At 42.3% G+C, this 1,153,433-nt stretch overlaps 3 protein-coding genes across 10 annotated transcripts; 2 read left to right on the top strand and 1 right to left on the bottom strand.

The window, feature by feature from the left end:
* Window positions 1-121,614: 121,614 nt before the first annotated feature.
* LOC117358860 lies at window positions 121,615-142,008 on the top strand. Its single transcript, XM_033940648.1, has 15 exons — window positions 121,615-121,628; window positions 122,848-122,896; window positions 123,639-123,667; window positions 123,817-123,871; window positions 124,748-124,832; window positions 125,346-125,391; window positions 125,528-125,664; window positions 126,577-126,692; window positions 129,956-129,984; window positions 131,509-131,535; window positions 137,212-137,244; window positions 138,333-138,384; window positions 139,627-139,799; window positions 140,240-140,435; window positions 141,856-142,008. The coding sequence occupies exons 2-12, from the start codon at window positions 122,849-122,851 to the stop codon at window positions 138,379-138,381; spliced, it is 654 nt and encodes a 217-aa protein (XP_033796539.1). The 5' UTR covers window positions 121,615-121,628; window position 122,848; the 3' UTR covers window positions 138,382-138,384; window positions 139,627-139,799; window positions 140,240-140,435; window positions 141,856-142,008.
* Window positions 142,009-206,947: 64,939 nt separating this feature from the next.
* On the top strand, window positions 206,948-894,450 carry NDST2 (N-deacetylase and N-sulfotransferase 2). Its single transcript, XM_033942504.1, is given in 20 exon segments — window positions 206,948-207,250; window positions 309,490-309,594; window positions 386,917-387,033; window positions 481,864-481,947; window positions 579,827-579,905; window positions 668,690-668,820; window positions 747,966-749,431; window positions 804,435-804,522; window positions 807,205-807,359; window positions 809,955-810,140; window positions 824,631-824,759; window positions 837,417-837,599; window positions 844,630-844,726; window positions 848,054-848,177; window positions 863,068-863,155; window positions 863,157-863,243; window positions 867,205-867,375; window positions 878,342-878,451; window positions 883,239-883,341; window positions 891,841-894,450. Coding segments are annotated over 14 exon segments (2,640 nt in total). The 5' UTR covers window positions 206,948-207,250; window positions 309,490-309,594; window positions 386,917-387,033; window positions 481,864-481,947; window positions 579,827-579,905; window positions 668,690-668,820; window positions 747,966-748,438; the 3' UTR covers window positions 891,967-894,450.
* A 15,107-nt stretch (window positions 894,451-909,557) lies between these two features.
* On the bottom strand, window positions 909,558-1,137,936 carry ZSWIM8 (zinc finger SWIM-type containing 8). 8 transcript variants are annotated; one of them, XM_033940126.1, is made up of 28 exons: window positions 1,137,353-1,137,494; window positions 1,136,847-1,136,988; window positions 1,135,217-1,136,739; window positions 1,101,761-1,101,914; window positions 1,096,157-1,096,251; window positions 1,073,590-1,073,762; window positions 1,063,040-1,063,147; window positions 1,061,177-1,061,258; window positions 1,054,799-1,054,919; window positions 1,048,063-1,048,264; window positions 1,047,384-1,047,559; window positions 1,042,105-1,043,113; window positions 1,034,277-1,034,408; window positions 1,020,993-1,021,172; window positions 1,008,521-1,008,704; window positions 1,006,706-1,006,804; window positions 997,330-997,454; window positions 985,529-985,763; window positions 985,222-985,374; window positions 983,264-983,486; window positions 978,617-978,906; window positions 970,155-970,378; window positions 961,303-961,824; window positions 938,714-938,882; window positions 930,263-930,436; window positions 929,035-929,154; window positions 925,473-925,651; window positions 909,558-910,952 (listed from the first exon to the last, which is right to left on the bottom strand). In XM_033940126.1, the coding sequence occupies exons 3-28, from the start codon at window positions 1,135,392-1,135,394 to the stop codon at window positions 910,749-910,751; spliced, it is 5,511 nt and encodes a 1,836-aa protein (XP_033796017.1). In that variant the 5' UTR covers window positions 1,135,395-1,136,739; window positions 1,136,847-1,136,988; window positions 1,137,353-1,137,494; the 3' UTR covers window positions 909,558-910,748. The 8 variants fall into 8 exon arrangements, with proteins under 8 accessions (XP_033796017.1, XP_033796018.1, XP_033796015.1 ...); XM_033940127.1 differs by having other exon boundaries at window positions 1,135,217-1,135,557; XM_033940124.1 differs by lacking the exon at window positions 1,137,353-1,137,494 and adding an exon at window positions 1,137,783-1,137,936 and having other exon boundaries at window positions 1,135,217-1,136,988.
* Window positions 1,137,937-1,153,433: the final 15,497 nt, after the last annotated feature.

Below are 1,153,433 nucleotides of genomic sequence, written 5' to 3'. Positions count from 1 at the left end.
ATCTCAATGTCCTGGTAAAGTTGAGGTTCAGGAGAGCTGTCCTGCAAACCTCCTTCCTGGGCTGGCCCAGGGCAGACTGCCTGCCTCCTCCTCAGAGCAGCCTCTAGTGCATTGAGGCTACCACGCCCTGTTCTCTGAGGGGGAGGGGCAGCCTGCAGCTTCTGCCTAGTTTTCCCAGAACTTCTAATCAGGTCCTGCAGCTGGGAGTTAGCTGAGTGAGGAGGAGGATTCTGTGGCTGTTCCAGGCTGTTACCCTCATAGTCCTCCCCTCCCCAGGGATCTGTAATCTGGGTTTTAAAGGGGAATGCAGAGTTTTCCCTATTCCTGGACTCTAGCCTGTCACACTGATTAGCTCTTTTAATGGCTGGGCTAGGTTTAGCCAAAGCCTTACCTGGCACAAGCCAAGCTTTAGGGCTAGGGTTGTGACAACGTCTAGGTAAGATCATTGTGCAGAGAATAGAGAGTGGATAAGGAGAGCATATAAAACCCTCCATTTCCAACCAAGCCGGAGGATTAGAAGAAGGAGGGTGTTGGAGCCAGTGGGCTCCATAATGAGCTAGAGAGGCAATATGAGAAAAATTAACATCAGGGAGATTCATGCCACCACACAGCTAATTATGAGTTCCTCTTACATGTAACTATTGTTTACATCATTTATAAACTTTTAGCTTATTATATAATAGTTAAGAAAAATTTTCAATTTAACTTTTACTTTATAACTTTATAATATTTCATATGTTATTTCCCATTTTTTTTATGTATCCTCTTTTTTTCTATAAATATATTATTACTTAATGTATTAATTGTTAATTTTTATAATATTTCATGTTAATTAATATGTTAGTAAATTTTAGTATAAATTGTTAATTTTATATTTTATGTTATCTACTATTTTAGTATTATGTTTATTCATACACTGTACTTCGCTTAGATATCATTTTAATTAAGCGATTAATCAAATATAAATAAAACTTGAAACTTGAAACTTGGAAGCTTTCAACTTGCTCAATGCAATGCGAGGTTTCTTATCTTTCCAGATGAATTTGGATAAAGAAGTATCAATCCAACGATAGAAAGATTTAGTACAATGTGAGGGGAGCATGGATAATATGTAAGTAATTTGAGGCGTAAGTGACATTTTGATAGAGGCAATCCTGCCCCACCAAGATAAATAAAGAGGAGACCATTGTGTAGTCATTTGTGTGACCAATTTTTTAATCCTAGAAATATTGAGATCCATTATATGTGAAGAATCTTTATGGATGAAGATACCTAAGTATTTGATAGATTCGGAGGTCCATTGGAAGGGAAAACGAGATAAATCAGAGGAAAAGATAAGATCATTTAATGGAAATAAGTTGGATTTTTCCCAATTAACAAGATATCCTGAGAACAGGGAGTACTTCTTGACTAAAGAGATAAGATGTGGTATGGAGGAGCAGGGATTTCTGAAAAAGAGAAGTATATCATCAGCGTAGGCTGCAAGCTTAATTTGTCTGCATGGAGTTTGAATGCCCTGTATGTCGGAGTTTTGTCGTATAGAAGCAAGTAAAGGTTCCAAAGCCAAATTAAACAATAGGGGAGATAGGGGGCATCCTTGACGAGTTCCCTGATGAAGCCAAAATTGGTTAGATAGTGAGATATTAATCAAAATGCGAGAAGTGGGTTGCCAATACAGTGTCTTGACTCAATTGAGAAAATATGGACCAAAATTAAGCCACTGAAGAACACGGAACAAGAAAGACCATTCTACACGATCAAACGCCTTCTCTGCATCGATCGCTAGGCCTACAATTGGGTCTCTCAGTAGTTTGGCGTGAGTGTTAATATGATGGAAAAGACGTAAATTATCTCCAATATAGCGATTTTTAATGAATCCCACTTGGTCAGTGTGTATAAGATTGGAAATTACTTTATTTAGTCTAAGAGATAAAACTTTGGCTAGAATTTTATAATCTAAATTTAGTAGGGAGATTGGTCGATAATTCTTAACATGATCTCTCTCAGATTTGGGGAAAACAACTATTGTGGCGTCAACAAAATTATATTGCTTATCAGGATAATTATGAATAAAATTATAATAAGTGAGCATATAAGGAGCTAAAATATCATGAAATTTTTTAAAGAATTTGTTAGTGAACCCATCAGGGCCTGGTGCTTTATTATTGGCCAAAGAAGAGATGGCTCTTGTAATCTCCGAAGTGGAAATTGGAATATCTAATTCGGATTTGACAGTATCATCCAGGGATGTATGATCAATAGTAGCCAAGAAGGAGTCAATGGATGAATCAGAGTCTGAGGATTCAGAAGTGTAAAGTTTAGTATAAAAGCGCTCAGATTCTGTGGAGATCATATTTTCGTTAATGACAATATTACCAGAGGAATTGTGAACGGCAGATATGTGAAGTTTTTTCGACCTATGTTTAAGTTAATTACCGAGAGGTTTCCCCATGATGTTATCACCCATATAATGACCAGAGGATTGGATAAATAAATCTTTTCTGGCTGTTAAGGAGATAAGAGTGTTGTATTCATATTTAAGTTTCAAAATTTGTTGATATATTAGGGGATCATGAATATGAGTAGACATGTGTTAAGACTCTAAAGTTTTGATGGAATGTTCTAAATGTCTCTCTTTTTGAAGGTGTGATTTTTCTTCCATGCAGACAATTTAATAATTTCTCCTCTAATAGAAGCCTTATATGCCTCCCAGATGATGGCAGGGCATACATCGGAATGCGGCAGTATTAAACTCAAAAAATTCAGTTGTGAAAGTCCTTAATTTAGCAACAATCTAATCATCTAGAAGAAGATGGTTGTTGAATCGTCAAGAAGGGGTGGTAGAAGTGACTGGAGAGATGGTAAGATGTAGGGAGATAGCTGCATGATCTGTGAGAGTTATGGGATGGATGATAGAATCAGTTAAAGAGTGCAATAATGTGGGTGAGGTAAGAAAATAGTCTAATCTGGAGTAAGTGTTGTGTGGATGAGAAAAATGAGAGTACTCCCTGTCCTTAGGATTCAGAATGCGCCAGGAGTCTATTAAGGAATAATTGGACTTGAGATTAAGTAATTCTTGGTGAGATTTAGATTTGGAAGGTTTACAGATGGAGGATCTATCCATAAAAAGATCCTGGGGTTGATTAAAGTCACCTCCAATAATAATTGAGCAAGTTGAATAAGGCAATAATCTAGTCTGAAGGTCTCTGAAGAATTCCAGATGATCGAAAACTGGGGCATAAATATTAAGAAAAATAAATTCAGAGGAGTGCAACACAGCATGAATGAGACACCATCTTCCCTCCAAGTCAGCATCATGAGACAGAATGTTTAAGGGCACATTGTCACGAATAAGAATGGAAACTCCATTCTTTTTATGAGGAGCTGCTTAGGAAAAGAAGTGTGAAGAATAACCTTTACTAGTGAATTTGTTAGCAGACGTAGATGGAAGATGATGTGCAATTTTCTTTCTCTTGATGGGTGATTAAGCCCATTCACATTATAGGAAATAATGTGTAAATCAGCCATGTATAAGTATACAATGAAATACGACAATAAAAACCATATAATCATTTAGTATGCAAGTATATAGTTAGATATTGACCACTCTGAGAAAGCAGGAAAAGGCATGGAAAAGAAAAACAAAGAAAGGATATACCAAGAAGAATAGCACGTGTGAAGGCAAGGAACACAGTCATAGCATGTGCAGAGTATATAACAATATGTGGGTGTTCCTGATGGAGCAAGTGAGAAGTACCTGGGGCAATCCGAGGAAAGCCACCACTCAGACATGAAAACTAAAAAACTTGTGTGGAGATAAAACAGGTGAACATATCAGGCGTGTGTCACATCACGCATAAGCAAAAAAAGCAACCAGAAACCTGCAGTCATTGCATTTTCAGAGAATCCAGAAATGTGCTGAGATTTTCCGGATCTGTAGAAGTGGTTGTAGGGTTGATATAGGTCACCTTTATAGTTGCAGGTATTTGGCGCCAATATCTTTAAGGGCTTGTCGATGGGAAAGAAACGCCTTTCTCTTAAGTGCAGTAGATTTTGCCAGATCCGGGACAATGTCAAATCGCTTGCCCTGGTGGAGAAGTTGCGGGTGCATTTTTGCAGTTGTAATGAGTTGTAGAGCATGCTGGAACCGAAGTATTTTGGCCACTATAGGTTGCAGCGTCTTGATGTGGGCAGCAGGTTTGGAGGGCAAACGATGTGCATGCTCTATTTCAAGCGGCAAATCAAAGGAAAGGCCCAAGGTTTTAGGCAGAAATTCAAGTAAGAAAGTGGCCACATCCGAGCCCTCTGAAAACTCTGGTAAGCCGATAATTCTTATATTCGATCGCCCACTGCGATTAGAAAGGTCCTCAAGATCTCGTTGTAGATTAGAGATCAGTTTATCATGTTTATCCACTAGCTGGAATTTCGTTTGCGCTATAAGAGAGTGAGCCTCAAGCGCATCGATGCGATGATGGGCATCGACAAACTGAGAGCTGAGAGACTCAATTTCCTCACGAATTATCTTGGTTTCAGCTATCTGTGCTTGCGCTATCAGCTTGACCGCTCTAATCTCTTTTAACAAGAGATCCAAGTTTGGGATCTGGCTTAGAGCCCGGGTCTGTCTTCGGCCGTTTGCCGCTCATGGGAGCATTTAAGGGGTTTCACCTTTAACAGGCTTCGGTGGAGTCATTACCGTGAGATTATGTTGGGAAAACTTTGGTAAAAGCTTATATTAGTCACCTGATTTCTCTGCAGAATCTGTTATTAGAAAAGTCGAGTGGAGGAGCGATTACCCCATGCGTATGCTCAGCGCTCCAGTCAAGCTCCGTCCCCCGGGAGGCTGCATTTTAAAATGTAAAAAGGCTGTACTCTCAATCTGTGGCATAGCAAGGATAGGAGGTGCCCAGGGCGGTGGTCCCCCCCCCCCACACCTCTCCCCCACCACTCCTTCCCCAGCCCCCTACTCCACACTTGCGCTCTCCCTTCCCCCCAGGTATCTCTGTAAATCTTCGCTAGTACATTGGCTTCTCCATCATGTCTTCACACCAGCGTTGGGTTTCCCTCTGATATCACTTCCTGGCCCCGTGATCCGGAAGCGATTCAGAGAGGAACCAGGCTGGCGCGAGCAACAGGCATGAAAACTTGTTCATGCTGGTGAAGATCTACAGAAGTATGAGGTGGAGAGGGGAGGGATGGCACAAGTGTGGTGTGGCAGGGCAGAAAGGTGCTGGCTTCCCCATCGAGAGGGTGGAAGAGGAGCCTGTAGTCCTCATCTCCCTGTACTTCTATATGCAGGACACTAATCTCAGGAGAAGGGCTGACAGCAGAAAGATTACTACAGAATCATTTGTGCTTCCAAGAAAAAGGAACCTCACAAGGGAGGGGCAGCGATCTAGATTTCCTCCCAGATCCAAGCAGAAGGGCTAGAGATAAAAAGTAAAATATGGGGAGGTGGGGAGGGGGGATTTGATGTACTAATATTTCTGGCATGAATATTCCTCTGCTGACTTATCTAGGCCTCATAGGTGATTTCTAGCATTGTAAGGTATGCGTTTGGTTATCTGTGATTGAATTTGATTTATTCATGTGTTTTTAATTTTGTTTTCTTTATATTTGTCCATATATTAGTAAAATAAGACTTTAGGACTCTTGAAGACTTTAGGACTCCGTGCCAAGTCTTGATAGTTTTAACCTATTTAGAAATCAATCAAATTTCCTTGGACTGCTCTGCTCTCTTTTGGGCCCTCATTTCCTGCCATAGTGTGTGAGCAAAGCATTATATGAAATGTAGTCTAATCCATACTGCAGCCACTCCTGCTTTGTTTCTAGTGGTCTTTCTCCTAAGACCGCCTCCCTTTTCCTCTCACCTAAGCTTGAGTCCTTGGTCTCACTGCTGTACTTCCTGGTCACCTCTACCACCTTTGCTCTGATAGGTCTCTCTGTTACTGGTTGCCTATTGGTTCCCTCTTCTTCCCCTAGGCTTAAGGGGTTTTCACGGAGGACATACCTTGGCTGTCTTATAAAAATCTATAAAGAGACAAAAAGGAAAAAAATAATAATAATGTTATACTGAAAATAAGAAAGAGAACAGCAGATGTCAAAATCTGAGAGGAGTACTTAAAAAGAGAACTATTTAAAACATATATTTTAAAAATCCAGTGCTGCAACTTTGGGACTGTGTCAGGAGGGCACCACACATGCGCAGATGCCCTCCCTCCCAAGAACAGTTTGAGGGGGTGGGGCCAGGGCTGGGGTCTTGCTCCCTCTACCCTTCTCTCTCTACGTCCCCTCCCTTGCCTCTTCTTCGAATGCCTATAATTTTTTTGTCCTGTAACTTTACTGTGAATGTCAATTCTTACCTATTCTGAGCTCCAGGGAAAACACGATAGAAATCTAAATAAATAAATAATGGGGGTGGGCCTGGGGGTGGGGCTATGGGTCATGGCTGAGGCCCGGGGGAGTTGGGGGGAGTCAATTTTGACCTGCAGCTCATACCAATAACACTGCACAACAATTTTTTGGTTAAGTCTTGATTCCTGAAAAGTTTTTGGTGATTATGACAGGTACCAACTTGGTATGCTCAAATATGGTTTTGGTTTTACTGCATCACGTAAGAACTATGAGAAATAGACATTTTTATGTTTACTGACAATAAAATATATAGTCAAGTTTACGTTTCGCACAAGCGACTAAATGAAACAGAATTAAAAGTGTTTTGCTCCCGAGTTTCTTTTATATTCAGTGTCTGGTGCATCACGTTGTAGCATCCAACAATAGTCGGCAAGCATTGACGGATTCCAATTGCCCTGGTATCGTTTCTCCATCGTAGCTATGTCTTGATGAAACCTTTCACCGTGCTCGTCACTCACAGCACCGAGATTTGCGGGGAAGAAGTCCAAGTGTGAATGGAGGAAATGAATCTTGAGTGACATATTGCACTTCATTCTCTTGTATGCTTTGAGAAGTTTGTCTACCAGCTGAATGTAGTTTGGGGCTCTGTAATTGCCCAGAAAATTGTCAACAACGTCTTTCAAGGCTTTCCAGCCAATTTTTTCCGGCCCAACTAACAGATCTTCAAATCGCTTGTCACTCATAACATGTCTGATCTGGGGGCCAACAAAAATACCCTCTTTGATCTTGGCATCAGTTATTCTTGGGAACATCTGTCTTAAATAACGAAAACCTTCCCCTTCCTTGTTCATTGCTTTCACAAAATTCTTCATGAGTCCCAGTTTAATGTGAAGAGGAGGCAAAAATATCTTTGTCGGGTCAACAAGCGATTCATGTGCTACATTTTTCTGTCCTGGAACTAACTTTTTACGGAGTGGCCAGTTCTTTCTAGAATAGTGCGACTCTCTGTCTCGGCTGTCCCATTCGCAGATGAAACAGCAGTACTTTGTATAGCCAAGCTGCAGTCCTAGTAACAGAGCAACGACTTTGAGGTCTCCACAGATATTCCAGTTATACCTGGTATACTGGACATACTTTAGTAACATTTCCATATTCTCATATGTTTCTTTCATATGTGCTGCATAGCCAACAGGTACTGAAGGATAAACGTTGCCATTGTGCAACAGAACAGCTTTCAGGCTTAACATTGACGCATCAATGAAAAGACGCCACTCTTCCGGGTTGTGATCACAACCAAAGACCGAGAACAATCCTTCAATGTCACAACAGAAACAGAGACTGTCGACTTGTGCAAAAAATTTGGTTATATCATGATGCCGGTCTCGAAACACAGAAATTTTCGTACCTGGTGATAGCAAACACCATTCCTGCAGTCTCGAACCTAGCAGCTCAGCTTTTGCTTTTGACAGACCCAAATCTCTGACCAAATCGTTCAATTCGGACTGTGTTATCAGATGTGGATCGCCTGATGAGGATGGTTCAAAATCCGGGTCAATGTCACTGTTAGAACCCTGCACTGCAGTTTCTTCATCTGGTTCGTCTAAGGTCCAATCCTCTGGTGGTTTCGGAACTGGAAGACTGTCATCATGTGGCATGGGTCTCATTGCTGAAGGCAGATTAGGATATTCAATTGACTTCTTGTTTTTGGCAGAGAAACCAGACACATTAGTCAAACAGAAATAACAGTCCGTCACATGGTCTTTCTGTTCTCGCCATATCATCGGAACAGCAAATGGCATCGTCTTTCGAGTACCTCTGAGCCAGGCTCTCAGACTAACAGCACATGTCGCACAGCAAATGTGAGGCGCCCATTGCTTGTCTTGATCACCTATTTTGCAGCCAAAATACAGATGATAGGCTTTCTTTACAAGGGCAGTCATCGAACGTCTCTGAGGCGTAAGTGTATATTCCCCACAGATATAGCAGAATGTGTCGCGGCTGTTACGACACCGACGAGACATATTGCCCGACACCAAAACGTCTATAGCATCAAGCTTACTTACTGTTATATTGCTACAGCTACTATACTACTATACTGATACTATATACACACACGGACTATCTATATTAACCAAATGAGCAGGATCGGTGTATGGAAGCCACCATTATAGCATGGTGAGACAGCGCAAGCTCGTTCAGACCTGCCCAGACATGCCCAGGATGTCATCTTCCATAAAACAGCTTCCAACCTGGCTAGATTTTATGCATGGACATACCCAGGCGGCACAAACCGTTGTTGATAAGACACTTATGGGAGAAAAAATTGTTTGCATCCAAATATAAGAAAAAATCACGACAAAATTGAAGATTTCTCTGAAATGGTACGTGATGGGTAATTTTTGATGTAATATTCATGATCAGCACCCAAAATTCTATAAGAAACACCCAGCAGTGTTCAGGAAGCAAAAACTTTGTTGTGCAGTGTAATCATTGCATTGGAGCAAGAAGATCTTTGGCTTGCGATTGCAATGATTAAAGAAGTGAAGAGATAATTAGTTTTATTAGTCATGGGGGGGGGGAGTTAACTATGCAGGGTCTATTGAACTTATGAGACATTACGGTCTCCCAGAATCAGCTTCTACCGGGGTCTAGTGGTTCATTCTTAAGTGACCTTATAGTGAGGGTGAGCTAGGAATTTTGATGTTAGCTGGTATGATTGTTATTTTATATTACTCAATTTGTAAGCCACTGTGAATACGTAAAGTCTAGCTTGGCAGCATGAACATTTTAATAGAAGACCTCTTATACCGAGAGCCGTGGAAATGCACCAAAGCTCATTCAGTTCTTATGGGCTTCGTGCGGCATTACTACTGCGGTTTTATAAAAGGGGTCCAGAAGTAGGATGGAAGGAGATGCATGTGAACATTGCTTTTAATTATAAACGGCACTGGTTTGGTGTCTATTTCTTGATATTTAAATTTAATTGGAGCTTATATTTGGGTATTTACATTTTTATTTTTTGCATTTTAGCTGTAGTATAGCTGGAGATTTGCTAAATTTTGTAGCCCTCCAGCTTGCTGTGGAGAGAGGCTTGTGGTTACATGTGGATGTTTGAGGATGGCTAGCTAAAACCTTGAGCAATGATGTCAGTCAGAGAGTATTGTGACATGGGACCCGTGATGTCATAGCTGAATGTCAGAAAGAGTAAGCACTGACCAGCAGCTCATATTAGTGATCAGAGTGTTGGGAGTTGGGTGTGTTTTTGCTGTGATCACCGCGATTTTCAGAAAGAAGTTTGTTTACTGCCTTTTGTCTTTTTCCTTACCCACCCTTTCATTTATTTTTATATTGTATTTAATCCATTTTTTTTCCTTCCCTCATTTCCTTTAGTGTTTTTATGTCATAATTGTGTTTTATCCCCTGTTTGTTGAAAAAATTATATTTTTTAATTTTTTATTTTACCTACTTTTATTTTTGTAAAAATTTTGTACATTTAATTTTGTAAAAATTTTTATTTTTTAATTTTTTATTTTACCTACTTTTATTTTTGTAAAAATTTTGTACATTTAATTTTGTAAAAATTTTTATTTTTTAATTTATTATTTTTGTAAAAATAAGGAAGAGGACATTTTCCTTCTTGGAGGAAACATCTTTCTGAGAGGAGAGGAAGAGAGTCTATACCGCTGGGTAAGTATACATTATTTTGATCTGAGCTTTGATAAGTTTGGGGAGAAAAGTTAATTTGTAGGTTCCATTATATTGGCAGTTTAGATCTTAAAAGAGCAAGCTTTAATCTAGCTAGTCTCCATAGAAACCTGATGGCAGATAAAGACCAAATGGCCCATCCAGTCTGCCCATGCAGAGTAACCATTGTCTCTTCCTCTCAGAGAGACTAGATAGGCCATTTGGCCTTTATCTGTCATCAGGTTTCTGTTTCTCTCCTGCCATCCTTGAATTTAAAGGTGTGGGGTAGAGGGGGGCAGGGAACCCCTGCGGTGGAATTATTAGAAAAGGGATGGTAAACAAGACTGAGAATGTGAGACTCATCTTGAGTATTGCGTTCAGTTCTGGTCTTCTTATCTCAAAAGAGATATAGCAGCACTAGAAAAGAATCAAAGAAGAGCAACCAAGATGATAAAGGGGATGGAACTCCTCTCGTATGAGGAAAGACTAAAGAGGTTAGGGCTTTTCAGCTTGGAAAAGAGATGACTGAGGGTAGATGATTGAAGTCTACAAAATCCTGAGTGGTGTAGAACGGGTACAAGTGCATTGGTCTTTTACTGCATTCTTCACTCCAGTTCCATCAGCATCTGACCCCTTTCTCTCCCTCCACCTCCCTTTCAAACCTCTCTTCAGACCTTCAAACCCTTTCTCTCCCCTTCACCCCAATGCCATCCAGTATTTTCCCCCTCACCTCCCCACCTCTACTGTATCCTTCTCAAAACAGCAGCAGCGGTTGTAAAACTTTTAAATGAAGTCATTGTGGGACTTTGCTGCACCTCCCTGGCTGCTGGCTCTGCTTTGGAACAAGGAAGTGGTGTCAGAGGGAGTGGACCGGCAGCCAGATGGAAGTTCAGGAAGATCCCGCAATGACTGAATATAAAGGTTACTGTCGCTGTTGCTGGTTCAGGAAAGCAGCAGTGGCAGAGGAAGGCGGGAGATTCCTGACACGGTGTGCCACCCGTTGTGACATTGCTGAAGGGTTAGAAGGAAAAGTTTGCCTTTTTGCGGATGATACCATAGGACATAAAAAGAGGAAGGCGATGAAAACGGTAGGAGGTTTGTGCCAGAAAACGTATGAAGGAAGACTGGAAGCCATGACTATGTAGACCCTAGAGGAAAGGAGGGACAGGGGAGGGTTAATTGCTTATTTTATTTAATTTCTCATTTATCTTTTCATCCACAGAATGGCGAAGAGGACAGAGAAGCGGAATTTCGTGGACCCCATGTTACTGGTAGGTGCCACACATACTCTGAAGCCTCCCTCATTGTCAATTAATTGGTTAGTGATATTTATTTATTGAATTAATTTGTTTCCTCTCCCGTTCTCCCCAAAGAGCTCAGAACGGGTTACAGCTTGACATACATAATACACAGTCAACCGATTACAATTTGTCATAGTTACAGGATAGATTCAGATTCTACAAAAGCCGCAGAAGGTTTAGGCGGTGATTGCCACCCTACCTCCACCTAAATTAATTGTTGTAATTGGGCTTCAGCGGTGGAATAATTAGTGGCCCCATTAAATCTTGTTAAAAAAAATAAATACTCCAAGACCAACACCTGGTTCCCTGGCGGCTACTGGCACCTAGTGATGCCGAATCCCGAAAGTAGGCATGGTTAGAGGCGATGCCGGACTTCTGCCACTGGCCGCGATTCAGGAAGGACCCTGGGCAGCGGAAATGTCGACCTGTAAAACCCTGGCCTAAATTTCTGGCACCTGTCACCATCCCCTGTTTCCTTCCTAACCCAGGGATCCATGATCTTTTTCCCTCTCCTTCCTATGTTCCTGAATCTTCCCCCTGCAGTCCGGTCTCTCTCCTCCTCCTGTATATCTGTCAACCACTTTGAGTGTGGTCGAAGAACAAGTCCCGATCCCTTGCCCTAAACTACAATAGCTTTCTAGGAAATAAACATGGTGCAGTTTATTTGCTGATATCAGGCATCATTTCTAATACATTCTTTATCATTTTTCAGAGGTCTGAAGTCATGGGGACCACAGGAAAGTAAGTAGATTTTCATTATAAATAAAAAATTAAAGATTTGTACATTGAATGGAATGCAAATTTAATAAATGAAATGATTACTGTATGTGATTGATTTGAACTTTATTAGTCTATGAAATTTTTAACGTTATTTATTTTTATACTTTTAGTGACTGGAGGCCAATCAGATTCGATCTGTCCAAGACATATTTCACAATATATTTAGTAAGTAATATGCCAGTATTTATGTCGGGCTTAGTAAAGGCGGGTGGGGGTGGGGATAAATGTTTTTGGCCTGTTAATCCCAAGTTATGGTAATATGGACCTTGGTTCTGGAATAGAATAGACATCTACTGAATGCTTTTGCATTACCTAAACAGAGGCACTTAATTATAGAAATGCCTCCTGTCCTCAAAGGGCTCGATGCACTAGAGATAGCGACTCGATCGCTGTTGGTTGATTCTCTGGCCGATTCTCCAGCAGCGATCGTTTGGCACAGGCGGAATAGAAATCCCTAATGTAATGTAATGTAATGTTTGCATGGAAATGATTTGCACAACTGATCATTCACTTAGGGAGCGATTGACACATGCGCAGAGTCTTCACAGCAGTGACAGGGAAGGAGCCTCCTGTCACTGCTGTTAGGGCTTTTGTGAAATGGCAACCCCACTTCCGAGTGTCAAATATGGTGAAATCCACTTAATTGCAAATGCATATTTCAGTGGGCAATGATATTCGTCTTTGAACCTTATTTTCACCTTCTCCTTGATGTCTTTCTCAATACATACTGTTGTTTAATACTTATCTTTTAATATGCAGAATCATTAGCCTGCTCCAGGGGGAGGGTTGGGGGGCCATTGGCAGGAGACGGTAGGCATCCCTCCTTCCATTCTGCCATGGGTGGGGGGTCAGTCAGGTTTGCAGGAAAGAGTGGAAGTCTGGAAGTCAGAGGGGAGGATCAAAAATATGTAAAGGAGGCTTCCTACAAGAGATCTTGCAAAATGGGATGCATAACCCACTAGTTCGGGAATAGACTGGGATTGTTCAAAATCCTGGGGTTTCTTTATACTGATTCTTGTCTCTTTTTTTTGCTTTAATTAGGGAGAAGACCCTCCTATTAAGGAATATGCCTTGAATTGCCGGCTGGAGGAGACGGATGATGAGCACGTTATCTTAATCTTAACTCGTAAGTTTCTGATGTGGTTGAAAAAAAGTAGAAAAACAAATACAAAAGAGGTACAAATAATCAGTCTAAGCCAAAAATCACCTCTGATAGCACCTTAGTGAATAAATAACTATACGAAGACAAGCCTCAGAGACCTTAAATTCAAGTAGTATACTGCTAGATGTTATAACAGGTCAGAATCTCGATCATTGGCTCATACTTTGTGAATATTTGTAGTTTTCAAATATATATCAAAAAATCAAAACAGCACTTATCTTGCTAGCGATATTGAACAGCACTGCGGGGCCGCTGTTTTACCTTTACCGGCTTCATCAGGGGATAAACTGAAACAGTGCGGAACAAAACTTTCCCTTGGCTCAAAATGTTTCTCTCAAGATGGCCATATCTAGCAGTATACTGCTTGAATTTAAGGTATCTGATTTTTGGCTTAGGTTGAAAAAAAGTACCCAAAAGATGCCAGCATTCATAGCGGGGACTTTTTGCTGACTGATTTCTATTTTCTGTCTCCTGCAGCTGAAAAATCCTACACCATCCATGCCAGCACGGAGCATAACGAGGCGTAAGGCACACGTTCTCTAAAAGACTTTGTTCCTTTATCTGCTGCTTCCATGAGCGACTGTTCCACTTTGTTTTGGCTTTTAGCTTAGATTATAAACTAGAAAGTTTTACACTCTTTCTTTCTTTTTTTCTTTTAGATGGCTGAAAGCGATGGACAAGTGCCATCGTTTCATCTGGAAGATGCTCAGATCCAACAGATATACTGTGGAGCATCGATTTCAGTGGATGGTCTATAATCAGTCCCCTAAAGGATGCGCTGAATGTGGCGCTGGAGGTAACTTCACTATTAAGCGAAAACCAAACTCCTGTCCCCATAAAAAGCAGCAATTACTTCTGACAGTTCTGATTTGGTTTTAAAGTCTTAGTTTATTTAAACCAGCAATAAAATACAATTTAAAGAATTAGAATAGACATTAGGTCATGAGATTGTAGGGTCGACCATTTCTTGTTGAAAGAGTTGGATTTTTGGGCAATATAAAGCTCATATCTGTAGAGCAAAGAAATCTGGTTCCCCCATCTGGCACAGGTAACTTGTGAGAGGTCCTTCCAAGATCCACAAATAGTTTTTAATGCAGCAACGTGTAAAGAATCAAACAATACAGCATCAAAATCATTTCAAGCACTTTTCAGGACAAGGGTTGCCTAAGAAAAATGGGCCAAAACTGTACTGGAAGCCCCAAAACAAACTCAGCAAGTTCTTCATTTTGGATTAAACACAATTGGTGGCATAACTAAGAGAGGGGAGGCCCCCCCCCTCAAAATGAACATCTCCCTTGCTGTAGCTGGTGGGACATTTTGTTTTTCCATCATCTTGGTCCCAGTTCCTGCTTTTGTCTATCTTCTACTAATTCTCTTTCTAGGCCTCGGGAATCCTGGTTCCATCTCTGTGGGAGTCCCGTGAGCCTGGGGGGGGGGGGGTTTCCCCGTGGGAGTCCCATAGACTTGGGTCTTCATCATAAGGCGTATGGGGACAGACTTTAAGATCTCAATCTGTACACTTTAGAGGAAAGGCAGAAGGGGGAGATATGATAGAGACATTTAAATACCTAGGAGGCCTAAATGCATATTACATTACATTTATTGACTTCTATTCCACCTTTAACTTTCAGTTCTAGTATATTAAGTTGTTGATAATAATATTGTTAGGGATATTTTGCTTATTAAAGCATTGTTTTATTTTAGAGGCATCTTTTATTATGCTTAACTTGGGGCTTAACATCTGCCATAAATGCTTCCATCGCCACGAAGTTGATGGTGGGCCATCCACTGAGTACATTATAAACAGTTCGGCTTGTCAGGTAAGTCTCAGAGACGGCATATCCATCAAGAAAGTGGGTTTTTTGAACAATACACTCTTGGCTGATCTCTTGACATCCTTCCCTCACGACTCCCTCGTAGTGTGAATGAAAGATCCACCATTTCTTTTCAGACTCCAGAACTGTTGGGCTGTTTTGATCCTGCTCAAAGTTTACAGTTTAGCTTCATGTAATATACATCAAATAATAATGAAATATCTAAGTTCACATGAAAGTTACTATGTTTAGAATTAATAGAGATAGATTAGGTTACATGGGGGTAGTGATGTGCGGATAGCGTAGCAAGTTTTAAGAGAGGTTTGGATAAGTTCCTGGAGGAAAAATCCATAGTCTGTTATTGAGAAAGACAAGGGGAAGCCACTGCTTGCCCTGGATCGGTAGCATGGAATGTTATGCCAGGTACTAGGGATCTGGATTGGCCACTGGCCACTGTGAGAACAGGCTAGTGGGCTTGATGGACTGTTGGTATGACCCAGTAAGGCTATTCTTATGTTCTTATGTCTTCCCCTCTCTGCTCCCCATTTTCTATTTTTTCACTCAATTAATTGTTAAGCTCTGGAACGCATCCTCTGGTAATGTGGTAACAGTGGTTAGTGTATCAGGTCCAAAAAAGATTTGGGCAACTTCCTGGAGGAAAAGTCCGTAATAGATAGTAGCAGACTATGAACTTTTCCTCTATGAACTGAATGGTAATTTACTACGAGGGTGAATCAAAAATGAAAGGCAATTCTTAAATTACATGATAACCAGAACAGAGCTAGCAAAATTCAACATATGTACTCATAAATTCCCTGTTGGATAGTGTCACCTGCCGGGGTCTCTGGAAGCTTGTGGAAGACCACTGACAGGCGGCAGCACGACCCTGGCGTGGCTCCCAAAGTGGAAGAGCTCACTGGCGTCCCAATACTCCGGGCTTCGCTACAATAAACCACAGCGAGAGCCAAGTCAAATCAAAAATGTCCAAGGTTTAATTTGTCACCAAAAACAAAAATCATACAAGGAAGCACTAGCACTAACTTCCTTTTGCTCCAAAGGAAAAAGGTTTCCCTTCTCCCAAAACAGTTCAATGGAAGAACAGCAGTTCTTATAGTAGGTAAGTCCATAGAAGTCCACAATAAAGGTTCTAGCGGCTTCCCCAGCAAGAGAAAACAAAACTAGTCCCAAAAAGGAAAAGACCTCAAGAATATTTTTGAGTCCTGGACTTTCAGTCATATAATCCTGTTTCTTCACATTGCAAAGCAAACTTCAAACATGAAAAGTAAGGCCTTACTGCAGGCTCTTGTCATTCCAGCAATAGCTAGTCTCCAGTTGGGCAGCAGAATTGCTGGTTCCCCTTTATTCAATAGCTTTAACAAGCTCCCACAGATCTTCGGGGATCCTACCCCAATCCTGAAAGTCCCTTGGAATATAACAGGCAACAGGGAAACTGTTCCACAAGCCCAAAAGAAAACTCCTTTGAGTTGCCCCTGGCTTTTGCACACCTGGAGTGCAGCAATGTAATTAATGCTGAATGCTGCTGCAGCACTGCTCTCAGCTTGGTTTTTCAGTAGAACCAAAACTAACAGTCCCAATAACTATCTCCTTATGGAAACAAGTACCTCCAGTCCTTAGTGAGAGACTGCCAAGCGGACATCCATGGCTTCCACGTTCTCAGCTCCAGGCACATTTTCTTCAGCTGTGTCCATACTTTCTGGAGCCCCCAACTGCTCAGCTGATTCTTGGTCAATGGAATCCTCCCATTCCATAGGCTCCTGTGCGAGGTCTGGCCTTTGCCTGGCCCGGAGAACCTTCTCTGCCAGGTCCTCGTGTGCAGCCTGCCTTACTGCCTTGGAGAGCTGTTTAAGAGAGTTTGTGCCACTCCCTGTTCTAGGTGTCTGTGTTCCTAGCTTTCGTGCTCTTTGGCTCCCCTCCCAGGTTGCTGGGCAAATACAACTGGGAGCCTGATTAAACCTCTTAAGGGAGCTGAGTTTTTTACTGGGACGTGGAGCTAACCTGTATTCTGGCTCCTGCTCAGGTTCAGATGGCTCAGGATAGGCAACTCTGCTTTCAGGATCTCCTGCCTGATCATTCTCGGTCAGTCTCTGATCTCGGTCAAAGGATTTACTATGGGGTATCACTCTGACATGATCGTCTCGGGGAGCGGAAATGTCACAATAGTTTGTCCATACATAGTGCAGCGCTCGGCCTTTAGTCATGTGGCAGCCACAAGGTCAGAAACATGGATGCTCCATTGGAAGATTGCACCATCGAAGAACAACGTGCAGTGGTGCTCTCTCTTTTGGCAGAGGGAGTGAAATCTGTGGAAAGCCACCTTTAGATATTGACTCAGTATCTAGAGAACACCATGAATCAAGAAAAGGTTTATGAGTGGGAGAAAAGGTTTAAAGCGGGAAGAACATGTGTAACCCATGAAGGTCATTCTGGCTGCCCATCAACACACATGAGCACATTGACAGGGCTGATGCCTTGATTAGAGAAGACCGACACATAACGGTGTCTCAATCGGCTCAGTTGGGATATCGGCTATGATCTGCCTGTGCCATAATGCGTGATGACTTGGGATTCAGGAAAGTCTGTGCACGATGGGTTCCCAAACAGCTTAGCAACAGGGTGTGGAGTTTGCGACCCAGTTCCTGAGACGGAATGAAGAAGATCCGAGTATTCTGGAGAGAATTGTCACCGGCGACGAGACATGGGTGTCTCACTGCGACCCGGAGATCAAAAGACAAAGCACGATGAAGTAAAGGAAGCGGTGCTCACCTGGCTTCGGGAGCAGCCAAAAAACTTCTCTGCAGGAATCCTGAAGCTAGTTGAACGATACAACAAATGCGTCATCTTGCATGAGGACTATGTGGAAAAGTGTATTTTTCCCTCCTATAGGGGATTCTGCCAGGGATGGAGGGAGCAGGTCTTGGGATTTTGTCAAGGCCCTCTTGTGTTACTGGGTTAAAAGAGTTCCATATGAATGTGGCAGGAGGGGTGAGTTTGTGAGCTCCTGGTTATCTGATTGGAGACTAGTTGGCAAAGTCTGAATAAGTGGGTGGATATGTGCTAAAGGTTTTAGATTTGTAGCAGGATGAGACGTGACCACATAATTATCAGTTTGCTCATTTTTCAATTTTATATAATCTGAGAAATGCAGTAGGAAAAGTAACTTTAAACATTTGCCAAATTGTGTTTTCTGCTTCAAGTTTGAAGAATCAATTCTCCAGATACTGATGGCTTCATTGTTCTTTTTTTGTCAGAGACAAGATCGAGAGATGCGTGCGGCCATGTGAGTATTCTGAAAATGTACGATACTCTAGAGGTCCCCATTAGGCCTTCTTTCCCCTTTCTCCTTCAGTCTCCCCAGCTCCCTCCACTCACCTTCTCACCTCTGTGTGCTCCTGTGGCACTCACGCATTGGTGGCCGATATGGAAAGATGTGCATTTTATTTTCATTTTGCAGTGTTAACCCATATAGTGAGAGTCAGGGACAGATTTATCCATTGCATGCCTAAAGGCACAGGGACAGGGGAGTCCCGGCCTCCTGGTTTAAGGGTAACCTCACCAAACCACTACCACCTCTTGCTGTTCCTGGCTGACCAGAACAAGTGCAACGTGGTTTGTGTTTGAGAAATAAAATCTTTCTGTTTCAAAGAGGAAATCTGGTAACCCTATCTTTAGGCCTAGCCTTAGATTCCTCCCACCACAGGAGAGCAATCTGAGAAAGGAAAGGGACTTGTCTATGCTCTTTTGCAGTTGCAAATTCAAAGCAGTTTATATATATACAGGGACTTATTTTGTACCTGGGGCAATGGAGGGTTAAGTGACTTGCCCAGGGTCACAAGAAGCAGCGCTGGGATTCAGTCCCACAACCTCAGGGTGCTGAGGCAACAGTTCTAAGCCACTCCTCACCTCCTGGGGAACTGGGTTCGATTCCCACTGCGGCTGCTTGTAGTTCTGGCCAAGTCACTTAACACTCCCAGGTACAAACTGAGCACTTGTATATAATATGTCAACTGCCTTGCTTGTAACCACAGAAAAGGGGACTATCAAATCCCATCCTCTTTCTCCTATTTTGGCCGCATCCATTCCATTTCAGTTGGACATGGAGGGATTGCCTTGCATCAGAATCATTGCCCTGCTTGTCCTATGAGCAATCAAAGTTACTCACCCTTAGCAGGTGTTCTCTGAGGACAGCTGGATACAAATTCTCACTTCCTTTCCCGCCTTCCCTAGGAGTTGTGTTCTTTTGCTTTCATATTGGGCTAGATTCACTAAAGATAGCGACTCAATCGCTGTTGACCGATTCTCCAACAGCCATTGATTCACTCTCATGTTTGCATGCAAATCCACCGACTCAATCCCTCATTGAGTGATTGACACAATCCAGATCCCTAGCAGTAGTGACAGGGTAAGCAGCCTCCTGTCACTGTAACTTCATATATCCTGTCCCATTAGAAAAAAAGCCCCTAAAGCGTGAGCTACCATCCCCCCAAACCCCAAAAAGATGGCAGGAAGGATTGTTGCTAAATCTGACATTAGTGAATCTAGCCCATGTACTGCTGGTCCCATGCTGGGCGGGAAGGCACTGGTTACACGTGTAGTGGATGCTGCAAAAAGCTTCAGAAAACTCTAGAATGCAGAGTGGCGTCTGCACTGGGTCTCCTTCGGATGATATTACCCATGTGTGAGAATTTGTGTCCTGCTGTCCTGGGAGAACTCCTGCTACAGATGAGTAACTTCACTTTATCTAATTATGTGTAGATAATACTGGTTTGTGTACTCTAAGTTTTTAAATCTGAAATATATTCTCTCTTTTTCCAATTCAGAGAGCAAGGAGTCCAGAGTGACCTGAGGTACGATTCTGAAATGTCACAGAAATAATTTTAGTGGTGTTCTTACCTTGGGGTGGGAGTAGATGTAAGAGCTCAAAAGTTACAGCAGTCAACGAATGTTGAAAGCGTTCCCACAGAAGGGTTGGGACAACAACGGCCTTGGTGTGCTGCTATGCAAGATCCGAGCAACCAGCACTGTGGATCGTAAGGCAGCGGACGACTGCACTCGGTTCGCACACAAGAGTACATTGAAGTTGTACGCGATCTTGTACTGAGCCAGTAGGATGCGCTGCAAATACACCGAAGAACTCGCCAAATAGCAAGAGAAACTGGAATAAGCCAGTCAACTGTGGTTGGAATAATTCATGATGATCTGAAATTAAAGTGTCTTAAAATGTGTCGTATCCAGAACAAAAACACGTGACTAAAATGGTGCAAGCAGCTTTTGACCAAGTACACAGAGCAGAGTGTCAGCTTCATCTGGTTTACAGATGAAAAGATATTTACCGGTTAACACACAGAATGATTGCCTATGCGTACCTTCAACAACACTGAAGCATGAGGTTAATGCCAATCGCCTACTACGAACCTCCCCGACCTCCAGCCAATCAGTCATGATCTCGGTCGCAATCTCAGATTTACAGATTTCTTCTTCAATGATCCTGGGGTTAAGATCAACGACGCATACTACTGGGACATCCTCTTGATGCAGAAGCTGTTGCCAGCGATCCGTCGCATGTCACAGCTTCAAACAGGACAATGCCCCAGTAAATCGGACAAAGAACACCTTAGAACTGCTACTTCGGAAGACCCCAGACTTCATTGGTCCAGACCTCTGGCCTGCGAATTCACCAAATCTAAGCCTAGTTGACTACCGGATCTGGGGGCTGATAGAGGAACGCAACTACCAGATAGCGATATCTTACGTCAAACAGCGTCTCATCTCTGTTTGGGCTGAGCTGAAGCAGGGCGTCATTGACAAGTCCATAGATCATTGGCGGCCAAGGCTGATGGCGTGCCTTTGTGGATAGGGAGTTAACTGAAACATTACTTTTTTATTTATTTATTCAATTTTCTATACCGTTCTCCCAGGGGAGCTCAGAATGGTTTACATGCATTTATTCAGGTACTCAAACAGTTTTTCCCTCTCTGTTCCAGCGGGCTCACAAACTATCTAACGTACCTGGGGCAATGGGGGGGATTAAGTAACTTGCCCAGGATCACAAGGAACAGTGTGAGATTTGAACCCACAACCTCAGGGTGTTGAAGCTGTAGCTTTAACCACTGCGGCACACTCTCCCTCTTTTTGACTTTACATTTTTCTGTAAGATACGCCATAAAACTTTTTGATGTGTTTTTATTCAGTTCACAATTAATTTTCACAAGGCAGTATTGTGGTGCGGTAGGAAATAGTTTCAACATTTTAAGTCAACTTCATTCAGAATACGACGCACTAAATTTCATAAGAATCAGCCGAGTTCTGTGGAAGATACAACAAAAATCATTTTGGTGTGGTTTTTTTCAGTTCATAGCATAATATAAAATCATATATGTATATCCCAAAACTTTTCAGTTCTGTGCGGTTTAAAAACTAAGAAGACTGAACAATCTCAGTGATTAACAAGTCAATTCTCCATACAAGAGGAAGAAAGAGATAACAGTCCGTGAAACTCTGCATCCCAAATAGCTGCTTGGTAAGACAGCAATCTTTGTCAAAAATCTCTGCAATGGTAAAAGACACAATCTGTGAACACATAGAAAACAATGGACAACTGAAGGCGAGCCAGCACGGCTTCTGCAAGGGAAGGTCATGTCTCACGAACTTGCTGTACTTCTTTGAGGGAATAAACAGCCAGATGGATAAGGGGGAATCCATAGACATCATTTACCTTGACTTCCAAAAAGCCTTCGACAAGGTACCTCACGAACGGCTACTTAAAAAGCTGTGGAACCACGGGGTGCAAGGGGATATCCACCGATGGATCAAGCACTGGTTGGCAGGCAGGAAACAGAGGGTCGGAGTAAAGGGACAATACTCAGATTGGCAATGGGTCACGAGCGGAGTTCCACAGGGGTCGGTGCTGGGACCTCTACTCTTCAATATATTTATTAACGATCTGGAGACAGGGACGAAATGTGAGGTTATCAAATTTGCTGATGACACCAAACTCTGCAGCAGGGTTAGAAACACGGCAGACTGTGAAGACCTGCAAAGGGACCTAACGAGACTGGAAGACTGGGCAAAAAAGTGGCAAATGAGTTTTAACGTAGAGAAATGCAAGGTCATGCATGTAGGGAAAAAGAACCCGATGTTCAGCTACAAAATGGGAACACTGCTAGGGGTTAGTAACCTTGAAAGGGACCTGGGGGTGATGGTCGACACATCACTGAAACCATCGGCACAATGTGCGACAGCCTCAAAGAAAGCAAACAGAATGCTGGGCATCATCAAAAAGGGTATTACAACCAGGACGAAGGAAGTCATCATGCCACTGTATCGCGCGATGGTGCGCCCGCACCTGGAGTACTGTGTTCAATACTGGTCGCCGTACCTCAAGAAGGACATGGCGGTACTCGAGGGAGTGCAGAGGAGGGCGACTAAATTGATAAAAGGTATGGAAAAATTTTCATACGCTGACAGGTTAAAAATGCTGGGGATGTTCTCCCTGGAGAAGAGGAGACTTAGAGGGGACATGATAGAGACCTTCAAAATCCTTAAGGGCATAGAGAAAGTCTATAAATAAGGACAGATTCTTCAAACTGTGGGGAGCCACAAGCACTAGGGGTCACTCGGAGAAATTGAAAGGGGACAGGTTTAGAACAAATGCTAGGAGGTTCTTTTTTACCCAGAGGGTGGTGGACACATGGAACGCGCTTCCGTAGGATGTGATAGGCCAGAACTCTGTACAGGGGTTCAAGAAGGGTTTGGATAGGTTCCTGGAGGATAAGGGGATAGAGGGGTACAGATAGAACTTGAGGTAGGTTACAGGAATGGTCAGAGACCACTTCACAGGTCGCGGACCTGATGGGCCGCCGCGGGAGCGGACCGCTGGGCGAGATGGACCTCTGGTCTGACCCAGTGGAGGCAACTTCTTATGTTCTTATGTACAACCACGAGCAGAAGGGAAAACAGGCATTGCAGTGGCTCGAAATGAGTGAACGTAAACTGATCAACTGGATAATTGGGTATATGTAACCATGCAAGGCCTAATAGCACGTGGTTCCAAACTTGAAAAACACCCTAGCCTCTACTGGCAACCAGTGAAGGTGTAATATTATCTGGGGGGTTTTCCCAAATTAAATATTAAATGCATGGCAGTATTTTGAACAGTACGAAATCTTTGAAAATGTTTACGATAACCTGCCAGATGTTGTATGTTGTAATAGTCCAAAATACTCAACACTAAAGATTGTACCAATAACCTGAATGGAGTAATATTGAAGTATGATCCAATTGTTCATAGTTTCCATGATGTAAAGAAGCTTTTTCGAACTAGAACATCAATGTGATTGATCACTCATGGATAGATTTTTTTTTATTCAAAGTATACACCTAAAATCCTGATTGTTGGGGTAATAGGGTAGGACACTCCATTCAGAGTCAAATGTTCTGTACGTTTGGTAGGAGATGCAAAGCAAAATGTAGTTTTATCTGGGTTAAGCTTTCATTTAAAACCCCTCATCCAATAATCTACAGTCTGAAAAACCTTCGAAATTAACTGAGAAGCTGATGAAAGATTAGAAAACATAGGAATTACTAAAGTTATGTCATCTGCATAATTAAAAAATTGATATCAAAATTTGATCATCTTGAACTCAAGAAGGCAAGATAAATATTGAAAAATACTGGGGAAAGAGGGGATCCTTGATGAACTCCACAAGGATTACTCCAAGTATCTGACAAGACCCCATTAAAACTGACTTGATAAGTATGTAAATAAATGAGAGTGTATAGAATATGAAAACTGTTTCTATTGTAACCACAGAAAGATAGTATAGAAAAATCCTAAATTAGTTTTCACTCTTTTCTTTCCAGGAGACATGGGAGAATGAGGAGAATAAGGAATGGGTAATTATAGTCAATTTTTTAAAAATATTGATAAAGGAGGTTTTTTTTAAAAATACTTTTGCCCTTGTATAAAAGGCTGACCCCTAGTGGTAGTACTGTGAGACTACTACTATTTGTTATAACTGCCTTTTGGAACCCTGTGCTAGACGGGGCCCACTAGCAACCTAGGATCACCTTGGATAAGTTCTAGGGGTGGATGGAGATCCAGGGGGGCTAAGGGATTGGGGAGCAGGGGGTATAATTATAAAATGATTCACTATATTGGGCAAACTGAAGGTCTATCAAGCCCTATATCCTGTTTCAAACAAACATTGACAAATCAGGTCACAAGTACCTGGTAAGACCCCAAAGAGTAAAACAGATTCTATTTCATGCTGCTGAACCCAGAAATAAGCAGTTGATTTTCCCAAGTCCATCTTAAGGATGGTTTATGGACTTTTCTTTAGGATCATTTTCAATCGAATTCCAGAACTTAAATTACAGATTGGATTGGATTGGGGAGTCAACTGATGGGATTGTTTCTGGAACCCAGGGGATTGTAGGAACCAAGTGGGGGAATGGGGAGATCATGGGAGGGAAACAGATTAGTGACCCTGAAGCTGTGCAGGTGCTGATCCATATTCAGGAAGCAGACATCCACATGGATAAGCACAGAAAGATAGGCTAACGTTTTATGCAGTTCTGTCTGGCCACTTAGCTATGTGGGCACCAACCCAGAATATGGCCTATACCTGCATAAGTGCCAGCTCCTTTCCGTATATGGCCTGTGTAGTCTGAGCTTGTAGTTAAGAGCAGAATTTCAGCAGCTGGTCCGCTCAGTGGGCCTAAGTAGAGAATGACACGGTGAAAAAATTGGTCCCCGTCACCGCCCCGTCCCCGTCTCACCATCCTCTGCACCGCCCCGTCACCGCCATTCCCTTCACCGCCCCGTCACCGCCACTGCCACCCCATTCACCGCCCCATCACCGCCACTGCAACCCCATTCACCGCCCCGTCACCGTCACCGCTGCATACATAAAAGCCTCAAACGGGTACGATTTTATATACTTTTCTTTATTTACGTATAAAGGAAACATTCTTTAAAACTTTAAAACTTTAAAACTTAGTTAAATATTACTTAATAACTATACAAAAACAAACACGACATGTACTTTTAATGCTTACAATGTTAGCCTACATGGTAAGTAGACGCGGCCGCTGTACCTAATCGCGGCAAAGATCTCCCTGCCGTGATTAGCATAGTGACCGCGGCTACGGCTGCAAGTCTCCCCTCCCCCCAGCGATCACGGCAGGAGGGCACCCAACCCCTCCTGTAGACCCCCCCCAACGGCCCTCCCGACAATCGCAGCAGAAGGGTACCCAACCCCTCCTGCCGGTCCTCCCAATGGCCTCCCCTAAGATCGCCGGCAGGACGGTACCCAACCCCTCCTGCTGGACCCCCCCCCCAACGAACCCTCCCACCCCGGAACCCCCTTAGTCTTACTTTCCAAGTTGGACCGGACGGCTCCTCACACGTATGGCCAGCAGGCTTGCCTCCATCCAAATGAGGCGGGCCCGCCCCTACCCTGCCCAACCCACAGGATCCTAGGGCCTGATTGGTCTAGGCACCTAAAGCCACTCCCGCTATAGGAGGGGCCTTAGGTGCTTGGGCCAATCAGGCCCTAGGATCCTGTGGGTTAGGCAGGGGAGGGGAGGGGCGGGCCCGCCTCATTTGGACAGAGGCAGGCCTGCTGGCCAGACGAGCGAGGAGCTGTCCGGTCCAACTTGGAAAGTAAGACTAAGGGTGGTGTTTCGGGATGGCGGGGTTTGTTGGGGGAGGGTCCGGCAGGAGGGGTTGGGCACCCTCCTATTGGCGATATAGGGGGCCGTTGGGGGGGCCGGCAGGAGGGGTTGGGCACCCTCCTACCAGTGATCATAGGGGGGCTGTTGGGGAGCTGGCAGGAGGGGTTGGATATCCTCCTGCTGCGATCGTCGGGGGGGCTGTTGGGGTAGGCAGGAGGGGATGGGTACCCTCCTGCCGCGATCGTTGGGGAGGGCTGGTTCTGTCGGCATGAAGGGCTGAGCACCTTCCTGCCGGCGATCATCGGGGGGGGGGGCGGGTTCTATTGGCAGGAAGGGTTGATCTGACAAATGAGGAGCCAGTATATTGGGGGGCGGAGTCAATGCGGCAACGTGCAAGTTGGATCGAGAGTTGGAGGGGACAGACAACATGGCGGAGACATCAAACACCCGGTCACGAACACGGTGAAACACAGGTAAATAGCGGTTCCTAGAAGGGGGTACATTGGCCTGCGGGGACAAATCTTTTCACCGTTTTTGCGGGCGGTGAAAACTTTTGTCCCCGTGTCTGCGGCGATTTGGCTTTGGAGTCTCCATAACCCGCAGCCAAACCGCAGCCACGCCGAAGCTCCCTGCGGGGATCGCTCCCCGTGTCATTCTCTAGGCCTAAGTGGGCAGGAGACTCTGAATAGTGACCTCATAATGATTCTTCCGGTATCCAGTACAGTGGATTCTGGAGAACTGAAAACCAAAATTCCCTTAAGGAAAGGATTTATTTGAGGTCTGGTGCAAATAGGGTGAACAGGCAAAGTACTGGACAGACTAGATGGAACTTCATTTTGACTGATAACTTTCTTGGGCTATATTTGATTATAATTTATTTTGCCTATTATACTTAAAATAATCTGTTTTATTATCTGCTTTATTATATTCAGACTGAAAAGAATGTGGCAGAATATGCGCGCCTGTTTTACATGTCAGTGAAAGGTAAGATTTCTAACAAATACAAGGAGCGTTCAATAATTTATCTACCTCAGTAGGAAAGGAAAGAGTTTTCAATAAATAGCTCCATATACTCCATCCACTTTTCCTGCAATGACTTTAATCCCTTCCAACCAGGACATTACAGCTTCCTTGACGTCTTCATCACTTGAAAACCGCTATTCACGGAGAGATTTCTTCAAAACACGGAACAGGAAATAATCCTAGGGAGCCAGGTCAGGACCGTAGGGTGGATGGTTCATCCCAGAAGACAGTTGCCATGACTTTGCCTGCAGATTTTTCTGTCTTGAACATTTTGGGGGTGGGGGATGACTTGTGCTTCCACTGCATTGCAAAAAAATTCACTTGGTCTTCACAGAGCACCTCCAAGTTCTCTTGACAGCACTGAAGCCTCTAGGCCTTCTGACATGGCGTCAGCATTCTTAGAACGCATCTTGCATTAACCTTGGACATGCCCAACTTTTCATGAATTATTTTCTAAACTGTACCTGCCAAGATGCCCACTTCTTCAGCTATTTGGGAAATCTTAACTCGTCTGTCAAACAAAATTAAATCCTCTATTTTCTTGCATACTTCTGTTGAAGTTGCTCCAACAGGCCGTCCAGGGTGAGGGCCATCTTCAATGGGTTCTCTACCCGCACTTACATTGCTTGCTCCAAAATATTACTTTATTGAAAATGGAGCAGACTCATCAAAAACTGCAATCATGCGTTCATGGATCTCCTTTGGATTTTTCCCTACTTTTGTGAGAAATTTTATCACTGAACTGTGCGCATGAGGACTCTTTTGACATCCTGTCTCTTGGAATGTTAGATTCACACTGAGCCACAACTGTGCAAGAATAACCTTGAGACATGTCACATGTTATATGCCCCTCTTTCAATGGAAATTTACCTGCCTCAAGCATGGAAGGCTTGCACAGGCTGTATGTCTAAGGTTCTGAGTGATTTGTGGTTCTGATCTGACTGTCTTTGCTTACAGAATATTGTATGGATGTGTGCTGGTGTGTCATTTCGGTGTCCATGTGAGTGTGTCTCCTCTGGTTCTAATCTGAGCTATCTCTTCCTGGGTCGTTTGTATCGGTGGGTGCATAGGTATCCGTCTCCTCAGGTTCTGATCCAACTCTTTTGTTGCACGAGCTGTGTATATGAATATGTGCATCAGTTTCTGTATTTGTGTGCATCTTCTCGAGTTCTAATCCCAGCTCTGTCTCTTCACACAGGCAGGAACGGCTGGGGCTTCACTGACAACACTGAGGCCTATTTATGGTTTCCAGCTGCACTCAAATATGCGGCTTTCCCTCAGTATCCTTATGTGCCTCCTGTCACCATAGCCATCCACTGCCACTACTTCCTGGCGGAATCTGTCTACATCTTCTTCATGTTCTTCTCCACGGTGAGTACTGAGGCATAGAGATTTTAAAAAATCCTACTTGGGGGTCACTGAGAGAATGACAGGCAGAGTTGGAAGGCCAACTGATTGGAGAAGATCCCTGAGGTACAGGGAGATAAAGTTATTCACTTGGGGTCACACAGCGAATAATGGAAATAGAGGGATTAATGTTGAGGCACAAGCAGATAAGGTGACCACGTTTGATCATGCTTAAATCTAGGAAGCTAAACTTTGAACCCTTAGATTTTGATCTGCCACTCTTCTGAAGGGGATAAATTTAGTGGAGTAGAGTGGTGGAATGGAATGATCAAAGTTCAAGGACTTACTTGTCTTTCAAGAAGTACAAAGATGAGGGGACACATCACAAAGTTAGTAATATGCAATTTTATAACAAACTAGAGAAAATATTTTTCACTCAATCTATAATCTATCTATCTATCCAGGTCTGTCTCCTCACACAGGCTGGAACATCAGGGCTTCAATTCTAACACCGAGGCCTGCTCCTATGGATACCAGCTGTGCTCCACTCTGCTGCAAACCCTCATGGACTTTATAGTCATGCCTCTGTTCGCCAAAGCCATCCACAGCCACTTTCTCCTGACGGCATCTGTCTACATCTACACGATGTTCTGCTCCATGGTGAGTATTGAGGCATCGAGATAAAGTAACCTACCCAGGGTCAATCCTTCCTTCTTGCAAAGGCTGTGAGGCTCATAATCAAAACAAAAATACATCCCCAAACCGGCCTAAGTCAGTATTTGGATGACCTAAAAGACAGGTCGTCCAAGTACCGATAATCAAAACGGGTTTTTGGATGTATTCAGAGACTTTTTAGGCCTCTGAATCCCGCTGCGCGCCCATAGCTCAAAGGGGTGGTTTTGGAGGAGTGGTTAGGGCGGGAGGTGAGCAGGATGTGGACTGAACTGGACTTAGTTGTCCTACAGTGATAACCAAAAGTTTTACAAGGTTGCCTGGACAGAACTTGTACCTTGTGACTTAGTGCCTGATTGGTATAAGTTCTGGATTGGGTTGCCGTTCAGCTGATCACAGCTAGGATATCTCCCAGGTGCCATCAATTTGGTGCGGGGGGCAAAGATTGTAGGGAGGAGAGATGCCCAATTCCTTCTATTGGAACACCTCGCCAAAAGTTAGGCATCTAGGGCCAACCTGAATCTTAGACCTGTCTCACAGTGCATTCAGAGATTCGCTGGGAGTAGCCTAAGATTCCGATTGGCCAGATCCCTTAGGCCACCCTCCAAAAAATTCTTAGGCCACTCCCAGTGCATCCCAGAATGCATTGTGGGACAGGCCTAAGATTCCGTTGGGCCCAAGCACCTAATGCCCCTCCTATGTGAGGGCCTTAGGCCCTTGGGACAAAAGGGCCTAAGGACTAGGACCACCATTCAGTGAAGGCGGGCTTGCCAGACGGACAGAGAAAGCATCCGTCTGGTCAGCCAACTTATAATGAGGTATTTTGGGGTCTAGGTGGGTTTGGGGGGGTTCCGGTGGCATCTGTCTACATCTACACTATGTTCTTCTCCACGGTGAGTACTGAGGCATAGAGCTAAAATAACCTTCCCAGGGTCAATCAGAGAGTGACAGGCATGTTTGGGATTAGTACTAAGGCACAGGCAGATAAGGTGATCACGTTTGATCATTCTTAAATCTAGGAAGCTAAACTTTGAAACCTTAGATTGCGATCTCTCACTCTTCTGAAGGGGCTAAATTTAGTGGAGGAAGAACTCTGATATGACTAAGTGGCTAACAAGTAGAGATGCTGCTTCTGCAGATAGAGGTTGTGAGATCAAATCCCAGTGCTGCTCCTTGTGACCCTGGGCAAGTCACTTAATCCTCCAGTGCCCATTGCTTTGAATTTCAGCTTTGCATGCCAAAGCCACAAAAAGGCAGTATACAAGACCCCATTCCCATTTAGATAGCAGAAGATTCACTCTGATAAAGGCATGAAAAACAGTGGAAGTAGGTGAAAGAGACAACTAGGGTAGCATATTTGTTTGTATCTGATAATGCTGTTACTCTTTCATATACAACAGGTGGAAAAAGAAGAAACCCCAGAACAGCACTCTTTAAAGCTGAGACTGGGGTGCCAAATGCAAAACCTTAGACTCCATGAGAGACTCTACACTGTAGAAAAATCATGTTTTATATGTGAGAACAGCTTCAATGAAAAACAATACCTCAGGAAAAAAACAAAACAATTCAGCAAAATTCATAAAAGAATCCATATATTTTCTTCTGCCATTGTGAGGTATGGATATTTTTGTATATATTGCACTTGAGAATGCTAATAAAGATTATTAAAAAAAAAAAAAAAAAAAGAATCCAAACTGGAGAAAACCATAAATATTCTGAATATGACAAACGCTTCAATCAAAACCAACACCTTAGAAAAAAACACACCAACAATTCAGCAAAATTCATAAAAGAATCCATATATTTTCTTCTGCCATTGTGAGGTATGGATATTTTTGTATATATTGCACTTGAGAATGCTAATAAAGATTATTAAAAAAAAAAAAAAAAAGAATCCAAACTGGAGAAAACCATAAATATTCTGAATATGACAAACGCTTCAATCAAAACCAACACCTCAGAAAAAAACACACCAACAATTCAGCAAAATTCATAAAAGAATCCATATATTTTCTTCTGCCATTGTGAGGTATGGAATCTGTTATTTTTGTATATATTGCATTGGAGAATGCTAATAAAGATTATTAAAAAAAAAAAAAAATATCCAAACTGGAGAAAACATAACTATTCTGAATATGAGGAACGCTTCAATCAAAACCAACACCTCAGAAAAAAACACACCAACAATTCAGCAAAATTCATAAAAGAATCCATATATTTTCTTCTGCCATTGTGAGGTATGGAATCTGTTATTTTTGTATATATTGCATTGGAGAATGCTAATAAAGATTATTAAAAAAAAAAAAAATATCCAAACTGGAGAAAACATAACTATTCTGAATATGAGGAACGCTTCAATCAAAATCAACACCTCAGAAAAAAACACACCATCAATTCAGCAAAATTTATAAAAGAATCCATATATTTTCTTCTGCCATTGTGAGGTATGAAATCTGTTATTTTTGTATATATTGCACTTGAGAATGATAATAAACCTTGTTTACAAAAAAAAGAAAAAAAAGAATCCAAACTGGACAAAAAGCTTAAAAATATTCTGAATGCTTCAATCAAAAACACCTCAGAAAAGAAAAAAAGCAACAATAACTCATAATTCATAAAAGAATCCATATATTTTCTTCTGCCATTGTGAGGTATGGAATCTTATTTTTGTATATATTGCACTTGAGAATGCTAATAAAGATTATTAAAAAAAAAAAGAATCAAAACTGGAGAAAAACATATAAATATTCTGAATATGACAAACGCTTCAATCAAAATCAACACCTCAGAAAAAAACACCAACAATTCAGCAAAATTCATAAAAGAATCCATATATTTTTTTCTGCCATTGTGAGGTATAGAATCTTATTTTTGTATATATTGCACTTGAGAATGCTAATATACCTTGTTTACAAAAAAAAAAAGAACCCAAACTGGAGAAAAAGCTTAAAAATATTCTGAATGCTTCAATCAAAAACACCTCAGAAAAGAAAAAAAGCAACAATAAGTCAAAATTCATAAAAGAATCCATATATTTTCTTCTGTTTATATATTGTATGTTGAACTTGAGAATGCTAATAAAGATTATTAAAAAAGAAAAAGAAAAGAATCTAAACAGGAGAAAAACATAAATATTGTGAATATGACAAACGCTTTAATCAAAAACAATACCTCAAGAAAAAAAGCAACAATATGTCAAAATTCACAAAAGAATCCATATATTTTCTTCTGCCATTGTGAGGTATGGAATCTTATTTTTGTATATATTGCACTTGAGAATGCTAATAAACCTTGTTTACAAAAAAAAAAAAAAGAATCCAAACTGGAGAAACAGCTTAAAAATATTCTGAATATGACAAATGCTTCAATCAAAAACACCTCAGAAAAGAAAAAAGCAGCAATATGTCAAAATTCATTAAAATAATCTATATATTTTCTTCTGCCATTGTGAGGTATGGAATCTTATTTTTGTATATATTGCACTTGAGAATGCTAATAAAGATTATTAAAAAAAAAAAAGAATCAAAACTGGAGAAAAACATATAAATATTCTGAATATGACAAACGCTTCAATCAAAATCAACACCTCAGAAAAAAACACCAACAATTCAGCAAAATTCATAAAAGAATCCATATATTTTTTTCTGCCATTGTGAGGTATAGAATCTTATTTTTGTATATATTGCACTTGAGAATGCTAATATACCTTGTTTACAAAAAAAAAAGAACCCAAACTGGAGAAAAAGCTTAAAAATATTCTGAATGCTTCAATCAAAAACACCTCAGAAAAGAAAAAAAGCAACAATAAGTCAAAATTCATAAAAGAATCCATATATTTTCTTCTGTTTATATATTGTATGTTGAACTTGAGAATGCTAATAAAGATTATTAAAAAAGAAAAAGAAAAGAATCTAAACAGGAGAAAAACATAAATATTGTGAATATGACAAACGCTTTAATCAAAAACAATACCTCAAGAAAAAAAGCAACAATATGTCAAAATTCACAAAAGAATCCATATATTTTCTTCTGCCATTGTGAGGTATGGAATCTTATTTTTGTATATATTGCACTTGAGAATGCTAATAAACCTTGTTTACAAAAAAAAAAAAAGAATCCAAACTGGAGAAACAGCTTAAAAATATTCTGAATATGACAAATGCTTCAATCAAAAACACCTCAGAAAAGAAAAAAGCAGCAATATGTCAAAATTCATTAAAATAATCTATATATTTTCTTCTGCCATTGTGAGGTATGGAATCTGTTATTTTTGTATATATTGCATTGGAGAATGCTAATAAAGATTATTTAAAAAAAAAAAAAATTCCAAACTGGAGAAAAACATAACTTCTGAATATGAGAAACGCTTCAATCAAAATCAACACCTCAGAAAAAAACACACCATCAATTCAGCAAAATTTATAAAAGAATCCATATATTTTCTTCTGCCATTTTGAGGTATGAAATCTGTTATTTTTGTATATATTGCACTTGAGAATGCTAATAAACCTTGTTTACAAAAAAAAAAAAAAAAAGAATCCAAACTGGATAAAAAGCTTAAAAATATTCTGAATGCTTCAATCAAAAACAACACCTCAGAAAAGAAAAAAAGCAACAATAAGTCAAAATTCATAAAAGAATCCATATATTTTCTTCTGTCATTGTGAAGTATGGAATCTAATATTTATATATTGTATGTTGAACTTGAGAATGCTAATAAAGATTATTTAAAAGAATCCAATCTGGAGGAAAACATAGAAATATCCTGAATGTGACACTTTCAATCAAAAACAATATCTCAGGAAAAAAAAACAATTCATCAAAATTCATAAAAGAATCCATATATTTTTTTCTGTCATTCTGAGGTATGGAATCTGAAATTTTTGTATGTATTGCACTTGAAAATGCTAATAAAGATTGTTTACAAAATCTGTCTTTCATAGTTAGATTGTAAGCTCTTTTGGACAGGGACTGTCTTGTGTATTTGATGTATAGTGCTGCATGCATTCGGTAGCACTATAGAAATAATAAATAGGAGTAGTAATACTGTATTTTATCTTGCTGTATGTTGCACATTCTTTTTGAACTGCTTTGAATTTGATGCTAATAAAATATAACTTATCTGTCTGATTATATTGACTTTCTTTGCATAAATCCAAAGACCACCAAAACCTGCCATTTCTATCTCTAAAATACCAACATCTTACCCTTCCTCTATGAGATCACCTCTCACCTGGACTACTGCAACTTGTTTCTCACAGCTTTTCCGCGTAACCATCTCTCTCCCATTTAATCTGTTCAAAATTTGCACAATTTATATTCCACCAGAGTTGCTATGCTCACACTACCCTCCTCCTCAAGTAACTTCATTGGCTCAATATACAGCTCCACAAACAGTTCAAATTCCTCTTATTGACCTACAAGTGCATTCAATCTGCAACTCCTCTCTTCCTATACTCCTTGCCGGGAACTCAATTCATCGGGAAAGTCTCTCCTATTTGGACCCATCTCCTCTGCTGCGAACTCCAGGCTATAGTCAGACATAGTATGGTGGGAACATGCAAAGGCGTGAAGGCTATACATTATAGAACATTATATGCTATGTCCTCTTCCTCTGGAATTTCCTTTTAGAAACATGATGATAGATAAAGGCCAAATGGCCCATCCACTCTGCCCATCCACAGCACCCTCTTTCTCCTCCTCTCTCTATTGGCTAAGGCTCTTAACATTGTCATCTCCTCGTTCTATAGGCTAAGGCTCTTTACACCTGTATTGTGAGGTCATAGAGCTTTATGGTTATAGAAACATGATGGCAAATAAAGGCCAAATGGCCCATCCAGTCTGCCCATCCGCAGTAACCATTATCTTTTTCTCTAAGAGATTGCAAGTGCCTACCTCACACCTTCTTGAATTCAGACACAGTCCCTGTCTCCATCACCTCTTCTGGGAGACTGTTCCATGCATCTACCACCCTTTCTGTAAAAAAGTATTTCCTTAGATTACTCCTGAGCCTATCACAGCTTATTTTTTTTTTTTTTTTTTTTTAATTTCTTACTCGCTGACATCCTACAGTTTTGAGCGAGTTACAAAGAAACACTCATAATTAACATGACAGACATCCTATGCCCTCTCATTCCAGAATTCCTTTCAATTGAATGAGACTCAACTCATGCACATTTATGCCACATTGGTATTTAAACATCTCTATCATATCTCCCCTCTCCCGTCTTTCTTCCACAGTATTCAGATTGAGATCTTTAAGTCTGTCCCCATACGTCTTATAACGAATTGAAAAAGACTTGCCTTGTGTGTATTTATGCCAAGTAGATCATGTGAATTCCAGTAGGTAAAGCCAAGCACCTAAAGAAAAGGTTTGTAATAGTGGTAGGAGACTGTGTCAACACGTACGCTAGTGGAAATTTGACAAATAACTTTGAAGAGAGCCAGTACAACTGGAAGGCAGACTTGAAGGACCAAAATCATTCAGTCAGACCTGAAGAGTGCCAATACAGGAGCTTGACTGGCCTTGCAAGGCCAAAAGCATTGGAACAGTGCCATCATAGCAGGAAGATAGACTGGAAGGTCCAAAAACACCTGAGGTGGTCTTCAAAGCAGTAGGAGAGGCTACAACATCAAAAATGTATTTATTTATTTATTCAATTTTCTAAACCATTCTCCCAAAGGAGCCCAGAACGGTTTACATGAATTTATTCAGGTACTCAAGCACTTTTCCCTGTCTGTCCTGGTGGGATCACATTCTATAATGTACCTGGGGCAACGGGGGGATTAAGTGACTTGCCCAGGGTCACAAGGAGCATGTGGGTTTGAGCCCACAACACCAGGGTATTCAGGTTGTAGCTTTAAACACAGCGCCACACACTCCCCACAATATCACCCGTGAGCCAACAGAACCACAAGACTGAAAGGTCCTGAACATGTCATAAGTGCAACAAGGTAGTAAGACTTTCTAGATCAGCGTCCCGCAAATTATCTCGAGCTGCAGCACACTAAACGTAGTGGCTCGAGGTACCCGGAGTCATGTCAACGTTCGCACCTGCGCAAAAGCCCACTAGATAGGCCAGCAGGGAAAACGGCCGGAGAGGAGAGGCGCTGGCACCGACTGCCTGAAGGACGTGCCTCTCGCCATGAGCGGCACATCTTGTAGGCGGTTGCCAGCGCCGATGCCTCTCCTCCCCAGTGTCTCGTGGCACACCTGAAATCTCAGGAGGCACACTGATATTTATTTATTTATTTAGTCCGTCCTCCCAAAGGAGCCCAGAACGGGTTACAAGAGTACTTTCAAAGTATGGGTAGGACACACTTTATGAGAAATACAGAGTTTACAACATTTACAGTATAGACAAAGGGTCTTAGATGTCAGCATTTACAGACTTAGAATACAGACTTAGTAGACATGGAGGTAAAGTAGCTTTTCTTAGCAGGTGGGTGAATCTTTGATTGTTTGAGAATGTTGAAAAGGATTAGGTCCCAATTCCTGCCCCATACTTTCTCTGCCATTTGGAAGTTAGGGGACATATCTTAAAGACCAGAAATCATCTTTCAAAACATGTCCAATTTTATTGTGAGCTTTACATCTCTTTTATATCATTCTACACAAATCAGTGTTGTCAGCATGTGACGTAAATGCAAACCATATATGGACACAGGTCACAAGAAACTTTAAAGAAATCAGCATTTTTCTTAGCTAGAGACTGAAGTCCACAGAGGGTGCTGTGGTCAGCAGAGCTTATCTAAAGCTGTTTGCAAATATGGCTTTATGAAAACAATTGAAGTCACTTCACAACAAGATAACACACATCTTATCAAACATCAGAGAAAGAAAAACAAACAGGGTCTGGTTTTCTTACAGCTTCAAAACACTATGGAAAACTACAAGACGTGTCCCTTCAATCCCCTCTTACATCATGAAAATGACATCATAAATGCACAGCATGAGCTGAAAGGGAGTGATACTCTAGATATGTCTCTCTAGGAGAGGTTTTAGCAGCTGTAATACGAATAACACAGTACATGAGCAGCCAAGACAAGAGTGCAGATAATAATAGAAATTCTAACAATAAAAAGGTCTTTTACCCAACCCTGCATTCAACTAAAGTGCTGATCCCAAGAATTAGATAAATCAGAGTTACATTTGAGCTCAGCAAAGAGGTCTGCTAATTTCTGAATGTCCATAGTAGGACCTATATTGTCAGGAATAAAAGTACAACACCAGAAAGTACTGGGAAGAATTTTACAGAATTCTCAGTTAGAATCATATCTAGGGCCATACGATTTTGAAAACCATCTGAGAAGTGGAGCCTAATTGATCAGCAATACCTTGCAAGGCGTCCCTAGAGTAGTTCACAAAGCGTTGCTGATTAAAATAAATTTAATTAATCCGATCAACATTCTTATTAATAGTAATAAAGGGAATAAGGGACTCAAACCCAGCCTTAACCTGAGCTCGGGCCTTAAATTCATCTGGGACCCCTCTTGGGACCCCTATAGCATATATGTATCCATGTGGATCAAAACAACCAAGGAGATCAGATTTATGTCGAGACAGAAAAGAGGAAAAAACCATGTGAATAGGAAGGATACCTTTCAGAAAAATATGCAGGAGCATGATAACCTTAGCTAAAGTGCACTGTCCTATCCACTGGCTGGGTAGCTTAACAGGGAGCCAAAAGTCTCCATAGAGCCAGAAAATATCACCTAGGGTGAAAATCTGATGCTGCAAAAATGGGGCATACCTATGAGCCAAGACAGAACAATAACCTGGGGTAAATTACCTACAAAACTACCCTGTGTCAGATTAGAAACATGACATGTGTAATTACCCTTATAGATATTAACGGCAATATCAAGCTTTTTCTGTCCAGGTAACAAAAGGTATTTAGAACACCACAGTGCACAAAGGGGATAGGTAAAATTATAGGAGGTAGATAGATCCCATAAGAAAACTGATGGATCGGATAGCTAGACCCACCCTTAAACCACATGGCCATAAAGTACATAGGTACTTCATCAGTAGGTCTAGGGTTGTCAATAGTAAGAGAAAGCTTAATAATTTGTGCAGGAACACTTTTCCTATAACAGTTTCCAACCTTATGAAGGGTCATACAAGTAAGCAGTGATTTACCATTTTGGTCCACTTTTTTTCAGAGTACTTTCTGATTTATAAACCCAGTCAGTATCAATATTCCACCCTACCGCTCCCCAAAATGCACACTTATCCCCCCAATGTGAGTCAGTAACACATATATATATATATATGTCTTTAGTTTTTTTTAGGAATCTCTGAGGACCACCGGAGAAGATTCGACAGTGAGTGAAAGCAGTTTACTGCAATTGTTTTCTGTTCTTTGCTCTGGGAGACTTTGCGGGAAGAGAGGGCTGAGGCTGACATCGGGCGGCGTGGGGTAGGCGTGAGGTAGCTCCGCCCACCCCACAAAGCGTCACTACCAGCGCGACTCGGCTCCCCCTTAAAAGGGGGAGGGCCAACGGCGAGCAGCCGTTCGGCATGCGGCAAAGGCGAGCGGCAAAGGCGCTCGCCTTAGCGAGAGCGCCTTTGCGAAGACGCCTTAAGAAAGACCCAGGAATCAAGGTTAACGAACTATTAATCCTTCATCTTATTAATCCGTCAGAAAAGCACTGACAGTTTGGTTATGAGCACCCACAGATGCCACAAGATGTGCTTTCCAGTCTTCTGCACCGGCTGTAGTATGTATGAGTACCTCCCCTCAGGGACGGAGGCATACTTTTGCAATCGGTGCAGGGAGCTGGAAAGCCTGAAACAGCAAGTTTGGTTGCTGGAGGGAACGGTGAAGGAACTAGAAGAACTTCTCAGCAATAAAGTGGAAAACCTCATGCAAGAGAAGTTGATTGTGGAGTCCAACACTAGTGAAGAGATTGAAGAATTGGAGAGGTACATCGAAGATGCTCACCAACAGATTGTGGAGACCCCGGGGCTGGAGATCAGCTACCAAACAACTCAAGAGGATGGAACAATGGATGCAGAAGGAGACACCAATCCAACCAGCAGAGACGATACACCAACTGAGGATGGGACACAGAACATAGTAATCTGCGCTTGCGACGAGGATACAGACTTAAGACCCCCGAGGAACCTCCAACTAAAGCAGATTGGGATAATAGTCGGAGATTCCATACTAAGAAATGTGGATAGCCACATTGCGGGAGGAAGGGAGGATAGGATGGTCACCTGTCTGCCTGGAACAAGAATAAAGGATGTGGCTAGCAGGATCACCAGGATCATAGACGGAGCAGGAGGAAAGGATACTGCAGTGCTCATTCACGTGGGTACCAACGATGTTTGCGGGAGGAAGTACAATAGGGAAAAATTGAAGGACCAGCTCCGCTCACTTGGAAGGCAGCTCAAGGTCAGGGAGGTGAAGGTGGCTTTCTCGGAAATCCTTCCGGTACCAAGAGCGGACGCAAAGAGACAAGACGAACTGAAAGCTGTGAACACCTGGATGAGGCGTTGGTGCGAGGATGAAGGCTTCGAATTCGTGCGAAACTGGATGGCATTCTGGGGTAAAAGCAGGTTATATAGAAAGGATGGACTACACCTCGCCAAAGAGGGAGTAAGAGTCCTGGCGGAGAACTTTAAGAAGGCCATTGAGAAGGCTTTAAACTAAAAAACAGGGGAGAGCCGACAGTCGACAACCGGTCGATGGCCCGGACATCAGGATACCAGGAGGAGGTAATCTCAAACACAAAATTGGGGCAAGATCATGATGACACAAGAGGCAATGAAAAAGATCAAAGGGATACAAAAAAGGATGTGAGGACCACTAAATTCAGTAAATTGGCACGAACAGAACTTAAATGTATGTACACGAATGCCAGAAGCTTAGGAAACAAAATGGGCGAGCTGGAAGAATTAGCAAATAGGAAACAACTGGATATCATAGGAATAACAGAAACATGGTGGAATGAGGAAAATGAATGGGACACAGCATTGAAAGGATATAAACTATACAGAAGAGATAGGATTGGGCAAAAAGGGGGAGGTATTGCTCTCTATGTCCAGGATGAAATAGAGTCAGTTAGAAAAGGAGACACAGAAGAAAATGGTAAACTAGAGTCACTCTGGATAATGATTCTGGGACAAAAAGAAGCAGACATACATATTGGCCTCTATTATCGACCCCCGGGTCAGACTGAGGAAACAGACAATGAAATGATGGAGGAAATTATTAGTAATTGTAAATCAGGAAATGTGTCAATTATGGGAGACTTCAACTACCCAGGAGTAAACTGGAAATTGGGAACATCTAACTGCGGAAGAGAGATAAAATTCTTGGAAATGATAGGAGATTGCTTCCTTGAACAAATGGTAGTAGAACCGACAAGAGGAACTGCGATCCTGGACTTGGTCATAAAAGGCATTACTGGAAGGACAGCGGATGTAGAGGTTAAGACTCCGCTAGGGACAAGTGACCACAATATGATCAATTTTACCATTGGCATCGGAATGGGGAAACCAATCAAGACTAAATCCGCGGCCTTTAACTTCAAAAAGGGGAACTACAACAGCATGAGAACCATGGTTAGAAAATGGCTCAAGAAGGGCAAAGTGGAATACCAAACAGTCGATCAAGCATGGTCTCTACTGAAAAACACCATCATAGAAGCACAGAATCTACACATTCCGAGGTTATCCAAAGGAAAGCGGAAAAAGAACAAAGGTGAACCAGCTTGGTTATCCAGAGAGGTGAAAGAGGCAGTGAGGGAGAAGAGAAACTCGTTTAAAAAATGGAAAAAGAAAATAACAATGGAGGCCTGGAACTGTCACAAAAACGACCAAAAAAACTGTCACAGAGTGGTAAGAAATGCCATAAAAGTCTATGAAGAAAGGATAGCACTAGAAACCAAAAACTTCAAGCCCTTTTTTAGATATATAAAAGGAAAGAAACCAGCAAGAGAGACAGTGGGGCCTCTAGACGACCAAGAAATTAAGGGGTCAATTAAAGATGACAAACAGGTTGCCGATAAGTTAAATTCATTCTTTGCTTCGGTCTTCACAAATGAGGACATTTCATCAGTGCCAGACACAGGGAGGATATTAACCGGAGGCATAGAGGACAACCTCGAAACAGTAAATGTGACGTTGGACATGATATACGTTCAGATTGACAAACTAAAAAACGACAAATCCCCCGGACCAGACGGAATTCACCCGAGAGTATTAAAGGAACTTAAGGTGGAAATTGGTGAACTATTACAAACCGTAGCTAACATGTCAATTAGAACAGGGCAAATACCAGAAGACTGGAGAACAGCAAATGTCATCCCGATTTTCAAAAAAGGATCAAGAGGTGATCCAGGAAACTACCGATCTGTGAGCCTCACATCGGTTCCTGGGAAGATAATTGAAACACTTATTAAAGACAGCATTGTGCAACACTTGGAGGATCACAATCTAATAAGGGCTAGTCAACATGGCTTCAGGAAAGGGAAGTCTTGTTTGACAAATTTGCTACAATTCTTTGAGAAAGTGAACAAACATATGGATACTGGAGATCCAGTAGACATAGTTTACTTGGACTTCCAGAAAGCGTTTGACAAGGTCCCACATGCAAGGCTTATGAAGAAATTACAAAGCCACGGAATAGGAGGAGAAGTGCATAGATGGATCGGTAAATGGCTAGAGAACAGAATGCAGAGGGTTAGCATAAAAGGGAAATTCTCGGACTGGGTGAAAGTGACTAGTGGAGTGCCCCAGGGCTCGGTTCTTGGGCCTATTTTGTTCAACATTTTTATAAACGATCTTGAGGAGGAAACAACATGTAATATAATAAAGTTCGCCGATGATACAAAATTATGTCGGGCAGTTGGCTCTCAAAGGGACTGCGAGGAGCTTCAGAAGGATCTGAGACAGCTGGAAACATGGGTGACTAAGTGGCAGATGAAATTTAACATAAATAAATGTAAGGTGATGCATCTAGGCAAAAAGAATAAAGAACATGAGTATAGAATGTTTGGGGTAACATAAGCAAAATGCGAACAGGAAAGGGATTTGGGGGTACTGATTGACAGAACCCTGAAGCCATTGGTGCAATGTGCGGCGGGAGCGAAGAGGGCAAACAGGATGTTGGGCATGATTAAGAAAGGGATCACGAGTAGATCGGAAGAAGTCATAATGCCACTTTATAGAGCAATGGTCAGACCACACTTAGAATACTGTGTCCCTTACCTTAAAAAGGACCTAACTCTGCTGGAGAAGGTGCAAAGGAGAGCCACGAAACTAGTCAAAGGAATGACAAATTGGAGCTATGAAGAACGCCTCAGGAAACTGGGACTGTTCACACTCGAGAGGAGAAGACTGAGAGGCGATTTGATAGAGACTTTTAAAATATTAAAAGGACTGGATGAAATAGATCAAGAAGCTACATTACTAACATTTTCAGATGTGACACGGACAAGAGGTCATAGACTGAAACTGGGTGGCAGCAGGTTCAGGACGAACGCCAGGAAGTTCTGTTTCTCACAACGAGTGGTGGGCGCTTGGAATTCTCTTCCTGAGGATGTTGTGGCGGAGACTACTCTTCGGGGTTTCAAGCACAAGTTGGATATACACCTTCTTGCAAATCATATTGAAGGATATGGTAATTTCAGGTTTTCATAATAGAGAACCTAAACGGGCCGCCGCGAGAACGGATCGCCGGACTTGATGGACCTCGGTCTGATCCGGTGAAGGCATTTCTTATGTTCTTATGACCAATGGCACAGCCTTGGTATATCAATTGATGAACAGTCCACAATGTCACAATACTCAAAAGAGAAGGTGGCAACTTGCACACTGCTGGAATTATACCAAAGGGTAGCATACTGTCTGTGTTTCTGGATTCCAATTGAAGGACAGCCTTTGCGAGGGAGTAGTCCAGCTTGACGTCGTGTTCGCAAAGAGGTGCCGGGGGTGCTGTTTACAACAGGAGTGTCATTTACAGATGGGTATGGGCAGAAAGTGTCGTGGACCCAGAACACATCATCCCTGTAGATCCAGTTAGAAATGATCCATACAGGGAGAAAAACTAGCAGCAGCGTTGCCAGTAAGAGAATGATAAAGTTGGTAGAATGCTGCAATGAGATCATCATGTTGTTCCACTGGAGGAGGTGAAATCTGCACAGGGAAGACTTGCTTCTGGGGTTTTAGGTTAACCCTCTTCAAGCGACTTGCGTGGATCCAAACAGGAAACTCCTCAGTGAGTGCAGCGGGCCTGGTCACAGCGATCACAGTAGTTGGAAGGCCAAAGGGGAAATCCGTCTGCTTCCGATCCTTGGAAAGCTTCTGGACAATCACCAGGCTGGAAAAAATGGGTAGGAATCTGTGGAGAGAAAAAAGAAGTGCAAGACACATTTTTTTGAACAAACCCTAATATTTTAATGAGCTTTTGGACGTATTCCTCCTGTATCAAGGGAAGATCACTACTCTCAACTATTGAGGGTTTGTCTACCCATGGGGCGGGGAAAGGTCATCCCGTGAGAATCTCAAAGGGAGAGCAGCCAAATGTCTGTGCATACAGAAAGAGATGCTTGAAAAGCATTCCAAATATCATTCAGCAGCTGTACTCCAATGTGATCCAAATAAGAGATAGAAAACGAGAGAGAAACCATGTTGCCTGTACTGAATGTGGCAACATGTGAGATACCAGTACATTTACTTGATATAGCTATGGCAAAAGAGAGACAATATTCAGTTACTTAAGGTTCTTAATTGAACAATCCAAAAAGATATGTTTTTTCGTGCTACATATAATATTATGGCACTTCAGAGAGACCATACTGATGTACTGAATGTATTCAGAAATGTATACCGAGTGGATCATATGTAGGGAACACCACGAAATAAACGCTGTATAAAGTAAAGCTTTTTCTTAAACATATAACCCCTAACTAAACTATATTCAGAATATAAAAGTTATAAGTAAAAGACCATTGCGCAGTTAGGCTAGTAAGAAGTGGAAAAAGAGCTCTAGAAATGGCCAATGTTATGTATCCTGGGGTACCCACTAAACTAAAACAAGTAGACATGACACGGACAAAACATAAAGTTTTAAGCGTGGAGCTATTACTCCATCTGTCAAGTGTGCAGGGCTGAAGTTAACTCTGCAAATAAACACATTAATATAAAAAACCAAAACAAAGAAACAATAATGTATATCATAACCATCTCATATTTGGAAAAAGGCATAAAGCTAATGTCTCTTTGGAGCGTCTCTATCTCTGCAGTGATAAAGAGGACCCTTGGAAAACATTAGAAATATCTGTGCCAAAACTGATCTGGGATGGCTATGTAAAAAAACATTTAAATTAGCGACATCCTAATTTCAGCTAAAACAATAGAAAGGAATTGTGTTTTCCAATTTGTTTTCAAGTCACAAACGTGCCAGCTGTAATTATCGAGCTATATATATATCTGTATCAAGGAGCAAAAGGTCAAGAATGAAAATATCACTAGCAAGAAGTTAAAATGTCGAGCGAGCACTACGATAACCAATACCATGATATTGGGCAATGAATAAGGGAGAGCTAGCAGCTGGTATGCAGGGTTTCCCCTCTTTGCACCAAAGTCCATCCAAAAGTGTGGCTTTGGGCACCTGCCAAACGCCAGGCATCAAGTTCAGAAGGGGGTAACAAAGGACTGAAGCTGTGAAAAAAGAGAGGAAGAGAATCCTATTCACCCTTGAGACCCAGGAGCCCATTTAAAAGAAGGGCTTGGACATCGTGAAAAGTGTGAAGGGTAATGGGGTGACCAAGGGTCAGAGGAGTAACCATCTCTACTACCATAGCACATGCAGCCAGGGAACTTGAACAGGAGTGACTATAAAAAAAAAAGGCAACAGAGCGTAACTTACCGCCATGTTCCCCCTTCATGGTGTTACAATGGTCCCAAACAAAGAAATAAAACATATGGGCATAAGCAGGAAAACCCAGACCTGGGCTAGAAACCAAAGCACATCTCAAATTTCCAACATTTCATGAGTCCATCTGATAAGAGCAGTCATTTCAGAAACCAGGGTCTATCTCAGAATCTGGTCATAGAAGGAACAAGCAGAGATCCATTGGCGGCAGTGACCAATCATATCAAGAAAAGTTTAAGTTTATTATATTATTTGATTGAACGCTTTTCAGATTACAAAGCGTTTTACAAAAAATAAAATTGGATTTACATAATCACATATACAAAATAAAAAAATACAAAAAAATACAAAACACATACAAAGTTAACGACTAAAACAAGGGTAACAAACCACATGAAACAATAGGAAGGAGGGAAGGAACTACAATTTTAGGAGAAAAAGTCAATATAAGGGTAGTACATTAGGAGGGTGTGAGGAAAAAAGTTGAGAACAGAGCAAGGAACAAAGGGAAAGGGGATGAAAATCTGGATTTGGTAGAGGATGATAGGGATCAGAAATAACCAAGAATATAGACAATCAGTTAAAGGCTTCTTTAAAAAGAAGGCACTTTAAGCTATTCTTGAAAGTAAGCATGTCTTTCTTGGTAGCTGGGCAGGGCAGACCCAGAACAGCAGCAATGCAGAAAGTGCAGATTTTCCTCTGACCATGAGACAGGACAAAACCCAGGTATTTCACTTCAGATTTACACCAGTGCAGTTTATTTCGTGACACCTTGTGACCACACACAGACAACCATTGTAAAAGGTGCAAACTATCAGCCTGACAGGTCTCCTGAATTATGGAACACAAAAAGAGGTACAGAATGAGGACAGAACCATGAGGGGCAGTGCATGACTGTAGAATAGCCCGGAGGACAATAGAGAACAGGGGAGTCAACATAGCCCTGGGGCATTCCACATCAGGTATACTGTTGCTTAAAGGTGAAGGCAAAAAGGGGCTGAAAAGCCTCACCAACAGGGACTAAAAAAAAACATTCTTTAGGACAATGACAGAAAAAAAATTGGCTGCCGATGGAATGGAGGAGAGAAAGGAAAAAACCTCAAGGACAATGGGTGCAATGAAAGTCTGGGACGAAGCGGGGGATGCCATCAGCTTTGACAACAGGATTGATAGTGTTTTTGATAATGCCGGAGGAAAGAAAAATGACAAGCAGTGGAATCTCACCGTACTGCTTGATAAAAACAAGAATGAGTAACTTCAAAGAAGCACTATAGGGGGTACATGAAATACAACATTATCAGTGAAAGCCCAAAACCGGGAAGTCTGGAAGGGGCGGCAAAAGCATTCATGCAAGGACCCTGATAATGAAAGCAAAGAACAGCGTCTGGCAGTCAAAGTGCATTTGTACTTTATAGAATTCAAACTGCCAAATAGAAAAATATGGCTTTCAGTCAGAAAGAGAAAACCAGAATCGCATTCCTTAAGGTCAGTAACTAGATATCCAAATAAGCACAGAGAAAATGCACAACTGGCTAATCTTCTAAAAACAAAACAAAATTTTGCCAGCACAGAACACAAAGGAAGCAGCCGTAGAAGAAACGCACAGAATAAATCAGGATCAAACTATTGTATGTTCAAAAGGAAGACAAGAAATAGTGCTTGTGTACAAGCTGCGAAGGAAAGATCTTAGACTGCTAAACAAATACTTCTGTTCAGTAACTAGATATCCAAATAAGCACAGAGAAAATGCACAACTGGCTAATCTTCTAAAAACAAAACAAAATTTTGCCAGCACAGAACACAAAGGAAGCAGCCGTAGAAGAAACGCACAGAATAAATCAGGATCAAACTATTGTATGTTCAAAAGGAAGACAAGAAATAGTGCTTGTGTACAAGCTGCGAAGGAAAGATCTTAGACTGCTAAACAAATACTTCTGTTCTGTGTTCACAGAAGAAAATCCTGGAGAAGGACCAAGATTGTCCGGCAAAGTTACACGAGAAAATGGAGTAGATTCTGCGCCGTTCACGGAGGAGGGTGTTTATGAGCAACTTGAAAAACTGAAGGTGGACAAAGCGATGGGACCAGACGGGATCCATCCCAGGATACTAAGGGAACTCAGAGAGGTTCTGGCGAGTCCTATTAAAGACTTGTTCAACAAATCTCTGGAGACGGGAGTGATTCCTGGGGATTGGAGGAGAGCGGATGTGGTCCCTATTCATAAAAGTGGTCACAGGGATGAAGCAGGAAACTACAGGCCGGTGAGCCTCACTTCAGTTATTGGAAAAATAATGGAAGTGTTGCTGAAAGAAAGGATAGTGTATTTCCTTGAATCTAATGGGTTACAGGATCCGAGGCAACATGGCTTTACAAAAGGTAAATCGTGCCAAACGAACCTGATTGAATTTTTTGATTGGGTGACCAGAGAGCTGGATCGAGGACATATGCTAGATGTAATTTATTTGGATTTCAGCAAAGCCTTTGATACAGTTCCTCATAGGAGGCTGTTGAACAAACTTGAAGGGCTGAAGTTAGGACCCAAAGTGGTGAACTGGGTCAGAAACTGGCTGTCGGACAGACGCCAGAGGGTGGTGGTTAAAGGAAGTCGCTTGAAGGAAGGAAAGGTGACTAGTGGAGTCCCTCAGGGTTCGGTGCTGGGGCCAATCCTGTTCAATATGTATGTAAGTGACATTGCTGAAGGGTTAGAAGGAAAAGTGTGCCTTTTTGCAGATGATACCAAGATTTGTAACAAAGTAGACACCGAAGAGGGAGTGGAAAATATGAAAAAGGATCTGCAAAAGTTAGAGGAATGGTCTAATGCCTGGCAACTAAAATTCAATGCAAAGAAATGCAGAGTAAAGCATTTGGGGATTAATAATAGGAAGGAACCGTATATGCTGGGAGGAGAGAAGCTGATATGCACGGACGGGGAGAGGGACCTTGGGGTGATAGTGTCCGAAGATCTAAAGGCGAAAAAACAGTGTGACAAGGCAGTGGCTGCTGCCAGAAGGATTCTGGGCTGTATAAAGAGAGGCGTAGTCAGTAGAAGAAAGAAGGTGTTGATGCCCCTGTACAGGTCATTGGTGAGGCCCCACTTGGAGTATTGTGTTCAGTTTTGGAGACCGTATCTGGCGAAAGACGTAAGAAGACTTGAGGCGGTCCAGAGGAGGGCGACGAAAATGATAGGAGGCTTGCACCAGAAGACATATGAGGAGAGACTGGAAGCCCTGAATATGTATACCCTAGAGGAAAGGAGAGACAGGGGAGATATGATTCAGACGTTCAAATACTTAAAGGGTATTAACGTAGAACAAAATCTTTTCCAGAGAAAGGAAAATGGTAAAACCAGAGGACATAATTTGAGGTTGAGGGGTGGTAGATTCAGGGGCAATGTTAGGAAATTCTACTTTACGGAGAGGGTGGTGGATGCCTGGAATGCGCTCCCGAGAGAGGTGGTGGAGAGTAAAACTGTGACTGAGTTCAAAGAAGCGTGGGATGAACACAGAAGATTTAGAATCAGAAAATAATATTAAAGATTGAACTAGGCCAGTTACTGGGCAGACTTGTACGGTCTGTGTCTGTGTATGGCCGTTTGGAGGAGGATGGGCAGGGGAGGGCTTAAATGGCTGGGAGGGTGTAGATGGGCTGGAGTAAGTCTTAACAGAGATTTCGGCAGTTGGAACCCAAGCACAGTACCGGGTAAAGCTTTGGATTCTCGCCCAGAAATAGCTAAGAAGAAAAAAAAAAAAAAAAAAATTTTTTTACATTGAATCAGGTTGGGCAGACTGGATGGACCATTCGGGTCTTTATCTGCCGTCATCTACTATGTTACTATGTTACTATGATTCAAACAGCGCTTGCAATTCATTCCACATAACAGCATGTCCTACCTCAGTGCAAACATATACGGGAAAGGATTGGTGACACAGAGAGATGTGAGCTGAAGGAAGAATGTCATACACACACAGCCGTACAAGTCTCATCTGTCTAGGAGGGGGAGAATCCTAAGTGCCATTATGACTCATTACAAAAACAATATAACAATGCAAAAATATTCGCTTATCTTACCTTATAAGCGAGGTAAAGTAATAAGAGACAATAAAATCTTCTACTCTATAAAAGTTTTTTAACCTCACAAATGACAGAGTGGGCAAGGGGGTTCTTATAAATAATTTCATTCTTCCCGAAAGAATGGCAGCTGCTTATATTCACGAGGGGCGCTTACCGAAAGTACCCCGAGATTTTTCCCCAAAAACACCATAATAGAACCCAAAGCTTGAACTTAAAATAAAGGGTGGGTACAGGTCACCAATGCCCATGAGTATTAAAGAACAGAAAAAATTCAGAAATACTCACAAAATATTGGTGATATCATCTGCCCATCCCGGGCGTGCCCCCAACTGAAAAGGATTAGGTCCCAATTCCTGCCCCATACTTTCTCTGTCTCTGTCATTTGGAAGCCAGGTACCTGGGGACATATCTCAAAGACCAGAAATAAGAACATAAGCAGTGCCTCCGCCGGGTCAGACCATAGGTCCATCTTGCCCAGCAGTCCACTCCCGCGACGGTCCAAACAGGTCACCTGTCTGAATCACCAGAAGAGGCCCCTTGCCACCTTGGTTTCCCATTTAAGTCCTATCTTCCCATCGAAGTCCTAACCCTCCGGTCTTGCACATGCACGACCTGGTTGGGTTTCTATACTTTTTACCTGGATACCTCTCTCAGTATCCCACGATCCCTTTATCCCTCAGGAATCCGTCCAATCCCTGTTTGAATCCCTGTACCGTACTCTGCCTGATCACTTCCTCCGGTAGCGCATTCCAAGTGTCCACGACCCTTTGGGTGAAAAAAAAACTTCCTTACATTTGTTTTGAACCTATCTCCCTTCAGTTTCTCTGAATGCCCCCTCGTACCTGTTGTCCCCTTCAGTCTGAAGAATCTGTCTCTATCCACCCTCTCTATGCCCCTCATGATCTTGAAGGTCTCTATCATATCTCCCCTGAGCCTCCTTTTTTCCAGAGAGAAGAGCCCCAGCCTATCCAACCTCTCGGTGTATGGGCAGTGTTCCAGCCCTCTTACCAGTTTCGTTGCTCTCCTTTGGACTCTCTGAAGTACTGCCATATCCTTCTTGAGGTACGGTGACCAATACTGAACGCAGTATTCCAGATGTGGACGCACCATTGCTCGATTAAATAGCATGATGACTTCCCGCATCCTGGTTGTTATGCCCCTCTTTATGATGCCCAGCATCCTGTTGGCTTTTTTTGAGGCTGCTGCGCACTGTGCAGATGGCTTCAGTGATGCATCCACCAGCACACCCAAGTCTCTCTCAAGTCTGCTGTCTCCCAACAATGCCCCCCCCCCCAATTTGTAGTTGAACAACGGGTTCTTTTTCCCTATATGCATGACCTTGCATTTTTCCACGTTAAAGCACATTTGCCATTTGTTTGCCCAGTCTTCCAGCTTGTCCAGGTCCCTTTGCAGGTCCTCACACTCCTCCCTGGACCTAACTCTGCCGCACAGTTTGGTATCATCTGCAAATTTTATAACCTCGCACTTTGCCTCCTTTTCCAGGTCATTGATAAATATGTTGAAGAGTAACGGCCCCAGCACCGATCCCTGTGGCACACCGCTCGTGACTCCCCGCCAGTCAGAATATTGGCCCTTTACTCCGACCCTCTGCAGTCTACCCGACAACCAGTGCTTGATCCATCTGTGCACATCCCCTCCCACCCCGTGGTTCCACAGCTTCCTAAGCAGCCTTTCATGTGGCACCTTGTCGAAAGCCTTTTGAAAATCGAGGTATATGATGTCTATGGGTTCCCCATTGTCCACCCGACTGCTTATTCCCTCAAAGAAGTACAGAAGGTTCGTTAAGCACGACCTTCCCTTACAGAATCCGTGTTGGCTTGTTCTCAGTAGGCCATTTCTCTCGATGTGCTCGCAAATGCCGTCCTTGATCATAGCTTCCACCATCTTCCCTATAATTGAAGTCAGGCTCACCGGCCTGTAGTTCCCGGGGTCACCCCTCGATCCCTTCTTGAAGATAGGTGTGACATTCGCCAATTTCCAGTCCTCTGGTACCTCTCCAGTTTTCAAGGATAGGTTGCAAACATGCTGGATTGTGCCCGCTATTTCTTGTCTTAGTTCCTTCAGAACCCTTGGGTGGATCCCGTCCGGGCCCGGTGATTTGACGCATTTTAACCTGTCTATCTGTTTGAGGACATCCTCCTTACTTACCTCTATGTGCTCCAATTTTTCGGCCTGTTCCCCACTCATGAGCTCCTCTGAGTCTGGTATATTAGATGTGTCTTCTCTCGTGAAGACCGACGAGAAGAACGTGTTCAACCTCTCAGCTACCTCTTTATCCTCCTTTATCACTCCCTTCCTATCCCCATCGTCCAACGGCCCCACCTCCTCTCTCGCTAGTCGCTTCCCCTTTATGTAACTGAAGAATGCTTTGAAGTTTTTCGCCTCCCTGGCCAGCCCCTCTTCGAATTTCCCTTTTGCTTTTCTAACCTCTCGGTGGCATTCCTTTTGGCATTTCCTGTGCATCTGGTGATTTTCCTCCGTTGGGTCCTTTTTCCATCTCCGGAAGGATACTTTTTTGTCATTTATTGCCCTCTTTGCTTCAGTTGACATCCAAACCGGGTCCTTTGACCGCTTGTTCTTGCAGCCTTTCCTGAAACTGGGGACGTACATTCTTTGTGCTTCCTGCAGGGTGTCCCTGAATAGGGTCCAGGCAGTCCTCCATCTTAAAGATGTTTCTGAGCCTCCTCCCCACCATTTCCCTCATAGCAACATAGTTCCCTTTCCTGAAGTTGAGCACAGTTGTTGCAGTCCTCCTTACTATGGGTGTCCCCCTTTCTATTGTGAATCTGATCGCGTTGTGGTCATTGTTGCCTAGTGGTCCTCCCACTTCTACCCCTCTTGCAGGCCCCCCTAATCCGTTTAGGATGAGGTCAAGAGTAGCACCCCCTCGCGTTGGTTCCGTGACTATTTTCTCCATGAAGCAGTCCCTCACAGCTTCTACAAATCCTGTTTCCCTAGTGCAGTTGGAGTGACCCGTACTCCAGTCTATCCCCGGGTAGTTGAAGTCCCCCATCACTGTTACACTTCCAGTTCTGCATTCCTGTCTCAGTTCAGCTTCCAAGTCGTGTCCGACTCCTTCTGGCGTACCAGGTGGGCGATAGTACAGCCCCAGTTTTATGCCTGCACCCTTGTTTCCCGGCAATTTGACCCATAGCGATTCCAGCCCCTCTGCCTTCGTTGCCATATCCATCCCGACTGAGTAGATAGAGTCCTTTATATATAGTGCTATGCCTCCCCCTTTCTTGTGGGTCCTGTCCCTCCTGTAGAGCTTGTAGCCCGGCAGCGCCACATCCCATTGATTTTCCTGGCACTTGGACGCACACGACTTGATGAAACCCAGTCAACATGGATTCAGGAAAGGGAAATCATGTTTGACGAATTTACTCCAATTTTTTGAGACTGTGAACGAGCAAATTGATAGTGGGAAGCCGGTGGACATAATATACTTGGACTTCCAGAAAGCGTTCGACAAAGTTCCACATGAAAGACTTCTCAGGAAACTACAAAGCCATGGCATAGAGGGGGATATACAAAGGTGGATAGGCAAATGGCTGGAAAACCGAAAGCAGAGAGTGGGCATAAATGGGAAGTTCTCCGACTGGGAGAAAGTGACTAGTGGTGTACCACAGGGCTCGGTACTTGGGCCGATCCTTTTTAATATTTATATCAATGACCTGGAGGAAGGAACAACCAGTGAGATCATCAAGTTTGCAGATGATACAAAACTATGCCGGGCAATCAGATCGCAGGAGGATAGAGAGGAACTCCAGAGCGACTTGTGTCGGTTAGAAACATGGGCGGAGAAATGGCAGATGAAGTTCAATGTGGAGAAATGCAAGGTAATGCATTTAGGCAATAAGAATAAGGAATACGAGTATACAATGTCAGGTGCAACTCTGGGGAAGAGTGAACAAGAAAAGGACCTGGGTGTACTGATAGATAGGACCCTGAAGCCGTCGGCACAATGCGCGGCAGCGGCAAAGAAGGCAAATAGAATATTGGGCATGATAAAGAAAGGAATCTCGAGTAGATCGGAGAAAGTTATAATGCCGCTTTATAGGGCAATGGTCAGACCACACTTGGAATACTGCGTCCAACATTGGTCTCCCTACCTAAAGAAGGATATAAAACTGCTGGAGAGGGTGCAGAGACGAGCAACAAAACTGGTGAAGGGTATGGAGAAACTGGAATACGAGGATAGACTTAAAACACTAGGATTGTTCTCCCTAGAGAAAAGGAGACTGCGTGGGGATATGATCGAGACCTTCAAAATACTGAAAGGAATCGACAAAATAGAGCAGAGAAGATTATTTACATTGTCCAATTTGACACGGACTAGAGGACATGAAATGAAGCTAAGGGGGGACAGGTTCAGGACTAATGTCAGGAAGTTCTGCTTCACTCAGAGAGTGGTTGACGCCTGGAATGCCCTCCCAGAGGAGATTATTGCGGAATCGACCGTCCTAGGCTTCAAGAGCAAACTAGATGCATATCTCCTTAAGAGAGGCATATAAAGATATGATGGACTATAAATTACGCCAGGGTACACCTGGCAGGGCCTCCGCGTGCGCGGATCGCCGGACTTGATGGACCAAAGGTCTGATCCGGAGATGGCAGTTCTTATGTTCTTATGTTCTCTGTCCACCAGGTTTCTGTAATTCCAATTATATCCAGGTCCTCCCCCTTGGCCACGACTTCTAGTTCACCCATCTTGGCCATGAGGCTTCTTGCATTTGCGTATAAGCACCGCAGGTCCCGTCGTTTTTCCTCCACCTCCGCATTTACCTGGGCCGCCTCCCCTTGAATTCCGGGCAGTTCTCCTGTTCCCTGTGCTTCTGCTTTGCCCTCAGCCTTTACCCTCGTAGCTTTCGGCTTCCCCACATTCCCTCCACCCCACTTCCCCGCTTTTCCTCTGGGTTTTCTAGCCCTACCGGCCCCCTCCTGGGCTATCATCCCTTGAGCCTCTGTTTGATCCCCCTCGCCTTGTGGCACCCCTATATTGCCCTCAGCTTTCGCCCTCGTGCCACCCAGTCCCCCTGTGTCTCCATGCCCCTTAGTCTCTTCCCAGCAAGCTCCCTTTACCTGATGTTTCCCTCGCTGTCTGATCATAAGATCCACTGGTCCCTCTACTTCCTCCTTGCAGTCAGCCCGTTCAGCATCTGTTCTGGATACTGTTGTCCGAAGCGTCAACATCAGATCAGCTGTCGGCTTTCCCCCTCTCCTCAGTTTAAAGCCCTCTCGATCTCCTTCCTCACATTGGCTGCCAGTAGTCTAGTTCCCGCTGTGCTCAGGTGCAGGCCGTCCCGCCGGTAGAGCTTGCTCTTTCCCCAGAAGGACGTCCAGTTCCTCACAAAGTGGAAGCCCTCCTCCTGGCACCATCTCCTCATCCATGCATTCACAGCCTGGAGGTCTGCCTGCCTCTTTGCATCTGCTCTCGGTACAGGCAGGATCTCTGAGAATGCTATCCTCCGGGTACTCCGCTTCAGCTTTCGTTCCAGGACCCTGAACTGGTCAGTCAGTGTGGCCATGCTGAATTTCCTCCGGCTCACATCATTCGTTCCGACGTGGATTATCACCGCAGTCTCCTCTGTCTCTGCTCCGTCCAGGATCCTCTCGATCCTATCAGTGATGTCTCGTGTCATGGCCCCTAGGAGACAAGTCACTAGCCGGTCCTCCCTTCCTCCAGCTACGTGACTATCTACCTCTCTCAAGATCGAGTCTCCCACCACAATAGCAGACTTCCCTTTCCTCATCCTTCAAAACATGTCCAATTTATTGTGAGCTTTACATCTTTTTTATATCATTCTAAATGAATCAGAGTTGTCAGCATGTGTCAGCATGTGACGTAAATGCAAACCATATATGGACATAGATCACATGAAACTTTAAAGAAATCAGCATTTTTTCTATCTCAAGACTGGAGTCCAAAAGGTCAGAAGAGCCTTGGCCAGCAAAGCCTCTTAACTAAAGCTGTTTGCAAATACGGTTTATAAAAACAATTGAAGTCACTTTACAACAAGATAACACACATCTTATCAAACATCAGAGAAGGAAAATAAACAGGGTCTGGTTTTCTTACAACTTCAAAACATACAGCCTAAGGAAAACTACCAAGGTACATGATACTGATACGTGTCCGTTCAGCAAGGTAACAGAAAGACCTGAGTGTGTGTATGGGGAGGGGGGAAGATAGTGGTGACAGAGGCAGCATGTTCAAATTTTAAATCCAGCCTTGTCTCAATAATACGTGTAACCCTGGTCTCACTCTCAGTTTTGGAACGCCAGCTAGCTCTTTGGGTCAGGCACCTGCGACCAGGGCTAGCAAAAGAAAATCAAAGTTTGAGCTGGGCAAAGGCTAGGACCAGCCTGGTAGGCTGAACGACACCTTTCCTTTAGGTTCATTCATTCCCACCAGTCTGTCACTCAAATGGAATAATTGAAGCTGAAACAGGTGAAACAGCTGAAACACCTTTACTGAATAGGTGACTTGTACGTCCAACTGGTAACTATTTACATCTTGGTTCTAGAATACGTAAATTGGTAAAAGCTTTCATGATACTGTCAATTCTATCGTGTCTTCATTGTATTTCCCAACTTTTTCACACCAATTCTTTCAATTTTAGCGGTGAACTGTTCTGGGTCTCACCCTCTTCCTGCCAAGCTGTAACACTCCACTGGGGCTCCACCATAAGCAAAGTCCTTTACCCGCCCCATAGGTGGGTATTCACACTAACAATTTTTGTCCCCTCCTGGTATCAACCCTCATGTGAAGGGTCCCTTTGCATTAATGCTCAGTAAGCCACCCAATCTCATTCTCTGCCCTCAGCACAAGGCCACCCTATTTTCCTCACCAAGCTGAAACAGCCTTCTGCTCACTGGCAAACTCACTCGGACTTTCATCACATGAGCTGATCACACTTCCAAGAGTCTCCCTCAGTACTGGGGGCTCTTGCTGGAGGGCAGGATAACCAGAAACCCTGCTTCTTCTTCTGTCCTGCCTTTTATTTGCTCTTCTCTCCAACTAAACAGGTCAGGGCCTTCTAACTCGTGCCACACAGCTTTTCTATCTATATACGTAGTCAATGACTCCCTAAAGAATCTCCCACCTTCTCTACAGCTGAGGCACTCTTGGGGGCAGGGTATTTCATATATGTGTACCTGAAAGGTACATGTAGAGTTTCAAACAAGCACAAAAGAGTTCAATATTGGCTTGTAATGTGGTTAAATATACGAGGGTGGTTTGAAAAGTTTGGTAAAAAAGAAACTTAAACAACATAGTCTCCATCGAGGGTTATACACTTGGTCGACAGGGACGGGAAATATGTAGCGCAGTGGTTAAAGCTACAGCCTCAGCACCCTGGGTTGTGGGTTTAAACCCACGCTACTCCTTGTGACCCTGGGCAAGTCACTTAATCCCCCTCATTGCCTCAGGTATGTTAGATAGATTGTGAGCCTGCTGGGACAGACAGGGAGAAATGCTTGAGTACCTGAATAAATTTATTTAAACCGGTCTGAGCTCTTCTAGGAAACGGTATAGAAAATTGAATGAATGAATGAGTCCAGCGAGTAAGCTATTTTTCCTATGATACAAAAAAAACTGAAAACTCGTTGGACTAAGGGGCTGATTCCACAAATGGGCGTCCAGATTGTAGGCAGCGGTAGGCGAGCTTAAGCGGCCACTTGGTGGAAGGGAAACAGTGGGGGAGGGGAGATATGCTCCTTGCTAAGAATGTCTCTGTACCCTACATGTCAGTTCTTGCAGAAAAGAACTGTTTCCATGATATCAGAAGTTGGTTGGACTTAGATGGACCTCTGGTCTTTTTAAAAATTTAAGCCAATACTGTGAAAGGGAAGAGCAGGGAGATTTTTAATCTGAGCCTCTGAAATTTAGGATTCTGGGGTAGAAATAGGACTGCAGATCCCAGAATGCTCTACTGGTCTCTAAAGGTACCAAATCAAGATAAAGAATTTGATAGAACAGCAGTTTCTGGAAATGCCACTAAATGGCATTTAGGGCCGCAAAGGACACCTGAAATATAGGCCAGCAAACTGACTACATTTCAAACAGATGCGGCCGCTGAGCTGATCGTGGCAAGGGAATATCCCTGTTGTGATCAGCTGAGCTGCTGTGGCAGGGACACTTCATAAGTTCTGCCGAAATTGGCAGGAGGGGTTCCCACTCCCTCCTATCTACAAACCTTTGCCCCCCTGTAGCAGTCGGGCAGTCGGGATGCCCACTCCCTCCTGCCCCCAAATCCTACCATTAAAGACCAGCAAGAGGGATATGCACACCCTCATGCTAACCCCTCCACAGAACCTCCAACACCACCCGGAACCACTGACACCCCGCAAACCTGCGCACCCACAACACCCCCCTAAATCTGGAGACACCCCTACCCTGCATCCTTATATCTAGCCTGACCCCCTAACTCCTCCTTACCTCTGAGAAGAAAGTCTAGTCAGAGGGATGCTTACATCCTCAGGCCAGCAGGCCAGCCACTCCAAAACGGCAGGCCTTCCCCTACTTGGTGCATTATGAGTCTTTGACCTCCTTCATGGTGCATTCTGGATACACTGGGAGTGGCTTAAGACTCTGGCCAGATACCTAAGATCAATCTACCCCGACACTCCCCTTACCTCTGAGAAACATCCTCTGAGAGATGCTTACTCCCTCCAGCTGGCAGGCTCTCCATACCAAAATGATGGGCCACCCCCTTCCTGGTGCATTCAGGGAGGGGCTAAGGCTCTGATTGGCCCATGGGAGTGACTTGTTGCTTTGGCTTCTTTTTTACAACATTTTTTTTGGAAAGGAAAGAAACCTAAATTGAGATTGGATTATATGATAGGGAGTTGGAAAAGGAGGGGGATGGGGGTGCCCAATCTTTATTTGTATAATTTGGCTTGTGGCCTTCGACATCTTAGAGATTGGTTTCTAGGAACTTGGGAATAAACATGGTGTGAGATGGAACGCTCTCTTTTTCGGCCTTTGAACCTTCAATTCTTCTACAAACACATCTTTGTAATTGACCCATTGATTATAGGGATCATCCGATATTGAAATGTATGAAGTTGATATGGATTGCTTTGATTAAGGTTTGGAAAATTAAGGGACCACATACTGATTCTCTTCCAATAGTGGGGAATTCCACCTTTCCTCCTGGTATGGAACAGGGCCCTATTAGCAGATGGGCAGATTCTTTCTTGGAACGTATTATTGACTAATTTGGGTGTGAGGCACAATTAGTTCATTATATTAACACACTGAAAAATGAAGGTTTGACACTGAGAGTGGGATATAGACCGGGATCTTTGTTTGAACATCTGGAAGCTCTACCCTCAATTTCATACTTTAAAAAGACCCTTGATTCTGTATATCCACAAATGAGCTATAAACGGATTGCAGATAAGTGGACTGAGGGATTTGGAGTAGACATTAGTGAGGTAATAATAGAAAAGACTCTTCAATTAGGCATTTCATCAATTTCTAGCATTTATTATAGAGAGAGTCTATTTCGAATGGTTCAGGCTTTACATTTTGGTTGTGTTGAGACAAGAATATGCCTAAAATGTAATTAAAAAAAGGATAATACATTGGGTCATGCTTTTTGGTTATGTCCCAGAATTTGGAATTTTTGGAATGTTATTTGTGTTTTTCTTGGATCAATTATCTATAGAATTGTGGTTCATTCCCCCAGATGGTATTGTTTCTTCAATGGGACAGTATTTTTAAGAAAGGGGTTAGGGAATTATTTCGTAATTCCTTTATTATAGATCAAAAATGTATTTTACAAATTGATTGGAAGAAAGTCCAGCCTCATTTTGGCCTTGGAGGGCAGCATTTCACGCTCTTATGATTATGGAAGAGAGGGCGACCTCCCCATCTTATAAAAAACAGTAAATTTTGGATGACCTGGGAACCTTTTATACAACAATTATCAGTCAGAGCAGGAAGTTTTGTAGTGAACTCATTACATTTGTAATCAGAAAGTGAAACACTACTTATTAGTAATATTTAGGAATGGGGTGGGTGGAGGGGGGAAGGGGGGGAGGGAGTTTTGGGAGGTACTTTACTGTGATTGTATTGTGGTGATAATTGATTGTTGATTTCTTGGAATTGTATTAACTGAGTTCAGATAATATTCTTTGCTCACTTTCTAGGGAGGCTGCATTTTTTTTTTTTTTTTTTTTAGTTCAAAATTTTTATTAATATTTCAGTAAAACAAAATAACAGTCCTCAAACTTGAATACAGTGAAAGTACATGAGGAGTAGTGAACAGGAGGAGAAATCTAGCAGTGTACAATTCACCACAATATCTAAAACCAAAACAGGGAAAGCCCTAGAAGGAAAGTAGAAGCGTGAAGTTTAAGGAGCATAAAGGGCAAGAGAGAAAGAAAAGGGGGGTGAAAAAGAAACAAAAGCTTCTACAGAGCAAGTATATCTTCTCATAGCAGTACATAACATGACAAAACAAGAGTGGTCAATTCAATCTGATTGCATGAAATGGTCTAAAAATTTCCACGGAGAGGAAGTAGAGATAACGGATAGATAACGTTTTTCATAAGCATAAGATTCAAATTTATGATACATGCATAAAGAATTCCACCAAAAGGTGAAATCCAATAGAGAGGCTGACTTCCAATTCTTTAAGATGTGCATCAGAGCCACAACAAACATCGTATCAATCAGTTTTGGGGGACAGGCTGAGTTGGCAAGTTAGGGATGTTGTGATCTGATAATTATCATATCAAATACAAGATCCGAAGAGCAAGACGTAATGCATTTAAAAGTAGGCCAAAACTGAAAAAACGGTTTACATCGAAATAACATATGATCAAGGGTGCCATCATTTTCCAAACAGTGCCAAAATTTGGGGTCAGATTTGAGATTTGCTTTCCACATACGAAAAGGAGTCCAAATAGCATGCCATGTAAGAAAGAACATAGATTGAGATATTCTTGATGATAACAGGGGTCGATTAGTGGCAGTCCAAAAAAGGTCCCAGTCAATATCTTGTAACGGTGTGGATAGCATGGGTTCCCAATGTTTCAGCGATTGAGAGGAGAATGTGAAGTGATGGTCACGCAGGATGTGATAAAATGTTGAGATAGCCTTACCAGCAGCCAGTACACAGACACACCATCGATGAACAGAGTTGAGGGTTGTAGCATCAGCTATAGTGAGAGAGAGTGTGGCTATAGTCGAAGTCAGTAAAGACATTTGAGAAAAACAATTGCTTAAGCTGGGGAATGAAGAGCAAAAATCAGAGAAAGTGATGAACGAATCAGGTGTTCTCAGCTGAGCTATTGACCACACACCCGCAGCCTGCCATCTCCTCCAGGAGAACGATTTATGATTGTGTTTGAGTTTAGGGTTCTGCCACAGAGACATATCTAATCTAGCAAACATTAAGACATCAGCAGTAGCATCTAATGTGCGTAGGGCCAGCTGCGTTGCTCTCAGTAGGGAATATAATTTTAAACGTTGTGGCACCGCCGGGCCCGTGGATACGCTTGGCTCCGGTCAGCGCTCAGAATAGCCTGCGTCCTACGTGCTTCCAGAAAAGCTGGAAGTCCTTCTGGTCACACAATCCAATGAGGAAGCAACAAGATTCAAACAATCACTTTCAAAAGAAAATAAAGTCCCACTTTATTGTGGAAATGAAGCTTGAACAAGGTTCAGTTCATTCTTTCCCAAAACATAAGAAAATGGAACAAAATAAAATTGAGTTGAAAACCAACAACCAACAACTCACACCTTTCTTGCAGGCGCCACAGGTAAGTAGCAGAGTGTAGTCCCAATCGTTCTGCCTTTGGCAAATAGGCAGTAACCAACCATCACACTTTCTTTATAAATGAAAACAGTGTTGTGTTCAAGCCTAGATAAAAGGGCGGCTTGGCCCCAACCAACTTAACAGTAGTTGGTGGGGGAGGGGATTAGCTGAATCCACTAACTTTCTTCTGTAAGCAACAGAATGCCACAAATGGCCCCACAATCCCCACCTAGGATATTGTGTGGATTCTTCCCCAAACTACCTCCTCAGGCACACAATCAAAAATTGAAACTTTTCTTGCTTTCAAAAGAAAAACATAAACTCAAACAGTCCAGCATATTGAAACCTAACCAAAAAGGTTTTCACTTTCAGGCACCTAGTAAGGAGCTCAGCACTGCTCCCTTACTTCTCACAGGTGCAAAGAGTTCCCCAGGAAGAAGCCTAAACGATTGCTAGCATGAGCATACAAACAGAAAACAACCAGCAATGAAACTTAACTCTCTTCCATAGGGCAAGCTTCTGTAATGTTGGCAGTTTCTAGGCAGTCCATGAGCTCTGGTTCTGCTAGCTGGTTAGCCTCAGGGTCAGGGGCTGGATCCACCATCTCAATGTCCTGGTAAAGTTGAGGTTCAGGAGAGCTGTCCTGCAAACCTCCTTCCTGGGCTGGCCCAGGGCAGACTGCCTGCCTCCTCCTCAGAGCAGCCTCTAGTGCATTGAGGCTACCACGCCCTGTTCTCTGAGGGGGAGGGGCAGCCTGCAGCTTCTGCCTAGTTTTCCCAGAACTTCTAATCAGGTCCTGCAGCTGGGAGTTAGCTGAGTGAGGAGGAGGATTCTGTGGCTGTTCCAGGCTGTTACCCTCATAGTCCTCCCCTCCCCAGGGATCTGTAATCTGGGTTTTAAAGGGGAATGCAGAGTTTTCCCTATTCCTGGACTCTAGCCTGTCACACTGATTAGCTCTTTTAATGGCTGGGCTAGGTTTAGCCAAAGCCTTACCTGGCACAAGCCAAGCTTTAGGGCTAGGGTTGTGACAACGTCTAGGTAAGATCATTGTGCAGAGAATAGAGAGTGGATAAGGAGAGCATATAAAACCCTCCATTTCCAACCAAGCCGGAGGATTAGAAGAAGGAGGGTGTTGGAGCCAGTGGGCTCCATAATGAGCTAGAGAGGCAATATGAGAAAAATTAACATCAGGGAGATTCATGCCACCACACAGCTAATTATGAGTTCCTCTTACATGTAACTATTGTTTACATCATTTATAAACTTTTAGCTTATTATATAATAGTTAAGAAAAATTTTCAATTTAACTTTTACTTTATAACTTTATAATATTTCATATGTTATTTCCCATTTTTTTTATGTATCCTCTTTTTTTCTATAAATATATTATTACTTAATGTATTAATTGTTAATTTTTATAATATTTCATGTTAATTAATATGTTAGTAAATTTTAGTATAAATTGTTAATTTTATATTTTATGTTATCTACTATTTTAGTATTATGTTTATTCATACACTGTACTTCGCTTAGATATAATTTTAATTAAGCGATTAATCAAATATAAATAAAACTTGAAACTTGAAACTTGGAAGCTTTCAACTTGCTCAATGCAATGCGAGGTTTCTTATCTTTCCAGATGAATTTGGATAAAGAAGTATCAATCCAACGATAGAAAGATTTAGTACAATGTGAGGGGAGCATGGATAATATGTAAGTAATTTGAGGCGTAAGTGACATTTTGATAGAGGCAATCCTGCCCCACCAAGATAAATAAAGAGGAGACCATTGTGTAGTCATTTGTGTGACCAATTTTTTAATCCTAGAAATATTGAGATCCATTATATGTGAAGAATCTTTATGGATGAAGATACCTAAGTATTTGATAGATTCGGAGGTCCATTGGAAGGGAAAACGAGATAAATCAGAGGAAAAGATAAGATCATTTAATGGAAATAAGTTGGATTTTTCCCAATTAACAAGATATCCTGAGAACAGGGAGTACTTCTTGACTAAAGAGATAAGATGTGGTATGGAGGAGCAGGGATTTCTGAGAAAGAGAAGTATATCATCAGCGTAGGCTGCAAGCTTAATTTGTCTGCATGGAGTTTGAATGCCCTGTATGTCGGAGTTTTGTCGTATAGAAGCAAGTAAAGGTTCCAGAGCCAAATTAAACAATAGGGGAGATAGGGGGCATCCTTGACGAGTTCCCTGATGAAGCCAAAATTGGTTAGATAGTGAGATATTAATCAAAATGCGAGAAGTGGGTTGCCAATACAGTGTCTTGACTCAATTGAGAAAATATGGACCAAAATTAAGCCACTGAAGAACACGGAACAAGAAAGACCATTCTACACGATCAAACGCCTTCTCTGCATCGATCGCTAGGCCTACAATTGGGTCTCTCAGTAGTTTGGCGTGAGTGTTAATATGATGGAAAAGACGTAAATTATCTCCAATATAGCGATTTTTAATGAATCCCACTTGGTCAGTGTGTATAAGATTGGAAATTACTTTATTTAGTCTAAGAGATAAAACTTTGGCTAGAATTTTATAATCTAAATTTAGTAGGGAGATTGGTCGATAATTCTTAACATGAATGGGATCTCTCTCAGATTTGGGGAAAACAACTATTGTGGCGTCAACAAAATTATATTGCTTATCAGGATAATTATGAATAAAATTATAATAAGTGAGCATATAAGGAGCTAAAATATCATGAAATTTTTTAAAGAATTTGTTAGTGAACCCATCAGGGCCTGGTGCTTTATTATTGGCCAAAGAAGAGATGGCTCTTGTAATCTCCGAAGTGGAAATTGGAATATCTAATTCGGATTTGACAGTATCATCCAGGGATGTATGATCAATAGTAGCCAAGAAGGAGTCAATGGATGAATCAGAGTCTGAGGATTCAGAAGTGTAAAGTTTAGTATAAAAGCGCTCAGATTCTGTGGAGATCATATTTTCGTTAATGACAATATTACCAGAGGAATTGTGAACGGCAGATATGTGAAGTTTTTTCGACCTATGTTTAAGTTAATTACCGAGAGGTTTCCCCATGATGTTATCACCCATATAATGACCAGAGGATTGGATAAATAAATCTTTTCTGGCTGTTAAGGAGATAAGAGTGTTGTATTCATATTTAAGTTTCAAAATTTGTTGATATATTAGGGGATCATGAATATGAGTAGACATGTGTTAAGACTCTAAAGTTTTGATGGAATGTTCTAAATGTCTCTCTTTTTGAAGGTGTGATTTTTCTTCCATGCAGACAATTTAATAATTTCTCCTCTAATAGAAGCCTTATATGCCTCCCAGATGATGGCAGGGCATACATCGGAATGCGGCAGTATTAAACTCAAAAAATTCAGTTGTGAAAGTCCTTAATTTAGCAACAATCTAATCATCTAGAAGAAGATGGTTGTTGAATCGTCAAGAAGGGGTGGTAGAAGTGACTGGAGAGATGGTAAGATGTAGGGAGATAGCTGCATGATCTGTGAGAGTTATGGGATGGATGATAGAATCAGTTAAAGAGTGCAATAATGTGGGTGAGGTAAGAAAATAGTCTAATCTGGAGTAAGTGTTGTGTGGATGAGAAAAATGAGAGTACTCCCTGTCCTTAGGATTCAGAATGCGCCAGGAGTCTATTAAGGAATAATTGGACTTGAGATTAAGTAATTCTTGGTGAGATTTAGATTTGGAAGGTTTACAGATGGAGGATCTATCCATAAAAAGATCCTGGGGTTGATTAAAGTCACCTCCAATAATAATTGAGCAAGTTGAATAAGGCAATAATCTAGTCTGAAGGTCTCTGAAGAATTCCAGATGATCCAAAACTGGGGCATAAATATTAAGAAAAATAAATTCAGAGGAGTGCAACACAGCATGAATGAGACACCATCTTCCCTCCAAGTCAGCATCATGAGACAGAATGTTTAAGGGCACATTGTCACGAATAAGAATGGAAACTCCATTCTTTTTATGAGGAGCTGCTGAGGAAAAGAAGTGTGAAGAATAACCTTTACTAGTGAATTTGTTAGCAGACGTAGATGGAAGATGATGTGCAATTTTCTTTCTCTTGATGGGTGATTAAGCCCATTCACATTATAAGAAATAATATGTAAATCAGCCATGTATAAGTATACAATGAAATACGACAATAAAAACCATATAATCATTTAGTATGCAAGTATATAGTTAGATATTGACCACTCTGAGAAAGCAGGAAAAGGCATGGAAAAGAAAAACAAAGAAAGGATATACCAAGAAGAATAGCACGTGTGAAGGCAAGGAACACAGTCATAGCATGTGCAGAGTATATAACAATATGTGGGTGTTCCTGATGGAGCAAGTGAGAAGTACCTGGGGCAATCCGAGGAAAGCCACCACTCAGACATGAAAACTAAAAAACTTGTGTGGAGATAAAACAGGTGAACATATCAGGCGTGTGTCACATCACGCATAAGCAAAAAAAGCAACCAGAAACCTGCAGTCATTGCATCTTCAGAGAATCCAGAAATGTGCTGAGATCTTCCGGATCTGTAGAAGTGGTTGTAGGGTTGATATAGGTCACCTTCATAGTTGCAGGTATTTGGCGCCAATATCTTTAAGGCCTTGTCGATGGGAAAGAAACGCCTTTCTCTTAAGTGCAGTAGATTTTGCCAGATCCGGGACAATGTCAAATCGCTTGCCCTGGTGGAGAAGTTGCGGGTGCATTTTTGCAGTTGTAATGAGTTGTAGAGCATGCTGGAACCGAAGTATTTTGGCCACTATAGGTTGCAGCGTCTTGATGTGGGCAGCAGGTTTGGAGGGCAAACGATGTGCATGCTCTATTTCAAGCGGCAAATCAAAGGAAAGGCCCAAGGTTTTAGGCAGAAATTCAAGTAAGAAAGTGGCCACATCCGAGCCCTCTGAAAACTCCGGTAAGCCGATAATTCTTATATTCGATCGCCCACTGCGATTAGAAAGGTCCTCAAGATCTCGTTGTAGATTAGAGATCAGTTTATCATGTTTATCCACTAGCTGGAATTTCGTTTGCGCTATAAGAGAGTGAGCCTCAAGCGCATCGATGCGATGATGGGCATCGACAAACTGAGAGCTGAGAGACTCAATTTCCTCACGAATTATCTTGGTTTCAGCTATCTGTGCTTGCGCTATCAGCTTGACCGCTCTAATCTCTTTTAACAAGAGATCCAAGTTTGGGATCTGGCTTAGAGCCCGGGTCTGTCTTCGGCCGTTTGCCGCTCATGGGAGCATTTAAGGGGTTTCACCTTTAACAGGCTTCGGTGGAGTCATTACCGTGAGATTATGTTGGGAAAACTTTGGTAAAAGCTTATATTAGTCACCTGATTTCTCTGCAGAATCTGTTATTAGAAAAGTCGAGTGGAGGAGCGATTACCCCATGCGTATGCTCAGCGCTCCAGTCAGGCTCCGTCCCCCGGGAGGCTGCATTTTAAAATGTAAAAAGGCTGTACTCTCAATCTGTGGCATAGCAAGGATAGGAGGTGCCCAGGGCGGTGGTCCCCCCCCCCACACCTCTCCCCCACCACTCCTTCCCCAGCCCCCTACTCCACACTTGCGCTCTCCCTTCCCCCCAGGTATCTCTGTAAATCTTCGCTAGTACATTGGCTTCTCCATCATGTCTTCACACCAGCGTTGGGTTTCCCTCTGATATCACTTCCTGGCCCCGTGATCCGGAAGCGATTCAGAGAGGAACCAGGCTGGCGCGAGCAACAGGCATGAAAACTTGTTCATGCTGGTGAAGATCTACAGAAGTATGAGGTGGAGAGGGGAGGGATGGCACAAGTGTGGTGTGGCAGGGCAGAAAGGTGCTGGCTTCCCCATCGAGAGGGTGGAAGAGGAGCCTGTAGTCCTCATCTCCCTGTACTTCTATATGCAGGACACTAATCTCAGGAGAAGGGCTGACAGCAGAAAGATTACTACAGAATCATTTGTGCTTCCAAGAAAAAGGAACCTCACAAGGGAGGGGCAGCGATCTGGATTTCCTCCCAGATCCAAGCAGAAGGGCTAGAGATAAAAAGTAAAATATGGGGAGGTGGGGAGGGGGGATTTGATGTACTAATATTTCTGGCATGAATATTCCTCTGCTGACTTATCTAGGCCTCATAGGTGATTTCTAGCATTGTAAGGTATGCGTTTGGTTATCTGTGATTGAATTTGATTTATTCATGTGTTTTTAATTTTGTTTTCTTTATATTTGTCCATATATTAGTAAAATAAGACTTTAGGACTCTTGAAGACTTTAGGACTCCGTGCCAAGTCTTGATAGTTTTAACCTATTTAGAAATCAATCAAATTCCCTTGGACTGCTCTGCTCTCTTTTGGGCCCTCATTTCCTGCCATAGTGTGTGAGCAAAGCATTATATGAAATGTAGTCTAATCCATACTGCAGCCACTCCTGCTTTGTTTCTAGTGGTCTTTCTCCTAAGACCGCCTCCCTTTTCCTCTCACCTAAGCTTGAGTCCTTGGTCTCACTGCTGTACTTCCTGGTCACCTCTACCACCTTTGCTCTGATAGGTCTCTCTGTTACTGGTTGCCTATTGGTTCCCTCTTCTTCCCCTAGGCTTAAGGGGTTTTCACGGAGGACATACCTTGGCTGTCTTATAAAAATCTATAAAGAGACAAAAAGGAAAAAAATAATAATAATGTTATACTGAAAATAAGAAAGAGAACAGCAGATGTCAAAATCTGAGAGGAGTACTTAAAAAGAGAACTATTTAAAACATATATTTTAAAAATCCAGTGCTGCAACTTTGGGACTGTGTCAGGAGGGCACCACACATGCGCAGATGCCCTCCCTCCCAAGAACAGTTTGAGGGGGTGGGGCCAGGGCTGGGGTCTTGCTCCCTCTACCCTTCTCTCTCTACGTCCCCTCCCTTGCCTCTTCTTCGAATGCCTATAATTTTTTTGTCCTGTAACTTTACTGTGAATGTCAATTCTTACCTGTTCTGAGCTCCAGGGAAAACAGGATAGAAATCTAAATAAATAAATAATGGGGGTGGGCCTGGGGGTGGGGCTATGGGTCATGGCTGAGGCCCGGGGGAGTTGGGGGGAGTCAATTTTGACCTGCAGCTCATACCAATAATCATTGCATTGGAGCAAGAAGATCTTTGGCTTGCGATTGCAATGATTAAAGAAGTGAAGAGATAATTAGTTTTATTAGTCATGGGGGGGGGGGGAGTTAACTATGCAGGGTCTATTGAACTTATGAGACATTACGGTCTCCCAGAATCAGCTTCTACCGGGGTCTAGTGGTTCATTCTTAAGTGACCTTATAGTGAGGGTGAGCTAGGAATTTTGATGTTAGCTGGTATGATTGTTATTTTATATTACTCAATTTGTAAGCCACTGTGAATACGTAAAGTCTAGCTTGGCAGCATGAACATTTTAATAGAAGACCCCTTATACCGAGAGCCGTGGAAATGCACCAAAGCTCATTCAGTTCTTATGGGCTTCGTGCGGCATCACTACTGTGGTTTTATAAAAGGGGTCCAGAAGTAGGATGGAAGGAGATGCATGTGAACATTGCTTTTAATTATAAACGGCACTGGTTTGGTGTCTATTTCTTGATATTTAAATTTAATTGGAGCTTATATTTGGGTATTTACATTTTTATTTTTTGCATTTTAGCTGTAGTATAGCTGGAGATTTGCTAAATTTTGTAGCCCTCCAGCTTGCTGTGGAGAGAGGCTTGTGGTTACATGTGGATGTTTGAGGATGGCTAGCTAAAACCTTGAGCAATGATGTCAGTCAGAGAGTATTGTGACATGGGACCCGTGATGTCATAGCTGAATGTCAGAAAGAGTAAGCACTGACCAGCAGCTCATATTAGTGATCAGAGTGTTGGGAGTTGGGTGTGTTTTTGCTGTGATCACCGCGATTTTCAGAAAGAAGTTTGTTTACTGCCTTTTGTCTTTTTCCTTACCCACCCTTTCATTTATTTTTATATTGTATTTAATCCTTTTTTTTTTCCTTCCCTCATTTCCTTTAGTGTTTTTATGTCATAATTGTGTTTTATCCCCTGTTTGTTGAAAAAATTATATTTTTTAATTTTTTATTTTACCTACTTTTATTTTTGTAAAAATTTTGTACATTTAATTTTGTAAAAATTTTTATTTTTTAATTTTTTATTTTACCTACTTTTATTTTTGTAAAAATTTTGTACATTTAATTTTGTAAAAATTTTTATTTTTTAATTTATTATTTTTGTAAAAATAAGGAAGAGGACATTTTCCTTCTTGGAGGAAACATCTTTCTGAGAGGAGAGGAAGAGAGTCTATACCGCTGGGTAAGTATACATTATTTTGATCTGAGCTTTGATAAGTTTGGGGAGAAAAGTTAATTTGTAGGTTCCATTATATTGGCAGTTTAGATCTTAAAAGAGCAAGCTTTAATCTAGCTAGTCTCCATAGAAACCTGATGGCAGATAAAGACCAAATGGCCCATCCAGTCTGCCCATGCAGAGTAACCATTGTCTCTTCCTCTCAGAGAGACTAGATAGGCCATTTGGCCTTTATCTGTCATCAGGTTTCTGTTTCTCTCCTGCCATCCTTGAATTTAAAGGTGTGGGGTAGAGGGGGGCAGGGAACCCCTGCGGTGGAATTATTAGAAAAGGGATGGTAAACAAGACTGAGAATGTGAGACTCATCTTGAGTATTGCGTTCAGTTCTGGTCTCCTTATCTCAAAAGAGATATAGCAGCACTAGAAAAGAATCAAAGAAGAGCAACCAAGATGATAAAGGGGATGGAACTCCTCTCGTATGAGGAAAGACTAAAGAGGTTAGGGCTTTTCAGCTTGGAAAAGAGATGACTGAGGGTAGATGATTGAAGTCTACAAAATCCTGAGTGGTGTAGAACGGGTACAAGTGCATTGATCTTTTACTGCATTCTTCACTCCAGTTCCATCAGCATCTGACCCCTTTCTCTCCCTCCACCTCCCTTTCAAACCTCTCTTCAGACCTTCAAACCCTTTCTCTCCCCTTCACCCCAATGCCATCCAGTATTTTCCCCCTCACCTCCCCACCTCTACTGTATCCTTCTCAAAACAGCAGCAGCGGTTGTAAAACTTTTAAATGAAGTCATTGTGGGACTTTGCTGCACCTCCCTGGCTGCTGGCTCTGCTTTGGAACAAGGAAGTGGTGTCAGAGGGAGTGGACCGGCAGCCAGATGGAAGTTCAGGAAGATCCCGCAATGACTGAATATAAAGGTTACTGTCGCTGTTGCTGGTTCAGGAAAGCAGCAGTGGCAGAGGAAGGCGGGAGATTCCTGACACGGTGTGCCACCCGTTGTGACATTGCTGAAGGGTTAGAAGGAAAAGTTTGCCTTTTTGCGGATGATACCATAGGACATAAAAAGAGGAAGGCGATGAAAACGGTAGGAGGTTTGTGCCAGAAAACGTATGAAGGAAGACTGGAAGCCATGACTATGTAGACCCTAGAGGAAAGGAGGGACAGGGGAGGGTTAATTGCTTATTTTATTTAATTTCTCATTTATCTTTTCATCCACAGAATGGCGAAGAGGACAGAGAAGCGGAACTTCGTGGACCCCATGTTACTGGTAGGTGCCACACATACTCTGAAGCCTCCCTCATTGTCAATTAATTGGTTAGTGATATTTATTTATTGAATTAATTTGTTTCCTCTCCCGTTCTCCCCAAAGAACTCAGAACGGGTTACAGCTTGACATACATAATACACAGTCAACCGATTACAATTTGTCATAGTTACAGGATAGATTCAGATTCTACAAAAGCCGCAGAAGGTTTAGGCGGTGATTGCCACCCTACCTCCACCTAAATTAATTGTTGTAATTGGGCTTCAGCGGTGGAATAATTAGTGGCCCCATTAAATCTTGTTAAAAAAAATAAATACTCCAAGACCAACACCTGGTTCCCTGGCGGCTACTGGCACCTAGTGATGCCGAATCCCGAAAGTAGGCATGGTTAGAGGCGATGCCGGACTTCTGCCACTGGCCGCGATTCAGGAAGGACCCTGGGCAGCGGAAATGTCGACCTGTAAAACCCTGGCCTAAATTTCTGGCACCTGTCACCATCCCCTGTTTCCTTCCTAACCCAGGGATCCATGATCTTTTTCCCTCTCCTTCCTATGTTCCTGAATCTTCCCCCTGCAGTCCGGTCTCTCTCCTCCTCCTGTATATCTGTCAACCACTTTGAGTGTGGTCGTAGAACAAGTCCCGATCCCTTGCCCTAAACTACAATAGCTTTCTAGGAAATAAACATGGTGCAGTTTATTTGCTGATATCAGGCATCATTTCTAATACATTCTTTATCATTTTTCAGAGGTCTGAAGTCATGGGGACCACAGGAAAGTAAGTAGATTTTCATTATAAATAAAAATTAAAGATTTGTACATTGAATGGAATGCAAATTTAATAAATGAAATGATTACTGTATGTGATTGATTTGAACTTTATTAGTCTATGAAATTTTTAACGTTATTTATTTTTATACTTTTAGTGACTGGAGGCCAATCAGATTCGATCTGTCCAAGACATATTTCACAATATATTTAGTAAGTAATATGCCAGTATTTATGTCGGGCTTAGTAAAGGCGGGTGGGGGTGGGGATAAATGTTTTTGGCCTGTTAATCCCAAGTTATGGTAATATGGACCTTGGTTCTGGAATAGAATAGACATCTACTGAATGCTTTTGCATTACCTAAACAGAGGCACTTAATTATAGAAATGCCTCCTGTCCTCAAAGGGCTCGATGCACTAGAGATAGCGACTCGATCGCTGTTGGTTGATTCTCTGGCCGATTCTCCAGCAGCGATCGTTTGGCACAGGCGGAATAGAAATCCCTAATGTAATGTAATGTAATGTTTGCATGCAAATGATTTGCACAACTGATCATTCACTTAGGGAGCGATTGACACATGCGCAGAGTCTTCACAGCAGTGACAGGGAAGGAGCCTCCTGTCACTGCTGTTAGGGCTTTTGTGAAATGGCAACCCCACTTCCGAGTGTCAAATATGGTGAAATCCACTTAATTGCAAATGCATATTTCAGTGGGCAATGATATTCGTCTTTGAACCTTATTTTCACCTTCTCCTTGATGTCTTTCTCAATACATACTGTTGTTTAATACTTATCTTTTAATATGCAGAATCATTAGCCTGCTCCAGGGGGAGGGTTGGGGGGCCATTGGCAGGAGACGGTAGGCATCCCTCCTTCCATTCTGCCATGGGTGGGGGGTCAGTCAGGTTTGCAGGAAAGAGTGGAAGTCTGGAAGTCAGAGGGGAGGATCAAAAATATGTAAAGGAGGCTTCCTACAAGAGATCTTGCAAAATGGGATGCATAACCCACTAGTTCGGGAATAGACTGGGATTGTTCAAAATCCTGGGGTTTCTTTATACTGATTCTTGTCTCTTTTTTTTGCTTTAATTAGGGAGAAGACCCTCCTATTAAGGAATATGCCTTGAATTGCCGGCTGGAGGAGACGGATGATGAGCACGTTATCTTAATCTTAACTCGTAAGTTTCTGATGTGGTTGAAAAAAAGTAGAAAAACAAATACAAAAGAGGTACAAATAATCAGTCTAAGCCAAAAATCACCTCTGATAGCACCTTAGTGAATAAATAACTATACGAAGACAAGCCTCAGAGACCTTAAATTCAAGCAGTATACTGCTAGATGTGTTAACAGGTCAGAATCTCGATCATTGGCTCATACTTTGTGAATATTTGTAGTTTTCAAATATATATCAAAAAATCAAAACAGCACTTATCTTGCTAGCGATATTGAACAGCACTGCGGGGCCGCTGTTTTACATTTACCGGCTTCATCAGGGGATAAACTGAAACAGTGCGGAACAAAACTTTCCCTTGGCTCAAAATGTTTCTCTCAAGATGGCCATATCTAGCAGTATACTGCTTGAATTTAAGGTCTCTGATTTTTGGCTTAGGTTGAAAAAAAGTACCCAAAAGATGCCAGCATTCATAGCGGGGACTTTTTGCTGACTGATTTCTATTTTCTGTCTCCTGCAGCTGAAAAATCCTACACCATCCATGCCAGCACGGAGCATAACGAGGCGTAAGGCACACGTTCTCTAAAAGACTTCGTTCCTTTATCTGCTGCTTCCATGAGCGACTGTTCCACTTTGTTTTGGCTTTTAGCTTAGATTATAAACTAGAAAGTTTTACACTCTTTCTTTCTTTTTTTCTTTTAGATGGCTGAAAGCGATGGACAAGTGCCATCGTTTCATCTGGAAGATGCTCAGATCCAACAGATATACTGTGGAGCATCGATTTCAGTGGATGGTCTATAATCAGTCCCCTAAAGGATGCGCTGAATGTGGCGCTGGAGGTAACTTCACTATTAAGCGAAAACCAAACTCCTGTCCCCATAAAAAGCAGCAATTACTTCTGACAGTTCTGATTTGGTTTTAAAGTCTTAGTTTATTTAAACCAGCAATAAAATACAATATAAAGAATTAGAATAGACATTAGGTCATGTGATTGTAGGGTCGACCATTTCTTGTTGAAAGAGTTGGATTTTTGGGCAATATAAAGCTCATATCTGTAGAGCAAAGAAATCTGGTTCCACCATCTGGCACAGGTAACTTGTGAGAGGTCCTTCCAAGATCCACAAATAGTTTTTAATGCAGCAACGTGTAAAGAATCAAACAATACAGCATCAAAATCATTTCAAGCACTTTTCAGGACAAGGGTTGCCTAAGAAAAATGGGCCAAAACTGTACTGGAAGCCCCAAAACAAACTCAGCAAGTTCTTCATTTTGGACTAAACACAATTGGTGGCATAACTAAGAGAGGGGAGGCCCCCCCCCTCAAAATGAACATCTCCCTTGCTGTAGCTGGTGGGACATTTTGTTTTTCCATCATCTTGGTCCCAGTTCCTGCTTTTGTCTATCTTCTACTAATTCTCTTTCTAGGCCTCGGGAATCCTGGTTCCATCTCTGTGGGAGTCCCGTGAGCCTGGGGGGGGGGGGGGGTTTCCCCGTGGGAGTCCCATAGACTTGGGTCTTCATCATAAGGCGTATGGGGACAGACTTTAAGATCTCAATCTGTACACTTTAGAGGAAAGGCAGAAGGGGGAGATATGATAGAGACATTTAAATACCTAGGAGGCCTAAATGCATATTACATTACATTTATTGACTTCTATTCCACCTTTAACTTTCAGTTCTAGTATATTAAGTTGTTGATAATAATATTGTTAGGGATATTTTGCTTATTAAAGCATTGTTTTATTTTAGAGGCATCTTTTATTATGCTTAACTTGGGGCTTAACATCTGCCATAAATGCTTCCATCGCCACGAAGTTGATGGTGGGCCATCCACTGAGTACATTATAAACAGTTCGGCTTGTCAGGTAAGTCTCAGAGACGGCATATCCATCAAGAAAGTGGGTTTTTTGAACAATACACTCTTGGCTGATCTCTTGACATCCTTCCCTCGTAGTGTGAATGAAAGATCCACCATTTCTTTTCAGACTCCAGAACTGTTGGGCTGTTTTGATCCTGCTCAAAGTTTACAGTTTAGCTTCATGTAATATACATCAAATAATAATGAAATATCTAAGTTCACATGAAAGTTACTATGTTTAGAATTAATAGAGATAGATTAGGTTACATGGGGGTAGTGATGTGCGGATAGCGTAGCAAGTTTTAAGAGAGGTTTGGATAAGTTCCTGGAGGAAAAATCCATAGTCTGTTATTGAGAAAGACAAGGGGAAGCCACTGCTTGCCCTGGATCGGTAGCATGGAATGTTATGCCAGGTACTAGGGACCTGGATTGGCCACTGGCCACTGTGAGAACAGGCTAGTGGGCTTGATGGACTGTTGGTATGACCCAGTAAGGCTATTCTTATGTTCTTATGTCTTCCCCTCTCTGCTCCCCATTTTCTATTTTTTCACTCAATTAATTGTTAAGCTCTGGAACGCATCCTCTGGTAATGTGGTAACAGTGGTTAGTGTATCAGGTCCAAAAAAGATTTGGGCAACTTCCTGGAGGAAAAGTCCGTAATAGATAGTAGCAGACTATGAACTTTTCCTCTATGAACTGAATGGTAATTTACTACGAGGGTGAATCAAAAATGAAAGGCAATTCTTAAATTACATGATAACCAGAACAGAGCTAGCAAAATTCAACATATGTACTCATAAATTCCCTGTTGGATAGTGTCACCTGCCGGGGTCTCTGGAAGCTTGTGGAAGACCACTGACAGGCGGCAGCACGACCCTGGCGTGGCTCCCAAAGTGGAAGACCTCACTGGCGTCCCAATACTCCGGGCTTCGCTACAATAAACCACAGCGAGAGCCAAGTCAAATCAAAAATGTCCAAGGTTTAATTTGTCACCAAAACCAAAAATCATACAAGGAAGCACTAGCACTAACTTCCTTTTGCTCCAAAGGAAAAAGGTTTCCCTTCTCCCAAAACAGTTCAATGGAAGAACAGCAGTTCTTATAGTAGGTAAGTCCATAGAAGTCCACAATAAAGGTTCTAGCGGCTTCCCCAGCAAGAGAAAACAAAACTAGTCCCAAAAAGGAAAAGACCTCAAGAATATTTTTGAGTCCTGGACTTTCAGTCATATAATCCTGTTTCTTCACATTGCAAAGCAAACTTCAAACATGAAAAGAAAAGTAAGGCCTTACTGCAGGCTCTTGTCATTCCAGCAATAGCTAGTCTCCAGTTGGGCAGCAGAATTGCTGGTTCCCCTTTATTCAATAGCTTTAACAAGCTCCCACAGATCTTCGGGGATCCTACCCCAATCCTGAAAGTCCCTTGGAATATAACAGGCAACAGGGAAACTGCTCCACAAGCCCAAAAGAAAACTCCTTTGAGTTGCCCCTGGCTTTTGCACACCTGGAGTGCAGCAATGTAATTAATGCTGAATGCTGCTGCAGCACTGCTCTCAGCTTGGTTTTTCAGTAGAACCAAAACTAACAGTCCCAATAACTATCTCCTTATGGAAACAAGTACCTCCAGTCCTTAGTGAGAGACTGCCAAGCGGACATCCATGGCTTCCACGTTCTCAGCTCCAGGCACATTTTCTTCAGCTGTGTCCATACTTTCTGGAGCCCCCAACTGCTCAGCTGATTCTTGGTCAATGGAATCCTCCCATTCCATAGGCTCCTGTGCGAGATTGGCCTTTGCCTGGCCCGGAGAACCTTCTCTGCCAGGTCCTCGTGTGCAGCCTGCCTTACTGCCTTGGAGAGCTTTTAAGAGAGTTTGTGCCACTCCCTGTTCTAGGTGTCTGTGTTCCTAGCTTTCGTGCTCTTTGGCTCCCCTCCCAGGTTGCTGGGCAAATATAACTGGGAGCCTGATTAAACCTCTTAAGGGAGCTGGGTTTTTTACTGGGACGTGGAGCTAACCTGTATTCTGGCTCCTGCTCAGGTTCAGATGGCTCAGGATAGGCAACTCTGCTTTCAGGATCTCCTGCCTGATCATTCTCGGTCAGTCTCTGATCTCGGTCAAAGGATTTACTATGGGGTATCACTCTGACATGATCGTCTCGGGGAGCGGAAATGTCACAATAGTTTGTCCATACATAGTGCAGCGCTCGGCCTTTAGTCATGTGGCAGCCACAAGGTCAGAAACATGGACGCTCCATTGGAAGATTGCACCATCGAAGAACAACGTGCAGTGGTGCTCTCTCTTTTGGCAGAGGGAGTGAAATCTGTGGAAAGCCACCTTTAGATATTGACTCAGTATCTAGAGAACACCATGAATCAAGAAAAGGTTTATGAGTGGGAGAAAAGGTTTAAAGCGGGAAGAACATGTGTAACCCATGAAGGTCATTCTGGCTGCCCATCAACACACATGAGCACATTGACAGGGCTGATGCCTTGATTAGAGAAGACCGACACATAACGGTGTCTCAATCGGCTCAGTTGGGATATCGGCTATGATCTGCCTGTGCCATAATGCGTGATGACTTGGGATTCAGGAAAGTCTGTGCACGATGGGTTCCCAAACAGCTTAGCAACAGGGTGTGGAGTTTGCGACCCAGTTCCTGAGACGGAATGAAGAAGATCCGAGTATTCTGGAGAGAATTGTCACCGGCGACGAGACATGGGTGTCTCACTGCGACCCGGAGATCAAAAGACAAAGCACGATGAAGTAAAGGAAGCGGTGCTCACCTGGCTTCGGGAGCAGCCAAAAAACTTCTCTGCAGGAATCCTGAAGCTAGTTGAACGATACAACAAATGCGTCATCTTGCATGAGGACTATGTGGAAAAGTGTATTTTTCCCTCCTATAGGGGATTCTGCCAGGGATGGAGGGAACAGGTCTTGGGATTTTGTCAAGGCCCTCTTGTGTTACTGGGTTAAAAGAGTTCCATATGAATGTGGCAGGAGGGGTGAGTTTGTGAGCTCCTGGTTATCTGATTGGAGACTAGTTGGCAAAGTCTGAATAAGTGGGTGGATATGTGCTAAAGGTTTTAGATTTGTAGCAGGATGAGACGTGACCACATAATTATCAGTTTGCTCATTTTTCAATTTTATATAATCTGAGAAATGCAGTAGGAAAAGTAACTTTAAACATTTGCCAAATTGTGTTTTCTGCTTCAAGTTTGAAGAATCAATTCTCCAGATACTGATGGCTTCATTGTTCTTTTTTTGTCAGAGACAAGATCGAGAGATGCGTGCGGCCATGTGAGTATTCTGAAAATGTACGATACTCTAGAGGTCCCCATTAGGCCTTCTTTCCCCTTTCTCCTTCAGTCTCCCCAGCTCCCTCCACTCACCTTCTCACCTCTGTGTGCTCCTGTGGCACTCACGCATTGGTGGCCGATATGGAAAGATGTGCATTTTATTTTCATTTTGCAGTGTTAACCCATATAGTGAGAGTCAGGGACAGATTTATCCATTGCATGCCTAAAGGCACAGGGACAGGGGAGTCCCGGCCTCCTGGTTTAAGGGTAACCTCACCAAACCACTACCACCTCTTGCTGTTCCTGGCTGACCAGAACAAGTGCAACGTGGTTTGTGTTTGAGAAATAAAATCTTTCTGTTTCAAAGAGGAAATCTGGTAACCCTATCTTTAGGCCTAGCCTTAGATTCCTCCCACCACAGGAGAGCAATCTGAGAAAGGAAAGGGACTTGTCTATGCTCTTTTGCAGTTGCAAATTCAAAGCAGTTTATATATATACAGGGACTTATTTTGTACCTGGGGCAATGGAGGGTTAAGTGACTTGCCCAGGGTCACAAGAAGCAGCGCTGGGATTCAGTCCCACAACCTCAGGGTGCTGAGGCAACAGTTCTAAGCCACTCCTCACCTCCTGGGGAACTGGGTTCGATTCCCACTGCGGCTGCTTGTAGTTCTGGCCAAGTCACTTAACACTCCCAGGTACAAACTGAGCACTTGTATATAATATGTCAACTGCCTTGCTTGTAACCACAGAAAAGGGGACTATCAAATCCCATCCTCTTTCTCCTATTTTGGCCGCATCCATTCCATTTCAGTTGGACATGGAGGGATTGCCTTGCATCAGAATCATTGCCCTGCTTGTCCTATGAGCAATCAAAGTTACTCACCCTTAGCAGGTGTTCTCTGAGGACAGCTGGATACAAATTCTCACTTCCTTTCCCGCCTTCCCTAGGAGTTGTGTTCTTTTGCTTTCATATTGGGCTAGATTCACTAAAGATAGCGACTCAATCGCTGTTGACCGATTCTCCAACAGCCATTGATTCACTCTCAAGTTTGCATGCAAATCCACCGACTCAATCCCTCATTGAGTGATTGACACAATCCAGATCCCTAGCAGTAGTGACAGGGTAAGCAGCCTCCTGTCACTGTAACTTCATATATCCTGTCCCATTAGAAAAAAAGCCCCTAAAGCGTGAGCTACCATCCCCCCAAACCCCAAAAAGATGGCAGGAAGGATTGTTGCTAAACCTGACATTAGTGAATCTAGCCCATGCTGGGCGGGAAGGCACTGGTTACACGTGTAGTGGATGCTGCAAAAAGCTTCAGAAAACTCTAGAATGCAGAGTGGCGTCTGCACTGGGTCTCCTTCGGATGATATTACCCATGTGTGAGAATTTGTGTCCTGCTGTCCTGGGAGAACTCCTGCTACAGATGAGTAACTTCACTTTATCTAATTATGTGTAGATAATACTGGTTTGTGTACTCTAAGTTTTTAAATCTGAAATATATTCTCTCTTTTTCCAATTCAGAGAGCAAGGAGTCCAGAGTGACCTGAGGTACGATTCTGAAATGTCACAGAAATAATTTTAGTGGTGTTCTTACCTTGGGGTGGGAGTAGATGTAAGAGCTCAAAAGTTACAGCAGTCAACGAATGTTGAAAGCGTTCCCACAGAAGGGTTGGGACAACAACGGCCTTGGTGTGCTGCTATGCAAGATCCGAGCAACCAGCACTGTGGATCGTAAGGCAGCGGACGACTGCGCTCGGTTCGCACACAAGAGTACATTGAAGTTGTACGCGATCTTGTACTGAGCCAGTAGGATGCGCTGCAAATACACCGAAGAACTCGCCAAATAGCAAGAGAAACTGGAATAAGCCAGTCAACTGTGGTTGGAATAATTCATGATGATCTGAAATTAAAGTGTCTTAAAATGTGTCTTATCCAGAACAAAAACACGTGACTAAAATGGTGCAAGCAGCTTTTGACCAAGTACACAGAGCAGAGTGTCAGCTTCATCTGGTTTACAGATGAAAAGATATTTACCGGTTAACACACAGAATGATTGCCTATGCGTACCTTCAACAACACTGAAGCGTGAGGTTAATGCCAATCGCCTACTACGAACCTCCCCGACCTCCAGCCAATCAGTCATGATCTCGGTCGCAATCTCAGATTTACAGATTTCTTCTTCAATGATCCTGGGGTTAAGATCAACGACGCATACTACTGGGACATCCTCTTGATGCAGAAGCTGTTGCCAGCGATCCGTCGCATGTCACAGCTTCAAACAGGACAATGCCCCAGTAAATCGGACAAAGAACACCTTAGAACTGCTACTTCGGAAGACCCCAGACTTCATTGGTCCAGACCTCTGGCCTGCGAATTCACCAAATCTAAGCCTAGTTGACTACCGGATCTGGGGGCTGATAGAGGAACGCAACTACCAGATAGCGATATCTTACGTCAAACAGCGTCTCATCTCTGTTTGGGCTGAGCTGAAGCAGGGCGTCATTGACAAGTCCATAGATCATTGGCGGCCAAGGCTGATGGCGTGCCTTTGTGGATAGGGAGTTAACTGAAACATTACTTTTTTATTTATTTATTCAATTTTCTATACCGTTCTCCCAGGGGAGCTCAGAATGGTTTACATGCATTTATTCAGGTACTCAAACAGTTTTTCCCTCTCTGTTCCAGCGGGCTCACAAACTATCTAACGTACCTGGGGCAATGGGGGGGGATTAAGTAACTTGCCCAGGATCACAAGGAACAGTGTGAGATTTGAACCCACAACCTCAGGGTGTTGAAGCTGTAGCTTTAACCACTGCGGCACACTCTCCCTCTTTTTGACTTTACATTTTTCTGTAAGATACGCCATAAAACTTTTTGATGTGTTTTTATTCAGTTCACAATTAATTTTCACAAGGCAGTATTGTGGTGCGGTAGGAAATAGTTTCAACATTTTAAGTCAACTTCATTCAGAATACGACGCACTAAATTTCATAAGAATCAGCCGAGTTCTGTGGAAGATACAACAAAAATCATTTTGGTGTGGTTTTTTTCAGTTCATAGCATAATATAAAATCATATATGTATATCCCAAAACTTTTCAGTTCTGTGCGGTTTAAAAACTAAGAAGACTGAACAATCTCAGTGATTAACAAGTCAATTCTCCATACAAGAGGAAGAAAGAGCTAACAGTCCGTGAAACTCTGCATCCCAAATAGCTGCTTGGTAAGACAGCAATCTTTGTCAAAAATCTCTGCAATGGTAAAAGACACAATCTGTGAACACATAGAAAACAATGGACAACTGAAGGCGAGCCAGCACGGCTTCTGCAAGGGAAGGTCATGTCTCACGAACTTGCTGTACTTCTTTGAGGGAATAAACAGCCAGATGGATAAGGGGGAATCCATAGACATCATTTACCTTGACTTCCAAAAAGCCTTCGACAAGGTACCTCACGAACGGCTACTTAAAAAGCTGTGGAACCACGGGGTGCAAGGGGATATCCACCGATGGATCAAGCACTGGTTGGCAGGCAGGAAACAGAGGGTCGGAGTAAAGGGACAATACTCAGATTGGCAATGGGTCACGAGCGGAGTTCCACAGGGGTCGGTGCTGGGACCTCTACTCTTCAATATATTTATTAACGATCTGGAGACAGGGACGAAATGTGAGGTTATCAAATTTGCTGATGACACCAAACTCTGCAGCAGGGTTAGAAACACGGCAGACTGTGAAGACCTGCAAAGGGACCTAACGAGACTGGAAGACTGGGCAAAAAAGTGGCAAATGAGTTTTAACGTAGAGAAATGCAAGGTCATGCATGTAGGGAAAAAGAACCCGATGTTCAGCTACAAAATGGGGGGAACACTGCTAGGGGTTAGTAACCTTGAAAGGGACCTGGGGGTGATGGTCGACACATCACTGAAACCATCGGCACAATGTGCGACAGCCTCAAAGAAAGCAAACAGAATGCTGGGCATCATCAAAAAGGGTATTACAACCAGGACGAAGGAAGTCATCATGCCACTGTATCGCGCGATGGTGCGCCCGCACCTGGAGTACTGTGTTCAATACTGGTCGCCGTACCTCAAGAAGGACATGGCGGTACTCGAGGGAGTGCAGAGGAGGGCGACTAAATTGATAAAAGGTATGGAAAAATTTTCATACGCTGACAGGTTAAAAATGCTGGGGATGTTCTCCCTGGAGAAGAGGAGACTTAGAGGGGACATGATAGAGACCTTCAAAATCCTTAAGGGCATAGAGAAAGTCTATAAATAAGGACAGATTCTTCAAACTGTGGGGAGCCACAAGCACTAGGGGTCACTCGGAGAAATTGAAAGGGGACAGGTTTAGAACAAATGCTAGGAGGTTCTTTTTTACCCAGAGGGTGGTGGACACATGGAACGCGCTTCCGGAGGATGTGATAGGCCAGAACTCTGTACAGGGGTTCAAGAAGGGTTTGGATAGGTTCCTGGAGGATAAGGGGATAGAGGGGTACAGATAGAACTTGAGGTAGGTTACAGGAATGGTCAGAGACCACTTCACAGGTCGCGGACCTGATGGGCCGCCGCGGGAGCGGACCGCTGGGCGAGATGGACCTCTGGTCTGACCCAGTGGAGGCAACTTCTTATGTTCTTATGTACAACCACGAGCAGAAGGGAAAACAGGCATTGCAGTGGCTCGAAATGAGTGAACGTAAACTGATCAACTGGATAATTGGGTATATGTAACCATGCAAGGCCTAATAACACGTGGTTCCAAACTTGAAAAACACCCTAGCCTCTACTGGCAACCAGTGAAGGTGTAATATGATCTGGGGGGTTTTCCCAAATTAAATATTAAATGCATGGCAGTATTTTGAACAGTACGAAATCTTTGAAAATGTTTACGATAACCTGCCAGATGTTGTATGTTGCAATAGTCCAAAATACTCAACACTAAAGATTGTACCAATAACCTGAATGGAGTAATATTGAAGTATGATCCAATTGTTCATAGTTTCCATGATGTAAAGAAGCTTTTTCGAACTAGAACATCAATGTGATTGATCACTCATGGATAGATTTTTTTTTATTCAAAGTATACACCTAAAATCCTGATTGTTGGGGTAATAGGGTAGGACACTCCATTCAGAGTCAAATGTTCTGTACGTTTGGTAGGAGATGCAAAGCAAAATGTAGTTTTATCTGGGTTAAGCTTTCATTTAAAACCCCTCATCCAATAATCTACAGTCTGAAAAACCTTCGAAATTAACTGAGAAGCTGATGAAAGATTAGAAAACATAGGAATTACTAAAGTTATGTCATCTGCATAATTAAAAAATTGATATCAAAATTTGATCATCTTGAACTCAAGAAGGCAAGATAAATATTGAAAAATACTGGGGAAAGAGGGGATCCTTGATGAACTCCACAAGGATTACTCCAAGTATCTGACAAGACCCCATTAAAACTGACTTGATAAGTATGTAAATAAATGAGAGTGTATAGAATATGAAAACTGTTTCTATTGTAACCACAGAAAGATAGTATAGAAAAATCCTAAATTAGTTTTCACTCTTTTCTTTCCAGGAGACATGGGAGAATGAGGAGAATAAGGAATGGGTAATTATAGTCAATTTTTTTAAAATATTGATAAAGGAGGTTTTTTTTAAAAATACTTTTGCCCTTGTATAAAAGGCTGACCCCTAGTGGTAGTACTGTGAGACTACTACTATTTGTTATAACTGCCTTTTGGAACCCTGTGCTAGACGGGGCCCACTAGCAACCTAGGATCACCTTGGATAAGTTCTAGGGGTGGATGGAGATCCAGGGGGGCTAAGGGATTGGGGAGCAGGGGGTATAATTATAAAATGATTCACTATATTGGGCAAACTGAAGGTCTATCAAGCCCTATATCCTGTTTCAAACAAACATTGACAAATCAGGTCACAAGTACCTGGTAAGACCCCAAAGAGTAAAACAGATTCTATTTCATGCTGCTGAACCCAGAAATAAGCAGTTGATTTTCCCAAGTCCATCTTAAGGATGGTTTATGGACTTTTCTTTAGGATCATTTTCAATCGAATTCCAGAACTTAAATTACAGATTGGATTGGATTGGGGAGTCAACTGATGGGATTGTTTCTGGAACCCAGGGGATTGTAGGAACCAAGTGGGGGAATGGGGAGATCATGGGAGGGAAACAGATTAGTGACCCTGAAGCTGTGCAGGTGCTGATCCATATTCAGGAAGCAGACATCCACATGGATAAGCACAGAAAGATAGGCTAACGTTTTATGCAGTTCTGTCTGGCCACTTAGCTATGTGGGCACCAACCCAGAATATGGCCTATACCTGCATAAGTGCCAGCTCCTTTCCGTATATGGCCTGTGTAGTCTGAGCTTGTAGTTAAGAGCAGAATTTCAGCAGCTGGTCCGCTCAGTGGGCCTAAGTGGGCAGGAGACTCTGAATAGTGACCTCATAATGATTCTTCCGGTATCCAGTACAGTGGATTCTGGAGAACTGAAAACCAAAATTCCCTTAAGGAAAGGATTTATTTGAGGTCTGGTGCAAATAGGGTGAACAGGCAAAGTACTGGACAGACTAGATGGAACTTCATTTTGACTGATAACTTTCTTGGGCTATATTTGATTATAATTTATTTTGCCTATTATACTTAAAATAATCTGTTTTATTATCTGCTTTATTATATTCAGACTGAAAAGAATGTGGCAGAATATGCGCGCCTGTTTTACATGTCAGTGAAAGGTAAGATTTCTAACAAATACAAGGAGCGTTCAATAATTTATCTACCTCAGTAGGAAAGGAAAGAGTTTTCAATAAATAGCTCCATATACTCCATCCACTTTTCCTGCAATGACTTTAATCCCTTCCAACCAGGACATTACAGCTTCCTTGACGTCTTCATCACTTGAAAACCGCTATTCACGGAGAGATTTCTTCAAAACACGGAACAGGAAATAATCCTAGGGAGCCAGGTCAGGACCGTAGGGTGGATGGTTCATCCCAGAAGACAGTTGCCATGACTTTGCCTGCAGATTTTTCTGTCTTGAACATTTTGGGGGTGGGGGATGACTTGTGCTTCCACTGCATTGCAAAAAAATTCACTTGGTCTTCACAGAGCACCTCCAAGTTCTCTTGACAGCACTGAAGCCTCTAGGCCTTCTGACATGGCGTCAGCATTCTTAGAACGCATCTTGCATTAACCTTGGACATGCCCAACTTTTCATGAATTATTTTCTAAACTGTACCTGCCAAGATGCCCACTTCTTCAGCTATTTGGGAAATCTTAACTCGTCTGTCAAACAAAATTAAATCCTCTATTTTCTTGCATACTTCTGTTGAAGTTGCTCCAACAGGCCGTCCAGGGTGAGGGCCATCTTCAATGGGTTCTCTACCCGCACTTACATTGCTTGCTCCAAAATATTACTTTATTGAAAATGGAGCAGACTCATCAAAAACTGCAATCATGCGTTCATGGATCTCCTTTGGATTTTTCCCTACTTTTGTGAGAAATTTTATCACTGAACTGTGCGCATGAGGACTCTTTTGACATCCTGTCTCTTGGAATGTTAGATTCACACTGAGCCACAACTGTGCAAGAATAACCTTGAGACATGTCACATGTTATATGCCCCTCTTTCAATGGAAATTTACCTGCCTCAAGCATGGAAGGCTTGCACAGGCTGTATGTCTAAGGTTCTGAGTGATTTGTGGTTCTGATCTGACTGTCTTTGCTTACAGAATATTGTATGGATGTGTGCTGGTGTGTCATTTCGGTGTCCATGTGAGTGTGTCTCCTCTGGTTCTAATCTGAGCTATCTCTTCCTGGGTCGTTTGTATCGGTGGGTGCATAGGTATCCGTCTCCTCAGGTTCTGATCCAACTCTTTTGTTGCACGAGCTGTGTATATGAATATGTGCATCAGTTTCTGTATTTGTGTGCATCTTCTCGAGTTCTAATCCCAGCTCTGTCTCTTCACACAGGCAGGAACGGCTGGGGCTTCACTGACAACACTGAGGCCTATTTATGGTTTCCAGCTGCACTCAAATATGCGGCTTTCCCTCAGTATCCTTATGTGCCTCCTGTCACCATAGCCATCCACTGCCACTACTTCCTGGCGGAATCTGTCTACATCTTCTTCATGTTCTTCTCCACGGTGAGTACTGAGGCATAGAGATTTTAAAAAATCCTACTTGGGGGTCACTGAGAGAATGACAGGCAGAGTTGGAAGGCCAACTGATTGGAGAAGATCCCTGAGGTACAGGGAGATAAAGTTATTCACTTGGGGTCACACAGCGAATAATGGAAATAGAGGGATTAATGTTGAGGCACAAGCAGATAAGGTGACCACGTTTGATCATGCTTAAATCTAGGAAGCTAAACTTTGAACCCTTAGATTTTGATCTGCCACTCTTCTGAAGGGGATAAATTTAGTGGAGTAGAGTGGTGGAATGGAATGATCAAAGTTCAAGGACTTACTTGTCTTTCAAGAAGTACAAAGATGAGGGGACACATCACAAAGTTAGTAATATGCAATTTTATAACAAACTAGAGAAAATATTTTTCACTCAATCTATAATCTATCTATCTATCCAGGTCTGTCTCCTCACACAGGCTGGAACATCAGGGCTTCAATTCTAACACCGAGGCCTGCTCCTATGGATACCAGCTGTGCTCCACTCTGCTGCAAACCCTCATGGACTTTATAGTCATGCCTCTGTTCGCCAAAGCCATCCACAGCCACTTTCTCCTGACGGCATCTGTCTACATCTACACGATGTTCTGCTCCATGGTGAGTATTGAGGCATCGAGATAAAGTAACCTACCCAGGGTCAATCCTTCCTTCTTGCAAAGGCTGTGAGGCTCATAATCAAAACAAAAATACATCCCCAAACCGGCCTAAGTCAGTACTTGGATGACCTAAAAGACAGGTCGTCCAAGTACCGATAATCAAAACGGGTTTTTGGATGTATTCAGAGACTTTTTAGGCCTCTGAATCCCGCTGCGCGCCCATAGCTCAAAGGGGTGGTTTTGGAGGAGTGGTTAGGGCGGGAGGTGAGCAGGATGTGGACTGAACTGGACTTAGTTGTCCTACAGTGATAACCAAAAGTTTTACAAGGTTGCCTGGACAGAACTTGTACCTTGTGACTTAGTGCCTGATTGGTATAAGTTCTGGATTGGGTTGCCGTTCAGCTGATCACAGCTAGGATATCTCCCAGGTGCCATCAATTTGGTGCGGGGGGCAAAGATTGTAGGGAGGAGAGATGCCCAATTCCTTCTACTGGAACACCTCGCCAAAAGTTAGGCATCTAGGGCCAACCTGAATCTTAGACCTGTCTCACAGTGCATTCAGAGATTCGCTGGGAGTAGCCTAAGATTCCGATTGGCCAGATCCCTTAGGCCACCCCCCAAAAAAATCTTAGGCCACTCCCAGTGCATCCCAGAATGCATTGTGGGACAGGCCTAAGATTCCGTTGGGCCCAAGCACCTAATGCCCCTCCTATGTGAGGGCCTTAGGCCCTTGGGACAAAAGGGCCTAAGGACTAGGACCACCATTCAGTGAAGGCGGGCTTGCCGGACGGACAGAGAAAGCATCCGTCTGGTCAGCCAACTTATAATGAGGTATTTATGGGTCTAGGTGGGTTTGGGGGGGTTCCGGTGGCATCTGTCTACATCTACACTATGTTCTTCTCCACGGTGAGTACTGAGGCATAGAGCTAAAATAACCTTCCCAGGGTCAATCAGAGAGTGACAGGCATGTTTGGGATTAGTACTAAGGCACAGGCAGATAAGGTGATCACGTTTGATCATTCTTAAATCTAGGAAGCTAAACTTTGAAACCTTAGATTGCGATCTCTCACTCTTCTGAAGGGGCTAAATTTAGTGGAGGAAGAACTCTGATATGACTAAGTGGCTAACAAGTAGAGATGCTGCTTCTGCAGATAGAGGTTGTGAGATCAAATCCCAGTGCTGCTCCTTGTGACCCTGGGCAAGTCACTTAATCCTCCAGTGCCCACTGCTTTGAATTTCAGCTTTGCATGCCAAAGCCACAAAAAGGCAGTATACAAGACCCCATTCCCATTTAGATAGCAGAAGATTCACTCTGATAAAGGCATGAAAAACAGTGGAAGTAGGTGAAAGAGACAACTAGGGTAGCATATTTGTTTGTATCTGATAATGCTGTTACTCTTTCATATACAACAGGTGGAAAAAGAAGAAACCCCAGAACAGCACTTTTTAAAGCTGAGACTGGGGTGCCAAATGCAAAACCTTAGACTCCATGAGAGACTCTACACTGTAGAAAAATCATGTTTTATATGTGAGAACAGGTTCAATGAAAAACAATACCTCAGGAAAAAAACAAAACAATTCAGCAAAATTCATAAAAGAATCCATATATTTTCTTCTGCCATTGTGAGGTATGGATATTTTTGTATATATTGCACTTGAGAATGCTAATAAAGATTATTAAAAAAAAAAAAAAAAAGAATCCAAACTGGAGAAAACCATAAATATTCTGAATATGACAAACGCTTCAATCAAAACCAACACCTCAGAAAAAAACACACCAACAATTCAGCAAAATTCATAAAAGAATCCATATATTTTCTTCTGCCATTGTGAGGTATGGAATCTGTTATTTTTGTATATATTGCATTGGAGAATGCTAATAAAGATTATTAAAAAAAAAAAAAATATCCAAACTGGAGAAAACATAACTATTCTGAATATGAGGAACGCTTCAATCAAAATCAACACCTCAGAAAAAAACACACCATCAATTCAGCAAAATTTATAAAAGAATCCATATATTTTCTTCTGCCATTGTGAGGTATGAAATCTGTTATTTTTGTATATATTGCACTTGAGAATGATAATAAACCTTGTTTACAAAAAAAAAAGAAAAAAAAGAATCCAAACTGGAGAAAAAGCTTAAAAATATTCTGAATGCTTCAATCAAAAACACCTCAGAAAAGAAAAAAAGCAACAATATCCCATAATTCATAAAAGAATCCATATATTTTCTTCTGCCATTGTGAGGTATGGAATCTTATTTTTGTATATATTGCACTTGAGAATGCTAATAAAGATTATTAAAAAAAAAAGAATCAAAACTGGAGAAAAACTTATAAATATTCTGAATATGACAAACGCTTCAATCAAAATCAACACCTCAGAAAAAAACACCAACAATTCAGCAAAATTCATAAAAGAATCCATATATTTTCTTCTGCCATTGTGAGGTATAGAATCTTATTTTTGTATATATTGCACTTGAGAATGCTAATATACCTTGTTTACAAAAAAAAAAAAAAAAAAGAACCCAAACTGGAGAAAAAGCTTAAAAATATTCTGAATGCTTCAATCAAAAACAACACCTCAGAAAAGAAAAAAAGCAACAATAAGTCAAAATTCATAAAAGAATCCATATATTTTCTTCTGTTTATATATTGTATGTTGAACTTGAGAATGCTAATAAAGATTATTAAAAAAGAAAAAGAAAAGAATCTAAACAGGAGAAAAACATAAATATTGTGAATATGACAAACGCTTTAATCAAAAACAATACCTCAAGAAAAAAAGCAACAATATGTCAAAATTCACAAAAGAATCCATATATTTTCTTCTGCCATTGTGAGGTATGGAATCTTATTTTTGTATATATTGCACTTGAGAATGCTAATAAACCTTGTTTACAAAAAAAAAAAAAGAATCCAAACTGGAGAAACAGCTTAAAAATATTCTGAATATGACAAATGCTTCAATCAAAAACACCTCAGAAAAGAAAAAAGCAGCAATATGTCAAAATTCATTAAAATAATCTATATATTTTCTTCTGCCATTGTGAGGTATGGAATCTTATTTTTGTATATATTGCACTTGAGAATGCTAATAAACCTTGTTTACAAAAAAAAAAAAAGAATCCAAACTGGAGAAACAGCTTAAAAATATTCTGAATATGACAAATGCTTCAATCAAAAACACCTCAGAAAAGAAAAAAGCAATATGTCAAAATTCATTAAAATAATCTATATATTTTCTTCTGCCATTGTGAGGTATGGAATCTGTTATTTTTGTATATATTGCATTGGAGAATGCTAATAAAGATTATTTAAAAAAAAAAAAAATTCCAAACTGGAGAAAAACATAACTTCTGAATATGAGAAACGCTTCAATCAAAATCAACACCTCAGAAAAAAAACACACCATCAATTCAGCAAAATTTATAAAAGAATCCATATATTTTCTTCTGCCATTGTGAGGTATGAAATCTGTTATTTTTGTATATATTGCACTTGAGAATGCTAATAAACCTTGTTTACAAAAAAAAAAAAAAAAGAATCCAAACTGGATAAAAAGCTTAAAAATATTCTGAATGCTTCAATCAAAAACAACACCTCAGAAAAGAAAAAAAGCAACAATAAGTCAAAATTCATAAAAGAATCCATATATTTTCTTCTGTCATTGTGAAGTATGGAATCTAATGTTTATATATTGTATGTTGAACTTGAGAATGCTAATAAAGATTATTTAAAAGAATCCAATCTGGAGGAAAACATAGAAATATCCTGAATGTGACACTTTCAATCAAAAACAATATCTCAGGAAAAAAAACAATTCATCAAAATTCATAAAAGAATCCATATATTTTTTTCTGTCATTCTGAGGTATGGAATCTGAAATTTTTGTATGTATTGCACTTGAAAATGCTAATAAAGATTGTTTACAAAATCTGTCTTTCATAGTTAGATTGTAAGCTCTTTTGGACAGGGACTGTCTTGTGTATTTGATGTATAGTGCTGCATGCATTCGGTAGCACTATAGAAATAATAAATAGGAGTAGTAATACTGTATTTTATCTTGCTGTATGTTGCACATTCTTTTTGAACTGCTTTGAATTTGATGCTAATAAAATATAACTTATCTGTCTGATTATATTGACTTTCTTTGCATAAATCCAAAGACCACCAAAACCTGCCATTTCTATCTCTAAAATACCAACATCTTACCCTTCCTCTATGAGATCACCTCTCACCTGGACTACTGCAACTTGTTTCTCACAGCTTTTCCGCGTAACCATCTCTCTCCCATTTAATCTGTTCAAAATTTGCACAATTTATATTCCACCAGAGTTGCTATGCTCACACTACCCTCCTCCTCAAGTAACTTCATTGGCTCAATATACAGCTCCACAAACAGTTCAAATTCCTCTTATTGACCTACAAGTGCATTCAATCTGCAACTCCTCTCTTCCTATACTCCTTGCCGGGAACTCAATTCATCGGGAAAGTCTCTCCTATTTGGACCCATCTCCTCTGCTGCGAACTCCAGGCTATAGTCAGACATAGTATGGTGGGAACATGCAAAGGCGTGGAGGCTATACATTATAGAACGTTATATGCTATGTCCTCTTCCTCTGGAATTTCCTTTTAGAAACATGATGATAGATAAAGGCCAAATGGCCCATCCACTCTGCCCATCCACAGCACCCTCTTTCTCCTCCTCTCTCTATTGGCTAAGGCTCTTAACATTGTCATCTCCTCGTTCTATAGGCTAAGGCTCTTTACACCTGTATTGTGAGGTCATAGAGCTTTATGGTTATAGAAACATGATGGCAAATAAAGGCCAAATGGCCCATCCAGTCTGCCCATCCGCAGTAACCATTATCTTTTTCTCTAAGAGATTGCAAGTGCCTACCTCACACCTTCTTGAATTCAGACACAGTCCCTGTCTCCATCACCTCTTCTGGGAGACTGTTCCATGCATCTACCACCCTTTCTGTAAAAAAGTATTTCCTTAGATTACTCCTGAGCCTATCACAGCTTATTTATTTTTTTATTTTTTTTTAATTTCTTACTCGCTGACATCCTACAGTTTTGAGCGAGTTACAAAGAAACACTCATAATTAACATGACAGACATCCTATGCCCTCTCATTCCAGAATTCCTTTCAATTGAATGAGACTCAACTCATGCACATTTATGCCACATTGGTATTTAAACATCTCTATCATATCTCCCCTCTCCCGTCTTTCCTCCACAGTATTCAGATTGAGATCTTTAAGTCTGTCCCCATACGTCTTATAACGAATTGAAAAAGACTTGCCTCGTGTGTATTTATGCCAAGTAGATCATGTGAATTCCAGTAGGTAAAGCCAAGCACCTAAAGAAAAGGTTTGTAATAGTGGTAGGAGACTGCTTGTCAACACGTACGCTAGTGGAAATTTGACAAATAACTTTGAAGAGAGCCAGTACAACTGGAAGGCAGACTTGAAGGACCAAAATCATTCAGTCAGACCTGAAGAGTGCCAATACAGGAGCTTGACTGGCCTTGCAAGGCCAAAAGCATTGGAACAGTGCCATCATAGCAGGAAGATAGACTGGAAGGTCCAAAAACACCTGAGGTGGTCTTCAAAGCAGTAGGAGAGGCTACAACATCAAAAATGTATTTATTTATTTATTCAATTTTCTAAACCATTCTCCCAAAGGAGCCCAGAACGGTTTACATGAATTTATTCAGGTACTCAAGCACTTTTCCCTGTCTGTCCTGGTGGGATCACATTCTATAATGTACCTGGGGCAACGGGGGGATTAAGTGACTTGCCCAGGGTCACAAGGAGCATGTGGGTTTGAGCCCACAACACCAGGGTATTCAGGTTGTAGCTTTAAACACAGCGCCACACACTCCCCACAATATCACCCGTGAGCCAACAGAACCACAAGACTGAAAGGTCCTGAACATGTCATAAGTGCAACAAGGTAGTAAGACTTTCTAGATCAGCGTCCCGCAAATTATCTCGAGCTGCAGCACACTAAACGTAGTGGCTCGAGGTACCCGGAGTCATGTCAACGTTCGCACCTGCGCAAAAGCCCACTAGATAGGCCAGCAGGGAAAACGGCCGGAGAGGAGAGGCGCTGGCACCGACTGCCTGAAGGACGTGCCTCTCGCCATGAGCGGCACATCTTGTAGGCGGTTGCCAGCGCCGATGCCTCTCCTCCCCAGTGTCTCGTGGCACACCTGAAATCTCAGGAGGCACACTGATATTTATTTATTTATTTAGTCCGTCCTCCCAAAGGAGCCCAGAACGGGTTACAAGAGTACATTCAAAGTATGGGTAGGACACACTTTATGAGAAATACAGAGTTTACAACATTTACAGTATAGACAAAGGGTCTTAGATGTCAGCATTTACAGACTTAGAATACAGACTTAGTAGACATGGAGGTAAAGTAGCTTTTCTTAGCAGGTGGGTGAATCTTTGATTGTTTGAGAATGTTGAAAAGGATTAGGTCCCAATTCCTGCCCCATACTTTCTCTGCCATTTGGAAGTTAGGGGACATATCTTAAAGACCAGAAATCATCTTTCAAAACATGTCCAATTTTATTGTGAGCTTTACATCTCTTTTATATCATTCTACACGAATCAGTGTTGTCAGCATGTGACGTAAATGCAAACCATATATGGACACAGGTCACAAGAAACTTTAAAGAAATCAGCATTTTTCTTAGCTAGAGACTGAAGTCCACAGAGGGTGCTGTGGTCAGCAGAGCTTATCTAAAGCTGTTTGCAAATATGGCTTTATGAAAACAATTGAAGTCACTTCACAACAAGATAACACACATCTTATCAAACATCAGAGAAAGAAAAACAAACAGGGTCTGGTTTTCTTACAGCTTCAAAACACTATGGAAAACTACAAGACGTGTCCCTTCAATCCCCTCTTACATCATGAAAATGACATCATAAATGCACAGCATGAGCTGAAAGGGAGTGATACTCTAGATATGTCTCTCTAGGAGAGGTTTTAGCAGCTGTAATACGAATAACACAGTACATGAGCAGCCAAGACAAGAGTGCAGATAATAATAGAGATTATAACAATAAAAAGGTCTTTTACCCAACCCTGCATTCAACTAAAGTGCTGATCCCAAGAATTAGATAAATCAGAGTTACATTTGAGCTCAGCAAAGAGGTCTGCTAATTTCTGAATGTCCATAGTAGGACCTATATTGTCAGGAATAAAAGTACAACACCAGAAAGTACTGGGAAGAATTTTACAGAATTCTCAGTTAGAATCATATCTAGGGCCATACGATTTTGAAAACCATCTGAGAAGTGGAGCCTAATTGATCAGCAATACCTTGCAAGGCGTCCCTAGAGTAGTTCACAAAGCGTTGCTGATTAAAATAAATTTAATTAATCCGATCAACATTCTTATTAATAGTAATAAAGGGAATAAGGGACTCAAACCCAGCCTTAACCTGAGCTCGGGCCTTAAATTCATCTGGGACCCCTCTTGGGACCCCTATAGCATATATGTATCCATGTGGATCAAAACAACCAAGGAGATCAGATTTATGTCGAGACAGAAAAGAGGAAAAAACCATGTGAATAGGAAGGATGCCTTTCAGAAAAATATGCAGGAGCATGATAACCTTAGCTAAAGTGCACTGGCCTATCCACTGGCTGGGTAGCTTAACAGGGAGCCAAAAGTCTCCATAGAGCCAGAAAATATCACCTAGGGTGAAAATCTGATGCTGCAAAAATGGGGCATACCTATGAGCCAAGACAGAACAATAACCTGGGGTAAATTACCTACAAAACTACCCTGTGTCAGATTAGAAACATGACATGTGTAATTACCCTTATAGATATTAACGGCAATATCAAGCTTTTTCTGTCCAGGTAACAAAAGGTATTTAGAACACCACAGTGCACAAAGGGGATAGGTAAAATTATAGGAGGTAGATAGATCCCATAAGAAAACTGATGGATCGGATAGCTAGACCCACCCTTAAACCACATGGCCATAAAGTACATAGGTACTTCATCAGTAGGTCTAGGGTTGTCAATAGTAAGAGAAAGCTTAATAATTTGTGCAGGAACACTTTTCCTATAACAGTTTCCAACCTTATGAAGGGTCATACAAGTAAGCAGTGATTTACCATTTTGGTCCACTTTTTTTCAGAGTACTTTCTGATTTATAAACCCAGTCAGTATCAATATTCCACCCTACCGCTCCCCAAAATGCACACTTATCCCCCCAATGTGAGTCAGTAACACACATATATATATATATATATATATATATATATGTCTTTAGTTTTTTTTAGGAATCTCTGAGGACCACCGGAGAAGATTCGACAGTGAGTGAAAGCAGTTTACTGCAATTGTTTTCTGTTCTTTGCTCTGGGAGACTTTGCGGGAAGAGAGGGCTGAGGCTGACATCGGGCGGCGTGGGGTAGGCGTGAGGTAGCTCCGCCCACCCCACAGAGCGTCACTACCAGCGCGACTCGGCTCCCCCTTAAAAGGGGGAGGGCCAACGGCGAGCAGCCGTTCGGCATGCGGCAAAGGCGAGCGGCAAAGGCGCTCGCCTTAGCGAGAGCGCCTTTGCGAAGACGCCTTAAGAAAGACCCAGGAATCAAGGTTAACGAACTATTAATCCTTCATCTTATTAATCCGTCAGAAAAGCACTGACAGTTTGGTTATGAGCACCCACAGATGCCACAAGATGTGCTTTCCAGTCTTCTGCACCGGCTGCAGTATGTATGAGTACCTCCCCTCAGGGACGGAGGCATACTTTTGCAATCGGTGCAGGGAGCTGGAAAGCCTGAAACAGCAAGTTTGGTTGCTGGAGGGAACGGTGAAGGAACTAGAAGAACTTCTCAGCAATAAAGTGGAAAACCTCACGCAAGAGAAGTTGATTGTGGAGTCCAACACTAGTGAAGAGATTGAAGAATTGGAGAGGTACATCGAAGATGCTCACCAACAGATTGTGGAGACCCCGGGGCTGGAGATCAGCTACCAAACAACTCAAGAGGATGGAACAATGGATGCAGAAGGAGACACCAATCCAACCAGCAGAGACGATACACCAACTGAGGATGGGACACAGAACATAGTAATCTGCGCTTGCGACGAGGATACAGACTTAAGACCCCCGAGGAACCTCCAACTAAAGCAGATTGGGATAATAGTCGGAGATTCCATACTAAGAAATGTGGATAGCCACATTGCGGGAGGAAGGGAGGATAGGATGGTCACCTGTCTGCCTGGAGCAAGAATAAAGGATGTGGCTAGCAGGATCACCAGGATCATAGACGGAGCAGGAGGAAAGGATACTGCAGTGCTCATTCACGTGGGTACCAACGATGTTTGCGGGAGGAAGTACAATAGGGAAAAATTGAAGGACCAGCTCCGCTCACTTGGAAGGCAGCTCAAGGTCAGGGAGGTGAAGGTGGCTTTCTCGGAAATCCTTCCGGTACCAAGAGCGGACGCAAAGAGACAAGACGAACTGAAAGCTGTGAACACCTGGATGAGGCGTTGGTGCGAGGATGAAGGCTTCGAATTCGTGCGAAACTGGATGGCATTCTGGGGTAAAAGCAGGTTATATAGAAAGGATGGACTACACCTCGCCAAAGAGGGAGTAAGAGTCCTGGCGGAGAACTTTAAGAAGGCCATTGAGAAGGCTTTAAACTAAAAAACAGGGGAGAGCCGACAGTCGACAACCGGTCGATGGCCCGGACATCAGGATACCAGGAGGAGGTAATCTCAAACACAAAATTGGGGCAAGATCATGATGACACAAGAGGCAATGAAAAAGATCAAAGGGATACAAAAAAGGATGTGAGGACCACTAAATTCAGTAAATTGGCACGAACAGAACTTAAATGTATGTACACGAATGCCAGAAGCTTAGGAAACAAAATGGGCGAGCTGGAAGAATTAGCAAATAGGAAACAACTGGATATCATAGGAATAACAGAAACATGGTGGAATGAGGAAAATGAATGGGACACAGCATTGAAAGGATATAAACTATACAGAAGAGATAGGATTGGGCAAAAAGGGGGAGGTATTGCTCTCTATGTCCAGGATGAAATAGAGTCAGTTAGAAAAGGAGACACAGAAGAAAATGGTAAACTAGAGTCACTCTGGATAATGATTCTGGGACAAAAAGAAGCAGACATACATATTGGCCTCTATTATCGACCCCCGGGTCAGACTGAGGAAACAGACAACGAAATGATGGAGGAAATTATTAGTAATTGTAAATCAGGAAATGTGTCAATTATGGGAGACTTCAACTACCCAGGAGTAAACTGGAAATTGGGAACATCTAACTGCGGAAGAGAGATAAAATTCTTGGAAATGATAGGAGATTGCTTCCTTGAACAAATGGTAGTAGAACCGACAAGAGGAACTGCGATCCTGGACTTGGTCATAAAAGGCATTACTGGAAGGACAGCGGATGTAGAGGTTAAGACTCCGCTAGGGACAAGTGACCACAATATGATCAATTTTACCATTGGCATCGGAATGGGGAAACCAATCAAGACTAAATCCGCGGCCTTTAACTTCAAAAAGGGGAACTACAACAGCATGAGAACCATGGTTAGAAAATGGCTCAAGAAGGGCAAAGTGGAATACCAAACAGTCGATCAAGCATGGTCTCTACTGAAAAACACCATCATAGAAGCACAGAATCTACACATTCCGAGGTTATCCAAAGGAAAGCGGAAAAAGAACAAAGGTGAACCAGCTTGGTTATCCAGAGAGGTGAAAGAGGCAGTGAGGGAGAAGAGAAACTCGTTTAAAAAATGGAAAAAGGAAATAACAATGGAGGCCTGGAACTGTCACAAAAACGACCAAAAAAACTGTCACAGAGTGGTAAGAAACGCCATAAAAGTCTATGAAGAAAGGATAGCACTAGAAACCAAAAACTTCAAGCCCTTTTTTAGATATATAAAAGGAAAGAAACCAGCAAGAGAGACAGTGGGGCCTCTAGACGACCAAGAAATTAAGGGGTCAATTAAAGATGACAAACAGGTTGCCGATAAGTTAAATTCATTCTTTGCTTCGGTCTTCACAAATGAGGACATTTCATCAGTGCCAGACACAGGGAGGATATTAACCGGAGGCATAGAGGACAACCTCGAAACAGTAAATGTGACGTTGGACATGATATACGTTCAGATTGACAAACTAAAAAACGACAAATCCCCCGGACCAGACGGAATTCACCCGAGAGTATTAAAGGAACTTAAGGTGGAAATTGGTGAACTATTACAAACCGTAGCTAACATGTCAATTAGAACAGGGCAAATACCAGAAGACTGGAGAACAGCAAATGTCATCCCGATTTTCAAAAAAGGATCAAGAGGTGATCCAGGAAACTACCGATCCTGTGAGCCTCACATCGGTTCCTGGGAAGATAATTGAAACACTTATTAAAGACAGCATTGTGCAACACTTGGAGGATCACAATCTAATAAGGGCTAGTCAACATGGCTTCAGGAAAGGGAAGTCTTGTTTGACAAATTTGCTACAATTCTTTGAGAAAGTGAACAAACATATGGATACTGGAGATCCAGTAGACATAGTTTACTTGGACTTCCAGAAAGCGTTTGACAAGGTCCCACATGCAAGGCTTATGAAGAAATTACTAAGCCACGGAATAGGAGGAGAAGTGCATAGATGGATCGGTAAATGGCTAGAGAACAGAATGCAGAGGGTTAGCATAAAAGGGAAATTCTCGGACTGGGTGAAAGTGACTAGTGGAGTGCCCCAGGGCTCGGTTCTTGGGCCTATTTTGTTCAACATTTTTATAAACGATCTTGAGGAGGAAACAACATGTAATATAATAAAGTTCGCCGATGATACAAAATTATGTCGGGCAGTTGGCTCTCAAAGGGACTGCGAGGAGCTTCAGAAGGATCTGAGACAGCTGGAAACATGGGTGACTAAGTGGCAGATGAAATTTAACATAAATAAATGTAAGGTGATGCATCTAGGCAAAAAGAATAAAGAACATGAGTATAGAATGTTTGGGGTAACATTAGCAAAATGCGAACAGGAAAGGGATTTGGGGGTACTGATTGACAGAACCCTGAAGCCATTGGTGCAATGTGCGGCGGCAGCGAAGAGGGCAAACAGGATGTTGGGCATGATTAAGAAAGGGATCACGAGTAGATCGGAAGAAGTCATAATGCCACTTTATAGAGCAATGGTCAGACCACACTTAGAATACTGTGTCCCTTACCTTAAAAAGGACCTAACTCTGCTGGAGAAGGTGCAAAGGAGAGCCACGAAACTAGTCAAAGGAATGACAAATTGGAGCTATGAAGAACGCCTCAGGAAACTGGGACTGTTCACACTCGAGAGGAGAAGACTGAGAGGCGATTTGATAGAGACTTTTAAAATATTAAAAGGACTGGATGAAATAGATCAAGAAGCTACATTACTAACATTTTCAGATGTGACACGGACAAGAGGTCATAGACTGAAACTGGGTGGCAGCAGGTTCAGGACGAACGCCAGGAAGTTCTGTTTCTCACAACGAGTGGTGGGCGCTTGGAATTCTCTTCCTGAGGATGTTGTGGCGGAGACTACTCTTCGGGGTTTCAAGCACAAGTTGGATATACACCTTCTTGCAAATCATATTGAAGGATATGGTAATTTCAGGTTTTCATAATAGAGAACCTAAACGGGCCGCCGCGAGAACGGATCGCCGGACTTGATGGACCTCGGTCTGATCCGGTGAAGGCATTTCTTATGTTCTTATGTTCTTATGACCAATGGCACAGCCTTGGTATATCAATTGATGAACAGTCCACAATGTCACAATACTCAAAAGAGAAGGTGGCAACTTGCACACTGCTGGAATTATACCAAAGGGTAGCATACTGTCTGTGTTTCTGGATTCCAATTGAAGGACAGCCTTTGCGAGGGAGTAGTCCAGCTTGACGTCGTGTTCGCAAAGAGGTGCCGGGGGTGCTGTTTACAGCAGGAGTGTCATTTACAGATGGGTATGGGCAGAAAGTGTCGTGGACCCAGAACACATCATCCCTGTAGACCCAGTTAGAAATGATCCATACAGGGAGAAAAACTAGCAGCAGCGTTGCCAGTAAGAGAATGATAAAGTTGGTAGAATGCTGCAATGAGATCATCATGTTGTTCCACTGGAGGAGGTGAAATCTGCACAGGGAAGACTTGCTTCTGGGGTTTTAGGTTAACCCTCTTCAAGCGACTTGCGTGGATCCAAACAGGAAACTCCTCAGTGAGTGCAGCGGGCCTGGTCACAGCGATCACAGTAGTTGGAAGGCCAAAGGGGAAATCCGTCTGCTTCCGATCCTTGGAAAGCTTCTGGACAATCACCAGGCTGGAAAAAATGGGTAGGAATCTGTGGAGAGAAAAAAGAAGTGCAAGACACATTTTTTTGAACAAGCCCTAATATTTTAATGAGCTTTTGGACGTATTCCTCCTGTATCAAGGGAAGATCACTACTCTCAACTATTGAGGGTTTGTCTACCCATGGGGCGGGGAAAGGTCATCCCGTGAGAATCTCAAAGGGAGAGCAGCCAGATGTCTGTGCATACAGAAAGAGATGCTTGAAAAGCATTCCAAATATCATTCAGCAGCTGTACTCCAATGTGATCCAAATAAGAGATAGAAAACGAGAGAGAAACCATGTTGCCTGTACTGAATGTGGCAACATGTGAGATACCAGTACATTTACTTGATATAGCTATGGCAAAAGAGAGACAATATTCAGTTACTTAAGGTTCTTAATTGAACAATCCAAAAAGATATGTTTTTTCGTGCTACATATAATATTATGGCACTTCAGAGAGACCATACTGATGTACTGAATGTATTCAGAAATGTATACCGAGTGGATCATATGTAGGGAACACCACGAAATAAACGCTGTATAAAGTAAAGCTTTTTCTTAAACATATAACCCCTAACTAAACTATATTCAGAATATAAAAGTTATAAGTAAAAGACCATTGCGCAGTTAGGCTAGTAAGAAGTGGAAAAAGAGCTCTAGAAATGGCCAATGTTATGTATCCTGGGGTACCCACTAAACTAAAACAAGTAGACATGACACGGACAAAACATAAAGTTTTAAGCGTGGAGCTATTACTCCATCTGTCAAGTGTGCAGGGCTGAAGTTAACTCTGCAAATAAACACATTAATATAAAAAACCAAAACAAAGAAACAATAATGTATATCATAACCATCTCATATTTGGAAAAAGGCATAAAGCTAATGTCTCTTTGGAGCGTCTCTATCTCTGCAGTGATAAAGAGGACCCTTGGAAAACATTAGAAATATCTGTGCCAAAACTGATCTGGGATGGCTATGTAAAAAAACATTTAAATTAGCGACATCCTAATTTCAGCTAAAACAATAGAAAGGAATTGTGTTTTCCAATTTGTTTTCAAGTCACAAACGTGCCAGCTGTAATTATCGAGCTATATATATCTGTATCAAGGAGCAAAAGGTCAAGAATGAAAATATCACTAGCAAGAAGTTAAAATGTCGAGCGAGCACTACGATAACCAATACCATGATATTGGGCAATGAATAAGGGAGAGCTAGCAGCTGGTATGCAGGGTTTCCCCTCTTTGCACCAAAGTCCATCCAAAAGTGTGGCTTTGGGCACCTGCCAAACGCCAGGCATCAAGTTCAGAAGGGGGTAACAAAGGACTGAAGCTGTGAAAAAAGAGAGGAAGAGAATCCTATTCACCCTTGAGACCCAGGAGCCCATTTAAAAGAAGGGCTTGGACATCGTGAAAAGTGTGAAGGGTAATGGGGTGACCAAGGGTCAGAGGAGTAACCATCTCTACTACCATAGCACATGCAGCCAGGGAACTTGAACAGGAGTGACTATAAAAAAAAAAGGCAACAGAGCGTAACTTACCGCCATGTTCCCCCTTCATGGTGTTACAATGGTCCCAAACAAAGAAATAAAACATATGGGCATAAGCAGGAAAACCCAGACCTGGGCTAGAAACCAAAGCACATCTCAAATTTCCAACATTTCATGAGTCCATCTGATAAGAGCAGTCATTTCAGAAACCAGGGTCTATCTCAGAATCTGGTCATAGAAGGAACAAGCAGAGATCCATTGGCGGCAGTGACCAATCATATCAAGAAAAGTTTAAGTTTATTATATTATTTGATTGAACGCTTTTCAGATTACAAAGCGTTTTACAAAAAATAAAATTGGATTTACATAATCACATATACAAAATAAAAAAATTAAAAAAAATACAAAACACATACAAAGTTAACGACTAAAACAAGGGTAACAAACCACATGAAACAATAGGAAGGAGGGAAGGAACTACAATTTTAGGAGAAAAAGTCAATATAAGGGTAGTACATTAGGAGGGTGTGAGGAAAAAAGTTGAGAACAGAGCAAGGAACAAAGGGAAAGGGGATGAAAATCTGGATTTGGTAGAGGATGATAGGGATCAGAAATAACCAAGAATATAGACAATCAGTTAAAGGCTTCTTTAAAAAGAAGGCACTTTAAGCTATTCTTGAAAGTAAGCATGTCTTTCTTGGTAGCTGGGCAGGGCAGACCCAGAACAGCAGCAATGCAGAAAGTGCAGATTTTCCTCTGACCATGAGACAGGACAAAACCCAGGTATTTCACTTCAGATTTACACCAGTGCAGTTTATTTCGTGACACCTTGTGACCACACACAGACAACCATTGTAAAAGGTGCAAACTATCAGCCTGACAGGTCTCCTGAATTATGGAACACAAAAAGAGGTACAGAATGAGGACAGAACCATGAGGGGCAGTGCATGACTGTAGAATAGCCCGGAGGACAATAGAGAACAGGGGAGTCAACATAGCCCTGGGGCATTCCACATCAGGTATACTGTTGCTTAAAGGTGAAGGCAAAAAGGGGCTGAAAAGCCTCACCAACAGGGACTAAAAAAAACATTCTTTAGGACAATGACAGAAAAAAAATTGGCTGCCGATGGAATGGAGGAGAGAAAGGAAAAAACCTCAAGGACAATGGGTGCAATGAAAGTCTGGGACGAAGCGGGGGATGCCATCAGCTTTGACAACAGGATTGATAGTGTTTTTGATAATGCCGGAGGAAAGAAAAATGACAAGCAGTGGAATCTCACCGTACTGCTTGATAAAAACAAGAATGAGTAACTTCAAAGAAGCACTATAGGGGGTACATGAAATACAACATTATCAGTGAAAGCCCAAAACCGGGAAGTCTGGAAGGGGCGGCAAAAGCATTCATGCAAGGACCCTGATAATGAAAGCAAAGAACAGCGTCTGGCAGTCAAAGTGCATTTGTACTTTATAGAATTCAAACTGCCAAATAGAAAAATATGGCTTTCAGTCAGAAAGAGAAAACCAGAATCGCATTCCTTAAGGTCAGTAACTAGATATCCAAATAAGCACAGAGAAAATGCACAACTGGCTAATCTTCTAAAAACAAAACAAAATTTTGCCAGCACAGAACACAAAGGAAGCAGCCGTAGAAGAAACGCACAGAATAAATCAGGATCAAACTATTGTATGTTCAAAAGGAAGACAAGAAATAGTGCTTGTGTACAAGCTGCGAAGGAAAGATCTTAGACTGATTCAAACAGCGCTTGCAATTCATTCCACATAACAGCATGTCCTACCTCAGTGCAAACATATACGGGAAAGGATTGGTGACACAGAGAGATGTGAGCTGAAGGAAGAATGTCATACACACACAGCCGTACAAGTCTCATCTGTCTAGGAGGGGGAGAATCCTAAGTGCCATTATGACTCATTACAAAAACAATATAACAATGCAAAAATATTCGCTTATCTTACCTTATAAGCGAGGTAAAGTAATAAGAGACAATAAAATCTTCTACTCTATAAAAGTTTTTTAACCTCACAAATGACAGAGTGGGCAAGGGGGTTCTTATAAATAATTTCATTCTTCCCGAAAGAATGGCAGCTGCTTATATTCACGAGGGGCGCTTACCGAAAGTACCCCGAGATTTTTCCCCCAAAACACCATAATAGAACCCAAAGCTTGAACTTAAAATAAAGGGTGGGTACAGGTCACCAATGCCCATGAGTATTAAAGAACAGAAAAAATTCAGAAATACTCACAAAATATTGGTGATATCATCTGCCCATCCCGGGCGTGCCCCCAACTGAAAAGTATTAGGTCCCAATTCCTGCCCCATACTTTCTCTGTCTCTGTCATTTGGAAGCCAGGTACCTGGGGACATATCTCAAAGACCAGAAATAAGAACATAAGCAGTGCCTCCGCCGGGTCAGACCATAGGTCCATCTTGCCCAGCAGTCCGCTCCCGCGACGGCCCAAACAGGTCACCTGTCTGAATCACCAGAAGGGGCCCCTTGCCACCTTGGTTTCCCATTTAAGTCCTATCTTCCCATCGAAGTCCTAACCCTCCGGTCTTGCACATGCACGACCTGGTTGGGTTTCTATACTTTTTACCTGGATACCTCTCTCAGTATCCCACGATCCCTTTATCCCTCAGGAATCCGTCCAATCCCTGTTTGAATCCTCTGCCTGATCACTTCCTCCGGTAGCGCATTCCAAGTGTCCACGACCCTTTGGGTGAAAAAAAACTTCCTTACATTTGTTTTGAACCTATCTCCCTTCAGTTTCTCTGAATGCCCCCTCGTACCTGTTGTCCCCTTCAGTCTGAAGAATCTGTCTCTATCCACCCTCTCTATGCCCCTCATGATCTTGAAGGTCTCTATCATATCTCCCCTGAGCCTCCTTTTTTCCAGAGAGAAGAGCCCCAGCCTATCCAACCTCTCGGTGTATGGGCAGTGTTCCAGCCCTCTTACCAGTTTCGTTGCTCTCCTTTGGACTCTCTGAAGTACTGCTATATCCTTCTTGAGGTACGGTGACCAATACTGAACGCAGTATTCCAGATGTGGACGCACCATTGCTCGATTAAATAGCATGATGACTTCCCGCATCCTGGTTGTTATGCCCCTCTTTATGATGCCCAGCATCCTGTTGGCTTTTTTTGAGGCTGCTGCGCACTGTGCAGATGGCTTCAGTGATGCATCCACCAGCACACCCAAGTCTCTCTCAAGTCTGCTGTCTCCCAACAATGCCCCCCCCCCCAATTTGTAGTTGAACAACGGGTTCTTTTTCCCTATATGCATGACCTTGCATTTTTCCACGTTAAAGCACATTTGCCATTTGTTTGCCCAGTCTTCCAGCTTGTCCAGGTCCCTTTGCAGGTCCTCACACTCCTCCCTGGACCTAACTCTGCCGCACAGTTTGGTATCATCTGCAAATTTTATAACCTCGCACTTTGCCTCCTTTTCCAGGTCATTGATAAATATGTTGAAGAGTAACGGCCCCAGCACCGATCCCTGTGGCACACCGCTCGTGACTCCCCGCCAGTCAGAATATTGGCCCTTTACTCCGACCCTCTGCAGTCTACCCGACAACCAGTGCTTGATCCATCTGTGCACATCCCCTCCCACCCCGTGGTTCCACAGCTTCCTAAGCAGCCTTTCATGTGGCACCTTGTCGAAAGCCTTTTGAAAATCGAGGTATATGATGTCTATGGGTTCCCCATTGTCCACCCGACTGCTTATTCCCTCAAAGAAGTACAGAAGGTTCGTTAAGCACGACCTTCCCTTACAGAATCCGTGTTGGCTTGTTCTCAGTAGGCCATTTCTCTCGATGTGCTCGCAAATGCCGTCCTTGATCATAGCTTCCACCATCTTCCCTATAATTGAAGTCAGGCTCACCGGCCTGTAGTTCCCGGGGTCACCCCTCGATCCCTTCTTGAAGATAGGTGTGACATTCGCCAATTTCCAGTCCTCTGGTACCTCTCCAGTTTTCAAGGATAGGTTGCAAACATGCTGGATTGTGCCCGCTATTTCTTGTCTTAGTTCCTTCAGAACCCTTGGGTGGATCCCGTCCGGGCCCGGTGATTTGACGCATTTTAACCTGTCTATCTGTTTGAGGACATCCTCCTTACTTACCTCTATGTGCTCCAATTTTTCGGCCTGTTCCCCACTCATGAGCTCCTCTGAGTCTGGTATATTAGATGTGTCTTCTCTCGTGAAGACCGACGAGAAGAACGTGTTCAACCTCTCAGCTACCTCTTTATCCTCCTTTATCACTCCCTTCCTATCCCCATCGTCCAACGGCCCCACCTCCTCTCTCGCTAGTCGCTTCCCCTTTATGTAACTGAAGAATGCTTTGAAGTTTTTCGCCTCCCTGGCCAGCCCCTCTTCGAATTTCCCTTTTGCTTTTCTAACCTCTCGGTGGCATTCCTTTTGGCATTTCCTGTGCATCTGGTGATTTTCCTCCGTTGGGTCCTTTTTCCATCTCCGGAAGGATACTTTTTTGTCATTTATTGCCCTCTTTGCTTCAGTTGACATCCAAACCGGGTCCTTTGACCGCTTGTTCTTGCAGCCTTTCCTGAAACTGGGGACGTACATTCTTTGTGCTTCCTGCAGGGTGTCCCTGAATAGGGTCCAGGCAGTCCTCCATCTTAAAGATGTTTCTGAGCCTCCTCCCCACCATTTCCCTCATAGCAACATAGTTCCCTTTCCTGAAGTTGAGCACAGTTGTTGCAGTCCTCCTTACTATGGGTGTCCCCCTTTCTAATGTGAATCTGATCGCGTTGTGGTCACTGTTGCCTAGTGGTCCTCCCACTTCTACCCCTCTTGCAGGCCCCCCTAATCCGTTTAGGATGAGGTCAAGAGTAGCACCCCCTCGCGTTGGTTCCGTGACTATTTTCTCCATGAAGCAGTCCCTCACAGCTTCTACAAATCCTGTTTCCCTAGTGCAGTTGGAGTGACCCGTACTCCAGTCTATCCCCGGGTAGTTGAAGTCCCCCATCACTGTTACACTTCCAGTCCTGCATTCCTGTCTCAGTTCAGCTTCCAAGTCGTGTCCGACTCCTTCTGGCGTACCAGGTGGGCGATAGTACAGCCCCAGTTTTATGCCTGCACCCTTGTTTCCCGGCAATTTGACCCATAGCGATTCCAGCCCCTCTGCCTTCGTTGCCATATCCATCCCGACTGAGTAGATAGAGTCCTTTATATATAGTGCTATGCCTCCCCCTTTCTTGTGGGTCCTGTCCCTCCTGTAGAGCTTGTAGCCCGGCAGCGCCACATCCCATTGATTTTCCTCTGTCCACCAGGTTTCTGTAATTCCAATTATATCCAGGTCCTCCCCCTTGGCCACGACTTCTAGTTCACCCATCTTGGCCATGAGGCTTCTTGCATTTGCGTATAAGCACCGCAGGTCCCGTCGTTTTTCCTCCACCTCCGCATTTACCTGGGCCGCCTCCCCTTGAATTCCGGGCAGTTCTCCTGTTCCCTGTGCTTCTGCTTTGCCCTCAGCCTTTACCCTCGTAGCTTTCGGCTTCCCCACATTCCCGCCACCCCACTTCCCCGCTTTTCCTCTGGGTTTTCTAGCCCTACCGGCCCCCTCCTGGGCTATCATCCCTTGAGCCTCTGTTTGAACCCCCTCGCCTTGTGGCACCCCTATATTGCCCTCAGCTTTCGCCCTCGTGCCACCCAGTCCCCCTGTGTCTCCATGCCCCTTAGTCTCTTCCCAGCAAGCTCCCTTTACCTGATGTTTCCCTCGCTGTCTGATCATAAGATCCACCGGTCCCTCTACTTCCTCCTTGCAGTCAGCCCGTTCAGCATCTGTTCTGGATACTGTTGTCCGAAGCGTCAACATCAGATCAGCTGTCGGCTTTCCCCCTCTCCTCAGTTTAAAGCCCTCTCGATCTCCTTCCTCACATTGGCTGCCAGTAGTCTAGTTCCCGCTGTGCTCAGGTGCAGGCCGTCCCGCCGGTAGAGCTTGCTCTTTCCCCAGAAGGACGTCCAGTTCCTCACAAAGTGGAAGCCCTCCTCCTGGCACCATCTCCTCATCCATGCATTCACAGCCTGGAGGTCTGCCTGCCTCTTTGCATCTGCTCTCGGTACAGGCAGGATCTCTGAGAATGCTATCCTCCGGGTACTCCGCTTCAGCTTTCGTTCCAGGACCCTGAACTGGTCAGTCAGTGTGGCCATGCTGAATTTCCTCCGGCTCACATCATTCGTTCCGACGTGGATTATCACCGCAGTCTCCTCTGTCTCTGCTCCGTCCAGGATCCTCTCGATCCTATCAGTGATGTCTCGTGTCTTGGCCCCTAGGAGACAAGTCACTAGCCGGTCCTCCCTTCCTCCAGCTACGTGACTATCTACCTCTCTCAAGATCGAGTCTCCCACCACAATAGCAGACTTCCCTTTCCTCATCCTTCAAAACATGTCCAATTTATTGTGAGCTTTACATCTTTTTTATATCATTCTAAATGAATCAGAGTTGTCAGCATGTGTCAGCATGTGACGTAAATGCAAACCATATATGGACATAGGTCACATGAAACTTTAAAGAAATCAGCATTTTTTCTATCTCAAGACTGGAGTCCAAAAGGTCAGAAGAGCCTTGGCCAGCAAAGCCTCTTAACTAAAGCTGTTTGCAAATACGGTTTATAAAAACAATTGAAGTCACTTTACAACAAGATAACACACATCTTATCAAACATCAGAGAAGGAAAATAAACAGGGTCTGGTTTTCTTACAGCTTCAAAACATACAGCCTAAGGAAAACTACCAAGGTACATGATACTGATACGTGTCCGTTCAGCAAGGTAACAGAAAGACCTGAGTGTGTGTATGGGGAGGGGGGAAGATGGTGGTGACAGAGGCAGCATGTTCAAATTTTAAATCCAGCCTTGTCTCAATAATACGTGTAACCCTGGTCTCACTCTCAGTTTTGGAACGCCAGCTAGCTCTTTGGGTCAGGCACCTGCGACCAGGGCTAGCAAAAGAAAATCAAAGTTTGAGCTGGGCAAAGGCTGGGACCAGCCTGGTAGGCTGAACGACACCTTTCCTTTAGGTTCAATCATTCCCACCAGTCTGTCACTCAAATGGAATAATTGAAGCTGAAACAGGTGAAACAGCTGAAACACCTTTACTGAATAGGTGACTTGTACGTCCAACTGGTAACTATTTACATCTTGGTTCTAGAATACGTAAATTGGTAAAAGCTTTCATGATACAGTCAATTCTATCGTGTCTTCATTGTATTTCCCAACTTTTTCACACCAATTCTTTCGATTTTAGCGGTGAACTGTTCTGGGTCTCACCCTCTTCCTGCCAAGCTGTAACACTCCACTGGGGCTCCACCATAAGCAAAGTCCTTTACCCGCCCCATAGGTGGGTATTCACACTAACAATTTTTGTCCCCTCCTGGTATCAACCCTCATGTGAAGGGTCCCTTTGCATTAATGCTCAGTAAGCCACCCAATCTCATTCTCTGCCCTCAGCACAAGGCCACCCTATTTTCCTCGCCAAGCTGAAACAGCCTTCTGCTCACTGGCAAACTCACTCGGACTTTCATCACATGAGCTGATCACACTTCCAAGAGTCTCCCTCAGTACTGGGGGCTCTTGCTGGAGGGCAGGATAACCAGAAACCCTGCTTCTTCTTCTGTCCTGCCTTTTATTTGCTCTTCTCTCCAACTAAACAGGTCAGGGCCTTCTAACTCGTGCCACACAGCTTTTCTATCTATATACGTAGTCAATGACTCCCTAAAGAATCTCCCACCTTCTCTACAGCTGAGGCACTCTTGGGGGCAGGGTATTTCATATATGTGTACCTGAAAGGTACATGTAGAGTTTCAAACAAGCACAAAAGAGTTCAATATTGGCTTGTAATGTGGTTAAATATACGAGGGTGGTTTGAAAAGTTTGGTAAAAAAGAAAGTTAAACAACATAGTCTCCATCGAGGGTTATACACTTGGTCGACAGGGACGGGAAATATGGTTAAAGCTACAGCCTCAGCACCCTGGGTTGTGGGTTCAAACCCACGCTACTCCTTGTGACCCTGGGCAAGTCACTTAATCCCCCTCATTGCCTCAGGTATGTTAGATAGATTGTGAGCCTGCTGGGACAGACAGGGAGAAATGCTTGAGTACCTGAATAAATTTATTTAAACCGGTCTGAGCTCTTCTGGGAGAACGGTATAGAAAATTGAATGAATGAATGAGTCCAGCGAGTAAGCTATTTTTCCTATGATACAAAAAAAACTGAAAACTCGTTGGACTAAGGGGCTGATTCCACAAATGGGCGTCCAGATTGTAGGCAGCGGTAGGCGAGCTTAAGCGGCCACTTGGTGGAAGGGAAACAGTGGGGGAGGGGAGATATGCTCCTTGCTAAGAATGTCTCTGTACCCTACATGTCAGTTCTTGCAGAAAAGAACTGTTTCCATGATATCAGAAGTTGGTTGGACTTAGATGGACCTCTGGTCTTTTTAAAAATTTAAGCCAATACTGTGAAAGGGAAGAGCAGGGAGATTTTTAATCTGAGCCTCTGAAATTTGGGATTCTGGGGTAGAAATAGGACTGCAGATCCCAGAATGCTCTACTGGTCTCTAAAGGTACCAAATCAAGATAAAGAATTTGATAGAACAGCAGTTTCTGGAAATGCCACTAGATGGCATTTAGGGCCGCAAAGGACACCTGAAATATAGGCCAGCAAACTGACTACATTTCAAACAGATGCGGCCGCTGAGCTGATCGTGGCAAGGGAATATCCCTGTTGTGATCAGCTGAGCTGCTGTGGCAGGGACACTTCATAAGTTCTGCCGAAATTGGCAGGAGGGGTTCCCACTCCCTCCTATCTACAAACCTTTGCCCCCCTGTAGCAGTCGGGCAGTCGGGATGCCCACTCCCTCCTGCCCCCAAATCCTACCATTGAAGACCAGCAAGAGGGATATGCACACCCTCATGCTAACCCCTCCACAGAACCTCCAACACCACCCGGAACCACTGACACCCCGCAAACCTGCGCACCCACAACACCCCCCTAAATCTGGAGACCCCCTACCCTGCATCCTTATATCTAGCCTGACCCCCTAACTCCTCCTTACCTCTGAGAAGAAAGTCTAGTCAGAGGGATGCTTACATCCTCAGGCCAGCAGGCCAGCCACTCCAAAACGGCAGGCCTTCCCCTACTTGGTGCATTATGAGTCTTTGACCTCCTTCATGGTGCATTCTGGATACACTGGGAGTGGCTTAAGACTCTGGCCAGATACCTAAGATCAATCTACCCCGACACTCCCCTTACCTCTGAGAAACATCCTCTGAGAGATGCTTACTCCCTCCAGCTGGCAGGCTCTCCATACCAAAATGATGGGCCACCCCCTTCCTGGTGCATTCAGGGAGGGGCTAAGGCTCTGATTGGCCCATGGGAGTGACTTGTTGCTTTGGCTTCTTTTTTACAACATTTTTTTTGGAAAGGAAAGAAACCTAAATTGAGATTGGATTATATGATAGGGAGTTGGAAAAGGAGGGGGATGGGGGTGCCCAATCTTTATTTGTATAATTTGGCTTGTGGCCTTCGACATCTTAGAGATTGGTTTCTAGGAACTTGGGAATAAACATGGTGTGAGATGGAACGCTCTCTTTTTCGGCCTTTGAACCTTCAATTCTTCTACAAACACATCTTTGTAATTGACCCATTGATTATAGGGATCATCCGATATTGAAATGTATGAAGTTGATATGGATTGCTTTGATTAAGGTTTGGAAAATTAAGGGACCACATACTGATTCTCTTCCAATAGTGGGGAATTCCACCTTTCCTCCTGGTATGGAACAGGGCCCTATTAGCAGATGGGCAGATTCTTTCTTGGAACGTATTATTGACTAATTTGGGTGTGAGGCACAATTAGTTCATTATATTAACACACTGAAAAATGAAGGTTTGACACTGAGAGTGGGATATAGACCGGGATCTTTGTTTGAACATCTGGAAGCGCTACCCTCAATTTCATACTTTAAAAAGACCCTTGATTCTGTATATCCACAAATGAGCTATAAACGGATTGCAGATAAGTGGACTGAGGGATTTGGAGTAGACATTAGTGAGGTAATAATAGAAAAGACTCTTCAATTAGGCATTTCATCAATTTCTAGCATTTATTATAGAGAGAGTCTATTTCGAATGGTTCAGGCTTTACATTTTGGTTGTGTTGAGACAAGAATATGCCTAAAATGTAATTAAAAAAAGGATAATACATTGGGTCATGCTTTTTGGTTATGTCCCAGAATTTGGAATTTTTGGAATGTTATTTGTGTTTTTCTTGGATCAATTATCTATAGAATTGTGGTTCATTCCCCCAGATGGTATTGTTTCTTCAATGGGACAGTATTTTTAAGAAAGGGGTTAGGGAATTATTTCGTAATTCCTTTATTATAGATCAAAAATGTATTTTACAAATTGATTGGAAGAAAGTCCAGCCTCATTTTGGCCTTGGAGGGCAGCATTTCACGCTCTTATGATTATGGAAGAGAGGGCGACCTCCCCATCTTATAAAAAACAGTAAATTTTGGATGACCTGGGAACCTTTTATACAACAATTATCAGTCAGAGCAGGCAGTTTTGTAGTGAACTCATTACATTTGTAATCAGAAAGTGAAACACTACTTATTAGTAATATTTAGGAATGGGGTGGGTGGAGGGGGGAAGGGGGGGAGGGAGTTTTGGGAGGTACTTTACTGTGATTGTATTGTGGTGATAATTGATTGTTGATTTCTTGGAATTGTATTAACTGAGTTCAGATAATATTCTTTGCTCACTTTCTAGGGAGGCTGCATTTTTTTTTTTTTTTTTTAGTTCAAAATTTTTATTAATATTTCAGTAAAACAAAATAACAGTCCTCAAACTTGAATACAGTGAAAGTACATGAGGAGTAGTGAACAGGAGGAGGAATCTAGCAGTGTACAATTCACCACAATATCTAAAACCAAAACAGGGAAAGCCCTAGAAGGAAAGTAGAAGCGTGAAGTTTAAGGAGCATAAAGGGCAAGAGAGAAAGAAAAGGGGGGTGAAAAAGAAACAAAAGCTTCTACAGAGCAAGTATATCTTCTCATAGCAGTACATAACATGACAAAACAAGAGTGGTCAATTCAATCTGATTGCATGAAATGGTCTAAAAATTTCCACGGAGAGGAAGTAGAGATAACGGATAGATAACGTTTTTCATAAGCATAAGATTCAAATTTATGATACATGCATAAAGAATTCCACCAAAAGGTGAAATCCAATAGAGAGGCTGACTTCCAATTCTTTAAGATGTGCATCAGAGCCACCACAAACATCGTATCAATCAGTTTTGGGGGACAGGCTGAGTTGGCAAGTTAGGGATGTTGTGATCTGATAATTATCATATCAAATACAAGATCCGAAGAGCAAGACGTAATGCATTTAAAAGTAGGCCAAAACTGAAAAAACGGTTTACATCGAAATAACATATGATCAAGGGTGCCATCATTTTCCAAACAGTGCCAAAATTTGGGGTCAGATTTGAGATTTGCTTTCCACATACGAAAAGGAGTCCAAATAGCATGCCATGTAAGAAAGAACATAGATTGAGATATTCTTGATGATAACAGGGGTCGATTAGTGGCAGTCCAAAAAAGGTCCCAGTCAATATCTTGTAACGGTGTGGATAGCATGGGTTCCCAATGTTTCAGCGATTGAGAGGAGAATGTGAAGTGATGGTCACGCAGGATGTGATAAAATGTTGAGATAGCCTTACCAGCAGCCAGTACACAGACACACCATCGATGAACAGAGTTGAGGGTTGTAGCATCAGCTATAGTGAGAGAGAGTGTGGCTATAGTCGAAGTCAGTAAAGACCATTGAGAAAAACAATTGCTTAAGCTGGGGAATGAAGAGCAAAAATCAGAGAAAGTGATGAACGAATCAGGTGTTCTCAGCTGAGCTATTGACCACACACCCGCAGCCTGCCATCTCCTCCAGGAGAACGATTTATGATTGTGTTTGAGTTTAGGGTTCTGCCACAGAGACATATCTAATCTAGCAAACATTGAGACATCAGCAGTAGCATCTAATGTGCGTAGGGCCAGCTGCGTTGCACTCAGTAGGGAATATAATTTTAAACGTTGTGGCACCGCCGGGCCCGTGGATACGCTTGGCTCCGGTCAGCGCTCAGAATAGCCTGCGTCCTACGTGCTTCCAGAAAAGCTGGAAGTCCTTCTGGTCACACAATCCAATGAGGAAGCAACAAGATTCAAACAGTCACTTTCAAAAGAAAATAAAGTCCCACTTTATTGTGGAAATGAAGCTTGAACAAGGTTCAGTTCATTCTTTCCCAAAACATAAGAAAATGGAACAAAATAAAATTGAGTTGAAAACCAACAACCAACAACTCACACCTTTCTTGCAGGCGCCACAGGTAAGTAGCAGAGTGTAGTCCCAATCGTTCTGCCTTTGGCAAATAGGCAGTAACCAACCATCACACTTTCTTTATAAATGAAAACAGTGTTGTGTTCAAGCCTAGATAAAAGGGCGGCTTGGCCCCAACCAACTTAACAGTAGTTGGTGGGGGAGGGGATTAGCTGAATCCACTAACTTTCTTCTGTAAGCAACAGAATGCCACAAATGGCCCCACAATCCCCACCTAGGATATTGTGTGGATTCTTCCCCAAACTACCTCCTCAGGCACACAATCAAAAATTGAAACTTTTCTTGCTTTCAAAAGAAAAACATAAACTCAAACAGTCCAGCATATTGAAACCTAACCAAAAAGGTTTTCACTTTCAGGCACCTAGTAAGGAGCTCAGCACTGCTCCCTTACTTCTCACAGGTGCAAAGAGTTCCCCAGGAAGAAGCCTAAACGATTGCTAGCATGAGCATACAAACAGAAAACAACCAGCAATGAAACTTAACTCTCTTCCATAGGGCAAGCTTCTGTAATGTTGGCAGTTTCTAGGCAGTCCATGAGCTCTGGTTCTGCTAGCTGGTTAGCCTCAGGGTCAGGGGCTGGATCCACCATCTCAATGTCCTGGTAAAGTTGAGGTTCAGGAGAGCTGTCCTGCAAACCTCCTTCCTGGGCTGGCCCAGGGCAGACTGCCTGCCTCCTCCTCAGAGCAGCCTCTAGTGCATTGAGGCTACCACGCCCTGTTCTCTGAGGGGGAGGGGCAGCCTGCAGCTTCTGCCTAGTTTTCCCAGAACTTCTAATCAGGTCCTGCAGCTGGGAGTTAGCTGAGTGAGGAGGAGGATTCTGTGGCTGTTCCAGGCTGTTACCCTCATAGTCCTCCCCTCCCCAGGGATCTGTAATCTGGGTTTTAAAGGGGAATGCAGAGTTTTCCCTATTCCTGGACTCTAGCCTGTCACACTGATTAGCTCTTTTAATGGCTGGGCTAGGTTTAGCCAAAGCCTTACCTGGCACAAGCCAAGCTTTAGGGCTAGGGTTGTGACAACGTCTAGGTAAGATCATTGTGCAGAGAATAGAGAGTGGATAAGGAGAGCATATAAAACCCTCCATTTCCAACCAAGCCGGAGGATTAGAAGAAGGAGGGTGTTGGAGCCAGTGGGCTCCATAATGAGCTAGAGAGGCAATATGAGAAAAATTAACATCAGGGAGATTCATGCCACCACACAGCTAATTATGAGTTCCTCTTACATGTAACTATTGTTTACATCATTTATAAACTTTTAGCTTATTATATAATAGTTAAGAAAAATTTTCAATTTAACTTTTACTTTATAACTTTATAATATTTCATATGTTATTTCCTATTTTTTTTTATGTATCCTCTTTTTTTCTATAAATATATTATTACTTAATGTATTAATTGTTAATTTTTATAATATTTCATGTTAATTAATATGTTAGTAAATTTTAGTATAAATTGTTAATTTTATAATATTTTATGTTATCTACTATTTTAGTATTATGTTTATTCATACACTGTACTTCGCTTAGATATAATTTTAATTAAGCGATTAATCAAATATAAATAAAACTTGAAACTTGAAACTTGGAAGCTTTCAACTTGCTCAATGCAATGCGAGGTTTCTTATCTTTCCAGATGAATTTGGATAAAGAAGTATCAATCCAACGATAGAAAGATTTAGTACAATGTGAGGGGAGCATGGATAATATGTAAGTAATTTGAGGCGTAAGTGACATTTTGATAGAGGCAATCCTGCCCCACCAAGATAAATAAAGAGGAGACCATTGTGTAGTCATTTGTGTGACCAATTTTTTAATCCTAGAAATATTGAGATCCATTATATGTGAAGAATCTTTATGGATGAAGATACCTAAGTATTTGATAGATTCGGAGGTCCATTGGAAGGGAAAACGAGATAAATCAGAGGAAAAGATAAGATCATTTAATGGAAATAAGTTGGATTTTTCCCAATTAACAAGATATCCTGAGAACAGGGAGTACTTCTTGACTAAAGAGATAAGATGTGGTATGGAGGAGCAGGGATTTCTGAGAAAGAGAAGTATATCATCAGCGTAGGCTGCAAGCTTAATTTGTCTGCATGGAGTTTGAATGCCCTGTATGTCGGAGTTTTGTCGTATAGAAGCAAGTAAAGGTTCCAGAGCCAAATTAAACAATAGGGGAGATAGGGGGCATCCTTGACGAGTTCCCTGATGAAGCCAAAATTGGTTAGATAGTGAGATATTAATCAAAATGCGAGAAGTGGGTTGCCAATACAGTGTCTTGACTCAATTGAGAAAATATGGACCAAAATTAAGCCACTGAAGAACACGGAACAAGAAAGACCATTCTACACGATCAAACGCCTTCTCTGCATCGATCGCTAGGCCTACAATTGGGTCTCTCAGTAGTTTGGCGTGAGTGTTAATATGATGGAAAAGACGTAAATTATCTCCAATATAGCGATTTTTAATGAATCCCACTTGGTCAGTGTGTATAAGATTGGAAATTACTTTATTTAGTCTAAGAGATAAAACTTTGGCTAGAATTTTATAATCTAAATTTAGTAGGGAGATTGGTCGATAATTCTTAACATGAATGGGATCTCTCTCAGATTTGGGGAAAACAACTATTGTGGCGTCAACAAAATTATATTGCTTATCAGGATAATTATGAATAAAATTATAATAAGTGAGCATATAAGGAGCTAAAATATCATGAAATTTTTTAAAGAATTTGTTAGTGAACCCATCAGGGCCTGGTGCTTTATTATTGGCCAAAGAAGAGATGGCTCTTGTAATCTCCGAAGTGGAAATTGGAATATCTAATTCGGATTTGACAGTATCATCCAGGGATGTATGATCAATAGTAGCCAAGAAGGAGTCAATGGATGAATCAGAGTCTGAGGATTCAGAAGTGTAAAGTTTAGTATAAAAGCGCTCAAATTCTGTGGAGATCATATTTTCGTTAATGACAATATTACCAGAGGAATTGTGAACGGCAGATATGTGAAGTTTTTTCGACCTATGTTTAAGTTAATTACCGAGAGGTTTCCCCATGATGTTATCACCCATATAATGACCAGAGGATTGGATAAATAAATCTTTTCTGGCTGTTAAGGAGATAAGAGTGTTGTATTCATATTTAAGTTTCAAAATTTGTTGATATATTAGGGGATCATGAATATGAGTAGACATGTGTTAAGACTCTAAAGTTTTGATGGAATGTTCTAAATGTCTCTCTTTTTGAAGGTGTGATTTTTCTTCCATGCAGACAATTTAATAATTTCTCCTCTAATAGAAGCCTTATATGCCTCCCAGATGATGGCAGGGCATACATCGGAATGCGGCAGTATTAAACTCAAAAAATTCAGTTGTGAAAGTCCTTAATTTAGCAACAATCTAATCATCTAGAAGAAGATGGTTGTTGAATCGTCAAGAAGGGGTGGTAGAAGTGACTGGAGAGATGGTAAGATGTAGGGAGATAGCTGCATGATCTGTGAGAGTTATGGGATGGATGATAGAATCAGTTAAAGAGTGCAATAATGTGGGTGAGGTAAGAAAATAGTCTAATCTGGAGTAAGTGTTGTGTGGATGAGAAAAATGAGAGTACTCCCTGTCCTTAGGATTCAGAATGCGCCAGGAGTCTATTAAGGAATAATTGGACTTGAGATTAAGTAATTCTTGGTGAGATTTAGATTTGGAAGGTTTACAGATGGAGGATCTATCCATAAAAAGATCCTGGGGTTGATTAAAGTCACCTCCAATAATAATTGAGCAAGTTGAATAAGGCAATAATCTAGTCTGAAGGTCTCTGAAGAATTCCAGATGATCCAAAACTGGGGCATAAATATTAAGAAAAATAAATTCAGAGGAGTGCAACACAGCATGAATGAGACACCATCTTCCCTCCAAGTCAGCATCATGAGACAGAATGTTTAAGGGCACATTGTCACGAATAAGAATGGAAACTCCATTCTTTTTATGAGGAGCTGCTGAGGAAAAGAAGTGTGAAGAATAACCTTTACTAGTGAATTTGTTAGCAGACGTAGATGGAAGATGATGTGCAATTTTCTTTCTCTTGATGGGTGATTAAGCCCATTCACATTATAGGAAATAATGTGTAAATCAGCCATGTATAAGTATACAATGAAATACGACAATAAAAACCATATAATCATTTAGTATGCAAGTATATAGTTAGATATTGACCACTCTGAGAAAGCAGGAAAAGGCATGGAAAAGAAAAACAAAGAAAGGATATACCAAGAAGAATAGCACGTGTGAAGGCAAGGAACACAGTCATAGCATGTGCAGAGTATATAACAATATGTGGGTGTTCCTGATGGAGCAAGTGAGAAGTACCTGGGGCAATCCGAGGAAAGCCACCACTCAGACATGAAAACTAAAAAACTTGTGTGGAGATAAAACAGGTGAACATATCAGGCGTGTGTCACATCACGCATAAGCAAAAAAAGCAACCAGAAACCTGCAGTCATTGCATCTTCAGAGAATCCAGAAATGTGCTGAGATCTTCCGGATCTGTAGAAGTGGTTGTAGGGTTGATATAGGTCACCTTTATAGTTGCAGGTATTTGGCGCCAATATCTTTAAGGCCTTGTCGATGGGAAAGAAACGCCTTTCTCTTAAGTGCAGTAGATTTTGCCAGATCCGGGACAATGTCAAATCGCTTGCCCTGGTGGAGAAGTTGCGGGTGCATTTTTGCAGTTGTAATGAGTTGTAGAGCATGCTGGAACCGAAGTATTTTGGCCACTATAGGTTGCAGCGTCTTGATGTGGGCAGCAGGTTTGGAGGGCAAACGATGTGCATGCTCTATTTCAAGCGGCAAATCAAAGGAAAGGCCCAAGGTTTTAGGCAGAAATTCAAGTAAGAAAGTGGCCACATCCGAGCCCTCTGAAAACTCCGGTAAGCCGATAATTCTTATATTCGATCGCCCACTGCGATTAGAAAGGTCCTCAAGATCTCGTTGTAGATTAGAGATCAGTTTATCATGTTTATCCACTAGCTGGAATTTCGTTTGCGCTATAAGAGAGTGAGCCTCAAGCGCATCGATGCGATGATGGGCATCGACAAACTGAGAGCTGAGAGACTCAATTTCCTCACGAATTATCTTGGTTTCAGCTATCTGTGCTTGCGCTATCAGCTTGACCGCTCTAATCTCTTTTAACAAGAGATCCAAGTTTGGGATCTGGCTTAGAGCCCGGGTCTGTCTTCGGCCGTTTGCCGCTCATGGGAGCATTTAAGGGGTTTCACCTTTAACAGGCTTCGGTGGAGTCATTACCGTGAGATTATGTTGGGAAAACTTTGGTAAAAGCTTATATTAGTCACCTGATTTCTCTGCAGAATCTGTTATTAGAAAAGTCGAGTGGAGGAGCGATTACCCCATGCGTATGCTCAGCGCTCCAGTCAGGCTCCGTCCCCCGGGAGGCTGCATTTTAAAATGTAAAAAGGCTGTACTCTCAATCTGTGGCATAGCAAGGATAGGAGGTGCCCAGGGCGGTGGTCCCCCCCCCCACACCTCTCCCCCACCACTCCTTCCCCAGCCCCCTACTCCACACTTGCGCTCTCCCTTCCCCCCAGGTATCTCTGTAAATCTTCGCTAGTACATTGGCTTCTCCATCATGTCTTCACACCAGCGTTGGGTTTCCCTCTGATATCACTTCCTGGCCCCGTGATCCGGAAGCGATTCAGAGAGGAACCAGGCTGGCGCGAGCAACAGGCATGAAAACTTGTTCATGCTGGTGAAGATCTACAGAAGTATGAGGTGGAGAGGGGAGGGATGGCACAAGTGTGGTGTGGCAGGGCAGAAAGGTGCTGGCTTCCCCATCGAGAGGGTGGAAGAGGAGCCTGTAGTCCTCATCTCCCTGTACTTCTATATGCAGGACACTAATCTCAGGAGAAGGGCTGACAGCAGAAAGATTACTACAGAATCATTTGTGCTTCCAAGAAAAAGGAACCTCACAAGGGAGGGGCAGCGATCTGGATTTCCTCCCAGATCCAAGCAGAAGGGCTAGAGATAAAAAGTAAAATATGGGGAGGTGGGGAGGGGGGATTTGATGTACTAATATTTCTGGCATGAATATTCCTCTGCTGACTTATCTAGGCCTCATAGGTGATTTCTAGCATTGTAAGGTATGCGTTTGGTTATCTGTGATTGAATTTGATTTATTCATGTGTTTTTAATTTTGTTTTCTTTATATTTGTCCATATATTAGTAAAATAAGACTTTAGGACTCTTGAAGACTTTAGGACTCCGTGCCAAGTCTTGATAGTTTTAACCTATTTAGAAATCAATCAAATTCCCTTGGACTGCTCTGCTCTCTTTTGGGCCCTCATTTCCTGCCATAGTGTGTGAGCAAAGCATTATATGAAATGTAGTCTAATCCATACTGCAGCCACTCCTGCTTTGTTTCTAGTGGTCTTTCTCCTAAGACCGCCTCCCTTTTCCTCTCACCTAAGCTTGAGTCCTTGGTCTCACTGCTGTACTTCCTGGTCACCTCTACCACCTTTGCTCTGATAGGTCTCTCTGTTACTGGTTGCCTATTGGTTCCCTCTTCTTCCCCTAGGCTTAAGGGGTTTTCACGGAGGACATACCTTGGCTGTCTTATAAAAATCTATAAAGAGACAAAAAGGAAAAAAATAATAATAATGTTATACTGAAAATAAGAAAGAGAACAGCAGATGTCAAAATCTGAGAGGAGTACTTAAAAAGAGAACTATTTAAAACATATATTTTAAAAATCCAGTGCTGCAACTTTGGGACTGTGTCAGGAGGGCACCACACATGCGCAGATGCCCTCCCTCCCAAGAACAGTTTGAGGGGGTGGGGCCAGGGCTGGGGTCTTGCTCCCTCTACCCTTCTCTCTCTACGTCCCCTCCCTTGCCTCTTCTTCGAATGCCTATAATTTTTTTGTCCTGTAACTTTACTGTGAATGTCAATTCTTACCTATTCTGAGCTCCAGGGAAAACACGATAGAAATCTAAATAAATAAATAATGGGGGTGGGCCTGGGGGTGGGGCTATGGGTCATGGCTGAGGCCCGGGGGAGTTGGGGGGAGTCAATTTTGACCTGCAGCTCATACCAATAATCATTGCATTGGAGCAAGAAGATCTTTGGCTTGCGATTGCAATGATTAAAGAAGTGAAGAGATAATTAGTTTTATTAGTCATGGGGGGGGGGGAGTTAACTATGCAGGGTCTATTGAACTTATGAGACATTACGGTCTCCCAGAATCAGCTTCTACCGGGGTCTAGTGGTTCATTCTTAAGTGACCTTATAGTGAGGGTGAGCTAGGAATTTTGATGTTAGCTGGTATGATTGTTATTTTATATTACTCAATTTGTAAGCCACTGTGAATACGTAAAGTCTAGCTTGGCAGCATGAACATTTTAATAGAAGACCCCTTATACCGAGAGCCGTGGAAATGCACCAAAGCTCATTCAGTTCTTATGGGCTTCGTGCGGCATCACTACTGTGGTTTTATAAAAGGGGTCCAGAAGTAGGATGGAAGGAGATGCATGTGAACATTGCTTTTAATTATAAACGGCACTGGTTTGGTGTCTATTTCTTGATATTTAAATTTAATTGGAGCTTATATTTGGGTATTTACATTTTTATTTTTTGCATTTTAGCTGTAGTATAGCTGGAGATTTGCTAAATTTTGTAGCCCTCCAGCTTGCTGTGGAGAGAGGCTTGTGGTTACATGTGGATGTTTGAGGATGGCTAGCTAAAACCTTGAGCAATGATGTCAGTCAGAGAGTATTGTGACATGGGACCCGTGATGTCATAGCTGAATGTCAGAAAGAGTAAGCACTGACCAGCAGCTCATATTAGTGATCAGAGTGTTGGGAGTTGGGTGTGTTTTTGCTGTGATCACCGCGATTTTCAGAAAGAAGTTTGTTTACTGCCTTTTGTCTTTTTCCTTACCCACCCTTTCATTTATTTTTATATTGTATTTAATCCATTTTTTTTTCCTTCCCTCATTTCCTTTAGTGTTTTTATGTCATAATTGTGTTTTATCCCCTGTTTGTTGAAAAAATTATATTTTTTAATTTTTTATTTTACCTACTTTTATTTTTGTAAAAATTTTGTACATTTAATTTTGTAAAAATTTTTATTTTTTAATTTTTAATTTTACCTACTTTTATTTTTGTAAAAATTTTGTACATTTAATTTTGTAAAAATTTTTATTTTTTAATTTATTATTTTTGTAAAAATAAGGAAGAGGACATTTTCCTTCTTGGAGGAAACATCTTTCTGAGAGGAGAGGAAGAGAGTCTATACCGCTGGGTAAGTATACATTATTTTGATCTGAGCTTTGATAAGTTTGGGGAGAAAAGTTAATTTGTAGGTTCCATTATATTGGCAGTTTAGATCTTAAAAGAGCAAGCTTTAATCTAGCTAGTCTCCATAGAAACCTGATGGCAGATAAAGACCAAATGGCCCATCCAGTCTGCCCATGCAGAGTAACCATTGTCTCTTCCTCTCAGAGAGACTAGATAGGCCATTTGGCCTTTATCTGTCATCAGGTTTCTGTTTCTCTCCTGCCATCCTTGAATTTAAAGGTGTGGGGTAGAGGGGGGCAGGGAACCCCTGCGGTGGAATTATTAGAAAAGGGATGGTAAACAAGACTGAGAATGTGAGACTCATCTTGAGTATTGCGTTCAGTTCTGGTCTCCTTATCTCAAAAGAGATATAGCAGCACTAGAAAAGAATCAAAGAAGAGCAACCAAGATGATAAAGGGGATGGAACTCCTCTCGTATGAGGAAAGACTAAAGAGGTTAGGGCTTTTCAGCTTGGAAAAGAGATGACTGAGGGTAGATGATTGAAGTCTACAAAATCCTGAGTGGTGTAGAACGGGTACAAGTGCATTGGTCTTTTACTGCATTCTTCACTCCAGTTCCATCAGCATCTGACCCCTTTCTCTCCCTCCACCTCCCTTTCAAACCTCTCTTCAGACCTTCAAACCCTTTCTCTCCCCTTCACCCCAATGCCATCCAGTATTTTCCCCCTCACCTCCCCACCTCTACTGTATCCTTCTCAAAACAGCAGCAGCGGTTGTAAAACTTTTAAATGAAGTCATTGTGGGACTTTGCTGCACCTCCCTGGCTGCTGGCTCTGCTTTGGAACAAGGAAGTGGTGTCAGAGGGAGTGGACCGGCAGCCAGATGGAAGTTCAGGAAGATCCCGCAATGACTGAATATAAAGGTTACTGTCGCTGTTGCTGGTTCAGGAAAGCAGCAGTGGCAGAGGAAGGCGGGAGATTCCTGACACGGTGTGCCACCCGTTGTGACATTGCTGAAGGGTTAGAAGGAAAAGTTTGCCTTTTTGCGGATGATACCATAGGACATAAAAAGAGGAAGGCGATGAAAACGGTAGGAGGTTTGTGCCAGAAAACGTATGAAGGAAGACTGGAAGCCATGACTATGTAGACCCTAGAGGAAAGGAGGGACAGGGGAGGGTTAATTGCTTATTTTATTTAATTTCTCATTTATCTTTTCATCCACAGAATGGCGAAGAGGACAGAGAAGCGGAACTTCGTGGACCCCATGTTACTGGTAGGTGCCACACATACTCTGAAGCCTCCCTCATTGTCAATTAATTGGTTAGTGATATTTATTTATTGAATTAATTTGTTTCCTCTCCCGTTCTCCCCAAAGAACTCAGAACGGGTTACAGCTTGACATACATAATACACAGTCAACCGATTACAATTTGTCATAGTTACAGGATAGATTCAGATTCTACAAAAGCCGCAGAAGGTTTAGGCGGTGATTGCCACCCTACCTCCACCTAAATTAATTGTTGTAATTGGGCTTCAGCGGTGGAATAATTAGTGGCCCCATTAAATCTTGTTAAAAAAAATAAATACTCCAAGACCAACACCTGGTTCCCTGGCGGCTACTGGCACCTAGTGATGCCGAATCCCGAAAGTAGGCATGGTTAGAGGCGATGCCGGACTTCTGCCACTGGCCGCGATTCAGGAAGGACCCTGGGCAGCGGAAATGTCGACCTGTAAAACCCTGGCCTAAATTTCTGGCACCTGTCACCATCCCCTGTTTCCTTCCTAACCCAGGGATCCATGATCTTTTTCCCTCTCCTTCCTATGTTCCTGAATCTTCCCCCTGCAGTCCGGTCTCTCTCCTCCTCCTGTATATCTGTCAACCACTTTGAGTGTGGTCGTAGAACAAGTCCCGATCCCTTGCCCTAAACTACAATAGCTTTCTAGGAAATAAACATGGTGCAGTTTATTTGCTGATATCAGGCATCATTTCTAATACATTCTTTATCATTTTTCAGAGGTCTGAAGTCATGGGGACCACAGGAAAGTAAGTAGATTTTCATTATAAATAAAAAATTAAAGATTTGTACATTGAATGGAATGCAAATTTAATAAATGAAATGATTACTGTATGTGATTGATTTGAACTTTATTAGTCTATGAAATTTTTAACGTTATTTATTTTTATACTTTTAGTGACTGGAGGCCAATCAGACTCGATCTGTCCAAGACATATTTCACAATATATTTAGTAAGTAATATGCCAGTATTTATGTCGGGCTTAGTAAAGGCGGGTGGGGGTGGGGATAAATGTTTTTGGCCTGTTAATCCCAAGTTATGGTAATATGGACCTTGGTTCTGGAATAGAATAGACATCTACTGAATGCTTTTGCATTACCTAAACAGAGGCACTTAATTATAGAAATGCCTCCTGTCCTCAAAGGGCTCGATGCACTAGAGATAGCGACTCGATCGCTGTTGGTTGATTCTCTGGCCGATTCTCCAGCAGCGATCGTTTGGCACAGGCGGAATAGAAATCCCTAATGTAATGTAATGTAATGTTTGCATGCAAATGATTTGCACAACTGATCATTCACTCAGGGAGCGATTGACACATGCGCAGAGTCTTCACAGCAGTGACAGGGAAGGAGCCTCCTGTCACTGCTGTTAGGGCTTTTGTGAAATGGCAACCCCACTTCCGAGTGTCAAATATGGTGAAATCCACTTAATTGCAAATGCATATTTCAGTGGGCAATGATATTCGTCTTTGAACCTTATTTTCACCTTCTCCTTGATGTCTTTCTCAATACATACTGTTGTTTAATACTTATCTTTTAATATGCAGAATCATTAGCCTGCTCCAGGGGGAGGGTTGGGGGGCCATTGGCAGGAGACGGTAGGCATCCCTCCTTCCATTCTGCCATGGGTGGGGGGTCAGTCAGGTTTGCAGGAAAGAGTGGAAGTCTGGAAGTCAGAGGGGAGGATCAAAAATATGTAAAGGAGGCTTCCTACAAGAGATCTTGCAAAATGGGATGCATAACCCACTAGTTCGGGAATAGACTGGGATTGTTCAAAATCCTGGGGTTTCTTTATACTGATTCTTGTCTCTTTTTTTTGCTTTAATTAGGGAGAAGACCCTCCTATTAAGGAATATGCCTTGAATTGCCGGCTGGAGGAGACGGATGATGAGCACGTTATCTTAATCTTAACTCGTAAGTTTCTGCTGTGGTTGAAAAAAAGTAGAAAAACAAATACAAAAGAGGTACAAATAATCAGTCTAAGCCAAAAATCACCTCTGATAGCACCTTAGTGAATAAATAACTATACGAAGACAAGCCTCAGAGACCTTAAATTCAAGCAGTATACTGCTAGATGTGTTAACAGGTCAGAATCTCGATCATTGGCTCATACTTTGTGAATATTTGTAGTTTTCAAATATATATCAAAAAATCAAAACAGCACTTATCTTGCTAGCGATATTGAACAGCACTGCGGGGCCGCTGTTTTACATTTACCGGCTTCATCAGGGGATAAACTGAAACAGTGCGGAACAAAACTTTCCCTTGGCTCAAAATGTTTCTCTCAAGATGGCCATATCTAGCAGTATACTGCTTGAATTTAAGGTCTCTGATTTTTGGCTTAGGTTGAAAAAAAGTACCCAAAAGATGCCAGCATTCATAGCGGGGACTTTTTGCTGACTGATTTCTATTTTCTGTCTCCTGCAGCTGAAAAATCCTACACCATCCATGCCAGCACGGAGCATAACGAGGCGTAAGGCACACGTTCTCTAAAAGACTTCGTTCCTTTATCTGCTGCTTCCATGAGCGACTGTTCCACTTTGTTTTGGCTTTTAGCTTAGATTATAAACTAGAAAGTTTTACACTCTTTCTTTCTTTTTTTCTTTTAGATGGCTGAAAGCGATGGACAAGTGCCATCGTTTCATCTGGAAGATGCTCAGATCCAACAGATATACTGTGGAGCATCGATTTCAGTGGATGGTCTATAATCAGTCCCCTAAAGGATGCGCTGAATGTGGCGCTGGAGGTAACTTCACTATTAAGCGAAAACCAAACTCCTGTCCCCATAAAAAGCAGCAATTACTTCTGACAGTTCTGATTTGGTTTTAAAGTCTTAGTTTATTTAAACCAGCAATAAAATACAATATAAAGAATTAGAATAGACATTAGGTCATGTGATTGTAGGGTCGACCATTTCTTGTTGAAAGAGTTGGATTTTTGGGCAATATAAAGCTCATATCTGTAGAGCAAAGAAATCTGGTTCCACCATCTGGCACAGGTAACTTGTGAGAGGTCCTTCCAAGATCCACAAATAGTTTTTAATGCAGCAACGTGTAAAGAATCAAACAATACAGCATCAAAATCATTTCAAGCACTTTTCAGGACAAGGGTTGCCTAAGAAAAATGGGCCAAAACTGTACTGGAAGCCCCAAAACAAACTCAGCAAGTTCTTCATTTTGGACTAAACACAATTGGTGGCATAACTAAGAGAGGGGAGGCCCCCCCCCCTCAAAATGAACATCTCCCTTGCTGTAGCTGGTGGGACATTTTGTTTTTCCATCATCTTGGTCCCAGTTCCTGCTTTTGTCTATCTTCTACTAATTCTCTTTCTAGGCCTCGGGAATCCTGGTTCCATCTCTGTGGGAGTCCCGTGAGCCTGTGGGGGGGGGGGGGGTTTCCCCGTGGGAGTCCCATAGACTTGGGTCTTCATCATAAGGCGTATGGGGACAGACTTTAAGATCTCAATCTGTACACTTTAGAGGAAAGGCAGAAGGGGGAGATATGATAGAGACATTTAAATACCTAGGAGGCCTAAATGCATATTACATTACATTTATTGACTTCTATTCCACCTTTAACTTTCAGTTCTAGTATATTAAGTTGTTGATAATAATATTGTTAGGGATATTTTGCTTATTAAAGCATTGTTTTATTTTAGAGGCATCTTTTATTATGCTTAACTTGGGGCTTAACATCTGCCATAAATGCTTCCATCGCCACGAAGTTGATGGTGGGCCATCCACTGAGTACATTATAAACAGTTCGGCTTGTCAGGTAAGTCTCAGAGACGGCATATCCATCAAGAAAGTGGGTTTTTTGAACAATACACTCTTGGCTGATCTCTTGACATCCTTCCCTCACGACTCCCTCGTAGTGTGAATGAAAGATCCACCATTTCTTTTCAGACTCCAGAACTGTTGGGCTGTTTTGATCCTGCTCAAAGTTTACAGTTTAGCTTCATGTAATATACATCAAATAATAATGAAATATCTAAGTTCACATGAAAGTTACTATGTTTAGAATTAATAGAGATAGATTAGGTTACATGGGGGTAGTGATGTGCGGATAGCGTAGCAAGTTTTAAGAGAGGTTTGGATAAGTTCCTGGAGGAAAAATCCATAGTCTGTTATTGAGAAAGACAAGGGGAAGCCACTGCTTGCCCTGGATCGGTAGCATGGAATGTTATGCCAGGTACTAGGGACCTGGATTGGCCACTGGCCACTGTGAGAACAGGCTAGTGGGCTTGATGGACTGTTGGTATGACCCAGTAAGGCTATTCTTATGTTCTTATGTCTTCCCCTCTCTGCTCCCCATTTTCTATTTTTTCACTCAATTAATTGTTAAGCTCTGGAACGCATCCTCTGGTAATGTGGTAACAGTGGTTAGTGTATCAGGTCCAAAAAAGATTTGGGCAACTTCCTGGAGGAAAAGTCCGTAATAGATAGTAGCAGACTATGAACTTTTCCTCTATGAACTGAATGGTAATTTACTACGAGGGTGAATCAAAAATGAAAGGCAATTCTTAAATTACATGATAACCAGAACAGAGCTAGCAAAATTCAACATATGTACTCATAAATTCCCTGTTGGATAGTGTCACCTGCCGGGGTCTCTGGAAGCTTGTGGAAGACCACTGACAGGCGGCAGCACGACCCTGGCGTGGCTCCCAAAGTGGAAGACCTCACTGGCGTCCCAATACTCCGGGCTTCGCTACAATAAACCACAGCGAGAGCCAAGTCAAATCAAAAATGTCCAAGGTTTAATTTGTCACCAAAAACAAAAATCATACAAGGAAGCACTAGCACTAACTTCCTTTTGCTCCAAAGGAAAAAGGTTTCCCTTCTCCCAAAACAGTTCAATGGAAGAACAGCAGTTCTTATAGTAGGTAAGTCCATAGAAGTCCACAATAAAGGTTCTAGCGGCTTCCCCAGCAAGAGAAAACAAAACTAGTCCCAAAAAGGAAAAGACCTCAAGAATATTTTTGAGTCCTGGACTTTCAGTCATATAATCCTGTTTCTTCACATTGCAAAGCAAACTTCAAACATGAAAAGTAAGGCCTTACTGCAGGCTCTTGTCATTCCAGCAATAGCTAGTCTCCAGATGGGCAGCAGAATTGCTGGTTCCCCTTTATTCAATAGCTTTAACAAGCTCCCACAGATCTTCGGGGATCCTACCCCAATCCTGAAAGTCCCTTGGAATATAACAGGCAACAGGGAAACTGTTCCACAAGCCCAAAAGAAAACTCCTTTGAGTTGCCCCTGGCTTTTGCACACCTGGAGTGCAGCAATGTAATTAATGCTGAATGCTGCTGCAGCACTGCTCTCAGCTTGGTTTTTCAGTAGAACCAAAACTAACAGTCCCAATAACTATCTCCTTATGGAAACAAGTACCTCCAGTCCTTAGTGAGAGACTGCCAAGCGGACATCCATGGCTTCCACGTTCTCAGCTCCAGGCACATTTTCTTCAGCTGTGTCCATACTTTCTGGAGCCCCCAACTGCTCAGCTGATTCTTGGTCAATGGAATCCTCCCATTCCATAGGCTCCTGTGCGAGGTCTGGCCTTTGCCTGGCCCGGAGAACCTTCTCTGCCAGGTCCTCGTGTGCAGCCTGCCTTACTGCCTTGGAGAGCTGTTTAAGAGAGTTTGTGCCACTCCCTGTTCTAGGTGTCTGTGTTCCTAGCTTTCGTGCTCTTTGGCTCCCCTCCCAGGTTGCTGGGCAAATACAACTGGGAGCCTGATTAAACCTCTTAAGGGAGCTGGGTTTTTTACTGGGACGTGGAGCTAACCTGTATTCTGGCTCCTGCTCAGGTTCAGATGGCTCAGGATAGGCAACTCTGCTTTCAGGATCTCCTGCCTGATCATTCTCGGTCAGTCTCTGATCTCGGTCAAAGGATTTACTATGGGGTATCACTCTGACATGATCGTCTCGGGGAGCGGAAATGTCACAATAGTTTGTCCATACATAGTGCAGCGCTCGGCCTTTAGTCATGTGGCAGCCACAAGGTCAGAAACATGGACGCTCCATTGGAAGATTGCACCATCGAAGAACAACGTGCAGTGGTGCTCTCTCTTTTGGCAGAGGGAGTGAAATCTGTGGAAAGCCACCTTTAGATATTGACTCAGTATCTAGAGAACACCATGAATCAAGAAAAGGTTTATGAGTGGGAGAAAAGGTTTAAAGCGGGAAGAACATGTGTAACCCATGAAGGTCATTCTGGCTGCCCATCAACACACATGAGCACATTGACAGGGCTGATGCCTTGATTAGAGAAGACCGACACATAACGGTGTCTCAATCGGCTCAGTTGGGATATCGGCTATGATCTGCCTGTGCCATAATGCGTGATGACTTGGGATTCAGGAAAGTCTGTGCACGATGGGTTCCCAAACAGCTTAGCAACAGGGTGTGGAGTTTGCGACCCAGTTCCTGAGACGGAATGAAGAAGATCCGAGTATTCTGGAGAGAATTGTCACCGGCGACGAGACATGGGTGTCTCACTGCGACCCGGAGATCAAAAGACAAAGCACGATGAAGTAAAGGAAGCGGTGCTCACCTGGCTTCGGGAGCAGCCAAAAAACTTCTCTGCAGGAATCCTGAAGCTAGTTGAACGATACAACAAATGCGTCATCTTGCATGAGGACTATGTGGAAAAGTGTATTTTTCCCTCCTATAGGGGATTCTGCCAGGGATGGAGGGAACAGGTCTTGGGATTTTGTCAAGGCCCTCTTGTGTTACTGGGTTAAAAGAGTTCCATATGAATGTGGCAGGAGGGGTGAGTTTGTGAGCTCCTGGTTATCTGATTGGAGACTAGTTGGCAAAGTCTGAATAAGTGGGTGGATATGTGCTAAAGGTTTTAGATTTGTAGCAGGATGAGACGTGACCACATAATTATCAGTTTGCTCATTTTTCAATTTTATATAATCTGAGAAATGCAGTAGGAAAAGTAACTTTAAACATTTGCCAAATTGTGTTTTCTGCTTCAAGTTTGAAGAATCAATTCTCCAGATACTGATGGCTTCATTGTTCTTTTTTTGTCAGAGACAAGATCGAGAGATGCGTGCGGCCATGTGAGTATTCTGAAAATGTACGATACTCTAGAGGTCCCCATTAGGCCTTCTTTCCCCTTTCTCCTTCAGTCTCCCCAGCTCCCTCCACTCACCTTCTCACCTCTGTGTGCTCCTGTGGCACTCACGCATTGGTGGCCGATATGGAAAGATGTGCATTTTATTTTCATTTTGCAGTGTTAACCCATATAGTGAGAGTCAGGGACAGATTTATCCATTGCATGCCTAAAGGCACAGGGACAGGGGAGTCCCGGCCTCCTGGTTTAAGGGTAACCTCACCAAACCACTACCACCTCTTGCTGTTCCTGGCTGACCAGAACAAGTGCAACGTGGTTTGTGTTTGAGAAATAAAATCTTTCTGTTTCAAAGAGGAAATCTGGTAACCCTATCTTTAGGCCTAGCCTTAGATTCCTCCCACCACAGGAGAGCAATCTGAGAAAGGAAAGGGACTTGTCTATGCTCTTTTGCAGTTGCAAATTCAAAGCAGTTTATATATATACAGGGACTTATTTTGTACCTGGGGCAATGGAGGGTTAAGTGACTTGCCCAGGGTCACAAGAAGCAGCGCTGGGATTCAGTCCCACAACCTCAGGGTGCTGAGGCAACAGTTCTAAGCCACTCCTCACCTCCTGGGGAACTGGGTTCGATTCCCACTGCGGCTGCTTGTAGTTCTGGCCAAGTCACTTAACACTCCCAGGTACAAACTGAGCACTTGTATATAATATGTCAACTGCCTTGCTTGTAACCACAGAAAAGGGGACTATCAAATCCCATCCTCTTTCTCCTATTTTGGCCGCATCCATTCCATTTCAGTTGGACATGGAGGGATTGCCTTGCATCAGAATCATTGCCCTGCTTGTCCTATGAGCAATCAAAGTTACTCACCCTTAGCAGGTGTTCTCTGAGGACAGCTGGATACAAATTCTCACTTCCTTTCCCGCCTTCCCTAGGAGTTGTGTTCTTTTGCTTTCATATTGGGCTAGATTCACTAAAGATAGCGACTCAATCGCTGTTGACCGATTCTCCAACAGCCATTGATTCACTCTCAAGTTTGCATGCAAATCCACCGACTCAATCCCTCATTGAGTGATTGACACAATCCAGATCCCTAGCAGTAGTGACAGGGTAAGCAGCCTCCTGTCACTGTAACTTCATATATCCTGTCCCATTAGAAAAAAAGCCCCTAAAGCGTGAGCTACCATCCCCCCAAACCCCAAAAAGATGGCAGGAAGGATTGTTGCTAAACCTGACATTAGTGAATCTAGCCCATGCTGGGCGGGAAGGCACTGGTTACACGTGTAGTGGATGCTGCAAAAAGCTTCAGAAAACTCTAGAATGCAGAGTGGCGTCTGCACTGGGTCTCCTTCGGATGATATTACCCATGTGTGAGAATTTGTGTCCTGCTGTCCTGGGAGAACTCCTGCTACAGATGAGTAACTTCACTTTATCTAATTATGTGTAGATAATACTGGTTTGTGTACTCTAAGTTTTTAAATCTGAAATATATTCTCTCTTTTTCCAATTCAGAGAGCAAGGAGTCCAGAGTGACCTGAGGTACGATTCTGAAATGTCACAGAAATAATTTTAGTGGTGTTCTTACCTTGGGGTGGGAGTAGATGTAAGAGCTCAAAAGTTACAGCAGTCAACGAATGTTGAAAGCGTTCCCACAGAAGGGTTGGGACAACAACGGCCTTGGTGTGCTGCTATGCAAGATCCGAGCAACCAGCACTGTGGATCGTAAGGCAGCGGACGACTGCGCTCGGTTCGCACACAAGAGTACATTGAAGTTGTACGCGATCTTGTACTGAGCCAGTAGGATGCGCTGCAAATACACCGAAGAACTCGCCAAATAGCAAGAGAAACTGGAATAAGCCAGTCAACTGTGGTTGGAATAATTCATGATGATCTGAAATTAAAGTGTCTTAAAATGTGTCTTATCCAGAACAAAAACACGTGACTAAAATGGTGCAAGCAGCTTTTGACCAAGTACACAGAGCAGAGTGTCAGCTTCATCTGGTTTACAGATGAAAAGATATTTACCGGTTAACACACAGAATGATTGCCTATGCGTACCTTCAACAACACTGAAGCGTGAGGTTAATGCCAATCGCCTACTACGAACCTCCCCGACCTCCAGCCAATCAGTCATGATCTCGGTCGCAATCTCAGATTTACAGATTTCTTCTTCAATGATCCTGGGGTTAAGATCAACGACGCATACTACTGGGACATCCTCTTGATGCAGAAGCTGTTGCCAGCGATCCGTCGCATGTCACAGCTTCAAACAGGACAATGCCCCAGTAAATCGGACAAAGAACACCTTAGAACTGCTACTTCGGAAGACCCCAGACTTCATTGGTCCAGACCTCTGGCCTGCGAATTCACCAAATCTAAGCCTAGTTGACTACCGGATCTGGGGGCTGATAGAGGAACGCAACTACCAGATAGCGATATCTTACGTCAAACAGCGTCTCATCTCTGTTTGGGCTGAGCTGAAGCAGGGCGTCATTGACAAGTCCATAGATCATTGGCGGCCAAGGCTGATGGCGTGCCTTTGTGGATAGGGAGTTAACTGAAACATTACTTTTTTATTTATTTATTCAATTTTCTATACCGTTCTCCCAGGGGAGCTCAGAATGGTTTACATGCATTTATTCAGGTACTCAAACAGTTTTTCCCTCTCTGTTCCAGCGGGCTCACAAACTATCTAACGTACCTGGGGCAATGGGGGGGGATTAAGTAACTTGCCCAGGATCACAAGGAACAGTGTGAGATTTGAACCCACAACCTCAGGGTGTTGAAGCTGTAGCTTTAACCACTGCGGCACACTCTCCCTCTTTTTGACTTTACATTTTTCTGTAAGATACGCCATAAAACGATTGGAAAGGGGATCCAAGATGGCCGCATGAGCAGTCGCATGAGTTTCACGCTCCCGTCTATTCCTTGACATAATTTGTCCACTTAAACCTTTACCTGTTTCACGATGCCGAAGAGGAGGGGACGTAGCGCTGCTGGAGCCTCGCAGCGCTCCAAAACAGCCGTCTTCGGGAACATCGAGGACTTGATGAGGAGAATGCAGGGCACGCCGATAGCTTCGGGGAGTTCCCCGCAGGAGACACACGGTGGAGGCGCGTCAGTGGCGTTCACCATGGGGCTGGAGACATCGTTGAGCCCCGAAGTGAGAGCACCACCCCCACGCCCTCAGTCGACCAGTTCCCCGCGAGAGGAGGAACTTCCTGAGGTTGGAGTTCACTTCCTCTCGGAGGCTAAGGGGGAGAACACGGGGACTGTGCCACGGGACTCCCTGCTGGAGCAGAGGAGTCTTAACGAGGAGACTGTGGAAGAAGCAGTGGGGGATAAGAAAATCCAACAGAAAATCCAACAGACTGCAGGAGGAGACATGTTGCCAGAGGGTGAGCTAATTAACTTAAAATTACAACCATTGCAAATTTTGAAGCCCCGAGAGGTTACATTAGACTCTCTGTGGGACCTGGTAGCCAATTTGGCAAAATCTATTAATCCACAATTACAAGAAGTAGAAAAGAAATTAGAAAATCATGGAACTGAGATTAAAAATTTAAAGACTGGACTTGAGGACTCAAAAATTTCAATACAAAATATTCATCAAGAACTTAAAGTATCACAACAAATTACTGAGGTATTAATTAAAGATAATACTAATTTAAGAAGGAAGATGGAAGCAATGGAAAACTTTTCTCGTAACAATAATCTCAGATTGATAAACTTCCCTAGGGTCTCTGTGATAGCCCCAAGGGAAATGTTGAAACGTTATATGACGGAAATATTGGAACTCTCTGATGAATCATTACCACCATTTACGCAGGTTTATTATCTTCCAAGTAAGCCTCAAGACCAACAACAACAGCAATTACAACAGAAGTCGGGACCTGATTTAATGAATATATCCAATATATTGGAAATGTCTGATAGAGAATTAGTGACCCCTGCAACCTTATTATTGACAGTAGCTCTCGCACCAGATAAAAACTGGTTGCTGAGACTTTTCTTTAAAAATAAGCAAAAAGAGTTTCTAGGTTGTAAAATTCAGATGTTCCCAGATTTGGCCAAGGAGACGCAGAGAAGGAGAAAAGAATTTCTGTTAAGGAAACCTGGTGTTTTATCTCTGGGGGCGACTTTTTACTTGCGACACCCATGTAAATGTGTTGTTAATTACCATTCTCATAAATATGTTTTCTTTGAGCCATCTCAACTGACAACTTTTCTCACAACTGCATCTTTGGAGAAAGAAAGTGCTTAGTTTAAGAAAGGGTGCCTCAATCTCATTCGACTACCTATTACTTTGTTTTAATAATTTTTTTGTCGCCTATTTTCCTTCTTGGATCCTTTTGAGGACTTGAGTAGAAATTTATGCTTATATGTTCTTTGATATATGTTTTCATTTGTATTAATTTCTTGCTAAATTTCCTTTCTGTACAAGTTATAATATGCTTGAATATATTGAAAATTTCAATAAATATTAAATAAAAAAAAAAAAAAAAAAAGATACGCCATAAAACTTTTTGATGTGTTTTTATTCAGTTCACAATTAATTTTCACAAGGCAGTATTGTGGTGCGGTAGGAAATAGTTTCAACATTTTAAGTCAACTTCATTCAGAATACGACGCACTAAATTTCATAAGAATCAGCCGAGTTCTGTGGAAGATACAACAAAAATCATTTTGGTGTGGTTTTTTTCAGTTCATAGCATAATATAAAATCATATATGTATATCCCAAAACTTTTCAGTTCTGTGCGGTTTAAAAACTAAGAAGACTGAACAATCTCAGTGATTAACAAGTCAATTCTCCATACAAGAGGAAGAAAGAGATAACAGTCCGTGAAACTCTGCATCCCAAATAGCTGCTTGGTAAGACAGCAATCTTTGTCAAAAATCTCTGCAATGGTAAAAGACACAATCTGTGAACACATAGAAAACAATGGACAACTGAAGGCGAGCCAGCACGGCTTCTGCAAGGGAAGGTCATGTCTCACGAACTTGCTGTACTTCTTTGAGGGAATAAACAGCCAGATGGATAAGGGGGAATCCATAGACATCATTTACCTTGACTTCCAAAAAGCCTTCGACAAGGTACCTCACGAACGGCTACTTAAAAAGCTGTGGAACCACGGGGTGCAAGGGGATATCCACCGATGGATCAAGCACTGGTTGGCAGGCAGGAAACAGAGGGTCGGAGTAAAGGGACAATACTCAGATTGGCAATGGGTCACGAGCGGAGTTCCACAGGGGTCGGTGCTGGGACCTCTACTCTTCAATATATTTATTAACGATCTGGAGACAGGGACGAAATGTGAGGTTATCAAATTTGCTGATGACACCAAACTCTGCAGCAGGGTTAGAAACACGGCAGACTGTGAAGACCTGCAAAGGGACCTAACGAGACTGGAAGACTGGGCAAAAAAGTGGCAAATGAGTTTTAACGTAGAGAAATGCAAGGTCATGCATGTAGGGAAAAAGAACCCGATGTTCAGCTACAAAATGGGGGGAACACTGCTAGGGGTTAGTAACCTTGAAAGGGACCTGGGGGTGATGGTCAACACATCACTGAAACCATCGGCACAATGTGCGACAGCCTCAAAGAAAGCAAACAGAATGCTGGGCATCATCAAAAAGGGTATTACAACCAGGACGAAGGAAGTCATCATGCCACTGTATCGTGCGATGGTGCGCCCGCACCTGGAGTACTGTGTTCAATACTGGTCGCCGTACCTCAAGAAGGACATGGCGGTACTCGAGGGAGTGCAGAGGAGGGCGACTAAATTGATAAAAGGTATGGAAAAATTTTCATACGCTGACAGGTTAAAAATGCTGGGGATGTTCTCCCTGGAGAAGAGGAGACTTAGAGGGGACATGATAGAGACCTTCAAAATCCTTAAGGGCATAGAGAAAGTAAATAAGGACAGATTCTTCAAACTGTGGGGAGCCACAAGCACTAGGGGTCACTCGGAGAAATTGAAAGGGGACAGGTTTAGAACAAATGCTAGGAGGTTCTTTTTTACCCAGAGGGTGGTGGACACATGGAACGCGCTTCCGGAGGATGTGATAGGCCAGAACTCTGTACAGGGGTTCAAGAAGGGTTTGGATAGGTTCCTGGAGGATAAGGGGATAGAGGGGTACAGATAGAACTTGAGGTAGGTTACAGGAATGGTCAGAGACCACTTCACAGGTCGCGGACCTGATGGGCCGCCGCGGGAGCGGACCGCTGGGCGAGATGGACCTCTGGTCTGACCCAGTGGAGGCAACTTCTTATGTTCTTATGTACAACCACGAGCAGAAGGGAAAACAGGCATTGCAGTGGCTCGAAATGAGTGAACGTAAACTGATCAACTGGATAATTGGGTATATGTAACCATGCAAGGCCTAATAACACGTGGTTCCAAACTTGAAAAACACCCTAGCCTCTACTGGCAACCAGTGAAGGTGTAATATGATCTGGGGGGTTTTCCCAAATTAAATATTAAATGCATGGCAGTATTTTGAACAGTACGAAATCTTTGAAAATGTTTACGATAACCTGCCAGATGTTGTATGTTGCAATAGTCCAAAATACTCAACACTAAAGATTGTACCAATAACCTGAATGGAGTAATATTGAAGTATGATCCAATTGTTCATAGTTTCCATGATGTAAAGAAGCTTTTTCGAACTAGAACATCAATGTGATTGATCACTCATGGATAGATTTTTTTTTATTCAAAGTATACACCTAAAATCCTGATTGTTGGGGTAATAGGGTAGGACACTCCATTCAGAGTCAAATGTTCTGTACGTTTGGTAGGAGATGCAAAGCAAAATGTAGTTTTATCTGGGTTAAGCTTTCATTTAAAACCCCTCATCCAATAATCTACAGTCTGAAAAACCTTCGAAATTAACTGAGAAGCTGATGAAAGATTAGAAAACATAGGAATTACTAAAGTTATGTCATCTGCATAATTAAAAAATTGATATCAAAATTTGATCATCTTGAACTCAAGAAGGCAAGATAAATATTGAAAAATACTGGGGAAAGAGGGGATCCTTGATGAACTCCACAAGGATTACTCCAAGTATCTGACAAGACCCCATTAAAACTGACTTGATAAGTATGTAAATAAATGAGAGTGTATAGAATATGAAAACTGTTTCTATTGTAACCACAGAAAGATAGTATAGAAAAATCCTAAATTAGTTTTCACTCTTTTCTTTCCAGGAGACATGGGAGAATGAGGAGAATAAGGAATGGGTAATTATAGTCAATTTTTTTAAAATATTGATAAAGGAGGTTTTTTTTAAAAATACTTTTGCCCTTGTATAAAAGGCTGACCCCTAGTGGTAGTACTGTGAGACTACTACTATTTGTTATAACTGCCTTTTGGAACCCTGTGCTAGACGGGGCCCACTAGCAACCTAGGATCACCTTGGATAAGTTCTAGGGGTGGATGGAGATCCAGGGGGGCTAAGGGATTGGGGAGCAGGGGGTATAATTATAAAATGATTCACTATATTGGGCAAACTGAAGGTCTATCAAGCCCTATATCCTGTTTCAAACAAACATTGACAAATCAGGTCACAAGTACCTGGTAAGACCCCAAAGAGTAAAACAGATTCTATTTCATGCTGCTGAACCCAGAAATAAGCAGTTGATTTTCCCAAGTCCATCTTAAGGATGGTTTATGGACTTTTCTTTAGGATCATTTTCAATCGAATTCCAGAACTTAAATTACAGATTGGATTGGATTGGGGAGTCAACTGATGGGATTGTTTCTGGAACCCAGGGGATTGTAGGAACCAAGTGGGGGAATGGGGAGATCATGGGAGGGAAACAGATTAGTGACCCTGAAGCTGTGCAGGTGCTGATCCATATTCAGGAAGCAGACATCCACATGGATAAGCACAGAAAGATAGGCTAACGTTTTATGCAGTTCTGTCTGGCCACTTAGCTATGTGGGCACCAGAATATGGCCTATACCTGCATAAGTGCCAGCTCCTTTCCGTATATGGCCTGTGTAGTCTGAGCTTGTAGTTAAGAGCAGAATTTCAGCAGCTGGTCCGCTCAGTGGGCCTAAGTGGGCAGGAGACTCTGAATAGTGACCTCATAATGATTCTTCCGGTATCCAGTACAGTGGATTCTGGAGAACTGAAAACCAAAATTCCCTTAAGGAAAGGATTTATTTGAGGTCTGGTGCAAATAGGGTGAACAGGCAAAGTACTGGACAGACTAGATGGAACTTCATTTTGACTGATAACTTTCTTGGGCTATATTTGATTATAATTTATTTTGCCTATTATACTTAAAATAATCTGTTTTATTATCTGCTTTATTATATTCAGACTGAAAAGAATGTGGCAGAATATGCGCGCCTGTTTTACATGTCAGTGAAAGGTAAGATTTCTAACAAATACAAGGAGCGTTCAATAATTTATCTACCTCAGTAGGAAAGGAAAGAGTTTTCAATAAATAGCTCCATATACCGTACTCCATCCACTTTTCCTGCAATGACTTTAATCCCTTCCAACCAGGACATTACAGCTTCCTTGACGTCTTCATCACTTGAAAACCGCTATTCACGGAGAGATTTCTTCAAAACACGGAACAGGAAATAATCCTAGGGAGCCAGGTCAGGACCGTAGGGTGGATGGTTCATCCCAGAAGACAGTTGCCATGACTTTGCCTGCAGATTTTTCTGTCTTGAACATTTTGGGGGTGGGGGATGACTTGTGCTTCCACTGCATTGCAAAAAAATTCACTTGGTCTTCACAGAGCACCTCCAAGTTCTCTTGACAGCACTGAAGCCTCTAGGCCTTCTGACATGGCGTCAGCATTCTTAGAACGCATCTTGCATTAACCTTGGACATGCCCAACTTTTCATGAATTATTTTCTAAACTGTACCTGCCAAGATGCCCACTTCTTCAGCTATTTGGGAAATCTTAACTCGTCTGTCAAACAAAATTAAATCCTCTATTTTCTTGCATACTTCTGTTGAAGTTGCTCCAACAGGCCGTCCAGGGTGAGGGCCATCTTCAATGGGTTCTCTACCCGCACTTACATTGCTTGCTCCAAAATATTACTTTATTGAAAATGGAGCAGACTCATCAAAAACTGCAATCATGCGTTCATGGATCTCCTTTGGATTTTTCCCTACTTTTGTGAGAAATTTTATCACTGAACTGTGCGCATGAGGACTCTTTTGACATCCTGTCTCTTGGAATGTTAGATTCACACTGAGCCACAACTGTGCAAGAATAACCTTGAGACATGTCACATGTTATATGCCCCTCTTTCAATGGAAATTTACCTGCCTCAAGCATGGAAGGCTTGCACAGGCTGTATGTCTAAGGTTCTGAGTGATTTGTGGTTCTGATCTGACTGTCTTTGCTTACAGAATATTGTATGGATGTGTGCTGGTGTGTCATTTCGGTGTCCATGTGAGTGTGTCTCCTCTGGTTCTAATCTGAGCTATCTCTTCCTGGGTCGTTTGTATCGGTGGGTGCATAGGTATCCGTCTCCTCAGGTTCTGATCCAACTCTTTTGTTGCACGAGCTGTGTATATGAATATGTGCATCAGTTTCTGTATTTGTGTGCATCTTCTCGAGTTCTAATCCCAGCTCTGTCTCTTCACACAGGCAGGAACGGCTGGGGCTTCACTGACAACACTGAGGCCTATTTATGGTTTCCAGCTGCACTCAAATATGCGGCTTTCCCTCAGTATCCTTATGTGCCTCCTGTCACCATAGCCATCCACTGCCACTACTTCCTGGCGGAATCTGTCTACATCTTCTTCATGTTCTTCTCCACGGTGAGTACTGAGGCATAGAGATTTTAAAAAATCCTACTTGGGGGTCACTGAGAGAATGACAGGCAGAGTTGGAAGGCCAACTGATTGGAGAAGATCCCTGAGGTACAGGGAGATAAAGTTATTCACTTGGGGTCACACAGCGAATAATGGAAATAGAGGGATTAATGTTGAGGCACAAGCAGATAAGGTGACCACGTTTGATCATGCTTAAATCTAGGAAGCTAAACTTTGAACCCTTAGATTTTGATCTGCCACTCTTCTGAAGGGGATAAATTTAGTGGAGTAGAGTGGTGGAATGGAATGATCAAAGTTCAAGGACTTACTTGTCTTTCAAGAAGTACAAAGATGAGGGGACACATCACAAAGTTAGTAATATGCAATTTTATAACAAACTAGAGAAAATATTTTTCACTCAATCTATAATCTATCTATCTATCCAGGTCTGTCTCCTCACACAGGCTGGAACGTCAGGGCTTCAATTCTAACACCGAGGCCTGCTCCTATGGATACCAGCTGTGCTCCACTCTGCTGCAAACCCTCATGGACTTTATAGTCATGCCTCTGTTCGCCAAAGCCATCCACAGCCACTTTCTCCTGACGGCATCTGTCTACATCTACACGATGTTCTGCTCCATGGTGAGTATTGAGGCATCGAGATAAAGTAACCTACCCAGGGTCAATCCTTCCTTCTTGCAAAGGCTGTGAGGCTCATAATCAAAACAAAAATACATCCCCAAACCGGCCTAAGTCAGTACTTGGATGACCTAAAAGACAGGTCGTCCAAGTACCGATAATCAAAACGGGTTTTTGGATGTATTCAGAGACTTTTTAGGCCTCTGAATCCCGCTGCGCGCCCATAGCTCAAAGGGGTGGTTTTGGAGGAGTGGTTAGGGCGGGAGGTGAGCAGGATGTGGACTGAACTGGACTTAGTTGTCCTACAGTGATAACCAAAAGTTTTACAAGGTTGCCTGGACAGAACTTGTACCTTGTGACTTAGTGCCTGATTGGTATAAGTTCTGGATTGGGTTGCCGTTCAGCTGATCACAGCTAGGATATCTCCCAGTTGCCATCAATTTGGTGCGGGGGGCAAAGATTGTAGGGAGGAGAGATGCCCAATTCCTTCTACTGGAACACCTCGCCAAAAGTTAGGCATCTAGGGCCAACCTGACCTGTCTCACAGTGCATTCAGAGATGCGCTGGGAGTAGCCTAAGATTCCGATTGGCCAGATCCCTTAGGCCACCCCCCAAAAAAATCTTAGGCCACTCCCAGTGCATCCCAGAATGCATTGTGGGACAGGTCTAAGATTCCGTTGGGCCCAAGCACCTAATGCCCCTCCTATGTGAGGGCCTTAGGCCCTTGGGACAAAAGGGCCTAAGGACTAGGACCACCATTCAGTGAAGGCGGGCTTGCCAGACGGACAGAGAAAGCATCCGTCTGGTCAGCCAACTTATAATGAGGTATTTTGGGATCTAGGTGGGTTTGGGGGGGTTCCGGTGGCATATGTCTACATCTACACTATGTTCTTCTCCACGGTGAGTACTGAGGCATAGAGCTAAAATAACCTTCCCAGGGTCAATCAGAGAGTGACAGGCATGTTTGGGATTAGTACTAAGGCACAGGCAGATAAGGTGATCACGTTTGATCATTCTTAAATCTAGGAAGCTAAACTTTGAAACCTTAGATTGCGATCTCTCACTCTTCTGAAGGGGCTAAATTTAGTGGAGGAAGAACTCTGATATGACTAAGTGGCTAACAAGTAGAGATGCTGCTTCTGCAGATAGAGGTTGTGAGATCAAATCCCAGTGCTGCTCCTTGTGACCCTGGGCAAGTCACTTAATCCTCCAGTGCCCACTGCTTTGAATTTCAGCTTTGCATGCCAAAGCCACAAAAAGGCAGTATACAAGACCCCATTCCCTTTCCTTTCCTGTGGGATTTAGATAGCAGAAGATTCACTCTGATAAAGGCATGAAAAACAGTGGAAGTAGATGAAAGAGACAACTAGGGTAGCATATTTGTTTGTATCTGACAATGCTGTTACTCTTTCATATACAACAGGTGGAAAAAGAAGAAACCCCAGAACAGCACTCTTTAAAGCTGAGACTGGGGTGCCAAATGCAAAACCTTAGACTCCATGAGAGACTCTACACTGTAGAAAAATCATGTTTTAAATGTGAGAACAGCTTCAATGAAAAACAATACCTCAGGAAAAAAACAAAACAATTCAGCAAAATTCATAAAATAATCCATATATTTTCTTCTGCCATTGTGAGGTATAGAATCTTATTTTTGTATATATTGCACTTGAGAATGCTAATAAAGATTATTAAAAAAAAAAGAATCCAAACTGGAGAAAAACATAACTTCTGAATATGAGAAACGCTTCAATCAAAATCAACACCTCAGAAAAAAACACACCATCAATTCAGCAAAATTTATAAAAGAATCCAAATATTTTCTTCTGCCATTGTGAGGTATGAAATCTGTTATTTTTGTATATATTGCACTTGAGAATGCTAATAAACCTTGTTTACAAAAAAAACACAAAAGAATCCAAACTGGAGAAAAAGCTTAAAAATATTCTGAATGCTTCAATCAAAAACACCTCAGAAAAGAAAAAAAGCAACAATAACTCATAATTTATAAAAGAATCCATATATTTTCTTCTGCCATTGTGAGGTATGGAATCTTATTTTTGTATATATTGCACTTGAGAATGCTAATAAAGATTATTTAAAAAAAAAGAATCAAAACTGGAGAAAAACATATAAATATTCTGAATATGACAAACGCTTCAATCAAAATCAACACCTCAGAAAAAAACACCAACAATTCAGCAAAATTCATAAAAGAATCCATATATTTTCTTCTGCCATTGTGAGGTATAGAATCTTATTTTTGTATATATTGCACTTGAGAATGCTAATATACCTTGTTTACAAAAAAAAAAAAAAAAGAGAACCCAACCTGGAGAAAAAGCTTAAAAATATTCTGAATGCTTCAATCAAAAACAACACCTCAGAAAAGAAAAAAAGCAACAATAAGTCAAAATTCATAAAAGAATCCATATATTTTCTTCTGTTTATATATTGTATGTTGAACTTAAGAATGCTAATAAAGATTATTAAAAAAGAAAAAGAAGAGAATCTAAACAGGAGAAAAACATAAATATTGTGAATATGACAAACGCTTTAATCAAAAACAATACCTCAAGAAAAAAAGCAACAATATGTCAAAATTCACAAAAGAATCCATATATTTTCTTCTGCCATTGTGAGGTATGGAATCTTATTTTTGTGTATATTGCACTTGAGAATGCTAATAAACCTTGTTTACAAAAAAAAAAAGAATCCAAACTGGAGAAACAGCTTAAAAATATTCTGAATATGACAAATGCTTCAATCAAAAACACCTCAGAAAAGAAAAAAGCAGCAATATGTCAAAATTCATTAAAATAATCTATATATTTTCTTCTGCCATAGTGAGGTATGGAATCTGTTATTTTTGTATATATTGCAATGGAGAATGCTAATAAAGATTATTTAAAAAAAAAAAAATTCCAAACTGGAGAAAAACATAACTTCTGAATATGAGAAACGCTTCAATCAAAATCAACACCTCAGAAAAAAACACACCATCAATTCAGCAAAATTTATAAAAGAATCCATATATTTTCTTCTGCCATTGTGAGGTATGAAATCTGTTATTTTTGTATATATTGCACTTGAGAATGCTAATAAACCTTGTTTACAAAAAAAAAAAAAAAAGAATCCAAACTGGAGAAAAAGCTTAAAAATATTCTGAATGCTACAATCAAAAACAACACCTCAGAAAAGAAAAAAAGCAACAATAAGTCAAAATTCATAAAAGAATCCATATATTTTCTTCTGTCATTGTGAAGTATGGAATCTAATGTTTATATATTGTATGTTGAACTTGAGAATGCTAATAAAGATTATTTAAAAAGAATCCAATCTGGAGGAAAACATAGAAATATCCTGAATGTGACACTTTCAATCAAAAACAATATCTCAGGAAAAAAAAACAATTCATCAAAATTCATAAAAGAATCCATATATTTTTTTCTGTCATTCTGAGGTATGGAATCTGAAATTTTTGTATGTATTGCACTTGAAAATGCTAATAAAGATTGTTTACAAAATCTGTCTTTCATAGTTAGATTGTAAGCTCTTTTGGACAGGGACTGTCTCTTGTGTATTTGATGTATAGTGCTGCATGCATTCGGTAGCACTATAGAAATAATAAATAGGAGTAGTAATACTGTATTTTATCTTGCTGTATGTTGCACATTCTTTTTGAACTGCTTTGAATTTGATGCTAATAAAATATAACTTATCTGTCTGATTATATTGACTTTCTTTGCATAAATCCAAAGACCACCAAAACCTGCCATTTCTATCTCTAAAATACCAACATCTTACCCTTCCTCTATGAGATCACCTCTCACCTGGACTACTGCAACTTGTTTCTCACAGCTCTTCCGCGTAACCATCTCTCTCCCATTTAATCTGTTCAAAATTTGCACAATTTATATTCCACCAGAGTTGCTATGCTCACACTACCCTCCTCCTCAAGTAACTTCATTGGCTCAATATACAGCTCCACAAACAGTTCAAATTCCTCTTATTGACCTACAAGTGCATTCAATCTGCAACTCCTCTCTTCCTATATTCCTTGCCGGGAACTCAATTCATCGGGAAAGTCTCTCCTATTTGGACCCATCTCCTCTGCTGCGAACTCCAGGCTATAGTCAGACATAGTATGGTGGGAACATGCAAAGGCGTGGAGGCTATACATTATAGAACATTATATGCTATGTCCTCTTCCTCTGGAATTTCCTTTTAGAAACGATGATAGATAAAGGCCAAATGGCCCATCCACTCTGCCCATCCACAGCACCCTCGTTCTCCTCCTCTCTCTATTGGCTAAGGCTCTTAACATTGTCATCTCCTCGTTCTATAGGCTAAGGCTCTTTACACCTGTATTGTGAGGTCATAGAGCTTTATGGTTATAGAAACATGATGGCAAATAAAGGCCAAATGGCCCATCCAGTCTGCCCATCCGCAGTAACCATTATCTTTTTCTCTAAGAGATTGCAAGTGCCTACTTCACACCTTCTTGAATTCAGACACAGTCCCTGTCTCCATCACCTCTTCTGGGAGACTGTTCCATGCATCTACCACCCTTTCTGTAAAAAAGTATTTCCTTAGATTACTCCTGAGCCTATCACAGCTTATTTATTTTTTAATTTTTTTTTAATTTCTTACTCGCTGACATCCTACAGTTTTGTGCGAGTTACAAAGAAACACTCATAATTAACATGACAGACATCCTATGCCCTCTCATTCCAGAATTCCTTTCAATTGAATGAGACTCAACTCATGCACATTTATGCCACATTGGTATTTAAACATCTCTATCATATCTCCCCTCTCCCGTCTTTCCTCCACAGTATTCAGATTGAGATCTTTAAGTCTGTCCCCATACGTCTTATAACGAATTGAAAAAGACTTGCCTCGTGTGTATTTATGCCAAGTAGATCATGTGAATTCCAGTAGGTAAAGCCAAGCACCTAAAGAAAAGGTTTGTAATAGTGGTAGGAGACTGCTTGTCAACACGTACGCTAGTGGAAATTTGACAAATAACTTTGAAGAGAGCCAGTACAACTGGAAGGCAGACTTGAAGGACCAAAATCATTCAGTCAGACCTGAAGAGTGCCAATACAGGAACTTGACTGGCCTTGCAAGGCCAAAAGCATTGGAACAGTGCCATCATAGCAGGAAGATAGACTGGAAGGTCCAAAAACACCTGAGGTGGTCTTCAAAGCAGTAGGAGAGGCTACAACATCAAAAATGTATTTATTCAATTTTCTAAACCGTTCTCCCAAAGGAGCCCAGAACGGTTTACATGAATTTATTCAGGTACTCAAGCACTTTTCCCTGTCTGTCCTGGTGGGATCACATTCTATAATGTACCTGGGGCAACGGGGGGATTAAGTGACTTGCCCAGGGTCAAAAGGAGCATGTGGGTTTGAGCCCACAACACCAGGGTATTCAGGCTGTAGCTTTAAACAAAGCGCCACACACTCCCCACAATATCACCCGTGAGCCAACAGAACCACAAGACTGAAAGGTCCTGAACATGTCATAAGTGCAACAAGGTAGTAAGACTTTCTAGATCAGCGTCCCGCAAATTATCTCGAGCTGCAGCACACTAAACGTAGTGGCTCGAGGTACCCGGAGTCATGTCAATGTTCGCACCTGCGCAAAAGCCCGCTAGTTAGGCCAGCAGGGAAAACGGCCGGAGAGGAGAGGCGCTGGCACCGACTGCCTGAAGGACGTGCCTCTCGCCATGAGCGGCACATCTTGTAGGCGGTTGCCAGCGCCGATACCTCTCCTCCCCAGTGTCTCGTGGCACACCTGAAATCTCAGGAGGCACACTGATATTTATTTATTTATTTAGTCCGTTCTCCCAAAGGAGCCCAGAACGGGTTACAAGAGTACATTCAAAGTATGGGTAGGACACACTTTATGAGAAATACAGAGTTTACAACATTTACAGTATAGACAAAGGGTCTTAGATGTCAGCATTTACAGACTTAGAATACAGACTTAGTAGACATGGAGGTAAAGTAGCTTTTCTTAGCAGGTGGGTGAATCTTTGATTGTTTGAGAATGTTGAAAAGGATTAGGTCCCAATTCCTGCCCCATACTTTCTCTGCCATTTGGAAGTTAGGTGCACCTGGGGACATATCTTAAAGACCAGAAATCATCTTTCAAAACATGTCCAATTTTATTGTGAGCTTTACATCTCTTTTATATCATTCTACACGAATCAGTGTTGTCAGCATGTGACGTAAATGCAAACCATATATGGACACAGGTCACATGAAACTTTAAAGAAATCAGCATTTTTCTTAGCTAGAGACTGAAGTCCACAGAGGGTGCTGTGGTCAGCAGAGCTTATCTAAAGCTGTTTGCAAATATGGCTTTATGAAAACAATTGAAGTCACTTCACAACAAGATAACACACATCTTATCAAACATCAGAGAAAGAAAAACAAACAGGGTCTGGTTTTCTTACAGCTTCAAAATACTCTATGGAAAACTACAAGACGTGTCCCTTCAATCCCCTCTTACATCATGAAAATGACATCATAAATGCACAGCATGAGCTGAAAGGGAGTGATACTCTAGATATGTCTCTCTAGGAGAGGTTTTAGGAGCTGTAATACGAATAACACAGTACATGAGCAGCCAAGACAAGAGTGCAGATAATAATAGAGATTATAACAATAAAAAGGTCTTTTACCCAACCCTGCATTCAACTAAAGTGCTGATCCCAAGAATTAGATAAATCAGAGTTACATTTGAGCTCAGCAAAGAGGTCTGCTAATTTCTGAATGTCCATAGTAGGACCTATATTGTCAGGAATAAAAGTACAACACCAGAAAGTACTGGGAAGAATTTTACAGAATTCTCAGTTAGAATCATATCTAGGGCCATACGATTTTGAAAACCATCTGAGAAGTGGAGCCTAATTGATCAGCAATACCTTGCAAGGCGTCCCTAGAGTAGTTCACAAAGCGTTGCTGATTAAAATAAATTTAATTAATCCGATCAACATTCTTATTAATAGTAATAAAGGGAATAAGGGACTCAAACCCAGCCTTAACCTGAGCTCGGGCCTTAAATTCATCTGGGACCCCTCTTGGGACCCTATAGCATATATGTATCCATGTGGATCAAAACAACCAAGGAGATCAGATTTATGTCGAGACAGAAAAGAGGAAAAAACCATGTGAATAGGAAGGATGCCTTTCAGAAAAATATGCAGGAGCATGATAATCTTAGCTAAAGTGCACTGGCCTATCCACTGGCTGGGTAGCTTAACAGGGAGCCAAAAGTCTCCATAGAGCCAGAAAATATCACCTAGGGTGAAAATCTGATGCTGCAAAAATGGGGCATACCTATGAGCCAAGACAGAACAATAACCTGGGGGTAAATTACCTACAAAACTACCCTGTGTCAGTTTAGAAACATGACATGTGTAATTACCCTTATAGATAGTAACGGCAATATCAAGCTTTTTCTGTCCAGGTAACAAAAGGTATTTAGAACACCACAGTGCACAAAGGGGATAGGTAAAATTATAGGAGGTAGATAGATCCCATAAGAAAACTGATGGATCGGATAGCTAGACCCACCCTTAAACCACATGGCCATAAAGTACATACCTTCATCAGTAGGTCTAGGGTTGTCAATAGTAAGAGAAAGCTTAATAATTTGTGCAGGAACACTTTTCCTATAACAGTTTCCAACCTTATGAAGGGTCATACAAGTAAGCAGTGATTTACCATTTTGGTCCACTTTTTTTCAGAGTACTTTCTGATTTATAAACCCAGTCAGTATCAATATTCCACCCTACCGCTCCCCAAAATGCACACTTATCCCCCCAATGTGAGTCAGTAACACATATATATATATATATGTCTTTAGTTTTTTTTAGGAATCTCTGAGGACCACCGGAGAAGATTCGACAGTGAGTGAAAGCAGTTTACTGCAATTGTTTTCTGTTCTTTGCTCTGGGAGACTTTGCGGGAAGAGAGGGCTGAGGCTTACATCGGGCGGCGTGGGGGAGGCGTGAGGTAGCTCCGCCCACCCCACAGAGCGTCACTACCAGCGCGACTCGACTCCCCCTTAAAAGGGGGAGGGCCAACGGCGCGCAGCCGTTCGGCGTGCGGCGAAGGCGAGCAGCAAAGGCGCTCGCCTTAGCGAGAGCGCCTTTGCGAAGACGCCTTCAGAAAGACCCAGGAATCAAGGTTAACGAACTATTAATCCTTCATCTTATTAATCCGTCAGAAAAGTACTGACAGTTTGGTTATGAGCACCCACAGATGCCACAAGATGTGCTTTCCAGTCTTCTGCACCGGCTGCAGTATGTATGAGTACCTCCCCTCAGGGACAGAGGCATACTTTTGCAATCGGTGCAGGGAGCTGGAAAGCCTGAAACAGCAAGTTTGGTTGCTGGAGGGAACGGTGAAGGAACTAGAAGAACTTCTCAGCAATAAAGTGGAAAACCGCACGCAAGAGAAGTTGATTGTGGAGTCCAGCACTAGTGAAGAGATTGAAGAATTGGAGAGGTACATCGAAGATGCTCACCAACAGATTGTGGAGACCCCGGGGCTGGAGATCAGCTACCAAACAACTCAAGAGGATGGAACAATGGATGCAGAAGGAGACACCAATCCAACCAGCAGAGACGATACACCAACTGAGGATGGGACACAGAACATAGTAATCTGCGCTTGCGACGAGGATACAGACTTAAGACCCCCGAGGAACCTCCAACTAAAGCAGATTGGGATAATAGTCGGAGATTCCATACTAAGAAATGTGGATAGCCACATTGCGGGAGGAAGGGAGGATAGGATGGTCACCTGTCTGCCTGGAGCAAGAATAAAGGATGTGGCTAGCAGGATCACCAGGATCATAGACGGAGCAGGAGGAAAGGATACTGCAGTGCTCATTCACGTGGGTACCAACGATGTTTGCGGGAGGAAGTACAATAGGGAAAAATTGAAGGACCAGCTCCGCTCACTTGGAAGGCAGCTCAAGGTCAGGGAGGTGAAGGTGGCTTTCTCGGAAATCCTTCCGGTACCAAGAGCGGACGCAAAGAGACAAGACGAACTGAAAGCTGTGAACACCTGGATGAGGCGTTGGTGCGAGGATGAAGGCTTCGAATTCGTGTGAAACTGGATGGCATTCTGGGGTAAAAGCAAGTTATATAGAAAGGATGGACTACACCTCGCCAAAGAGGGAGTAAGAGTCCTGGCGGAGAACTTTAAGAAGGCCATTGAGAAAGCTTTAAACTAAAAAACAGGGGAGAGCCGACAGTCGACAACCGGTCGATGGCCCGGACATCAGGATACCAGGAGGAGGTAATCTCAAACACAAAATTGGGGCAAGATCATGATGACACAAGAGGCAATGAAAAAGATCAAAGGGATACAAAAAAGGATGTGAGGACCACTAAATTCAGTAAATTGGCACGAACAGAACTTAAATGTATGTACACGAATGCCAGAAGCTTAGGAAACAAAATGGGCGAGCTGGAAGAATTAGCAAATAGGAAACAACTGGATATCATAGGAATAACAGAAACATGGTGGAATGAGGAAAATGAATGGGACACAGCATTGAAAGGATATAAACTATACAGAAGAGATAGGATTGGGCAAAAAGGGGGAGGTATTGCTCTCTATGTCCAGGATGAAATAGAGTCAGTTAGAAAAGGAGACACAGAAGAAAATGGTAAACTAGAGTCACTCTGGATAATGATTCCGGGACAAAAAGAAGCAGACATACATATTGGCCTCTATTATCGACCCCCGGGTCAGACTGAGGAAACAGACAACGAAATGATGGAGGAAATTATTAGTAATTGTAAATCAGGAAATGTGTCAATTATGGGAGACTTCAACTACCCAGGAGTAAACTGGAAATTGGGAACATCTAACTGCGGAAGAGAGATAAAATTCTTGGAAATGATAGGAGATTGCTTCCTTGAACAAATGGTAATAGAACCGACAAGAGGAACTGCGATCATGGACTTGGTCATAAAAGGCATTACTGGAAGGACAGCGGATGTAGAGGTTAAGACTCCGCTAGGGACAAGTGACCACAATATGATCAATTTTACCATTGGCATCGGAATGGGGAAACCAATCAAGACTAAATCCGCGGCCTTTAACTTCAAAAAGGGGAACTACGACAGCATGAGAACCATGGTTAGAAAACGGCTCAAGAAGGGCAAAGTGGAATACCAAACAGTCGATCAAGCATGGTCTCTACTGAAAAACACCATCATAGAAGCACAGAATCTACACATTCCGAGGTTATCCAAAGGAAAGCGGAAAAAGAACAAAGGTGAACCAGCTTGGTTATCCAGAGAGGTGAAAGAGGCAGTGAGGGAGAAGAGAAACTCGTTTAAAAAATGGAAAAAGGAAATAACAATGAAGGCCTGGAACTGTCACAAAAACGACCAAAAAAACTGTCACAGAGTGGTAAGAAACGCCAAAAAAGTCTATGAAGAAAGGATAGCACTAGAAACCAAAAACTTCATGCCCTTTTTTAGATATATAAAAGGAAAGAAACCAGCAAGAGAGACAGTGGGGCCTCTAGACGACCAAGAAATTAAGGGGTCAATTAAAGATGACAAACAGGTTGCCGATAAGTTAAATTCATTCTTTGCTTCGGTCTTCACAAATGAGGACATTTCATCAGTGCCAGACACAGGGAGGATATTAACCGGAGGCATAGAGGACAACCTCGAAACAGTAAATGTGACGTTGGACATGATATACGTTCAGATTGACAAACTAAAAAATGACAAATCCCCCGGACCAGACGGAATTCACCCGAGAGTATTAAAGGAACTTAAGGTGGAAATTGGTGAACTATTACAAACCGTAGCTAACATGTCAATTAGAACAGGGCAAATACCAGAAGACTGGAGAACAGCAAATGTCATCCCGATTTTCAAAAAAGGATCAAGAGGTGATCCAGGAAACTACCGACCTGTGAGCCTCACATCGGTTCCTGGGAAGATAATTGAAACACTTATTAAAGACAGCATTGTGCAACACTTGGAGGATCACAATCTAATAAGGGCTAGTCAACACGGCTTCAGGAAAGGGAAGTCTTGTTTGACAAATTTGCCACAATTCTTTGAGAAAGTGAACAAACATATGGATACTGGAGATCCAGTAGACATAGTTTACTTGGACTTCCAGAAAGCGTTTGACAAGGTCCCACATGCAAGGCTTATGAAGAAATTACTAAGCCACGGAATAGGAGGAGAAGTGCATAGATGGATCGGTAAATGGCTAGAGAACAGAATGCAGAGGGTTAGCATAAAAGGGAAATTCTCGGACTGGGTGAAAGTGACTAGTGGAGTGCCCCAGGGCTCGGTTCTTGGGCCTATTTTGTTCAACATTTTTATAAACGATCTTGAGGAGGAAACAACATGTAATATAATAAAGTTCGCCGATGATACAAAATTATGTCGGGCAGTTGGCTCTCAAAGGGACTGCGAGGAGCTTCAGAAGGATCTGAGACAGCTGGAAACATGGGTGACTAAGTGGCAGATGAAATTTAACATAAATAAATGTAAGGTGATGCATCTAGGCCAGTGATGGCTAACCTTTTTGAGCCCGAGTGCCCAAACTGCCGCACAAAACCAAAGAATTTCCTCAAAGTGCCAGCACGTCAATTAAACCTTAATAACAAGATTTTAGTATCTAAAAACTCTTTATAAAGTTGCCTGAACTATGTAACATCATTTTTAAAGGTTGGAATCTTTGTATTGTCAGAGAATCAATTTGATTCACAATCCTTTGGTTTTCATTTCAATTTATTGACAATTTATAATGTTTTAATGATTTCATTCATGGGCCGAATACACACATACTTTTCTCTGTCGCCGCACTCTTTGACCAAAAGATTTGTAAGCCTGCAACCACATCAAGGTAGACTCTTTCAGCAGCTCCCCTCCCTCCCCCTTACCTTTGTGGCCAAGTCAAAATGATCTACCAACAATAAAATTTTAAAAACACAAAGCACGCTGTACGCAGAGAAAATGTTAATTATCATTTATATTCCGCGGGTTTTCAAAGAGGTCAAGGCAGATGACTTTATGCAATGTCACCTCAGTAACAACTATACAAAAATAGACAAATATTCCCCCTCCCTTTTTACTAAACCGCGATAGCGGTTTTTAGCGCAGGGACCTACGCTGAATGCCCCACGCTGCTCTTGAAGCTCATAGGCTCCCTGCGCTAAAAAACACTATTGCGGTTTAGTAAAAGGGGGCCATAGTGCAAAATATAGACAGCATATATAAATTCTCAAAACGGACACATTTTGATCACTAAATTGAAAATAAAATCATTTTCCTACCTTGGTAATTTCATCAGTCTCTGGTTGCACTTTATTCTTCTGACTGTGCATCCAATATTTCTTCCCTTTTTTCAGCCTCCTGTATGCTTTCTCTCCTCCAGACCTCATTCCCTCCCCAAACTTTTTCTTTGTTTCACCCTGCCCCCTTCTTTCTTTTTCTCTCTCTCCATACCCCCTTTCATTCTGTATGTCTGTCTTTCTCTCTCTCTCCGTGCCCCATTTTTCTTTGCTTCACCCAGCCCTCTTTCTTTTTTTTTTTGGCTCCCTGTCCCCCCCTTTCTTTCTTTCTCCTTGCCCTCCCCTATGCCACCACCATTGGGAAAATGCTGCCACCGCCACTGAGGAATAGGCTGTCACTGCCGCTATCGGGAACAGGCCGGCGCCGAGTTCGCCCTGCTTCTCTTCCCCACGGGGCCGACCAACTCTCGCCACTCGACGTCAATTCTAACATCAGAGAGGACGTTCTGGGCCAGCCAGGCAGCGATTGGCTGGCCCAGAACGTCCTCTCCGACATCAGAATTGACGCGGGTGGCGAGAGTTGGTCGGCCCCACAGTGAAAAGCAGGGAGAACTTGGCACCGGCCTGTTCACAATGGCGGCGGTGGCACTCAAGTGGCTAAAGAGACGCAGTTTGCCAGCTTAGGGAGAACACTTGAGGGTGGCCAGCTGTGTACCCCCTTGGGGCATAAAACCGGGGCAGACCGCCCCCACCCCCACCTTGGTATGCCACTGTCTGTACCTCACTCCCTCCCTATAACCAAAAATTCTCCTTTCTTCTATTCCCCGTGTACACAACCATCTCTTTCCCTCCCTTCCTCTCTCCCAAGTCCTTGACTTCTGTGTCCAAAAACCCATTCCCTCCCCCACCTCAGCATCTCTTTCCCTCCCTTCCTCTCTTCCAAGTCCATGCCTTCTGTGTGCAAAAACCCATTCCCTCCCCCACCTCAGCATCTCTTTCCCTCCTTTCCTCTCTCCCAAGTTCATGCTTTCTGTGTCTAAAAACCCATTCCATCCCCCACCTCAGCATCTCTTTCCCTCCCTTCCTCTCTCCCAAGTTCATGCCTTCTGTGTCCAAAAACCCATTCCCTCCCCCACCTCAGCATCTCTTTCCCTCCCTTCTTCTCTCCCAAGTCCATGCCTTCTGTGTGCAAAAACCCATTCCCTCCCCCACCTCAGCATCTCTTTCCCTCCTTTCCTCTCCCAAGTTCATGCTTTCTGTGTCCAAAAACCCATTCCATCCCCCACCTCAGCATCTCTTTCCCTCCCTTCCTCTCTCCCAAGTTCATGCCTTCTGTGTCCAAAAACCCATTCCCTCCCCCACCTCAGCATCTCTTTCCCTCCCTTCCTCTCTCCCAAGTTCATGCCTTGTGTCCAAAACCCCATTCCATCCCCCACCTCAGCATCTCTTTCTCTCCCTTCCTCTCTCCCAAGTTCATGCCTTCTGTGTCCAAAAACCCATTCCCTCCCCCACCTCAGCATCTCTTTCCCTCCTTTCCTCTCTCCCAAGTTCATGCTTTCTGTGTCCAAAAACCCATTCCATCCTCCACCTCAGCATCTCTTTCCCTCCCTTCCTCTCTCCCAAGTTCATGCCTTCTGTGTCCAAAAACCCATTCCCTCCCCCACCTCAGCATCTCTTTCCCTCCCTTCCTCTCTCCCAAGTCCATGCCTTCTGTGTGCAAAAACCCATTCCCTCCCCCACCTCAGCATCTTTTTCCCTCCTTTCCTCTCTCCCAAGTCCATGCCTTCTGTGTCCAAAAACACATTCCCTCCCCCACCTCAGCATCTCTTTCCCTCCCTTCCTCTCTCCCAAGTCCATGCCTTCTGTGTCCAAAAACCCATTCCCTCCCCCACCTCAGCATCTTTTTCCCTCCTTTCCTCTCTCCCAAGTCCATGCCTTCTGTGTCCAAAAACACATTCCCTCCCCCACCTCAGCATCTCTTTCCCTCCTTTCCTCTCTCCCAAGTTCATACTTTCTGTGTCCAAAAACCCATTCCCTCCCCCACCTCAGCATCTCTTTCCCTCCCTTCCTTTCTCCCAAGTTCATGCCTTGTGTCCAAAATGCACTCCCTCCCCCTTTAGTGTTCCCCGTTTGTCTCCCAGCCCATCTTAGCAACTTTCTCAGCAAAATGTGGCTCGAGCCGCGTAGGCTTGTCTTCTATTTCCTGCCTGTCCCGCTGCGCACACATAGCCGATCGGAAATCTTCCCCGACTTCAGCGCTGACGTCGGAGGGCGGGCTTTGCTTAAGCCCTCCCTCCGACGTCAGCGCTGACGTCGAGGAAGATTTCCGATCGGCTGTGTGAGCGGCAGGGCAGTCGGAGTAGAAGACGAGCCTCGCGGCTCGAGTTATATTTAACCCCGCGGGTCTCCCATCGTCCCCGTTCAGCTCTCTCTCCTGTGCACCCCCTGGTAGTACTGCCCTGATGGCGGCCCTGCGCGTGCCAGCTGCAAGGCCTTCGCGTGCCACAGTTGGCACGCGTGCCATAGGTTCGCCATCGCTGATCTAGGCAAAAAGAATAAAGAACATGAGTATAGAAAGTTTGGGGTAACATTAGCAAAATGCGAACAGGAAAGGGATTTGGGGGTACTGATTGACAGAACCCTGAAGCCATCGGCGCAATGTGCGGCGGCAGCGAAGAGGGCAAACAGGATGTTGGGCATGATTAAGAAAGGGATCACGAGTAGATCGGAAGAAGTCATAATGCCACTTTATAGAAGCAATGGTCAGACCACACTTAGAATACTGTGTCCAACACTGGTCTCCTTACCTTAAAAAGGACATAACTCTGCTGGAGAAGGTGCAAAGGAGAGCCACGAAACTAGTCAAAGGAATGAAAAATTTGAGCTATGAAGAACGCCTCAGGAAACTGGGACTGTTCACACTCGAGAGGAGAAGACTGAGAGGCGATTTGATAGAGACTTTTAAAATATTAAAAGGATTGGATGAAATAGATCAAGAAGCTACATTACTAACATTTTCAGATGTGACACGGACAAGAGGTCATAGACTGAAACTGGGTGGCAGCAGGTTCAGGACGAACGTCAGGAAGTTCTGTTTCTCACAACGAGTGGTGGGCGCTTGGAATTCTCTTCCTGAGGATGTTGTGGCGGAGACTACTCTTCGGGGTTTCAAGCACAAGTTGGATATACACCTTCTTGCAAATCATATTGAGGGATATGGTAATTTCAGGTTTTCATAATAGAGAACCTAAACGGGCCACCGCGACAGCGGATCGCCGGACTTGATGGACCTCGGTCTGATCCGATGAAGGCATTTCTTATGTTCTTATGACCAATGGCACAGCCTTGGTATATCAATTGATGAACATTCCACAATGTCACAATACTCAAAAGAGAAGGTGGCAACTTGCACACTGCTGGAATTATACCAAAGGGTAGCATACTGTCTGTCTTTCTGGATTCCAATTGAAGGACAGCCTTTGCGAGGGAGTAGTCCAGCTTGACGTCGTGTTCGCAAAGAGGTGCCGGGGGTGCTGTTTACAGCAGGAGTGTCATTTACAGATGGGTATGGGCAGAAAGTGTCGTGGACCCAGAACACATCATCCCTGTAGACCCAGTTAGAAATGATCCATACAGGGAGAAAAACTAGCAGCAGCGTTGCCAGTAAGAGAATGATAAAGTTGGTAGAATGCTGCAATGAGATCATCATGTTGTTCCACTGGAGGAGGTGAAATCTGCACAGGGAAGACTTGCTTCTGGGGTTTTAGGTTAACCCTCTTCAAGCGACTTGCGTGGATCCAAACAGGAAACTCCTCAGTGAGTGCAGCGGGCCTGGTCACAGCGATCACAGTAGTTGGAAGGCCAAAGGGGAAATCCGTCTGCTTCCGATCCTTGGAAAGCTTCTGGACAATCACCAGGCTGGAAAAAATGGGTAGGAATCTGTGGAGAGAAAAAAGAAGTGCAAGACACATTTTTTTGAACAAGCCCTAATATTTTAATGAGCTTTTGGACGTATTCCTCCTGTATCAAGGGAAGATCACTACTCTCAACTATTGAGGGTTTGTCTACCCATGGGGCGGGGAAAGGTCATCCCGTGAGAATCTCAAAGGGAGAGCAGCCAGATGTCTGTGCATACAGAAAGAGATGCTTGAAAAGCATTCCAAATATCATTCAGCAGCTGTACTCCAATGTGATCCAAATAAGAGATAGAAAACGAGAGAGAAACCATGTTGCCTGTACTGAATGTGGCAACATGTGAGATACCAGTACATTTACTTGATATAGCTATGGCAAAAGAGAGACAATATTCAGTTACTTAAGGTTCTTAATTGAACAATCCAAAAAGATATGTTTTTTCGTGCTACATATAATATTATGGCACTTCAGAGAGACCATACTGATGTACTGAATGTATTCAGAAATGTATACCGAGTGGATCATATGTAGGGAACACCACGAAATAAATGCTGTATAAAGTAAAGCTTTTTCTTAAACATATAACCCCTAACTAAACTATATTCAGAATATAAAAGTTATAAGTAAAAGACCATTGCGCAGTTAGACTAGTAAGAAGTGGAAAAAGAGCTCTAGAAATGGCCAATGTTATGTATCCTGGGGTACCAACTAAACTAAAACAAGTAGACATGACACAGACAAAACATAAAGTTTTAAGCGTGGAGCTATTACTCCATCTGTCAAGTGTGCAGGGCTGAATTTAACTCTGCAAATAAACACATTAATATAAAAAACCAAAACAAAGAAACAATAATGTATATCATAACCATCTCATATTTGGAAAAAGGCATAAAGCTAATGTCTCTTTGGAGCGTCTCTATCTCTGCAGTGATAAAGAGGACCCTTGGAAAACATTAGAAATATCTGTGCCAAAACAGATCTGGGATGGCTATGTAAAAAAACATTTAAATTAGCCACATCCTAATTTCAGCTAAAACAATAGAAAGGAATTGTGTTTTCCAATTTGTTTTCAAGTCACAAACGTGCCATCTGTAATTATCGAGCTATATATATCTGTATCAAGGAGCAAAAGGTCAAGAATGAAAATATCACTAGCAAGAAGTTAAAATGTCGAGCGAGCACTACGATAACCAATACCATGATATTGGGCAATGAATAAGGGAGAGTTAGCAGCTGGTATGCAGGGTTTCCCCTCTTTGCACCAAAGTCCATCCAAAAGTGTGGCTTTGGGCACCTGCCAAACGCCAGGCATCAAGTTCAGAAGGGGGTAACAAAGGACTGAAGCTGTGAAAAAAGAGAGGAAGAGAATCCTATTCACCCTTGAGACCCAGGAGCCCATTTAAAAGAAGGGCTTGGACACCGTGAAAAGTGTGAACCATCTCTACTACCATAGTACATGCAGCCAGGGAACTTGAACAGGAGTGACTATAAAAAAAAGGCAACAGAGCGTAACTTACCGCCATGTTCCCCCTTCATGGTGTTACAATGGTTCCAAACAAAGAGATAAAACATATGGGCATAAGCAGGAAAACCCAGACCTGGGCTAGAAACCAAAGCACATCTCAAATTTCCAACATTTCATGAGTCCATCTGATAAGAGCAGTCATATCAGAAACCAGGGTCTATCTCAGAATCTGGTCATAGAAGGAACAATCAGAGATCCATTGGCGGCAGTGACCAATCATATCAAGAAAAGTAAGCATGTCTTTCTTGGTAGCTGGGCAGGGCAGACCCAGAACAGCAGCAATGCAGAAAGTGCAGATTTTCCTCTGACCATGAGACAGGACAAAACCCAGGTATTTCACTTCAGATTTACACCAGTGCAGTTTATTTCGTGACACCTTGTGACCACACACAGACAACCATTGTAAAAGGTGCAAACTATCAGCCTGACAGGTCTCCTGAATTATGGAACACAAAAAGAGGTACAGAATGAGGACAGAACCATGAGGGGCAGTGCATGACTGTAGAATAGCCCGGAGGACAATGGAGAACAGGGGAGTCAACATAGCCCTGGGGCATTCCACATCAGGTATACTGTTGCTTAAAGGTGAAGGCAAAAAGGGGCTGAAAAGCCTCACCAACAGGGACTAAAAAAAACATTCTTTAAGACAATGACAGAAAAAAAATTGGCTGCCGATGGAATGGAGGAGAGAAAGGAAAAAACCTCAAGGACAATGGGTGCAATGAAAGTCTGGGACGAAGCGGGGGATGCCATCAGCTTTGACAACAGGATTGATAGTGTTTTTGATAATGCTGGAGGAAAGAAAAATGACAAGCAGTGGAATCTCACCGTACTGCTTGATAAAAACAAGAATGAGTAACTTCAAAGAAGCACTATAGGGGGTACATGAAATACAACATTATCAGTGAAAGCCCAAAACTGGGAAGTCTGGAAGGGGCGGCAAAAGCATTCATGCAAGGACCCTGATAATGAAAGCAAAGAACAGCGTCTGGCAGTCAAAGTGCATTTGTACTTTATAGAATTCAAACTGCCAAATAGAAAAATATGGCTTTCAGTCAGAAAGAGAAAACCAGAATCGCATTCCTTAAGGTCAGTAACTAGATATCCAAATAAGCACAGAGAAAATGCACAACTGGCTAATCTTCTAAAAACAAAACAAAATTTTGCCAGCACAGAACACAAAGGAAGCAGCCGTAGAAGAAACGCACAGAATAAATCAGGATCAAACTATTGTATGTTCAAAAGGAAGACAAGAAATAGTGCTTGTGTACAAGCTGCGAAGGAAAGATCTTAGACTGATTCAAACAGCGCTTGCAATTCATTCCACATAACAGCATGTCCTACCTCAGTGCAAACATATACGGGAAAGGATTGGTGACACAGAGAGATGTGAGCTGAAGGAAGAATGTCATACACACACAGCCGTACAAGTCTCATCTGTCTAGGAGGGGGAGAATCCTAAGTGCCATTATGACTCATTACAAAAACAATATAACAATGCAAAAATATTACCTTATAAGCGAGGTAAAGTAATAAGAGACAATAAAATCTTATACTCTATAAAAGTTTTTTAACCTCACAAATGACAGAGTGGGCAAGGGGGTTCTTATAAATAATTTCATTCTTCCCGAAAGAATGGCAGCTGCTTATATTCACCAATGGTGCCTGGCAACCCACCCTATGGTCAGACCACTACAAATACAACTTCACCATCAACTGGGAGCATAACAAAAATAAACCCACTCCTCCCAAAACAAGCTTTATGATCAGACAGAAAATCGACCCCAACACATTCTGGAGCACAGTGGACCCAGCAATAGATTCCAGCAACCCTAGAGAATTCATAAACACCTGGCGATCTCTCAGCGAATCGACCTTGAACAAACTAGCACCACTAAAAGCAAAAAATAAAATATGTAGACAATCAGACAAATGGTTTGACACTGAACTCCTACAACAAAAAAGGAAATGCAGACAACTAGAAAGGGCATGGAAAAAACAGAAACAAGATAATACCAAAACAGAATGGAAAACACAAATCAAGCTATACAAAATCAAACTGAAGGAAAAACGAAAAGACTATTACTCCAACCTCATAGGCACTGACAAACCAGACACAAAAAAACTTTTCAACTTAGTAAGAAATCTTACCGACACCAAACAATGTCTAGCCACCCAGGGAAACCTAACACCTACAGCCTCTCAATTAGCAGATCACTTCAAAAATAAAATCATCACAATCAGAATAACATTCAATAACTCACAAAACAACATAGACGAGATTCTAATAAAACCTACAATAGATGAAGCCATATCAGCAGACAGGTCCTGGACCAACTTCCCTACAACCCAGTGGTCTGAACTGGACAGGCTCTACAAAAAATATTGCAAATCCTCATGTGATCTGAACAACTGCCCACCATACCTACTAGCAACAGCTTCCACCAATTTCAAAGCTAGTTATACGCTGTGGCTGCAAACCACACTCAGGGAAGGCCAGTTCCCACTAGACCTTGGTGAAATCATAATTACGCCTATACTGAAAGACCCCAAAGGCCTAATAAATAACCCATCAAATTATAGACCAATCGCTTCTATCCCAACATATGTCAAAATAATAGAAGGGCTAGTAGCACAACAACTTTCCATGTACCTAGAAGCCCACAACATCCTACATCCATCCCAATCCGGATTCAGAACCAACCACAGTACAGAAACTCTTCTGGTATCTTTACTAGACATAGCTCGAAGACACCTCAGCCAAGGAAACAGACTGCTAATCATCCAATTTGATCTCTCAGCTGCTTTCGATTTAGTGGACCACTCCATACTTCTCCAGACACTAGACGCAATAGGAATCTCAGGTAAAGTTCACAACTGGTTCCAAGGCTTCCTTAAAACAAGAACATATAGAGTCAAATCAAAAGACACTCTATCTGAACCATGGTCCAACCCATGCGGAGTGCCACAAGGTTCTCCCCTCTCTCCCACACTTTTCAACCTATTCATAGCTTCCCTAGGCACCACCCTGGACGCCCTAAACATTACTTCTTTCAGCTATGCGGACGACATAACCATCATCCTTCCATTCGACATCCATAACCCAACCTCCACAGGATGCCTGAAAACCACATTGGAAACAGTAGAAAAATGGATGACAAATCATAAGCTGAAGCTGAACCCAGACAAAACTAAACTCCTACTACTAGAGAAGGACAAAAAACCATCCCTAACAGAACTGGAAGTAAACTCAATCAAGTACCCAATACAGAGCTCCCTCAAAATCCTAGGTATACATTTAGACAGATGCTGCACAATGCAAACACAAATCCATAAAATCACCCAAAAAGCATTCCTCACAATGCGAAATCTAAGAAAAATCAGAAAATTCTTTAATAAAGACCAATTCAGGATCATTGTCCAATCCCTTGTGCTAAGTATTGTAGACTACTGCAACAGCCTCTACTTACCTTGCCCTACCAACACAATAAAAAAACTACAGACCATCCAGAACACAGCCCTCAGACTCATATACTCACTCAACAAACACGACCACATTACCAATGCATACTTAGAATCTCACTGGCTACCAATAAAAGCACGAACACAATTCAAACTCTACTGTCTCCTTTTCAAAGTAACCCACGGCACGGCACCCAGCTACCTAAACAACCGTTTTCACTACTACCTCTCACCCAGAAGAAGGAGAACACAGAACCTTTTCACCTACCCACCTCTCAACGGTACTCGTCGTAAGAAACTTTACGACAACCTTCTGGGGACACAGGCAGCTAAAATTGACTCTGACATTTCAAAACTACTGACCAAAACAACAGACATAAAAGAGTTCCGTAAAGAAATAAAAACACTACTGTTCAAAAAATATCTCCCATCACTCTAACCACCATCCAATGAGTTACCAATCAACGCCTTTGGAAACACCCACCTATAGTATCTCTTTGTCTGTGATCTAGAATTACTGTAACTCTTTTACACCCCACCTGACTTAACTTGTTTCAGTTGATATGTATTATCTTTTGTGATATGTATTATCTTCTGTGATATGTATTATCTTCCGTGAAATTGAAGTATCATAATACTTTACGGTTCCTGTAACTTACTCTTATCCTGTAATGTAATTCTACTGGAAATGCCCAGATATCTTCTATATTGTAATCCGCCTAGAACCGCAAGGCACAGGCAGAATAGAAATCCCTAATGTAATGTAATGTAATATTCACGAGGGGCGCTTACCGAAAGTACCCCGAGATTTTTCCCCAAAAACACCATAATAGAACCCAAAGCTTGAACTTAAAATAAAGGGTGGGTACAGGTCACCAATACCCGTGAGTATTAAAGAACAGAAAAAATTCAGAAATACTCACAAAATATTGGTGATATCATCTGCCCATCCCGGGCGTGCCCCCAACTGAAAAGGATTAGGTCCCAATTCCTGCCTCATACTTTCTCTGTCTCTGTCATTTGGAAGCCAGGTACCTGGGGACATATCTCAAAGACCAGAAATAAGAACATAAGCAGTGCTTCCGCCGGGTCAGACCATAGGTCCATCTTGCCCAGCAGTCCGCTCCCGCGACGGCCCAAACAGGTCACCTGTCTGAATCACCAGAAGGGGCCCCTTGCCACCTTGGTTTCCCATTTAAGTCCTATCTTCCCATCGAAGTCCTAACCCTCCGGTCTTGCACATGCACGACCTGGTTGGGTTTCTATACTTTTTACCTGGATACCTCTCTCAGTATCCCACGATCCCTTTATCCCTCAGGAATCTGTCCAATCCCTGTTTGAATCCCTGTACCGTACTATGCCTGATCACTTCCTCCTCTATTGAATAACACATTAATCAATTCTTAGAACCTTTCCTATCATACATACTCTGATTCCTATATAAACATTTTCCACACTATCCAATAAACTCTTACGTCATTATTAGGTAACTTCCAATCTGTAAACCGTATATACTGATATTCTCCACTATATTCTGTTATCACTTGATTCCCTGATATGTAATTCTCATAATTGAATCCTCTACCACACCATGTAATGTACATGAATCACTGCTATGTAATTTATCTAGATAATCTTTATTACGCAATTCTTTTGGTAATGTCCAAATCTCCTATAATTTGTATTCCGCCTTGAACAATATATAATGTATAATGTATTCGAAATTAATTTTCCTATGAACTGTTTTCCTACCTTCTTCTACTCTATGTTTATAACCTAACTAATTTATTTTTCTCAAGTACTTTAGCAAGAATGTGAGCCTTAGGGACAGTCAGGGAACTCTAAGTACTTTCTCTTCATCTTAATTAATCTTACTTATTGCATTTCTTCTGTTTCTACTGTAAACCGCTTAGAACCTCACGGTACATGAGTGGAGCATGGGCAGGCCATGGGTGTGTGTCCCCAGGTCTGCATGAAGTTTTATACTATAAACTTCACGCATCACTTGGCCCACTTAGGTGTACCAGCAAGAGGGCACATCAACACTTGGGCATTCCAATGCCAACCTTAAGCTAGGATTCAATAACGGAATCCTGGCGCCAAGATGCTGTTATATAGCGTCCAACATTGGGGTTCCTAGACTGAGGCTCCAATTTATAGCATTGCCCCCATAGGAGGTAGTTCTTAAGTAGGTATCTCCTTGAGTACCCCAAATGAAAACCTATACTATTGCAACATCTGGCTTTGACAGGATACTAGTGTAGCCTAGCATCGGTGTGCCTTACTTTCACACACCCATAGTTACACCAGCCATAGACCTAGTGTAAGTAGGGGCACCAAAATGTGGTAAGGACCTACATAACATTTTGGGGCTAACTTTTAGAATGTTTGAGGTTTTATTTATGTTTGTTTTGTGTATGTCATGTAGAAGGTGTACAGTTTTTCTGTCCTCTTTCTGAATAGCGTTCTTTTCTGTTTTTATTGGATTTTATACCATTCCAACCTGTGTGCCATATGGGGTGGTATATCCGATGCTAATATGCCTAAACATATTCTGTAAGTTGTGCATACGAGTGCCTGACTCTCCCATGCTCCGCCACTTACACTCGCCCTTATACGATAGAATCACACTTAGTCGCTTTGCTGCCACCTACCCGCATAAGTGTATAGTTACCCAGAAAAAGTGCACGTTTGCATGCAATAGTGTGTGTGAATGCAGACATCCAGGAACAGAATTGCCTTTTATGGGGTTAATCCCATAAGAAGCTAGTTTCAGGTGGCAAGAGGGGCATAAATACCCATGTACTAGTCTTTTATAAGTTTCTGTGCTAAGTAGAAATGTGAGGTCTGTTCTGCAAATAGGTTTTTCACATGAGCAAAGTGCACTATTAACACAGTCTTGAGCAATCTAGGCTCAGGCATTTACACCAGCCCACGTTTTTGGCCACATATACTAGTGATCTATAAATAGAAGTAGACTTCAAACACATGCTCTAACTAGTGCCCAAGTCAAAGTGCCCTCTTAGAGAATTACCCTGATTATGCTGGCTGTACCTAGTGCAACAATATTTATCTGCTTCATATACCGGCAGTAGAGAATGACATGGGGACAAATTTTTCCCCATCCCGTGGGAACTCATTTTCCCATCCCATCCCCTCAAGTTCTTTTCTTGTCCCTGACCCATTCCTGCAAGCTCCATCCTCATCTGCAGAAGCCTCAAACACTTTAATCCCATAAGTGTTCAAGGCTTCTGCGGTTAAGGCAGAGCTTACAGTAATGGGACGGGGACAGTGACAAACTTGTGGGGACGGGACAGGGAAATTGAGTTCCTGTGGGAAAGGGGACAAAGTTGTCCCTGTGTCATTCTCTAACAGGCAGTCCCCAAGTTAAACACCCAACTTAAGTACAACTCGTACTTAAGAACGCGGTTGCAGCTTCATTTGATTTCACTGAGCAGTATTTCCAGTGGCAAAGACTCCACCACTTCTGCAGCAGATTCAGGAATGATGCATGGCCACATTAAGAACAGTGTGTGGTTGTGCATGCTGTACCTTAGAAGAAACGACCCTTTTGTCAGCTGGGAGCAGAGGTAACTAATATACTTGATTAGTCTGCCTGAAATGCGAAAAGATGATATAGGTGAGTTTTTTATTTTTTAAAAAATGATTCAATACAGAATTTCTCCAAGAAACCCTTTTGGGGCCACTATGGATTGAGAGAACACACTGGATGGGTCACTTTATCACAAATGTCCATTGCACATATATTAAAATTTGCCTATAAAGAGCAAATTCTCAAACATTATCACAAGCTGAAGCAGTTAACATCAATCTTGCTGTTTCAAGACTATTCCACTTGAGTTGCAGCACTTCACAGGAGTTATGCTTCCATCTGCAAACAATTGACTGGACAACGGTTGCAAAACGGTTGTTTCTTTTGTTTTTAGTTTATTTATGCCACACATTACAAGGGTACTTAGGTCAAACAGGCGGTTTAAAACCCAACAAAGTAGCAGTATAACAACAAAACAAACACAATTAGTGTCACATGCATGAACAATGAGATCAATTTTTTAAAAAGCCCTTCCCTTTCTGGTGGTTCCTTATCCAGAAGGGGCTATAATTAGTTCACAACCTTCTGAAGAATGTGCCACCCCCCTCGTTTGTCCCCCCCACACTCATTTCACTCACACAATACATCAACACACATACCTGCCCCTCCCCCCATTCTTGGCAACAGTTGCTTAATTACAAATGACATCATCAATTACAGCAATAGTAGGTAAAGGGCATACAACTTCTGAAATTTAGTGTGGCGCGCAGTACAGTTTGTGATCTACATGTTTTTCCAGTCTATATTTCTATTATTGCCAGTTTTCTCATAAGATGCATCTACACTGCTGACAGAGGGACTTCCTCTTGAACCCACCACTGCAATATCCCTTATGCACTATAGCAGGGGTGTCAAAGTCCCTCCTCGAGGGCCGTAATCCAGTCGGGTTTTCAGGATTTCCCCAATGAATATGCATTGAAAGCAGTGCATGCACATAGATCTCATGCATATTCATTGGGGAAATCCTGAAAACCCGACTGGATTCCGGCCCTCGAGGACCGACTTTGACACCTGTGCACTATAGGAAAAACGGCAAGTATAAATTGTTTCACTGCTCTCTGTGGTAATTTCTTCTGTTCCCTCAAATGCTGATATCAGGCTATGGTTCATTATTGAACTGCACCTAATCATTTGCTTTACCATTCAAATGGCTTCAATCCAGAGATCTCACCCATATTGAAGCCCAGCTCCCACCCCAACAACGGTGAACAATCTTCACCCCACCAATAGATCCATAAATTTTTTTTTAATTTTTTTTTAAAATCTCTGTTAACCATTCCCCTTCACTATTTCATGTCTTCTCACCCTACTCACATTTTGTCTACTTAAACTTGTCCCCACACACATTTAGGCAATTTCTCCTATTCAACCCCATTCTCCAATCACTTACATCACACCTATTAATTTTCATTTTTCTCATGCTATCTGTCTCCAATCACACCTCAAGTAATTCACTCATACACACCCCCTTCCACATTCTCACCCACTCCAGAAAACATTCATACTACAACCCCACCTTCCCAAAAAAATTCTTCCAGTCATTCACATTCTTAATGCTACTATATTTAAGCAAACCTCACACATATCCCTCAGACAATATATTAAGCAGCAAATAGCAACTTGTTCCCAAAAACCAAAATGGAGACTGTAAGCAAGTAACAGTCCAGCAGAACATGGTCAGATGCTATGGACATTGTAAAATATAAATATAACTTTGTCATTCAGGAGTAAGCAAAGTCGAAGACCCACTTATATAGATAGCATGAACTGGTAAGCTTTCCTCTGTCAGCCAATACTACATCCTTCAATTGATATGCACACTTGCTCCAGAGTCAGCTGCAGAGGCTAGTTCCTCTCATTCAGTTAGAGAATGACATGGGGACAAATTTGTTCCCGTCCCTACAGGAACTAATTTTCACATCCCGTCCCCGCAATTTCTTTTCCTGCCCCTGCCCTATTCCTGCAAGCTCCATCATCATCTGCATAAGCATCAAACACTTTAAAATCATAAGTGTTTGAGGCTTGTATAGTTAAGGCAGAACTTACAGGAATGGGGCAGGGACAGCGACAAAACTCAGGGGGCAGGATGAGGAAATTGAGTTCCTGCAGGGATGGTGACGAATTGGTCCCTGTGTCATTCTCTAGTCCAGCTTCTACTATGAAAAATCAAAACAAGGGTCTCTCATCTCAGCAGGCCTGGGTACTCTGCACTAGTATCACCAGTCTATGCCAAATTTCTGAGAACTCAAAGGATCCATCCATGAGGTAGATAATCTTATAAAATGTTCAATACTATTACAGTACTCCCCTGAAATTCAAGGAGGTTCCATTCCAGGAACCTCCGCAAATCTTGAAAAACCGCAAATATGGTTTTTCATGGGGGGAGACTGGAGAGGCAGGAGAGAGCAGCCGGAGTGCTGGCAAGTGAAGGAAATCACTCGCTGTAAGGAAATCACTCCTAAGCAAGGAACGTCTATTGCAGGGGTCTCAAAGTCCCTCCTTGAGGGCCGCAATCCAGTCGGGTTTTCAGGATTTCCCCAATGAATATGCATGAGATCTATGTGCATGCACTGCTTTCAATGCACATTCATTGGGAAAATCCTGAAAACCCGACTGGATTGCGGCCCTCAAGGAGGCACTTTGAGATCCCTGGTCTATTGCATGTTAAATGTACAGCACTGCTTACGCCTTTCAGCGCTATAGAAATTATAAATAGTGCAGTGTTCCCCCGGTCATTCGCGGTCGGCGGTTCGCAGTCCCAGTCATTTGCGGTATTTTCTGACCGCAACCGCCGACCAGAAGAGGACAGCTGGAGAGGCAGGATTGAGCAGCCGGAGTGCCGGTGAGTGAAGGAAATCAATGGCTGTATGCTCCAACCGCCTCTTCCTGCACTAAAGTCGGGCCTTACCAATCAGGAGAGCTAGGAAGTAATCCAGTTGAGAATAAAACCCTGGAATCCCAGTGAGGACAGTGTATTGAGGAGTAGGTGGTGATCAACAGTATCAAAGGCAGCAGATAGATCGAGAAGGATGAGGATAGAGTAGAGGCCATGGAATGGAGTGGGTGAAATCCCAATTGAAGTGATTCAAGAACAGCCTGAGATGAAAGGAAGTCTAGGCAACGGCGGTGAACAGCATGTTCAAGTAGCTTGAATAAGAAGGGAAGGAGGGAGATGGGGCGATAGTTGGAGGAGACGTGGGGTATAGTGAGGATTTTTTTTGAGGAGAGGTGTGATATGGCATATTTGAAGACATCAGGAACAGTTGCAGTGGAGAGTGAAAGGTTGAGGATCTGACAAATAGGAGGGATGATAGTGGGAGAGTGCTGAGTAAGGGTAATAAGAGCTATTAATTTAGTCCATGAGTTCCATCTGGATTAAGTTACTTCATAGCAGTGCTCCAAAATATTACTAAAGTATCGCTAAAGGGAGAAGCCCTCAACCGTTTCTATCCTTACATGTTGACTTCCCTGGAGGGAGTTAGGCTTGCTCATTTTTACTGTAGCCAAAAAACAATTATTGACTTTTTGGTCTAGATTCCTGACTGGACTGAAACACATGCACCATGCAATCAAACAGAACCCACAGTTTTATAACTTTTATGGAGAGTGAAAATTGGTTTATTGTTTATTGGACAACCCAGTGGCATTATCATATGATACTGTGCTGTTTGGTATGGCAATGAGAGCAAAAAATCAGATTTCTACAAATAATAACAAATTATTACTCATAATGACTGGTGTTGCCATTCAACAAATTACGTATAATTGAAAAAACTGGAGTAGATTAAATTATAATTTCTGGTGGAATTCCTTATGTCATGTTTATAAAATGGAGAGATTTATTGCAATATAGTGAGGATGTTTCAGGAAATTTCAAGATGTGTGGGAGCCATTAACAAAGTATTGTACTGATTAGATTACAGTTTCCCTTAAATTTTCAAGTTCAATGGTGAGGGGGGAGGGGGTAATTTTATTATTATATATTGTACAAGATATTTGATTATATGATAGGAAAGGGTGGGTGATAAGAGCATATTTACTTGTACTTGGATGCTGGAGAAATGCTAGCAGGATATTAGGATCTGTCCCTATTACATCTTGTCAGAAACCCGGGAATGGCAAGCAAGGATTTAATTCCTTTTATTACCTTTATAAAAAGCATGGTTTGGGAGGTGCAATATATCAAACTTATCCCCTAAAGTTACTTCTTTTTTTTTTTAGCAATAACTGAAAACCTTGCGTATGAGCTGGGAGTGAGTGACCACTTGCCAAATTATTTTCAGATCAGGACTATGTTCAACAAATGCAACATGGGAATGCTAGTTTGCAGCTCCATAGCATAGATGAAGAATTTGCCACACTGCCACAGAAATTTAACAAACTCTCCATATGGTATAGAAATGATTATCTGTGGAGAGATGAGAAACACTTAAAAGATGTAGATCAATAGACAGAGAACTTGAATGATGAGAAATCAGTATTATATTTGCTTAATGTCATGGAAAGATGGGAGATACTTGCTTGCCAATGTTAATCAGCAAGAAACTCTGTTCAAACTCCTACACCAGGTTTATATTACTAGAGAGAAGGGATCACACATGAAATTGTGGGAGAAAGACATCTGTTTACAAATGTACATGTGAAAAAGGATCTTGAGTATATTATTTTCTAAGATGCACACTAGAGCAATGTTCTTCAACCTTTTGACACCTATGAACCGGCGGAAATAAAATAATTATTTTGTGGACCAGCAGTTGAAGAACACTGGGCTAAGTCGTGCCCATCTCCACCCAATCTCCGCCCCCATAATAGTACTAATTGTAACACCATTTTTTCCATTCATTTTTCATATATACACACACACTCAATATAATCACATTAACAACACATAATGGTTAACCACAAAATTAAAATACACAAAGCACACTGTATGCTTTTCAACATTCATTTCTACCAGAAAACAGATAACCCCATGCAAATGCAGGACCAAAATCTAAAAGTACTAATATTCACAAACAAACCCTAAGATGCAAGACTCTGCAAGCAATGCCCCAGAGGGAAAGAAACAAATGCACTTCTTCTTGAACAGACAGCAGATGTAAATCAATCACTAAATAAAAAATAAAAGCATTCCCCCTACCGTTGAGCATATTGGATATGTTTGGGTTAAGGACTGTTTCAGGATACCTGGGGGAGGAGAATGGGAGTTTGATACTATATGACATTGTTGCATTCATGCTATGTATATTTGTGTATTTAGCTATATCTAAATAAAAGTTGCTTTTGTCTTATAAATTGGGAAATGGATGAGGGTAAATGAGATGTAAATGTGAAAATCTTATTGCTTAAATGCTTGTCAATACCCACTTAACTAGTCAAGAAAGGCTAGAGTGTCTACCTGCAATATTTGGGGTGATTTTTCATGTTTTGTGCACGCAGATAAACCACTGCATGCTTGTATGACATTATCCTATTTACAAAAAACATATAAAATTAAGTACTACTGCAGTAGTGTTACATGATATCATCCCTTCATTGAGGCTGACATGGTTAAATATATTATGATGGCTGCTATTGCCAGATATTCTCATCACTGTTACCAATTGGATCAGGTCCTGTGTTCAACAGAGGACTAAATCTGAACAAGACCCATTGCTTCATGCATCTGACTTTTATTGCCATCCTGAGACTTAAATTCCATAGCAAGTTTTGATAAGACATTTACCTAATCAATAGTGAAGTAATTAAAATTGTCCATTATTACTGTTTTGTCAATTTTATTTGCCTTTCTAATTTCTCTTAGCGTTTTTAAATTTATTTATTCATCCTAGCCAAGTAGATAGTTGTACATCTCCAATGCCACAGTCTACCTTATCATAAATGGATTTCCTTTGCATAAAGATTTCATAGCGCTCTTTGTTTCCTGCAGGACGTGTATCTTGCTTTACTCTGTAGTATCTTTCATATACTCATAGTATTTATCCCTCCACCAATTTGGTCTGAACATAAGAACATAAGCAGTGCCTCTGCTGGGTCAGACCAGGGGTCCATCCTGCGCAACAGTTCGCTCACGTGGCAGCCCATCAGGTCCAGGACCTGTATAGTGATCTCTATCTATACCCTTCTATCCCTTTTTTCTTCAGGAATTCATCCAATCCTTTATTGAACCCTGATACCGTACTGTCCTATCACACCCTCTGGAAGCACATTCCAGGCATCCACCACCCTTTGGGTGAAGAAGAACTTCCTAGCATTGGTTCTGAATTTGTCCCCTCTTAATTTTCCCGTATGCCCTCTTGTTCTTGTAGTTTCTGAAAGCTTGAAGAATCTGTCCCTCTCCACTTTCTCTATGCCCTTCATGATCTTGGAAGTCTCTATCATGTCCCCTTTAAGTCTCTGCTTTTCCAGGGAAAAGAGCCCCAGTTTCTCTAATCTTTCAGCATATGAAAGGTTTTCCATACCTCTTATCAATCGCGTCGCTCTTTTCTGAACCCTCTTGAGTATCGCCATATCCTTCTTAAGGTACGGTGACCAATATTGGACGCAGTACTCCAGATGCGGGCACACCATTGTCCAATACAATGGCAGGATGACCTCTTTCGATCTTGTTGTAATGCCTTTTTTGATTACCCAGCATTCTATTTGCCTTCATAGAGGCCGTTGTGCACTGTGCCGACGGCTTCATTGTGTTGTCCACTATTACCCCCAAATCCTTTTCTTGGGTACTTTCACCCATTACCAGCCCTCCCATCGTATAGCTGTACTTTGGGTTTCTGTTCCCTACATGCAAGACTTTACATTTTTCTACATTAAACTTCATCTGCCATCTCATCGGCCACTCTTCTAGCTTATTCAGGTCCTTTTGTAATTCCTCGCAGTCCTCTTTAGTCCCAACTCCACTAAATAGTTTGGTGTCATCTGCGAATTTTATTACTTCGCACTTCGTCCCTGTTTCTAGATCGTTTATAAATATATTGAACAGCAGTGGTCTGAGTACCGACCCCTGCGGAACACCACTCGTGACCCTCCTCCAGTCAGAGTAGTGGCCCTTCACTCCTACCCTTTGCTTCCTACCCGCCAACCAATTTTTGATCCATCTATGAACGTCTCCTTCCACCTCATGGTTCTTCAATTTCCATAGTAAGTATTCATGGGGTACCTTGACAAAGGCCTTTTGGAAATCCAAGTATAAGATGTCTTTGGGGTCCCCTTTGTCCATTTGTTTGTTAATTCCTTCGAAGAAGTGCAATAAGTTCGTTAGGCACGATCTTCCCTTGGCTTGTTTTCATCAGTTTGTTTCTATCTAGATGTTCATCAATGCTTTCTTTTATCAGCGCTTCTGCCATCTTCCCCGGAACCGAGTTCAGACTTACCGGTCTGTAGTTCCCTGGGTCACCTCTCGATCCTTTTTTAAAGGTGGGCGTAACATTAGCTATCCTCCAATCCTCCGGGATAGGTTACAAACCCGCTGTAGTAGTTCTGCTATTTCCTCCTTTAGTTCCTTCAAAACCCTAGAGTGGATTCTGTCCGGGCCCGGAGATTTGTCACTTTTTAATCTATCTATCTGCTTATGTACGTTCTCGAGGCTTACCTCCATTGATGTTAATTTTTCTGCTTGATCTCCTGTGAATATTTTTTCAGGTTCTGGCACGTTGGATGTATCCTCTTTTGTAAATACTGACGAAAAGAACATGTTTAGTCTATCCGCCACTTCTTTTTCTTCCTTCACCACTCCTTTCCTATCTCCATCATCCAGCGGTCCCACCTCCACCCTTGCCAGCTGCTTCCCTTTAACATATCTGAAGAACGGTTTGAAATTTTACGCTTCCCTGGCTAGCTTCTCTTCATATTCTCTTTTTGCTCTTCTGACTACGAGGTGACATTCTGCTTTATCATTTTCGTATAATTTATAATCTGGTATCATAGTGCTTCTAAGAGCACAAGAACTGCCAGATCAAAGGTCCACCAAATCCAGAATACTGTTTCCTAAGGTGGCTAATCCAGGACATAAATACCTGACAGGATCCCAAGTAGTATTTACATTCAGTGCTGAAGTCCCCTCATTGGATGTTTGAGACTCCATGACATGGATGTTGTGTTTAAAGATGAAATAAAACTTTGGGGGATTGGTTGAACTCAGGTCTGACAATGGAAATAACCTGATTAAAAAAGTATCTAATCTAATCTTTGATTTTTTTTATACTGATTCATCCCAACAGGAGGGCTCGATTCGGTTAACAAAATATTAATAAAATTATATAAGAGATTAGAGTAAAAACTAAGGGCTAGCGTTTTTAATGCACACACCTAGCTGAAAATCTACCCCTGCTCAAAAGGAGGCGGTAGCGGCTAGCGCACGCGGCAATTTAGCGTGTGCTATTCTGCGCGTTAAGGCCCTAGCGCAGCTTTGTAAAAGGAGCCCTATATCTTTTAGGCCAGAATTTTATCTTTTATGATTGATTATTAGAAAAAAAAGGATCATTAGTTAAACTAAACTTATTTCATATGAGTAGATTAAAATATTTTCTTGAGAGATGTTATTTACAATTTATTATTCAGACGTTTATATTTAAATCATTGGACTATCGTAATATTTATTTGCTGGGACTCACAGTTAAATAAAATGATTGCGGACTTTACAAAATGTTGCTGCCAAGTTGATTTTGGAGGGAGGTAAATTTGACCACACTACCCCATTTTTTACATGATCTGCATTGGTTTCCAATAGCAGCGAGGACTGAATATAAGAGTCTGACTTTCATATGGGCTAAGCCCAGGGTATTTGAAGGATCTGGTAACTCTTTACCAATCCTCTTGGTGATTACATTTGTCACAGAAGTTGATGTTGGCTATACCTTCTCGCACTAGCTGCAGATTGGCTATTCCTAAAAAGAAAACTTTATATTACATTAGGGATTTCTATTCCGCCATTACCTTGCAGTTCAAGGCGGATTACAAAAGAATTATCCTAGATGTATTACAACAAGAACTTACAAAAACAAAGCTACAGAATATTGGAATAATTTGCCATGTGAAATAAGAAACTTATTTAATTATGTCTTTCAGGTAATCTCTAAAAACATAGCTATTTCAGAAATATATATGAATTGATGTGGCATGGGGAATTGGGGGTGAGTGCTGCTGTTTGTACATTGTGAGTTTTATGGCTTATTGCTTGTTGTAACCCATTTTGAACTTAACCACTAAGTGGGATATAAATATTGATATTAAATTAACCTTATAGATAAAGAACAGCTTTCCCAATGTCTAACTGAAAGATTTATGCTTACTCTACATCTTAAAGAAAGACTCTTGGTTGTGGCCCTAATACTATTAACCCAGAGATACATCTGGCCCAGTTTGGAGGCATGCGTGCATGCCTCCAAACTGAGCCAGATGTATCTCTGGGTACACTATGTATCACTATGTACAATGGACAAATACCGCAAATGATTGGGACCACGAACCGCCGACCGCAAACAACCGGGGGAACACTGCATATCCAACCCAGTTTAAAGATAACCCGTGCCTCCACTGGCAGCCAGTGCAAATCTCAAATGAAATTAGATACATGACCATACTTTTCAAGCCATAAATAAGTCTTACTGCAGCGTTCTGAATAATCTTAAATCTTGAAAGATTTTTCTTAGTTCCTGCCAAATAGACTATGGGCTCCTTTTATTGAGGTGTGCTATGGGGGTTAGTGCGTCGGACATTTCATCACGTGCTAACCCCAGCGGCAAGCCAAAATACTAATGCCTCGTCAATGGAGGTGTTAGTGACTAGTGCAGCAGGCGGTTTAACGTGTGGTATTCCGCGCGTTAAACCCCTACCGCTCCTTGATAAAAGGACCCCTATATTACAATAGTCCAAATGGCTTAAATCAAAAGATTGTACCAGCAATTTAAAGGCTTAAAAATTGAAATAAGCCCTAAGAGTGCACAGTTTCCAGTGAATGTGAAAACCTTTACGAACCACCAGAAATACTTGATTACACAGTTAGATTTTGATATAAAGTAACCCCCACAATCTTAATGGTTGGATGGATCGGATATTGCGCCGTCTTTAACATAATAGAGGTCTCAAAGATATTCTGATGAGATGAAACAAAGAAAATTTAATTTTTTCAGAATTAAGCTTGAATCTAAATTCTGACATCCATCCCTCAATCAAATCAAAAATTTCCTCTAAACTAAAATGCTTTGTTATTATATTAACAATCAACTTATCGGTGATGAATTCATTTACGATCAGAAACAGTAATTTGACAGTCCCTCCACAGTGACATCCCCTCCTGACAAAGCATCACATAGTGAAACTCGAGTTGAGGGGTTGGTCTGTAAAATGGTTGGTTGGGATTTCACATATCAAACGAGCAGTGAGTTGCTGATGATGGATTAACTGCCTGTCATCACAGATAAAATTGATTGTTAATATAATAACATAAAGCATTTTAGTGTTATCTGGCAGTTTGGGGCCGTGTGAGTGTGATGATGGTTCCAATGACAACCTCTGCTTGATTCACTTAGTTGAAACACCAGGATTGTGGGTCTGAGCATTTCACATATCACGTTCATATATTTTATGTTATTTTACTTTATTTACGCCTCATATGCATCTCATCAAATATTCAGGGCAACAACTTAACAAATTATCCCCCTCCTTTACTAACACATAGCGCGGTTTCTGGTGCCTGCAACGGCGGTCACTGCTCCGACGCTCATAGAATTCCTATGAGCGTCGGAGCAGTTACTGCTGCTGCGGGCGCTATAACCTGTGCTACGCGTTAGTAAAGGAGGGGGTATGTGTATAGTCATTTTTTTCTAAAAGGGTTGGACGTCCATATTTTGGCCCCTCCTTGTCTCACCCAAAATGCACCCTCACTATACTCCTTTGTACTGCAGTTTCAGATGCCCATATTCTAGCTTTATAAAATCAGGATTTGGATGTCCATACAATATGGATATCTAAATGCTGGATTTCAAGTTTTTATTATTTCTTGATATCCTGCAAATCACAGAATAACTTACAAATAAATTAGAATTAACATACAATAAAATTAATACCATTTAACAAAAATAGTAAAAATAAAAATGACTTACAATGCAAAAAGGGACAGGGGAAGAACTCTAATTTGTGATAGAAAAGAAAGGGGGAGGAAAACACACAAGGTAGGGGGAACAGTCTAGTTGCTCAGCATAGGTATCTCGTATTATATTATTTTAAAAGTTCAATTGCCTAGGATAGTGTATCGCAAACAGTGTGCCTCCTGAGATTTCAGGTGTGCCGTGGTACACCTTGGAAGAGGAGAGGTGTTAGCTGACTGTCTACAGGACGTACCTCTCATGAAGAGAGGCACATCCTGTAAGCAATCTCCCGACGCCAGCACCTCTTCTCTCTGCTGGTCCTTCTCTCCAGCACAGGTCCTTCTCTCAGCACAAGGCCCATTTGAAAGGCCTTTGTGCATGTGCTGACGGTGCGCTGACATCATACATGCACGTGATGTCATCTTGCCGACGCTAGTGCACTTCCGGGTGTCTCCAGCCAGGGACAATAGGTTTACACTTCTCCCTCCGTATTCACTGTGATAGGAGACTAACAAAACCGCAAATACAGAAAAAATGCAAATAACTTTTTCATATGTTATTCACTGTTTTCTATTAAACATCATCGTGAATGTGGTGAAACCGCGAATAACATGGTGGGAGACATGGCCTGTTCCTCAAGGAGAGGCAAAATATGGTGAAGAAAGTGCTAGGAATCAGCAATTTTTCTCTGTAAACGCTTGGAATCGGCGATTTCTCTATGCAAGCTGATGTAATTTGGGGGAAGAAGCTAGCAATCTAAAAACCATGAATAATCGAAACCGCGAATGCTGAAACCATGAATATGGGGGGAGAAGTGTAGTGTGCCCTGGCTTGAAAAAGTTTGTGAGACACTGGCCTAGGAGAATGCATCTCTGAACAGAAAAGTCTTCAGATCTTTCTTTAAAGTATTAAGCTTCAAAATAGATGCATAATTGCACTTCCTAGCCAAGCGACCTGTTATAGAACTACTCTCCTAAGATTTTGATGGGAGAAGACTGTGAGAAATGAAATTCATAATATAATGAATTATTAATATATTTCTAATAGTGTTAATTATTGCAGAATGTAATAATATATAGAGACAGTAAGAGAAAGGTATTCACACACAACTTAGGGAATAGGTAGCATAACACATACACACAAACACATTGATACATTAATAAGATGTGGTAATGTTAATTGAATAAACCAGTGCTAATTATTGCAAACTGCAGAGGTCTGTAGAAAAAGTACAGAACTGGTAAATTGCTGATGAAAGGAAAGGGTGGGGGAGTTGAGACATTCCTGAAGGAAACAATACCTCCAGTAACTGTGAAGTATGATGATCCAGCAATAAGACATAAGGGCTTTGTTAAAGTAACAAATCGAAGGGCACAGCATATAGCATGAGGGGTAAGCATGTGATGGGAGGATCAGGCAACCATATAGATCTCGCCAGTTCTGAAAGTGGTTGTCACCATTTATTTATGTGTTTAAAAATTTATATACCGCATACAACTATGTGGTTTCCATATCACATATATAGAATCTTGTTTCCCTCCAATTATCACATATAACATAGACATGTCAAGACTACATCGTTAATCATCCCTGTTATAATAGGGATAGAGCACAAATTCAATCAATTCAGAAGTACAATATCAGAAAAATTCTAAAATGCGATTATCAACTGAAATAAATCTTGTTCTAGAATTTTTCTATTGTTACATTTGACTCTAGAACAGGGGTGTCAAAGTCCCTCCTTGAGGGCTGCAATCCAGTTGGGGTTTCAGGATTTCCCCAATGAATATTCTAATAGATCTCATGCATATTCATTGGGGGAATTCTGAAAACCTGACTGGATTGCGGCCCTCAAGGATTCCTATGATCTGAGTAGCATAAACATTATGATATACCCACCTTCCAGAGTTTATTTCTCTCAGTAAGGCTTTATCAATTTATTAAGGTTCACAAAACATTGCTTTATTTATAAATTTTGCTTGTTAAGTTTCTGTGAGTTGATTCTCATGTTGCTACTTTGAGTGGCGATTAATATACATAGTTGAACAGTTTTTAGATATTACTAATCTGTCCTATGTTACTATAGTGTGTTATCAGCATTGAATACAATTTCTGGCATTGGTTTCCCCCTCACATCTTCCTCGGTGAAGACCAAAGCAAAGGATTCATTTAATGTACTATGTCTGTCAGCACTATATAAATGATTAATAGTAGTTAATCTCTCCACTATGGCCTTGTCTTCCTTGAGTGCCCCTTTTACCCCTCGGTTATTCAGTGGTCCAACTAATTCTTTTCCCAGCTTCTTGTTTTTACTATGTGTTTTTTTGCTTCCAGTTCAGTCTTCTTTTCAAGGTCTCTCTTTGCCTTCCTTATGTTTCCTATTATTTTTAGTTGGATCCTTCCACTTTCTGAAGGATTCTCTTTTAGCTCTAATAGCTTCCTTCACCTTTCTCTTATTAACCACGTTTGGTTTTCCTTCCTCCTTTAAATGTCTCTAGGACTAATTAGTTTCCAGGTCACATTATAGGGGAAAACACTCTCCAGGGATTCAAGACAAAGTTAGACAAGTTCCTGCTGAACCAGAACATACGCAGGTGAGGCTAGACTCAGGGCACTGGTCTTTGACCTAAGGGCCGTCGCGTAAGTGGACTGCTGGGCACGATGGACCACTGGTCTGACCCAGCAGTGACAATTCTTATTAGAAGACTTAAACTAAATTAGACATCACTTCTGTAGAGCCACAGCAAATATCCTTGTATGAAGGATGAAATCAATTTGCAAGGGATATGCTTATGAGACTCGCCTACGGTCAGTGACATAAAAGGTCAAAGTTACTTTGCTCTTAGAAACTGGTAATTAATTATTTCCACATTGTCAGATTTTCACTGCCTACTATGATTCAAAAACGCTTTCATACAAACCCACATACTACTGCTCTGTTTAAGGCCGGCGTAAGAGGGGAGCAAACAGGGCAGCTGCCCTGGGCCCCAAGGCTCGGGAGGGCCCCCTGTGAACCGGCATGTCTTCTCCCCTTTCTGCACCGGTCTGATGCTGTCCTTATTTTCCATCGCTGACAAATCCATTTTTGCTGCAGGAGGTCTCCAGCTGCAGCAGCCAATCTGAACAGCTGCCTATGGCTCCCTTCCCTGCTTTCCTTTGCGGAAACCAGAAGTTGCGTCATTGGGGATGGACTGTGGCAAAAGGAAAGCAGGGAGGGGAGCTGCAAGCCGTGCCTCATATTGGCTGCCACGGCTGAAAGTTCTCTGCAGCAAAAATGGATTTTTCAGCAATGGAAGATAAGAGCAACATCAGACTGGTGTGGATAGAAGGAGGAAGACATACAGGTGAGGAAATCCCCATTACTAGTTGTAATTTTTTTTTTAAGTAGAAAGGTGGACTGGGGAAGGGAGTTAAAAGAAGTGCCAGACTGAGTGTGGGAGTAGGTAAAGGGTAAGAGCTTATGAGACTGGAAACAGAGGAGGGAGAGATAGTAGGCAGTGATCTAAAAGGAGAGAAGAGAAACAGAGAAGTTGGATGTGGGGTGGGGTGGAGTGAAGGAAGGGGAAAGATACTTGGAGAGAGGACTGTTGGGAAGAGAAAAGGGAGAGATTGTGGACCTGCGGATGGAAAGAAGGGAGAGAGGGAGAAATGTCAGGTCTGGGAATGGAAGGAAGAGAGAGATGCAACATATCTCTTTCCCTCCAACCCACTGTTCAGCATTAAGGGAGAAGGGACGAACACAACAATAGAAAAGATAGGGAGCAAAATGTTGGACCATGGGGAATGCAGAAGAGAGTTGAACCCATGGAAAAGGGAAAAAAATCAATATGTTGGAGACAGGCAAAGTGAGGGAAATTGAGCAAGAGAGGAGAAATAAATGAACAACAGACACTGGAAAGAGAATTAGTAAAAGATAGACAAAAAGCAGAAAGAGAAACTGGGACCATGATGATGGAAAAACAAAATGTCCAGACACCATGGTAGAAAAAAGTGTTTTATTCTGAATGTATTACCTGGAATATGTTATCTTTGGGATATGAGCATCACAAATATTTATTGTAGTTAGTGGCGTAGCCATGCAGCTGATTTGTGGAGAGAGGCTGGAGCCCAAAATGGGTGGATGGGCACCAAATTTTCTCCCCGCCTGAATGCAAAATATAAATACTTGAGCTGGTGGAGATCCCCAAGCCATGGAAAGTTATGAGCTCTTCCTCCAGTCTGGTAACCAGAAGTCTCCAAACTTTGCAGCTAGTGGCAGTATCTTCAAGCTGCCAATTTTTCATGCATACATGATAGTCAAGCAGAAGGGGTGGGGGGGGGGGGGAGGGAAGACAGTGGCTCTGTAATACTGCTGCCAGCTACAGAACTTTGAAAGTTCTAGTCACTGGACCTGAGGAGGGGAAGGATGAGGTCATCAGCTGATGAGGCTTGGGGATCTCCACCAGCTACATCAAGGGAGATGTTCATTTTGAGGAGGCCTAAGCTCAAAGTGGGAGGCCCAGCCCCTTCTCATAGTTATGCCACTGATTATGTTCAGTACAAAATGAAGTACTTACAGACTTAATTTTTGGGGTTTCCAGTTCAGTTTTGGTATTCATATTTCTATTTCTAATTTGTCATCTATTGTTCTGTATTTGGTGAAGGTCTGTCTGTGTTTTGTGTGTGAAGAAGTCATTTAAAGACTAAAACCGGCCCTGGTTCTGTTTCTCTCTCTGCTTTGCTTGTCAGTTTTATCAAAAGTTCACTCTTTCACCATCCCTCCAGCCGACATCATCTGAATTACTGTTTAACCCTAGAATGATCCTGCGTTTTCTCTCAGGTTCAAAATGTAAGGTTGCTAAAGTGGATCCATATTTGTCAGACAGATAAATGCAGTTCTAATGGAAGGACTTGTAGCTCTGATTTCTCTTTTGCTAGGCTCAACAAATTCCAGGCTGCCATGTTGCCTAGAAATTTCACCTGGTACAACAATCAAAGAAATCACAGTTCTCTTACAATTTGCATAATGTTCCAGCTCTTGCTAAATTTCAGCCCACATGATGCAGGAACTTCTGGCTGGTCCTGTAGTTGAGTTCCCACACTATATAGTTGAGTTCCCACAGTACATAGTTGAGTTCCCACACTATAACGCCGCCACTATGTCTTGGGTCTCCACAGCCACAACACTACATAGGCTGCTTCAACTTCAGCCCACTGGCACTCAGGAATAGGAAATGATGTTTGAGGTAGGGCTAGTTACTCTAATTTATTTCCTCCTCTATTCCCTCAGGTATGGTCATGCTTGAAGTCTGAGTTATCATTATCACCAGTACAGCTGATACTAATGGCAGGGACATGTGCTTTGTTTGGGTTTATATAGATAGGGTTATCATATGGCTCCAGAAAAAGTTTTTAAAATATGCAGTTTATGCTTTCTTTTTCACACAATTACAATTTAAGGGATCTCTTATGTAAATATGATGTATGGACTCAACCTAGGGTTATGAGTGATGTGTTGAGTGGACATAAAAAGTGTGGACAATGTTCTGTGTGTATTATTATGTTGGAAGAAAATAGTTTTACTCATCCGACTAAGTTGTGTGTGGCTATATCTAAGTTTGCCACAGATTGTACTTGTACACGTCATTTACATACTTTTATATCCTTGTCAACTTTTGTATATAAGCCAGACTTCCAAAGCCTTAAAAACACAATTTATTAAACACAAAAACAGTATACAGTATAATTTAGTAAGATTGGCTGTTAGTCATACTTTCATGGATTTACGATGCTGGGTTCTGGATTCTATTCCAGCATCATTTTGAAGAGGGAATACACAGAGACATTTGTGGCAGATGGAACATAGATGGGTTTTTAACTGGGATACGGTGTCTCCAGAAGGTCTAAATGGGAGCATCAAGTGGAACACTTTTTATTAATGGATGCAGTCAGGCTGATATTAAAAGAAATGAAAAATATGATTTTGTGGGAAGGTTTTTTTTTCCATTATTTGGTTTTGTTTTGATGAAGGGGTTTTGTTGTTAATTTTATAGGCAGCATTTTTATTTTTTACTGCTGCTCTGATTAGTTTTGACATCATTGTGGTGTTAATATTTTGGATATTTTTCTATTTTTCTTTTTCTAATCTTTTCTATTTTCATTCTTGTTTGGTTTTTGTTTATTGATTCTGATTTGTTTTGTTTTTATGGTGGCTGATTCGTGCAGTTTTTTAATTGGACAAATTACGGATGCGTTGAGCTCATGACGCTATGCTTAATAGAATGGCATCGGTGTCGGCAGAGCTATTGCTAGCAATCAGCATTTTCAGTTGGCAGAACTAATGTCAGCAAAGGCCTAAGGGAAATTATCTGACTCTGGAATGTTGATGCAGAATTCTGTGCTCCTGGACGTGGTATATTTGGACTTCAGTAAGGCATTTGATAGCGTCCCTCATCGAAGATTGCTGAACAAGCTGAAATCGATAGGATTAGGAAACACTCTAACTACATGGATTGGAGATTGGCTGAGCGGTAGACTTCAGAGGGTGGTGGTGAACGGTACCCCATCCGAAGCATCGGACGTGATCAGTGGAGTGCCGCAGGGATCGGTCCTGGGCCCGATTCTATTCAACTTATTCATAAGAGATATGACGCGAGGACTTAGAGGAAGGGTATCACTGTTCGCCGACGACGCCAAACTTTGCAACATAGCAGGCAGATGCTTATTACCTGATAATATGACACACGACCTACTGCTACTGGAACAATGGTCAAATACTTGGCAGCTAGGCTTCAATGCTAAAAAATGCAAGGTAATGCACCTGGGCAAAAGAAACCCACGTAGAACTTATGTACTAAATGGTGAGACCTTGATCAGGACCACGGCGGAACGCGATCTAGGGGTGATCATTAGCGAGGACATGAAGGTTGCCAATCAAGTGGAGAAGGCTTCCTCCAGGGCAAGACAAATGATGGGGTGTATCCGCAGAAGTTTCGTCAGCAGGAGACCTGAAGTTATGATGCCGTTGTACAGAGCCATGGTGAGGCCCCACTTGGAGTACTGTGTTCAGTTACCGAAAGGACGTACTGAGGATCGAGTCGGTTCAGCGAACGGCCACCAGGATGGTCATGGGGCTCAAGGATCTCACGTATGAAGAAAGACTAAAGAAATTGCGGCTGTACTCACTTGAGGAAAGAAGAGAACGGGGAGATATGATTGAAACGTATAAGTACATCACGGGACGCATTGAGTCAGAAGATGATATCTTCTGGCTCATAGGACCCTCAACCACCAGAGGGCACCTGCTGAAAATCAGGGGAGGGAAGTTTCATGGCGACTCCAGGAAGTACTTCTTCACCGAAAGAGTGGTGGATCATTGGAACAGACTCCCACTCCAGGTGATAACGGCCAGCAGCGTGACGGATTTTAAGAAAAAATGGGATACTCACGTGGGATCTTTAAGGGAGTAAATTCAGGGGGGGGGGGGATACTTGGAATGGGCAGACTTGGTGGGCTATAGCCCTTTTCTGCCGCTTTTTTCTATGTTTCTATGACCTACTCCTACTGGAGCGCTGGTCTAGGACATGGCAACTCAATTTCAATGCCAAAAATGCAAAGTTATGCACCTGGGCAGCCAAAATCCATGCAAGTCTTATACCCTTAATGGCGAGATCCTAGCAAAAATGGTAGCAGAACGAGACTTGGGGGTAATCGTCAGTGAGGACATGAAGTCTGCCAATCAAGTGGAGCAGGCTTCGTCCAAGGCAAGACAAATCATGGATTGCATACGAAGGGGTTCCGTCAGCCGTAAGGCGGAAGTCATTATGCCATTGTATAGATCCATGGTGAGGCCCCACCTGGAATATTGTGTGCAATTTTGGAGGCCACATTATCGCAAGGATGTGCTGAGACTGGAGTTGGTGAGAGAATGGCCACCTGGATGGTCTCGGGACTCAAGGATCTTCCATACGAAGAACGGCTTGACAAATTACAGCTATACTCGCTCGAGGAGCGCAGAGAGAGGGGAGACATGATCGAGATGTTCAAGTATCTTACGAGCCGCATCGAGGCGGAGGAAGATATCTTCTTTTTCAAGGGTCCCACGACAACAAGAGGGCATCCGTGGAAAATCAGGGGTGGGAAACTGCGAGGTGACACCAGGAAATTATTTTTCACTGAAAGAGTGGTTGATCGCTGGAATAGTCTTCCACTACAGGTGATTGAGGCCAGCAGCGTGCCTGATTTTAAGGCCAAATGGGATCGGCACATGGGATCTTTTCAGAGGGCAAAGGTAGGGGAGGGACATTAGGGTGGGCAGACTAGATGGGCTGTGGCCCTTATCTACCGTCTATTTCTATGTTTCTATGTTTCTATGTTAAGCATCCAGCCAGACTGGATTGTTTATCAAGAAGATAGGCTGCTTGAATGGGACAAAGAAGCCAGAGACTAATCCCATCTACCATGCCTACAAGTATCACACCTTCCTTATCAATTAAATTAACCATTGTTTCAAACAGTTTACAAATTATAAACAGAAAGATACTGGGAAATACAATAGTTTCTATATTCAGAATAAGATTCCAAACTATAAAAGCCTCCTCTCTGCAACACACAGGGGGCTATCTCTCTGGTTGAGAATGGACCAGAGGATTTAAACTGTTGACTGATCGGTGGAGGCTGCTAGCTGTGGGTGAGCCTTTATAGAATACTGGCTTTTCTTTTTCATGCTTCAGTTGGTCAGTAACAGGAGTGCAAGAGTAATTTGCCAGGACTCTTGAAACAGCTTAGCGCGAAACAGGGTGCTGTCAAGTTTGTATAATACTGGTCTTCTATTTTTCTGCTATCTGCCGACTTCAGTTTTTTGTTATAATGTTGATGATGTGATGTATTCTGCAGTATTCCTATGTCTAAGTGGACTGCAACTATTGATGCCTTTGGTGAAGGTTTGTTGTGGAGTTTTTTCAGAGACCAATGACCATGATAGACCCCACTTTGCACAACATAGTTGTGTTGACATGAGGGCATATAAAATCTGAGGTCTCTCTTTCTCCACTTTTTTCTGATATGGCAGGTGTCTTTCCATAGGGATCCACACTAGAGAGTTGCGCAGAGACAGAAATCACACCCGTCCCTGCCAAAATCCCACCCATCCCCGCGAGGAATCCCTCCGTCCTTGCCCGTCCCTGCGAGGAATCCCTCCGTCCCCGCAAGGAATCCCCTTCATCTTCACCCGTCCCCGTGAGGAATCCCCTCCGTCCCCACCCATGTTCGCCTATCACCCCATAAAAATTACCTGTCCCCATAAAAAGCAGCAATTACTTCAGAAAGTTTTGATTTTTTTAAAGCCTTAGTTTATTTAAAACAACAACAAAATACAATCTTTTTTTAACACCCCCTCCTTTTTTTAATACCCCCTCCTCTCTATAAAAATATATTTTTAATAATAATCCATGAGTCACAAAGCAAGGGTGCACATAGGAAAAGGGAGCATTAGAACATTAATATACCCATTGTTAAACTGAAGCCAGATTAAAACATATCGATCCTGCATAGTCAATGCTAAAAGAAAACAGTCCTTCTCATACATACAGAACACAACCTCCCTACCCCTCATACTGGCCCACTTGCTTCCTTGTCACCATCACCACACTCTCCCTACCCCTGATCCCGTCACCATCATTTCTGTACCCCCTTATGTCTGTTCCTGTCACCAGATTCTCTCCCTTCCCCTTCACCCCATCCAGCCTGCCACTTTACTCTCCCTACATCTCTCTCTGCCCAAGGTGGAAGGCTATCACCTTGGCTGGCCTGTCTGCCACCTTATTATCTAGCCACCTGTCATCACATGCTCCATGTCACCATTGCCTCATTCGCTCTACCTCTCATGATGGTCGTCATCTGTCCCTTTTGCTAGTTCTCATATTAGCTATACTGTCTGCTTACTTGTCTCTGCTATCTTGTGCCCCCCCCCTCTCACCTCACTCTCTCCCTTCATGCTAGCTCTCACTCTTTCTTCTCCTTACCCTGGCCTGCCTGTCATTTCCCTCTCCCTTCCCCCCCCCAATCCCAAGCCCACCCCTGCCTAACCTGTGGGCCAAATTGACTCTCCTCTCTTTCCTCCCCCACCTGTCACAAGTCCCAGCACTCACCATGCCTTTCCCCCTCCCCCATCCCCACTAACCTGACTTCAGCAGCACCAGCCAGCTCCTGCCAAGTGGTTTGGCAAGGGGAGTAGGCCCTCTCCCAGCCAGCCCACCCCAGTGCCCAGGAGCTGCAGCCATCTTCACTACGGCAGCGGTGAGCCATGGAGGGGGAGGTGCAGGATTCTGGCCTGAGCCACCCCGTCCCCAAAGGTCCTTCCCTTCTCCAAACCCAGTGCCCACACTTACCCCATGAAACTTTGGCCAGCTCAGGTGGGGGGCAGGGCAGAACGCAACTGGGAGCCAGAAAGCCATCCTGCTCATCATTTGGGCAGCTGCACAAAGGCAACGAAAAGTGAAAGACCGCAGCTCCCCAGAAACAGCAACTCGGCCGTCGGCTCTCCCTTTTCTGGAGCTCATCACGTAGGCAGTAAGCTCAACACAGGCACACATTGGTTCAGCTGCAGCACAATGGGCCAATCATACATGACCTTAGAACTTTGAGGTTGTTTGTGATTGGCCCATTGTGCTGCATCTGAACCAATGTGGGCCTGTGTTGAGCTTACTGCCTATATGATGATTTCCATGCCTATGTGACATGCTGCTGATTCGTTGGGAGCTCAGACCAGCGCCGGACCAGAAATAAGGTAGGCCTCGAGTCGGTATAGGAAGGAACCCCAGTTCCATCCCCGTGGGAGTCCCGTCGGCCTTGGAGGGGTCCCTGTGGGAGTCCCGCTGATATAGGGGGGATCCCCATGGTATTCCCGCAGGACCCCCGTGATCCCCGTTCCCATGTAGACCTCTAATCCACACTGGTTAATGATTTTGTTTAGTTTTTTCTGATTTATATACTATATAGTTCTTACGGGTAAAATCCAGATGTCTCTATCCTCCTCACTTACACTGCTTTCAATGGAAGCAAAAACCTGGATATCTCAATCCATCCTCTTTTTTTTCTGGAGCCATATGGTAACCCTATTATATAGATCCCATGGGAGGGGTCATATATGGATATGGAGCCATTTGGTAACTCTACATGTAGATCCCATGGGAGGGGCCACAATAATCTCCCTGTATAATACTTCTAGGTTAAATTAGAAAGGCTGAGCCCCCCCAAACATAAAGATATGAAATATAAAAAAATAACAGAAGGGCAGGAGTAGCCTATGGTTAGTATGTTGACCTAAGAACCAGGGAAACTGGATTCAATTCCCACTACTCTGGAGCAATTACTAGTGCCTTTTCCCTTTGTCGGGCACAGTATTAAAAGATGACTGGCTTTGGCAGTGGGAAAATATATCAGAATCCTAGTAAAAACTGAATTTATGAAAGGTTCTGGTATCCAAATTCTCACATTTCACATCTAAAATGATCAAATTTATGTTCAACTATCTAATTTGATTTTTCTATGATGTTTCTCCATTACTGTTAAATCTGCTTGCCATCAGTACTGCTTCAAGTTGTTTGTCAGAGTTGTTCACCATCTAGTCACATGATGATGACGGGACTAATTTTTCTCAGTCATCACTGCTTGCATATAAAGATCAAGCTTTATACTTGCATTTCATGCCCTGGTGAATAACCAGTGGTTACTTCATAAATCAGCCTCTCTCCTGATTCTTTGTACTGCCTGCAAGTATGAAAGTGGTGGATATTCAGGGGGATATATTTCTGTTCCTGGTGGCTTACAATGTAAGCTTTGTACCTGAGATAATGGAAGGTCAAGTGATTTGCTGAAGATCAGAAGGAAGTGTAATGGGATTTGAATTTGGTTCCCTGATTCTCAATCTGCTGTTCTATTAGGTTATTCCTCCGCTCACAGCTTGTGTACATTTTTTAAATAGCATAGAGAGCAAAAAGCTGTGATGATGGCATAGAAGAGAGAGATGTGAATATGTGACTTTAATTATATGTTTTGCACTTATTTCTAGTAATTAAAAATGATTTTTGACAGGTGAGGTTTTGAAGGTTACAAAACTTTCTAGCAATTTAGTACATAGGATGTTACTCCCTTTCAGTCCACAAGATGTCGCTATTACATCTCAACTAATGTTAGTTTCTGCCTGAAAGCTGAAGATGTTCAGCAAAGGATGCTGTATCCACAATCTTTTGCCTAGTGTGCGGTGGCAGCAGCCACAGCCAAAAAAAGCAAATAGGATATTAGGAATTATTAGGAAAGGGATGGTAAATAAGACCAATAATGTTATAATGCCACTGTATTGCTCCATGGTACAACTTCACCTTGAGTATTGAGTCCAATTTTAGTTGCTGTTTAAAAAAAATATATATAGTAGAATTAGGAAAGGTTCAAAGAAGAGCAACCAAAATGATGAGGATGGAACTCCTCTCATATAAGGAAAGGCTAAAGAGATTAGGATTCTTAGCTTGGAAAAGAGACAGCTGAGGGGGAGATATGATCAAGGTCTACAAAATCCTGAGTGGTGTAGAATGGGTAAAAGTGATTTGATTTTTTTACTCTTTCAAAAATTTCAGAGACTAGGAGACACTCGAAGTTATGTGGAAATACTTTTTATAAACATAGGAGGAAACATTTTTTCACTTAAAAATAGTTAAGCTACGAAACTCACTGCTGGAGGATGTGGTAACAGCGGTGAGTGTAGTTGGGTTTAAAAAAGATTTGGACTCAACTTCATGATCTTAATATACAGCCCTTATTGGATAGGACTATGACTCGTCTCTTGACTTGGCATAATTTTCCTGTTTCTTTAATGGATCGCATTGCACTCTATAACATGTTGGTACTACCTCAGTGGTTATATGTTTATTAGATGTTGCCTTTGTCTCTTTCCTGGAAAATAGAACTTCACTTGGATAAATTGGTCCATGGATCTCTTTGGGTGGGAGGTTACTCTCGCCTCCCTCTTAGTACGGTGGATTTATCGATTGATAGGGGAGGCCTGGGTTTGTTACCCCTACAACGTTTTGTAGAGGCCTATCATATGCATCATATTCACGATTGGTTCCTGCCCACATCTTATTTCTCATGGACCCCAGTGGAATTGCAGTTTTGGAAACCCTATCATTTTAGATAACTTCTTCATACTCCTCGAGTTGTGGCTGCTGTCCTGGAGAACCCTTATTTTTTTTCTTGCTCCCTTATGATCCACGTGGAGACAAGTCTGCGTCCAGATGGGTCTAAACTTTCGCTCAACTCCTCTGTTACCTATTTGTGGCACTGGTTTTTTTCATCCTGGTATGACATCAGCTAGATTTCAGATGGCAAGAAGGGGATCCATTTTTTTATTTGTATCAGCTCCTTAATGATGATGGTACTTTACCAGTCCTCTCTCAGTTGCGTACTATTTATGGCTGGACTACTTTGGATGCTTTTTCTTATATGCAACTCAGACATTATGTGAACTCTTTGCCAACTTCGACATTGCTTCTTAAGGTGTATGATTTTTGTCAGAAATATATTAGCTAGAAGCTCAACTGATAGTACCGTTGAGATACTTCAGACACTCTCTTTTGGATTTTTCTCCATCTTTAGACTATACAAGGGTGGCCCAGGCCTGGAGTGCGGAGCTGCAAATCACATTGCAGGATCCTAATATACATCATTTCTTGAAATTGTTATATAGGATTATTATGATATTTCATATTTTGAAATGGAATATAAATTTATTTGTCATTTACATATAGAACATAAGAATTGCTGCTGCTGTGTCAGACCAGTGGTCCATCGTGCCCAGCAATCCGCTCATGCGGCGGTCCCCAGGTCAAAGACCAGTGCTCTAAATGAGTCCAGCCTCACTTGCGTATGTTCCAGTTTAGCAGCAACTTGTCCAACTTTGTCTTGAATCCCTGGAGGGTGTTTTCCCCTATAACAGACTCCGGAAGAGCGTTCCAGATTTCTACCACTCTCTGGGTAAAGAACTTCCTTACGTTTGTATGGAATCTATCCCCTTTTAACTTTAGAGAGTGCCCTCTCGTTCTCCCTACCTTGGAGAGGGTGAATAATCTGTATTTATCTGCTAAGTCTATTCCCTTCAGTATTTTGAATGTTTCAATCATGTCCCCTCTCAGTCTCCTCTTTTCAAGGGAAAAGAGGCCCATTTTGTCCAATCTCTCACTGTACGGCAACTTCTCCAGCCCCTTAACCATTTTAGTCACTCTTCTCTGGACCCTTTCGAGTAGTACTGTGTCCTTCTTCATGTATGGCGACCAGTACTGGACGCAGTACTCCAGGTGAGGGCACATCATGGCACGGTACAGCGGCATGATAACCTTCTCCGATCTGTTCATGATCCCCTTCTTTATCATTCCTAGCATTCCTAGCCATTGAGGCAACCATAGGGGAAGCCACTGCTTGTCCTGGGATTGATAGCATGGAATGTTGCTGCTGTTTTGGTTTCTGCTAGGCATTTGTGAACTGGATTGGCTACTGTGGAAACAGGATACTGGGCTAGATGGACCATTAGTCTGAACCAGTATGGCTATTTTTATGTTTTTTTGTAACAACAAAACCAAAAACTCTACATATACGAGGGCCATTTTTAAAGTATGAATTGTTTTGTAGTAAACTCGTAACATTTTATTGTAACTCCCTTTTTTTCAGTAAACCTCAGCAAATCACATAGGACATTCAAGATTTGACTGCTGCTAATTGCAGATAAAATCTGGACATAAACATTCCACACTAGGGCAAATAACCTTAAATAGCCAGGCCATACAGGCCTTGGCCAAAGTAGTGACTGAACAGAACACTTCAAAGCGATCCTACAGCTTTTGTTCCTGATATGCAAGGAGTCAGTACTGTTAGGAAAATTCTAACTGCCTTTCAAGCACATTCAATGCGGGTATACTGGATTATTTGTGGGAATTAATGCCATAAAAAATGTTGATGTTGTGATATTACACACTTTTGGAGTATGGGAATGTTTGTTTTTCTATGGAATATAGGAAAGGTTATTTTTAGATGCTATTTATACAGGTAAGAAGGGGGGGTTGAAAAATACCCAGGTACAATGAGAAAAATATACACATTCTTCCATAATGTGTATACTTTTATCAGCATTTTTTGGTGAAATTTCCAGGACAGGATTAGGGCATGAAAGGCGACAATATATGTTTTGCATTTTTAGAACTGTACACATTGCTTTTGCTGAGAATGTTGTTGCAGGAAAAAAAATGTCAATCTCTAGCTACATTTTTATTATGCATGCGCTTTCCCTTTGAAAACTGCCAATTTTCCCTTGAGAACTGTCAAAAAATCCATCAGAAAAGGAAATATGAGCTATATTACTGTGGGTAGTTTTAAAAATATGCACACAAATGAGTATGTTCAGTTAGGGAAGGGACCTATTGAATTATGCTGATTGGAGGGAGGGGGATTAGAAGGGCATGTCATCGGTGAGGTTACCAAACGTCCGTGAAAACCCGAACATGTCCTCTTTTTAGAGGACTGTCCAGGTGATCGGACGGATTTTCCAAAACCTGGCAGTTTGTCTGGGTTTTGGAAAGCCACGATGAGCTCTGGCCGTATCTGAAGGGCCTCTGAGCATGTGAGGCTGATGTCACACACACATCCACCATGGTATTAGACTTGAGGATTATTTATTTCAGTAAGAGCTATGCCACATTATCTGCAGTATCAGATAAAATATATGGCACTGCATGTAATACAGTGTGGCGCAGTGGTTAAAACTACAGTCTCAGCACCCTGAGGTTGTGAGTTCAAACCCACGGTGCTCCTTGTGACCCTGGGCAAGTCGCTTAATCCCCCACATTGCCCCAGGTACATTAGATAGATTGTGAGCCCACCAGGACAGACAGGGAAAAATGCTTGAATACCTGAATAAACTCATGTAAACCATTTTGAAATGTCCTGGGAGAATGGTACAGAAAATTGAATAAATGATCTGGAAATTGGAACAAGTGAGGTAATTAAATTTGCAGATGACACTAAACTGTTCAAAGTTGTTAAAACGCATGTGGATTGTGAAAAATAGCAGGCGGACCTTAGGAAATTGGAAGAGTAGGCGTCCAAATGGCAGATGAAATTTAATGTGGACAAATACAAAGTGATGCACATTGGGAAGAATAACCTGAATCACAGTAACTTGTTGCTAGGGTCCACCTTGGGGATTAGCGCCCAAGAAAAGGATCTGGGTATCATCGTAGACCAGGGCTGCCCAAGTCCAATCCTCGAGATCTACTGGCAGGCCAGGTTTTCTGGATATCCACATTGAACATACATGAGAGAGATTTGCATACCAAGAAGGCAGTGCTGGCAAATCTCTCTCATGCATATTCATTATGGATATACAAAAAACCTGGCCTGCCAGTAGATCTCAAGGACCGGACTTGGGCAGCCCTGTTGTAGACAATACGATGAAACCTTCCACCCAATGTGCAGTGGCGGCCAAAAAAAACAAACAGAATGCTAGGAATTATTAAAAAAGGAATGGTTAACAAGACTAAGAATGTTATAATGCCCCTATATTGCTCCATGGTGCGACCTCATCTGGAGTATTGCGTTCAATTCTGGTCTCCATATCTCAAGAAAGATATAGTGGCGCTAGAAAAAGTTCAAAGAAGAGTGATGGAACTCCTCTTGTATGAGGAAAGATTAAAATGGTTAGGGCTCTTCAGCTTGGAAAAGAGATGGCTGAGGGTTGATATGATTGAAGTCTACAAAATCCTGAGTGGAGTAGAACAGGTACAAGTGGATTGATTTTTTGCTCCGTCAAAAATTACAAAGACGAGGGGACACTCGATGAAGTAACAGGAAAATACTTTTAAAACCAATAGGAGGAAATTTTTTTTAATTCAGAGAATAGTTAAGCTCTGGAACGCGTTGCCAAAGGATGTGGTAAGAGCGGATAGCATAGCTGGCTTTAAGAAAGGTTTGGACAAATTCCTGGAGGAAAAGTCCATAGTCTGTTATTGAAAAAGACATGGGGTAAGTCACTGCTTGCCCTGGATCGGTAGCATGGAATGTTGCTACTCCTTGGGTTTTGGCCAGGTACTAGTGACCTGGATTGGCCATCATAAGAACGGGCTACTGGGCTTGATGGACCATTGGTCTGACACAGTAAGGCTATTCTTATGTTAAATAAATAAATAAGGTTCCATCATGTGTGGTGTATGTAGGGAAGATGCTGGGTATACCCCTTGTGTTTACTACACAGGCTTTGCATTAAAGATGGGTACCCGCGGTTATCCGTGGAATGGGGACAGGTCGGGGATGTGTACGGGGACAGGGACAAACTTTGTCCCCGTGTCATTCTTTATGTAAAAACTAAACACATCTTAGACAATTGGCAACTGAATTAATTGATTAAAAAAAACAAAACTACAGAAGCTGCTTTTGGATATCAATGAACTACTGTTAAATGACATCATTTGTGCCTTGTCTGCCTTTGATGTGGCAACAAGAGCCTTGTCTACTGATCACACTCCTACCATCTGCAACGTCTTTCCATCATGTGCTCAGTTGCTTAAGCATCTTACTGTTACTGCAACAGATTCATCCATCGTTGCTAGCATTAAGGAACATTTCCAACATTTAATAGACACTTATTTACTGTTCATACACTACAGTTTAGGGGTTTTTTTTAACACTCATGTTTGAAAGACAATCCAATTACCTTCCCAGATGATGTAAAAACATAGGCAACTGAATCTTTATGAAGGTTGCACTAAAACCAGATTGAAATGAAGGCGCTCTATTTGTGATTTATAAACAGTTATACAGAATATTGTCCCTTTTCATACTTTGATTAAAAAAATTATATATAAAATCATGTGTTCAGGGCTTGTGCAAATTAAGACACAATCCGTGGGGACGAGGCGGGGTCAGAGCCTGCGTGGACAGAGATAAACTTTGTCCCTGTGTCATTTTCCACTTTGCATATACTCGTACTGTGTGTTACTTTTTTCTATTAACATGCAGCATGTCCCCTTGAGTTCTGTCCCTGTCTCTGCCCCATCCCTGCAAACTCTGTCCTCATCTGCACAAGCCTCAAACACTTTAAAATCATAAGTGTCTGAGCAGGGCAGGATTCGAGGGCCCCTAGGCACACAAGTGCCATGCCCCCACCCCGCCCCCTATTTATCTGTTTTCTTATTTACTTTCTTATTTACACTTGTATTTTTTTTTTTTTAATTCAAAACAAACAAAGATTAGCATACGAGTGCACGAGCAGGGCAGGATTAATTCTTCGAGGGCCCCTAGGCACACAAGTGCCATGCCCCCACCCCGCCCCCTATTTATCTGTTTTCTTATTTACTTTCTTATTTACACTTGTATTTTTTTTTTTTTTAATTCAAAGCATACAAAGATTAGCATACGAGTGCACAGTTTTTTGTCCATGCAATCCTTAAACATCTCTGAACAAGTACCTCTTCCTTCCCTTCCCACCTACTTACCCAGGACTTTAACTCTGAACCCTTTCCAAACATATATAAAAGTGTTCAAATATATTGTAAAGCAGTAATACTATCCAAAATATAAGTCTATATTAATAACCAAGTTTACAACGCCTCTCAATTGCCTCACTCTATGTCAACCAACTGTAACCCATATGTATGTATAAACAACTAAATCTGTGACTCCTTTAGTACATTCCACTCCATGTATGTTAACTTGTAACGAAACAACAAGGCAAGTAGTCCACCAACGAATCCAACATGAAACAAAAGAAGATCGGCAGAAAATAAGGAGATTCAAATCAGGTTAATTCAAGGTGCTCCCAAGAACCATGCCCAGTGCATTTCGCCAAACAAGGCTAGTCATCGCTAACAGAAAACCACGTCTTTCATACACACAGAACACAGATACACCCTCACCCAGTATGGAATAAGTAATCACAAACTAAAAATAGAAATATGTAGATAAAAGCTAAACTGAACTGCCAAGAAGCCAAACTGCATACAGTGAAACAACACAGAAACAATGACACATAGCCCCCTAATGCTTTGCAAAATAGAACTATAGCAGATGTAAATTTGAAAATACAGTACTGACAATCACCACTTTACAAATAGAAATAAAACAAAAATTTAAAATAAGAATATACCATTTTATTGGAGTAATCCATTTTTCAATTAACTTTCAGAGGCCATAGCCTCCTTCTTCAAGTAAATGTAGTATACTGCAGTTACATTATACTTTTCTGACCTGAGAAAGGGGGTTTTGGTCTCTAAAAGTTAGTAAAAATATATCAAAATTAGTCCAATAAAAAATTACCTTATCAGTGACGCGGCAGAGGGAATCACCAGCAGGAGAAAGCCGCAAAGCAGCCTGTTTAGAGTGCTGTGGCTGCCAACACTGCTGGAGGGAGGTTTGTCACTCGGTCGGTTATCTCGCATGGGAGGGTCGGCGGGGTTTTGCATGGGAGGGAGAGATAGGAAGGTCAGCGGGGCCCGGAGCGATGATGCTGCCGCTGCCGAATCCGAGAGTGAGGCCCTAAAGCACCGCACTGGCGACCCCCCTGACCATTTCAGACCCTAGGCCCGTGCCTACTTTAATCTGGCCCTGTGGCTGAATCTTGTGTGGTCAAGGCAGAGCTTGAAGGAATGGGCAGTTACAGGGACAGAACTCGCAGGAACGGGACAGGGAAATTGAGTTCCCACAGGGACAAATTTGTCCCCATGCCATTCTCTATGCATAACACTTTACCACACTTTAGTAAAGATGTCCCTAGGTGTGCTTTATTTTTCATTCCCTAGTTATTAACATACTGTATCTTCATACAAGGCATTATATCTGTAATGATTGGTAGATGTCTGAAAGAGAATTTGACAGTACAGTGGTGCCTCACACAACGAACTTAATTCGTTCCAGGAGCAAGTTTGTTATGCGAAAAGTTCGTTATGTGAAACGCGTTAAGCGCAGTGACTAATGACTGCCTGCAGTGCCTGCGCGGAAGGATTCAATACATCGGCAGCGATCGTGGAAGCTCGGGCGACTTCGTTGTGTGAAACGAAGTTCGTTGTATGAATCAAGACATGAAGTTCGTTGTGTGCAGCGTTCACTGTGCGAGGCGTTCGTTATGCGAGGCACCACTGTATGTTTAAAAATACATTGTAAAAGCTTAATACATTTTATCTTTATGCTTTAAATTCTCTTTATGACTTTAATAATTAATATGTAATCATCTAACTCTGGTCAGAAAAACACACACAAATATTTCCAGATGATGCCGTCTCCCTTTCAGCAAGCTCAAATTCCCAAAGATGTTTACCTTACAGAAATTTTTTTTAAAAAGTCTGCATATTGCATATATTGATATTTGCTAACTGACCTGTTAAGTGCTTCATTGCACAACAGATGCTGTCAAATCCCTGCTTTTGGGAAATCATATATTGTTTTTTTTTATGTCAAATCTGCATAATCGCCTTGCAATAAAAAAGGTCTTTTTAAGTACCAGAAGACCACTCAAAAAAACAATAGGACACCAACTGAACATGGAAGTTCTTTTCCTGCAAAATGTGTGCTTTCCAGATACTTACATGAAAGATGGATACTGGTGCAGTTCAAGAAATTCACACAACTCAAGTAACGCCTTAAACGAACAATAAGATTGACATTTAAAATTACAGACCTGATTTGTTATATATTATCTATTGTTCTCTTTTAATTTTTGCAAATAAAATTATTGAACTGGAAAACATAATCAATTTACAAATTATAAGATTTTGTTACACCATGACCTCTACCATAACCTTCCAAAATATGCTATTATAACCGGTATAAAAACAAAGGCATCGCAGACCATTGGTGACCAGAATACTAAGTTCATGGGCCAGATCCTAATGAAGAATCCCTCTGGGCTTAATGATTACATTGGTAAATAGGGATTACATTTAAATGTAATGGATTTATATGTAATCCCTATTTACCAATGTAATTATAACTGGATGCTGTAATCCACCATTCAACAGCTAAGAGGCTAGTGCTCAGCTGGAAGTTTCCTTCTATGACAACACAATAAACATTGTGAAATACCTCAAATATTTGAGAACAATACCTAATATAGGTCTCCCCTTCAAGAATCATATGGGATATACGGTATATATCAAAACATGTTCCACAATAAGAAAACTAGTCTAGAGAATGACATGGGGACAAATTTTCCCTTACCCCGCAGACTCTCTTTATCCCAATTCCATCCCCTGCAAGCTCTGTTTCTGTCCCTGCCCCATTCTTGCAAGCTTTGTCCTCATCTGCACTTTAAACACTTTAAAATCATAAGTGTTCATGGCTTGTGTGGTTAAGAATAGGGTTACCAGACATCCAGGAAAACAAGGACATGTCCTATTTTTAGACCATCTGGGTGCCCAGACAGACTTTCCAAAACCTGGTAGTTTGTCTGGGTTTTGTAAAGCCCTGACCTAGAGGCCTCATCTGGAGGGCCACTGAGCATGCGCGGATGACGTCACACGAAGTGTATGCTCAGAGGCCCTCCAGACGTCCAGAGGTCAGAAAAAAAAAGTTGAGGTTTTGTGGGGGCAGGGTTGGAGACGGGGCAGGGCTAGAGGTGGGGCGGGGCTGGGGGTGGAATAAGGCAGGACCATGTGTTCGGGTTTCTCCATGGTAAAATCTAGTAACTTTAGTTAAGGCAGAGCTTGTAGGAAATGGGACAGGAACAGAATTGAGGAAATTGAGATCCTGCGGGGATGGTGACAAATTTGTCCCCATGTCATTCTCTATCTACAACCTAGGAAGTTAACACTGAGACTATTGACTTCACCTGCTCTAGTTTTCTAGTGCTGAGTACTGCACACAAGAAATCAGCCCTATTAAAACTAAATATTTATTTATTAAGTTTTTTAGCCCATCCTCTCGAAGGAGTTCACAACGAGTTACATATCAGGTACTCAAGCATTTTCCTATCTATCCCAGTGGGCTCACAATCTATGTAATGTACCTGGGCAGTGGAGGATTAAGGGCTCCTTTTATCAAACTGTGCTAGAGGTTTTCAGTGCAAGACGGAGTGGGAAATGCTCCGACACTCATAGAATTTCTATGGACATCAGAGAACTTATCTTGCCGGCCCACACTAAAAACCTCTAGTGCAACTTGATAAAAATGGGGGAAAATGGGGAAAGAGGGGGGAGGGGGAAAAGGGGGAGATGGACTTGGTGAAAGGGGAAAATGCGAGAGAGGAACTTGGTGGGGAGAAAATGGGGTGTGAGAGAGATGGATTTAGTGGAGGGGGAAATGGGGAGAGAGAGGAACTTGGAGGGGAGAAAATGGGGTGTGAGAGAGATGGACTTGGTGGAGGGGAAAAATGAGAGGGGGACAGAGAGATGGACTTGATGGAGGGGGAAAATGGGAAGAGATATTGAATTGTTGGAGGAGAAAAATGGGGGGGATGGACTTGGTGTAGGGGAAAAATGGGGAGAGAGATGGACTTGATGGAGGGAGAAAAATTGGAGGAGAGAAAGAGATGGGAATAGGAGGCTGTGAAAGGGGCAAGACAGGAAATGGAAGAGCTAGGGGCTAAGAAGAGATAAATTTGATAGGTAGGTGAAAAGTAGAAAGGAATAGGGTGAAATTTGAGTGGACGGGCAAAATAACCAAAAAAGGAAGAAAGAGCTAAAAAAGAAAAATCAGTATGTCAGAGACATACTGTATATTGAGGGAATAGGAGGAGAGAGGAGAATTGAAAAAGAGACAACAGCCACTGGAAACAGAAGAAAGATAGGAAAGCAGACAAGTAACTGGAACCAGCATAATAGAACATGTACCGTAACTGTCCAGAAAACAAAAGTAGAATAAAGTGTTTCATTTGGAATGTATTGATTGAAATATGTTAGCTTTGAGAAATATTAATTGCAAATGTCTTTGTGCTATATTCAGTACAAAATATGGAGCCCCTTATCAGGTTTTGTATTTCACAATATGCCTGGTAGTGGAGAGCTTTGTGTTGCTATTGCTCAGATAACATGAAAATCTGGATTTTATTTTTGTATGGTGACTTCCATGGCGAAATGTTCTAGTTCTGATCTGCACGTTGTGGGGAGGTAGAAAAAAGGCTCCCATATAACTAATTTTCTATACCATATCATATCAACTCTTGTATCTTGCAAATGTCAGCTAGGAGGCATTGCGGCTTACACAATACACAATGCAGCACCCAACCGATCATTGGGAAAAACGTAAAGAAGATGCCTCTGACCCCTGTCCACTCCCTCTGACCTCAGTGCCTGCTGAAAAACCGTGGTAGCTTCGCATTGTGCGCTGACGCCATGAGATCCATTTCCAGAAGACCCCCACCTTTACACAACGAGGTTGAACGCCTCGTGGGACAGTTCCCACTCCCCAGGCTCTAAGAGATTTCTGCTGAGGAATTCTACTTGCATATTTGCCTTTCCTGTGACATGGATAACCTAGACATACAGATGAATCAACTGGACATACTGGACGACTACCTTGTGTATGCTGGACACTACAGACCTGTATTTTCCCATAGTCAGGCCCAGCCTGTACATATATCCTTTGCAATGCTAACTCAGCTGACCTTTGCTACAAAGTTTTTGTCTCCATTCCCTGCTGGGAGGATATTTCTCCAAGGTTCTGCTGAACTGTTATCAGTGCTGTATGACTTCATATGCCAGGCACCCTGGAAAGCCATAAAACTTTTATAATGAGCAAGGATCCCTGCAGGACGATGTGGGTGTAGCGAGATGAGAGAACTTGGTACCAAAACATTTGCTCCCTGTCTCTGAACCAAGTTATGGGAACCAAGCAGCTGGATTGTTGAAAGGTCACCTTTGCCAACTTTCAGCATACAAGGACACTATCCCGAAGATGCACAGAATTGTAAAACCACTAATTAGCATCTACAAAGTGATCTCAGCGCTGGAGAAAGTTCACCAAGAGTTCTCTGTTTCTGCAAGGCCCCCCCTACTGGGGAGGGGGGTGGAGGTGAGAGAGGCGTGGACTGAGAGGAAGAGTTAGGTATACATTATTTTATGTATCAATAGGGAATTACATAACCAGAATTCGGGGATGGACTTTTTGGAACAAAGGAAGAATTGCTCTGTATAAAAAACACGTGCATTCTAGGTAAAGCCAGAGAGATTCACTTACTTATGCTACGGGGATCTGCTAGCCCCCTGCTAAGCATATGGGTGCAAGTTCTCTCCATTGCATATTCTGAACTGACAATACATTTTTCTGATATGTCTCTGCTGCTGTAATACTGTAAGTTTTTATACTAACAATAAACAAATATTGTCTATTTTGGAAGATGCAATGCCGTCTTGTAGTTATTCCAATGAGGTAAACAAAGCAGCCTTTACTTCACCTGCAATGTGGGCCGCAGATACAAGAGGAAGGTGGGACTCTGTCCAAAGAAGCAGAATCATCAACTTGTGCACCAACTGAGGAGTGTGGGTACCCTCTGCCGGTTGATGTAAGCTACCGCCGAGATACTGTCCGAAAGAACCCTCGTTAGTCGCCCCTGAACCAAAGGCCGAAAAGCTCGGAGTGCCAAAAGGTTAATCGACCACTGAGACTCCTCCTGAGACCACACCCCCTGTGTTGAGGACTGAAGGCACTGAGCCCCCAATCCCGACAGGCTGGCGTCCATGGTAACTACAATCAATTCTGGTGATGCCAGGGACATACCCTTGAACATATTAGTGTCGCTCAGCCACCACTCCATGCTGAACTAGGCCTGTGTCCATTGTAGATGACGACTGTAGTCCTGAGACACGGGACCACTGTGAGAGAAGAGAGCGTTGAAGCGGCCTCATGTGAAATCGCGCCCAATGCACCACCTCCAGAGCCGCCACCAGGAAGCCGAGAACCTGTACATAATACCATACTCTCGGTCTTGGGGACTAATGAAGAAGGCGAACCTGAGATTGCAACTTGTCACCCCGGTCCTTGGGCAGAAGCACTTTCCCCACTGCCGTGTCGAACCTCACCCCCAGATGTTCCAATGTCTGCGAGGGGATCAGAGAGCTCTTTGGAAAGATGATGACCCAGCCCAGAGACTGAAGAAGTGAAATCACCCTTTGTGTTACACGTAAACTCTCCTGATGGGAAGCAGGCCGGAACCAATCAATCGTCTAAGTAGGGGTGAACCTGAATGCCCTCCTTGTGAAGGAACGCCGCTACCACTACCATCACCTTTGAAAACATGCACAGAGCTGTGGCCAATCTGAAGGGCATCGCCTGAAAATGTTAATGCTGCCCGAGAATTGCAAACCGCAGATGGTAGTGTGGTGGCCAAATGGGAATGTACACATACGCTTCCTTGAGGTCGAGCGCCATTAGGAATTCCCCCTGTTGAACTGCCGCAATGACGGACCTCACTATTTCCATACGGAAATGCCTAATATTGAGAAATTGATTGACTCTCTTGAGATCCAGAACCGGTCTGACTGGACCCCCCCTTCTTGGGCACCACAAAGTACATGGAATACCGCCCCTGGCCCCTCTGCTCCAGAGGAGCTGGAACCACCGCTTGCCCACCCCTGCGCATGGGGAAACTAAGAAAGAATCTGCGACGGGAGAGGCGAATTCTAATTTGTAACCTTCCCAAATAAAGTCCAAGACCCACTGATCGGACATTATTTTAGCCCACTCTGCGGAGGGAGCCGAGACACCATTATTGGGAATTACGCACTGCTGGAGCACAGGCTGGCTGAGATGCCGGGAGTTTTATAAGATGAAAGGAATTCTGCTGTGGAAACTTAGGCCTGGAAGCAAAGGAGGAACCGTAAGCAGGAGAGAAATTTGGCTTCCCTGGTCTATACCGTTTGGCGTCCTGGAAACGGGCTTGGGAAAGTAAGGCTCTCAAGGTTCCCTTAGGTTTATCTTCCGGCATTCTCTGAGTTTTGGAATCCCCCAAATCCTTCACCAATTTTTCCAAATCCTCACCAAACAATAGTTGACCCTTAGGCAGGTACATGAGCCACAGTTTGGAAGCCGCAGCCCAATGGCATAGCCACAATGACCTGTGAGCCACCACCAAAAGCGACATCTGCTTCGCCAAAGCACGAATAACATCATATAATGCATCCGCCAAATACACCAACCCTTTCTACATCAGGAAATTCAGATGGGAGAGCCATTCCGGACTCCATCATCCCATCCGCCATTTGTCAGACCCATTGTAGACAAGCGCATGCCATATAAGAACTACACATGGCCGCCTGCAAGGTGACTGCTGCCACTTCGAAAAAGAGCTTAAGCGAAGACTCAATCTTCTGATCCTGGGTGTTCATAAGTGCCACACCCCACTCAACTGGCAAGGTAGTTTTCATTGTCATCGCTGCTACCAAAGCATCCACCCTCTGGAGCTTAAACCTCTCCAGCTCATCCTGCGCCACTGGATCCAATTGTCGCATGGCCTTTGCCACTCGGAGACCGAAATCCGGCACATCCCATTCAGACAAGATTAGCTCCTGAAGGCCTCATGTACTGGAAACGCTTTAGGTGGTTTTCTAGTGCCTGAAATAAGGGGACATTTTAATGTAGTGTTTAAATATCTTTTAAGCATGAATGAAACATATTAAAAATTGAAAGAAAAGTGTACAACATGAAATCTACTTATTTAAAAACAAAAGCACAAGTTTATGATACAAACTTTCTAGTCATTCGACATACAAAAAGCTCCTTTTGTAAGACTTCCAAGAGTGGGATCTGCCAGGACAATCCTGCATAAGATTCCAACAACAGTGTGCATCCCATCTTCCAGTGGCGTAGTAAGGGTAGGAGGTGCTCAGGGTGGTGGCGCCCCCCCCCACCCTCCTCTCCGCACCCCTACTCATTCCACCCCACCCCCGCTTCCACACTAATGCTCTCAAGCATGCTCCTCGCGCCAGTGTTGGATTTCCCTCTGATTTCACTTCCTGGCCCTTTGACCTGGAAGTGATTCAGAGCGGAACCAAACTGGCTTGAGCAACAAGCAGAAGTTGCTTGCGCTAGCAAAGATAATACGGAGGTACAGGATGAATGGGAGGGATGGCACAATGGTGGTGTGGTTGGGGGGAGAGGTGCCAGCACCGACTTGGTACCCCGAGCAGTCTGCACCCCCCTTACTACACCACTGCCATCTTCCTTGGTATCTGGTTTCAATTGTTTTTATGTCTTGGTGAAATCTTTCACCTTGGTCTTCACTTACGTCACCAAGGTTCTCTGGAAAATGATCTAAGTGACTGTGCAGATAATGGACTTTAACACTCATGTTACAGCTAAGCCTGCTGAAATGAAAGAGCATATCCTCTACTAATTATGTGTAGTTGTCTGCCTTCTTGTTACCAAGAAAGTTTTTCACAATAAAAACAAATGAAGATCAGGCACATGATTCGATTTCATTCATTGATGATCTTATACTACCAAAGGTTCATTGACTACATTTTGTCTTCCAACCACCATATATTCCCTCGGAGGCCAATCTTTTTTTTTTTGTCCTTTGATCATATTTGGCTCTACTATCCCAAAGGCATAAATAGCAAGGATACTTTGTGTAGCCACTTTATTACCCAAGAAGAAAATTAACCATTTTCAAGTCTACACAAATCACCCATTGGTAATTTATCTTTTCCAAGACTAAAGAGATGGCCTTGTACTCTTCTTTCATCCTGGTGGAGTGACCGATTGGAATAAAACCATATTTGTTACCGGTATTTAAAAGAACACATTTCAAACTATGTTTTGAATTGTCGATGGGTTATATTCTAAAAGACCCATTTTCTTCAGAAGGTTTCTGATGTCATTGCAGAATTCTAAGTTGTTGTCTTTGGTAAACAATGCCAGCAAGTCCTTTTCTCTCCTTTGATAAAATGTAATTTTCGTACCAGGCTGAAGTAAATTATTTTCCATTAGTCTGGAGGCAAGCAATTCAGAAGATTCCTTGGAAAGATTTAAGTCCCTGATCAGATCACTCAATTCGTTCTAGTCAAAATATTCACTATGTGAAATTGTTTGGGAATCACTGTCACTGCCCCCACTTTCTTTACCTTGTGCGATATCAGACATGCAAAACTCATCCTCTGAGAGTTGTAGTAGTTCACGAAAAGGTGGAACAGGTACAAGATCCGAATGCAGAACAGGTCTCCTGGTTGAAGGTAGATCAGGGTAAGACCACTTGTCATGATTATTTTGATTGATGTCTATAAAAGTCATCAAAGTGGTTTTTCAGTTCCCTCCAAACCATTGGTACTCCAAATTTCAGGCATAGAAACATGATGGCAGATAAAGGCCAAATGGCCCATCTAGTCTGCCCATCCACAGTAACCATTATCTCTTTCTCTCTCTGAGAGATCTCATGTGCCTATCCTAGGCCCTCTTGAATTCAGACACAGTCTCTGTTTCCACCACCTCTTCCAGGAGACTGTTCCACTATCTACCACCCTTTCTGTAATAAAGTATTTCTTCCGATTACTCCGAAGCCAACCACATCTACCACCCTTTCCGTAAAAAAGTATTTCCTCATATGACTGGAGCCTATCACCTCTTAACTTCATCCTATGCCCTCTCATTGCAGAGTTCCTTTCAAATGAAAGAGATGCGACTCATGCACATTTACATTACGTAGTTATTTAAATGTCTCTATCATATCTCCCCTCTTCCGCCTTTCCTCCAAAGTGTATAGATTGAGATCTTTAAGTCTGTCCCCATACGCCTTATCACGAAGACCACACACCATTTTAGTAGCCTTCTTCTGGACCGACTCCATCCTTTTTATATCTTTTTGAAGGTGCAGCTTCGTTTTCCATTTGTCCATTGGCGCAAATGCTCTGTACAAGTTTTGCATATATGAAGGTCCCATGGCTTATCTTGATCTCCAAGCTTGACACTAAAATAAACTACATATGCTCTTTTTACAAACTTAGAAATAGGTTTCCTACTTGCTTTCAGTGTGTACTCCCCAGAAATATAGCAAAATATGTCGGGTGATTCAAGCAGCTCCATCTTGAAGTAGCTATAACCTCTAGTGTGCGATCTGCAAAAATGAAATGATATGAGTGTGAATATACACATACCTCCCATACGATCATAACTATTATACAGTTAAGTTACTTACCTTTTACAAGCCAATGTTTTGGATATAAAACTACAGTTGGAAATATGTAAACATTCTCACTATATCTGCTAACTTGTACACAAAAACAGAAACTAGGGGCTCCTTTTACGAAGATGTGCTAGCGTTTTTAGCGCGCACACAAGATTAGCGCGCGCTATAGCATACGCTAGCCAAAAAACTACTGCCTGCTTAAAAGGAGGCGGTAGTGGCTAGCGCGCGGGGCATTTTAGCATGCGCTATTCCGTACGTTAAGGCCCTAATGTACTTTTGTAAAAGGAGCCCTAAGTAACAGAAGACAAAGTTGGAAAACCTGTTAGAATGTAAATCTATGTGCAACTGTTTTAAACAGATCAGGTTGAGAAACCTTTGAAATACAAATTATGTAGTCTAAGGAAACCGTGTTTACCATCTAAATTTTTTGCACATAAATATGTATAGAACAAAGGCAATTTTGCCATTTGAGCTTTACATTTTTATGCCAGTGTGGAAAGGAAGTAAATGAATAGTTGTGAAACAAAGGTCTTTATACACACACACACACACACACAAAATGTGGGTAATTTAAATACATAAATTTCCTATTCAAAAAAAGAAAGCTAGGTATGACATCTAGAGTCTGCAGAAGAGATATTTTAACTAGCGGTAAAAAATTAATAAATTCAACCATATCTAAGAAACTAGAGCCGATGTGGTCTAGCCAATGCAATTTTCTGAATCAGTGCCCCAAATAACCCCTAGAACATGTAAAAAAAAAACAACCAAAAACAAAACAACAACCACACAACCGAAGGCACCAATAATTTTGTTGTTGAAAGCAGAATTAAAAGGACTGTGTTCAGGCAACTAAGCAGTTAGCGGGGTAATTATCTGGGCTGGAAATTGCTTTCCATTCATACTTTCAGCCACTGAGCAACAGCTTTTTCTGCCCCTGTACTTTTATGTAGAAAGAAAATGGATCCAGTAGGGGGAGGCAGTAAGCATCCGAAAACACTTTGAAATTACGCTCATAGATGTCTTTCTATTTGGTAATGCCACTTGGCTTTTCTTCTCTTAAGCTTGCTTCTTATAAAAGCGGTGATCAGGAAACCGCTTTGGTTTAACAATCTTGTTAATAACTGCGGTATTTAAAATAAAGTAACTGAAAAGTGCATTTGACATTCATGCTCTGAATGTGCCAGCCTCAAAGTCTCCAAATCAGAGAGACACATTCCTAATGAGTAAGATTTGGCATCTATGTATATTTACGATTGTAGCAAACTACTAGCAAGGAACTGAATGCTAAGTTTTTTTTTTTAAATAAATAAAAGAGCGCGGGAAGAATGCATTCTCTCGTAGGGTGGGGCTGATCACCTTTTGCATCTCTTTGCCGGAAAACCCCACAAGTTTCTCTCCCCTCTCCTCCAAAAATGGTTTGAACCTGCTCCCGCATTGCTCTGCCTGGAAAATACCAGTGGCTCGGGAAGAGGGGACGGGAAGGGGGGGTGGGGGTTAAATTCAACATTGCCCCTCACGGCCCGGGTGCATCCCCGAACTGGGGTGCCCCGCCTGCCCCGGCTTTGGCCTCGCAGCTCCCGCTCTTAAAGGCGGTACAGCGCTATCGGTCAATGATGGGTCCGGGCAGCTCCGCCTCCTGGCTCACTTATCTCCCGCCTTCCCCAGCCTCTCGCACAACGCACCGGCGGCGGGCCTGGAAGATGGCCGAACGGCGGCTGGAGCGCGGCGCGGGAGTCCCGGCCTGAGACGGCAAGCGCAGCCCGGGAAGCGGCGGAGGAGGAAGAGGTGAGGCGGCTGTGACGGGAGGAGGGGAAACTCGAAGCAACCGCCGCTGCGCGCGCGCGTTCTCTGTCCCTCGCTGTCCGCGCGACGGGGGGCCGCTCACTTTCCCTTTCCTCCGTGCTCGGGCGCCTGTGGCGCGCGGCAGCGCATGCGGGCGGAGCAAGGCGACAGTTCCCCGCTTCCCCATTCTCTCTGCCTAGTTATCTCGTCTTCCAGCGCCCTCTCCTTCTCCCATGCCCGATGCTCTGGGCGCTGCTGCCTCCTCGCGGGTGACTCTTCCCCCCCCCCCTGCCTACCTGTTCGCGCATTATTCCTCTAGGTGTGCCTGGATACCCCTGGAACCCGAGGGCAGAGGCAGCGTTTCTAACAGAGTATAGCTCATCCCAAGCCGCTGAGTAGTCTAATGTTGCCCTAATCACTAAGCATTCCTGTCCTAAACGCGGGCACAATAGAGGATGCTACTTTTACTACGTTGAAGTGGAGCATTCAGTTTCAGGTTGTTTCTTCTTATTCCACCTTCCCCTATTATTTTTAGCATCCCGTTGTAATTCATTTCTTTCCACCCGCTCGTTCTTTGACCTTGCTCAACATGCTTCACTTAATTGTGATCCCATTCTTGAACTGCTTTCATTTGCTTCTTTTGCCTGTTGACAACAGTCCCACTTTTGCTGCCTTTAGTTTCTAATTTTACCTTGTTTTGTGTCTTTGCTATTTTGCCAGTTATGGTTTCCCTCTAATGCCTTTCCCCTCATAATCTTTGCTATTACACCCATTCTTTAAATCATTTCCCCACGCCCCATTGCTTGCAAAGTCCCATATTTTGAAGACTCAGTGTTCAAAATATCAACTTTTCAGTTTGTATCTGGTTTCTTCCTCCTTGGATTTATGTTTTCAGTACTTATGTCCTCCATTTCTCAGCAGGTTGCCATAATACATACAGAGATATTTGATTATTCAGTTACTTTGTTTATTGTAAACTGCTTTGGGTCAAATTTTTTGTTTGAGGTTGTTGGAATATTAGTACAGTAAAACATTTTTTGTAGTGTGGGGCAACTACTGTTTCACTTGTTCCTTCTCTCTGCTTGTCCCCTTTAAGATTCTTAAGTTCACTCAACAGCAATTTGTGCTATGGTCATGGATCAGTATGAAGGAATGGAAATCCAAGAAGGCAGACAGCTATAAAAGTGCTACTTTATGCTTAGATACATAATAGCTAGATGGGTAGACCTTTCAAAAATCTTTAAATCATATGTTCTCAGAAATAGAAATGAAAATGAAAAATGGATTATAACGATGCTTATCTGTCGGCTACATTATCTAAAAACATTTTTTTTTCCTAGGACTACTGCTTTAAGTATGCTAGCAGTGTTCCGCTTTGGTTGGAAACTGCACATCAGCACTTCAGGGAAAACTGATGCTTTTTAATGCCTTCCAAACTGTAATGGAAAGAAGGTTGTTGTGATTAATGTAGCCATAAAGATTTTGAGTAGAATATTCCCTCTAAAGAAAATGTTTTCAGTATGTATCTATTGACTTTCTATTAGATAGATTCATGTGCTTTCAAGGAGGTTGTGAATACAGAAAAGAATGAGAAACTGGTGGGCACAAATTTTATTAACATGCTTTAAAAATGCATTTTTTTCCATTTTATTGTGGTGTTGATTCTCATACATGTTTTGCATGTTGGCTGCAGAATGAAATTGAAATGTATTACTTTGATATGATAACATAATTGCAGTTCCTATTTTCAGTCATTCTCTTGGTTGTTAATTGGTATTGAAGTGGTTTTTGTTGGTGCCTAGAACAACAGAACTGGTTTGTACCTGTTATAAGCACCATTATTTATATTACAAGTATTATCTGTCAGGTTATGATAGGAAATGGAAATTTGATGAGAGAGATTTAATATTGAGGGACACAGTGAGAGAAACAAAGTTGCATCACAGTAGGAATAATGGGTTGTTTTTTTGTTACTCGTATTGGAACCTTGGGGTTTCATAAGGATAGTCATCCTTAAACTGAATCCTAATGGAAGCTGGTATGGTCCAGTTTGGGAAAAATTTGTATTCAGTAGGCCCAGTAAGAAAGTAAAGGCAAGACTCATTGAAAAGTTAATTCTTATGTATAAATGGGGTATGCCTAATTAAGTAGATCCATCCATGCCACTACCAGCTTTTGTTTTTGCTAGTATGTTGTCTTGCATAGAAAACACATTTTTTAAAATTGTTTTTCACACTATCAATTAAATATTTAAATATTAATTATTTTTTGTGAACCTTATTTTTGCTACTGTATTACTTAAAGTCTACGCTTGCACAAAAAATGGGCACGTTTTGTTCCAATCATAGATGTATAGTTTTTCTTGGAAACCTATGTGAAGAAATTTCCTAATTTTACATTAGTTCTTGTGATTTTTACTTATTTTATTTTAATTTTCTTGGGGGAATAAGCATAGATTTTATATCAGTATTTCTGAATGTGCTTCTGAAAAAGCAGTGATTCATGGCTCTTTTAAATCAGTGCTTTGTTACTTAAGATACATAAAATAGGCAAAAATGTATGTAATATTGAAGCCAAAGGAAAAAGGGAGGAAGCTGTTGTGGAAAGGCAGGGATTTTCAACTTTTTCATTATTCAGGCTTCATGGAATGATTGAACAAACCTGGGGATTGCCAAGGAAGAGGTCATGCAATAGCAACTTAATTGTGGTTGCATTTGTAGACTTGTTCACCTAAAACTTCCTTCAGTCCTGTCTATCAAGAACCCATGAGATATTACCATGTGATTAAAACTGATGTTTTAACTGTATATATTTCACTGTGTTGACTCCAAGAATATTATTCTGTGATAGACAATTTAGATATCTGTTTAAAGAGAATAATTGAAATATTATGGATTGTAAAATTGTTTTTCTTGCATACTCTGCACACATACACTCTTTCTGTACCCCATGGTGTTAAGTGACATTACACAGCTCTAGTTTGCATCAATAAAAAAAGGACCACACCAAAAGATTCCTGTTTTTTTTTTTTTTATATTGCTATGTACTTTTAAAACCAGATAGGCTTCTTTCTTCAGATGGAATCTGATGGTGTTCAAAGCTTATATCTTATAACAGTGTTTTGTTATTGTTACTCTAAGTTTGTCCCTACAGAACAACAAAGTGATCGCAGTTGTTGTATTTTGATGTCCCCTGTTCCTGAACTTTGTTGTTGGGCTATATCCACAAGTGGTTTCGTGTAGACCTAGAATGCAGGGTTGAATGGGTGCCTTCGTGCGGCTCTTTCCCATGTGGCGACCACTCGGTGCTTGTACCAAAATGGCCGCGGCGTTTGTTTCATGCCACAAACACCTTCTCTCTCACCAAGCAGCCCTATGGGGTAAAGACCTAGATCAACTGCTTTCGCCCACTACCTACGGGGAGTTTAGGAAGCGCCTAAAAACATACCTGTTCCTGAAATACCTAAACAACTGACCCATTCCCCTCTCTCTCCCCAATAACGGTCCCCCGTCCTCTTACCCCTCCTCCCTCTCCCCTCCTTAGTCCACTTGAATTTCACGGTACTGTGATACATATAAACTGTTATCTTTATCATATTGCAATTTTTCGCTGTATTTCCTGAAACATGCGGCTTATTCCAAACAGGTCCTCTCGGACACTACCTACCAAACTGTATATCCTATACTCTCGCTCAACAAATTGTATTTCTACATTCTTGCTTTCTTGAAGTCTCTGCTCTCTGTATTTCCTCTGAATATCTGCACACTGTAATTCGCTGAATGTCCAGCTCTCTTGATTGTAAACCGCCTAGAAGTCGCAAGATTGTGGCGGTATAGAAGAATAAAGTTATTATTATTATAAAAGGTATAGGCTACCAAGATTTCAGTGATTTTTCCAGAATAACTTTTTAACAGTTTTAATGCATATTAGGGGCCCTTTTATCAGAAGTGTAGTGAGGGAGGCAGCCAGGGAAGTGGCGCCCATGAGCAGCATCTTCTGCTCGTGCCGGCCTCTGCTCTCTTCTGACGTCACATCCTGGTCTCGAGGCCGGTGCGAGCAGGAGGTGGAAGATGCTGCTCATGCCAGCGAACATTTCAAAAGGTACATGAGGTGGTAGAGAGGAGGAGAGGCACTGGTGCCCCTGCCAAGATAGTGCCTGGGGTGGTCCGCCCACCTTACTATGCCACTACACAAGAAAATTATGCCTCTTCTGCTTGCTAAGCATGCGTTAATTTTTTTAAATATTTTTTTGGAAGGGGGTGTGTCACGGGAGGGGAATTTCATGGCTGCTATAACCAGCTTGCACTAGCTGGTTAACACAGCTAATATAGGACATCTTTACAATAAGCTATCTTCATCATTCTCTCAACTTGCTAATCAGTGCTCCCGTGCAAAACGACAAAAGACAAAAATCACAACCTCATTCTCGGAGGAAGCAGTAATTGACCTTTTGATTCTTTTCTAGAAAGCATTGCCAGCATTCCCCTGACTCTACCTCCCAGTCTCCCCATAAGAGACAGATTGCTCTTTTTTTCCCTTGCATTTAACGCTTATCACAACAGACCAGTGGGTGCTTTGAATTATCTCTCAGGCTTATGCCCTATGTTGGGATTCAAAAGCCTTCAAACCACCTGCCAAAAGAGTCTCTCTTGAACTCCCTCCAAAAGACCCTCCCTCATCAAGAACTCTTGGCACTTCTCCAACACAATGCAGTAGAACCTGTTCCTTGGCAGGAGAGAGGCCATGGGTTCTATTCAAAGTATTTGGTCTTTGACCCATTCTAGATCTTTGAGGCTTAAACAAATACTTGATGAAGAATTTTCACATGGTTTCTCTGGGAACCCTCCTACCCCTACTAGAAAAAGGCAATTGGCTTTGCTCTCTAGATCTAAAACAAGCATACATTCGTGTTTTCATCCTACCTGCGCACAGGAAGTACCTCTGCTTCTGCATAGGATCTCAACATTTCTGATGCAAAGTCTTGCCATTCGGTATAGCCTCTACTACTCATGTCTTCACAAAGTGCCTAGTGATAGTGCCAACACCCCGTACGCGTAAGGGGATTTCACGTATTTCCATATTTAGGCAACTGGTTGATCAAAGTTCATTATTGCAGAAAGCTCAAGATTGACATAAACTCAACAGTCTTGTCTCCTCAAGCTTCTAGGGTTTTGCCATTAACTGCCAAAAGTCACATTTACAGCCATCTCAAGTCTTGGAATTAATCAGAGTAGTTTTAGACACCGTTCAAGGTCAAGCTGTTCTATCCAAGCAGAGAGTCGACAATCTCATTCACCTGTGTCAAACAATTTCCACCCTCAAGTGCACTTCTGCTCACTAGATGTTATGCCTTCTTGGTCACATGGTGTAGCATGAATGATTAATTTTGGCTGGATTTAACAATTATAAAATAAAGGACTGTTGCCTGAACCAAGATATGATTGATTTTTTTTTCTGAATTTAGAAATATAAATTATTGCTTGAACTAGTGTGTTTCTAACAGACTCCAGCTGGCCATCTGCCTTCAGAAGGTGTTGCCTCTATTCAGTGAACACAAAAGAATGGCTAGGTGTAGCCCAGTATCTATTCAGAACTTTTCTCTGCAAAATATGCACCATAAAGGTTTGGTATTGCTGTTAAACAGAACTTTTCTCTGTAAGATACTACCCCAGTTTGCAAGAACAAAACTTAGTATTGAGACCTGAAACGCCAAGACAAAAGACACACAACTTAAGTCATTCAAACCTTAGATAAGACAAAGAAAATTCAAACAGGCCCTGCCCAACCACAATACAAAGCAAGAACTTAAGCTATTCAAGACTGAATGGATGACCATTCCCCTGGCATTTCAAAACAATGACTGTATTTATACTTAGCAAAGACATTATTAAAATTCAGTCGGGCCCTGCCTAGCCAAAAGGTAAACCAGTTGACTCATGCATCTAGAAACAGGAAAGGTTTTGAATCAAAATCCTAATCTGAGATTGGACATTGCTTCTGGGTTTCTGCCTCAGTAATTGGACAGAACTTCAATCCCCCAGAATCCATAAAAAGGGAAATTCACATATGCTTTTTTCTCTTGGGATTATCACTGGAAATACCGTGCTGTAAACTCTCTCCTCTATAATCAAGAGGCCATGTGCTCGCCCTATTATTGTCTGCAACTGAAGAATTCAACCAGCAAGGCTCTGCATCACAGTGAGTTACTTTTAATCCATCTTAAATTAATCCATTCTGCTTCTCTATAACAATATTTTATCTTGTGGCACATTTCCCTTGTGTAAAGATCCCTAACCTTATAAATAAATCTTGCTCTGTAAAAATAAAATTCTAGTTCCTCTTAAATGCTCTAAGTTTCTGTTCTTTAATATTATACAGATCTAAGCTTTAAACATGCAATGAATTCCCAAATTGTATTTAACTCTTTAATTGGCAGATAGTGAAACGACTGCTTTATGTAACTTGATGAGAGCAACAGTGTGAAGTAACAGGCATTTGGAGATGCAGATCTCCCATAAGAGCCATAGAAGACACATGTTGGTTCTGAGCAACAATGCCAAATAAAAGGTTAATATAAAATATATTCCTCTCTTTAAGAGTGATGTATTTTATCGGTGGAGAATTCTTGCAACAATGGCATCAACAGTTCATGTGACCTCATTTGCACATCTTCACTTCCACATTGGACTCTCTTAATCCAGTGATCCCAAGCCATGGAATTCCTCTCTACTCTAATACAGGTGACCATGGATCTATGACACTCTCTCCAATGGCAGGTGTTGCCACACAATTTTACTCAGGGTCTGTCTTTCCAACTTCCTTACCATCAAAAATTCTAACAGATACTTCTATGATGTGCTGTGGGCTCAACTAGATGGTTTACACCAGTGGTCTCAAACTTGTGGCCCGGGGACCACATGCAGCCCGCCAGGTAGTATTTTGAGGCCCTCAGCATGTTTATCATAATCACAAAAGTAAAATAAAACAGTTTCTTGATCATATGTCTCTTTAGCTATAAATTACAATATTGTTATTAAGACTTAGCCAAAAGGAAAGATTTATAAACTATAAAGAGTTTGTGTGTTTTTTTTTTTACCTCATGCAAAATTGTCATTTCTTTAATAAGACATTAACTATTTTTTCTGAGGCCCTCCAAGTTCCTACAAATCCAAAATGTGGCCCTGCAAAGAGTTTGAGACCACTGGTCTACACATTCATGGAGTGTGGTTTCGCAAAGGACAAACCATATAGATCAGGGGTAGGGAACTCCGGTCCTCGAGAGCCATATTACAGTCGGGTTTTCAGGATTTCCCCATTGAATATGCATGAGATCTATGTGCATGCACTGCCTTCAATGCATATTCATTGGGGAAATCCTGAAAACCCGAATGGAATACATCTCTCAAGGACCGGAGTTCCCTTCCCCTGATTATAGATTAATCTCAAGACTTTCTCTCAAGACATTTCAGTACTTCAACAGATAGTGCTTGTCTGTACAGACAACTAAGCCCTAGATTCACTAAAGTCAATGATCATCGCTAAACATTATTTTCACAAGTTTAGCAATGATTGCTGCTAACCAACCCGATTCCCAAAACGGCCCACCGCATGTTTTTCCCTTTGATCGCCCATTTTATGATCTGGCCATGCAAATCAGTAAAACCCCGTGCAAAATAGTCAAGCGATTGATTCACATACATTGCTTGGCTATTTAGCATCGGGTTTTACCGGTCATAAAACCCGATTGCTGTAGACCAGGGATCTCAAAGTCCCTCCTTGAGGGCCGCAATCCAGTGTTACCAATAGGTCTGCTGGTTGTTTTTTTTTTTCCTTTTTGCAATGGCATAGATATTTTGCGTGTACTGTATTACATACACAAAATATCTACCTAATTTAAAAAAAAAAAAAAAAAAGCCTCCCAACAGTGCCCTCCCTCGACAAAGTTCCCCCTCCCTCCCTGAACAAAAAATATAGCAGGAGGGATACCCACTCTGTCCTGCCACCAGACGCTCCCTCCGACGCTCCCCCAGTGTCGAACCTAAGTATGGCAGGAGGGATGCCCACTCCCTCCTGCCACCAGACGCTCCCCCGACACCCCCCCTTCCCCTTACGCTGAATGTAAGTATGGCAGGAGCTGGAGTCAGTATTGTTAGTGAATCTAGCCCTAAGTTGGCCATGTTCTGTCTGAACAAACCAGGCAGAACCAGCTCTCATTCCCTTTGTATGGAAGCAATCAAAATACAGACTTGGCAACTGCTCATGGAATACCCAGGGCAGTTTATTTAGCGGGGAACCAGTATGTTTTAGCATACAAATTTAGCAGACTTCTTCAGCTTCACACCTCCTGAGAGCATTTGAGTTCTGTTGAAGAATATTGATATTTTTCAATTAGTAGGTATTCTTGTTGCTGTCCTATAAGTGTAAGTAATCATTGTTCTTTTCACCAGATCTAGGTGAGCTGCTTTCTGTAGGTTGAGCATTTTGGAGAGTGTCTATGCCTTTTAAATTCAGTCCCTTTCTCAGTTCAGTTCACTTTGACTGACCCCAGTACTCGGGACTTACATAAAATTTGACTTTGGTGCATTTTCCTTCCCTCTGTGAATAAAACTGGCTGGCCTCCCTGCAGTTAGATATATCAGAATCTGTTGCTTGTCTCCCTCTAAGTATATTGCTACATGCTGAGACTTGAAGCACAGCTTTTGTATATGCTTATGGACAATACAGCTTAGAATTCCATACATATTCTCATAGTGAAATCTGTTTACTTGGTGGGTGATATTCAGTAGGATTATCAATTAAAGACTCCTAGAGCTGTACTATGGATGTTCCTGCAAATTACTTTAACAGCTGATGTCAGAATAGGGATACTAGAGAAAGACAGATTGTGTGGATCACCCTTTGGGTCTTATTCAGGTCTGAATTCAAGAAGGTGTGGGATAGGCACATGGGATCTCTTAGAGAAAGAGATAATGGTTACTGTGGATGGGCAGACTAGATGGGCCATTTGGCCTTTTATCTGCCATCATGTTTCTATGTTTCTATATACTCATCAATGGAAAGAAACATGGGTGGATGTGAAACAAACAGGAAGATCTATTTTTCACTGTCTCTGTGATGCACTGATTCTTTATAGAGATGGAAGCTATGCTTTAAAAATCCTATTGACCTTTTATATTTTTATTTTTTAATGTAAAAAAATTATATTCTGCTCAGTCAAAAATTCTTGGATTACATAGGAGAGGGAGATAGGGGTCATTTGTTTAGTAGAGTTAGGCTTTGTTTTTCTGTATTATCGTATTTGTGACAGTTATGCATATTTTCTTTGTCAGTTATGAAAAATTTCAATAAAAGCAGTTAAAGAAAAAAAATATTAGATTACAAATAGAGTGTATATAAAGGGCTTGATTTATATAAATGGTGCCTAACTTCTAGGCGCTGGTCAGGACAGTTGTCAATCAATTGCTAGGCACTGCTTATAGAATCATGCCTAGCAGCGCCTAGGCATGCTTAGCTGTTGCTAGGCATCCCTGTGGTAGGTGCTGGTATATTAGACCTGGTTTTACCAGCACCCGACTTGGATGTCTAGTAACACCTAAGTCTGCCATGCTTATTCTCCATCCCTAACCATGCCTACTTTGCAGGAAGTGTCATTAGGCATTGAAGGGTGCCTTGACTTAGTCATCGCTAAGTGCCATGTGGATATCCACGCATAACCTAAATTGTCAATTAAAAAAAATTGTTTTTAATGGCATGGTCAGTTTTGAAATGACTTCACTCGCGTCTGTCTTACGAGAACATGCAGCCGTGGACGTTCCTTTTGTAAAGAATGCCAAAGAAAATCTTCTTTCTTGCTCAACTTCAGATCTGTTAGTGGGATAAGGTTCAATTTTTGAATTTTGTTAGCGGCTTAAAAACAGATTAATAGACGTCTACCCCTGATGAAGAGACAAAAAGGAGAACCCCGTCGGGTAGCATATATTATAGAAAGGGCTTTTATAAATAAGTATGCTTGTAAATGTTTACAAAATGTTAATAGTTGTTCTTCCTTAGGCTTGGTGTTGCTAGGAGAAACCATTTTGGTTTTCTTTTTTTTTTTGTTTTACCCCTCTTTGATCCCATCTTTCTCTTTCTTCCTCAATTGGTGTGTATAAATGTTTTTGGTGAACCTTGTTGATCTGAAGGCAGGGGTTATATCATCGACCAACCTGAGCAGGGGTTGTATCGACCATCCTGGGCAGGGGTTATATCATTGTCCCTCTTGAGCTTGTGTCGGGTGCCACATGCCTTCTCTGTACTGTATATAATATATGTAAATTGGTTTGATTGTAACCATAGAAAGGCAGTATACCAAATACCATCCCCTTTTTTTCTTTATTGTGGCTTCAGTCATAGACTACTGTTGTCTTTTTTTTTTTTTTTTTTGCATCTTGGCATATCATTTTGAAACTGACTTTTTTTACTTCCTTCTTTTTAACAGGGTATCAAAACAAAAAGAAAAGAGGGGGTGGGGTGGAATTCCTTTGCATGAGTTGAGTGACCTATGGAATTGCCTTCTGACAGAAATAATTCAAAGTAGGTAGCCAGAGGGTTGTTGTGGACTTTTGCCATTAAACAGAAAGTTCTAATTCTTTGAGTATGTTGTAATATCCTTTGTGTGTTGGCATAAGAAATGAAAAGATACAGTGCATGAACCCTGAGACGTTACTACTTTAGTTGTCTTCTTTTGCTACCGATGTGGTGTCCAAAAGCTTTTGATTGCTTTTATAATATACCGTGTTTCCCTGAAAATAAGATCTAGTGCCTTCTATGGGCCCCAAATTAATATAAGACAGTGTCTTATTTTCGGGGATGTCTTATTTTTTTCATATAATGGTCATCTCTCCCTTCCTCTCCTCTTCCCCAATTCTTCCTATTTCCTTTCTCTCCCCCACATATACAGCATCTTTCCTCCCCTCTCACCCATCCCCTTGTACAGTATCTCCCTCCCTTCTATCCCCCTGTGCAGCAGAACCCTTGCAGCTTCTATCCCTCCCTTCCTCCCATCCCCTCCACCACCCGCCGCTGCTGCACACCCCCCACCCCATGCCCATCAACCCATTTCTCCCTCTCATCCGAACCACAAGACAGGAATATCTTATAACAGCATCGGCAGCAATCTACATAGGCTGCTTCGTGGCCTTCTATCTCCCAGGCTTTCCTCTGCTGCGTTGCTGATGACAGGAGATAGAAGGCCGTGAAGCAGCCTGTGTAGATAGCTGCAGACGCTGTTATAAGGTATTCCTGTATCGCGGTTTGGATGGGAGAGAGGGGTGGGGGTGCGTGGCGGCAGGAAGCGCTGCTGCTGCCAGCAACTAGGGCTTATTTTTAAGACCTACCCCAAAAATCATGCTAGGGCTTGTTTTCGGGGTAGGTCTTATTTTCGGGGAAACACGGTAGTAATCTTCAAAGAATCCTATTTTATTAGAGCCAGTATATTGCCAGAACCATGTGTTACAGCTATAATCATGCATCTCCTATGCACAGAACCTGGAGAGAATGAAGGGATTTAGCAAAATTAACTGAAGTGAACAGAGATGGAGATATTGACATTAAAGCTGAACCGGGGGCCTAACCTTCAGTCTGGCTTTGGACAGTTCTTTGATAACTGGAGTTTTCCTATTTTATGATAACTGGAGTTTTCCTATTTTATTTTATGATACCCTTATGATAAAATGAAACTGCTTTTATAGAGAGCACTGCAGAAAGCATATAATTAGGAATGGAAATATTTAGGGAAACTTGGGTGTCATTCAAAAAATTTTAAGAATTGATTGAAAAAAACTCCTTTTTTTAAAAAAATAGCATCTTTTCTACTTTCTGCTCTCCACTGGCCATCTAGCCTTACTTTTCTCTCCCTCCTATGACCTTTCTCTGGTGACAACACTGTGAATCTGCTCAGACAGATAGGGAAAAATGCTTGAGTACCTGATTATAAACTGCTTAATATACCTTGTTCAAGTGGTATATCAAATCATTTTCCCTTTCCCCTTCCCCTCCATCTGGTCCTTAATATATATATTTTTTTATTTATTGAAAATATTTCTTACAATGTTACAAAATACCAAGTAAAGATATAGACATATAAAAACAAGAAAAGTAAATATACATCTCAAATTGAGAAATAAAGGAAGTCTATCTAGCCCACAAAATGGGAGGAGACTTTCAGTTTAAATAGGCAAATGTAGCTAAGGTAATCAAAAAGAAAATAAATATTTCCTTTACTCTAAGAGCGGTATCATTATACTAATTACCCCTTAATCTGAATATAATAGTTCAAACCAACTAAGTTTTACTATCCTGGAGAAATGATTCTATTTGCAATGGGTCCCAGAAAACGTAATCTTTATCATGGATATGTAGGAGACACTTACAAGGAAATCTTAAAAAAAATAAATTGCTCCCAATTCCACTGCTTTAGGTTTTAAGGCCAAGAAGGCCTTTCTCCTAAGCTGTGTAGCCCTCGATAAGTCAGGGAAGATCAAAACATTGGGCTCCTTTTATCAAGCTGCGTTAGCGGTTTAACACGTGTTAAACCACCGGCCGCGCTAGCCGCTACCACCTCCTCTTGAGCAGACGGTAGTTTTTAGGCCAGCGCGGGGGTTAGCGCGTGATGAAAAGTCACGCGCGTTAGCCCCGCTAGCGCGGCTTGATAAAAGGAGCCCATTATCTCCACAGAATTTCCTCTCTCTATTCCTAAAATAAAGTTTCATGATAAGAACTTAATCTAGTTCATTTAAACAGCTAATTAAGAGAGTAGCTCGTGTTTGGATCGTGTCTTGGGAGTCTTCAAAGAATTTAGTTAAATCCAAATCTGTTTTCACTAATTGATCAATTCCTTCTTCCCCAGGGAGCCTCTTTTTTTTTTTTTTTGAGGAATATATTAATGATTGGGAAATATCATAGTATCAGCATTCACCACCCCTAGTATCTCCTTGAGATATTTCCTAAGAAGGATCTCAGTGGTCCTTAATATTTAGATGAGCTGAGAATAATACCTTGTGTATTTCTCCTAAGAAAAGTAGTAGCTAGTTCAGCAAGGTGTGGAAACGAAAGAGTGAAGAAGTTACATAAAAACATAAAGGGATGTTTTCAAATGGACATTCAAATCAGAATAAGCATGTCCATCTCATAGAAACATAGAAAGTGACGGCAGATAAGGGCCAAGGCCCATCAAGTCTGCCCATACCAATGACCCTCCCCTACCTCCCTTTGCGAAGAGATCCCACCTTTCGATCCCATTTAGCTTTAAAATCAGGCACACTGCTGGCCTCAATCACCTGCATCGGAAGACCAATCCATCGATCCACCACCCTCTCGGTGAAGAAGTATTTCCTGGTGTCGCCATGCAATGTCCCTCCCCTGATTTTCCATGGATGCCCTCGTGTTGACGTGGGTTCCTTGAAGAAGAAGATATCCTCCCCCACCTCGATACGGCGCGTGAGGTACTTGAATGTCTCGATCATGTCCCCCCTCTCCCTGCGTTCCTCTAGGGAGTAGAGCTGCAATTTATTCAGCCGTTCCTCATACGGGAGATCCCTGAGCCCTGTGACCATCCGTGTGGCCATCGCTGGACCGATTCAAGTCTCAGCACATCTTTGCGGTAATGTGGTCTCCAGAATTGTACACAGTATTCCAGATGGGGTCTCACCATGGACCTATATAATGGCATTATGACTTCGGGCTTAAGGCTAACGAAACTCCTTCGTATGCAACCCATGATTTGTCTGGCTTTAGATGAAGCTTTCTCCACCTGAGTTGCAGTCTTCATGTCCTCACTGATGATTACCCCTAAGTCTCGTTCCGCTACAGTTCTCTCTAGGATCTCACCATTAAGAGTGTAAGTCTTACATGGATTTTTGTTGCCAAGGTGCATGACCTTGCATTTTTTGGCATTGAAGTTTAGTTTTCAGGTCCTGGACCAATTCTCCAGTAGGAGGAGGTCATGTGCCATACTATCGGTCTTGGATTTGTTGTCAGGTCCTGTTGTGTTCTTGTCCACTATATTGCATAATTTGGCGTCATCGGCGAATAACGTTAATTTACCCTGAAGCCCCTCAGCCAAGTCCCTTATGAAGATGTTGAACAAGATTGGGCCCAAGACCGAGCCCTGCGGCACTCCACTTATCACCTCTGTCGTTTCGGAGGGGGAGCCATTCACCACCACCCTCTGAAGTCTACCTCCTAGCCAGTCCCCCACCCATGTAGTCAAGGTATCTCCCAAACCTATAGAGCTCATCTTGCTCAACAACCTGTGGTGTGGTACGCTATCGAATGCTTTGCTGAAATCTAAGTACACGACGTCCAGGGACTCCCCAATATCCAGCTTCCTCGTCACCCAGTCAAAGAAGCTGATCAGGTTGGATTGACAGGACCTCCCCTTTGTGAACCCATGTTGATGGGGATCTCGCAGATTCCCCTCGTTAAGGACCGTATCCAATTGGTGTTTGATTAGAGTTTCCATTAGTTTGCTCACTATTGATGTGAGACTCACTGGTCTGTAGTTTGTAGCTTCCGTCCTGCTTCCTTTTTTGTGGAGTGGAATGACATTAGCCGTTTTCCAGTCTAGCGGGACTTTTCCTTTGCTAAGGGAGAGATTGAAGAGTGTTGATAGTGGTTTCGCCAAGGTGTCTCTTAACTCCCTGAGTACTCTGGGGTGTATGTTGTCTGGCCCCATAGCTTTGTGAACCTTGAGGAACCAGAGGAAATATGTTGAGATTTCCTTTTTGAAAGTATGTGAGATGGATGTCTGTATGCTGGAGATGTCCAGCATGATCAGCTATTTTATAAACTGGAACGTTCCAAATTATGAATATGATGGTGGGGAATCAAGGGATATGGACATCTGCATGGCAGCAATTTTGAAAATGCCTACACAGATGTCCATGCAGAGCAGTGAGGCAGCCTAGTGGTTAGTTTAGTGGATTGGAAACCAAGGGTCCCAGGTTCAAATCCTATCTTTAACTCTTTGTTTTTGTAATTATGAGCTCTCCAGGAACAGGAAAATACTTACTGTACCAGAATGTGCACCACTGCAATAGCCTTCAGGCTTGCAGATAGTTTGCTTATTTAGGTACATGAGAACATAAGAATAGCCTTACTGGGTCAGACCAATGGTCCATCAAGCCCAGTAGCCTGTCTCACGGTGGCCAATCCAGGTCACTAGTACCTGGCCAAAACCCAAGGAGTAGCAATATTCCATGCTACGGATCCAGGGCAAGCAGTGTCTTCCCCTATGTCTTTCTCAATAACAAACTATTGACTTTTCCAAACCTTTCTTAAATCTAGCTACACTATCCGCTCTTACCACAAGCTCTGGCAATGCATTCCAGAGCTTAACTATTCTCTGTGTGAAAAAAATTTCCTCATATTGGTTTTAAAAGTATTTCCCAGTTACTTCATTGAGTATCCCCTAGTCAAGTGTTTCTCAACTCGGTCCTGGAGTACCCTCTTGCCAGTCAGATTTTCAGGATATCCACACTGAATATACATAAACATTATATGCAAATTTCTTTCATGCATATTCATTGTGGATATCCTGTAAATCTGATTGGCAAGGGGGTACTCCAGGACTGAGTTGAGAAACACTGCCCTAGTCTTTGTAATTTTTGATGGAGTGAAAAATTGATCCACTAATTCCAATCATATCTCCCCTCAGCCGTCTCTTTTCCAAGCTGAAGAGCCCTAACCTTTTTAGTCTTTCCTCATACGAGAGGAGTTCCTTCCCCTTTATCATCTTGGTCGGTCTTCGTTGAACTTTTTCTAGCGCCACTATATCTTTTTGTTCCTGGAGGGCTCACAATGGGAAAAAAAATTGAATTGAAGTGGGATTTGAACCAAGGTCCCTAGGTTTACCGTCCACTGCACTAACCACTAGGCTACTCTTCAGACTTGTTTCCTGCTTTAAGAATGTCCTTACTACCTGAAAACTGTCATTGAACCTGGTTTCCCATTTTAGTTTCACCTTCAGAAGAGAGGGAAGGGGTCAGCAACCGCAGGGGAATTAAGGAGGTGTCGTGCCTTAATCCGTCCTGTAGACACTTTTTTTTGTACCCTGGACGTTTCTGTACCAGCTTTTGCTCAGCATTGGCGTCTCTAGGCATTTTTTCTTGCATGCTTTTATGAATTATTTTGCATCATGTTGGATCATGTATTTATTTATTTCATTACGGTAGATAAAGACCTGCACTGTCCATCCAGTCTGCCCAACAATAAGGATAGACAAAGAGAGACCTTTAAAAGAAGTTTGTGTTGTAAGCAAAAACACATAGTAATTTTTTCTTTATGAATATTAGAAGTAAGAAACCGGGAAAAGAATCAGTTGTACTTCTAGATGACTGAGGGGTAAAAGGAGCAATCAAGGAAGACAAGGCCATAAAGGAGAGATTAAATGATTTTTTTGTTTAATTCTTCACAAAGGAAGATGTAGGAGATAACAATGCCAGAAATGGTATTCAATGCTGATGAATCAGAGAAACTGACACAAATCTTTGTAATGGGGCAATTTGATAGAGTAGCAAATCACCTAGACTGGATGGCATACATTCCAGCATACTTTTTTATTTTAAGTTCAGTATTTTTTATTAGCATTTCAGAAATTCAAAGGATATTGATCGATTCCAGCTGTATACAACATAAAAGGATATACCTGGCCTATATCTCAAAAAGATAACAAAACAGTAACAAGCGTATAACTAAACCCTAGTCAGTCGTGAGTGCATACAAAGAATTATTACAGCGCATACAAATAATGACAACTAAGCTTTACAAAAGGATGCCAATAAGTTCATTTTGATATATTTGGTGCTACTGAAATCATGGATAGCTGAAAGAGTGGAGCTTAGTGTGTCATAGCTCTGCTGCAATTCTTTCCTATTTTGCGGCGACACACACTATGGGCTCCTTTTACAAAGCTGCGCTAGGGCCTTAACGTGTGGAATAGCGCACTCTAAATTGCCGCGTGTGCCAGCCACTATCACCTCCTTTTGAGCAGGCGGTAGATTTTCGGCTAGCACGCGCTAATCTGGTGCATGCGCTAAAACCGCTAGTGTGGCTTCATAAAAGGAGCCCTATGTTCCACCACTCATTGTAATTAAGGTTAGTAAAATCTTTCCTAAGCCGAGAAAAGATCCATTAGTTGTCCAAACTATAGACCTTTTTCTCTAATAAATGCAGATGTGAAAATATACGCAAAAATATCAGCACACAGATTCCAACAAGTACCGGTACTACCCAAAATAATTGGACATGAACAAAATGGCTTAATGGTAGGAAGATTGACAAGTGATAATACTAGATTGTTTGCTAATATCATACATTATGCGAGTTACTCTAATGTTCCATTTCTGGCTCTTACCCTAGGTGCTGAAAAAACCTTTAACCGGGTAGAATGGGCATACATGTTTAAAGCTTTGAAGTGGTTTGGATTTGATACTAATTTCATAGATATGGTCAAAGTGTTTTGCACAACTCCCACTACTTCTATTAAAACTAATGGTGAAACTTCAGGAATATTTTATCCTACAAGGGGGACAAGACAAGGTTGTTCCTTTTCCCCATTGTTATTTAACATAGCACTGGAACCTTTCCAGAGTATTGATAGAATTGAAAAATGAACTTGCAGAGCTATTGTTAGAAAATTGTAATTTATCTTTAAAATCCAGCATGGTACTGGAAGACTAGAGGGTGGCCAATGTAATGCTAGAGTTTAAAAAGGGTTCTAGAGGTGAGCTGAGAAATTATTTATTTATTACATTTCTAACCTGCCTATACCTAAGCAGTTTCCATAATACGAGTATAGACCAGTGAGTCTGATATTGCTGCTGGGCAAAGATGGTAGAGCCTATTATAAAGAACAAAATTACAGAACCTCTACTATACATAAGCATGGATAATTGAGATGTGGAAGGGCATTTTCTATATTACGTCTAAATCTGATTTTGGGAAAAAGTTCAAAATCCAGTAGAGAAATGACCATTTTCAAACCAGAAAAACATTTTTTTTTCTTTGAAAATGGCCATGTCCTAGATGTTTTGTCCTCAGTACATCTATCTTTTTGAATTAAAAAAAAAGTCCAAATGAAAAATACATAAAAAACCAATTATTGGGATATAAGTGGGGCCAGCATTCTTAGCAGACTAGCCACATAAACATCCCAACAGAGCAGTGGCACTGCAGTGAAGTTCCCATAAAAGGTCCTGGGTAGAGAATGACATGGTCCCCGTCCCTGCGAGCTCAGTCCCCGCCCCGACTCTGAGCTCGGTCCCTGTAAACTGTCTGATCCCATCTGCACAAGCCTCGAATAGTTATGATTTTATATTGAACTTGTTTTATTAAAGTATAAAAAGAAACAATATTCTGTACAATTGTCATTTTATAAACACAAATAATACAGAGCAAGGATCAACCAAACCCCCTGTCTCCCCACTCCTCTTCACAAATATCCCCTCCACTATCGTTTTGTAATGCCACTGTCATAAATGTACAAATTCACCTCAAAGTTAGGAATGCTTAGAAGTGTGACAAACAATATTTGCATTTATGTTTGATAATTTGAATAGCGCTGTATTTTTTTTTAACTGTTTTATGCATGTCAAAGATTTCTAAAGGTTCTACAGGATTGTTGTAAAGTAATGTTTTTTTCTGGTGGTGAGTGAGTTTAGTGATTAGTACTATATTTTGTGCTTTGTTTGCTGTTCATTCTCTAGTAAAGGCAGCGCTGGATTTATCAGTTGGTTGGTATGTCTAACATTTGTGTACCATTTGTATTTTCCAGGTAATAAAATAGTTTTTACACTCAGAATTGATAGGCTTAAGCAGGCCTTGTTGAACCCATTTTACCAATCATTTTTGCCATTTGTTTATTGCTTTGGCTCCATTCAAATGCTTTAGTCGGGTATTTTTTAAATTTTTGAATGTGTGCCAAGATATCTGATTCAGGTTGTGATCTTTGATTTTTAGGTTATAGATGTCAGACTTTGAAGAGGATATAATAACTTTGCTTCCTTGTTCAATTGGGCAAGATACTGGTGCATCAAAGTGCCATGTAATTTTCCATGCCAAAAAGACTGCATTGAAAAGATTTGAGGATTTTACTGATCAAGAGCAGAAGTTACCGATCAGACGCTCAGGAGCAAAGCTAGATCAAGCACCCCAAGTTTGCCTTCATCATGAAGCTCTTTTCCTCACTGAATATGTCTTTTATAGAAGAAATGCTGTAATCCCTTTGGCAAGTTAAACCCTAATATAAACAGGCTTGGGAATCTGCGGAAAAGAAACCCACTTGTGGCTGTTGTTGCATGGCTATTGGGCATGGCCCCTATGGTAATGGGGCTACTGGTTTTCTCGTCTGGAAACCAGTAGTGGCAAAGCTATCATGGACTAAAGCAACACCTATTTCATATACATATTCTTGCCTTGTAATGTGTGTATATCATGAGCCATGCACACAAAATATTCCACACTTTTAAACAAATTTATATTTCAATAAGGGTTGTATTACAAAATAAATAAATATAAATCTTGTAGAGTAATATTTACTCTTTCAGAAGATACTAGTTAGAAAAAGATTCAGGCAGACTTTTTTTTATAATTGACCCTGAAAATTGACAAATTTTAGCTTTTGTGTCAATGGTGCAAAATTTGAAGGAATGTTCTGATACAGCTATTCATAGTGAATTGTGGAAAAATTGACAGTGTAGTGTCCGGTGCAAGGATAATCTATGATAAAAATCTGAAGTCTATATCTACTTTTGCTCTGGATCAGCTGATAAACTGGTCAAAACCTGTCTTGACAAACTGTGACAAGTTTTAAGGCACACTTTGAGCAAATGTTTAAGCGGGCTTTTGCATCCATGATGCTCATACTAGCATTGCTGAAACTAGCATAAAAAGTTGTGCTGGACTGCCAAAAATTAGTATTTTTCAATCAATTTTTGTCAGCTTTATGAGCAGCTAAAAGTTACATATTATTCACTGCTGTGCATAATGCTATCAGCACTCAGTAAAACAAGGGGGTCTAGCTCAATGACTATTGCAACTAAGGATCTGTTATTTTGGGAACCTTTTTTTTTTAATGTTGTGCTAGTTCTGCATACAAATTTTGAAGAAAATCTAAGACATAATGGTGGGGAGCTTTTTTAAAAAAACCTTTAGATCATGTAGCATGGAATGACCCTCCTACACCTCATAAATGGTCACTCAACCATCTTGCATCAGATATTCTCAGATTGGGGGACTCCAGAAGTGAACCTTTTTGCTTCCTCCTACAACCATAAATGTCCACTTTTCTGTTCTAGACTCTACACTTCCAATCTTCTGGAGTTGGATGCCTTCTTCCTCAATTGGTAGGGCAATTTTCTTTATGCTTTCCCTCCAATTCCTCTAGTCGAAAAGACTCTACTCAAACTGCCAAGAACAAGCCACCATGATTCTCATAGCATCTCGGTGGCCACATCAACCTTGGTTCCCTCTCTGCCTACATCTCAGTGTATGGGAACTCATCACACTTCAAATTTTTCCAACCTTGCTGACACTGAATGAGGGTTCTCTACTTCATCCCATTCTACATTGGTTAGCACTCACAGCATGGTATCTCTCTCCCAGCAAGTAAATTCTTTTGCACTATCTGCACCAGCATCAGCCATCATTGAAGCTTCTAGAAAACCTTCCACACAGTGCTACTGTCATTTCAAGTGGATTTGTTTCACAGTCTGGTGTAATCTTTATTCACTAGATCCGATCACTTGTCCTCTTCCATACGTTCTAGATTATGTCCTACACTTTTTCAACTCTGGTTCAAAACTATTTCAGTCAGAGTTCATCGCAGTGCTATTGGTTCTTCTCATATACCACTGGATAAAAAGCTATTAACTGTACAACCATTGTTTTCAAATTTATGAAAGGCCTTTATCCTACCAAACCACCTCTCAAGTCTCCTCCGGTTACTTGAGCTATTAATGTTATATTTTGCTCTCTAATGAAGCCTCTATTTGAACCACTCTAGACTTCTTCTCTCAAGTCTCCTTCGGTTACTTGAGCCCTTAATGTTATATTTTGCTCTCTAATGAAGCCTCTATTTGAACCACTCTAGACTTCTTCTTCTCTCAAGTCTCCTTCGGTTACTTGAGCCCTTAATGTTATATTTTGCTCTCTAATGAAGCCTCTATTTGAACCACTCTAGACTTCTTCTTCTCTCAAGTCTCCTTCGGTTACTTGAGCCCTTAATGTTATATTTTGCTCTCTAATGAAGCCTCTATTTGAACCACTCTAGACTTCTTCTTCTCTCAAGTCTCCTTCGGTTACTTGAGCCCTTAATGTTATATTTTGCTCTCTAATGAAGCCTCTATTTGAACCACTCTAGACTTCTTCTTCTCTCAAGTCTCCTTCGGTTACTTGAGCCCTTAATGTTATATTTTGCTCTCTAATGAAGCCTCTATTTGAACCACTCTAGACTTCTTCTTCTCTCAAGTCTCTTCTGGTTACTTGAGCCCTTAATGTTATATTTTGCTCTCTAATGAAGCCTCTATTTGAACCACTCTAGACTTCTTCTTCTCTCAAGTCTCTTCCGGTTACTTGAGCCCTTAATGTTATATTTTGCTCTCTAATGAAGCCTCTATTTGAACCACTCTCGACTTCTTCTTCTCTCAAGTCTCTTCCGGTTACTTAAGACCTTAATGTTATACTTTCCACTCTAATGAAGCCTCTATTTGAACCACTCTCGACTTCTTCTTCTTTCAAGTATCTCACTTAGAAAGTAATCTTCCTCATATCTCTTACTTCTGCACGCCGGGTCAGTGAACTTCAAGCACTTGTGTCAGATACACCTTATACAACATTCTTTCATAATAGGGTGGTTCTTCGCACTCATCCGAAGTTCCTTCCGATTGCTATCTTAGAATTTCATCTGTACCAGTTTATAGTTCTCCCTGTCTTCTTTCCACCCTGGTGAAGCAGAACTCCACACATTGGACTGTAAATGTGCTCTTGCTTATTACTTGGATTGAACCAAACCTCACAGAACTTCTATTCAACTGTTTCTGTCATTTGATCCAAACAGATTTGGAGCTCCTGTCACCAAGAGAGCCATCTCCACGACTGGCAGACTGTATTTCATTTTGCTATGCTCAGACTGAGCTGACACTTGAAGGCCATGTCACTGCACATAAAGTTCAAGCAATGGTGACTTCAGTAGCCCATCTACATTTCACTCCTTTTGAAGACATCTGTAAAGCAGCCACCTGGTCCTCAATTCATACCTTCACATACCACTATTGTTTGAAGAATCCTTCCAGGTAGAATAGTCGGTTCGGCCTAGCAGGTTTACAAAATTTATTTTCCACTTAGATGCCAACTTCCCTCCAACCCTTTTGGTTTTGTCAGGCTCTTGGTAATTGTCACTAACCCTCTTCTCAGAGGCATTATCCTGATAGGTTGGGAGTCCCACATGTGAGAATATAATGCCTGCTTGTCCTTGGAGAAAGCATAGTTACTCACCTGTAGCAGATGTTCTCTATTGACAGTAGGCATTATATTCTCGCAACCTTCCCATCTTCCCTAGTTGGCTTCTTAGATTTGTTACTGATCTATGGTCTTGTGAGCTGACGTTGGTGGGAAGGCACTAGCATGCACACAGTATGGGCAGTTTTAAAGTGACAGTACAATTTTTGAAATTCCGTGCTGGCTTCCAGGAATGACATTACCCAGGTGTGAGGATATACGTATACCTGCTGTCCTCGGAGATCACCAGGAGAGTAGCTATGCTATAATGGATATCTTGAAAACCAACCAGCTGGGGGGGGGTGGGTCTCTTAGGAGAGATTTGGTAATAGCTGTTATCCCAGGACAAGCAGGCAGGTATTCTCACTAGTGGGTGATGTCATCCGACAGAGCCCCGATACGGACATCTTGCAAGCATGTCTTGCTTGAAGAAACTCAGAAGTTTCGAGATGCCCGCACCGCGCATGCGCCAGTGCCTTCCCGCCCGATGCTCCGGGCGTGTCTCCTCAGTTCTTTTTCTTCCGCGGAGCTGAGAAGTCTATCTTCAATTTGCGCCCATTGAATCTCTTTTTTGCCTTCTATTTTGCCGCGGGGTGAGTTCTTTTGGCTCTCCTGTGCATTTCTTTCTTTCTTTGATTTCTTTTTTCAAAAAATAAAAAAATAAAAAAATTTTTCCTTCCGATACCGGGTCGGCCGCGTGGCTGGGGCCCCGCGCCTTCGACCTTGCGGCGGAGCTTTTCCGGCCTATGTCCCGGCCGATTACCGGTTTTAAAAAGTGTAGCAAGTGCCAGCGCGCGATTTCGCTCACGGACCCTCATCGACGCTGCTTACAGTGTCTGGGACCGGATCACTTCCCGAAATCGTGCCGGCCTTGCTCCACTCTGACGGCGAGAGCGTTTAAGCGCCGCTGTCTGCTGTGGGAGTCCATATTCAAGATGGAAGCTTCATCGGCTCCTGCAGCTTCGACATCGACGGGTGCTTCGACTCCTTCAGCGAAGCCCTCTGCCTCCCCGGCTGCTTCGGGCCTCCTGAAACCGGCATCGTTCACACCGGTTTCGGCCCCGGCTTCGGCGCCGGTGCCTTCCTCCGTCTCCTCGGAGCAGGTATCGACCCCGACAGTTCCACCGGTGGTGCTCAAGGTGCCGAAGACTGGCAAGCAGAAGCACGCAGCACCGAAGGAGCGCGGAGACCGTGTGGAAGGGCCCCCTTTTGGTGCGGATCCCTCCATATCGGCTTCGTTGCGGTCCCTTCTGGAGGCTCAGTTCGTGGAGCTCATGCAGACCATGGGGCCTCGGCTGATTGCCACCATCCAGGGTGACCTCCCAGCTTCGGCTTCGAGGGGCGGACCGCGCCCTCCTCCTCGCTGCACGACCTCGTTGCTCGGCGAGGAGGAGCGGCGAGCGGTGTCCGGGTCCTCGAGGAGGTCCTCCGTTAGTGCTGTGCCTCCTTTGGAACCGATTCCCTCGAGGAGGGCCTCCCTTAGTGATATGCCTCCCTTGGAGCCCATCCCCTCGAGGAAAGCCTCGTTTAGTGACCTGCCTCCCTTGGATCCGATTACTCCGCCCCATGACTCAGTGTGGCGTCCACCTTCGGGGCCACCCAGTCCTGGGCATAGCAGGAAGCAGGACGAGTTCTTCCGAACCCCCTATCAAACCTGGGCGTCGTCGGGGGAGGCGCCGACTCTTCCGCCTCTGCGATCGACGGCATCGAGTCCGATCTGCTCCTTGGAGGCGTCTGAACCAGTTTCTCACAGATGGACTCGATCCCCTTCCAGGCATCGGGAGGGGCATCGATCCAGACATTCTTCGAAGCATTCCTCTCGGCACTCGACCGTCTCGCCTCAGAAGAAATTGCCTCGGTTGGGGTATGCTGCTTCGACTGGGTCTCCTCCTCCGGGCCCGGAGTTCGAGGACCCTGAGGTTTTCTACTCGTCCTGTTGCTCGCAGGCCTCTCTGGAGCCTGAAGCCTCTTCTTCTTCTAGTCCGTCTCGCAGACCGGCGACGGCGGACCAACTGTCCTTTTCATCGTTCCTCAGGCAGATGGCAGATGACATGGACATTACTCTCGATGCTGGGTCTCGATACTCCAAGGAGTACCTCGATACCATGCACTTGCCTCGTCCTCCGGCGGAGTTCTTGCGGCTTCCCCTGCACAAGCTCCTCGACCAGACCTTCATGCGATGCTTCGAGTCTCCTTACTCTATCCCTGCGGTCCCTGGCAAATTGGATGCGCGGTACCGCACGGTGCATCATAAAGGCTTCGAGGGTCCTCAGCTTTCTCACCAGTCCCTCCTGGTCGAATCCTCGCTGAAGCGGTCTCATCCTGGCCAGGTCTATGCTTCAGTGCTTCCGGGCCGCGAGGGCAGAACCATGGATAAGTTTGGTCGACGCATCTATCAGAATTCGATGATGGCGTCTCGAGTCCTGAATTACAATTTCCACTTTGCAGCCTACTTGGAATTTTTTCTACCTGTGCTTCGGAAGTTCACACCGTACATCGAATCCCAGGCTAGGTTTGAGTTTGAGGAAGTGGTTGCTTTGCTGTCCCAACTTCGGCTTCAGTTAATGCAATCTGCCTATGATGCGTTCGAGCTCTCAGCCCGAGCGGCGGCCTGCTCGGTGGCGATGCGCCGGTTGGCCTGGTTGCGGACCATTGATATGGACCCGAATATTCAGGACCGCCTGGCGAACGTCCCGTGTGCTGGGGCGGATCTTTTTGACGAATCCATCGAGACTGTTACGAAGAAGTTGTCTGACCACGAAAAGTCCTTCCAATCTATCCTTAGGCCGAAGCCTAAGCCTCAGCAGTCTCGACCTTCTCGTCCGCCGTTGATTTATCAGCGGCGTTATCAGCCGAGGCAAACTCCACCTGCGAGGCAACCGGCGAAGCGCCAGCCTCCCCAGAAGGGTCAGCCTAAGTCTCAGTCGCCTGCTGTTCCTAAGACCACTCAGCCTTTTTGACTGTCTCATCGAGGGCATAACCAACCTCGTTCTGCCTCCCCCTGTTTTTCCCATCGGAGGGCGCCTCCATCATTTTTATCATCGCTGGGAGGCCATAACAACCGACCTCTGGGTCCTTACTATCATCAAGGAAGGATACGTTCTTCATTTCCATCGGGTCCCTCCGGACCACCCTCCAAGAGAGTATTCTTCCAACGTGACTCAGACCGCCCTTCTTCTCCAGGAAGCTCAGGCTTTGCTCCGGCTTCGTGCCGTGGAGCCGGTCCCGACGGACCAACTGAACCAGGGGTTTTACTCCCGGTACTTCCTTGTTCCGAAGAAGACGGGCGACCTGCGACCCATTTTGGACCTCAGGGCCCTCAACAAATTCCTAGTCAGGGAGAGGTTTCGCATGCTGACACTTGCTTCTCTCTACCCTCTCCTCGAGCAGAATGACTGGTTATGCTCTCTGGATCTCAAGGAGGCCTACACTCACATTCCCATTCATCCGGCCTCCCGCAAGTTCCTCAGATTTCGGATGGGACATCTACATCTGCAGTATCGAGTGCTTCCATTCGGCCTGTCCTCGTCTCCCAGAGTCTTCACGAAGTGTCTGGTGGTGGTGGCCGCTGCACTCCGGAACAGGGGTCTTCAGGTATTTCTGTACCTCGACGACTGTACCTCCACAACGGAAGAAGCGCAGAGTTATAGTCATCGGGGACTCCATGCTGAGGGGCACCGAGGGACCAATCTGCAGACCGGATGCACAATCAAGAGAGGTTTGCTGTCTGCCTGGTGCCAAAATATGGGACATCACCACCAGCCTAGGGAAATTACTTACACCTCATGACCATTTTCCTATGCTTCTTATCCATATAGGTACGAATGACACTGCCAGGAACACCCCAGAAACCATCGCCAGAGACTTCGGAGCCTTGGGTGAGAGGCTGAAGCAGACAAGTGCGCAGGTAGTCTTCTCATCAATCCTACCAGTTAGAGGCAAGGGAAGAGCCAGAGATGAATGCATCCTGAGAACGAACGAATGGCTACGAGGATGGTGTCGATATGAACTTCGGATTCCTGGATCATAGAGAGGCGCTGCAAGGACTACAGGGACCAGATGGACTCCATTTGACCAGCAGAGGTAAGAACATCTTCGGACACCGACTAGCCCGCCTACTTCGCAGGGCTTTAAACTAGGTAAGTTGGGGGAGGGGGCCTACTCATATACTGGGGTGGAAAGGAACTATCCTGATGGGACGAGTCGACACTCAGATTCCGAGGTAAGGACCCAATATGCAAACAGTTCTCTTGGAGCCACACAGACTCAGTCAGGAATAGCCTTACAGGGACTCAGCAAACACAAAGTGTGGAGGGCCATGTATGTTAATGCACACAGTTTAGGCAATAAAATTCTAGAACTAGAAACTGAAATAAGGGATGCCAACCTGGACGTGGTGGCAATATCCGAGACTTGGTTCACTGACGCACATGGGTGGGATATGGCTATACCAGGGTACAATCTACTTCGTCAGGACAGAGAGGGCAGGTTAGGTGGAGGGGTAGCACTATACATTAAAGAAGACATCAAAACTACCAGGATCACTGATGTCAAGTATACCGGGGAGTCCCTCTGGGTTAACCTGGCACGAGGTAGTAAAAAATGCCTGTATCTTGGTGTGGTATACAGACCTCCAAGACAACCGGAAAACATGGACGCAGAATTAATTGAAGACATAGAGAATATAACTCTACGGGGTGACACTGTGCTGCTAGGGGACTTCAACATGCCTGATGCAGACTGGAAGACATTTTCAGCAGCAACCAGCAGCAGCAGGAGGCTTCTGAACTCCATAAAAGGAGTACATCTCAGACAGATGGTAACGGAGCCCACTAGGGCCCAGACGATCCTAGACCTGGTACTCACAAACGGGGAAAGCGTCTCAGAGGTCTCGGTAGGAGATACGCTAGCCTCCAGCGACCATAACATGGTATGGTTCAACATTGGGAAAGGATCCCCTAAATCAATTACAAAAACAAAGGTGCTCAAATTTCGGGGCGCCGACTTCGCACGTATGGGAGATCACGTTCATCAGACGCTACAGGACCAAGCAGAGACTGGCAATGTGGAAACTATGTGGTTGTACCTGAAATCATCCATACACGAAGCAACTAATCGCTACATAAAATCAGTAGATAAACGGCAAAGAAACAACAAACCCCAATGGTTCACTGAAGAGATCTCACTCCTCATTAAGGAGAAGAAAAAAGCATTTCTTTCCTACAAACGCACCCAGAGAAGAGAAACTAAAGTAGAATATAAGACCAGATCTGCAGCGGTCAAAACAGCAGTTAGGGAGGCCAAACGTCGAGTGGAAGAAACTCTGGCCAAAAACATTAAAAAAGGGGACAAATCCTTCTTTAGGTATATCAGCGATAGGAAAAGGAACACAGACGGTATAGTACGCCTTAGACAACCGGACGGAAACTACGCGGTGGCGGATTCAGAAAAAGCAGAACTACTAAATGAATATTTCTGCTCAGTCTTCACCTGCGAAACACCGGGACACGGACCACAGTTGATGATAATACAAGACGTGGATGACCCGTTTCAGAATTTTGAGTTCACTCCTGGGGACGTCTACAACGAACTGGCAAGGCTAAAGGTAAACAAGGCCATGGGACCGGACAATTTACACCCAAGAGTGCTCAGAGAATTGAGAGATGTCCTGGCAGAACCGTTGGCGGTGCTCTTCAATCTCTCACTAAGTACGGGGAAAGTTCCGTTGGACTGGAAAACAGCCAACGTCGTTCCTCTACATAAAAAGGGTTGCAAGGCTGAGGCTGCGAACTATAGACCGGTAAGCCTCACCTCAATAGTGTGCAAACTCATGGAAACACTAATTAAGTATAAATTAGATACGATCCTGAACGAGGGTAATCTCCGGGATCCCAGCCAACATGGATTCACCAAGGGTAGGTCATGCCAGTCCAATCTAATAAGCTTCTTTGACTGGGTAACAAGAAGACTAGACTCAGGAGAGTCCTTGGACGTCGTGTACCTGGACTTCAGCAAAGCGTTTGACAGCGTCCCACACCGCAGGCTGCTGAACAAGATGAAATCTATGGGATTAGGAGAGACTCTAACTGCATGGGTTAAAGATTGGCTTAGTGGCAGACTTCAGAGGGTGGTGGTCAATGGTACCCTTTCTAAAATGTCGGAGGTGACCAGCGGAGTGCCACAGGGTTCGGTCCTGGGCCCACTCCTCTTCAACATATTCATTAGGGATCTGACTCAAGGGCTCCAAGGCAAGGTAACCTTATTCGCTGATGACGCCAAACTATGCAATGTAGTAAACGGCTGTAATCTTCAGGATGCTATGGAGCAAGACCTGCGTACTTTAGAAAATTGGTCCTTGATCTGGCAGCTGGGCTTCAACGCCAAGAAATGTAAGGTCATGCAACTCGGCAACGGAAATCCTTGCAGAACTTACACCCTGAATGGAGAAACTTTAGCCAGGACTACGGCAGAACGAGACTTAGGAGTAATCATCAGTGCTGACATGAAAGCAGCCACTCAAGTGGAGAAGGCTTCATCTAAAGCACGGCAAATGATAGGTTGTATCAAGAGAAGCTTCGTCAACAGGAAACCTGAAGTCATGATGCCACTGTACAGAGCCATGGTGAGACCGCATCTGGAATACTGTGTTCAATTCTGGAGGCCACATTACCGTAAGGATGTGCTCAGAGTTGAATCGGTTCAGCGGATGGCCACCAGGATGGTCTCGGGGCTAAAGGGTCTCCCGTACGAAGAAAGACTGAGCAAATTGCAGCTCTACACTCTCGAGGAGCGTAGGGAGAGGGGAGACATGATTGAGACATTTAAGTACATCACGGGACGGGTAGAGGTGGAAGATGATATCTTTCTTCTCAGGGGACCCTCGACCACAAGAGGACATCCATTCAAGCTCAGGGGAGGGAAGTTTCGTGGAGACACCAGGAAATACTTCTTCACGGAGAGAGTGATTGAGCATTGGAACGAGCTTCCAGTGCAGGTGGTCGAGGCACGCAGCATCTCAGACTTCAAGAACAAATGGGATACCTATGTGGGATCCCTACGAGGTCATGCCAAGGGATAGGGTCACTAGGACTGAATGAGCGGGTCAGTAGAGTGACAGTATAATTACAATTATTCTTTAGGGGGTTAGTAGACTTAAGAGGGTGGGTAAATAGTGTGGGCAGACTTGATGGGCTATGGCCCTTATCTGCCGTCATCTTTCTATGTTTCTATGTTTCTATGACTGGCTCATCAAGGCCCCGTCAGCTCCAAAGGTCATTTCGGCGACCTTGACCATGATCTGCTTCCTGCAGAGCCTAGGCTTCGAGATCAATTTTCCCAAATCTCATCTGCAGCCTACCCAGTCCCTTCCCTTCATCGGGGCGGTACTGGACACCATTCAGCTTCGAGCATTCCTTCCTCCTCAGCGCATGGATGCTCTTCTTCGTCTCTGCCAGTCTGTGTCTTCTCGCCAGTCCATCTCAACGAGACACATGATGGTCCTCCTGGGCCACATGGCCTCTACAGTTCATGTGACACCCTTTGCCAGGCTCCATCTCAGAATTCCTCAGTGGACCCTAGCTTCTCAATGGACTCAAGTGTCAGACCCGTTGACTCGACACATCATAGTCACTCCTGCTCTTCGGCAGTCTCTACTTTGGTGGATGACCTCTTCGAATCTATCCAGAGGTTTGCTGTTTCACACTCCTCCTCATCAGAAGGTTCTCACAACCGATTCCTCGACCTATGCCTGGGGGGCTCATCTGGATGGGCTTCGCACTCAGGGATTCTGGACCAGTGCGGACCGCCTCCATCAGATCAATCTTCTGGAGCTCAGAGCCATCTTCTATGCTCTTCAGGCTTTTCAACATCTGCTTCACGACATGGTGGTCCTCATCCGTACAGACAACCAGGTCGCCATGTATTATGTGAACAAGCAGGGGTGCACGGGATCGGCCTCCCTCTGCCAGGAAGCTCTCAGAGTCTGGGATTGGGCAGTTCGCCACAATGCCTTCCTCAAAGCTGTCTACATTCAGGGGAAGGACAATGTCTTGGCAGACAACTTGAGTCGTCTCCTCCAGCCTCACGAATGGACTCTCCATTCCAACCCCCTTCATCAGGTCTTTGCACAATGGGGGACGCCTCAAATAGACCTCTTTGCGGCTCCCCACAACTTCAAGCTGCCTCAGTTTTGCTCCAGGATCTACACTCCTCATCGCCTCGAGGCAGATGCCTTTCTGCTGGATTGGGGGAATCGATTTCTGTATGCGTTTCCTCCATTTCCTCTCATTTAAAAGACTCTGGTCAAGTTGAAATCAGACCAGGCCACCATGATTCTGATAGCTCCTCGGTGGCCCAGGCAACCTTGGTTCTCCCTTCTACTTCAACTCAGCAGCAGGGACCCGGTCCTTCTCCCAGTGTTTCCTTCTCTGCTTACTCAACATCAAGGATCACTGCTTTATCCCAACCTACAGTCTCTCCACCTGACAGCTTGGTTCCTCTCAACGTAACCCCTCACCAGTTTTCTCAAGCGGTGAGGGATGTCTTAGAGGCTTCCAGGAAGCCTGCTACTCGACAATGCTACTCCCAAAAGTGGACTAGATTCTCTTCCTGGTGTATTTCCAATTCCAAAGAGCCTCAGCGTGCTTCCCTATCTTCTGTGTTGGACTATCTTCTACACCTGTCTCAGTCTGGTCTCAAGTCGACATCTATACGAGTCCACCTGAGTGCTATTGCGGCTTTCCATCAGCCTCTACATGGGAAACATCTCTCTTCTCATCCTGTGGTTTCCAGATTTATGAAAGGACTTTTTCATGTCAATCCTCCTCTCAAACCGCCTCCAGTGGTTTGGGATCTCAATGTTGTCCTTTCTCAGCTTATGAAACCTCCTTTTGAGCCTCTGAGCAAGGCTCCACTAAGGTTTCTTACTTGGAAAGTGGTTTTTCTGGTGGCCCTCACTTCTGCTCGCAGGGTCAGTGAACTTCAGGCCTTGGTGGCGGACCCACCTTTCACAGTATTCCATCATGACAAGGTGGTCCTCCGCACTCACCCGAAATTTCTGCCTAAAGTGGTCTCTGAATTTCACCTCAACCAATCCATTGTGCTTCCAGTGTTCTTTCCAAAGCCTCATTCTCATCCTGGAGAATCAGCTCTTCACACTCTGGACTGTAAACGTGCTTTGGCTTTCTACTTGGATCGCACCAAACCACACAGAACTGCTCCTCAACTTTTCGTCTCCTTTGATCCAAACAAGTTGGGACGACCTGTATCGAAGCGCACCATCTCCAACTGGATGGCGGCTTGTATCTCTTTCTGCTATGCCCAGGCTGGATTACCCCTTCCCTGTAAGGTCACAGCCCATAAGGTCAGAGCAATGGCAGCCTCTGTAGCCTTCCTCAGATCGACACCGATTGAGGAGATTTGTAAGGCTGCCACTTGGTCCTCGGTTCATACATTCACCTCTCATTATTGTCTGGATACTTTTTCCAGACGGGATGGACAGTTTGGCCAAACAGTGTTACAAAATTTATTCTCCTAAGTTGCCAACTCTCCCACCATCCCATTGAGGTTAGCTTGGAGGTCACCCACTAGTGAGAATACCTGCCTGCTTGTCCTGGGATAAAGCAATGTTACTTACCGTAACAGTTGTTATCCAGGGACAGCAGGCAGCTATTCTCACGTCCCACCCACCTCCCCTGGGTTGGCTTCTCTGCTAGCTACCTGAACTGAGGAGACACGCCCGGAGAATCGGGCGGGTAGGCACTGGCGCATGCGCGGTGCGGGCATCTCGAAACTTCTGAGTTTCTTCAAGCAAGACATGCTTGCAAGATGTCCGTATCGGGGCTCTGTCGGATGACATCACCCACTAGTGAGAATAGCTGCCTGCTGTCCCTGGATAACAACTGTTACGGTAAGTAACATTGCTTTCTAGACTTTTATTCCCAGTCCTATGTATGAAAAACAAAAAAAATCCTGCATCCTGACTAGACCTTGGCAATTGACCAAAATTGATGACGGCCAAATAATTGTGTATGGAGTCTTGACACTTATGAGCTATAATGCCCATTTTCTGTACAACTTTGTGTTATCCTTAACAAGTAATAAAAGGCACCTAGATTGTTGCTGATCTCATTGTCTTTTTCTATCTTGCTGTATGCAGTGTTTCTGCATTCACTGGTGATTTATACACACACAGCCACTTTTAGCTTCATTAGCGTTCAAGTGTTTAATATTACTTAGCTGGTGAGCACAAGGCAGTGGGACTGTAATTCAGAATAATAACCAGTCTCTTTTTTTTTTTTTTTGTTCTTACTGAAAATCTAATTTCTATTTATTATTCTAAAATATGTTAAAAAAAAAAAAAAAAAAAAAGCTGGAGAACATTTTAGGTATTTATACTTTAAAACACTCTATTTAGAGATTTTCGGATGGTTCATGGTGTTGCCGGTGTTTATTTATTGGAATTTATTAACTGCCTGTATGAAGCTTCACTCAAGGTGGCATACAGCAGGTACAGTTTTGTTAACAGCATAACAATAGTGAAATGAACAAATATAAACATACATACAATCAATGAGGTATGTATATATGTATTTTTAAAATTTATACACTGCCTATAACTAGGCGATTTACAAATAACCTTAGTCAAACACAACAAATTAAAAAAAAAATAAAAATAAAAATTTTAAACCTAATAATAGGACTATCATGACAGTATCAATATATACAGTATATGTTTGAATATAAGTTGATCTGAATATAAGTCGAGACCCCCATTTTTCTCTCCAAAAAGGAGGAAAAATGGTTGACTTGAATATAAGACGGGGGCTTAATATTCAAGTGCTATGCCCTGCCAGGATCTGCACCCATTGTCCTCTCCCTTATACCTTCCCCTGCCAGGCTCTGAACTCAGTCTGCCAAGTTATGTACCTGTCCCCTTCCCTACCAGGCTCTACAGCTAGCCCCCTCACTACTTGCCAGGCTCTGCTCTGTACCTTGTCCCCCCACCCTGCTTCCACCTCTGGTGATCTAGTGGTGGGCAAGGACAGAAGAGATCCCTCCCGTCTCAGCCCGGCCGATACAAATCATTTTTTTTTACTCCCCTGTGTACCTTTTCTGCTACCTGCTACCCCTCCCCTCCCCCAACGTGTACCATTTCAGTTATCCCTGGTGGTCCAGTGGTGTATGGGCAGGACCACGCTCCTCCATTTGCTGCTCGGAGATTGCGGTGCACAGGCATGCAGGGGCGAGCTTCTCGAGCTCCTACGCGGCCCTGCGCCGCTAACAGAATGGCTGCCGCCAGGTCCCACGAGAACTGGCGGCAGCCAATCTGCTAGCGGTGCAGGGCCACACGAGAGCTTGAGAAGCTTGCTCTTGCATGCTGCGAGCTGTGATCAGCAATAGAAGGAGGTGTGCAGGTCAGGAGCGTGGTCCTGCCCATACACTGCTGGAACACCAAGGATAACTGAAAAGGTACCGGGGTGGGAGGGGGGGGTAAAAAAATTGATTTGCATCGGCTGGGCCAGGACGGGAGACAGGAGGGATCTCTCCTGTCCTGGCCTGCATCAAGTCGGGGAGGGAGTCGGGTGACGACCCAAATTAGGAAGAGACCCCCATTTTTGGCCCATTTTTTTGGCCCAAAAATCTCATCCTATATTCGAATATATATGGTACATTTAACAACACTGAAATTCAGAAAACAGAGATATAATATGTTGTCAGCATAATATGTATGGAATACCTAATGAGCATGTATTAGAACATTCTAAGTTGATCCAAATATAAGTCGAGACCCCCATTTTTCCCTCCCCAAAGGAGGAAGAATGGTTGACTCTAATATAAGACGGGGGCTTAATATTTAAGCCATGTCCTACCAGGATCTGCACCCAATGTCCTCTCCCTCATGCCTGCCAGACTCTGTACTCAGCCCCCCTCCCTGCGAGGTTCTGCACCCAACTCCTTCCCTCCCTGCCCTGCAAAGCTCTGCACCCAGCTCCCTTCCCTACCAGGCTCTGCAACCAGCCTCTCTCCCTGCCATGCTCTGCACCCTGTCCCACTTCCTCTTCCACCTCTGGTGTTCTAGTGGTAGGCTGGGATAAAAGAGATCCCTCCCGTCTCAGCCTGGACGATACAAATAATTTTTTTTTTTTTATCCCCCCCCCCCTCGCATACCTTTTCTGTTACCCTCCTACCCCGTGTACTTTTTCAGTTATCCCTAGTGGTCCTGCGCACCTCCTGCCACCAGTTCTTGCGCGACCTGGTGGAAGCCATTCAGCAAGAGGTGCAGGGCCACACGGGAACTCGAGAAGGACTGGCCTCCTCTTTCACCTAAAAGGTCTTGTTTTGGGCATTTGATACTTGGTGATTTTTTTGGTTGAGAATGTGTTGTAAGGATAGACGTAGTGGCAGTCTGGCTGATTAGTTTGCTGAATGTGGAGGTAGGCCATTCTCAAAACCCCCCCCCCCTCATTTTGGACTTTTTCTTGAGAATGGACATTTCCCTGCTGCCTACTTTCTGTGTCTAGGGACTTGGGCCAAAAGTGGACTTTAGACAGTTTTTTTTAATTATGCCCCTCCACGTATTTTAAAGCCTTGGTTCTTATTGAGCACAGAGGTGTCTTTCATAACAAGACCCCAAGTCCGCAAGGGGAGTCCTGGGCAGGGCTGTGGAGTTGGAGTCGAGATTCAGAGACATTTTGGATATCTGGAGTCGGAGTCGTGGGTACCAGAAACTGAGGAGTCGATCGAAGGATTTATCTACCGATTCCACAAGTCTGAGTTGGAGTCGGAGTTGAGTAGTTGGAGACAATTTGGATATCTGGAGGATTTATCTACTGACTCCACAGCCCTGGTCCTAGAGCTCCAACTTTCAGGCCTTAACTGATTGTTTTAGTTGTAGAAGAGCTTAAAGGTTTTGCTCTGGGGCCTTTGGGATTCCTCAGGTGGCCTGGGATTGCAAGTGGAATATAGCATGGCTAGCAGCCCACATCCAAATTTGCAATGGTTTCTTTGGCAACTGGAATGTAGTTCTGTGGGTCAAAGGAGACAGAGCTGGGTAGACTTTTAGTCAAGGTAACTGCCATTAGGAAGAGCACCTTCTTGGAGTATGTTTTAAGCAAAGGAAACTTCATTGTTTCAAACAGTGACCTCATTAGTGACATTAGGATGACATTGAGATCATAAGACACAAGATAGTTTGACATGGTTTGTTTTTTGAGATTCTTGATATATTGCCTTTCTATGATACAACCTAAGTGGTTTACATATTAGATACAAGCACAGTAGGTATTGCGATCTAAGTTTTATATGTGGGGAAATTGGTAAAACTAGAGGACACAAATTGAGGTTGAGACTTAAGAGTAATGTTAAATTCTTTTTCATGGAGAGGGTGGTGGATGCCTGGAATGTCCTCCTGAGAGAGATGGAGGAGAGGAAAACGGTGATGGAATTCAAAAGAGCATGGGATGAACACAGAGGATCTCTAATTAGAATATGAATGGGCAAACTTTCATGGTCTGAATCCTGCTGCGACCACTAAACTGATCACAGCAGGGAGATTCCCTTGTCGCGATCAGCTCAGCAGCAACATGATTCTCTAGCCAGCACCTGTTTAATGGGCGCCAGTTAGAATCGTGGTTAGGCAGCTTAGGGCGATTTTGCCTGTGTGCGATTCTCAAAAGCCTCTTAAGCGCCCTATACAGAATCTGGGCCTTAATGCTGTTCAATTTCTATGAGGTGGAGAGGGCAGCCCTTGTTTAATGTGATTATTGATAGAAACATTGCAAAAGTATGTGTTTGGCATATGTCTAATAGTGCTATAGAAATAAGTAGTGGTATATATAACTAGGCTCTGTGTGTAGTATTTTCATAGATAAAAACTCATACAAGCTATCTTGGAACCAAAAGAAAGAACAAAATGAACTGCAGTACCAAGTAAAAACCAAAAGAATTGTGGAGAGTTGATGTCCATGATGAAGGCTTTATTAAAACAAATAGATAATCCACATAAAAATGTCTAGGGCCTGAACCTCTGAGAACAAGTGGACCCAACACGGTCCGTGTTTTGACACTATAGTCTTCTTCAGAGGTCCTATGAACAAAATATAGGTGTAAAATAACGTATATCTTATTGTATGAATAAAATTGATATGAAGTGTAAATAAATGAGTGATGTGAGATGTGGAAAAATTTTTGGTTGTTGGATGTGACATGGTGAATGGTGCCATATACTAGAGAAATAGTGACAGTTTAAGTGAAATATGGTTAATAAAAACATGATATCAAAGACAATTATCCTTCCTTTGAACGTCAGAGAACGGTCGAGCGACGTAGTGCATGAAGACACTAAAGAAACCAACAGAGTGAACTGATGAAAATTGCACAGCAAGGGGAGACAGACAAGAATGCCTTATCACATGCGCATATAAAAAGGGAGTTACATACCCTATTGGTTCCTAATGCAGGCTTGTGGATTAAATAATAAACTGTAAAGGAAAATAAATAAAAACCAAATAAATTGAAACGAGATATAAAGCCCAATCTTAATGAAAATAACAGTTGAAAGCCTAAAATATATTATAAAACAGAAAAAATCTTAAAATAGTACTGCGTTATTAAAAATTCTAAAGTCTCAAAATCCAGAGAATTAAAAATGAAATAGTATGAGACTACGAATAACCAAACAAAAATAAAACCTGAGGAATCAAAGACCACAGCAGATACACTGTTTAAGCTGTGAGCCGTCATTGAGCCAAAGGCTACCTGATGGATAGCCAGTCAAATGGCCGGGATTAAAATTCAGAGTGCCGAACCCACTACAAGTGACAGTGAACAAGCATAAATAATGACATAGGGCTTGTCCTTATTAAAAGCTAAACTCAAAGTAAACCGGTATGTAAATGTTATGAGACAAGGGTTGCTACAGTACCGAGTAGACATAAAGCCTGATGTGGCCATGTTCTGCCCAAAGATTGCTACAAGGAAAACAGACATGCTAAAACAAACATAAAAATCATAAATTATACTAAATTATACAATTAAAAATATAGTTTGAAAAAATTAACACATCCTCAACCATAACACAACCTACACTTTAGTAGAGAACAGAGACCATTAACCATTACTGTAGGTTTTAATCCCTCCCCCCAAAAAAAGAAAACCAACCCCAAAAACCCAACAAACTTAAATTAAACTTTTGAGTCTGCATTTACTGCAAATTATAAAGCCAATATTTGCAGAAGTCAGTACAATTTTTTTTTTTTGTAATGGTTTATTGGTTTTTTTTAATCAGGGGAATTGTTACTTTGGAGATTAACATTGATTCTGTGAATTATATTGGCTTTGTAGCTTACAGTAAATGCTTTATTTTCAAGAGTTTTTATTTGAGATTGAAGCATTTAAGATCTTACCAAGGCTTTGGGGGGGGGGGGGTGCGGAGTTCATCAAAGGGTGCTAAGTATGTTAGCTTGTGTTAATTGTGAAAGGTGCCCATAGGAATAAAATGGGTATCTTTAGTGTTTAGCACATGCTAATGTGCATAACGCCCTTTGATGAATTCCCCACTAAATTGTCTGTTCTCTATTGAAGTGTCAGGAACAACCTGTCTGTTATGCTCAGAGGCTTATATTCCTGTTGAACGTCAAATAATTGGTATGTATTATATGTTATGGTGGAAAATATCTTAAAGTTTCTTAAGGCTGTTTTTTAAATTATTTAATTCATGTTTTATATTTGTTTTTTAAATAGATATATTTTGCATGCCAAATTTTGGTTCATGTTCTGATGTTGTAACCTGTCAGTGGTTTAAGTATTGCTATACTGGGAAAGACTAACTAGGTCACAAATACCTGACAAGATCCTGAAGGAGGAAAGCAGATTTTATGTTTTTATCCCAGAAACAAGCAGAGCATTTTCTAAGTCCATCCTAATAATGATTTATGGACTTTTCTTTTAAGAACTCGTCTAAACCTTTTTTTAAACCCCACTAAGCTGACTGATTTTACCACATTCTCTGGCAATGAATTCCAGAGTTTACTTTTACACTAAGTGAAGAAATATTACTCCAAAAACAAGCAGGCATAATATTTTCACACATGGGTGATGTCATCCATGGAACCCAGTAAGGACACTACCAAGTGCTCTGTCACTTTAAATCTTTATGCAGTTCTCATACTGTATATGTGCAGGTGCCTTCCCTCCTGACAATGGCTCGCGGCACCATCAACTCTTCATTTTCTGTGAAACTGAGAAGCTGTATATTCAGTTTTCTCTTTGGCATGTCAAACTTTTGCTATCTTTATGCCTTCTTGTGCATAATTTTGTCTGTTCCACATAGTTTCTTTATTTTATCGTGTTCCTGTATTTTACCTGACTTTAGTTCATTTTTGTCAATTTGTTGGGTTTTTTTTTTTTTTTTTTTTGCCCTTTGGGCCACTCAGAGCCCTTTTTATCCCTTCATAGAAAACATAGAAACATAGAAAGATGACGGCAGATAAGGGCTACAGCCCATCAAGTCTGCCCATACCATTGACCCCCTTTTAAGTCTACTGGCCCCCTTAACTCTACTGACCTGCTCTATTAAGTCTATCCTAGCGACCCTATTCATTGGTATGACTCTCGCAGTGATCCCACTAGATATCCCATTTATTCTTGAAGTCTGGGATACTGCGGGCTTCGATCACCTGTACTGGAAGCTTGTTCCAATGCTCTATCACTCGTTCCGTGAAGAAGTACTTCCCGACGTCTCCACGAAACTTCCCTCCCTTGAGTTTGAGCGGATGTCCTCTTGTGTTTGAGGGTCCTTTGAGAAGAAAGATATCATCTGCCACTTCGACCCGTCCCGTGATGTACTTAAATGTCTCAATCATGTCACCCCTCTCCCTACGCTCCTCGAGGGTATAGAGCTGCAATTTGTTCAGTCTTTCTTCGTACGAGAGACCCTTTAGCCCCGAGACCATCCTGGTGGCCATCCGCTGAACCGACTCAATTCTGAGCACATCTTTACGGTAATACGGCCTCCAAAATTGCACACAGTATTCTAGATGAGGTCTCACCATGGCTCTGTACAATGGCATCATGACCTCAGGCTTCCTGTTGACGAAACTTCTCTTGATGCAACCCATCATCTGCCGTGCCTTAGATGAAGCCTTCTCCACTTGAGTAGCAGTCTTCATGTCTGCACTGATGATCACTCCCAAGTCTCGTTCTGCCGTAGTCTTGGTTAAAGTTTCACCATTCAAGGTGTAGGTTCTGCATGGATTTCCATATCCGAGATGCATGACCTTACATTTCTTGGCGTTGAAGCCCAGCTGCCAGACAGAGGACCAACTTTCTAAAGTACGGAGGTCCTGTTCCATAGTATCCTTCAGATTGTAGCCGTTTACAGTATTGCATAGTTTGGCGTCATCAGCGAATAAGGTTACCTTACCTTGAAGCCCTTGAGTCAAATCCCTAATGAATATGTTGAAGAGGAGTGGACCCAGGACTGAGCCCTGCGGCACTCCGCTGGTCACTTCTGACGTTTTGGAGAGGGTACCGTTAACCATCACCCTCTGAAGTCTGCCACTTAGCCAATCTTTAACCCATGCAGTTAGTGTTACTCCCAACCCCATCGATTCCATCTTGTTCAGCAGTCTGCGGTGTGGGACGCTGTCAAAAGCCTTGCTGAAGTCAAAGTATACGATATCTAAGGACTCTCCCGAGTCCAGCCTTCTTGTTACCCAGTCAAAGAAGCTGATAAGATTGGACTGGCAGGACCTAACCTTGGTGAATCCATGTTGTCTTGGGTCCCGGAGATTCCCCTCATTCAAGACCGTATCTAATTTATGCTTAATTAGTGTTTCCATGAGTTTACACACTATTGAAGTGAGACTCACCGGTCTATAGTTCGCAGCCTCAGCCTTGCAACCCTTTTTATGCAGAGGAATGACGTTGGCTGTTTTCCAGTCCAACGGAACTTTCCCCGTGCTTAGTGAGAGATTGAAGAGCACGGCCAACGGTTCCGCCAGAACATCTCTCAATTCTCTGAGCACTCTTGGGTGTAAATTGTCCGGTCCCATGGCCTTGTTCTCCTTGAGCCTTGTCAGCTCGCTGTAGACGTCTTCAGGTGTGAACTCAAAATTCTGAAACGGGTCTTCCGCAATTTGTTTTGCCATCAACTGTGGTCCTTGTCCCGGTGCCTCACAGGTGAAGACTGAGCAGAAATATTCATTTAGTATTTTGGCTTTTTCAGAATCCGCCACTGCGTAGTTTCCGTCCGGTCTTCTAAGGCGTACTATGCCGTCTGTGTTCCTTTTCCTATCACTAATATACCTGAAGAAAGATTTGTCCCCTTTTTTAATGTTTTTTGCCAAAGTTTCTTCCACTCAAAGTTTGGCTTCCCTAACTGCTGTTTTGACCGCTGCAGACCTGGTCTTATATTCTACTTTAGTTTCCCTTCTCTGCGTACGTTTGTAGGAAAGAAATGCTGTTTTCTTCTCCTTAATGAGGTGCGAGATCTCCTCAGTGAACCATTGGGGTTTATTGTTTCTTTGCCGTTTGTCTACCGATTTTATGTAGCAATTAGTAGCTTCGTGTATGGATGATTTCAGGTACGACCACATAGCTTCCACATTACCGGTCTCTACTTGGTCCTGCAGCGTCTGATGGACGAAATCTCCCATGCGTGTGAAGTCGGTGCCCCGGAAGTTAAGTACCTTTGTTTTTGTGATTGATTTAGGGAATACTTTCCTAAGGTTGAACCATACCATGTTATGGTCGCTGGAGGCTAGCGAATCTCCTACCAAGACCTCTGTGACGCTTTCCCCGTTGATGAGTACCAGGTCAAGGATCGCCTGGTCCCTAGTGGGCTCTGTTACCATCTGTTTTAGTTGTGCACCATTTATGGAGGCCAAAAGCCTCTTGCTGCTACTGGTGGTTGCTGAAAATGTGTTCCAGTCTGCATCAGGCATGTTGAAGTCCCCAAGCAGTACAGTGTCGCCCCGTAGAGTGATATTCTCTATGTCCTCAATTAATTCCATGTCCATGTCTTCATTTGTCTTGGGGGTCTGTATACCACACCAAGATACAGGCATTTATTGCCACCTCTTGCCAGGTTAACCCAGAGGGACTCCCCGGTGTATTTGACATCTGTGATCCTGGTGGTTTTGATGTCTTCTTTAATGTATAGTGCTACCCCACCACCTAACCTGCCCTCTCTGTCACGACGAAGTAGATTGTACCCCGGTATAGCCATATCCCACCCATGTGAGTCCGTAAACCATGTTTCGGTTATTGCCACCACGTCTAGGTTGGCATCCCTTATTTCAGTTTCCAGCTCTAGAATTTTATTGCTTAGGCTGTGAGCATTAATATACATGGCCCTCTACATATTGTGTTTGCTAGGTCGCTGTAAGGCGTTTTCCACCTGAGTCTGTGTGGCTCCTAGAGAACTGTTTGCTTTGTGTGCCCTTACCTTGGAAGCAGAGTGTCGACTCGTCCCATCAGGATAGTTCCTTTCTGCACCAGTACATGAGTAGGTAACCTCCCCCAACTTACCTAGTTTAAAGCCCTACGAAGCAGGCGGGCTAGTCGGTGTCCGAAGATGTTCTTACCTCTGCTGGTCAAGTGGAGTCCGTCTGGTCCCAGAAGACCTTGTAGCGCCTCTCCATGATTCAGGAATCCAAAGTTCATATCCCGACACCATCCTTGTAGCCATTCGTTGGTTCTTAGGATACATTCATCTCTGGTTCTTCCCTTGCCTCTGACTGGGAGGATTGAAGAGAAGACCACCTGCGCACCCGTCTGCTTCAGCCTCGCTCCCAAGGTTCCGAAGTCTCTGGCGATGGTCTCTTGGGTGTTCCTTGCAGTGTCGTTCGTACCTATGTGGATAAGAAGCATAGGAAAATAGTCATGAGGTGTGAGTAGTTTACCCAGGTTAGTGGTGACGTCCCGTATCTTGGCTCCAGGTAGACAGCAAACCTCTCTCGAGAATATATCCGGTCTGCAGATTGGTCCCTCGGTGCCCCTCAGTATGGAGTCCCCAATGACTATTACTCTGCGCTTCTTTCGTTGTGGGGGGGGGGGGAGTCTGTCATCATATGGAGCTGCTTGTTGGGTCTGCTCCTGTTCTTAGTGTTGGGTCTGTTCTTGTTCGTCGTCGGCAGCTTCTTCCTGGAGAATCTGGAATCTGTTTCTCAGGACGAGGTGAGGGGTTGATGTAGGGTTGGCCTGTTGGGGAGAAAAAGAAGAGGATGAAGAGATTGAAAAAGGGGGGGGGGGATCTCCATTGTTTACTTTTGCCTGTGGAAGAGGTCACCAGCTGCCAGGTGTCATTGTCGCTAGCCATTGCCTGTATCCCAAATGTTGGTTTCAAAGCTGATGATTTGGGCGTCTCTAGAATGGACTTGTCGTGGGCATTTTCTGTGACTTGAGACAACTCCTGAACGACTCCATCGATGTAGGCTTCATCCTCACGGATGCTCCTCAGGCGTTCCACCTCCTCCCAGAGGCTCCACAGTTCCTGCATGAGAGCCCCATCCAGCTGAGTGGCCTCCTCTGTCTGTGTGGAGACTGTAGTGTAATGCTGAGGGATGGACTCGGTCTGCACAGAGACCTCTGTCCATCGTCCTAGGTCCTCCTCCCTCTGCACGCCGTCCGTGATTTCCTCCTGGATTCCCATGGTGGCTGAAATGCTGGAATTGATTGTAGCCTTGGCGCTTCTAGTCCTCCCTGCCATTTCTACGTTGTGATTTAGGTCTGCCTGTCAGAAAATTAGAGAAAGAGAGAGAAAGTTAGAAAAAGCTGACTGAGAGTCTGAGAGATTAGGGTGTCTGAGAGATGAATGCAAGGTTGTGAAGGTTTGGATTGTCTGAGAGATTAAGAAGTTAGGAGCTGAGGGTGTATGAAGGGGTGGCTGTCTGTGAGTTAGTGTGAGAGTAGTGAGTTAAGTACGAGGGTAGTGAGTTAAATACGAGGGTTTGTGAGATTAGGGGGAGGGTATAGGGTAAAGGGATAGGTTGCTGCTCTAAGATATCCTAGTTGATTGTAGTTTGGCTCTCCTCAAGGCTCTTCGCAAAGGTGCTCTCGCTAAGGCGAGCGCCTTTGCCGCTCGCCTTCGCCGTGCGCCGAACGGCTGGGCGCTGTTGGCTCCCTTCTTCTTAAAGGGGAGCCCGGGCCCGATGCAACCTGTGACGCGGGTGGGGGGGGGCGGAGCTAACTCTCGCCGCGACCCCGGACTTACAGCCTGCTCTGGCTGTTTCTTCCTGCCTTCCCTCTGCCTCTTCATGGAGTATTGACCATTTTCGACATCTTGCCGTAGTTACTTGACCTCCTTGGACCATTGAGCCCCATGACTTGGTAGCGACTGTTTTCCCCTCCATGTGAAAGAGGGTACCGAATGGCTTTATCAGATGTCCTCTGTCTGCATGCAAAAGAGGTCACTGAAAGTCTGAAAACTCCAGTTTGAAAACTTTTTGGTACTGCGTTGGTTCAACATCAAGCATGGTGGGGGACTAGACATCCAGCCTTCTATGACTTAGGCTTCAACACTGTATCCAGAGTATGTCTGTCAGATTCATTAAAGAGATAGGAGTCTGCTTCCTTTTTATCTATGTCTTGCACATCAAGGGGTGTGGCATGTAAGAAAGCTAAGAAGCACAAGCATTCTTCCCTTTCTAGGATGGCACTGTGTCCTCCCAAATGCCAACTTCCTCGACACATAGTAAGCATCAATGCACTGAGGACTGCTCTCCTTCATGTAGCTGATGCCTTCTTTTAGGCATGCCTCGGCATCGAAGTCTCACATGCCCTGACATCTAGTACAGCAGACTGCTTCCATGCAAATGTCTCTTCTGGTACCAGCATCAGTTCTTCAGGAGGAGATCTGGGCTATGCTCAGAAAAGAGCTTTTTGAGCTACTGCAGATGCAGTCTTCACAGGCTTCAAAGGCTTCCACGCCTGCCTCAATCTAGCCTGAGTATACATCGGAATGTCAATCAAGGTTGAGGTCATGCACCTCTGCTCGACGTTGAGCATTGGGGTCAGCACATATCTACTTGATGCATGCATCATCATAGGTGGAGGAATTATCTCCTGAATCAGACCATCAGCCTATATCTCAACACACCTCAATGCATAGTTGATGCTCCTCTTGACACACATTCCCTGATTCACATAATAGGGAGTTCTTTAAGGAGTCTGACTCAGGTATCTCCAACCATTCAGGTGAGGATTTGCCAGAATACTCGGCAGAAGAATCCTATGGTATACCTTCTAACCCTTTCCCTCCTTCTCAATCTTGCAAATTTTTGCCAGAGAGTATATCTTTTATTGCATTCATGAGGCAGATGGGTCAGGCTTTGCCCATCAAAATGGAAAAAGAGGAAAAACCTCATTCTAAACTTTTTGAACTCCTTTTCTTTGAGGCACCACCAAATGAATGCATTAAGGTAACTTTGCATAGGGTCATGATAGTAGCTTTAAGAACTAGGAGAATCCCCTGACAGTCCAGGTAACTCCTAAAATGATAAGATACAATGTAGAATTCAAAAGTGTCCAGGTTTCAACATCATTCATTAGTTGTAGAATCTGCCCTCAAACAATCATTCAGCTCATGATCTTATACTTGTGCTCCTCTGGGCAGAGAAGCCAGGACATTGAATTCTTTTGGCAATCACATTTTCCAATCTGTGCTCCTCAACAGAATTCTGGACTACCAATTCTACATGTCAGAGTTTATCTTAAATCCTTACTTCAACAACTGTCAGAGTTTGAGGAATTCCTCCCTCCTAAAACAATTTCAACAGTTATCTAAGAACTTGTTCACTATGAGAAAGTATATGGTTAGAGAAATGTATGATTTGTTTGATGTTTTTCCCCATATATCTGGAGTGACAGTGGCAATGCCAGAGAATGTGCTTGCCTTGGCTTAGAGTATCTGATCTGGAGACTTCAGTTCAAGAAGGCCTTTCCAGTGTTTCTTATAAGGGCAACAACCTGTTTGGGGATAAAATTGAAGAAGTAGCAGATAAGAATTAACCCCCCCCCCCCCCCCCCCCCCCCCGAGATACTATGACTGCTTTATCTAAACCACAAACCTCTCAATCTTGTTTCTCATCTGAATATATGCTCATATTACTATAACACCAAATGGTGTTACAATCCGCCATCTTTCTCATCTTCTAGGCCTCCTGCTCAGTAACCCCTGTGCATGGCAACAAAGGACAAAGAAATCACAAGCTCAATCTCAGTCAAAACAGCAGTCTTCCTTTTCATTTCTTTGACAGTACACTTGGTAGTGTCCGTATCTGGTTCCATGGATGATGTCACCCCATGTGAGAATAAATATATGCTGTCTTCAGACAACACCTGCTACTGATAAAATATCTTTGCTTTTCTCTATTTTGTTTTAAATATACTACTTAGTAGCTTCATTGCATGCCCCCTAGTTCATGTATAAAGAATAAACAAGCAATTCATGTCCACCTGTTCCATTCCTCTGAGTGTCATAGATTAAACACTCCATCATTTTACTATTTTTGAGCATATATTTATTCACTTGTTATGTGTGATGTCATATTTTATACTAATTTTTTAGCCCGTTACATTAACGGGTGCTAGAATAGATGTGTAGACTTAGGCATTTCTTTCTTTTTTTATTTCTTTCTGTATGTCTGTCTTTCTGTCTCTCTCCCTGGCCCCCTGTCTGACTGTCTTTCTTTCTGTCTCTCTCCCACTATCTTTCTGTGTCTCCCCCTGTCCAGCAATATCCCTTCTCCCTTCTTTTTACCTCCCCCCCTGTCCGCAGCACCCTTTCCCTGCTTCCCCTGTCCATCAGTAGCCTTTCTCCCTCACTGTTACCTCCCCCCCTGTCCAGTAGTACCCCTTTTCCATTCCCGGCTAATCACTTCTGTATGTAGTGGCCCTGCTCAAGAGTTCAGCAATTCTGAATGCAGGTATGAAGGGAAATCGCTAACTCTGGAAAAGGAGGTGGAACTCACTATATGTGTTTGCTTCCTTGGCAGGCAGCCTCGGGGCTTTTGCTAGGCCGGCCCGCCTTGCATTATCGAAGTGGGTCGGCTTAGCAAATGCCCTGCGGCTGGCATCCCTGCAGCATAGGAGAAAGCTGGCCGGCTTAGCAAATGCCCTGCGGCTGGCATCCCGGCAGCATAGGAGAAAGTCAGCCAGCGTCAGATCGGGGCAGGCACAGCGCATGTGCGGGCACAGCGCCACGGATCAGGGATCACAGCCGCACGGAGATTGAAGTGCGCATGCGCGCTTAGGTTTTTATTATAGCGGATTTTTATGTGATAGTATATGTATTATTTATTAATTAATCTTATAAGTGCTTTTAAATTTGTAATTTAAGTTATTTAACAATTTCATGACGTTTGTGTTTATACATGTATTTATCTGGCTTTGATTTCATGAACTGTTATATGGAGGGCTTAATTTCTAGGGGACTAGCCTGGAACACAGTTCTACCACTTTTTGGAATCTGTTCAGCCCCTCCCTTCCGAACAGCCTTTGAAGTGAACCTGGGTCAAAGAAGAGATCAGTTATTCTACTTCCAAATCCAGCCCCTCTTCTGTCCCCTGGCCAAATTGCCAGCCTGCTTGCTTCCGCCCTTAGGTGCACAGTTGCACTTCCTTTATTTCTACAAATTAAGCCCTGGTTACAGATTCAAAATGAATGCAAGGAAGTTCTTCTTCACTCAACGGGTGGTGGACACCTGGAACTCGCTTCCAGGAGAGGTGATAAGACAGAGTACAATAAAGGGGTTCAAAAAGGGACTGGATGACTTCCTGGAAGCAAAGGGGATAGCAGGGTACAGATAGAGGGTTACTTCACTGGACATTAGGTGAACAGGGTATGGAAGTTGTAGGTTAGGAGCACTTAAAGGTCATGGACCTGGGGGGCCGCCGCGGGAGCGGACTGCCGGGCACGATGGACCCCTGGTCTGTCCCGGCAGGGGCAATGCTTATGTTCTTATTTCAATGTTTTATTTTCATATTTGCATGTCTTATTCATACCTCTGAAGATATCTCAAAATATGGACATGTCAAGTGTTTGTCTTTTTTAACAATAACAATTTTGATCTTTTATCCATTTTCTTGCTGGCTGGTTCTGTTTTCTTGTGGTGACATTTCCATTGTGTGTGTGATTTTTGTGTCTCTTTTTTATCTGTTACATTCAAAAATCTCCATTGTAGCAGAAGGTATTGGCCAAGAATGAATAAAAAGTGAATTGTCATCCACTGGAACAATGTATATCATTAGATTTAGTTTCATAGATCATTTTCATCTGTGTTTTGATTTGGTGGATAATGAATTGTTAATACAATTGAGTGAATTAGGCATTTCTGGAAAAAAGTATTTTTTGAGCTGTCAGGTTTTCTATCCAACAGGTCTTACAGAGTGAAATTCAAAGAAGCTGTGTTCTCCTTGAGTCAGATAATCTGTGGTGTGCTACAAAGCTCCTCATTATTGCTTGTTTTTTCTACGTTTTTATGATAATAGGTTTGTGTCTAATTTCAAAGTTTGATTTTTTTTTTTTTTAATTTCTGTTTTCTTCAACAGTTTTATTTACAGTAAAAGTGTGTTGTATTTTTTCCTTTGTGTTGAAAACTGGGCTAGGTCTCAAAAGTTAAAATTGAATAAGAATAAAATGAAACTCCTATGGATGGGAATCCTGGAAGATACTCACCCTTGTTATCCCAGGACAAGCAGGCAGCATATTCCCACACATGGGTGACGTCACCGACGGAGCCCCGCAGCAGACAGCCTCGAAAGCAAACTTGCTTGAAGATCTCGATCTTTCGAGTGCTGCAGCGCGCATGCGCGCGTGCCTTCCCGCCCGAACTAGGGGGCGCATCTCCTGTGAGAATCCTCAGTTCGTTTAATTCCGCGGAGACAAGAAGACACGTTTTCTTCATCTCTGCAGCAATTTGCCTTCTCTTCACCGCGGCTGTTTCTTTTTTTCAGATAAAAGTTCAGTCGTTATGCTCTTCTATTTCTTTTTTCCTTATAAAAAAAAACAAAAAACCAAAAACAAATTTTTTTTTTGTTTCTTTCTTTCTTTCTTTCTTGTCCGGCCGGTGAGCCTTGGGCCTAGGCCCAATTGCTCCTTCCGCTCGACATGGACTTTATTTTTTCTATGTCCTGGCCCCTTACCGGGTTTAAACGTTGTCGTCAGTGCAATCGTGTGATTTTGGTCACCGATCCCCACTGCCGCTGTCTTCAGTGCCTGGGTCCGACCCATTCTCCTGAAGATTGTCATCGTTGTTTTACTCTCACTCCACGGGCCTTTCGACGCCGGTGCGCTCAATTTTTTCAACTTTTTGGAGACATGGAGCAATCTTTGGATCCGGCTTCGACCGCGGCGGCTGCCCCGGTCTCGAAGGCTTCGACTCCGACAACATCGACGTCCACGGTCTCGAAGACCTCGACCCTGGTTCCGGCTGGAGCTTCGGTCTCGAAGGCCTCGACCTTGCCTCCTTCGGTGCCCTCGAAGATAGTGACATCGGTGAAATCTTCCATAGGGGGTAAGTCTCTTGGTTCTATTTCAGGTGCCGTACCTAAGAAGCCACCAGAATCCTCTTCACGCCCATCTTCCAAGCGTACCTCCAAGATAAGGGAATACTCACCTTCGAGGTCACCCTCTTCGGAGCGTACTGCTGCACCTACGAGATCAGAACCTTCTGTCTCGGTGCCGATGCTGGAGGACATGCTGAAATCTATCTTGACCACTCATATTTCCTCATTGGTAGCTCAATTGGTCCCGTCCTCGACCTTGCCTCGGGTGGATCAGCCTGTCACCCAACCACAGCTGCCAGTGTCCCGAGGCATATCCCGGACTCCGAAGCGAACACCTTCCTCGGATTCTTCTCCGGAATCACCTCCTCCGAAGCATCGGTCGAAGCATTCGAAGCATCTTGCTTCCAAGCTTCGAAGGGAGTCTTTTGCTTTCGATACTGAGACTTCTCTGCCTCGTTCTTCGAAATCGAAGCAAGGATCTCGACACCACCGAGCATCGACTCGAAGTCCTTCTCGACCGAAGACTCCACCGTCGAAGACCACTTGTCGAGACACTTCTCCTCAGACTTCAACCCATTCGGTACCACGTACACCTGGTACTTCTCCATCCAGGAGTCTTAAGAGAAAACATTCTCTTATTCCACCACACAGTGCAGCTTCTTCTATAACTCTACGTCTTGAATCAGAACCACTATCACCATATTCCAGAGAAGCTTCTCCTTCCTACTCAGCACTTCCTAAATCTCGCAGTGTGTCTCCTGAGGAAGCATCTGATTCCAAATCCATTTCATTTGCCAAATTTATCTTTGATATGGGACAAGCTCTCAAACTAGATCTCCATTCAGATTCTAAATATACTCCTGAATATTTAGCAGATATAATCACAAAACAGAAAATAAAATTAATTTTTCTACCTTTTGTTGTCTGGTTATATTTCAAATCTTGTTGGTCCAAGGCTCAGGTTTTCTTCTGATAACTTGCTTGCCAGGGTCTCCTTCTTTCTTCTTTCTGCATGCTAACCATCCATCTGCCAACTCTGTCCTCCCTTTCCATTTCCCTTACCTCCCCAGGAAGTCTGGTATCTTTCCTTTTTTTCATCTCCCTCCACAGATCCACCTTTTCTTAACTACCCTTTCATCCGGCATCTCTCCCTCCTTCCCCACCACCCCAGAGTCCACCATCTCTCCCTTTCTTTTCCCAATTACCCTCCTATCCAGTATCTCTATCCCTCCTCCACACCATCCCTTGTGTCCAATTTCTCTCCCTTTCTGTTCCTTCCCTCCCTAAATCCCATGGTCCATCATCTTTCTCCCTCTCCTCTATTTTCAGACCCATTATTTCTTCCTCCCCCCCAAAGTTTGACATATGCACGTCTCTTTGAACACCCCCTTCCCTCTGTGTACTTCTAAACCAGGGTCCCCCCCTTGAAGGCCTGCACCCCCCTTGAAGGCCTGCACCCCCCTTGAAGGCTTGTCCCCCCCTTGAAGGCTTGTCCCCCCCCCTTGAAGGCCTGTCCCCCCCTTGAAGGCCTGTCCCCCCCCTTGAAGGCCTGTCCCATCCCCTTGAAGGCCTGTCCCATCCCCTTGAAGGCCTGTCCCATCCCCTTGTAGGCCTGTCCCCCCCTTGAAGGTCTGCACCCCCCTGAAGGCCTGCACCCTCCCGAAGGCCTGTCCCCCCCTTGAAGGCCTGTCCCCCCCCCCTTGAAGGCCTGCACCCCCTTGAAGGCCTGCACCCCCCCGAAGGCCTGTCCCACCCCCTTGTAGGTCTGTCTCCCCCCTTGAAGGCCTGCCTGCCTGTCCCCCCCCCCTTGAAGGCCTGTCCCCTCCTTGAAGGCCTGCACCCCCATTGAAGGCCTGTCCCTCCCCCTTGAAGGTCTGCACACCCCCCCGAAGGCCTGTTCCCCCTTGAAGGCCTGCCTGCCTGCCTGTCACCCCCCCTCCCCCTTGAAAGCCTGCCTGCCTGCCCGCCCGCCCCACCCCGAAGGACCGCTCGCCCCCCTGGCCTCCCCGCACCACCTATGAAGCAGCACTACCTATGCTCCCGGCCTTGCTGTTCAGTCCCCCCCACCACCCCCGAAGGACCACTCCCCTCACTGACCTTCCTGCACCACCTGTGAAGCAGCCCGCAGCAGGATCGCGACGTCAGCGATCCCTGCGCTGCTTAGGTGCTGCTTCCTGCGTCGCGGTCCCGCCCCTCCTCTGACATCAGAGGAGGGGTGGGACCGCGGCGCAGGAAGCAGTGCAGGAAGCAGCGCCCAAGCAGCTCAGGGATCGCTGACGTCGCGATCCTGCTGCGGGCTGCTTCACAGGTGGTGCAGGAAGGTCAGTGGGGCGAGCGGTCCTGCGGGGGTTGGGGGGGGACTGAACGGCAAGGCTGGGAGCACCCCCTCAGGGCTGGCACCCGGGGCAGACCGCCCCTCCCGCCCCCCCCTTGGTACGCTTCTGCGCATTGTTGATATGGATCCCAATCTTCAAGATCGATTGGCGAATCTACCTTGTCAGGGGATCGAATTGTTTGATGATTCTATTGAAGCAGCTACTAAGCGTCTTTCAGAACATGAACGCTCTTTTGCTTCTCTCATCCGACCAAAACCTAAACCTACACCAACTAGAGGTTTTAAACAGACTCCACGTCGTTATCCTCAGAAAACGACTCCTGCTTTTTCTAGACCTCCTCCTCGTCGTCGTCCTCCGCAACAACAGCGCCAGCAAAAGTCTCAGACTCCCGCTGTCACTAAACTAGCTCAGTATTTTTGACAGTCTCAGCCTGAGCATTCCAATTTCTCTGTTTCCAAATTCTCCCCTCCCCATAGGGGGTCGCCTTTCCCAGTTTTATCACCAGTGGGAGCTCATTACATCAGATCTTTGGGTGCTTACCATCCTACAAGAGGGATACTCTCTTCGGTTCCTCCAGGTGCCTCCAGATCGCCATCCAAGAGAGTGTCCTTCCAATCAGTCGCACCTTCCTCTTCTTCTTCAAGAAGCTCAGGCTCTTCTTCGTCTTCAAGCTATAGAGGAAATTCCTCTTACTCAACAGAACTTGGGATTCTACTTCCGTTATTTCCTAGTTCCCAAGAAGACGGGGGATTTGCGACCTATCCTGGATCTCAGAGCTCTCAACAAATACCTTGTCAAAGAGAAATTTCGAATGCTCACTCTGCCGACTTTATATTCACTAATGGATCAAGGGGATTGGATGTGTTCCCTCGATCTCAAAGAGGCGTATACTCATATCCCTATTCATCCAGCATTTCGCATGTACCTCAGATTTCAAGTAGGAAGCCTTCATCTGCAGTACCGAGTTCTCCCCTTCAGGTTGGCTTCTTCTCCCAGAGTGTTCACAAAATGTCTGGTGGTGGTGGCTGCAGCTCTTCGCAACCAGGGTCTCCAAGTATTTCCATACCTAGGCGACTGGCTCATCAAAGCTCCCTCTTTCTCAGGGGTTATTGCAGCGACCCAACAGACTATTCTTTTTCTTCAAAGTTTGGGATTTCACATCAACTTTCCCAAATCGCAGTTGACTCCCTCTCAGTCTCTCCAGTTCATAGGAGCAACTCTGGACACTATCAATCTGAGAGCCTACCTTCCACAACCACGTCAGGCTGCACTTCTTCAGATCGCTCATCAAGTCTTCCACCTTCCATCCGTTCCGGCACGCATGATGATGGTTCTGCTGGGTCACATGGCTTCTACAGTTCATGTGATTCCTTTTGCCAGACTTCACCTATGCATTCCTCAATGGACACTGGCATCCCAATAGCAACAAACCATAGATCCACCATCTCGACTGATTTCCATAACTCCTTCATTGCGGAAGTCTCTCCGTTGGTGGATGCTCTCTTTGAATCTTTCAAGAGGCTTACTGTTCCATCCTCTTCCTCATCACAAAGTCCTCACAACCAACTCATCAACATACGCTTGGGGAGCTCATGTGGATGGTCTCCAGACTCAGGGTCTATGGACTTCAGCAGACCGTCTGTGTCATATCAATCTGTTGGAACTCAGAGCGATATTCTATGCTCTCAAAGCTTTTCAACATCTCCTTCACGACATGGTGATTCTGATTCGTACAGACAACCAAGTAGCCATGTATTATGTCAACAAACAAGGAGGGACGGGATCTCATTCCCTCTGTCAGGAAGCTCTGAAATTGTGGCAATGGGCAATTCTTCACAACATCTACCTCAGAGCTGTTTACATCCAAGGTCAACACAATTTTTTGGCGGACAAATTGAGTCGTCTTCTACAGCCTCACGAATGGACACTCAATTCTCCTACTCTTCGCCAAATCTTCGTCCGTTGGGGAACTCCGCAGATAGATCTGTTTGCGTCACCTCTCAACTTCAAACTGCCTCAATTTTGCTCCCGCATTTATGCTCCTCAACGTCTCGAAGCGGATGCGTTTCTACTGGACTGGAGGAATCAGTTCCTTTATGCTTTTCCTCTGTTTCCTCTGATTCTCAAGACTCTAGTCAAACTGAAGTCAGAACATGCCACCATGATTCTGATAGCTCCTCGGTGGCCCAGACAACCTTGGTTCTCCCTTCTACTTCAACTCAGCACCAGGGAGCCTCTTCTTCTACCAGTATTTCCCTCTCTACTCACGCAGAGTCACGGTTCCTTGCTTCATCCCAATCTGCAGTCTCTACACTTGACAGCTTGGTACCTTTCGACATAACAGACTTTCCTCAATTTTCTCCATCTGTTCAAGATATCTTAGTTGCTTCCAGAAAGCCATCAACTAGACAATGTTATGGCCAGAAGTGGACTAGATTTTCTGCTTGGTGTTCTACATATCACTTACAACCCAGATCTTCCTCTTTGGCATCCGTTCTGGACTACTTACTTCATTTGTCACAGTCTGGACTTCAAACTACATCTATTCGAGTCCATCTTAGTGCTATAGCTGCTTTTCATCAACTTCTAGATGGCAAATCTCTTTCTGCACATCCTATGGTTTCTCGCTTCATGAAAGGACTTCTTAATCTTCATCCACCACTTAAACCACCTCCAGTGGTTTGGAATCTCAATATTGTGCTGGCTCAACTGATGAAACCTCCTTTTGAACCGCTTGACAAAGCTCACCTCAAGTATCTCACTTGGAAAGCTGTGTTCCTCATCGCCCTCACATCTGCTCGAAGAGTCAGTGAGTTACAAGCTTTGGTTGCGGATTCACCCTTCACAGTTTTTCACCATGACAAGGTGGTCCTCCGTACTCATCCAAAATTCTTACCTAAAGTTGTTTCAGAATTTCACATCAATCAGTCTATTGTTCTACCTGTGTTTTTTCCAAAACCTCATTCTCATCCTGGAGAAGCGGCTCTTCATACCTTGGACTGTAAACGTGCCTTGGCTTTTTACCTCCAACGCACTCAACTTCACAGAACATCCCCTCAACTTTTCATCTCCTTTGATCCGAACAGGTTGGGACATCCTATCTCAAAGCGCACCATCTCCAACTGGATGGCTGCTTGCATTTCTTTCTGCTATGCTCAGGCTGGTCTTCCTCTGCAAGGTCGAGTGACGGGCCACAAAGTTAGAGCTATGGCGGCTTCTGTCGCTTTCCTCCGATCAACACCTATTGAGGAAATCTGTAAGGCTGCCACTTGGTCCTTAGTTCATAAGAACATAAGAACATAAGAACATAAGAAGCGCCATCTCCGGATCAGACCTTCGGTCCATCAAGTCCGGCGATCCGCACACGCGGAGGCCCTGCTAGGTATTCACCTGGCTTATTTTATAGCCAACCATATCTTTATATGCCTATCTCAAGGAGATATGCATCTAGTTTGCTTTTGAAACCTAGGACTGTCGATTCCGCAATAATCTCCCCTGGGAGAGTATTCCAGATGTCAACCACTCTCTGTGTGAAGCAGAACTTCCTGACATTAGTCCTGAACTTGCCCCCCCTTAGCTTCATTTCATGTCCTCTTGTCCGTGTCAAATTGGACATTGTAAATAATCTTCTCTGCTCTATTTTGTCAATTCCTTTCAGTATTTTGAAGGTCTCGATCATATCCCCACGCAGTCTCCTTTTCTCAAGGGAGAACAATCCCAGTGTTTTAAGTCGATCCTCATATTCCAGTTTCTCCATACCCTTCACTAGTTTAGTTGCTCGTCTCTGCACCCTCTCCAGCAGTTTTATATCCTTCTTTAGGTAGGGAGACCAATGTTGGACGCAGTATTCCAAGTGGGGTCTGACCATTGCCCTATAAAGCGGCATTATAACTTTCTCCGATCTACTCGAGATTCCTTTCTTTATCATGCCCAACATTCTATTTGCCTTATTTGCCGCTGCCACGCATTGTGCCGACGGCTTCAGGGTCCTATCTATCAGTACACCCAGATCTCTTTCTTGTTCACTTTTCCCCAGAGTTGCACCTGACATTCTGTACTCGTATTCCTTATTTTTACTGCCTAAATGCATTACCTTGCATTTCTCCACGTTGAACTTCATCTGCCATTTCTCCGCCCATTTTTCTAACCGACACAAATCGCTCTGGAGTTCCTCACTGTCCTCCTGCGATCTGATTGCCCGGCAGAGTTTTGTGTCGTCTGCAAACTTGATGATCTCACTGGATGTTCCGTTTTCCAGGTCATTGATATAAATATTAAAAAGGATCGGCCCAAGTACCGAGCCCTGGGGCACACCACTAGTCACTCTCTCCCAGTCGGAGAACTTCCCATTTATGCCCACTCTCTGCTTTCGGTTTTCCAGCCATTTGCCTATCCATCTTTGTATATCTCCCTCTATGCCATGGCTTTGTAGCTTCCTGAGAAGTCTTTCGTGTGGAACTTTGTCAAATGCTTTCTGGAAGTCCAAGTATATTATGTCCACCGGCTTTCCACTATCAATTTGCTCGTTCACGGTCTCAAAGAATTGGAGTAAATTCGTCAGACACGATTTCCCTTTCCTGAATCCATGTTGACTGGGTTTCATCAAGTCGTGTGTGTCCAAGTGCTGAACTATGCTATCCTTGATCAGTGATTCAATCATCTTGCCGGGGACAGACGTAAGACTCACAGGTCTATAGTTGCCCGGTTCTCCTCTCGATCCTTTTTTGAAAATTGGCGTGACGTTCGCTTTCCTCCAGTCGTCTGGTATCTGACCAGTTCTGATTGACAGGTTTGCAAGTTTTTGCAATAACTCTCCAATTTCAATCTTCAATTCCTTCAAGACTCTCGGGTGAATTTCATCCGGTCCAGGTGATTTGTCACTTTTAAGTTTGTCGATCTGATAGTATATCTGGGCTAAGTCCACTTCAACTGTGGTGAGGCTGTCTTCTATTTCTCCTGCAAACACTTTCTCCGCTTCAGGTATTGTTGAGGTGTCCTCCTTCGTAAAAACGGACGCAAAGAAGGAATTTAGTTTGTCTGCGATTTGTTTATCTTCCTTGATGTACCCTTTTCTTCCCTTGTCGTCCAGGGGTCCCACTGCCTCTTTTGCAGGTTTTTTCCCTTTCACGTATCTAAAGAAGGGCTTGAAGTTTTTGGCCTCCCGGGCTATTTTTTCCTCATAGTCCTGTTTTGCTTCCCTCACCGCCTTGTGACATTTCTTCTGTTCATCTTTATGTTTGTTCCAGGCTTCGGTTGTCTTCGTGCATTTCCATTTTTTGAAAGAGTCCTTCTTTACCTTTATGGCTTCCTTCACCTGTATGGTAAGCCATGCCGGTTCTCTTTTGCCTTTAGTTCTCCGATCTTTGGAAATCCTCGGAATGTAGAGATCTTGTGCTTCTGCAATAGTATTTTTCAATAGGCACCATGCCTGATCTACTGTTTCAAGTTTGTCCACCATCTTCTCGAGTCGTTTTGTTACCATGGCTCTCATGCAATCGTATTTACCCTTTTTAAAGTTTAAGGTGGTGGTTAAGGTTTTGACATGTTTCCCTTTCCCGATGTCAAGTTTAAAGTTGATTACATTGTGATCACTCGTTCCCAGTGGAACCATGACTTCTACTTCTGTTATCGGTCCAGTGAGACCATTTAGGACCAAGTCCAAGGTGGCGTCGCCTCTTGTCGGCTCTTTTACCATTTGCTCCAGGAAGCAATCCCCTAGCACCTCCAGGAACTTGGCCTCCTTGCCGCAGTTGGAGGCTCCTAGTTTCCAGTCTATTCCTGGGAAATTGAAGTCTCCCAATATAACTACATTGCCTGTCTTGCATACTTGTTTGATTTCCTCCATCATTTCTGAGTCAGTGACTTCCGCCTGTCCTGGGGGACGATAGTAAAGGCCAATTTTTATATCTGCGCCATTGCGACCAGGAATTTTGATCCAGAGGGACTCCAGCTTCTCTTTCCTGTCTGTTGTACTCATTCCAACAGAATCTATTTCTTCCTTAACATATAGGGCAATACCTCCACCTTTCTGCCCTTCTCGATCTCTTCTATATAGTTTGTATCCCTGTAGTACTGTGTCCCATTTGTTTTCTTCATTCCACCATGTTTCTGTTATGCCAATGATATCCATGTTCTCATGTCTTGCTATCGTCTCTAGTTCTCCCATTTTGTTTCCTAGACTTCTAGCATTTGTATACATACATCTAAGTTCCCTTCGTGTTACCTTTTTGGACCTTCTACTCTTGGCTGTCCTTACAGTTTCATTTACGGTATCCTTTACTGCTCCTGTGTTATCTCCCATGTTTGCTGTGTGGTCATCCCCTCCTGTGTCTGAGTTGTCCTTTCCTGCTTGTTCTCCTTTGTTGGCTGTGAGGTCGACCTCTCTTGTGTATGAGTAGTGGTCCTTTGTTCCTACGTCGGGGCATCCTGTTGTCCGTGCCATCGACCGGTTGTCGACTGTCGGCTTTCCCCTGTCCTTCAGTTTAAAGCCTTCTCTATTGCTTTCTTCATGTTGCCTGCCAAAACTCTTGCTCCTTCCTTGTTGAGGTGTAGTCCATCCCTTCTGTAGTACTTGCTTTTTCCCCAGAACGCCGTCCAGTTGCGCACGAAGTCGAAGCCTTCGTCTTCGCACCATCGTCTCATCCAGGCGTTGATCACTTGCAATTCCCCTTGTCTCTTTCCATCTGCTCTTGGCACAGGGAGGATTTCAGAGAAGGCCACCTTCACCTCCCTGATCTTCAATTGTCTTCCGAGTGAGCGGAGCTGGCCCTTCATCTCTTCCCTGTCATACTTCCGCCCGCTCACATCATTTGTTCCCACGTGGATAAGCACAGCGGTGTCCACTCCCCGTGCGCCATCTATGATCCTGGAGATCCTGCTGGTCACATCCTTTACTCTTGCTCCAGGCAGACAGGTGACGACTCTGTCCTCTCTTCCTCCTGCGGTGTGGCTGTCCACGTGTCGTATAATGGAGTCGCCTACGATGATCCCCATCTTCTTTATTCGGGAGTTCCTTGGGGGGCGTAGGTCCACGTCCTTGGAGTAGGGCCAGTCATCTTCCTCCAATGATACTCTTGAAATTGTTTCCTGTTCTTTGGGTGGGGGGACATCTTCTTGTGCTCTCACTATTCCTCCTGTTGTGCGGTTGTCTCCTATCTCGTCTTTGTTTTCTTCTGTGTTTGCATGGATGTCTTCTCTCCTCACATGTGTTTCCTGAGTACAGTTTTCCAGCCCTGGGATCTCTACGTGGTGCTGATGGGCTTCCTCTATGAACGTTTCTAGATCCTTGACCTCGTCGTTTGGGCTGTACTCCACTAGAATCTTCCCTTGTGCTCGGATTCTGTCTTCGAGTTCCATCACTGTTCCCTCCAATAGTCTTACCTGACATTTCAAGCTATCCATCTCCATGCATCGATCGCAAATGTATGCCTGGATCCCCGAAGGGAGGTAGTCATACATATTGCAGTCGATGCAGAAGACAGGAAAGCTCATCTTCTGACTTCCTTGGGCTTCCATTTCGTGCTTCACTCGTGGGTTGTCTGAGTGATTTGTTGTGACCTACTGCTGCTCTTTTTCCTACTGATCCTACCTCCCCCTTACCTTCTGACTTCCTGACTGCAAGCTTCCTATTTGAGTGAGTCTGTTTGTGTTACAGTGCCTGTGCCTTTGTGTGCTTGTGTCCCTTGCCTGCTGCTTCCTTGTGTTGCTTGCCTTGTTGTCTCTCTCGTGTGTGCTGTCTCTGCTCTACCTCACCTTGATTGTATGTGCGGGTTGGTTTCTTTTGTGTCTGTCTCTTCCTTACCTTCTGTGGTTGTCGGTTCCTTACCGGTCTGTTCTCCTCTGGTGTTCTTGAGAGTAGCGCTCGTCCCTTGCAAGGCCCTTCGCAAAGGCGCTCTCGCTAAGGCGAGCGCCTTTACCGCACGCCTTCGCCGCGCGCCGAACGGCTGGGCGCCGTTGGCTCCTCCCCTTTTCAAGGGGGAGTCCGGCGCTGCCTGTGACGCTTGGGGGGGGCGGAGCGAACTCTCGCCGCTACCCCGAGCCTACTGTCTTCCTCCTCCTGCTTGCTTCGGTGCCCGGCACCAACGCTGCCTGTCTCCTCTGCTTCCTGCTTCCCTTCTCTCTCTTCGGCACCGCGTGTGCCGCGCTGGCTCCTCCCCTTTTCAAGGGGGAGTCCGGCGCTGCCTGTGACGCTTGGGGGGGGCGGAGCGAACTCTCGCCGCTACCCCGAGCCTACTGTCTTCCTCCTCCTGCTTGCTTCGGTGCCCGGCACCAACGCTGCCTGTCTCCTCTGCTTCCTGCTTCCCTTCTCTCTCTTCGGCATACTTTTACCTCTCATTACTGTCTGGATACTTTCTCCAGGAGGGATGGCCATTTCGGCCAATCTGTTTTGCAAAATCTTTTTTCGTAAATTGCCAACTTCCCTCCATCCCTTTTTACTTAGCTTGGAGGTCACCCATGTGTGGGAATATGCTGCCTGCTTGTCCTGGGATAAAGCACAGTTACTTACCGTAACAGTTGTTATCCAGGGACAGCAGGCAGATATTCCCACAACCCTCCCACCTCCCCTGGTTGGCTTCTTGGCTAGGTATCTGAACTGAGGATCCTCACAGGAGATGCGCCCCCTAGTTCGGGCGGGAAGGCACGCGCGCATGCGCGCTACAGCACTTGAAAGATCGAGGTCTTCAAGCAAGTTTGCTTTCGAGGCTGTCCGCTGCGGGGCTCCGTCGGTGAGGTCACCCATGTGTGGGAATATCTGCCTGCTGTCCCTGGATAACAACTGTTACGGTAAGTAACTGTGCTTTCAGACCTCTCATTGAAGAATATTGTCAAGCCTTTTGAATCTAGATGGAAAAATTTAGGAGTGATTTTAGATCTATGCTAACTTTGAATACTCAATTAGTTATAACTCAAATAATTTTGGAAACTTTCTGCCCAATATTCAGTGCTGTTTAACTGGCCAGAAATGGCTTCTGGTTGGCTAAATAGTGTTAAGTCATAGCGGCCAGGTAGACCCACATAAAAAGCAGGTCTGTCTTTGACTCCTATGACTTAGCATGCCAGGTGATGAATATTGTCTTGACTGGCTGCGTCAAATGGGGCTGAACTTAGCATGGAATTTCAATGCCAGTGGTCGGATACAGCTCCAACATTGAATTTCTGAGTTTGTTGCCCTCTGCAGGATGTAGCTGGGTCTTTTGTGTTTTAAGATCATATTCCCTTAAATCAACAAGATTACTGCAGTGCTTCGTATTTGATCTTTACCTGTAAAACAACAAAATAGATTCTATGAAACAGAATACAGCATCGAGCATGATTTATAAATTAAAGAAGTATACTGTTAATTGCGCTTTTCCATTGTTATGATCTTTACTGACTATCAGTTGAAGTGGAATTCAATTCAAAATCTGTTTTGTTTATAAACTACCCTATGGTTTGACACTATTTTATATCAGTTAATCACTCTTTGTTCAGCTAATAGAGTTTTAGACTCTAAATTTTCCAGAAGTCAAGGTTGTCCAATCAAAAAAAGTTGTTGAAATTCTTGTTTAGATATTAAACAGCATTTCTCTGGAATTCTCCACCTATTTTCTTGATAACTTTGACTGTTTCATTTTGTAAAGCTTATTATGTGATTGGTTTTCATTTATTTATTTATTTATTTATTTTGGGGGGTAGGGTTTATCAGGAATGCCTGATTTATATTCTTTTCTGATCTGCCTTGAAATAATGTAGTAATGAGGGACATATATATACTTTTATTAGTATCTTTATTTTTATTTTTTGGACTGATTTTGGACAAGGTGAATATTATAGGGGATAATTCTATAAAGGGTGCTAAAAGTTAGATAAAAATCTGTGTGCCAAGATAATAATCTATAAGAGCAGCTGGGTGTTTAGAGTCCTTTATATTACCGTATTTTCACGCATATAACGCGCGCGTTATACGCGGTTTTACCTACCGCGCATACCCCTCGCGCGTTATATGCGTGAGCGCGGTATACGAAAGTTTTCAAACATAGTTCCCACCCCGCCCGACGCCCGATTCACCCCCCCAGCAGGACCACTCGCACCCCCACCCCGAACGACCACTCGCACGCGCTCCCACCCGCACCCGCATCCACGATCGGAGCAAGAGGGAGCCCAAGCCCTCTTGCCCGGCCGACTCCCCGACGTCCGATACATCCCCCCCCCCGGCAGGACCACTCGCACCCCCACCCCGAAGGACCGCCGACTTCCCGACAATATCGGGCCAGAAGGGAGCCCAAACCCTCCTGGCCACGGCGACCCCCTAACCCCACCCCGCACTACATTACGGGCAGGAGGGATCCCAGGCCCTCCTGCCCTCGACGCAAACCCCCCTCCCCCCCAACGACCGTCCCCCCCCAAGAACCTCCGACCGCCCCCCCAGCCGACCCGCGACCCCCCTGGCCGACCCCCACGACCCCCCCCCCCCCCTTCCCCGTACCTTTGGAAGTTGGCCGGACAGACGGGAGCCAAACCCGCCTGTCCGGCAGGCAGCCAACGAAGGAATGAGGCCGGATTGGCCCATCCGTCCTAAAGCTCCGCCTACTGGTGGGGCCTAAGGCGCGTGGGCCAATCAGAATAGGCCCTGGAGCCATAGGTCCCACCTGGGGGCGCGGCCTGAGGCACATGGTCGGGTTGGGCCCATGGTCGGGGGCGCACGGAGAGGCGGGGCAGTGCACGGAAGTCAGGGGGGTGAACGGAGAGTCGGGACAGCGCACGGAAAGTCAGGGCAGTGCACGGAAGTCAGGGGGGGGTGAACGGAGAGTCAGGACAGCGCACGGAAAGTCAGGGCAGTGCATGGAAGTCAGGGGGGGGTGAACGGAGAGTCGGGACAGCGCACGGAGAGGCGGGGCAGTGCACGGAAGTCAGGGGGGTGAACGGAGAGTCGGGACAGCGCACGGAGAGGCGGGGCAGTGCACGGAAGTCAGGGGGGTGAACGGAGAGTCGGGCAGCATGCGCGGTATAATCGTGAGCGCGTTATACCAAAGTTTTTGTGCTTATCATCGTGATTTCTGCGCGCTATACACGTGTGCGCGTTTTATACGGGTGCGTGTTATTTGCGTGAAAATACGGTATAAGGTGTAAGTTGGCATTTGCATGAAAACATGTAAATACTATCTCTTACTCAATTCCACCACAAAAATAGGAGACAACTCTGAAAAGGATTCCAAACAATGCCAATAAATACTCAAAAAAACAAACAAACCCCATATGAATATATATATATATATATATATATATATATATATATATATATATAAAAACCAAAAAATATTTCAGTAAATAATAGTGCTCAGTCACATTAACACCAATTAGCACCGGCAACAGTGAATTAACTCAGGTATTAGATACATCATAACACTCCCTTCCTACCTCCTATAACAGGGGTCTCAAAGTCCCTCCTTGAGGGCCGCAATCCAGTCGGGTTTTCAGGATTTCTCCAATGAATATACATGAGATCTATGTGCTTGCACTGCCTTTCAATGCATATTCATTGGAGAAATCCTGAAAACCCGACTGGATTGCGGCCCTCAAAGAGGGACTTTGAGACCCCTGTCCTATAATGTATAAAGAAAATCATTTAAACATCAAAAACATAAAAAAGAGAGCACTTATCTTGTTAAGATGTTGATTGTGTTGTTCAATAGGAGTGCATGCTTTGTAAGGGTAGTGCTAGCATCATTAGCGGCTGATTCCGTTGAGGGAGCTCACCGAAAAGTGAAACTCGGTGTCCAAACTCAGTGACCCAACTCGCAGTTCAAAATTCAAAATTGAAAAATTCAAACATCTTGCTAATTCTTCTTCTTTACTCTGTCAGTTTTCCTGACCATCTGCTTGCTACATACTTATTTTTACATATAAAAAAGTTTGCACATACTAACAATTTGTTTCCTTACACACACACTCCAGGCCTAGAAAGGTTTGCTATTCCCTGCTATTTGAGCCACAGTGCCACATCCTCAGTATCTAATTTTCAGAAAACTTTTCACAGAGACTCCTGAGACAATTAAAATGTCATGCGATAGGAGGTAACGTTCTATTGTAGACTAAAAACTGGTTAAAGGATAGAAAACCATAGTATAGGGTTAAATGGGCAAGTCTGTAGTGGAGTGCTGCAACCAGTATCTTGGGCCCGATCCTATTTAACATCTTCGTAAGAGACTTGGCTAAAGGACTTCGAGGTAAAATTACATTATTCGCCGATGACGCCAAACTATGCAACACAATAGACAAAAGCACAGTGCCCGACAAAAGCTCAATGCCCGACAGTATGACGCAGGATCTACTCTTGCTGGAGCATTGGTCAAAGACTTGGCAACTAAGTTTCAATGCCAAAAAATGCAAGGTCATGCACCTTGGTGGCAAAAATCCATGCAGAACTTACACCATAAATGGTGAGATCCTAGCAAGGACTGTAGCAGAACGTGATTTGGGGGTGATCATTAGCAAAGACATGAAGACTGCCAATCAAGTGGAGAAAGCTTCATCCAAGGCCAGACAAATCATGGGTTGTATCCGTAGAAGCTTTCTCAGCCGTAAGCCTGAGGTCATAATGCCATTGTACAGATCCATGGTGAGACCCCATCTGGAATATTGTGTACCATTCTGGAGGCCACATTATCAAAAAGACGTGTTGAGAGTTGAGTCGGTTCAGCGAATGACCACCAGGATGGTCTCAGGACTCAAGGATCTCCCATATGAGGAACGGCTGGGTAAGTTGCAGCTATACTCACTCGAGGAACGCAGAGAGAGGGGAGACATGATAGAGACATTCAAATATGTCACGGGCCGTATCGAGGTGGAAGAAGATCTCTTTTTTCTTAAAGGACCCACGGCAACAAGAGGGAATCCGTTGAAAATCAGGGGAGGGAAATTTCATGGCGACACCAGAAAATATTTCTTCACCGAAAGGGTGGTTGATCACTGGAATAATCTTCCACTACAGGTAATTGAGGCTAGCAGCGTGCCAGATTTTAAGAAAAGATGGGATTGGCATGTGGGATCCTTTCATCGAGGAAATTAGGGGGTGGGTCATTAGTGTGGGCAGACTAGATGGGCCGTTTCCCTTTTCTGCCGTTATTTTCTATGTTTCTATCTTTAAATGATCTAGGAAGGGGGAATAGTGAGTGAGGTGATCAGATTTACAGATGACTTGAAACTATTCAAAGTTGTAAATAGCAAGTTGTCTGTAAGAAATTGCAGAAGAAAAAGGTTAATGAAAAGGTAGACGGTATTCAAGTTGTAACATCTGAATTAGTTAAAGATAAAAATCTGCTAAATGGGAAAGTTGAACAATTAGAAAATTATAATTGCAGACTGAATATTCGCGTTTTGAATTTTTCAAAGTCTCTGGGAGTAACGCCTTTAGAAATGCTGAAAAAATATTTGGTTGAGATCTTAAGGTTTTCCCTTGAAAATATACCACCAGTGAATCAAATACACTTCTCCCTCTGTATTCGCGGTTTCAGCATTTGCGGTTTCGATTATTCACGGTTTCTAGCTTGCTGGCTCCTCCCCCAAATTACATCAGCTTGCATAGAGAAATCGCTGATTCACAGCACTTTCTTCACCGTGTTATTAACGGTTTCACTATATTCATGATGGTTTTTAATAGAAAACAGCAAATAACACATGAAAAAGTTATTCGGTTTTTCTGTATTTGCGGTTCTGTTAATCTCCTATCACAGGGAAAATGGAGGGAGAAGTGTATATTATTTACCTATGAAGAAAAATATGGGATTTGCCCCAGAGGCAGTTGAATCAAGCTCAAGTCCAAGAGAACTTTTAAATATCACTGATGTGCTTGAAACCACACTATCTGATATTCCTGAGAGAGCTACTTTGCTAGTTTCTTGTGTATTTGAACAAAATGTCAATGCAATATTAAGATTATACTTTTGTAGCTCTGAAACTTTCTGCCTCTTTTACAAAGCCGTGCTAGCAGCTGCCGCGCAGCCCTTTGTTTCATGGAAAAAAAGTTTGGATTTTCCCTGATGTCACTAGACAAACACAGGAGCAGAGGAAATTGTTCCTGGCTATGAGAACTGAAATAATAACTTTGGGTGCAAAGTTTCTTTTGGCTTATCCATGTAAATGCATGGTGAAATATTCGGGAGTGAAATATGTTTTGGGTTTTTTTTTTCCCCTCACCTGAACAGTTACAGGCTTTCCTGGGTTTGAAGAAGTTGGTGGCTGGGAATGTTTAGCATTATAGAACAGCATATTGGTTAAAAGGGACCTAGCTGTTAAGCCTATTCCTGATTATGTAAATTCCTGATTTGAGTTTCTCTTCACTCAACTATGTCCTCCCCCTCCCCAAAGTTTTGTGGTCTAAGGAAGATATGTTGAATGCCTTGTATTTGCAGATTGTTTAATTTTGCAATTTCCTTTATGATGATGCCTTCTGCTTTTCTTAAGCAAGAGTTTTCTTGTGTATCATGTTTAAAATTGCAACCAAAAAAAAAGAAAAATTGCATAAGAACCTTGGAGGCTCGAAGACTGGGCATCCAAATAGCAGATGAAATTTAATGTAGATGAGTGTAAAGTGATGCACTTTGGAAAAAGTAATTTAAAATTATAGTTACCTGTTGTGCTCCACCTTAGTAGTCATCACTGAGGAAAATAATTTAGGTACGTATCATCATTGACAATATGTTGAAATCTGTGTGTGATGGCAGCCAAAAAAAGCAAATAGAATGTTAGTACCGGTAATTATTAGGAAAGGAATAGAGAAAAAAAAATCTGTTTGCTCCATGGTGAGACTGCATCTTGAGTATTGTATGTAATTCTTGTCACCGCATATCAAAAAATCTGATCGATCTGAAAAAGGTACAAAGAAAGATGATTAAAATGATTAAGGGGATATCACAAGTCCCATATGAGGAAAGGTTAAAGAGGGTTAAGGCTCTCCAGTTTGGAGAAGAGATGGCTGAAGGGAGATGTCATAGAGGTCTATAAAATCCTGAATGGAGGTGTGGAACGTGTAAATGTGAATACTTTTTCAAAAAGACTTGGGAGCACTCTATGACGTTTCATAGCAGCCAGAGAGGGAAATCTCAGGAATACAGTCACATACAGGGGTTGCACATAACACAATAGCTTTATTAAATACAAAATAAGTACTTCCCAAATTGATTCTTTCTACAGGACATGCTAAACAATCACTTAGAGCAGGGGTAGGGAACTCCGGTCCTCGAGAGCCATATTCCAGTCGGGTTTTCAGGATTTCCCCAATGAATATGCATAAGATCTATTTGCATGCACTGCTTTCAATGCATATTCATTGGGGAAATCCTGAAAACCCGACTGGAATACGGCTCTTGACCGGAGTTCCCTACCCCTGACTTAGAGCTTTACTATAGTTTCTTTTGAGCACTGCCCTTGACAGACTCTATAATTCAGTGTATGTTACTTTCCCTGTTGCTTCAGGTTCCCTGCAGCCAGTCAGCCATGTTCTCTTCCACTGGCAAATCTCTTCGCATTTAACATAATCACATGTCCATCCCATACATATAGAGAAAAATTGGAGATAAGGAAGAAAAGCTTCCAGGCACAATCTGGAACCACCTCAGAGACAGATAAACTACTTTTCTTTCATAAAAAAATTGTTAGATCATTCAAAAATGTTCTATTCCTCAGAAAGGTTGTTATAATTCATAAAATTAAGACAAAAACATTACTGCTGTCTTACTGTTTTCAAAACACCAAAGACTTAACTGTTGTCTTCAGCATGCTGTCTTCAAAACGCAAAGCTGCTATTTAAGAGTTCGGTCCCCATATTGATAATGGCCTGCATTTCACTAATCTAAGCTGCTTCAGGGCAATCGGGATCAGTCTCACGCTAAAAACATAACAGACCCATTGAGGAAAAATTAATAATGGACAATAAATTATATTCCCTAACTAATGTTAAGTGCACAGAGATTTTCATGTGGAAGATAATAGGGTTCTTTGGTTCACAACTTTTCCACTAATTTCTATTTAGGTAGGTTGTTCTCTGCAGCCAGTCCCAGATTTTTGCTTCTACACAGCCTCCTCTTCTTAACTCTAAGGTTTCTGCAGTCTCTCTCCAACATAGCTTCACAATTTTAGTCTATATTTCCTTAACTTAAGGTTCTAAGGAAACTTGCCCTACCACACTGAAGCCTGTGTATCTGACAGACACAGGGTAACAATATATGCTGAGGGCCACATCTTTTCCCACTACAGCCAACAGGAACACTCTAGTCTAGGAGGATCCCTTCACTTAGGGTCTCCCTGAACTATTCAGCTTCAGGGCATTTAAACTCATCCCTGCCTGAGCCCTATCCCTCTGACTCAGGTTTGTTCTACCTTCCCTAAGGTGGCTTAATCTTTACCCATGAGCTTGCATCCCTTGCCGTAAACTGGTTTAATTGCAATATCAGTAAAGGAGTGCTCTTCACTATATTCCCTAATAAGCAGATGTAAAACAAATAGGAGAATATATATATTATTTCACTCAATGTGTAGTTAAGCAGTGCAATACATTGCTGAAATAATTGGTAAAAGCAGTTGATGTATGGAGGTAAAGTCCATAACCCATTATTAAAGTAGACTCGGAGAGAACCATTACTTATCCCTGAGGCTAAATAGCATGGAATAGGATATTTGGCTAGATGGACCCTTAGTTTGACCCAGTAAAGTCAACTCTTACACTTTTATGAGTAGAGGTTTATTCCAACCAAGGTGGAAATCTAAGGGAGTAAGGCCAAAAGGGAAAAAAGCAATGCTATTTAGCAATCTTGGCAGGTTCAAGTGCCCCTGAAAATGACTAGTTTTGTATATTTGTATGGCAGCTTTCCTCTTGAGCATTTACATAAGCTTGTATGCCACTAGCAGGTTTATTACTATCATTTTTGACAAGTAATTAGATACAAGTTACTGATTATCTTCATAGAACAGTCTATTAGTTTTAGTTAGTTTTTTTGCTTGAAAGGATTAGTTTTCATGAAATAAACGGCAATGAGCCATTCTTCAAAAGATGTTTCTTATAGATATACTGGAAAGAACCATTGGGGAACTGAGCCTGCTGAATTAGTTTTGCAGAAAAATTGGGAGACTAGCCAAGTGCAGTGAAGCACTACTGGGAAAGGCAGGGGGGGAGCAAAGCAGCTAATCTCTATTTGATTACTTATTTAGGTTGTTAACAAACAGTAATTCCCTAGTGTAACCTCTTTATAGCAGTCAAATTACTTTAACAGCTCTTTTTCCCAAGGCAGAAATCCTGAGTGTGGGCCTTCCTTTGTTGAAGTTTAGTACCAGCTTAGAACACAGAGGGCAGGATGCATAAAGCTCCGACACCAAGGTAAAAAATATTGTAGTGGGAATTATTATTATTATTATTTTACTGGTGATGCTCAGCACAATAGCATGCAAATTATATGTATGCTATACATGTGGAGAATCGCTGGTAAAAGGGGGGGACAGCAAGCGTGAACAGCAGTTGGAACAGCAATCGTGAGGCACAACTTCTCCTTCCTGTCAGGCTCAAGCTGCTCTTCCCTGCCTGATCAACTAAGCTGCGGCTTCAGGGCTTCCCCTGCCAGCTCAGTCAAACCCCCCCCCACACACACACACACACACCGTACCTTATTGTGAAGACCTGCAGAAGGGATGCCCACTCCCTCCTTCTGGCAGACCTGCCTCTTCAGTTGTCAGAGCAGATCATAAAAACACCTTCTCAGTTTATTTGAAGAGGGAAAAACTGAAGTTGGCAATGCAGTCCATTGGGGAAGGAGGTAGTGCTGAAAGACTGACATCTTTCTGAAAACAGTTTTTGGGAAGAGGGGGATCGCCTATCTTCCAGAAAACTTTGCTCTTTGCACTATGCTTGTGTAGTCTTTCCAAAAATACTAGGTCTAGGGGGCATGTGATGAAGCTACTAAGTAGTAGATTTAAAACAAACCAGAGAAAATATTTCTTCACACAATGTGTAATTAAACTCTGGCATTCGTTGATGGAGAATATGGTGAAAGCAGTTACCTTAGCATGGTTTAAAAAAAGATTTGGCTAATTTCCTAAAAGAGAATTCTATAAGCCATTATTAAGGTGGACTTGGGGAAATCTACTTAGTAGCTTCATCACATGCCCCCTAGACTGTTCTATGAAGATAATCAGTAACTTGTATCTAATTACTTGTCAAAAATGATAGTAATAAACCTGCTAGTGGCATACAAGCTTATGTAAATGCTCAAGAGGAAAGCTGCCATACAAATATGCAAAACTAGTCATTTTCAGGGGCACTTGAACCTGCCAAGATTGCTAAATAGCATTGCTTTTTTTCCTTTTGGCCTTACTCCCTTAGATTTCCACCTTGGTTAGAATAAACTTCTACTCATAAAAGTGTAAGAGTTGACTTTACTGGGTCAAACTAATGGTCCATCTAGCCCAGTGGTCTCAAACTCAAACCCTTTGCAGGGCCACATTTTGGATTTGTAGGTACTTGGAGGGCCGCAGAAAGAATAGTTAATTTCTTCTTATTAAAGAAATGACCATTTTGCATGAGGTAAAACTCTTTATAGTTTATAAATCTTTCCTTTTGGCTAAGTTTTAATAATAATATTGTAATTTATAGGTAAAGAGACATATGATCAAGAAACGGTTTTATTTTACTTTTGTGATTATGATAAATATACCGAGGGCCTCAAAATAGGACCTGGCGGGCTGCATGTGGCCCCTGGGCCGCGAGTTTGAGACCACTGATCTAGCCAAATATCCTATTCCATGCTACTTAGCCTCAGGGATAAGCAATGGTTCTCTCTGAGTCTACTTTAATAATGGTTTATGGACTTTACCTCCACAAATTTTTCCAAACCTTTTTTAACCCAGCTACATCAACTGCTTTTACCAATTATTCCAGCAATGTATTGCAGAGCTTAACCCTTTCAGGACCAAGGGACATATTTGTCCCATAACTTTAAAATCCTATAAATTTTGATTGGGATAGTCTACAGTTCTAAATTTGATATGTACGGATTCCATATGATACTGCCTTTATGTAAACAAACTGGTTCCGACATTCATTCATTAGCGTCGTTGCTAGATTGACGAGAAGATTCACTTGCCACACTGTCCATAAGCCAGAAGTGTGATTTTTTTAAATAAAAATAATGATATTTCACAAAAAAAAAATCAATTTTTTGGCATCTGCAAGCCCTTTTTACCATAAAAATGTCGTCAAAACCACAAAAATTGGCCTACGATCCTTATGGTCCTGAAAGGGTTAACTACACATTGAGTGAAATAATATATATATTCTCCTATTTGTTTTACATCTGCTTATTAGGGAATATAGTGAAGAGCACTCCTTTACTGAGATTCCCAGTGTTTACCTCTTTGCACTAGCAGTGACAGCTTGTACTTTTCCTCTTGTTCCCTTAAGGCAGTGGTCTCCAACCTCTTTCATGTAAAGGGCTGAAGTGTTATGAGAAAGCTCTAAAGGCCACCAGAAGTTTTCACACTTACATACTACTAATTTAGTAAACTGCCTTGAACTGCTTATTCAGACTGGGTGTTAAACATTAAAAATTAATGGTAGTTGTAGCCCTTGGTGTGGAACATATTTCCTTCAGTTTCCTTGTAAGTTTATTGTAAAGATGAACTTATGTGCACGACAGAAGAGCGGGACTTGGATGTGATCTTAAGGTAGCCAAACAAGTTGAGAAGGTGATGGCGAAAGCTAGAGTGATGCTAGGTTGCATGGGGGAGAGGTGTGGCCAGTAGGAAAAAGGAGATATTGATGCCCCTATAGAAGACTCTGGCAAGACCTCATTTAGAATATTGTGTACAATTCTGGAGGCCGCACCTTCAAAAAGATATAAAAAGGATGGAGTTGGTCCAGAGGAAGGCTACTAAAATGGTATGTGGTCTTCATCATAAGGCATATGGGGACAGACTTAAAGATCTTAATCTGTATACTTTGGAGGAAAGGTGGGAGAGGGGAGATATGATGCAGACGTTTAAATACCTACGTAATGTAAATGCACATGAGTTGAGTCTCTTTCATTTCAAAAGGAAACTGCAATGAGAGGGCATAGGAAGCAGTAGAGGTGATATGCTCCGGAGTATTCTAAGGAAATACTTTTTTACAGAAAGGGTGGTAGATGCATAGAACAATCTCCCAGAAGAGGTAGTGGAGACAGAGACTGTGTCTGAATTCAAGAGGTCCTGGGATAGGCACGGATCTCTTGGAGAAAGAAAGAAATAATGGTTACTGCAGATGGGCAAACTAGATGGGCTATTTGTTCTTTATCTTCCATTATGTTTCTATAACCATAAAGCTGTATGACATCATAATGCAAGTGTAAAGAGCCTTAGCCAAGAGGGAGAGGAGGAAATAGTGGATGTTGCAGATGGGCAGACTAGATGGGCCATTTGGCCTTTATCTGCTATCATGTTTCTTTGGAGAGTGAAATTTTTTTTCTTTACTGTTCCAGATCATTTAAAGGATTTCCTGAGTGCTAGGAAACTTCCAGCTCTGAGAGAGGTGGCATCTCGCATTTTAGAAATATCTCCTACATAACAGATAATTATGTTTGATAGGTAATGCTTCTGGAAGAAATTTCCTTTGTTTTTAGGTTCTCCTTCGCTACTTTCCTAATGCCCCCCTTTAATTTCCTATTTTTTAGGTTGATTATGGTTTACTATCTAATATGGTGGTATTTCTTTTGATGATATTTCTTGTTTAAATTTCTGACAATAACATAACAATTGCCATACTAGGATGGACTGAAGGTCCATCAAGCCCAGTATCCTGTTTCCAGTAGTGGCCACCCAGGTCCCAAATACCTAGCTAGATTCCACGTAGCAAAAAGCACAGTTATTTACCATAACAGGTGTTATCCAGGGACAGCAGGCAGTTATTTTCACATGTGGGTGTAGTCATTCACGGAGCCCCGGCGTGGACAGTCCCAAGTGCGTAGTCACTTTAAAAAGTTTAGAAAGTCCATGACTGATCGACCTTACTCCGCATATGTGAGTGCCTTCCCACCCAACATAGGCACACGGCTCCTCAGTTCAAATAGCCAGCTAAGAAGCCAACCAGGAGAGGTGGGTAGGTGGGTTGTGAGAATATCTGCCTGCTATCCCTGGATAACACATGTTACGGTAAGTAACTGTGCTTTATCCCAGGACAAGCCGGCAGCATATTCACACCTGTGGGCGACCTCCAAGCTAACCAGAATGGGATGGTGGGAGTATTGGCCGTTTAAGAAAATAAATTTTGTAATACTGCTTGGCCGAAGTGCCCATCCCATCGGCAAAAGATTCCAGACAGTAATGTGAGGTGAATGTATGAACCGAGGACCAAGTAGTAGCTTTGCAGATTTCTTTTATCGGAGTGGAATGCAGGAAAGCTACTGAAGTTGCCATAGCTCAAACTTTATGGACTATGCCTCGACTCTTCAGTTGCAGCCCAGCCTGAGTGGAACAGAACGAGTTGCAAGCAGCTAGCCAGTTGGTTATCTTTCTCTTGGAAATAGGATGCCCCAACTTGTTAGGATCAAAGGAGACGAAAAGTTGTTGAGATGATCTGTGTGATTTAGTTATGTGCAAATAGAAAGACAATGTTTGTTTGCAGTCCAGAGTATGAAGAGCCATATCAAGTGTTGTACTTTAGATGTAATTAAAATATCTCTAAATAAAAAGTAATATTGATTCTGCAATACTTCAATGATATATTTAAAAATCTTACTTTATTTTGTATTGTCAATAGTGGCAAATTCCATAAATGAGACACCCGAGTAGCACACTTAAATGATTTTTTGTAGTTACTGTATCACATGGCAATAGTGAAATTAACACCTTTTCAGGATTTGAGGGTTTCAGTGGAGGACTTTGGGCGCCATGTGTTGGAGATCACTGCCTTAAGTTGCTGTAGCTATGGCTCTTGTGAAATCGTTCTTTTTTCTTTGGTGTCAGCTGCATCAGCCATTTGCGTGTACGGGCAGTGCAGAAATACTGAAGCTCTAAGACAGACATCCTAACTTTATCCTACAGGATAAGGAGTAGTTCCCAGTCCAAACTAAAAAGTAATTTCAACTAGAGAAAAATATAATGTTTGATAAAACATTAGATAATGCCAGGGTCATCCAGTATGATAAATAGCAAAATCTTTGGAGCCTTTAGAAACCTTGTGTACATACATTTGCAGACTTATGAAAGAAAGACAAAGCATGTCGGAGTTAAACTTGAGAATTTTTACTATCGTGTTTATGAGGAAAATGTTTTAGCAAATTAAACTCCAAATATTGCAGAAGCAAGAGTTCTAGATTTTTTCCAGCATGTTCTGCACATCCTGGTCAGAGATTTGTATTTGAAGGGGTGGATAAGAAATTTCTGATAACAGGAGGTTCTGCAGAGAGAAAAGCTTTGAGATTCTCATTGCTCCAAACTGTCAGAGCCATGAAGAGTAAATTTACTTTTTTATTTGAAGGAACAGCATAACCAAGCTTTGCTAGGATATACTAAAAGCATCTGGGTGGCTTAAGGAAACAAAAAAAACAAACTGAGTGAATGAAGGCTTGTGACATTTGTAGTAAGACAACTTAATTTATGGCTTCCCTAACCCAAGTCAATAATTTTCTCTCGTCTCTCTTCCTCTCTGCAGCCTGCTTAGTCCAAATCCTAGTAATTTTCTATTTCCTTTCCTTTGTCTTGGCTTCGTGAGTTTGTGTCTTTATTTTCAGGCCCTGCCAGGTGATAGTTTTTTGATGTGCTGGTTGGCTGTTATCCCACCTCACTTAAAAACTTGAAATCTCTTAAATTTTCAGTAGTGTAATAAGTGAGGGAGATGGGAGGAATAAAATATATTCTTGTGCAATAGGAGTTCTTTCCCCCAGCTGTCTCTTACAATTCTCTGCCTCCCAGTGACTCCAACCCTATCCCTGCTGATAGATCCTGGACTGCCTTCGAACTCGTTTCTGAACCCTAGATCTCTAAACTTTGTCTCAAACTGAAATCCCGCAAATGCATCCTAGATCCTTTCCCATCCTACCTGTACGAAAACATTCCTACACAGGCCATCTCCTCCCTTACCAGTCTTATAAATACTGCTCTACTATCGGGCCTGTTCTCCACAGAAATGGGACACATTGCCTTATCCCCTCTTCTGAAAAAAGCCGATCTCGACCCTTCCTTACCATCGAACAACCGCCCCATAGCAAATATCCCTCTCCCAACTAAACTGCTAGAGGCCATAGTCGCTACCCAGCTCTCTTCTTACCTAGAGAGATTCTCCATTCTCCACCCCTACCAACACGGCTTCAGACCCAGTTTCAGCACCGAGTCCCTCCTAGTTTCCCTAATTTCAAAAGTTCAACAACTGCATTCTCGTAACAAATTTGCTGTTCTTTTACAATTCGATCTCTCTGCAGCTTTCGATGGCGTCCACCACGACATTCTACTTTATCAACTTTCCGAGATAGGAATTGACTCCACTGTCTTAAAGTGGTTCTCAAACTTCCTTCGCTCTCGCTCCTACACCGTCAACACAAATGGCACCATGTCCGTTCCTTGGACACCATCTTGCAGTGTCCCTCAAGAAAGTAAGATCCTACTTTCGCCAAAAACATTTCGCCGTCCTCGTCCAATCCATCATCCTCTCCAAACTTAACTACTGCAATGCCATTTACTTATGCCTAACAAAAAAAAGTCTTCAAAGACTCCAGCTTATCCAGAATACTGCAGCCAAGTTGATCTTTGCAAAACGCAAATCTAACCATGTTTCCCCACTCCTGTCCAATCTTCACTGGCTCCCAGTGATTTCCAGAATCCATTTCAAATGCTCCTACCTGGCTTTTAAGATCATTCATGGCATCCTTCCTCCCCTAATCCCACTATCCTTTAACTCCTCGAGTCCTGACTCCACCAGACCAGCCCAAAGATATAAACTATCCTTCCCTTCTCTACACGGTATTCTCTATGCAGGTAAACTGGGAAAATCTCTTCTCTTCAAAATCACAGGTCTCTGGAATGACCTTACTATCCCACTGCGGAACCTGAGCTCTCTCCAACTATTCCGCAAGCAACTGAAAACTTGGCTCTTCTCTAACATGTAATTCTATTTTCCCTCTTACTCTTCCATTCTATATATAAGCTCATGTAAACCTTTTCCTTTCTCTTCTAATCTAATCTAATCTAATCTAAATCTTGGGTTTATATACCGCATCATCTCCGCAGATGGAGCTCGACACGGTTTACATGGTTAGGGAAGGAACGGAACTCCAGTGGAATTATATAAGTATGAGAGAAGAGAGGTTGGTGTGAGAGTGCCAGGAGCGGGACGGGGTTATGTTCTGGAGAAGAGCCAGGTCTTCAGATGCTTACGGAATGGTAGAAGGGGGCTCAAATTGCGGAGAGGGGAAGGGAGACTTCTTATATTTTAAGTTCTTGTAAACCGTGCCGAGCTCCACTTCCGTGGAGATGATGCGGTATATAAACTTAAAGTTTAGTTTAGTTTAGGTGTGCCATTTTGGATGAGTGGGTAATATCTCAGTGCTCATGAGCCATGCAGAAGGAATCCATGCCAGATTTTGAATGAATCCCTCCTCCTTCACTAGAGGACTCTGCTCCCCCATCAGTTTTCCTTCTGCACGTGAGCTGAAAGGAGTCTTTCTGATCTGCTCTGCTTATTTCTTTATTTGTGTCAGTTTTGTTTTGTTTTTTTTTAACTTGAGATTGGTGCTAAGAGCTCCCCTAGTCAAGGGTACAGCTCTGCATGCAGTAGATGCAGACTGATTCCTTATGGTACCTGTGGTACCTGTTGATCTGAGTAGTGGTTAGAGCAGGGGTCCCCAAATGGTCGATCGCGATCGACCAGTAGATCGCAAAGGCAATGTGAGTTGATCACGTTGCCTTTGCGATCTTGTTCTTCCTGCCTCCCGGAGCCAGGTCAGGCGTGTACAAGCGCTGGACCCACAAGCCTTCACCTCCAAAGTCAATTCTGGGCCAGCCAATCACTCCCTGGTTGGCTTGGCACTTCCTCTCCAACGTCAGAATTGACGTCGGGGGGAGGGGGAGGGGTGAAGGCTTATGGGCCAAGCGCTTGTACGCGCCAGGTCTGGCTCGAGAAAGCAGGGAGAAATTGGCACAATGGCTTGGAGGGGGGGGGGGCAGGGGAAGAGAGAAAGAAAGACAGGCAGGGGGAGAGAGAGAAAGAAAGAAAAGGGGAGGGGGCAGAAAGAAATATTGGATTTACAGAAGGAAGTGCAACCAGAGACTCATGAAATCACCAGACAAAAAGGTAGGAAAAATGATTTTATTTTCAATTTAGTGATCAAAATGTGTCTGTTTTGAGAATTTATATCTGCTGTCTATATTTTGCACTATGGCCCCCTTTTACTAAACCACGAAAGTGGTTTTTAGCACAGGAAGCCTATGAGCATTGAGAGCTGCAAGGGGCATTAAGCGCAGCTCCCTGCACTAAAAATCGCTATCGCAGTTTAGTAAAAGGGGAGGGGGTATACTTGTCTATTTTTGTATAATTATTACTGAGGTGACATTGCATATTTTAAAGTCATCTGCCTTGACCTCTGAAACCCCCCCCCCCCGAATACAAATGATAATTAACATTTTCTCTGCGTACAGTGTGCTTTGTGTTTTTTAAGAACATAAGAATTGCCGCTGCTGGGTCAGATCAGTGGTCCATCATGCCCAGCAGTCCGCTTCTGCGGCGGCTGTTAGGTCAAAGACCAGTGTCCTAACTGAGACTAGCCTTACCTGCATACATTCTGGTTCAGCAGGAACTTTTCTAACTTTGTCTTGAATCCCTGGGGGGTGTTTTCCCCTATAATAGCCTCCGGAAGAGCTTTCCAGTTTTCTACCACTCTCTGGGTGGAGAACTTCTTTACGTTTGTACGGAATCTATCCCCTTTTAACTTTAGAGAGTGCCCTCTCGTTCTCTCTACCTTATTGTTGGTAGATCGTTTTGTCTTGTCATTTTAAAAGTAGCTCGCAAGCCAAAAATGTATGGGTACCCCTGGGTTAGAGTTACAGCCTCAGCACCCTGAGGTTGTGGGTTCAAAACCTGCGCTGCTTCCGGTGACCCTGGGCAAGTCACTTAATCCTCTTCTGTCCTAGGTACATTAGATAGATTGTGAGCCCACCGGGACAGATAAGGAAAATGCTTGAAGTACCTGTATGTAAACCACTTTGAGTGTAGTTGTTTAACTACAAAAAGGCAGTATACAAGTCCCAATCCCTTTCCCTTTCTTGGAGTTTGGGGTCTGTTCCCCTTGTAGCACTGCTCACTTACTGCAATGCAGGGGCTTGAGCGCAGGCTATTGGGCATCTGTATGGGGCTCAATGGGGGTCTCGCTGGGTGTTGGCTCTGTTTCACTTCCTCCCATTTTGCACATCTATGGGGTAGGAGGCTCAGTCAAACACTGGTCAGACTTGGCAGCCTGAAGATTCAGTGCTGGAGAACTGTTCCATTTTGAGCCAATGATTTCTTCTCCCAGATCCAGCTACCTTTGGAGTTGAGGCAGGCTGCAGTGCATTACCAGCACAAGCTTGTTGTAAGGCTATTACAGCCTATGTAGAAAATCAGGGGGAGGGGTGTCAATTGTATTTTTAAAGGTTTCTGCCTGTTCCCTGATGTTCATCCACCTCTAAAATCCTAAATTCAGTATTGTAGAGCTGTTTTGGGGTGCCAAAATGCTGCCGTGATGGCCATCTTGAATTTCTTCTTGTTGTTGTTCTCCAAAAGCTAAAAGTCACCTTGTTTTACCTCTAGACTGGCAGGGATGGCATCTCAGGCTCTTTTGACCCTATGCATGCCAGGTTTGTGCTGGATGGATGCCCAAAGAGTTCGCTTGAGTCATGTGCCATACAGCATGTGAAGGGGGGTGGGGGTGCAGAAGCCGCAGAGCCCAAGAGATGCAAACTGGAGTCATCTAAAGGATACTTTTCACTGCCTAGTAAGGAATTTTCATAGGGATTTGTTGATCTTGTGTGGAGAGCCTTTCAGGATGGCCAAAATCCACAGGGAGAATCTTGCAGTGCTCCAGGAGGTGTCCGAGGACTCCCAGGTCACATCTTTCTCAAGTTTAGAGGCTGGCCATGTTCTGTGGGCCTCTCTCAAAGAGTCCCAGAGGTTGTAGGGTCTCTTGTTATATATACTTTTGCTCCCTGTTGGGATAGGGCGCACCAGTTGCCAGGTACAGCAGTGGAGGGAGCAAATGCTGGATGGAAGTGGGGATGGGAGAGGGGGGATGGAGCAGATGCTGGACAGAATTGGGGAGGAGAGAGAAAGAGGGGGGCAGATGCAGGAAGGAAGTGGAGAAGGGGAAGACACTGGATGGGAGAGAAAGAGGGCTCATGATGGAAGGAGGGGATAAATTTAAAAAGGTCACATGCTGGATGGGAGGAAGAAAATAGAGTTAGTGAAATGTTGGAGGGGGTGAGGGAAAGAGGTAGAAAGTTGTAGTTAGACACAGTGAAAAGATGGAAATTGAGGACTGGATAGTAAGAATTTAATCTAGGCAGATGCAGAAAATAAATTGAGAAGGAAGATGAGGGAAGGGAGGAAGTTAAATGCCAGACCATGGGGGAAGAGAGGGAAGAAGGTGGATGCCAGACCAAAGGGTGAAGGGAGAGTTGGAATGGGAAGGCAGACAGTTGATGAAAGGGGCATAGAAGGAGAGAAGATGCCATATGGAAGGAGCAGAGAGAGGGCAGACAGTGAATGGAAGGAAGAGAGTGACAATAAGATGAGGAAAGCAGAAACCAGAGAAGACAAAGGAAGGGAAAAAAAAATTATATTTATTTTTTTTGCTTTAGGATAAAGTAGTATTATAGCTGTGTTGATAAAAGTTTATAAATAAAAAATGGAAATAAGGTGATTCTTTTCTTGGACTAATTTTAATAAATTTTTGGCTAATTCAGAGACCAAAACCCCCTTCCTCATGTCAGGACAGGATACCGTAATCGTGCCGAGCTCTATTTTTATGGAGAGGATGCGGTATACAAACTTAAGGTTTAGTTTAGTATACTTTACTGACCTGAGGAAAGAGATTTTGGCTTCCTAATTGAAAAATGTATTAGTCTAATAAAATGGTATCTTATTTGCCATTTTTTGTTTTATGTTTATTTACAACCCCCCTTTTACAAAACTATAGTATGGTTTTTAGCACTGGCCGTGGTGGTAACAGGTCTGACGCTCATAGGAATTCTATGGGCATCGGTTATTTATTATCCAGTTAATATGTAAAGTGATTGCTATTTTTAAGATTTTTCAAATTTACATCTGCTATCTTTATATTTTGCACAATAGGAGGGGACGTACATCACTGTTTGTGTGGTGTTGCATTGTATGCAGAGTCCAGCTTCTTGGTGGTTCACTTTAACTTTTGTCTACATATTTCTATTTTTAGTTTATGATTACATATTCCATACTGGCTGAGGGTATTTCTGTGTTCTGTGTGTATGAAAGACATGGTTTTCTGTTAGCATTGACTGTGCAGGATCAATCTGCACTAGTCTGGCTTGTTTAGTTTTACAATGGGTTTTGATATTCTACTGCTCATGGCAGTATTTAAATAAGATGCTGCCTTTTCCTAGCTATACTCTTGTTGTGTGATGTATGGATTATTATTAAAAATCATGTTTTTCATTTAGAGGAGGGGGTGTTAAAAAAAAAAGATGGGTCTGGAGAATCGCATATTGTAGCTACCCCACTGGTCTAGAGAATTCCTGTACTGTTTTTGGTGTTGGTAATAGCAAAGGCTCATAATCTGATGTTCTGCTTGTATTAGACTGCACATCAAATTAGTACAGGTTAAGAGGGCCTTATCAGTTCTGTAATAGATTGGGCCAGAGATTCAATGAACTAGTTCCTATTTTGTTCTGTGGGAATAAATATGCTTTACACACCCAGTGCCTAATTGGTATTTTGTTTCATTTATATTTGCATAATAGAAAAACAAATTGACACATTAAGCCTTCTTTTAAACTGCACCTGACTCCTTGGCTTCCAGTTCATTTGGAGCCTGCTCCAATTGGACTTTACTATGCAAGTTCTTTTCTTTGTTTTTATTCCATCATTCCACCCATCCAGCTTGGTTATGGTATTATGAGCTCTCTGATGAGTGGAATAGGTTGGTTCTTTCCAAAACAAGAGTAGCCTTAGCACAGCCTATGACTGGTATTTTTATATTATTGTATATTATTTTTTGCACTTATTTTAGATTCTATTCATGTCTGTCATTAACTCAGTGCGGGTTACATTTGGGTATTTTTCCTATCCCCAGAGGACTTACTGTACAATCTAAGCCTTCAGTTTTTAATCTGAATTAATGGTATCCTGTGTTAAGGTGATTGAACTCAAAGTAAATTCTTTTAATTCCTATTGTTCTCAATTAGGTCTGTTTGTTAACTGTGCTTTTAACTAGGAATTAATGTATTCTAATTTGCAATTATACAGGTTAAATTATTATTGCACTTTTTAATGGCTCAAGATGAATTACATTTAGGTACACTTGGTATTTCCCTGGTCTATGAAGGCCTAAGTTAGTACTTGAGGCCATGGATGATATGTACTCATAGTCACATGAAACTTCAGGAAGATTTGAACCCTACTCTAACTACTAGGACTTTTTTTTTCTCTTGGAAGCACTGTAGTATCACTAGGTGGTCTGAAGATTATTATATAGCAGCACAGTGTCACTGTTGAGCCACCAGCAAGCCACATGGTATTTGTTTTTAAGCTTATCTTTCTTGTTATCTACCTTAAATCCATATTATATACTTGCCTTGCTTATTACAATAGTTACTTAACACCAAAAGTTGAAAACAGTGGTTTATCTTCTTTTTCCTTTTAATACTTTAATACAATTCAGTGACATGCTATTTATCCCATCTTCTCACACTACCCACATTTATTCTACTTCATAGCCTTTTCTGATGACTTTCTAAGCAGAATCATGCTCTTGCTAATGAAGGTGCTGATAAGAAATCTTCAATATTTCCCTGATTCATTCAATATCTTTGCATGTTATATTTTTGTGCCATGGTTAAATGATGACCAGCTAGCCTTAGAATAAAAATGCAATCATGCATTTGGGTTGTAGAAATGCAAAAGAGCTGTATACAATGACAGGTGAGATACTGATGTGAACTAAACAGGATAAAAACTATGATGATGCCAAGATGACAAAACAATGTGACAGGGTGCCGTCCAGTGTTGCGGTGTGTAGGGAGAGTAGAAAGAAGGTGCTCTGCAGCTTATCTGGATAGGAGTGTTTTCCATGAAAAACAAAGGGCCATAAAAGTTTGCCTGGGAAATGACACAGAAAATGTTTAACTTTAGGCGAGTTCTGTTTGTGCTCGATTGTTGCATGTGGGTTTTCCATGCCCCATATGCAAAGATTGTGACAGTTCACCTTGCCACTTAAATGAAAAGTTGCTTTGTCATTGAACACCAGGTGGGGAGCAAAATCACCATCCTCCGTAGCCTCCTGCATGATTTTTGCAAAGGTTCAGTCACTTTAACTTGTCCTCTTGGCCAAAAACCCTCAACAGTTGCTACCTGTATGGCTATATAATCAAGCATCATCTGAAAGCATGCCAAACAATCATCTGTGGAATTTCTAGTTCTTGGCTGGCGCAATTGGTTGACTTCCTCGGGCTACATGGAAAACTCTCTGATTCTTTACACATTAACCTCATACATGTGCAGTTGTCATATGCTCTTGCCTTTATACAAACATCCTGTTTTCTTGAACTGCCAGTGCCCCCAACGGATGCTCTGAGCACCCGGTGGATCTATAATGTCAACAAAACTCATGCTGCACTGTGATTTATTGATTCAAACCTCGAAAATTGTAGCATGCAAAAAGCCTTTTGCTGTACAGTTGCCATATCCTTACACACTGTGCATTGTGGAGACATCTCACTGTGACCTAAAACTCAGAGATTTACTGTTTCATTTGGTGTATGCCTAGTTAATATATGATTGATAGGTACAGAATTATCTTAAATTGAAATTGGATGAATCATTTTGAAAAACCCTCTGTAGTACAGAGTCCTATGGGATGACATAAGGATCTAAATATTTCTATCCTAGATAAGGAATGAGACTTAGGAAATATGGTGAAAATATTCAAAAATATAAATAATGTACAAAATGTAAACATTTTTCACTTAAATGTAAGGTTTCTCAAGTCGGTCCTGGAAGTATCCCCTTGACAGTTGGGTTTTCAGGATATCCACAAAGAATATGCATGGAAAAGATTTATATATAATCTCATGCCTATTCATTGTGAATATCCTGAAAACCTGACTGGCTTGGGGTGAAGTACTACTCCAGGACTGACTTGGTAAACACTGGTCTAGAAAAAGAGGTCAGATTGTAAACCTTTACAGAGAAGAGTTAAATCCAGTCTCGATGTAATGGACTAATTGGGGGCTGGGGGGGGGGGGAGTGGGGTGAGGTAGAGGAGAGGAAATGACTGAAATCAAATTGTCCATTAAATTGAAATGTCTAAAAATTGCCTCTATGAAAACACAAAAGTCCACTAAATATTAAATTTTATATTTTTTGAAGTGCAGTACAGTGTTCAAATTAAAATCCACAAATTTATATATCATGCATTAAGGTGTGTGTGTGTGTGTATATACCGTATGTATATGTGTATATACACAGAGAGAGAGAGAGAGAGACTGACTATTAAATCAAAGCTTGACTCTTAACATCCAAAAATATTTTTGGAAAAGAAAAAAGTGGTGGTTGCAGAAATTGTACAAGAATTCAAGAACATTTCTGAATGATTTGATATGCCAAATACATTACAAATTACCATGCCCTTGGCACAAATGAATACATTTGCTCAATATTGAGGGGTACTCAGAATCCATTGCACTCAGAATTGGCTCCTATGAATGCTTTTCATAAAGGACATTCTGCCAGTAGCAGAGAAATAAGGCTACCATGCTTACTCAACCCCTCTTTTATGAAAAACATAACACAAAATTGTATTTATATACCACAAAACCTCGCATTCGATGTGATTAAAAAATAAAAAGATTGTACCCATACAGTGAAATACACAGTCAAGTTTATAAAAATTTATCAGAGGTGAGGTTTGTTTTTTTTTGTTTTTTAAACAATTTTCTAAAAACCTGAAAAGTAGTAGAATTTACTATTAAATTGCAAAATTTCTTGTCCCAAGTACCTGCTGAAAATATCTTTTATATACACAGCCTTTTACAGAAGGGAAGGCAAATAAAGTAAGATTGTATAATGAATGCCTAGATTCTGCAAACATAAAGTGTTCTGCTAGATAGCTTGGTACCAGATCATGCAGTGCCTTATAACATAAACATCCAAACTTGAATATCACTACTTGCCTACACTGGGAGCCAATGCAGTTTCCGATAGTATGCTGTTATATGATCTGTTTTTTTAGATTGAAAATTTAATTGAACAGCTGTATTTTGAATAATACACATTTTGCTGAAATTCTTTTGGTAACTAGAAAAATAAATTATGTTACGATAATCTAAAGTGCTCAAAACTAAAGACCTCACCAGTAGCCTAAAAGAAGGAAAATCAAAGTAAGATTTAACTGTACACATTTTCCATAGTATGAAGAAGCTTTTCATAACTAAAACACATGAGTGTTTAACAATAAACTTTGATTTAAATGTACTGCTAGAATTTTAATAACTGGATCGATTGGATATGAAATTCTATTCAATTTTAAAAACTCTTCTTTGATCTTGTTAGGAGTAGCTAAAATGAATTTCGTTTTATCTGAGTTAATCTTCAACTTAAATTCTTTCATCCATTGCGCTACAGTCTAAATTATAGAAGATATAAACTGTGAAGACTGAGATGATACAGAAGAAATAGGAACAGCAATAGTTATGACATCTACATAACTATAGAGTTTAATTCCTAAGGTTGTTAATCTGGTTCCCAAAGAGGCTTAAATAGATATTAAAAAGCAAGGGAATAAGAGGGGAACCTTCCGGGACACCACATGGATTGTTCTATTTATTAGAATATTGTTATTCAATTTGGACCTGATAAGAGCGGAATCGTAAAAAAAACAAACCTCGAGACCATTGAATTACATCCAGACAACTAAGGGCTCCTTTTACTAAGCTGTGTTAGCGTTTTTATCGCACACTAAACCCGTGCTATGTGGCTAGAACTAATGCCAGCTCAATGCTGGCGTTAAGGTCTAGTGCATGCGTGCTATTCCACGCGTTAAAGCCCAAACGCGGCTTAGTAAAAGGAGCCCTAAGTAAAATCTTGTTCTTCATGAGGCAAATGCACTACTTAAATCAAATTGTAGAACTAAGGCATAATGCCTATAATAAACAGTTTATGCAAATGATCTATGAGTGAAGCAAGTACTGTTTTGGTACTATGAAGTGGACGGAATCCCAATTGAGATATATGCAAAATGCTTGAGTATCTGATTGTAAAACCGCTTAGATAACCTTGATAGGCGGTATATAAAATCCTAATAAACTTAAAAAAAAAAAAATAGTTCATTAATTGTGAATGGACTAAACCTTACATCAACTTAACAAAAAAAGGAATTGCTGCTATTGATCTATAATTAGTAATGAGTGACACAAGGTCCTTTTGGATTTTTAAGTATTGTGTTTTTTCCTAAGCCCCACTCTCATCCTGGGGAGGTGGCGCTTCACACTCTTGACTGTAAGAGAGCGTTGGCTTTTTACCTCCAACGCACCCATTGGACGGCTCCTCAACTCTTCATATCTTTTGATCCAAATTGGTTGGAGTGTCCTGTTTCCAAGCGCACTTTGTCCAACTGGTTAGCTGCTTGTATTTCCTTCTGCTACGCTCAGGCTGGTCTCCCACTGCAGGGTTGGGTCACGGGGCATAAAGTCCGAGCAATGGCAGCATCTGTTGCTTTTCTCAGATCCACGCCTATTGAGGAGATCTGCAAGGCCGCCACTTGGTCCTCGGTTCATACATTCACCTCTCACTACTGTCTGGATACTTTTTCCAGACGCGATGGCCTATTCAGCCAGTCGGTTTTGCGTAATCTGTTCTCTTAAGTTGCCAACTCTCCCACTGTCCCATCTTGGTTAGCTTGGAGGTCACCCACATGTAGAGAATATGCTGCCTGCTTGTCCTGGGATAAAGCACAGTTACTTATCGTAACAGGTGTTATCTAGGGACAGCAGGCAGATATTCTTGCAACCCTCCCTCCTCCCCGGGTTGGCTTCTTTGCTAGCTATCTGAACTGAGGACCACGTTGAGGAGACACACCCTCTAGTGGAGCGGGAAGGCACATGCATGTGCGGTGCAGCACTAGCAAACTTTGAGATCTTCAATCCAGGCCCATGCTCGACGAACGCGTCCATCGGTCCGGTTAGTTGTTGCGGCCTGGGTTCATAAGGGTAAACCCGGGTCTTAGACTTGTGCTTCACCATAGGTAAGGAAAAAGGCTCGAGCGCGTTCCGCCGAACATGCTCAGGTGGCCATCTTAATTAAGCTCCTCCCAGGAAATTCTCCTTTCTGCAGCATATAGGATAACCAATCATAAACTTCTTTTTGGAATTTTAATGAAACAGATGGTATAATCACTGGAGGGCACACATCCAAAGGATAATACGATTTTGCATATTTAGCATACAACATAACATAACATGAAATTTTATTTGTATTCCACAATACACCAAGAAGTTTGATACAGTTAATAGGAATTACATAGAAAAGATCATACATTAGAGGTGATGTGTACAAATACTAAACTGACATCAATCAGGAAGTTTAAAAGAATTCTAGTCTAATTTTGCATAACAAGCTTCTTTTGACAGGTTCAGCATTACAAGATCTATACCTTCAGATCCTAAACTAAATTGGACTGCTGCTGTTCAATGTATTTATAAATGACCTGGAAACGGGGACGAAGTGTGAAGTTATAAAATTTGCGGATGACACCAAACTCTGTAGCAGGGTTAGAATGTGAAGACCTACAAAGGGACCTAAACAAACTGGAAGAGTGGGCAAATAAATGGCAAATGAACTTTAATATAGAGAAATGCAAGGTCATGCATATAGGGAAAACGAACCCGATGTTCAGCTACAAAATGGGTGGATCAGTGCTAGGGGAAAGTAACCTTGAAAAAGACTTGGATGTGCTGGTGGATACAACAGTGAAATCAACGACACAATGTGCAGCAGCCTCAAAGAAAGCAAACCGAATGTTGGGTATTATTAAGAAGGGTATTACAACAAGGACGAAGGAAGTCATCATGCCGCTGTATTGTGCGATGGTGTGCCCACATCTGGAGTATTGTGTCCAATATTGGTCACCGTACCTCAAGAAGGACATGGCGATACTTGAGAGGGTTCAGAGAAGAGCGACGAAATTGATAAAAGGTATGGAGAACCTTTCATACGCAGACAGGTTAGAAAGGCTCTTCTCCCTGGAAAAGTGGAGACTCAAAGGAGACATGATAGAGACTTTCAAGATCTTGAAAGGCATAGAGAAGGTAAAAAGGGACAGATTCTTCAGCCTATTGGGAACCACAAGAACAAGGGGCCACTCAGAGAAATTGAAAGGGGACAGGTTTAGAACCAATGCTAGGAAATTCTTTTTCACTCAGAGGGTGGTGGATACCTGGAATGCGCTTCCGGAGGTTGTGATATGACAGAGTACACTACCGGGTTTCAAAGAAGGATTGGATAAATTTCTGAAGGATACGGGGATTGAGAGATATAGATAGAGGTAGATATAGGCTATGAAAGGGTATAGATAGAAGGACAAGGGGGATTAAAGGGTTTAGACAAGGATCACCTTACAGGTCATGGACCTGATGGGCTGCCGCAGTAGCGGACTGCTGGGCGCAATGGACCTCTGGTCTGACCCAGCAAAGGCAACTTCTTATGTTCTTATGGATGATCTCAAGTTATACACTTTTACACAGAAATACTGAGCTTAGCTCATCAGCAGATGGAGGGATATTCTGGGACATCTGCCTCAGGTGGATTACATCAAATATTGTGCTAATCAATCTAAATAATTCATTGTGTTAATTACATTGGGCCCTATTTTGGAGGAATAATGAATGCGTTGTTTTTCTTTTAATTTTATCTTGTAATCATGTATCCCTTTTCTCCAGTTCTCTCGGTCTTCATTTTTTCCAGTTTTAGACCAAATTCTTTCTAGTTGCTTTTATAGAACATTTCAGTTTAAGAAGTTCAGAATCATACCAGCCTTCAGCCCTTTGATGGTTTTTTTCTATATATATATAAGCACAGGGGCTATTGCATCAAAAATAATTTTGCTTAACATCTCCCAATGTGAATAAAAATCTATATATTGATTTATCGAAAAAGAAGTTTCACAACATGTCCAGAAATCAGAAGTATTTATTGGGTTCTTATGAAAATATATTTTTTGACATTGACCTCTAAAATGTTATAATCTTAGGTAATTTAAATTAAAACTATACATCAAATGATCTGACCAGATATTACACCTTCAATTGCCGAGGGTTGGGTAAATATTAGGTAAAAGAGTGTCTTTAGAGGAAAAAGATACTTACTAAGTTTAAACGATGACCTTTTTGATGTTTTAGAAGGTTTGGTAAGTGAATAATCTAAAGATGTTAAAAAAACCTTTCACATCCCTCACCGATGCGTCTTCCTCAATTTCTAGGTACAGATTTATATCCCCTAAAAACAAATTATCTTCCCTTTTACAAAACCGCAAAATTGGTTTTTAGCACCAGCTGGCACGCTGAATGCTCTGCGATGCTTCCAATGTACAGAGTATTCAGCTTGTCACCTGGTGCTAAAAAACGCTTTCGCAGTAAAAAAAAAAAAAAAAAAAAGGGGGGGTTATATAAAGTAGAGGCAGAATTATGAAAAATGAATTCATAAAAGCCCTCTTTTGTCTTTACCCAACTTCTGGTAGAACATAAAATACAAGTTAAAAAATCTTTTAAATCTTGTTTACTTATTTTCAAGAGAGGATCTCTATTTCTTTAGTTTGCTTTGAGTCTGATATCACAAATTCAAAATAGTCTCCTAGTATTATTGCTAATCCACCACCCCATATATAGTATAGGGTCATTTTCTGTTAATAACCAAGTTTCTGTTAAGAATATGCATCTTGGTTGATTTTCCTTTATCCAAACCCTGATCAATTGTGCTTTATTTCTAACTGGCAATAGTTCTTATGTTAACATGCTCTGATTTCAACATATGCTCCTTTCTGCGAGGAGTTCGGAATGAAGATCAATATGTAATATGTACTTCAATAGGATGGGGCCTAGCTCTGTACAATCAAACAGAGGGGAATATTTTTCATTCTTGGCCAACCTTTTCAAATACTGTAATACTGTGCTGGGATAGATTCATAGGCTGAAACATTCAGCATCTATTTTATTTTATTTATTTATTCAATTTTCTATACTGAGTTTCATTGCCAAAAAATGCAAAGTCATGCACCTTGGCAGTCAAAATCCATGCAAGACTTACACCCTAAATGGCGAGATCCTAGCAAGGACTGTTGCAGAACGGGACTTAGGGGTAATCATCAGTGAAGACATGAAGACTGCCAATCAAGTGGAGCGGGCTTCATCTAAGGCTAGGCAGATCATAGGATGTATACGTAGGAGTTTCGTCAGCCGCAAGCCTGAAGTCATTATGTCGTTGTATAGATCCATGGTGAGGCCCCATCTGGAATACTGCATACAATTCTGGAGGCCTCATTACCGCAAGGATGTACTGAGGCTTGAGTCAGTCCAGCGAATGGCCACCCGGATGGTCTCGGGACTCAAGGATCTCCCGTACGAGGAACGGCTGGATAAATTACGGCTATACTCATTCGAGGAACGCAGAGAGAGGGGAGACATGATCGAGACGTTCAAATACCTCACGGGCCATATCGAGGTAGAAGAAGATATCTTCCTTTTCAAAGGTCCGACGGCGACAAGAGGACATCCATGGAAAATCAGGGGCGGGAAATTGCACGGCGACACTAGGAAATACTTTTTCACCGAAAGAGTGGTTGATCGCTGGAATAGACTTCCACTTCAGGTGATCGAGGCAAGCAGCGTGCCTGATTTTAAGAAGAAATGGGATCGTCACGTGGGATCTCTGCACAGAGCTAAATAGGGGAGGGTCATTAGGGTGGGCAGACTGGATGGGCCGCGGCCCTTATCTGCCGTCTTTTTGTATGTTTCTATGTTCTCCCAGGGGAGCTCAGAACGGTTTACATGGTTTATTCAGGTACTCAAGCATGTTTCCCTGTCTGTCCCGGTGGGCTCACAATCTATCTAATGTACCTGGGGCAATGGGGAGATTAAGTGACTTCCCAGGGTCACAAGGAGCAGTGTGGGTTTGAACCCAGAACCTCAGGGTGCTGAGATTGTAGCTTTAACCACTGTGCCACACTCTTGGGTATAATGGGTATAAATATAAAATAACTAACACCTTCAACTTTAAAAGATTTCATCATAAAAGCTGATCTAAAAAAACCCAACCATTTAGTGCAATAACCACAATTAATAATCTTAAAATAAACCAGGGGACCAGTATTTCAGTAATAAAACTCGCAGCAGTGTACTTAGATAGGCAGGCCTTGGGAAAGCTATATTGCTATTACTGGTTTCGTGTCTCTCCACATGGCACTTCTTTTGCACCTTTTGGGTCCACAGCTTCTGCTTGTGTCCTTTTATGAAATCAACAAGTTGATTTTACATCTGTGTTCTTCAGTGAAGTGCTCATTGTCCGTTCCCACTTTTGTACTGTTTTATACCCGTGGGTTCTCTGTCCTGTTGGACTTTTTGGTGTTTACTTCTTTTGCACCTAACATATTGGTTCTAATCCATTAATCTTGGATATCCATCCAAATGGTCAGTAATTTTGCTCCACCACACAAACATCAGTTTTCTGATCACCCCTTGAGCCCTTTTTAAAAACAGGCATTAAATTGGTCAGCCTCCAATAAGAATGTATCAAGTCTGAAATTTCTTTTATGAGTTAGTATCTTAGGGTGTATGCCATCCAATCCTGGTGATTTGTTACTTTTTTTTTTTAGTCTGTCAATGCTCCTATCTCCTCATGCCCTAGCTTGTTATTGATGCGGCCACTAAAACAGTTCCTTTCCCCAGCATAACTTGATGCCTTCTTTTAACACACTGTTCTGCTACTGGAGCAGCCTGATTCTTTGGTTTCTTGAATGGCTTAATGGTTAGAGCAGTAGGCTACAGCCCAGGGAGTTAGGGTTCAAATAACACTGGTGCTGCTTGTGATCTCGAACAAGTCACTTAACCCTCCATTGTTTTAGGTATACATTTAGGGATCCTTTTACTTAGCTGCAGTAACTTGTGCTTACCACAGGTTAAAATCTACTACTTCAGGGTGCATGCAGGTATCCCATGGTACTTTTTGCACCTGGGCATACTTTCCACCAGCTAAAGAATATTTTATTTGTTAGCACAGGGGGGACATGTACAAGGGCCATATTTAGAAGTAGAGAGTAGGTGTTCCAGTGCTAATTGGATAGTGTAGTTATATGGCCACAGTTAGCCTGGGAGCCTTTATTGCTTGTAAAATAGTTGTTGGTAAGAGTTCCTGTGCTAATGGCTACACACTAATTGGGAAATTAGCATGTGGCCATTAATTGAGGAAATGGAAAATGCATCCATTTTGGTTCATAGACAAAAGCGTGCGACGACAAAAGCGCGCCGACAACCCTGCGCAGACAACTGAGCGCAAGGCGGAAGCGCGCCTAAGAAAAACAATATTTTAAGGGGCTCCGACGAGGGGTGTTGGTGGGGAACCCCCCCACTTTACTTAATAGAGATTGCGCCGGCGTTATGGGGGGTTTGGGGGGTTGTAACCCCCCTCATTTACTGGAAACTTAACCCTTTTTCCCTCTTTTTTAGGGAAAAAGTGAAGTTTTCAGTATAATGTGGGGGGTTACAACCCCCCAAACCCTCCACAATGCCCCCCCACACCCCGTCAGAGCGCTTTAAAATACTGTTTTTCTTCGGTGCACTTCTGCCTTGCGCTCAGTTGTCTGCGCTGGGTTGTCAGCGCGCCTTTGTCGTCGCGCGCTTTTGACCTGTCACCTTGGTAAGAGTTCCTGTGCTAATGGCTACACACTAATTGGGAAATTAGCATGTGGCCATTAATTGAGGAAATTGAAAATGCATCCATTTTACAGCCGTGCTAAATGTGGCCTCGGTGAGCATACTGCACTGGAAACCCATGTGCTAGTCATAGTGTAGACCACGTTTTAAGGGCTCCTTAGATTGTAAGCTCTCCAAGCATAGTGAAATATCTACTAAAGCTGACTGGAATTTACCATGAGCTACTACTGAAGAGGAGTGAGCTAAATCTAAATTTTACCTCTCCTGTCGGCCAACCCAGAGTAGCTTGTTCTCACTTGATCTCAGCAGTACCAATAGCACCAGCCTACTTCAGTGGCAAGAGGCCTCTGATAGAGTACATCTCTTCTGCTACTGATACAGCCTAATCTAGAACTGTCAAGTTAACCAGTTTCAGGAGGGAGGCATTTTGGCCAATCCTGGGTTTTTATATATTCCAAAGCATTGAAATTGAGCTCTCTCCAAGTTTTCCGCAAACATCTGAAAATCTGGCTTTTCTCAAAAAATGTAAGTCTCCCTCCAATTTAGGAATCAAGGAAACTCTTATATCTTGGCATCCCAAGTCCTGTAAATTTTCTTCACACTTCTACCTCTAACCCTCTGTTGTAGTTCCTTCCTATTTCTCCTACTGTAAACCGTGTCGAGCTCTACGAACGTGGAGATGATGCGGTATACAAACCTAAGGATTAGATTAGATTAGTTCTGTATTGCATATACCCAAGACTCCCAGCATTTTGCAGTTAGGAAAAGAGATCACAATCTGGCTTTTCCAGTGGAATTTTTCATTTTCCCTGGAATTGCTTTAAGACTGGGAATTGGATTGCAGAATGGCAGTAGGAACTGATGCAATGCAATCTATGTAGTGTGGCATTCCAGATTGCATCCCTCTCTCCTGCTTTCTTTTCAACATGTGATAGTTCAGTCTGGAAGTCTGGTCCCTTTCCCAAATGCCTCTTCAAATAAAAATGGTTTAAAATTCTGACATGATATAAACATCATATAAGCATCTGACAAACCAAGTGTCTAATGGATGTCTGATCTATAATCTTCGGCCACAGCATCTGTAAGACAGAGTTCAATTTAAGTAGTCTGATTTCATCTTGTGAGGGCTGCATTAGCGGAAAGACCTTGCATTTAGCATAATTCTATGGCCAGGACATTATTGCTTCAAATAACACATTCCATCAGCCTGTAGTGCTTTTAAAAATGTAGGAATTAGTCTATCAGGCTAAGAACCAACAAAGCTTGTTTCAAGTTCCACTGCTGCTACTTGTGATCTTCGTAAGTCACTAAATTCTCCATTGCATCCGGTACAAAATTTAAATTGGGAGCCCTCAGGAACTACCTACTGTATTTGAATGTAACTCAGCCTGAACTACTACTGAAAAGGTGTGAACTAAATCCAAATAATTAATTATTTAAAGAATACCCTTTATTCAGTTGGAAATCATTGCAAAGCAAAGGTACTAGTGTTCAATGCATTTGCAACCCATTAATACTGTCACTGCAGCATGTTGAATTATCTGCAAACTATGCAAATGCCTTTTTCAGCAGTCAATGTTTAATAGTGTGTTACACTGCTCATGAATAACTCATGTACCGTGTTTCCCTGAAAATAAGACCTACCCCGAAAATAAGCCTTAGACCCAGGATTCGCTGGCAGCAACTCTTCAACCCGCCCCTCCCCCCCCGTCACACAGTTGAACCCCTGACCCTCCATCCTTCCCTCCCATCTGAACTCCACCGACCGTGAGCGAGCCCTACATATACTATACCTTTAAAGCAGCGTCGGGTCGGCAGTATTTTAAACAGGCTGATACGGCCTTGTCCGCCAGGGAATTCACTCTGCTGCATTACTGATGGTGTCATCAGTAAGGTGGCAGAGTGAATTCCTAGGCAGATAAGGCCAAAGCAGCCTGTTTAAAATACTGCCGACCCGACGCTGCTTTGGATGAAGGTACAGTATGTAGGGCTCGCTTGTGGTTGGCAGGGTTTGGATGGGAGGGAAGGATGGAGGGTCATGGGGGTTCAGTTGCGCGGCAGGGGCGGGGGGAGTGCTCAAGGGTTCTGCTGCACAAGGGATGAGAGGGAGGGAAGGATAGAAGCTAGGCAAGGGTTCTGCTGCACAGGGGGATGGGAGGGAGGGGAGGAAAGATGCTGCACATGTGGGAAATAGGAAGAATTGGGGTGAAGAGAGGAAGGGAAAGATGATCATGTACATACCTGAAAATAAGACCTAGTGCGTTTTTTGGGCCCAGAATTAATATAAGACACTGTTATTTTCGGCGAAACACGGTAGTATACATACTGCAGATTATCTTGTTGCTTAACCAAGAATTATTACTATTGATGATAATTTATATATTTATTACATAGTAATCTTAACTATTGCTATTGATTTTTGTTTTTTATGAACTGCATAGTTATTTAACAGATATGCAGTATATCGAATATACTGGAAACTTGAAATTCTCTTGACCAAATGCAGTATGATTTGTGCTATAGAATGACACGGGGACAAATTTGTCCCTGTCGCCACAGGATCTATCGCCATTCCATCCCATCCTCAGGAGTTCTGTCCCTGCCCCCAACCCTGCAAACTCTGTCCTCATCTGCAAAGCATCAAACACTTATGATTTTAAAGTGTTTGAGGCTTATGCAGATGAGGACAGAGCTTGCAGGGATGAGGATGGGTCAGATGGATGGAGAGAGATCCTGCGGGAATGGGGACAAATTTGTCCCTGTGCCATTCTCTAATTTGTGAATTTCTGCTTTTGGTTTTCCCCAAAATTAATCAGGGGAACCGTTAACCATCTTGCATCAATTGGAACACCCAGTTTCCTAACTTGGTTCTCAACTTCTTCAAAAACTCCTTCCAATAGTATAATGTGCTTATGGTCCAGTAAACTAGCTGTCCCACTCTCAAAATCTATTTTTTTCTTGGTGGCAGTAGCATACCAAGGGTGTGGGGTGATCCATCCTGGGTGCAGGATGCTCAAGGGTGCTGGAGTGGTTGCGGATCTATGGTCTAATTGTGCATAGTCGTGGGGACCGCCGATCCTGTCCCCTCTGACATCAACTTCCTCTTCTGGGGCAGGGGACCAGTGGAGGTGACGGCTGCCTGCAGAGGGGTGCTTTGCACCTGGGTTCCTGCCCATTCAGGTATGCTACTGCTTGGTGGTGGTCACCATCTACTGACGCATGAAATCAGCTTTATCAAAGCTTTTACTTGACCTTCCCCTAAGTAATCACCACTACTTTCCGTACCATTGTCTTTGTCTCTACCACCTCTGGAAACTGTTCCACACATCTACCGCCCTTTCTGTAAAAAAAAAAAAAAAAGAATTTTCTTAGATTACTCCTGAGCCTATCTTCTCTTAATTTCATCCTATACCCTCTCATTCCTTAGTTTTCCTTAACCCCTATTTATCCTGTTTGTTTTAATTACTTTAGATCAGTAGTCCCCAACCCTGTCCTAGAGGACCACTAGCTAGTCAGGCTTTCAGAATAGCCCTAATGAATATGCATGGGGCAGATCTGCATTCCTATCATCTTCATTACATGTAAATTCATTAGGGCTATCCCAAACATCCAACTGGCTAGCGATCCTCCAGGACAGGGTTGGGGACCACTGCTTTAGATTGTAAGCTCTATAGAGCAGGGGTTGTCTCTTTTATATGTTTAATGTACTGTACAGCGATGTGTACGTCTAGCAGTGCTATAGAAATGATAAGTAGTAGTAGATGACTAAAGGGTAAAGGTAAACTCAAAGAATCTAATATATGGTTTATATTCCACCAACTCACCTAAGGTCCAAAGTAGAGAATGACACGGTGACAAAATTCATCACCATTCCTATCCCCGCAGATAACCGCGAGAAATAATCCCATGTCATTTTTTAGTGTCTATTTCAGCCTCAGTCCTTCTACACCAGCATTCTTCAAAGCAAAGCTTGAGGGTCAGTGGTTGTGGCCATTCATACTCTGATTCTTATGTGAGCCAAGGATAATGAAGCCATTGTGACATCACTGATGTGATTGGCTCTTAGGCACTGGTGGAATGAGGCATTATGACATCACAATATCTGCTCTGGATACCAGAGACTGTCATTCCGTAGTGTCTATCTCAGCCTCAGTCCTTCTACACCAGCATTCTTCAAAGCAAAGCTTGCGGGTCAGTGGTTGTGGCCATTCATACTCTGATTCTTCCCTCTCTCCTTAAAGAATGACATGAAGATGGTTTCCCGCAGTTATCCACGGGGACGGTGATGAATTTTATCACCGTGTCATTCTCTATTCCAAAGCGGATTATAAAAATAAAAAAATCACATACAGAAATACAAAAACACCCCCAATCTATAGAAAGTAGAGCCCTCTTTATCAAGTCATAGTAGTGAGTGCTGTGCGACAAATGCACCAAAGCTCATTTAATCTTTATGAACTTCACTGCATTTGCCATGCCAGCCCATGCTATTCAGCTTGATAAAAATGTACTAAATGAAAAAGTCTTTAAAGAATGTAAAAAACAGAACAAAACCTAAATAAAGCTTCAACAGCCATTTATTGGTAAGGCATTCCAAGGAAACAGAAGGTTATAGCAGAAAAACTAACAGGTGAATATTCAGCTGCTGGTGGTCAGTGTTTCTGTAAATGCCAGTGCCCTCATAACTCCTAGATCCACCCTGGCACTAAAAGGAGAATGCCATGGAAATCAGAGCAGATGTTTTATGACATTTCTGGCCCATTCAGTATGGTTGAAGTAGCAGGAGCCTTTCCTGCACACTTAAACTATGCTGAATATCAAGTATAAATTAATTTTTTGCTTCAGTCTTTATTGAAGGAGGTAGTGGAAAAAGAACCTATGCCAAAATATTCTTTGAGGGTAATGTTTCACAGAAATTGTTGGGACAGATGTAATGGAACAAAATGACAAACTAAAAAAGTAACATATCAACAGGATTGGATAGCAGACACCCTAAAATACCAACTCAAAAAAAAAAATTCTGACTTTATACATTCTTATGTAAATTAGCTGTGGTATGTAAAGATTGGAGGCTGGATTTAGTGCCCATTTTTAAAAAGGGCTCAAGGGGTGATCAGAAAACTATAAATCAGTGAGCCTGGTGTTTTGTGGAGCAAAATTACTGACCATTTGGATTGGTATCAAAGATTGATGAATCAGAACCAACATGTTAGGTGCAAAAGAAGAGCCAAGTGGAGAGACATGAAACCTGTAATAGTCTAGCTTTCTCACGGTTTTTTTCATAAAATATACAAGACCTGACATGACCATGTTTCAGCAACTGCCTGCAACAGTGATTATCTATAAAAACATAAATAGTTGCTGCTGATTGACAGAAGGTAGATCTTTGGCATCTATTGGTATCAAGTGATTATATGAAAAATGACAAATATGTTTTAACTTTGGCACGGATTCTGTATAAGACGCCCGGGAAGGGCGTCCTATATAGAATTGGGCCTAGGCGCATCCAAAATAAACCCGATTCTGTAACCGACTTCCTAGTTACAGACGCCGGTTACAGAACCGGGTTACTGTAGATGCAGCCGCTATAGTTATTGTGGCAAGGAATCTCCCTGCTGTGATTAGTATAGCTGGTGTGGCCACCAGTCTCCCCCCGCTCCCCCTAAACAAAGGATGCAGGAGGGATGCCCAATCCCTGAGGCAGGAGGGTTTCCCAATTCCTCCTGCAGAAAGACCGCCCACCCCCCCCGTACGATCGCGGCAGGAGGGAGCCCAACCCCTCCTGCCCGAGGACTGCCCTCCCCATAAGATCACAGCAAGAGGGAGCCCAACTCCTCCTGTCCAAAGACCACCCACTGCCCAGTACAATCGCTGTCAGGAGGGTATCCAACCCCTCCTGCCGGACTCCCCAAAGAACCCCCCACCCCTCCCTGTTGATTGCCGGCAAGAAGGTGCCCAACCCACAGGAGCTTGATTGGCCCAGGCGCCTAAGCCCTGCCCCAGTACATAGAAGGCCCCAGCGAGAAGGCCACAAAGCGGCCTGTTAGTGCTGCTGACCCAATGCTCTTCTGCTGGAAGGTATTTATGGTCGCGGTCAGCGGGAATCGATTGGAAAGGAAGGATGGATCAGTGGGTGTTCGGCAATTCGGCTGCACGGCAGTGGGTGCTCCAGGGTTCTGCTGCACAAGGGATGGGAGGGATGGAGTGATAGAAAGATGCTGCAGAGGGAAGGCACAAGGAGATGGGTGAGAGGGGAGGAAAGATGTAACACATGTGGGGGAGAGAAAGGAAAGAGGAAGAATTGAGGTGAAGGAGAGGAAGGGAGAGATGATCATGTACATGAAAAAATAAGACCTACCCAAAAATAAGACCTAGTGCCTTTTTTGGGCCCCAAATTAATATTAAGACACTGCCTTATTTTCGGGGAAACAACACGGTATCGGGTAAAATGAGGGTAAATAGGACAAATAGAAATTCCCCCTTTACCAGTATATTCAGGGTTCTGGGGCATCGATCCCCAGAATTATATGTATAGAGGTAACTAACTGCTTAGAGAGATTTTCTACCAGCTCCCACAAAACTATTAACCAGAGGGAAACAAACTGTTTCTCCCTACTCCTAACTGCTCACTTCTCCTTTTCACACTAACTGCTTTGTCTTTTCTCTACACTGTTTCTCAGGCTGAAAAAAACATCTAAATCTTTAAAAACAGCTCATGGCAGTGGGAGGAGTCTATATAATGTACAGACAGTTTGCCTGTTGCTATGACATCATAGGCCTGTTTGCTGAATTTCTGTACTTTAGATTCAGTGAACACAGAAATCCTCCTCCTCAAACACACTCCCTGCCATAATTGGATGGGTCCTTACATCTACCTGTAAGGCAAGTGTGGTAAGCACAATTGCTACCTAATATAGCAGAGTTGTCCTGACTAGCCAATTGAACATATTTACTTAGACATTCAAGAACTGTCAACCAATCAGCAATGACGATCTTTGTAGACATTTGTATAGATTGATTAGAAGGGGTACCTAATTCATCATAAACAAGTCCTGGCTTATGAGTCCTGTCTGACCTGCATGCATACCACAACAGTATCATAAGCATGCTGACCAGAAGAGTCGTCTGAAACAGCAGGCTTACTTTCACTATCAGCTGTATTTTCCTCAGTTACACTAATTAAAGGTACGGGAGCATTAATGTCTCAATATTCCTTTGTAAGGACTGTTATCAACTTTGGAACTGCTAAGTTCAGGTAGAGGTTCAGATTCACTAGTTTATTCAGACAAATTTTGCATTACTTCTGGCCTACAATATATAGGAGGTATATGAGGTATGTAATGTGTATGTTGTATGAGAGAGAGTCACTAAGATCCTCTAATTTTAGAATTTCTTTCAGGCACTGTCTTAATTTCTGACCCATTTGTGAAGTGTCTCACTAACTCAATCAGATCTAAGTCTTGTGATGTTGAGGATTGCTTTGCTACATCCCACTAGTCTCTGGATTCATCTGCTGCTGATGCTAAGGAAGGAAAAATTATGCCTTACTTGTTAATTTTCTTTCCTTTAGACACGGCAGATAAATCCAGAGCCCCACCCATTCAGGATTTGGGATTTTTCTGCGGTTGCTTCCCATTGAGGGTTTTTTTCGCGTTCTTTTGTGGCGTTGTTGCGGTTGCTTGTTGTTGGTCCATGGTTGGACTTTGTTCTGGGAAAGAAGTTTTTTTTTATATACATGCAGAGTTGTGGTTCCTGATGCTTGGGCAAGGAGCGATACTAAATGGCAAGTAGGGGTTCCATCCATTAGGAGCACCTGCAATTCAGTTCTCTATCTTCACCTGCTGGTAGATGTGCGATATCTCACTAGTCTCTGGATTCATCTGCTGTGTCTAAAAGATAGAAAATTAACAGGTAAGGCATAATTTTTCCTTCTCTCATCTTCTATCAATTGCCCCTCCCATTTCACGTCCTGTAAGATGTGCCAAACCCCAGCCCTGGTTGACCTCCAAAATCCATTACCTGCGTTCCTGTGCCCGAGCTGCTGAACGTCTTTGGCTTAAATCCCGCACACATGCCGACTTCATTTCAAATTCATGCTGACATCCTTCCAATTTACCCTCTCGCTTGCCAAACAAGTCTACTACAACCATTTAACTAACTCTCTTAGTGCCATCCCTTGCAGTCTTTGCCACACTCAACTCTCTACTCAAAGTGCCCCTACCTCCTATCCCCTCTTCACTTCCCCTCAGACAATGGCAGAGTTCTTCCACGTCAAGATTCACAAGATCCACTTTGAATTCTCAACCATGTCACCTCCCCCACCACACCTTCCGACTGTCCACTCTGTCAACTTCCCTTCAACAACAACTACAGCCCTTTCTTTCTTTTCTGAAGTCACAGAAGAGGAAACTGCTAACCTTCTCTCCTCCTCCAAACCCACCACCTGTTCCTCTGATCTGATTCCTACCCGCCTACTCGGATCCATCACTCCCACTGTAACCCTCCCATCTATCACATCCTCAACCTTTCATTCTCCACTGCTACAGTTCCTGATGTCTTTATACATGCCATAGTTAATGCCCTACCTCAAAAAGCCCTCACTAGATTTCACATCTCCCTCCAACTACTGCCCTATCTTCCTACTCCCCTTCCTATCCAAACTACTCGAACGTGCTGTTCACCGCCGTTTCCTGGACTTCCTTTCTTATAATATTCTTGATCCACTTCAATCGGGCTTTCACGCTTTCCATTCTACAGAAAATGCCCTTGCCAAAGTCTCTAACGACCTGTTCCTGGCAAAATCCAATGGGCTCTACTCTATCCCGATTCTTCTCGATCTGTCTGCTGCCTTCGACACTGTTGATCACCACCTCCTTCTCGACATACTGTCCTCACTGGGATTCAAGGGTTCTGTTCTCTTTTTGGTTTTCTTCCTATCTCTCTCATCATACTTTCAGTGTATGTTAAGGTGGATCCTTCGCCTTCCAAGCTGCCAAGCTAAACCCATGGCTAACCCAAATGGCCCTCAAGGCCCCCAACTACCTCGGCTTCAGAAAAATGCTCAAAACCCACCTCTTCCAAGACCAGGATCCTTAATACCCCTTCCTAACTAAATAAACCTCCCCCCTCACCTCCTCCCCCTCCCCCCTGGCAACTCTGATCAAGTTGGTCTTGAACCGCTGTTATTCTGTTTAATCGATGTGAACCATTTGTAACTCTATTTAATTGATGTGAACCGCCTAGAACTCTTCGGGGTATGGCGGTATACAAAAATAAAGTTATTTATTATTATCCTCCTCCATTGCCATCCCATTGTTTATTGACGTCCTCCAAGGCTCAGTCCTGGACCCTCTCTTCTTTTCTATATATATATATATACCTACTCTCTTGGTACACTGATCTCCTCTCATAGTTTTCAATATCACCTCTATGCTGATGACTCCCAGATCTACCTCTCCACACCAGATATCTCTATAGGAATTCAGGCCCGAATCTCAGCCTGCCTGTCTGACATTGTCGCTGGGATGTCTCACCGCCATTTCAAACTGAATATGGCTAAAACTGAACTCCTTATCTTTCCACCTAAACTCACCTCCCCCCTCTCACCGTTCTCTGTTTCGGTGGATAACACAATCCTCCTCTTTTCTCATCAGCTCACAACCTTGGTGTGATCTTTGACTTCTCTCTCTAATTCTCTGCTCAGATCCAACAAACTGCCAAAACCTGTCGCTTCCTCCTCTTTAATATTACCAAAATCCATCCTCTCCTCTCTGAATACCAAAACCCTTATCCACGTTCTCATCACCTCACGCTTAGACTACTGCAACATACTTTTCTCAAGCCTCCCGTGCACCCATCTCTCACCTCTTCAATCCGCTCAAAATGCTGCTGCATGATTCATATTCCGCTTTTCTCACATTACCCCTCTCCTCAAGTCACTTCATTGGCTCCACGTCCATTTCCAAATACAGTTCAAACTCCTCTTACTGACTTACAAGTGCATTCACTCTGAAGCCCCCCAATATCTCTCTTCACTTATCTTCCCCTATGCTCTTCCCCGTGAACTCTGTTCATTGGGCAAGCCCCTCTTATCTGTACCCTTCTCTTCCACTGCCAACTCCAGACTCTATCCCTTCTTTCTTGCCACACCATATGCCTGGAACAGGCTGCCTGAATCTATACATCATGCTCCATCCCTAGCAGTATTCAAATCCAAGCTAAAAGCCCACTTTTTTGAATCTGATTTCAACTCTTAACTCCCACTCAACTGCTGTCAGATATTTATACCCACTGTATCATTTCCTCTACCATAATCTCCCCAACCTTGAGATGTCCTGTCTGTCAAATTAGATTGTTAGCTCTTCTGAGCAGGGACTGTCTATTCTATGTTAAATGTACAGCGCTCCGTATGCCTTTCAGCGCTATAGAAATGATAATTAGTAGTAGTAGTAGTAGTTTAGGGATCTGTGCCAATGATTCTTGGAGAGACTCTCTCATGCTCTTCTCATTTTCAAGTAAACCCTCCTTTGGCCAGGGCCAAGAAAAAGCTTCCTCATTCTTGGAAATGGAAGCCTGGTCAGCATGATTTAATGGACTATACTTTTTTTTTTTACATTGCATTGTATCAATACCCTATTGGTTTTATGCCCTGTTTGTTTTTTCCATTGTTACAGTTTGTAAAAACCTAACCAAAAATTAAACAAACAATAAAGCCACCTTTTTCTTTTAACAGGGAGGAAGAAAGCTTTTTCATTCTTGGGATTAAAAGTTTGGCATAGTTCTTAAGGCATCTGGCGTTACAATGTCCCCGTGAAAATGGCATCACGACGCATATAATGTAAGTTGATACACTGCATGTAATCATACGCATAACCCACATGTGCTCATGTGTTGTCATGTAATTATACATGACAAACACAAGCTGGTGCTTAAAAATCTGCTGCTCTACATGGCTATTTAGTATAACGTGCTAGGTCACGCACCTTTTATAAAATAGTTCCACTAATATAGGTGCACTGTTACGGACATGCCCACTTGTTGCGAGGCTTCCTGTGTGCAATTGGCCCCATTTGGCAGAGCGATTATTCAGATTTTCAGTCCACCACTATCCATAAAGGGCAAGAACATATATTTTTACTGGCTGCTGTATCCCTTTGAAAATTGAAGTGATGGTCTCCTTAATTTCCATAAATATCTCAAACACAACCCCACACAGAACAAACGAACCTGCTCAGCAACGCTACAAGGCTTAAACATACATACACCCAACCATCCACAGCAAGAGAAACACTCAATCAAACAGAAAACAAAAAAAGAAGTGGAAAAAAGCCTCAGTTCAGCTTGATTTGGTAAAAAAACTCCACTTCACACACACTCCTACACAAACAAACCGGTAGGGTGAAGAAAGCACTGTAATAGCTTGCAAAGTCAATGTTCAAAAGCACCAGGGATACATAACCCCACACGTGAAAAAAATGTGGCAACAGGGCCCAAAGGCACAGTGATCCGAAATCATAGCATTAGGCCAAAAAAACCACTTAGCTGCTAAAGTCCATCAGATATGTCTCAATCCAGCATAGTAACACAGCAGCTAGAGCTCCTTAATTTCCCCCTGGAATAGGCCTATCATGCCTTATGAAAGAAATGCTGAAGCAGAATCTTTTGAAAATTAGGCCTGAAGTCTTACTAACCTTTTATCGTGTTTATTATGTGCTTGGTTCTTTGTTACTGGGTTCAAAGAAGGAAGCATTATATACACTCAAGTTAATGTTTCCAACCTCTTGGTCCAATTCAAGAGAAGAAACAATATATAAGCTACACGTTTACCTTTATCTTGGACTCTTAGTGGGATTAAATTCTGAGAAAATACTTCAAAAGACATTTTTTTCTTGGTGCTAGAGGAAATGAGTTCATTGATCATACTATGGTTACTCAATCCTTAAGAAATGTATTTCTTTGTACCCACAAGCTTTGAGGTTAGGTAGCTAGAGGTTTGTTTGTTTTTAAAGTTTCCATACAAGTGCTTGTTGAAATGAGGACAAGGTTTACATCTACACTGAGGCTGATCATTTGTAAGTTTTTATTTTGTGTAAGACCTGAATACGCCTTTAGTTCTGAGTAGTGAAGATAGTGGGTGAAGATTGGTTAGAAATGCTGTTGTAAATTGATTTTCTGAATTTGTGTATGCTTCATTTGTATGGGTATCTGCTCCCTTGTTTTGTGGACTTGGATTTTCATGTTTTCTAGTTAATTATTTTCTTAGTGAGGGCTATTAGATTGTATTAGATTTCACAGGTAATGTGAATATATTACTTTATGATTTATTAGTTTTGTTTTTATCTGGAAATAAAAAGAAATTAAAATCCCCATACTATTATTTGCAACATTAGAGCTTATTCTGATGCTGCAAGTTTTATTCAGAAGACGGACCTTTCTCCATTTAAGATCTAAGGAACTTTAGGTAGGGTTTCTTTCTTTCTGAAGTACCGTATTTTTCGCTCCATAAGATGCACCTGACCATAAGACACACCCTAGATTTAGAGGAGTAAAACAAGAAAAAATAACCCATTCTGAACTAAATTCTGTAGTAAATATAACAGGTTCTGCACCCTTTCCCCCCTCCCCGTTTAACACCAACTCTGGCAGGAATTTCAAATCTGACATATTGTAATTACAAAACAGAAAATAAAATAATTTTTTCTACCTTTTGTTGTCTGGTCATTATTCAAATTATGTTGTGGTCCCAGGCTCTGGTTGTCTTCTAATAACTCGCTTGCCAGGGTCTCCTTCTTTCTTCTTCCCTTCTCTCCCTCCATCCCGGAAGCTGAAGACAGGCACCTCCCCCAGTGGTTTGAGAGGGCCAGAGGCCAAAGAGGGGCCCAGCAACCAAAAACAACCATCCAGGAAGAAGGCAGGCCACGAAGAAGGCAGGCCCTGATGTCTGCATCAATCCAATCATGACAATCAGGCAGGCCCCACTGGCACCAATCAACTGCACAACCATCTCCAGGCGCAGCACAGCGCAGCTCTGCCAATGTAAAAAGGAGCCACATCAAAATTGGAGCCCCATATGGATGTGTTGCAACCACCAACGTCCATTCACATTCCTACCTAATCAGCCTTCTCTGCTGCCTCTAAACAGCTCTGCCACCACCGTAGCACATTCCCTCTGCCGCGGTCCCACCCCTCCTCTGACGTATGGAACCACAGCAGAGGGAACATGCTACGGTGGTGGCAGGGCTCCAATTTTGACTTAGCTCCTGTTAACATTGGCGATGCTGTGCTGCATTTAAGGAGGGAGGAAAGGAATGACGGGCCCGCGGGCCTTGAATTAAAGATACCGGGGGAGAGGGGGGTATGGTTATATTCGCTCCATAAGATGCACCCTTATTTCCACCCACTTTTTTGGGGAAAAAGAGTGCGTCATATGGAACGAAAAATATGGTACCTTTTGTATAATAAGAGCTTGATGTTATAAAATGTACTACCATACTAGTGTGTTTGAGCATTGTTAATGCTCATTGGGTGCCATTGCATGAAACGTAACCTATGGTGTAAAAAAAAAAGAAAAAAGCCAACTAGTTAGTATATGAGTGCACAGTAACATGTTTTAGTAAACCAATTTATTTCTGTGGTGCTACTACAGGTATTCAGTGTTGCCCTAAAACGTCTAGTTATTTTCAAGAAGTTTGACATTACATTACATTAGTGATTTCTATTCCGCCATTACCTTGCGGTTCAAGGCGGATTACATCCAAACTAAAAACAAGAATTACATTTCAACTTTGAAGTAATAGAATAAATGATGAGATAAAATTTTAAGGGAGAATTATGGGGTTTAGATAATATTTGGTAATTAGAAAAAATTAGAGAGTACTAAGGGTTTATAGAGTGTTGGATGTTGGGTTAGAATTGTTGTGCTGGATAGGTTTAACTGTTTTTTGAAGAGTATGGTTTTAATTTATTTCTTGAAGGTTTTGACATGTGGTGTTTGTCATCTAGGCCAGTGTTCTTCAACCTTTTTACACCTATGGACCGGCGGAAAAAAAAAAATTATTTTGTGGACCGGCAAACTACTAGGACTGAAATTTAAAAACCCTGCTTCCGTGAGCTCAGTCCTCGCAAACCATCTGATCCCATCTGCACAAGCCTCAGTTATGATTTTATATTGAATGTATTTTATTAAAGTATAAAAAGAAACAATATTCTGTACGATTGTCATTTTATAAATACAAATAATATAGAGCAAGGATCAACAAAACCCCTGTCTCCCCTTCACATATATCCCCTCTACTATCAAGAAAACTGAATAAGCCAAATTATTACAGAATGCTACACAGAAATATCATGCTAATAGAAAACCGCAGTCATACATAGCAGGAATAGGGTTAGGGAAGTGCAACTAGGGCAACTGCCTCCCTGGTCAGAGAGAGTCCTAAGCCACTGCCTGGACTTTGCAGTCCCTAGTTATGTCTAACACCAGCTCTAGCAGGATATATATTTCAAATCTGATATATTCTAATCACAAAATAGAAATAAAATTATTTATTTCTACCTTTTGTTGTCTCTGGTTTCTGCTTTCATCTTCTTTTCACTCTCTTCCTTCCAGCATTTGCCCTCTCTGTCTCTTCAATCCAGCATCTGCCCCTTCCATCTACTGTCTAACCTCTCCCCCTTCCATATGATATTTGTCTTCTGTCTATGCCCCTCTCCCCTTTCCATCCAGCCTATGCCCCCTCTCTCCTTTTTACATGATTCATTCCAGCTTCACTGCTCTCTTCATTTTTATCTCTCCTACACCAGATCTAGAATCTTTGTCCCTCTCAATTTCTCTGCTGACCCCCTTCCCATCTCATTCCTGTCTCTCCCCTTCCCCTTCGCTAATCTCCCTGCCAGTTGTTTCCTTCCTTTTTTCTTTCCCCTCCCCTCCTCCCCCTGTCCAGCAGTAACTCTGTTCCCTTCCCTTTCCCTCCTCCCCTCTCAGCGGGATCCGGCGCTCAGCTGCCGACAAGGGAAAACTTGGAAGACCCATTTCGAAATTTCGAGTTTACGCCCAGCAGTGTCTACAAGGAGCTATCAAGACTCAAGGTGAACAAAGCTATAGGACCGGACAAACTACACCCCAGGGTGCTCAGGGAGTTGAGTGACGTCCTGGCAGAACCGTTATCTGCGCTCTTCAATCTTTCCCTAAGTACAGGAAGAGTCCCGTTGTATTGGAAAATGGCTAACATCATTCCACTCCACAAAAAGGGATGCAGGACGGAGGCTGAGAATTATAGACCGGTGAGTCTCACATCGATAGTGAGTAAACTTATGGAAACACTAATCAAACGCCAATTGGATACGATCCTGAACGAGGAGAATCTACGAGATCCCCATCAACATGGTTTAATGAAGGGAAGGTCCTGCCAATCAAATCTGATCAGCTTCTTTGGGTAACAAGAAAGCTGGATATAGGGGAGTCCCTGGACATCATGTACTTGGACTTCAGCAAAGCGTTTGATAGCGTTCCACACCGCAGGTTATTGAGCAAGATGGGTTCGATGGGACTGGGTGAAACATTAACCACATGGGTTAGGAACTGGCTTAGAGGTAGACTTCAGAGGATAGTGGTAAACGGTACCCTCTCAGATACGATGGAGGTGATCAGCAGAGTGCCGCAGGGCACGGTCTTGGGCCCGATCCTATTTAACATCTTCGTAAGAGACTTGGCTGAGGGGCTTCGAGGTAAAATTACATTATTCGCCGATGACGCCAAACTATGCAACATGGTATGCAACCACACAATAGATGAAAGCACAGTGCCCGACAAAAGCTCAATGCCCGACAGTATGACGCAGGACCTACTCCTGCTGGAGCATTGGTCAAAGACTTGGCAACTAAGTTTCAATGCCAAAAAATGCAAGGTCATGCACCTCGGCGGCAAAAATCCATGCAGGACTTACACCCTAAATGGTGAGATCCTTGCAAGGACTGTAGCAGAACGTGACTTGGGGGTGATCATTAGCGAAGACATGAAGACTGCCAATCAAGTGGAGAAAGCTTCATCCAGGGCTAGACAAATCATGGGCTGTATCCGTAGAAGTTTTGTCAGCCGTAAGCCCGATCCATAATGCCGTTGCACAGATCCATGGTGAGACCCCATCTGGAATACTGTGTACAATTCTGGAGGCCGCATTATCAAAAAGATGTGCGGAGAGTTGAGTCGGTTCAGCGAATGGCCACCAGGATGGTCTCAGGACTCAAGGATCTCACGTATGAGGATCGACTGGGAGCTGTACTCACTCGAGGAACACAGAGAGAGGGGCGACATGATCGAGACGTTCAAATATGTCAGGGCCAGTGTTCCCTCTAAGCTGCGCTGGCGTGCGCTGGCGCACAAAATATTAGGTCGCAGCGCACAAGTTTCTCGTCACAGCGCAGGACCGGCAAGATTGACTCATTTGAACTTCCTGCATCAGCATCGGAAGCGTGCGCTGGGCCGGAGAGATCTTGGGGAGCCTCCGACAGTGGCTTTCTCCCCTCTCTGCAGCTCTCCTTTACTTCCCAGCGCAGCGATTCACGAAGGCAGCCTCGGGGCTTTTGCTGAGTCGCGGCTGCCTCTGATGATGCAACTTCCTCTTTCCTCAGAGGCGGCGCGACACAACAAAGGACCCGAGGCTGCCTTCGTGAATCGCTGTGCTGGGAAGTAAGAAGAGCTGCTGGGAGGGGAGAAAACCACTATCAGTCTGGGAAGCTGCTGGGCAGGGGAAAAAAGGGACAGCTGCTACTGGAAAGGGAGAAGGAGAGATGCTTCTGGGAGGGGAGGAGGGAAAGGAATCTGGGAAGCTGCTGGGCCAGGAAAAAAAAGGGACAGCTGCTACTGGAGAGGGAGAAGGAGAGATGCATCTGGGAGGGGAGGAGGGAAAGGAATCTGGGAAGCTGCTGGGCCAGGAAAAAAAGGACAGCTGCTACTGGAGAGGGAGAAGAAGGAGAGATGCTTCTGGGAGGGGAGGAGGGAAAGGAATCTGGGAAGCTGCTGGGCAAGGAAAAAAAAGGGACAGCTGCTACTGGATAAGGAGAAGAAGGAGAGATGCTTCTGGGAGGGGAGGAGGGAAAGGAATCTGGGAAGCTGCTGGGCTAGGAAAAAAAGGGACAGCTGCTACTGGATAAGGAGAAGAAGGAGAGATGCTTCTGGGAGGGGAGGAGGGAAAGGAATCTGGGAAGCTGCTGGGCTAGGAAAAAAAGGGACAGCTGCTACTGGAGAGGGAGAAGGAGACGGAGAGATGCTTCTGGGAGGGGAGGAGGGAAAGGAATCTGGGAAGCTGCTGGGCAAGATAAAAAAAGGGACAGCTGCTACTGGAGAGGGAGAAGAAGGAGAGATGCTTCTGGGAGGGGAGGAGGGAAAGGAATCTGGGAAGCTGCTGGGCAAGGAAAAAAAGGGACAGCTGCTACTGGAGAGGGGGACGGAGAGATGCTGCTGGGAGGGGAGGAAGGGAAGAGAGTTACTGCTGGACAGGAGGCTGGGAGAAAGAAAGAAAGGGGGGCAGGCAGGGAAACAGAAGGAAAGAAGAGAAACAGAAAAAAAGAAAGAAAGGTCAGGGAGAGAGGAAGAAAAAGTTGGGGGAGGGAATGAGGTGTGGAGGAGAGAAAGCATACAGGCTGATAGAAGGGAAGAAAGATTGGATGCACAGTCAGAAGAAGAAAGTGCAACCAGAAATCACCAGACAAGGTAGGAAAAATGATTTTATTTTAAATTTAGCAAAGTGGAGGCAGTATTACCACAGTTTTCAAAGGAATTTGCCCAAATAACTTAATAGTTAACTGGGTAAATTCCCAGAGATGAAAACTTCCCTTCACTTACTATGCACAGTTCTGAATTTATATCTGCTGTCTATATTTTACAATATGGTCCCCTTTTACTAAACCGCAATAGTGGTTTTTAGCGCAGGGAGCCTATGAGCGTCAAGAGCAGTGCTGGGCATTCAGCGCAGCTCCCTGCGCTAAAAACTGCTATTGTGGTTTAATAAAAAGGATGGAGGGTATATTTGTCTATTTTTGTATGCTATAAAAACCAAATACAGAGAGAGACTGAGAGCTGTTGACGAAGAGCTACGTGTGTGTCTTTCTTCCATTCCAGCCAGAATATCAGCTTTGTGTTCAGCCAAACAGGCCCAGGTTTCGCACTGAATAAAGTATTTTATAATTTTTATAATTTTTATTTCATAATAAAGTAATTATAAAATACTTTCTTTGTGTTTATTTGATTCCTATTCAAGAGAATTACTTTATATATAGTCAATATAGGCAGAGAGTTAAATTTTTTAACATTTTCTAATGGTGGTGTGCCTCGTGATTTTTTTCATGAAACAAGTGTGCCTTTGCCCAAAAAAGGTTGAAAAACACTGGTCTAGAAATTGAAAGCATCAAACGTATTGTCTTCTGGACTGTTTTTAATTTACAGTTTACACATATGGATGTAACAGACATAACTACATTTGTTGTAAAACATTTATTAAGATATCATTTCATCCCTACAATTTCTGTGTTCTTAAAAATATTATTTAACGTTATTTAATTTAGCGTGTAGGCCTAAAATTCCTTTGAATACCTCGTCCTCATGTATCAGCAACTTTGACAACATATTTATTTGGCTCATAACTTGCTGGCGCCCGATATTTTTAGCTCACAGTGAAAAAAGTTTGCTCACAACACCCGCCCGCTTAGAGGGAACACTGACAGGGCCGTATCGAGGTGGAAGAGGATCTCTTTTTCCTTAAAGGACCAACGGCAACAAGAGGGCATCTGTTGAAAATCAGGGGTGGTAAATTTTATGGCGACACCAGAAAATATTTCTTCACCGAAAGGGTGGTTGATCGCTGGAATAATCTTCCAGAACAGGTAATTGAGGCAAGCAGTGTGCCAGATTTTAAGAAAAGATTGGATTGGCATGTGGGATCTCTTCATGGAGGTAGTTAGGGGGTGGGCCATTAGTGTGGGCAGACTAGATGGGCCGTGGCCCTTTTCTGCTGTCATGTTCTATGTTTCTATCTCTCCTTCCCTCCAGGTCCAGTAGCAGCCATCCCTTTTTTTCCCTTGCCCAGAAGCTTCCCAGACTCTTTTCCCTCCTCCCCTCCCAGCTTCTCTCCTTCTCCCTCCCTCCAGGTCCAGTAGCAGCTGTCCCTTTTTTTCCCTTGCCCAGCAGCTTCCCAGACCCCTTTCCCTCCTCCTCTCCCAGCAGCATCTCTCCTTCTCCCTCCAGGTCCAGTAGCAGCTGTCCCCTCTTTTTTTTTTTTTTTTTTTACCATGCCCAGCAGCTTCCCAGCCTCTAACAGTGGCTTTCTCCCCTCCCAGCAGCTCTCCTTACTTACCAGCGCAGCGATTCAGGAAGGCAGCCTTGGGTCCTTTGTTGGGTCGTGCCACCTTTGAGGAAAGAGGAAGTTGCATCATCAGAGGCGGCCGCGATTCAGCAAAAGCCCCAAGGCTGCCTTCCTGAATTGCTGCGCTGGTAAGTAAGGAGAACTGCTGAGAGGGGAGAAAGCCAATGTTGGAGGCTCTCCGTGATCTCTTCAGCCCTGCGTAGACTTCAGCTATCGATCTCGCTGGTCCTGCGCGGACCGGCAGGAATTTTCTGCGGACCGGCACCAGTCCGCGGACCGGCGGTTGAAGAACAGTGATCTAGGCCATCTTTATTATTGTTTTTTCAGATCTCCTTAGCACATCCCTCGTTTCCCACAATTGCATATGTTGGCATTGCTATAATTAGTCTCATTTGCTATGTCTTTTATTTGTTATTGTGTAATTTGACCTTAATTGTCTTATTCTGATGACTTGGATTTTTCTTCTTTACTAATGTAGTAAATAATGGAGAAAAGGACTAGCATGGCCCAACTAGTCTGCCCATTAAATTGGCAAGGGTTATACCTTTCATTCTACGGAGGTATCCTCCTTTATGCCTTTTTTAGGGTTGCACTGATAGTACAGGTATAAGATCCTTTATCTGAATTTCCAAAAACCGAAAGACTCCGAAAACTAAAATTTGTTGTGAACTGGAAGTAATTTCCATGACTTGACACATGCTGAAACCAACACAGGTGCATGCATTTCTCCTGATTTCTGCGCAATTTGGGTCGGAGGGCAGAAAAGTGGAGAGCAGAGAGATATGTAGATTCTACTCAGAATGATAAGTTGCTGAAGTTTTATAATGAGTGATGACCAGAAATGAATGAAAAACATAAAAACATTGCATAGGACAAAAAATGAATTTAGACAGTGTGCTGATTGAGTGGGTTTGGCAAAGAAAATGTGAATGCATGCCATTGACTGATTTGATGATAACGAAGCAAGCCAAAAAATACCATCAAGAACTGAACATTGATGATGAGTGTGAATATTTAGAAGGTTGACTTCAGAAATTTAAGAAGGTAAAAAAATCAATATTAAGGAGTGGAGAAAACTAAACACAAACATTAAATTTAAACCTCTCCACCAAAATACTCTAAATTACCTGAATACTCTCTCATAGCAGAGAAGGAAAAAGCCTCAGATCATGGAGTGCCAGCAACAATGGCTCTACCACACACACATCACAGGCATAAAAATCCTTCAGTGCTTATTATGAAATATTGTAACCCTGAGGTATTAGAGTTTTTAAAGTTAATCAAGTGGCCAAAAATTCCCGAGCATATAAAAGGAAATCTTGAGGGGCCTATATCACTTAAAGAACTTCAGACAGCGTTGAAGTCCCTTAGAGCTGGATCTGCTCCAGGTGGTGATGGATTCACTGTGGAGTTTTATAAATCATTCCAAATTACATTATTACCACATCTTTTGGAAATTTTCTGGATATAAAATAAATTGGAGTAAATTGGAGGTTCTTCCGCTAAATGTACATTGTGTAAAAGGATTATTTGATTCATTCCCTTTCCTTTGGAAGGAAGAGGGTATAAAATATTTAGGTATTTGGATTCAAAAAACGCTGGAAGATATGAGAGTAAATGAAAAATCTTTATTGCTGAAGGTCACAGAATTGCGTGAGCAATGGAACCCATTACATCTTTCTTGGTAGGGGAGAGTTCAAACTGTCAAGATGATGATTTTGGCTGTAATTTGCTACCAAATGAGTATGTTGCCAGTTTATTTCAAGGGTCATTTTATAAGAAATTAAATAGTATTACTAAATTTATTTGGCTGGGTAAAACAGCCAGAATAGCTTTAGTATCTTTACAAAATCCAATTGTGATGGGTGGGGTAAATTTTCCAAATTTTTTTAGGTACCATTAGGCCTATATACTGCGTCAGGATATGTATTGGAGCCTTCCTGAGCTCATGGAACATATCCCTGATTGGCTTTACTTAGAATGACAACTTATGTCCCCATTAAGATTATGTCATACGGTGAGTATCAAATTGCCCACAATTTATAAGGACAATAGTATCTTATTTGCCACATGGAGCACCTTAAAATCTATTAACAACTTAACAGAGATTCCAGTAGAAAAATTCATGTTGAACTTATGGTTGAACTCCAAGATTCAAATTGGCGAGTCTAAGATCCTCTGGAAGTATTGGTTGCAGGCAGGTATACGTACACTAGATGATGTGATATCTAATGGGAAAATGCTTGATTTTTTACGACTGTAACAATCATTCGTTATTTCAAAATCTCAAATATGTAAGTGGTTGCAGTTGAAGCAAGCCATTCAGAAGGGGTTCCCTGATTGGCGAAATCTAAAAAATCAGTATAGCTTGCTGGGCCTATGCTTCCAGACAGATTTGCTGGGGCATCAGGCAGCCAAGTGGTATAAATTAATATCCGGCTATATGAATAAGAAACCAAAAACAAGTTTGAGAGATAACTTGATCCAATCTAGGCACATTACCCAATAACCTAATTGCAGCATTTTGACTGGTTTGCAATCTTATGTGAATTCCAAACAATCCTTCATAAATATTTATTTAAAAATTTATATACCGTATATTATCTATATGGTTTACATAATCACAGTCATAAATGTTGGATCAGTGAACATTTTAACTAATTATAAAAACTGTACCATAAAATTTGATCATTAATAAGCTAATACATTAGCAGATATTTACATTATAACATTACTGTAATCTAATCTGTGAGATAAGCAAAGCATGTAATATATGAAATGCTGCCTTATCAAATAAATACTTCACTAAATGTGGTTTATGCAGAACTACAAAAGCTTCTCTTAGAATATTAGTAACTTGATCCTCAAAAGTCAATCTTGAGTCAATAAGAGCCCCCAAGTACCTAAAACATTTTACTGCTGATATTGATATCCTGAACTGCTTGGATATGTTTAAGATTCTTGATAATACTACCTTTATGTATTGTGTTAACAATGAATGATCAAGTAAGTTATAGGAAAAAAAAATAGAAGCTGTGGCAGAAGCATACTGATCAGTTTAATGGCTGCACTGGGCAAATTTTGTTTTTCTGGCAGGAGGCAAATCCCACTGGTAAAGCAGGACTTAAGGAGCAAATGTCAGATAAGATAGTCTTGCCCTTGACTGTTAGAAAATGGTATGACATCTTAAGTTATTTTGAAAAATAACACAACTTACAGCTTGGTCTAGTCTTTCATTTGTCTTCCTGAACTTTGGGTAGCTGCTGTAGTTGCCTGCTGTCTAACTGGGCTGTGGAGGTCTCTCTTTGTCTCGTTCTCGCTCTCTCTTGCTCTCTCTCTCTCTATTACACCCCAAAGGAAGTGGGATTTAAGGGAATATTTGGATTTTGCTCATGCTTTTCTCAGTGGTTCAAGGTAAGTTAAATTCACGTAAGGTAGGTATTTTTAGGTACCCAGAGGGCTTACAATCTAAGTTTGTACCTGAGGCAATGAAAGATTAAAGGCTCAACAGGGGGCGGTAGTGGCTAGCGCACGTGGTAAAACCGCTAGCGTGCCTTTGTAAAAGGAGCCCTAAATGATTTTCTCAAGATCATATAGAGAAAAAATGGGATTAGAATTTGAACCTGGCTTTTCTAGTTCACAGTTTACAGCTCTAATATGGGGAGCTGGAACCGGCTCATTCTTTTCTTCAATGCAACTCCTGCCCCCACCCCTTCTACTAACAACCAGCTGATAAACATGTACCTAATCAAATGAAGACTGAAGACCAGCATGTCATTTATTGTAATTAAATAATAATGCAGAAAAAGCTATCAAATTCCACACTTCAGCTGTAATAAAAAAAACATACTGTAGATATGTAAATTAGGGGACACTCAATAAAATTATAGGGAAATACTTTTAAAACCAATAGGAGGAAGAATTTTTTCACTCAGAGAATAGTTAAGCTCTGGAACGCATTGCCAGAGGTTGTGGTAAGAGCGGATAGTGATTTTAAGAAGGGTTTGGACAATTTCCAGGAGGAAAAGTCCATAGTCTGTTATTGAGAAGGACATAGGGCAGGCCACTGCTTTCCCTGGATCAATACATAAGAACATAAGAATTGCCGCTGCTGGGTCAGACCAGTGGTCCATCGCACCCAGCAATCCGCGCATGTGGCGGCCCCCAGGTCGAAGACCTGCGCCCTAACCGAGACCAGCCTTACCTGCGTTCATTCTGGTTCAGCAAGAACTTCTCCAACCTTGTCTTAAATCCCTGGAGTGTGTTTTCCCTTATAACAGACTCCGGGAGAGCATTCCAGTTCTCCACCACTCTCTGGGTGAAGAAGAACTTCCTTACGTTGGTACGGAATCTATCCCCTTTTAACTTCAGAGAGTGCCCTTTCGTTCTCTCTACCTTGGAGAGGGTGAGCAACCTGTCTTTATCCACTAAGTCTATTCCCTTCATTATCTTGAATGTTTCGATCTTGTCTCCTCTCAGTCTCCTCTTTTCAAGGGAGAACAGGCCCAGTTTCTGTAATATCTCACTGTACGGCAACTCCCCCAACCCCTTACCCATTTTAGTCGCTATTCTCGACCCTTTCGAGTAGTACCAAGTCCTTCTTTATGTATGGCGACCAGTGCTGGATGCAGTATTCCAGGTGAGGGCAACCCATAGCCCGGTACAACTCCGATCTGTTCGTGATCCCCTTCTTAATCATTCTTAGCATTCTGTTTGCCCTTTTCGCTGCCACTGCGCATTGTGCAGACGGCTTCATTGACTTGTCAACCAGTACTCCCAGATCTCTTTCCTGGGGGGTCTCTCCTAGTACTGCCCCGGACATCTTGTATTTGTGTGTGGTGTTTTTGTTACGAACATGCATTACCTTACACTTATCAAATAAAGTGAATTCAATAATGTATGATCTAATCAAAATTAATAAAAATAAACAATAAAATATTATTTAGATGCTCAGTGTGATATCTTATTCAAAACCAGCAGGTTTGTAGAATGAAGATGTATGGCTTCTATATCATTGCACTCACCTGCCTACCAACCTTATTAACACCTATCAAAACTGGACTGACCTGATCAACTAGTAGTAGCAAAACAATGATTGAAAAAATATAAAGTACTTAGCTGGATTCTGATGATACCGATTTTCAAATAAGAGGTATAAAGTCCAGGATCAATTGACATGTCCTCACAAGATGGAAAAGGAAATTCACATGCTCTCAGGTGTAGCAGGTGCTGACAATCTCGTACTGAGTTACTTCATGGTTGTATGGCTGGTTTTGAAACAATAGCAAATAAGTGAATTGCCAAAAACAAGAAAAACTGCTGAACTTAAAGCGAAATAACCAATTGTCCAAAACTCTTCAACGTGAAATATTGGATTTTTATTCACTTCACGTTGAGGAGTTTTGGACAATTGGTTATTTCGCTTTAAGTTCAGCAGTTTTTCTTATTTTGGCAATTCACTTATATTTTGCTATTGTTTCAAAACCAGCCATACAACTATGAAGTAACTCAGTACGAGATTGTCAGCACCTGCTACACCTGAGAGCATGTGAATTTCCTTTTCCATCTTGTGAGGACATGTCAATTGATCCTGGACTTTATACCTCTTATTTGAAAATCGGTATCATCAGAATCCAGCTAAGTACTTTATATTTTTTCAATCATTGTTTTGCTACTGCTAGTTGATCAGGTCAGTCCAGTTTTGATAGGTGTTAATAAGGTTGGTAGGCAGGTGAGTGCAATGATGTAGAAGCCATACATCTTCATTCTACAAACCTGCTGGTTTTGAATAAGATATCACACTGAGCACTCTAAATAATATTTTATTGTTTATTTTTATTAATTTTGATTAGATCATACATTATTGAATTCACTTTATTTGATATTATATAACGCTGGTGAATTTATTATCAAAAATTATTTCTCCTATATATTTTTATATATTTTGAGTTACCTTACACTTATCCATGTTGAACCTCATTTGCCATGTCGCTGTCCATTTCTCGAGCGTGGTTATGTCACGTTGCAGATCTTCATAATCCCCCTGCGTCCTCACTACTCTGTATAGCTTCGTATCGTCTGCAAATTTAATCACCTCACTCGTCGTACCCATTTCCAGATCGTTTATGAATATGTTGAAGAGCACAGGTCCAAGTACCGAGCCCTGCGGCACCCCACTGGTGACATTCTTCCAGTCCGAGTATTGTCCATTTACCCCCACTCTCTGTTTCCTATCTGCTAGCCAGTTTTTAATCCACCTGAGTATTTCACCCTCTATTCCATGGCTCTCAATTTTTCAAAGTAGTCATTCGTGTGGAACCTTGTCGAATGCCTTCTGAAAATCCAGATATACAATGTCGACCGGGTCTCCCTTGTCTATCTGCTTGTTTACCCCCTCGAAGAAGTGCAGCAAGTTCGTCAAGCAAGATCGTCCTTTGCTGAAGCCGTGCTGACTGGTCCTCATCAGTTTGTGTCCGTCAAGGTGATCAATGATGCGGTCTTTTATCAGCACTTCTATCATCTTTCCTGGTACCGAAGTCAGACTCACCGGTCTGTAGTTTCCCGGATCTCCTCTCGTACCTTTTTTGAAGATCGGCGTAATATTCGCCACCTTCCAGTCTTCTGGAATCCTTCTCGATCTAATCAACAGATTGGCTATTAGTTGAAGCAGTTCAGCTATAGCCCTTTTCAGTTCCTTAATGACCCTTGGATGGATGCCATCTGGTCCTGGGGATTTGTCGCTCTTAAGCCTATCAATCTGCCTGCATACTTCTTATAGACTATTTTGTCAACCTTGTCAGTTTCCCGTCTTCGCCTCCAGCATATAGCCTGTTGGGTTCCGGTATGTTGTGTATGTCCTCTTTGGTAAATACAGACGCAAAAAATGTGTTCAGTTTATCGACGAAGGCTTTGTCCTCCTTTTGGGTTTTGACCAGGTACTGGTGACCTGGATTAGCCACTGTGAAAATAGGCTGCTAGGCTTGATGGACCTTTGGTCTGACCCAGTAAGGCTTATGTTCTTGAGTAACAGATGAAAATCTACACACCATGAACAGCTAGGTAGCTAGTATTCAAACCAAAGAAACCTTACCTATGCCCTTCCATAATCAGCTAGGGAGCAAGCATGGCCCTGCATGCACATCTGAGTCAAATGACCCAACAAATGTAATTGTACAGTCTATTAAAATTAAGGTTCTCCAATTACCACCTTCCTCCCCCCAGTAATAATAGAAATAATAGTTACATTTTTTAAAAATTGCTTGCTGCAGCAATGTTCTGATGCAGTGGCCCAAAGAAAAATAATTTAGTAGAGGTTTTTATTCCCTTTCCCTGCACCAATGCCGATTTTCCCCAAACTAATATTTTCTTGGAGCAATTCAACCCTGCAGGATTAAATCCAATCTAATATTGTGGTGGTTAGTTTCTTTCCCTTGCCCCAGGCAAGCAGCTGTTCAAAAGCAAACAAGTTCAAAAGTTTTATACTTCCTTTGTTAATAAGAAAACACTTGCTGTCTCGCACATTCTAGGGGAAACCACATTCTTGTGTAATAGTGCAGTTGGAGAACCAACCCACCCACCTGAATCTTATTTTTTGTTTTTCTTTCAATTTATTCAGTGTGAATGCAGAATCTTGTAGATTTCTCATTATTTCTATTTCTGAGGGTTCCTTAATTCTTTCTAGCTTTAGCCCAAGGGCAGGGGTGCCCACACTTTTTGGGCTTGCGAGCTACTTTTAAAATGACGAAGTCAAAATGATCTACCAACAATAAAATTTTAAAAAACCCACAAAGCACACTATACGCTGAGAAAATGTTAATTATCATTCCTATTCCGGGATTTTTTCAAAGAGGTCAAAGCAGATGACTCTATGCACTGTCACCTAAGTAACAACCATACAAAAATAGACAAATACCCCCCCCCCCTCCATTTTTACTAAACCACAATAGCAGTTTTTAGTGCCGGGAGCTGCGCTGAATGCCCTGCGCTGCTCTCAAAGCTCATAGGCTCCCTGCGCTAAAAACCGCTATTGCGGTTTAGTAAAAGGGGACCATAGTGTAAAATATAGACAGCAGATATAAATTCAGACACGTTTTGATCACTAAATTTTAAAATAAAATCATTTTTCCTACCTTTGTTTTCTGGTGATTTCATGAGTCTCTGGTTGCACTTTCTTCTTCTGACTGTGCATCCAGTCTTTCTTCCCTTCTTTCAGCCTGTATGCTTCCTCTTCTCCAGACCTCATTCCCTCCCCCAACTTTTTCTTCCTCTCTCCCTGCCTTCCTTTCTCTCTTCATGCCCCCTTTCTTTTTTTCTGTTTCTCTTCTTTCCTTCTGTCTCCCTGCCTGCCCTCTTTCTTTCACCCTGCCCTCCCCCAAGCCACTGCCACTGCCGCTGCCATCGGAGAACAGGCCCCCAAGCCACCACCGCCATCCAATAACAGGCCCCAAAGCTGCCGCCACCCCAAGCTCTCCCTGCTTCCCTGTGTCGGGCCGACCAGCATTCCTCTCCCTGACGTCAATTCTGCCGTCGGAGAGGAAGTTCCAGCCCAGCCAGGCAGTGATTAGCTGGCCAGAACTTCCTTTTTGACGGCAGAATTGACTTTGGGGAGAGGAAGGCTGATCGGCCCGGTAGATCGCCAAGACAAAGTGAGTCTATCACGGAGCCCGGGATGGGCTCCACGATTGACTCACTTTGCCTTGGCGATCTACAGGTCGATCGCGATCGACCTATTGGGCACCCCTGCCCAAGGGGAATGAAAGTATAGAGGCTGCTTCTGTTTGTGTGAAAATATTAAAAGCTTGGTTTTATTTTCTTAAACTTAGTGTTGGTTTTCTGAAGTATGAGTGGGAAAAGTATGTACAGTATTATAAAGTTTTGGTAAGAAAGTGCTGAGTGAAATAGTATGTTTTGTAAAAATGTTTTAAATAAGTTTTTGTAAAACAGTATTGTTTTACTGTGAGAAGGATGGTGATTATCGTATATACTCGAATATAAACTGAGGTAACCTTTTTCCCCGAAAAGGAAGAAAAAAGGTTGACTTGAATTTAAACCAGAGGGAGGAGGGATTAATAATTAAGTGCAGTGCCCTGCCCTGCCAGGCTCTGCTTCCAGCCCCCCCCCCAATCCCTTTACTGCCCTGTGAGGCTCTGCTCCTAGCCCCCTCATTCCCTGCTAGGCTCTGCACCCTGTTTGCCCTCCCTCCCTGCTCTGCATCCAGCCCACTCCCTCGCCTGCCATGCCAGTCTTCACCCAGTCCCTCCCTGCCCTGCCAGGCTCTGCATCCATTCCCCTCCCCTGCCGGTCTCTTTACCCAGGCCCCCTTCTTCCTGTCCTGCCAGGTTCTGTACCCTGTCCCTCCTTATGCATTAGAGGCCTCCACCAGGCCTACCATAAATCCTGGTGGGCCAGGACAGGAGGGTTCTCGCTCATCTCCTGCCCCAGCCAATTTTAACAATTTTTATTTCCTTCCCTCTATCCCTTCCCCCCTGTACCTTTTAAATCCCTGGTGGGCCAGCAGTGGGCCGGGACAGGAGGGATCCCTTCTGTCTCCTGTCCCGGCCGACTTTAAACAACTTTTATCTCCCTCTCGCCCCTGTACCTGTTAAGTCTCTGCTGGTCCAGTGGTGAACTGCGGCAGGAGTGACCTTCCTTTGCTCCTGCCCATGTAGAGCTATTAGCTAACTGGCTTCTGTGAGTACCCGTGAATACTGAAAACATAAGTACAGAGCTATTTATCCTATGAGAAAAAGGGGGTTAGGTTCCTGTGTGACCCTGCTGCTTGTAGTATTTTACAACCTAAGGGTCCCTGTTACAAAGCTGTAATAGCGATACTGCCCTGGTAAATGCACCGAAGGCCATTCATTTCCTATGGGCTTTACTGTGGCTTTTAACACTATAAAGTTACCATTTTATTTTATTTATGGACCGCCTAAAACCTAGGCAGCTTACAATAAAACATCCAAAATCATTAAAACACACAAAAATAATAAACACATTCATCAAATAAACCTTGCGCAGTTTTTCCTAGTTAGATTAACAGACAGACAATAAAGATGACAATTTTATTTTTCTGTATGTTCCACTACTGCTTACCCTCAATACTATCTATTAAGATGTTTTAATATACTGTATATTGTATTGACATTTTAAATAGCATATTATGCCATAATGTGTGCTACTGTCTAAATATATTTACTGATTGTCTATTATCTATGTCTGGCTTTTCTCTCTGTACACCACTGTGAGTTTTCTACCACTCTTTGGGTGAAGAAGAACTTCCTTATGAACATAAGGAAGTTCTTCTTCACCCAGAGAGTGGTAGAAAACTGGAACGCTCTTCCGGAGTCTGTCATAGGGGAAAATACCCTCCAGGGATTCAAGACAAAGTTAGACAAGTTCCTGCTGAACCGGAATGTAAGCAGGTAGGGCTAGTCTCAGTTAAGGCTCTGGTCTTTGACCAGAGGGCCGCTGGGTGAGCGGATTGCTGGGCACGATGGACCACTGGTCTGACCCAGCAGTGGCACTTCTTATGTTCTTATGAATTTCTTCTAAAAGGTGGTAAAGAAAACTTTAGTTTGCACAATTTGATGAAGATGGCTTTGGCAAAAAATTCAGGTGCCCTTTTACTAAAGCTTATTTAATACCTATGGGCTTCTTAGTATTTAGTGCATGCTAATTTCATTAGCGTGCACTAAACTTTAGTGAAAGGCCCCTTAATTTGCCTAATCAAAACTAAGGTATTATAAACTTTCTTAATAACCATCTTCATTTATTATCCTGGAGAGGAGCTAAATCTAGGAACTTTTTAAGGATCAGGCTTACTTAATCCAAACAACCTTCATTAATAACTCAACAATATTTAGATTTAGACAGCAGACCAATAACAGAATGGGCCAATCCAGTCTTTTGCAGCGAGTGTCACATGAATGAATAATCTGTGTTGGTGAGAGGTTGTCTGTGTGCATTCTGTGCAAAAAGCTCCTGGCTATTAAAGAACAAGTCTGTTCTCTGGAGGCTAGAGTGGTAGAACTGGAAGCTAATAGAGGAGACCTTTAGGTACAATGTAGAATGGTTTCACCTCCCAGTCTGGATGCTCCTGTGCTGTTGTGGGTAAGCAGAATCACTTGGAAGGAAAGCAATCTCTTTATTATATCTACAATCCATTCACTTACTGTTTCCAAAACTATAGTCAAGGTGTATTTCAAGCAGGTACTTAAGATATCACCTTTTCTAAGTAGGCTCACAATCTAACTTGTTTTTAAGGCAATGGAAAACAAAATGACTTTCTTAAATTCAGTGATATGGTAAACTAAACTAAACTAAACCTTAAGTTTGTATACCGCATCATCTCCATAAAGATAGAGCTCGACACGGTTTACAGGTAATTCAATAAATGAGGGAAGGACATAATAAGAAATTAGAGGTTATGAAGAGGATAGCTAGCTTTACATTTTAAATAGATAGCTTTACGTTTTGGAGAAAAGCCAGGTTTTCAGATGCTTTCGGAATAATTGGAATGAAACTGATTTTGTGGTTTGGCACTACCCTCCATGTGATATGTTGTCTTTCCTCATGAAGGATGTCTTCTCACAGACATGACCCCAGGAGGGAATGGATAGGACTACTATTGTAGTTTGCAATCCTGTTAGGAATACATATAGCTTGGTGACTGGTGTGTTGGTGACTAGTGTGTGTGTGAAGGTCATTTGGTAAGTTGTTAGTTTGATACATAAGTATTAGACAAATGCCAAGTAGATGATAATATAGAGAATGCTGGATAGGAGCTGTATGTTATGATCTACTTGGCCCTTTCCATTGCAAATGCAAGCAGTCTCTCACTTCCGGCTCACCACACAATTGTTTCCCACGTACTCACCTTTATAGGACCCCCAGGGACCCCTGAAGAAGACTTTTTGTCGAAACGCAGACTGTGTTGGGTCCTGTATCCCTAACGGACTAGGTCCTTTAAGGCTCTTATGTGGATGATTTACTTTTATGTGGATGGGATTATTTTATGTGGATGATTTTCAGTGTATCTTTGGAACTTTGACACTTTCAAATAAAGTCCATTTAGGAACATTGTCACTCCACAGAGTTTTGTTTTTTTGTTTATTTGTTTTCTCATGATCTACTTGGATACCAGTGATAGTTGAAGATACAGAAGGAGGGAGAGTCAGCCACTTTCTTTCAGAGGAATTCCATACAAACATGCTAATTCTAGGCACAATATTGAAAAATTCTGCCTGCTCTTTGTTGAAAAACATAAAACAATAACTTTTTGAGTGATAATTTAAAGTACAATACAGAAAAATGGTTGCCCAGAATATTTGAAAGCACATTGGAGGACCTTGCCTCACACCTCGGGCTTAGCACTTCTATTTTTCAGCTGTTTTTCATTGGAGCATAAGATTTGTGTTTTATCTGCTTGCAAAGTGTTGCAACTCTTGGAGAAAAGAGGCTGAAAGACCTTCTTTGGATCAGTCCCAATTCTGTATTTACTTTTTGGACCTTACAGCTATGTTAGACAACTCTGGTGAAGGGTTGCCACAATGAGTCACCCTTCTCATCACCTTTGTTTTATGAAATGGGCAAGAATTTTATAATACCTTGGTATTCATTCTCAGTCCTTGAGGAAAGCCAATGGGTTAGATTTTCAAGATATTCCTAATGAATATGAAAGAGAGATTCATGTACAATGGAGGCAGTAAGCATGCAGATCTGCCTCATGCTTAGTCATTAGGGATATCCTGAAAACCTGATCCCTTGGTTACTTGGGGACTAAAAGTGAATATCAAAGCTATAATGAAAATAATTTTTAAATATAGAAATGTTTCTTTTTTTAGATAGGTCAACCTTTGTAATTTTTCCTTTTCTACAAACAGAATAGGCATAGGCCATTTCTGTACATATAACAAGAAAGTCTTAATTTGGGTGCAGAATGTTTTCTTCAAAATCCTTGCTTAGGTATTCTGATATAAAATTGTTTTCTTTGACTCTAAGTCAGGGGTGCCCAACACGTCGATCACGATCGACCAGTCGATCGGGAAGGCAACGCCAGTCGATCTCATGTTGCCGTTCCAATCGGCCGGCCGATCAGCCTTCCTCTCCCCAAGGTTCCCCACCGGAATCTTCCCAAGGTTCCCCACGCACACTCATTCTTGCTGCGCCCTTCCTGCCCGACTGCCAGAACCCGTCTTCCGACTGGGGGATGAAGTCACTTCCTTCGGGAGAAGGCGGGAGGGAGGTCTAGGGAAGTCACGACCCTTGAGAGCTGAGCGCCGGCTGCCCCTGGCGGAATTGACAAGCCAGACTGGAGAAAGGCGGTCGGGAGCAGGAGGTGCTCTGCCCAAAAATGCCGGAGCTGCTGCTGCTGCTCTGACGTCTTGAGCCTGAAAATGGGAAGTTGAGTGTCGTGCTAAAAAGAGACTGGAACGGCTCTCATGGAAGACTGGCTTTTTTTCTTTTCTTTTCCTCGGCCCTGGGGATCCAGAGATTTGGGCCTGCAGAAGCCTAACGCTGACCAGCATTCCTCTCCCCGACATCAATTCTTACATCGGAGAGGAATTTCTGGGCCAACCAATCGCTGCCTGGCTGGCCCGGAACTTCCTCTCCGACATCAGAATTGAAGGGGAGCAGAATGCTGGTCAGTGCAAGGCTTCTGCATGCAGAGCTTGGGGGGCGGTGGCTTGGAGGCCTGTTCCCCGGTGGCGACGGCAAACCTAGTGGCTTGGGGGAGGGCAGGGAGAAAGAAACAAAGGGGGCAAGCAGGGAGACAGAAAGAAAGTGGGCATGGAGAGAGAGAGAGAAAGAAAGAACAGGAGGCAGGGAGAAAGAAAGAAAAAGTTGGGGGAGAGAATGAGGTATGGAAGAGAGAAAGCATATAGGAGGCTGAAAGGAGTTGGCTGAAATCAGAAGATGTCAGAAGAAGTGCAGCCAGAGTGAAGTCAGAAGAAGTCAGAAGAAGAAAGTGCAACCAGAGACTCATGAAATCATCAAACAAAAGTAGGAAAAATGATTTTATTTTCAATTTAGTGATCAAAATGTGTCTGTTTTGAGAATTTATATCTGCTTTCTATATTTTGCACTATGGCTCCCTTTTACTAAACCACAATAGCGGTTTTTAGCGCAGGGAGCCTATGAGCGTCGAGAGCAGCGTGGGGCATTCAGCGCAACTCCCTGCGCTAAAAACTGCTATGTGGTTTAGTAAAAAGGGAGGGGCTATATTTGTCTATTTTTGTATGGTTGTTATTGAGATGACATTGCATAGAGTCATCTGCCTTGACCTCTTTGAAAAAAACCCGGAATATGAATGATAATTAACATTTTCTCTGCCTTTCAGTGTGCTTTGTGGGGGTTTTAAAAATTTTTTATTGTTGGTAGATCATTTTGACTTGGTCATTTTAAAAGTAGCTCGCAAGCCCAAAAAATGTGGGCACCCCTGCTCTAAGTGGTTAAGAGATTTTCTTAACAAGAAAGTTACTGTTTAAAGTTTATTATATCTGCTCATTTGGATGCTTAAATTTTGTCAAGAAGCATTTTGAGGGCTATTTTGGAAAAGGACATCTAAGTCTGACTTAGATGTTTCCCGCGAAACATCCAAAGTCAGCAGCACAGAAAGGTCCATTTTCGAATGGGATGTCCAAATAATTTTTTTTTTGAAAATCGCCTACTTGAACATCTTGGCTGCCAAAACATTTAGACCATCAGGACGTCTAACTTTATTCACCATATTTGATCACAAAACCGTCCAAGTTAGAAACGTTCAAATCAGCACCATTTAGATGTGGGAGGGGACAGCATTCAAGGATTGGCCACATAGACATGCCAGCAGAGCAGTGGGGTACCTTAGAGGGCATTGCTGTGCACTTCACATAAAGGGTGCCAGATAAATTTATGCTAAGCCCTCCAAAACTCCCCTAAAACCTACTATACCCATCTGTCTACCATCCAAATAGCTCTTATGGCTGCAGGTGGCACATATATTGCAATATAGTAGGGTTTTGGTGGACTCATACTTAACACCATAGATGTTGTAGTTAAAGTGCCTTATGAGTCTGGCAGCTCCTCTCTGTGGTTCTCTAGTTCACCCACCTGGCTACTTAAGACACCTATGTGATGCTTTATTAGGATTTCTCATCTTAAGTGCAGATGTTCTAGAGACAGTTATGTACTCTTTTTATTCAGACTTTTTTGGGGGTGGGGAATATGTGTGTGTGGGGAGGGGGGTCATTACTTAATCCCTCCAGTCGTTGTCTGGTCAGTTTGGGTACCTTTTTGGCACTTCTAAAAAAAGGTCTAGCCCAGAACATCTAGGTTCCATCCAGGACGTTTTGCAAAAGGTTTGATTATCTCTGCAATACGTTCAAGTCTAGTCTGCCCAAAGCACACCCATAACATACCTCTTAATACGCCCCCTTGAACTCTGAATGCACTGCGGGTGAAAGTCTCAGTTTTTTGGATGTTTTAGTTTTTTTATTTTATCCCTATTTGCCTGTATCTTTATTTCTGTCTCTGCGTTTGTTTTTTTAAATGGTTTCCCTCCACTATTCCTTTTTGTGGGTTACCAAAGGTACTTCTACTTTACTTTCTTAGGCCCCAATGCTCAAAGCTTATCGTGTCAAATTCTTTTGAGAGTTGTAAGCTATGGAACTTATTGAGTTGCTGAATAAACTGCTGTTTGCAGAAAGGGCTGTGCATGCGTAGTACTTTATACTAGGTTTTAATTTCTGGGAGAGCTGTCCTGTTCATGGCATGTGATAACATTACTACTTTGCCTGATCAATTCTGCTGTCTACGGAAACAGCTGTTTTAGGTGAATGACAATATTATCAACATCCAACAGATTGAAATCGTCTAGCAATAACGCTTCCCCTTCCACAGCAATTTGTTATTGTCTTATATTAGATCTCTATTCCATCTGTCTGGAAAGGAGGTCTGTATATCGCACAATGTAGATATATTCTATTTCCTGTTTCCAGATTAATACTCAGTACAATCTTCCTACCTTGTAACTCTGCTGTTCTGTTGCTTAATATTACTTTGTGTCACTTTTCACTCCCTCCCCTTTCTTCCTACCCTGATCTTCCTGAATCGACTGAACTGGTATAAACATATCCTTGTCATTGTTCTTGGCACCAGAGAAATGGTGGAACTCACCAGGGCATATCTGAGTAGCAGATGGTTGCCTCTATGCTTCTCAGAATGGAGCCAGCAAATACCTCTATACTTTGCTTCTTACTAGGTACACTGGTTGCTGATCAGGCAGCTTTGAGTTTGATCTTTGGTTCTTTTCTTCCTGGGATTTATTAATAAATGTCTCTTACTCTTCCAGGGCTACATACCAATTCTTTGGTTTGAGGGAAAGTGAGGTAGGGGGGTGTTGATTCTGTAGGCTTTGGTCATTTGTGCCTAGCTATCATCTCTAGTCCAGCTTCATATTCCCCTCTAACTGGAGATTTTAAACTCCCCAATAAGCATTCCATTTATGTAGTTCTCATTGTGATGTTAGCCTGTGTCTTTTTTATGTTTGTTTTTGTAAAATAGGTTCAAACTTGCGTCTGTGATTTAAATAGCTGAAAATTGTAGATCAGTAGCTATGGCCTTGCCCCTCATCTCTGTTCCTCCACTTGTTTCCTTATGGAGTCCACATGCAGGAATCTTTTATAATGGACAGGTTCCTCACTGTTGTTCAAGTTATCTGCCTGGACAGAAGTAACATAGAAACATAAAAGATAACGGCAGAAAAGGGCTACAGCCCATCAAGTCTGCCCACTCTGCTTACCCACCCCTTGTCTATACCCTAATGACCCAATTTCCTTACCTTGACCCTCGTAGGGATCCCACATGGGTATCCCATTTATTCTTAAAGTCTGGCACGCTGTCTGCCTTGATCACCTGCACTGGAAGCTTGTTCCAATGATCAACCACTCTCTCTGTGAAGAAATACTTTCTGGTGTCGCCATGAAATTTTCCGCCCCTGAGTTTGAGCGGGTGCCCTCTTGTGGCCGAGGGTCCCTTGAGAAAGAAAATATCATCTTCCACTTCGACACGTCCCGTGAGGTACTTAAATGTTTCGATCATGTCTCCCCTCTCCCTACGTTCCTCGAGAGTGTAGAGCTGCAATTTGTTCAGTCTCTCTTCGTACAAGAGACCCTTGAGCCCTGAGATCATCCTGGTGGCCGTCCGTTGAACCGATTCAATTCTGCGCACATCTTTACTGTAATGTGGCCTCCAGAATTGCACACAGTACTCCAGATGAGGTCTCACCATGGCCCTGTACAACGGCATTATGACTTCAGGCTTTCGGCTGACGAAACTTCTATTGATACAACCCAATATCTGCCTTGCCTTAGATGAAGCCTTCTCCACTTGATTGGCAGTTTTCATGTCTGCACTGATGATTACTCCTAAATCTCGTTCTGCTGAAGTCCTAGTTAAAGTTTCTCCGTTCAAGAAGTACGTCCTGCATGGATTTCCGCTTCTGAGGTGCATGACCTTACATTTCTTAGCATTGAAGCCTAGCTGCCAGGTTGAGGACCAACTTTCCAATGTAAGCAGGTCCTGCGCCATATAATTCTGTAAACTGCATTCACTTACTATATTACATAGTTTGGCGTCATCGGCGAATAGTGTTATTTTACCTTGAAGCCCTTGAGTCAGATCCCCTATAAATATGTTGAAAAGGAGTGGACCCAGGACCGAGCCCTGCGGCACTCCACTGGTCACCTCTGATGTTTTAGAGAGGGTACCATTAACCACCACCCTCTGAAGTCTGCCACTCAGCCAATCATTGACCCATGCAGTTAGTGTCTCTCCTAACCCCATCGATTCCATCTTGCTTAGCAGCCTGCGGTGTGGGACACTGTCAAAAGCTTTCCTGAAGTCCAGGTACACGACGTCCAAAGACTCTCCCAAGTCCAACTTTCTTGTTACCCAGTCAAAGAAGCTGATGAGATTGGATTGGCAGGACCTACCCTTGGTGAATCCATGCTGACTGGGATCCCGAAGATTCCCTTCATTCAAGATCGTGTCCAATTTGCTTTTAATTAGTGTTTCCATGAGTTTGCACACTATTGATGTGAGACTCACCGGTCTATAATTTGCAGCCTCTGCCCTGCAACCCTTTTTATGCAGAGGAACGACATTAGCTAATTTCCAGTCCAGGGGAACTTTCCCCTTACTTAGGGAGAGATTGAATAGCTCAGCCAACGGTTTCGCCAGGACATCGCTCAATTCTCTGAGCATTCTTGGGTGCAAATTGTCTGGTCCCATGGCTTTGTTCACCTTGAGTCTTGCCAGTTCACTGTAAACTTCACCTGGTGTGAACTCAAAATTCTGAAATGGGTCTTCTGTGCTTTGTGTTGCCTTCAACTGGGGACCGTGTCCCGGTGCCTCACAGGTGAAGACTGAGCAGAAGTATTCATTCAGTAGTTCGGCTTTATCGGAATCTGCTTCCACGTAACTTCCGTCCGGTCTTCTAAGGCGTACTATCCCGCCTGTGTTCCTTTTTCTGTCACTAATATACCTGAAGAAGGATTTGTCCCCCTTTTTAATGTTTTTTGCCAGAATTTCTTCCACTCGAAGTTTTGCCTCCCTAACTGCCATTTTGACCGCTGTAGACCTGGTCCTATATTCTACTTTTGCCTCTCTTTTCTCCGTGCGCTTGTAGGAAAGAAACACTTTTTTCTTCTCCTTAATGAGGTGCGAGATCTCCGCGGTGAACCATTGGGGTTTATTGTTTCTTTTGTCGTTTATTTACTGATTTTATGAAGCAGCTAGTTGCTTCATGTATGGTTGATTTCAGTGTTAACCACTTAGCTTCTACATCATCGGTCTCCGCTTGGTCCTGCAGCGTCTGATGGACGAAATCTCCCATGCGTGCGAAGTCTGTGCCCCGGAAATTGAGTACCTTTGTTTTCGTGTTTGATCTAGGAAGCCTTTCCTAAGGTTGAACCATACTATATTGTGGTCGCTGGAGGCTAGCGTATCTCCTACTGAGACCTCTGAAACGCTTTCCCCGTTGGTGAGTACCAGGTCGAGGATCGCCTGGGCCCTAGTGGGCTCCGTTACCATTTGTTTGAGACGTGCTCCCTTTATGGAGGTTAAGAGCCTCCTGCTACCGCTGGTTGTCGCTGAAAATGAGTTCCAGTCTGTATCAGGCATATTGAAGTCCCCTAGCAGTACAGCTTCTCCTCGTAGAGTGATATTCTCTATGTCTTCAATTAATTCTGCGTCCATGTCTTCCAGTTGTCTTGGGGGTCTGTAAACCACACCTAGATACAGGCATTTTTCTCTGCCTCTTGCCAGGTTTACCCAGAGGGACTCCCCGGTGTACTTGACAGAAGTAGAAGTTGAAAAGGGGAGCGGGGTTATAGCTTTGGCATCATGGCATTTTCCAGCCATACTTCCTGTTAGGCGCTTTATTTCCTGTTGAAAAAAATGAAGAAAAGACCTTCCAACTTTGCAAGTTAAGAGGCTGGCTCTTTTTAAAAAATGTGAAATCCAAGCCTCTCTTCTACTCTAGTGTAATATGAAGTAGCTTATCTTCTCCTTTCAGACTAACAATGTGTTTATGTATCTATTGTGTAGTCTAGTGTGGTTCTCTTTATAAAATTACTGTACCTCTAAAATCTGATACGATATACGTTTTCACTGAAAGACAAAATTCTTTTCCATCCTCAAGTGTTTCTTCCAGAGCTGGGGGAGGAAGAGGGAAGAAGAGCTTAAGATACCTGGGCCCAGATAAGAACATAAGAATTGACGCTGCAGGGTCAGACCAGTGGTCCATCGTGCCCAGCATTCTGCTCCTACGGCGGCCCTTAGGTCAAAGACCAGTGCCCTAACTGAGTCTAGCCTTACCTGAGTACATTCTGCTATCTGCTGCATCTGCATATACTGCATAAGCACTCATTTGCACTGTCCCTCCATTCTATAGGGAGGGTAGATTCCCACTAGCCTGCTAGGACTCGAGGAATGACAGCTATTTGGTATAGCTCTAAAACTTTGTTTTTATTGTATTGCTGTTTTAATATTGGACATATTGTTATTAACCACTTTGAATGATTTTTATCAAGAAGGCAGTGTATACAATTATATAAATAAATTTAGATGCCTAAATCCTTGGTCTCAGCAGGTTCTATTTTAAGCAACAAATTTATGGGCCGGTAGCAAGTATATCTTTTATGACAAAATTGATAGAATTTATAGTTGCTTCCTAGCTGAAAGATTATAGCTGCATGCTGCAACTTACTGCTATCTTGTCAACACTTGGGAACTCATACAGTACAGAGACATGTCTGGCTGATCTGGTTTCTAGGGTAAAATCAATGTTACGTATGAGTGGGCAAATACTGCTATTACAATTCAATGTCTTGGCGGCATTTGACACAATAAATCATACCTTGCTAATAAATTAATAGACTATCTGAACTAGGAATTTCAGGACAGGTACTACAATGGTCCCAAGATTTCTTGAAAAACAGACAATAGAGAGCACTAAAAATTGGATCCTACTCGAACTAGTGGATTCCACCATGTGATGTACCACAAAGATCCCCTATTTCACCACTATTATATAACATCGTCATGACCACTCTAAACTCAATCAATCTAACATCTGAGGAATGGCTCTTCTGTGCAGATGATATATTTCTTTTAATTCCTGCAGAAGTGAACCTAGCAAATATGGCTGCCAAGTTATTGAGAGCTTTAGCTAGCATACAAGAATGGGCAACAAAATATCATCTTAAATTGAACTGAGCAGAGTTTTGGTTATACCCTGCCTATAGGTGCACTGACATAATTGTACAAATATTTCCCAACAAATATTTTTTATTCAAAGTTTACAGACAGTCATAAGGCATTCATTTGTACAATGGAGGAACATTACAAGTCAGAGAGTGTAAATGCAACTTCCCTAACATAATACCCTTAAAATTCCATTCTGCTAGGTTCACTTAAATATACCTAATACATGATGACATTTTATTGCCTGCATATAATTGGTCAAGAATACTTGATACCATTTAAGGCGCTTGTATGGGGGAGTGTCTGTCCTCCTCACACAAGGATTCCTAAAAGTTACATTTTAATACTAGCTTATCTAATAAAGAAAAGGTACAGAAGAAACCAGGAAAAAGTATTACAATATAATATACTTACAGAAGAAAAATAATCCATTCACACAGCTTTAAATCATTTCTCTTTAAGAGTCAAACTACTACTCCCATGTTACTGAGTCATTTAAGAGCATGCACTGAAAATCCCGTGTCTCAGTGAAAGAAAAGGGGAGTGGCCAATCCACTCCCACAAACCCTACATTTTCCTATATGCATCCTCCAGTACAATTTTTAGAGGTAATTATATTTCAATTTAAACCCTTGAATATGAAAGTTCCTACGTCATTAGTTTACTAAAATTTAATTAATCATATATGCATTTTTGTATATCCAATTAGCATTTCTAACTTTACCCTGCAAAAAGGAGAGGGAACCCCCCTCCCCTGGAATGTAATCTCTGTAGTAAGAAGAAAAGTCCATCTCTATAGCAACCAGGTCAAAAGCCAAACCTTATCTGCCACACAGGTCTCTGGAGACCAGACTGGGCACACATTGAAACAATGGAACTTCATAAAACTAAGCTACAGCCTGTATGTATCTTCTCTGGTCTTCAACAGAGCTTATATATTAATTCTAGTGACCTAAGAGAAGGCCTACTCCTGTTTCCAGTGACCTCGGCACAAAACATATTTAGGTCAATATATTATCCCATATTTGTCTTATCTGGTTTGTGTTCTGGCTTCTCCATTTGTAATTTTATATAGCCAATCATAACCTCTCCTCCTCTGCTCTTGGATAGGTCCTTATTTTATAATCAAACCCTATCTAGTAAATCCAGAGCAATGGAAGGAAAATATAATGGCTATTTTATGTTTCATGCTTGCCCATTCCACCACATAGCTGTCCATTTTTAATAGGTTGCCACGCCCAGGTTCAAAAGAGTCTCATCAGAACACAGAAAAACCCCAAACTATTATGGTTTGGAAACACACCCATCTACTATTAGATTAACAAATGGAGTTGGCTTCAGCAGTGAAACATCTTCAAAGATTTTGAAGTCATTTTAGATAACTTGTTTAGCTTTGAATACCATGGTAATAGTCTAATCTGAAAATCTTTTACCACACTACAGAAGTTAAGAAGAGTTAGACCCTATTTTTTCCATGAACACTTCAGGATACTAGTACAATCAATTATTCTGTCCTCACTGAACTACTATAAAACATTACACTTTGGAATCACAGTGAAACAAATGAAAAAAATTCAGCTGATACAAAACACTGTAGCAAGACCTATGATCAAATCTTGATTTATAGAATATGTCATACCACTACTTATGGAACTATACTGGTTCCCGGTAGAAAATGAATCAGATTCAAATTTTGCTCTTTAGCATTTAAGTCCCTATATGGAGACGTCCCTGAGAGTTTACTCAGATTCACTGAACTATTAGATAAGGACATAAGCAATGCCTCTGCTGGGTCAGACCAGAGGTCCATCCCGCCCAGCAGTCCGCTCGCGCGGCGGCCCATCAGGTCAAGGACCTGCATAGTAATTCTCTATCAGTACCCCTCAATCCCCTTTTCCTTCAGGAAATCATCCAATCCTCTGTCTATAACCTTCAATCCCCTTATCCTTCAGGAATTCATCCAAACCCTTCTTGAAACCCTGTAGCGAACTCTGTTGTATCACACCCTCTGGAAGCGCATTCCAGGTGTCCACCATCCTCTGGGTGAAGAAGAACTTCCTAGTATTGGTTCTGAATCTGTCCTCTCTTAACTCTATCATTTCCAATTCTGAAAGGTCTATAACATAAGAATTCTCACTGCAGATCTTTTAACTATCAAATAGCAAGAGCTTAGAACTCATTTCATAATGAGATTCATGTTACTACTGAATATACTATGTTCTGCAAATATCTGAAAACATGGCTTTTTCTGAAACCTTATGAAGGGCTTAACATGATTTAGATGCCATAACCTGTGGTTTACTATAAAGCTATCTGTAACTAGCTGTTCTAAAAGTTTTGGTTAAGGCTGTAATCTGATTTTTATCATGTATTGTATGTAAAGTTCTACAGTATGTAATGTCAATGCTTTTGTAATCTGCCTAGAACTCCATTGACAAGGATTTGATAAGACTGCATGTAACATAACTTTGAATACTTTTTTGTGTGATCTGCAAACTTAATCACCTCACTTGTTCCTTCCCCCCCAAAAATCTTTATATGCCTTTCTCCATTGAAAAACTGCTCATCCTGTTTTCCTATCTTTCAACCACTTCTTAATCCACCGTACAACATTATCTTCCATCTCGTAAGTTGAATTTATTGAGGAGTATCTCATGAAAGACTTTGTCAAATGCCTTTTGAAAGCCCGTATAGACTATTTAATTCAATCTACCCTTATCTACTTGCTTATCAACAACTTTAAAAAAAATCTAACACACATTAAGGCAGGATTTCACTTTGCTGAATCCATGTTAATTTTGTCCCATTATACCAAGCTGATGCAGAAAGCATAGATGCAAGCATGTAATTAGTGCAGTGATTGCACACAGGTTTTTGGGTGATTGATGCAGAAAAGGGTCTTGCATAAGACCTTTAGACACCAGTACACAATATATTAAAATTAATGGTAATGAGACTATTAGTTATTCTGCCCAGGGCAGAGAAGTATGCAGAAAACTTTAAGCACAGTTCAAGAATTTGAATGCTAGGTCTGAGGAGGTGTAATGTTCTCGATTATGTACTTGTTTTTTTTTTTTTTTTTGTACTATTCAAAACTCCCAATAAAAAGTTTTGAACTAAAAAAAAAAAAAAGGGTTAGTTCATTCTTCTGCAGTAGTATCTGTGAAGATATGCCAATCTTTTTGCTGTAAGCATAAAAGTAGCATTATCTATTTCAAATGGGATGTGACAGTTCTACACACAGGTCCGAGCAGAAACAAATTGAATCTGCATATGTGTTGGAAGTATTATTTCTATAAGTATCGGCATCACAAAAGTTTTATGCTCAAGCAAATTTTGTGATGCCGATATTTTATCTACTGAATAACATTTCAGCTCATGTGCCAATGAGTGCAGATTTTCATTTTACTCAGACAAGTGCACCATTCTAGCTGCTTTTGGGTTAGTCTTATCTGAAAAATTTGTTATTGTTCTACTAGCACTTTATGTATTTATGTGGTTTTATGAAGGTGTTATATAAGCATAATAAAAATTGATATTTTTGGTAAAATGTATTGCATGTTATAATATTAAATAGCTTCTTGGGAATAAGGGCAGGTAGCAAAATTGTGGCTATTTATGTGAATTGAATATTTCCTCCCCTTGGTTGGTACATATTTATTAGGGATATCTTGAAAACCCAACTGGCTGGGGGTCCTCCAGTTCAGGTTTATGAACCAGTGTTGTAAAGTACCGTATTTTCACGCATATAATGCGCGCGTTATACGCGTTTTTACCTACCGCGCATACCCCTCGCGCGTTATACAAATTTTTTTTTACATAGTTCCCACCCCGCCCGACGCCCGATTCACCCCCCCAGCAGGACCGCTCGCACCCCCACCCCGAACGACCGCTCGCACACGCTCCCACCCGCACCCGCATCCACGATCGGAGCAAGAGGGAGCCCAAGCCCTCTTGCCTGGCCGACTCCCCAACTCCCCGACAATATCGGGCCAGGAGGGACCCAAACCCTCCTGGCCACAGCGACCCCCTACCCCCACCCCGCACTACATTACGGGCAGGAGGGATCCCAGGCCCTCCTGCCCTCGACGCAAACCCCCCTCCCTCCAACGACCGCCCCCCCCCCAAGAACCTCCGACCGCCCCCCCAGACGACCCGCGACCCCCCTGGCCGACCCCCATGACACCCCCACCCCCCTTCCCCGTACCTTTGGTAGTTGGCCGGACAGACGGGAGCCAAACCCGCCTGTCCGGCAGGCAGCCAATGACAGAATGAGGCCGGATTGGCCCATCCGTCCCAAAGCTCCGCCTACTGGTGGGGCCTAAGGCGCGTGGGCCAATCAGAATAGGCCCTGGAGCCTTAGGTCCCACTTGGGGGCGCGGCCTGAGGCACATGGGCCCAACCCGACCATGTGCCTCAGGCCGCGCCCCCAGGTGGGACCTAAGGCTCCAGGGCCTATTCTGATTGGCCCACGCGCCTTAGGCCCCACCAGTAGGCGGAGCTTTGGGACGGATGGGCCAATCCGGCCTCATTCCGTCGTTGGCTGCCTGCCGGACAGGCGGGTTTGGCTCCCGTCTGTCCCAACTTCGGGGAGGGCGAAAGGAGAGTCGGGGTGGCCAGAGGAGAGTCGGGGCGGGCGAAAGGACAGTCGGGCAGCATGCGCGGTATACCCGTGAGCGCGGTATACAAAAGTTTTTGTACATAAAATCGTGGTTTCTGCGCGCTATACCCGTGTGCGCGTTTTACACGGGTGCGCGTTATCTGCGTGAAAATACGGTAATCATGATGGAGCATATGTTTAGTGGGTTTTTTTTAAAATTCATGATTTTGAGTACATAAAATCAGTGTGTGTTGACTTTTTCTTGGCAAAGGCTCCATTGCAGGGTTTCTTTTCTGGTGAAACCCAGTGCATATCTTTGTGCAAACTGAGGAGCAATCACTGCAAAAAAAAATTCATGAAAACTGAATGGAGAATCCAAGTCAGGCAAGATGAAGTGAGGTTCTTATCTACCGTATAAAACACCAAAAATTCATGAAAACTGAATGGAGAATCCAAGTCAGGCAAGATGAAGTGAGGTTCTTATCTACCGTATAAAACACCAAAAATTCATGAAAACTGAATGGAGAATCCAAGTCAGGCAAGATGAAGTGAGGTTCTTATCTACCGTATAAAACACCAAAAATTCATGAAAACTGAATGGAGAATCCAAGTCAGGCAAGATGAAGTGAGGTTCTTATCTACCGTATAAAACACCAAAAATTCATGAAAACTGAATGGAGAATCCAAGTCAGGCAAGATGAAGTGAGGTTCTTATCTACCGTATAAAACACCAAAAATTCATGAAAACTGAATGGAGAATCCAAGTCAGGCAAGATGAAGTGAGGTTCTTATCTACCGTATAAAACCCCAAAAACCAATTTTCTTTTTTTTTTTTTTTTAAACACTAGTTTGATAGCTATCCTAAAATCAGAAGTCATAATTTTATGGTTGTTATGGTACAGAAGAAAATGTCAAAAATGGCATTACTAATTAGTGTGCTGCGACTTATCCCCCCCCCCCCAGTCACAAAGCTGGGCATAAATGCCAGAAAAGCCTCCACCTCCCTCAGGTGGCCAGATCCACTGGGTCCCATTCCCCCTTATCTCCAGGATCCCAGCTTGCCCAAAGTGTGTATGGGTGACAGGGCAGGAGTAATTTTCCATTTGCTTCTGCTGTGGTAAAATGCTGCTGCTACTGCCTGACCCCTGGTTTTAGTACTGTGAGATGACTTGTAATTCAGGTGGCCTTATTTAAAATTTTTTTAGATTAAATACCTAACAATCTTCCCTTTTCTTTGTAGGTGGTGCAATATTATGGATTGTGCTGCTAGCAGAAATTAAACAAATGAGCTCTAATGTATAGTTTAGGAAACAGTTGAAAGCCTTTTTTGTCAGAGCTTATGAAATTTCATGTGATTTTAAAGTGTTTTAGTCAGTAATGTTTGTCTAGTAAGAAGTATGTTAAATTGCTGTGGGATAGTACAGGGCATACATTTTTAAATAAATAGCACAAAAGAAAAAAGGGACACTAACAGTAAAACAAGGAGGAAAACAACGCATAAACTACTATCAAAAACCTCCAAACAATGCAAAACCTATGGAAATTACCTTAAAATTAAGTGTCAGTGTCTTGTTTTTGTTTGGATCCTCTCATTTTTATTACTGGATTGGTGCTTTTGAAAATCCTTTTCAAGAAAATGTTTCCCTTTTCTTGTGGAGTTTCTAGAAATTTGAGTTGACCAATCTTCCTGAAGAAGCTAAGGTGAAACATGGTCCATGTTAGGGACCTTTGATTGTTTAAAGTTTTATCCTGTTATTTTTATCATATTTTTATCCAATTTTAACATCTCTGGAGAGTTCTTTTAAAACTAACACAGATTGCTCATCTGTTATTACTCACAAGTGCTTCGTGCTCCTATTAGATAAGCACTGTAGTTTTTAAACATTTCTGGTTCACATATTTAAATTTCACTTGGAATATTGTGTTCAGTTTGCAGGGTGGAATTCTTTTTCCCGGAGAGGTGATTGATGCCTGGAATATCCTCCCGATGAAGGTAGTGGAGACAAAAATGTTGACAATTCAAAAAGGTGTAGGATGAACACAGAGAATTTCTAATTAGAAAATGAATGGTATAAAAAAACCAAAACTTGAAAGGGTGCATGTTTTGATGTGTCAAGTGGTTCTTAGATGGCTACTCTGGCTGCAAAGAACTAAGGTCAGTGCCAGGCAGACTTGTACGGTCTTTGTCCCATCTATGGTATTCTAGTTAGGATGTCCTAGAGAGGGCTTTAATGGAAGCTCCTGTAATTGGAATTTGAGGACAGTGCCGGGCAGATTTTTATGGTCTTTGTCCTGGAAATGATGAGATGGATTTAGATTGGCTGAAGTCGGCTTCAAAGTCTAGTGATTTGGCCACTTTCGAATATATATGCATATAGTAAACCCAGCTGTTCAGTTTTTAAGACCTATTCTGGCGTTTCAGCTGATTGACAATAACTTTTGCATTAATGTAGTATCTCGAGAAGCTCACCAATAGACTTTAAAAAACTTTTTAAACTTTTTGATGTTATTTTGTGCAGCCCCTTTTCTTCAGCAAAATCAACTTCACTTATGTTCGATTTAAGGCATGTGACATTTTGATGCGTTTCTCCCACAGACATTGTTTTAATGTTATTAATACAGCATAAATCATGATTCCATTATTCATTATGAAATGGTAGATCAATATAGGCCCTTGTTTTCTGTTCTAATCGGTACATGCTGTGTGTTTATCTCATATAGATAAGCAAACAGTTTTTTCCTGCATGTCAATGAGAAAAGTTCTTATACTATAAGAAATGCTGACTTTGTCATCAAAAATTTTTCTGCCAATTAACATATTTAGGTGTTCGCAAATTTAATCTCCTTTGACATGATAGTATATGCATATAAACCGTTTTTCCAATATAACATCTTTACCAGTTTCATGGTATATCCTCCCAATGACCCAATAGTTCATGGGTAAGTTCTTTTAAACTCTAGCGTCTTCAATGGGTTACCTACTTATCACAATATGCTTGTCTATCATTTCTTATTACAATCCATTTTCACAATTTTGAAAGGTTCTTTTTCTTTTCCATTTATAGAGTACTTCTCTACATTATCATGTACATGTTCTTGCACTCTTTTGAGGGGCTTTGATTTTTCAAATTTTCTTAAATTAGTTCAGTCTGAGTCAAAAAGGTTTTTCTGTTATTCCATGCAGCATTTTTATTTTTTAATGTTAGATACATTTATGTTTTATATTTTATTTTGTCTGTTTTATTTGTAGTTTGTTGACCACATGACCCCTGAGGAAGGCTCTGCATAGCCGAAACACAGCCTGTGTCGGGTCACATTCATTAAGAGTTATACCAATAAAAATTGAATCTGCAAGATTAAAGACTTTGAGAGAGTGACTCTTACTTATCTATTCAGTGTTATGGACAACCACAGTTGTAACAAAATTGAGACTCCACTTTTTGTGTTTCTAGTTACGATTGCTGTAGAGACTTGTGTTTTCTCTTGTTAGTATAATCTTGTATCACGACAGCTCATTAATCAGAAACGTCCATAAAATTTCACACTATTCCCCAAATTCATGTCAGTTAAATGTGTGGAATAGGGTCTGTTACTTGTGTATCATAAATAGCTAGTTGGTACTAAATTAACAATTAATTGGAGACTAATTAGGAATTGCATGTGTAACCAACTTACACAACTATTCTGTAAACTGAGGGCCTGATTCGATGAGGATGAGGTGGAGTAGCCTAGTGGTTAGAGCAGCTGCCTCAGTACCCTGAGGCTATGAGTTTGATTCTCACTGCAGCTCCTTGTGACTCTGGGCAAGTCAACACTTCATTGCCCCAGGTGCAAAATAAGTACCTGTCTAAAATATGTAAACCGCTTTGATTGTAACCATGCACAGGAAATGCAGTATATCAAGTCCCATCCCCTATAAATGGTATCTAACTCTTAGGCACCATTGCCAATCAACCACAAGGTGCCATTTTATTGAATAACACCTTGCAACCTAATTGAGTGCACTTAATCCATGCCCAAACTCCGCCCTGAATCTCCCCCTAACTATGCCTATTTGCTGGTAGGCGCCTCAGTGTAGATGCCTACATCAAAGTGGTAAGTGCCTACCAGAAAATTAATCCATAAAATCATTTTTTTGTTTGTTTTTTAATGGTGCTTTCAATTATTAGTGCTGATGACAATTAAAAAAATTGTTAGGTGCTTAGATCAACTAAACGTACTGATCTAGGTGCCTAACTGCAGTTGTCTTTTATAGAATCAGGGCCCAAGTGCCTAACTTTTCTCGCATATAACTCCACAGGGGGCATGCCAAGGGAGAGGCATAAATGTTCCCAGGATTTAGGTGTGGAGTCATAGAAGACTTCAATTTCTGTGCTTGAAAGTAGTTAGGCATGAGAATTTATACCAGCTTTTGAGAGGCATAAATGCTTGTCTAGCAGAGACTTTGTTCACACTTGGACTCCATATTTGAACATTTTGACTCCTGAGAGTCGTAGTCGGGTCTTGAATAGACTCCACCTCTGACACTGTGCTTCTCGGTGTCTATGCTGATCCCTGCTTATGAGTTTTTCTGTATCTCTGGGGGGATGGGGAGGGGTGGGTGGGGGGTAGGGGCATCTTTGTTGGGGGGTGGGGGTAGGGTGGGTCCGGGGAGGACATAAGAGTACAGTCCTCCGCGGGTGTTTGACGAAAATGTATCACATGGTTGTTATTGCTGTTGTCTTTACTGTTGCTTAATAAAATAGATTTGAACTAAAATTAGGAGCACAAATGACCTTAGCTAGTGTTCTGCAGAGTTCTGCATGGAACTGCCTTTATAGAATTTGCACTTAGCATGCATCATCTTGGCACCTAACTTGGGGTTGTCATTTACTGAATCTACCCCTGAGTATACTTCCTATAAAAGATTACCGTTGTAAAGGGTACTTCTGCAAAATGACTTCCAAAAGTTAATTTCTTGTGAAGAATAATGCAAAATGCCTGGAAACGTGTAAAAATGCCAAATTTCAAGTATTTTGCATTATTTTTCATGCAGGATGCACTTTTGCAAAGTCTCCTATATAGAAAATGATAATATATAAAATCCATATCATCTATCCTTTTTTCTTTCAGTGCAGTCTCATATTTTGTTATGACGGTGAAGACCATAATCTGCTTTGTAATTGGTCAGAAAAGGCAGAACATATATTTCTAAATTAAAATTGCAACAGTGTGAGCCTTTACATGACCATATTTTAGCCTCACATATTCACCAAGTAAGGTCCCATTTTAGATTTTGTTTTCTCCATAGCTACTGGTATCTTGTTGCAACAAACCTCAGTCTGAAGAACAGAAAAATAAGTTATTCACACTGCTGCATTTTTTTTTTTAATGTTATTGCATTTTAATTTGGAAGAAGTAAACTGCAGAAGAACATTCTGGTGTCTCCAGCAATAAAGCAGTTTGCTTTAACTCAGAAATTGTTCTGGGGTCTCTTCATAGAATACAGTATGTATTCATAGATGGCACATGATTTTGGGCAATAAATTCTCTTGACATTTTATTTTGGCAAATTTTGCTTTCATCGGTGTTTTCTTGGAAGACTGTACTTGTGCAGAAAGAATCCTCATGCCATATATCAACGACCCACCATGTCCATAAATTTGCAGTACCAGGCCAGTGCATTGGAGTGAGACCTGTTATCGCCGTGATGTTTTTGACAGCTAGCAGAATGACAGAAGTGCTGCACAGCTAGGAACTACTCATAAAGGAAACATTTGTCTTGGCACCCATGTTTAAACTCCCTAGCAATTCTCTGAACTTTCTCCATTATGAATTGATGGCTATTGAAAAGAAATGGTCCCTATGTGTAAATTCTTCATTTACAGCTGAACCATGATAAATGCTGTGGTACAATTCTGTATTCACTACAGCATTCTATAAATACATCATAACCACTGTGATGACATGTTTTACTCCAGAGGAGAAACTGAAGTGTAACTGGATTGCATCAAAGCCTGCCCAGCACCATGGGGAGAAGCAACTACTGTGCTTTGGGATTGTACATCTGTTCTAAGGGTGAGCAGTGCAGAGGTCTCAAGCTGCACGTCCTGTATATCTTGATTTTTTTATTTTTTTTTCCCAAGAGAACCCCTTGCAGGTGTCGGGTTTACAAGAAAATAAACTCATGAGTTAATGGAGTGGGATCAGTTTATCGTTGGCTGCATGTGATGTCGCTGCATATGTTACTCATTATTTTTAAGGTTCAAGGGTTGAAATGTAAATGGAGGATTAGCATCTTCTTAGAATATACTGTAAATGGCTTTATGACATTGTTGCAAAGGCTGCATGCAATGTCTGGCTCTCTGCTGATGGAATAAGAAATCATTAGGCTGAAGAATAGGTCTGTAATTCTGTCTCGTAGTTGGGGGAAGGGGTTGGAATTATTTGAAACCTTGATATATTGGTTAAAAGGATCTCTTTATTCTGAGATTATTATAATGAAGTCTGAGAGAAGATTAAATAGTTTTCAATTTAATATATATTTTTAAGATTGTTCTTAAATACTGTCTCATTTTCTACTCTTTTTCTCTTCACTAAAACACAAAACAGGAAGGACTGATTTTTTAATTAAGGTCTTGGGTTGGGCTGGAGGCAGAAGCTGAAATTAATTTTGGTATATATTTCTTTGGCTTGTTTTTTCCTTCTCTCCTTCTGTGAGCACAACATGTGTCAAGCTTGGTCCAGAGATCAGGAGACAAAGCCTGTTGCTACAAAGTTTTCTGATGTGCTAGGAATGGTGTTGGGAGACAACGAGGTGGGAGGATGGTGGGAGGTCAAGGAAGGAGAGGCAAGGCGTTAGGGGAGCTTATGAATTTGCTTATGAATAAGGAATAAAGGACCGGGGCATATGTGTGTGATGTTTGACAGATGGTTGGATGATAGATTTACATGAGCCAGAGAAAGCCTTTGGCTTGAGAAAATTCCTAGAAAGGTGAAAGTGTATCAGCCATGCTGGCCTTCTCTGTCTTGTACTCAAATAAAAGAGGGAATGCATGCCTTGGGCAAACAGATACAGTCATGAATGCATACAGATTCATGGCCACGCACTACCATCAGTTCTGTGACATGGGTTGTTTAAAGATTTCTTACTGCTGTTGCTGCTTTTGGAGCCCATCTTCCTTTTTGACTTGCTTCAGGAGCTGCTTGGGAAGCAAGATTTGTAGTCTTGCCCATCTCACTGTTGTTTCTTCCTCCCTCTGCCAGCTCTCACCCTCTGGCTCTCATCTCAGTTGTGTTTTTATTAGGATTTATTATCTGCCATTATGAAGAGATTCACCCAAGACGAGGATGAGCCATGTGTTTCGGAACAGCAGTCTAGGCCTGGTCAGGTGTTTGAACTTTTGGAAATGCACCATGGTGTCGCGTGGACAAAAATCATTGTCTTTGGCTGAACGTGTCCGCCATGCTGGACAAAAGACATTGTCTTTGGCTGAACGTGTCGATGTCTTCAAGAGACTTGACCAACAGGAGAGTCAGGTGCAAAACATTACAGCATTCATCCTAGCCAGATTTCTCAGCTTTACAAAAAAAAAAGCAAGCCATATTGAAAGACTGGCAAAACAGCAATCTTACCAGAAAATGGAAAAGAATTGGGAAGGCTAGAGATGTTGAACAGGCATTGCTGCGATGGTTTGCTGAAGCTAGAAGTCAACAACTGCCAATAAGTAGGCCTCTGCTGATGGAGAAAGCAGCACAGCTATCTGAAGAACTGGGCGTAGAAGACTTCAAAGCAACAAACGGATGGTTAGAGAGATGGAAAGTTCATAACAGCATAAAATTTAATAAGCAGCAAGGCGAAAACCAAGATGTGGATGAGTTTGGTGCAGAGAGATGAGTCATGGAAGTGTTGTCATCAGTCATTGGTGGATATGAACCATGTGTCATTTTCAACGCTGATGAGATGGGCCTGTACTGGCATGCCATTCCTGACGGAATATTGGCTTTCAAATGCAGTGAAACTGTTGGCTTCAAGGTGCCAAAAGAATGATTGACATTGCTACTCAGTTGCAATATGGACGGTAGTGAAAAGCTCGAGCCACTGGTGATTGGAAAGAATTAAAATCCTCGGTGCTTCAAAAACATTAAACACCTGCCTGTTGAATATGAAAGCAACAAAAATGCATGGATGATGGCAATACTGCGGATTGAATGATTTCAGAAGCTTGACAATCTGATGAGAAGGTGTAGGAGGCACATTGTAATGCTGTGTGCAGCACATAGCAATGACGTAAGACTAACCAACATCAAACTCATGTTTCTTCTGCCAAACACGACCTGTTTGATCCAACTGATGGACCAAGAGATAATCTCAAACTTCAAACGTAATTACAGGTCACTCGTCCTAAGATATGTGATGGCAGTGATTGATGCAAGCACGGAATCCAGCCCCCGAGCTGCTGAGCTCGCAAGAAAAATGATGGTGCTCAACTCTCTTCATATGGTACGGGAGGCATGGAGTCAAGTCTCATCATCGATGATTTCAAATTGCTATCGATGGGCGAGCTTCATTCACGCATCTGACGAGACACTGAAGCTGACACTTCGTCCATTGAACTCCCAGTTGGACTCTCGCCACAAGAGTTTGAGCTGTATGTCACCGTTGACAACGATGTTCCCACATCATCTGACAGCACTAATTCTGATATCTGTACAGTCATAAAGGACACTGCAGACAACCAAGAGTCTGATGAGGACGGAGATACTGCTGCAGTCATCACGACTAATAAAACACCTGCAGCGGTTGTTTCCTTCTCAGATGCTGTGTTGTTATCTAGAGATAAATGGATGTTCCGACTATGGACGGTTTTACAGCATCAGTAGTTGGATACACAGCCTGAATTGTGCAATCTGTGTGCAGAAAACAATGATTGATTATTTCAGTAGAATGTTGGTTTAAAAAAAGGTTTACAGTTAGACGGAACAGTTCTGTTTCTATAACTGAACCATGTTAAATTGTATTCGGTGTTTTTTTTTGCTGAATAAAAGTTTAATTGCATTTGACTACAGCGTACTGTGATTTTTCATGACTAAAAAGTGGTACTCTGATTAAGCGCACATGGCGGTCTGGTCCGAAGGGCTTGAACTTAAGCGGAGTCGACTATAACTCCATGCAGTAAAGCATTACAATAATCTAAATCAGAAATTACTAATGCATGAATTAAGATACAAAGGGCAGAGGTAGTGAACAGTTGGCAAATAGAATACAATAGCTGTAATTTAAAAAAAATATGTCTTGACAACACTTGAAATATGCTGGTGGTAAGATAGCAAGTAAACCAAAATCACCCTGGATTCTAATGTGTGGTGGAAATAATCAGTGATGAGGATGTCGAGCCAACATTTATACTTTATTCTCATACCCCACTTTTCCTATAGAAGCAAAGGGGAACAAAATCTGGTAAAAGAGCTCCAGTGTTGGAAGAGTTCCTGTTGGTGCTTTCTTACTGTAAAGACCCTAGGGTGACCTTTCTAGTGTCTCAAACTTGCATCCTATTTCAAAGCCTCCTTTTCTCTCAAAGATGAACAAGAAACTTGTAGCAGATCAACTAACCTATTTTCTAGATATGACCAGTGCCCTCCATACTTGCCAAACAGGTTTTCATAATCATCCTTCAACTGAACACTCTCTCCTTGGACTTTTTAAGTTCATTAAACTCATTTTAAATAGATCATTTGTGATTAGTCCATTGTGCTCCAGCTGAACCAATGAAAATTCAGTAAGTGGTGAGTGAGCCAATGACGACGAGACTGGAACAACATGCACTGGAGCATGGCAGAGGACAGGAGGAGGTGAGAGGAAGCAGCCAAGCAATTGAAGGAGTGATTTGGGGGAAAGTGCAGGAAAAGGAATGGAAAAGTGAGAAGGGTGACAAAACAGGGGGAGGAAGTTGCATGGATGATCAGGGAGAATGTCTCGAGAGCGGGGATCACAATCAGGTTGGTAGTTGTCATCTAAGAATGTGATGTTGGTGCTTGTCTGCTTCTGAAAAAGCAGCATATTTTCTGTTCTTGGTAATGGACACGTTTCCACGGAAAATTCAATTGCCTAAACAAAGTACACGATTCCAACTATATGTTGTGTTTGCTGGGACAAACAATTATGCTGATAGTTGTGGTAATATGGTGAGGCATTTACTCAGATTTTTTTTATGCTTTTGGTTTATGTTCATAACGGTTCTCATACAATTTTCCATAGGAATAGAAAAATGGTGCAGTCTAAAAATTAAGACGACCATTTCTGTTTCGGGCTGCAGACACTCTTACTGAAGGACCAGGTTGTGAACATCAAGGAATGGATCTGTTAGGTAGTTTTTCTAAGTGACCCAGATTATCACTGTTTTTATAGAGTGATTTATAAAAATGAGCATGGTAAAGTCAGTGAATTCTTACAGACTAGCATCCAAGAAACATTTCCGAATTATCTATTGCTGCTATAGTCCCAAAGGCACCTTCAATATTTTTTCTAGCACTGTTCAGGCAGCAGAGCTGAAAACCTTAGGATACAGATCTCCAGGAGAAAGCAGTAAGGTTGTGTATTCTAAAACCACTGCTCTCACCTCCCCCCCCCCCCCCCCGCACACTTTCTCACTTACACAGAGTCCAATGCTTTCAATTCCAGATGATTTCAGCCAGCTAGCTGACCATCGGTAGAAATCTGTCCACCATACCTCGCCAGAGGCTTTAATTTCCCCCAGCTTCCTTATCTGGAGGTTCTTCTATTTGCTACAGAGAATGTGCACACAGTGCTGGGATGTCTGGTATTTGCCATCTGAATTGAGGCAATCTGTACTGACACCACACACATGATGTTGATAATGCTGCTTTGTTCAGCACATTATTTGCTTCTTGCACTGTAACCACCTTTTTACGCTGCCCCTATATTGTAATCAAGATGCTAAAAGAAAACAGCCAGCAATACCTGATATTTGCTCGGCATAGGGCCTCTAATATCTCTTTTAATTCCTGGCATCTTTGTAAAGTAAGAGCAGAAAGGTCGTGAAAGTTATCTACTTTGTGATTGTTCCATACCAACACTCCTTTTTCTTTGGCTTTTCTCTACATTGCTTCTTTGTCTTTGTAGTGGTGCAGTAATCCATAGTGTGTTTCCTGGCTTTCCTCTGCTTAATTGCTGAATCTTTGTTCTGCAGCCACTTCTGAGATCTCAGCTTGACTCCCTGAGCTGGATACTTATTCCTTGGCCATTGCAGTGGTATATACAGTAGGGCTGCCTGATTCATCGATTCATCTCGGTGAATCGATTCAAATTGATTTGAATGATGGCGAGACCGGAACAGCATGCACTGGAGCATGGCGGAGGGCAGGAGGAGGTGAGTGTTTCAGTAAGTTCAGCAATGGTGGTGGTGACCGGCTTGGCACTTGGCAGAGGCAGCGTGGTGTGACAAAGCTAGCTCTTTTCCTAGCTTTGGCACAAGGTTAGATAAGGAGTTCAGTAAACCCCGATGCAGGAGAGCCGACCAGGTTGGCCCTGCTGATTATGGAAGTGCTGACTTCCCTTGGTCTAACCTTGAGGATCCAGACAGGGACTACCAGGGGGAGTTTAGTCCTGTGTCAGGTTATGCTCCAGAACTTGCTATTAGGGCTCCAAGGAACTCAGGAGCTAAGAAACTACGGCTCCCAGAAGGCCAGAGACAGAACAGGAAGTGGTCACAGAGGCAGGCTCAGCTTCAGAGAGAGTTTTCTCTCTTCCCCCTCTTTAGGACAGGGAGGGGCGAGTTGAAGACTGATAAAGCAGGGCAGCTGAGAGACCAAAGGGAGGAGCCGAGGAGGCTTCAGGGTGAGCTCGAGTGGGAGCACACTGCTCCTCAACTGAATCCTGAGGAGCTGAGCCACGATTGGGACATGATAGATATGTCAGAGGTGCATGAGACTACAGCTGGGAGGCAGTTGCAAAGCTGTGAACTGATGGACTTTTGATGAACCAACTTTACCTAATGAGGGTTCAGATGCCATGGACACCAACTGAGCAAAGGTTGGAAGTGTTTGTTTCTGAGTGCCTTACCTTTTTCTGTTCTTTGTTGCTTGATAAGTTTTGAGTCAAAAGGACGTGGTATGCTGAACTGTGTCCCTGAAGCACTGCAATACCTGAACTGTTGCATTAGACCAGGGATCTCAAAGTCCCTCGCAATCCAGTCGGGTTTTCAGGATTTCCCCAATGAATATGCATTGAAAGCAGTGCATGCACATAGATCTCATGCATAGTCATTGGAGAAATCCTGAAAACCCGACTGGATTGCGGCCCTCAAGGAGGGACTTTGAGACCCCTGCATTAGACTGTATAACAGTGCCAAACTAGGGAGCGTTGGGTTTTCCCTTTTCAGCTCAGCTGGAGGCTAATTGGGGAAAGATAAGTGACTGAGAGAACGTAAGGCACAGTGGAGCTCCTTTTAGGAAGAGTTCCTTATCTGCAGGCACTCCGTGGCCTTTAGCAGTTTCTTTTTGTGTGTTTTTTTTTATTTTTGCAAAACTTTATTTTCCCTGCTGCAGGAGTGTGGTTTGCTCCTCTCTCCTTCCCTTTTCTAAAGAAGGAATCATTGCGGAGATTATTCTTAACATAGAAGGCTGGTGAAAAGGACTGAGGTATTGGGACTGGAGTCCAGCCTAAAGTTTTCTTTGATTGGACAATTTTGAATTAGAGCCAGGATGGGCTGGTTGGCCTGGAGCTCTATGTTTTCTACAAACTGTATTGTAAGTTTTGCAATGTGTTATCCTTACCTGAGCAAATTAACCTGAAGCAACAGAGTAAAATACATCTTATATTTTTTTTTTCTGATATTCTGGTGGTGTGTGTGGTTTTCTTTTCCCTTGCCTGAACTTATCGTGAACATTGATCTTACAGTTTTCACCCTAGGTGGTTGCCTAGAAGGCCAGAAGGATTCCCTAGTGAAAGGGAACACGTTGGGAGAAGTTAAGGTCACTAGTAACACAGCTCGCTGTGGCGATCAGGAGCTCGTGGAGGTGACAGTGGTGAATAGGCTTCTCCTGGCCTTGCCTGGCCTGCCCTGCCGGGACCTTCCCTCTGGCATGTCACTAATGATGCGGTAGAGGGAAGCCCGGGGGGGGAGGGAGGGCAGGCCGCAAGAAGCCTGTTCACTGTACTGTCTTTACCAAGCCAGTTACCACCATTGCTGCTTCTATAGGGGAGTAGTGAGTCAATTGAGAACTACTGCATAGGGGAATACAAGGGATGGGAAGCTGCTGAACAGGGGGATAGGAAGGAGGAAAGCTGCTGCACAGGGGGATAGAAAGGATGGAAACTGCTGCACATGGGGGAAGAGGAGAGAAGAATTGGTGGAGATGGGATGATGGAGAGGAAGGGAGAGATGCAACAGAGGTAGAAAAGGGTGAGAGGGGGATATCCTGCATATGGTGGAGGGGAGGGAGATCTGCATGGAGAAGAGAGGGAGAAATGTTGGACATAGGGTAGAGGGCAGGGAGAGATGGTGCATGAGGAGAAAGAAATGGTACACATGAATAATGGAGGGGAGGAAGGGAGAGAAGTTGCATGGAGGGGAATAGAGAGGTTTGACCCAGGGCACAAGGCGGAGAGAGAGATGGTAGACAGTGGGAAAGAAACAGAAATGTTGGATATGGCAGTGGAAGGGAAGGTACAGAGATGAAAGATGAATGGTGAGCATGGAGAAAGAACAAGATATCAAATGGGCAGGAGACCCTGGCGAGCAAGTTAACAGAAGACAAACAGAAACCAGAGCCTTGGACCAACATTATTTGAATAATGAAATAATCAGACAGCAAAAGGTAGAAAAAATAATTTTATTTTCTATTTTGTGATAACAATATGTCAGATTTGAAATGTGTATCCTGCCATAGTTGGTGTTAGAAAGCATGCACAAACACAAACCTAACAGAGAGAGGAAAAGTATTTTTTGTTTATTTTATTTACACTATAGTGACAGCATGGGGCTGGGGTGAGTCAAGAGGCTACAAAATAAATCCGCCAGAATGTCTGAAAAAAATGTACTATTGGGTGGGAAAAGTGAATCAAATTGAAAAATCAATTCAATGGGCCAAATCGAATTGAAAACTTTTTTCATGAATCGGGCAGCTCTAGTATTCTGCCCAGTCAGTGTGAGTGTATGCTCCCATGCCCTTAGTTGCTGGAACATGTTCTCCCACCCAGCATATAATCTCTGAGGTTTGAAGCAGTGATTATTGCTGGGCTTCCAGGGCTCAAAGTAAGCATATGGCAGAGAATCTCAACATACAGGGATTGCCGTTGGCCTGAAGTTTGAATATCAGGAAAAGTGCTGCAGTTTAGGGGATGGGAAGACAGACCAGAAAACAGGAATGTGTCTGGAATCAGGCAGAGCACAGCAAGAAAATGATCCAAGCCTGTGAGAGATGGGGAGTTATAAATTAAGAAATAAGTTAAACTTGTCAGTGAAAGGAAGTCTTGCTCGTAGAGGAGAGTGAGAAGTTGGAAGAGTTTTTCATAGGACATCTACAGTACCTCAGATAATGAGCTTGAAAATGTTGATTTTTAGACTCAGCCGGAAACAGCTCTCCCTTTCTCCCATTGGTGAGGCCTCAACCCAAGTTTTAAGGGATTAAGAAGGCATATATTGATGACAACACATACCTGGTGAGCATTTCTCCTCGTTTCTGCTCCCAAAGATTTCAGCGGTTTATTTTTCTTCTAATGCCTCATACAAAAAGGAAAGATGTTGTTTGGGCTGTTTCTACCCCTGCCCGCACACCTGATATCGGGCAGCAGACGATAGAGAGGTATGCAGCTGGGAAGGCAGTGATTCAACAAGCCGCGGGAGTTATCAGCCCTGCTTTGAGCCAGTCGGAAGGAGCGCCAGGCTCTTTGGGGCTGGATACCAGCTTATCTCCACCGGAACTCTTTGCAGGAGCTGCAGTCAATTGCAGATCAGTTGATGGTGTCTCCAGGTAGAAATGAGACATCGCCAAGAGAGATCTGAGAGTTAAAGAACAGCAAAGGAGTAGGAGCAGTGCCTCTTGATGCCTCCATGGCGGCGACTTTGAATTCAATTTGCAAGGCGGTTACAGATTTGACTTTAGCAATCAAGCAAATTTCAAAAGAGGTAACTGATTCATTCTAAGCTAGATAATCTGGTTAAGACTGTGGAGGAGGTTAAACAGGAATCCTCCAGTGCTATTCAACAAATTCACTCTGAAGTTCAAAGTCTTCAAGATTTTAGAACTGTTGCTGTTAGAGACCAAACACAGTTGCAAAGGAAGATTGAACAGATAGAAAATCATAATAGAAGATTGAATCTTCGGGTATTGAATTTTCCTAAAGATCCTGGAATTTTGCCTTTATACATGTTCAAACGGTATCTTTCTGAGATTCTACATTTTTCCTCCGAGATGATTCCTCCATTAAATAAAGTGTACTATTTGAGCATACCTAAGAAAAGTTTCCAAGGAGAGAATGTATCAGCAACTTTTGGACTTAAATAATCTTTCAGTGGTAACAGAAGATCCATTCTCTGAATCTACTCAAAGACCAACTTTGATAGTTTAGTTTGTTTTTGAACAGGATCTTAATAATGTGATGAAAATTTACTTTCGTAATATGAAAGTTCCTTTTTTTGCTCATAGAGTGTGGATATATCTAGACGTGACTAAAGAGACACAAGAATGTAGAAAGATTTTTCGTTCCTATCGGCAAGAAACTTTAAACTTGGTAGCATCTTTTAAGATAATAATAATAACAGTTTATATACTGCAGGACTGTGAAGTTCTATGCGATTTACAATGATTAAAGGTGTTACAGATTGAGTGGAATGAACAAAGTTCAAAGTTAGTGAATAACAGTTCTAAAGATCATTTGTTGAGGACTAAGATTGTGTAGGTCAGGTACTACGTATTCCAGGAACAGATTTGTTTTTAGGCGTTTCCTGAATTCCCTATAAGTGGTAGGCACGAGCAGTTGTTCCAGGTCTTTACCCCATAATGCTGCTTGATGTGAGAATAGATGTTGGTGATGACTTTTAAATTTACAACCTCTAACCGGTGGAGAAACAAAGTTCGGATGTGAGGTTCTTCTGAATCTGTTGGTTATGAAGGAGAAAAGGTCTGTTATATATTTAGGGGCTAAGCCGTAAAGTGCCTTGAAACAAAAACAACCAAACTTGAATTGATGATTTATCCTTGTAAATGTTTGGTAAATCTGGGAGATTCTAAATACATTTTCTTCAATCCAGATCAATTGAAAGCCTTTATTGAATTGAAAAAAGTCTTTAAAGATCATATGACTAATAAGAGTTGATAGAATGTAGTAATCACTGTTACTGTGTTTAGATCATTTTTGTATTTTCCAATTTTTCTTTATTTTGAGCTACTTAAAAAGGCCCATTGGCTTCCAGTCGCTCATTGTATAATGTACAAATTAAGTCTGCTTACCTTTAAATCTCTGACATTCAAAACCCCAGCTGTTATTTATAAAGTTTTGATTCCTTATACTACATTCAGATTACTGCGGTCGAATGACCAACACTTATTGGTCATTCCCTCTCTTAAAATTATCAATACAGGGCGGCAATCCATTTTTTTCAGTTACAGCTCCACAAACATGGAATTCCCTTCCAATTTACTTAAGAGAGGAAAAAAAACTTGGAAAGATTTAAGAGCAAACTTAAGAGTTTTCTTTTTAAAGATGCATTCAATGAATAAATGAATTGCTTATACTCTTTTTGTATTTTTTATCTTCCCAAAATTTTTTGTTTTTTTTTTCCCTTTCCTATCGTTTTTAACCTTAATTGTTTTTCTTTATAATCAGATTGTATTTCTTTCCTAGCCTCTCCTCATGTTTTAATATGTTTGTATAAGTTGGTTTTTATCATGTCACCGTGGGCCTCATCTGGGGCAGCCTCCTTGGAGCAGCCGTTCAGGGTGGTGGCTGGGGCACGAGCAGTGTGTCGTGGGAAGGAATACATGGAGGAGACCATCGCAGGGGAGGAGACATGGGCATCCTGGGACTGTCAGCCAAGTCTCTTCCCTGAAGAAGCCCTTTTTCTGGGAATGTCATCGCTCCTCCAAAACTTACTTGCTCCACTTCATCACTGACGCTGAAACCATGGATTGAAGACAATGTTTTATTTTTATTTTTATTTCCAGTTTATGAATTATTTTTAATCTTATTTATTGTTTTGCCACTTGTTTTGTTTTGTTCTATTTCTATCATTTAAATTTCTCCAGAATTCTATTGTTCAACGGTTCCTCCTTCTGCATCTATTCCTTTCTCTCCTCTCTTCTACCTTCCAAAGTATTTAGATCAATGCAGTCTTGTTAGAATGTTTATTTTCTTATTTTTTCCTCTATCTCTACTTTTCACTTCTTTATTACTCTCCAGGTACTTTAGTTAGATTGTGAGCCTTCGGGACAGTAAGGGAATTTTTAAGTACCTTTCTTATTTATAATTTTAATGTATATTTTCTGTAAACCGCTTAGAATCTAACAGATTAGCAGTATATAAGAAATAAATTATATTACAATTACATTTAGTAGACTTAGTCTTTTTTGTTAGTTATGTCTGTTTCCCCTAACTCTGTAATTTTACTTATTTGTACATTGCCTAGAATTTTGAATAGGCGATTAATCAAATTTAATACTAAACTTGAAACTTGAAACTCCTTCTAAATATTTTTCTAATTGACTCAATCTCCCCCGTATTGTGGTGTAAGGAAGATTGTTAGTTAATTGCCTCTAACCCCCTTTTCTATTAAACTGCGCTAGCAGTCGCGCTGAATGGCCGATGCTCATAGGGTTCCTATGAGCGTTAGGAGCAGTGCGGGTCATTCAGCACGGCTCTCTGCGCTTAAAAACTGATAGCGCAGTTTAATAGAAGAGGGGGTAAGTGTTTCTTTTCTTTTTTCTTTTCAATTTTGTATCTGCATTTCTGTAACAAGTGGATGTTTGTCAAAATTTTATGTTGAAAAACTAATAAATAATTTAAAAAAAAGAAGGCATTAGATCTGAGTACTATTACAGGTTCCTCAGGAAGAAATCTAAATGAGGCAGATGAAACCTTTGCAATGACCGTTTCAGTGTGGCTGCACCTTTTATGGTACCGTAGTCAAATGCAATTACCTTTGTACCTGATCCCAATATTCATTTTTGGTGATATAAATAATACAAGTAGAAGCAAAATACAAAGTGATACCCTTGTATTGAGTTTTTGAAGGATCACACCCACCTTGGCTGCTTATTTTGATCATCTTCCTGGTTTTTTTTGGGACTCCTATGCTGATGATATACTGTTGCACTTGCCTTTTGAAGAGAAGCACTCTGCTGGGCTTTTGGACCACTATTTTCTGAAGATGGAGTAGTGGGCTGCTAAGTTCAAATTGAAACTAAACACTGGTAAAATAATGAATCCAAAACAACAGCAGATTTATGTCCAGAAGTTTGAAGAGCTTGTTTTTACTATGTTTTCCCTGAATGTTTTATATTTGGGTTTTGGTCTTATGTATATGGGATATGCATAGCTATAAATAAATATTTGTATTTGTATGAAGCATTTGACTGATAAATTTAGAGGGGTTTTCAGCAGCAATTGCTTGGGATATTTTGGGACCACTCCAAGCACAAGTTGGGCTACTTTTGGGCTATTTTTTGCCATGAGTTTGGATGGAAAGTTTTTTTTGCCATCTGGCAATCCTGATTCTGGGCGGTGCTGTAAAGAATATTGGGGGTACCCTAGTACCCACAGAGCTAGTACCTATGCTTGTATTATTATTTGGTAAGAATCATGACCACACATCACCACTATTCATCTCTGAACATTGGCTCCATCTTGGATTCAATACAAATATCTAGCCTTTGTCTATCAGGTTGTGTCTTCAGGTCTTCCAGTGTTTGTTTAATCTCCTTGTTCCATGTGCTCTTCATTGAACACTTTGCTCATCGCAGCAGCACCCAGTTTCAACAATATATGACTCGATACCTTTCAAAATACAGTACTTGTTTCACTGTTATTGTCCCCTCTATATGGAATGCCCTTCCTCTTTCACTCAGGCCTGAACTCTCCTTTCAAATTTCAAAAGCATCTTAAAGCATATCTTTTTATCCAAACTTTTTTGCAGTAGTGAAAATTCTTTATTATACAACATACTACCTTCTTGTTTTTTTCCCTGCCTTTTTAGCCTCATATCCCCTAATAAATGTATTACTTGCTTTGCTCTTGTACTCTCCTTGTTTCTCTTATCCTCTCATCTTTTTCTTCCTTGTCTTTTGTTCCCCGTTATTCTGTTTTTGTAAACCTCTTAGATATTTTATTATGATTTTTGTGGTATAATCAAGAAAAAATTAAACTTAAATGTGAAAGAGGGCCATTAACATCATTACAGTGAGTGCACTGGGGAAGAGTGAATGAGGCTGAAGTGGGGTAGAGGATAATTGAAGTTGCAGAGTTGGAAAAGGATGAATGCAATATAGTGGTGGGAGATGAAGACAGACTCAGCTGAATAAAGAGCTATCTGAAACTGCAAAATGACTGAATGATGGAGGACTGGACGTAACTCACCAAAAGGGAAAATATTATTGCATCTAAGCTCTCTACATTTTGCGTGCCAGAGAGGAAAAAAGGTGGGAAATAAGGTGTTGGGAAGAGAAGTAGGAAGAGGATAAGAAATTAGGAGTGGAGAGATAGGAAGAGTAAGAGACAGAAAGGTAAAATGAAAGAAAACCACAAAAAAGATTTAGCAGACAAAAGAAAATATTTCTAATTCTATTATGGAAAAATTCCCTCAAATCAAAAAAACACAAAATAATTGGTATCTATTGGGCCAACACAGATAAACATGCATGTATGCAAAAGGATTGATGAGTCATGCTCAGCATATTTTCCCCATTACACAACAACCCCACATACAACCTTCTCATCCCCATCCATGTCACTGCTGGAATGGCTCTTAGTGATTCTCATGTGAATTTCATTTTCTTTTTGTACATTCTGTTGTGAAACCAAGTAACTGAACTCTATTCCTTTCATTAATGGTTGCGATGTATGATGATGCCCAGTGAGTGAAACGTGTAATTTGCTGCTAGTTGCTCTGTGTGTGGCCTCCTTGTGGTAGAGAAGCACAGCAGTTCCTGTTGCTTTGGTATAGTGGTATCCTGTGGTTTAAATTATATTCTTTCACAATTTGTTGACGGTGACATCTAATGGTTAAATGAAAGTGTGATAGTTTACTTGTTTTTTTCGAAACCAACAAAATATTTGGAACCATGCCATTGAAACTTATCCCCCATCCCCCTCTGGTCCAGATCAGACACATGCAATGCAGATATGCACATGCATGCATGGATTGGAAAGAATTCCTTGAGTCATGCTTATTTTCCTTTCCATATTTGTCTCTTTTTGGGACTAGCTCTACATTGTAATTGCATACTATGGGCAATATTCTATATATGACACCTAAAAATGTGGCACCAAAAAGGATGGCGCTTAGCATGATTTTTTTCATAAAACTCCTCTGAAGTTAGACATGATAAATAGAATCCTATATAGCATCTGTGCATGTGACTAACATTTAGGCACACTACTACTACTATTTATCATTTCTATAGCACTGAAAGGTGTACGCAGTGCTGTACATTTAATAAGTAAGTATATTAAATAGATAGTTCCTGCTCAGAAGAATTTGCCATCTAATATGGACAGACAGGACACATAGGGGTTGGAGAGTTTCTTGCAGAGAAAATGAAAGGATGAACATGAGTGTCTTATGGTGAGTGGGAATTAGGTGTTGAAAGCAGCCTCAAAAAAGTAGGTTTTTAGCTTTGAATTGAATACTGCTGGAGAGGGATCCTGACGTAATGGCTCAGGCAGTCTGTTCCAGGCATACGACAAAGCAAGATAGAAGGAGTGTGTGGTGCAGTGGTTGGATCTAAAGCCTCAGCACTCTGGGGTTGTGGGTTCAAACCCCGCACTGCTCCTTGTGACTCTGGGCAAATCACTTAATCCTCCATAGCCCCAGGTACGTTAGATAGATTGTGAGCCCACCGGGACAGAGAGGGAAAAATGCTTGAGTACCTGATTGTAAAAACCGCTTAGATAACCTTGATAGGCGGTATATAAAATCCTAATAAACTTGAAACTTAAGTGACGGAGGCTGGAGTTGGCAGTGGAGAAGGGTACAGACAATGAATATGCATGACATCATTTACATGCACTGGCTCCGTTGCTTGCAAATAGATCTTATGCATATTAATTGGGGGGAAATCCTGAAAATTTGACTGAGCCGTGGCCCTCCCCTGCACTAGAGATGATAATCCTCTCGGGCCCTATGTGCTGCTGTAAGTTAGTAGTACTCAAACCTGATCTAAGGCATCTACAGGCAGGTTTCCATGATATCCTTTGTAAAGAATAACAAAGTTTGTCCCCATTCCCGCAGGCTCTGTCCTCATCCTCACCCTCATCCCATCCCCGTGGGCTCTGTCTATAGGTTAAGCTCTGTCCCCAAGGGTTCTGTTTCCATCCCCATGGACTCTGTCCTCATTTATACAAACCTCAAACACTTATGATTTTTATATTTAAATCTTTTTATTAAAGTATAAAAAGGGACAATATTCTGTATAACACTGTTTATAGATCACAAATAGAGCCTTCCATTTTGATCTGGTTTTGGTATAAGCTTCCCAAAGATTTGCTCTGTGTGTTTTTACATCATCAGGGAAGATAATCGGATTGTCTTTCAGATATGGGCATAGAAGAGAACCAACACTGTGTAGTGGATGAGCAAAAAATGTATGCCTATTAATTCTTTATTTAATTTTTCAAATACATTTCCAAGCATGAACAGAAAGATTGACAGAAATTAAAATCTCAAATCTGAGGAAAACATTAAATTAAATTTCAGGAAATATCAAACAATTTTTTTTTTCCAAATTTTTATTCATTTTCAAAATTACATAAAGTGTAAGTACATATTCAATCAGATAATCAATACAGATATCACTTACATTCTATCATTTGTTTATTACATAACTTCTTACCCCTCCCATCCCTCCCTACCACATAACCAATAATCATATAAATACACATCAATCCCACAATCCCCACCCTACCCTTTTAAACTGATATATTTAAGGGAAACATTTCCAGTTACTCTGTACAATATCTTGTCAATGGTTTCCACACATCCTGAAACTTCTTAAAATATCCTCTTTGCAATGCAATGAATCTTTCCATTTTATAGATGTGACATAAAGAATTCCACCAAAAGGTGTAATTCAATCTCCTCCAATCCTTCCAATTATATGTAATTTGCTGAATGGCAACACCAGTCATTATTAGCAGTAATTTATTATTATTTGCAGTAATTTATTATTATTTGCAGAAATTTGACTTTTTGCTCTCATTTCCATACCAAATATCACAGTATCATAGGATAATGCCACTGGGTTATCTAATAAATTATTAATTTGGTCCCAAATTGATTTCCAAAAATTCATAATATATGGGCAATGAAACAATAAATGATCTAAAGTTCCTGCTTCCAAATTACAATGCCAACATCTATTAGACAAAGAACTATCTAATTTTTGTAACCTAACGGGGGTCCATAACGCTCTATGTAACAGAAAGAACCAAGTTTGTCTCATAGATGCTGACACCGTACATTTCATCCTCCAAGACCAAATTCAAAATCAAACAATTTTCTATCATTCTCAAGTCCTCAATTATAGAGATTCCAAAATTCAATGAGTGACTAAACATAATCAGGAAACTTATATCAAAAGGAAAAAAGAAGACAGCCTATTATGGTAGGAGATTAATTCGACATTTAGAGGTTGTTATAACTTATTCTTTATCAAGGCATTTTAGAGACAAAAATCCAGTCAGCTGGGATGGATCGAAGAAAACATATTTATAGGATTTATATCTAAATATGCATTTGAACGGATAGCGCAGGGAAAAAACTCCACCAATAGAAGTTACTGCTGGTCTCATCAACAGAAATTCTCTCCTTCTTCTCTGAGTATCTTTAGAGACATCAGGAACATAGAATATAAGAACATAAGAAATGCCTTCACCGGATCAGACACTAGGTCCATCTAGTCCGGCGACCCGCACATGCGGAGGCCAAGCTAGGTGCTCCCTTTTGGAGACCCTGATTTCCCGTATCCCTCGATGTGATTTGCAAGAAGGTATGCATCCAACTTGCGCTTGAATTCCAGAACGGTAGTCTCCGTCACAACCTCCTCCGGGAGAGCATTCCAAGCGTCCACCACTCTCTGTGCGAAACAGAACTTCCTGACATTTGTCCTGGACCTGCTGCCCCTCAGTTTCAGTCTATGATCTCTTGTCCGTGTCACATCTGAAAAAGTGAATAATGCTGTTTCTTGGTCTATTTTGTCAAATCCTTTTAATACTTTAAAAGTCTCTATCATATCCCCTCGCAGTCTCCTCTTTTCAAGGGTGAATAGTCCTAGTTTTCCGAGGTGTTCTTGTAGCTCAAATTCTCCATACCCTTGACTAGTTTTGTGGCTCGCCTCTGCACCTTCTCCAACAGGGTTATATCTTTCTTAAAGTATGGAGACCAGTGTTGGACACAATATTCCAAGTGTGGTCTGACCATTGCTCTATAAAGCGGCATTATGACGTCCGCCGATCTACTCATGATGCCCTTCTTTATCATGCCCAACATCCTGTTTGCTTTCTTTGCCGCTGCCACGCATTGAGCCGACGGCTTCAGGGTCCTGTCTATCAGTACCCCTAAGTCCCTTTCTTGTTCGCATTTGCCTAATGTTACACCTAACATTTTATATTCATGTTCCTTGTTTTTCCTACCCAGATGCATCACCTTGCATTTGTCTATGTTAAATTTCATCTGCCACTTTTCTGCCCACCTCTCCAGCTGGTTTAGATCCTTCTGGAGATCCTCGCAGTCCCTTTGATAGCCAACTGCCCGACATAGTTTTGTGTCATCTGCAAACTTGATTATATTGCTTGTTGTTTCCTCTTCCAAGCCGCTAGTCACCTTCGCCCAGTCCGAGAATTTCCCATTTACACTTACTCTCTGCATTCTGTTCTCTAGCCATTTGCCGATCCATCTGAGTACGTCTCCTTGTATTCCATGACTTAGTAGTTTCCTCATAAGCCTTGCGTGCGGGACCTTGTCGAACGTTTTCTGGAAGTCCAAGTAAATTATATCCACCAGGTCTCCGCTATCAATTTGTTTGTTCACCTTCTCAAAAAATTGAAGTAAATTCGTCAAACATTACTTCCCCTTCCTGAAGTCGTGTTGACTAGCTCTCATTAGGTTTTGATTTTCCAGGTGCTGCACAATGCTATCTTTAATTAGTGATTCAACCATCTTCCCAGGAACCGACGTAAGATTCACAGGTCTGTAGTTACCTGGTTCTCCTCTTGATCCTTTTTTGAAGATTGGGATGACATTCGCCTGGTATTTTCCTGGTTCTAATTGACATGTTAGCTAAGGTTTGTAGTAGTTCTCCAATTTCAACCTTAAGCTCCTTTAATACTCTCGGGTGAATTCCATCCGGTCCAGGGGATTTGTCACATTTTAGTTTGTCAATCTGATAGTATATCTTGTCCAAATCCACATTTACTGTGGCGAGGTTTTCATCTATGTCTCCGTTGAATACCCTCCCTGTGTCTGGCATTATTGTAGTATCCTCGTTGGTGAAGATAGAGGCAAAGAATAAATTTAGCCTGTCGGCAATCTGTTTGTCTTCTTTAATGCACCCTTTTCTTCCTTGGTCGTCGAGAGGGCCCACTGCCTCTCTTGCTGGTTTCTTCCCTTTTATATATCTAAAAAAGGGCTTGAAGTTTTTGGCTTCTTGCGCTATCTTTTCCTCATAGATCTTTTGGCGTCTCTTACCGCTTTATGACACTTTTTCTGATTGATTTTGTGACAGTTCCAGGCCTCCGTTGTTTTTTCCCTTTTCTATTTTTTAAACGAGCTCCTCTTTTCCCTCACTGCATCCTTCACCTCTTTAGATAGCCAAGCTGGTTCTCCTTTGTGCTTGTTTCGCCTTCCTTTGGATATATGCGGTATGTAAAGATTCTGTGCTTCTATGATGGTGTTTTTCAGTAGGGACCATGCTTGATCAACTATTTGGATTTCGGCTTTCCCCTTCTTGAGCCGTTTTCTAACCATGATTCTCATGCTGTCATAATTCCCTTTTCTGAAGTTAAAGGTTGTGGCTTGAGTCTTGATTGGTTTCCCCTTTCCGATGCCAATGTTAAAATTGATCATATTGTGATCACTTGTCCCCAGCGAGGCCATAACTTCTACATCTGCTGTCCTTCCAGTTATGCTATTTATGACCAAGTCCAGGATTGCGGTTCCTCTTGTCGGTTCTCCCACCATTTGTTCAAGGAAGCAGTCTCCTATCATCTCCAGGAACTTTATCTCTTTGCCGCAGATTGACGTTCCCAGGTTCCAGTTTATCCCTGGAAAATTGAAGTCCCCCATGATTGTTATGTTTCCTGATTTACATCCACGGTTAATTTCCTCCATCATTTCTTTGTCCGTTTCCTCTATCTGTCCCGGGGGTCGATAATAGAGGCCAATTTTTATGTCTGCCTCTTTTTGTCTAGGAATCTTTATCCAGAGGGACTCTAGTTTATCTTTTCCTTCCATCTCCCCTTCTCTAATAGACTCTATTTCTTCCTGGACATACAGGGCAATACCTCCCCCTTTTTGCCCTATTCTATCTCTTCTGTATAATTTATATCCTTGCAGTGCTGTGTCCCATTCATTTTCTTCATTCCACCATGTTTCAGTTATTCCTATGATATCCAGTTTTTTTCTTCTTGCTAGTGCCTCCAGTTCTCCCATTTTGTTTCTTAAGCTTCTGGCATTCGTGTACATACATTTGAGTTCCCTTTCTACTACTTTCCTGGCCTTTTTAGTCTTCACGTCCTTCTTTGTATCCATTTGCTCTTTTTCGTTAATATTTTTTGTCCCAGAAATTTTATTGACTTATTTTAAAAAAATAATCTCATTATCCATTCCTTATCAGGTGCTAAAGCCACTGTTACTAATAACATTGCTGGTTTCACAAGTGTTTCCTCAGAAGTTTCCAACAATTCAGAAACATCAAGAGGTTTGTCCTGATAATTTTGATCTTGGTCCAATTGTTCCTGGCGTTTCTTATCAAAAAGATAATACACTTTAACAAAAGGGGGTAATGATTGTTCTAGAACATTCAGGACTTCCAAAAAGTATCTCTTCAACATGTCTCGAGGAGTTGTCATAGGAATTTTAGGAAAATTTAAAATCCGTAAATTATTTGCCCGATTATAGTTTTCAAAGGATTCTAATTTTCTCCGAATACTGATATTATCTTTTACTTACACTACCTGAAGATTGTTTTCATTTCTGTATTCAATTTTTGAGTCTCACTTTTACCTATTTCAACTTCTTGTTTCAACTGCAGAATTTCTTCTTTCTGTATCTTTAATTTTCCTTCAATCTCCTTAACTTGCGGGGAAAGTTCACCACTAAATCCCAGATGGTCTCCAGCGTGACTTCTGGTGGTTTTACTAATGAGGAAAAATCTTGCGAAGGCGTTACAGTCTTACTGGCTGTTGGTTTTGCCTCCAGTGTCCCTTGTGCCAGCTCCTCAGGTGATCTTCCGGCCACAGGCAGCTCCTGGGACTCAAGTTTCCCCGCTGACTCCACCAACAAGCTCTCGGATGGGCTAGCCTCTCACGGTGTGAGCCTTGCCTCTTTGGGCATGCTCAATGCCTGCGGAGAGCTTGCTTGCTGTGGCCATGGGGGCGGAACTCTATGGTCTGGGCTCAAAGTAGCATCAAGCCTCAAGTAGTCCGCAAGGCGTCACTTGCCGGCGTTGGCAGCAGGCGATTCCCAGACTGATCCAAACCTCTGGTAAGTCGCTGAAGAATTTCATCTATTGTGCCGCTAGAAGGGATGCCGGGAGGCTCCACCAGTTCCTTTCCCCCTCCTTATTGGCATAATGGAAAGCGAAAAAGGTATGCAATTGGAAAAAATCCTTAGGCATCTCTCCCATTAAGTGGCTGCCGTGGCCATCTTGGAATCCCCTAACTCAGATCAAGCCCAAGGTTCCTCTTTAAATCAAATTATGCCTATTAAATGTTGGAAATGCTCATTGATGCCAGCAACAATGAATGAATCTATTGCAGTAACAGTACGATGCTTGAGCATCTGGGCAAGTGATGGAAGGGTGTTGCAAGTGGTAGGAGTCTGATCAGCAGATAAGACTCTTGTTGCCACATCAAAGGCAGACAAGACACAAGTAAGAGACATATAATTTAACAGCAGTTCATTTAAATCCAAAAGCAGTTTATGCAGCTTTTTTAATCATTGAATTCAGTTGCCAGTTGTCTAAAATGTGTTAAGGTTTTACATATTGATACTAGCATTTTATAGATGCTGTTCCATCTAGTTGGAACAGCCTGTTTAAGACAAGTCTAGAGAATGTCAAGGGGTCTTCTTCCCTAAGGACTCTGTCCCTGTCCCGTGGATATCTGCGGGTGCCCATCCTCGTGTTATTAAGAGCTAAGAATTACCATATTGGGTGAGATTAAAGGTCAGTTTAGCCCAGCATCTGATTTCCCATAGAGGCCAATCCAAGTTACAAGTACCTAGTAGAGTTCCAAAAAGTAGCAATATTCCATGCTACTTAATCCCAGGGATAAGCAGTAGCTTTCTCCAAGTCTACCTTAATAATAGTTTATGGAGTTTTCTTCCATTAATTTGTCCCTTTTTAAAATCCTTTTTAAAATCCAGATATAGTACACTTCTCCCTCTGAATTCGTGAGGGTTAGGGACAGAGCCAGCCCCTGAATATGGAAAATTTGTGAATAACTTTTTGGGCTGACTCTAACCCACTCCTGCCTCTCTCCTGCATCCCGGACCTCCCCAGACCTTATCTGGTGGTCTAGCAGTGACGCAGGGCAGGAGTGATCTTCCTATGCTCCTGCCCTGTGAAGAGCCGTCATCAAAAATGGCTGCCGTGAGTTCCTGTTATAGTTTCATGAGACCACAGGAACTCACGGCAGCCATTTTTGATGACAACTCTTCACAGGGCAGGAGCGTAGGAAGATCACTCCTGCCCTGCATCACCGCTAGCCCACCAGGTAAGGTGTGGGGAGGTCCGAGCAGCCTTTAAAATTTAAAACATAAGGTGGAGGAAAAAATCGTGAATAACTGAATTTGCGAGGGAGAAGTGTAATTGATTTTACCGCATCATCAGAATTTAAATATGTTGAATGAAAAAATATTTTCTCCTAGTTGTGTTAAATGTGCTAGTATGTAACTTCATGGCATGTCCTCTACTTTTTGCATTCTTTGAAACAGTAAACAATCAATAAAACATTTACCCATTCCACTGTATTCAGGATTTTACAGATCGCTGTCTGTCCTTGGTTGTTTCTTCTCTAAACACCAGCCCCAAATTCCCTAGAGTTTCCTCCCAAGGTGTAGCAATATTCCATGCTACCGATACAGGGGGCAAGCAGTGGCGTCCCCTGAAAGTGAGGGGCTTGTCTGAGAATTGAACCCAGGACTTCTTGCACCCAAAGCAAGAATCATACCACCGACTTTATATTCTGCCAAAACCCTTATGAGTTCATGGCGGATAATAATATTTATCCTTGGATAAGCAGGCAGCATATTTCACATGTGGGTGGCATCATTCATGGAGCCCAGTAAGGACAGTGCTAAAAGTGTACTGTCATTTTAAACTTTCTAAGAAGCTTTGAGACTGCCACACGCACGAGTGCCGCCTGAGGTCAGCTTGCGGTTCCTCAGTTCTTCATTTTCTGCGGAGTGAAGAAGTTGGTTTTTAGACTGTCCAAATTGAGTCGATGTACTTTTCGCCTTTCAGCTCGGTTTTCTTTCATTTTCATTTTCTTCAGTTTTGGGTTTTTTTAGTTTAGTTTTTTTTTTTTAAGTTTATTCCCTCATTCTTTTTTGTTCCTCAGTCGGGCGTTTTTTCTTGCTGGTTTTCCTTCTTGGGGTGCAACCATTGTGTTTTTCGACTTTGCTGCCGGATAATTAGCTGCTTAATCAATAACTGGCATTTTATGCCCTGAACATCCGTGTTTAGACACTCAAGGAACTGGCCAGGTTCCAGGGTGAACCAAAGGCAGTATTATTGTTCCTAATGTCAGTAAATTAGTTGCAAAAACTTTGCTTTTCAGGATAGGTAACATCATTCCTGTCCTTAGGTCATTAAGTGAGATAAACACACATATAGAATAAATATTGTATGTGTGTGTTCAATTAACACAAATCTTTGCTCTTCAGAATGGCTTATAATTAAGTTCAGCACTCCTAAATATATATTATCGTTCAAACTCTGCTTTTAGGAGCCACTTATAAGTCATAATCAGGTACTTTGAACACTGCAAAACATCACTTTAAACTTTTACTAATAAGAACAGCATACTTACTTTGCTCTTGGTTACATGAAAATGTGGATTGACATTGTCCACCTGTGTTGATTGCAATTATATTTCCTGAAATATAATTACAGTTCCTGTTATGGTTTGAAAACAGGCTTTTTCCCTACTTTTACGACCTTTTAATGCTCTAAATTGCCCATTTAGCTAACAAGACTAGAAAACTCTGTATTAATAATGTAATCCAGCACAAATGTTCTGCTTTCCAAACTCAGGCTGTACACAAAAATGGCTTCTGGCTTCTCGCAATACACCACCACAGGCCTGCAGTACTGCCCTGGTGGTCCAGTGGAGTGGGGAACTGAAGCTGCCCTTAATCCCTCCCTCCCCAGTGACTTTGTGCAATTAGCCTGCCCCTCTCCTCCTTGTCCCCCTGCAAGTCAACCTTAAGTCCCTGGTGGTCCAACGGTGAGGAAGGGCAGGAGTGATCCCTTTACTCTCCTGCCAGGCAGTCTCTGTAGTGAAAACATGACTATCACGAGATCCTGCGGCAAACTTCACGAGACCTAAGATAGACCTACAGGGGGACTAGGAGGGATGGGGCGGGGCAGGCTAGTTGCATAAAGTCGCTGAGAGGGAGGGATTGAGAGCACCTCCGGCCCCCTGAACCACTGGATCCAGGGCAGGATTAATTCTTCGAGGGCCCCTAGGCACAAAAGTATACTGGGCTGTCCTGGCCCTGCCATGTCCCCGCCCCGCCCCCATTTATCTGTTTTCTTATTTACTTCTTTATTTCCACTTGTATTTCTTTTTTTAAAAAATTCAAAACAAACAAAGATTAGCATACGAGTGCACAGTTTTTTCTCCATGCAACCCCTAAACATCTCTGAACAAGTACCCCTTCCTTCTCTTCCTACCTACTTACCCAGGACTTTAACTCTGAACCCTTTCCAAACATATATAAAAGTGTTCAAATATATTGTAAAGCAGTAATACTATCTGAAATATGTCTATATTAATAACCAAATTTACAACGCCCCTCAACTGCCTCACTCTGTCAACCAACTGTAACCCATATGTATGTGTAAACAACCAAATCTGTAACTCCTCTAGTACATTCCATTCCATGTATGTTAACTTGTAACGAAGCAACAAAGCAAGCAGTCCACCAAAGAATCCAACATGAAACAAAAGAAGATCGGCAGAAAATAAGGAGATTCAAATCAGGTTTATTCAAGGTGCTCCCAAGAATCATGCCCAATGCATTTCGCCATACAAGGCTAGTCATTGCTAACAGAAAACCTTGTCTTTCATAGGCACAGAACACAGATACACCCTCACCCAGTATGGAATAAGTAATCACAAACTAAAAATAGAAATATGTAGATAAAGGTTAAACTGAACCGCCAAGAAGCTAAACTAAACTAAACCAAACCTTAAGTTTGTATACCGCATCATCTCCATAAAAATAGAGCTTGACACGGTTTACAGGTAATTCAATAAATGAGGGAATGACATAATAATAAACTGCATACAATGAAACACCACAGAAACAATGACACATAACTCCCTAATACTCTGCAAAATATAAATATAGCAGATGTAAATTTGAAAATACAAATTAACAAATAAAAATAAAACAAAAATTAAAAATAAGAATATACCATTTTATTGGACTAATCCATTTTTCAATTAACTTTCAGAGGCCATAGCTGCCTTCTTCAGGTCAATATAGTATATTGCTGTTACATTATACTGTCCTGACCTGAGAAAGGGGGTTTTGGTCTCTAAAAGTTAGTAAAAAATGTATTAAAATTAGTCCAATAAAAATATTAACTTATTTTATGTTTATAAAAGTTTTATCAATACAACTACAATACTATTTTATTCTAAAGCAACAAAAAAAAAATCTTTTTTCTACCTTTTCTTATTTCTGCTTTAATCATCTTGTCTTCACTCTCTTCTTTCTAGCCAGCATCTGTCTTCTCTCTGTCTTCCATGCAGCATCAGCCCCTTCCATCTACTGTCCGCCCTCTCCCCATTCCATATGGCATCTTTCCTCTTTCTGTGCTCCTACCATAAACTATCCTATGCCCCTTCTCTCCTTTGTACATGATTGATTTCAGCTCTGCCACCTCTCCATTTTTCTCTCTCTGTCAACGCCCCCTCCCCTATGCTCTAGGCATTTCTCTCTTTTGCTTTCTTTTCTTCCCACCCCACGGTCTGGCTTCATCCCTTCCCTGATTTCCTGTCATTTCTCTCCTTTCCTTTTCTTCCATCTCTCTCTCCCCCTCCATGCTCTGACATCTCCTCCTTCCTTTCCCCCTTCCTTTTCCCTTGGTCTGGCATATCTTCCTCCTTCCCTCCATGTCTTGGCATCTCTTTTCATTCCCTTCCTCATCTTCCTTCTCCCTCCAGTTGGGTACAACAACACTCTCCCCAATTCTCTCCCCCTTTGCTCCCTTTCCTCCTTCTGTCACCCAAGGCCTGGTGTCATGAACTTCATCGGACAGCAGCAGTGTTCACAATTCACTGCTGTTGCCGGCTTCAGGCCTTCTTCTCTGTCGGGTCCTTTCTTCATGAAAACAGGAAGTAGGCAGGACCCGACAGAGAGGAAGGCCTGAAACTGGCAACAGCAGCGAATTGTAAATGCTGCTGCTGCCCAAAGAAGGCAATGGCGCCAGGTTTTGGAGCACCCGAGGCAGACCTCTTCTCCCCCCTCCCAGCCGAACCCCCGCTGACTCTCCTATCTCTCCCTTCCATGTGAACCCTGCCAATCCTCCCATGCAAGATGACCGACCAACCGACCGAGCAACAAACCTCCTCCAGCATCATTGGCAGCCGCAGCACTCTAAACAGGTTGCTTCGTGGCTTTCTTCTGCTGGTGATTCCCTCTGCCATGTCACTGATGACATCATCAGTGACGTGGCAGAGGGAATCACAGGCAAGAGAAAACTGCGAAGCATTCTGTTTAGAGTGCTGTGGCTTCCAACGCTGCTAGAGGGAGGTTTGTCACTCGGTCGATCATCTTGCATGGGAGGGTCGGCGGGGTTATGCATGGGAGGGAGAGATAGAAGGGTCAGCAGGGCCCGGATCAATGATGCTACCGCTGCCAAATCCAGCGAGGGTGAGGCCCTAAAGCACCGCACTGGTGGTCCCCCCTTACCATTTCGGGCCCCCCTGACCATTTCAGGCTCTAGACCTGTGCCTACTGGGCCTACCCTTTAATCCTGCCCTTACTGGACCACCAGGGCAGTACTGGAGGCTCGCAATGGGTGTGAGATGGGGTTAGCTCAAATATAAACAGAGATCCCCATTTTTGGGCCCAAATATCTCAGTTTATATTCGAGAATATATGGTATGTACAGTGAAACACTGCCAAGTTGAACATCAGGGACTTTCTATATAATAAAGATTACGATTATTATATCAAGGTCTACTTCTGTTTTACTTTCCACATTTGCCTTGCTGTTTTCATTCTCCTTTTTTATCCTCTAGTTGAAGGGTCTGATTTCAAGTAGCATTCCATTATTTTTCAGTTTTCAAATATAGAGGCCATTTTACTAATCCACATTATGCACTAATGTGCTTAATACAAGTAAAAAGTCTTACTGCAAAGTGCATTAGTGTGTTGCAATAATTTGCTTGTTAACGCATGCTAATTGTGTGCTTTTTTGTTATTTTCTGAGAGGGGCATATCATGAGTGAGGAATAGGCATGAAAGCCTTATCTAACTAGTTCATTTGCATTAGCACACACTAACCAGATAATGCACAGAATAAAGTGCTATTTTTTAGCATCCCTCCAGACCGGCACAGAAACAGATGGGTTTACGTTCCTCTGCCAGCAGGTGGAGACTTAGACATTGACTTTTGGCTGTAGTTTAAGTGGGCTGTGCAGTCCCATTTTCAGTCTCCAGCAGGTGGAGGTGGTAAGCCTGTGCAGTCTTTCCCTGGTTTTGTGTAGGGCCTGTTGGATTTGTTTAGTGGCCTTCTTGTCCCTGTGCCAGATTGAGCTTGGGAGAACCTTTTGGGGATCTGTCTGACCTCTAGGGTGCCATACTTGACTGGTCTAGTCCCCCCCCTCATTTCCCCCCCTCCCCCAATTTTTGGGTATAGAAGTGCCTCAGTTGTAAGCCTTTCCATTGTGCAGGCAAGGCATGACAAGACAAGCTTTGAGAGCCAGTGGTGTCTGCTCATTTGTAACTTAAAATTGTATTTATGTATTAAAAAAAACAAACAACAAACCACCCTGAGGCAGTGCCAGTCTGAAAGGAAGCTTTTAATTTGCTTTAATTGTTTTTATTGTTAACCGGTGGTTTTGTGTTTCCCTAGTAGCGGTTCATAATGAGCACTTTAAAGATGCTGAAAAAGTGCTCACCGTGTGCCCGATGAGCGGTGGATGCGACCGGCTTGTACACGAAATGCTTTGGCCGCCATGAGGGGAAATCCTCACTGACTTTGGGTGCCGGCATTTCTTTCATTAAAATTTCATCATTAGAAATTCAAGTAATTTATACACAGGAATTATAAAATTGGAGCCCATCAAAATGAATGCTTGTTAAAGCGACAAGTGTGGCCTGTGCCAAGAAATATAGTTGCTTAGCTAGGGTCTAGTTTCTTTTAAAAAAAAAAATGATTCAGCGAAGTCAAGCTTGTAGCATTCACATATGTCCACAGATGTTCTAGAGATAAATAACTTTAAAGTTATCTGTGTTTACTGCAAGTGTGTACAGTTGTATAAAACATTGTTTTTTACCTATAACATCTATGAGTATTTTTCATAGACAGCAGGATTGATCAGGTAAACAAGTGCGTGATGTGACTCTGTTCTGCTGCAACTGAATAGCCCTCCCTGAGCTCAGAACTAAGTGTAAATTTCTTTCTTTTTTTTTTATATTTAACAATTTTAGATTAAACATATCTAATATAATAAAACGGTAAGCCGCGCATGCGCACTTCCTATGTGTGCGTCCGTTTTCCGTGAGCTGTAGCACACATAGGAAGTGCGCATGCGCGGCTTACGGTCTGGCCTCACGCGAGGCAAGACAAGTGGCATGCGCGCCCTTCCCTTCTCTCCACCGCTGCCGGCCGCTAGCACCCCCTGCTCTCTCCGTCGCCTCCCGGCTCCAGCGGCGTAGGCAGCACTTTAAACATGCTGCTTCGCGCCCTTCTCTGCCGATTTCCTCTGCCGCTTCTCTGATGACATCATCGGAGACAGACGCGGCAGAGGAAATCGCCAGTAGAAGGCCGCGAAGCAGCGTGTTTAAAGTGCTGCCTACGCGGCTGGAGTCCCGAGCTTTGTCGGCGGTGGGAGCGTCAGGAGAAGGCCGGATCGACAACTGCAGTAAAAGAAGGGGGACGGGCCGAACGGAGCAGGGAAGATAAGGTAAGAAAAGGGAAAGGGGGAGTGGGGAAAATGCTGCTACTGCTTCTACACAGGAAAGGGGGGATAGGAGGGAAATGCTGTTGCTGCTGCATAGGGAAGTGGGATGGAAATGCTGCTGCACAGGGAAATGGGGAAAAATTACAGACACAGCGGGAGGGAGGGAGACAGAAAGAAAGAAAAACACAGGGGCAGGGAGAGAGACAGACAGAGAAAGGGGGCCAGAGAGAGAGTCAGCAGGAGAGGGAAAGAGGGCTGCTTTGGGGGGGGGTGTGCTTGGGGCAAACAGCTTTGCTCTGGGGGGAGGACAGAAGGGGCCATGGAGAGACAGGGAGAGGGATAGGGGGCTGCTTTGGGGGGGAGGGGTGTATTGGGGGGAGACAGAAGGGGCCATGGAGAGATAGGGAAAGGGGAAGTCAGCTTTGCTCTGGGGGGGAAGACAGAAGAGGGCCATGGAGAGACATTTGGGGGGGAGGTGGGTGCTGGGAGCAGACAGCTTTGCTCGGGGGGGAGGGGGAGGGGGAGACAGAAGGATACAGACAGCGGCCAAGGAGAGAGAGATAAAGAAACACAGACAGACAGACACATCTATTCTAGCACCTGTTAATGTAACGGGCTTAAAGACTAGTCAAGTATAAACTTGTAGAGAAAGCAGGATCTAAAACAAAGAAAAGAACAATCTATACAATGCATTAAAGAAACTGAAATTATTTAGCTTAGTCCCCAGCTCAAGTCCACATTTGGTTAGATCCAAGATATATTTAACGGTTACAAAGAAAACTTAATTAGAACATAGGCTAAATTAGCTGAACAGAGGGAAAAAAATCACTTCATATTTTCATATTAGGGCTTTAGATCTTATCCTTTTCTTTTCCATATGTAACAAAGAGAGAAACGTAGACAATTGGAAAGGTTCAAAAAAGACAAACTTTTGTGAAGAATAATGCACAACGCATTTACATGGGTGACGCAAATAGAAAGTCGCCCCAAGGGCTAATACTCCAAGGTTTTAATAATAGAAATTCTCTGTGACGCTTTTGGGTATCCCTAGATAAATCAGGGTACATTTGGACTTTCAAACCCCAAAAATCTTTTTGTCTATTTTTAAAGAATAATCTTAGCAGAAAGTTTTTATCCGGTGCCAAAGCTACCGTTAAAAGCAGTGTTGCTGATACTGCCAATTCCTTTTCAGACATCTCTAATATTGCTGATAAATTCATTGCCTCCAGTTTATTTCCTTGTTGATTTTGGGGATTGTTAGGCAAATAGTAGACTTGAGAAAATGGAGGTATAACTTCCTCTGTAACTTCCAAAATTTTGATTATATATCTCTTTAACATTTCCCTAGGGCGGGGGTCGGCAACCTGCGGCTCCAGAGCCGCATGCGGCTCTTTTCCACCTTTGCTGCGGCTCCGGTAGTGTGTCACGCAAGCATGCAGCTTACAAGTTCGGCGTCGCGGCGGGAGATAGCCATGTTGAGCAGTGAGCTCAGCACATACACAGATGAAAGCCTTGCTTGCTGATTGGTCCGGCGGCCCCGCCCCGCCGTGCCGCCGGACCAATCAGCAAGCAAGGCTTTCATCTGTGTAGTGCTGAGCTCACTGCTCAGCATGGCAATTTCCTGCCGCGACGCTGGACTTGTAAGGTGCCTGAAAAAGAAATCATCCTGGCCGGGGTCGGTGTCATGCTCCGGAGATCTACAGCCTTCCTATCTCCCTTCTACCTGCTTCCGGCAACATCCCCTGCTCCGCGGCTCTCTTCGGCAACTCAGCAGCAGCGATCGACACAAGCTTCTGACGTCGGGGCCTACCCTCTGCGAGTCCCGCTTGTTTCAACTTCCTTTTTCCACAAAGGCGGGACTCGTAGAGGGAAGGCCTCGATGTCGGCAGCTTGTCTTGATCACTGCTGCTGACGAGTTGCTGAAGAGAGCCGCGGAGCAGGGGGGTGTTGCCAGGTGCAGGTAGAAGGGAGAGGGCCAGATGCAGGACTCGTGGGTGAGGGAGGAGAAGAGAGAGAGAAAGAGAGAGGGGAGGGAAACAAAAGGAAATATTTCATACTGGGCTGGGCCGGAGTGGAGGGAGGGTGGAAAGATTCTAGCTACAGGGTGCAGTAACAAAGGAAAAGGGGGGAAAGCTGAAAATGGAGATAGTGACACAAAGAAGAGAAAGGGTAAGCAGGACCTACTGAATAAGGATAGAGATACAGAGGGGACATGAAGAGGAGGTGAAATAGAGACATAGAAGTAATGCTGAAAAAGTGTGTGGGGGGAGATAAAGACATTGAAAGGGCAAATGGTGAACATGGCGTAAAGATAAGGACAGAGACAAATGAAGATTCTGAAAAAGTGGTGAGATAGGGATATAGGTGAGATGGACACAAAGAAGGGTGATGCTGGAAAATAGGTGGAATGGTAATTCTGACAGACACAGAAGGGAAATGCTGGATCAAGGAGAGATGGGGCTCAGGCTGGATGGAATGAGGAGAAATGCCTTGTTGGCCCGGAACTTCCTCTCCTACGTCAGAATTGATGTCAGGGAGCGGAATGCTGGTCAGCGCAACACTTCTGCAGGGAAAGCTTGGGACGGCAGTGGCTTGGGGGCTGTTCCCCGATTGCGGTGGCAGCAAACCGAGTGGCTTGGGGGACGGCACGGAGACAGAAAGAAGGGGGAACAGGGAGACAGAAAGAAAAAGTTGGGGGAGAGAATGAGGTCTGGAGGAGAGGAAACATACAGGAGGCTGAAAGAAAGGAAGAAAGATTGGATGCACAGTCAGAAGAAGAAAGTGCAACCAGAGACTCATGAAATCACCAAATAGCAAAGGTAGGAAAAATGATTTTATTTTCAATTTAGTGATCCTGTATATAGCATTAAGATAAGAAACAATATATGCAGTGTTAGATTTGTTTTATAATGGTTTTGCGGCTCCAAGTTTTTTTTTCTTTTCGAAAACGGGTCCAAGTGGCTCTTTATGTCTTAAAGGTTGCAGACCCCTGCCCTAGGGGTTACCGTTGTTACCCTAGGGAAATTCACCAGTCTCAGGTTGTTATTTCTTGAAACATTCTCTAAAAATTCTACTTTTCTTCTAAGATTTATGTTATCTTTGATAATAGTTTCTTGAACTTATTTAGAAGTTTTAACATCCTGTCTGATTTCATCCATAACCAATTTAGAACCAGTTACTTCAGTTTTTAATTTCTCAATTTCAGTTATCTGAATTTTTATTTTCTCTTCAATCTGCTGGAAATGGGGGTTTATCAATTTAGGAAGATTAACATCTAGGTCCCAAATTACGTCTAAGGTGACCTTGTGGGGTTTCTGTAACTGGGAAATACAAAGTTCAAAACTTTCCTCACCAACTGGTACAGATTCTCGTTTGTCCTCCTGAATTCTGCCATCTCCTGCTGTTGTCTCTTCCTCGGCGTCCACACTTAGACTCTCCTCCGAGTGCAGGGAGTCTAGTTCCAAGCTCCTCTCTATGATCTTTCTGACCTCCGATGCAAGATGAGCTCCTATTTCCGGTAGCTTGTCTGCCCGTGGGGAGCTAGTAGTCCGGGGAACAGGAGCCCTAACATCGGGACTGAAGGTCTCGAGGCCCAAGGCGCTCGCCTCCGTGCCGTTTCCACGGAGTGTCTCCAGTGGGGCAGTCCAGACTTACTGTGAGTTTCCCTGCATCAGCCGCAGGATCTCTTCGGTATTGCCCAAAACAGCAACTCCAGAGTTCGCGAGGTCGTAGCAAAACTCCTTCCTCTCCGCTTGGGCATTTCAGCTGTAAGGTAAGTAGAGGAGGAAAAAACTGTACGCTACGGTGCTCCAATTCGTGGTGTTCAGCTAAGCTAGTCAGCAGCCATCTTGGACCCAGTCCTTTTAAGTGTAAATTTCTGAGCATACCTGGCCCCGTGCTCAGTGGTCAGCCTCAGCACCTCAATACTATAATGAATGAATGCAACACTCAGGGAGGATGGGGGAATTTGTGCCTGATAACTCCTGCATGTCTATGAAAATCATCACCTACAGATAGGAAACAATGCTTTTTCAATCTGCAAGCAGGACCGAGTCAGGCGCACAAGTGAATGAATCCAAAGCTCATGACTGCTTATCTCTTGTTATAAATTTCTCATCATTATGGATTGGCCTAGTCAGCAATAAAATGGAAGAGTTGCAGTGTCACAAAGATAAATGGAAAGACAGAAAAAGCTACAGGGGCCTCGCAGAATGGGATACCAGAGTTCTCAACATAGACCATGCTTTGACAAACTTACCTGCATCAAGGGTCCAAACTGAAAAATATATGTACATATAATAAACTTAACAAAAACAATTATAAAATAATTTTAAAAACATACCATATTCACAGTGAATGTGCATGGCTCCAAAATAAAATATAAGCAAATAATAAAAAATGAGATTTAAAATATAAAATAGGAAAAAATTATATATAATAATAATTTTCTATGAAATTCATCTTTATGTGCAATGACCAAATCCTACTTACTGTTCTCAGATTGCCAAAATGTCACACTATGAGAACTTTGAGTATTCCTTACTCTAAAACAAAAATAGAGAGAAAATGAATTTCAAATATAAACATCTCCTTACGATAAAGGTTTAGGATAAATTCCTCTCTTAAATTTCTATTGGTTCTGTTTTAATGTTAGGTTTGGGGTACTAATAGGTAGTTGGGGTTTTGTCATGTGACAGGATTTGTTGAAGTTCGTTTTTCCTCTTTTTTTTTTTTTTTTTTTTTTTTGCAGAAAGTCAGGGTATGCAAATGTGAAATCTGGTTTTGCTCCTGAAGAAGCTTTCATACAATGAAACAGAGAAGCTCTGTACGCAGAGGGGGCTTTTCTGACTAATGATGGCTCTATACAAGTGAGCAGTGCATGAAAGCTATTAAGCTTTAAAGTGCTGTCTTTCTAAGCTCTTGAAGTCTTTTCCTCCTTTGTAGTAATCCTCAATTGCTATTCCTATGGTTACATTTAATTGTTACATTTGGAGTGTTACCCTCAACGACTACATTTTCTGAGCTTGAAAGTTATAAGCCAATATTATCTGTTCCCAGCCTCAATCAGCATTTATTTTGTATTATAACGTAACATACCATAATATTCAATAATATAACCAACTGTCCAGTAATCCCCCATTGTCATCTAAAATAAAGGAAAAAAAAAAAAGCCTCAGATGGTTCGAGGAACAAATCCATGAGCCTAAATGAAGTGAGCTAACACATAAGTTCTACTTCAAACCCTTCATCATAGGCATAAAAAAAACACCTTCATTAGTCTTAGAAAGTGAGATACACAATCAAAGCAAAATGTGAAATAAATCACTTATCCTGGACTCTGTTAAGATTCCCCCAACGGTGGCCTTTATTTTGTGGTTGTAACGCTGTTGCTTCAGGGCATAGGATCAACCAAAATATAAACAAATTCACAATAAGTTTCTGTTCTAAGTCAAATAAATCATCAAAACACTTTATACATACTGGGTGCAAAACACGCTCTGCTCTAACGGCACGGCTCTGAAACAGTGGCGCCCTAGCGTTCATAACAGCTGACAAGATCTTGGCTGATTGTAGCCCATATCCAATCGGTATAACTACAAAAAATATGTGCTCCAATAAAAATGCTAGGAATACCCAAGAATTACAAGGCACCAATCAGGGAAACCTGGATTTCAATAATAAAAGTAAAACCAGTCAGTAACGTGATTTAATTCCTTATGTTGTACTGTAATATTGTAATCTGAATTTTTTTTTCTGCTGCAATTGTTTATTGCTTATGTTTAATTTATTCTTCCTGCACACTGCCTTGAGTGAACGCCTTTAAAAATGCAGTAAATAAATAAATAAAATGCCATATAGTATTTGCAAAGTGTTTACTAATCCAAATATGCTAGTTCTCAGGCGTTTGAGTTGTAATGACTCTGCTTGGAAGGATTCTGACAAAAAAAAAAAAAAAGACAATAGTAGAAAGATTTGCACTCTTGATGCACTCTTCATGCACTCTTGATGTATAACTTGGTGCCCAGATATATAGGTTTATAGGTTGACTCTGTAATTTTTGTAAGTTCAATCATTTTGCTGTTAGTGATAGCAAAGGCACACTAGTGAATCTGACAAACATGAATGCATGCTATTTAGCACAGGTTCTAGTTTATGCAATGGAACTTACTAGCATTAGAGGCAAGGATCATCTTTAAGTTCGCCTGCCTCTGCTTCAACAGGCTCTTCTCCAATCTACCTGTCTGAGCACCTTGAAATCGCAGGTCCCTCTCGCACAAGAAACGCTTACCTGTTCGCCTTTCCCTCCCTAAAAGGCTGCCTCTACAAGAGATTTCTCGATAGATCCCTAGCATTCCAAGCGGGCAAATGGAACAATTGCCTAATCGCCCTCATTTCCAATTCTCCGCCCTACCAATTGTTCAGGAAGTTAGTAAAAACCTATCTCTTTGACAAATTCCTCTAACTCACCCCTCCCTCCTTCCCTGCCCCCCTCTAGGACCTCGACAGGCCTCCAGACTCGCTGACTCCTCCTACCTTGCCAAGCCACTAAATGGCCTTCATAACTGATCTCTGTTTATCTAAATGTCCTGTCTTTGTTACGCCTTTATATTATATGCCTCATCATTGCCATGTATGTAACTTCGCTGTAAATGTACAATCTCTTCATCTGTGAACCACATTGAACTTCCATGGTATTGCGGTATACAAGAATAAAGTTATTATTATTATTATTAGCATGTTAACATACTTTGGTAGAATTATCCCTTATTGTTCTGTTCTTTTGAACTAAATAAAGTAAAGGGTTTTCTGTTGAGCCTTTTAAAATTTATTTTCACATGTAAACTAACTAAACTAAACTAAACCTTAAGTTTGTATACCGAGCTCAGCACGGTTTACAGGAAATGGAAACTCCAAAGAGGGTAACAGGACAGTGAAGAGAAAGTTTAGAGGGACTTAGTATAGCAAGGAGGAGGACATATTACTTTTTTGAGAATAGCCAGGTTTTCAGATGTTTTCGGAAAAGTTGGAGGACGCCCAGATTCCGAAGTGGGGCAGACAGGTTATTCCAGAGCTCAGTGCATCTGAAGGAGAGGGATGCACCTAGTTTTCCTGGAAGGGATATGTCTTTTAATGAGGGGAAGGATAGATTGAATTGTTGGGTGGCTCTGGTGATGTTGGGATTCGAGGAATTCCAAGATAGTGGGAAAAGGGGAGGAAGGATGCCATGTAGGATCTTGAAGGTTAGGCAGGTGCATTTAAAGTGGATCCTAGAGACTACTGGAAGCCAGTGAAGTTTGGACAGGAGTGGGGAGACATGGTCAAATTTACTCTTTGCGAAGATTAGTTTAGCTGCAGTGTATACTCTGTTCCTTTAAATTGGGTACAGAGATTGATAACTCGAGCGAATCTTGGCTTCTAAATACAATTGCAGAGTTGTTAATTTAGGGGTCCTTTTACCAAGGTGCAATAGCCGATTTAGCGCATGCTAAACGCTAGTGCATCCGTAGGATATAATAGATGCGTTAGCATTTAGCGTGCGCTAAAACGGCTGGCACGCCTTAGTAAAAGGACCCCTTAGTCATTCCTGCCAGTATTTAACTCTTTTCAGGCATTGTTTGGCCATTGTTTGCCATTTCAGCTTGCATGTGCTAAGAAACTCTTGGTTTTCAAAGGTGGGATTTGGAAAAACTGCAGTAGATTAAATTATACCTTCTGGTGGAATTCGTTATGTCACATTTATAAAATGGAAAGCATAATTGCTATTCAAAAAGGGAATTATAATAAATTTTAAAAGATCTGGGGGCCATTGACAACTTACTGTAATGAATAGATACCATTTTCTATTGAAAGTATATTTGCAAATAGGGGGAGGAGGGTGGTTTAAAGTTTACTGTAGGTTTAATCAATAGAAAAGAATATATTTGTATATTTTTGATTAAATGTTAAAGGAAAGGGTGGGATGGAAGGGAATAAATTTGGGAAGGGGTAAAACGCGAACCTCACGGACCTGACGGACCTCGTGGATCTAAACCCACACGTCCTTAAAAATCTGAAGTCCATGCCGCTTGTAGTTAGGTTCTGGCTCTGACAGACCTCGGTGACAATTTAGTGCTGACGGATCCGTCTCAGCATAGGGAGGGGAAAGTATTAGGATCCGTCAGCGCTACAATGCCATCGAGGTCTGTCGGAGCTGATTTACTGGGGCTGCAGGAAACCAGTTTAAAAGATTCGTTTTAGAGCCGCTCCAGCACTAGCACTAGTCTCTGGCTCTGACAGACCTCGGTGACATTTTAGCGCTGACGGATCCTAATACTTTTCCCTCCCTATGCTGAGACGGATCTGTCAGCACTAAATTGTCACCGAGGTCTGTCAGAGCCATAAACGAACTACAAGCGGCACGGACCTCAGATTTTTAAGGACATGCGGGTTTAGATCCGCGAGGTCCATGAGGTCAGCGTTTTACCCCTTCCCAATAAATTTATATATTTGATATACTAGAAAGAAATTCAAGTGATGTATTTAAATTCAAATGTTTTATTATTTGTACACTTGATGTAAGATTAAAAAATGAATAAAGAATTAAAAAAATAAAAAAGGTGGGATTTGAGATCCTCTCCTCTGCAAATCCTTACTAAATGTGAATTTTTCCTCTTTCAGCTCGCTTTTGGAGAAAGATTTGCAAGCCCCGTTGTCTTCAGAAGCCCGCAGTTGTGCAAGTCCTATTTACCTATTTTTTCAGACTTCAAACTGCTCAATTTTGGTGCTGTGCATAAGGTGAGTGGTAACTAATTCTTGTTTGTAACAAAAAATTGTGTCAGTCATATTAAATCTGCCATTCCTGTCAGTGTTTGTATAAACTGACTCAAGTTTCTTGTGGTAAGAATTTGAGCTGTAATATGTACAAGAGCAATAACATTGGTGTGCTAAAGACCATTGTTTTCTTCAATATGCCAAAAACAGAGTGAAGCAGATCCACAAGTAAAGAAGCTTTTATTTCAATTTCCATCTTTTTTCCAGTACCGCAAATCTAGTTTACTGTTCTCTCTTCCTTTTCTACCAGAAGTAACCAAGGTATTGTGGTTTTGAGCTAGAAAAGATAGAGGTAATATTAAGCGTGCAGCAGTAATTTATTTTTAAATGCTGGCTGCTGCAGGCCTTTTATCATGGGTGAAAAGCACTGGGATGTAACTGGATATCAGTGCTGAATGCCTGAGTATTCTGGTGCCATAACTTTTTTTTCCCATTTAGTGAACTGAATCTACCCTCAGACCACCTATTCTGTTTTTGCATAGGATAGGGCTAAGTCAGGGGTTGTCAAAGTCCCTCCTCGAGGGCCGCAATCCAGTCAGGTTTTCAGGATTTCCCCAATGAATATGCATGAGATCTATGTGCCTGCACTGCTTTCATTGTATGCTAATAGATTTCATGCATATTCATTGGGGAAATCCTGAAAACCCAACTGGATTGCGGCCCTCGAGGAGGGACTTTGACACCCCTGGGCTAAGTGGAGAAAGAAGGCCTTCAGACCAGTGGTAGTAGATCGATGGAATGACCTACAAAATGATTTGAGAAAGATGGGTTTTCTATTGTGACTTTTAGAATGGAGTTGACATTTTATCTTTCCCCCATTAAGGATCATTGCTAATGCTTTGTCTGCTTTCTGGTTTAGTGCTGTTCACTCTTTTGATTGGGTTTGACCAAGAAGAGGGTATACAAAATTTTATTAATAAATAAAGTTTCAAATGCAGTACTTACAGTTTGGAGTTTTCCTAAAGGGGAAAATAGTTGTTGATCAAATTAATATTGTAGGGACTTCATATCCAACACTGTATATTATACAGCGTTCATTGTTTATTCTAAGATGTAAAAGAGTGGGCAGTGAAAGAAGACAAAGTAAGTAGAACTGGAAGTTTCTCATGTTTGCTTCCTAGACTATCTGCTACTGACTTTCATGTACTGTAAAAATAAAAGTGGGAGAATGCTAGGAAACTCTACTCGCATGTTTAGTGGTTTTCAACTTATATGCCCAAATGTAGGGAGTTATTTTGCCAGGCCCAACATCTATGTACCACACTTTCCTTCTGTGCTGGAGTATTGTGGAATATGGCCAACTTCTGTTTGCACCACACTGTCGCCTCCGCTTGACCATGGGAGTGGAATCTGTAGTCCCCACAAACCCTGAAGGACAATCATGGTTTCCACTACTACTGGGTTTTTGCCAAATACTAGGATCTCTACTTCATTCCAACCTGCAGTCTCTACACCTGACAGCTTGGTACTAGAATGTGCTTCACTCTCCACTGATGTGCGGTCAACCCTGAAGTGGTTGTACCATTTCTTTATCTGTGTGGTGCCCATTGCTTCATCTCCGAAGGCCTGTTGAATCTTGCTGATTGTTTCCACTTGGGAATTACCAAGCTTTACACAAAATTTAATACAGTAGTGTTGTTCAACTTTTTCTGTCATTTTGTCAAAAATGAAAATCGGATGGCGTTCACTTACATTTCCTCACTCATCGGTGGTCTGCCAGCAACTGACAGCTTCTGTAGGCAGGAAAAAAATTCAAGCATGCGCATTAGGGTTTCCTGCATACGTGCACGAAACCACGCCTCCCTAGCTTTATTTGTTTACGCAAGAAAAATTGAGGTCTGAAATATGAGGTTTTGAACAGCCCTCATATGTATTATAATAATTTGGCACCTATATATGTAACCCTGATGCTGACCAAATTTCAAAATGTGTCCATGTTGTTTTTCTAGGCTGATTTAATTAATCTGGGTTATTTCACAGGGCACCTGTAGTGGTGACAATTTGTCTTGCTGTTACTGAGCTGACACCAGAATCAGAATATTTATTTTGTATGGGAAAATGTCCTAGTTTTATTCTTCACCCATTGTTGGGGGTTCTGTGACTGCAGAGTATTTGTTTAAATAGAATCCATAAAAGCATTTGGAACGGTTGGTTCAGCGGTTTCTTTGGGTGGACAAGAGAGCTCGTTTACCTCATAGGTTGGTGGCTGCTCCTTGGTATAAGGGAGGCCTGGGTTTGTTGAATCTTCATTTCTTGACTGTTGGTTGTGGCATGCGCCATATCACTGATCTCTTTCGGGGTACTTCTGCTTTTACTAATACCTCCTTAGAACTTTCCTGTTTTCAAACTTCATTTTAGTGCTTATCTCCATTCTGTGCCTTCTGTATAGCCTGAGCTTCTTTCTTGTATGGTCCTTCACCATCCTCTGCAGAGGGTTTGGCACTGAGTCTGTAAATTTCATTCTGTCAGTCCTACTGTTTCTCCTTTCTTGCCTCTGTGTTGTAATGCTAATTTTCTTCCTGGGGTGGATGAGCCAGTTTTGTCTGGTGGGAAGCCCAGGGGATTCATTATTTGTTTCAATTGGTGGAGGATGATGGGAGCATCAAACCTTTTGACCAGTTGCGAGCGGACTTTGATCTCCCTCGTACTAATGGCTTCGCTTATATGCAAATTCATCATTATATTGCTTCTCTACCATCTTGCCACTTGACAGCGTCTCATCAGGAGTTGTTGTCTATGGCGTATACCATTGGATCACAGCTCCCTGTTCCTCTTAAGTTCCACCATAGAAATTTGAAGGATGAATCCCCGTGCTTGATCATGCTAGATTGCGAGATGCTTGGGCTCATGATCTCAATATTGACTTGCCTGATGGTGTGATATTAAGTGTTGTTCAACAATTGTCTGCTTTGCACAAATATACCACTTTTTGGGAATGACATTATAAACTAGTTTTACGCTTGTTCATTTCTCCTAAGAGGGCCTATCTTTCTGGGTTCCATGCATCAGCTGCCTGTCTTCGTTGTCATGCTCCTGATGCTGGATTGGGCCATATGTTTTGGACATGTCCTGTTATTTGCTCCTTTTGGGATGCTATATTTCTTTTTGTGGAGCACATCTGGAATGTCACCATATAGCACTCTCCTTTGTTTTTATTTGGTGCCTCTCTCCACTATTTTCCATGAAGACGGGGAGCTGCTGCTTTTCTCAAGTGGACAGTCCTGGTTGCTTTGAAATGCATACTGCTCAAGTGGTTGGAGGTGGATGCTCCAGACTATACTCTCTTTGGCGATGTCACCTGATCACAGTCTTGATGTGGGAATGCAGAGATATGCTTGATTTATCTTCTCTTCAGGGACGCTCTTTTCAGCGCATTTGGGAGCCGTTTTGGTCTATGACTTCTTTGACTTGTAGTCGTTTACTGAACTGTTGAACTATGTATGTGTATGAGTCTCTGTATATGCTTTTCTTTATTGGTCCATCATTTCGTTTATAGCTTGAAGGAGGACTAAGGGTGGGAGTGGTTTGGGAGTGGACTGGGGGGTTGCACTCTGTTTCTAAATTTAAGTGATCTTGTTCTTTGTTCTTCTGTACTTACCTGTACTTTTTGTTGCTCATTCATGTCAAGCTCAATAAAAATACATTTGCCATTAAATAGAATCCATGATGGTCACATTTGCAATGCAGCATTTGTGAGCATAGTCTGTTAAGTGCCCTGAACTCAAAGGGGTTGATAACTGTCATGCAGCCACAGAAATGTTTGTATACTTTGTACAAATGAAATTGATATGTTTTTTTTGTAATGAAATGTCGTTTTATATTTGCTTGGATTTTAGAATCTTACTATGAGATGCATATAGCCTAAATCAATGTTATGCTTTTATTGATATCACATTCATCTTTATTTTGTCATGTGGGAACAGTGAAGTCAACCCTAAGTGTGTGTTAATCTGTACAAGAGAACTGAGGTGTTCCAAGATAAAAACCTGTTTCTAAAACATCCAAAATAACATGTTTGGATAAAGGAGAAGATGTGTTACAAAGAATTATTCCCCCTTCTTCAAAACTGTGGCGTGGTTTTTAGCGCCGGCCATGGTAGTAACAGCTTTGACACTCATAGAATTCCTATGAGCGTCAGAACTGTTACTACCATGGCCAGTGCTAAAAACCGCACTACGGTTTTGTAAAAAAAAAAAAAAAAAAAGGGAGGGGGGCGGTGGTATGTTTATGCATAAAAATGATTTCTGTGTAATTTGCAGCCATTTCCAGAATACTTTTATAATTCTTAAAGCTAAATTGCAGTATCAACGGCTTTCCCACTCCAAAAGATTAGACCGTTTGTGTTATGTGGCTCTCTGGAGGGAATTTTCCATCTGTTGCCCTGGGGACTCTGTCACAGCATCCTTCGGACTGATTGAGATCTTCGTGGACATCCTTCGGGCCTCCCTGATTCTCCTATGGGATAGAAACTTGGTTGGATAGCGGGCATCAGGTAGTTGCTTATGTGTGAGGGGTGTTTGGTGTATGTTTTATGGAGAGGCAGTTGATGTGCTGGTTGGGTGATGGTTGACAGGTTTGTGTGCGTGTGGGGGTTAAAATGAAGGTTGCAGCTGGAGCGGCGCCACGTGGGCATTGATCTGTTATCCGTTCAGGAACTCGGCTATACAGCTCTATGACATGATTGTTCTGTTTTCATTTTGGATTGCTCTGTCCACTGAGGGCTCCTTTTACGAAAGTGTGCTAAGCGTTTTAGCGCACGCACTGTATTAGCGCATGCTAGTCGAAAATCTACCGCCTGCTCAAAAGGAGGTGGTAGCAGCTAGTGCGCACGGCAATTTAGCGTGCGCTATTCTGTGCGTTAAGACCCTAGTGCGGCTTTGTAAAAGGAGCCCTGAGTGTACAGTTTCTGTTGAGATCTTTTAATAAATATTAATTTTTTTAAAAAACCCATAGTATTCCATCTTTTTTATATCAGGGAAAAGGGAAATAGTCTGTTAATAAATAATGTGCTCCTTTGAGCAGTTAATTTTCTGAAAAAAACCCCAAAATTATATTTTTAAAAACTACTCACATTCAGGCTGTTAGATTTGCTTGATTTTTTCCTGATTTCCTATAAATTACCTGCATAGAAACATGATGTCAGATAAAGGCCAAATGGCTCATCAAATCTACCCATTCACAGCATCCACTATCTCCTACTCTCCCTAAGTGACCCACGTGCCTGTCCCACACATTCTTGAATTCAGATACAGTCTTTGTCTCCATCACCTCTACTGGGAGACTATTCCACCTATCTACCATCCTTTGTGTCAAAAAGTATTTCCTTAGATTACTCCTGAGCCTATCACCTCTTAACATCATCCTATACCCTCTCATTTCGGAGCATCCTTTCTTCTCAAACACATTTATGCCATGTAGGTACTTAACGTCTCTATCATATCTCCCCTTCCCATCTTTCCTCCATAGTATACATAGAGATCTTTGTCTGTCCCCTTATGCTTTATGATGAAGACCACCAACTATTTTAATAGCCGCCTTCTGAACCAACTCCACCCTATTTATACCTTTTTGAAGGTGTGGTCTCCAGAATTGCATACAATATTCTAAATGAGGTCTTACCAGAGTCTTATACAGGAGCATCGATACCTCCTTTTTCCTACTGGCCATACCTCTCCCTATGTACCCTAGCATCCTTCTAGCTTTTGCTGTCATCTTTTAAACCTGTTTGGCCACCTTAAGATCATCACATACTATCACACTCAAATCCCATTCCTCTTTCGTGCACAAATGTTCTTCACCCCCTAAACCAGGAGTGTCAAAGTCCCTCCTCGAGGGCCGCAATCCAGTCGGGTTTTCAGGATTTCCCCAATGAATATGTATGAGCTCTATTAGCATACAATGAAAGCAGTGCATGCAAATAGATCTCATGCATATTCATTGGGGAAATCCTGGGAACCAGACCGGAATGCGGCTCTCGAGGAGGGACTTTGACACCCCTGCCCTAAACTGTACTGTTCTTTCGGGTTTTTGCAGCCCTTGAACTTTTTAGCATTAAATCTTAGCTGCCAAATTTCAGACCATTCTTTAAGCTTCACTAGGTCCTTTCTCATGTTGTTCACACCATCAGAGGTATCTACTCTATTGCAGATTTTGGTATCATCCGCAAAGAGACAAATCTTACCCACTAGCCCTTCAGCAATATCACTCACAAAAATGTTAAAAAGACTAGACCCTAGAACCACACCTTGAGGCATACCACTGGTGGCATCCCTTTCCTCGGAGTGTTCTCCATTGACCATTACCCTCTGTTGCCTTCCACTCAACTAGTTCTGACCCAGTCCGTCACTTTGTGGCCCATACTGAGAGTACGCAGGTTATTTATTAGATGCCTGTATGGAACATTGATGAAGGCTTTGCTAAAATCTAAATACACCTTTTATTCAGTCATCCCATAAATGCCCTACTTAAAATTAAAATATCATTGATCTCTCTATAAGATTTCTGTCAAGAGAAACAATAAACAGAACCCATTCTGAGCTTGTTGGGGAGAACGGGCTAGAAAACGAAATAAATAAAAATAAATAGATGAGTGTTAGTATAGAAATGAGATTTTAGAGAGAATTGTGCCTATTAAAATAAATTTTCCAAAATATATACCAGAATTTGTTTATAACGATATTTTGCTCTTTGTAGTCTTGTAGAAATCTGGATTGTTATTGATTTTTAAAAAAATGAAAAAAATCATACCCGTCTGATGTTCTAAAGTCACGGAAGTGAGTCCCAGCAGGCCATTGGAATTGAATGGGCTGCGTTACATTTGCCACATGGGAACCTTTACTGTGGCTTTGTAAAAGAGGTCCTAAGTAGGATTTGCTTAATGGAAATGACTAATTATACCTTGTGTTGAAGAGAGATACACACTAAGATGCATGTATCACCCCCAGCTTCCTCCCAGGCCATATCTTAAAGATGTAGAAATGTAGACTTTGTGTCAGGGACCAGAATTCCATGCTTGAAACAACATGCTCTTTGCTTGATATTTTTAATTGTTGATCTAATATAGCTTTGGGTAACATCCTGAGCTGGGCTTGTTTTCCTGTGATTATTTAACTAAAATCAGGCTCTTTCCTTTTCAAAGACACAGGAACATCCGTGGATTTCTTCTCCTTAGATTTTTCTGGCACTTTTCAAAATGTTTTTGTAAGTAAAACATGTCATATACAGTTTGGTGGATTTCCAAAAGAGTGGGAATTTGCCCAGCTGTTTGTGACTCATTGTTCAAGTTCATGGAATTTGCTGTTCACATTTGTTAGTTTATTTTCCAGTAGAAGAACTACATTCCAAATGAAGAACAGAGTTTCAAAGCTTAATGTTAAGGCATTGTTTGGGTTACATTTTATATACATACTAATACAGGGGTGCCCACACTCTTTGGGCTTGCGAGCTACTTTTAAAATGACCAAGTCAAAATGATCTACCAACAATAAAATTTTTAAAAAACACAAAGCACATTGTACGCTGAGAAAATGTTAATTATCATTCCTATTCCGGGGGGTTTTCAAAGAGGTCAAGGCAGATGACTCTATGCACTGTTCCCTCAGTAACATCCATACAAAAATAGACAAATATACCCCCTCCCTTTTTACTAAACCACAATAGCAGTTTTTAGTGCAGGGAGCTGCGCTGAATGCCCAGCGCTGCTCTTGATGCTGATAGACTCCCTGCGCTTAAAAACCGCCATAGTGCAAAATATAGACAGCAGATATAAATTCAGACACATTTGGATCACTAAATTGAAAATAAAATCATTTTTCCTACCTTTGTTGGCTGGTGATTTCATGAGTCTTTGGTTGCACTTTCTTCTTCTGACTGTGCATCCAATCTTTCTTCCCTTCTTTCAGCCTGTATGCTCTCTCTCCTCCAGATCTCATTCCCTCCCCCAACTTTTTCTTCCTCTCTCCCTGCCCTTTCTTTCTCCCTGCCTCCCTTTCTTTTTTTTCTGTTTCCCTTCTTTCCTTCTGTCTCCCTGCCTGCCCCCTTTCTTTCTTTCTTTCTCCCTGCCCTCCCCTAAGCCACTGCCGCCGCCATCAGGGAACAGGACCCCAAGCCGCCACCGCCATCGGTAACAGGCCCCAAAGCCACCGCCATCCAAGCTCTCCCTGCTTCCCTGCGTCGGGCCGACCAGCATACACTCCCTCCCCCATGTCAATTCTGCTGTCAGAGAGGAAGTTCCGGCCCAGCCAGGCAGCGATTGGCTGGCCCGAACTTCCTCTCCGACGGCAGAATTGACATCAGGGAGAGGAAGGCTGATCGGCCCGGTAGATCACCAAAGCAAAGTGAGTCCATCATGGAGCCCTGGATGGGTTCCGCGATCGACTCACTTTGCCTTGGCAATCTACCGGTTGATCGCAGTCAACCTATTGGGCACCCCTGTACTAGTAGAAAGATTTATCAAAAATGATGGGGGGGGGGAATAGAATCTGCCCCAGGAACATCCTTTTTCTCTGCTGTGGATCAAGAATACTGCATAATATTTTTTTCAGAAAATGATATGAAGGAAAATGAGAGCAATCTCATTGTATTTTGTAATCCCTGGTTCCCATTTTATCTACATTTCCCTCCCTTCTGTCAACTTCTCTATATGCCTGCCTGCCTTCTTACTTTGGCAGAACCTAATCTAGGGAAACACCCCAACAAATAATGCCACTTGAAGTTCTCCTAAGAGTATTGAAGACAGTGTATTCCTCTAAAAAAATTATAATTTATTGTGTATATATAAAGACCTCAGTGTGTGTGTTGAGCAATATTGTGATCATAGTAAAAAACAAAACCCCAAACAAACAAAAAACCAACCCTCAGTGCTTAAATACACTTGACATAGACCCTTTTTTAGTTATGGGTCCTCAAGGTTCTACACCATCATAGAGCTCTTGGTACAAGTGCACTTGGCAGTGTCCATACTGGGTTACATGGATGATGTCACCCACATGTGAGAACATATGCCTGCTGTCATAAGAACATAAGAATTGCCATACTGGGATAGACCAAAGGGTCATCAAGCCTAGTGTCCTGTTTCCAACAGTGGCCAGCCCATGTCACAAGTACCTGGCAAGATCCCAAGGAGAAAAACAGTATGGAATAAGCAGTAGGTTTCCCAAGCCAACTTAATAATGGCTAATGGACTTCTCCTTTAGGATATTATCCAAACCCTTTTTAAACCCTGCAAAGCTCACATTTCATTCCCAAACTTCAGCAGTACTACTGCACCTACACTTCATGAGAAAATGAGGTACTTTTCATACAGAGAACTCGGAGAAAGGCTTTCTCTAGCAACAAATTCCAGAGTTTAATTACCTGTTGAGTGAAGAAAATTTTCTCTGGTTTGTTTTAAATCTACTAGTTAGTAGTTTCATCACATGCCCCCTAGTCCTACTACTTTTGGAAAAAGTAAACAAATGATTCACATCTACTCGTTCCATTCAGCATTTCATAGACCTCTATCATCTCTCCCGTGCGCTGTCTCTTCTCCATGTTGAAGAGCCATAGCCACTTTAGCCTTTCCTCATAAGGAAGTTGTTCCATTCTTTTTATCATTTTCATTGTCCTTCTCTGTACCTTTACTAATTCTGTTATATCTAGAACTAAATGCAGTATTCAAGGTACAGCTGCTCCATAGAGCCATGTAAAGGCATGATAAAATTTTGATCTTTGCCTTCCACTGGCGGTACTCGAGGGAGTGCAGAAGAGGGCGACTAAGCTGATAAAAGGTATGGAAAATTTTCCAAACGCTGACAGGTTAAAAATGCTGGGGATGTTCTCCCTGGAGAAGAGGAGACTTAGAGGGGACAAGATAGAAACCTTCAAAATCCTTAGGGGCATAGAGAGAGTAAATAAGGACAGATTCTTCAAACTGAGAGGAGCCACAAGCACTAGGGGTCACTCGGAGAAATTGAAAGGGGACAGGTTTAGAACAAATGCTAGAAAATTCTTTTTTACACAGAGGGTGGTAGACACATGGAACGCGCTTCCGGAGGAAGTGATAGGCCAGAACTCTGTACAAGGATTCAAGAAGGGTTTGGATAGGTTCCTGGAGGATAAGGGGATAGAGGGGTACAGATAGAACTTGAGGTAGGTTATAGAAGTGGTCAGAAACCACTTCACAGGTCGCAGACCTGATGGGCCGCCGCGGGAGCGGACCGCTGGGCGAGATGGACCTCGGTCTGACCCAGTGGAGGCAACTTCTTATGTTCTTATGTTCTTAATAATTCCTAACATTTTATTTGTTTTTAGCTGCTGTCGCGCACTAAACTGAGGGCTTCAATGTATCCTCAACGAAAACACCTAGTTCATTTTCCTGGATGGTGACTCCTAACGTGGAGCCCTGCATCACGTAGCTATAGTTTGGGTTCCACTTTCCCGCATGCATCACTTTGCACACTCAGTCTCACAAATTCCTCTTGCAATTTTTCATAATCTTCTTGTGATTTAACAACTTTGAACAAATTTGTGTCATCAGCAAATTTAATGATCTCATTAGTTATTCCTATTTCTAGATCAATGATAAATATGTTAAAAAGCAGAAATCCCAGCACAGACCCTTGGAACCTCACTATTTACCCTCCTGCATTGAGAATATTAACCATTTAACCCTACTCTGTTTTCTATCTTTCAGCCTCTTGCTCAAATCACCATTTTAGGAGACAACTGAAAATGTATTTGTTTACAAGGTTTTTAGGTAATTAATGTATTACATTCAACCGTATATGTGCAGTTTTTTATTCCATTTTGTAAACTGCATAGAACTTAATAGTATTGCGGTATAGTAATACATTTTTATGGGTTTTTAACAAATGTTATATTATTGTGCCTTTCTGTTTACGATGTTTCTGCTCTCGGCACGTCACACTTAGATGTGTGTCTCATTTGCAGTACAGACTCTGTATTTGTCTGTTCTGTAATTTTTTTTTTCTTTATTAACTCTGAACCATCTTGTCCATAGCCCACTAGAGGTAATTCTGAAAAGGCTGCCAAAATTTAGGTGTTAGGATGCTGTTAAGTGTGAATTCTGTATTGGCAATAATACTTATAATTACCATTATAGAGTACTAACATAAGTCAGAATTTACATGACAGTATTTAAGTGTGGCTTCTTATACCATGTTAATGGTCAGTGTTAATGATTAACATAGATCAGTGTTTCGCAAAGTGTGTGCCACGGCATGCGAGATTCATGATTTGCCACAAAGACACCGGTGAGGAGAGGCACCGGCACCAGCTGACTAACTACAGGATGCACCTCTCATGGCCAGAGGCATGTCCTCTAGGCCAGTGTTTTTCAACCGCTGTTCCGCGGCACACTAGTGTGCCGCGAGATGTTGCCTGGTGTGCCGTACGGTCAGGGCCGCCATCAGGGCAGTACCACCAGTCTAGGGAGAGGGGCGGTCCGTCCCACGTGGACAGAAGAGAGCTGGACGAGGGACCCGCGGAGTTCAATACATCTCGAGCCGCGAGGCTCGTCTTCTGTTCCTGCCTGCCCTGCAGCTAACATATAGCCGATCGCAAGCGTTCCCCGATGTCAGCGCTGACGTCGGAGGGAGGGCTTAAGCAAAGCCTGCCCTCCGACGTCAGCGCTGACGTCGGAGAATACTTCCGTTCGGCTATTTGTGCGCGGCAGGGCAGGCAGGAAGCAGAAGACAAGCCTCGCGGCTTGAGCTTCGTTTTGCTGATAAAGTTGCAAAGATGGGCTGGGAGGCAAACACGGAACACAAAAGGGGGGAGGGAGTGCGTTTTGGACACAAGGCATGAACTTGGGAGAGAGGAAGGGAGGGAAAGAGATGCTGAGGTGGGGGAGGGAATGGGTTTTTGGACACAGAAGGCATGAACTTGGGAGAGAGGAAGGGAGGGAAAGAGATGCTGAGGTGGGGGAGGGAATGGGTTTTTGGACACAGAAGGCATGAACTTGGGAGAGAGGAAGGGAGGGAAAGAGATGCTGAGGTGGGGGAGGGAATGGGTTTTTGGACACAGAAGGCATGGACTTGGGAGAGAGGAAGGGAGGGAAAGAGATGCTGAGGTGGGGGAGGGAATGGGTTTTTGGACACATAAGGCATGGACTTGGGAGAGAGGAAGGGAGGGAAAGAGATGCTGAGGTGGGGGAGGGAATGCGTTTTTGGACACAGAAGAAATGGACTTGGGAGAGAGGAAGGGAGGGAAAGAGATGCTGAGGTGGGGGAGGGAATGCATTTTTGGACACAGAAGAAATGGACTTGGGAGAGAGGAAGGGAGGGAAAGAGATGCTGAGGTGGGGGAGGGAATGCGTTTTGGACACAGAAGAAATGGACTTGGGAGAGAGGAAGGGAGGGAAAGAGATGCTGAGGTGGGGGAGGGAATGAGTGTTTGGACACAGAAGGCATGGACTTTGGAGAGAGGAAGGGAGGGAAAGAGATGGTTGTGTACACGGGGAATAGAAGAAAGGAGAATTTTTGGTCATAGGGAGGGAGTGAGGTACAGATAGTGGCATACCAGGGTGGGGAGGGGGCGGTCTGCCCCACCCCGGGTTTACGTCCCAAGGGGGTGCACAGCTGGCCACCCTCCAGTGTTGTCCCTAGGCCGGCAAACTGCAGCTCTTTAGCCACTTGAGTGCCACCGCCGCCATCGGGAACAGGCCGGCGCCAAGTTCTCCCTGCTTTTCCCTGTGGGGCCGGCCAACTCTCGCCACTCGCGTCAATTCTGACATCGGAGAGGACGTTCTGGGCCAGCCAATCGCTGCCTGGCTGGCCTAGAACGTCCTCTCCGACGTTAGAATTGACGACGGGTGGCAAGAGTTGGTCGGCCCCGCGGGGAAGAGAAGCAGGGAGAACTCAGTGCCGGCCTGTTCCCGATGGCGGCAGTGGCAGCCTATTCCCCAGTGGCGGTGGCAGCATTATAAAATACTTTCTTTGTGTTTATTTGATTCCTATTCAAGAGAATTACTTTATATATAGTCAATATAGGCACAGAGTTAAATTTTTTAACATTTTCTAATGGTGGTGTGCCTCGTGATTTTTTTCATGAAACAAGCGTGCCTTTGCCCAAAAAAGGTTGAAAAACACTGCTCTAGGCAGTCAGCTGGTGCCAGCATCTCTCCTCCTCGACACACCTCTCCTCCTAGGGTTAGCAGGCTCAGGGCCCCATCTGGAGGGCATGCACAGATGCTGATGTGATGACATCACACATGCGCATGGTATCATCACGTAAATGTCCACGCATGTCCGGAGACCTTCCAGCCGTAGCCCTGAGTCTAGTGTGCTGCGGCTTCAAAAAGTTTGTGACACACTGACATAGACATAGGACAGCAGATAAAGGCCAAATGGACCATCCAGTCTGCCCTTAAACAGCATCTTCTTCTCTCACCAAAAGATCCCATGTGCCTGTCCCACGCTTTCTTGCATTTAGACAGTCTTTGTCTCCACCACCTCTACCAGGAGACTATTCCATGTATCTACAATCCTTTCCTTAGATTATTCCTACCCCTCACTCTAGAGTTTCCTTTCAGTTGAAAGAGACTTGCATCATGTGTATTTAAATGTCTCTATCATATCTCCCTTCTCCCTCCTTTCCTCCAAAGTATACATACGAGGGCTGTTCAAAAAGTATCAGACCTTTATTCTTAAAAAATACTCGTATTCAGAATCTTATACTAATCTCCTTCAAAGTAGTCCCCTTGGGCTGCCACACACTTCTTCCAACAGTTCTGCCACTGTTGGAAGCAGCGCTGGAACGCCTCTTTTGAGATTGCTCGCAACTGGTCCGTCGCATTTCAGGGGCATGTTCAGCTTGGGGGAAAAAGCCAGAAGTCACACGGAGCCATGTCGGGAGAGTGGGGAGCCTGAGGAATCACATTTGTGTTGTGTTTGCCAGGAAACTCCGTATCAAATATGAAGAATGGGCAGGTGCGTTATCGTGATGGAACTGCCAATTGCCTGCTGCCCACAGGTCTGGCCATTTGCATCTCACAGAATTACGAAGGTGACGCAGAACCTCTTGGGTAGTACCCCTTGGTGATTCGACTATCCTGCATCACCAGGGTCCTCACTTGGTCAATGACTATCTCATTTCTGGATGTTGAGGGCGTACCAAAATGCGCTTCACTCTTCACCGATGTGTGGCCATCTCTGAAGCGATTGTATCACTCCTTTATCTGTGTGTTGCCCATTGCTTTAGCCCCAAAGCCCTGATGAATCTTGTGGATCGTTTACACTTGGGAATAGCCAAGCTTTACACAAAATTTAATGCAGTAGCGTTCAACTTTTTCTGTCATTTTGTCAAAAATGAAAATCAGATAATGCTCACTTATACTTCCTCACTCATCGGCGGTCTGCTGGCGACTGACAGCTTCTGTAGGCAGGAAAAAATTTAAGCATGCGTATTAGGGTCACCTATATACGTGCACCAAACTACGCCTCCCTAGTTTTATTTGTTTACGCAAGAAAAATTAAGGTCTGATACTTTTTGAATAGCCCTCATATGTTTAAATGTTTTTTTATTAAAGTTTTCAGTAACAAAAAGAACCACTGCCACAACAACAGTACAATACAGAGCATACAACCAACTTATACAGTACCCCCCACCCCCAATCAGCAATCCTGTTTTACATAAAAATATCTCCAAAACTCGTGACTGAATAATTCAAAATTCTACTGTGAGCATGAGGTGTAAGATCAGACCAAAACGGTTCCCAAACAGCACAAAATCCATGTCCTTTAGCAGATTCCAAGTCCTGTTGACCACGGCGTTCCAATGATGCTTGAGTAATCAGTCATTGTGCTACTGAAGTCCCATCCAATGTCATCCAGGCCAATAGAATCGCCTTTTTGCACAACAATATCACTCAGTCCACAAATGCTGTCAGTGCCCACCGATGGTAACCAAAGAGAATCTGCATAGTAGGAACCCAAGTTCCGCACCAGATGCGGGAGACAAAGCTACCCAAGGATCTTCAAAAGGCAAACACTAACGGACAGTGCCAAAACTGATGTCCCAGCGAAGCATATGGTGAGGCACATTTCAAACAACAATGTGTGGGAGTAATCTGCATTCGAAATACTCGAATGGGAGAGATATAAAGGCGCAATAGGAATTTTTGTTGAATTTCCCAATGAGTAATATCAAAGGTAAGTTTCAATGACTTCTTCAAAGCTTTACCCAGGTGAAGAGCAGTAATAGTGCTCCACAGTGGACCTCAATTCCGCCAGTATATCAAAGTTTATGCCTGCTGGGAGTCCAACAACCCAACATGGTGAAATCGTAAAGAAATTGCGGCCTGGGCTGAGAGACTAAACATTTCTGAGAGCACCTCCCTACCGTTTTCTGTAATATATTGAGAATCAAGTGAACGAATATAATGCTTAACCTGAAAATAATGAAATACATCAGAGGGTGGTAACCGGTACAATCATTGCAATTGAGCAAAAGTGAATGCGGTGCACAGCATCAGGCAAGAGGAGCAGCAGAAGCAAGGAGAAAAGCAGTTTTAGTAGCAGGAGAAAAGCAGTTTTAAAAGCAGAAACGAGCAGAGGAGGGAGACAGAGAAGAGCAGGAGGCTAGGGGCAGGGCGAGAGTTAGCTCCGCCCACCCCCACCGCATCGGAGAGTCAGCAACCGAACTCCCCCATAAAAGGGGGCGGAGCCAAGGGCGAACGCGGTGCACAGCATCAGGCAAGAGGAGCAGCAGAAGCAAGGAGAAAAGCAGTTTTAGTAGCAGGAGAAAAGCAGTTTTAAAAGCAGAAACGAGCAGAGGAAGGAGACAGAGAAGAGCAGGAGGCTAGGGGCAGGGCGAGAGTTAGCTCCGCCCACCCCCACCGCATCGGAGAGTCAGCAACCGAACTCCCCCATAAAAGGGGGCGGAGCCAAGGGCGAACGCGGTGCACAGCATCAGGCAAGAGTAGCAGCAGAAGCAAGGAGAAAAGCAGTTTTAGTAGCAGGAGAAAAGCAGTTTTAAAAGCAGAAACGAGCAGAGGAGGGAGACAGAGAAAAGCAGGAGAGTAGGGGCACGGCGAGAGTTAGTTCCGCCCACCCCCACCGCATCGGAGAGTCAGCAACCGAACTCCCCCATAAAAGGGGGCAGAGCCAACGGCGTGCAGCCGTTAGGCGCGCGGCCGCTCGCCTTAGCGAGAGCGCCTTTGCGAAGGGCCTCAAGAAGGGCCAAGTCACTACACCCAAGAGCACAGGGAAGGACTGAAAGGTAAAGAAGCGGCAAGCACAGAAGGTAAGAATAAGCAGGCACAGAAGGGACGAGCACATTCAAGCAGCAGTAAGGTAAGGAAGAGAAAAGACAGCACACACAAGAAGGCATCAAGGCAAGAAGCAGATATAGAAGGAACAACCACACACAAGCAAAAGTTAGGCAAGGCTGTGCAAAGGCAGCAGGCACAGAAGGAACAAACACGCAAGCAAAAGTAAGGAAAGGTAGAGCGTAGGCAGCCCACACAAAAGAAGAAGGCAGCAAGGCAAGAAACAGGTGCAGAAGGAAGCAGGCACAGAAGGAGCACGTAAACTTAATTACATTACATTACATTAGTGACTTATATTCCGCCTGTACCTTGCAGTTCTAAGCGGATTACAGTATAAGATAGCTGGACATTTCCAGGAAATTACAATTTAGGGGATGCTTACAGTTCTAAGCGGGTTACAGTACAAGACAGCTGGGTTTTTCCAGGATGTTACAATTTAGGGGACGCTTACATAGTAGATGCAGGGGGATTACAGTTTAGGGAAGGTTTAATAGAGGAGGCAGAGGGGAGAGGTTGGGGAAGGGAGGAGAAATGAGGTATACTAGTAGGGAAGAAGAGTTTAGGGTTGGTTACTTGTTAGGGTCGGTGGGGAGGTTGTATAGTTTTTTTGAATAGTAGGGTTTTGATTTCTTTTCGGAATGATTTAAAGTCACTTGTAGTTGATAACAAGTTGGAGATATAGGGGTCCAATTTCGCTGCCTGCGTCGCTAGGAGGCCGTCGTACATCTTCTTTTGCTGAGTTCCCTTGAGCGGTGGATAGGAGAATAGGTTCTGGATGAAAGGAACGAAGTCAGAAACCACTTCACAGGTCACGGACCTGATGGGCCGCCGCGGGAGCGGACCGCTGGGCTAGATGGACCTCGGTCTGACCCAGTGGAGGCAACTTCTTATGTTCTTATGTTCCAAGTATTTAAACGACTCAGGAACCTACCTTCCCATGTCTGAAGCTGGAAGGGCCAGCACCTCAGATTTCTGCTTATTTAAAGTAAACTCCAAATAAAATTTAAACTTATCTAAAGTGTGCAATAAATGTGACAGAGATGAGTGCGGATTGGTTAAGGTGAACAGCAAGTCATCAGCAAATGCCATGACTTTGATAATAAATGTATAAACTTCAGTTCCTGTAATGTCAGGATCCCTCCTAATGGTGCAGAGAAGGGGCTCCAAATAAAGCAAAAATAAGAGAAGGGACAACCCTGTTGTGTGCTGCGCCCAAGGGAAAAGGAGTCAATACAGATGTCATTGACTAATAGTCTAGCTAATAGAAAAGCATATAAAGTCTGAAGGGCCTGCAGAAACCAGCCCTGCATTCCCATAAATTCCAGTACCCTAAAAAGATATTGCCAATCAATCTGGTCGAAGGCTCTGGCTGCATCTAAGTTGACCATCAAGGCTGGTGAGATTGAACATGAGCTATGGCAATGATTGCCTTACAGACATTTAAGACCAACTGTCGCCCCTGAACGAATCCTACTTGATCTGAATGAATTAAACGAGGTAAATAGACCAATAAACGTATCGGGATCTTTAAGTCTGTTCTCATACTTTTTAAGATGAAGACCACCAACCATTTTAGTAGCCTTCCTCTGGACCGATTCCATATACTGAGTCAACCAGGGCCTTAGGCCTCTCCCTGTTAATCACATGATGCACCAGGGAGGGAAAGACCCGCCATTTTGGACTGGCAGGCCTACGAGTGGGACGGACTGAGCTTCCCTTCTGCTCCAACATCTTTGAAAAGGTACGGAGTGGGTTCAGAGGGTGGGAGTCCGGGGGGGGGGGAGTTGGGAGACCTCTAGTGGCAGGAGGGATTGGGCATCCCTCCTGCCTTTTTTTCAGGGCGGAAAGGGAGAGGGTAGGGGATTGGGGGGGGGGAGGGAGGGGCTCATGGTGTGGGATTCCCCGGTGCCATTCATTGGGGGTCGTTGGGGAGGGCCATCGAGGGGGGTCTTTTTAAAAAAATGGGGCAGATATTGTGTGTGTGTGTAACATGCACAGTGTCTGTGCCCATTAAAAAAAAAGAAAGAAAAAGAATAGGTTTCCTGCCCTGAACATCTGAGTGGCAAGAGGCTTTTCCCTGTCTCTCAGCTGTTCAGTTTTCCCTCACTGGCTCTGCGCATAAGAACATAACATAAGAATAGCCTTACTGGGTCAGACCAATGGTCCATCAAGCCTAGTAGCTCATTCTCACGGTGGCCAATCCAGGTTACTAGTACCTGGCCAAAACCCAAGGAGTAGCTATATTCCATGCTACCGATACAGGCCAATATAAACGACTGGGTTAGGTCAAAAAACCTAGTTCCAAAAAAACGGGAACACTAATAAACAGATAGAGGAACCAGTTCAAAAGTTACTTTCCACTTTTAACGGTGCTCAGAATCCAAGATGGAATTAAAGAACTCAGAGTGGGGGATCAACCCCTACCAGAACTCTTATGGTATCTATCATTGCACCATAGTTGCTGTGAAAAGTTGTTTTGAATCACTGAATGAAGTAAGTACTACTATGTAACTTGCACACTTTCAAGTAGCTTGTAGAATATTGATAATTCAAAGGTTAAATAACTTAGCTGAAGATTGCTGCTAGCGTTAGTTTGGCTGGGTCCTGACGCGTTTCGCCTTACTGGCTTCCTCAGAGAACCCGCAAACAATCTTGCATATGTTATGTATCCTAAATGAGACAGAAAAATATGGTACGAATAAAAATGGATGTAATAAAATCTCAATTTCATACCAAACTCTCGGCGCAGGAGGCAATGTACCTGGTTTGAAAACAGTAATTTTTCTATTTCCTGTGACGTGAGCGCTCAGCTGAGCACCCGATATTTATGCTACTTTTCACAGCAACTATGGTGCAATGATAGATACCATAAGAGTTCTGGTAGGGGTTGATCCCCCACTCTGAGTTCTTTAATTCCATCTTGGATTCTGAGCACCGTTAAAAGTGGAAAGTAACTTTTGAACTGGTTCCTCTACCGATACAGGCCAAGCAGTGGCTTCCCCCCGTCTTTGTCAATAACAGACTATGGACTTTTCCTCCAGAAACTTATCCAAACCTTTCTTAAAACCAGCTGTGCTATCTGCTCTTACCACAACCTCTGGCAATGCGTTCCAGAGCTTAAATATTCTCTAAGTGAAAAAAAATTTCCTCCTATTGATTTTAAAAATATTTCCCTGTAACTTCATCAAGTGTCCCCTAGTCTTTGTAATTTTTGACAGAGTGAAAAATAGATCCACTTGTACCCGGCATGTGTACAGTGGCATGTGTGAGAGTCACTCTTACAGCGATCCATCAGATCGGAGAGCCGGGGATTATGGTGAACATCTGCATGAATCATTTTGCATGCAAACTTTTTAGTGCATCAATAGCTCTTTCTGAATCGGCCAAAAAATTGTATTGGTGCAGACCCACACAGTCTTACCGATCCTCTTAGTTCATCTAGGTCTAACAATAATAACAACACTTTATATACCGCAAGGCCCTAAAGTTCTATGTGGTTTACAATAGTTAAAAATACAACAAATTGAATAAAATTAAAAAGGTAAAAGCCAATAACTAAAAAACTCTTAAAAGATCTGATTATTGCGTGATAAAATTCTACAAATCAGCTACCTAAGTACTTCAAAAACAGATATGTTTTTAGATGTCTCCTAAATTCATCTTAAGTATTGCTGATTATTGGTAGTGCTAGTTAGTGCCTAATTTACCAATTAACTCAAAGTGTAACTGTCGGTATTATTTCTGTTAGCAACTTCTAGTTCCTTTCATTTTGTGATGTATGCATTCAGTTTGTGCTACTTCCAGGAAATGGTAGTGGCTGTAGTACTCAAAGTGGTCATTATTTGGCAGTCTTGTTTTAGAATAATATAGATGTTTGTATGTTTGCTCATCCTGTTTTAAACTAGTGGAAAAGCTTCTATAAATGATGACAGTACAATAAATGACTTGCTATGCTCTTTGTGAGTGCTTGGAAAGGAACCCCAATCACTCCACTGAATTAATCTTCAACCCAGGCCCTATGTTACATGCCCCATCTTCTTGCTGATTTTGTTGAACTTCAGATCCTCCATATCCCAGTAGCCTAATGTAATCTTCGTGAGCAGGAGTGCTAGCAAATCACTTGATGTGCTCTTAGTGTATCATACAAGATGAAGAAGCTGCAATTCTTTTGTATCCTACCACCTATGAGGGACACCAGTACTCTGTGTTAGCACAGAGCACATGCAAATTGAGAAATGTGCACTTAGGATATATGAGTATTCTTGTTAATCAGCAAATATACAGTGTGAATACCAATACAAATGAAAAAGCAAAACTGCCTAGTTATTTATTTCACAAGAACAGAATTTGCCCAGATATACAATGTTAGTATTTCAGATCATTTTTTAAACATTTTTTTGTCATGTTCCAACAATTTGCTCCATAATCCAAAATTGAAATTGGCCAACATTCCACTTTCGAAGGACTCATACTGATATATATTTTTTTCATTTCACACATTCCCCCTGGAGAATAAGAGTGTTAGCCAATTCCATTTTTGGATTATTGAACGGACAGTATTGGCAGCACAAGTGTCCGAAGGGTTCTATCATTTGAGCCAACAATTTGCTCACAGGATTGTCATCTGAATTGGGTGAAAGAGTGATGTCCAAGTAGAGGTTGAATTTTCATGAACCCCCTTTTAATCTATCAACCTTTAGACCTTGGCTTTGTGCTGCTTGGATTGGAACTTAACAAAATTACTGGCAGAACTTTTACTGTTTGGGGGAAAATTTTTATTTAATCATATCTTAGTTCAGAAAGGGTTGCAATAAAGTCCAATACTATTGAAAAAAACTGAAATAATTCCCCTTTGCACAATACTTTAGCACTGTTTCCATTCTCTGATCTTTAATAAAAACAACGTCGTTAGATTATATATGAAGTTCTCTGGTTGTCTACAACATCTGGAATAGAGCAGAGGAAATTCTAAGAGCATACTTGCAGTGTGATGTCATGAAGTATAGGCAAGAAGTAAAAAATGCTTGCTCATTTAAATCGCTGCTGGCGCCAGTGTTCCCTCTAAGGACCGAGTTTGTGAGCAAAAATTGTTTTTTTCATGAGCAAAGGACTGAGTTGATGTGAGCAAAAATTTTCCATTATATTACCCTGATGGTATTATACACTTTACATTATAAATTAAGAATTACAAATATAAAATTTAGAAAATGGAAAATAAGATATTCTTTTATTGAAAGGTCTTATTTTTAAATGTTTTATTAATTTTCAGTGTGCCAGCAAACAACTTCAGCAAAACAAAGCAGAACACTTACAATTTTGCACATGTGATATCAGTACCCCCAAACTCCCCCCCCATCCCCCCAAACAGAAACAAAAGAAAACCCCGAGGACAGGAAACTAAAGAATACTCATATTATAAGTTCAGTAGGTGACTCTAGCAATAGGCGTAAGAGTCAGCCAAAAACGCTCCCAAATCAAACAGAATCTGTGGCCAGGGCCAGTGTCTAAAGCTGCATGTATAACCATCAGTGATCTCGACTGGCTGTAAGTCGGGGGTTCGCTGGCCAGCCACTGAAACAAAATTGCCTTATTGCCAAGTATCATCACTCGAGCCACAAAAGCAGAAAGTCCTTTAGTTTTGGGAGAAGCAATAGTATAGAATCCAAATAGTGCTCTGGGAGTTAGAGTCTACCGTCTACCCCAGAGAGAAGTGATGTAGTGACCCAATCGCTGCCAGAATTTAAGAATACGCGGGCAAGAATAAAACATATGTCCCAGTGAGGCGTGTGCCTGAGTACATTTCGGGCAGTGATGCTCCTGGGTAATGCTATAGAAAGGTCTTAAAACATTTTTCAGTTAGCTCTCAGAGGGCCAATACCACCTTCCCCAGGTCAAGACAGTAAGCTGTCCTGACCAGAGAAAGGAGATTTTGGTCTCTGACAGATGGTCAAAAATGTATTAAAATTAGTTCAAAGAAAATATATCTTAACTAGTGTTTAAGCCCGTTACATTAACGAGTGCTAGAATAGATTAGTCTGATCCAGTATGGCTATTCTTCTTATGTCTTATCCCCATATTCAGGCTCCCATTTCCCTATTTCTACCTTTTTTCACCAACTTAAAAATCTGTCCCCTTTCTCTATCTTTCACGTCCATAGAACTCCCTCTCCATTCCCCCTTTCCCTATGAACCTTTGCTTCTGCATCTTTACTTATTCTTCCAGCTCCTATCTTCAGCCCCTTTCTGTCACATGTCCCCTTTTGTGCCCCTTCTCCCCCTTTTTTTATCCCCAGCTCCCTTTTCTCACACATTCCCTTTTTATAGCCCCTAACCCCCTTCTCATACCTGTTGTTCAAGCCCTCACTTTTAGCCCTAGTCTCCTTATCACACCTATCTTCCTTTTCAACCCCCAAATCCAGACTCAGACCCCTTCTCTCACAACTCACATTTTGCAGTCCCAAACTCCAGCACTCTTCTCCGAACTGTCTTCTTTTAACAGTCTTCTATACCAGGTCTCTTTTCCCAAGAACCCCCCTTTAAAGCCTCCTTCCCTCACATGTCCCCTTTTTTTCAGCCCCAGCTTCAAACCCTTTTTTTAGCCCCCCACCCCCGTCCCCTTCTCCCATCTTTTCCCTTACAGCCTCTTGCCCCAGCCCCCTTTTCTCACATGTCCCTTTTGCAGCCTCCTTCTCACACATATCCCCTTTTCTGCCCCCAGTCCCCCTTCTCTTACACATCCCCACTGTCGGCACCTTTCTCTAACATGTTTCCTTTTTACAATACTGATCCCAGCTCCAGCCCCCTTCTCCCACCTACCCCTTTTTTTCAGCCCCTAGTTCCCTTCTCCTATTTGACCTCTTTTAACTCTGAAGTGGGGCTTGGACCCTGGTCCAATGAAATCAGTTCCCATTCGCTCTGGTATATCGTGTGCTGAGATACTTCCCTGCTCGGCGGTTTTATTGTATTGTGCATGTGTTTTAATGTGGCACGGAAACACGAAGGCATGGAGTTTCAATCGTAGTGCCCATGCGCTAACTAAGGTATTATTATTTTGGATTCTATTTTATATTTATTAACCTTTATAAACATGGGTGCAGTATTACTTTATCCTGAATTAAAAATAAAATTATTTTTTTCTACCTTTGTTTTCTGGCCATTCTTCAAATAAAATGCTACAATACCTATATCATCTTATATTGCCCGGGGTCTTGCAATGAAACTGACCTGGAAAGTACTCTTTCTTGTAGTGGTTAATTTGGCTATGATAATTGTTAGATTTCAAGCCTTAGCTATTTATAAATATTATGCTCAATTGCTTTATAATAAAGTAGTATGCACTAATCTCAAAATCTTGCCAAAGGTTGTATGCAAGAAGTCCTTCCATATTCTGGATTTTAAGTGAGCTATCAATTATCTTGAAAGAATGAAATGCAGTTGTTCATATCCTTCAATTCCTAATAGACTTGGCATTCTAGTGGCAGTGTGGACCCTAGCCAACTGGTTAATGTTCTTTATCCAGCTCTATTATAATTAGAGTGGTATCCCCATGACCAATTCAGTTAAACCTCATGAAGACAAGAGACACTTTGCTGGAAAGCATCAGCAGAGCAGCTACTTGCTCCTTCATACTTTTACTTAACCCTACTACTTGGACTAGTTTTCAAAGACAATATATTTGGATGAGCAGTATTCATCCTTTGTGATTTATTCAACTCTTGCTCCATTATCTGATCAAACTGCTTGTAACAGACAAGTTACTAATAAAGCTGAGCATCTCTGAGCTTGGGAAGCATCCACTTATGTGCTTGAATACATCCTGTTTGCTGATGGGAAAAGCAAAGCTGCTTACTTATAACAGATATAATAAGTGATCTCCATAGACAGCAGAATTCCACAATCCATTCCACAAGTTCCTCAAATCTGGTCCACAACCCTGCCTGGTTTTCAGGATTTCCATAATGAATATGTATGATATCTGTTCTCATTCTCTGCTTCCATTGCATAAGAACATAAGAATTGCTGCTGCTGGGTCAGACCAGTGGTCCATCCTGCCCGGCAGTCCGCTCACGCGGCGGCCCCCAGGTCAAAGACCAATGCTCTAAATAAGTCCAGCCTCACCTACGTACGTCCCAGTTTAGCAGGAACTTGTCCAGCTTAGTCTTGAAACCCTGGAGGGTGTTTTCCCCTACAACAGACTCTGGAAGAGCTTTCCAGCTCTCCACCACTCTCTGGGTGAAGAAGAACTTCCTTACGTTTGTACGGAATCTATCCCCATGCAAATAGATCTCATACACATTCATTGTGGAAATCTTGAAAACCAGGTTGGAGTTTGATCTCTAGGACTGGATCTGTGGACTTTCTGCTCTAGAATTGCATTATGCCTTCAGCTATGAAACTGAGTATAGGAACCAAGGAGACCATTATCTGCAGGAAGAGCCGTGCATTCAATGAATTTCTATACATGCCTTTAGCTCTGGGAATGCTGTTCTAATGTTTCATCCCATTGTCATACAGCATTGTCCACTTGTTTGCTTGATTTAATCCCACTGTCTGTGCAGAGCATCTGTTACAGGCAGATGATTTTGCTTTTTTTATTTTCAGTTGATAGTAAATGTTCTTCAGACTCCTGCCTTCCACCTTGCTCACCCATTTAAGACTTGTAAATTATTCTGTTTTTGGACCTTTTCTATGTTTAGTATAGGTGATTCACATTCTTGTTATAACATGGTTTCTGCACCCAATCTTATTCCTGGTACAGGGAACAGTGCTTTTAAAATTCTGGTAGCTTGAAAGGGGGGGGGGGGTGTCACGTGATACTGAGGAGCTGAGCAGATGTGCCTCCCAGCAGCTCTGGGTCACACTGCCTTAAAACTGTTGTTTTCTCCAATCCGACTGATTTTCAACTTCAAGCCTCTCAATATTGTGACCTACAAGGTTTTATGACTCTGACTTACAGTCTGATTCAGCTGAGGACTTACCCGAGTCTACAATGGAGACTTTGACACCACCTTGGGAAAAGTCTCTACCAAAGTCTCCACAAAGGGCTAAATCTCCTACTGAAAGACTTTCTTTTACCAAATTTATTAGGCAGTTGGGCAAAGAGCTACCAGTCAAGGTAGAAGCTGATTCTGCCTACAGTGCTGAATACTTGAAGGCCTTAGATTATGATGAACTTCCCTAAAGAACTTCTCAGACTACCTTTGCATGGTATTCTCAAGGAGACGCTTCACAAGAACTAGGAGATGCCCCTAACCATTACAGTGGCTCCCAGAAAATTGGACTGTTTATAAAATAATGTCTATCGGAGCTCCCCGTTAAAAGAGGAGGGGCCAACAGCGCTTCGCTAGAGACTTGGGCAGGTGAGCAGGAGGCAGAAGAGAAGAGAAAAGGAGAAGAAGGCGAACAGGAGAGGAAAGAAGAGGGAGTAAGAGAAGGCAGAAGAGAGCAAGGGGCAGCGGCGAGACATAGCTCTGCCCACCCCCCGACGTCATCCACCGGAGCTTCCCCTTAAAAGGGGAAGGGCCAACGACGCTCAACTGTTCGGTTTGCATTGAAGGCGAGCGTTAAAAGCGAGAGCACCTTTACGAAGGGCCTTAAGAAGTGACAAGTCTCTGCACTGAAGAAACACCAGAGAAGGACACCTACAAAGGGCAAAAGGACAGACACGAACATCAGATAAATAAACACAGCAGTTGCAGAGGACAAACACAGCAGACACAGAGGATATACACAACAGAAGCAGGGGTAGCAGGTATATATAATTAGGAGAGGGACTACACAGTAAAAGCACCAAGGACGCTACACGCAGTGTAGGGAAAGCATATAGGGAAGTATATAGGGAAGAACAAGAAGCACATAAGACCCGGGAAACAAGGAGAAGCCATTCCAGACAACAGACCGGCAAGCGGATAGCAATGGAAGCAGCAGATAGAAGCAGGATGATGAGCTACCCAGTCTTCTGTACCATTTGTCATATGTATGACTATCTCCCCTCTGGGAGGCAGTCTTATGTATGCACGTGATGCGAGGAACTGGAGGGCCTGAAGAAGCAAGTCAAGCTATTGGAGGGCAGAGTACTAGAACTAGAAGCACTTTGAGCAGTTGAGGAGATCAGAGAGGCTGAAGATTTCATGAAAGAGAGGAACATTAAAGAAGTCAGGGAGTTGGAGAAGTTCATCGAGGCGGCATACAGAAAGGTTATGGAACAACAGAGGAACTGCCAAGATACATCCACAGAGAGTGAGGACCACCTTGAGGACAATCACAAGAAAGACTAGATAACACAGCAGCAGGACCTGGAAACAGCGGGGGAATCCCACAGGAAGACTAGTCCAGTACAGGCCAATGCTGGGAGGAGGAAAGATAGAAGTGCACCAAGGAAATGGACGTACACTAAGGACATGGACCTGCGGCTAGAGAGATAAGAGAAGACAGCAATTGTCGTGGGAGACTCCATCATCCGAGAAGTCTACAGCCACATAGCAGTAGGAAGACAGGATCGACTGGCAACCTGCCTACCAGGAGCCAAGGTGGAGAATATATTGAGCCGCATCGACAGGATCATCGAAAGTGCAGAAGGAGGAGATACAGCGGTGGTGATCCATGTTGGGACAAACAACGTGAGCAACAGGAACTACAGCAGGGAAACACTGAAGGACTAGTTGAAGGAAGCTGAAGATTAGAACACCGATGGTAGCGTTCTTGGAGATCTTGCCGATACCCAGGGCTGACGGGAAGAGGTAGACAGAACTGCAAGCAGTCAATGCATATGGATGAGACGCTGGTGTGAGGAAGAAGGATTCTACTTAATGCGAAACTGGACGGCGTTCTGGGGGAAGAGCAAGCTATACAGGAAGGATGGACTCCACTTCAGCGGAGATGGAATGAGGCTACTTGCAAGCAACATCAAGCAAGAAATTGAGAAGTTTTTAAACTAAGAAGAAGGGGAAAGCTAACAGTCAATCAAGAGTCGATGGTTCAGGAAATGGTATACCCAGAGGATACCGTGCAAGAAGATTGCAGGGAAGACTCACCGGATCATAGGCAAGATAGAAATCCCAACAGATCGAAAGGGACAGAAGCAAGGGAGACAGAAGAAGAAAGAAAGTGCAAGACAGTAACAGGCCGCAAACTTAAGTGTATGTACACAAACGCAAGGAGCCTACGGAATAAAATGGGGGAATTGAAAGCTATAGCACAAAAAGATAACCTAGACATCATCGGCATCACGGAAACATGGTGGAACGAGGACAACGTCTGGGACACTGTACTACCGGGATACAAGCTATACCGCAGAGACAGAGTAGGACAAAAAGGGTATTGCCCTATACATAAAAGAGGGAATCGAGTCTACTAGAGAGAACACGCCGGAAATGAACAATAAGGTAGAGTCTCTATGGGCCAAAATACTGGGAACAAATGGAATGGATACGAAGATTGCAATCTACTACCAACCCCCAGGGCAGTCTGAAGAGACTGATGAAGAAATGACGTACGAGATTAAACACAAATGCATGGGAGGCAACACAGTTATCATGGGTGACTTCAATTACCCAGGGATAGATTGGAATCTAGGCAACTCCAGCTGCAGTAGAGAGACCAAGTTCCTGGATGCTGTAGGTGATTGCTACCTGGAACAACTTGTCATGGAAAATGCAAGAAGAAATGCAATTCTAGACAATTCTAAATGGACTATGAGGACTGGCACAAGGTATAGAAGTAGTAGGGACGCTGGGAAATAGTGATCACAACATGATCCACTTCAACCTAGATACCGAAACAAAAAATCAATCCAGAACGACGGCCATGGCACTGAACTTCCGAAAAGGGAACTACGAAGGGATGAGTCATGGTTAGGAAGAAGATTAGGAAGAGGATAAGCACTATAAATATTCTGGAGCAATCATGGTTCCTTTTTAAGGACACAGTCACAGAGGTGCAAAATTTATATATACCACATATCAACAAAGGTTCCAAGAGGAAGAAAAACAAGGAATCGGCGTGGTTCACTGTAGCAGTGAAGGAAGCAATCAGAGACAAGAAGACTTTAAGGAATGGAACAGGACAAAAACGGAAGAAAACTGGATAAAGCACAAACAATATCAAAGCAAGTGCCATAAGGTAAGAGGGGCCAAAAGAGACTACGAAGAAAAAGTAGCCAAGGAGGCAAAAACTTTAAGCCATTCTTTCGATATATTAAGGGGAAACGACCCGCAAAGGAAGCGGTGGGGCCGTTAGATGACCAGGGAATAAAGGGAGTACTAAAGGAGGACAAAGCCATCGCTGACAAACTGAACACATTTTTCGCGTCTGTATTTACCGAAGAGGATATATCCAGTATACCGGAAGCCAACAGGCTATACACAGGAAATGAAGACGGAAAACTGACAGGAATGATGGTCAGTCTAGAAGAGGTATGCAGACAGATTGATAGGCTTAAAAACAATAAATCCCCAGGACCGGACGGAATGCACCCAAGGGTAATCAAGGAACTGAAAGGGGTTATAGTTGAACTGCTCCAACTAATAGCCAATCTGTCGATCAAATCAATAAATATTTCTGAAGACTGGAAAGTAGCGAATGTTACACCAATCTTCAAGAAAGGTTCGAAGGTAGATACGGGAAACTACAGATTAGTGAGTCTGACTTCGGTACCGGTAAAGATGTAGAGGCACTTATAAAGGACAGCATCATCGGTCACCTTGACGGACACAAACTGATGAGGACCAGCCAGCACGGCTTCAGCAAAGGAAGATCTTGCTTGACAAATTAACTGCACTTCTTCAAAGGAGTGAATGGGCAGATAGACAAGGGTGACTTAGTCGACATCGCATATATAGATTTTCAGAAGGCGTTCAACAAGGTTCCACATGAACATCTACTTTGAAAAGTTGCAAGCCATGGAATCGAGGGTGATATACTCGCGTGGATTAAAAATCGGTTGGTGGATAGGAAACAGAGAGTAGGGGTGAATGGACAACACTTGGACTGGAAAAGTGTCATGAGTGGAGTGCCACAGGGTCGGTGCTTGGGCCTGTGCTCTTCACCATATTTATAAACGACCTAGAAATTGGCATGACGAGTGAGGTGATTAAATTTGCAGACGATACAAAGTTATTCAGAGTAGTGAGGACACAGGATTGCAAAGACCTGCAAAGAGATATAAATACGCTCGAGGAATATGCTGCAAAATGGCAAATGAGGTTTAACATGCAAGGTGATGCATGTCAGTAACAAAAATCATATGCATGAATATACTCGGAGAGAGTCCTCCAGGAAAAAGACTTGGGAGTACTTGTAGACAAGTCAAAGAAATTATGCGCGCAATGTGCGGCGGCGGCGAAAAGGGCAAACAGAATGCTAGGAATGATTAAGAAGGGGATCACAAGCAGATCTAAAAAGGTTGAATTAGGTTGGGCAGACTGGATGGATCATTCGGGTCTTTATCTGCTGTCATCTACTATGTTACTATGTTATGCCGTTATACCGGGCCATGGTACGCCCCCACCTGGAATACTGCATCCAAAAGTGGTCGCCGTACATGAAAAAGGATATAGAAAGGGGCCAGAGAAGAGCAACAAACATGGTTAAGGGACTTGGGGGGAGTTGCCGTACAACGGGAGGCTGGAGAAACTGGACCTCTTCTCCCTTGAAAAGAGAAGACTGAGAGGGGACATGATCGAAACATTCAAGGTATTGAAGAAAATTGACTTAGTAGAGAAAGAGAGATAGTTCACCCTCTCCAAAGTTGCCAAAGTGAAGAGAACGAGAGGGCACTCGCTAAAGTTAGAAGAGAAAAGATTCCGTACAAATGTAAGGAAGTTATTCTTCACCCAGAGAGTGGTAGAAATCTTGAACACTCTTCAGGGATTCAAGGATTCGAAGCAAGGTTGGATATTGTTCCTACTGGAACAGAACATACTCAAGTAAGGCTAGACTCAAATAAGGCACTGGTCTTTGACCTAAGGACTGCCGTGTGAGCTGGGCATGATGGACTACTGGTCTGACCCAGCAGTGGCAAATCTTATGTTCTTCTCCGAGTTTTGACAAACCACAGCTTCAGTAGCAGTCCCTAGTAGTAGAGTCGACTTTAAAAAAATCTATTCCATTGAGAGTCTATGCCTCAGTGCCACCAGGGCGTGAAGGGCGCACTATGGACAAATTTGGACGTCGCCTGTACCAAAATTCCATGTTGGCAAACAGAGATAGCGGATTACTGCACAGGTCCTGGACCTGTTGGGCCGCCGCGTGAGTGGACTGCTGGGCACGATGGACCTCAGCTCTGACCCAGCGGAGGCATTGCTTATGTTCTTATGTTATATTTCTTGCTATGTAAAACACCTTATTAAGAAATTGCCTTCTTTTGATAGATATATTCCTCCACAACAATTACAGGAATTTAATTATAGCTCTTGCACCCTTGCCCTAGCTAGAAGATATATGGCAAGATCTGCTTATGATGCGTTTGAATTATTTTCCAGAGCCTCAGCTATGTCAGTAGCAATGGGACATCTTGCATGGCTAAGAGTCTCGGATATGAACATCAATCTTCAGGACAAATTAGTGACATTCCCTGCTTGGGAAATGAGCTTTTTGGTGACTATTGAAAATGCCACACAAAAGCTCACCGATCATGAGAAACATTGGGATTCTTTGGTTAAATCCAAGCATAAGTCTTCAACTTCTAAATCTTTTAAGCCTTCTTCATATCAAAGGCGATTTTCTTCAAAACTAGCTGCTCCTCCTAGACCGCAGCAGAAAAAATAAAAACAATAGCACCCTCAGAAATCTCATTCAGCAGCTCCTCAAAAGCCTATTTTTTTTATGGGCTTCTAGAGAGCATAGCCGATGTTCCTCTTTCTCAGCCTCTTCCTCAATTAATCAGAGGTCTGCTCCAACTGTATTATCCCCATTGGGAACTCATAACGACAAACCTATGGGTTCTAAAAGTCATTCAAGAAGGATACTCCCTTCACTTCGTCAATATGCCTCCAGATCATCCTCAAAGAGAGTCTTCTTTCAACCCTCAGCAGACATCCCTTCTCTTCGGAAGATAGAATCCCTTTTTCTTCTCAATGCTATAGAAGATGTGCCACCTGCGCAGAGAAACTGGGGGGTTTATTCCCGGTATTTTCTTATCCCAAAGAAGATGGTAGGTCTAAGTCCAAGCTTAGACCTCAGGGGTCTGAACAGGTTTCTAGTGAAGGAAAAGTTTCGGGCATTGAAGGCTCAGGGTCTCCAGGTGTTCCCCTATCTGGACGATTGGCTGAAAAAAGATCCATCCTCTCAAGGGGCAAGTGCAGCAACTCACTTAACAGTTCTTTTCCTTAAGCAGTTGGGTTTTGAAATCAATTTTCCCAAACTTCAGCCCTCTTACACTATGCAAATTATCAGAGCTCTGCTAGACATCATTTATCTCGGAGCGTTTCTCCCTCAGCAAAGGCTAGAAAATTTGGTTCAGCTTTGCACGCAGACTTCTCACCTTCCATCACTCTCAGCCAGGCAAATGATGGTACTATTGGGTCAAATGACTTCCACGGTGCATGTTACTCCATTTGCGAGACTTCATCTCAGGACGCCTCAATGGACTCTCACATCTCAGTGGTCTCTAGCTCTTGACACACTGTCTCAACACATTACGGTCACTTCTTCACTTTGACAATCTCTGCAGTGGTGGATGAACTCTTCCAATCTTTTCAGAGGGTGGTTGTTCCACACACCTCCACATCAGAAGGAAAACAGTTCTATAATTCATTCATGTAAATAACTGAAACAGGTCTAGTACGTTTTAAAGCATGGGTATACAAGTATATATACACACCTGTAAATGCATTTAAAGGAAGTTTGAGGACAGCTAGGGTAACCATGGGGTCACGCTATTCACTTAACTTTAACAGGCAGGAAGATTGTTTTCTAAAATCAGGATTGCCTGGGTCTGTTTTCCTTTTAAAGAAAATTCTCATTGAGGTTCAGTAAAGGCTAGGCATAATTTGGAATAAAGACCTTATGTTAAAATCATTTTACCATGGTGCTATGAATTATCTTTTCTGCTTTACATCTTGGATTATGAGCTTGCTATAGCATTCATGCATAGATGAGCAGGAATTAGAGTTCAATAGGACCATATATAATTCATACTACCTCTGCTGGGAAGGTTTTGCTTGAAGTATATATTATACTCTGACGTCTGTGTCTTTCCTGTTCTATTCCCATACCATAAGTTGCATTTTAAGTTTAGAAATTCAAACGAATTCTATTAGGAGGTAAATCAAGCTTTTTCTCTCTTTCTCTTATAGAAAACTGGCTGAAGAATTTTTATTGTAACAGTTTTAAAGGCAGCAACCAGAGGCAATAGTGACTAAGGAAGAAAGCAAAACAAATTAGTAGAGAAGATTTGAAATGGAGCCATAAAATTAAGTTTTATGTTAAATTAGTAGCTTGCGTGGAGAATGCCATTTAGGTGACTCGGTGGATGGTATGCTTTTTATATACCTAATACCCTACCTGAGAGAAAATGTATGGTAGGGTGATCATTAAAGATGAATTTAAAAAATGCATGTGTTCTAGAGCACTAATGGATTCTTAATTATCTTGTCCATATTATTGACTTCCTATTATAGATGGTCAAACACATAGCACTGGGCTTAAGACAATAGATTTCTGAGCCTTTCGAGTAGTTCTACTCATCCCAGTTCTTGGGGCATATCCAGACTGTCGAGTTTTCAGGATATCCACAATGAATATGCATGAGACATATTTCCATGCACTTCCTCCTTGGTATACAGATTTATCTCATACATATTCACTGTAGACATGCTGAACATGCCTGATTGGGTTGAAAAAATGCCTTGGGGACTTAGTTGAGCAACACTGCTTTAGAATATATATTAAAGTGATAACATATCAATGGAGGAGGGCTTCAAGGAGATTCTGCAGCTTTGATTTAGTTCTGCTGGTATTTCACAAATAACTGATTGGCCAAGGATCTTTACATGTTATAGAGATTGTGGCTGGATATCAACATTCTGCTGAATGTTCACAATAAATCCCCCGTTATTCAAATAATGCTTGCTATGTCCTGTCAGCATTAAGGTAGCAAGTAATATAAGGTGCTCACAGGATTCTGTTTGCTTCATCACAGAGATAATAAAAATCACTTGTCTTAGCACTCAGGTTCTCAAAAAGTGTCTCTTTGTAAAGAGCTATTGAGTTGAATAATTAAATTTTAAATCTCAAGGTTTTGTTTTTGTTTTGTTAGCTTTGGGCTGGGTTGAAGCTGCTGTAAAGGGAGGACATTTTCTGCTACTCTGGCTATCTTGAGAATTTCAATAATTTGGTTGGGGAAGGAGCAATTTGCTGCATTGAATTTAAAGTAGATTCCTCTTTCCCCGTGCCTAGCAATATTTATGAAAGCTTCACTGAGCTAAGAAAAAAAATGTACCTGTGCCTTGCAGAATGCTACTTTCAAATGTGCTAAAATTTATTAGCAGCTTTTTAAGGAGCTTCCAGCTTGGTTGGAATAAAAACATATTACATCTTATATACCAGGTGTTTGTAGGAATATTCAGAGTACTTGTACTGTTAAGAGCTCTGTAAATATTGCATATTTTAGCTTCTGCTGTAAGATCTCACACTTGATTCCTGCCTCCATTTTATTTGCATACCATTTTCTCATTCTGTAGTATTTACCATTTTTTCTCTTATGAGTTGCCTCCTATATATTATATAGATTAAGTACTGTAGAGACCATGCAGTTGCAGAAATCTCAGCCTACTTTGAGAGTTACTACTGCTACTACTGTTTAGCATTTCTATAGCACTGAAAGGTATGTGCAGCACTGTACATTTAAGATGCAATAGATGGTCCCTGCTTTGAAGAGCTTATAATCTAATTTGGACAGACAGACAGGACATATAGGGGGTGGAGATTCACCCTAAAGAGCAGTTGGTGCTTTCTCCTGTTCCAGGTTATCAGTTCTGTGCTGGAAATTATCCTGAAAATTATCTAGGCCAGTGGTAGGCAAACTCAGTCAAAAGAGCCAAAGATCAGCAGTACAACGATTAAGATTTCTTTTGAGAGCCATACCCAGCGCCCGCTTGTGCTACAATGGCTACGTCAACCCGACTGACACCCCGCTCGCCCGCACGTAGTCAAAATTGATTTGTGGCAGAGCCTAGAGAATGACACGGGGAAACAATTTGTCTCCGTCCCCGCGAGCTCAGTCCCCATCCCCGCAAACCATCTGATCCCATCCACACAAGCCTCGAATAGTTTTATACTGAGCTTATTATATTAAAGTATAAAAAGAAACAATATTTTGTACAATTGTCAATTTATAAATCTGTGTCTTCTCCCCACTCTCTCTTCCCCATTTCCCTTCAGCGTCAGCCCACTCTCTCTCCACTTCCCTTCAGCGCATGCACATAAAAACAAGCAAGCAATTTTATATCATTTTCATTCTATTCTTTCATAAAAATTAAAGTCTAAATAATGCCAGTCACATAATCCCTGCACAGTCAAGCCTGAAAGGATTACTAGATGTTTTTTAGCAGCTCCCTTCCCTCCCTCCCCCTTAACTTCATGGCCAAGTCAAAATGATCTACCAACTATTTGGAGATCAAAGACTTTGGATATACCCAGATGTTTTGAAAGTTACACAAGAAAGAAGAAAAGATTTTCTGCCCTACGTTAAGAGACTCTTAAACTAGGGGCTACATTTCTTTTAGCATACCCCTGTAAATGCCTGGTTAGGTATTTGGGAATAAAATATATATTTTATTCTCCAGACCACTTGAGGGAGTTTCTAAAAGTTAAAAAGATCATTAAGGATTGATTAAGGAATGGACTTTTAAATTAGAATATTACAACCGATAGCTCATTAGTCCTTTTTCCTTTTGAATGTTTGATACCTTTGTTCACCTCTATTATATTCTGATTATCACTCCCCCGTATAGTAGCCTAAGGTAGGGGTAAAATTTATAATGCTTATCGCGATCTTAGAATTACAGGGTTCTAAGTGACAATTTTCAGTATTTTAACTCCGATGACTTCCGGGTTTTATCTGACATGTAGATGTTACAACACGAGGATTTTTTACAACTTAACCGTTCCTTCATTTCATAAGAAATTACATGGTTCTATGTACAGAAATTAGTCTATGCATGGGATTACAAGGTTCTAACTGCGAGCCAACTTTCGGTACAGTTAGAACCATGACCATAAGGTCACGTTATGTAAAAATTTGGTTTTGAATTGTTTCTTTCTCTGTATTACATGGAACAAGATTTATGCTTGTGAATAATGTGAAATTCAATAAATAATTAAAAAAAATAAAATCTAACAACATAAAATTTTAAAAAATACAAAGCACACTGTACGCAAAGAAAATGTTAATTATTTATATTCCGTGGGTTTTCAAAGAGGTCAAGGCAGATGACTTTATGCAATGTAACCTCAGTAACAACTATACAAAAATAAACAAATATACCCCCTCCCTTTTTACTAAACCGTGATAGTGGTCTTTAGCGCAGGGAGCTGTGCTGAATGCCCTGCTTTGCTCTCGATGCGCATAGGCTCCATGTGCTAAAAAAACGCTATTGTGGTTTAGTAAAAGGGGGCCATAGTGCAAAATATAGACAGCAGATATAAATTCTCAAAACGGACACATTTTGATCACTAAATTGAAAATAAAATCATTTTTCCTACCTTTGTTGTCTGGTAATTTCATCAGTCTGTAGTTGCACTTTATTCTTCTGACTGTGCATCCAATATTTCTTCCCTTCTTTCAGCCTCCTGTATGCGTCCTCTCCTCACCTCATTCCCTCCCCCCAACTTTTTCTTTCTTTCAACCTGCCCCCTTCTTTCTTTCTTTCTCTCTCTCTCTATGACCATGCCCCCTTTCTTTCTGTATGTCTGTCTTTCTTTCTCTCTCCATGCCCCCTTTCTTTCTTTCTTTCTCTCTCCTTGCATGCCTCCTTTCTGTCTGTCTCCCTGTCTTTCTGTCTCCCTACCCCCTTCCTTTCTTTCTTTCTCCCTCCCCTCCCCCGACCCACCACCATCGGGAAACAGGCCGCTGCCGAGTTCTGAGCTCTCCCTGCTTCCCTTCCCTGTAAAGAGGATGCTGAAGCGCTGGGCTGACCAACTTTCACCACTCGACGTCAATTCAAACATCGGAGAGGAAGTTCCAGGCCAGCCTGGCAGCGATTGGCTGGCCCAGAACTTCCTCTTTGACGTCAGAATTGACGTCGGTTGGCAAAAGTTGGTCGGCCCTGCGCTTCAGCTTCCTCTTTACAAGGAAGGGAAGCAGGTTGGGCACCCCTACTCTGGCTAGCTGAGCCATGAGCTGCACTCAAGTGGCTAAAGAGCCGCGGTTTCCAAACACTGATCTAGGCTAAAGTGCTTTTCTTGAGGTGGATTGCACATGCATTCTTCTAAGTAGAAAGCTAAGTTAAAGAAATATGTATTTTTTCCACACTGAAGTTATTTTATTCTTCTTTAGTAAATATGACGCCTAGAAGAAAAGCTCCAAATTATGCAGGAAGTTTCTTCTTATACAGTTATTTCATGTATAGATCCTTGGGGCACTCCACTACTTCACATTTGGAAAACTGGCCATTTAGTCCTCTTTGTTTTCCTTTCAGTTAGCCTCCTATCTCATGAACTTTGAGTTTCTTGAGATGAATCTCCTATATAGGATTTTGTTAAATACCTTCTGAAAATCCAAATTCATTAATCAACAGGGTCATCTTTATCCAAATTTGTTTTCTGATAGGGCAAGACTTCCCTTTGCTAAATTCATACCACATAGACTTGTGTTGGATTCTTGAAGCTTTCTGAGAGATCTTGAGAGATCTATTTCTTCAGTGTTCTTACATAAGAGATTGGGGTTAAAATAAACTTACAAAACTGGGAGTGGCCTTAGGCGTCTGAGCCAATCGGAGTCTTAGGTCCCTACCAATGCATCATATAAATAATAATAATAACTTTATTTTTTCTATACCGCCATAATCTTGCGACTTCTAGGCGGTTCACAGTGAAGAGAGCTGTGCAATCAGCGAATTACAGCGTACAAATAGGGAAGATGTCACTGAGCAGTCAGTGAATACAGAATACAATTAATGAGAATATGCAATGTCAACATGTTGAGTAATAGTTTAAAAAAAAAAAGGGGGGGGGGGAGTTGTCTGACTAGGAAATAAATCTATTGAACAGAGTGGTCTTAATTTCTTTCCGAAAAGCACCATAAGTCGACCTGGCTCTATCGATGAAATTGCCTAGCCAGGTTTGCTGTCTACCAGCTTGAAGCTTAAAAGTTCTGTCCAGAAAGGTCCTGTATTTGCAATCAGTGATCTTCGGATAGGCAAAGAGGTTGCGATTTCTGGTTGTCCTTGTGGGGGTGAATAGTTCGAAGTGAGGTAAGAGATAGGTGGGGCCATTCCCCATACCAGTTTATAGCAGAAGCAAGAGAACTTGAATAAAATTTGTGCCTCTATTGGCAACCAGTGTAGCAGTTTGTAGTAGGGACTAATGTGATCGCTTTTCTGTAGTTCGAATATTAAGCGGACGGCCGTGTTTTGCACTATTCCTAATTTTCTCATGATTTTTTTAGGTATACCCACATGAATGATGTTGCAGTAGTCTAGGGTCGATAGAATCAATGACTGTACCAGTAGTCTGAAAGATAGAGGTTCAAAATATTTTTTGATGGTTTTTAATTTCCAAAGTGTGGAGAAGGACTTTTTTGTCACCGAGTTTGTGTGTTCGATCAAGGTCAAGTGGATGTCTAAGGTGACAACTAATATTTTTATAGTTTTTGATATTGGGTGATCGTGACCATTTAGGTGTATTGATGTTATGGTGATTTTGTCCTTTGGGCTTGCCAAGAAAATTTTTGTCTTTTCTGTCCCCTGGTTTCAAAAGAAGGAAATCATGTCTACATTTTTGCGTTTCCCTTGTAACATCAGGGAACATTTGAATTTTACAACCAAGAAATTCCTTCTGTTTATTCTTTAGAAATAGTCTCAATAACCAAGATTTATCAATAGAGAAAGCCAAAGTAGCTACTAATGTTGCAGGTGTTGCCACTTCCTTATCTGACTTCTCCAAAATCTCAGTAATATTCAATACTTGTCCTTCAGTATGATACATTAAGGAGGGAAGTCCCACCGCCGATCAGCCACCTGACCCCCCTTAGCCTTGGCCCAGCTGCCTCTTGTGGGGCCACTGCCAGTCCTTTACTCCATGGCCTCTTGGGTCCCCACCACCTGGATCTTTCTTCACCGGTCCCTCTGCCAGCCATCCAGGCTCTACCTGGCCCTCCAGATACTTTTAGCTCTTTCCTGCTGGTATATAGGTCTCCATGGATCCTCCCACCACTGGGCTTTACCACAGGCAAGATCTCTCACCTGGTATATAGGTTCCCATGGACCTTTCCACCACAGGCTTTCTACTGCTGCACAAGTCCTCCCCCCCTCCGGTCAGGACCGGTCAGCCTGGCCACTCTACTCCGCTGCACTGGGCCCCCTGTCAGCAGTTGCCTTCAGGTCTTACCCAGAGTTAGGCCAGCATTTCTTCTCCTGAAGGAGCTCCTTGCCTTCTGAGCTCTTTGTGCTGGGAGCTGTTCTTTTCAACACCACAATCCACTCAGGGTGAGTGGCTAGTTCCCAGCAGCACTTGCAGCTCTATGCAGAATAGCTCCCCTCTCAGGCTCAATGAGCTCCACTGCTCAGGCTCCCTCCGCTGGCCAATGACAGGTACTCCTCTCTGTCACACTATTTCAAAGTGGTCAATCACCTCATGCTTACAACTTTGTCAGCAGAATGGCAGTTGTACAAGGCATATTTTCATATCAGTATTCTGCATTCTGTTCAACACCATTTGAACATGCCAAACAGAGAACCATAACGCCACTGGTATAAAGTACTAATAGCAGGAAGATGAGGCTTCAAAAAAAGTAAGCAGAATGACTGCTCACTGCCTCTCTTTTCTTTTTGCCTCTCCTCTTCTCTCCAATTTATCTTTGATTGCCTCTTCTAATCCCCAGCAACTCCTGACTGCCTACTAATTTAAATGCAGTACAACCCAGGGGATCAATTGCCTCTTCCTTTGCCCCTGCCTTGCATACACAAAAAGATGTAACCTTGTTGGGTCTCCATTGCCTTCTCCAGTTTTCTGTTATCCTTGTTGGCAGGAGACTTAGGCCTAGATTCACTAACCTCCTTTATTTGGGCGATCCATGGCTGAGTCTTGCTGGATGACTGATTCACTAAGGAGTCCCCATGAAAATGATCTGATTGGGCACATGCCCACAAGCGATCCAGATGCATGCGCAGACCATCCTCTGTTTCTGGAGATGCAATCCAAGCATGCGTTTGCAAAACTCGCTCAGCTCGAGGTCAAAACAAAAGGGCGGGGGGCTGCAGTCGCTGGTCCCATGTACCATCTAGCTCAAAAATCAGACTGGCGAACAAATCAGACTGAAACAAAAATGACAACTCCATAGTGCAGCCCTGCTTTTAACCCGCGGGTTAAAAACAGAGGCTGGCAGAGAGCTGGGTGTTTTTTTTCACAAGGGAGATGTTTTATTTTACACAAGGGAGATGGTTTCAGGGTTGCAAGGCTGGGATTTCAAGGTGGCAGAGAGCAGGACAGTTGGCAAGGACGTGAGCGACTGGTCCTTGGCAGTCGCTTCAGTTTGGATCGGCCAGCCCAATCAGTGTTCCTTTTTCTCTTTAGTGAATCAAGGCCCTTCCTACTTTGCATGCCGTTTCCCCTCATTTGCATGGCCGGATTGGATCGGGCACAGATCTGATCGGGTGGAAGGTTATTGAATTGGGTTGGGGTAGGGGAACGATCGCAAACCGGTCAGGACACGATCGGACTGTTTAGTGATTCTAGCCCTTAAGCCTGACCACCTTTTTCATTAATGAACAATATGGTTCTTTAACAGAATTATAATAATGCAGAACAGTAGGATGGAACATTCTTTAAATGCATCAAATGTTGTGAGAAAGCCAATGAGGATGTTGCAGTTAGGAACTCCAAAGACATTATGGATTATTAGAAAAGACAACTGTTATAGGAGACTGCTGCAGTTTGCTTCCAACTTCAGTGACTGTGACTCATAGAGTTAAAAGAAGAGCAGCCCTTGAAAGACACTATGGGCTCCTTTTATCAAGCTGCGGTAGGGTTTTTTTTGCACGGAATACCGTGCGTTAGACTGCCTGCCGCGCTAGTCGCTAACGCCTCCATTGACGAGGTGTTAGTTTTTTGGCTTGCCGCGGGGGTTAGCGCGTGATGAAATGTCCGACGCGCTAACCCCGCTAGCGCCCCTTGATAAAAGGAGCCCTATAATTTAGTATTGTAACCCAAGCCCTGGAAATTATGCAGAGCTGAGTTATTAGCTCAGGTTCTATCGGAGGTGTAAACCCAATCTAAAAGGTACAGGTCATGGATTACTGCCTTTCTGTGGTACAACCAAAGCAACTTACATGCAGTATATTATGTGCAGGTACTTTCTCTGTCAGATGATTGTTAAAAAAAAATAAATGAATAAATTAAAAAAAAAAAAAAAAAAAATATATATATATATATACATACACTGTGTTCCCCGAAAATAAGACAGTGTTTTATATGCATTTGGGGAGCAAAAAAGGCACTAGGTCTTATTTTCAGGGTATGCACATGTTCATCTCTCCCTTCACCCCAATTCTTCCTCTTTCCTTTCTCTCCCCCACATGTGCAGCATCTTTCCTCCCCTCCCATCCCCCTCTGCAGCAGAAGTTTGCCCAGCTTCTATCCTTCCCTCCCATCCCTTGTGCAGCATAACCCTTGCCCATCTTCTAGCCATCAGTAACGCGGCAGAGTGAAATCCCCGATGGACAAAGTCAAGCAGCCTGTTTAGAGTGCTGCCGACCTGATGCTGCTTCGGATGAAGGTAGGGCTCACTCGCAGTTAGCGGGGAGGGAAGGATGCAGGGTCAGCAGGGGTTCAGCTGCGCGAGGGGGAGGGGCGGGTTGAGCAGTTGCAGGCGAATCCCGGGACTAGGGCTTATTTTTGGGGTAGGGCGTATATTAAGACCTACCACGAAAATGATTCTAGGGCTTATTTTCAGGATAGGTCTTATTTTCGGGGAAACACGGTGTATTGTATACGTATAGATATATGTACAAAATTTGAAACTGTTAAGCCATGATGAAAACCACAAATGCACCACACTTCAGGCACTATCATCCCTTTTAATGTTTAACCACATCCCTAAGAAGGGATTCCAGAAGTAAAGAGCTACATTTACGGAGATGAGCCATTGCATTAGCTCCTGCTAATGTCATTAATGCTTAAATTGGTCCTGCTGCATTAAATGGGACCTGCAGTAAATAATTAATGTAATGTGAATTAGCACATGGTAATACGATAGCACCTTTTAGTAAGTCTACAGTTTTGAATAGAGGAAAAGATTCAAGACAAAGCTGTAGCTGGTATTCAAAACTTACACAAAAAAGGATGACTTGATTGCCTGCTTTTTTATTGCATTGCTGTGATTATCTGGCGTTAGTGCTCTCTCCCACTAGACACATTCTGGACAGGCACCAAGCACAGATGAGTTCACTTGTAAATGTAATTTCCCTGTTGTGCGATTGCTGGTTTGTGACAGCTTGTTATGAATGCTAAATGGAGAAAGTTTTCTTAGGGGTGTTTGGAAGAGGGAGGAATTGGAGAAAGGGAAGAGAATGAGTACAAAACCATCCACAAGTGATGAATTACTTTAGGCTTCCTGAATAAAAAGACAGGCTTAAACTTCTAACAATATTTAACTTATGGCTGCTTTATCAAGAATTTCAGGTACATGAATCTTCATTTTTTTTTTTTCAGGATGTTCTAATTTAGTTTATTCACGTGCCAGATGAGATGTTGATTTCTTCACACCCTTAATTCTAGATGTTAAATTACGTTTCTTCCTGCTGTTACTAGGGCGCTGATGAGGTTTTTGTACATGAATTGTAAATCTGCCCTAAGGAGTCCTGTACCTGTGTTCTGATTGTCAATTTGAATCTCTTTCTGTCAGGAAAATAGGACATAATATTTGGGTTTTCAGTCCCTACTTAACACCTGAAGGAGAAGTCTTGAAAGCTCATATATTGCAATATCTATGTAATTTTAGTTCAGCAAAAGGTTTCTCAAACTGCAAATACAGTTTCTAGAAGCCTCCACTCAGCTTCTGTATAAATCATTTCTGTGATGAAGAAAGGGATTGTGAGTTAACTTGTCGGCCCTTCTCTGGAAAACTTCCTCCTCTATACTCTTTCCTTCTAATTCTATGAGGGTAAATAAAAAAATAAAGGGAAAATAGAAGTAACTGAGCAATTGAATATATCACTTTTCCACATATTCCCCATGCAAGACGACGCATTTGTTGTATCATTCAATTAGCTTCTGCATTCCTGCAGAGAAGTTTTTTGGCTGCTCTCAAAGCCTGGGAAGCTCCACTTCGTTTACTTCATCAGAGCGCTTCCTTCAGTGAACCAAAGAAGTGATAATCGCACCAGATTCAACCTGTAAGAAAGACGTGGAAGACGTTTGAACCCAAGCTGTTGCATTGTCTCCTGTCGCTGGTGCTGTATGAAGACATTCATTGTCATGGTGCAGTAAGACTGTTTTGGACAACATTCTTCTTTTACTGTGAATTGCAGGTTTAAGTTCATTTCACAGCAATGCACAATAATTTTCACTATTTGCCCATGTGCTTGGAAATGCGCCAGAATAGACCCCTTCATGTCCCAAAAGAAGGTTAACAATTTTTTCTTGGAGAAGGGCACTACTTCATGTTCTTTGATGGTATAATCTTGCAATGGAGCATCCATGTTTCTGATCTTGTGGCTGCCACACGACTAAAGACCAAGTGCTGCACTATGCATGGGTGAATGATCCAACAGGCAATGTATGAGTACATATGTTGCATTTCATTAGCTCTGTTCTAGTTATCATATAATTTAACAATTGCCTTTAATTTATGATTCACCCTCATGTAAACTTGGGAAAATACAATGATAGAAGCAGTATTTAAATAGTATTTATAACGTCTCTTTATCTCCTTTTTCACTTTCCTCCTTGTTAGTATATTTATATATTCCTTTCCTAACTCTTCCCCAACTAAGGGTGTAGCAGGTAATAAATACTCATAGTCTCAGAGAAGATAAAGTGATAATCTTTGTTAGAGGTACTGGGAGACTGGACTGCTGAGAGACAAAGCCGGGCCTAGGACAAACAATCTTAAAGACCTCCCTCCCCTGCCTGTGCTCCTCCCCCCTCATAATTTGAATGCAAATGAACAACTGATTGTGAAGTGGTAATTTTACTACTTGTTCTCATACTCCTATGCTGGGGCCCCCTGCTGCTTCCTCAGATAAGAACTAAAGAATAGCCTTACTGGGTCAGACCAATGGTCCATCAAGCCCAGTAGCCTGTTCGCACGGTGGCCAATCCAGGTCACTAGTACCTGGCCAAAACCTAGGGAGTAGCAAAATTCCATGCTACATATCCAGGTCAAGCAGTGGCTTCCCCCATGTCTTTCTCAATAACAGACTATAGACTATTCCTCCAGGAAATTGCTCAAATTTTTCTTAAAACCAGCTACGCTATCTGCTTTTACCAGAACTTCTGGCAATGCGTTCCAGAGCTTAACTATTCTTTAAGTGAAAAAAATTCCTCCTATTGGTTTTAAAAGTATTTCCCTGTAAATTCAAATGTCCCCTGGTCTTTGTAATTTTTGACACGAGGGGAGGGGGTGGGGCTTCTTATGGCTGGCAGAAGGCTGGCTCGGGCTCCTGCTCCTATGTGGAAACAGGAAGTTACTTCATAGGAAGCAGGACATGGCAGGAAGGAGGACACATGGCCAGCACAACAGAATTAACAAGATAACCTGGAACAGGAGCAATATAGCCTTTTAGACATGGAGGGGGGCTTGAAAGGAAGGTAAAGATGCTGGCATCATTGGAAATATAAACCTTTTCTGTTGCTGGCACTGGGCTCCGCTTAGAAGCCAGGCCTAGGTGAATCTTGTTAACCCCCCCCCCCCCCCCCCCTTGGTGGCCCTGCTGGGAGACTCAGGTATTATAAGGTTCTACACAGATGGTTTGGTCCTAGAATATGAGATGATTCCCAGGTGACCTGAAACAGTTCCAGAGGCTGAAGATCTTGTAGAGATGATAGGTGGTCCTGGTTACCTTGCTGGAAATGTACCGCTATGAAAAATTTTTCCTTTTCTCCATTCCCCCTAGATGACAATGGGTTCCCATTCCCATATCCCCATTTTCCCAATAACAGCACAGAGATTAAGTGGCTGCTGGTAATGTCAATAAAGAAAACACTTTCTAATAAAAATAAAAGCAAAATCTATTCCCTGTTTTTATGGTACTGATGGGCAGGTTAAACCTCTGGAAACTGTCAGGCGAAAGTAAAGTCAATCTTTAGTACTCTTGAAGAGCTACTAGACGTCACTTTAGGATCCAAATATAGCAGCATCCTGGTTCTCTATGATAGTATCACAGAACTACTTAGCAGCACATTGTGAATAAGTACAAATGCCTTGATTCTATAAATGGCGCCTAGGTAAACGGTGCCTATCGCATGTCAATCAAATTTAGGCGCCATTTGTAGAATCACATCAAGTTAGGCACAGGATATATTAGGCCAGGGTTTTCCTGGTCTAAAATAACCTGCACCTACCGGTGCCTAATGCTTTTCATGCCCAAGCTCTGCCCCTAACCATAACTACTTTTTGTGCAGGTGCCTCAGTGTAGGCACCATTAGGCACCTTGCCAATTTCAGTGCAGAACTTAAATTGTTTTTAATCTTTTTTAATTGGCTTTTAATGGTGTTTTCAATTATCATGCCAATTTAAAAATGTTGAGTTTCACACCAAAATTGCCTAGACAACTAACCTAGGCACCATGTATAGAATCAACCCAAAATATTTACCTAGAGGTTCTTACATTTCCAATAGAAATTTCCACTAGTAATAATTTCCCATAGAATTTCCCATATAAATTTCCGCTAGTAGTAATTAGTTGCCATGTAGCAATAATGTAACATGACATTTTTTTTTTTTCCTTGAGTAGAAGTCACTATTATGTCAAACCTTTACATTTTAATTTTTTCCTTGTTCATGTGAGAAATGCTGGTCCCTAAGATCTTCATCTTTGCTAGAGTGGATAGAACCTTTGCTTAATATTTCATGAAGTATGGAAACATGCAATGTTTAATGCTGGTGGGCTTCAACTCAGGGATGGTAGTGTGGCTTGTTGAAGGGAGTGGGATCAATGAAGGCAGATTTAAACTGGGCCTTGACCTTGCCTCAGGTTGACCAACTGATGCTAGGTTTGTGGCTGATATAATATTTCAAAATAGCATTTGTTATAGATAAAAATTGTGGCTATCTTTTATAGATATAGAGATTTAGATAGATAGCTAAGAAATCATTAGAAAGAGATGGAATGAGAAATGAGGTTTCCTCTCACTCTAGAGAGCAATAAAGGGTTTGAGCTTGTCCATTGCATTTACTCTGGTTTGGTTTCCCTCTCATAATAACATAAGCAATGCCTCCGCTGGGTCAGACCTGAGGTCCATCGTGCGGCCTGAGGCTCACGCGGCGGCCCAACAGGTCCAGGACCTGTGCAGTAATCCTCTATCTATACTCCTCTATCCCCTTTTCCAGCAGGAAATTGTCCAATCCTTTCTTAAACCCCAGTACCGTACTCTGCCCTATTACGTCCTCTGGAAGCGCATTCCAGGTATCCACCACACGTTGGGTAAAGAAGAACTTCCTAGCATTCGTTTTGAATCTGTCACCTTTCAACTTTTCCAAATGCCCTCTTGTTCTTTTATTCTTTGAAAGTTTGAAGAATCTTTCCCTCTCTACTCTCTCTATGCCCTTCATGATGTTGTAAGTCTCTATCATATCCCCTCTAAGTCTCCTCTTCTCCAGGGAAAAGAGACCCAGTTTCTCCAATCTCTCAGCGTACGAAAGGTTTTCCATCCCTTTTATCAGACATGTCGCTCTCCTCTGGACCCTCTCGAGTAACGCCATATTCTTCTTAAGGTACGGCGACCAATATTGGACGCAGTACTCCAGATGCGGACGCATCATCGTCCGATACAACGGCAGGATAACTTCTTTCGTTCTGGTTGTAATACCCTTCTTGATTATGCCTAGCATTCTATTCGCTCTCTTAGCGGCCACTGCGCACTGTGCCGTCGGCGTCATTGTCATGTCCACCATTACCCCCAAGTCCCTTTCTTGGGTACTCTCATTCAATAACATCCCTCCCATCGTATAGTTGTACCTCGGGTTTCTGCTTCCCACATGTAATAATTTACATTTCTCAATGTTGAACTTTATCTGCCATCTCATCGCCCATTCCCCTAGTTTGTTCAAGTCCCTTTGCAATTCTTCGCAGTCCTCTTTAGTCTGAGCTCCACTAAATAGTTTGGTGTCGTTCGCAAATTTTATTATGTCACACTTCGTCCCTGTTTCTAGATCATTTATGAATATATTAAATAGCAGTGGCCCGAGCACCGAGCCCTGCGGAACACAACTCGTGACCCTCCTCCAGTCCGAGTAGTGGCCCTTCACCCCTACCCTCTGTTTCCTACTCGCCAACCAGTTTCTGATCCATCTATGTATGTCTCCTTCCACCCCATGGTTCTTCAGTTTCCAGAGTAGACATTCATGAGGCACCTTGTCAAAGGCTTTTTGTAAATCTAAGTATATGATGTCTATGGGGTCTTCTCTGTCCATCCGTTTGTTAATTCCTTCAAAAAAGTGCAATAAGTTAGTTAGGCATGATCTCCCCTTGCAGAAACCATGTTGGCTGGTTATCAGAAGTTTGTTTCTTTCAAAATGTTTATCGATGTTTTCTTTTATCAGTGCATCCGCCATTTTCCCCAGAACCAAGATCAGACTCACCGGTCTGTAGTTTCCTGGGTCACCTCTTGATCCCTTTTTAAAGATGGGCGTAACGTTGGCTATCTTCCAATCCTCTGGGATCACGCCTGTTTTCAGGGATAGGTTGCAAATTTGCCGCAGTAGTTCCGCTTTCTCCTCCTTTAATTCCTTCAGAACCCTTGGATGGATTTCATCCGGACCCGAGGATTTGTCAGTTTTTAGTTTTTCTATCTGCTTGCGCACATCTTCAAGGCTCACTTCCATGGATGTTAATTTTTCTGCTTGATTTCCATTGAAGAATTGCTCAGGTTCCGGTATGTTGGTTGTGTCTTCGTTTGTAAATACAGACGAAAAAAACATGTTTAGTCTTTCCGCGACTTCTTTCTCCTCTTTCACCACTCCTTTCCTGTCTCTGTCGTCCAGTGGTCCCACCTCCTCCCTAGTCGGCTGCTTCCCTTTAACATATCTAAAGAACGGTTTGAAATTTTGTGCTTCCCTGGCTAGCCTCTCTTCATACTCTCTTTTGGCTTTTCGAACCACATGGTGACATTCTTTTTGATACTTCCTGTGCTCTTTCCAGTTCCCCTCAGTTTTGTCCTTTTTCCATTTCCTGAATGAATTTTTCTTATTGCCTATCGCTTCCTTCACTATTTTAGTTATCCACGCTGGGTCTTTTTTTTGACTCTTTTTGTACCCCTTTCTGAATCTGGAGATATACAGATTTTGCGCCTCGCTCACCGTGTCCTTGAAAAAAGACCAGGCAGATCTACCGTTTGCCATTTTTTGGAAGTGTTCCTAAGTTTCTTGCTTACATTTCCCTCATTGCTTCGTAGTTTCCTTTCCTGAAGTTAAAAGTTGTCGCTATGGTTTTCTTTCCTTTCGGTATTCCTACCTCAACCTTGAACTTGATCATATTATGATCGCTGTTTCCCAATGATCCCACTACTTCTACTTCCTTTGCAGGTCCCCTTAACCCATTTAGGATTAGATCGAGAGTGGCATTTCCTCTCGTCGGTTCTCTAACAAGCTGCTCCATGAAGCAATCCTGTGTAGCCTCCAGGAATTCTGTCTCCCTAGCGCATTTTGAGCTTCCAAGACTCCAGTCTATCCCAAGATAGTTGAAGGCTCCCATAATAACCGCGTTACCGCTTTTGCATTCTCGTTTCATCTCAGCTTCCATTTCTTCATCGATATCTTCGGTTTGCCCGGGTGGATGATAGTATAGGCCCATCTTTATTTCAAGCCCTTTCCTTCCCAGTATTTTAACCCATAGTGATTCCAGCTTGTTGGTCATCTCTGCTGTGTCCATTCTTGTTGATTGTATGCTTTCTTTTATGTATAGGGCTATTCCACTTCCTTTCTGTCCTGACCTATCCTGGTGATAGAGCTTGTACCCCAGCAGTGCTGTATCCCATTTGCTTTCCTCATTCCACCATGTTTCAGAGATTCCAATGATGTCTATGTCCTTTGCATTGGCCATGGCTTCTAATTCCCCCATTTTGTTTCTTAGGCTCCTTGCATTAGTATATATGCAATTTAGATCCTGGTATTTTGTTGTCTTCATTTCCTTTCCCTGCGCTTCGGTCTTTAGTTTCTTCTCTTTTGCTACAATCTTTCTAACCTCTTCTTCTGGGTTAGTCGACTCCTGTAATTTGTCCCTCGTTTCTTCCCAGCCTTGTTTCCCCTTAGTATCTTCACGGGATACCTTCTTCCAAAGTGACGACTGTCAGCTTTCCCCTTCCTCTTAGTTTAAAGCCTGTTCTATTCCTCTCTTGACGTTGTTTGCCTCTTCCCATGTCCTTGTTCTTTCTCCTTCTCTCTGCCCTAGTTACCATGGAGAGTACAAGGCAACCTCATTTCAACTTTCTCAGTGAATGAGGGTTTGAGGTTGATAGATGGTGAGAATCTTGATCCATCCTCCCAAACAGAATCTCTCCCCCGCCACCCCCCCTCAACTCTCAGAGGGATGGACAGACGTGAGAGGCAGGCTGGCTGCTTCCTGCTGAGATGCTCTTTAAGCCTCTCCAGCAAATTCTGTACAGTTAAGTCTTTTCTTAGCTGCAGCACATAACTCTTCTTCTTGTCCTTTGTCAGATTTCTCACTTGTGTACATGGTTTCTCCATCCCTTTCTCTACACAAACGAACTTACAAATGTTTGTCTAAGGATGGTGCTGTATCAAGAAGTTATTTAAAATAGATTAACGGTAAGTCATTTTTTTGCAATACTTTCTTCTCGTGTCTTACTATTTAAAGGTATATGTAGAATTTTAGAGCTGTTTTTTTCTATAGTTAGAATAAATTTGCTGTGCTCTCTGACTTAGGATACTCAGCTTTTATCTTTTAGCATTAGTTCTGCTGCCAGTCTTTAATATTAGACTTGATTAAGATTGTGAGGAGTTTCTAGATCTTTAGGGTTTGATATAAGGAAAGGCTATTGTTTTCAAAGTTGGGAAAACTTCACTTGCCTATTCTGGCAAATGAACCTGCTATTAGGGATTGCCGTCTGGCTTTGACCCGTCTGCCCTACAGAGAGAAAGCAAAGAAATTCAATCATTGTTTTACTTTTATAAAGCCTCTACTACTTCTCTCTTTTTACATACTGTACAGCATGCTTTCACCTACAGACTTTTATTCTTGCAGAAGTTTGTACTTTTGAACTGTAGGAGAGATGCCATCATATTAAATGTTAAAGATAATGTAGTTTTTGATTTGCCCTAGAATAGTGGCCTCTTAACATGCAACTCTTGAAGTCTTCCATTGTGGCCTTCAAATTGCTGGCTCAAGTACTCTTAAAATCTTGTAAATTATTGTTCTTCACTTATTGAAATTATTTTAAAATGAATAAAGATTATATATAAAAAAAAAAATCCTGTAAATTTGTCAAAGTGGTTTACATATTATATTGAAATTGATTGTAACAACAGAAAGGCAGTATATCAAATCCCATCCCATTTTTCTTTTCCTGGATGTTAACTGAGTTTTTGGTTTTTTTAAAAGTTTTATGTGATAATGGCTACACAAGCATTTGTCCCCTCCAAGAGATCATTATTACAATTGTGAATCTTAAAGTTTAAAATCAAGAAGAAAAAAAGGCAGAGAAATGTTTTCCTGTTTGTTCATTAATATGAATGCAATCTGCTGCACCATTCATCACACCGTAAGGATTGATATAGGAACAACAATGATCAGTTAAAACTAGCTTTATAGCACTAATTTGCACTGTCCTGCAAATGAAAGAATTTGGCATTCTTTACCCTGTATACAAATGCCTTCCTTACTGCTATGTTCACAGCTCTCCAATACTATAAATTCAGCTGCATGCAATCTAGATATTGTCCCTGCATGATGCATGCACTCCTGCTGTAAAATGCAAGATCTTTTTTCTCATTCTTGTAGAAACATGTCCTCCAACGGTTACCACAAGTGCAGAGTCTCAGTTGATTTCTCAGTGACAACCTCTTCACCTTGCCAATATTTCTAGCTTTCCTAGTAGAGATTACTTGCAGTGAATTTTTCCCCTGTCATCTGGCCTTGGTGAACTGATCTCTATCCATTGCAGTCTGTTCAAAATTGAGCTGTGTGATTTATCTACCTCCAGCGTAGGTACCATTCATCCCATCTTCTTAAATCATTACATTGGCTTCCTATCTGCTTCCAAATAACATTCAAACTACTTGTACTTACATATACATTTATTCTGCAGGGCTTCATTACTTCTCCTTCTTTCCAAAGTGGATGGGGCAAGCTGCCCAGATGTTGGAGGAATGGGGGTGCCCTGCCATGAAATAAAGAAGACAGTTGGAGTCGGAAGGGGAAGGGAGTAGGGAGAAACAATTTGTCTTTCTCTGTGGTTAATAGTTTTGTGGGAGCTGGCAGAGAATTTCTAAAAACAGCTGACTATGTCTGTACATATAGTTCAGGGGATCAGTGTCCCAGAACCCTGAATATACTGGTAAAGGGAGAATTTCTTCCTTTTACTTGACATTGTCCTTTTGGCCTGCCTCCTGTGCACATAATCAGCCACAGGGTATTCATTTTGCAGGGGACTCTTTCCCGTGCCCTTTTCCATCATCAAAACTTGACTGTGCTTTTTGCCTTGCTGCACTGAATTGGTGGGATAACTTTCTTGATTGCATGCTTAATTTGTACTTTTGGATATTCTATCACAGCATTTTTAATTGTATATGTTTATTAGTTTATAACATCTTTCTAATACAAGTCAAAGTGGTTTACTGACTAAAATTGAATAAAAGAAAAGAATGCCAATAAATGATAGGAAAGGAGCCACATGCATATCAAAACAATCACGTTCGTGCACCCACATACAATATTAAAATAGCAGGCTATAATATTTTATAACTAGTCTTATAGCCCGTTACATTAACGGGTGCTAGAATATATGTGTGTGTGTTTGTCTTTATTTCTTTCTCTCTCTCTCTCCTTAGCCACTTTCTGTATTTCTGTCTTTCTTTTTCCTCAGCTGTCCACGACTACCCCTTGGCTGCTCCCCCTGTCCATTCTCCCTTTCTTTTATCTCCCCTGTGTCTACCACCACCCCTTCACTGCTCCCCTTATCCTGCAGCAACCCTTCTCCCTTTGTTTTACCTCCCCCTTGTTGAGCAGCACCTCTTTTCTGCTCCCCCTGTCCAGCAGTAGGCCTCCCTTCCTTTTTCTACCCCCCATGTCCATCAGCACCTCTTCCCCTGTCCCAGCGGAGAACCTGAACATCTGTCTAAGTATTCTCCAGAATTTGTTAGGTATTTGCACAGAGTCCAAGTCTGTTTGTATTAACATTCACAGAACCATGTTTGTTTGTTTTACTTCCTAAGCAATTTCTCATCTACATAAACTTCTGCCTAGATGAAAGAACAATCAATCATTGTGCCTGGGTATCAGTTTCTCTCACCCCCAGCAACCGTTAACTCCATTCATCCGCCGATAGCCGCCTCAAGCCGCTGCGGCATGCAGGCACCGACAGCCTCCACGGCCTGCAGGCGCCAAGCGAGAGTGAAAAATTTTTGCCGGGTGATGAAGAAGGCGGAGGGATTCCCATCTGCCGGTGCCCGGCGCGGAGCGGCATGTGGGACCCAGAGGAGTTCGCCCATCCATTTCTCCTCCATCCCGACATCATTTTCTCCTCCCCCTGTGGAAATCACCTTCATAGGGGCGGATTTGAAGCCTCCGTTCGGGCTTACCGTCGGCAGCTCCTTTCCAACGCCTGATGGCAGCCGCACCGACCGAACAGCCAGGGCCCCTACCATCCGCTTCCCCTCCCCCTCCCCAGCTGGAAATCAACTTCAGACGCGAAGGGGCGGATTTGAACCTTCCGTTCGCCGCTCCCCCTCCCTCCCCAGCCTTGCTCGCTCCTCCATCCCTGCCACCGCCGCCGCAGAAATGGCGATCCAGGGCGGCCGGGTAATGGCGTACGCCACATGCGGCCACTGAAATAGGAAGACCACCTCTGGGGTTGTACTGCATGCAGAGTCTTGCATCTTAGGGTTTGTTTGTATATATTAGTACTTTTAGTTTTTGGTCCCGTATTTGCATGGGGTTATCTGTGTTCTGGTAGGAATGAATATTGAGAAGCATACAATGTGCTTTGTGTAGTTTAATTTTGTGGTTAATGTATGTGTTGTTAATACAATTATATTGTGTGTGTGTGTGTGTGTGTGTATATATATATATATATATATATATATATATATATATATATATATATATATATATATATATATATATATATGAAAAATGAATGGAAAAATTTGTGTTACAATTAGTACTATTTTGGGGTGGGGTCTAGGGCGAAGATTGGGTGGAGATGGGCGGGGTCTGGCCCACAACATAGCCCAGTGTTCTTTAACTACCGGTCCACAAAATAATTATTTTATTTCTGCCGGTCCATAGATGTCAAAAGTTTGAAGAACTTCTCTAGCATGTGCAGCTGGCATATGATTTGCTAGTTAGTTGCTTTTCCATTAAAAGCTTTGGAGAAGAGCCAAGCTTTCACCTGCTTCCTGAAGTAGAGAGAGAGAATCTTGCATTAAGTGAAGTCTTTCTGGGAGTGCCTTTCAGAGTGTGGGGAATGTTTTATTGGGAAACGAGGGGGGTGGGGTGCTATTTGATTTACCACCTTTCTGTGGTTACTGTGAAAGCAGTTTACATATTATATACAAGTGTATGTATTTTTTTTGTTAAGTGACTTAACCAGAGTTGCAAAGAGCTACGTACAGTGGGAATAAAACCCAGTTCCCCAGGTTCTCAGGCCACTGCATTATCCATTAGGTTATTTTTCCATTCCATTATTATTTAGTTATTGGTCTTATGTAAGTATTGTTTTATTGCATATTTTGAGTTGTAAACTGCCTGGTATTTGGGATAGTATAGTCTAGACGTTTTTAAATACATAAACTAAGCTTTTGAAAGTTAGTTTTGTGATTTCTAGGTTATTCTAGTGTAGAACAGTGAACCTCAGGAAGTAAAAGCATCCTTGACAGAGACCCATTAAAGAAGCTGCTGACAGAGCTCAAGAAACATGGGTCACAACAGGGTTAGACCCCTTGTAGGACCCAGTGGAGATCAGTTGGCTAACCTGAGGGGAGGGGAGGGATGCAGTCTTTCAGTATTCCAAATATCAGAGAATTTTTATTTGCTATGTATTAGCACTGTATTTCTTCAGTGTTCTTGAAAACCTAATAGCCCTGGATTTAAAGTTTATTTAGTGATTGTGCTGTTTTAAATCCATTAATATGGTCAACAAAAGAACTGACTAAAAATTATTTTTAATTCTGGGGCAATTTTCAAAGGATTCCTGTAAGTAATCAAGTGTTCATCTGTAGGGGGAAAAAAAAAGTCCCCTTTGAATAGTTTTCTTCGTCACTGTTGGGGAAAAGAGGTTGTGAATACACCTGCAATGGAACTGGCCCATCACAGGACTTTCAAGGAGAATTCTGCAGAGAAGTCTTCTTCTGAAAACTAGTTTATAGCTCTCTGGGCAAAAAGTAACTGTTGGTCTGCAAACACTGCAAGGGGTACGAAAACTGCTTTTTAGAAATCTTAATGCCTTCAACTATTTCAAATGCGTCCCATTTACGAACTTCTTAAATTTATTTAGCTCTATTCCTTTTGTTTTAATTATTGGATTGTTTTTTTTCTTGGCTCCATTATCTTGTCTCTTACAAAGTGATAATTTCAGCCTGTAGAATGCATGCTTTTCTTGTATACTTTCAGATTTGTTTCTGCTGAGTTTTCCTTGTGTGCCATTGAGTTTTCCAGCTCCCTTGGCTCATTATCTCATCCTTACTAGCTTAAAAAAATTTTTTTTAGTTGCAAATGATGGTGTTATTGGAGAGCTTTCTATTTTGATATTTTTGTCTCCAAAAAAGCTGTCAGGGTTCCCATTATTGCTGCCAATCAGTATTTTTATACTCTGCAGGCTTCAGGCACAATTGTACTTCTGCTGTATACTTTTTGTTTGTATTACCATTAGTCTCTATGGGTGGTACTCCTACATCAGTCCTTTAAATAGCTACTGTCTGCAGGGTAAATCTGCACACCAATTATTATGGATGTTTCTAATAGGCTGCAAGGGCATATACTATCTTCTGGGTATTTTATACCTGTAGTTACTTCTTACCAGTCATGAATGAGGGGTAGTTTTCATCTCTATGGCAGGCCTTAACAAATTTGATTTGAATTTAGGAGCCAAGACCTGTATTCCTCCCCTCGCTACTTTCTCCAGTGAAGTTAAAAAAAGGGAGGAGGGGAGGGAGCTAGAATTCTCTTCTGAGGACTACCATATCTCTTAGGGGAAAAAAAGCTTGATAAATCGGGCCCTTAATGCATATCTACAGGGCAGTGGATACAGTGGTGAGGGTGAGAGGTGCCTAGAGTGGTGGTGCCTCTCCCCTGCAATCTCCCCTGCCCCCGAACCCCATCCACTCCTTCCCTGCCCCCTTCTGCCGCAAGTGCCCCTTCCCTTTCTCTGTACCTCTTTAACGTTCCCGGCGTGAGCAGCAACCCCAGTCTGCTGCTCCACCAGCATCGGCTCTTCCTCTGATGTCACTTCCTAGGCGTGGGTTCAGGAAGTGAAGTCAGAAGAGGAGCCGATGCTGGCACAAGCAGCAGGTTGGGGTTGCTGCTCGTTGGGGGAATGTTAAGGAGGTACAGGGGAAGGGAAAGGGTGCACATGGTAGTGGGAAAGCGAGGGGAGCGAAGAGGAGGATGGGTGCCGGCACCGCCACCAAGACGGTGCTCGAGGCGGACCACTCACCCTTACTATGCCACTGAGTGGATGAAATGCACAGCTGGCCACTACCACCTCCCTTACTCTGTCATCACCCAGTCTCCTGCTTGCTTTCTCTTCCCCACAGAGCAGGATTAATCTTCTGGTTGATCTTAGGCAAGCAAAATGCATTGCCCTTCCCCCTCATTGTAATAAAAATACTATATTTAAAAAAAACCTCCTATAAACATGGTCCTGCATAGTTCTGACTGTAGAGGAATACTGGCTGAGAGGGAAGAAGCAGGTAAGAAGAGCTTCTTGCTAATTCCATCTCCTGATTCGGGTACAGTGCCTAGGAGGTGAGGAGGTCAGACAGACCTCTATAGTCAACAATGGTTCTGGACCCCTCCCTCTTTCTGCCAGCAGCTGATTTACCAGGGTAAGCATCTGTCCTTGGAGCCATTGAATTAGCACATTGAGATGACTTCTCCTAAATGTTTGGGCCCCATGCATGTGCCTAGTCTGCCTATGCCTTAATCCTACCTTTCCTCCTTACACACTGTCTTCAACTAGCTTGTGCTCCCTTTCCCCCTCCATTATGTCATCACCTAATCTCCCTCCTCCTTTAGAAAACAGCTAGTCCCCCAGCTAGCCCTCGCCAAACGCCCCCAGCCAGCCTTCATCACCTAGCAAGCCAGTTGCCCCCCCAGCCCCCCATAGCCAGCCATCATTACCTACCAAGCCAGTTGGCCCACAGCCTTTAACCTCACTCTTGCAAGCCATTCAGCTATCTTGTAGCCTAGCCTATCGGTCTCCCCCCCCACCCCCCAGCCTCTGAGTTCTGTACTGCATAGCTCAAACTCAGAGAGCTGCATAGTACAGTGAGAAAGAAGATTTTGCTCTGGAAGCTGCTATAGAGAAACATGTTTTTAAACATGTTTGAAAAGTTCAGGCACCAGAAGAAAATTTCTAGTTGTCATGGTGACCTGGCATTTAGGATTTATTGAGCCCTGCCCTATGGATATCGGTTGGAACAGGTTATATTAGGTGAAGGCAGATAAAGATATGTTGGACCTTTCAGTTTGCCCAGTTATTCTGCTGTACATTGCTAATGGTCTGTTCCAGCTGCTATCAAAGGATATTGCTCTATCCAGTTCAATATTTGTGATTTTTTTCTGGTTCTCTACACTTCTGGGTAGACAAATATACAAGTTATCATTCTTATTCCTTTGCCTTCTCTTCTTTATCCCCATATTTTATCTTGACATTTTGTAATAAATCTAAACAGCTATCAAATCTAATGAGACTTAGATGGTGACTCCAGCTGTGAAGATCTACATAAGAACATAAGAATTGCCTCTGTTGGGTCAGACTGGAGGTCCATCGTGCCCGGCAGTCCGCTCACGCGGCGGCCCCTCAGGTCCAGGACCTGATAGTGCTCCTACCCTAAAACTCACATACGCTTTTCGCTTTTGTCCTGTAGAGTAACCTTCTATCTATACCCTGCAATCCCCTTCGCTTCCAGGAAGTCATCCAGTCCCTTTTTGAAACCCAGTATTGTACTCTGTCCTATTACCTCCTTTGGAAGCGTGTTCCAGGTGTCCACCACCCTCTGAGTGAAGAAAAACTTCCTTGCATTCGTTTTGAATCTGTCCCCTCTCAGTTTTTCTGAGTGACCTCTTGTTTTTGTTGTCCCCACTAGTCTGAAGAATCTGTCCCTCTCCACCCTCTCTATGCCTTTCATGATTTTATATGTCTGTATCATGTCTCCTCTCAGTCTCCGCTTTTCCAAGGTAAAGAGCCCCAGTTTGTCTAACCTTTCGGCATATGAAAGGTTCTCCATTCCTTTTATCATCCTAGTTGCTCTCCTCTGGACCCTCTCAAGTATCGCCATGTCTTTCTTAAGGTACGGTGACCAGTATTGGACACAGTATTCCAGATGTGGTCGCACCATTGCTCGATACAATGGCAGGATTACCTCCTTCGTTCTGGTAGTGATACCTTTTTTGATAATGCCCAGCATTCTGTTCGCTTTCTTTGAGGCCGCTGCACATTGCGCTGCTGGCTTCATTGTTGTATCCACCAATACCCCCAGGTCTCTTTCTAGGGTGCCTTTCCCCATCACCCTTCCTCCCATCGTATAGCTGTACATGGGGTTCCCTTTCCCCATGTGCAAGACCTTACATTTCTCCACATTGAAGCTCATCTGCCATCTTTTTGCCCACTCACACAGTTTGTTCAGGTCGCTCTGCAGTTCTTTGCATTCCTCAACAGTTTTGACCCTGTTGGAGAGTTTTGTATCGTCCGCGAACTTGATAACTTCGCACTTCGTGCCCGTTTCCAGATCGTTAATGAATATATTGAACAGCAGCGGTCCCAGCACTGACCCCTGCGGGACACCACTCGTGACCCCTTTCCAGTCAGAGTAGTGTCCTTTTACTACTACCCTCTGCTTCCTATCCGCCAGCCAATTTCGGATCCATCTGTGGATGTCCCCTTCCACCCCGTGGTTCCACAGTTTCTTCAGCAGGCGCTCTTGGGGTACCTTGTCAAAGGCTTTTTGGAAATCCAGATAAACTATGTCAATGGGGTTACCTTGGCCCAAATGTTTGCTTATCCCCTCAAAGAAATGTAGTAGATTCGTTTGGCACGATCGTCCTTTATAGAAACCGTGCTGGCTTGTTCTCATCAGTTTATTTTTTTCTATATTCTCATTGATACCTTCCCTGATCAGTGATTCGACCATCTTCCCCAGAACTGAGGTCAAGCTCACCGGTCTATAGTTCCCTGGGTCGCCTCTCGATCCTTTTTTGAAGATTGGTGTAACATTTGCTATCCTCCAATCTTCCGGGATTATCCCTGTTCTCAAGGATAGGTTGCAAATATGTCTGAGTAACTCCGCTATTTCGTCTCTGAGCTCTTTCAGTATTCTCGGGTGGATCCCATCTGGGCCAGGAGATTTGTCAATTTTTAATCTATCTATCTGCCTTAGAACGCCTTTGAGGCTTACCTCCATGCATGATAATATACCCTCCTGATCCCCCTTGAAGATTTTTTCCGGTTCCGGCACGCTGGGAAGACTTGCACGATCTGTGTCCTGTATGTTACAATTTGGTTTAGGATGGGCTGGGGAGGGCTTCAATGGAAACTCCAGTAACTTGGAATGTGAAGACAGTGCCAGGCATACTTTTACAAGATGGTTTGGATAGGCTGAAGTGAGCTTCAATGTTAACACCAGCTTGGAACCTAAGGATAGCCCCAGGCAGACTTCTATGTTCAACATTCCAGAAAGAAAGACAATTTAATCATGATTAATAATGCATGTGACTGTTGGGCAGACTGGATCTGCCGCCATTTACTATGATAACTGCTTTGCTTAGATATGTGGCCATCTTTGTGGATGGAATCTAGCCTCTCCCAACCTACCAGAAGCAACTTTTTTTTTTTTCTTTTGGTTCCAGCAAGGTTAGCCAATGGCTTGTAGTATTACTAGGTCATATTTCTTTTTCTGCTGCTTGTTATTTTTCACCTTGTTGAATAATGCCTAATAATGCAAGTATATTAAAATGAGAATGTTATAAGAAAATAATAGACTGTTTGGAAAACTAATTGAAATACTGTAAAAGGGCAGCCTAATATAAAGAGAATCTAGAACATATTCTATATTTAGTTCTCTCACATTGCACAAGGATTGGAGCTCGAGTTTTATCGGCTTGTTTCAGAACTCTTTCTGGACTCCCTGGTGGGGAGACCAGACAAGCTGGCCCAGGTGGAGGCGATGGTCTAAAGTTTGCTGGACATTTGTGGCCATAGAACTCTGGCAGATACTCGATATACTTCATTGTGCCAAAGAGAGGCTCCGAAGACTGGAGGCCAATCCTGGATCTCAAGACAGTCAATGACCCCCTCTTCAGGATGGAAAAGGTATGGTCTGTGATTGCCTTAGTGACTCCTGGGGAATTCTTAGCATCCCTGGACTTTACAGAGGCCTTTGAGCAGCAGCACTTCCAATTTGCAGCCTTGCTCTTTGGGTTGGCAACAGCTCCCAGGACATTCACTAAGGTGATGATAGTACTGGCAGCCTACTTAATGGAAACTCAGGATTCAAGTCCATCTGTACCTGGATGACTGACATCTCAGAGCCCAGTTGGAGTCCGAGGGGCATTGGGCATTTTGACAGGTTGTTCAGTTGTTCTAACGCCTAGACCAGACATGGGCAACTCCGGTCTTCGAGGGCTGGAATCCAATCGGGTTTTCAGGATTTCCCCAGAGTATGCATTGCAAGCAGTCCATGCAAATAGATATCATGCATATTCATTGGGGAAATCCTGAAAACCCGATTGTATTTCAGCCCTTGAGGACCGGAGTTGCCCATGTCTGAGCTAGACTGAGTGATCAACTTTCAAAAGAGGCAGCTTGTTCTAACACAGGACTTTTAATACCTAGAGGGTCCGTGTCGCCACAGAGCAGAACAAGGCCTTTCTGCCTGATTTGCACCAGGAGAAGCTTTATCAGCTGATACATGCCTTCCTGGAAACTTTGGCTCTAACAGCCTTGTCAGTACCTGCAGGTCCTGGGATCCATGGTTGTGATCATAGATGTGGTTCCCTGGATGAGAGCCTATCAGTGCCCGCTGCAGGTTCCGCTTATTTCCCATTGGAGTCCGCAGAGAGATCCATTGCATGTCTGGCTCCCTTGGATAGTACAGGCTCGGAACAGTCTGGCCTGGTGATTGAATCCTCCTTCTCTGTCCTAGGGTCTTCCCCTCCGGGTCCCCGCCTGAGTGCTCCTTACAATTGATGCCAGCCTATATGGCTGGGGGCTCTTTGCTTGGACAGGCTGGTTTAGAGACTGTGGTCCCTGTCCAAAGGAAGTGGTTGATCAATTGCTTGGAGCTTTGGTCTATTCAGTTGGCTCTCCTGCACTTTGAGCGCTTTCTCCGTCATCAGGGAGGCACCAGGAACTCGACCCTGCACTCAGAAGCCCAGCTTCTCTTCTGTTGGATGGAAAGTCACCTTTTGGCAATTTCTGTGGCACACATAGAAAATGTGGCATATGCAACATGCAGGTAGATTATCTCAGCAGTCGTACTCTAGATCCAGGGTAATGATCCCTGTCCAAGAGAGCCTTCAGATCAGTGGTCTCCAACTCACGGCCTGGGGGCCACATGCGGCCCGCCAGGTACTATTTTGAGGCCCTTGGTATGTTTATCATAATCACAAAAGTAAATTAAAACGGTTTCTTGTTCGTGTCTCTTTAATTATAAAATTATATTTTTATTAAGGCTTAGCCAAAAGGGCCATTGGACTGGACAGGTGAGAAGGCTGGGAACATGCTGGGCCACGGGGACTACCGTGAGAATGGAAATTCCTGGACCATGACTCCAAGGCCGGGAACACCCCCATCTTGGCTTGCACCCGGGGAAGACCGCCCCCCCTTGGTATACCACTGTTCACACCTACTTCTTGATATGCTGTCCTTGCAGGAATTCAAGGGCTCTGTTCTCTCTTGTTTTTTTCCCTATCTCTCCCATCACACTTTCAGTGTATGTAATGGTGGATTCTCCTCCACTGCTATCCCATTAACAATCAATGTACCCCAAGGCTCTCTATCTTTCCTTTTCTCCATCTATACCTACTGATCTCCTCCCATGGTTTTCAATATCACCTCTATGCAGATGACTGCCAGATCTACCTCTTCACACCAGATATCTCTACAGGAATCCAGGCCCTAATCTCAGCCTGCCTGTCTGATATTGCCACCTGGATTTTTCACTGCCATCTAAACCTGAATACGGCTAAGAACGAGTTCCTTATCTTTCCACCTAAAGCCACCTTCCCCCCTCCCCCATTCTCTATTTCTGTGTACAGCACTCTCCTCCTTCCTATCATGTCAGCTTGCAACCTTGGTTCATCTTCGACTCCTCTCTGTCCTTCTCTGATCAGATCCAACAAACCACTAAAGCCTGCCACTTCTTCCTATATAATATTACCAAAATCCGACCTCTTCTTTCCGAGCACACTATCAAAACCCTTATCCACACTCTCATCACCTTTCACTTTGATTACTGCAATTTGCTTGTATCAGGTCTTCCACTCAACCCTCTCCCCTTCAATCTGTTCAAAATTTGCTGCACAACTTAGATTCCACCAGAGCCGTCATACTCACATTACCTCTCTCAAGTCACTTCATTGGCTCCCCACCCATTTCCAAATACAGTTCAAACTCCTGACTTACAAACTCACTCTGCAGCGCCTCAATATCTCTCTTTACTTATCTCCTCCTATGATTCCCCACCCCCACCCCAATGCACCGTAAACACTAGTCATTGGGTAAGTCCCTCCTATCTGTACCTTTTTCCTCCACTGCCAGCTCCAGACTTGGTCCCTTCTATCTTGCTGTACCATATGCCTGGAACAGACTGCCTGAGTCAATATGTCAAACTCTATTTCTAGCAGTATTCAAATCCAAGCTAAAAGCCCAGTTTTTTAAGACTGGGTTCAATGCCTGACTCCCACTCACCATAAAATACCTATGTCCATCCTGTAATTTTTTTATTTATTTTTTATTTTTTTCAAGAAACTCCGCAACACCCATCTGTCCCATTTGTCTGTCTGTCCAGATTAAATTGTAAGCTCTTCTGAGTTGGGACCGTCTATTACATGTTAAATATGCAACTATATGTTAAACGGCGCTATAGAAATGGGTGACGAGACAAAAGTGTGCGAGACTTCAGCACGCCGACATTGCAGCGCTGACAATTCGGCGCAAGATACTAGCGCACTGCCTAAAAAGTGACTTTAAAAAGCTACGACAGGGGTGTGTGGGGGAAACCCCCCCCACTTTACTTCAGACTGTTTACGCTGCCGTTGGGGGCGTGGGGGGGTACAACCCCCCACATTATAGAGAAAACTTAACTTTTTCCTAAAAAATCGGGAAAAAGTTAAGTTTACTCTATAATGGAGGGTTCCAATCCCCCCAACCCCCCCAACGGCAGCACGAAGAGTATGAAGTAAACTGGGGGAAGGGGTTCCCCACTCACACCCCGCGTCAGAGCTCTTTAAAAGTCACTTTTTAGGCGGTGCGCTGGTGTCTTGCGCCGAATTGTCAGCGCTGCAATGTTGGCATGCTGAAGTCTCGTGCGCGAATGACTATGAACCATAGAAATGATAAATGGCAGTGGTAGTTTGGGGAAATATACAAATCTATTTAAACCCTGCTAAGCTAACTACTTTCACTACATTATCTGGCAATGAATTCCAGAGTGTAAGTGCACATTGAGTGAATAAATATTTTCTCTGTTTTGTTTTAAATCTACTATTTAGCAGCTTCATTGCGTGCTCCCTAGACCTAGTATTTTTGGAAAGAGTAAACAAGCGATTCACAACTACCCATTCCACTCCACTCAGTATTTTATAGAACTCGTATCATGTCTCTCCTAGCCGCTTTAGCTTTTTCTCATAGGGAAATTTTCCCAAGAACCCTTTTATCATTTTCGTTGCCCTTCTCTGTACTTTTTTTTTTTTAAGCTTTCCGCATGCTTTAACTTTTTTTTTTTTTTTAAATCTTTATTGATTTTCAAACTTTGATAGTGCAATACAATTAATAAATCAGAAATATTGCATAAAACGCACTATTAACTATACAATTATTACATTAAACAGTCATTTTCTCCCATCCTCATCTCAATTATTAATACAATAATACATATGATGTGATTACAATATTATAATAAAATAATTTAACTCCTCAAAGTACATTTCCCTCCCCCCACCCACCCACCCTCCCTGGATGTGTAAGGAAATCTAATGAAAAAAGAAAAAAAAATGATCCTTACTGTAATGCAATAAAAGTAGTCAATGGACTCCATACATCATTAAAGGACTTACTAGTCCCCAAACGTTCCGCTGTCATTCTTTCATATTTATATGTGGTACACACATTTACCCACCCAAAAGTGTAATTAATCCTGTCATGGTTCTTCCAATTATGTGTGATCAGTTGAACAGCTATTCCCATCATGATCAGGAAAAGGCGGCTTTTATACTTATCTAAAGTAGGCTTAACATGTAGTAAAGTACCACAAATTACAGCTTCATAGGTTACGGCAGTGGTCTCAAAGTCCCTCCTTGAGGGCCGCAATCCAGTCGGGTTTTCAGGATTTCCCCAATGAATATACATGAGATCAATGTGCATGCACTGCTTTCAGTGCATATTCATTGGGGAAATCCTGAAAACCCAACTGGATTGCGGCCCTCAAGGAGGGACTTTGAGATCCCTGACTCAAGAATGAGATTTATTTGTCCCCAAATTGACTTCCAGAAACTTAGGGGTCCTTTTATCAAGCCGCGCTAGCGGGGTTAGCGCGTTGGACATTTCATCACGCGCTAACCCCCGCTGCCGGCTAAAAAACTAATGCCTGCTCAATGCAGGCATTAGCGGCTAGCGCGGCAGGCGTTTTAACGTGTGGTATTATGCACGTTAAACCCCCTACCGCAGCTTATAAAAGGATCCCTAAGTATCAATGGACAAAAATATATCAGATGATCCGTACCTTTTTTAAGGCTGCTACAGTAAGTAGAGTCCCAGTTAACTGGGACTCACACAACCGGCAAAAAATTCACTGGAGGAAAAAAAAAGATGTCCCCGAAGCACTAGTGGCAGCAGTCCTGAGCCGCAAACCACTCTTCCTCCCTCAAGCGCTGAAGAACTACAAGCGGCAGCAGTCCCGAGCTGTGAACCTTCCATCGTTATCAACTGCTACATGAAATAAACTTTCTAATAATTGAAAACAAAATGTGAATTAGAAAATTTATTTCTTATAGTAGTTAACGCTGGAGGTTTTTGTGCCAATGAAAGATATTTAGTCCAGTTTAGAGGTGACAATTTACATTGCCTTTTGGCACGATACACCTCTGGACTTCTGAGGCTTTTTTCCTCCATTTTTCATATGGTAGACAGAAATATTGTCTTGTTGGTATTGCTGTGTTGTTTTACACATATTTTGTATTCTACCGGTGTCTGTAGCTCAAGCTGAATGATCATTTAGCACTTTGAAAAGAGCAAAAAGCATGTTTTGATCAACAGTGGGGCAGCAGAGACTCAGTAGTTTAGTATTACTTGTCATTGAGGCCAAATTTGTGAGACACATCAACTTTGACACCGTCATAGAAATATTAGTGTACCTCCACTAGCATATAACCACAGCCTAACCTTACATAAATATGTATGTAGGCTGTCTTTTCACTGCGCTAAGGCTATTTACTGCTGCTGGAAAATGGCCTGGTTTCCATTTTCTGAATTAATGATCATAAGCTAATATTGCCATAAATGCATGATTAGCTTCTGAGTCTTTACCATCACGTATTTTATAAGCTCAAATGCCCATGTTAATCAGTTTAAACGTAAACAAATAAAGCAACTCTCTTATGGATTTCACCGCTTGTTATTATCTGATAATAAATAGGTTCATAAATTCTTCAAACTTGCAACACAACCTGCTCAGAGACCTGGAGACTATACCCGGGGAGAAATCCCCATATATAGCCTTTCCATCCAATCATTGCATATTGTCTACATCAATAGCCATATTCTTTATCTTAAGTGTCAAAGTACTAGACCTATATTGTCACACTTGATTTAAAGTGCATTACTTTCTTTAAATCAAGTGTGACAATATAGGTCTAGTACCTTTGGTACTTAAGATAAAAAATATGGCAGTTGATGTAGAGAATATGCAGTGATTGGATGGAGAGGTTATATATGGGGATTTCTCCCTGGATATAGTCTCCAGGTCTCTGAGCATGTTGTGTTGCAAGTTTGAAGGAATTATGAACCTATTTATTATCAGATAATAACAAGCGGTGAAATCCATAAGAGAGTTGCTTTACTTGATTACATTTGGACATTTATTTTGCACTCCTATTGTTTGAAACTACTTATCCGGTTCATAGTCTTAAGCGTGCGAGACAGATGCGCGCCGACAATTCAGCGCAAGACTTCAGCGCGCTGCAGAAATACCTTCTTTTAAAGGGCTCTGACGGGAGGTGTTGGTGGGAACCCCCCCCCCCCTACACACACACACTTTACTTAATAGTGATCGCACTGGCGTTGGGGGTGGGGTTTGGGGGTTGTAACCCCACATTATACTGGAAACTTAACTTTTTCTCTATTTTTTAGGGAAAAAGTTAAGTTTTCAGTATAATGTGGAGGGTTACACCCCCCAACACGGCAGTGCGATCCCTATTAAGTAGAGGGGGGGTTCACCCCCACACCCCCCATCGGAACCCTTTAAAATAAGTTTTTTCTGCAGCGCACTGAAGTCTTGTTCTGAATTGTCGGCGCGCGTTTGTCTCGCGCGCTTAAGACCCGTCACCACTTATTCCCCCCTTTTGTATGTGACCATGTTAATCAGTTAGCATGTGGCAATATAGATACGCTAACTGATTAGTGGAGAAATGCCCACTCTGTCCCCAGACATGTCCCCTCCTAGAAAAATAAAAAAATATTTTTTAGAGCATAGTTTGCACATACACATTTTTTGAACTTACCATGTGATCCATCTGTGCATCCTGTGGTAAGCCCTTTTAAACTGTGGTAAGTATGCACTAGTGTTTACTGCAGCTTAGTAGAAGAAGCCCGTACATAAGCTTCTTTGGTTGCTCATACCACTGGCAAAATCCTCTTAATGCTGAAGCTTTTGAGTCCTGGATGAGGAACATTGGCTCTTGGAGGCATGCAGGAAGTCTGGTGTTCAGAATAACCACATTATAAAACTTAATCAGGTTTTCAAAGTAAATATAGTTTGATCTTTTATGAATATGTATTGCTAGTATGCTTTAAAAACAGACTTCAAGATCCTCAAGGCCTAGAATTGGGCATTCTTGTTTTATCTGAATGAAAAAAGACACACAGATAAGTATATTGAAGAAACCTCTTCAGCAAATTTGATATTGCTGAGTGATAAACATGTTGTAACAAATTCAAAGAAAATAAAACTGAAGTCTCCTTGCCCTGTCTGTATAATATTTGCAACAATAATTGAATTACCATAAATCTTTGTTGCAGTTATATTAACTTCCATTATCCTTGTTATATAACTAACCCCCTCTTCTACAAATATCTATGGGCTTCGGGGATGTTACCGCGCGGCAGCCGCTAGCACAGTTTTGTAGAAGAGGGGGTAAGTTTAGCAGCTCATAATGTGCTTTCTTTTGCTGATTTCAAATTTGTTTTTTTAAATGTTGTCTGCCTTTATTGCTAAAAAAAAAGTCAGATATGACAAATCAGCAGTAATAGCAGACTTCATAAGGCTTAAATTGCTCTCATGAGTCAACAGCTGTCTCTAAATTATTATTGTTTTTTTAAAATTCTGCCTGGGTTCAGCTTAGGTTCATTCATGAGGCTCATGTGTTGAAGCTCTTAAATGGTGATAAATTTGAAATTAAAGTCACAACTGTTGGTGTAATATGCCTGGATGATTATAGAAGTCGTCGTCTTCTTCTTTGAAACTGTACCCAGATTAAGGAAAATTCAGATTTCATGACCTAGAACAAAAATGTCATAAATGATAAGTCTGTCCTGAGTATAAATAAAGGATACTGAGGCCCTGATTCTGCAAAACGTGTCTAAATTAGGCGCCATTTAGGCACCTAAGTTAGGCGTCCTTTGTAGAATCAGCTCAGCGGAGTTCAGCACTGTTTAGGCGTCTAACTTTTTAGGCGTCCTTTAGAGAATCAGGTTGTAGGTGAGATTTAGACATCCAATGTCCTTAATGTTATAATATTTTATTGTTATATTATTAGAATGGAGATTTTATGCTGTTTTTCATTATAATACTGGGAGTTGGATCTGTTTAATGCTTTTATTTATCTCTCTTCCATCAGACAGAGTGACTGGGATTCGAACCAGCAACATCAGGGTAGAAGGCTGTAGGTTTAACCAATGTGCTTCAGAGTGAGCTAACAAGCTGCATAGCAATTATAAAACTAGGTCTTATAGGCATTGTAAGGAAGTCTACTTTTGTTTTAGGCTTCAGATAGACCTGAGTTCTATGGATGGAACTTAGGCACAATTTGGATGTCCTTAATGCGATCTGCTAAATAACTCTCTGAGTTTTTATTTTTGCTTTATTAAGCTCAAAATACATTTAATAAGCCACCACATAAACAGGGCACCTCAATACAGAGTCTAGCCTTACCTGCGTACGTTCTGGTTCAGCAGGAACTTGTCTAACTTTGTCTTGAATCCCTGTAGGGTGTTTTCCCCTATAACAGCCTCCGGAAGAGTGTTCCAGTTTTCTACCACTATCTGGGTGAAAAAGAACTTCCTTGCGTTTGTACGGAATCTATCCCCTTTTAACTTTAGAGAGTGCCCTTTCTTTCTCCCTACCTTGGAGAGGGTGAACAATCTGTCTTTATCTACTAAGTCTATTCCCTTCATTATCTTGAATGTTTCGATCATGTCCCCTCTGTCTCCTCTTTTCAAGGGAGAAGAGGCCCAGTTTCTCTAATCTCTTACTGTACGGCAACTCCTCCTTAACCATTTTAGTCGCTCTTCTCTGGACCCTTTCGAGCAGTACCATGCCCTTCTTCATGTACGGTGACCAGTGCTGGCTGCAGTATTCCAGGTGGGGGTGTACCATTACCCGGTACAGCGGCATGATAACCTTCTCTGATCTGTTCATGATCCCCTTCTTAATCATTCCTAGCATTATCCCAGGACAAGCAGGCATGATATTCTCACATGTGGGTGACGTCATCTACGGAGCCCCGGCGCGGACAGCTTTTCAAGCAAACTTGATAGAAGTTTCAAGTTTGCACACTGCACCACGCATGTGCGTGCCTTCTCGCCCACTAGAGGGCGCATCCCACCTCGTGGTCCTCAGTTCAAATTTTTCCGCGGAGCAAGAAAGCCCTGTGGATCTGAGCTCCAGTGTTTTTGCCTTCTAGCTGCCGCGTTTAGTTTGTTTTTTCCATCGAATTAGTTCGCGGTACTGCTTTTTTTCTTTTCGGTTCTTTTCAAAAAAAAAAAAAAAAAAAAGTATTTCGTTTTCGTCTGGCTCCGGGGGCTCCCGGAAGCCGTGGCCGGGGACGTCGGTACGTTCCCGGCCTTCTTCTTTTTCTTCGTGGATGTCCCGTCCTGTTACGGGATTCAAAAAGTGCAGCCGGTGCGAGAGGTTGCTTTCCATCACTGACCCTCACCGGTGGTGCATTGTCTGTCTGGGGCCCGAACATCCGACAGAGTCGTGTGATCGCTGCTCTACCTTCCAAAACAGGGCCCTACGTCGCCGCAAGGCCAGAATGGCGGACTTGTTCGCCGTCGACGCGCCGCCTAAGGCCTCGACGTCGGCCCCGGCTTCGGCCCCGGCCTTGACCTCGGCCTCGGCTTCCTCAGGGGCCTCGGCCTCGCCCCGACCCTCATCCTCGAAGGCGTCGTCAGTGAAGCAAGCTTCGGGTAAGTCCTCTGTTCCATCCCCTTCAGCAAAGAAGCCATCCTCGAGTCAGGCCAAAGCGGGTGGGTCGACCCCGGCCCCGCATCGGACCTCGACTCCGCACACCCCGAGGGAATACTCGAGACCGAGGTCGCCCTCCAGGGAGTGTGCCCCGGACTCGGAACTCCCCACCTTCGTGGGGATTCCGGCCTTCCAGGATCTCCTCCGAGCTCTGATCTCATCGGAGCTATCGGGAGCCCTGGAAGTGTTACAGCGTGCTGCGGTCCCGGCGGCCTCGACCTCGGCCGGAGCGCCTTCGGTCTCGGAGGCCCCGGCCTCGGCCCCCTCGACCGCGGGAGCCCCGGCCTCGGCGACCTCGGTCTCGGGTACAGTGACCCCGTTCACCTCGGTCTCGGCCCCGCCCCGGACCTCGACCTCGGGGGAACCCCCTGAGCGGAGTGTAAGGCCCAAAGAAAAGTTGCGCAGAGTGCGCCGTCTTTCCTCCTCTTCCTCCGGGTCTTCCAGACACGCCTCGCCCTCGACGCGACCTCGGACGGGGCGTCGATCGAGGAAGTCTAAGCGACCTCGAGGCTCGCCTCGGCGCGACCGTTCCTCGTCGTTCGGGGGCGAGGCGCTGCAGGTGTCGGAGTTGCGCCTCGACAATCCGAGGCTCCTCCGCTCACCTCGTGGGAAGTTTTCCCGGGCCGCCTCGCCGAGGAAACGGGAAAGTGTCCCACGAACCCCGGGATCCTCACCCAAGGGTTCTGCGAGGAGGACAACTTCCCCTTCCCCCTCGAGGGCCCTCGAGAGGGGATCCTGGGATTCGGGATCGGTTAGGGATCCTCATTATTCCCATGAGGCCTCCCCCCTCTCCTCGGTGGGGCGGTCGAGAACCCCGTCTCCCCAGGCTAGGCCGTCCTCATTTTCATCCTTCGTTCAGGACATGGCCCAAGCCCTGGGGATTGACCAGATGGTATGTTCTCGGTATTCCAAAGAATTTTTGGAGGAACAGGACCTCCCCACTCCTCCTAGAGAGGTGCCTAGACTCCCTCTCAACAGCGTCCTTCTGCAGACCTGGCTGAAGAACTTGTCAAACCCTCTTACAGTCACGTCTGTACCTTCAAAAATGGAATCGAAGTATAGAACGATTCCTCCTAAAGGGTTCGATAAGGCGCAGCTCTCACACCAGTCCCTTCTGGTGGAGTCAGCTCTTAAAAAATCACAGCCCTCACGGGTTTCTGCGACGGTTCCACCAGGCAGGGAAGGGCGGACCCTGGACAAGTTTGGCCGTCGCCTCTATTCAAATTCCCTGATGGCCACCAGGGTTCTAAATTACGCCTTCACCTTTTCCTCCTATTTGCGGGGTATGGTGAAGGATCTTCCTCAATATCGAAACTCGTTACCGGACTCCCAAAGAGCAGGATTCGACAAGTTTATGTCCAACCTGTCTCAATTGCGATTGTACCTATTCCATGCAGTGTACGACGCCTTTGAGCTGGTTTCGAGGGTGTCGGCCCTCGCGGTGGCCATGCGCCGCTTGGCCTGGCTTCGCACCCTCGACATGGACCCAAACCTGCAGGAACGCCTGGCAGACTTGCCTTGTGTGGGGTCCGAGTTATTCGACGAGTCATTGGATGCGGCGACCAAACGCTTGTCGGAACAGGAGCGCTCTCTAGCATCCCTGGTCCGCCCCAAACCTAGGCCCCCGCCTCAGAAACCCTTTCGGCCTCCGCCGCGCCGATACCCTCAGAAGTCGACCCCGGCTTTCTCGAGACCGCCTCCGAGACGTCCGTCTCAGCGAGGCAGAGGGGGACAAACCCAAGCCCCGGCGCAGGGCCCTTCTAAGCCAGCGCCTTCCTTTTGACGGGCTGAGCGGACGGGGCGGGTTCCCCTCCGCACTTTCACAGGAATCCCTTCCTATCGGGGGCCGTCTCCGGTCCTTCCGGGAGGCATGGACCGGGATTACCTCAGACGCTTGGGTGCTCCGGATCGTCTCCGAGGGCTACTCGCTCAACTTTGTGTCCTCGCCGCCGGACAGTCCCCCGAGTTTAGTCCCCTGCAACCGTTCGCAGCTACCGACCCTTATAACCGAAGCCAAAGCCCTCTTGAAGCTTCGGGCGGTCGAGCCGGTCCCCAAGGACCAGTGGGGTACGGGGTTTTACTCCCGCTACTTTTTGGTCCCAAAAAAGACCGGGGACCTGCGCCCCATATTGGACCTCAGGAAGCTCAACAAATTCCTGGCCCGGGAGAAGTTTCGAATGCTATCTCTCCCGGTTCTGTATCCCCTCTTGGAGGAAGGGGACTGGATGTGCTCCCTCGACCTGAAGGAAGCATACACCCATGTTCCGGTGCACCCCGCCTGTCGAAGATTCTTACGATTCCAGGTGGGGGACCTCCACCTCCAGTACAGGGTACTGCCCTTCGGCCTGGCCGCGTCCCCACGAGTATTCACGAAGTGCATGGTGGTGGTTGCAGCAGCCCTCAGGTCACGGGGACTCCACGTGTTCCCTTACCTGGACGATTGGCTCATCAAAGCCCCGACCAGGGAGGGGGTTATCTCAGCGACCCGACAGTCTATTACCTTCCTGCAAACTCTCGGGTTCGAGATAAACTTCCCAAAGTCTCAGTTGAGGCCGTCGCAGTCTCTTCAATTCATAGGTGCGGTGCTGGACACGGTGCGCCTACGCTCCTACCTGCCGACCCAGCGGTTGGAAGCCTTGGTACGGATGAGTCGCCAGTTCTCTCAACTGTCGAAGGTGTCGGCCAAGCACATGATGATGCTGCTGGGCCATATGGCCTCGACGGTACATGTCACGCCGTTTGCGAGGCTACACCTGAGGATCCCCCAGTGGACCCTCGCATCCCAGTGGCGTCAGGAGTGCGACCCGGTGTCTCGCCTCATTTCGGTGACTCCGCTTTTGCGGAAATCGCTACGCTGGTGGACAGACTCTTCAAATCTGTCCAGGGGGCTATTGTTCCGCACTCCGCCTTTTCACAAGGTCCTGACCACGGACTCCTCGGAGTACGCGTGGGGAGCCCATCTCGACGGTCTTCGCACGCAGGGCCGGTGGTCGGCAGAAGACCGTCGGTGTCATATCAACGTGCTAGAGCTGCGGGCCATCTTCCTAGCACTTCGAGCCTTCGTTCACATGTTGCAGGACCAGGTGGTCCTCGTCCGCACGGACAATCAGGTGGCAATGTATTATGTGAACAAGCAGGGAGGAACGGGGTCATGGCCCCTCTGCTCCGAGGCTCTTCGCCTCTGGGAGTGGGCGGCCTCCCGGAACATCTTCCTCCGGGCGGTCTACATCCAAGGAGAACGGAATTGCCTGGCGGACAAACTGAGTCGACTTCTGCAACCGCACGAGTGGACTCTACACTCAGCAGTTCTACGCGAGGTTTTCGCTCGCTGGGGAACGCCACAGGTGGATCTGTTTGCCTCTCCGGAGACACACAAACTACCACTATATTGTTCTCGGATGTACTCGCAGGACCGTCTGGAAGCGGATGCCTTCCTACTCGACTGGGAAGGGAGGTTCCTGTATGCATTCCCTCCGTTCCCTCTGATCATGCGAACGTTGGTACACCTAAAATCGTCCACGGCCACGATGATTCTCATAGCACCTCGGTGGCCGCGTCAGCACTGGTTCTCCCTGCTGCTCCAACTCAGTGCCAGGGAGCCTCTTCCCCTGCCTGTCTCTCCTTCTCTGCTGTCTCAGAGTCAAGGATCCATGTTACATCCCAATCTGCAGTCATTGCACCTGACAGCCTGGTTTCTTGTTCCCTGACTCCTCCGGACCTGTCTCAATCGGTGAAGGAGGTGTTGGAAGCCTCCCGCAAGATCTCGACGAGGCTGTGTTATGCGCAGAAATGGACCAGGTTTTCCACCTGGTGCTCGTCTTTTCACCTGGATCCGGTATCAGTTCCGGTATCCTCGGTTTTAGAATATTTGTTCCATTTGTCGCGCTCCGGCTTGAAAACCACTTCGGTGCGAGTTCATCTCAGTGCGATTTCTGCTTTCCACCAACCTCTGGAGGGACGCCCTCTGTCACTCCATCCCTTGGTGACACGCTTCATGAAAGGGTTACTCAGGGTTTGCCCCCCTCTTAAGCCTCCGCCCGTCGTGTGGAATTTGAATGTGGTTCTGGCTCAACTGATGAAACCCCCGTTTGAGCCACTCAACAAGTCCCTCTTGAAATTTCTGACTTGGAAGGCGGTGTTTCTAATTGCCCTCACCTCCGCCAGGCGGATTGGGGAGTTGCAAGCCTTGGTTGCGGACCCTCCTTTCACTGTCTTTCATCACGACAAGGTGGTCCTCCGCACCCATCCTAAGTTTCTACCTAAAGTTGTTTCTGACTTCCACCTCAATCAGTCCATTGTCCTTCCTGTGTTCTTCCCGAAGCCCCACTCCCATCCAGGCGAGACGGCGCTTCACACGCTTGACTGTAAGAGGGCGTTGGCATTTTATCTTCAACGCACCAGGCCTCATCGAAAGGTTCCTCAATTGTTTTTGTCCTTCGATCCCAATCGATTAGGGCACCCAGTTTCCAAGCGCACTCTGTCTAACTGGTTGGCCGCTTGCATTTCCTTTTGCTACGCTCAGGCTGGCCTTCCTCCCCCGGGTCGAGTCACGGGGCACAAGGTCCGAGCGATGGCAGCTTCAATAGCTTTCCTCCGATCCACCCCGATGGAGGACATATGCAAGGCTGCCACTTGGTCTTCGGTTCATACATTCACCTCTCATTACTGTCTGGACACCTTGTCCAGAAACGATGGCCGGTTTGGCCAGTCGGTGTTACGTAACCTGTTTTCATAAATTGCCATCCTCCCACCTACCCTTTTTTGGTTGGCTTGGAGGTCACCCACATGTGAGAATATCATGCCTGCTTGTCCTGGGATAAAGCACAGTTACTTACCGTAACAGGTGTTATCCAGGGACAGCAGGCATATATTCTCACAACCCGCCCACCTCCCCGGGGATGGCTTCCTTGCTAGTTATGGAACTGAGGACCACGAGGTGGGATGCGCCCTCTAGTGGGCGAGAAGGCACGCACATGCGTGGTGCAGTGTGCAAACTTGAAACTTCTATCAAGTTTGCTTGAAAAGCTGTCCGCGCCGGGGCTCCGTAGATGACGTCACCCACATGTGAGAATATATGCCTGCTGTCCCTGGATAACACCTGTTACGGTAAGTAACTGTGCTTTCTGTTCGCCCTTTTCGCCTCCGACGCACATTACTGGACGGCTTCATTGACTTGTCAACCAGTACTCCCAAGTCTCTTTTCTGGGGGGTCTCTCCAAATACTGCACCTGTATTTGTGTGTAAAATTCTTCTTACCGACATGCATCACCTTACACTTATCATCGTTAAACCTCATTTGCCATGTCATGGCCCATTTCTCGAGCGTGTTTATGTCACATTGCAAGTCTTTGCAATCCTTCTGCATCCTCACTACTCTGAATAACTTTGTATCATCTGCAAATTTAATCACCTCGCTCATTGTACCAATTTCCAGGTCATTTATAAATATGTTGAAGAGCATGGGTCCAAGCACCGAACCCTGCGGCACTCCACTCGTGACGCTTTTCCAGTCTGAGTATTGTCCATTTTCCCCCACTCTCTGTTTCCTATCTGCCAACCATTTTTTAATCCACGTTTTGGATTCGAACGTTCCACTATCATATGAGGCTATAATTTGTGGAACATACTACATGTGAAACCCACTCTAGATAAATATAAGAGTTCACTATTTATGATCATGACAGGTATAGACATTCAATTGATAACGAGTAATTGGAAGAACCATGACAGAATAAGTTATACTTTTTGGTGGGTAAATGTGTGCACCACATACAGATATGAAAGAATTAATGCAGAGTGCAGGGGATTTAGTGGTGTATTTAATAAAGTTTGGAGCCCATTGACTAAATTTGTAAAATTATAATTTATATTTATTTTATCTTTCCTTTTGTTCATTCAAGTTTATCAAGTTTCAAGTTTCATGGGGGGTGGGGGGGGTTGGAGGGGGGGAATAAATATTGATGGGGACATTTGGATAACTTTATTCTTCATTTATACTATATATTATGTTATTTTATGTTATTATATGTAGGATATCTGAAAATCTTGAATGATATATATGTTACCTATACAGATCTTAGTGTAATGTGTGTAATACCTACTGTTCATTTATATGACACTGTTTTAGATTAAAAATCAATAAAGATTTAAAAAAAAATCCACGTGAGTATTTCACCCTCGATTCCATGGCGTGCAATTTTTTGAAGTAGTCATTCATGCGGAGCTAAAGGATCTAACGTATGAAGAAAGACTAAAGAAGTTGCGACTGTACTCACTTGAGGAACGAAGAGAAAGGGGAGACATGATTGAAACGTTTAAGTACATCACGGGTCGCATTGAGTCGGAAGATGATATCTTCTGTCTTATGGGTCCCTCGACCACCAGAGGGCATCCGCGAAAGATCAGAGGAGGGAAGTTTCAAGGAGACTCCAGAAAGTACTTCTTCACCGAAAGAGTGGTGGATCAGTGGAACAAACTCCCACTGCAGGTTGTTGAAGCCAGCAGCGTGAAGGATTTTAAAAGTAAATGGGATGCTCACGTGGGATCTTTAAGGGAGTAAATTCAGGAGCGAATACTTTGGAATGGGTAGACTTGGTGGGCTATAGCCCTTTTCTGCCACTATGTTTCTATGTTTCTAACACCTTCTGAAAATCCAGATATACAATGTCAACCGGGCCACCCTTGTCTATCTGCCTGTTTACTCCCTCAAAGAAGTACAGCAAGTTCATCAAGCAAGATCTTCCTTTACTGAAGCTGTGCTGGCTGGTCCTCATCAGATTTTGTCCATCTAGGTGATCAATGATACGGTCCTTTATCAGCGCCTCTACCATCTTTCCCGGTATCGAGGTCAGACTCACCGGTCTGTAGTTTCCCGGTTCTCCCCTCGAACTTTTCTTGAAGATCATCATAACATTCGCCACTTTCCATTCTTCCAGAATCCTTCCCGATTTGATTGACAGATTGGCTATTAGTTGGAGCAGTTCAGCTATAGCCCCTTTCAGTTCCTTGATTACCCTCGGATGGATGCCATCCAGTCCTTGGGATTTATAGATTTTAAGCCTATCAATCTGCCTGCATACCTCTAATAGACTGATCGTCAAATTGTCAGTTTGCCATCTTTGTTTCCTATATATAGCCTGTCGGCTTCTGGTATGTTGCGTATATCGTCTTCGGTAAATACAGACACAAAAAATGTCTTTAGTTTGATGGCTTTGTCCTCCTTTAGCACTCCCTTTATTCTATGGTCATCCAACGGCCCCACCGCTTCCTTCCCGGGCCTTTCCCCTTAATATATTGAAAAAACGGCTTGAAGTTTTTTGCCTCCTTGGCTATTTTTTCCTTGTAGTCTCTTTTGGCCCCTCTTACCGCCTTATGGCACCTGCTTTGATGTTGTTTGTGCTTTTTCCAGTTTTCATCTGTTTTTGACCTTTTCCATTCCTTAAACGAAGTCTTCTTGTCTCTGATCACTTCCTTCACTACTACAGTGAGCCACGCCAGTTCCTTGTTCTTTTTCCTATTGGATCCCTTGTTGATACGCGGGATAGATTTTGCGCTTCGGTGACTGTGTCCTTAAAAAGGGACCATGCTTGCTCTAGCGATTTTACAGTGCTTATCCTCTTTTTAATCTTCTGCCCCATGTAATCTTCTTAATCTTCTTCCCCATGAGTCTCATCGCTTCATAATTTCCTTTTCGGAAGTTCAGTGCCATGGCCGTTGTTTGGGATCAATGTTTTGCCCCCTGTGTCCAAGTTGTAGTGGATCATATAGTGATCACTGCTTCCCAGCGTCCCTTCTACTTCTACGCCTTGCACCTGTCATTGTCCATTTAGAATCAAGTCCAGAATTGCATTTCCTCTCGTATTTTCCTTGACGAGTTGTTCCAGGAAGCAATCACCTATGGCATCCAGAAACTTGGTCTCCCTACTGCAGCCGGAGGTGCCTAGGTTCCAGTCTATCCATGGATAATTTAAGTCGCCCATGATAACTGCGTTGTCTCCCTTGCAGTTGCGTTTAATCTCGTCTGTCATTCCTCCATCAGTTTCTTCGGACTGCCCTGGGGGTCGGTAGTAGATGCCGATCTTTGTTTCCATTCCTTTTGTTCCCAGAATTTTGGCCCATAGATACTCTACCTTATTTTTCATTTCTGGCGTGTTCTCTCCGGTAGACTCAATTCTCTCTTTGATGTATAGGGCAATATCCCCACCTTTATGACCTACTCTGTCTCTGCGTGATGCCGAAGATGTCAAGGTTATCTTTTTGTGCCATAGCTTCCAATTCCCCCATCTTATTCCTTAGGCTCCTTGCATTTGTATATATACACTTGAGTTTGGGACTCTCTAGCTACAGACTGCCTTCAACAGAAAAAAGGAAGAACCCAACAAATGGTGGTGTAACAGGCAAACACCAATATTTTTGGTAGCAAAATGCTATTTTATTATTTTATCATTTTTTTGGAAGGCAGCCTGGAACTGAAAGAGAAGGGTCCATGGGGTATGAAACTGGATTCTAAATCTCAAATAGATTCTGAAGGATTATCTGGACAAGCCTATTGTCAAGTTGGGGAGTTTTGATCTAGGTAATAGTGAATGTGAATGTATGGATAGATGTCATGTTGCAGCCATGAAATCTCCTCTCGTATGGGCTTGTGATATTATGGGTTATGAAATTATGACCCTCTAAAATCACCCCAGCCTGAACATAAGTGAAGGAAATGCAGACTTCTGGCTAATTCTAAAATGTGCATTTGCCAGTGGCAGACCCCATCCTGTTTGGATCAAAGAAAAACAAATTGATTAGACTTTTAATAGGCTATAGTCTACTGTAGATAGAAATAATAATAATAATTTATTTATATGCCCTCATACCTGGGAGGTTCTAAGCGGCTCACAGCATGAGAAAAACAATACATACATACATTTTCAATAAAAAAATTGCGATAAAATACAATAAAAGGCAGTACATACATTTCAATAAAATTGATTTGAATAAAAAGTACAACACATTTCAATAAAATTGATCAAGATGAGAAAGCAATGTATGCAGATAAGAAACATAAAAATAGAATGCAAACATGGTTGAAATAGGAGAAAAGGTAAAACCATTACGATGTCAGTAATTGAGTCTTTAGTAATTTCCTAAAATCTAAATAAGAAGAAGCTTCTAACATCATTTCTCTTGCAATCTGAAGTGTGTAGTACGCTTTCACTACTGTAGGCATATGGTTTAGGAAAAAATGTTGATTGGGGAAGTATCTTTGGATACATAGAAACAATCTATTAACAAAACTTAGTATAAGGCAGATCATTAATAGGGCCTGCAGCTCACTAATAATAATAATAATAATAATTTATTTTTTTGTATACCGCTATACTAAAAGTTCAAAGCGGTTCACAACAAGGGAAAAATACATACAATCGGTGAATATAAAATACATGATAACAATCAATAAAAGAATACAACAGGTAAAAGCATGGAAAGTTGAACAATGACCACAATTAAGATGTAAGCATGTCGAACAGACGTGTCTTTAGTGATTTTCTAAAAGCAAAGTAAGAAGTAGCCTCTAATATAGGTTTTCCAAGCCATGTACCGTATTTTCGCGGATATAACGCGCACCCGTGTAAAACGCGCACACGGGTATAGCACGCAGAAACCACACTTGTATGTACGGAAACTTTTGTATACAGCGCTCACGGGTATAACGCGCATGCTGCCCGACTGTCCTTTCGCCCGTCCCGACTCTCCTCTGGCCACCCCGACTCTCCTTTCGCCCTCCCCGACTCTCCGTGCGCTGTCCCGACTCTCCGTTTACCCGCCCTGCCCTCCCCCCCCGGCAGGACCACTCGCACCCCCACCCCGAAGGACCGCCGACTCCCCGACAATATCGGGCCAGAAGGGAGCCCAAACCCTCCTGGCCACGGCAACCCCCTACCCCCACCCCGCACTACATTACGGGCAGGAGGGATCCCAGGCCCTCCTGCCCTCGACGCAAACCCCCCCTCCCTCCAACGACCGCCCCCCCCAAGAACCTCCGACCGCCCCCCCAGCCGACCCGCGACCCCCCTGGCCGACCCCCACGACACCCCCACCCCCCTTCCCCGTACCTTTGGTAGTTGGCCGGACAGACGGGAGCCAAACCCGCCTGTCCGGCAGGCAGCCAACGACGGAATGAGGCCGGATTGGCCCATCCGTCCCAAAGCTCCGCCTACTGGTGGGGCCTAAGGCGCGTGGGCCAATCAGAATAGGCCCTGGAGCCTTAGGTTCCACCTGGGGGCGCGGCCTGAGGCACATGGTCGGGTTGGGCCCATGTGCCTCAGGCCACGCCCCCAGGTGGGACCTAAGGCTCCAGGGCCTATTCTGATTGGCCCACGCGCCTTAGGCCCCACCAGTAGGCGGAGCTTTGGGACGGATGGGCCAATCCGGCCTCATTCCGTCGTTGGCTGCCTGCCGGACAGGCGGGTTTGGCTCCCGTCTGTCCGGTCAACTACCAAAGGTACGGGGAAGGGGGGTGGGGGTGTCGTGGGGGTCGGCCAGGGGGGTCGCGGGTCGGCTGGGGGGGCGGTCGGAGGTTCTTGGGGGGGGCGGTCGTTGGAGGGAGGGGGGTTTGCGTCGAGGGCAGGAGGGCCTGGGATCCCTCCTGCCCGTAATGTAGTGCGGGGTGGGGGTAGGGGGTCGCCGTGGCCAGGAGGGTTTGGGCTCCCTCCTGGCCCGATATTGTCAGGGAGTCGGCCGGGCAAGAGGGCTTGGGCTCCCTCTTGCTCCGATCGCGGGTGCGGGTGGGAGCGCGTGCGAGCGGTCGTTCGGGGTGGGGGTGCGAGCGGTCCTGCTGGGGGGGGGGTGAATCGGGCGTCGGGCGGGGTGGGAACTATGTAGAAAAACTTTTGTATACCGCGCTCACGCGGTACGTAAAAACGCGTATAACGCGCGCGTTATATCCGCGAAAATACGGTATTCAGTCTAGCGGCCTGGAATGATAGAATTCTATCGAAAAACTTCTTATATTGACATGATTTTAAAGCTGGATAATTAAATAAATTTATTCTAGGTGTACTCTTATTGGAGTTGTTCAAAGGAAGCTGAGAAGCAAGATAATCTGGTAGCATCCCAAAGACTGCTTTGTAACAGATACAAGAAACTGACCCTGTGCACTTAAGTAACTGCCACAAAAATAATGACATTCAGGTCAGGTATATCAGATGACATCTAGTGGTTGAAAAGGCACTTCCATCAGCTGGATAAGAACAACATTGAGATACCATGTCACTGTGGAAGACTTGATAGGAGGTTTCATAAGTAACAAGTCCTGCATAAAATAAACAATGAAAAATGCTATGTGATGAGCTATGTGACGGCCAAGCTTCCACCGTAAGTGCCAAGCAGGTCCCTCCGCTCTCAGGATGAAATATGCCTCAAAATGCCCCCTGGCTGTGCCATACAACTGGAAACTGCCAAACGATGTGCCTACTCCTACTTCATACCGAGCCCCCACAGATCAGATCCCTTGAAGGTCTCCTCAACTTTAGTAAAGCAATAAAAACATACATCTTCACCTAACTCTACTGCCTATGACCAGTGGATTACAAAGAAATGTATATGGGTACTAGATCCCAGTACGTGTCACGTTAGGGTAAAAACTTGAATTGAAATTCTTCCATGGTAATTATGGAAAATTTAACCTGTAAATTGTATATTATGTCCCTAGTGTGTGTCAAGTTAGAATAATGTATTGAAAAACTTACACTGTAAGGATAATTATGACAAATTGTAACCTATAAACTGTATATTAAGTATATTGATATTAGACTCATGGAGGGGCATAATAAAAAAAAACGTCTAAGTCCCCTTTTGGCCTAAGGCCTTAAACGTTGAAAGTAGAAGCAGAGAAAATGTCCATTATCAAAAAAAACTTCCAAAAGGAGGTTTTTTTGATAATGGCCTGCCTCTATGTTCAGCTGTTTAAACGCCCAGACCACCACTACGTCTAAACTTATACCATATAATCAACCTAAAAAAAGCCTAAGCTCCAAACGTCCAAAACAAGGGCTTTTAGGCGAAGGAGGAGCCAGTCCTTCGCCTAAAAGCTGGATTCTGTAACCGGTGTCTTTCAAAAACAACACTGGTTAAAGAATCCACCCCCACCCCACCCCCCATGACATCGGGGCAAGAGGGAGCCCAAGCCCTCTTGCCCCGCGATCCCCAACCCTCACAGATGACATCGGGGCAAGAGGAAGCCCAAGCTCTCTTGCCCTGCGATCCCCCCCCGACAACATCGGGGCAAGAGGGAGCCCAAGCCCTCTTGCCCCGCGGCACCCCTGACCTCCCTGGGGCAGCTTGGGCTTTCTACTGGCTGAATTGTGTGGGGGGGAGGGGGTTGGGGATCGTGGGGCAAGAGGGCTTAGGCTCACTCTTGCCCCAATGTCATCGGGGGAGGGGGGGTTGGGGATTGCGGAGCAAGAGGGTTTGGGCTCCCTCTTGCCCCGATAGTGTTGGGGAGTTCGGGGGTGCCGCGGGGCAGGAGGGCTTGGGCTCCCTCCTGCCCTGATCGTTGTGTGTGGGGGGGGGAAGGGTGGATTGCGGCAGGGGAGATGAGCCATCTCTCCTGCCGCGATCATTGCTGTAGGGAGTAGGCAGGTTGCTGGGGCCGCTGAGCTGATCGCAGCAGCCATGATCAGCTCAGCGGCCCCTTTTCGGCACTTATACCTGTTTTGACTTGGTCTAAGTCAAAATGTATAAGTGCCGACTAGGCAACCTGCCTAAAGTTTTGATTATACCTGCTGCAAGTTTTGATTATACCGGCCCACCTCCCGCCCACCGCCCACCCTTTCCCCTCCTCTAAAAACGCCTCTTTTCTCTCTGCGCGTTTAGAGGCAGGGGAAAGGCCTAAGCTGGTTTTAGATAACATCTAAAACCAGCTTTGATTATGGGTACTTGGATGATCAGGCTTTTTGATCGTCCAAGTAGCCATTTAGGCCACATTTTAGACTTTTATTTTATTATGAGCCCCTTAGGATTTAAGTAGGCTGAAAGTTTTTTGAAAAAATAAATACAGTATAAAAAATATCATTTGGAATATAACGCGTTGGGCAGTGAGAGAATTTGGAAGTGAACATAGTAAATATATTACATACAGTTCGAGGAATACTTCTTAGTTTTACTATTTTGTAACATGGGCACTTATATTTCATAGTGCGTAATTCCAAAAGGGGCATGGCCAGGTGAGGGTAGGCCAGGAGCATTCCTGGAAATTAGGTGCATTGTTATAGAATACCTACATTTGTGTGCTTAACTGCCATTAGTTAAATGCGAGCATTTACACCAGCCTTAGGTAGGCATAAATGCTTGCACCAAAAGTTAGGCTCGAAATGCACACTAAGCTGATATTCTATAAAAGGATGCTCTGCAGAGTTCCCTTTACAGAATTCTAACTTAGTGTGGATCATCCTGACACCTAACTTGGGTGCCATCTATTAAATCTATCCCTTGATGAACACCCAAGGCACTTATGCGAGAACAAATGGTAATATACAGTAGTAGTAGTGGTGACAAATTGCTGCTACTTCCTGTGGCATTGAATGTATATGAATGTCCTTTAGATCCAGAGTACATAGCCAGTTCCCTTGAAGTGGAATGAGGAAACCTAAGGAAACCATCCTGACTTTTTTTTTACTTTGTGAGATGTTTGTTCAGGGTACTCAAATCTAGGATTGGATAGTATTCTCCTTTCTTTTTTGTGATCAGAAAATACCCTTGGTGTATTTGCAAGAATTTTTACAGGTCTGATTTTTAGGTAATAAGTAAAAAGAGAATATTAGTTGAAATGCATGAGGATTTGCAAAACCAAGATCTTGTCTGGCAGTAGAAATTAGATATGGGGCAAAATTAAGGTTGCCTGAAAGTATTTGACATTGAAAGTTTAACACCCCCCCCCCCCACACACACATACCTCCAACTGTAGTCTTCTATTCGTGAATTTTGCAAAGTGGAAGGCAAGCAGTTGAATTCAAGATAAATGCGTCATCTCATCTAGAAAATAATGGCAACATAATAGGGAATTGAGTGGCATTTTTGTTGAATTAACCATATTTCAACTAATGTAATTGCACAATTAAAAAGATCACAGCCAGGGTCATTGCGTAAAGTTAAGGGATCATATATATCATTTCTAATATTAGGGAAGCCGCAATGATTCCTAGTCAACATTTGCGAGACACAAGAATCAGTATGGTATGGTATATGTGCTCTACAACAGTAACGTGGCTGCCTATTGAAGAACATGTTCAGTCCAGTGCTTCCAAGGCATTGTGAAACCTGTTCATTTCAAGGGTAGCTTTCTGACTAGCAACCATTGTGACTTCAGTTATCGTTTCTTAGCAAACTGGATTCTTGGTTGAGTCTTACTAGTGAGTGTGCGAGATACAAGAATGGCACATATGCAGAAGTATGCAAGACTGAGATATATCAATAAACAGAACCTACCTCCAGTTGAAGACAGATTGACTCATTTGTTCTAGCCACTGTCATTCCTAGAGGAGAGATTGCTAGGAGTTACTTATCTCTTTCAGATTGATTTGACTGGAGATCTGATGTGGAGATCTGATAACCAAAGTACATACCCTTCCTTTACCTCCTAAACAAATCTAATGGCCTTTCTTACAAGTCCAAAAACAAAGCAAAAATCATTGCACTATTAAGAAAGAGACTAATATCACTAGTTGGTCCCCTAGATTACACCGAGTGTGAGAAGCAAAAATGGTTCCCAGAAGGGATTATTAGGTATCCTATATAATAAAACACTAGCTGCGCATGCGCATTCCTATCTGCGTGTTCTGTATGTCTGTGGCCGCAGGAGTGCGCATGCACGCTTAACAGACCCCACGCTCGCGGCAGCAGAAAACACTCCTTTGCCGGCTCCCCACTCGGTAAGGTTTTTTCGCCGGTCTGACCCTCCCATCCCTTCCCGACGTCTGACGGCTCACTTAGTCCTTTGCGGCCCCCCCTTCCCTTCCCGCGGTCCCAACTACGAACCTGGCGATTCCAGCAGCATGTGCAGCAGTCTTCACACGCTGCTTCTGGCCTTTCTATTGCCCTGATTTGCTCTGCCGCGTCTCTGATGATGTCATCAGGGACGTGCCAGAGTAAATCAGGGCAGTAGAAGGACCCGAAGCAGCGTGTGAAGACTGCTGCACACGCTGCTGGAATCGCCAGGTTCGTAGTCGGGACCGCTGGAAGGGAAGGGGGGCGGTAAGGGACTAAGGGAGCCGGACAGACCGCGGGAAGGGAAAGAGGGGTAGAGGAAACGCTACTGCTGCTGCACAGGGAAGTGGTGTGGGGGGAGGGAAATGGAGGGGGAGGGAATGCTGCGTTGGCTGCTGCACAGGGAAGTGATGGGAGAGAAATGCTGCTGCATAGGAGGCAGGGAGAGAGACAGATAGATAGAAAGACAGACAGACAGACAGCGGGAGGAAGGGAGACAGAAAGAAAAGAAGAAAGACACAGGGGCAGGGAGATACACAGAAAGACAGACAGACAAAGGGGGCCAGGGACAGAGACAGACAGAAAAAAAGACAGTGGGAGGGAGAGAGAGACAGAAATAAATACAGAGAGACAGACAGACATATATTCAAGCACCCGTTAATATAACGGGCTAAAATATTAGTATACTGATAAGTACCCTGAGTGGATTCAGATACATTTGATGGCATGACAATTTCAGTTGTTATACATGTGTTGAACAGAAGTGTGCCAAAAATTCATGAAATAAAAAGAAAAATCTTTCCAAGGACTATCATATACATGCAGAAAAACATATCTGTTAGTGCAAGGGTACCTGTAGTAATAGGGGACTCTGATGAGAATTGTCAATTTACAGACAATCACAGAATTAAAAATAAATCCCCCTCCCCCCCACATACACATTCCTCCAGCTGAGGGAAATTGTCTGGGCATATATTATAAGAAAGGCTCAAAAGAGTTGGGTGTGGGACCTGAGATGTTACTGCTTGGCTTTTTGAGATCAGCCTTTTTATTCAAGTATAAGCTGTCTTATTTGAGAGGTTCAGAGAGTTATGAGATGGTGGTGCCGATTGATATTAAAACCCCAAAGAAGCCGGAAGTTTCCATCGAAACACCTTCAGGACAAGACAAGACTATGTAGCTATTTCAAATTTTAGTGCGGTGTGTCTAGTGGAATGCTCTTCCGGAGTCTGTCATAGGGGAAAACTCCCTCTAGGGATGCAAGACAAAGTTAGACAAGTTCCTGCTGAACCAGAACGTACGCAGGTAGGGCTAGTCTCAGTTAGGGCGCTGGTCTTTGACCAGAGGGCTGCCGCGTGAGCGGACTGCTGAGCATGATGGACCATGGGTCTGACCCAGCAGCGGCAATTCTTATGTTCTTATGTTCAGGGCAGGATTAATTCTTTGAGGGCCTCTAGGCACACAAGTACACTGGGCCTCCCTGGCCCTGCCCCGCCCCACCCTGTCCCACCCAGATGTTGCCCAGTTCTTTAAAGGAGCTCTGTGGTTGCGCCTTCTGGTGCTTCCTCCTTTCCCTTTCGGGAACCTTAACATCCTGTTGCAAGGTCTCAGTATTGCTCTATATGAGCCCTTACAGGAAGCTTCCCTTTTGGATCTTACAGTCAAGACAGTGTTCCTGGTGGCGATTATGTTGGTGAGATGGGTTTGAGTTACAAGCTCTTTCCTACAGTAAGCCATTCCTTAGGATCATGGAAGCAGGGCTCTCCTTACACACGATTCCATCCTTTTTACCTAAAGTTGTCTTGTTCTTCCACGTGAAAGTGTTCCATTTGCTGGATGTCAAGCAAGTACTTCTTCGATACCTTGAAGTTACCAGTGAGTTTAGCCTTTCAGATCACCTCTTTGTTCTGATCAGTCATACTAAGAGAAGGAGGCCGGCATCTAGGGCCTTAATTTCCAGATAGATTAAAATGGCCATTTCCTCCGCATATGTGAGCTGTGGTAAGCAGCCACCAATTGTGTTGGAAGTGCTCCACTAGAGGGGTTGCTGTTTCTTGGGCAGAGATTAGGACTGCCTCTCCTGAGGAGATTTGTAGAGCGGCTACATGGTCTACCCATCATACCTTTACCAGGTCCTCTGTTTTAAAGGCAGGTTTAGTGGGCCTGCCCTAAACCCTGGGGACTGCTTTGGTATGTCCCTAGTGTTCAGGACAACTGGACACATTGCATTAGAATGTTGTATTATCATTGACTAATTTTGGGCGTTGACTTGTGCATTTATTGAATACCAACACAAGCTTTATTGTCAGGATCTCCTGTTCTGTATTAGTATTGTTTTATTCTTTTATGTTATGTTACAAAAACTTTCAATAAAACGTACTGAACTTAAAAAAGAAATAAAGATTAGGTTTCTTGCCTCAGTAATCTTCTTTCTTGTAGATATGTCTAGTGGTCCTGAAGTCCCGCCCTGTGCATGGGCTTTGCCTGCCTTTTGTCTTAGGATTAGTCTGAATTTGAAGAATTTTCTGTGTCTCAGAGGAGCTGAGAGGATGAAAATAAATAAAGAAGAAAAATGATACATAGGCAAATTCTCATGACCATAAAGTCTGGCTTTAGTCTCTGCTTGATAACAGGTCATGTGAATAGCTATGAGCTCTATACATAGTTAGTGCTGGATTCACAAGTTTGGATGCTATAATGTTATTTCCTATGTTTGTTACAGAGCAGACCAAAATTGTAGTGTCAGGGATTTTTCCCTGTTTCCCTCCTTCCTGTTATGTCTTTTATTACAGTGCTACTTGATTGTTGTTGTACAAACTGAGGAGCAGCTCTCTGGGAAGGAGGTGGAGTGAAAACATGGTTGACAGTTTTCTTCAAGCAACTTGCTAGTTAGATACAAGACCCTAGCATTCAGGACCTACTAGACACATGTACAAGAAAGAAGATTACCGAAGTAAGAACCTAATCTTTCTATGTATTGTATTTAAATTAAACAGCACTCAAATGCAGTGATTATTACTTATTTTTGAGACAGCATGCAGAATGTTGCTGAATTTGCATATATTGTGAGCCTGATTTGCAACTTTATGCACTGAAAGTGTATGATTTGTAAATACCAATAGAAAGATTTAATATCACTCTAAAATATTTCTTTAAAGGCTCCAAGGGAGGTGTGTTTTGGGGAAAATTAGATAATATGTAGAAATAAAAAGAATCCAAGTGATACCTTTTTTATTGGACTAATTAGAGCATGGTTAGATTTACCCCCTCTTCTACTAACCCACACTAGCGGTTTTAGCGTGGGGAGCCGCGCTGAAAGGCCCACGCTGCTCCCGATACTCATAGAGTTCTTATGAGCGTCGGGAGCAGCGCGGGTCATTCAGCGCGACTCCCGGCGCTAAAACCGCTAGCGCAGTTTAGTAGAAGAGGCCAGTTTTCAAAGGTAATCCTTCTTCAGATCAGAGATGAGCAAATGGAGACAGCTATATAAGAGTAAAACATCAAAGTATTCAAATGACAGTCTTACAGGGTTGGAGACAGGGATATAAGGAAGGGTGATATGAAGGTGTCAGAGCAATAATAATTGTTGTGTAATGTGAGAAAGCCAATGTCTTTAAGTCCTGTCTAGTGGGTTTCAAAATGTTTTATCATTTTGATCTCAAAGGTGTTGTGTTCCTGGATTGTCTTAAAATGTCCTTTTAAAATTTTCACTATAAAATCATTGAAGCAGTGTTCTGGTTTTCTGAAATGTCGTCCCGCGGATATGATATCCTGGTTGGCATTGCATATTTTTAGTATGATATATGTGTAAATTAGTCCTAGTCTTTAGCATCTGGCATGTTTCTCCAATATAGCATACTTTTCTACACCTTTTGCATTGAATTGTATAAACTACATTTGAAGATGAGCATGTGAAGGATCCCCTTATGTTGACTGTTTCTCCCATTTGGTTGACTGTGGGGTCTTCTGAAATATGTTGGCATAGTTTTCAGCTAGTTATTTTGCAGGAAAGTGTGCCATTCTCTTCCTTGTGTTTCTCTCTTCCTTGAGTGTAGGGAGTGTGTTCTTTACCAGTTTTTGTTTCAGGTTGGGTGGCTGTCGGAAGGCCAGCACGGGTGCAGCTGGAAATATTTCTTTCAGCAATTTATCCCCCTGGAGTGTAGTGGCTTTAGATCCTTTAAGATTTTCCTCAGTTTTCCAGCTGTGAGTTGTATGTGACTATCAGGGGAACTCTCTCTGTGGTCTTCTTGCCTTTGTCTCTGGGTATTTCAAGGGAGGAGACAATATTATTGGAGATGATATTGGAATAGTATCCTTTTTGTTTAAAAGATTCAGTCAGGGTTTTGATGTGTTTATCTCTGTCTTTTGGGTCAGAGCAGATATGGTGGTATCGGATTTTTTTGTATATCAGGGATGAAAGCCGAAGTTGTGGAGAAAGCTGTATCAGTCTAGGTTTTTTGTATAAAGATGTTTGTATATATCCATTGTCTAGAAAGTAGATTTTCTCTAAGGAGTAGTCCATTTTTAATTTGATTGTAGGATGATATGTAATGAAAGAATTGTAAAACTGTCTGAATTCTTCTCCCTCAGTTCAAATCATAAAAATTTTATCAATGTACATACCAGTAGTATATCGTTTTTTTTCCTGATTTATATGTATTCGGGTTTGTCTGATATATATGTATTCACGAATGTCTCTTCCAGTTCTGCTATGAAAAGTTTAGCATATTATGGTGCCATCCTGGTGCTTATAGCAGAGAATTAGGAAACAAAAGTTTTTAGCTGTCATTGAATTTTCTATATTCTCTGCTTGTTATTGAAGCACCAAGCTATCCTTAATATTAGCTATTCTAGTCACCTGATGTAAATTTGCCTTGGACTCTAACTTGGAGACTTGGGTACTTACATGCATACGAAGTACCATAGGTTTCTACGGTACTTCATGTGTCAAAGAGTCCCTTTTACAGAGCTGTGGTAATGATGCTGCCATGGTAAATGCACTGAAGCCTATTAAATTCTTATAGGCTTTGCTGTATTTACTGCAGCTGCATCGCTACTCCGGCTTTGTAAAAGTGGCCCTAAGTGTTTTGAAAATGAGTCTCCATATCTTCTACTTAGCTAATTAGTGTATGATTTTCTTTTAGTTTTGCAATAATCCCCTTAGAGAAAGACTTGAGATAAGGAGTTGGAGCTTGAGTTTTGTTCTAGATAGCTCTTCCCCACCCCCCCAACAGAAAGTCTTGGTAGAACTCCAAAGTAAAGGTCTGTACAGGAACGGGGATTGCGGGAATCCCATGGGTCCCACAGGACTCCCACAGGGATCCCTCCAGATCTATGGGACTCCCACGGGGATCCCCTCCAGGCTCACGGGACTCCCACGGGGATGGAACCGGGGTTCCCAAGGCCTGGAAAGAGAATTAGTAGAATATAGACAAAAGCAGAAACTGGGACCAAGATGATAGAAAAACAAAATGTCCCAACAACAAGGGAGATGTTCATTTTGAAGGGGGGTGGGCATAAGCTCAAAGTGGGAGGCCCAGTCCCCTCTCATGGTTATGCCACTAATTGCGTTTAGTACAAAATGAAGTACTTGATGAGTTTGGTTTGGGGTTTCCAGTTCAGTTTTGGCACATTTTTCATATGCAACCATTATCCTGAAAAGTGTCTCTTTCAATTCTGCTTTAAATGTTTTTGATGCTGTATTGTTTGATTCTTTACTCATTGCCGCATTAAAAACCATTTGTGGATCTTTGAAGGACCTCTCACAAGCTACCTATGCCAGATGGTGGAACCAGATCTGTTTGTTCTACAGATATGAGCTTTATATTGCCAAAAAATCCAACTCTTATTTCTTTTAACAAGACCCTACAGTCACATGGCCTAATGTCTATTCTAATTCTTTCCGGTGATATATGCATCTCTTATTTCTGTTCATTGTTATTTGTTTATATTGTATTTTATTGTTGTTTTAAATAAACTAAGATTTTTTAAAAATTAAAACTGTCGGAAGTAAATGCTGCTTTTTATGGGGACAGGTAACTTTTAGGGGGGAACGGGTGGGGATGGAAGGGATTCCTTGCGGGGACGGGCGGGAACAGAGGGGATTCCTCACAGGTTCGGGTGGGAATGGAGGGGATTTCCAGCATGTACCTTTCCCAAAGGTGTGATTCTCTAAATGGTGCGATCATGTGATTGACATATGTTCGGTGACTGCTTTTAAGTCGACCGCCGACAACATTGCCATCCAGAAAATCAGGGTCTTTGCGTCTCTATCTCTAAAATTATACCTCACGTACTTTGAACAATTTTCAGTACACTTGCCTGCTTTTAAGTTGGCTTGCAGTCTTTATATAATTTCCTTCCCTGGTAAAAGTGATGAACCACATCAGGTGTTTTTCTTTGCAAAGAAACCAAAATCAGTTGTAGAAGATTTTTAAATCTATTCAATTCTTACTCTGATCCATTCTTGCAGTTAAGAGATTCTCAGCAAAGAAAGTGGGAATGATAGGATTTGAAGACACTTTTAAGGGTTTAATCCTTGCCTCTCTCAGAAACTCAGCCTGAATATTTTTCATAGTTCTTAGTTTAGATTTCAGAGCATTAGTAATTAGCTAAGTAGATAGCAAAACTGGATGCATAATAAACTCCAAAATGCTTGTATTAAAAGTCATACTACTTTTTGTACCTTAACCACTCTAGTAGCTGTGGCTGCGTGTTATGTCAACATTTCTCTTGTATATAAGGCTTAGATCAGCTTGTATCCTGCGGACAATTTGTTTGATTTCTATTCCTTGGATTATTTATGTGTACAGTATGCTTGTATCTTGCCTTGTTAACATTTCTCCTTTTTTATTTATATATTTTAAATCAATAAAATCTTTGGACTAAAAAAAAAGTAGAATTCCTATGAGTGTAGTCATTGTTACCACCGTGGCCGGCGCTAAAAACTGCGCTACGGTTTTGTGAAAAAAAAAAGGGGAGGGGAGTATATATAATTTAAAAACCTGCAGTAAAACAAAAATATATGACTGCTTGGGAAAAAGAATCACATAAACACACTGATTACTTTTTGGTCAGGTAATCTCAAATTATATCCATAAATACTCAATATTCTCTGTAGGATTAGTACACAACTGAAAATTATCATGAAAATGTGGAACTGTGTGGAAAAAAAATTTAAAGATTTCAGAACAGATATTTGGCTTTTAGCCCTCATTAACGTACCAAATAGGATGATATAGTACAGGGGTGCCCACACTTTTTGGGCTTGTGAGCTACTTTTAAAATGACCAAGTCAAAATGATCTACCAACAATAAAATAAAAAAAAACCCACAAAGCACACTGTACGCTGAGAAAATGTTAATTATCATTCCTATTCCGGGGTTTTTTCAAAGAGGTCAAGGCAGATTACTCTATGCACTGTCACCTCAGTAACAACCATACAAAAATAGACAAATATACCCCCCCTCCCTTTTTACTAAACCACAATAGCAGTTTTTAGCGCAGGGAGCTGCTCTCGACGCTCATAGACTCCCTGTGCTAAAAAACGCTATTGTGGTTTAGTAAAAGGGGGTTGTAAACAACTAAATGTATGAAGGGATACAATCGTATATAATAGCAATAATATAATCCAAAACATATTGTAAATTGTATTTAGTAGAACATCTTCCTTTACTTTGTTTTGAAAACAGAAAGTTTATCTTTCCTCAATCGAGAAATAAAAATCTGAGTGACTGGCTATATCACACTTCTAAAGAACAATTTGATCATGATGAAAGGGAAACCGTATTGGGACATAGTTCATGTGGGCACTGCTCTAATTGTAAAGTAATGGCCATAATCTCTCATTTTGTCAACCCCAGTGATGGCAAGAACTATGTTTTACGGCATACCTCTACGTGTCAATCCTTCAACATTGTGTATGCAATTCAATGCCCTTGTGACTTATTAAATATAGGCCAAACATCTTGCACTTTCACCGTGAGGTTAACTGAACATAAAAGCTGTCTAAATGCACGTAAGATGACAGCCCCTATGATTACTCATTGTGTTCAGTTTGAACATAAGTTTGAAAATCTGAAATGCTGGGTGATTGAAAAATTAGTTCCATCCTTAAGGAGAGGAGACATTAGAAGATTGTTATGGCAGAAAGAGCAACAGTGGATCCACCGCTTGCAAACAATTGATCTTCAGGGGTTGAATACTGCTCATGAGTGGCAACCATTTTTTTGATTTGCCTTATTGTGTTTTTGTGGTACTGGACTATAAACGCATATTTAGAATTATCTATTTATAATGTCCCTTCCGATTTGAATTGGTGCTTAGCAAATTACGCATCACGTTTTGTGATGACATTATGACGCCTGGCTCCTTCGCCTTCTTGAATGAGCTGGGTGTGTCTCACAGTCCTAGAGCCATCTTGAGAGGAGTCAGCTCCATTGTTGGTGTTTTGCAAGAGTGTGGAGAAGATTGGACATTAAATGGATCCCCTGAAGTAGCCAGTTTTGGCGAAACAGAAAGACTTTTCTGTTGGGAAAAGAAGCCAGATATTGGATGAGAAGATTTTGGTTTAGAACATCTTTAGATAAGTGACACCTTTCTATATCTGACACTAGTGCTTCTGATTCCACGCCGTTAGAACCTGTGGAAAATTTTGAATTGGAGTTGTTGCTTTCTCCTATATTTTAGATAGATTGGGCTCTCATTCACCATTTTTGATATTTGAAGATTAACGGAACACTAAGAATATAAGCTCTGTTGCATATGAATGAAAATATTGCACATGAATGATTGAAAGTAAAGTATATATAATTGTATGGAGTTTTTTTACAAACCAGTGATGATGCAAGCGGCTTAGGGTACTTGTGTAGTCCCGGCTGCTTGCAATTGAGGTTTGTTTTTCTCCGTTTTTTTGTATTTATTATTTTTTTTCACACAAGATTGTGTTATGTCCGTATTTCTTTCCATGTGGTATGAATGAAGCCCTTCTACTAAATACAATTTACAATATGTTTTGGATTATATTATTGTTAATAAAAGGGGGGCCATAGTGCAAAATATAGACGGCAGATATAAATTCAGACACATTTTGATCACTAAATTGAAAATAAAATCATTTTACCTACCTTTGTTATCTGGTGATTTCATGAGTCTCTGGTTGCACTTTCTTCTTCTGACTGTGCGTCCAATCTTTCTTCCCTTCTTTCAGTCTGTATGCTTCCTCTCCTTCAGACCTCATTCCCTCCCCCAACTTTTTCTTCCTCTCTCCCTGCCCTTTCTTTCTCCCTGCTTCCCTTTCTTTTTTTTCTCTCTTCATGCCCCCTTTCTTTTTTTCTGTTTCCCTTCTTTCCTTCTTTCTCCCTGCCCTCCCCCAAGCCACAGCCGCCGCCATCGTGGAACAGGCTGCCGCCGCCGCCACCCCAAGCTCTCCCTGCTTCCTTGCTTCAGGATGACCAGCATTCCTCCCCCGACATCAATTCTGCCGTCAGAGAGGAAGTTCCGGCCCAGCCAGGCAGCGATTGGCTGGCCCGAACTTCCTCTCCGATGGCAGAATTGACGTTGGGGAGAGGAAGGCTGATCAGCCCGGTAGATCGCCAAGGCAAAGTGAGTCTATCACGGAGCCCGGGATGGGCTCTGCGATCGACTCACTTTGCCTTGGCGATCTACCGGTTGATCGTGATCGACCTATGGGGCACCCCTGGTATAGTATGTCAATGCCACTGGATTTTCCAATATTTTGTTCACTTGATTCCAGATGGATCTCCAAAATTTAAGTATCAAGGGACAATAGTATGGTAAATGATCTGCTCGGAATAACAAACTTCTCTTTATAATGATAGGGGTTGCAAACAATTTATTTTGAGGAACTGGAAAAACTGGGATAGATTAAGTTATACTTTTTGGTGGGAATCTCTATGTCACACTTTTAAAATGGAACGTTTGATGGCCATATAGCAGAGACATTATAGGAAGTTTGTGGATATTTGGGAGCCATTGACAAAATTCTGTAGGGAGTGATTGTTGATTTTGCTCATTGATAATGCACGTCCAGGGTGGGTGGGACGATATATTATTAATTTGAGTGCAAATTGTTAGATATGTAGTGGGGGTGTGTGATATATGTATTTGTCATAGAATATATTTTTGATTGAATTTAAGTGATGTTAAAGTATAAAATGACTGTATAAATATGTTGCACTTATTTTTGGCTTTAAAATGAATAAAGATTTATTTAAAAAAAAAGATTTCAGAAAATAATTCATACAACAGTATCTTTGTTTAAATTTCTTATATACTGCCTGCAAGCCAAACCTGTCAAAAGAGTGTGCATTTAGGTAGAGTAGGGCTCACAATCTACATTTATACCTGAGGCAATAGAGGGTTTAGTTCCCTGAGATCTAAAGGGAGTTGCAGTAGGATTTGAAGCAAGCTCCTCTGAGTTCAAATCCGTAGTAACTTCAACAATAAAATCCCAACCCCCTAGGACTAAAGATTAAAAAATCTCCACAGGACTCACTATCCCACCCCTCCCTTCTCAAAATCTCAATAAATCAGTTTAAAATACCATTTTGCTAGAAATATTCACCCCTTCCAACATGAGTGTTACTATCAAATCCTTCTGATCTCCATGAAAGCCACATAAAACTAGAAATGCAGCAAGGCAGGGAAGAGCCAACTGATGATTCTATGAGTTGGTGAGGCTATCGGGATATATTGTTTAGCTTTTGACTGCAGCTACTCTTCCTGTTCTGAGAAGCTGTTGCCCTAGGTGACTACCTAATGGTCTTGCTTGTTTAGAAGAAAGATTTGGTACTGAATAGCCAGAAATCTACATTTTTCTGTTGTAATGTAGACCATACTTATTTTCTTCTCTCCATAGGTGACTGGCGACCTTCATTGAACATACACTTGTTGAAGCATAACCTTGCTGCTTCCTGCCCTTCAGTTTACGATACTGAATGAGGTAAAATATGTGTTCTTTTTCTCTGTGTTTATTTTATATCCTTGAATTCTTGTTTATATGTGCACGTAAAAGAGATGACTGTTGCAATGGTTTTATATTCACTAGAGCAGAGCTTGACAAATCACAGGCACCAGATTGCCGTGGTGCCTAGAAATTGCACCCTAGTGCCTGGAATTTCATGTTTCCCATTTTTTTTGTTTGTTTCTTTTCTTAGCACTCCTCTGTAACTGCTGCTCTTGCCTCTGCACAGTGATCGGGCTTTCTATACTTGAGCCATGTAGTGCAGGAGGTTCAGGAAGTCTTTCCAAATCTGCTGCACTGCACAGTTCAACCACAGAGAGCATAATTGCTATGCAGAGGTGGGAGGAGCAGTTTCTGAGCATTTGATCTTGTGGTCTGTATAGGAAACATACGATTCACACTGTGGGCTTAGTAGGGTGTAGATATTGTTGCCCTTTGGGCCTACCTGCTGGGTCCAGTCCAGATACAAGACATTGTCATTCGAGTAGTTGTTTCTAGAGAAATATAGATGAAACATGATAGAGGTTCACACCAGCCCTGGGTCTAGCATATGGTGCTATTGTGAGAATACTTGTAAACCCTGCTGGTGACACATGCATCAGACAGAGCATAGTGACATCACTTCTTATCCCTCCCTCCTTCCCTTTTGCTTTTCATAGTGGGTGAGAAACTAGTGTATTAGCCTCAGAACCTTGATATCAGATAAGACAAGAATGGGAATTGTCATGAAAACAATTGACTCAAATGACTCAGAGGTGATATGATAGAGGTCTATAAAATACTGAGAGGAGTGGAAAGGGTGGATGTGAATCGCTTGTTTACTCTTTCAAAAAATACTAGGACTAGGGGGCATACAATGAAGTTACTAAGCAGTAGATTTAAAAAAAACCTGGAGAAAATATTTCTTCACATAACATGTAATAACAGCGGTACCTGGAGTGGCCCGCCTCCTGTTACTTAACACCCCTTCCCCCGTCCTTGTATACCTCTAACTAACCCCAAGAAGACAAAACACACCTTAGTTGGTAAATACCTGGCCGCAGCCCTGTTTATTGAATAATAACATATTCAAGAATTCAACATAATTAAATATACATAAGTTAACAGCCAAACCAAAACATTGACAAACCCCATAACAATGGTATCACCATTGTTACCTGATCCCGAGCTACCCTCCGAAGTAATTGGCCCCCGACCCCGCCATCCAAGCTAGGGTCTGAGGGGTGGCATGTCCCACACATGCCCCATTATCCAGGGTCAACCGACCCACCGGGCACGGCTCCCAGCCGGCCCACCGCTCATCCCTTGATGAGCCCCAGTAGCGAGTAGCTCGGGATACCGCACCCCATCCATCCCACGCACCCCAACCTAATGGGCGGGCGGGTGGGAACACAGTCTCGGAGGACCAAAAGGTTTAAGTCCTCCGAGCATGCTCCCTTTGTACCCCTCCCACCCACAATCCCCCTCGGCTGCGACGCCCCGAGGGGCGGAAGGGGAAGAGATCCTGCGACCACGGACCGCCCCCCCTTCCGCCCCCCCCGCTCTCTTTCTAACTAGCCCAACGGGCGCCTCGGCAGGCCACCCAGCCCCGCGTTAGGGGCGCCCGTCGAGACTAGCTCTCGGGCTTGCTTATTAAACTCTGGAAAGTGTTGCTGGAGAATGTGGTTAAATCAGTTAGCGGGGTTTAAGAAAGGTTTGGATAATTTCGTAAAAGAGAAGTCCATAGGCCATTATTGAGATGGATTAGGGAAATCCACTGCTCATTCCTAGGAAAAGCAGCATAAAATCTGTTTTACTACTTAGGATCTAGCTAGGTACTTGGGACCTGAGTTGGCCACTGTTGGAAATAGGATACTGGGCTTGACGGACCTTCAGTCTGTCCCAGTATGGCAATTCTTATGTTCTTATGTTAAACTTTTATGTAAAATTAAATCTGTTTGAACATTCATTTAAATAATCTTTAAAATGAAAATATATTTACAGAGAGTTAAGGAAGGGAAAGGTAAAAAAATGACTAAAAACTAAAACATAATTTACAATTAACAAAAAAAGGTGAGAGAAGGGGAAGGGTCACTATGGACAGAAGCTGCCTTTGTAGGTGGGACAAACTAAGGGTCCTGGGATTGGTTGGGTCCTGTCTCCAGCAGCTTCCAGGACCCTTTGTCGCTGATGAATGGCCTTGAGTATTAATCCTATTCTCTCTAGCACAGTGGCTGGTGCAGGGCATGGTTCGGTTCTACCTGCAGCTACAGCTAGCCCTTGAACTCCTAGAGCTTCAGCTTTCTATGTTGGGAGGATGAGGAAAGATGCAGGAGAGTATTGTCCTTTCTCCCAGAGATTACAAGATCCTCCTGAGAATGGTCCAGCTGCCCCTGTGGTTACACATGACCCAAGATGGGGGTTGTGCTGTAGGACTGCTGCTGCTGTCTGTAGCTTCTGCACCACCACCACCTCTTCTTCCATTTCCTCCTCATCTTTCTCCATGTTCTCCTCCCTGTCTCTAGGTCAGGGGCATCATACTCAGGCCTGCTTGCCAAATTTGGCCCGCAGGGTGATTAAATTTGGCACAAGATTTGGCTGCCATTCCTTCCCTCCTTCCATCCTGGCTTCCTGGTCTCACATTAAAGCAGCCTGCAGAGGATCGCCGGTCAGCAGTAGCAATCCTATCAGGCTGCCGTAGCCTCAGCAACACGTTTCCTCTGCTGCGGTCTCATACATCAGAGGAGGGGCAGGAACGCAGCAGAGGGAACGTGCTGTGTAAGCTGACTGCAGCCTGCTAGGATCGCTAAAGCTGATTGGCGATCCTCTGCAGGCTGCTTTAATGTGAGACCGGGAAGCCGGGATGGAGGGAGGGAAGGAACAGCAGGCCAAATCTCGGGCCAAAAGGAAAGATGCCAGACCTCCAGGAAAGGGAAAGGAAACGGAAAGAGAGGACAAATGGAAGATGGATGGTTAGCAAGGAGAAAGAAGAAAGATGGAGACCCTGGCAAGTGAATTATGAGAAGACAACCAGAGCCTGGGACCAACATGATTTGAATAATGACCAGACAACAAAAGGTAGAAAAAATAATTTTATTTTCTGTTTTATGATTACAATATGTCAGATTTGAAATGTGTATCCTGCCAGAGCTGGTATTAGACAGCAAACATGAACTAGAACCTAAAAGAGAGAGGGAAAGTCTTTTTTATTTATTTTGTTTACATCACCGAGCTGGCATAGGGTTGGAGAGGTTGTAACCCTATACTTCTACTAAGACTATTAAGGTGCACATTTAGCACACTCTAAATCGGTTAGCATACCTTAATAAAAGAACCTCCAAGTATCTTTTAAAATAATTCGGCCTGCGACTTAGCCTATGTTTTAGATTTCGGCTCCTTATGTGATTGAGTTTGACACCCCTGCCCTAGAGGCTGGTGGATGAGCTACGAAGGTGAGAAACATAACTCTTGTTTACAGTCATGCTGTCTATTAGCTGCACATTTGACCATTGTAGTTGGGAATTGACTACAGTATATGGGATAAGGAACTAAATTTTGCCTATTGATTATATGTTGCCACTATACTTTGTGGCACCATAGATGGCTACCTGCATCCATGTGGCTGCAATAGAGATGTAGGGAGCATTTAATGCTGCATTATTAATCACCTGCCTGTGCCTGCAGCGGGCAGCTCACTTCCATAGATAATCTGATTTATACCACTGCAGGTAACCGGCCTTTTTCTTCAAATCTTCAGTCTTTATGGAGACAAGGGGTGGGAAGAACAGTTGAGTGGCAAGTACATGACAAATATTTCACAATGCTATCTTACTATTCACAGGGATCTTATTTCCAGGGCAGGACATATGTAGCGATGGCAATATTACACCCTGAAATTAGCTTACTTCACTCCTAATGGATCAGTACAGATGGCTGGCACATTGCTGTGGAATGGAAATGGTAGCCTAGTGGTTGAAAATAGAAATATGATGGCAGATAAAAGGCCAAATGGCCCATACAGCCTGTCCATCTGCAGCATCCACTATCTCCTCTCCCTAAGGGATCCCATGTGCCTGTCCTATGCTTTCTTGAATTCAGACACAATCTTTGTCTCCACCACCTCTACTGGGAGACTATTCCATGCATCTTGCTACCTTTTTTGTAAAAAAAAGTATTTCCTTAGATTACTCCTAAGCCTATCAACTCTTAACCTCACTCTGGAGTCTCCTTTCAGTTGAAAAATACTTGTCTCATGCGTATTTGATCTGATTTTAATACTTGATATACTGCTAAAAATCGTAGGGTTATTTCAGTTTACAATTCTAAAATATTCTCATCAAACATTTTATAAACATCTTAATAACATCTCGTTATACAATAACAGCAATACACCACTTGAACCTCACATCAGCTCTAACATAGGTATTTAAATGTCTGTCATCTCTCCTCTCCTGCCTTTCCTCCAAAGTATACATAGTGAAATCTTTAAGTCTGTCTCCATACACCATATGATGTAGACCAGTGTTCTTCAACCGCCGGTCCATGTACCAGTGCCGGTTTGCAGAAAATTCCTGCCGGTCCACGCAGGCCGGCGAGATCGACGTGGTTAAATTTCCTGCCAGGTGTATAGCAGTGGGCGCCCCGACTGTGGTGGTGTTGGCAGGGCTGGATTAAAGGGCAAAAAGAAAGACAGAAGCCGCGGGACTTTTCCTCTTGCCTGCATCGCTATAGGCTCTGACGATCTTGATCTCGCACCCCTCTGAAGTGACTTCCTGTTTTTGAGGGGCAGGATTTAGACTGGCAGAGCTTATAGCGAATAGCAATGCAGGCAATAGGAAAGGTACCGCGGCTTCTGCCTTTGTTCTTGCCTGTCCATCTGCGGGACCACAATTGAAGGTAGGGTAGGTTTTGTCTTTGTTATTACTGCCAGGGCCGGATTAAAGGGTAGGCCCAGGAGGCACGTGCTTAGGACCTGAAATTGTTAAGGGGGAGCAAACAGGGTAGCTGCCCTAGACCCCGTGATCCGAATTTCTCTTTCTCTTCTTTCCCTCGCTTCCTGATCTGTTACTTTTCAGCGGGGTCCCGACACGGCAGCCATTCTCACACATTGCCGGTGGCTGCCCTGAAGCTTTCCCTCTGTGGCGATCTGCCCTGTTGGAAACTGCGGCAGAGAGAAAACTTCAGGGCAGCCGCCGGCAGCTTATGAAAATGGCTGCCGTGTCGGGGCCCTGCTGTGCCCAGCAAGACAAGATTCTGAACTGAACCATCGTGAATAGGGAGGATCCAAGATGGCTGCACGCTAAGTCTGGCGTCTCTTACCTCTCCCGAGGGGCCGGTTAACTCCTTGATATTCTTCATATATTTGAATCCTCTACGGCGCCTATGTGTCCTGATGCCGCATACTAAAAGGAAGGGGGTTCTGAGAACTGCTTCCTCCCAGCTCAGAACCTCTACGCCAGTACAGTAACAAACCCTGGAGAGGTTTCTGAGCCAGCTTACAACCTCGGAACCGAGAGAAGAGGGCCCTGCTACAAGTCTGGACGATGGAGCGTCCAGCTTCTTAGGGCATGAAATTTCACTGTCCCCTCCGGTATCCAGCGCACCGCCATGTCCAACGTCAACGCGGGTTGCCCCGACAGAGAGTCCAGGGGTGGAAGTCGCAGATCTGGACTTGAGTTTGGAGGAAGGAGCCCCCGTGGGAAGGACAGCTGAGCAACCGACTTTGGGAGCCTCAGCGAGTTCATCGCTGCTTCAGACTCCCCCGGTGGTAACTCTAGAGAACATTTGGCAGGCCTTGCAGAGCCTCGACAGCAAGCTTTCAGGATCAACATTAGAGGTACATAATCTCTCAGAGAAAGTGGATAATTTATCTAAAATAATTCAACAAACTAAACATGACTCTGCTGAACAAATAACCTGTGTTAAATCTGAAGTTAAAGATTTAAAGGCAATAACATCAACGCTGGTTAAAGATAAGACATAAGAACATAAGAAGTTGCCTCCGCTGAGGCAGACCAGAGGTCCATCTCGCCCAGCGGTCCGCTCCCGCGGCGGCCCATCAGGCCCATTGCCTAAGCAATGGTCCCAGACTATCCCTATAACCTACCGCTACTCTTATCTGTACCCCTCAATTCCTTTATCCTCTAGGAACCTATCCAAACCTTCTTTGAAGCCTTGTAACGTGCTCCGGCCTATCACAGCCTCCGGAAGCGCGTTCCATGTGTCCACCACCCTCTGGGTGAAAAAGAACTTTCTGGCATTTGTTTTAAACCTGTCTCCTTTTAGTTTTTCCGAATGCCCCCTTGTACTTGTGGTTCCCCGTAATCTGAAAAATCTGTCCCTGTCTACTTTTTCTATACCCTTCAGGATCTTGAAGGTTTCTATCATGTCTCCTCTAAGTCTCCGCTTTTCCAGGGAGAACAGCCCCAGCTTTTTCAGTCTGTCAGTATATGAGAGGTTTTCCATACCTCTTATCAGTTTAGTTGCTCTTCTCTGGACTCCCTCAAGTACCGCCATGTCCTTTTTGAGGTACGGCGACCAATATTGGACACAGTACTCCAGATGCGGTCGCACCATTGCACGATACAGTGGCAGGATGACCTCCTTTGTCCTGGTCGTGATACCCTTCTTAATGATACCCAACATTTTGTTTGCTTTTCTTGAGGCTGTGGCGCACTGTGCCGACGCCTTCAAAGACGTGTCCACCATCACTCCCAGGTCTCTTTCAAGGTTACTTACCCCTAGCAGTGATCCTCCCATTTTGTAGCTGAACATCGGGTTCTTTTTCCCTACATGCATGACCTTGCATTTCCCTACATTAAAGTTCATTTGCCATTTTTTGGCCCATTCTTCTAGCGTCGTTAGGTCCCTTTGCAGATCTTCGCAGTCTTCCATGGTATCAACCCTGCGGTAGAGTTTGGTGTCATCCGCAAATTTAATAACTTCGCAATTTGTTCCTGCCTCCAGGTCATTAATAAATATATTGAACAGGAGCGGTCCCAGCACCGACCCCTGCGGAACTCCGCTCGTGACCCCATGCCAGTCCGAGTAATGGCCCTTCACTCCAACCCTCTGTTTCCTGTCCGCCAGCCAGTTTTTGATCCATCGGTGGACCTCCCCTTGCACCCCGTGTCTCCACAGCTTTTTAAGCAGTCTTTCGTGCGGTACCTTGTCAAAGGCTTTTTGAAAGTCAAGGTAAATGATGTCAATGGATACCCCTTTATCCACCTGTCTGTTTACCCCCTCAAAGAAGTACAATAAGTTTGTGAGGCATGACCTACCCTTGCAGAAGCCGTGCTGGCTCGACTTTAGCTGTCCATTGTTTTCTATGTGTTCACAGATACTGTCCTTAATCAGTGCTTCCATCATTTTTCCCGGGACCGAGGTCAAGCTCACCGGCCTGTAGTTCCCCGGGTCCCCCCTTGAACCCTTCTTGAAGATGGGTGTGACATTCGCAATTTTCCAATCCTCCGGGATCTCTCCAGTTTTTAAGGATAGGTTACATATTTGGCGAAGTGGCTCTGCTATTACGTTCCTTAGTTCCTTGAGTACCCTTGGGTGAATGCCGTCCGGACCTGGCGATTTGTCGCTCTTTAGTCTGTCTATCTGCCTGAGGACATCCTCTTGGCTTACCTCTAGTTGGACCAGCTTTTCATCCCGATCCCCATTTACGATGTCCTCCGGTTCCGGAATATTGGATGTGTCCTCCCTCGTGAAGACTGACGTGAAGAACTTATTTAACCTGTCTGCTATCTCTTTTTCCTCTTTTACCACTCCTTTTTTGTCTCCATCATCCAATGGCCCCACTTCTTCCCTTGCCGGTTGCTTCCCCTTCACATATCTGAAGAACGATTTGAAGTTTGTTGTTTCCCCCGCCAGTCTCTCCTCATATTCCCTTTTAGCTTTTTTAACCACACGGTGACACTCCCTTTGGTGTTCTTTGTGTTCCTTTTGGTTGTCCATTGTTTGGTCCTTTTTCCATTTTTTGAACGATGCTTTCTTGTCACTTATCGCCTTTTTTACTGCAGTTGTTATCCACGCTGGGTTTTTTTTTCGGTTTTTTTTGCACCCCTTCCTGAATCTGGGGATGTACAGGTTCTGTGCCTCTTGCATGGTGCCCTTGAGTAGGGACCAGGCTTTTTCTACAGACTCCATCTTCCTTTCGCTACCGTTGAGTTTCTTTCCCACCAATTTCCTCATGCCATCATAATTCCCTTTTTTGAAGTTGAGTGCTGTCGCTGTGGATCTTTTCACCTTTGATGGTCCAATTTCCAGCTTGCACTGGATCATGTTGTGATCGCTGTTTCCTAGGGGTTCTAGCACCGCCACCTCCTTTGCAGGTCCCCCTAGCCCATTGAGGATTAGGTCGAGAGTTGCATCCCCCCGTGTTGGTTCCGTGACCAGCTGTTCCATGAAACAGTCCCTCGTGGTTTCCAGGAATTTGGTCTCCCTTGTGCAGTTTGAGTGTCCAATACTCCAGTCTATCCCAGGGTAGTTGAAGTCTCTCATCACCATCACGCTTCCGCTTTTGCATATCTGCCTCAGCTCAGCCTCCAGGTCCTGGTCGAGTGCTTCCGGTTGTCCAGGTGGGCGATAGTACAGTCCCAATTTTATGTCTGCTCCAGCTCCTCCAGGTAGCTTAATCCATAGTGATTCCAAGTCGTCCGCCCTTACTGTTGTTTCTATCCTGGTTGAAGGTATGGAGTCCTTTATATAAAGCGCTATTCCTCCACCCTTCTTGTGTGTCCTGTCCCTCCTGTAGAGTTTGTACCCTGGTATGGCCACATCCCATTTGTTGTCGTCAGTCCACCACGTTTCTGTGACTCCTATTATGTCCAGGTCCTTTGTACTGGCTATGACTTCTAGTTCTCCCATTTTGGCTCTTAGGCTCCTAGCATTAGTGTATAGGCAATTTAAGTCCTGGTTTTTTGCCTTTTCTGCTGGTTTTCCTCGTGGTTTGGCGCCCCTGCCAACCTCCTCATGGGTTGCCAGCCCCGGAGCTTTGTTGTGTTCATCCCCATCCTGCGGTGCGTCTATGTTGTCCTCAGCCTGCTCCCCCATGTTTGGATGACCCTCTGGCTCCTGTTGCTCTCTCTTAATTCTGCTTGCTAGTTTCGTTTGTGCATTGGCTCCCTGCATTGCGTCCTTGTGTCCTTTTCCCAAAAGTTCCCTCTCAGTCCCGAGCCCTCTTTTACAAATTTCTGGTTCAGTATCCTTGTTTGATACTTTGGTCCGATGTGTCGAGGTCAGGTCGACTGTCGGCTTTCCCCTTCTCTTCAGTTTAAAGCCAAGTCAATGCTGCTCTGGACGTTGCGTGCCAGCAACCTCGTCCCAGCACACTAAATTGGAACAATTTGAGAATTTTAATAGGAGACTAAATTTACGAATACTAATTTTCCAAAATCACCGACATTAAATCCTCTTGACTACTTTAAAAAATATATGATTGAAATTCTTAAAATTCCTCAACAATCTATTCCTCCTATAAATAAAATTTATTATATTCCTACTGTTATGACTAAGGCTAGAAATTTGGACTAAGGAGGAAATTTGGTGGTGGAAAAAAATTTGACTGCAATGTTGGAGGAATCCCTTTCAGATGTTAAAAAAAGGGGAACGCTTTTAGTCTCCTTGGTGTTTGAACAAGACTTAAACCTTATAATGAAACTTTACTTTCGGAACTTAAATCAAGAATTTTCAGGACAAAGAATTTGGATTTATCCTGATGTATCTAAGATAACACAGGACCGCAGAAAATAATTCCTTTCTATGCGTGATGAGACTAAAAGTTTGGGGGCTTCCTTTCTTTTGGCATACCCTTGTAAATGTTTGATTCGATATTTGGGGATTAAGTACACTTTCTTTTTACCATCACAATTGAGAGACTTTCTAGACCTTAAAAAGATCTCTAAAGATAAGTAATGTATATGATCTGTTGGATTTATGATAAGTGGGGTTGTTTAACGTAGTCAGCTTTCTGATAAAAGTTTTTTTTTATTTTATTTCTCTCCATGGAATGTATTGGATCCCTCCTCCTTTTTCTTGATTTTGAGGTCTAAGAAGGATGATAATTCAAATGCCGCATTTATAATTTTGTTTGTTACGTTGTTATTACCTATCTGTATTTCTTTAACAAGTGTATTACTTGTGATAATTTTCAAATTAATAAAAAATATAAAATAAAGTAAAAAAAGATTCTGAACTGAAATTTAACAGCTGATATCTCAACAAAAAGGTTCACGCTAGAGCTAGAGAGAAAACAGCAGCAGAGCGGCAGGAGGAGACCCTTCAAGTGGTTTTACTGAAAAACTCTTCTGACTTGATTTTGGGAGGGTCAACAGGCACATTCTTTGCTACCAGTGCAGATGCATAAACAACCGTTTGTTTCACTGATCTTCTTTTCAGCTTCTCGGATTTGTTTTTAACCCTTGGGGAGCTTTAATCTGTGCCCTCACTTTTGATGTTAATGCAATGGCTCATTACATATGTGCAGATCAAAGGAAAGGGTCAAACTTTGGGCACATCCCCCTCTGACAAATACAGCTAGATCCTTGTCAGCAGCAGGTAAAGAGCTTGCATGTGGGGCAGCAGGCCTACCTGCCAGGTCATTCCACTACTCCTTGATAGTACCTAGAAACCTGATGGATGAGGACGCAGCATTAGATTAACTTCATGTTCAATTGGTTTCAGAGTCTAGTGCTACAGGAATTGAATATGCTCTAGTGATGCCAGGGCATGGAGAAGAAAGGGAAGGAAGAAGAGATGCCAAGGCATGGAGGGTTCTGCCCAGTTTAACAGGACCAGGGTTGAAGGCAGGGCTGTTAGCAATCGAGTGCTGGAAAAGTGGATCGCAGCCAGCAGCCAAGGGAGAGAATAAGAAATGTTGGATTATGAGGAGAGGGAAAAATGTGATATACGTGTTGTGGGAAAGGGATGGTAGTCCCAAGGGGGGTGGGATTGGTGTGACAGAAGGGAAATGGTGGGGGAGGATAGTTATTGGAACTAGGTGGGAGTTGGAAGAATAGGGACACAAAGACAGATGCTGGACCTTGCAGGGGGCAGAGAGACATGGAAAATGCTGAACACGAGGGTGGAGTATGAAGACAGAAGTAAGATGCTGGATATGATGCAGAGGGAATAGGGTGACAAGGAGAAGATGCTGAATAAGGAATGGAGGGAGTAGGGTGATGGAAGGTATCTGCTGGATTAAGATGGGGGAAAAGAGGGGTACTGGAATGGGATGGGGGAAGATGATGGGTTGGCTGGCTGGCTCACCAATGGGAAGAAAAAAAGAACACAGGAAGATGCTGGACATGGAGGTTGTAGGGTAAAGGAAAAAAGTAGACTTGACGTGAGTAGGAAGACAGGTGGGAGATGCTGGATACAGGGTGGATGCAGTAAGAAGAAAAAGGAGGTTCTGGATATTGGAGTAATAGGTAGAAGACAGGAAGGGACTGAAGTGGCAGATGACTGAAGACCTTGGAAAGAAAATCAAGAAAAGACAAAAGAAAGCAGAAACTGGATAAACATGAACAAAATGGACAGACAATAAAGGTAGAAAAAGTAATTTTATTTCTATTTTGTCATTAGAATATATCAGATTTGAACTATATATCCTGCTAGAGACATAACTGGGGACTGCAAAGCCCAGGCAGTGCTTCTTTAGCTTCCAGCTGGCTTAGGGCTCTCTCTGACCAGGGGGCACTCCCCTAACACTATTCCTGTCATGTGTGACTGCAGTATTCTTTTAGCATGCTATTTCTGTGTATCATTCAGTAATAATTTGGATTGGTCAGTTTTCTTGATAGTAAGAGGGGATATATGTGAAGGGGAGGGGAGACAGGGGTTTTGTTGGTCCTTGCTCTGTATATTTGTATTTACAAAATGACGATTGTACAGAATATTGTTTCTTTTTATACTTTAATAAAATACCTTCAATATAAAATCATAACTGAGGCTTGTGTGGATGGGATCAGATGTTTTGCGGAGACGGGGCAGAAATGTTTTTTTTTTTTTAATTTCAGTCTTAGTAGTTTGCCGGTCCACAAAATAATTCTTTTATTTCCGCCGGTCTATAGGTGTAAAAAGGTTGAAGAACACTGATGTAGACCACCAGCCATTTTAGTAGCCTTCCTCTGGACTGACTCCATCCTATTTATATCTTTTTGAAAGTGTGGCCTCCAGAATTATACACAATATTCTAAAAGGTCTCACAAGAGTGTTATACAGGGGAACCATTACCTCCTTTTTCCTACTGGCCATATCTCTCCCTATACACCCAAACATCCTTCTGGCTTTTGCTGTCACCTTTTCAACCTGTTTGGCCACCTTAAGATCATCACGTACAATCGCAACCAAGTCCTACTCCTCTTTCGTGCATAAAAGTTCTTCACCCCCTAAACTGTACCATTCTCTTCGGTTTTTGTATCCCAAAAGCATGATCTTGCTTTGTTTAACATTAAATCTTAGTTGCCAAATTTCAGACTATTCCTCAAGCTTCACTAGGTCCTTCCTCATGTTTACCACACCATAAGGGGTGTTTACTCTATTGCAAATTTTGTTATCATCCGTAAAGAGGCAAATCTTACCAGTCGTTCCTGCAGCAATATTGCTTACAAAAATGTTAAAAAGAACAGGCCCAAGAGCCAAACCTTGAGGCACACCACTGGTAACATCCCTTTCCTCAGAGTAATTTCCATTGACCACTGCCTTCTGTCATCTTCCACTCACCCAGTTCCTGACCCAGTCTGTCACTTTGGGGCACATACTGAGGGACCTCAGTTTATTTGACACCTTTGTGGAACAGTGCCAAAGGTTTTGCTAAAATGTAAATACACATCTAACACACTCCCTCTATCCAATTCTCTGGTCACCCAGTCAAAGAAATTGATCAGATTTGACTGGCAAGATCTCCCTGTAGTGAATCCGTGTTGCCTTGGGTCCTATAATCCATTGGATTTCAGAAACTTCTCTATTCTCTGTTTTAAAAGTGTTTCCATTGGTGTCTCCGTTGGTGATGATTTCTATATGGCAATATCTACATGGGAAATCTGTGCTTATCAATTAGCGCACGGGTTTTTTAAATGTGAAAATTAGCACTAAGTGCTATTCTTTAAATAATGCTCAACTTGGAGTACTTACCACTCAGTTTTTTGGGCACTGATATTTTTAGTGCCATGTATAGAATTTGATCCTATGTTTGTGAGTTCTGCTTATACTGTACCCAGACCTTTGTCCCGGTTGTTGTTTTTATTTCAGACCTTACCTATTCCGGTCCCCCAGGGACTGTTGGTGGGGTTGCAGAGATCTTTTTTCAGGTTTATTTGAGGATGTAAGGCTTCTCGGTTGGTGAAGCACATCATATGGGCTCCTAGGGGGCAAGGTGGGTGGGCTGTGCCGAATCTCCTCTGGTATTATCAGGCTGCTTAGTTGCGATTTATTTTAGATTGGTTTACGGAGGGGAATAATCAGGGGGTGTCTATGGAACAACATTGGATTGGACTGCAGCCTTTGCGGTATTGGGGATAGACTGCGGGAAGTGGGCAATCCCTTTCTCAGACATCTTATTATACTGTGGAGCACAATGCGCGGAGGCAGTGGGCTGGAGGGACTTCTACCTTGGCTGCTATATGTAGAGAACCTACTTTTGAGGGTGGTCACACTTCGGAGATGTTTGTTAGGTGGGAAAGGGTGGTTATTCGGGTGTTTCATGATGTGTTTCAGGGGCATAAGATACCTTTTGCTACTTTACAGGGTCGATTTTCTTTGCCATCTAGTGATTTTTTTCCTGTATTTGCAGCTTCAGCACTATATAAGGGCTCAGGGATGGACAGAAGCTTGTCAGGGGAATCGGGAACATGTGGAGAACCTATGGTTATTGCTGAGTCAGGTTCCCCGTCCCATTTGCCTTTCTTAGGGGATGGACTAAACCTGTGTATTCCTTTAGGAGTTGATGGTAGGAGGATTTGGGTGTTCACTTGACTGAGGGACCGTGGGAAACTGTATGTTTAGAAGTACAGAAGGCGTCTGTGTGTGTGTGTTTTGGTTCAAAAAAATGCCTATAAGATTTTCTCAATGGCATTATACTCCTGAATGTTTGCATGTTATGTTCCCAACTGTTCCCAATGTTTGCTGGAGATGTGGGCGGGATGGGGGATCCTTTTTGCATATTTGGTGGACCTGTCCCTTGTTGTGTACTTATTGGACTATGGTCACTAGGTGTTTGACCTGGTTGGGGGAGATGGTTCCTTTCACTCCTCAGACTTGATTGTTAGGATTAACTAACTTGAAACCTGTGTGGTGGTGCAGAAAAATATTGCATCTTGGGTTCGCTGCTGCTAAGTGTTTGCTTACTCTTCATTGGAAGACGGGAGTGGTGCTAACGGAATGAGAATGGCGGGACTGGATTGGACATCTTCTCCATATGGAAAGTGTAACTGCAAAACAGCATGGCTATTTTGATTTGCAGAAGAGGGATTGGACCTGTGCTCTTTAACATCTTTATAAATGATCTGGACATAGGTACGACGAGCGAGGTGATTAAATTTGTGGATGATACGAAGTTATTCAGAGTAGTAAAGACGTAGGGGGATTGTGAAGATCTGCAACATGACATAATCAAGCTCGAGGAATGGGCATTGACATGGCAGATGAGGTTCAATGTGGATAAGTGTAAAGTGATGCATGTTGGTAACAAAAATCTCATGCACAAATACAGGATGTCCGGGGCGGTACTTGGAGAGACCTCCCAGGAAAGGGACTTGGGAGTTCTGATCGACAAGTCGATGAAGCCATCCACACAATGTGCGGCGGCAGCAAAAAGGGCAAACAGAATGCTAGGAATGATAAAGAAGGGGATCACGAACAGATCAGAGAAGGTTATCATGCCGCTGTACCGGGCTATGGTACGCCCTCACCTGGAGTATTGCGTCCAGCACTGGTCGCCGTACCTGAAGAAGGACACGGTACTACTCGAAAGGGTCCAGAGAAGAGCGACTAAGATGGTTAAGGGGCTGGAGGAGCTGCCGTACAGCGAAAGATTAGAGAAACTGGGCCTCTTCTCTCTCGAACAGAGGAGATTGAGAGGGGACATGATAGAAACATTCAAGGTACTGAAGGGGATAGACTTAGTAGATAAGGACAGGTTGATCACCCTCTCCAAGGTAGGGAGAACAAGAGGGCACTCTCTAAAGTTGAAAAGGGATAGATTCCGTACAAACGTAAGGAAGTTCTTCTTCACCCAGAGAGTGGTAGAAAGCTGGAACGCCCTTCCAGAGGCTGTTATAGAGGAAAACACCCTCCAAGGATTCAAGACAAAGTTAGATAAGTTTCTGTTGAACAAGAACGTGCGCTGGTAGGGCTAGTCTCAGCTAGGGTGCTGGTCTTAGACCAGAGGGCCGCCGCGTGAGCGAACTGCTGGGCATGATGGACCACTGGTCTGATTCAGCAGTGGCAATTCTTATGTTCTTTGGAAAATTAAGGATTGAATTTCTGTGGACTTTATGGTTGGGCATGGAGTTGGGGGCTTTGGGGATGGTTTATTTTTTAGTTGGGGCTGTTTTTTCTGTGTATGTGTGCTTGGCTGATGGATGAACATAAGAACATAAGCAGTGCCTCCGCCGGGTCAGACCACAGGTCCATCCTGCCCAGCAGTCCGCTCCCACGGCGGCCCAAACAGGTCATGACCTGTCTAAATCACCAGAAGGGGCCCCCATGCCACCTTGGTTTCCTATTGAGTCCTATCTTCCCATCAAAGTCCTAGCCCTCCGGTCTTGCACATGCACGACCTGGTTGGGATTCTATATTTATTTTCTGGTTAGCTTTCTCAGTATCCCACGATCCTTTTATCCTTCAGGAATCCGTCCAGTCTCTGTTTGAATCCCTGTACCGTACTCTGCCTAATCACCTCCTCCGGTAGCGCATTCCAAGTGTCCACGACCCTCTGGGTGAAAAAAAACTTTCTTGCATTCGTTTTGAACCTTTCTCCCTTCAGTTTCTCCGAATGCCCCCTCGTACCTGTTGTCCCCTTCAGCCTGAAGAATCTGTCCCTATCCACCCTCTCTATGCCCCTCATGATCTTGAAGGTCTCTATCATATCACCCCTGAGCCTCCTTTTTTCCAGAGAGAAGAGCCCCAGCCTATCCAACCTCTCAGCATATCGGCAGTGTTCCAGCCCTCTTACCAGTTTCGTTGCTCTCCTTTGGACTCTCTCAAGTACCGCCATGTCTTTCTTGAGGTACGGCGACCAATATTGAACGCAGTATTCCAGATGCGGACGCACCATCGCTCGATACAGTGGCATGATGACTTCCCGCGTCCTAGTTGTTATGCCCCTCTTTATGATGCCCAGCATCCTGTTGGCTTTTTTTGAGGCCGCTGCGCACTGTTCAGATGGCTTCAGTGATGGATCCACCAGCACACCCAAGTCTCTCTCAAGATTGCTTTCTCCCAACAATGCCCCTCCCAATTTGTAGTTGAACAACGGGTTCTTTTTCCCTATATGCATGACCTTGCATTTGTCCACGTTAAAGCGCATTTGCCATTTGTTTGCCCAGTCTTCCAGCTTGTCTAGGTCCCTTTGCAGGTCCTCACACTCCTCCCTGGAGCTAACTCTGCCGCACAGTTTGGTATCGTCTGCAAATTTTATAACCTCGCACTTTGCTTCCTTTTCCAGGTCATTGATAAATATGTTGAAGAGTAACGGCCCCAGCACCGATCCCTGTGGCACACCGCTCGTGACTCCCCGCCAGTCAGAATATTGGCCCTTTACTCCGACCCTCTGCAGTCTACCCGACAACCAGTGCTCGATCCATCTGTGCACATCCCCTCCCACCCCATGGTTCCACAGTTTCCTAAGCAGCCTTTCATGTGGCACCTTGTCGAAAGCCTTTTGAAAATCGAGGTAAATGATGTCTATGGGTTCCCCATTGTCCACCCGACTGCTTATTCCCTCAAAGAAGTACAGAAGGTTCGTTAAGCACGACCTTCCCTTACAGAATCCGTGCTGGCTTGTTCTCAGTAGGCCATTTCTCTCAATGTGCTCGCAAATGCCGTCCTTTATCATAGCTTCTACCATCTTCCCTATAATTGATGGGGAGGGGACGGGTTGGTTGGGGTATTTGGTGGGTCTTGATATGTTGGATTTTCATGTTTTGTTCCCTGATGGGGGTAGACCAGTAGTGCTCTATTGTGGTTTGAATTCTAATGGACTGTTTTGTGTCTGGTTGTTTATTATTGTATGCCTTATGGATATTTGTTCTTTTATTCAATAAAAATTTATTGATACAAAAACCCCCCAAAAAGCAAAAATTAATTAAGAAGCGCATATTTGATAATCTTATAGCAAAATGTTTTATGTACTTAGATGACAAGATGCATGAAAAGAAAATGCATTACATTTAAAGCAGCTTAGCAACATGGAAATAAAATGTGTAGTAGCAGAGGAACGGCATACAAAAAATAGAAGAAACTATCCTTTGTGTGAGAAAATGTGTTTTAGAAGTTTTTGCTGTAAATTAAGGATTTTTGTACATCAGAAGTTCTGGATTTCTGCCCTAACTACACTCTGATATCCTACTAAGTTTATCAAGGATGCGGTATTTCAGAACGGCTTTTTGAGAGGATGATAAGGAGTTAGAGAGCATCTGGAAGTGAAGCAGTCGGAGCTCACTAAGATGATAATCGTAAACATGTTTTAATACTTATAGACTTGCTACTATTTCCAAGAGAATATTTTTAGACTGGTGTGCCTACGGAGAGAATTTCAGGCTGTCCAACCATTGAAGTGTTTGGTTTTTATTATGTATATTTTTTAAGACAAAATTATGTTCAAGAATAGCTCTGCAAAGTGATGAAGTCAATACTTTTAGCAGTCACTACTTTTACTTGGTGCATTACTGAAGAACAAAAGCATATGGATCGATATAGTTCATCAGGGTTTGACCATGAAAACTCTGGTATACAGCTTTATTCACTCAGAGAGCCACTTTAAGCAGGAAGTATGCTTGTGTCAGTTTCAAACAATATAACATTAGATGATCTCTTACCATTTAAGTGCATCATAAGTATTAATATTTTTTGTACTCTGAAATCCCAGCAGTATTAGAGTCTGACTGGTGTTGACTTTTAACCTTTGAGCTGAGTAAAAATTCTATAAACCATACAGGGATTTCTCCACCCTCTTTATGTCCTCACTAGGCTTGCAGATTGTTAACGTAGAGTTAATTTCTTTAAGTGATGCCAAGACTGATTTCATTTCAAGCCTCTGTAAACAATATTTCTGAGGAAGTTGAGGGAAAAAGATACTTTTTACAAATTATAGAAAATCTAAAGTAGACTCCACTGGAAGAGGTGAAAAAACTGGAAATTGTCAAGAGGTTGGAGAACGAATTATTTTTCCCCATTCCCACAGAAACTCAATTTCCCCGTCTCCGTGAGTTTTGTCGCTGTCCCAGTCCCTGCCTCATTCCTGTAAGCTCTGCCTTAACTGCACAAGCCTTGAACACTTATGATTTTAAAGTGTTTGAAGCTTGTGTAGATGAGGGCAGAGCTTGCAGGAATGGGGTAGGGGCAGGAAAAGAACTCGACAGATGGGAAAATAAGTTCCTGCGGGGATGGTGAAAAATTTGTCCCTGTGTCATTCTCTAGTGCAGAATTTCACATGGGGTTGGTTGCTGTGGTCTGTTGGCTGCTGTTGCAAGGATTGGCAGGAGAAATAACTGAGAAAATGAACATAGCAGCTGCACTTATCAGCCAGAGGAGAACAGATGTGTCAACTCATGGGCAGGTTAGTGGGCTACAGAAAAATTGGCTTGCTGTGATAAAAGCAGTAGTGGTTGAGGCAATAACATCCTGCAGGAATGACATGAAATTAGTGTTATTGACTGCAGCTATAATCATGAGCACCATAAGCAGCTGGAAGAGGTGAAGCAGAAAGGAGAAGAATAAAGCCTGGGGAAGGTGGTGGTTAAGAATGAGGGGAGCAATTGATAAGAGTAGTTGAGGGCAAGGGTGATAGTACTAGAGCCCAGTAGAGGGGACAGATAGGAGGATAGGTTGATGAATAATGGGGACAATGGGAGGAAGATTGGCTGATGGGGATGGGAAGGTGTTGGGGTCATAGAAGCTGAGTGTAAGAGCTTGAGATAATAAATATGAGAGCTCATGGAGAATTCTATGTCAAAAAATAAATCTATTCTTCATCTGAGTACTTTGTTTCTTCTCTATTATTTAGCCCATCCTCCTGATAACACTCAGATCAAGTTCAAAACAATACACATAATTAAATAGACAAAATACTACTAAATTATGGCAATACATTGATTAAAATTTATAATCACACAATTAATTGCATGATCCAAATGTAAAAGAGTTGAAATAAATTTAGCATGTAGTGATTTTATTTTTATAATCTCATCTCCCCTCCATGGGCACCATCTCTTCCCATCCTCTCCTCCCCTCTCCTTTCTTCTCCTCTGTGGACATTGCCTCTTCTCTCCGCCATGAGCCTCTCCACCATGGGTATCTCATCTCTTCCCCTCTCCTGTCCTCCATGGGCCTTTCCTCTCCTCTCCTCCATGGGCCTCGCTTTTCCTTTCCTCTCTCTGACTGATGTCACTTCCTGTTTCCAGCGATACAGAGACAGGCTTCGGGTCTGACAAGAAGCATCTTGCTTTCAGTGCAGCAGTGGTCAAGGTAAGTTTTGGAGAAGGAGCAAGTAGGGAACAGGGAACTGCTGGAGTGCATAGTGAGCGCAGGAAAAAAGAGAGAGAGAAAGATGTGGATCATAAAGTGGGTGTGCGCAGTTAAACACATTAATGTTTTTAAGGTGTTAAATTATTAATGCTTTAATCGCGTTAATGATGTGTTAAATGTAGAGCCCTATATTAAACCAAACTTACCCCCCACCCCTTCCTTTTACTAAGCTGTGGTAGAGGTTTATACTCTAGCCTGGAGTGCTAAATGTTCTGTTGCTGCTTCAACACTCATAGAGTTCCAGTGCGCACAGGAGCAGTGTTGGAAATTTTGCGCCCCTGTAATAGAAACCTCTACCACGGCTTAGTTTTAACCCCTTCCCCCCCCCCTTTTGTTGTTGTTTTTTTACTATCATACATAAAATAAAAACTCTAAACAATTTTTAAAATTAATCATACTTAAAATAAATGCAATTTCAAGGCAAATCATAAAACAGAAGCAAATCATCAGTTGATCTCACAGAAGACTGGTCCTTGTTCCATAGCCAAATAGTAGACAAGAAGTAGGCTCGAGCCTACTCAAGACAGAAAAATCTAGAGGCTGGTAACAAAAAGCTTCTTCCCCCCTGAGATCTCAACCCATGGCCAGGTTTATAAATTGGTAATTTAGCAGAGATATACTTTGGAACCATCCCGAGACCAAGTTTATATAGCATTTTTCAACTGGAAGCCAATGCAAGGAAAACAAGGCAGGTGCAATATGCTCATGTGGCCCTAAATAAAGCAGAAGCTGAGCCGCAGCAAGCAGACTTTTGCAAGGTAATCCAGCAAACTAATTCTACTTTGACCAAAACAATGCAAACCTATACAATATTATGTGCAGAATTTTGAATAATTCAGGGAACATTGTTGGAAGAGAGAGAGGGAGGGTAGTGGTAAGGACAGGGTTGAGAGTTTGGATAAAAGATATGGGGGACCTTATGGGATTTTACGCTTATATGCTCAGTGGTAGCCAAACTGAGAGGAAAACATCCAGGCTTATAATATAATACAGTTGGCATTTATTATTATCTACTATATTGACATGAAGATTTAATGGATCTACTCTGATTTATGTTTTCTGTTTTAGAATCCAGTGTTGGAACAAAGATTGAGAAATAAGTTTCAGATTCTCTTGGGAATGATAGTTTCTGACATTATGGTAATTCCTGCATTCTTTACGTAGACTTCAAATTGCATTCTGCAGTGTGTAATCATTAGTAGCAAGGAAGCAAATGCACAGAGACAGTTTTATTTTGCTTGTCTTATCTACAGGTTTCTGTACTGCATGAAATGCCATGTGACTAATGTTGGCGTTATAGGTCTCGAGGAAAATAAATGATACCTCTACTTTGATGATCAATTTTGCTTATTGTAGGAGACTGAAAAGAGGGAAAGTGAGAAACAAAAGCTACAGTGTACACAACACCTTTCTCTTTAAAGATGCAAAAAATGAAAAAAAATTACTTAAATATTGCAACTAATAAGAGCATAGCACTGTCACATGTCACTTAGCAGTTATTTTATCTGGAATTTGTCTTAGGCTGTGATACGTTTTAAATGATCAGCAAAAGAGATATTGTTGGTATATAAGCTTTTAGAAGACCTCACAGATATTTTCTTCAGATGTAAAAGCAACAGCATCTCAGCAGATAAAAAATATGAATAGCAGATGATCCAAGACAGCATCTTGATACAGGAACTTAAACGGCTTCCCTTCATCCCTCGGTAATATTTTCAAGTTCTGATATAGAACAAAGAAAAATGAAGGCAGATAAAGACTATGTGGCCTATCTAGTCTGCTTAACCGTGCTGTTTACTATCCCTTCCTCTCCCTTAGAGATCCAACATACTTGCCTTAAGCTTTCTTGAATTCAGATGTGTTTTTTGACTCCACCACTGGGAGGTCATTCCAAGCAGTCACCACCTTTTCATGAAAAACAATTTTCTGAGGTTTCTTCTAAATCTTATCAGCTTTCAGCTTCATCCTATACCTCATTGGTTCACCACCCTCCTATACGTTTCCTATATATTTATGCTTTTAATTTAACTTTTATGTTAAATTAATTTAAAGCAATATCAAAAGATTTTTAAATATACTTAAATAATTTGCTTTAAATTAATCCACTTAGCTTTGTGGGTACACGATCAGGGCATTTAACTTCAGTTTATCAGGGAGCCTTGGTCGACGTGTTTCGCTAACAGATTTATCTCCTATTAGGATCACCACCTACTCTTGTCCCTTGCCTAGTATGCAGTTTAGCCATAATGCAGCAAATGTATCCAATCTGAGAAGAAATGAATTTATTTCAATTTTCTATACTGTTCTCCTAGGGAAGCTCTGAATGGTTACCAAGCTAACAAACTTCAGAAAGCTATTAATAATCTTGTTTGAATACATTAAGCATGGTTGTGTGGCACATGAGCTTGATTTTTTGGCAACTTTTTCAATGTTGGGATGTATGAGTATGAGACAAACATACCCTTATTTCATCTTCAGTGCATTGAAGTCTCTCTTTTTTTAGCATGTAATGTTAGTGAAGAAAAGCCTAATTCACATAGGTTTAGTTCAGTTATTCACAATGAAACACTCATAGAAAGGAAAAAAAATCCACTGGTATATCCCATCAGGAAAGACTAGAAGAAAACAGTGATTGGGAGAAATGCAAAGTTAGGAAACAGGCAAAGAGCATACCCAAGAGTGACCATCCCAGCGAGGCGCTCTGTCACACAGAGACCTGGGAAAGGAGGTCTAGCTCCTTGCTCCTGTGCATGACTGTCTCCTCATTGGCCATGCCACATGGTAGAGAGGGTGACCCGGAGCTGATTGGTGAGGCTTGGGCACATGCCACCCCACATTGCCGCTGGCTAGTTCACTTTTTACCTTTCCCAAGCTCCCTCCCTTCACCCCTGCACCCTCACCTCTTGTCTTGTCTCTCTGCTCCTCTTGCACATGCTCCTCAGCCTCGCCATGCCTTGCCACTCTTTAAATCATGCATTACTGAGCCTTGCACCTTCCCTAAGCCTTGCCTCTAAAATATTTACCCACAAAAGTTTGCAGCACACTTAGTCACCTCTTGCAGCACATCATTTGAGAACTACTGGACTAGTGATTTAAATCATGATTTAAACTGTGTTTTAATCAATTTGATTTAAGGTCACGTATACCAAGTATACTTTTCTATTGGATAATATGACCTAAGATTCTAAAAAACGCTAATGGTTATAATGGTAATTTTACAAGGCAGCTCAAACTAGCTAAGGTGATTGTTTATGCACACAAGACCCTGGGAGTTTTCTGTGCTGATACATCACTTTGGCTTGCATTCCCTCATACGTGGAGGGGCATAATTAAAAAAAAAAAAGTCTAAGTCCCCTTTTGGTCTAAGGCCTTAAACGTTGAAAGTAGAAGCTGGGAAAAGGAGTTTTTTTTTTATTTTTTACAATGGCCTGCCTCTACGTTCAGCTGTTTAAACGCCCAGACCACCACTACGTCTAAACTTATACCATATAATCAACCTAAAAAAAGCCTAAGCCCCAAATGTCCAAAACAAGGGCTTTTAGGTGAAGGAGGAGCCAGTCCTTCGCCTAAAAGCTGGATTCTGCAACCGATGTCTGTCAAAAAACAACACCGGTTACAGAATCCACCCTCCCCCCATGACATCGGGGCAAGAGGGAGCCCAAGCCCTCTTGCCCCGCGATCCCCAACCCCCACCGACAACATCAGGGCAAGAGGGAGCCCAAGCCCTATTGCCCCGCGGCACCCCGACCTTCCCCGACTTGATGGGGCAAGAGAGAGTCCAAGTCCTCTTGCCCCGCGATCCCCAACCCCCACCGACAATATCGGGGCAAGAGGGACCCCAAGCCCTCTTGCTCCGCAGCACCCCGACCTTCCCCGACTCGATGGGGCAAGAAGGAGCCCAAGCCTTCTTGCCCCGCGATCCCCAAACTCCCCCCCCCCGGACTGAATCCATTGGGGCCAGGATGGAGCCCAAGCTCTCCTGGCCCGGCAATCTCCCCCTCCCACCACACGATCCGACCAGGAGGGAGCCCAAGCCCTCCTGGCCCGCGACCCCCCTCTAAACCCCACCCCCCACTAAAATACAGGCAGGAGGGAACCCAGGCCCTCCTGCCCTCGATGCAACCCCCCCAATGACCCGTGACCCCCCCGCCAACCCCACAACCCCCCCACCCCCCCTTCCCCGTACCTCAAAAAATGTTGACCAGACGGATGGGTGCCAAGACTGCCCGTCTGGCAGGCCAGCCAGCTTAGGAATGGGGCTGGATTGGCCCAGGCAGCTCAAACCCCACCCACAGGTGGGGCCTGAGGTGCCTGAGCCAACCAGAATAGGCTCGGGAGCCTTAGTCCCCTCCTGTGGGCGGGGCCTTAGGCATATGGACCCAACCCGTATTTTAGTGGGGGTGGGGGGGTCATGGGGTCAGCAGAGGGGTTGCGGGTCGACGGGGAGGTGGTCAGGGGTTCGGGGGGCGGTCATTGGGAGGGATTGCGCCGAGGGCAGGAGGGCCTGTGATCCCTCCTGCCTGTATTTTAGTGGGGGGTGGGGGTTAGAGGGGATCGTGGGCCAGGGGGGCTTGGGGGATCGCGAGGCAAGAGGGCTTGGGCTCTCTCCTGGCCTGATTGGAGGGGTGGATTGCCGCAGGAGAGATGGGTCATCTCTTCTGCCGCTTTAGCGATCCCAAGTGCCGCATTTGGCGGCACTTGGTGGTATTGCTATTGCGGCAGGGGAGATGACCCATCTCTCCTGCCCCGATGGTTTTGCTGGGGGATGGGTAGGTTGCCAGGCCGCTGAGCTGATCGTGCCAGTGGCCCCTTGTTCGGCACTTATGCCTGTTTTGACTTGGTCTAAGTCAAAATGTATAAGTGCTGACTGGGCAACCTGCCTAAAGTTTTGGTTATATCTGCTGCACGCCTAGGTCTAGATCGGCCCACCTCCCGCCCACCACCTGCCCTTTCCCCTCCTCTAGAAACGCCTCTTTTCTCTCTGTGCGTTTAGAGGCAGGGGAAAGGCCTAAGCTGGTTTTAGATATGTCTAAAACCAGCTTTGATTATGGGTACTTGGACAATCAGGCTTTTTGATCGTCCAAGTAGCCATTTAGGCCACTTTTTCGATTTTTTTTTTATTTTTTATTATGAACCCCTTCGCTTGCCCCCCCCTATTGCCAACCCAAAGATTTATCTTTAGAGCAGGTGCATCCTGAAGATTAGGTTGAAAACTACTATCTGGTAGGTTTTTCAGGATAGTCCAATTAAAGGTGTTTGGTTTGACTTTTGTGGCTTGGCCTGCCATTTGTTTCTTTTCGCTCTGGCTCTTGAGGTTTTTCAGGATAGCCACTTTGTAGCTACTCGTACATATGCAAGAGCATACAATGGAGATAGTGCAAGTTAGTTTATTTCATGCATATGCATGTGGGCATCCTAAAAATCTCACTAGATAAGTGTGTTCTGAGAACTGGGTTGCGAAGCACTGGTCTAGAGACTGCCACCGAAAGGAGAAAGGGAACCTCTGGAGCTGGCATGGGGTGAGTGGGTTTAAAGATTAGGGGAAATACTGGATTGTATGGGAGTGGAGGGGAAGGGCACAGCTAGATCAGGAGTGTGGGTGGGGCCTCATAGGTAGTTAAAGCAGTCCTAAAAACATGAACATCAAAACAGAACATTTCTTGATATGCAAAGTATCTTCTCTTGGGGGTTCCTTTTACAAAGCCATGGTAACGAGTTCCGGCACTACAAATGCAACGCAGCTCATAGGAATTGAATTGGCTGCGTCATATTTGCTGCACAGGAAACACTGCTGCGGCTTTGTAAAAGGGACCTTTAGTTTGTATGTTCCCAGATATTGCTAAGGCAACCCCAAAATGGAGGAAACGATTCCTTTTGCTAAAACTGGATGCCCTTCAGACTGGAGTTTAATCTTCTTACATTTTAAGTTATATTTTCTTTGATCCCCTGCAGTAAGCTTCATTTTTAAATGCAAGACTACCTGTGGCTGAGATTATCTCCCAGTACTGAGTTGTCTGATGCTCCTTAACAACTTAGGAGACAGATTACTTGCATGTTTATCCATTGCTCAAAATTCATTATTCTTTTTGTTTGTAAATTGGCTTGTCCTCTTTTGTGGATTAGGGTTGTGAGCCAGAATGTAATGTTTTTGTTTTCTGTTTCTTTGTAATTTCTTTCATATGGGGTTTGTGGTTAACCTGACCTTTTTTTTTTCTGTACTGTAGCAAGTTTTTTTTTACTTGGTGATTCATAAACTGGAAAATGGAGAAAATAAAATATGAATATATTTATATACTTTGCCAGAAAGATTACATTTTAGTTCCATCTAGAACAGTCTTTAGAGTAGCAGTCATCCTAAATCTTTTTACCTGCAGTCACTAAAGAGGAAAAACATTTCAGTTAATTCACAGCTGTGCCCCCTTATATTAACGATTAACTATACAAACCGGCATATTTGATTCCTGGATTTAGTTCTGAATCTTTGAATTTATGAAAGGATGTTTCCTGCTATATTTGGTTACCTAAAATCCTCACTAGCTAAGTATGTTCTGAGATGTCAAAACTGATATTGTATTATTTCTTTGTTTTTGACTAAATGTTTCCTCAAAAAGGTTAAAATGCAAATAAAGAATTTAAAGAAAAAAAAAGAGGATAAACATAAAGTTCTCGAAAATACCCAAGTTTGCACAACCAAAACAGTTTTACACTGAAGAAAATTAAGAGAGTATAATCCATAAGAGACAAAAGATATAGGGCTCATTTTACAAAGCCGCATTAGACTTTGGGCTTCTTTTACAAAGGTGCGCTAGTGGTTTTAGCGCATGCACCGGATTAGTGCACGCTAGCCGTTAATCCACGGCCTGCTGAAAAGGAGGCGGTAGCGGCTAGTGCATGCAGCATTTTAACATGCTATTCCGTGCGTTAGGGCCCTAACCATGCCTTCATAAAAGTAGCCCTTTATCGCTGGCTATGGCAGTATTAGCTTCGATGCTCATAGAATTCCTATGAGTGTTGGAGCTAAGACCACCACGGCTGGTGACAAAAAGCCTAACCCTGCTTCGTAAAAGGAGGATATAATCTTAAAAGATTAGGAAATATAGTATATCACTGTAGAAGTTCATTTAGCACTAAAACATAAAAATGAATGAAATAATCTACATACTAGATTTAAAAACATAATCGCATGTAGTGAAAAACGATCATCTAATCCTAAAGATTAGCGCACATTAACATTTAGCACGTGCTAATCTTTAGCGCGCACTAAATTGGTTAGCGTGCCTTAGTAAAAGGACCCCTAGATTCACTGTAGCTCATCTGATATTTGGTTATAACTGGAACCTAATAAAACTGTACTGTTTTGTGTTTCTGGTTAACTGAAATGGAGCAAATATTGTCCTTCCTTGTCATCACAGCCAGATGATATCTTTGGAATGGACCTCAACAGAGGTGTTTACTCATGTACACATAAAAAAAGCTATCTATTGTTCTTTCTTTGTTTTTTGGTTTTTTTAAAAATAAATTTCCAACAAATATACAACATAAACGAAGTAAACGAATATAAATGGCTGCATTAATAATATAGATCGCAAATGGATACATAGCAACCTCAAGAGATAACAAGGTCAATGACTTGTGGTTAGATGAGTACAATAAATGTCTAAGATGTTCCAGTTTCTAATGAAGAATAATAAGTGATTGTGCTGTAATTCTATAATTTCTTCCTACTTCCTATATGCACATAGAGTATTCCACCATTTATGATAGGTGACATATTATTATTCTTCAAATGGAGGATCACAATATGCAAAGCCAGAGCTACCATAAGATCAAATAGCATGGAACTAGTGGATGCAATGTCAATCTTAGGATTAGATGATCATAGTATAACAATATCATATGATAATGGAACAGATATGGAAAATACATTACATATAGTATACCATACTTGAGACCAATAGTGCAATAAATTAGTACAGAAGAAAATCATATGAGATAATGAGCCTACTGAGTTATTACAAGACCAACAGATATCGGAGAAATAAGAGGATTGTAGTAAGGCTGCAGACAAAGAAGGGCGAACTGATTTGGCCCCCCAAATTTCCCATTGTAATGAGGTCAATTGTAAATCCAGTTGTACATTCCATTTACAATTAACCTCAAGCTGGGTCTTATTAGTCTGGATAATTTTGTATACTATAGATGCTGTTTTTGTAGATTGCAAAAGAGAAGCACAAATGGAGGTAATATGTGGATATTTAGGGTTATTCATGGCAGTAGATGAAAAACAGTGAGTAACATCGATTCCTTGTTCTGATCTAGGTCATATTTTTCTGTGTCTGAAATGGAATCAAAGTACTCTTTTCATAGAGTTGCGAGAGAGACCATAAGTTAGGAATTTATATTAGCCACAATAAAATTACTATTAAAACCCTGTATAGGTATGTTTCAATATCATGCTGCCTTCAGGGATGATTTATTTATTTTGTTTGCATGCAATTCCTTGTCTCTGTGATTATCTATCAGAACGAAACCACCTCGTTTCTTCTTCTCTGGCTGCTACCAATAATAATAATAATAATAAAAAATTATTATTATAAAAAGCTAGTCTATAATTTTTACTCGCATAGCTCTTAATAGGTCAGATGAAAGGGAAAGAGGATGGAATTTGATATACTGTCTTTCTGTGGTTACCATTAAAACTGTTTACATATTAAACACGGTGTCCAGAAAAGAAAGGGAATCTTTTTTTTTTTAAGGACATCATGTAAACAGGTACTTAATTTTGTGCCTGAGGCAATGGAGGGTTAATTGACTTACCCATAGTCGCAAGGAGTTACAGTGGAAATCAAACCTAGTCTTTGGGCCACTGCACTAACTATGAAGGCTAATTCTCCAGTCCAAGAACTACCGTATTTTCTCGCATATAACGCGGGCGTTATACGTGGTTTTTACATACCGCGCATATCTTTGCGCGTTATACGCGTGAGCGCGTTGTACAAATTTTTTTTTACATAGTTCCCCCCCCCCCCCGACGCCCGATTCATCACCCGGAAGGAGTGCTCGCACTCCCATCCCGAAGGACCGCACGCACCCCCACCCGAAGGACCGCTCGCACCCCCACAGCCTCCCCCCCTCCCCCATGGAGAAGCTGTCTACCTTGTTTCCGGATGCCAGCCCAGCTGCTTCCTCTGCCGGCGGTCCTGCCCCTTCTTAGAGCCCTGTGCTGCGCTGCTTCCTCTTCAGGCGGTCCCGCCCGAAAGAGGACCCTGCGGGGGGGTGAATCGGATGTCGGGGGGGGGGGGTGCATCAGGCTTTCAGGGTAGGGACAGGACTTCAAGGGGGAAAGGAGAGTCGGGGTCTCCAGAGGAGAGTCGGGGCGGGCGAAAGGAGAGTCGGGCAGCATGCGCGGTATACTGGTGTGCGCGGTATATAAAAATTTCTGTACATAAATTTGTGTTTTTCGCGCGCTATACCCGTGTGCGCATTTTACACGGGTGCGCGTTATCTACGTGAAAATACGGTATGTGGTATAGGAACTCCTATATTCATTTTAAATCTCATAGGAATTGAGGTCATGAGACTAGCACAGGAAACTTGAAACAATCAGATCAGCATAGAAGTTCCTGCACTGCATAACTCAAATATGGGTGAAAACTGTAGAGGACCTCTTCTTTATCTGTGAAAAAATACAACAACTCCCCTCCCCACCAAAAAAAAAAAAAAAAAAATCAGATGTTTGTTTTATCTAAAGCCTTCTTGAAATCCTTTCTCAAATTTAAATGAAAAAATATTGAATTTGAACGAATCTTCACAGAGTGATAGGACACTGGTGAGATCGTGAGCACAACATTGTCACTCTGTGAAGATTCAAGCAAGGTCATATTAGCCCTGAAGAAACGGCTTAGTGCTGTGAAACGTTGGCATTTTAATAGATTGCTTTAAACACTCACAGTGGTTTCAGTTGAAAAATATCTCAGTCCTCAATTATTTTAAACCTCAACAGCAAGTTGTCACTCAATGGAAGTTTTTTAGCCAATGATGGTTTGAACTTGAGCTCTGCCAATAAAACCTGAGGCTTTTTCTTCCATTTGAGCAGACTCTCCGCTACTTTAAGTGGAGGTTTTTTGCATTACTTTATTTATATTTTCCCCACTTCACCTTTTGCAATATTGTGGTTATCATTCTGTGCCATTGTTCAGGATTGTACTAGCCACTTCATGCATCCTCTCTGTGTATAATTTTGAAGTGTGAAAATAATTTGTGGTTTGTTTGGATTCTATCCTCTTCTAAGGATCATCTTGTGTTTATCTCATACCTTTTTGAGTTCCATCACTGTTTTTGACCACTCCACCTCCACTGGGAGGACATTTTAGAAATATATCATCTTTTGCTTGAAATGTAGTTCCTGATGATGCATTTGTTTACTTCTGTAGCTCTATAGCTTTCCTGTCTGTGACAAAAAATAATTGTTCATAAATAACTTTCATTTATTTAGAGTCAAACAGTTTTTATTGATGCAAATATTATCAAATACAAAAAATACAACATCAAAGCACATCAATGATGCATCAATTAATATACATAATAAAAGACAAATTCCAATTTCAATAAACCCCCACTTTAACTATAAGTAATTGAACCTTTACCGTCCCTCTCCACTCCACCCCTCCCCACCCAATAGTACTCTCTACCCAATGATACTCTCTTCATTTAACTAAGTAAAAGCCCAATTAAGAGATCCAACTTAAAATCACACTACGACCCTTAGGATGCAAATCTTGCAAATATGAATCACAGATTTGTAAAAATAACATCTTTCACTCTCTTTTAATTCCAGCATCTCTAGCTTCCCAAATGGCCAACTGATGTAATTGGTTCCGCCAATGCCAAAATCTCGGAGGATCAGGGATCGTCCAATATTGAAGTATACATTTTCTAGCCAAGAGACTCATTTTCCTACACAACGCCCTATTTCCTTTAGGTAAATGGCCAAAAGCTTCTGGCAAATCCAAAATAAAGAAAGAAGGAGACCAGCGCAAAGGTCTTCCAATTATTTTTGACATATAATTTATTATTCACTTTCAAAAGTGTTGAATTATGGGGCAAAACCAAAATGCATGACCTAACATCTTTATCATACCCCCCCCCCCCATAGGATATACAGATTCATGCATTCAAGTATCTTCTCATGTCTTCTAGCAAAGACCACATTTCATTTTGGTCACTTTTTTTCTGAACCACTTCAAATCTTTGTATGTTTATAGCGAAATATGACCTTTAAAAACATAGTACTCCAAGTGAGACCTTATTAATTACTTGTACAGGGTCATTATAACCTCCTCCCTTTATGCAGCCTATCATTCTGACTTGCCATCATAGGTAAACTTTAGGAAAAATGAGGACCCCAAGACTGTCAGGCAAGGCTTCACTGCAAAGAAGGTTTCTCTATATAATTGTATAGGTTTAGCCACCTCTGGGAATATGTTAATTTTCTGACCACAAAAGAAGAATTGTTTGCCTTAAAATCCAATTTCAAGATCTTTTTTTCTCAAACTTAGATTTTAAAGTAATTAACAAGGTAGCATACTTTGGAATTTCATTAAGCACTTATTCCCAAAAAGCAGATAAATCTAGGCTAAAAGGAAATGCAGGATATATTTTTTCAAATATTTCTTAAATAATTCCTAAGGAGCAGGGTAACATATAAAAATAGTATTAAGTAATCTCAAAGTGTGTGATCTCAAGGAGTTCTGAAGAGACTCTAAAGTGTGAAGCCATGAAGAATCTTTGACAGTTGAAGCTGCAATATCTTGCAGCATTCTGACTTGAAAAATAACTGTAAACCATTTATGACTCAAAACCAAGCAATCTTTGATTCTGATATAAAAATTTAGATAAAGTTTCCCTGCTGAAAGTAGACAATTGTGGGAGTCCTTCTCAATGCTACAGTATTTTAGTCTGAATTATAACCATCTAAATATCTTACAAAGTAGTTTCATCCTCCTTTTTGCTCCCCTCAACAGCTATCAGCTCTTCTAAATCCAACAGTAAGAATACTGCCTTAGTGGCAGGAACTACCATTGCTTCCTCCCATGTGGCAAACTAATTGAGGCACACTTACTCCAGAAACTGGGAAGCAGCCACATTCCCTGACAAACCATTAATAGGTTGAGGATGTAGTGTCCCAACCCTGAGGATATAGAGGCTTAACTGAGGAATAATGGACATAGAGCTCCTGAAGGACCCATATGGGGTCTATCTTCAGCTTTACATGAATGTCCATTGGTCTTTTCACCACACAAGGAACAGGTTTCCCAGTCTCTTTGCACTTTAATCTTCCGTCTCCTCATTCCAGGAAAAGATACTCTCCCACTCTTCAGGGCTCCAAAGAAGCCCCAAAAGAGCATATCCCTTTGAACATGCCCTTTTGACAGGTACCTATGGGTACTCATCCAAAGTTGTGTTCCATGGTAAGATAAGATTTTATAGACCCCACTGACATTACAGCATCAAAGGGATGCTCTGTTGCTGGTACATAGATGAAACTGCGTGGGACAAAGCCACATGGACAATGGAGCGCCGACAATTGCGCGCAGGATGTCTGCTCGCTGGATTTAAACAGTATTTTAAAGCACTCTGAGGGGGGGGTTGGGCGGGGAACCCCCCACTTTACTTACATAAGAACATAGATAAAGATAGGTTGTTCACCCTCTCCAAGGTAGAGAGAATGAGAGGGGTTTTAGCTGAACTGCTCCAACTAATAGCCAATCTGTCAATCAAATCAGGAAGGATTCCAGAAGACTGGAAAGTGACAAATGTTACGCCGATCTTCCTGAAAGGTTCGAGGGGGAGATCTGGGAAACTACAGATCGGTGAGTCTGGCCTCGATACCGGGAAAGATGGTAGAGGCACTGATAAAGGACCGCATCATTGATCACCTTGACGGACACAATCTGCTGAGGACCAGCCAGCACGGCTTCAGCAAAGGAAGATCTTGCTTGACGAACTTGCTGCACTTCTTCGAGGGAGTAAACAGGCAGATAGACAAGGGTGGCCCGGTTGACATTGTATATCTGGATTTTCAGAAGGTGTTCGACAAGGTCTCGCATGAATGACTACTTCGAAAATTTGCAAGCCATGGAATTGAGGGTGAAATACTCACGTGGATTAAAAACTGGTTGGCAGATAGGAAACAGAGAGTGGGGGTAAATGGACAATACTCAGACTGGAAAAGCATCACGAGTGAAGTGCCACAGGGTTCGGTGCTTGGATCCATGCTCTTCAACATATGTATAAATGACCTGGAAATTGGTACGATGAGTTAGGTGATTAAATTTGCAGACGATACAAAGTTATTCAGAGTAGTGAAGACGCAGAAGGATTGCAAAGACCTGCAAAGGGACATAAACACACTCGAGAAATGGGCCAATGGGCAAATGAGGTTTAATGTGGATAAGTGTAAAGTGATGCATGTCAGTAACATAAATCTTATACACGAATACAGGATGTCCGGTACAGTACTTGGAGAGACCCCCCAGGAAAGAGACTTGGGAGTACTGGTAGACAAGTCAATGAAGCCGTCCGCGCAATGCATGGTGGTGGTGGCAAAAAGGGCAAACAGAATGCTAGGAATGATTAAGAAGGGAATCACAAATAGACTGGAGAAGGTTATCATGCCGCTGTACTGGGCTATGGTATGCCCCCACCTGGAATACTGTGTCCAGCACTAGTTGCCATATATGAAGAAGGACATAGTACTACTCAAAAGGGTCCAGAGAAGAGTGACTAAAATGGTTAAGGGGCTGGAGGAGTTGCTGTACAGTAAGAGATTAGAGAAACTGGGCCTCTTCTCCCTTGAAAAGAGGAGACTGAGAGGGGACATGATCAAAGCATTCAAGATAATGAAGGGAATAGACTTAGTAGATAAAGACAGGTTGTTTACCCTCTTCAAGATAGAGAGAACGAGAGGGCACTCTCTAAAGTTAAAAGGGGATATATTCCGTTCAAATGTAAGGAAGTTCTACTTTACCCAGAGAGTGGTAGAACACTGGAACACACTTCTGAAGGTTGTTATAGGGGAAAACACCCTCCAGGGATTTAAGATAAAGTTAGACAAGTTCCTGCTAAGCCAGAACGTACGCAGGTAAGGTTAGACTCAATTAGGGCACTGGTCTTTGATCTAAGGGTCGCCGCGGGAGCGAACTGCTGGGCACGATGGATCACTGGTCTGACCCAGCAGTAGCAGTTCTTATGTTCTCTAAAGTTAAAAGGGGATAGATTCCGTACAAACGTAAGGAAGTTCTTCTTCACCCAGAGAGTGGTAGAAAACTGGAACGCTGTCCTGGAGGCTGTTATAGGGGAAAACACCCTCTAAGGATTCAAGACAAAATTAGATAAGTTTCTGCAGAACCAGAACGTATGCAGGTAAGGCTAGACTCAGGGCACTGGTCTTTGACCTGTGGGCCACCACGGGAGTGGACTGCTGGGCACGATGGACCACTGGTCTGATCCAGCAGCGGCAATTCTTATGTTCTTATATTCTAGTTTTACCAATTTCCCTTCTTCTCTCTCCTAGCTTATTCTGACCCATGCAAAGTCTAACTTCAGTCATGGCATTGTGGGGATGCCCCATGGCTTTCCAGGTCCAGTCTCCAGGTTGCAAAGGATTTTCAGTATCATAAGAACATAAGATTAGCCATACTGGGTCAGACCAGTGGTCCATCTAGCCCAGTATGCTATTTCTAGATGTTTTATATCAATAAACCAAATTTAGAACTCCTCTTTCTCCTGATGAATGCTTGTTAAATGTATTTCTAGTGCAGGGGTAGGGAACTCCGGTCCTCGAGAGCCGTATTCAAGTCGGGTTTTCAGGATTTCCCCAATGAATATGCATGAGATCTATTTGCATGCACTGCTTTCAATACATATTCATTGGGGAAATCCTGAAAACCCGACTGGAATACGGCTCTCGAGGACCGGAGTTCCCTACCCGTGTTCTAGTGCAATAGGTGTGTCATTCTGTATGATAGGTTATTCTCCCCATGCTCATAAGCCATTGCAGAAGGAATCCACTCCAGGTTTTCAATTCTTCCTGCTTCACCAGAAGGCTCTGCTGCCCCCTTCAGTTTTTTCTTTTGCACTCGAACTCGTAAGAGTCTTTCTAATCTGCTCTGTAGAGAATATTTTTAATTATTTTTGGTGGGATTTTTTTTGCTGTTTTTGGTGGCTTTTGGTGCTCCAGAGTTCCCCAAGTTGAGGGGAAAGTTCTGCCTGTGTGGAGAAGAAGCAGACTGGAGTCTGTACCTGACAGGCCATTTCCTCTGTTGTACTTGTTAGCAAGCCTGCAGACTTTGTGGAGCTCGGGGTCTGAACCCCTAGAAGCTTTGCTCACCTACTGGTTCACAGGGGCTTGAGCACAGGCTGTTAGACATCCACAGGGGGCTCTTCAGGGTGCCGGCTTTGTTTCACCTCCCTCCTTTTTGCGTCCGTGGTACCATGGGGATTGAGGTTTAGTTAGACATTGCTCTGATTGGCAGCCCAAAGATTTCAGTGTTGGAGTACAGTTCCTTTGAGGCAGTGCTTTCTTCTCCCAGATCCAGCTACTTTCAGAGCTGAGGCAGGCTGCAGCACATTCACAACATAGGTCCACAGTAAGTAAGGCTATGACAGCCTATGGACAAAACTGAAAATCCAGTTTTTGCAAGTTTCTGTCTATTCCTTTAGGGTCACTCACCTCTAAAATCCTATTATTTATGCGTTTTATTTTTAAAGTTGTTTTGGGGCCACTTTTTGGTACCAAAACACTGCCGTGGTGTGACCATCTTGGATTTCCCAATTTTTTTCTCAAAGTTCTCTGGAACCTTCATATTACCTCGTTTTGCTTCAAAACTGGCAGGGATGAAGTTCCCAGGCTCTTTTACCCCTAGTTCTTGCTAAATTTGTGCTGGATGGACGCCAGAAGAATGCCCTTCTGCCATGTGCTGCATGACACATGAAGGAGGGATGTGAGCTTCAAACTTAGCTTCCCCTTGGGTCTCTAGGGCTGAGGAAACATTAGAGAGGGCCTGTATGCCAGGAGAAAATCTCTTCCAGAGCCCCGGAACAGCAGTTTTCCTTAGTATCGGAGTGTGGAAGCTGTGGATTCCAAGAGACGCAAGATGGAGTCACTTAGAGGGGACTCAGCACTGCCTGGTACAGCATTCTCTCCTGAATTTGTCAATTTGTTGTAGTGACATTATTTGGATGGCCAGGATTCCCATGGGAGGTCTGGCAGTGAACCAGGAGGTGTGCGAGGGGGCTTGGGCTTCCAGGGCACGCCTGTCTCACTATCAGAGGCTGGAAAGGGTCTGGTGGACCTCTCGGACAGAGACTTGGAGGATGAAGGGTCTATCTGTATGTCTTTGCTACCACGGAGCATGCTTCCCTGCTGGGAGTAACAAGGTCAGAAACAGGAGCGAGTACACAAAATATGGAGCTGGCCCTTGACCAGGGAGATGTCCCCATAGTATGACAGCTATTCAATCCCTCAGCTCTTGAGGAGCTCATTTCTGACTCCTTGGGGGGAGGGAGTTACAGTTGGACTCCCAACAGGCTCCGTCTGCTCTGCACTCTCTCTTGAAAACAGTGAGTGCCTAGTCCTCATCTTTTCCCTGGCATCCTGCTATGAGTGTTTTAGACAATGAACATTGGGATGCTCCTTGAAGGCTCATTAAAAGTAGCCAAGTCAATGGCTAGGCTATATCCTTTTGAAGCAATGAATTGGACACGGCAGACCAATGTTGAAAAACACCATTTCCAGATGGATTCATGTGGCTATTTCATCAGTATATATTGCCTGTGGCAAGCAGTTGCCACAGGCGCATTCAACTAGAAGGATGGCTTCTTCATGGGCGAAAGCTCCAGCAATTTTGCCCGAGATTTGCAGGTCAGTTTTGCAGAGTTAATGTGGTGGCAAGGGAGGACACCGTATTGTGGTCCTCAGTGTTGTAAGCAGATGCAGAGGTCCCACCCTATATTTTGGGGACTGCTTTTGTATGTGCCTATCTTCCAGAATGACACACCTATTGCACTAAAAAAAGAGATTAGATTCTTACCTTGCTAATATCTTTTCTAGTAGATAGGTGTTTCATTCTGGAGCCCCACCCTTTCAGTTATTTCTCTGCCTTCCTATTTTCTCAATCATACAGTTCCAGTCAAAGCTGAGATTTTGATGTCAATCAGCCCTCAGGGTATGAAGAGTAATTAATTACTATAGCACATTTGGGAATGTTTGAACTCTTTAAATGTTTCTGATTTGTAAGGTTATTCCATTGCAATCTTTAAACATATTTGTTTTCAGAGCAGAACAGCACTGTATTTTGGAGAGTTTCCTTGTATCCCTCCTTCTTATGTTTTCCTATATAGGGCTATCGCCTACTATGGTACAAACTGAAGGGGCATCAGAGCCCTCTGGTGAAGGAGAAGGAATTGAAAGCGTGGATTGGATTCCTTCTGCACAGCATGTGAGCATGGGAAGAATACCCTATTGTCTAGAACTGTCTACTAGAAAAGATATTAGCAAGGTAAGAACCTAATCTCATTTTATATACATATGGAAGGAGACCAAAGCTAATCTGCATAGTTATCCTGAAAACTAATTTGCAGCCCATGAGCATCACATGTGAGATTGCGTGGACAACACTATATATTATTAACCACAGCAGTGTCCTTAGAATTCTGTCTCTTTCAAATGCACTTAACAGAGCAGTTTCTTCTTTTGCAGAGAAGGCTTGTGTTTCTGTGGTAAAGAGGCAAAACATAGAGTTTTAGTAATATTTCAGAAAACACTACAGAGTGTCATCATCTGATGTGGCACATAAGTGCATTTTCTGAAAGTTCTGAATACCCTTTGAGATATTTCATGAAAAGTGTAACAAACTGGGCATTCTCTTTACAATCAGTTCTGTCTTATTAATTGCCACATCAGTTGGAGCTAACTCGTCAATAAATGTTTTGGGTACATTGCAGACGTATAGAAGAGGCATTGGTCTGTTGGCAAATTCATATAGTGCCCAACACACTTGAGATCTAAATTTTGTGTTAAAATTTTCTAGTAAACTGCGGAGAATGGGTTGGAATAAGTTGGGAGGGGGGGTTTCCCCCATTTTTCATTCCTGGTTGTTTTTTTTTACCTTAAAGAAGTCATGATTAATGGATACTGTTATGCAGGGATTTTAACTGAGACTTATAGCTTTAAACTGGATGTTTCATAACACTTCTTGTCCTGTCACCACCTTTGCCTCTTGCACTGGTCTTCCACTGCCCTACTTTTTAGTTCATTTTATCTTCCTGTTACTGATTCTTGCTTCATCAGGCCTAGTTCTTTAGTTATGGGGTTTGTTTGTTTTTTGCTCTTGCTGTGGAATCACTGACTTTGCTTGTTACTGCAGTCAGATATGTAATGAAGTCTTGGCAGCATTTCTGAGGTTAATAACTACAACAGTGGTTCTTACACCTGTCCTGGGGGGGCCTCCAGCCATTTGGGGTTTCAAGATATCCCTAATGAAACATAATTTTTCTAGTTCAATGGTTTTTACACTTGTTCTGGGAGACCCCCCCCCAGCTAGTTGGGTTTTCAAGATATCCCTAATGAATATGCATGAGGCAGATTTGCATATAATAGAGTTGTCAGGCATGCAAATCTGCCTCATGCATATTCATTAGGGATATCTTGAAAACCCGACTAACTGGGGGGGGGGGGTCTCCCAGAACAAGTGTAAAAACCATTGAACTAGAAAAATTATGTTTTTCAGCACTATTTATTGATGTTAGCTGTTATGTAATTGAAGTTTTAAAAGACACTTGGAGAAAGAGTGTATATAAAGTTAACCTTGGTGTATCAAGCAAGAGAAAGAAAAGAAGAAAGAAATTTAAATTGTCATTTGAAAGCAGCTTGGTGGAGAAGTTGTGGGCAGAAATTAACCAGATGACTGAACTGCTTCAGCTGTCATCCAAGCTATAGCTTCCGTCTGCAGGAGGCTATTAAAAAATATAAATAATATGAATGCTAGCAGTAAGAATAAAGGAATTAGTCTGTGAAAAGAATCTGTGGCATGCAGGGACTTGAAGTAATTCTGTCAAACCCTGGTATGTTCTCATTCTAAGCTTACAGCAGCTAATTGACAAGGTAACAAAATACAGTATCCTACAGGTTCTGAGTATTATGTTTATTCAGATGCTGAAAATGAATCTTAATTTGCAACTCTCTGGGGTTTTGCCCCCTGTTTTATATTGCTTTCCAGCTTATTCAGCCTAGTTATTGCAACAACAATCTCCTTTTGGGGACCATACATAAGGTTTCCTTCTTGGCTCTAAATCCAGCCATTTGATGTCACCATTGTTTGATGTTAGGGAGTCTACATCATCCCCCAGCCAACCCATTGAGCAAAAGATATATGGCCCGATATGAGACTGTGGGAAGCAACCCGGCTACCTCCTCCCAGTCCATGATGATATTAGATATTCAATGTCAGGGCCTTATCCAGCTGAATATCAGCGGATAACCAACAAGAGCTGTTACTGGCCAGCCAAACAACACTGAATAATCTGGGAATGAAACCTATATTGTCTATCCTATGAGTTAACTCTTGTTACCTCAATAATGGAACTTCATAAACCATCTGAGTGATTTCAGTGCTTACTGTAAAATGGAAAAAGGCAGGTTTCTTTCCCCTTCCCAACTTAAATGATGATATTAAACCTTAGGGCTCCTCTTACAAAGGTGCGGTAGGGCCTTAACGTGCAGAATAGTGCACGCTAAAATGCCCCAAGCACAAGCCGCTACCGCCTCCTCTTGAGCAGGTGGCAGTTTTTCAGGTAGCGTGCGCTAATCCGGTGCGTTTCTGGTGCTAAAAACGCTAGCGCACCTTTGTAAAAGGAGCCCATAATCTCTATGCATAAGGTAATTTAATCTTTTTTTTTAATAAAGAATTTAAAATGTTTGCCACTCTCGAACTAACATCAATGTGCCTGTCAAGTTTCTATATTCCTTATTCATTTTCTGACACTTTCTCAAGCTACTTGCTTGTAGAAAGTGAGAAAACTATTCTTTTGTATTTGCAAGTTTTCAAGGCAGCCTTTTGCAGCTGCAAACTTGTCATCTTTATGACTTTGTCCTAATAAGACGATGCCTAAAACAGAGCTTGAACATAGAGTTCTGCTTTAGGTGAGATTGCTTTCTCATGATGCTTCATTAAGGATGGTTTATTCTTTATTTCATTCATCAGTTCTAACATGAAAAGTATTTACTTTAAAATGAAGAGATTCTCATTCTGTTTATGACCAGTTTTTCTTGGGTAGCTGAGCATGATCATTTGTTTCTTAAAATGAATCACTAGAACTTGGGGGAATTCTTGCAGATTACATTTAATTCTTCATTTCTTAGGTATTTGTAAATTGTAAATGTAGGTATTTATTTTCCAGCTATTCAGGGTATTTTTGAGTGCACAAAATATCAGGATATGTTAGTGTTTTTGCACCATTGGTACTATTGCCAGTTATGTTTTCTTATGGCATCAAATATGTACATTAGTGTTACTTAGGGTAGTTTTGGTGCCAAAAAGGCTCAAAAATTGAGTGGGGAATTCAAGATAAGGGAAGGGGTGAGAGACTACCAGGGGAAGTGGCATCTTTTCAGTATTTATTGAATAAATACTTTTTTAAAAAAATATAGTAAAGGGTTTGTTTTATTGGTGTTTTATTGGCTAAAACCTAAAATCTGAAGCCCTAAAATTTTGTCCTGCTTAAATTTTCATATATAGTATGAGCATTCCTGTTTGCCTTATTCTAGAAAGTGGGTAAAGAATAAAGGTAAGGGTAATGGGATTTGCTATATACCTAATGTGACCATTTGGATCGTTTTGAACGGGACCGTCCCATTTTTAGATCCCCTGTCCCGTTGTTTCCACGCACAGCTTCAGGACACCAAAATGTCCCGTTTTCAGAGAGAGCATCCCAAAGCTGTGCGTGGAGACAATGGGACAGGCGATAGTGGAGCCTGGGCTCTCTCTCTGATTCCCCGCTGCCAAGGCGAGTGCAGTGACTGCACAACGGCAGGCTCAGAAGCCTTCTCCCTGACATCAATTCTGACATTGGAGAGGAAGTTCCGGGCCAGCCAGGCAGCAATTGGCTGGCCCAGAACTTCCTCTCTGACATCAGATTTGATGTTGAGGGAAGGCTTCTGGGCCAGCCGTTGAGCAGTCGTTGCACTCACCTGGCCCTGTTGCTGTATCAGCGTCAGTGGTGGTATGGGGAAAGGCAGAGAGAAAGAAAGAAAAAGTTAGGGGAGTGTGTCGGTGATGGTTTGGGAGGCAGGGAGGCAGTGGTGACTTTGGGGTTCAGGGAGCGAGCAAGAAAGAAAAAGTTAGGGGAGTGTGGCTTGGGGGGGCAGGGAGAAAGAAAGAAAAAGTTAGGGAAGTGTGGCAGCGATGGCTTGGGGGGGCAGGGAGGCAGCGGTGGCTTGGGGGAACAAGGAGAGAGAAAGACAGAAAGAAAGAAGGGGCAGGGAGAAAGAGAAAGAAAGAAAGAAAGACAGAAAGAAAGGATGCACAGTTAGAAGGAAGTGCAACCAGAGACTCACCAGACAACAAAGGTAGGAAAAATGATTTTATTTTCAATTTAGTGATCAAAATGTGTCAGTTTTGGAATTTATATCTGCTGTTTATAGTTTGCATTATATTTGTCTATTTTTCTATAGTTGTTACTGAGGTGATATTGCATATTTTAAAGTCATCTGTCTTGACCTCTTTGAAACCCCCCCCAAATATAAATGATAATTAACATTTTTTTCTGCATACAGTGTGCTTTGTGTTTTTTCTTTTTTTTAATTTTATGGTTACCATTATGAATTAATAAGATATTGTGTGTACATGAAAAATGAATGGAATAAATTGGGGGCGGGGCTAGGGTGGGATTGGGGATGGGACTGAAAATCAGTAGATGTTCCAATTTGATGAAAAAAAATAAATGGTCACATTATATATACCGCCTTTCTGTGTTTATAATCAAAGCTGTTTACATTTTATGCAAATACAGTAAACCCCTGCGACTTTGCGGTTCGCGAATTAGGAACTCAATAATTTGTGGTATTTTCTGACCGCCATTTCCTGGTACTAAAGTCAGGCTACACCAATCAGGAGCTGCTTTGATACACTATCTGGCGTCTCAAAGCAGCTCCTGATTGGTGTAGCCTGACTTTAATGCCGCGAAGAGGCGGTCAGAAAATACTGAGAATGATTTTCAGCACCTGCCGGCACCCCACAGCTGCCTTCGATCAGCTCCTAAACCACATTTGTGGTTTTTTAAAATTTGCGAGTGTTCCTGGAACGGAACCCCTGCAAATGTTGGGGAGTACTGTACTTTCTTTGTCCCTAGTGGGCTCACAATCTAAGTGTTAATGGCCATCAGCTGATCACATTGCTTTTATATTTTTAGAATATTTCAGTTGCTGATTAGAGGCAATGATATTGGCTCTGTGTGGTGAACCAAAAAGTTAAAAATGGTCTTTTGGTCTGATTGTCCCAATAAAGTTATGTAAAATCATTTTCAGTGAGTAGAGATTTTCACTTCCCCTTGCTATGAACAATTTGCAAAATTCTGCATAACAGACTGATGGATTTAGGTTTCAGCGTCATATAAACTATGCAATGCATTGAGTTCATATATACTATACTTATGATTGTCATGTTGAACTTTCAAAAATAAATTTTAATTACTGTAGGCATTTTCAATAGGCTTGGTGGTTCAACTTTATTACACATTTCCTTACTGATATATTTATTTTGTCTATTTTTATATTATCTCATTTTAAATGTAATAAGCTCTGCTTCTGATACTTCACAATTAGTCAAAGGGGCCTAGGTACTGAAATGCACTAAAGAGCAGTGGTACATGTATTATTGCCACATGTTTAAAATGATATGAACGGCTTTACACTTTTTAATGAATAGTTTGTTAGAGCTCTGCAATAATACTTATTAAAAACTTAACATTATGATACATATTTTAAAAAATATCTTTTTATTGAATTGAAAACAAATAAACAATATTATAAGCTATTTAGTGCAATATTGAAGTGAGTAAAATGCCCCTCCCACCTAGCCAACCCGAGTACAGGAGACACCAGTTTAGTCGGGAAAACCACTAGGAGTCAGGAGTCTTTATCCCCAAAATTACAACAAGGGGGAGAATTTAACATGTCAAAGTATTGAGCAAAATAGTTTGAATTCTGGGGGTCAAGGAGTACAAGAATGGGGACCATGTTTGAACTAACTGGGTTGTTTTCTTCTCACGTTTACCTAAGACGGATAGGTGTTCCTTCTTTAAGAGATGATGCATCTGATTATGCCACAAGAATAACCTTGAAGGGTCTTTCTGTATTCAATGCCAAAAGATACACTTTTTAGCCATCAGATATGCCTTTCAGATAAATAAACATTGTTCATCCATCTCATTATTTAAATTGTTGGTACAGAGTGGCCATCTGTTCCAGGTGTTAGCTTACTTGATCCCAAAAGTCAGAAAAGATATGGACAGTCATTACAGTGTATTTTAAAACATTTAGAGAATGTTTTATACCCTCTCCGTGGTATTTAACAAAATATCAATCAAGATTTAGCTCTGCTCTATGGTGACATTAATATTGACTTTTGTAGTAATATCTCTTTATTAAAATAAAATAGCCTTAACTAAATTTTGTGTACTACACACCTTATTTAAATTGTTGTACAAAATCCTGGTTAATGTAAAAAACAAACAAACAAACAAAAAAAACCAGCCTTATTGTCAATTCAAATATGTTAGTACACTGCACTAATGTGGGCATTTGATGTGGGATAATCAGAGCCGGATTAAGGCATAGGCAAACTAGGCACATGCCTTAGGCCCCGAGGTATAGGGGGGCACAGTCAGATATGCTCAGGATTCAGGAAGTTAAGACTGCTAATTGCCTGGAGTTTTTTTTAAGATTTTAAAAAGTTGTAAATTACACGTCTCAAAGCCAGAAGGATGGCTAAGTGTGTAGATATACAATATTTTTCGCTCCATAAGATGCACTTTTTCCACCCCCAAAAAGGGGGTGGAAAAGGGGGGTGCATCTTATGGACCAGGGAGGAGGAATCGGCGTGGCAATGAGAGATTGAACTAAAAATAATGGGACGAGAAGGCACTAACGAAAAGGAATTATTAAACTGAGAGGAATATTATAATTCAGAGTCAGGTCTTTAGGGCCATTGTTAAGGGTGTGTAAACAGGACAGTTGCCTTGGTTTCCTTCTACAGGGGATCTAAGCCTGTCCGATCTGAGGTAAAAAAGGCACAGTCTGCTGGCAGGCTTTGGAGTTCCTTTCAAAAATTTCTGCCCTGGGCCGCGGGTTATCTAACATCGGTCCTGCCTGTTTGAAGAAGCTTTAGAAGCTGGAAAGGCTCAACATGAATTGAACAACTTAAGATTTCCAAAGTGTTGTATCCAGAGTCTCAGTTTCCAGTGGCAGGTCAGGGCAGAGTGTCATTTTGCAGAAAGGGTTGGAAAATTGCAAAGCAGGGTGAATCTGGTGGTATTTGGCACTCAGTGCTGATCTTCTCCCCTCCCTACCCCCTAGGGCTGTGCGCTCATCCCTAGTGATGCCCCCAGTAAATGATGGTTTCTCAGGCTGTCCTATTCTGCCCAGTGGCGCAGCTCAGGCCGGAGCAAGAGAGGAGGAGGGGGAATGCCGATTACAGTACTCTTCCGATATTCGCGGTCACTCCGCGAAAGTAAGCCCTGCGAATTTGGGGGGAGTACTGTATTTAGTGCAACCAGAAATCGCCAGACAACAAAGGTAGGATTTCAATGTAGTGATCAAAATCTATCTGCTGCAGTATATTTGTCTATTTTTCTAGAAAGCTGGGTTCAGAGGCACAGTTTGGTTCAGAATATTTTTTTCTTGGTTTTTCCTCCTTTAAATCTAGGGTATGTTTTATAGTCAGGTGTGTTTTATGGAGCAAAAAATATGTTATTTCAGAGTTTATCTCACTCCAGCTTTCCATGCTCCCCCATTTTACTGCAGAGACTGTGGTAGGCTCTAGCCAATAGGAAGGCTGCTCTAGTCACAGAAAGGAAGGGGGTTTGCAAGGACTGTGGGTAAAGCAGATCTATGCATAGCATAGTTGCCAGGTCTGCAGTTTTCTTTCCCAATTGAGCTGCTTTGGAGTGCTGGTTGTGGGAAATTTTGAGTAGCTGCAGGTTGCAGCTTTTTAGGCTAGTTTTAGATTTTTGTGCTGTAATTTGGGCTACATCATGGCATGGTATTTTTAAGTTGGCTTGGCATTCAGCAAATCAGCACTTAGTGCAGACCATGTGTTCAGTATTCCAGCAATGACGGCCCTTTCCTGCCCTCTCTCTACAGCCAATCATAATCAGAGCCTGGCCTTGTATGTATCTCACTTTTCTCTGTCACTTCTCTCTCTCTCACGTTTTCTCCTTTGTCTAAACTTTGTTGTCCAGTAGCATTTTGACATGAGGAGAAAAATTTTCCATCTAAACCCTAGGAGGTCAAATTGCTTCCCCTCTCCCCCCTCCCCACCTCCCCACAAGATGGCTAGATTTAAGCATGGAGGGGAAAGATACACTGGAATTGATTTGCAAATAAATAGCCTTTACCCGAGTTTTATGTTGTACATGTGTAGTGTGTCTCTCAAAATGAGCTTGTGCAAAAATGCAAAAGTGCCCCAGCTGTTCTAGCTGCTGTTTCTCCCAGTTCACCAGAATTGTTTCTCTCCATTGTGGGGGATCTTGAATGTTTTCTGTTTGTTTTGGGAAATGTACAGTACATCTCTGAAAATATTTGTATTGTGCTGAAAAAATTCTCAGCCCATCCAACTTCAGTTGGGACGGTCTCCATCGCGAGCTATGTACTTAGTCTGGCGAGTTTCCACTTTTTTGTTCCATCGTAAAAGTCCTGAATGAAAAAAGTGGAAACTCGCTGGACTAAGGGCTCCTTTTACTAAGGTGCGCTAGCGGTTTTAGCGCGCGCAAACCATGCGCTAAATGAAAAATACTAACACAAGCTTTATGGAGGCATTAGCGTCTAGCGCACGTGGCATTCTAGCGAGCGCTAAAACCGCTAGCGCACCTTAGTAAAAGGAGCCCTGAGTGTATAGGCTTCGATGGAGACTGAAGTTAGGTGGGCTAAGAATTTTTCAGCACCCCTTTGTATATTAGGCTGCTTGTGGGCTGCTTTTTTAAGGTAATTGTGTAGGATTATGAAAAAGTATTTGGAAACACTGCTGCATAGGGTCTTTGGAGAGAATTAGTGAGTTTTGTGGGGGTGGGGGTTGTTGAAAAGGATTAGGACTAAAAATGGGGGGAAATATGAATGGTCTGCTGTCGGCAGCCCAGTATCCTGTTTCCAACAGTGGCCAAACCAGGTCCCAAGAACCTAACATGTCTTACCTTTAGAGGAGAGTGAGAAGTGGGACTCAGTAAAGGGGTGGGTGAGCCAAACTTACATCAAACAGCAGCTAGCTAGCGAACAGTGTATTGGAGCTGGCTGGGGAGTGGAAGGAATTAGAAGGCCGTTCAAGGGAAAATGAGCAGAATAGGCTAAAAAGATTTAGAGAGTGAAGCAGAAAGAGATCTTTCTCAATAACAGACTATGGACTTTTCCTCCAGGAACTATCCAAACCTTTCTTAAAACCAGCTATGCTATCCGCTCTTACCACGTCCTCTGGCAAAGCATTCCAGAGCTTAACTTCTCTGAGTGAAAAAAAAAATTCCTCCTATTGGTTTTAAAAAATATTTCCCTGTAACTTCATCGAGTGTCCCCCTAGTCTTTGTCATTTTTGACAAAGTGAAAAATCGATCCACTTGTATCCATTCTACTCCACTCAGGATTTTGTAGACTTCAATCATATCTCCCCTCAGCCATCTCTTTTCCAAGCTGGAGAGCCCTAATCATTTTAGTCTTTCCTCATACAAGAGGAGTTCCATCCTCTTTACCATCTTAGTTGCTCTTCTTTGAACCTTTTCTAGCACTATTATATCTTTCTTGAGATAAGGAGACCAGAACTGAACGCAATACTCCAAATGAGGTCGCACCATGGAGCGATACAGAGGCATTATAACATTCTTAGTCTTGTTAACCATCCCTTTTTTAATAATTACCAGCATCCTGTTTACTTTTTTGTCCGCCGCCACACATTGGGTGGAAGGTTTCATCGTATTGTCTACAATGATACCCAGATCCTTTTCTTGGGCGCTAACCCCCATGGTGGACCCTAGCATCCGGTAACTATGTTTCAGGTTATTCTTCCCAATGTTCATCACTTTGCATTTGTCCACATTAAATTTCATCTGCCATTTGGAAGCCCTGTCTTCCAATTTCCTAAGGTCTGCCTACAATTTTTCACAATCTGCATATGTTTTAACAACTTAGAACAGTTTTGTGTCATCTGCAAATTTAATCACCTCACTCATCGTTCCAATTTCCAGATCATTTATAAAAAGTTAAATAGCATCGATCCCAGTACAGACCCCTGCGGCACTCCACTGTTTACTCTCTTCCATTGAGAAAAATGACTATTTAACCCTACCTTCTGTTTTCTATCTGATAACCAATTCCTAATTCACAACTGAACTTTGACACTTTATTTTTCTCAGGAGCCTCTCGTGAGGAATTTTATCAAAAGCTTTCTGAAAATCTAGATACACTATATCAGCCGGCTCACCTTTATCCACATGTTTATTCACACTTTCAAAGAAGTCAAGCAAATTTGTGATGCATGATCTCCCTCGGCTGAACCCATGCTGACTCCTTCTCATTAAATCTTGTTTGTCTACATATTCCACAATTTTATTTTTTAAAATTGTTTCTACCATCTTGCCCGGCACTGAAGTGAGGCTTACCGGTCTGTAATTTCCCAGATCCCCCCTGGAGCCTTTTTAAAAATCGGCATAACATTGGCCACCCTCCAATCTTCAGATACAACAGACGATTTTAGCGACAGGTAACAGATCACTAAGAGCAGGTCAGCAATTTCATTTTTGAGTTCTTTTAATACACTGGGATGTATACCATCTGGTCCTGGCGATTTATCACTTTTTAAGTTGTTGATTTGGCTCAGTACATGTTCCAGATTCACTGAGATTTCTTTCAGTTCCTCCGCATCATCACGCTTGAAAACCATTTCCGGTTCAGGTAGATCTCTTACATTTTCTTCCGTAAAGACCGAAACAAAGAATTCATTCAGTCTTTCCGCTATGGCCTTATCCTCCCTGAGCACCCCTTTCGCTCCTTGGTCATCAAACGGTCTCACAGATTCCCTCACAGGTTTTCTGCTTCTGATGTACCTAAAAAAAATTGCTATGAGTTTTTGCCTCTTTTGCAAGTTTCTCTTCATATTCTTTCTTAGCTGTCTTTATCAGTGCTTTGCATCTAACTTGCCAGTACTTGGGTTTCTTCTTATTTTCTTCATTCGGATCCTTTTTCCAATCTTTAAAGGATATTTTTTTTTGGCTCTAACAGCCTCTTTCACTTCACTTTTTAACCACGCTGGCTCTCATTTCCTCTTCTTTCCACCTTTGCTGATACTTGGAATACATCTGGTTTGGGCTTCCGCGACAGTATTTTTAAATAACATCCATGCCTGATCCTTTTAGATTCTTTTTAACCATTTTCTTCATTTTATCATAGTCGCCCTTTCAAAAATTAAATGCCCCTACAATAGATTTCTTTTGTGATGTTACTCCCAGTATCAGCTCAAATTTGTTCACGCTATGATCACTGTTTCCCAGTGGACCCAACACAGTTAACTCCTGTATGAATGTCTTTGCATTCCATCAAGGACCAAATCTGACATAGCACCCCGTCTTGTCAGGAGCAGCGAGGGAGAAGAAGAAAGGTAAAATTTAAAAAATGGGGGAAAAGAGTGTGATGGGTTAGGGAAGAGAGGGATTGGTTGTAGAAAAGTGCTATAAATGTCTTGAATGGAGAAAGAGAGAGAAATGATGCTGACAAGCTGCGAGGGGGAAGAGAGAATGGCAAGACCCTGACTTTTGAGGGGAAATTTTGTGGTGCATTATGAGCTCAGCAACTCCAATCATTTCCAAAAGTTGACTCCTATGGCTTCAGTCATAGTTTTATATATGTCTCTCCCTGGAAAAGCGGAGACTCAGAGGAGACATGATAGAGACCTACAAGATCATGAAGGGCATAGAGAGAGTAGAGAGGGACAGATTCTTCAAACTTTCAAAACATAAAAGAACAAGAGGGCATTTGGAAAAGTTGGAAGGAGACAGATTCAGAACGAATGCTAGGAAGTTTTTCTTTACCCAGCGTGTGGTGGACACCTGGAATGCACTTCCAGAGGACGTAATAGGACAGAGTACGGTACTGGAGTTCAAGAAAGAATTGGACAATTTCCTGCTGGAAAAAGGGATAGAGGGGTATAGATAGTGGGCTACTGCGCAGGTCCTGGACCTGTTGGGCCGCCGTGTGAGCGGACTGCTGGGCACGATGGATCTCGGGTCTGACCCAGTGGAGGCATTGCTTATGTTCTTATGTTTTCTGCTTCATGCAGAGACTTGAGCTGTATACTGTCTGCCCATAGTAGTCAGCCAAGACAACATTTAAAAGTAACTGATAGGACTTTTGACAATCCCTTTTGTCAATATTGTTGGTAAATGATTAGTGTGTACCTGCATAAAGATAAGAATAGATTTTGGCAAAGAAGAAGGCTTGGGAATGCAGTATACAAATAACTGCTTGGGAATGTGTGCTTCTGCTAACAGAGGACCATGCAAGCTGAAATCTGAAAATGAAAGGGTCCTGGGCCACCTTGCCTCAAAATACTGGAATGATTTGTGGTTACATGGAAGACCTCTTTCATTAAAAACAGGGGAAAACATAGTATAGAAGTTGGTCAACACTCCTTGAAATGTGTTATCCAGATTTACACTGAAGGGCCCCTAGTAGTATGGGCAGAGTGAATCCAGCATAGGATGCAGTCAGTGGTGTCTAGTTGATTCCAGTATTTGAACCTAAAAAAACCTCATATAAATTTGCCATATTCTGACTCACCAACTATTTGACATGTTCTTTAGGTAAACACCATTGTTTCCCGACTCTATGAAGATGCTGATGGAAACTTTTGTCTTTTATACCACACTGTGTGCTGCTTCATCACAGAATCATATTATATCCTCCAACTGCTTATCTTTTCTTTGCTCCTTGATTTAAATATGCCCTTGGGTGGTACAATTTGGTGGCAGCCTTACACAAGATGAGAAAGCATCAAAAAACAGAATATAAATGCTTGTTGCTAATAGTGTACTGCCTACATAAGCTGTTGGAGAATAAGAATAGAAATAACCAGGGGGTAAAAGGCATGAGGCCAGGCGCAAATGATGCCAAGAAATTGTTTTGACTGAATGCATTTTAAAAACAATTAGTTTATTGGCTTTCAAACATGAAACAACTCAGCATGTATTGTGCTAGATGACTATTCTGTGTGTCATATATCTCTTCCATTTTCTTAACTCTAATGATTGAACATGATCTTTTGGGACCATTTTTTCACTGTCTCCTAATTTCGAGAGACTATAAAGAATATTTTATGATAAGCTATGGTGCCAGTATCAGATGGTATTCTAGTACACTTTAAAATCTGAGCATGAATGTGTTTCATCAGCAGACCAGATTCAAAAGACTCTAAGGTGGTTATTTTAGAAGTTCTGTTATTATTATGGACATCTGAAAGTTGTCATTTAAATATCCATATTGTATAGATATCCCAATTATATAAAGCCAAGATTTGGACATCTACAATATATCTATATGTCAGGGGGGAATGGTTTGGACATTGCTACCCTGCCAAAATAGTCCTATGACAAACTAGCCTATCACAAAATAGCTTACCTATAGAAAAACAACAAAAATAATATATTAAAAACTTTAATGAGTAATGTAAACAAATACACTCTTCATTAATCAGAATTGATTTATTTCACTAATTAAATGGATGGTGTAAATATGCTAAAAATATAACCCAAATATATTGACAATCTCTAAGTAGACAGATTATGAGCCAGGCATCTAAAAAAACATAATAATATCATCAGCATTATACATAGGAACAAGTGCTGGTAAGGGTTTGTCAAGTTGTATATACTTGTACGTAGGCAACTCTGGTTGTTGAATGCCAGCTCATAACAAGGCAATTCTATTTCAGTGCAATCTTGTTCCTTTTTAAAATAACCCCAAGTTTAACTATAGAGAGAGGGTGACAATCGATGGTTTGCTGAAATGGTTGGTGCTACAGAGTTGTTCATATGAGGTAAACCATCCAGGATGTGGTTGTCTACGTTCGAGGTTGCAAATGCGTAGTGAAACCCTGCTCTGTGGTTTTGCTGCAGCTGCCCAAATAATGTGTCTGGAGTTTTCTGAAGAGCACAGTTTTTGATAATGTCCTCAAACCCCACTGGAACGTTGTCTTATTGGTAGGAAACTCAATGCTAGCAGCAACTTTATATTAATCTGATTAGTTTATTGTCTCTGTAAGCATCTGATCAACGACTATCTTGCATCTTCTTCCAAAGATAATGATCTAGATCAAAAAGATTCAGTTAAAGGAGAAGCTGGAAACACTTTTGGCAACATATTCTTACTCACTTTCTCAAAGTCAGAGAGCACACTAAGGGAATTCAAACTGGGATATAACTCCTTAAGCTTTTGAAACACATGCATGTACATTTCTTCCCTTTTGTCTCTCAGCGGAATATAAATTTGTGGTTTTGTTGATTTAAAGCATGAACTGAAAATACCTGAAAAAATAGTTCAGAGACCACTTTATACGTCCTGTCAATGAACCAGTGGTGGTTTAACTCAAGAAGGCAAAGATTTTTGCTTGTTCCAAACATCAAGATTCAATTGTTATCACTAACATCTGAATCCCAAAGCAGACAGAGAATTTCTGGTAATCAGCCATAGTACGGATATGAGTCTCATAAAAACACTACCAAAACACTTATCCGCACTCTGATCACACATAAATTATTGCAACTTGCTTCTCACAGGTCCATCTGTCTTCTCAATTTGTTCAGAATTGTGCTGCACTGCAATTACACAACCTCTCTTTTCAAGTTACTTCATTGACTCCCTATCCATTTCCATATAAACTAAACTAAACTAAACCTTAAGTTTGTATACCGCATCATCTCCATAAAGATAGAGCTCGGCACGGTTTACAGGTAAATTCAATAAATGAGGGAAGGACATAATAAGAAATTAGAGGTTATGAAGAGGATAACTAGCATTACATTTTAAATAGATAGCTTTACATTTTGGAGAAAAGCCAGGTTTTCAGATGCTTTTGGAATAATTGGAATGAGCCTAGGTTCAGCAGCGAGGCAGGGAGGTTATTCTAAATCTCAGTGAATTTGAAGAAAAGGGATTTCCCTAATTTACCTGCTTACATGATGCCTTTTAACTAGGGGAAAGATAGTTTGAGTTTGTGGGCGGATCTGGTAGTGTCAAGTCTCAAAGAATTCCAGGATAGTGGAATTAGGGGAGAAAGAATGCCATGTAGGATCTTGAATATTAGGCAGGTACATTTAAAGTGAATCCTAGAAATCACCGGAAGCCAGTGAAGTTTTGACAGAAGCGGGGGAAACATGGTCAAATTTGCTTTTTGTGAAGATCAGCCTAGCCGCGGTGTTCTGGATCCGCTGAAGTCTTTGAAGATTTTTATTGGTTAGACTTAGATAGATGGAATTACAATAGTCCAGTCTGGAAAGAATGATTGATTGTACAAGGACAGCAAAATAATAATAATAATAATAATAACTTTATTTTGTATACCACAATACCAGAAGCAGTTCAGAGCGGTTTACAGAGGAAGAGACTGTACACACAGCGATGTTACAGAGAATATTGTCAATTACATTGGTATAGTAGTCAGATATGCAATAAGTAGATCAGAGATACAACAAGACAGAGAGGAGTCAGAGAAATTTGTCAAAGAGATAGGTTTTGATTGATTTCCTGAAGGCTTGGTAGGAGGGTGTGTTAGAAATGAGGGTGGTTAGACATTTATTCCATTTGCCAGCTTGGAATGACAGTGTTCTATCAAGGAATCTCTTGTAGATACAGCCCTTCAGGAAGGGGAAGGCAAACAGGTAGGCATTACGTGTGCGGGAGGTGCCTGGAAATGCAAAATGGTGCGACAGGTAGATCGGGGATGAACCTGTTATGGTTTTGAAGCAAAGGCAGGCAAATTTGAAGATGACCCATGCCTCCATTGGCAACCAGTGAAGTTTTCTGTAGAACGGGCTTACATGGTCTGACTTTTTGAGACCATAAATGAGGTGGACAGCAGTATTCTGTATGATTCTCAGATGTTTGATGGTTTTCTTAAAGGATCCCAAGTATATGATATTACAGTAGTCTAAGGCAGTGGTTCCCAACCCTGTCCTGCAGGACCACCAGGCCAATCGGATTTTCAGGCTAGCCCTAATGAATATGCATGAGAGAGATTTGCATATAATGGAAGTGACAGGCATGCAAATCTGCTCCATGCATATTCATTAGGGCTATCCTGAAAACCCGATTGGCCTGGCAGTCATCCAGGACAGGGTTGGGAACCACTGGTCTAAGGTGCTTAAGATTAGTGACTGAACCAGGAATCGAAAGGAGAGGGTCAAAATAGTGTTTGGTGGTACAGAGTTTACACAGGGTGCAAAAGCATTTTTTAATCTGGGCATTGGTATGGTCTTCAAACGTCAGGCATCAGTCCAGGGTGACTCCTAGGATTTTGATGGTAGAATTGATTGGGTAGGTTAGCCCGTTTAATTTCAGAGAGGTATTCGTTAGTTTGTGGTTGGGACTTGCCAGGAAAAGCTTAGTTTTTTCTGGATTTAATTTTAGTTTGAATTGAGTGGTCCATTGTTCTACCTTGGTGAGAACGGAGGAAGTGAGTTGTTCAGTCTCTTGTGTCAGTGAGGTTATGGGGATAATGTTGTTGGTGGAAGCAGGATTTTTTTTTACCAGAGAGTTGAGATTATCATTAAAGGAAAGTGTAGAGTCAATAATGATGCCCAAAAATTGCTTGAGAATTCGATCTCAGTGTGGGACCAGAAGGTAGTGGAATGAGCGTGGGTAACTGATCTAATTTTGGGCCAAGCCAGAGTAGTTTTGTTTTGGATTCATTCAGCTTCATTTGTACAGAGAAGGCCCAGGATTGGAGTTTCGTTATGCTAGCTGTTATATTTTCGGTAAGGTTCGAATCTATCTCGAGAAGGACAAGGATGTCATCTGCATATGTAAATAGAGTTTCAAAGGGAGATAGATGGAAGAATTTCAAAGAAGACATATAAATGTTGAAAAAAATAGGGGACAGAGGTGATCCCTGGGGAACACCACTTAGCGGACTCCAAGAAGAAGACATGGTTCTATTCATGTTAACAGTGTAAGAGTGGGATCGTAAAAATTTTGAGAACCAGTCTAAGACAGTTCAAACTTCTCTTAGTGATTTACAAATATTTTCATTCTGGGGCACCCTATCTTTTCACTCTTATCTCTCCAGGAACTCCATTTATCTGGTATGTCACTCTTGTTTGTACCCTTATCGTCCTCTGCCAACTGCAGATTTGGTTCCTTTTATCTTGATCCACCATATGCCTGGAATAGTCTTCCTGAGTTAGTACATCAGATTCTATCTCTGGCCCTATTCAAATCTAGGTTAAAAGCTCACTTGTTTGAGGCTGATTTTAATTCTTGACTCCTATTTACCTGTTCAGTACCCATTTCTGTTTTAATCATTACCATAATAAATAACTTGTATCCCTTATTTGTCCTGTTTGTCTATCTTGAATAGATTCTATTCTCTTTCAAGCAGGGACTGTCCCTTATGTGTTTTATATTCAGCGCTGTGTAGTGGTGCTATAGAAATGATTCGTAGTATCAATAATAGTAGGTTGACCCATCTCACAGGTGAGTTTTTGCTTTCTTATTTAGACAGTAAAATAAGAATTCACAGGAGTATGAAAACTTTTTGAAGGCACTGTGTAGAAATTGCTGTAGTATTTCTCATGATACTGGGTAAGAATATCATAGATGAGAATTTTCTTACTATCTATTCTTTTTGCTAACTCTCAATCTGGAACATTTCCCAACTGATCATCTCTGGGGAAAAAGTGACTAAAGTCTCGGGGGGGGGGGGAGGGCGGCACTGGAGAGGAATGACAGGCAGGTTAGGCAACCACTAGGGTAGCACCATTTTAGGAATTGCCCTTGGAATTTGCAGACACCAGCTCACATGAAGGAGGAAGTGAAGCCAGGAAAGAAGGCTCCATTCAGCTCTACCTGCCTCCACCCCCTCTCCCGGGTAAGTTCTAAACTGACTACAAGCTGCTTCAGTCATCTCATTCCAGACAAGGTCTTGTTCTGCAAGCAGCTAGCCTCCCTTTAACATTTTAAGTCTATCCTATAGGTAGATAGCCTCTCCACCCCACCCCCAAACCCCATCCCCCCAAAAAAACAGTGACATGCTACCTTCTTCAACTCCACCCTAGCCTTGCCTTCCTCTCAAGCTCCTCTTCCACCAGAAATTGGGTAATTCATGCAGTCACCACACCACATGGCTGAGGCATGGTCGAGTGGTGTCATTGGCTGAATGGGCAGTGGGTTCCAGGGAGGTAGGGTGTACAGAAGGGGAGATACTGGACTGGGGGGAATTTGCATCACTGAAGATTTGCCTAGGACTTTGACCTCCATTCTGAGTCCTCAAGGGCTGCCATCAGGTCACATTTTCAGGATATTTCTAATGAATATGCATGGAAGAAATTTGCATACCTGCTACCTTTATTGTATACCAGTCTATCTCATGCATATTCATTAAGGGTAGAAATGTCAAACAGGAAGTGAAAGAAACAGGCAAAATAAATGCTACCTGGAGTGGCAGCTTCAGGAGGGCCAGCAGTAAACAACATCATTATGGCAACCAGGATAAAATTTATTAGTATAAAAATACAGTGCTCTGCTAACTATATAGGACTTGCTTACTGTGAATCTTCTGTTCTCAAGCAGTGCTGAAAAACTTCACAAAGTGTATGGCTGTGATTCAATAAACAAAGGTGGTATTTCTTTTGACTGTTCATTAGGGGTATTCTGAAACCCTGACTTGTTGGTGTCTTTCAATGGTTTGACGTGAAGATCAAGGATTAGGGCATCAGATACTCTTGGGATGGCCCTGGACTAGAGAATGACACAGGGACCATTTACCACGGTAAACCGCGGGTAACCGTAGTAAATCTGCAGGAATGGAGACATTTGCAACTGGTTTACTGCAGGAATGGAGACAAGACCTTTCACCGCCCCGCGGGAATGGGGACAAGACCTTTTACTGCCCCGTGGTAGCAGTGAAAAGTCTTACTCCTGTGGTAAAAAAAATTGCGCCCGTGTCAGAATTGGCATCTTCTCCCCAGCTCCTCTTACGCCTATTTTACCTTCAGGAGCCAGCCATGCCACGATGAAGACAGAAGGAACCTAAAACCAAAGCCTGAGACCAATGTGACTTAAAGAATAAAATTACCAGACATCAAAAAGAAAAAAAATAAATTTATTTTATATTTTGTGATTAGAATATTTCAGATTTGAAATATGTATCCTGTAGAGCTGGTATTAGACATAACTAAGGACCGCAAAGTCCTGGCTGTGCTTATTTAGCTTCCAGCTGGCTTAGGGCTCTCTCTCTGACCAGGGGGCAGTTGCCCTAGTTGCACTCCCCTAACATTATTCTTGCCATTTGTAACTAAAGTATTCTGTTAGCTTGATTTTTCTATGGAGCATTCTGTAGTAATTTGGTTTGTTCAGTTTTCACAATAGTGAATGGGATATTTGTGAAAGTGGGGAGAGATGGGTTTTGTTGAACCTTGCTCTGTTTTATTTGTGTTTATAAAATGACAATTGTCAGAGAAGCTTCCGCCCACACACATGCGACTGCAGGGCGGCACAGGCAGGCTTTGCCGGCATCAGTTTCTTTTCTAAAGTGCCCTAAAGGTAAGGAGGAGGGAGGGAGGGAAGGGGTCGCGTGCGTGATCGGTGACCGCGCGCCTTCCCTTCTTTAAGTTTATTTAAGCAGCGAAGGTAAGGAGGAGGGAGGGAGGGAAGGGGTCGCGTGCGTGATCGGTGACCGCGCGCCTTCCCTTCTTTAAGTTTATTTAAGCAGCGAAGGTAAGGGGGAAGGGAGGGAGATTCTTGGGCCTCTGAAAAGCAGTGAGGTGGCGAGAGGGAAGGGTGGATGCTGTGGGGACGGGGCGGTGAAGGGGATGGTGGTCCGGTGAATAGGCAGTGATGGGGACAGATTTTTTTCCACGTGTCATTCTCTACCTGGACACCTACTAGTCATACATATCACTGTATATTACTGCATATACTCGAATATAAACTGAGATTTTCAGGCCAAAATATGGCCCAAAAAGGGGTTCTTGGTTTATATTTTCCTCCTCCATCTTCTGTCACCACCCCTGCAACCCCCCAGAACTGGTAGACTTCTCTTGCGTGTGCACCACACCTCCTCCCCCATGAACTGGCAGCATTTTTGCCATGGAGAGAGCAGGAGCAAGTGGGAATTGCTCCTGTCCCAGTGCACTTGTAAGCCTGGGTCCATTCACTGTGTCCGGAAGGGAGGGTTGGTCGTCCTGTTCAAGAGGAAGAAGGAAAGGGGTTAGTCATCCTGTGTAAGGGAGAAGAGGGAGGGAAGAAATGCAACACTGCCAGTTCATTGAGGGGGGGGGGTGCTGATAGTGGGGAAAGTCTGCCGGTTCGTTCGTGTGGGGGGGGGGGGGGTTGCTGAAGGTGGGAGAAATCTGCTGTTGGGGGAAGGGGTGGCGAAGGAGGAACACTGCATGGAGGGAGGCTGGTAGGAATGCTTGACACCACAGGGAAGGTAAGTAGAGGAATAGTGGAATATAAACCTTTGGTCTGTGTTACCATTTTTCTCTTAAAAAGGGGAGAAAAATGGGTATTTCTGTTTATATTCGAGTATATATGGTAGCAGAATTCTGGAGGGCTTCAGACTGAGAACAGTTAATGCTGATGACTGGACTGAAATGGAAGGGATATATAAAATAGGATAAAATGGTGTGGTGGCCATGTTAAAGTTTCAAGTTTAATAAAAATCTGTATACCGCCTATCAGTCTTCTAAGCTGTTTGTACATAATAAAAATAGTAAAATAGGGTAACATGCAATAAAACATACAGGACCTACTGGAACAATAGGATTAAGGTAAATAATTACATTATAAAATAGGAAAGAGAGCCATATAAGGAAAATACAAAAGGAAGGTAGATCCCATTCTGATAACCAAAGCAGAAACGAAGATAATGTTTCATAAGGTAAGTGCATTAGAGGTTGAATGCATCTATAAAAAGAAACGTTTTTAGTTTTCCTTTGAAACGATCTAGCATGAGTTCATCCCATAGTTCTGGGGTAATGAGTTCCAAAGAGATGGGGCTGTGATGGAGAAGTTTGTTGTTCTTGTAGTGCTAATAATATGAGAGATGGAACCATTAAAATATTTTGTGATTGTGATCTCAGTGTTCTAGCTGGGGTGTAGGGAATTAGAAAATTGTTTAAGAATTCTGGCTGGTTGTTACGGAGTGTTTTGAATGTAAAAGGGGAGAGTGTGGCGCAGTGGTTAAAACTATAGCCTGAGCACCCTGAGGTTGTGGGTTCAAACCCACGCTGCTCCTTGTGACCCTGGGCAAGTCACTTAATCCCCCCATTGCCCCAGGTACGTTGGATAGATTGAGAGCCCGTCGGGACAGAGAGGGAAGTACTGCTTGAGTACTTGAATAAATACATGTTAAACCGTTATGAGCTCTCCTGGGAGAGCGGTATAGAAAATTGAATAAATAAATAAAAGTATGATTTTATAGGTTATTCTGTGTGGAATAGGGAGCCAGTGAGCTTTTATCAGAAGAGGTGTGACAATGGCAAATTTTTTTGCATTTCCAATAAGTTTTATTGCCGTGTTTTGTATAACTTGCAAGCATCTGATTTCTTTCTGCGTGATGCTTTTATATAGTGAGTTGCAGTAATCTAAACATGAGATCACCAGGGAATGTACTAATATGTTCAATGCAGAGGACTCAAGGACTTTGGAAAGAGAAGGTATTAATCGAAGCCTATAAAAGCATTTTTGAACAACAGTACTGATTTGCTGGTGAAATGTTAGTTTACTGTCCAGGATAACTCCCAGGAGCTTTATAGATGACACTATCCATGGGTGATTGTAGTTGGAATCCTTCTTTGCATGGAAATAATATTGTTGATGATTTTGAGATATTGAGCGCTAACATATTTGTTTGGAGCCAGTAACTTTTATTTTTTTTTTTCATTTTGATGCCCATAATTTCACTTAGGTCATTTGTTTCCAATGGGTAAAGTAACTGGAGATCATCGGTATACGCAAATGGGGTAAAGTCTATTGATTGACATAATGTAAGTAAGGAGGCCAAGAAGATATTGAATAGTAGGTGTGACACGATATTGGGGGATTCCATAATTGGAACTGTGACTATTTAATTTTGAATTATTATAGTTAACTCTGAAGGTCCTATCTGTAAAATAAAATTTAAACCATTCCAGTACCTGATCAGTGATTCCAATGGATTCATCTTATTTGTCTGTCTTGCCTCTTTAGATTGTAAGCTCTTTCGAGCAGGGACTGTTTTCTTACTCTTTGTGACTCTGTACAGCGCTGCGTGCATCTGGTAGCGCTATAGAAATAATTAATAGTAGTAGTAGTAATAGGGTATGGTCAATTGTGTCAAAGGCGGCCGAGAATTCTAAGGAAATGAGTAGAGCAGATTTGTGGTGGTCTATGTGGTATAGTATTTTAGTTCTTAATTCTATAAGAGAGAGTTCAGTGGAATGGTGTTGTCTAAAGCTGGTCTGATTAGGGTGTAGGACGTGTGTTTTTTTTCTACAAAATCTGAGAGTTGAGTAAAGACTATTTTTTTCTGCTATTTTCGCAAGAAATGGGATGTTTTGCAATTGGCCAGTAGTTGGATGGTTCTGACATTTTCCCCTGATGATCTTTAATAATCAGATGTATTGTAGATTCCTTCCAGGCTTTTGGCAACTGTGCTGCAGATAGGCTGGCTGTTAGAGACAAATTTGTGGATGTGTTCTCCAAAGATTGAAAAATGTATTTTTAGATGTAAAGGTGGAAATATGTCGGAACTATTACCTTTTTTATTTAGGGATTGAATGACATGATGAATATCCACTAGTTTCAAGAGCGAGAAATGTGAGCATTATGAGGTAGGTAGGTACCTCAGTTGTATTGTATGAGATGATAGTGGTGTTAGTTAATCCTGTTGATGGTATGTGTGCCCTAATTTCTCTGACTTTGTTTATTCACTTCCCCCTCCCCATTTGCGGTTTTGTCAATCGCAATTTCACATATTCACAATTTTTGGGGGAGGGGGAAAAAAATTTTAAAAACCCACAGTTTAGCCTTCCCCCTGGCGTCCCGGCCTTACCTGGTGGTCTAGTGGGCTTTCAGGGCAGGAGCGATCTTCCTACACTCCTGCCCCGTGTAGATCGCCAATAGGAAATGGCTGTGGGGAGTTCCCGTCATAGTCTCGAGAGACTACGGGAACTCACGGCAGCTATTTCCTATTGGCGATCTGCACGGGACAGGAGTGTAGGAAGATTGCTCCTGTCCAGAAAGCCCGCTAGACTACCAGGTAAGGCCGGGATGCCGGGGGGAAGGCAGGAGGGAGGCTGGGGTGGGTCAGAGCCGGACCAGAAGATATTTGCGGTATTTCACCATTCGCGGTCCAGCTCTGCCCCTATCATCCCGCTAATCGAGAGGGAGAAGTGTAAAATAGTCTACAAGTACTTGTGCGGAAGGTTAGCTGCCTGTTGGTCTTATTTGTTTATTGCAATTAGTTAGTGCTCTGACAATGGAAAATAGTGTTGATGAGATCTTAGTTTTATTGATTCTTTCTGAGTAATATTTCTTTTTTGTTAAATTGATCTTGTTTATAGAACTTAGCAAGCTCAGAATAATTGTGAAGTGTGGTTATGTTTTTGTTACCTCGCCATTTTCTTTCCTGCAATCTTAATTGTTTTTTGAGTGTAGCAAGTTCTTCTGTGTACCAGGGATTACGTTGCTTATGGGCTGATAGAATACGTGTAGTGAGGGGCGCAAGTTTATCGAGGACAGTTTGGAGAGATTTATTCCAGTGTTCAAGTTGAACATCCATGGAACAGTTTGTATGATCCTTGGTATTATATTGAAAGATGGAAGTAATGGATGTTGCATCTATTTTACTGAGATCACGAAAGTTATTGTTTTGTTAGTGAGAGGTTCTTTTATATTTTTTAAAGTGACTGTAATGAGAGAGTGATCTCACCAGGGGACAGATATATTCACAGTTGGAGAGATGACCTGGCCATTGGAATCAGAGGAGAGGACCATGTCTAATATGTGCCTCCTTCATGGGTTGGTTTTGTTATTTGGGGGGTTAGCTGAAGATCGTCAAAAAGCTTGGTAAGTTCTTTTGTAAAGGAATTATTTGAATCATCAAACTGAACATTGAAGTCGCCAAGGATAATTGGATTATTTGTAATTGTGAAAAAGTCAAATACAGTCAAACCTTGGTTTGTGAGTAATGAGGTTTGCGAGTGTTTTGCAAGATGAGCAAAACACTCTTGCAAATTTTGCAAACCAAGAATCTCAGAGAGGGTGGGAGCCAGCAGGCCTTGAGCATGCGCAGAGGCTCAAGGCCCGCAGCAGCCCAGCATAGATCAGCGGCAGGCTCTTTCAGCACTGGCACGTGTATGTCCTGTGGGTTGGAGCATGCCGGTGTCTGCTCGAGGTAAGGATTTGGGGGTGGGCTGCGGGGGGTGCGAAGCCGGTTCCTAGGGTGGGAGCAAGCAGCGCCAGTAGCCTCGGGGGGAGGGGGGAGCTTTTTGGGATGTGGAACGAATCATCCAAGTTTCCTTTATTTTCTATAGGGAAACTTACTTTGATATATAAGCGCTTTGGTTTATGAGCATGCTTCTGGAATGAATTATGCTCGCAAACCAAGGTACCACTGTATTAAGGATTGTAGGATGGCTATGTTGTCACTACAGACTTGGGGGGCAAGGTATAGTAGTAGAAAGTCAACTGGAGGATTGGAAGTTAGTTTAAATTGTAGGAATTCTAGGGGTGATTTGTTTGAGAACTGTTGCAAGTTGATGGCCAGATTTATTCGATAGATTGCTGCTAGTCCTCCGCCTTTTTTTTCCTACACGATTGCTGTGTTTATATGAATACCCCGGTGGGCTGGTATATGCAAGGTATTCTTCCTCTCCATCAGATAACCATGTTTCTGTGATGCAGAGTAGGTCAAGATTTTCTTGGATGATGAGATCTTTCAAAAGGTGGTGTTTTGACTTATAGATCGTGAGTTTAAAAGACCTATGTTAATGACTGACGGAGTGCTAGAATGATTGTTCATTACGGGTAAGAGCTATACTGGGATTCGATGAGAAGTTCTCAAATGTGAGGAGTTGGGAATGGGTAGTGGCCTCCTCCCCCATATTACTGGGATGTTGTTCATAGCACAGAGGGAGAAAAGAAAGTGAGATACGAGAAGAAATAATAGAGGGAATTTGATTGATACTTTCTGGTTCCAATTATGGGCACTCTCAGGGTGTGCACTTGATAAATGGATAAAGTTGTTGAAATGTCCACTCTTCAAGGTAATATGTAGAAATAAAAACATAAAGGAAAAAATATCATGTTTTATTGTTCTTGCTCCAAGAGCAGCGAAAATAGACCGCCACAAGAGCAGCGAAAATAGACCGCCACCTCTCCAAGCTACTGACCAAGACGACCAACTACAAAACATTCAGGAAAGAACTGAAAACTATTCTCTTCAAAAAATTTGTCAAATGATCTAACTAAACCCTTCCCCAGATCCTATTGCTCATGCTATCCATCAGCTCTTGTAAGATCATTCTATCTATCAACTTTGTAAGCTCCCTGAGAATGCCCAGATCAGTTCTTTTTTGTAAACCGCCTAGAATTGAAAGGTATTGGTGGGATAGAAAGCAATAATGTAATGTAATGGACTTACCTACCCTCCTTTTTATTTACAAAACTGCGTAAGAGGTTTTTAACGCCATTCAATGCACTGAATGCTCTGATCTGTTCCAACGGTCATTGAGTTCCTTTGAGCATCAGAGCAGCGCAGAGTCACAAGGAGCAGCAGTTTTGTAAAAAGGAGTGGTTAATGTAGTTTGATTAGCTTTTGAAGGTAGCGCCTATTTCCAATAAAAAAGGTATTTTTTTCTTAGTTTTTGTTTTATTTCTACATTTTATCCTAAAAATAGGGTAAAAAACAGATAGCTCTGAATAAAGGTTCATGGTGCAATAAAGGCAAGTCGTAGCTGTAAGGAGTAGGAGCTAAGAGGGCCAAAAATTACATATCTTAGAAAAAGGGCACTATCTTTGAAAATTACTTAATTTAAAAATTATATGCCAGAAATCTAAACACACTAATTGGCTTACAAAACTAACTTAAAACACAATAAACAAAACCAATTAAAATATACACATAAACAATATATTCAGAGAATACAGTAATAATAATATAACCAAAATAAAAAATTATTAAAGGTAAAATAAGCAAAATGCTCAAAAATTTTTTAAATGAGAAATGAACTATCAACCAACAACTATTTGCGTGACACTGATCATGTTACATCTTTATTGGATAAACCTTGCTCAAGGAAATAAGCCTGTCATCCCGATGCATGGAATAATGTGAGATTTAGGAAAATTGTTTAAAAATGTCACTCCTGGGGATAGTTATTATAAAAAGTGTATACTGGATAAGCATCTTAACCTTGCAGACTCATGAGTGGATAAATGAAAAAGCCTCAGCCCTACCACTCCACCGCTGTAATATTTTGTTACTGCGGGAAGAAATTACGTGGTGCAATCATCACTGGCTATTTCACTCATTTATAAGTGCTTTTTGTTTAAATAGTATGTTTAAATAAATAATTTATTAGGTAATAGTAAGAAATACTGAGGTTCAGTGTACCTATCTTATGCCAGCTAAACCCTGGGAACATGACCCGACATGTTTCGCACCGTCTGTGCTGTATCAAGGGTCCCCCTAAAATAGTAACAGGAAGGTGACATTAGTGCTTATTCTATAATATCACCCCACCCGCTAAGTTTTAATAAATAATTACTACCCAACTTTAAAATCCAAGTGTCTTACCGGGTTGCCTATGTCATCCGACTCTGTCTATGTTTGTAAAAGAGCAAGATGGCGTTGGCGTGTACACCGGTGTTTATATAGTGTCCTCCCATTTGTACCTATCCTGGGGATAGGGCAGGAAGGCTTTGACAAATCATGTAGCTTTCATTGGACTGTTTATAAACCTAAAATATTTTGAAAGCATCATTGCATTTTGTAGGAGTTCATGCTGCACTTTTGAGATGTTTGTTTAATGTGAAAATAAAAATGCAATTTAACTGAAGTCATATAAAGCAACAATACTGTAAACACATAGATATATTAAAATAATTTTTAACTACACTGTAAGTTCCCCCCCATAAGAGTTTTTTAGTGTTGGCCTGCATGCTAAATGCTCTGCGCTGCTCTGACACTCTGATAGATGGAGTAGCGCAGAGCATTCAGCGCGCTTTTGCACATTTATAAAAGGGGGGTGGGTGGGGGGGTTAATGAGGTACATACACCATAGGTTAGAGCATGGGGGAAGGGAGGTAACATCAACTATCTTGCTGTTGTACAGAAACTTTAGCTGTAGAAATGGTAAAATAACTTTAAAAAAATAGAACTCTCCAGAATTGCCCACACAGAATTGCCCTTGATCAGTGACCTCTGATTGCTCACATGTTCTGTACAGGAAAAACGGTTCAGATTGATACACTAACGATCAGTGCCACAAACTAGTCCTTTTCTGTTTAAAGAACCTTGTATGGCTTATATGATAGTCATCCTTATTATTCAGCAATTATGTTTGTAAAGGGCAATTCTGATTTTATTTAAAAGGGACATACAGTAACTTCGGAATGAAAATGCAGTTTCATGTAAGGATGAAGGTCAAAATACATAATAAGATTTTTTTTCAAGATACCATGAATGTGTATTCTAAGCCTTAAGTTTTGGAAGCAAGCCATTTGAGGATGTGTGCCTCAGCAGGATTGACTCTGCTACAGTAATAAAAAGAAATCTGTTGTCATCTTTAGGAATAGAAATATGATAGTTAGAAATATTGAGCCACACTATTTCAGGGGAAAAAAGCAAGCCTTCCCTCATTATGACTGTCACCATAGTTACTGGTAATGGATCCATGAGATGTAGCTGAAGTGGTGTAATAGAGCCTCAAGAGCCTTTGTGCTAAAGATGGCAAAGCATTTCCTATTTTGGCAATGTGATAGCCAGAGGATCATATATATGTATGTATGTATAATATATATATATATATATATATATATATATATATATATATATATATATATATATATATATATATATATGTATGTATATATATATATATATATATATATATATATATATATATATATGTATGTATATATATATATATATATATATATATATATATATGTGTGTGTGTGTGTGTGTATATATCAAGTTTCAAGTTTATTAATTCTTTTGATTAATCGCTTAATCATAGTTCTAAGCAATGAACACTTTAAAATACATTCAATGGGAAACAATACAATACAAACTTTGAACAGTACAATAGGGTTAAAGATTAGCTCATCATATTCATAACATAAGGTAATAAGGGGATATGAAATACAATTTAATATAGAAAAGCAGAACAAAAAAAGGAAAGGTACATGAGGGAAAGAAATAAAAGCATATTAATACAATAAAATCAATGGCCTGGGGTTAGGAGATTAAATATCAAAGGCATCTTATATATATATGTATGTATGTGTGTGTATATATATGTGTGTGTGTATATATATATATATATATATATGTGTGTGTGTATATATATATATGTGTGTTTGTGTAGATATATTTATACACACACACATATATATACACACACATACATACATACATATATATATATATATATATATATATATGTGTGTGTGTGTATAAATATATCAAATAAGTAATGTGTACAGCAGTCCTTTGTACTGTTATGCTATCACTTGTGTTCTCCACAAACAGTACTTCATAACATATTCATTTATAATTTTTACTTATTCATTGGTCTTCAGAAGTGCCAGTATTAGCCAATTGGTTTGAGTGGCCAAATACTATGTGGCACTAGCCTCCTCATCAGACCGTTATTAGTGCTAAGCACTAAAGCACTTTATATGAAATACTAGTTTTGAAGCCCGTTAAATTAACGGGTGCTAGAATAGATGTGTCTGTCTGTCTGTGTTTCTTTATCTCTCTCTCCTTGGCCGCTGTCTGTGTCCTTCTGTCTCTCCCCCCCCTTCCCCCCGAGCAAAGCTGTCTGCCCCCAGCACACACCTCCCCCCAAAGCAGCCCCCTTTCCCTCTCCCTGTCTCTCCATGGCCCCTTCTGTCTTCCCCCCAGAGCAAAGCTGTCTGTCCCCAGCACACCTCCCCCCAAAGCAGCCCCCTTTCCCTCTCCCTATCTCTCCATGTCCCCTTCTGTCTCCTCCCAGCACACCCCTCCCCCCCAAAGCAGCCCCCTTTCCCTCTCCCCCTGGCCCCCTGTATTGATCCCCTTCTTACCCTCCCTCCATCCTGGCGTCCTCTGGCCTGCTCCTCTTCAAAGCAGCCTGCGATCGTGGTGGCTGGCTTTAGCGAACCTCGCAAGCTGCTCTCCAACTCGGTAGCACATTCCCTCTGACGCGTTCCCATCCGTCAGAGGGAACGTGTTACTGAGGTTGTAGAGCAGCCTGCGAGATTCTTTAAAGCCGGCCACGATCGCAGGCTGCTCTGAAGAGGAGGATCAGTGGCGGCAGTAGTGGTGAGCGAGGACGGGAAGTGTGTTCTCTGCAGAGGATGCGGGCAGGGAGAGAGCTTGCCTGCGCTTCCGGTTGGTTAGTGAGGGCGGGAGGAGGGGAGTGGCCAGAATGTTCCCTGCCGCCGGGTTCTTAAATGGAACATGGCCACAGATCACACACCACAGTGGCAGGGATCACTCTGTTTTAACAGTGCATGCGCCGGTAAGCTTTTATTATATAGGATAACGGTCTGATGAGGAGGCTAGTGCCACATAGTATTTGGCCACTCAAACCAATTGGCTAATACTGGCACTTCTGAAGACCAATGAATAAGTAAAAATTATAAATGAATATGTTATGAAGTAACTGTTTGTGGAGAACACGATGTATAAATATATCTACACACACACATATATATATATATATATACACACACATACATATATATATATGAACATGTTCTAGCTTTTCATTGAGACAACACTAAAAGCTAAAAAGAAGCATAGGCTCTGTTTCTTTAAGGTGTATAATAGTTTTATTTAAAGAGGATTACAGGCTAGCTAGGATAATAGCACTTACCAGTCATTATAAATATTTATTCTCTGGGGATCTGTCCAAGAAGGACATCTATGAAGAGAATCTTAAACTCTTTTGAACAGGATCAGTGACTTGCATATTTTGAAGGATAAGCTAAGCTACAATCTCCAGTCCTGATGTAGTCTTTCTTCTGTTTTCTTTTGGTCAGTGTTGGCTTTGGTTCTTTTTTGCTTGCAGAGCAAAAGCTCATGTAGTCTGCTCTGGGTAGACTGGATGGACCATTTGGGTCTTTATCTGCCGTCATCTACTATGTTACTATGTAGTCTTGCTTGTAGAGGTGGAGGTAGACAGAGAATGTTGTGGCTTACAGGCAGAATGAGAGAGAGGAAAAAAAAGACAGGCCTCACCCTTTTTTCAAAGTAAAGAGAAAAGAAAAATGAAGAATTCTGCCATCTTGGTTCTGTTCCTTTCAGTTAAATTCCTTTTTATTCTAAAGAACATTAACTTATTCTGAAAAAAATAGTATTACATTTTTATTATTTAACAAAAGTATACGTGGAGGAGCATAATCGAAAAGGATGTCTAAGTCCGTTTACGTCCAACTCGCAAGTCGTCCAAAGTAAAAAAAAACAGCTGAAGACACATTTTCAAAAAATACGCCAAATTTTTTTTCGTTTCGAAAATTGTCTAATTATACGTCCTGCCGATCTGATCGTTCATCTTTATAACACATTTTCGTCCAACTTTTGTCCAAGTCCAAAACGCCTAGAACAAGCCCTGTTGGACGTGGGAGGGGTCTGCAAAGTGATGGACTGCACACCCAGACATGGCACCTAAATAGTGGGGTACCGTACAGGGCACTGCTGTGAACTTCACAAAAAGGGTGCCAGGTCTTCTCCTCACTACAGCTCCCTTATAGGTCATGGTGAGCCACCCAAACCACCTCCAGAATCCCCTAGACCCACTTAGCTATCACCCCCAATAGCCCTTATGGCTGCAGGAGCCACTTATATGCCAGTACAAAAGGGTTTTGGGGGTGTATAGGGGAGTGCACATGTTTAAGTATCAATGCAGTGATTACAGGGGCTTATGGGCATGGGTCCTCCTCTCTATGAGTCCCTAACCCACCCCCAAGATGACTTAAGCTGCCTCTGTGCTGGATGACTAGGCTTTCCTATGTCAGGCGGCCAGGTGATGATGGTCTGAAGGTTGAATTTTAAAGTTGTGATTAATATTTTTATGGGGTGGGGAGGTTGGTGATCACTGGGGTAGTGTGTGGGGGTCTGTTTTATGTGTTTGCAGTGCTTATCTGGTGACTTTAGGTGGGTTTTTGTGACTTAGACCATGTTTTACATGGTCTTAAGTCACAACGTCCAAGTTCCGTCGATCGTGAGCTGTATAACTTTCGGTTATACATGCTGTACGACTAAGTCTAAGCCGGCCCACATCCCGCCCAACTCCCACCCTTGACACTCCTCCTGAAACGCCCTGTTTAGCTTTGGTCTATGAAGGCCTAGGTCATTTAGAAATACGTCCAAAACCCGTTTTTAGTATCGGCACTTGGACGTATTTGGGAAATGTTCATCCAAGTGCTGACTTAGGCCGGTTTTTGGACATTTTTCTCTTTCGATTATGAGCCCCATAATGTATAATGGTGAAACAACATGAAATACATTCCTCACATCCAGTTCTCCAAAAGGTCTCACAAAATAATAATAAAATACCAGAGAAATTGAAAACATCACTGAAGAAGAGGCACCTTGACTCTTATAGCTCCCTCATCAACTAATGAAAAAATAAGCCCTAGAACCCCCCACCTCACACAGTTCCCTCATCCTTACCCACCCTACCCCAAACGCATAGATCCAATTATACCCTGCTATTTGTTTTCTAAAATCCATTCAATACTTGGCTTTGTGCTCTAGGGGATTTCAACCGACTATATTGTCCCCCAAATGGAAAGAAACACTTTTTCTCTCTAGGATGCAGCCTTGCTCCATAGGATTCCCACAACATAAGAGAAATCCCCCAGTCCCACAGGAATGGAGAAGCCAGAAGCCAAAGAAAACTGTGGACAAGATGCTCCCGATGTAGGTCTTTATTCAATCAATGAAGAAACGTATTAAGTCCAAATTAAATAAAAATCCACATATGCATAAAATAATGACCCGAAACGGTCTGTGTTTTGACAAACACATCATCTTCAGGGGCCAGATTAGGAGTAATATCAAAGAAAGCAAATGTGGGTGTAATCATAAATCCAATCTTCTACTGGAAGAGCTGCACTGTTCCAGGACAGTGCAGTTCTTGTAGTAGAAGATTAGATTTATTATGATTATATCCACATTTGTTTTCTTTGATATTACTCCTAATTTGGACCCCTGAAGAAGATGTGTTTGTTGAAACATTTCTTCACTGATTGAATAAAGGCCTACATCAGGAACATGTTGTTCACAGTTTCTACACCATTAAAGTGTGACATTTGTTCCTTCAGTACCAAAAGGTTGGAGGTTGTTCATGGTATCCTATAAATTACAGTAGTATACATTTTTCCCCAATGTATAAGCTGTAGACAAAAATAACTTCTCTCCATGATCTCTAGCCCCATATAAGGTCAATTTATTAAATAAAATCCCCAACACTGTTATATTCAAAGCATGCCCCAATACCCAACATAAGAACTTAAGAACAGCCATACTAGGGCAGACCAATAGTCCATCTAGCCCAGCTTATAGCAGTGCCCAATCCAGGTCACAGAATCCAAATAGTAGTAACATTCCATGCTGTGATCCAGGGCAAGCAGTGGCTTCCCCCATGTCTGTCTCAATAGCAGCCTATGCACTTTTCCTCCAGGAATTGGTCAAAACCTTTCTTAAACTCATCTACACTAATTGCTGTTAACCATCATGTTCTGGCAATGAGTTCTAGAGCTTAATTAGTCTTTGAGTAAAAAAAAAAAATATATATATATACTGTATATATATATTTCCTTAGATTGTTTAAAAAGTATTCCATGTATTTCATTGAATATCCCTTGATTTTCTACATCACTCAGGATTTTGTAGACCTCAATCATATCCTCCACCCCCCCCATCCTCCCAAGCCATCTCTTGTCCAAGCTAAAGAGCCCCGACCTCTTTAGACTTTCTTCCTACGGGAAGAGTTCATTCCCTCTATCATATATATATTCAAAGTGATTGTTTAAATCACTTGGTCAGGCCTAGCTGCTAATTTTCATTAGCACTTCCAAGCCGGATATGTTGGGGGTGTTCCAGGGGCAGAGTCAGCACTTGACCACTTAAGGGCTAATATTCAGGGAGGGATTGAGTGACCTAGTGGTTAGGGCTGCTCCTCAGCACCCTGAGGTGTTGAGTTTGATCCCAGCCTGCTCCTTGTGACTCTGGGCAAGTCACTTAACTCTCCATCGCCCAGGTACCACAGTTAGATTGTGAGCATGCTGGAACAGTTATGGAAACTGTTTGGGGTGAATCTCTTCATGAAAAGGCAGATAATAAATCCAAATAAATAAATAGCAATATCCCCAGACCTTGTACTTGGACTCATTGCTCTGCAAATGTTGTGACCTTGGATTGGTTACTTTAATTCCCTTAAACTCAGTTTACCCACTTCTAAAAGGGTAATGAAGTTGTAATTCCATTTCTACCTTAGAAGCTCTCATTTCTAGCTGCTAGATTTATGCTGCCATGCCATTCATCCTTAAAGTGGCTGTGTACTTCTGGAAGCTGTTATTGTAAAATATATGTTGCATGAAAAGATTTATAAAAATTCAAATTACTTATATTGATCCTGTTTTCAATTGATTTTAGATGTGCAGCTCAATTGGATATACACTTGGTAAGGAATAACATTAAGCATGGATGCCAGGACAGTGCAAATTGTTCTGTAAATGTTTGTTTTGTATAAGTAAAAGGATTAAAGGACACTAAATAGCAAAGAACAGCCATGCAGTAGCAAGAAGGCTACTAAAATAGTCGGAGGTCTTCATCATAAGACGTTTGGGACAGGAGAGAGTTTAAAAAATTCTCAATATGCATACTTTGCAGAAATGATCTGATATGAGATGGTGTTAATAGATACTGTTCAGTTTTAAACAATAAAATGCACTATTGAATATTTTTTTATTCAAAGGGAAAAAAGACCTCAAGTGCCCGCAGCTACCTGATGATAGAACTTGTCTTGTCAGGTTAGCTATAAGCGAGCTATCATTGGTCAATACCCTTTTTTTTAAATAAACTAGCTGATGCCCCGGCGTTGCACGGGTATTTAATTATAGCAATAACACTGTAAATGGATTCAAATAAAGATACTTTATAGTGGTGAATGAAATTATTTTTTTACAGCTTTATAAAAAGTACAATATTCAAATTATAATGTGAAATATTTGACAAAATGAATACAATACAACTAACGCAAAACTTGATTATAAACAACATTTTTAGTTTCACCTCCAGGAGCAAGAACATATAAATTCTTGGGTGAAGAGACCCCCAGAACATATCACCCCAGTTAGTGAGGGATCTGCATACCAAGTTTCGTTCAAATCAGTCAAGCCGTTTTAGATTTACTGTGAGAATGGCAGCTGTTTACATTTTTTCCATTGACATGAATGGGTGAAATCTGATTTTCTGTTTGTAGCTCCGCCCACGTGTGCAGGTGGGCCGCGAGACCCCCAGAACATATCATCCCAGGTAGTGAGGGATCTGCATACCAAGTTTCGTTCAAATCGGTCAAGCCGTTTTTGCGTGATCGCGACACATACACACATACTCATACACACCTCCGATTTTATATATATATATATAGATTTTAAATTATTTATTTATATATTTGTTTCAATTTTTATTATTCTTTATTTCTTTTTTTATTTTATTCATCTATGTGCATTAACTTTCTGTTTTTATTCTTTATTCAATATAGGATACCTTAATTCAATATTCATTATACTTAGCTTGGGGTTGTTTAATGCCCAGCTTGATAGGTGCTCAATGGAGTATCCCCGTTTCACTCTTTAAGCTCACTTATAGCTAACCTGAAAAGACAAGTTCTATCATCAAGTAGCTGCAGGCACTTGAGGTCTTTTTTCACTTTAAATAAAAAAATATTCAATAGTGCATTTTAGAATTTAAAACTGAACAGTATCTATTAACACGATCTCATATCGGTTCATTTTTTGATAAGGGAATATTAGTCTATGACTTTTTTGTAAGAGGACACTTTGCAGAAATGACAGGAAAGAAGAGCTGGAGACGTTTAAATACCCGTGTGGCATAAATGCATATGAGGCGAGCCTCTTTCATTTGAAAGGAAGCTCTGGAATGAGAGGGCATAGGATGAAGTTAAGAGGTGATAGGCTCAGGAGTAATCTAAGGAAATACTTTTTTACAGAAAGGGTGGAAGATGCGTGGAATAGTCTCCTGGCAGAGCTGGTGGCGAGATACTGTGTCTGAATTCAAGAAAGCATGGGATAGGCATATGGGATCTCTTGGGGAGAGGAGGAGATAGTGAATGCTGCAGATGGTCAGACTATATGGGCTATTTAGCCTTTATCTGCCATCATGTTTCTGTTTCTTACCCGTTAGGTTTCAGGTTTATTAAAATTTGATATACCGCCTTATCAAATATCAAGGCGGTTTTACATTGTATAAAAAAGAAACTATATAAAAATGCATTAAAAATAAATTTCAATATAACAACAATTAGACGCACTGACAAACAATGACTTACTGATATGTGGGGTAACTCGGCAGAACTACAATATTTTGATAGAAAAGAATGGGGAGAGGATGAAACAGGCAAATTATCTAAAAATACAAGGCTAATGGAAGGGAACAGACCTCCATTACTGTCCTTTAAAAGACTATCAAACATCGAACGCATTCTGGAAGAGGTTGAAGACCTTAGATATGCAGCAGATCTCTAGAAAAGGGAGAAATAACTCTGTACAATAGCAAGCCACTGGCTTTGACACTGGTAGCAGCCTGCTATAGTACATACCTTTGGGCTGTTTAAAATGAGAACACACTTGCTATAAGATAGAAATTTTGCATTTTACTTGGCATTAGTTTAGAAAAGCATAAATAAACATGGTTGAATCCAATCATATGTGTTGAAATAAATTACAATGAAACATATTTTTTAAAACATTCCATTAGCACAAAAGAATCACTGATGATTTCTTAATGTTGTGATCCTATCGCATGTGCCACAAGAGTTCTGAAATAGACTTCTTTATAAATGTGGCAGATAGCTACTTAGTACAGTACTTGCATTGTGAACTGATTGCCCATATAATCTCTTACTGTTAATTTGAAACAGCACCTGAAAATTATGGGGAAAGTCCTATTAAAAGGCTAAAGTCTCATTTTTTTCTTGGGCCACCTTCCATTTTTGTACCATGGTGCTCACAAATTATACTTACTACTGGAGTTTATGAAACAACAAATATTAATTTTAATATGATCCAAAGTGCTGCTGTTGTAGTTCCTTGTGCTCAGGCAAGCAGATATTTCATTTTTATTACTGAACAAATTTTGGTCTGTGAATCTGCAAAAACAATAAAGGTAAAAAATGATAGGAACATATTTTTTCTAGCATAAAGAGAAATTATAGTGGCTTAACTCCTAATCAGAAATCAAATTGTTTGCTTAAAAAACACTGATTACTGCTGGCTGTACAAGAAATTCTAAATGAACTCTTGATCCTTCTTGTATGCATCCATATAGTATGTCTGTTGCATTATGGATGAGATGACTGTGAAGGAGGAGGTAGTTGCAGAGTTTGATTTACTGGTTTGAAAAACATGTGAAAGAAATCAATGATATGAAAAGATGAGGATGGAGAGGGGTATAGAATGTTTTCAGACATTAAATAGCGTACAGGGCCAAGCCTAATCTATGCTGTTCATGTCCTTTGAGTTCCTAACTGAGCAGTTATTTGAGAAAGATAGCACCCCAAATAAAGTGGGAGAACTGAAAAATGAGAAAGAAATCTGAAGCTTCCAGTAAATGTGGAGAAATGACTGAATGCAGCTCTTATACCTCTTTGGAAAGAAAAGTTGTAAAATTTAGACTGCTATCTTTTGTTTGAGTTTCATGTAGTATATATACAGTATATCTTTTCTGTCTTTGTATAACTTAAAACAGCTAATTGATCAAATAAGTCACCTTTTAGAACTGAGGCACTTGATAAATGTTCTAATGTCAGTTTCTGTCAGCCTTGCTCAATATACAGTGACAGAGAAGCCCCTGTCACTGGTTTAAAACCTGCTTTAAACCCTGCCACTAAAACAAATGTGCCTATTCCTAAGCCAAGGCGATTGCCCATTAACTCTGTTACCAGTGCTAAGATCAGACAGGCAGGGCAGAACAGAGAAGGGATAGCAGACAACAGAATACCTGTTCCAAGCCACTATAATCCCTTTTATAAACCATCTGTTAATTCTCTAGTAAAACCTCTGGTCAGGCAATCTGACACAGTAAGGGTTAAGGAGAGGAGTGGAGCTGGCAGGCAGAACGTGGCTAGAGCAGGAGTGAAAGTTATCTAGCAGAATAAATCAGGGCCATCTGAGAACACCCACAAGCAATCAGGAACCTGGAGGGAAGGACGTTCCTCACAGAACAGGGAACTGAAGGATAGGAGCTCTGTCTTACTGCCTTCTGCTAAGAAACTCCCTGTCCCATAGCACTTCCATACTAACAAAACTTTGCTTTCCAAGCAGAGGCTAATTGGAAGGGAGAAGCTCCATGAGCAGGGCTTGCCAATTGCTGTTTCAGAGGATAGCCTGTATCCAGCTTCAAAGAGTGAGGATCCTCTTATGGAGGAAGAGGGAGATATCTCTGAGGGAAATGAAATGGATTGCAGCCCTGAAGCTGTGAACTATATGTCTGAATGAAGCATGAGTGAGTAAGGTACTGTTTGGAGGAAGGGAATGAAAGTTTGTTTTATAACAATGATCTAAAGTACTTAAAGAAATATTTATGTCCTTATGTGGGACTGTTTAATGAATGAGAGTTTGATGTGTGAATGTGAGGATTGGTTAGCAACAGAAATTAAACCAGAATCCCTATATGCAAGCAAAGCACAGTGAGTGGGGGATGGGTAATGCTAACTAACCTTAAAAGGAGAAATAAAGCCCGGAGTGGATTCATTGACCTGACATTGCACATCCCTGATAGTGAGAACTTTTGGGAGGGGAATCTTAGACCATTAAAACAAAGGTGGATGGTTCCCAGCCCTCTGCCTGGAAATCAGAAGGGTAGTGGGGGTATTTATACTTTAAGGAGTCAGGTGGGGAGAACTTCCTGAAGAAACAGTGGGCTCAATACAATAATTGTGCCCAGCCTAAACTCTTGTATTTGGGTTCTTGAAACCCGAAAGCTGCCCAGAACTGTGCAAAGCCTGGCAGCAGAACTATGAGAAAGAGAAATCCCGGTTTAAAGGGAAATATTTTGGGGGGTTTTCTGTCCTGATTGAAGCACGGATTTGCTATAAAAGAGAACTTTTGTTTATGATAAATCTTTTCCAAGTCTCATCAGCTGGTGGGGTGGCCTTAGAACCAGTGCAATAGAACTGGATAATAAAACTTGGAACTGGCAATTATTGGTGGAGAGGTTTTTTTCTCTGCTGTGTTTATCCCAGAGTGGTCCTCCAAAGAACGCTAATACTTGCGCCTGGGGCGGGAGCCGGGTTGCCAGCGTTAGGCTTACTCCTGGCCCCGTCACAATACACACTGAGGGGCATAATCGAAAGAAAAGTCTAAGTCTGTTTTCACCTAAGTCGCAAATCGTCCAAAGTTAGACACAGCTTAGGACACATTTTCAAAAAATATGCCCAAAATATATTTTTTTTTTCTGAAAATCATCTAACTATACGTCCAGCCGTCTGATCGTCCAAGCTGCTAAATCGTCCATCTTTATATCACATTTTCGTCCAAATATTCATCCAAGTCAAAAATGCCTAGAATAAGCCCTGTTGGACGTGGGAGGGGTCAGCAAAGTGATGGACTGGACACCCAGACATGGCACCTGAATAGTGGGGTACCTTACAGGGCACTGCTGTGAACTTCACAAAAAAGGTGCCCCATAAACATCTCACTACAGCTCCCTTATAGGTCATGGTGAGCCCCCCCCAAACACCCCCAAAATGTACTATACCCACCTGTCTACAACCCCAATAGCCCTTATGACTGCGGGAGCCACTTATATGGCAGTACAAAAGGTTTTGGGGTTTTATGAAGAGTGCACATGTTTCACCATGAATGCACATGCGCGGTGCCGGCACTCTCAAAGCTTTCTAAAGCTTAAAGTGACAGTACACTTTAGTACTGTCCATACCAGGCTCAGTGGATGATGTCACCCATCTGTGAGAATATCTGCCTGCTATCCCCCATAAAGCCTGTTATGGTAAGTGACTGTGCTTTCCTTCCCTATAGTGTTGCTTTCTGTTAAGAACATAAGAATTGCCATACTGGGACAGACAGAAGGTCCATCAAGCCCAGTATCGTGTTTCCAACAGTGCCCAACACAGGTCCCAAGTACCTAGCTAGATCCCAAGTAATAAAAGATTTTATGCTGCTTATTTTAAGAATAAGCAGTGGATTACCCCCAAGTCATTTCAATAATGGCCTATGGACTTCCCTTTTAGGAATTTATCAAGTTTATTAAAAATGTGATTGACGGCAAATCAGAATTTCTAAGCATTTTACAATTTATAATAATAATAAAAGGAGACAAACTTAACAAATAATCACTTAACAAGACATGACTGACAGACACAGGAAAGTTGGGAGAACAACAAATTAAAAGTAAAGTATACAAAAAGAGAAGACCACATTAGGAAGGGAAGCAATCATAAATATTGATCAGTTCTATGTAAGAAAAAATTTTTTTTTAGATGTTATACTCCTCTTGGAAAATAAGTTTTTAATAATCCCTTAAATTTCAATAAGTTTTTTTCCGTCCTGATATACAAAGGTAAAGAGTTCCATATCGTGGGGGCTGTAACTGCGAAAGAAGTGGCCCAACATGAGCCAATAATTTTCAATGAAGGTATATGGAGAAGGTTTTGTGAGGAAGATCTTAAGATTCATGTCAGATCATGCGGGATAAGAAGTTTATGAATAAATGCCGGTTGTTTTGTAACTAAAGATTTAAAGGAGAGAAGTGCTATTTTATAGATAATGCGGTATGAAATTGGTAACCAGTGAGTGGATTTGAGCAGAGGGGTAACATGATCAAATTTTTCCTTATTTACAATAATTTTTATGGCGGTGTTTTGTATCAATTGTAGCCGATGGATATCTTTTTGACAAATACCCTTATACAGTGCATTACAGTAGTCAAGTTTTGAAATAATAAAAAAATGAATAAGAATCTTAAGTGATGAAGAGTCCAAGATATTCACAAGTGACCAGATCATTCTTAATCTAATAAAACAATTTCAGGGCGATAATTCAGCTTATTATCTATTATTATACCCAAGATTTTTGTAGAAGATACTAATGAAATAGGGATATTATTTAATGTAACGGGGTGAATAAGCTGCATGTTATCTTTCCAGGGAAAGAAAAGACATTTAGTTTTAGATATACTGAGTGACAGCATATTTTTGTGAAGCCATTGACAGATTTTATCAAGTTTAGGATTAAGAAGTCTAATGTCTTCTGAGCTGTTAGCGTCAATTGGACAAATGATCTGGATGTTGTCCGCGTAGGTGTAGGCAGTAAGGCCTATTGACTGGCAGAGGGTGAGTAAAGGGGCCAGGTAAATATTGAAGAGTAAGGGGGACAATATAGATCCTTGAGGGATACCAAAGTTATTTTGTATGGTAAGGTAACTGATTTCACTACATTCTCTGGCAATGAATAACTGATGGCTGCCGTGAGTTCTCATTGTAGTCGCAAGACTCACGGCAGCCATTTTGATGACGGCTCTGCACGGGGCAGGAACATAGGAAGATCGCTCCTGCCCCGCGTCACCATTAGACCACTAGGTAAGGTCCGGGGATGCAGGAGGGAGGCGGGGGTGGGTCAGAGCCAGCCCAAAAACGTATTTGCGATTTTATGCTATTTGCGGGCCGGCTCTGCACTTAACCTCTGTAAATAGGGAGGGAGAGCTATATTTGCTTTCTTAGCCACTGCTGGCGCACATTGAGCTGAGGTTTTAACATATCCTCAATAATGACACCTAGATTCTTTTCCTGGGCAATGACTCCTAACATAGAACCTTGCTATGGTTCAGGTTCCTCTTTCCCACATGTATCACTTTGCACTTACTCACATTAAACGTCATCTGCCATTTTGATGCCCAGTGTCACAAGCCGTTCAAATAGATGTGATGTTGTCATGAATTAAAAAGACTCTTATGTAAAACTGAACCCAATTGTGGGCTTTTATGAAGTCAGGGGAGAAAAATCATGATCTTTTACAGGAAATGCTTTTGAGTTGTATTACGTACAAGAACTGAATTAATTCAGTAACAGAGGAGTATACATTAAGGGCTCCTTTTATCAAGGTGCACTTCGGAGGTTAGTGCGTCGGACATTTCATCATGCGCTAACCCCCGCGGCAAGCCACAAAACTAACACCTCGTCAATGGAGGCGTTAGCGACTAGCACGGCAGGCGGTTGAACGCGCGGTATTCCGCGCGTTAACCGCCTACCGCACCTTGATAAAAGGAGCCCTAAGTTGTTAGACACCATTTTTGAAAAAATGCACATTAGCTCCAGGAAATCCACTAAGCATAGGCTCCAAAAGGAAAACATCTTATTGAAAATGTAAACATAAAGAGTTTAAATGATAATGTGCCATTTGATATTTGATAAATTCTTTTAGTTCCTCTGGATGGACAGCATTTAGTTAAAAAATTCAAAATTGCTCACAAAGTTGGATATGAGCCATCTTATCTCCTCTAAAGGTAGTTGGAATCCATTTGATAACAAACCAATTGAAATCATAGAAGGCATTATCCTGTTCTAAACAATGAGAAACTATCAGAGCCAAAATAGTGCCTGTCTATATCCTGCTTTTATGTTCTTGTAGTCTAACCTTAATCTGGCAGACAGTGTGACCTATATACAACAAGTTACAGGGACATATTTTTTATTTATTTATTAATTTTAAAAATGTATATTCTGCAATAAAACATCCAAATGAAAAATAAGAAATTACAGCCTTCTCATACAATACACATTTCAATAAAACAACATAATACAATGAACATATTACAATATAGCAAACAAACATATAATAATATAAGCAACAATGAACAAACACCAGCAAAACATCTCCATTGTTTTTATTTGACTGAGACTTGACTGCTGGTTCATTACTCGCTGCTACTGGTTGAATAATCACGCAAAAATAAAAAAAGTTTTCAGCTTTTTCTAAACTGTAAACCGATGATGCTTTCCTAAGATCCAATAAATAGGACCCTGAACAGAAAACATCACTTTCCGGTGACTCAGAAGTTTTATCCATTGGGATAAGCATGTCATAAAATATCTCAAGGAGTACACTTTACGAATATGAGGATGACTCTAGGTGAACAGTTGTAAAGAATTGTTGCACATAGAGCATGCCCTGCATGGGTGGTGTTCACCTACAATTGTCCCTGATTGGTTTCCATGACTCTGTTGCAACTAGTAAGATAGTTCGCCAAGTTCTTAGGTCGAGTGAATGCCACACATGGACCCTCCTTAAACTCCTTATGCATGGCTAAAATGCACCAATGATATTGGCAACTGTTTTAGCTTGGTCTGAATAAGTAATCACACAGATCTGTCTATCCAAGGTTTGTCTTAAGGCTGCAACAACAGTTCTGGATTGACATATAATGCTCGCAAGTATGCTTGTCTATTCCGGATATACCTCTTTGTCGAAAACAAAGGGACATTAATTTAGCTTTAGCTTTAGATTTAGCATAGTTTATGTTAATGGTCTCTCCTCTCCTCCTCCTGTGAAATTTACAATATAGAAAAGGTCTCTTTGTAAAAATTGCATTGACAAGGTTCATAATAAGTTAAATAGAGTACATCTGTATCCAAAATAGATAAGCCGATTTGAATGCTTTTGGAAGAAGAATCAAACATTATCTGTTGTAGGAAGTGATTTTGAAGCCAAGTTTTGGGAAAATGCAAAATACTGAACTGACAAAAGAACTCTGAGATAACATTATTCAAAGGAATGGGGGGGGGGGAATACAGCCATAACAATATGTTAGTGTGTTTTGAATAGCCTTTAGGGCACTGTTAGGCCCTTTATTGTAAAACAGATTGATACCACCAAGACACTACCTCCAAGATGCCCCTCCAAAGTTAGTAATTATGGCTTAAGAAAACTGCTGAGTTCGAAAGAACTGTAGAGGTGTCTGGCTGAATCTGAGGAAAGTGTTGATGGTTCAGTAATTTCAAGAATATTCTACAACCATAACTTATATGGGACACTGGCAAGAAGAAAGCTTCTGCTTTACTTTTATTATTTTAACTGTTTTAACAAAACATGATTGAAAACATAAAGAAGAAAAATGTCATTATCATCCATGTCCAAAGAAAATAACTACTGTCAAAATTCTTGAATACATTTATAAGACAAAGGGGTTCATTAAAAAAAAAAAAAATGTTCAAAACGTGGCATAAAGGGGCAGATAGAAGTTTTTCTTGCCAAACTCTTCCAATATGCTTTTATTGAAACCTATATTCTAGAGCAGAGGTAGGCAATTCCGGTCCTCAAGAGCCACAGGTAGGTCAGGTTTTCAGGATATCCTCAATGAATATGTATGAGATGGGTTTGCATGCACTGCCTCCTTGAGATGCAAATCTATCTCATGCATACTCGTATTTATTGTAGATATCCTGAAAACCTGACCTGCCTGTTGCTCTCGAGGACCGGAATTGCCTACCCATGTTCTAGACGGATATTTATGCTGTTCTTCTGCAGCAATACTAAATCTGAAGGGTGCATGTTAGAGGCATGGTGAGGGCTGGACTACAGCGGGCTTAGGACTCGGATGTTTTTCTGCCATAATCAAACATTTAAGAATATGTCTAAGGCACAAGTTAGACGTTTGGGGCTAGACCTGTTTTATTAACAAAGAAGTACCAAAAAGGTGCCAGATGACCACTGGAGGGATATAAGCATGATCCCCCCACACTCCCCCAGTTGTCACTGACCCCCCCTCCCACCCCCCAAAGATACGAATGAGAGAATTCACATAATGGCTTGTATGACAGCTTCAGATGTTATGGCTAGTCCTAGTAGAGCAGCAAGCAGGTTCATGGAATAGCTGGGCAGGCGGTGTCATCAACTGTAGAGAAGGGGACTTAGGCCCATACTCCACTCTAACCACTATACTTATGGTGGAATCTGTGAGCCTTCCAAAATCCATACAAATCCCACATGCGAGATATCACCTGGAGGCATAAGGCCTTTTAAGGGTGGTGTACAGTTGGATCCAGTAGGTTTTGGAGGACTCATCATACACCATAAGAAAGTTAAGGTGAGAGGTGTACCTGGTACCTTTTATGTGAAGTTCATTACAGTGTCCCCTAAGGTGTCTCACTGCTCTGCTGAGATATCTGTATAGCCAGTCTAGTACAAATGCTGGCTCCTCCTACATCCCAATGACTTGTTTTTTGCATTTCTCATTTGGATGTTGGGTTTTGTTTTTTTTTCCAAAAATGGTTCAAAATGAAACACATTTTTGAAAAAAACAAGATAGACCTTTTTCAGTTTTAAAAATGGTCATATGCACTATTGAATTTTTTTGTGCATTTTCCGCAAAGCGTCTAAACTCAGATTTATACGTCTTACCAAAAATGCCACTCAGAGTCCATAATTCATAAAGGAGAGATTGCAAAGAAGCTCCAGTGACTCGTATTATGATTTGCTATACCGCTTTTCCTGACAAGCTTGTCAAGTTGTTGTACATTATAAAATTAGAGAAAAGGAAAACGAATCCATGTTCAGATAGTTTGCTGAGCATACGTATCAAATTCCAAGGGGACAAGACACACAAATCTTGTTCAGGCTATCTAATATATACACTATGTTTAAAAGAAAGAACTATACAAAGCTTCTTTTTTGCATAACTCTGTCAATTTCAATAATCTTTCTTCAGATACAAATTTTTAATAAGGATCAGATCCTCCTGACTTAAAGTAATTGTGATTTTTTTTTTTTTAAGCAAAATGGTATCTGTGACAGTTGCTAGTTAGCAGTAATGCCATATAGGTGAGGTGACTAGCAAGAGTATAGACTTATTGCAAATTTATTCTGGATGGTATATCCCAAATTTTATTGAAATTGGTCAAGTTTTGACAGAGTTATGCAGAAAATAAATTTATATAGGGTTTTTTATATAACAGTATAGCTTTCCAGCTATATGTAATTATCCATGATGACCATGTCCTCAACCTTCAAAAAATAGTGTAAATAGATAAATTTTTAGAGCTACCATGAAATTTTTATGTGAAGACTCAGCACAGAGAGAGGAAGTGTATTCTCTAGGGATGGGACAACAAAGAAAAAACACTTAATCTAGTAATTCCAACCTTGCAATTGACATTGCAGGGATCACCAGACAACAGACCTTAGATGACTGAGGTGATAAGGAAAGTGTATGTGGGGTAATTAAAGAAGCTAAGTAAAGTGGTTCACCACCATAAAAGTCAGGACTAGAATCTTAAATTGGATACTGAACTGTACAGGAAGCCAATGAACATGTTACACCTTTTTTTTTTTTTTTTTTTTTCAATTATCACTTATCCATGCATAACAAAGAAGCCTGATGGCTGTGTTCTGACCAGTTGAAGCTGTTTCATAATTATATGAATAGACCAGGTTTGACTACTGTAAAACCTGGAGGTTAATATTGCATGATGTAGTGTGTTGTGTCAAATCATCAAATAACTAAGAATAGAACAAAAGTGTTTTAAAGTGAAAACCCCTTCTTTGCAACAGATGAAACGTGCTTCAAAAAGAAAGTTGGTAGTCAATAATGACACCAAGATACTGGAGAGTCAACTACAGCAATGGGGGAAACAAATAATATGAGCAACCATCAAATTGCTTCCTGCATCTGCTTCAGCGCTTTGTCTGATGTAGAGAGATGCGCGGGGACAGAAATCCCACCTGTCCCCGCCAAAGTTCCACCCGTCCCCACCCGTCCCCGTGAGGAATCCCTCCGTCCCCACCCATCCCCGCGAGGAATCCCCTCCGTCCCCGCCCGTCCCTATAAACTTCAGAAATAGTTATTTCATTTAATTATGCTACTGAATTAAAGGGTTCTGGTAGAAACCCATTTACAAATAAGCAAAAAGACTTTATTAATTTGGAAATATTAATTGGGACGAATACATACTTTGTAAACGGGTTTCTACCAGAGCCTCTAATGTTTATAAAGTTTTATCAACACAACTAATATACTACTTTATCCTGAAGCAAAAAAAAAGAAATAGAATTCTTTTCCTACCTTTGTTGCCTGGTTTCTGCTTTCCTCATGTTCTCATTCAATTCCTTCTATCCACTGTCTCTCTTCCCTCTGCATCTTCCATTTGCTCTGTTACTGTGCCTCTCCCTTTCTCCCCTCTTCCAAATTGGTCAGGCACCCATTTTCTTCCCTCCACTCCCCCATAGTCTCTGTCTTCTTCCCTGCCAGTGTCTTCTCCCCACTCTCTCTTCCCCATTTCCTTTCAGCGTCCTTCTCCCCCCCATATTCTCCATGTCCTGTCAGTGTCCTTCTTCCCCCTCTGTCTTCCATATGTGCTTTCAGTGTCCTTCTCCCCCCTCTGTCTTCCCCATGTCCTTTCAGCGTCCTTCTCCCCCTCTGTCTTCCCCATGGCCTTTCAGCATCCTTCTCCACCCCTTTGTCTTCCCCATGTGCTTTCAGCGTCCTTCTCCCCCCCCCCCGTCTTCCCCATGTCCTTTCAGCGTCCTTCTCCACCCCTTTGTCTTCCCCAGTGCTTTCAGCGTCCTTCTCCCCCCTCAGTTTTACCCATTTCCCTTAAGCGTCTTTTCCTCTCCATTCCACCTTTCCTCCCTTTCTCTCTCCCTGCCCCCTTACCTTCGTGGCTTCCCCGCCCGCAACTTTCTTTTTGAAGCACGTTTCATCTGTTGCAAAGAAGGGGTTTTCACTTTAAAACACTTTTGTTCTATTCTTAGTTATTTGATGATTTGACACAACACACTACATCATGCGATATTAACCTCCAGGTTTTACAGTAGTCAAACCTGGTCTATTCATATAATTATGAAACAGCTTCAACTGGTCAGAACACAGCCATCAGGCTTCTTTGTTATGCATGGATAAGTGATAATTGGAAAAAAAAAAAAAAAGGTGTAACATGTTCATTGGCTTCCTGTACAGTTCAGTATCCAATTTAAGATTCTAGTCCTGATTTTTATGGTGGTGAACCACTTTACTTAGCTTCTTTAATTACCCCACATACACTTTCCTTATCACCTCAGTATCTAAGGTCTGTTGTCTGGTGATCCCTGCAATGTCAATTGCAAGGTTGGAACTACTAGATTAAGTGTTTTTTCTTTGTTGTCCCATCCCTAGAGAATACACTTCCTCTCTCTGTGCTGAGTCTTCACATAAAAATTTCATGGTAGCTCTAAAAATTTATCTATTTACACTATTTTTTGAAGGTTGAGGACATGGTCATCATGGATAATAGCTGGAAAGCTATACTGTTAAAAAAAAACCCCTATATAAATTTATTTTCTGCATAACTCTGTCAAAACTTGACCAATTTCAATAAAATTTGGGATATACCATCCAGAATAAATTTGCAATAAGTCTATACTCTTGCTAGTCACCTCACCTATATGGCATTACTGCTAACTAGCAACTGTCACAGATACCATTTTGCTTAAAAAAAAAATCACAATTACTTTAAGTCAGGAGGATCTGATCCTTATTAAAAATTTGTTTCTGAAGAAAGATTATTGAAATTGACAGAGTTATGCAAAAAAGAAGCTTTGTATAGTTCTTTCTTTTAAACATAGTGTATATATTAGATAGCCTGAACAAGATTTGTGTGTCTTGTCCCCTTGGAATTTGATACGTATGCTCAGCAAACTATCTGAACATGGATTCGTTTTCCTTTTCTCTAATTTTATAATGTACAACAACTTGACAAGCTTGTCAGGAAAAGCGGTATAGCAAATCATAATACGAGTCACTGGAGCTTCTTTGCAATCTCTCCTTTATGAATTATGGACTCTGAGTGGCATTTTTGGTAAGACGTATAAATCTGAGTTTAGACGCTTTGCGGAAAATGCACAAAAAAATTCAATAGTGCATATGACCATTTTTAAAACTGAAAAAGGTCTATCTTGTTTTTTTCAAAAATGTGTTTCATTTTGAACCATTTTTGGAAAAAAAACAAAACCCAACATCCAAATGAGAAATGCAAAAAACAAGTCATTGGGATGTAGGAGGAGCCAGCATTTGTACTAGACTGGCTATACAGATATCCCAGCAGAGCAGTGAGACACCTTAGGGGACACTGTAATGAACTTCACATAAAAGGTACCAGGTACACCTCTCACCTTAACTTCCTTATGGTGTATGATGAGTCCTCTAAAACCTACTGGATCCAACTGTACACCACCCTTAAAAGGCCTTATGCCTCCAGGTGATATCTCGCATGTGGGATTTATATGGATTTTGGAAGGCTCACAGATTCCACCATAAGTATAGTGGTTAGAGTGGAGTATGGGCCTAAGTCCCCTTCTCTACAGTTGATGACACCGCCTGCCCAGCTATTCCATGAACCTGCTTGCTGCTCTACTAGGACTAGCCATAACATCTGAAGCTGTCATACAAGCCATTATGTGAATTCTCTCATTCGTATCTTTGGGGGGGTGGGAGGGGGGGCAGGGAGGTTTGTCGGACCGGGGCTGTTGTCGGTCGGTCGGAGAAGCGCCACAAAAGTAAGGGGACCTGGCCAGCTGTGCTGCACCGGGGCAGACCGCCCCCCTCGCTTGGTACGCCATTCGAGCCGCGAGGCTACTCTCCTTCTCCTTACCTGCCCTGCCTGCAGCACAGAGCCGAACGGAAGCCTTCCCGACGTCAGCGCTGACGTCAGGAAGACTTCCGTTCGGCTCTGTGCTGCAAGCAGAGCAGGTAGGGAGAAGAAGAGCCGCGGTACTGACTATATCCAGCTCCGCAGGAACCCCGCAACCCTCGGAGGCGTCCCCATGGGATTCCCGCGACCCTAGGGGGCGTCCCCACGGGATCCCCGTGACCCGAAAGGGGAACCTGCGGGATGCCCGTGGGTCCCGCGGGATTCCCGTCGTCCCCGTTCCCATGCAGCTCTCTAGTCTGATGTCACTTCTGGGACTCGCGGCTAGGAAGTAACATGAGAGAGAGTGCCGAAGCCAACGTGGGACAGTAAGTTTGTGGCTGCTCACGTCAAAGTTAGAAAGGTACAGGGAAGGGGTGCAGAGTAGGGTGGGGAAGGCGGTGGGGCACTACTGCCCCGGGCACTACGCCATTGATAGTAACATAATAGATAATGGCAGATAAAGATCTGTGTGGTCCATCCAGTCTGCCCAACAGTCACATGCATTTTTGAGGCAATGTTAAACCAACAATCTAGTAATTATTCATTTTACTTAAGTTCCACTATAAGATTTTTTTTTTTCCCTTCTCCCCTGGGATAGGTAAGACCTGTACTCAGACTAGTGTATATGAATGTGGTGCTTTTATTACTTTTTCAATGTTTCTCTTAATTGTTCTTTCATGTCGAAAGTGTAAAAAGCATGTTGTATAGACTAGTGAAAACAAAGAAAATTGACCTCAGGAAATCCACAGAGGAAAAAACCCAGGAGAAACCAAAAAAACACTGTGGAGTGACGATGTTCCTAAAATGGACTTTATTAAAAATGTCAAAGTTCAAAAGTACAATAACATAATCCACTCAAAGATAAAATAATCCACATAAGAATCCATATAAGAATAAAATAATCCACATAAAAACTTAATAATCCACATGAAAGAATCCATATAAGAATAAAATAATCCACATAAAAACCTAAAGGACCCAGTCCGCTGAAGGCATGGGACCCAACACGGTCCGTGTTTCAACAAAAAGTCTTCTTCAGGGGTCCCTGAGAGTCCTGTGATTGTAGGAACGTGGAACAAACTGATGTGTGGAGAGTCGTGGAAAAGACGCTGCTAAAAACCAAAGCAATTGAGTATATTTTTGAGTATAGACTAGTGAAACAAACTCTTCCTCCTTTAATAGATTTGAAGTATATTTAAACAGCAGACTGTCAAAAATGTACAAATGTGAAGACTTGCTAAGCGTTGTAAGCAGTTGCAAACATTTTGCTTTACTCTGTTCAATGTATTTAATTTGAATTTGGGAGTTCCAGCAGGGGAGAGAATTTCAAGAGGAGCAGCGCTGAGGGATGCTCGGCACCAACTGCCAGATTCACTAGTGGCCAGATCGGGAGCCTGTTCCAGCAGGGCATCTAGCATCATCTACTCCCCTCCCCCGTTCCAGCAGGGGAGAGAACTACAAGAGGAGCAGTGCTGACGGTGCTCGGCACCAACTGCCAGTTTCACTAGTGGCCAGATCGGGAGCCCTTTCCAGCAGGGCATCTAGCATCATCTACACCCCTCCCCCTTTCCAGCAGGGGAGAGCCGACAGTTGAGAGCTGCAGTCTGACGCTCAAACCAACGGGGCTCCTTTCTGACTAACTCACCGCCCTCCCCCTCCTTGGCTTATCGAGATCCACTGGGGGCCAAATTTTATTACTGTCTATACTCTTGTTTTAGCTCCTTATTTTTTATTATTGTCCATGCTCTTGTTTTAGTTGCCTAAGTTTATTACTGTCTGTACTTTTATTCAGTGCCAAATTGTATTACTGCCAAAGGTTTCACCTTTCTTCCATACTCTTGATTATGCACTCAGCCAGCCTAATTAAGTCCCCTGCCCCTTCCTTAGCTAACACTAATCCCCCCCTGCTGCAGACTTTCACACACCAATCATCTGGCCCTAACCCCGCCATGAATCCTTTCTTCTGGTTCCTTCTCCTCCTATTCTGCTCACCTTTCTACTCTTCCCTCTGTCTGATACCCCCCTCCCCCAACCTACTCGACCCACCAAACACCAATAATATTTGCCCTGGCCTCAGAATCCCCACGCTGATACGCACCAGAATTCCCCCTTTCAAGAAAAATCTCCAAAAAGTCAACCTAAACTCACTAAAGCCCCTGCCCCCAGCCAATCTTCCCAATGCTGTCTCTGACTCTCTCACCCCAGTCCCGGCTCTTTATTGCAAAGCCAGATCAGCATGCAATAAGACCCAAATCTTGAAGGACCTTCTAGATGAGTTTGATCCTGGATTCCTGTGCATCACGGAATCATGGATCGCCAAAGATGATCTTTTTACACAAAATGAACTCCTCCCCCATGGTTATCAAGGCCCCTTCTCCCCCAGATCCAACCGAAAAGGAGGCGGACTAGCACTGCTCTACAAATCTTTCTTTGACGTCCAGCTCCTAGAGAAGGGCACTCACGCCTCTCTAGAATATATGCTTGTCTCTGTCAATGATGAACTCCGCACTCACCCATTGGGCATCTTATTACTATACCGCCCACCCACCCCTTGGAACAACTCCTCCAATCTCGTCTTTGAGGCTATAACAAACGCCTTTCTTAAATTTCAAAGACTACTGATTGTTGATGATATTAATCTCCACCTTGATGACACCAACAGCAAGGACACGATCGAATTTAACAACTTCCTTACCTCTCTAGGTTTTCCCTCACCTACCTCTTCTCCAACCCACGAAAAAGGACATACACTAGACTTCACCACTTTCCTCGACCTTACTGCCTTCAAAACTTTAACCGATGACACTGGTTGGGAACAAGTCCCTTGGTCTGACCACTTCTTAGGGGCTACTTGCCTCCCCATTTTCCTGTCACACCTTGAATCCCCATCCCATTCCTCCCATTCAATAACCTTCCGCAAGAAAATTTCCAGTAATCTTTTCTGGTCCAAATTTCTCAACCAACTCTCCTCCAATCCTAAGCCTACAGACTCTGAATCCTACTGGTGCAATTGGATCTCCCTCTCCGAATCCATCTATCACTCCTTCGCTCCAATATCCACAAAAACCATCTCCTACCCCCGAAAGGCCCCTTGGTATCTACCGCTCCATAGAGAGCTGAAACAGAAATGTTGCACTTTGGAGCGCAAATGGAAAAAATCTAAATCCCCCTCAGATAGACAGACCTGGAGGGTCAATATTAAACTTTACAATTCATTACTAAAAAAAGCCAGGAAGAATTTTTTCAGAGATAAAATCTCCAGATCCAACAACCAGATCAGTGCGTTGTTTAACATTTGGCGCTCCTTAACTACAAAAAAGGACCCATCCTTGCTCCCCTCGTCTCTATCAGCAGATGCCCTTGCAAAATTCTTCAATGAAAAGGTTACCACCCTAAGATGCTCCTTCCCACCTACAGTCTCCTACAACTCCCTAATCTCTACTGACCTCAACCCTTCCCTACCTGTCTCCAATCCCATTCCAGCCGACGGATCCTGGACTGTTTTTGAGCTTGTTTCCGAATTGCAAGTCTCCAAACTCTGCCTCAAACTAAAAACTTGCAAATGTACCTTGGATCCTTTCCCCTCCTTCCTATTCGAGAATATCTCTACACAGGCCATCGCTTCCCTCACCAAACTTATAAACGATGCTCTAACATCGGGCCTTTTCTCCTCCGAAATGGGACATATTGCACTAACCCCTCTACTGAAGAAGACCGACCATGACCCCTCTATTCCCTCCAATTACCGTCCAATAGCAAATATCCCTCTCCTAACCAAGATGTTAGAATCCATCATATCCACTCAACTCTCATCCTACCTAGAAAGATTCTCTATTCTCCTACCCCACCAATTCGGCTTCAGACCCAACTTCAGCACCAAATCCCTATTAGCCTCACTAATCTCTAAGGTACAACAACTTCATTCTCGCAACAAATTCGCTGTACTTCTATAATTCGACCTCTCCACAGCTTTCGACGTCGTCCATCATGATATCCTAATCTTCCAACTCTCTGAAATAGGCATAAGTTCCACAGTCCTAGACTGGTTCTCGAAATTCCTACGCTTACGCTCCTACACCGTTAACATAAACGGTACCTCATCCCCTCCCTGGAAGCCGATATGTGGAGTCCCGCAAGGCTCACCCCTCTCTCCTATCCTTTTCAATATTTACATGTCCTCTTTGAAACTCCTTCATCTATCCCCCCTGGAAACTCTCTACACCTATGCTGACGATATCCTCATCCTCCTTGAGACCGACTCGAACCTCACTAACCTCGCTGAGAACATATCCACATGTATAATGAACCTTCAATCCTGGGCACATTCTGTACAAATGAAATTGAACGAGTCCAAAACAAAACTACTTTGGCTCGGCCCAATATTAGGTCATTTACCCACCTCCATCCCATTATCTTCCGGCTCCACTCTTCAGCTTGAGTTTTCAAGCAAAGTCCTTGGCACATCATAGACTCCTCTCTCTCCTTCAATGACCATCTCAACTTCTTGGTAAAAAAATGCTTCTTTAGTCTTCATATGCTGAGGAATGTGAGATCGTACTTTCATCATTCTCACTTCGTCGTCCTTGTTCAATCCACAATCCTCTCTAGACTGGATTATTGCAACTCCATCTATTTAAGCCTAACTAAAAAAAAACTCCATAGACTTCAGCTAATCCAGAATACCGCGGCCAAACTTATTTTCGCTAAAGGCAAGTTCGACCACGTCTCCCCACTCCTGTCCAAACTTCACTGGCTCCCAGTTCACTCCAGAGTCCTCTTTAAATGTGCCTGTTTAGCTTTCAAGATCCTACATGGCATCCTTCCTCCCGTTATCCCACTCTTCTAGAACTCCTCTAACCCTAATTCCACTAGATCCTCCCCAAAACTGAAACTATCATTCCCCTCTGCAAAAGGTATATCCCGCGTAGGAAAACTAGGAACATCCCTCCCCTTTAGAACCACAGAACTCTGGAACAACCTCACATCCCCGCTCAGAATTTCAAGTTCCCTCCAATCCTTCCGCAAACACCTGAAAACTTGGCTCTTTTCAAAAATCTAACACCTCCCGCTTTTTGGTACCCCCTCCCTCTTTATCTTCCTAGCTCCTTTCCTATAACCCTTCATTGTAGCTCCTTTTCAACCTAACCCTGTAAACCGTGCCGAGCTCTACGCTTGTGGAGATGGTGTGGTATACAAACCTAAGGTTTAGTTTAGTTTAGTGAAATAAAGCAATGCTTTTAATAAAAGTGATTTAACACTGTGATTTGAATTAAGATTATGAATTTCCATATGCTATACTGTTGGGTCATCTGTTTAGAAGTAATGTATCATTAGTTATTTTGTCACCATCATCAATATATGCTAATGTTCTTGTTCATTTGTTTAGCTATGTTTGATTTGAAACATAGTTTGTCTTTATCTGAAAGCTCATATCAGGTTTCATATCAATTTATTGCTGATGGAGCTTGAACCAGGAACAATATATAACAAGTTCATTTGGAGTTGACATTTAGAAAAAGGCTGCACTGTTTACCTTTTATCATCTGTCAGGGAATGATTCTTATCAATCTCTGGATCAGCAAATAAATCGAATAACGCAACTTTGTCTGGAGAATCGCAAAACACAATTGAATTGAAAGAGGTTATACAAGCTAGAAAGATAAAACTAGCATGTGGGGGTTTTTTTTTTCATTCTCCAGATAACAGCTCAGACATAGGGGACTATAACTGAACTACAGAGACAGTTCTACCATAATAAAATTAAGGGGCTCTGTTACTAAAGTGCTCTGAAATCTGTCCTGTGTATATTCATGTGGGATTTCCCCAGTTGCTAAGCCCAGATTTTATGCGGCACTTAGGGATTTTTATTTCCTTAATTTGCAGGCCCTGCGCTAATTTTCTCATTAACAAATCAGACCTGCAAAAAATTAACTCTGGATCATTTACTGTCTCCTATTTAGGAGGCACTAAAAGGTAGTGATTCAATCACTGTTGACCAATTACTGACCGATTTTGAAACAGTGATTGATTCACTACCTTTTTTGCATGCAAATGATTTGCACAGAGGTGCAAATCATTTGCATGCAAACTCCCTGACTAAATCGCTCAGTGAGCAATTGAGTCAGGGCAGCCCTGACAGTAGTGACAGGGGAAGCAGCCTCCTGTCACAGCTGTCAGTGGCTTTTTTTTTTTTTTCTTTTAAATGGGCCAGATATTTTGTGTGTATTACACATGCAAAATATGTAGCCAATTTTTTTAAAAATGAAAAAAAAAAACCCCAAATGAAAAAAAAACCCCAACAAACGTGCCCCCCCCCCCAAAGAAAAAGGCAAGAGGGATGCCCACTCCCTCCTGCCACTAACCACAGACCCTCGCTCTCCGATCTCCCTCCCCCTCCCTGTATCTCAAAATGTTGGAAGCAGGAGGGGTACTCGGTCTCTCTTGCTCTGTAGGCCTCCTGGACACAAGTGGGCTTTAGGCCCCGCCCTGGTGCATGATGTGATGCACAGCCTGATTGGCTCAGGTGCCTCAGGCTCCTCTCTTGGGAGGGGCTTGAGGCGCCTGAGTCAATCAGGGACTTTCTTAGGGAGTAGTCTAAGGAAGTCTCTGATTGGCTCAGGCCCCTCCCATGGGAGGAGCCAGAGGAATCTGAGCCAATCAGGACCTTAGGCCCCTCTCTGTGCATCACATGATGCACCAGGGCGGGGCCTAAGGCCTAGTCATGTCCAAGAGGCCTACGGAGCAGGAGGGGACTGAGCACCCCTCCTGCTCCCAACATTTTGAGGTACAGAGAGGGGGTGGAGAGCGGGGGCCCAGAGTCAGTGGCAGGAGGGTTTTTTTTTCAGGGGCGGGGGATGTATTTTCTAGAAGTAAGGAGTCAGCATCCCTCCTGCCTTTTTTTTATGGGGGGGTGGGGCGCGTTTGTCGGGGGGGGCTTTTTTCAATTTTTTTTTTAAATTGGCAAGATATTTTACGTGTGTAATACATGCAAAATATCAGTGCCATAAAAAAAAAAATAAATACCAGGCAGACCTGTCTGACAATAGTGAAACTTGATGCAAAATAGCCAAGCAATTATTTAGTGAATCAATCGCTTGGCTATTTTGCATGGGGTTTTACTAATTTGCATGGGAGGAGCGGAGCGAAGAATGATCAGGCAGCGTTTTAGTGAATCGTGTCGGGGAACGATCGCAAAACCAGTAAAGCTGTAGTGATGCCTTTTCATAGGTAGGGGTAGTGCCATATTAATCCTTGCAGTGCTATTAAGGTATGGCAGGTTTGCTCTAGGCTCTGATTGGTCTTAGAAACATAGAAACATGATGGCAGATAAAGGCTAAATGGCCCATCTAGTCTGCCCATCTACAGTAACCATTATCTCTTTCTCTCTCTAAGAGATCCCACGTGCCTATCCCAGGCCCTCTTGAATTCAGACACAGTCTCTGTCTCCACCACCTCTTCCAGGAGACTGTTCCACGCATCTACCGCCCTTTCTGTAAAAATGTATTTCCTTAGATTACTTCTGAGCCTATAGCCCCTTAACTTCATCCTATGCACTGTCATTGCAGAGTTCCCTTTCAAATGATGCATTTACATTTGTAGTGCATCCTAATGTACCTAATGCCAGCTGGAAATCATGTACAAATTTGGTAGCTTTACTCTAATCCCACTGCGTGTGTAGATGATGTTCTGCCACTTAAACACTCATTAAGTTATTGGAATCCATGAGTGTGTGTTTGAGGGCAGGGGATAGGACAATAATCACTTGGACAGCGCGGCAAAAAAAGCCTGCACCAGCTCTGTTGTAGGTATAAGGCTTGAGCCTAGAATTTAGACAGCATATGGAATGACCTGCCACCTTATCTCTGCAAGCAATCTTCATGCAGCAAATTCAAGTCAGGTCTAAAACTGTTGTTTTTGCTTCCAGTACTTGCAAGGGCTACTTGAGCAAATAACAGGGCCTCTCTTATCTTTTCCCTTACCTTCTGGCATGGAAAAATATGGGCTGTGTCCTCTGTCATGTCTGTGGTGTTCATTATTATACGTCAGTATCCAGCCACTATTTATTGTTGATTTTATTCTGAATAATGTAAACCACTGTGATGTACCCTGTCCCTTCTACTTTGCTGCACCGTATGCCTAGAACTGCAGGATTCAAATCCATGCTAAAAGCCTACTTTTTTCGAACCTGCTTTAAATCTAACTCCAGCCCACTAGTAAAACACCCATATCTGTTTGCCATTCTCTCCATAGTTCCCTATCCGCTTTATCATTCCTTCTGTAATTCCCTACCTGAGCAGCAGTGGAATCGTAAGTGAGGGGTGGGGGTGGGAGGGGGACGGTTGGACCACCCTGGGCACTTTCACGAGGGGTGCTGGCACCTCTCCTTCTCTCCAACCCCCCCCCCTCCCCGTGTACCCCTTCAAATGTTCACCAGCACGAGCAGCATCTTCCACTTGCTGCTCGCACCGCCCTCTGCTCCCTTCCAAAGTCATTCCTGGTCGCGGGACCAGGCCGTGATGTCAGAAGGGAACCGAGGCCAGTGCGAGCAGCAGGTGGAAGACGGTCCTCTATATTAGTGTTTTTCAACCTTTTTACACCTATGGACCGGCAGAAATAAAAGAATTATTATGTGGACCGGCATCGGTCCGTGGACCGGCAGTTGAAGAACACGGGGCTAAGTCATGGGCCAGACCCCACCCATCTCTACCCAATCTCCACCCAGACCCCGCCCCCATAATAGTACTAATTGCACGTTGCATGTCCCGTGCCTCATCTGGAAGCCTTCCCTCTGACGTTGCAACGTCAGAGAGAAGGCTTCCGGTTCAGGCGCAGGATGCCCGTAGGAGCCACTGCCCGTAGCTTTGTGCACTGAATCGGTGAGGAAGAGGGAGCTGGCTCGAAGATAATGCCGCATCGATCGCACCGTGAACTGGCGGTTGAAGAACACTGTTTTGGGCCTGATGCACGTGCTGGCCCTGTGGACCGGCAGGAAATTTCTGTGGACCGGCACTGGTCCATGGACCGGTGCTCTATATTTCAAGACTACTGGACAATTTCTCAAAAACCTTTTTATGTAATGTCAGTCTGGGGTGTTTAAAGTGTCTCACTGTTTCCTCATGTTTTGAACTTTTTAAGCGAGTGGCTTTTTTGCATAGTTTTGCATCAAATAAATTTTTACATTACGGTTTAAATTACTCAGAACATCTGATGATGCAAGACTTATATAGACCTTTTGTTCTGGTGCTTGCAGAGTTCAAACGTATGGTAGATTGCCCGTACTGAGGTGTTATTATTCAATGTTTGTCTTGATATCTACACGCTGATACTGTTCTTTGCGGGGGGGGGGGGGGGGGGGGGGGCGGGAGTTCTTTCCAGTTGGTTCAGTTAGCTCACTCTGGTGAACATTTCAAGAGATACACAGAGACAGTGGAGTGTCCAAGTGGCGGGGAAGAGTGGGAGCACACAGTATGGTGATTCCTGGCTCCACTACCCAAGACGCTATCCTCCTTCACTACATCACTGCTGAGCAATATGTGTAGATTCAACTTTTTTGTCCTGTTTGTCTTCCACAATTAGATTGTATGTTCTCTCAAGCAGGGACTATAGGGATAGGAGAAGAGGCAAGTATAGGGGTAGGAGTGGAGATAGGTTATAGAGATAGTCAGGGACCACTGCTCAGGCAATGGGCCTGATGGGCCACCGCGGGAGCGGACTGCTGGGCGAGATGGACCTCTGGTCTGCCTCAGCGGAGGCAACTTCTTAAGTTCTTATGTTCTTAATGTACAGTGATGCGTGTGTCTGGTAGCGCTATAGAAATAATTATTAGTAAAAAGATAATAAAACAAGTGTGATTAAACAGTAGTGAATGCAGATTTAATATGCATGACGCAGAAAGTGACAGTCTCTCTTTATTTGTGTGCTGTCTTTAAATATCCAGTTATCACATTTTTTTTTTTCATGTACAGTAAATGTTTGTATACATTTTGGATTTTATTAAGGGCTCCTTTTACGAAGCTGCGCTAAGCGTTTTAGCGCACGCACCGGATTGGCGCACGCTATGGCATGCGCTAGCCAAAAATCTACCGCCTGCTCAAAAGGAGGCGGTAGCAACTAGCACGCGCAACAATTTAGTGTGCGCTATTCCGCTCGTTAAGGCCATAGCGCGGCTTTGTAAAAGGAGCCCTAAATGTACAATATTTAATTTGTGACAATTGTATGCATGTTGAAAGGTAGGTGGGGTGGGATAGAGTGGAGGGAAGGGAATACAAGGCAGAATATCACCTAGTGCACCTAATACTTTTTCCCAAGCTCTGATCACGAATGAAACCAGTGAACTAGTACAGAGGTTGAAGAAAGATGCAAAAAAAACCAATCAAAAAACAAAAACAACCCCAACTAAAAACCATGGGTATGGTGGATAGGGCAGACAATCTTGATTCTGGGCCATACATAAGAACATACGAATTGCCGCTGCTGGGTCAGACCAGTGGTCCATCGTGCCCAGCAGTCTGCTCCTGCGGCAGCCCTTAGGTCAAAGACCAGTGCCCTAACTGAGTCTAGCTTTACCTGCGTACGTTCTGGTTCAGCAGGAACTTGTCTAACTTTGTCTTGAATCCCTGGAGGGTATTTTCCCCTATAACAGCCTCCGGAAGAGCGTTCCAGATTTCTACCACTCTCTGGGTGAAGAAGAACTTCCTTACATTTGTACGGAATCTATCCCCTTTTAACTTTAGAGAGTGCCCTCTCGTTCTCTCTACCTTGGAGAGGGTGAACAATCTCTCTTTATCTACTTTATCTTGAATGTTTTGATCATGTCCCCTCCCAGTCTCTTCTTTTCAAGGGAGAAGAGGCCCAGTTTCTCTAATCTCTCACTGTACGGCAACTCCTCCAGCCCCTGGGCAGTAAGGAATACAAAAATATATATAGAGAGAAATATTTAACAGGGCATATAGGAAAAATGTGCAGGAAGTTGCATAGATACAGAAAGGCAAGTGGACAAGACACAGGAGAGAGAGAGAGATACATAGAGTGTACAGAAAATAATTCATAGCATCAGTAAAGGGAAGCTGTTCAGAAAAAATGATAGAGTGTGAAAAAAGGTCAAGAAAAAATAAAGCATAGAAAATGACAGTGCCAGAGGGAGATAAAAAAGATGTTGAGAAACCATGAGAGCAAAATTGTTTGATAAACCATTGTATGTAATTATGTATGGTTCACCTTGTAAATACAGAGCACCTTCTCTTATTCCCTTCTGGTTGTTTTTACAGTAGTTAGAACTTTTTCAGATCAAATTTCTCTTTGTATGGAATCAAATCATGGAGCAATTCACAGTGCCTTGTGACTCTTAATATGAAAAGGGAGGAAGCAACGGTCTAGTGGTCAGAGCACTGGACTGTGATGAAGCAGCCGTCATGGGTAGATAAATTCAAGACTGTAACTGCTGATTGCGCGTTGCCATTAGGACTCATGTGTTGTCTCTCTGCAGGTCTGGAAACTTGAAGAAAAATTTCTCAGAACAGGGACCACCGAAGTAATCTTTTGGTCAGCCGGATTTATCACAGGAGGTATATCTTTACTTTCTTATCACCAACCCGCATGCTCATGTCCCCTCTGTAGGACACACAAGCCCTGCCAACAACACAGGAGCCTTAAACTTCTATGCTAGTGCTCTACAGCCTGAACCATGGAACTGGGTCCAGTTCAGATTTTTTTTTTGTAAGTAAAAGAAATGAATTAAAGTATGGCTAATATAGGAATATGTCTTTAAAAATAAACGTGGCACAAATCCAGTTTCAATTTGTAATGCTTTGTGTTGATGAACATGATCAGAGGCTTCTTACTTGTTAAAGTATTCCTTGCTGGGAATTGTTTTTATGTATTGTTTTTATGTATTTATGTATTGTTTTTATGTATTTAAAAAACTTATATTCTGCTTAAAAGCCTTATATATATGCTAATTTATATGTTTGTATTCCATTGGTTACCCTGAGAAACTCTTATTTTATGAGTTTTAGGTCAACTGGTAAATGAATTCATTGCCTTGAGCTTCCACTATTTCCCAGCCAAATTAGTCCATGGGGGAGATACATTTACTAAGAGACTCTAGTGAAATGATTTCAGCATTTATTTTGTTGCCCTGAGGTTAGGTGGTTACATCTGCAAATAGGGATGTAGTTCTCCAAGTGGGCTACCATTAAGATGTGGTAGTTAAGGAGTTGGACCTGGCCCAGGTAGGTCTACTCGAGCTCAGGGAAGGGTATGGCATGCTGTGGCCAATTAGAGTTAAGGCACTGACAGAAAAGTTTGCTCAGAATAACAAGCAGCAAATTAGTATCACAATTTTAACGGCACTAATTGCTTAGTAATTATATTACTTTGAGCATGCATGCTGATTTTTCTGCGCTGAATTCACGGTATAGTTTCCAGTGCCGTGAATCTTTTGAGCATGGGCCCACAGGTTTGGAAATTACTGCTTTAGTGTATAATTACTAGGGGATGAGGGAGGATATGGGAGTGGCATGGGCAGGTCAGGGGTATGCCCAGCACTTATATAATAAGATTATACTGTAGAACACTGTCAGATACGCGTGAGCATTTACACCAACTGGAGAATGACACGAGTACAAATTTGTCCCCGTCCCTGCATGAATTCAATTTCCCCATCCTGTCCCCATGAGTTTTGTCGCTGTCCCTGTCCCATTCCTGTAAGCTCTGCCTTAACTGTATAAGCCTCAAACATTTATGATTTTAAAGCGTTTGAGGCATGTGCAAATGAGGACAAAGCTTGTAGGAATGGGGCAGAGACAGGAAAAGAACTTGTGGGGATGGGATGGGAAAATGAGTTCCCACGGGGACGGGGAATAATTTGTCCCTGTTTCATTCTCTAACACCAACCTTTAACATGGCATAAGTGGCACACCTAAAATTAAGCATACAAATGTGGACTAGTATTTTATAATGGCTATTATGTGTGTAATTGCTGCTGTAGAACTTGTGTTCAGTGCATATACTTTAGGCAACCTGTACAGAATTACTGCCACAGCAGGCATAGTTTTCTTTAAAAAGCTGTTTCCAGAATTGTAGCCTCCAAGTTACAGATTGTCTAAAAGAGGGGACAAGAAAGAACTAGCATGCAGTGTTAGGATTACACTGAAATATCTGTTCACTTTCTTCTCCCTTTCAGGGTTATTTCCCATATATCGTCCTCCACCATTTTTCCATTTACCTCTTCCCCCCACTACCATCTCCTCATTACCACCTCCTCCTCTTTTCAGATATTTCATCTGCTTGTAGTCAGCTTACGCTTCATTTTCAAACAAAAGCAGGTCCTGTTTGGATGTAGGTGTCTTAACTGAGTTTCACCAGGCTGCAGTTGTCCCTTACCCCTCTGCCTGTAGTCAAAGAGAACCAAGAAAAGTACCTTTCTTTAATCAAGCCAATACAGCTATATAAGAAATGTTTTAGATGCCACAAACAGGTTGCATGTATGCTTCTTAAAAAATAATAGTAAAATCATATTCTTTTAATCTCATTATAAAATGGCATGGCCAGAAAATAACCAAATAAATAACCAAATAAACCAAAAGCCAAAGGTAAAAGACAAAAGTAGGTATGAAAAGTAGACATTCAAAAAATAACTGGGCCAGAAAAAAGGTTGAACGGTTCATTATAAAATCACAAAGAAACTTGAACAGGTACATTTGTCCTGAAAAGAGATTGAAAGAGCATTGTATGGCATGGGAGCCATCTTTTCAAAACCACTGGGGCTGCTAAATCCAAAACAAATTACTTCTCTCTGGAAAAAGTTGTTATTATCGAGCTTCCACTACATTCATGGGATACACCTGTGGGTCATGGTATTCTTGCTAGCCTCACATACCTCCATATATTTCCTCTATACTAATGTTAGTGGAATGAAACAGCAGTTGGATCATTGTACAGCATTCAGGGTAAGGAATTTTTTTTTATACCTTTTAGTATACAAGAGTGGTGCTACCAGAGTTTTTTATCTTGTTTTTGTGGCCTTCTTATTCATGTAAAAATAAATGGTACCCAGATGTAGCGCTACAGCCTAAACTCTAAATCAGTGTCTTGAAAACTTTCCAGGAAGGGAGAAGGGCTACTGCTGGACAGGGGGAGCAGGGAAGGGGTGCTGATGGACAGGGGGGGGGAGGTAAAAGGGAGAAGGATTAACTGTTGGACAGGGGGAGCAGGGAAGGGGGTACTACTGGACAGGGGGGAGGTAAAAGGAAGGGAGAAGGGCTATGGCTGGACAGGGGGAGCAGGGAAGAGGTGCTGCTGGACAGGGGGGAGGTAAAAGGAAGGGAGAAGGCCTGCTGGACAGGGGGAACAGGAAGCAAAGAAAGAAATAAAGAAAGACCTCAGCGTCCCATTGTGCTAAAAGTTTACAAATCTATTCTAGCACCCGTTAATGTAATGGGCTTAAACACTAGTGTAATATAATACTGTAGCGGTTTAAAAATTCCTCAAATAATACTGTTTTTATCATTTTTCTAAATAGCAGACATTTTTCTTACTTCTGTAAAGAAGTAAATATCTTTTTTTATGTTTCATTCCTTTACTGAAAGATAAATTAACTTTGTTCTTTCCCTAGAATTAAAACCCAATGTCCTAAAGGAACAAAACAACCAGATAATCAAATATAGGGGAGCCCATCCATGAAAAATATGAAACATTGGAACACTCATTTTAAATCTAAGTCTAGCTTCCACCGGCAACCAATGCAATGAATTGAACAATGGAGTTACATAATCATATTTACTAACATAAAAATTAAGGGGTCCTTTTACTAAGGCATGCAAACTGATTTAGTGCAAGCTAAATGCTAAGGTGCCCATAGAATATAATGGGCGCCTTAGCATTTAGTGCACGCTAATCTTTAGCGCACGCTAAATCAGTTAGCACGCCTTAGTAAAAGGATCCCCAATTTGGTTGCTGTATTCTGAATTATCAGATTTGGTATAGCCTATATAAACTGAATTACAATAATCCAGTTTAGACAATATCAGTGCCTGAACTATCAGCGCTAATCTTGGGATCTATGAATTTTCTGATCTGTCTTAATTTCTTGAGCACATTATTTATTTGTAATTCCATTGATTGTCCAAATAAACCTCTAATACCTTTGCTGATGACTCAAATTGATGAGAATTACTAGCAATTATGAATTTTCTATTGGTTTGTGTGTGCTTGTCTGTGTATGTATCTGAAGAAGTGTTCACAATGTATGTAACAAAAACTCTTGCTCACTTCAACTCAGTTCTTTGCTCATGAAGAAAAAGTTTTGCTCATGAAGAAAAAGTTTTGCTCAGGTCTGCTCAGTCCTTAGAGGGAACATTGCACCTTTTTGCTTGGACAACTACTCTGCGCTGCATCGTCGATCCAGTGCACACACAGGCGGTTGTTTTTTATCCATTTTAAATTGCGGTTTGCTGTTCACCTTATTTACCATGGACCCCTGAAGAAGGCGTGTTTTCCGAAACACGGACCCTGTTGGGTCTTTTGGTTTGTGAAAAGGTGGTATTGGCTTCCGCTTTTAATATTGGGTAAAATAAACATTGCCTGCATCTTGTACATATCAGTCTGCAGTTTGTTTTTTGTTGTTTTTTGCCCTCTAAGCTGAGCACATGAGTAAACGGCCATACATTGTGGGAGTGTCGCTTACAAAAATACAGTACTTGTAAATTTGGGAAATTGTTGGATTTTAGAACTTGCTGCTCACGCAAAAATATTTTCAGAACTTGTAGCTCACATGAGAAAAATTCTGCACATACAGGGCTAATTCTTAGAGGAAGCACTGTAGGGCAATCAAAAAATTGGCACCGAAAAAGTACTATTCTATAAGCCGCGCTTAAAGTTAGATGTGATTTATAGAATATAACATATGCCTGGGAACTATGACTAAATTTAGGTGCAGCCATTTGCCCCCATGAAAACATACACTTCTCCCTCTGTATCCACAGTGGTTAGGGGCAGAGCCGGCCTGCGAATATTAAAAAAAACGTGAATAATATTCGGACCGGTTCTGCCCCTAACCCCTGCTTCCCCCCCCCAGCTATTTTAAGCCCTGAAAGCCCCTCTTAAGCCTTACCTGGTGGTCTAGCGGGTTTTTGGGCAGGAACAATCTTCCCACGCTCTTGCCCTGTGCAGATCGCTCAAAGGAAATGGCTACCTTGAGCTCCCGTAGTCTCTCAAGAGTACAACGGGAGCTCAAGGCAGCCATTTCCTGTGAGTGATCTGCATGGGGCAGGAGTGTGGGAAGATCACTCCTGCCCCAAAAACCCGCTAGACCACCAAGTAAAGCTTAAGGGGGGGGGGCTTGCAGGGCTTAAAATAGTCCGAAAAGGAATTTTTTGTTTAAAATTGCGAATAAGTGAATCCATAGATACGGAAACCGCGAATACGGAGGGGAAGTGTAATGTAAATGACTGTGCTTACATTTAGGCATGGATGCCCTTATGCTATAATTACTTAAAGTAACATCCCCAATCTGCCCATTTCTGTGCCCCCTTTTTTGACTTGTGTGTAAAATTTAGGTGTGGATAATATATTGAACTAAAACAAAAACATAAAGGAAAATATTTTGATACCCACCAGACAGAACTTAAGAAAGACCACGGCTTTCTTTCACACTACAAAGGCATTTTTTTTATTTTTTTTTATTATTCAATAAGTTTTTTATTATAATTTGAATAATACATTATCCATTAATAACAGGAAAAAAAGAGAAATCTACAATCAAAGTACATAATTTCATCATACATAAATCCTTTTTAAGCCCACAAAAAAGGGGAGGCAGGATACTAATACAACAAGAAAAAGTAAAAGGAAAGATTCTCAGCTCACCTAGAACAAGAAAAAGTAAAAGAAAAGATAAAGAAAAAAGAAAAAATTTTCAGCTCGACCTACGCGAACCTGATATCAATCCTTACTATTATAGGAATACTTGTCTCCTCATAATCTTAGGGATGAAAACAATACAGAAAAAAGAAATAATATTATTTCTGCTCACATGCAACTAAAAATTGTTGTAGTTGAATGGGAAACCAAAAAACCTATTCCACATCATGTAACTTAACTAAACATTTACAAGGAAATTTTAAGTAAAAAGATGCCAAAGGCATTTAAAATGCTTTATCACCTCTCTCTGTCTCCTACCTATCCACCCGTCCCTCTTCATGTTAGAATGTCACTGGAGTGCTTTCATGTTTCCCTTACATATACTGATATTTGTCAACATTTGCTTATTTCTGATCTGAGGAAGAAGGGGTTACCTTTGAAAGCTAATCATAAAATGCATTGTTAGTCCAATAAAAAAGGTATTTTATTTCATTTATGTTTTTGTTTTATTTCTATAAATTACCCCACACATAACTTGCAATTGATTTTAATTAACACCAATAATTGTTTGTTAAAAATGGCAATTATAGCACTAATTGGCTTGTTATTAACTAAATAGCATGTGCAATTTGAGTACTTTACCAAAATTGCACACACAGTTTTTAATGTTTTTTTTATATTGTAGAATTTGAGAGTACTAGTGTTTGAAGGTTTGAGGGATTTTTGTGGTTGGGAAGAAAGCCTTGTAGTTCTGGGCATTTCTTTTCCATCCTCTCTGCCCTGAAACTGAGCAAAATGCTGTCATCTTCCAGTAATATGCTTTAATAAGAATGTCACCTATGAAAAATGAGGATTACTGAAACTATAAATATAGAACCATATACCTTTCATTAGTATCAGATTTCAGGCAGTGGCCTGTCTATATCCTGCAGTTCATCTTCCCATTCCAATAAATATTTAATGCATTAATGGGCACGATTTGTTTTTTCAGTTATCAATATGAAGTGCAGAGAGAGAGTGTGTACAATACATGAAGTACTTCATGCATTCTTGTCAATGGTTGCTTCTTGATAGGGGATTTTTGTGTATAGTTGTTGCACGGGACTTTGAATCCCCTTCTGCTCAAAGCACAAGATGATACTGAAGAGAAAATTATTAATCCTGATAACGAGCAATGTTACATGTCATTTAGTTAAAAATTCCAGGATTATGCTAATGCTATTACTCTGTTTTCGCATACCAAGCCTTGGGTGTATGAGTGTGTTATCCATAAGCCAAGTAGCAGGATTTGTTTTAGAGGTGCCTATAAAAAGCATGAGTTGGGGGGCATGGCCATGCAGTGAGCTGGGAGGCCATGTTTTCCTGAGCTCCATAGCCCTCCCTTTCTAACTGTCCATTTTGAACAATAATTTGCAGCGATTTTCACCTTTACTACTTGCTAAATCTTCCTCTATTTTCATATGGACAGGTTTGTCCAGAAAAACAGATCAGACATGGCCTCCAAAACTGGAAAAAAATGAGAGGAAATGTGGCAAGGCTCCTACGAGCGCTGAGAGGAAAATGGCAGGCCCTGCTGAGAAGTGCTAGTGGTGACACTCACTGAGGCTGTGGTTCTGGCACTGGGCTCGAGGCTCGATAAAGTGCAGGAGTCTTTGACTACTCTATCAACTATGGTTCACGAGTTTACTTCCAGGGTCTTGGAGGTGGAACACCGAGTGAGCATAGCTGAGGATTCTTTGAACACGGTTACTGCGGAGCTGGCTCAATTGCAGCGTAAACTTATCTCCTGTGAAGAAAAGTTGGAGGATATCGAAAATCGTTCCAGGTGGAATAATGTGCACTTGGTGGGCAACCCTGAGCTCATACTGGACAATGATCTAGCTGCCATGCTTGAAAAATGGCTGTCAATTGAGCTTCTTACCATTTCCATGCTGAGGCCACTCAGGATTGAGAGAGCACATAGACTGGGTAGGAAACAGGATGGAGTGGTTCGTCCATGGATTGTGATCTTATGCATATTAAATTTTGCCATTAAAGATCTGCTCATGAAATCCTATTGCCAAAGGAAGGAACTTACTTTTTTTTTTAGTTCAATCATTTTTATTAGCAGTTTAAGATATACAACAGTCGGGCAAGAATGACCTACATGCTAAGACAATGATATTGAGATAAATATAAGCTGTCATTCGTGCCCCAATACAGAACAATAGAACACCAATACAAACAAGAACAAATAACAAAAACCAGTAGAACTGGCCAGACGTGTAAACATAATTATAAAGTGCTGCTCTTTCAAAATTATTTGGCGTAGGTGGCATCCTTGAGGGAGGGGCTTTTCACCTATCTGTAAGCAGCTCACTGAAAAGAAACTGAGATTTTCATTGCAATTTCCAGCAAAACTGCGAGTTCTGTATAATGAACAACCTTTCGTGTTTGACATCAGTGATAGTGCTAAAGACCAGCTTCGGCAGTGGTTTCCTGAACCAACAGACAATGCTTGAACTTGTGCTTGAGCATGGATTGGTGGATGTGACTCTTTTGATACTTGGCCTGGGATCCTCCATGGAGCGGTGGGGGTTTGAGTTGGCTGGGAGCCTGATATTTTTCTTTTCAGTCTCCTAGCTCAAAGGCTTACGCTTTGAAAGCTGTGTTCCTTTTCATTTTTATTTTCTTTTTATAGCAGAGGTTGACCTTTAAGGGGTCACCCTGTATTGAAAATTGATGTCTGTGTTTTATTTTTCAGAGGAACATAAGAATTGCCACTGCTGGGTCAGACCATTGTGCCCAGCAGTCTGCTCCTGCAGCGACCCTTAGGTCAAAGATCAGTGCCCTAACTGAGTCTAGCCTTAACCGCGTATGTTTTGGTTCAGCAGGAATTTGTCTAACTTTGCCTTGAATCCCTGGAGGGTGTTTTCCTCTATAACAGCCTCCGGAAGAGCGTTCCAGATTTTTACCACTCTCTGGGTGAAGAAGAACTTCCTTACGTTTGTATGGAATCTATCCCCTGTTTGTGATCCCCTTCTTAATCATTCCTAGCATTCTGTTCACCTTTTTCTTCGCCACCATCACACATTGCGCAGACGGCTTCATTGACTTGTCTACCAGTACTCCCAATTCTCTTTCCTGGGGGGTCTCTCCAAGTACTGCACCGGACAAACTGTATTCATGTATAAGATTTTTGTTACTGACATGCATCACCTTACACTTACCCATGTTAAACCTCATTTGTCATGTCGCAGCCCATTTCTCAAGCATGTTTATGTCACGTTGCAGGTCTTCGCAATCCTTTTGTGTCTTCACTACTCTGAATAACTTTTTATCGTCTGCAAATTTAATCACCTCGCTCGTCGTACCAATTTCCAGGTCGTTTATAAATATGTTGAAGAGCACAGATCCCTGCAGCACCCCACTCGTGATGCTTTTCCAGTCCGAGTATTGTCCATTTACCCCCACTCTCTGTTTCCTATCCGCCAATCAGTTTTTAATCCACGTGAGTATTTCACCCTCAGTTCCATGGCTCGCAATTGTTCCAAGTAGTTGTTTATGCGGGACCTTGTCAAACACTTTCTGAAAATCTAGATATACAATGTTGACTGGGTCACTCTTGTCTATCTGCCTGTTTACTCCCTCGAAGAAGTTCAGTAAGTTCATCAAGCAAGATCTTTCTTTGCTGTAGCTGTGCTGGCTGGTCCTCATCAGATTGTGTCCGTCAAAATGATCAATGATGCGGTCCTTTGTCAGCGCCTCTACCATTTTTCCTGGTACCGAGGTCAGACTCATCGGTCTGTAGTTTCACGGATCTCCCCTCAAACCTTTCTTGAAGATCAGCTTAACATTCGCCACTTTCCAGTCTTCCGAAATCCTTCCTGATTTGGTTGACAGATTGGCAATTAGTTGGAGCAGTTCAGCTATAACCCCTTTCAGTTCCTTGATTACCCTCGGATGGATACCGTCCAGTCCCGGGGACTTATTATTTTTAAGTCTATCAATCTGCCTGCATACCTCTTCTAGACTGACCGTCAACCCTGTCAGTTTCCCATCTTCGTTTCCTGCGTATAGCCTGTCGATTTCCGGTATGTTGTGTATATCCTCTTCGGTAAATACAGATGCAAAAAATGTGTTCAGTTTGTTGGTGATGACTCTGTTCTCCTTTAGTACTCCCTTTATTCCATGGTCATCCAGTGGCCTCACCACTTCCTTCGCAGGTCATTTCACCTTGATATATCGAAAGAACTGCTTGAAGTTTTTTGCCTTCTTGGCTATTTTTTCCTCATAGTCTCTTTTGGCCCCTCTCACCGCCTTATGGCACCTGCTTTGATGTTTGTGTTTTTTCCAGTTTTCGTCCATTTTTTACCTTTTCCATTCCTTAAACGAAGTCTTCTTGTCTCTGATCGCTTCCTTCACCGCTACAGTGAGCCATGGTTGTTCCTTGTTCTTTTTCCTCTTGGATCCCTTGTTGATACGCGGTATATATAGATTTTGCCACCATGAGTCTCATCCCTTTGTAATTCCTTTTTCGGAAGTTCAGTGCCATGGCCGTGTTTCTGGATCGATGTTTTGCCCCTGTGTCCAGGTTGAAGTAGATCATATTGTGATCACTGCTTCCCAGCATCTCGTCAACTTCTATACCTTGCGCCAGTCTTCGTAGTCCATTTAGAATTAAGTCCAGAATTGCATTTCCTCTAGTATTTTCCTTGACAAGTTGTTCCAGGAAGCAATTGCCTACAGCATACAGGAACTTGGGTCTCCCTACTGCAGCCGGAGGTGCCTAGGTGCCAGTCTATCCCCGGATAATTGAAGTCGCCTATGATAACTGCAGTTGCGTTTAATCCCGTCCATCATTTCTCCTTCAGTTTCTTCGGACTGCCCTGGGGGTCGGTAGTAGATGCCGATCTTTGTTTCCATTCAGTTTGTTTCTGGAATTGTGGCCCATAGAGACTGTACCTTATTTTTTGTTTCCTGCGTGTTCTCTCCGGTAGACTCGATTTCCTCTTTGATGTATAGGACAATGCCCCCACCTTTTTGTCCTACTCTGTCTCTGAGGTATACTTTGTATCCCGGTAGCACAGTCTCCAAGACATTTTCCTCATTCCACCATGTTTCCATGATGCTGATGATGCCAGAGTTATATTTTTGTGCTAATTCCCCCATCTTATTAAGAACATAAGAATTGCCGCTACTGGGTCAGACCAGCTCACACGGCGGCCCTCTGGTCAAAGACCAGCACCCTGACTAAGACTATCCCTATCAGCGTATGTCCTTGTTCAGCAAGAACTTGTCTAACTTTGTCTTGAATTCCTGGAGGGTGTTTTCCCCTATGACAGCCTCCGAAAGAGCGTTCCAGTTTTCCACCACTCTCTGGGATAAGAAGAACTTCCTTACGTTTGTACAGAATCTATCCCCTTCCAACTTTAGAGAGTACCCTCTCGTTCTCCCCACCTTGGAGAGGGTGAACAACCTATCTTTATCTACTTAGTCTATCCCCTTCAGTACCTTGAATGTTTCAATCATGTCCCCTCTCAATCTTCTCTGTTCGAGGGAGAAGAGGCCCAGTTTCTCTAATCTTTCGCTATACGGCAGCTCCTCCAACCCCTTAACCATCTTAGTCGCTCTTCTCTGGACCCTTTCGAGTAGTACCATGTCCTTCTTCATGTACGGCGACCAGTGTTGGATGCAGTACTCCTGGTGAAAGCGCACCATTGCCCGGTACAGCGGCATGATAACCCTCTCTGATCTGCTCGTGATCCCCTTTTTTATCATTCCTAGCATTCTGTTTGCCCTTTTCACTGCCGCCGCACATTGCGTGGACAGTTTCATTGACTTGTCGATCAGAACTCCTAAGTCCCTTTCTTGGGAGGTCCCTCCAAGTATCGCCCTGGACATCCTGTATTTGTGCATGAGATTTTTGTTACCAACATGCATCACTTTAGACTTGTCCACATTGAATCTCATCTGCCATGTCGAAGCCCATTCCTCAAGCCTGATTATGTCACGTTGCAGATCTTCACAATTTACCTGCGTCTTCACTACTCTGAATAACTTCGTATCATTTGCAAATTTAATCACCTCGCTCGTCGTACCTATTCCTTAGGCTCCTTCCGTTCGTGTACATACACTTTAGTTTGCTGCCTGTTACTTTCTTGCATTTCCTTGCCTCTTGTGTCCCTTTCGATCTTTCAGGATTTCTATCTCGTCTATGATCTGATGATTCTTCCCCGCAATCTTCCTGCATGGTATCCTCTGAGTATACCATTTCTCGAACCATCGACTCTTGGTCAACTGTCAGCTTTCCCCTTCTTTCTAGTTAAAAAAACTTCTCAATTTCTCGCTTGATGTTGCTTGCAAGTAGCCTCGTTCTGTCTCCGCTGAGGTAGAGTCCATCCTTCCTGTATAGCTTGCTCTTCCCCCTCACACCAGCGCCTCATCCACGTGTTGACTGCTTGCAGCTCCATCTGCCTCTTCTCGTTAGCCAGGATCTCCGAGAATGCTACCCTCAGTGTTCTGGTCTTCATCTTCCTTCCTAGCATCTGGAACTGGTCCTTCAGTGTTTCCCTGTTGTAGTTCCTGTTGCTCACGTTGTTTGACCTCATGTGAATATCATGACCGCTGTATCTCCCTCTTCTGCACAGTTGTTGATCCTGTCGATGTGGCTCACTATATATTCTATCTTAGCTCCTGGTAGGCAGGTCACCAATCGATCCTTTCTTCCTCCCACTATGTGGCTGACGACTTGTCTGATGATGGAGTCCCCCATGACGATTGCTGTCTTCTCTATCTTCTCTTGTCTCTCTAGCTGCAGGTCCATGTCACCGGTGTATGTCCATCTCTCCAGCTGTAGGTCCGTGTCCTCTGTGCACTTCCATCTTCCCTCATTCTGGCGTTGGCTTGCACCAGACTCATCTTTCTGTGGGTTCTGTCCGCTGTTTCCAGGTCTTGCTGCTGTGTCACTTATTCCATCCTTGTGGTTGTCCTCCAGGTGCTCCTCACTCACTAATGCTTATTGCTATTGCTGTGATGCAAGTGGTTATAATTTCTGTTATCTGCCTCTGTATTTTTGTGTTAAGGTTTTAGTTTGGGCAGTGGGGAGGGAGGGTTATTAGCATGAGTGGGGTTCCCGTGATGATTTGGTGGTTAGTGAAGTGGAAGAGGAGATGAGGGAGGTTCCATGGGAGTGGGTGGGGGGGAGTGTTGTGTGGCATGGTATGGAAGTGAGTGTGTTGTGTATGTGTGTGCTTTTCTGGAGGTTACCTGTCGGGGTGAGGCTGGGCACATTGGCAGGGGAGATAGTTTATTCTGTGTGTTTATTGATTTTCATTTAGTTCCATGACTCCTAAGAGAGGACTCCGTTGTATGTCTTGGAATGTATCGGGGATTAACTCTCCAGTTAAATGGTCTAAGATGCTTCAATGTCTGGCCTGTCAGAAAGCTGACATTGTAGAACTTCAAGAGACCAAGCTTTCCGAATTGGAACATGGTAAATTGAAGTTATTCTGCCTCTTCCTCAAAAGCTAAAGTGGGGGTGGCTCTTTTTATTCATAAATCCATCCCTTTCCAGCTGACCCATGTTATTTCTGATCCTGAAGGGCGCTATGTTGTGGTACAGGGTATGTTATATCAGAAAAAGATAGTTTTAGCTTCTATTTATGCACCTAACACTGCACAGCGCATATTTAAAAAAAACAAACATCTTGGTATATTGCTCCCGTTGCATGATGCTGCATTAGCGCATAAAATTCTTTTGAATGACTTTAACACTGTAATGCATCCTGAGTGTGATTGCTCTGGGGGATCCCTCTCTTCATCTTCACGTTTGGATAATGGGTTGCATGCTTTCCTTCAGACACTTGATTTGGTGGATGTGTGGCACACATTGCATCCAGGAGAGTGGGACTACACATACCTCCAGGGTTCATCACAGTTCCTCGAGGATTGATTATACATTCCTTTCCAGCTCTTCATTTCATACTGTTCAAGAGGCAGCCATTGGAGCTTTAGCTGTTTCAGATCAAACTCCCATCTGGCTGGATCTGAATTTGGGGGCTGGAGGTATCGGGAGTGGGGGGAGATGGCGTTTCCCTGTTGCAATATACCAGGATCCCGATTTTGTGACTTATTTGGTGCAACAGTGGTGGGAGTATGTAGATTTTAACCATATTCATATAGAGGAGGGTATGCTTTTCTGGAATGCCACAAAAGTGGTACTAAAAGGAGCTATAATTGCCTACAGTTCTGGAAGAACAAGCTACTGGCTCAAAAAATTTTGGAGCTCGAGAAAAAGGTTAAAACTTATCATGTGGTATTTCTTCGCTCCCCTACCCTGCAGCATAAAAATGATTTTCGTACCACCCAAGTAGCTTATAATGCACTCTTGCAGGAAAGGGCGCAAAAATCTATTTTTTATTATAAGTATAAGCTTCATCATTTTGGCAATCAACCGGGGAGATTACTGGCTCACTTGACTAAAAAGTGGACGGGCCCCTCGCAAATCCCTTCCTTGAGGAATTCTGTGCGTGAGATGGTTACTCATCAGGACGAGTTGGAAAATTTGTTTGTCCAATATTATCAGGGACTCTACACAGCTGAGGTGGTGAACTAGGAGACTTTAATTGGTGATTTTCTAGATTCGCTGTTATTGAATGCTCCCATTACGTGGGAGGAGATAGTTCAGGTTATAAAACGGTTGCTCCTCTGCAAGTCACCTGGCCCTGATGGGTTTGGTGGTGAATATTTCATCTGCTTGGGGAATACATTGCAGACCCTCTGTCAATTTTATCAAAGTGCTATTGAGGAGGATCAGTTTCCAGCAATCTCTAATCAAGTTTTAATTACGGTCTTACCTAAGCCAGGTAAAGATCCTTTTTTAGTTGAATCCTACCATCCTATCTCTTTAATAAATGTTGATTTAAAAATCTTAGCTAAGGTCCTAGCAGGTCGTTTGGCTCCTCTCAATCCAACACTGGTGGGTGTCAACCAAGTTGGTTTTGTACAGGGTCGTCAGGCAGGGCTAACTTTTGCAAGTTGTTATTGGCAATGGCACATTGCGATTCTCATCATATACCATCCCTGGTCATTAGCTTTGACTCAGAAAAGGCTTTTGACAGGGTCAAGTGGGCCTTTCTCTTATCCTTGTTGCCCCATTATGGGATTTCGGGATACTATCTCCAAGCCTTGCAAGCGTTGTATTCTAATCCTGTGGCTGCAGTGTTAGTCAATGGGCATGCCTCATTGGTGTTCCTTTTGGGAAGGGGGACCAGGCAGGGATGCCCTCTTTCTCCTTTGCTATATATATTATTTTTGGAACCCTTATTGTTACAGTTTCAATACCACTCAGGCCTTACGGGGGTGGAGGTTGGTGATTCTTCGATTCATTGCTTGGTCTTTGCAGATGATATGGTGATTCTAATTCATCCGGAGGTTACTTTGTCTTTGTTATTAAATTTGTTTTCTCGTTTTGGTAAGGTCTCAGGGTTAAAGTTAAATATTTCCAAATCGGAAGCTATGGCTATGAATTTTACCATCTTGTCTATTTGGTCTCAATTTTCTTTGAAGGGGGCTCTTGCACAGGTAAAGTACTTGGGTTCCTATATTCCATCATCCCTGTAAAATCTCTGTGAGTGCAATGCGTGACCCTTGCTTTAAAAGGTCTATTGAGTGTTTGTGCATTTGGAGTTCCCTTCCTGTCTCGTTGATGGACCAAATATTTCTATATAATAAGATGGTTGTCCCTCATTGGTTGTACCTGTTACAAACCTTACCTGATGTTACCTGTACCCAAGGGGGGTTTGGGGCTCTTGGACCTTCAGGTTTATAATTTAGCTTGTGGGTTACATATGTTGCGAGATTAGTGTCTTGAAACTTCTGTTGCTCTTGATTTTGTGTTGGAAAAAGACTTGTTGGCACCTCTCTCGGGGTTATACCTTCTTCATGCTCCCTCATCACACTTGACTGCCTCTCTGAAAGGGAATGTTGTCTGGTCTTATATGTGTATAGGTTGGAAGTTGCTGTGTAGGGAATTACAGGTGAATTTTAGCATTTCCCCTTTTCTACCTCTGATGGGGAAACCCGGGTTTTAGTACGGGGAGTGAATCTTATACTTTCATGGTTTGGTATGACAAGGGTATTAAGCGGGTGGGAGATGTCCTCATTGATCAAGGGCATATTCTTGCTCCATCGGAGATTGTTTCTCTCTATAGTCTTGACACCATGGACCCTATTGAGTATTTACAGCTTAAACACTATGTATCTGGTTTGGATTGCTCTTCTGTGACGGTCTCAATTGCGGAGCGGTTGGGACAATATTTGGCGATGTGGGAGGAGATGGTTCCTCAGTTGTATTATTATACTTCTTCCCTTTTGGCTCTTTGGCCAGATACGCAGTCAATTTGGACCCGAATGTTGTTATTGATTCTGCTGCTCTGGCTCGTGGTTTTGGTTATATCGCAATGATTTCTTGTAGCATGGCACATAGGGTGCAGGAATATAAATTTTTTCATAGAGCTTTTGTTTCTCCTTGGAGGACGTATAAAGCTGGGTTTGCTGAGTGGGATTTTTATCTTAAATGTGGTCAGGGTCATGCTACCCTGGGACATATGTTTTGAATCTGCCCTAAAATACAACTTTTTTGGTCTCGGGTATGGAGTTTTCTCCGGTCATTGCTGCCATCTTTACCTACATCCTCTCCTCAGTTTGCTCTTTTTTATGCTGAAAGTTGCCTGGTGGTCACCGACTTTTGGTGTCCAAGGCACTGTTGTTAGCAAAAAAGGTGATCTTGGTATACTGGCGAGCTTCTTAAACAAAATAACTGCATACAACAATGCTAGAAAATAAATAAATGTACAATATTGCACAATCATTGTACGCAGTTAGTCTTATCATCAACCAGTGCAATGCAGGATGGTTTTCTCACCATTTGAAGCAGGGCTGTGAAGGTGGAGTCGGAACCAACTTTTGGGCTCTGGAGTCGGAATCGGTGAAAATATACCAACTCCAACTCCTAATAGAGTTAAATTGTATGCCATGCAAATATTATAATGCTTAAATTTCTTTTTTCACAGATAATTTGATTAACCCATTTGTTTCAGAATATGTTTTACTTTTAGAATATATTTTGATATCAAATTCTTCGATTACAAAATGTAATATATTTTACGATATTTATATTAGTGAAAGTGGCACCTAGAGATTGATATGGGGACAAAGTTTGCCTCAGTCCCCATCCCTGCGAACTCCTATTTAGATATATAAATAAAGGAGTCGGAGTTGAAGTGGAGATATAAATAAAGGAGTTGGAGTTGGAAGGTTTTGTGTATAGACTCCACAGCCTTGATTAGAAATACAGTAATGCTATTAAAAACAATTGCATACAATAGTGCTGGAAAATGAATATTGTAATGCACTGTACAGTATTGCTCTATAACAGTAAGCAATTAGTCTGCTCATTAACCCAAGCAATGCACCATGGTTTTCTCACCATTAGAGTTACAGTAACGCTGTTAAACAAAAACATTGCACAGAATTGGAGTCTTAGGCCACGCCTGCTCTATCCCAGGATGCACCAGAAAGGAGTCCTGATTGGGCCAGGTGCCTAAGGCCCCTCCTATGGGAGGGGTTTTAGGCACCTGAGCCAGTCAGGGCCTTAGGCCCTTCCTCAGTGCATCCCAAGATAAACCAGGCAGAGGAGGCCCACCATTTTGCAGAGGTCTGCCTGCTGGAGCAAGTAAGCATCCCTCCAGCAGGCCTTTCTTCATTAAAGGTACGGGATGGACTTGGGGTGCAGGGTGAGGGACTAGACATTTGGGGAGGTGCCTGGGGTATTGCTGGTTAGGGGCTGTCAGGGGGGACCATATTCTGTGGGGCTACATTCGGGGGGGGGGGGGGTCAGGGGATGGCAGCAGAAGGGCGTGGGCATCCCTCCTGCCGATGGTGCTTTCCAGTGGGGGAGTCCAGGGGATCGCAGGCCAGTGGTAGGAGGGAGGCCGCAGCTTCAGGGAGGCCTGCCGGCTTAGCTGATCGGGGACCGGTGCTGAATCAGGAGGTGGGGGGAAGGTTACAGAATCAGGGGGTAAAGTGACTATTTTTACAGATAGACACAATTCTTTATAGGATGCCGCTGGTGATTCTCAGCCAAGTTTCCAAGTTTATTCAGCTCTTGATATACCATCTATCAAGGGATATCTAGATGGTTAACAAATACTAATTGTCATTAGAAACATACATTTTTTAAAAAGGTTTAAAATAATTAAGGGATAGACTAAACTCATGAACTTACAGAAACAAAAGCCGCTTCTTAGGCAGCTGGAAATTGGAAACGACGAGTGAGGTGATTAAATTTGCAGGTGATACTACTGTTCAAAGTTGTTAAAACACATGCAGATTGTGGAAAATTGCAAGCAGACCTTAGAAAATTGGAAGACTGGGAGTTTAAGTGGCAGATTAAATTTAATGTGGACAAATGCAAAGTGATGCACATTGGGAAGAATAACCCATCACAGTTACCGGATGCTAGGGTTCACCTTAGAGGTTAGCACTCAAAATAAGGATCTTGGTGTCGTTGTAGACAATACAATGAAACCTTCCACTCAAAGTGCAGTGGCAGCCAAAAAAGCTATCAAGATAGGAATTATTAAAAAAGGGATGGTTAACAAGACTAAAGATATTATAATGCCTCTGTATCGTTCCATCGTGTGACCTCACCTGGAGAATTGTGTTCAATTCTGGTCTCCTTATTTCAAGAAAAATATAGCAGTACTAGAAAAGGTTCAAAGAAGAGCGACCAAGATGAAAAAGGGGTTAGAACTCCTCTCGTATGAGGAAAGACTAAAAAGGTTAGGGCTCCTCAGCTTGGAAAAGAGACGGCTGAGGGGAGATATGATTGAAATTTACAAAATCCTGAGAGGAGTAGAACGGGTACAAGTGGATCGATTTTTCACTCTGTCAGAAATTACAAAGACTAGGGGACTCTTGATGAAGTTACAGGGAAATACTTTTAAAGCCAATAGGAGGCAATATTTTTTCACTCAGAATAGGATAGAGAGAGGAACAGGAAAATGCTGGGCCACAAGTTGGTTGAAGAATAAGAGAGGAGATGCTGGATTATTTTGGTGTGGGAAGATAGAAGGAGGGGAGATGTTTGGTATGTTGGAACCATGTGTGAGAGCCCATGGGGATTCACAAGTAGATAAGTGAGAAGAGGAAGGCGAGTACATAGGGTATAGCTGCAGTAATGGGGAGTGGATGAAAGAGAAGGGACTAGGAGGCCAGAGAAGAAGCTAAGGGGTGAGAAGAGGAGATAGAAAGTTGACAGGTAAATGAAATATAGATGAAGGACTGAAGAGTGAGATGGTGAAATCTGAGTGGAAGAAGTTAGGAGGAAAATTAAGGAACCAAATTAACACCACTCATTGGAAAGAGAGCAGGTGACGGACAAGAACGCAAAAAAATAGGACCAACATTCTTCGAAAAATAAAATGCCCAGACAAAAAAAGTAAAAAACTAAAAAGTTTTATTTTAAATTTATTAGGTGGAATATGTTAACTATGGAAATGTGCAACATAGATGTCTTTGTGTGTTGTTCAGAAGAAAAGGAAATTCATTTCTGTTTCATTTCTCCTATGTGTACCTGAATAAATTCATGTAAACTGTTCTGAGCTTCCTTGGGAGAACAGTATAGAAAATTGAATAAATAAATAAATATGTTATGGTACATCCCTAGTATGACTTCTAGCAGTTCCCAGTTCAATTTTTATCTTTATCTTTCTATTTCTAATTTGTAATCCCTTGGTCTATACTTGATGAGGGTTTGTCTATGTTTTATGTGTGACAGATGTTTTTGTTTAGAACTCTATAGCAGTCCTATTTGTTCTGTTTTACCAGTACTAGGTGTATTGGTGTTCTAGGGCTCTGTGTAGTAATTGTAGAGCTGCCTGTTCTTAGGTAAAATTCATGTTGCTTGAATCATAGGAATCAGTGCTACTGTTTTATGGTAAATTGCTATATGTATTTTGAGTTATGATTTTTTTTGGGTTTTGTAAAGCATCTCACAGTGTGCCTGGTAGTGGAGAGATTTATGTTAGTATTATATTCTGATGACATAAGAATCATAGTTTTATTTATTTATTTTTATGTATGGCAACATTCTTGGAGAAAATGTGTTAGCTATGATCTATTGTTGGGGAAGAAATAGGGTATTTATGAATGCCGAGCATGTGTACATTTAATTCATATGGATTGCAATACTGTATCAAATCAAAGGTCCATGAAGGTCATGTATGCAGTATATCACGTATGCAAGCATCATCCATCAGGTGTGTCCTGGCTGAAAAAAAGTTGGGAACCACTATGCTAGCATGTAGTGTCTGTGTAGAAATATGCAACAGTCCAACCTGTTCCAGTTTCCCAGTAGCAGATATATTGGTACTCTAGGGCCAAGTCTAATATTTATAAAACTTGTCTTTTTGTAGTTGGGTTGGGGTTGTTATGGTTTGTTAAATTTTTCTATATGGGTTTTGAGTGTCTTTTTGCAGGATTTTTGTATTTCACAGTGCCTGGCCTGTCTGAAATCAGGCCTCTGGCGGTCTCTACATCCTGTAAGAGTCAACACACACACACACACACACCACGCACACCACACCACGCACACCACACATACCACACCACACACCACACCACACCACATACACACCACACACACACACACCCCTTTAAACTAAGGGGCTCATAATCAAAACATTCAAAAAACATCCTAAGTTGGCACTTGGACGCCCTAATAGCATAGACGTCCAAGTGCCAATAATCAAAACCAACTTTCTGGATGTGCAGCAGTACTTCTAAGCTGCTGTGTGGCTAGAGAGCAAAGTGGCATTTTGGGAGGTGTGTTATGGGCGGGAATTGGGTGGACTTCAACCTGGACATACCCCAGCCATAATCAAAGCTTTCCTAGAGGAAACCTAGAAGCCAGCAGCTAGACCTGTTTGAGTTGCATCTAAGTTCCACATTTCCAAACTGATTTCCCCTCTTACTCCCCCAGTGGTCAAGACCCCCTCCTACTACCCAAAAAGCGATCCCCCTCCCAAAAAAACAAAACCCATAGCTTCCCATTGGAAGCCCCGCCATTTGCAGCATGCGACCCTGTAGGCTGGAGGGAGGGAGCTTCTCTCCTGCCGTTTGCTCTTCTGAAGGTACGGGGGGGGATGTGGGAGGAGTGCCCAGGAATGTTGGGATATGGGAGGGGGGTGGAGATGGCAGGGGAATATCGGGGGAGGTATGGGATGTCAGGGAGATGGGAAGGAGGAGGATGTGGGGGAGATGAGGGAGAGGGTTTTAGGGCTCTGCTGATCCTGGTCGGGAGAATCCCCATCAGCTGAGTCACCAGGAATTCCTGAAACCAGCTCAGCTGATGAGGATTCCTTCTGCCATGATCAGACAATGTTAGTTAGTGGGTAGGTCTACAAAACTTGCTTTTATGCGTTTTTCACGTGGATGTTTTTGAAAATGGACAAAAAAGGTAGACATCCTAAGGACAAAAACTTATACCTAGCTCACTTTCAGAAATAAAAGATAGACGTTTGGCAGCTTTGAAAATGGACATTTTTCCTGCTGGGATTGTGGACGTCTTACACAAAATGTCCAATCTCAGACTCGGGCACACTTTTGATTATGCCCCTCTAAGTGTCTGTCAGTGGAAGGAGTTTGTGCTGTTCATGAGGTGGTAATAATCACAATTTGAATATTTTTTGCATGGTACTTTGTAAGAGGGATAGCTCCATTGATGGAAACAATGAAGTTTGTGATACAAACTGGAGGTGCAGGGTTTATATTGAGATTCCTTAGAATCCTGTAGAGAATATACAGACTTCACACACAGAATTTGTTGAATGACACTATCAATAATAATGCTAATTTTAAAGTGTGTGGGAGTGAAAGGGGTAGGATGTATGAAAATGTTGCTTTAGCTTGCCTCCCTGTTGCTGCTCCAAATACTTATGTCTAGAGATACCACTGTTTTAGATACCAGAGATCCTAATGATTCACAGACAAGTAACGAAAGAGAGTAATTCCAAAATGCTATTTTTATAATGCATTTAGTGTACTGCAGCTGTATTTATAATGCATTTAGGTGGCAGTACATTGGGGGTGGAGGAACAAATCTTGTTTCTTTAACAAACGTTTAATGGGTTATCTGCTAGTTTAAAATAATAAATTGTGATATGATAATGGTCATATATCTGAAGCTTTCTGCATATACTTATTATTTTTCATAAATAATTTGCTAGGTTTATATCATACCTCTGGATGATAGAGCCCCTTATAAAATGATTAAACTATACTTCTCAAATATGTTTAAAAGAACTAATTGTTTCAGAGAATTACAAGCAAATTAAAAAGCTCACTGTGTCAGTATAAAAAAAACAGCAGAGGTACCCAATAGCTATATATAGCATAAAATAAATAAATTGTAAAGGCCAAGAGAAGATAGCTGGAATGGACAGAGGCAGATAGATGTCTTGTGGGAATAATTTATAGCCATGGCAGGCCTGGTGGGCTTTAGGTAAACAAGTGCATTAGTTTCCCCTTCCTTCCCCAATAATAGAGCTGTATTTTTAAACCCTTAGGAAAGTATGAACAAGTATGTCTCTTACTTATTCCTTAGCCCTATTTATGATTACTTTCCTTCCCTGTTCTGCTAGTATAATTGTAATCAGAAGAGGCAAAAATTAATAATAAAGAGATTTTTTTACCCATTTGTTGGGTGAATGATGCCCTTTTGTTATCTTTTGTTGATTTGTGGTGCCAGATTTGGAGGAATCTAGACTATGGCTGTGCAGAAAAAGTTGTTCCAAAGCTGGGGATTTTTGGTTTGGTTTGGTTTTATTCCCCTAGGACAGTACAACCTTGTCCTGGAGGACCACCAGCCAGTTAGGTTTTCAGGATAACCCTACTGAATATGCATGGGGCAGATTTACATGCTTGTCACCTTCTTTTATATGCAGATCTCTCTCTTACATATTCATTGGGGCTATCCCGAAAACCATACTGACTGGTGGTCCTCCAGGACAAGATTGGGAACCACCGCCCTATGGAAAGAAGTGGGAGCACTATAGGATAGTGTGAACTGATGCACTGTGAACTGAGAGCTAATACCAGGGTGAAAACTGCTGGAGGCAGTGAGAAATATGAGAAGCACCAGAAGGGAGATGCTCAGAACAGCACCGGAAAATATCGCAGAAACGGTGCAGAAAAAAACTTGCCAATGCTGAAAGCTAATAGCTTGCAAATGATATACACACTGTTGGTGTTGAGCATTGGGAAGTTAAGGAGGAGAAAGGTTCCTGGCCCATGCGCAGAAAAACATTTTGTGGTAAGTGCAGTTCTTGCATGCATGCCCAAGCAAACCAGAAAGTACAAAACACATTGGTACCATTTTTCTATGCCTTTATATGCAAGCTTTTCCAAATTTTTGTTTCACTTGAAAGGCTTATACTATATTTAAGCGCAGAAAACAGATACCAATGTGTACTTTCACTTTCATTTGCTCTGACTTGCAGACATTCATTTGTCACTAGCCGCGCTTGGGGACTTGCACGAACTTCCTTCTGCTTCCAAATAAAAAGTGGCAGATTTTAAAGAAAATTTGTGGGAAATGCTGTCTTTAAACACCCAAACGCCTGCTATAAGCTGGTGTTATTTTTTTCAGTGGTAAGGAGGCTTGTTTTTTGCGTTGTTCTCTGAGCATTGACATCTGTTTGACTATATTTGCATGCTATTTGTGCTAATCTTTGGGCGCACATTGTCTCCCATGCTAGAGCCCTCTTGAGTTTTCAACACTCACTAATGCGGGCATTAATTGCCTGTAGCCCATATTTGGCTTTGAGCATTGGTCCACAGGGGTAGCTCCCAACAACATACTGGGAAATGCAAGGGGCCAAGTGGGAAAGGAGTGTTGCCACTGTAAGGCAGTTAAAGTGACATGTGCAAGAGGCACCCTAAGGGTGAAAAATTAAACCAAAAGTATAGGAGACTTCTCCAGCAATCTGTGGCAGGTTGACATTAAAGCATAGGTAAAATCAGGGCTGGATTAACAAATATAGCAGAAGGTCCCCTGAATGTTCTGGGATTTAGGGATGTGCCTAGATTTATTATGCCTTAATCTGGCCCCAGTTCTAGCAGCCACAAATTTATATGGGTAAGGATTTGCTGGCTGCCATTACTGGCACTTGTATTGATATTGTTTCCATTCCTGACAATGTGGTGATGAGTACAAAGAATGTTAAGTGAAACCATAGAATATGCTTCTATATTGACAGTATACTGCATGGTAGCACCTTGGGATACTCCATCTACTGCTTTAAGAACACATGCAAAAATCAGTTCTGATTGTCAGCAGCAGGACTCTTGATCATTTCCCCCCAGGCTTTTCTTTCTCCTCACATAAGGATAAAATCATTTGAAAAATAAGTTTGTATCACTATGTTTGCTTTCTTAGAAAAGTAACTAATGGCATTTGTTGGGTGAAACAAACTACATTATCATTTATATGACATTGCAATTGTTGTGACAGTCCAACAATTCATCTTTAATCTATTGATTTGGAGTAAAGAAATTGCAGAGCTTGATGCTTCAGAGTAGGAAGATAGCATGTATATGAATAAACTGAAGTACAGTAATCAAGAGGAGGCTGGACTTGGTTGATTCGAGTGTTGGGGTGAAAATAGATGGAAGAACCATCAGCAATCTGAGATACGCAGATGATACTACCCTGCTGATATTGATATTGTTTCCATTCCTGACAATGTGATGTTGAGTGAGAAGGAACTCAAGAAGTTGATCCTGAAGCTGAAAGAAGAAAGCAAGAAGATGGGACTTTACCTGAACATCAAGAAGACCAAAATCATGACTACCGCCAATAAGAAAGTCCATATAAAAATCAACAGTGAAGAAACAGAAGTGGTTGACAGCTTCATTTTCTTGGGTCATTGATCACAGTGGTGGCTCGACAGCAGAGATCAAGCATTGATCAGCACTGGGGTGTGCAGCCATGGTGAGCATAGACCAAATATGGAAGTGCAAGAACGTCTCAATCACCATCAAACAAACACTGATCACTGCTATTGTGCAACACATGGATACTCATGGAAACAGATAGAAGAAAAATCGACGCCTTTGAGCTATGGTGCGGGAGAAGACTTCTATGAATCCCATGGACAGCTAGGATTACCATCTAAACCCAGAGTTATTCCTGGAAGGCAAGAGTACCAGATAGAAACTGACCTATTTTGGACATGTGATGAGGGTGAATTCACTAGAAAAGGAGGTCCTACTCGAAATGGTCAGTGGTAAAAAGAAGCAGGGCAGACCAAAGTCTCATTGGCTGGATACCATCAAGAATGACACAGGAATGAGCATCAAGCAATTGAAAGAAGCCATGAAAAACAGGGAAGCATGGTGAGGACTGGCCTACAGAGTATTCAAGGGTCGGACACAACTGAATGGATAGTAGTAGTAGTACAGGAAGCTAAGGGCCCTTTTACAATGCCATGGTAGCGATTCTCCCACAGAAAATGCAACTGAAGTGGAACTGAATGGACTTTGGTGCATTTTCCACAGGAGAATTGCTACAGAGGCTTTGTAAAAGGGGCCCTAAATGAGTAAAGTTACATATGGAATTAGTGATGCAGGTGAGCAGTGGCATAGTAAGTGGGGTGCGAGGGGGTTGGTCTACCCCAGGCACAGTCTTCCTCAGGGTGTTGGCACCACTTCTCCTCTCCACCCCCCTTCCTACTCCTCTCCCTGCTACGTGTGCCCACGCACCTTCCCTGTACCTTTTTAACTTTGGCACTGAGCAGCGAAGAGCTTGCTGTTCACATCTGCTTTGGCGCTTTCTCCGACATCACTTCTGGGAGAGAGCTCCGAAGTCAACATGGGCAGCAAGTTCTTCACTGCTCATGCTGAAGTTAAAAAAGTACAGTGAAGGTGCGTAGGCGGGTGCAGCAGGGTTGGTGTGGGGAAGAGGGCGGGAGAGGGGCGCCGGTCACCCTCGCTATGCCACTGCAGGTAAGCTTGTGGATCTTGAAGAAATATTCTTCTGTTATCTGTCTCCTTAACAAAAGAGCACATTTACCACAGACTGCACTTGCTGAGCAATTTACCAATAATGAAGCTACTTGATTCCTTACATCAGGGGTGTCAAAGTCCCTCCTCGAGGGCCGCAATCCAGTCGGGTTTTCAGGATTTCCCCAATGAACATGCATGAGATCTATTAGCATACAATGAAAGCAGTGCATGCAAATAGATCTCATGCATATTCATTGGGGAAATCCTGAAAACCCGACTGGATTGCGGCCCTTGAGGAGGGACTTTGACACCCCTGCCTTGCATCATGCATTTGCATCAACATATTTAGTACATTTTATTCAGTCTAAATGGGTAAATTCCAAGCAGAGGTCCAAACAGATTAACTACTGAGAGAGGTCATTAGGTTACAGAATGCAAGGAAATGATCTACAGTATGTTATAATTGGAAAGAGAGGAGGCGGCCAACAGTATGGTTTGAAGGAAAACATTGGATTGTACTGTGAGTTGAATTCATCTTTTGTTTTCTTTTCTTTTTTTTTTTTAATAGCTGGTTTATGGCACTTTCAAATGACAGCTTGTAAATGTGCCTGCAGAAGCTTTTTGCCTGGTCAGTGTAATTAAAACCAGCTGCTTGTCAGTGATTCAACAGCAGTAACTGCCACAGTGAAAACTTAGCTAGGGACATAATTTTGCTTTCAGCCTTTTTCTCTTCACTAGTAGCTGTTTCCTCCAACTGAGCTGGATCTAGTCCAGTATTGCCTCGATAGTGCATAATAAAGTTGAGCAGCTGGGTATGAGGGGTTTGCGTTGTTTCAAAATGACATATACTATTTAGAAGTACGTGCTGATTGCTGTAATTTCTCGGGTTATTTTGGAGCTTTCCTTACCACCTGTTCTCCAAGTACTTAGGCAGTTGTATCAGGTGAGATGTCATTGAAACACACCCAGTTCAGAAGACTGTGGCACACAGTGAAGCTTTCTTTAATAACAAACACTGTCTTAAGTGTTATGTTTTTCACACAATTTGTGACAGATTTTGTCATTTATTATAGGACTAGTGTCAGGCTTCTGGAAGATACCTTATCACACACAAAGGGAATGCAATTTGATATACCACCTTTCTCTGATTAGAATCAAAGCAGTTTACATATTATATAGAGGAACTTATTCTGTACCTACTATGAGATTTGTAATGCAAATTTGTGCAGCCAGGCTGCTTTGTACGCAGGCCCTTTTGGGACCAGGGTGAAAGCTGAGGTGGACAGTTATTTCGCCATACTATTGAAAAATAATTATCACTATTCAAAACTGGAACAGAGCCTATGTAGGCAGATAAAGAGGAACAAAATTGGTTAAAAGCAATCATACAAAAAGTATTACTGGAAAACTCTGTTTTGAATTAAGGACATGAGTTGTCTCGTGCGTAAGTCTCATTATTTTTTTCTAGACCTAGTTTAGTGTCATCAGTGCCCTTCAGAAAGACAAGGAAACCACACTGAGCATGCTCAAGGCAAGAAGCCAAAAACACCACCCCGTGGAACGACCAGGTCTCAATTTGTATTAGCCTCGTTCTGCTGTCCTGACTACAGATGCATCTGGGGACAGAAAACGCACACATACACATATATGCAAATAGCCAAAGAGATGTGTTTTTTTATTCAGAACAACTACACATATTTATAGTCCCCCCTTTTGTACATGCGCAGTCACAAGCTAATAATGGGTGTATCTTATAAGGAAAGATAAGTTTCGTTTCTCATGAAAACAGAGAGGGGGGTGGGAAATTCCACAGCCAGTAGTCATAGTTACAGATAACAAAAAGAGACAATGTTTTTGTGATTTCTGCATAGCAAAATAAACTTATAAAGAATATACCCTTACACCCCGGAGGTGTTTCTGGGGGCATAGTTTGGTCAGAGCAGCAGGGGAGTTGAGATAGTATTAATACATGCATATTGTACAAAATCAGCAAATGCATTTTTAGAGTGTATACAAATGGAGTTAGCTTCAACATCGAAACATCCCTAAAGGTTTTGGGAGTCATTTTAGAGAGCTTGCCTAGCTTTGAATACCATGTCAACAAAACTCTTTTACCACATTACAGAAGTTAAGAAGAGTTATAGGTCCTTTTACTAAGGTGCACTAACCGATTAGCGAACACAAACTGATTTAGCGCATGCTAAACGCTAATACGTCTATTATATTCTATGGACGCGTTAGCGTTTAGCACACGCTAAATTGATTAGCGCATGCTAAATCAGTTTCCGCATCCTTAGTAAAAGAGGGGGCTAGACTCAAATGCACAAAAGCTTTCCATGGTAGTAAGACCCATTAAAGCAGTCTTATTGTCACAAAAGGATTCTCCGTGGTTGCTATCAATCATTATAGCAGCCACCAAGAGCCCTATTTAAATGGGCTGCTCTTACAATGCACAAAAGGGAATCTCCCCCGCCCCCCTTGTTAGAGTCGCTATTTTCCAGCAGCTCTGGAGCTACCTGTAGCTGTTATGCTTGTTTTGTGTATGTCAACCAATTCCTCTTAATGATAGTTTGAAATATCTCAAAACCAAAAATGGTCACAGAGTCCACAGAAGGATAAACCCACAAAATGAGTTTATTATGAGGTCCGAAAGGGGTATCAGACAGCCCTACAAACCTGTTAAGTTTGAGGGGAAAACACTCTTCATATACCCCACGGTACCTCCTCCTCCGTGTTAATTCTTTTTCTATTTTCTTTTCTTTTATCTTATTGTCTTTTTTTCTTTTTTCTTTTGTTACTTATTAAACATTTCTAATGCTGGAGCTATATTGTAAATACTTAGCTTTCAGCCTTGAAATCAATCCCCTGAACGCCAACGCGTTTCGTGTTCTTTGTCAAGGCGACATGGGGAAAGCTGAAACCCAAAAAACATCATGATTAGCACTCCGCTAAAAAGATTCTACTACTAAAAACATAGCTCTCCTATTGCTTCAGAATCATAGCTTACCTATTAAGGTGAACATGCACTGCATACCGCCGCTAAGCTTATCAAAAGACAAGCCGCGGCGTCCAAACTCTGGACTTAAAACCCCCCGCCTGAATGACGACATATCCGGGGGAAGGACTCATCAAATCATACTGATGACAGTGGGGTGGGACAGTGGAGTGGGCAGACTATAGCCCTTTTCTGCCGTCATCTTTCTATGTTTCTATGTTATTTAGGCATCTTGTATGACTTATGGAATTTTATATTTTAATGTATGTGTGGGTTTGGCCAGTTTTGGCCTTAAATTGAAATTCATCGTTGATGCTACGTATATGTTATGTAATTTGATTTGATATGTAATTATGTAATTTGTTATAGTGTGTGTCCGAAGTGTTTTGTACGATAATTGTAAATCTTTTATTTTGTATGTTCCTGTTAAATTAGTTTCTGAAATTTTCTGCAAAGGTTTTATCTTTCAAAAAACTCCAACTGTGAAGGATTCTCTCTCTCCTTTTTAATTGTTGATGCCAGCAGCCTGGCTCCACTCTGGTTAAAGTGAAGCCCATCTTTCTGGAATAGTTTTCCCCCTTCCCCAGTATGTCACCCTAGTTCCTAACAAATCTAAAACCCTCCTCCCTGTGCAATCATCTCGTCCATGCTTTGAGACTCCAGAGCTCTGCCTGTCTCTTGGGTCCTTTGTATGGAACTGGGAGCACTTCTGAAAATGCGATCCTGCTGGTTTTGGATTTTAATTTTTTACCTAAGAGCCTAAATTTAGCTTCTAGAAACTCCCTACCACATTTCCCTATGCCATTGGATACCCACATATACCAAGACAACAGACTCCTCCCAGCACTGTCTAAAATTGAATCTAGGTGGCATGTGAGATCATCTACCTTCACACCAAGCAGGCAAGTAACCAAGTAATCATCATGTCCACTAGCCACCCAGCTATCTACATGCCTAATGATCAAATCTCCCACTATAACAGCTGTCCTAACCCTTCCCTCCTGGGCAGAAGCCCCTGGAGACACATTCTCGGCGCGAGATAACATTGCATCCCCTGGTGGGAAGGCCTGGCTACAGGAAAGGCCGCCTACTTCACCAGAATGATGCTGTCCTTTATGAAGACCTCCCTCCTTCGAGAAGTACAGAGGCTGCCAGATTGCAAGTGGGACTTTTCTACAACGTCCCTATAAGTCTTCTCTATGTAGCTCTTTGTCTCCCTCAGCTCCTTCAAGTCTGCTACTCTAGCCTCAAGAGATCAGACCCATTTCCTGAGTGCTAGGAGCTCTTTGCACCGAGTACACACACAAGACCTCTCAACCAACTTGGACATAATCAAACATGTAACACTCAGTGCAAAAGTCTGAATAGCCCCCATCTTGCTGCTGGACTGCTTCCTGCATCTTAATATTGGTGATTTATTTGTTAAGTTGTTATGGGAGCTGGAAAAGGTCCCCTAAGATTGCTATTTTTATGTTAGACTATGGTAATATTTAATTTTTATTATTATTTTGTAATGTAATTGGTAGGTTATCCTCCCAATATTTCTTAGACTATTTAAGAGCTAATTACTAGCTAATAGAGATTAACTAATTACTTTTTTAGCTGTTTAATTGGTTCAAGGGCGTATAAATCAGAGATCAGGCCAGGGGTGGGTGGGAATTGAACACTAAGCAAAGATTTTCCTCATCTGCAATCTGTGCCTTAATCTGATTTGATTGTATGTTCTCAATTGCAACTTAAAATACTAATCTAGATTAAAAAACTTTTTAAATAAAAACCATAACAGAGACTCTAAAGGCTACACTTTGCCTAAACTGACTTTGTTGAAAAAGTAGAGTAATTAAAAAGTAAAAAAGAAGAACAATGAAATAACCTATTGAAGCCCAAGTTTATCTTTTCCCAAATTTGAATTGACAGCAGATAAGATATTCCAATGAAGTTTTTCTTTCCCTTAGCAGATCCTCACTCAGCACAGATATCTCAGTCTTCCATGTCATCCCACAGATACTCTACCAATTCCAGATGTCCCTCATATTACTTTCCCAGATGTCATTACAATCAGCCTTCCTTTTCCTCTAGGTCAGGGGTAGGCAATTCCGGTTCTCATGAGCCACAAGCAGGTCAGGTTTTCAAGATATCCACAAGCAGGTCAGGTTTTCAAGATATCCACAATGAATATGTATGAGATGGATTTGCATTCTCTGCCTCCTTGAGATACAAATCTATCCCATGCATATTTATTGTGGATATCCTGAAAACCTGACCTGCCTGTGGCTCTCAAGGACTAGAATTGCCTACCCCCACTTAGGTCAAACAACCAGAGATCTTGATCTCTACAATAAAGACCATAAAAGTCACAATCTTGGTCTGTCTAAGCAGCACTCATCCTTTTGACTCCTTTCATGATATCATAACCAATGTCTCTCTGAATCTCCCTGCAAATCTTCCCATTAGCAGCAGACTTCTTTATTTTTAACAATACTGGACTTTCTTAACATCAGTCTAGGTAGTGCGCCAGGTGGTGGCCTTATGTATACAAAAGCCTTACGCATGTTAAGAAATCCTCCAAACCACCCATCAAGAGAGTCTCTTTTCAATTACTTACAGAAGATCTTCCTTCATCCATTGGCCCTTCTCTTGCTAGATGCAATAGAACCATTTTCTCTGCTAGAAAGAGGCCAGGGGTTCTACTCCAAATATTTCCTGATACAATTCTATACCTCCATGCCCTCAACAAAGGAGAAGTTTCACATGATCTCTCTGGGAACTGTACTGCCCCTATTGGAGAAGGATGATTGAATTTGCCCTCTAGACCTCAAATAAATTTACAATCACATATCTATACTACCTGCTCGTTGGAAATATCTTCACTTTTGAGTCGGCTCTCGTCAATTCCAGTACAAAGTCCTACCTTTTGGCCTAGCATTAGCACTAAGATTTTCATGAAACATCATGTGGTGGTAGCTGCAGCCCTTCGCTCATGGGGGTTTCATATTTTTCCCTATCTGGATGACAGGTTGATAAAGGCTTCATCATTGCTACTAGCTCAGCATGCTATCAAATCAACAGTTCATCTGCTGGACCTCCTAGGATTTGCAGTAAACTATCAACTCTCTGATCTTGGAGTTATAGGAGCTCTCTTGAACACTACTCATGGATGAACTTTTGTACCTCAGCAGAGAATTAACAATCTCCTTCAGCTGTGCCAGATAATTTCTTCATTACCACACATAAAGGCTCATTAGATGCTACGTGTCCTCTGCCACCTGGCCTTGACATTCCACGTTATTACATTAGCCACATGGTCTTGTTGGTCCACGTCACTCCATTTGCATATCTCAACCTCAGAATTCCACAATGGGCTCTGTTGATTCAATGGTCTCGAGCCACCTGATCTTTCTGATCCTTTACAATCACCTCAGGCCTTCATCACTTCTTCCAGTGATGGATGCTTCCATCCAACCTCTCCCGAGGTCTCCTCTTCCAGCCTGCTCTTCATCAGAAATTTCTCACCATGGATTCTTCAGTGCTAGGCTGGAGAACTCACCTTGACAGTCTCCACAATCAGAGAGTCTAGTCTCCTTATGAGAAAACTCTCCACATCAATCTCCTAGAACTCCAAGCAACCATCTTCTTTACCAAATTGTCCTCATCTGCACCAACAATCAGTAAACAAGGAGGCACGGAGTCTCATCCTCTCTGAATGGAAGTGATCCAGATTTGGACTTGGGCAATTGCTCATGGCATCCTCCTCAGAGCAGTTTATCTTGCAGGGAAGCAAAATGTGTTGGCAGACAAACTCAGCAGACTGCTTCAGCCCCAATATGTCTGTCCTGTGCTAGATTTTCTCCAAATGGGGGATTCCGGACATAGTTCTCTTTGCTTCCCTCCACAACAACACACTTCCACTATTCTGCTCCAGACTTTATGCCCCCAATCATCTAGAATCAGATGCCTTTCTCATAGACTGGGGAAACAGATTCCTATATTCATTCCCTACAATACCTCTCATCAGGAAAACTCTTCTCAAACTTCATCCGGATTTGGGACATCACGATCCTCATCGCACCCTGCTGGCTGTGTCAACTATGGTTCCTTCTTCTATAGCTCTCTACTTGGGAGTCCTTCAAATTGCAATAGTTTCCAACATTATTCATACAAAAGCTCTGTCTTTCATCCCAATCTTCACTCATTAGCACTCTTGGTATGATATTTCTGCATGCTGGAGTTTTCTCATTGTAGTCCTCTCCATATACCAGTTCTTCTCACATTTTAAAAAAAAAACGTGTATAAAGGAATTACATTGCTGCTACTTTCATATTTATGCACCCAAGCATTGGATCTGCAGGAGATATCAGCCCATTATCAATGCCACCAGCTGTGTGGCCAAGACTCCTGAAGAAGGTATAGTCCGATATTCTGAAACACTTGCAGTGTAGTCATTTTCTGCAGGAGTGTACCTCTTCTTTCCATCAATAAAGATTTCATTTGGAAACATCCCGATTGACCCACTTGTTTCTGCTTTGATGGATATTTTTCACTGACATAATTTAAGGCTTTCTTTATGTTCTTTATCTTCTAAATCCTTTCATTTTTTAAAGGAGCTTTGTAAGAATAACTTAGAAAAGGTAGAAGTGAGATTGGGTGCTAATTAGGACACATTGTAATATACCCTTTCACTTTTGAAATTATGAAAATCGACTCATAAAAAGAATGGACAGGTTCCCATTATGCATAATAATATTTATATACCTCTAACAAAAGGAGTGCAATCTTAATGCTAGAATGTTTTTATAACTCAGCCAGTAGGTCATTTGGTCCAATAGCCTTATTAATCTTAAGAAAGATATCACACTTTTCCACTTTCTGGAAAAATCAGAAGATGCTTAGATTCACTATCCAGTCCCTAATCTCTGACTGTCTGGTTAACACTTTGGAGGAGATAATGATATAAATCTGCAACACTGAGCCATGTACCCAACTGCAGTGAGAACTGAATACGGCAATACTAATTGGTTTCCAATAAAACATGGTATCAGGCAAGGAAGCATCTTGATTGTAGCAGATTTCCGAGTCTTACCTCGTCTGTGTCTAAAGAACCGATATTTCAGCTATCATGCTGTGGCTTTCTTCAGGATATCTTCTCACCTTACCTGTTCAACCTGTACAGTGAAACCAGCTTTAGGAAAGCAAATTTTGAAGAAGAGAGTGTTGGTTTCAAAGTTGGTGGCCGAAATATAAACAACCTGCGCTATGCGGATGATACAATGTTCATCACCAGCAGCAAAGACATGCTTTTATCTACTGAGAAAAGTCAAAGCTGAAAGTCATAAGATGGGATTAGAACTGATCATAAACAAGATGAAGATTTTGAGCTTGAAGGTAATAGAATAGAAGTTATAAAAGGATTTCAATCTCCTGGGCTCTTTTGTAAACAAAGAAGCAACTAGCTTGGTCGCTCTTTGATGAAGGCTCTTGACAAAGTATTCAAAGGCAAGGAGATAACACTCAGACTTGTCCAAGCACTCATTTTCTCAGTTGTCAGTTACAGATGTGAAAGCTGGACATTATGGAAAGAAGATTGTCTCATTTGAGCTTTGGTGCTGGAGAAGGATTTTAGGCGTGCCGTGGACTGCCAGAAGATCTAACAAATTGATTCTGTAAGAGATCAAACTGGCCATGTCACTTGAAGCTCAAATTATGAAGTTACAACTGTCTTATTTTGGTCACACCATCAGAAGAGAGAGATCACTCGGGAAGGACATCTTTAGGAAGATTAAAGGAACCAGGCGAAGAGGGCAACCAGCAATCAGATGGCTGGACACGTTGAAAACAATCATGGGGATGACGCTGGAGGACCTTTCTGGACTGGTACAAAACTGATTTCTTTTTAGATCTGCAATTCATCAAGTCACTAGGACTCGAGCACAAGTAGATGGCACCTAACAATAAAAACAACCTGGCTCCCAGGTTATTGTTCATCTCCGCTCTTATGTTTAACTCTGTGCCTTGGTTTTATCCTCTTTAATTGCCACAGCACAGGCTTGCTAGATTTGTTAGCATGTTCATAAATGTTCCTTTTAGCTATCTTCATCCTTTTATAGTAGCTGAGTGGTTTCTAGTGTATTAAACTCTCCTGTCAGTTACTGATTGCCTCAACATCTCAGCCTTACTCCAAGCTTTTAGAATTTCTCTTTTTGTAGTTCAACTATTTTTTTCTATTCTTTGCTTTTTAAAAGAAAATGATAGGGAGGAAATATGCCACAGCATTACAGCTTTTCTTACCTCTCACATTGTGAAACTGTAACTATCTGGACTAAGGTTAAAGGCAATGTATTCCTTCCACAGCTCTTAAGCTTCCCTGTAAATTCAGGGTATGCAAGTAGTTATCTTGTAGGAATACCATTATGTAGATGGGAGATTTCCAAACTAATCATATCATGATATGAAATCATGATATTCCTACTCTGACAATCCTTAATTAAAACCATAATATCCTGAGAAAAAACTCAGTAGTTGAACCATAATAAGATTTGTGAACCAAAGGAAAAAAAAGATATAATCTCTCTCTTCTTTATGCAATCTCTCTCTTCTTTATACATCTTACAACCCATTCTTCTAGAGGCTGACTGAATTTTGGGTTCACTCTGGTTATGGTGCTGAAAATGGCCCCAAATCCTTTTTCTGCCCAGTTTTAGTTTCATGTTTCCACTACAAGCAGGAACAATGTAACTGAGAGTCAGAAAAAGCACTATGCTATAAACAAAACAGACTGACTCTGTAACAGTAACACAACCCCAGAGGAGGACTCGTTTTACAAAAAGTTGAGCTCAGAGATATAAAACTCTGAAGAGGGAGAGGTAACCCCCTCTTAGGGAAAGAGTTTATCTTCCAATCATTGCTTCATAATTGTGACAAACGAGCCCAACTCCAAGGTATGAGAGTTTTAACTATGTATATATATCTCAGTGTGGATGCAATGTGCATTCAACAGACTTTCAAAAAAGAATAAATATTCTGCATTCAGGTAAGCACTAGAGTTTTCAGCACTCATATAATTAGTTCTCAAAAAATACTTATCAGGGTCCCGACGCGGCCCCGTTTCGGTGTCTACTTCAGGAGACCCCGTCTGACAAAGTTGAATTGTACAACGAGTGATAGTCATAAAAAATTTTTAAACACAGGTTCTGAAATGCAAAAAACAAAAGGTCAGAATGCAATGGGTATGGGCTGATACATTCAAAAAGCCACCAACCCATGCAAGTATATAATAAAGCTTCCGGCTGACTAACTGGAAGGGAGCACAAAAGTGTACATACCGTTCTGTTGTTGAAAAATTTCCGTGCTACACAGGACGCCCGTCCCCCACTGCGGTATTTAAACCGGAGAAAAGGCGGGAAAACAAAACGTAGCAGACGTGATGACGTCACTGTTAGCGCTAAAAACAGTATAGAGCAAAAAGCTTCAATGCAAAGCTAAAACAAAGCAAAAATACAGAGCGAAAATACCTAGCTTGTACCAGACATGATCAGAGGAACGCCACCCACTCGATCTCATTGTTGAGGCCGTTAGGATGGAGGGTGTTAAGATCGTAGATCCATTTCTGTTCCTTTCTCCACAGTGTACGAGCTATATCACCTCCTCTGGTGTTGCAGTAATGATCTATCACTGTAAATCTCAAATCTATTATGGCATGATTGTTTCTCTGCCAGTGCTGCACCAGGGGCGCCTCCTGCACTCCAGTACGTATACGGCTCATGTGTTCTCCAATGCGGTTCTTTAAACTTCGGGTGGTGTTCCCCACATATATGCCCGCTTGTATATGTGGGGAACACCACCCGAAGTTTAAAGAACCGCATTGGAGAACACATGAGCCGTATACGTACTGGAGTGCAGGAGGCGCCCCTGGTGCAGCACTGGCAGAGAAACAATCATGCCATAATAGATTTGAGATTTACAGTGATAGATCATTACTGCAACACCAGAGGAGGTGATATAGCTCGTACACTGTGGAGAAAGGAACAGAAATGGATCTACGATCTTAACACCCTCCATCCTAACGGCCTCAACAATGAGATCGAGTGGGTGGCGTTCCTCTGATCATGTCTGGTACAAGCTAGGTATTTTCGCTCTGTATTTTTGCTTTGTTTTAGCTTTGCATTGAAGCTTTTTGCTCTATACTGTTTTTAGCGCTAACAGTGACGTCATCACGTCTGCTACGTTTTGTTTTCCCGCCTTTTCTCCGGTTTAAATACCGCAGTGGGGGACGGGCGTCCTGTGTAGCACGGAAATTTTTCAACAACAGAACGGTATGTACACTTTTGTGCTCCCTTCCAGTTAGTCAGCCGGAAGCTTTATTATATACTTGCATGGGTTGGTGGCTTTTTGAATGTATCAGCCCATACCCATTGCATTCTGACCTTTTGTTTTTTGCATTTCAGAACCTGTGTTTAAAAATTTTTTATGACTATCACTCGTTGTACAATTCAACTTTGTCAGACGGGGTCTCCTGAAGTAGACACCGAAACGGGGCCGCGTCGGGACCCTGATAAGTATTTTTTGAGAACTAATTATATGAGTGCTGAAAACTCTAGTGCTTACCTGAATGCAGAATATTTATTCTTTTTTGAAAGTCTGTTGAATGCACATTGCATCCACACTGAGATATATATACATAGTTAAAACTCTCATACCTTGGAGTTGGGCTCGTTTGTCACAATTATGAAGCAATGATTGGAAGATAAACTCTTTCCCTAAGAGGGGGTTACCTCTCCCTCTTCAGAGTTTTATATCTCTGAGCTCAACTTTTTGTAAAACGAGTCCTCCTCTGGGGTTGTGTTACTGTTACAGTTTTAGTTTCAGCCAAAAGGCTACAGTCATGGTTTCAGTTTTGGCTGAAGTGATAGTGTTTTTAGTGGAAGCCGAAAATTTGTGCTTTGTCCTGTTTGTCTCCTTCCTTTCCTTCTCCCCCCCCCCTGCCTTTCCTTCCAAATAGGAGTTGCCTCTCCCCCACTGCCCTCCCATAGGTGCTCCCCACAGTCATATTTTACAATCCCTGGTGTGGTCTAGGGATGTAGTAAGGGCAGGAGTGGTTCACAGTCGCTCCTGCCAGTGCTGGCTTTGCTCTCAAAATGGCTGTAATGACCTCTGCCACAAGAGGTTATGACAGCCATTATGATAGTAGAGCTGATATGGCAAGAGCAGCTGGGGATCACTCCTGGCTCTTAAAATACCACTAGCTCACCAGAGATTATAAAGAATCTATGGGGAGGGTGGGTGCTATATAATCCAAGTAATGTAGTTATGATCTTTTAGTTGTTTATATGGTTCATGGAGTGCATCAAATAAATGTTTTTGAAACAAACCTTAGCAAGAATTAATTCTATAAATTTGGAATGATAAACTACTTAGGAATTAGCCTCTCTGTGGAGATATGACATCAGCTGTCACTCCAGATGCGACTCACAGTCAGCCATTGTAAAGCATTATGACTTTTAGTTCCAGTTTTCATTAGCTGAGGACCATGTGTGAGGAGACTATTTTGCTTGGAGGTAAAATATGCTCTTTTAATATTTAAACTACAGTATTATATATAGTCTGCCTTAGATATTTTTTGGCTGATTCTAAAGAATTTCCAGGTTCTGCTGGATATGATGAAAATAGGGCATTTTAATCAGGCTTGTGGCATGAAGTGTGTTTTCAAGTACAAGTACTGGTCAGCTTATAGTGTTAGTAGGAAAATTATATTACACTGGAATGAAGTGTGCATATAGTTCTTGCATTCAGTGACACCAATGTGTTTTTTAAATTCTGGATTGTGTATCGGTGTCTGGACTACTTTACCTTATTTTAGTAAGAATCTGAGCATTATTTAGGAAGTTAAGAGGAAATAATGTGCCTGGTGCTGCGCACAAACGTTATATGGTAAGCTCAGCTCTTATGCACATATGCCAGGCAAACACAAAGATGAAGCACATACATTGGCACTTGTTTACTGCACCTTTAAGTATAAGCTTTCCAATTATTTTCACTTGGAAGGCTTATATTTAAGCTAGAAACAGGTGTCAATGTGTGCTTTCATTTCAGGTTTGCTCTGGCTTGCATATTCGTTTCATTGCCACTGCCAGTGTTTAGAGTCTTGCAGGGCTTCCTTCTATTTTTAAATTTAAATAAAAACTGGCATATTTTACATTAAGAATCCTGAGAAATCCACTCTTCAAACATCCTCATGCCTGGCTTTAGGTTTAGTGGTAAGGGTGGTTTTGTTTTCTACACTGTTCTTTGAGAATTGGAAGGGAATAGGAAATGACCTCATGAACATCAGTTTGACTACAATTGCATTCTATTCTGTGCTAGTCTTTGGCTAATCTGAGATTTCTGTGCTCACTAATGTTGGTGTCAGTCTGGCATTAATTGCCTTTAGCACCAGCGTTAGGTTTTGAGCATTAGCCCATTGGAATATAGAAATTTGCTAAGGTCATTTGGACTCTGTTCAACTTCCTGATTAAAATGACATACTGGTACTTCCAGCCAGAATTTGTGGAGGTTATTTTTCAATGACAAAGGTTCAGGATTTCAAGAAAAGTATAGCTGCCTTTCTTCTAGACTTGCTACATGAAGAAAGCACACTCTGTTCAACCAACCATGATCTAGTGCTGAGAGATGTCTCCTTTAAATACACCAAGGGTTGCCATTTGTACAGATGTTCTAAAACTATTGGATTAGTCATTTTGTATAGATTCCAGGATATCGTTTTGACATAGTAAAACCATTTCAAGTGCATAACAGCTAGGCATCTCATTGCTTCTGACCATTACTTGTGCTCTTTATAATTCTCATTCAAAACCCTACCCCTTCCATCCAGTTCTCAACAGAAGAAAAGCATGGCAGAGAGGGAGAAAAAAGGAATTACGATAGTAAAAGGAAAAAAAACACCCCAAAAAGTAAGAGAAGTTCCTCTGGCTATAGCTATAGCATTCTATCACATGGATGAAAATCAGGAGTACTGCTAGTAAAGTCTCCTCTCTAACCCTGATAGACTCATCAAAGTTTGGCATTACATTGATTATCCTATGAAAGATACCGAGAAGAAATAGGATTTAACTTCAAATGCAGTCAACCAATACATGCACACACTCAAAAGTATGCCTCAAACAAATTACTATTTGACCAGAACCACTACAAAACAGACAATCTAATCCAACACCGAAACACATTCAATTAGATCTTCATCCAAAGTCCTGACACTTTCTCACTGTACTTCCAGATATTACCGGTAGTTTGTTGTTTTTTTTCTGTCCATCAGTCGATCCATATTTGTATAGCACAAGTATTAAGCAACCAGTGCCTAGCCCTGTCTCAGACCTGCATAGATATTAGTTCTCTTGGAAGTAAATCAGCTAGGCTCAGAAGGATCCATATCCATTTGTAATGAAGTTGTTAAATCCTGCATGTAATGTCTTCCATTAGATACTTCACAACACTTCATAGTCTTCAGCCTCCAGCCTGATTCTGTAGGTATTTCGTGAGGAGGCATATACTCTGATTTATCTAAATTCTCTGTTGGTTCGAAAAATGTCTAAAGATATGCCATCTGCTATGTTGTTCTATGAGATGGAAAAATGAGTTGAATGGAGCCTTTCACCTATATTTAATTCTTTTCTCTTTCAATATCTGGGTTAAGGGTTGAAAAGATTTATTCTTTTTTCAATGTATATTGAGATACATCTGCAAATACTTGTATTTCAGAGTATCTACATTTTATAGGGCCATTATTGCCTAAACTAGATCAGGGGTTAGTGCAGGAAGAGATCAATTGGGGTACGGAGAAGGGTCTTGAAATCTGAGGCAATTTTATTGAAACTTTCTAGACAGAGTGAAGGTAGTTATTAGGGCAGTTATTGGTGGAGTAATTGTGTGCTAATGCTAATGGTGTCGTATATGCCGCTATATCTCCTACTGGATTCAAAGCAATGTACAAGAATTACAACAATTTAAAAAGAATGAGTAAGAACAAAAGACTTAAAATTATAGATATTAATGCTAAGCATTGCAGATGAAGATAGCCCATTTCTCAAAGAAGTAGATTTTCAGTAATTTGCGAAATAAACGGTGAGTAGATAAAGTTCTAATTTTCACTGGAAGATCATTCCAGATTTTAGCTCCCAGATTTCAAAAGGTGCATTCATGATGTCTTTTATATTTGACATATTTGGATGTACGTTAAATGAAGACCTTACTCCTATTAAGTCTCATGGAGTCTGTGTTGTGAAGAAGATGACAGCTTTCACTTAATGATGATATACTACTACTACTGTTACCACTGTAATTTTAGCAACATGTTACCAGCTAATAGTTAGTGATATATGTAAGTAGTTACTAGTGGACATATTTTTTAGAAAAGGGGTGTGAGGATTTCATTGATCAGTTAAAGGGGTATCTAATCTAATCTGCGATTTGTGTGTCGCACTAGGCCTATAAAGGTTCAAGGTGACTTACAGTATAGTTTATGGAGAATAGTTTCGTACAGTGCAAGGAAGCTTAGACATACATCACAGTACAAGGATGCACTAGAGATACATTAAGACCTTTGGGATTCTTTGAGATAGAGATTGTTGTACCATGGAGTTAAAGAGGTAGTTTGGTATGAGGAATCAAAAAAGGTTATGAACCTCTGTAATGAATAGCAGTCTTTGTTTATTCACAAAATAATGAAAGAAAGCCATTGGTTGAGCCCCTTATCTTTAGAATCCAGGTTCTGGAAAACTGAGCTCTCTCCACGCATATTCTACTTCCCTTACTCTACTGTACTCGTATGTGGTAAATCAAAACTATCTGGAAAACATATTGCTGAGGATCCTTTTCTTGGAGGCCTAGAATTCTAATATTACATCTTCGCTGTCTGTTTTCAATATTGTCTTGTTTATCTGTCATCCCTGTTTTGGAATAAAGCCATCAAATCAATGTGCTGTCCAATGTTGATTTCATCCTGGGTTTTTTGCTCATGTAGTGATTTCAATTCTGATTTTAACTCCATGACTGCTGTAGTAATATCCAGTCTGATCGGCCTGATTTGGCTGAGCAATTTAGAAAGAATCTGATTTATATTCTGGAGCATCTGAGGCTTGAGCAGACTCTGAGATATACTGAGTTCCTGCATTTCCAGCCATTATATGTATGTATTTATTAGGATTTATATACTGCCTTCTTAAAAAAAATTCACTCAAGAATAAGCAGAACATAGGTAACAGAGCAGTGAATCTATTCAAATAACAATACATAATATTGTAGCCGTTTGCTACTTAATTTGTCAATACAATAAAACATTTGAATAGAGGTGTAAGCAAAGCTGGAATACTAGATAAGATGAAGTGATGGGAAGTAGAGAACAAGGGGACTAATTTAAAGACAGTTGCAAGTGAAGTCAGAAAAGTGCTTGAATATATAATCTCAGCTAGGGTAGTAATGGATAAGAAAGTCCTGCTACAGTGTGTTCACTCAGCATTAGTCCTTGTGTGTGTGACCAGCAAGTTAAAGGCTTGAGAAATAAACCAAGATTTCACCTGTTTCCTGAAGTAGAGATAGTCATGTGTTACATGAAGCGTTTCAGGGAGTGTCCATTGTTGAGTGTTGACTGTGCTGATCTGCTAAACCTGGTCAAGATTTTGGCATAGCTAGATTTAGCATCCATACATCATCAATATCTATCCAACCTCTTGTAGGTGCATTTTATAAATTTACAAGTTTAAATTGAATATAATTATCAGTATACTGCCTTTTGCCAATGCCGGCCCAGCGGTATACAATACTACAAATTAAAAGTTACAAAAAAGAAATTTTTACAATGGTGATCATTATAGTGTATGTTGAAAATTACCACAAAAACAAGGGAAAGAAAAAAGAATAACTATGGGACCTTTTTACAAAGCCATGGTAGCAATTCCTGCACAACAAATATGATTAGTTCAATAGCCAGATTGCTGGGGATGAAGAATATTATTTTCTTCCAAAGAATCAGTAAGCTGAACTAAAATACTTAAACATCAAGCAGCTTTAAAGTTTTTTAAAGTTTAATCGTCTTTATTAGCATTTTTCAAAATATAACAGTCAATGACCTATTACCAATTGTATTACACAACAAATTGTAAGTATACACGGTCAATGACATAGTAATAGTAACAAAAATGGAAAATGCCATAACTAAACAAACGAACTAGTTAGAAACATAAGTAGATTCCCATGAGTAAGATTATTTGAATGCATTATTTAAATGCTAATTCAAGCTTTAAGTGCACAGCAGAACACATTAGCAGAACACAGAAAACAGTAATGGAAAGCTCAGAAATCGGTGATCATTCTAAACAAATATCTTGTAGCTGAAAAATATATTACACTCCCCATCCCCATTCGCGGTTTCCGCACTCGCAATTTTACATAATCGCAATTTTTTTGGGGGGAAGGGGGAGAAACCACCCATATTTTTGCCTTCCCCCCGGCATCCAGGCCTTACCTGGAGGTCTAGAGGGCTTTCGGGGCAGGAGCGATCTTCCTACACTCCTGCCCCGTGTAGATCGCCAATAGGAAATGGCTGCCATGAGCTCCCGCCATAGTCTCAAGAGACTACGAGAACTCGCGGCAGCCATTTCCTATTGGCGATCTGCACGGGGCAGGAGCATAGGAAGATCGCTCCTGTCCTGAAAGCCCGCTAGACCACCAGGTAAGGCGGGAGAGAGGCAGGGGTGGGTCAGAGCTGGATATTCTCGGTATTTCCCTATTCGAGGTCCGGCTCTGCCCCTATCCCCCGCGAATAACGAGGGAGATGTGTACTTCATGGTACTAGAGGAAAGGGCAATGCTCATTGTGCAATTACCAATTTCATCAGTCTTAAAAAAAAAAAAAACACTGAAGGTATTTTTGCATTCTTTGCAATAATCATATCAAGTTGTTTTTCCTTAGTGGTGGTTGTCTCCTGACTCTTCATAAGTAACTCAGTGGGGGATAAGGGATAAGCTTGAAATCTGGTGCACCAGTCAACATGGCAGAACAGCCTAGCTTTTGTCTCAAGTAAGGTTTCCAACTGCCTCTCTTTCTCAGCAAGCTGAAGACAAATAAGCAGGACTGATATAAAGGGAAAGAATTTGGGAAGGAGGGAAATAATTTTTTGGATATCTTGGGCTTATTTTCTTAAAATATTTTTAGCAATGACTTGTTGTTTAGTTTAAATGTGTGTGTTTTATTTCCATTATTTTTAGTATGAATGTCAATGTGAGTCATGCTAGTGGCTGACACATGTCTACTTATTGTTACCAGATTTCTTCATGAAAAAAGAGGACACTTGGGCCCACCCTGCCCTGCCCCATTTTGCCCCCAGCCCTGCTCCCACCCCCCACAGAAAACTCATCTCTTCTTCCCCAAGTCCAAGCCACATCTGGAATGCCTCCAAGCATGCATGGAGGTGATGCAATGACATCACACGTATGCATGTGGCATCATTGTGTCACATCCGCACATGCTCAGAGGCCCTCCAGATGTGGCCCTGAGCTCAGGGCCTTCCAAAACCTGGACAAACTGCCCAGTTATGAAAATTCTGTCCAGGCACCTGGACAGTCCTCTAAAAAGAAGACATGTCCGGGTTTTTCTGGACATGTGGTAACCCTAAGTCTACAGTACGAGTGTTACTAGAGCTTGGCAATCTTAGGCAATCACGTTGATTTTAATTGTTGTATCTGTACTGCAACACCAAGGAAGACATGAAAGCGAAAACTTTGACTTACAAATTAAAATTCTGTTCATAATTAGAGAAAACAAATTAGTGAACTGCATGCTAACTGTAGCAGAAATGAGGTGTGTACAATGCTGTTTATGCCACATTCACTGGCTGTTTGTCTAATATATGCATACAGATGGATACACATGACTGCTGATAGCTGCATTTTCTTCATTATGAAAAACACCTAAAAAAAAATCCAGCATATCATTGTTTTGCATCTGTTTTTAAAATCCATTTCCCTCTTCATTGCAACAGAAATTCAGAACTAGCCCATCTTGCCAAGCCGCTTCGCAAGAGCCATTGCAAGGTGCATTAACTTTTCTGCATGTATTTGCTTCTTTTGAAAGGTCAGCCATTGCCATTTAACAGCCCTGCCAATGACCACATAACCTGAATTTTTAACTGCCCATCCTTGCTCCTACTAAAACTTTTCATCTAAACATTGCTGTATTTTTAGGATATAATTATAGCACTAATGAATTCATCGATCAAAATAATCCGATGATATTGTTAGGGGAAAGGAAAAAGAGCTAGAGATACAAGCAAAATAGATTATTACAAGATATATATACAATATCTAATTAGCAACTGACTTGCTCAGCATTTCAATGGAAGTGTTTGCAGGAGAGATTTACTACTGACAACTGCAATAAATTTTACTATGCAGTTTCTTGGCTAAGAGAGAGCGATTCAGACCTCTAAAGATACAAAATGCACAGTCATGAGGAAGAAACAATTCAGAATATAAATCTCACTCATTGTTTTCTGTGTGTTGGTCTCTTTCTCGCCTTTTTTTTTTTTGTTCTATATGTAAGGGCTCTCCTTTAAACACCCAGCTTTCATCACAGAGTTTTCATACAGTGTCTCAAGCATGTTTCTTTTCTGTCAAATATTTTTAATCCATAAATAATCCATATGTTGCTGCTATCTTACTGTGACAGAAAGCAGGACATCTGTCACAAGGGCTATCTTCCATATTGTTTTTAGGCTTGTCATAAGAGCAAAGCTAGGTTTTCCCAAGAAGCAGAAGCTTGAACGAGGGTTCATACGAAATCTGCTTTTCTGGGGAAGACATTGAGTCCTACAAAAAAAAGACACTTTTCTTGAGGGAGGTGGGTATTTTCTGTTAGTAAATTAGAGTACTTGCTAGCAGTTTCCTATACAGGAAACAGCTTGTATTATGAGTGGAATTGCAAATGATGCATAAGTCTGATTAAATGGATCCATTATATTTAGCATTCATTGACTAAAATGCACTCATTTCAAATAGGAGAAATCATTACTGATATTATATTTATTAGGAATTGCAATTCTGTTTCTTTGCTTAACTTGTAGTTCAAATGGAAAGGGCAAACTGTTATGTAAAATTATAAGTTTATCACTCAACTAGATAAAATATATAATGGTCTGGGCACAAACATTCTGTCATACTTTGATTTTAAATTAGATTTTTCTTCCTGTCCCTTCTCCTCCTATTACTATTATTTGGAGCAGATCAGTCAATGAGCTTTGCTCACCCCAGCCTTTAGTTCTACTGAGATTGGAGGAGCTGACATAAAATACTAGGGTCTAAAAAGTGTTTTCTTACAATGTAAATTCTCTTATCTGATTGGACAAACCTTGTATTTTGCTGCATATCTCATAGAAACATGATGGTAGATAAAGGCCAAATAGTCCATCCAGTCTGCCCATCCACAGCAACCATTATCTCTTTCTCTCTCTAAGAGATCCCACGTGCCCATTCCATGCTTTTTCCAATTTAGACACAGTCTGTGTCTTCACTTCTTCCTGGAGACTATTCCAAGCATCTACCACCCTTTCTGTAAAAATGTATTTCCTTAGATTACTCTGGAGCCTATCACCTCTTAACTTCATCCTATGCCCTCTCATTCCAGAGCTTCCTTTCAAATGAAAGAGACTCAACTCATGTGCATTTACCATGTAGGTATTTACAGTATTTTTCGCTCTATAAGACACTTTTTTCCCCCAAAAAAGTAGATGGAAATAAAGGTGCGTCTTATGGCGCGAATACTAACTAACCCCCCCCCCCCCCGCCACACACACACACACCCTCATTTCTCCAGCAGTACAGGCGGTCCAGCACTGTAGGGCAGGAGCTTTCAGCCTCCTGCCCTTCCATCCGGCTTTCTCCCCAGGTAGCGGCAGAGTCGGAGCGGCAAGAAGGCAGGCGCAAGTTTTCGCTTCCTGCCTTGCCACTCCGTGAATGGCGGTCCAGCACTGTAGGGCAGGAGCTTTCATGCTTTATCTCCCCGAGTGGCAGTGGCAGAGCGGCAAGCAGGCAGGTGCGAGTTTCTCGCTTCCTGCCTTGTACCGCGCCGCTCTGTGAATGGCTCTCTCAGTTCTCGCGAGAACTGAGGCAGCCATTCACAGAGTGGCACGGGACAAGGCAGGAAGCAAGAAACTCGCACCTGCCTGCTTGCTGCTCTGCCGGTGCCACTCGGGGAGAGAAGGGCAGAAGGCCGAAAGCTCCTGCTCTACAGCGCTGGACCGCTATTCACGGAGCGGCAAGGCAGGAAGCAAAAAACTCGAGCCTGCCGCTCTGACTCTGCTGCTGCTTGGGGAGAAAGCTGGATGGAAGGGCAAGAGGCTGAAAGCTCCTGTCTTATAGTGCTGGACCGCCGGAGGAGTTAAGGTAAGGGTGGATCCTGCCTGCCTCCGGGTGGGGGACCCAGCCTGCCTGCTTGCCTCGGGTTGGGGGGCCGTGGGGTGGGGTGGGGGCCCTGCCTGCCTGTCTGTCACTAGACCTGCCTGATTGCCACTAGGCAACTAGGCCTGCCTGCCCTGTCCCAGCCTAGCACTAGACCATGAGAGGGGGGGGCAGGGTACAGAGCCTGGCAGGGAGGGGGACACGGTGCAGAGTCTGGCAAGGAGTGTGGAGTTGGGTTCAGAGCTTGGCAGGGAGAATTTGGTTCAGAATGTTTTTTTTTTTTATTTTCCTCCTCTAATTCTTGGATGTGTTTTATGGTCAAGTGCGTCTTATGGAGCGAAAAATACAGTACATATAATTAAATTGTTTAACAAGCCAATAACTAGCAATTAATTGATGTTAATGATTATTACAGTTGACAATAACTGGGATTTGCACATGAATCGCCTGCACAATATTCTATGAGACTGAGTGCCTAAATCCCCTGGAATGGAAATTAAAAGGGAGAGGGGCAGGGGAATTTGAAAAGTTGTGTATGGTTTTATAGAGTAGAGCTATTTTGATGCCCAAATGCAATGCTTTGGGACCAGCATTTACACCAGGTTTATACTGGTGCCCAACTTGGCACGGGAATCAGCTCTAAGCACTAGTCCATAAAGGACACTCAACCTGGAGGGCCATTTATAGACTGTTTTTTCCAGGGTTTATTTACTTTTTTTTTATTAGTGCCATTTGGTTCATAGACAACCCCGCGAAAGACAAAGGCGCGCGCCGACAACTGAGTGCAAGACGGAGGTGCGCGCCGAAGAAAATTACAGTTTTTAGGGGCTCCGATGGGGGTTTTTGTTGGGGAGCCCCCCCAGTTTACTTAATAGAGATCATGCCGGCGTTGTGAGGGGTTTGGGAGGTTGTAACCCTCCACATTTTACTGTAAACTTAACTTTTTCCCTAAAAACAGGGAAAAAGTGAAGTTTTCAGTAAAATGTGGGGGGTTACAACCCCGCACAACGCCGCGCGCTCTCTATTCCCCCACGCCCACCCCCGTCGGAGCCCTAAATACATTAATTTTCTGCAGCGCACACCTCCACACTGCGCTCAATTGTCTGCGCGCGCCTTTGTCCCGGCGCGCTTTTAACCTGACACCGTGCCATTTATAGAATTTCGTCCATTACCTCATGTACACCTTTTGCCTATTTCTTTAATATTTTGGCAGAAGTTTCTTACTCTATGTTGCTGGATTGACAACACCGGAACTGAAGTCATCCTTTAATCCATAGAAAAGAAAGTGAACAGAGGTTGGCAGTGCAAATTTTTCCTTATTCCCACCAATATATCTCAATTGCTGAAAGTGCAGCTATTTTTCCCCCCCTTTTATTATCGCATTTAGAAATACTATTCTTCTCCCAGTTTTATAAACTTTCAGGGTATCAAATAAAAGCAGAGGAGCCAACAAAACTGATCCCTTCCTATACATAAGTGAAGGGGTTTGCTCAATATTAGAGGTGTTCAAGCACCCATTGCACCCACAGAGCTAGCACCTGTGATTAAAAGAAAAGTTATGTAATTTTTGATCTTAAGGTTACCAGATCGCTTGCCTCTAAGGAGTCTACATTTATTAATTGTTTGGAATTTCTTTTATTTTTATAAATGTATTGACAATTTTTTCTTTGCCAACTTCAAATCTGTCAAGTCATAGTATTTCTGGGATGCTGATGTTGCTCTGCATCCAGTGCCTATGAGAGTTGGGAAGATCACACTGCTGATTTCTGAATCAATGGCTCTGGAAAATAAAATTTTCCTGTCTCTAATGAAGGCAGCCACAGGAATTTTAAAAAAAAATTCATGCTGGAAATTTGATGACTAGGCACCCATATTTTTTTGACCCTTGAGCATAACCTTGGAAAGAAAAAAAAAAAGCATGTCTAATGCAAATAAAACCATGAGAGATGTTTTGTACAGCTGGAAAAAAAAAATTGATCGGATAATTTACAACCTGGTCTATTTGGTTTTCTAACTAGAATGTGCTTGTTATTGGGACAAATCTCTGATTTTCTTTTGGAGAACTGATTGATGTTAATTAGCAGAGCAGTTCTCTGTTTTTTCAAAAAAGCTAATCCACTTTGGCTGAAAATGAATGAAAACATTACACAGATTACTGTCACAGTCACTGTCGAGAAATGGTAATTAATTTTGGTAATGGAAATGAGCCACGGTGTTTTCTAGTATTGGTCTTTTCAACAGCTATATTGTAAATGAATTCACTTCTGCTCTCTGTACCCACAGCCCAACTTCTGTCTCCTAGTTTTATTACATTCCAGTTCAAAACAGACCGTTCATTAGTGCTTATCTAAAGGTAAACCGTAAGAAAATAAATAACAAGCCAACATATAAATGGGAAAAGTAGTTCATAAGTTTCTATAAGAAAAATTAGAGGGTATCATGTTAGAACACCCTTTTAGGACAAGAGCAAGAAATGATATTGATACAGACTTTGGTTTATGGAAGGAAAATTAAATGATTGTCATTGTATAAGAGGCCTCATTTTGTAACACTTATTTTTTTCTAAAATTCATTTATAGTACTATGAAAATTGGCATTCCAACCAGAGATCACAAATAGACCAAAATAATACTTTATTAGCATGTATTAATCACTCATTCAAATGATCAGCAGAATTATTTGCAGTTTATTACATAATAATTTTTAGGGATCCTTCTACTGAGTAACTCTAGTAAATGGACTTAGTGTGTCCACTCCCTTGGGTTTTTGTAGCCTAAATGGGTGAGCCTGCATTTTTAGTATTAAATCTTAGTTGACAAATTCTGTACAATTCTTTGGGTGAAACAGTGTTCCATAACAAATTCAAAAAATAAAAAGAGAGAACATTCATCTCCAATTGTAACCTATAGATCATATCTTCAGATAAAGGAGATGGGCCCTCAAAAAAAGGAACACAATCAATATCTTTAATAATTAATGGCGCACCACTTTGTACATTTTTTATTATTTTATTTTAGAACTAGTGTTTAAGCCCGTTAGATTAACGGGTGCTAGATGACTGCCTCTCCTGCTTTTGAACCTGGGCAGGGGCAGAGGCAGAGCCGGGGCGGGAGGGAGTGACGGTGGGAGAGCAATTTCAAAGCCTCGGAAGCGGCAGCTCCTTGACCAATCTGTGCTTACAACGTCCCCACACTCGCAGTCTGGCTGGCTCCCCCACCAAAGCCCTTCGCAGTGGCAGCCCCTCCTGCATCCGTCCCTGCGTCCCAAGCCTCTCTGAAGGCCGGCTCCCACGAAAATGGTACCCCTCTGTCCAAAGCCGCAGCGGCAGCCTCCCTCAAAACACATTTCAAATCTGACATATTGTAATCACAAAACAAAAAATAAAATTATTTTTCTTACCTTTTGTTGTCTGGTCATTATTCATATCATGTAGGGGTCCCAGGCTATGGTTGGATTTTGATAACTCGCTTGCCAGGGACCCTTCTTTCTTCTTCCCTCCCTCCATCCCTGCAGCTGAAGACAGGCACCTCCCCCCAGTGGTCTGATACAGGAGGGAGCAGTTAGGAGAGGATCTGAGGGCAAAGAGGGGCTCAACAGCGCCCAACCACCTTTCCTTCCCTCCCTCCATCAGGTGCAGTGAATCCACCAATGTTAAAAGGAGCCACGTAGAAATCGGAGGCCTGCCACTGCCGTAGCACGTTCCCCTCTGCCTTGGTCCCGCCCCTTCTCTGACCTATGGGACCGCGGCAGAGGGAATGTGTTACAGTGGCGGCAGGGCTCCAATTTCAAAGCAGCTGCTTTTAACATAGACGGAGCTGAACTGACGTGATGGAGGAAGGGAAGGAACGGTGGGGCAAATTTCGGCAACGGCAGGAATTGTTTGGCGGGCCAAGCACCGGTTTCTTTAGGCAGCCCCAGTTGTTTACTTGGATTCAATGTGAGCCGGGTGAGGAAAGCCACCGCAGCCTCGCGGCTAGGTAGGGGGTCAACAATGGCGCTTATGCTCAAGCCCCCGCCGCAGCTCCTCTCTCAATCCTGGTGCGGTTCGAGAGAGGAGTCGTGGCGGCGGCTTGAGCATAAGCGCCATTGTTGTCCCCCTACCTAGCGGCGAGGCTGCGGCGGCCTTACTCACCCGGCTCTCACGGCTGGCGAACCCTAATGCTGACATTGAATCCAAGTAAACAACCGGGGCTGCCTAAAGAAAGATGGTAATCATATTCTGTTCTGAAAGCCCCCGCCGCAGCTCCTAGGCGGTTGAGGGGGGAAGGTTGTGGTCGGAGTTGCTAGGCTGCAGCGGATGTGTGAGTTGCGAGTGTGGGGCCTGTAGCGGCGCGAGGTGGAGAGCAGGCTGTGGTGACGTAGTAGGCGCGCATGCGCACTCGTGTTTCCGCGACGGGACCAGGGAACACGATTTTTTTAGTGCGCATGCGCGTCCTACCATTTTATTATATTAGATTCAACTTAATAGTCAAGCTAAAATCGTCTATAGTACTTGAAGATTGGAGGGTGGCCAATGTTACACCAATTTTTAAAAAGGGCTTCAGGAAAGATCTGGGAAATTACAGACCGGTAAGCCTCACTTCAGTGCTGGGCAAAATGGTAGAAACAATTATAAAAAATAAAATTGTAGAACATGTAGACAAACATGATTTAATGAGACTGAGTCAGCATGGGTTCAGCCGAGGGAGATCTTGCCTCACCAATTTGCTTGAAGGTGTGAATAAACATGTGGCTAAAGGTGATCCGGTTGATATAGTGTATCTAGATTTTCAGAAAGCTTTTGATAAAGTTCCTGATTGTGGATTAGGAATTGGTTATCGGCTAGAAAACAGAGGGTAGGGTTAAATGTTCATTTTTCTCAATGAAGGAGAGTAAACAGTGGAGTACCACAGGAGTCTGTACTGGGACTGGTTCTATTTAACTTATTTATAAATTATCTGAGCGAAGTGATTAAATTTTCAGATGACACTAAACTGTTCAAAGATGTTAAAACATGCAGATTGTGAAAAATTGCAGGTGGGCCTTAGGCAATTTGAAGACTGGGCATCTAATTGGCAGATGAAATTTAATGTGGACAAATGCAAAGTGATGCACATTGGGAAGAATAATCTGAATCACAGTTACCGGATGCTAGGGTCTAACTTGGGGGTTAGCGCCCAAGAAAAAGATCTGGGTATCACTGTAGACAATACGATGAAACCTTCCACCCAATGTGTGGTGGCGGCCAAAAAAGCAAACATGATGCTAGGAATTATTAAAAAAGGGATGGTTAACAAGACTAAGAATGTTATAATGCCTCTGTATTGCTCCATGGTGCGACCTCATCTGAAGTATTGCGTTTAGTTCTGGTCTCCTTATCTCAAGAAAGATATGGTAGTGCTAGAAAAGGTTCAAAGAAGAGCAACCAGAATGATAAAGGGGATGGAACTCCTCTCGTATGAGGAAAGACTAAAACGGTTAGGGCTCTTCATCTTGGAAAAGAGACGGCTAAGGGGAGATAAGATTGAAGTCTACAAAATCCTGAGTGGAGTAGAATGGGTACAAGTGGATCAATTTTTCACTCCGTCAAAAATTACAAAGACTAGGGGGACACTCGATGAAGTTACAGGGAAATACTTTTAAAACCAATAGGAAAATTTTTTTTTCACTCAGAAAATAGTTAAGCTCTGGAATGCCTTGCCAGAAGTTGTGGTAAGTGCAGATAACATAGCTGGTTTTAAGAAAGGTTTGGACAAGTTCCTGGAGGAAAAGTCCATAGTCTGTTATTGAGAAAGACATGGGAGAAGCCATTGCTTGCTCTGGATTGGTAGCATGGAATAATGCTATTCCTTGGGTTTTGCCCCAGGTGTTAGTGAACTGGATTGGCCACAATGTGAAGAGGCTACTGGGCTTGATGGACCATTGGTCTGATCCAATAAGGCTATTCTTATGTTCTTAAGATATAAATATACAGAGAAACACTTTAATATAGGAAATAAATATAATTTATTAGTCCACAATGTTACTGGAGTCGAGCAGGAAACATTCAGGAAAAAAAAGAATAAACCTAACTTCAAAGCAGATGAATCCTATACAGTGACTGCCATATTACATGCTAACTAAAGGTAACTACAATCGCAGTAGGACCGACCTCCCAAGGCATCAAAAATTTCAACAATTGCTTGGGTTCAAGAAATATGGTAACAAATCACCACCATTAAACTTTACATGATATATAATGGAAATTTTAAAAGACAGCCCCATCATCAAGACCCTTGGGAGAAATTTCAAAAATGTCCTTACAGCATTTTGGGGTTATCAAAGAAAAATCATTAGAACCCCAAAGTTGTTCATATATACGTTTATCTGAAGTAATTACATAACCCCAAATTTCAGTCCAGTTCCAGAACAAAGGTTCCTATTAGGGTAGATCTAAACATTTTGTACTTCCACCTGGGTCTGGATATCACCAGTCTTCTCCAGAAATACCATCACAGTTTAATGTAGGGACAAGTTGAGTCCAACATCTTGATGGCTTCCAATATAGTGTCACAGTCAACTACCGTACTTCTGGTTTCTAAAATCCACAGAGGGCAGTGCCATGCTGAACCAACTCAGAAACTCCAGTTGTTGCAGTGTCAAACCTTGATTTCTGATATCCTCTTCCCCAGCCAACTTGGGGGATAATGGGACATTCCACACACTGGCTCCCTGCTTGATGAGGATGAATACTTCTGATGCACCTTTTGAGACAGTGCAGAAGCCAACAAACTACTTTGTAATCTCAGTGGAGGCAGACTATCTTCAGGGCTCAAAGACGTCCACTCTGCAAAAAAGGTTCAACATTAAATATTGGGCCCTCCAAAGGCACTATAAAGGATCCATAGGTCATAATGTCAGCAAACTTGAGGATAGTTTAAATCAACTCAAGAACAGAACCTTGCTCCTGTGGGTAGGTACATATCTGTCCTTTCTTCTTCCCCATTGTAACAAGCACAAATGGGGAGAAAATGGCTTAAAACAGATGCCAACACAGGAGCTGACTCGTAGCACTTCTGCCTCAAACTCCATCTTGACTTCTACAGGTTTGGGACACACTCTGGTTTCTCCTCAGAGACCTGTCTGAAATGGGTGACCTTACAGCATAGCCCCCTCAAGTCACTGAAACATAATAGCCCCTCCACTACTACAAGGTGGTGTTCCTTTGGAGGGGCACCTTGCAAGGTGCCTGAGCATCCCCCAATGTAACCACAGATGCACTACTACTACTACTATAAAAGCATACCAAGAAGGGGGGGGGGTGGCGATCCACCCCAGGTGCAGCTCATCAGGAGTGTTCCAATCCAAAATCCGGTCTCTCCATCCTGCAGCCTGCAAACTTTGGGCTTCCAGCAGTGTTAATTAGCTAAACACACTGCCTTCAGCGGCCCCAAAAGCTTTCGCTCTGCTGCAACATCCTGCCTCTGCAGGGACAGGAATTTGAAGCAGAGGGAATGCTACTAGGTCCACCAGAGGCAGCGTGTTCTGCTCATTAATGCTGCTCACAACCCAAAGCTTACAAATAGCAAAGAGAGGGGTACAAGAAAATTCGCACCCAGTTGGATGGAGGGAGGGATAAAAGAGAAAGCCACCAAATTGGAAGGGAGGAAGGAATAAAGAAGGACCACCAGGAAGGGAGAGGAGAAAGAGATGCCAGACCATGTGGAAGGGAGGGAAAGGAAGCAGAGAAGAGGAGAGAGATGGAAGGGTAGGAGACAGAGATGCAGACCATGGGGTGGGGGCTAGAAAAGGAAAGCAGAGGAGAGATACACCAGAACATGGAGAGGGAGAAAGAAAGGAGGGAGAGATGGAAGGAGATAGGGATGCCAAACCATGAGGGGAGGGATAAAGAAGAGAGAGATACATGCATGGGGGATGGGAAGAGATAGGGAAGGAGACAGATGCAACTATAAGGGGAAGGGGAGGGAAAGAGAGATGCCAGAACATAGGGTGGGGTAAGAGAGATATAGAAGGGAAGATTGAGATGCCAGACCTGGGGGGAGGAAAGGAGAGGAGAGATATGCCAAACCATTAGGGGAATGAAGAAGGAAGAAGGGAGGGAGAGATGGAAGGGAAGGAGACAGATGCCAAATCATGGAGTGGGGTGGAGTGAGGAAGGAAAGGAGAGGAGAGGGGAGACAAGCCAGTGTATGGGTGGAGGGGGAGACAGAGAAAGGAGAGAGAGAAATGGACAGAAGGGTCAAGCTAGAATGAAACATGTAAAAAGGAGAATAGCGGCACAGGCTGGATGGTGGAGGGAGAGGGTTGACAGGTTATGGAAGGTGCAGTGAAAGAGGGCAGATGCCTTATGGAAGGAAGAAAGTGAAGAGAAAATGAGGAAGGCAGAAACCAGAGATGACAAAGGTAGAAAAAAAAGAATTTTTTTTAAAAATTGTTTAGGATAAACTAGTATTGAAGCTGTGTTGATAAACATATCAAAATAGAAAATATGGTGATCTTTTTATTAGACTAATTTTAATATATTTTTGACTAACTTTCAGAGACCAAAACCCCCTTCCTCAGGTCAGGTCAGGACAGGATACCATAACTGCAGTATACTGTACTGACCTGAAGAAGGTGTTTTTGACATCTGAAAGCTAATTGTAAAAATGATATCTTATTTTCTATCTTTTGTTTTATTTCTATTTGTTAATTTGTAAAGTGGTGATTGTTATTTGTCATTTTATTTTTCAAATTTACATCTGGTATTCTTTATATTGTGTATAGTATTAGGGGGCATGCATCATTGTTTCTGTGGTGTTACACTGTATGCAGAGTCTGGCTTCTTGTTTGTCTATATATTTCTACAATTTAATTTGCAATTACTTATTCTGTTCTGGATGAGGATGCATTTATGTTCTGCATGAATGAAAAAGAAATGGTTTTCTGTTTGCATTGACTGTGCAGGATCAATCTGTACTAATCTGGCTTGTTTAATTTTACAATGAGTGTATTGATGTTCTAGTGCACAGTTCTTCAACCGCCGGTCCGTGGACCGGTGCCAGTCCGCAGGAAATTTTTGCCGGTCCGCACAGGGCCGGCAAGACTGACTGACTTCAACTTCCTGCCGGTCCGCGCAGGGCCGGCAAGATCAACATCCGAAGTCTGCGCTGGGACGGAGAGATCTTGGGGAGCCTCCGACAGTGGCTTTCTCCCCTCTCTGTAGCTCTCCTTTACTTCCCAGCGCAGCGATACACAAAGGCAGCCTCGGGGCTTTTGCTGAGTCGCGGCTGCCTCTGATGATGCAACTTCCTCTTTCCTCAGAGGTGGCGCGACCCAACAAAGGACCCGAGGCTGCCTTCCTGAATCGCTGCGCTGAGAAGTAAGAAGAGCTGCTGGAAGGGGAGAAAGACACTATCAGAAGCTGCTGGGCAAGGGGAAAAAAGGGACAGCTGCTACTGGAGAGGGAGAAGGAGAAGGAGAGATGCTTCTGGGAGGGGAGGAGGGAAAGGAATCTGGGAAGCTGCTGGGCAAGGAAAAAAAAGGGACAGCTGCTACTGGAGAGGGAGAAGGAGAAGGAGAGATGCTTCTGGGAGGGGAGGAGGGAAAGGGATCTGGGAAGCTGCTGGGCAAGGAAAGAAAAGGGACAGCTGCTACTGGAGAGGGAGAAGGAGAAGGAGAGATGCTTCTGGGAGGGGAGGAGGGAAAGGAATCTGGGAAGCTGCTGGGCAAGGAAAAAAAAGGACAGCTGCTACTGGAGAGGGAGAAGGAGAGATGCTTCTGGGAGGGGAGGAGGGAAAGGAATCTGGGAAGCTGCTGGGCAAGGAAAAAAAAGGGACAGCTGCTACTGGAGAGGGAGAAGGAGAAGGAGAGATGCTTCTGGGAAGGGAGGAGGGAAAGGGATCTGGGAAGCTGCTGGGCAAGGAAAAAAAAGGGACAGCTGCTACTGCAGAGGGAGAAGGAGAGATGCTTCTGGGAGGGGAGGAGGGAAAGGAATCTGAGAAGCTGATGGGCAAGGAAAAAAAGGGACAGCTGCTACTGGAGAGGGAGAAGGAGAGATGCTTCTGGGAAGGGAGGAGGGAAAGTGATCTGGGAAGCTGCTGGGCAAGGAAAAAAAAGGGACAGCTGCTACTGCAGAGGGAGAAGGAGAGATGCTTCTGGGAAGGGAGGAGGGAAAGGGATCTGGGAAGCTGCTGGGCAAGGAAAAAAAAGGGACAGCTGCTACTGCAGAGGGAGAAGGAGAAGGAGAGATGCTTCTGGGAGGGGAGGAGGGAAAGGAATCTGGGAAACTGCTGGGCAAGGAAAAAAAGGGACAGCTGCTACTGGAGAGGGAGAAGGAGAGATGCTTCTGGGAAGGGAGGAGGGAAAGGGATCTGGGAAGCTGCTGGGCAAGGAAAAAAAAGGGACAGCTGCTACTGCAGAGGGAGAAGGAGAGATGCTTAGGGGAGAGGAGGAGGGAAAGGAATCTGGGAAGCTCCTGGGCAAGGGATAAAAAGGGACAGCTGCTACTGGGAGGGAGAAGGAGAGATGCTGCTGGGAGGGGAGGAAGGGAAGAGAGTTACTGCTGGACAGGAGGAGGAGGGAAGGGAGAATGAAGAAATGAAGGAAACAGCTGGCAGAGAGATTAGAGGAGGGGAAGGGGAGACACAGGCATGAGAAAGTAGAGAGATTGATGATAGGAAGGGGTCAGCAGAAAAATAAGCAGAGAGGGACAACGATGATAGATCTGGTGAGGAGAGATAAAAATGAAGAGAGCAGTGAAGCTGGAATGAATCATGTAAAAAGGAGAGAGGGGGCACAAGCTGGATGGAAAGGGGAGAGGAGCATAGAAAGAAGACAGATACCATATGGAAGGGGGAGAGGACAGAGTGGATGGAAGGGGCAGATGATGGATTGAAGAGACAGAGAGGGCAGACGCTGGAAGGAAGAGAGTGAAAAGAAGATTGAAAGCAGAAACCAGAGACGACAAAAGGTAGAAAAAAATAATTTTATTTCTATTTTGTGATTAGAATATATCAGATTTGAAATATATATCCTGCTAGAGCTGGTGTTAGACATAACTGGGGATTGCAAAACCCAGGCAGTGCTTCTTTAGCTTCCAGCTGGTTTAGGGCGCTCTCTGACCTGGGGGCAGTTGCCCTAGTTGCACTCCCCGAAAACTATTCCTGTCATGTGTGACTGCAGTATTCTGTTAGCATGATATTTCTGTGTAGCATTCTGTAATAATTTGGCTTGTTCAGTTTTCTTGATAGTAGAGGGGATATATGTGAAGGGGAGGGGAGAAGGGTTTTGTTGATCCTTGCTCTGAATTATTTGTATTTATAAAATGACAATTGTACAGAATATTGTTTCTTTTTATACTTTAATAAAATACATTCAATATAAAATCATAACTGAGGCTTGTGTGGATGGGATCAGATGATTTGTGGGGACCGAGCTCGCGGAGATGGGGCGGAAATGGGGTTTTTAAATTTTAGTCCTAGTAGTTTGCCGGTCCACAAAATAATTCTTTTTTTTCTGCCGGTCCATGGGTGTAAAAAGGTTGAAGAACACTGTTCTAGTGCACACTGCAGTGTTTAAGATGCTACCCTTTCCTAGTTACACCCTTGTGTGACTAAAAATATTTTTTCATTTAAAGGAGGGGGTATTTAAAAAATGATTGGCTCCAGTTGTCAAATATACTAGATACGCCACTGATAGTCTTATTGAATTTGGGGAAAAAAGTATAATTAATGTTCAGACAAGAAGAATAGATACAAAGCCTTTTTTATTTTGATTTTTCTGGAGTATAATTGGAATTTGTAACCTGTGGGAATGTGCATCTCTTTTCATATTTTTACACAGTACAGAGGAACTGTATTTCTGTTTTTTATTTTTCCAGTGTTCTACTGCATAGAAGGTTTGTCTTCCTGGTTTCAAGCTTCGTATGCATATCTGTATTTTTAATTTTGAGTTACTTATTCTATATTTTTTGAGAATCTGTTTAGGTGGCAGTGCAGCTTATGCTGTTTTCCCCATAGGAGGTGATGGCAGTGGCGTACCTAGTATATGTGACTCTCGGGACCATCATTTCCCCCCCCCCATCTATATGAAAAGCTGAAAAACATGATTTTTTATTAACATACTGCACATCGCACAAGAGTGTACCCTAGGAAAAGGCAACATCTTACATACTGCAGTGAGCAGTAGAACATCAATACACCCTTTGTAAAACTAAACAAGCCAAACTAGTACAGATAGATCCTGCACAGTCAATACACACATAGACCACAGAAACACCTTCACCCAATATGGAATATGTAATCACACACTAACCCTCCCCCCCTTTACTAAACCGTAGTGCAGTTTGTAGCACCAGCCACGGCAGTAATAGCTCCAATGCTCATAGAATTCCTATGAAGGTTAACAAAACCCGAGTTTATATAGGACAACAATACGACTGCTTCTCAACTGTCTCTCACACTGTTGCTTTGTCAGCGTCTTTGCTTTTTGAAATTGTTAATTAGCGCAGGTTCCTGCCATGCCTTTGGATTTGAGTCCTGATACTATTTGAGAGTTGCATGGATCTTCAGATCTCCCATTGAGATAAGCTTTTTCTTTCTCATATCAGTTTGGACTGTGCAGTTATACTTTAGTTTCACGAACTATGCTAGTGTAACATTATGATGGTTTACACGGTTTTGGTGTTTTTTTCACTGTATTAATTTAGCACCAATTTGTACTCACATGGAAGATTCTATGATGGTGAGATGTGTGGTCTAGGCGACACACGGATTATAGTATTGTACGTTCATTCATTTTTTTGATCACATAATCCTACACTGAGGTCTTCCTATCACTAATTTAATTATTTACATATTATATTTTTTAGCAAGACCTTTCATTTTGTTGCCCTGCATAGTTCGTTGAATACTTCCTTTATAGAACTCATTTTTTTCTCTCTCATAGAATTCCTATGAGCATCGGAGGTGTTACCACCACAGCTGGTGCTAAAAACCACACTATTATTTTGTAAAAAAAGAGGAGGGAGTAAAATAGAAATATGTAGACAAAAGTTAAACAGAACCACCAAGAAGTTGGACTCTGCATAGTAGTGCTGCCCGATTTCCAATTCGAATTGGGTGAATTGATTCATTTTGTAAAAAAATCGGCCTGACCGATTCGATGACCAACCCCCCTCCCCCAGTCTCCTAAAGTTGAACAAAGTCAAGAGGGAGCTTGAGCAGGGCGCCACTGAGAGCTAGAGGCATGTGCACTGGTGGCGTGAGCCAGGTGCCACTGAGAGTTGGAGGCAATTTGCGTCCTGAGCAGCAATCTGTGCAGGGGTGTTGGAGCTTGCTTCACCCTCTACTACCGCGGCAGAAGCTGAGCTATTTAAATGTGCTAGCGCCTAATGGCCTTTGTGAAGCGACTGGTGAAGAGTCTAAAAGTTGAATACTTCTAGAAGATAAGTGCTGGTTTACCTGGATATTGTTTATATTGTTGGGTTTTAGTTTATATTTTATGATTTTGCTTGTAGCTTTTAGATCAACAATGGCTGTTTTTATAGGAAAGTTACTTGTCTTTCTTGTTCTCTACTCGCTAGACACTAGAAGCGGGGTCCCAAGTGCTTTAGCCTTTGAATTAATTCCAACCCATTTTACATGGGACAGAATCACTAGGCCTGAAAAATCCTTTAGTTCTGTTCATTTTCTTCATGACTGCACGGAATCTGGGCCATTTTCAATTCCGGGGGTCTATACCTCCTGTCATCCCCCGAGATCAATGTTTAAAAGACAACGGCTCTTAAAAAATGTACAATACTCAGAGTCTTTGGTTCTATCAGGTTGCCATAATCTTTAGGAGTATATTTGAACATTTGCTCGGCTAGGAAAAAAGCTCAATTCGTCAAAGATTGGCTGGAGGAAACTCATCTGGAGCTGGAGGTGTGTGCACTGGACTGAGCTCGCGAACGGTCGTTGCGCACAGTGACTTCCCAGACCAAGGATCAATGCTCCTGGAGGAGATCAGCAAGGGGGACTGGCTGACCCGAGCTGCTGCCATAATGTAAAAAGGGGGGAGGAACATGCAGGCCTTGGGGGGGGGGAAAGGCCTTCTGGGGAGGAGGGCCCTGGTGTAGAAGTACATGGAGGGAGGAAGGGGGGGTTCAAAGAGGCATGCATAAACCAGACTGGGGGGGGAAATAATGGGTCTAAAAACAGGAGAGGGAGAGAGATGGTGGACAACGGGATTGAGGGAGGGAAGGAAGGAACAGAAAGGGAGAGAATTTGTTTCATATGTTTTATTGTAATCAACAAAGGACATAATGTGGATTAGTGGAATATAAATATTTTTAAATATCTTTATCTAATAGTGCCTTTTAAAATGTGTTGTTGAGGGCTACTTTTTAGGAAACTATTCTTCCTAAAGCTCTCATGAATGTTTAGAGAGGAATTTATGCTGTTAAACAATCCCCTAGAAGGTGTGCACAAATTACATTATACAATCTGCAGATTCTTTTTAAAGCTTGACCTTGCTTTCTGATGCCTCTGTGCCATCCATTATGTTTGTGACAGTGCCTCCCTCATCTTGTGAAATATAACCTGGGACTAGTCCCAACAACCATCCTATGGGGGAAGAAACATGAAGGGTAGTTATTTCATTCAGGTGAACAAAACATTTTGCAGAGCTGAGAAATAATACTCAATAAATCTGCATAGATCAAAGTACTTGTGAGTAGAGGCTTGCCATGCTTTTTTGCCTTCCCATTTGATTTACTGTAATTTTGTCTCAAATTAGATGCCTCCAAACTCTCCAATATATCTAATTCAACAACAAAACTTCCAGCACCTTAATCAAGTTATATTCAAATAAGACCATATATATTAATATGGAATGATAATGATCCTCAGAGGACTAAGTTGCCCCAATGGTTGTTGTGAAACAGATCACAAAACCCTATCTTTATTGGATCAATTGATGGTTTAATTCTGTTTTAATGTTTTATGAAAAAAAAAATTTAATTTATAGATGTTTTTTTTTTTTTCAGTCATACATTAATACTCCAGTTCATATTCAGCATAATAGCTTAACCATAGTACTTAGCTTTAGTGTAGCAGCAATTTTCGTCAGGGTTGAGGTTCCCAATGTTAAATCTAAAAAAATAGATAATGCAAATGAGCAACTATAGCCAATAAGGATATCCTTTATATATAATAGCTATTATTTGACATACTATTCAGGACACCCTTCTACCAGCTTAATGCATACGAGAAATCGCTCCTCCCCATAGAAAATCATGCTTTGATGGCGTCTGCGTCAGTTCCAGTTAAAACTGATCTTTACAAACTGAAACTAGAAATTTGATAGGAACAGGTTCCCGCTGTACTTAAGTGGTGAGAGACCATAAACACTATGGAAATTATATATTTAAATTTATTTAATAGAATGTTTTTAATAAAATGTTATTTTTGAAAAAACTTGTTCTTTTTAAATGTTATATTAGGGACATCCAATCAGTTTTTTCATTCAATCCATAAGGTGTTAAAGTATTCAGGAAATAAATCCATTTTTGTTCTTTAAAGTTTAATATTTTTATTAACTGTTTTCAGCAACAATACAATATTCATTAAAACAATCAAGCAGATACATATCCAGTAATGAGATATAGTTGTTGAGCAGATACAATCAACAACACAGAACAAGAAGAAAAGAGAAAACAGAACAGACAGCAGCCACTTTTCAGTAATACTCTCCATACATATGCCAGTATAGAATGACCCGTAGAAATATGGGGTAACACAGTCAATAATCCCTAAAGATGGATTGGGGTGAGTCACAAAATAATGTCAGTGGTTTCCAGATCTTATCAAACTCCGAAATATGCCTAAATTTTACAGCATAATACCTCCCATATCTCGCCACCATACATAGGTCATTCCACCACATATTGTAAGATAGATTAGAGGGATTTTTCCAGTTCACTAAGATAGACTTAATAGTGATTAGAATCAAACAATGCAACAGTTCACCAATATCATCATCTATCAGCGAAAGGAGGCCATGTCTTCCATAAACGACTATAGCTAGAGTGATATTTTCCTCAATTCCAGTTATCTTTTTGATGGTATTCCAGGTAGAAATCCAAAACGCATGAGTTATGGGGCAGTGGAAAATCATATGATCAAGAGTTCCGATATTGGTGTGGCAAGATCAACACCTATTCTGGTTCATATTTGGCAATTTTGACAATTTATATGGTGTCCAGAATGCTCTGTGCAGCAAAAATAAGGCAGTCTGAGAAATAGAAGCGGCATGTAACGAGTGAGTGGACTCAGACCATATTTGCTCCCATGTCACAGTGTCAAGTTGTCTTCTAATGTCTACATCCCAAACATCACGTATCGCTGCCGGTTGTGTATATTTCTCATGAATAAGGAATGTGTACCAAGCAGACGCTTTGCCAATTCTGCGTAGTGCAATACAATTCGACAACTGTGACAAGGTTGACATTTTGATGTTAAGCGAGGTCATGTCAAAGGCCGCTTTAATAGAATGACATAATTGGAGCCATCTAAAATGTTGCGTGCTCGATAAGTGGTAAATATCCTGTAATTGCTGAAAGGATAGCCAATGTTGATCAACATATAATTGGTTAAGTGACCCAATACCAGCTAAGGGCCAATTAATCGGTTTCCCATTAATTAGTATTTTTGGATTATTCCAGATGCATAAGTGTAGTGAGTCATTGGTTTTGATCTCCGCCACACGTTCAGTTTCAGATTTTAGTGGAGCGTGCAGGTTCACTTTTACTTCCTGGTGTGATGACAGCATTACGCAAATCCATATTTTGCATCTGAAGTACTTCCATCACCATCCATGGCGGCAGATTTGCTCTATTCTGATTATGTAGCCATAGTGCACCTTGTTGTAGTATGAATGAAGTATGGTAGTCATAAAAACTGGGAAATTTCACTCCACCATCCATGAAATCACCTTTCAGTTTTTTAAGATTTATTCGAGGCATAGTATTGTTCCATAGGAACTTAGTGAGTCCATTTTTGTTCTTTAATATTAAGAGATTTTTTTATAATTACCACCCTCCCTCCCTATTTGTACAGTATCAGTCACATGCCATTTGATGTCTTGCCAAGTGTGTTTCATAGCTCTCCAATGATTTACAATTGGGGCTGTATCCATCTCTGTATTCTCTCTTGATTTATGTTCATTTAGGCATATTTTCACTGATCTAAAGGTTCTCCCCACATATACCTTCTCACACGAGCACTGAATGATATAAATTACATTCATTGTTGCACAGTTAGTAACCCCCTTTGAGTAGATCTCTTCTCCTGTTTGGGGATGTATCCATATTTCTCCTGACATGGTCAGGGAGTACCACTGACAATGGCCACATCCTTCATGATATCCCCGCTGTTGAGATAGATAGGGACTATGAAGAATTTATTTTATATTGCGATGTCTCTGGAATGCAAATAATGGTCATTCAGGCATACCCTCCAATAATTGTGTAACATTCCAATGTTTAATTATTTGTCTTATTTACGTTTAAAAGTCCATGTATAGATCCAATTCTGATTATAGTCCCCTTCATTGCGTTTCAATTTTTTAATCTTTGATAATTTAATTGATTCACGGAATGTATCCAATCATTGTTGAGTATCCTCCTTCAATATATGGTCTTATTTGAATATAACTTGATTAAGGTGCTGGAAGTTTTATTGTTGAATTAGATATATTTGATTCCAGCTATTGGATAGCCAGTTGTATGACTGCTCCAAACTCTCCAAAACACTGCTACCAGACTACTTTGTAGAACCAAGATATTTGATCATATCACACCACTTTTTTCTCCCATCTGCATCCAAATCTTATTCAGAATTCTCATTCTGACATACAAAGCTTATCTATCCTCGCTGACCATTTCCTATACTCCTCCCTCTTGTTCTCCATTCCCTAGACACTCAGCATTTTTTTCTTTATCTCCCTGAAGCTCTAGAATGACCTTCCTTCTATCCATAATGAACTTTCCAGTGCAGTAGGTGAGTCATTCTAGACGAGCGAGTTCTCTCTCAATGGCTGTGAGCTATCTGCAGAAGAAATCCACTCCAGATTTTTTCTCTGACTCTCCTCTATTTCACAGGGAGCTCTACTACCACCTGCAGTTTTTCCTTTGTGCACATGAGCCAGAAGGAGTGTTTCTATTCTGCTCTGTATTTTATTTTCTTTGGTATATTTCAAAGTTTCTCAACATTTTCAGCTGCTCAGAGCTTTCCCATTATCTCTGTGTGTGGAGGGAAGTAGCAGACTACGGTCTGCAGCTGACAAGCCAATCCCTTGTGGTACCTGTTAGCCAGCCTGCACAAGTTCCTTTGGAGTTCAGGGCATCCCTGGTTTTTCTCACCTACTGCCAGGCTGGGGGGTTTGAATGCAGGCTGTTAGGCATCTGTCAGTGTCTTGTAGGGTGCCGGCTGCATTTTTCGCCTGAGTGTGCATTCGTCAGCCTACAGGGGTGGGGATACAGTTAGGCTCTGTGTCTGACCAGCAGCCTGAAGATCAGTATCAAAAAGGCATTCCCAGTTTGAGTCTGTTATTCTTCTCTTACAACAGCTACTGTAAAAGAGCTGAGGCAGGCTGCAGCACATTTCCAACACAGGTCACAATGAGGCGTGAGGTGAATTGGGGGGGGGGGATGGGCTGAAATTTGAAAATTTAAAAGTTTCTGCTTGTCCTTCTGTTATCCCACCTGACAAATCCTAAAATCACAATTTTTTAGCTTTATTAAATGTGTTTAAATCACGATTTTTGGCATGAAAATCAGTGGTGGCCATCTTGGATTTTAACAATCTTTTTTTCCAAAAGTTCCCTGCGCTTCCAAAACTGAAATATTTGCCTCAAAACTTCTTGGGATAGAGTCTTTGGGCTATGATATTCCAAATTCATGCCAGGATTCTGCAAAATTTGTTCCTCAGGAGTGTCCTTTTACCATGTGCCACATGGTGCAGCTGGGACTCATCAGAAGGACTACAATAATTTTCTTTCCTAGAACTGATTGCCTGGATGACCAGTTACACTGCATTTATTTGACTGATAATCTCCTTATAAATGCTTATGATTATTTGCTTAATAGAACTTATAGGCACAACATTTTTATTCATTTACAAATACCCAAAATATTTGCTAAATCAATATTTCTAGCTTATATACAAAGATAGTAACTTTCAGCAGACATCTACTATTTTAGAGTATCTTGGAACTTCAGAGGTGACACTCCTTTTTCCTACTAGTCATACCTCTTCCTATGCCGCCTAGCATCCTTCTAGCTTTCGCTGTCACCTTTTCAACCTGTTTGGCCACCTTAAGATCATCATATTCAATCACACCCAAGTCCTGCTCTTCTGTCATGCATATAAGTTCTTTACCCCTAAACTGTACCATTCCTAGCACCCTGTACCATTCTTCACCCTCTAAACTGTACAGCCCAAGTCCATGACCTTGCATTTCTTAGCATTAAATTCTAGCTGCCAAATTTCAGACTGTTCTTCAAGCTTCACTAGGTCTTTCTTCCTGTTATTCACACCATCTGGGGAGTCTACTAGAAAATGACATGGGGACAAATTTTTCCCTGTACCTGCAGGAACTCAATTTTTCCCGTCCCATCCCCGTGAGTTTTGTCGCTGTCGCTTCTCCATTCCTATAAGTTCTGTTTTAACCGCACAAACCTCGAATACTTATGATTTTAAAGCGTTTGAGGCTTGTGCAGATATGGACAGAGCTTGCAAGAATGGGGCAGGGACAGGAAAAGAACTCGTCAGGATGGAATGGGAAAATGAGTTCTTGCGGGCATGGGGAAAAATTTGTCCCCATGTCATCTGGTGTCTACTCTATTGCAGATTTTGGTATTATCTGCAAAGAGGCAAAGCTTACCTGACAGCCCTTCAGCAATATTGTTTATAAAAATGTTAAAAAGAGCAGACCCAAGAACAGAACCTTGAGGCACACCACTAGTAACATCCCTTTCCTCAGAGCGATCTCCATTGATCACTACTCTCTGTCGCCTTCCACTCAACCAGTTCCTGACCAGCCTGTCACTTTGGGGCACATCCCTAGGGAACTCAGTTTATTTATTAGACGTCCTTGTGGAACACTGTTAAAGGCTTTTCTAAAATCTAAATACACCACATCTAGCAGACTCCCTCTATCTAATTCTCTGGTCAAAGAAATTAATCAGATTTGTTTGACCAGACCTACCTCTAGTGAATCCATGTTGCCTCTGGTCCTGTAATCCACCGGATTCCAGAAACTTCACAATTCTCTGTTTTAAAAGCATTTCTATTAATTTGCTTGCCACAGAAGTCAGACTTACTGGCCTGTAATTCCCTACTTCTTCCTTACTTCCACTTTTGTAAAGAGGGACCACATCTGCCCTTCTCCAGTCCTCCAGTACCACTATCGACTCTAGAGAAGAATGGAAAAGTTCAGCGGAGCCACCAGAACTTCCCTAAGTTCCTTCAGCACCCTTGGATGTACACCATCTGACCCCATCACTTTGTCTACCTTTAATTTAGCTAGCTCCTCATGAACACAACCCTCTGAAAATTGACCTTGGTCTACCACTCTTCCATCCCTATTTGTGTTTGTCTTCTGTGGTCCCGCTCCCTGCACATCCCTGCCCCATAAGTGTAAAAATTAAAAAAAGAAAGAAAGTGATACCTGTTTATAGACCAACTTAATACATTTTTTTGACTGACCTTCAGAGATGACAAACATCTTCCCTTAGGACCCTTAGTGGTGGTCTTGCTGTACTGCTGATAGGTATCAAACAGGAATACGTGTGAGACTAATGCCAGGGGGTCAACTAATGTCATTTTGAACCCTGGAATCAAAAATCTGTTGCATTCATGGATCATTTCTACCTCCCCCATCTCACCCAGTAGCTACATCCCGATACCATAGGTGGATTTGGGAGAAACAGTGATTGTAGAAGGCTGCAGCACGTTTATTATTTATTTTTTTAAATTGCTGCTTCTGCTGGATATGCCTGCAAATGGACATGCACTTCTGTATGCCTGTATACCTAATTCACAGAAGGATCCATGTTCAGCAGAGCCTTTTGTAAAATATAGGGGAACCTGAGAATGTCCTGACCTGGAAGTCTCAAATCCTCTCTCTATGTTCTATCTAAAATGGGGACCTGTGAGGAAAATCAAACCAGATGATATTCAGCCAGCAACGGTCAGCAGTTTTTAAATACTTGATGTCACTGGCTAAATTAGCTCCTAATATTGGGCCAGCCATATCTAGGCAAAGGCACTAAATTCTGAGGGCTGAATATCATGGGAATGGTAGGTCCCGACCAATATTCATTCTGAGCCTGCCTAAAACAGTTATGTGGCCTCGACTGAATATCAGTCAGTGTGCCCTTTTCAGCTTCCCAAAAAGATCTCCCCCTGAGATCTAAGTAGACCCCTGGACCTACCTGAAGTCCCTGGTGGTCCCTAGAGGTCATTGGGGGCAGCAGTGAAGTCCCCTCACTCCTGCCCCATGTGATAGGCCTTTACAAATAGCTGCTGTGACTTCTTGCAGCAACTCACGATACTACAAAAGCTTTGGCGCTTTCCTATATTGACCCACTTAGTTATGGGAGTACCAATACTCAATATTGCCATTACCTGCAGAACTCCAGGTTCTTCCCTAATATTTGCCCTGACCTGCCCACTTTTATGGTTTCACTCAGATGTGATATTCAGCAGCATTGCCCGCTTTAGTGTTGCTGAATATCAAAGGTGTAGGCAGCAGTTTGAACTGTGAATATCAGCCTGAAAATCTCTAGAATATGTATGTTCTTTTGCTAGCAAGTTCTGTAATTTTACATTCATTTATACAGACGTTTGTTTTCTGTTTTCTCTTTGTCTTCTGCTCTCCTGTTTTTAATTCATTATTTCTTTTATTTTATTTTTGGCTACTTACAACAGTGATCTAGCTAGAAATTGAGTTCTGGAGATTGGCATAATGCTGGATATCCAGAAAAATTAGCAAAAACAGGAGATGTTTGCTTCAGCTACCAAGTACTAAATGAGTGAGTAGATAATGCCTGAGCCCTAGCTTCTTATTCACAGAAGGAATCCCTGGAGATATAAGTAATGCTAGAGAACTCACTAGACAATGACAAATAGAACACCACCTCTAAAAAGGGATAGGTTAGGAGGATGCATTTGATAATAGCTTGGGCCACACACTGCAACATGTTTTAAGTTTTTTACATGAGTGTTTACTCTCTTTCTTTTGCAATTAGGGAACAGGATGCTGAAGCAAAAACTGGAAGCTGAGAATAATGTAGATAAAATGTTTATATTTATATCTATGTAGATAGATATTAGGCTTTATAAAGGCATTTAACACTACACTTCACAATAATTTATTAATGCACTAACAACTGAGATGTTAAAATGACTTGGAAATTTTAATATTGATGATGGAGGTTCTGACTATTGATAGTGAAGGTTCAATATGAACAATCCACTTTAACAGAGAAGTCTATAGTCTACTTACAGCATTAAAAAGCTGATTTAATTGATCTCAATTTCAGGAAAAAGGCCTCAGAATAAAGAGCACTACACAAGTCGTGTCACCGACTTGTGCTATCAGCGTAGTCACCGTTAGTAATTATGCTCCATCATGTAATCATTGGCCAAAAAAACTGAATATTAATTAATTATTCAATGATTTTTATTTTATTGTCTTAATCTTTGTCAACCTTTTTAAATATTTTTAGATTAATTTAACTTATTTCATATTATATGCCTAAAACTTCATATCAGGATCCAAAGAACTCAGAGACTTATAGAGTAGACCAGTGTTTTTCAACCGCTGTTCCGCGGCACACTAGTGTGCCGCGAGATGTTGCCTGGTGTGCCGCAGGGCCGCCGGGCCCGGAGCTGACAGGGGGCCCGAGGCAGGGGCGCCAGTAGCTCGCCAAGGCAAAGTGAGTCGATCACCCAGGACTCACTTTGTCTTGGCGATCTAATCTATCGAGCCGATAAGTCTTCTTCTCCCCGACGTCAATTCTGCAGTCTGAGAGGAAGTTCGGGCCAGCCAATCGCTGCCTAGCTGGGCGGAACTTCCTCTCCGGTTGCAGAATTGACGTCAGGGAGAGCATGCGTCGGCGTCGGCGTCGGCTTTGGGGCCTGTTATCCATTGGTGGGTCCTGTTCCCCGATGGCAGCGGCAGTGGCAGTGGCTTGGGGAACGGCAGGGAGAAAGAAAGAAAGGGGGCAGGTAGGGAAACAGAAGGAAAGAAGAGAAACAGAAAAAAAGAAAGAAAGAAAGGTCAGGGAGAGAGGAAGAAAAAGTTGGGGGAGGGAATGAGGTGTGGAGGAGAGAAAGCATACAGGCTGATAGAAGGGAAGAAAGATTGGATGCACAGTCAGAAGAAGAAAGTGCAACCAGAAATCACCAGACAAGGTAGGAAAAATGATTTTATTTTAAATTTAGCAAAGTGGAGGCAGTATTACCACAGTTTTCAAAGGAATTTGCCCAAATAACTTAATAGTTAACTGGGTAAATTCCCAGAGATGAAAACTTCCCTTCACTTACTATGCACAGTTCTGAATTTATATCTGCTGTCTATATTTTACAATATGGTCACCTTTTACTAAACCGCAATAGTGGTTTTTAGCGCAGGGAGCCTATGAGCGTCAAGAGCAGCGCTGGACATTCAGCGCAGCTCCCTGCGCTAAAAACTGCTATTGTGGTTTAATAAAAAGGATGGAGGGTATATTTGTCTATTTTTGTATGCTATAAAAACCAAATACAGAGAGAGACTGAGAGCTGTTGACGAAGAGCTACGTGTGTGTCTTTCTTCCATTCCAGCCAGAATATCAGCTTTGTGTTCAGCCAAACAGGCCCAGGTTTCGCACTGAATAAAGTATTTTATAATTTTTATAATTTTTATTTCGTAATAAAGTAATTATAAAATACTTTCTTTGTGTTTATTTGATTCCTATTCAAGAGAATTACTTTATATATAGTCAATATAGGCAGAGAGTTAAATTTTTTAACATTTTCTAATGGTGGTGTGCCTCGTGATTTTTTTCATGAAACAAGTGTGCCTTTGCCCAAAAAAGGTTGAAAAACACTGGAGTAGACCACCCTAGTGATTTAAAGAGTACCAGCAGACTGTTACTTATCTTAGAACCTCAAATAACTTCTGTGCCATTGTTTAAGCAACCGGAGACAAAGCAGGGGCCGATGCAGCCAGTGTTTCGCGGAACATCACTTAATCCGCTGCTTCAGGGCCAATAATCGGGCACAGTGGTCTAGCTTTTCTGGCAGAATAAAGAAAAGCTGGTACTCTTCAAATCACTAGGGTGGTCTATTCTATAAGTCTCTGAGTTCTTTGGATCCTGATATGAAGTTTTAGACATATAATATGAAATAAGTTAAATTAATCTAAAAATATTAAAAAAGGTTGACAAAGATTAAGACAATAAAATAAAAATTGTTGAAGAATTAATTCATATTCAGGTTTTTTGGCCAATGATTACATGATGGAGCATAATTACTAACGGTGACTATGCTGATAGCACTAGTCGGTGATATGACTTGCGTAGTGCTCCTTATTCTGAGGCCTTTTTCCTGAAATTGAGATCAATTAAATTGGCTTTTTAATGCCGTAAGTAGACTGTAGACTTCCCTGTTAAAGTGGATTGTTCATTATTGAATGTTTATTGATTATTCGGACCACTTGGTATATTATATTTATATTGATAGTGAAGGATTAGACTATCTGCCTTTTATATTTCACTAGTATACATTCAAGTTTCAAGTTTATTCGAAATTTGATGAATCGCTTATACCTAAAATACTAAGCGATTTACATTAAAATCCAAATTTGAACATACGTTAAAATACAGAATAATAATAACAAATAAAATATTAAGCGAATTACAATAAAATCCAAATTTGAACATATGTTAAGATACAAGGTAATAATAATAATAACAAATCCAAAAAAAGAAGGGGGTTGGACCTACAGACCAACAGACTCAACTGGATGGAAGGGAAGAGGGAATCAGGTTACAATAGTAATCAATTTAAAAAGAGGGAAACACGAAAGGAGAAAAACATTAGGAAGGGTGGTTTGTTTTTGTTTTTTTTTTTTTAATGTAAAGGACTGCTGCACTACAATTATTCCATATAGGAGGTAAACGCATCTTTAAACAGAAAGGTTTTTAAATTAATTTTGAAACAGCTAATATCTTTTTCGTCTCTAATATATTGGGGGAGAGAATTCCAGGTTTGAGGGGCTACTACTGAAAATATATCGTATCATCTTGTGCCGATCACATTCTACAGATTCCTTGAAAATTTGACCTTGAGAACCCTCCAGCTTTGTTTTCTGATGCCTCTGGTCCATCCATTATGTATGTGATAGTCCCTCTGTGGTCATTGGAATATACCAAAATTCTAATGTCCATCCTATTATTTCTAGTGATAATAATCAAAAAAGTAGTTTTACAGTTAAGTAATTTCATAAACAAAATTTATGAGATCTGTATCGATATGGATTTTGATATGCAGTTGTGAAATTTTGTTTCCATTTGCTTGGAGTTATTAGCTATTTCTTTGTTTCCCTGTAATGTCACGTAAAAATAAATATTTAAAAAAAGTGCTCATAAGACAGGATCTGTTTTGCTGCCAGGTATTGATATTTTAGAGAAAATTTGGGTTATGCACTTAAATTTGTCCTTGTATTGCTTGATATTCCTGCAGCTTTTTAATATAGTAAACGAAAGAATTTTGCTTGAGAGACTGGAGGTGGTGGAGCTGGTTTTCTTCATATCTAATGGACTACAGTGAACAAGTTTGTCTTGGAAGATAAGCTGTCATCAGTTTTGCGTCAAAGTTCCTCAGGGTTCAACACTGTCTGCAGTGCTGTTTAATTTTATCTCCTATTTGAAGTTCACTATTGATTATATGCTTACAGTGTATAGTTCCTTTTTATTTTGTATTTATTGCAGTGGCTATGAAAAATGATAGGCAAAAATGACGTATACTATATGTGTGTGGACTGGACTTGCTGCACTGAGTTCCCCTGCCATCAGAAAAGCTTCGTATCTGAGTTGCAGAGCAAGAGTGTATACATTTTTTGAAGCAGTTGAAAGTACATGCATTGCTACACTGTGCAATTGTTCTTATACCTGCCCAGAGGCAGGCAGTGCTCCAAAGCATATTTTACATAAATACACATATCCTTACCCTGGTTAATCTAGGGATCGTTGTAAAGATGTGTGTCTCTTCTGCTGAATATTTAACTACAATTTTTGATGTACTAGAACTGCAATAATTTTATGTGATTTCAAAATAAAGAGGTTTTTTTAGACTGGTGATTGACGTTTCTTTGTGGTAATGACAACACAAGAACCTTTGGGCACATGATTGCTTATATACACACCTTCTGAGGTTTATTCCCTCTTATAAAGAAATAAAAATTAATGGTGGTATGACATATTGGGTCCAGCCATCTTTTGGGGTATTTTGAGGTTTCACTGGGACTTTTTGGATCGTTTATTAATTTTTAATGAAGGTTTAAATCCAGCATCATCTGTCTAATCCATGAAAAAAATCATGTCTTCTCTTCTTCAGTTAGTTTTGGGCCCCTTTTACAAAGCTGTAGCGATGCTGTCGCAGTAAATGCACCAAAGCCCATAGGACTTGAATGGGTTTCAGTGTGTTTACAGTGGCAGCATCATAAAAGGGGCCCTTTGTGAAGTCAGTTTGGGTAGAAAATTGAGAGAATATCATTGGGAAACAATCAGTTCTAGTGCAATGTATCTAGTGGTCCTAAACTGTAGGGTTTTGCATCTGGGTTAATAGACACTAACGCGGAAGACAAAGGCGCGCACCGACAACTGAGCGCAAGACGGAGGTGCGCACCGAAGAAAAAGACTGTTTTTAGGGGCTGCGACGGGAGTTTTTGTTGGGGAGCCCCCCCCCCCCACTTTACTTAATACAGATCGCGGCGGCGTTGTGGGGGGTTTGGGGGGTTGTAACCCCTTACATTTTAGTGAAAATGTAACTTTTTCCCTAAAAACAGGGAAAAAGTTACGTTTTCAGTAAAATGTGGGGGGTTACAACCCCCCACAACGCCCCCACAACGCGGCGCAATCTGTATAAAGTAAAATGAGGGGTTCCCCCACATACCCCCTGTCGTAGCCCCTAAAAACAGTCTTTTTCTTCGGCGCACGTCTCCGCGCTGCGCTCAGTTGTCTGCTCGCGCCTTTGTCCCGGCGCGCTTTTGACCTGACACCTTGCATCTGAATCTGCAAATTGTACTGCAGAATTGCAGAAAACTATCAAAGAAAATCTCAGATGACTAGTGGCCAATTCTGGACCTCATATCAATCAAGGGCCCTGAAAGTACTGTACTTCCGCATAGAAACAGTTCGGTTGGTCATAGCAGAATTTCTCGCCTCCTTTGATTTGACGGAGGCCTTTCTCAACATTACCCATTTTCCCAGCCCACAGTTGGTACCTACAGTTTAATGTGCTAGAGTAGCATTTCTAGATCTTTGCACTCCCCTTCACCCTAGGCTGGCTCCCACTTCCACAAGGCTGGAATCTAAGTGCACTCATATTTGCATGACTGGCTCATCAGAGCTCCATCCGAGAAGGAAGGCAATGATTTTCACGTACCAAATTACCCAGTTATGCCGATCGCATTGAAAGCTCACTCTACCAGAGGAGCTGCTACCTCATGGGCGGAGACTCGTGCTGTCTCACCCAAGGATATCTGTAGAGCAGCTACCACATTCTATAGGTTGGACATAGCACCTAGGAAAGACGCCGCTTTTGGATACTCTGTTCTGAAGGCAGGCTTAGCAAACCTGCCCTAGATTCGGGGGCCTGCATTGATATGTCCCTACTGTTCAGGACCATTAGACACATTGCACTAGAAAGATTAGGTTCTTGCCTCAATAATCTTTCTTGTAGATGTGTCTAATGGTCCTGAAGCCCCACCCTATACATGGGTTTCGTTTGCCTTCTGCATCAGAATCAATCTGGAGCTGAAGAAATCTCTGTCTTTACGTGAGCTGAGAGAATTTAAAAAAAAAGAAACACTCGAGAGTATATACAGTGAGCCCTCCAAATCCACGGTTTCAGTATCCGCGGATTCGGTTATTCGTGATTTTTTTTTTTTTAAATAAAGCTGCATTCCAGACCTTCCCCGCCTTCGTCCCGGCATCCCAGACCTTACCTGTTGGTCTAGCGGGCTTTCGGGGCAGGAGTGATCTTCCTACGCTCCTGCCCCATGCAGATCACTCATAGCAAATGGCTGCAGGGAGTTCCCGTCATAGTCTCGAGAAGAATGCTATTTTGAGAGCAATTTTATAACGATTTTGTATGCAAGCTGGGTATGCAAAATTCACCACCATTTACGAAGCTGTGATAGCGGTTTAACGCGCGTAATAGCGCGTGCTAATTTGCCAGCCGCGCTAGCCGCTACCGCCTCCTCTTGAGCAGGCGGTAGTTTTTTCAGCTAGCGCGGGGGTTAGTGCATACTAAAAATGTGTGTGCGATAAAGCCGCTAACGCGGCTTTGTAAAAGAAGCCCAAAATGAATGCATGAAAGAATCATTATTTCTAATAGGCATTGCTGGGGTGGCGTTTGTTGATTTACAAAGTAGATATTCATGTGTGTATTTACACCTACTCCTGCGCAGATGTACTGTAAATATATACATGTGCCTGCTGCCACTAATTGCACATACAAGTGGTCATATTAGAAGGGAATATGCATGTATTTTCTCTTTCTAAAAATCTACTTTTTACATACATACTAGTCACATCTTCACTTATGCAGTCAGTTCTAATGTAAACTCCTATAGATATAAAAAGAGTTCCTGAAAAATAGCTCGGTTTATGAAACACATTTTGTGCTATAATTTCTTTCTGTTCTGGTGATTCTTTATTCTACATTCTTAATTGAAGAACAATTCAGAACATATAAAAAGATAACAGACGAGGCATGTAAGGTCACAGAATCCTATCTACTAATCCATAGGATAGCAGCCTATGCATGCAAAAGTTTGCTGCAGATGCAAATGATCTCTATAACAAGCTTTCATGTGAAATTTTGGTATGGGGAAGCAAGCAAAAAGGATGACTTTACTCGTATTTAATCATTTTTTATGCAAAAAGCAGCCTGCAAAGCACTTTTTCATAATTAATGAGCTATTTGGCATGATATCGCATTCTAGCTCTCAGTTATGAATTTAACCAAAACTGCATGAAATTTAACTGCTGAAACTTTCACAAACAGAGTTTTACAGGTAAAAATAGTGAAACCTTGACATTTCCAAGTTTCCATGCATATTTGTGTGAAGCTTCATTTCCATGGGTCTGTCTATCCACTTTCATTCCTAACGCAGTGCCCTGGACCTCAGGGGAATTCTGACTTTTCCTTTCTTCTCTTGCAATTTAGGATCCTCTTATATATCCCCTTTCTTTAATTTTGGTATGGTTTCCACTACTTCCACTCAGAGACTGTTCTATGCACCTTAAATGATGTCTCGGTCTTGCATGGTTACAGATTCCCAGCACAGCTCTACCAGACAAGTCTTTACTCTAGAGAAGATTCCTGTCACACATAATACACTCTAACTCTAATGAATGACCAAGCAAGACTTTTTGCCTGTATTCTGTATTCACACACAATTTAATTCTTTCTTTTCTCTCTTTTATTCTATTTGTCTTGGCTCTTTGCTTTCCTGATTGTGCTCACCTGCTCTTAATTTCTCTGTATTCTCCTAAAAGCCATCTATAAACACCTCAATAAAATGAGGGTGAATACAGTGCTTGCGTATATTTTATGTTTTCATGGTATGGGTTCATATTGTAATATTTGTATTTAATATTATTATATATTTGGTGGATCATTTAATAAGCATTTGTTACATTGTGTTATTTACCACAAATCCCATTGCATAAAAAGGCCCTACAACAATGAATGTTGACAGCATTAGTCTGCAGTACCTGTTTATAAATGAATCCCTTAGGACCAGATTCTGTATAGGATGCTCAGTCTCAGCAGCCGCCTAAGGGGCTTTTGAGAATCGCACATGGGCATCCTATATAAAATCATGTCTATCCTAATGGACAGACGCCTAAACCCACCTAACCACCCTGGTTCTCTAACCAGCGTCCATGTCACAGGCGCTGGTTAGAGAATCGCGTGCTGATCTGATCGCGGCAAGGGAATCTTCCCTGCCGTGATCACCTCAGCAGCTGTGGCAAAGTTGGCCAGCAGGAGGGATGCCTAGTCCATCCTGTCAGAACCCCTGAAGCCCCCCAAGTGTCCATGGCAAGAGGTGTACCCAATTCCTTCTGCTGTCATCCCCCAAATATCACCGGCAGGAGGGATGCTAGAACCCCCCTCCTGCCGGAACCCCCCCCCCCCAAGAAGATCAACAGCAGTAGGGATGCCAAGTCCCTCCTGCTGGAAACCCCCCCACCCCCGAAGACCAAAGATCACCAGCAGGAAGGATGCCCACTCCCTCCTGCCAGAATCCCCCCTGAAAACCAGCCCCCACCCGACACCCCACCCAGATCCCCACCCATACCTTTTTCTTGTAAGCCGGCCAGAGGGATGCTTATGCCCTCCAGCCGGCAGGCCCACCTCCACAGAATGGCAGGCTTTCCCCTTCCCTGGGAGGGAGGCCTAAGATTCTGGTTGACTCAGGAGGGGCCTTAGGTGCCCAAGCCATTCAGGGCCTTAGGCTCTTCCCCAGTGCATCCCAAGATGCACTGGGAAGGCCTGCCATTCTGTGAAGGGGTAGTAAGCAGCCCTCTGGCCAGCCTACAAGAAAAAGGTACCTGGTGGGGGCAGGTTTTCAGGGGGTTCTGGCAGGAGAGACTGGGCATCCCTCCTTCTGTTGATCTTCAGGGGTGAGTTTCTGGCAGGAGGGATTGGGCATGCCTCCTGCTGTTGATCTTCGGAGGTGGAAGTGTGGTTCTGGCTGGAGGGACTGGGCATTCCTCCTGCCAGTGATGTTCTGAGGTTGGTGGCAGGAGGAATTGGGCATGCCTCCTGCCACGGACATTCGGGGAGGCTTCGGGGGGTTCTGGCAGGAGGGATTTGGCATCCCTTCAGCTAGCTGACTTCATGGGGGGGGGGGGGGGAACGGGTTCCCTGTAGCAACCACTAAACTAATCGCAGCAGGGAGAATCCCTTGTCCCGATCAGTTCAGCAGCCGTGTCTATTTGAAATGTGGGCCACCTAATAAGCTCTCCTAAGGCCACTTCCAGATGAAATAATACCCATACCTAGCCTTGGGCAAGCTTAAAGCAGTCCTACGTGCCTCCCTAGGCTCGCGAAGACACCTACAATGTAGGCAGCCTGCTTCGGGGTATTAAAAAAAAAAAAAAAAATTCATCCTGATTGGCTGGTTAGACCAGTAGAACACCTATCACCTACAATTGGGATGTCGTTTATAGAATTTGGCCCTTAATGTCTACAAGTTGAATATTAGAGAAGCCAGTCTGGAGCAGTAACTAAGAGTGGATGAGTGGGACAGTCTGGCAGACCATAAGGTCTTTTGTGGGTGAAAGAATGCAAGTTTGGATTGGTCGCAGGTAAAAAAGCCAGAAAGAGAGCAGCACTCTTCATGTTGAGAGAAAGAGAAAGCAAAAAAAGACTGGTGATCATAGTAAAGGTAGTAGAATGATGGAAGAAAGCTATCAAAGTAGAAAGGTAGGCCATAAATATGCTTATCTTTCCCTGGTGCTAAAATTCCTAGTTAAACTCTGCAGTTGGTAAGAGGAGCTATTTGCAAAAAAGCAGTCGGTATGCAGAGTGAAATTTATTACACTGTATTCCCCATGCAAAAATTTATTCAAATTAATAGTTAATGAGGGCTGTGATACAAATCATACAGAATAGCTCATTTATTATTTGTGCATAACTAAATTGTCTGCAAAAGGGCTTTGTGAGCAGGATGCCAAAATTAAAATAACTAAATCTCAACAAAGTAGAATTTAAAAAACAATTCTTGTAGCTAAAATGTGTGTGCTATTTTTCTTTGCAGCTAAATTTTGTGTGCTGTTTTTTTCTTGCTCATTTGCTTGAATATAGAATTATTAAATAATTCATGCAAAAAGCAATATATTATCTTCAAAGTATTTACATAAAAATGTTGAATGTTTGTCTTAATGTGGGCAGTACTGTATATCTTGTTTTAGTAGAGCAGTTGTGACCAAAACCCCTAGCTGCCTTTTATAGCTGAGTATTTGTTAAACTTGACTTTGCTACATGCTTTTATATGGTAGTAGAATACTTAGGGGTTCAGCTTGCCCCATCTGTCTTTAGCTTGGTGTCAGGTCAAAAGCGCACCGGGACAAAAGCGCGCCCAGACAATTGAGCGCAGCGCGGAGGCGCACGCCGCTCAAAATTACTGTTTTTAGGGCTCCGACGGGGGGTGTGTGGGGGGAGAACACCCCCCCCACTTTACTTAATAGACATCGCGCCGGTTTGGGGGGTTGTAACTGTTTTTAGGGAAAAAGTTAAGTGTACAGTAAAATATGGAGGGTTACAACCCCCCAAACCCCCCATAACGCCAGTGCGATGTCTATTAAGTAAAGTGGGGGGGTTCCCCAACAAAACCCCCCGTCAGAGCCCCTAAAAACAGTAATTTTGAGCAGCGCGCGCCTCCGCGCTGCACTCAATTGTCCGGGCGCGCCTTTGTCTTTCGCGCCGTTGTCTATGAACCCTTTAGCTTTCTAGTTTCAAGGAGGATCTCTGTAAACTAAAGCAGGAATTGGATGCAATTAAAGCATCTTCCATCATTCCACATAATCATACCAATTTATCACCAATGCCTAAAAGAATAATAAATGAGTTCTGGTAGACTCAGGTAACTGTGACATGTGACACAGAAACATCCACTCTCAGAATTATTTTGCTCTATCGGTGCATTGTGATGGAATTAGAACCAGTGAAGGTAACTCAAGAAGAAAAGCACCCCAAAGGAAAAATAAAGCATAAACCAGAAAATTATTGCTGTTAGGGGTTCAATCATTAGAGGCATTAACCTTGAAACATATGTCAAGGAGCCTAAAATAGTGAAATGCTTTCCAGGATCCTGAGCTACCAGGAGTACCAGACAAACACTGACTATAATTAGGGAAGAAACTACGAATTTTAAAACTGATATTATCCACTTGGGAACAAATGACCTAGCAAGCAATATGCCACTTGCAGCAAAGTAAGATTTTTGGGATCTGGGGGAGGGTTAAGGCTGTAGCATTTTTGGAAGTACTGCCTATTTATAGAAAAGGAGAGGAAAAAGTACTGCAAGCCCTGATGTAGAGAATGACACAGGGACACATGTTTTCCTGTCCCTGCAGGAACTCATTTTCCCGTCACATTCCCGTGAATTCTTTTCCTGTCCCTGTCCCATTCCTTCAAATTTTATCCTCATCTGCAAAAGCCTCAAACACTTTAAAAATCTTTCTTTTTTTCTGCCTTTCTTTTGTTCGTTAAAAAAGTAACCTTATCATACACTTACTTGGGTCTTTCTTATGCGCTAAAGCTATTTTTTCCGCTACCAGAAAATGACCAATTGGCCATTTGCTAATGTTGCCAATAGTGCAGAACAATTACCAAAAATCTTACCACTATATTTGGGTTTCTGCCAGGTACTTTTGACCTTGATTGGGTAGTATGGAAGCAGGATACTGAGTAAATGGACTATTGGTCTGAACAAGAATAGCTATTCTTATTTTCTTATTTTGTAGGTAATACGAGGGGATGCTGAAAAGTCCTCATCCCAACTAAGAAGAGAATGACATGGATATGGTTCAATCAATGATCTGAAACAGAATTTTGTTTCTGCAAATTGACACTTAATGAAATAAAATAACACTCTTTTCAGCTACAGTGGCAAAATAACACTCAGAATTTAGGAAGTTGGTTGGGCTGAGAACTTTTTATTGCCCCCTTGTAAGAGCTTATGCACTAAACCCACAGTAATAAGAGCTGCTCTGATTTCATGGTGTCGCACCCCCTCTGAGAATTCTAAATTATGTACTGCGTAGTTTGTGTGCACACATTTAGAACTTACTGCAGGACACCTCAATGCATCCCTTAGTAAGCCTTTTTAAGCTGCAGTAAGCATGCCAATCATGAATATGCATTTCCAGCACCACAAACTTCACTAGTACACATAGACCTCTCCAAATGGCATGTATCAAAATCAAATTGAATACATCTGTATAGGACAGAGTTGGAAATCTGTAGTTTTGACTGCAAGGACTAAACCAGGAACTGATTGTGGAAGTGACCATGAGCTTTTGACATGCAAGGTTAAAGTAAAGCTTCGCAAGAAGATCATTAGAGACCTCCCAAATATGACATTGAAAATATTCCATTAGACTTTTTGATAAAACTAGACAACAGATTTGCCTGTCTTGATAACGGGAGATAGAGAGCCTGAAGAGTTATGGAATGACTTCAAAACTGTAATTAGTGATGGAGCTAAAAAAAAATTCCAGAAGAGAAAAATGGCCAAGAAATCACTTTGGATATCAGAAGAAACCAGAAAAGTAGCAGAACAAAGAAGACAAGCAAAACTTTAAAGTGACAGAGAAAAAGTATCACAAATGAACTGAGTGTTTCAACATCAAGTTTGGCAAGATAAAGAATAATATCTAAAGGATATTTGTCAGAAAATTGAATCAGAACAAGTAAATGGAAAAACCAGATTAGGGTATCAAGACATGAAGAGATTGCGTCAGAAATTACAGCCTTGATGGGATGCTTAAAGACGCCAATGGAAAGATATTGAATGATCCAGAAAGCATTAAAAAGAGATGGAAAGAATATAAGGAAAATTTATACAAACAAGGCAATTAGGATAACATTGGGGAAATTGAACTGGAAACTGATGCCAAAGAAGAACCAAGTATTTTAAAAAGTCATAGCAGTAATTAAAGCTTTATTAAAAAACAAGTCATCTGTTATTGACGGTATTCCAATTGAATTAATCAAAGGCTAAGAAGGTGCTATCATGGCCCTTGCTCAACTGTCAACAGATTTGGAAGGAAAAAACATAGCAAACTGATTGGAGAAGATCACTGTTCATACCTATACCGAAGAAAGGTGACACCAAGGACTGTAACAAATACAGAACAAGTTCATTAATTCCACACACCAACAAAATATTACTGACAATAATACAACAAAGGCTACAATCATACATTGAGAAAGAACTATCTGAAGTTCGGGCTGGTTTCATAAAAGGTCAAGGAACAAGAGACATTATTGCCAATGTTAGATGGATATTGGAGAAGAATCCTTATACTTTTGCATCATTCACTACAGGAGCAAAGCTTTTGATTGTGTGGATCACGATAAACTATGAAGAACTCTATCACAAATGGGAATACTCAAACACATAACTCAGTTGATAAGAGCCTCTATGAAAATCAAGATGCTACAGTGAGAACTGAATATGGCAACTCTAATTGGTTCCCAATAAAACATGGTATCAGACAAGGATGCAGCTTGTCACCTTACCTGTTCAACCATTATGGTGAAGTCATCTTCAGAAAAGCAAATTTGGAAGAAAAGAGCATTGGTTTCAAAGTTGGTGGCCAAAATATAAATATCCTGCACTATGCAGATGATACAAAGAAGACATGCTGTATCTACTGAGAAGTGTGAAAGCCAAACGTCATAATGTGGAATTGGACATGAACATAAGCAAGACGACGATCATGAACAAGGAAAATGAAGATTTTGAGCTTGAAGGTGATAGAATAGAAGTTGTAAAGCAGGGGTGCCCAACGCGTCGATCGCGATCGACAGGTCGCTCGCTCAGGCGACCCCAGTCGATCGCAGAACGGGTTCCCTTCTTCCCTTCTCTTTTTTCCCCTCCTGACTGGCCCGCTCCTGAATTCTGCTGCTTCCTCCGCTGCTCAACATTTTAAAAAAAAACAAAAAAAGGCTTGGAGAACTTATGCTCCGGGGGCTAACATGTGCTTGTACCGGCTTCCCTCTGAAACCGGAAGTTATGTCCGGGGAGGGGGAGGGGGTAAGAAGGGAAGCCGGCACGCACATGTTAGAGCCCTGTTCGCGGGCTAAAGCGGGAGACAGGTCAGTGAAGCTTGCGATTTGCTCTACTTGCTGCCAAGTCCTGCCTACTTTCTGTTTCCTCAAAGGCAGGACCCGGCAGCATTTTTCCCAAAATGTCGATCTTGGGCCGATCAGCCTTCCTCTTCCCGACCTCAATTGTGCCGTCGGAGAGGAAGTTCTGGCCAGCGGAACTTCCTCTCCGATGGCAAAATTGACGTCGGGGAGAGGAATGCTGGTGGGCCCGAAGCAAGGAGAGCTTGGCCGGCGGCGGGCGGCTTTGGGGGCCTGTTATCCGATGGCAGCGGCAGAAGCAGTGGCTTGTGGGTGGGCAGGGAGGGAGAAAGAGGGCAGGCAGGGAGACAGAAGGAAAGAAGAGAAACAGAAAAAAAGAATGGGGGCATGAAGAGAGAAAGAAAGAGAGGGCAAGGAGAGAAGAAGAAAACATTGGGGGGGGGAATGAGGTCAGGAAGAGAGGAAGCATACAGGCTAAAAGAAGGGAAGAAAGATTGGATGCACAGTCAGAAGAAGAAAGTGCAACCAGAGACTCATGAAATCACCAGACAAGGTAGAAAAAATGATTTTATTTTAAATTTAGTGATCAAAATGTGTCTGAAGTTATATCTGCTCTCTATATTTTACAATATGGTCCCCTTTTACTAAACCGCAATAGAGGTTTTTAGCGCAGGGAGCCTATGAGCGTCGAGAGCAGCGCTGGGCATTCAGCGCAGCTCCCTGCGCTAAAAACTGCTATCGTGGTTTAGTAAAAAGGGAGGGGGTGGGTATTTGTCTATTTTTGTATGGTTGTTACTGAGGTGACAGTGCATAGAGTCATCTCCTTTGACCTCTTTGAAAAAACCCCAGAATAGGAATAATTAACAATTGTATGCGTACAGTGTGCGTTGTGTTTTTTTTTTTAATTTTATTGTTGGTAGATCATTTTGACTTGGTCATTTTAAAAGTAGCTCGCAAGCCCAAAAAGTGTGGGCACCCCTGTTGTAAAGGATTTCAATCTCCTGGGCTCTTTTGTAAACAAAAAAGCAACTAGCAGGGAAGAAATATTCAGCAAAATAGCACTTGGTTGCTATTCAGTGAAGGCTCTCGACAAAGTATTAAAAGGCAAGGAAATAACACCCCAAATGAAGACCAGACTTATCCATGCACTCATTTATGGATGCAAAAGCTGGACACTAGGGAAACAAGAAGGAAAGAAGATTGACTCGTATGTGCTTTGGTGCTGGAGAAGGATTTTATCCATGCCATGAACTGTCAAATAAACTAACAAATCGATCCTGGAATGTATCAAACTGGCTATGTCACCTGAAGCCCAAATGAAGCAGTTACAATTGTCATATTCTGTTCACACCGTCAGAAGAGAATGATCATTGGAGAAGGACATCATGTTTGGGAAGATCGAAGGAGCCAGGTAAAGAGGGCAACCTGCAATCAGATGACTGGACACGTTGAAAACAAACATGGGGATGATGCTGGAGAGGGTCTAGACCAGGGGTGTCCAATGTCGGTCCTCGAGGGCCGCAATCCAGTCGGGTTTTCAGGATTTCCCCAATGAATATGCATGAGATCTATTTGCATTCACTGCTTTCAATGCATATTCATTGGGGAAATCCTGAAAACCCGACTGGATTGCGGCCCTCGAGGACCGACATTGGACACCCCTGGTCTAGGATGATTCATTGCAGCCGTTTGAGCTGCCAGTTCAGTGCGGCCCTTTCATCGTTGCCATTTCAGTGCCACCATATCAGCGCAGGACTGTTCAACATAGCCCGGTGCTCTAGCATGTGGTGGGGGACAGTGCATCCCACCCACCCCCCCCCATCAGCACATGTAGTGGAAGCAATGCCCCCCCCCATACCCCCAGCATGTCTTGTGGTGCATGTGGTGTAGTGCCCACCCCCAACACACACATCCATCAGCACGCCACCTCAGTCCAGCATGAATGGCCACACTCCACCTTGATCCAGCATGAAGTCCCGGACGCTGGACAGTCCCGTGTTGAAAGGGCACGATGAAAAGATGGCGCTGAATTGGCGGCTCTTAAACAGCCGTGATAAATTATCCCATTGCACTCTGGAGGACCTTACCAGACTAGCACCAAACCAATTTCTTTTTAGATCTGTAAATCATCAAGTCACTAGGACTTGTACATGAGTCTGTGGCACCTAAGCTTTCGTTAATGCTTACTGCAGCTTAATAAAAGGAGCCCCTCGTGGCCATTTGTTAAATGTAGACTTTACCCCATAGCAAACTTAAAATATATAATTATACTTAAATATATATTTTTGTCTTTCACCTTTGTGCTTCTTTGGCAAAATATCAGACACATTTCTCATGGCTCTTTTCCCAGCTGTTCACCTGTCAGTTTGTTGTTATTCCTTTTCAATACTTGGTAATCTCATTAGCAAAGAATAACAACTCCAATATAGAACTGAGAAACTTTGGCATGAAAGAAAAAGCTTATAATCAAACTAGCATTGATAAAAATTGCTACAAAGACCATGTAAAGAGTTATTTGCATAGGAAATTGTGAAATACTTTTTATATTCCCCTTTTCATTCTTTTAAATTTGCTTTCAGACCTTTCTTATTTTGAAGGACACAGATTTATATTAAAAGGTGTTACGGGAAGTTATTTATTTTTTTATCATTGAAATTTTATTTTTGAACAGTTGAATAAACAAAAAAATTATACTATTATGAGTGATGCAGGCTACAAATGCTGTAAAAGCTTTTCACATTACTCACAACCTGCAGCATCAGTGCCTTCACAGCAGTGATCACTTCTCTCTCAACCATACAGAGATTTTACTGACTTGCAGCAGCCCCTGCTGTTCCTGAACTGAGAGACTTCCACACCCTCCTGATCTATGGCATCTCCTGCTATTCTAGTACTGAGAGACCTTTAAAAATAGCCTTGTAAATGCACTATTTCTGGTATACTATACCAGTAAAGAGCCTGCACATCTAGTATTGCTAGTGTACTTCCCTTCTGACCGATTGCACTGATTTGGGGTCTCTTGTAATACCATTTACTATTCTACTTTTTCATCGTCCTCACAGCTATGTTAGTCTAGGCTTGATCTGATATTCTGTAGCTCTTTAGTTTCTTAGTCTGTCCTCCCAAAGGAGCTCAGAACGGGTTACAAATCAGCTACTCAAACGTTTTCCCTACCTGTCTCAGCAAGCTCACAGTCTGTCTAATGTACCTGTGGCAGTGGAGGATTCAATGACTTGACCAGGGTCACAAGGAGCAGTGCAAAGTTTGAACCCACAACCTCAGGGTGCTGAGGTTGTAGCTCTAACCACTCCCAAGGTCCTAGCTCTTTTCAATTAGGTGCTTGGGATCTATTCAGTATGTTTAATTTTTTGGGATTAATACATGAATATGAATAAGATGCATAAGAACATAAGAACATAAGCGTTGCCTCTGCCGGGTCAGACCAGGGGTCCATCGTGCCCGGCAGTCCGCTCCCGCGGCGGCCCCCCAGGTCCATGACCTGAAAGTGTTCCCTACCTAACTTAAAATACCCATACCCTGTTCACTCAATGTCCTGTAAGGTAAATCTCTATCTGTACCCTGTTATCCCTTTCGCTTCCAGGAAGTCATCCAGTCCCTTTTTGAACCCCAGAATTGTACTCTGTCCTATCACCTCTCCGGGAAGCGCGTTCCAGGTGTCCACCACCCTCTGAGTGAAGAAGAACCTCCTTGCATTTGTTATGAATCTGTCTCCTCTCAGTTTTTCTGAATGACCTCTTGTTTTAGTTGTCCCTGCTAGTCTAAAAAATCTGTCCCTCTCCACCTTCTCTATGCCTTTCATGATTTTATAGGTTTCTATCATGATACGGTATGTTATGTTAAATGGAAAAGATAATTTGCCAACTCTCTAAAAAGGCTCAAAGCAGAATACAATAAACAGCTGTGAAGCAGCTATAGATAGTAAAAATAGTTTTATTTACTAGATAAAATAAAACATAAATGTACAACTGTGTAATAGAATAAAACAGTAGGTATTTTCTAGATAGGTTTATAGTTTCTGTTGGAAAGGGAAGTATAACAAAGAAAAATGGGGAGACCCAATAATCCACAGTGAAAACAATCCACCAATGAAAACGAAAATAAAAAATTGTGGATACAGATGTTCTGGAGATAATTTATCATACATTGACATATAAAAACATGAAAATTTAATGAAAAAAGTACAATGATAAAAAATACAGTGGTAAAAATCCAACTGGACCCTACACAGTCTGTGTTTCGGCAAACACGCCTTCCTCAGGGGTCCTAAAAGGAAGAGGTAATAATGAATAATGAATAATGATAAAGAGAAAAGATGAAAAGATAATAAGTGACTGTGATGCCAATCTGGAGCATGCATATTAGTGGCTATACTCGACTGCAGGATAAAACTAGTGAGCCAAGGGAAGTATACAATAACCTGTCTTAAATCAATAGGTAGAACAGACTAGATCTGTAAAAGGGGGTGCTGGAAAGTTCTCAGCCCAACCAAAGAGGGAATGAAATGGAGCCATGAAACTTACAAGTTATTTCACATATTCACCCCTAAGTCAACACACTTGGCACATCGTGCCTGAAGTTTCTGTAACCCTTCTAAAAAGTACTCTGGTCAACTGAAATACTGCTCTGCTGCTGCAATCACTCGAAAATTGTCAACCTTTCAAACTCTTTTTAAGTTTCGGAAACATAAAATAGTCAGATGGAGGGAGCAAGATCTGGATGGTCTATGTGCACTGAAACCTCAACTACATCAAAACATTCAACATTTTGCCAGCTTTGTGAGCAGGTGCATTCTCTCAAAAAAAGAGAACTACTTTCCACAGCTTCCATCTCCTTTTTTTTCTATCATGCCTCCTTTAATCAGCACAGCCAAAGCCTCCTCCCTTAGTAGTCCCCCATCAGGAGGGATGCCCATTCCCTCCTGCTGGAACTCCCAATCTCCCTTAGGATTAGGCTTATCAGGGATGGGCTGGAAAGGGGCGGGCCTGCCTCATTTTGACGAGGCAGCCTGCTGGCCGGCCAGTAGCAACACCCATCCGGCCGGCAAATAATTAAAGGTTAGTGGGGGAGGGGGGTGTTAGCAAGGGGGGGTCCTCCGGCAGGAGGGGTTGGGCACCCTCCTGCTGGAGATCGTGCAGGTGGGCGGTCTTCCAGCAGGAGAGGTTGGGCATTCTCTTGCCGGTAAAAGGGGAAACGTCAGGGGGCATCCTCTGGCAATCGTTGGAGTAGGGGGACAGGCGGCCACTATACCTATCACGGCAGGGAGATCCCTTGCCATGATAAGTATAGCGGTCACGTCTACTCTAACCCGATTCTGTAACCGGCATCTGTAACATGGATGTCGGTTACAGAATCGAGGTTAGTGTAGGCCTGATTCTGTATAGGACGCCCCTCCCGGGCATCCTATACAGAATCCGGGTCTTAATGTCCTCTATCCATGAAGTAACACATTCACTTTTAAAGATAATTTTATTGATAGCAATTTTGAAATATATTGTGTATTGAAAAAATTATCCTTAAGAACAGCGACACTATTTTGTAGCTTGCTTTGAAGTGCCTCATGCATATATCTTGAGCGTTGGTGGTTTTAATAGCCAGATCCATCTGTATGACACCATAACTGCCTTTAATAGCACGAAACATGAAATGTTTCTCATTGTTCTCTACCTGTGGAAAAATTGAAAGTAGAGATGATGTATACAGTGTGGGTGTGGTTTGCTGCGAAGGCTTTGTCTAGGGTTCAGCGAGATGTTTGTACAGTTTAAAGGTACTTGAGAAATGAGATTAATGTTTTATCTCTGCAAAGAAAAGGTTTGAGAAGCTTTTATTTTGTTTCTGTTTTCACATTATTATCTACCACACCGATGATCTCATCTGCTTATTTGCAGCTTATGAATTTAGAGCCATGTGACGCTAGATTGACCATTAGAAGGGGAAATTAAGTCAATATAGTCAAGGTTGTCGAACTACATGGAGAAGATAGGCAATTGGATGAAAGTGAACTGACTGATAAACTGAGGTGATGTTTGTTGGTAATAATGAGAAATTATACAATTGAAGAAAGTAGAAGTGAATTATTTATGCAAACCGCTGTGAAATTCATGGAGGTATTGGCGGTATATAAATAAAATTTGTATTGTATTGAAGGGAGAAAAGATGTCTGTCCTCTCAAGTATGAGATTATTGGGAGTTTATTTGGACAGCAAACTTACAACGCAGGAGCATATATTACATGTGGTAAAAGGAGCCTTTATTCAGATGTATATACAGTACTTTATAGGATACATCCTATGTTGTCAGTACCAGATTTAGAACAGTGATAAAGTGTCTGGTTATGAAATTGGACTTCTGTAATGCCTTGATGTTCGGACTGTGAAAGTCCAAAATACATGCGTTACAGGTCGTGCAGAATATGGCTGCAAGAATGATCACTAGGATATCTCGCTATGAATATATATCTTTGAAACAACTACACTGGCTACCTGTAACGTTTCATATTGAATTTAAAATCTTGACAATTTTACATCAGGTAATAGTTTATAGCGTCACACATAAGTTACACACATAAGGTTACACACATAAGTAACAAACATCCATATAAGTACAAACAGTATTTTTTGTTGTTGTTGTTTTTTAAACCTTCCCCTTAGCCAAAACATCAAGCTTCAAACCGCAAAATTAAAACGGTCAACACCCATATTTCATTTTACAAAATAAATATTGTTTTAACAATCTTTTTAAAATGTTCAGGTCTCTCTGTTGTCTTATATATAACGGAATATTATTACAGTTATTAGAACCTATATAGGAAAAGGCACTTACTCTAGTTGCTTGCAAACTTATTTACTACCTGGTTGATATATACAGGGCTCCACAATCCGAAAGGCACTGTGGTACTTGATGCAAGTTATAAGAAAATAGCTACCTTCTTGTTTATTGACATCTGAGTCAGCTATGAGGTTGAGCCTGGAGCATAGGCATGGAGTGCATTTAAAAAAAAAAAAACACCATGGAGAGCAGCAATTTCAATAGCAGGACCACAATTATGGAATAATCTAAAAGGCTCACTGAAGTTGAGTCAAGATCTTAAGAGGGTTTTATTTTTTTTAAACCTTGAAAACTCTCTTCTTTGTTAAGGCCGGCAGGTGATGCAATGTTTTGTGTTACCACACTTGTACTTTTGTAATGCTCTTTTTGGGGGCTTCCAAAAAAATCTTTTGAGAGCATTGTAAGTCGTGCAGAATGCATCGGGTCTCCCTCATAGAGAAAATGTCACGTCGTTGCTTTAGTTACCAGTAGCTTGGAGAATCGAGTTAAAAATATTGGTGCTAGTTTTCAAGTTTATTATCAAATTTGATTAATCGCCTATTCCAAATTCTAGGCGATGTACAAATAATTAAAATTACAGAGTTGGGGGTAACAGACACAGCTAACAAAAAACTAAAACTACTAAACATGATAAAAACCAACTTATACAAACATATTGAAACATGAGGAGAGGATAGGAAAGAAATACAATCTGATTATAAAAAAAACAATTAAGGTTGAATACGATAGGAAAGGGAAAGAAAAAGCAAAATATTTTGAGGATAAAAGAGTGCAAAAGAGTATAAGCAATTCATTTATTCATCGAATGCATCTTTAAAAAGAAAACCCTTAAGTTTACTCTTAAATCTTTCCAAGTTTTTTTCCTCTCTTAAGTAAATTGGAAGAGAATTCCAAGTTTGTGGTGCTGTAACGGAAAAAATGGATTGCCGCCATGTATTAATAATTTTGAGAGAGGGAATGACCAATAAGTATTGGTCATTCGACCGCAGTAATCTGGATGTGGTAAGAGGAATCAAAAATTTATAAATAAAAGCTGGGGTTTTAAATGACAGAGATTTAAAGGTAAGCAGACTTAATTTGTACATTATACGATGAGCTACTGGAAGCCAGTGGGCCTTTTTAAGCAGCGGGGTGACATGATCAAATTTTTTAGCTTTCATGATAAATTTAATAGAAGCATTCTGGACGATCTGTAAACGCCTAATTTCCTTTAGAGCTAATCCCTTAAATAGGGCATTGCAGTAATCGATTTTTGAGGTGACCAGGGAATGAATTAGTATGTTCAAAGACTTTGGACATAAAAATTTAGACACCGAGCGAATCTGATGTAGTCTGTAAAAAGTTGATTCAACAACGTAGCTAATATGATCATGAAAAGTTAATTTATCGTCAAAGATAACCCCTAGCATCCTAATTCTGTTTTTCAACTTAAGAGGGATGCCTTTAATAGAGATTGGAAGGGAAAGTTTATAACCATCTTTCCAGGAGAAAAGCATAATGTTTGTTTTTTTGATATTAAGGGCCAGTCTATTTGATTCAAGCCATTGATGGATCTGTTTCAGTTTTTCATTGATGGCTGATATTTCACAGGCACTATTAGGGTCCAAATGATGTATAAGCTGTATATCGTCTGATTAGGCAAATACGGAAAAACCAATAGATTGGCAAAGAGTCATGAGAGGTGCGAGAAAAATATTAAACAGAAGAGGTGAAAGAATAGAGCCGTGCGGAATGCCGTATGATGATGAGAAACTTTCTGAGGTTGTGTTGTTAAAGGAAACAGTAGAAGAGCGGTTTTCAAAATAGGATTTAAACCAAAGCAGGACCTGGTCTGTGATACCAATAGATTGAAGTCTGTCTATAAGAAGATTATGGTCAATAGTATCGAAGGCTGATGAAAGATCAATTGAAATTAGAAGAACAGAAGAATGATGATCTAAGTGATAAAGTATAGAAGTTGACATGCCTATTAGTGAGTGTTCAGTAGAATGATATTGTCTAAAACCTGTTTGGTTAGGATGTAGGACATTCGTTTTTTCTACAAATTCTGCTACTTGATTAAATACTATTTTCTCCGTCAGTTTAGCCAGGTAAGGAATATTTGCAATTGGCCATACAGCAGGAATTGCCAAACACTGTAGGTACTTTGATTGCCCCGTATGTACCTTCTCTCTTGTGGAGGTCTGGATCTCAGCACCTGTTAGTAATGCACGATCCGCATGAGTTTTTAGTGTTACAAGTCCACTATTGTGGAATGCACTTCCTGAGCAAATTCATCAGATTCCTGTACTGTTATCTTTTTATAAGTTCTTGAAGGCTAATTACTTTCAGGAGGCCTTTGATAGTGTATAGGGGAGATATTGCAGTTTTATAGATATTTTCCTTTTGGAGTTATAAGAGAATGTTTTTTGTTTAATGTGTACATGTTTGATTATTTGTCTGTTTATGCCTATGCATGTTGATTCAGCAGCTATCAACTGGAAGGACTAAGGAATGACATCATCTTAATCCCCAGTGATTGCAGTCCCTCTTCCTTTTCCCTAAAAGTGAAACCTGTAGAGGATACCAGGCTCTATGACAGCTTCAGGCATTATGGGCATTCTTAACAAAGTAGGAATCAGGGCTAAGGAATAGGCTAGTGATTAGTGCAGTGGACTGTAAACCAAGTGATCTGGGTTCAAGTCCCACATTAACTTTTTTTTTAAATTGTAAGCCCTTTAGAAACAGAAAAATACCTAGTGTACCTAAATATATAATCCACTTACAAAGCTGAAGGCTATTGAAGTGGTATATATTCAGGTACAGTAGGTATTTTTCTGTTCCTGGAAGGCTCACAGTTACAAAAAAAAAAAGAGTTAAAGTGGGATTTGAACCTGGGTCCATTGGTTTTCAATTCACTGCACTGACCACTAGGCTGGCCTTCTGCTCTACATTGAGGTCTGTGTGGCCATTTTCTAAGACTGCTGCTTTACAGACATCCGTGTATCTTGTTTTTACCTGTTCAAAATTTGGATTTTTCCGTTTGTAAAATTGATATTCATGCCTGATGTTTCCAGCCCAGGGATGTCCATCCCATGTATTTTCAAACAGGCTATATCCTGTTCAAAAACATATGCGAGATGGATGTCCATTTAGGATGTTCTGACTTGGGTGTCCTTTTGAAAATGCCTCTCCACATAAATTTTTTGCTTTGGTCTTTAATGGCGAGGATGTAAGGGAGCTTATCTGTGCAAGAAAGTGCGTTTAAACGTGATAAAACTAAGGAACTTGGAAGATGTAATAGGCCATACCAACAAGCTGAAGCTCAACAATTATCCTGGACCGGATAGTTTACACCTTTGAGAATTGAAAGAAATAAGTTAAATTACAGGTCTACTATAACATGTCGTCTGTGTTAATTAAAAATTCAAAAATAGCCAATGTGTAACCCCAATTTATTTTTTAAAAATCGTTCTACTGTGATCTGGAAAACTACAGACCAGTGAGTCTGATGTTAGTGTTGGCCAAAATGGTGAAGACTGTTATAAAGAACAAAATTACTTAATATATATATATATACACACAAAAGTGCTTTACAGGGACTGGAGAAGAGCTGCAGTTTCAGGGAGAGCATCGACTTGGCTGCTGGGAAAGCCATTGAGAGGAGTGTCGAGAGACAGACAATGCGCTTTTCCCTCCCGATGGGGGCAGCATTGAAATAGCTAAGGTAGAGCTGGACGTTGAATTCAACGGCCCTGGTGTTGGAGTTGGCCATCCTGGACACCACAGTATTGACCCAAAAACCTAAAAAAAATTTGGGAGAGGACAATGACCCCAAGAGAAAACCCACCAACACGAGAATCCTCAGAGAGGGAAAGCCATGGCCCAAAGGGAAACAGCCCCTCTTCAGTAATACTGGAAAATAAAATAAATTTAAGCTTGAAAGAAAAATAATACAATCAGCTGGTGTCAAAAACAGTTCCACCAATGCTGAAGAAATAGTCCTAGGTCTGTAACAACTGCCAAGTGTACCATGTTGGATATAGTAGACCAATTGCCTTAAAATTACAGCAGCGGGGAGGAGCCTTGTACTGACAAAGGACTTGCTGTTTGTAGATTACAATATCACAGTGACCCCTGATGCAGGCGTTTTGATTTGCCGAAACACAGTGCTATGTCGGGCCCACAGTTTTTATATGTCCTTTTATTGGAATGCCAGTAACCCTATGTGGAATGTTCATTGTCCATTCCCACTGTTTCTTGTGTGATTTTGTACCTGTGGGTTTTTTGTCCTGTTGGACTTTCGTTGGTTGTCCAAACTATACTCCCAGAAATTCACACACACACATCATGTAAAAGTAGGCATACACTTTCAATGAATGGATTTTTTCCATGCATATGTAGTTATGCAATAACAAAAAAATCATGTGATGCTGTAGCATGTGTTAATGGCAATGGTACACCAAGGGTGGTCCACCTCAGGCGCAGCCGGAAGTCATGGAACTGTGGTCTGGTGTGCACAGCCATCAATATCGCCAGCCCCCACCTCTTCTGATGTCAACTTCCTGTGGTTCTCCATTTTTTGCTGTATTAGGCATGCCTTAGAAAAAGGGCCCCTTTAAAATTTAAAATTTGTATTATTCCCCAAGAAGAAATAGTTTTTGTATTGAATTGTTAAATTCAAGAATAATAAAGTCTGTAGAGCAGGGGTGTCAAAGTCCCTTCTCGAGGGCCGCAATCCAGTCGGGTTTTCAGGATTTCCCCCAATGAATATGCACGAGATCTATTAGCATACAATGGAAGTAGTGCGTGCAAATAGATCTTGTGCATATTCATTGGGGAAATCCTGAAAACCTGACTGGATTCCGGCCCTCGAGAAGGGACTTTGACACTCCTGCTGTAGAGTGTTATGGGTAGAAGTGTTATCCCAGAAACCCAATATTAATGGGTCTTTTTGTTTTTAATTCTGGCAACATTCACTTTTATTTTGTGTGACTCGCAGTATTTCAGCCACTGTGTTACTTTGATCTCTTCAGTTTTCCACTAAGTTTTTTAGGTGGGGGGAGGGGGTAGTGTTTCTTCGTGCCCTTTTGCCTGCTTCCTACAATCTTGGTGACTCATTCTCCCTCCGCTGGTTACAAAGTTTGTCATTCTAATCTGCTCTCAGAATGCTGAAAAGGCAGCTTGGATCTGTTTTCTGTCTATTATCCAAATATTTGCAAATACAGAATACTATTGATCTACGCCCTAGAGAGGGAAAAGAGTAACTGCCCCCGCCTCCCCCTTTTCATTTACAGCAGAACACATTCAGTGAATGAGGAGACTACTTCTGAGTCTCCCAGTAATCCAGGTCAGTGGAACACTCTGCACTCTCTATCACTCTCTATCTTCCTGATAATACCCACTAAAAATATGTCAACTGCTGTATATTCAAACGATTATTCAGTTCTAAGTCTTCCTTTAGATCTTAACTCCAGCAATTCCACTATATTCTTGTGAATCACTTGTTTACACAGTCCTATACACTATTTATTTGTATGGACCTTCTGACTACAACCGAGCACCACACTACCTCAGTTGCTACATTCTTCATCAGCCCAATCTTTATTAAATCCTTTTTTTTATATATGTATGTATAAAATCTTCATTTACTTTGAGTGTCTAATAGTCATCCTATTCGTATTAGTGCTACTAGTACTATTTGTAAGAGGAACGTCACTTAGCTTAATAGTGATTAGTTCATCTTTTCACCTCTCCCGACATACATGTTTCAAAACACCCTTTGCATGTGACGAGTCTACTAGTTGTTCTGCAAATGCTTCTACTACTTCTGAGTTCAATATTTTTTATTGAGTTTTTTGAAAAAATATAAGAAACAGTTCAAGTACAGGGTATCAAAAAATAAAACAAAACATTTAGTATAACAAATATTCAGTTGTATTGTGCAATGTAGAATTGAATCGTTTTAAAAGATCTAAAGTACTAGGACTGTTCATGAAAAGATAATAAAAGAAAAGATAAGAGGAAAGAGAAATTGAAAGAAGAAAGAAAAAGAATAAAATGAGGAAAAAGATGAAGGTAAAGAAAAAGAAGATGAAGAAGAGAGGAGTGTCTATGAAATAGATTGAACATATGAGTCTAGGAATTTCCAGGGTGATTTACATTGTGTCAAACTTTTGGAAAGTCGAATTATATTTTTCTTTTCATAAGCATATGATTCAAATTTATGATACATGCTCAAAGAATTCCACCAAAAGGTATAGTTTAGTAATGAAGAGGACTTCCAATTTTTCAAGATGTGCATAAGGGCAGTCACAAACATTGCATCAATGAGTTTAGGAGGACAGTTAGACTGTGTAAAACAAGGGTGTTGAGATCGGAGAATTATAATGTCAAAGGAAATTTCTTCTGAACAATTGGTAATAGACTTTATGGTGTCCCAAATGCATGTCCAAAAGGAACGAACTTTAGCACAGTGAAAAAGCATGTGATCAAGAGTCCCAGCTTCTTTCATACAATTTCAACATATAGAGTCTTGTTTTAGGTTAGCTTTCCACATCCGAAAGGGTGTCCATACCGCATTCCACATAATGAAGAACATTGATTGTGAGATTCTGGATGATAAAAGAGGTCGGTTTGTCGATGACCAGAAGAGTTCCCAGTCAACATCAGTAAGTGAGGTTGTCAGCATAGATTCCCAATGTTTCATGGAATGAGAGGAAAATGTGAAAGAGTGATCTCTTAGAATACTATAAAAGAGAGATATCGCTTTACCTTTTGATATAGCCAATGTGGACCAGTGATACAAGGTGTGAATGGATGTCATATAATCAAAGCGTATAGACATAGAAGATAACGTCTTAGTAAGAGAAAGCCACTGTGAGTAAGCAGAAGGAGACAATGAGTAAGTAGAGCAAATTGTGACAAAGGGAACAAACGAAGTGAGAGTGGTTATCTGATGGAGAGACCACAAACCAGCCCGCTGCCACCTTTTCCATGAAAGAGATTTACTATTGATTTGGATTTTGGGGTTATTCCAAATGGACAAGAGTGGGCTGTCTTTAATTGAAATCTCTGCGATTACGTCTAGTATGTGAAGGGCATGCTGCGTTGCACTCAGTAAGGAGTATTTTCTCAAAAGTTTGGGCACTGGCACCGTCAACAAGCATGAAACATGTAATGGTGCACATAAAAACCGTTCCAGGTCAAACCAGGTTGGTGAGTCTTGGGTACTAGGGTTAATAATCCAGTAGGCTCCATATTTGGCCAATGATGCGATATAATAAAAATGAAAATCTGGTACATTCAAACCCCCATTAATTTTAGAGGCTTTCAGCTTGTCGAGAGCAATACGAGGTTTTTTGTTGTTCCACATAAAGTCAGATATTTTCTTATTCAATCAATGAAAAAATTTCTTCTTGCATAAGGAGGGAAGCATTGAGAGGGTATAGTTTATCTGAGGAGTAAGGGTCATTTTGATAGAAGCTATTCTGCCCCACCATGAAAGGAAGAGTGGAGACCAACGAGACAGGGTGTTAAGAACTAAACTTTTAATTTTAGATATGTTTAGATCTTGAGTTTGAATCGGATCTTTATGTATTAACACTCCCAAGTATTTTACAGCTCCGTGTGACCACGTGAAGGGAAATTGGGCGAGATCTGAGGGGTAAATAAGATCATTAAGAGGGAAAATTTCTGATTTTTCCCAGTTAACTGAGTATCCAGAAAGCTTGGAGTAATGAGAGACAATATTAACGAGTGAGGGAAGGGAAGCAACAGGATCTCGGATAAAGAGAAGGACATCATCAGCGTATGCTGCTAATTTGATATGACAATAAGTGGTTTCAATTCCTGTTATTGTTGGGCATTGTCGGATAGCAGAGAGGAGAGGTTCCAACGCTAAATTAAATAGCAGCGGCGACAGAGGGCAGCCCTGGCGAGTGCCTCTATGTAGGGAGAATTTGTTGGAGAGAGAATTATTAATTAAAATGCGAGCTGTGGGTTGATGATATAAAGTTTTAATCCAATCTGTATAGAACGGGCCAAAATTGTACCACTTTAAAATTTGGAATAGAAAAGGCCATTCAACTCGGTCAAAGGCCTTTTCGGCATCTATGGCCAAACCGATTACGGGATCTGAGAGTGTTTTAGCATGGGCATTAATATGATGAAAGAGGCTTCTACTACTTCTAATCATTTCTGTACTAAACCGTGCAGAAAATTGATACCTGTGTGGCTTAGAGAAAGAGATTGGATCTTGCAATACCAGGCACAGTAGCTGCTTTGGATTTATAAAGTGATTTCCCCTCTCTCTAATTTGCTGCAGAAATATTTAGTCTTTAAAAAGCAAGTTTACAGTTGGAAGGGTTACATTTTGTATTTAAAGGGCTAATTTTTTTTAAAATAGGAATTACTGTATCAGAGTATTGCAGAGATGGTGCTGATATAATTTTGTTCCCTAAGCACAGAAACTGGTGCAAAGAAACAATCAGGAACTGTGCTATAGTCTTGTGGTTTGGCGATTCAACTTTATCATCTTCAGAATAAAAATGTGATAATACAATTGTGCAGACGTTCCAACATTCCTGAGTAATGCATTGTCCTAGAACGCAGATATTGTAGTTGTCGAATATATTGGAGTATCTGGATTCTGCTTCATGCAAGAAATTAAAGCAACAACCCAGTAGACTCTGTGATCTCATGAAATCCCTAGCCATCTTCTTTTTCTGAAATCTGCCCTGTAGAGGCTTCCTTTGTTGTAGTTCAGGTAATTTGTGCAGCTGGATTAAAAATGAAAATGGGACATATGGGCTGTCATGACTAATTCCGTATTGGCACAGCACATAATGTGAGCAGCTGGAATGATGGATGATAGAGTTTGGAGGAAAAAAATGGGAAAATAAGGTTGCATGTGATTGGCAGTTACTTACTACTACTACTATTTATTATTTCTAAAGCGCTGCGCTGTACATTTTAACATACAGTCCTTTCGAAGAGCTTACAATCTAATTTAGACAGGACATTTCAGGGGTGGAGAGATTATGGTAGAGGAAATGATACAGTGGGTATAGGTATCTGACAGCAGTGAGTTAGGAGTTGAAAACAGGTTCAAAAAAGTGGGCTTTTAGCTTGGATTTGAACGCTGCTAGGGAGGGAGCACGACGTATTGATTCAGGCAGCCTGTTCCAGGCAAACAGCGCCGCAAGAAAGAAGGGACGTAGTCTGGAGTTGGCAGTGGAAAAGAAGCAGCTTCTCATACTTTTGGAATGCAACAATTGCTAAACTGCATTGTTCAGGCAAAGAGGTTATATCACAGTAGAGCCCATTGTGTTACTCTGCTGTCTCCATTGTAGTTTAATAGATCAGGTCAAAAATCAAATTAGGCATTGTTCCATCTTTCAAAATAGCAGCATCTGACTCCTAGCAGCAGTGGCACACCTGGCTTGATAGCCGTCTAGAGCAGAGGACACCCTCCTCCAGGCAGTGGGGCCAGTGAGTGGAGCAATCGGGGGCTGTGGCCCAGATGTGTGCAGCTGTCGGCTCTACTGGTCTCCTGACTCAGAACAGGAAGTTGACATTAGAAGAAGTGGCCAACAGCCGTGTGCATGTGGATCGCAGCTCCATAATCTCTCCATGCATCCCCCTCTCCACTGCCTGCACCCAGGGCAGTCTGCCCCCACCACTCTGCCCTTGGTACGCTAGTGCCTAGCAATATGTTCTGATGTACCACTAGGGGATCAGTCTGCCAAACAAGGCAATGTTAAGATTTACCCCTAGCCATTTTGGAAGATGGTAGTGCCTGTATAAATTAATGAAAGTAGGGGGAAGCTGGGAAAACGTATGGGGAGGCTCATCAGGGATTGAGGGATATTGTGAGCAAATTACATTGAATTGCATGAAAATATGTGTGCTCATTAATTGTGCAGGATATTATAAAGGTGGATAGTCACATACTTCCCCAGGGTAAACTTAGTACTGTATGTTTTCCACTAGACAAAATTGGCCTTGTATCTGTGTTTGTAAGCCTAAACATATCTTCTCTGACCTTCCTTGCCTTACAAAGATGTGTCTGTAAACCTGGATTTGTGTATCACCTAGGCAGTTGCCTAGAGTATACCCAGAAGTGCATAAACAAGATTTATTGATTGTTGGAATTAGGGCTGGGATTGGCTTATACCAGGAGGCCAAAAAAGCAGTTCTCTGAGGCATTTATCCATTCAAATCACTCAGTAGTGGAGGAATAGCCTAATGGTTAGTGCAATAGGCTGAGAACCCAGTGTGATTCCTAGGGTTACCAGATGTTCAGATTTACATGGACCTGTCCTCTTTTTGGAGGACTGTCCAGATGTCAGAACAGTTTCCTCGACTAGAGGGAGTTTGTCCAGGTTTTGGATTCAATCTTTCCAGTCCAGTCCTCACCCCAGAGTCGGGTAATGGTTTTGTAAGTCTGCTCATCCCTAGTTCCTTCTCTGGCGCTTCTGCGATTTAAAAACTTCAGGCAGTCAGCAGCGTTAGCAACATGATCCTTCTGCTGCCAGCCTGCCCCGGAAGCCTTCAATCTGCAGTGGCCCGTGGGGGTTGGGGGGGAGGAAGTAAGGGGAAGACTGGAGACAGAAAGGCTGTGCTGGTAGTGTGGGGCAGTTTAGGGTCAAGACTAGTGAGAGGCAGGGGCGGGGTGGGGCAGGGTAGGGGTGGGCTCTGATGTCCCCCCTTTTTTTTACCTTAATAAATATTGTAACCCTAGTGATTCCCTCTGCAGCTTCTTGTGACCCTGGGCAAACATAAGGACATAAGAATTGCCACTGCTGGGTCAGACCAGTGGTCCATCCTGCCCAGCAGTCCTCTCACGCGGCGGCCCTCTGGTCAAAAACCAGCGCCCTAACTGAGACTAGCCCTACCTGCGTATGTTCCGATTCAGCATAAACTTGTCTAACTTTGTCTTGAATCCCTGGAGGGTGTTTTCCCCAATGACAGACTCCGGAAGAATGTTCCAATTTTCTACCACTCTGTTGGTGAAGAAGAACTTCCTTACGTTCGTACAGAATCTATCCCCTTTCAATTTTAGAGAGTGCCCTCTCGTTCTCCCTACCTTGGAGAGGGTGAACAACCTGTCCTTATCTACCAGGTCTATTCCCTTCAGTACCTTGAATGTTTCGATCATGTCCCCTCTCAAACTCCTCTGTTCGAGGGAGAAGAGGCCCAGTTTCTCTAATCTTTTGCTGTACGGCAACTCCTCCAGTCCCTTAACCATCTTAGTCGCTCTTCTCTGGACCCTTTCAAGTAGTACCGTGTCCTTCTTCATGTATGGCCACTTAACTTTCCATTGCCCCAGGTACAAAACTTATCTTGTGAGCCTACTTAGCTCACAATAGCTGCATATAATAGTATATAAAAACCACTTTGGGTGTACCTCAGAAAGGTGGTATTCAAATCCATGATCTCCTTTAGCTCCACCAACTCCACAGCTGCTGTTCTGAACCAGTGTTTACTATAATCAGTCATTAGTAAGTCACAAATTAGTTTGTCTAGTACAGGGGTGCCCACACTTTTTTGGCTTGCGAGCTACTTTTAAAATGACCAAGTCAAAATGATCTACCAACAATAAATTTTTTTAAAAACACAAAGCACACTGTATGCAGAGAAAATGTGAATTATCATTTATATTTGGGGGGGGTTCAAAAAGGTTAAGGCAGATGACTTTAAAATATGCAATGTCACCTCAATAATAACTATACAAATATAGACACATATACCCCCCTCCCTTTTTACTAAACCATGATAGCAGTTTTTAGCGCAGGGAGCTGCGCTGAATGTCCCACACTGCTCTCGACGCTCAAAGGCTCCCTGCGCTAAAATCCGCCATAGTGCAAAATATAGACGGCAGATATAAATTCTCAAAATGGACACATTTTGATCACTAAATTTAAAATAAAATCATTTTTCTTACCTTTGTTGTCTGGTGATTTCATGAGTCTCTGGTTGCACTTTCTCTTCTGACTGTGCATCCAATCTTTCTTCCCTTCTTTCAGCCTCCTGCATACTTCATCTCCTCCAGACCTCATTCCATTCCCCAACCAACATCTCTGTACTTCCATGAGTCCAACATTTTCTTCCTCTCTCCCTGCCTGCCATCTGACACACTCCATTCCCTCTCCCTTTTCCTTCCTCTCTCCCTTTCCCCCTCCCCTTTTTTCCATTCTGTCTTCCTGCCCCCATTTCTTACTTTCTTTCTCTCTGCTGTCTTTCTTTTTGTCTCCATGCCCCCTTTCTTTCTTTCTGTCTCCCTGTTCTGCCTCCCTGTCTTTCTGTCTCCTCTTTCTTTCTCCCCAAGCCACCACCAGGGCTGTTGTCTGGAAACAGGCCCTCAAGCCACCACCAACGTCTGGGAACAGGCCCCCAAATCACTGCTGCCGTTGCCGCCGAATTCTCCCTATTTACCAACGACGCAACAGGCCATGCAGCCTTCCCCCCGACTTCAATTCAGATGTCGGAGAGGAAGTTCCGGGCCAGCCAGGCAGCGATTGGCTGGCCCGGAACTTCCTCTCCGATGTCAGAATTGACGGTTGGGGGGGGGGGGCTGGCTTGCCCGGCGCTTCTGTAGTCGCTGCTGGCCTGTTGTGGCGTCAGGGAACAGGAAGAATGCAAAAGTAATGCAAGTCTATCGCCGAGCCCGGGACAGGTTCCGCGATTAACTTGCGTTGCCTTTGCGATCGGCTCTTCGATCGTGATCGACCTTTTGGGCACCCCTGGTCTAGTATGTCAAAAGCAACAGTAGCTATTCTCTTTACTCTTTGACAAAGAGTTTGTATTACTGAAGGTAGCAGATGGCAAACAGTTCCTTTAAGCTAAGATGCCTGCTACTGCAAGGGTAGCAATGCAGTTCAAATGCTGGATGCCATGAGGCTTAGGTGCTGGATCATTGTACTTGGGATCCTGTGCTTGCTTTCTTGGATCCTTAGGAACCCTATAGATGTGGTTGATGATTCTATTCCTTGTGTCCCATTCCTAGACCACCAGTAAGAACATATGAATAGCCTTCCTGAGTCAGATCAATGGGCCATCTAGCCCAGTATCCCATCTTCAGTCAGGATGGGATGCAGTTATTGTGAAGAGGGAGCTGATCTTGCGAAAGTCTAGTGGCGAAACATGTTGACCAGTCCCTTCCCGGCAGTGAGAAGAGCTATATATTGAAGCATTAACTAGGGATATGACTTCAGCTAAGTGATTTTGGATTCATATATGAAATTAACGATGCATACTAACCAAGATGGTAGTATTTCAGAGAAGAATTAAATAAAAATAAATTAAATTATTAGATCATATAAAAAATTTTTTAAATATATTAAATTAAATAAAATTAGCACGGATGATGAATATATGCCGCTAAGGATATACACAGCCTTTCCAATAACATGTCTGATGGGTCTGCTTACAATTTGAAAAGCATATACATGTAAAAGATTTAAGGTGCTGCGTTGTGGGATATTGGTTATTCTTAATAAGTAGCATAAAATCTGTTTTATTAGTTGGGATCTAGCTAGGTACTTGGGTCCTGAGTTGGCTACTGTTGGAAACAGGATACTGGGCTTGATGGACCTTCGATCTATCCCAGTATGTTAATTTTTATGCCCTTAGTGTGCCCAACTGTTCTGCTGGGATGTCTGTGTGGTCAGTATGCTAAGAATCCTGGCCCCTCCTATGTCCTAATGGCTAGTTTTGGTGCATTTTTAATTTTGACTTTTTTTTTAATGGTTCAAAAAAGATAGACACATTGAGGACAAACATTTTTGAAACAGAAAGACCTTTTCTTGTTTTGAAAATGGTCATGTTCATTACTTGATTTGTTTACATTTTCCACAAAATATCTTTTTTTTTTTTAACTTTATTTAGTTTTTAATGCCAACAAAAAGTGCAACACAATTTATATACAAATAATCATCAACCAAGCACTTATAATCAATCAGTATCTATACAAAAGATAAAAATTCCCTCTCCAATCCATCATTACCATCAGGAATAATACCAAAACAAAAGATATACCTCACCCCCCCGCTCCCATCCCCCCTGGATGTGTGGGTAAAAAACAATGAAATATAAAGGACAACTATAGCAAATCTACAAAAGATGTCAATGGACCCCAAACTACTTTGAATATCTTATTATGCCCCAGCATGTCAGCATTCATTTTCTCATACTTATAAGTTAAACATAAGCTCACCCACCAAAAAGGAAAACTTGGATTTCGACATCATTTTGAAAATGCTTCTCCACATGTCACTTCCAGCTTCTCCCTCTTTATAGAAAAGGTCACAATATCCAGTTGGTCGAATATTAGTTTGCATGCCTACCTCTGAGATCAGACAAGATAAAATTGTATTGGGTTCAAGATGCCTATAATATGTAACTCCCTCCCTTGGAATAAAATGAATAAAAGAAGAGCATCCTCCCCTCTCCCTCATGTACTAATCTTTTATGTTCTTCTTTCCTATTATATATTGTACTTCTCCCCCCTTCCCCAATTGCTTCTTTAAGACCTTTTAGTGCTCAGTCTTATGTTTCCCCTAAATTTTAAAATTTTGTAATATGATTGATGTTAACCGCTTTCACAAATTTTTAGTCGGTATATCAAATTTTAATATTACTTGGAATCTAAGCAGACCCCCCTACTGTTAGATTAGCAGTTGTCCTATGTTTCACTATAGAATTTGTGTTATTCTATGAACCACTTTAGCTTCAAAATATCATATAATAATCATTTTGGATTAGGGTAGGGCAGGAATGCATGTTTCCATGTAGAGTACCTGAATATGATTCTTGGGTCAGCTCTTTCATTTCCGTGGTTAACTGAAGAATAGGGATGCCGCAGAGGCAGTATCACAATCTCAGGAGGAGTTCAGCCATGCAATAGTACCGTGTTTCCCTGAAAATAAGACAGTGTCTTATATTCATTTGGGGTCCAAAAAAGGCACTAGATCTTATTTTCAGGGTATGCACATGATCATCTCTCCCTCCCTCTCCTTCACCCCAATTCTTCCTCTTTCCTTTCTCTCCCCCACATGTTCAGCATCTTTCCTCCCCTCCCTCCCTCCCATCCCCATGTGCAGCAGAAGTTTACCCAGCTTATATCCTTCTCTCCCTCCCATCCCTTATGCAGAAGAACCCTTGCCCAGCTTCTATCTATACTTCCCTCCCTCCCATCCCTTGTGCAGCTGAACCCTTGAGCACCCCCCCCCCTCCCCAGCGGCAGAGTGAAATCCTCACCGGACAAGGCCAAGCAGCCTGTTTAGAGTGCTGCCAGTCCAACACTGCTTTGGATGAAGGTAGCGGGGCGGGGAGGGAAGGATGGATGGTCAGCAGGGGTTCAGCTGCGCGGTGGGGGGGACGACCGGGTTGAAGAATCCCAGGACTAGGGCTTATTTTTGGGGTAGGGCTTATATTAAGACCTACCCCGAAAATGATGCTAGGGCTTATTTTCAGGGTAGGTCTTATTTTCAGGGAAACACGGTAGCTCCTAGTGGCTAAACTGAGGGCTCAAAAATATAGGTCCACAACCAAGGATTGCTGTTGAAGTGAGTGGACAGTGAGTGGACAAAGTAAGATTGGAGGGATATGTGAATTGGGAAAAGCTGTTCCTTATGCCGCTCTTTGTATTTGTGAATGAATACTTCAGGTTCTCCAACCTGATAGAGGCTAATTATGATCAAATTTGCACCCTAATAGAACTGGAGCAAACTTCTGAGACTTCTAAAAATGTAAGCCTTTCATTTTCTTTGATTTTTTTAAAAATCTGTAGAACCTTCTGAAGATTTGTGAGTCTTGTAAACAATGGTGAACACTACATTATTATAGATTATGCTTTGGAGATAGCTTTTAAGAATATTTTCTGACTTGACTGATAACGTCAGTTGAATCATTGAATCTTATGTGCTGGTCTGGGGGGAAAAGATAGACGTTTGAAAGAGATAGCAAGTGCAGATTCAGAACAGAATAGAAATTATCTTGGCTTCCAGATGTGCCATTCCCTCAGTATAGATAAAAATAAAATAACGGTTTTACAAACAAATGAAATAATCAGCAGATTGAAGTATAATAGTGTATTTTATTCATACTGCAGGCAACCCACAGCGCTGAACTGAAGATGTAGTTTGCTCTCTTCCTGTCAAAACTTTTTCTTTGTTTCGCAAATTTATTCAAAACATTTATAATCGGCTCTTTTTTACCAAGGCGGCTCACAGTTCACATACACAGCTTATAATACATATAGTCTTACAAGACCAAGTACATAACAGGTAAAAAAACAGAGGTCAGGGATACAAACACTATCACATGAATGTCTAAATGATGATAACTTAATCTTCGTTGAGAAGTGGAGAGCTGACAGAAAAACGCCTGTACAAAAAGAAGTAAGTTTTGAGCAATTTTCTGAATTGCAACAGATTATCACAAAACCTCAGAGTGCCATACATAGCGTTTCGCAGAATGGGCCTAGCCGTAGAAACCGTAGAATTACTTTGTTTTCATTATTAGTCTTCTAGAAGAAAGAAAGTGTTAATTGTGGGAAGGTTTTTGGCGGTGGGGTGTGGAAGAAGAGGAAAATTATGTTAGCAGGTTAGTATTACAACATTCTTTAGCTCTTTCCAGGAGAAAGGCTGCCAAGCTTGCATCCTTAGTTATTTCAAGGTTTTGTTTGTATTTGTAAGACATTAATGATGAGATCTTTATTAAATCTGAAGATTGTAATATGCAATATAAAATTTAATTGGTGCATTATTTTTAAGTGCTTCCAATTAAGCTGGAAGCTTGATTTGTATGGGTATACATGCCTTTAAGTCCTTGTTATTCAGCCTGAAAACACTGACATGTACAGATGTGATGAGACCTCTAGGTTCTGCATTATTTTATATTAGGAATCCAAAGAGAAGCATCTGTTTTGCTGTACTTTTGGTTTTCCTGCATGGGGAGTTTCCAACAGTGTCTCCTTGGGCTAAACTATAACAGCCACTAGAAAGATTTCATAAACACTCATCTGAAAGAGTTCCCTGAGTTTTTTTCCCCACCATACTTACCACTTAAAGAGCTAAGTGAATTGAAAACTCTAGGGATAATTGATGTGAATGGGGGAGACGAGGAGAGACTTTTGGCTAGATTCACTAAGCAAAACGATTGTGTACCAATCGGTTTGCGACCTGATTTCCCTCCAACCCGATTCGCTAACCTCTCCTTCAATCCCATTCCCATTTCCATGCATGCAAAGTAGGCAGGGACGCGATTCACTAAAAAAAAAAAAAAAGAAAAGAGGGACACTGACTGGGCTGACTGATCCAAAAATAAGCAACTGCTGAGGAACAGTCGCTCAGGTCCTTTCTGACTTTCCTGCCTTCTGCCGCCCTGCTCCGTCCAGATCTCCTGCCTGCCCCATCTCCTGCTCTCAGCCCTGATCTCCTGCCTGCCACGATCTCCGGCTCTCAGCCCCGATCTCCTGCTCTCAGCCCCGATCACCTGCCTGCCACGATCTGCTCTCTGCCCCATCTCCTGCTCTCGCCCCAAATCTCTCCTGCCGCCACGACTCTCCTGCCCTTCCCTGCAGTGTAAGCGTGTGGTTTTAACCCGCATTCTTAAAGCAGGTTAAAACCACAGGCTTGCAAAGAAAAAAAATAGCAAAAAAAATGTTTTCTGCTCTGTCGAGCACGGAGGGGCAGCACATGCGCAGATCATCTAGAGTCAAGGAAGATAGTCTGTGCATGCTCAAGGATCGCTCTCCAGCAATTCGTGCGATCAGTGGAGGGGGCGTGCCAATGATCGCCCCTATTTCCAAGCAGGTATTTTGTGAATTCGTCGGCCTGCATGCAATTGGACATGGAAAGTAAGGTTAGCGAATCTAGCCCTTTATACATGTTCTCATAGTAGTAGGAATGTCACTACTCAATTATCTGGCACCCATGGGGATTGGTAGATGCCAGATAAATGTAGTTTCTGGTTGCTTGAGAGTTACTATAATAATAATAATAATTTTATTCTTATATACCGCCAAAGCCATGATAGTTCGAGGCGGTTTACAACAAGAAGCGCTAGACAATCAGCGAAGAGGTCACAATTCAAAGTCATCAATACAGTCTTACATAATGGAAGAAGTGGAAAGCTATATAGTTCTTAAGGTCACTGGTTGAATTAGCAGAGCTATAAAAATTCTTTGTTTACAAATCGATTGAACAAATTCATTTTTACCAATTTTCTAAAATTAAAGTAGGTTGATGAGTGTGTGATAACGTTATTCAGCCAGTCATTCCATTTGCCTGCCTGGAAGGCAAAGGTTCTGGCCAGGAATCTTTTGTAGTGGCAGGCCTTTATTGTCGGATAGGTGAACAGATGTATTCTTCGTTGGGCCTAATAGAGCTTGCCAGGTTAAATTGGGAAACTAGGTAAGTGGGGGCCAGACCAAATATTGATTTATAACACAGACAAGAGAACTTAAACATAATTTGTGCCTCCAGGGGCAGCCAATGGAGTTTTTGATAATAGGGGCTTATGTGTTCCCATTTCATCAGCCCAAAAATAAGTCGAACTGCTGAATTTTGAATGACTCTGAGTCTTAGAATGGTTTTTTTGAAGGATCTCAAGTAAATGATGTTGCAATAATCGAGCATGCTTAAGATGGAAGATTGAACCAGTAAGCATAAGATGTAGTATCAAAGTATTTTCTGATGGTTCTGAGTTTCCATAGTAATGAGAAGCATTTTTTAACCAATAAATCTGTGTGAGCATTTAGAGTAAGGTGGCGGTCCAGAGTCTCTCCCAGAATTTTTATGGAGTGGTCAATAGGGAAGACCTGACCATTCAAGGAGTTTATAGGCCTAACTACCATATATACAGTACTCGAATATAAACCAAGGTTGGGGGTCTCGGTTTATATTTGAGCCTCCCAAATATCACTGTCACTCCTACCCTCCACTCTACCTCCCCCCCCGAGACCACCAGTGCTGCTCTTCTCCTTCGCACCCAATATGATCAGCGCTGCTGTTCCCTCCTCCCCCCACTGTCCTTACCATACGCATGCCAGTGTTGAAAGAGCCTGCCATCAATGTTCTATGCTGGACCGCTGTGGGACCTTGAGCCTCTACGCATGCTCAAGGCCTTCTGGCTCACACTCTCTCCGAAGTTCTCATGATATAATCGGAGAGGGCAGGAGCCAGAAAGCCTTGAGCATGTGCAGGTGCTCAAGGCCCTGCAGCAGGCTCTTTTAGCACCGGCACACATATGGTAAGCACAATGCTGGTCAGTGGGAAGAGGAGATGGACAGCAGCACTGATCATCTTGAGCATGAAGGAAGGAGAGCAATACCAGTGGCCTCGGCTGGGAGGGGGGAGGGATTGCAGTGAAAGATAGCAGTGCCAGTGGCCTGGGGAGGGGATTTGGAGTGGAGGGTAGCAGTACAGGTGGTCTTAGGGGGGAGTTTGGCATGGAGGATAGCATCGATGGTGGCCTGGGGCTGGGGGTAGAGTTTGGAGTGGAGGGTAGCAGTGAAAGTGGTCTTTGGGGGTGGATTTTTTTTTGCCAGTTGGTTGAGAGTGCAAGTTGATTGAATGTCGGTTAATTGGGACTCTACTGTTCTTGGATTGTAAAATCCTCTATTGTGGAAATTTTTTTATCATATGTATATGTCACCTCTACATGGTGAGCAATATTGGTTTATTCTCTGCTAGGAAGTGTGTTGGAAAAGGATTATCTTAAAGCTTTTATTTTATAGCACTTGAGTCGTACTAATTTCACTGTGAATTTCATGTGGATATGGAGTTTTTAAATATTGTTACTCTTGTAAATACAAGCTACATTTGGAACCATAAACCCTATTCTCAATCTGAAATGCTTTTATGAGACTAGACCCCTTGATCCTTAAAATCTTCCAGTGTTATCCAGTTTGACTGTATCAAAAAGAAGTCCATTCCACTACAGCAGTGGTCTCAAACTCGCAGCCCATGGGTTGCATGTGGCCTGCTAGGTACTATTTTGAGGCCCTCAGTATGTTACCATTGCTCTGGAGCATTGTCCGCCTCACTGCTGTAACCTCACGCAAGCGCTCGCCTGTGTCTGTATGCGATTGTGAGGTGGAGTGGAGAGGACAATCGCGTACAGACGCAGGAAAGCACTTGCGTAAGGTTACAGCAGTGAGGCGGGCAACCTTCCAGAACGTAAGATAACCATTGGAGGCAGTGCAGCTTGTGCGTGCATACGTAATCTTGTGAACTCTCGCAAAATTTGGCATCTCTTGGCGGTGACTGCTTGATGTAAGATGGTGGTTGTGTTCGGTGTTGGAGGTGAGAGCTGAAGGCGGTTGCTGGCGCGACCACCAGAAACCTAAGGCACAAGTTTTCCAGGCAGAAGTCAGATATTGATTCACTAAGCAATCAATCCAGGCAGACCTCTACGAAAAAAGCCTAGAGGACTACACCAAAATCTTCTCTCATGCAGTTGATACTTTAGAATCTAAATCACAATTTTGCATATAGTTTATAAATCTTTCCTTAATTGCTTCTGATAATTTCAGCTATACACAGCTGAAAGCAGTGCAACATGCAGAAAGTGAAAAACTATCTAAAATTCACTTTCTGCATGTTGCACTGCTTTCAGCTGTGTATAGCTGAAATTATCAGAAGCAATTAAGGAAAGATTTATAAACTATAATGAGTTTTACCTCATGCAAAGTTGTCATTTCTTTAATAAGACATTAACTATTTTTTCTGCGGCCCTCCAAATACCTACAAATCCAAAATGTGGCCCTGCAAAGGGTTTGAGTTTGAGATTGCTGCACTATACAGTTCTAAATAGTGATGCACAGCGAATGTTTTACCTTGGTTGGTCCACTATACCATCTGTTCCACCATCATCCAAGAACCCAATAAGCAAAGCAGGAATTGAAAATCTCCTATCTGTATACCTATTAACCTGATTTCAGATTTTATTTTCTCATCTGCAAGAGCTGGCTCTTAGCAGCATACTTTAATACTTAATTAGTGAATTGTTATGCATATCATTAAAATCAATGCTACCAAATCTGCAGACAGTGAGAGCTCATTGAGTATTTCAGAGCTGCAAAATTACCTATTTTCAAGAAAGAGATTTTTGGCCATTTCTGGTTTAAGCTCAATTTCCTGATGCATTGTGGTATTTTGTGTACCCAGATTCTACTAGAAACTATCTGGATGAGGTTGTTAGAAATGTAGGACTCATTTAAAATCCCTCTTCTTTAACTGGGTAATTTAACAACTTTACCATTATGAAGGGTCCTACAATAAAAAAAGGGTTAACTGCTTTGGGAAGGCAGAGTTGTGATGCCTTTTTCATCTGCCTGTCCTGTACCTTTCCTAGGGAACTATGACACTAGTATCCAATGCTGTCAATCTGGCACCTGTAGAACATTTGTTGTTGGGTAAAGGGAGGAATAGACTAACTGCCTGTTTTACAAAGCCGCACTAGGAGCTGCCGTGTGACAACAGCCCCGAAGCCCTTTAAATCTCTATGGGCTTCGGGGCCGTTACCGCACAGCAGCAGCTAGCACGGCTTTGTAAAACAGGCCCTAAATAGGCTCTTTGCTCAAAATGTTATCGTTTAAACAGAGCAGGAAATAAGATCTATAGGGAGAGTTTCTTATTTAGATTTTCTCTTCAGCTTTCTTAATTTTTATTAGTGGCAATTCTTCACACCTGTAAAATTCTCCTTCAGAGCAAAATGTCTTCCTTAGGGAGGAGTCTAGGGAAGTCCCTGATTGGCCAAAACAATGGCCAATCAGGGACTTCTTTAGACTATTCCCTAAGGAAGTCCCTGATTAGTTGAGGCGCCCCAGGCCCCTCCAAAGGGAGGAGCCCGAGGCACCTCAGTCAATCAGAGCCTTGGGACCCTCCCCATGCATATGATAATGCATCGGGGCGTGGCCTAAGGCCACACTTGTGGCGGAGGAGGCGTGGAGCAGAAGGGACTGAGCACCCCTCCTACTCCCAAAGATATACTAAGGTACAGGGAGGGGGTGGGCCTTGCCCGATCATCTGGCTGGCCTTGGAGGATGCCTGGAGCAGGAGGGACAGGGAGAGGAAGAGGTAAGAGGAAGGCAAGTTGGTGGCACAGGGGGAAGGAAGAGGTGAAAGGATGACGAGACTGCGATAAGATTCGATTCTGACACGGCCGGCGCTGCTAGATTCGGCGAGTGAAAAGGGAATTCCATTCCTTCCTCCCTTCTATCTCGCTGTGCAGAAGTTTTTCATCTCTCCCTCCCATCCCCCTGTGCAGCACTTCCCGATTGACTCCCCCCATGAGACTGCAACTTTTGGTTCTCGGCCTGCCTACCAGGGCTTCCCTCTGCTACATCATCAGTGATGAAGCAGAGGGAAGACCCTGGTGGGCAGGCCAGGAACAAGCCTGTTCACCATCACTGCTGCTTTAGGAGAGGAGACACGGGACTTACTGAATCGGCGAGTCCGATTTTTTTTTTTTTCTTTCTTTTCCCCAGGAAATGAATCGATTCAAATCTGTGAATTGGGCAGCACAAATTTCAAGCCGAGCCACATGAAACACCTTGCCAGACCACATGCAGCCCGCAGGCCACGGGTTGGACACCCCTGCCCTAGAGGAAAGCAGAGATAGGGGAGATGATATATGGGCATTAAAACACATAAACATTAATACACATAAACATCTTTTTTTTTTCAGAGATGGGAAAGCAGTAGAGCTAGAGGACATGAATTGAAATTACAGGGTGGGGGCCTTAGGCATCTGGACCAATCAGAGCCTCAGGCCCCTCCCCAGTGCATCTCAAGATGCACCGGGGTGGGGAAGGCCCATTTTAGAGGACGCAGCAGCTGGGAGAAGGGTGTTCACGTCCCTCTGGGTCATTTATTTTGAGGTAAAGGGGAGGGGGCGGCGGATATGGGGGAGGGGGGTCACTTGGTCGCAGCGGGGATTTTAGTGCAGCAGGAAAGAGTGGACATCTCTCCTGCAGGGGGGGGTTCAGGTGGTGGCGGGAATTTTAGTGCAGCAGGAGAGAGTGGGCATCTCTCCTGCTGCAAGGGGGTGTGACTACCGTTCTGGGGGGGGGGGGGGGTGTTGTGTTTGCCGCCACTGCAGGGAAGGAGTGTTGTGATGCAGTGGAGAGAATGGGCATCTCTCCCCTTACATCACAACACAGGGGCTTTCTAGTAGTCTCTGAAACTGACTGGCACCCCTGGATCAGTTGCTTATTTTTGTTGCCAAAAGCAGATGCCACTTTTTGAATATGACTCGCCATTTTTTAAGAATCAACCAGAGGGCTCATTTCATTTTGAGAATCGTGTCCAGCATTTGGACCTCCAAGTTTCAATTAATGCTTGTTAAAGTCATTAATTGGGCTTATTATGCACTTTATTTGGACACCTAAGTCAATGGACATCCATCTTGTGGACGTCTAAAGTTAGATGTCCTTTACAGAATTTGCCCCTTAAGCGCTGGAAATGTAGGCCAGAGGTTTTAAAGGCCTACATTTCACGTGCCAAGGTTTTTATTTGAGCCTGGCCTGCATTCCTCCATTTTTCCCCTCTGTGGTGCCTCTCTCCCCCCCCTCCCCCCCCCCCCACTCTATCCCCCTCCACCATAGTTTCCTCTCAGAGAGAAAAAGCCCTCCTTACCAGACCCACCCATTGGCCTACCCTAGCCTATCATGTTGCCCAGGATGTCTAGAACTCCTGCCCATGCTATTGTCTTCATTCAAAATGGCTGCTATGATTTCTAGCCAATCTCCACAAGATTGCTACTGGAGGTTGTGGCGTCCATTTTGGGATTGAAACTGGCTCATGAGGAAAGCAGTTAATCTCACTTTATATTTTGGTAGATTTATATTTGAGTAGAGTCTTCCATACCTTTTTCCATCACTAGTATTGGTTTTTTTTGTTTTTTTTTTAATATTTGCTTTGTTGTATTATTTCTTCACAAGATATATGTGGGTGTTGGTATTTAAAAATGCTTGTAAATAAAATGTGAAAAGGCTGTACTACAGTCGGTGAATGGGAGGTAAGAGATAAACCAAAGTTCAGTAAGAACATTAGAATAGTCTTACTGGGTCAGACCAATGGTCCATCTAATAAGGCTATTCTTATGTTCTTACTGAACTTTGGTTTATTTCTTACCTCCCATTCACCAACTGTAATATATATAGCCTTTTCACATTTTATTTATAAGCATTTTTAAATACCAACACCCACAAATATAACTTGTGAAGAAATAAAAAAAATTACAGTAAAGCAAATATTAGTCAAGTAATTAGCCAAGCTCTCAGATTGGGATAAGTTGAGGCTTGAGACAGTGGGAGAAAACTTGGAACGCTTCCTCATTTTTTAAATAATCTCTTTAGGCCCTATGCAAACTCATTCTGCAGTGAAGGCAGAACTATTTGGACAGGAGGAGGCAAGAGCACATAATTGTTTACAAGGCAGACATTACTGAAATGTTTCTTTACTGATCTTTGGCTGTCTGGAAAAGAACCACTGCGCTGAAAGGTATTTTTCCTCTTTAGATTCTAATAGCTGCATGGGGTTCTCTCTCACATGATAGAACAAGTACCCCGTCTATACCTGCATCTTTATCAATCTGGTCTGAACAAAGTGCAGTTTCTTTTGTCCCCTCTGAGCTATATACAGTGCATTATGTAGGAGTTGCAAACACATAAAAACTTTTAGATTTTGCTTTGTTGCTGATTTTTTTTCCTTGCTTCTACCAGAATGGGTTTCTCTTTATGTAAAATCTATAGAACACTTAACTTGATGAACACTTCTAATTCACACATAAACAGAAAATAAGAAATGGAGATTATTCCTCTGTAAAACTAACCAGAAAGATGACTTTGGGCTAGATTTACTAACCTGCCCAAATCGGAACAATCCGTTTCCGATTCAGGCAGGTCCGACGAATTCACTAACCTAAAATCTGCAGATGGGAGCGATCGGAGGAACGCCCCCATCTGCCTGCACGGATCGCGCATGCACAGACCCGTCCTAGCCGTGACTTTTTTTTTAAACTTTAAACTTTTTTTATCTTTAAAACTTTTGCAGCGGCAGCAGCAGCCTCTTCCCTCTTAAACTTTTGCAGCAGCAGCTGCCTCTTCCTTCTCTTCAGTGCGAGCCCGCAGGTTTAAAGCTGGCGCTGCACTGTAGCGTGCAGTCCCGCTTTAAAACCATGGGCTTGCACTGCGGGGAAGGGTGGCAGAGAGCAGGAGAGTCGTGGTGAGCAGGCAGGAAAGATCAGGGCAGGCAGGCAGGGGGTTCAGGTTCGGGGCAGGCAGGCAGGCTCATTCGGGGCTGCAGGAGATGGGGCTGATAGGTTAGAAAGCAGGGCGGCACAAAGGGCTTCAGCAACTGGTCCTGAGCAGTCGCTTTTTGCGAGCCCAGTGAGATCGAAAAAAAAGTTTAGTGAATCACGTCCCTGCCTACTTTGCATGCAGTTTCCCTCATTTGCATGCGTGCATCGGAAGAGGATCGCTACACAGGTTAGTGAATACTGCAGAAGGGCAATCTGGTCGCTAAGGGCTCGCAAACCGATTGGTACATGATCGGTTTGCTTAGTAGAATAATTTTGCATGTTACATAGCACCAGTATAGTTAAGTAAGAAGTAAACTAGTTTGATTGTATTGTGTCAGTGCCTATCTGGACCAGTGTATAATGCCAGTCACTGGCTCGAAAGAGTTTGCATGATACAATCTCCTTGTCGGTCTTCTTGCTGCTCTTCCTCTTCCCTCGGTTATGCATTGGGCTGCTGGTATGCAGAAACAACATCCTTATTTAGTCAAATTTATAAACAGTTTTTTTCTCAATTCTAAGAAGACATACAGGCCTTTACGCTGAACATGAGCAGACTGGTGGATTCTGTAGTGCAGCCAAGATGTGTTTGAAGAGCCATGGCAATCACTCATCAGTCTGTCTAACAAGGCAGATTGCATGTTCCTTACTGATGTCAAGCTGCAGTTACTATGAACTCTTAAGTTATCTTCGATGGCAGAACTAGCTGGGAATGTCAGAGGGCAACAGGCTGAACTGTATTCCTTGAATAGCATGCTCTGACTTCCTGGGTTGTTTTGGGGTACTTTATTGAGTAAAAGGACCATCCTGGATGAGGTGTCCTGTACTTCAGGGATAAGTACTGCAGTTTTTCTCAAGTTAAATGGCAAAAGTGCTGGCAAGACCTCAGAAACATGGTAACCCTGCAAAGGAATCTCAGGTGTCCTTTTTTTTTTGCCCTGCCAAACAAATGTGTTCACCCCTGTGGTTTAATGGCCCAATTTTTTTCTTTCGTTAGCTTAGAATATTTTTCTTGAAATAAATAAGGACCCTTGGTTTTGTCTGTCAGAGCCATTGAGTTTAACCTGGCTAACCCCCTTTACAGTATGTGAAAAAGCAAGGCAGTGTTTAAAAGGTGTTGTACCTGTAACGGGAACATGGGAATAAAGGACAGTCGTGATATCTAAACTAAAAACTAAACTAAACCTTAGGTTTGTATACCGCGCCATCTCCACAAGCGTAGAGCTCGGCACGGTTTACAGGGTTAGATTGAAAAGGAGCTACAATGAAGGGTTATAGGAAAGGAGCTAGGAAGATAAAGAGGGACAGGGTACCAAAGAGCGGGAGGTGTTCGATTTTTGAAAAGAGCCAAGTTTTCAGGTGTTTGCGGAAGGATTGGAGGGAGCTTGAAATTCTGAGCCCACACATAGTGAAGAAAATTATAATAATATTCCACTCTAATGTGCACATCAGATAAGTACATACTCTGTCTATCAGCATTACAGAGCACTGGTCCCATTTTTCTACTATAATTTTAATGAATAAGCACATCAGTTGTAAACGCATTCTTCTTACACGCACGCATTCTGTTTACGTGCACAACTAGGTTCTTCAACTGCCCAGCCCATCAGGTATCCCTACATTGGTGTGGTGTTGCCATTACTGTCCTATTAATATATGGCGCTACACTGGGCTTGGCTACATTTATGCAGGATTAGTCTAACTGATGTTTTTACAAAACGGACTACTGTTCTATTGATAATAAATGGTGCTACACTGGTGGTACAAAAAGGATCCGATCAGTTATTTGCATACTCCGTTTGCGTGCAAGTTGAACTTTGGTTCCCTTATTGGCTGATTCTCCTTATTTTCAGGAGTGTGCAAAACAAACAGAGGAAGAGTTATTGACTGGGCTGCTTTCTGACCCTTCTCTGCCATTAAGAAATACGGTATATCTCCATCTGAAACTGTTTCTTCTGAAATTAGCAAAGGAAATATGTTAAGTGGCGTACTCAGTTTTTAAATAAATATAAACGCATTTAGAAACACCTAAATAGATAACAGGTGTCCCTATACACATATTGATTTTCTGCCTCCAAGCAAAGCTTTACAAAATTTGGTTTCAGTTCTTCCAGCTTGCAAGAGAATTTATATGAAATACAATGTTCAGCCTGTTCTTCATTTTAATAAGCACACAGTGCACCACCTTGGATAGAAGAGTCAGTAATGAGAACAGCTAGAGTGATCCATTACAAAAGGTGACATTAGATAGGTGATTAGAGGCCTAAAACTGGGTAAAGCCCCAGGACTGGATGGAATGGGGAGGGGGAGTTCTATAGTGTACTGGAGAATATAGTTCAGTGCCCCGCAAACTTTTCGGCACCATGGCACACTAAACCCGGTGCTACGGCCGGAAGGCATCCGGAAGTGTGTGGATGGATGTCGACGCGATGACATCACGCACATGTGACATCATCACGTCAACATTTGTGCATGTGAGGAGGCCCTCTGGCTGGACCCTGAACCTGTCCCTTTGCTGGTGGGGGAGAGAAGGAGAGGCACCGGCTGACAGCCTATAAGGAAAGGGAATGTGGACTTGTATACCACCTTTTTGTCTCTTTGGCATTTCAAAGCGGTGGGCACTGGAGGATTGAGTGACTTGCCCAGGGTAACAAGGAGCATCAGGATTTGATCTCACAACCTCTGGGTGCAGAAGCAGCAGCTCAACCAGTGAGCCACACCCCTTCCTCGCCACAAGAGGCATGTCCTATAAGCAGTCAGCCAGCGCCTCTCCTCCTTGCCGGCATCTCGCAACACACAGTTGTGACACAACTGATGTAGTTGTTACCCCCTTGAAGGAGATGTTTCAGGAAATATTAAAGGAGAGCCTATTTTGAAGTCATAAGAACAATGTGCATCTATCAGTAATGCTAAAGCCAGTTAACGATACAGGGAGAAGATCTGCACGGGATGATTAGATTCATGGAGGATGAAAGTGATATGTCAAGTATGAAGAGATAAGAAAAATTCAGCATGGATACGCTCAAGCTTGAGAATGAAGGAAGATGTATGCATCAAGGAGGAGAAGGTGGGATAAGGGAGCACGGATAAAACATAAGGCACTGCTGTATGGTGCTGTTTTGTTTGGACTTGGTGGAGAAGTGTATAACAGAATTCTTAAATTGTTTAGTTTGTATGCCAGAAGGTTAAAGGATCATAAGATGTTAGACCTGATAGAGAAGAAAACTTTCCACGAAACTATATTGATCTGTATTCTAATATGTAGGTACTGCTTGGTTGAACCCGGCCAGAGGGGGTCTTTGAACGTGGCTATTCCCTGGATTCCTGTTACATCCAAGCAAATTGTCTTCATCTTTCAAGATAAGGCTGAGTTCATTTGGGGAGTTGGCTGGGGGGGGGGGGATTCTCAGAGTGGTTATTCTGTGTGATTTCACTCGTGTGATTATTTAATTATTTACTATGTATTAACTACACTGATTTTCACTATATTATGCAAGCACACGTGAGGTATCCGATGATGGTGTGCTGGTAGGGGTTTGCTAGCCCTTACCTTGTTGTTCACTGCACCGGAGGTTCTCCTCCCCTCGCCAACCTCTCACACTGAGAATACCCCGCTTCACAAATAATTTTATATATATTTAATAATGTATTGATTGCTTGGTGTTCTCACGGTTGTTTATCTTCAGAATACCACTTTCAGAACCCATTGACTTTAGCTGCCTTTACGTTTGTGTCTTTTGAAGTTCCTTTGGCAGTTTTTTGGGGTTTGGTTTTTTTTCTGAGTCTTTTTTTGTGTTACTTAAAAAAGAGGCAAGCAGTGGGAAACATTTGGACACAGTTTAAAAAAGCACCTATATTGTAAACTCATCCAGATAGAACTTCACTATGAAAAAATGGAACATCTTAAGTTCTTGGGTACTCTCATTCAATAACATCCCTCCCATCGTATAGTTGTACCTCGGGTTTCTGATTCCCACATATAATACTTTACATTTCTCAACGTTGAAATTCATCTGCCATCTCGTCGCCCATTCCCCTAGTTTGTTCAAGTCCCTTTGCAAGTCCCCTCCACCATAGGCAGGATTTCTCCCTTTCACCCTTTTCTACTTCTTCTCACCCTTTCTCTCCTCCACCCTAACAATTCTTCTTCTCTCCCCCTTGTGCAGCATATTTCCTCCCCTCCCATTCCCCAGAGCAGCAGCTTTCTTCTCCTCCCACCCATCCCCCTGTATCGCAGCACCCCACCGACTCTCCCAATGTGAGACCTGACATACCTACGAGGTATCCTAAAGCAGCAACGGCATCACTCTGAATGGACTACTTGTGGCCTGCCCCACTAGGGCTTCCCTCTGCCACGCCATCAGTGATATCATCCATGATGCGGCAGAGGGAAGGCCCCTGCAGGGCAGGCCACAAGCAGCCCATTCAGAACGATGCCACTGCTGACCATCCACCATCGCCGTTACCGAAGTGGGGTGTTGGTCACTGAATCAGTGAGTCATATTTTCTTGGCCCAATGGCTTGATACTACATTTCCATCTAAATCAGGAGTGTAAAACTCAGTCACATTAAGGGGCCAAAATCCAAAACACAGGCTAAGTCGCTGGCCAGACCCCTTCCAATTTCTGCCCCCATTATAGTAACACCATTTTTTCCATTCATTTTTCATATATACATACACAATATAATCTTATTAATAACACATAATGGTTAACCACAAATTTTTTTTTTAATTCTTTATTCATTTTGAAAACTTACAGCAAGCGTACAGGAATATATCATTAGTAACAACAATAACACTTATAATTCTCATATAATTCTAAAAACATAAAAATTATATCCTATCCCACCCACCTTCTTTCAAATATTATAATCAATTATATCATAAATATAATATAAACATATAATTTAGTGAAATTTCCAGAAACCCACCATCCCACCCCCCATGTGTACATATATTCAACCAAGGAAAATGATGTTTACTCATTACAATATCGTTCCAAAGGCCCCCAGATCTTTATAAAATTATTATAGTTCCCTTTCTGTATTGCAATTGCTTTTTCCATCTTAAAAATATGGCATTCCGAATTCCACCAAAATGTATAATTAAGATTAGTATAATTTTTCCAGTTATTGGTGATATGCTGAATAGCAACCTCAGTCAAGATTATAATAGTTTGTTATTATGTGCTGAATTAAAAATTAAACTACACAAAGCACACTGTATGCTTTTCAACATTCATTCCTACCAGAACACAGATAACCCCTATGCAAATACAGGACCAAAATCTAAAAATACTAATATATACAAACAAAACCCTAAGATTCAAGACTCTGCATGCAATATAACCCCAGAGGAAAAGAAACATGCATTACTTCCTGAACAGTGCAAAATATAGATTGCAGATGTAAATCAATCACTAAATTCAAAAATAAAATCATTCACCTTACCTTTGTTGTTTCCCTCCCTCCATGCTGTGCCTCAACTAGGTGCCTCCCTCAGGCGGGCGTCTTACCTTCTAGTCGGCTCCCGCCTGACCATTTTATGTAGCGGTGCGATGCGGTGTTTTCATTGCCGCCCCCAGTGTTATCTTCTGGCCATCTCCCTCCTCACTGCCACAGTGTGCACAAAGGCTCCTTGTGCGTCCCGCGCCTCATCTGGAAGCATTCCCTCTGACGTTGCAATGTCAAAGAGAAGGATTCTGGTTCAGGCGCAGGATGTGAGTAGGAGCTGCCGCCCGCGGCTTTTTGCACACTGCGGCAGTGAGGAGGAGGGAGCCGTCCAGAAGATAACACCGGAGACGGCAATGAAAACGCTGTATCACACCACGGGCCGCATAAAATGGCCAAGCAGGCTGGATTCCGCCTGCGGACCTTGAGTTTGACACCTATGATCTAAATGGTATCAATCCCTGAGTAAGGTTTCTGGCTTTGTGGGTTAGCTAGGACTACTGTGGAGGCTGTGTGTACAGCCCTTGGAGTTAGGAAACAGTCATGGTCAGGTAACATTTACTGACTAGATCACAGGTGTCAAACTCAAGACCTGTGGGCCGAATCCGGCCTGGCTAGCCATTGTTTGCAGGGTTCCACAAAAAACAATGAGTCCAGGACCAGATATGCTGAGGGAAGAGTAGAAAACAGAGGGGAAAAATAGGTGTGACTAAAGGTTTATGGCACCAGATTCCAGCTTTGGTACCAGTTGTACATGGTACATGGGAGCAAGAGAAAATTGTGAGGCTGAATTAGTCTGACCATTGGGACAGTAGGCCAACACCCGAGGGCATACAACAGTAAGAAGCCCTTTCTCCCCTAGCTTCCATCTAGTTTAATCATTTTTTATAGATGCTAGGAGCCCCATGATCCTTAATGTCTGGCGGCTATGGTTGCTGTCAGTCTAGCTCCTGCTGTGAGTCAAAAAAATAAGGAATAGGAACAGAATTCAATCTATACAATTATTGTAATAAATTAATTTTCCGAATAATGAGGTATCACATTCATTTATAGAGTACTATTCCAATCTGTATTGAATAGAAACTACTGTGTTCAATACTGAGGGTAGTTCATGATAATTCTGGATCAACCACAGTTAAATCTGGAGAAAAATGTAAATTGGACTTTACAATTACAGAGAAGGAAGTTCAGGAAACATTAAAATCTCTGATACCTTGTAAGTCACCAGGACTGGATATTTTTATGGTAGAATTTTATTAAGCCTTTATTAGTAAGCAGATTCCCAAAATTAAACAGAAAAATGTCCATGTCCCAGAGTAAAACTCGAACATAACTTTGAGGCTGTGAATATAGTATAGTAGAAACCAGGTAGAAATCTTACTGTTTACTCAAAATTACAGGTCTATCTCATTTATTAATATGGAATGTGTCCTGCTACTTATTTCTGTCAAATGGGATGATCAGTGACACTCAGAAAAGCACACAGACAATATAAAGCATAAACAATCACACTTTATTATACATATATATATATGTAAGAATAAAATAGCATCATCGAATCTCAGGCAAACACTCTACCTTCACAATTGGGAACCCCTCAATAGATAGGCGAGTAGACACGGGAGACTGCCCCTTGAGACATCTTGGATCCTATTCCTGGAGACGTCTTGGGTTCTGATTTTAGGAGCCGAATCCCGTTCTTATAAGCTGCTGAGTTCAAAAGCATAAACAGCTGGTCCTGCTATTACGATTAGTCCTGCTCTTTTGTTCCTTGTTTTGACAACACCTAGGGCAAGGAGGTGTGGCAGAGACCGGCCCATCTGGCTTTATTGTCCTTTTGATGTTAATTGAGAGATACGCAGGCAAAAGGAAGTCAGGAAACAAGGAGGTGTTTCAGTTCACTGTCCCTTTGATGCTATCGGGCGACACGCAGGCAAAAGGAGGTCAGAGAAGCAGACTTTGATGTTATCCAGGAGGTGTTTGCAGAGACTGGTTTACCATCTGTCTTCACTATCCCTTTGAAGATCAAGGAGGTCAGGATGTCAGATAAACAGACTTTACTGTCCTTTTGGGGTTGTCAAGGTAAAACTCAGGACAAGGAGGTCAGATAAGCAGACTTTCAGATAAGCAGACTTGAGGATACATGTCAGTAATATGCTGAACATGTCAGTAATATGCTGAAGCATAACAGAATGTAACAACATTTATGCAAGATACTGATCCAAAGAAATAAGCAAAGTCACATGAATCAATCAGATTTCCAAAGATATTTTACACCACAGATAATGCAAGACTATAATGTGATATTCTGCATAGAATTAAAGAGATGATAGTTCGGACTTTAGCAATTTCATTAGAGACTGACAAGGGATTAGTGTAGTAAGAGTATTTTTTTCAGAATTTAGATGGTTTATAAAGTAGTACAATCCATATTCAAAAGGTTTATCTAAGTAGGTTTTAGAAATTAGCTGGAGAAACCATGACATTTGAAATCCTGACCCGCATCCAACTCACTAACTAAATCTTTGTCCAGTTAAATTGGTTCCCCTGCATAATTTACCCAGTTAATATGAGGCAGTGCATGCTCGGGGAGCAATTTGACTTTAAATAGACAGCACAAATGTCTATCAAAAGACATAATTTTACCCTTTATTCTATTGCTGTAAGAATTACAATCAAGCATCTATTTCTGTATTGAATTTATATTGTTGGGACATAACTGGGGGAATAGGTTATGGGTCACAAGCTAGAATGATAGTTTTCATATACAAAGCCTTCACTTTAAGTGTAGTTAAGGAGATAAACACTCTTCTGATCTGTAATGGGGAATAAGGCATAAATTAGTAGTAGTTCATTTCATATTCATGTATTTTGATGTTTAGCCTGTCCTATCCTATTGAAAATGCCTAGGGCAGATTCCATTAAAACATTCATAATGAAATAAAAACTAATTAGAAATAGCACACCAACTACATTTCTTCAATATACAAATCAGTACACATAAGACAAAAGCACATAGATGAACCAATTATTTATCAGTCCTTTTTGTAAGACTGTGAATGATATCTGTTGAATCAAATTTAGCCAACATAAAACTTGGGTCTCCTTTTACTAAGGTGCACGCGCTAGATGCTAACGCCTCCATAGAGCTTGCGTTAGTATTTTCATCTATCGCGTGGTTTTGCGCGCGCTAAGAATGCTAACGCACCTTAGTAAAAGGTTTCAAAATGTCATCCTTCAAATATATGTGGTCTCTATACCATAGAATCAAACAGCGAAGGGGACTTCTTGTGCTCTATGGTAACATAGTAACATAGTAGATGGCAGCAGATAAAGACCCGAATGGTCCATCCAGTCTGCCCAACCTGATTCAATTTAAATTTTTTTATTTTATTTTATTTTTTTTAATTTTTCTTCTTAGCTATTTCTGGGCAAGAATCCAAAGCTTTACCCGGTACTGTGCTTGGGTTCCAACTGCCGAAATCTCTGCTAAGACTTACTCCAGCCCATCTACACCCTCCCAGCTATTTAAACCCTCTCTTGCCCATCCTCCACCAAACGGCCATACACAGACACAGACTGTGCAAGTCTGTCCAGTAACTGGCCTAGTTCAATATTTAATATTATTTTCTGATTCTAAATCTTCTGTGTTCATCCCACGCTTCTTTGAACTCAGTCACAGTTTTACTCTCCACCACCTCTCTCGGGAGCGCATTCCAGGCATCCACTACCCTCTCCGTAAAGTAGAATTTCCTAACATTGCCCCTGAATCTACCACCCCTCAACCTCAAATTATGTCCTCTGGTTTTAACATTTTCCTTTCTCTGGAAAAGATTTTGTTCTACGTTAATACCCTTCAAGTATTTGAACGTCTGAATCATATCTCCCCTGTCTCTCCTTTCCTCTAGGGTATACATATTCAGGGCTTCCAGTCTCTCCTCATATGTCTTCTGGCGCAAGCCTCCTATCATTTTTGTCGCCCTCCTCTGGACCGCCTCAAGTCTTCTTACGTCTTTCGCCAGATACGATCTCCAAAACTGAACACAATACTCCAAGTGGGGCCTCACCAATGACCTGTACAGGGGCATCAACACCTTCTTCCTTCTACTGAGTACGCCTCTCTTTATACAGCCCAGCATCCTTCTGGCAGCAGCCACTGCCTTGTCACACTGTTTTTTTCGCCTTTAGATCTTCGGACACTATCACCCCAAGTTCCCTCTCCCCGTCCGTGCATATCAGCTTCTCTCCTCCCAGCATATACGGTTCCTTCCTATTATTAATCCCCAAATACATTACTCTGCATTTCTTTGCATTGAATTTTAGTTGCCAGGCATTAGACCATTCCTCTAACTTTTGCAGATCCTTTTTCATATTTTCCACTCCCTCTTCGGTGTCTACTCTGTTACAAATCTTGGTATCATCTGCAAAAAGGCACACTTTTCCTTCTAACCCTTCAGCAATGTCACTCACATACATATTGAACAGGATTGGCCCCAGCACCGAACCCTGAGGGACTCCACTAGTCACCTTTCCTTCCTTCAAGCGACTTCCTTTAACCACCACCCTCTGGCGTCTGTCCGACAGCCAGTTTCTGACCCAGTTCACTACTTTGGGTCCTAACTTCAGCCCTTCAAGTTTGTTCAACAGCCTCCTATGAGGAACTGTATCAAAGGCTTTGCTGAACTCCAAGTAAATTACATCTAGCATATGTCCTCGATCCAGCTCTCTGGTCACCCAATCAAAAAATTCAATCAGGTTTGTTTGGCACGATTTACCTTTTGTAAAGCCATGTTGCCTCAGATCCTGTAACCCATTAGATTCAAGGAAGTACACTATCCTTTCTTTCAGCAACACTTCCATTATTTTTCCAACAACTGAAGTGAGGCTCACCGGTCTGTAGTTTCCTGCTTCATCCCTGTGACCACTTTTATGAATAGGGACCACATCCGCTCTCCTCCAATCCCCAGGAATCACTCCCGTCTCCAGAGATTTGTTGAACAAGTCTTTAATAGGACTCGCCAGAACCTCTCTGAGCTCCCTTAGTATCCTGGGATGGATCCCGTCTGGTCCCATCACTTTGTCCACCTTCAGTTTTTCAAGTTGCTCATAAACACCCTCCTCCGTGAACGGCGCAGAATCTACTCCATTTTCTTGTGTAACTTTGCCAGACAATCTCGGTCCTTCTCCAGGATTTTCTTCTGTGAACACAGAACAGAAGTATTTGTTTAGCACATTTGCTTTCTCCTCATCACTCTCCACATATTTGTTCCCAGCATCTTTTAGCCTAGCAATTCCATTTTTTATCTTCCTCCTTTCACTAATATATCTGAAAAATTTTTTATCTCCCTTATTTACATTTTTAGCCATTTGTTCTTCCGCCTGTGCCTTCGCCAAACGTATCTCTCTCTTGGCTTCTTTCAATTTCACTCTGTAGTCCTTTCTGCTCTCCTCTTCTTGGGTTTTTTTATATTTCATGAACGCCAACTCTTTCGCCTTTATTTTCTCAGCCACTAGGTTGGAGAACCATATCGGCTTCCTTTTTCTCTTGTTTTTATTGATTTTCTTCACATAAAGGTCCGTAGCCATTTTTATCGCTCCTTTCAGCTTAGACCACTGTCTTTCCACTTCTCTTATGTCCTCCCATCCTAACAGCTCTTTCTTCAGCTACTTTCCCATTGCATTAAAGTCCGTACGTTTGAAATCTAGGACTTTTAAGTATCTTGCGGCCGCTCTCCACTTCAGCCGTTATATCAAACCAAACCGTTTGATGATCGCTACTACCAGGTGAGCACCCACTCGAACATTAGACATACTCTCTCCATTTGTGAGGACCAGATCCAATATCACTTTTTCCCTTGTGGGTTCTGTCACCATTTGTCTGAGCAGAGCCTCTTGAAAGGCATCCACAATCTCCCTACTTCTTTCCGATTCCGCAGACGGAACATTCCAGTCCGCATCCGGCAGGTTGAAATCTCCCAACAGCAGAACCTCCTCTTTCCTTCCAAACTTTTGGATATCCACAATCAGATCCTTATCAATTTGCTGCGATTGAGTCGGAGATCTGTAGACTACACCCACGTAGATAGAAGTTCCATCTTCTCTTTTCAGAGCAATCCATATCGCTTCTTCCTCTCCCCAGGTCCCTTGCATTTCGGTCGCTTGGATATTGATCTTTACATAGAGAGCTACTCCTCCACCTTTATGACCATCTCTGTCCTTCCTAAAAAGATTATATCCCGGTATGTTTGCATCCCATCCATGTGATTCACTGAACCATGTCTCTGTGATAGCAACAATATCTAGATCTGCCTCTAATATCAGGGCTTGCAGATCATGAACTTTGTTGCTTAGACTGCGAGCATTTGTGGTCATCGCTTTCCAGCTATTTTTCAGCGATAATCTCCTTTTTCGTATGGATTTTTGTGTCGTTTCACTTTCCGTTGCAATACTAAGAAATGAGTTGCTGATATTGCTTATGTTGCAGCCTTTACTACTATCACATCTTTTCTTTTGCCGGGGGTGGTCTCTATAATTGTCCTTTGTACATACACCACCCCCACCTTCTAGTTTAAATGCCTAGAAAAATATTGTCTAAATTTCTCTGCAAGGTTTCTTTTTCCTGCTGTAGTAATATGTAGCCCATCAGTGCAGTATAGCTTCTTGTCCTTCCATGTATTTCCCCATCCTCCTATGTACCTGAAGCCTTCTTGATGACACCAGGCTCTGAGCCATCTATTAAAGTCCTCTGTGTTTTTCACTCTTTGCTCTCCCTTTCCATATGCAGGCAGTATTTCAGAAAAAGCTAAAGTCTTTACAAAAGGTTTCACGCTCTCACCAAGCTCCCAAAAAGCTTTCTGTGCTGCAAGTGTGGAGTTGTTGGCCAGGTCATTTGTTCCCAGATGGATAACAACATCAGTGTTAAAATCCTTAGTTTCTTCCTTAATTATAGTCAGTATTTGCCTGGAACTCCTGGTAGCTGAGGATCCTGGAAGACATTTCACTATTTTGGTCTCCTCGCCCTGTGTTCCAAGGTTAATGCCTCTGATGATGGAATCCCCAACAGTAATAGTTTTCTGTTTTTGGCATTTTTATTTTTACTTAGGGTGCGCTTGTTCTCTTGAGTTACCTTCATTGGTTACAGTCCCACCTCCCTTCTGTTTTCCTGAGTATCGCAGTGCACTAGTGGAGCGAAGGAATTCTGTAGAGGTAATATTAGTGAAGGTGGATGTTTCTGTGTTACATGTCGCAGTCTTCCTGAGCCTACTGTGACCCATTTATTCCTGGGCTGTTTTATTCTTTGAGGTAGAGGTGGTAAGTTGGTATGATTTTGTGGAGTGATGGAAGCTGCTTTAATTGTATTCAATTCCTGTTTAAGTTTGCAGAGCTCCTCCTTAATACTGGCAAGATGAAGACAGATGGGGCAAGCCTTAAGCCTCCAAATAGTATGTCTTGGAATTAAAGCACCACAGTGATTGCATAGAATAAAGGTCATCTTGATTGGTTGTGAAGTGACTTGATTTGAGTAGTCCTGATTATATGGGTCTCTATATATGAATAGTGGTCCCTGGGGTTGGTGGGACTATAAGTCTTACCCTTATTCCTATGAAGGGAAAGAGAAAGAGGAAATAAGATTTAACAGAGGAAAGAGAAGGGTTTATTTTTTTGTGTTTTTTTATATTTTTTTTAGTAAGAAACAAGGAGGAGAAGAGAAATTAAGCAGATGGTGTTTATTGGTTTCACAAAAAGACGCGACACACACGTGTTTCAGCCTACACGGCCTGCATCAGGAGTTTTAATAAAGGTCTAGATCTTATAATTGTGGATCTCTGTTGTCTTGAAACTGTTCACATTAGGGAGCAACCAAACCTTCAAAAGTGCGGAAGCGATCCCGCGCCCAAGTCTTCTCAGCACAAGAAGTTGCCTTCGCTGTTTGATTCAATTTCTCCAGTGTGAGATGGTATTTTTTTACTCTGGTTATACTCCCCGTCTCCATAGTATGTCCACACTTACCAGAGGAGACTTATATAACCTCATTTATATTAGCAAAAAATCTCAGGGACCATATACATCAGACATGCTGGAAATAAATTTGAGAAAGGTATTTGTTTTTAGCACACAGATCTGCCCAGACCATTTTAAACAGATCTTTTCAGTCCTTTAGCATCCCCTGTGTTTTGCTAATCACAGGGACATAGTTAAATCTATCTGAATCATACATTGCATTGGGAATAGAATTACCCAAATAAGCAAGTCTCATTATTTGCTACCTTAAACCGTGAAATACATCTAGGAATTCCCTCACTTGTCCTAGGGCTGATTAGGAGTAGCTCTGCTTTATTTTAATTAATCCTGCATCCTAAGTATTCTTCATATTCTCTTAGTACCTCTAAATGTGCATGCACAGTTTATAGAATAGAGGCAATTTTGCATGTGACTTAATTTAATAATTAGATGCTAATTGGCCTTAACTATCAATTATTGACTGGAATTGGTCTAGCCCGCAAACGGCAGTTCATACAAAACAGAGCAATAAGACTCATATTCAGACTGAAAAAATATGATTCAATCTCTACCTACCTCAAACAACTACACTGGCTACCCACCCCAGCCCAAATAAATTTCCTGCATAATGTTCCACATGTTCAAATGAAGCGCCGCCACACTACTTATCCACTTATTCTCCTCGGCATAGTCCTCTTCATCCAGAAATCTTGACAGAATTCAGTTGAACCGCCTCTCAACAAAAAAACCTCAAATATAAATGCATATTCAATACAATTAGAGAATGACACGGTAACAAAATTCATCACCGTTCCCGTCCCCGCGGGAAACCATCTTCATGTCATTCTTTAAGGAGAGAGGGAAGAATCAGAATATGAATGGCCACAACCACTGACCCTCAAGCTTTGCTTTGAAGAATACTGGTGTAGAAGGACTGAGGTTGAAATAGACACTAAAAAATGACATGGGATTATTTCCCGCGGTTATCCGCGGGGACGGGAACGGTGATGAATTTTGTCACCATGTCATTCTCTAAATACAATGTTCACATTCTCTGTTGCAAAAGCATGGAACAGTCTCCAAGCAACCATCAGATCTGAACCAAACTACCTCACATTTCATAAGAAACTAAAGACCTACCGCTTCAACTCCATTTACTCCACTGGCAATTAACCTTCAGACCTATACTATGGACCTTTCCCATTGGAACCTAATGACCTACCTCTGAGACTCCATATACTCCACTGACAAATAACCCTCAGACCTTCACTACAGATCTATCCCATCGGAACCTACACTATGCAACATACCAACCCAAGTATTTTACCTCCCTCAACACCGTTTAAAACTAATCAACTCCTAACCTCCTTAGAACTGTATTTTTTCCTATTCAGTTTGCAATGCACCAACTGGTATACCAATCCAAATTGTAAGTCGCCGTGAATTTGTTTTGCACATACTGCAGCTCAGAAATTCCAGATTAGATTAGATGGGCTCTAATTGGCAGTTAAATATCCTAAAAGCTGCACACTCAAATTTCAGAGCATGCAACTCTGAGTAGCATGGACCTGGGAGAGACATGGGCATATCAAGCAGTTTAGCATGTGGGTTATAGAAATACTAGCATTTGCTAAGCAGGTGAGAGCATTTATACCACCCGTTGAGCTAGCATTAGTGCTTGTGCCTAAAGTTAGGTATGTAAATGCAGACACGTTAATATTTTATAATGGCACAATTGCTGTTGTAGGATTTGCGCTTAGCACGCATCATCCCAGAAACTAACTTTAGGCAACCTGTGATAATTACTCCCATAGTGAGATCTTATGAGGCCTGTTCATATTTTAATCTGGTTATTTAGGGCATCTGCCCAAATTGTTTGGGCCAACATCTCTACTGGACCATCAGATTAGAAGGAGAAAGAGGGCAAATGTATCTACTATCATTCTAAAATAAAATAAATTGGGCAATGAACCATTTGTTAGAACTCTGGTTCCTTGATGTTTTTAGTGTGCTCTTATTGAAGCTATGAAATGACTAGAGGATTCCCACTTGTCTAGCACTGAATAAAAAAGAGTCACTGCAGCTTTCTGAGCAGCTGGAGCTGCTTTTAGTCCTGGGGTCTTGTTTTTGTTTACCAAAGACAATTAGATACCCTCTGCATGCTTATAATAGGATAATTTGCCCTTTATGATCCTATTTTGGTTTGCATCTTCCAGTTCTGACCTCACTTTCTCAAGTCTAGTCTGCAATATCTTGGCAATTTTTAGCGAAATAAGATGGCAGGATTTAGAGTCTGGTTCATCTTTCCACTTGTGTATAACACACAATTATTGTATCAGTCATATTATGCAGGTGATCATGTAAATATTGTAATGCTCCAACGATATGGGTGACAGCTTGGGGAATATGTTTTTTTGTAGACATTCAGGGACCAAAGACTTTCACCATAAGTTCGGGCAGCTTTGCAGTCTGGTCTTTTAAATACTACTTTAGAGTTGGGGGAGTGACCCCGGAGGACTGCAGAAAAGCAGATGTGGTCTCTCTCCTCAAAAGTGGAGTAAGAAGGGTGCTGGGAATTAAAGGCCAGTTAGTCTGACCTCTGTGGTAAATAAATTATTGGAAACACTTCTAAAACAGAGGATGGTGTGGTGTCTGAAATCCAATGAATTGCAGGACCTGAGGCAACATGGTTTTACTAGAGGTATGCCTTATCAGTCAAATTTGATTAATTTCTTTGACTGGATGATCAGAGAGGTGGATAGAGGGGAAGTTCTAGATGCGTATCAGCAGACTTTGATGCTGTTCTGCAAACAAAATGTATAAATGGGCTTATTTATTTCAATAATTTGTTCAGACAAATTTTAATACTGTAGTTTAATTCTTCAGGATTGGGGATTTTGCTTAATATACTCCCAATATACTTTATTGTTTATAAATAAACTTTGCACCTTTGGTATGGGACCTGAAGTGGCTGACAAGCTTTAGAAACTGAGTGGAAGGCAACAAAGGGTAATGGTAAATGGAGTTCACTTTGAAGAAAAGATAGTTATATCACTGGTATGTCATAGGGATCAATTTTGGTACTGTTCCTTTTCCCATTTTTGTAACTGTTATTGCAGAAAGGCTATCTGATAAGGTTTTCCTCTGAGGATGATACCAAAATCTGCAACAGAGTGGACACACTGAATGGTGTGGATAATATGAGGGGGAATCTACTGATGCTTGAAGAATAGTCTAGAACAGTGGTCTCAAATTCACGGCCCGTCAGGTGCTATTTTGAGGCCCTCGGTATGTTTATCATAATCACAAAAGTAAAATAAAATAGTTTCTTGATCATATGTCTCTTTAGCTATAAATTACAATATTATTATTAAGACTTAGCCAAAAGGAAAGATTTATAAACTATAAAGAGTTTAAGACATTAACTGAGTTTGGCTGAGGGGGTAGGAGTGATGACAGAGGGCTGAGTCCTGGTCACGGAGGTTTTCAATGGTCTAGTTTTCTCATTTGGCATAAAGATGTTTTTTATTGAGGCATCTTGTGTGCCTTATGTATTTTACATTTTGATGCAGGATAGGATTGGTTAGTATGTTTTATGCCAACTGATTTTATATGTATGTATGTAGTTGTTATAGTATTGGTCTTGATGTGTTTTGTAAGATAAATGTTATGTTTTATTTTGAATATTAACATGTAACTTGCCCTGGATAAGGGCGGGCGATAAATAAACAAAAAAAACCTATTTTTTCTGAGGCCCTCCAAGTACCTACAAATCCAAAATGTGGCCCTTTAAAGGGTTTGAGTTTGAGACCACTGGTGTAGAATGTGGAAGCTAAAAATTCAGTCATGTATTTAACATAACATTTGTATACCGCATTACCCTTCAGATCTATGTGGTTTAACAAAATGGAAAACTGCTACAAACAGAATGAAATACAAATTCAGTCTTTCAAAAATTTCCTAAATAAGTCTTTAACAATGTACTATGCATGTAAAAAATAACTGACGAAAGTCTGCATCCCAAATGGCTGCTTGAAATGACAGTAATCGGTTATTATATCTTTTAGTGGCAGCCTTTGGGCGATGGAAAATCAAAAAGTGTAGCTATTCAAGTGGAAAATCTGTGATGAGAGAAAATGAATTGATCTACTAAATAGGCCGGAACCATACCAGATATCACTTTATAGCACAGACAACCAAATTTAAACGGCACTCTTGCTTCCATAGGAAGCCAGTAGAGCTCCTTATAATAGGGCATTGTATGGTCTGATTTTTTTTCAATTTAGAAATCCGATAGATTGCTGTGTTCTCCATTTGTGTTACAAAAACCTGAAGTTGGCCAGACAGGTAGAAAAGGTGACAGAAAAGGTCAGAAAGATGCTTGGGTATATAGGGAGAGGAATGGCAAGCAAGTAAAAGCAGTGATAGTGCCCTTGTATGAGTCTCCAGTGAGATCTCATTTAGAGTGCTATATACAATTCTGGAGACTGCACTTTCAGAAAGATATAAACAGGATCAACTCAGTCCAGAGAGTAGCTATTAAAATAGTCAATGGTCCTCATCATAAAGGGAATGGGATTTGTATACCTCCTTTTTGTAGTTTCACAACCACTCTCAAAGCGATTTGCATATAGGTACGTACTTCAAGCATTTTCCATGTCTATTCCAAGGGGCTCATAATCTATCTAATGTATCTGGAACAGTGGTGGATTAAGTAACTTGCTCTTCTGTAAACGGCACCATCATGTGAATGGCACCACTTTTCTGGGAAGCCACTGATAACAGTGCCATTTACAGAATTCAGGCCTTAAGCACTGGAAATAAAGGCCTTTAGAACCCTGGTCTACATTTCTGTCGTCTACCTTTAACATAGCTGCAATTCTGCAAATGGTGCAATTGCATGGTTGACAAACGATCAGTGGCCATTTTTTAGCCAGCTACCGAGAATGGCGCCATTTAGAGAATCCGGGCCTAAGTGACTTACCCAGGGTCACAAGGAGCCTCAATGGGATTTGAACTGGGCTTCCCTGGTTCTAGCCTGCTGCTCTAACCATTAGGCTTTTTTTTTCCATTCCTTACAATTCTCATTAGCAGAGAGATTGTTTTTCACCATATTTGTAAAACCTTTGCTGGGAATATCAAGAAAATATTTTTCTATCTGTTCCAATTACAAGACCTACAATGCTGCTCTAGATTTCTTTTGCTTGCTGAATACCCTACCAAAATAATTTGCCTTATGTTGTATTTCTAATTACTGTATATGACTTTGTTTCTCAAGAGACCCCTTTCCTTGGGGGCAGTGTCTCAAGATAAGTTAATTATGCACATACTGTGATAGTAATGAACCTCACTCCTAAGGAATGGTATGTTTAGCATGATCTCAGTTTGTCAGATTTACTGCAAATGCTTGCTACAATACTTTCATCTTGTCAAAGAGAGTCTCCTTCTAGAGTTCATAGGATATATTATGTATATGTAATGTTACTTATATCAAGGAAATTCCTTTTAACCAAGCCAGTGGCACCTAGAATGATAGAAATAGTTGTCTTTTCTGCCACATTTTCTCAACTTCTAACTGCACTTCATAGTATTTGAAGATTTTCTTTCTCCCCCTACTACTTTCCCCCTTCCTCCTTGATCTGTTGCCTTGAGCCTCTATAGGTATGTGCGATGCACAAATGGAAGATATTAGATGATGCAAACAATAACCATCACTCAAGCACTGATGTTTCTGTCATCAGTGCAGTTCTTGTGGGGGAGGGGTGGGGTTTCTCATTCACTACTATGTCTGGTTTCCAAGCATTGAGCTGCTTATCAGTTGGAATTGCAGTGTCCTATATGAACATAACCTTTTCATTTTCCAAAGTTCTTTCAGATTTGTGATACCTTTTGGTTTTTTTATATAGTTTTCTCTTTATAGCTTAATAGGGTAATATTATAGAGCTTATTTCTTTGTGTAAAGCATGCTTTAATATAAGAATTGTCATATTGGGCCAAACCATCTAGCCCAGTATCCCACTTATAACAAAGGCTAAACCAGGCAACAAGGACCTGGAAAAATCCCCAAAAGTAGCAAGATTCCATGCTACCTACTCCCAGTGATTAGCATTGAGTATTTCCCTGGCTTTACCTTAATAACGGTTTATGGACTTTACCTCCAGGATTTCATCCAAACCTTTTTTTAAACACAGGCATGCTAACTGCTTTTACCACGTGCTATGGCAGCAAATTCCAGAGCTTAACTATCCATTGAGTAAAAAAAATATTTCCTCCTGGGTTGTTTTTTTTTAAGTACTACTATTTAACTTCACGACATGTCCCCTAGTCATTGTAATCAATTGACCTTTTGTCATATCCCCATCATCCATCTCTTCTCCAAGCTGAAGAGCCATAATCCCTTAAACCTTTCCTCATATGAGAATCTTTCCATTCCCTTAAATCATTTTGGTCACTTTTCTTTGGACCTTTTTTTTAATATCACAATATGTTTTTTGACAACCATTAATTATTTAACTAAAATAGACAAAACAGAAATAAAAGGTAGGAGGCTAGAGCTGAACAGCAATCTACCCTAAACAACAGTATTTGAGACACAAGAGGAAAGGCATTCAAATGTAACCCAGTGTTCTACTCTAAATTAAAAGTTTTGTCCAGAAAGCCAGGTTTTAACTCCTATTTTCAAATTCTTGTAAGATTTCTTTCAGAGTTCAAAGGGAAGCATATTCCACAATGTAAGAACAATATAGCTAAAAGCTGACTGTTATTACACCCTCTCCCGATATCTCTACTTCCCATTACTACCACACTTACTTCCCCCTCCCCCCCCGATATACCCATGTCCCATTACTACCACACATAAAAAAACTTTAAACGATTTCTTTATACACAAAACACAAACCATTACCAAATACAGAACAAGAAATAACAAATGGAAATTGAACTGGGAACCCTGAGAAATTAAACTCTGAAGTATTCCAACACTGGAGAAATAAAAACAGATATACACTTCTTTCTGTACTGAACACACAGGGACCCAACACTACCTTGTTGTTTTTTTTTGTTTTTTTTTAATTGTCTTTATTAGCAATTGCAAAGGGAACATACAACCAGGATCAAAACAAGCATTGCCAGCAGAGAATACAGCACTGGAAAACTATGACAGCAAATGTGGACAGCAAATATTTCACAACACAGGAACCCAATGGCTGAATGCCCAACGCAATTGACATTTTTGAAGTACCAAACCCCCCAATCAAACACACACAAACCCCAAGCACTCGGCCTCAGTTTGTTTGTTGTGGACTACCTTGTGAAAATGAATTGTTGCTATGGGATACACGCAGAAGCAGATGATAGTTTATAAACAGTCTCTGATTAGAGAATGACACGGTGACAAAATTTATCACCGTTCCCGTCCCCGCGGATAACCGCGGGAAATAATCCCATGTCATTTTCTAGTGTCTATTTCAACCTCAGTCTTTTTACACCAGCATTCTTCAAAGCAAAGCTTGCGGGTCAGTGGTTGTGCCCAATTATACTCTTAGTGAATCTAGCCCTTGGTACTGCTAAAAGGTTACAGCAGTCGACGATAGTTGAAAGAATTCCCACAGAAGGGATGGAACAAAAATGGCCTTGATGTGCTGCTATGCATGATCTGAGCAATGGGCACTGTGTATCGTAAGCCAGGCAGCGAACAACCACGCTTGATTCGCACACAAGAGCACATTGATATTGTATGCAATCTTGTACTGAGCCAAGATGACACACCACAAACGCACCAAACAGTTTGCTAAATAGCAAGAGAAGCAGAAATAAGTTAGTCAACTGTGGTAAGGGTAATTCATGACTATCTGAAATTAAAGTGTCTTAAAAAGTGTTGTGCCTTAGACTTAATTTTACACAACAAAGATACACGCCTGAAATGGTGCAAGCAGCTTTTAACCAAGTACCTGGAGCACATCGTCCACTTCATCTGGTTTACAGATGAAAAGATATTTACAGTAGCTCCACCGATTAACAGACAGAATGATCTCCTATACATGCCTTCAACAACACTGAATTGTGAGGTTAATGCCAAACGCCTACCATGGACCCGCCTGACCTTCAGTCAATCAGTTATGGTCTCAGTCACAATCTCGAAACTCAGATTCACAGATCTGTTCTTCATCGGTCCTGGGGTTAAGATCAACAGCGCATACTACCAGGAAGTCCTCTTGATGCAGAAACTGTTGCCAGTGATCTGTCACATGTCGGGAGACTACTTTATCTTTCAACAGGACAGTGCCCCAACACATCAGGCAAAGGTCATTGTAGAACTGCTACAATGGGAGACCCTAGACTTCATTGGTCCAGACCTCTGGTCTGTGAATTCACTAGACCTAAACCCAGTTGACTACCAGATCTGGGGGTTGATACATGAATGCAACTACCAGACAGTAATATCTTATGTTGAAGACCTTAAATAGTACCTCTGTGTTTGGGCTGAGCTGAAGCAGGGCGTCGTTGACAAGCCCATAGATCAGTGGTGGCAAAGGCTGAAGGGAGCACATGTCAAGCATCTGCTTAATTGAAACATTACTTTTTGACTTTACATTTTTCTGCAAGATATGCCATAAAACTTTTTGATGTATTTTTATTTAGTTCACAATTCATTTTCACAAGATAGTGTTGTGGTGTGGTGGGAATTGTTTACATTTTATATCAACTTTATTCAGGGCACAGCGCACTAAATTTCATAAGAATCAGCCAAGTTCTGTGGAAGATATGACAAAAAACCATTTTGGTGTGGGTTTTTTTTGGTTCATGTTGTGTATATCATCATAGAATTGGTATATAGATCTGTAAACAATTTGCAACACAAAAAAATATATAACTAACACCACACTATATATATTGTTACAATATAAGATTACCTGAGAAAAGATTATAAAACAGCAACTATAATATGTCAGGCTAATTACCACAGTCCCGAATATAACCACTCCTTTGCAAGCCAATGATAATTACTGTCTTAACACCTATGAACTGCAGAGAATCATTTCTCACCCTTTTTCAGCTGAGTTCAGCAACAGATGTTGTAGAAATGATTTCTGTTCAGGCTACAAACTTTCCAACGAGCTCAGAAGTTCTGTCATGTAAGATCCAAAATCCCAGCACTACTACAGCAGAAGGTAGTTCAGTAAGATAATAGCCACAAAGCACAAAATTCATTAGTGTCCAGACACAGAACAGTCTCTCCCCATCATCCAATGGGATGCACGACAACCAAGAAGATTTATTCTCTTATTTACTTTTTTTTCTCCTCTAAATGCAAAGCAGAACTCTCAAGTTCATACCTGAACTCCGCCAAGTCCAAACTCTACTAAGTCCAGTTTGCGCAATTTCCCTCTTGCTGTGCACAGGTAACATGCATGGACCAATCAGGACCTGTCCAAAAGAATATTGTCGAATACACCGAAGAATAGTGAATTGGCTTTTTGTAGATGAATCCTCTAGTCAGACAGCATGTCTCGCCAAGATGATAACAGAGCAAGACACACTTCATAGCAATACCTGCAAAGCTCACTCCTACACATCTTCACAAAGCAAGAGGGGCCCCAGTGCTGGTGGATGATCTTGGCTGTGAACAAGTACATAATGGTTCTGGAGAGAAACGATGGTTCATGACCTGAGTTAGGCCTCAAGCCTCCAAAAGGTAAAGCAGGGGTCTTCGTTATTCACAGGAAAGAGTTTTTAGATATTGGCTGGTAGTTTTCCATGTTGCCCTAGTAAAGGGAGCTCTTGTTCAGTCACGAGCACACTTTTTAGTTGTTAGCTGTCTTTCTACAAGAGAAGAGATAATGATTTAGTTGGGATGAGGCTTCCGTTTGCTAGCTGCTTTGTATCTGTGTTAGGGGATCCAGGGTGCCAAAATGTCAACTGTAGGCCTTTAGAGATTTTCTCAGGAACTTCCTTTGCTACCTATGTCAGTGTGACTTAGATAACTTTGTATGAGGGCAACGAGAAAGTGTTATTCTCATTAGCCAGTAGAGGACCTTTAATTTTGCCAGCAAAGTATATGACAGAAAACATTATTGGTCAGTTGTGACTGAGAACACTAGTTCTGTTGTGCTGATGGTATCTGGAGTTTGAATATGTAACTTAGCTTCCATTGATCACTAACCTAGGGAAGCTCAGGGTTACCTCCGTCACCAGATACAGGAATTCTTGCACAAGTGATGTGTTATATAAGGAACGCATCACTAGCTAGGAGATAAGGAACTAATCGAGCCGCTCTGTAGATAGTGAGCAATCAGATGAGCTCCTAGCTGGATTTGATTCATGTGAAGAATGGCAACTATACACAGTTTGATTCTCTCTTGGATCAGGGCTGCTACCCTACCATCTTGCTCACCCGGTCTTGGTTGATGTGGATGGTGAATATTTCAGTCAGTGGGAGTCCTCTACTTTCATCCAGCCAGGCCTCAGTTATTCTCAGAGGCCCTGATTCTATAAACAGTACCTAAAGCATAGGCGCTGAGGAACACAGTGCTTAGCACATGTCAATCCTGAGTTAGGCACCATGTATAAAATCACACCCAGCGGTGCTTAAATTGAACTTAGGTGCTGGTAGGCATCAAAACCTTAAGCACCCCTTATTTATGCCAGAGTTTTCTTGGACTGAATACTGGCACCCACTTTCTGGTAGACACCTTAGACTAGGTGCCTAGCTGAAAGTTGTAGGTATCTAGTCTAGTCTAATCTTCTATTTATATACCGGATCATCTCGTGGTAGAGCTCGACTCGGTTCACAAATAGTTAAAATCAGTTAACATATAGGGCTCCTTTTACAAAGGTGCGCTAGCGGCTTTAGCACGCGCGCTAGCCACTACCACCTCCTTTTAAGCAGGTGGTAGTTTTTCGGCTAGCGCCCACTAATCTTGTGTGTGCGCTAAAAACGCTAGTGCACCTTCGTACAAGGAGCGCATAATGTGAACATGAGAAGAAGGTGTTAAAACACTATAAGTTCATCGATTCAGAAGATAAGTTATTAAGATACTGTGAAAACAATAATGTTTTTAGAACTTTACGGAATTGTTGTAGATGACCTATCAATCTAACAGAGTCGGGGAGTTTATTCCAGGTTTCTACCAATTTAAACACAAAAGATTGACTGAGCTTCCCAACAGATTTAATTCCCTTAATAGAAGGGAACGATAGTTTTACATTTCTGTATAATTATTGAGTGGCAAGATCTAGAAGTATTCCAATGTAAAGTAACAAAAGGGTCAAAAATTCCATAAAGAAACTTGAAAGCAATACATGCACACTTAAACTGAATCCTAAAACGAACTGGAAGCCAGTGAAGCTTTCTCAACAAAGGAGAGACATGGTTGTACTTTCTCTTCCCAAAAATGAGTTTCGCCACTGTATTGTGTATCAACTGCAGTCGTTTTAGACTGCCCTGCTTGATACCTGCATAAACAGAATTACAGTAATCCAACTGGGCAAGCATGATAGACTGGACTAGCACTAAGTAGTGTTCTTGCTGGAATAGTGATCTAACTTTTCTCAGCATACGCAGACTAAAAAAACACTTTTTTGCCAGCGAGTTTATCTGATCATGGAATGTGAGGGATGAGTCCAGAATGATACCCAGAATTCTGGAAGAGAAATACATATGTAATGAAATGCCTGTTTTCAACGTGATAACAGCAATAAGTTTCTCCAATCTAGGTTCAATCCAAAGCAATTTAGTTTTAGCAGCATTCAATTTAATTTAAATAGACAGTGCCCATGTCTGAAGTCTGGAAATACAGCAATCTATACCAGGATTAACTTCCAATAGAATAAAAATATCATTTGCATAAGTAAATATAGTTTCTACAGATGTGAGACAAAAATTTTTCAAAGTCATGTAGATGTTAAATAAGATTGGTGACAAATTGTAACCATGCGGTACCTCATGATTTTTTTGGACCAAAAGAAAGATTGGAATCTTAGTCCAATGATAAATGACTTACCATCCGGCTGTAGCTTGGGTTACCTAGGCCGTTACTCTAGTAAGAGTTATATTTCTAATTGTGAAAATTTCCTTTCTTGATCTCTATAATTGTGGACTAAATATTAGTTAATGTTTTCATTACATATGATTGTATAATTAGGTGATTTCTTTTTGTTTGTTTGATTGTTTCCGATCTTTCTCAAGTTATGTATGCTTGATTAAATTTAAAAGGTTATAAATAAAAAAAAATTTTTTTTTAAAACTCTGGAATTCGTTGCCAGAGAATGTGGTGTAATCAGTTAACTTAACGGGGTTTTAAAAAGATCTAAATAATTTCCTAAAAGAGAAGCCTTCATAGGCCATTATTGAGATGGTTTGGGGAAATCCACTGCTTATTCCTAGGATAAGAACATTAAATCTGTTTTACTACTTGGGATCTAGCTAGGTACTTGGGACCTGGGTTGGCCACTGTTGGAAATAGGATACTGGTCTGTCCCAGCATAGCAATTCTTATGTTAAGTGCTGGCCTTTGGGATAACAGGGAGACACAGGTGCGCTACCAAAAGTGGGACTGGCCACAGTGGACTGAGTTCTCTGTGTGGAGAAACAATGTCAAATGGGAACCACTGGTGTACCCCCAGAAGGTGCCAATGCCACCACTGCATATCAAATTGGGCTTAGTGAAACAATTTGTCAGAGCTCTAGATAAGGAGTCAGCAGCCTTCAGTTACCTTCAAGACATCTTCCTTGATCTGTCTAAGGCAAAGGTCAAAGCTGGTGTCTTCATCCACCCACAGATAAAGAAGATCCTAGAGTGCAAGGAATTTCCCAAAAAGCTAAATAGGAAGGAGAAAATGATTTGGAACAGCTTTTTCACAATGGTTCGGGGCTTCTTGGTTAATCACAGGGATGAAAACTACTTGGAGTTGGTTGAGAATCTGGTGAAGAATTACAGCATAATGGGCTGTAGGATGTCTCTCAAAGTCCTTGATGCTTATTTTGAGACATTCATTAGGAGCATGCTCAGAGGAGCAAGGTGAGGATTTCTACCAGGATATACTGGACTTTGAACACCGCTACCAAGGACAATATAATGCGAACATGATGGGAGACTACATCTGAGGACTGATTTGTGAAAGTGACTTGCACAATATAATCACAAATCTCAAAAATAACTACTCACACTTGTAAATCTTCTTTGGTCTTCTTTGTATAACTTCAATATACAGAAAATACATGTTAATTAGACATAGAAACACAGAAGCATGGTGGCAGATAAAGGTCAAATGGCCCATCTGCAGTAACCATTATCTCTTTCTTTCTCTGAGAGATCCCACATGCTTATCCCAGGCCTTCTTGAATTCAGACACAGTCTCTGTCTCCACCACTTCTTCTGGAAGACTGTTCCACATATCTATCTCCCTTTCTGTAAAAAAGTATTTCCTAAGATTACTCCGGAGCCTATCACCTCAACTTCATCTTATGCCTTCTCATTCAAGTGCTTCCTTTCAGTTGAAACTCAACTCATGCACATTTATGCCACGCAGGTATTTAAATGTCTCTCAAAAAAAATAATATAATAACAAAAAAATCCAATCTCAAAAAATATATCAATGTTATTAGCCTAGTGGTGAAGATACTCACTGAAACACATTTACTAATAGTGGAGGAAAAGTCTCAACTGCATTAAAAAATGCTTTCAATATCAGATAGCAACCCAGCAGGTTATAAGCTAGTCAAATCCTCTCTCATAGGCAAAAAACTCCACCAAGTACAAAATGCTGTTTTCAAAAATGGGTTAACCCACATAACTGTGCACAAGAAAACAACAGAAGAACAGCAAAAGAACAGGAAAAATACTTAACTTATCTTCACTAGCTGGTATCTTTGCTCACAGACCATTGCAGTCGGGCCCACAGCTGTGATTTCAACATATTGAGATCTTTAAGTCTGTTCCCATGGGCCTTATAACGAAGACCACGCACCGTTTTAGTAGCCTTCCTCTGACCGACTCCATCCTTTTTATATCTTTTTGAAGATGCGATCTCCAGAATATTGTACACAATATCCTAAATAAGGTCTCACCATAGTCTTATACAGGGGCATCAATATCTCCTTTTTCCTATTAGACACTGCATTTCTACTCCTTCCAGACGTTCCCATCCAGATAACAATTCCTTAAAGTAATCCCCCATCCGAACAAAGTTATTTTTTTTTTTAAAGTCAAGAACCATTACTTTTGAATGAGCCCTCTCAATACCTGTATTAATATTAAACAGTACATAAAAACATAAGAATAGACTTATTGGGTCAAACCAATGGTCCATCAAGCCCAGTAGCTCATTCTCATGGTGGCCAATCCAGGTCACTAGTACCTGGCCAAAACCCAAGGAGTAGCAATATTCCATGCTACCGACCTAGGACAAGAAGTGGCTTCCTCCATGTTTTTCCTCAGTCAAAGACTTTTCCTCCAGGAACTTGTCCAAACCTATCTTAGAACCAACTACACTATCCACTCTTACCACAACCTCTGGCAATGCGTTCCAGAGCTTAACTTTTCTCTGAGTGAAAAAATATTTCCTCCTATTGGTTTTAAAAGTATTTCCCTGTAACTTCACCTAGTGTCCCCTAGTCTATGTAATTTTTTGACAGAGTGAAAAATCGATCCACTTGTACCCATTCTACTCCACTCAGGATTTTGTAAACTTCAGTCCTATCTCCCCTCAGCCGTCTCTTTTCCAAGCTGAAAAGCCCTAACCGTTTTAGTCTTTCCTCATATGAGAGGAGTCACCATGCATTGTGATTCTTATGTTGCTTTTTATGACTTTATAAGAATGAAAAGATGAAAATTTGGGGCTCCTTTTACAAAGCCGCTCTAGGGCCCTAATGTGTGGAATAGCGCACGCTAAATTGCCGCGCGTGCTAGCCGCTACCTCCTCCTTTTGAGCAGGAGGTAGATTTTCAGCTAGTGCTCGCTATAGCGCGCGCTAATCCGGTGCATGCATTAAAAAATGCTGGCGCATCTTTGTAAAAGGAACCCTTGGTGTTTTTATGTTTTAAATAGGTAAATTGCAATACTTTCCTAGTTACAAAAGCAAAGTTTTAGAGAAATAACAGACATTTTGTATACTTTTTAGGAATGAGCAATTAGGAAATTATACTTACTGCCTAGGAACAAAAATCATGTTACATAGTGGTTTAGTTAGATTGTTCTAGCAGCCATGCATACTCCACACCTTAACTGGAGCAGCAGAGTGAGAGATCTGAATGTAGTTCTGATGTCTATTGGTGATTTTGGGAGATAGTTATGTCATGAACTTGATTTGACTGGATCCTGAGGATAAGAATGCTCCATTGGTGACTTGTGTACCACTGCCAAACATTGAAGGGCTAGTCTGTAGGAACCCTTCTCTTTAATACTACTGCAGTAAACCATAAGAAATCTTTCTTTCTTTTTTTTTTTTTTTTTTTTTAACATATTTTTATTGAAAGTGGAAAAGGTCACAACCAGACTCAATACAAAGTACACAGCAGGAGTGTGAAAACAGCCGAATACACAAGGTAAGCATCATGAACAATATGAACAGCGACCCCCGCAACCGAAGCTCCCCAGGGTCTCAGCAGGACAAGAAAACAAAACGGAGCAGAGCTCTGGTCGACCAGGGGTAGTGTGATATGACAAAAAGTGCAATAGAGCAAGACATCAAGTGTCACAACCTTTTACCATTTTGTATGTAAACGTCCCTAAGTGGGACCAACCACTGCAATCACCACCTCACTTGCGCCAACAGCCAGTCCTCATAACAGAACATACATACCCCCAAGTATGCCAACCCCCTCCCAGCCCATCCCCAAGGTACCATCATGAGTGAGACCCAACAGAAGACAAGATGCTGAGCAAAGGGGAGAAGAAAGAAAGAGAGGAGAGATGGAAAAAGAAAGGGGAAAAGAAGAGAAAGAAGAAGAAAAAAAGAAGAGAGAGGAGAGTGTGGGTGTGCAGGGACACCCTCCATCCGTCACAGCCACTGATGCTACTACCAACTCCCGCAGGCGCTTCCACAAGCGAACATACTGCCTCATGGCCAGTTGCGGAGATCTAGCATAAGACTGAATCTCAAACTGGGCCAACTCCAGAAGTCTACTCCTCCACTGAGGCGCCGGAGGCAAATCCCCCGACGTCCAGTAAGTCAAGATCAGTTTCTTAACAAGAAGGGAAACGTTATAAAAGAAACGGCACTGGGGGATAGTAAAACCCTGATCCTGGAGGGAGGTCTGCAAACCCAGTAGGAGGAATCCATAGACCCATTCCACTGTGCAGTGCACGGCGCGCTCCAGAAGGGGGAGGGCCTCCCCCCATAATCGCAGTGTGGAACATTCCAGGAAGGAATGAATATAAGTGCCAGCCTGACACTTAACGCAACGGTCATTGTCCCAAAGCCCCAAGCGCGCCCCCCTCTGTTTGGTAAAGTAAGCTCGGTGAAGGATCTTAAACTGAAGCTCCTGGAAGTCAGCATATTTAGTATAGGAGTAAAGGAAGCAGGCCAGAAATTGCGGCTCAGAAAGGCTCTGTCCCAGGTCCAGCTCCCACCGAGATCTCAATGGGGCAAGCACAGACATGGGAATAGAAGATTTCAATAAATGGTACCAGTAGGCCAGGGTGATAGCAGACGCAGGAGTCACCGAAAAGAGGGTGTCCAGACGCCCCTTGTCCCAAGCTCCCTCCTGACCCCAACGCTCAGCATCCCAGTAGTGTCTGAGTTGGAAATAGGAGAATAAGTAGCGGGAGGGGAGTTCCCACCTATCCCGAATCTTGTGGAAAGAAGGGAAACCCTCGGGACCCAGCTCCAGCAGTTGTTCCATAGTCACGCAACCCCTAGCCGTCCAATCTCGAAACACTGTCCGGCCCCAGCCCGGCCGAAATTGAGAGTTGCCCTCAAAAGGCACAAAAGGAGAGACGTCCGCAGGCAGGCCCTGCATACGCCACCACCACTGCCAGGCCATCCGAAACGGTCGAAGAAATCGAAAACAAGGTTGATATCTCCTCGCAGGGTCCGTTTGGAAATGAAGTAGATTCAGAAATTGAAAGGGAGTACACCAGCCCTCCATCCAGGCTGCAGGGGAGTAGCGAGTGTGCCCAGTATAGCCTTCATGAATCCATCTAAAAAGCGCTGCTACATTGTACATCCGAAGATCTGGGACATTAAGACCACCCAAACATTTATCCAGGGTAAGTTTAAGCATCCCAATCCGAGGAGCCCTGGATCTCCAAATGAAGCGCAAAATAGCCATTTTAAATGAGAGCTCGTCTCGGCGTCGAAGCTAAAGTGGCATAGTTTGCAGAGGGTACAAGATTTTTGGGACCATAACCATCTTGACCAGGGCCACCCTCCCCAGGATGCCCAGCGGTAGCTCCTGCCAAGCCTGGCATAACTTTCAATGTCCGCCAGGGGTCATTTAACATTGGTGGTATAAAGAGTAGTGGCGGTATAAAGAGTAGTCAGTACTAAGGAAAATACCCAAATAACGCTTAGGCTTGGTCGTAGGGGGAATAGGCCTCAAAGCATGCCAAGGGGCTGGGGGACTTCCCCCCAACAATAGGAGCTCCAATTTGCTATAGTTAACTTGCAATCCAGCCAGGGCCCCAAAAGCCTGGATCACCTCCATAGCTCTATGCAAGTGGGGGGTAACCTGGTCTAATAGAGCAGGATATCATTGGCAAAAAGGCTAATTTTACACTCCTGGCCACCAACCTGAATCCCCCAAATACCCGCATCCTGCCTTATCTTAGCAGCCAGAGGCTCAATGGCCAGGAGAAAAAGAAGCGGGGACAGGGGACAGCCCTGTCGGCTACCCCTCTGCAGCCCAAAGTCCGCCGTAAGTCCCTCATTTATCAAAAGGCGTGCTCTAGAGTTAGTGTACAGAGCAGACACCCAGGCCAAGAATGAACCCTGAAAGCCACCCTGATCGAGGACCCAGAAAAGGTATTCCCAAGATATAGTATCGAACGCCTTTTCCATATCCAAACCCACTACTGCCTCCAGACTTCCCAGGCCCGACCGAGCATGAATAGCACCCAGGACCTTCAACAAATTTATAGAGGCATAGCGCTCCGGCACAAAACCAACCTGATCAGTATGAATAAGGGCAGGAAGAAAGCAGTTCAAGCGTCTCGCCAATGTCATAGCCAAGAGTTTGATATCCTGGTCCAAGAGGGAGATGGGCCAAAAGGAACCCACTAGATCTGGTTCACTGGATAATATGGCCCATGTGGTCTTGATTCCCAAGCCCGGGCTTGGGGATCAAGACCACATGGGCCATATTATCCAGGAAAGCACCCCTCTCCGCTGCCACAGGGGCTGCGCAATTAGGTCTGGGAGAATCCAATAGTATTCCGGACCAAACCCGTCCGGCCCGGGCGCTTTCGTTAATTTGAGGGATTTAATAGAATCCCTCAATTCCTCAACAGTGACAGGCTGACTCAGGGAGGCAGCCTGGTCTGCATCCAGCTGCGGCACTTGAAGATCCTGAAAGAAAGCACCCAAGGCATCCCTGTCCAACGACCGCTGCCCGTAAAGGGCTTCGTAGTACTGGACAAACTGATCGGCTATCTGCCGATTCCCCTTGGTATCTCAAATAACAGTGATAATTTACCGTTTTTTAAAGGGTCGAACCAGGTTAGCTAGAAGTTTCCCTGCCTTACCGCCCCAGCGATAAAGATTATAACGTTGGTAAAAGAGAGACTGTTCCACACGCTGATGGAGCAGGGCCTCTATTTGCCCCCAAATCCCCTTGTATTCCAGACGGTCCGAGTCTGACAGGGTAGCTGAGTAAGCTATAAGGTGCTGAGTAAGCTTCAAATGCTCCCCCTCTCGTTCTTTGTGCTTAGCGGCCGAGTATGCTATAATATGGCCCCGCATGACCGCCTTAGACGCATACCAGAAAGACACCGGTCCCACCTCTGGAGTAGCGTTTGTAGCCTGATAATTAACCCATCTCACCCGCAGAAAGGTCCGGAACTTGGGATCATTATACAAATGTGGGGACAATTTCCAAGAAGATGTTTTACGGCCCGTGGAGAGAGTCAGTGTGAGCTCCATCATCGCGTGGTCAGATATCGTGGCCTCAGTGATCTCGGACTTAGTAACCCAGGAGAACAGCCGTTTATCAAGGAGAAGGTAGTCTAACCGGGCGTAAACCTTGTGAACATGGGAGTAAAAGGTAAATTCAGAGTCGTAAGGGTGTAAGACATGCCACACATCAAACAGATCCAAATGTTGCACCAAGAATCCCACCCCCTTGTTGTCATGATCCTTCAGACAAGCCCTTGGAGGTCTGCAGTCCACCCCCGGAGCCGTCGAGATATTGAGATCTCCCCCCAGGATCGTTTAGTACTCAGGGTAAGCTGACACTAAGGAAAGGATTGTAGAAAAGAATTTATGACAATAGACATTTGGAGCATAGAGGTTACAGAGGAGTATTTTCAGACCCCACACCTCCCCCAGAACTATGATGTATTTCCCATCCTGGTCTTGAAGTTGTTTATGTAACGTGAAGGGCAGCCATTTGTGCAGCAGAATCGCCACCCCGCGTTGCCGCCCACTAAAGGTGGAGGAATAGACTTCTCCATCCCAGTTCTTCCGCAACTTAGCATGTTCAATCTGAGTGAGATGGTCTCCTGCAAGTAAGCGATGTCCACACCCACCTTGCGCAAGCCAGTCAGGATGCAAGCCTGCTTAATGGGAGAGTGAATATCATCTACATTAAATGAGACCACTTTCAAGTCCGCCATAGCAAAAGAAAACAAAGGGAGACAGAAACAAAGATACAGTACGGAAAGAGAAAGAAAAAGAAAGAAAAAAGAAAGAAAATCCCTCCCCCTTCCCCCCCCCTCAGTATCAGGAGAGGCTCAGCCAGGCTCAACAGGCAGCAGTATACGGAAATGGAGCAGGCCAAGCCTCCCAGCCGAGCTCCGCCGCTCCAAGAAAGAAAAGTCGCAGCCTCCACTCCAAAGGTACTCCCATCCATCCCCACCCATCCCCTACAATCATCCCCCATACATACACCACCCCTCACACCCCACTCTCCCCCAACCCCTTACTCCCTCCCTTACCCCCCAAAGCATGCTCTCCCGGAAAAACCCCCACCCCCCCTCCCCAAGAAACCTCCAATCCTGCAGCCCCCCGGCCACTAAATTTAGAAAACCAAAACATAATAACAAGTCCAGGCAGATAGCCCAAGTAATGGCAGGCAAAGTCTCAAAGCCGGGAACCTCAGCAGGTAAAGCAACCCTCAGGGACTCTCAAGATAACAGCAGGGACCGTTCCAGACATCCCAAGAACTGATAGGCAAGAAAGGCTTTTAAGCAGATCTCTGCAGCTTGGGGCAGCAAGGAACAGTAAGCCCTGTGGGTCATGCTCTGGCCCTGTTGAAGTAAAGGAATCCTGCAAAGGTCCACAGGCAGTCCTCGTAAGCCCTCCAGAGCAGAATCCCACCCAACGGGAAAAGGAATGCAGATAAAAAGCAAAAGTTCCCAAATGACCATCTCAGGCAGGCATCTTCGCCAACAAAGCTCTGGCCTCCTCAGCCATAGACATGGTGTGGGTCGTGCCATCGTACCAGACCCGCAGCTTGGCCAGGAACACCAGCGCGAACCGCACCCCTCTGTTGTGCAGGTCCGTGCAGAATGGCGCCATGATCTTGCGTTGGGCTGCAACCCTCACCGAGTAGTCGTTGAAGACCAACACCTGGGATCCTTCATATTCCAAGGCCCCTGCCTTGCAATAGGCCTGGAGGATCAGCTCCTTCTCCCGCCAGTTGGTGTAGCGGGTGATAGCCATTCTCACTCTCCTCCCATCCATGGGTTTTGCACCGATGCGGTGGGCCCTCTCACACCCATAGCAGTTTGCTCCCGCAGGCAAACCCAGTTTGGCCGGCAGCCAGGTGGTGAAAATGTTATATAATTCCGGGTCCGCTACCGTTTCCGGGAGCCCAACGAGCCTCAGATTGTTACGGCGGCTCCTATTCTCCTGCTCCTCCAATTTGTCTGCCAGCTCCTGAGACGTTTTCCGGAGCTTCGCCATCTGCGTCGCCAGGCCCGTGCATGTATCCTCCTGATCGGACACTCGCTGCTCGACCTCCGTCAGACATTGGCTGTGGGAATTGAATTTTTCATGCATCTCGTCCACAGCCAACTGGATTTTATTAAGCCGATCACCAACGCCGCGGACACAGACCTGGTTATGTCCGTGATCCAGTTCCCAGCCAGGATAGTGAAAGTGGCTTGTTCTGCCGCCATCTTGGAGGGAATAGTTGAGGCTTATCTCAGGCACTGCGGGCTGTTTTTATGGGCATACCCAACTCGGAAGCCGACCCCCGAAGGTGCCCCTGGGAAGCAAGGGAGTTACCAAGCAGGTTAATGGAAAGAATACACGGGGGGGATACAGGAAAAGGCAGATATAGTTGCGGTTTTTCTCTCAGTGGAGCGGGAGCTCTCCGTCCGCACGTCCGACTAGTAAGGCTGCATCACGTGACCCCGAGAGATCTCTTTCTTAAATTTGAAATAATCTACTCTAGGCATGGAGTGCCACTTTTAGGGCTTTCCAGGATATCCACAATGAATTGTAAAGAGATTCAGGGCCAGCTCTAGGTTTTCTGCCACTCCTAGCAAACAACAGAGATCATTTTAGACATTTTGTACAGAATTTACACGTGTGCCTTGAGATGCATAAATACTAAGAAGGTGCATTCTGGATATTAACATATGCATATTGATTGTATCTGTGTTAATTTGTATGTGAGCATGCTTTATATCTGGTCTGAATTCATTCTGTAAGGCATATTAAATAAAAAGTGTGTTAACATGCATGTCCCTATTGCCAAAATGATGATGGAAATGTCATCCCTGAAAACATGCTGACCCAAGTACATTTGCTTTACTGGTGCTTAGAGATGTAGAGTTTTATTTTAACATAACTCTAACCAGTTTACATTTTGAATTATGTGCAGCCTGTTGACTAGATTTCATTGCTTCTAGTTTAAGGCATAAGCCATGAATAACTGTTCTATGGGCACTCAAGCTTTGTTATTATTTTGTATATTTGAAGATTACATATGTTTATATTATTCTCTGCCTTGGCCCAGTGTATTATAAATTAATATATCATAACCATAAATTATCATCCATGAAAATATGGGACTTCCATATTCATAACTGCTTAGACTTTCATCCTGAGTTAAAAATTAAAGCCACTTGTATGCAATTAGGTAATAATTCTTCAGCTTTTCCATGCAGTGTGTCAGATGAAAGCTTATAAAACACATATACTAAGAAATAGGAATTGTTGCAGGGAGGAATACTTCCAGCTTCCTCAAAATTCTGTTTCCATGTTAGTCTAACAGCTCTTCCTGCTTTGTCCCAGAAGGAGAGTAGTGGTAGGGGATTCATAGGACTGTTCTGTATTCATTTTGTGCAGTCTGTCACTTGCAGCAAGACAAGAAGTGTGAAATTGTGCACCTGTCTGAAAAGAAGTAATTACTACCTCTTGTTACAGCTTCTGCTGCTCTTGCTTCAGGGGAAGCACTTTCCTGCTTTATGCTGATTGGCATATTAGTAGTTCAATTAGTTTGGATACATTCCTTTTCTAACTAGGAATGTAAGGTCTGAGGATTGCTGGATGCCTCTCCAGTTAGTGACAAAGAAGGCCTTTGTCTGCCACCCTTTCCAGTTTGAATCCTGCTGTCTGTTGCTGCTTTTTGGACCCTTTGAATTAATAACGCTGCACACGGTGGGGGAGGGCGTTTCTCCAATCTCATCATAGGGCAAGAGCACACATACTGTGGTTCTGTTAAAGAATAATCAGAACACGTTTTAACCTGCCTCTGTCTCAAGATGGTAAAGTCAACCTTTCAAATGAGCATGTGCAGAGAGGAGAAGTTAAAATTTAAAGCCTTCTAGATGCTTAGGATATCTACAAGAGTCATTGTCACCAGCAAGCTTGAAGTACAAAGGCGAGATTCCTTCAAATGTAGACGATGGACGGAATTCGAAGGAGGAGGGGGTAGAACAAAAAAGCAGCAATTAGAGTAGAACGCAGGAAGCATGAGTGTCTCTCTTTAACTTCTGCCATCCTTTGTTTGACTATTCTCCCTCCCTCCCCCCGCCTGTAAAATGTTCACCTTAATGCATCCACTGGAGTACACTAGATTATGGTTTTGTTGTTGTTTTAGCATTGTGCTCTTTGTTTATTCTTTTAAGAAATATCTTTCAATTCTGTGAGCCTAAGTAGAGAATGACGCCCATCGGGGTTCCTCCCCCCCCCCCATTTTGTTTGGCATGGTTTGTATGTGTGAATTCTCTACATTGCCCTTACCATGGATAAAGAGATTCTGAAGCTGATCTCCTCCAGATTCTGCAAATATAGCAGCTGCTAGGATTTCTGGTTGCAAAGCCATATTGCACAAATTTGAGCTGAAAAGAGTCCTTCTCAGTATTGCCCTTCAGTAAATGCTCCCTCTTCCTTTTTTAATGCTCACCCATGTAAGAAAATGAAACGTGTTGAAAAGCTTCAGCAGAAGCCTGAATGAGGCCAATGTTGTACAAACGGCATCTCTGATTCGGACAGAAATTTCACCTTGATGTCCATCTCTCTTCTCCATGGTCAGCTGAATACCACAGGTGAGACCTTTCTGTCCCTACCCTTCCTACTTCTTGCCTTCGATTCACAAATTTTGATCATTTTATACTACAATGGTGTGCTCCGCGTGACTCTCTATATGTGATACATCGGATACCCCCCTGAGGAAGGAGTGTTTCTCTGAAACACGGACCGTGTTGGGTCTGCACTTTATATATAAGAGAGCAGTTTTTAATGGATTACTGATTTATATAGACTTTTAATGATTCCTGCACCTTGTACGTTATACTCTGCAGTCCTTTCTTTGTTTTTGGTAAAGTATTATCAGCATCACTGAGTACAGGGTGAGGTAGATTATTCAACCAATCAATTTGGTGAGATACATAATCAACTTTAGAAGTGTAGAGTGTTTGATAAAATGCCTAGAAACAGTTTGATATTTCAGAATTGCTTGTGACAACTGTATTATCTTTTGTAATAATACTGGCAATTGTCGATTTTTCTGCTCTTCTTTTGAGGTTTGATGCTAATAGGTGGCCAGCTTTGTTGTTTTCTGAATAGTACGTAGCTGCCTGAACAGACGCTATGAGCAGCATTCTTACTTAAGATGGATGGAGTTATATTTAAATCTTAATTTTTGTTAATCTTTGAGAACAAGTATGTTAGAGGGATCAGTCTAGTGTAAAGCTTCTTTGTTTCAGATTTCAGCTTCTAATTCTCAAGTTTCTTTTTCCTTAGATTTACGTAGATTAATAGAATATGAAATAATAACTCCTCGTATAAAAGTCAGGTGGGTTGTGGAGAAAATATTCATTAATAGCTTTATGGATAATATTTTTAAAGTTAGGTTCTTGTAATAATGAGGAATTAAATCGCCACAGTTTATTATTAAGTATAGTTGTTATACCGGTTAGGGATAAGGTTATGGTTGCGTGGTCAGAGACCGATATTTCATTTATTTCACCTGATGAGATATGATTACAAAGAGAGTTACTTATTAGAAAATAATCTGTTCTGGGGTTCTGGAATGTCAGTGCAATAGAATGGCTGGCTGATTGAAGAGCTCCTCATACTCAGCAGTTATTTTTGAATATATTATTAGTTTATTTTAAAAAAAAATTTAAAGAAAGTGCTGAAATGGCTTCATTAAAACAAACAAAACTAGAAAATTCTTTTTCTACCGGAGTTAAAGCAAAGAGATTGAAGCCTGAGTCGGTAATAGCTGCTCAAGTTCCCTTACCAAAAGAGAGTGCAGATCCTGTATCGGTGGATATTCTGGAGGAACTTCGGGTGATTAAATCAATGTTAAAAGATAACGCAGAAAATATGGCAGCTATGAGAGAGGAGATTTCTACTGTTACTAAGCAGCTGGAGATATCTAATCGAAGGGTGGATCAGTTAGAGTCCCGCATTGAGAAAATGGAAGTGGACCAGAGGCAGTACAAAAAAGATCACGCTGAGCTTAAGGACCTGCAAAAACGTATGGAAGCTTATGAGAATTACTCTCATAGATGTAATGTTAGGATCCTTGGGATGGCTGAAGGATCGGAAGGAAAAGACTGTGTCACCTTTTTAGAAAATTTGCTGCCAAATTTATTTTCAATTTCAACAAAGTTTCTGTTTGAAATAGAACGTGCACAAAGAATTCCTGTGAGGCAGTTAAATGGGCAGCCTAGACCAAGACCTATAATATTAAAACTTCTCAGATTTCAGCATGCAATTGAAATTTTGCGACTTGCCAAAGAAAAAAAGAAAATAGAATATAAAAATTCAGCTCTTATGTTTCTTCCTGATTTTGCCCCAAAAACAGCTGAAAAAAGAAAACAGTTTTTATTATTGAGACCGCAATTACAGCAATTAGGGGCAAGATATGGTCGGAACCCCCTCCCCCCCCCCCCCAAACTCATAATCGCCGACAGGAGGATGCCCAACTCCTCCTGTCGGAACCCCGGAACCCCCTCCCCCCCAAACTCGTAATCGCCGACAGGAGGATGCCCAACTCCTCCTGTCGGAACCCCGGAACCCCCTCCCCCCAAACTCGTAATCGCCGACAGGAGGATGCCCAACTCCTCCTGTCGGAATCCCGGAACCCCCTCCCCCCCAAACTCATAATCGCCGACAGGAGGATGCCCAACTCCTCCTGTCGGAACCCCCTCCCCCCCCCAAACTCGTAATCGCCGACAGGAGGATGCCCAACTCCTCCTGTCGGAACCCCGGAACCCCCTCCCCCCCCCCCAAACTCGTAATCGCCGACAGGAGGATGCCCAACTCCTCCTGTCGGAACCCCGGAACCCCCTCCCCCCAAACTCGTAATCGCCGACAGGAGGATGCCCAACTCCTCCTGTCGGAACCCCGGAACCCCCTCCCCCCCAAACTCATAATCGCCGACAGGAGGATGCCCAACTCCTCCTGTCGGAACCCTGGAACCCCCCCAAACTCGTAATCGCTGACAGGAGGATGCCCAACTCCTCCTGTCGGAACCCCGGAACCCCCTCCCCCCCAAACTCATAATCGCCGACAGGAGGATGCCCAACTCCTCCTGTCGGAACCCCGGAACCCCCTCCCCCCCAAACTCGTAATCGCCGACAGGAGGATGCCCAACTCCTCCTGTCGGAACCCCGGAACCCCCTCCCCCCCAAACTCATAATCGCCGACAGGAGGATGCCCAACTCCTCCTGTCGGAACCCTGGAACCCCCCCAAACTCGTAATCGCTGACAGGAGGATGCCCAACTCCTCCTGTCGGAACCCCGGAACCCCCTCCCCCCCAATCTCATAATCGCCGACAGGAGGATGCCCAACTCCTCCTGTCGGAACCCCGGAACCCCCTCCCCCCCAAACTCGTAATCGCCGACAGGAGGATGCCCAACTCCTCCTGCCGGAAAGCCCAATGACCCCCCGCCCCAACTAATCTCCCTCCCCCAACTAACCTTTCAATGTTGGTCAGCTGGAAGGGTCTTGCTGCCGTCCAGCCGACGGGTCTGCCTCGTGGAAATGAGACTGCACGCCCCTTCCCGGCCCATCCCCGCTAAATCTAAGGCCTGATTGGCCCAGGCTGTAGAAGCCTGGGCCAATCAGGCCTTAGGCATAGCGGGTCCGCCCATCCCCACTAATCCTAAGGCCTGATTGGCCAAGGTGCCTAGCCTGGGACAATCAGGCCTTAGATTTAGCGGGGATGGGCCGGGAAGGGGCGTGCCGTCTCATTTCCACGAGGCAGACCGTCGGCTGGACGGCAGCAAGACCCGTCCAGCTGACCAACATTGAAAGGTTAGTTGGGGGAGGGAGATTAGTTGGGGCGGGGGGTCGTTGGGCTTTCCGGCAGGAGGAGTTGGGCATCCTCCTGTCGGCGATTACGAGTTTGGGGGGGAGGGGGTTCCGGGGTTCCGACAGGAGGAGTTGGGCATCCTCCTGTCGGCGATTACGAGTTTGGGGGGGAGGGGGTTCCGACAGGAGGAGTTGGGCATCCTCCTGTCGGCGATTACGAGTTTGGGGGGGAGGGGGTTCCGACAGGAGGAGTTGGGCATTCGCCTGTCGGTGATGGGACAGGCGGCCGCAACAACTGCGGCCGCTATACATATTGCAGCAGGGAGATCCCTTGCTGCCATAAGTATAGCGGCCGCGTCTAATTTAACCCGATTCTCTAAAGACGCCGGTTATAGAATCGGCGTTTAGTATAGGACGCCTCTTCCGGGCGGCCTGCATGGGGAGCATTTTTTTTTAAAAAAGTGCATCCCGATTGGCTGATTAGAGAGCTGTAGGACGTCTACCGCTGCCTAAAATCGGGACGCACTTTTGGAGAATCAGGGCCTTTGTGTCCTATAAGGCATTGTATTATGGAACCTCAAATAAGGCGGGAAGATTACTAGCTAACTATTTAAAAGCAAAAAAAAGGAAAGCTAATATAATGGCTATTTCAGATGATAATGGAATAATTCATTCTCAATTTAAAAATATTTTACAACAATTTTTGAAATTTTATGAAAGCTTGTATTCTTCTGAGCATTATTTTAATAAAGAGAAAGATGGTTTTGAATTTTTAAAGTTGATTAATGGGCCTAAAGTTCCTGATCATATGAAAGATAATCTTGAAGCACCTATAACACAAAAAGAAATTCAGAGGGCTTTAAGGTCCCTTAGAGTTGGATCCGCTCCAGGAAGTGATGGATATACGGTAGAATTTTTTAACTCTTTTCAAACTATTTTGTTACCCCATCTTTTCAAATTATATCAGTTTCAACTAAATAAAGGTTGTATTTCAGGTACTATGGCAGAAGCTTTAACAATAGTTTTGCCTAAGCCAAACAGAGATCCCATGTTGGTTTCAAACTATAGGCCTATTTCTTTGATTAATGTTGATGGGAAATTGTTAGCTAAAATATTGGCTTTGCGTTTGAATAAGGCTCTCCCTTATATTATTGGTATGCATCAAACAGGTTTTGTTGCTCAAAGACATTCTTCAAATAACACCAGATTAGCTTTTCATATTTTACATTTAACAAAGGATATGAAAGATCCGGCTTTCTCTGTTTCTTTAGATGCAGAGAAAGCATTTGATCGGGAAGAATGGGAAGAATGTATCAAGCAATGGATTGGTTTGGTATTGGTTCTCGATTTATACAAATGATTCAATCCCTGTATAGCTCCCCATCTGCTAGATTATATATAAATAATACTTTTTCAGAAAGGTTCTTTTTAGAAAGGGGAGTTAGATAGGGTTGTCCATTATCTCCTTTGTTATTTGATATTGTTTTGGAACCTCTACTTTTAGCTATTCAGCAATCAAAGGAGATAGAAGGTATTCCTTATGCAGGTCGGGAATATAAAATTTCTGCTTATGCAGATGATATTTTGATTCATTTGAGAAATCCGGAGTCAACCATTCCACATTTATTGGATTTGATTGATAAATTTGGAAAATTTTCAGGTTATAAAATAAATTGGAATAAATCAGAAATTCTTCCACTAAATGTACATTGTATAAAAGGCTTATTTGATTCGTTTCAGTTTAGTTGGAAGAAAGATGGAATAAAATATTTAGGAATTTGGATAAAAAGTACATTGGAAGAAACAATGAAGGTAAATGAAAAATCCTTATTACTAAAAGTTACAGAATTGTGTGAGCAATGGAATCCTTTGCATATTTCTTGGTGGGGGAGAGTGCAAACAGTAAAGATGATGATTTTGCCTATAGTTTGTTACCAAATGAGTATGTTACCAGTTTATTTTCAAGAGTCCTTTTACAAAAAATTAAATAATATTTTGACAAAATTTGTTTGGCTTGGGAAAAAACCAAGAATTGCTTTAGTATCATTGCAAAAATCAATTGTGGAGGGTGGGGTAAATTTTCCAAACTTTTATAGGTACCATCAAGCCTATATATTGCGTCAAGGTATGTATTGGATCCTCCCTGAGCTTATTGATCATCAACCAGATTGGTTATATTTGGAACGGAATTTGGTGTCCCCTATGAGACTTCCACATGTATTAAGTATCAGATTTCATAAATATGCTAAGGACAATATAATTTTATTGGAGACTTGGAAAACTATTAAATTTATTAATAAATTAACAGAGGTACCAATAATGAAATCTACTTTACAGTCCTTATGGTTAAACTCCAAGATTCAAATAGGCGGTGCTGGAATCGCTTGGAAGAATTGGATGCAGGCAAATATGAGGACATTAGATGATCTTATTTCTAATGGTAATCTGCTTGAGTTTTCACAACTGCAGCATTCATTTGGTATTTCAAACACTCAACAATATAGGTGCTTGCAGTTGAAGCAGGCTATTCAGATGGGGTTCCCTGAATGGAAAAATTTGAAAACTTATTTTAGCTTGCAAATCCTTTGCTACCAAACAGATTTAATAGGACATCAGGCTGCCCAGTGGTATAAATTGATTTCTGGATTTTTAAATAAAAAAACCAAAAAATAGTCTTAGAGATATTTGGAGTATCGAGTTAAAACAGCATATTTCTGTTTCTCGTTGGCCACGAATCTGGACTTGGAGATTAAGATGTACAATGTCAGCATCTATGAGACAAACATGGTTGTTTTTATTACATAGAATTTTTTGGACTCCAGTTCGGTTGAATAAAGTAGATAGTTCTAAATCTAATAGATGTTGGCATTGTCATATTGATATTGGGACTTTGGATCATCTTTTATTTTTTTGTCCATTGATACTTGGCTTTTGGAAGTCGATTTGGGGGCAAATTAATAATATTCTTCAATCCTCTATTCCTTTGACATATGAAGCAATAATTTTTGGAACGATTCTGCATGATAAACCCATTTTGGATAGAAATAAGAGTCGCCTTTTCATGATCTTATCAGGAATAGGGGTTCAAATGATCACATCTAATTGGAAAAATCATGATAGGATTAATTTTAGTTTTTGGTGGGCAACTGTATGTGCAACATATAAATATGAAAAGATTATGGCAGAGCGTTTAGGGTTTGTTAAATCCTTTAAGGGGATTTGGGGTCCATTAACTAATTTTGTCACATTATAATTAAAGTGATTCCTTTTTCTTTGTTAGATTCCTTTGCACATCCAGGGTGGGTGGGGGGGGGTGTATTATTTATTTAGAGGTATAAATTTCATAATATTCTATAATATTGATGAGTATAATATAATATCATTACTGTTATAGGTTAAGAAGGGATTTAAATTTTTTATTGTAATATTTAATAGTGTATTTTCATATAGGTTTTTTTTTCAATTTTTCAAATGTATACATTGTCAAGTTCAAAATATCAATAAAGAAATTTAAAAAAAAAAAAAAAAGAAAATAATCTATTCTGATGTATTTGGCATGAGGAGGCAAGAAGACTGTAAATAATTTTTGTCGATGGGTTAAGTAATCTCCAAGGATTTGTTAAATTAAATTGGGAAATTAAATCTTGAAGTGAAAACCAAGCTCTTGACTTCCTGTATGAGGATTTTGAAAGCCTATCTAGTAAGGGATTCAGTATTAAATTAAAGTCCCCAGAAAGAATTAACTGGGCTTCAGGCACCTGTGATACATGGCTAGCCAATTCTTTAAAGAATTCAGGTGAGTCCATATTGGGTGCATATATGTTTACAATCATAATAGTATAATTATTAATGTTTACAGTTACGCTAATCCATCTCCCATGTGTCATGTGTGCTGGAAAGAACTGTGAAATCTTGTTTATTTCTAACAAAGATAGCTATGCCATTTTTTTTTTAATTTTTTTTTTTTTAATCATCTCCTCCCCCCTTTTGAAAAAAAGGGGGGAGGAGATGGTGGATGTTGTGAATTTGGCCTTCATCTTCTGTCATGTTTCTCTGTTTCTTTCTCCCAGTGCTCCCATATGGCTTCCGGGGAGCACTGAAACTCGATAGATGAATGGTTCTGCATATCTTCTTATACCTATGCTGCTGCCATCTAGATCTTGTGGGAATAGGTATGCAAGCCAGGAATGCATTTACAAGGTGACTCATAGGGTAGATGGATAGATGGGGCATATCCTCATCAAAAGATACTCATCAAAAGGTACTTTTGTTATTTTTTGGAATTCATCTAAAATGGGCGCTAATTCAACATTAATTAGGAAATGAAATTGAAAAGTTGTCCTCATGCTTTAGGAACATTTTTTTCAGCAAGTATTTTTTATGATTAGTAGCAAACATCTCAGACATTTCCATATTACCTATGGTGTGACTCTCTTTTCTTTCTTTTTAGTAAAGATAGCAAGTTCCTTCAGGCTAAACAGTAAGAAAAGTGTAGGAACACTAGAATTATACTCTAAGCAGAAACAAAGGAGGACATGTGGCATACCCAGATCTTTAATATGACTGAGTAGAAAAATAAGCAGTAACATTTTTAATACATTTTAAGAAAAGAAATATAGAGAAATGTTAACATTCTTTTGTCTCCTACTTTGCCTTAAGAAAAAGCTTTAATTTCTGCTTCTGTACAACAGTGGCGTAGCCAAACAGCCAATTTTGGCTGGCCTGAGCCCAAAATGAACAGACATCTTTTTCCCTCCCTCCATCCCAGCCCATGCAGCCTCTCTTTTTCTTTCCTTTAACCCTCCAGCCCCCCCCCCCAAAAAAAAAAACCAGACCTGTTTTTCATCAGGTCGCTGACAGCAGTTCCTATATGCTGACAGTGGCTGACACAAAACGCAAATACGTCAGAGGGAAGACTTCTGGGTTAGCTGCCAGCAGTGTGTAGGAACCACTGCACCTGTGGCTGCTGGGTGGGAGGGTCTGAGCCTAAACTGGGCTGACCAGGCCCACCCCTGCTATACAAACACTTTTGTTGGCAGATTTCTATGTGAGAGCAGACACATGACACAGATGACTCTTCATTGTTACAAAATTATTTTAACTAGGGTCCAGATGCATAAAGCTCCAACACCATGGTAAAAAATACCATAGTGGGAGCAATTTTTCTTTTACTAGCAATGCTCAGCACAGTAGCATGCAAATTATATGCATGCTATTTGTGCAGAGAATCAATGGTAAAAAGGTGCAGGAACTGTCCCTAGCGCTAGCTCCTCCCTCTTTCAGGCTGCTCTCCCTGCCCGATTAACTGAGCCAGAGAACTCCCCGAAGCTGCTCAGCTGTTCTGGGCAGGGAGAGCAGGGTTTTTTGTTTTTTTTTTAATGGGCACAGATGTGCGTGTGACACACACACACACACACACTCTCACTCTCTCTCTCTCTCTCACTCACTCACTCACACACACACACACTCGCACTCTCTGTGGGGCATCCGTGTTATGTCACCACATCACATTCATGGCCCCGAAGAGACGAGGCAGGGGTGGGGGCGGAATGGGGAGGGGCACGCTTCCTCTTTTTTTTTTTTTAGGCAAAATCTGGTAACCCTATACATTAGATGCCACTAGGCGCCCTAATTGGTGACACTTAGTGCTCCTTTAATTAAGCTGTGGTAGCGGTTTTAGCGTGCGTGTTAGACACTAGCGCCGCCATTGAGCTGGCGTTAGTTTTTCCACATAGCGCGGGGAGCAGCACATGCTAAAAATGCTACTGCAGCTTAGTAAAAGAAGCCCTTAACTTTAGAATCTACAATCAACCTTTTTTTTAAATTGACTTTAATTGATGAGGTAATTGCCAATGCCAGTTTTTAACCAATCAAAACAAAAAATTTAAAATAGCCAATTAAGAGTTTGGTACTGAACTCTTAGGACTTCTAGCAATGCCTATCAACACCTACCTGAAAAGTAGGCATGATTAGGGGTGGAGAATAGAGAGTTGCGCGGGGACAGAAATCCCACCCATTCCCACCCATCCCCGCAAGGAATTACCTCCATCCCCGCCCGTCCCCATAAAAAGCAGCAATTACTTCTGACAGGATCATCAATTCCACAGTTTCTTTTTTGTTTCCGCTGCTGTTTTCTTTGTGGAATCTCTTTGGTGGAACCCTTTTTTGTTTTCTGTTCAGGTAATTAACTTATAAACCACCTCTTTTACTAAGACTGACATGTCAAATAATATTATATGGATAAACCCTGCTTCCAAAGCCTTCCATCCCCGTGGGAGTCCCGTTGGCTAGAGGGGGGTCCCCATGGGAGTCCCGTGGGTTAGGGGGAATTCCCGTGATCCTCCCTAACTTTACTAGAGGTCTCGTGCAGACCTCTAGTGGAGAATAGGCGTGGTTGACTTAATCATTGCTAGGCATCTGAGTTAGGAGTTGGTAAATTAGGCCAAGTAAAACCTGGCCTAATATACCGGCGCCTACTTCTAGAATGCCTAAGCATGCCTAGGCACACTAGACGAGATTCTATATGTGGTACCTAGCAGCTGATTGACAGCCATGCTGAGTGGTACCTTTAGGTGCCATTTATAAAATCTGGCTCTAGTGCCCCCTAAATAAGAGATGGTAAATGCTTCTGCATTAATATTTTTTTTTAAATGGCCACATGCTCACATCAAAAATTCAACAAATAGAAAAATTGCCTATTTTAAAGTCATACTAAAAATGGGCTTAGCGCCCTAGAGAGATCCTCATTAGAGCATAGGAAACCTCATTTACTAGCGCAACTTAGTAAAGGGCCCTCAATTTTTGGTTATTTATGAAAGAGCACAGTCAACTTCTGCATGTCAGGACTGAAGTGTATTTGTACAGCTGTCTGTCAGAAAGCTCCTTCCCTATTTTATATTGGTCTGATTTATAAAATTAGACTTATTTTCATGAGCAACTTAAATTTACCAAGATTAAAAACAAAAGGTGCCAGTATTCAGCTAATGCCAGTCAGTGGGTTTTTTTTAAGCCACTGACAGCCACAGGCAGAATTAAGACTGGATATTGAACCTGATCAAGCCATATCTAGGCACTAGTACTAAATATCTGTAGTCGGCTACCAACCTAGAAGTCAAGCGGGTGCCAACACAAGTTTCAAGTTTATTCAGAAATTTTATAAACCGCCCAATCAACCTTCTAGGCGGTGAACATTATGTTAAAAACATATATGGGGTAACTATACATCCTTTGGAAACAACAGTCATAATTCAAACATTAAAAACAATTCAAAAACCAAACAGAAACAAGAGGGAGGAAGGACAGAACTACAACTTATCAAGTAAGAAAGAGAACATATAGGGAAAGAACAAAAGGGAGTGTTTAAAAAAAAAAAAAACAACTAATAATAATTGATTAAAACTACGTAGCCCTAAAAAGGGCATTTAGGTCTTGAAAGCATCAAGGAAAAGAAATGTTTTTAGTTTTGTTTTAAAATGATTAAGATTTGACTCTTCCCGTAAGTGGACAGGAATATTACTCCAAAGAGATGGCGCATTGAAAGAAAAAATGGTTACATAGTAACATAGTAGATGACGGCAGAAAAAGACCCAAATGGTCCATCCAGTCTGCCCAACTTGATTCAATTTAAATTTTTTTTCTTAGCTATTTCTGGGCAAGAATACAAAGCTCTACCCGGTACTGTGCTTGGGTTCCGCATTGTATTAATAAACTTCAAAGATGGGACAGATAGCAAATTTTTAAACACAGATCTTAAAGACTTAGATGAACTATAGGGAATAAGCAACTTTTGTGCAGTCCTATCTTCTCGCTTAGCTCTGCAGAAACCGGCACTGAACGTGGCCAGCTTCTTCCTAACTCCATCCATGGACTGCCCCAGCACTAAGGGCTCTTTTTTACTAAGGTGCGCTAGCGTTTTTAGCGCACGCTAACCAGGCGCTAAATGAAAAATATTAACGCATGCTCTAGGGAGGCGTTAGTGTTTAGCACGTGTGGTATTGTAGCACGCGCTAAGTGCTCGCTAAAATGCTTAGCGCGCCTTTGTAAAAGGAGCCCTAAGTGGGCATTGCCACAGCAGTCAGAGCCAATATTGCCCAATTATGTGTGACAACTGGACAGGAGCTTCTTGTAAAATTGCTATGAATATTGGGCCCAAAATGAATAGGATCCTCCTTTTGTTCTTTGCCTAATATTAAACTGAGTATGTAAGGAATGCATTTACTGTGTTGTTTTGAGTGTTCTCCGGGGAAACAGTTTACCTGATGTAGTGGTGCTTCCTGTTTAATGTACTGTGTGAGGGAGAGACTCCACGGGGAGTCTTCTAGACAAAAGTCCCTGCACATTCTTTTCTCTTTTATTAAGCAGGAATTGAAGTCATTCAGATATTAAAATGTTTGTTATCTGTTATATGTGGATGATCTCATCCTTTTATCTCTTATCCCAGAAGGCCAACAGAGAATCATATGAAAATCAGGAACCCTAAAAGAAAATTTAGAGAAGATAAAAATTGTTTGACCACAAAAAGCCCAAAAATCTCTAGCACAAAAGGTATTCAAGAGCAACTTTTAAATTCTTTCTAAAACAAGAAGTTGAGCAAGCCCTAAAATTATATCAAAATTGTAGACTCAGATTAAATGCATCTGGGAGTTTTAAATTGGCTATAAAGACACCAAAGTGAAAAGTTTGATATACCTACCGGTATATAAAAACCAAAAAACCACTAGAAATATACAAGTCTGCAGCAGAACGACTATTAGCAATATTTGATATCATTCAAACAACCATTTTATATGGGAGTAATATCTGAGGTCTGTCATTAACCACAAACTGTACAGAAAAAAAAAACAATAACCACAATCACCTCTGAACACTAAGCAGCAAAATCCCCAAAAAAGAGCAGAGCGTGCCTGGTCTTCAAACCCCTTTTTATTAATAGTCAATAAATTATATATGTACGTAAACTAAAATAGTCACAGATATATGGCGAATAATAAATTAAAGTCATGGACTCGACACGGTCCGTGTTTCAGCTATGGTGCCTGCATCAGGAGTCCCAGATGATAAAAACAAACCATTAATGAAATCCGAATGCTAAAAGATAAAAACAAACCGTAAAAGGCATCCAATTTCGGGAAGACAGTGGCTATCTCATACAGGAGTTGATGCTTTCACTTCAGCGTCAACTCCTGTGTGAGATAGCCGCTGTCTTCCCGAAATTGGATGCCTTTTATGGTTTGTTTTTATCTTTTAGCATTCAGATTTCATTAATGGTTTGTTTTTATCATCTGGGACTCCTGATGCAGGCACCATAGCCAAAACACGGACCTTGTCAAGTCCATGACTTGAATTTATTATTCGCCATATATCTATGTGACTGATTTAGTTCATGTGCATATATAATTTATTGACTATTAATAAAGAGGGGGTTTAAAGACAAGGCACGCTGTGCTCTTTTGGGGGGATTTTGTTACAAAAAAAACAGCAGACATTCTGAAAGCAATCTCTCTCTCTACTGAACCTCAGGGATTTGTCTAAATCTTTTTTAAAATAATCTATGCTAACTGCTTTTATCCCTTACTTGCTCTAACGTAAATCTAATTTGCATACAATTATCAAATCTGTCAAATAACTAGGACATAAGCCACATAAAATCTTAAATATATAAATCAGACTTTTAAAATCTGTTCTTACACTGGAGTAGCATGATCATATCTATTTCCTCCTAAAACTAATTTAGCTGCAACATTCTGCATAATCTGCAGTCCTTTCATTTGTGTAGCAGGAATACCAAATAAGCAAATATTACAGTAATCTGTGGAAGTAAGTAGAAGATACTGGTCAATAACCTGTAAATAATTTCTCTCTAAGAAATGTTTCATCCTGTACATCAACATATCTCCAAAAAGGTTCCAATTGATGGCTGTAATAAAGCATAAAACAGGTGCTCTTTTTGGGGGAAAAAGGTAGACATCCTTACACTTATTATTTTGATAGTATGTATAAAATTGTCAAGTCAATAAAATTTTCTGAATCAGAGAGTTACTCTATAGTTTTTGGTAGACTAGCTTTACCATGTCTTTTTCACCGCAAAATGCTTTTTAAACTATGTTGCAGTGAACATTTTTACATGTTCCAACCATGCGTTAAAGTTTAACTCCTTTTAGTACAGTTTCCCAAGTTGATCCTGGCCCTCTTGCCAGTCAGGTTTTCAGGATATCCATAATGAATATGTATGAGACTGATTTGCATATATTGTGTCCAATGAATGCAAATCTCTTTCATGCATATTTATTACAGATATTCTGATAATCTGACTGGCAAGGGGATGCACCAGGACTGACTTAGGAAACACTTCTTTAGTAAATATACCCTCTAATTACTTATAACAGTAATTATATTAACAGTAAAAGGTCTAGCAGTGGTGATCCGACTGCTTATCCATTTCTTCAAATCATTTACCTCTGAAGCTGCTCTGGGACGCTGTTTTTTCCCTCAGCATGCCTCATACTAAGAGAAAAGGACCTGTGAGAGCGACGCAATCCTCAACTCTAACCTCTTCACCAGCTCAGCAGACATTGCAGTGTTTTTATGAGCCTTGGATTCCTCGCTGACCCCTGGTCACCCCAACGGCAGCAGACTTCTGTGTTGGCCCTGAGTGAGGGAGCACTCGAGCCATTGGATTTACAGACATCCTTATCACCGCTAACAATCTCTGCACCGCTCTGTCCAGCGGGTGTGCAGAGTAGTGATTCTTTCTCCGGAGGGGGAGCAAGTCACGGGAGGAGCTATACTCCCAGCTGGAGAGCAGGGGCGGAAGAACGCTGAGGGAGTGAAACCCTCAGCAAACAACCCTGCGGTCACCCTGGATATTCTCCTGGAGGCCATACGAAGAATAGATGAGAAGGTGGATAAAACTTCTTCAGATATGCAGGTAGTGGTTACAAAAGTAGACTCTTTTTCCTTGAGCGTCGAAAAGGTGAAACAGGAATGTCTAGATAGGATTGAATCTGAGACTGTTTCTCTGAAAAACTCTATTTCTACAATAATCAGAGAACAAACCTCAACTTCACGCAAGATTGAAATGATTGAAAATTACAATCGTCGGTTGAACTTGAGAGTATTGAACTGTCCCAAAATTCCAACTATGTCTCCGACTGAGGTCTTTAAAAAATTCCCAATAGAAAATTGAAACTTTCCACCAGACCAGATACCACCTATAAATAAAGCTTATTACTTACTTGTACCAAAAAGAAATTTTCCTGTTTACACTGATTTACAAAATTTAATGGCAGTCTTGGAAAATTATTTTTCTGATATGAAGGAGAGAGCTACATTAATTGTAAATTTCATATTCAAACAAGATCTTAATTCTATCATGAGATTATTCTTTAAAAAAGTGGGCGTGCTTTTCTATGGTCACCATATATGGTTATATCATGATATAACAAAATTAGCACAAGAAAGGAGTAAACTATTCTTAGTAATGAGAGAAGAGACGAAGAAGTTGAGGGCTAAGTTTATGTTAGCTAATCCCTGCAAATGTAATGTAATGTAATTTAATGTAATTTATTTCTTATATACCGCTACATCCGTTAGGTTCAAAGCGGTTACAGAAAATATACATTAAAAATTATTAGCAAGAAAGGCACTTTGAAATTCCCTCACTGTCCCGAAGGCTCACAATCTAACTAAAGTGCCTAGAGATTAGTAAAGAAGTGAAGAGTTCAGAAAAAGGAAAAAATAAGAAAGAAAACATTCTAACAGGAATGTATTGAATTAAGTATTATGGAAGATAGAATGTATTGTCAAATATGCATCTGATCGTGTAAGATCCTTTTTGGACCTTAAGGGGTTAACCAGAGGTGGTGAGTCTAGCTATAAAAATTAAAACCGGGGGGTTTAGACGTATTAAGCCTTTTTCTTAATTTGTTACTTAAAATAGATCTCTCTGTAATATGGATGTTTCTCCTGGCTGAAGTTTCAAGTTTCAAGTTTCAAGTTTATTAGGATTTTATATACCGCCTATCAAGGTTATCTAAGCGGTTTTACAATCAGGTACTCAAGCATTTTCCCTCTCTGTCCCGGTGGGCTCACAATCTATCTAACGTACCAGTGGTCTAAGAAAGAGTTTTTCCATTAAGATTGTAATTTCTTTCTGATTTTGTACTTTGATTTTTTTCATATGTTGGATTATGACTCTGTATTTCCTTAAGTTGTTATACTTGTGAAAAATATGATAATTAATAAAAATAAAACAAAAACAGTAAAATAACCCATCTTAATGGTAACTCACATTGATAACTTCCCCCATCGACCTATTAAAATGTAGCTAGTGGCAGTTTGTCAAAGTCATTTTGGATTGTATTGGTGGGTCTTAAATATTTTGAAACTAAAAGCAAGTTCGATGCATGTTCATTCTTTAAAGTACATGTCCTCTCTATATGTTTATCTTCTGAGCAGATGTGGTCACACCAAAACAGTGTTGATTTAGTAATAAGGTAATAGGTAAGAATGAGGAGCTCTCACTGCCACTGCTTGTTCTACACTTGCTTTCAGTCTAATACTGGTCCATAGGAACAGATGTGTTAAGTGTTCATGCAAGTGAGAACATTGTTTATGAATGACGATGGCCCCCTTGTACAATAAATAGAAATCCACTGATTGAACAGACCAGTTGTTATTTTCCAATTAGTTTAACTGACATTTTGCTTTTTTTTCAGTTGCAAATTGTGTACAGAAGCTGAGGATCAAGACCGAGGACACAGCCTTACGGACACAGCTATCAAGTCACATTTTTATTTCAGATACCTTGTTCCAAAATGGGAATGCAGGAGAACAGTGTTTCAGCAGATATTTGTGACTGATTTGCCTTTGAAAACTGAGGAATTTATAAATAACCCCTGGAACTTTTTTAAAGAGCATAAAAAGAGTGTTTTTGTTCAATAAAAGGAGGAGGAAGAAAAGCGGCACAGGAGAAGCAATGGGAATTAGGGGCCATGGTCACCTGACATAAATGGCAGAGTTTCTTCTGATCCCTACTTCCTTTGGCTGTTGCTGTACCCGTGGCAATTGCTGCGGTTGCTGTTTCCTTGCAGGACCCTGCTGGACAGCACCAACACAGTGTAGCCTCACCACCGCAAGAGAGCAACTTGGGTGAAGTGCAGGTGGAGCAGAGGTGGTGGGTTGCCTCATCATGATTCAGCTATGGAAAGTGGTACGTCATATGCGACAGCTGGAACTGCATCGCTTAATCTTACTGTTGATTGCCTTCAGCTTGGTCTCCATGTGCTTCCTGGCATATTATGTCACCAACAGTCCCAAGATCAAGGAACCACCTCCTCTGCCCTTTAGTGACTGTAGCAACCAGCAGAGGGTTGTGGTCCAGCCCCAGGCTAACTGGCGAGTGGCTAAGCCAGTGGACACATCACGCACAGATCCTGTGGTCTTGGTTTTTGTAGAGAGCATTTACTCTCAGCTTGGACAAGAGATTGTGGCTATCTTGGAGTCCAGCCGCTTTAAGTATCGGACAGAGATTGCACCTGGAAAAGGGGATATGCCCACCCTAACAGACAAAGACAGGGGGCGTTATATTCTGATTATCTATGAAAACATCCTGAAATATGTGAATCTGGATGCTTGGAACAGGGAATTGCTGGATAAATACTGCGTGGAGTATGGTGTAGGCATTATTGGCTTCTTCAAAGCTAATGAGAATAGCCTTTTAAGTGCCCAGCTCAAGGGTTTTCCCCTATTCTTACATTCCAACCTGGGACTAAGGGACTACCACATTAATCCTAGTGCTCCTCTACTCTTTGTCACTCGTGCCAATGAGGTAGAGCAGGGGGCTCTCCCTGGTGATGACTGGACAGTCTTCCAATCCAATCACAGCACTTATGAGCCTGTGCTGCTGGCTAGCACAAAATCATCAGACTCCATCCCACACCTGGCCCCACACAGGGCACTACATGCTACAGTGGTGCAGGACTTAGGTCTCCATGATGGCATTCAGCGAGTGTTCTTTGGCAACAACCTCAACTTCTGGCTACATAAACTTGTCTTTGTGGATGCTATTGCCTATTTGACTAGCAAGCGTCTTTGTCTGACGCTTGATCGTTATGTCTTAGTGGACATCGATGACATCTTTGTGGGCAAAGAGGGAACACGCATGAAAGTATCTGATGTTGAGGTAAGCTGACATGATTACAATCACTGCATGAACAATTCTCCTGATTGCTACCTCCCACAAGTTTTGGTTTTGCTTTTGGGTTTTCTTTTTATCCTCCTCTGCCAATCTTCTCTCCTAACTCTATTTTATTTACTGTCATTGAGGAATCATCAAGCAGTGCCTTCCAGTCTTTTCTTTATTTTCTCTTTCATATAGGAGAAATATTGTATTGTCTTTTGAGTAGAGATAGCAAGATGAGGATAAAAGCTTTTGCAATGTATCTCCGTAGCTCACACTATATTAGAGGTAAAACCTTTACTCACTACTGTATGTACAATGATTTTTCGGTAGCTCTCCCAGGCTGAAATGCAGGAGCCCACATCTGTTCTCCTTAGAAACAGAGACCACTAACTGCTGGCTTGATAAGTATTGTCAACTTTCCATTATTCTGTTTTCTAGCATTGGAATAAGTGAGCATTTTTGCACACCTTGTCTTTGTGATGTTTTCTATATTCAAATGAAAGCTAAGATCTGTAGTATGAATTTTCTGGATTGTTCATAAACAAATGACTGGTCTGACAAAAGTGAGAGTATATCTTTCCCTATCCCATCACAATCAGCAGTTTAAAATGACAATTCTTAAATATTATTCATCTAACAAATACAAGTGTAAGATTTATTATTTCAACTAGAGAATGACACGGGGATGGGTACCCATGGATGTGGGCAAAGATCATGGATGGGGGCAAAGATCATGGGGCAAGGATGGGGATAGAGACAGAGCCTGTAGAGATGGGGGACAAACTGTGTCCCCGTGTCATTCTCTACCCATTGTCTAGACTTCATGCAAAAGAAAACTGCCTCATGCCAATCTTTCATACTCAACCCACCAAATATATAATGTAATGCCGTTCAATGAAGTAAAATCTTTGACTACTAGAATAGGTTTGTCCAATGTTGAGGGGAGAGGGGAATTACCCTCCCTGTCCTAGTCAGATAATGTACAGAAAACAAACAGAAATACCAGAGCATGCAATGGATAGCCTTTATTAATATAACCTGCGGGAGAGACCGTTACCAAAACCTGGGTACAGCAATTCAGGAATGGGTATCTCCCCGTCCCTTATAAGTTTGCCAGCTTATATACGTATTACTCTGTCAAAGCAAAATATGGAGGCATAACAGAGCAATGTAAAGTAGGATAGCCATTACTTTGTCTTACATAGAGTGTAAACTGTTTAGTTCTGTTGCAGCAGTATAGTAAATGTAAAATAAATTGCAAAAAAGGTCATATATGACAGAAAATGGAAAGTAGAACAACTACAAGAAAGAAAAAATATAAGCCATTACTGAAACTTTCCTACTTTCCTTCTCATGCCCTTCTCCATGTCTCTCTTGCCCCCCCCAAAAATAACAAAAAAATCATACACATTCTCCATTTCACACTGTCTGCATGATGTACTCGTACCTGGTTGGTTGATTGGTAACACCTCAAGCAGTGATCATGCTGGCATAGCATGCGCCTGTTTCTACTTGTTTCCACACAGCCCACATGTTAGTAATCCACAGGCATGTCTGATTCTTCTTTTTTTATTGTCTTCTGGCTATACTGGCCATGGCTGGGGGGAGGTCACTACGCCAACCTACAGCCCACTGTTCAGAATCTGGCCCACCAAGTGCTTTTTTGTGGCCTTCAGAAACTTGGCAATTCTTGTAATGCTTACAACAGGATTCTTGCTCCCCACTACGACTCGGCTATTTATAAGCTTGAGCAACCGCAAGATCAACCTAGACTTCCAGCATCACAGGGCTCGAGTTTGCAGAAAGCTGTGTCACAGTGAAGAGGCAGGAATCTCACTGTTTCTTCTGGAACTGAAGCCAGGTGAGGGGAAAGAGACTGGTGAGGGAATATAGGATGGAGGGTAAGAGAGACTGTTTGGTTGAAGGGTGGGGGCATACATGAGAGAGAGAGAGAGTGTGTGTAAGACTAGGAGAAGGCTGGAGAGGGGAAACGCACCATCATATTTTGCCAGTATTTGATGAAACAAGACATGATGGTGCTTGTTTCAGCCCTCCGAATATTACAAAGTATAAAATGTGACCCCCCCCAACAGAAAAAGATTGTATGAGCCCATCAAACAAAACTATGCACATTTTTCTTGCTATTCAATGCATCCCTATTCACTGTATAGAAATAGTAAAGGATAGAAGTTTAATTTTGTTTCCATAGGGAATGATCTTGTTTTAAAGGATCTTAGCATATTTTACACAACATTTTAAAGTAGTGGATTCCATGAGGCAGTGACAGTGCTGGCAGTATAGTGTCAGAGCACAGAACTTTGGTGTACTCTGCCAAAAGTAATCCTAATTAGCACAGCTTACTGTAAGGACAGTTTTCAAAGTTATTCATGCATATAAATTGGCTGTCTGAAAATTTACCCTCCATCAATAGAGTTAAAAGTGCATATATTGTTCCAAATTGTACATACATCTAGCTGCATTTACTGCAGGAAAATAACGTATTTTTAGTTTTACATGTGTTTATTTTTTGTACCCACAAAAAGAGCAGGTGCAAATATCCATGGGAGCTTTTTACTCATGGCGTACTTCAGAGGTAAAGCACTTTGAAAATTGTTTCATAATTTTCAGGTAAAAAGTACCTGTGGACTTTGTTCCAATGCGAGCAATTTAAAACTATCTCCATGCAAACTTACACTGTCTCCCTCACTACTGAGGGTCACTGTGTTCTTTAAAAGAAAACCCTGATGGGATTGGACAAGGACTGCTTGAGCTTTTACTTTACCTTCAAATAAATTTTAAAAGAGCTTGCGTTTTTAGCAGCTCATCTCAGATATTATTGCTGGTAGATAACATTTCATTGAATAGTGTGATTTGCACTTTTTGTTTGGTGGCACTCCAATACAAGATCATTCCATAATGTTCCGAGGTGGGAGGAATGGAAACAGTTCTTGATAAAGGATATTGAAAATCATTTTTGCATATTTTCAAACCCTGCCCTTTCTTATAAAAGAGAATAGATACTTAAATGAAGACAAATTGAATGGGAAGATTAGGTTCTTATCTTGATAATCTTATTTCTGGTAGACTGGTACAGGAGTCTTGACAAGTGGGTTCCCCACTTGCGAGTTTGTGTAGGAGGAGTTAATTTTTCTTTGACTATACTTCCTGCTCTGGTATGCACTCCAGCTCCTCCTCAGTTTGTACCAAAGCACTATTCTGCTCTTTAAATAGTGTTGAAAATCAAATCAACTTCAATATGAAACAGTTTATAAACATGGTACAAAACATGTGAGACAAAAAAAGAAACCAAGGTGGAACTAACAACCCACCTATCTTAGCACAACCTGCACTAACACTTATTGAGATCCCAGAGAGGGAGAGTGTGGCGCATTTGTTAAAGCTACAGCCTTTCCACCCTGAGGTTCTGGGTTCAAACTCACGCTGCTCCTTGTGACCCTGGGCAAGTCACTTAATCCCCCCCCATTGCCCCAGGTATATTAGATAGATTGTGATCCTACTGGAACAGACAGGGGAGAATGCTTAAGCACCTGAATAAATTCATGTAAACCATTCTGAGCTCCCCTTTTGGAGACGCTATGTCTTTCGCCCCTTGAGACAATGTACTCAGTTATATAGAAGATCATTTACATAGACTTTTACAAGGCATCCCAGAACCAGAGGTTATCATACCATGTGTAGATACTATATTTGGTAAATGGACTGATTTTATTGACCTCAAAAAGAATATAATACAAAATGAGTTACATTACACTACGATTTTACAATATTGTAGAGTAAAGAGAATTGCAAGAGGCTTGAGAATCATGAAGGAGCCTCGTCTCTTTTTGGACGATGAGTCTTTTCTTCATGATTGGTGCGCTATCTTAAATATTCATTAGATCTTATGATTTTGATAGTAGAAACAGCAAAAAAGAGGAATGACACTTAAAATTAAGGCAGAAGAGAAGATCAATCTCTTGAGAAATGAGGATGAGAATTTTGACTGCATCATAGAAGGTGTAGAAAAGAAATTAGATTCATTCAGGATTGGGATAAAAAGGTTAAAAATAATAAGATGCAATGAGATTTGGAGGATTATAGAAATGGTAGAATCTATCCCTGGAATAAAACTAAAGAGGTTCAAAAAAATAGAAAATCATCGACAGTCAAGACCCAATATCAATGGAGGCTGCAAGGACAGGACACTCGTATTTATAAACCATCAAGATCAGTTGCTCCGGAACCCATTATCCAGTCACTAATGGGACAACAATGACACCATCAACCTCAGGATTTCAAGTTAGAAAAAGAGTAAGAAGTGAATCAGGTGACATGTTTGCTTCCCCAATGACTAGCCCTACCAGATTAACGTCAAACAATAATGATATGGATCAGAAACTTTGGCTGGAGAGAGGGAGAAGAAATTTTCAACCATACAGGCAACACATGCATTATCAGGATAAATTAACAATAGGTTATCAACATCATTAAGACAAGTTCGAAGGCTCCTGAAGCAGGCTGATTTGGCCAAAACATGTGCATGTTGAGTCATTGAGTTTTTGGATGAATAAAGGACTTTTTGAGAAAGATTAAGTTCACCAGTCTTCATTGGAAATCTCCACTTCTTTCTCTACATCTTCAAATACTTCTGACAGGCAGAAATCCAAATTGAATACATATACCTGTCTGAAACAGAAGGCAGACTAAATGGAAATGTGACAGGGTGGGCCATCAAAACTTCTGTACCCTTTCAAAGATGTTGGTGGCTTTTTACCACAGCAATGTACCCAAAGGCAATCGCCAAGTTAATCCATCGGGAGATAGACACCTTAAAGACTGTCTTTCCCTACTTACCAGTGTTTGTTAAAACAAAAAGATGATCTGAAAGATGAAATTCATTTGTCACTTCTAGGTAATGGAGAAGAATTCTTTTAACATCCAGCAACTCCAACAACTTTTTTTTTTTTCTTTGAACCCATGGCCTGGAATGCAGGAAGCCATTATTTCTGATTAACATGGAAGGCCAGGGGGTCACGTGATGAGGCTTAGCTGAGCGGAGGCTTCCAGCCCGAGCTCCGTTCCCTTCCAGCCCTTCCAGCCTTTTTTAAAAGTGCTTACCTCGTGGCCGGGTTTCTATCTTGGTCTCCGGGACAAGCTGAGATCTCGCAGCGCACGGTGGTAGCGCGAACTTGCCTCGGGGATAGCGTCGGGTCCTGGGACATGCCCTCGAAGACTCCGCGGCCCGTTAAACTGCGACAGACCACGCTCCCCTCAAATATGGCGGCCGCCAGCGCGTCTCCAAAAACCACCGTCGCGCTGCAGGAGGAGACAATCAGGGAGCTGACTCGGTATTTGTCGGCCCTAATTGATGATAAATTCGCTCGTTTCCAAGCGGCGGTGGACGAGATGAAGGACTGTGTCGAGCGCCAGGGGTCCCAGATCACCCAACTAGAGCAACGGGTTTCGGCCCGGGAAGATGAGGCGGGGCTGACTGAGACGCGGGTCCGAGATCTGGAGGCCACCTGCAAGTTGCTCCACTCCCGTCTGGAAGACCAGGAGAACAGGGGGCGGCGAAATAACCTGCGGCTCATTGGCCTCCCTGAGCGGGTCAAGGACACGGAGCTGAGAGACCTCATGGAAAAATGGCTGCCTGAACAGGTGGGCTGGCACCCTGAAGCAGGAGGCTGTGTGATTGAGCGGGTGCATCGCATTGGGACGTCGAGAGGGGATGAGGCGCGCCCTAGACTGGTGATTGCCCGATACCTGAATGCAGCTGTTAAGGACCGTATTTTGGCGATGTTCCGCAGATCTGGGACTTTGGCCTATGAAGGGGCGAAGCTCCTGCTCTTCAATGACTACTCGGCTGATGTGGCGGGAAGACGGAAGGCCTTGGCTCCCTACTGCACGGAGCTCCGGAACCGTGGTATGAAATTTGCTGTCCTCTTTCCAGCCAGGGTCCGGATTCATACATCTGATGGGACCCGTCTGTGCGAGAACAAGGAGGAACTGCAGGCCTTTTTGGCGGAGCGTCGAGGAGAGGCTGCGTCCTAAGTTGTCTGGTCCTGCCATACCAGGTCCTTGCTGCCCCTGACTCCCCAAGGCTCATATGGGTTCCCTCTGTGGATTGGGGGAGTGGGGTGGGGCCATTTGTGACTCTTGGTGCCGAGGGGTGGCCCCTAGGGGGGCTCCCTTGGCCTCTGGCTGACTGCCATGTCCCGGTACATTTTGGGCCTGTCGTTCTTTGGTGCCTGGACCATGTTCTCCCCCTGAAATGGATGGCGGACTTTGTGTCGCCCGCAATGCTGGTTTATACTGTTTTCTGGGGGGGGGGAGCTCTGTTTGTGTATTTGTTTGTCTGTTTATTTGCCTGCACAGGTTGGGGATATTAATGACTCTATATGTATGCCTGACTTTGGAGTGGAGGCACCTCATTTGAGGGCGGCTCACCTTCCTGGGAGTGCTGGAGTCCTGATCTGAACTGGGCTGTTATTATGGTTGTTCTCTGAAGGTTTTGGGATTTACACTGCATTTCTTATGTTTTTTGCACTGTTCATTGTTTCTCTGTTCTTTGTGGATGGGCTGGAGGGGGGCGGGGGAGGGCTATATGGGGATGTTTTTTACCTTTTGGTTTTGGGGGTTGTGGGTGATGGGAGGGAGGGCGAGCCTGTCGGGGGGTAGGGGATGGGATGGTTGCATTGTTGTAGTGAAGGGGGAGGGAAACAGGGTGCGGGCTGTGCGGCTGGGGGGGTTTGAGTGGGGGTTGTTTGTGTGTTGGTTGTGGGGACTGTTTGTGGGGTGTGGTTGGCAGGGAGGGGGGAGGGGGAGGCGGGGTTGTGAGTACTCTTTTCTCCATGGGATCCTCCAGACTTGGCAGGGGAGGGTTGTGGTGGTCCGATGGGGGATCTGGAGGGCTTCCCTGCTGCACTCCCCGGGCTTTTCCATGGTGGGGAGGTGGGGGGTGGGTAGGAGTGGATGGGTGGGGGTTGCATTCTGGGGGGGCTGGGGGTTGGTCTGGCCTTGGAGGGGGGTGGGTTGGGTTAGGGGGTGGGTATCCCCTGGCGACGGGGAGTCTTTCTCTTCTTTCCTTTTTTCCGGAGGGCTATGCTGGGAGGCTCTTTGGGAATATGAGACCCTATGTATTTCTTTCTTGTTTCTAGGTAGCTCCCATGGATATGGCTGATCTGACTTATATAACTCTTAATGTGGATGGTCTCCACTCTCCCATCAAACGTAAGAAGGTGCTGTCTTTCCTGAGGAGGGAAAGGGTGTCAGTGGCTTTCCTCCAGGAGACCCACCTTACCTCTAGTGAACACTCCAAGTTGGTCAGGGATTGGGTGGGAGAGGCGGTGTACTCTTCTTATAACTCCAGACAGCGTGGGGTCGCGATCCTTATCAATAAAGCGGTGGTGGCAGTTACGCATAAGACCATTGTGGATCCCCAGGGCCGTTTTGTCCTTTGGGCTGGCACCCTACAGGATCGTTCGGTGCTCTTGTGCAACGTTTATGGCCCTAATGTGTATGATCACTCTTTCTTTTCCGCTGTGCTTGCTCATATTTTGGCCTTGCCTAATTACGAGCTCATCCTGGCGGGGGATTTCAACATCACTAGCGATCCCACCCTAGACTGCAGACCTCCGAGGGCGGTGCGGGGAGACAACGAGCGCATTGGCGTAAATTTTTTGATGAGCGAGCTGGGACTGGTAGATGTATAGAGAACTCTCCATCCTGGGGAAGTGGATTTTACGTTTTACTCCGCAGTGCATCATACCCACTCCAGGTTGGATTACATCTTGATGCCGTCGCAGGCCATTGGTAGGGTGGTACGTACTCATATCCTCGATGTGCCCTTCAGCGATCACGCGGCGGTCTCCCTCACTTTGCACTGGCAGGGTCCTGTCCATGACCGTATATGGCGCTTGAACCCTTCACTTTATTTAGATAAAACATTTCATGCCTATCTTGAAACGGAATGGGATTTTTACTGTCAAACCAATGGTGGAGGAGAGGTCTCTGATACCATCTTCTGGGAAGCTGCTAAGGCCTTTCTTCGGGGTCGAATTATCGCCTATACGGTGGCACAACGTCGGAAACGCGACGCAGTTTTAGTGTCTCTCACTCGTCAATTACGTTTGTGTAGGAGTGCCTTGCATGCTGCACCTTCGGAGGCCGGTAGGGCGGAATATTTGAGCCTGCGTAAACAAATTGATGTCATTTTTACTGAAAGAGCTATGTCCCATATTGACGTCTACAAGTTCCGGTTGTATCAATGGGGAAATAAGGCGGGCAAATTATTGGCCAATCTGGTGCGCCCTTTTCGTAAGGCTACTCGTATCTCTCGCATAAGGGCGAGCGCTAGCATGGTTTACTTAGGGGAGGCTGAGATTCAAGACCAATTTGTTCGTTTTTATCAGGATCTCTACGGCCCGGGCCCTTATGATCTGGAGGCGCGTGACACTTTTTTTCGGGACCTTGTGTTACCTCGAGTATCGGACCAGCAGTTAAGTCTGCTGAATGCCCCTATTTCGTGTGATGAGATTACAACTGCGGTGGGGGCGTTGAAACTTGCGAAGGCTCCTGGACCGGATGGTATGGGGCCAGAATTCTATAAGATTCTGAAATTTAAAGTGGGACCGGCATTGGCGGCCATGTACGCTGACATGCAGAATACGGGACGGGTTCTCCCTGCTCAGAACCATGCCCATGTGGTGGTCCTACCGAAGCCTGGAAAGGATCCGGAATTGGTGGGCTCGTACCGGCCGATCTCCCTTTTGAACCAGGACATGAAACTCCTTACGGCAATTCTGGCGCGCCGATTGGCTCAAGTGATTCCTCACTTAGTTCATGCTGACCAGGTGGGCTTTGTCCCGGGTCGATTTGCCTCTGCCAATATCTTGCGGGCGATGGTAGCCCTTGGGGAGGGCAGGACTCGCACAGGGGATGATCTATTGGCTAGCTTGGATGCGGAAAAGGCCTTCGATAAGGTGACTTGGCCTTATCTTTTCTGGGTTGTGCAGCAATTCGGTATTTCTGGGGCCTTCCATCAGTGGATTACTTATCTCTATGCGTCTCCTACGGCCCAGTTGCTTATCAATAAGTGTCGTACGCAGTCCTTCTCGTTGTATAGGGGTACGCGGCAGGGCTGCCCACTGTCTCCGCTTTTGTTTATCCTATCTTTGGAGCCTCTGGCCCAAAAGATTAGGACCTGTTCAGATATTTCGGGCATCCGGGTGGGCGCTGAGGAGTGTAAGGTCTCTCTTTTTGCAGACGATATGTTGATCTTTGTGAGTAGGGCGCGGGAATCGATTCCCTGTCTGACTGCCCTTATTGGGCAGTTTGGGGCATTCTCGGGACTTTGCATTAATTTTAGTAAGTCAGAGGCCCTTCCAGTCTCCTCCCCGTGCGCCTCGCGCTCTGATCCTGGATTTCCATTCCGTTGGGCTGCGGGGGAACTCAAATACCTGGGTATTTTCCTCGGAGCAGACTGGTCCACGGTGTATCGCCGGAACATATCTGATCGCTTGAAAACATTGCAAGACTCATGTGTGCGATGGGGTGAGCTGCCTCTCTCTTTGTGCGGCAGAATTGCTTTGGTGAAGATGGTGCTGCTCCCCAAACTTCTTTATCCTTTGCAGATGATCCCTATCTGGATTAAGGCGGTGGATGAACGTCTATATCGATCTACTATTGGCTCCTTTATTTGGCATAATCGGAGGGCAAGAATTAGTTGGCGGAAGCTTACTCTGAGTAGGGAGGGGGGGGGCTGGCTTTACCAGATCTACGCTTGTACAATGTCGCCGCTCTGATGAGATGGGTCCATGAGCTTTTTACGGAGGTTCCTCGTTTTGCCCCAGGGGGGCTGTTCGATTCCTGGACGACACCTTATAGAGCTTTTGCTTGTTTGACTTGCCCTCGGTGGAGGCTCCCTCGCTTGGGTCTTGCTTCGGTCTGGTTCCTTCCCCTTTGTAGGGCACTGCGGTGGTGGAGGCATAGGATTGGGCAGGGACAGGGCAACTGGGCTCTTCAACTGATCAGCCACAATCCTGATTTTCCCCCGGGGGTGGGTCCCACAGCGGGAGTGGAGACGCGATTCGGCCCCTGTTTCTGTCTGGGTCACGTGTCTGCGCTGAGCTCTGATCCTTTTGTTTTTCCCTCCTTTGACACCCTACGTATTAAGTGGGACTTGCCGCGCATGCCCTTTTTCGCTTACCTCCAGTTGCGGCATTTTTACATGGCTAGCCTTCGGCGCACTCCTGGGGGTGGCTCTTTTTTACGGGTGGACCTGATTTTCTTGTCCGTACCTCCGGCTCACAATTCCTTATCCTTTTGGTATCGGACGGCAAGGGCGGAGAGGGCAAATACTTTGCTGCCTGACCTGGCTGCTCGATGGTCTGGAGACTTGGGGGAGGAGGTCACGTCGGGGGAGCTTCAAGCTTGCTTCTCCGAGGTTACTTCGGGGGCCCGCAGTGTACAGCTCCAGGAACTTCAGTTCAAACTGCTCCATCGTACCTTTTTTACCCGGCTTCGGGGTCTGCAGGCGGGTTTGTGGGATTCAGCGGATTGCACGAAATGTGAGCGTGCGTCGGGGACACTGTTGCACATGATCATTGAATGTTCGTCCCTGGGTGTTTTCTGGAATGGGGTCTTGGACTTTCTTGTTCAGATCTTGGGGGTGCCAGTCCAATGGTCTTATCGAATTTTGGTTTTGGGCCATGGGGTGGAGTTCTTGGATCAGGGCTTCACTGCTGCTCAGTGGCGATTTGTCTATGTCGCTCTCCTGGTTGCCAAGCGGGGGGTCCTTAGCAAATGGATCGATGTGGAACCACCGGTATTAGTGGGGTGGCATCGGGCCTTGAGGGAGGTGGCACATTGGGAGCTGAGGGGTATACGGGGACAGCCGGGGGGGCAGACCCTGTTGTATCAGTCTATTTGGGAGCGGGCTCTTGCTGAGCTTCCTGCGCTTGCTGCTCCCGTTTGAGGCTGTTCCTCCTTTCCTTTCTTTTCTTTCCTTTCTTCTCTTTTCTTTTCTTTCCTTTTTCTTCTTTCTGCCTTTTCTTACTACCTTTTTTCCTTTCTTTCTCCATTCTCCGGTCGCTGGGGGGGGGGTAGCAGGGTGGTTTTGGGGCTGATTTGGGGGGGGGCGGGGGGGATTCTTCTTTGGGAAAACGAAGGAGGTATGCGGCCAGCCTGGTTCTTCTTACGGGTTGTTTGGTGGGTGTTGGGTCTTGTGGGTCCTGGCTGATATTGGGGAGTTTAGAGGGGGGGGGGGCTTGCTGTTCATTTTGTGTGCCTGGATGATTCAGTCCCTCTCTCCTATATATATCCTTCCTTTCTTCCTGGCCTTTAGGCCTTTTGCATTGTGTACCGTTTTCTCCCATTGTATTTTATACTTTGTACCTGGCACCTTGTACCTGATTATTGTTCGGTTGTATTTCCATTGCTTGATTGTTTGTCGATATGCTCCTTCCTAATAAACACGTTTTAAACCAAAAAAAAAACATGGAAGGCCAACATCACCTTCGTCAAAGACGAGGAAACTGTATGGAGTGTAACCCCGGCCTCTGTAAGTTTTAGGAAGGTTTTAACGGAAATTTCAGCAGTTGGAACCCAAGCACTGTACCGGGTAGAGCTTTGGATTCTTGCCCAGAAATAGCTAAGAAGAAAAAAATTTAAATTGAATCAGGTTGAGCAGACTGGATGGACCATTCGAGTCTTTATCTGCCGTCATCTACTATGTTACTATGGCTCTCTGCATGAGAGCACTTGTAATTCTGAGACTCTTTGCGCCAAGGTAATATTCACTAAGAAAGCCATTTTTATGGTCGGATCCATCAGAGAAGCTTCTTGTAAAGGCTCATATGGGGCCTTAGTGAGACTATGCAAAACCATGGTAAGGTACCACCTGGAAAAGGTTACCGCACAGGGGATGCAGCCACAGCACCCCCTTCAAGAATTTGGCTACATCTGAATAAGAAGTTAAAGAAACTATCCATTTGATCCTTAAAGCAGGATAACGCTGTTACCTGCACTTTGAGGGAACCAACCACCAGACCAAGGGGAGATCCAGGAAACTACAGACTGGTGAGTCTGACCTCGGTACTGGGAAAGATGGTAGAGGCACTGATAAAAGACCGCATCATTGATCACTATTTAACATCTTTTTATCCCCTTTACTCAGTCTTAGTCAATCCATAGGTTTCACGGCGTACGCCTATGCCGACGATATCCAACTGATTCATTCTGTCAATCCGGAAAATTCCAACGAAATAATTCAAATTAATCAAAAATTAGAAAAAATTAAAAATTGGCTTACACAGAACATGCTTGCATTAAACGTATTCAAAACTAAGGCCTTACTCTTTCCATCTAAACAGGGCTTAAAGCTTTCTATCCCATTTTCAATTGATAACACAACAATTGAACTTGTCACATCACTCAAGATATTAGGAGTAACAATTGACGACAAACTCTCTTATCAAGAGCATATTAACAATATAGTTAAAAATTGCTTTTATCGTCTACGTTTAATTCGCTCAATGTCGAAATATTTGGAACCAAAATCCCTAAATATTTTAATACATTCCCTTATAATATCCAAACTAGATTACTGTAATTCACTTCTAATGAATATTACCCACAAGGATCAAAGACGCCTACAAATAATACAAAATATCGCAATCAAAATAATCCACCAAGGGAAGAAATATGATCATGTAACTCCCTATTTGATAGAATCTCATTGGTTACCCATTAATCAACGAATAACATATAAAATAGCATTATTAGTATTTAAAACAATATCTACTAATGAACCACAGTTTATAGATCGACTCTTAATTCCTCATACTTCAAATCGTTCACTTCGGTCTAATACACAAGGGCTACTAATGGTCCCCTCACTGAAAATAATAGGAACTAGACGCCATGACATCTTCTCAGTCATGGCTCCTCTTATATGGAATACTCTTCCCCTATATATTAGAGAAATCAAAGATCTTAACTCATTTAAAACTGATCTAAAAACATTTCTCTTCAAAGCCTCATTTAATCTTTAGTACAACTTTTTGTGAAGATCTAAACTGTCAATATCTCTTCACACATCCTACCCCAGCCTAAACGTTATACCCTACCCATCACATACCCCTTTTCTTCCCTTTGGGAAACATCAATTTGTAACTTTTTCTCCCTAATGTCCTTTCCTATATGTATCTAAGTACGTCTGTATTGTCAGTTTGTTGCAGCCCCTTGAAATTTTTAATGTAAAATAACTTGTTTTATTGTTCTATGCTAAAAAATTTTTAATATGTAATTCGCTTAGTCTTAATAAGCGAACCATTAAATTCAAAATAAACTTGAAACTTGAAAACTTGATCACCTTGACGGACACAATCTGATGAGGACCAGTCAGCACGGCTTCAGCAAAGGACGATCTTGCTTGATGAACTTGCTGCACTTCTTCAAGGGAGTCAACAGGCAGATAGACAAGGGTGACCCAGTTGACATTATATATCTGGATTTTCAGAAGGCATTCGACAAGGTTCCGCATGAATGACTTCTTCGGAAAATTGAGAGCCATGGAATAGAGGGTGAAATACTCACATGGATTAAAAACTGGCTAGCGGATAAGAAACAGAGATTGGGGGTAAATGGACAATACTTGGACTGGAACAGCGTCACCAGTGGGGGGGCTGCAGGGCTCAGTGCTTGGACCCGTGCTCTTCAACATATTCATAAATGATCTGGAAATGGGTACGACAAGTGAGGTGATTAAATTAGCGGACGATATGAAGTTATCAGAGTAGTGAAATCGCAGGGGGATTGTGAAGATCTGCAAAGCGACATAACCATACTCGAGAAATGGGCAGCAACATGACAAATGAGGTTCAACGTGGATAAGTGTAAGGTAATGCATGTTGGTATCAAAAATCCCAAACATGAATACAAAGTGTCTGGGGCGATACTTGGAGAGACCCCCCAGGAAAGAGACTTGGGAGTACTGGTTGACAAGTCGATGAAGCTGTCTGCACAATGTGCGGCGGTGGAGAAAAGGGCGAACAATGCTAAGAATGGTTAAGAAGAGAATCACAAACAGATCGGAGAAGTTTATTATGCTGCTGTACTGGTCCATGGTACTCCCTCACTCGGAATACTGCGTCCAGCACTGGTCGCCGTACATGAAGAATGACACGGTATTACTCGAAAGGGTCCTGAGAAGAGCGACTAAGATGGTTAAGGGGCTGGAGGAGTTGCAATACAGTGAAAGATTAGAAAAACTGAGCCTTTTCTCCCTCAAACAGAGGAGATTGAGAGGGGACATGATAAAAACATTCAAGGTACTGAAGGGAATAGACTTAGTAGATAAGGACAGGTTGTTCACCCTCTCCAAGGTAGAGAGAATGAGAGGGCACTGTCTAAAGTTAAAATGGGATAGATTCCGTACAAACGTAAGGAAGTTCTTCTTTACCCAGAGAGTGATAGAGAACTGGAATGCTCTTCTGGAGTCTATTATAAGGGAAAACATCCTCCAGAGATTCAAGACAAGGTTGGACAAGTTCCTGCTGAACCAGAACGAACGCAGGTAGGGCTGGTCTCGGTTAGGGCACCGGTCTTTGATCTGGGGGCCGCTGTGTGAGCGAACTTCTGGGCACGATTGGCCACTGGTCTGACCCAGCAGCGGCAATTCTTATGTTCTTATGACTTTTCTCAAGATCCGCTTGCAGGAATGCTAGGACTTCGGCCATTGGGGCTCTTAATGGTTCCATCTGCTCCTCTGCAAACCAGCACTGGAACATGACTTAGAGCATAGGAGAGCCGCTATTACCACCTTTGAGCTGCCCTTTTTGTTCAAGGCCTTGTGCTCAAGAGCCATGCTGTAAGCCCAAAGCATTCTGGGTCTTCTAGAACAACTGGACCCTGTGAGAGAAGATATGGTTGAAGAAGCAGTCTGGGACACTTGTCTCTCTATAATCGAATTAGATGCATTTACCAGGGCAAACGTGACCAATTTGGGGCAATCAGGATTACTCATTGGAGGAAAGAAGAGAAGTGCCTAAACCTCTGTGTGTAGAGTTTGCTGACATATACAGTCTTGGTAGTGCTTAACCTCAATCCTTTCAATCTCTTTACCTTGCTATGGCCTCCAAAACCATACATGCCAAACTGTGCAAGACCTACAGTCCTTCTCTTTTCCCTATTTTTCTGACTGACTGAAGTTGGTCAGATTCATGTGACAATACCTACCTCTAATGAAATCATTTTGCTTTGGATCCCGTACACTTCTCCCTCCGTATTCGCGGTGGATGCGGGCAGAACATAGCCGCGAATATGGAAAAACCGTGAATAACTTTTTATATGTTATTCGCAGTTTTTTGTAACAGCCAGCGTTTTTACTATTGAAACCGCGAATAACTTTTCAACTGTTATTCGCAGTTTTTGGAAACAGACACTATTATTACTATTGAAATTCACAATTTGGGGGAAATAACAATATTTATTGCATAACAATACAGTAGTGTACAGTAATAATCTCAACAGGGTAAAAAAAAAAAAGGTCAATACTGGTTTCTCAAGAAGGAAAAAAAAGTTTAATACTGAGAGTTCAATACTAGAATACCTGTACTGTATACAATACATTACTAAAAAATACTCAGGCAGTGTCTTCATCGTCATCGTCCTGTACAAGTACTGCAGGAAGAGGAGACAAAGAGGATAAGTGAGCACCAGGGGCCTCCTCAGGCAGTGGGAAGTGGGTATTCAGTAGGAGGAAGACGAAGGGGATGCCTCCTCATAAGTGGAAGAGGTGGATTGCGAGGCAGTGGATGGAGAGGCATCTAGGTATCTTTTAGAAATACATTGTGATTTCCATCTGGCTCTTCTGCTTCATCATTTCTTTATATATATTTTTGTATATAGAAATCGCTGCTTCTGCTAACTCCTTCATCTTTAACGCACGTATCATGGATGGGTCGATGTCATAGAAAAAGTCAATAGCACCATTGAACCTGCATATGCCCTCTGCAATATTATCCAGTGTACACTTGTCTTCTAGCACTTCTTCTTCTACTCCTCCTTCCTCCTCTTCGTCTGGTATTGCCTCTCCTTCATGAGCAGTCAGGTCAATGAGATCATCTTCCGTTAGTTCATTTGCTCTGGTGTCTATTAAGTCTTGAATATCCTCCATATCCATATCTTCAAAGCCTTCCCCACCTACCTACTTTGCAAAGTCAATGATGTCTTCCATAATTTATTGGCCTGGCTCTGTGATATTGACAGTGTTATCCCTTTTTACACATTCAGGCCAAAGATTCTTCCAGCACAAGTTCACTCTCTGACTTGACAGCTTTCACCACTCTTTCAATAATATTGATGGCATCGGCAATAGTGAAGTCCTTCCAATTTTTCATAATGTTCTCCAAGTTGGGGCCTTCATCCAAAGCATGGACAATCCTCTCCAATGAATACCGTGTGCGTTGAATGTCCTTATTACCCCCTGGTCGAGAGGCTGGATGAGAGATGTTGTGTTGGGGGGCATATAGACGATCTCAACATCCTCAATGTGGAACTCATGTGTGTCTGGATGTCCAGGGACATTGTCCAATATCAACAGAACCTTGAATTCCATTCCTTTATTGGCCAGGTATTTTCTTACTTCTGGCAAAAAAAACACTGATGAAACCACTCTAGGAACTCTGCTTGTCCAAGCCTTCTTGTTGCTCATCCAGTAAACAGGCAGCTGGAACTTATCGTTTACCTTCAAGACTCAGGGGTTTGCAGCTTTATAAATCAGTGTTGGCTTTATCATATGGCCTACAGCATTTGCACAAAGCAGTTTGGTTAATCTATCCCTTGCAGCCTTGAAACCTGGTGCTCACTTATCCTCTTTGCTAATGAAAGTCCTCTCTAGCATTTTCTTCCAAAAGAAAGCAGTTCCATCAGCACTGAATGCTTGCAGCTGTCTCTTGGTTGGCAGATGCTGTTTCTCCTGTCACTCTCACATTACGCAGGCCATACCTGTGATGGAATTTATCAAACCACCCTTTACTGGCCAGAACGTCAATGGATTGCGACATTCCACCTTCCCTGCTCTTCAAGTTATCATACAAAGACTTTGCCTTTCCTCTTATCATCAGAGTCTAGCAGGATTCTCTTTTTGTAGCAATCCTGCACCCACAGAAATGTTGCAGCTTCCATACGAGAGAAATTGGCATCTCGCACAACATGTAATGTCTTCGCACCTGCTGGCGCAGCTACCGCAACAGCTTCACGGATTTGTTTTTCATTCTTTTTTATGTACCTAATGGTTGACCCATTAATGTCATAATGTCGAACAACAGCGGAGGATAACTTCAGTCTCTGAAGCATATCCAATAATTCTACCTTTTGTAAGGTTTTCATTTTTTTTCCTTTTTGGGAACACTTTCGGTAGCACTTGAACTCTTGCGCTTTGTAGCCATGGTGGGAGACCTGACCTGTTCCTGAAGGAGAGGCAATATCCCAGCGATTTTCAGGTTAATAGCAGCTATAAATAAGTACAACCTTCTCCTCTCTTCCTCCTGTATTTACCTCTTTATGTTCTCTTTTCTTGAATTTATTGTAGTTCCACCTTCTCACCCTATTGTTTAATAGTAAGTCTGTCTCTGTCCATGTCCTCTGGAATGATACCTGACTCTAAGGAAGCATTGAAATAACCTATAATGGACTCACCAGAGCTTCCCTTAGATACCTTCTAATGTGAACACCATCTTCTAAATTGACTCAGTTTACCTCACTTCCATTCCCTTTGTCTGTTTTCTTCAGTCCTACTCCCAGCCCTTCCTCAATGAACACCAAACAGATATACTGTTTTTATTTTTTGTATACCCCCATATTTTATTGTACATTGCCTAGAATCCATGATAGGCGATTAATCAAATTCTTAATAAAACTTGAAGAAGAGGTAGTGAGGGTAGGGGCTACAGAAGGAATAAGAACAGCTATAGTGTATTACAAGGTACAAGAGTTAGGACCTAAGCGCAGCTTCGAAAAGGTAGGCTTTGAGCTGATTCAGGCAGGTTGTTCCAGGCATATGGCGCAGAAGGGGTAGTCAGGAGTTGACAGTAGAGGAGATGGGTACAGACAAGACAGACTTATCCGAAGAACAGAGTTCCCAGGACAGAGTGTAGGAAGAGAGGAGAGATATTGAGGGGCCGCAAAATGAGTACAATTGTAGTCCAGTAAGAGGAGTTTGAACTGTATGTGGAAGCGGACAAGGAGCCAATGAAGTGACTTGAGAAGGGGGGGGGGGGTAGCATGAGCATAACGACCCTGATGGAAATTAAGATGTGTATCAGAATTCTGAACAGATTGAAGGGGGAGAGATGGGTTAGAGAGAGATTTGCAAGAAGCATGTTGCAGTAGTCCAAGCATGAGGTGATGAGGGTGTGGATAATGGTTTGGCAGTGTGCTCAGAAAGGAAACGCTGGATTTTGGAGAGATTGTATAGAAAGAAGCAACAGGTTTTGGTGGTTTGTTGGATATACGCAGAGGACAGAGACAAGTCAAAGAGGACCCAAGGTTGTGAGTTGACAAGACAGGAGGATGAGAGCGTTATCCACCAAAATAGAGAACATAGGGAGAAGAGAGGCAGGTTTAGAATATAGTTCTTCCCCTGTTCCCTTTTGTTACCCAATAAATTTGTTTGATCTATTGAGGGTTTTTTTAGTATGTCGATATGTCTTATTTTAATTATTCTCTATTTTTAATGATTTTGTATATCGCTTAGAATTTTGATAAGCGATTTAATCAAATTTTAAATAAACTTGGAAACTTGGATAAGATAATACTAATGGGCTCCTTGTAATGCATTTGCATAGGGTTCAACCCGATTGGCAGCAGCCACAGAGAACCCTTTTCTGCATCAGAAGCTGAACTTCCTTACAAGTAAGACTGGCTTTAGCCAGTTTTGCATGCACAGAAAGCTTTTGAGCATCTGGGCCTCAGTCTCCTAAAAAAAAAAAAAAGAGGAATATGCTCATATGTTTTTTGTTACTTTTAAACAACCATTACTAAGAAGGATTGTATTTTGTATTCTGTAAGAGAATATGATATCTGATTTTAGTTCTTTATTTTTTCATATGATAATGAATTATTTTCAAAGTAAATTTCATATCAGATGGTATTTCCCTAGACGTAAAAAAAATTAATCATTATGCATATAAAAGTTAATATGAATTCCTTGCATAAAAAGAAATTAAATATGACCATGTGACAATTAAAGTTTCATGTACAATGACCAGATGCCATCTCTGTAAATGTGTAAAATTCACTCTCTTTTCTGGGGTTATGATTTAAGTCATGTTTCAGATTCTGAAGCAAAGCAATTTCTCCATCCTGAGAAACATTTACTCCTTTCATGTCATTTCAGGAGCGCTGTTTGATCAGCGTGGGGAGCTGACGGCTGACAGAGAGCAGGAGACAGATCCACAGGAGGCTTTCACAGCCCCGTTAGATTAATCAGCTGTCAACTGGGGAAGACTGGCTGCTGCTTATGCAGAGGAGTATGTGCAGTCTTTCTCAGCAGGGAGCTGCCGGGACAGGAGCAAGAAACTGATTTTTGTTTTATTTGTCACTTGATGCCCTGGTGAATGTCTGTTTCAGGACTGCTACATATCTTAAATTCTGTTATAATTATCCTCTTCACACCCATTTATTGTCTGATGACATCTCGCTTGCTTTTCTCATGCTAACATCACATTTCTAATATATGAAAAGCTTCTCCTTTATTTGTTAGAGCAATCTCTTTTGCTATTCCTTACTGGTTCTCTGTGCCGAATGAGAGTTTCTAATGTTCATTTATGCTTGGAGATAAATTGGCCCACTTTTGAATTCATTCTCTCTGAATAATTATTTGTCAGAAGAAAGTAGAGTTTCTGTGAAGTGGGATCCTGTTACCGGTAGTTCAATAGTTCACACTTCCCTAAATTCAGAGGTTGTGTGTGGTGCTTTGGGACAAAAGCAGGACAGGACCAAGAATAAAAATGGGGCAAGTAGTTAAAGGCAAACTCTTCAGGGAATATGATCCACTGCTCACTGAGTAACGAAGTTTGCGTACTGTTGTGGTAAATGTTTCTGGGCTATCATTCCCTCTAATTTCCCTCCACCGAAAGCATCTTTTACAATTGGATAATCACCATCTTCTTTTAGGGGGGTTTTGTAAGCTGTAGAATTTTAGGCACTGTCATTGTGCATGGTTGTCTGGAGCTTGACAGCAGGTGAAAATATTGTCATGGTAACACATGACAGGCTCTAAATCTGCATTGGTGCACAAGAATGCTAATCCTCTTGGTCTTCCATTCCTTCCTTTCTCTGTCAGTCAGAATAAAACATATGCTCCTAAAGCAACTAGACCTGAGAATGCCAAATTTCATACTAACAGTAAATGACAAGAGACCACAGTGGCCCATCCAGTCTGCCCAGTTAGAAATTGACACATAGGTAGTGATGGTGTGAACCTGTGAGTGAAAAAGAACAAAATTAAGATCCAGCCTTCCCATACCCACAGAAGTTTGGCTTTTAGCCTTGGCCCTCGATGCAGTTCACGCCAGCCTTCCTGAGAGCCCAGTGCTGTTGTACTACTTCTGATTTATTGTTATAATCACTGTTACATACAATACTGTACAGGTATGACATCTTTTTAATACCCTTTCAAAAGCAGAATATATGAACAGGGATGATTATCAAAAAATATTTCCTTCTCGCACTTCGACAGCAGGCTTGATTCAGAGCTACATCTCTCTCCTTCTCTTTTACCTTTGTGTGCTGTCGGCAGTCGGCACATGAGACCTACTAATGCTTCCCCTCTATGTTCAGCCCATATGGGCCATTGCTGCTGCTTTCTTGGCCTATGGAGGCCACTGATGCTATTATCTTTCCTGGCCCTTTGCTGGGCATTGACTTTGCCTTCTTCCCTGTGGCTCAGACGGGCTACTGAATCAAAATAACCACTCTGCATAAGGACAAGTACTTCTACAATAAAACATTTATCAATCCGGCCCCAGATTTATTTTAAAAAGGAAGATAAGAGGAAACTTAAATGTTTCAAGTTTTATTAAAAATTTGATCAATCGCCTAAACAAAGTTTCAAGGCGATGAACAATAAAATATAACCAATAGGTTTAATTTTTGCCTTTTACAAAGACCAACATTTACAGACTTACGAAACAAGGGCTAGAGACTTGCTGTTACAATAGGGTAATAAGGGGAAGAACTACAATATAAAAATAGGAAAGAACATAAAAGGGAAAAAAAAAAAGGAAAGGGAGCAAATAATGTTTAAAAATTCCACTAAAAGAATGAGTTAAGAATTAACAGCCATTTGTCATCCTGAAAAGGAAGCTCAAGTATTATATGCGTCTCTAAATAAAAAAGTTTTTAATTTAGATTTGAACCGATCCAATGATGGTTCTTCTCTTAGATCCCGTGGAGCGGCATTCCAAATAGAAGAGGCAGTTACTGAGAAGATAGATGTATGTAATGTATATCAGTGTTCTCCCCAGGGCCTTTTAGCCGGGCGCTACGCCTGCCTAATTTAGATGACTGCCCAGCGGTCATCTATTGGGAATCCTGCAGCTGCCGCCACTCAATGTAAAAAAAATTTCCCCCCACCAAAAACCACCTCTCACCGGCTTGGAGATGCGAACTCATGCTTCGGGGCTCTAAGGCGTGTGTGCCGGCTTCCCTTCTCTTCCCTCCGAAACCGGAAGTTACATCCGGGGGGGGGGGAAGAAGAGAAGAGAAGCCAGCACACACACCTTAGAGCCCCGAAGCATGAGTTCGCTGTGGGCTAAGGCAGGAGACTGGTCAACGACGGATGGAAGCTTACAACTCGCTGCCGGGTCCTGCCTACTTTCTGTTTCCGCGAAGGCAGGACCCGGCAACGAGGAAGGCCCGAAGCAAATTGTAAGTTTCCCTCCGTTGCTGACCTATGGAGGGAAGCTTACGATTTGCCTAGTGACTTTGCTGACGGATGTGTGAGTTGGGAGGGAAGGGGCGGCTGGGCAGGGCTGATGCTGTCGATGCTCATCTCTCTGCCCTTGTTCTCGTTGCGCGGCTGGTGGCGGAAATAGTGTAGAGCTAGAGCTGGCCGTGGACCGGGAGCGGGTGTTGCTGGCTCAGCGGCGTCAGTTGCACGTGCTTTTCACACGCTACGGTGACAACAGCTCGCTGACGGTGCAAGGCTTTCGGCAGCTCCTGCTCAGCATCGGTTTGGGGCAAGTCAAGTCAAGTGGCTACTGGGGGAAGAGGAGGTGGAAGATGCCCGGCACCGGGGCTGGAACTACGGCGGCCCTGGCTCTGGCTGCCCAGCTCCTGTTGCCCACTGCAGCTTGGCACTAGCAGCGCCCACAAGCCCCAAACCGCTAACCAGACACAACTATCCCAAGGCCGTTTACAGCCGGAGCCCCAGGAGGTGAGACACCGAGTGCCACTGTGACTAAACTAATTCATTATTTGCCTGTGACTTTCTGGTATTTAGGATTAACTCTTTCCATTCAACCCTTGACTTTAAACACACAAGTCTGGAAGTCTAAGCACATTTATTTATTTATGTTTACAGGTATTTGGGAACATAAAACATAGTGAAAGCTACTTCTGACCGGTGATAGGACAAAGGCGCACGAGACTTCAGCGCGCCCACATTTCAGCACAGACAAATTGGCGCAAGACCCCAGCGCGCCGCCTAAAAAGTTACTTTTAAAGAGCTCTGATGGGGGGGGAACCTCCCCACTTTACTTCATATTTTTTGCGCTGCCGTTGGGGGGGTGTCATTATAGAGAAAACTGAACTTTTTCCTAAAAAAATCGGGAAAAAGTTAAGTTTACTCTATAATGGAGGGTTCCAACCCCACAACTTCCCCCAATGGCAGCGTGAACAGTATGAAGTAAACTGGGGGAGGGGGGTTTCCTCACTCACACCCCGCATCAGAGCTCTTTAAAAGTAACTTTTTAGCGGCCTGCTGGAGTTTTGTGCTGATATGTCTGCGCTGAAATGTTGGTGCGCTGAAGTCCCGCGCACGAATGACTATGAACCGTTCTGACCTTGACCCTCCCCCCAAAAAAATTATTTTGCAGTGGGAGGGTCTTAACTGGTATTATTTAATAGAGTAGGGACTGGATGCTTGAAGAATGTATGGTAGTCCTGGGTTTATTGATGCAGTTGCAGTGCTGTAGAGAAACACTTTTCTAGATTATACATCTTATTGTTTGGGGGTGTATTGGGGGAGGCTTATCCTTGCTTTTAAAGTTGGACTTATAAATGTATTTTGCATTATTATTATTTTTGTTTTAATAGGATTTTTATAATTTTGACATTGGGGAGGAGTATTTTAATAGTTGTACAGTAGGGTTGTGTGTACATGAAAAATGAATGGAAGAAATTGCATTACAATTAGTACTATTATAATGGGAGTGGGGTCAGGGACGGAGCTTGGACTGAGGTACTCGGTTGGTATTTGTTAGACTTAGGGGGGGTACTTGGCTTGAAGAAGTTGAGAAACATTGGTCTCTAGGTGACTAGTATGGAGTTCACTAAGTAAGGGTCCCTTTTACAAAGCCACTGTAGCAATTCTCCCATGGCAAATGCACCAAAGTCCATTCAATTCCTATGGGCTTCAGTGCATTTGCTGTGGCAAAATTGCTATCGCAGATTGAGTCCTAAGGCAGGAACTACTGTCTCTGTGCTGTGTCTTAAAACACAGATTGCCAGGGATGCAAAGCATTAACTGATTCAACTTGAGTTTGAAGTACGGTAGTTTTGAAAGAAATGGAAGGTTTGATACTGGTCATTAGTTATTCGGAATAAGAGGATCTGCATTACTTTTTTTCAAGGGTGGCTTAAATGCTACTGGAACACTGCCTAAGTGTCAAACCTTAAAAAAGGAAGTCATATTGAGCGTTGGAAAATAATTAACTAATAAAAATCGTGCACATTTAGTGATCTTTTTACTAAGGCGTGCTAGCTATTTTAGCGCACACTAAACGCTAATGCATCCATAAACTATAATGAACACGTTAACATTTAGCGTGTGTTAAAATGGCTAGCAAGCCTTAGTAAAAGTACCTTTTCATTTTCCCCACCACCAAATTTCCCCATCCCGCCCCGCCCGGCTACTTTTTCATGCCACCCGGCTGGAAAAAATTTCTGGGGAGATACTGTATATATATGATTAAGAGAGGGAATGGATAGAAAGTGCGTTGAAGAGAAATGTAGGGCTCTTGAGAGATTATAGGGATCCAAAGTCTGTTTATGAATTCAGGACAGTTAGTAGTACAGGTTTTAAATGGCAAAAGAAGAATTTTATAAGTTATCCTGTGTCCTATTGGTAACCAGTGTGCCCTTTTCAATAGTAACATGATCATATTTTTTAGAGTTGATGATGATTTTTATTGATGTATTTTGAATAATTTGGAGGCAACGAATCTCTTTCTGTGTAATGCCCTTGTAGAGAGTTTTACAGTAGTCGAGACTAGAGACTACAAGTGAGTGAGTGTATTAACATGTTAATAGCTGTTGAGTCTAAAATTTTTTATAATGAACGGATCACTCATTCTATAGAAGCATTTCCTAACAACTGCACTAATTTGTTCATGATATGTGAAACTTATATCAAAAATTACACCCAGTAATTTTATTGTTGTAACAATCTGTAATGGTGTGGATTTAATTTGGATAGGGCATGAAAGCTGGAGTCCCTTTTTGTTTGTATAAGGGATAACTTTGGATTTCTCAACATTCAAAGATAACATATTCCCGCGCAACCAGTTATTAATTAATTCAATTTTTGAATTGATCTCCTGTATCTCCGATGAGTTTTCAGTGTCTAATACATGAACCAATTGAATATCATCTGCATAGGTGTAGATAGAGAAACCGATTGATTGTCCTAATGTTAACAGCGGCGCAAGAAAGATATTAAATAACAAAGGAGATAGAATTGACCCTTGCGGAATCCCAAAAGGATTTTTAAACTGCTTAGATGATGATTTGTTGAAGGTAACTATTGCGTAACAATCGGCAAGATAAGAAGTAAACCAATTCAGAATCTGATCTGTTATGCCTATTGATTGCAGGCGACACAAAAGCAAGTTGTGATCAATTGTATCAAATGCCGCTGAAATAACTAACGAGATTACGATAACCGACTTATGATGGTCCAGGTGATACAGAATAGAAATTGTCAAACCTATGAGGGAATATCCAGTTGAATGGTGTTATCTAAACCCGGTTTGGTTGGGGTGTAGTACCTTCGTGTGCTCTACAAAATCTGAAATCTGGTTGAAGGCTATTTTTTCTGTGAGTTTGTCCAGAAACGGAATGTTGGATATTGGACGATAATTAGTTGTATCTGATGAGCTTACTGCAAAATCCTTTATAGTTGGATAAATTGTTGCTTCCTTCCAAGCTTTGGGTACTGTGGCCATGGACAAACATGTTTTAACCAAATCATGAATATAAGTACCGAAAATGGAAAAGAATCGCTTTAAAATTAGAGGGGGTATAATTTCGGATTAAGAACCTTTAAGTTTCATAAAGCACAAAAAAGGAATCCAACGTAGTCTGCAGTGAAACAAGCAGCAAGCAAAACACAACAGAACACAAACTGCAGATATGTACAAGATGCAGGTGTTGTTTATTGACCCCCAAAATAATGCAGTGAATATACCACCTATTTACCAACCAAGGGATCCGACACAGTCCGTGTTTCGGATAACACGCCTTCCTCAGGGGTCCATGGTGGGTAAGGTATAAAACAAACTGCAAACGAGATAACAAACAGCCGCCGGTGTGAATCGAATGTCAGAAAGCACGTACTTGGTTGATAAATAGGTGGTATATTCACTGCATTATTTTTGGGTCAATAAACCACGCCTGCATCTTGTACATATCTGCAGTTTGTGTTCTGTTGTGTTTTCCTTTAAGTTTCATAGTCATTATTGTTCGTTGGATATCAACAAATGTTGGAATAGAAAAATGCGAACATGTGGAGAAAGGAAGGTTTGCAATAACTTCATTATTAGGGGGTTATACTAGTAGTTTGCTGAGAAAGAGTTCATCTTATTTTTTGAATTTTTCCAATAAAGTAGTTTGCCAATTCGTGGGCAGATGGAGAGTTGTTTTTTTAACACAAAAGAATGTTTTTTCTTATTGTCTGCAGAAAGAGATTTAACAATAGCATATAAAGTTGAAGTGTTTTGGGTTTTTAAGACACAATTTGAGTAATATGGTGGGTTTTTGGGTTTTTTTTTTGCTTTGTTAATTTTAGTTTTGTAATATTGTGCATGTGTTTTAAATTTGTTTAGGTTATAAAAAGTTTTATGTTTACGCCATTTTTTTTTCTAATCCCCGCATTTGTTTTTTCAGTAGGGTTATTTCGGCAGTATACCATGGATTTTTACCTTTTTTAGATGAGATTGTATGGGACTGAAAAGGGACTAGAGTATCAAGTAATGATTTAATTGACTCATTCCAAGTTGAGACCATCTCATCTATGGATAGATCAGTGCTTTTAATCTTCTTTAGACTAAATAATGTTTTTAATATCATTGGTCTGCAGTTTACTATAGTCATGGAAGGAAATTGTTTTGGGGATATCAAATAACGTACATTTATTTTGAATGAAGAAAAGAGTTATTAAGTTGTGGTCAGACCAAGGAACCGGATTGTTAGAGTTTACAGAAAGATCAGAAATAAGAGAATTTGGGATTAGTACCATGTCCAAGGTATGGCCAGCTTTGTAAGTAGGTGATGTTATTAATGGATGTAAGCCCAAGTCAGAAAATAAGGTAGAAAGTTCTGCAGTATAGGAGTTATTTTGGTCATTGAAATTAATATTAAAATCACCTAGTAGAATAGGCTTTGAAGTAGTAGTACAAAAATCAAGCATAAGTGAATGAATAAGAGTGATTTTATCTTTACAAATAGGAGGAGGTAAGTATACAAGCAAAAAGGCTCTAGAGGAATCAGCAGCAAGTCTAAACTGAATGAATTCAAGCGGGGAATTACTTGTGGATTTTTCAGTGTCTATTAGAAGGGATGAAAGGTGGATAATAGCAAGTCTGCCTCCCTTTTTTCCTAAACGATTATTGTATAGATATGAATAACCTGGCGGACAAGTTCAGCTAAGATAGGCTTCTTCTCCTGTGGAAAGCCATGTTTCAGCAATGCATAAGAAATCCAGATTATGCAGAAGAAGTAAATCCAGTAGAAGGTGGTGCTTAGATTTAATAGATATGGAATTAATCAGGCCAAATCTAAGTGGAACAGAATGTGAGAAATCAGAGGCCTTAGGAATGGTTTGTTTAGGAATATTTATGAGGCATGAAGGTGTAGCTATTGTTGGTTTTGATATGGTATCTTGACGATGATTCCATATTATTGGGATCTGGCAGGTTTGAGGAAGCATATTGATTACTGAGCCAGCTAGCAATAAAGTAAGGGTAAAAAGTACTGGTAGGAGATGCTTCAGTAGTGAAACTCTAATTGTTAAAGGCGCGCACCATGGCTGTGCACAAAGGAACGCATTAAGGAGCAGGACATGCTCTTTAAGCATGCGCCTCAAAAGTGCTCAATATATACAACATATACCGGCACTGAGTCATAGTGGGCGTGGTCCGGAGCACAGTGGTTTGCAAAGAGAGGCTAACTGGAATAAGCAGCAGTCAGTAGGAGATAATTACAGCAGAAACAGCAGTGGTTATGGCAGGTACAGAGTAGTACTATAAGTAATTTGGTGAGCATGCGCCGCAAAAGTGCTCAATATATATAACATATACCGGCACTGAGTCTTAGTGGGCGTGGTCCAGAGCACAGCAGTTTTCAAAGAGAGGCTAACTAGAATCGGCACTGAGTCCTAGTGGGAGTGGTCCGGAGTGCAGCGGTTTTCAAAGAGAGGCTAACTGGAATAAGCAGCATTTAGTAAGAGATAAAAACAGCAGAAGTGGTTACAGCAATGGTTATGGCAGGTACAGTAGTGCTAAAAGTAAGCAACTTTATGGCTTCTCTTAGCATGTCATTCCAAAATCTGAAGCAAGTTTTTACCTGTTGTATATTAATAGACTAGTTCCTAGAATTTGGAGCAATTAATGTATTTGGCTGTTAACTTTTATGACAGTACACTAACAAAAAGATTGAATGGTTGAAAAGTTTTGATGCCGGTTATTTTGTATTGCAAGACTTTCAGTATGTGTTGTCACTGAAGCAAAGCATCAAGAGTGCAAATTTGTTAAGTGTGTCCTTACCCTGCTCCGCCTTGAACATTTCACGTTTACTGTGCCTGCCATTTTTCCTATATGAAGAACTAAACTTTCTGTGACATCAGCAGTTTTTTCCACAACAGGCTAATGTTAGAAGAGAATAGCGTCGTCCAGTAAGCAGGAAACTAAAGCTGAACTTAAAAAAAAACACCAAGATTCCTTTCACAGAAACTGCTTAATTAAATGTTTGTTTTCCCAAAAATTTTGCCAATTGGCATGGCTTAGAGCACAGGTGTCAAAGTCGGTCCTTGAGGGCCACAATCCAGTCGGGTTTTCAGGATTTCCCCAATGAATATGCATGAGATCTATTAGCATACCATGAAAGCAGTGCATGCAAATAGATCTCATGCATATTCATTGGGGAAATCCCGAAAACCCGACTGGATTGCGGCCCTCGAGGAGGGACTTTGACATCCCTGGTTTAGAGGGAGGAAAAGTACTGGAAACAGTAGTCAGTTTCATGCATCATTTGTTATTCTGGCAGATGTGTCATTAGTTAGCTACAGCAGCAGCTAAGCATTTTTCGTATAAGAACGGTCGTGCATTTCTCTAAAAGCCCATTAACTGTTGTTCATTAAAAAATAAACAATGCTAAGGACTAATATTTTAAGAAGCAGATGAGTGAACAGAGTCCACCCCAAACCTGGGATTTGGTTGTAATTTCAGATAACCCCCAGTAAACAATGGGAACCAGTCAAACCTGGACAACAACAGTTCAGTCAAATCAACGTATAGCATAGGGCTCCTTTTAGTAAGCTGTGCTAGCGTTTTTAGCCCGTGCTGCCCCCCGCGCTATGCATAAAAACTAACGCCAGCTCAATGGTGGCATTGGCGTCTAGCGTGCGCGGCAATGCAGCGCGCGCTTAGCGCACGCTAAAACCGCTAGCACAGCTTACTAAAAGGAGCCCACTATGTTCATTCATTTTAAGGTTAATAAAGCAAAATAAAACAAAAAACTATATATGGTGATACCTTTCTATTGGACTAACTGACCTGAGGAAGGAGATTTTAAACTCCAAAAGCTAGTCAAAAACATTTTGTTTGGCTAACAAAAGGGCATCGTTCTTTTATTTTTATACATTTAACATTTATTACAACGCTGCCAATAATACCTTCAGAGTAGCTGGAGTTAAATTACAAGATTAAAAAGTTTAAATTCACAGATGGCATTATGTTTAGATATTCCCTGGTGAGCGTGAAGGTTTGAGAAGGCCTTTTTTGTTTCTCTGTTTTCATATATTGTATTTTTATTTTAACTATGCTACTGTTCTATATTCTGTTTGTTTATTAACTTGCTACAGATCACTTCAAGTTGCATTTTGGTGGATAAGGTGGTCTATAATTATAAAAACAATGTAATGAAATGAACAGAGCAGGAGTGGTATCTGTGCCACCCAAGAACAAACAATATGGATTGGGTTCCTGATGTCTTTTCTGAGTTCAGAAGATGCATGTACATACATATATAGATAGATATAGCAATTCTCATTTATATTCATCTCAGAAAAGGTGATATGAAAGATATATCTAGTAAGATAAGTCATGATAGAACACTATGAATGCTGCTAGCAGTTCAAGCTTGTCATTAGTTATTAGTATAATGACTTAAAGTTTCACACAGTCATGTAGTTAGAAGTACCAGAGCAGAATGGATTTTACTGAAGCCGATGTGGTATACATATCTGCTATTACAGGTGAATTGTCGTCAACTTCCTGGGTATATATTGGTCTTCAGCTCTAATGTTTAAAGCACCAGATTCTAGTATGGTGCTGCCCCCTTGTGCCACTGTGCTGGCCTTGGGATTACAGGATGGAAAAGATGAAATTTGAAATCCTTACTTAAAAACTATTGCTAGCTAGGCGGCTCAAAATAATTGCTAGTGACTGAGGCTGAATCCTTAATTCCAAAAATATACATTTTAAATATTATGGGTTGTTTTTTTTAAAGTAACTCAGTTGTGAGACCATTCCATATATCTACCGCCTTTTCTGCAAAATATTTTATGTTGTGCCTACATCTGTCTCTCCCCAACTCCCCCTCCCCCCGAATCTCTTCCTTTAACATCTTGCTCTAGAGATTTCCAAATCTGGTCTTCAAAGCCTGCAATCAAGTTTTTAAGGGTTTTTATATATGCAGTATGCTTGAGGTATATTTGCAATAACAGAGGCAATGTATGTATCTTAGACATATTTTTGATAGAAATCTTGAAAACCAAACTGGTTTATGACCCTAGAAGAGCATATTTGGAGATCCCTGTTTGAGAACATGATTTGCTCTGAAAATGGTTTATCTTTTGTGCCTGATTTATACTTTTGAAATACTTAAATAACTGTTATGTTCTTTGTCTCTCTTCTTTAGGGTGTACACTTATTTAGGTCGTTAAGTTTTCATCTTATATTAATTTTAATTGTAGGACTCGGTATATGGAGTGAGATTTCACAACCAATGTGCAAAAAGAGATACCTCAAACTTTTTTTCCTGCTAGGTGTGTTTCTCCCTGTGCTCCTTAACACATCCCTCTTGCTGTAGCCACCACTACTTGTTACTTTGAGATGATTATTTCAAACTGTCTCTCCTGGATGGCACACAACAGTTTCTTTGGTCATATTTCATTTTGTATGTTTCCACAGGGTTGTCTACACTAATGTTTCATCTTCAAAAAGAAACATTTTTCATTATTTATTTACAGTAAACCACCGCAAATTCACAGTTCACGAATCGTGGACTCAGTAATTCACGGTATTTTCTGCCTGCCTCTTCCTGGTACTAAAGTCATGGTTACACCAATCAGGAGCTGCTTTGACACGCTATCTGGCGTGTCAAAGCAGCTCCTGATTGGTGTAGCCTGACTTTAGTACCAGGAAGAGGTGATCAGAAAATACCACGAATGATTTTCAGCACCCGTCGGCTCCCCAGCTGCCCTCTCCTGCCTTTGATGAACTCCTAAACTGCATTTGTGGTTTTTCAAAATTCGTGGGGGTTCCTAGAACGGAACCCCCATGAATTTCAGAGAAGTACTGTATTTTATTTATTTATTCTTTCAATTTTCTATACCATTCTCCCAGGGGAACCCAGAACGGTTTACATGAATTTATTCAGGAATCAAGCCTTTTTCCCTGTCTGTCCCAGTGGGCTCACAATCTATCTAATATACCTGGGGCAATGGGGGAATCAAGTGACTTGCCCAGGGTCACAAGGAGCAGTGTGGGTTTGAACCTACAATCGCTGGGTGCTGAGGCTGTAGCTTTAATCACTGTGCCACACTTTCCCCCTTATAAGGTTCTTGTTAGGTGCCATCGACTTGATGAATTGCAGATCTAAAAAGAAATCGGTTTGGTGCTAGTCCGGAAAGGTCCTCCAGCGTCATCTCCATGGTTGTTTTCAATATGCCCAGTTATCTGATTGCAGATCGCCCTCTTCACCTGGTTCCTTCGATCTTCCCAAACATGATGTCCTTTTCCAGTGATCTCTCTCTTTTGATGGTGTGACCAAAATAAGACAGTTGTAATGTCAACATTTGGGCTTCAAGTTACATAGCCAGTTTGATCTCTTCTAGAATCAATTTGTTAGTTCTTCTGGCGGTCCACTTTAATTTCACTAGTCATCTTTCTTTCCTCAGAATATCTATTTACCATATTCTTCTGTAGTCTGCCACTCCTGATTTTTAATCCAGGCCACTGCATTGGGGTATACTGTATGTAGCCCACATTTTAGTCTAATTCTCTGATCACCCAGTTAAAGAAATTACTCAGATTTGTTTGACAGTCTTGTTCTGGAAAAGTCATTGCCGTGGCTCCTAGATACTTCTCTATCCTTTTCTTCAGTATAGTATCTTAATTTCCCACCACCAAAGTCAGACCAGCCAGCCTTTAGTTTCCAACCTTATCTGTTTTACAAGTTTTACGAAAAGGGACAACATCCACCCTTTTCCAGTCTCTACCACTCTTGCCTCCTAAAACTGAACTAGTCTATTTCTCTTCTCCTTTGCTTCCTCTCTTGTTATTTATTGGTTTCCTTTGATTTTCTGGTATAGTTTTTGGTTTTTTTACTTGTTTTTACATTTTTAGCATCTGGTATTATAGCTATCTCCCTCTTATAAGCCTTAGGTCTCCTTTTACTAAGGTGCGCTAGCATTTTTAGCACGCGCTAAATGAAAAATACTAACGCAAGCTCCATGGAGGCATTAGTGGCTAGTGCGCGCAGCATTGTAGCATGCGCTAAAACCACACCTTAGTAAAAGGAGCCCTAAGTTTTGGGGTTTTTTTAGGGAGACTAGCCTAGCCTTATAAAATCATTATGTCAGTGTCTGATCCTTGCCTTTTAAGTCTTTTGCACCTAAATTCTATAAAGTCCACTTAAAGTTAGATGCCTACATCGGTGTTCCTAGTCAATGTAGGCACCATCTTTAGCTTGATTAATGGGCCAAATGGCGCTGATTGACAATTAGCACCTCATCATTGCTGTTAATTGAAGTTAGTTGAATATTAGGTGCACAACTTAGTAGGCGCTGACCTAAAAATAGGCATGGTTAGAGGTAGATCATGGACATGATTTCAGATTAGGTGCCTGTTTTTTACTTAGCCATCATTGTGCACCCAACGTAGGAAAAACAAAAAACAAACTGCAGACTCCTATGTACCAGATGCAGGCAATGTTTATTATACCAAATATTTTATGCAGTTGAAAATACCACCTTATAACAAACCAAGGGACCTGACACGGTCCGTGTTTCGGAAAACACTCCTTCCTCAGAGGTCCATGGTTGCTAAGGTATAAAGTAAACCGCAATAAAAGGTATAAAACAATAAAGTAAACCGCAATAAAAGGTATAAAACAGCTTTCTGTATGGTATCCTTCTCCACTTAGAGCAGGGATCTCAAAGTCCCTCCTTGAGGGCCGCAATCCAGTCAGGTTTTCAGGATTTCCCCAATGAATATGCATTGAAAGCAGTACATGCACATAGATCTCATGCATATTCATTGGGGAAATCCTGAAAACCTGACTGGATTGCGGCCCTCAAGGAGGGACTTTGAGACCCCTGACTTAGAGAGTGTGCGATGCAAAACTAGTAAGACAAAAGCACCCAACGTAGGCACATGCATATAGGCCAAGAAAACCCTGTCATAAATAGGGTGTTCCTAAAAGGATGCCTAATGATGCCTAACATTGCTTAGGCGGCACTAAGCATGATTCTATATAGGGTTCCCAACTTTTATAGAATCGCACTTAATGCTGCTCTAATCTGTGCTGACTTTTTAGGCGATATATATAAAATTTGGGCCTTACTGTCTGACCCCTAATATTTGAACTGATCTTTTAGTTTCATTCAGGTCAAACTCTCAGTAACATACCCAGTTCTCACTTTTCTTATGCTGTTGATATGCATTACATTCAGAGTCTGTTTCTTTTTTTATAGAAAAATAACCTAGGTAATTCAGTGGACAGCTTAGAGCAGGGGTAGGGAACTCCGGTCCTTGAGAGCCGTATTCCAGTCAGGTTTTCAGGATTTCCCCATGGAATGTGCAGGAGATCTATTTGCATGCACTGCTTTCGATGCATATTCATTGGGGGAAATCCTGAAAACCCGACTGGAATACGGCTCTCGAGGACCGGAGTTCCCTACCCCTGAGTTAGAGAGATAAAGCGTATTGTTCCAGATTCTAGTAATGGCGTCCTGAAGTTAGGCGGCGGTAGGCGTCCTACCACCATCTAACTAAACAATTGGGCTGCGTTCTTTTTAAAAAAAATCAATGTGGCGAATGGCGCCTATGTTTAAGGCACAGTCTGTGTGCCTACAGAACCGTCTAGGCACGCCTAAAGATGCCTGAGGCCAGCATGGGCATGGTTTACACCGGAAGTGGCCTTAGGAGACCCTAGGCACTTCCATAGATGCAAGACAGGCGCCTTAAATGTAGACCTGTAAAATGCTTGCCTACATTTAAGGCATCTGTTTTTAAAACAGCCCTGATTCTATAAATGGCGCCGATGCGTGACTTGACACATAATTGGCAGTTGTTTTTAGGCAGCCACTGATATCGGCACTATTTATAGAATCTGGGCCATTGTCGCTAAGTACGTTTAAAACTGGCTTCTGTCTGTCACCAGCTAGCTCCATTTGTTGTTCAGTTTCCTATAGGGAAAAACCATATCTAATGTCTAATCAGTTTATTATATTATTATTTATAACCTGCCTTTACCCAAGGAGGGTAAAAATCAGATGCACAATATAAATCACAAAAGTTGAAATGCACAAACATATCATATACAAATACAGACCAAAAGCAAAACAGTTCCAGGGGCCAGAAAACTGCACCCAGTCAAGTAGAAAGCTCGTGACAGTTAAAATGTCTATTTCAATAGGTGTCCCTTTTACAGCTTCTTTAAAAAAAAGCAACAAATTGGGGTTGTTTCTTTTGCAAAAGCAATTGATTCCACTCCCAGCCCTGAAAAGGTCTTTTGATGTGTAACTTCTAGTTGCAAATGCTATTAATATCTGGCATAACCAGTCCACAAGCGCTCACTGAGCTCATACTCTTCACTGGAACATAAGTTAATATGATATTGCATACATAAAATGAATAATCATGGTATAGGCTCATATGGATCAATACAAGGAATTTGAACTTGATGTGAAAAGCTACAGGAGGCCAAAAGAGTTTAATAAGCTGTGGAGTAATATGGGCAAGCTAAAAGACCCAATGAGAGCCGTACTGCAAAGTTTTCCACAACCAGTAAGGAATGAATACTAGAAAAAGACAACCCCAAATAAACAATGTTAGTGATCAGTCCCACTAAGGACCATGGCTTGTAACACAGATCTAAAATCAAACCATGACGAAAACTGTTTCAATTTGCTCAGTTAAAATTAATATGACCATTGTCCTTACAATGTGTAAATTTCCTTGTTAATGGACATCATGAAATTTTCAAACATCTGCTTGTTACCTTTTAATTGTACTTATGAGCTCTTCATGCTACATTCCTGCTTTGCATCAATGGTTCTCAAACGTTTTTTGGTTTGCCATGCCAGGTTTTTATGGCATACATGCACAAAATTAAATAATATTAACTAAAGTTTGAATAAAAGTAAAAAAATTTAGATAACTATTAATAACCTTGTTTTAACAAATTAAGCATGGTTGTTTGAAACATGAACTTGATATTTTTTTGGTGACTTTTTCAATGTTGGGACATAAATGAGACAAATATACCTTCATTTCATCTTCAATGCAGCAGTCGGTTATCAGGTGGGGAAGAGACAGAAGGGATATCTGTTGAAAGGGGGCAGAGGTGAGAGAGAGAAATACACTGGATGGAAAGAGAAAGAGGGCTGATACTGTATGGAAGGGAAGAGACACTAGGAGATACTGATGGAAAGTGAGAGTGAGGGGCAGATGCTTTATAGAAGGGGATGGGGGAGACAGAGGGCAGAGAAAGAGGGTAGATGGTGTGGGGGAAGAGACAAAGGTGGGAGATGATGGAATGGGAGATAAGAACATAAGAATTGCCTCTGTCTGGTCAGACCGGAGGTCCATCGTGCCCGGCAGTCCGCTCACGTGGCGGCCCCTCAGGTCCAGGACCTGATAGTGCTCCTACCCTAAAACTCACATACGCTTTTCGCTTCTGTCCTGTAGAGTAACCTTCTATCTATACCCTGCAATCCCCTTCGCTTCCAGGAAGTCATCCAGTCCCTTTTTGAAACCCAGTATTGTACTCTGTCCTATTACCTCCTTTTTGGAAGCGTGTTCCAGGTGTCCACCACCCTCTGAGTGAAGAAAAACTTCCTTGCATTCATTTTGAATCTGTCCCCTCTCAGTTTTTCTGAATGACCTCTTGTTTTTGTTGTCCCCGCTAGTCTGAGGAATCTGTCCCTCTCCACCCTCTCTATGCCTTTCATGATTTTATATGTCTGTATCATGTCTCCTCTCAGTCTCCGCTTTTCCAGAGTAAAGAGCCCCAGTTTGTCTAACCTTTCGGCATATGAAAGGTTCTCCATTCCTTTTATCATCCTAGTTGCTCTCCTCTGGATCCTCTCAAGTATCGCCATGTCTTTCTTAAGGTACGGTGACCAGTATTGGACACAGTATTCCTGATGTGGTCGCACCATTGCTCGATACAATGGCAGGATAACTTCCTTCGTTCTGGTAGTGATACCTTTTTTGATAATGCCCAGCATTCTGTTCGCTTTCTTTGAGGCCGCTGCACATTGCGTCGCTGGCTTCATTGTTGTATCCACCAATACCCCCAGGTCTTTTTCTAGGGGGTATTGGTGGATATAACAATGAAGCCAGCGGCGCAGATGCTGGATGGAAAGGAGAGAGGAGTCACAGCAGATGCTGTATGGAAGTGGGGGGGGGAGACGAGAGAGGTTGCCGACATTAGATGGTAGACAAGCAACAGTAAAAAATGAATGGAAGGAGAGAGAGAGAAAAGGGGGCAGATGCTGTATAGAAATGGGGAAGACAGATTCTGGATATAATAGGGGAGAGAGAAGGCAGATGTTTGGGAAGGGGGAGATACAGTGAGGAGAGAGATGATGCATGGGGGGAAGTGAAAAGGGAAATACTGGAAACCAGAGACTGGTACCAACACAATTGAAAAAAGTAAATAGCCATACAACAAAGGCAGAAAAAATAATTTATTAATTTTTTTAATATACATTTTTATTACTTTTTTTATGTTCAGTAATACAACGAAAACCATTACAACAATGACCATAATAAAACAGGCAGATAAAGTAGTATGGTAGCTGTATTAATAAACAATAAGTAAAAATACATAGAAAATGGAAATAAGGTGTTATCTTTTTACTTGATTAATCTTACCTTTTTGACTAACTTTAGAAAACAAAACAGCCAAGAATCTTCCATCCCTTTTGTAGAGAGAAAAAAAAATAATATTAAACTTCTGTTTCTAACAAAAAAAATTTTAAGATGGGTAGGGTCAAAAAATATAAAACATGTTTCTCTGATATGTGATTATATACAGGGACATTTTTTAAAAGGGTTGCACCAGGTTTAGACATCCTTTTACTAAGCTTTAGTAAAATAAAATAAAAAAGGCCTTAGTGCCTGTCCCTATCAAGCTCCTTCCCAAAAAAAGGAAAAAATTTTTAGCATATGTTTAGTTCACATACATTCTAAAACAGTGGTCTCAAACTCGCGGCCCGGGGGCCATATGCAGCCCGCCAGGTACTATTTTGAGGCCCTCGGTATATTTATCATAATGACAACAGTAAAACAGTTTCTTGATCATGTGTTTCTTTAGCTATAAATGACAATATTATTATTAAGACTTAGCCAAAAGGAAAGATTTATAAACTATAAAGAATTTTACCTCATACAAAATTGTCATTTCTTTAATTAGATATTAACTATTTTTTCTGAGGCTCTCCAAGTACCTACAAACCCAAAATGCAGCCCTGCAAAGGGTTTGAGTTTGAGACCACTGTTCTAAAACTATAGCGTGACACTGTAGAATGTCCCATTGTAGTCTGTTTTTTGTTGTGTTTTAGGTGCATGTTAGTGCCTAATTCAGTTTAATAAAAAGGGCCCCTTAATGGCCTTGGCTTTCATCTGTAGAAATGCTTTCCTATTTATCTACAATCATAATGCCACATCAGGAAAAATCATCCACTTTTGTTCACAAAAAGGATCTCTCTTTGAAGTAACATTCACAATCATTTCCTTATCCACTTCTAAAGAAAGATGATTTTTAATGATATTGTGCCTTTCATGAAATCACTGTACAAGGGTCCATTGCTTCTCTTATAAACCATTGGCTTCTCCTATGAACATAGGCCTATGCCTGTTAGAAGTTAGCGAAAGCTGATCAGTTATTCTCCAATGACTTGCTGGAGAGTTACTGTTGTTCACTACTACCATCCAAGCTGTTTTTGTCAGTGTGGGAGATGGAGCCACTGTCCTCTTTTGAAACTGAGCTTGCAGAAAGATGAGCATTTGCTCTGAAGGGATGATTATAGTGGAATTAAATACTCTGAATGCTGAACTAAAACACAGCTATTTCTGGATACTCTTGAGACTGCCAGTGAAAGATCTGAACTATTTATGTGACCATCTTGTGTTAGATTTGTAATGGCTTTGGAGCCTCCTTGTTCCAGAAAATAAATGAACAGCAAAAGTATTCTGACCTTTGAAGAACATTATTCCAGTGCAACATTTAAATGTAGCCAAAATGGAAATAAGCACATGAGGAAAAAAAAAAAATGTTTGTCTTGAGTAAGCAGAGTAATATCCCCATAGTGTGTTGGAGGGTTGTATAATGTATACAGAATAACTGGGCAAACTAGATGGGTGTAATTAGTCTCTTTTTCTCATCATTTACTATGTGACTATGTTAAGAGAGTTCAGTGCCCCTTGAAATAAATTATTTTCATATCTGTCGAAAACTGAATGCATATTTGGCCCACTGTACTTATTGCCCTTATAGAGAATACTGTTTAGCCATTAGGGGCTCAGTTTTCCAAGGATGTATTTATGTAGATGAGACCCTTTTGAAAACCTGACGAGGATGAAGTTCTTAAATTTTAGTGTCTTTCTTTCAACATTACCAGCCAATATCTAAAATCCTATTTTTAGGAAAACTGATAGAGCCAGCCTGCATTCAGCTCAGCAATAGGCTAGAAAAGAGAAACTGGATGGATCTATATTAATCTAGATTCAGACCCTGTTATGGAATAGAGATAATCCTTGTATCCCTACTAGGTGATCTCTGCAGAAACTGAGAAGGGGACCCACCTTGGTGGTGGTACTGCTTTTGGCACTGTAGACCGATTGAACGCACCTCATCTCACCACCTTTGACACTGAGCTGCAGGCTACCACAGGGATCTATACTATTGCTTGTTTCATTTAATATCCACCTCAAGCTACTGGCCAAGTTGATTTAATTGATGGTTATTCAGTTCTATGTCTAAGCAAATGGCATGCAGCTAGTCAAACTCTTTTTGACCAGATTTACCTAAAACTCAGATTAAATCAATTGCCTAAGAGCAGTTCAAGAATAGACTGAAGAAACAGGTGAATTATGTCACCCATCTGTGAGAATATAACAAAGTAGAGAACTGCTACAAACGCAGAGTGAAATACAAATTCAGTCTTTCAAAAATGTCTTAAATAAGTAGGTCTTTAACAATTTCCTGAAGTTTTTGATTTTATGTAGATGTAAAGAATAACTGATGAAAGTCAGCATCCCACGTGGCTGCTTGTAATCGATTATTACAACCTTTGGGCGATGAAAAATTAAAAAGTGTAGCTGTTCGAGTGGAATGTCTATGATGTGAAAAAAATAAATTGATCTACTAGATAAGCTGGAGCCATACCAGATATTATTTTGTAACATAGGCAACCAAACTTAAACTGCACTCTAGTTTCCATAGGGAGTCAGTGCAGCTCCCTATAGTAGAGGTTTATATGGTCCAATTTTTTCCATTTAAAAATCAGACGGATTGCTGTGTTTTGTGTTAATTGGAGTCAAGCCAGATTTTTTGGGTTACCAGCCAGATGAACAATATTGCAATAGTCCAGAGTACTCAGGATGAGGGACTAAATTAATAATTTGAATGATTTGTCATCAAAATATGATCTAATCACTCTATTTCCAAACTATGAAGAAACATTTTTTCACCAATGCATCAACTTGATTAATCATAGATAGATTGCTGTCCAAATGAATGTCTAATATTTTGATGCTAGAAACAATGGGGATTATATGATTACATTTAGAGTCATACTAGTTTCTTCACAATTATGTGGAGAGACTAAAAAAAATGTAGTCTTATCTGGATTCAGCTTCAGTTTGAAATCTTTCAACCAGCTATCAACCAGTAAAATCACTGAGGATATGAACTGAGTGACTGCAGATAATTGAGAGGTTAAAGGGATTATGACTGTTATATCTTCAGCATAACTGTATAGTTGTATTCCTAAATTTGCCAAGCTTGTCCCTAGAGAACCCAAATATATGTTAAACACCAATGGTGAAAGAGGGGGGATCCCTGTGGAACACCACAGGAATTATCCCATATTCCTGAATAAGTTTTCACAATGAACTTGGTAGGTCCGGGATTTCAGAAAATCCTGAAACCATTTTATTACCTTGCCAGAAATACCTATGCAATCCAAACAATCAAAAAATATAGAATAATCAACCAAGTTAAAAGTGCTACTAAGATCAAACTGTATTACGAGAACACTAGAACCTTTTGCAAACAAAGAAAGTAGATAGTTCAATATGGATGCTAAGACTATCTCTGTACTATCAAAGAGCAGAAACCAAATTGAGAGACATGTAAAAGAGAAAATCAAGCCAGAGAGATGTCCTGGCAGAGCCGTTAGTCACGCTTTTCAATCTTTCCCTAAGCAAGGGAAAAGTCCCCTTGGACTGGAAAACTGCTAACGTCATTCCACTCCAAAAAAAGGGATGCAGGTCAGAGGCTGAAAATTACAGACCAGTGAGTCTCACATCAATAGTGTGTAAACTTATGGAAATGTTGATTAAAAATAGATTGGATACGATTCTGGATGACGAGAGACTGAGGGATCCCCACCAGCATGGATTTACAAAGGGAAGGTCTTGTCAATCCAATCTGATAAGCTTCTTTGACTGGGTAACGAAACATCTGGATAGGAGAAAGTCCCTGGATATCGTGTATTTGGACTTCAGTAAGGCTTTTAATAGTGTCCCACACCATAGGTTATTAAACAAGATGAATACGATGGGATTAGGAGAAACATTGACTGCATGGGTTAAAGACTGGCTCAGTGGTAGACTTCAGAGGGTGGTGGTAAATGGTACTCCCTCAGAAACGTCGAAAGTGACCAGTGGAGTGCCGCAGGGCTCGATCTTGGGTCCGATACTATTTAATATCTTTGTACGAGACCTGCCTCAGGGACTTCGAGGTAAAATTACATTATTTGCCGATGACACTAAGCTATGCAATGTTGTGGACAGCACAACCATGCCCGACACTATGAGGCAGGACCTACTTTTACTGAAACAATGGTCTAATACTTGGCAACTGAGTTTTAATGCCAAAAAGTGTAAGGTTATGCACCTTGGTAGCGGTAACCCCTACAGAACATACACCCTGACTGATGAAAACTTAACAAGAACTGTCGCAGAACGGGACCTGGTTGTAATCATTAGTGAAGATATGAAAAAGATACTATTTAATATCTTTGTACGAGACCTGCCTCAGGGACTTCGAGGTAAAATTACATTATTTGCCGATGACACTAAGCTATGCAATGTTGTGGACAGCACAACCATGCCCGACACTATGAGGCAGGACCTACTTTTACTGAAACAATGGTCTAATACTTGGCAACTGAGTTTTAATGCCAAAAAGTGTAAGGTTATGCACCTTGGTAGCAGTAACCCCTACAGAACATACACCCTGACTGATGAAAACTTAACAAGAACTGTCGCAGAACGGGACCTGGTTGTAATCATTAGTGAAGATATGAAAACTGCCAATCAAGTGGAGAGAGCTTCAGCCAAGACTAGACAAATGCTGAGTTGCATCCAAAGAAGTTTTGTCAGCCGAAAGCCTGAAGTTATAATGCAGTTGTACAGGTCCATGGTGAGACCTCATCTGGAGTACTGTGTTCAGTTTTGGAGGCCACATTATCAAAAGGATGTGAAGAGAATGGAATCGGTTCAGCGAATGGCCACTAAGATGGTCTCGGGACTCAAGGATCTCCCATATAAAGAACGTCTAAGCAAGCAGCAGTTATATTCTCTCGAAGAACGCAGAAAGAGGGGAGACATGATAGAGACATTCAAATATCTTACAGGCCATAATGAGGTGGAAGAAGATATCTTTTTCCCTACGGGTCCCACAGCAACAAGAGGGCATCCGCTCAAACTCAAGGGTGGGAGACTTCATGATGACATCAGAAAATACTTCTTCACCGAAAGGGTGGTTGATCGCTGAAATGGTCTTCCACGTCAGATAGTTAAGGCCAGTAACGTGCTCGACTTCAAGGGACGATGGGATAAACATGTGGGTTCGCTCCGGGGAAATGCTTAGGGGGAGGGTTCTTTGAGTGGGCAGACATGTTGGGCCGACGGCCCTTTTCTGCCATCATACTCTATGTTTTTATTAATTGTAAGTATTCCAGACCTTTTAGTAACTTAACAAAGAATGGAATAGAAGCAACAGGTTTATAATTTCATGCAAGAGTAACAGATTCTTTTTTATTTTTAATTATTGGAGTAATAATTATATGCCCTTTGTAGGAAATTCTCCATTATTGAGCATGTGACAGCTATTCAAACAATTTTTTATGAAAAGATAATGGTGATGTTTTTAGAATAATTGGAGGACATGTATCCAAGGAACAATAAGAATTAACATATTTGTTGTATAATTCTTTTAAATTCAATCCGTTCTGGGTTTTAAAAGAGCTCCATTTTAAATCTGCTAGACATTCTTCATTAGATTCAGATATTAGTAGACTCTGAAAATTTGATGTTCCTTGACAAAACTGACGGTATTCGACTATTTTCGAACTAAAATAAAAAGCTAATTCATTGGCTGTTGGAGGGGTGTCTTGAATTATTCACTGAGATGAAGAAGTGTCAAAAATTGAACTTACCAATTTAAATAATTCTTTAGTATTAACGGTTGTGTGGTCTATTTTAGCAGAGTAAAAGGTTTTACGCTTTTCCTTAATCTTCCTTTTACTCGTATAGTTATGAATTTCCTGTCTCCATAGATCATGATCTTTTGTGTTATAACTCATGATCATACCAATTATGAGAATTTCGGGGGGGTTTTATTTGGAATATTTTTTGAGCAATGTTATCTAAAATTAAATTACTTAGATTATCCCAGTAAAAATAAAAAGATGTTGGAGACATTGAGCTATTGTTTGATCCATATTGTGTCCAAAAATCAATTGGGTTAATTGGAACTCTAAGCTTAGGGCTCTTTTCACTAAGCTGTGATAGTGGTTTTAGCACGCGCTTAGCGTGCACTAGACGCTAATGCCAGCATTGAGCTAGCATTAGTTCTAGCTGCGTAGCGTAGGTTTAGCGCGTGCTAAAAACTCTATCGCAGCTTAGTAAAAGGAGCCCATAGTCTTTTTATTAGATTTTTGTTAGGTTAAATGATGAGACAATAACCCATTTAAATGAAAACTACATCTGAAATGATTGGACCAGATAATAAGTTCCCACAGATGTAACCGAATCTAAATGGTGACCATGTTGATGAGTTTTCTCAAATCTCGATAGTTCGTAACCCAAAAATGATAAAAATGATTTTAAAACTTTTACTGCATTGTCATCATCATTCTTCAAGTGTAAATTAATCTCTCTCAAAAGCAAGCAATAGGAAGCAGAGATAGAATTATAAAAAACAAAATCGTAAAAATCCTCTTTAGCCTTAGACCAACAACCAGATGGAATGTAGAAAGGAATATTGGTTAAAGATTTTGTTAGGTTTTGGCCAGACAACTGACATGCTATAATCTCAAAATTCTTTGTTTGCTTATAGCCTAGGATTTTAAAATCAATATATTGTTGTAAAATTATCGCCAGACCTCCACCCCTTTTATTTTCTCTGTTTTAGAGAAATAATTTTGTGACCATTAGGTAGGAGATCATTTATTATTGGATCATCTGGAGAAGTTAACCAGGTCTCAGATAAAAAAAGGCAGCCTGGTTTTTCCTCCTTTATCCAATCAATTATCAGTTGTGATCTACTTCTTACAGATCTTACAATCAGATAAACACAGGAAATAAGGGAGAAATCTTTAAGGGCAGTAAAATGTGTAGGAATAATAGAATTAAGAATGCTCTCTCTTTTTACCCCCATTTTCCGAGCATTATGACGACCTAATGATAATGTGGGCCCTGCACAGTGTAATCAATTAAAGTCCTATGTAACGGTGCCGATTTTTTAAAATTGTCTAACCTATTTAAAGAGTAATGTACTTTAATCGATTTTAAAGATAAAACCCTTGTTGCCCACCAGCACGAGCAAATCGGGTAAAAGAAAAAATAAGCTTTAAGTTTCATTCTTAAAATTTACAGAGAAACCTGCTACAGGTAAGTAACTTTGCTTTTTGTTTGGAAACAAGAAAACGTAGAAATCACTTACCCAACATTAAAATTCATTTTGGGATCTACATACTGCTGCAGAACTAGGTTACTATACTGTACATTCTCTAGATGAGATTAGTTGCATGTGGATGACTGCATGTGCAGTTTTTCTTCAAGTTAGTCATCTTTATCCTCTTAACTACTCCCTGTTCATTTCTACGTTCCTAATGATAACTGCTGTCACTGGCTTTGACTGGCAGTATTGCTAGAATGTTGTCCTCTCTCCTCTGACAATCACCATCACTACATATAGGAAATATTTTCTCCCTTTGTTGGGCTGAAAATGTTCTTAAATCTAAGCACCTAAGTGAAACAGTGAACTTTATTAGCCCCTATATGTAGCATTAGTAAGAGCCCTCTGTTAAAGGCGCCTGTAGACACCGCAAGTGATTCAACCCTAGTTAAGCTCAGTAGCCACATACTGCTTAGAAAGGATAGCCATACATATGACAGAACACCCTAAAGTGGAGATCTTGTAATTATACACTTTCAACCAAACCTATACTTCCAATCTGTTTGTATATTTATCTATTTCTGTTCTTCTTTTTTGAGGGGGGAGAGGGGTTGTCCTGTCAATATTTTTTTGTAGTTTTTCTATTTCTTGGCTAGAGGCTTAGGGGCTCATAATCGAAAGAGAAAAATGTCCAAAAACCGGCCTAAGTCGGCACTTGGACGAACATTTCTCGAATACGTCCAAGTGCCGATACTAAAAACAGGTTTTGGACGTATTTCTAAACGACCTAGGCCTTCATAGTGCCACTGAATGACCAAAGCTAAATGGGGCATTTCGGGAAGAGTGTCGAGGGCGGGACGTTGGCCGGCTTAGACTTAGTCGTACAGCATGTATAACCAAAAGTTATACAGCCCACGATCGACAGAACTTGGATGTTGTGACTTAGACTATGTAAAACATGGTCTAAGTTACAAAAACCCACCTAAAGTCACCAGATAAGCACTGCAAACACATAGAACAGACCCCCACAAACAACCCCAGTGATCACTGACCCCTCCAATAAAAATATTAATCACACCTTTAAAATTCAGCCTCCAGACCATCATCACCTGGTTGCTTGGCATAGGAAAGCCTAGTCGTCCAGCACAAAGGCTGCTTAAGTTGTCTTGGGGGTAGGTTAGGGACTCAAAGAGAGGAGGACCCATGCCCATAAGCCCCTGTAATCACTGCATTGATACTGAAACATGTGCACTGCCCTATACACCCCCAAAACCCTTTTTTACTGGCATATAAGTGGCTCCTGCAGCCATAAGGGCTATTAGGGTGCTAGATAAGTGGGTCTAGGGGATTCTGGAGGTGGTTTGGGGGGGCTCACCATGACCTATAAGGGAGCTGTAGTGAGGAGAAGACTTGGCACCCTTTTTGTGAAGTTCATAGCAGTGCCCTGTAAGGTACCCCACAATTTAGGTGCCATGTCTTGGTGTGCAGTCCATCTCTTTGCAGACCCCTCCCACGTCCAACAGGGCTTGTTGTAGGCGTTTTGGACTTGGACGAAAAGTTGGACGAAAATGTGGTATAAAGATGGACGCTTTAGTGACTTGGATGATCAGATTGGCAGGACATATAATTAGACGATTTTTGAAACAAAAAAAATTTTGGACGTATTTTTTTGAAAATCTGTCCTAAGCTGTTTTTTACTTTGGACGACCTGCGAGTTGGATGTAAACGAACTTAGACGTCCCTTTCGATTATGCCCCTCTTATTGCACTTTGATTTTTCTATTGGAAAGGAGGTATATCAAATGCAATTTTAAACGTTAAACATCTTTGGAATAATCCCCCTCAGAATCCAGCATCTATTTTCTACTTTCTTCCAGAAAGGATAGGATTTATAACCTTGCAAAAACTCATCATAATACCTGCCTATTCAATGGCCTCTTGTGGCCAACATTTATCAAATTCAGAATCTTCCATGCTCTGTTTATACAGTACATGTTTACCAGCTGTTGTCATTTCTTTTAACGTCAATGAAAAGACATTCCAGATATCTGGTGCAACTCCTGAAAATGTCCAAGGCTTCATCATAGCTAACTTAACCCCCTTTTTATTAAGCCACGGTAGAGGTTTCTACTGTGACCTGCAGTGCTAAATGCTCCGACACTTATAGAATTCATATGAGCGTGAAAGCATTAAACTCTCCAGGCCGCAGTAAAACATCTACCGCGGTATAGTAAAAAGGGGATGGGGGATTAATATCTAATACTGCTGATTAATCACAGTTAATGTGAAAATTGTAATGGTGATTAAAATTGACTATAAATAATTGATAACACTGATGAATTGAGCATCCACCCCTTCCCAAAGCCCACTCCAAGACTCCCTCCCTTGTAAGAACTCCTCTTCTGGAGACTGACTCTGACTAGCTCTCCACCCCATCAAGCACATTCATCCTCTAGCGATAGTCCTGTGAAATAACCACTAGAGGTCACAGCCATAATTTTGAACCTGGAGCTGGCATGTGAAGGAGCAACATGGAATCGCTCCTGCCCATTCTACCCTAGACCACCAAGGTATCCTTAAGGTAGCTTTGGCGGATAGCTGCACTTGGGGGATTGTTCCTGGCAGGGGCTCTTTTGGAGGAAGGATGTTCTTTGTGGGGGGTGGGGGTTCTTCAGGAGGCAATCGATACTCTTGGGGAAGCAATGCAGATAAAGATTAGACCACCAGACCAGATAGTAAGATGGTAAGCAATTTATTAAGGCAGAAGAGATTAAAAAAAAAATAACAACAATATCTAATATGGCCATGTTTCACCTATATAAGGTTATATCATAGGCAGATAACCCAAGCGAATTGAAATGCACTTCCTTCTAGAACTTCCCTCTAGAGCTGCTGTAACTGTTGTGGCTATTTGCCGTTATTATTGTTAGTTTTATTACTGCTTCTGCTTTATGTATTTACCAGCCTTCAAGAAGACTGAGATCCTCTGACACCAATCTTTTAAAAGTGCCATCTTTTAAAACTGATTAGATGGGAAAAGTATCACTCTTCAATTTTTAAGGTATTAAGGTCCTAAATTATGTTACTGTTACATCTCAGAGCATTGAACAATTTGGATCAATTTAAGAGAGAACTTAAAACTGAGTTATTCAGGCAAGCCTATAACAAGTAAGTCTTCCAATCTTTTTTATTTTAAAATGGAACAGATTACAAAATATAAACCTATCATTGGGTAACTTGAACAGGAGAGCAAATGACAAATGTTTTATGTCTTATGTTTTATTTTGTAATTTGATTCTGGATGTAATTTTGTAAGCTGCCTAGAACTTTGTGATTTTGTGGGATAAAAATATTGTAAATAAAATAAGTGAAAAAAGAGAAAAGAAAAAAAATTAAAACTGAAGAAAAAAGGGACCAATATGTGTAGGCATCAACTACCTAGCCAGCTGGTTTCTATAAGCCAAGAAGCAGGTGGGTTTTTAAGGCAGCATGACATTTCAGGTAGGATTGTTCAGAGTATAGTGAGAGTGGGAGAGAAATCCAAAGGGAAGGAATTATACAGAAAAAAGCACGTGTTGACTCCAGAAAAGAGCAGTAACCAGGTGGATTGGAGAACCGGTGTTCAACTACAGAGCAAAGTGATAAAGAAAGGCATCCATCCGAGGGTCATCAAGGAACTCAGAGGGACTATAGCTGAACTGCTTCAACTAGTAGCCAACCTGTTGATCAAATCGGGAAAGATTCCAGAAGACTGGAAGGTAGCGAATGTTACGCCGATCTTCAAACAGGGTTTGAGAAGAGTTCCGGGAAACTACAGACTGTGAGTCTAACCTCGGTACCAGGAAAGATGGTAGAGGCGCTAATAAAGGACCACATCATTGATCACCTTGACGGACACGGTCTGATGAGGACCAGCCAGCACGGTTTCAGCAAAGAGAGATCTTTTCTGACGAACTTGCTGCACTTTTTCAAGGGAGTAAACAGGCAGATAGACAAGGGCAACCCAGTCGACATATATCTGGATTTTCAGAAGACGTTCGACAATATTCCGCATGAATGACTACTTTGGAAAATTGTGAGTCATGGAATTGAGGGTGAAATACTCACGTGGATCAAAAACTGGCTGGAGCATAGGAAACAGAGAGTGGGGGTAAATGGACAATACTCGGACTGGAAGAGCGGCACCAGTGGGGTGCCGCAGGGCTCGGTGCTTGGACCCGTGCTCTTCAACATCTTTATAAACGATCTGGACATTGGTACGATGAGTGAGGTGATTAAATTTGCAGACGATACAAAGTTATTCAGAGTTGTGAAGACACATGGGGATTGTGAAGATCTGCAATGTGACATAATCAAGCTTGAGAAATGGGCATCGACATGGCAAATGAGGTTCAACGTGGATAAGTGTAAAGTGAAGCATGTCGGGAACAAAAACCTCATGCACGAATACAGGATGTCCGGGGCGGTACTTGGAGAGACCTCCCAGGAAAGAGACTTGGGAGTTCTGATCGACAAGTCGATGAAGCCGTCTGCACAATGCGCGGCGGTGGCAAAAAGGGCAAACAGAATGCTAGGAATGATTAAGAAGGGGATCATGAACAGATCGGAGAGGGTCATCATGCCGCTGAACCGGGCCATGGTACGCCCTCACCTGGAATACTGTGGCCAGCACTGGTCGCCGTACATGAAGAAGGACAAGGTACTACTGAAAAGGGTCCAGAGAAGAGTGACTAAAATGGTTAAGGGGCTGGAGGAGTTGCCGAACAGTGAGAGATTGGAGAAACTGGGCCTCTTCTCTTTTGAAAAGAGGAGACTGAGAGGGGAGTTGATCGAAACGTTCAAAATACTTAAGGGAATAGACATTGTAGAGAAAGATAGACTATTAACCCTCTCCAAGGTAGGGAGAACGAGAGAGCACTCTCTAAAGTTGAAAAGGGATAGATTCCGTACAAACATAAGGAAATTTTTCTTCACCCAGAGAGTGGTGGAAAGCTGGAATGTTCTACCGAAGTCTGTTATAGGGGAAAACACCCTCCAGGGTTTCAAGACAAAGTTGAACAAGTTCCTGCTAAACTGGAACATATGCAGGTGAGGCTGGACTCATTTAGAGCACTGGTCTTTGACCTGAGGGCCGTCGCGTGAGCGGACTGCTGGGCAGGATGGACCACTGGTCTGACCCAGCAGCGGCATTTCTTATGTTCTTAAGTAGAAGACAATTAAGGAAGATGGGTAAGAGGGGGATACCTGTGCAGAGAGCCTTGTGAGCTAATGTAAGAAATTTATGATAGGTAATGGGAAACCAATGGTGACAAGCCAAACATGTGATAGCAGTTGAGCTGAGGTGTTTTTGACGGTTTGTAGCTTCTTAAGGCGGGTAAAGTAGTGTATTGCAAGCTGTGTGCCATAGCACACCAGTATGGCCTCCTGAGATTTCTGGTGTGCCGCAACACACTGGCAAGGAGGAGAGTCATCTATGCCAGCTGCCTGCCTACAGGATGTGCCTCTCGCGGCGAGAGGCACGTCCTGTAGGAAACCAGACGGCGTGAACTACTCTCCTCCTGGCCAGCGTCTCTCCTCTTCTCCCTGCACCTCCCGGATCCCTGTAATGGTGGAGTTGCAGCAAGATGGGCTTCCGCACATGCGTGTGATGTCATCTCATCGACTTCCAGGTGCCTTCTGGCCGGGGTGCTGCATTTAGTGTGCCACCGGCCGGAAAAGTTTGCTTAGTGTTTAATCAATTTATCATTAGCAAATTTCATGAAGAATTAAAGATATATAAATAAATAAATCTTTAAAAACTTAGCTTTATATAGCTGATTTGAATTCAATTCATCACTCTTCACGCCATTCGTTCTTTAATTAAATAGCTCGATTTAGGAGGGTTGGACCTGACATGTTTTGCACACTGCTGTTTCAAGGGTCCTCTCTATAAAGCAAAACTAAGTCAGTGTTCATGCGTTATCCATCCAACTAAAAGAAAAATTGATTAAGCACTTTTGAGGGATGAATAGAGTAATTGTGGCACGAAGCACGGTGCACTTTACAACAAATAGAGAAGAAATGATTTAAATAGTATAAAGGAGCCAATGAGGAAATTGCTACATAAAGCTCACCACTATGAAAGATATTTGATGCGGTGGAGTGGTGGGGCTGAGGCTCATAAATTTACAGTCTAAAACTTTTTGTGGTGGCTTAGAGCAGTGTTTTTCAACCTTTTTACACCTGTGAACTGGCAGAAATAAAAGAATTATTTTGTGGACCGGCAAACTTTTAGGACTAAAATTTAAAAACCCCGTTTCCACCCCATCTCTGCGAGCTCGGTCCCCACAAATAATCTGATTCCATCCGCACAAGCCTCAGTTATGATTTTATATTGAATGCATTTTATTAAAGTATGAAAAGAAACAATATTCTGTACAATTGTCATTTTATAAATAATACAGAGCAAGGATCAACAAAACCCCTGTCTCCCCTCCCCTTCACATATCTACTATCAAGAAAACTGAAAAAGCCATGCTACACAGAAATATCATGCTAACAGAATACTGCAGTCACACATGACAGGAGTAGTGTTAGGGGAGTGCAACTAGGGCAACTGCCCCCTGGTCAGAGAGCGCCCTAAGCCAGCTGGAAGCTAAAGAAGCACTGCTTGGACTTTGCAGTCCCCAGTTATGTCTAACCAGCTCTAGCAGGATATATATTTCAAATCTGATATATTCTAATCACAAAATAGAAATAAAATTATTTGTTTCTACCTTTTGTTGACTCTGGTTTCTGCTTTCATCTTCTTTTCACTCTCTTCCTTCCAGCATTTGCCCTCTCTGTCTTTTCAATCCAGCATCTGCCCCTTCCATCTACTGTCTGACTTCTCCCCCTTCCATATGGTATTTGTCTTCTTTCTATGCCCCTCTCCCCTTTCCATCCAGCCTATGCCCCCTCTCTCCTTTTTACATGATTCATTCCAGCTTCACTGCTCTCTTCATTTTTATCTCTCCTACACCAGATCTAGAATCTTTGTCCCTCTCAATTTCTCTGTTGATCCCCTTCCCATCTCATTCCTGTCTCTTCCCTTCCCCTCCTCTAATCTCCCTGCCAGTTGTTTCCTTCCTTTTTTCTTCCCCCTTCCCTCCTCCCCCTGTCCAGCAGTAACTCCATTCCCTTCCCTTTCCCTCCTCCCCTCTCAGCAGCATCTCTCCTTCCCTCCAGGTCCAGTAGCAGCAGTCCCTTTTTTTCCCTTGCCCAGCAGCTTCCCAGACTCCTTTCCTTCCTCCCCTCCTAGCAGCATCTCTCCTTCTCCCTCTCCAGGTCCAGTAGCAGCTGTCCCTTTTTTTTCCCTTGTCCAGAAGCTACCCAGATTCCTTTCCCTCCTCCCCTCCCAGCAGCATTTCTCCTTCTGCCTCTCCAGGTCCACTAGCAGCTGTCCCTTTATTTTCCCTTGCCCAGCAGCTTCCCAGCCTCCAACAGTGGCTTTCTCCCCTCCCAGCAGCAGTCCTTACTTGCCAGCGCAGCAATTCAGGAAGGCAGCCTCGGGTCCTTTGTTGGGTCGTGCTGCCTCTGAGGAAAGAGGAAGTTGCATCATCAGAGACGGCCGCAACTCAGCAAAAGCCCCAAGACTGCCTTCGTGAATCGCTGCGCTGATAAGTAAGGAGAGCTGCAGAGAGGGGAGAAAGCCACTGTCGGAGGCTCCCCATGATCTCGCCGTCCCTGCACGGACCGGCAAAAATTTCCTGTGGACCAGCACCGGTCCACGGACTGGCGGTTAAAGAACAGTGGCTTAGAGTATATAAAACTGCAATCTGATTCTTAGACTCTGAGCAGAAGATTACATCATATTTTGTTGGGGATAGTATAGCTGTTACAAAAATGGCATTATTTTATGTAGGATCTATTATGTGGCATGAACTGCCATTGAGATTGCATTTATTGAAGGATCTTGGTATTTTAAAGAAACAGTTGAATGTACTTTTATTTGCCCAAGCATATTTTGGGATTTAGACAATGCTATTCTATTTGCTGGGTAGTTTGAGGAAATGATATGAACAAGTTTTTTTTTATTTTAGATGTGTGTTTTTTTAATTTTTTTAATGTATTGTGGGCCAGATTCTGTGTAGTATGACCAAAGTTGCATGCACAAATCTATGCACATTGCATGGGCAGGCCATGGGCATTCCTAAAAGTTATGCACACTTAGACCAGGTATTTAGGTCTGGTTTTCATTGGCATAAATGTTTGCACCTAAATGTCAGTCACGCAAATAGATGCAATGCTTGATTCTATAAACTGTGCCTAACTTCATAGGCATTTTATAGAATTGTTCTAAGTGCTCTCCTTTTTTGGCGCTGCTTTTTTAGGCATCATATATAGAATATGGCCCTGTGTGTGTATTCCATCACATGCCTAGTTAATAGGTAGGCTATAAATAATAAAATAAATATCATTTCTATTGTTCTGTTAACAAGACATAAAAGCTCTATCTTAAGAGCTACCAATATACTATTTGGGTCTGATAGTTGGTATTTCTCCCTTCCTAATCTTACTTCTTTTCCCCTTTCGTTTTCTAATCCCCCCCCCAATAGAAACAAAAGATACATATCATCTAACATAAGAGGTTTGTGCTCTGGTAATCTCTCATGATGCTCAGCCTACTTGCCTGGTTTCTACCCCTTTCACTTTTCATCCCCTCCCCTGTTAAACTTACCCTCTTCTCCGTATAGTCGGTCCAAAAGAAAGGTTTTAAGTAAACCTTTTTATTAAAGGTCTAAGTTATTCATCTAAAAATATGAAAAAGCCTAAGGGGCTTATAATTGAAAGAGAAAAGCGTCCAAAAACCGGCCTAAGTTGGCACTTAGACAAACATTTCTCAAAAATGTCCAAGCGCCGATAATAAAACTGGGTTTTGGACATATTTCTAAATGACCTAGGCCTTCATAGTGCTGCTCAACATCCAAAGCTAAACGGGGCGTTTCAGGAGGCATGTCGAGGGTGGGATTTGGGCGGGACGTGGGCAGGCTTAGACTTAGTCCTACAGCATGTATAACCGAAAGTTTAACAACAGAGCCTAGACGGAACTTGGATGTTGTGACTTAGACCATGTAAAACATGGTCTAAGTTACAAAAACCCACCTAAACTCATCAGATAAGCACTAAAAGCACATAACACAGACCCCCACACACTACCCCAGTGATCACCAACCCCTCCACCCCCATAAAAATTTTATTCACAACTTTAAATTTCAGCCTCCAGACCATCATCACCTGGCCGCCTGGCATAGGAAGGCCTAGTCATCCAGCCCAGAGGCAGCTTAAGTCATCTTGGGGGTGGGTTAGGGACCCATAGAGAGGAGGACCCATGCCCATAAGCCCCTGTAATCACTGTATTGATACTGAAACATGTGCACTGCCCTATACACCAACAAAACCCTTTTTTACTGGCATATAAGTGGCTCCTGCAGCCATAAGGGCTATTGGGGTGGTAGATAAATGGGTCTAGGGGATTCTGGAGGTGTTTTGGGGGGCTCACCATCACTTATAAGGGAGCTGTAGTGAGGAGAAGCCATGGCACCCTTTTTGTGAAGTTCACAGCAGTGCCCTGTAAGGTACCCCACTATTTAGGTGGCATGTCTGGGTGTGCAGTCCATCACTTTGCAGACCCTTCCCACGTCCAACAGGGCTTGTTGTAGGCGTTTTGGACTTGGACGGAAGGTTGGACGGAAATGTGGTATAAAGATAGATGATTTAGTGGCTTAGATGATCAGATTGGCAGGACATATAATTAGACGATTTTCAAAAGTAAAGAAAAAGTTGGACGTATCTTTCGAAAATGTGTCTTAGGCTCTTTTTAACTTTGGACGACTTGCGAGATGGACTTAGACGTCCCTTTCAATTATGCCCCTCTAAGAATGTATGTATTTGAAGAGGGGTCAGTCTCAAATACAAATCAGTCCCAAAGACCTGCTCCTAGTCCTTTGTATTCTATCTTTGCACATGCACACCTACCATTCAATAGAAAGAAATTGGATTAAGTTGGATTTACTCTGGTTTACACAGTTCAAGGGAACTTCCTAAAAAATATTTTAATATAAGGAGTTCACCTGGGTATATTCTCAGGGCATGAGCACAGAAAGCGCCCTACAAGGTTTTACCCACAAACATCACCTTCTGTCACCCCGTGAACTTTTTAAGTGCAAAAGTGCCATTTTTATATATGAAAAAAATAAATAATAAAGTGCAATGTGCAAGTCTAGAGTCAAAGAAATCATCAGTGTATCAATAAAAACGTTCAAATCAAACAGTTGTTGATAATAGCAGTTTCCTCCACTAAATCAAATATGAAGGAAAACTTAGCTTTCATGAGTCTGCAAGAGCTTGGACTCCTTGCAGACTCATGAAAGCTAAGTTTTCCTTCATATTTGAATGGTAGGTGTGCATGTGCAAAGATAGAATACAAAGGACTTAGCAGCAGGTCTTTGGAACTAAGTTATTAATCACCATACTTCGTGCTTTGGAGGATAGACTGGATATATCTTTCCCATATTAACCAAAATTTATTTTTTTCTATGGTAAATCTACAGTACATCTTTAATACTGACAATAAACATTCAAAGGCTTCATACCTGGCTTCTCTTTTATCTTCACAGGCATTGCTGAATACCCAGAATAAGATGAGAGTTTTAGTTCCCAATTTTACTTTCAACTTGGGCTTCTCTGGGAAGTTCTACCACACAGGTAAAGAATCTAAACAGCTGAAAATGGCAAGATATGTAATCTTGAAAAGATAGTATGTGTGTGTGCTCCCCATTGTTGAAACTGAGCAACATGTCCAACTGCTGCATTGTGTCAGTAGTTTGAGCGAGCCCTGGGATGACATCACATCTCCTTACTGGGAGAGGTGAAATATCTGTTTGTTACTGACAAACTGGTTGCCATGTTATGATGAATGTTTTAAGTCATGCAGGAGTTTTCTAAACAGAAGATGATGTGTGGTAGAGAAACTAGAATTGTTATCAAAAGTGTTATCACCCCTTATTTGTCTCCCTTTCAAGCATATCTTTTTTTTTCTCTCAAATTATATTTTTAAGAATCACAATAACACCACCTTCTTTTTCTTTGCTTCTAACCCCTATAGAAACATAGGAACATGATTGCAGATAAAGGTCAAATGGCCCATCCAGTCTGCCCATCCAAAGTAATCATTATCTCTTCCTCTCTCTCAGAGATCCCACGTTCCTATCCCAGGCCTGTGTTCAGACTTTGTTTGGGTGTTTCTGGTTAAATTATGTCTGGTAATAGGGTCCTGGTGGCTGTAATGAAAGAGGTGTTTTTAATACAGCATCTCTTCTTCAAAGTGCAGGCTTATCAGGATGAGTCTTAAGTCTGTGCTGCTGTTATTTGATGATTTATCTCCTGCAGCATTGGACTCCCAGATGTGTGCTGTATATGTTAAAGGCCTTAAAGCTAAACAATAGTATCATCTGAATGGAGCAGTCACTAAGATGATGCTTAGTTGTTTTTATGATTAATGTTTAGTGTTACATCTTAATCACCTGCAAGTATGAATCTTAATCTTAATATTAAATTAATATTAAGGTCTTAATATTAATTTTAAATTTATTTATTATTTTTTTTTTTTCTTGAACAAATATTTACCTCAACAATGCGTCCCTACCCTTCTCGTCCTATCCCTACCCCTCTTTCTCATTTCATCTAAATTATGTAACTTTTCCCTCCCTCCCCTTCCTATCCTCACTTTCTAGTTTGTCAGTCTATGTCATTTATGTTCACTTCATACATTTCTATGCACTTACTATCATTTCTTTCTATTTTTAAATTTTATTGTTAACCGGTCAGACATTTGTTTTATGATCGGGATATTAAAAACTAATAAACTTGGAAACTTGGAAACTTTTTCTAGAACATTTGTAATAGTTCCAAAGCTCTGATACAAAATCTCTTTTGAAAACAAGTGTTTAGGCCAGCCATGGGAACTCCGGTCCTCGAGGGCCGGAATCCAAACAGGTTTTCAGGATTTCCCCAATGAATATGCATGAGATCTATTTGCATGCACTGCTTTCAATGCATATTCATTGGGGAAATCCTGAAAACCTGATTGGAATCCGGCCCTTGAGGACGGGAGTTGCCCATGGCTGGTTTAGGCCCTCTAGTTGTCCATGTTTCTAGCTATGCAGATAGACCAAAATATTTTCCCAGAAAGCAGATTTCCATTAGGTCACTTATAGCATATGGAAGATATTTTTTCCTGTCCTCGGGATATTGTTTATCAAATATTTGGATGCAGCTTTAATGTTAGTTGGTTTTCCTTTGTTTTGTTTGTTTTCTAGTTCATGTTAATTTTATCTACAGAATCATGATAGGATAATTCTCATGTTAATTCATTGAGGGCCTGATGCACAAAGCTCCAACAACCTGGTAAAAAAATGCTGGATTGGGAGTAATTTTAATTTATCAGGTGACACTCAGCGTAATAAGCATGCAGATTAGCCCTGGTAAAAGAGGGTGAAAGTGTGCCTGGCACCTGCTCAGAAGAGCAAATCATTAGGTACAGCATTTCCATCTATCCCTTGCTCACAAACTCTTCTCTTCTCCCCCTTCCCATGATCAGCTGAGCAGGCAGGGGAGAAGAGAAGAGCCACGATCTGCTGAGCTGGCAGCTCAGTTGATCACGGCTCGGTGCCAGCTCAGCCGATCATACTCTAGTGCTGACTCAGCTGATCGCGGCTCTTCTTCCGTGCTGGATCAGATGATCACAGCTCCAGTGCCACTCATCTGATTCTGAGCAGGGGAAAAGCAATTTGGAGGGGGCGGGGGTTAAACCTACAAATGGGCACAGCTGTGCATGTGTTGTGTGCGTGTGCCCCGCACATTAGCGTGGGACATATACTCACACAACAGCTACAGACATGTCCAGACATGCCAGAAAATTTTGCCCCATAATAGGGGCGCTTTCCCTTTTGTGCATCACACGGAGAGCTCATTTAAATAATAATGAGTTACTTGTAATGCATTTGCATAGGATTCTCAGTGGCTGCTACCGAGGATCAGTAGAAGCCCCTGAGCATCGGAGGCTGAGCTTCTGTGCCTTGTAAGACTGGTTTAATGAGTCTTACCAGCATGGAAAGTTTTTGACCTGAGAAATATCACAGTCAGACATTGACACCTAAACAAGACTTTTTTGAAATTGGGTGAAGCAGAGAGGGTGGAGGATAGTTGGAAGACTGCTTTCATAAAAGGTTTTGTTCTGGTAGAATTGATGTCAAAGGCCATGGTCAACAGCAAGCACATTAAATGAGTACTTTATATAAGATAACTGCATCAGAATTTGCCAAAAAATCGGAAAAAGCACTGCACTGATTTCTATGTATACATGCCCTTCCTCTGACTCTACTTCAGGTACCAATGAGGAAGATGAAGGAGATGACATGCTGCTGAAACACAGGAAGGAGTTCTGGTGGTTCCCGCACATGTGGAGTCACATGCAACCTCACCTCTTTCACAATGTCACTGTCCTGGCAGAGCAGATGAAGCTTAACAAGCAGTTTGCCCTGGTATGGCATACTTGGCTACCATAGTCTACAATGCATACCACTATAACATATGATAGTAAGGTGTGATCCTATTCTGATTTTTCAGTACACAGTGGAAATAGCTGCAGAGGTCCCTGCTAGGATTACCAGATGATCGGGAAAACCTAGACATGTCCTCTTTTTAGAGTACTATCCGGGTGCCTGAAGGGATTTCCAAAACCCAGCAGTTTGGGTTTTGGAAGTCCCCTGACCACAGGCCAGCATCTGGAGTGCGTCTGCGCATTCGCGGATATCAATGCAATGACCGTATGTGTATGATGTAATCACGTCAACGTCCACACATGTGCAGACACCTTCCAGATGCGGTCCCGATCTCAAGGAGGTTTCTGTGGGGGTGGGAGTGGAAGAGGGTGGAATTAGAGGTAGAATGGGGAGGGGCTGGGAGGTGGAACGGAGCGGGACCAGGTGTCCTCTGTTTTTTTAATAGAGTAAATCTGGCAACCCTAGTCCCTGCTGATATCACAAAGTTTGCTATCCTCGCTCAGTTTCCAGCTGAAGTAGTTGGGCAGACTACCTATTTTGGGACAACTTTCATACACACCACATTTCATAGAAATAGTACACATGCAGTTTCATTTTGGAACCTGCCATGGGTACAAAATACCCTTGGATTTGTATCTTCTTTTTCCGACGTGTACTTTTTCCATGTAAAATAACATGTATACATTTGAAAACTAAACTTATATATATTACTCTTTCCCAACCAAAATATACGGCTAGGAATGCATCTTCTAAATGGCACTAAAAGTAAACATGTACTTTCAATCACACAGAGCAGTTTTCAGATGGCCAGTTGGCATCAATAAATCACTGTCTGCATGTACAAATGGCTTTCGAATTTTATTCTCTGAATTTTAAAAGCTAATTTTAATTATTTGTTTGTAAATCCCAGGTCACTTTTTTAATGTACTATAATGGTGTAGGGTATACAGTAAAGGATTTTGATAAAAAATTGGCCCCATCAATTTCTTTCAGCTCTTTTTGAGCCTTCAGTTAGATTAGAACCAAGGCTGGAATTCTGACAACATAAGCCTTCATTTGCAATGACTTATGGATTTTCCCCCCTATTTTATATCTGTACTCCTTGCTTATTCCCACTGTATCTAGTCTGCTTATTGCAGAAACAACCCTGAGCAGACTGCAAGCACTAGGGGGGGCCTGTTCTTGAACCATATAATCATGAGTTCTGAATCGCACTTCAGCAGTGACCACTATTCCATTCATTGCTGGAGCTGTGGCCAGTGAATATTTCCTCCATGGCATCCCTGGCTGACATGGGGAGTAGACTGAGCCAAGGACCTTTTGTTTGGCAGTGTACAACAATGTCACTAGTTAACCAGACTGGCTCCTTCCCTGTATATGTGACCTACACAACACATCCTGACTATATACCTGAAATCTTTCCAGCACATCTTATTATGTACTAGTTTTTTAGCCCGTTACGTTAACGGGTGCTAGAATAGATGTGTAGACTTGGGCATTTCTTTCTTTCTTTCTCTCTGCCCCCTTTCTGTCTGTCTTTTTTTCTTTCTTTCTCTCTGCCCCTGTCTGTTTTCCCTTCTCCCTTACTTTTGCCTCCCCCATGTCCAGCAGCACCCCTTCCCTCTTCCCTTGTCCAGCAGTAGCCCTTCTCTGTTCCTTTTACCCCTTCCCTGCTCTCCCTATCCAGCAGTAGCCCTTCTCTGTTCCTTTTACCTCCCTCCCTGTCCAGTATTACCCCTTCTCCCTTACCTGCTCACTGTCCAGCATCTGCTAGGCCAAGCAGCCTCGGGGCTTTTGCTAGGACGGCCCACTTCGCATTATCAAAGTGGGCCGGCCTAGCAAATGCCCCACAGCAGCTACCGCTGCTGGTCCAGGGATGAGAAGGAGAGGCGTCGTCAGAAGTCAGCCAGTGTCGGAGATCGGGGCGGGAACGTTGCTGGGGAAACCGCCGCACACGTCGCAAACCGCCAAAGGCTCCGACTGCGCATGCGGCGACACAAAGCCACGGATCAGGGATCATGGCCGCACGAAGTTTCAACTGCGCATGCGCACAAAGGTTTTATTATAGCGGATTATGGCTCTTATGTTGGGCTATGTTTACTAATGTGTACATAGTGTGGTGTGTGGTTTGGACAGAGATTGGGCATGGACTGCACATTGCAGTAAGCAGTGAATGCTATCAAATGTTCAATTATTGTGAGTGCACATAATGCCATCTCAAAAAGTAGCATTAGGTGCATCTTTACTGGTCACACTAGATAGTAATATACAGTAAGCAGCTTTCCCCCCAACCATACAAAATCTGTAGAATAGCTTACTGCATGCAAATTTTAGCTGTTAATACACAGTAAAATGTGAACATCTACTACACTTTAGTAATGTTGAATTAAAACCCAAAAATCACAAAAGAAAGAGGGAAATGGACTGTATGAGATACAGTAACCATTTAAGTGAAACATTAAAAGGCATATGTATATATATCTTATATTACTTAATTCTTGCTGAGTACTGGAGAGGAAGAGACAGTTTGAAGGGATACTGTTGATTGTAGCCATTCTTACTTTATGCCTCTAGGAACATGGCATTCCCACAGATTTGGGCTACGCGGTGGCACCACACCATTCTGGGGTTTACCCCATTCATACCCAGCTGTATGAGGCCTGGAAATCAGTCTGGAACATTCAGGTGACCAGCACCGAGGAATACCCGCATCTGCGACCTGCCCGCTATCGTCGAGGGTTAATCCACAATGGCATCATGGTGAGTCCGTTAGCTGTGAGAGTCGCACCCAAAAGTATTTCCTCTACGACTCAGCTTGTGAAAAGAGCATTCTGTGCTCAAAGCCCACTTCTTTGAAGCTGCTTTCAATTTCTAACTCCAAACCGTCTGCTAGCACCCATCTGTCTTTCATTCCCTCTGTAATTCCCCATCTGAGCTCTGTGTACAGATGTATCTTTTCTGTCCAGTTTGTCTGTTATAACTAGATTGTTAGCTCTTTCGAGCTGGGACTGTCTCTTCCACGTTTGGTGCTCAACGCTGCATATGCCTAGCAGAGCTATGGAAATGATTATTAATAGTAGTAGTAGAAGTAAGACCAATCACCCACAAATATAGGTTGTGTCATCTTACAACTGGAAAGAAGTTGCTCTCTGATGTCAGAAAAGTTTTGCAGCAAACTCAACCTTCCCACGCTTTGCACTACTGCAAAAACTTGAGACCAGTTTTCTTGTTTCCACTGTACTGACCAGACATGTTTAGATAGCTCTAGCTCTTTTACCCTACAGTGCTGATGGCTAAAACTTTTATTTTTTTTCTTTCTTTTTTCATGACTTTCCAGTGTTTTCCTAGGGGACCCCAGCGTTCCCCCCCCCTCAATAAAGATATTTTTTGCTTCTTTCTTTACTTTTGGAGCCATTGAACATAGAAATATGATACTGGGATATCAGATTTTTCTTGCACTTCCTGAAAAGGAATACATTCCTATCCTATTGTGCAGCCACTATGGGCTCCCTTTACAAAGGAGCGTTAGGGCCTTAACGCGTGGAATAGCGAGTGCTAGCCGCTACTCCCTCCTCTTGAGCAGGCGGTGCGTGCGCTAAAAACTCTAGCGCACCTTTGTAAAAGGAGCCCTATATGTTGGGGGAGGGGGGTTTCACCCTTTTACTCCCATTTCTCAAAACCCACTATCCAGTCACGGTTATATAACTAAAAGGGTTAAGTGGGGACTTGCTCTGTACAAATGCCTTTTGTTGTTTGGATTCTTTGTCTAGAATGGTATAGAAAATTGAATAAATAAATGTACCTCATATTGAGCTCAGAATGGGAAAACATAGGTTATAAATATGATATTCAAATCTGAATTTACATCTGTGACTAAAGGTTGTCCAGTGCAGGCCTTCCTACAAAGGACAAAGAAGCTCATTCCCACTCACCTCCCCCTCCCCTCACCCCATCAGACATAGACAGAACCTATGTCCAGCTATGCACCAAAAATTGATACCAATAGCCAGCCTCTGCCTCAGCAGCTGGAAAGGCATCTAGGACAGATCTTTCCTGCCTCCCAGCCTCTTTTCACTCAACTATTAGATGCAGCAGTGGTCACTGCTAGAGCCGAAAAACCCATGACAGCACTTCCTGTTCAGCCAGCTGAACATCAGTATGCACCCCTGCACAGATATTGGCTCACAGATGACACCAAGCTATTTAATGGGGCTAGGACTAAAGAGGACTGCGAAGATTTAAAAAGGGACCTGAACAAACTAGGGGAGTGAGCGACGAGATGGCAGACGAAGTTCAATGTAGAGAAATGTAAAATCTTACACGTAGGAAACAGAAATCCGAGGTACAGCTACACGATGGGAGGGCTGTTATTGAGTGAGAGTAGCCAAGAAAAGGACTTGGAGGTAATAGTGGACATGACAATGAAGCAGTCGGCACAATGCGCAGCGGCCGCTAAGAAAGCGAATTGAATGCTGAGAATAATCAAGAAGGGTATTACAAGCAGAATGAAAGAAGTTATCCTGCCATTGTATCGAGCGATGGTGCACCCCCATCTGGAGTACTGTGTCCAATATTGGTTGCCGTACCTAAAGAAGGATATGGCGATAATTGAGAGGGTTCAGAAGAGAGCGAAATGTTTGATAAAAGGTATGGAAAACCTTTCATACGCTGAAAGATTAGAGACTGGGGCTATTTTCGCTGGAGAAGCGGAGACTTAGAGGGGATATGATAGAGACTTACAAGATCATTAAGAACATAGAGAAAGTGAAGAGGGACAGATACGACAACTACAAGAACGAGAGGGCATTCGGAAAAATTAAAAGGGGATAGATTTAGAAGCTAGGAAGTTCTTCTTCACCCAACGGGTGGTGGACACCTGGAATGTGCTTCCAGAGGGCATGATAGGACAGGGTACGGTATTGGAGTTCAAGAAGAGATTGGACAATTTTCTGAAGGAAAAGGGGATAGAAGGGTATAGATAGAGGGTTACTATACAGGTCCTGGACCTGATGGGCCGCCACGTGAGCGGACTGCTGGGCATGATGGACCTCTGGTCTGACCCAGCAGAGGCACGGCTTATGTTCTTATGTTTAACTACTCATGTACCATCTCACTGGTGCTCCTTAGGAACAATGGCAGCAATGTGACCCCAAAGGAGCTGTGGCTAGCCAATAAACATCAGTGCCTGGTTCTGTAGATGCATAAGCTCCTATGAGTTGGCAGGCTGAGTATGCCAGCTGCAGGGAAGAGTGAGAATCGGTCCATCTGCATTTTGCTATGCCTCCATCTTTTCAGAGTGCATCCTGCAAACACTGCAAACATTTTCATCCTCGTGGGTGTACTTCCCATGAGGATGAAAGTCCTCATGGTATTTTCAGGCTGCTGTTTCAACAGCTGCAAAAGCAGAGCAATTGACTTAAGCAGCTTTTGCAGTGAGACAGTAGAAGCTGAGAAGCAGGACTAAGACCCAGGAGACAGATGAATTTATAGACTGAGAGAATAGTGACAGCTGATCTCTGTGGTATGTTTCAGCTATAAAATGATGACGGAAGCCACTTCAGAGGCTATCTATCAAAAGGGCTTAAATACATAAACCAGTCTAGAAAAAAATATTCATTTTCAGGCTGTTTACTTTACCTGAGTTTGATAAACTATAATCTTGTCATTTATACTGGTGGATAATCCAACGCAAATAATTTTAGTGGAATTCTGGAAATTCAAATTTAAAATATTTCATATTTTTCTGCACCCACCAAAATGGAAAATTTGTGTATAATAATTTTGTTGTTCACTAAGCAAACTGATATTTAAATTCTGTTAAATCCATATTATCATTAAACTCGGCACCCTGACCATAATCTTTCAAATGTTTTAACTAATGAGTAGTTAAAGTTAAAAAGATGTCATCAGCAAACAGAATATTTATACCCATATGGCTCTCATTTGTACCTGCATTACTGGGATTCCATTTAATTTTGTTATTTAATGAAATTTTCTGCTTCACTTAATTTACTTCTCCCCCCCCCTCTTTTTTTTTTTTTTTTTTTCCAAAACCACAATAGTGATTTTTAGTGCAGGCCGGCATGCTGAATGCTCTGTGCTGCTCCCAACGCTCATGTTATGTTATGTTATGTAAAAGACTTATTTATAACCTGACTTGTGGTAAACTAGCCCAATTTAGCAGTAGCCCATGTTGATAACTTTCCCCATAGTGACTCCCACATTATGTCCCGTCCAGTTATTTTTATTGTGGGTTGGTCCTTTATCTGTTATTCTGAAATCTGGAGAACATTTGAAGATCAAATTTTCATCTAGAATATTGGGAATACAGCTGGATTCCTCTCTCATGTTTCAATGTCAAGTTAATCGTTTAACAAAGAAATGCTTTTTTTAGCTTATGAATGCTAAAAAAAAAAAAAAAAAGTTAGATATCCGTTTCATCAGCTACATTTCACAATATCGGTACAAGCAATTATTCTAGCATAACTAGACTATTGTAATTCCGTCTATGTAGGCTTGAGTAAGGGAAATTAAAATGGTTGCAGTTGACTCAAAACACAGTGACAAAATGAATATTTTGAAAGAAAAAATTTGATCACGTGTCCCCTCTATTGAGACTACTTCCTTGGCGGCCTGGTTTTGTTTTGTTTTTTTTAGTACAATTTAAATGTGCTTGTATTACATTACATTACATTAGAGATTTTTATTCCGCCTGTGCCTTTCGGTTCTAAGCGGATTACAAAATTGGAAGACAACTGGACATTTCCAGGAAGTTTACATATCAGGAATATAACAAGTTTACATATCAGGAATATAATATGTTTACATATCAGGTTTAAATCACAGGTAAGGATAGCATTACATTCAAGTTAAGGAGATTATTACATAGCGCTGAGGAAGAAATATTGGTTACATATGGAGGTTGCTTACATGGCGTTGAGGGATGTTGTAGGAATGATGAATATGAAGGAGTAATTGTGTATGTGTAGGCAGGAGGTTAGAGTGATGGTAGGTGTTTTTTAAATAGAAGCGTTTTGATTTCTTTTCGGAGAACTTTGATGTCTGATGTTTTGGTCAGCAGTTTGGAGACTGTTGTATGATATTTAAAATCATTCATGGAATATTCACATCCTTGTTACCTTTGTCTTTGAATGCACAATGATCTCTTCATTTAAGAAATACTCAAAAATACAAACTCTCCTTTCAATCCTTTAAGGGAATAAAGGGCTCCTTTTACGAAGGTGCGTTAGGGCCTTAACACGCGGAATAGCGCGCGCTAGCCGCTACCGCCTCCTCTTGAGCAGGCGGTAGTTTTTCAGCTAGCGTGCGCTAATTCGGTGTGTGCATTAAAAACGCTAGTGCACCTTCGTGAAAGGAGCCCAGAATCATTTGGAATTGTTTCCCGTTCTTTTTTTATACACATTCACAGCAATTTGGAATGAAATTCCCTCCTGTATTAGAACTCTCTTCTCCCTCCAGACTTTCCTTAAGTCCTTGAAAACACAGCTATTTCAATGGTTCTTAGAGACTTGTCTTAAGGAATACTGAAATAAATTCTCTAGATGGTAGGGAAACTTATTTTAATAGATGGTAGAAAGCTCTTTTCAAACAAACTAATCTCTATCTAATCGAACTATATTCATCTTGTTTATAATTTATGTAAACCGAGCCGAGCTCCCTTTTCAGGAGATGATACGGTATATAAATGTAAGTTTTAGATTAGATTAGATTATTCACAGTTTCCTTCTTTATACTTTTAAGTCTTCATCTTGTTCATTGACTAGGTCATGCAGCTTTCAAAATTTCAGCAATCCAAACTCTGTTACTGATTAACTTTCCTTTGTTCTACTGTATATTTGTCCATTCTGTTTTTGTGCTCCCATCCTTTTCTATTTTCTGGGAGCTTTACTGCATCTCAAAAAAGATATACAGTACTCCCCCGAAATTGAATTTCGAAAAACCGCGAATGTGGTTTTTCACCTGTCAAAAGGCTTTGACATGCAGCTCCTGATTGGTGTAGCTCGACTTTACTACAGGAAGAGGCGGTCAGAGCAGACCTCGAATGAGTGAGCCCATGATTCGCAAACTGCGAATTCACGGGGGAACACTGTAATGGAATTAGAAGAGGTACAAAGGGCAACTAAAATGATTAAGGAACTCTTTGCATATGAGAAAAATCTAAAAAGGTTAGGGCTGTTCAGCTTGGAGAAGACAGCTGAGAGGAGATATGATAAAGATTTATAAAGTTATGAATGGAATAAAACAGGTAAGCACTAACTGATTGATTACTCTTTCAAAAAGTACAAAGACTTAGGTAACACATCATGAAATATTTCTCCACTCAATGTATAGATGAGCACTGGAACTTGTCGCCAGAAGATATAGTGAAAGCAATTAGTGTAGCTGTGTTAATAAAAAAAGGTTGGGATGAATTCCTGGAGGAAAAGTCCATAACCGTTATTAAGGTAGACCTGTTGAAAGCCACAGTTTATCCCTGGGGGTAAGTAGTATGGAATCTTGCTACTTTTAGGGTTTCTGCTAGGTACTTCTAATCTGGATGGGCTACTTTTAGAAACAGAGTACTGGGCTAGATGGAGCGTTGGTCTGACCCATTATGTCAATTCATATGTTTACTTTTGGCATGGGCTCTTGTCTAAGGCTACCCGAGCTTTATCCGTTTTAAAGCTTTTACTGGAGCTACTAATAGTATAGAATAATACAAATGGATTAAGTCTCTTGTTGCATGTATTTTCTCATTTTAGACATAAGTTTGCTTCTCCAAATTCCTTTGTCTTTTGGTGTGTGAGGAAATAGTTCTACCTACATTTTTTTCAAAATCACAAAAACTAATATGAGAGAGCTCGCTACACTCTGGATTGAAAGCACGGTATCATTTGTGCCTTAAAAGGACTGAGCTATCATAAACTCAATGCAGTTTCTTATTTGATCCCAATTACAGTAGCATACTATTCACAAAAAGAATTCCCAAAAAACTGGATAGCTTGCTTCATAAATTCTCTTATCAATAAGCAGATACTCCTCTCAGCTCCAGAGTAAAGTCTCATCAGATGAGGACTGCTGCAGCCATCTGCAAAGCAGCAACATAGTCCTTGATCCATTCCTGTAGTTTGTATCACTCCCTGGACCAAGCTTCAGCTTTAGGTTAATCTATTATCCTAGGTCAAGCAGGACATTTGGGTGATGTCATCCACAAAGCCCGGTACGGACAGTGTTAAAGTGTACTGTTACTTTAAGCTTTAGCGAAGCTTCAGGATTGCCCGCACTGTGCACACGCGAGTGCCTTCCCACCCGACATCAGTTCATGGTTCGTCAGTTCTTCATTTTCTGCGGAGCAAAGAGTTGCGTCTAGACTGTATCCATATGAGTTGCCTTCCTGTCAATGTTTTTTTCTCTTTTTTGCCTTCAGCTCTTTTATTTTACTTTATTATTTTTACTAGTATTTCCTCTACCTTTTGTTCATTTTTTCATTAAATTTTCAACATCCAAAAATTGCCTCAGTTGGGCCTTGTGCCCATTCAGTCTTCAGGCTCAGCCTTCGGGCTCTCAGCACTTGCAAGCATTGAAACTATTGGGTCGTGTGCCCATTCATTCTTTGGGCTCTCAGCATTTACAACCATTGTATTTTTGATTTTGCTACTGAGATTTTCCCTCCGATGTCAAGACCTTCCAGTGAATTCAAGAAGTGCTGTCATTGTCAATGGCCCATCTCGCTCACTGATCCGCATAACTGGTGGATTCTTGTACCTGTTGTCTTATGTTGAAAAAGCACTCTCTTAAGGCTCGATGCCTCCATCAGGAGAAGCTTTTTGGAACAGCCTTGGCCTCAGAGGATAAATGGGAACGGGCGGTACTGGCATCGACACCTCCCTCAATGCTGGACTCAGTTCCTGCATAGACTAAACCTGCAAAAAAGCCATCCTCATTTCAACCGGCATTGCAGACATGCATGCCAAACGTCGACATCACCATCGTTCTTTATCGGTGCAGGCTGTATCACCTCTGAGGAGTATCTTGTCATCGAGGTCACCCACGCCTTGACACCCTGCAGCACCAGTGATACTGGCTGTTGAGCAAATGGTACCGGTGCAGTCCTTCCAGGACCAATTTAAGGAGTTTTTCCATCGGGAGTTAGAGCTTCGGGCAATTTGCAATGCTCTAAGAACGTTTCACAATTGTCTTCTTAACCAGCTCCTCCTTGTCAGAACAGACAATCAAGTGGCAATGTACTATATCAATAAGTTAGGTGGAACATGCTCTCTTCTTCTATGTCAGGAAGCTCTTCATATTTGGAAATGGGCATTTTTTCAAAATATCTTCCTCAAGGCAGTATATGTGCAAAGGAAGCAGAATGCTCTGGCCAAGAGGCTCACCAGGTTTCTTCAGCCACACAAGTGGACTCTCAATTCCAAGGTCTTGCACCACATCTTCTCATTTTGGGGGACTCCTCAGATAGACTGTTTGTGTCTCTCCACAATCACAATCTACCTCAATTCTGCTCCAGACAATTTTCTCCTCATTGCCTAGAAGCAAATGCATTTCTTCTGGATTGATCACGCAAGTTCCTATATCCATTTCCACCAGTCCCTCTTATTCTAAAGACATTATTCAAACTCAAGTGAGAAATAGCCACCATGATTCTCATAGCTCCTCGGTGGCCCAGACAACCTTAGTTCTACCTTCTACTTCAGCTGAGTGTCAAGGAACCAATTCATTTCAGATCTTTCCATATCTGCTCACTCAGAATCAAGGTTCTCTTTTACATCCCAACCTTCAGTCTCTACATCTAACAGCTTGGTACCTCTCAACTTGATTTTAATCTATCTGCCCTAGTTCAAGCCACTATAGCTGCTTCCAGAAAACCACCTACTCAACAATGCTATCGATTCAAGTGGACACATTTTACCACATGGTGTAATCTCCATCACTTGTATCCTACAACGTCCTCCATTCCTTCGAAGTTGGACTATGTTCTGCGCTTTCCAATTCTGGGCTTAAAACCACATCTGTCAGAGTTTACCTCAGTGCTATTAGTGTATACCATGTCCCTTTCAATAATAAACCTCTAGCTACTCATCTGCTAATTTCCCAGTTTATGAAAGGATTCTTGAACTCAAAAACTCCATTCAAACTGCCGCTAGTTGTTTGAGATCTGAATGTACTTCTCACAGTTCTGATGAAGCCTCTATTTGAACCTCTTGCAACTATTCATCTTAAGTATCTTATTTTGAAAGTAGTCCTCTTAATTTGTGTAATCTCAACTCGACTAGTGAGTGAACTTCAAGCACTGGTTTGTGATCCACCTTATATAGTATTTCATCACGACAAGGTGGTCCTCAGAACTCATCCTAAATTCCTTCCAAAGTAGTCACAGAATTTCAACTTAATCAATCCATTGTGCTATCTGTTTTCTTTCCAAAGCTTCATTCTCATCCTGGGGAAACAGCTCTTCACACCTTGGACTGTAAACATGCCTTGGCTTACTATTTACAAAAGATTAAGAGATACAGGTCTTCGTCTCAACTTTTCATCTATTTCGACCCTAACAGATTAAGAGTGCCTGTAACCCAACTATTTCCACATTGTTAGCAACCTGCACTTCCTTATCCCATGCTCAGGCTGGGCTGCCGCTCGAAGGACGTGTCTGAGCTATGGCAGCATCAGTGGTTTTTTTGCGTTCCACTCCCATTGAGGATATTTGCAAAGCAGCTACTTCGTCTTCAATTCACACTTTTACATCTCACTACTGTCTGGAAACCTATTCCAGATGAAATGATCGGTTTGGCCAAGCAGAATTAATTTTCTTCTTGAAGGCCAACTCTCCCTCCATCCCTTTCAGTTAAGCTAGGGAGTACCACATGTGAGAATATGCTGCCTGCTTGTCTTAGGATAAAGCAGAGTTACTTACCGTAACAGGTGTTACCCAGGGACAGCAGGCAGATATTCTCAAATCCCTCCCTCCTCCCCTGGTTGGCTTCTTTGCTTGCTTAGAGAATTGAGGAACTTAGAGCCGACTTCAGGTGGGAAGGCACTCGCACATGCATGGTGCAGGCAGTTTCGAAGCTTTGCTAAAACTTAAAGTGACAGTACACTTTAGCACTGTCCATACTGGGCTCCATGGATGATGTCACCCACCTGTGAGAATTATCTGCCTGCTGTCCCTGGATAACATTGTTACAGTAAGTAGCTGTAAAAAGTGCAGAGTCTAAGCAGCCCTAAGTTTGGGAGTCCCTTACTTGTGTGCCTGACTCAATCTTGCTTGTCAACAAAAAATGCAATGTTGCTCTCCTATAGCAGATGTTTTCCTTAGCAGGATTGATCTGGCAAACAATCCCTCTAACCTCCCTGAGAGCTTCTTAATTTACTGAGCTTTGGAACTAACTGCAGTGGCGTACCAAGGAGGGGGTGATCTGCCCCGGGTGCAAGCCTTGAGGGGGTGCGCCCAGCCTTGAAGTAATTGGTGTCCGGTCCCCCCCCCAACGTCCAGGTCTCCCATCTGGCATCCGGATTTCCCCCCCCAGCCTCCCTGCATCATTTACCTAGAGAAGCAGCCTGCAGCAAGATTGCTATGCCAGCGATCTTTGCGCTGCTTCGGCACTGTTTCCTCAGCCGCATTTCCGCCCCTCCTCTGACATCAGAGGAGGGGCGGGACCACGGTGGAGGAAACAGCGCTGAAGCAGCACAAAGATCGCTGGCATCGCGATCTTGCTGCAGGCTGCTTCTCTAGGTAAATGGTGCAGGAGGCCAGGGGGATGAGCGGTCCTTCGGGGTGGGGCGGGCAGGCAGGCCTTCAGGGGGGACATGCCTTCAAGGGAGGGACAGGCTTTCAAGGGGGGGACAGGCTTTCAAGGGGGGGACAGGCCTTTAAGGGGGGGGCAGGCCTTCAAGGGGGGCAGGCCTTCAAGGGGGGGACAGGCCTTCAAGGAGGACAGGCAGGGAGGCCTTCAAGGGGGGGACAGGCCTTCGGGGGGGTTCAGGCCTTCAAGGGGGGACAGGCCTTCAGGGGTGGGATGCAGACCTTTAAGAGGGGGGCCAGGCCTTCAGGGGAGGGGGGGCCCTGGTGCAGAAGTACATGGAGGGAAGGGGGGGGGGTTCAAAGAGACGTGCATATGCCGGCTTTGGGTGGGAAGAAATAATGGGTCTGAAAATAGATGAGAGGGAGAGAGATGATGGACCATGGGTTTTAGGGAGGAAAGGAACAGAAAGGGAGAGAAGTTGGACACTAGGGATGGTGTGGGGGGATAGAGATACTGGATAGAAAGGTAGTTGGGAAAAGAAAGGGAGAGATGGTGGACCCTGGGGTGGTGGGGAAGGAGGGAGAGATGCTGGATGAAAGGGTAGTTAAGAAAAGGTGGGTCTGTGGAGGGAGACGAAAAAAGGAAAGATGCCAGACCTCCTGGGTAGGGAAGGGAAACGGAAGGGGAGGACAGAGATGACAGATGGTTAGCATGCAGAAAGAAGAAAGGAGACCCTGGCAAGCAAGTTATCAGAAGACAACCAGAGCCTTGGACTAACAAGATTTGAAAAATAACCAGACAACAAAAGGTAGAAAAACTAATTTTATTTTCTGTTTTGTGATTACAATATGTCAGATTTGAAAAGTGTATCCTGCAGAGCTGGTGTTAGACCGCAAATGTGAGCTAGGATTTAACAGAGAGAGGAAAAGTCCTTTTTGTTTCTTTATTTTATTTACACCACAGCGCCAGTGTGGTTAGGAGAAGCTAAAGGGGGGTGAAAAAGCTATAAAATAAACCCACCAGGATGTTTGAAAAAAAAAACACCCAATTGGACAGGAAAATCGAATCGAAAAACCAATTCAATAGGCTGAATCGAATCGAAATTTTTTTTTCCTGAATTGGGCAGCACTAGTTTGTGCTACTGTCTTAGACTTTAGGACCTGGGATAGGGGAGAGATGGCATCCTGAGTACTTTATAATGCAAGTGAAACGAGGATTTGGTCAGACTTTTGAAGGGTCTGCAGAAGAAAAATATTGTATAGGCCGGGGACATGAGACAGCAGGAAATGGGAACTTTTCTTCCTTCTATTTTTGTGAATGGAAAGGCTGAAGATGTCAGAGAGTTCAGTTAAAATATGTGCTTTATAAGAAAATATAATAATGTGTTTTATAAAGTTTATAAGCATTGCTGGCCTACCCAGTGAAGTGTTCCTAGTGATGGTGGTGGTGGTGGCAGCGTGTCAATGTGTTGAGAGGAAGAGGTTGTCTGGGAAATTCTGCTGAGCAAACTCCGGGCCCATTTCCATCCCCCAGTTAATCCACTCCACTCAACTGGTTCACACACTGAGTGGGTCTTTGGGTGTTGTTCCTGGGTAGTTGTTTTGGGATCTGTTCCAGTGGTTTGTCAGTATCTCCTTCTGGTCCAAGGAAGGAAACTTTGTTAACCTTAGCATTGACCTTCAGAATATGTTTGTAACAGCACTGCTTGTGTGGCATTAGGCTATGTAGTGATCGAAAGAAAAAACCAGACCTTTGCACATTTTTGCACTACATGGTGGGTATATGAGGAGATTCACATTTCCTGCACAACTAAGTGCTGTATTTGACATCTAGCTAGGTCTCTGTTTGGAAGGAAAGATCTAAGCTTAAAAATGAAGTGGCTAGAAGTTATGGTAAAAGATAGTGTAGCTGGTTTTAAGAAAGATTTGGACAAATTCCTGGAGGAAAAGTCCATAGTCTGTTATTAAGACATGGGGGAAGTGTCTGCTTGCCCTGGATTGGTGGCATGGAATGTTGCTACTCTTTGGGTTTTGACCAGGTACTAGTGACCTGGATTGGTTACCATGAGAATGGGCTACTGGGCATGATGGACCATTGGTCTGACCCAGTTAGGCTATTCTTATGTTATGTTCTCATTTGTAGGGGCCTTTGTTTTCACTTCTTATTTTAATATATTTTTTTTCTGGGAACTTATCAGTGTTTTTTATAATGGGAACAAAAATGGAAGAGAATTAATGTGTGTGGAATGGGGGGGTAACTAATTTCTTCAGCTAAATAATTAAATCCACCTCAACCAGACATAGGAGAACTCGCACACCATTCACACACCCTCCAACCAAAAACATCAAAAGAAAAAAAACTGTTCGACAACCTCCTAGCCAGAGCTGCAACACTCGACCCCCAACTCTACAATCTATTGACCTCGACCACAGACTACAAAACCTTCAAAAAAGAAATAAAAACCCTTCTATTCAGAAATCACATAAAACCGAACTAACACAATCAGAACTGTCCCAAGCATCACCTGCAACTACTCCATATGTACTTCTGATGTCATGACAATTTAAACATAATTTATGTTGTTATGTTATGTTTGGAATAATATGAGGTTCAATAAAAGAAAATTTTCACTGCCTGCTTCCATTCTGACCATTTATTCCGTTTCATGGTCATTACAAAATATTTTTTTTTAACATGGCGGGGTGTCAAAAAATGATGGGCCCCAGGTGCCACATACCCTAGGTACGCCACTGACTAACTGCAATGAGGACATGAGAAGAGTGCTGTGTTCAGGAAGAGCGGTGTATGCTCAGAACTCAGTGGATGATGTCACTACTTGGGTGCCTAATCAATCCTGCTGTCTATGGAAAGCATTAGAGAATGACATGGGGACAAATTTTCCCCATCCCCATGGGAACTAATTTTCCCATCCCGGCAAGTTCTTTTTCCATCCCTGCCCTATTTCTGCAAGCTCCAGACTCATCTGCACAAGCCCCAAACACTTTAAAATCGTAAGTGTCCGAGGCTTGTGTGGTTAAGGTATAGCTTACAGGAATGGAACAGGGATAGCGACAAAACTCATGGGGACAGGGCAGGGAAATTGAGTTCCTACGGGGATAAGCATCTGTTAAAAGTGAGCAACATTGCTTTACACCCATTGAAACCTTCTGGAACCCACTTTGGCTTTAGCAAATATGACCAGTCAGTGCTAAGAACTTTGAAAACACCCTTAAAACACAATTTTTTCCAGCTTTTTCCCTACAAATCACAGTTGTGCAGGTTGCCTGAAGGAGAACATGGAGAAGGGACTTCAAGATAATCCTTACCATGAGAATCTTTACATGTTTGACTGACTTGTCTTATCTGTCCTTGGAGAAAGCAAAGTTGCTTATTTGTAATTTGTGTTCTCCAGAGACAGTATGATAAATAAAAGCACATGTACTTCCCTGACTCCCTTGGAGTTAAAATAAATAAAAATGTTTGCTTAATAGCATATAACAGTACAGTATATAATAGCATATAACTAAGGGGACCCACTTGCCTGTGCTTGGCTGCTCATGACCAGAAAGGCTTTCTAGTTCTAGCTAGCAAAATGTTCCGTTCTCTGTGCCACGTATGACTGATTTATTGTGCTCTCCAAGGAGAACAAAGATGAGGAACTTTGGCCCCCTTTTATCAAGTTGCGTTAGGGTTGTTTGGGGTTTTTTTCCCAGCTACTGCAGTGAACGCTCTGACGCTCACAGGAATTCTATGAGCGTTGGAGCTTTGACCACAGTGGCTGGCGATTAAAAAAAAAAAATCCCTAATGCAGCTTGATAAAGGGGGCCTTTGTTTTCCCTGCAGAAACCAATGCTGTAGCTGTTGGCAACTTAGATTAAAAAAGGGGGGTGGGATTCAACAAAAGGCACTAAGCGCAGTAGAGCACACTGTTAAAGATGGCCATTATATTCCTTTGAGCATCTTTAGCGATTAGCGTCCTTTGTCGAATCTCCCCTCCCCCCCCCCCCGCTAAATTGTTTGTACAGTATTTACCAGTATTGTGCAGTACTATGGCATTGTTATATATACACTGGCAGTCTATAAAGATGAATCGCTAACCTTCAAAGAATTTCTTGTCTACTTTTCTAAACATCAAGTCATACAGGTACATATATATCTTACACAGCACTTCAGACTGTACATGCATGATCTGGGTTTTGTTTTGTTTTTTACATAGTATGAGATTTACATGACAATTTGTTAGTTGCCATATAATTTTTGCCATATAAATTATTTTATTATTGACATGATGACTGAAAATATACTGACAGCAAATAATTTACATAAGACCAGAAATCAAAAAGTTAATTTACTGATTCATTATTAGTGTACCCAGTACAGCAAAAGAAACGTACTTGGGGGCTTTTAAAAAGTCTCACATAAATTACAGAGCAGCAAGTAAAAATTGCCGCTTGATCTTCTGTTTCTTTAGCCCATATTCTTATCTCCCTTCTAGGTGCTGCCTCGCCAGACCTGTGGGCTTTTCACTCACACCATCTTTTACAATGAATATCCCGGAGGCTCCAAGGAGCTAGACAAGAGCATTCGGGGGGGTGAGCTCTTCCTCACGGTCCTACTGAATCCTGTAAGTACAGGAAGTAATGTTGTCATATCTGGTACACCTAAGGGCTAGGGACGGTAGGGACAAGTCTATCATAAGAGATGGACAAGAAGGAAGATTGGGGCATCAAGTGGAGGAGAGGGGGAGGAAATGTGGTACCCTTATGAGTCAGACTGCAAGCATGTGAACCAAAAAGGGGGCGCGTCAAAAGCAAATGTTGTTTGGGACACCATTTTTACCAGCCGCTGTCCTGAGCAGGAGGAAGGCACATGTTTTGATCCTTTTGAAAGGGTTGTTTGAAAAGGTTGTTAAAATCAGCAACTTGAAAAAAAAATTATAAAAGCAAAGTTCAAATGTTCCTGTAATTGAGAAAATAAGTTCATATTAAATGCTAACTGCAACTACTAACCTTCAAAGAATTTCTTATTTATTTTTCCAAATAAAAAAACATTGTTTATGGGTCAGTTTAAAATCTTTCCCAGAAGGATGCAGCAGTCATAATAGCAGTACTTACCTAGCCTTTTGTCTAGCAGCTTCTAAAGGTTATCTCCTCCTCTAGCTGGCTTTTGACACAGAAGCAAATTTTTGTGAGCCTATAATAAAACTAAGTTTTTAACCATTGCTCTAGAACAAGAGTGGGCAACTCCAGTCCTCGAGGGCCGGAATCTAGTTGGGTTTTCAGGATTTCCCCAATGAATATACATGAGATCTATTTGCATGCACTGCTTTCAATGTGTATTCATTGGGGAAATCCTGAAAACCCAACTGGATTCTGGCCGTCGAGGACCGGAGTTGCCCACCCCTGTTCTAGAACAGAGGTTCCCAACCCTGTCCTGGAGGACCACCAGGCCAATCGGGTTTTCAGGCTAGCCTTAATGAATATGCATGAGAGAGATTTCCCTGTAATGGAAGTGAGAGACATGCAAATCCGCTCCATGCATATTCATTAGGGCTATCCTGAAAACCCAATTGGCCTGGTGGTTCTCCAGGACAGGGTTGGGAACCACTGCTTTAGAAGATACGTAGGCCTAGATTCACTAAACTCACCGATCTGGATCGTTGTTGGGCGATCCGTGGCTGAGTTTTTCTGAGCAATCGATTCCCTACAGCTTCATCATGCAAATGCTCTGATCAGACGCACGCCCACAAGCAATCCCACGGCTGTTATGGAACAGAACATGCTCTAGACCACGGGCTAACACAGCGCTTTTGCAGAATATATAAAAAGGGAGTTCGTATGCATATCTATAGATACTTTACAGTTTTACAGTTTCATATTTTTCATTTTGATGGTTGGGGTTGTAACCTCGATACTGGGATTTCAGGGTGGCGGAGCAGGAGAGTCGTCAAGAGCAGTAAGCAACTGGTCCTCAGCAATCGCTTCATTTCGGATCAGAAAACCCAATCGACGTTTCTTCTTCTGCTTAGTGAATCGATGCCTTCCTACTTATGCATGCCATTTCTCCTCATTTGCATTGGCGGATTGGATTGGGTGGGAGATTGATCGGGCAGAAGGTTAGTGAATCGGGTCGGGGTCGGGAAACAATCGCAAACTGGCCAGGACACAATCGGTGAGTTTAGTGAATCTAGGCCTAAGTCCACTTTCTTTCCCCTCTGGTTAAGTTGACCGTGTCCTCTGAGATCATACTTCAGTGCTGCGATGTATTCATAGCTTAACACAATAAGCAATAGATCAACTAGAGTTATAAAATCTCTGATTTATTCCTTACAATAAAAGAGAGAAAGGAAAAGAGTGGTGTTGATGATTGTATTCCTTTCTAATTGCTTTCTGAATTACTTTAAATAGAAACTATGAACATTTCCTGTTTATAGTATGACAAGGAATTGCTACCACAATCTGCATTGACATATAATACAGTTCAACATTGTGTGACATACTTACATATTAGGAGAGAAATAAAAATAAAATGATACAAAAGAATGATTTATATAAATTAGATTTGGTGTATTATCAGAGAACAGAGCAGTGGATAGAAATGTTTATTGTTTATTGTGAGCTTCTTTACCACTATTAATGACTGGGATATCAATTCAGAGCGGTTTGCATGAGCTATAAAAGGTGTTACAATACTTGACTTTCTATGGGAGGGGGGTTAGTAGTTGTAGATATGGCAGGAGGGTGTGGGAACCTTCCTGCCATAATTTTAAAAAGCCCGAAGGTACAGGGAGGGGTGGGCCGGGCCGATGGCAGGAGGGAGTTGGCATCCCTCCTGCCATATTTGTGGGGACCGGGTGGGCAGCATCGGGCCCGATGGCCACAGAGGCGGCGGATTTAAAACTACGGGCTTGCTCTGCTAAAAAGCATTGCAAGCCTGTGGTTTTAAAGGGCAGGAGAGTCGGCCAGCATAGAAGCGACTGTTAGTGTTAGCTAAAATGTTTAGTGAATCTCTGCCCTCCCAAATTTGCATGCCATTTCCCTCATTTGCATGCATGGATTCACTTTAGTGAATCGGGCCAGAGGGAAATCTGCTCGCTAAGGGCTCGCAAAACGATCAGTTTGCTTTGTGAATCTAACCCTAATTCTGTAAGGATATTCAGACTGTATTAGAGAGGAACGCAAAAGTGGAAAGTATAAAGCATAGGATGGGGGACTCCACACAAGAAATATTACTAGATCTGTGTGTATGCCCTCATGACACAGACCCTAGGACACTTCCAGGGGAGATTGTGCTGGACATTGAGGCCACACCCTGGAAGATTCTGGCAGTGAAAGAAGTTAGTGGCCTCTCAGAACAGACAAAAGATAGAACTCTAGAGAAGGAACTCAATGAATTCTTAAATCAGTAAGATAGAACACTAGCTGACATTAAACCTATGCTTAGTCATAGAGAAAATGTTTCTTCTGACATTGCTTCCATAATGCTAGCAATAGAAAAGGTGCTGAAAAATAATCAAAAGACTCAAAGAGAAAAACCCTGTCTATAAGAGGTTAAGAACTTTTTCAGGTAGATCTCCTGTGCCTGGAGGAGGAGGAGGAGATTTGGAAATTATGAAAATTGGTTAGAGCAAGCTACCCAGATGGTGCAGGAGTGGGAGTGCCCTGCCATAGAAAAAAGAAGGTGACTAGGTGAAAGCCTAAGGGGGCCCAACTCTACAGACTGTGGGGGCTGTAAAAGCTGAAAACCCTCAAGCCTCAGCTGAGGAGTGCCTAGAAGCATTAGAAAGTACATTTGGCACGCCAGAAAGTAGATCTGACCTGTATTTTTGATTTAGAAACACATGTCAAAAAGAGAAAGAAAAACTTTCAGATTATCTCTGGAGATTAGAAACTCTCCTTAGGAGAGTAGTCAGGAAGGTTGGCTTAGCATCCTCAAGAAAAGACTCTGCATGATAGAACAACTAATAAGAGGTGCTGCCTGTACAGACAGAATGATCAGACACCTGAGGCTCCGTGAGAGGAAAACAAAACCGTCTAGGTTTTTACAGGTTCTCAGAGGTCAGAGAAGAAGAGGAGTAGGAGGAAGCAAGTCTGTCTTTGGTAGGAGCAAAGAATATCCCTTAGCCACTTGCCAGGTCTTTTGCCCAGAGGAATGAAGTGGCTTGCTTAACAGAGTCTATCAGGCAATTACCCCTCTCTCTCTCACACAACATACACATGACCTACTTCATGTACCTTTTATACATAAACAGTACAAAAGGAAGTGGGAACAGACAATGAACACTCCACTGAAGATCACTGATGTAAAACCCACTTGTTTATTTCAGAAAAGGATTCAAGCAGAAGCTGTGAAAATGCTTCCATAGCTTTTCAGTGATTTTTGGTTACTCTGGCATGTTAGTTGGACTGAGGTTTGTTTTATCCCAGACCTGTCATCTGTGAACATATATGCCACAGTGACCCCTGATGCAGGCGTTCCTCAGACGCCGAAACACAGTGCTGTGTCGGGTCCACAGCTTCTGCTTGTGTCCTTTTCTGAAATAAACAAGACGACAATGCTCTAATACCTTTAAGTGGTGTAGCTGAGAAAAATACAGCTGATAGTGAAAGTATGCCTGCTGTTTCAGATGAAAAGGGTCTAGCCCTTCCAAATTGCGCTTAAAAAGACGAAGTTATGTGTAAAGAAGAATTCCATTAAGATAAGTCCATGGTTGAAATGAAATTGGCATATATTTCTTAAAGTATAAAATATTTATTTAAATTAAGGTTATGATAAAATAGAGTATCAGGCACTGAGCACTTTAAAGTTAAAGTATAAAATTTCTATTGAGCCAGTGACGATATTACCGCGTAAATCTCGCTGCTATGAAAATTTATTAATGGGGTTGGGTGGTTGGGGCTGAGGCTCAGAAGAAAAAGAATAAAAGTAACAGAACAATTGATGAATGTTTGGTTTTGTAAGATTGCTGTTTCAGATGAGACATCTGGTCAGCACACTGATCAAGTTTCAAGTTTATTAAAAAATTTTATACCACTTAATCAGATTTCTAGGCGATGTACAGTGTAAAAAATTCCATAAAAACACATTAAAATTAGAAATACTACACAAGACCAGGGTAGATTAATAAGACACAAAACAAGACATATAAACTTATCTTACACAAATAGGAAAAAAGGGGCAAGAACTACAATCTTTAAAGAAAAGAGCACAGTAAGAGGGAAAGGTAAGGGTAAAAAGCTATAAAGCTTAGTTATCCCAGGACAAGCAGGCAGCATATTCTTAACGTATGAGTGACGTCACCGACGGAGCCCCGGTATGGACACTTTTTACTAGAAAGTTCTAGTTGGCCGCACCGCGCATACGCGAGTGCCTTCCCGCCCGACGGAGGAGTGCGTGGTCCCCAGTTTCTTCATTTCCGCGGAGCGAAAAAGACACATGTGGTTTCAACGGCCGTTGAAAACATCCTTTTTGCCTTCCTGCTCACATTATTTTCTTGTTTTTCCTCCTTTTCCCTTCGGGTTCTCTTTTTTTTTCTTCGATTAAAAAAAAAAAAATCTCTTGTTTTCTCTTTTATTTTTTAATCCGGCCCAAGCGGGGCCTGTTGTCACCATACAGGCCTCCGGTTTTGATTTTGCGGAGGCCGTGTTTCCCTTCATGCCCCCTCAACCGGGCTTTAAGAAGTGCCAGCGGTGTGCACGCCCGATCTCTCTCACTGACCCACACAATTGGTGCCTACAGTGTTTGGGTCCACAGCATCGGGCTGACACCTGCACCCGCTGTGCCACTCTTAAGAAATGCACATTAAAAAATCGGCAGATCCAGCAGAACATCCTTTTCGGTACCGGATCTGCTATGGAACCTGCTGCGACGTCGACGGTACCGCAAAAGGCGGCACCGACTACTTCGACGACGCCCGATCCTTCCTCGGGGTCGCTGGCACCAGGTAAGCCGGCTAAGAAGCCTTCCACCTCCCTTGAGCGTCCACCGGCCACAGTGGTGACGCCGATCCTCCCAACCTCACGCCGACCCCGCAAACGCTCCGCCCCGATCTCGGTGAGTGCCTCGTCATTGGCCTCCTCATCGCCGGGGCGTGGAGCAGCACCTATGGAACCGAAAAAGAAAAAAGCGGTACCGGTGCCACCCCTGGATGACCGCATCGCGGCCATACTCCAAGACAAATTACAGGAACAGCTGCAGCACCAACTCCAGCACCTGTTACCGACCCTCTTGGCACCACTTCTTTCAGTACCGGACCGGCCCGAGCCTCGCACCATCCCCCCGGTGTCCACCCCCTCGGTGCCGCTCAACACTTCTATGCCAATCCTCTCGGCTGAACCACTCCGTTCTCATCCTGTGATACCAACCCGATCTGAGGCCGATCCTCCTCGGGACCAGGAAGGGCACCGCTCTCCCCGGGACCGAGATCGGCACCGCTCTTCCCGGGACCGGGATCAGCACCGGTCTTCCTCTCCCGGTACCGCCTCAATGCACTCCGGCAAGTCTCTTTCTAAGACCCGCCACACTGAACCTCCCACCCAAACATCTCAGCGTGCGCACACTGATATCAGGGATCCAGACTTATGGGAAGAATCCCCACCCGGTACCGATGATGAGGCTTCAACAACGGACGAGGAACCCTCGATGGTTGATACCAGTTCCAAACCTGAACAGTCCTCATTCACGAAATTTCTAAGAGAAATAGACAGAGTCGACGGCTCTGTCTATCCCTTTGGAGTCCGACACTTAGAAGTCCCAGGCTTTCCTTGACGCCCTGGACTTCGAACAACCCCCCAAAGAATTTTTAAAGTTACCCGTCCACGACATCTTACGGGAAACTTTTTACAAAAATTGGGAAAACCCTCTCACGGTACCGGGTGCCCCTCGAAAACTGGATAGTTATACAGGGTCATTCCTATCCCGGGGTTCGACAAACCTCAACTACCCCATGAATCCCTTCTAGTGGAGTCCACCTTAAAGAAAACCCAGGGCTCCAGTGTTTATGCCTCCACCCCTCCTGGCAGAGAGGGCAGAACGATGGATAAATTTGGCAAGCGCCTTTATCAAAATTCCATGCTTGCCAACAGGGCTAATAATTACACCTTCCACTTCTCCTTCTATATGAAACATTTGGTGCAACAACTCTCCTCCTTACAAAAGTACATCCCTGAGCGTAAGGTCTCGGTTTTTCAACAACAAATTACCAGTTTGCTCCAACTCCGGAAATTTATGGTGCGATCCATTTATGACTCTTTTGAGCTGACCTCTCGAGCATCTGCCATGGCTGTTGCCAAGAGGCGCTTGGCCTGGCTGAGAGTTTCTGACCTCGATATTAATCACCAAGACCGCCTGGCTAACGCACCTTGTCTTGGTGATGAACTCTTTGGGGAGTCCCTAGACTCAACTACCCAGAAACTCTCGGCACACGAGACCAGGTGGGATACCCTGATCAAACCTAAAAAGAAGACTCCACCTACTCGTCCCTACAAAAAGCAGTCTTCCTACCAACGCAGGTTCTCGGCCAGACCTCTCAACCCGCCTCAACAACAACAACCTCGACGGCCTCGTCAGCAGCACCACACTCAGGCACGGTCACAGTCTCACCAACCTGCCAAGCCTCTCCCGCAGTCAAAACCGTCTCAGCCCTTTTGACTCTTTTCTCCAGGGCATAGCCAGTCTCCCACCATCCTTGCCTCTGCCTCAGCCGATAGGAGGACGTCTTCAACTCTTCCTCAACCGTTGGGAGGTCATCACATCAGACCTGTGTGTCCTCAACATCATTCGCCACGGCTACTCTCTCAACTTCCAGACTCTTCCACCAGACAATCCTCCCATAGAGTCTGTTTCTCACTCCTCTCAATCCCCCCTCCTCCTGAGGGAGGTCCACTCCCTCCTCCTTCTCAATGCCATCGAAGAGGTGCCCCCAGACCAAAGGGGTCAGGGATTCTACTCCCGCTACTTCCTGGTTCCCAAGAAGACAGGAGACCTCCACCCCATCCTCGATCTCCGGAACCTCAACAAGTGTCTGGTCAAGGAAAAGTTCAGGATGCTCTCCCTTGCCACGCTTTACCCTCTTCTCGTTCATCACGACTGGCTATGTTCCCTAGACCTCAAAGAGGCCTACACTCACATTTCAATCCATCTGACTTCACGTCGCTACCTCCGATTTCAGGTACAGCACCGCCACTATCAGTACAAAGTGCTACCCTTTGGCCTCGCATCATCGCCCAGGGTGTTCACCAAGTGCCTTATTGTGGTGGCGGCCTTCCTCAGGTCTCACAACCTCCAGGTGTTCCCATACTTGGACGATTGGTTGGTGAAAGCTCCTACGTCTCCGCTTGTGCTACAAGCCACTCAACACACCATCTCTTTCCTCCATCTCGGGTTCGAGATCAACTACCCCAAGTCGCATCTGCTTCCCACACAGCGACTTCAGTTCATTGGAGCCGTCCTCGACACCACTCTGATGAGGGCATTTCTTCCCTCAGACCGCCAACGGACCCTGCTCCATCTCTGCCATCAGGTGCTCCTTTGTCGCTCTATTCCTGCTCGGCAAATGATGGTCCTCCTGGGCCACATGGCCTCGACAGTCCATGTGCTTCCTCTGGCACGCCTCCACCTCAGGACACCTCAATGGACTCTGGCAAACCAATGGTCACAGACCACGGATCCTCTTTCTCATCCCATCTCTGTGACATCGTCTCTTCAGCAATCTCTTCAATGGTGGTTGAACTCCTCACATCTTTCCAGGGGTCTACTCTTTCATCTGCCCCCTCACTCCATAATCATCACCACGGATGCCTCCCCCTATGCGTGGGGAGCTCACCTGGGAGATCTTCGCACCCAGGGTCTCTGGACCCCTCAGGAGCGTCTACATCACAACAATTTCCTGGAACTCAGAGCCATGTTCTATGCTCTCAAGGCCTTCCAGCACCTTCTCTGCCCTCAGGTTCTTCTCCTGTGCACAGACAACCAAGTCGCCATGCACTACATAAACAAGCAAGGCGGCACCGGATCTCCCCTCCTCTGTCAGGAGGCCATCCGCATCTGGACCTGGGCCACGGCCCACAGTCTCTTCCTCAAGGCTGTCTATATCCAGGGCGAACAGAATTCCCTGGCCGACAATCTCAGCCACAACCTTCAACCTCACGAGTGGACTCTGGATCCTCCCACACTCCGCTCCATCTTTGCTCAGTGGGGCACTCCTCAGGTGGATCTCTTTGCAGCTCCTCACAACCATCAGCTGCCCCAGTTCTGCTCCAGACTCTCCTCTCCTCATCGTCTGACCCCGGATGCATTCCTGCTCGACTGGTCGGATCGGTTCCTCTATGCCTTTCCTCCACTGCCTCTGATGTTGCAGACGCTATTCAAACTCCGCAGGGACAGAGCCACCATGATTCTCATCGCCCCTCGGTGGCCTCGCCAACACTGGTTCTCCCTCCTGCTCCAGCTCAGCTCCAGGGAGCCCATTCCTCTTCCTGTGTTTCCTACTCTACTTACGCAGCAGCATCAGTCTCTACTACATCCCAACCTGTCCTCACTCCACCTGACAGCTTGGTTTCTCTCGGGCTGACCTCTCCAGAGAATCTGTCTCAGCCTGTCCGTCGCATTTTGGATGCCTCCAGGAAACCGGCCACCCTCCAATGTTACCATCAGAAGTGGACCAGGTTCTCCTCTTGGTGTCTACTGCATCACCACGATCCCACCTCATTGGCGGTGGAAACTATACTGGACTATTTGCTCTCTCTATCCGATGCTGGCCTCATGTCCACCTCAATCAGAGTCCACCTCAGTGCCATCACTGCGTTTCATGAGCCTATCCTCGGAAAACCTATTACGGCTCATCCCCTGGTTTCCCGGTTCATGAGAGGCCTCTTTAATGTCAAACCACCTCTGAAGCCTCCTCCAGTCGTCTGGGACCTGAATGTGGTTTTATCATGAAACCTCCGTTTGAGCCTCTTGACACTACTTCACTCAAATTTCTGACGTGGAAGGTGCTTTTCCTCATTGCCATCACCTCTGCCAGGAGGGTTAGTGAGCTGCATGCACTGGTTGCCGACCCACCTTTCACTGTTTTTCACCATGACAAGGTGGTTCTGCGTACCCATCCTAAATTCCTTCCCAAGGTGGTCTCGGATTTTCATCTTAACCAATCCATTGTGTTGCCTGTCTTTTTCCCTAAGCCCCATTCTCATCCTGGGGAACAGGCATTGCACACGCTGGACTGTAAGCGTGCCCTTGCTTACTACCTTGACCGTACCAGGGCTCACCGCTCGTCTCCTCAGCTCTTTTTGTCCTTCGACCCTAACCGTCTAGGTCGCCCTGTCTCCAAACGGACGCTTTCCAACTGGCTTGCTGCCTGCATTGCGTTCTGTTATGCTCGGGCCGGTCTCTCACTGGAAGGTGCTGTCACGGCCCACAGGGTCAGAGCTATGGCTGCTTCTGTGGCTTTCCTCCGTTCCACACCCATCGAGGAAATCTGAAAGGCTGCCACTTGGTCCTCAGTTCACACATTCACTACTCACTACTGTCTGGATACCTTCTCCAGACGGGATGGGCACTTCGGCCAATCTGTGTTACACAATTTATTTTCCTAATGGCCAACCATCCCTCCTTCCTCTCTGTTAGCTTGGAGGTCACCCATACGTTAAGAATATGCTGCCTGCTTGTCCTGGGATAAAGCACAGTTACTTACCGTAACAGGTGTTATCCAGGGACAGCAGGCAGATATTCTTACGTCCCACCCACCTCCCCGGGTTGGCTTCTTAGCTGGCTTATCTTAACTGGGGACCACGCACTCTTCCGTCGGGCGGGAAGGCACTCGCACATGCGCGGTGCGGCCAACTAGAACTTTCTAGTAAAAAGTGTCCGTACCGGGGCTCCGTCGGTGACGTCACCCATACTTTAAGAATATCTGCCTGCTGTCCCTGGATAACACCTGTACGGTAAGTAACTGTGCTTTTTGGTCCTTAAAAGGACAGTTATTGTCCATAAGCATCCTGATGAATTCTGTATTAGTATGCAGGTCAGACAGGATTCATAAGCCTATCACAAAAATTGGGTACCTCTTTTAATCATTTTTTACAAATTTCTGCAGACACTGTCATTGCTGATTGGTTGATAGTTCCAGAATTCAACTGGCTAGGCAAGATGACTCTGCTGTACTAGGTAGCAATTGTGCTTACCACACTGGGCTTACAGGTGGACATGGGAACCTGTCCAATTATGACAGGGGGAGAGCGTGAGAGGGGAGATTCCTCTGCTCACTGAATCTTTCGAACGTTTTAAGATGCAGGGAGCTGATATTGCTTCTGATGTCATGGCAGCGGGGAGGCTGTCACACACACTGTGTGAACTCATCCCACTGCCAAAAGCAGAGAGCTATTACTGACTCTTTTTTGAAAGATTCAGAGGGGTTTTTTTTTCTGTTTGAGAGCAGTGTAGAGAGAGACCTAACTGCAGTTGGAGTGAGAAGGGGAAGGGAGCAGTTTGGAGGAGGGAGATGCAGCTTGTCTCTCTCAGTTTAATAGTTTAATGGAAACTGGCAGAGAATTTCTTTAAGCAGGTGGCTACCTCTATGCATATAGCTCTGGAGATCAGTGTCCCAGAACCCTGAATATACTGATAAAGAAGGTATTTCTATTTGTCCTATTTACCCTCTTTTTATCTGATAGTGTTCTTCTGGCCTGCCTCCTGTGTACATAACCAGGCCAGGGATTACAAAAGCAACAATCTCCATAAAAAGTATTTAAGATATTTTTATGGTGAGCAAGTTAATTTTCCCAGTTTTGACCTAGTAAGATTCTGGAGGGGTTGATCATTGAAAATAAAAGTTGATTTTATAAAAACAGCATTGATAAGTTGCTACAGGGGTTTTTGATGTTTTCTGATGATAAATAAATAATAGCAAACATAAATAAATACATTTGAAATATTTGAACAAAGAATTGTTTCAGATTGGGGAATATTTTATAAAAGCAACATAAGCACCTATGGGCTAGATTCACTAAGCAAACCAATCGTGTACCGATCGGTTTGCGAGCCCTTAGCGACCAGATTTCCCTCCTGCAGTATTCACTAACCTGTGTAGCGATCCTCTTCCGGTGCATGCATGCAAATGAGGGGAACTGCATGCAAAGTAGGCAGGGACGCGATTCACTAAACTTTTTTTCGATCCCACTGGCCTCGCAAAAAGCGACTGCTCAAGACCAGTCGCTGAAGCCCTTTGCGACTGCCCTGCCTTCTGCCGCCCTGCTTTCTAACCTCTCAGCCCCATCTCCTGCAACCCCAAAAGAGCCTGCCTGCCTGCCCCGATCTCTCCTGCTCTCTGCTGCCCTTCCCCGCAGTGCAAGCCCATGGTTTTAAAGCGGGGCTGCATGCCGCAGTGCAGCATCAGTTTTAAACCCGCGGGCTCGCACTGAAGGGAAGGAGGGAATAGGCTGCTGCCGCCGCAAAGGAGCAGGAGAGTTGGGCCCCGAACATGCCTGCCCCAACTGCCTGTGTAAGTCTGTGATTTTGAAAGTGTAAAGTAAAAAAAAAAAAAAAAATTGCGGCTAGGACGGGTCTGCGCATGTGTGCGGATTGTGCATGCGCAATCCGTGCAGGCAGATGGGGGCGTTCCTCCGATCGCCCCCATCTGCATATTTTAGGTTAGTGAATTTGTTGGACCTGCCTGAATCAGAAACAGATTGTTCCGATTCGAGCAGGTTAGTGAATCTAGCCCTATGTGTCTTCTTAAAATAGGTATCCAGAGCCTCACTTACAAATTAACACCTGTTCCAAGATAACAGGAGTTGTGATCGTGAACATCTGTACTTGGCATATTTACTTTAATTCTTGCATATATTTCACCTCCACCCAAACCAAACCCTTGAATTTGTATGAAAGTATAAATATAAAAGTATACATATTCTTTCCATGTTCTTACTTTTGACCTGCCCATATCCATGCCAAAATTTTTATGATCTCTTTTCTATGGATAAAACAATATTTACATGTAAAAGTAATTGCTTTGATATTGTTTGTACTCCATCATACATGTGTATGCCTCCCCACACTCTCCCCAACAATTATGTAAGACCACACGCTATAACATTTATATTATTTTTCTTCGATTCTTTGGCATGTTGAGTTTGACATAATGTCAAGATGTCCCTGTGGAAGCATGCTGTTCTGCTACCAGACACCATTAGGCCATTGTAACATTTCTACTTGAGTTTAAGGGGGAAAAAAAGAGAGGATCTTTTTCTGAATTTAATATATGTTCTTTTTTTGCTGTGCATAGATAAGCATCTTCATGACCCATTTGTCTAATTATGGCAATGATCGCTTGGGGCTGTACACTTTTGAAAGTCTGGTCAAGTTTGTACAGTGCTGGACCAACCTTCGTCTGCAGACTCTGCCACCTGTCCAGCTAGCAAAGAAGTACTTTGAAATCTTTCCCCAGGAGGAGAACCCCCTCTGGCAGGTGGGTGAAGGCAGCAGCAGCACCACCAAGAGGTCAAATCACAAAGTGTAAAAGAAATCAGGTTAGAGAGGAGGTTAATAGAATTCCAGTGAGTGCATGTTAAAGATTGAAATTCTTGACACATGAGAGAGCGCAGGAGGGCCTGGTCTCAAAAGTTGCTTCTTTCCTAGTTTGTTAGCAGGACATTTTAGCATTTCCAGTTATTTATCAAAAATATATTTGAATTGGCTCTTCTAAAAGTGAGAACACTTTTATGTTCAGAGGGAAGAGAACATTTTTTAATTTATATATTCTTCATATTGTTGTAAATCTTTTAGCTATTTCTAACACAGTTATTAAAGTGCTGTGGTTGGCATACTAGTCTACTTAGATATGGCATAATATGATTCCATTTTACTTTTAACCCGTTTTTCATGATATGATATACTGTACTATTGTATTTGTATCATTATTGATTTTAATTTAATATTCTCTGTTACCCAATCTATTATAGGTTCTGTTGATCATGGAGCGAAGTGAGCTATAAATTTTGATAGTTAGAAATGATAAACAGAGAAAATAATCGCAGATAAAGGCCTGACCCATCTAGTCAAGAATGCAGTTCAAACCTTTCTAGTGGTTTAACATAACTCATTAGTGACCAGTTTTTGAAAGCCATACTGCCTTCATCAGATGAGAGAAGAATTGTTTCTGCTGGTTCCTCCAGGCTACAATGTATTTTTATGTTCAGATATTGGCCATTTTGAACTTACCCAACTATGTGAGCGTAATTCTTTAAAGGCCACCTGACGTTATTCATTTAGGGCTCCTTTTACAAAGGTACGCTAGCGTTTTTAGCTTGCGCGCTACCTGAAAAACTACCGCCTGCTCAAGAGGAGGCGGTAGCGGCTAGCGCGCGTTAAGGCCCTAACACACTTGTGGAAAAGGAGCCTTTAATGTTTAATTTCATACAGCATTTGTTCACCATGTGTTTTGACCATGGCCAGTACAAAGTAACTAACAGAAATGACCAAAATGTGTACATACTAAGGTAGTTTAATAAAACATCACTTACAGCTTGCTTGCTAGCTTGTCCATGTCAAATACAAAAGTTTGTCCCCAAACCCCAGTTTTCAATAAAAGAACATAGGATCCCTTTTATTAATATGTATTAAGTTTTTGTACTTACTGCACATTAAGGCCCTCTTTTACTAAGGTGTGCTAACCGATTAGCGCTCGCTAATCGATGTAGCGTGAACTAAACGCCAACGCATGCATGCTAGTCTATGGATGAGTTAGCGTTTAGCGTGTGCTAATTCGATTAGCGCGCGCTAATCGGTTAGCATACCTTAGTAAAAGAGGGGGGAAGGGAGAAAATTAACAGGTGGTAAGAGCAATGCCTGTGTGGTAAATGCAGGGGGTGTGCCTGGCATCTGAAGACATTTATCACAAGGGCATCACATTATACGTCTGGGCATATAGCACAGAAGTATCTGTACTATCTGTCCAGGCGTGTAATGTGGGCCCTACGCAAACGCGCGATTACAACTAACACCTGTGGCAGTGCTACCATTCTCCCTCCCTCCTCTCTATGATGCCCCTTTCATATCAGATTCCCTCTGACACGATCCCCATTTAAGAACCGATTCCCCCATAACCCTCCTTCCTGGTCTGATCCCCATTCAAGCCGCCCCCTCCCCCACCATGAAAAGCTCCGCCTACATTTCCAATGCTAACCCTTACTCGGTCCCCTTGACCCTCTAACCAACCCAAGGGCTTATCTTCAGGAAATCCCTGGTCCTCTATTGGCAAGGGATAGGAACAGTCCATCCTATGCTCCTCCCCCATCATTTCTATGTTCCTAAATAGCACTGATGACCCCCTAGTGGATAGCCTAGTGCTGCCATAAGGGGGCATCCGTCCATGTAAGAATATTTTCTTCTTATGTGGAAAGATGCCCTCTAGCAGGAATACCATGAGAGTACCACTGGTGCTTATAGGGAATATTTTGGATCTGGAGTCTTAGGTGGGAGCAGAGAGGGAGTGGTAGGCATTGGAGGGGGTGCCTTATGCTCAGGGTATGAGGTTTGTACCCCAGTGATGAGCTCTTACACTGGAGGGATTGTTGGGGGGAAATTGGAGAATGGGAGAGACTGCCACTGTGGAACTTCTCATGACAGCAGCTACACTACTGGTCTGCTGATAGTGCAGTTATGTTAACTACCTTCTCTAGAAGGCGAAGTAAGTTCAGCCATGCTATCTGTAGGCATGACAGCTAGCACATAGTAATGGCCTGTACTCTAGCTGTCACAGCAGATTACTCCTCCCATTCTACCCCAGTCACTGCCCACTTCCACGTTAAGCAACTAGCATGAGTTGTTTACCATACTAGCTGTTTTAATAGCATTAGGTGTTAGCATGGGTCTGCGCTAAGGGAAGGGGATAGGATTTGATGCACTGCTTTTCTGTGATTTCAATTAAAGGAAAAGGTGCTTATTTTGTATCTGGAACAATGGAGAGTTACATTACATTAGTGATTTCTATTCCGCCAATACCTTGCCGTTCAAGGCGGATTACATAAAAGTTTTCAGAAATTACATAAAAGTTTACATGAATAGCATAAGAGATGTCATAAGAGTTACATAAGAATTACCAAAGAGTTGTCGAGGTCTTAAGGTGATAACTGTTGGGTAAATAAAGGTATTTTAGCATTGGTTGGGTAGATAGAAGCATAATAGAATATGCTATTAAGGGTATAGAGCGGGTATAGAGTGGGTAGGTGGGGTTTGGGTAGGAACTGGTCTTGTTAGGTTTTATGTATTTTTTGAAGAATAGGGTTTTAGTATCTTTCTTGAAGGTTTTGTAGTCTGTGGTTGATGACAATAGAATGGTGATTTGTCTGTCCAGTTTAGCTGCTTTGGTGGCTATCAGAGTTAAATGACTTGCCTAGTTTCCCTGGTTCTTAGGCCACTGTACTAACCATTAGGCTGCTCCTTAGCTAACATTTAGGATTCCACTTTTTTATAGATGACAAGCAGCAAGAAAACTTTCATCATGCTGAGTTGGTAGCATTCATAACTCCAGGGTGGGTGGAAGGTCTGGCTCAAAGGCACTTTTATGCCAGATTCAACCAATATGGGCCAAATTCTTGAAACAACGCCATTCGTAGCAGCCACCTAAAAAACTGGTACCGATCACATGTCAATCATACAACAGCACCGTTTTGAGCATCATGACCACAGCAACAATAGGTGCCAGAAATGTATGCCTTTAAAACCCTGGCCTACATTTCTGGCACCTATCTTTTGACATGAATCATGACTATGGAGGTGCCTAAGATCACTTCTGATGTTAACCACACCTTCGGCGCCTCTGTAGTCAGAAGAATGGTGCCATTGATGGAGGCACCTTCATTTTTTAATGAAAAAATAATTGATTTTAAACGATGTGTTCCACGCCAATTAAAATCAATTAAGCCAATTAAATTTAGTGGTGGTGTGGCACCTAACCTACCGCCACATTGGTGCACCGTTTGTAGAATCCAGGCCTATGTAACTAAGGGCTCCTTTTACAAAGCCGCGGTAGCAGTTTAACACGCGTAATAGCACGCGCTAAACCGCCGGATTCGCTAGCCACTACCGCCTCCTCTTGAGCAGGCAGTAGTTTTTCGGCTAGCGCAGGGGTTAGCACGTGATTAAAAGTCGCGCACGTTAAAACCGTTACTGCGGCTTCATAAAAGGAGCCCTAAGATAATCCAGTAACAAAAGTCAGATCATCAGACATTTTTCCATTTTCTCCCCATTTTCTATATCAGTGATCTCTCCACTGTTGTATGCCCTGACTGATCGAAAAATATGCCGACACCATGACATTGACCAGGAGCTTAGCTCTCAAAGAAGCATATAAAGCTCTAATCATTGAAACAAAGCATCCAGAAAGCCTGTAGTGTAGCATATAAATATGTCAAAACTCACTAAAAATCTTATAAACCAGTCCATTGTCCACATGTATCGGGCAATAATAACCAACTGAAGTTATAATCCAAATTTTTAAAAAACTGTTGTTGCAATGAAGAATGCAACCAGAGTATTATAATGACCACATAGCACAGATCCTTAAGTCTCTGGGGTGGCAGCCCATTCATTCACTGTGTCAAGTTGGGTCAAAAAGTCCTGCTCCACCGCCACAGTCTCATACATTTGAGTGCTGTCTTGATAAGTCACCTTTAGTCACATGGGATAGCAGCACAAATGGGTGCAAAATCACACCTCTGCACAGCCACTTTCAAAGGAGGCACATTATGTGCTTGTTCTCATAAATTACTGTTTTACTCCCATGTAAGACTTGTAGTATAGCAGACTTGTGAGCATAGTTGAGCACTTTAATGATTACTACTCATGACCTTGTGGACTCCAGCAACCCAACAAATCTCAAATTACAGTACTTTTTCTGGAACGATCTTCCAGTTTGTCCTTTAATGTAGCAATAAGTTTCTGCTGACTCTAGCCTATGTGGCTTCCATAACACGGACCCAATTCTCCATATCACTGGTCTGCTGCTGGTAAGTGGCAAGCTCCCTGCCCATATCCTCCAACATGCTCTGCAAACACTCCAGTTTATTATCGATCGATATCGAGCATATATCCAAAATAGACATCATTGCCACTGTGATCTCGGCGGTTACTTCCACAATCCACACTGAGCCAACAGAAGTCCCCATAAGACTAGAAGCAGCTCTGGCTCAAAGGCACCTTTAAGCCAGATTCTTGAAGGAATCCTGGTTGCGATCTTTTTTCACTGCCTTCGTTTCCATCCTGCATCCATCTTGTGCCCCTCAGATCTCCAATTGCTGTGCTCAGTTTAGAGGCAGGAAATCAGCTGGATTTTGGAATGTTTAAGTAGGTGGCAGGAGAGATTCAATTCAATGACCTCTCCTATGCACAGTGTCGCATGACCTCATAACTAACATTTAATGTGCAGCAAAACTCTTGCTAACTGCTTCATAAAAGGTACCTGTAGTCGTGTGCTGAAGTAGCATTGCTCTGGTATGTGCAGAAAAATAAACTACTATTTAATGCTATCCACCATAGTCAATCATTCCTCCATCATCTAGACCAGTGTTTCTCAACTCGGTGCTGGAGTAGTACCCCGTTTGCCAGTCAGGTTTTCAGGATATCGACAATGAATATGCATAAAAGAAATTTGCATATAAAGGAGGCAGTGCATGCAAATCAAGTTTATGCAAATTCATTGTGGATATCCTGAAAACCTGACTGGCAAACGGGGTACTGCTCCAGGACCGAGTTGAGAAACACTGATCTAGACTGTTTGGAAACGGAAATTCTCAGGATCCTCTGGGGGGGGGGGAAGACTTCTCAGAATCAAGTTTACTTCCTAGGATTGACCAAACAGACTACTGCTGTGACTCTCTAATTTTACTTTAAAGGATATAAACTCCAGGATAATGTGCTCCTCGGCCCTCTGTCTCCTTTCACCCCTACCCCTACACACACCAATCTCTAGTACAGGGGTACTCACACTTTTTTGACTCGCGAGCTACTTTTAAAATGACCAAGTCAAAATGATCTACCAACAATAAAATTTAAAAAAACACAATGCACACTGTACGCATAGAAAATGTTAATTATCATTCCTATTCCGGGGTTTTTTCAAAGAGGTCAAAGCAGATGACTCTATGCATTGTCACCTCAGTAATAACCATAAAAAAATAGATAAATACCCCCCTCCCTTTTTACTAAACCATAATAGCAGTTTTTAGCTCAGGGAGCTGCGCTGAATGCCCAGCGCTCTCTTGATGCTCATAGACTCCCTGCGCTACAAACCGCTATTGTGGTTTAGTAAAAGGGAACCATATTGTAAAATATAGACAGCAGATATAAATTCAGACACATTTTGATCACTAAATTTAAAATAAAATCATTTTTCCTACCTTGTCTGGTGAATTCATGAGTCTCTGGTTGCACTTTCATCTTCTGACTGTGCATCCAATCTTTCTTTCAGCCTGTATGCTTCCTCTCCTCCAACCTCATTCCCTCCCCAACTTTTTCTTCCTCTGTCCCTGCCCTTTCTTTCTCTCTTCATACCCCCTTTCTTTTTTTCCTGTTTCTCTTCTTTCCTTCTGTCTCCCTGCCTGCGCTCCTTTCTTTCTTTCTCCCTGCCCTTCCCCAAGCCACTGCCACTGTCGCTGCCATCGGATAACAGGCCCCAAAGCCGATGCCGACACCACCCCAAGCTCTCCTGCTTCGGGCCGACCAGCATTCCTCTCCCCGACGTCAATTCTGCGGTCGGAGAGGAAGTTCCGTCCAGCCAGGCAGCGATTGGCTGGCCCGAACTTCCTCTCCGACGGCAGAATTGATGTTGGGGAGAGGAAGACTAATCGGCCCAAGAGATCGCCAAGGCAAAGTGAGTCCTGAGTGATTGACTCACTTTGCCTTGGCGAGCTACCGGTCGATCGCGATCGACCTATTAGGCACCCCTGCTCTAGTATTTCCATATCACCTCATTCAGCTGAAATGCCTCCAGAATTGCATTGTGTGATCATTAATTATTGCTGAAGCTGGTAAGACTCCTCGATCAAAATTGTATTTTTTATTTTGTGTGTAAATTCCTATCACACAATTAAACAAAAATAAGTATTGTAAATATTAAAATAGTTGCGGACGGAGTTCTATATAAAAATGCACTATAATGTAGCAGAAGCTATGCAGGTGTGAGTCTATGTAGGAGGTTCTTTTCTGCAGCAGTTCTCTGCTCTCGTCCTTGGCTCTCGTAAGTGTGCCAGATTTTCAGATAACCCATTTATGGAAATTTACATATTTGCAGAACAACTGTGTTCAAGTATATCTTATCAATCATCATTTTGGGAGATTCTAAAAATCAGACCTGTTATGATTCCTGCGAACTACTGCTATAATGTAATAGGGAAAAGCTGTTCTCTCTAAACTTGTATCAATATATATATATATATGTAATATCTTTTCAGAGATGCATTACATTTATCCTACCAAGCTGCCTTTCTGTTTTTTTGCAGAATCCATGTGATGATAAGAGACACAAGGATATCTGGTCTAAGGAAAAAACCTGTGATAGGCTCCCCAAATTCCTCATCTCTGGACCCCAGAAGACTGGTAACCTTAACTTCTCTCAGTATATCCCCTTAACTGATCTTATGACAGAAGCAGCAGCAGTACTATATTCTATTCTACTTATACATGGTCTGTGACATACTTGGTCGTCAGTTCCGCCAAGACTGGGGTTGCTGAGTTGGTAGCATTCATAACTCTAGGATGGGTGGAAGGTCTGGTTCAAAGGCAGCTTTATGCCAGATTCTTGAAGGAATTGTGGTCTGTGCCTCCTAATCAGTGATCAACAGATGGACGTGGTACAGACAGTCTAGAATGAGCAATTGGTGCATAAATGAACACACAGTGACAGCAGTAAGGCACACCAAAAATGATTTATTGGATGAACACAGATCTGAAGCAGCCATATTTTAACAATTGCATGCATCAGGGATATAATATCAGCTTTGCAGACAGACAGACTAGAGAGCTGCATGGGAATGGGGATTGTGGGAATCCCATGGATATGGAAGAAGTTGCCATAGGATTCCCGCAAAAGTATAGTCAAAATCTCTGGTTACTCCAGAATGAGGCTTGGAATGCACTGAGAGAGGCAATTAGAGCACCAAAAGGACAGGTTTGTAAGCATAATATACAGTTAACAGGTTACAATTTGCCATAATTAAGTACAAGTGTTTTTTCTGGTACAAGTTTTTATCCTAACTCGAGGGGAGATTGAATTAAATAAATAAATAAAATGAAGCTTGGAATATGTGGAAAAAAGCAGTTGAAATACCAGAATAAGGATTGGAATGCCCTGAGAGGTACCTGGAACACTCATTGGTTAAATAGTGAATACCATCCAAAAAAAACATTTGAGTCTTTGGGGGCTGGGAGGAAACAGAGGGCTGTGAGCAAGTAAATAATAGTTTTGACGCCTGTGGATAAGGATAGGGATGGAAGAGATTAATTGTGCACATTGGTGGAGATAAAATAGATCTTAGTGGGTACAGGTGAGTATGGGTTAGATTCTGTTGGGGATGGGTGAAATTTCTGTCCTCGTTCAACTCTTTAAGCCAGACTTTTAACATTGTAGGTGAATAACAAACGAAACCTCAGTCTTAAGTAAATCAGCAACAATTCAACCAGCAGTTAACAGGCTGCCCTCTTTTTTGTGGAATAAACTTCCTGTTTCTATTCATGCTGACAGCAGTTTAAAAAAAATTAAAGTATTGTTGAAGATTCATTTTAGTAGGATAACATTTGATGGATAGATTTTAGATGAATGAGGCAATTTCATAGTTGCCTAGAAGTTTTGATACTTATCTATTTTGAGTGGATGCCTAAGTAGAGCCATCCATTAGATTAGAGGCTTCTTATCAAAATTATGGAGTTCGTTTTCTATTCAGATATATAGTATATGAGAACCTACTTTTCTATGATTTCCACATAGGCATTCCAGGGGATGGGGGATAATTTGGGAGGAGCTGGAGTGCAATTGCAATGTATGCTCTTATTTTATCAACTATGTGTATGCATGAAGAGTACATACAACCATTTACATTCTCAGAGCCACGTGCAAATTTCTGTGATAATGGGGGGATTGTATAAGCCTATAACCAAACCCTACTACAAACAAGTGAGTTTAGACATTATCATGGGATCATCAGAAGATAAATATCTCTGTGAAAATGTCCCAAGGTATTAACTTGAAACCATTTTCTCCTAGGCACAGTTCTTTCTTTTCCTTATACTTTACACTCCTTCCTATTTTCTGTATCCATCGAAGTAATCATTTTCTACAATATTTATAGTATTAGTCAATCCTTAATGTCATTTTTTTTTTTACTTTTATTTTTCTAATATTTCACATTTACAATCACTTCAATATATCCATGATAATAACATTTCAGTAATATAACAAAAAGAAATCAAAATATAATTGCTGGTTGACCTGCTTCTTCATCAACCCTGCTGTTTTATATGTTTTGACTCCTCTGCAGCATTTTTTCCTCTGTTTTTTGCCTAGAATTCCAAGAGGACATGTCACCTGGAAAGTCCTAGAAGACAAATAAGAAAATTAATCAAGAGCCTTATTAATTATACCTATCTCATTCAGCAGCTGCAACAAAACATTACAATTTACCCTGTCAAAGGATGACCCTAAATTTTAAATAAATCAATCAATATTGCTATATCTTTCCTTTCTATAAAAGGTGACATTGTCAATTAAAAATGCCACTAGTGTTTCAGGGCTATTCTCTGGTCTAAAGCCAAATTGACTTTTATCCAAAATATTAATTGGTTTCCAGATGGTCTTGTAATTTAACTTTTACCACCATTTAAAGAAATTTACCCATAAATGGAGATACAAGAAATTGGATGATAGCTCTCTACTAATAAAGAGTCCTAAGATTTTTTTTCCAATAATGAGTGAATACTAGTACTTTTTATTAAATGTGGTACCACCTCTTCTAATAGGGAATTTCTTAAAAGGAATGTAAAAAAGGGACTAGACCAATGGACTAGACCAGTGGTCCCCAACCCTGTCCTGGAGGACCACCAGCCAGTCAGGTTTTCAGGATAGCCCTAATAAATATGCATGAAAGAGATTTGCATGTAATGAAGATGATAGGGGTGCAGATCTGCTCCATGCATATTCATTAGGTCTATCCCGAAAACCCGACTGGCTAGTGGTCCTTCAGGACAAGGTTGGGAACCACTGGCGTAGACTATCTTTACAACAACGATTAGGGGCATAACTCTGAAAACTTACCCCACTGCACTAGATTCCCTTCAGAAAAAGGGCATACTGTCAGAACCCATTGTTTTGCTTTGACACTGGCTGCTCTTTGCCATCCTTACCTCCAACTAACCTGATCCCTGCTTAGTCTTGTTTAGGGTTGAGTCAGCCCTGCTTCAAGCTTATTATACTGCGTTTCCCTGAAAATAAGCCAGCCCCTGAAAATAAGCCGTAGTGTGATTTTTGGACCCAAAATTAATATAAGACAGTGTCTTATTTGGGGGGAAACACGGTATATATAGGTTGTTTGGGATTTTTTATTTCCTATGAGGAAAATACAAGGAGCTTTCAAAGAAGAGGAGCCTACATTTTAAACTTTCAGGTTGCTTTTACTTTGGATGATACCCATTGTTTCATGAGGACTGCTCATGAAAAGAAAAAGTACCCAATAATATAATCTTGCTATGATGATGCTGTATGTAACTGGATTGATTTTTATCAAGTGCACCTATTGTTCCTTTTGATCTCTATAGCTACCTGCCAGTAGGTTCTATTGTAAAGCCTCTTAAAGTTATTTCTTTCAGAAAACATTAACCAACAGGTGTTCTGACAGATGTTCAGTCAGAGTAATTCAATGCATGTCTCCTTAGGCACAACGGCTCTGCATACTTTCCTTATCATGCACCCTGCTGTTACCAGCAACTTCCCAAGTCCATCAACCTTCGAAGAGATTCAGTTTTTCAATGGACCCAACTACCACAAAGGCATTGACTGGTAAGCACTTCATACCCAATCAGTTCAGTTAAGATGCAATAGTTAAATATGGAATTCAGGATATAACCTTTTTTTCAGTGGTGATTTATCTAAGGGGGAAAAAAATAGGGCATTGAGTCTGAGTTAGGTTCCTTGCTGCTAGCAGGTGATGATATTCTTATTTCCCTTTCATACATAGCATAGTCAAAATACTATAATCCTGATTAATATTAGTACAGACCATCATAGGTGATATAAAGGCTCCAAATCATCATGTGTTATCACTATATTTAATGGGCTCAATCTTCTCAGCTATCAGTCCCATCATTTTCATGTATTTTCTTTTATCATATGTGCTCATTATGATAATATAGTTGTAAATGAATCTACTCTGCTTCACCTTCCAAAATGCAGTATATCTCAGATCTGGAATCACAAATCAGAGCCGACATAAGTATGATTTTTACAGAAACTAAGGAGGATAGTTATCAAGCTGCATTAAGGCACTAACCCACATTATTTACATTATATTTCATTCTGGCTTATATTCCGCCAAAGCCCTTATGAGTTCATGGTGGATAACAATATATTTCTATTACTGGGAACAAACCCATTTAAACATAACACAATGACAAATATCCAACAGTAGGAGCTGATAAATTCAAGATAAAAAGTTTCTAAACAAGAATGTCTTTAAAAGTTTTCTAAAAACAGTATATTGACCTACTGATCTTATTAAAATAGGGAGATTATTCCAAATTAAATGAGCATGATAAAAAAAGAATGCCTTCCATTGAATAGATGATTTACTATTATTAATTATTTCTAACGCACTGTACAGAGTCACAAAGGAGCTTGAATAAGCTTACAAGCTAAACAAGCAAGACAAACAGAATGCCAGGGTAGGGGTTATAGTTAGAGGGGATGATTAAACTGCTGGGAAGCGGTGTGGTGGATGACTCGGGTACTTTATTTCAGGCATACCAGGCGGTGAGATGAAAGAAATGAAGTCTGTAATTGGAAGTGGACTAATTGGCTTTGATGAAGAAAAGTGTTAAAGGACTATAGCAATGGTTTTGGTGCCCTACTGGAGTGTTTATAAGGATTCCCTGAAAAATAAAGGGGGTTATATACTGTCGTGGGAACATGGGGTCACAAAGCTGTAGCCTAACACTTCTGAGCTTTATCTTAAAGGGACGACCCTTGAGGAGCTTCACCCCTAGCTTCTTTGCACTTATACAGAAAAAAAACAAAACAGTGAGAATAAATTTGAACCAAGTGCCAGCAAAGATAAGAGCGATTGGGGATCACTCCTGTCCAAACCCACTTGGGGTGATTCAAGATAAGGGAGTTGAGGTTGGGGGCTTGTATTAGGGGGGCCCTTATTTGGGATGAGAAGCCATAGGAGGAATTTTGTACTTGGGCAGGAGGGGCACCTCAAGGGTGCTGTCTGTGATTCATTTAAGATGTGGCCTGGAAGTATTTGTCCTTAGCTTTGCAGCTTGACCCCAGAACTATGGCATAATTCTGTTTGTACAATACCAAAGTGGAATTGTCCCAATCAGAATGGTGCGCACCAAAAAAGTGTCCTTCAACTCATCTAATAGATTCAAATGCCTTTATTCATCCAAAGCCTCATAAATTCATCCAATGACTCTGTGACCCGAAACGCACATGTTTCGGCCTAACCGGCCTGCCTCAGGAGTCTTATGAGTCTTTGATGGGTGTGTTGAGGAAACCGTATGAAATGTAAAGATGCATGCACCCTCTAAATATGGCTGGCTGAAGTCGTAAAGCAGTGAAAAACACTGCGACCATGCTGCAAAATTAATCACACTCAGCATTATGCACAGCACTCAGGAACCTGCTATAGTACAGCGATACCATAGGTTTACTCCTATAGTAAATTAAGATGCAATGAAAGCCCAAATTTTATCTTACCTTAATAACTTCTTCCCCAAGTATACTTATCTTCAAAAGTGCTGTAGTTAGTGTTATGTAACTGCACAGCCATCATCTTCTTCTTTTTTTTAATATTCTTTATTCATTTTTTACAAAAGATGATGCATTTACATAAATTAATATCATTACCGCACAATATACTTAATAGAATAAAGACAAGACTTATTTTCTCCCACCCACTTTTCTTTTTTTTTTTTTATAATTCTTTATTCATTTTCATATTTTACATGAAGTGTACAAAATATTGAGTTACAACTAATGAATACACAATATCACTTTTATATCTATTACATAATATTCTGAACAAATTTTTTTATCCCCTCTCCCACCCCCCACCCTTCAAGTACTTTCCAATCACCTTATACATATTGTATACCATATTATAACATGTTATGTAAAATTATTTTCACTACCCCCCTCCATGTGTGCCATAAAGAAGACAAGAAAAAGAAGAAAAGAAGAAGATAAATCCTACTATTCATTCAGTACAATACTTTGTCAATGGCCCCCATATTTTTATAAATTTAGGATATGTCCCTCTTTGTATTGCTATTACTCTTTCCATTTTGAATATATGACAAATTGTATTCCACCAAAATGTATAATTAAGGTTACTATGATTCTTCCAGTTATTGGTTATATGCTGAATGGCAACCCCTGTCATGACTAGTAAAAGCTTGTTATTTTCTGGTGAAATTTGACTTTTTTTTCTCATCATCATTCCAAATAACACTGTATCATATGATATTGCTACATGATTTTCCATCAATTTATTAATTTGTGGCCAAATTGCATTCCAAAAACTTTTAATGTAGGGACAATGATACAGTAAATGATCCAACGTCCCAGGTTCCAGATTACAGTGCCAGCATTTATTGGACTTAGAACTATCTAATTTTTGCAAACGTGTAGGGGTCCAAAAAGCTCTATGTAATAAAAAGAACCAAGTTTGTCTCATAGATGCTGACACTGTACATCTCATTAAGAGAATGACACGGTGAAAAAATTGGTCCCCGTCACCGCCCCGTCCCCGTCTCACCATCCCCGTCACCGCCCCGTCCCCGTCTCACCATCCCCGTCACCGCCCCGTCCCCGTCTCACCATCCTCTTCACCGCCCCGTCACCGCCACTGCCACCCCATTCACCGCCCCGTCACCGCCACTGCAATCCCATTCACTTTTCTTTATTTACGTATAAAGGAAACATTCTTTAAAACTTTAAAACTTAGTTAAATATTAGTTAATAACTATACAAAACAAAACACGCAGAGAAAAAATTAATTAATAAAAATTCTCAAAACTGACACATTTTGATCACTAAATTTAAAATAGTTATTTTTCATACAGTTTTTCAATCACTAATCTTCCACCACCCCTGGGGCTAGCAATGCAAAAACAAACACGACATGTACTTTAAATGCTGCCGTGATTAGCATAGTGACCGCGGCTACGGCCTGCAAGTCTCCCTCCCCCCAGCGATCACGGCAGGAGGGCACCCCAACCCCTCCTGTAGACCCCCCCACGGCCCTCCCGACAATCGCAGCAGAAGGGTACCCAACCCCTCCTGCCGGTCCTCCCAATGGCCTCCCCTAAGATCGCCGGCAGGAGGGTACCCAACCCCTCCTGCTGGACCCCCCCCCAACGAACCCTCCCACCCCGGAACCCCTTAGTCTTACTTTCCAAGTTGGACCGGATGGCTCCTCACACGTATGGCCAGCAGGCTTGCCTCCGTCCAAATGAGGCGGGCCCGCCCCTACCCTGCCCAACCCACAGGATCCTAGGGCCTGATTGGTCTAGGCACCTAAAGCCACTCCCGCTATAGGAGGGGCCTTAGGTGCTTGGGCCAATCAGGCCCTAGGATCCTGTGGGTTAGGCAGGGGAGGGGAGGGGCGGGCCCGCCTCATTTGGACGGAGGGCAGGCCCCTGCTGGCCAGACGAGCGAGGAGCTGTCCGGTCCAACTTGGAAAGTAAGACTAAGGGGGTTCCGGGGTGGGAGGGTTCGTTGGGGGGGGGGTCCAGCAGGAGGGGTTGGGTACCCTCCTGCCGGCGATCTTAGGGGAGGCCATTGGGAGGCAGGGGAGGGGAGGGGCGGGCCCGCCTCATTTGGACGGAGGCAGGCCTGCTGGCCAGACGAGCGAGGAGCTGTCCGGTCCAACTTGGAAAGTAAGACTAAGGGGGTTCCGGGGTGGGAGGGTTCGTTGGGGGGGGGTCCAGCAGGAGGGGTTGGGTACCCTCCTGCCGGCGATCTTAGGGGAGGCCATTGGGAGGACCGGCAGGAGGGGTTGGGTACCCTTCTGCTGCGATTGGCAGGAAGGGTTGATCTGACAAATGAGGAGCACGGTGAAACACAGGTAAATAGCGGTTCCTAGAAGGGGGTACATTGGCCCGCGGGGACAAACCTGTTCACCGTTTCCGCGGTCGGTGAATGGCCTTGTTCCCGTCACCGCAGCGACTGCTAGTTTTCTTCCCCGTTTTCGGCGGTGACCCGCGGCTTAAATGCGGTGGCCGCGGGTAAACCGTCACCGTGTCATTCTCTACATCTCATTCTCCAAGACCAAATTAGTGGCCATTGAGATACAGTAATTTGATGCTTAATCTCAATGCTCCAATGTCTCTTAGACCATTTTTTGGTTTTTTATTCAAATATCCAGATATTAATTTATACCACAATGCGGCTTGATGACCTAGGAAGTCTGCTTGGAAGCATAAGAACTCTAAACTATATTGATTATTCAATGTTTTCCATTCAGGGAATCCAACCTGAATGGCCTGCTTCAATTGCAACCATTTAAAACTTTGTTTTTTACTAAGACCAAATCTATGTTGCAATTGTGAAAATTCCAGTAGTTTACCTTCCGAAATAACATCATTCAGAGATCTAATGCCTGCAATAATCCATTCCTTCCAAAGGATTTGAGCTCCGCCAATTTTAATCTTGGAGTTTATCCATAAAGACTGATTAGTTGACTTGTTTATTGGGACAGGTTGTTAATTTACTATAAACCTCAACGTTTTCCAAGTATCCATTAATATCTTATTTTCTCTGTATCTTCTAGGCATGGTTGATACTTGGAAGATGAACTAAATTTAGGGGAAACATAAGGCGCCATTCCAAATATAACCAATCCGGTGCATTATCTATCAGTTCTGGGAGGATCCAATACATACCCTGACGTAAAATATAGGCTTGATTGGTACCTATAAAAATTTGGAAAATTTACCCCTCCCTCCTTAATTGACTTTTTGCAAAGATACCAAAGCTATTCTATGCGTTTTACCAAGCCAAAGAAATTTCGTTTAAATGCTATTAAGTTTTTTATAAAGGACCCCTGAAAATAAATAGGTATCATACTCATTTGGTAGCAAACTACAGGCAAGATCATTCATTTTTATAGTTTGAACCTCTCCCACACCAAGAAAGATGTAACGGATTCCATTGCTCACATAACTCTGTAACTCTTTTCAATACAAATTTTTCATTTTCTTTTACTGTATACTTCAATTGTATTTTTAACTTGAATGCCAAGATATTTAAATCCTTCTTCTTTCCATATGAACGGAAAAAGCGTCAAATAATCCTTTTACACAATGAACATTTAAAGGTATAAGTTCAGACTTACTCCAATTAATTTTATAACCTGAAAATTTGCCAAACATATCAATTAATTCCAATAGACAAGATAAGGTAGACTCTGGATTCCTCAAATAAAGTAAAATATCATCCGCATAAGCCGAAATTTTTATATTCCCATATCAGAATATGGAATACCCTGTATCCCCCTTGCTTGCTGAATTGCTAACAATAAGGGTTTCTAATACAACATCAAATAACAAAAGGAGATAAAGGACAACCTTGTCTAACTCCCCTCTGCAATTGAAAACCATCAGATATCATATTATTAATATTTAATCTTGCAATCGGGAAGCCATACAATGTTTTTACCATTTGTATAAATCCAGAACCTATACCAAACCATTCTAAAGCCTGATACATAAAATTCCATTCTACCCCTATCAAACGCTTTTTCTGCATCCAAGGAAACTGTAAAAGCCGGTTCATCCATTTTTTTTTGATAAATTTAACATATGAAATCAATAATCTAGAGTTATTAGAGGAATGTCTTTTAGCAACGAAACCCGTCTGATGCATGTCTATAATATGTGGGAGAGCTTTGGCTAATCTCAAAGCCAAAATTTTCGCCAAAAGTTTATTATCCACATTTATTAAAGATATAGGCCTGTAGTCTGAAACCAAAGTAGGATCTTTATTTGGCTTAGGCAAAACAATTACTATTGATTCAGCCATAGTACCTTTAATATCACCTTTTATAAGTTGTGTCTGATATAAATTTATGAGAAAGGACATTTTGAATGTTTTATAAAATCTACTGTATAACCATCACCACCTGGAGCGGATCCAACTCTAAGAGATCTCAACGCTGTTTCTAATTCTTTTAATGATATAGGTTCATCTAAACTCCGTTTTATATGATCAGGAACCTTAGGTCCAATAATTAAATCTAAAAAAATTTTACCATCTTTTTGCCTCTCCAAATAAGGCTCGGAAGAATACAGGTCCTTATAAAATTTTAGAAATTGCTTTAAAATTATATCCGTTTGATTGGTTATTATACCATTATCATCTTTTATCCCATTAATGTTAGTTCTTCTTTTTTTTTGCTTTAAGATAATTTGCCAATAATCTTCCCGCCTTATTAGAATTTCCATAATACATTGTCTGTTTGGAAAACAAGTCTCTTCTTATCATTTTTGAAGCTAACTCGTTATATTTACCTTTTGCTTTCAAAAGAGCTTGTAATACATCATGTTCCCATTTGCTTACCAATTTAGTTTCTAGTATTTTAATTTCTTTTTCTAACTCTATATACTGTTTTTTAATCTGTTTCCTAACAAAAGCCAAATATGATATAATATGACCTCTCATAGTCGCTTTAAAAGCGTCCCATACATTTTCAATAGATATATCTTCCACTAAATTAATTTGAAAGAAATCACTAATTTCTGTTTTAAAATTTTCCAAAAATTTTTCATCCACAAGCAATGCATTATCAAATCTCCAAAGAGGTCTTCTATTTTCTAATTGATCTAATTGTAAATCTATCCATACTCCCGCATGATCCGAAATGATAATGGGATCAATGGAAGCCTTAATCACTTGCTGCACCTTATGTGATGAAATAAAAATATAATCTATTCTTGAAAATGATTGATGAACCTGTGAACAAAATGAAAATTCCTGATCATTAAAATGAAGAATACGCCATATATCCTTCAAATCACATGATTGAACCAAATTATCTAAACCTAAAGATTTTATACTTTTACCTGGTTTTTTATCCATTAATGGATCCATTACAGCATTAAAATCTCCAGCCACCACTAAATTAGAAGCAGCCAGTGGTAACAACATACTCTGCAATTTTTTAAAGAATTCTGATTGATTCGAATTAGGGGCATATATATTGAACAACGTCAGGGCATTATTTCCCAGACAGTGGTGCCTCACACAACGAACTTAATTCGTTCCAGGAGCAAGTTTGTTATGCGAAAAGTTCGTTATGTGAAACGCATTTTCCCATAACAATACATGTAAAAAAAAATAATTCGTTCTGTAGCATAAAATATGCTAAGATGACATAAAAAAAGATAAATTTTACCTTGTTAGAGCTGTTAGCATCGATATAGAGGGGATATATGTGAAGGGGAGGGGAGACAGGGGTTTTGTTGATCCTTGCTGTGTATTATAAATCACCCCCACATACTCCCCTGTACCTTTTTTTAATTCCTCCCATCTTTCCCAGCCAGAGGCGTACAGGCCAGAAGCGCGAGATCAGGAGCAATTTCCTCTGCACGCCTGTGTGGGCCCATGCCGATCTCCGAATGGCTGCAGTTAGTTCTTGTGAGTCCCGCGAGAGCTGGCTGCAGTTAGTTCTTGTGAGTCCCGCGAGAGCTGGCTGCAGTTAGTTCTTGTGAGTCCCGCGAGAGCTGACTGCAGCCATTCAGAGATCAGCGCAGGCCCAGGCGGCGGGGGGGAGGTTTAAAAATATGCGGTGGCGGCGGGGGGAGGTTTAAACATATGCGGTGGCGGCGGGGGGAGGTTTAAACATATGCGGTGGTGGCGGGGGGAGGTTTAAACATATGCGGTGGCGGCGGGGGGAGGTTTAAACATATGCGGTGGCGGCGGGGGGAGGTTTAAAAATATGCGGTGGCGGCGGGGGGAGGTTTAAAATATGTAGCGCCAGTTAAGCGATGCAGCTCGGGCGACTTCGTTGTGTGAAACGAAGTCCGTTGTACGGATCAAGACAAGAAGTTCGTTGTGCGCAGCGTTCGCTGTGCGAGGCAGCCGTTATGCGAGGCACCACTGTACTTATATCAACATGTAGCCATCTTCCATGTGGGTCCGAATTTACTATCTTAAAATTGGCCATACATTTTTTATTTATAAGAACTGCTACTCCTGCTTTTTTACCCTCTGCTGGAGCAAAAAAACATTCTTTCACCCACCCCCCGTTAGTTTCTGTGATTCCTTTATATTAAGATGGATCTTCTGCAGACACTAAACATCCGCGTTTTGCTTCTTTAAAAATGATAATACCTTTTTCCTTTTGATTACATGATTCAGGCCATTGACATTAATAGAAAATATCTTAAAAGACATAATATATTTTATACTCCTTATCATAATCTTCCTCTTCCCTTCTTCCATAACTAAGATCTAAAAAACTTCTCCCCATGGCACACATTCTTACCTCCAAATTACCCAATCCCTTATTAATCTTTTCCTTAATCATCCTAGTAATATCTTTAAAACCCACCTTCTTCCCACCCCTCCCCCCCAATATAATGACTGCTTAAGGACACACATTGGACAGTAATCCCAACTTCCCCCCTCCCCCCCCAGGCAACCAATATTTATTAATAACCCCTTTATCCTTTATTGAGGACAAACTCACTACCTCTCCACAATATATCTAATTATATCTCTCTTCTAATCATAAAACTTTTTTTTTTTCCATTTTAAAGTAATTAATTTCTCTATCTATTATTTAACCTTTAGTCACATAACCATATTTATTTCCTAACATTCCATTAATGCATTTTTATCATTTCACCAATCTCTAATTCATTCCCCCAACATTTTATTTCATTTAAGAAAATTCTATCATAGTCATATATTTAATAAAAAGTATCATTCTCCTATATCTTATATTATCTAATCCATCTTCTCCTATCCTCCTTTAAATATCCATCAGCAAATATCCATCTCTTCATATATTTCTGTTAAAAAAAATTCAATTTTATAAGTTTTTATCCCCTATTTGTATTTAAACATTTGTATTTCATTTTCAAAATATTTTTTCCCCCTTTTTATATTTCCTCTTCTCCAAATTAAATCCAATCTTTTTAAAACTATATTATCACAACATCAATCTTTACATTCCTTCAGCTACCAATAAATTCTTATGTATCTTTCTTTTATATTATTCATTTTCCTTTCCTTTACTTGCATTTAAATATCATATAACTTGTCCTTTCTATCATTAGTCCATTCTGCAATCTTTTCCTTATTGTCCTTTCATTCTTTACTTTCTCCTTTTCTGACTTATTAAATAAACTGAACTTTCATATTTATTTCTTATCTCCATCCATCCACTCTTAAAGACTTTTGACTGCCAATTGTCATTCTTTTTTTTTTTTTTTTTTTTATAATATCCTTTTAGTCTATCAGTCCTGTGTTCTTCTTCTTCACATCTATTTATTTTCCTATTCAGTCTTCACTTTTCCTTTTGTGTTAATTTGTCCAGTCCTTTAATCCTTCTTGTTCATTCTTTACTCCAACCATCCATCTTTCAGACTCCTAAAAGTTCAGTCTAATAACTTCACTTTAATGTCTTTCCAGTCTATCCTTCTTTCTACTTTCTTCTTTACATTCTTTTATTTTTCTTTTTCACTTGTCCATTTTTATTTCCTGTTCTTTGTTGCATATTCTTCTTTTTCCAACAAACAAAAGTCCCATAGTTCTTTATATTTAATTTTTTGTTCAATATCCACCAATCCAGTCTTAGTATTTATCCCTTCATTTCAACACCCATTGTGCTAAAATGACATAGGTTCTGATTTTGAAAGAAAGGTCTTTAGTTTTTCCGGGTCAACAAAATACAAAAATTTATCCCCACAAGATACCCTCATTTTTGCTGGGTAATATAACCCATACTTATATCCTTTTTCCTTTAATTGAGATCTCAGATCAAGGAATTTCTTCCTAATATTTGCTGTATTTTTAGCAAAGTCTGGTAAAAACCATATTTTGGATCCTTTATAGTTTAAGTTTTTATCTTTTTTGGCAGCATTTAAAATTTCTATTGCTTGCTGGTATCTTAACATCTTGAATATTAATTGGTCTTGGTCTCCCTTGATTTTCCAGACTCTTTAATGGAATCCTGTGTGCCCTTTCTATTTCCAAAGGCTGTTTGAAATCCAACTGCAATAATCTAGGAATTAAATTTTCTAAAAACTGTATTGCATTTTTCCCTTCCAAATTTTCCTGTATTCCAAAAAGTTTTATATTCTTTCTTCTTCCACGGTTTTCGTAATCTTTCAGCTGACTTTTCAATTGAATTATTCTCCAAACTGTCATTTTTGCATCTTTTTCCTTCACATTCTAAGCTCTCCATTTTAACTTCTAACTCTGTTGTTCTTTTATTAGCTACTTCCATTTGTCTGTGTATATTCAGGATTTCTTCCTTCAGTTCTGCCATATTACTCACAGTCTCTGTCAGCATTTGTTTGATTTGACTCAGTTCCCCCATAACTTCAGCTTTGCTTAACTCCTCTGATACATCAGCAGGAAGCGGAACCTTACTCGGGGTAAATTGATCCTGCTTCTGCCTTTTCACAGCCCCTCCGGTTTCACTTTTACTCTGTCGGGTGCTCGCCATGCTCCCGCTGTCCTCTCCGATGTTTTCAGCCGAAAACAGTTTAAAAGGAAATCTTTATTTATTCAACGGTTGCCCAGGTAAGAGGAGCACTGCGATCACACGACCATTTTGTGTGCGCGCTAAGCCACGCCCCCCTCCCACCCACTTTTTCAATTTACAAACACCTCATAAAATACTTGCAATCAACCCTTCTATATTTCTTAACAGATGCTAAAATATATCCCCCTCCCCCTCCCCGGATGTGCATGTTTCCCCAATTTATACAATTAAATCAATCTTTACAATATTTAGTTAATGGTTCCCAAACTTCCATAAATTTTTTATAATAACCCTTCTGAATGGCCATAAACTTTTCCATTTTAAAGATATAACATAGGGATTCCCACCAGAATGAATAATTTAATCTATCCCAATTTTTCCAATTCTTTAAAATAAGATGCTTGTCAACTCCCATCATTATAAACAAAAGCTTGCTATTTTTTTGCCAAAATTTGACTTTTTGCCCTCATAGATGTCCCAAATAAAATGGTATCATACGATAGTGCACTGGATTTTCTAATAAATTATTAACCTGATCCCAAATCGATCTCCAGAATTTTAGTATCAAAGGACAATAGTATAGTAAATGATCTATACGTCCCAAACTTCCAGATGACAATGGTAGAATGGAGCAACACAGCCACCATCTTCAACCCAACCTGACGTTTGACAGTAGAGCTGTCAGTTTGATTTATATGATGATGTGAAAAGACTAGTGTATAATACATGAACTGACCTACTCAGAAGTATCTGAATTGTTGGGAATTTGAATTCAATAAAGTTGTTAAAAGTATGGTATCAGTGAATGGTCCTTAAAAACATTCTGACAAAATGAATAAAAACAGTGGAAGGAGCTGTGTGCTGGTATTTTGGTTATGATACTTGCTGGATTTTAGAAGAGAGCACACTGATTCCTGATGCAAACATTATGACACTGACCCCAGGTTGGGTTTTGAAGATGACAAACTGTGAAGCAAACCATTGTGCCAGCACTTTTAGATATATAAACTTACTCCTTTTTCTACAAGCCACGCAGCAACAGCCCCGAAGCCCCTTTAAATCTCTAGGGGCCGTTACCGCGCGGCAGCCGCTAGTGTGGCTTTGTAGAAGAGGGGGTTAGTTTTTACAAAAGTGATATTTACTTAGTCTTTAGATTTATGACTTACTGCATTTTAGTTATGGAGAAAATGTACTATATTTGGGAAGGTGAAACAGTGTTTCTCGGAGAACATTCATTTTAGGACTATAATAGCATCAGAATAAGTACATGTGTTTAACAGAAAATACATGAAAATGATGGGATTGATGACTAAGAAGACTGATCTATTAAAGACAGTTAACACAGGCTGATTTGGAACCTTTATATCACCACTGATGATCTCTACTTATATTGATCACTATCTGTTGATTACAAGATGATGGTAGAGTTTATATTGCATCTACCCTGGTGACAGATTTTTACAAAAATTATATTTCATACCCAAAAGCTCTCGCATAAATATGCATTTATATTATAAAGCAAAACAATTGGGTAAAAAAATACCAAACTATTTGCAAAAATAAAGTTATTCACTAAACTCAAACAAGCCCCCAAAAAGCCAGCACATGTGTTGTCTACATAGCACATTCCACCAATCACCAACGGAACAAAAATAACATAGGGGTATTAATACAGGGGTACCCCAAGGATCTGCACTATTGGCAGTTTTATTCAATCTCTATCTCCTTCCGTTGTGTATATTGATGAAAAGCTCAGCATCTCATATAGATTATATGTTGATGGTATTCAGGGGGGAGGAGTTCCCAATAGACGATTTACTGTCAGTTTCAACACAGAGATTGAATGATGTTATGAATAACATCAAGAACTGGATGAATGTCAACAGGTTAATGTTAAATATCTCTAAAACTAAAATAATGTTGTTTTTCAAGAGAGACCCCGATTCTAATGTTGTTTTGAATGTGTTAAACACAGTCATGGCAATTTTTTATACAAGTTCACTATTTGGGCGTGATCTTGGATCCCCAGTCAAGTTTTAAGTTACATCTACAGAATGTGATTAAGACAACTTATTTCAAACTGTGGATGTTAAGTAAACTTTGAATGTATTTATCAGGCAATGATTTCAATCAAATTCTTCAATTTGTTGTGTTAGCTGGTCTGGACTATTGTAATATCATGTTTTGGGGGATGACATCTTCTAATATGCATGTGTTACAAATTTTTCAAAATTCCATTATTCGTGCCTTATTTGGGATTGGGAAGTATCTCATACTTTATTTCATTGTGTTGGCTGATTGGATTATAGAGTGAAGTACAAGTCTGCTTAAGTGTATTTCAGTTATCACCAAAATATTTACAGGATTGTGTGGTGCCCTAAGTACCCTCTTGACCATTGCGTTCTGTTACACATTGTGATTTGGTCATTCATACTTATGAGAAATTACGTTTGAAAACTGAGGACTAGTACTTTCTCATGCGTGGGACCTGCAGAATAGAATAAGCTTTCAGTGTATATCAGGCAACAAAAAGATCTATGAAGTTTTAAAAAAATTGGTAGTGTCATCTATTTTGTAAAATGAAATATGATGGTTGAAGCTTTTTTGGATGTGCTGGTATTTTCTTGCTGGTTTTTATATGTCTTTTTAGTTTTGGCTTCTGTTTTTGGCAGTTTTAATTATGTATGTATGGTTGTAATCTGCCTTGTTTAAAGGTGGAATATAAATAATAAACTATAAATAAAAGAAATTGCTACTTGAATTTCAAAATTTAATCCGGATAGGTAGCCATTCTGAGTTCTTTGGGGACAAGATAAAAAACGAAATATAAACTGGAGCACCATATGATTGAACAGTGCCCTACAACACAAGTTTTAACTTGTGTAGTTTTTCCAGTACACAGTTTAAGAACAGGGACAGAGCCATTTGAACCTGAGAACATTAAGTCACCAGGGCTATATAGTAAGCCCAGGTGAGAGGAACCTTCGTGGGGGGGCGGGGGGGGAAGGATGATTCCTTATATGGGCGTTGGAGTATATTAGAGGAAGGAGAAGGAGCCATTGCTTGTTACCTTCACTGGCCCCTTTATGATGACACCATGTAGAACAGGTCTGGTTCTTCTGGGCAGAAAAAAATAACACCAGCTTGAGCCTGTATCATTTTCCAAGGAATAGCACCACTTGCAAGCTGCATTATGTGATTTCCGTAATAAGGGGGGGGGGGGTCGATATTCAAAGAGATTAAATGGCCAGAAATGGCTCTTGACCAGTTAAATTGCTTGTTCGGGACTAACCACTCATTTTCAGTGGCACTTTACCAGTTATTGCTGCTGAAAATGACAAGTTAGTGCCTAAAGCAAAATCGACTATTTCGGGGAATGTTCTAGGGGTGGAGTCAGCACTTGGCCACTTAAGCATATAACCAGCCTAGATTACCACATAAATAGGACCATATAAAAGCCAGTCCTATCTTTATGCTGTACTGCATATCACACTTAACTCGCTATGGTGTAGCTGGCTCTGCAAACCTGGAAATTTAATGCTGGAGCCCAGCATTGAATTTCTGGGCATAACACCAGTAGTAATCAGCAAAAACCTGAGCACTGTTAGCTAAAACCTGACCCCCAAGGTGTGTGCATACATTTGCATGCATTGAATCTCATGATCATATATCCCATGGTAACTTAAATTAACATGTTACAGTATTCTTTATACTCATTATTACAGTTTAACCCTTATTAACCCCCACAACTCCCCCTATCTAACTGCATAAAAAAATGTTTTCACTCGATCCCAACCCCAGACCAATTGAATTTAGTAAAACTACACAAATTAAGCGAATCAACAAATGAACAGGGCCCAAAGAAGAGTTGCAGGATGAATTAAGTATTAAATCAGGAAATGTTTCAGATTCATTAACCTGGTTGCTGACATCGCTTCTGTCTTTCCTCAGGTACATGGAGTTCTTCCCTGTGCCCTCCAATGCCAGTACAGACTTCATGTTTGAGAAAAGTGCCAATTATTTTGATACAGAAGTTGTTACCGAAGCGGGCGGCCGCCCTCCTTCCAAGAGCCAAGATAATTACTATTCTGATTAGTCCAGCAGATCGTGCCTACTCATGGTATCAGGTACCGGCACTTAGATTTAACTCTATGATTATTTCTCAGTGTGTGTAGTTTGAGACTCCTTTTCTGCTCTGATATCACAAGTACCCCAGGAGTTGGCTGCAGATCTCAGAGAACTGCAGGTGCTGGACAGCCAGAGAGTTGGTGGACAACACACTGCCTGCCATAAGAAGGATCAAACACATGAGCTTATCCTGGAGATACTGAGAGAAAAAAGAGTTTTCAGAGGCTAAAATATAGCCAGATGTGGTGAAGGACAGGAACACAAGGAAAGTTTTTTAAAAAATGGAGAAGGAATCTCCCTAAAGGGTGGGAGAAAAAATAATAATAGGAATTATCTGAACAGGTAGAGCATAGAATACAGTAAACAACAGCAGATAAAGATGAAAATGGCTCATCTAATTTATTCCAGTATTTGTTAGGGCTGTAACTGCAATTCTATGGAGTTATCTCTCATGCCTTCATTTAGTATTGTAACTGTCACTCCACACTAGTTACTCACTGTCTTGGAAACATTTCGCTGGTGTTTATAACTGAGGTGCCCAATGCGATGATTCCCAAAACTGGTCCTCGAGATACCCCAGCCAGTCAGGTTTTCAGGATATCTACAATGAATATTCATGAGATAGATTTACATGTACTGCCTCCACTGGATGTAGATCATGCTCATGAATATTCATTGTGGATATCCCAAAAACCTGACTGGGTGGGGGGGCCTCCAGGACTAGGTTTGGGAACCACTGGTCCTATACTTTAATTTTTATTCTCTTCCCATTCTGGGTCAGACCAAAGGTCAGAATACTGTAACCCAGTATCCTGTTTTCAACAGGTACCTGACAGGCTCCCAAAAAGTAACAAGATTCCATATTACTTACACCCAAGGATAAGTAGTAGCTTTCTCGAGGTCTAACCTAAAATGATTGATAGATATTTCTTCCAGGAATTTCTCCAAACTGTTTAAAATTTAGCTGTGCTAACTGATTTTATCACATCATCTGGCATTGAGTTCCTGAACATAATTACGTGTTGAGTCAAAAAATATTTTTCTCTAATTTCTTTTAAATGTACTATGTAACTTCATGGCATTCCCCTAGTCTTTGTGCTTTTAAAAAAGTAGACAAAAAATTTGCATTTACCCATTTCATTCCAGTTAGGAATTTATAGACCTCTATAAAATCTCCACTCAGCTGTCTCTTCTCCAAGCTAAAGAGACTTACAGGAAGAGTCTCAAAACTCGTCAGTAAAATCTGGTGAGTCAATGTAGTGCCTGTAGTGGGACCAACTTTTATTTTATGGGCGATTCTCAGCATAACAGCCCACGGCAACAAGAGGGCATCCGCTAAAACTTAAAGGGGGAAGATTTCATGGGGACACCAGGAAATACTTCTTCACCGAAAGGGTGATTGATCGATGGTATGGCCTTCCACGCCAAGTGGTCGAGGCCAGCGGCGTGCTCAACTTCAAAAAAACGTTGGGACAGACAAGTGGGGTCGCTACAGAGTCATGCTTAAATGATGGAATCATGGGAGAGGGGACTCTAGAGTAGACAAATTAGCTGAGGGAGGGTTCTTGAGTGGGCAGACTTGTTGGGCCGCCGGCCCTTTTCTGCCGTCATATTCTATGTTTCATATTCTATGTTTCTATTTGTACATAGAATCGCTAGTAAAGAGCATGAGAAACTGTGCCTGGCACTTGCTCAGAAAAGCAATAGTTAAGCACAGCTCCTCCCTCCTGTCAAAGCTGCTCTCCCTGCCCCAATCAACAGAGCAGCAGGTCTTCCCGTGTCCTCTGGCTCTGCTGATTAACCAGCATGGAGAGCAGCGAAAACAAGAGTCCCTTCTCCTGTCAACGCTCCCCCCTTGCCCGCCACTGCCTGGTCCCCCCTAACACACTTACCAAGATTGGCAGGGGGGATACCCACTCCCTCCTGCCATAGCCACAACCCCCCAACAGCCCTCCTCCCCCCGACACTCCCAACAGGAGGAATGTTCACTCCCTCTTACCACTGGTGATTACCACCCCTCCAACAACCCCCCTGGCAGGAGGAATGCCCACTCCCTACCGCTGCTGGGCCCACCTCTTCAGAATGGCGGACCTTCCCAGTGCATCCTGGCCTTTATTGCTCCATGGTGTGATCACATCTTCAGTATTGTCTGTAATTCTGGTCATTACATCTTACAAAACATATAGCAGAATTAGAAAAGATACAGATACCCCAGCAAACACGCAGAAGCCACTGCTAAAAATAATTCATGTCTAGTAAGGGGGGTGGGTCATTAGAGTGGGCAGACTTTATTGCCCATGGCCCTTTTCTTCCGTCATTTTCTATGTTTCTATGTTTCTATTCACACTTGCTTTGAAGCACAATTTTATAAACTATCCCACTAATGATGAAGAGGGTGGAGTGACTCTCATATGGGAAAGGCTAAAAAGATTAAGGGCAGGATTCTCAAAAGTCACCGTGCCCTTAACATGGTCACTAAACCAGTTCCAGTTGGTTTAGTGTGTGTAATTTTACCAGCCAATTATCAGAACGGCCTCCTATGGGAGGGGTCTTTGGCATCTGGGCCAATCAGGTTCTTATGCCCCTTCCCGGTTCATCCTGGGATGCACCTAAGGTCCCTCCCGGGCAGTAGGAGGGAGTGGGTAGTCTTCCTGCTGAGGGTGTTGGGGGGGGGAAATCACTGGCAGTTGGAAGGAGTGGGCATCCCTCCTGCCGTCCTTCATTCGAACATTAAGACTATGACAGCTCAGACCCTGTCAGAAAATTTTGGACACAAATGTGGCATAGCAAGGTTAGGCAATCACCCACCAATGATAGAGAATCGCTCGGAGTGCTCCTTTTACTACCATTTTAATATTAATGACCTCATTGTACTACATTTGCATGGCGGAGACTGTTAGGAAGCTCGGAAAAGGCCGTTCTGATAATCGGCTGGTAAAATTACACACACTAAACCGACTGGAACTGGTTTAGCAACCATGTTAAGGGCACGGTAACTTTTGAGAATCCTGCCCTTAATCTTTTTAGCCTTTCCCATATGAGAGTCACTCCATCCTCTTCATCATTAGTGGGATAGACATGAATTATTTTTAGCAGTGGCCTCTGCGTGTTTGCTGGGGTATCTGTATCTTTTCTAATTCTGCTATATCTTTTGTAAAATGTAATGACCAGAATTGCAGACAATACTGAAGACGTGATCACACCATGGAGCAATAAAGGCATTATGTTTTTAGTTACTTTTTCTCTATTCCTGTTGTAATAACTTGTAATATTCTGATTGCTTTTTTGGCCACCACCACACACTGAGCAGAATATATCAACATGTTCACAATGACACCTAGATCTTTTTCTTGGGTGGTGACTCCTAATATGGGAGCTAGTGTCATGTAGCTAGAAAGTGGGTTATTCTTCCCTTCAAGCAGTGTTGAATAGTAATGAAGTAAATGTAACCAATTACTGTACTTCAGTAAAAGTTGCATTCATTGTAGTACTTTTACTTAAGTAAATGTTTTAATATGTTTTTACTGTACTTTTATTTAAATATTAAAATATACACATACGTGTTTTTACTTTTACTTAAGTACTTTGACCAACACTGCCTATGTGTATCACTTTGCACGTGTCCATTTGAAATTTAATCTGCCCTTGAGGTTGCTGCTGAGTTCACCTCCTTTATAGTTTTTATATTATGCCCACTAGTTCTTTTGAAATACTTTATTTCTTGTGCATTAATACTCTTCAAATATTTAGGCATTTGTATTTAGAGACTTAATTTATGAAGGACCATAATCCATTATCTTTTATAATACATAGATTAGTCCTCCAATAAAGACCTATATTCTAGAGGTGTCTTGAGACATTGTTTACATAGAAGCAAAATATGGACGACATCTGAGTCAGAATGCCTCTGCAAGTATATCTATATTTGTATATGCAAATCTTTTATCTCCTGCTCTGTAGCATCAGCGAGCACACAATGATCCACCAGCCCTCAACTATAGCTTTTATGAGGTGATTACAGCGGGACCACAGTCCTCCAAGGAGCTGCATAACCTGCAGAGCCGCTGCTTGGCGCCTGGATGGTATTCCATGCATCTGGAGAGATGGCTAACCTACTACCCCACCAATCAGGTAGGATGTAGAACTGCTCTCTCCACTAAGATTTAAGGTACTCGGAATATCTCTTAATGGTTGCAGTATGGCCTTTATGTCTTCAGTGTATAATACAAAGTTAAAGAGAGTCATTTCCATCATGTTAAATTTTAGCAAGCTTGAAAGTTCTGCTAGTAGGCCAAGCTTCGGTGTCTTATCTCAGTCATTCAAAATAATGAGAACATGTATGGCTGTTTGAAAATGTTTTATAGAAAATGAAAGTATTTTTGAAATTAATAGCACTAGAAACTATGATGGTGCTGTAGCATCTGGTTGTCTTCACCAAGAACTGAACTATAATCACAAACTGAAAAGTATGAATCCTAATGAGCATTTCCACTTATTGATTGGTGATATTAATATTCATCTTGAACAAGTAGATCAAACTGATATTAAAGAATTTTGGTCATTTATTTCTTCACTAGGTTATTTCAAATCAACCCCAAAAAAGACTCATTAAAAAGGCCACCAGTTAGATCTGATTACCTTTTCTTCTATAGAACTAGTTAATCCTAAGATTCTTTGAAAAAAAGCCAATTCATCTGACTCTTTATGGTCAAACCATTGATTATGCAACTTTGAATTTGATTGGTAAATAAAAAAGTCCAATCAAAAACTAAAGAAAACAAAAGAAATAAGAAATTTCAAGTCAGTAGAGGCCTGATTAATCCTGTCGAGTTTTGGTCACACCATGATATAATTTTAAATCAATATGGTGACATTGAAAATGTGGATTCGTGGATCGACATTAGTACCCACATTTGAAATGAAATAGCCCCTATTAAATTGAGAAGAAAGAGATATAGAAATTTAGATGGGTGGTATGATATAGATCTGCTATCTGTAAAAAGGGAACTAAGAAAATTGGAAAGATAAAAGCAGAGGTAGATTATAGAGATGGTAAAGAAACCACTTCAGAGGTCATAGACCTGATGGGCCGCCGCGAGAGCGGACCGCTGGGCATGATGGACCTCTGGTCTGACCCAGCGGAGGCAACTCTTATGTTCTTATGGTTAAAATCGGGAACCTTGAAACATAGATTGGCTTGGAAGCAAAAATTAAAAGAATATAAAAATTTGATTAAAGAGAAACGTAAAATTTTTTATGCTCAAAAGATTGGCAATTCATCAACTAATAGTAGTAGTCTTTTTAAACTGGTTAATGACCTCTATGATACAGAGGCGTTTACTGGTTCTACTGAAGAATCCACTCTTCTGCGGATGTTCTGGTAGATTTTTTTTTCAATACTAAAATACAAAAATTAAGGACTTCTCTAGCAGCTCCCATTAACAATCATTTGTGTTTCCTTGTCCTTCAGTGTTTAGAGGACCCTAGAGTTGACATGTGTTGGAACAATTTTACAGCTTTCAATTGACAAACCTTCTATAAGTTTTATACTAAGTATGTCAATTCGTATTGTAGGCTTGATAGCTGTCCCCTGAACGTTATGAAAGTTGCCCCTGTCACTTTTAAGACTAAATTGTTTAATTGGGTTAATTTTTTATTATTCAATGGGACGTTTCCAGAGGAATTGGGTCAGATTTTGATTACAGCGATTATAAAAAATCCTGAAGAATCTTATACCATGGCATCTAACTATAGACCCATTGCTAGTATTCCTTTGTTTACTAAATTGTTGGAGAGTCTGGTTAACACAGAACTAACTACATATTTGGATAAGTTTAATATATTACAGGATAATTAGTCTGGGTTTCAGTCAGGTTTTAGTACAGAAACAGTCATGGCCTCTTTGTTAGATTATCTCCATACATTATTTAGTCAAGGTACAAGTGCTTTGATTCTGCAGTTAGATCTGAGTAGCGCTTTTGACCTGGTAGACCATACTATTCTTATTGACTGTTTGTAATCTATTGGTATTTCGGGAAATGTCTTAAACTGGTTTCGAGGATTCCTAGGAAAAAGATCGTACCAGGTGTTCAAGGACGATAGCCTTTCTTGTCGTTGGGAAAAATTTTGTGGGGTTCCACAAGGTTCACCTTTGTCCCCCCCACTTTGTTTTATATTTATCTTGTATCTCTGGGAAACCTCTTGGTTTTATATTTATGCAGATGACATTACTATAGTCATCCCGTTAACTTGCATGTCAGTCGAGCTTAAAAATTTCCTAGTGGCCATTCTGAGCCTGATTGAACTCTGGATGATCGCCTTTAAATTGAAATTAAATTCAGAAAAAACTAAATTTTTTCTTGCAACTCCTAACGATAAGATCAAAGAAACAATGATACATTTGAATGGACTTGACTATACTATAGAACAGTCTATAAAAATATTGGGAGTGACTACAGATAGATACCTTACTTTGGAACAGCATACTGATTTATTACTTAAGAAATGTTTCTCGGTGCTTTGGAAACTTCGCACCATTAAGAAATATTTCGATGAAGCTTCATTTCATTTGTTAGTGCAGTCTTCTGTTTCAAGTATCCTTGACTATTGCAATATCATCTATCTGGGCACCTACAAGAAAATCCTTAAAAAGTGAGAGTGGTTCAAAACACTGCAGTCCGACTGATTTTTGGCCTAAAAAAATGGGAGCACATTACTCCCTATTATTAGAAACTTCACTGGTTACCGATTGAAGCCAGAGTCTTGTTTAAATTTACATGCATTTGTTACAAATCAGTCTTCGGCATGTCACCAGGCTACCTTGTTCCTCATTTTTCTTTAAACCATTCTAATAAGTCTACACGTATAGGTCATTTGTTTACATACCTTTCTATTAAATTATGTCGTTATAAAAGGTTTCTTGAGAGAACACTCTCTTTTCAGGATGCTAAACTGAATGGTTGGTTTGGAAAAATTATGCTGGGAGTTTCTTCTTATTTCTATTTTAGAAAATTATTAAAGACACAACTATTTGATAAGTTTGTATCCTAATGCACTTTTACCTTTAAAATAGTTATGTATTTCTTATATTTTACAATTTGATGTATTTCTATTATGAATTGTATTTTTCGCTGCATGTTCAGCATTATTTGTTGTGAACCGCCTAGAACCATTTCTGGTCTGGCAGTATATAAAAATAAATTATTATAATTACCTTAGCATGTGTCATGATCGGATTCTTCTCCCCCCACTACCCTCCCCCCCCCATTTCTTTTTTCTCAGAGTTCATAAAATTTAAAATAATAGACTTAGTTTATCACTCTGTCTGTACCAAAACTATTACAAATAAGTCATGATGAGCTGAGACTTGAGACTTTTCCTTTCAGCTAGAACAGAGCTGGGAGATGTTATCATGCTGCAGAGAGCTTTCTGGACAGCTTTGCTGTAGTCTGTATAATTATCAGACTGTAAGTGCCTCGCTGCTCACGTGTCCAGCAAGGAAAGCCATCCTTTTAAAGAAGTGTGAAGTAAAAAGAAGTGGCATCAACTGCAGCACAGAAAAAGTCAACTTAACCATGATACCATTTTTGCATTAAAGAAGTTGGTAAAAATACAGAAGCCTGAATCAGCTGCTAATCACTAAATTTAAAGCAATAACAATTTGTTAATAATGAGGCTTCAGTCTAGTTGATTCTAATTTGATTTTTTTTCCATGTAAAATAATATCTGGTAAGGGAGTTGATATTGAAGGAGGGCCAAACCAAATCATTTTGATTTTGGATGTATTTAATTTCAGCCGTACTGTGCTTATTCAGTCTAAAAGAGAAATGATTAAATAGGAGTTGTTTAAACTTTCAAGCAACATCAAAAAAGGACATGCCATGGAATTAATACCAGCCTTCTTTAAATAAATCATGGCACAAAATCAAGCAATGGAATCTGCTGCCAGCAGGTGTGATCAAAGCAGCTATAACACTGTGAGGTTCAAAAGAGGTATGGACAAGTTCTTGGAGGTATGTGTTTGTGTGAGAAGGAGAAATAGCCAAGAGGGAGCAAATGATGCGAGAGATGGAGGGAATGGGCGGGTAGAGGGAGAGCAGTGTTGGGAGAAAGGGAGTACAGTAGTTCACATGTGAAGAGGAGCAGGGAAACAGCTAGTTACAAGAGTAAGTTAGAAGAGAGGGAAAGAGAAAGTGGTAAAAGGAGAGCAAGTAGCTAGCAGTGAGATCAGTGGTCAAGCAGTGAGAAGACCCACAACAGTCGACTGGTTTTTTGCCAACTGCTGGTGACCTGGATTGGCCACCGTGGGGACGGGCTGCTGGGCATGGTCTGACCCAGTATGGCTGTTCTTATGCTCTTATGTGTGCCAAGTATAGGACAATCAAGCCATTGTAACATCACTGATGAGGTTGGCTCTGAGGCATTATGACATCACAATTTCAGCTCTGAAATGTTGCTCTCATTGGGGTTCCAGAATCTTGCTATTCTTTGAGATGCTGGAATGTTGCTACTCTTTGGGTTTTGGCCAGGTACTAGTGACCTGGATTGGCCACCGTGAGAACGGCCTACTGGGCTTGATGGACCGATCCTTTTCAACATATACATAAGAGACCTGACTCAAGGGCTTCAAGGTAAAATAACACTATTCGCCGACGACGCCAAACTATGCAACATAGTAGATAACAGCACCTTTTTTTTTTCCCCAAATCTTTATTCATTTTTATATCTCACAACAAGTGAACAATAATACAACAATTGGTTCATATAAATCACTTGAAAATCTTTTCTATTATCATTGTAAATACATAAATTTAAGTCCCTCCCCCACCCTCCCCTTCCACCAATAATATAATTCAAGCATATTATACATATATTATATTCAAAGATACTGAAAAGCCAGTACAATAACAATATACCCCCCTCTTGGGTAATTTATTGATAATCCCTTACCATCCCACTTTAAGATTTTAGAATCAGAACCGTCTTATCCTGTCTCTGTCTTGAGCAAAATCGGATCCTACTAGAGGATCCGCTTTCCTTTATAGGGCACCAGCCATGTGGAATTCTCTGCCCCAGCATTTATGGTTAGAATCCCATCTCGATTGAAGTCACTTTTATTCTTTAGCATTTTGGGGGTTCCGATATTACGGTAGACTTTTATACATAGCTATGGGATCAACCCTACTGGTTCTTGTATCGTTGTTTTGTCTTTTGTGTTATTGATTATATTGGGGTAAATTATTATTGTAAACTGTGCCGTTTGGTCCGTAATAGAAGGGCAATATCACCTTACCCGACAGTATGGAACAGGACCTGCTCTTATTGGAACATTGGTCCTCGACTTGGCAGCTGGGCTTTAATGCCAAAAAATGTAAGGTCATGTACCTTGGCAGCAAAAACCCATGCAGAACTTACACTCTGAATGGTGAGACCTTAGCTAGGACTAGGGCAGAACGTGATTTGGGAGTAATCATTAGTGAAGACATGAAAACTGCCAAGCAGGTGGAGAAAGCTGCATCCAAGGCTAGACAAATGGTGGGATGCATCCGTAGAGGTTTCGTCAGCCGGAGGCCCGAAGTCATAATGCCCCTGTACAGATCCATGGTGAGACCTCATCTTGAATATTGTGTTCAATTCTGGAGACCACATTATCAAAAAGATGTGCGGAGAATCGAGTCGGTTCAGCGAATTACCACCAGGATGGTCTCGGGACTCAAGAACCTCCCATATGAGGAAAGACTGAATAAACTGCAACTATACTCGCTCGAGGAACGTAGAGAGAGGGGGGACATGATTGAGACTTTTAAATATATCACGGGCCACATCGAAGTGGAAGACGATATCTTCTTTCTTAAAGGACCTTCAACCACAAGAGGTCATCCGCTGAAAATCAAAGGTGGGCAATTTCATGGCAACACCAGGAAGTATTTCTTCACCGAAAGGGTAGTCGATCATTGGAATGAACTTCCATTGCAGGTGATTAACGCCAGCAGCGTGCTCGATTTCAAAAAGAAATGGGATATGTATGTGGGATCTCTAGCCGGGTGAAGTCTGGGGGTGGGTCATTAGCATGGGCAGACTTGATGGGCTACAGCCCTTTTCTGCCGTCATATTCTATGTTTCTATGTTTCTATATTGGTCTGACCCAGTAAGGCTATTCTTATTTATTTATTTATTGAAATTTTACATAATTCACAAGAATATTCCTCTTGTACAAGTAAAGCAGAAAAGAAACAAATTAAATAAACTCACAATTACTGCCAGGAAAAATTCATTCTTTCTTAGACCACTAACTCAGGAGAGAGAGGAGATGAATATATTGAAGAGATAACAAGCATAAGTAATAACTATATTCTTGAAAGGCTTAACAGTCTTTAACCCCCTCTTTTCTTCCTACTCTTAAACATTCCGGGTAGCAAGATTCTTTAAATCTAAAAAGGTGCATAACTGTTCTGGTGCATAGTAGACATATTTAACACCTTGATATTAATTAAACATTTGCATGGATATGCTAATAAGAATGTCGCTCCAAGGGTCAAAGTCTCTACTCTCATTGCTAAGAATAATTTTCTTCGCTCCTGCGTTGTTCTCGTGACGTCTGGAAAAATCCATACTTTCTTTCCAAGAAACATTTGTTGAGGATTTCGGAAATATAAACGCATAATTGCATTCATATCTTGTTTGAAAACAAAAGATATGAACATTGTGGCTCTCTCTGTGGATTCGGAAAGAGTAGTTTCTAATAGTTCAGTAACATTTAAAGCGTCTATTGTCAAACATTCCTCTGCCCCTGGGTCGGTTCCTTCAATTTTCTTTTTCGGCAAATAATAAATTCTATTAAGTGGAGGTATATGTTCAGGGGAAGTTTTCCCCTGAAAGTAAGGCTATTCTTAAGCAGTGGATAACCACTAAAAAACAGAAATGCATCCAGGATGTGTGTTTCACAGTGGCAAAAGATCCCTGCTATTTATAGAATCGCGGCTTCGGAAAAAGTAGGTGCCAGAAACGTAAGCCAAGGTTTTCAAGGCCTACATTTCCGACACTTACCTTTCACATGAATCGTGCCTACAGAGGTGCTTTATGATACCTAATGCCACTTCTGGCATTAGCAATGCCTACCGTGGCATTAGGCGTCATAAAGCACCGCCGTAGGCGCACTACAGGTGCTGATTTTTGTAGGCACCAGTAGGTGCCTTCAATTTTTTTTTTATCGCTTTTAAATGGCGTTTTGCACTTAGGTGCCTGTAAGCCGCCATTTATCGAATATGGGCCTTATAGCCATAATACTTGAAAGGATGGAGAAAGAGGGGAAAAGTTCTAAACATTCAGTCCTTTCATAATCAACTGATTACTGCTAATGAACAAATGTTGGAACTGTTTGTTTCTTATTATGCTCATTTGTATTCTGCAGAGAAACTAATCTGAAGTATTAAGATTTTCCTTAAGTCTTTCATTAAATGAGAGAAGAATATGTTCAACCTTTTTAAATCCTTTCAGGACTGACTAATTGGCACTGCTGGAGGTTCAGCTGCTTTATATTATAAAAATTAAGCCTTACAAAGTCATAACTGTTGGAGCTCAATGATGAATATGTAGAGTAAATACATTTACGTGCCCATTGTGGATGGAAATGGTTAGAATACTAGCCGGTAGCTGCATGTTTACATGTGTATATGTTGGTATGCTGCCCAAATGGTGCTCTATAAATACATGATTACCTTGCATAGCACATATTTATAAGAGGACATAAACAGGGCTCCTCCTCACACGCATAACATGCAGAATACAATCTTGTAAGTTGTGCTCATCCCTATAACGCTGAAGCACCAGCTAAGTGCGGGTGGCTGAATGCTAGATGCACCAACACTGGGTTGCATGAATTGTTCTGTAGAAGAGCCTAAACAAGTGGTCTCCAATGTGTAGCCCCTGAAATCTTCCGTTGTGGCTCTCAAACAGTTGACTGAAATGTTCTTCAAGTCCTGCAGATGTGTTAAGTTCAGTCTTGCTCGCTCAGAAAAGAGTGCTGTAGGCCAGGCGTGGATCAGGAGCATGGAATGTTGCTAGTAATTGGGTTTCTGCAGCTACTTGTGACCTGGAGTGGCCGCTGTGGGAACAGAATACTGGGCTAGATGGACCATGTGCTCTATGGCTGTTCTTATGATGAAGGACATGTGTAGGACCTACTGTGACTGTGCCAGATGTACGTACGGCTGTAGGACAGGTAAAAGGTCAGGATTCATATTTAGATGCATGTATACTGCAAGGGTAATAATAATAATAATAATAATTTTATTCTTATATACCGAAAAAGTTCTAGGCGGTTCACAACAAGGTGAGCTAATACATGGGATACAGATAAAATACAAATTAGAATAATGGACTTAAAAACAGATAAAGACGGAAAGCATTTACAATATAATGCAGAAAATATCGGCATGGCAGGGAAAGGAGTAACCACAAAAAACAGGGAGGAATGGAGGGAGGTATAATACAAAGATTCAAAAATATCACAATTTTGGTTGAAAGCAGCAGTTAGGATCTGCGTGTTGATAGCCTGGATTTGGCGCTAAGGCCCTGAAGCAGTGGTTACCGGCCACGAAACGATCGTCGGCCTGGCCTGTTTGTGTTCAGTGGTTTTTACCATTAATCATTCTCGGCTATTTTTTGCTCCCACCTGCTAACTTTAAACTTGTGTGAAAGTTTTTTTTGCCTATGATGCTTTGGTGGAAGAGTGTGGGTACACCTCTCCGTTTGTCTGAGGCTTTTCTTTTGCTTAAGTAATAAGCTAGCTTTCTTGGCTTGTGTGGTGCTTTTGTTTTGGAGTGATATTTTTGAACCTTTGTAGGGAAAGGAGTAATACATAGAACAGATAAAATACATCAAGTTGAACATAAAGAACTTGATTGAAAAAATGAAGCAGAATGCATTAAGACATGACAAAGCTGGAGAAACAATGAAACACTTGCAATTAGAGAATTGTGGAAACCACACCAGAGTTTTGCTAACATGCAGAAGAGTGCACGTTAACAGAATTTTCAATGATATATGTAACTAGTGTAGGCTTAAATCTTTTGCTAGCCCTCAGAGCTTTCTCATATTCACATTGTGGCCCTGTGACTCATATTCATCTTTCCATGAAAAAGGTTGAAGATCACTGGCCTAGACACTTAGGTTTCATTTCAGAATAGACTCCCACCAGCTGCCCTCGGAGCATCTAAAAAGAGGCACCTAGTTATATATGTGCCTATGTCTATTCAATCTGAGTGGAGCCATTTCCAGGGTGCAGTTAGCCTAATGTACATATTTTGTAACATATGCGTTTAAATTAAACCATGGTGAGTACTAAAGAGCAGCTCTAGATACCTGTCTGTGCATTCCTTTGAAAACTGATAGAATTTGTGTGTGTACCTACTGCCTAAGTTAGGAGGCCTCTTACAAAATTACACTAAATAGAATAAATTTTAAAAGATACATATATATACATACACACACTATATATCTATATACACACTATATATATACAGGGCAGGATTAACCAATAGGCCAAATAGGCATGTGCCTAGGGCCCGAAATGGTCAGGGGGGACCGATGAAGGAGGGCATCAACATTGTTTGTTCCAAACGGCGATGGGCCCCTCCAGCATCGATTGGCAACGTGGGCCCCCCCCCCGATCAGCAACGTGGCCCTTCTCCCCCCCTCCCCCATCGATGGAAAGTAAGACAAGCAAGTAATGCGGGTAAGAAAGGCAACGGGAACTGTAATTGTGCAAGCGGTGCTGCTTGCCCAAAGCTTCCCTCTGATGCAGCTTCCTGTTTCCGCCTGGCGCATGGTGGGGTGGGGCAGGGCAGGGCAGGGGGCCCAGGGGGCCTAGGGGCCCTCGACGAATTAATCCTGCCCTATATATATACACACTATATATCTATATATATATATGCACATTTTTATACCAGCTATTTAGTACATACAAACGTCCCGGTCAAGGCCGGATTTAGATGAAAAGAGGCCCTAGGCTATTCCACTTATGAGGCCCTTTCACCTCCCATTTTTAAGTTTGTAAATTACATGAGAGATAATAAAATACATCATTACTGTGATATATATCAATATGTTAAATGAAACATGTTGTTATTGGTACTAATCTTTATAAAAAATGTGACACGGATCTTGAGGCCCTAGGCTGAAGCCTAGTTAGCCTATAGGAAAATCCGGCCCTGGTCCCAGTCTTTTTCTTACCTACATCCACACATGTTTTAATGCACATACTTTAAGTGTTAACTTTTTCCTAGACTTGTCCTAAAGAACACATCTTCCACCTGTGTCAGATAAATTAGTATATGCACACACTGTATGGGGTAATCCTGATTGTGTGCCCAAATTCTGTTATAACCCAATATCGGCACACCTTACATATACATGCCCCCAGTTATACCATCCATAGATCTGACATAACTGTGGTTGTGTAAACTGCATGCCTGTGTGTGCAACTCCCTTGCATTTATGCACTGTGCCACTTATGTGCCATTACAGCATGGTTCTTAGGTGGCACTTTTGCAGCTATTTACTCATGTAAGTTCTAGTACTCTATATATTAATGTGCTATAGGCATGTAAGTGTAGGATTTCAGTTCTAGAATCACCCTTTACAAGTACGTCTAGTTGTTTTTATAAAGCAGTGTTTTAGCCACGGAAATGTCTCTTAAAATGGCCCACTGTAAAAGTTAGAATGGCAATTCATAGCAGGACAAAATGTCTTTTTCCTGTTTTGCGTTTCTGCTTCACTAGAAATAGTGGAAGCATGAACCTGCATTAATCTACATTTTTATGCTCTTGCAATGCTTCTCTCTCGAGTCCTTTGGGCTTCCTGTGATCATTTCCTCTCAGGTTCAGCCCGATAGTATCAGAAAGCAGATTGAGCTGTTCTAAGGGAATAGCAATTGTCATGGGATAGTCAGTCACTGCAGAGTACATACTCTTTGTCAATTTCCTATCCCATTCTCCCACAAGGGAATGAGGACACATGCAGACTCGTGACTGTTAGTATTGTTAGTATTGCCCTTGCAAAGTGATATTTTTCTCTTCTCTCTAATCTGTTCAATTAGCTTCTCATCATCGATGGCCAGGAGCTGCGAAACAACCCAGCTGTTACTATGGAGACTGTGCAAAAGTTTTTAGGAGTGACTCCACTTTTCAATTACACCCAAGCACTCAAGTAAGCATGTTACCCTTTTGTCTTCTGTCAACCCCACCCCATCCAGGGCTGCCGAGAAGGGGGGGGGGGAAGGGGAGCATGATTCCCCTGGCCTGGCCTAGCCTCCAAGGGGGGCCTGGCACATTCAACAGCTACTTGTGGCAAGCATAGGCAGAGAAATTGGTCTCCTGCTCCTGTGATTGGATCGGTCTCATGCTCCTGTGCTGAGTTATCATGTTATTACATTAACTGTGCTTTGCTGGCCACAGGTCTTTCTTCCTGTCGTGTCCCATCCTTCTTTGTGAAGTACTTCCTGTCTCCACATAGGAGGGGACATGGCAAGAAGATAGACCCGTGGCCAGCAGAGCATAGTTGACGGGATAGCATATAATCTGGTACACAGAAACGAGAGAGCAATAGTACTCAAACTACTTCTTCAAGTAAGCGGGGGGTGGGGGGGAGGGCGGCGGCGGCACAATTGTTTGCCCCGGGCCTGGCTTTGTCTCTCGGCAGCCCTGGCCCCATCTGATGTTGGTGGTCTCTGTCATACCACTTGTAGCGAATATTTGATGGTGCACTGACACCCGAGAACGAGTAAAAAAGAAAAAAAGCTGAAACTTGTTGGGAAAAACATTTTTTGGTATTGGGGTGGGGGGGATTCCTGAGGTCTGCTATGGAAAATTTGGCACCATTTAGGAAAATCTGAAAAGATGCTTATATATTTTCTTTTGAAATGAACAGTAAAAGTCTTTTGTAATATTCAATGATATTACTGCTCTACTGTCATCAAATTGTTTTCTGCTAATGATGATTCTTATTGCTCATTATTTTCCTTCAGCTGCTAAATAGAGATCTTATGGCTCAGTCAGAACCAAGCTTTGCTGGAGTTAGAGATGCTCTGACCCTCTATTCACACTCAAGGTGTATATCTCTCATTCTGCTCTCTCTACATCCCTCTACTGCTGCATTAAAAAAAATCATTGTAGGTACAGCCCTTTGCAAGGATTATTGCCCTCAGCTCCTTCTGTACCAGTTACTGGTACATCCTGAATCCTGCACACAGGTGTCACTTTGTGAAATGACTGAAATTCCTTAAACTGAAGATAGAATGGCCTGATAGTTTGCTGACTTCCCAGCCAGGTGTGAAAATTCTTGCCCAAATCCTTCATTTTGCTATGTTTGTCTGTACTAACGATACACAAATTCTCTGTATCCTTGATCCCCTGGCCTAAATATACATAAGATCAATATTATCAATGACAAATAAACACAAATTACAGATAAATCGCATTGGATCCCAAAAATCAAACTTTTTTTCAGAACAAGGCTTGATTTCTTTGGTCTCGTCTATTTTACTCTGTAGCACTTTGGTTCCAGTAGTACATACAATACATAGTAACATAGTAAATGACAGCAGATAAAGACCTGAACGGTCCGACCTGTCTGTCCAATACCATGCTCATCATACAATACGGGACACAGACCAAGCAGGATACATATTCTAGGAGTCATCATAGATACTGGGCTTACTTTCCGTCCACAGATCTCTCAGGTAGTACCAGAGCAGGATTAATTCTTCGAGGGCCCCACTTCCATCAGCATCAGCCCCCTTTCATTCCCTCCAAACCATTTCCATCTAGTATCCTTCCCTTGCACACAATTCCATCAGCATCTGCCCTTTCTCTCCCTCCACCATCCTTCCATACCACGCTGCCCCACCATCCTTCCCACCACCCTTCCATACCACCCCGCCCCCTTTCTCTTCCTCCACCACCCTTCCATACCATCCTTCTTACAACCCTTCCATACCACCCTGCCCCCTTTCTCTTCCTCCACCACCCTTCCATGCTCCTTTCTCCCCCTCCAAACATTGCAGCTGCCAGCTCTGCCCTCTGAGCTCCTTTGCCCGAAAGCAGCTGACGGCAACGGCCCCATCCCCTGCAGTAACGGCAACGGGCCCTCCATCAACGGCAACAACAGCTAGATCTGTTACAGGAAGGTCCCGCGATGACTGTGTCTGCCGATCCATCCCCCTCTGACGTCACTCACTTGCTCTGGAAAAAGTAACATCGGAGGGGGATGGACCGACAGACATAGTCATCGCGGGACCTTCCTGTAACAGATCTAGCCGCATTGCCGTTGATGCCAGGAGGGGGGGCCCATTGCCGTTGATTCCGGGAGGGGGGGCCCATTGCTGATGATGCCGGGAGGGGGGCCCGTTGCCATTGATGGCAAGGTGCGTCATCCTCCTTCAGCGGCCCCCCTCACAGTTTCGGGCCCTAGGCATGTGCCTACTGGGCCTATTGAGTAATCCGGCCCTGGGTAGTACAGCGCTCTTTCTACAAACTTCGACTCATCCAATCTATTAAAATAAGAGGAAAGTATAGCGAAACATTCGTTCTTACTATATAAGATAAGAAGGATGTTAAAAATTACATCTTTTAAACTTAACTGGACATAGCCAGAAACAGCATTAGTATTGAAAGCAATTACATCAATTAAAGAGATGTGTTAACAGTCAATGAAGATGGCATCACAAACATTGATGGCATCACTTCTCCCTCCGAATCTGCGGTTTCAGCATCCGCAGATTTGGTTATTCTCGATTTTTTTTTTTTCTTTTTAAATTAAAGCTGTATTCCGGACCTTCCCTACCTCCCTCCCGCTTTCCCCCGGAATCCCTGATGGTCTAGCAGGTCTCTTGAGACTATGACAGGAGATCACTGCAGCCATTTCCTATGAATGATCTGACGGGGCAGGAGCTTAGGAAGATCGCTCCTGCCCCGAAAACCCGCTAGACCACCAGGTAAGGCTTAAGGGATTCTGAGGGAAAGCGGGAGGGAAGTGGGGAAGGTTCGGAATACAGCTTTAATTCTGGGGGAAAGTGGGGGGGGTGGGTTAGAACCAGCCCGAATATTATTCGTGGTATTTTAATATTCGTGGGCCGGCTCTGCCTCTAACCCCTGCGAATATTGAGGGAGATGTGTAGACACCACACTCTTTCACGGTGCATTAGCTCAAATTCCAATCAAGCCAGAAGCCCAAAGAATCAAGAAGAAACTGTGTGTGTGGGGGGGGGGGGGAAGGTGAGAGAAACTCAAAAATGAAAGTAACTACTTTAAAATTGGAGTAAGTACAAACACTTTCAATTTTACAAAATTTTCCATTTCACAAAATTTCTTCCACCCCCTCAGGTCCCAAGTAAAACCTTTTCTCCTGTTTATTTTTTCATTTTAAGTGTCTAGAAATGTTACAGACTGTACTGTGGTTGTGTTTTTATGAACACGGGACCCTGGAGTGTTGCACACCCACAGTCTGTCAACGCATTTCTCTTCAAAGATTTGTTTTCAAAGAAATAAGTCCTAGGTCACCTTTTCAGTTCCCGTGATAAATGAACGTCCACAATCAAACATTATTTGTGCCATTTTTCTTTCTTAAATATATTATATGTTTAGTCGAGCAGACGCTCTCTTACATATTTGTGTACACCACTGCATATGTATAGAAGCGCGGTAGAAAATGATGAGGAGTAGTTGTAGAAGTAGATACTAGTTCAATTCCTGGCACTTTTCCTTTACCTCAAACTGCCCTTCTTGGCCTCTGTGTTTAGCACATTATCCCCTATGTATACTGGGTATTCTTCTGCTCGTTCTTTAAACCTGAAGAGGACAAAGTAAATAAAACAGAAATGTTTCTTTCTGGATAAAACTTTGAATAGAGTAATATGATACTTGTATATTTCTGTTCACAGCAGGGTTACCAGATGTCTGGAAAAACCTAGACATGTCCTCTTTTTAGAGTGCTCTCTGTGTACCTGGACATGTTTTTAAAACTGGGGGAGTTTGTCCGGGTTTAGCCAGCTTTCCCGACTCCCCCACCTACCCTCTCCCTGGGCCTGGCTGCTGTAATTTAATCTTTGGGCAGCAGGCAGCAGCAACAAGGTAAGCCTGCTGCCGCCTGCCCCAGAAGTCGCCTCTCTGCAGGTCCCACCTATGTGGGAACAGGAAGTTACTGCAGAGAGGTGGCTTCCAGGGCAGACGGTGGCAGCAGGCTCACCTCATTCTGTCGCCCAAAGATTAGATTACAGCAGCCTGGTCTGGGGAGGAGGTAGATGGGGAAATCAGGAGCTAGAGAGGCTGTGAGGGGAAGCAGCATCAGAGGTGGAAGGGGCTGGAGAAACAGCATGGAGGGAAAGAGGAGGGCTGGAGAAACAGCTTGGAGGTGGCTAGAGAAATAGCATGGATAGATGGAGAGAGGGAGAAATAGCATGGAGTGGGCTTGAGCAACAGCATGGAGGGAGGGGGGCTGGAAACACAGCATGGAGGAAGAAATAGCATGGAGGGAAGGAGGGGTGAAGAAGCATTATGGAAAGGAGAGCGTACTGGAGAAAAGAGCATGGATTAGGGTAGTGCTGAATGGGAGGGGAGAAACAGAAAACAGCAGGAGAGGAGGTTAGAAAGAGAGAGAGGGGCACCCACAGAAGGGGGTTTGGAAGGAGAGAGAGAAAGAAAGAAGCACCCACAGGAAAGGGGGGTTGAAAAGGGGGGGGGGAGAGAGAGAAGCACCCATGGGGGAGGAGGGTTGGAGGAAGGAAGAGAGAGAAGCATTAAAATGGGTACAGAGGAGGATGAAGAAAATAGGTGGTATGGGTGGAGCTGTAGGTAGAGTGTGGGCACGGTCATGTGTTCTCTCGTTTGTTTTTAGAGATATGGTAAGCCTAGTTCACAGCAATTTGTAAAACTATTGCTCATTTGCCATAGATGTTCTTTAAAAAGAATCCTTCTGAACATGTTTTTTATACCTTACAGATTTGATGAAGCCAAAGGGTTCTGGTGCCAACTGTTGGAGGGCGGAAAAACTAAATGCCTGGGAAAAAGCAAGGGGAGGAAGTATCCCGACATGGAGGCTTCGGTGAGCTCTCAGCCATATCCAGGACCACCCATATGTACAGGCAGTTCTCCAAGCTTTGCAGAACTACTTATATTGTATAAACAATCCTTTGAATGCAGTTGGACATGCTTACTTCAGAAATTGTATTCAATTTAGTCACAAGCTTTCCTTGCAGTTAGTGAGAAAGTTTGGAATTTTAAAGCAGGAATTTCAGTATATATATATATTTTTTTTTTAATAAAAATGCTATTGATGGCTGGCCTAATGGCAGTAATATCTTGAGATATTTGGGTTCAGTTTCCAAGCCCAGAGATGTTTTCGAGGCAGCATTTGCAGTCTCTGGTGGAACATCACTGAGTTGTGACCCCCTAATGGCCATAATGTGCGTGCAGAGCAGGTTCTTGAGAGAGCCATGGCCGCGCAGTTGCTGGCATAGCTAGTACAGATGGGTGGGGCTTGCTATCTTAACCTTGTCTAGAAAAAGAGAGAAAAAAAAAAGCGTAAGTTTTAGGACCCTGTTTCCCAATTATGATGCCGTAACAAAGCTGTGCAAACTGAATCAGCAGAAATTCCAAGCATACTGGTCAGCCTCACTGCTTTGCCACTTTAGATGTCTTTGCTGCTGCCCCATGGTTATGACAAAGTATCAGCAAGGGAGGAATGCTTTATTTTTTTACATCTGGCTTTGTCTCACTTAATAGATGATATACATGAAGTCTCTAATGCTAAAAATGCTTTGTCAGCATTTACAGTAGCATTTTCCTGTGATTATTTTAAAACAGCAGCACTAAGCTAGAATACTTCAAAATATCTTAATTATTTTTCTTCTTATGCCTGTGTCTCTCTCCTTTCTAGTGGCAGTATTTTATTTTGTGAATATTTACAGATTTTGGAACAAGAAGGGTTCTTTTAACTCTGCTCATAATTTTCTTTCTTGAGTTCATTCCCAGTGTTTAGAGTTTCTGCTTCCTGAATAGTGCCCAATATCCAGGTTTTGCTGAATTTAAATTATCATAAGGGGATTTTTTTTTAGATGAAATATGTCTCTCACAAAAACCATATTCAACATGGGAAAAAAGAAATTCAAAGTGAGCTGGAAAGTGATAATGGCCACAGTTCATCCTAGCTGACAGAGGAAATTAGTAACATATGCTGGGTTTTACTAAACCGCGGAAGAGCTGCTTACTACGGGCCGTCGAGGTAGATGGTCCGACACTCAAAGGAATTGAATGAGCATCAGAGCATTTACCTCATCAGCCTGCGGTAAGAAGCTCTTCCAAGGTTTGTTAAAAGAGTCCATGGTAACATAGTAAATGATGGCAGATAAGATCTGAATGGTCTATCCAGTCTGCCCAATGGTTACATGTATTATAAATTCATGATTAAATTGTCTTGTATTTCGGGGCCATAGACTATAGAAATCTGCCTGGTATAGTTCTTGGGTTCCAACTACTGGAGTTGCCGTTGAAACTCACTCCAGCCTATCTAAACCATTCCAAAGTACTAGAATTCCCAAAACCCTCCCCAGCCCATCCTGAACCAGTTATACATATACAGGACACAGACCATGTAAATCTGCCCAGTTCCAGCCCTAGTTCTTCAATTTATACCCTTCACTTTCTGAGTAGAGATCATCTGTGTTCATCCCATGCTTTTTTGAATTCTGTCGCCATTTTGCTGTCCACCACCTCTCTAGGGAGGGCATTCCAGGCATCTACCACCCTTTCTGTGAAAAATAATTTCCTAACATTTTTCTTAAATCTGCCACCCTACAAAATAAGGTAGATTTATGTTTACCTTGAGTGAAATGGTATGGAGGCTGTGTTAGTCCATTCTTGAAGGTAATAAGTAGAAATAAAACAAAAACATAAAGAAAAAAAAATACCTTTTTTATTGGACTAACTTAATGTAGTTTGATTAGCTTTCGAAAGTAACCCCTTCTTCTTGAGATCAAAAATAAGCAAATGTTGGCAAGATCAGTATATATAAGGGAAACATGAAAGCATTTCAGTGGTAGTTGGAGACAAAGAGGTGACAAAGCAGTTTATGCTTCTTTGTAGTGGGAAAGAAAGCCAAGGTCCTTGTTGAGTCCTGTCCATGGGTATCAAAATATTTTATCATTTTGATTTCAAAAGTCCTACATTCTTGTATTGCCTTTTAGTATTCTTACCATAAAATCATTGGGGCAGTAGTCAGTTTTTCCAAAGTGCTGTCTGATAAACTCCCTTGCACTACAGGAAGAAAAAAGTCTCCAACCTCCAAACCCCCCAGTTAAATCTAAAGCTTCTACTGGTCATTTAACACAAAACTAGGAGGCAAAAAGAGTAAAGTCACTTATCTGCCGAGAAATTCTAAAATAATCCCAATGTCAATTAAGAAGTGTTTCCGAGCTTCTTTCCAAATCAATCGATAATTGTAATCCAACTCCAACTGGTACATAACAGAACTCCGAGCCATCATCAATCTCTTTCCTCAAATATTTTCTCTCTCTTCTCTCTCAACAAGAGACCCTGCGGGACCTTGTTTTGTGGGTTGCTGAGTCAGGAGAACACCCCTCAAACCTTCACATTGCTCCTTCTAGTTTTGTGCTAAATGACCAATAGAAGCTTTAGATTTAACTGGGGGTGGGGGGTTTGGTCGGAGACTTTTTTCTCCCTGTAGTGCAAGGGAGTTTTTTTTCTCTTTCTGTTCTGTCCCTGGTAGCCAATAATAATATACGGGACTCTTCACTGAGCTTTGTGCTCTGGTTTGAGTAGTATCCTTCGGGATTTTGAGGCCAGTTTGCTAAATCTATTACAAAACTTTGTTTAAAAACATTCTAGCTTTTTGGTTTTATACTATCACTATCCATTCAGTCGTGAACGACCCTTGGATATGCTGTAGGCCAGTCTTTGTCATGCTTCCCTGCTTTCCATGGCTTCTTTCAATTGCTTGATGTTCATTCCCGTGTCATTCTTGATGGTATCCAGCCTTTGGTCTCCCCTGCATCCTTTTACCACTGACCATTCCAAGTAGCATCTTCTTGTCTACTGCCCTCATCACATGTTCAAAATAGATCATTTTCTATCTAGTAATCTTGCCTTACAGGGACAACTCTGGGTTTGTATAATCAAGAATATATTTGTTGGTGATCCTAGCTGTCCATGGGATTCATAGAAGTCTTCTTCAGTTCACATGTTGATACAATTTATAAAATATTTAAGAACCTGCTTAACCATTGAGTAAATGATCACAACTGGTATCTGACCTGTCCCCCATAAAGAGCATCACTTACACAAAGGTGCAAGTAAAACTGTAAAATATGTCGGAACAGAAGGATGTATCAAGCTGTTTCAGACCAAGGTCTGTTGAGCCTAGCATCTTGTCTCTGACACTGGCCAGGCTGAGTCCCAAGTAACTAGCAAGATCCATAAAGTGAGATCCATTCTCTGTTGCACACGTCAGCAGTGGCTTATCACAGTATGGAAATTGTTGCACAAAATCCAATACCATAAGTGAAAAACTCACCTGTGAATCATACCTTTGATGATCTTTTCCTATGTCCAGTTAACAGGTCTGTGATTATTACAAGGGGTTTTCTTTCTAGTAGTCAAGAGCAACTATTTATTTGAGATTTCATAACTCTTTAAATCAGGATGCAGCTGGATGTTTTCTCCTCAGACCTCTGAAAACCATTGCTATAAATCATAAAAATCATGACTATAACATAAACCAAGGATGACATAACCCTAATAAAAGATGTACACAACCAGCTAGCGAAAAAGTCAATGTGTATGATCAAATCCCCAAATTAATCCATAGTGAAAATCAGGAACAAAAAATCAAAAACAAAAAAACACCATTTAAAATCCAAGTCAATCAGATCACACACATTGACTTTTTTGCTAGCTGGTTGAGGTTTTCATCATTCAGTACCACCTCCATGCTTCCTGCTGAGTACTGTGAGAACCTACAAGGATAGAGATAAGTGTGGTTTGTTTGACTACATATATATTGTTTAACTTCCTTGTAGATACAACACATCAGTGATTTTTTTAGATAATGGAGGCAGGCAGGGCATGTGCGATGATGTTATAAGCTGAACTTTACTCAGCCTTCCTATGGCTATTTAAATTGTTCACTTCACTGAGCACATTCATATATATATTTTTATTTAGTATATTTCTGTATTAATTCTCTAGTAGGTTATATGTTTTTATGTGAGAATTTTTGTTTTGTAGTATATATTCACTCTGATTCAATTTTTTGGACTTACAGGTAGGTGTATCATAAGCGGATTCTGGAGGAGCATGGGAGTGGCTCACATTTATGCACATAACTTAAAGAATATCATAAATTATACATATATCTCTGGCATTTAGACACAAGTAGATATGCCAGCTGTATGACTAGTATAAATGTTCATGCCTAAATTATAGATATATGGTTTTGTGGTTGCACTCATGTTCTCTGAAGGAAAGTAGTCATCTGTTTCTTACCAGCTGCCCTCTAGGTACCGATTTTTGTTATGTCCCATGTTGCAGAGTATTGACACAACTTAAGATCATCTTAAATATACAGTGTTATTTCTCAGATCAATAAATGGACACACATTAACTTTTTAAAGTTGAATTAACTTAAAGCTAAGGTCTTGTGGTTTGGTCAAGTGTGTTCTTGTCCAATATGTGAGTTTACATTATTCTTTGGGGAGCAATTGAAGATTGTAGAAAAGTTCAAAGTATTAGGTATTGTGCTAGATTTTAAGGTGTCTTTTGAATCTCAAATATCTGCTTTAATAAAGAAATTCTTTAGATTAAGGCACTTTAGAGCAGTTCGTTCTTCACTCATACCTTCATATTTCAGGAAGATAGCTCAGTCTATTCTGCTTCCATATTTTGATTACTGTAATTCAATCTATTTTGGTCTTACAGATAAACAACTTAGCTTCAGTTAATGTAGAATACTGCAGCTAAGAGAGCTGGGAAGTATTGCCAATTAGAGCACAGATTAGATTTGATAGGTTGCTTTGTTTTCAAGTCTTTAGGAGCTAGATGCACTAAAGTCTACAATCGTCACTAAACAGTTTTGACTGCTTTAGCGACAATCGCATTTGCCGACCCAATACAGAAAATGGCTCACCATATGATTTTCAGCATGATTGCTCATTGTCCAACTCAGCCATGCAAATAAGTGGTTTAATATTAAAAGGCTATGCAAACTAGCCGAGCAATTGATGATGTTTTAGTGATCCAAAAAAAGTGACTGGTCAAGACCAGTTGCTTACCTGCCTTACCATATCTTTTTTTAATGGGCACAGATGCTATGTATGTGTTACACACACATCTGCCCCTGCCCCATTAAAAGAAATAAACATGAGCCTAGCTGCTCCCTCCCCCAATGACAAGCTGCCACCCCTTTCCTACCCCCGACAACAACCATGGGTCCCCAAACCTCCCGATGGTGATGGCTGCCCCTGCGACAGCAACGCACCCAGAGAGACAAGAGGGATGCCCACTCTCTCCTGCTCAGCTACTATTTGGACTCTCCTTCCACCACTTCCCCGTGCTCCCCTTGACCCCCACCCTGTGCTCCCTCTAAGCGGGCGGGTGTTGTGAGCAAACTTTTTTCGCTGTGAGCTAAAAATATCGGGCGCCAGCAAGTTATGAGCCAACTCGCCCGATTCTCCTCTCGCCGCCCTGCCATCTGCCGTACGCCGTGCGCTGTGACGAGAAACTTGTGCGCTGCGATGTAATATTTTGTGCGCCAGCGCACGCCAGCGCAGCTTAGCGGGAACACTGCCCCCACCCTACACAAAGATCCCTTCTCCCACCAACAAGACCCCAAAAGTCAGCCCTTGTGGTCTGGTGGGATAGGACGGGTCAGCTCAGTACTCCCCCAGCTCAAGCACCCCCGCAAGCCCCTTCCCCATTCCTTGATATAGAAGCTGGCAAAAGGGATGCCCACTCCCTCTTGCCAACAGGCTCGCCTCTTCAGAATGGTGGCCTTCCCCTTCCTGGTGCACCCTGGGATGCACCAGGGAGGGGCCTAAGACCCTGATTGGCCTAGATATCTTAAAACCCTCCTATAGGAGGGGCCCTAAATACCTAGGCCAATCTGAGTCTTAGGCTTATCCATAGGGAGGGATTAGTAAGTTTCTTTTATTAAATTTCTGTTCTTAAACCTTCTATAGCCAATTTATTTGCATTACACAGTTATATTCAACTGATAATTAAAAACTGTTTTTACATCTTGAAAAATTAAGAACAAACAAAAAGTATTTTAAACCTGAGGTGTTTAGGATTTTAGTTTGATCATTTATCTTAGCTATGCTTGATTATTGTAATCTTATTTTAGTCATTTGCACTTAATCATTGATTGACTGACTGTAACTGCTTCAAAATGCAATGATTAGATTAATTTTTGGTTTATCAAATTTGATTCATTGCAGGCTTTCTATCTTAAATTGCATTGGCTTCCTGAGGCAGACAGATTGTGGTTTAAATTAGGTGTCATGGTTTTTTTAAATTTTGGCAGGTGAAGCTCCTTCATTTCTGTCAAATATGGTAGTTTTATTGCAGAGTTCCTTTATGAGATAAAACAGCAGGAATTTATGATTTCTGAAATTCTCAATGTGTATACAATCGATTAAGCAGCTTTCTTCATCAGTTCAAAATCATATGGTTGAGTTATGTGGAATCATCTTCCAATTACTATAAGATCTTGTAATAATATTTTGGGTTCTGACAGAAGTTAAAAATCTCATTTAATATTTAATTTGCAGTGTAGTTGTTATAATGTCTATAATTCTTGATTGAATTGATTCAGTTCTTATTTTGTAGAATCCATCTTAGAACTGATATAGGCAGAATACAAATATTGGCATAACATAACATCTAAAGTTTTGGGTATTCTTTTTACTCTTCTCTTACATCTGAAGACCAAATTTCTAATTTATGGAGGAAGATTTTATACATTATGAGGAAACTTAGGCTAGCGAAGTCATGCTTTTTTGAACATCATTTTGTATTGGTTGGTTCAGATGTTAGTGTTACCTCAACTTGATTACTGTAATTCTTTATATTTGAACTTGACCACAAAACTGATCAAAAAATTACAATTACTCCAGAATACTGTGGTTAGATTCATTTTTGGTCTAAAGAGATATGAAAGTGTTGCATTAGCATATAAAAATCTTCATTGGTTATCAGTTGAGAGGTGAATTAAGTTTAAATCAGCTTGCTAGTTCATCATATATTACAGACTGACTCTTTTAGATAATCTGATTTTGCTTTTTTCTCATTTGCATTATTCTTCTACCAGAATATGTGGTACTTACTATATTTTCTATAGATTAGAGGAGTACGGTATAAATGACAGCTCAACTCCCCTTTGGTTACGCTGCCATTATAATTCTACCTGTTTACTTTAGGACTGATATCAATTACTTAAGGTTTCGTAAAAAAAATTGAAAACTTTTTTATATGACTTGTAATATTCATGTTATGATGATATTTTAATTATTGATTGTTTTTGTATTTTCCCATAGATTTTACGGCCTCTTTGAATATAAATCGCCTTGAACCTTTTTTGTATAATGCGATTAATAAATTGTGTATTAGATGAGATGTTAAGAAATTAAATATATTGGGACAAAATGGGTTAATATTTTGAAAAATCTAGGTGGTTTTACTGAAGGAAGAGTGACATTGATATACATCCTTGTAGTTCAGGAGTCATTCATAATCGGACCCTTTTCCTTCTCAGCTTCCAGAAGGAAATCTTTTGGCTCCCCATAGAAGTTGAACTGGTATTTACATTTAGCAAAATGGCAGAAAAGATCCATCTCAATATACGTTCAGTGTATTAGGGAGCTCTCACATTAGTAAATGTGAATTAGTTTATGGAGTTTTATTATTTTTCTTTGAGAGAAAGGGTGAAAGAAACCATTTCTCTTTTTCAGTTTTATAATCAAGCAGATATTATACAAACATACTTGTTTATTTTTGGCTTTTTCTCATTTAATTAGAATAGGTGCCTGGGAGCTCTTGATGGGAGAGCAGGAAGAAGCACCAGCACCTAAAGAGAGTATTTGTGGAAGGAATAAGATAGAGTATAGCTTTCAAAAAAGATTATTTTTGTGTGGTGCTAATGTCAGCCCATTTTTGACTGCATACAGACATTTAGGCTAAGGGGTCCTTTTATCAAGGCGCGGTAGGGGTTTAATGCGCGGAATACCACGCATTAAACCGCCTGCCACACTAGTCGCTAACGCCTCCATTGACCAGGCGTTAGTTTTTTTGCTTGCCACGGGGGTTAGCGCATGATGAAATGTCCAACGTGCTAACCGCGCTAGCGCGGCTTGATAAAAGGACTCCCAAATGAATTAATCTAGAATTCCTGGTTTAGTCTAAAGCACATGACAGTTAATAAATTTATAAAGAATTATTACTTAGAAGAGAATTGCTTAGTTGGAATTTATATCCTTTAATGACTCACTTTTTCCTCTTTCCAAACCCAATGTACATTTCTACACCACCACAGGCTCGGACTTTTCTTCTGGAATTTTATCGAGAACACAATATTGAGCTGTCCAAGCTGCTGAACCGACTTGGACAGTCGCTGCCAACCTGGCTCCGAGAGGAACTTCAAAACACAAACTGGAGTTGAATCTCACCCCCTTTGCCTTGGAGACGTAATCTGAGAAAGAATGCACTACTGTGCCAGCCACTTGTAAAAGGACACACAAGCAACAAGGAGCCCCCCGGTGGCAGACTGGGGAATAGCAAGAGACCTCCTTGATCCCCCCTCAATGCAACAGACTGAGTGCAGATCACAGTGATTGCACAGAGAGGGGCAAAGTGCAGAATGCAAACAGTTTGCAAAAGAGTGTTAATGGTTGGCTGTAAGACTTATAGTAGCCAAATCTTTCAAAAAGTGGATTCACACAAAGTGCTACATGAACCTAAAGAAATAAGATGAATGTGACGTTTTCAGAGTTTGGAGGAATTTAATTCATGTACCTCTCCTCCATGCCACCTCTCCATTCTTCCCTCCTTACACTTTTTTTTTTAATGAAAGGGATTATTCCTTTTTAGCTTTCTAGATTGGTTCTTTAAGAATCATCTTATTTCTTCAGCATTCAGAAGTCCCTCTGTACTTTGTGGAAAAGATCTTCAGTCCACTTGTGGCAGAACATGGAATAGCAGGTGCTAGTTCTGGACTGGTTGATATTTTTTTTTTTTTTCCTGGCAGCTTTGCTGAGTTGTGCAAGTTTTCAGTGGAAGATTTGGCCTGGTTCACAACGTACACTGGAGGATTCCCAACTATTTTCATTTTGGTTTTAAACTAGCATGCTATGTTTATCAGTCTTCTGCTAAGATCCATGTTCTCATCCTCTGACCCGCATTGCACAAAAACAAAAGGCTTCTCCAGGTCAAGTCCCATCTCCAGTGTACATGAAGAAAAATGCTGCAGGAGATCAGATCAGAAGACAGACGATTAGTAGCAAATAATTTATTTTTATTGTTCTGCCAAGGTATAGTGAAAGAAGCCTCATGTCACTATCCCATGCATGTGTTGAAAAGGATTCATGTTAAAATGTTTCTTTCAGGCTAATTCAAAGCTTGGAAGGCTTTCTATATTATTACTGTGCGTCTGAATGCTACATATTAATAATGGATAAAATTACCTGTGTTTTTAAAGGGCAATATATATGGTAGAAACTGGGATACAGATTGGGCCTGGCTCATTGCAGCTAGCCGTGGTTTCAGAAATCCCTCCTCAACCTATTTGGTGCCTCCACATTGATAGCACAGTGATTGTGAACATCAGCTGATATGTGACAGTGCAAGCAGTGATAAGGAGCCAGTTGGGCTCCATGAAGCTTTCAACTACTTTGAAAAGAATTTTCAGACAGTGCTGAGCATTACAATATAGGACATGTAAGTCTGAATTTCCAGGTATTCCGGGCTGTCAGTTCTAGGTGAACTGCCCAGGCCTCAGGAGGAAAGGAAGAGGTACTCCATGCTAGCCCACAGGCCTGCACGAGTTATCTAAAGGAGGGGGAAAATCAAAGACAGAAATATGGGGAGAGAATTCAATGGATTTTTATAAGTTTTTTTGTGTATAGTTGCACACAGTAATAACATAAAGGTTTCCAAATGCTCAGCTGATTGAAAGGGACATGAAAACATGAGTCTCTCTCTAAATGCTTATTTATTTTAAGTGGATCAGAGATATTTAGATTGTTTCACCATTCTGGTGATATTTTTTTAAACCTCAGTATTTTCCTTATAATGAGGGCTTGTAAATCTGTTAATGATAAATAATGTGAGGGAAGCATATTAAATTACTCTGGTAGAAACATGACAAGACAGGGAGGGCTAGATACATTTATTTTTGTCTTAACAAGCCGAGTTTAATTTATACAGTATCTTTCACAGCACCTGTACAGTTGTTGAAAAGATCACTGCTCTCAGCAGCAGAAAGTATGGTGGATTTACACAATGTTAAAGGGGAAAAATATTCCTGTTTTCTGTAGCAATTCCCACATCCATCCGCCCTAGCTTTGATCCTGTGCTGGTAGCTGTCAATGCACGCGCTTCAGGTCGTCTGTACAGCCTGGTAGCTCCCAGGAGCGGCACTCATTTAGCTCCTTTTAATTGGTTTCCACATTCCTCTTTTTCCTCCAGCCTAGCCAGTTCCCTCCTCTTACCTGGTCCAGTCCAATAACTTCAGAAATAATGATTTGTTTCTCTTTCCCCAGCATACACACCCCCTCCCCCACTTTGCCTTGTAATTACTGTAGTGGGCATTTGTCCCTACTCTAAATCCCCAGGCTTCCTACCTGCCATTAGCAGGCAAATGAAGATTAATTTTTCTGAAAGTATTAGAATGTTCTTGAACATACTGTAGTTTGTAGGAGAGGTATTTAGTTCCACCAGCTGTTCCAGCTATACTCTTCATGCGAGCTTAATAGCTCTAGGCTGCCACCTGCCTTTCGATGCTCAGTTACACACCAGAGAATATTCAGGGTAGAGAGTTGCGCGGGGACAGAAATCCCACCCTTTCTCCCCCCTCCCAAATTGGTCTGGCACCCATCTTTTTCCCTCCGCTCCCCCCATAGTCTGGCACCTCTGTCTTCTTCCCTGCCAGCGTCTTCTCCCCATTCCCTCTTCCCCATTTCCTTTCAGTGTCCTTCTCCCCCACCATTTTCCCCATGTCCTGTCAGGCAGCATCCTTCTCCCCCCTCTGCCTTCCCCATGTCCTTTCAGCATCCTTCTCCCCCCTCTGTCTTCCCCATGTCCTTTCAGCGGCCTTCTCCCCCCCCCTGTTTTCCCCATGTCCTTTCAGCGGCCTTCTCCACCCCTGTTTTCCCCATGTCCTTTCAGTGGCATTCTCCACCCCTTTGTCTTCCCCAGTGCTTTCAGGGTCCTTCTTCCCCCCCCCCCCCTCTGTCTTCCCCATGTGCTTTCAGCATCCTTCCCCCCCCTCCTCCCGTTTACCCCATGTCCTTTCAGCGTTCTTCTCCACCCCTTTGTCTTCCCCAGTACTTTCAGCGGCCTTCTCCCCCCTTAAGCGTCTTTTCTTCTCCACTCCACCTTTCCTCCCTCCCTTTGTCGCGTTTCCGCACCCGACCGACAACAGAACAGGCCCGGTCGGACAAATCTCCCTGTCTTGTAGCCGCGAATCTAAATTACCTTCTTACAGCAGCTGGAGTAGTGAAGCTGCTGTAAGAGGTAATTTAGATTCGCAGCTACAGGGCAGGGAGATTTGTCGGCCGGGCCTGTTGTTGGTCGATCGGGGAACCTGACCGGCTGTGCACATTCTCCGGGGCGGACCGCCCCCTCCCCCCTCTTTCGTACGCCATTGCCTTCTTCCTACCTGCCCTGCCGCACACAGCCGACCGGAAGTCTTCCTGATGTCAGCGCTGACGTCGGAAAGACTTCCGTTCGGCTGTGTGCTGCGACAGGGCAGGTAAGGAGGAGGAGACTACCCTCGCGGCTCGAGTGCACTGCGATCCAACCCCGCAGGAACCCCGCGACCCTCGGAGGCGTCCCCACGGGATCCCCGCGACCCTAAGGGGCGTCCCCATGGGATCCCCGTGACCCAAAGGGGGAACCCGCGGGATCCCCGTCATCCCCGTTCAGCTCTCTAATTCAGGGTTGTTCTCAATGCAATTACATGCCTGTTTTTCCTTGTGACACTAGTAGTTAATTAGTGGGAGAGAACACACTGAAAGGAAAAAGTGCAGTATGAGCTGCCCTTTGGTGATAAGCATAACACCCACAAATTCCTATTTTATTAGCAAGGATTGTCATAAAAGACAGTGCTATTTTCTCCACATGGAGGCAGAAAGGGCAGTGTTCCTAACAAAGCTTGAAAGTGCCAGCCTGCTATACCTTAACTGAAACTTCAGTGACTCCTGGAGGAGTAATGTTTGACCCACTCTAGATGTGAGATTTCCTTTTGGTTAAACCTGTTAACAATTTTAGTTTCTTTTGTACAGGAAAAGTTTTATTTATTTTTTTTTTTAAATCCCTTTGCCACCACACTGAATGCATAGAAAGATGTAGAATAGAGAATGACACATGGACAAATTTTTCTCCGTTCCCGCAGGAACTCATTTTCCCGTCCCGGCAAGTTCTTTTCCTGTCCCTGACTCATTCTTGCAAGCTCCATCCTCATCTGCACAAGCCTCAAACACTTTAAAATCGTAAGCATTCGAGGCTTGGGCGGTGAGGGCAGAGCTTACAGGAATGGGACAGGGACAACTCACGGGGATGGGACAAAGAAATTGAGTTCCTGCGGGGACAGGGAAAAATTTGTCTCCGTGTCATTCTCTAATGGAGAAGAGCAAAGTACTGTTACTGTTTACAGTAGAGTCCAGCCTTTTAAAGCCAACCTTACCTAATGTGCACAAAGTGTTTCCATATGGCAAGTACTAATACTGAGCAAGGATTGATTTAACTGTTTACATCCCTGTTGGAAATACTTCGTCAGTGAGCCGTTCCCAAACCTGTCTTCAAGGATCCTGAGCCTTGCGGATTTTCAGAATATCCACAATGAATATAAGATGTTTTTGAATGCATCTCCTTGATTTATGTAGATATATCTTATCCATGGTGAATATGCTATCCTAAAAACCTAACTGAGAACAGGTTTGGGGAAAAAGCATCGCCCCTGAGCAACCATATTCTGTGTCTGACGCATACACACATGGCTGCCTAATCATTCTTTATATAGTTCGAGTATAGAATATCTTCATTCAGTTTTAAACATCAATATATACATAGATGTAGTGGGTTGCTAAGAAAGCATTTATATCACCAAGAGAACGTAGCAACGGGAGTTCAGATTTTGACCTTAGAGTATAGAGTGCTCATTCGGTCTGTCATTCGTCATTAATCCCTGCTAATGTTCTCATATTCTTATATATTTTTTTAGAATCTTTTTATAATCTTTTTGTTGTATATTATATCATTTAAATTATCAATAAACTACTGTTTATCTATAATATGTTTTGATCACTTAGCTTTTTTTTCCCTTAGCTTTTTTTGTATCTGCATTCTGTGATCTACTGGTTCACCAGTGCTGTCCCAGCATTAGATTAAATATGGCATGGGGGAATATTTAATCTAATGCTGGGACAGCACTGGTGAACCAGTAGATCACAGAATGCAGATACAAAAAAAGCTAAGGGAAAAAAAAGCTAAGTGATCAAAACATATTATAGATAAACAGTAGTTTATTGATAATTTAAATGATATAATATACAACAAAAAGATTATAAAAAGATTCTAAAAAAATATATAAGAATATGAGAACATTAGCAGGGATTAATGACGAATGACAGACCGAATGAGCACTCTATACTCTAAGGTCAAAATCTGAACTCCCGTTGCTACGTTCTCTTGGTGATATAAATGCTTTCTTAGCAACCCACTACATCTATGTATATATTGATGCCTAATCATTCAACTTTTGTGTAAGCTGCTCTCTGGTGATATAGCCAATGTGTACCACTTGGGACAACCATCTCAGGTAATACGCGACACTGTGCATTGGGGCAGGGATACATTAGGGGGATCAACATTTAAAGAGCCTACTATTGATTAATACAGTATGTATTAATACTTGCCATATGCACAATAGACTTCAGCTGCTAAAAGACAATTTGTGAATATCTGCTCAATAAGAGAAAATTGGGACACACCCCTTGGAACTTTGGCTCCTAAACATTCCAAACACGAGTTCTGTAAATATTTTCGCAGAGTTTCATGGGCAGTGGAGGGCACAGTGCAGGAGGGATAAAAGGTCCTAGCTGACTTCTATGAAGACAGGCAACAGAGGGGGGGGGGGGGGTTTAAGCAATGTTTTCTCTGTACATTTGTTCTCTGCTAGCCTTGTGAATAACTAGGTGCCTTGTGTGAGGCAGCTCATAGTCCTCGTCTTGCCAATGACTGGATCGAAAAGAAAAAGAACTGGAAGAACGAGATGGCTCCTGCACTGCCCCTGCCCAGTGTTTACTGCTCATTGCAAAATATGAGGAAATACTAATCTGTATCTTATCTATGACTGTGACTTTGATTGTAATTTATGACTGCTTCTCATAAAGATCTTATTTTGTGAAGGGGGAGTTGGGGAAGAAAAGGGGGGGTGAGTTGTGAAAGCAAGCTAAATTAAGCCTTGGGTATCGTGTATTTTAAATAGTGCATTTACCATTGTATGTAAATGTCTATAGTATGCAATATAGTATTTTAATGCCATGTGTCCTACTGAAGGGCAGATTTTGTGCAGCCAAAAGAAAACCAAAAGTGAATCGTATTCTAAACTAACCAAGTGTACCCCCATCCCCCCAACTTCTGCACTGGACCCCTTGTGGATTGTGCCATTCACATTGAATGATGATGAAGAATTTTTTTGGCTCTCGTAGCTAAACACAAGTGTCTCAATAAAAGCTAGACGTAGCAGTCATTGGATTCAATAAATGTTTATTGTACTTTGTTCATGAAGGTTTAATGTATGATTAGAGTCTACTGCTTACTCTTTAATCCGTATCTCCTATATGCAATATATTGCCTGACTAAAACAAAGTAAAGATGTATAGAGCAACCAAGAGCGAAGACATTATCTGCTTTAGGAGAGATAATTTGAAGATAAAGGAAAGGAGGCGGCTTTTTTTTTGTTTTGTTTTTATATAATGTTATTTTGGTAGTAGTATATAATTGATCTACAAGGGAATGCATTTAAAATAGATGTACCCTTACATCATAGAACAATTTTACAAAAACAGTACTGAGCTTTCAAGATATTGCCTCTCCCGCCTTCTATAAGGGTATTTGATGTCTTACATTCCTGAGGGTTATTAATGACTTTGAGACGTTTTTCACCCATCCCCAGCAAGTTTAGTTAAAGCCCTCTTTAGTACATCAGATCAGGAGTAGGCAATTCTGCTCCTTGAAAGCCACAGGTAAGTCAAGATTTCAGGATATCCACAATGAATATGTATGAGATGAATTTGCATGTCCTGCCTCCTTGAGATGCAAATCCAAGTTTATTTATAATTTGATATACCGACCATTTACATGTATCTAGTCAGTTTACAATGTTAAAAATATAAAATTTTAAAAATAAATCAAAAGCGGGGTAAAAGCATAAATTGAGACAGCGACGTTGACATAGATACCCACCATAAACTCCTTTCGTATCTATTTATCTCGTGCATATTTATTGTGGATATCCTGAAAACCTGGCCTGGCTCCGGTTCTCAAGGACCGGAATTGCCTACCCCTGTTTTATAGGAAAGAGAGACCTGTCCAGGGGGAAGAAATGCTAGAGAATTATCTTAATGAGAAGATCTACATTTCTTAAGTCTGCTTCAAGTTTTACATTGAAATTCAGTCAGCAGAAACAAGTCTTCAGAAACTACTTTCTAGCAGTGGAGGAGTAGACTAGTGTTTTTATAGAGCAGGGGTAGGGAACTCCGGTCATCGAGAGCCGTATTCCAGTAAGGTTTTCAGGATTTCCCCAGTGAATATGCATTGAAAGCAGTGCATGCAAATAGATCTCATGCATATTCATTGGGGAAATCCTGAAAACCCAACTGGAATACGGCTCTCGAGAACCAGAGTTCCCTACCTCTGTTATAGAGCAATAGACTAAGGCATGGAAGGTAGAGATTTCTGAAGTTTATAGACCTTTATAAACCTCTGAATACTGACTCCTAGCTAGTCCAGTTAATAGTCCTAATTAAATCTAACATTTTTCAATCAATTCATCATTATAACTGTGTCCATTGATTAAAAATCTTTTTTGTAAACTTTTATTATATATCAGCAACACTTATCTTTTCACAGCAAACTGCAAGACCAATGTTGGCATTATTGGATCATAACTACCCGACGCTCAATGTCTATGTGAGCGTTTCAGTCAAAGACCTTCATCAGGGGGATGAATATATGGTTGCTGCAATTCATTTGAACCTAAAAATTACAAACACAAACACTTGTTTGCATAAAATCTAAACTAAACCCAATTCACAAATAAACGACAACTAATTTACACATTACTTCAACATAACCCGTACCACTCAACTCACTCTCATCAATACTCCCAACATAAGATCAAAAATACTAATACTAACATCTAGGACCAGCAGACCACTCAACCTCAATTGAACTCTACAAGGAAAAACAGACTACGAATTCAGCGGGATTCAAATCAGCGGTATTAAAGTTGTCAACTTGTGGGTCAAGCATACCAAGAAACCCAGCTCTAGTGTCTAAAGTGTATATAATGTAATAAAATAGTAGCCAGAGTGTTCAAAACAATTTCTCTGCCGATAGAGATGCCCTTAAGTGTAATCTATAAAGAATTATTGTTTTACTTACAAAGAAGCCTCTCTCCTCAATCGCGCAAAACGCTGCAACATAATACAGACAACAGTTGGACTAGCAGTTTGCTGTGAAAAGATAAGTGTTGCTGATATATATTAAAAGTTTACAAAAAAGATTTTTAATCAATGGACACAGTTATAATGATGAATTGATTGAAAAATGTTAAATTTATTAATTAGGAAGAAACATCATGAACTGTTCACTATAGAGATAGAATTATTTTTATGTAATACAACACAAAATAAATCAAATAAAGACACTAATTAAGGGAAGGGAAGGAGGTTTGGTATAAATGATTATTGAAATCTAACAGAATACGGACCTGGGATAGCGTATGTTATGGGAGGTCCTATGCACTGAGATCTGTTTATCATGTATGATATACCTTCCTCCTAGTTTATTGAGGGGTTGTTAATTTAAGTGCTTATTTAATTGATAAAAATGGTATGATGAATTTGTTTGTAAAAAGTGAAGCGAATGGCACACAGTACATGTGTGACTACTATAAATATATGAAAAAACTTAATAATGTCCTATAACCCTATTTGTTCATAGATATTCATTCTTTAAAGCAACAGCTTTCACATTGATCATGGTTTCAGCTGTTCCTAAAGTGAAGGAGATAGAATATTTCTTTTTGGAGAACATGATGGTTTGTGCTATCTCCATTCTCATAAAGCATTATATTATGAACTACATTGAGACACTGAGTAGAGAATGACACGGGGAAAAAAATCTGTCACCGCCCCGGCCCACCATCCTCTGCACGTCACCGTCACCGCCATCCCTTTCACCGCCCCGTCACCGCCACTGCCATCCCATTCACCATCCCGTCCCCGCTGCATCCATATAAGCCTTAGTACTGTAATATTTAGCTTATTCCTTTCTTATAAATCAAAGTTCCTGCTGCTGAACTAGAGAAAGAGATGTTCAGCTGGCAGGGCTTTGTTTATAAATTTTTATCAACACAACTAATATACTATTTTATCCTAAAGCAAAAAATAAATAAATAAATATAATTTTTTTTTCTACCTTTGTTGTCTGGTTTCTGCTTTCCACATCTTCTCATTCAATTCCTTCCATCCACCATCCACTGTGTGTTTTCTCTCTGCCTCTTCCATTTGCTGTTACTGTGCCTTGCCCTTCACCCCCCCCCCCAATTGGTCTAGCACCCATCTTCTTCCCTCCACTCCCCCATAGTCTGGCATCTGTCTTCTTCCCACTCTGTCTTCCACATTTCCCTTGGGGGTCTGTTCCTCTCCACCCTCCTTCAATGTCTGTCCTATTCCTTTCCACCACCACCCTTCCCTCCCTCCTTTACCATCTGTTCCTTTCTACTACCCTTCAGCTCCTCTCGCGTGGCCTATCTACCTTCCTCCCTCTTATTTTCATGGCACGTTACAATGTAATTTGTGCAAGCCACTGGAGCCTGCAAGCTCGGTTCCTGTCCCATCCCCACAAACCATCTCGCTTCTGTGTTCCTATTTTCTCCATTTCTAATATCTCCCCTATGTATCTGTCATTGCCCCCCCCCCTGTGTCCATATACCATCCCCATGGCATGTCCCCTTTATGTCTCTGTCCCTATGCCCCATGCACATAATTTCCTCTCTTTCTGTTACCTTCCTGTGTCCAGATTTCCCCTATCTTCCTCTTCCATACTAGTGTGTTTCTTCTTTTCAACCCCATCTAGCTTTTTCCCCTCTTTCTTCCCCCCCCCTCCCTGCTTCTAGCATCTGGCTCACCTGCCAGTCCTTCCCTTTCTTTCCTGCTGTGGGTTTTTCTTTCCGTCTTCATCCCCTTGGCCCAGAATCCTTTTCCATTGCACTCCCTCCTTCCAGTTTGAGCCGGGAACACGGGTGATCGCACGGTCCTCGCAGCCCCCACCCACCTGCCCAATCGATCCTAGTGTTTAGCCAGCTCTCTCCCTTCTCACCTTAGTTTGTAGGTTTTCTTTTTCGGCGACCTGCACACTTTCCCAAAGAGCCGCACACGCGCGGCTGCTCAGTGTTCAATCTTCTGCTCTGCTGCAACTTCCTGTTTCCGGTTGTGTCAGAGCAGAAGATCGAAACTGAGCAGCAGCGGGTGCGCAGCTCTCTGATAGCGTGCGGGTTGCCAAAAAAGAAAACTTACAAACTAAGTGAGGAGAAGGGAGAGAGCTGGCTAAACACTAGGATCGATTGGGCAGGCGGGTGTGGGCTGCGGGGACCGCGCGATCCTTCATGCCTCACTGCGGGGACAAGACCATTCACCGCCCCACGGGGCGGTGAATGGCCTTGTCCCTGTCGCCGCAGTGACTGCTAGTTTTCGTTCCCCATTTCGGCGGGTCACCCGCAGCTAAACGCGGTGGCCGCGGGTAAACCGCCACCGTGTCATTCTCTAACACTGAGGCATCTTAGTCTGTTTGTTTAGCACCCAGCCTATGTGGACCAGCTCTACGGCATCCAGTTATCCATAAAATATTCAAACCTAGTTCCTTTTTCATAGCCAAGTCAAAGAAAGTCACTTCTGCCTATTCCAGTGTATCGCAAACCATGTGCTGCAGTAAAATTTCAGGTGTGCCACGAAATGCCAGTGAGGAGGAGAGGTGCCAGCTGACTGCCTAAAGGATGTCTCTCTCACGGCGAGCCACATTCTGTATGCAGTCAGCCAGCGCCGGCATCCATCTTGCAGAGGCTAATCCAAGTCACAGGAGTACCTGGCAAAACCCAAATAATAGCAGCATTCCATGCTAACATCCCATGTCTGTCTCAACAGCTCAGACTATGGACTTTTCCTCCAGGAATCTGTACAAACCTTTTTTTTTTTTTTAACCAGCTACATTAACTGTTCTTACCACATTCTCTGGCAACACATTTCAAAGCTTAACTATTCTCCAACTGAAAAAATATTTCCTCCTATTGGTTTTAAAACTATTACTCTAACTTCATTGAGTGTCCCCTAGTCTTTGTAAATCTTGATGCAGTAAAAATCGATCCACTCAGGATTTTGTAGACTTCAATCATATCTCCCCTCAGCCGTCTCTTTTCCAAGCTGAAGAGCCCTAACCTTTTTAGTCTTTCCTCATATGAGAGGAGTTCCTTCCTTTTTACCATCTTGGTTGCTCTTCTTTGAACTTTTTTTTAGTGCCACTATATCAGTGGTGTCAAACTCAAACCTTTTGCAGGGCCACATTTTGGATTTGTAGGTACTTGGAAGGCCTCAGAAAAAAAATAGTTAATGTCTTATTAAAGAAATGACATTTTTGCATGAGGTAAAACTCTTTATAGTTTATAAATCTTTCCTTTTGGCTGTCTTAATAATAATATTGTCATTTATAGCTAAAGAGACATATAATCAAGAAACTATTTTATTTTACTTTTGTGATTATGATAGGCATACCGAGGGCTTCAAAATAGTACCTGACAGGCCACAAGAGGCCCCTGAGCTGCGAGTTTGAGACCACTGCACTATATCTTTACTCAAGGTGAGGTCACACCATGGAGCAATACAGGGGGGCATTATAACATTCCTAGCATCCTGTTGCATTCTTGGCGGCCACTGCACATTGGACGGAAGGCTTCGGCTATTGTCTATGATGACACTTAGATCTTGACCCCCAAGGTGGTCCCTAGTATCCGATAACTAGGATTTGGATTATTCTTCCCAATGTGCATCACTTTCCATTTGTCCACATTGAATTTCATTTGCCATTTGAACACCTAGGGCTAGATTCACTACGGCCACAAATCGGAGCCGATCCGTGGCAGGGGGGTGATTCATGAAGCACCCTCATGCAAATGAGGGTGATCGGAATCACACCCCCAAATAACCTCAGGGATTGCTCTTCAGCGATCCCGACGTATGCGCAGACCATCTGTGCCCGGCAGAGCTGGAAAGAAAACTTTTTACTACTTTTGTTTTTTACTTTTTCAAGAGCCTGTGGTTTTAACCTGCTTTAAACCTGCAGGTTAAAACCACGGGTTTGCACTGTGGGGAAGGGCAGAAGAATCAGGGCAAGGAACAGGGTTTTTACACAAGCGACTGGTCCTCAACAGTCGCTTGTTTTGGGATCAGCCAGCCCAGTCGGTGTGCCTGCATTTGTTTAGTGAATTGCATCCTTCCTATTTTGCAGGCTGTTTCCCCACATTTGCATGCACGGATCAGATTGATGATCTGCCATGAGGTTAGTGAATCGGGTTGGAGGAAAATCAGCTCGGAAAGTGGTCGGGACATGATCGGTGTCCTTAGTTAATCTAGCCCTAGACATGAGGGAAGCCACTGCTTGCCCTGGATCGGTAGCATTGGAATGTTGCTACTATTTGCTTTTTGCCAGGTACTTGTGACCTCGATTGGCTACCAGGTTAGATGGACCATTGATCTGGCCCAGTAAGGCCATTCTTATGTATATTCTTTCAGGATATCCCAACACATCTGCAACCTTTGAATAATAGGAGGGAATACCGCCACTAAAATATATGGAGCCTTCTCAGCATGAGGAATATTGGCAACATAACATGACAGAATTTTCAGAGTATTCCTACTTATTCAATAGGTATGTTGAAATAAATATATGTCCTTTGTGTGAGACAGCTACTGTGATGGTAGTTGAAAATGTTAGCAACTTAACCCAAGTACTATCCTACCAAAAAACTGACAAAGTTAAAGTAAAGACACGATTATGAGGTGACAAAAATGACAATGGAAAAGAAAAATGCCTTGATAAGTATGACTATTAGAAAGCAGACAGTGGGACACTATCTCCTTGCTGCCTGGAACTATGGTCTCAATGAAATTAGCATTCACACAGCTGACAGTACTAAGAGCTAGATGCACTAAACAGGATCGGTAAGACTGTGTGGGTGCACTCCAATCTGAGTTTTGGCAATTTTAAGAGCCATTGATGCATCAAAAATTTTGCATGCAAATGATTTGCATGGAGGTTCATCATAATCCCCATCTCTCCTGTACGATTGATCACTGTGAGAATGACGCTCACACATATGCTGAGCCGGCAGGGGAAGCCAGAACAGCTGAGAGGCAGGGGAAAGCCTCCTGCCACTCAGCTGTTCAGGGCAGAAAACCTTTTCCTTTTTTTTAATGGGCACAGATGTTGTACATTACACATGAATATCTCTCATGGAAAAAAAAAAGACCCCCGATGACAGCCCACCCTGACAGCTCCTAGACAAACCAGCACTGGGGACCGACACCCCACCCCAGCGAAAATCAGCATGCAGGATGCCCACTTCTTCCTGCCAAAAGCGTCACCCCCTGCACCATTCCCTACCCTACCCGTCCCCTCCCCAAAAAAGGCAGGAGGGATGTCCACTTGCTCCTGCCACCAGATGCTTCCCTGAATCCCCCCCCCCCCCCGTACCTTTTTCAGATGTTGAGAGGAGGGAAGCACAGTCAATCCAGCTCTGAGGCCCACTGATTCAAAATGGTGGGCCTTCCCTCTGTGGGTGTCTGAGCCAATCAGGGCTTTAGGCCCTCCCCATGCATCACGTGATGCACCAGGGAGGGGAAGGCCTGCCATTTTTGACTGGTGGGCCTTGGAGCTAGAGGGACCATGGTTCCCTCCTGCTTCCAACTTCTGAAAAGGTCCCAGGGGAGCATCTAGGGGCAAAAGAATGCGAGCATCCCTCTTGCTTTTTTTTTTAGGAGGGAAGGGGTGGGGTAAGGGATGGATTATATAGGGAGGGGCTCTGTTGGCAGGAGGGAGTGGGAATCCCTCCTTCCCAGTTCATTGGGGAGGGCCATTATCGGTGGGGGAGGAGGCTTTTTCTTTTTATTCAGCAGATATTGTGTATATGTTAACACATGCACAGCATCTGTAGCCATTAAAAAAAAGTGCCGGTAAGACAGGTAAGCAACTGGTCCTGACCAGTTGCTTTTTATTGCGCATTGCCAAGCGATGTTAGTACATCAATCGCTTGGGTAGTTTACATGGGGTTTTAATATTAAATAACTAATTTGCATGGCTGGATCAGAAAATGGGCAATCGAGGGGGAAAAACAGGTGGTGAGCCATTGGGTCAAAACTAGTTTAGTGACAATCACTGACTTTAGTGCATTGAGCTTGAAAGGGAATTGCAAAGGACTTAATTCCATATCCAAACAAGCTGGTCAGAATGATACTAGGCCACGATTACTATGGTGCAAACAAAGGCAACATAAAATGGGGGGAGGGGCACAGGGCATCTTGGGTTGTGAAAGACCAGAGCTGAAAATATAAGTTGTACCCTATGTAAACAAAAGTAAGATTTACAGTTCAGGGACTTATAATTTAGAAAATGTGCCCCTGAGATAGGTTGTGTGGCAATCTGAAAGGCAATCTCATTGCACAAATGATAGCTACAGGACTGGAGAAATAAGCTGGCATAAGAGCTGCACAGGAAGCAGGCTAAACCAGAAGTGTCTACACATCTATGTACTTTTGGAAACAGTATATTTGGACTTTCTGCCTCAATTTTTGGCCTCACCACACAGCTAACTCTGAAAATGGAGGGAAAATACTTGCAGAAAGTTTTTCTCCCTTATATAAGTGTTGTTTTGCCCCTGCACTAGAGAATACAAATTTTAAGTCACCAAGTGGGCCAGGAAGCACTTCCTTCAGAAACACAATTTAAAACAGAATTTTTGAATCTGCGATTCCATTTGCAAACTCAATAGGAACTAACCTCTACTGGCCCGCAAGCATGCAAACAGAACAAACATGATTGTGAACATTAAACTTTTTCAGGCTAGCCTCACATTTAATCTCTGAAGGGTCTTTAACGTGTGCCCGCAATAAAAAAAATGCAGCATTTGTGTCAGTGTATGCTCAATGCTCAGACACAATATCGTGGTCCTGTCAAGGACCTACAGAAGTGTCCTAGTACCACAGACATTTAGATGTGAGGTGAGTTACTAGCATAATTCATAAATCTCAAGGCCTAGTGGTTAGGGCTGCAGCCTTGGCACCCTGAGGTTGCAGGTTCAAGTCCAGCGCTGCCCCTTGTGACTCTGGGTAAGTGACTTAACACTCCATTGCCCCAGGTACAGATTGTGAGCCCATCAGGACAAATAGGGAGAAAAACTTGAGTACCTCTATGTAAACCACTTAGGCAATAAGTGGTGTTTAAATACTTAAATAAAATAAAAAATAAAGCTATAAAGGCAGGTAGAGTCCATCTCATTGCACAAGAATTTTTTTTTTTTTTTACAGGTTAATTCAGGGGTCTCAAACTCACAGCCCAGGGGCCACATGCGGCCCACCAGGTACTATTTTGAGGCCCTCGTTATGTTTATCATAATCATAAAAGTAAAATAAAGTTTCTTGATCATAAGTCTCTTTAGCTATAAATGACAATATTATTATTAAGACTTAGCCAAAAGGAAAGATTTATAAACTATAAAGAGTTTTACCTCATGCAAAATTGTCAATTCTTTAATAACACATGAACTATTTTTTCTGAGGCCCTCCAAGTACCTACAAATCCAAAATGTGGCCCTGCAAAGGGTTTGAGTTTGAGACCACTGGGTTAATTGTACTAATCTTGTGCATCAGAAAATAAGCAGTGCCAACCTATGAGCTTTAAAAATGAACGTGTGGTGGCAGTGGGCTTAGACAATCATCTGCTTTAGCAGTGGGAGGCAGATGGTTGGATGCTGCTGGCTGACTGCAAATGAGTAAAAGTAAATGTGGAAGGAGCCGTGGAGATGGGGGAAGCAGGAAGAGCACATAGAGAACAGGGATGCTGATCTTCAGCAATACAGGAGGTGGGAAGCATAGGAGCCAGCTCTTTGGGTGCTTGAGTACCCCCAATATTGAAGAAGTTCCTTGACTGTGTCCAGAGAGAAAATTTTCATTGGGTTTAGCACCTAAAAAAAAAAAGGTTCTAATGTCATTAACTTCTAATTACTTATTATTTGACTAATTTTTATGTTTTTATTTAAACAAAGTTGGGATATTCACATAAGGAGCACCCCTAATAATTTTGAAAAGTTGGCTCTTCCAAAATGGGAAGACACTTACAGCACCTTTATATGCAGCTACCCAGGCCCTTTCTTTGCTCCTATTAATGTAGCCATTTTAAAAATAGACTCTGGCCAGGGGTCGCAAACTGCACTTCCTTCCAGAACCTAGTAAGGGTAGACCCAGTATTTGGTTACCAGTGTTACTTTTGTATGACTGAATTATAGAGCCTCTGGGAAGACAATTCCTGTTACCTACAGAGCATCCCTGGTCCTGGTCTACATAAGAAGCAGAACTGGAGGTGACAGCCGAACTCAAGTTTCCCACAGTGAACAGTCACTAAGTCAACTCAGACATGCTTCTTTTTTTTTTAACCAACACATTTTTTCCCCTACAAGTGCCAGTTAGGTTCTTGCTATAGTATGAAGCAACTCACCAAAACACTTTTTTAAGACTTCTTTATGCATCCCCAGAGCAGTCATGTAACAGGCCACTGTGACATTGTAGCTGGCTATGACTGGACAACCCATGAAGCACTGAAACTCTCATATTTCAAACATGCATCCCCTGCAGCTCACTAACAAAATCTCGGTAGTCAGCTAGTAGGAAAACTTGCATTCTGTCTTTTAGTCTTAATACAGATGGAACAAGTAAGTTCCTCAGCATACCACTTCTGGAAGCAAATGAGGAGATGTGATAACTTGCTTGCAGTTGTCAGAGTCAGCTTTAGGGAAAGTAGCAAGAAGCAAAATGTGTTGACAAACTGAAGGTGGTTAAACTGTTAACTGACTTTGCCACTGGCATCACCACAGACCCAGTACAGTGTGAGGCCTTGTTGGAAGGAGTTGAACAGCATTGCAGGCTTGCTCCTATCTCAAGAAGACATTGAAAACTTGAGTGTTTGGAATGCCATTGGTAGATGCCTACACTAAAGCGGACGTGTTTAGCTATTAACGAAGTATGTTAAATTTCTGTTATCTTCCACAATAAAATGCAGATATTGAAGGTTCATTTAATAAAATACTGCTAGTTTGTTTTTTTTGCATAAAATGTCTTTTTATCAATGTACCATTGTTGAGTGTGAAAACATAAAAGATAGTTATAGCTATAATACCAAGAAATTTGCTCCATTAAGCAAAAATAATAGCAAATTTTAAGAAAAATTGAGCTTTATGTAATCTGTGGCTTTGAACGACCCCAGGGTGGGCTTAAAAAAATTTTAAACATTATTTTCTGATCCAGCACAATCAAATTCAAAGGAAAAACATCAATTCACACAGTTTTTCCAACTTTAGGCTTTTCTGGCAACCCTACCTCACACCCAGGAGTGGCTGCTTTCTGCTTGTAGTGATAGGTCTGAAATCCTATTCCCTGGCCTTCAGACTAGTGGGGAGAACACCACATCCTCTCTTCCCTCATTTAACCCTGACATCAATTTCAGTGTCTGCATTTTTAATAGGACTCTTTTTTTTTTTTTTTTTTACATCCAAAGATGCAATATGAAAATATTGTTTAAATATGGAAATTAAGAACTGCATCATCAAATTCTAGCTTCCCATGACAAAGATAATCACCTATGTATGAATATAAAAAAACATCCTCATAAGCTATGACAGTCCATCAGTGATAGCACAACAGTTCCATTTTAATTCCATTTTATCAAAATAACAAAAAAAAACAAAAAAAACCCTCTTTCTACACCCACACATCTCTTCTTCCTGGACTCACATTGTGTATGGACAAAGCATACATTCTGACACACAGACTATAAAGAAAACAAATGTTTAATCTGGGAGATAGGGGAACCCTTAAAATATAAAGGAAAGAAAATGAATATCCCAGTGTAAGAGAAAAGGGCTACACGATGCAGAAACCCCCCAACAGGACTGGGATCACTGTAAAAATTTCTTCTGACGCCAGCTGAACTTGTGGGATTCCACACATATCTACATTTATCTTTCCCAAAAGTCATTTAGGGAAAAACTTCAAGATAAACAAAAAATTAAAAAGAAACCAAACATGTGAAATGTAATCTGAGAAAGAAGCCTTTTCTAAGAACTGAAGTCCCAGCCTCTCCCACCAGGAAGTACTGCACAAGCACGGACTTGGAGAGAAGGAGAATGCATGTGTTTTCCTGTTGTAGCTTCTCACACAGATGAACTATGTGATAATACACAGAGCCTGTACAAAGAAAATATCTTTATAAATGCCAAAATAAATATTAAGACAGAGCCTAAACATACATTCACACATGCATACACGCACACATACTGACACCCCCCCCCCCCACCCCCACAGCAAATGTTCATTGTACAAACTTCATGGGTTAGAGAGAATATAGTGGAAGGACACATATGGGCCAGTTGTGTTTCTATTAATTTCCTGATGCATAAAGAAGCAAAAGGTCTTGGCTGGACTGATCGGGGAAGAAAACCCGAGCAAACACACGCAAAATCCTGTTCTTCAGAGGAGGAATGTCACTGTATGGATTCTTCTAATCAGTGGTTTTCAACAACTTCGACTGACTTCGGAACCAACCCCCTCATCGGAAGGATGACAGATCTAAAAGGGAATGTCCAGCAGGATCGGCATAGGGATGGTGAGTCAGGAGATGTCAGGGGGAGAAGGTAGCCATTTCCAGTGAGACCCGCTGCCACAGATCCTTGGTTTGCTTACTCCGCTTCATGTTCTGTAGGATGTCGTTGAATTGCATCATGCCCATAGGTGTCAAACAGAAGGCGCTGCGGGCACTGCGGATGGCATTCACAAAGTCATCGTAGTCAGCTGGGGTAAGGTGTATTAACCGGTGGTGGATGTACTATGGCATGGAGGAAGAAAAGGAAACATCTATTAGAGAAATTCCTCATTACCTGGAGCCCCAGGCTTGGTTTCACCACTCAATTACTATGTAGTACGCCTCTTACTCTCCTGTGTCTCACCTCAGCCAATTACACCTAGGTGTTTTCACTACCAGTTTGCACTACTTTTTAACCATTTTTATTTTAGAGTTCAACAATTTTTATTGATGATATCACCAAGATACAACAGGAACAATAAAACAAGAACAGGTATCATCACATTATATCACAGAATTCCATCAACCCCCCCCTCCACCCCAACCACAAAGCAACAGTAAGTAGGATGGTCACAGCAAAATATATGAAACCATAAGAAACCTACAGGACCACTACAAAAAAGGAAACCAGTGTACCCTGCTGCTTTGTGGACTGCTACTTTGTGGGTGTGAAATTGTGATTCAGAACTACCATCCCTACTACCACATGGCTGTGCATGTACCAGGTTCTAGAACAGGGGTAGGGAACTCCGGTCCTCGACAGCCATATTCCAGTCGGGTTTTCAGGATTTCCCCAATGAATATGCATTGAAAGCAGTGCATGCAAATAGATCTCATGCATATTCATTGGGGAAATCCTGAAAACTCGACTGGAATACGGCTCTCGAGGACCGGAGTTCCCTACCCCTGTTCTAGAACATATAATTTCTAAATGTCATTACTATATGATCTTTGCCTATATACATGTGCATGTCTGTCACTGGACACTATAGGATAAATTCATTAACCTGCCCAATCGTGACCGATCTGTGTCCGATCCGGGCAGGTCCGATGGATTCTGCAACCAATAATATTCTAATGGGGCAATCGGAGGAATGCCCCCATCCGCAGACACGGATCACTTTCCCTGTAGATAGTTAGCACATGCGTACATGTTAGTTTTTGCTGCGTATTTCTTTTTGGTTTTTTTTTGGGGGGGGGGGCCCGACTCTCCTGCTATCTCTTCAACTACCATCAGTTGTCTTGAAGGGCGATCCCCGTCGGGCAGCAGCCTCTTTAAAAGGCTAAAATTCACTGGCCCTGACTCTCCTGCTCTCTGTCACCTTCCCTGCAGTGCGAGCCAGCAGGATTAAAGCGGGGCTGCACTGCGTCGTGCAGCCTCTCTTTAAACACACGGGCTCGCACTGCAGGGAAGGCAGCAGAGAGCAGGAGAGTCGGGGCAGCAGAGATCTGTCTGGGTGGCAGAGAGCAGCGGGAGTTTGGATTCGGGGCAGAGAGCAGGGTAGCAAAAGGAGAGTCAGGGCAGCGAGACTGAAAGGCAGGAGATGAGCAGAGAGCAGGGTAGTGAGAGGAGCTAAAAATGCGGCCAACAGCCACTGCTCTCCCCCATAATCCGACCCTAGGCCTTCTGCAGAATAAAGGCAGCCAGATCGGGACTGCAGAGAGCAGGGCGGCAATGGAGCTGGAGAATGGGAAGGGACGTTTGCAACTGGTCCCCAGCAGTCGCTTCTTGTGTTGATCGGCCAGCCCAGTCGGTTTGCAAAATTTGTTTAGTGAATCGTGTCCCTGCCTACGTTGCATGCCGTGCCCCTCATTTGCACGCGCGGATCCGAATCAGATCGGCAGAGAGGTAAGTGAATCGGGCCGGAGTAAAATCGGGTCGCAAACCAATCGGTACATGATTGGTTTGCTTTTTGAATCAAGCCCTATTAGTTTTGTTGCCATCCTTGAATCCTGGATGATATTCCAAATACCAGTGTTAAATGGTTACAGCTAGGAAATGTGTGAGCCTTTCGATGTGGTCAGATGATAGTTTCGGAGGGAGAGGAAGGTGGAAAGGGGGTATTGAAAATGTACAATATGTTTCAGGGATGGGTTTGTTATGAGCCCCTTTTGTGGAATGCCATCCTTAAATTGTTGTTGATATTACATTGTTGGTTTGAGTGCAAGTCCAGCTTTTTATTTTTTAAGAGGACTTGTTATATCTTCTTTAGCTAACAGTGTAGGTCAAAGCGGTTTACAACTGAAACAAATACAAAGAGGAAACAAGAACTCCATTAATATAATATGAAGGCAATATCCACACATTCCAAGGTTCAAGCACACCAAAGTAAAACTGCAGGGTATGTCATCTGCTCCCAACTAATCCAGCCATAAGCCCGATGGGAAGGTCAGGCTTTAGCAGCTCTCAAACTGTTTCAAGGATAACTCTTCTCTCTCGTAGTAAGTAGGAGTGAGCTCCAAACAGCGGGGGCCATAAAGAAAAAAAGCACTGTGTCAAGTATTCTCTGGTTGAGCCAAATGGGGACCAGGTAAAACCAGCCACTGGTTGTTGAGAGATTCGAGTACATGAGTGGGTGAATAGGGAACTGAAAGAGATGACACATAAGCAGGAGTAGATAAGTGGAAAGCCTTAACAGTTAGCAACAGAAGCTTGAATGCAATGCGGTGCAGCTTTAGAACAAAGCTGATGTGATCTGATTTCCCTAAGTTACACAACAAACAAATGGCAGTATTTTGTAGCATTTGAAGTTTCTTAAGGGCATGCTTAGATGCTTGAAGATACAATATTACAACAGTACAATCGGGTTGTGAAGTGAGATAGAAAGCACAGTTACTTACCGTAACAGGTGTTATCCAGGGACAGCAGGCAGATATTCTTAACGCATGGGTGACGTCACCGACGGAGCCCCGGTACGGACCTTTTTAATTAGAAAGTTCTAGTTGGCCGCACCGCGCATGCGCGAGTGCCTTCCCGCCCGACGGAGGAGTGCGTGGTCCCCAGTTAAGATAAGCCAGCTAAGAAGCCAACCCGGGGAGGAGGGTGGGACGTAAGAATATCTGCCTGCTGTCCCTGGATAACACATGTTACGGTAAGTAACTGTGCTTTATCCCAGGACAAGCAGGCAGCATATTCTTAACGCATGGGTGACCTCCAAGCTAACAGAGAGGGAGGAGGGATAGTTGGCCATTAGGAAAATAAATTTTGTAACACAGATTGGCCGAAGTGTCCATCCCGTCTGGAGAAGGCATCCAGACAGTAGTGAGTAGTGAACGTGTGAACTGAGGACCAAGTGGCAGCCTTGCAGATTTCCTCGATGGGCGTGGAACGGAGGAAAGCCACAGAAGCAGCCATAGCTCTGACCCTGTGGGCCGTGACAGCACCTTCCAGTGAGAGACCGGCCCGAGCATAACAGAACGCAATGCAGGCAGCTAGCCAGTTGGAAAGCGTCCGTTTAGAGACAGGACGACCTAGACGGTTAGGATCGAAGGTCAGAAAGAGCTGAGGAGACGAGCGGTGAGCCCTGGTATGGTCAAGGTAGTATGCAAGGGCACGCTTACAATCCAGCGTGTGCAACGCCTGTTCCCCAGGATGAGAATGGGGTTTAGGGAAAAAGACCGGCAACACAATGGACTGGTTGAGGTGAAAAGCCAAGACCACCTTGGGGAGGAATTTAGGGTGGGTACGCAGAACCACCTTGTCATGGTGAAAAACAGTGAACGGTGGATCGGCGACCAGTGCATGCAGCTCACTAACCCTCCTGGCAGAGGTGATGGCAATGAGGAAAAGCACCTTCCAAGTTAGAAGTTTGAGCGAAGTCGTGGCAAGAGGCTCAAAAGGAGGTTTCATGAGGGCTGATAAAACCACATTTAGGTCCCAGATGACAGGAGGAGGCTTCAGAGGTGGTTTGACATGGAAGAGGCCTCTCATGAACCGGGAAACCAGAGGATGAGCCGTGAGAGGTTTTCCGAGGATAGGCTCATGAAACGCAGTGATGGCACTGAGGTGGACTCTGATTGAGGTAGACTTGAGGCCAGCATCGGACAGAGAGAGCAAATAGTCCAGTACAGTTTCCACCGCCAATGAGCTGGGATCGTGATGATGCAGGAGACACCAAGAGGAAAACCGGGTCCACTTCTGATGGTAACATTGAAGAGTGGCCGGTTTCCTGGAGGCATCCAAAATGCGACGGACAGGCTGAGACAGATTCTCTGGAGAGGTCAGCCCGAGAGAAACCAAGCTGTCAGGTGGAGCGAGGACAGATTGGGATGTAGTAGAGACTGATGCTGCTGTGTAAGTAGAGTAGGAAACACAGGAAGAGGAATGGGCTCCCTGGAGCTGAGCTGAAGCAGAAGGGAGAACCAGTGTTGTCGAGGCCACCGAGGGGCGATGAGAATCATGGTGGCCTTGTCCCTGCGGAGTTTGTATAGCGTCCGCAACATCAGAGGGAGTGGAGGAAAGGCATAGAGGAACCGATCCGTCCAGTCGAGCAGGAATGCATCCGCGGCCAGACGGTGAGGAGAGAAGAGTCTGGAACAGAACTGGGGCAGCTGATGGTTGTGAGGAGCTGCAAAGAGGTCCACCTGTGGAGTGCCCCAGCGAGCAAAGATGGAGCGGAGTGTTGGAGGGTCCAGAGTCCACTCGTGAGGTTGAAGGATGCGGCTGAGATTGTCGGCCAGGGAGTTCTGTTTGCCCTGGATGTAGACAGCCTTGAGGAAGAGACTGTGGTCCGTGGCCCAGGTCCAGATGCGGAGAGCCTCCTGACAGAGGAGGCGAGATCCGGTGCCGCCTTGCTTGTTTATGTAGTACATGGCGACTTGATTGTCTGTGCACAGGAGAAGAACCTGAGGGCAGAGAAGGTGCTGGAAGGCCTTGAGAGCATAGAACATGGCTCTGAGTTCCAGGAAATTGATGTGATGTTGACGCTCCTGAGGGGTCCAGAGCAGTGTTCCCGCTAAGCTGCGCTGGCGTGCGCTGGCGCACAAAATATTACATCGCAGCGCACAAGTTTCACGTCACAGCGCACACTCGAGCGGAGGTGAGAGGAAGCGGCGGCGTTCTGCCCTGATCGCCTAAGATGCAGCAGCGGCGGCTCCTTTCATGATCCCCGTAAATTACGGGGATGCCGCCGCTGCTGCATCTTAGGCGATCAGGGCAGACCGCCGCCGCTTCCTCTCACCTCCGCTCGAGTGTGCGCTGTGACGTGAAACTTGTGCGCTGCGATGTAATATTTTGTGCGCCAGCGCACGCCAGCGCAGCTTAGCGGGAACACTGGTCCAGAGTCCCTGGGTGCGTAGATCTCCTAGATGAGCTCCCCACGCATAGGGGGAGGCATCCGTGGTTATGATCATGGAGTGAGGGGGTAGATGAAGGAGTAGACCCCTGGAAAGATTGGAGGAGTTCAACCACCATTGAAGAGATTGCTGAAGAGACGATGTCACAGAGATGGGATGAGAAAGAGGATCCGTGGTCTGTGACCATTGGTTGGCTAGAGTCCACTGAGGTGGAGTCGTGCCAGAGGAAGTACATGGACCGTCGAGGCCATGTGGCCCAAGAGGACCATCATCTGTCGAGCTGGGATGGTTTGATGAAGGAGCACCTGACGACAGAGGTGGAGCAGGGTCCGGTGTCGGTCGGAGGGGAGAAACGCCCTCATCAGAGTGGTGTCGAGAACTGCTCCGATGAACTGAAGTCGCTGTGTGGGAAGCAGATGCGACTTGGGGTAGTTGATCTCGAACCCCAAGAGATGGAGGAAAGAGATGGTGTGATGAGTGGCTTGCAGCACAAGTGGAGACTTAGTTGCTTTCACCAATCAATCGTCCAAGTAGGGGAACACCTGGAGGTTGTGAGACCTGAGGAAGGCCGCTACCACAATAAGGCACTTGGTGAACACCCTGGGCGATGATGCGAGGCCAAAAGGTAGTACCTTGTACTGATAGTGGCGGTGCTGAATCTGAAAGCGGAGGTAGCGACGTGAATTCAGATTGATGGGGATGTGAGTGTAGGCCTCTTTGAGGTCCAGGGAACATAGCCAGTCGTGATGAGAGAGAAGAGGGTAAAGCGTGGCCAGGGAGAGCATTCTGAACTTCTCTTTGACCAGATACTTGTTGAGGTCCCGGAGATCCAGGATGGGGCGGAGGTCTCCTGTCTTCTTGGGAACCAGGAAGTAGCGGGAGTAGAATCCCTGACCCCTTTGGTCCGGAGGCACCTCTTCGATGGCATTGAGAAGAAGGAGGGATTGGACCTCCCTCAGGAGGAGTGGGGTTTGGGAGGAGTGAGAAGCAGACTCTACGGGAGGATTGTCTGGTGGAAGAGTCTGGAAGTTGAGAGAGTAGCCGTGGCGAATGATGTTGAGGACCCATTGGTCTGATGTGATGACCTCCCAACGGCTGAGGAAATGCTGGAGTCGACCTCCGATAGGCTGAGGAAGAGGTAATGATGTTGGGAGACTGACTATGCCCTGGAGAAAAGAGTCAAAAGGGCTGAGATGGTTTTGACGGAGGTAGAGGCTTGGCAGGTTGGTGAGACTGAGAGCGAGCCTGAGTTTGATGTTGTTGCCGAGGTCGGCGTGGCTGCTGTTGAGGCGGGTTGAGAGGTCTGGCCGAGAACCTGTGTTGGTAAGAAGACTGTTGCCTGTAGGGGCGAGCAGGTGGAGTCTTCTTTTTAGGTTTGATCAGAGTGTCCCACCTGGTCTCGTGTGCCGAGAGCTTCTCGGTGGTCGAGTCCAGGGATTCTCCGAAGAGTTCATCACCCAGACAAGGTGCGTTAGCCAGGCGGTCCTGGTGGTTAATGTCTAGGTCAGAGACTCTCAGCCATGCCAAACGGCGCATGGCCACTGCCATGGCAGATGCACGAGAGGTCAGCTCAAATGAGTCGTAGATGGAACGAACCATGAATTTCCTGAGTTGGAGGAGGCTAGAAATATGTTGCTGGAAAAGAGGGACCTTACGTTCAGGAAGATATTTCTGTAAGGAGGAGAGCTGTTGCACCAGATGCTTCATGTAGAAGGAGAAGTGGAAGGTGTAGTTGTTGGCTCTATTGGCTAACATGGCATTTTGGAAAAGGCGCTTACCAAATTTATCCATGGTTTTTCCCTCTCTGCCAGGAGGGGTGGAGGCATATACACTGGAACCCTGAGATTTTTTCAAGGTAGATTCCACCAGGAGGGACTCGTGGGGCAATTGAGGTTTATCAAACCCTGGGATTGGGATAACCCGGTATAAGCTATCCAATTTACGAGGGGCTCCAGGAACCGTGAGGGGAGCTTCCCAGTTTTTATAGAAAGTTTCCCGTAAGATGTAGTGGACGGGCAACTTCAGAAATTCTTTGGGAGGTTGCTCAAAGTCTAGGGCATCGAAGAAAGCCTGAGACTTTTTAGAGTCGGACTCCAAGGGAATGGAAAGAGCTGCTGACATCTCCCTAAGGAATTTGGAGAAAGAGGATTGCTCTGGTTTGGAGACGGTGTCGGTCATGGAGGGTTCTTCATCGGTTGATGAAGCGTCCTCCTCGGTACCGTGAGGGGAGTCTTCCCACAAATCTGGGTCCCTAACGTCGGGGTGCGTACGTTTGGACATCGGTGTGGAGGGCTCGGCATGGCGGGTCTTTGAAAGAGATTTGCCTGAGCGCACCGAGACGGTACCGGGTGAGGAAGACCGATGTCGTTCCTGGGACCGGACAGGGTCGGCAGCATCACGGGTACGTACTGTAGGTGTTTCTGCCAAGAGCACCGGCATGGAAGTATTAATCGGTACCGAGGGGGTCGACACCGATGGGACAATGTGAGGCTCGGACCGGTCCTGTACCGGAAGGTGCGGTGCCAGCAACGCCGGCAACAGTTGTTGGAGCTGTTGTTGCAGATGCTCCTGTAACTGTGTTTGGAGTATGGCCGCGATGCGGTCGTCTAGGGGAGGCACCGGTACCGTTTTTTTCTTCTTCGATACCATAGGTGCCGCTCTACGCTCCGGCGATGAGGAGGCCGATGATGAGGCACTCACCGAGATCGGAGCGGAGCGTTTGCGGGACCGGTGCGGCGCCGGGAGGGCCGGTGTCGCTACCGTGGCAGGAGGGCGCTCAAGGGAAGTGGGAGGCTTCTTAGCCGGCTTACCTGGGCCCAACGACCCCGAGGAAGGGTCCGGTGGTGTCGATGTCGTCGGTGCCGACTTTTGTGGTGCCGTCGACGTCGCAGCCGGTTCCATGGCAGATCCGGTACCAAACAAAATATTTTGCTGGATCTGCCGATTTTTCAAAGTACGCTTTTTAAGCGTAGCACAGCGGGTGCAGGTGTCAGCCCGATGCTCTGGACCCAAGCACTGGAGGCACCAATTGTGTGTGTCAGTGAGGGAGATCGGGCGTGCACACCGCTGGCACTTCTTAAAACCCGGTTGAGGGGGCATGAAGGGAAACACGGCCTCCGCAAAATTGAATCCGGAGGCCTGTATGGTGGCAACAGGCCCCGCCGGGGCCGGCCTGAAAAAATAAAGAAAACTCGACGAGTTTTTTTTTTTTGTTTTTTTAAACAAAAATAAAGGGAATCCGATAAGAAAAAAGAAAAAAGAGATAAAATACGCGAGCGGGAAGGCAAAAATTAGTTTTTCAATGGCCGTTGAAAACACATGCGTCTTCTTCGCTCCGCGGAAACGAAGAAACTGGGGACCACGCACTTCTCCGTCGGGCGGGAAGGCACTCGCGCATGCGCGGTGCGGCCAACTAGAACTTTCTAATTAAAAAGGTCCGTACCGGGGCTCCGTTGGTGACGTCACCCATGCGTTAAGAATATGCTGCCTGCTTGTCCTGGGATAATAAGCTAATGCAATCCATCATGATCCATGCAAGCCCTTACTAATCGTAATCATCATAAAATGGAAAAAAATAGATTTGCAAACTGCTGAGTTTTGAGAGGTTAAAGATAACTGGGAATCAAAGAGGACACCAAGATACTGAAAATTAGACAGGGATAATAGGGGTATTAAATAAAGACAAGTTACTATTTGGATAATGAAGGATACTACAGTTTTTGGTTTGTTTCTTTTTATCACAGTTCAAAACCAGATGATATTCAAGCAACTACCTTTCAGTCAATTAAAGACAGTTTTGCGATGGCACAGGATCAGGATTAATGAGCTCCATATGGAGTAATAAGAGAATATTAGCAGCATAAATGAGAAAAGAAATCCCAGCCTCCTGAATGAGTGTAGGCAAAGGTCATAAAGAAAGGTTAAATAGAATAAGTGATAAAATATATCCTTGAGCAGTGGTATCAAACATGCGGCCCATAGGCTGCATGCAGCGCCCCAGGTGCAATTTTTCAGCCCGCAGTCCTGTTTGCAATCTAACAATCTGGGCAGGAAGAGAGGCTCCGGTGCCAGCGTCAGCTGACTTGCAACTTCCTGCAGCTGTGAACTGGATTGAGAACTGGTTGAAGGACAGATGGCAAAGGGTGACAGTTAATGGAGTTTTCTCAAAGGATAGAAATGTAAGTACTGGAGTGCCTCAGAGATCTGTACTGGGGCCAACCCTATTCAATAGATTTATAAACTAAACTAAACTGAGAAGGCTCGACTCAGTTTACAGCAATTAAATAAACAGGGAATGATTTACAAATGATAAATAGAAGATGATAGCAAAATTTCAAAATAATTAATTTTCAAAATGTTTGGCAGAGTAGTTTTTAAAGATTTACGGAAAAATTGAAACGAACTGGAACTCCTTAAAAAAAAGGGGGAGATCATTCCAGAGTTGAGAGAATTTAAAGACCAAAGATTGACTGAAGATCTTGACTCCTTTGATCCCTTTTTTAGAAGGAGGGGAAAGTTTAAATTGTTGGATACCTCTTGCAAAGGAGAATTGGTAAATGTTCCACTGCTGAAGGGTTGGAAGGAAAAGTTTGCCTTTTTGTGGATAACACCAAGATTTGCAACAGATTGGACTCCTTGGTGTGTGTGGAGAATATGAGAAGGTATCTATTAAAATAAGGAGATTGGTCTAACGTCTGGCAGTTAAAATTTAATGCAAAGAAGTGCAGAAATACAAGAAAACAGTATGCGCTACGGGGCGACAGACTGACATGTACAGATCAGGAGAGAGACCTTAGGGCGATGGTCTGTGAAGATCTCAAGGCGGCAAAACAATGTGACAAGGCAGTGGTTGTTGCCCAAAGAATGACAGGCTGCATAGACAGAGGTGTAACCAGCAGAAGAAAAAGAGGTGTTAATGTCCCTGTACAAGTTGTTGGTGAGGCCCCACTTGGAGTACTGTGTCTACTTTTGTTGTTGGACACATCGAAGGGAACTGAACCTCACCTTCAGGGGTCTGCTGTTGACTGGTGTCAGGATGGTCTTCATTGGCATGTTTCCTGGTCCTGCTTCTTTGGTGGTGGCCGGTTGACCTGGTTCTGCAGACTGAATTTACTATCAAGCCGCCGCAAAGACTTTTCTCTCTCTTAAAGTTGTTTTATTTTATTTTTAATTTTTTTAACGTCTTTCATTATTTCAATTTCTTTGATTTTTGATCTCGGAAATGTATTACATATTTTTATTTTAATCAGGTACTTTAGCTAGATTGTGAGCTTTCGGGACAGATAGGGTAGTTTTCCTCAAGTACTTAATTTCATTTTAGTTTGATACATTGTAAACCGCTTAGGTCAGTAAAATGCAGGAGAGGTATATCAAATCTTAAATAAACATACTTTTGGAGGCTGTATCTCTATGAGGATGTAAAAAGACTTGAGGAGGTTGAGAAGAGACTGAAGGATCTGAATATGTCTCTTTCAGAGATATAGGGGTGGTAGAATTAGAGGACACGAATGGAGGTTGCAGGGAAGTAGGCTTAGAAGAAATGTCGGGAAATACTTTTTTTTTTTTTTTTTACAGAGAGGTGCAGTCTAAAATTGTGAATGAATTCAAAAATGCATGGGATAGACACAGGGGATGCTTAAATAGAAAGAAGATGGCAATGCAGCAAGGTTACATTGGGCAAGACTAGAAGGATCTGAGGCCAATGCTGGACAGACTTGCATGGTCTATGTCCCGCAAGAAGGTGAGAGACAAGGAAGAGTGGACAAAACCAGCGTGGGGGAATGGAGGTTGATGCCGGCAGACTTGTACAGTCTGTGCTCCACATGCGGCCAAATCCAGCATGGGAGAATGAAGGCTGATGCTGGACAGACTTGTGCAATCTGTGCCCCGCATGCGGCCAAACCCAGCATGGGGGAACGGAGATCGATGCGGCAGACTTGTATGGCCTGTGTCTCTCAAGTGGCCAAATCCAGCATGGGGGAATGGAAGCCGGGCAGACTTGTAAGGTCTGCATCCCACACGTGGCGAGAAACAGGTGAAGGTTCCAGTGTATTGATCATTTTATTGTCACATACTGTGAGTGGGGGGGACTGTTCAGTTTAGGAGAAAGGGGAAGGCATCTTGACTGATAAGTTGAATACTGTCGGCAGTACACTATGTATAATCCTCATGTTTGGCTGCCTATATGGTGGGAATGTGGTGACTTGACAACCAGAATTTAAACGTGGGTGACCTGGGCCTACAGAGTGGTGGGTGGGGCTCTGATCAACTTGTTGGGCAGACTGGATGGACCATGAAAGGTTTTTTCAGCTGTCATTTACTGTGTACAGTGGTGCCTCGCATAACGGACGCCTCGCACAGCGAACGCTGCGCACAACGAACTTCAGGTCTTGCTTCCCACAACGAACTTCGTTTCACACAACGAAGTCGCCCGAGCTGCATCCTTAACTGCCCTCTCTCCGCCTGGCTCCCTGTGCAGTGGCGCTACATATTTTAAACCCCCCTGCCGCCGCTGCTGCATATTTTTAAGCCTCTACCGCCACCGCATATTTTTAAACCTCCCCCCGCCGCCACATATTTTTTTAAAAAAGCCACCACTGCTGCAACTTTAATCTCACCCGCTCACTCGTAACTGGTGGTCTAGCAAATTTCCCAGCCAGAAGCGCAGAGATCAAGAGCAAGCCTTCTGTGCTACTGCCTGGGCCTGCGCTGATCTCTGAATGGCTGCAGTCAGCTCTCGCGGGACTCACAAGAACTAACTGCAGCCATTCGGAGATCGGCATGGGCCCACACAGGCGTGCAGAGGAATTGCTCCTGATCTCTGCGCTTCTGGCCTTTACGCCACTGGCTGGGAAAGATGGGAGGAATTAAAAAAGGTACCGAGGGGGGATGATTAAAAAGGTACTGGGGAGTATGTGGGGGGTGATTATAATACACAGCAAGGATCAACAAAACCCCTGTCTCCCCTCCCCTTCACATATATCCCCTCTACTATCAAGAAAATTGAATAAGCCAAATTATTATAGAATGCTACACAGAAATATCATGCTAACAGAATACCACAGTCACACATAGCAGGAATAGGGTTAGGGTAGTGCAACTAGGGCAACTGTCCCCCCTGGTCAAAGAGAGCCGTAAGCCTCTGCCTGGACTTTGCAGTCCCCAGTTGTGTCTAACACCAGCTCTAACAAGATAAATGTATCTTTTTTTATGTCATCTTAGCATATTTTATGCTACAGAACGAATTATTTTTTTTAACATGTATTGTTATGGGAAAACGCGTTTCACATAACGAACTTTTCGCATAACAAACTTGCTCCTGGAACCAATTAAGTTCGTTGTGTGAGGCACCACTGTATTACAGTTGGCCCATTATTTTTCTGTTTAGCTTAGAGGCTCCTTTTCCATAGGGATAGCCCATAAATTAACAACATTTTTTTGAGGAAGCAAAGTTGACTAAGATGTTTATATCCCATTACATAAGGCCTTATGGGATATAGATTACTTTCTGCAGACATTAGTTTGGTACGGCAGCATATACCTGGGGTGGTTATAGGCGCGACATGGAGAGTGTGTATGTTTAGAATCATTCACAGACTTCTCTCAGGTTCAGTCATGTTAATCAGGTAGGCTGGTCTCAGTGGTATGTCTGGTGTGATGCATTGGAAGGCACCCTTCCTCATGTTCTGTGGTTGTGTCCATCAGTCCTGGTCTTAGGTATTGTAGTATTTGAGCAGACTTCTGGGTACCTTCATTCCACATTCCACCCTGGGTGTTTTATGTAGGAGGATCTCAAGTTATGGGATTTTTGGTTTGGGAAAATGCCTGTTTCACAAGGCACGTATGGCGGGACATAAATGTTTTATTGCAGTATTGGCTACAAGATAAGTGACCAAGCTACTGGCATTGGAGGAGTCAGTTCCATTCACTGATGCTATTGGAAGCTAAAGAAATGATTGTCACATTGAAACAGAAGAGGTGATTCATTACCATATGGGACCCTTATCTTCAGAACCTCTCTCACAGAGCAAGAAGTATTGAACTATTTGAATATTTAGCCCTCTTTCTTTTGCTCCTTGGGTGGACCTCAGGGTGAAGGGGGAGAGGTTAGCTGTGGTATTTTCCATTCTCTTGTTGCATGCAAACATCCAATCAGGTATGAAGCTATAGACCAGTGGTTCCCAAAACTGTCCTGGAGGACCCCCAGGCCAGTCGGGTTTTCAAGATAGCCCTAATGAATATGCATGACAGAGAATTGCATAAAATGGAGATACCAGGAATGCAGATCTGCTCCATGCATATTCATTAGGGCTATCTTGAAAACCCGACTGGCCTGGGGGTCCTCCAGGACAGGTTTGGGAACCACTGCTATAGACTAATACTGGGAAAAAGTGATATAAGCAGACAAAGCAGCTTATGGATGGGGGTGTGGAGCTTGGCAATCTAAGGGTACAACAGCACCACACTAGAGTTTCAGTCACTGAAACGGACTCTCATCTGGAATGCACAACATAGGTTGGCACTACACAGAGTATAACTCTTAATGTTAAATCTGAATTGATCGATATCTGAATAGGTGGGCAGGGGAGCGGGGATGGGAGATACACAGAGCTTAAACTAAGATTTGAAAATAAACCATACTATGTAAAAACTGCTTTGGTTTGAAAATGAAGTTTTTATCTAAAAAAGATTACACTTCTCCCTCGTTATTCGAGGGGGATACGGTCAGAGCCGGACCGCAAATGGCGAAAAACCGCGATTATCCGGCTCTGACCCACCCCCACCTCCCTGCCGCCTTCCCGGCCTTACCTGGTGGTCTAGAGGGCTTTCGGGGCAGGAGCGATCTTCCTACGCTCCTGCCCCTTGCAGATCGCCATGAGGAAATGGCTGCTGTGAGTTCCCTTGGTCTCTCGAGACTACGACGGGAACTCCCTACAGCCATTTCCTCATGGCGATCTGCACGGGGCAGGAGTGTAGGAAGATCGCTCCTGCCCCAAAAGCCCTCTAGACCACCAAGTAAGGCCGGGAAGGCAGCAGGGAGGTAAAAAAATATGGGTTTTTTTTATTTTCCCCCTCCCCAGAAAAAAATCGCGATTATGTGAAATTGCGAGAGCAGAAACCGCGAATGGGGAGGGGGAAGTGTATACAAATAACCCAGTGCATGCAATGAAATGTGTATGCTCCTGTGCTCCCTACTGAAAAGACCATGGGCAACACACTACCTCTGCTTAAAAACATACTACCAGTGCCCCCAAGCACAAATTGCAGACTTGAGGCATTGCAGGAGCAGCACGGACTGATATGAGCAGACTGTGGGTATCTGTGAGAAGAGACTACAGAAATCACGTGACGTGCAAAGACTATGGACACCGTGTTACTGATACACAAGTATAGAATGTAAAACACTGCCTCCTCTAAGTGGATGAACTGCACGATTTGCATGCGAGTACACTGTGGACATCGTATTACCTGCATATAAGACTGCTGGCAGCGTTGGACGAGCTGGTGGAAGGCTGGCGTACGCAAATGATTATGTACATGAGCTGGGTTGAGTCGTTGTAGTGCCTCCATAATGATCTCCTGCAGCACAAATGGACTTAATACGCCTTTCGATGCCCCTACACAGAACTGATGGACATAGTTGACACCTGTTGTCAAGGAGGGAAAAGCAAATAAGTTCTAGTCAAAAAAAAAAGCAAGGGAGGAAGTCCACCTGTAGAAGAAGCTGGGCAAAAGACTATACCTTGATTAAGCAGTGCAGAGACTAAAACCATATGGACAGCAGAAAGATACCACATTTTAAAGAAAGAATAAATGTGTCTTTCCTTAAGAGAGGCTCAAAGTGAGAACCAGACACTGTCATGGCTGTGGCAAGATAGTGGAAGATTGCTTAGTTTCTCACAGTGAGGTACTCCATGTGTACAAAGGTCTAACATTACTCAGTTCACTCTATGAACACTGTGCCTCAAGCACCCACTTCAGTGGCATCTCTAGACAGAAATATTTGGGATGGCAAGAAGGGGGCAAGCCAAAACGACACTTCTACACATCACCAACCCCCACCCTCTGCACCCACTTTTAAATTAACAATATAAGACACTATGACCTCCTATGCATAAAGAAACTCTATTCTTCCAGCTAGTTTAGGCAACCAAGTTAAACTACCATTATAACTGATACCATCATTCAACAAATGATTCTGTGTGGGAGTGAAATCTGGTTTCTTGACAGAATCTCAATATAAACCATGAACTTCCTATTCTGTATCAAACACTCTCAACGATGGAGCTGCCCCCCTTACAACTCACCACAAAAAAAAATATTCAAATAGTGATTATCACCTCAGGAACAGCAGACACTCCTTCCACTTCTGGACACTGTGTTTAAAGCAGATGGGTTTTTGTTTTGTGTTCTGACCCTACAGCAGTAATTCTCAATGAAGTCCTTAGGGTACATCTAGCCACTCAGGTTTTCAAGATATCCACAATGCATATGCATGAATATATAAGCAAACCAAGGAGGTAGCGAGAACAAATCACATGCATAGTGTGACAGGGAAGCTCCTATCACTGGTTTAAAACCTGCTTTAAACTCTGCCACCAAACCAAATGTGCCTATTCCTAAGCCAAGGAAGCTGCCCATTTAGTCTTTTCCCAGTGCTAGGGTCAGGCAGGCAGGACAGAATGGAGAAGAGGTAGCAGAGAAAGGCAGAGTACCTGTTCCAGGGCACTATAATCCCTTTTATAACTCAGTGGGCAATTCTCTAGCTAAACTCTGGTGAGGAAAGCTGTCCCAGTAAGGGTTAAGGAAAGGGGTGGAGCTGATAGGCAGAACTGACCTAGAGCAGGAGTGAAAGCCAGCCTGCAGCATAAAACAGAAACAGCTGAGAACACTGGGGAGCACTCAGGAACTGGGAGAGAGGGGGGTGCCTCACAGAGCAGAGAGGGGAAGGCTAGGAGCTCTCTCTTACTGCCGAGGGCTAGGGGAAGGGAATGAAAGTTTGTTTGGAACAAAAAGGCTAATGTACTTTAAAGCCACAGTTCTGTCCTTAGGCAGGACTGGCTAAGGTATGAGCGTTGGGGGTATGAGTGTGAGGCGTGGATAAAAGCCAAAAGTAAAGTAAAACGCTTGTATGCAAGCCTAGCATAAAGAGTGAGAGGAGGAGGGGTACTGCTAAGTAACCTTAAAGGGAAAAGTAAAGCCCGGAGTGGATTCAGTGACCTGACATTGCACATCCCTGATAGGGGGAACTTTGGGTGGGGACTTTAGACCATTAAACAAAGGGTGGATAGTTCCCATCCCCTACCCAGTAATCAAAAGGGTAGTGGAGGCATTTATACTTCAGGTGGGTCAGGTGGGGAGAACTTCCTGAAGCAACCGCAGCAGGCACAATATAGCAAGATTTAAAGGAAAAGTTTTGGTTCATTTTTGTTTTCCCGAATGCAGCGTGGACTTGATCCGAAGGGGAATTATTGTTTATGTAAAATCTTTTCCAAACCTAATCAGCCGATGTGGCGGCCTGAGACCCAGTACCATTGAACTGGGTAATAAAACTTGAACTATCCATTATTAGTGGAGTTTCTTTTCTGCTGTGGTTTCCCAGTGTGGCCCTCCAGGGAGCGCTCAGATTTGCGCCTGGGGCGGGAGCCGGGTTGCCAGCGCTAGGCTTACCGCGGGCCCCGTCACAATATTCATGGATGCACTGAAAACCTGAGTGTGCCCTGAGGACTATGTTGAGACTCACTGCTCAACAGGATGTGGAAACTGCTAATCTTGAGCATTTATATGTTGGGTGCCAAGGCCCCCCCCCCCCCAATCTGGTGTTGCTCTGGTGCTTCCCTCCTGTCCTTTGGCATCCTCCAGTGTTTCTGGGGGCTGCCAGTGTCATCTGTAAAGAAAGTAAGTTGCCTCTGGCTGGCCCTGGAACTGTTCTCTGCCTATGCAGACATAGGAAATTGTGTTAGAGGAGGCTGGACACAGCTGAGAGAATACTTCCAGGGTCATCTTGCTTTCATTTATAGTGCTGGCAGGCAGCAAAAATGCCAGAGGGGCAAGTCAAAGGAGAGGAGGGAAGGACCAGAGCAACTGAGATGACATTTAACAACCCCCACACCACCATGCCTCCCATGCTCCACTTAAACGGTAAGCTTTCAGGAAATGACTCATGATAGCTGGTACAATGTGTTGGATTAATGAGGAGGTTCCATTTAATCTGTTACCTCAGCTGGTTACAAAACACTGAAAAGACATATAGAGTAGAAGCTGCCATACCAAATCTTTACCACCATGAAGCAACTCACTGCATTCAAAAGGCTACTGGAAGTGGGCCTTAAGATGGAGACCATAAGTTTTCAATTTAACCAGAAACAGTTATGCACACTGGGGGCCAGATTCTTTATTCTGTGCCTAAAAAAATCAGTGCCAACGACTGCAGTGCTAAGCGCACGTCTATAAAAGTTATGTGCAACTTGTAGAATCACACTTAGCACCACTTATGCACGATAACCTTTAGGCGCACCCATTTAGGCCAGTAAAATCCAGGCCTAAATGCCTACGTTGTGCGCACATCGGTGCATATTCAATAAACTTGTGCATAACTTAAAACCACACCCCTTTTCAGCATCGCGCACTTGAACCAACGCAGAACTTTCGGAATTTGGGGGTAGGTGCATTAAAGCTGTCACTTTACAACAGATGAGACTTGGGTCCAGGTTGCTGAAAACGTGCTATCTTTTGTATTATATGAAGCAGCCTACTACGGAATACTCTTACTGATGTGCTGCCATAATCTTTTAATTCTACATCAGGCTGCATCAACTCCACATAGAAAATAACAAGATAAATTCCATAGAATCAACTTCAAAAGGCAGCTTAGTAAAAAAAAAAAAAAAAAAAAAAAGACACTAACCGTTAAATTTACACAAACAAATTATTACATATCAAATGATCTGGATAGACTTTACTAAAATAGATGGAAAATGAAAACAACATCAGCCTTTCCACACAAACATGTGAGTGCGCACACCCTTACCTAATTTGGCGGCTAATCCCAAGAGCCATTTCACATCCTCTGTGTATGGAGGACTTCGGGAAAAGTTGTTGGGATGGTCATTGTGGGCTCTCCGCCCAAGCATCTCCAAAGCCAACATCCCTATGAAAAATCAGCAACATAAAAGTTGTAATCACATCTCATGAATGCAGGAAGGGAGACCATCACCCGTGTAGACTAATTACGACAACACAACCCTGATCAGCAAGGGTTATTAGTTCTTCCTCTCGCCGGCTGAAAGACAAGCTTGTGATGGACTTGCCTGTTAAAGGTATGAAGATGACTAGGCCTGATCTGACCTCCTCAGCAGCCTTTTGGGATGCCATAAAGCATTTAATGATACCATGCCACATTGGCGGTGTCCTCTCAACCCTTAGCCACTTTCCCCAAGTTCATCAGTGTCAGACTAATAGCGCTTGTCGTAACCACTTCAGGGTAATGAGACAACAAGAGCTACCAAAGAAAAGGAGCACATTACAGAAACATGAGGCTCCTGAAATCTGTATTGTGCTCATGAAAGAGGTCCTAGATTACATTTTTAGGCTATTACGGTACTATGAGCCTAAGAAACCATAGGTAACTAAGATGTCTTTACACAAATAGCCAATTAACTTAGCTGTACAGGTGAATGAGTTAAATCACTATGCAATGGCAACTTTTAAAATTCCCAATATTTCGGCATAACTTACCCCCATTTATAAAGCCAATTTAGACTCCAGTATGAGAAGCACAGCTCTAATGTAGCTCTCTCTCTCTCTCCCTACAGCCCTCCCCAGGAACTCCATTCATCAGGTAAATAATTTATCTGTACTTTTCTCCTCAGTCGCAAACTCCAGAATCTCCTCTCCACCTTGTTATACTGTATGACTGGAATAGACTTCCTGAGTCAGTCTTTTGCTCTATTCAAATTCAGGTTAAAGCTCACCTTGTTGAACCTGCTTTTAATTCTTAACTGTTTGCCCATGTTGTTTTAATCATTCCCATAATAAATGAAACTCCATCATCTCTTATTTGTCCTGTTTGTGTCTTACACGTATGAGTACGGGACTGTGTCCACCTAGTAGTACCGATAAGTACCAATAACAGCATCTCTGGATTTCGTATCCATAGCTGCTATCATCCTGCAGGATCATATCAACCTATGCCTCCATGACCCAAGAACTCAGCAAGAGTTATTTTACCTAATCCATAAAAGACTGGTCATTCTTACCAACTCGGTAGGCAGAATGGAGGTAGTGCAGACCCTGGGGGCTCACTGGCTGACTATGCTGCTCATCTTCGGAAGGAAAGCCCCCCGTCACCAGGGAATTGGGCTGTGCGGTTAGTGTGGTCAAAGAAGCTCCCTGAATTGCTGGGAATGTTGTTCCTGCGTGGACACTCCCTACTGAACACAAGAAACACCAGTGTTAGGATAGAAAGATATGCACTTCCTGCTGCTTAAACTCCCAACCCCCGTTAAAGTTGCTAGAACAGTCCCACTTCAGACAAGAGCATGACAAGGATAGCTGCTATAAATTGTGGAAAAAAAATCTCTCTTAGTTTTCAAACACTGAGAAACAATAATTCAAAGTTTAAAAAATCAAAATCTGAAAAAAAAAAAAAAAAAGACAGTGAAACCAAACCAAACCTCTAGAACCAGAAGTGACAGGGGGATAACAGCAGAATTCTTAATACTGAAAAGGTTAAACCCAAACTAAAGTAGCTGGCATTTTAAACACTTGTTCCCTCAGGAGATGGAGAACAGAGCAGACGGCTTTCTAAGAGTTCTTCTGGGACAAGTCTGCTGGGACCTGTTGGTCTCCGAGCTGAGATTTCATCAGACACAAATGACTGAGCTTCAGAGTCCCTGATGGTTCTGGGACACTAGCATTGAACAGTGTCTTCTGGCTTTTGGGAACTCTTTTGTACCTGGGGGCTTTTGGCGATTTCACTAGTATTGGTTTTGGGGCATTTTGGTGTGCTTGAGATACTGTGTGTGTCTGTGTTGATAGGGCCCTGATGGGGTTGGCATCGTGGTTGCATGGGTAACGGACAGGGTGGTGGTTTTGGGCTTGGTGTGCTTGTTGAGATGTGTGTGGATCTTTCTGGGAGGGGTGCTTGAGATATTGTTTACACGAGGGTCTTTGTCAGATCTGGTTTACTATGTTTGAGGGGAGGGAGGACGGTCTCTAATGCCTGGGTTTTTCTTCAGTGATTGGGGGGAAGGAAGTTTGGGGGGTTTTTAGTCTGGTGGGGTGGGGGGAAGGGGAGGTAGGGGAAATCAAGTTTGATTCTGACAGTCTGGGAAAGGAGGGTGGTCTTAGGGATTTTATGTAGTCAGTTTATGCAGTAGTTTCCTTTAATACGGGTGGGTTGAATCGTCCAATAAAACATAAGAGGGTATTGACTTATTTGAAGAAATTGAGGGCAGATGTTGGTCTTTTGCAGGAGACAAAGCTTACTGAGCTGAGACATGTTAAGTTGGAAAGAGGGATTTTTAGTGATGTCATTGCCTCTTCCTTCAGTAGTAAGAAGAGGGATGGAATGATGAGGGGTGGGTAGTATGGGTTACGTGTCAGATAGAGGATAAAGAAGTGAGCTTTCTGAATTTGTATGCACCTAATGGAAAGGTCTTTTTTTGCACATTGGTTTAAACATTTGACCTGTAGCTAAGAGAGCTTATAATAGGAGGGGACATTAACGGTGTCCTAGGTGAATTGGATAGGTCTGGGAAGGAAAGACTTTACAATAAGCCTTAGAAACACATGCTTTAGCAGATGTATGGTGGAGAAAACGCACCGGGATTCGAGAATATTCCTGTTTCTCCTCTCAATAATGTTATTATTCCCAAATTGTCTTTTTATTGTTTGCCCATGATTTCCTCTGTGAACTTTGAGCCTATATGCCTTTCCAGAGTTGCCAGGCAAGTAGTTTCCCCGTCCTGTTACTATGTTCCAAAAAGGATCTCTTAGTCAGCCTGGTAAGAAATTCGGCCTTCTCCACCTCCAACATGGTGATCTTATATCTGACTGCCAGCAACTCCTTGTTTATTGCCTTACTTCCAGTTGAGCATGCACTTTCTGAGGCCTAGTAAGATCCAATCATAAGGACGCCAACTCATCCTCTTAAGCTTTCCTATGAGCAGATGCAAGAGCCACTAATTCCCCCCTCATATAAGCTTTCCCGCATCCCAAAGCAGACAGGCAGAGGTATCTCCATTGTCATTGAATGACAAAAATTCCTTCCATACCACTTGAAACTTCTCCCACATTCCCACCTTACCCAATAATCCAACATTTATCCTCCATGTCCCCCTCTGTCCAACGCCTTCCTCTCCAAATGTGCCATCATATAAATGGCTCAATATAGTTCGGCTGCTAGTGTCTTGTGTTTACTATCCATCCAACAGTCTCGACTAGTACATAAATATAGGACCGGATACTAACAGATTTACATTAAAAAACTTTTCAAATGAGTAAATGTGAACGCCTCAGTCCCACCACTCCACCGCTGTTAATCCTTGCAACTGCGGGAAGAATCACGTGGCGACTATCATCATTGGCTGTTCTGCATTTGTCACTTATAATTTCTTAAAATTTCTATATAGCTTGCATATGTTAGTTTTTTTGGTGTTTTTAGTTTTTTATATATTCATAAATACATTTAGTAGTACTTATGCACTTATCTCTGCATCCTGCCAAAACCTGGGAGCCAGACCCGACATGTTTCGCGCTATGGCGCTGTATCAAGGGTCTCCCGGGTGGCCGCTGTCATCCGACTCCACAAGAAAAATTTAAAGGAGGTGTGGTTAAGGGCAGAGCATAAGCATGGTAAATTTAGGTGTTGCTAGGCATGCTAGTTAGGTCCCGGTAAATTAGATCAGGTTTTGGCTTAATATACCAGTTCCTACCTTAATGACACCTAGCGTGGTCTAAGTCTGCCTAGACACCGCTAGGCAAGATTCTACAAAGGATGCCAAGTGGTTGAACGATAACCATGCAGACTGGTGCCTACATGTTAGGCATGGTTAGGTGCCATTTAGAGAATCATGCCCAATGTGTTTATTCCTTTTCTTCTATAGTAATATGGAAATACAACATGTAAAACTATGGGCTCTTTTTACGAAGCCCCGTTAGCGGTTTTAGCGCACGCAGCTTTTTAGCGCACGCTAAACCCACGCTACCCCCGCAAACGCGGCTTCGTAAAAGGAGCCCTATGTTTCCCACAGCAGCTTGATCAATCTAGGCATCTTTACATAGAGCTAAGGTTTAACACTTTATCTCCTCAAAGTACTGTACACAATAGCTTCAGGAGATTGTCAAAAGCATATAAACAACCTTTTGAACAGCTGTTTCCTTCTATGAACATTACCGGCTTTATTCTTCACAGTGTTCTCCATTCTACCAACATATTTTGGTCCTAATGGCCTAATGATTGCCTTTTCATTTGGATTCAACATTAATAGTGCAGCCAAAGTATTTTGTGAGTAAAGAAATTTTTTTTTTTAATATATGGTCTGCATTTGTTAACACTAGTGTGCCTGCACTCATGTTTTTGGATATGAATTAACATTGTGTGATTCCCTTAAATAATGTTAAATCCTCTACTGCCATACAGATCAATCTGCACTGAAGAATTCACAAGGAAATGATTGGGGCAGAAGAAGTGGTAAGAGGGCATGTTGTAGAATGTCATGTGACTAGTCCGTCAGGCAAGCCTGCGATTATGTGGAAAAGTGATATAATTTGCTTTTGAGATATTTAATAAAATAGTGTTTAAAAAATAAAAGTGTGGAAATGTTTTGAAGACCACTTGTAGAAAGTGGGGAAACCTTTTGAAGATCACTTGTAGTTAACTAGGGAGAAGGTGAAATTGGCAGAATGAAATATGAAGACTTGTTTCAGTAACAGAAGTTACATTCAGGCTCACAGGTATAGAAAAGAATTATTCAAGTGGAAAATAGAGTGGATGTAAAAGAGAAATAAATTACAGCACTGGAAAATTTAATAGCTGTGTTGGAACCCTCAACATTACATTAGAAGATCAGACAGAAAATGTAGAAGGCATATCAAAGAACTGTTCCTCTTAATTGAAAAATGCCTACCAAAGAAAATGGGTCTACAAAGGATCCAATAAACTCAGAACACATACAGAAGTCCAGTTTAACATAGGCTAATAATGAAAAACCAAACCCAGTAATATTGAGAGTACTAAACTACAATGATAAAAGGCATATTCTAAATGAATATGAGGTCATTAAATTTTTGGAGTAATAAAGTCACAGATTGTTAACATTCCATAATTTCTCAGCCAAGATTTTCATATTTTGGGTTTGGTCTACTGTCCTTGTATAGCTAGCACACAGTCAAGAAATATTTGCTTACAGAGGGATTGAATGGAGTAAAGAAGATTCTGCAGAAGGGGGAAAGAACACCAGAGTAGAGAATGACATGGTGACAAAATTCATCACCGTTCCCGTCCCCACGGATAACCGCGGGAAATAATCCCATGTCATTTTCTAGTGTCTATTTCAACCTCAGTCCTTCTACACCAGCATTCTTCAAAGCAAAGCTTGTGGGTCAGTGGTTGCGCCCAATTATGCTCTGATTCTTCCCTCTCTCTTTAAAGAATGACATGAAGATGTTTTCCCGCGGTTATCCGCGGGGACGGTGATGAATTTTGTCACCGTGTCATTCTCTACACCAGAGTACTGACTAAAGAGGCTGGCGGTGCTGATCTTTTCCCCCCTCAATTTTAATCCTACCTGTTCATCTTTAGTCGTGTTTCTCTTTTTGGTTTATGTGATTGTTAAAAGTGATCAGAAGAGAGAATGAGGGGGGAATTTGGTAAGATGGGGGGAGGGAGGTTATTAGGAAAAAAAGGGTCCAATACAGAGATGAAAGTGCAGAAAAATGACTAAATGAAGGATGTTTAAATTCTGTGTTATTGGGTGTGTGCTAGTGTATAGACTAGGATGAATTGGATCATTACTACACTTGATGAAGATGAGCACTGTAACTCATCTTATTAGAAATATGACTAATATATAGCTGAAATGACATTCCCTTATTGAAGATGGAATCCATTTTTCTATAAACATGAGAAAAAAAGGTTAATAGTGCTCAAAGAGGAGATACTTTACAACTTGCCTATCTGCAAGAATCTCAATTACAGAAAGTACAAATGGAAAGGATGTGGATCTGCCAATTTTCTTTATATTCTAACAGAAAATATAGTGTTGCTATCTTGTTTCATGAGACACTTCCTTTTCGAGGTTAGTGAAGTCATTAAAGTACAGAGAGGGAAAAATATTTTTTAATCTTTGTTTATTGGTGTATTTGAACCCAAACAGCAAATACATCATAAAAATTTAACTCTTAATATAGAACATAATTAACGGATCTACATTGTATATTTTGATAAAAACAGTGTTAAAATATAGTTCAAGGCTCACACCACACACACACTTCATGTCTTTCAAAGAAGTTCAACACAGTTACATAGCATTTTATGTCAGATATTAGCTAATTACATAGCATTTTTCAGATATTAGCTAATTATTCCTCTTTTCTATTTTAGGAAAAGAAGAATGCGTCAATGTGTTTGCCTCTGGTAGGAGTTAGTCTGTAATGTTATCCCATAAAATTACTAATGTTTTTAAAACTATAGTTGATACCTGTGCAAATTAGACATTCAATCTCCAATAAAATGATTATCAGTGAGACCAATAGAGAGATAGTTTGGTGACAGGTCAAAAGTGCGCGCCGACAACCCAGCGCAGACAACTGAGCGCAAGGCGGAAGCGCACCGAAGAAAAACAGTATTTTAAAGGGCTCCGACGGGGGGTGTTGGTGGGGAACCCCCCCCCCCCCACTTTACTTAACAGAGATCGCGCCGGCGTTGTGGGGGTTTGTAACCCTCCACATTATACTGAGAACTTAACTTTTTCCCTAAAATAAGAGGGAAAAAGTTAAGTTTCCAGTAAATGAGGGGTGTTGTAACCCCTCATACCCTGCACAAAGCCAGCGTGATTTCTATTAAGTAAAGTGGAGGGGGGGGTTTCCCCACCAACACCCCCCGTCGGAGCCCTTTAAAATACTGTTTTTCACAATTCTCTTACAATGTAACAACTTTTAACAACTTTGTGTCAGCAAATTTAATTATCTCACTAGTTACTCCCATCTCTAAATCATTGACAAATATGTTAAAAAGCAGTGGTCCCAGCACAGACCATTAAGGAACCCTACTATTTACCCTTCTCCATTGAGAATATTTACCATTTAAACCTACTCTGGTTTTTGTTTTTCAACCACTTCTTAACTCATAATAGGATATTACCTCCTATCCCATGACTTTCTAATTTGCTCAGAAGTCTTTCATGAGGTACTTTGTCAAATGCCTTTTGAAAATCCAAATATACAATATCAACCAGCTCACCTTTACCCACATGTTAATTCACCTCATCAAAGAAATGTAGCAGATTAGTGAGGCAAGATTTCCCTTGACTAAAATCCATGTTGACTTTCTCTCATTAATCCATGCTTCTGTATTTGTTCTGTCATTTTTTTCTTTATAATAGTCTCTACCATTTTGCCTGGCACTGATGTCAAACTCACTGATCTATAATTTCCTGGATCATTTGTGGAATCCTTTATAAAAATCAGTATCACATTGGCTACCCTCCAGTTTTCTGGTACTATCCTGGATTTTAAAGAAAAATTACAAATTACTAACAATAGCTCTGCAAGTTCATTTTTCATTTCTATCAACACTCTGGGATATATACCACTTGATCCAGGCAAATTTCTACTGTTCAATTTGTCAAAACTTACCCATTACATCTTCCAGTGCTACAGAGATTTGGTTTGATTTTTCTGATTCATCAAAATTAAATATCATTTCTTGCACCGGTAACTCCCCTACATCTTCCTAAGTGAAGACCGAAGCAGAGTCTCTTTTACCTCTCAACTTCTTGCTTTTAATATACCTATAAAAAGATTTTACTGTACGTTTTAACTTCCAGCGCAATCTTGTTTTCATGGGTTTCTCTTTGACTTCCTTATTAGCGCCTTGCAATTTACTTGCCATTTCTTGTGCTGTTTACAATTATTTTCAGTGGGATTCTTCTTCTAATTCTGAAGGATTCTCTTTTAGCTCACTCATTAACCACGCCGGCTGCTATTTGGTCTTCCTTCCTCCTTTTTTAATACATGGAATATATCTAGGCTGAGCTTCCAGGATTTATTTTTGAACATCTACGCCTGATATAAATTTTTGACTTTTGCAGCTGCTCCTCTAAGCTTCTTTTTTACCATTCTCCTCAAGTTATCATAGTCTATTTTTTTTTTTTAAGTTAAATGCTATTGTACTGGATTTCCATATCAAATCTTATCATGTTATATTCACTGTTATCAAGTGGCCCTAGCACCATTACCTCCCACACCAATTCATGTGCTCCACCAAGAACTAAGGTTCTATATTAGATAGGGAAGTGAAAATACACTTTATGAAAATTGATATAGCAAAGCCAATAAACCTGCTACTGAAATTACAAGAATACAGATTTAGCAAAAACTGATAAAGAGTAAGGTTACTTAAGAATGATGGAAAAACTTTTATAACGTAAGTGATTAGAATACAGATTTATCAAACACTTGGACTTGGAAGAAGCAAGTACAGTGGTACCTCGGTTTGTGAGTGCACCAGTTTGCGAGTGTTTTGCAAGACGAGCAAAACATTTGCAAAATAGGCACCTCGGAAACAGAGCGTGCCTCGATTTACGAGCGTCCCCCCCCCCCCCCCGCAATCTGGCATCCTCCGCTCGTGTCGCACCCCCTCCCCGCCGCGATCCAGCATCCCCCAGGCATCCACCCACCCACCCAATCACATTTCTTACCCCCATTTGGCACCGGCACCAACGCACAGGACATGCCAGTGCCCGAAGATCTGCCTCCTTCGCACTGGGCCTTGAGCATCTGTGCATGCTCAAGGCCTTCGGGTTCCCATTCTCTCCGAGATTCTCGGAGAAATGTAAGAAATGTGATCGGGTGGATGCCTGGGGGATGCCGGATCGCGGTGGGGAGGGGGTGCGACGCAAGCGGGGGGGGGGGGGCTTCATGAGTGGGTGAAGCAATACCGGTTCTTGGGGGGGGAGCAGCGCCGCTGACCTCGGGGTGGGGGGGAACGTATCAAAGCGAGTTTCCATTATTTCCTATGGGGAAACTAGCTTTGATATATGAGTATTTTGGTTTACGAGCATGCTTCTGGAACGAATTATGCTCGTAAACCAAGGTACCACTGTATAACAGAAACAGTTATAAATAAACTGGACACATGCTACTGTCACTATTATCAGTGGGTACAAGGGATAAAAAAGAACTAATTATAATAAATACATTCACTTTAGAAACAAATTATTACCACAGATCTGTACTATACAATTGCTTTTCTCCTGCCCTTAAAAGCACTAAAGTATTCAATTACACCACTGTTTTAGTGTATCATCCATTTTTATATACTAGAATGTACATTTTTTCCCCTTGGGTGTACACAAAAATATTTTAAACTTAACAGATATACTTGCTCTTACCTTAATGCAGCAACAGTTTATTACCTAACAATCTCCTTTATTCCACCCTCCCCTGCCTCCACAGTATTGATACCTGTGGCAATAAACACTTACTTGCTACATTAGAGGAGAGTGACAGGCCCGTCTCTGTGTGGTATGGGTGCACTGCAATCTGAGTCATAGACGGGACAGGCACCCCAGGAAAGGATACAGCAGTGGCAGCCAGAGATGGTGTTGTTACCGAGTAAGGATACTGGGCTCCAATGAATGCTGGATGGACACCCTGTGAATAGACATAAAATAGTTTAACTATATCAAGTGTAAAACACACTTTCCTCCTTATGAGCAGTCAAAAATGTGTGCCAGTCCTCTTTTAGAGTTTATTTGTACACTGATTCACTCTCTCTTTTATAGTTTTTATTAGTTTTTTCAAGACTGGGCAGTTTCATCTTGCTCAGTTGAAACCAGCTTTCATTTCCAATTATCTGTGGATTTTTCTATATATAACCTATTAAATTACTTAAATTACTATCATCCAGTCATTTTAAGCCATGGCAAGAACTCCCTCCAGAACTCATAGGCCCTAAATCTAGCTACTTAGGGCTAGATGCACTAAAGATATCGACTGTATCACTGTTGGTCGATTCTCTGGCCAATTCTTGAGCAGTGATCGATACGTTATAACGTTTGCATGCTAATGATTTGCACGGAGGTGCAATCATTTGCATGCAAACATGACCGGTCAATCACTCAGTGAGCAACTGACACATGCGCAGAGCCCTAACAGCAGTGACAGGGGAAGCAGCCTCCTGCTGTGAGGGCTTCTTTTTCTTTATTGGCACAGGTATGTGCGTTACACATACATACACACACACACAATCTGGCCCATTAAAAAAAAAAAAAAAAGAAAGAAAAAAAGCCACCGACTCCCCTGATCCAATCCCCTCCCCTTCCCCAAAAATAGGCAGGGGGGATGCCCACTTCCTCCAGCCACACAGAACACCCCTGTGCTATGGCCCCCTCTGCACCAGGCACCCCTGTCACCACCCCCCCGAACCTAAACAAAATGGCAGGAAGGACACCCCCCCCCAGTATCTTTTTAAAAAGTTGGAAGCAGGAAGCCCATTCTGAGGCTGCTGCTTCAGGTTGCCAGTCCTAAATGGTGGGCCTTCCCCTTCCCGGTACATCATGTGATGCACAGGGACGGGCCAAAGGCACTGATTGGATCAGACGCCTAAGGCCCCACCCAAGTTATTAGTGCACTTTGCTGTGTTCGCTTTATGGAATATTTCATATTTAAGTAATTTAAAAGAAATGTTTAGTAAATAAAATCCAGAAACAGGAAGGGGGGAGAGGAACAATGATTAAATGATTTGGATTGGTGAAGTGGGATCTGAAATACTGTGCTTCCCTGAAAATAAGATATTGTCTTATATTAATTTTGAGCCCCAAAAAACCACACTAGGTCTTATTTTCAGGGTAGGTCTTATTTTTTTCATGTACAATGATCATCTCTCCCTTCCTCTCCTCCACCTCAATTCTTCCTCTTTCCTTTCTCTACCCCAAATTTGCATCTTTCCTCCCCTCTCACACATCACCTTGTGCCTTTCCTCTGCAACATCTTTCTATCCCTCCCTCCCATCCCCCTGTGCAGCAGAACCCTTGCACTGTGCACAGCATCTTTCTATCCCTCACTCACTCCCATCCCTCGTGCAGCAGAACCCTTGAACTGTGCACAGCATCCTTCTATCCCTCCCTCCCTCGTGCAGCAGAACCCTTGAACTGTGCACAGCATCTTTCTATTCCTCCCATCCCTCGTGCAGCAGAACCCTTGCCCAGTTTTTATCCCTCCCTTCCGTGCAGCAGCACCCTTAAGAACATAAGAAGAACATAAGAAGTTGCCTCCGCTGAGTCAGACCAGAGGTCTATCTCGCCCAGCGGTCCGCTCCCACGGCGGCCCATCAGGCCTATTGCCTGAGCAGTGGTCCCTGACTATTTCTACCTCTACTCTACCCTTGAGCAGCCCCCCGCCACCGCTGCACAGCCGAACCCCGGTTGACCCTCCCATCCTTTCATCTCTCCCTCTCATTTGAACCCCGCCGAATGCGAGACCTATATATCTCCCTCTAAAGAGCAGCAGCAGCAGCAGCTCTCTAAACAGGCTGCTTTGTACCTTCCTTGTGCCGCATTGCTGAAGACATCATCAGTGATGCAGCAGAGGGAATGCCTCGGTAGAAGAAGACTGCGAAACAGCCTGTTAGTGTTGCCGACGCTGCTCTTTGGAGGGAAGTATGTAGGTCTCAAGGTCATAGGGTCGGCAGTGTTTGGACGGTAGAAATGGAAAGATGGGAGGGTCAGCGGGGGTTTGGCCGGCGGGGGCGAAGGCAGGGGAGCGCTGCTGCCAGCGAATCCAGGGACTAGGGCTTATTTTCAGGGTAGGTCTTATTTTCGGGGAAAGACAGTAGAAGTGCTATAAGAGGCCCTAAGATCCCGTTCCCATGTTGAATTTCTGATGTTCCTCTCCTGGTTAATTTTAGTTCTCAAAAGAAAATTTAGAGAGTACATTTGAAAGATCCACCTGGTGGATGTTAACAAAATATTTTGGATATTGATCTTTTGAAACCATTTTGGAGACAGAAGATAAAAAGGTTTTTGTATGATATTTTGAGTGATTCTACTCATTTGAAGAAGTGAAGTGTTTATCACTACTCTGGTATTTTTCCTCTTTGATGATATACACAATTTGTGAGGTAGATATGAAATGTGTTGGATATTTTTGAATCTTCTAACTACAATATAGGTAACATTGTTACCAAGTCTAGACCAGTCAGTTTTTCCGATCAGTAAAACCCCCTTTTTTTTTGAATAGCCAAGTGATATTAGTGCATCAATCGCTTGGCTACTTTACATGGGGTTTTAGCTAATTTGCATGGACGGACTGGAAAATGGGCGTTCAAGAGGAAAAACACGAGGTGGGCCGTTTTGTGAATTGGGTCAGTAAAACAATCGCTGACTTTAGTGCATCTAGCTTTTAGTGTCACCACTGCACAATGACTCACTCACTCCCAGACCTGGCCAACCCAGGAAGTGAAAGATCTATGCCAGGCTCAAACTCAGAGTAATGAACCTCACACCTAAACCAGGGTATATGGAGTATGATCTCAGTCTCTCATTTACTGCTAATGCTTGCCAAAATACTTGAACTGTGCCAAAGACAGCTTCCCTCTGGAGTTCATAAAATGTTATATATATATAGGCAATTTTTCCATGTGTTCTTGGAAATGTTTAGTGAGGCCTGTAGCACCCTAAATCAGTAGTACCTAATTTTTAAGTGAGAGCCATTTTGGGTTCAAAAGCGCTGAAGGAGAGCTGACAAATGTCTTCCTACTTCATGACATTCATTCCTACCAGAACACCTAGCCTTAGTCACATGTGCAGAGCAGATAAACCTTATGAAAATACAGAACCATAAACTAAAAGTTCTAATATACACAAACAAAAACTAAGATGCCAAACAGCATGCAGTACAACACCAGAGAAACAGAAAAATACATTTCTTCCTGAAAAGTGCAAAATATAACTCCCCTTTTACAAAAGCATAGCTTGGTTTTTAGTGCCGGCTACGGCAGTAACAGTTCAGACGCTCATAGAATTCCTATGAGCGTAGGAACTGTTACCACCCTGGCTGGCGCTAAAAACCATGCTACGCTTTTATAAAAGAAGAGGATGGACAGTGGATATCTTGATTTTATTTTTCTAATCATCTTTTCTCAGTCTATGGTTGCACATCCTTCTGTCTGTGCTCTTAACTCTGTTTTGAGGGCCTTCTTATCCATTTGCTGTTTTTCTCTCCTTTACTTTCTGCCCTACATCCATCTTTGTGTCTCTCTCTTCAGAGTTTCACTTCTCTGAGCGTACTTCAAAGTAATTTCACTCTCTTGGAATTGGTGTTCATTATAGTCAGTTTGTTTCTATCATCATCACTACATCCATCTTTGGCATTAACTTTTTAACATTCAACTTTCTTCCATTTTTCTACTTCCTTCTCAAATTTATCTACTTTTTCATGTCTTCCCTTCCCATCTATCCATGTGCACTCTCTCATCCCTTACCTCCATCCATGTGTGCCATCTCCACCTTCTTTCTTATCTCCTATTCCCATCCATAAACAGCATTTCTTCCTTCTCTTCCCCATCCCTACCATCTCCTGTGTGCCATCTCCTTCCTCTCCCACCTCATTCCCCACCCTTGTGAACTCTCTTTCCCTCTCTCTCCCCTTCCCTTCCATCCATGTGTACCTCCCTCTTTTTCCCTCTCCTATGGTCTGACATATGTCTTCCCTCTTTCCCCCTCTTATGTTATAGGATCTTTTGCCTCTCCTTCCCAGTCTGGAATTTCTCTCCCTTCCTTCCCCCTTTGTGGTCTGGCATCTCTCCGTATCTCTTCCCCCTCCCACTATCTTAGTCCCTTCCCTGGCATCTCTCCTTATCCCCCTTCCCCATCCAGTGGTCTGACCTCCCTCTCCTTCTCTTTCCCCCTTTTCTGTGGTCTTGTATCTCTCTCCCCTTCTTCCCTTTCATCCCCTTGTCTGGTATCTCTCTCTCTTTCCCTCCCCCTTCCCCTATTCTTACCCCTTCCCTTTCATCCCCTTGAGTTCTGGCATCTTTCTTTCCCTTTCCTCCCCATCCTTACAGTCTAGCATCTCTCTATTACCTTCCCCATATTTCTCTCCCTGCCTTCTCTTGCATCCCCTTGTCTGGCACCTAGTTTCATAGTTTATTAAAAATTTGATTAAAATGCTAAACATAAGATTCAAAGTGTTGTACATTAAAATAATACTTAAAATTGAAGGAGGAACATCAAAAAACAGACAAGATCTAACAAGGATCAAACACACACAACATAGGATCGGATAGAAAACAAGAGGGAGAGATAAAAAAGATAAGGTATCAGAATGGTTAAATTACTCGTAGGCATCTCTCTCTTTCCCTCCCTCCTCCCGAGGTCTGGCATCTCTATCTTCCTCTTCCCTTCCTTACGCTGGAGATCTGGCATCTTTCTTTCCCTTTCTTCCCCATCCTTGTGGTCCAACATCTCTGTTACCCACCCTATGCGATTTTCCCCTTCCCATGGAATCTGGTGCTTGTTCACCATTCAGCTGTGCTGCTCTTACTCTTTGGGCCACCGGCAGTATGAGTGAAGTAAACATGCTGCCTTGGGCTGCCTGGAAGCTTTCTCTCTGCTACTGCTTCCTGTCCCCAGATAGGTGGAAAGCAGTAGCAGAGAAAAAGCTACTGGGCCATCGAAGGCAGAGTGTTTAAAGGGTGGTTGATCATTGGAATGATCTTCCACTGCAGGTAATTGAGGCCAGCAGCGTGCCAGATTTTAAGAGAAAGTGGGATAGGCATGTGGGATCTCTTGGGGGAAGAAGTTAGGGGGTGGGTCATTAGAGTGGGCAGACTTGATGGGCCGTGGCCCTTTTCTGCCGTCATTTTCTATGTTTCTGTTTACTTCACCCACTCTGCCTGATGTCTGAAGAGTAAGAGTAGCACTGCTGAAACGAGACTAGGGGAGAGGGGGACTCCGGATAAGTGTGCGGGTAGCCAGAAGGTCTCCGCAGACACCATTGGCTCACGGGCCTTGTATTGAAGACCACTGTCCTAAATGATGGGAAATATTTCCATTTCCTTCTGTCACAATTTCTTTTTTCAGACTGAATTTCTCGACACTTTTCTCTCTCTATACGTAATCTCCCAAGTAATCACTTGGGACCGATACCTCTGTAATCATCAGTGTAAAGCACAGCAGCTGAGCCACTAGGCTCGCTTAGCATATAGAATTGTAGCAAAGCTGGGCAGCACCATTTTAGGCCTCAGCAGGTTTTATGTCTGAATTCTGTGATGTCACAGTTGTCACACTATCACCAAGATTATGAGGATATGACAAACTGTTTTTACATATAAACCCTAGTACTCTAGTACTCCACTCTAGATTAGTTAATTTAGTTTCAAGCTCTCCTCTGAATACGTACACTGGGAAACTAATGCAGTATCAAATATACATCTGTTTATATTTGTGTTCAAATTTAATCCTTAAGTCCAAAATTCCATTTATCCATGATTCACTCCAAATTGTTTATTCAAAGAAAAGTAAAACCACCTCCCTTGAGTGAGATTAATGCTAGCATAAACAAATTTTCTTTCTGATCTCCATATAGCATAAGAATAAATAAATAATGTGTCCAGACCATTTATATTTGTTTACTTAGAAGCTGTGTATGCAAATTCACTTTATGCATTTTCATTGTAAATATCCTGTACATATAGAAAGATTAAGCTCTTACCTCGATGATCTTCTTTCTTGTAAACAGGTGTGTCATTTTGGACAACTGGTTAGTAAATCCAAACCTGCATGCTTTGCAGAAGGTATCAATCATAGTTTTCAACTCCTCCTCAGTGCAGTATGCTGACCCCTTCAGTTTGTACCAAAGCAGGCGATAGGAGGGGTAGAGGGACGTTCCTCGATAACACAGGTCTGCTCTGCAATGCAAGAAGTACACTAAACACAATTTATGAACAAGGTGAACTAATAAAAAAACAGCAACGTAAAAACAACCACACAAGCTTAACATTTATGGAGCTCGTACATTCCTCAATGTGTGATTGTGTTATTTTTTAACACAATTACATAAGTGCTTGTATCACTTACATCTGACTGGACAGAAATATTTCAGGCTAGAAGCTGTCAATTCTGTCTGAGACAGTACTCCTTAAGCAGGCAAGTCATAGAAATTACAGGAAGGGGTTCCAGAATGACACACCTATTTACAAGAAAGAAGATTATTGAGGTAAGAACCTAATCTTTCTTTATAGCGCAATAGGTGTGTCATTCTGGGCAAGTAAGACTTACTAAAGCAGTCCCTGAAGCCTAGGGTGGGACTGAGGACACAAAGGCCACATCCAATCTTGCCACTACATCTACCCTGTAGAACTTTGTAAATGTAGCCGCCCTACAGATCTTCTCAGGTGGAATCACCAGGGACTCTGCCCATGAAGAAACCATGCTTCTGGTCGAATGCACTTTCAAAGCTATTGGTAGCTGCTTCCCGCAGGCAATGTAAGCTGACTCAATGGCCCTGTGAATCCATCTGGAGATAGTAGTCTTAGATGCTGGCTTGCCCAGTTTAACCTGATTTTTGAGCACAAATAAATTACTGAAGAGATGAAACTCATTAGTGATCTTGAGATACCGCAGTAATACTCTCCACATATCAAGCAGCTGGAGAACTTTGCCTTTTTTATTCGACCCCCTGAAAATGAATGCCGGTAGGTGCATGTCCTGGTTGGAAAAAACATTAAAAAGGGGGAAAAATCCTTCTTCAGGTATATTAGTGACAGAAAAAGGAACACAGGCGGGATAGTACGCCTTAAAAGACCGGACGGAAGTTACGTGGAAGCAGATTCCGATAAAGCCAAACTACTGAATGAATACTTCTGCTCAGTCTTCACCTGTGAGGCACTGGGACACAGTCTGCAGTTGAAGGCAACACAAAGCACAGAAGACCCGTTTCAGAATTTTGAGTTCACACCAGGTGAAGTTTACAGTGAACTGGCAAGACTCAAGGTGAACAAAGCCATGGGACCAGACAATTTGCACCCAAGAGTGCTCAGAGAATTGAGCGATGTCCTGGCGAAACCGTTGGCTGAGCTATTCAATCTCTCCCTAAGTAAGGGGAAAGTTCCCCTAGACTGGAAATTAGCTAATGTCGTTCCTCTGCATAAAAAGGGTTGTAGGGCAGAGGCTGCGAATTATAGACCGGTGAGTCTCACATCAATAGTGTGCAAACTCATGGAAACACTAATTAAAAGCAAATTGGACACGATCTTGAATGAAGGGAATCTTCGGGATCCCAGTCAGCATGGATTCACCAAGGGTAGGTCCTGCCAATCAATCTCATCAGCTTCTTTGACTGGGTAACAAGAAAGTTGGACTTGGGAGAGTCTTTGGATGTCGTGTACCTGGACTTCAGTAAAGCTTTTGACAGTGTCCCACATCGCAGGCTGCTAAGTAAGATGGAATCGATGGGGTTAGGAGAGACACTAACTGCATGGGTCAATGATTGGCTGAGTGGCAGACTTCAGAGGGTGGTGGTTAATGGTACCCTCTCTAAAACATCGGAGGTAACCAGTGGAGTGCCGCAGGGCTCGGTCCTGGGTCCACTCCTTTTCAACATATTCATAGGGGATCTGACTCAAGGGCTTCAAGGTAAAATAACACTATTCGCCGATGACGCCAAACTATGTAATATAGTAAGTGAATGCAGTTTACAGAATTATATGGCGCAGGACCTGCTTACATTGGAAAGTTGGTCCTCAACCTGGCAGCTAGGCTTCAATGCTAAGAAATGTAAGGTCATGCACCTCGGAAGCGGAAATCCATGCAGGACGTACTTCTTGAACGGAGAAACTTTAACTAGGACTTCAGCAGAATGAGATTTAGGAGTAATCATCAGTGCAGACATGAAAACTGCCAATCAAGTGGAGAAGGCTTCATCTAAGGCAAGGCAGATATTGGGTTATATCAATAGAAGTTTCGTCAGCCGAAAGCCTGAAGTCATAATGTCGTTGTACAGGGCCATGGTGAGACCTCATCTGGAGTACTGTGTGCAATTCTGGAGGCCACATTACAGTAAAGATGTGCGCAGAATTGAATCAGTTCAGCGGACGGCCACCAGGATGATCTCGGGGCTCAAGGGTCTCTCGTACGAAGAGAGAATGAATAAATTGCAGCTCTACACTCTCGAGGAACTTAGGGAGAGGGGAGACATGATCGAAACATTTAAGTACCTCACGGGACGTGTCGAAGTGGAAGATGATATTTTCTTTCTCAAGGGACCCTCGGCCACAAGAGGGCACCCGCTCAAACTAAGGGGTGGAAAATTTCATGGCGACACCAGAAAGTATTTCTTCACAGAGAGAGTAGTTGGTCATTGGAACAAGCTTCCAGTGCAGGTGATCGAGGCAGACAGCGTGCCAGACAGAATAAATGGGATACCCATGTGGGATCCCTACGAGGGTCAAGATAAGGAAATTGGGTCATTAGGGCATAGACAGGGGGTGGGTAAGCAGAGTGGGCAGACTTTTCTGCCGTCATCTTCTATGTTTCTATGACATGGAATGCCAAAACTGCTTTGGGCAAAAAGGAAGGCACCTTGTGCAGGGAAACTCCTGTGCCTGAAATCTTAAGAAAGGGATCTCTGTAGGAAAGTGCCTGCAAATCAGAGACCCTTCTCGCTGACGTGATTGCTACTAACAAGGCAATCTTCACCGAGAGATCCATCAAAGATCCCTGCTGCAAGAGCTCTTATGGAGCCTTGATCAGAACCTTTAGAACAATGTTAAGCTCCAAGATGGAATAGGCTGGTGAACAGGCGGACGCAATCTGAGTGCCCCTTTCAGAAACCTGGATACATCTGGGTGAAAGGCCAATGAGATGTCATTCTCTCAGGCTCTCAAATACGAAATGTCAGCCACTTGCACCATGCGCAGGGAAACCCCTGTGCCTGAAATCTTAAGAAAGGGATCTCTGTAGGAAAGTGCCTGCAAATCAGAGACCTTTCTCGCTGACAATAGCCACTGCTGTAGCATTGTCCAAGAAGTCTGACTGCCATGTTTTCAAGAATCTCTCGCACTTAAGCAACGCTAATTGAATGGCCTTTAGCTCTAGCCTATTGATGGACCTCATCCTCTGAATCAGGGCCCGTTGTCCTTGAACCGGATGACAGTTGCAATGGCCTCCCCAGCCATAAAGGCTGGCATCTGTCATCAGAATCTCCTCTGAATCCAACCGAAGGGGCATGCCTTTCAAAGGTGATTGCAGCTGTAGACACCAGCTCAAGCTGGTCGTTGCTTCCTTTGTCCAAGGCAGTGGCACCTGAAGCAAATCCTTTTGATGCAATCGACTGGTCAGAAGAGAGTCCTGTAGTGGCTGCATGTGCATCTTCACCCAGGATACCACTTCTATGGTTGCAATCATGGAGACTGGGACTTGCAGATAATGCCACGCTGTTACAGCTTGCAAAGCTTTTGTCTGCGTGCATCTGAAAGACAGACATGCCTTCCACTATGTTTAAAAGAACCTCTAGATACTCAAGGGATTGGGTCAGTGCCAGGTGGCTCTTTTGAAAATTTATGATCTATCCCAGGTTCTGTAAAACCTGGACCACCTGTGCAACTGCCTTTTTTCCCTTCACTCAGGATGGGACTCTTATCAAGCAATCATCCAGGTACAGGTGTACCCGTAACCCTGCTTTGTGGAGATGCACTGCTGCTACCAATGTCACCTTGGTGAATGTGTGAGGTGTTTTTGCCAGACCAAATGGAAGGGCAATGTCTCTGTCGCACATGAAATCTTAAAAACTTCCCATGCTCCTGAAAAATGGGTATATGGAGGTAAACCTCTGTCAGTTCCAGGGAAGCCAGGAACTCCCCTGGCACTACAGCTGCAATGACCAACTGGATGGTCTCCATGCAGAATCACAGAATTTTCAGAGCTGCGTTGACAGACTTAAGGTCCAGAATAGGTCTCCATTTCTCTAATTCTTTCTTGAGCACAACGAACTATATGGAGTATCTGCCCGAGCCCGATTCTTTGGGTGGAATGAACTCTATAGCTTGAATATCCAACAGTCTCTGCACTGTAGCAAGAACTTTGCTTACTTTCTCCACTTGCTGGTAGAGGAAGGGCAAATTTGAGCTTGCAGCTCTCTCAAATATCTAGTACTCCTCTGTCCATGGCAATTTGCTTCCATGCCTCCACATAGTCCATCAGGCATTCCCTGATCTGCTTTGGGATTGCTTTTTTAAAATTATTATTTATTGACTTTTATTTACATCAAAGCAAACAAACTTTGAATAAGAAATTAAAATACAACTCCTGAAAGCAAATTTTTCCATATCTTAATTACAACTAGGATTGCTTTTTTTAGTGGATGTCGCTGGGTAAGAAGCAGAAGACTGAGGCCCCTGATCCCTGTGAATCTCTGGCAGAATCCTTGAAAGAGTCACTGAGTTTAGGCTCCTCCTGAAAACTGGCAAAAATGTCATGAGCCTCAAAAATTAGAAAGCCCGGCCCCTCTAGGGGCCCTTGGCCTACTGTCTGGTAAAGATTTTGGGTGACGATCTGCCACACAAATCATATGATCATCCAGCCCCTTTCCAAACAACATTTGACCTTTGAAGGGCAGTTTACTGTGCATGGTTTAGAGGTAGTCTTCCGCTCATTCCCTGATCCAGAGCATTCTACAGACTGAGATAAAATAAGCAGAAACTCTGCTGTCATGTTTCTATATTGAAAGGAAACTCCAGAGTGAGAGGGCATAGAATGATTTTAAGAGGTGATAGGCTCAGGAGTAATCTGAGGAAATACTTTGTTTTACAGAAAGGGTGGTAAAGGTATGGAATAATCTCCCAGTGGAAGTTGTAGAGACAAAGACTGTGTCTGAATTCAAGAAAGCGTAGGACGGGCATGTGGGGTCTCTTAGGGACAGGAGGAGACAGAGGATACTGCGGAAGGGCAGAGTGGATGGGACATTTGGCCTTAATCTGCCATCATGTTTCTATGTTTCTTATAACCCTGATATCATAGAGACCATCAACTATATAATCCACCTCTGCTACTAGGAACGAGAGGAGATCAACAGAAATGGCAGGCACGCACCACAAACGAGGCCACTGATGCTACTTTAATTCCTAAGGGTAAGGTCTTGAACTCTCTATTAATCATATCTATTCTGTGATCCTGCTCATCCTACAATACTACAAGTCCCTCACTAGGCAGAGGTATGTTTCATCACATTAGCTACCAGGGAGTCTACCTTGGGTTGAGTAAACAACTGCTGACATTCTTGAACCATGGGATATAGCTTGAACATGATCTTAGCCATATTTAAGGAACCTTCAGGAGCATCCCACTGCTCCATGACTAGGACTTTTATGTCCGGATGCCAGTGGAGGGAAGTAGGCTGAATCTGCACCGCATTCATGATTGAACACTGTACAGCAGACATGGACGGGGATTCTAAATTTAGCTCCTTTAGGGAATCCGTAATAATCTCCAGCAATGCTGTGGACTTGAACAAGTGGTGCACAGGCAGTCTTCCCTCTGATCCAGTGCTACTACCACCTCCCAACTACCAGCCCTTAGTTGGGACCCAGTTTCCAATCAGGGAAACCTCACTCAGTGCCAGCAAAGGCATGGACCCAGAATCCTCCAATTCTATTTCATACTGGTCCTCTGTATCTAGAACCTTATCCTGTTCTAGGGGAGTATGCTCAGAAGGGGAAAATCCCCTTGCATTGCCTCTGGAGATTCTCCAGACAGCACAGGATAATCCTACTGGCTAAGATAAGCTTTCTAAAAGAGACTCAAAGTTGGGGGTGAAACTGACGAGTCAGCACTGAGACCCCCATTGGGGATCTACTCTCTTCATGTTAGGTTCCATGCCATATACACTTCTGCGTTTCACCAATTCGCAGAATTGTGGCTCTGAGAGAATTCTCCCTGTAGATGCTAACCCTGGCAGCTCTCTGGTCCTTGAAACCTCCGGGGGAGAGAGGTAGGGGGAGATGGCTAAGCCCGAGGCTCCTGCCCCTTCTTCTATCCCTTCTTCCTGCCTACCTGCGCAAAATTGGCATGAAATGGGAGTAATAGGGTTGAGGGGTTCATTACTATTGTTTTGAAGGTCAAACAATGGATTTTGAGACAGAGGGAGAACTTTAAAATAAAATCAGGAAATCCAAGATGGCCACCATGGCAGCATTTTGGTGCCAAATAAATGGCTCAAAATGGCCAAACTAAAACTCCAAAATTTTAAAAAGAATTTTGGAGTTGGGGGACCCTCTAGGCAACCAAAACTGCCAAAAATCCAGTTTGTAGATCCTCCACCCCTTCCCCCTCCCAAAATTTTTTTTACCATAGACTATTAATCTGTACTCACTGTGACATGCTGTGCTGCAAAGATGTTTTAGCCTGCTTCAGCTCCTGTGTGAACCTGGAACTTGGAGAAGGACACTGCCTCAAACAAAAATCAGCATCCCACACTGAAATCTTCTGTCTGCTAGCCGGAACAAGACCAGACTGGACTTTTACCTCCACTGAACCATGCACACGAAGGAGGGAAGTGACACGAAAGTCCCCTTCAAGGATCACTACCGGGTTCCAAAACAGCCTGCACTCAAGCTCCTGGAAAAAAAAAATCAGGGAGCAAGCAAGCTTCGAGAGACAGTCCCTGAGCTCTTAAAATATAAAGCAGGCTGATTAACAGGTACCACAGTGGGATTGACCTGCCAGCTGCAGATCCCAACTCTGCTTCTTCTCCCAGAGTTACGCCAGAAATACTGGGAACTCTGGAACACCAAAATCCTCTAAAATTTGTAAAAAAACAAACAAACAAACAAACAAAAAAAACCAACCCCCCAAAAATGGAAAATAAAGTTTTATACAGAGCAGGTCAGATACGGCATGCGTGCAGAAGAAAAAACTGAAGGGGGCAGTATACTGCATTGAGGAAGGAGGAGGAGTTGAAAACTGTGATTGATATGTTCTGCAAAGCGTTGTAGGTTTGAATTCACTACCCACATTGACTTATTCAATAAATTACTACATTTTACCCTGAATGATCTCCTTTTTTTTCTTTTAAGTCCCTTATTTCATAAGACCATAAGAATTGCCATACTGGGAAGACCGAAGGTCCATCAAGCCCATTAACCTGTTTCCAACAGTGGCCAACCCAGGTCCTAAGTACCTAACTAGATCCCAAGTAGTAAAACAGATTTTATACTGCTTATCCTAGAAATAATCAGTGGATTTCCCCAAGCTATCTCAATAATGGCCTATGGACTTCTCTTTTAGGAAATTATCCAAATTCTGTTTTATACTTTAACTTCACAGAGGAGGAAACCCTAATATAGGTACCAGCTCTGTGAGTGGAGTGGGTGCCAAACAGCCCCAACATTGAGCAATCTACTTCAATGTATCTAGGGAGGGGTAATCTTTGTTGTGTTTGGCACCTCCATCATTTTGAATAGTTGGAGTCTATGAAGCCTTAATGAGATTGACATAAGACTAAGAAGAACCTTTTGCCGGATGTTAAGAGTGTGGGTGGTTTTAAGCAACACTGACCAGCACTCACACATTTAACATAATATAACAAAATTTTTATTTATATATCGCATAAGCCTTGCAGTTCAATACGGTTTACAAAGAGACAAACTGACCAGTGTCAGCGAACAAAAATAAGACTTGAGAAGATCAGCAGCAGAGTTACAAAGGTAGTGACAGCATATATTTACAAAATGGTAGAAAATTTAGTGACAAGGGGCTGTCGTTTAACTTGGCAAAAGCAGTAAACTGTAAGGTTTAGAGGTAGGCAGTTGTGGTTTACAAAGGAGCACAGCAGACCAGTGTCATTGAGCTATGTTATAAGTGACAAGCAAGGTTAGTGTTTGAGGTAGTTTCCAAGAGTATCTAAGAAGGGCTGCTGAATTTTGGGAAAAGGTATGCTTTCAGGAGCTTACTGAAGTGCATGTAGGAGGTAGATGCTTTGACCAGTTGACTCAGTTCTGGGTCTTTGGTGGCAGCTTGGTAAGATAGTAGTCTGCTGATGAATCTTTTTTGAGTGCAGCCTTTAATTGAGGGGAAGGTGAAGAATAATTGAAGATGTGTGAATCTACCAGGTCTGGAGAATATGAATTGATTAGTAAGGTAGACCATATAATGCTTTGTAAAAGAGGTATCCGAATTTGAAGAGCACTCAATCTTGAATTGTCAGCCAATGCAGCTTTTGATAGCATGGAGTTATGTGGTTGAATTATTTAAAGTTGAAGATTAGCCTGATGGCAGTGTTTTGGATTACACTTAGTTTCTGGAAGTGTCTGCGTTTACAATGTGTTAGGTTTACAAGTGTTAGGTTTACAATGTTGCAATAGTCAAGGATGCTTAAGACTAGTGCTTGGACAACGAGTTGGAATGGTGCCAGTTCAAAGAATTTCCTTATGGACCTGAGTTTCCATAATGTGTTGAAGCCTTTATATCCACTTGGGCTAACATGGATAACTGTCTATCTAGGTGGATACCCAGGATTTTAATTGTAGGGGAGATTGGAAAGTTTGTTCCCCTCAAGGTGAGGGAGTCCGTTGTGAAGTTGGTGGATGAGACTATGAAGAATTTTGTTTTCTTACTGTTTTAGTTTGCAATGGATCATCCATTCTTCTATAATAGACAAGACAGTCAATGCTCTCTATTTCTATGTGTGTCAGGCAGGTAACAGGCAGAATGATGGTGAAGTCATCAGCATAGCTGTAGTGGGTGATGTTTAGGCTGCTCAGGTAGTCACCTAGAGAGGCTAGATAGATGTTGATGAGGAGGGGCAACAGTGGGGAACCTTGTGGAACATCAAAGCTGCTGATCCATTTGTCAGATAGTGTGTCTTCAGATTGAACTTGGTAGCTGTAAGATTTCGGAAGCCTCGTAATCAGTTGAGGACATTCCTGATATTTCTAAGGAGTCTAGGCGGAGTAGTAGCAAGTCATGGTCCACTAGGTTGAAGGCACTGCTGAGGTCCAGATGGAGTATGAGTGTGTTTAGTCCCTTGCTTAATATATTGTATAGGTCATTGAGGAGGAAGGCAATTAGCGTTTCAGTGCTAAATGATGTTCTGAAGCCTGATTGGGAATCATGGAGCAGGTGAAATTGATCTATGTGGGTATACAGAGGAGGAGGAGTGGGGAGGGAACCATACACTTCCAACCTGAGATGGAATTGAGTTTAATCATTTATTGAGTACAACACATATATAAATAACCATCAGTCCATATTATATATCATTGCAGACCCACAGTCTATCTTGCAAATCCTTTCAGACCCGACACTCAATCCATCTCAGGTTGATGTGTACAGTTCCCTCCCCACTCCTTCTCTGTATACTCAACATGGGGTTGTCTGTCTTATTTTTTGGATTGATCTAGGTGGTTCATTAGTTGTGTTTGGACTATCCCCTCAATGAGTTTTATGAATAGTGGGATTAGTGCGATGGGTCTGTAATTGTCAGGCTATGAGGTAGGTTTTTTCTTGTCTTTTATGATGGGTTTGATGATGATGTGGCCTCTTCCTGCGGGGAATTCCCTTCTGCTTAATGTGTCTGCTAACCAAGACTAAAGATCGGATAAGAACTTGTCTGGGGCTTTAGCCATTAGTGCAGGGGGGACAGGAGTCTATGGGGGAGTATTTTTTAGCATATTTTTAAAATAAATGATTGAAATGTGTCCAGGTAGGTAAAGAGAATGAGTTCCAGCACATGTGTGCTGGAACACGGTGTGCTTGCACCCTTGAGTTCAGAGGGATTATGCAGGAGGTGGGTTTCTTGGCATTGAGAGAGTTTCTTGCTGTTTGTTATTTTTGAGCGGAAGTAGTGGGCAACGGCATGGGTGGCGCATGTAAGAGGGGTGGTATCTGTCAGGTTACAGTCAGAATAGTTTTTTTGTGTCGAGTCCATGCGGGTTTATTAGGGTGGAGTAGTAGTTTTTGCGTTTCTCTTTCAGTTTGAATTTGTATTATAGTGATTTCTCCCGCCATTTCAGTTTGGCAATGTCTTTTTTATTCTTGTTCCAGGCATCTGACATCCTGACTTGTTGCTTTAGCATTTGCAGTTTTTCATCAAACCATTTGTCTGATAACCTCTGACGTTTGGCTTTCAGTCATTTTGGAGCAATACGATTTAAGATGTTTTCACTGAAGGAGTTCCAGTGTGTATAGAAGTCTTCATCGGACTGTTTAGTGAAATTAGTTTCATAGCTGGCCCAGAAGATTGCCTCATCAATAGGGCCTCTGTTTATGACTGTGGATGGGGGATGAACCTTGTTATATCTTGTTAGTTGCTAGTTTAACTTGTATTTGTGATGGTCTGACCAGAGAGATTGTTGCTATTTGCCTTCTGTGGAGGATATTGAGGGGAGCATTGGGTCTTTAGTTGAGGTGGCCTTTTATGTGTGTGGAGCAGATAAGGAGAAACTTGTAGTCTAGGTCTTGTAGAAAGGTGAGTAGTTCTGAGACCGCCTTATTGTCTTTTACTTCTAAGTGGAGGTTTAAGGTCCCCTAGCAGTATGCAGTTTGACTAAGAGAGTGAGTTTTTGCATACAAGTCATAGAACGTGTCTCTTGCTTTGGGCCAGTTTTTTGGTGTCTTGTAGAACAAGATGCATGTAAGGGGATCCTTCATAGCTGGGCTGGATAGCTGACATGATAGGATTTCAATGTTCTCATTTTTGTCAAATTCTAGTATGTTGAACTCGAGGAATTTGTTTATTATGAGTGCAAGGCCTCATCCTCTTTTGTTCTTGCATAGCGGTAGTATTTTGTAGCCTGGCGAACAAAAGTCTTTGATGATTGGGTCATCAAATAAGGGAGACAACACTGGAGCGGTTAAGGAGACCGTGAAAGAAACAGTAGGGACAGCAAAGAGCAGAAAGTCCAAAAAAGTAACTCGAAGAGAACTCAAATGTATGTATACCAATGCTAGAAGTCTAGGAAACAAAATGGGGGAACTAGAGACAATAGCAAGAAATGATAAGTTGGAAATCATTGGCATAACAGAAACATGGTGGAATGAAGAAAACAAATGGGACACAGTACTTCAGGGATACAAACTATATAGAAGAGATCGAGTAGGGCAGAAAGGTGGAGGTATTGCCCTATATGTTCAGGAAGGAGTAGAATCTGTTGAAGTGGCTACGACGGAAACGAAAGAGAAGCTAGAGTCCCTCTGGGTCAAGATTCCTGGCCAAAACAGTGCAGACACGAAAATTGGCCTTTTCTATCGTCCCCCGGGACAGGCGGATGAAACTGACTCTGAAATGATAGAGGAAATCAAACGAGAATGCAAGATGGGCAATGTAATAATATTGGGAGACTTCAATTTCCCGAGGATAGACTGGAAACTAGGAACCTCCAACTGCGGCAATGAGGTCAAGTTCCTGGAGGCGCTAGGGGATTGCTTCCTGGAACAAATGGTAAAAGAGCCGACAAGAGGCAACGCCACCCTGGACTTGGTGCTAAATGGCCTCACGGGACCGACAAAAGAAGTAGAAGTTACGGCACCGCTGGGGACGAGCGATCACAATGTGATCATCTTTAAGCTTGACATCGGGAATAGAAAAAGTGCCAAAACCTTAACCAAAACCTTTAACTTTAAAAAGGGCAAATACGATTGCATGAGAGCCATGGTGAAACAACGACTCAAAAAAAAGGTGGATAAACTTGAAACAGTAGAGCAGGCATGGTCCCTACTGAAAACTACTATCACAGAAGCACAAAACCTATACATTCCGAGGATCTCCAAAGAAAGGAGAACAAAGGGTAAAGGAGAACCAGCATGGCTTACCAGACAGGTGAGGGAAACCATACAAGAAAAGAAGGACTCTTTCAAAAAATGGAAACACATGAAAACAACCGAAGCATGGAACAAACATAAAGACGATCAGAAGAAATGTCACAGGGCGGTGAGGGATGCCAAAAAGGACTATGAAGAAAAAATAGCGCAAGAGGCCAAAAACTTCAAGCCCTTCTTTAGATACGTGAAAGGGAAAAAACCCGCAAAAGAGGCGGTGGGACCCCTGGACGATCAGGGAAGAAAAGGGTACATTAAGAAGATAAACAAATTGCGGACAAACTAAATTCCTTCTTTGCGTCCGTCTTTACGGAGGAGGATACCGCAAAAATACCAGAAACTGTGAAAGTGTTTAGTGGAGTAATAGAAGACAGCCTCACCACAGTTGAAGTAGATTTGGACCAGATATACTACCAGATCAACAAACTTAAAAGTGACAAATCCCCTGGACCGGATGGAATTCACCCGAGAGTCTTAAAGGAATTGAAGGTTGAAATCGGAGAGTTATTGCAAAAACTCGCCAATCTGACAATCAGAACTGGACAGATACCAGATGACTGGAAGATAGCGAACGTCACGCCAATTTTCAAAAAGGGATCAAGAGGAGAACCGGGCAACTACAGACCTGTGAGCCTTACGTCTGTCCCTGGAAAGATGGTTGAAGCACTGATCAAGGATAGCATAGTCCGGCACTTAGATATACACGAATTGCTGAAACCCAGTCAACATGGGTTCAGGAAAGGGAAATCATGTTTAACGAATTTGCTTCAATTTTTTGAGACCGTGAACAAGCAAATTGATAGTGGAATGCCGGTGGACATAATATATTTGGACTTCCAGAAGGCATTCGACAAAGTTCCGCATGAAAGACTTCTCAGGAAACTACAATGCCATGGAATAGAGGGAGATATACACAGGTGGATAGGCAAATGGCTGGAAAACAGGAAGCAGAGAGTGGGCATAAATGGGAAGTTCTCAGACTGGGAGAAAGTGACTAGTGGTGTGCCCCAGGGCTCGGTACTTGGGCCGATCCTATTTAACATTTATATCAATGACCTTGAAGACGGAATATCCAGTGAGATCATTAAGTTTGCAGACGACACAAAGCTATGCCGGACAATCAGAACGCAGAAAGATAGCGAAGAACTCCAGAGCGACTTGTATCAGTTAGAGAAATGGGCAGAGCAATGGCAGATGAAGTTCAACGTGGAGAAATGCAAAGTAATGCATTTAGGCAGTAAGAATAAGGAACACGAGTATAGAATGTCAGGAGCAACTCTTGGTAAGAGCGAACAAGAAAGGGACCTGGGTGTACTGATAGATAGGACCCTGAAGCCGTCGGCACAATGCGCGGCAGCGGCAAAGAAAGCGAACAGAATGTTAGGAATGATAAAGAAAGGAATCATGAGCAGATCGGAGAAAGTCATAATGCCGCTTTATAGAGCAATGGTCAGACCACACTTGGAATACTGTGTCCAACATTGGTCTCCCAAACTAAAGAGGGATATAAAACTGCTGGAGAGGGTGCAGAGACGAGCAACGAAGCTAATAAGAGGTATGGAGAACTTGGAATATGAGGAACGACTCAAGAAACTAGGACTGTTCTCCCTTGAGAAGAGGAGGCTGCGAGGGGACATGATAGAGACGTTCAAAATACTGAAAGACATCGATAAAATAGAGCAGAAAAACAAATTATTTACACTGTCCAACGTGACACGGACAAGAGGACATGGTTTAAAGCTAAGGGGGGACAAGTCCAGGACAAATGTCAGGAGGTTCTGCTTTACGCAGCGAGTGGTGAACGCCTGGAATGCTCTTCCACAGGAGGTTATTAAGGAATCCACTGTGCTAGGATTCAAAGGCAAATTAGATGCACATCTCCTTATGAGAGGCATAGAGGGATATGGGTGGTAAAACTACATCAGGTGTATACCTGACTGGGCCTCCGCGTGTGCGGATCGCCGGACTCGATGGACCATGGGTCTGATCCGGAGATGGCAGTTCTTATGTTCTTATGTTAACTGAAGGTAGCCACGTTCTGTTAGGAACCTAGCGTTTCTTCCATAAGCCAGTCTCTGATTAGGTTGGCTTTGTTCCTGACAGACTGTATATTGGCATAAGCACATGAGATGGAAAGGTAGTTGGCCGCCTGGTAGTCTGTCGATCGTGGCAGGGTGTGTACGGTTCTACCTTTCCTGGGTCTGGAATTTGTGGGTTTGTTTCGGCTTTGTGGTGACCTCATGGCAGTCTGTAATGATTCTGAATGTTGGTGTTGGTCCAATATATGTTAGGTCTTATGATCATGTAGTGGATAGGTATTTGCCTAGGACCAGAGGTATTCCATCCCAGGCTGCCACACCAAGAGAGGTAGAGCAGTGGGGAGAGGAGATATGCTGTGCCAGGTCCTTATCTCCTCTCCCTGCTGAGGCTTGAGTGCGTTGAGTGCCCAGTTCAGTTCACTTCCTGTTGGGCTGCTGGGAGGCCCAAAGATGGTGGTCAGGGCCTCGGTGCAGCTGTGTGAGACTGGCTTCAGTGGGAAAAAGTGAAACGCTGTGCCAGATCCTTTCTCCTCTCCTTGCTGGGGCTTGAGAGCGTCGGGTGCCAGATCAGTTTGCTTCCTGTTAGGCTGTTGGGAGGCCCAAAGATGGAGGGCGGGGCTTTGGTGCAGCCATGTGGAGACCCACTCCGGTGGAGAGAGGCGAGACGCTGTGCTAGATCCTTTCTCCTCTCCCTGCTTGGGCTCGAGTGCATCTACATCTCAGAAAATTTTACAAAGTATGGTTTTTGTGTTTCATTGTTGCAGTCCCCCCTTCCTCCATCTCCCTCTGATCCTGTGAATTTGCAAACTCCACCAGAAACAACTTTCCTAGCCAATCCAGTGGATGCATTGTGGTACATAGCATTGCCATGTGGAAGGTCCTCAGTTCAATCTTTCCATTCCTAGTTAGCTGAGGATACTGTGAAGGCAGCATTCAAAACTCTTGGGTGGGGGGAGGCATGAATATCCATAAGGGCAGCAGTGGCCACATTTATAGTACATGATATAGGGTTCTAAGGAACAGAAGTAGTTATGGCTCTAGGACACAAGTCTATTGCTACAAAGACAAAACTAGGAAAAGAAAAGAGCAAAGAAGGGTGCATACGACTGCTAAAATAATGGAAAATCCACAGGTAGTTGTCAATGAAGGCTTGGAGAGGAGATATGATAGAGGTCAACAAAATCTTGAGTGGAGTAGAATCTGTTAAAGTAAACAGATTGTTCACTCTTTCAAAAAGTACAAAAACTAGGGGACATGGAAGTTATATGGTAATCCTTTTAAGATGAAAAAATTTTTTTCTTTTAATGAATAGTTAAGCTCTGGAATTCATTGCTGGAAGATGTTTGTAAAAGCAGTTAGCATATCTGGGTTGAAAAAAGGTTTGGACAAGTTCCTGGAGGAAAAGTCCATCATCTATTATTAAAATAGACGAAGGGGAAGACACTTCTTATCTCTGGAATCAGTAGCATGGAATCTTGCTATTCTTGGGATTCTACCTGACACTTCTGACCTGGCTTGGCCACTGTTGGAAGCAGGACATTGGGCAAGATGGATCATTACTCTGAACCTGCTTGGCTATTCTTAAGTTCTAAGGCTCACAGTGCCAGATTGCCGCCCTAGTTCCAATTCAGCTTGGAGGAAAAGGAGAGAGGAATTATAGGGCCAAAAAATGTACCAGCTTCCTTTGAAGCCATAAGCCTTCATCTGAAACCACTTGGACTGCTTCCCTAGTTTTTTTTCTCTCTCTCTCTTTCAACTCAGCCAAGATGCAGCCAAGATTTTGCAGTGACAGCTCACAATCTACAACAACCTTCCAGAACCTGGATAGTGTGGATCCTCCATCTCACTGAGATTTTAGCAATGGCTGAGGCTTCATGCTTTCCTTGACTATGAACCAAACTACATCTTAAAGAATAAAGACAGTCACAAGGAAGTCCAGAAACATACTTTGGAAGGCAGCTTTTTAAATGGAAACAGCTCACAAAATACAGGTAAATGGAGAGCAAACTGCAGACTGTTTTAGATTTTATGCCTATGTAATCATTTTCTGTATCGACTTTACAGGTTCTTGCTTAACAATTCTACCTGTACACATAGATAAAAGCTAGAGAGAAATGAGAAGGCTAGACACAATGGTTTGCTGATGAAAACAATATACGGAGCACTTCAGTGGCCAGAAGTCAGACCTCTATAGGAAGAAACTCAACACACAGGGGGACTTACTTGGGGGTATGCTGTTCCTGGAACTGGAAACACAGCTGGACTTACTTGGGGGTATGCTGTTCCTGGAACTGGAAACACAGCTGGTCGCGGCACATGCTGAATGGGGTGTCCAATGTACTGGGGAGTACAAACAGAAGGGATATGGGTCTGAAGGGTAGTGTATGGGTGCAGTCCCTGTGTATGAGCATGTGCCATTGCTGTATGTTGCTGGTATATAGTTGACCCCACAGAAATAACTGGTACCACTGTTGCTGCTGCAGTCACCGCTGCAGCAACAGTCACCGCAGCTGTCTCTGAGTTTATTCTATTGTCTGTCAGGCCACGGACAGCTTCAGACACAGAACGGATTCCAGTGGTGCTGCAACCAGTGGCTCCTTCTCTCTGGGCTGGAGTACCGCCAATTGTTTGCTCATATAGCCAGTACCACTGATGGGCAACTTCAAACAGGACTTCTGGGTACACCCCACCTCCCTTAGCAGCTTCTTCCACGGCCATGCAGGCTTTCTCCAGCATCATATTATCCTATGAAAAGAAGAGATCATATCAGTGCATGAATTACTGTCACAAATTACTGGCTTTTAAAGTTAATATTTTCAAGACTTATACGCTCAAACTTTTTCCCTTGACTGACAGATTGAAAGATGCCTTAACTCACTTGCTAGTTAACAGAAGCAGAAGGATCTTACCACATTTTGACTAATTCTACATTGACACCTGTTTACTAAATCCATCTCATGGAAATGAGTTGAGCATGGACTCTCGCTGAATCTGACCTAATCAAATGAATAAAAAAAAATGACCACCAATTCCAATGTGTTTATATTTTTGGTATATTTAAATCTATAGATAATTTTTTCTAATTGTGGTCTGACATATGGGAAAAATGCTTGAGTACCTGAATAAATTCATGTAAACCGTTCTGAACTTCCCTGGGAGAACGGTATAGAAAAATTGAATAAATAAAATAAATAAATAAATAAATAAATAAAGTCATTCTGGATGGACGGGTAAATCTCCCCATGCTCGTGAGAGGTGCAGAATAAATCTATTCCAGGTTTTGAATCCCTCCTCTTTCACCAGAGGGCTCTGCTGCCCCCTTCAGTTTGTACCAAAGCAGACGACGCCTTATATAAAACAAATATGAAAGAGGGGTATGGGGAAACTCCCATAACTACAACTCTTATCTATGATGCACTTGATGCTTTATTCTTGTTACTGCTTTCTAGTATACTTTAATTCCCTATCTTCATTGCTGTTTCCAGGAGGAATCATTACCATTGAGTAACAAGAGAGATGGTGGAGAGAACATAAGAACATAAGCAGGGATCCAAGATGGCCGCAGACCCAACCGGCTGAGTAACACGCCGAAGTCTCTCCTCTAACAACTTTTTACCTGCTGCCCGAGATATCTGCTTCCTTCTTCATGCCGAAACGAAGAGGACGCAGTGCCGCTGGAGCCTCGCGGCTGCCCGGTGCAGCGGTTTTCGGCAACATTGAGGAGATCCTCCGACGTATGCAGGAGACGCCCCGGGCGTCGGGGGTCCCGCTGGAGTTGCGCCGGAGCGGAACGGACGCTAACTCCTTGGGCTTAGAAACAACATTAAGCCCCGACGCCAGAGTACCTCCCCCTCCGCCTCAGGTAACCAGCTCCCCACGAGAGGAAGTGCTGTTGGAGCATGAGCAGTGCTCTCCCCCGGAGGCCACAGATATCAGAGAGGGGAGACTGGAGACTAACTCTTCTTTTCAGGAGAGTTTGGAAGAGTCTGAGAGTTCAACAACTGAAGGGGTTTGGAATCAGAGAAATGCTGTTCAAGAAAGAATATCAACTTCAACTGGTGAGACTTCTCATTTTACTAATGCATTTCACATTGAAAAACCCAGAGAGGTAACCCTGGATTCTCTTTGGGATCTGGTGGCAGATTTGGCAAAATCTGTGAAACCCCAACTGAGTCAGTTGGAAGAAAGACTTAAAGTTCAAGAGGTTACAATGGGGAATTTAAAAGTTGAATTTGATGAGTCTAAAAGCTCCATAGAAAATATTCATCAGGAGTTAAAAGTTTCTAAACAAATTAGAGAAACACTAATAAAAGATAATACTAATTTGAGAAGGAAGCTGGAATCCTTAGAAAATTCTTCTAGAAATAATAACCTCAGATTAATTAACTTTCCGAGGATTGCAACAATATCACCGAGAGACATAGTGAAACGATACATGATGGAAATATTGGAAATTTCTGAAGATATGTTGCCACCTCTTACGCAGGCTTATTATCTACCTATTAAAAGAGAGGAACAGCAGCGTTTACAAGAAAAGGACCAGCAACCGTTAGATGTTACCGCAATATTGGAGCGTTCTGATATAGAAATGGTTTCTCCAGCGACACTGTTGATTACAGTAGCCTTAGCACCAGATAAAAACTGGTTGCTTAGGCTTTTCTTCAAAAATAGACTTAAGAAATTTATGGGACTTAAAATATTGATTTTTCCAGATCTGGCTCGAGAAACACAAAAAAGGAGACGTGAATTTCTTCTCTTAAAACCAGGGGTTATAGCTTTGGGGGCGACTTTTTATCTTCGACACCCTTGTAAATGTGTTATACAATATAGTATGAAAAAATATGTTTTCTTTGATCCAAGCCAGTTGACAACATTTTTGTCTACAGCACCTCAGGTTTAAGGGGGAATAAGAGGATAATTGATTTTTGTTGACCTGTCTCTGCCTAAAGGGCCTATTTTCTTTTATATAACAACTTAGTTTGTTTAAATTACTTTAATCATCCGCTTTCCATGCCTTGGATCCATATAGTGGACTAGAGTTGAAGTTAAGCTATAATGATTTTTCTTGTAAAAAGTCTGGGAGTAGAAATGTTTATATTAGTACTTTATTGGCTTATCTTTATTTTTCTGTACAAGTGATACTTGAATTGTAAATTGAAAATATAAATAAATAAAAAAAAAAAAAAAAAAGAACATAAGCAGTGCCTCTGCTGAGTCAGACCAGAGGTCCATCATGCCCAGCAGTCCACTCACGCGGCAGCCCATCAGGTCCAGGACCTGTATAGTAATCATCTATCTATACCCTTCTATCCCCTTTTCCTTCAGGAAATTATCTAATCCTTTCTTGAACCCCAATACCGTACTATGTCCTATCACACCCTCTGGAAGCGCATTCCAGGTGTCCACCACCCTTTGGGTGAAGAAGAACTTCCTATCATTGGTTCTGAATCCGTCCCCTCTTAATTTTTCCGAATTCCCTCTCGCTCTTGTAGTTTTCGAAAGTTTGAAGAATCTGTCCCTCTCCACTTTCTCTATGCCCTTCATGATCTTGTAAGTCTCTATCATGTCCCCTCTGCTTTTCCAGGGAAAAGAGCCCCAGTTTCTCTAATCTTTCAGCATATGAAAGGTTTTCCATACATTTTATCAATCGTGTCGCTCTTTTTTGGACCCTATCGAGTATCGCCATATCCTTCTTAAGGTACGGGGACCAAAACTGTATGCAGTACTCCAGATGCGGGCGCACCATCGCCCGATACAATGGCAGGATAACTTCTTTCGTTCTGGTTGTAATACCTTTCTTGATGATACCTAGTATTCTATTCGCCTTCTTTGAGGCCGCTGCACACTGTGCCAACAGCTTCATTGTCTTGTCCACTATTACCCCCAGGTCCCTTTCTAGGGTACTTTCACCCATTACCAACCCTCCCATCATATAGCTGTATTTGGGTTTCTGTTTCCCACATGCAAGACTTTACATTTCTCTACATTAAACTTCATCTGCCATCTCGTCGCTCACTCTCCTAGTTTGTTCAGGTCCCTTTGTAAATCTTTACAGTCCTCTTTAATCCTAGACTTTAGTGATCCAGTCTGCATCCAAGACTTTAAATCCCTTGGTGATTAAGTAAACCACTCATCAGGTACTACTGGCAGTGCTAAATGACAGCTCGATAGTAAGAAGAAAGTGATCAGTCTATAACAAAGGCACAGAAGAAAACGTAGCAATAGATTCAGTTCTAAAACTGGGAGAGAGTGGTTAGCTTGACATGTGGGTAATTGGATCCATTGAGAAAAGCTAGCAGATTTAAGAAGTAGGAGAACTTCCTTTTCACAAGAGGTGATGGAGCTTCAAAATGTATATTAAAGTCACTGAGGGCACAAAGTTTGGTTTATTTAGATGCTTCTTTATCTTTAGAATAGCAAATTATATCAGTAAAAGACATATTTAGTACAGTTAAAATTATTTATAGAGGCCAACTGAATTTGGGTTTCTGTTATGGTGTCTAAACTGGCCCAAAATTCTTTTCTCTACCCAGTTTTGGCCAAAGCAGACCATATGTTTTTGGTGGAAGCCAAAAATCTGTGCTTTGTCCTGTTTGTCTTCCTCCCTCCCTCCCCCTTCCCTCTGAACAAGAGTTGCCTTCCCCGCTTGAAGCTGTGGGCTATGAAGCTGGTATATAAGGTGCAGCAGGGTGTCAAAGCGTTGGTAACCCCAAGGAAGAGGCACACTTCAGAAATGACAGCCTGCATAAGATCGAGTGACTCAATGTTATGGATACCTGTGACACTTGTTGAGGTATCTCATGTTGAGTACAAAGATGATGCTCGAGAATGATGTCGATGCCGACGTTGATGTTCACTGATACCAATATTAAATAGGATCGGTACGGAGGGAAAATAACGAGCGTTAACAGCTAGAATAGGGTACTCGAGGTCCAGGCCTAATAGAGACAAGGTATTATTGTAATTTTATTTTTTTATTTTAAGCTCTGGAATATCGGGAGAATTTCCAGACATAAAAAGAATACATTGGAGAAAAACTACTGCAGCCGGGAAGAAGTCTTAAAGTCCAGGAGGGAACCAAGGGTCAAGTGAAAGTTCTGCTGGAAACCTGTTGATGCCCTTGGTAAGGCTGAAGGCAGAAAAATGTCAATAGGCCCGAAGTTAGAAACAGGTTACAAAATTTTGATATGAAGCAACATCATACAGACACTTACTTAAAAAAAGGAAATAACGGCAAGAATAAAGAAAAATCAAAGCAGGAAGGTAAACTTGAGTGGATGAAGTCCAGATACATATTCTTCACTCTGCCAAAAACATAAAACGATGACCTCGCAAGCCAACATTAGGCGGGAAGGCACTCACACATGTGAGGTATGGGCAGTTGCAAAGCTTCGTTGAAGCTTAAAGTGACAGTACACTTTCACTGTCCGTGCCAGACTCCATGGATGACATCACACATCTGTGAGAATATACTGCTTGCTTGTCCTAAAACAGGGGCGTCAAACTCAATTTCATAAGGGGCCAAAATATAAAACATAGGCTAAGTCACGGGCTGAATTTTTAATTAAGATACTTAGGGGTCCTTTTATTAAGATACGCTAACCGATTTAGCGCGCACTAAATGCGCACCTTAATAAAAGGACCCCTTAGTCTTAGTAGTAGAAGTATAGGATTACAAACTGGTCATTATTCAAATCATGTTTCCCTTCCTCTTTCTTTCATGCTGTCTTCCTTTTGTTACACTTAGTGATGTCACATCCTGCTCTTGCTCCAGCTCATCATACCTAGGCATAGTAACTGCAACAATTGTAAAGCTCTGTTTACTCATCTGTCCCCCTATTCTTGACTCTCTCCATTCATCACTCTCCTTTCTTCTTCCTCTCCTTTCTTCTTCCCCCTCCCTCATTCAATCCTCCTCTATCCAGATCGCTCCCACTGTCTTCTCTACAGAGAAAACTTCCTTTTACCTCCACCTCTCCTCCCCAGTCCCTCCATCCCCCAACCACTGTGATGAGGTTTCAATGGTATTTAAAATCCTTACCACAGTATTTCCAAACAACAGTTGTTTTGTCCTTGAAACTAAAGTAACCGTTCATGAAAACCTTTTTGCTGTCCGATGCCATTTTCTATCTTTGCAGTGCCCCTGTTTATTAAACCGCTATAGCGTTTTTTAGCGCCAGGAGCCACGCTGAATACTGTGTGCTGCTCCCGGCGCTAAAAACTGCTACCAAACTTTAGTAAAAGGGGGAAACTAAGATTCTTCCCCCTTTTACTAAAGTTCACTAGCAGTTTTTAGCGCCGAGAGCAGTGTGCAGCATTCAGTGCAGTTTCCGGCACTAAGAAACGCTATCGCCTGCAGAGGAAAGTTGCCACCTTCTCCCACCCGACATACCACGTCGTCAGTCCAAGACGCTGGAGGAAAATGGAGCACGCTCACTCCCACCAATCGGACGTCTGTTGCAGCGGTGACAGACAAGCACAAGAACCAATGAGGAAGAGTGCCGACCCCAGCTATTCACGTGTTCTCTCTGCCGTGAGAAGGGACGGCAGGCCAAATCTCAGCCCAGATCGCGGGACAAATTTAATCACCCCATGGGTCAAATTTAGCCCGCGGGCCAGTTAGACATGTCTGTCCTAGAATAATACATATACCATGCACTCCAAACCTGTACAGATATATCACAATGACTACAAGGCAAATGGTGAACATGAGCAAGGAAAGAGCCATACTGGAAATGTTGCAACTATCAATAATCTAAGATATTGCCTCTGTGTGCATATGAAAGCCTCTTTCAGGTCCACAAAGTCAATCTCCTTGATTTAGAAAGATTAGACCATCTCAAACTCTGCTGTTTTCAGGTGCTATGTAACTGGAGTAAAATCCCTCCCCTTTCTTCCATACTGGCACATGTTCTTACACAGTACAGTAGTAGATTTTATCGCTTTTAACCCTAACCTATTGTATTTTCCTTTTTCGTTTCGCTTTCTCTTTTACAATTGTAGTTCTTCCCTTTCTCTCCTATTGTTTGAAGTAAGTTCATTTGTCTTATGTGTTTTATTAAGATGTTTTGGTTTTATCTAGTACCCCTGATTTTTAATCTGTTTTTATGTAAATTTTATATTGTACACCACTTAGAAATTTGATTAAGCGGTTTAAAAATTTTTTTTAATAAACTTGAAACTTGAGAGAGTGGACCTCAATATGCTTTTAGGAAGTTTGCCAAGTCTTCTAAAATGCAAAATCTACAGTCATTTGGATTTTGTATGCCATTGGTGTTATTAATCCACCTGTAAGTGAACTGATGTCAGCCTCACCCAAAAAAAAAATCACCACCACAAGCTGGAACTAACTGGCACCATTATTAGCAGCCTGAACTGTTGCACCAAAAACTGAGTCAAAACAGGTACAATTACTTTTTTCACAGAGCAAGGTTCAGTACAATGCAGGGAAGCATGTGGGAGAAGTCTGCAATGTTGCTGCCCATTGCATATTTCCTCTATGTATGTAAATGAAGGATCTCCATTTCCAGTGCAGCTAATCTAGCACTTCCTCAAGAACAAAATTCACTAGAAAATGATACTAAAAATGCTTCTCAAATCCAGGAAGGTACACAGTCACGTAGCGGGGGTGAGCGGCGGTGGCGCCCCTCTTCCTTGCCTCCCCCCACCCCCCGCTGTGCGTGCACCCCTTCCCTGTACCTTTTTATCTTCGGCACAAGCAGCCACAAACTGGCTGCTCGCGTTGGCTTCGGCGCTCTCTCTAATGTCATCTCCTAGTTGTGGGTGACTCCTGGAAGTGACGTCGGAGAGAGCACCAAAGCCAACGCAAGCAGCAAGTTCGCGGCTGCTTGCACCTAAATTAAAAAGGTATAGGGGAAAAGGTAGGAGCGCGGCATGGGGAGGAGTGGGAAGGGGGGGGAATACCACACCCGGGGTGAAGTGCAGCCCCCCACCCCTCCTTACTATGCCACTGAAGGTACATAACGTGGACTTCAGTCTGCATACCTAGGCCAATGGCCAAAACTAGGATCATAAAAACATCTTTCACAAGCACTACATTTACTATAAAAATATGTTTTTGAAATATCTGAAAAGGGACAGGTCCTTAGCTGGATCAGCAAAAGTACTCCTGGCCTCGTCATGGTAGAACAAGTGTGGTACAATAATGTCTGTAGAAGGAAAGAAATTCTAAACAAATGTTTACTGCTCATAGAAACTATCTATGATATTAATTAAATTATCCTTCATCGTTTCACTCTTCCATGATCTGGCATTATTTTTTTAGTTGTTTGTGGTTTAAAAATTTTTTTTTATTTATAACCTGCCTTTCCTAAGGCAGCTCACAATATAAACATACATAATTTAAAAAACATAAAATACATATAAAATAAACAAGATAAGCGACCAGCGCTTTCATAAAACAAATTTCTTAATACCCATTATTGTAATGAATAATTATCATTTTTCCCTGTTTAAAATAAACGTTTGTATGGGGTGGGGGGTGGATAGTATTTATTATATCATGTTATATATATTATCTGATATTGATAGGGTGGGAGGGTTGGGGATATTTCTTATTTTAAGGAAACTTTGTGGAATCCCAAGTGATATTTTAGTTTCATGGTTTATATTTTCTGTGCACTTGATGTAAAAGATAAAATGAATAAAGAATTAAAAAAAAAAAAAATGCCCATATTTCATCTTGCAAAATAAATGCCTCTTCAGTAATTTCTTAAATGCCTCGAGATTGCTTTGCTTTCTAATGTGCAAAGGTAGGCGGTTCCATTCCTGAGGACCCCTACAGGAAAACATAGTTGCACGTGAGGTATTCAATCTCAATTCCCTTACCAATGGAAGAAACAAGTCGCCATGATGGACTAAAACAAAGTAAAATCATGTGTGTCTTTTTAAATAAACAAAAAGGAAAAAAAAAAATTTACACTGTAAACAAAACAATTACATAATATAGGCAAAAAACTGAGGGCACCTATGTGGAGGAATAGGGTAGCATTTCTCTAACCAGGACTGTGAAATCACTTCAGTGATATTCTGATATAAGGAAATAAAACCCATACCTGTTCCTTGCACTGCACCAGAGCCCGCTGGATCTCATTTGGGTTTAATGCATGGGCATGTGGCAAACAACTGAGTGCCAGTTCTGCTGCTGCTCGCACCATATTGGAGTCTCTAGCCCTTGAGGCCCTGTCAGCCAAAGATGCCACCTCTGGAGGAGTCAAGTGTCCATCCCAGCACTCTACCAGAATATTTAAAGCTGCACTGCCAATCTCCATCGCCTGCCCTGTGAGTGAGTGACAGAGAGATACAATGAAAGCATGGAAGTGATAACCACAAACACTGAGGCCCTGATTCTCCAAAAGTGCGTCCCGATTTTAGGCAGCTGTAGACGTCCTACAGCTGTCTAATCAGCCAATCGGGATGCACATTTAAAAAAAAAAAATGCTCCCCAGGCAGGCCGCCCGGGAGAGGCGTCGTATACTAAACGCCGATTCTGTAACCGGCGTCTTTAGAGAATCGGGTTAAATTAGACGCGGCCGCTATACTTATGGCAGCAAGGGATCTCCCTGCTGCAATATGTATAGCGGCCGCCTGTCCCATCACTGACAGGAGAATGCCTAACTCCTCCTGTCGGAACCCCGAGCCCCCTCCCCCCCAAACTCGTAATCGCCGATAGGAGGATGCCCAACTCCTCCTGTCGGAACCCCGGAACCCCCTCCCCCCCAAACTCGTAATCGCCGACAGGAGGATGCCCAACTCCTCCTGCTGGAAAGCCCAACGACCCCCCGCCCCAACTAATCTCCCTCCCCCAACTAACCTTTCAATGTTGGTCAGCTGGACGGGTCTTGCTGCCGTCCAGCCGACGGGTCTGCCTCGTGGAAATGAGACGGCACGTCCCTTCCCGGCCCATCCCCGCTAAATCTAAGGCCTGATTGGCCCAGGCTAGGCACCTTGGCCAATCAGGCCTTAGGATTAGTGGGGATGGGCGGACCCGCTATGCCTAAGGCCTGATTGGTCCAGGCTTCTACAGCCTGGGCCAATCAGGCCTTAGATTTAGCGGGGATGGGCCGGGAAGGGGCGTGCCGTCTCATTTCCACGAGGCAGACCCGTCGGCTGGACGGCAGCAAGACCCGTCCAGCTGACCAACATTGAAAGGTTAGTTGGGGGAGGGAGATTAGTTGGGGCGGGGGGTCGTTGGGCTTTCCGGCAGGAGGAGTTGGGCATCCTCCTGTCGGCGATTACGAGTTTGGGGGGGAGGGGGTTCCGGGGTTCCGACAGGAGGAGTTGGGCATTCTCCTGTCGGCGATTACGAGTTTGGGGGGGAGGGGGTTCCGGGGTTCCGACAGGAGGAGTTGGGCATCCTCCTGTCGGCGATTACGAGTTTGGGGGGGGGGAGGGGGTTCCGACAGGAGGAGTTGGGCATCCTCCTGTCGGCGATTACGAGTTTGGGGGGGAGGGGGTTCCGGGGTTCCGACAGGAGGAGTTGGGCATCCTCCTGTCGGCGATTATGAGTTTGGGGGGAAGGGGGTTCCGGGGTTCCGACAGGAGGAGTTGGGCATCCTCCTGTCGGCGATTACGAGTTTGGGGGGGAGGGGGTTCCGGGGTTCGGGGTTCCAACAGGAGGAGTTAGGCATCCTCCTGTCGGTGATGGGACAGGCGGCCGCGGCCGCTATACTTTATTGCAGCAGGGAGATCCCTTGCCGCGATCAGTATAGCGGCCGCGTCTACTTACAATGTAGACCAGCATTTTGCTGGCCTACATTTTAAGCGTCTCTTCCTCTACTAGGGAGACGCGTAGGGCCGCCTAAGTTCGCCTAAGGCCTGTAGGCGAGCTTAGGCACCTTGTGGGTCTCCCTAGGCTCCCGGAGGCGCCTTCAGGCCTGCCTGGGGAGCATTTTTTTTTAAAAAACGTGCATCCCGATTGGCTGATTAGACAGCTGTAGGACGTCTACAGCTGCCTAAAATCGGGACGCACTTTTGGAGAATCAGGGCCTGAGTGCTAGCAGGCAGTCAAAATGTATCCACCCTGGCACATACAGCACTTTTCTGAGGAAAACACATCAAGACCATCACCATATCCATCAGCGCTCAGGGCCAGCTTAACCTATGGACCAGGTGAGGCACTGGCTGAGGACACCAATGATAAAGGGTGCTGAAATCCTAGTCCAGTCTACATTCACACTCCTAGATGGAGAGATGCTGGACTAGGATTCTGGCATCTTTTATCATCGGTGCTTCACCTCATACAACTGGGAGGAGGAATTTCAGAGGGCGGGGGAGATATTGGATCAAAACTCGGGGGGAGGGGGGGAGAGAAGGAGACTGCAAATGCAAAATTTGGCTCAGAGTGCCACAATTTGCTAAGCCATCCTGTCAGCACCAACATGGTTGTCATATATCAAAAGATAAACAGCAACTTGTGTGAATATCCTACTTCCAGCACAGATAAATGAAAAAAGACTTAACTAGAGAAAGAGCTATTGTAAATCACAGAAACAAAAAATGACAGCAGATAATAACTAAGACCCATCGAGCTTGCAAACCTTTTCTATTGCATTGCCATTCACTTCATATCTGTTCCCCACAACCTCACATCTTTGCAACCTGAGCATTCTCTGCGATTACTCCATGCTTTCTTAAGAATGCTTATCAGTTTTATGTCCAGTGAGGTCATGCCATTTATTTATCACACAATCAAAATTCACAAAAATAGAAATTTTATAGAAATTATATATAGATATACACACATGCAGGGTTATTTTCTGGAGTATATTTTTTTGGGATCATGCAGAGTCAATGCTAGAATATGTGTTCTAGCCAAAACTTCAGGCTTGCATCACAAAGCAAATGCCACCACACCTCCCTAATAAATTAACTTTAAGGCCTCCTGACCCCTTTCCCTCCCTCTCTCTCATTTTGGATAATTAAATTCAATCATGATCACCCCAATATCATCCCCTCTAAGATGGTTCTGTACAAATACAATATGCAACCCACTTCATGGTTGAAATAGAAGAGACATTTCTAAATACAGTGGAACCTTGGTTTGCGAGTATTTTGCAAGATGAGCAAAACACTCCCGCAAACCTTAACTTGCAAAACGAGCATGTCCCGATAAACGAGCACCCCCCGCCCGCCCGCGAACGCCCCTCCCCGATAACCGGCATCGCATCCCCGAGATCTCGGAGAGAATGAGAGCCAGAAGGCCTTGAGCATGCGCAGATGCTCAAGGCCCAGCCTAGGCAAGAGACGGGATTTTTTTTTAACTAGCACCGACAAGCAGCAGATGGGGTAAGGAGCTTGTTTGGGAGGGCGGGCGGGTGGATGCCGCTTCCAGCACAGGGGTGCGATGCGGTTCTCGGGGGGGGGTCATGGGTGGGGGACGATGCCGGTTTGAGCAGGGGGGGGTGATGGAACAGTGCCAGTAGCCTCGGGAGGGGGCGGTGAGGGGGGTGGGGGGAGGAGGTGGAACGTATCAAGCGAGTTTCCCTTACTTCGTATGGGGAAACTCGCTTTGATATACGAGCAATTTGGTTTACGAGCATGCTTCTGGATCGAATTATGCTCGTAAACCAAGGTTCCACTGTACAGTAAAACCTTGGTTTGCGAGCATAATTATTTTCGTAAGCATGCTTGCAATCCAAAGCACTCGAATATCAAAGTGAATTTCCCCATAGGAAATAATGGAAACTCAGACGATTTGTTCCACATCCCAAAAACTTTAATACAAAATACTATACGTACTTGTATTGCAAGACCTTGCTCATTTAGAACACAGTCACTACACTCCCGCAGCGTCAGAGAGAGAACCATCGGCTCAGTTGTGATGATGTGACATGTGTATACTGTATGTACTCATATTGCAAGACTTTGCTTGTTTAGAACAGTCACTAAACTCTTGCAGTGTCAGAGAGAGAAAAACCATCAGCTCAGTTGTGATGTGTGTATACTGTTATGTATTTGTATTGCAAGACATTGCTTGTATATCAAGTTAAAATTTAATAAAATGTTTTGCTTGCCTTGCAAACCAAGTTACTTGCAATCCAAGGTTTTACTGTACATTTCAGACAAAACCCCTGATGATTTGGACTGAGGGAGAAGAGACTCTCAAACAATTCTATAATTCTTTCAATACATACCATCCTACAATTAAATTCAAAATTAACTATCCATATCTAGGTGTTCTTATTCCCTTTGATCTTTCCACTCTTTTCTCTATAAATATAGCTCCTTTGTTTCTTTGACTAATAAGTTGCGTCTGTGGCAAGCATATCAACTCTCTCTTATGGGATGTGTTAGTCTTCTCAATATTTTAATCATACCATTCTGGCTCTGTTTTCCAAATTTTACCTCTTTATTTATGACGTGCTGATGAGACTAAATTTATCCATCTTGTACAACACTTTCTGTGGTCTGGTAAGCGAGCCCGACTTTCCTACACCATGGCTGCTAGACCTTGGTATAAGTGGGGCTTAGGTTTTCTGAACTTGCGATATAATTATTAGTTGTGGAATGAGACACATTAATGATTTCTTTAGGGGAACCATAGCGTTTACTATCACTCAGTTGGAGCCATCTTGCTTTCAGGCTGAGCATTTTAGTGCCTATCTCCATTCTGTTCCTTCCCTACATCCTCCTGCTTTGCAAGCCTCTTCGTCGAGTTTGGCAGTGGGTTTTGAAAATTTCATGGCATCAGTTTCCAAGTATCCCCTTTCCAGTGTTCCCCCGGTCATTTGCGGTATTTTCCGATTGCGAACCGCTGACCAGGAGAGGACAGCTGGAGAGGCAGGAGAGAGCAGCTGGAGCACCGGCGAATGAAGGAAATCACTCGCTGTATGCTCCGACTGCCTCTTCCTGCACTAAAGTCGGGACTTACCAATCAGGAGCTGCTTTGACACAAAGTTCCTGATTGGTAAGGTCCGACTTTAGTGCAGGAAGAGGCAGTCGGAGCATACAGCGAGTGATTTCCTTCACTCGCCAGCGCTCCGGCTGCTCTCTCCTGCCTCTTCCGCTGCCCTCTCCAGTCTCCCCCACAAAAAACCATATTTGCGGTTTTTCAAGATTCGCGGGGGGTTCCTGGAACGGAACCCCTGCGAATATCGGGGGAGTATCGTATGCTTTAACAGTCAATTTCCTCCTGGTTTGGAAGGGTCTAGATTTACACAATGGGAAGCAAAGGGACTTTGTTTTTTTACTTCATCTGATCCAGGAAGATGGTAGTATGAAGCCCTTTGCTACACACCAACAGGAGGGTGCTCTCTAGAAATGGTTTCGCTTATTTGCAGATCCATCATTCTCGCATTACCTCCTTGGGATGGCCCAATTTAAATTTGGGCCATCAAGAACTTTTGTCCACTGCATTTACTTTGGGCTCTCAGATGACAGTGCCCCTCAAATTCCATCATAGATATTTGAAAGATGAGACCCCCTTTGTTTGACCATCATAAATTACAGGCCTCTTGGTCCTGTGTTCTTCACATTGAGATGTCAGAAGATGTAGTTTTAAATGCTTTAAAAAAGCTGCCAGCTTTGCGAAAATATATATGTACTTTTGGGAACTTCATTATAAATTTGTTTTGCGCCTCTACATATCCCCTAGACGAGCGTACCTCTCTAAATTCCGCACTAAGGCAGATTGTGCTAAGTGTGGTCAGTCAGAGGTGAGTCTGGGTCATATGTTTTGGTTATGTCCTGGCATAGCGGGTTTCTGGGATGGGATTTTTGCTTTTATTGGCATCATCTGACGGATGACTATACGTTGTTCCCCATTGCTTCTTTTTGGCTTTATTCCTGCTCATCATCTGCGACAAAAGGGGACGAGTACTTTTCTAAAATGGTCAATTTTGATAACCTTAAAATGCATCTTGCTCAAGTGGCTGGATGTGGACTCTCCTACTTTATCTCTATGGAGGACTCAGATGATTTATCTACTGACTTGGGAACACAGAGAAGTTACTGATTTGTCTTCTGTACCGGGCTCTCATTTCCAAGCGACTTGGGAGCCTTTTTGGAATACAATGACATGCGGTTATATTGGCACTCAGTCATATATTGAATTAATTGTGGATTCTTTGCATTGTTCTTTCTGCTTTCAATTTTCCAGTCATTTCTCATTGTTGTATATTGAGGCCGGGGACTCCGGGGGGGGGCAGGGGGGGAGAGAGTGTGAATTGGATTCATTGTGGATTGTTGTCTTCCCTCTTGGATAATTCAGAGCTTTGCCTTTTGGCTCAATAAAAATAATTTGAACACAAAATTAACTATTCCCCAAAAATCAATTTTCTAGACACCACAGTCTCTGTCAACAATGGTTACATATAAACATCTATATACAAAAAACCTAAGAACAGATGCAGCTACCTCCACAATTCCAGCTTTCACCCTTCACATATTAAAAAAAATCCATTATACACAACCAAGCCACATGACACCACCACATCTACTCTGACCCAAGAGACACAGATAAACACCTAAAGACCCTGATTGAATCCTTCAAACAAAAGGATACAATGCTAAAATAGTCTCCAAGAATATTGCTTCATCCTCTAAAACACTGAGAGAAAATTTACTAAACTACAAGGACAAGAAAACCACAGACAGAACCCCTTGGTAGTGACATACAATCCAGAGCTGGAAAAACTAAGAAAAATTATACGAGATCTACAATCACTACTCCAGGAAGATGAATTACTAAAAGAAATATTCCCAGCTCCAACTGTGCTGGCCTTCCATCAGCCACATAATCTAAAACAAAAATTGGTAAAAAGCTAGCTCCCCACACAGACCCACGAAAAAGAGAATGCCACATATTCTTGTGGTATGACAAACTGCAAACACATCTCAAAGGATCCCATGGTCACTCATATGGGAAAAACATTCAGCATTACAGGATCCTTCACAAGTGTATCTTCTAATGTGGTGTACATCATTCAGTGCAAAAAGTGCAAAGAGGCATGTTACATCGGTGAAACAAGCCAAATGCTAAAAACCAAATCAACCTACATAGATATCATATTAAAAATTGCAACACCAACCAGGATGTCACCTCTGTTGGACAACACTCTTGGAAAACTGACCACTGCACAAATGATTTTATGGTAAGAATGCTAAAAGGAAACTTTAAGACAATCCAAGAATGCAAAACCTTTGAAATCAAAATGATACGGTATTTTGACACTTACCAGACAGGACTTAACAGAGATCTGGGCTTCCTTTCCCACTACAAAGACATTTAAAACTGATCTGCCACCTCTCTGTCTTCCTGCCAACCCACCTACCCCTCTCTCTTCCTAGCCCTGAAATGCTTTCATGTTTTCTTTATATATACTGATATCAGTCAACATTTGCTTATTTCTGATCTGAAGAAGGGGGTTACCTTCAAAAGCTCATCATAAAATGCATTAATTCAGTCCAATAAAAAAGTTATTACCTTATTTCCTTTGTTTTTTATTTTATTTCTTTATATTGCCTTGGAAAGTAGACTAAAAAGGCCACCAAACTATTTCACATACTAACACATAAATGGACCTAAATATTATGGGGTCAATTTTCAAAAGGATTTGTGTATATATCAGTGGCCAGTATATGTATAGAACCTCTATCCACCAGAATGGAACAACTTCCTTATAAGGAAAGGCTAAAGCGGCTAGGGCTCTTCAGCTTGAAGAGACGGCTCATGGGGGGGATATGCTAGAGGTCTATAAAATAATGAGTGGAGTGGAAAGGGTAGGTGTGAATCACTTGTTTACTCTTTCCAAAAAAAAAACTAGGACTAGGGGGGGGCATGCGATAAAGCTACTAAGTAGCAGATTTAAAACAAACTGAAGAAAATATTTCTTCACACAACATGTAATTAAACTCTGGAATTCATTACCAGAGTATATGGTGAAATCGGTTAGCTTGGTGGGGTTTAAAAAAGGTTTGGATAAATTCCTAGAATGGAAGTCCATAGTCCATTATTGAGATAGCTTGGGGAAATCCACTGCTTATTCTTAGAATAAGCAGCATAAAATCTGTTTTATTATCTTGTATCTAGCTAGGTACTTGGGATCTGGGTTGGCCACTGTTGGAAAACAGAATACTGGGCTTGATGGACCTTTGGTCTGTTCCAGTATGGCAATTCTTATTTATGTATTTTAGAAAAATACTTAAAGTGCCAATCCTGTCCCCACTCTACCCTCATTGTGGTCTAGACTCGACATGTACGTGTTTTGGCCGTAAGGCATGCCTCAGGAGTCTACAAACAATTTAAAAAATTTTAAACACACTTAAAATAAAACAATTTAAAAGTAAAGACAAATTGTTGTCACAAAAAAACACATAATGCACTGATGGTTTTTATGTTTTCTTATACATCAGTTCATTAAGTATTTTTTTGAGACAATAATTCGTCTTTACTTCCTAGTGGACTCTTCTTGTGGTGCTTGGACCATCAAAATCCTGTCACCTGATCATTTTCTCCAAAATGAAATGTGTTGCTACTAGTTCTTCAGTAAACTGCAGTTCAATGTTCAAGCAGTACCTGTGATCCAGGAGACATGGGAAGAGTATGTTCTAGACAGCCAGTTTGGGGACACAAAGTTATGAAGTCCCAATGCATAAAGCCCAATTTCAAAGGCACAGAGGTGCAGGTTGCGATGAGGCCCCTGGTGCCCACCACTGGATGATGGGTGGGTGAAGATGGAAGTGCTGCTGTTTCCACCTGCCTTGATCAGGACAGTCTTGGCCAGTTCAAAGTAGAAATGAGCGGCTGCTTCAGATGGCTGATTTGGTACATGTGGTGCATGGCTCTCAGGCCGCCTCCCCTTATACCTGAAAGAATTGAAGCCAGAAGTATCAAAGAAGAGACAAGTTAAATCAAATCATGCATTTTTTAAATGAGTATCACTAATGGGCAGATTGGATGGACCATTCAGGTCTTTATCTGCCGTCATTTACTATGTTACTATGTATTAACAAGACAGCATTTTGGGCTCCAAATTCAAGAGCAAATTAATGCTGTGTTCTTTCCAAAAGTGGCTGCTTCTCAGCTGCTGAGCCACAGATTGCAGATTTTTATATATAATTTACATCGCCCTTCATTTTTTCATGTTAAAAAGCAAAAAAGAATGGAAATGCTCCAAATAAGTTGCATGATTCATTCTGCAACTTAAATGTGCATTTACCCAGCACAAAGTCAGATATAATACAAAACCAACAATCACAAAGACATGATATGTAGCTCTTCTAGCAATCATGGAAAGAATGTAAAGTAAGAAGTGGAGAAAATACCAAAAGCTAAACCACCAAACTACTCCACTGGATATAGCTTCATAGTAACAATAACAGTAAACAGAGGAAAAAGCCTCAGAACCAGAGAGAGCATAGATATTTGCCCTTCTCTCATGCATCATAGGCATAAAAAAAACCTCCAGAATGCTGTAATTAATGCACAAATGATGTAAGCGTAGCAAGGTGAGCACAATTTTAAACAAACAACCCTCCCCCCACCCAACGAGGGCCCATGTTTCCTGGCTCAACCACCACTTCTTCAGGGCCATTAAATGCTGCAAATAAAGAACAAAAACCAGGCAGCATTCCTAGTGCTCACAAAATCAGCAAAGTTTATCTTCAAAGCTGCTGTTACTCACTGCGACGTTGCTGCTTCACTTTTCAAAACTCCAGAGTTCAAAGGAAATGGCGCTATGGCACTATAAACGCCCTCCTTCTTGCGTCACTTCTAAAGGGGGTGTGGCGGTTCCACTGGTGGGAGACTCAGATTTTGTGCAGACAATGTTAAAGGGGCCCTAATAAAAATAGAACCAATCTATAGTGCTGTTCAGTCCTATGGGATGGACAGTGCTGAATGTATAAATTCAATATTGTTCTCGTTGTTGCAGAATCAACTTGTGATTTCCTCCATAGATAGGAGGAATGAGGTCCACCACAAAGAAACATAGATCAGTGAACTTATGTGAAAACTGCAAACAATGCTGAACTATTGGAGTTTGTGTTAACCCTCTACCAATCGCACTCCAATACTCAGTTAATCGCAGTTTCAGTTTTATACTTGTGTGGCTGATGTATAATTTGTGACACAAACACCTTAACATATATACCACATGGTTCGTGTCACACGTGGTCATATGATGTAGAGCAGTGGTCTCAAACTCGCGGCCCGCCAGGTACTATTTTGAGGCCCTCGGTATGTTTATCATAATCACAGAAGTAAAATAAAACAGTTTCTTGATCATATGTCTGTTTAGCTATAAATTACAATATTATTATTAAGACTTAGCCAAAAGGAAAGATTTATGAACTATAAAGAGTTTTACCTCATGCAAAATTGTCATTTCTTTAATAAGACATTAACTATTTTTTCTGAGGCCCTCCAAGTACCTACAAATCCAAAATGTGGCCCTGCAAAGGGTTTGAGTTTGAGACCACTTATGTAGAGGGTACATTTTGTTGTTGAGGATTAACAAAACTGCTAATAGTTAACATGATCTCACGTGCCTTACTGACTTCCTTCAGTCCCCTACCATGTCTGGGGATCTCTCAGCATTGCTGGGCTCAATTGCTCTTTAAAATTCTTCCCTTGTGACACGACCTGTGTGGTATATGTGTTATAGAGTTTGTGTCACAAATTATACATCGGCCACACAAGTAATTATTTATTTATTTAAGTATTTATATACCACTCATAACCTAAGTGGCTTACATTCAAGCATTTTTCTCTATCTGTCCTGGTGGGCTCACACTCTATCTAATGTACCTGGGGCAAATAGAAAATTGAAACTGTGATTAACTGAGTATCGGGGTGCGATCAATAGAGGGATAACACAAGCTCATTGGGGGGTTTGTTTAAAATTGTGCTCACCTCGTTACACTAACATCATTTCTGCATTAAATTACGAAGTTCTGGAGATTTTTTATGCCTATGATGCAAGGGCAAATATCTATGCTCTCTCTGGTTCTGAGGCCTTTTCCTCTGTTTACTGTTATTATTAGTAGGCGCTGTAAAGCTATATCCAGTATAGTAGTTTGGTGTCTTAGCTGTTAATCTTCTAGCAATATCATAGTCCAGCTTCAACAAGTTCAACATACTTATTTAATAATATTATGGCAGAAGAGGACATACAACCATACCAAGGATTCCTTGCAAACTTGCAATGATAAAATATACATACATATTAAAAAGGAAAACACTTTGGTTCTGTTTGTTTTTTTTTACATTTTCTGGTTCACTTATTCATTATTTTTTTAATTGTATTTTAACATTGCTTAGTTTGCACTATCTGGTGGCACGTCAAATGAGTGCAGGACAAAAACGCTCCGACAAAGCCACACCGACAATAGCGTACAGGGACAACTGAGCGAAGGACAAAACCGCTCAGGACAAGTGCGCACAGGACCGGTGGTGGGTACTTTTTTGTCTAGGACCAGAAAATTGCATCGGTGGATACTTTTTTGTCTTTTTGAGGGTTACAAAGTAACCTTCTTTTTGAGGGGGGATCTCCCCACTACACTTTAATTTTTCACTTGCTATCTTGTGTTAGGGTAAGGTTTATATCATGATTATGGGAACCCTAATCATGATATTAACCTTACACTAACATGAAGGCCCTGATTTGCTCACACTCCTGAGGCCACTTCCAAGGGACGGGGCCTGAGGAGTCTGACGGCCACAAGCCTGCGCTTATTTGTCGGTGTAGGGACGGGGCCTGAGTTCTCCTGCGTGCACTTCTCCCTGCGCGCAACTGTCGGTGTAGCTTTGTCGGAGCGCTTTTGTCCGGCACTCAATTGTCCGTGTACCGCACTATCTGCCAGGTTATCATTAAAAACACTTAATAAAACCCTAACACAATGGAAATAGATTTTAAAAAATAATTAAGCTTTCATTACTAATCAAAAAAAAATATATTATTAAAAAAAAACAATAATTGAGACCACCACTGTCAAACACAAGCTATTCGCTTATTGAATAAGCTTTAAGGTGTATTTAAATAGGTTAAAATTGTTAATACTGAAGAGTATGTAACTTATGTTTCATAGAAGTTAAATGGTAGGGCCTATAGATAGGCTTTTGCATCTGCACAATACCCTGGCAAGCATTACTTACAGCAGAGTCATTTTTGGCTATCTCCATCCATTTCACCTCACTTGCCCTGGACCCTGGCCACCATTCATCTCAGTCCACACCTTACAAGGCGTCACATTTTATCTCAGCCACTCACAGCTCCTACTGTTCTCTAGTGGTTTGCCTCACCTTTCCATGTCCAGTTTCTGATGCTGGCTTGGAACACATGTTGTCTGACCTCCTGGGTTGAACTGCCCCAGCTGTGCATGCCGGCATATATTCTAAATAAATACCCCTTAAGGCTAGTTCAACCCAGGTCAGTGCACTGTTGCTACACTCAGGAAAGACACCATTATTCTTGCATAGAGCAAATTGAGACTATGTAATAGTTTCTAAGATCCCATCTCTATCATTCTCTGATAACCCAGGCTATGCATCTCAATGCTACTTAGCTGTGTGTAGATGTTAAGTATACAATCTTATACACTTTTACAACTCTTTATTTATTGATAAGTAAAAAAATTAAAATATAAAATCCTTAAATGAACACAACCACGGCGATTTGAGAAGATTTACCAGTGATGAAGCACCACGTAAATCTCCCGCTTATTATTGCGGTGGAGTGGTGGGGCTGAGGTATATCGACTAAGTCTCTTGAAATATTGATACAACAACCCAGTTTTTGTTGTTTTACACGATCTAGCTGAGTGGGTTGGTTACAAAACTACATAAATTACTGGTTCCAGATTAAGACTTTGCAGGGCATGACATCCACTATCAGCACATTCAGTAACCACTGTTTAGTACAGTCAGTGTTCTGTTATGTACCATATCATTCATCATTCAAATAGCTATTTAGCCAGTCACTAATCATAGTAGGTAGTAGACCAGGAAATTAGTAACTAGGCGACTGGAAGGAAGGCAGTTGGAAAGAGTATGTGCCTAGTTGACCAGCCTGTTGTTTTTTTTTGTTTTTTTTTAGAATACTGCACCCTCCTTGTGGACATCTTTATTTCATCTGTCAGTAGACATTCAGAAGCAAAGAATCTGTCTGAAGAGATTCACCAACATTTGAAAACAAATCTGTGAACGAGTGACCATATGTCTTACCTGCCCACTTCTACTGTCTTAGCCCGGGCACCACCACTGGCTCTCCTGCTGCCACTAGAGGATGATGACCCTAGTGAGTCACTGGAGGAGCTGCTGATGCTGTCGCTATCTTGGCCTCGACCCCAGGAAGTGGCTGCCCATCCCCCACGCAATGGTCGTCGACTAAGAGTAGGAGAGCTGTCTGAAGTGGTTTCAGGAGCGCTGCTATCAATACTGGCCATACCTATAACATCATATACAAATGAAAATCTCGATACCTGCTCCTGTGTACTCTTAAGCAATGCTAATAAGAGAGAGTGCTTAACTGAAAAACACCCCCAAATAGTTAGAGATCTGAGCAGCAGGCAGAAAAACTGGATTGAGTGCTTGGCTTGGGTTTGGAGTACCAAACATACTACCTAAAAAAAAAAAAAGACTATTCACAGCAAGGTTTTTTTAAATTTGTCCTAAGAACCCCTCAGTTAGTTGAGTTTTTAGGATATTCACACAATGAAGGTGTATGAAAAAATAGGCTATACAGGACTTCTATTGTATATAAATCTCTCATGCCTATTTATTATGGATATCCTGAAAATCCAACCAGCAGAATCAGTTTTGGAAAGCCCTATCTTAGAGCAACAACTTAAGCAAGCTTCATCTCTCACAGACAATTTATTTTTTTATACTTGATTTGTGAATATGAGGGAACAAAGAAGAAAAGCAGAAAAACAATGGAGCCTATGCAGAATGAGTCTCTAGTAAAAGCCAAACAGAAAGTAAGCAAAACAGCTTAAGTTGTCAAATCAGTGACTCAATGGATCTGCAAGTACCAGATTTCCAAGATAACACTACCCCAGGCAGGAAAGACAGTGTTTCACAATACTGCAACAACCTCAAAATCACGTTTCCCCCATCATGTTCACAACAGAAGTGCTGAATCCAATGGGGACAAAAAAAAAGAAAAGAAAAGGTGAGAGAGATCCCTTTGTGATCCCTATTAAAAACACAATCACAAAATTTAAAGTTTAAAATAAGGGAACCAAGTCAATTCTCAAACCATGGACTTTGCACCAAGTTTCAAAGGAAATTATGCAAGCACCTTTATTTCTACAATTGTTGTGGGTAGTACCATACTTCTCTACTTCTTTCCATAGGAAATATATATACATCTAAAAACATAATGATGCATACTATTTTCTTCCCCACGATAAATACATCCTTGGGAACACTACCTTTCAAAACAGATAAACTGTGCCAACTGTATAACTTTAGTCACAAGGAGGGGAGGAAGAAGAAAATGGAGTAATTTCTGGTAGCCAGTTATATGAGTAATTTGCTACTGACGCTGCATAACTCTCTTTCAAACTATTCCCATTAATAGCTAACAATGGATTTAATGTATCAAAAGTTTTCATTAAAACAGAACATAAAAAAACCTAACTGTAATAGAAACAATGCCTAAAACACACAGCTCCTTTTACTTGCAATCTTGATAAAGGCAGCCCTTGAAAAATGTGACAAACATACATGCACAAGTCAGCAGGGTGGCCAATGGGAAACCCCCGCTGGTAGTAACATGTACTATTTATTTATTAGTTCAATTTTCTATACCATTCTCCCCAGGGAGCTCAGAATGGTTTACATTAATTTATTCAGGTACTTAAGCATTTTACCTGTCTGTCCTGGTAGGCTCACAATCTATTTAATACACCTGGGGCAAGAGTGGGATTAAGTGACTTGCCCAGGGTCACAAGGAACAGTGTGGGTTTGAACCCACAACCTCAGGGTGCTGAGGCTACAGCTTTAACCACTGCTCCACACATTAAGTTCAATATGTCAGGAAGCTTTCCTTCAAGCCTGCATTCAATGAAGATGTGCCAGATATGCCAACATAATCATTTTGCTATTCTTATTGAAGCCCCTTTCACCTTTATGAACAATTTAAACAAATATTCAGACAAAACAAAAGAACTGTGTACCTGTATGCTTCTTCTTTTGACGCACTGGGGACCCCCAACATCTCCCATTGTATCCCCCTCGATTTCCAAGAGCCAGTCGGCTAGGAACCTTCCCTTCCTGCTTAAAGACACTGGACTCCCCCTGGGACTCACAGGGAGATCTCTGGGAGCTCTCTGAATGTGAAAGAGGAGGAAATTAATTGACTACATGTTAACTGCACAGTTCCAGTGTGCTCCAGGAAGACATACACAATTCCCACAGACCTCCACTTTTCTCTACATTCAAACAGTGCCTCCCATCTGCAGGAGCAAGAGCTACTCTCCATACCCTGGGCATTCTTCTCTGGAAAGTTTTCAGCAGGACTGCCCTGGACTGTAGTGGTCACGCCAGGCTGCTGTTGGGGAGCTGATGTTCCTGCTACTTGTTGAACAGCTGTAGTTGACTGGGAAGCATGTTTGGAAGGAGATTTCTGGTTGGCTGCTGTGGGTTTGCTGGAGTAGAAGGAACTCAGGGTCTGCGGCTTGTGAGTTTGGCTCTCCCGGTCCAACAGCTTGTCTAAAATCTTAAACATTAAGAGAACAGTTAGAAGAAAGAAAAAAAAAAAGAAAGGAAGAAACAAGAAATGAAACATGCTTCCTTCATCTTGTGTCATCCAATAGAATATGCCTACCTCATAAAGAAATAAACAAAGAAAATTGATAATAGACATTTTTTTGCTCCATTAGGAAATGCCTTCTCCTATTTTTACATACATTCAGCATTATATAATGCTGCTTCTGTTTAGCTTGGGAAATCTGGATAGGAAATGTGTCAATTTATGATAGCATGTTGTCTCAGGGCAATTTTTTTTAACCACTCAGGACCTGTTCCAAGTATTTATATAAAATGTTTGCAAAGCTCTAAACCATTCCCGTTCAGTTCCACTCCTAAAAATGGGACTGCTCCATAACTGGATTATTCTGATCTCTATAAGCAAAAAAAAAAAGCCAGGCAGTATTGTTGCCATTTGACACTATAAAAATCTATCCCTGTCTAACAAATATAAATTATACAAACAGGCATTCATTCTGAGTAACAGTGGGGCTCATAATAAAAAAAAAGTCTAAAAATCTGCCTAAATCGGCACTTGGAAAAATCAGAAAGACAGGTCGTCCAAGTATCGATAACACAGGTCAACACATCATTTTCATCAGTTAATACTGGGTGGGTTTTGTAGTATTTTTCATGCTGATTTCAAAGGAGAAATTAGGTTCTTACCTGCTAATTTACTTTCTTTTAGCTTCTCCAGACCAGTAGAGGTTAATCTTTACAAATGGGTATATATCCAATCATGACCAGCAGGTGGAGACTGAAAACAAAACTGTGGGACAGTATATAATATACTCCCTTCTCTATTTACATCAGTCTGCCGAATAGCCAAGCAGAACTAAGAACTGGAAAACAGAAAGAAAACAATACTCCGAACAGGAGTAACAAATAACATACCCAAATGCTGTTGGAAAATGCAGAGGAGAAATACCAGAAGGAAAATGTCCCCACAGCTCGCCAGCTAAGCCAGCCGAGCCACAGCCGCTGTTCTTTAATTCTCCCCAGCCCTAGAAAAATACTAGACCCCGCAGCAAAAAACAAAAACTGCCCGCGAAACAGCCCCAAGCACAACAACAACAATAGACAGGGTGGGGACCTCTACTGGTCTGGAGAAGCTAAAAGAAAGTAAATTAGCAGGTAAGAACCTAATTTCTCCTTCTTTAGCACTCTCCAGACCAGTAGAGGTTAATCTTTACGAATGGGACGTACCAAAGCAGTCCCTCACACGGGCGGGACCCCCGAAGGGCCGACACCACAACACACACACCGAACACCGCGTCCTGACGCGCCAGAACATCTACCCGAAAGAGTCTGACAAAGGAATACAAGGAAGACCAAACCGCAGCCGTACAAATGTCCACTGGAGGCACGAGCGACGACTCAGCCCAAGAAGCCGCCTGACCCCGAGTAGAATGAGCTTTGAGAAACTCCGGAACTGGCTGCTGCCCCAGAAGAGAAGCGGAAGCAAAAGTCTCCTTGATCTAGCATGCAATAGTAGCCCTAGAAGCGCCAGCCCCCCTAAGAGGACCAGTCAGAAGGACAAAGAGATGATTTTATTTCCTGATCTCCTGGGTCCGGTGCACATAAGAGCGAAGGACCCGACCAACATCCAACATGCTCAGCTGATTTTGCTCAGAAGAGCCCTCCCAACTACCCAAGACCGGGAGGACCACAGATTGATTGACATGAAAAGGAAAAACTACTATTGGCAGAAAAGGAAGGAACAGGCCTCAAGACAACCTGCTCCCTAGAAAACTCCAAGAAGGGAGCCCTACAAGAGAAAGCATGTAGCTCAGAAACACGCCTAGCGGAAGAAATGTCCACCAAAAAGACCGTCTTCAGAGGAAGGTCCTTCAAAGAGCAGCCGCCCAACGGTTCGAAGGGCGGGTGCATCAGAATAGAGAGAACCAGACTGAGATTCCAAGAGGGAATAGAGGACCGCACGGGAGGCCTGAGCACCTTGGCCGCCTGCAAAAAGCGAATCACATCAGGAATGGCTGTCAAACGCTGACCCGTCACAAACCCCCGAAAGGCTGACAAGGCCACAAGCTGAACCCGGAGAGAAGCCGAAGCCAGGCCTCTATCCATGCCCTCTTGCAAGAACTCTAAGAAGTTAGGCACAGAAACGCAAAGAGAGACCACTCCCTGCACCTGGCACCACCCCTCAAAGAAGAGCCAAATCCACACAGAAGCCTGAGAGGTAGAAAGCCTCCAGGACCCCAAGAGTGTAGAAATCACCCTATCTGAATACCCCTTCTTACCAAGGCGACCCCTTTCAAAAGCCAAGCCGTAAGACAGAAGGGAGACGGGTCGAACATGGGAATGGGACCCTGCGTCAGAAGGTCATCCAAGGGAGGCAGAGGAAGAGGATCCGCCACCAGAGTGTCACCAGATCTGCGTATCACGGATGTCGAGGCCAATCTGGAGCCACCAGAACCCCCAGACCCGGATGGCGAACAATGCGGAGAAGAACTCTGCCCACTAATGGCCACGGAGGGAACCTGCACAACAGCCCCTCTGTTGGCCATGGTTGAACCAGAGCATCCAGACCCTCGGTCAGTCCATCCCTGCGACGAATGAAGAAGCGGAACACCTTGGCCTTGCCACTCGAGGCCGACAGGTCCATCAGGGACTGACCCCAAGCCGGCATTATCAACTGAAGAGCCACAGGGCTGAGACACCACTCTCTGTGATCTAAGATGTGACTGAGGAAGTTCGCCTGAACAACCTCTACCCCGGCCATGTGAGAGGCCGAGAGGTTCAGAAGGCGTGACTCCGCCCCAAAGCATGAGCCGAGCCGCCTCCTCCGCCACCTGAGCGCTCTTGGTGCCTCAACGATTGACATAAGCCACCGCCGTGGCATTGTCAGACCGGACTCTGACCGACTTGCCCCTCAAGCGGGAGCGGAAGGCTAATAGCGCCAGAGGGACGGCTCTGGTCTCCAACATGTTGATTGACCAGGATGCCTCCTCCATGGACCAGGTGCCCCTATACACTGAGCCCCCCCAACCGAGGAGATTGGCATCCGAGAGAAGCACCGTCCACTGTGATAGGTCCAGACTCATCCTCTGGACCAGATGAGAGGTCTGGAGCCACCAAAGAAGACTGCAGCGCGTCAAGCCTCACAGAGGGACAGGGACCTACAAACTGAGCCACTGGGGTGACCATCTACGGAGCCGAGCATACTGAAGAGACATGTGGGCCCACCACACAACATCCAGGAACGCTGCCATCGACCCCAAGACTTGGAGGAAATCCTGCGCCCGAGGACACCGGGACGCCAAAAGAAGGCGAATCTGAGATTGCAATTTGCTTACCCGGGCCTCTGGAAGGAAGACCTTCCCCAAGGAGGTGTCGAACAGAACTCCAAGGTACTCCAGATACTGAGCGGGGATCAACCGACTCTTGGAAAGGTTGACCACCCAGCCCAGCGACCGGAGAAACTCAACCACCCGAGCCGTAACTCGGGCGCTCTCCTGCAACGACTTCGCCCGAAACAACCAGTCATCCCAGAAGGGGTGCACCAGAATGCCCTCTGACTGCAATGCCACCGTGACGACCACCATCAACTTGGCGAACGTCCGGGGAGTCGTGGCCAGGCCCAAGGGAAGCACCCAGAACTGATAGTGCAGACCCAATATCGCCAAGCAAAGAAAGAGCTGAGGAGCGTCCCGAATGGAAACAGGCAAGTAGGCCTCCGCCAGAGCGAGAGAAGTCAGGAACTCCCCCGGCTGAACCGCCAGAAGGACAAACTGCAGTGTGTCCATGCGAATAAAAGGGAATTCTGAGAGTCCTGTTGACCTCAGTTTAAACCAAGGATGGGCCGAAAGGTCCCCTCCCTTTAGGGCCCCATAAAGGAAATGGCGTACCAGCCGATACCGCACTCCTGAGGGGACACTGGACAACTGCTTAGAGATCTAGCAAGCGCTGAAGGGTCTGGCGAAAGGCTAGCGTCTCCCATGCCACCTGACATGGAAAGGCTAGATATGATCCGGTAGAGAGCGGATAAAATTCAAGTACATAACCGTCCCGCACCACCACCAGGACCCACTGATCGGACGTGATCTTGGCCCACTTTGGAAACAAGTTGCGAAGCCGGGCACCCCCGAGAACCAAAGGGGGCGCCGGCAAAAAGACATCGCGCAGGACGGGCAGCAGGGGAACCGGGGGGGAAACTCCCAGCCCCCCGACGGGCCCCCTGAAAAAGACTGCATGCGCTAAGCCAACCGACCCCGGGGAAAAACCGGAAGCCTGGAAAGAAGCAGTCCCATGCCCCAGGCGAAACTTGCGAAATTCCCGCAGACGCCCCCGGGCAATGCCAACCCGAGAAGCCGGGCGGGCACGGTCCTCAGGCAGACGGGGCACCTCCGGGTCCGTCAGAGTCTGAACCACCAGATCTAAGTCCTCTCTAAACAAAAAACAACCCCCGAAAGGGAAATTTTGGGAAGTTCAGTTTTGGACGCGGCAACCGCCGACCAAGCGCGAAGCCACAAGGTACAGCGTGCGGCCACCAAAAGACCCAGACTTAGCAGCACCAAGTCACAAAGAACAACCGAGAGGAACGAGGCAGTCATCTCAAACTTCACCACCTCCAGATCCACTAAGGACCAGTCATCAGACTCACGATCCAGGACATGCTCAGACCACCGAAACACGGTGCGAGCCACCAGCCCCACACAAATAGCTGCCGGGACCCCCAAGGCAGAGACATCAAAAATATACTTAAGAAATGTCTCTAACGTACGCTCCTCAGAGACCCTAAGAGCAGATCCGTCCATAACAGGCACGGTATGCCACTTAGGAAGTGCCGAGACCACCGCGTCCCCCATTGGCGTAAGTAAGGTAGCCCTATCCCCCTCCGGGATGGGATACCCATGAGCCAAGGCGCACACCAAACGAAACGGCGCCCGTAGGCCACTGCGCCAACACAAAATCCCGAAAATCCTGATGCACAGGAAAAGAGCGGGAAACAGGACAGACCCCCTGAAGCAGAGGGGCCCCCATACGCGGGGTCTCCGGTGGCGCAACTTCGAAAATGCAGCACCAAGGAGACCTGCTACATCAGGTCTAAAAGCTCATCCCTCTGAATAAAAAGCGCACCACGGACGCATCTGCTCTGGAAGACGGGAAAACCGCCGCCCCGCTGCCAGCGGGCGTCCCCTCTAGAGGATCCTGGAAGCCCGCCAAAGCAGCCAGGTCCTCAACCATGCCAACACGCTCCTCCGACCACCAATTCGCAATCCAAGCCCCCCCGCGGGCGCTTGGATGAGGGAAGAGGAAGAGGGGACGCCAAACGAAAAGAGGGAGGCAAGCCATAGGGGGCGCGGAGGGAAAAACCACCCCTGAAACCCCCCAGGTGCATGTGGGACCCCCAATTGTCTGCACAAAGAAAGAAAATAAATTGGGGACAAAAAACCCCTGGGGGTCCCCAGGGACTCCCTGCCCCAGCAGGGGTCCCTGCTGAAACCTGCCCCTGTGTTTGCAATACAGGGGGAAGGTCACCTGAGGTTGCAGACAAAATGGAGGGGCCAGACAGAGAAAATGGCGAAGTTCCCGCCAAAAATGCTCCCTCCATGGCCCGTAGCGGCTGAGAAGGCTGAACAGTCCCAGCCGCTAAAACAGGCAAGTCGGCATCAGCTGTCAAAAAATCAGCTGAGAGGGAATCTTTCGGCGAATCCCTCCATGGGCGGTTGGGGAAGACCGGGCTTCCCCACTGCTCCCAGCCGACTTGCGAGGCACCATCGGCGGGGAGCTCTGGGCGCCTGCAGCCGCTGCCGACGGAGCTCCACCACCTCACCGACCCAAACCGCCGAGTTCAGGCCGGCCGCGAGTGCCTCGCGGCTGGACCTAATTGTGTCCCCCTCCCCCGGAGAAGGGCACAATTGCTCCATACGCGACCTAGCTAGAAAAAAGTGCCGGTTAGATGAAAAAATACAGTAAAATACAGTTTTCTTAAAGGGAAACAACCCTTCAGACCGGCACTACCTCAGGATTTTTTTTTTTTTTTACAGAACAGACTCCACAGGCTCTCGAAGCAATATGCCTTGCTTGATTTAGGGGGCAAGGCTTACTGCTGAGGCTCCTCTAAAAAAATGTGGGGAGGTGGAGGAAGTGGGGGGAGGGACCCCGCTCGAGACCCGCCGGGTTTGACACCCCCGAGGTCGGACGGACCCCCAAACAGGGCCCGCCCAAGCTCTGTCCGGCCAAAAACAGGGACTAGAAACCCCCTAAACAAATTCCAACAGCCCTACCAAGGGAGATGGGTACAGATCACTCAACACCTGCTGGAGACTGAAAGAAGACTGATGTAAATAGAGAAGGGAGTATATTATATACTGTCCCACAGTTTTGTTTTCAGTCTCCACCTGCTGGTCATGATTGGATATATACCCATTCGTAAAGATTAACCTCTACTGGTCTGGAGAGTGCTAAAGAACGTCTGTTTAGTTTTTCACTAGCACATCACATTTTTGTAATGAGGCTCATTATATATAATTCTAAACGTTAATTGGGTGATATATCATGCGTTTATAGGATAAACGTGTAAGGAGGGTTAACGACAGTTGTCTTTGTTTTTTTTAATGTTACAGATGGTGATTAATATCAGTCTTTATCATGCCAAGACATTGTACTAATCATCCAGATAGTTTCTGTTACGTCTGTGGGTCATTCACAACGAAAGCACAACATCGCCCAATCACTGTAGATCTGAAGAAGGTATACAAATTATACTTTGGATGTCCACTGGGTGACCAGGATAAGTCTTGGGCTCCACATATCATCTGTACCAGTTGTTCCAATGGACTTCGTGACTGTCTCAATCACTAAAAGGCAGCAATGTCATTTGCAATCCCAATGATATGGAGGGAACTGCGAGACCACCAGGACATTCAGTTAATGGAGCGTCACTACCAAGGTTTCTGGAATGAGAGTATGATGGCCGACTACTGCTGGATGTTGTGCCGTGACAATCCAGACACAACTCACAAAAAGAAATCATACTCTTAGCATTTTTGAAGAAATATTGGTTGCTAAGCGACACAGTCCAGTATAATTATGCTATGCTGTGTGCTTATTTGACTTTGGACCGAAGATACGGCAACATTTCTTTAAGTTGACGCTGCAATTCCTAAAACCCTATATGCTAAAACGCAATAAACTAACATTAGTCATAACTTTAAAAGTTTATGTGATTGAAAAAAAACTAATAACAGATCTGAAATGAGCATGGAAAACTTATTTAGAAAAATATGCTGTGTTGTCAGATGATTCCCCCCCAAAAAATGTTTTGTTGCCTTTGCAGGGTCATGTTTTAGATTTGTAGGTACTTGGAGGGCCGCAGAAAAAATAGTTAATGTCTTATTAAAGAAATGACAAATCCAAAATGTGGATTAACTGAAATTATCAAAATTAAGGAAATATTTATAAACTATTATAGTTTATAAATCTTTCTTTAATAGCTTCTGATAATTTCAGCTATACACAGCTAAAAGCAGTGCAACATGCAGAAAGTGAAAACCTGTCAAAGTATCAACTGCAAGAGACAAGATTTTGGGCCAACTATTTTGGAGGACCTCAGTATTATAAAGAATGATTCCACAACCACCTTCAGCTCTCATCTCCTCAAGCACCGGACACATGCACAAGCTGCACTGCCTCCAATGGTTACCTTATGTTCTGGAACATTTCCCGCCTCACTGCTGTAACCTCACACAAGCGCTTTCCTCCGTCTGTACACAATTGTGAGATGGAGTATAGAGGACAATCACGTACAGACACAAGAAAGCGCTTACGTAAGGTTACAGCAGTGAGGTGGGCAACGTTCCAGAATGTGACTGCCAGACACTACCTTCGGACACTACCGACTCATGTTTTCCATAAAGAATCATTCTTTATAATACTAAGGGCCTCAAAATAGTGCCTGGCGGGCCGCATGTGGTCCCCGGGCCACAGGTTTGAGATCACTGGTTTTAGATGAATCTTAAAACCAGCTTAGGCTTTTTCCCAGCCTCTGTGTGCCCAGAGTGAAAAGGGGCACACAGAGGAGGAGGAGTGGGTAAAGCGGGAGGTGGTTGGGATGTGGGCCGACCTACACTTAGTCGTCCAGCAGCCATAATCGAAAAGTTTGACAGGTTGCCTGGATGGAACTTAGACCTAGTCAAAACAGGTATAAGTTCCGGATTGGGTAGCTGAGCTGATCATGGCTGCTGTGATCAGCTCAGCGGCCCAGGCAACCTGTCCCCCCTGCCCCCCATAACGATCGCAGCAGGAGGGATGCCCAGTACCTCATGCCCGAAACTGCCTCAACCCCCTGAATGATTGCCGGCAGGAGAGATGCCCAATCTCTCCTACCACGATCCCCCGAACCCTCCTGCAATGTTTCCCAGCAGGTGGAATGCTCTATCCCTTCTGCTGCGAATCCGTGAACCTCTCCGCCAATGTTCTCCGGCAGGAGGGATGCCCAATCCTTCCTGCTATCATCCCGTAACCCCCCCCCATGTTCCCCAACAGGAGGGATACCCAATCCCTCCTGCCGACACTCCCCACCCCAAAAGGTTGCCCCTGCCCCGAAAGTTCATCCCTACCTGGACCCCCCATAACCCCACTTGGATCCCTCACCCCCTCCAGAACCCCATCCATAACCCCTCTCTAACCTGGTTTTGTTGGCCGGCTGGCTTGTGCTTATATCTGGCCGGCAGGCCCGCTTTTGAAGGAATGGTAGGCCTGTCCCTTCCCGGTGCATCTTGGGATGCACTGGGGAGGGGCCTAAGGGCCTGAATAGCCCAGGCACTTAAGGCCCCTCCTGTAGGAGGGGCCTTAGGCACCTGGGCCAACAGGAATGTTAGGCCCATCTCCCAGTGGTAAGCCAGCTAAAAAGGCACCAGATTCCCAGACAGGGTCGCAGGTCATTATGGCATCGAGTCCAATCATGCCAACCAAGCGAAGACCCCCTATGCAATTTGTTTCCAAATCGGAATCTTAGGGTGGTGGTTAAGTGCTTATTTATGCCTCCAATATTGAATAAAGTGAAATTATTTCACTATAGCAGGAAGTTCTCAGAGGACAGCAGAATGAATATCCAACACTGATGGATGATGTCATCTTATTGAGTCCTGCACAGAACTTGCTCTCCAGCAACTCCTAGAAGCATTGGAGGGTGGCGTACTACACAAAGCGCACAACCTTCCCAGCCACTAATCATCACACAAGTCAAAGCCAGTCTAATAAGGCTATAGAATACAACTCCAATGTGAAGTGGACAGGCCAGTAGTACTACTACTACTAATCATTTCTATAATGCTAATAGATATATGCAGCACTGTACACATTATATGCAGAATATATTGCAGTTTCTCTGTCCCTAGTCTTTGTACCTGGGATAATAGAAGGTTAAGTGACTTATCCCAGTATCTCAGTCCACTATACTAACCTTTATGCTACTCCTCTGCTCAGAATACCTGCTACAGGTGAGGAACTTCGCTTTCTCCAAGGATAAGCAGGATGAAATAATCCACATTAATGGGAATCCCTAGCCACTAGCCTGTTTGAAATAAAAAAGGAGGGTGGGAGAAGAAAAGCCTGCAACAGGCAAAGCCTAATGCAAAACCAGGAACAGGAAATAAAAATAATTTTTTATTTTTAGACAGCTTAGAGCAGAACCATATGGACTTAGGGCTGTGGAGTTGGATTCTAAATCCTAATTAAATTCTGAATGACTGCCTGAAACAAACCAGCTGTCACATTGGGAGTCTTGTTCTAGAGAGTAGTAAGATGCTCACTACTCATGTTCACGATGATCACATTCCAGTCCTGCAAATCTCCTCAATAGAGGCTGATCTCAAGTGAGCTACTGGCACACACATGGCTCTAATATTGTGAGCTGTGACATGGCCTTCCAGAGTTATCCTGTAAGACTAGGCCAGCGCTGGGGAATGAAGGCACAATTCAGTTGTGTTTTCAGGATTTCCCCAATGAATATGCATGAGATCTATTTGCATACAATAGCGGCAGTGCATGCATATAGATCTCATGCATATTTGTTGGGGAAATCTTGAAAACTCGACTGAACTGCATCCCTTGTTCTGTACCCCTGGTCTAGGCGGTGCCTAGATAGAAAATAATGACGTTTGGCTACCATCTCCAGCATTACTGCACAGACAGTACTGTGAAAGATCCTTGCCTGCCTGAGAGAGAGAGATGCATCAAGTGCTGAATCATTCAAGGACAAATTGCAACAGTGGCAACCTTGATTGAACTTAATCTGAAAATTAAACATGCAGCCTTGTTTTGTAGCAATTGAAGTTGTTTCTGTAATTTGACTAATATGTCAATTGTTTAGTTTATTAAAATTTGATATGTAGGCAGTCCCCGAGTTACAAATGTCTGATTTAAGTACGACTTAAGAACGTGGTTGCGGCTTCATTTGATTTCACTGAGCAGTATTTCCACTTCTCCTGCAGCAGAATCAGGAATGATGCATGGTTACATTAAGAACAGTGTGTAGTTGTGCATGCTGAATCTTAGAGGGAACACTGGTAGGGACAGTTGTCCCTTTTGTCAGCTGGAAGCAGAGATAAGCAGCAAAAATCTAAAAATCTACAAGTTCTGAGTTACATACAAATTATCCGAATAGCTTTAAAAACATAATTCGCCCTTCAGATAAAATCAAAGAAGTACAAAATCATTTAAAACCACTTAGGAAAGGAATGCCGTTCAAAATAAAAGGAAAGAGTTAAAAGGAGTTATACCAGATCCTGCTCCACTGCAATGACAAAATGTCATGTATGAAAATTTGAAAAGCTAGTCTGTTTATAAATTCTTTATTCATTTTTTCATCTTACAACAAGTGTGTCAGAAAATAACATTTTGAACTTATATAATATCACTTGAATATCTATCATTATCAATTTCATTAGTAAAATTAAAACCCTCCTTCCCAACCCTGTTATTACACAAGTGATTACATACATCATATAATGTATTATAAATAATATTTTCTATTAATCCAACCCGTTAATATACAATTAAAATCCCTCCCACCCCTCACTATGCAATTATACCAAGCTAGTCTGAAAAAAATGTACTTTCAATGATGTTTTAAAACCAGGATATGATTGCTCAGAATGGAAGTCAGGAGGGAGAGCATTCCCCAGAGAGGAGACTATGCAGAAAAAAGCTGCATGGTGAGTGGACTCAAGATGCAAACAGAAGACAGGGGGAAAAGACAGATGAGAGATAGTGGCTGAGAGAAGTATAAAAGAAGACTGGTGTGAAGGACTCTGTAAGCTAAGACAAGGCCCTTGAACTGAATCTGGAAGAAAATGGGAAGCCAGTGACATTAGGCTATATTACAATAGTCCAGCTGGGGCAATATTAAACTTTGGAGCAGAATCCTAAATGCTTCTCGTGAAAATATGGATAGTTCCGATTTGCTTAGGTTAAAAAAATTGTATTCTGAGGTTGCTTTGTTTTGTGTTGTCCCCCCTTCCTCTTCCAAATTGTTCTATTGTGTAGTTCAGGGATTGGGTCTTATACGATACCTTTTTCAGCTTTGACTGGTCATCCTTGTAAGTAATCATCAAAGCAAGGGCCAGATCTCCCTTTTCCCTCCTGGTCCCCTCACAGAGGAGGGGGTGCTCTGCTTCACTCACAGTTGTCTTCATACCTAAGGAGATAAGATTTAACAGCAATATATGCATTTAATTCTTAAGGGCTTTACTTATCCCAAATCCCAGCAAATTAGTTATCACAAATTAGCCTAATATTGTCATCTAACCCCAATAGAATGAGGGAGTAGACATCATCATATCAAATCCAAGTGAAAAACATCTTCCTGAATCTCAATCAGATACAGATCTAATCTGTCTCATCCAAACCCCCAAAAATGAGAGCTACTATCTGAAATCCCCAGAAGCATAAATTATCAGAGAAATTATCTAAACGGCAGGAGGAGAAGAACAAAATGTTTACAATCTAGAATCTATGAGAACTCCAAAACCCAGCAATATAAAATCCTACAAGATCAGGGGCCAGAGTTCTCATAATTCTTACAACAGGCCTAAATTCAACTATTGAAGCCCTAGAAGTTTAACAGTACTTTTTACCTGCTAAGTTTCGACAGTTCTTCTCATTAGTCTTTCCTCAAAGTTTCTTGAGCCCTACTGGCTTTGCTGTTATTTCTGCCACAATTCCCATAAATCATGGAAAAGTTGAAGTTTGCTCATAAGCTACAAGACACAAAACATGAAGTGCACCCAGATCCTTAGAAGAGGGAGCTCCATGCGGAGTAGGAAAGAGGATCAAGTTTTGTGTGCTCCACACTAGAGAATGACATGAGGGAAAAAAAAAAATTTGTCCCTGTCTCTGCCCCATCCCCATGAGCTCGTCCCCACGAGCTCAGTCCCTGTCCCGATCCCATCCACACAAGCCTTGAATAGTTTTATACTGAACTTATTTTCTTAAAGTATAAAAAGAAACAATATTCTGCAGAATTTATTTATACATTTTTAGCAACACACAAAAAAAGGAAAATAGAATTTTTTTTCTATCTTTGTTGTCTGGTTTCTGCTTTCCTCATCTTCTCCTCATTCAATTCCTTCTATCCACTGTCTGCCTCCTCTCCGCCTCTTCCATTTGCTCTGTTATTGTGCCACTCCCCACCCCCCCTCATTGGTCTGGCATCCATCTTCTTCCCTCTGCTCCCCCCAAAGTCTGGCATCTCTGTCTTCTTCCCTTCCAGCATCTTCTCCCCACTCTCTGTTCCCCATTTCCCTCCAGCATCTTCTCCCCACTCTCTGTTCCACATTTCCCTCCAGTGTCTTCTCCCCACTCTCTGTTCCCTGTTTCCCTTCAGCATCTGTTCCTTTCCACCCCCCTTGAGCATCTGTTCCTTTCCACTCCCCCTCCTCCACCCTCCTTGAGCATCTGTTCCTCCCACAGGAAGCCTTACTGACTCAGGGACAGTCCAAAAGAAGGAGCCTGGTCAAATCCTGTGATTTGGAGTCTACTGAAGGATGGAATGGGGCATTTGTTATGGTGTCTCAGCCAGAAAGGGAGACAGAGTTCCAGGATGACTACCTGGAAGGAGTCCAAAGCCCACCTCCAGATCTAGCTACTGAGCCAGAACAGGCTAAGCAGCTAATTAAAGTCTTGTTAGAAGACCAGCTATTTGATTTTGAATATGTAGCTAAATTAAGGGAAGAAAATAAAAACCTCCAGAGGCAACTGATGGAAGTTCAGGACCAGTTGTTTAGGCAAAGTATGGAAGAGGCTCGAGAAGCCAACAAAGCTGTTCAGACTCAGCTTACCGAGATGGAAATATCTAAGAATAAAACAGGGAAGGAACTGAATGAGGAAATTGGCAATCTCAGAGCAAGAAATGAGGTACTGTCCCAAAAGTTAAAGGAACAAGTCTGCCTTGTAACAGACCAGAGGGCCAAAGCAGAGGCTGCAAATGCCTAAGCAGAGCAGCTGCAGTAGAAGTTGACAGCGACAGTGCCAGGCTGGCAGTATTCCAGACTGCAAGAGCAGCTAAATGAAGTAGTACAGAAGTGTGAGGCAATGAAAGCCAAGGCAAGAGGGCTCAAAGAGCTGAATGAAAAAGCTCCAAAGGAAGTTATAAGAGATGCACCTCCAGGAGAGGAGGGGGCAAAGATGGCTGAGAGAACCCTGCAAGAGTGCACTCGGCTAAGAAAAGAGAATGTGTTGTCCCAACAGCTTGAGGAGACCCAGGCTCAGCTTGCTACTGAGACTGCCGCGGGGCAGGAGTGCCAGAAGCAAGTACAAAACTTAGATGCAGAGCTGCAAGCAGTCCAGGAGAAACTAAGAAAGAAACAAACCCATCAAATGGAAGAAGAATCAGCCCAAGATCCAGGGAAGTGGCTTCCTGACACCCTTTTGGGGCTGAGAGACTAACTGGGAAGGAAGTACCCAGGATGACCCTGAAGAGAGGGGCCTGGCAACATCTACAGAATTCTGGAAGGAGTTAAGACAGGCATGCATGCCTGGTGATTTGGTACAGGTGCAGAATACCACTGTGGAGTTCTCAAGAAGTGGAAACTCACGGGGGTTTGCAGTTCAATTCTACCCTACACCTAGACACCAAGGTGCCAGTACATTAACTACAGATGAGAAAGTGTCTCAGCCCACAGGACATGACAAGGCTCCCTGGATGTGGGGAGATGGAGTCCAAGCTCTGGTAATGGGAGGAATGGACTCCGATTTGTTTCCAAGGGACAACCATACTCTTAAACCAAAACTCAAGTTTACAGATCCAATAGCTAAAGTGACACCAGAATAAGTGCATCAAAAGCCAAAGAGCACATTGATCCGGGACTCTCCAACAGGGGAGGGGAATCTAGAGACTAGCAACCAGTAGCCCCATGATTATTATAGACTACAAGAAAAAGAAGAAGAGGTGAACTCAGTCGGTGTCATGATGGTACTGCTTGCTGTGTCCTGTTCCCTTATGTATGCATGAAGCACAGAGTAACAGTCTGGGTTGTGGCCCTGGGGTGGTCTTGGCAATTCAGAATAGTGGATAAGGTCCTAAGTGCCCTGGAAATGTCTTGCCCTCCACCCTTGGGAAAGAGGCCCCTGGTAAAAGCAGGCGCTCACCCCATTGGGGATGAGCTGAGCGGGAGGGTATGTGGCAGATTAAGGGATTTCCCCTCGCCCATGCGAATATTATACCCCCAGGCAATAGGGGGTGCTAATCAGAAAGAAAAAAAACCTACAGATCCCGGGATGCATAAAGCTCAGCAGCTTTGGAACAGTTGTTGAATCACAGGGACAGGACCCAGACAGAGAGAGATACTTCTGCTCCAGGCTGGGTTCATTCCAGAGAGGTCCCTGAGCGAGAAAGAGGAACTCTCAAGTTTTTCCTAGACATGGGCAGAGGCAGGCCTTGGAAAAACAGACTGATGCCTTTAGAAAGCTCGCTGAGATAAGCCACAACTATATTCTTTGACTGGTATGAGGCAAAGAATAAATCAGTGTTTTTTGTGTCTGTGAAAGGTGTTTGTGGTCATTGCTCCTGCCAAACCAAGATACTCTACCACTGCATGATTTAGTAAATTTCTTATGAACCATTATTTTGAGTTACGCATGATTTAGAAAAAAAAGATGCATTTCTAGAAGCTTTCTAAAGAGCATGTAAGAGGTAAAACTACAAAAAGGAAGTATATAAGTCCCAATCCGTAACCCCCTCCCCTATCTTAGTAATGTCCAGATGGGAGGGAAAGCATATGCGAGCACTGGGCAGTAGAGGCCTGTGAAGGCTCTATTTTTAATTCTTGGAGAGACTCAGTAATAATCTCAAAAAGCACTGATGGCTTGAACAGCCTGTGCACAGTCAGGTCCTCTCCAAGATCCACCTGGTCAGAATCTGACTCTCCCAGGCGTGATGCCAAGTCTCCTAATACTGGAGGACCCCGACTGGGACAGTAAAGGCATAGATACTGAATTCACTTCATCCCAGTCCTCCTCTGACTATATCCCCCGCATCTTGCGCATGGTTCTGCAGCAGGGAAAATATGTCCTTAGAGGGAATAACCCCCTTCGCTACCACTGTTGCGACCCCCAAGGGGTCACTGTGACCATTTATGTATGCTTCAAACATCATGCTTATAAATTCTGGAGCAAAGGTCAGATCAGGATGCTCAGAAGGCTCTGGCAGGCACTCCTGCGGCCCAGTATAAGGTTTCACGGTAGATACGTGGTTTTGCCGGGGATGCCCTTCCGCCAGTTCCCAGCTGTAGCTGGGATTTCTGATCTGGAGCTCAATACAAGAGGGACCCCATACTTCCAGAGGGACTAGAGGAGGCTAACCCAGTGACTACCCCCCCACCCCTTCACATGCTGCACAGCACATAGAACACAGACGGTCCTTGTCCAGCTATTCAGTGTATATCTGGCATGAATCGTCAGTATCCTAGACATAAGAACATAAGAAGCGCCTTCTCCGGAACAGACCCTAGGTCCATCAAGTCCAGCGATCCGCACACGCGGAGGCCCCGCCAGGTGTACCCTGGCATAGTTTTGGTCCCCATATCGCTCCAAGCTTCTCGTAAAGAGAAGTGCATCTAGCCTACCCCTACCCATGTCACTTCATGCCACTCATAAGGAGATGTACATCTAACTTACCCTTAAATCCTAGAATGGTGGATTCCGCAATTACCTCTTCTGGGAGAGCATTCCAGGTGTCCACCACTCGTTGCGTAAAGCAGAACTTCCTGATATTTGTCTTGAACTTGTCCCCCCTTAGCTTCAGCCCATGTCCTCTTGTCCGTGCCACATTGGACATTGTAAATAACGTTTTTTCCTGCTCTATTTTGTCGATTCCTTTCAGTATTTTGAATGTCTCGATCATATCCCCTCGTAGTCTCCTTTTCTCAAGGGAGAACAACCCCAGTCTCTTAAGTCTTTCCTCGTAATCCAGGTTCTCCATACCTTTCACCAGCTTTGTTGCTCGTCTCTGCACCCTCTCTAGCAGTATGATATCCTTCTTTAGGTATGGAGACCAATGCTGGATGCAGTATTCCAAGTGTGGTCTGACCATCGCTCTATAAAGCGGCATTATGACTTTCTCCGATCTACTCGTGATTCCCTTCTTTATCATGCCTAGCATTCTATTCGCGTTCTTCGCTGCCGCCGCACATTGCACCGACGGCTTCAGTGTCCTATCGATTAATACTCCCAGGTCCTTTTCCTGTTCAGATTTTCCCAGAGTTGCACCTGACATACTATACTTGTGTTCCTTATTTTTTCTACCTAAGTGCATCACTTTGCATTTTTCTACATTAAACTTCATCTGCCATTTATCTGCCCAATTCTCCAATCGGCTCAAGTCACTCTGGAGTTTTTCACTGTCCTTCTGCGATTTGATGGCCCGGCATAGCTTTGTGTCATCTGCAAACTTGATGATCTCACTGGATGTTCCATCCTCTAGGTCATTGATGAAGATATTAAATAAGATGGGCCCAAGTATCGAGCCCTGGGGCACACCGCTAGTCACATTTTCCCAGTCCGAGAACTTCCCATTTATGCCCACTCTCTGTCTTCTGTTCTCCAGCCATTTGCCTATCCATCTTAGTATATCTCCTTTTATTCCATGGCCCTGCAGTTTCCTGAGGAGTCTTACATGTGGAACTTTGTCGAACGCTTTCTGAAAATCCAAGTATATAATATCCACCGGTTCTCCATTATCAATTTGTCTGTTCATTGTCTCAAAAAATTGAAGTAGGTTCGTCAAGCATGACTTCCCTTTCCTGAATCCATGTTGGCTGGCTTTCATCAGGTCGTGTGTGTCTAGGTGCCAGGTTATGCTATCCTTGATCAGCGCCTCAACCATCTTCCCAGGGACCGACGTGAGACTCACAGGTCTATAATTGCCCGGTACTCCTCTTGATCCTTTTTTGAATATCGGCGTGACGTTCGCTATCTTCCAGTCGTCTGGTATCTGCCCTGTTTTGATTGACAGGTTGGCAAGTTTTTGGAATAGTTCTCCGATTTCCACTTTTAGCTCTTTCAAGACTCTCGGATGAATTCCATCTGGTCCAGGGGATTTGTTGCTTTTGAGTTTGTCGATCTGGCGGTATATCTGGTCCAAGTCCACGTCTACTGTGGTAAGGCTGTCCTCTGTTACTCCTTTGAACACTTTCACTGCTTCTGGAATTGTTGCAGTGTCTTCCTTTGTAAAGACAGACGCAAAGAATGAATTTAGTCTGTCTGCGATTTGTTTGTCTTCCTTGATGTACCCTTTCCTTCCCTGGTCGGCCAGCGGTCCCACCGCCTCATTTGCGGGTTTTCTCCGTTTCACGTACTTGAAGAAGGGCTTGAAGTTTTTGGCCTCCTGCGCTATTTTCTCCTCATAATCCTTTTTGGCATCCCTCACCGCCCTGTGACACTTCTTCTGATCACCCTTGTGTTTGTTCCAAGTTTCGATTGTTTTCATGCGTTTCCATGCTTTGAAGGAGTCCTTCTTTTCTTTTATGGCTTCCTTCACCTCTTTAGTAAGCCACGCCGGCTCTCTTTTGCCTTTGGTTTTCTTTACTTTGGATATCCTCGGAATGTAGAGGCTTTGTGCTTCCGTGATAGTATTTTTCAGAAGGGACCATGCCTGTTCTACCGTTTTGACTTTGCCCATTTTTTTCTTGATCCGTTGTTTCACCATGGCTCTCATGCTATCATATCTTTCCCTTTTGAAGTTTAAAGTTGTGGTTGAGGTTTTGGTACTTTTCCCCTTCCCGACATCGAGTCTGAAGTTGATCATGTTGTGATCGCTCGTGCCCAGCGGGACCGTGACTTCTACTTCCTTTGCTGGCCCCGTAATGCCGTTTAGGACCAAGTCCAAGGTGACGTTTCCTCTTGTCGGCTCTCCCACCAATTGTTCCAGAAAGCAGTCCCCTAGCACTTCCAGGAACATTGCCTCCTTGCCACAATTTGAAATTCCCAGGTTCCAGTCTATTCCAGGAAAATTGAAATCCCCCAAGATTATGACATTACCTGTCTTACATTCGTGTTTAATTTCCTCTATCATTTCCACGTCTGTTTCTTCCATTTGTCCTGGCGGTCGATAGTAAAGGCCAATCTTTGTGTCAGCTCCGTTGTGTCTGGGAATCTTTATCCAGAGGGATTCCAGCTTCTCTTTCTCTTCTGTCATAGTCTCTCTCACAGATTCTATTTCTTCACGAACATATAGTGCAACACCTCCACCTTTCTGCCCCACTCTATCTCTTCTGTACAGTTTGTATCCCTGAAGTACTGTATCCCATTTGTTTTCATCATTCCACCAGGTTTCTGTTATGCCAATGATTTCCAGTTCTTCGTTCTTTGCTATTGCTTCTAATTCTCCCATTTTGTTTCTCAAACTTCTAGCGTTCGAATACATACATTTAAGTTTCCTTTGTGTTGCCTTCTTAGACTCCTTAAGCTTAGCAGTCTCCCTTGGTTCCTTCATGGTATCCTTCCTTGCTCCTGTATTTTCTCTCTTAAATGCTTTGTGGTTGTCCCCGCCTGTGTCTGAGTAGTTGTCCATAGTTCCTTCTTTGGGACATCCTGTCGCCCGGACCATCGACTGGTGGTCGACTGTCGGCTTTCCCCTGACCTTTAGTTTAAAGCCTTCTCGATGGCCTTCTTGAAGTTGCTTGCCAATACTCTTGCTCCTTCCTCGTTGAGGTGCAGTCCATCCTTCCTGTAGTACTTGCTTCTTCTCCAGAACGTTGTCCAGTTGCGCACGAAGTCAAAGCCTTCCTCTTCGCACCATCGTCTCATCCAGGCGTTGATCGCTTGCAGTTCCCCTTGCCTCCTTCCATCCGCTCTTGGTACCAGGAGGATTTCGGAGAAGGCCACCTTCACCTCCCTGATCTTCAGTATTCTTCCGAGTGAGCGGAGCTGACCCTTCATTTCTTCCCTATCATACTTCCGTCCGCTCACATCGTTGGTTCCCACGTGGATAAGCACAGCAGTGTCCTCTCCCCCTGCGCTGTCTATGATCCTGGAGATCCTGTTGGCCACATCTAGTCTGATTCCAAGCAAAACTGTTAAGTGTTTTGAGGCAGATAGAAGCTTTTATTTTAACACTGGGAAATCCAAGATGGCCACCACAACAGGGATTTTAGTGCCAGAAAAGGCCCTTGGGAGCTAAATAAGGGGTCAAAATATTCAGGGAACAGGATATTAAAGGTGGGGGGACCCTGTCCCTAGCCCCAGACACCTATAAAAATCACTTTTAAAAGGAATTCCCCCTCCCCTGATTTCTCTCATAGGCTGTCATAGCTTTACTCACTGCACTACGCTGGTGCTGGGGAGCTGCAAAAGGGATAAACTGCAGACAGAGAACTTCTGCCTTAGTCAAGCTTGAACATCCTGATAGCTTGCTTCTTCAGACCACCCTCAGTCCAAATGACCGGACTGAGACCTCAACCCCCAATTGGAACTTGTGCATGGTAGGAAGAAACAGTCAGCACCCAATTCTGGTAACAAACAAAACAAAACACCTTAGGGCCACTGTAGACAAAACCTGGAGCGATATGTGCTCCCAAGGGAATGGTCCTTGAGCTGCCTCTTAACTGAAGACTACTGCCCTCCGAGTCTTTTTTTTCTCTGGAGTCAGAGGGGCCCCCTAAATTGGCAGCATCTGCAGCACCAAAAAAACCACACATCTGGATTTAAAAAACAACTGAAATCAAATTTAAAATAAACATGAACAGACAGGCTCATACCATCTCGCGTGAAGATAGTAAAACTGAGGAATTACAGGACAGCCCAGAGGTATGGGAGGCAGAGCAGAAAAATGTAAATGAGGCTCTGTACACACAGAATCTCATGAACGAGATACACAACCCAAGTGTTCCAGAATGCACTAGAAACCACATTCTAATGCTTTGCTATGGCTATTAAATCCCCCATTGCTAGTAGTTATTGTTCTGTAGTGTGGTGACTACTTGTCACATAACTGGTCTTTACAATAGTGTACCATTTTGATCAGTTACACCGTATCCCGGTGGTTCTTAAACCTGTCCTGGGGTTTTCAGCCAGTTGGGTTTTCAAGATATCCCTAATGAATATGCATGAGACAGATCTGCATGTCTGTCACCTCTATTATATGCAACTCTGCCTCATGCATATTCATTACGGACATCTTGAAAACCCAACTGGCAGGGGGTCCCCTAGGACAGGTTTAAGAACCACTGCCGTATCCCGTTATCGTAATCTCTTTTTCAACACAGCATGTCAACATATGTAATGCTGAGCCACAGCAATAATCTTCCCTACGATCATTACCAGCAACACTATAGAAAGATATCAAAATAGAAATAAATTTCAGCTATAATGATCATCTCTTCCAAACTTGCACATTCTGAATTATGCTGTATTTATATTTCAACAAAAAACCCAGGATGCAGAGACTCTTACCAAGGGCAGCAACTGCTGCCTCAAAGCCAAGCTCTTCATCTCCAGGCATTTCACTATTTCGATTACGGCTTGGTGGTCTGGATCCTGTCGGGGACACCACTGCAAACAGATGGAGGAAAAAGACCATAAATCACACTACAGGGAGGTTCAAGATTTCTAGGTAAACTTTCACCCTCTATAACAGATGCACTTTTAGCAATATGACTGCAACCTTAGTCTCTATAATATTTAGGCTTGAAAAGGGTTCCCATGGACATAAAAAGGCAGTATCTAGTAACTTGAAGCTACCTGGCCTTATGCCTGAAACCCTTATTTTACTTCTACATAAAGTGGCTTATTCTGCAAATGGAAGCACTTAACCTTTTACTTATAATTTGATCTGGCTTGGGCCTGTTATACAATACTCATCTGCTAATGCGGAACACAAACAGACCAGCCTTGAGCCAACTATGAACTGTGAAAGGCCCAGAACTAATACTGCATGGCAGAAACCCCTGACTCAAGATTGAGAAAGGAATCTTAATGCAATTTGCAGTTATCACTTTGGAGACTTTTAATCAGTAACTTCTGAAGATCAGATACATTAATAATGGTTGGTGTTTACTGCACCCTATGGAGGACACAAGAGAACAGCAGCAATGTAACAATTAACCAACATTTGATGATAGAATGGCATGGCTTAATAACAGAGTTAGTCAACACACTTGGGACTGGACCACTGAACTTGGATATATATGGTTGGACCTAACTTTGGAGTTGACAAAAAACCTAAAACAGGGGTGTCCAATGTCGGTCCTCGAGGGCCGCAGTCCAGTCGGATTTTCAGGATTTCCCCAATGAATATACATTAGGTCTATTTGCATGCACTGCTTTCATTGTATGCTAATAGATCTCATGCATATTCATTGGGGAAATCCTGAAAATCCGACTGGATTGCGGCCCTCGAGGACCGACATTGGACACCCCTGACCTAAAACAAAACCTGGATGTAATAGATTTTGATGAACTCAGATTAGGAAGAATATTGTATACAAATAAGTATGTAGCAATGAAAATGGAAAGAATGAAATCAAGAGCACCACAGCTATACCTGGAATACAGATTCTACAAGATCTGGAGATCCAACATTATTGAATACCTTAACTGCACTACACTCAGTTCCATCCTTGATGGCCTTAAGAAACGGAAAGCTTGTTTTTTTTTTCAACCAGCTTTTCCTTTTGTCTAATGTGATGTTCTGTCTTATTTTGTCTATAAAGACCTCAGTGGTAGCACCAGTATGTATATAAACTTTTTACACATACAGAGATTAGGCAACAATATTTGTCATTGGTCTCAACCTTTCAAAAATTTTTTCAATGCATTCAGTATTTCAAATTAAATTTCATAGATAGATACTCATCTTTATCTACGTGGGGTAGGGATAGGCACTCCGACATAGACCTATGTTTCGTCCAGAGGGCTTTATCAAGGAAATCCCCCTGCAAATATATATAACAAATGACCAATGAAGAATATTGGTGCCTAATCTCTGTATGTGTAAAAAGTTTATATATATATATATGGGTGGTACCGCTGAGGTCTATATAGACAAAATAAGTCTCTTATGCTACTATTCTTTGAGTTTGATGGAACTGGTCTTATACAAAGCAACAAAGATAGAGCTCTGTTTTTATTATGCATGTATTTTATAAGCCACCCAGGACTGGAGATAGGCAGGCTATGACCTGGTATAATGGTTTAACTCCAACCCCAACCACTAAGTAACTTGTCTGCAAACAGGATATTAAAGCTCTCCACAACATAGCATGATACCTGGGATGCACAAGACATCAAAGATGAAGCTGGCTAGCATAAGAGGCAGGACAGGCCTGTAGTCACACAGTGTGCCATCCCTTAGCTCTTCTGCTCTCCCACGAATAGTGTTCATCTCATTAGAGCCTAAGGGGATCTTCTTTAAAAGTGAGACCACCTCCGATTCTTGGTAAGCCAGTTTCACCTACACAGGAGGCAACAGTATCACACTGTCATTTAAAAATTATCCAGAAAGGCCTCTGAATTATCTGAAATACCATCAGTTCTCAAGAACTTATGCTTCATTTATGAAAGCACTGATATAAGCCAAAATGACACTGAGGGTGATATTTTTTTCTTTTTTTCTTATATAATTATAATAACAGGAACAAGCCTCAGAATATGGAGTTTCACCCATTCAGGGTTTTCTCATAATCTGAGGCTTGTTCCCGTTTATATAATTATATAAGAATAAAAAAAGAAAAGAAAAGAAAAAAAAAATCACCCTCGGTGTCATTTTGGCTTATATCGGTGCTTTCACACATTGTATTTAATTGATAGGTAACCACCAGGTTTTCTTTATTTCATTGTTGTATATCATTTATGAAAGAAACATATAGACCATTTTATTCATTTTTACCAAACTCAATCATTGATTGTAACTTAATATTTCATCAACCTACAAAGCTACATCATAAATAAAGCTGATGTTTAGGTGAACAGTTGAAGTGATGATTGAATAAAAATGTTTGAGAGACCAAGAACAGTTTTATTTACAAATTTTGTATTTCACACTCTCTCGCACATTCTGGGCAAACCACAATTTAATGTACATAATTCAATACAAAACTCATTATATTTACTAAATCTTGACCTGAACTGTCAACATTAACATTCTCACTGTTCTCCATGGATTAAATCAATATTGGTATGCCTGCTAAAATAGTAGCGTTTTCAGTGCAACTTTAATCTCTCTTATATCATGCAAAGCTCGAACCTTTATAAGTAATTAATTCCAAAGTGCTATACCTACTACATAAAAAAGTGATGCCCTATATTCTTTATAATGCAATTTTATATTTTGATGTATTTTAGGGTTTGGCCTTAAATGATGTTCGTCATTGATGCGACGTGTATGTCGTATGCTATTTGATTTTTATATGTAAGTGTGTAATTTGTTTTTTAATGTGTTTTTGATGTGATTTGTACAATAAATGTTATGCCTCATTTTGTATATTAATATGTAACTCGCCCTGGATAAGGGTGGGGGATAAATAAGCAAACAAACAAACTTGTGAGATGGTACATCCAGTAAAGTGGCAATTGAAGTAAGATATGGCGGGGGGGGGGGCTGATTTAGATGGAGAAAAGCAGCAACTACAGGGGCCATCAAAATGACTTGCTTAGAGTTGCACAGTACAAAAAGGTAGAAGGAAGAAAACGTGATCTGGATCTCCACTGCATCTGTTTATGAGTATGTGCAGACAAAACTACTGTTAGTAAAGTATAATATGGACATTTCTCAAATCTTATCATGACTCACAGCCAAATTTTCTATCAACATATACTTCATCCTCTGTTCTCAAATAAGAATATTCCTTTTTGTGAATACCAACACTTGACACCTCTAATGCAGTGTCTCTCAAACTGTGCCCCAAAAAGATTCTGGGTGTGCCATGAGAGATTCCAGAATTTTACTTTAATTTTTAAAATTCCCTTCATAAATATACACTAGAAGAGATGCCATGTACGTCCTGTACACAAGAGTCTGTCAATGTTATGAGCGTCTGTGTGCGTAAGGATACAACCGCCCGGACAAGCATCATTCTTTAACTTGTATGGTCCTTGAAGACTAATGGCAAATAATATTAGTTTTATTTTTTTATGTAGTAGTTATCCTAACTTGAGCAACAAAGCAATCGAGGCTTTGTTACTGTTTGGATCTTCTTACCTTTGCAAACTTGGATTTTCAGCTTTGACAGAAATTAAATCAAAAATAGAGAACGACTGCAGATGATAGATGATGAAATGTGTGTTTGCTTGTTGACTATCAAGCTGCTTTTTGAGTTAATTTGCACTCAAAAACAAGTACATCCATCGCATTGATTAGCAATTCTATTCTACTTTAGTTTCACCATTGTTACAATTGCCCATACATAGCTTAAAGAACTTTAAATAAATAACTCTAAAATTTAATTTTTTGTTGGTTTTGCAATTTTATAATTTCACTTATAATGTGCCACGAAAAACATTTGCTCCATTTAGTGCCACAAAAAACGTGCTCCGTTTGGTGTGCCAGAGCTAAAAAAAAGTTTGAGAAATACTGCCCTAATGGGTACTTTCTGACCGAGTATAAGACCAATGCACTACTCAGTCTTCTCTCAGTCCCTATCCTGTTGTAAACAATATTCCATGTCACTAGTACAATCATTTCCTAAACTACTTAAGGTATTATTTTAAAAAAACATTTATATTTCACTAGTTTGTAACTATAAAGCTCAGAGATATGTTCTATGGCAAGAATTTACAAATGATGCTTAGTCCATTGTATTTTTGCATACAGTTGTAAATGATTTGATATCCACAGCTTTTATTATATTCAAAATCTAAGTTTTTAAATATTTACTTTAAAACAATTTCTAAACTTTGTGTGAGCACATCTTAATTTGTTTGGGTTGGGTTTTTTTTCCAATGTTTCATAATGTCTATATTTCAGCAATCTTTGCTTCTGTTGTCTTTTCATTCTATATCGTTTACTATTTGGTTTCTTCTTTTTCCTTTTGCCCTCTATCCTGCCCCAAGATGCGCCTGTCATGTTTACTTGTACTTTCCGTCTTCAGTCCTCCCCTCCTGTTAACATCTCCGTTGTCCTCTCTTCTGTTCAGTTTACTAACCTCCCTCTCCTGCCTTATTCACCTCTAGCATCATGATTTCTCCCTGCTTCTCCCACAAAGTTACTGTTATCCCTCAACTTCTTCTCATACTCATAATACTGTCTTTCTCCTGCTCCATCTAAGGCTGTTGTCTCCCCCTTTCTGTACATTCCACTTCCTTCAGAACTTAAGGGTCCTTTCTTCCTCTCTCACTTCCTTACTTTATTTCTAGTGAAGACTGCTGCCAGGTGGGAAGTGAAAGAAAGAATAAAGCCACAGTAGAGTTATCAACTGGCTGGTATTTGGCCAACCTGGTCAATACGAGGGAGTGCTGAAAAGTTCTCAGTCCAACAAAGAAGAAAATGATGTGGATATGGTTCAATCAGTGATCTAAAACAATGTCAAAAACATAGAATTTTGGTTTCTGCAAATTGGCACTTAACGAAATACAATAACATTCTTTTTGGCTACAGTGGTAAAATAATGCTCAGAATTTAGGAAGTTAATTGGTTGAACTGAGAACTTTCAGCATCCCCCGTAAGAAGGAAAAGCTGCAGAAACTTCTTCTGAGTGAAACCTGACAACATAGAGCTAAGATAAATACTTTTTACTATGGTATATATTATTTGTGTACATGAATTAGGACTTTCTGCAAATGAACAATAAGATTATATTTTTACACTGTATTCAGATATTGAATATATATTTTTAAAAAACTAAACCACCCAAAACTCTGGCCCAATAAAGATGTGTTTTGATATCCATAGTACTCTTATTGGTTCTGTATAATATTTATGCTTTACCATCTGATAGTCCCAAAAATATTATTCTTGTTTGAGCTACCTTGTTGTCCAATGCATTCACATGCACAGAAAAATAGGTCACAACCCTCAAAAGGTACTTTTGCTCTTGCAAAGCGCCCCTTAAAAAAGGCCAGCTACTCAGCATTTCATAGTGCATCTTTGCAGGAAAAAGGTCCTCAGGTAGTTCATGTACTGTCAAAATGCAGTGGTGGCAGCTCGAAGTTCCAAAGGCATGCGATTCCCAAAAATAATAAGTAGATCTAAGGCCTATATAGAGATGCCAAAAAGAAGCAACACCTTATCAAGTCATAGGCACCAAGGGGTTAATTTTATAAAGATTTTTTTCTGTTTGTGAAGTCCCTTAAAAAAAATATTGTGTGACTGCATAAAAAACTAGGTGCACAGAAAGTGTGCTTACGTACATGATTTGTTTGTAAGCATGCCTAGAGGTGGCGTTTGGACACTGTGAAGGTAGAGTTGCCATGTACACATATTTTATACAGAGGATATGCACACCTGTATATTTTTTTTCAGAGCAGGTGTAATTTCTGTGTGTATATTTGCAAGCTGCCAGGGTTGATCTATGCCTTTATAAAGTAGGCGACTTTTGCTTTTCTCATATTTGTGTCCTCTTATTATCTTTTAAAATTATTTTTCCTTGTTCCATTGCTATAAAATAGAGGATATTACCCAGAATAGCTGTAAATAAAGATTTAGCCACCACCTAATAGAAGCTGGTTCCAATTAAAGCTAGGGCTAACAATTATTTTATGGGCATGCTCTGGTTTGGGAGATTGAAAAAAAAAAAAGTTAAGTGCAACAAAAATAAAATTTCCTTGGGAAAGTATGTAGTTTAAAATTTTCCAATCTGTTTCTATGTATGATGTTTTATTTAGGTATATAGATTAACAAGGGAACAAATTAAATATCTTGCAGCCAACATGGGACTAATGTTATCTGTGGCTTTCTTATTGTTTTCCTCTGCTCTAATTTCCAACTGAGCTGAGTAGTGCTGGGGGAGGGGAGAGGCACCTTTATGTCAACAGTTCGAAACTTTATTACTATGGGACTGGCCTAGCAATCTATTTAGAATATGCAAATTGAATTGAATTTCGTTTATTGCTTTTATACTGCCCTCCCAGCACCCAGGCTGCTCACTGCAGTTTACAAATATGAAAGCAGCCAGCAATTGTATTTTCAATGCAATCAAATTAAAAACAAAAACATTCAACCCTTACCACCTTCCCACAAAGATTTTAATGGTTTCTCCCTGTTTATTGGGAGGCATGAAGGGCTAAGATATTTACTGACATATATTTATACATATAAGCATGCCGTGATGCATCAACCTACAGTGTCTAAACTGTGCATCATTACAATGTAAATAAACCTCCTGAAGGAAGTTAAAATAAAGATGCCTCTGAACTCAGATAGGTCACTGTTGTACCTTTGTGCATCAGTTAACCCAGTTATAAATAAGTTGCTGGGGACCAGTCTATACATAGAACAGTAAACATTTCTAGTGCTACAACTGTATTTCTGTAGGTTTTATTTATTTTTTTAGATTTCTTTTTTAAAAATAAAAAGGATGAATTTTTCCTGCTGTAAAAATGGAAACAGAACTTTCAAATTATAACATGTTTGATTGGAAACTGCCCTTGAGGATGAGCTGAAAGCCACAGAAATTTATTCTCAAAAACCTATTTGATCAATAGTAAAAAATCATGTGAGCAACGCAGTAGTCCTTATAAAAAGCTGACACTGTCATGTCATTAAATTTAGACTTTTAGATCATAGCAGTCAAATGTATAATAATGGATTCTAAATATGTTTGATAACATATGCCATATATAATTTACTGCCCATGCCCGAGTTGTGTCTAGAAGAGCACCAATAGTTTGAGTTGGTTGGTGATGAGATTTCTGGTAATTGACTACAAATCACAAAAGCTCTAGAAGACATATTGTTGAATTGATGGTTAATTGAGTTGCTTCAGGGGAAGGAACCTTGATCACGCAGTCATCCAGATAAGGAAATACATAAAAGCCGCAGCTACAACTAAACATTCTGTGAAAAGCCTGGGTGCTGAAGACAGATCAAATGGAAACACCCAGTATTGGACAACAACTCCTTAGCCGAGAGTGCTGGATATTGAAAGAATGAATGGTGAGACAAATCGGAGTCATACTCCTCGATGTTGTGTGATGGAGATGGGGGAGTGTTGAGATGTCTGACAAGGTGAGCATCGAGCCCGACGTCGAGAAGGAGACTTATGTCAACTGTAGCATAGAGTAGAGCATCGAGAGACATTTTTTGATCTTCTATGATGTCAATCCAATGTAGAACGGGACGAGGAGGCTTGATGTCTGGATGATGATGTTCTCCTTGACTTCGATCGATGAGGAATTCAAAACCTGGCTCTTGACGATTGCTTAGAGCACTGCTCGGACTTGATTGGCACTGATTGCGTTATGGCAGAGACTTGAAGTGCCTTAGTCTGTAATATGCCAACCAATTCTTTTTGGTGACCTCAATAATGACCAACTCTTTTTGGTGACCTCAATGATGAGGCATGCCTTAGAGATACCACTTGTAAAGATGGCGACCTTGTCTTGATGCATCAACATTTAGAATGTGTTGAGGGAGTGTATGCTAGAAATGATACCGATGTACGCTGGAATACCGATGCATGCCTAGATGGAGAAGGACACTTATGTTTCTTATCCTTTTTACCAGGTGATCCTGATGGTGGCAGCAACAATGATGTCAACGTCAATTGAGGGGTCAATGTCTGTGTCAGCTTCGATGCTGATGGTCTTTGCATTTCTGCATTGGAGGCTGCAGACATTCCTGATGCTCCCAATGTTGCACCGAAAAGTTTTTAAAATTGGAGCAGTCTTTTTTTGAAGCTTGGAGCAGCACTGGCAAAGAGTCTGCACCATGATCTGGACCAAGGCAATGAACACACCAGTTATGTGAATCAGTGTCTTGAGATGGTCTTGTTGCACCGGGTGTACAGCTTAAAGCCACTAGAAGACACTGACATGGAGGGAAAGACTTGCAAAAAGTTTAAAATGACAGTACACTTTTGCACTGTCCATATCGGGTTCAGTGAACGACATACCCACATGTGAGAATATATTGTCTGCTTATCCTAAGATAAAGCCTGGTATCCCATTCCAGTTTCACTTTCAGGTGAAAGGGAGGAGGGACAGCAATCACTGGGATATCATGGCTTAATCCTTCAGAACAGCTTTTTGTACTCTAGCCATTATTTAAACAGATCTAACTTGGGACGTCATTTTCAGGCTTAGACGTTTCTTCCTGTTTGGTACTCGCTGTTAGATGTCGTGATTTTTGGCCCTCCCTAATCCTACCCAGACACAACCCTTTACTATTTGGACATACTGCAGTGTTGGACATCCTTTTTCTTTATTAAATCAGGATCTGGACATCCATTTGGGCATTTTGAGACATCCATATGCTTTGAAAATAAGCTCAGATGTGTTGAAGGGACTCTTAAATCTCCTTACTCAGATTTCTACTTCGGACATTTCCAAACCAAACCAATATTGGGTCCACGAATCTCATGTAAAAAAAAGCAAAATTGCCAATATTCCAAAATATATACCATCCTAGAGTTCATATCCATCACCTCTTAGACCATGTAACATAGTAAATTATACAAAAAAAACTTCCACACAAGAAAGGATGTCAAAAAATCAATACTCATATACTACATTCAAGTGAACCCCGCACTATTGACATATATGCCCAATAAATGGAGAAAACACCTCAGTGTCTAAAAGGGATACAAAAAACATTGCCCAAATAGACAAGCCACCTCAAAATACCCACTTTGAAGCAGGCAGACGCATCCTTGGTCAAAAACTCCAAGATAAGTAGAAAATATAATACAGACTTCAATTATATTTAAAGAATATCAAAATCAAATCACACTTATCTTTAAAAAGAGATCTTCATAGTAGTCTTCATCTTAGTAAATTATGGAAGATAAAGGCCTGAATGGTCCATCTAGTCTGCCCTGTAATCACAATTTCATGATTAAATTAAAATGTATTTTTTTCTTTGTTATTTCTGGGCCACAAACCTTAGGGCCCACATTCTATGATTACTGTAAAGACGCTAGAGCAAGCTTCGTCTCTTTTAAGGATACGGTCACCAAGGCGCAAAATCTCTATATACCGCGTATCAACAAGGGATCAAAGAGGAAAAAGAATAAAGAACCAGCATGGCTCACTGTAGAGGTAAAGGAAGCGATCAGAGACAAAAACCCCACTCATTTAAGGAATGGAAAAGATCAAAAACGGATGAAAACTGGAATAAGAACAAACATCATCAACGCAGGTGCCATAAGGCGGTAAAAGGGGCCAAAACAGACTACGAGGAAAAAATAGCCAAGGAGGCGAAAAACTTCAAGCCATTCTTTTGATATATTAAAGGGAAACGAACCGCAAAGGAAGCAGTGAGACCGCTGGATGACTAAGGAATAAAGGGAGCGCTAAAGGAGGACAAAGCAATCGCTGACAGACTGAACACGTTTTTTGCGTCTGTATTTACTGAAGAGGATATACCCAGCATACCGGAACCCATTAGGCTATATGCTGGGAGTGAAAATGGGAAACTGACAGGGTTAACAGTCAGTCTAGAAGAGGTATGCAGGCAGATTGATAAGCTTAAGAGCAATAAATCCCCAGGACCGGATGGCATCCATCCGAGGGTCATCAAGGAACTGAAAGGACCATAGCTGAACTGCTTCAACTAATAGCCAATCTGTCGATCGTATCGGTAAAGATTCCGGAGGACTGGAAGGTGATGAATGTTACGCCGATCTTCAAAAAAGGTTCGAGGGGTGACCCGGGAAACTACAGACTGGCGAGTTTGACCTCGGTACCGGGAAAGATGGTAGAGGCGCTGATAAAGGACCGCATCATTGATCACCTTGACGGACATCGGGCTGATGAGGACCGCCAGCATAGTTTCAGCAAAGGCAGATCTTGTTTGACAAACTTGCTGCACTTCTTCGAGGGAGTAAACAGGCAGATAGACAAGGGCGACCCGGTCGACATTGTATATCTGGACTTTCAGAAGGCGTTCGACAAGGTTCCGCATGAATGACTTCGGAAAATTGCGAGTCATGGAATCGAGGGTGAAATACTCACGTGGATTAAAAACTGGCTGGAGCATAGCAAACAGAGAGTGTGGGTAAATGGACAATACTCAGACTGGAAGAACGTCACCAGTTGGGTACCGCAGGGCTCGGTGCTTGGATTCATGCTCTTCAACATCTTTATAACGATCTGGACATAGGTACAACGAGTGAGGTGATTAAATTTGCGGATGATACGAAGTTATTCAGAGTAGTGAAGATGCAGGGCGATTGCGAAGATCTGCAACGTGACATAATCAGGCTTGAGGAATGGGCATCGACATGGCAGATGAGGTTCAATGTGGATAAGTGTAAAGTGATGCATGTCGGTAACAAAAATCTCCTGCACAAAACAGGATGTCCAGGGCGGCACTTGGAGAGACTTCCCAGGAAAGGGACTTGGGAGTTCTGATTGACAAGTTGATGAAGCCGTCCACGCAACGTGCGGCAGCGGCGAAAAGAATGCTAGGAATGATAAAGAAGGGGATCACGAACAGATCGGAGAAGGTTATCATGCTGCTGTACCGGGCCATGGTGCGCCCTCACCTGGAGTACTCCGTACAGCACTGGTCGCTGTACATGAAGAAAGACATGGTACTACTCGAAAGGGTCCAGAGAAGAGCGACTAAGATGGTTAAGGGGTTGGAGGAGTTGCCGTACAACAAATGATTAGAGAAACTGGGCCTCTTCTCTCTCAAACAGAGATTAAGAGAGGACATGATCGAAACATTCAAGATACTGAAGGGTATAGACTTAGTAGATAAGGACAGGTTGTTCACCCTCTCCAAGATAGGGAGAACAAGAAGGCACTCTCTAAAGTTGAAAGGGGATAAATTCCGTATAAACGTAAGGAGGTTCTTCTTCACCCAGAGAGTGGTAGAAAACTAGAATGCTCTTCTGGAATCTGTCACAGGGGAAAACACCCTCCAGGGATTCAAGACAAAGTTAAACAAGTTCCTGCTGAACAAGAACGTGCGCAGGTAGGGCTGGTCTCAGTTAGGGCGCTGGTTTTTGACTGGAGGGCCGCCGCGTGAGCGGACCACTGGTCTGACCCAGCAGCGGCAATTCTTATGCTCTTATATAGAACACCCCAGTCTCAGAAGCCACCTTTTGAGAATCGCACACTGGCATCCTATACAGAATCGCACCTAAGCCCGCATAAGAACCCGATTCTCTAACCAACGTCCATGTTACAGACACCAGTTAAAGAATCAGGTTGCCGTTGAGCTTATCGCGTCAAGGGATCTCCCTACCATGATAAGTTTAGTGGCAATCCGTTCCCACCCCCCACAAAGGCTACCGGGAAGAGGGATGCCCAATCTCTCCTGGCGGAACCCCCAGGCCCCCCCCCCCCCAAACCATTGCAGCAGGAGGGATGCCCAGTCTCTCCTGCTGACACCCACTGTGAAACACCCCCCCTCCCCAAACAATCATGGCAGGACGGATGCCCAGTCCCTCCTGCCTAGCACCCCCAAATCCACCCCAATGTTCCCCGGCAGGAGAGATGCCCAATCTCTCCTACTGAAACCCCTTCCCTCTGATGTAGGCAGCTGTCCAGGCCTACCTCGGTAATGAGACCTCGAACGCTATATACTGGTTTCAATGAGTATATATTTATTTAATCAATCAATAACAGCTTACAGGAATAAATCATTTAGCATATAGCGTAACAGAAGGTGATCTCTAGGCCTAGAGTTCCTCTGATGTCTGTTCTGACCTCTCCCTTCTAAAGGCCTGGTTTTTATACATTTCTTAGTGGCCAACACCACGTTGGTCTATATCACATGATACATCCTTATTGGCTACTTTCCTATGCTTTACTGCCTAACTACATTCATTTATTGGCTGGTTGACCTGCGTCATGTTATATGTTCGCCCTGTTTTCCGTAAGACCTACCTTATTCCCTGAAATGCCTGTTTCCCCACCATATTAGTATTTCCGAGCACAAGCCCCCCTCCCAACTTTAAACATCTCTGATACTTTCTATTAGATGATATTTCTTGTGAATTCTCTCTTCTGAGAATTCTGCCTTCTGACCATGGTCTGTTTATCTCTTTATGGTATCTGGCTGGGTGGGCCTTGGTGTAAAACCACAGCTAGCCCACAGCTTCAGGACCTGTTGCTTTTTTCTCTTAGTTTTACTTCTACAGTAGCTAATTGAACTCATAAACAGCGTATTTCTCCATCTTTGCATGCTCTTTAGTCAATGGTGAAATATCTTTCCACAGTTAATCTACTGTTTCTATCATCTGCAGAGATAGATAAGGTAGATGTCAGTTGCAGGGGGTGAGGGCAGTTTTTCTATAAAGAGAAAAGTGATCTTTGTCTTTTTCCCATCCCCCTTCACCTGGTTTAATAATGTCAGGACTTACAGGGATGTATCCCACTTCACCTGGTTTGCTAATGTCAGGACTTACAGGGATGTATCCAGAGCTTCCATGCTTTGTCCTCTCTCACCTCCCACCTCCCAATGATAGCGGGTGGCCACTAAACTTATTGCAGCAGGGAGATCATTTGCCACGATAAGCTCAGCAGCCACATCTGCTAACAATGTAGGCCAGCATTTTGCTGACCTACATTGTACGCATCTGCCGCAAGCCTAGGGAGGCATGTATGGCCGCCTAAGGCTACATCCGGGCCAAGCCATGCCCACACCTAGCCTTAGGCGAGCCTAGGTGGGCTTGCACGACTCCTAGAGGCGTCTCCAATGTAGGCGGCCTGCCTCGGGAGGGTTTTTGTTTTGTTTTGGTTTTTTTGGGGGGGGTTAAAAAAAATGTGCGTCCTGATTGGCTGGTTAGGCAGCAGTTGGCGCCTACAATCGGGATGATGTTTATAGAATCCGGGTCTAGAAGTCTACCCAGTACTGTCCTTAGGTTCCAACTACTGGAGTTGCTGTTAAAGCTCACTCCAGCCTATTCAAACCATCTCAAGCAAATTCAGCAGCACAGCATTCAACAGATTCATGTCTTGTAAATATATTTTTTTAACTTCAGCACATTAAACGAAGCATATTTTTTTCCTGGTACACTAAATGGCGCAAATGTTTTTCATGCACATTATAACTAAAATTATAAAATTGCAAAACCAACAAATGATTTGGTGAAACTAAAGTAGATAGAATAGAATTGCTAATTTTTTGAGTGCAAATTAACTCAAACCATGGCTCAATAGTAAACAAGCAAACACGCATTTCATCATCCACAATCTGCAGTCGTTCTCTTTTTTCAATTTAATTTCTGTCAGAGCTGAAAATTCAAGTATGCAAAGATAAGACGATCCAAACGGTAACAAAGCCTTGATTGCTTTGTTGCTCAAGTTAGGATAACTACTGCATAACAAATAAAAATAAAATTACTTGGTGTTAATTTTCACTATTTTCAGGGACCAATCATGTCAAAGAATGATGCTTATCTGGGCGACTGTATCCTTACACACACAGACCCTCATAACATTGACAGACTCTTGCGTACATGATGTACATGTCATCTATTCTAGTAGATACTTATGAACGGAATTTTAAAAAATAAAGTAAAATTCTGTAATCTCTCGTGGCACACCACTGTGCCATGGCACACAGTTTGAGAGACACTGTATTAAATCAACTCTCCCTCTCTAGCTTTAACACGTTTAAAAAGTAGTCTCATACCTCCAAAGCTTTGGTGGAAGCAGGCGGCCTCTGCAATTCCAAAGCAAACACACCAATACGGAAGGCAAGATTGTGGTACTCCAGTCGCTCACTCAGCACCATAAGCAGAAAGGCCACTTTGGAAAGGGTGTTAGTTGCTATCCATGTCTGCTTGATGGTTGAAACTTTGTTCTTCTTGCCCTATGGAAATGAACAAAAACAAAAAGCCACTGCTATTTTACAGTTAGGGAATATCTTTTATGTCACTCGGACTAGGAAGAGATCATCTTCCTCACAATATTACTGAGGATTGCTTTTAGTGAATATAAATAAAAACAACTCCTAGATTCACTTACAAGTGTGTGGAGATTCTCTACAACTTATTTACTCTTCTACATATAGGTCCAGTTTATCAATGGAAGATTAGGTTCTTACCTTGATAATCTTCTTTCTGTTATAAGATATAGGATTCTGTACTGAAGCTATTGTCCTCCTCTAGTCACAACCTTTGCAGAAGGTTGTCACTCATATCTTTCAACTCCTTCCCTTCATCAGTGGAGAATAGCTCCCACTTCAGTTAGTATCAAAGCAATCAAACTCCACTGAAACAGAAGAAAAGAGAAGGGGCATCATACATTTCTGTTATGCTCTGTAACATGAAAAAAAATACAATAATCAACAGGAACCCGTAACTTAGGAGTATCCATGAGTCAACCAGCTGTGTGCAACTAGCACTATCGCATAAGAAACTTAAAGGTTCAATAAGTCTTCGGGAGACTTAAAAAGAACTCCCCAACGATTTTGCAGCCTTTCTGCTGCACAAGCATACAGGAGAGGAGAGGAGCGTGGGAGCCCTTGCTCCGCCCCTCCCCCGCATCGCCAGAGTCTTCAGGAGACTTAAAAAGAACTCCCCACCGATTTTGCAGCCTTTCTGCTGCACAAGCATACAGGAGAGGAGAGGAGCGTGGGAGCCCTTGCTCCGCCCCTCCCCCGCATCGCCAGAGTCTTCGGGAGACTTAAAAAGAACTCCCCAACGATTTTGCAGCCTTTCTGCTGCACAAGCATACAGGAGAGGAGAGGAGCGTGGGAGCCCTTGCTCCACCCCTCCCCCGCATCGCCAGAGTCTTCGGGAGACTTAAAAAGAACTCCCCAACGGCGTGCAGCCGTTCAGCGCCTTCGTGAAGCGCCAACTAAGGAAGTAACCCGTCCCAACCCGAAGAGCCTATTGAACTCCACCACAGTAACCAGCCACCACTGTAACCAGCCTCAACAGGACTCCACCAGCCCCAAAAGACTCCTAGCGATAAACATGAAATCCAAAGTCATACACTCATCCCTCTAAAACAAAGGACAAATAAAAGAGCCTAAGGTGTAACTGAAAAGGAGGACACCATCTTAAAAAGACAAACCCGACGCCAGCACCACACAAGCCAGCTCGAACGGGCCGGCGTGGGAGCCCTGCTCCGCCCCCCCCGTTCCCGCAGGAGGACACCACCTTAAAAAGACAAACCCGACGCCAGCACCACACAAGCCAGCTCGAACGGGCCGGCGTGGGAGCCCTGCTCCGCCCCCCCCGTTCCCGCAGGAGGACACCACCATTAAAAAGACAAACCCGACGCCAGCACCACACAAGCCAGCTCGAACGGGCCGGCGTGGGAGCCCTGCCCCGCCCCCCCCGTTCCCGCAGGAGGACACCATCTTAAAATAGACAAACCGACGCCAGCACCACACAAGCCAGCTCGAACGGGCCGGCGTGGGAGCCCTGCTCCGCCCCCCCGTTCCCGCAGGAGGACACCACCTTAAAAAGACAAACCCGACGCCAGCACCACACAAGCCAGCTCGAACGGGCCGGCGTGGGAGCCCTGCTCCGCCCCCCGCTTCCCGCAGGAGGACACCACCTTAAAAAGACAAACCCGACGCCAGCACCACACAAGCCAGCTCGAACGGGCCGGCGTGGGAGCCCTGCCCCGCCCCCCCCGTTCCCGCAGGAGGACACCATCTTAAAAAGACAAACCCGACGCCAGCACCACACAAGCCAGCTCGAACGGGCCGGCGTGGGAGCCCTGCTCCGCCCCCCCCGTTCCCGCAGGAGGACACCACCTTAAAAAGACAAACCCGACGCCAGCACCACACAAGCCAGCTCGAACGGGCCGGCGTGGGAGCCCTGCTCCGCCCCCCCCCGTTCCCGCAGGAGGACACCACCTTAAAAAGACAAACCCGACGCCAGCACCACACAAGCCAGCTCGAACGGGCCGGCGTGGGAGCCCTGCCCCGCCCCCCCCGTTCCCGCAGGAGGACACCATCTTAAAAAGACAACCCGACGCCAGCACCACACAAGCCAGCTCGAACGGGCCGGCGTGGGAGCCCTGCTCCGCCCCCCCCGTTCCCGCAGGAGGACACCACCTTAAAAAGACAAACCCGACGCCAGCACCACACAAGCCAGGCTCGAACGGGCCGGCGTGGAGCCCTGCTCCGCCCCCCCGTTCCCGCAGGAGGACACCACCTTAAAAAGACAAACCCGACGCCAGCACCACACAAGCCAGCTCGAACGGGCCGGCGTGGGAGCCCTGCCCCGCCCCCCCCCGTTCCCGCAGGAGGACACCATCTTAAAAAGACAAACCCGACGCCAGCACCACACAAGCCAGCTCGAACGGGCCGGCGTGAGAGCCCTGCTCCGCCCCCCCCGTTCCCGCAGGAGGACACCATCTCAAAAAGACAAACCCGTCGCCAACACCACACAAGCCAGCTCGAACGGGCTGGCGTGGGAGCCCTGCTCCGCCCCCCGTTCCCGCAGGAGGACACCATATTTAATTCGACCCTGGGTCAACGGCGCCTTAGTGAGCGTCTCCGTGGAGCACCTGAGAGGAGCACTTGCGGACCTAGGAACCGGGAACACCACTCCACAGGACCTCCTGCAGACTTCCAACATAAGGTAAGGAGCGTGAGATCCCCGCTCCTCCCCCTCCTCCCAGCACGAAAAAACCGGCCACTCCCGATCCAGCTGGGACTCAAAGGGAGAACCATTCCTTCTACCTAACACTCCGAACCAGACATCAAAAATGAAGCTCTCCTTGCATACACACACACTAACCACCCTTTTGATAATCCTCCTCATTTCTAGTTGGAAAGCAGCAGCAAACAACTTTCCCACCACAACCACAACTTCCAGTACAACCAACTTCCAACATCCCAACAGAAGAATAATCACATCAAGAAACTCGAACCACCACGCCAGCACTCAACACTCCATCACTGTTACCTGGAGAAGAAGACCAACACTTCCGAAAACAAAATCTCATCTATCTCCCACAACACTCATATACCCGGAAACAACACACATTCCCCAGACTGACACGACCTCCCTTACATGTGCCTATGTCAACATCAGAGCTCTAGGACCCAAAACAGAAAACATAAAAATTGGATAAAAACAGAAAAACTTGACTGCCTGTTCCTCACTGAAACCTGGTTAACCTCAGACACAGACCCAAGAATAAAAGAAGTATGCCCGCCGGGATACAAAATAACAGTAACCTGCAGAGAAAAAAAAAGAGGAGGAGGACTAGCAATAATAATCAAGAATTCCCTAACTCTAAACATACTTGAAAAAACATCCACCCCGCAAATGGATCTCCTAGCATGTCATCTCACAAACCCAACACTAAAAAACTCACTAAACTGCTTGCTCTGCTACATAACACCAGGAAACTGGACCACAGTGAGACCTGAATTTGAAAACTTCATCTACCAAAACTCATTAACAGCAGAATATAACCTCATCCTAGGAGACCTAAACCTACACCTAGAAGACACAACCTCCACACCAGCAAATAACTGTCTATCCTTCCTCAAAGCCTTATCCTTCCAGATCCTAAACCCACAAACCACCCATGAAAAAGGTCATCAACTGGACATTGCTGCATTCATGACTCACCAACCATCCAATCCAGCAATCCAAACTCCTAACGGAACATGGTCCCCATCCCTATGGTCAGACCACTACACATACAACTTCAACATCAACTGGACCATGACCAAACACACACCCCAATCAAAAAAAAACCACATATACCACACGCAAACATATCGACCCAACCATCTTTTGGTCAAATGTAGACGAAACTATACAAGACTGCGACCCAAAAAACTTCATCTCCCACTGGAAAAATGTGTCCACCAACATCCTTGATGATCTGGCCCCCCCTACAAACCAAAACCAGAACCAGCAGGAAATCAGACCAATGGTTTGATAATGAATTACTCCAACTCAAAAGACAGTGTAGAAGATTAGAAAGAAAATGGAGAAAAAAGAACCAAGATCAAACAAAAACCGAATGGAAAAAAATCAACAAACAATACAAAAATCAACTAAGGGATAAGAGGAAAAGCTACTATACTAACCTCATAGGCACGGAAACCCAAGATTCCAAAAAAATATTCCAAATCCTGAAAGAATTAACAGACACCAAACCATACACAACCACCACGAATACTCCTCCACCATCACCCACCCTCTTAGCAGAACACTTCAAGAACAAAATTACCAACACCAGAGCCACTCTCATCCTTAACCCATCCCATCAAAACCCAATCACAATCCACCCTCCAGGAAAAGAGGCAACTGCAGCAGACAGAATTTAGACTCAATTCCCCAACATACAATGGTCAGAATTCAACAAATTCTACAAAAAATACAGCCATGCCTCCTGTGACCTCAACCATTGCCCCTCATATCTCCTCACCACCTCTAGTGTAAAATTCCGCACCACAATTCTTCAATGGATTCAATTCACGCTCACAGAAGGCACATTCCCTGCTGACCTCAGCGAAATCGTCATCACCCCAATCCAAAAAGACCCAAAAGCACCACAAAACCACCCATCTAACTTTAGACCTATAGCCTCAATTCCGCTATATGTCAAAATTATAGAAGGCCTAGTAGCCAAACTCCTCACCAATTACATAGATGACCACAACCTACTCCACCCCATGCAATCAGGCTTCAGAACAAACTTCAGTACAGAGACACTACTAGGCTCCCTTATGGATACCGTCAGACAACACCTTAGCACAGGGAAAAAAATGCTTCTCATACAACTGGACTTAACTGCGGCATTCGACTTAGTGGATCACAACATCCTTCTACAGATCTTAGACGCAATAGGCATCTCAGATAAAGTATACTCTTGGTTTGAAGGATTCCTAAAACTCAGAACCTACAGCGTAAAATCAAACAAAGAAAAGTCAGAATCCTGGTCAAACCCCTGCGGCGTACCACAAGGATCTCCACTATCCCCCACCCTCTTCAATCTCTACACTGCTTCTCTAGGAACGCATCTGGACAATATGGGCATAACCACCTATAGTTATGCTGATGACATCACCATCCTCATCCCATACGATCACTCTAAACCTACCATGACAGACAAACTTCACCAAACACTTGAAACAGTCACAACCTGGATGAAAAATCACAAACTTAAACTCAACCAAGACAAAACCAAATTCATCCTTCTCGAAAATGACAAGATCCAAACCACAACCAACTTAGACATAAACACAATCAAATATCCCATCCAAACCACCATAAAACTACTTGGCATGACCATAGACAGATGCTGCACTATGCAACCGCAAATAAATAAAACAATTCAGAAATCATTCGCAATCATGAGAAATCTGAGACAAGTCCGAAAATTCTTTGAAAGAACACAATTCCAACTTATAGTACAATCCCTAATACTAGGGATATTGGACTACTGCAACATCCTCTTCCTTCCTTGCCCTGCAACTACGATTAGACAACTCCAAACAATCCAAAATACAGCTTTGAGACTCATCTACTCATTGAAAAAACATGACCACATCACTGAAGCCTTCATCAACTCACATTGGCTTCCAATCCAAGAAAGAATCCAATTCAAATTCTACTGCATACTATTCAAAACACTACACGGAGACAGTCCATCATACTTGAACAATCGCCTCATACAAGCACCCACTACAAGACAAAGAAAAACGCACGCCCCATTCATACCCCCCCAATCAAGGAAGTAAAAAGAACAAAACTACACGACGGCCTCCTAGCCACCCAAGCCGCAAGGCTGGACAACCAGATCTCCAACCTCTTGATGACCACCCCAGACTATAGGACGTTCAGAAAAGAAATAAAAACCACACTTTTCAAGAAATTCCTGAAGCAGCAATAACATCACGACCGCTTAGTAACTCTAAAACTGACACTTGATCTACCCACTACTGCACTAATAATAACAAAAGAACTCCCACTATGACCACCTATTAACTCTTTTACAAACCACCTCACCCTCAACAACCTGCTAAATGTTTATAAGATCTACAACTTACCTCTCTAGCTAATCATTGTAACTCTGTTTTTTTTTTAAACTAACCTTTTGTAATCCGCCTTGAACCGCAAGGTAATGGCGGAATAGAAATCCCTAATGTAATGTAATGTAATGTAATGTAATGTAAAAACAGTGTTGCTCTTAATAAACTATTGTTCTGTAATTATTATTTTTTCTACATTTTCATCCAACCAACAGTGGAAGAAGTCCCCTGACAGACCCTAGGAATGTCCGAGGCAGTAATCAGATGAACTGTAAATCTGCACAGGGCAGGCCGTACAGAATTCTATGTCTTATAACAGAAAAAAGAAACGAATCTTCCATTCTGTTGCAAAGACAAATGATTCTGTACTGAAGCTGAAGTATCAAAGCAGTGCCAGATGTCTAAGGAAGGGACAGATGAGCCAGCCCTCAGCCCTGAGGACTCAAATGTGGCACCCTCTCGAGCCGCCATATCCACTCTGTAGAACCTTTTAAAGGTATGGATAGTAGACCAAATAGCTGTTCTATAGATTTTATAAGAACATAAGAAGTTGCCTCCGCTGGGTCAGACCAGAGGTCCATCGTGCCCAGCAGTCCGTGCCCGCGGCGGCCATCAGGCCCATGACCTGTAAGGTGATCCTTGTCTAAGCCCTTTAATCCCTCTTATTTTTCTATCTATATTCTTTCTATAACCTTTCTCTACTCCTATCTGTATCCCTCAATCCCCCTATCCTTCAGGAATCTATCCAATCCTTCTTTGAACCCCCTTAGTGTACTTTGTCCTATCACATCCTCCGGAAGCGCATTCCAGGTGTCCACCACCCTCTGTGTGAAAAAGAACTTCCTAGCATTGGTTCTAAACCTGTCCCCTTTCAGTTTCTCCAAGTGCCCCCTTGTACTTGTGGTTCCCAGTAGTTTGAAGAATCTGTCCCTTTCTACCTTCTCTATGCCTTTCATGATCTTGAAAGTCTCTATCATGTCTCCTCTGAGTCTCCGCTTTTCCAGGGAGAAGAGCCCCAACCATTCCAACCTGTCTGCATATGATAAGTTTTCCATACCTGTTATCATTTTCGACCCTCTCAAGTATCGCTATGTCCTTCTTGAGGTATGGCAACCAATACTGGACACAGTACTCCAGATGCGGGCACACCATCGCACGATACAGTGGCATGATGATTTCCTTCGTCCTGTTTGTAATACCCTTCTTAATAATACCTAACATTCTGTTTGCTTTCTAGAGGCTGCTGCACATTGTGCCGTTGATTTCAATGTTGTGTCCACCAGTACACCCAAGTCTTTTTCAAGGTTACTTTCCCCTAGCACTGATCTCCACATTTTGTAGCTGAACATTGGGTTCTTTTTCCCTAAATGCATGACCTTGCATTTCTCTATAGTAAAGCACATTTGCCATTTACTTGCCCACTCTTCCAGTTTGTTTAGGTCCCTTTGTAGGTCTTCACATTCTTCCGCAGTTCTAACCCTGCTGCAGAGTTTGGTGTCATCCGCAAATTTTATTACTTCACACATCTTCCCCGTTTCTAGGTCGTTTATAAATACATTGAACAGCAGCGGTCCGAGCACCGACCCCTGGGGAACACCGCTCATGACCCTCCGCCAGTCCGAGTAGTGGCCCTTCACCCCAACTCTTTGCTTCCTGCCTGCCAACCAGTGTTTGATCCATCTGTATACATCCCCTTCCACCCCATGGTTCCACAGCTTCCTAAGTAGCCGCTCATGGGGTACCTTGTCAAAGGCTTTTTGGAAGTCGAGATAAATGATGTCTATGGGTTCCCCTTTGTCCAAGCGGAACAGCCCAGAACTCTGCTCAGAAGGCAGACTCAGTTCTGGTCAAATGTGCTTTGAGAGAGATAGGCAATGTAGGAAGAAGAAATTGCCATGTGAATCCATCTAATAAATTGAAGCCCTGAAAGCTGGCTTGCTTCGTCTTGACTGACTGGTCAGCACAAAAAGATGATCAGGTAGATGTGAATTATTGGTCCTTTCCAGATGATGAAGTAAAACTTCCCAAATCCAGCCTCTGCAGAATCCTGTCCTGGATAGCTCATCCTGTAGGGAGAAAAGTAGGCAAACAGATCCCTTGGTTGACGTGAAAAGCTGAGATCACCTTTGAAAGAAAAGAAGATAAAGTCTGCAGTGAAATACCAACCTCTATAAACCAAAAGAAAGGCTCTCTGCAGGAGAGAGCCTGGAATTCCAAGATTCACCTCGCAAAGAATATGGTCACCAGATATACCATCTTGACTGTAAGATCCAGAAAAGACATCTTAAAGAGGTTTGGACGGGGACTGAAAAAGGTCCTTCAAAATGATATTAAGGTTCCAAGACAGGAAAGGCTGGTGGCAACAGGGAATACAATCTGAGTGTCCCCTTCAAGAACCAAGCAACATCTGGATGAGACACCAGTGACCGCCTACCATTTTGAGCCTGAAAGCACGAGAGGCCTGCCCCCTGGGCTTTGAGGGATGCCACCGATAGGCTTTTTTTTTTTAGCCCGGCTCACAGATATGCCAGGATTACAGGACTTGGTGCCTCTCAAAGATCTACCTGTTCCTTGGTGTACCATAGCTGGAAAAACTTCCAGGCCTTAGTGTAAACTACAAACAGTGGAGGCTTCTTTGATCTCAGTATAGTTATAACGACTACCTCCAAGTAACCCTTACGTGTTAGGGCCATGTGTTCAAGAGTCATGCTTGTAAGACTGATGTGCTCTGGATTCTCCATGTGGACTGGGCCCTGACTGAGGAGCCCTGGAGGAGCCTCTTTGTAGCTGCACTAGATCCGCATACCCAGGCTGAGACCAAACTGGAGCCACCTGTATTACCAGACCCTGATGACCTGTGATTCTGTGGATGATCTGGCCCACGGTGGAAATATGTAGAGGAGTCACTCTGAGCCAAGGTTGAACCAGGGCATCCAGCCCTATGTTTCCCAGTTTGGCTCTTTGGTTGAGGCAATGAGCTCCACCTCCAGTCTTCCCTGGCACTGCACAATGAGGATAAACACTCTTTGGGACAGGGACCACGCCCCTTGATCCAGTGTTTGTGGTTGAGAAAGTCAGCCTGGATGTTCTCTATTCCTGCCATGTGGGCTGCAGAGAGGTCCAGTAAGTGAGCTTCCATCCGTATGAACAACATCTGTACCTCCAGGTGCACTTTGGCACTTCTGGTGCCTCCCTGACTGTTCACATAATCTACCGCGGTGACATAGTTGGAGAATACTCTGTCTTTCCTACTAGGGATGTCTGCAATGTATTCAACTAAAGATGAATGGCTGAAAAAAAAGATAATGAAATTCCCAGAATCCAATGGGTTACAAGATCCAAGGCAACATGGCTTTACTAAAGGTAAATTATGTCAAACAAATCTGATTGAATTCTATGACTGGGTGACGAGAGAACTGGATCAAGGTAATGCGCTAGATGTAATTTATTTAGATTTCAGTAAAACCTTTGACACAGTTCCACATTGAAGGCTGTTGAATCAACTTAAAAGGCAGAATTTAGGACCCAAAGTGATGAAATGGATTAGAAACCAGTTGAAGGACAGAAGCCAGAGTGTGGTGGTTTATGGAATTTGCTTGGAGGAAGGAAAAGTGAGTAGTAGAGTGCCACAAGGATTGGTGTTGGAGCCAATTCTGTTCAATATATTTGCAAGCAACATTGCTGAAGGGTTAAAAGGTAAGGTTTCCCTTTTGACAGATGATACCAAGATCTGTAACAGAGTGGATGTCCCAGAGGAAGTGGAAAACGTGAAAAAGGATCTGCAAAAGTTAGAATGGTCTAATGTTTGGAAACTAAAATTCAATGCGAAGAAGTGCAGAGTGATGCAATTGGGAATCATATGTGTTAGGAGGCAAGAGGCTGATATGCATGGACAGGGAGATATCACCTTGGTGTGATAGTGTCTGAGGATCTGAAGATGACAAAATAGTGACAAAGCAGTAGCTATAGTCAGAAGGATGCTGGGCTGTATAAAGAAAACCAACTGACAAGGGGGAGAGACAAGAAGAAACCTCAATCTAAATTAATCAGCAAATTGCACATAGTGTGAAACAGGAGAACCCTTAGTAACACAGCCACCCACTAAGGGAAAGGCTGTCACCGGCTGACACTCAGAAAGAGTGTAAACTGTGAAACATCCCCGGGTTCTTCCTGTGAGTGAGAATAAATCAAGTGCACCCCCAAAAAGTGCTACGTGTGAAAAAAGATTCTAGAAATCAAAAAAACACACTATGAGGTTAAGAAATTCTTGTCTCTACTCCTTGCCAGGGGGGCCAAACAAGGAAGGAAAGTGTCCAAATCTGTCCAAATCAGAACCAAGCCAGTCAATAAATGGAAGTACTTAGCTTCTTTAGACTGGCTGTTCTACAGTCTAAAGAAGCTAAGTACTTCCATTTATTGACTGGCTTGGTTCTGATTTGGACAGATTTGGACACTTTCCTTCCTTGTTTGGCCCCCCTGGCAAGGAGTAGAGACAAGAATTTCTTAACCTCATAGTGTGTTTTTTTTGATTTCTAGAATCTTTTTTCACACGTAGCACTTTTTGGGGGTGCACTTGATTTATTCTCACTCACAGGAAGAACCCGGGGATGTTTCACAGTTTACACTCTTTCTGAGTGTCAGCCGGTGACAGCCTTTCCCTTAGTGGGTGGCTGTGTTACTGAGGGTTCTCCTGTTTCACACTATGTGCAATTTGCTGATTAATTTAGATTGAGGTTTCTTCTTGTCTCTCCCCCTTGTCAGTTGGTTTTCTTGGGGTTGGGGAGGTTTGGCAGCAGTTATATATTTTTCCTCCCTATACATTTTTGGGTTCTATTTTGGGCTGTATAAAGAGGCATAACCAGCAGAAGAAAGGATGACAGATTCAAAACAAATGCTAGGAAGTTTTTCTTCACCCAATGTGTGGTGGACACCTGGAATGCATTTCCAGAGGACGTGATAGGACAGAGTATGGTATTGGGGTTCAAGAAGGGATTGGACAATTTTTCTGTTGGAAAAGAGGATAGAGGGGTATAGATAGAGGATTAATACACAGGTCCTAGACCTGTTGGGCCACCATGTGCGTGGACTGCTGGGCATGATGGACCTTGGGTCTGACCCAGTGGAGGCACTGCTTATGTTTTTATGTGTTGATGCCCCTATACAGTTCATTGGTGAGGCCCCCACCTGGAGTATTGTGTTCAGTTTTGTAGGCTGTATCTGGCTAAGATGTAAAAAGACTTGAAGTGGTCCAGAGAAAAGTGACAAAAATGGTATGGTGCTTGTGTCAAAAGACATACAAGAATAGACTGGAAGATGCATACTCTAGAGGAGAGGGACAGGGGAGATACGATAGACATTTAAATACCTGGAAGGTATCAATATAGAATCAAATCTTTTCCAGAGAAAGGAAAGTGGTAAAACTAGAGGGCATGAATTGAGGTTGTGGGGAGGCAAACTTCATGAGTTTAAAATTACTATATAAACTAAAAGAAAAAAATGAGAAGGAAAGTTGTAGGAATTAATAAAGACCAAAAACACTTAACAGTCAGGATTGTGAATTATGCTACTAGAAAATATAATCAACTAATAACGAAGTAGTGCATGGTATTAGCAATTATAAGCTAGTGGCCTGAGATTTGAAGAGGCTGCATAATAGAAAGTACTTATCTGCACAGGAGGTAGCTTTGACTCTTTTTGCAAAGATTCTGGAAATTAGTGGAAGAATAAATTAAAAATATCAACATCCAGAACAATTTTCTATTAGAGCAGGAATATTTTTTATTGGCATGGCCAACAAAGGAAATTAATACCGTCAAAGCCAAACTGATTGCAGACATGTTGGTAATTAAAATTACTAATTATGTCTGTAATTTATTCTCCACATAGAATACTAAGATAATGCAGACTATACATTTTTAAATAAATAAATACTATTATACCAGGGGAATACAGAGCAGACTTATCCTACAAACAGCATGATCAAACCACACCTCCATGTGTTAAATAGTGGCTTCTAAAGTCACCATTTAAGCATGTATGCAACCTACATATCTAAATATCACTAGTTTCACAGACCTTTGCCAGGGAATTGTCATATGGCCCCTTTTAAAAAGCTACAGTACTGATTCTCACATGGCAAATGCAACAAAGCCCATAGAAACTAAATGGCCTTCGGTGCATTTGAAAAGGGGGAATCACTTTGTAAAAGGAGCCCTGTATTTATATTTTAAATTTTTTTTTTTTTTACTATATTTTTATTTTCTTGAACACTGTTGCAAGCTTTGGTATATAAGAATCAAATAATAAATAAATAAGCCAGTTAGTGAGAAAGAGAGAAACACATTCAATGGAAGACCTGATATTGCAATATAGAACTTCAATCTCAAAATTTGGTTGGGAAGAATTTCAGAAATACATACACGGGCCCCAAGCCTTCTCATTAGAAAGTAAATGAAATTCAACATGCTCTTTTATTTTAAATCACAGTGTATACTCTATTTAAATTGATTTACTAGCAAGAGAAATGTGGAATCGTAGTTATAATTTGAAATTAAATGGTTAAATCTAGCAATTGTCATTATTTTATTTATGTAGCAGGGATATCGTCCAGTTATACAATTTTTATATCAGGTAGCATCCATGTTCTCATTCTTTTACTAGATTTGGACAGAATACCGTGGACCTAGTTTTTCATGATCCAGTAGTGGCAGAAGACAATCCAACACCAATCAGAAAAATATTCACCATTTTTCAATTTCAATTCCATCTGGGAGCCCCTAAAATTTCAAAAGTTTTTAGGGAAGGTGTAATTTCTGCTCTCATCTTTTCAACAAATCAAAGTCTAGAAAAAGAAGCAGGCATATCTGTCAGTGTTAAAAGTAAAGGTGAAGGTGAAGAGAGAAAAAGACAAATAATGGAAGATACAAGTTTCTGAACCAATAAATAGACTGGTTATACCTTGGTTGGAGGCTGTTCCACCTTCAGATCTGGTGGATTGGCAAGCAGGTCTTTTGCTAGCTCGACAGTCAGGCAGCATGACTCATTACTGTAGCCATGGGCATAGAGAGCTTCAGCACAAGCAAATAATATCTGGGAAAAGAAAAGTAAAACAAAGCTAGAAATTCAATCTTAAAACTTTTCAAGTCACATTTACTCTACAACCTGATATTTAATGCAGCGCAGTAACGGTCCCAAAGCCAATAGAGATTTAAAGGGCTTCGGGGCTGTTGCCGTGCGGCTTTGTAAAACAGGCCCTAAATTTTCCTTTTACTTAATAGATTGTTAGGTTTTTTTAATAAGTCTGTCATACTCATTTTCATCTCAAATTTGGCTACTATTTTTTAGGTTTTATTTGTTTCAGGTTATTATATTATTACTTTCTGTATTTCATCATCAGGTATGTTTTTAGTTTATTCTTATTGTTGTTATGTTTTTATAAATTTATTCTATAACTAGTCTTTAAGCCCGTTACATTAACGGGTGCTAGAAAGCAGCCCCCTTTCCCTCTCCTCCTCCAGTTCCTCCCTAACTGTCTCTCCGTAGCCCCCCCTTCTGTCTTCCCCCCCTAAGCAAAATGATCTGCCTCCCAGCACACCCCTCCCCCCGAAGCAGCCCCCTTTCCCTCTACCCCTCCAATTCCTCCCTGACAGTGTCTCCGTGGTCCCCCTTCTGTCTCCCCTCCCAAGCAAAGCTGTCTGCCTCCCAGCACACCCCTCCCCCTCAAAGCAGACCCCTTTCCCTCTACCCCTCCAATTCCTCCCTGACTGTCTCTCCGTGGCCCCCCATTTTGTCTCCCCCCCAAGCAAAGCTATCTACCTCCCAGCACAACCCTCCCCCAAAGCAGACCCCTTTCCCTCTGGCCCTCCAGTTCCTCCCTGACTGTATCTCCGTGGCCCCCCCCTTCTGTCTCCCCCCCAAGCAAAGCTGTCTGCCTCCAAGCACACCCCTCCCCCAAAGCAGGCCCCTTTCCCTCTCCCGCTCCAGTTCCTCCCTGTCTCTCTGTGGTCCCCCTTCTGTCTCCCCCCCAAGCAAAGCTGTGTGCCTCCAAGCACACCCTTACCCCAAAGCAGGCCCCTTTCCCTCTCCCGCTTCAGTTCCTCCCTGTCTCTCTATGTTCCCCCTTCTGTCTCCCCCCCAAGCAAAGCTGTCTGCCTCCAAGCACAGTCCTTCCCCAAAGCAGGCCCCTTTCCCTCTCCAGCTCCAGTTCCTCCCTGTCTCTCCGTGGCCCCCCTTCTGTCTCCCCCCCCCCCAAGCAAAGCTGTGTGCCTCCAAGCACACCCTTACCCCAAAGCAGGCCCCTTTCCCTCTTCCTTCTTCCCAGTTCCTCCCTGTCTCTTCGTGGCTCACTCGATTTTCTCTTCTCGCGGCCTAGCCAGCTCCCCTAGTCCCTTGCCGCCGCCGCCACCCCTTTCCCTTCCCGCGGTCGACAAAACTCTTGCCTCCAGCAGCCGCCGCAGCACTGTAAACACGCTGCTTCGCGGCCTCTACTGCCCCGATTTGCTCTTCAGTGTCCCTGATGACGTCATCAGAGAAACGGAAGAGCAAATGAAGGCAGTAGAGGCCGCGAAACAGCGTGTTTACAGTGCTGCGGCGGCTGCTGGAGGCAAGAGTTTTGTCGACCGCGGGAAGGGGGTGGCGGCGGCGGCAAAGGACTAAGGTAGCCGGCCAGACCGCGAGAAGGGTGGGCTGAGTGGAACCCGGGACCGTTGCAGAGGCTCGTTGCACAGTGTAAATACAGTTGCTCAGTGTGAGGCTTCCTTCGCTCTTCCGGGTCTGCATTATGACTCCTCAACGCGCCATCTAGCGCATGTGCAGTCGTGCGGCCACATCCCGACAGAAAAGGGATCAGGGAACACGTTTCGCTACTGCGCATGCGCGGGCTAGCATTTTATTATTTAAGATTATTTTTATGTCCTGCATGTTTTACATTTTCATTACAATATGGCTATATATTTTTATGTTTTCTTTTAGTTGGTTTGTCCCTTGAAGGCGGCAGTTTTTACTGCCAAAACCAGGATCCTTTTTGGGACCATAGGATTGTAACATCATATATAATAAAATGGTAAGCGCACATGCGCACTCGCGCCACGTGTTCCTTGATCTGTCGCGGCGGCACGAGTGCGCATGCGCTAGATGGCGGGGGAGTGAGGGACCGGCACTTATGGGAAGGAGAGCAGGCCCGAGATTCAGCAGAGGCCAGACGCCGAAAAGGGCTCGGCACAGTGGTGGACAAACTGAAATCTGAAGTTGGTTGTTGGGGGGAGAGGGGGGAGAGCCGCTCGCTCGCCCCATCACACTCCCCATCCGCTACAAAGGACTCCAGGACGCCCTCGGCTGTCGGTTTAAGGCCCGCGCGGCGGTGCAGCTGCCAGGAGGAGTCGGTTTCCGTGTAAGGCAGATCGTCGTCGTTGCACCCATCCCCCCCCCCGGCGCACATGAACCCCTTCACGCGGTCTGGCTGCTACCCTTACTCCCTTGCCGCCGCCCCTTCCCACGGTCCCGACAAACCTCTCGCCTCTAGCAGCGGCCGCAGCACTCTACACACGCTGCTTCGCGGCCTTCTACTGCCCTGATTTGCTCTGCCACGTCTCTGATGATATCATCAGGGATGCGGTGGAGCAAATCAGGGCAGTAGAAGGCCGTTAAACAGCATGTGTAGAGTGCTGCGGCCGCTGCTAGAGGCGAGAGGTTTGTCGGGACCGCGGGAAGGGGGAGGCGGCATATACTGTATAATACGGAGTAAGAATATTTGTATTCTGTAGTTGTCTTCCAACTATTGGCCATACAAAGTTATGTTAATTGATCCTAGAACAAGTTTGCTCATATTCCTGTAAATCTGTTCAGTAAAATAATGTTTTCCTCTTCCCTATGGTGAACACATTCTACCTTGCCATTGCTGCAGTGTGCATACTGCTCCTTTTCTGATTCAGTTTCCATAAGCATAAGGAGGTCATTTTTGAAATTGTATGTGGCATCTCAACAAAGAAATAGTCTTATATTCCATTTAATGATGATGAGGGGCAGGGGAGGGTATTTTCCCTATCTATCCTGGTAGGCTTACAATCTATGAATATATTCATGTAAACCGTTCTGAGCTCCCTTGGGAGAACGGCATAGAAAATTTAATAAATAAATTTTAAAAAACTAATGTATCTGGGGCAATGGGGGGTTAAGTGACTTATTCAGGGTCACAAGGGCCAGCATGGAAATTGAACCCACAACCTTAGGGTGCTGAGGCTATAGCTCTAACCACTCACTCGGGCCAGGGGGAGAGGGAAAGGGGTCTGCTTTGGGGGGAGGGGTGTGCTGGGGACCAGACAGCAAACATGCTTTGCTCTGGGAGGGGGGAACAGAAGGGGGCTATGGAGCAGGCAGCCATGGCACAACAGGGGGCCAGGGGGAAGAGGGAAAGGGGTCTGTTTTGGTGGGATGGGTGTGCTAAAAAACAAACAGACAGGCAGCGGCCAAGGAGAGAGAGAGAGAGAGAGAAAGAAAGACAGACACACACATCTATTCTAGCACCCGTTAATGTAACGGGCTTAAAGACTAGTATTATAATAAAGCTTGGACTGGTTAGATTGCTAAAAGTCCACAGGCCATTATTGAGAAGGCTTGGGGAAATCCACTGCTTATTCCTAGGATAAGCAGTATAGAATTTGTTTTGCTACTTGTGATCTAGTTAGGTGCTTGGGACCTGGGTTGGCCATCGTTGGAAACAGGATACTGGGCTTGATGGACATTCAGTCTGTCCCAGTATGGCAATTCTTGTGTTCTTACGGAGGTAGCAAAGAAAGAGGCTTGGTGAGACACTGGTGCCATATTAGAGACAACAGCTGAATGGAGGGAGAAAGAGAGAAGGGGTGAAGCTGCTTTAGACAGTGTGTAGCATGAACATAATATTTCACATATTTAAAATGGAAAGGGTAACTGCCATACAACGGGGGTGCATTAAGAAATTTCAAGGTATTTGGAAGCCATTAACAAAATACTGTAATGATTGTATATCAACTATTTACCCTTAAATTTGCACATCCAGGAAGGGGGGGTGGGGATTTCTTGGGGTTTTGTGTTTTTTATTTTTTTTTTTAAGTAACAATATGGGGAGGGTGGAGGTTATTATATGTTTTGCTTGAACTGACAAATGTTATTGAGTAGGGATGGGGAGGGATATGGCATTTGAAATTGGCTTTGCAAAATATTATGTACTCTTTCACTTATTGTAAGTGTTAAAATGAATAAAGAATTAAAAAAAAAAAAAAAAAACATAATACTTCATTAAAAATACTTGGAGTCATCATTGACGATAAACTCTCCTATCACGAACACATAAGTAGTATTATCAAATCCTGATTTTATAGGTTGCAAATGATTCGCTCAATTTCCAAGTTTGTGGAGCCAATTTAGCAAGGTAATAAAATCAATTTAAAAACATCTCATAAAAATACTTAGAATCAACCCTTCTTTACTTCTTAACAAATTCCAAGAAGTAAAGAAGGGTTGATTTATAAGTATTTTTATGAGATGTTTTTAAATTGGAAGGGGATGGGAGAAAATAAGTCTTATCTTTCTTTTATTAAGTATATTGTGCTGTAATGATAATAATGTCTGTAAATGCATCATTTGTTGTGCATAATTGAAGTTTCAAAAATGAATAAAGAATATTTAAAAAAAAACACAACTTTTGAATATTTGTGAAGCAAAACGGTGGATTTGTGATAGCTAGTATAAGTGAAAAGAGCAAGTTAACATATTAGAGCAGGGGTAGGCAATTCCGGTCCTCGAGAACCAGAGCCAGGTCAAGTTTTCAGGCTATCCACAATAAATATGTATGAGATAGATTTGCATCTCAAAGAGGCATTCATATATTCATTGTGGATATCCTGAAAACCTGACCTGGCTCCAGCTCTCGAGGACCGGAATTGCATACTCCTGTATTAGAGGTTGGAAGGGAATTCTGTTTATATTGCTAAAGAACTGACATACAGATGCAGGGTTGTTTGGGTTTTTTTTTGGGGGGGGGTTTGGGGGTTGTTGTCTTCTTTTGATATTAGCCAATTAGAAAACAGATGAACTCGGCAAACTACTGGTCTTCTTTAAATCTACATTACATTTCATTAGTGATTTCTATTCCGCCGTTATCTTGCGGTTCAAGGCGGATTACATAAAGGATCTATCTGGCCATTTCCAGAGGAATTATAGAATAGTTAGATTGGTTCATAGAGATGAGGTGGTTCTTGTGGCGTTAGGTTGTTTTAGAGAGTAGAGAGGCGTTAGGTTGGTTTTGATTGTTGGGCATCAGGGTTTTTTAAAATAGTATGGTTTTTATTTCTTTTCTAAATGTTCTGTAGTCAGGGGTTGTTATCAGCAAAGTAGAGAGTTGGTGATCTATCTCGCTACTTGTGTGGCCAGGAGGCCATTATACAGTTTTTTCCCATTGACTTCTCTGATTGGGGGGGTATGTGAATGGAGCGTGGGTTCTCCTTTGTCTGGTTGAGGTGGTTCGGATTAGACGGATTAGGTTGTTTAGATATATTGGGCTGTTTCCGTTCATGGTTTTAAATAGAAGACAGTAGAACTTGAATAGTATTCTTGCTTGAATTGGTAGCCAGTGTGAGTGGAGGTATGCCTCGGTGATGTGGTCATGTTTTCTCAGAGAGTAGATGAGTCTCAGGGCTGTATTCTGGATTGTTTGCAGTTGTTTAATCATTGTCGCGGGGCAGGGTAGATAGAGAATGTTACAATAGTCTAGTGGACTCAGCATTAGGGCTTGGACTAGGATCCGGAATTGAGTTTTGTCAAAGAATTTTCGCACTTGTCTTAGGTTTCTCATGATTGCAAAGGATTTCTGTATTATTTTGTTGATTTATGGTTGCATGGTACAGCACCTGTCAATCGTCATTCATAGTAGTTTTAGAGTGGTTTGCATGGGGAATGTGGTTGAGTTGATTACTAGGTTTGTAATGGATGGTATCTTATCGTTTTCTAAGAGAATGAATATTGTTTTGTCTGAGTTGTTATTATTTCAAATGTTTTATGTATAGTGTCTGTCATGGAGGGTTTTGGTTGATCAAAAGGGAGAAGAATGGTGATGTCGTCTGCATAGCTGTAGAAGATTATGTTTGATTTATCTAGAGAGGTGACGAGGGATGCGATGTAGATGTTGAAGAGTGTGGGGGATAAAGGGGATTCCTGGGGTACACCACAAGGGTTGGACCAGGGTTCTGACTTTTCATTGCTTGATTTTACTCTGCAAGATCTAGTCTTTAAGAATCCTTGGAACCATGTGTGCACTTTGTCTGTGATACCAATTACATCCAGAATTTGTAGAAGAATGTTATGATCAACCAGGTCAAACGCTGCGGCCAGATCTAATTGTATGAGGAATATTTTTTTTCCTGTACTGAGGTGTTGTCTAGCTGTGTCCAGGAGGGATCCTAGTAGTGTTTCAGTGCTATAATTGGTTCTGAAGCCAGATTGTGTATGGTGGAGTATGTTGTGGTCTTCTAGAAAGTCAGTGCGGAATTTGGCTATGGCCTTCCATTATTTTGACATAAAGTGGTATTGATGCTATTGGTCTGTAGTTGGAAGGTTGATCCGCTGCTCCTTTAGGGTCCTTTAGGATAGGGGTGACAATGATTTCGCTGAGGTCTTGTGGGAAAAGGCTGTCTGTGAGCATTGTTTGCATCCATTGTAGGAGGAGAGAGCAGAATTTGAAACTGGCATTTTTTAGTAGATATGGAGGGCAGTGATTTAGGTCATAGGCTGCGTGACTGTATTTTATGTAGTTTGTTAAAGTCTGACCATTGTATAGTGGGAAAGAGGGACCAGGTTCTATCTGCTGCTGTTGATTCTTTGTCTGAGGGGATTATAGTGATCTCATCTAGGAGAGTTGGGTTTCCAGCTAGGTTGGTCCTGGCATTTGTGATTTTATTTTTGAAGTATTCTGCTAGAATGGTGGCTGAGGGGGGAGGGGTGTTATCATTGGCCAGGTAGGGTTTGGTGTCTGTGAGTTCTTTCAGTATTTGGAATAGTTTTTCAGTGTCTTGGGTTTCTCTGCCTATTAGGTTGGTGTAGTATGCTTTTCTTTTTTCTTTTAATTGTAGTTTGTATTGTAGGATGAGTATTTTCCATGCGATTTTTGTGGGTTCTTGGTTGGTTTTCCTCCATTTTCTTTCGAGTCATCTGCATTGTCTTTTGAGTAGGAGTAGTTCGTTGTCAAACCATTTGTCAGATCGTCTGTTGATTCTGGTTTCTGTTTGAATTGGGGCTAGCTCATTTAAGGTGTTTTTACTTAAGCTGCTCCATTGTGAAATGAAGTCTTTGGGGTTAGGTTCTTGGATTAATTTATCTGTTTTTGACCAGAATATGTAGGGGTCGATATGTTTACGTGAGTTGTAGGTTAGTTTTTGGGATTTTGGTTTGGATTTGCTTTTGGCCCAATTGATATTGAAGGAGTATGTGTAGTGGTCTGACCAAAGTGATAGAGACCACTTTCCATTTGATGTCTGAATATCTAAAGCAGAAACTTACCTAAGTAAATTACGCAAATTTTCCTATCAATACACATTCTAGCATAGCTGTAACTCACCTTCCAAATTCTGACTTAAACCTTTACCCATTCCACCAGGCATTAAAACCCTCCTACTCAATCATGGTTAACATCTTTCTTCCATTCTACAGGACCAAAGACATGCATCAAGTTCTCTCTTCACCATAGCTAAAATACATTCCAATAATATATATATTTTTTTTAATAATACCCGCTGATATATTATAGGTACCTCACCTCCATCCTGTTCTCCTGCTCCAGGGGCTTTATCCCAGCAAAAATGTCTTGCTCCTCTTCAGTTCCTCCCTCTACTTTTTCATCTTCTTTCACAGACTCCTGGTGATTTAGATAATATGCCTGGTAGTCATCATCCTCCTCTCTTCTGTCTCTTTCTCCTCCATTTCCTCCCACTGCTCCATTCTCCCCGATGTCCTCTGGGTTCAAACTTTTTTCATCATTTTCATCAGCATTCTCATGATCCTCTTCTCCACTACCACCTGCCTCAACTGCTGGGTCCTTTGTCATATTTTTTGCAGAAGGGCTGTCACTTACACTGGGCTCAGGTCCCTCTGAAAAGTACACTCCTCCTTCATCTTCAAAATTATCCCTGTAACTCCTGCTGAGAGGAGACCCAGTAAAGCTGAAAGTGTTGCAGGCTTCTGCCCCCAGTGCCAGGCTGCTGTCATCCAGGCTCAGCTCTGCCAAGTCTGGCTCCAGTGAGCTGTCTTCACTGCTCATTCGGCGCTTGTTGCTATGCTTCCCAGATAAACACTTCCCCGATGGCAGTTTCGGCTTGCTAACAGCTGATTTGTAAGTTACCTTGTCGTCTCCTGCTGACAAACGTCTCAAGACTCTCTGGGAAGCATCAGAAGACACTTTGCGCTTCACAATGAGTTCTTTAGGCCGCACAGATAGCTCCTGAGAGGATGGACGAGATCTGTCTCCAAGATGCAGGCATGCCTCATGGTTGTGCACCCTACCAGCCTCACAGTGGGCTTCAGAGCACTGCAGTCGATAGTTCCGCTGCTGGATAGCCTTCACCCAGCAGAAGGAATTCTTTTTGTCTGAACTATTGTAGGTTATACCAGGGATGGGATATGCCTCTTCCCAGTTGAAGTAGGAAGCCTCCACAGCTGGCTTGAACCCTTGAAAGAGTTTGTCCAGAGATTTCTTGTGCTGGCCCCTCTTGACATTGTCAATGACCTTTAGCTGCCACTGTCGGAGTTGAGCACATAAATCTCTGCGCCTAAGCAGGAATAGAACAAAAAAGAAAAAAATTCAAAATGGTGATAAAGGATACTACTGCAAAAAAAAAAAAAATAATAATAATAATAAAGACTTTTGATACAAAACAAACATTTTTGTAAGTCAACAGGCAATGACTATAACTGACCAAAAGTGGATCAGAAAGGGATGCTGAAGGTTGAAGAATGATTTACAGGGGCAGCCTCCTGAGGGGCCCAAGTAATGGAAAAAGCCAGGGAATGTTACAGGTCAGGAAAGAGATATTTCAAGTCAAGATTAATGTATATTATCGGTATCATTCAGTCTTGAACTGCTTCACAGCTTTGCAAATACATCTTGCACCTCATTAGCGGTATCCTTTGGAACAGATTTCTGAAATAAGAGGATGCTGTAGGACAGGTTCTCAGTACTAAAATTTTAATTATTACATCTGTGAAATAAGGGGGATAAGTAGTTATCCGGGACACACATCAGCATTTGGAAGGGCTGTGTACATGAAAACCAAGTTACTTATCTGTAGCAGGGGTTCTCCAAAGACAGCAGGATATAAGTCCTCACATCATGGGTGATGTCAAGTTCAAGTTTATGTTTATTTGATATACTGTACTGGCTATTGGTAGAAATCTAAGTGGTTTACAGACACAAAGAAACTACTCCAGGCTAGAAATACTAAAATATTTGAATTTCATTACATGCATGCACACCATTTCCCACCTGCCAAAGGCAGGGGTGAAGAACTTATGTGCACGAGGGAAGAGCAGGACTTGGGTGTGATTGTATGTGATGATCTTAAGGTGGCCAAACAGGTTGAAAAGGTGACGGCGAAAGCTAGAAGGATGCTAGGTTGCATAAGAAGAGTTATGGTCAGTAGGAAAAAGGAGGTACTGATGCCTGTGTATAAAACTCTAGTGAGACCTTATTTAGAATATTGTGTACAATTCTGGAGGTCGCACTTTCAAAAATATATAAAAAGGATGGAGTCGGTCCAGAGGAAGGCTACTAAAATGGTGTGTGGTCTTTGTGATAAGGAGTATAGGGACAGACTTAAAGATCTTAATCTGTATATTTTGGAGGAAAGGCGGGAGAGGGGAGATATGATAAGAGACATTTACATACCTATGTAATATAAATGTGCATGAGTCGAATCTCTTTCATTTGAAAGGAAACTGCAATGAGAGGGCATAGGATGAAGTTAAGAGGTGATAGGCTCCGGAGTAATCCAAGGAAATACTTTTTTTACGGAAAGGGTGGTAGATGTGTGGAACAGTCCCCAGAAGAGGTGGTGGAAGCAGAGACTGTGTCTGAATTCAAGAAGGCCTGGGATAGGTACATGGGATCTCTCAGAGAGAGAAAGAGATAATGGTTACTGTGGATGGGCCAACTAGATGGGCCATTTCGCCTTTATCTGCCATCATGTTTCTAAATTTCAGCACCAAAACAGACCACAAATCCAGGTTGTTTCGGCTAAAAATGTCCAACACAAGCAACACACCAAAACATGGACCATGTTGGGTCACCTAATAAAATGTTTCCTTGTATTTTGGTCTGTATCTGTGTGTTCCATCTGTAAGCCACCTTGTGTTGCTGGTTCCATCTGGTCTGCCTGTAGTATCTCAAATAGATGCAGGGGTTATCCTACTACTACTACTACTACTACTACTAATAATAATAATAATAATAATTTCTAGAGCACTACCAGACATACACAGCGCTGTACAGGGTCACAAAGAAGACAGCCCCTGCTCAAATGAGCTCACAATCTAATCAATAAGGGTAGGGGTTACAGTTAGCGGGGATCGTTAAACTACTGGTTGGATAAAGTTTAGAACCCACTGATTGGAGTAGAGGCTGACAAACTACTTTTTCCCTGTTCTGGCTGAAAACCAATGAGGGTTGCTGGAGATTGTCAGAGCTTGCAGTCTGCATCTCTCTGCTAAATCCACAGTATCCAAGCCAGAATAATTGAAATCATGACAGACTGTATTTTACCTCCAAGCAAAATAGTCTACACAAACACAGACTGCAACTAATAAAAACAAACAAAATGCCATAGTGCTTTTACAGTGGATGACTTTGCACCACTGTTGGAACAGCTGCTGACATCATAACTTTAACATTAGAACATGAGAACAGCCATACTGGATCAGACCAATGGTTCCTGGAGGAAAAGTCCATAGTCTGTTATTGAGAAAGACATGGGGGAAGCCACTGCTTGCCCTGGATCGGTAGCATGGAATATTGCGACTCCTTGGGTTTTGGCCAGGTACTTGTGACCTGGATTGGCCATGGTGAGAACGGGGTACTGGGCTTGATGGACAATTGGTCTGACCCAGTAAGGCTATTCTTATGTTCTTAGTATTCCAAAAGTAGCCAATTCAAGTTACAAGTACCTGGCAGAAACCCAAAATGTAACAACATTCCAGCTACCAATACCAAGGAAAGAAGTGGCTTCTTCCGTCTGTCTCAATAGCAGACTATGGAATTTTCCAAACCATTTTTAAGCCCAGCTATGCTAACTGCTATTAGTGTATCCTCTAGCAATGAGCTGTAGAGCTTAACTATTCGTTGAGTGAAAAAATATTTCCTTTTATTTGTTTTAAAAGGTATTTCTACCTCCTAGAGCTAAATTCCCCAAATACTCACTGCGTGGGGTTTCTTTATTTTTAACCTAAAGTCTATTACACTGGCTTTAACTGGACATTAGAAATTTGGTTTCAATCTAAACTTAACTTAGCGACCTAGTACATAAGAAGAACAATATTTAATGGTTTCCATTCTCTTATACTTTCTTAGTTACTAATGTCCCTTTTGTTATCAGAAGAACAAGCTCTCTAAAGTAACAATGCAGTATCCAGGAATTTATACCACCAGAAACAAAAGGGAGAAACAGGAACATAATGTCTGCAGACTGCAGGATAACCAAAACAGATAAACTCATTCAAATAAAACTTTAGATTATTCATCCTGAGAACAGACTGGCATATGGCACTTTTGTACCACCAAGGTTTTCCATCACTACCCTGTGCTCTCATACTTTCTGTCTCTGGCAGTCTCAGTATCCTTATTTCCCCAGTGGTTGGTGTCCTCAGTAAACATTACGTATGCATCATGGCCCCTCCTCTACCCAAAACCAGATGCATGAACAAACCCCGCCCCCCGCCCCTCCCCCCCCCCGAAACAAAGTCACATTTAAAAAGAAAAAAATAAAATAAAGACAGACAATCCATCTGATGCAAGCTGATGCATGTGACTAACCAGCTCTGCAGAAAGAAGAAGACTGAAGTGATGTAGAATGACAGTAGCAGACAGAAAATGATGTGAATGTATGGTGAGGCAGCTCAAAAAGTTTTAGCATCTTTACTGATGCCCACACGGGCTCTGCCAGTGACACCACTGATGAATGCGAGGGACTTGTTATTTTGTTTTTCCTCAGAAAATCACCTCTTACTGTAGACAATGTTCAAAACTATTTACCCAAGTAACTCTGAGGTAAATTTCTCACTGATTTTGTTAAAATTACATGTTTTTAGTTGTACTAAACATACATAATGAATTTCAAACATAAGCATACTATTTTGCCCTTAAGTCAATCACTTGTACAATTATTTATTTGGTTATATTTAGGAGGTACAAGCATGTGGCCATTATAGAGGGCCATTCTATAACTCTGCATCTATATTTTGATGTCTAGAGCTCATATTCCTTTATAGAGTAGTACTGTAAATATGTAGTTAGCATGAGACCCTGTGCCATCCATACCTACTGTAAATGCTGGAGCATTCTATAAGTTATGTGCAGAAATCTGAGTTCTATTCATGTGCTGCCCAGACTCCATCCATTTGAAAGCCCACCTGTCAAATATGAGCTATGCAAGATATGCACATATTTATAGAATAGTGTTTAAATGAATTTTCAGCATTTATGTGCCTATTTGACATGTAAATGTTAGTTCCTTGTTTACGTAATTACCCCCTTAATATGCATATTTTGTGGCTAAAATTTTCAAAGGGAAATAACCAGAGTGATTTCCCTTTAAAAACTAGATGCAATGTATGCAGGGTAAAACTGCCCAAGTATGTTGCAAATACGTACTATTTAAAATTGCCACAATATAGGTAACCACTGTACAACTAGTGTGATGTCTTCAAAATCTGAGTTAAAATTAACCAAAATTAGTAGGTGGTGCATTTGAAAACTAAATTTGTTGATTTTTTAAAATACTTTTCAAAGCTATCATCTTTGCTTCTCCCATGAATATAGTTTTAACTCACCTCTGAGGGCTGATAGTGGGATCTAAGACAGCCAGCCTCCAAAGAACCACCATCTCATCACACATACTAGCACAGGCATGAGCAGCCACTTCTGACTGACCATTACTACGTCCAGTATGCCCACTGGCACTGCTGTGGGATGCAGATGTGCGTACACTGTACCACCAACCAGTAATCTGAAGAAACAAATGAAACCATGAAAGAAGCACACAGTGTAAGGGAAGGAAGGGGGAGTGGATTTCAAAAACACCTCTTTCATTCTACATTCTGAAGCACAGAGAATGCCATAAGGTGTTCACTTTCATGATCTCTTCATGCAACTATCACATTCAAAGAGCTGCTTATTACAAGAACGGGGAAGGAAGAGTATTTCACACTATTCACTGTTAAAATGTTGTATTAGATTACACTTTAGAAGAAAAACGATACTTGAATTAAGTTTGTGTTCTTTCATTAGATAATATGACCTATAAGGATAAGCAAAAGTTGAGTAGTATAGCTTGGAACAGAGAAGATCACTTTAAGGAGTGATTTCAATAGTCTTCAAACACATAAGGAAAACTGGGGAAAGGGATAAAAATCAATAGACTTGAATTAAAAAAGTTTTTAAATTTCACATTAGGAAGAATTTACATTGATCCTTCCTTGACTACTGTATTCCTAGTGTCTTATAAGCTACCTGTTCATAAGTCAAGCATTGGTCAGTCAGAATCTCCAAAAGAGGAGCTGCATTGCTGTCCCGCCTCTTAAACATCTCACGAACAATGGAAAGAAGGTTCCAGATACCCTCAGGCTCCCTCCCTCTCAGAGGACGGAGGAGACAGGCCCATTCTGCAGCAGCTGGGGGCTCCGTGGAGGACAAATACATTGAGTTCACATCACTGTTTGCAAGGACGATATCAGAAAGGAACAGAGAAACAAGCAGAAATAAGGACCAGAAAGATAAAATATTTACAAACCTGAGAAAATGGGAGAGGGGGATATTGTGTTGACAGTTCTAAAGCTTGAGCTATTATTTTGTCCCCCATCTAAACCCCAAAGTAGATTATGAGTGCACCCTTCAAAATCAATTCAGTGATAGGATCGCAAATACATTTTCTAAGATATAGTATAAAACAAAAATACTTACTTGTAGTGGATCTTCTCTAATGACAGCAGACATATATTCTCACATACGTGTGACATCACTCACAGAACCTGGTATGGACACTACCACTACCAAGTGGAGGACCTACGTTGGTGTATAATTGATCAAATTGAACAGGGGAGGGAGAGTGGTAACATTGATCAACTATTAAATATAAAAGAACAAAGATGGATTTATAGATTAGCTACAGTGGAACCAGGGGGATTGAATGCAGAGTTAGAATGGCTGTCTCTAATCTGATTGGGCTATTTGATTGGTGGGGGCCGTATCAGCTGATTTTATGAGCTTTAAATAGTAGCGGGAAGACGATGAAACCATCTTGACACCAAGAATTTAGTGGAGTCGGCTGGCAAAGGGCTGTTCTGGTAAGAAGCACTTTTTTAAATAAAATGAAAAATAAACAAAAGTCAGTAGGGGTTAAAAGATCATTTTGATTCAATCATGTGACTCATGATTTAAGGGATATTGACGTGGTTTTTATTTTTGTAAGGGGAGGATCCTTGAAAAAGCCTTGGGCAAACATGTTAGATTAGCCCTTCCAAATCGTACCGAAAATTTTTTTAAGATAAATAAACCCTTTAAATATCTATAAGCTTGGTTATAAATTGAGAGTTTAAATAATATAGTATCTATATAATAAGGATCTGTGATGAGAGGACACGTGAAGTTTAACCACTATGCACTATTGTTGAGCGGTGTTGCTCAAGTCCGGGAAGAAACTGGACTTGGTGAAACATAAATAATTGTTGTTGATTTACTGTTTCCAAGTACACATCAATAGTAAATATTATAATCTTTGCGAGAACTAAAGTTTTTAAGGCACTGCCTATACCACACGCATGTCGATGCCTTCCCGTTAGACATCAGCTCATGGGACCTTCAGTTCAGTGCCAAAGCTAAGAGAACAAGAGGAAGTGGGCAGGTTGTGAGAATATATGCCTGCTGTCCTCAGAGAACACCTGTTACAGGTAAATATCTTTGCTTTCTCAGAGAACAAATAGACATAATATTCTCACATGTGAGACTCCCGAGATGCCAGGATCATGACTATGGAAGAGCATAAACATCGAATATACAGGAGCCGACAAAACCTTTGTAGGGTAGGAGGGAAAGTTGGCAGTCAGAAAGTAAAAAGATTCTGCAGAATTGCTTATCCAAACTAGTACTACCCAATTCAGGGAAAGGTTTTCGATTTGATTTGGCCTACTGAATTGATTTTTTGATTCGATTCACTTTTCTCGCCCAATAGGGTGGTTTTTTTTCAAATGTCTTGGCGAGTTTATTTTGTAGCCTCTTCTCCCACCTCAGCCCCCTTTGTCCTCTCCAGCCCTATTTCGGTGCTGTAGTGTAAACAAAATAAACAAATAAGACTTTTGCATAAGAACATAAGAATAGGTAAGATCAATGGTCCATCAAGCCCAGCTGCCCATTCTCACGATTGCCAACCCAGGTCACTAGTACCTGGCCAAAACCCAAGGTGTAGCAATATTCCATGCTACCAATACAGGGCAAGCTGTGGCTTCCCCATGTCTTTCTCAATAACAGACTATAGACTTTTCCTTCAGGAACTGTCCAAACCTTTCTTAAAACCAGCTACACTATCCACTCTTACCACATCCTCTGGCAACGCGTTCTAGAGCTTAACTATTCTCCGAGTTAAAAAAAATTTCCTCCTATTGGTTTTAAATGTATTTTCCTGTAACTTCATCGAGTATCCCCTAGTCTTTGTAATTTTTGACGGAGTGAAAAAATGATCCACTTGTACCCGTTCTACTCCACTCAGGAGTTTGTAGATTTCAATCATATCTCCTCTCAGCCGTCTCTTTTCCAAGCTGAAGAGCCCTAACCGTTTTAGTCTTTCCTCATACAAGAGGAGTTCCATCCCCTTTACCATCTTGGTCGCTCTTCTTTGAATCTTTTCTAGCGCCACTATATCTTTCTTGCGATAAGGAAACCAGAATTGAACGCAATACTCCAAATGGGGTTGAACCATGAAGCGATACAGGGGCATTATGACATTCTTAGTCTTGTTAACCATCCCTTTTTTAATAATTCTCAGCATCCTGTTTGCTTTTTTGGCTGCCACCACACATTGGCCGGAAGGTTTCATTGTATTGTCTACAATGACATCCAGATCCTTTTCTTGGGTGCTAACCCCCAAAGTTGATCCTAGCATCTAGTAACTGTGATTCAGGTTATTCTTCCCAATGTGCATCACCTTGCATTTGTCCACATTAAATTTCATCTACCACTTGGATGCCCAGTCTTCCAATTTCCTAAGGTCCACTTGCAATTTTTCACAATCTGCATGTGTTTTAACAACTTTGAACAGTTTAGTGTCATCTGCAAATTTAATCACCTCACTCATTGTTCCAATTTCCAGATAATTTATAAATAAGTTAAATAGCACCGGTCCCAGTATAGACCCCTGCGGCACTCCACTGTTTACTCTCTTCCATTGAGAAAAATGACCAATTAACCCTACCCTCTGTTTTCTATCCGATAACCAATTCCTAATCCACAATTGAACTTTTCCACCTATCCCATGACTCTTTAATTGTCTCAGGACTCTCGTGAGGAACTTTATCAAAAGCTTTCTGAAAATCTAGCTACACTATATCAACCGGTTCACCTTTATCCACATGTTTATTCACATCTTCAAAGAAGTCAAGCAAATTTGTGAGGCAAGATCTCCCTCAGCTGAACCCATGCTGACTCCGCCTCATTAAATCATGTTTGTCTATGTGTTCCACAATTTTATATTTTATAATCGTTTCTACCATTTTGCCAGACATCGAAGTGAGGCTTACCGGTCTGTAATTTCCAGAATCTCCCCTGGAGCCCTTTTTAAAAATTGGCGTTAACATTAGCCACCCTCCAATCTTCAGGTACTACAGACGATTTTAGCAACAGGTTACAGATCACTAACAGCAGGTCAGCAATTTCATGTTTGAGTACTTTTAGAACCCTGGGATATATACCATCCGGTCCTGGTGATTTATCACTTTTCCTCTCTATTAGGTCCTAGCTCACACTCGCTGTCTAGCACCAGCTCTGGCAGGATAGACATTTAAAATCTGACATATTGTAATCACAAAATAGAAAATAAAATTATTTTTTCTACCTTTTGTTGTCTGGTCATTTTATTATTCAAAATCATGTTGATCCCAGGATCTGGTTTCTGTTTGACTTCTGTCATCTTGCTCGCCAGGGTCTCCTACCCATTTGATAGTTTCTTCTTTTTCCATGCTCATCATCCATCTTCCATCTCTGTACCTTCTCTTCTACTGCCATATCCAACATTTGTTTCTTTCCCATTGTCTAACATCTCTCTGCCTTGTGCTTAGGTTAAACCTCTCTATTCCCCTTCCATGCAGCATCTCTACCTTCTTCCCCTCCATTATCATGTGCACCATTTCTTTCTCCCCATGCACCATCTCTTCCTGCCCTCTACCCTATGTCCTTAAAAGATACAAAGGTAAGAAGGTAAGGTACCACAAGTCTTGTGAAAGGAATAAAACAAAATTTTCGTTCAATAAGTTTAAATAACCTATGTCCAACATTTCTCCCTCTCTCTTCTCCATGCATGTCTCCCTCCCCTCTACCATAAGCAGGATATCTCCCTCTCCCCTCTTTCTAACCCTGTTGCATCTCTCCCTCCCTCTCCTCCATCCCATCTTCAACAATTCTTCCTCTCTCTTCTCTCCCTCCCCCATGTGCGGCAGCTTTCCATCCCTCCTATTCCCCTTTGCAGCAGCTTTCCTCCTTCCTATCACCCTGTGCAGCAGCGGATCTCTGGATGTCGAAGCTTGGAGTGTGTCGATGTCTGAAAAGACTCTGATATCCTTCTGGGTGGAGAAGCATGCTTGCGCTTCTTAGCTTTCTTAGAAGGCATCCCAGATGGAGGCAAAGCAGACAAAGCCAACATTAAGCAGGGTGTCAATGCCGGTGCTGGATTTGATACTGATGTTGGTTTCTGGGCCTCGGAGTCAGAGACGACGGACATCCTCAATGTTCCTGACAATGAACCAAAACGTTTTTTATGCTGCAGTCATCTAGCCTTCATGGATCTTTTTTGTAGCAGGCAACAGTGCTTACAGAATTCTACCTGGTGATCAGCGCCCAGACACTGGAGGCACCAATTGTGCATATCAGTTTCGAACATGATTCTGTTGCACCAAGTGAACTGCTTAAACCTGCAAGGCAGCTTGGACATCGAGGGGAAAACTGCTGATGCCTCGTCAAAGGACTCAATGGTCCAAGGGAGGTCAAGTAGATTGTATACTGAAAAACGGTCGATGCTCCCGGCATAAAAATAGGCTCCAGAAGGACAAAGGACAAAAAATGGAAAGTGGAAAAATTTATAAGGAAATAAAGAATAAGATAAAATTTGGAAAAAAAAAAAATACTGAAGAAAATAAAGACACACAAAAAAGGGTACAGTTTGATGCACTTTGGAGTAGCTCCATAAATACAGCTTCTTAGCTCCACAGAAAACTGAGAACTGATGGTCCCGCGAACTGAAATAGGCACAGGTACATGCACAGTACGAGCAGTCTCGACACTTTTGAAGAAGTTTTAAGTGACAGCACACTTTTGCACTGTCTGCACCAGGGCTCTTTCGATGATGTCACCCATCTGTGAGAATATACTGCCTTTTTGTCCTGGGATAAAACTTATTACAATAGTAAATGGTATAAACTAATGAATAATATTTACATTGGCAGAAAAAAAAAGATAACTTTGAGCAGTCCTACAGCAGCCAGAAGTATTATATTTTGTACTGGTTACATCAACATAAGGAAGACCTAACAGGCGAAGCACAGAGGAAGGACCACCCAAAGGAAAACAATTCATGTTAAATTTGCTACAAATAGGATTCTGTAGTACAGCAGCAAGCTCATTACTTCCTTTAGAGACTTCCTATATGAAATATCAGAAGACAGTGAAGATTCATTTGAATTAACATTTTCATCTTTTTTAGTAGAAGTGAAGCTATTGATGAAATAGTTCAGAATACGATTTGAATCCTCTAAAGCTGAAATTTAGTATTAAGAATTTTTTAAAGTTTCATTCTGTAAATATTTTGTGTTGCAAATTTTATTTTAAACTGCTTTGATGTTGACATCAATGAAAGGTAGGATAACAATTTCCAGAACATAAATGTGCTTTTCCCCAGATATTGTATATGTGATATATATTTTGGTATATGTGATATATGGAAAATTATATTAAGTAGATAAAGCCTCTTTAAGAGGAATCTTTCACACAGCAGAAGGCATGTATTACATTCATGCAGCCCGCAATCCTTCCTTTAGCCTTTCACAGTTCCACATGATAAAAAGTTGCCTCCATGTTATTTCCGAGCCTCAGCATGCAAGAACTATTCTTAAACCTGGACTTTCAGAAAAAAAAATGCATTAAGTTGTTGAAGATCAAGATTTGTAATGTGAATATTCTTCTGTTTGCATATGAAGCGAGTAAGCAGTAGTAATGCAAAGAAAGCTCTACTGCGGAGCTTCCCAAATTGTGGGTCAAGTTTCAGATGGACTTTCCAAAGGGCTTCATTATTCTGCTCTTCCAGGGCGGTCATCCTGTTGTTTGGCTACAATCATGGTGTCAGAACCACTCAAAAGATAGATAATTACTGCCCCACTAGGAGTCACCAACAAGATCTTCATAGTGCTACATGGCTTTCTTTCTTATAAATACTGTATATGCTCAACTCTAAGTCTAGATTTTTAGGCTTAAAAAAAAAAAAAAGCCCAAAAACTGAGATCTTGGCTTATAGCCAAGTCAGCACATCTCTCTCCCCATCCCCGTGGTGACCACAATAACTGGTAAGCCCAGACACTGCACAAACACAGAAGTAACTGCAAGCAAGACAGGTCTGAAGCCTCAGGTATGCACAGATGTCCCGCCTGGCCCTGCTTCCTGTTACTTCTGTGTGATAATAATAATAATAATAATAACTTTATTTTTGTATACCGCAATACCACAAACAGTTCATGCTGGTCACTTCTTTTTTTTTGGGGGGGGAGGGGTAGAGAGAGATGCTGGTAACCGCAGGAAGAGGGAGGAAAGAGAGAAGTGTCAGTAACTGCAAGAGGGATGGATGTAAGAGAGGGAAAGATCCTGACATTCACAGGAGGAGGTGGCGGGACAGGGAAGGAGAGAACACCATTGCTTCATGTGAAAGACTAGTATAAAACATAGAAACTTAAGTGCTGTTTTAGAAAAATGCAAACCTGAACAAAAAGCAGTTTACCTAAATACAACAGGAGAGGGGCCACAGAACTTGTGGAGGGTTTTTTTTATGTTGTCACTCAAGGTAGATTCATCAAGATACCAGGTGCTTTGATCTGAAGCAGAAGGCCCAGCAGTGGGATCTAGAGAGATACAAAAAAAAAAAAAAAAAGTTACCTGGTCTACACAACCTCCAAATGCGACATACATCCATCTTGTTCCGAGATGTGTTTTTGATATCTATTTCATTAATAAACATTCAAACTAGCCTTGCATTTGATTTTATATCTTTACTTTCTGCTCATTACTTATTATAGCTGAAGTTATTGCATTTCTGTAGATACCTTTCAAATACAAATACTGAATTAGGGCAGATTAGACAGGTAAGGTCAGTTGTCAGAAAATGTGTATATGGAGAGCCATTCACATCACTCTCATGTAAAGAGCACTGGTCTTTGACCTAAGGGCCGCCACGTCAGCAGACTGCTGGGCAAGATGGACCAATGGTCTGACCCAGCAGCGGCTATTCTTATGTTCTTAAGAAGTATATTGTTGCATGATCCAATTCGCTGCTTGAGAGTCTGCATATAAATTGGAAACATGGCTGAAAGAAGGAGATAGTCCCCTATTAGATTACGGTAATTAAGCCATTCTAACTATTTAGGATATGAGCACCACTATCAACTTTATTGACCACTCATTACTGTTGACTAATCTTCAAGACATAAGGATAGGGAACATAGTCTGGACAGTGGATTTCTTCATATCTAATAGATTTTTTAGGATTCAATGACTCAGAACTCAGCTCATACTATTTCTTCAGGAATACGCAAGGCTCTCGTCTCTCACCTCTGTACAACTTCTCATAAGAACATAAGAATAGACTTACTAGATCAGACCAATGGTCCATCAAGCCCAGTAGCCCGTTCTCACTGTGGCCAATCCAGGTCACTAGTACCTGGCCAAAACCCAAGGAGTAGCAACATTCCATGCTATCGATACAGGGAAAGCAGTGGCTCCCTTCAAGGTGTAAGTTCTGCATGGATTTCCATCTCGGAAATGGAAATCCATGCAGAACTTACACCTTGAATGGAGAAACTTTGACCAAGACTACAGCAGAACGAGACCTGGGAGTGATCATCAGTGCAGACATGAAGACTGCTACTCAAGTGGAGAAGGCTTCATCTAAGGCACGGCAGATGATGGGTTGTATCAAGAGAAGTTTTGTCAACAGGAAGCCTGAGGTCATGATGCCATTGTACAGAGCCATGGTGAGACCTCATCTGGAATACTGTGTGCAATTTTGGAGGCCACATTACCGTAAAGATGTGCTCAGAATTGAGTCGGTTCAGCGGATGGCCACCAGGATGGTCTCGGGGCTAAAAGGTCTCTCGTACGAAGAGAGACTGAACAAATTGCAGCTCTATACTTTCGAGGAGCGTAGGGAGAGGGGAGACATGATTGAGACATTTAAGTACATCACGGGACGGGTCGAGGTGGAAGATGATATCTTTCTTCTCAAAGGACCCTCGAACACAAGAGGACATCCGCTCAAACTCAGGGGAGGGAAGTTTCGTGGAGACGTCAGGAAGTACTTCTTCACGGAACGAGTGATAGAGCATTGGAACAAGCTTCCAGTACAGGTGATCGAGGCCTGCAGTATCCCAGACTTCAAGAATAAATGGGATACCTATGTGGGATCACTGCGAGAGTCATACCAATGAATAGGGTCGCTAGGATATAGACTTAATAGAGCAGGTCAGTAGAGTTAAGGGGGCCAGTAGACTTAAAAGGGGGTCAATGGTATGGGCAGACTTGATGGGCTGTAGCCCTTATCTGTCATCATCTTTCTATGTTTCCCTTGTGTCTTTCTCAATAACAAACTGTGGACTTTTCCTCCAGGAACTTGTCCAAATCTTTCTTAAAACCAGCTACGCTATCCGCTCTTATCACATCCTCTGGCAACGTGTTCCAGAGCTTAACTATTCTCTGAGTGAAAAAACTATCCTCCAATTGGTTTTAAAAGTATTTCCCTGTAACTTCATCGAGTGTCCCCCTAGTCTTTGTAATTTTTGCGAAGTGAAAAATCGATTCACTTGTGCCCGTTCTACTCCACTCAGGATTTATAGACTTCAATCATATATCCCCTTAGCCGTCTCTTTTTTTCAAGCTGAAAAGTCCTAACCGTTTTAGTCTTTCCTCATATGAGAGGAGTTCCATCCCCTTTACCATCTTGGTTACTTTTCTTTGAACCTTTCTAGTGTCACTATATCTTTCTTGAGATAAGGAGACCAGAATTGAATGAATACTCCAGATGAGGTCGTACCATGGAGTGATACAGGGGCATTATAACATTCTTAGTCTTGTTAACCATCCCTTTTTTAATAATTCCTAGCATCCTATTTGCTTTTTTGGCTGCCGCCACACATTGGGCAGAAGATTTCATCATATTGTCTACGATAACACCCAGATCCTTTTCTTGGGTGCTAATCCCCAAGGTGGACCCTAGCATTCAGAACTGTAATTCAGGTTATTCTTCCCAATGTGCATCACTTTGCAATTGTCCACATTAAATTTCATCTGCCATTTGGACCCCCAATCTTCCAATTTCCTAAGGTCTGCCTGCAATGTTTCATAATTTGCATGCGTTTTAAGAACTTTGAACAGTTTAGTGTCATCTGCAAATTTAATCACCTCACTTGTCATTCCAATTTCCATATCCAATCTCCAGGGGCAACAATATTTACGTATACTGAAACATTAATGTTTCTTCTTCTTCAATAATTTTCTGTCTTCACAATTAGTTGCAATAAATCACTTGTTTTGACATGGTTGCTTCTTGCAAAGTGAACAACAGACTAAAGTTGAACCCATTAACTTCAGTGATCACTATTTTCTCAAGATGCCATCCTATTTCACTGCTATCTCAGTTCATAATTTTGATCAGACCTTTTAGGTGCATTCTCTCAAGCAGAGTCTCTCTTTATTGCAAACCTTATGTTTTTCTAGCTTGTGTGGTTGTCTGGACCTATTGCTTTGACTACAGCTGTTTTATTTTCTGATTCCATGCTTTGATTACTATAGTGCATTGTAACTTGGGGTACCTAGAAACCTGGTCAAAGCTCTAGAGGTAGCTCAGAACGCAGTCACAAGAGTAATTGTTGGACGTTCATGGAACACCTGTATTAAATCGACTACACTGTCTACCAATTAAGCAGAGGATTGAGTTTAAGACATTATTACTGGTGTTTAAAATACTGAGTAACGTTGGAGTAGCTGATTTAAGATTATATCAACCAACAAGATCATTGAGATTTACAAATTTGACATGCTTTCTTTTCAGGCAATGCGGCTAGAAAAATATCATTCATCTTTTTTGCTGGGCCAAAGCTCTGGAACTCCTTACTCTTGTCAACTGAGAACATTACAAAATGTGAAAGAGTTTAAGAAAGGATTAAAGACCTTGCTATTTCAATAAGAATATGAAATAACATACAGATTGACACTTGTGGATAATTTTTGTAGAGTACTGTTTTTATTGTTTTAACTCTTTTTGTGGTTATTTGCAATTGTGATCATGTTTGAATAGATGATTATTGTGAATGTATTTTTTCAATCTGCCTAGATTTGACAGGCAAACAGACATTAGGTTCTTACCTTGCTAATATCTTTTCTAGTAGATATGTGTGTCATTCTGGACAGTAGGGTATTCACCCCATGCTCACAAGCCATGTAGTAGGAATCCATTCCAGGTTTTCAACTCTTCCTTCTCCAGAGGGATTTGCTGCCCCCTTCAGTTTGTACCAAAGCAGGTGATAGCCCTATATAGGAACACATAAGACGGAGGGGTACGGAGAGACTTCCCGAACTACAGATCTGTTCTGCTCTGGAAGTGTAACAAACATGTTAAAACATTTTAACTGAACAATTGAAACATTAAAAAAACTAATCAGAAACATACAGTTTATGGACCTGGAGGGCCGCCGCGGGAGTGGACTGCCGGGCGCGATGGACCCCTGGTCTGACCCGGCGGAGGCAATGCTTATGTTCTTATGTTATGTTCTTATTACCACGATGTATTATAGCAATACCCTTGTGGTCTGACATCAAAATCTGTTTGGACTCAAAATTCCTGATTGAGGCCCAGATGCACTAAAGCCAGAGATCATTGCTAAACCTGCTTTGACAGCTATAGTGGCAATCGCATTTGCCAACCCGATACACAAAAGGCTCACCGCATGTTTTTCTCCTTGATTGCGCAAAGAAAAAAGTGGAAATGTCCTATATAGACTGGTGGACTCAATCTATTTCATAAATGTCCTTTAATTCAACCAAAAACTCATTGACTGGACGTGTACATGTTTCAGCAGGAAAGGCCTGTTATCAGGAGTCTTGAGAGTCTTCAAAATGTCGTAATTAACATATCGACAAGTGTACCGATTATCAAGATGCTGATGAAATATTGAATCTTCTGACAACAATCACAGGAGCCAAAAGGCCATCATGCAGCTATCTAGCAGGCAGTAACCCCGATTTCCTAGCAGATGCTGGATCCCAGTTATCCAAATAAGCTCTCATCATCAAATTAAAAAATTCAGGAGAAAAGGCTTTACTAGGCATCACTGAGTCCCCCTTTAGGTAACTCCACCTTACATTTCTTGGGCTCGGTGCTTACATGCCCTTACGTTTAGGTATGCTGCTGTTCCGGGGCTCTAGGAGGGGTTTTTTTCTCTATAGACAGGCCCCCCCAGAGGTTCCTCAGCCCTAGAAACCAAAGGGGAGGCTTAGCTTGATGCTCCCGTTTCCCCTTCAAGTGCTGTGCGGCACATGGTGCAAGGATTTTCTTCTAGCATCCAGAACAAAACTGGCATGAATTTAGGGTAAAAGAGCCCGAGGCTTACTCCCTGCTGGTTTTGAGGCAAAATGAGATGATTTGAAGGATCTGGAGAACTTTGGAAAAAAAAAATTGGGGGAAATCCAAGATGGTCACTGCATCAGCATTTTGGTGCCAAAAACATCTCAAACATAGCTTAAATAAAAGTAAAATCTCAGAAAAAAGGATTTTAGAGGTGGGGGACCCTAGAGGATGTAGCAGAAACATTTTTTAAAAATAGGTTTTTCCAGATACACATACATATCCGATTTTGCCCATAGGCAGTAATAGCCTTACTCATTGTGACATGTGCTCTGAAGGTACAGCAGCCTGCCTCAGCTCTAAGAAGAAATTGGATCTGGGAGAAGAATCCCTGCCTCAATCAGTCAGTCTTCCAAATGCTGAGATCTTTGAGCTGTCAGTTGGACCGAAGTCAGATGGATCCTCAACCCCTACATAATCACGCAAGTGAAGGGCAGGGGGGCTGGGGACACCCTGAAGAGCTCCGCTGAACCTTTATGGATGCATAACAGCCTGCGCTCAAGCCCCTGCAATTCAGTAGGCGAACTAAGCTACTAGGGATATGGACCCCGAGCTCTACTAAGTTTTATGCAGACTGGCCAAATAGGTCCCTAAGAGATTAACCTGCCAGCTATAGACCCAGACCCAAGTCTATTTCTTTTCCACACAGGCAGAGATTTACCCCGCACCATGATACTCTGGTGCACCAAATACCATGAAAAAATACTGAAAATAATAAATACACAGATTAGATCAGAAAGACACCTTTCAGCTCGCATGTATAAGGAAAAACTGAAGGAGGCAGCAGAGCCCTCTGGAGAAGGAGGAGGAGTTGAAAACCTGGAATGGATTCCTTCTGCAGGGTTCAGAAGCATGGGGAGAATACCCTACTGTCCAGAATGACAAACCTATTGCAATAGAAATGAAGTTGCTGACCTAGGTAACTGCCTGACTGCAGTCCCCTAAAAGATATCACACCACTGCACTATAGAGCTAGTTGCCTCTGATATTTTGCAGGTTTGCATTACTGTGGGATTGCCCCTCTCATGAAGCCCTAGGACAGGGGTCTCTAAAGTCCCTCCTTGAGGACTGAATCCAGTCGGGTTTTCAGGATTTCCCCAATGAATATGCATGAGATCTATGTGCATGCACTGCTTTCCATGCATATTCATTGGGGAAATCCTGAAAACCCGACTGGATACGGCCCTCAAGGAGGGACTTTGGAGACCCCTGCCCTAGTATGTGCTAAACCTGTTTTGTATTTCAATGTCTGTTCTTTCCTCCTTTTGTATATTTAAGGTTAATTTTCTCTCCTCCCCTATCTTCCTATTAAGCAGGAAATGTAGACTAGTTCCCCTTTTGTGGCTCTCTTTTCCCCCTATTCTCTTCTTCTGTATTTAATTTTTGTTTGCAAACTGCTTAGATATTACTGATTTGCAGTATATTAAATGCAGTTAAACTTGAATCTTCCCATATACTTTGTAAAAAAAAAAAAAAAGGTATTACCTGGGGCTCCACACACGGTGTTGATAGCAGTGGACTGCGAGGACAACAGCTCATCCAGGAGGCGCTGAGCCGTGGGTAGGATCTAAACAAACAAACAAAATGGTTCACTTTGGTCAAAGATTATAATGATTGAAAATATACTCCACAGTAGCACTTAAGTTATTTCCCCATTTGAATTATCTCAAAGAAACACAATAATAAATTACAAAATATGCCTGAAAATGTATTATAAAACAAGTCATTGGTCAAATTTGTAAAACCCCAGGCAAAATAGCCAAATGATTGATTCATTAGCATTTGCTTGGCTATTTTGCATTGGGTTTTAGATCCTAAAACCCGGCTACTTAGACCATGACCTTTGAGACAATTACTGTGTCTCTTTTTTTTTTGTATACTGCAAATATTATGAGGATTTATACAAACTACACAAAGTTTTTAAGAATTTCTGAAAAAGCAAATTTAAAAAAAATATCTAATTTGAATGTGAAGTGTAGTCTAGATGGTGGCTACTTGATAAGCAAAACATATTGAAAAATTATCTTTTAAGTGCAAAAATCTGCAGTCAGGAAAATACAAAAGCAAAGTGTTTTGTGAAGCCTCTCTGACCTATTGCCTTTAGGGAGGCAGATCATATCTAATAGAAAGGAGCCCTTCCATAAATTATATTGATAATACTGTACATATTGTAGTTTGAATTGTATCCGCACTTCTATGGGTAACCAGTGAAGTTTTTTAAGCATCAGGGTGACACTGTCATATTTATGTGCCAAATATATCAATCTTGCTGTTTTGAATTGTTTGTAATTTTAAAAAAAGATATTTATGACAGTCTGCGTAACAACATTGCAGTAGTCCAGTTGGGACATTAAACTCTGTATCACTAGCCGTAAAGTAAGATAATGCCCAAGTCTCCGTAATTTCCTCAATAACAAAAAAGATCTTTTGATCAATGCATTTATCTGTAGTACAGGAGAATACTATTTTTTAAAAAAATATGGGATATGTATAATTTTTGGACATAAGAATTGAAAAAAGGGGAGGGATTTATTATTTATGATATGATATATTGAATGTAACTACAAATGTCATGTAATAATCAATTATATTATATGTGATTCAATTACTGTAAGAATGAAAAAATTAATAAATAAAAATTTAATGTACATGCTGAACACAAAAAAAAAAAAAATCCTTGAATTTTGAAATCTGTTTCAAATTTGAAAGTGGAATTGCCTAACCTTAATATAATTATCATTCTAGAAACTATTGGATTGCAAATCAATAGAAATTTAGTTTTCTTCTTGTTTAAATTAAGAAGTGTCTACTAGTCCATTTATCCAATAAGGTTAGGCAATCATTTATTCTACTTGATACTACCTCAGGAGATTGTAATATTGGAATAAATATTGTGATGTCATTAGCATAAATATAAAGATTACAAGAACCTTGTACTCCTATATCTGATATTGTTTTCACTGATCAATTAACTATTATGATATTTGCAGATCTACCAAAGAGCAACACTGGAAGCAGTTCAAAATGAACCTGCAGAGCTGGTGTACAGTATATATAGTACAGGAGAGGATATGATGGAAAAGAAGCAATATTTGGTCACATGTGATAGCTCCATTAAAACAGATCAGAAATTAGGAGAATTTTGCAAAGTTCAAGGTTAAAGGTTTACTGGATGATCTTTGGCTTTTACCAAAGATTGTCATTGTTTTGATTGTGCTATATAACCTCGGTATATGACTGTTCTAATCAAATTTGGAAGTTAGATGAGAAATGAAGAAGCTGCCTCTGCTCATAAAAAAAATGAAAAGAAAAGATCAGCTGCATCACTGTAGTACTGTCTTTCATTACCTGCTGAGGAAGTTCACTGATGAGGTATTGAGCAAACTTCTGTAACTGATCTCTCTGCAGTCGAGACAGAGATTCTGACACTGGTGCTCGTAAACATACAGCAGATGCCTAAGAAGAAAAAGATATATATACAAGTTCTCTGTTTTCAAATCCAAAAGTGCTATAAAAACATTCTAGTTCTTAACCTCATCCTTAACTACATGAGATTGGACATAAAACATTCTGGCATGAACACAGAACATTTGAGGGTCATTTCATAAATAATGCACAGGTTGGCAACATTGGGGAATGGATGATGCAATTGCAGTAAACCCTGTTTCACTTTCACTTCAGTGCTTGAAGCAGCAGGACATGTGCTTAGGAGCTCTGTAGTGTACATTGAGCTCATTGTACATTTCTGTCAGCAAAAACCCGACAGAAATTTTGACATTGAGCTCGTCGTGACAAGTGTGGGAGTGTGGGAAATGAAGGCTGCAGGTGTCTCGGGTTCTGTGTCTGTTGACAATCAGAGGTCGTACATTAGATTGAAATTCTATGTGGCAAAAACCCGACAGAAATCCAGTGTGTTACATGCAGTTTGTGGAGCGTTAACAGTGGACCGTAGTACAGTTTCTCGGTGGGCAACTTGTTTTCGGAGTGGTTGTGTGAGCATAGATGATGATGCAAGACCAGGAAGGCTGAAATCAACAACCGATGAACGATGGGTGAAACTCGTGGCTGATACACTTGAACAAGATCATCATGCGACATGCAAGAAACTTTCTGAAACCACAGGGATTTCACTGACAAATGATTTAAAAAAAGAGAAAAATTTCTGCGCGATGGGTCCCCCATTTCTTGACTGCTGAACAGCAGCAGAGACGCCTGGACAATGCAACCGTGCTGAAACAAAGATTCGACGTTGAAGGTCAGGCATTCTTGAATCGCATTGTTGCTATTGATGAAACGTGGGTCAGAGACTTTGAGACAGAGATGAAATCACAGTCCAACGAGTGAAGAGCGCCATCTTCCCCACAACCAAAAAAATTTCAACGAGCTCAATCAAAAGTCAAATGATATTTTTTGCTTATGATCATGAAGGCTTCATCATCACAGCCAAAGTTCCATGTGGAAGAATTGTCACAGCAGTGTATTATCGTGATATTTTGCAAAAAATACCCCAATAAATGCCCAAAACCCGACTTCAGTTGCTCTTGGCTGGGCCACTCATTCTTCACGACAACGCTCGTCCACACACGTCGTCATTGAAAAACTACGCAAATACAGCTGGGAGGTGTTACCTCATGCTCCCTACAGTCCAGACATAAGTCCACCAGACTTCAACCTTTTCCCAATGAAACAACCTATGTGTGGACATCATTTTGCATCTCTGGGAGAGCTTTCTTCCGCCGTTACTCGAGCCATTCGGCAACTGAACAAAAAACGGTGTCTTGGATGGAATAATGAAGCTTCCCGGACATTGGGACTCGGTCATTGCAAAGCAGGGAGACTAAACTGAAGGATTGTAAAGAAATACTTGAAAAAAATAATTAAACATGTAAATTTAAAAAATGGTGTGCATTATTTATGAAATGACTTTTGTATTAAAGTATATGACAATACATAAAAAAACAAGTGGGTCAGTCAGTCTGCCCACTAATCTTCCTCTAAGTATAAAAACTCCCATATTTAAACCCCGACCCATGTCTTCTATCCAACTTTTGAACTTGTTTCAACCTTTACCTTAAATACTGCTATAGTACTAGATTCAAACACCTCTATTGGTAAGCTATTCTATGTCTCCCCTTAGTTCTTACAATTTAATTCAATTTTAACATTTATACTGCACTTAACCAAAAATAGTTCTAGGTGTAGAACAATCAAGAAAAGAATACATAAAAGGTCAAATGACACAAATTCTCAGCACAAGCTCAAATATATACTAAACTAGAAAATAAAAGGCACACTAAAAATTCAACAAATCATAACAGCATATTCATAATAATTTATGAAATAACCAGATTTAAACTGAACGACAACACCAGTCTCTCATGTCTAAGCAACAAGCTTTTCAGTAATTTAAAGCTGGGTATCAAAACTAGTAAAACAGTTATGTGAGAACTATCTGTGGAACCCTGGCAACATCTCATCATTGTTTCCAATACCCTATTGCAAAACATCTCTAGGTTCTAACATAAAAGAAGCCCAAGGGGGGTTGGGGGGGGACTGGAGACGACATATACATATGACTTCACTAAAAATTAAGTTCCTTGATAATGAGAAAACAATATATTAAAAACAGTTTTCCTTTTTCTCATATTATCTAAGAAAACATGATCTAAGAGTCTTATTATACAATTTTTTAAGTCTCTTGTTTGCTTTCTATTCTGTATCCCAGGGCTTCCCAAACTTGTCATTCTGGATATCCACCATGAATATAAATGAGATAAGTGAAGACTGAATAATCGTGAGGTACATTTTGATACACACTATGGCTATCTTAATAATAAATGAGATATAGATAAGTAATTTTTCCTTTAGATCTACAGTATTGTACAGTAGTGATATAATGTTCTTGCCCCAAATAATTTACAACCTGCACATAATTTATCCCTTTACTCCGCCTCCATTGCACACTCACCTTTTTTCTCTTCAGCTGCAACAGCAGCTCTGCTTATTCTTCCCCTTCCCTGCTGAGCTTGCACAGCAAGGAGGAAGTGACCTGCTGCAGTGGGTCACTAGTACCACATCCTTTGCCAACTTAGAATCAACTGTTTATGTGCACATTTACCAAAGCCGACATTACAATTTAAAAAATTTAGAAAAATAATTTTCTACCTTTGTTGTCTCAATATTGCTTTGGTTCAAGAGTCTCTTTTCTTCTGTTCTATTTTTTTTTCTCAACTCTCTCTTTCCGTGGTCTCTATTCTTTTGACAATTCTTTATGTCCACCATTCATATTTCTTCTACATCTCTTATTCATCCTATCCAGCATATCCCCTATGTGTTCCTCTCTCTATTCTCTGCCTTTGCCCAGCATTGTCCTTCTGTGTACCTATCCCTAGATGCCTTCCATGCCTAGTATCCCTCCCCTGTCTGCTCAGCTACATACCCAGCTTCTTCCTTCTCTCTTCCTGCATCAACTATCCCAGTTTCAGCATTTCTCTCTGTCCTGCTACCCTCTCCCTCCATGGAGACAGCATTTCTCCCTCTCTCTTCTCTGCTACACCTGCTCCCCCCCCAACACTCACCTCTCTCTTACTCACACCCTGAATCCCCTCCATGGCCTACATGGTCTGCATCTCTCCCCCTTCTGTCCACTTGCCAAGAAGCTCTTCCTCCTTTCCCACCTCCCCTTTCTGGTCTGGGTCACTCCCTCCCCTCACATCCACTTCTGGGTCCAGCATCCATATCCCCACCCCCACCTCACCCACCATCACCTCTCTTACTCATACCCTGAATCCCCTCCCCACTCTCCATAGCCTGGTATCACTATCTACTGGCCAAGTATCTCTCTTCCCTTCCCACCCTTCTTTCAGGTCTGGATCACTCACCCTCTTTCCTCCCCAACACACTTGCAGGTCCAGCATCCATACTCCCCCTGTGGATCTAGCCAAACACCACCAGTCTGGCCTCTTTCTATCTCTTCTCATCCACTCTCTCCACGGGTCTGTTACCTCCTTTCCTACTTGCAGCCCTCCCAAAGCAGCAGAGACAGCTCTGTAAATAGGCTGCTTGCAGCTGTCCCCCTCCAGGGCCTTTCCTCTGCCACATCATCTATCTAGAGGAAGTGATAGCACAGACAGATGACATGGAAGAGGAAAGGCCTGTCCACAGAGCTGCCTCTGCCGGCCAGCTACTGCTGCTTTTGGGAGAGCCACAAGTAGGAAAAGATATGCCGGATCCACACTAGAGAAGGAGAGGGTGTCAGGTCAAGAACAGGAAGGAAAATAGAAGACCCTACTGTCTGGGAAAAGACAGAGTCTCTGTGTCTGCATTGAATTCTGTACAGCTTGTGCAGAATTCTTCGTTATGCAGAATTCTGCCAGGAGTAACTTCTCCAAAGTCACAAAGAAATAGATTTGAACGCTGGCTTTTCTCTTTCTCAATCCATTACATAAACTACTAGGCTACTTCCTACTATTTGGTACTTTGAAAACAAAGGATTATGGAATGACTAGGATCCATGGTCAGTGCTTTGTATTTCAGTCCTTCCTTGGAATATACATTGGACTTTTTATCAAATTGTGATCTTGGATTTTTAATAAAATTGTGATCCCATACTCCTGGTTCATTGGATTGATCACTCCCATCCTCTTTTGAACTCTGCAAAAATTGTTTTTTTTGTTGGGGGGGGTTGGCCTTTCTTTTCTTTGTTTTAAAAGTGCAAACATTTTTGAATGCGTGAAAATTGCTGGGTGGTCACACTAAAATGTCACCATGTTTAAAGATAATCTCATGCCACCTGCCATTAAACATAGATAGTAGCAAACAAAGCTGTAAAATTTCACACTGAAAACGGTTGCTGACAAAGCAGCAAAAACTCTAAGGGGTTACTTTTTTTTTTTGCCTCAACCTGAATACAGGAATATACATAATGAAGGCAAATTCTAACAGTCATTTTATACAGGAATAGCAGGCTATAGGAAAATTCCCACTCTTCCTGTGGGTAAAACTGCATAATGATGGATGACTTTATGTGGCTGTCAGAACTTATTATTTTGCTTTGGGTGCAGCTGCCAATCTAGCTGACCACCTAGTTTGCCTAATAGTTAAGCCAGCTATGCCACTACGGGTTAATTCAGGAGGTGGGAAAGGCAAACAAAGAGAGCTTTTCTAGTATTAAGTATTCATATAGCAGCGAGAGGTGTAACCCAGGGGAACCCAAAAGGTCAATTGTGATCAATCGGTAGATTGCAAAGGCAACGCGAGTCGATCGTGTTGCCTTCGCGTTCTACTTGTTTCTTGACTCAGAAGCACCAAGCTGACCAACTTCCCTCACCCGACGTCAATTCTGACTTCGGAGAGGAAGTTCCGGGCCAGCCAATCGCTGCCTGGCTGGCCCGGAACTTCCTCTCCGACTTCAGAAATGACGTTGGGGAGAGGAAATCTGGTCGGCCTGACGCTTCTGTGTGGGGAAGCAGGAGAGCTTGGGGCGGCGGTGGTTTGGAGGCCTGTTCCCCGATGGCGGCGGCAGTGTCTTGGAAGCAGACAGGGAGACAGAAAGAAAGAAAAGGGGGCAGGGAGAGAGGAAGAAAAAGTTGGTGGAGGGAATGAGGTCTGGAAGCATACAGCAGTCAGAAAAATAAAGTGCAATCAGAAATTCATGAAATCACCACACAACAAAGGTAGGGAAAATGATTTTATTTTCAATTTAATGATCAAAATGTGTCCGTTTTGAGAATTTATATATGTTGTCTATATTTTGCACTATGGCCTCCTTTTACTAAACCGCAATAGCGGTTTTTAGTGCAGGGAGCCTATGAGCATCAAGAGCAGTGCAGGGCATTCAGCACAGCTCCCTGCACTAAAAAACCGCTATCGCGGTTTAGTAAAAAGGGAGGGGGTATATTTGTCTATTTTTGTTTAGTTGTTACTGAGGTGACATTGCATAAAGTCATCTGCCTTGATCTCTTTGAAAACCCGCGGAATATAAATGATAATTAACATTTTTTCTGCGTACAGTGTGCTTTGTGTTTTTTTAAATTTTTTTGTTGGTAGATCATTTTAACTTGGTCATTTTAAAAGTAGCTCGCAAGCCCAAAAAGTGTGGGCACCCCTAGTGTAATCCTTTCTGATCTTCTTTGGGAGGACGGGCTAAAAAATTGAATAAATATATAACATATAAATATAAGAGGTGGCAGTGAAGGATCTTGGACTTGAAGTTTTCTGCAACTGCACAGAGCATATCCCCTTGTGGCCAAGCAAGCAAACAGCCTGCTCAAAGACACATACATTTACACCAGGAGATTGTGAATGAACAACACACACAGCTGCCTCCTCTGAGGTAGGTTATCACCTTGGTTACCCATTGGAAATCCCAAAATGAACCATAACATTGGCAAAACAATGATGTAACCTTCACATACACAACATTTATGGTTTCTAAACTACCACGCAATAAAACTTCTGATTTGAGATACGATTCTGGAAACAGAATACAAAACTGTGTTTATAATGGAGACATGGCTAAAATATAACTCTGATTCTTCAACTTTAGAGGTTTGCCTAGTATCCTTTTGTCTATGCATTATGTATGTTAGCCTGTAACCCGTTCTGAGCTCTTTGGGGAGGACAGGATTTAAAAGGAACCAACTAAATAAATAAATGGTGGGCTATAAAATTATACCAAAATCAATAGACAAAAGAAAAAGGGAGGTAGAGTAACTATGATATATAATGCTTTCATGTTTCCCTTATACGAGTATAAACTGATATTTGTCAATATTTGCTTGTTTCTGATCTGAAGAAGGGTTACTTTCAAAAGCTCATCATAAAATGCATTGAGTTAATCCAATAAAAAAGGTATTACCTTATTTCAGTTCTTCTTTGTTTTTTTCTATGTAGTACCTTGAAAAGTGGACTAACACGGCCACCACACCATTTCAGTTAATTTAAAAGAAATCCTGCACCACAGACCTTTGGGCCTCATGCTGTGTTATAGACCTTCTTGGATCTTGGTCAAATGTGCTCCAATGCTGCACTATCATGCTTATCTCTAATGTTATTAGATGACAACCTACCTCTAGAAAATATTTTAGATGAGGATATGAATGATCTTAGACACTTCAACAACTTTTCCTTTTTATATATGGTAGCAGGCCCTACTCACAAAATGGGTTATTCAGAAGATATAGTTACAATAAATGTTTATGTAGACCACTATGGAAGATTAGGTTTCTGCCTTTGATAATCTTTCGTTAGTCCCTTCCGGATACCATACACTACATGTTTAATCTTAACCCGCAATTTGGGAATTGCAGAAATCCAACACTTTTCCGAGCGCATGCTCCTCTCTCTTAGACTATGAGTCAGAAACATATCCAGTTAAGTCCCACAGCCAAGTAACACACCTGAATAATTTCATGACAAGGGGGTATGAAGGATGATCCCCAGCAACACAAACCAATTTTAAACCACTCTGCTCTGCAAAACATGAAACAAGAAATAAACATGCACAAAGGCAATCCGGCCAAACACTGAGGAACAAGGTAGAACTAACCTGCTGAATGCAACGAGCACCCACCTAAGACAGCTTTCAGTAAAGCATACTCACAGAAGTGGAACATTGCTCACAGGATCCATCAACTGGCTGGAAAGACTTTAATCCTGCAAAAAGAAAAATTGTGGCAGAAAGAAGCAAGCTATTCAACAACTGAATTTATACAGAGAAGGTGGTCATATGGAATCCTACAGGAACTAACAAAGAAGATTATCAAAGGTAGAAACCTAATCTTCCATTCTGTTACGTCCCTTCCGGATTCCATATGATAGGTTTCATACCAAAGCAATGGTAATAGCTAGGGAGGGACAAAAAGTGGCATTGGAATGAGCCACCACATCCACCAGGTAGTCACCCTGCAAATTTCATCAAGATGAATCGTGCAAGACTCCGCCACACTTCCAGTCAAGTGGGCTTCAAGTAAAATTGGCGGCTAGTTGCTGCAGGCAATGGAAGTTGCGGAAATTGTCATTTGAATCCATCAAGCGACCAAGGACTTGGACGCTGGCAAACCACGGCGAAGCATAGCAGTCAGGATAAAAAGGTGATCAAACCGCCTGTAATCCAAATAGTAGAGCAAGACTCTCCGGCATCCAACTTGCATAAGATCCGATCCTGAGGAAGAAATGCAGTCAAATGAACCTCCTGGTTGACATGGAAGGTTGATACCATCTTCGGTAGAATGCAAGGTACAGTAAGGAGGACCACTCCTGCGTCCATAATACAGAGAAAGGGTTTCCTGCACGAAAGAGCCTGAAGCTCCGATATATGCCATACCAAGATAATAGCAACCAGAAAGACAGTCCTGATTGTTAGATCCAAAAGAGAAGTATCCTTCAGTGGTTTGAATGGGGTCTCTCCAAGGCCCTGTAAAACGATGGTAAGATTCCACGAAAGGAAAGGAAGACGCAAGAGAGGTCCCAAACAAAGTGAACCTCTCATAAACCTGGCATATCTGAACGAGCAGGAAATGAACTAGCGCCTCTGCGTGCTCTAAAATATGAAAGGCTGCAACCTGAACTGTAAGAGAGGCTACTGCTAAACCTGTTTCTAGGCCCTCCTGAAGAAAAGCCAGAACCAGTGAAAGGGGAGCCCTCCACCTGATCCTTAGCACACCTCTGTGATTGGGGAAGACAAGTCAGATTTAAGGAAACCATTTATAATTCTGTCAAAACTGACTGCTCGTCTGTAAATTCCTCAAGTGTAGCTTCCCCTACATCTAACACACTAGCATTATACTTTTCAAACAAGATTGAAATTACATTTAAGTAATTTGGAAACACTACAGATAATCTATTAGATGACACTATTGTATTTTTGCCACTAAGGTCCCCAGAACTTGGAGGTACTGCCATGACGTCGGGACCAGAATGGCCAGAAGGTCCCTGACAACCTGTCAAAGCTTCTCATGACGGGACACAAGCAGGAACACTTTGTTTTGTCCCATGTGAAATCGAACTCCCAGGTATTCCAAATCCTGCATCAGCTCAAGGTGACTCTTTCTAAAGTTGATCACACAGCACAAGCGCTGCAGCAACTGTACCTCCTGATGAACAGCCTGACACCCCTCAGATAGCAAGGGAGCTCTGATCAACCAGTCATCCAGATACGGATGAACCAGGACACCCAGGGTGCGAAGATGGGCCGTCACCACCAAAACTTTGGTGAAGGTCCTTGATGCCGTTGCCAATCCAAATGGCATCGCCTCAAACTGGAACTGTTGCCCCAAGACGTGGACCCACAGATACTTCCAGTGGTCCGGGAAAATGGAAATGTGCAGATACACCTCAGTTAGATCCAGGGAGGCTAGAAACTCCCCCAGTGCCCCCAATGCTATCACTGAGTGCACATCTCCATGCAGAAGCGAGGCACTTTGAGCACCGCATTTAGTCCAGTTTTTGCAGAAAAATTTAGTCCAGTTTTTGTAGAAAGTCCTCAACTAGGAGCAATGCCACAAGACTCCTTCTGGAATCTTGTTGTTCTAAGCCTTAAATCCAACCATCAGGTATCGCTGCTCTATTGCATTTCCAGCCACAACCAACTCAATGAGAAGATCTGTCCTGAACATCAAATCCAGTTCATCCACATGGCAGGGATACTGCACAGTCACTGATCTGGCCTCACTAGTTTTTCAGGTTTTATTAGTTATTTGTAAACCACCTTTCAATTTGGGATTGAATCCCTTGAAACAAGACCTGCACTAGAGTAACCTTTCTATAATAGAGGCTGTGGCCTTAGGGCTAACAGTTGTTCAGTGCTATTTGTATTAAAGAACCACCTTTCCCAGCGTTATATTGGTCCAAGTCTTAGGTTTGTCACCTTGAAAACTGCCCGTTGATATTGCCAACCAAACTATCCTTATGGACAAGCTAACAGAGATAGCATTTTGACTTGTAAATGGTTTTACTCTTACCTCTCTGCCTAATCTTTCACAATTATGGATAACCAGGTTTCAGGAGCACATCCCTTGAAACATGGTGACCCTCATAGCTCCTTCTTATCCCCAATTCTTATCATCATCTCCTCTTACAACCCTGATATAAGCTTTTTTTTCACAGATATCCAATTAGTCTTTGCACATGCTAGCTGGAATTTTGAATTCTAGTCATAATGAAATCACTTACTAGACAGCACTGGAGTTTGGGGTAAGAGCTTCAAAATGGATATTAAATTATTTGAAGTGAGATGCTATCTTATTCCCTTGGGATTACCAAACTCCTTCCTTCCAATCATATCTGGCAGATCCAAAATCCCTTTGAGAAACTGTCCTTTTTTTTTTTTTTAACTGTATAAATGGAAATCTTTCTGCTCAATTGTTTGATGTCTGTTTTACCATTATTGTAAACCCCAATGCTGCTGTTCAAATTGCAGTATACCAAATGTTTAAATAAATTTCACTGCTATTATAGCATGAGAAGATATGTGAACAATAGCAACAGTTAATTAAGAGTTCCACTTTTTCTCACAGTTCATGCGTCACTAGTATGACTGCTAAAATGTGCAGAGGATCTGTTGACATGACAGATGCTGAATTATACTTATGTCAGCTTCATTGCTTTCCCAGAATAAAAATCCAAATGATTCCTCTTAGTTAGCAAGAGGACCTAAGACTTCTTTCAATACTCGACCCTTCAGAGCTGCTTGTGTGCCTAAAGCAACTATCATACCCACCCACCCCAATTCAAGGAATAGAGTGGCATTGTCTGCAACACATCTGCATCCTGCTGGCTCTAGACTCATACTGCATTGTACCCCTTTGGGTTAAACTGTGGGCAATCTGCTTCAAGAACGTCTCATAAATTGTTAGCAGCATTCATATATTGGCTAATACTGGTACATAAATGCCTACATTGTGTATCCTGAAGAGGCAGAGGGCCACCACATGGGCACACCACTTGGCCCCAGCTCCACAGGTGCAACTGCACGAGGTGATCCTGCAGCGGTCAAACATCACAGCCACGTTATAGGCACCTTTAGGAGGCAACATCTGCGGGGGCACCACTGTTGCACTCAGATGGAATCCTGTTTGGGAAAACAGTATAAACTTGGGTTAGCTGCTTGATTATGTAAGGGGCCATTTTATAGCAGGAGAAACCTATGTGAGAAGCCTAAAAAGGTGACTACTTTAATCCTATTTGATAAAGACAACAGACTCCTATGTGTCTTTATAAAACAGGCACCCAGATCCAACCCCCACAGCACACAATTGCTAAAGCTCAGATTTATACCTGCCCAGAGATGTAAATTTGTGAGTGTACCGTATACATATATTTGCATATTCTATAAAATATGCAGACACAGCAATTCTGCCATTGCGCTGCTCAAACGACAGCATGCTTCCAGGAATGCCTATGTGCAGATCGAATAAAAAGGTTCATAAACTCTTTACATGTGTATATGGTTGTAAAAGTCCTCTTCTACACACAAAGCCCACATAACGTACATTTTCTACATAATATTATTCCATACAAAAACATACCAACCTTAGAAAGATAAACGCAAAGACTTTTTAAGGTTCTCATAAATGTTTTCATGTTCTACAAAAGGATAAATCAAGCTCTACTAGCACACAAAAATCAATTTTATATATCAAATCCTGCTTTAGTTGGTTATTTCAATATAGGAAAGAGAGAAGTATAGAGATAATACACACATTTATCAAGGCTGGAAAATTTGGTATGAGGTGCCCAACCAGGAAGAAACAATGCTGCTGGCTCAGGCTAGCAGCAGGTTGAATTTGACTGGCAACCACAGCGACAATAGAAACTTCGTCATAGACTAAGGTTCCCTTCAGCCATGTACATAGGAAGGAGGGAGGGAGAAGCGTCTGAGAGATGGAGAAAGGAAGGGGGAGGGAGGGGTTCTATCTAGAGAAGAACGACGTGGACAGCAAAGAAAAGCAAACAAAAAGAAAAAGCATGCAAATAAGAATGGGAAAGCTGCCTGCTAGGGTGGTCAAACAAAAAATTAAGTTCATGCGAAATGATCTCCACAAATCTATTTTTGTTCTCTGGCCACTGTCAATTGTGTCAAATGTGTGGTGAATATTTTAGAGGTTGCTCAACAATTTATAATTTAATACATAAAACGCAAATATAAAATTTATATTAATTTTCCATCTAAACCTGAATTGTGAGCAAATGCACATTTAAATAAGTTAAAATATATACTGTGTTTCCTACAGCTGAAAATAGGCTTGTTGGCCTAATGATTTATTATGCATTGTTCAATGTTCAGTAATGACTAGTAACTAATGTCATTATTCCACAGAAAATACAAAATGTTTATGTGCGAATGCTGACAGGTAGTCCTACATTCTGTCAGCATTCATCAGTGTGGCTTTGGAGCAAGTTGGATACGTCTTTCTGCGCTGAGCAACAAGGCAAAGGAGAAGCTGCTTCTGCTCATTCTTTGTGAGACTTCACCGTTGGCCGTTTTGACTGAGAATTGTAACAAGGTGTTCTGCTGACTTCAAAATCAGCATCTGAATTTGAACAAATGTCAAGAGTCAACTTCAAAAATATTCTTCGAATCAGATAGAGGGAAAGAAGTTGCAGTTAGCTGTGTAGAACTACTGACAATTGCATTTTCTGCCTCTGCTTTGGCTGCAAATGTACTAAATCTTTCTTCTCACACTCTATCCTCCTCCTTTGCAAGTACAGTGTCACTGCTGGCCATGCTGCATGATTAGAAATCATCTGTCTTTGATTTTTATTGTGACTAATACATCACTGGTAGAATCATCAAAAAGATGGACAAGATGTTCTTTGAAGGCTTCTTGACTCACCAGATCACATTTGTTGCAGCTGTGCTGGTTCCTTTTTAGCTTTTCATATTCATCATAAACTTTCATCAATATGGGAATTCACTGATGTGGAATTCTTGCACACTGCCAAATTTCCAAGACCTTGAACATGGCCAAATGAACCATCTCTTTCAATGCAGCCTTTTTGTCAGTGTTAAGGACATCATCGATCAAAAAAACATCCCCATTGGTTGGAACAGTATGTAACATAAACATAACATATAACTTTATTTATAGCTCGCTGAGCCTTACAGTTCACAGTGGTTTGAGCCTTACAGTTCACAGTGGTTTACAAAAAAAAAAGAGTCAAGCTGAATAAAAACAGTGAAAATATAAATCTATCGCCATTAAGTACAGTACATATCAATATATAATCAGATTCCCCAGAAATTTAATAAATAAAATTGTTTTTAAACATGCGCCTAAAATTTAAATAAGACGCATTGTTTACCAGAGAGAGAAACACAGACTCCCATTGAACTATTTAAATCATTGTATCTCTTAAATTTCAAACTTGGGCTATGTCTGTCCAGATGAAGCTAAATGCAGCTAAAACTAAACTTCTGTGGTTAGGCCCAAAATTGGATCACCTTCCTTCCACTGTACTTTTAGATCCTGGAACCTCCCTACAAATGAGTTCTCCTCTAAGATTTTGGGAATACTTTTTGATTCTTCTCTTACTTTTAAGGATCAAATAAACTCTGGTTAAGAAATGTTTTTTCAGCTTACGAATGTTGAGGAAGGTCAGATCTCTTTTCCATCAATGTCATTTTTCTGTTTTGGTCCAATCTATATTATCCCAGTTAGATTATTGTAACGCCATTTATCTTGGCATCACTAAAAACTGCCTTCAAAGACTAAGAACATAAGAAGTTGCCTCTGCTTGATCAGACCAGGGGTCCATCATGCCCAGCCTTTGGCTAAAACCTTACAATTCTCATTATTCTTCTATCTATACCCTTTTATGAACCAATCTCTACCTCTATCTATATCCCTCAATCACCATATCCTTCAGGAACTTGTCCAATCTCTCTTTGAATCCCCTTAATGTACTCTGTCCTATCACAGTTTCCGGAAGCGCATTCCAGGTGTCCACCACCCTCTGAGTGAAGAAAAATTTCCTAGCATTGGTTCTAAACCTGTCCCCTTTCAATTTCTCCAAGTGCCCCCTTCCTTGTTCTTGTAGTTCCCAATAGGCTGAAGAATCTGTCCTTTTCCACCTTCTCTATGCCTTTCATGATCTTGTAAGTCTCTATCATGTCTCCTCTGAGTCTCCGCTTTTCCAGGGTGAAGAGCCCCAGCCTTTCTAGCCTCTCAGCGTATGAAAGGTTTTCCATACCTTTTATCATTCTTGTCGCTCTTCTCTGAACCCTCTCCATGTCCTTCTTTAGGTATGGCGACCAATATTGGACACAGTATTCCAGATGCGGTCGTACCATCATGCGATACAACGGCATGATGACTTCCTTCGTTCTGGTTGTAATACCCTTCTTAATAATACCCAACATTCTGTTTGCCTTCTTTGAGGCTGCTGCGCATTGTGCCGTTGACTTCATTGTTGTGTCCACCAGCACACCCAAGACTTTTTCAAGGTTACTTTCCTCTAATACTAATCCCCCCATTTGGTAGCTGAACATCAGGTTCTTTTTCCCTATATGCATGACCTTGCATTTCCCTACATTGAAGCTCATCTGCCATTTATTTGCCCACTCCTCCAGTTTGTTCAGGTCCCTTTGTAGGTCCTCACATTCTTCCACAGTTCTAACCCTGCTACAGAGTTTAGTGTCATCCGCAAATTTTATAACTTCACATTTCGTTCCCGTTACTAGGTCATTAATAAATACATTGAACAGCAGCGGTCCGAGTACCGACCCCTGCAGAACTCCGCTTGTGACCCTCCTCCAGTCCGAGTAGTGGCCCTTCACTTCCTGCCAACCAGTGTTTAACCCATCTGTGTACGTCCCCTTCTACCCCGTGGTTCCACAGCTTCCTAAGTAGCCGCTCATGGGGTACCTTGTCAAAGGCCTTTTGGAAGTCGAGATAAATGATGTCTATGGGTTCCCCTTTGTCTATCTGGCTGTTTACCCCCTCAAAGAAGTGCAGTAAGTTTGTTAGGCACGATCTTCCTTTGCAGAAGCCAAGTTGGCTCTCTTTCATTAGTCCATTTCTTTCAATGTGCTCACAGATGCTGTTCTTTATCAGTGCTTCTACCATCTTGCCCGGAACCGATGTCAAACTTACCGGCCTGTAGTTTCCCGGGTCACCTCTCAATCCCTTTTTAAAGATAGGTGTAACATTTGCTATCTTCCAGTCCTCCGGGACCTCGCCAGTTTTCAAGGATAGGTTGCAAACTCGTTGGAGTATTTCTGCTATTTCATTTCTTAGTTCTTTTAGTACCCTTGGGTGAATTCCGTCCGGGCCTGGTGATTTGTCATTTTTCAATCTATCTATCTGTTGGAGGATATCCTCATGGCTCACCTCTATTGTCAACAGTTTTTCTTCCTGGTCTCCACTGAAGACCTCTTTGGGTTCTGGTACACTGGATGTGTCTTCACTTGTGAAGACTGACGAGAAGAACTTGTTTAACCTATCAGCTACTTCCTTTTCCTCCTTTATCACTCCCTTTCTGTCTCCATCATCCAACGGTCCTACTTCCTCCCTCGCCGGTTGCTTCCCTTTAACATATCTGAAGAACGATTTGAAATTTTTTGCCCCCCCCCCCCCCCCCCGGCTAGTCTTTCTTCATATTCCCTTTTCGCCCTCCTAACCACTCGATGACATTCTTTTTGGCATTTCCTGTGTTCCTTCCAGTTTTCCCCGGTTTGGTCCTTTTTCCATTTCCGGAATGATTTTTTCTTGTTTCCTATCGCTTTCTTCACTTCATTTGTTATCCATACTGGGTCCTTTGTTCGGTTTTTTTGCTCCCTTTTCTAAAATCTGGGGATGTACATAAGTTGTGCTTCTTGCATCGTGCCCTTGAATAGGGACCAGGCTTGCTCCACGGTTTCTATTTTCCTTGAGATGTTTCTGAGTTTTTTTCTCACCATTACTCTCATAGCATCATAGTTCCCTTTCTTGAAGTTAAGCGTTATCACTATGGTTCTCTTCCCTCTTAATGTTCCTACTTCTAATTTGTACTGGATCATGTTGTGATCGCTGTTTCCTAGTGGTCCTACTACTTCCACTTCCTTTGCAGATCCCCCTAGCCCATTGAGGATTAGGTCGAGAGTGGCATTTCCTCTCGTTGGTTCCTTGACAAGCTGATCCATAAAGCAGTCCCTCACAGCCTCTAGGAATTCTGTTTCCCTCGCACAGTTCGAGTTTCCAATACTCCAGTCTATCCCGGGGTAGTTAAAATCCCCCATTACCATCACATTCCCGTTTTTGCATTCCCACCTCAATTCTGCTGCCAGTTCTTTGTCGTTTGCTTCCGTTTGTCCAGGCAGATGATAGTACAGTCCCAATTTTATGTCAAAACCATTCCTTCCTGGTAATTTAACACATAATGATTCCAATCCTTCCGCCTTTGTTTCCATATCCATTCTGGTCGAGTGAATGGTGTCTTTTATGCATAGTGCTATCCCTTCTTGTGAGTCCTGTCTCTTCTATAGAATTTGTACCCTGGCAGTACTATATCCCATTTGTTATCCTCATTCCACCGTGTTTCCGTGATTCCAATGATGTCTAGGTCCTCTTTTTTGGCTGTGAGATCTAGTTCTCCCATTTTGGTCTTTAGGCTCCTCGCATTTGCGTACAAGCAATTTAAGTCCTGGTCTTTTCTTTTCCCTGCTGGTTTTCCTTGTGATTTACTCCTCTTGCCATCCCCTTTTTGAGCTGCCAGTCCCTGATTTCTATTCCTTTCTTCCTCTCTTTTTGGCGCACCTTTTTCATCCGCAACCTGATTTCTCAATTTCTCCCGTTCCTCTTTCTGTTTGTGCTCTTCTTATTGTTCGTCAGTTTCTCTTGTTCCTTGGACTCCTGTTGTTCATCTTTTGCTTGTTCCCAGTATTTTTCCTGCTCAGTATCTTCAATTGATTCAGAATACCACCGCGAAGTTGATCAAAGAGCAAAATTCAACCATGTGACTCCTTTGCTTTTCTCTCTCCATTGGCTCCCAGTTTATTTTAGAATTCAGTTAAAGTGTTTATGTATTGTTTTTAAGATTTTAAATGGTATCTTTGCTCCCCTTGTTCTTCTGCTATGGAATGTTTATAGATTTTCATATGCGAGAGGCATTCATCGATTTAAACTTTCTCTTCCTTCTAGGAAAGGAATTCAAGAATTTTAGCAGCTCTCTGGCGTTTAAATTTCCCCAATTATGGAATGAACTTCCCCTAATATTGAGGTGTCCCAGTTCCTTCCAACTCTTCCATAAACTTCTAAAAACTTTTTTTTGCTAAACATTTTGAAAACTAACTCTCTTGTATTTCAGTTTACTTTATTTTTTTAATTTATTGTTAACCGCGTCAAACTTCCTTTGGTTGAAGACCCAGTATATAAGGTTAAGTTTTAGTTTAGTTTAGTTTAATTTAGAAAGCATATAATTCAAAAGCTTCTTGTGTGTACTACCATTTACTGAGAAGAAAGCAAAACAAGTAGTCCTTCTCAAACTCCGGGTTGCTGCTGAATTAAAACCAAAATGTTCCACCAAATAACTAGGCAAAAGACCATTAATAAATTTATAACAAAAACATCCTAGTTTAAAAATGACTCTAGCATGTATGGGTAACCAGTGAAGTTGAACATAATAAGATATTACATGATGAAACTTTCGTAAATTAAAAATCAATCTTATAGCCGTATCTTGAATCAGTCTTAATCTTGTTAACAGTTTACACTGGTCATTTAGATATATGGTATTAGAATACCTAACAATGGGAGAATCAAAGACTGAACCAGAATTTGAAAATCCGACTCTTCAAAATAAGATCTAATAGATCGTAACTTCCAAAGAACAAAAAAGCTCTTTGAACTACTGATTTTACCTGATCTCCCATTGTTAAATTTCTATCTAAAAGCACCCCAAGAATTCTAATAGTAGGAAGTATCTGATACAATTCACCATGCATTAATAAACTCTCTATTATGCACTTAGTAGAAGTGGCATAAAATTTTTTTGGTTTTCTTAGGATTAAGAACCAATTTAAATTCTTTGTCCAGTTTTCAACTCTAGACATAACCTGGGTAATCAGCATAACTTTGATCAGATGGTTCTTTGTCAATAGGTACTAGAATTGTAATGTTATCAGCATATATACAAATGCACTCCTAAATTTGTTAATCTGTAACCCAAAGATGACATCTAGATGTTAAATAATGATGAAAACAATAGCGAGCTTTGTGAAAGACCACAAGGATTCCTCCAGGTATAAAAAAAATCAGACTAAAACAATAGTTGATATGATCTAGAGCAGTGGTGTCAAATTCAATCGCATAAGGGCCGAAATCTAAATCACAGGCTAAATCACGGGCCAAATTTTTTAATTAAGATACTTGTCTTAGTAGAAATATAGATCCTGCCTCACCCTCAGACACCTTTGGTGCGGTCAGACACTTTTATGGAGCGCCCTGATTCAACCTAGCTTTTATACTGGGACTGGGTCCTTCTGCCTGCAAATGGATACTAAGGCAGCATGGCGAGGAGCTTGGAGTACTGCTGGGAGTGGGGCAACGCGTTCAGACGTTTGGAGCACCACTGGGACTGGGGCTGCACAGTCAGGCACTTAGATGTGCTACAGTCACCACGGGCCAAATAAAATGGCCAGGCGGGCCAGATTCGCCCCCCCCCCCTCCCCCGGGCCTTGTGTTTGACATGTGTGATCTAGAAGATAGAAAAATCAGAAAACCATTGAAATACATCACCAGTTATCCCAAAAGCTTATAAACAATTTAGCAAACACTTATGGTCAACCAAGTCAAAAGCACAACTTAAATAAAATTGTAAAATCAATGCACTTTTAGCCCTACTAAAATCCCTATATAAATGATTCAAACGATGCATTTTAACTTCTTTCCATGTGAATTTGCTCACAATTTAGGTTTAGACAAAATATTACTATAAATTCTGTGCTTGCATTTTAGGTATTAAATTAAGATCATTGACTGACTTCTAAATGAGGTGAGGAGTAGCCTAGTGGTAAAGCTGCTGCCTCAGCAGCCTAAAGTTGTGGGATCAATCCCACCACTGATTCTTGTGACCCTAGGCAAGTCACTTTATCCTCCATTGCCCCAGGTACAAAATAAGTACTGTACCTGTATATGTGTAAACTGCTTTGAATGTGTAACCACAAAAAGGCGGTATATACAAGTCCCTAACTGTTAACCAAAAGGATTATAATTTGGCACAATTAACAGTAGCCAGACATAGAACAAAAAAAAGATTAGGTTCTTACCTTGATAATATCCTTTCTAGTAGATAGGGATGATATGCTGAACCATAAGGTTGTCTATGGGTGCTCGCAAGCATACTGCAGAAGATGTCAAACACCACTTTTCAACTCCTCCTCCTTCTCCCTGGTCTCTGCAGCCCCCTTCAGTTCATACCAAAGCTAACGACAGCTCTATAAAAGGAGACAAGAGAAGGAGGGGTACGGGGAATTCTCCGAAACCAGTTGTCTGATCTACTCAGATGAATTTTAAAACAATCAATCACTAAATTAACAGTAATGTAATTAAAACATTAACAAGCCTCTGATAGGAACAATGAACCTAAGAAAATACAAGTTAAACAAGAACATAACAGCCTGAACATTTATGGAACTCAACCATTCTTCCCTTTCAATCATATACAGACTTTTCATAATCCAATAGTTTGACTGTCAGGAAAATCCTAGTAATGGAGCCGACCATTAAGCTTGAAACGGAAAGCAGGAGCATCAGATAAATTGCTGGGCAGTGGGTTTAGCATGCCATCCCTAGCTACTGGAAACAATATTATCAAAGTAAGAACTTAATCTCTTTTTCCAGTGCAATAGGGATGGTATGCTGAACCATAGGGACATACCTAAGCAGTCCCCAAAGTCTAGGGTGGGAGAGATGAACCTGCATGTAGAACTAAGAACCCAAAAGTGGCATCCTCCTGTGCTGCTATGTCTACTCTGAAGAATTTGGTGAAAGTATGAATGGAGGGCCAGTTATCAATGATCCACAATCTCCTCAGGAGGAATTGCCTTTGCTTTTGCCCAAGAGGAGACCACTCCTCTTGTAGAATGTGCCTTAATGATATAGGCAACTTTTTGCTGCAACCAATGTATGCAGAGAATGTAGCTCTACGAATCCATCTAGAGATGGTGGCCTTGGAAGTGGGTCTACCTCATCTCACCTGATTGGATAACACAAAAAGATGATCTGAGAGACAAAACTCATTGGGCGCCTTCAGATAAACACAATAGGACTCTCCTGACATCCAATACCTTTAAGGTTTTGTATTCTTAGAACTTGTAGGGTGAAAAATGCTGTCAGTCTAACCTCTTGGTTGACGTGAAATGCCAAGATGACCTTCAATAGGAAGGAGGGAACCGGACGCAAAGTCACTCCAGCTTCTGTGATCTTAAGAACGGCTATCTGCATGCAAGGGTCTGAGACTCTCCTGGAAGAAGTAATTGCCACCAAGAAGACTGCTTTGATCATCAGATCAATGAGAATGGCCTCAGGACTGTAAGGGCTCATAAAGGGCTCTGTTGAGTCCTCTAAAACTTTATTAAGGTTCCAGGATGGAAATGGTGTCTCGATTCAGGGACCATAGTCTCAAGGTGCCCTTCATGAATCTATGTCCAGGTGGGCCGCTAGCAAATCTCTCTTTTCTCGGTCATGGAAGCATGAGAGCCCTGCTACTTGAACTCTAAGGGACACCACTGCCATTCCTTTGTCAAGGTCTTCCTGATGGAATGCCAAAAATGACGAGATAGGGGTACTGCCGTCTAACTTTTCTTTGCTGCACCAGTGCTGAAACGTCTCCCATGCCTTAGCACACGCTGAAACAATCTTTTTGGCTCTAAGGAGAGTAGCAATGACTACTTCTAAGTATCCTTTTTGGACTAGCACTGCGCGCCCACGAGACATGCTATAAGACCAAAGTGTCCAGGATTTTCTAGGGCAATCGGCCCCTGCAAGAGCGAGTCTGGATGCACTTGGAGTCTTGAGAATTTGTTCCTTTTGTGGCTATACGAGATCTGTATACTACATGCACCTGGGCCAATCTGGTGCTACAAGAACTACTATTCCCATATGATGTGCTATTCAGCGGATCACTCAGCCTTATCATGGGCCAGGAGAGAAACACTTGGTCTCAGATGTCATGGTTGAACCAGTGCGTATAGCCCTGCACTTCTGGGTTTGTATCTTCAGCTAAGAACCAATTTGCCTTTCTTTTTTTCTTTGCTGTCGCCATGAGGTCAAATGTCTGATGACCCCATCTTCTCACAATGGCTTGAAATACTTTTAGGGACAATGACCACTATCCCGGGTCTAATGTCTGTCTGCTGAGATAATTCACTTGAATGTTGTCCACTCCAGCCTCGTGCACTGTAGAGATCACCTGTAGGTGTACTTCTGCCCAACAAAACAATGCTTTTGCCTTCTGTCAGAGCAGAACACACCTTGTGTCTCCCTGCCTATTGACCTAGGCCACTGCAGTGGTATTGTGAGAGAAAACTGACTGCCTTGCTCTCCAACACAGATTGCAGTTGGAGCAGTGCTAGATGAATTGCTCATAGTTCCAGCCTGTTGACAGACCACTTCCGCTGTGCTGGAGTCCATTGGCCATGAACTGGATAACCGTTGCAATGAGCCCCCCAACCAAACAAGCTGGCATCCATCATCAAGATGACCCATGAATCGATCCGAAGCGGGATCCCCTTCACCAGTGGATGTGGATGAAGCCACTAGCTCATGCTGCATTTGGCTGCCACTGTTTAGGGCAGGGGTAGGGAACTCCGGTCCTCGAGAGCCGTATTCCAGTCGGGTTTTCAGGATTTCCCCAATGAATATGCACTGAAAGTAGTGCATGCAAATAGATCTCATTCATATTCATTGGGGAAATCCTGAAAACCCTACTGGAACATGACTCTTGAGGACCGGAGTTCCCTACCCCTGGTTTAGGGGAATGGAACTTGCAGGGAATCTCTTTGAGATAGCCAGCGAGACAACAAGGCATCCTTGAGGGTGTGCATGTGCACCTTTCCCAGGCTACAACCTCTATTGTGGCCACCATTGACTCAAGGACTTGAAGGTAAGGCTCTAGCTTGGTCAACAGATCTGTAATCTGACCATGAGTTTCTGCTTGCGTGCTTCTGGAAGAAAGACTTGGCCTTCTGCCATGTTGAATAAGACCCCCAGATATTCCAGGGACTGTGTCAGAACCAGGTGGCTCTTTTGAAAGTTCACAATCCATCCCAAACTCTGTGGTGCTCCACAACTGCCATTAACACCATTTCTCTTTCCGCTTGGGATGGCGCTCTGATGAGTCAATTGCGAGCCAATTGTCCAAGTACGGATACACCTGCCAATTTGCTCCGTGGAGATGAGCAGCCACCACCACCATCATAACCTTGGTGAAAGTTTGGGGAGCTGTTGCCAGTCCAAAGGGAAACACTGTGAATAGCGATTCTCCAACACATGGATTCTGAGGAAATTCCTGTGTTCCAGGAAGGTGGGGATATGAAGGTAAGCTTCCATCAAATCTAGGGCAACCAGAAACTCTCCTGGCTCCACCGCTTTGGTGACGGACTGAACGGGCTGCATCCAGAACTGAGGAACTCGGTGCCACAGTGACATGTTTGAGATCCAGGATGGGTCTTCACTCCTGAGCCTTTCTTGGGCACAACAAAGTACAGTATATGGAATATCTGCCAGAGCCCGAGTCTTCTCAAGAGACTGGTTCTATGACTTGAATATCTAGCAATCTTCGTAACATTGCTCGGACCCTTTTTGCCTTCTCTGGCCAGCCTACCGGCAAATCCACAAACCAGTCAGAGAGAGGGTGCACAAACTATTTTGTAACCCTCTCTGATAATCTCCAGGACCCAGTGACCAGATGTTATCTGCTCCCAAGTCTCTAGATAGTCAGAGAGCCCACCTCCAATCTTCAGATGAGCAGCTTGAGGGCAGGCATCATTTTGGCTTTTTAGCTGGCACTATGGAGCAAGAATCTGAGCCTTGGTTCCTCCAGTTCCCAGAGAATTTCTGTATGGAACCTTAAAAAGCTCTCTGGGAAAGAGGTTCCTGTGGAGTTCTGGCGAGAGTACCAGGATTCATGAAAGGACCAACTGTTCTGGCCTCTAGCTGCTCAGGGTCTGCTTCTGGTAAAGATCATGGTTGACAATCTTGTACACTGGCCATAAGATCACCTAGGCCCTTTCCAAACAGCATCTGTCCCCTGAACAGAAGCCTGCTCAGCATCACTTTAGAAGTTGAATCACCTGCCCATTGTCTGATCCAAAGAATACAACGGGCAGAGATTTTAAAAAATGCTGAGACTTTCCCCATGAGTCTGATTATATTCTAGAGTGCATCCATTATGTAGTCTATTCCTGCCAACACAAGTTGAAGCAGGAGTTGGAGTCTATCAGGCTGATTTCCTAGCCTGCATGACAGGCGCATGCCATGAAAGAGGCTGCTGCCGCAGCTTTAAACCTAAGGCTAAAGCCTCAAACTGAAGACCATTATCCACTCTGCAATCCTTTAAAACCATACCTCCCTTGTTTGATAGGGAAGTGTGTTTGGTCACTTGAGATACCAGGGAATCCACTTTTGGCATAGCAAACATTTGCTAGAATTCCTGATCTATGGGATACAGTTTAGCCATGGTTTTAACCACCCTCAAGGAGCCTTTGGAGGTCTCCGAGGGCTCTGTGACTAGAATCTTCATGTCCAGATACCATGGAAAAGACACGGGATGAACCTGGACCCCACTCAGAAGAGAACACTGGGAAAATGGGGTTTGTGGAGGTTCTATCTTCATTTCTTAGAAGGACTTAGTAATGACCTCCAGTAAAGCAGAGGACTTAAAAAGTCAGTGAACAGAGGAATCCTCTCCCTGGTCTATGGCCGATACCACCTCCTGGTTCTCTACATGGGAGGCTTGATTCACCCATCAGGGAAGCCTAACTTTGGGAAAGTAAAGAGATCAAATCCAACCCCTCATCCTCCGAGTCCCTGTCTAATGGACCATCATAGTCTAGAATAGCCTCCGCTTTCAGGGAAGAAGCGCTCTGAGTCTCCAGAGAGGCCTGTGCACTGGTCCATTTGCCTGAGGACCTGTCCAGCTGATTTATGCCTTGTGCATAAGCCTAGAAAACAAGAGGGCAGTCGGTTCACAAGGGCCAGAGCAGCAAGAAACAAATGGCAAATGAAGCCATAGATATTGATCCATCACCTTTAATAAACAGTTGCTGGAGGAGTAAAAAACACAAAGCTCAACTTAGCTAAGTTTAGCCCTGATGGGCTGCTTCAGGGACTATAAAACTGTCAAAACAAATAAACATAATTAGAATAATACAAAACCACTAAAAAGATATAAAACTATAAAGGTAAAAAACATGATTAATGTTAACATTATACACTTGTTGTCAATTAAACCAGCATATGAGAAGGACTCGTTATACTGTAACGTAGCTCAGAGACATATAACTCTGAAGGGAGGGAGGTAACCCCCTCTTAGGTTAAGAGTTTTTCATCCAATCATAGCATGATATTTAGTAAAAACGAGTCCAACTCTTGAAGGTATAAGTTAATTAATAACTGTATTCAATACTTGAAATAATGCTTGCAAAACTTTTAAAGAATACAAAAAAGTGATTGCATTCAGGTTGTGCTGAAGGTGTGAAAATGTACTTAGCTGAGATACAACTTCTCAGGGACCCTGAGAAGTTGTATCTCAGCTAAGTACATTTTCACACCTTCAGCACAACCTGAATGCAATCACTTTTTTGTATTCTTTAAAAGTTTTGCAAGCATTATTTCAAGAATTGAATACAGTTATTAATTAACTTATACCTTCAAGAGTTGGACTCGTTTTTACTAAATATCATGCTATGGCGAAGGCACAGGCGGAAGAACAAATGGCTAAAAATGTAAAAAAGGGAGATAAAAATTTTTTCAGATATATTAGTGAAAGGAGGAAGATAAAAAATGGAATTGCTAGGCTAAAAGATGCTGGGAACAAATATGTGGAGAGTGATGGGGAGAAAGCAAATGTGCTAAACAAATACTTCTATTCTGTGTTCACAGAAGAAAATCCTGGAGAAGGACCGAGATTGTCTGGCAAAGTTACACGAGAAAATGGAGTAGATTCTGCGCCGTTCACGGAGGAGGGTGTTTATGAACAACTTGAAAAACTGAAGGTGGACAAAGCGATGGGACCAGACGGGATCCATCCCAGGATACTAAGGGAGCTCAGAGAGGTTCTGGCGAGTCCTATTAAAGACTTGTTCAACAAATCTCTGGAGACGGGAGTGATTCCTGGGGATTGGAGGAGAGCGGATATGGTCCCTATTCATAAAAGTGGTCACAGGGATGAAGCAGGAAACTACAGGCCAGTGAGCCTCACTTCAGTTATTGGAAAAATAATGGAAGTGTTGCTGAAAGAAAGGATAGTGTACTTCCTTGAATCTAATGGGGTACAGGATCTGAGGCAACATGGCTTTACAAAAGGTAAATCGTGCCAAACGAACCTGATTGAATTTTTTGATTGGGTGACCAGAGAGCTGGATCAAGGACATATACTAGATGTAATTTACTTGGATTTCAGCAAAGCCTTTGATACAGTTCCTCATAGGAGGCTTTTGAACAAACTTGAAGGGCTGAAGTTAGGACCCAAAGTGGTGAACTGGATCAGAAACTGTCTGTCGGACAGACGCCAGAGGGTTGTGGTTAATGGAAGTCGCTCGAAGGAAGGAAGGGTGACTAGTGGAGTCCCTCAGGGTTCGGTGCTGGGGCCAATCCTGTTCAATATGTATGTGAGTGACATTGCTGAAGGGTTAGAAGGAAAAGTGTGCCTTTTTGCAGATGATACCAAGATTTGTATCAGAGTAGACACCGAAGAGGGAGTGGAAAATATGAAAAAGGATCTGCAAAAGTTAGAGGAATGGTCTAATGCCTGGCAACTAAAATTCAAATGCAAAGAAATGCAGAGTAATGCATTTGGGGATTAATAATAGGAAGGAACCATATATGCTGGGAGGAGAGAAGCTGATATGCACGGACGGGGAGAGGGACCTTGGGGTGATAGTGGCCGAAGATCTAAAGGCGAAAAAACAGTGTGACAAGGCAGTGGCTGCTGCCAGAAGGATGCTGGGCTGTATAAAGAGAGGAGTGGTCAGTAGAAGGAAGAAGGTGTTGATGCCCCTGTACAGGTCATTGGTGAGGCCCCACTTGGAGTATTGTGTTCAGTTTTGGAGACCGTATCTGGCGAAAGACGTAAGAAGACTTGAGGCGGTCCAGAGGAGGGCGACGAAAATGATAGGAGGCTTGCGCCAGAAGAAGTATGAGGAGAGACTGGAAGCCCTGAATATGTATACCCTAGAGGAAAGGAGAGACAGGGGAGATATGATTCAGACGTTCAAATACTTGAAGGGTATTAACGTAGAACAAAATCTTTTCCAGAGAAAGGAAAATGGTAAAACCAGAGGACATAATTTGAGGTTGAGGGGTAGTAGATTCAGGGGCAATGTTAGGAAATTCTACTTTACGGAGAGGGTAGTGGATGCCTGGAATGCGCTCCCGAGAGAGGTAGTGGAGAGTAAAACTGTGACTGAGTTCAAAGAAGCATGGGATGAACACAGAAGATTTAGAATCAGAAAATAATATTAAATATTGAACTAGGCCAGTTACTGGGCAGACTTGCACGGTCTGTGTCTGTGTATGGCCGTTTGGTGGAGGATGGGCAGAGGAGGGCTTCAATGGCTGGGAGGGTGTAGATGAGCTGGAATAAGTCTTAACAGAGATTTTGGCAGTTGGAACCCAAGCACAGTACCGGGTAAAGCTTTGGATTCTTGCCCGAAATAGCTAAGAAGAAAAATTTAAAAAAATAAAATAAATAATTTAAATTGAATCAGGTTGGGCAGACTGGATGGACCATTCGGGTCTTTATCTGCCGTCATCTACTATGTTACCTCATGTGTGCTGCACTATTCCAGATTAACAAAGTGGCGATGGACAGAAATGGTGATGCGTTTCAGCACCTAAGAAGTATGTTTGGTTTCAAGAAAAGTGAAGCCAAAATCAAAAAAGGTGTTTTTGTTGGACCCGAAATCTGTGAACCGATTCTTGATGATGCGTTCAAATAGAAGCTGAACCCAGCTGAATCAGCATTATGGGAAGCATTTGTGCAGGTTGTTCAGAATTTTCTTGGTAATCACAGATCAGAGAATTATGCTGAGCTTGTGGAGAACATGCTGACAGCATATCAGCTAATGGATGCCAGAATGTCACTTAAAATGCACTTCTTACATTCTCTCCTTGAACTCTTTCCACCCAATCTTGGTGATGTCAGCAATGAGCATGGGGAAAGATTTCATCAAGATATCAAGGTGATGGAAAGCAGATATTAGGGAAAGTTCAATCCCAGTATGATGGGAGACTATTGTTGGTTCTTGCAAAGAGAGATAAAAATGTACAGTACAAGCGTAAAAGTAAGTCTCTCAAACATTTCTGAACATGCTGACATCGCTTTTGTGTGAGTTACAAGAGGTGTAAATATATGCTGTAACATGTCTCCTTATTGTCTTCGTGTTTGTTTTCACAGTAAACTCCTTAACACAAGTTTGGTGGGACACAGTTCATACTTGCAATATTGTGCCGATATGGCAAACTGTCTAAAAGAAAAAACCATGTATCTCAGAAAACTGACGTGGTAGCTGAATTTCAATTACAGTTCTGAAATCAGCGTCATTAAATTAAACTAAGAACACTTCTTAAGTTCTCAGTAGAAAATAAAAACTTTTTTTTTTGGACCAATTATCTCCCACAGAAGTGCATTCAGTTTTTGCAAACTTTATTTTAGAATTTTTGAAAAGTTTATTTATCTGAGTTTTCTGATTTGATTTGGCTCATTTGCAAACTCAAAGTGTCTTTTACCCAACAAAAAAAAATTGGTCCCATTTTGTTAAAATTTCAGAATAATTCTGCCCCCCCCACCCCCCGACAGATATTCTCAACCTCTTAGTATAATTTCTAACATCAACTGAGCTGTAAAGAATAAAGAAAGAAATGTTTGGTTTAAATATTTTAATTGTAGCAAAACTAAGGACAATATTTAAAACAGTTTATGGAGTTTAGTGGTGGTGGCCACAACCCCCTCTAAGCTGAGGAGTCCTCCATTTACAGTCCTGCCAGTTGGGGGTAGGTGCTGTTTCACCATCATTTTTTCAATAGTGAGGGACAAGCTCATTCACATTTTGAGAATGCTAAGGTTGGTACACATTCTAAATAAAGGGCTTCATATAGTATTACAATTTTAGGAGATTATGAACTCCTGAAGTAGGCATTTGCCGAAACACGGCCCGTGTTGGGTTTGTTTGAAATGTGTTCCATGCGAGCTACCTATTAAAGTTTTTGTCAGCCTGGATACCTTGGTCATCTCTGCTTGTTTTTGACTGATTAAAAAGGACATGAACCATAGCATTAAAATAAAGTCAAGTTTCAATTATCCAACATAAATTAGACCGACTCATTGTAGGATAACTGAAAATTCAGATAATCTGAGAATCTACTGTATTTCTATTACACATTGCCCAAATTAAATGCCCCTCCCCACACCTCCCAAAATCCCCTCAAAAGTGCCTTCTATCTTGCCCACTCTCCCAGAGGGAACTGCTCCAAGTATATGATACCCTTGAGTGTCTCTCTAGTAACTTGACATCTGCTGCTATGGCTAGCAGGGATCCTTAAGCCCCACCTTAAGAAATTCTCATCAGGTATCAGACTCCCCCTACTTCTACATAAGCATGAAAACTGAGCATGTGTAGTTCAAGTACCCTCCCCTGCACATGTTCAGTTTTTGTCACTGACAGCAGATGAGAATCTTTTTGGTTGGTATGACTTAAGGATTCCCGCCAACCACAGCAGATGCCTGGAGAGCAGAGAGATACTTGGGGAGGAGATGGGAGCAGGAAGCTGCTTCTGTCTGTGAAGGTGAATGGGGGGTTCGGGAAGTGTAGCAGGAAGCAGAGACTGGGCATGGCACAATGAACCAACAGTTAATCTGGAGGGTCAGATAACCAAAAAGTCAGTTAAAATAGAGACTCCACTGTAGTAACTTATAAATATATTTATAGTGTGATCTTCACTTGAAGCCTTTTTTTTTTTGCTACATGGGGCTTCAGAAGCCTGTTCTAGTGATTTCATAGCTAGTCAGGTTTTCAGGATATTCACAATGAAAATACATGATAAATAGTAGTAGAAATGATGCTGAGACTCCAGTGCATCCAGTTTTTATCTTGTGCACATTTATTGGGCCTATCGACAGATTAGGTTCTTACCATGATAATCTGGGGTCTGTTAGGATACACAGGAGTCCGTACTTTAGCTGTTGATTCCCACTTCCTGCAAAACTACAAAAAGGAATCATTTTAAGAACTTCAACTCCTCCCCTTCTACAGTAGAGAACAGCTCCCTCCTCAGTTGGTACCAAATCAATCAAACTCCACTCAAAAAGGAGGAGAGATGTGGGGAACTTCTTCTGAAACAGAATAATTAATAAAACATTAACAGACAAACAATGAATAATAAAGCAGGCACATGAGTAACTAAGAGCCAATCTGCTAAGAGCAACTAGAAGGGGATAGGAAACCCTCCCAAGGGGAAAGAGAAAAGGAAACCATTATTCCTGTAAAAACATCTCTGCTTAATCTTAGATACAGAAGAAGAGATCCCGAGATGGACACCAGCAATGTTCAAGGCAGAAATCGAGTGAATCATTAAAAAGACTGCATAGGGAGGGCAGTATGGATTGTGTATCCTAACAGAACCCAGATTATCAAGGTATGAACCAAATCTGTCATTCTGTTGCAGATACATAGGAGTCCGTACTTTAGGTGAAGTACCAAAGCAGTGCCATACTTCTAGAGGAGGGGGGAACAGATGAGCCTGCCCGCAGAACTGAAACACATCCAGCTTATGTAAAATGTTTGTCCTGTTTGGCAGTACCCTTAGGATCAAAGACAGGCAAACAAAGTTCCTGATTAATATGGTAGGTGGAAACCACCTTCGGAAGAAAGGAAGGAACTGTGCACAGAGAAACACCCAACCCCGTGAAACAGAGAAATGGCTCCCTGCAGGAGTGGGTCTGCAATTCTGAGATTTTTCTTGCCAAGACAATAGCAACCAAAACCATATTTTGATTGTAAGGTCCAGCAGGGAAGCTTCTGAAAGAGGCTTGTATGGAGCATGGGACAGGCCCCTCAAAACTACATTGAGGTCACAAGAGGGGGAACTGTCTGCGCTGTCTGAGAGCCCCCCTCAAACACCGAGTGACGTCCAGATGAGCAATCAGAGTCCAAAAGAATAAGATATCTGCATTTTGAGAGACTAAATTGCAAGGCCCCTTTCTAGACTGGCTTACAGGAAGACCAGGACCACCGGAATGGGAGCCCACTCTGGCTCTATCTGCTTCTTGATGCACCATAACTGGAAGGACTTCCAGGTCTTAGCATAGGCCGCAACAGTGGCAGGCCTCTTAGCCCTAAGGAGAGTCATAACCATAACCTCCAAATAACCTTTCTGAATCAAGGCCGTGCGCTCAAGAGCCATGCTGTAAGACCAAAGCATTCCGGCTTCTCCATCAGAACCGAGCCTTGACTGAGGAACCCCAGATGGACCAGCAGTTTCAGGGACCTGCCTCTCTGCACCAGATCTGCATACCAAGGCCTTCGGGGCAGTCCAGTGCCACCAGGATCACCAAACCCCAATGGGTCGCAATCCTATGGATGATCCAATCCACCATGGCTCATGGTGAAAATACAGAGAAGAACTGCTGCATAGGCCAGGGCTGAACTAGAGCATCTATCATCTGTGCTTCCCTGCTCGGCTCTTCAGCTGTGGCCATGAGATCCATGTCCGGTCTGCCCAAAGTCTGCACTATGAGGGAAAACACCCTCTGCGACAGCGACCATTCTCCAGGATCCAGAGTCTGTAACTGCCATACTTCTGTCTGGACACCTGAAAGAGTAGAGGAGAGGAGTAATCCGAGAAAAATTGGCGCAATCTCCTGGAGGCATGAAAATTGCCAGGGGCGGTAGAGGCAATTTTCATGCCTCCAGAAGATTGCACCGACTCCTACTATCTGGGATAGATTTGGGAGCAGTGATCCACCACACAGGCCATGAGATCATCTAGCCCTTTGCCGAACAGCATTAGCCCCTTGAAGGGCAATCTGAGAGCGGCCTTGGAGGTCAAGTTGCCCGCCCATTGTCTGATCCAGAGCATTCAGCAGGCAGAAATCAAGTAGGCCGCAAACTTACTCAGGACTCTGATGATGTCATAAACAGCATCAGCCACATAATCCACACCCTCTTTAAACATGTGGAGACAAAAATCCCCAAGCTCCAAGGGACTAGTCAGCAGCCTGGTATGGCAGGCCCAGGCCACGAAGGAGGCAGCTGCTGCAGCTTTGACATCCAAAGCCAGTGCTTAGGATCGCATCTACCATACGGTCCTGTGCGTCCTTCAGCATCACTCCACCTTCACTAGGAAGGTAGATGCGCATGGTTACTTGCACCTCTGCGGAGTTCACCTTTGGCTGGCAAACTGGAAGTCTGCTGCTATAGGATAGAGCCTAGACATAGTTTTAGCCACCTTCAGGTGCCTCCCACCGATCAGTGACTAAGGTGGTAAGTTCTGGATGAGCAGGAAAAAAGTTTGTCTGTGCATCAATGCACTGTGAGGTGGAGGGCTGCTGGGCATCAAGCTTCAGTATAGATAGGGTGTCAGAAATGACATAGGAAATTGAAGCTTATCTGAAAAGGCAATGCACCGAAGGATGATAATTGTGATCTGCCACTGCTCCTTTCTCCTGGCTAATGGACCCTGAAAGGGATCCCACATCATCCACAGTCTCAGAAGAGCCCTGCATTGTGCCCCATCGTTGCTCAGATCATCTGAGCAAGATCTCTTCTCCTTAGACCGGATATTCGGTGATATTGGGTGTTCCAAGGCCTTGGAAGACTGGGGGGGGGCAAGCCCCAAGCGTCCACCCCTTCCAACTGTACTCTGCGACATGTGGAACATGACTGCTTCTCAACTGGCAACTTTCCACAAAAAACGCAGGATCCGGGACTAGAAAGGCCTGAGTCATCCATAAGAGGCAGGCTCCAACAAAAAAGAGCAGTTTCGAAGCAGAAAAAGCAATAGATTGCTAAAAATCCAAGATGGCCACCGTAAAAAAAAATTGCGCAGAAAATCGGTCGTTGTTGCTAAATGCAAAAGTAAAAAATAGCAATTTTAGGGTTTTGGAGGAGAGGGAACCTAATCATAGCCTCGGAAATCCTTAAATACAAAATTTACAGACACCCCCCCCCCCCTCAATGTTTCAGATGCCTGTTTTCCTGGATCAGCCTGATTGCAGGGAAAGGATTTCTGCCTCAGAAATAGTCAAACCTCATCAAAGGAAGTCTTCTAGCTGCCGGTTGGATTGTCCGCGACCACAGACTTCCACTCACAAGAGTCCTCATGTAGCGACGCAGGAAGAAACTACACAGCTGGCTCCCTGATATGAGGGTCCTTACTCAGGGGACGGACCCCAATCTCGTGAAGGGACACAAAGCATGTAGGCTCCACAGGAACTCTATGAGATTGGCCTGGGAGCTATAATCCACCCACAATGACTGCACCTTTTCCCTGGCACAATAAGCTCAAGAAGATGACTGCCAAGCACCAAAGTCATGAAATATCACAAAAATTCAATGGAAAAATACCCCAAAAGAACAAAAAGAAGCAGAGCAGATCAAAACACACCTTCCGAGTTCACTTGCAGAAGGAAAAACTGAGGAGGAAGCTGTTCTCTGCAAAATGAGAGGAGTTCAAGGTCTAAAGTGATCAAGGTCTAAAGTGATACCCCTTCTGCAGTTTCATGGAAATCAACAGCTAAAGCATAGACTCCTGTGTATCTGCAACAGAATTGGATATTCTAAAAAGCCAGCTTGGAGTGGGATTAACAATATAAATTTGGAAAACCTTACTCTATTAGATTTATTTCAATAAGAACAAAAATAATTTTAAACTTATGATTTTCACCAATATAGCAATATAAACTAAAATCATTACTGCCTGTCAGTGATTCTCAAAACCAGTCCTAAGGACACACTCACATTCATGAACTACAAGTCAGATTTACATACAATGGAGGCAATGCACACAAATCTCTCTCATGGACAGTCATGGTGGATATCTTGAAAACCTGACTGTCTGGGCACATTTGCATACTGGGTTCAAAACCACAGGTTTATATGCTGTCACTCATCCAGACTCATAATGGAAATTCATTACTTCAGAGAAAAGTTCAGAGTTTAAATCCTTATCTTCTACCTTTTTCTGAATCCAGGTTTCCCCACTTGAAAGTGAACAGTTTAATGTGTGCAGGACTCACTCACAAATCAATCTCCAAGCTCCTACACACCTATCTGGAGAGGATCCTTCACTGCTCTCATCCGAAACAGCTGCTCCCCTCGCTGAAACTCATCCGCACTGCCATTTGCCAAACATGAATACAACCTCAAGAAAAAGCAGAAAGCAGTAAGAAAATTTCAATTACAACAGAATTTCTTTATGTGCTTCTACTTCAAAATCTAAAAGAAATGATACTCTGTACTGAAGGGCTTTGTAAAGGTAAACAATAGAGTCAAAAGTCTAATTACAAGTTTCTTCTGAAGCCAGGACAGTAACCACGAAAAGTAGCCTTTCTGCTTTGTTTCAGTACTATTATATCTATTCCATGGGTTCACTGTCATATTTTTTTTTCTATTAAAGCTATGTTGCTTTTATACTATTCTAGTCCCTCTTCTTCCAAAAATAATGGGCATGTTACAACCACTTTTGAGGTTCATAATGCAGTTTTACATAAGGAACATAGTCACTAGAAGAAAGTAAAGGTCATTTTCTGACAACAGCTGTTCACTCACAAAAATCTAGCAAGCCTATGCAGCATACAGAGGAAGGAAATACTGTACCCAGTGCTCTCTTATCTTACTGCCCATGTGTCAAATCTCTAAGCTGCAGCTGTCCCATAGCTGCTCTCAGACCATATATACTGAAGTTTATAGAAGGAAGCAAACCTTTAAGTTTAAGGGGAGATAGGTTTGGTGCTCTCTATAGAATTCCATGGTTTCAATGACCAGGGAACTTCTGTCTTCAGCGAACACTTGTTACAGATTAGCAACTTTGTATTCTCCGAAGACCATCTTCTATCCCCCAAAAAAACAACCAACAGTAACGGATACAATTTTTAAATGGAAAGATCCCTATTGTCATTTGGTTTTTTTCTAATTCACTAAACATTCACAGGGAGACAACAAAAGCATCACAATAGATTTTAGTTAGGGAGTAGAGTTTGCCCTTTAAAAACACCACGGAGGATGGAAATTTCAAATCCAAGACACTGAAAGGATGCCGTTTTATAGACAATAGCTTGATTTGTATTTGAACTTGTAGAATGTACTTTCTTCCATAGCCTGGTAGATCTCCTTATTGAAAGCAGTCCAGTAATACTATCATGACCTTAACCTATCACACCTTGATAATGCTCCTACAAAATTATCCCACTCAGGCATAATAGAAGAAGATGCAGTGTACTACCTACCATATATACTGCAAATTGGCCCAAAAATGGGGGTCTTTGTTTATATTTGAGCCACTGCCCGACTGATGGCACGGCTGTCCTCCATTCTACTCCTGATGACTACCAGGGCTGTAATCTTCAATAGGACGATTACCCCCTCCCCCCCCCAAGCTGAATACATGCCCTCCCGTGATGAACCTCAAGGACACTATCCTCTGTGCACATAACCCCCAACACCGCCACCCTCCTCTATGCACGCCCCACTCCCCATCGCCCTTACCATTAGTACTGGAAACCTGCTGCTGCCATCAATGCTGTATTCCAATCCGGTGCAGGGCTTTGAGCATCTGCGCATGCTCAAAGCCTGCCAGCCCCTGCCCCCTCCAAGATTCTCAGAGAAGGCGGGAGCAGGCAGGCCTTGAGCATGCGCAGATGCTCAAGGCCCTGCACCAGATCAGAATACAGCATTGACAGTGGCAGCAAGTTTCCAGTACTAATGGTAAGCGTGATGTTGGGGAGTGGAGTGTGCATGGATTAGGGTGGCAGCGACAGGGGTTTGTATGCACGGAGGATAGTGGCTTCAAGGTTCATCATGGGGGCATGTATTTAGCGAAGGGGGGGAATGTCCTAAGATTACAGCCCTGATGGTCATCGGGAGTTGGAGGACAGCAGCGGTTGGGAGCACGGAGGATAGAGGTGCCAATGTTCATCACCGGGGTGCGGGGCTAGCTGTATGGAGGATAGGCTATCAGCAAGTTTCTTCAGTACCAACAGTAAGCACGATGTTGGCTGGGGTAGGGGATATCTAATTTCTAATTCCATGTCTGTGTAAATGCCAGAATGGTTTATAATGAAAAGGAACTTGCTTGTGAGTAGAAGGACAAAGAGGAAGTGTTTGTAATTATAGAATTCAGGTCTGTTTTTCATACTTTTAGTATACTGGAAAGGGACATCAGATCTTGTTGTCTATTTTCTTAATTAAGAACATAAGAGTTGCCAGACTAAAGGTCTATCAAGCCCAGTACCCTGTTTCCAGCAGTGCCCAATTCAGGTCACAATTATCAGGGAAGATCCCCCCACCCCTTAAAAAAAACAAAACAGATTTTATGCTGCTTAGCTTAGAAAAAAAGCAGTGGATATTCTCAAGTTTTTGAAGACTGGCTCACCAGGATCAACCAAATTTCTAATCTCAGTTTATACTCATGTCAGCCTTTTTTCCTTTTTTTTTGGGGGGGGGGGAAGATCACCTCGGTTTATATTCTGATCAGTTTTATTCAAGTATATACAGTAACTAGAAAAGTAGTATGTCATAGTAACTCAGTGACTGATGGTAAATAAAGAACAAAATGGCAGAATATACTGTAAAACCAGAACTTTTTTTATGATGTTTCCCCAAAAACTTTGGATCTTAAATTTTGTGCTCATGTTGTTTTAAATTGCTAGCGCATTTGCTGTAAACATTTATACAAAGTTATTTGAAATAAGGGTGCATTCATTATTTTTTAATTAAAAAAAAAATAGATTTTTATTTAAATTTTTTTTTTTAAATAAAATGCTTTTTTAAGGAAACATCTATCAGTTTTCTATTTAAGATACATTATAGCCCAAAAGTTATTCATCATGAAATAAGAATTAGATTTTAATTATGTAGCATGAGGCTGTAAAATCATGCAACGTTTACATTTTTTGGTAAGTCTTGATGGGTAGAGTTATATCCACAATGATCCTGTTGTATGTGCTTGTATAACATAAGAGAATGTCTTTCTTGCAGAAATGCACAGCCAAAGGAATACTTACAGGAAGAAGCAACAAAAGCTATAATAGAACGTGAACAGAAATTCAAAAGTCTATTATGCAGCTTAGTCACAGACAATGCTGCAAATATATCCAAGATGAGGAGAAATTTAGAAGAGAATGAAGTGAACACCAAGCTAATAAAATATGGTTGCAGTGCTCATTTGCTGCACCTCCTAGCCAAAGACTTCAGTGTCCCAGAAATAAAGATTAATGTTGTTGAAATTTCAAATTACTGAAAACAATGGGTGGAACCAAGCTAACACTCCCACAAGATGTTAGATGGAACTCTGTAGTGGACTGTTTTAAGCAGTATATCAAAAACTGGCCCATTCGGATGACATTTGGTTGTAAATACTAAGATTATACCAGCAAGAATGAGTCTGTAGAAAACCATAATTTAAATAAAATCCACCCTGTTTGAAATTAATTTGTAATTCATTCTGGACAGAGGTAAATATAAAATTATTGCTAATAAAGCTAGTGTTCAAACATTTTAAACCTTGACTAATTAAACTAAGCTTTTCAGCTTCTCCAAGATAAAATGTACTAAATATAAGATGGTAGTCATTTACTAATAGCATATGCTAATGCCATTAACATACATTATTACCAAGTTAACAGCATTAACTGTTACCTGCTAACAAATAACCCTTACAATGATTTTACTAACATATGCATGGTATTGATATCACTCAAGGAAGCGAAATGTCAGGTCTTTTCCATTAGGGTATGCTTTTTTGCACAGCACAAATAGTGAAATATATACTATGTTGCATGAAGTGCATGGTAAAAATACAAAACATGATGTTCCCTAGCTCTGCATTTGGCACACACATGTTAAAGGCCTTTATGTAGCTACAACAGAAGATCACCACTAACTATATTACTATATAGCCCTCCTAGGGCAACAATATTCCTAAAGCAATGGCACTTAGAATTCTAATTAATGAGGATTCGGCGGAATAAAAAATTGCACATAACTTAAGAACATAAGAAGAGCCATACTGAGTCAGACCAATAGTCCATCTAGCCCAGTATCCTTCCACAGTGGCCAATCCAGGTCACAAGTACCTGGCAGAAACCCAAATAATAGCAACATTCCATGCTATTGTTCCCAGAGCAAGCAGTGGCTTCCCACATGTTTGTCTCAATAGCAGACTATATGGGCTGATCCTCCAGGAACTTTCCAAAACATTTTTTTTAAATCCAGCTATATTAATTGCTTTTACTACATCCTTTGGCAGAGTTCTAGAGCTTAACTATTCTTTGAGTGAAAAAATATTTCCACCTATTGGTTTTAAAAATATTTCTTGATTGAATATTATACACTTGTTGTAAGATATGAAAACGAATAAAGATTAAAAAAAAATAATAATAAATATTTCCTTGTAACTTCATCTAGTGTCCCCTAGTCTTAGTAATTTTGATGAGAGTAAAAAAAAAAAAAAAAAAATCGATTCACTTGTACCCATTCTACACCACTTAGGATTTTGTAGACTTCATTCTTATCTCCCCTCAACCATTTCCTTTCCAAGCTGAAGAGCCCTTACCTCTTTAGTCTTTCCTCATATGAGAGGAGTTCTATCCCCTTTTGCTATATCATTTTTGACATAAAATATTCAAAATTGAACACAATACTCAAGATGAGGTTGCACCATACAGCAGTACAGAGGCATTATAAATATTCTTAGTCTTATTTGATATCCCTTTTCTAGCATCTGGTAACTATGGGCTCCTTTCACAAAGGTGCGTTAGGGCCTTAATGCGCAGAATAACGCATGCTAGCCGTTACCGCCTCCTTTTAAGCAGGCGGTAATTTTTCGGCTTGCGCTCGCTAATCTTGTGCATGCACTAAAAACGCTAGCGCACCTTAGTAAAAGGAGCCCTATGATTTGCATTATTCTTTCAAATATGCATCACTTTGTATTTGTCCACATTAAATTTCATATGCCATTTGGATGCCTAGTCTTCCAATTTTCTAAGGTCTTTCTGCAATTTTTCACAGTCTATATGCGTTTTAAAAACTTTGAAAAGTTTAGCATCATCTGCAAATTTAATCACCTCACTTGTCATTCCAATTTCCAGATCACTTATAAATATGTTAAATAGCACTGGTCCCAGTACAGATTCTGCAGAACTCCACTATTCACCTTCCTCCATTTTGAAAAATGGCCTTTAACCCTACCCTCTGTTTTCTGTCCAATAACTAATTCCTAATCTACAACAGAATATTGCTTCTATCCAATGATGCTTTGATTTTCTAAGGAGTCTGTTGAAAGCCTTCTAAAAATCTAAATATACTACGTCAATCAGTTCTCCTTTATCCATATGTTTATTCACCTTCAAAGAAATGTAGCAAATTGTTTAGACAAGACCTCCCTTGGCTGAAACCATGCTGATTCTGTCCCATTAAACCATGTTTGTCTAAGTGTTCCGTAATTTCATTTTTTGTAATAGTTTCCACTATTTAGCCCAGCACTGAAGTCAAGCTTACCAGTCTGTAATTACAATCAGAGCACATATATTTTGACTCTAAGAAAGTTGTAAAAGGAAAAAATAAACTCGTTGCCCTATCTTGAAGATGCATGGCCCCTGTGCATCTCAAATCACAACTCAAGAAAATCTACAACACAGAGGGTAATCTGGTACCTGATGTCCTCTTCATTCTCTGGGAAGCTCCAAAAGGCTATGCGAAGCTGCAACTGCTCTGGTACGGGGGGATAAACCTTCTCAACCACCTCGAATGGAATGTGAAAAGCCACCTGCTTTGCTGATAGCTCCACCAATGGTATCACCAGCCCATCTGATATAGACGTAACAAGAGAATAATCAATGATGAGTATTTACATTGATCAAGAATAAGTGATGAGGCTAGAGAAATATGGGAAAAAGTACCACCTTTTCTGCCAGTCTTCAAAAGCCTTCTCCCTCCCACCTCTGAGTAAAATGCATACAACTAGCCTACATGAAAACTAGAACTGAGCCACACTGATAATACGAAGACAAGACAGGTTGTTCTATGTTTTGTGCAAAAATTGGACATTATGTTTTCATATACTACAGTCTGTGCTCAATAACTACCGCAATAAATGGAATCTATATTCTGTCATATTAGGGCAACAATGAAAAGTGAGAATGTATAATGCAGATATGTTAAACTGCTATCCCAGAAGGATACAAACCAATTTGGCTTTCAAGATATCCCTAATGAATATTCATTACAAACAAGTATTATCTTAATCAATTCAATTTTAACAATTCTCTTCATTACAGTACAACTTATCAATACTTAATTTATTAATAAATATCAGAATAATTTAGTCAGTGAACCTAATCCCCATCAACTCACTCACTTCCCAACTTTCACACACATACTACAGTCATTGTGATTGCTTTTATCCAAAACTGGATCTTAGCTAGTTCATTAGTCCATGATCATCTAGTCAGAGGACTTCAAACTGAGAGTTGCACAATAGTCTAGCACATGAGAATCACAGTTTCTTAAACAGCAGGCCTCTCTGTCCTCATGATGGTCCTGCTCTTCAATTCATAAAGCATTTTGATTTCCTGGTAGACAGTGTGTTTCCTGCTTGTCAGCTGATCCCAGCTTGTGCTGAACCCTGGGTCCCTGCTCGAATCATGCTTAGTTTACTGCTGAAGTTGTGATGTTGGTGAGCCTTGCAAATACAGCTCCTGAAGACACCAGGTGGCGAAACACAGTCTTGTGTTGAGCTGAATGCTTTATGAATTGAAGAGCAGGACCATCATGTAGATAGAAAGGCCTACTGGTTGTGTTTAAGAAACTGATTCTCATGTGCTAGACTGTTGGATAAAAGTAATCACAATGACTGTAGTATGTGTGTGAAAGTTGGGAAGTGAGTGTGAGTTGATGGGGATTAGGTTCTCTGACTAAATTATTCTGATATTTATTAATAAATTAAGTATTGATAAGTTGTACTGTAATGAAAAGAATTGTGAATGAAAAGAATATTAAAATTGAATTGATTAAGATAATACTTGTTTGTATTAAATATTTAATAGCTGGTTTTAAGAATCTGAGTTATCCAATAGGCAGCTATTTAATTAACTGAAAAAAAAAACCAAGCTTAGGCTTTAGGTTAATGAATATTCATGAGATATCTATATGCACTACCTCCAAATATACATATTTATTAGTGATACCGTGAAAAATAGACTGGTTTGCAGCTGTTCAGGACTGATGATACCCCTGTTGTCAAGTTATGTGGAAAGCGTGACATACCCTGTTAATGTCTTACTGCTAAGGCACAAAAACTAAGTCACATATTTCTGAAGTTAATGTAAAGCTAGCTGTATATTAGCCGGTGCTCTTATTCATTACATTTAATTAGCGCAGACCCACTTCTACTTTGTAGGAAACATAGTCTATTAAATTAATAAATTTAAAAAGTCTTTATATAACAAAGGGATTTTCCCCACTTTGGGTTTAGGGGGACAATACTAGAGGACAGCTAGTATGTGCACACACATACACACACATATATATGTGCTCCAGTTATTCCAAGGCTGCCTGCTGACAATGAGTCTATTAAGCCAAAGACTATCAATATTAGATTGTCAGATATGAACTTGCCAGTTGTCTTGGCATGCTCATGTATTTTGTATCTATATATGCTACAGAAGACCTAAGTAAGATTACTTGACAATAAATAAAGAGCAGTTGTTCTGCTGAACATCATACCACTTCTAAGTTTGCCTGGGCCCACATGCCTTACACTCCCTAACAAATCTCAGACCGCCTACACCAGAAATGGTAGAACCCTGGACTTCAAAGCCAATAGTTTACTTCAAGAGTGAAGCCATGTACTAACAAGTCATCTTTCCCTTACACAGGAATTGAACTAATGAATGAGCACAAGGAAGGGGCAACCAGTGTCTGAGCAGTAAATGGGAACAGCAAATGTGAAACTGGTTTTCATATAACTGGGGAACTAGTATCTAAGCAGACATCTCAAGAGTTAAGAATTTGGGACAGGAAAAGTATCTCATAAATCGGAACGATGCTACCATGCAATATCTAGTTGGTCAATGCATATGACAGTAAAACAGTAAATGTGCCTTAGATAGGGTCAATATCTAATCCACTAGAAAAAGGTTCTCAATTTGTCTTCAAGACCTTGAGATGGGACTTTCAATGTTCAGTTTGAATATGCATATAGAGATGCACATCCCTGGCTCAAAAAAAAAAGTGAATTTGTAAATATTCATTTTTCTAAAACTATCCATATTTGACCCTCAAGGACCGAGTTGTGAATCTGTCAGACCAAGGTATCTCAGCATTTCAGTTCAAGTAAATAGCAAGGCAAATGGCTTGCAACATCCAGTATGGTTAGTATAAAAAGAAAGTAGGCCATGTAAAATTGAAAGCTTCATTTATTACTTTGGCTCCCAGGTTTTATACATACTTGCTCGACATGGGTTTTCATGTAGTAAGTCAGGCCAGAGTTATGGGTTTTACTAGTTTGGACTTATACCTACTGGCATCTATTTACCCCTGAAGCAGCCCCTTTATTTATATACTTGCCCTACATGACCAGTCTGCTTTTTCTCTTGTTAACCAGCATTATTTTAGTTGCCTTTGGTGATACTATTTGATCAGTCAATAGAAGTAATACAAGGCAGTGTCTGACAAGTCAGCACAAATGGGAAGATAAAGCCTTATTTTTTTTATTTTGAAAAATGTCTTACTCATGCCATCTACAATTCTGGGTAAGGTTACAAGTTACATATGCAATAAAATCAGGATACTATACATGATGTTAGCTTCTATAAATTGATCTTCTACATTAGACTGTCATTTTAACTGTTTAAGTAGGCATAACAGGAACTTCTAGATCAGATCCCATGAGGCTAAAATTGTCTGCTTTTGAAAAAGTACTATAAGGGTTTTTTCTGGAAAACCAAATGAAAGTGCAGGTCTCTACTCTTAAAATAACTCTTGTACAGAGTTCCAAAAGGTAGAGACTGCACAGTGAAAACCGATGCACAAATTTCCATTAAATGTAACAGGGCTTCAACACTTCCCTGTTTATGCAGTCTCTGAGAGTTTTTCCTGATGAAGCATTTTGTGAAATCCGGATCGAGGGAGGGGGGTCACTTCACAGGGGAGTGCAGCATGGTGTAACAGCATACAAGGGGTAGCAAGTAGTGGCTGAAATGGAATAACACCACCGATAAGGCAAAGGTAAGTCTCTTGGCTTTATTTGAAGGTTTGGGGCGGTATTTGACTTTTTGAATGCTGTGATGGTCCCCTGAGCCATAGTTGCTTTAACTCACTGAGCATGTAGGTGGTTGGCCTGAGCACTTTACATAAATTTTTTTTTTGTATATTTAATAATTATGTTTTGTAATGCATACTCTGTGATAAATTGTTAGAGAAGTATATATATATATTTTTTACACAAAGGGTTTTGTATTATATTTCTCCCTATTTGAAAATTAGAGTGCAGCCATTAATTTGGAAAATGGAAAAAAATCATCCATTTCCCAGCTGTGCTATAAATAGCCTTAACAAAGGGGAAAGATTCATGTAAGGGAGCAATAAGGGCACTTTTAAGCACAGCTTTGTAAAAAAATGCCTTAAAGCCTTATCCACTAGAATTCAATTCTAGATTAAGAACATACTATATAACAGATCAAGTTAAAATACATAAAAATGTTTATTGGAAATTATTGTAATTATTAGTCAAAGGGAAAAAATCATCTTCAGCCTACAGAGATTAAAAGCCACACTCCTATTCGCTGAAGAGAATACTCAATGACTTCTTTTGAGGGGGTTAAGGTATCATTTATTTTCTCCTGGCTGACAAATTCCTTTCTCTCTGCTTATGCCACCCTCTTTTTTTCTCAGAAGGAGAGAAGTGAAATAATCAATGAAGCACATTGTGCTTGCCTGCAGCTCAGCTTAAAATAGCCTATAGCATTCACAGTGCCCCATCTCACTCCCCACAGTGTTCTATTTTCTGAGCTGTCGTGGTCTGTTCTTACTCCAGTACTGCCCACAGAGCAACTCTTTAAACGCTTGCTGTGCAAATTGGTCTCAACTGACCTTTCTCCCCTCCCACTCAGAGTATCTTATATTATGTTTTTACTATAACCATTAACACAGTTCTTGAGAGATTTAGCACCCTTTTTATCAAGCTGCACTAGAGGTTTATAGCGCGTACCAGCGCAATAAATGCTCCGACCCTCATACAGTTCCTATGAGCGTCGAGCACTTACCAACCTCACCGGCCTGCGCTAAAACCTCTAGCACAGCTTGATAAAAGGAAACGTTTTTCACAGTGTATATAATACACTATCACTATCACAGAATCTGCTCCCTGAACAATTTTTCTACATCAAATTAATCAAAATCATTTGGATCACCTAAGAATACAGAAAAACTGACCTTTTTTTGAACCCCACAAGCTCAGTTGAAGTCTAACTTCTGGAAAGGGGTTGAAACTATAGATTAAATGAAATGGTATTGTTGTTTCTAGAGACCTATAAAATTGGGACACATCAATACTTGAGTTCCTGCTGCCTCCTTCCCCCAGACACCACTATACTTTCTGAGAAATATCTATTGTGCCATGAACAGCTTTAATTTGTATCACAAACTTAGGAGAGAGGAAGAGATAATGGTTACTGCAGATGGGCAGACTGGATGGGCCTTTTGGCCTTTATTTGCCATCATGTTTCTCTGTTTCTGTGAAACAGATTACTGATATATAAGTACATCTCATGTTACCTTGAACATGAGATGTACTTACGTATATATTTTCAAGAATTAGGAAAGGTTCTTTACCTTGGAAAACAGCTTCTTTGACCTTAATGCACGATACAAATTGCTAAGCTGACATCCCATCTCTATATTAACACAATCTATATCACTCTTGGGTTCGCCTACTATGCACCATCATGCAGATGAACTGGTTTCAATTCTCAGATTTTCTGCTCCTTGCTCTGGCCTAAGATTGTCAAGATAACCTCAACTAATATGCATTAGATATATTTGCATATTATTGAGAGAATGTGCATGCAAATCTACGAAAAAAAGATTACCGTATATACTCGAATATAAGTCGATCCTCCCATTTTCCCCCCAAAAAGGAGGAAAAATGGTTGACTCGAATATAAATAAAGATTAGAAACTTGGGTGATTCTGATGAGCCAGTCTATGAAGACTGGACATCCTTACCATGCCCATTATTAATAATAGAATACTGTAATACAGGATCTGAGTGATTCCTGCTTCAACTGTCTGAAATGCTCCTTGGATGTGCCCAGGCTTTACAGAAGAACCAATAAAACTTCAGAATGAGTACAAGAATGACCCCCCCCCCCCCCTCACACACACATCCATTGCCCTGAAATCCTTACTGGTACATCAACTTCAGAATACAAGAATGAACTCCCCCCTCCAATAGTTAGCAGATTCAGTGTGACCACACAGGGAAAATAATTTATCTGCAACAAACCTCTTAGACATTAAATCACCTAATAAACAACAGATTTACCTTTCAATGCTGAAGATATCTATCAAGGCTGATCATGTGCGGGGCTCTGAGCATCTGCGCATGCCCAAGGCATGGCGGCTCCCGCTCTCTCTGAGAACAGCTGCTCCCCCACCAGAGTCGCTGACCTCCATGCACAGAGCCACTGACTGTGCTGCCCCTCCCCTCCCCCCCCCCCGGAGCCACTGACATCCATACATCGTCGGCGATCTGCTTTATGCTGAGCTAATGTGGGGCCTTGAGCGTCTCTGCATGTTCAGAGTCTACCAGCAGACCTTGGGCATGCGCAGATGCTCAAAGCCCCACACTGGCTCAACGAAGTGGATCGCCAATGGTCTTGGTTTGGATGTAAGCGGCTCCAGGGGGTGAGTACAGTGGTCAATGGCTCCATGCATGGATGTCAGCGACTCCGGTGGGTGGGGTGGAGTGCGGGAGCGGCTCGGGGGGAAAGCATGGAGGTCAGTGTTTCCAGGGGGCGTGACGAGGCGGCAGCTCTGTACCATATGTGATAGCGGCTCCGGGGGTGATTAAAGTCAACGGTCGGATCTGCGGTGGCATTAGGTCAGTTGTTCTTGAGGGTGGGCCTGCGCACTGAGTTTGGTGGCTCCGGGCAGTTGCTGCATCGGCGGTAGCAGCACCAGTAGGTATATGGATGTCAGTGGCTGTTGAGGATAACAGTGTGGGGGCGGCCTGCATGCAGCAGAATGATGCGGGAGCTTCACGGTGGATAGGAGGAGGACAGCTGTGCTGGTGTGAAGTGGTGAGCTGAATATAAACTGGGACCCCCCATTTTTGGGCCCAAAAATCCTAGTTTATATTTGAGTATAAACGGTATGTTTTTAATCTCGATAATCTTCTTTCCTATAACTGGGAGCAGAGATCCTGAACTAATGAATAGTCACCCCAATACCAAGAATTTCCTTGCAGAAGCGGCCAATCATCTTTTTGCACGGCTCCACCTCTCCTCCCAAAGGGCTGTGCTGTAGCCCCTCAATTTATCCCAAAACAATGGAGGTAACTAACAAATAGCATACAAAAAGGAGAAGCTTGGGGAAACTCCCTACATAAGAAGAATATCTCTGTTCTGCTCTGTAATAGAGAAATTCACGGGGGACAAAATTTGTCCCCGTTCCCGCAAACCGTATGATCCCATCTGCACAAGCCTTGAATAGTTATGATTTTATATTAAACTTATTTTATTAAAGTATAAAAAGAAACAATATTGTGTACAATTGTCATTTTATAATCACAAATAATATAGAGCAAGGACCAATAAAACCGCTGTCTCACCTCCCAATCACAAATATCCCCTCCAATATCAAGAAAACTGAATAAGCCAAATTATTACAGAATGCTACACAGAAAAGTCATGTTAACAGAATACTGCAATCACACATGACAGGAATAGTGTTAGGGGAATGAAACTAGGGCAACTGCCCCCTGGTCAGAAAGTCTCAAGACCAGGGGGCAGTTAGAAGCTAAAGAAGCACGGTCTGGGCTTTACAGTCCTCAGTTATGTCTAACACCAGCTCTAGCAGGATACATATTTCAAATCTGATATATTCTAATCACAAAAAAGAAAATAAAATTATTTTTTCTAACTTTTATTGTCTCGTCAATTTATTCTTCAAATCATGTTGGTCTCAGGCGCTGGTCTCTGTTTTCTTTTGTCTTCTCTTAACTCACTTGCCATGGTCTCCTGACCATTTGACATTTCTTCTATCTCTGAATATGCATTGTTCCTCATGTTCAGCATCTCTCTTCTCTGTCTCCTATACGTCCCTTTATAGTATTTTCCATGTGCCCATCTCCCTGCCTTCATCGTCTCACCATTCTATGATCCCCTCCTCCTGTGTACATTATCACTCCTCTATATCCCTATGCTCTCCCCCTGTCCAGAAATGAATGGCCTTGTCCATGTACCCGTGGCAACCAGTTCATCCCCCCCGCCCCAGTTCCTGTGGGTTACCCACGTCATTCTCTACTCTGTAAGAAACATGCATTAACCACATAATATAAACATTTAAATGTAAAACAATGTGGAACAACATTAGCTTCAGCAGTCTATGACCCTGCTTGAAAGGGGAATTCAAACAGCTGTTAATACATACTTGTCTGAGGCAGACAGTGCAGTCTATCACAATACTCTCCAAAAACAGTAAGCAGGCAACAACAACATTTGAAGGGCAGGTTTCAGGATCACTACTCCCATTTATAGGACAGAAGATTATCAAGGTAAGAACCTAATCTTTCTTTCCAATGCAATGGGAGCAGAGATCCTAAATCAATGGGACGTACCTAAGCAGTCCTTAGAGTCTGGGGCGGGACAGATGAGCCCGCTTCCAGCTTTGAAGACCCAGCCTTGTAAAACCTTGTGAAAGTATGAAGGATGGCCCATGTCGCCACTCTACAAATCTCCTCAGGTAGCATCACCCAGGAAGCTGCTACTCCCCTACTGGAGTGTGCTTTCAATGAGACTGGGATCCCGAGGTACACTGAAGATATTGTCATGCGAATCCATCTTGAACTAGAAGCCAGCTTTCCACGCCAGCTTGGATTCATTAAGATTAACAAATGATCAGTCAAAACTCATTGGTTACTTCAAAGTATTTCAGAAGAACTCTCCTGACATCTTAGCATTGCAAAATCTTAACTTTTCTGGAACCTGTCAAACTGAACTTGGGCAACCGGACATCTTGATTAACAAGGAAGGCCAAAACTACTTTCAACAAAAAGGAAGGAACCAACCACATTGAGACTCCAGCCTCTGGAACTAAGAAACAAAGAAACATGAAGGCAGATAAAAGCCAAATGGCCCATCCAGTCTGCCCATCCGCAGTAACCATTATTTCTTCCTCTCTCTAAGAGAACCAACATGCCTATCCCATGCTTTCTTGAATTCAGACATGGCTCTCTACAGCACAAAGCTTGCAGCTCTGAAACCCTTCTTGCTGAGCTTATAGCCACCAAAAAGACTGTCTTTACTTTAAGGTCCATAAGCGTTGCTCCCTGTAAGGGCTCATATGGTGCCTGACAGAGAGCCTTCAGAACCAAGTTAAGGTTCCATGTTATAAAAGTCTGTTTCACTGGTGGACATAGCTGCAACGTTCTCTTGAAAAATCTGGAGACATCTGGGTGTGAGGCTAAGGGGACCTTACCCACCCATGCTTGAAAGTTGAAAGACCTGCAATCTGTACTTTGAGTGTCCCAGCTGAGGCTATCCTGGAGAAAAGCCAGGATTAAATCGATCGAAGCCACAGAGGTTTCCAGTGTCAGTTTCATCTGGTTTACAGACGAAAAGATATTTACAGTAGCTCCACCGATTAACACCAGAATGATCAACAACACTGAAATGAGAGGTTAATGCCAAACACCTACTATAGACCCGCCCGACCTTCAGACATGGTCTCAGTCACAATCTTGAAATTCACAGATTTGTTCTTCATTGATCCTGGGATTAAGATCAATAGCACATACTACTAGGACGTCCTCTTGATACAGAAGCTGCTGCCAGTGATCAATTGCATGTTGGGAGACTATTTTATCTTCCAAAAGGACAATGCCCCAGCATATCAGGCAAAGGACTGCTATGTTGGGAGACCCAAGATTTCATTAGTCCAGAACTCTGGCCTGCGAATTCACCAGACCTAAACCCAGTTGACTATCAGACCTGGAGCTGATACAAGAATGCATCTACCAGACAGTGATGTCTAACATTGAAGATCTTAAATAGCGTCTCATTTCTGTTTAGGCTGAGCTAAAGCAGAGCGTTGTTGACAAGTGGTGGCCAAGGCTGAGGTCATGCCATCATGCAAAGGGAGCACACTTCGAACATCTGCTTAACTGAAACATTATTTTTGACTTTACATTTTTCTGAAAGATATGCTATAAAAAAATTTTTAGTGCATTTTTGTACAGTTCACAAATCATTTTCACAAGGTAGTGTTGTGGTGCGGTGGGAAATATTTACAACATTTTACATCAGCTTCATTCAGGACACGATGCATTTTGGTGGGTTTTTTCAGTTCATCGTGTTTCTGCAAATAGTGTATGCTTAACATTTGTTTCAAAATGAAATAAAAACTGCAATAAAAATTTTCTGGCCACCGATCCCTATATTTTTTCATCAGTTTAGCACGTACTTCTCTCCTCTGCCCTGCTGCGCAAGCTAGTCATATACAAAAAGAATAGATAACTCAAAAAAGGATATATATACTCGTTTTTTAGAGTGAAATTTGAGCAGGCCAGATTATGTTCGAGGAAAAATATCTATATGGCAACTTCCTAGACCAGGGCTGCCCAAGTTTGGTCCTCGAAATCTACTGGCAGGTCAGGTTTTCAGGATATCCACAATGAATATGCATGAGAGAGATTTGCCTGCACTGCCTTCTTGGTATGCAAATCTCTCTCTCATGCATATTCATTGTGGACATCCTGAAAACCTGGCCTGCCAGTAGATCTCGAGATCCGGACTTGGGCAGCCCTGTCCTAGACAGCTAGAATGTTCTGAGTACAAAATCTCACGTGAAAAGAGTGCTCTTAGTGTTAAACCAGGGCATTACGTCAGTAGCACATCAGTATAAAGCGCTGCCAACAACGCTTTCTGCAACATCCTGTGCCCTCTAAAGACTGTCACCAATCAATGCTCCCCTTTCATTAGTTAAAAGGAATAGAGCTTGAGGGGGTAATAAGGCTAGGAAAAGTAAACTTTCATGTGCTGAACTGAAAGGATTAGGATCTTAACACAAGGGAGTACAACCTGTGGCCCCCCAGGTCGAATATGGCCTGCGAGACCATGGGAAGTATACACAAAACATTATTAATCAAAGTTTTGGCAATTTTAAATACTGTATTTCACAAATATTTTCAGAATAGCCATTCTAGTACTTGTTTCTATCATTTTGATTAAATTTTTACTTATTTATAACAGGTGGTCTATGGAGCTCTACACGTTTCCGATTCCAACATTATGTGATGTTGCAACCCACCACATAGCTCTCTATGTATATATAGGTTGCCCACCCCTGACCTACCCCCCTCTCCCCGGAAGTGGTTATTAGCACAGGCCGGCGCGCTGAATGCTCTGTGCTGCTCCAGACACTCACTGAGTTCCTATGAGCATCGGGAGCAGCACAAAACATTCAGCGCACCGGCCTGCGCTAAAACCTGCTTCCAAAGTTTTGTAAAAGGGGGAGCCAATTTGTTACTTTTAGTTGCAATCCAAAGAAAAACTACAAGGCCATCACAACCTGTGCAGCTGTAACCAGCAATCCAGTAATGAAAAGGTACACCCCATTACTAAAGACAATTAACTTTTGAAGTTAATTAGAGGAATGTTTACTAAACATTGGAAATTGGTGCATTGGCAGTGTGCTAGGGGTGCAGTGGCAGATAGCATGCCCCTTGGTATTATAAATTAATACTTCCTTTACCACAAACAAATAATATATTTGTTATTTTATGCAAGAACCATTATTCATTATTCAAGTACAACTTTTAGTTATTCTTCCAAAAAGCATTCGTATATTCTTGAAGCAATTTGACCCCAATTCTCGTAGGGATGCTGAAAGTTATGCGGTGGTAGGTGTCTTAATGTCGCCTAACTTAATTGGTTTAATTGGCAATAAACGACGCAGTAATTGACCACGTTGTTTAAAACCAATTAAAAATTAATTAAAAATATATATATAAATATATATATATACGCCTGCAGAACAGGCAGTTGATGTCCAGAAAGGTGCCTATCAGTGCTTACAGGCAAAGTGGGCTTGGCATGCGCAGGAAGTGAACGTAGGAGCCCCTGTGGACGCAATTCTTGTGTAAAGTTGGTGCTGAAAATGTAGACCAGTAAAACCCTGGCCTACATTTCTGGCATCTACATTACACGTGGCCGCGATTCTGCAACTGTTACCAGTACACGATTGACACGCAAATGGCGCCGGTTTCAGAATCCGGTCCTTTGTGCTGAACTATAAACTGTACCAGCTGAATTATCATTTTAAAACAAAGAAACCACAAATCAATCCAATGGCCTGAAACACAGAAAAGCAATAGCCAATATTGAATTGCCCAAGCTGAAATGGGTATAGCATTTTAGTATACACTTCTAGACAAAATCCTTTCAAACCAGAGGGCCTATAAACAAACAACATCATGGCTTTGCTACTTAATAATAGATCCACAAACACAAGTGTGGAAGGACAATATAATATTAAATATAACACCTTCTAATGGAATATGTTATTCAGTAGAAGGGTGCTGTATTTAATTTGCTACTTAATAAGCCAGGATTGGTTCAAGCCTTAGAGGAAGACAACTGGTAGTACAAGATCAACAACCTAAGCTGGCAGAGCAAGGTACTGAAGCATACAAAGTAGTATTTCCAAACGTTAGCCAGTTGGAACCGAGGTAGCATAGGCACCTCTGGTTCTTGAGATCCAGAAATACTTCCCATTATCAGGTTCATGGGTTCAGACATCTGTTCTATCTGATAACTTGAAAACCTGACTTAACTCACCCTTGAGCTGGGAAATGTTTTTTGAAAAAGCACAAGAATTCAAGGAGCAAGAAAAAGATTAAACTACAAGTTCAAGTGTAATCAGGAATTCCTAATCTGTAATATCTTAAAAACATTCTATTTTTTAACCCACACACCTAAAAATTTTAGAGGACTACTGCCTCATGGGGTATCAAACACTGCAGAACATTTCCACTACTGCAGAAAAATCTCATAATCTTAGCAACAAAAATTTTGCTTACACCACGTTCCTCCTACAGTCCTTAAAACTGATTGCAACAAATGTTCAATTGTGGCCCTCAAGGATTTTGTAACTTGTGAAATATTCTAACAGCAAGCATATAGAGAATCCTCTGTATAAAATTCAGGAGAATCAAGATAACTATGCAGAAAAAAGAATGCATTTAGCACAACTTGAATCATCTAGCAAGGTTCTTTTCTAAGCAAAAATACCTTGAAATAAAAACAAAACTTCTTGATACACCACATACCCAGACTTGAAATTCCTCCTGTTTTTCAAAATCTTCTAAACATCACCCATCTCAAAGATTAAGAAACAAAGCAGATTAGGAGTAAGAAATCCTTCAAATTATTGTTGCAAGACAACTTCTTTTCATATACTGAACTTATACCCAAGGAGAAACTCAAATATGTGATCATTATTGCCTTGGAATCCAGAGCCATCTACAAGTCATTTGTCTGCAGGGAATTCCCTACCCAAGCACTGGATGTAAGGTTTGAAAAATCCAAGTGAAAAATCATCCTGTACAATTTAAAGGCGCAAAAAAAATACAACATTCTGTTCCATTATGTGTATTCTAATAAGTTTTTGTCACGCTAAATTATTTTTCTGTATTTCTTGATTGCAACAATGTTTTAAGTTTGATTCAGATATAAATATGTATGAGTATTCCATAAGTGTCAAAGGGAAGAAAAGTTTTTTTTAAAAACTTGTTCCAGCTGTTCCGAAACCTGGAACTGGAGACACCCCAGCCAATCAGGTTAGATTTTCAGGATATCTACAATGAATATTCATGAGAGAGCTCTGCAGGAAGGAGCCAGTATATGGCAAATGTATCATGAATATTCACTGTGGATATCCTGAAAATCTGACCCGATTAGCTGAGGTGCCTCCAGGACTAGGTTGGGAATCATCGACATGCATATGAACTAATACGAGCAACCATAATACTGATATTGTTTTGCCTACTCATTTGAGGCCTCATTAAGTGACAGGTTCAAGTTGGCAGCAGGATGGCCTAATTTGTATCCTAGTGCTGATCCCTTGTCAGGTGCAGCTTTAGACAGGGTGACCAGAACATAACAAGAATACAGTGGTGTCAGGGTATTCAATGAGAAGCATCAGGCAAAGTGAAAAAGGCTCCAGAGTGCTGCACGAGATCGATCAAGATGCATAGCACGGCAGGTGATGCAGCAATAGAAAAAGACTAGCTTCCATGTTAGCCACATGCAGGGAGAAGGGCAGCAGGATTCTGCGCAAGTGTAGCAATGAACACCATGCTAAATAAGGTGCAAGAGAGAAGCAATAATGGTAGGGTCCCTTGAACTGTGCCTCCAATCACTTGCCTATACCAGGAGAACCATAAACATTTTTAACGCAAGTTGGCACTTACTGGCTAATGGTCTCAAAGTACACAAGAATAACAGCCAGAAGTGCAGGCATGCAAGTTTTAAAAATTATCATAGTGTCTTAAGCCAGCAGTGTCCCCACACCTAAACAGTGGAGATTCCCTAGGGCTCTTTTTTATGGCACCAAGTTTCATGATTTTCTCCATGGAAAATAGAAAGATTACACGGTGGATAATAAAGACCATATTTCACAGCCTCTTCTCCTTTGGGAGACTGCGAAAGCAGTTCTCCGAGGTGAGATCATCTATAATGCTCATAAGAAACGTGCTTATGAGGCAGAAATAAAAAGATGGGAGATACAGGTACGCCTGGATAGGCAACACTGTGGTTCCCTACCCTCAGGAGCTAATAAGGCAGCTTGGTTAGCCTCTCAGGCTACCCTTAATCAGATCTTGCATGATAGGGCCAAGAAATCTGCTCAGTATTATAAATTCCAACTATATAAACATGCTAATAAGCCAGGCTCTTTATTGGCTAGACTTATTGCCAAGGATCCTAGATGAGTACTATAACTCAGGAAACAGAGGAGGGATTTTATTCGAACAGACCTGGGAATCTCTCAAGCCTTTAGTGCATTTTTTGCTCATTTACTTTTCCTAAAAACCCAGGTCTTGATAGTAATTTGTACCTTTCGAATGTTGATCTTCCATCACTATCTGAGACACAACGGCAGACTCTTAACTCTCCGATAAAATATTAGAAGGTTCTCTAATATTGGGATTAGTGCTCTGGGTAAATCACCAGGGGCAGATGGTCTCTCAGCTGAATTTTACAAAATCCTCTACTCAGACATCTTGTGTTGTCTTACAGCAGAGTTTAATTCTTTTCTTGAGGAGAAGTTACCAGACTCCTTGCAGGAAGCTATTATTGTACTTTTGAAACCACAGAAGTATTCTCAATTACTGGATTTTTATAGACCTATCTCCATGATTGCTTATGAGACCAAACTTTTTGCAAAGATCTTGGCAAACAGAATGGCTCGGGTCTTACCAGAACACTTGGCAGTGCCTCAAGTAGGGTTTGTTAGGGGTCGTACGGTATTGAAAAATATCAGGTGGATTTTGTTATCTGTGGAAAAGGTAAGGAAGGACTCTGTGCCTTCTTTGCTTATCGGCTTTAATGCTGAAAAGGCATTTCATCGGGTTAATTGGTCATTTATGTTTGCAGCGCTTCGTGCATATGGATTTCCAGGGGGGTCTTATCTGGTGTTTAGGCACTATCAATAATATAGTAGTTAAATAATATATAATAAATAATATAGTAGTTAAGGACAACTATGAACGAAGGACCACTGTATAAATTTGTTCAAATATAGTTAGATAGAACTATTTCAAAAAATAGTTCTATTTGAGTTAGTTCAGGCACTATAGCATAGTCCAACGGCAAAAATTCCTGTTAATGATTGCATTTTGGAGTCATTTGCAGTACACAGATGAAAGGGGCAGGGTTGCCCATTATCTCCTCTCCTTTTTGTTTTGGTCTTGGATTCCTTAATTAAGAGACATTTTACATAACTTAGAAATAGAAGGGGTTACTATTGGGTCTGAATTTTTTAAGCTTTCAGCTTTTGCGGATGATATCCTGGTACATCCTAAGTGCTCTTTACCATCACTCATCCTAAGTGCTCTTTACCAAAGCTGTTGGAAACCTTTGCTGAATTTGGGGATTTTTCCAGGTTCAAATTGAATCTTACTAAATCGGAATATTTAGAAACCCTTCCAGTTGGCATCCCAGGGTGCCTCTCCATTGCCCCCTGTTAAGGGCCCAAACTTCTTTTAAATATTTGGGCATTCAATTGAAAACTGATACTACTACCTTATATGAGCTTAACATCTCTCATTTATTGTCCACTACACAATCTTATTAACAGCAATAGTCTACTCTTCCCTTATCGCTTATGGGGCATATTAGCTTATATGTTATGGTTATGTTTCCTAAATGGATGTATTGTTTACAAACTCCCCCATTAATATCTGAAATCTACCGATATTACCATTTGTTGGCTCGCTTTTTTTGGGGGGGGGGGGGGAGGCGGCTTGGAGTTTTGGGGATTCCGAACCTTAAAATTTATAATATGGTGTGTCTCTTACAAAATTTGGGGGACTGGTTTCATACCACAGATTGCTTCTCTCGTTTGGAGATGGAACAATCCCGCTGTGCCCCTTTACATTTTCTTTGTCCTCCTTGCCAGGGCCCAAGAACTTCCTTCCCATATACTTTCCTCTGTACTATTTCGAGTGGCTAGGGGTGTGTGGAAAGACTTGGCTAAGTGGGGGAAGTCTGATGCTTACATTAGCTGTTTATTGGCTTTGCAGAACAATGGGGATTTCTTTCCGGAAAGGGAGAATCCTACACTTCACAGATGGGGATCTTTGGGACTTGGCCAAATTAAACACATTTTTACGAAGGAGGGGCAGACAGTCTCTGGAATCCTTGTGTGGACCAGATGCTTCCTGGTCCGATATCTTTGTTTATAGACAGCTATGCCATTATGTAAAGTCCTTGCCTGTGACATCTTTGACCTTGGAGGTTGATGATCTCTTAGTGGATTTGTTTGCAATTCCTAGTGAGGATCCACCATCAATATCATACCTCCACAAAAAGTTTTTGCAGTGTGTGACTCCAAATTATTTCTCTACACTGGCAGTGAGGTGGGGTAAATATCTGGAGCTCAAGATTTCTGCCTCTGATTTATCATGGCTCCTGTGTCTTATTTCTATTTGGGTGACTTCAACCAAACTGAGGCAATGTCAGTTTTGAGTACTTTGTTGTGCATATGTCTCCCAGCATGGTTTCTTTCTTATGGGAGGAGCATCTTCTGATCTTTGTAAGAGATGCCAAAAGGGATCCAACACCTTCATATATGCTATGTGGCGATGTATTCATATTGCTATTGGAGGGTACTCATTAGATATCTGGAATGTATTTTATAACAGCCAATGTGTTTCCTTCCAGGTGGTATTCTATTGGGACAAGCTTCCTATTTGGAGATTCGGGGTAAGGGTCCAAAACTTTGGGTGATAAAGGCTTGTGCTGTAGGAAAGAAATGCATCCGTGAACATTGGACTCAGGATGTTGGGCCATCCTATTGGCACTGGCGCAATCGCTTACATGAGTTACTGTTAGAACTCTGAGACCTGCAACTTACTTTCAAGCAGCAACAGCATTTCTACACTGTTTGGGCTCTTACATACAATCTTTACCCCCACGACTTCATAGTCATCTTTTAAACCAAATGGGGGACACTGCTCTACACCAGTGGTTGCCAATCGGGTTTTCAGGCTAGCCCTAATGAATATGCATGAGCGAGTTTTGCATATAATGGAAATGACAGGCATGCAAATCCGCTCCGTGCATATTCATTAGGGCTATCCTGAAAACCCGATTGGCCTGATGGTCCTCCAGGACAGGGTTGGGAACCACTGCTCTACACCACCGATATAATAGTGGGATTAGCTTTAGGATAGTAGTCCACTCTTATTGTGCACCATCACTTCCGCGTCATTGCAACTTTATATTTAGGTTTCTTTCATAAATTGGGGGGGGGGGAAGAAGGGTAGGTGGGGGATTTTCAAGATTCTACTCTGATATTTTAACAGTGAAACTATATTTTTCAGCTCCCTGGACAGGGGATATTGTTCCTTGGCCCGAGATGTCATCTGAGTTTGGGGAAACTTTTGATGTTGTGTGGGCATTGTGTTGGTTTCTAGGCTGCAGTTATTCTCTAGCCTGGGCACTCTAGCTGCTATTCTGTGTAATGGTACCTATTACAGGGGGGAAGTGGGGAAGGGATTATGGATGTAATAGTAGTTGAGGTATAGCAAAACACAAAAATTTCATGGATCATTGTACAATTGAGCTTGAAGTATGCTGTTTTTCATTAAAAAAAAGATTTTCCATAAAAATCATAGTGCCTTGAAATTATTTAGACAAATTGCAGGATTCAAGTTGTATGCATTTATTTGCAGCTCAAAGGGAATCCTGATTATTAGCAATACAGATGCTGCCTAAATTTCCACTAAGCTATTATTGTTTGCTGATAATTTCATACTTATGGTTACGCACCCCCAGTACTTCTGTCCCTGTAATTATTACGGAGCTTGATCAGTTTGGCCAGGCATGAGTATAAAAACTATACTCTTCAAGAAATCCTTTAATAAAGCTTAATACCATGATAAAGCTTAACCCCCCTCTTACCATCCCCTCCCTAACCCCAGATCCTACTTTTCCCTCTCTTGGAAACCTTCTCTGATCTAATGTTGTAACCCTTCTTCCATAACTCTTTTTGTAATTCGCTTTGAACCGAAAGGTAATGGCGGAATAGAAATCTGTAATGTAGTGTAATGTAATATGGACAAATCCAAGATTCTAAATCTCTTTCCATGAATCAGAGGGACAGCACTCATTTAGAATATTGTATACAATTCTGGAGGCCGCACCTTCAAAAAGATATAAAATGAATGGAGTCAGTCGAGAGGAAGGCTACTAAAATGATGTGTGGTCTTCGTGATAAGGCGTATGGGGACAGACTTAAAGATCTAAATCTGTATACTTTGGAGGAAAGGTGGAAGAGGAGAGATATGATAAAGAGTTATTTAAATACCTACATAATATAAATGTGCATGAGTCGAGTCTCTTCCATTTGAAAGGAAACTTCAATGAGAGGGCATAGGATGAAGTTAAGGAGGTGATAGGCTCCGGAGTAATCTGAGGAAATACTTTTTTACGGCAAGGGCGGTAGATGCATGGAATAGTCTCCCGGAAGAAGTGGTGGAAACAGAGACTGTCTGAATTCAAGAAGGCCTGGGAGAGGCACATGGGATCTCTCAGAGAAAGAAAGAGATAATGGTTACTGTGGATGGGCAGACTGGATGGGCCATTTGACCTTTATCTGCTGTCATGTTTCTATGTTTCTAAATGGGCTACTTGCAGCATTAGATACTTGGAAGTTAATATCTCATCACAACCTCAATCCTTATTTGAACTCAACTATCCACCCTTGTTGAAATCTCTATTAGCAGATCTAGATAGATGGGGGAAATACACATATATCTTGGTTTGGTCGTATTCAGAATATGAAGATGATGGTCCTCCCGAAGTTACTATACCTTTTTCCAGGCATTACCAATCCTGCTCTCGGCCACTTTCTTTCGCAGCCTGGCCAGAAAAATTTTCCAATATATTTGGAAACCTAGGCCTCCGAGGGTGCAGAGAAGTGTGTTATACCCCTTTCGTAGCCAGGGGGTATGGCAGTACCACATCTGAAGTGCTATTATTTAGCGGCTCAACTAATATCTTTCTTGACATGGTGCAAAGATTGCTCTAAAAGTTGAGTTAAGCTTGAGCAGTCCTGTTGACTGACAATCTGTGTCGAGAACTCGCCTGGTTGCCATTGTCAGAGGCTCGGACTTTATTGAAAGGTTCCAACCCTTATTTATCTCATACCTTTAGTGTCTGGGTTCAGACTAGACTTCGTCTGCTTCATGGCAGATGCTATTTCTCAGGTACCCCATTATGGGTGGCAAAGGGCTTTCTGCTGGGTAGACTTGATTCTCGGTACCAGCTTTAGGCACAGCAGGGTCTTGTTTAACTGGGTGATTTCCTCAAGGAGGGTCAGCTTCTCCCCTATTCTACATTACAGGAGGCTTATGATTTGGAAGCCCTTGATTTTTTCGCTTTGGGCAAATGCAAGATTTCATTCAACATAAAGCTATTGGAGAACTTTGACTGCCGGAAACTCTGTTTGAAAGGGGCATAAGTGGGAGCAGTGGGAGAGGATGCATAACCCGATTCTATAAAGCGCTTATCCAACAAACCCCATTAAATATATACAAATTTGGGAGACGCTGTTGGGGCAACCTCAGCCAAACTAGTGGTGGGAGAAGCAATTGCAGAACTTATTACGCGCATTTATTACGAGCTCCTTGGAGGAAAACGGATATAAAATGCTCTATCACTGGTATCTTATCCTGGTAAGTCTCCATAGAATGTACCCACAATCTTCAGAACTGTGTTGGAGACAGTGTGGGCAGCATAAATTTTATACATATATTGTGAGACTATCTGAAAGTTATTCCTTATTAGGACATGATGTTTGAAACTATCAGACATCCTGCAAAGCCCTATCCGCAAAACTATGGGCAGTGCTCTGTTACATGTCCCTCATGGGATGCTGCCCCGCAAATTTCAGAGACTGGCTTTCCAAGTGTTTGCTGTGGCAGGCTAGTGTTAGCAGCACACTGGAAACAGGACCATCCCCCATTTTGGCAGCGCTTCCTTGGGAAGTTAGATTTTATTTTCCAGATGTCCAAATTAACCGCAATGATGCATAATCAATTGTCACTTCTCAAAATCTGGGATCCCTACATGAAATGGTCAACCCATCTCATGTCTTGCCCAACTGTTTACTTCTACTATGTTCACTTATCCACTCTCCTTTTATGCAACTGTTTAGTAAGTGTGTGTGTGTGTGTGTGGGGGGGGGGGGTTTAGTCCTTAAGGTTGAATTGTTTAGCCTTGTACTGAAGGCTCACAGTACAACATCTAGATTGTGTGGGAATATGGGGTACCTGGCTGTTGTATATTTGCTTACTGCTTTTGTTTAGATTTTTGAAAAAGCTAAATAAAAAAAATACATGTGCTGCCTTCCAGACCATTTACAAGGGTCCTACCAGTGATAAACAAGCCTGCTCTCCAACTTCCTCTTCTGTCTCCTCATGTTTACTCATTCTGCAAGGCCCAAGGGTTCTAGCAAAAGTTCAAAATATGAGGCTGGAAATGAGCAAACTTTCTTCCCATTATATACATCCAGCTCTGTTCACCTCACAGGTCAGATGAGATTCGTCTTTCTACCGCTAACTAGCTCTACATCATTAAAAGTAGCCAACATAACTACTGTAGAACCAAGGGTGAGGTGAAATCCTATATTGTTTGAATATGGAATAGTCAGCCCTGGGCTGAACTGATTCAACTTCTTTTTGAAAAACAGAAAGTACTTGGTTCTTAAAAAAAAGGTACATATTCACAGCAGCAGGTTCCTCCCTGTGGTGTTTCCACAGGGGTCTCCTTTTTCCTGTCTTCCTTACAATATTTATTGCTGGCTTTTACTAGTGGCGTTGGAGCATTTTACTTTAGGCTGGCAAGGTAAATGCTCTGACACTCATAGGAATTCAATGAGCATCAGAAAATTTACCTCGCTGGCTCACGGTAAATGCTCTAACGCAGGGCTGCCCAAGTCCGGTCCTTGAGATCTACTGGCAGGCCAGGTTTTCAGGATATCCACAATGAACATGCATGAGAGAGATTTGCATACCAAGAAGGCAGTGCAGGCAAATCTCTCTCATGCATATTCATTGGGGATATCCTGAAAACCTGGCCTGCTAGTAGATCTCGAGGACCGGTCTTAGGCAACCCTGCTCTAACGCTTCTTAGTAGAAAGAGATCTATATGAGTTTTAGGTCAAATTATATTAAATTCTGGCAAGAAGCTTTTCTCCTAAGCCTATGATATTTTTTGTTTGTTCAAGTATGTCAACTTTTAGATTACTAGGCATATCATAAGTAGCTGTATTCAAAAAAATCAAAGAGTGGGCTACTTCGGTTTAAAGCTAAATACTGATAAAATTAAGATTTTATAATTTAATTTAATGTATTATAATATTACAAAACATCTCTTGAGCTTGAATGGTACACATTTATATACTGAGAAAACATCCAAGGTATTAGGCACAATCCTAGATTCTTCATTGTCAATAAAGCCTCAGGTTTTAAACTAAAATTACACTGACTGTGCTCCTATTTCTTCTCTGATTACTTTAGGATCATAGTTCAAATTTCTATTTTATCTATGTTGGGATTATGGAAACCTGTATTTAGGAATAGCCTCTAAATGATTTGATCAAATTCAGTTACTCCAAAACACAGCTGTGAAACTGATTTATGGAAAATCTTGCATTGGACATGTTATCCCTTTGCTGGCTAATCTTCATTGGCATCCAGTAAGGTCTCATATAAACTTTAAAGGAGGATGCTTAATTTTAAAAACGCAACATGGTTTTTATCCAGAAAGTTTAGTTCCTTTGGTAACATTGTTGAGTTCTGTTTCCGAATCAAGATTAACTACCTCTCTAATTTTGGAAGTTCCTTCAATTAGGTTTAAGGCTATCTTTTCTCATTCTTATAAGGCTATACAATTATGGAATAGTTTTCTTGTGGAAATATGTGCCTCAGCTAACTATTTTACTTTTAGAAAATTTGGTTTATAACTTATTTTATTGTTAATTTCTGTCTTTTGTATTTTCAATTCCTGATTTTTTGATTTCTGCCTTTAACCTTATATTCGACTTATTACCCGCCCACTCTCCAAATAACATATAACAATGACAGTGGTGTCTTGGTGCATAGATATCAGATTCTGCCTGCTGCTCATGGCTGGTGAAAGGTATCCAGAGAAATGTCTGTAAATATGGATGGTACATAAACATAGGAGGTATTTCAAGTTCACAGGTTTAAGAGTGTGTACAGATCATCTGCCCAAGATATATTCTTCTTTGTACCTTTTGCAGATGTCTCCTATGTTTTATCATTTTTATGTACATGCAATATAAAATACTCATTTTTATATTTGATCAATACTATGCTTGAACAATATACAGATGAGAACTGATTAAGCAATACAAAGAATCAAAACAAAAATAACATATTAAAGGGTTATTACATGAAATAAATAATACACACAAACACACATAAATCCCTTTATTTGGCATTGTTGTTCAAAAGCAACATGCGTTTCCTATGGCTCTTATGGGAGATCTGCATCTCCAAATGCCTGGTACTTAGCACTATTGTTCTGCCAATTAAAGGGATACAGATATATACACAAACACAGTGAACTGGAAAAACACACACCAAAATGTTTTAAGTTGATATAAAATGTGGTAAATATTTCCCACAGCACAATACTACCTTGTGAAAATGAAATGTGAACTGAATAAAAACACATCAAAAAGTTTTCTGGTGTATCTTGCAGAAAAATGTAAAGTCAAAAAGTAATGTTTCAATTAAGCAGATGTTCGAAGTGCGCTCCCTTTGCACAAAGGCAGGCCCTCAGCCTTGGACACCACTGATCTATGGACTTGTCAATGATGCGCTGCTTCAGCTCAGCCCAGAGACAAGGCGAAGTTTAAGGTCTTCAATATCAGATATTGCTGACTGGTAGACACATTCCTGTATCAGCCCCTAGATCCGGTAGTCAACTGGATTTAGGTCTGGTGAATTTGCAAGCCAGATGTCTAGAACAATAAAGTCTGGGGTCTCCTGATGTGGCAGTTCTACGGTGTCCTTTGCCCGATGTGTGGGCATTGTCCTGTTGGAAGATAAAGTAGTCTCCCGACATGCGACTGATCGTTGGCAACAGCTTCTGCGTTGAGGACATCCCGGAAATATGTGCTGTTGATCTTAACCCCAGATCTGTGAGTCCAAGTTTTGAGATTGCGACCAGACCATGACTAATTGGCTAAAGATCAGGCTGGTCCATAAAAGGAATTTGGCATTAACCTCACACTTCAGTGTTGTTAAAGGAAGATACATGCAATCATTCTGTGTGTTAATTGGTGGAGCTTCAGTAAAGCACAGTTACTTACCTTAACAGGTGTTATCCAGGGACAGCAGGCAGATATTCTTGACTGATGGGTGACGGCACCGACGGAGCCCCGGTACGGACAATTTTAGAGTGATTGCACTCTAAGAACTTGGAAAGTTCTAGCAGGCCGCACCGCGCACGCACGAGTGCCTTCCTGCCCGACAGAGGCATGCGGTCCCCAGTTAGGATAAGCCAGCTAAGAAGCCAACCCGGGGACGCAAGAATATCTGCCTGCTGTCCCTGGATAACACCTGTTACGGTAAGTAACTGTGCTTTATCCCAGGACAAGCAGGCAGCATATTCTTGACTGATGGGTGACCTCCAAGCTAACAAAAAGAGGGATGGAGGGAAGGTTGGCCATTAGGAAAACAAATTTTGCAAAACAGATTGGCCGAAGTGTCCATCCCGTCTGGAGAATGCATCCAGACAATAGTGAGATGTAAAAGTGTGAACTGAGGACCATGTAGCAGCCTTGCAGATTTCCTCAATAGGCGTGGAACAGAGGAAAGCCACAGATGTTGCCATAGCTCTAACTCTATGGGCCGTGACAGAACCTTCCAGTGTCAGTCCGGACTGAGCATAACAAAATGAAATGCACGCTGCAAGCCAATTTGACAACGTACGTTTAGTAACAGGACGTCCTAATTTATTTGGATCAAAGGACAGAAAGAGTTGGGGAGATGATCTGTGGGGCTTAGTACGCTCTAAATAGTAAGCTAGAGCCCGCTTACAGTCCAAAGTATGCAGAGCCTGTTCTCCAGAATGCAAGTGAGGTTTCGGAAAGAAGACAGGCAGAACAATAGATTGGTTGAGATGGAATTCAGAGACAACCTTAGGGAGAAACTTTGGATGTGTACGCAGAACCACCTTGTCATGATGAAAGACAGTAAAAGGTGGATCTGCAACTAGTGCATGTAGCTCACTGACCCTCCTGGCAGAGGTAAGAGCAATAAGGAAAAGTACCTTCCAAGTGAGAAACTTGAAAGAAGCGGTAGCCAAAGGTTCAAATGGAGGCTTCATTAAGGCGGAAAGAACTACATTGAGATCCCAGAGAACAGGAGGGCTTTTAAGAGGTGGTTTCACATTGAAAAGACCCCGCATGAATCTGGACACCAAGGGATGAGCTGAGAGGAGTTTTCCATGAACTGGCTCATGAAAAGCCGCAATAGCACTGAGGTGGACTCTGATGGAAGTAGACTTGAGGCCAGAGTCAGACAAAGAAAGAAGATAATCCAACAATGTCTCCACTGCGAGGGAAGTGGGATCAAAATGATGAAGAAGATACCAGGAAGAAAATCGAGTCCACTTCTTATGGTAACATTGCAGAGTGGCCGGTTTCCTGGATGCTTCCAGAATGGAGCGAACGGGCTGAGACAAAAGAGTATCATTCGAAGTCAGCCCGAGAGATACCAAGCTGTCAGGTGCAGAGACTGGAGGTTGGGATGCAGAAGGGTCTCCTGATGTTGCGTAAGCAGAGACGGAAACAGTGGAAGAAGAAAAGGCTCCCTGGAACTGAGTTGAAGTAGAAGGGAGAACCAATGTTGCCTGGGCCACCGTGGAGCAATCAGAATCATGGTGGCTCGTTCCCTCTTGAGCTTGAACAAGGTTCTTAACATGAGAGGCAGAGGAGGGAAAGCGTACAGGAACAGATTGGACCAATCGAGGAGAAATGCATCCGCTGTCAGACGGTGAGGAGAGGAGAGTCTGAAGCAGAAGAGGGGCAGCTGGTGATTGTGAGGAGCTGCAAAGAAGTCTATCTGAGGAGTGCCCCACTGAGCGAAGATGGACTGAAGAGTCAAAGGATCGAGTGTCCACTCGTGAGGCTGGAGAATTCTGCTGAGCTTGTCTGCTAAGGAATTCTGTTCTCCCTGGATGTAGATAGCTTTCAGGAATAGTTGGTGATCTGTGGCCCAAGCCCAAATCTTCTGGGCTTCCTGGCACAAGAGGCGAGAGCCTCTCCCACCCTGCTTGTTGATGTAGTACATCGCAACTTGATTGTCTGTGCACAGCAGGCGGACCTGAGGAAAGAGAAGATGTTGGAAGGCCTTGAGGGCATAAAACATCGCTCTGAGTTCCAGGAAATTGATGTGATGTTTCATTTCCTGGGCTGTCCAAAGTCCTTGAGTTTGGAATTCGTTCAAATGAGCTCCCCAGGCATAAGGGGAGGCGTCGGTGGTGATAACAAGTTGATGCGGAGGTAGATGAAACAGAAGACCTCTAGAGAGATTTGAGGATATCAACCACCATTGTAGAGACTGACGAAGAGATGATGTCACAGATATGTGTCGTGAGCAAGGATCCGTCGCTTGGGACCACTGGGTAGCTAGGGTCCATTGAGGAGTGCGCAGGTGAAGACGTGCGAGGGGTGTGACATGAACTGTGGAGGCCATGTGACCCAAGAGTATCATCATTTGCTTGGCAGAGATGGAACTTTGTGGAAGCACCTGCTGACATAGAGATTGAAGAGTTTGAAGACGGTTGGACGGCAGGAATGCTCTCATGAGGACTGTGTCCAGCACCGCTCCAATGAATTGAAGTTTCTGAGTGGGGATGAGATGAGATTTGGGTAGATTGATCTCGAACCCCAGAAGTTGTAGAAACAGGATGGTTTGGTTGGTGGCCAGGAGCACTGTTTGAGATGAATTGGCCTTGATTAACCAATCGTCCAGATAAGGAAAGACTTGAAGATGGTGAGAGCGTAGAAAGGCAGCCACCACAATCAGACATTTGGTGAATACTCTTGGAGAGGAGGCAAGACCGAAGGGCAGCACCTTGTATTGGTAATGACAATGATTGATCATGAAGCGGAGGTACTGTCTGGAGGCCAGATTGACCGGAATGTGAGTGTATGCCTCTTTGAGATCGAGGGAGCATAGCCAGTCGCCCTGACAGAGAAGAGGGTAAAGAGTGGCCAGAGAAAGCATTCTGAATTTTTCTTTGACCAATTTTTCTTTGACCAATTTTTCTTTGAGATCGCGAAGATCTAGAATGGGTCTGAGATCTCCTGTTTTTTTGGGGACCAGAAAATAACGGGAGTAGAATCCCTGCCCCTTCTGATCTAGAGGAACTTCCTCTATGGCGTTCAGGAGGAGGGATTGAACCTCCTGAAGAAGGAGAGAAGACTGAGAGGTGTTCAAAGCAGACTCTCTTGGCAGACTTTGTGCAGGACGTGTCTGAAAGTTGAGAGAGTAGCCGTGGCGGATGATGTTGAGGACCCACTGATCCGATGTGATGTTCTCCCAACGGCTGATGTAACAAGAAAGACGTCCTCCTATGGGTCGAGGGAGATGGACAGATGATGGAATACTGGCTATGCCCTGGAGAATCACGTCAAAAGGGTTGGGTAGACTTTTGTGGTGGAGGAGGCTTCACCTGTTGCTGCTGGGCTGGCCTAGGTGGTTGTCGCTGTTGCTGGCGCTGACGTCTAGGCTGTTGAGTAGCCGGTGGCAAGGGACGGGCAGCATAGCGGCGCTGGTAGGCAGATTGTTGGCGAAAAGGCCGAGCAGGAGGGGTCTTTTTCTTAGTCTTCAGGAGAGTATCCCACCGAGTCTCATGGGCAGACAGCTTTTGTGTAGTGGAATCCACGGACTCTCCGAAGAGCTCATCCCCCAAGCAGGGAGCATTTGCTAGACGGTCTTGATGATTTACATCGAGCTCTGAGACTCTGAGCCATGCCAACCGACGCATGGCAACAGACATAGCCGTGGCCCTAGAAGTCAATTCAAAAGTGTCATAAATTGACCGAACTAGGAACTTGCGTAACTGGAGAAGAGAGGAAGAACAGGCATGAAAAGCAGATTTCTTGCAGTCAGGGAGGTACTTTTCAAAACCAGCCATGTTTTGAATGAGGTGCTTTAAATAAAATGAAAAATGAAAAGCGTAGTTCCCTGACCTATTGGCTAACATGGCATTCTGATATAAACGTTTGCCAAATTTGTCCATGGCTTTTCCTTCTCTGCCAGGAGGGACTGAGGCATACACACTAGCTCCCGCTGATTTCTTAAGTGTGGATTCTACCAAAAGAGACTCATGCGGGAGCTGAGGTTTGTCAAAACCAGGAATAGGGATAACCTTGTATAAGGAGTCCAATTTACGAGGAGCTCCTGGTACAGTCAGGGGAGTCTCTAAATTTTTATAAAAAGTCTCTCGTAAGATGTCATGGAGAGGAAGTTTGAGAAATTCCCTTGGAGGCTGGTCAAAGTCCAGAGCATCAAGGAATGCCTTGGATTTCTTCGACTCAGCTTCCAAGGGAATAGAAAGAGAGTCACACATCTGTTTTAAGAAAGAGGTAAAAGATGTGGAATCCTGTTTAGAAGAGGGATCAGCAACAAGTTGATCCTCTTCATCAGAGGAACACTCACCCTCAGACAGAAAGGGCTCTTCAGAGTCACCCCACAAATCAGGGTTCCGAATCTGAGAGCCACGGTCTCGAGACTCCAGAGTGGAGGGTTCTAGGTGTCGGGTTTTACGCGCCGACTTACCCGACCTCATAGACACGGTACCAGGAGATGTGACATGCTGTGTCGGTACTGAAGTCTGCACCGCCTGGTGTTGAGCTCTCGGTTCCGGTGCTAAGATTGGCATCGAAGTCGAGGAAGCAGTGTGAACCGGTACCGACAAAGTGGATGCCGATAAAAGAGGGCGCTCCACTGTCGGTACCGGTGGCTCAGACCGGACCGGGACTGGAAGGCTCGGTGTCAAAAGTGCGGGAAGGAGTTGTTGCAACTGCTCCTTAAGTTGCACTTGCAGGACAGCAGCAATCCGCTCGTCCAGCGAAGGCACCGGTACCGCCTTTTTCTTCTGCGGTACCTGTGGTGCCGCTCTACGCTCCGAGGATGAGGAACCCGATGTCGAGGGGCTCACCTCAATAGGAGCGGAGCGCTTCCGTGGGCGCCTCGAGGTCGGCAGGATTGGACTTGCTGCTACTGAGACCGGAGGACGCTCCAACGGGGAAGGCTTCTTAGCCGGCTTACCTGCGGGGTGCGACGCCGGCGCGGTATCGCGCGGTGTCGACGAAGTAGGTGCCGACTGAGATGGAGCCGATGTCGGTGCCGGTGCTGCAGAATCAGACATCTCGGCGCCAAATAACAACCGCTGTTGGATCTGGCGGTTTTTTAGAGTTCTCTTCTTTAAAGTCGCACAGCAGGTGCAGGTGGACGCTCGATGGTCAGGACCAAGACACTGCAGACACCAGTTGTGCGGGTCTGTCAGTGAAATTGGTCGAGCGCACCGCTGGCACTTTTTAAACCCGGGTTGAGGGGGCATGAAAGTGAAAACGGCTTCTGCCAAATCGAAGGCTGAGGCCTCAATGATGGCAACAGGCCCCGCCGGGCCGAATCGAAAGAAATGAAGAAAAAAGTAAATTTTTTTTTTTTTTTTTTAATAAACTAAAGAAAAGAAAAGAAATAAAGGAAACTTTATTTCCAAAAGGGTTTACGCGAGCGGGAAGGCGATTACAAAAAAAATCTTTCAACAGCCGTTGAAAGAGACGCGTCTTCTTAGCTCCGCGGAAACTAAGAAACTGGGGACCGCGCGCCTCTGTCGGGCGGGAAGGCACTCGCGCGTGCGGCCTGCTAGAACTTTCCAAGTTCTTAGAGTGCAATCACTCTAAAATTGTCCGTACCGGGGCTCCGTCGGTGCCGTCACCCATCAGTCAAGAATATGCTGCCTGCTTGTCCTGGGATAAATATCTTTTCATCTATAAACCAGATGAAGCTGATGCTATGCTCTAGTCTAGATACTTAGTCAAAAGCAGCTTGCACTGTTTCAGATGTGTGTCTTTATTATGTAAAGTTAAAGCTTGGGCACAATACTTTTTAAGACACTAACTTCAGATCATCATGAATTATCCTAACCATAGTTGTCTGATTTATTCCTCCTTCTCTTGCTATTTGGCAAGTTGTTCGGTGTGTTTTGTGATGCATCCTCCTAGCTAAGTAAAAGATTGCGTACAAAGTCAACGTGCTCCTGTGTGCGAATCAAGTGCAGTCATCCATTGCCTGGCTTAAGATCTACAGTGCCCATAGTCCAGATCTTGCATTGCAGCACATCAAGGCCATTTTTATTCCAACCCTTCTGTGGAAACTCAACAATCATCCACTGCTGTAACCTTTTAGCAATATCAAGTTCTTTATCAGAATCCAGTCTTCTGTAGTGAAAACCATTATGATGCAGAGACTATTTACTAACTATTGTCTGCTTCTGTACGTATCCCATAGCAACAGTTCATTTTCACAAGGTAGTGTGGTGCAGTGGGAAATATTTACATCAACTTCATTCAAGACATGATGCACTAAGGCCCGGATTCTGTATAGGATGCCGGTCCGGGCGTCCTATACAGAATTGGGCCTACACTCGCCCAAAAGTTAACCCGATTCTGTAACTGACGTCCATGTTGCAGATGTCGGTTACAGAATCGGGTTTAACATGCCCAACCTCCCTCCCCAGACCCCCCCCCCCCAACGGCCACCTGAAGATCGCCGGCAGGAGGGTGCCCAACTCCTCCTGCAGGACCCCAACGTCCCCCCTAAGATCGCTGGCAGGAAGGTGCTCAACCCTTCCTGCTGACAGAACCCGGGCCCCCCCCCCCCCAATGACGATCGCCGGCAGGAAGGTGCTCAGTCCTTTCTGCCGATAGAACCTGCCTCCCTGATCCTTGCCGCGATTAGGTACAGCGGTCGCGTCTACTTACCATATAGGCCAGCATTTTGCTACCCTACATTGTAAGCGTCTCCCGTTCTGCTAGGGAGACACGTAGGGCCATCTAGGTTCGCTTAAGGCTACCGCCTTAAGCTTAGGCAGACCTCTCTAGGCTCCCTGGAGGCACCTTCAATATAGGCGGCCTTCCCTGGGGAGCTTTTTTTTTTTTTTTTTTTTAGAAAAAAGTGCCTCCGATTGGCTGATTAGATAGCTGAAGGACGCCTACAATCGGGAGCACTTTGCAGAATCAGGGCCTAAATGTCATAAGAATTAGCCAAGCTGTGGAAGATACGACAAAAAACAATTTGGTGTGGTTTTTTTGGTTTACAATGTGTACACACACACACACACATACATACATATATATATATATATATATATAACTTACATACATAAATAGGCAAAAGGTTGGACTTTATACTCACTGTTTCAACAACAACAAAAAAAAGTCAAAACACTTCACAAGTTTTCAGAATTATATAAATTTTTCTTCTTTTATTTGCAAATGGAAAAAAAAGAAACCTCAGTAGACATGAGCTACACTGCCCCCCTCTTTTACTAAGGCATGCTAGCTAATTTAGTGCGTGCTAATCGATTTAGCGCCCATTATATTCTATGGACATATTAGCGTACTCTAATCGTTAGTACGTGCTAAATCAGCACACCTTAGTAAAAGGACCCCTGAATGTTTTCTATAGATTTCACAAACTTTTTTCATTGGTTGAAAAAAAAAAAAAAAAACAACCCACATTTTGAATTAATTCTCTAGAATAAATTTTTATTTTAATATTCATAACATTGTGTCTGCTTTGCTTTAAAAAAATTGGCAATGTGAAACAATAGTCTATGAGAATGAGCAAATGTGGCAAATATCTAACACCCCCCCCCTCCTTTACAAAGCTGAGCTAGCATTTTTAGTGCCGGCCACTGTGGTAACAGCTCCGACGCTCATAGAATTTGCGGTTGGAACTAAAAAACACTAGCGCGGCTTTGTAAAGGAGGGGGTAAATGCCAAAATATTAAATTGTCAGTGAAACTTACCTGCAGCCCAAAGAGCATTCATTTTGCTCCATGAATTCGTCAGTGCTTCATCCTCATACCAGTGTAAAAGATAACTGCAGCATGAGGATGAAAGAACTGAAACAATTTGTATAGAAAAGCAAGAGCACATCAAGGAGCAGCAAAACACCATTATATAAAGAAAGTGGAGATCATTATTGTGGCAATAAAGTCAGTTTGAAGAAAATTTTGGAGTGTTTTTTGACCCATCAAAAGTTTAAGAAGCCTAGAGAAAACACTGTCATTCGATATGTGGCTGCTATTTTTCTTGTTTGCAAATAAAAATAGAAGGAAAAAAAAATTATATAATTTGAAAACTTGTTAAGTATTTTGATTTTGTGGGGGATTTGTTATTTTATAAATGCTATGGTAGGGAGAGAAAGGACTTGTGTGTAACAATAAATTACTAAGAAGCTATGCTGTTGAAAGGATTTGGGAAAAACCAGAGTAAAGATTTAGGGGCCCTTTTACAAAGCCGTTGTACCAATTACTGCATTGCAAATGCAACACAGTACATTCAATACCTAAGGGATGCCACATTTGCCATGCCAGGATTTGCTACAGTAGATTTGTAAAAGGGGCCCTTAGTGTTACAAAACATCCCCCTCCTGCAGGGCTCAGGTCTCAGGGATCAAGGAGGAGTACTAAGGGCATGCATTTGGGTAACATCTTTTCTGTTAAACCGATCTACTGGAGGAACAACATGTCTGTGATGGCTCTTCCTGCTGTAGGCCTCAATTTTCTCCTTTAAGGTTACAAAATCTTTTTTTAACTATCTCCCAAATAGTAGCTCATTGGAGGAGGGGAGAAATAAAATGCTTCATGTATTAAGACTTATTTACCAGTCCATGTCCACAGGGAGCATGAAGGTTACACACAGTCTAGGCAGATATCAAAGAACCTGACATACTTAATTTAGAAGTCAAGCTATATTTTGCATGCCCATAACCATTGAATGCCATTTAAAATGCAAATATTCTGGATACCCATATGCTATCCTGAATCCTGGGGCAAGGTGTTAAAATATCTAAAACTTGATAACGCAGCAATTTTTTTTAAACAATTCTAGGACTAACTTTGTAAAGAAGATGTAGTAAACAAAGTGAAGAAAATATGGTTGGGCTACAGAATATTAAGTGTGCAATAGTATGTTAAACTGAAAGGTGTTAGCAAGAAAGTAGGAGCTGGCTCTAAGGCTAGAGCACTCTTACTGAGTGGGCTACAGAAGGGATATAAGCAATATATACCTTATATACTCAACTATCAGTCAAGAAATTTTTTTGAGGGGAGTGAGCCCTGGGGAAAAGACTGATCTAAGAGACAATTCCTGTGCCAGCACCTCTCTCTACTTTCCTTCCACCATGTAAAGCTGATCCCCATCTTCCTACGCACATTAGCCTGTGAATCCTCACCACTAGTACCTGCAAATAGCTTGAGCTGCAGCAGCAATTCTCTAAGGCTGTTGTGGTCTGCCCTGGAACATTCTCTATGATTCCTCTCATCATAGAGAGTGCTCCAGAGCAGGCTACAAAGAGCCTCTGAGGGCTGTCACTATGGCTCAAGCTACTTTTTGCAAGTACCAGCACTGGTTATTCCCAGGTTGGTGTTGGCAAGAAGAGGGGAAACAGCTTTCCACCGGAGATGGAAAGAATATAGAGAGGTGCTAGCCTAGGTCAGGGTTGACCTATGTGTTGGTCGAAGGATTTTTAGCCCATATTTAGGTCTAAAATTGCCCTCAAACTATGCACCCATGCCCAAGAAATTCCTTAACCTCCCTACTTGTTCCGTTGGTCTGTTTGATTAGATTGTAAGCTCTACTGAGCAGAGACTGTCTCTTAAATGTTTTAATATACAGTGCTGCAGAAATGATAAGTAGTAGTATGGGATCAATCTATAGTTGAGTATATACAGTAAGCTCTCAATAAGCTCTCTGCTCCTATAAATAAAACACTTAAAAATTTACTATTATTTAATTTAACCCAGTATGAGCATAACCATTCTCACCTTTCATTTTGACAGTGGGTGAATTGGGTCCAGCGGATTGCTTCCTCCATCCTCTCCAATTCTGGCACAGGCTTTCTGCCTCAGAGATAAAGGAGCATAGGGAGTCTTCCTCAAAGCGGTCCGAGTCTTCAAATGAAAACCTCTCACCGTCCTCCCACTCAGCAAACATGAGTTCCATCACATATAACAGACAAAGGAGGGAAAAAGGGATGGACTCAGACAAACACAACAGAAACCCCAAGCAGGTCGACACTAAATTGGGGGAAGAGAAGAGGAGTGCAGAGAAAACTAGTGCCAATGGGTCCCCACACCATTAAACATGGAAAAAGAAAACAAAAACACTTACATGAAAGAGAGAAAAAAAATTAAAAAATGGGAAAGCAAAACAAGCGACAACTTAAACACCTTAAAAACTTTACAAACGAATGTATCCACAAAAAGTAACTAACTCATACTTTTGCCATTCTACATAAAGTTGCTACCATCAAAGACAGTGCATTTTTTTCCTTTTGAAGGTTTGTTTGTTTTTAATTAACTAGATTTTATTATGCACTGAATTAACTTGCTTGTTTGGAAAAAAATAACCCCTTTCTTCAGGACTCCTGAGATTGTGCTTTTTCCTCAAATAATGTAAGCCACTGAAAAAAAGTCTTCAGTGCTCATAAGGAAGTCTTAATTTACAAAATTTTTCTGCTGTACAATGATTTGAAAAGTTTCTGTGAAGAAAGTCAGTGAAGTTAGACAGAGTTCTAAAAGGGGATAGCAGTTAAATTAAAGGAAAAATGAACAAAAAACTGCAAATATTGTAAGTCTTTGATAGCCATGTTTGTAAATCTGCTGGGATATAACACTGAAAATAATACCAAAAATGATGTTCGAGATATTGGAATTCATTGACCCGGGCAAAACAAACTTAAATTTGCACTTGTTCCAGAATAAAAGCAAAACTTTACCTTTTAGTTATGGCGTTGGAATCCACTTTAAAACAAAACAAATTTTAGACAAGCCAAGGAGGATATAAGATGGGCTTAAATTTCTTTGTGAAAATAGTCAATATTTATTTTTCCCCCAGAGGTTTTGATGCTGAACTACTTTACCTAGATCAGAACCCAGGCAGGAAAGATGGGGCCTAGGAAATCACAAGTCAAGAAAATCTTCAATGGAATGACTAGACCTTCCTGTAAAAATTCATCCTTGACCAAAAAAAAAAAAAGTTTTATTCCCAAACACTTATTGGTTCTTTCTCTATTGTTTTGCAAAACTTTTGGAAGGGTTTTTTTCCTAGTTCAACAGTCAAAAATCTGATCTTGGTTTTCTCAATCCAATAACAAAGGCTGTGAAAGAAGATTCTGTAGGTGCCCGACTTCCTTTTTCAAAATAAAAGTTTACTTTTTAAAAACACACTAATTAAAAAATGGGAGAGAGATCTTTATGGAAAGACACATTATTAGAAAATTCTATGTTCATTCCTTCCTCCTGGAAATGTCTATCCTGGGGTAGCTTCGTGATGTCTTCAGGCTCATCTGTGACAACGGATAAAAAGGATGGTTTAAATCTTACTGAAAAAGGGGCTTTTCTCTCTGCCTTCAAAAAAGGTCTTACTTTGCATATGAAAGAGTATGTTCCTTACTAATTTGAATTAGACAGGCGAAAATCTCCTGCAGCCCCATTCTGCTCCATGTCTCTTCTCAGATCAGAGAACTGGGACATTAAAATCCAATCCGAACACGCTCTTCCTCCTTGGGGTCAGGATCATACAGGAACTGCTTCTCCTTTGTCAGAGAATGAAATAAAAAATAAATATACTAATACTGAAAAGGAAAAAAGTTACAAAAAAAATATTCAAAAAAATCCCCGTGTCTGCTTTCTTTTCTTGTTGTTTGGTTTCTGCTCCAGACATTTGTCTCTCCCTCTACTCACCCCTAAAGCGAAAGAAGCGTTTTGTCCCCTCCCCCCCAAATAAAAAAAATTGGAGGAAAAACTCAAATGAACCGGAGCAGAGAGCACTGGAAGCTCTTTCCTGTCAAAGGACTAGCTCTCACTCTCCCCCTCTTCTCTCACAAAGAAAGGCTGCCTCGGGCGCCCAGTCTCCCCCCCCCCTCGGAATAATCACTCTAGGCAAGAATCTCCTCTCACCTTCTGGCGAAATCCCTCTCCCAGCCAACGGCTGAACTCATTCCCGTCTCTTTTCCGTTACCGTTCCCCTTCCCCTCATTCCGCTTGCCGGAGCTAACCAACAGCAGACCTCCTACCTTCCCCTCCCCCCACTGCCCAGCTCCCTCTCCGGATAAAGATGGCTCTCTTTCCCCCACCCCTCCCCCCCTTCTCAGCTTCACCTGAATCTCCTCCATCAGCTGATCCCAGCTTCCGCTCTCGGCGGCTTCCGCCTTCCCTATCCACTCAGCCACCCAAATAACCATAGAGTAAAAACCTACGCCGCCCGAGCCGTGCAGAGCGAAGAAACTCTATGGTTTTAGGGTTAGCGTGAAAAGTAGGCAGTCTAATCAGCTGCTGTTTAGAAACAGTTGCCAGTTAATGCAACCAGGGTTAAATTTTAACCACTTACCAGGTGGGGCTTTGGAATCCCGTTGAACTGGGAGCCAAATTAACCACAGAAACACCTTTTTGCTGGAGGCAGTCGATAGGAAAAGTCGAGGCAGCATTTGGGGCCTTCGTGGTTATATTTCTGCGCATGCGCTGAAGTTTTCCGAAAGTATCTGGGCATGCGCAGAGGTAGCAGACGACCAGGCATCTGGAATTATTTAGGGGAGCAGAAAGAGAGACGCAGACGCGAAGGATGGGAGGAGTCGAGGAAATAACTAACGAGTTCCCTGAAGTTGGTTTTATTATAAACTCATCGAAGTTAGAGGCGTTTTGAGCGCAAGAATGGTGCCCGCGCTGTTTAAGTGCACGGGCAGCAGAGGCGGCTACCTAGCAGTATGAACGTGCGCGACCTCGCGAAGGACGGGAGGAAAACAAGGTCCGAAATGGTGTTGAAAAATGTATTTTAAATTTAGTCATCTTTAAAGAAGGCGAAGTATATGTTCGCTGCGGGGTAGGTGGGAATAGTGTGCCGCTGGTTTGTGCTTTCGGTCTCTTGAATGTTATATTCGAAAAGCAGCAGCGGGTTAAAAGAAAAAGTTCTAAACTGCTGAGTTAGGTAGTTGGGAAGGAGACAGATACGAAGAAAGGACGTATATGTCTGTGTATGAGTGAGTCCGTGAAGAAGTTATAAGAGGATTTTAAAAAGCAGTAAGAACAGCATTGAGATAGATGATTTAAAAGGATGGAAATGGTTGGTATGTAGTTAAATGTGTTAAAGACATTGATGTCAGCTGTGATTAGGTGCTGAAAAGTTGCGGGGGGCATTTAAATAAAAACCTGGTTGGAGCATAATGTTAATTTGTTAGTTCGAGTGAAATCTTTCTTCGGATAAGACTGTCAGAGAATACGAGCCCGATGCTCTGAATCTAGATTGAAATCCAAGTAAGCTTACCACTTCACAATAAATGAATCAAAAGTTGATACTCCAGTGAAACTCATATAATCAATCAGTTGATCAACTCATAAACAGTCGCTGAAGAAAAATGAGAATAAATATTTAAGTGACTGTTTATGAGTTGATGGACTGATAGGATTCTAGAAGATTGTGAGGGCTCTAGGGTAGGGAGCAATTTGTTTATAGGATCTAGATTGTGGGGGCTCTAGGGTGGGGAGCAACTTGTTTATAAGATCTAGATTGTGGGGGCTCTAGGGTGGGGAGCAACTTGTTTATAAGATCTAGATTGTGGGGGCTCTAGGGTGGGGAACAATGTATGTGCCAAAAGATTAGCATTTAAATGTAGTCAACCGATGTTTAATGAAGTTATTTCTGATTCCCTCCCAAAGCTCAGAGAACATAGCACAAAACAAAGCTGCTCTTAACAGCTGAAAACCTTGTGCCAACTTGGCATTGTCTTTTTAAAATCTGCTGGTTTCTATTTAATTTGGAAACCCCATACAAGCTCCTATGTGCTGATAGTGAGACATGAATGTGTGCAAGACAAAGCAAACACGAAAGTGAAAGCACACATCAGTGTCTGTTTTCTGCACTTAAATGTAAGCTTTTCAGGCCCAAAAAACCCCTAAACCAATTTGAAAATCTTATTTTTAAAGGTACAAAAGAATGGCACTTATATGTACTTTGCTTCTGGATTTGCTTGGTACAAGAGCTCTCCTTAATGTGAAACCACACCCCCCTTTACTTTCAGTCAAACATTGTGAATGTTTTATTCTGTTAACTGCTTAGTTATAGGCGGTCAAGAAATTTTAGAAATAAATAAATAGTATGCATATATCATTTGCATCTTTTTACAATTGAGTATTGGGGACCTATTTTTCTGCACTGCTTCTAAGGTATTGGTCAGGTACACAGTTCTGAGCATCAAATGATTTAACACAGGAAAAAAATCTTTCATAAGCAGAAGTTGGAAGCTGGGCAGATGCCAGCAAAACTTTTAAACGTGATATCTGATATTATACATATGATTAGACTGATTCAAAATTCTAGATTTCCTAAATCTTTGTGGAGGGTTCTAGTGGCTTTGAGTTATGAACTTAATAAATAATTGCAGGATCAGAGAACTTAGTGCAGAAAGAAATTTTTGAGTAAAACTGCAAGCAAGAGTGACAGAGGCTGAGTAAGGTTATATAATTGGGTTGAGTAAGCAGGGTAACTCAATTATCTGTTTTGTTCTTTGGAGAAAGTTACTTCACAGAAATGTAAAAGCAACGACACATTAAATAGAATGGCATGAATGCCCTACAGCAAATGGAGTTAGGAGTTATGTATTATGTAATGTGGCCCACTAGGAGTAGTACCTACTCTGCAGTTCGTCTGCAGTTCCTTTTGATTTTTGTTTGGTTACTCATTTTCACTGCAGCTTTTGTTGGATTTTTTTCTTTGTTGCATATACAACTTCTATAATTTATGTGAATCTTGTAATTTTTTTATTTTTGTTTCATTAGCCACAGTCAAAATACACGCCGGAGATGCGCTTTTCATAGTGCTGGCACAGTACCGGCACTCCTGGACCAGTCACTGACTTTTGCTCGCCAAAAGCCGACACTGTGCTTGGAGAATCACTCGGCGAAGATGAAGAATCAACTGGAGTGCTCGTTTAAATATCGATGAGCCATTTACATGGCAGAATCGGAGACTGCTATGAAGCTCAGAAAAGACCACGGTAAGCTATTTTGATAATCTGCCGTTAAAATATATGCAAGCTAAAACAGCTGGAACTGGTTTAGCAACCACATTAAAGGCAACATTAATGCCCTCTTTTACTAAGGCGTGCTAGCCAATTTAGCGACCATAGAATATAATGGATGCGTTAACATTTAGCAGGTGCTAAATCGGCTAGCACGCCTTAGTAAAAGGACCCCTAAGTTTTGAGAATCTTCCCCTGAGTAATGAAACAAGTGTGCACACAGAGTCAAAAAGACAAAACCAGAACGGAGCATAACACAGAGTGAGAACAATAAATACTTGTCAGTTTCTGGTGGAACTCTTTGTGTCATATATATGAGATGGAAAGAACACTAGCTATGCAAAAAGGAATTTTCAATAAATATTAATAGAATATTGTGATGAGTAAATATCATTTTTCTCTTATTAGTACAATTGTAAAGTGAGGGATGGGGAGGGAGGGATTTCTGATCTGATATTAAATGTTTAGAGTATAAGAAATATTATTATACAATATATTATGATATATGAATTAGTAGGGATGGGAGGGAGGGTTAAATTTTATAATTTAAGTTGTATATGAGAGCTAATCAAATGTTATTGTATAAGTTCAAATGATATTTTCTTATATATTTGTTGTAAAATGTAAAAATGAATAAAGAATTATTTTATTAAAAAAGAAACTCCCTAACCCCTATATGTCCTGTCTGTCCAAATTAGCTCTTCTATTGTTTGTTAAACATACAGTGCTGTGTGTTCCTTTTCAACACTATATAGACATAAGTGGTAGTACCATATGGGTTCAAGAATCGCCCGTCTGCTCCTTTGAAAAAAAAGTGTGAGATTAGGGTGAGAATGGATAATATGGGACCCTTTTACTAAAGCTATAGCAAAAGTGAGCTTAGCGCTTTTATTACGTGGGTCTTTCTTGGGCACCAAGGCCATTTGTGCCTTGGATGGAAAATGGCACATTTTCCAAATTAATGGCCACAAGTTAATTTTGCCATTCTGCCATTTTGCGCATGGTTATAAGAATTTGCAGTATGAACACTTATTGCCACCTAATTTGTAGGTGGTAAGGGCCCCCTTGCTAATCGGTGTGCGAGGCATTGCCATGCACTATTAGTGGTGTCATGCCTACTCTCCATCCCCTAACACACCACTTCAAGGAATATACAACATTTTTTTAGTGTGTAAAAGGCGTATTTACCACAGGATATCGGAGCGTGTCCTGCGGTAAGCCTTTTTTAATGTGTGCTTACTGCAGTTTAGTAAAAGGACTCCTGAGTGGTATAAGGGTTCACAATCATTTGCGTGCGGGACAAAGCCGCGCTGACATTTGAGCCCAGACAATTGGCACAAGACTCCAGCGTGCCGTCGGTAAAGTTAATTTTAAAGAGCTCTATTGGGGGGTGTGAGGGGAGAACCACCCCACTTTACTTAATACTGTTCGCGCTGCTGGGGGGGTTGGAACCCCCCCCTCCCCCCCATTATAGAGGAAACTTAACTTTTTCCCGTTTTTGGTTTTTTTTTTATATAGGAAAAAGTTAAGTTTTCTGTATAATGTGAGGTGTTGCCCCCCCCCCCCAATGGCAGTGCAAACGGTATTAAGTTAAATGTTGGGGGGTTCCCCCCATTGGAGCTCTTTAAAATCAACTTTTACAGTGGCGCGCTGGAGTCTTGTGTGCAATTGTCTGGGCCGAAATGTCAGCGTGGCTTTGTCTGGCGCGCTTTTGTTCCGTCACCTGGTGTAAGATGTCCAAGGGTCATAGTTATCGCTTTAACAAGGGAAGTGCTTTAGAAAGTTGGAGGGCATATTACCTCTAGTGCCATTGAGTAAAACTCAGCCTATATTTGAAAAGAGTTTTCCTTTGCTGAAGACATTTTTATGCAAAAGGTTTTTTCTGTTATCTTGGGGCTTTTTACAAAGCCATGGTAGAGGTTTCTACCATGGGCTGGTGAGGTAAATGCTCCTACTCTCATAGGAATCCTGTGAACATTGGAGCATTTACCTTGCTGGCCAATGGTAGAGCTTTGTAAAAGCCAGTGCTGTTTTGTGTCTTGTAGGAGTTAATTTATTATTGTAAATTCTAGGGATCTTATGTTTCCCTGATTTTTATTTAGTTTATAAACTGCACTGAACCTACTGGTAATGTAACAGACTAGAAGTCCATTGTATTGTATTCTTAATATTTGAGCCTAATTTTAAAATTGAAGTTTTAATAATATTATTTCAATTAAAATGTGCCATTAACTCCTTATTCCTGTGGCTGTATCCATTTTACACTCATTAAATTCTAATTATTACCTTAACAGCAATAATCGTGTTGCCAACTCAGCTTGCTTGAAGAGCAGAATATTTACATTCAGATAAGTAGAAATTTTGTGTTTGTGTGACCCTGTCCCTGTAGTATATAGAACAAGAATATGATTCTTTTGTTTTAAATTGTGTTCTATTCCTTTTTACAGGTCCCTGTAAGAGTCTTCAAGGTAAGCAGTGTGTACTTTTTTTGGGGGTGGGGGATGTTATGAGCTATTTTTCTCTGTTCCTTTTTAACAAACAAATGTGTATGTATAATATGTTCTTTTCAGCTTTTTTTTTTTTTTAATTTCACTATTACTTGCTCTATTAGAATATTTTGTACTGAAAGATATATTTAAAGAAAATCAAAGATGATTTAAATGACTCTCAATACCAAACCTTTATAGTCTGTCTAATGAAAAGGTTTGGCAGAAGCTCCAGCTATAGTATTTCCAGTGCAGTAGGTGACACATTCTAGACAGATGGGTAGTGTCCCCTTGGCCACATGCCATCTGCAGAAGGAATCCACTTTGGATTTTTCCCTTGTGCCTCTTCTGTACTTCACTGTGCTCTCTAGCTCCACCTACAGTTAGTACCCAGGCACTAAGAGCCACTAAATTAACATGAAGTAGAGATACCCATGGCAATCAAATTTAGCAACAATTGTTCTGCTCAAGAATTAATATGAGAACATCAACTGGAAACAACCAACAAAAACTTCAGAGAAGCTCAAACTACTCCTGCAGAAAAAGTAACATACCTCGTATATACAGTATTCGTACCACCTACCAAGGGCTGACAGACATCCAAGAAACAACTTGAAGCAGCATAAACAAACTGAGACAGTAGGCAGATGCAGGAGTCTAGAATGTCTTACCTATCTACTGAAAAAGAGCTTACCAGGGTAAATACATAATCTCTCTTTAATCATTTACTGTTCATATAAGTTCCAGCTGTAGCAATCACATATTTAATCTTCTCATTCTTTCAAACTGACTTTTCTAGAAAGACATGCTCTGTCATCTAAGTTCTCATAGAATATAATTTCTTTTTCTCCTCTTGTCTAAAATTTGACAATTTGTGTACAATTCTGGAGGCCACATTACCAAAAAAAAATGCTGAGAGTTGAGTCGGTTCAAAGAATGGCCACCAGGATGGTCTCGGGGCTTAGGGATCTCCCGTATGAGGAAAGGCTGAATAAATTGCAGCTGTACTCACTCGAGGAACATAGAGAGAGAGGAGACATGATTGAGACGTTTAAATATATCACAGGCCGTATCGAGGTGGAAGATGATATCTTCTTTCTTAAAGGACCATCAGCCACAAGAGGGCATCCGCTAAAAATCAGAGGAGGGAAATTTCATGGCGACACCAGGAAGTATTTCTTCACCGAAAAGGTGGTTGATCATTGGAACGAACTTCCATTGCAGGTGATTCAGGCAACCAGATTTTAAAAGTAAATGGGATACAGATGTGGGATCTCTAGAGGGGTAAAGTCGAGGGGGTGGGTCATTAGAGTGGGCAGACTTGATGGGCTAAGGCATTTTTCTGCCATCATTTTTCTATGTTTCTAATACTTTAATTTAGAGTACCATAACTACAACACCACTACCAAAAGTTCCTAAACTAAAGCTTAACTTTGTATACGGAGTTATCATTCTGAGAAAGCTCGACTCTTTACAGCAATTAAATAAACGGAATGATTTACAAATGATAAATAGAAGATAATAGCAAAATTTCAAAAGAATTAATTTTCATAATGTTTGGCAAATAGTATAGTTTATAAAGATTTACGGAAAAATTGAAATGAACTGGAACTCCTTAAAAAAAGGGGGAGATCATTCAAGAGTTGAGAGAATTTAAAGACCAAAGATTGACTGAAGATCTTGAATCCTTTAATCCCTCTTTTAGAAGGAAGGGAGAGTTAAAATTGTTGGATACTTCTTGCAAAGGAGAATCGGTAAACATTCCAAAATAAAGGAATAAGAGGATTAAAGATACCATGTAGAATTTTACAAGAAATACAAGTGCATTTAAATTGAATTCTTAAATAAATCGGGAGCCAATAAAGACTCTGAAGCAAAGGGGTCACATGGTCAAATTTACGTTTTCCAAAGATCAGATTCGCAGCAGTAGTCTGAATTAACTGTAATCTATGAAAACAAATTTTTGTAATGCCAAGGTAGATAGCGTTACAGTAATCGAGACTAGATAATATAATTGATTGAACTAAGATAGAAAAATGACGGTGATGATGAAAAAGATGTCTAACCTTCCTCAGCATTCGCAAACTAAAGAAGCATTTCTTGACTGAGGAATCAAAAAGGACTACCAAAATCTTAGCAAAGAACTCAATTGGTAAGGAGGACCCAGATACCAGAGCTACAGTAGGAGGAAGACAGTCCAATCTTGGACCTAACCATAAAAGCTTAGTTCCTGTTTAAAATTTCATTTCTTGGTATTATAACTTCAAAAATGTATTTCTCTTCTTATTGATATATTTAAATGAAAGATAATATCAAGTTCTGTGGTCCCCTTTTATCTCCAAAATTACTTTGGAACATTTGTTATGAGGGGACTTCCAGAGACAGAGATCTTCACTGGTAAGACTTTGCTGGAAAATAGCTTACTAGCTCGGGGTGTGGGGGGAAGGAAACCTACAGCTAAATAGGTAAGCTCAAGCACTTTATTTTATTTAAAGTACTCTGCTCACTTAGCAAGGGAGTTTGGGGGATGATTTTTCCTTAGCATATAAAGTCTCTGTTAGAGTACACAGAGTAGCTTTTCAAGTGGCTATTTAAAAATTGTTATAGCATCAGAATAAAGCACAACTAATGGGAATAGGGACTTGTATACTGCCTTTTTGTAGTTATACAACCACTCTCAAAATGGTTTACATACAGGTACTTCAAGCATTTTCCCTGTCTGTCCCAGTGGGCTCACAATCTATCTAATGTACCTGGGGCTGTAGAGGATTAAGTGACATACCTAGGGTCACAATGAGCAGCACGGGGTTTCAACCCACAACCTCAGGGTGCTGAGGCTATAACTCTAACCACTACATAACACTCTCCCACACTCAAACTCTCACTGTTCCATTGGCATAGGTGCCTTCCTTCTTGTATTGGAGTTTCCCAGTGCTTTGGTGGAAGAGGATGGTGTACCAAAATAATCATTGTTTCTGCAATCTGATGATCTTTTATTGACATCTTCAACAATGACTGACAGTTTATCTTGATATCACATATTGTAAGAAACAACTTTCCCTCTTGACAAACCTGTTCTGAAATTATAAAAGCTTTGTTATTCTTACAGATCACCAATACCCAGATTCATGAGGGGCCTTTTCAATGTGAAACCACCTCTTAAGCCCCCTCCGGTTATCTGGGACCTTAATGTGGTTCTCTCCTCTCTCATGAAGCCTCCGTTTGAACCATTGGCCACAGCTCATCTCAAGTTCCTCACTTGGAAAGTGGTCTTCCTTATTGCTCTCATCTCTGCCAGGAGGGTCAGTGAGTTGCATGCACTAGTGGCTGACCCACCTTTCACTGTTTTTCACCATGACAAGGTGATTCTTCTTACTCATCCTAAGTTTCTGCCTAAAGTGGTCTCTGACTTTCACCTCAACCAGTCCATTGTTTTACCTGTTTTCTTTCCTAAACCCCATTCTCATCCTGGGGAACAGGCTTTGCATACTTTGGACTGTAAGCGTGCGTTGGCTTACTATCTAAAATGCACCAAACCTCACAGATCGTCTCCACAGCTTTTTCTCTCGTTTGATCCTAACAGGCTGGGTCATCCTGTTTCTAAACGAACAATTTCCACCTGGCTTGCTGCCTGCATTTCATTCTGCTACGCTCAGACCGGACTCGCACTGGAAGGTTCTATCATGGCCCATAAGGTTCGAGCTATGGCAGCCTCTGTAGCTTTCCTCAGGTCAACCCCTATTGAGGACATCTGCAAGGCTGCTACCTGGTCCTCAGTTCATACTTTTACTTCTCATTACTGTCTGGATACTTTCTCCAGACGGGACGGACACTTCAGCCAATCTGTTTTACAAAATTTGTTTTCTTAATGGCCAACCGTCCCTCCATCCCTCTTGGTTAGCTTGGAGGTCACCCATCAGTTAAGAATAGAAACATAGAATATGACGGCAGAAAAGGGCCATAGCCCATCAAGTCTGCCCACCCCAATGATCCACCCCCCTGACTTTACTCCCCTAGAGTTCCCACGTGAATATCCCATTTTCTCTTAAAATCTGACACGCTATTTGCCTCAATCACCTGCAGAGGTAGACTGTTCCAATGATCAACCACTCTTTCTGTGAAGAAGTACTTCCTGGAATCACCATGAAACTTCCCTCCCCTGATTTTCAGCGGATGCCCTCTGGTGGTCGAGAGTCCTATAGGACAGAAGATATCATTTTCCACCTCGATACGGCCCATAACATACTTAAACATCTCAATCATGTCTCCCCTCTCTCTTTGTTCCTCAAGTGAGTACAGCTGCAATTTATTTAGCCTTTCTTCATACGCGAGATCCCTGAGCCCCGAGACCATCTTGGTGGCCATTCGCTGAACCGACTCAATTCGCAGCACATCTTTCCGGTAGTGTGGTCTCCAGAATTGAACACAATACTCCAAATGAGGTCTCACCATGGATCTGTACAGCGGCATTATCACTTCAGGTCTCCTGCTGACAAAACCCCTATGGATACAACCCATCATTTGCCTTGCCTTGGAGGAGGCCTTCGCCACTTGATTGGCAGCCTTCATGTCATCGCTAATGATCACCCCCAAATCACGTTCCGCCGTGGTCCTAGCCAAAGTCACCATTTAGTGTGTAAGTTCTGCATGGATTTTTCCTACCCAGGTGCATAACTTTACACTTTTTAGCATTGAAGCTGAGCTGCCAAGTCGATGACCACTGTTCCAGTAGTAGTAGGTCCTGCTTCATACTATCAGGCAAAATGCATTTGCCTACTATGTTGCATAGTTTGGCGTTGTCGGCAAACAAAGATACTTTTCCTCTAAGCCCTTGGGTCATATCACCTATGAATAAGTTAAATAGAATCTGGCCCAAGACCGAACCCTGTGGCACTCCACTGGTCACATCTGACGTTTTGGAGGGGGTACTGTTTACCACTACCTTTTGAAGTCTACCGCCTAGCCAATCTCTAACCCATGTAGTTAGTGTGTCCCCTAATCCTAGCGATTTCAGCTTGTTCAATAACCTGCGGTGCGGGACGCTATCAATATGCTGCCTGCTTGTCCTGGGATAAAGCACAGTTACTTACCGTAACAGGTGTTATCCAGGGACAGCAGGCAGATATTCTTACATCCCTCCCTCCTCCCCGGGTTGGCTTCTTAGCTGGCTTATCGTAACTGGGGACCGTGTGCCTCCGTTGGATGAGAAGGCACTCGCGCACGCGCGATGCGACCTACTGGAACTTTCTAAGTTCTTAGAGTGCAGTCACTCTAAAATTGTCTGTACCGGGGCTCCGTCGGTGCCGTCACCCATCAGTTAAGAATATCTGCCTGCTGTCCCTGGATAACACCTGTTACAGTAAGTAACTGTGCTTTGTGCCCTTCCTGCCTAAGTACCCTGTTGGCTGGTAATTTTATTAGTGGTGAGGAAGAGAGGTATTGAAGATATATTGATACCATGGGCTTGCCCAGCTTCTATTTATAATTGAAACTGGAAAATAAAAGCATGCAAGGTGATACAAGCAAATTAACTTTGACATTATTTGGAGTAAATAAGACAGACAGGTGAATTTTGTGGAACTGTCTATAAGAGGTTATTTTAAATTGGCTATGATATAATCAAACTAAATTAAAATATTAAAGTTTAAGCTGAAATTTTCAGAAAAAAACATGCTGACAAAGGAAAAGCTTATTTTAAGAACCGACAGAGATTAATAAGATCCCATTGTAAGGTAGGCAGATGTACGGAAATGGAAAGGGCTGTTCCTTCTAGATTAAAACACACAAAGCTAATTGGGAAGTTCATACAGAAGTTAGGATGCGTCTGCTTCTACAGATTAAGATGCAGGCCTTTACTGACATGATTGGTGTCTGAATAGGTCAAATAGGTCGAAAGTTATTTAGAAGTCATATGGAGAAAAAGTGAAACACTGCCACCTGCTGGGTTTAAACATTGGGCTTAGCATTGGCAAATGTAGGATTTGACACAAGGTATTCCTGGGAAGGAAGTCATGTGATCAGCTGTATGATGATTATTACAAATGATGTCACATATGGTATAAACCTGTTTGACTTTGATTTCTCCCTTTGGAGAGCACAGAAAATTTGATTGATGCGTATTGTCTCTCCTCAGACATGGAAAGCATTAATAAACACATATTTGCTTATTACACGGCTTTTTCTTATGTCTTATTTGAATTCACAGAATGGAGTCTCTAGCCCAGTTATGTTGGGAGAGAGAGTCCATTCTGGCAATTCTTTTGATCCCGCTGTTCAAGTCTCCCAGCCTGGGTGGCTTAAACAGAGTGTAAGTCAGAGTTTCCCAAACTGTGGGTTAGAACCCCAAATGGGGTGACAAAAACCACATATTGGCATCGCAACCTGAGTGGAATCTCCATCGATACATCATTATTCTGTACCTCAGGGGGAATCGCACAATGTAATTTGGCTGTGACCACGGAATCACCAGCCTGCATTTTAGTCTTGTGAATTGTTATGCTTGTTTGTAGCCTCTTAACTACTTGGATTTTTTTTTTTTGTGACTTATGTTTTTATATTTGACAGCCAAGGACCCTATAGGACTCCTGAGGAAGGCACTTTTATTTTGCCAAAACACAGCCCGTATTGGGTCATTTTTATGGTACACATTATTTGTTTCCATCCTGTGAGTCATTTGTGACTGTATACACTCTCTTTGTAGATTGTTTTTAAGTTATTTGGATGCTTATCCAATCTTCTATTCCACAATCTTTTTGTTTTGCTGCTTCATTTCCTTTGTGGAACCTATTGGTGCTATTTGGATTTTGTTGTTTTTTTGCCATGGAATCCCAATCGTAAAACAATTGATAAGCATTGATCTAAGTTTATAAATCTTTGCCATTATTGATCGACTCCCATTGGCTCCCAATCAGCCATCGCATTTCCTTTAAGGTCATGCTGTTAATATTTAAAACCTTAACCTTTAATGAACCTCAGTTTATAGCTAGAATGTTAATACCCCATAGTACTATACGACCACTCAGATCATCCTTCCAAAATCTCCTCTCTATCCCCTCTTTGAAAATAGTAGGCACGAGAAGATCTGATATGTTCTCCGTAATGGGCCCCCAATGGGGAACTCATTACCACAATATATTAGAAATGAAAGGGATCTCACTTTCTTTAAAAAATCCTTAAAATCTTTAAACATTTAATTTTTAGATTTGTTAAATATTCTCAGATTTTTATCTTTCCCCATTGTTCTCTTCCTTTTTTGTCTATTTCCACTAAAAAAATTGTAATTTTCCCCTCCTTTCCTCCCAATTCAAGTTTGTCTTATCTTCAAGAATTTTGTCATTTGGTTTGTCTTTTTTGTAATTTTACTTCTTTTTATAATTTTGTACATCGCTTAGCAAACCGAATAAGCGATTCATCAAATATTAATAAAATTGAACTTTCAGTAATAGACTAGGCCAGTGTTTCTCAACACATGGTATGTGTACCCTTGTGGGTATGTGGCCTAACCGCTGCCGCCAGGAATCCCTCCCTGTCTCCCGCTGGGGATATCTGCCTGCCCCATGCTGAAGCTGCCACCGGGGATCCCACCCTGCCTCCCTGTATGCCCGCCTGCTGCACCCCTCTCCCCAAGCCGACTCACTGGAGCCGGACACGCTCCATCCCATCCAGCAGCAACTCCACGCAGGGATGGGCCATGGCGCGTGCAGCGACTCATGCTGCACATGGCTGACCCAAAAGCCTTTTCCCACCAACGTCAATTTTGATGTCGGATAGAAGGTTCTAGACCAGCCAGACAGTGTTTGGCTTGCCCAGAACCTTCTTTCAGATGACAGAATTGACGTCCGGGGGGAAGGCTTGTGTGCCGGAAGTGTGTGAATCGCTGCATACACCATAGCCCATCCCTGCACGGAGTTGCTGCTGGGAGGGGGATGGAGCGTGTCCGACTGGCAAGGTGGCAATGTCGGCTTCAGGGGTGGTGCAGCAGGGAGGGATACCCGCCGGTGGCTTTTGTGAGTGGAAGGAGGCATGGACTCGACACAGAGGGAAGGGAAAGCCCATGAACATGGGGGCACTAACTAGGGATATAGGAGGAATGAAATTGATGGGCATGAATGTGAGTGAAAGATGGTACACATGGAGAAAGGAAGAAAGGAAAATTGGACATAGAGAGAGTGGAGTGAGGTACAGATGCATGGTGAATAGAAGGATGAGAGGAGAAATGTTGGATATGGTGGTGGAGAGGTCAGATTGAAGGGGATTCAAGGGGGAATTTTGGGCATAGTGATGGAGGGAGAAATGTGGCATTGTGCTGGAGAGGGGTGATAAAAGGAGAAATGGGGCTGGGACTGGTGGGCAGTTGTAAAAAATGCTGCACATGATCTGGGGGATGAGAGAGGGAGACGTGTTGGATGTGGCAGTAGAGGGGGTGGGAGAGATGCCTGGATCTCTCAAGACAGATGAGCAGTGAGAGAGAGGGAGACTTGTTACCTATAGGGGTGGAGGAGAGAGGAAGTAAAGTTGGATTCATGGAGGGACAGAGAGACAGTGGTTGGGGAAGGGAATGGGGTCCGAAGGAGAGGAAGCATGCAGGAGGCAGAAATAAATAAATATTGGATGCACAGTCGGAAGGAAATGCGACCAGAGGCTCATAAAATCACCAGACAACAAAGGTAAGAAAAATAATTTTATTTTCAATTTAGTGATCAAAATCTGTCAGTTTTGTGAATTTGTATCGGCTGTCTATATTTTGCTCTATATTTGTCTGTTTTTTCTATAGTTATTACCGATTGCTTATTTTAAAGTCATCTGCCTTGATCTCTTTGAAAAAACCCCTAAATATAAATGATAATTAACATTTTCTGTGCTTACAGTGTACCTTGTGTTTTTTTTTAATTTTGTGGTTACCATTATGTATTAATAAGATTAAATTATGTGTTATGAAAAATGGATGGAAGAAATTGTGTTACAATTAGTACTGTTATTATGGGGGTGGGGTCAAGGGTGGAGCTTGGGCAGGCCTGGGACAGAACTTGAGCAGTGGTACTCAGTTGGTATTTGTTATGCGTAGGGATATTTGGCTTGAAGAGGTTGAGAAACACTGGACTAGGCTACAATTCTTTGATATGTATTTATGTGCACATTAGTATTGTCTACAGATTACTACTTTTAAAATAGTTAACTTCTTTAGGGGGCTGCTTTTTTATTTTATTTTTTTTTACCTAAAAAGGGCAAGTCTGGGCCTGATTTGTTAAGAGTTTTCATCTTTTATACTTGTTTAGAGGGCTTCATTCCCTTATTCTCCCACCCTCCTTTTACACATATATTCAAATCGGGTATTTAGGAGTTCAGCTCAGATCTGTGTGGCTGAAATCAATCAATGGGGTCATTTTAGAACATTTGTATATTTGATATAGAAAAAAATCTATAAAATTCTTAAGTACTTAACCTATTTTAGGTACAAATAATAAAAAACAATACAGGTAAACAGAAGACATGTTTCAATGTCTGAATTCATGCAGAAGAAATGATACATAAAGCATTTTAGCAAAATCCTCTCGACAACGGGAGCTGCTCTGCAGTTGCCAGCCTGAAGAAAAGTGAGGCCATTATCAGTAAAGGGATTCACAGCTTTCCTTACCCTTGTCTAAAAGTCTAGGATTCCCCTTTTAAATGGGGAGCTCTGTCTGCATAAAATGTAAATGAACCTCCTACACTGTCTCATGGTTTAGATTGTTTTGGAATTAGTCTTTTGGACAGCTGGTCTTGTCTTCAAATACGCATTTACAGGAATGCTATAGCCTCGTAACCCTGTGCAACCATTCAGAAGCACAAGTGGCACAAACTCACCCTCTATCACTTAAAACGTATTAGTTTTAAGTCACTATTTTAAAAATGATTTAAGCTGTTTACTGTTTATTTAAGAACAACCATGTTTGATGGGAGCCATCAGTGATGCAACATGTATTGTTGTCTATAACAGAACACACTTGTAAAAGGCACCATAGACTTATTTTAATTATACGAGTATATGCAATCTTGGCTATCATGTCACTAATAACTGGAGGATAGTTGCCCGAGAGAGAGATGCCTCATTTCACTCTACAGCAGCAGAATGGGAAAACCTCACATGGGTGTGCTTGCCAGGGCTATGAAATGTGGTGAAACACATTCTATACAGCTATACAACAATTGACAAACTTTGTGCACACACACATACACCCCAAAAACTAGCTGGCAATGCCAAATCAAAGGAGCTACATCCCTTAGTTTTGACAAAGGTGGTCAGACTTGGAAAGGGAGTTTAGAGCAGAGAGAAGACTGCAGTAATTGGACTAGAGCCCATCATTGCTGCAATTAATTGCCATAAGTCTTTTGGAGATAAAGAGATTTACAGCAGACAATTTAAGGCAAGATCGTTCTTTTATTTGAATTCAGCAAACATTTTTCAGTAGTAGTTCAAAGTGAGTTACATTCTGGTACACCAAG

This window comes from Geotrypetes seraphini, chromosome 4 (assembly GCF_902459505.1).
Source record: "Geotrypetes seraphini chromosome 4, aGeoSer1.1, whole genome shotgun sequence".
Classification (NCBI taxonomy): Eukaryota; Metazoa; Chordata; class Amphibia; order Gymnophiona; family Dermophiidae; genus Geotrypetes; species Geotrypetes seraphini.
The sequence above is the reverse complement of the archived record's forward strand: the minus strand, read 5'-3'. Positions and strand labels throughout refer to the sequence as shown.

Excerpts from the sequence above, each read along its gene's own strand:
- LOC117358860 (XM_033940648.1), top strand. The coding sequence starts at position 122,849 with ATGGCGAAGAGGACAGAGAAGCGGAACTTCGTGGACCCCATGTTACTG. Across the intron at positions 122,897-123,638 it reads TCGTGGACCCCATGTTACTG|AGGTCTGAAGTCATGGGGAC; the intron begins GTAGGTGCCACA and ends ATCATTTTTCAG. Across the intron at positions 126,693-129,955 it reads TAAACAGTTCGGCTTGTCAG|AGACAAGATCGAGAGATGCG; the intron begins GTAAGTCTCAGA and ends TTTTTTTGTCAG.
- ZSWIM8 (XM_033940124.1), bottom strand. The coding sequence starts at position 1,135,394 with ATGGAACTCATGTTTGCTGAGTGGGAGGACGGTGAGAGGTTTTCATTT. Across the intron at positions 1,061,259-1,063,039 it reads TCAGTGAACTTCCTCAGCAG|ATCCTACCCACGGCTCAGCG; the intron begins GTAATGAAAGAC and ends TTGTTTGTTTAG. Across the intron at positions 1,047,560-1,048,062 it reads AATGCTTGACTTATGAACAG|ATTACTGGTTGGTGGTACAG; the intron begins GTAGCTTATAAG and ends TTGTTTCTTCAG.